Genomic DNA, 1153433 nt, shown 5'->3' with positions numbered 1-1153433 from the left:
AAGGAGACCCTGGCCCTGGCATTTCCAATCACCTCATAGTATGATAATTAATGAGGACCACATTTGAATTATGGTGTTGGTGAATAATATTGAATTTATCATGAATTTCTAGGAGAATGAACAAATCTGTGTTGGAAGAAGTTCCCAGAATCCTCAGGAGAAGGTCATGCCCACACAGAGGCCTCATTGGCTATATCCTGACTGACAAGCTAGACTCCACCCCTATACTCTTAATCCTCAAATTGACACCAGAGTATGTAAATACCACAATGAGCACAATTTAAAATTCTGGAATATCTAGTCTTTGCAATGTTATCCCTAATTTGTTAGATTTTCACAGTTGAATGCCTTTGAATCATCAATCAAGTACAAGTAAAACCTTTCAAGGTGTCAGGTATTCTCTGCTTCCAGACAAGACTCATTTGACCTTGACAATGAGAACCTCTTCTTCCAAGAGGTCCTGAATTTCTGGCAGTCCCTCCTTGTCTGTGTACTGCCACAACCATTTATAAATAATCATCAGTAAAATTTTACTATATGATATTGCTCGATAATTTCTGCACTTTAGAGAGGACACTCCAAGAATTATTCAATTCTCCTAAAATCCCATATAGTGTATGGCAGGCCTGGAACTATACAACTCAGTTGTTGTTTTTTACCCGGTATCAGGATTAGACATGGTTGCTACATGCTCACTTTTCTAGGGATGAGATTTCTAAGCCTTACCCACCATTTACTATCCCTACCCCAAGAGTTATGAGGTTGGCTTGAAGATGCTGCAAATACTCCAGTTGTAGAGGCAAGGAAGCTTGAGTAAATCCAAGAGAGAGGTAGGAAGGGAGGAGAGGGGTGAAGGGAGATGATTTCACACTTTGAAAGACCATAGAACAAACTTTTCCTCTAGGCGTAGAAACTCTACCCTTTGAAGACAAGTGCCTTAAATACAATCACCAATCAGAAAATGAATGTTAGTCAAATCCAGCAGAGGTAAAGGAAATCCATGCTGGCATGCTGAACTGATAGAGCCCCGGAAAACACTTCAGGTGTCACTGTGAGAGCGAGAGTAGAGAGGAGACTGGCTATTTCTCAGGAAAAAGAGAAAAGACCAGATCCCTTGAGCTCTCAAAATATGCAACCTAAAGGTATTTGACCTTGAGAGAAAGTGCTATTTCTGCACAAAATATCCAAGATGTCCAGTCATAGTTACTACTCTTTTCTATGAATAAGGTTTACTGACAATTATGCTTAACTTAACATTGTGAATATTTTATGGGAAGTACCCAAATAGCATAGCTGTATGGTAATGACTAGCTGGATTGAAAATATACTCCAAAATGAATAAGCAGGGACATTCACCAACACCTTTTTTTTTTTTTGGCTCCCTGACAACTGGTATGAAAAAGAAAAGAGCAGAACACACATTTATTAAATCAACATGCAAGAGATATAAATAATACATTTAATAAAAGGGAAGATAAAGAGATGTTATGACTGCATAAGGTTTTCAGAATGTTGAATAAGTTGTCAAAGGTGAGTAGGAAACAGTAAAGGAAAAAAAAAAACAAGATAAATCTGTGTCTCATTAGCCTCCCTTCCATTGTCCCTCCACCCCAGGTGTTGGCCACTGGGAAACGGAGCAAGAAAAAGCCAGGCCCTTTGAGTCTGGGGAGGGAACATTGGATAGCAGTAGGCCATGGGAAATTAAAAGAGTGAAACAGAAAAACCACTGCCTTCTTTATGATAAAGGACAGAAATAAAGACTTAGCTACAGGATTGATGTATGGCGTGCACGTGTAATAGTGTATGTTAAAGCAAGGTTAAATCAAGTTCTGAATTACTGCCAGATAACTACAACTTAAAAGCAATCCTTTGATTAAAAAAATTTTAAGCTTAAATTGTATTTTATTCTTCAAAGGAAAATTGCTACTAGTAGTTTATTATTTCTATTTCCACTTCTAAAAGAGAGAAGGAGAATGGGGAAAAGGGCAGAGAGAGAGAGAGAGAATTTGATATGGCTATTGGTTAAAGGCAGGCATAAAATAATACTGTTGAAATCAAAATTAAAACCAGAGAAAGAAACAAATATTCAGCCACAAGAGCTAATACAGTTACTGTGGTTGAGCTCTCAGCTTCCTGGCAATCAAGAGCAAAAGGAAAACACAGTGGGTTATATAATGCCAATGAAAAAAACCCCGACAAACGCTTCAGGGGAGAAAACCTTTGTTTCTGTTAATAAATGTTCCAGAAAGCATGCCTCATTAGATTGAATGATAATTGATAACAGTTGAGGTCTTTTGAGAATGGTTGCTTGCATTTATATTTCTTAAAGATTTCTATGCTATATCTTGGCTGAAATTTATTATTCAATTCTGACTTACTTCTGAAAGGTTAGGATGTATGCTAGTGGTGTTAGAATTTTGTTATAGAAAAATGTTTAAGAGCATAGACAATATGTTAATGTCTCACTCTATGAGTTATTCATAAGTAAACTTAACAAGTTCAACTAAAATGAGATGCCAATGCTCTGGTGGCATCCAAAAGGATTTTTCACCTTCAAATCCACTGGAAGACATAAGGAACTATTATAATCTTCATAAATAAATGATCATTATTCACAGAATGATACTGCTAATGGGGCATTAAAGTAGCTTGGATAATTTACTATTGTTCAAAATTATTTAAGGTGCAGTGGACTTGTTTCTATTTTAATGTCAGAAGTAGAAGCGTGGGTTTGTTTTTCTTCCTTACAGCCACAGAAAAAAAAATTATCTCCCAAAGCACAGGATTTGCACATAGGCAGTAGTAAAGATTAGGAAGTGGAAGATAAAGACACCCTGAGATGTCTGGATTGACAGGGTGGGTGCTGTGATAATGATTTCTTTTGTAAGAATTAATAACAAACAAATCCCAGGGAGCTGGAGATAGAAGTTTGAAATATCCAACTCTTCCAAGAGGTTAGTCTGCTCCATTGTCCTCCCACTCCCTTGAGTATATTCCTGCATGTTTCTGGGTTCCTTGAAACACAGCAGTGTCCCACAGAAACTCGGGAAAGTGTGAGGAAATGTTTCACGTGGTGGTGGGCACTGTTCAGTCCACAGGTCAGACAATGATAAGCTAGGACCAAAGGTGGTGCCAGTGATAAGATCACATACCCTGCTTGTCGGAGGGCTCATTTTACATGCAGCAGGATGGCACTGCAGGGAATCTGGTTCACAACTACTCAAAGGTGAAACCTCTTAGTATCTTTCCCATGGTCTTACCAGGTCCATGCTGGGAAAGGTCGTTTGGTGGGGATTATTTCATATCAATGGTGAAATCAAATTAGCATATAATTTCATCCAAACATAATCATCTATTTCCCACCCCTGGACTGTAGCTTATTTATGCACAAGTGATTTGGTGTCATTGGCAGGATGTTTGGGCCTCTTACTAATCTTAATCGGGCTTTTACCCAGGGCACTCCAGAAGCAGCTTTACTCATCATTCTTTACATCCATTATCAGTAACAATAACCAAGATAACCATTAAACAAAGAATGTGGCCCAATTCACCACATCTACTAGATCAGACCTTAATCTCATACTATTCCTATTAGCCTATTAGCTTTGTCTGTCAGTTTGTCTTACTGTGGTGGTTTGTGTGTTGCTATGATGCTGGAAGTTATGTACTGATATTTCATGTGTCAACAAAGTCACCCAATGTGAACAGGTCTCAGTGGAGCTTTCAGACTTGGAACAGACTAGAAAGGAACTGGCTGGCCACTTCAGTGGAAGTAGGCACTGAAAACCTTATGCCTCGCTTGGAAACATTATTAGATACTGAAGACCTGAGGAAGGGAAGCAGAGCATTATCAGAGATAGTGCCAGGGGATAGACTCCTTGGATGGGAAAACGCTCAAAATGTGACTGAGAGCTGCTTTCTCAAAGTGGAGTCCACTATGTTGATGCAAATGAAGCAAAGCCTGTAAGAATGGATCCTTCAGGATCTTCACTTGCTGATGAAAGCACAACTCAAGCTAAGAAGACACAACTCCAAAAATCTAATGGTTGGACTTAGAATGTACAAAGTATGAGTCTATGAAAATTGAAAATTGCTAAAAAATGAAATGGAACACATAAAGATCAATATCATAGGCATTAGTGAGCTGAAACAGAATGGCATTAGCCATTTTAAACCAGAAAATCACATGGTTCACTATGCCAAATGACACAATCAGGAAGAACGGCCTTGCATTCATTGTCAGAAAGGACACTGCACGATCAGTATTGACATTAGACCTCTACTCAAGTACTCCCTCAATGCAAGAACATGTTGTTCTAATTACCCGGTATTCTGTGATGCTCACCTTCCCAACATGATCACTGAAGACAAAATGGATGCATAAGCAAATATGGTGAAGAAAGCTGATGGTGCCCGGCTATCAAAAGATATAGTGTCTGGGGTCTTAAAGGCTTGAGGATAAACAAGCAGCCATCTAGCTGACAAGCAATAAAGCCCAGATGGAAGAAGATCACTAGCCTATGTGATCATGAGATGTCAATGGGGTCAGGTATCAGTCATCAAAGACCCAGAACAAAAAATCAAATTGATGTGAATGAGGGGGAGGGCAGAGTGGAGACCCAAAGCCCATCTGTAGACAATTTGACATCCCCTCTCAGAAGAATCACAAGGAAGAGATGAGCCAGTCAGGGTGCAATATAACACCAACAAAATATACAACTTTCCTCTAGTTCTTTAAAATGCTTTTTCCGCCCCCACCCCCAAGCCTCAATTCTACCTTACAAAACCAGCTAGACCAGAGGATGTACACTGGTACAGATAAGAGTTGGAAACACAGGGGATCCAGGACAGATAAATCCCTCAGGACCAATAGTGAGAGTAGCCATACTAGGACGATAGGAGGAGAAAGGAAGAGCTGATCACAATGATTGATACATAACCTCCTCCCCACCCCCGGGGGGATGAACAACAGAAAAATGAGTGAAAGGAGATAGCGTTTGGTATAAGACACGAAAAATAATAATAATTTATAAATTATCAGGTGTTCATGAGGGGAAAAGGGTGGGAGGAGAGAGAAAATGAGCTGATACCAAGGGCTCAAGAAGAAAGAATGTACAAAGGTGCTTGACACAATGGATGGATGGATGGTGGGATGGATGGATGGATGGATGGTGGTAGGAGCTCCAATAAAATGACTTTTTAAATAAATAAATAAAAGATTTGTCTTGAAGTACAATGTTGTCTGTGATAAGTTTGTATCTACCTGCCTTCAAGGAAATCCGATCAATACAACTATTATTCAAATGTATGCACCAAGAACTAAAGCTAGTGATAAATAAAACTAAAGAATTCTATAAGGTTCCATCAGAAATTGATCAAATGTGCAACAAAGTGCATTGATAATTATTGGTGACTGGAATTCAAAAGTTGGAAACAAAGACAAAGGAACGATACTTGGAAAATATGGTCATAATGATAGAAATGAAGCTGGAAATAGCATGATACAATTTTGCCAGGCCAACAACTTCTCCATAGCAAATAGCTTTTTTTTAATACAAATGGACTTATACAGATGAAATACACAGAAATTAAATTGACTACATCTGTGGGAAGAGAAGATGAAGAAGCTCAATCTCAGCCAAAACGAGGCCAGTGTTTGAGTCTGGAACAAACCATCAACTGCCAATATGTAAGTTCAAGTTGAAACTGAAGGAAATGAAAACATGTCCATGGGAACCAAAATATGAACTTGTATATCTCACCTGAATTTAAAGGGCATCTCAATAATAGATTTGATTCACTGAACATTAATGACATAAGAGCTGTAAGGAAGGCATCGAGAACATTATTCATGAAGAATTTAAAAAGTCTTTAAGAAGACAGGAAAGAAAGAAAAGATCAATGTGTGTGTCAAAGAGACTCTCAAACTTCCTCCAATTTTAGGGTAGCTAAAGGAAATGGAAAAATGAAGTCAAAGAGCTGAACAGAAATTCTCAAAGGGCATCTGAAGAAGACAAAGTAAAACATTATAATGAAATGTGCAATGACTTAGAGTTTGAAAAACAAAAAGGGAAAAAGTGTTCAGCATACCTTAAATAAAAGAAATTAAAAAAATAAAACCTTGAGTTGTAAGACTGAAAGATTATATGGGCAAAATATTTAATGATACAGAAAACATTAAAAAGAACATGGAAAGAATACACCAAATCACTGTACCAAAAAGAACTGGTCGACATTCATGCATTGGATATATCTGCTGCACAAGACCTCTTTGGAGTATTGAAAAGCATGGATATTACTTTGAAGACTAAGATGCATCTGACCCAAGTGATGGTATCTAAAATTGTCTCATATGCATGTGAAAATCGGACATTAAATAAGGAAAATTGGAGAAGACGATGCATTTGAATGACGATGCTGACAAAGAATACTGCAATTACCATGGACTGCCAACCGAACAAACAAATCTGTCTTGGAAGAAGTATGGTCAGAGTGGCCCTTAGAGGCAAGGATAGTGAGACTTCACTTCTTGTACTTTGGACATGCTGTCAGGGGAAACCAGCGTCGGGAGAAGGACATCCTGCTTGGTAAAGTGGAGAAGCAGCAAACGAGAGGACAGCCTCCACGGTACAGACTCACAGAGTGGCTTCAAAAAAGGATTCAGGCATAGGAACAATTGTAAGGATGGCGCAGGACAGGACAGTGTTTCATCCTGTTGTGCAGAGTTGCTATGGGTCAGAACTGATCGATGGCATCTAACAACAACAACATTCTCATTAGCAGATAAAGCCCTCCAAAATGGGACCAGAGTCAAAGGTATGTGAAATCCAGAACTATTATATATCACATAAGAATCATATTAATTGAATACAACTCAGGTGCAACAGTGGGCTCAAAATAGCAGCAATTGTGAGGACAGTCCAGGACCAGGAAGTGCTTTGTCTTGTATATGGAGTGTCCATGAGTAGAAACCAAATTGACAACACTAAATAGCAACCAATTTTACTTATTGGATAACTCAGACTCAACATGGTAGCACAAAATCATACTAAAACTATGTAGTAGGTCTCTCCTCTGTGTGGGAGGGGTGGGGAGAGTACTATTATGGTTAATTCAGTTATGAAACTTTCCAGGCAAGATTGTGATTTATTTATGGCCATGAATAAGGAAAAAGCATTAGGCCTGGATGTATGAATTTCCAAAAGTACTACCTGGAGTTTTGACCCAATGGGCCCTCTTCTTTTAAATGTAATGAATAGTGTTGCATATTTTCTTTAAGCATAAGCCCAAGGAATTTATTGAACATTTTATTCATTATATGACTGCCAAGACTGGACATGCAGCTCTTTGGAGTAAAAAATTATGACCCTTTTGTTACTTTAATCACTGTCTCTAAAGACAGTTTAGCCCAGACATGCCAATTAATACCAGAATCATTTGTTCTTGGCAGTCGTAACGTCTTGATACCTTTTCCTTTACTCCAGCCAAGTGCTAGCAGCTATAATCATAAAGATCCTTTTCAATGTCCTAGAACTTGGTTGTTATTTATAAATTGTAGTCAGAAAAAGTTCCTGTGTGTGTGTGTGTGTGTTTTCCCAAGGAAAAGAAACTATGTGTTCCCACCAAAGGAGGTACATTGTTGAATATGTTTATTTATAGAGAATCTAAGAGTATGCTTCAAATATTTAAATGTTGTAAAACACAAATCAGTAAAACAATATTTAGGAGAAGATCTTACTTATTTTACATGGGTAAATGCAAGTTAACCTACTCAGATTAGTTGTATGTAGTAAAATGTAGTAAATGTTGAATGGTTCTACCATTTAACCAGAATTCTTGGCTTCCAGTTTGATAAACCACTGCTAATCTCACTTTAACCCATAAACATCCGCTATCAGGGCCCTTTGTATCTTTTCAAAGAAGTTTAAAACAGATTTTCCTAGTCTCTCAAAGAAATTTCCCATAAACATAAGTAGTTGAAAGAGTAATTACTAACACAAGAAAACACATCATTTTGCCAAATGAGTTCTTTATTCGAATTGGCAACTGCCGTCCTGAGATAGATTCAGTCGTTTCAAATCAGTATTTATATGAAGTAGGATAGAATTAAAATGATATTTTCAAAGATTATCACAGATGGTGAAACATACCATTTCATGGAATATCACTTCAATTACATATACACACACACATATGAGGGAGCACCCCCAAACAACAACAACAAAAACATAAAAGGAAGGTTGTTTTGTAATAAATAAATAAATTTGAAAAATTTTCCAGTTTTGGGGGGGTATCCCCTCATATATTGTTCAGTTGATGGTGATATGAAATGTCTTACTGGGTATTGTAGTCAAAAGGAGCCATTGCACTGAGTGAGTACTTAGCTGCTAACAAAAAGGTCAGCGGTCTGAACTCACCAGTGGGAACATAATGTGGCAATCTATTCCAGTCAGCCAGAAGCCCTATGGGCCATTCTATTTTCTCCTCTAAGGTACTATGTGTTGGAATCAACTTGAGGACAAGTTTGGTTTGGGTTTTGTTCGTTGTCAAAATAGTTTGAAATTAGTTTCAATTCCAGTCGGGACAGAGGAATCACACTCCGTTTCGACTCCTCCACAGAGTATTACAACTTGGATAGAACTCGCGGAAGACCTACCTGAAGAGGCTGAAAAGTAAAAGGTTAAAAATAGGAAAAGATAATCCAAACCCAGAGATGTTTGCAAGATGCATATATAAGGATCTGTGTCCAAAATACACAGAGGACTCTTAAACCTCAACATTCAGAAACCAAACAACACAATCAAAATGGGCAAAAGATCTGGACACCTCACAAATGAAGAATGCTGCAAAGGAACATGAGAAGGTGATGAACATCACAGGTCATCGGAGAACAGCAGATTCAAACAAGCGTGGGACATCACCACACACCTGCTCAAATGGCTAACAGCGCAGACGCTGACAACACCAAAGGCTGGGGAGGGTGTGCAAGAACAAGAAATCATGCGTACTGCTAATGAGACTGCAAAATGGTACATTTACTTTGGAATAGAGGCTGGTAGTTTATTATGAAGTTAAATATAAGCCTACCAGGTGATTCAGCAATTGAGCACCTTGGTATTAAATTAAATTCATCTCACACAAAAACCTTGTGTTACACCAGGTGGACTAGAGAAACAAATTCAGGTACACTCATGTGAGTAAAAGAGAGCTTTCGTTGGGTTCAAGACATCTTCTGCCACTGCCTTTTGTTTCTCGTTTTTCATCGAGGTCGTTGGGGCTGATTACTATTTGCATTGCATTGTTTTAGAGAAGCCAAGGGCCATTTTCCAGGGAGTTGAAGAGCACTGGCTCTCTCTGGGAGACTCATAGGAATGCTTCTGTGGATTGTGATCAGAGGTGTATAAGCCCCTAATAAAATGATTTGAAAAAGAAAAGAGAGAGAGCTTTGTATCAAAGAGCAATTGTGTATTGAGAAAGCATCCCAGCCTAGTCCAGATCAAGTGCATAAATCTGATATTAGCCCATATGCCCAATACTAGATTATAAATTCCTCTTCAGACTCACACAGCACATGTAGTGATGCCAAATGCAGGAAGATCACAGCCCTGTGGGTAGAAAGTCCTGTGGGTCCAATGGCAGGGGCTGCATCTCCTTGGTCTGGCTGCCATCAGCTTGGCTCCATGTGGCTTGTCACCAGGAATATGAAACAGATAGAGAGAATGTGTCCCGCCTCCACAGATAGACTCCACCCCTTCATCCTTTTATCAAGTTGACGTGAAATTGTGTAACTACCACAAACCTGCACAAAAATACTTATAGCATCTTTATTCATAATTGCCAAAACTTGTAAGCAACCAAAATCTTCTTTATAGGTAAATGAGTAAACATATCATGTCAACAAACAATGCCAAAAGGAATCAAGTCATAAAACCAAAAAACAACTCACTTCTACTGAGTCAACTCTGACTCATAGTGACCCTACAGGACAGAGGAGAATTGCCTGGGTGAGGCGGTATATCTTCAGAGAACTGTATATCCTTATAGAAATCCTCATCCTTCTCCCTCAGAGCAGTTGGTGGCTTCAAACTTCTAGCCTTGGGATTTGAAGCCCAACACATAACCCACTATCCCCCAGGAATCTTTAAGTCATGAAAGGGAATTTCAAATGATAAGTGATAGGAGATAGTCTGAAAAGCCTGCATACTGCACGTTTCTGATTACATGGCATTCTAGAAAAGGCTATGTATATTGCTGTTGGTTGTTGTTGTTGTTGTTGTTGTTAGGTATCATGGAATCCACTCCAACCTATAGCAACCCTATGCCCAACCGAATGAAGCACTGCAAACCTTGTACCATCCTCACAAGTGTTCCTATGCCTGAGCCCATTGATGAAGCCATTGTGTCAGTCCACCTTGTCAAGGGCCTTCCTCTTTTTTGCCACCCCTCCACTTTACCAAACATCATGTCCTTCTCCTGGGACTTGTCTTTTCTGACAATATGTCCAAATTATGCAAGGCAATGTCTTGCCATCCTTGCCTGTCTTTCTCCAGGGATTGGTCTCTCCTGACAATATGTACAAGATATGTAAGGCAAAGTCTTGGCATCCTTGACTTTAAGGAGCACTCTGGCCTTACTTCTTCCGATCCAGATTGGTGTGTCTATTTAGCAGTCCATGGTCCTCTCAATACTCTTCTCCAGCACCACAATTCAAATGCATCTATTCTTCTATTGAATGTTCGACTTTCACATGCATATGATGCAATGGAGAATACTATGGCTTAGATTAGGCACATCTTCATCCTCAAAGTAATGTCCTTGCTCCTCAATACTCTAGAGAGGTCCTTGTGCGGCAGTGTTATCTAATGTAATACATCTTTTGATATCTTGACTGATGCTTCAATGTACATTGATTGTGGATCCAAGGAAGACAAAAATCCTTGACAACTTCAACCTTTTCAACATTTACATGATGTCTCCTATTGGTCCAGTTGTGAGGATTTTGATCTTCCTTACATTGAGTTGCAATCCATACAGCGATCCTTGATCTTCGTCATCAAGTGCTTTAAGTCCTCCTTACTTTCAGCAAGCAAGGTTGTGTCATCTGAGGGCAAACCTTCCTCAAAAGCCAATGCTGCATTCTTCTTCACAGAATGCAGCATCTCTATGATTTGCTCAGCACACAGATTGAACAAATATGAAGAGAGGGTGCAACCCTGACACACCCTTTTCCTGATTTTGAACCATGCAAACTTCCCTTGTTCTATTTGCACAACAGCTTCTTGATCCACGCACAAGCTCTGAATGAGCACAATGAAGTTCTCTGGAACTCTATTCTTCTCAAGGTTGTCCACTGCGTATTATGGTCCGCACAGTCAAATGCCTTCGCCCAAATTCATCTCTAAGTTGCAGATGTAGCCATTCTCACTTTCACCGATCATCCTTGCTCAAATCCTCTATTTCATTATTGTTATTATTGCCGAATTATATGTTCTGAAGCTGATGCATATCCTCCGTTGTATCGTTGCTTCATTATGCAATAACTACTGTTTGGGTGTGTATATAAAGGCAGAAATTTTGGAATGAATTGAGCTGAAAGAGGTCCGACTTTGATAAATCTTTCTTAGATGTCTTTCGCTGAGATGAAAGAATATGAAGATCATTCTAGTCGGAGTTTTAGGAAATACGGGTGTTTCAGGCAAAGGATCAATGAACAGCAATCTTTTCCTGCCAACGTTGTGCTTTTTCCATTCGGTAATGGTATAAGTTGGTTTGGGAAATAATTCAGTCAATGAAATCATTTTCAAAAAGTCAATTCCTTCCTTCCCTCATATTTTGTATACCTCTCAGTTGAACATTCATGCCTGAAATGTTTATGTAATCCTCCAAGGTTGGTAAAATGTCATTTTCCATTTGTTCTTCAGAAACATTTTCATTGTTGGATACTATCACACCTCTTTTTTACCTTCTTGATGGACTAATGTCAGACTCATCACGATCTTCCAAGAAAGTATCATCTAGCTGTACATTCCAAAGTCATTTGAACAATCAGACAAAGTGCCTGTCCATCATTCATTCAAACATTCCCCATGGCAGTGATTCATCATTTTTGAAATTTTTATCACATTAAAATATGGAGAGAAATCAGAAGTATTATCCTTCATGACTTGGGAAATACTGATTAAGCAGTTCAGTAAAAAAAAAATCACGTATAATGAAGAGGATAAGTGGGGGCAACCAAAATAAGTCACTGAAGTGCATGTAAGCACTTCTTAATAGCTCAGCTAAACTAAAAAAAACTAGGTATGTGATCTAGAATGCTTCTATAACTACATATATGGATGTCAGACTTTAAAACGGCATTAATTAATGTTCATGCAAACAGGAGTTACAGCATCTGTGACCACTCAGAAATGTTCCAGCTTGAAAATACAATGATGCTCATGACCAATCGGCGAAATTTTATAGTGGCTTTGATATTCAGGGCTGGCAGATTCTGGATATAGGAGTGTACATCAAAAAAAGTATTGCTACAAAATAAACAACATATGAAACAAATGTATTAAAATGTACAGCTGTTGCTGCTCGATGGAGCCTCCATCTAGGTGCGCATGCTTCTAGGGTGATGTCTCCATCTCGCTGACCCTTCCCTAAAGAATTCGGCGCTTTTCAGTTCACATCACATAAAACCTGCAGGTTGGACATCCTTGTGGGACTAGAATCCTGTTCCTTTCCAACGTTCTTTTAAGTTTTAGAAACAAAAAAATCTGAAGAGCCAAGATCAGGACTGTAGGGCAAATGAGGTAAAGTTACCCAACAAAATTCCCCTAAGACAGCTAACTTTGACTACCCTCAAAGAATTAGCAGGTGCACGTTGTGGAGGAAAGAGCATGTTCAGCACAACGTTCCTGGTCTTTTTGTCTCACCAATGCAGTGTTTAGTTTTCATAAAACTTCTTCATAGCAAGTCCCCGAGCCCACCCTCGGTCTTTGGAGACTCTCAATGAAGATGCTTCCTTTGCTGTTCATGTTATTTAGGTGGCATTGAGTTGGTTCCAACTCACAGCCACCCTCTGTCCCTATTTTCAAGAGAACAAAACATTGCCCAGTCCCACACCATCCTTACAATTCAGCACATTGTTGCAAGCCCTTTCTGCGGCTTTCTCCTAGATCTTCCTTATTTAATGTCCAATGTTCACATGCATATGAAGCAACTGAAAATACCAGGGTTTGCGTCAGGTGCACCTTAGTCCTCAAAGGAACATCCTTACTTTTCAACGCTTTCAAGAGGTCCCGTGCAGCAGATTTACCTAATGCAGTGTATCACTTGATCTCTCGACTGCTGCTTCCAAAAGCCTTGATTTTGGATCCAAGTAAAACAAAACCTTGACGACTTCAACCTTTTCTCCATTTATCGTGATGTTACATGTTGGTCCAGTAGTGAGGATTTTGGTTTTCTTTCCCGAAGGCTGCAATTCTTGATCTTCGTCAGCAAATGCTCAAGTACTCCTTACTTTCAACAAGCAAGTAGTATTATCTGCATATTGCACGTTGTTCATAAGCCTTCTTGCAATGATGCCACGTTCTTCTTCATATAATCCAGTGTCTCTGATGATTTTCTCAGCATACTGATTGAATAGGTATGGTGAGAGGATATGTTGACACATGACTTTGCTAATTTTAAACCGTGCAGTATTCGCTTGAGCACAATGAAGTGTTTTGGGGGAATTCCCACTCATCTCAAGGCTATTCATCATTTGTTAAGAGGCACACAATCATATGCCTTTGTTAGACAATGAAAGATAAGTAAAATTTTTCCTCTCATTCTCTGCTTTCATCAGGATCCATCTAATATCGACAATGATATCCTCTGTTCCACATCTCTTCTGAATCCAATGTGAATCTCCAGCAGCTCCATATCAATATATTGTTGCAACCATTGTTGGATGATCTTCAGCAAAATTTTACTTGCCTGTGATATCAATAATATTTTTCTATAATTCACACATTCTGCTGGATCATCTTTCTTTGCAATCCCCCCAAAAGTTTCCATAAGCTTCTGAACTGATCTATCTGCCTTGAATTTAACTGACCCTACAGGTCCCCTAGGAAATTTTGATTGAATCTGTTCCTTTTACGGCACCCCAGTGACACAAAGACAAATGTATTTGTTGCTGAGAGAACTCATGTGCAGAGACCCACTGACAACAGAGACAATGTTTAAACATGTTTTGCTTGGAATAAACCGATGCATGTATGAACTAGAACCCTAATAGCAACAGTTTTGTACTTACCCCCATATTACAAGATAAACCAGTTGTCATTGAGTCCACCCTGAATCAGATGTGTGTTCAAATAGAACTGCGGTCCTACTGATTTTTAAAAAGTAGATTGACAGGCTTTCAAAGGCCTCGGGTGGAAAAAAAAGAAAGCCTGTGATTTAACTTCAGCTGCCATCAGAATTAGCAGCCAAGTGCAGTTTGCATGACATTGACCTCATTGACAAGGTAGAGCCATTAGAACATGCTCCTCAATTTATCTTAGATGTGAGAGGGGAGAAAGGGATGTGTTTTCACTTGAGAGTGTTTGAGCAACTGAAAAGCCAGGCAGATCATTTTCTATGAGCTCAAGTACAACGGACGGAATAGAGGGACTCGAGGTCAGTGGAAATATCAGGAGTCGCGTTGGAACCGTTTAATTGTGAAGTGTCTATTATCTATACTACAGTACGAGTCTAGGAGCTAGTTGGGTACATGAGTGAAATTCAAGAGAGAAGATTTCAATGTCAACACAAATTTGGGAATCATCAATTTACAGTCAGCATTTAGAGCCATAAGACTGGATAAAATAAATCACCAAGGAGGAGAATATAGAGTGAAGAGAAGTCTAAAGGCTCACACCTTGGGGACACCAATATTAGGACGTTCAAGATCTCTAAGGAAACAGTGATGAGAAAGGAATATTCATAAAACCAGGTGGGTTTGGCCTTGGAAACCACATTAGGAACATTTTTTTTGGAGGAGAGAGTTATCAATTATACTAAATGCTGCTACTTTGTCTATTAAAATGAGGATTGAGCATTGACTATTGAATTTGACCTTGAGAAATAAGTGGTATATTTCAAAAGTCTAGTTTCTTATGGAGGATTAGAAACAAAAGATGGGTCATTGAGTCCATTTCAGCTCACAGCACCCCTGGAGAACAGGGCAAAACTGCCCCGGCAGGTTTCCAATCCTATAAATATGTATCGAACCACCTACCTTCAGGTTGGCAGCTAAGTACGTAACCACGGTGCAAGCAGGACTCCGTAAATGATGCATTGAAGCAATAGTACTGTCTTTGATATACCCTAAAATACTCAGCGTAGGCATTATGGTATACCTGTGCGTGTTCATTTAAGTTACCCTCGGAGGATACTCATAAGTGTTGATCAGAAATATCCAGTCCCACATGATTTAATCTGAAAGCTCACAATACAGAAGCAGCTACTAAAATGATTCCCATTATTTTTATCTGTGATCAAAATCAGAGACCTTGCTTATAAACATAATGAGTGTATGAATGTGTTTTCAAAGAGAAATTACTCAGTCAAGCTAAGGTGAACTGCCTAAACTTCTCCCTACTTGGCAAGAACTCACACTCAGAATTCACTACCATTGAGTCCATGCCTGCTCATAGCGACCCTATAGAACAAGGAAGAACTGCCCTGTGAATTTCTGAGATTGTTACTCTTTACACGAGTCAAAAGCCTCATCTTTCTCCCAAGGAGTGATTGGTGCTTTCAAACTACTGACCTTGAGGTTAGCAGCCCAACATATGTATAAAATTGAGCCTATCCTGTGCGCTTTAGAACAGTACCTTCACCACAATCCTTAATCCCCAGATCCAGTTTTGAGTTTAGAGGTTACTGTTTAGAATATTATTAGGTTTAGTTTTATGATACTTTCAAACAATCTTGGGTGGAATGGAAAACTAGTGGTCCACAAAAATGAGAAATCAAGAATGTGTTGAAGGATAAACTCCAGATTAGTAGTTTAATTGTTGGATACAAAGTCGACAATCTGAAACATAAGCTCACGCCTAATTAATACTAAAATAATTGTTATTTTTAAAAGTCAAATTGCAACAATGCCTGTCCCTATTTTGTGCCTGTTTACTATTGTACATGTATGAGAACTTGCTTTGCATCTTGATTCTTTATAACCTAATAGTGAGATTATGGAAGAATCAACCAAACACAGCTCATTGTCATCGAGTCAATTCCAATCCATGACAACCCCGTGAGTTATGCCCTAGAGATTTTCTTTTACATAATCTTTATGCAGAAGCAGATTGGCAGGCTTTTCTTTTCCATGCTTCCAGGTGGGTTCAAACTGTCCATTTTGGGGTGAGTGGTTGAGCACAAAGTATTTGCACCACCTAGAAATGGCGAGCTTCTGTTTCACTTGCTTCACTGAGTGGTTATCATTATGTACCAATTAGTCATAATCTGACTGAACTGATTCCCAGCAGGTGTATTGAAGAAAGAATGGTAAAGAGAAATCAAATCTTGGAAAGCGAAGCAGTCATGATGCCATAACTAGAACTGTAAGGTCTCTCTCTCCGGCTAGATTTCAGCCTCGGTTCTTGGCTCCGCACAAGAAAGAATTCACGCTGAAGCCAGGCTCCTGATCCAAGTGAATTTAATGAGAGCTAAAAGAAGCTTCAGGTTTTACGCGGCACCCATAGGATTCCTTTGACCATGCGGCCTGGCAGAGGCTGCTCAGGGTCACGCAAGGATCTCTCTCCTCCCACGAAGACGACCAGACAAGACCCTCTCCCTTCCAGTCCCTGCCTTTTCAAGGGTTCCCGGGAGAGGCGTGGTGAACGACCCCAGGTCGCTCACATTGGTTGAATTGCAGTCACCTGGCCCAGGTGGGCTGCTCCAGGTGTAACGCCCATCCGCACCCACCAGCGGGAAAATCCAGCTTTGTCCTATGCTGGCTTTCCTGGGCATGTGTCAATGGACTTCCCATCCCTGATGCTAGCTACCTAACAGAACTACAAGGAATTCTAATGTCAAGAAAGTCTTTTGTATGATTTCCAAATAGTCAGTAAGTCATCTTCTTGTCTTCTTTTAATTGCTACTTTATATAGACCCCCGATACTTTAACATTTACTTATTCATTGCTGTGGAGTCGAGGCTGAGACATCATGAGCCTGTAGGACAGGGTAGAGCTGCGCCTGTGGGTTTTGGAGTCTGTGACTCTTTACAGGAGTAGAAAGCCCCATCTTTAACCCATGGAGCGGCTGATAGTTTCAAACTTCTGACCTTGAGGATCACAGCACAACTTGTAACCACTATGCCACCAGGACTTCTATCAATACTTTGAAAGCATACAAAAATTAAAAGCAGAGAGCTTGTGATACTCAGAAATAAAGCTAAGGTGTTTTAAATTAATTTACACCCTTTCATCTGTTGTGGTCTACACTTGGATGTGCACAGAAGCAATCTATTTACTATCCAAAAGAGTTTGGTGAATTAGGAAATCTGTTTTCGACCAATAGAATTGATTTCTAAACCCTCGGTATTTTAGCCACTGGAAAACAGCCTTAAGTTTTCCATTCAGCAAGTATCCTTCTGTTCCACGTCTGTGGAATGCAATTCCCCTTCAAGCTTCACAAACAAACTTTCCACAGTATTTGTTCCTTCGGATATTTTCTTCCCATAACTTCAGGTCACAGGAAGGTTGGTTAAGGGGCAGGAATTTTTTGTTAATGAATCCTTCTCTTTTTCCAAGGGCTTAATCCTATCCATTAGAGTGAGTAATTCTCTTCTGCAATAAATACACCCCAAGGCTATTTTCCCTGGCACACTATCCTGGGTACAAATGAATCCCGAGTTTTCATGGCCTGACTCCAATTTTGTTTTGTTTTAGTTTACAATTGCGTACCTGGCAGTATCCTCAGGTGGAAGAACAATTCACACAGGCTGCCGATTGGGTGTTCAGATTAAAATAATGAGCCTGTTCAGGAGACACTTCTTGTAGTGAAGAACCAAAAGTGGGTCTCTGTTCTTGACTATCTGTTGTTGAGAATGGCTAAGCCAGTCAAGCAAATTAGAACACTGACCAGGATCATTCTGAAAATGTCTAACCCATTACCTAGAAGTTTCTATGAAGACATCTCTAAATTGATTTCTTTCAGATAGTGAACATTTAAAACACTGATGAAAACAACTCTCTTATTTTCATTAAATCTAATGATTTTCTCTTCATTTGTCTTTCTCTCATACATCAAGATTTTATTTTAGTAATAAATATAATAACTATTTGAATTCAAAGAGTCCTCAACTGGTGGCCCTGTCAGGTAAACATGGACGACTAACTGCAAGGTGGGTGGTTCAGATCCACCTGCGATGAAGTGGTCTGCTCTGGTGAGGAGGTACAGCCTCAGAAGCCCCAGCTTGGGTCACTAGGAGTCAGAAATCAGCTTGATGGAAAAATGGGTTTGGATGTCTGGTTTTCAACTCCTAGGACGTAAATAACCATATTGATTTTAAAATCTCATCTTTGTTTAAAGATTGTCATTGGAAAAGCATGACAGTGCTAATACTAACTCACATTACTTGACTTTCTTTTATTAAAGGACCTTCACATTAATTCTCCAACCCAATTGTCACACACAACAGCTACTACAACTGTGAGAGAGTGAAGGGCAAGTATTAAGATTTTTACCGTTTTTTCAGATTAGGAAGCTTAGGTTCAGAAATTGAGGGGACTAACTCACAACCAGAAACTAGTAAGAGGCAAAACCTAATGCATCGAGGCTTCAAACTTTGAATGTAATGTTCCTTTTTTATGACAAAATGTATGTCTCATTAAGTGATGATGTGGAAGACAGGACATCGCCCCTGTTTCAAAGCCATTACATACATTCTTTGAAAGGTGAATTAGTGAAACGGACCTTGCTGCCTAGATTACCATGAAAATCATAACAGATTTTGTTTTAAAAAACTCCCAATGTTCAAACACGTTCATGAGTTTAACTCAAACCTAAAAATTGATGAGCAGATGCATTTCTAGCTCACCTTGCATCCTGGCTATAAAAATAATATGGATAAACGTCATATTCAATCATTAACATCAATTCACAGCCCAGTCCAAAAAGAAAAGAGAGAGAGCAGAAAAGAGATAGAGCAGTGGGTCTAATAAAGTCATAGCCATTGCCAGGAAGAGTTCACGAAGCTCCCAGTGCAAGGTGATAGACTAAACACATATGTTTATTTTTCATTCCTTCACAAATCCTACTTAAAATATGCAAAAGATTTTTTTAAAATAATAACAAATCCCTAACAGCACTGGAAACAAAAAGAAGTATGATCGCTAGACCAGAAATTTTTAGGAAATAGAAAGCAGATGGGAGCAGATGGATGGAAAATCCAAACCAGAGAACACGGCAACACAAGATAGGCGTGGAAAAGACACAGTGGAGGAGGCATTCATCTCAAAGAACCTCATCAGAGAAACTGCACGCTCCAAATCCACACACAACAGGGCCAAGTGAATGACAAGGGGCCATCAGCATAATCAATTAAAGAAGTACCTTGAAAACAGCTGGGCCTCGCTGTGTCTAGGGAGATCTGGCTAAAATATTTGATTCCACAGAATCGAACTAGAAGAGGATCTTAGGATAAGGCAAGCAATCTAAGCACAGAAGACTCAGGTAATGCAAAGAACTTACACATGCACAATGGTCACACGCAGAAGATGAAGCATCCACGACACCCAAACCTTCCCACTGTGGCAACTCTGGGTCCTCTCAACCTGCGCAGCTGCTCCCAGCCAGGACTTGCAGAGAAAGCTGTACAGTCTCATGATTTTCTATGTTCCCGGAAAACATAAATACTCAGAGTTGCTCCCAGAAGGAGTTGTAAACCCAACGTGAGTGATAACCATACATGAGACTAAATATATGCGAGTGGGGGTGGATTGATGCCCCCAAAAGTCAATAAGCCTAGATTGTTTTTATAGGTGAGTTGGTTTCAATGAACTACTTTATTTTATTTAAGCTGGTGTTAGACATAAAAATTTGAAAGTATGCCTCCTATCTAAAATTATAAGATAATCACACACACATACACACATAAACTAGGTTCTATAGATCATATCTGTAGGCAATTGTGAAACATATTTCTTTTAAATATGAGTGCTGTGATACTCAATAAGGATTCTCCCATTTAACACAACCTCCATTTTTGTGAAGCGCATCTACATTACACACTTTAAAAACCATTCTGGCTTCTTTAGGCATTAGAGTTTATAACCATAGACAATTTCACTTGTGAATGTGGATTTTTAAAGTTATGCTAAAATATAACAAATCAATATCAGAAAATCAAATCTAAAACTGGAATTACAGATCAAATATTATAACTATGTACACTATTAGAACGTGAATTCCCAGTTTTCTATATTAATGGATTAAAGCATCATTTGATAGATGATTAAACATATACCCATATACAGACACATTCAAAATAGTATATCTATTCCTGATCCTTTGATAACTCCTTTGTAAGTTAAGAATAGAAAAAAATGTTCATTTGTTTGTTTGTTTGTTTAATTTGATACAGATATGTAACAGAAACAAAAAAGCAAATGACTTTCTTAAGTGTAAAGGGACAGAAATAATTAAGAGGAGAAAAACACAATTTAACATTATTTTGGAGTTCCTAAGTAATATAAGAAAGCAGTTGAAATATCAACATTAGAAAGTTAAGACAAGTGGCCAGCCCCAATCCCAACTACATGACAGCCCCCTCACACCCCAACCCACCCCCAAAGAATTCACTTCAGAGGACAGCACTGAAGCTACATCTCAGGGAGAGGGACACATCTGATCAGAGCACATGGGAGCAAATAAATGGGGAAGGAGAGAGAGTGGGGCACATCCAGGTCCACCAAGCCCTGAGGACAATTTTGCTGCTCAGAACAGTCAATGCACAGAGTGGACCATAGGGCCAGCCCTACCACCAGACACGATATCCCTCACCGACCCATGGTCCTACAGGACAACACTGGAGACATAGTGTGGGAATTGCACCCAATCTGACACCACCAACAGTAGTTTAAACTCTATATAATTGGCTAACTTAATGGTATTGCCAGTAGAATTAACATATGTCCCATGGGAATTAATTATAATCTTCCCTCAAAGAAAGATTGCTGTTTCTAAAGTGGACCAGGGACATAAATAAACGATAGATATATGAATGGATCTAGAGCTCACACTCACAGCCCTAATCCAAGAACAATTAGTTCATGTGACATAGACTTACTCAATATTGCCCTTATAAAGAAATTACTGAATATATGGAGGCCATAGCAAAATATGGTGAATAAACCAGATGGTTCTTAGGGGTTTAGGAGAGGAGATGGGTCAATCAGGGTGCGAGGTAGTACCGATGAAGAACACAGCTTTCCCCCAGATCCTGGATGCTTCCTCCCCACAACTACCATAATCCGAATTCTACCTTGCAGGGCTGGATAGGGCAGAGGTTGTACACTGGTACATATGAGGGCTGGAGGCACAGGGAATCCAGGGTGGATGATACCTTCAGGACCAAGGGTGTGAGGGGCGATGCTGGGAGAGTGGAGGGTGAGTGGGTTGGAAAGGGGGAACTGATTACAAGGATCCACATGTGACCTCTTCCCTGGGAGAGGGACAGCAGAGAAGGGGGGAAGGGAGACTCCGGATAGGGCAAGATATGACAAAATAACGATGTATAAATTACCAAGGGCACATGAGGGAGGGGGGACAGGGGAGGGAGGGGAAAAAAAAGAGGACCTGATGCAAAGGGCTTAAGTGGAGAGCAAATGCTTTGAGAATGATTCGGACAGGGAATGTATGGATGTGCTTTATACAATTGATGTATGTATATGTATGGATTGTGATAAGAATTGTATGAGCCCCTAATAAAATGTGTAAAAAAAAAGAATAGAGTCTGGAGTCTTAAAAACTTGTCTTAAGCCAAGCAGCCATTTAAGTGAGGGGTCAGGTAAGTAAAATGGAAGAAGCATGTCAGCCTGTGTGATCCAAGGATTGTAAGTAAATCCAAGACAGGAGGAGGAAATAACGTAGAACTTTAATTCTGAGCACTCAGTTTGCAGAAGGCTATGGATGACAAGGAAATCCCAAGACCCATTTGCAGGAACCCATAAGGCAACAAGTTGGACCAGAGTGATAGAGCTGAAAATGTACTGGTGTGTGCCAAACAGTCTGAGAAACATACTACCATTTCAATTCCTAAAGGTCAAATTATAGATATCCTTCTACATATATTCAAATCAGAAAGTGGTAAATGATGGTTTTTATGATGCTGTCTAATCTGTCCCTCTTTCTTAAGCCTCCAGTGAGATTTCCTCTGACTATTGACCAGAGCTGTGAATAACCTTGCTATTGGAGTCCATTGGAAAGTGGACTGACATCATTTGTTCTCCCTTTGGACCCTTTTAAAATTTGTTCTATTTTAATGAATTTCTGCTTTTTTTTTTCTATTGAGATTTTTCTGTTTCAGTTTGTTATGTTTGTTGTAGGAGTTGTCTTATTTTTGCATATTTTCTTTATATGAAATATAGGCCATAGTAAATTTATAGCGGTAGTAACTGGATTAATTGTTTCTTAGGATTATCGCAGGGAAGCTGTGGGGGGGGGGTATCAATAATGAGCACGAGAAAGATGACAATGCTCTGAAATGCATTGGGGTGATGAGTGCACACCTCATTTTAATATGTTTAAGTCATGGGATTGTATGCTATGCAAATTGTGCGGGAATGAAACTTCTTGAAATGAACAATTCAAAAGGTGGACTTTAAAAAATAGCTTAGACAACTAGTATAAAAGGTCTGCCTTGCGTATTATACTCTTCTATGTAGTATCTACTTGTCTCCATGGGATCATATTGACCATAGCAATGAGTTTATGCTAGTGGAGGAGGAATAACTCAGAAAAGGAGCGTGAGAACCATTGCATAACTCAAATAATGCAATCAAACTCATGGAATTATACCTATAAACACTATTCAACTGCCCCAACGGTTGTCAGCTGTCCAGGCTGACACAGTGCCCGGGACAGGGTTCCACTGTTGGAAGAGCAAGCACTGCCCAGTGACGTCTGGCTCCACGCACTGCTTTAGAGTTGTGGTCGCAGTATATAATCTTAATAAAAATGGTGAAATAAATAAAACAGAAAATTATTACAACCATCACCAACAACGGTAAGAAGGAAAAGAGAATGAATGCATTATAACCCTGCTGTGAAAACTGGGCTGGCTGAGTCTGGAAAGAATCTGCTAGTGAGGTGAGTCATAGGTCGTGATTGAAAGATAAAGTGTTTCATGAAAAGGAATTAGAAGGATATTCCGGTCAGAGGGAGTTGCACATGAGATGAGTAAATGGTGGAGAGGGGTGAGATTGCATAATATTTCCAAGAAAGTTATCTAATATATTTGGCTAAACTCATAGAATGTGTAAGCTCAAGAGAAGGGCCTTAGTTATAACAAAATAAATAAATATAGGAAGGAACATCAAAAAGTTCATGGGAAAAATCTGTTATCTTTTCATTTTATTTTTATGTGACTGTTTTGGAGTTTCCTCCTAGGCAAGTACATTTTCTAGTTGAGATGTTGATGGAAAGAAAAAGCTAGTGGGAGTTGTGGTTTAATGTAGTTCAAGGGGAGGGAATATGAAAGACCTTGCAGGGTCCTAGCACAGAAATCTGCTGGGAGATGAGCTCTGTGAATTGCAGGACTGACTCTAAATGGAGACAAGAAGAAGGGCATGTGGTGGCGTCATTCCTATGAACTCTTACATTGGTTCGTACCAGCCACAAAAGATTCGGGGGCTGGGGTGTGGGGCGGGGAACAATGTTATGGGAACACAGAGCCACAACCTAAAATCAAAAGAGGGAACAACCTCTAGAAATAAACTAGTAAGGGCTCAAAATAAAAGATTTTGAACTTTGCCTTCAAACTTAATATCCTCTGTTCTCATTTTTTTCCAGTGTCATGTAGCTGGAAACCACAAAGCTAGACTAGGAGTAAGCATTACCTGTAGAGAGTCATATCAACATACCATCACTAAAATGATTAGCAATAACATAACCACATCCTGGAGACACACCTACATCAGACTTTCTTAACGTTATCAAAGCACATACACTTTGTAAAACAAAAGATATTGATGAAACACCAACCTGGAAAATATGATGTGCACTTGAATGAAAGAAAATGGCAATAAATAATTGCTTCAGAAAAATATAAAATTTAAATCCACACATTTTCCATATAGGGGAAACACATTCTGTTCCAGGTCAATGCAATTCATGCACACGTCTGTCAGTGGAGGCCTTTGTGTGACTATGAGGCTGAGCAGGTTTCAGGGCTGCTTCCTGGTAAATATGGACAAGGATGAAAGGCTGTCTGTTAACCGATTTCCAAAAATCAACCAATAAAAACCTTATGGCTCACAGCTGTCAGATTCACAGCCAATAATGGGGACGGGGCACAGGGCTCAGCAGCAACTCCTTCCATTAAGCACATCACCATGAGTAGGAGGCTGAATCAATGGCAGCTATTAACAATGAAATATTTAGGAATAAAATGTTATTATATCTATAAGCCAAAATAATTTTTTAAATACTTGCATCAAGTCCTTTCCAACTCAAAAAACCTTATACAGAGGTTTCTAAACTATAGCTCTTTATAGGAGTAGACAGTCTCATCTTTCTCCTAAGAAATGGCTAGTGGATTTGAACTACTGACCTGAAAGTCAGCAACCCAATGCCAGCTTATCCCTCAAACACCATTAGATATTCTCATAATATTTATAATTTACTTTAGAATACTTCCATAATATAGATATATATTTATAAAGCACCTAAAGCATACTGTTCACATTTTAATCATCAAATCTAAAGGGTATTTTATAAAGCAACAAGTTAGACCAGAGTAATAGAGCTGAAAATGTACTGGTGTATGCCAGTCTGAGAAATATACTACCATTTCCATTCATAAAGGTCAAATTATAGATATCCTTCCAAATATATTCAAATCAGAAAGTGGTAAACGATGGTTTTTATGATGCTGTCTATTTTGTCCCTCTTTCTTTAGACCCACTAGCCGCTCTGGGGAAGAAAGACAGGACTTTCTACCTCCATAAAGAGTTACAGTCTTGGAAACTCACAGGGCAATTCTACCCTGGCCTCTAGGGTCGCTGTGAGTCAGCATTGAGAACATGGCAGTGTCTGTTTCATTGGGCATTTGGTTCTTTAAGTCTTCCAGAATGTTTGTTTGTTTCATTAGGGAGAGTATTCTCTAAGTCTTTAAGCAGAGAGATGTAAAGAGTGCCCCTGGGGAAATAACTGATATCCATGGGAGACCAGGGAGTTGTTGGAGATGGCAAAAGATTAGAACTCTGGCATCCCAATCCCAAATTCTTTGGGCATAAAACTCATTCACCAATATTGAACATCTATTTTCAACCATATGGAGCTTTTGTGGTGTAATGCTTACATGTTGGGCTGTGGTTCTCATGGTCATCAGTTCAAAACCACCAGCAGCTCCTCAGGAGAAAGACTGTAATTTTCTACTTTCAGAAACCCACAGGGGGATTGCTATGAGTTAACATTGACTCTGCTGCCACAGTAAGTTTGGTTTTGTCTTATCTTTTGTATTAATTGAAGTGGAGCAATTTATGTTATAATTTTTTTTGCCTGCCACAAATACTACATTATTTATTTACTTAGAAAAAGAACAAAGCCGGTCAATTTTTAAGTTGCCTCTACTGCTTACAGATTTACTGCTATCACAACAGTAAGACTTTGAGTAGTCAAAGAGATGTGAGTTGCTTTTTTTTTCCCCCTACAAATTGGAGAAAAACAAAATTCCCACTGTTTTGGCTAACACAGGTTAAATCGGTTAAAGTCAAGAATGAAGCTTCCTGGAAACAAGATAAAAGCAGAAAAATTGGCATGCAAAGAGAACGAATGGCACATGTAGGAGAGCAGAAGGCAACCTTAGAAGACTAACTTTCTATAGTATTTTGTTAATAGCATATTTACCAAATATCTATTATTATTCATCATAAGTGCCAAGGATCTTTCATCAGAAGGAGCACTCAGTCTAAATCTAAAGCCAATGGTTTCTATTTCTCCCTGCCCCAAACAATTCAGCACATTACAACCAAGCTGCTCAAACTGAAATAGAACTTTCATTGGATCAGAAACCTCATGAGACGTGGAGGCAAAGCTGTTCCATCCAAGACCCCCCAGGATCCTTCTCCAAAGTTCTGCCTCTTACAATGAATGGCACCAACCTCACTCCCTGCTCGCATAAGATGATGTCAACTTCGACTCCAGGAGTCCAGTGATGAATTGATAGTCCTCTTCCCCGCCTTTAAACTGATGCTAAATCCCTCAGTTCCCTCGTGTTTTCTTAAAACAAATGATCGTTTTAGCACTACATTGCTTCCAGCTGTGCATGTAACTTCACCACTGTGTTAACAGACAGCTGTATGAGGTTCAAAATCTATGAATCATCAGACTCCAGTCCTGCCACAGACTTTATCAATGACAGCAAAATTTAAGGGAGAGCTGATTCAACAACAGTGAGACAGAATGCTTTGAAAACAAAGACTGCCTTTCCTCTCATAGATTTTCATTGGTAATGTGCTGCACTCAAAAACCCACTTCAAACATGAAATAAACAGTTTCATTTTCCCAACAGCTAAATGTAATGTAGTTCGTTGGGAAGTAAGTCATTTGTAACACAGAAGAATGCCCGTACAAGACTCTGAGTAATCTTTTTTGCTAATTTCAAACTCTTTCAGGCGTTCACTTGACATATCTAAACAATCAACTATAAAAGACTTGTCCTTCCTTCCCTTGCTTTGAAGTTACTCCACAGGGGATTTCTGTCACTTCTTCTAATTTAGTCTCCTCCGCAAAGGAGCCCTGGTAGTGCTGTCAGGCAAGCATTGGGCTGCTAACCACAAGGTAGGCAGTTCAAACCCAACAGCCACTCTGTGAGATCAAGAAGGCTGTCTGCTCTGGTAGAGATTTTTGGCTTGGGAAGTCCTCAATGGGATCTCAATGACACAACCTTGCTTATTGAAAGTGCGGATGACTTGAAGCACTTGTTTATGAAGATCAAAGATCGCAGCCTTCAGTGTGGATTTCAAATAAATGTAAAGGAAACCAAAATCCTCAAACTGGACCAAGAGGTAGCATCATGATACTCAGAGACAAGATTGAAGTTGTCAAAGATTTCTGGTTCCGCAATCAGTGCTCATGGAAGCAGCAGTCAAGAGATCAAAGGGTGCCTTGCAATGGGTAAGTCTGCTGCACAAGACCTCTTTAAAGTGTTGAAAAGCAAGGAGGTTAATTTGAGGACTAAAATGTGCCTGACCCAAGCCATGATATTTCTTAATTACCTCACATGCATGTGAAAGTTGGACATTGGAAAGGAAGATGGAAGAAGATCCGAGGCATTTGAATTACGGTGCTAATGAAGAATCTTGAAAGTACCAAGGACTTTCAAAAGAACAAATTCAGCCAGAAGAAATACAGCCAGAACACTCCTTAGAGGCAAAGATGTAGAGACTTAGTCTCATATACTTTGGATATGTTGTCAGGAGAGCCCTGTCCCTGGAGAAGATCATCAAGTATCTAAAAGCTTGGTATACAATGAGAGCATGATCAATATTAGTACAAATTCCTATATACCTGAAATAATATTTTCATGCTTATACAATTAATAACTTCTTAGTAGTCTAATATCTAGCTCAACCCAATAGCTCCCAATTTGTCCCAAAGATTCCTTTACAGTGGTTTACCCAATCCAACCCAGTGAAAAAGAGGAAGGCCCTCAACAACATGGACTGACACAGTGGCTGCAACAATGGCCTCCAACATCACAATAACTGTGAGGGCAATGTTTTGTTGGGTTGTGCACAGGTGGCTATGAGTCAGAACTGACTAGACCACACCCAACAACAACATCAGTCAGAATCAACTAGATGGCCTCCGCTCTGAAACACATGGGATCCCCAAGACAGAAATCAACTCTAGGGAAAGTGTGTTTCTTTTTTCTCTCCACCCCTGCCTTTCCTTGTCAACCTTCTGCATTTGTGGGTGGGAGCATAAGGGGTTGCTTCTTTTTATTACAAATGTGACCCATTTCCCCAAATCTGTACAAAGGAATGTTCAAGAATCTAGGTCACAATAATGGCACCAGGGCACCCATCTGCTCCTCAATTCCTTACTTTTCAGAAAAGGTACCTTCCTGCAGTATCGTCTATAGCCCACGATGCTTGGCTGTCCTAATTGCCAACTCAAGGCATCAGTTCCCTTCTAGCCATCACCTTGTAGGTCCCTAGATGCCTTTGGTCTCGCTGGTCTTAGTTACCACTATAGTCACAACTTCCTGAAGTTATTCATTTTGTCACATGACTCTTCTTATTTATAAGATCTTTCACCCATGGAGATACTGGATAGATTTAAACTGCCAATGTTGGGTTAGAAGCTGAACACTTAGGTTGTACCAACAGGGCTCCTTAGAGAGCTCTATTGTTGTTACTGTCAGGTACCATCAAGTTTGTTCTGACCCATAGCAACCCTATGCACAACAGAATGAAACACTGCCAGTTCTGTGCCAGCCTCACAGTTGTCCCTATGCTTGCTCTCATTACTGCTACCAAGGCGTCAGTCCATCTTATAGGGCCTTCCTTTTTTTTTTTTTTTTTTTTGCTGCCCCTCTACTTTACCAAACATGATATCCTTCTCTGTGGGACACAATGTCCTGACAACATGTCCAAAGTATGTTGGACAAAGTATCACCATCCTTACCTCTACGGAGCACTCTGGCTGTACTTCTTCCAGGACAGATCAGTTTGTCGACAACTTTAGAAATCCATGTTACTTTCAATATTCTTCTCCAGCACCACAATTCAAATGTATCCATTCTTATTCAATCTTCTTTGTTCAAAAACCAACTTTCACATTCACATAAGCCCATTGAAAATATCATGGCTTGGATCAGGCACACCTTAGTCCTCAAAATAACATCCTTGCTTTTGGATATCCTAAAGAGGTCTTGTGCAGCAGATTTACCTATTACAACTTATCTTTTGATCTCTTGACTGCTGCTTCCATGAGCATTGATTGTGAATCCAAGCAAGATAAAATATTTGACAACTTCAACCTTTTCTCCATTTATCATGGTTCGGTTGTGAGGATTTTAGTTTCTTTACATTGCCGTGAAATCCATACTGAAGGCCGCAAACCTTGATCTTCATCAGCAAGTGCTTCAAGTCCTCCTCACTTTCAGCAAGCAAGGTTGTGTCATCTGTATATCACAGGTTGTTAATAAGCCTTCCTTCAATCCAGGTGCCATGTTCTTCTTCCTATAGACCATCTTCTCTGATGGTTTGCTCAGTATACTGATTGAATAAGTATGGTGAGAGGATACAACTCTGACTCACACCTTTCCTACTTTAGACCCTACAGTATTCCCTTGTTTCAGTCACACAACTGCCTCTTGGTCCATGACAAATTTCACATGTTCTCAGTGAAGTGTTATGGAATTCCCATTTTAGTCAAGGTTATCCATAGTTTATGATCCATAGTTTAGTTGAATGCCTTGGGCATAGTCAGTAAAACACAAGTAAATATCTTTCTACTATTCTCTGCTTTCAGCCAAAATCCATCTGACATCAGCAATAATAGCCATTGTTCCACATCCTCTTCTGAATCTGGCCTGAACCTCAGGCAGCCCTCTGATAATGTACTTCTGCAATCATTGTTGGATGATCTTCAGCAAAAATTTTACTTACATGTGATATTAATGATATTGTTCTGTAATTTGAGCATTCTGTTGGGTTACCTTTCTCTGGAATTGGTTCAAATATAGATCTCTTCCAATCAGTTGGTCAAGTAGCTGTCTTCCAATAGAGTTCTACAGAGTTCCACATTAATTTCAAGTAATGAAATACAAGAACAAAAATAATTTAAATAAAGATAAAAAAGAAAGGATGAAAATATCTAAAAGCTTGGTACATGATGAGAGCATGATAAATGATAGTACAAATTCCTATGTGTCTGAAATAATATTTTCACAATCGCATTTATAAAATTAATAATAATCTATTACCATATCTAATATTGAGCTCAAATTCAATTCTTCCCTTTACAATGATTTATCCAATCTGATCCAGAACTACACATTACATCTAATTGTTGTGGTCCTTTGGTCTCTTTTAAGCTAAAAAAAAAGTCTTTTTTTCAATTGCTTCTGACTTACTGAGCAAACAAGATTAACTGTCCTGTGAAGCATCATCAGCCTTATTTCATTTCATTTTCAGTATCAAAGTCCTTTATACCTTTGATAGTATTCAAGATATAGTACACATTTTATATGTATAATTGTGATTTTAACATAGCAAAAAAATTTATTGAGCTATAATTGACATACTTTAAAACTTACCCATTTAAAGATCAATTCAATCGATGTTTTAATACAACTGCTGTACTAAGGAGCATGAGTGGTGTGGTGGGTTCAATGTTGGGCTAACACTCATACAAGGTTGGTGGTTCAAACCCACCAGCAGCTCTGCAGGACAAAGATGAGGCTGTCAGCTTTTGTGCACTCTCTTATAAGGTTGCTATGAGTTGGACTCGACTCAGTAGAAGTGATAAATCCTCATATCTTTCAGATTTGTCTTTTTCTCATAATACTCATTTGACGTTCATTTTTTCCTCTATCTTGTAGGAACTTGAAGCTACAATTAAAGAATTAATTATATACAAATGAGACGATTTTGATCGTATGAAATATGGAACACATCATCATATTATACTAACCAATTGACCTCAAGTTGATTCCAATTCATATAGACCTGTATGTGTCAGAGTAGAAATATATTCTGCAGATTTTTCAATGGCTGATTTTTTTTCTATCAAAAGGTCTTTCTTGTAAGGTGCCTCTGAGTGGACTCAAACCTCCAACCTTTCAGCTGGTGGTCAAGCACATTAACAGTAGCAATCCCCCTTTGGACGAGGGGGAAAGAGGCAGACCTTCAATGAGATGGCTAGACATCATGGCTGCAACAATGGGCTCAAGCATACTAGAAATTGTGAGGATAGCGCAGAATCAAGTGTGTTTTACTCCGTTGTATGTAGAGTCCTTATGAGTTGGCACTGATTTCACATCACCCACCACCACCAACAATCCCCATAAACATTTCCATGAATCGTCCCATCGTCAATGATGCTGAAACACCTTAGCTCTTGAATGGAGCCACCAGCAGTTAACAAAACATGGTGCACCTCTGTGCACGGAGAGATTTGGATGAAAGAACCTGGGAGGCGTTAACTGCCCTGTACAAGTTTGTTTCTGTGAGGAAACACTTCAGAATCCTTCGCAGCATCTTAACAACCTAACATTTTGGAATACTTCCTTTTGAAAAAAAGAAAACATTTTGTTTAACATCGTAAATGTGACTTCCACTCACTGAGCGCGTTGCTTCTTCTCAAGGACAATGGCCCCGGCTGCCGAAGAAACACCTTGGCCACAGCACTGCCAAGCATGGCGGCAGTAGAAGCAGGCTCTGGTGTGTATGGTACATTTCCCAGTTCCTACCACACCCAGTTTCCCAGCCCTCGGTTATCTTTGTGGTTCTCTGAACCTTCATGCTCTATTTCCCCCAGGGAGGCCCAAAAATCCCTAGCAAACACTGATGCGCTGAACCGCCGCTGTATTTCCACATACTTGGGTGATAACATTTAACTGAACTGATTTGCAAATTCTAACCCCAAAAAATGTAAATTTCAAAGAACACTTGCCCCCCAAGGACCCATGGAAGTGAGCTTGCATCCATCTTAATCTTGGGCAATTGTTTTTTAGGAAATCAATAACAGTAATCGAATGCTGAAAGAAGTCCATGTAACTGCCCTTACAGGAACACTCTACTAACTGAGCGACTTGAGCCAGAAGGCTGGGGTCATCAAGGAAGTCAGGCACGAATCCAGAAGACCTGCCAAGCTACATCCGACCTACCTTCCTAGAAAAAGAAAGAAACCTTGGAAGTCGGGCTGAAAGCTTAGTCAAAGACATAAAACTCATGTTCATTAAAATCACAAAGAAGGGAAAACAGAGACAGGGCAAGTATATAAAATCAGGGCTATAGGGAAAGATATTACTGTGGGCACAGTTAGCTTGGCTAAAACGGAATCCACTGAGATCAATTTCCCCAGAGAAGTTGGCAACCTAAATCTCCAGAAACTAACAAAAGTCGATGTTGCTGTCATCTAAAGTGAGACAGCCCAGTCTCTTACAAAGGCAGCTTTAAACTGGTAATTCACGTAAACACACGCATCTGTGAAGGCATTTCCCACAAGGGCACAGATTTCATCGTGATGGCTTCCAGATAAGAATTTTGAGTAACTGGGTTTGCATTGATGGTGTAGCGAGCTACAGAGGAGCTGCTCACCACAAGGTCATTGGTTGCCACTCACCAGCCACGCCAATGGAGGAAAATAAGGTTGTCCACGCCCATAAAGATTGACAGTCTCGGGACCCAAAGGGTCATCCTACTCTGTCTTATAGGGCCACCCTGACTCAGAGTCCACCCAGGGGCAATGAGCCTGGTTTTAGACTTTGGGACTGGCTCTACTGTGCGATGAGTTGTCACTGGATATAGGGACTGATGGGTGTCACCTTGTAAAAGTGGAACAGACTGGCATGTTCCATGGTACAGGCTATGTGTCTAGTCACAGGTTAACAGGGTCTGAAACGCAGCACATATTGCACACGCCAAGTCCTGAAAATAGAAACGCTTTTCCCTGAAAATATTTCCCTGGGAACCCAAGTGGAAGGTGAATTTTGAGAATGATGAGGGCAACGAATATATAAGGGTGCTTTACTCAATTGATGTATGGATGGATTGTGATAAGAGTTGTATGAGCCCCAATAAAATGATTTATTAAAAAAAGAAAATATTTCCCTGAAAATGTTGCCAACTTGCCAAGCCATCTACCCAAAGACTAGTTTTGTGTAAAATTCAAACTACGCCGCTTTGGCGGGCCATTGGTGATCCTGGATAGCTGACTTTTCCCCCATGGGGGAGCTTTGGTGAGACCAGGTCAATGCACAGGCTAATATCTAGTTCAATAAAATTAAATGACAACTGGTGGCCCATTCAATAATGGTCTTCGCTGGATCCGCTTGATGATTTTGCACAATGGCCCCCAAATTCTTGGACTTTCTTCCCAGTAACAGGTGGTGTCCATGACCCCTCATCTTCAATCTAAGCCCTGTGGCTCCTTGGCTAACAGCCTTGGTCAGCAGTGGCACTTTGCCAGTTTCTGAGCCAAGACCATAAGAAACTGGCAGCTCCTGCGTCCTGTCTGCTGGAACACTCGTTTTTGGAACTCTGCCACCATACTCTGAGGAAGCGCCAGCCGCTTGTGGACCCATGTGGAGAAAAACTATCTCTGTTTAGGGGATTCTTCCAGGGCCAGCTGATGGAGCAAAGATGAGCTGACCCAGCTAGACCTCGCTCAAAGTGCATATCCGCTAGTCAACTTGTTCTTCTTTTTCGCCAGAAGCCCTGGTGTCATAGAGGTGACATGCGGGGCTGTGGTCCACAAGGTCTACAGGTGGAAACCACCAGGTGCGGTGCCAGAGAAAAACAGGGCTTTCTACTCCTGGAAAGAGTTACAGTCTGGGAAACCGATGGGCAGTTCTGCACCGCCTGACTCCATGGCAGTGAGAACATTTCCAGCGGAATCTCTTCAGTAAAAGAAACAGGCAACAGAATATGTTGTAGAATAAGGCCAGGCCTCCAATCTCCTATCCCCACAACAGGCTGGACGCCAGCGGGGCGCTCACTGAAAGGTTGATGTCAGGCACAGAAGACCTCGATGGTTTCTCCCACTCAGAGTTGCTCCTCGTCCCAAGAGGAGACTCTTACGCTAAAGATACCGAGACACACCCAAGGATGCTGTCCTGGCTGGTTTCCTTTCTTGAAGCAACTCAGGTTCACTGAGCCACGGACTGGACCCTTGTACATCCTCCTGGGCTAGTCCTGTGCCCGGAGACTTGGACACGAAGGAACAAAACAGAAGCAAAGCATGCTGAATTCCAAAAAGAGTGTCTACTTGCTAAGAGAGAGTTTGGAGCCAGATTAACTTCAGGAACTGTCCTTGCTCCACCCACCCCCCAGATCAAGGTTTGTCTACATAGTTTTCTTGAAGTCAGACCCTTTCTGTTCCACTAGTCTCCCTTCACCTCTCCCCCAACTCCCCATCCCACTTGGATTTCAGAGAGGAAATAGTTAAAAGACTCCTGCCCGCGGGCCTGAGTTGGGGGGGGTGAGGGGGGGCAGCGGCTGCTCTGCGCTCTGCGCTATATAGAGGCTGGCCCATCTGGTAGCAAAGCTGTCCTGGAGGGAATAGGAGGGGACAGGAGCTCCTCTGAGAGAGGCCAAGGGGAGCCCGGCCTGGAGGCGTGTTCATCTGGAGTTTTCTTTTACTTGCGAGCCCTTGTGTGTGCGCGCGCGCGCACACACACACAGACACACGCGCACACACACAGTCAACCCTTTTGGTCTGGCGGTGGTGGCGAGCCTCAGACCTCCGCAGAGAAGCCGAGCAAGCGAAGTTTTCCAAAGCAGGGCCAGCCGGGACCGCCGCTGCCGCCGCGCCGGAGCGGGGACATCCGCCACCCTCCGTGTCACCCTCCGGGTCCGACCCGGCGTCTCTGGCCCAGGCACCGAGCGCGCACTGGACATCGTCTGCGCTCGGCCTGCTCCACGGTTGGTGACGCTCTTTGCTGCGGGGACTCGGGTGGGGTGGCGGTGGCGGGGACTCGGGTGGGGCGAGGGGAGAACGGAACTTGGTGCTGCCGCTCAGGAGCCCCACCAGAGCCGAGGTGGCACCCACCTGTACCCAGGCGCAGGGCGGGCGGGCAGGCGCTTCCCAGGGCAGGAGGACGCGCGGGAAGCCTTCGGGGACTGGGGGACCGCCGTCTCTGCGCGCGCGCGCGGGACTCTGGCTTTTAAGAAGGGGAAACCAGCAGTTCTACTGGGTCCGCCCCAGGCGGGCAAGGAACCTTCAGAAGGTCCCGCCGGTGGCGTCTCTGGCTTCAAAGCCCAGGGGTGGGTTTGACTCCGCAGCCCCCGCGTCCTGGCTCCCACGGGCTCTCCAAACCCGGGGATCCGCCCAGAACCTCCGAGCGCACTCGGTGTACGGAACAGATGTCTTTAAAAGCCCCTCGAAAAGCCCCAGCGCCAGTACTTTGGGCCCCTTGCCAGCGGAGGTCTAGACGTTTTGTTCAGTTGCTCGCTCCTTTAAAGGGCACTTGTTGCTATAGGCAGTTTCTATAGGATCCGCCTCTGTTCGAACCGTCTCTGCTGGCACTCCCCGGGTTCAGCTGGGGGCTCCGGGGACATATTAAAGTTTCTATGCTTCCTATACGGGGACAGCTAGTAATTTCTACACCCCACCCCACCCCAATCAAAACACCTTTTGTCTTTTCCCTTCCTGTAGTTATTTGTGGTTAAGCGGTGCGCTGCGATCCGCATGGTGGGCAGTTCAAAATCCCTAGCAGCTCTGCAGGAGGCAGACTGGGCTTTCTACTCTAGTAGACAGATACGGTCTTGAAAACCCTTGGGGGTGGGGGTGGGGGTCGCTGAGCGTCAGTGGTGATTCCAGGCAGTGAGTTGGGTTTGGTTGGTAGCTATTTGTAGTGCCTGCCGCGCCCCTGCCCTCTCTCCCCTCTTACTTCGTTCTTTCCCTCTCACTCCGTCAGTTGTAAAAATTAGCTAATTTAAAAACACCTTGGCAATCCTGTCGCGTAAATTCCCTGCTCCAAACGCATCTCATATTGACTAATTACAAGAGAGTTTTATTTCAGAGAATTCTAAGATGTTGTTGAATGTTTTAAGCATAAGCAGAAAGATTCCTCCTCATTCTGGTTTTTTTATTCTCTTCGTTGTTAATAGGTTTTGAACTCCGGAAAACTCTTAGAGAACCCACTCCCTCGTCCCACTCCACCCCCCAAAAAAATATGAGAAATGCTGAATCTGTAGGCCGTGTTGTTCAGGCCTGAACAATAGATGCTTCATAAGAACTACGATTGATTATGACTGGTGATTGGAGGCCCATCTTGATAGAGAGACTGGTCCCTATAAGCTCACCCCCCATTCTTGATGGAGTATGTGAGAGGGCTTTTGTTCTGTTTTCTATGTTTCACCCATTCGTTTTGCAGCTTAATCTGTGTAGAAAGTTGAAGCAGATGTCATCAGAAATTGTTGCTATAGCGGTATCATGGTTCCAGAGGGAAGTTCGGTGGTTTTCTCACTGGTTGGCTTGTGTCATGATAAGAACCCACAGCCTCCGTCCTCCGTAGCTCAGCTACAATCCGCTAACCAAGCAAACCATCCTGCCATAGGTCAAAATACATATAACACCTTTGATGATCAGAGCAATAGCCGGAAAAGCCAGGTCAGGTAACTGAATCTTCCCCTCAAAAAACTAACCAAACTCACTGTCTTTGAATTGATTCCAACTCGCAGCGACCGTATAGATCACAATCCGACTGTAACCATTTACCAGAGTAGAAAGCCTTGTCTGTCTCCCTCAGAGTGGCTGTGATTTCAAACTGCTGACCTGAGGATTAGCAGCCCAATGCATAACCTCACCAGCACTCCCTTTCTGGAAAAACCTTGCTTCTCTCCTTTTAGAGGAAACTGCTATGGATGATTCCGCTCTGTTTGTGGAAGCCTGGGGGAGCAGGGTGTTAGTCATTAAACAGCATGAGATGCAAGTATTTCTATTCTATCATATCTGTGATCTGCAGAGAAGGCTCAAAATATGCTTCGTTCTTGGAGTCTTGAGCTCCTCTTTGTCATGGAAAGTATGCGTTTTGTGGTGGAGTAGTGGTTATGCCTTGGGTGGCTAACTCGAAGCCACCAGCCCCTGTGAGTAACAAGAAGGGGTGTCCACGCCCCTAAAGAGTTACGGTCTTGGGAACAGATGCAGTTCAACCTTGTCTTAAAGAGTTGCCCTGAGTGGACGTTGACTAGGTTCAGTGAGTTTGGGGTTTATCAGTATTCAGTCGGATACTCGCAATCATAAGTCGCAGCTGAAGAAAACGACCAACTCGTTATTATGAAATGTAGACAGAAGGAGCAGGCACATGGTATGCCCCTAGCTCTGAAAACTTAACCATTTTATCATGGAATCAGACAGACTCAAGTGCTATAAATAAATACAGTGAAGCTAGACATCTGTCTGATCACCCTGCCCCTTTGGGTCAATGCAAACAGTAAGCATGCTCAGCTGGTAAGCGAAAAGCTGGAGCTGCGGGTTCCCCAGAGGAGCCTGGCAGTCTGCTTCTGCAAAGGCGGTCATTGGACGCTGGGTGGAGCGCATTGCTCCTCTGGGACATGTAAGTTGGAATCTACTCAACATCAACTAGTGGCCACGCTAAGCTGTTGAAACCTTGACCGAGGAACACCTTTAAGGCTCAGTTTACGCATGAGTAACAGTGTACTGTCGCCCCTACCTGCCTACCTATTCAGGCTTGTAAAGCTCAGAGAGCCAGTTGCCTATGTAACATTATATTTATGTGTAATGAAGCCAAAACTACAAACTCAGTGTCATTGTGTCAATGCCAACTCATAACGACGGCCATTGAGTCAATTCTGACTGTGGTCACCCTTTAGGGTTGGGTAGAACGGACCCTGTGGGTTTCCAAGACTGTAACTCTCTATGGGAGTAGAAAGCCCTATCTTTCACCCTCAGAGCAGCTGGTGGCTTTGAACTGCTGACTTTGCAGGTTGCAGCATAATGTATAACCACTACACCACCAGAGTGGTTACTAGGCTCAGAAAATCACTGCAATTTTTGAAATTAAATAAATAATGGACTTGATATACATGACATACACACACACATCCATGGCCTACTCCAATTGAAAGTGGTCTTCATATGAAATCATGTTGGTTAATGAAATTGACAAAATATTTGAAATGGCAAGAGCTACTTTTATTTACCTTTCATTATTGTGTTATCGCCAACCTGCCATGCTTCCCCAAGACCATTTCTTTAAGGATGAAAGTAAAAAAACCTAGACTTCTTAAAAAAAAAAAAAACTAATGAACAAACTCACTGCCATCGAGTCAGTGCTGACTCATAGCAACCCCCTGTGGGTTTCTTAGCCTGTAACTGGTTACAGAAGTAGAAACCCCAATCTTAGGGGAGGAAAAAAGGATAGTTTATTCAAAATTATTAGCCACCCTGCTGAATCCATTGCTTCATCTGAACTCTGGAGAATTCCTTAAAACTTTGTAGGTGCCAATAAGATACAAGAATAAGGGAGAATATGAATGAATGAAGATCTTAGACTCTGGAGTTATGCTGACCTGACATAGAATCAGAGCATTGCCACCCACCACTTATGACCTTGAGAAACAACTTCACCCTTCGGAGTCTGCTTCCCAAATATTATAATGGCATGCCTATGTACTTCATAGGGTCCTTCTGTGGGTGAAATGTAATGAATGGAGCTATATAGGATGTTTGAGATGTACCATAGGGACGAATAGTCTTAGGAAAATCAAATAGTATGACTATCCTGTGAAAGGTCATTACTCTCGGTCCGTGTTGTTTCACGCCTTGACAAACACAATGACGATTACTTCTTAGCAAGAGAGAAGTAAACATTCCTGCTAAGAGCTGTAAGGTAACTTTAAGGACAAGGGAATTTCAAAAAACTCGTGGTAAAATAGAATTTTAAAATAATAGAATTTTTCCACAAACTTTTTGAAGCCCACTGCTATTTTTGCCTATTGATTTTGTCATTGTTAATTTTTAATTACGTTTCAGAAACACTTTAAATGATTACCCATGGTACATTTTGCTCCTGTATTCATTATTTGCCATATGAAAAACAACCTACATTTTTTAATATTAAATTCACTATGGATTTTTATCATTTTATGTTATGCTTTAACACTGTACATTTTCCACTGAGCATAGAAGACCTTTTTCCTTCATTAATAAATAAAATGTATCTTATCTCGTGTAGTTTTTATAACTTTGATTATTGTCAGTGTTGGGGGAGGGGACTACTTTCCATCTAATACTTGAAGGAAAAACTGATATATCCTTATCATTTTATTATCAAATTAGAGATGAAATGATAAATAGAATCTACCCAGTAGAACTCTGGTCTGTTCTGGTTTTGTTCTGCCCCAGGGTAACTGGGCATAGATAGTTTGCCTAATCTAGCCTGTGTTTTAATTAAGGCTGTATATAATAATTGACTGTGATCTTATTGGGTGCTGGATTTTATAACCAAAATTATTCTCCTCTTTTTTTCCAGGTTTGGAAAGAAAAAAAAATTTTAAGAGGGAGCGTGTAAACATACCTGCACGTAAAAGACATTCCCTCAACGCTGCATTGGGATGGAAACCATTGGCCTTCGGGTGACCTTCTGGCTGGTGATGTTTGGCTGTGTGCTCAGTGATAATCCTGAGAGATACAATAGGAATCTAAGTGACAGCGTGGATGATTTCACCCCTTTTCATGGGACAGAGCTCAGCTTCCTGGCCACCACCCATCAGCCAACTAATTTGACCCTGCCAAGCAATAGCTCCATGCACAGCTACTGCCCACAGCAGACTAAAATTACTTCAGTGTTCAAATACATTAACACTGTGATATCTTGTACTATTTTCATCGTGGGAATGGTGGGGAATGCAACTCTGCTCAGGATCATTTACCAGAACAAGTGCATGAGGAATGGCCCCAACGCGCTGATAGCCAGCCTTGCCCTTGGAGACCTTATCTATGTGGTCATTGATCTGCCTATCAATGTATTTAAGGTAAGACATAACCACAGCTGGATTTACAGACTTAAACCTAGGCTCTGATTCCACGGTAAGAGAGTCAGCGCAGCCCTTTCTGTGTTTAGAATATCCCTCTGTATTCTTACTGAGGACTCTCTCCTGCTGCCTTGAAAACTCAGTGGCATTTTGAAGGTTCAGGATGCCCAGACGTAAGCACTGGGTTGCCGCCCACAAGGTGTAGGGTTCAAACTCACCAGTCACTCCATGGAAGAGAGATGAGACTGTCTGCTCTTATAAAGATTTAAAGTCCTAGAAACCCTATGAAGCAACTCCACTCCACTCCACTTACATTTATATTTACTGTTGACAAAACAGCATCCCAGGCATGCTTCTTCAAAATCTTGGTCTTCCGTGAATTGGATTCACCTGCCCCCTCAGTTTGTGCTGGTTGGGTAAGCAGCCTTGGGAAGGTCACGGGCTTTTTCTGAGATTCAATTCCCAGAGTGAAAACTGCTGAGCCATAAAACAAATGTGCTATCAATTGCAGTTACCTTTTCAAAACGCTGCGTCTCAAGAGCCAGTTAGCCATGGTACCACTTGAAATGTGAAGTATTTTATTTTGACCGTCGGGGTTGATGTTTGAGGTCAAAGGACATCTTGGCTTTTCTCCGTTATCTGGGTTGCTTGCAGATAGTGGAGGGCACATGATAAGAAACCAGTGTTGACTCCGCAGTGTCGGGGCCCTTTAAAAAAGGGATCTGTGGATCTCTTCGGTCTCCATCTCATCAGCTCACGTTTAGGGAGAGCCTACTGGATGCCTCTTCTGAGCTGGGGAATCGAAAGACCTGAAGACAAAATTAGTGCTTCGGGGCATTCGCATTGGGAAAGGGAGGGAACTCAATTCACTGCCATCAAATTGATGCCGATTCATTGGGATCACTTCGATTTAGCACCAAAGCAAACTAATACCAAGAATCATTCGGCATTCCACATTGGCTCTCATAGCTATGAAGAGAAACGTCTATGAGAAATCAAATGAATTCGAATTTTAAAAAATTACATGATGAGGTGTGTTTATGTGAAAATCAGAGAAAGTTCTTCTATTGGTCTGCCATCCTCAGCCCCCCGCCCCCTTTTTTTTTTTAACTTCTCTGCATTTTCCTTGGAAATGCAGCTATTCGGAGTACGTTTGGTGGTGGCATTCTGACATTCCTTAAAGTGACCCTTGGCGAGTGGTGTCAGCTGAAGACATGGTAGATTTTTGAGTAGAACAGTAACCTCTCCGTTTCTAAGAGATAACTGTGGTGGGAAATTCAGGGTTTCGTTATAAAGACAAAAGAAATAATAAAGATTCTGTATAGTAGAAATACGGGCGTTTCAACCTTATATGCAATACACTGCACAATTGGGGAGATTAGACAACAGATAACCAAGAACATAGTGCATGCCAATCTCTTTCTACAGAATAACATCAATGCGTGTGTTTTCTCTTTGAACTTCAAACGGGACTTTACGACAGAGCTATGATGCAAAACTGAAAATGGGTAATGAATTTAAAATGATAACATGTGCTATGGAACTTGAATGCCGGCTTTTTCTTTGAAAAAAATCTTCTTAATTTTCTCCTTATGGAATATTTTGCTTACTCAACCCCTGACCTTTGACGTGACGTCTCTCATTAATGATGGATTTGAGAACTATTGGCATGACTCTTATCCTGTGCTAGATCTTCAGCAGTCACAGCAGAGAATGCTAAGCAGTCATATGACTGCTCTTGCCTACACACTATTTAGCCATGCTATCTATACTCAGGAGAAGAATGAGCCATCTCTTCTGATACGCACTCTGAAGGGTATCACATAGACATGACTGACTTTGTGGCAAATCAGAATCTGCAACTTCCAGGTTGGAGACTTGTCTATGTCCTAGCTCCCTGGCAGCCACCAGACTGAATTTCCTTTCTATTCCATAGCAACATTTTAAACCAAAACACCAGAAGCTCGCCTCCAAATTTAATGAAAACCCAAATAAAACCTTTGAGCCTCATTTGCCTCTCTGGTTTTTCCATCTTGTAGTGTGGCATTGACTCAATTCCAACTCATTACCACTTACTTAGCAGTCAAGTCCTTGCCTACTAAGCCATCTTCTTCCTCCCCTCTTAGAAACCAGTATTTCCCATGCTTTGCTGTTATTTTAAATAATACGGGGAGTTTGTGGCATTTTCCATCACCGGAGTACATTTATGCAATTCCTGTTCTAAAGCTCACATAATGAGTAATTTAACAAGCTCCACCTTTAGAAAGTTGGCCTTTTAGGTTTAAAAAGTATTGTTTTAAAAAAAGCATTCTATTTAATCATCTTAACATTTTGCTAGAGGAAAAGAGAATGGCATTGGTGTGAGCTGATGACCTTGCAGTAGCTAGGGGTTACCTCTGCTCATTTCATCAGTCTTCTTCTCTGGGTCTGGAGATCTTAGCATGTGGCTATTTGTGTGGCTCCTGCACAGGATAGTCAACAGCAGTGTTCCCCGGCAGTATGGTGCCTAGGTCATATTCCTTTCTGCACACAGCCTGATCTGTGCGGTAAGATGCTGCTTCGTGGTTTCCCCAGGGCCAGACTTGTGAATACCCTTAACCCGCTCACTGTGCTGTGTTCAGGGCAAGCCTTTCCCGTTATGTTTAGGCACCTCCGACAATAATGCATAGACTTGAAGGCGTGTCCACTAAAGAGATTCACGACCTCCTTCATCTCCCCTGCTATTCAGAGAAGGAGGCTCAGCCATGGTTGAAAGTATCTGCTAATGCTCCCCCAAGAAGAATTTTCAAAGCACAACTGGTTTTCAGTTTGGCAACTATGTCTGCTGCTTTAATCTCCGATCGAAGGTGTCTCCAGACAGTGAACACTGAATCAAGGCTTATCAGAGTCAGCGTAAGTGGAAGGAGACAGTGTGAAGATTGTGTCTTCGGGCAAGCCAGAATTGCTGATTAGACTGCAAGAGAATTACAAGGAAAAGGAGAGGGAGTGATAAAGTGTCCTTTCGATTCACATTTTATTCCCTTTCCTTTGCTTTGAAAGAGACTGTACTTTTGTGTCTGCGAGATGTGATTGACACACAACTGGAAAACAATATAGTGGTGGCATCAGCTGCTGGGCTATGTCTGAGCCATCGTCATAACCTGGTGGGTCGGGGTCGCTCCGGATGGTCTTTGTGAGTGAACACATATGTCCCACCTCACCTGCCTCTCCAAAATTCTCGCTGGACCACACATCTTTAGCATTTCTTCCTTCCTGTTGATCCCCCGCTGCTTCTACTCACCCAGGGTCATGATTGCTAAGAAAACAGCCAGCGCTCGCTCCCACTTGTGCCCATGCTGCCCATGTTTGGTGGTCAGGGCCCTCCATCCTGTGACCACATTCACCCACTTCTTGGAAACTCCCAGGATGGATCCCCGGATCTCGTCAGGATGCCGTCATTATCCAACATAAATTCTTTGCCCTGAGTCACATTTCATAGAGGCATTCGTGACAATCCTCAGAGAAAGCACGTGACTGCTATGGAAGCATTTGCACGTCCTAGGTTGGGGAATCTGTTAACTCCAGAGTTATATATGGTGCATGGAAACAAACAAGCAAAAACAGACACCTGCTCCTCTGACCCTTCCCTGCAGTCAGACAGATAAGAGACTCACCACCTGGTGGTGAAGGAAAATGGGAGAGCTGAGATAATAGAATGTCTTGGTCTAAGGCAACAAAAACAGGGGGGACTAAAGAAAGCGAGTAAATGTGAGGAGCTTGCAAATGTTAGTGAAGTCATTATTAATTTTGCTTAGGGGTCCTATCTAATTTTAATTGTCCAAAATCAGTTACCAAAAGAGTGGAAAAATAGAAAGGAGAAAGGAGCTAGCAGATGCTAACTTGTGACCTAATCTGATATGGACTCTTATTTGTCAAGAAATGACATTATCTTGACTGGAGGGAAACTTTTAGCAATGCAGATATGAGACTGGTCTCTAAAACTTATAGACAACTTTAACGCCTCAACAACAAAAAGACAAATTATCTGACTGGAAAAAAAAAAGAAAATGGGCAGAGGACATGAACAGGCCCTTCACCGAAGAAGACATCGAGGCACTGAACAAGCATATGAAGAAATGCTCCAGATTCTTAGCCATTACCAGAAACCCAAACCCACTGCTATTGAGTCGATTCCAGCTCGTGGTGACTATATAGAAATCTTACAAATATTTCCAGGAGCAGACAGCCTTCTTTTACTCCCAAAGAGCAGTTGGTGGGTTTGAACCACCAACTTTGAGGTGAGCAGTCCACCCAGTAATGCCACCAGAGCTACTTATTAGAGAGGTGCAAATTAAAATAAAAATGAGATATCATCTCACCCCAGCATTAATAACAGATTTCAAGAGAAAAAAGGAAAAGGACAAGTGCTGGCTAGCCAGAGTGTAAAGAGCCTTGAACTCTCGCACACTCATGACAGGCTGTTCAAAGACTCAAGCAGTATGACACGTCCTCGAATAGTTGGAAATCGAAATATCATATGACCCCTCTGTAGGAGGGTGGTAGAAATGCTGACACACCACCGTACTTCAACCCCTTCAGCGCAGAGAAGGTTGTGGAGGAATATACGTGTGAGAAAAGGAGATTAGAGGCACAAAGTTGAATTCAGTGGCTGGGCATAGAAATCTCTGACAAGTAGAACATGGCGGTGACGTCTGGTTCAATCACACTGCTAGGTGAAAATGACTTCACTAGCATGTGAGGCAAGATGGAGCTGTGGGAGCAAGCTAAAGAGCCAGCGACAGAGTCCAGTAACTGATGGTTGGTTACTGAAGCTGCCCACCCTAAGCAACCACCTCTTGTTCAGGACAACACCGAAAAGTAAACCAATCCACGCTCTGCTGAAATGACCAGAAATAGTTTGCAATGAAAAGTCAAGGCTCCAACTGTGTTGCTCCGGCAGAAGATCCGAGCCATGTCGAAACCAAAGGGGAGTCACTGAACGACAGTTCTCTTCATGGTCACACTCCGCCTTTGACATCGTGTGAAACTGGGATCCGGCACGTCTGGGCAGCCATTCCAAAATTGCTTTCCAGCACAGCCAATCACCAAGGCAATCTCTGCCCCAAGATCCAGTGGCCAAAACAGAGTTATGGATCAGATGCCTTGCACATAGATGTTGCTGTGAGAGGCCATCAAGCCCTTCCCTGGCTCGTGCTGCCCCTTTCACCAGGCCTTTCTTCTTAGTTCCTCTTAGTTTGGAAGCGACCCCTGAAGCTTGCTCAGCATAGCAACACACAAATCGGTGTTTGGTAAATGCTTGTTGATATCATTTGACAAGGAGCCTGACTGCTAAAATCAACCCAGGATCAGATGCCTCTGAGACCTTCAATTAAAAATAGTAATAATAATAATTTGCCAGAGGGATTGCTCTTTCACAGACAAAGTACAGGGTATTTATTACCTGTAGTCGGCACTCATTTTATTTCTCCAAGATAATCCAATCATCCATCAGATTCCATTCAGTGTCCACATGTGGGCAGAGCTTTGTTTCTCTTTGACTACATCATTAAGCAAGTAAGCAATGGACTTTTCTCAGGCACAACATAGGATTATGTATTATTATCATCATAAAATCAAGTTTAGAAACTGTATTTCCTGGATTTTAAGAGAGAGAATGTATCCCTGAATAATACATGTACCTAATAGCAATGCATTGCACTCCGGAGAGATGTTCCCATAAAGTAACTCAGACCCTACCCTGCCCAAGCATATCCACTTGACAGTTTTCCCCTCCTTGTATTTATTCCAAGGGACCGATGAGCTGGTAAGTAGGTTGACAGTTTAACGCCCTCAGCCATTCTGAGAGAAAGATGAAACAATCCGCCCTCGTAAAGAGTTCCAGCCTCTGAAACCCTAGGTACTGTTGATATGAGTTTAAATTTGCTGGATGGCAGTGGGTTTGGGTTTGACATCACCTCCCGCTCACTCGGGTCTCAGAACAGCAAGATGATCCTTCTACCTGGAAAGTTTTTCCCTCGCATCCCTCTGACTGACTTCACTCTGTGCTTCAGATGGCAGCTTAGAGATCTCTTTGTCTGGAAAGGACCCAGCACCCAGCCTGGGTTGGTGCCTCGCCCATATGTTCCCACCAGACCTTCTCATTAACCCTGTGACAGCACTGGACACATGCCCCATTGTGTTTGCCCATTCTTCGGCCTGTCTGCTCCTCTAGACAACAAGTTCCTTGAGGCGACATGCCATATTCTCATTTGTCATTGTATCCCCTGTGCCCTGCTTTTAAAGGATTTGATGAAGGGGTAAAATAGACCATGTTGCCTTTATAAGAGATCTTTTTCTGCTCATCACTGCAGATCTTTAACATAGACAAACTTTAAGTGAAGGCAGACTTATTCCCTGCATTTCTACTTCTTTCTCCCCTTGCAAACCAGGAATGTGTCAGGGCCCATAAATCTAAGGGAAACATATGTCCCTGGTATAATCAAAGAATCTCTTCCAAAAGTTCGATGCCATATGTATTCTTTAAGCAGCGGTGTAACTGAGATTGTGATTGAGATGTTAAACCTACAAGTGACTTGGAATCGCAAAATGAACCCTGGTATCACGAAAGATTTCATTTGCTCTTTAAAGAACAACAAATAGGCTGAGGCTTCTGACCTAAAAAAAAGCAAATGGACATTGCAAAGATTCATTATGTTAACTAGCTAAATGAAGATCGTATGTACATAAGAATGACAGACCAATCAATTCATGGCCCAGTTTTCTGTGAGTTATAAGGAAGTTTCTGTCTGGGAAGCTTTCAGAACCCTCTCCCATTCTACCTCCCCCTTCTGACTTTTCGTTTCCTGTGTCTGGGAACTCATTGCTTTCTCTCATGGGCACGTTAAGTAATTAGTCTCATGTGACATTGCTCTGCTAACCCTCAGCATTTGGCTCCCAGCAGTTAGTCCCCTTCCAGTGATGGGGGTGGAAACCGTCCTTAACTGTGAGATGGTTCCCAGGGCAAGAGGGAGAGATGGCTTCCTCTTGTTTGTTATTAGGAAAGCGTTGAAATATTAGCCGCTTCGAGGCAGATTATAGTCCTCTATCAAACACAGAAGAATCTGCTATGTGGCATATTTGACATCAAGTGATGATGCAGAAAAGTGTTCCTCTTCAGCAAAGGATTTTCCTGTAATAACCGCCCCCCGCCCCCGTTTGGTTTCTTGCCAGTAGTAGTATCGTTCTGATTCCAGCATTCTAAAAGAAAACATTCTGTTTGTTTTTTCCCCTCACAAATATATCTATAGTTTGAACGGCTACCATGTGAAGATTATTTCTTTAGTCATACAGTTATTATAAAAAGTATAGAAACTGGACTGAACACAGGTGAGGAGTCAAGTTTATTGTCTCTGAAGTCATTTTGAGACCAACGTGGCTAATTAAAGAATGTACTTCTGTCAATGTAACTCTGACACACAGCCAGAAACACTACAATTGTCTTTTGGATCTATCACTTGCTCTTGGGTAGATTTTTTTTTCCCCTATATTTTCTTTTTCTTTTTCCTGTAGCTGCAACTTTAATTTTGAACTAGATCTAGTTTTTGTTGGGAAAGCTGTCTTAAGTTATAAGATTGATCATTGAAATTAGTTTTTGTTGGGAAAGCTGTCTTAAGTTATAAGATTGATCATTGAAATTAGATTCCATAATATAGCTGAGTGTAAATCTCATTTAGTATTATTGGTGTCATTCAGTATTTGGGGTAGCACTTTCGCATTTGAACATCAAAAATTACACAAATTTACAGTCTAAGGTGCTCATTTAAATGTGGAGGATTGAAATCCCTAGATGTTCTTGGACTCTGAAACCTAAAATCAAATGTGCCTTCAAAAGGATTTAACATTATTTTTGAATATGCAAATTTGGCGATCTCAGAACTAGAGTGTCATGGCCATCTTGTGCAATAACAAGTTTTAAAACAACTTACATGGAGCTAATCAAATGATGCATCTCATATTACTGGTCTTAAACATGGGCCTTCTCTTATTTTAGATCAAAATTTATGCTAGAAGGCAATAGAGATGGCAGCTGATTGATTATTTAGTCATTTGGTTGTATCAAACCATTCTTCTCTACATTCTCTTCATTTATTTATCAACAAATACTTGCTGAATACTGACAAGATAGTAGAGTATATATTGGAGTAATAGCAATGAACAAAACACACAAATGTCCTTGCCTTCATGAAATTTAGTCTCGAAGACAATGTGCATGTAATAAACAAGTAAATATATACCATATGAGAGAGATGCTAAGAAGAAAAGGCAAAATTGGAAAAAGGCATAGCAATATGAAAGAGAAGATTTTAACTTTAGAGTGGTTTAATTAACAAACACTAATTGGATGACAGCTGATTAGAAACTTCAAGACAAATCTTACAGAAATCTAATATCATAGCATTTTCATCTGAGGAAAAAGCAAATGTAAAGACCCCGAAGTAGGAATATGCCTGGATAGTCTAGTAAAGAGCCTTTTGCAATGATGGCTGAGAGGAAGAAATGAATTGTAACAGATGCGATCATAGGCTATGGGCAGTAGGGCATGTATGGGGCAAAGGTGGACCACCTTGGGTCCCAAAAGTAAAATGACCACTCCAATTATTTTCCAAACTGGATATTTTTGAGGGTCCCTGTCAATAATGATGTCTACACAGTAAGCATAAGCCAAGACTGGCTTGAGCACACTAGAAGAAATGTTCACCCTACTTAGACACTTTTATAAAATAAAAACTTTGCCTTTTTTGGTCTGACTGAGCTATTAAGCTTTTGGAAGGTTGTAAACAGAAGAATGACAGGATCTAGCTTATACATTTTAACAAGAACATTCTGTCTTCTGTATTAGAAGCATTTTCTAAACCCATGAAGGAAAAAGATGCTATGTATGATGAAACTAAGACACATAAGACTAAAATTACCAAAAACTTAGTGTTTTATGCTGTTGCATACAAATTCACCTTATACTCATAACAAGCCTCTGATTAACTTGTACCTGAATTCAAAAATAAAGAAACTGAGGCACCGGGTGTTTAAGTAGCAATTTCCCTAAGGTCCCACAGATTAAGTGGCATAACCAGGCTTTGGATTCAATCCGATCCCAGATTCCATGCTCTTTTAAATTGTAGCACTGCTTTCTCCTCCATACTTCTCACGAGACAGCCTTTCAACATTATCATGATGCCATCCCTAAGACAAATTTTCAAGGACTTAGTTCAAAGATGAAAGTCATTTTTCCTTTTCTCTCCTCCATTAACCCTAACAAACGTCTTCAGTTCTTGATTCAAGGCACAAGTGACCCATGGCTGCTCCTCAGAGCAGCATCAACATGTCTCAAGTCGTGGAAGATCTGGGCAACCACATCTATTCATTCGGTTCTCATTTTCATGTTGGTGGGATCCACTCACGGAAGAAAAGCCAGGACTCACAAATAAACAAATAAACAAACGGAGAATAAAGGATGGATTCTTTGACGGACTAATTGCCTAGACTTCTCATCTGCTCATCGGTTCAGGGGAACACTTTTTGCCAAATTGGTGTTTCGTCCAGTTAACATTTCAGAGACAGGACATAGGGAGATGAGAGTCTATGGCCAGTCTACAGTGTCAGTCGGGGTAGCAAGTATCAGCCTTTATTGAGAAAGCTGAATGGTGACGTGCTAGACCTCTCTTCTTACGGGTTTATCAAACTCACAGGAATGAAGAGGTGTATGTGATAGCATAATGGATGATATAATAATATGTCTATATTAATCATAACAAAGCCAAGACTCCTACATAAGAAGTTTACATATAAAGTAAACTAATTAAAACTAATTTAAAATAATTCCATTAAATCTAAACTTTGTCACATGAGGAGCTTTGTTATATATTTCTAGTTTTAAAAGCAGCAAGTAAATCAATATTATTAAAAACTTTCCAAAATCATCTGTCAGAATATGAATAGTAAGGGACACGTGTCTCTGCCAAATATTGGCGTCCCCATTATCCCCCGTTCCACAAAAATTTGGTGTCGGCTAAAGTAATTCTGGCCACTGGTGACTTCTTGGTAGGCTTTTCACCCTCTCTGCTGTAGACACTGGGCTCCAAAATGTACCTTTTCAGAAGAAAAAAAATGTTTTAGTTAGCAGTCCCTGGCAATGAAAACCTTCTGTCCAACAGCCCCTAATCCAGGATAAAGTGTAGGTATCTGCCTTTGCCGCCCCCTGGGGGCAGGAGTGCCCACTTAGGGAAACGCTGCATATAGTCTCCAGTTCCGATCCAGCAGATGTGCCTCATGAGACGCTGATTCATCTGTCAGGGTGAGGCTTTGTCTGCTGTTAGGATGCTGAGCAGAGTTCAGCAGAATTTCTTGACAAAGATGAACCAGAAAGAACAGTGTGGTGATCTACTTCCAAAAGGCAGTTAGTGCAAACCCTACTGATGACAATGGTCCAAACCACAGCCCATCATGGGATCCTGGGGAATGACGCAGGACACGCACATGGACAAGGTCAACATGAGTCACAGGTCAACTCAATAGCAACCAACGAAACCAGCACAGCAATTCAGCAGAATGTCTGTGCAAATAAATAACTGGCTGCTGTGAACTTTTCACTGGAGTGAAGCTTAAAGACTAGATTAATAAAATAAAAAGTCCCCCAAACACCAAACTTTCTTGAAATGGTTATGACCATTAACCATTATAAATAATATGGTTCCTCTACGTATTGCCATTGTTACCACAAATTTGATTTGCTTACAAAAGTTCAGCTCATGACAGAGTGACGTTGCCTCGTTTTAGAGCTTCTAAATATTTTCACTTTTATTGAATTATGTACACAAGAAAATACACACGTCTTAAGTATCAACTCTGATTTTGCACACATAACAAGGATTTAAAAAAAGCATTGCATCTGTGTTGCCACAATTAAAATTTTTTAATGTATTCATTTCTTAGAAGCTCTGTAACAAATTAATAAAAAGCTCACTGCCACCACGTTGATGCTGATTCATCGTGACTGAAGAGGACACAGTAGAACTGCTCCTGTGAGTTTCTGAGATGATAACTTTACAAGAATTAAAAACTCCCGTCTGGGCTTGTGGTTTTGAACTGATGACCTGGTAGTTCGCAGCCCAATGTGTAACCATTATGTCACCAGGGATCCTCAGTTACCACAAAGTGGGACAGAAATTTATGATCTCACAGTTCTGGAGGCTGGAAGTCCAAATCCAGGGTGTTGGTGGGTCCATGATCTCTCTGAAGACTTTAGGGGAAGAATTTTTTTTAATCTCTTCCAGGTATTCCTTAACTCAAAGCAGCAGCAGATATTTATCACCTGAAGAATGCCCCCCCCCCACCCGCCCCGTGTGGCTGACTCTTTTCTAAGGACGTGTCACTCAGATTGGATTCGGACCTGCCGTACCTAAATAGGACCACATGCTAACTGACATGTTCAAAGACACAGTCCTCCACCATGCACACTGCGCTCATGATGCTCTGAATACCTTCCTCGGAGCATGTATCATTTGCATTGTAAGATGGTATATACTCGTGTATAAGCCGAGTTTTTCAGCACATTTTTTATGCAGGTTTTGTGGTAAAATGAGGTGCCTCAGCTGATATTCGGCTCAGCTTATACTTGAGTATCTATAGTAGTTCCATTTTAAATGTGGGTCACTAGTTTTGATTAATATATTTTCTTTCTTAGGAGGCTACAAGGCAGATGTGTTTTTTGACATTCCCAGAGTTTTCTTTAAATCCATCTTCATGTGATAAAATTCTATGCCAAAGCTCTCTGTGTTAAAGTTCTATAGTAAGTAGATTGTAACCGAACTGTAAAGCTGTACCCAGGAACTGGAAAGCCTAAGATATGTCGCATAACAAAAATAATCTCTGAGTGATTACCTGGAAAAATTCAGTAATCTATCTTTGACACATCAACAAGTCCTGCCTATAATCAGTACTTCTTAGTCTGTATTTCATGCTGTCTTCAAAATTTTAAAATAGCCACTTATTAACACAGTATGCAAACGATGAAACGTGATTTCATTTTCATATCTCTTGAGAATAATTGGATTAATTTTGTTTTAGCTAGGTATATTACTTTTGGAGACAGGGAAATGACAGATTTCATTTTGGGTCTTTTTATCATTTTATTGTGGCTCATACAACTCTGATCACAATCCATCATACATCCAGTGTGTCAAGCACATTTGTACGTTTGTCGCCTTCATCATTCTCAAACCATTTTCCTTCTACTTGAGCCCTTGGTACCAGCTCCTCATTCTCCCCCTCCCTCCCCGCTCTCCCCTCTCTCATGAACCCTTGATAATTTATAAATTATTATTATTTTGTCCTACCTTACACTGTTGTTTATTAAAAACATTTTTGTTTCACCTTCAAAATACATTTTGCCCAAATACTCTGTGGCCTTGAGGTCCCTGGGTGTTGGAAGTGGTTCTGACAAAGTACTAATCTAATAATGTTTGTGGTTCCAACTTACCTAGAGGTGCTGCAGACAAAAGGCCTGGTAATCAATCTACTTTTGCAAAGATGACAGCCAAGAACCCTCAGCGGAGCAGCCCTACTGTGCCACCTGGGCTTCCATGAGCTGGATACAGTTGACAGCAGTGGGGTTTGATGTTTCCAAAAGTTCAACACAACACTTAAGGATACAATCCACCCGGCGTTCAAGCCAACCTAATTGAATCGATGTTTATAGCCTCCACTAGAATAGAAGCAACTGGAAGCCATAGCTCTCCTAGAATTATTTTGCATGTTTAAAAACTAAATGGCTTAATGTTTGCCACCATATTTGCGACCATGGGAGCTGCCCTATCTGGCATACACTCCTAATCAACGATGGATAAGAATCTATCTTTCTCCATTGTCCAATCATATTTCTATAGTTAGAGTCTTTATACCCATGGGATTATTTCTAAGAGGAAAACACCAAGAAGGGACCATGTTCTTCTATGTACTAAGTTGGCTAATAAAAATTTTGGAGGAAAAATTTTAGAAAATGTTTTGGGTCACTGACTCAAATGTCCAGATACAATTTAATTGTCATTTAGTTTTTCACACGTATGTATATTTACTCTAAATGAAAAAGAATTGAAGAAATACAGTGGAAAATTAAATGAGGCATTTTCCTATCTAATCGGTAGTATACATTATTACATATGTCATTGAATTATATACACAAACTTATTTCATTAAGTAATCATCAAATATATTAATCCTGACGAATTACCAGATTTTCATGGTTTTCTAAACATTTATGCTCATTTGTATCACTCTATTGCATATCATAAAAGTACTCAGAAATACTAGATGAACAGCTCCTCAGGATTATGGCTGCAACAGTGAGCTTGAGCACGGGAACAATTGTGAGGATGGAGCAGCACCAGGCCGTGTTTCTCCAGCTGTGCGTCACATCGCGAAGGGTTAGAACCAACCCCAGGGCAGCTAGCAAGAGCAGCCCGGTTAGGACAGGGGAACGTGGGGGAGATGCGGGAAGCTAAGAATAATGAGTACAAAAGAGTAGACATGATTCTAAAATTATTGCGGTGGTGATTGCGCAACTCTTTTTAATATGGTTACACTATTAAATTGTATATGTGAATGATAGGTCAATAAAACTGTCATTTTTTTTAAATAAAAATAACTTTAAAAAGAAACAGATTGAACGGCGGAGGGGAAATATTTGCAAGCCCCATTTGGAAAAGGAATAGTATTCTAGAGCATGTAGAAAATTCTCAAAACTCAACAGTAAGAATCAAGCAAGTCAGCTAAACAGTGGGCAAGAGACATGAACAGTCATTCCTCTGAAGGGAAGATACAAATGATAGTTAAGCACATGAGGAGATGCTCAACATAATTAGCCATGGTGGATAGTCGATTGCAACTTAGAGCAATCCCATCCGACGGCGCAGACCTGGTTCATGGGGTTGCCTGGACTGTGTGCTTGACTGGCGCAGAGCTCAGGTCTTTGCTCCTAAACCACCACGGGATGAGTTCTAACAGCTGGTCTTTCAGACAGCAGCCAAGCACCTAGCCATGGCATCTCCAGGTCTTCTCCCCGTGTGTGCATTACTAGGATTGGTGTCACCCGTGTGGTGATCCATGGTTGTCACCCTGTGCCATCCCCCCACCATTTATCTCTTCCTGTACCAGACCACACAGAATCCTTAGTAATATTTGTAACTTGTTGCAATCACAGAATAATATGTGATCACTGTCGTGCAAGTTGCTTATGTGTAATATGTCTTACATTCTAGGAATACTAACAACAAAATACCGGATATAAGCCGAGTTTTTCAGCACATTTTTTATGCAGTTTTCGTGGGAAATTGAGGTGCTTCGGCAGTTATTCGGGTCGACTTATACTCGAGTATATGCAGTAGTTTTATGGCATTTTTCAAAATTGAATGACAACATTATTGATAACTGAGAGGAAGCCTTCTTTGATTTCTCCTTTAATTACTACTTCATTCTCAAAAGTTATTCATATAGGTTCACAAATAATAGTTACCCTTCAGTGGGTACGTGGTTAGAGAAACCATTGCCTCTAAATCATGGACTGCTTCTCAGCAAAGAACAGGAGCAAGCTATCGATGCATGCAAGCACTTGGAGGACCTCAGGAAATTATGCTGAAGGCGGGGGAAGGCCGATGTCAGAAGTCTACATACTATTGGAGGAGTCTTGGTGGCTTAGTGGTTGAGAGTTAGGCTGCTGCGGCAGGAGAAAGAAGGGGCTTTCTACGCTCGCAGTTACAGTCTCAAAAACTCACGGGGCAGTCCTACCATCAGCATGGACTAGATGGCAGTGAGGGAGTACATTTGCTCTCAGGCAGAGTACATTGGAAAGTGGACTGGTGCAGATGTACTTAGGATAAAATTTAACACCTTATCATTTATTCTTCCTTCTGACCCATCTTATATTTTCTGCTATCTTTTCCATGGAGATTGTCCATTTTATTTTGTTATTGTGATTTGGTTGTTTTCATTTTAATATGAAATATCCAACATGTAAATCTATGGAGACAGTAACTGGATTAATAGTTTCTTAGGATTATGGCAGGAGAAGTTGGGAGAAAATAGGGAGCTAAAAATAATAAATACAAGAAAGGAGAAATTGTTCTAAACTGGAGTGTGATGAAGGCACACTATTTTTAATATGTTTAAACCATTGAATTGTATTATATGTGCATTATATATCAATAAGACCATTTTGTTTTGTTTTGAAAGGATTCTAGCGGTGGTGGAAGTGTTCTTAGTGTTCACTAGTGGTAGATATACCATAAATCTACAGATGTGACAAAACTGTGTAACTAAATGCACACAATGTTGTTATTAGGTGACATTGAGTTGGTTCTGAGTCATAGCAGCCCCGTGTACAACAGAGCAATCCCTTCCAGGTCCTGTGCCATCCTCCCAATTGTTCGTATGTTGGAGCCCTTTGGTGCAGCCAGTGTGTCAATCCATCTTCTTGACCGACTTCTTTTTCACGCCCCTGTTATTTTATCAAATGTGATGTCCTTCTCCCAGGATTAATCTCTCCTGATCACAACGCCAAAAAGTATGTGAGACCAAGTCTCTCCTGGCCTCGAAGGAGCATTTTGCCTGTACTTCATACAAGACAGATGAGTTGGTTCTTTGGGCAGTCCGGGGGACTTGCGGTATTCTCCGCCAGCACCATAATTCAGATGCCTCAGTTCTTTCTTGGTCTTCCTAATTCCATGTCCAACTTTCATGCAGCAAGAAATCAGAATAACACTGATGGGTGGCATGATGTCAACTTTTTAAATTGATTGTATTGGTTTACATTCCCAACAGCATCATATGCTGGTTTCAATTTCTTCACACCCTACTAGCACTCTTTATTTCATTGCTATCAGACTTTTTCAATACATCTCTTCTAATGTTCTGTCGTGGTATCTCCAGGATTTAATTTGCATTTCTCTAATAGAGTAATAGTATTGAGCATTTTGAATATCTTTATTAGCTCTTTGGGACTCTGTGTAGGTGAAACATCTATCAGAGTCTTTTTCACATTTTTCAATTTGTTAGTCTTTATATTTCTTAATTTTAGGAGTTCCTTCTACAAGGGGGTTTCCATAAGTTTGGGGGGACATTCCATTGTCTTTTCATTCCACTTTTCTACAAACTTTTGAAACTCTCTTGTATTTTGTAAACAGAAGTCGTTCATCAAATATATAAAACACCATTGTGCTGTTGTTTTTTCCCCGTCTGTGACTTGCCTTTTCACTTTCTAAAAGTTGTCTTTGTACGAGAATTTTTTTTCAATTTTTAATGAAATCCAATTTCTCTCATTTTTCTTTTATAGATCATGCTTTTGGTTTTATAGCTAAGAAATCTGTGCCTAACCCAAGATCACAAAGATATTCTCCTACGTCCTCTTCTAATATTTTGTCATTTTAGTTGTGCTCAATTTGAATTCATTTTTGCTGGAATATCTTTGAGTATCCTTTCTTTTTATTGAGTTATAGTTACCATCATGCAAGTCCCTGGTTCGGTCATATTAAGAAGAGCTGCACAACCATCATCATAATCAACTTTGGAAATTTCTCTTTTACACATTGATGTTGACTCCCCGTTTCTCCCCTCTCTCCCTCCGTGTCCCGAGGTAATTGTCAATGGTTTTACATTCTTTGTATTTCCTTCAGTCCAGTTTCCCTGAACAGATAATTGTACAAGATTAGATCAAACACCAAGCAATGATCCATCAACAGTGGCTTTATAAAACCGATAGAAACCTCAATCTAATAGAAAGTAAAGCCTATTAAAAGTTTAGAATAAATCCACATTGGGTCCATAGGAGGATCAAATTATAAGATGCTACATCCCAGCCAAAGTACAGGTGCTAAAATCCCCATGAACATGCTCACCATCTGAACTTGGGGCTAGTGTTGTTTTAGGATAAAGTGCAGTAGGGACTCACCAGAGGCCCATCCCATGTAGTGACTCCGTAAATGAATGTTGAGCTATCACTGTCATCTACAGTTCTCCAATATCTTGGTATTTAGGACCTGGGAATTTCCATTTGCATTAATCTTATGCATATGATATGAGACAGGGTCTACATTTATTTTTTGAGAATGAATATCCTTATCATTATTTTTACACAGTTTTTTTTTTGTTTGTCTCTTTGGTTTTTATTGTTACCATCTCAGAAACCCACAGGGGCAGCTCTATCCTGCCCTATAGGGTTGCCGTGAATTGGAATCAACTCCATGGCAATTGAGTGTGGTTTCTTTTTGAGAAGAGGAACCCTGGTACCACTGTAGGCTAATTATATTTGTATATGTTTGTTCTTGTTGTTAGGTGCAATTAGTCAGTTCCTACTCATAGCAACCCTATGTACAATTAGAACAAAACACCACCGGGCTGCCCCAGCTCCACCGTTGTTCGGTCAGACCCATTGTTGCAGCCAATCTCACTGAGGGCATCCTCGTTTCCATTGCCCTTCTGCTTGACCAAAAATGATGTCCTTTTCCAGGGTCTCGTCTCTCCTGATGATGTCCCAAATCTGTGAGATGAAGTCTCCCCATTTTTGTTTCTAAGGAGCATTCTGGCTGTACTCCTTCCAGGACAGATGTTCACAGTATTTTTAAATAGTCTTCACTAGCCCCCTAATTAAAATGCATCGTTTTGTTTTGGTCTTCCTTCTAGTTGTTCTTGGTGGCACAAAAAAATAAACAAAATGCCTGAGCTAGAGCTATAACCTATATCAAATGGCAGGATTAAAAATAAAAATAGGTATTGCCTATTGTTCTTGACTACTAAAACTTAATTTCATTTTGTTTCCAAATGCCAATAAATAAAACAGAGTGATATCGAAGTACTTTTCAAAAAAGTTCTAAGCTTTGATTTTACAGTATTATTTATAACAGATCCTTGACTAAAAGTTTAATAGTCGCTTTCTCTAATATTTTTTCTTTTACATTTCGTATGTAGTTAGGATTGTATTTACAATATGATGTTCATAACTCACTGGCAAAGCTACTATGAACTTTTCCTTTGCCTTAAAGCAGTGGTTCTCAACCTTCCTATTGCCACAACCCTTTAATACCCCAACCATAAAGTATTTTCATTGCTACTTCATAACTGTAATTTGCTACTGTTATGAATCAGGCAACCCCTGTGAAAGGGTTGTTCAACCCCCAAAGGAGTCAAGACCCACAGGTTGAGAACCGCTGCCTTGGAGATTAATAAAATACTATTTATATATTCAAGGTAAGTAGACTTTGGGCGGATTGTTTGTGGGATTCTGGCGTCCTTGGCTCCTTTGGGTGCAAAGGAAAATTAAACATAGGATTGAGGTCACACTGGGGGTAAACGGAGTCGGTAATACTTTCAGAGAAAACAGTGACAGGCTGGAGTTGATATGAAAACAGGCACCCCGTGCAGTAGCTGGCAGAGGACTGAGAGATGATCTAGGTCTAGCCTAATGTTGACATGGTTACACAGCGGCTCTGACCATGGGCTCAAGCAGAGAGATGGTGACGGTGACATGAGACCAGGCGGGGTTTTGCTGTGCTGCACATGGGCTTGTCAGGAAATGACTCCAGGGCGCCCCACAATAGCCCGCTCTTGAGCAGAAAGAGAACTGAGGCCCCAAGATCTTCAATAGGTTTAGAAGTGGAAGCCAGGATTTCTAACTTTCCTCTCAATAATATAACATGAGTGGCTATAATACATCACACATAACATTTCCTAAGAATACCATGAGGCTTCTAAAACTTTAATGGGTGAGTTGTTAAAATGCATGGCATTCTCGTGTGAAGTATCATAACAAGACTAGTAATAGAAACATCTTAAATTTGTCTTTACTTTATGCTATGTCTGAGCTAATGGTCATTGTGAAGTTTAATTTTCTAATTTCTGCCATTAAAGTAATAGAAATATTTACTGTACTACACATATATGCCCATAAATTCATACAAAACTACTACCATAAGGCTATTTACTACAGCAAGCCAAATTCAACCCCAGTTAGGGTTTTTGGTTGTGTGTGTGCTTTTTTTCCCAAAAGAACACATATGGTATCAGTTCCCACAAGCTTCATGCCATATCTTTATCGGGTCATTGTTTCCATCTACACACAGGATAATTATGACCACATGCCATTTCACAAGAAAGAACCAACTCAGGTCCTTAAGGAGCTATACATTGAATGAGTAAGACGTATGCTTTCAAATCTTCCATTCGTTTTTCCTCTTATTTGTCTGTCTTTCTTTCTTCTCTTCTTCTTCATCACTATCTTCTTCCGAAGCTTTTGTGGGGCTCCGCTCCAATCTGTCTGGATTCCTCATGCCACCGTGGTTACTCCTGGGACTAGGAACCTCAAAGTCAGTAGTTGGAAACCACCAACCACTCCTTGACAGAAAGATAGAGCTTTCTACTCCTGTCAGAAGAAAGATGGGCTTTCTACTCCTGTACCCAGTCTCCAAAACACACAGGAACAGCTGCTCTATAGCAGCATCGGTTCAAAGGCAATGAGACTTAAATCTGTATGTGAGGATCTCTGCGAGCTCATTTTATTTTGTCTGTCTGATTTTGCTTGTATTTTTTTGAAATAAGCATTAACATGTTTTACCAAAGAGGAGAGACTATCCATTAAAATAAATAAAACACTTCCCTTAGGTTTGGGACTTAGGGCATGTCCAGGTCGGGGGATCCATTTTCTTCATGGGGCCACTTGCCTTAATGAAAGGGGGTGCTCCTGCATGCTTCAGGCCATTGAGGGTACCCACCAGCCCCGGAACATGCGGGAACATTCGTGGTATGGTTGCCATGATCTACATTTGCTGTATACTCCTAGATCATGGGAGGGTCAGGCACACAGAGACCTTGTCGAAGGGCCTAGGGTGTGTACAGGGTAGAAAGCACAGTTGTGTCTTTCTACGGTAGCTCTGCCTCAACACTGAAAGAACGAAAGCCAAGCAGCAGAGCAAGAGCATCCTCACACAGAGCAACTCGTTGCTTTGGAGCGTATTGTTCTATTTATTTTTAAGTTTCTTATTTCAGCTTTGCAATAGCCAACGAGCAGGTTCTCATTAAAGCTATGCCCTGGGCACCACCAGCTTTTCATATAATCATCTCAGTCTGTGCTGATGAGGATGTTTTTGTTTACGACTAACTCAACAGTGCGCAACTTCTACAGCCCAGCCCCTCCGGAACCCCAGCACAAAAAGGAAACCTCAGAACTGTACATTTGGAAAAGCTAATAACTGCTTGAAACCAAAAAACCCGTATCAAGCTGATTGCTACCCATAGGGCCCTAGAGGACAAAGAACGCACCATAGGGTTTCCAAAGCGCTGAAGCTTTACAAAAGCCGCTTGCCTCCTCTTTATCTGAGAGAGAGAGAGAGAGAGAGAGAGAGAGAGAGAGAGAGAGAGAGAGAGAGAGAGAGAGAGAGAGAGAGAGAGAGAGAGAGAGATGGAGATGGTGGGGCCCTGCCACTGATCTTTGGCTAGCAGCCACGCACTAAAGCCCTGCACCACCTCAGCCTCTGACTCTGCTTAGTCGTGTCCAATTCCAAGTGGACACTCTAATAATCCATGCTGAAGGAAGACACCATGCTGTTTGCTTTCGTGTTTTCCAGCTGCGAGGGAGTGCGCCGTAAATCCCTCATTTCCGTCGGAGATGGGTGGAGTAAGATGGAGAAGAGCAAGAGTCTCTGGATGGCGTGGCAGGGAAATGAACACCAAGGAAACTGTCGCTGCTTTTGTTTGTACCGCTTTGAGATGCCACCGTGCTAATAACAGAATGTCCAGGTCGTGGCGTTAAGTGGCAGGGGGTGTTTTAACCTCTGGAATGAGTAAAAAGAAGTAAATTCACTTATATTTTCCTTTCTTTTCCTTAAGTTGTGCACAAATGGTACATTATTCAGACTATGATTGCAGATAATCGGTCCCAAACTCATAGCTAACATTTGTGTGAAGTGCATCATGTTTACAAAACCGTCTCATAGCCACTGTCCCATGTGCGGGTCCTAAATGGTAGCCGTGCCATTTGGGCAAGTATGGGTACCACTCCCGGTGAAGAAGGAAACAGAGATGTGCAGTGGGTAAGTGGCTCGAACAAGATCACACAGCTAGTAACAAAACATAAACCTTGTCCTCCAGCCAAAAATAATTAAAATTAATCACTGCTGCTAACTCTAACACATGGCAGCGCCATGTGGGTCAGAGTAAAACTGGATTACGTATGAATTTTCAATCGCAGATGATTTTAGAAGTGACTTGCCAGGTCTTTCTTCCGAGGTCCCTCTGAATGAACTCAAACCTTTCCATTAGTAACCAAACACGGTGAGCCTCAAAAACAAACCAACCCTGGCATCGACTGCCATCAAGCCAATGCCAATACAGAGCGACCCTGCAGTATGGGGTAGAACTGTCTCACGAGTTTCCGAGAAAGCCCAGTTGTTCTCCACGAGGAACAGCTGGTGGCTTTCAGCTCCTGGCCTTAGTCCAACACGGACCCGCTATGTCACCTGGGCTCTTTGTACACTGAGCCTAAGTCCAGGACTTCACCACTTCGCTTGCATAGAGGAGGAAAGCAGCTCTGTTTTTTAATGCCAAGGGGGTGCGGCTTGGGGCATTCAAGCTACAAGTAGGCTTGTCGAGCTGTGTTTTGTATGGTTTGTACGCCGATGCCTCTGGGGGTTCCTGGTGTAACAGAGGAATGAGGTGAAGGCTATATGGCCCAAACCACTCCCATGTGGTACTTCCTCTGTCTCTAGGAGAGGAGCGCTGCTGGTGTAGTTGTTAAGTGTCAGACTGTTGACCACAAGGTCAGTAGTTCGAAACCACCAGCCGCTTGCCACAAGATAAGGCTTCCAACTCCCAGAAGGAATTACAGTCTCAGAAACCCACAGTGAGTAGTTCTGTCTAGTTCTATAGGGTCACTATGAGTTAGAATCATCTCAATGGCAGTGAATTTGGAGCTCGGGATGTCGTCATCGTCGTTGTTGTTGTTTACCATGTTGAATGCTTTATCCTGTTCCTCCCTCGCTCTCTGGATAGCAGCTCCCATTTCTGGTGATTCTGGTGCCTCTAGAGTAGTGTTTTTCATCGCTTCTCGGCCTTTTGGCTAAGATCAAGTGTAGCGTGGTGCTTCTCAGAATGTGGTTGGTGAACCAGCAACAGCACCTGGGAACTTGTTGAAATGACCATTTCAATTCCAGACTTTTGCCTAGACCTGTGAGTTAGAAACTCTGTCGGGTGGGCCCACAATCAGTGGTTTTAATGGCCCCGCCCCTATCCCAGGTGATCGTGACGCTGGCAACGTTTAGAACCGCAGTTTCAGAAGAGTGCTTTTCAACCTTGGCTGTACCCTGAAGTCACCTGGCGAGCTTTAAAAACACTGATCCCCAAAGGTTCTGATTTAAGCCTTCTAGGACAGCAGACCCAGCAGTCTCATCACAGCCCCAACCCAGGTGCCTCTCTCCAGAGAGACAGTGGCAGCCCTCCTTCAGGGTAGACTCTAATTCAGTAGCAACGCCTGCTCCTGCCTGCTCCTGCCTCCTCCAACAATGAAATGGCAGTGCCTTGTTACTGTTTTCAGTATAAAGAGTGGACATGGGACAAGGAGCAGCTGTTAAATAGAAAACAAATTCTAAATTAATGTGCTTTCATGGCAAAATCAGTACAGTGTAATTTAAAATTATGAAAATATTAGCATTGTAGCCATTAATTCATGCAATACTGGCAGTGTGCTGGGCCTTCTGTGATGCTCTGGTGGGTTGTAAATATGAGGATTACACTCTATAAGGTCAAGATAAGGTAGACTTACGTGGCTATTGCAAGGAGCCAAATTGACCCTTTGAATCAACTCATATTATCAATTAGCCAACCTCATTTGATTTTTCTTTCCTTGAATTTTAAGTATTTGTTAACATTAATGGAGTAAACGAGTGATTTTGGCAGCCATGGTTTCTATATTATTCTGGGGGCCAGTCATGATTCAGTGGTAGAATGTTCACTTTCTATGCCAGAGATCTGAGTTGTGTGTTAGCTCCCAGTAAATGCTCCTGAAGGGTAGGCACCATCAATCTGACAATGTTATTGTGCTTCTTAACAGGCTTCAGCAGAGCTTCCAGATTCAGATGAACTAGTAAGAAAGGTCTGGTGATCTGCTTCTGGAAATTGGCTAGAGAAAGCCCTCTGAATGACCAAAGGTCTGGACTGTGACCCATCACAGGACTGAGACAAGTTCAGACAGTGTTTTATTCCATTCTGCATTGGGTTGCTATGAGGTGGGGGTCTGCCCAGTGGCTGATTCAAAGGCATCTGACAACAACAGCTATTATTCTGACATTGTTTGTCTCTTCTTGCTCTAAACCCAATTACTCCACGAACACATATTTCAAAATCCAGGCATTTAATGAGGCAAGATGGCTCCTTCCCATAAAATTACCGTATTAGAAGAGTTGCAGAAGACTGGCAAAAGGGATTGTTGCAACAGGTACCCACTTCATGTTTAAAATGGCATGTTTTTATGTATTTAAGAAGTTTTCTGAAAGAAAACACAATTAACAGTGTCTGCCTTTGGGTAAGGAGTTTAAGAACCTCAATTAGGAGGGAGACTTGTTTTCATTATATTGACTTTCATAGTTTCTTCCTTTTTTTTTTTACTATTTTATACATGTTGGATCAGAGCAGATTATGAATAGCATTTTGAAGAATGGGAATTCCAAAACACTTCACTGTACTCAATGAAGTACAATGAGGGCATTGTTAATTCTAAACAAGTATTTACTGTCTGGTTTAAAATCAGGAAAGGTGTACTTCAAAAATACGTATTTTACCATACTTATTCAATCTGTATGATGAACAAAATAATCCGAAAAGCTAAACCATATAAACAAGAAAGTGGCATAAGGAATGAAAGAAGACTTGTTAACAACCTGTGATATACCGATGACACAGCCTTATTTGCTGAAAGTGAAGGAAACTAGAAACATTTACTGTGGAAGGTCACAGACCACAGCCTCCGCATGGATTGCACATTAACATACAGAAAACAAAAATCCTCAAAACTGGACCAATAGGTAACATCCTGATCAACAGAGAAAAGATTTAAGTTGCCAAGGACTCCATTTTACTTAGATCCACAATGAACACTCAAAGAAACTGCAGTTAAGAAATCAATGAGTTATTTTTAAAAAATCAATGAGTTTGGGCCTCTACTCAAATGCTCCCTCAACACAAGAACTCTTTGTTCTATTAAACTGGCATTCCATGATGCTCACCTTCCCGAAACAATCACTGAAGACAAAAATGGGTGCTTAAGCAAATTTGAAGAAAGCTAATGGTAACCGGCTAGCAAAACATTAACCATCGGTGTCTTAAAGGCTTGAAGATAAGCAAGCAGCCATCTAGCTGAAAAGCAACAAAGCCCATTTGGAAGAAGCACACCAGCCTGTGTGATCACAAGGTGTCGGTGGGATCAGGTATCAGGCATCAAAGAACAAAAAAATCCTATCATTGTGAATGAGGGAGAGTGCTGAGTGGAGACCCAAAGCCCATCTGTAGACAACTAGACATCCCCTTACAGAAAGGTCACGGGGAGGAGACGAGCCCGTCGGTTGCAATATAGCAGAAGAAACTTACAACTGTCCTCTAGTTCTTTGATGCTTCATCCCCACCCCACCTCCACTAGCATGATCCCAATTCTACCTTACATATCCGGCTAGACCAGAGAAAGTACACTGGTTCAGATAAGAGCTGGAAACACAGGGAATCCAGGACAGATAAAACCCTCAGGACCAATGTTGAGAGTAGCGATACCAGGAGGGTAAGGGAAAGGTGGGGTAGAAAGGGGGAACCTATCACAATGATCTACATATAACCCCCTACCTGGGTGATGGACAACAGAAAAGTGGGTGAAGGGAGACATCAGTCAGTGTAAGACATGAAAAATTAAAATAATTTCTAAATTATCAAGGGTTTGTGAGAGAGGGAGGGCGGGAGAGGGAGGGGAAAATATGAAGAGCTGATACCAAGGGCTCAAGTAGAAAGAAAGTGTTTCGAAAATTATGGTGGCAACAAATGTACCAATGTGCTTGACCCAATGGATGGATGGATTGTGATAAGAGTTTTATGAGCCCCCAATAAAATGATTTTTAAAATAAATAAATGAGTATTGCATTGGGCAAATCTACTGCCAACAACCTCTTGAGTTTGTTACTTTGAAGACTAAGGGGCACCCAACCCAAGCCCTGGTATTTTTAATCATGTCATATGCATCTGAAAACCAGACACTGAATAAGCCAACCTGAAGGAGGATCGATATCTTTGAATTACATTGTTGGCAAAGGATATTGAAAGCACCATGGACTGCCAGAACAAACAAATCTGTCTTAGAAGTACAGCCAGAATGCCCCTTAGAAGTGAGGATGGCAAGACTTCATCTCACACTTTGGCAGGAAATAATAATTTAAAACATGCATTCATGCCAAAGAAAGACATTTGTACAATCTTTTGTTGGTCACCTCTTCCAGGATGCCTTTCCTGTCAGCCCTTACTTTATCTTGCTCTAGCTAAAAGTTTAAGGACGTTTGAGAAGTGTGTGTGTGTGTGTGTGTGTGTGTGTGTGTGTGTGTGTGTGTGTGTGTTTCGGGGGGGGAGGGGAGCTGAATCTGTTGAAATTGGAAGATCCTGAAACAATATATGCTCAATTGTGCTTTTTCTGGGCCATCTTCTTAGCACTTGTCACTTAGATCTTCACCGGATTTCTGGCTGATTAAGTAAGAAACAGCCTTTGTTTTCCTCTCCTTGTTAGATGTGTGAATTGGGAAACATATGCACATGGCTTTCAGAATCCCCTCTGTCTCTGAGAGGGAGCCAACAGTAAGAGCTCGGTCATGCCAAAGCACATCCTGCACATTTGAACTGCATCCCTGTGATCTTTAATAGAGACCTACAACTCGAGACCAAACTACCAAACTCCAGTTTTATCAAAGGCAGTTCTTCAGTTTTCTTGTCTTTATAGAGAGTGATTCATCCCAGAAATCGTGTCTGATGTCTTTACTTGCATCGAGCAGTCATAACCAGTAGTCAGCGATGGTGAAATTATTTTTCAGTTTTGTGGAGACTATCAAAGTTCAATGTGGCATGTCTGTGAAGAGTCGTGGGGTTGTCCTTGGACGAAAGTTGGTGTGGAGATTCTGAGGAGACACCATGGTTATGATGAACCAAAGAAGAGCACAGAGGCAGGGTTGGATTGAAAGAGAAGGACCTTTTAGAAAACTACTCAGAAGAAAGGAAAATATACATGAAAACTAAAAAGAGAGAACTTCTGAAGTTCTAGCCTATAAAGACTTAGCCATGAAATTTGAATTACAGAGAGCCCCATGCTACTAAATTCTCAAAATGAGTAAGGTCTGGTTTTATTCTCTGAAGTATTCCTTTCAGCAGGTTTGTGGTAATGATATTGGCATTGACAAAAAGTATTAAATATACCAGAGGAGCAAATAAATGTGTCTTGAAAGAAGTACACCTAAAATTTCCCTAGAAGTGTGGATGGCGAGACCTGGTTTCATGTACTTCAGACACGTCGGCACAAAAGGCCAATCCCTGGAGGAGGACATCGTTGGTAAAGCAGGTCAGCACAGAAGATGAAGACCCTTACTAGCTGCAGTGACACTGTGGCACAATGATGAGCTGAGACATGGGAAGGATTGTGGGGATGGCTCGGGACCTACTCGTGTTTCATTCTGAAGAGTCAGTAGGAGTCGAGATTGACTGACTCGACAGCACCTAACAGCACGTTCATGACAATACTGACCGTGAACTTGGTTAGCAAATTGTTTCTCAGGTAAAATCATAGAAATGACAGGACAGGAATTCAAAGGAGAGCTTAAAGTTACTATAGCAAAAATACTTTGAAAAAAAAAGGTAAGTTCAAGTATGGTCATATTTAGTCTTAGAGGGTCTCATATTGATATAAGTGAATTCTAAATCACAAAGCAAAAATTAAAAAGAAATTAATTCACCTTTACCCTTCAAAAGGAGCCATCGTGGCTTAGAGGTTACACATTGGGTTGCTAACGGCAAGGTCAACAGTTTGAAACCACTAGCTGTTCCTTGGGAGAAAGACAGGCCTTTCTACTCTGTTAAAGAGTTACATACCTGGAAACCCACAGGGGCAGTTTTACCCTGTCCTATAGGGTCACGATGAGTAGGCATCCACTCGATGGCATTGAATTTGGCTTTTTTCCCCCCGTTTTACTCTTCAAAAGGAATCATATATTCACCAGGGGCTGCCCTCATCCTCGTGTGCGCCTATTGATGAAGGGCACGCTCCTACTACAAGACCCAATGAGATCAATGTCAGCAACTCACAGGTAGCTCTTCTAGTTCTGCTCTGGCTACTTACCACAGCCACTACTAGAGGGTGTCCACCTTTTCCTTTGACCCAAGATCTTATTTTCTTTATTTATTTAACCAAGAGTTTAAACCCCCATCACAGAATAGACTTTTCCACAAATGCTATAAGTAGGTGACAGTGACTCCGTGTTTCTCTAACACACCCCATGAACGCAACCAGCGTCAACCCCTCACACACAAAGGAAACGGTGGCTCGGGTGTTCAGGAAGCAGCTGGCGAAATTAGTACACGCTAAATCACTTTGTTTTTCCAGTATTCTCCGGACCCTCTCGCTCATCACTGCAGCTCCTTGTCGGTCGGTCGACAGCGTCACCTTCCAATGCGCATGCTGAAAACGACCCGGCGTTACCCTCAGATCTGTGCAGAAGTTCCTGACCACTTTTTGGTTAAGCTGTCACCCACAACTCAAACCTGTGCCCCTCTTTGAAGGGTTATTATAGTGGCCGTTCACAATGCCTTTCCAGGCCAAAGAATGGCTGCGGCTGTCAATGATGAGCAATGCAATAGGAATAGTCCGTGCTGCCTCCGCTCACAGGGAAGCGAGCGGTGTGACGGACAATAAAGGGTTTGTGTATCCCACGCCAGCCCTGCCGTGTCTGACCGTGTCTCCTGTCTTCCAGCTGCTGGCTGGCCGCTGGCCCTTTGACCACAATGACTTCGGCGTGTTTCTCTGCAAGCTCTTCCCCTTCCTGCAGAAGTCCTCTGTGGGGATCACCGTCCTCAACCTCTGTGCCCTCAGCGTTGACAGGTAACGCGTTCCTTTTCTCTACTCCGTCCTCTGACCTAAAAAAATGCCGTTTTCTTTTCAACGACGTCAACGAGCCCGAAGAATTGGCGCCTACGACAGATGTTAATTCGTTTCAAATGCCTGCCAACATGAATAGTCTTGCCCTGCTGTTTATAATTGATTTACACATTTGCTGACAATTAGACATCTTGGGCTCAGGCAGTTTGCACGTCGAAGGTTTGACCCACTCTGTCCATTTCGGCAGCCTTAGGGCAACCAGAGGGGACGTCGGCAATAAACGTGCCAAGGAAATGGCCCCCCTGAGTTTTTAACTGGCACGTTTATTAGCAAACAGATACCTTTCAGTTGGCTTCCCTGTGCTGGATAGCTGTGTGCTGAGTGTGGTAAATATCCTGTAGTCTGATGTCCGCCTCTGTGATTTTTGGAGGACTTGAAATGTTTCATGATTTTTAGTGAGAAGGCAACAGCAGAAGCATCATCCCTTGACCCAGCTCTGCAAGTTGTATCAAGTGTGTCTGAGTTACTGCAGAACTCTCCAGAAACCGGATCCCTCTAAAGAAGTTCTGAATTCCATGGCCTGCTAGATGGGGGGCTGAGTGTGTGTGCGCGCGCGTGTGTGTGTGCGTGCGCGTGCGCGCACAGGAGAGAAGGGGGTTCACCTACACTTTTCAAAAAAGGAATAACAAAAACTGAGGTTAAGACTTTTATAATGCTGCTATTTTGCATTGAATGCCACTTTACATAACTGGCATTTAATTAAGAGCCCTGGAGGTGTAGGAGTTACATATTAGGCTGCTCCATGCAGGGTCAGCAGTTCAAAGCCATCAGCCGGCTCCTCGGGAGAAAGACAAAGTTACTTTTATAAGGAGTTACAGTCTCAGACATTCACAGGGGCCGTTCTAGCCCCTACAGTGTCCTATAGAATTCTATGGGTTCTGGCCCTAGAGGGGCACCATGAGTCAGAATTGACCTAAGGTCAGTGAGTTTGGGTTTTTGTTTTGGCCTTTAATGAGGTAGAAAAGAGCTCAATTTTCTCTTTCTCAAAACCTGTCAATCACTATTAGAGCACTTAAATCCAATCATCATAGAAACTTCAGGCCCGCTTTCTTAGAAAACACTTAAGTGTTTGCAGATTTTCTGTCATCTATCACTTATAATTGACTTGAGAGATCAAAATTGTTATTGTTGACATTAAAATAGTCATTCCATTTGTAACTGAAAAGTATGGCATTAATCCTTGTTATAGATTTATGGTTATAATAAGTGCAAAAAAACCTAAATGCAAAATCTAATAGCATTATTAAAAATATATTGCTGTAATCAAAACAAAAAAATAATTCCACCGGTAGTTTAAAATGCAGGAATGCTGTTGACAAAAATGTTCCCATTGCAACAGTGAACGCAAGCTAACACAACAGTAAGTAGAAAGATAGAAATAATGTCATGCCCTTTTCCTAGGTTTCTCAACAGCCCTAAGGAAAATCCTGAAGGCTATGCAGGCTGTTTTTGCATCATGTCAGGTATTAAAACACTTACATAGATAGGTGGAGGGATTTCATTTCCACCTTACCACATAGTAGATTTGAGGCTCACTTTGTTTTTAATTGACTAAACATCTATGACCTGGATTTAAGTCACTAATAAATGTTCACTCTGATGTTCCCAACATGTATCCCAATCTCTGTCTTGCACACACACAAGACCGCTGCCATCAAGTCAGTCCTGACTCATAATTAGCCTAGGTTTCTGAGACCGTACCTTTGGGGGAGCAAACAGCCTCATATCTTTCCTTCAGAGGAGCAGGTGATTTTGAACCACCTACCTTGTGGTTAGCAGTCCAACACCACCAGAGCTCCTTCCCAATGGCACCATCTCTTTTGGTATCCCAAGAAGCAAAGTAGCTAAAAGTTAAAGGGTTGGAATTACATCTTTGACATTGTCAGTGCATGTAAAAACATTCTCATATCTGTGAAGCTGTGTATTGGAAACTATAACATTGGATTCTCATTTATAAATGTTAACTAAAGCATAATTCATCTAAATGTTTAACTATAGCATAATTCTAAAAATCCATGTGGGGAAAAGAAATCAGAAACTAGTTATGATACTGGAAAATAATAATATGTAATATGTCATATAGGATCTTTTAAATGATATAAAGCTATAATATTTAAAATAATGTAGCTCAGATTTATGAATATATTTTAAACCAGAAGGAAAATCCAAGAACAAGCATTGGCATGCACGGAATGCAATATTGGCCGAAATCACTGCGCGTATAGTAAGGAAGGAGGAGATGCATTAACTAATAGTACTATTTAGCCATTTAGAGGGAGGTGTGGAAAGTATGTTAATTTCTTTATCATTCCATGTTTTTACCTTCTACCATTCTATATTCAAAAATATATATTACCTGTCAGTTATAGAGTACTTGTGAGTACAACACATGTTAATGATACTTTACAGACACTACTGTAGTGACTCCTTACACCAAGATCTGTGATAAACAACCAGTGGCCATTGAGTCAGTTCTGATGCATGGCGAACCCATGTGCGATAGTTCCTATTATTACCCCCATATGACAGCGGAGGAAGCTAAAACTCAAAGGGGTTAATCAAGGCCAGGCAGTTACGAAATGTTGGAGCCAGTAACCAAACAGAGGTTGTCAGCATTCTTACCATTATAATCAAGCATGTAAAATCTCAAATCATAAAGCAGAAGAAAATGGAATAGTATCTTTTGATCTCTAGAAAAGGAAGACCTTTTGAAATGGCAGAAATTCCGAATAAAATTATTGATGTCAATGATTCACAACTTTTAAAAATACGGCAATAAGCTAGGGAGACTAGTAGCAGCAGCACTACACGTTACTACACTGGGTTGGTTTTTTTTAAGCTATGTAGGTAGTTATTAAAAGATCCATTAAAAATGTATAAATGACATAAACCTAAAAGTCACCTAAGAAGAAATAAGAATTACTAATGAGTATGTAAATAAGGTTAATGTATTAAAGAAATAGTAATAAAAAGTATGTTTCGCAACATAAGGAAAGAGTACTGATGGGAGAAGAAATTACTATCCCCTGTCTGAAAAAACAAAAGCCTACAAGCACTTTCAGCTCATGACCCAGTAAGTACACTTTTTCATATCTGTTCTGTAGAAACAATCTGAAATTTGGAGAGATATTACCTTTCAAAGGTGCTTACAGGATGATTTACAGCAAACGTTGAAAGCAACTTCCAACCCCAAACCAAACTCATTCCCGGTGAGTCATTTCTGACTCAGTGACCCTAAAATGGCCCCACGTTAGGGAAAGGGAAGGATGTTAAATGTAACTTATATAGATGCACCAGTTGGTGGGAGACAGCTTCCTTCAGTGTGACCCCATGTGTGTCAGAGGAGAGCTGGACTCCAGAGGCCTCTCAATGGCTGACTCTTCGGGAGCATATTGGCAGGCCTTTCTCTTGAGATGTCTCTGAGTGGACTTGACCCTTCAACCTTCTGATCAGCAGCTGAGCGTGTGACTTGTTTGCACCCAGCCAACAAATATGTACAAGTTCTAACATTCCTTGAAAGAAATGTGATAACTATTATTAGCAGTTGGGTCTGGGGATAGGGTTTTTGTAATAATGTTCTTCTGTGAGCAGGAAAAAAAAAAGAAAAACTAAATATTCTTCTGGTTCCTTGAGGCTTCCTCATTCCCCCCACTATCATGACCCCAGTCCTCCCTTAAGCCAGAACATGTGCACAGATAAGAGATAACAGCTCATGACACATGGAATCCAGGAACAGGAATGGGAATAGCGATACCACAAGGGTAGGGGGAAGGTGGGGAGAGAAGGGGTGGAAGGAGGAACTGACCGCAATGATCGACACATAACCACACACATACCCTCCAGGGGGACAAACAACAGAAACCATGGGAGAAGGTAGACAGCGGTTGGAGTGAGATATGGAAATAATAATTTATAATGTATCAAGGGGTTCCAGGGTGGGAGGGGAGTGAAAAAAAGAGGAGCTGATACCAAGGACTCAATAGAATGTAGATGTCTAGTAAAGAATGATGGCAACATATGTACAAATATGTCTGATAAAATTGATGTATGGATTGTTATAAGAGTTGTAATAGCCTCCAATAAAATGATTTTTAAAGTCCCAATTAATCGATCTTTTGATAAAAAAAGAAAAGAAAAACTAAATGTTTATTTAGTATCTGCTATCTATTTTCTTTTAGTGTATGCATTGTATATATTTTAGTTTACTCATTTGTCCAGTTTATTCTTTGGATTTTTTAAATCCCTTTGACTTTTTTTATGCCTAGACAGCTCTAAAGCACACTGTCTATGGGAAAATGTACACACACATCTAGCCGAGAGTTGCTTGATTCCCAGTTGTTGCCAATACAAAAACCCTACTGCCCTGGAGTTGACGGCAACTCAAGGCGGCCCTGGAGGACGGAATAGAGCTGCTCCACAGAGCTTCTGAGACTGTCTATCTTAATGGAAGCAGACAGTGTCAACATTTCATCTGGGTCCCCTGCTTTGTTGTCACAAAATCCAGAGTACGTTTTGTAAAGAGCATTAGACTGCATGGTATTGCGGTCCCATAAATAGAATAACTTTCCTCTGGATAAAAGATATTCTAAGGCTTTTATACAATAACCGATCCCGAGATTGAGACGTATGGTTCACAATGCAGTGTGACGGAGAGGCTCGGGCGGCGGGTGGCGTAACGGGCAGGCATGAAGAACACCACCTGGCTGCTCGTCGGGAGGAGGGTCTACCATCCTGAAGTCATTGATGTGGAAAGGAGAAGGAAAACAGGTGTTTCAGCAAGAGGATTCCTAAATCATCCAAACCTTCCATCTGTTCTCAAGTTCAATGCTCTGATCCTCGCTTTCCTTCTTGGAGGGCGCTCCGTCCTAGTGGGGGTCCCCGGTGTAGGCCTTAAGCATACGGGAGTGAGTGAGAAGGGAGGCTCAGAATAAGATCATAGATCCCTATTTCTGGTGTAGGGTCACCCAGCCACTTCTTTCCCCAAATAAAAGAGCGGAATATTCCATCACAAACTATCAGTTGCATAATCAGTTGTCACAGAGTTGATTCCTACTCCTGGTAACAGAGTAGAACTTTTTTGTGCTCCACAGAGTTTCCAGCGGCTTTTTTTTTTTCAGAAGATTACCAGGTTTTGAGGTGTGGGCTTTGCAGTTAGCAGCCCAACATATAACCCCCTACACCGCCAGTTACCGTCTCAGACACTCGCAGGGGCAGCTCTGCCCTGTCCTTCAGGGTGGCTTTGAGTCAGCACCAACTAGATAGCAGTGAGTGTGCGGTCACCTGGGACTTTCTTCCAGCTGTCTCTTGTATTTTTATTCCTAAACACTCTACGGTTAAAAAAAAAAGAACTCTGACGGTGTGGTGGGTTCTTTGTTGGGCTGCTGTGTTCGTCCAGGTAAGACCAGAGAAACACATCCAGAGGCACTCATATGTCTATAAGAAAGATCTTTGTGTAGAATATGCAGGGGTCCTCAAACTACGGCCCGCGGGCCACATGCGGCCTGCCGAGGACATTTATCCAGCCCACAGGGTGTTTTTGCCCCGGGTGGTTTTTTTTTACTTCAAAATAAGATATGTGCAGTGTGCATAGGAATTGTTCATAGTTTTTTTTAAACTATAGTCCGGCCCTCCAATGGGTCTGAGAGACAGTGAACTGGTCCCTGTTTTTAAAAGTATGAGGACCCCTGGAATATTGTATATTAAGAAAACATCCCAACCCAATCCAGATCAAGTCCATAAGTCTGATACCAGTCTACAAATTCCTCTTCAGACTCACGTAAAACATGCAATGACACTGAATTCAGGAAGATAACAAGCCAGTGGGTGGAAAGTCTTGTGGATCCAGTGGCGGTGGAAGCATCTCAGTGCTGGCAGGGGTCTCCACATGGCTCCACCAGCTTAGCTTCATGTGTCTTGTCAGCAGGAAGACAAAGCAGAGAGAGTGTATGTGGTTCTGCACTCCAGTGAGCTATTTCTCTCCATAGCACCTCCAAATGTGGTCATCAAGCTGCGACCTGATTGACAGACAAAACTCCACCCCTTCACCCTTAACAGTCTCAAGGTGACACCAGATTATATAACTACCACAGGTGCTAACCACAAGGTCAGTATTTCTAGACCACCAGCTGCTTCACAGGAGAAAGATGAGGCTTTCTAGTCTGATGAAGATTTACAATCCTTGGAAACCGATGGGGCAGTTCTACTCTGCCCTCCTGGGTCCTACCTCGGAATTGGGTCCATGGCAGTGAGAGTTTGGGCCTCAAGGTAAGGAAGGAAATGAAATGGGAACCATTCTTGATTAGAGGAAAAAAAGATAAAGAAAATTGCCATGAAAATACTATGTGGAGACCAAAGAGATAAGCTTTTAAAATTCCACTCACAGGAAAATCTTACTCCAAAAAGTGTACCGTGGTGAGAAAAACTGGTCATTCTGTGTTTCCCACATCCTTTCCTTATAATGTTTGCATTTCAGTTCTCATTGGCTCTAAGCTGTGGTGCTTATATTTTGACTTTTCTGTTTCGAAAGCCTTCACACTAGAGCATCTAGCATTCATATTTAATTCCTGAAGATAAGATACCATTTGCTTTGAAGTTTTGGTTGGTTGCATGGTATGCTACTAGAAAGAACAAAATAATTTTTGTTTTACTTGTTTTTAATAAAACAAGGGGGAAAACAGGAAAATTAAAACCTATCAGAAACCAAATTACAGTTTATGATTCATTGCTGTAGATTTTTTAGCTGAATCCAATCATAACCCCAAAAGAATTTTTAAGTATGATAATGATCTCTCATTTCAGAGTTTTGTTTAAAAATATACTAGTGAGACCAAAATTACATCCAAGTTATATGCAAATTCCTGATTACTTCATTGATTACTCAATGTTCATGGAATTCTCTAAGGTCAAAGAAAGAGTTCATTTTCTCACTATCAGCATTTACTCTGAGCAAAGAAAACAAGACAATAAGAGAAGGCACGTGATTGTATCTAAATAGGTCGGGTTTTGTTGTTAATTTCAACTGTAAACTTGTCTCAGTTCAATCCTTTCATTAATGTCCTCCTCGGTTCTATCTTTTAATTTGGTAGAGTTTTGATACTATATTCTAAATCACTTAAGGAAAAAAAGTAAAGAAAAAACGTAAAGCAGGAATTTTGAAAAAAGACAAGAAATTTCAGAGAAAATTTTAGCCCTTTCCCAGACTTACTAGCAAGTTTCTTTTTCTTTTTTAATACTAAGGCAGAATACTCTGAAATGAACGCTCTTCTCCGAAGGAAGCATGAATATCCAGCTACTAAAAAGAGTTGACACAGTTATTCATGTCCTAAAGGATGAGTTTTCTATCTTGCCTGGAGTTTGCCTGCGAGGAAAGAAAGAGGAAGTCTGGATGAAGGAAGGGAATTCATTGTTCAAAAACCTCCAAACTCACAGCCATTGAATCCGTTCTGATTCCTCATGGCCCCATAGCCAGAGCGGAACTGCCCTTGGTGGTTTCCGAAACTGTCACTCTTTACGAGAGGACAAAGACACGTCTTTCTCTGTTGGGAAAATCGTAGTCCCAAACCCACTGCTATTGCATAAGAGTCCTCCGCTGGGATTCTAAGGCTTTGAAACTCTTTACAGCAGCAAGCTACCACACCTTTTTTCCCACAGACCCACTCGTGGGTCTGAACCACCAACCTTATGGTTAGCAAGCCAATGCTTACCCAACCGCACCAATAGGGCTCCTTTGTAAATTTAAGAAGAAAACTTTCTCTTAATCATTTTATTGGGGGCTCGTACAACTCTTATCACAATCCATCCATCCATTGTGTCAAGCACATTTGTACCATCATCATCCTCAAAACATTTGCTTTCTACTTGAGCCCTTGGTATCAGCTCCTTTTTCCCCTCCCTCCCCAACCCCTTCCTCATGAACCCTGGATAATTTATAAATTATTATCATTTTGTTATGTCTTACACTGTCTGACATCTTCCTTCACCCACTTTCCTGTTGCCCATCTCCCAGGGAGGGGGTTATATGTAGATACTTGTAATTGGTTCCCCCTTTCTACCCTACCTTCCCTCTACCCGCCCGGTATCGCCATTCACCACTGACCTGAGGGGTTCATCTGTCCTGAATTCCATGTGTTTCCAGTTCCTATCTGTACCAGTGTACATCCTCTGGTCTAGGCAGATTTGTAAGGTAGGATTGGTATCATGACATTGGGAGGGAGGAAGCATTTAAGAACTAAAGGAAAGTTGTACGTTTCATCGTTGCTACATTGCACCCTCAGTGGCTTGTCTCCTCCCCATGACCCTTCTGTAAGGGGGTGTCCAGTTCTCCACAGATGGACTTTGGATCCCCACTCTGCATTCCCCCTCATTCACAATGATATAATTTTTTGTTCTTTGATGCGTGATACCTGATGCCATTGACACCTTGTGATCACACAGGCTGGTGTGCTTCTTCCATGTGAGCTTCGTTGCTTCTCAGCTAGATAACCACTTGTTTATCTTCAAGCCTTTAAGACCCCAGACAATATATCTTTTGATAGCCAGGCACCATCAGCTTTCTTCATTACATTTGCTTATGCAACCACTTTGTCTTCAGCGATTGTGTAGGGAAGGTGAGCATCATGGAATGCCAGTTTAATAGAATAAAGTGTTCTTGCACTGATGGAGTACTTGATTGGAGGCCCAATGTCCTTCTGTCACCTTACTACCAAACCTATAAATATATGCACATAGATCTATTTCCCCATCATCATATATAAATATATTTACATATGTACATGGCTGTATTTAGACCTCTGTAAATGCCCTTTTCCTCCTAGTCTTTCCTCTATTTCCATTTACTTTTCTCTTGTCCCACTATCATGCTCAGCCTTCATTTTGGTTTCAGTAATTACTCTCAGTTACATTGCCCTTGATCAAGTCCTACCAGACTTCTTACACACTCCTCGCCACTGATTTTTAGATCACTTGTTTCCTTGTCCCTGGGTTTGTTGACAGCACTTCCTATCCCCCACTTCCCCCTCTCCCATGCCTCCCCAAAATTGTGGGTCTCATTGTTTTCTCTTCCAGATTGTTTATCCAGCCTATCTTATTGAGATAGACCTGCAGAGATTAGGAATAGGCACAAAAACAAGACAGAGCAAAAGAAAGCAACAGCAACACAACAAAAAAAAAAGCCTGTAAATAGTTTAAGGTCTGTTTGTTGACCTTTAGGAGTGTTTTCCAGTGGAGTCTGATAGAGTGCCACACCCTAGCCCCAAAGTCTATTTTTGGTATTCCCTGGAGACTTCCTTGCTCTGCTCCCTTTGCTGTTCTGTTGCACACCCTTAGTGTTTTGCCTCAGTGTGCTGGGGTCAGATCACATGCAATTCCCACATTGTGTCTCCAGTATTGTCCGGTGTAGGGAGGGATATGGGTCAGTGTGGGATGTCGTGTCTCATAATGGGGCCGGCCCTATGGTCCTCTCTGTGCATTGGCTGCTCTGAGCAGGAATATCATCCTCAGTGCTTGGTGGTCAGGATGTGCTTCACTCTATCTTCCTCCCCCTTCATTTGCTCCCGAGTACTCTGATCAGACATGTCCCTCTCTCTGAGCTTTAGTTAAGCAGACATTTTAAATGTTGCCAATTACATTGTCTCCAGCTCCTGGCCACCTGCAGCATGTCAGAAAAGCACTATCACCCCAGGGTTTTCAATGACCAGTCTTTGAGAAGCAGATCACCAAGACTTTCACCCAAGGCATCTGAGGGTGAATTCAAACTTTTCTGTTAGCAGTGCAGGTCCACCAGGTACGTCACCTCAGGACTCCCATAAAGTTAACAAGAGTGACTAAAAATGGAAAATGACAGGGATCTGACTAGTGACAGGACCTGGGTACATATACAGCTTGTCCTTAAAAGTGATTGACTATCAGAGGGAAGGAAGCTGTGAAAAGATACAACCTGTATCAAATATTTCAAAGTGAGATGTAATTCACCTGGGGCAATTGCAAAGCTCCATTAGTAAGGCAGCTCTGATTTGTATATGCCTCAGACTCAAAAACTTCTGTCAGTTCTACAAACCTTCCTTTCAAATCATAGTTCAGTAGCCCCTACCAAAGAATTGTCTAATAAACCCAAAAAACCAAACGCCTTGCCATCAAGTGGATTCAAGTTCATAGAGACCCTGTAGGCGAGGGTAAAACTGACCTTCTGGAGGGCAATGAATGTGCAAACGTGCTTTACACAATTGATGTATGTATGGATTGTGATGAGAGTTGCATGAGCCCATAATAAAATGATATTTTAAAAAGGAAGAAGGAAAACACACCAAAAAAATAAAACTGACCTTGTGGGTTTCTTCACAGAAGTGGAAAGTCTCATCTTTCTCCCACAGAGTAGATCATAGGTTTGAACCACTGAACCACTGATTGCTCAGAGCAATCACAAGGCAAGTCACATTCAAGGGTTCAATTAAGGAGCTGCCATCTTTAATCAACCACACCTGGTGTCTCTTGAAAATCCTTCCTGCTACTAGTTTGCCCCAGACCTCCATGTGGCTGACTTGTTTTGGGCCCCAGCAAGGTGGAGCTGAACAATAACATCCCTATACACACAGACTGGAATGCTATCCATGCCTGTACCATCCTCACAATCGCTGTTGTCTGTGAGCCCTTGCGGCAGCCATGGTGCCCACCCAGTCCACTGGCCCTGGACTTTCACCAACAAGCTGTACACCTCCGGGGACTGGTCCCTCCAGGTCACCTGTCCAAAGTAAGTCATCCAAAGTCTCACCAAACTTGCTTCTAAGGAGCATTCTGGCGATCAACTCTTCTGAGAGAGATTTCTTCAGTCTTTTCCACAGTTTATGGTACAGTCAATAATATGTGTTTGCCATGTAGGAAATATAAGTAGTAAAGCAAGATGACAAATGTGTACTATTAATTGAAGATGTGCAGAGGTGAAGATTCCAGTCGTCGTTAATTCCGTTCCAACCCACGGTGAGCTCAGTGTGTCAGAGGATAATCTTTCTGAAGCAAACCCGGAGGCCTTCCTTTCTGCCCAGGTGCTTGTGGGTGGACTTTAACCTCCAACGGTCCCATTGGCAGCTGAGCATGTCAACCACCGGCGCCCTCCCGAGACGCCACAGGGAAAGCTAAAGGGGTCACCGTACCTTTATAAAGGTGGCAATTTTGGAGAAAGGATAGAAAATTCTAAGGCAGACAAGCCTTCGTTGACAGGCACTAAGTGGAAATTGTTTTCAAGATACTTGAGCCACATTTTCATTCACTTGCTCTAGTAATCTCTCTCAAGATAACGACTCCAGGAAAATCATTCAAAAAGGGAAAAATCTGTTTATTCAAGCAGCCTTTCTGGCAAGACCTGGACAACAGTGAAAAACTAGGAATGGTGTAAACATAGGAGAAATTTTTAAGTAAAGTTTATTATCTTGTCCTACTAATAACCATTGTTATTTCTGAATGCCATGCTGAGGTAGGAACCTGAGAAATGTCAAGTGAGTAATGCTAAATATTAAATTATGATTTTAAACATGAAATGAGTACAGTTAAGTATGAACTTATGATTATGATGTATATAATCAAACTATGCCTCCGAAGATAAAAAATGGGCAACAAGTCTGAAAGGAATAAAAATCTATTTTTTTCAAAGTAGTCTTTTGAAGTACCTTTTGATTCTAAATTTTAGTTTACACTGTTTTAGGGCCCATTTCAGAATAGATTTTAAATTGGAATTCCTTGTGGTGTAATGAATTAAGCCTTGGACTGCAAACCACAAGGTTCATACCCACCAGCCTCTCCACAGGAGAAAGACGAGGCTGTGGGCTTATGACTTTCAGTCTCAAAAAAACCTCGGGCAGTTCTACTCTGTCCTATGGGGTCACTGAGTTGGAATCACAGTGATCACAGTGGGTCTCAGACTGCATCTTAAATATTGACTACGCATGCATTAAATGCCACCAGGCCACGAAGACTTGGCAAACTTATTTCTAGAGACACACAGGGACAAACATCTTTACATAAATAAAACGTATCACTTATACTTGTGTTTGGCACATCACAGGGCAGAGTAGAAGGTGATGTCATGGGAGCAGACCCCTCTGGGGGTTAGCAGACCAGGGCCCTGGTCCAGACTCGGCATAACTCACTGGAGACCAAGCAGAGGACATAACATGCCAGCACTCAGGTCCCCACCAGAGCACAGAGGGGGAAAGATCAGCTCAACGTTCCCTGCTGGTTTTCAAATTAATTCTGGAATTCTAAAAATAATAGTTTCTTATCTGTTTCCTAATTCTGGGCTGGCTTGAAAAATTAGAAAATATTCAAAGCACAGTGTGCTTTGGCTAATGAAGAAAGACAAATGCAAAGTAACAAGGCTTTATTTTTTAAAATATACTTTAATTGGGGGCTCTTACATCTCTTATCACAATACATACATTCCTCCATATGCCAAGCACATTTGCACATATGCCGCCATCATCATTTTCAAAACATTCTCGTCCCACTTGAGCCCCTGATATCAGCCCCCCCCCCCACCCCATTTCTTCCCTCTCTGTGGTACTCACCTAATCTGGTGTCAATTTAAGGATTAAGCATGTAGGGGTGGAGTCTAGGCTGTCAATCTGGAGATAGCCAATGAGACTTCTGTATGCGCAAGGCCTTCTCCTGAGAATTCTGGAAAATCTGGTAATTCCTTCTTGGAGGTGAGAGACACTATCTCTCTCAGTTCACTCCCTTGGAGACTCTACTGAGAAGACTGACTTCCTGCGAGGCATCCCTGAGGAGATGCCACATGGACCTACCCTGACACAGCCCTGGGAAATGGAATGGCCACCTGGGCTCCCTGCCAACGCTGAGATGCTTCTATCACCACTGACTTTCTAGTTTGATCCTTGTGCTCGATTTCCCCTTTCCCCCCTGACCCACCCCTAATCCTCCTGGTATCTCTACTCTCCTTGTTGGCCCTGAGGGGATTCTCTACCCTGGACTCCCTGTGTGCTGGCTCTTATCTGTAGCAGTGTGCACGCTCTGGTCTAATCCAATTTGTAAGGTAGAATTGAGGTCATGATAGTGGGGTGAAGGAAGCACCAAAGAGCTAGAGGAGAGTTTTGTGTGTTTCACCGGGGCTATATTTCACCCTGACTGGCTCCTCTCTTCCCTGTGACCCCTCTGTGAGGGGATGTCTGATTGTCTACAGATGGGCATCGGGTCACCACTCCATGCCCCCACCCCATCCCATTCACCTTGGGTATGGTTTCATTCTGGGTCTTTAGATGTCCGCCACCTGATTCCATCAACACATGATCACACAGGCTGGTGTGCTTCTTCCATGTGGGCTTTGTTGTTTCTGAGATAGAGGGCCGCTTGTTTATCTTCAAGCCTTTAAGACCCTTTTGATCGTCAGGCACCATCAGCTAACAAAGCATTTTTTAATGATACTTCATTAAACAAATAGTTCTTCAGAACCTATTATGCCAGACAGATCCTAGGTGGTAGAAACAGTTAATTTTCCCAGCTGCTAACCAGTTAGAGGCTCAAATCCACCCAAAAGTACCTCAGAAGACAGGCTTAGGCATCTACTTACCAAAAAATCAACCACTGAAAACCCCAGGGGAGTATGTTCTTTGACGGTTACCAGGAGCAGGAGAGAAAGGGAGGATAAGTCACTAACTAGAGAGTCCTAGTAGCATAGTGGTTATGCATTTGAGCTGCTAACTGAAAGCTCTGCAGTTCAAAACCACCAGCTGCCGCATGGGAGAATGAAGGCTTTCTACTCCCCTAAGGAGTTGTTACAATGTAAGGAACCCACAGGAGCAGTTCTACCCTGTCCTATTGAGTCTTTATGAGTCAGCATCAACTCGATGCCATGAGAGAGAGTAGGCATATATTCCCTTGGGTCAAGGGTAAGACAATAAATAAAGAAGAAAAGAAGAGGCCTGTTTGATTCTGACACACACAGGGTTGCAAAGAATCAAAGCTTATTTTCTTTTGATTTCTCTGCATAGTGTGACCTTCTACAGCACCTAACAATAACAGATATTGTGAACACCCCCCCCCCAAAAAAAACCCTATGTCCTCTTGGAAATTAAATAGACAGTAGATAAACTATATGCGTTCTCAGACGGCAGTAAGTAGGTTATGGAGAAAAATCAGAGTGAGTGGGACAGCATAGACTGGGGAGGGAGTTGGCCATTTTCAATAAGAAGTTTAGCAAAGGCCTCTATGAAAAGACAGAACTGAGGGGAGACCTGAAAAAAGTGAAGAAGCAGTCTCAAGACAACCATGGGAAGAGCATTCCCAGTAGGGTGGGAAACTAGTAGGACATTATTCGCAGGAGTGGCGTGATCAGACTTACATTGTACCAGGCTCCAGACAAACAAGAGTAGAACAAGTCATAAAGAGGCAGGTGGTTCCTTGGTGTCTGCTACATGGTCCATTCAACACCTTGTATTCAACACCTTGCTTAGGTCGTGTGCTTCTTCTCTGTGGGCTTTGTTGCTTCTGAGCTAGATGGCCGCTTGTTTGCCTTCAAGCCTTTAAGACCCCAGACACTATATCTTTTTGGTAGCTGGGCACCATCAGCTTTCTTCACCACGTTTGTGTGATCACCTTCCTCACATAATTGCTGAAGATGAAAGTGTGCATAATAAGCAAGTGTGGTGAAGAAGGCTGATGGTGCCCGGCTACTGAGAGATATAGCGTCTGGGGACTTAAAGGCTTGAAAGCAAACAAGCGGCCATCTAGCCCAGAAGCAACCGAGCCCACACGGAAGCAGCACACCAACATAGGTGATCGTGAAGGGCAGAGGAGACCAGGTCTCAAACAACAAAGGCGGGGTGGTGGTGAGAATCACATCATCGTGAATGAGGGGTGTGTGTGATGGGGACCCAATGCCCATCTGTCGACAGATGGACATCCCTTCCAGAGGTGTAGTGGGGAGGAGATGAGTCACGCAGGGTTCAGTGTAGCAACAATGAAACTCAAAACCTTCCTCTAGTTCCTGAACGCTTCCTCCCCTCCCAATTATCATGACCCCAATTCTACCCTGCGGACCTGGTTAGACCAGAGGATGTACAGCGGTGCAGTAGGGATCTGGAAACACAGGCAATCTAGGACAGACGAACCCCTCAACACCCGCGGTAGGAGTGGTGACACCAGGATGGAAGGGGATGTAGAAAGGGAGAGCCGATCTTGGAGATCTATGTGTAACCTCCTCTCTGGGAGATGGGCAATGGGGAGGCGGGTGAGGGGAGATGCCGGGGAGTGTAAGATAAGATATAATAATTATTTATAAACTATCAAGGGACCAGGGGGAAGGGGGGAGCGGGGAGGGAGAGGGAGGGGGAAAAAAGGAAACCGAGCTGATTCCAGGAACCCAAGTGGAAGGTGAATTATGAGAATGATGAGTGCAACGAATGTATAAGGGTGCTTTGCTCAATTGATGTATGTACGGATTGTGATAAGAGTTGTATGAGCCCCAATAAAAAGATTTATTAATTAATTTAAAAAGAGGCAGGTGGTAGCAGCCAAGTTGGGGAGAAGTGGTTGCTTGAAAATATTTTGAAAGAAGATATTGCTGAGATGTTTTTGAAAGGACTTTATCTCTACTGGAAGAGAAGAACAGGAGTCAAAGCTAACTTCAAGGATTTTTTGCCTAGGATGCTAAAAACTAGAGAAAAAAGCACATTTGAGAGCCCAGAGAAGGTCAGGAATCTGGTATGGGAAAGTATGCATGCCTAGTAATATCCCAGTAGAGATGGAGAGTAGGCAGTTGGTTATATTTGTCTGGAGTTGAGAGATGAAGGCAGAACACAGGTTCTCAAACTCATTTGTCCTACCACCACCCTCTTCCCACCTTTCAGATAAAAAATTACTCAGCATCCCCGGAAATGAAAAACGTTTATACTATAGCCTACAATCTAGGATAAAATCTAGGTATCTGTTTCTACATCCCACACCTCCCCCAAATGGTTAACATTGCCCAAGGGGGTGGTATCACCCACTCTGGAAAGTGTTGGGCTAGAGTAATACATTTGGAAATTATCAGTACACAGCTCATATGATACTAAAGCCATGAGAATGGGTGACATTGTCAAGAGAAAGAGACTAGACAGAAATTAGGTCAGAAGACTAATCTCTAGAATAAACCCAATGCTGAGACTTTGAACATGGGAAGGAACCGCTTAGGAGACTTGGGAGGCAGGAGGAAGACCAGGACATGTGCAGACTGGGGAGGCAAGTGCAGAAACCATTTCAAAAGGGAAGGATTATTTCTGGAATATTTGATGGTGGATGAAGACTTTCTGTGACAAATGGAGATTTCCTTTCTACGTGAGTTTATGTGCCTCCCGAACACATTGAAGGCTGTTTATAATGACACCTAGAGAGAACAGCATATTTATGTGTGTTGTATAGTCTTCTCTCAGGTAGAGATCACTTTTGGAATATCCATTATGTTGTATTTTCCATACTCTTACCCACCCCCCATCATCCTACATGATTGACTGGTGCCCTTGCCCTTGTGGTCATTCTTACCTCATCTCATAGAGATACTGTTAAGATCAGAGTGATTATAAATGGGAAATATTTGAATTCTCACTGATGTAGGTTATGGAAGAATCAAACTGATTATGATTCATTTGCTAAACCAGAACATAAAAATTAGTCCTACTTAAAATTAAATTTTGACTTTTACAATGGATGGTTATTGTTGTTGTTGTTTGCCATTAACTCCAACTCCTGACAAACTTACATAAAGCAAAACACTGCCCAGTCTTACACCATCTTCCAGCACCATACGAATATTCAGTTGTTCAAACAGCATCTAAGTGAAGCGTCAAAAATCAGCAGAGAAGAAGTACACCAATCATCAAGATCAAAGAATTATTAACAATGAAATTTAATATCAGAGGGAAAGACTATATTGGATCTTAAATTCTGAGCACCTGATTTGCTCGGAAGTACAGAACTATAAAAGGCTATGGATGACCGTGAAAGCCCAAATCCACTTACAGAACCTCTACATGGATTTAGTGTCCTTTGAATTCCCTAGGTCCCTTGACCAAGAATATGAATAGTCTTGCTCCCAGACAGAATGCATCGGAATGCAAAGTATTGCAGCTATAAAACCAAAAACCAACCTCACTGCCACTGAGTCAATTCTGACGCATAGTGACCCTGTAGGGCAGGGTAGAACTGCCCCCTGTGAATTTCAGAGACTACAATTCTTTATGGGAGTAGAAAGTCTCATCTTTCCCCCAGGGAGAGGCTGGTGGTTTCGAACAGCTGAGCTTGCAGCTAGGAGCCCAATGCAGAACTACTCCTCTACTGTAGATATAGTTAGGGTAAAACATCTTACCATTTGTTTTTTCTTTTAACCCATTTTCAACTTGTTCATCTGTGTTTTGTTGTTTTAATTTCTGGCTTTGTGTTGTTTCATGGTTGGTTTTGCTTCTTTAACTTAGATGATCTGCTTTATGTGAAACTCAGGAAAAGTAAATCTATAGAGACAGCAACTGGAGTAATAATTACTTAGGGTTATATATAACACAGGGAGGTTAGGGGAAAATAGATGCTAATAGTAATGGATATAAGAATGAAGAAAATGTTCTAAAATTGGGGTGAGGAATGCACAATTCTCTTTAATATACTTAGACATTTAATTATACGACACATGAATTATATGTCAGTAAAACTATTTTTGAAAGGATTACTCTGTTGTTATTCATAAGGTTTGCATTGACGAATGTTAAGAGGTAGATTTCCAGAACTTTCGTCCTGCTCTTCCTTAGCCTAGACATTTTGTTGACATCTGTCCACCACGGGTGATGCAGCAAGATTTGAAATACTGGTATTTCCAGCATCTTATCAAGATGCAAGCCACCACAAGACAAAATGACAGATGGGTGGTGGATTAAGTGTGTATATGCTGAGAACTCACAGAGCATTGCAAAATTAAGCTGGTCTCTGAAGATTCATCATAAAGCCATGATGACCACATTTTCTAACTTAACCATCTTGCACCTTGAAACCTACCTAAGAAATCTGGCTTTCTTAACTTCCTGGGAAAGGAAGGGGTTTTATTTTGTGTATCACCTTTCCTGGAAACCGAGCTGAGGAAAGGGGAGAAGAAACCGTAGTGATCCAGCTGATAGCCTTGCGATATAAACACCCCATCTCCCTTCTCTCTCGCTTTCATTGGACATACCGCTGCCAGTCTAATTAAGTAACGAAGAAAAGTAAGCAGAAATGGAAAGCAAAATAAATAGCCGTCTTGACCCTACTGGCAATAACCCATAAAATAGCAAATAGGCTTGGCTATCCAGTAAAGGGTTCCTTGATCTGTTTTCATGGCTCTGTTTATTTCATTCCATACTCTTCTGAACTTTCTTAGGGATTATTATTGTACACCAAACTCACTTGCCCTACAAATATTTTGCAACAAATTGTGCTGCATATAGGATGTAAGACAGCATCCGTTGAGGTTCTCATCCTTAAGCAGCAGGCCTGGTGGAACAGCAGTTAAGCACTCAGCCGCTAAACACAGGGTTAGTGATTTGAATCCATCTAGCAGCTCCATGGGAGGAAAAATAAAATAAAATAAAATAAACAGGATCTGTTCCCATGAAAATTACAGCCAAGAAAACCTGATGGGGGAAGTGCTAGTTATACGTTGGGTTGCTAACAAAAAGGTGGGCACCTCAGAACCACCAGCCACTCCAAAGGAAAAGACTAGGCTTTCTACTCCCATAAAGGTTGCTCAGTCAGAAGTGCCTCAATGGCAGTGCGTTTGAGGGGTTATTTTAGTCAGCATCTCCCCAGGAAGAAAAAAACTAAAATCCTGATGATCTACTGCCTTGAAAAGTACAACCATGAAAACCTTGTGGAGAAAGTTCTTTTCCTTATTATTATTAATCATTTTATTAGGGGCTCATACAACTCTTATCACAATCCATATATACATCAATTGTGTAAAGCACATTGATACATTCATTGTCCTCATCATTCTCACAACATTTGCTCTGCACTTAAGCCCCTGACATCAGCTCCTCACTTTTCCCTTCCCTCCCCGCTCTACCCTCCCTCATGAACCCTTGATAATTTATTAATTATTATTTTGTCATATCTTTCCCTGTCCGACATCTCCCTTCACCCACTTTTCTGTTGTCCGTCCCCCAGGGAGGAGGTGACATGCAGAACCTTGTAATCATGTCCCCCTTTCTAACCCACCCTCCCTCTATGTTCCCAGTATCACCACTCACACCACTGGTCCTGAAGGGATCATCTACCCTGGATTCCTGTGTTTCTGGTTCCTATCTGTACCAGTACCCATCCTCTGGTCTAGACAGACTTGCAAGGTAGAATTGGAATCATGATAGTGTGTGTGTGTGTATGTGTGTGTGTGTGTGTGTGTGTGTGTGTGTGTGTGTGTGTGGTGGGGGCGGGCGGGTGAAATAAGCATTTAGGAACTAGATGAAAGGTGTATTTTTCATCATTGCTACATCACATCCTGTCTGGCTCGTCTCTTCCCCAAGACTCCTCTGCAAGGGGATCTCCAGTGACCTACAAATGGGCATTGGGTCTTCACTGCATACTCCCCCCCTCATTCACTATGATAAGATTTTTCGTTCTGATGATGCCTGATACCCGATCCCTTCAATACCTCATGATCACACAGGCTGGTGTGCTTCTTCCATATGGGCTTTGTTGCTTCTGAGCTAAATGGCCACTTATTTACCTTCAAGCCTTTAAGACCCCCGATGCTATATCTTTTGATAGCTAGCCACCATCAGCTTTCTTTGCCACATTTGCTTATGCACCCATTTGTCTTCAGCGATCATATCAGCAAGGTGAACACACAATGATATGATTTTTTGTTCTTTGATGCCTGAAAACTGATCCTTATGGAACCTCATGAGCACACAGGCTGGTGTGTTTCTTCCATGTGGACCTTGTTTCCCCTGAGCTAGATGGCCACTTGTTAACCTTCAAGCCGTTAAGACCCCAGATGCTATATCTTTTGATAGCTGGGCACCATCAGCTTTCCTCACCACATTTGCTTATGCACCTGCTTTGTCTCTAGCAATTGTGTTGGGCAGGTGAGCATCATGGAATTCCAGTTTAATAGAAAAAAAAGTGGTCTTGCTTTGAGGGAGTACTTGAGTGGAGGCCCAATGTGTGAGGGAAGTTCTACTCTCACAGGGGTTGCTGTAAATCCAAATCAACTCAACATCACTAACAACCACCCTCTAAATTCCAGTGGCAAGCTAGACTGCTTAATACCCAGAGTTGGGTCTTTGCAGTTACTCCTCTTCCAGCTTTCCTGAGACAATACAAGCAGCCCCCCTTGTTCCGAACTTAGGGACAACTCTTCCTAAGCCTTTCAGGCTAAGGAAATTTGCCCTCAATTGAAAATAATTGATCCCACCTCTACACACAAATTCTGCTCCGCGGTCACCTTCATCTGCTTCACGTGCAACAGGTAAATCATTGAAAAGTCTTGGAGCCTGTCTTTGCACTAAAGTAAGGCTCCCTAAAACTATCTCTACATGTTCCAATTTACCTACAAATTCTGAAAGACATACTTGGGAGCAGATTTCATTCGCACTCCAGGGACTGCCTGCACCCTAAACACAAATTATAGGGGCTGATTTTGGCTGAGATGGGTAACTTGTAGCTTGCTTCAGTTTGATTGGGTCAACCTCTACGTTACATAGCTTGGCCTTTGAACCCAGGTACACCTGTCTCCCATCCTTGTTTGTTTTACAACCCTGTTCTGGCACTATCTAGTGAGGGCTATAAAGAGAGAATGTTTCTTTGCCATGACAACAGCAGGGGAAATGTCAAGAATGAAGCCATAAAAATACCATACTGTCGCAAGTCCTTTCTTATTGGTAAGTCCCAAAGCAATTAGCATCAGACCATCACATCAGGTCAATACATCAGCATCGTATTTGTGAAGCCAAACCTGCTCTAGACTTAACATTTAAATAGGATTATGATTTTTTAAAAACATATTAAGGAGACACAAACCCAACCTATAAATATCAGTTGGGGGGGAGGGGAAGGGCATAGTGTTCCGTTATGTTGATTTCATATACTGAATGAACATTTTTTTCTGTCAGATCGTAAATCCGAGCTCCACCTGACTCTGTTTTCATATGCTCTAACTCAGGGCTATAGTTATAAAGAGAAAGAGCCATCCTCAGACATTTGTCATAAATAGGATTTAGTGACTGAAATTGCCAACTGGTACAAGCCCTGTCCAATCATATTTTGAGGGAGCAGAAGATGGGATTTCTGCTACTACTATTTGCTTATGGATATCTAGAATCATTTAATAGATAATATTTCAAGGACTAAGATACTAACATAACAGATACCAACCCCTTCCAACCCCTAGCTTAAAGAGCGTGGGCACACTCTCTGACACAATCTAAAACTTCATCTAAAATCTCAGGCTCAGGCATGCTCAGATCATCAATCCCTACAGGTTGGCACTCTTAGTGACTTCATTCTTCTTTTGTTTTATTTTTTTTCCCCACACACAAAAATCTCCTGAAAAATTCCTAGTAAGGCTGACAGTTGGTCCCTGACCATCTGTACCCTGTACTTGGTCTTGACCCCTGTGAGAGTACGGGCAGTCCTCAAGTTAGATGCCTGACTTCTAGACAACTTGTTGTCAGGGTCGTTGGGTACCATCAAGTCCATTCCAACCCCCAGCGACCCTCTGTACAACAGAATGAACCGCTGCCTGGTCCTGCCCCATCCTCACAGTTGTTACTCTGCCTGAGTACATGGTTGCAGCCACTCTCGATCCTTCCTCCGTTTCCCTGTACCTCGACTTTACCAAACGTGATGTCCTTCTCCAAGGATTGGTCTCTCCTGAAAGCAAGTCCAAAGTATGTGAGATCTTCAAAGTCTTGCCATCCTTGCCTCTAAGGAATATTCTGGCCATACTTCTTCCAACACAGATTTGTTGGTGCTTTTTGGCAGTCCGTGGTACCTTCAGTATTTTTCACCAGCACCATACATGCGAAATGTATAAATTCGCCCCCAATGATTACTTCAGCAACAGCATCTACACTTGCCGCACACGCAACTTTCCAATCACTCAGGAGGCTTTGAGCCCTTTCTCGCACTAACGTAAAGCTAAATAAGAACTGCCTGCATCTCTACTGATACACCTACAAACTTTTGAAGACACGGGACCACATATCATCTGTAACCCTGAGGAATGCCTTTTGGAAGCTCTGTCACCACAGACACTTGTCTAAGTGACGAATAAGAAGAAAACCATTAAAAAAAGAAGTCCAAAAAAGAAGTCCATATGAAAGGTGAAATAATACTTGGGGATCATCCAACAGTTTCTTTGAATCCTTGTCATCCCCCCCGCACCCCCTTCGCCCCACTATTTCTTATTATCCCCCCCCCACTGTATCCCTCCTTTAATGAACTATCACCCATGCGCTGCTCACACTGCATATATGCCGCCCTTACTGAGAGCTGTTCTTAAATATCCTACAATCCAGAATTCAATCAGTGGCAGCGATTTCCCCAAGAGGTCACCATCCTATTTGAAATTTAATGTCAAAAGGAAAACAATAGCTCAACTCTAAGTGAGCTTTGGCTCCTAGTCCATCATGATAACACTATTGTGTGAGCATGGTGAATGGCCTTTGAGCTTTGCCCAGAAGTTACCACGGTTGTTCATCAAAATAGATGTTTACATTCCTAACAACTTTGTTGTTTCATTCACTAACCTATTGTATACTTCTCCCCTCCCACCTCCCCCCTTCCAGGTACAGAGCAGTTGCCTCCTGGAGTCGTGTTCAGGGAATTGGGATTCCCTTGGTCACTGCCATTGAAATCGTCTCCATCTGGATCCTCTCCTTTATCCTGGCCATCCCGGAAGCAATTGGCTTCGTCATGGTGCCCTTCGAATACAGGGGAGAACAGCACAAAACCTGTATGCTCAATGCCACATCGGAATTCATGGAGGTATTCAGAGTTTGGGGGTGGAAGGAAGTTTTCCTTTATACTTTCCCATCTTAAAAGTTTACCTCTCCATATGCCAAATGTGGTTTGCACTACCAGTTCAGTCCAGTATTCCAGTCGCGTGAAAAATGGATGTGAAACCAGTATGTAAGCCTCTTAGCTAGAGCATGATTGATTGATAGTTTTGTTTTGTTCCTCTTATACTGTTGCACAACTCTTCACACAGCTACTCTGCTCTACCACACAACTAAGAATTCCACAGCAAATTTGCTATTTAAAAAACTGGGATTAGAATATGTATGTGTGTATATGAAATATTCATTTATTCTTGATATAAAGAAGACAGCATCTGGCAGGGACTTACTGATGCTTATTTTGTGTTACTTGGGGAAATGCATGTTGCTCATTCACATTCTTAAGTATGGATCTACCCATTCAAAGGAGAGTGTCGTGTTTACATGTATTTATTAGGACAGAAGTATATCTTATATACAAATTATAGAAACTGGTGAGCTTCTTAAAAAGTGTTTTGTTTATCTAATTTATTCATTGTTGCATTGGTTTGGTTTTCACTTATTTAATACACCCAATCACATTAGTGTTTTTCTGAAAAGCTTAATCACAGGACTGAGTGTATTAGGAAACACGTTTAAAGTGCATATTTCTTTTGCAAAACAAGTTACATGTGGACTGAGGAAGAAAACCAAAAGGATAGCTATTTCACTTGACTCAGCATAGTTTACGGCTTTGATGTGAGTTTTCACGAAGCTCAGATTCCACATTTAATCATTTACAGGCGTCTCAAGGTATGCCCTCTTAACTTGGAGAATTCACCAAACCGGTGGTTTTCCAGTTGACCAGTGATCCCGCTTGAAGACTCTTATTTTAGCATAAACCGTGCTCAGGAGATCTGCCAAGAGGGGAACCTAAGCACTGAGGTCTTCTATTGATTGGCAGGCAGTTGCCTTGGCTCATTCTCCACAGGGAAAAGCAAAGGAGAGGAGGTGATCATCAGAATTGGGGGAGATATTCCAGATGACACAGGGTGCCCTGATGGTGTACTCTCTGCGCTGCAATCCGCATGGTCAGCAGTTCAAAACCACAAACAGCTCCAAGGGAGAAAGACTGGGCTTTCTACTCCCATTCACAGCTAGGCTTGGAAACCCACAGGGGGTCGCTAGGGTCAGCCTGGCCTGGAGGACAGTGACTCTGGGTTTGGGTTTGGGTTTGGTTAATTCTAGACTAAAACCACAGAGAAAGAAGGTGTTTGCTGATCATTGAACCTAGATAGACTGAACTGGACTGCGTCCTAAGGACTGAGTCTCCTTTATAAGACGTGTTTACATGAAGTCTGCCTACCCTCCAGGCAGGGAACAGAAGGTTGCAGCAAAGCTGATGCGGTTGAACTGATACCTGTTCTAGATTTTGTTCCAAGTCTGAGGTTTCGGAATGCTCATTCTCCTCCTCTCCTTTGTATTACAAACTTCATTTCCCCTCTCCTCTCTCCTCCACCCTTTTCTCCTCAACTTTGCGAAAAACCCAGAGGGACGGGAAGCATCTCCATATACCTCTGTTGATGGCGGCAGCTCAAAAGAAAGGCGTGACCCCTCTCTCCATAGCTTCTAGTGCAGAGGGACAGAGGACTCATCCCCTCGTCTTGGTGGTCAGCTTCCCTGTGCAGCTGCTTGTGGGCCCTGCCTGCCCAACCAGCAGGACAGCAGGAAGGAGGGGTCATAAAAGAGAAGCCCTACTCAAAGGAGTTTTATGTTGTGCTTAGGAGAGAGAGCCCTTTCTGAGCCTTTTTATTGTTGAAGTCCACTTAAATCTTACTCGTGATATAGACAGAGAAATATTTGCGAAGGCAAATCTGAAGAAAACAACTCCTTTGGGAATTGGCACGTAACCTGAGGACCAAAGTCTGAATTTGGCCGGGGATGGGTGGTAGCGCAGGAGGGGGGTGGGGGGGTGGGCGGCAGGATCACATGTTTAGTCATTTCTGACTAAATATTTTCATGTCCTTCTATCATGAATGTAGTCAATAAACCACAATAGTACTCGTTCTTACCCATGGCCTTGTCACTAACATTTCCAGACCCACTGCCAACTGCTGCATATGGGGGAATGCCAGACCCCACAACTAATCAGTAAGCACAATTGTATGGTTAAGATATATAAAGATTATAGTAAAGTCATAGAGAAATGGGAGAGAGAGAGTAGAATAAAGAAGTCAGACACATTTCATGGTAGCATGCTCCCCTCCTAGATGACCATGATCACAACAGCCAGGTCCACACACAGCATGGGTAGAGAGGGCTGGGGAGAGAGATTTATTACTAACCAGGGTTTATATATCTTTGGGGGAATGCATGCCCCCTAATTATAGGTAAACACATATATTAGAGGAAGAGGTTGTACAATAGGCATACACATCACAGGAAGGGATGTACACTAGGCATAAGCGTGACAGGAAGGGGATGAGCTACGGATGAACACGTAATAGGAAGGGGAGGTTCTAGAGGTACACATGTGACAAGATGGTCGGACACTAGATTCAATATGGAAGCCTAACCTTGGTCTTCCTTGAGTGGGCTCAACCTTGTCTCTGGGCTCTCCTGCAGGGGAACAGTCTACTCCTATCCTTATCAGAAGGGAGTGGGCCCTACTTAGGGTGGGACAGACCAAACAGTTTGATTGCTCTAGATGGCTGGTTACCCTTAGGGAGAATAACCTCTGACCTACTCTCTTTGACCTCCATGTGTACAGTCATTTACCATGTGTCCCAAGCAGCTAAGTTTGGCATATATTGGGGGGAGACAACTTGGGATAAATCTGTTTCCCACAGCTGTAGAATCTCAAAATATCATTTATCCTCAGCCCAGCGTCGGTATTCTGGAAGTGACTCGCACCAGCACTGTTCTTTAGTTTGTGAATAAAAGGGAGACATTTGAAGGTCTTGTTTGCTTTTCGGTTCATGGGAAAGTTCCAGTGTCTTTTCGTTCTATTTTTTGGTGAACTTTTGGCGATCTCTTTTGATACTACTATAGAAGAATTTTCGTTTCCGCATTCCCGTCACACATGTAGTCAGCCCCCTGTGTGTGCTCAGGTATTTTACTTTATGCTTATAAAGGCATTGTCCTGAAAAGGGAGTATGATCTTCACCATACTTTCAAAGGGGCTTCATGCCATAAAAATGGTTAAGAATTCCCTGCTTAGAAAGGATTTTCCTTCCTCAGGAACCATTTACAAGTTATTTTAATAGATATAAATATAGCCCACTGGGCCTCTTTCTGTAATCAGAAGCTGAACAGTTTTTCACAGCAGAGCAGACTTTTTCACTGTGGGGACCGAATTATTACAGCAGACTGCTTAATGCTTAGTAAATAAACAATCTGGAGAAACATTATTAGAGAATGAAAGACCTTTCTTTCCCAAGTCAGATTAATTTAGTGGGTGGAAGAATTTAGTTATTATTTTCCAATATTATCTTATAGGGTATTAAGTCTTCTCCTTAAAAAGAAAACTAAGTAATCCTACTGTTTATGATCTCTGCCCATAAGGAGATGGTGTTAACTGTGCCTTCAGACAAGAGATGCTGTTTCAATGTTTTCCAGGTGGTACGTATTAAAGGCAGGCGAAAGACTACAGTTATTAATGGTGGGAATTGGCTGGCTAGGAGGTCACATAGCAGGCATTCCAGGCAAAGGGTTAATTCCCACTTACCAAAGCTACACAGATCAGCCATTCATAACCTACCTCATGTCCAAACAAGAAGTTCACATGAAGTACACTTGAACCACAGCCGTCAAATGTAAACCAGACACCAGCAGACTTTTAGGATTCATCGGGACTTGACGATAAATATAGTGTCTGTGTGATTGAAAAATCACCTTTTGGAAGCATTAGAAGGGAAATTTTTTAAGAGCTGCTCTGCTGTGGAATTAGAAGCAACTTTATCTTGGAGGAGGGGATGTAACCTTGTGAGGATCCTTTTAGAAAGTATTTTCTTTACAGGCTACTTATGGATTTGGCCGTTTCGCGGAGTTGGCCATCGTTGTCGCCAGTGAACAAGACGATGCATGTGTATCTGCAGGTGCAACCATCTTCACCTCGCCAGAAAGGCTCTACATCAAAGCCTCTCTCTCTCTGCTTTACAGTTCTACCAAGACGTGAAGGACTGGTGGCTCTTTGGGTTCTATTTCTGCATGCCCCTGGTGTGCACTGCCGTCTTTTACACCCTGATGACTTGCGAGATGTTAAACCGAAGAAACGGCAGCCTGAGGATTGCCCTCAGTGAGCATCTTAAACAGGTAAAGCTCAGGAAGTCAGGAAACGCTGGCTGAGACCGCACCTAACAGAATGCTGTACTTGCAGGTGGGCCAACAGAGTCGGCCTGGCTCCCTTAAAAAAAGGAATAGTCCTTGTCAGTGTTGGAATTTCTTTTGGAATATAAGGAGCCTGCCGGTGAAACATATGTCCCAGGAAGCTGGGCCCAAGCAAAATGGAATCATTGTTTACTTTGAGTCATTCATTTTGCCAAGACTGTCTTGAGAGACGGTGTGTGTGTGTGCATGTACATACGTGTGTGCGCCGTGAACTGCTTGGAACTGTGCTAGGACAAAAGGAAGCACAGTGCCTGTGGCCTTAAAGCCCTTCCAAGTCTTGTTGTGGCGGTAAAATACAAACACGAACCAACTGCAAAATGAAATCCCAAGATATGGCAAAATGAGCCCATTTATAGAAAGGAACGCAAGATGTGAGTTAGGCTCCTGGGGAAATTGTTCATGGGTGGGGGCACTGCATGGAGGCTATGCGGATAAAGGGGACTTGATGGGTGATGAAGAGGTCCTAGGGCATCTCAGGTGGGAGGACAGCCATCTCTTGACACCATGAAGTGAGCACCATGCATTGGGGAAGTGGTTAAAAGAGAGAGAAGTCTATTAATTTGACAGAGAAATAGCTCCAAGAAAATAAATGATGCTTAAAGGGATTTTTCTGTGCACAAAAAAAATTATTATTATTAGTTGGTTAATAGAGCTTTTAAACCTACCCTGTGTGGTTCCCATACACAAATATCATTTCATCATCTCTTTCCCCACTGCTGTACTGATTTTTCTTAGCTTCCGTTCCTCGTCCCTTTCACTGAACCACATTTTGAAGAAGACCACACATGATGTGATGGGCCTAATAATATATGAATCAGTTTTATGATGAGAATCAAATGAACGTGCATGCACATTCTTTATAGTCCAATGTGCCATACACATGCTCGCTGTTGTCTTTGTTTGAAACTTAGCACGGTTCTATTGAGAAACTTTTGTACACCCGAGTTCAGGCATCAATGCTTCAAGTACACTTGATCTGACCAAATGTAACCACCATGATCTCGCTTCCCTACGATTGTTTTCCTGTACAACAGCAAAAAGTCATTGAAGTTGCGATTCCTAATAATATGCTTTGAATGCTGGCCGTAGCCTTACCTCCCTTCATCTGTGAGGAGTACCTGCTCGGCACCATGATGCCTTCACACAGCCTACAGCTTAAGTTCATCACACTACTAGCAGCCCCTTAATGGAGATGACAGCTCAAGACTGGCATCCTCCGCACCAGATGTGCCCTTTAGCCACATTCAGCGCTAATGTGGGGTCTCACGGCAGAAGAGCAAAGCTGGTCGGAATACCTCCAACCCAGATTGTACACAGCAAAGTACTAGTTGACGACCTTGAACTAGGAGCTAGTACAGAGCCAAAGGCACTGCCGCTCTGTAATGAAGAATCCACATACGGCGCTTGGTCTTGCTTCTCAATGCAGTTGTCTCTTCATTTCTCTTGCTTAGGATAGCAATTTGATTAGTTAGGGATGGCGTTTGGATAACAGAATGCTTAAAATAACAGTGATTTGGCCAGATAGGGGTTTATCTTTCTCATGCAGCAGAGAAGTAAGAATTACAAATAGCATTGACTCAGTGGTCCAAGAAGTCGCCAGCAGCTGTCTGTCATTTGCTGACCTTAGCTCCAGTATTAAAAAGGGTCGCAATCACTCCACTCATAGCTGACTTCCAGGTAGCAAGAAGGGGGACAAACAGAAGACATTTGTGTGTATGCACCACACTATTTAAAAAAAGCTTTTTCAGACGCTCCACACAACAATATTTACTGAATCTAATAGTCAAGATTACATCACAAGGCCACGAGGTCACAAGGCCACTTACGCAACTAGACCAGGCCCAAGTGCTGTCAAAACTAAATTGTTCGAATAACAGGAAGACACAAGAACAGATAGACATTGAAGAAGAAAGTGCTAGACTGGCCGGGTAGCTTACTCATGTTGTACAACAGAACAGAACGCAGCCATGGTCTTACACCAGGCCCATGATCCTGCTAGGAACCAGAGGGCTTTCCAGGGCTGATTTTCTGAAGTAAATCTAGTCTGGGAGCTCCCTTGAACCTGCGTGGCTGTCCATGAAGTACACTGTGTGAAAATCAAGCCTGAGCCTCCCTCATCAATGTCAAGACTACTACCACTGAAATGATATTTTTTTTAAGTTGTCCTCGGTGAGGAAATGCTCCGAGAAAGTAACCTTTCCCACCACTGTGTTTATGGAAACTCTGTTTTGCTGTGTTCACACGCTGACCTTTGGAAAAGCCCCCTAATTCCTGCTTTTTCCTCGATCCTTGGTTTGTTTGTGTTTCCTCTGGAGCCAGTTACCAACCAGACCAATAACTAAGAAAGATAAAGAACTCCTAATTTTGGGGTTAGAGCAGCAATCTTTGGCAACTTCCGTAGAATCTTCCTAAATAGCTCTACTAATCATGGGGATTTACTCCAAGCTTCCCACAGTTAATATTTTATGGGTTGAGTTGAACCAGCATTACCCTTCCTCTCAGTTTTATTTTAACATCAACGGATCCCAATGACAGACTAGCTGCATTTTATATCTCTAGTTAGACTTCTAACTGCATGTCTTATAATACTCCAGCAAATGTGCATGAGCAGTTGCAGAAAATTCCTACCCTGGGTTTTTTCTGATCCTACACAGATGCAAAAGTATGTAAACCCTCCAATGAAGTCAGCCGCGAGTCAGCATGCCTCGGTTTTCCAAATCAATGTTGCTGATCATATTTGACTATCACCCCCCTGTTTGCAAATATTTTATATTTGGACACTAACTACCGTTCATCAGAGAGTTTAAAAGGTAAAAGAATCCCAGTGCTAGCTTTCTTCCAGGTCTGGAAGTGGAGCAAACATATTGCAGTTGTGTTTGCTTTTGCATTCCCGCTCTTGTTTTGTTTTCTATTCACCATGCAGATTGGTCCATGAGCATGCCGTGTTCAGTCCCCTTGCCTCTCACGTCATCACTAGTGCTTTTGTTGTTGGGCACCATCAAGTTCATTCAGACTCACTGTAACCCTATATCTACCACGTGGGATGGCAGGGAGTCTTATTCGGACACAATAGAAATGTCCCATATGGCTTTCCTACCTTTGATCTTTATAGGGACAGATAACTAGGTCTTTCTTAGGAGCTTGTTGTTGTTGTTAGGTGCCATCGAGTCGGTTCTGACCCATAGTGGATCCGATGCACAGCAGAACGACACACTGTCTGGTCCTGTGCCATCCTCACAATTGGTGCTATGCTCGATCCCGTTGGTGCAGCAACTGTGTCAATCCATCTCCTTGAAGGCCTTCTTTGTCACTGCTCCTCAACTTTACCAGACATGATAGCCTTCTCCAGGGACTGGTCTCTCCTGACGTGTGCAAAGTCTGTGAGATGGAACCTTGCCATCCTTGCCTCTAAGAAGCACTCTGGTCCTACTTCCAAGACAGATCGGTTTGACCTTTGAGCCGTCATGGTACTTTCAATATTCTTCTCCGGCACCACAATTCAGGCACATCAATTCTTTAGTCTTTTTTTATTCAATGTTCTTCAACTTTCACATGCATACGAGGCAATTGACCCATGGATTGGGTCAGGCGCACTGTAGTCCTCAAATCAACATCCTTGCTCATCAGCACCCTAAAGAGGTCTTGGGCAGCCAATGCTTCATGGTGTTTAAGCTCTTGACTGCTGCTTCTATGAACATTGATTGCGGATCCGAGGAGCCTTGCACCTAATATTGTGCCACTGGGGCTCCCGTTGTCAAGTAAATGCCCTTTTGTTACTCTTGCTGCTGCTTTGCATGCATTCCTTTCCCCACCCACTCCTCCAGACTGTCACCCAGGCTTGGCTTCAGTATTGGCTCACCTCCAACCTCTAATCCAACCTCTAATCCAACCTCAGCTCATCACCCTGCCTGGCAAGTGTTCCACAGCATTGCCACTGACTCCTGGGCTCGGCAGTTGGACACAGAATTTAAGAGAGGTGGAGGCACCCAGAGGCTGTCTGTTCTCCAGGCTTTCGTGTCGGTTGTTCTTTCCCTAATAACTACTTACCTCGTGGTTGGGTGGTTCTTTTGTCGCCAAACCAATCTACTCACTGAGGTCGAGTCGATTTTGATGGAAACTCCCCTGTCTGGCAGAGTAGAACAACCCCCCGTGGGAAACCTCATCTTCTCCCGAGGAAATGCTGGTGGGTTTGACCTGCTGACCTTGCAGTTAGCAGACCAGTACCTAGCCCACCACACCATCAGCCCCTCAGTTATTTCATCTACTCTGCGCCAAGAATCGTACATTTAATGTGCTGTCTTCTCTCGCTTTCCTTTAGCGCCGCGAAGTGGCAAAAACCGTTTTCTGCTTGGTTGTAATTTTCGCCCTCTGCTGGTTCCCTCTGCATTTAAGCCGCATTTTGAAGAAAACCGTGTATGATGAGATGGACAAGAACCGATGTGAATTACTTAGGTAGGACCCCATTTGGCCCCTAGGAACCTGGCATTTCCCTGATTCTCTCATCTGTCATGAATTCCCAGAACCAGGACTCTGTACTCGGGATACCCCTGAAAATGAAAATTGTAGAGTTGGTTATTTTGCGGTAGCTGACCTAGCCCATAACCGATCCCAGAATTTGTGAAAGCCTTCTCTCTAATTTGGGATTCCGTTCCTGAAACCTGATCTTAAGGATTTGAGCTGCTCAAGTGGCTGAAGTATCTGTAAACACCTGAGAGAATGTAAATGAGCATCTTTTTGAAGAATTAAATTACACATATGCATATATACATACATTATATATGTGCAACCTATAAGAAATGGATTGTGTGCAAGAAATATGTTTCTTCCAGATCCATAAATGCTTCTTAGCAGATTGTTTAAAATATTATGCTCTAATTTTTCTACTCATCTTCTTTTATCCTAGTTTCTTGCTGCTCATGGATTACATTGGTATTAACTTGGCAACTATGAATTCGTGTATAAACCCCATCGCTCTATATTTTGTGAGCAAGAAATTTAAAAATTGTTTTCAGGTAAGACTGTTCTGCAAATGTTTTGAAAGACAGCCAAATAAGTAAGTGTATTAGGTAGTGAGCAGGCACTGCTAATTCAAAAGTAAGCATAATTTTCATCAGCTGTGGTCCTTTTCCAGAAGGCAATGGCAGTCACGGTTTGTTACCCAGGAAGGAGGTCAGAATGTCCAGAAAAGCAGTGCCAATTCAGACAATATATTCAGAGTTTCACATCAAATGGCCTAAACATTTTCTTAATTGCATAGCAATTTAGCATCATCCTTTAAATTTAAAAAAAATCAATTATGAGGTCCTGACCACATAACATACATCCACATCCCAAAACCATGCCCATTGCCATGAAGGCAATTCTGAGTCAAAGCAAAAAATACAAGGTTTCTGAGGCTGTAAATATTTATGGGAGCAGATCGCCTCAACTTTCTCCTGAAGAGCAGCTGGTGGGTTTGAGCCGCTAACCTTAAGGTTGGCAGTCCACTGTTTCCCTGACAGCACCAGCAGCCCTCTTCACAGCACACATACAACCCATGTTTGCATGCCTTGCATTGTCTTCAACTTTAACTAAGATCTCAACATAAACTCCATTGGTAAGAAAGCTCTCTAAAGGCATTCAATAATAGCCTCTTCAAGGAAAGTGAATGCTTATTGTTTTTGGAAGCCTAGAGTCATCTAATTATATGTGAAAATCAATGCCCTTCGATTGTGCAATCCTCCTTCCAGCTAAGCCAACTCACCTCCTCCAGAAGCTTCAAGCACTTCTTATAGATGTGCCATCCTTCCAGTTCCTGGAATGATGTTCGCATGCAAGAGTTCCTAACTAGATTTTTATGTTTGTGGCTGGGTGTTTATCGTTGGTTCATGGCACATGTTAGAGAGAATAGTATAGAGCTCAGGGTGCAGGCTATGGAAGCAGACTGCCTTGATTCAAATCCAAATGTTGTATTTGCTAACTGACTACCCAGGTCAGAATAATGCCCTCCTGCTTCCTCAAAAGGAGCCCTGTTGGTCTTGTTGGTGATGCAGTAGACTGCTAACCACAAGTCAAACCCGCCAGTCACACTGTGGAAGAAAGATGGAGCATTGTGCTCCCATCAAGATTGACAGCCTTGGAAATGCCAGGGAGCAGTTCTACTCTGCCTGATAGGACTGCTGTGAGCTGAAATCAACTCAGTAGAAGTGAGTGTGACTTTGGTGGGTACTGCCACAACCTCACCTGTAAAATTGGGTAACCTAACACAGTGTTTCCCAAAGGGGGCAACCGCCCCACCAGGGAGGACACTGGAATGATCCAGGATTGCCGCAAAAGCAGATACCTATACTTTATCCTAAATTTGGAGCTATAGTACAAGAGTTTTTAATTGCCAGGCATACTGATTTCACCTCCCCCACCAGAAAAGAGGGCAATGGGGCAGATAAGTTTGGGATCCTGTGCCCTAGACACTTACTGAATGACATGTGTGTTGTTAGCTCACTTTCTGACATGTCTTTCTAAAAAGAAAGCACATCCATAGGAAAGAATCCGATCTAGAGAGTCCTGGGTTCTAATTCAAGCTCGACCTTTTATTGTCCTCTCTGGGTCGCATCATTCTCCATGCAAGAAATGTGACCTGGGGCTGTTGTAAGGAGCAGATGAAGGGTCACACAGATGATGCACACTGAAGAAATGTCAGGCCTCTGTGACCCCTCCCCCACCCACACTGAGCCCCAAGTCAGTAGAGCACTCCCCTTCTGGCCAACACTGTCAGCCCATTAGCTTTCACTTGATGGATTGAATTAAAGAAAGGAAATATTTCTCTTCACCTAAAGATAAGCTTCAGAATCTAGACTCACATTTTCCCCCTCACGCGTGTATGACTTCTGGTCGGTGGGGTCTCAAGGCTGCCATGTCCTCCTCGTGATGAGTTGGTAGGTTCGTGCTATTAAGAGTCTGTCCCTTTCTCACAGTCTTGCCTCTGCTGCTGCTGCTACCAGTCCAAGAGCCTGATGACCTCGGTCCCCATGAATGGAACAAGCGTCCAGTGGAAGAACCATGAACAGAACAACCACAACACGGAGAGGAGCAGCCACAAGGACAGCATCAACTAAGTTTCCAAAGAAGCACTCAGCAGTATTCTCTCCATTCCTGCTGGAGGGAAATCTCGCAGCCACTCTGTTTCCAGAAAGGTCTTCTCTGGCCCTTCTTCGCTCTGACCTGAGTTCCATTCCTTGGGAAGACAATGCTTCCAAAACACCAGAGACCGGACTGGCTGTACCGGAAGATTCTAGGCATCTCGTGTCTTCCATCTAATTCACATAATCTGCATGTTACAGCACTAAGAGACGGTAGTAGTGGAGACGGGGGAAGGAGACTGCTCCGTGAAAGCAGAAAGGTGCTTACTTCCCCCTTTGATAGGAACACAGAGTCTTCAGGTACACGACCGACTTCACGGCAGGTCTCGGAAACTTTCAGTGAGAACTGAACTGTGGAACTTAGGTGATGACGACAAAATTTCTTTTTCAAAGTGACATTTTTTTCTTAAGTCAAACAGTATGGGTTAAGCCACCTCTGTGTGAAACATCATTCGTGTCAGTATTTTTTTAACTTCCTAGTAGCATGAAAATGATTATTTTAGATTATTTATACATATTGTGCACACACATAAACAAAGGAGAAAAGCAAAATTCAGGTCAGAAGTGAGGTTCCACTTCCTCAGATCATTGTTTTACTTCCAATGCGGGCCATGGAAGCACAGACTGGCCACCACGCGTGTTTGCTGAATGCCTGCTACTCAAAGAATTTGTAAGAACCTGTATTTGCAATGCTCTTCTGTTATAGGACATCTTGAGCATATTGTCATATAAGCTCAAAATTCATTCTTCCCTAAACAGTTCTATTTTTCCCTAACCCAATTTTTCATGCATAGTTTTTAATATATAAACTCAATATCACATGCCAAAATGTAGAGGGATATGCATTTAACCGTGCCTGAGACTGTCAATGCCGTACATAGAAATCTAAAGCACACCACCGAGAAAAGGTTCCAACATTTTCAGATGTTGAAATTTTACCGGTATTTTTAATAATAACTCTTGTATATACATGCATGTACATATATTATGCAAATCTCTTTGGGTTCTCTTATGTCTCTATTAACTGGCAGTGAGACTTTTTTCAGTGTCTCTCATTTCTAGATAGGAAACATAATTTCAAAGTGGCCACCTGAGTTTATGAACCTCCCCCGCACGCACACACACACACACACACACACACACACACACACACAAACTCATTGCCATTGAGTGAGTTCTAACTCATAGCAAGCCTAGGAGATAGGGAAGAATTGCCCCCGCAGGATCTCCAAGATTGCATTACAACAGAAGTAGACTGTCACACCCTTCTCCCATAGTTTATCATGCCAGGGATTTTTTTAAAAATCAGTCTTTGAGGGGATTCTGATTCATAGAAACCCTGCACTGTTTTTGAGGCTTTGTAGCTCTTTCTGGGACAGAGAGCCTCATCTTTCTTCCTCAGCGCAGCTGATAGATTTGAACAGCCGACCTTGTGGTTAGCAGTCCAACACATACCCAACAGCGCCACGGGGTTTCTGGGACATATAATTACTCCTCCAAATGCTGCCCTGAATGTAGGCATGTTCACTTCCCTGGCTGCCCAGTGTGAACCTAAATCCTCCCACACTCCCCATGTGGTCACCATTTCAAAGGGCCCACAGTGACTTTTGCTGGGCATTTTCCAAAATGTTTACAGTGTAAGTATGGCAGTAAACCTTTTATGTATATAGATATAAATATATATATATGTTTGTATATTTCTCTTAGCCAGTTTTCTGTGATTGTCTCTCTGGAATGTATTTGGTATGTGTAATATGTGCATGTGTGTGGTGGTATGTATGGACTTTGTGTAGCATGACATTACAGTCCTGTCATTGTGCCAAAACATATATTCTGAAAAAAAACATATATTCTGAGTGGTATCAAGGCACTTTTTCATTGGACAACTACCCTCAATAAATATTCACCTGTTACACTCAGCTACATGTCTCAATCTGTGACCATGTTGCCATTTCGAATGGAACACAGCAGAGAGCCTGAAAGAAGGCAAGCCTGGGTTGTTTTTTTTATTTGACTAATGGGTTGTTTTGATGAAGGGGTGTTTGGTATTGTGTATTGCCTCCTGGGCTGAAACAAATGTCCTCACGCATTAAAGTATTATACAGGTCTCATCTTCTGCTCAGTGTGGTGATGGGATTGACAGCTCGCCTTAAATTTCTGTACAACGGCCCCAGAGGGATGGCTCATCCAAATGTCAACAAAGCCCTGTGGGCTGCGGCATCAGAGGTGCTAAAACTGCTCTCCCTAACTGCGGGAGCAGTCGACTTCCGTCCCCGCGCTGGTGCATCACATGAGGCACTAGATGCCTTTCCTGTAAGCCATGGGTTCCCGCCATTGTGTTTAGACAACTGTCTTTTTTTCAAGGGTTTATCTCTTCCATATAAACAAGGATCTCATCATTTCAGAAAGTCTTAGGTTCCTGAATAATTACACAGGCTTCCAAGAACATGTTGCTTATGGACTGACACGTGACCGTGATTTACTCAGGAGTTCATTTCCAATTTCCACCTTGATGGCATCGTTCCAACAAGTCACCCTGTAGAAAAGTGGGGATATACAAAGGAAAACACACACCACTCACCAGTTTCGACATGGACCCTTTAGGGGCATCCGTTACATTCCTCGAGTCGCGCCTCTGTCTTCGCCCTCCTTTTCTGTGATCCCACCATTAACTTAAATTCATTGCCCTCGAAGATTACTGCCGAAAGGTTTGAGTTGCTGCTATCAATATGATCCCACACTTTCTCAGCGTTCCTCTTCTCTAGATAGGAAACTTAATTTCAAAGTGGCCATCTGAGTTTATGAACCCTCGCACACACAAAAGAACGCATTGCTATTTAGACAAATCCAACTCATAGCAACCCTCGGAGACAGGGAAGAATTGCCCTCATAGGATTTCCAAGAAGTAGACTGTCACACATTTCTCCCATAGTTTATCGTGCCAGGAATTTTTTTAATCAGCCTTTCAAGGGATTCTGACTCATGGAAACCCTGCACAGTTTTTGAGGCTTTATAACTCTTTATGGGACAGAGAACCTCGTCTTTCTTCCTGAGAGCAGCTGGTAGATTTGAACAACCAACCTTGTGGTTAGTAGTTCAACACATACCCAACAGCGCCACAGGGTTTCTGGGACATATAATTACTCCTCCAAATGCTGCCTGAATGTAGGAACCTTCACTTTACTGGCTACCCAGTGTGAACCTAAATCCTCCCACACTCCTCATGTGGTCACCTTTTCAAAGGGTCCACAGTGACTCTTGCTGGGCATTTTCCCAAATGTTTACATTTCTCATCAACAAAATAAATTCATATGAAGAAAATAAGGAAACAGGTAGCACCATCAAGTCTGTTCTGACTCATAGCAACACTATAGGACAGGATAGAACTGCCACTGTGGGTAAAAAGTAACCCTCTGATAGCTGAAACTTAAGCCCAACATAGCATTCCTCAACTAACTTAAGAAATTCCATCCTTTGTCTTTAAGTTGTTCAGGATATTGACCTTGAAATCATTCCTGATTCGTGTCTCTCAAACCATTCTTTTTTGTTCTTTTGTAATCATTTTGGGGGGCCCCTATAACTCATCACAATCCATACATACATCCATTGTGTCAAGCACATTTGTATATTTGTTGCCATCATCATTCTCAAAACATTTGCTTTCTGCTTGAGCCCTTAGTATCAGCTCCTCATATTTTCACCTCTCTCCCCGCTCTCCCCTCCCTCATGAACCCTTGATAATTAATAAATTATTGGTTTTTTATGCCTTACACTGACCAATGTCTCCCTTCACCCACTTTTCTCTTGTCTATCCCCCAGGGAGGGGGTTATATATAGATTACTGTGGTCAGTTCTCCCTTACTACCCCACCTTCACCTTCCCCTGCTGGTATCACTACTCTCATTATTGGTCCTGAGGGGTTTATCTGTCCTGGATTCCCTGTTTCCAGCTCTTATCTGTACCAGTGTACATCCTCTGGTCTAGCCGGATTTGTAGGGTAGAAGTGGGATCATGATAGTGATGGTGGGGGATGGGGAAGGAAACATTAAAGAACTAGAGAAAAGTTGTATGTTTCATCTATGCTAGACTGCACACTGACTGGCTCATTTCCTCCCTGTAACCCTTCTGTAAGGGGATGTCCAGTTGCCTACAGATGGACTTTAGGTCTCCCCTCCACACTCCCCCTTATTCACAATGATATGATTTTTTGTTCTTTGATGACTAATACCCAATCCCGTTGACACCTTGTGATCACACAGGCTGGTGTGCTTCTTCCAATGGGCTTTGTTGCTTCTGAGCTAGATGGCTGCGTGTTTATTTTCAACCCTTTAAGATCCTAGATGCTATATCCCATCAGCTTTCTTCACCACATTTGTTTATACACCCATTTTGTCTTCAGCAATCATGTGGGGAAGATGAGGACCATGGGATGCCAGTGTAATAGAACAAAGTGTTCTTGCATTGAGGGAGTCCTTAAGTAGAAGCCCAATGTCCATCGGCTACCTTAATACTAAACCTATAAATATATGTACTTAGATCTATTTCCTATCATCATGTATAAATATACTTACATAGATACATGCCTGTATTTAGAACTTTACAAATGCCCTTTGCCTTCTAGTGCTTTCCTCTATTTCCACTTACTTTCCTCTTGACCCACTATCATGTTCAGTCTTCATTTGGGTTTCAGTAATTCCTCTCAGTTACATTGCCCTTGATCAGACCCTACCAGGTCTCCTACACCCTCCTCGCCATCGATTTTGGATCACAGTTGTCCACTTGTCCCTGGGTTTGTTAACACCCACTTAGTATTCCCCACCTCCCCCCATCCCATGTCCCCCTGGAACCATCAGTCCCGTGTTTTCTTCTCCAGATTGTTTATCCCACCTATCTTATCTAGACAGACCTGCAGATATATATATAGACACACAAAAAATAAGATAGAGCAAAGCAAAAGATAACAAACAACAACCAAAACACCCAACTTTTTTTTTAAAGCTTATAAATAGCTCAAAGTCTGTTTGCTGACCTTTAGGGATGTTTTCTACTTGAGTCTTATGGGGTGCCATGCCCTGGGCCCAAAGTCTATTTTTGGTATTCCAGGGTACTTTGTTGCTCTGTTCCCCTTGCTGTTCTGTTGTATGCCCTTAGTGTTTCACCCCGGTGTGGTGGGGACAGATCAGGCACAATTCCCACTGTGTCTCCAGTGTTTTCCCCTGTATTGCTATGGGTCACTGAGGGACTCATGTCTCATAGTGGGGCAGGCCCTATGGTCCACTCTGTACATTGGCATCCACGGGGGTTGGTGGGCCAGGATGTTCAGGGGTTGGTGGGCCAGGATGTTCTCCACTCTCTATTTCTCCCCCTTCATTTGCTCCTGTGTGCTCTGATCAGATATGTCCATCTCCCTGAACTATAACTTCAGTGCTGTCCTCTGAAGTGAATTCTTCTGTGGGGAAGAGGGGATGTCCACATATTTGGATTGGAGCCAGCCCCTCAGACCACTCCTTTGGTTCACTGCTTCATGCTGATGTGTTGCATTCATTTCTTAGTGCACCGGGTTGAAGTCTGGTCCCTCTTTCCCTGTGGAGATATAAACAATACCCTCCCCTTTTATTTCTGAGTTGTCAGTTCTTTTCCATTGGTCTGAGTATCTGTCATTGTATCAATACCATGTGGTTTTGACATCTGTGGCTGTACAGTATGTGCTAAAGTCAGGTAAAGCAAGCCCTCCCACTCTGTCCTTCATCTTGTGGAGTTCTCTGCTAATTCTGGGCTTCTTCCCTCTCCATATGAAGTTGGTAATCAGTTTTCCTTTTTTTTTTCAAAAGGAAAGAAAAATATTCAACATCATATTTAGCATGAACTTGCAAGAACAATTTCATATTTCACTTACAGACATATATAGAGAAAGGCATATATATATGGAATCTTCAAAAGGTTCATGGAAAATTTAATTAAAATATAAAACTAGCTAGTCTGTTAGCCTCCTCATTTTAATGCCTGAGTTCAGTCCATTGATATTCGGGGTTGTTACTTCCATTTGTGGACTCTGACTTTTATGTTGGGTGTTTTCTTTCCTCCCTTTCTTAACAGTGTGTTGTGCATCTGTGTGGGTGTTCTCAAATCATTCTAATACCTGTAACAACAACAATAAAAACCACTCCATTTTCAGGATATAGCCAGAATTTGACCTCATCTCTCTCCATAGTTTGAACCAGCATCATCTCTTGAATGGATTACTACAGGAGCCTCCTATCTCACCTATAATTGTCCCCAGCCTTATAAGCAATCATTCCCTAATTAGGTCCTACCTCGCTACTTTCATAAATGGTCTAAAATTGCTCTCATGTTCAAGCTGGACAGACCAGCATCCAATAGCAAATTTTCCAATAAGAAGAGAAGAAAGAAAGCTGCTTGCCCACTGTGACAAGGCTGATGGGTGTGATACCAGGAGTTGCTGGCCACCAATGTTTGTGCATTGCCCAAGTTATCTCACTCACTCTCACTGCCATCAAATTAATTCTAACTCATAAAACCCCTAAAAAAACAATTAGGGTTTCTAAAGCTATGAATTTTAAAGCTGTGACTCTTTATGAGTCTAGAAAATGTCATCATTACCCTGTGGAATGGCTGATTGTTTTGAACTACTGACTATGTGTTTAACAGCCAAATGCATAATCACTGTGCCACCAGGTCTAGGAATACCACAGTGGTTGGCTTGAACCGTCAAAAAATGTGTTCTCTCACATTTTAGGAGGCAATAAGTCTCAGTTAGGGTGCCAAATCAAAGAAAATGATTTCTCTGTCTCAGTTCTGGGGAAAGTGTCTCTTCATGAATCTCTCTTTAAGCCTAGTGGTTTCTCCAGTCAGAGACTTGGGACCAAAGCTCCAGCTCCCAGTTCCCAGCTCCCAGCTCTTCTTAAACCTCAACTCTTTTTTTCTTGGTGGTACCATCCTTACTTGTTTTGTTAAATCACTTTTATATCTCAAAATATATACAGCCTAACCCTACAGATTGCATCCTGCCTCATTAAGGTAAGTGCCTCTAATCTGGCCTTGTTAACACCACAGAGGAGAGGATTTACAACATAGATGATCATTTCATCAGACCACAAAATAGAGGATAATTACATAATTCAGGGAGTGGGGTACAATTGAATTAATAGCAGGCATGTTGAATACAATCAATGCTAGAGTGTCACAAATGTAAGAAGAGCATATAAGTGCCAATTCCAGTTCTCAATGCTTTGCCATGACTTAAGTAAGCAGGCCAAAAAAAGTACTGTCTTTTTGCTTAAACCAGTTAAATTCCATTTTATGCTGCTTACAATACACACAGTCTAAGACTATCTCATCTAAATTATCTTAATTTATCTTTTCACTCAACACAGAGAGAGTGAACACCTTCCATATTACAGTGTGCTAGTGCTGTAGGACACAAAATCAGACAATACCGGTAAGCAAATTCAGTGAAGTACTTATTGGTGGCTCATTAAACATTGGGGAGGAAAAAGCACTCAGAATTCAACTGCAGCTGCTCAGCATCTCGAAGTGAAGTGGGAGGACCCTGGATCTAATAATGTGATCTTGGTGACCATAAAGACCATTTCACTGCCAGGATAATGGAAAAGTAATAAACACTAGAGTATTGCCACGACAGCATGAGCTTTAGTTAAGCCAGTTGTTAATTGCTATCAAGTGAACTCTGGTCCATGGTGACCTTATGTTTAACGGAGCGAAGTTTCCATTACCGAGTAATGTATATTATATAATTATATGTCATTCTCCACCCAGGAGTAACCCTATCTAGCTAGCATAAAATTATTATGGTGATTGTAAAAATTCTGAATTAAGTTCAATAAACAGTGAGGTTCAAGGAATAATAGAAAGTTTTCACTAGTTTATTATCCCTATTCTTTTTCAAGTCCTAGCAAATCTGTAAGACAGAGTAGTACCCATAGGGTTTCCAAAGCTGCAGTTCTTATGGAGGCAGACTGCTACATCATGCTCTTACAGAGCCAGGGTGGCTCTGAGTCAAAATCTCCTGGAGAGCAACAAGCACTGTGGTTTTTAATGCTATTATTACTAGTCTCTGATATAGTTAAAAAAAAAACTTACATATGTATTGAAGGAAGAAAATGTACTACGTGTCCCCAAAAATCATTCTCCAGGCTTGAGATTCTGGATCTACAATCCCTTTACTTGTAACACAGTCTAGTACAATGATAGCTCTCCATACTTTGAAGGAGCAAAGCTAAATCAGGATGTAAATCCACATGTGGTTCATTGTTTCTGGAATTCTGATGGGGCTGTCACATTGCATAACCGAATTTGTTGGTTGGTTGGGTTTTTGTTTCATTTTTTGTTTGTTTTTTAATGAGACTACATTTGGAGAAGCTTCTGTGATATTTTCCTCTAAGTAGAAACAAAGACAAACCAGTGTCTATATTTGGTCAGTGCACATACTCTTTCACGTTTTTGTTTCTAAAACTGAAAGGAGAGAGGCCACAGTTCTTAAGAAGTGAAATAATCAAGGACTGAAAATAGCATTGTAACTGCAAAATGAGACTTCATCCAGGAAGCTTGCCAGGCTTGTCTTCTTCACTTTTGAGTTTAGCAAGTCAGAACTCATAGTATCTCATGGTTTCCTCTGCTTTTACCATCAATGTTACCCAGGAGATTCTATCTACTATGTTTCTTCCCAGGAGGTAATAAACAAAGTATAACAATACCAAATTTAAATGACATCCAAAATTTCATGGACTCTTTTCAGGACAATATAGGAATTCCACAAGTTTTTCCTGTTTGGTCTTAAACCTAATCTAATCTATCAACATGGAGATGATCATTTTGTAATTAAATCTGGTTCTATAAAGGCAGGCATTTGGTGTTTTGTGATGTATGTTTCCTAGCTGGCAAGAGTAGACCCTGGTAGAACACAGGATGAGTCAACATTGAGGCCAAGCACCTCCAGGAAAAAGTCCTGACTCACTCCTTGTATATATGCTTTTGCAAAATAAAGCTATTTCTTGGTGAACAAGAGTTCTCTAGTTCTCTCAAAGTATGACAATGAGGATTAACTTCAGTTAAGTTCCATTGTGAAATGTGATCTGAAGAAGGAAATGTTGTATACTTGAGTGGTGTGAATGGTCAATAAGTGAGGCTGCTAACTGAAATATTGGAGGCTCAACTCTACCCAACAACACCTCCAAAGAAAAGGTTGGCTCTCTGCTCATGAAAGAATTAGCCATTGAAAACTTTATGGGGCTCACTTCTACTCTGACACACACGTGGTCACCATGAGTCTAAATCAACAGGATGGTGAATGTTTTTTCTTTGACTTTCAAGCATACATTTGTGCAAAATTAAAAATTGGTCCCCTAGGTCAATCTTCTCTCAGAATTATGAAATCTGAAACATAAAGATATGGAATACTGCTTCTCATTCTCAATCAAGAACTTTTTGGAGGTTGAATGAAATTCTGTTGATCAGCTTAGGCTAAGCAAGTTCATTCCATGAAGCAGAGGGTGGGTGACTTCCCAAAGGAAAATCAATATGTCCTTAGGAATGGAAAGGGAGATGGGGTTCTATTTCCTTCCATATAACCTACTACTGGTTCTTTCTGCTGCTTTTTTATATTTTTGGATCAGATAAGTACCCAAACAATTGTTTTTAATTTTCCTTCAAAAATATTTTTTGTCATTTAAATTATAAGAAGGATATATCAAATATGTCTCATATATTAAAAGCTTTTAAAGAATGATGATTAAAGAATAATCCATGTGTGAAAGGATGAAGAATCACTACATGTGGGAGATATTTATTGTTAGGTGCTGTTAAGTGGGGTCCAATTCATAGTTACCCTATACACAACAGAATGAGATTAATATGTATGTTAAAAAACAAGAATGAGAGAACCAGAGCATGTGTGCATGTGTGAAAGAGTGTGTGTGCGTGTGCATCTCCCTGTGGTTGCAAATGTTTGATGGAGATTTGAATCCACCCAGAAGAGTTTCAGAAAAGGTGGCCTACTAGATCACATATTTAATATATATAGTCCTTTTCCACCACAAGTGAACCAATACTGTGCATCTTTGTACAAGTCTCCAAGGGGGCTTAGGTGATTTCTCTGGGACACTGGGGAGAAGTAGGATTGTTGGATCAGAGAGTTCCATTCCTGACTTAACCCATCAAAATAAGGGCTTTGAAGGTTCTGGATTTTCAGAGCCTTCGCTTTTCACTTCACTTTACACATTGCACTTTATTGTACACGTCACTAAACAGCTCACTTTACACTGGTGCCATTACACTGGTAGAAGACACCGTGGTCACTTCTAGCAGACATTTTGGATATCTAACAAGATCCCCTCAGATCCATTTTATCAACTCTGTTCACCAGCTCTAGCATCTATGTTTTTCCTATTGCCTGTGCCTCCAACTTTCAGAAGCTTGTTCTTGAAGCATTGAAGGCCCCTAGCCTATCAGAAAACAAAGCACTCCACCCCAACATGAAGGCAGCCAATGACAGTGTGAGAATACAAATGCCTTATTGTTACTTATTCTCAAGTAGACCATTACATGACAACCTGAATTTGGTCTCAAAGTCTACTTCTGAAAGTACCTGCCCAAGTATAGCATACATTTCTATTTCACTGCTCAATATAATACATGACAATGTTTAGACTTCAGATTACATATACTGAAAATAGGAAGAGTTCCGAAAGCTAGTGAAAAAATAGCATGTAACAATAATAGAACTTTTCCTTATAGATTCATGAATGTAGTGGTACATACAGGGGACAAAGTTGTGAAAATTTCTTAGCCAAAACTAAACATTTTGATGGAGTAATGCCCCATGGGGACATGAAGGTTAATTGGCACAAAATAGTTCACTCACACACACACACACACACACACACACACACAAAATTGTTCTACGTTCTATTTTCGTGAGTAGTGATAATAGTGATTTGGGGATCTTAAAAGCTTATGAGTGGCTATTCAAAGTACAACTATTGGTCTCTCGCCCTGTAGAGCAAAGAATCAAGGAAATCAAAGATTATGGACCCAGAACTAATGGACAGTGTAAATCCCAGTCTCTACAACCCAGAGACAAGAAGAACTAAGTGGTACCTGGCTACCACTACCAACCACTCTGAGAGGAATTGAGTTCTGGATAGGGAAGGAGAAAAATATGGAACCAATCTTAAAAGCACCTTTTAAAAAGATAGCCCTTACTGGTCAGATAGAAACTGGTAGCACACTTTCCTGGCATGATCACTGAAGACAACGGGTGCATAAGCAAATGTGGTGAAGAAAGCTGATGGGTGCCCGGCTATCAAAAGATATAGCATCTGAGGTCTTAAAGGCCTGAAGATAAACAGGTGACCATCTAGCTGAGAAAAAACAAAACCCATGTAGAAGAAGCACACCAGCCTGTGAGATCACAAGGCGTCAAAGGAATCAGATATAAGGCATCAAAGACAAAAAAAATCATAGCATTATGAATGAGAGGGAGTGCAGAATGGGGACCAAGAGCCCACTGTGGGAAATTGGACATCCCCTTGCAGAGGGGCTGCAGGGAAGAGGCGAGCCAGTCAGGGTGCAGTGTTGCAGTGATGAGGCATGCAATTTTCCTCTGATTCTTGGATGCTTCCTCCCCTCCCCACCCCCCCACTATTATGGTCCCAGTTCTACCTTACAAATCCGGCTGGACCAGAGGATATACACTGATACAGATGGGAACTGGAAACAGGAAATTCAGGACAGATGAGCCCCTCAGGATAAGTGGTAAGAGTGGTGATGCTGGGAGGGTTTAGGGAAGGTGAGGGAGGAAGGGGGAACCGGTTGCAAGGATCTACATATAACTTCCTCCCTGGGGGACGGACAGCAGAGAAGTGGGTGAAGGGAGATGTTGGACAGTATAAGATATGAAAAAATAATAATAAATTATCAAGGGTTCATGGGGGAGTGCGCGGGAGGTGGGAAATGAGGAGCTGATACCAAGGGTTCAAGTAGAAAGCAAATGTTTTGAGAATGATGAGGGAAACAAATGTACAAAGTTGCTTGACACAATGGATGTATGTGTAGATTGTGATAAGAGTTGTACGAGGCCCCAATAAAATGATTCAAAAAGAAAGAAAAGAAACTGGTAGCACTTCAAGACTGGCCCTTCATTACCCTTCAGAGCAAGAACTGAAATCCCAGTGGCTCAATGTTCAGCTAAACAATAGACAAGGTGATAAGGTAAACTATAACACTAGAAGGGTATGCCCTCTAGAATAACCAGCCATTTTCTGATCTAGGCAACATGTGCCAAAGAATGAAATTCAGAAGGCAGGAAGAGTTAAAGAAAAAGGAAAAGTAGAAAGAGAAACACAGGGGGATAAGAAGGTGTGTTAGTCCAGGTAGACTGGATAAGCAAATTAATGGAGATTCATGTGTATAAGAAAGAGCTTTATATACAAGAGCAATTGGATATTGAGAAAACATCCCACCCAGGCCAGATGAAGTCTATAAGTCTGATAATAGCCCATATGTCTGATACCAATCTATAAAGTCTTCTTCAGACTCACAAAACACATGCAATGATGCTGAATGCAGGAAGATCTCAGGCCAGTGGGTGGAAGTCTTGTGGGTCCAGTGGCATTGTAAGTATATCAGCACTGGTAGGGGTCTCCTCATGGTTCCTCCTGCTCAACTCTGGCTGTGTCAGCATAACTCCATCAGGCTCCTTGTCTGTCATGCCTCGCAGGGAGTGAACTGAGAGAGTGTCTCCTGCCTCCAAGGAGGAAACAGGAGTTCCCAGACTCCTCAGGAGGCCATGCCCACATGGAGGCCTCATTGGCTATGATATGATTGACAGGCTAGACTCCACCCATTCACTCTGAATCCTCAAATTGACACCAGATTATGTAACTACCATAGTGGGATAATGATGTTTCATCATAAGGATTGCAACTAAGGACATGAGACAAAGTGTATGTGCATCGCTCAGTTCACAATGAAAAGTTTTTAAAAGTTATTTCAACCTTGGACATGTTAGAAGGAGTCCTGTTTGGATACTGGATCACACAGTGGGCTGCTAACCACAGTGTGAGCAGTTCAAAACCACCAAGTGCTCTGCAGGAGAAAGTAAGGTGCTCTGTTCCTGTAACGATTGACAGACTCAGAAACCCACAGGGGCAGTTTACGTGTCCAATAGGCTCCCTGTGAGTCAGAATCCACTCTGTGACCTTGAGGACATGTTAGATTCTCACACTATGTTGACACTCGTGATTAAAACCATGTTTCTATTTCTCTATCCAGGAAATCACATTATGTGCTTTTCTTTCTCCCAATTTGCAATCTGCACTTTCTCACCCTCGTCGCCATTCCCAGGTGCCTGAAAAAGAGCATGACTTTTCCATTGGGCGAGTACATAGACTTCTTAGAATGCATTCCCAGCTCTGAGGAGCATGGCTGTCTAACTCTTCTGTGGACCCCAACATCCCTCATCAAGCTGCAAATAATGAGAGTGGTAACAAATTAGCCAGCAGGCATGTGGGGTGAAGGAATGCAGGCAACAAACAAAGGCCCCTCTTTCAAGATGACAGTGAACACATAAGAGACATCTGATAAGATCTTGAAGAAATAATGGGGTCAATTGAAAGGTTGTATTCCTTCAAGACAAAAACAGTGTCAGCATTTTTAAGGCAGAAGTAAAGCCAGTGAACGAAAAAGATCGTATGTGTCTGGAAAAAGGGAAATAACTGATGGATGAAGGTCTCCAAGGTATTCAGAGGAACAAGAAACACAGCCTTTGCTGACGCAGGGAGATCCACCTTACTGGTCACCAAGCAAGTGTCTGTTTCTTTAGTCTATTGAGTGCCATCTCAGTGTCTTCTATCTCCGTTTTAGTCTTGGGGCAAGAACGGGGTTTATTTGTACTATAGGTATGACGGTGCCATTTTAAAATTGTACCTATTGTAATGTCTCAGGGGTACATTAGCAAAACACCTCAATACTGGTGACTTTTAAAAAACAAACAAATAGAAAATAAAGGTCTCAGAACGGGAGGTGAGGAGTTCAAATCAGGGTATCAGCCATGCTGCTTCCTTCTGAGCTCTCTGAAAGAAAAGCTTCCCTTGCTTCGTTCCTAGTTACAGATTTCTGCTAGAACATGCTGGCATTCTTATGCTGCTTACAGTTGGATCTTCACGTGATGTCTTTATCTTGTATGTGATTCTGTGTCTGTTGTTTGGTAAGTCACCTTTATAAGTCACCACTCAGAAGGGAACGACATTCACTTTACTTCCTTAATTTAACTGACCTACTACATAGTCAGTATTTTTAACCAGCATCCACAAACTCCCTGCCATCAAGTCTACTCTCACTCCTGGAGATCCTTTAGCGCAGGATAGAACTGCCCTGTGGGTTTCTGAGACTGTAACTCTTTATGGGAGTGGAAAGCCCCATCTTTCTCCTGAGGAGCAGCTAGTGCTTTTGACCTTGCAGTTAGCAGCCAACATGTAACCCACTCTGCCACTAGGGTTCCTCCAACCAGAGCATGCATCAATTCTTCCCTGTCTTCCTGTTTCTTAGTGACCCATGTGCTCATGCATGGGACCATTGAAAATGCCATGGCTTGGATCACACACATCTTGTCATCAAAGTGATAGCTTTGCTTTTTAAACTTTAAAGAGATCTTTTATACAGGATTTTCCCAGTGTAATATGTTGTCTGATTTCTTGACTGTTGCATCCATGGACACTTATAGCTGATCCACATAGGATGAAATCTTTGAAAGCTTATATATTTTTTCCTCTATCACAATGTGGCCTATCCAACAGAGGCGAGGATATTTTACTTTCTGCGTGTTCAGGAGTAATCCACACTGAAGGCAGCAAGAAAAAAAAAAGAACAAATTAGCCTTACCAAAAAAAAAAAAAAAGGCAACTAGTAAGTTCTTCAGTTAGTCATGAGGATGGCGGACTTTCATCGTACTTACTTTGGACATGTCTTCAGGAAAGATCAATTGCTAGAAAACCACATCACGTTTGGTAGAGAGCTGAGGGAAACTATCAGCGCGATGGCGTGATTAAACAACTACGACAACGAATTCAAATATACCGGTGATCCCAAAGATGGTGTGGAACTGGGCGCTCTTTGTTCTGTTGTGCATAAAGTCACCATGAGTCGCAGCTAACTTGGTGGCAATCAACAACTAAAACAACCATAGCTTAACGAAGAATATTTTATAAGAAGGACTCTACTTCCAAAGAAGGTTGCATTCACACATATAGGAATTAGGATTTCAGCATACTTTGGAGTGACACAATTCAATCCATAATAGCACCTTCTAGGATCCTGCTGGAAAGATGCCCATCCATCTAAATGCATCTGCAGCAACTCTTGTCCTTGACTCACTTAGAGGTAGGGGAACCTAGGGAAGTCTTATATATGACTGAAATGATGAAGATTTCATGCACACTGGAGTTGATCTGTAGGGGCCAGTGGACATTACTTTTTTTAATGATGGGAAATGTTCAACTTTCAATTAAATCATTGTTTATACAAGGAAAATTAAGTTAAACTGTTTCATTATACTTGTGCATTTCTTCAGGGAATATAAATTTCCAATAAACTGAGGATGCATGTCCCTCTGTCTTGATGCCTCTATTTTGCTAACTTTCCTCAGCCTTGTAGCTGTTCCACATTAAAGAGTTCTTTTCAGTGCTCCAGATCCATCAGGCAGGGTGGCTGCTAGAGATTCAACACTGAGCAAGCCTAACATGTTTCTCTTCTCTTCCTGTGTTAGGTCCACAGAGAGTCGGTATAGATTAGCAGGCTGTTTTCCAACTCCTCCCCCTCCAGTGAGTGCAAGACTTCCAAATATGTTTGAGTCCAAACATTCACAGGCAAAGGGGAGCTTGGGTTCACGATTTCCTCTTCGTTATCCCTCTGGTCTTCAAAATTGCCATCATTAGCAGATACCAAACAAGTGCAGTGTGGATTCAAAGGTTCCTGGGCATGGCTATTGGTCACAGTCAACCCCCTTTGTAATTCCAGTATTGTCTTTCGATCAAAAGTAGAGGACTCGTGGGGTTTTAATGTTCCATTTCTGACCGTGTTTAGGACCACTTACATCCCTGCCAGGTTATTTCAGTACTCTGGGGTATGTTTGGGGTTATGCACTTGAATAATCCCACCCAGGAATTATGCAGCATGACATAATATATATTAAGCTTTTGTTGATCACACAATATGTGACAAATAAAGGGTTCTCATTCTCATTTCAGCTTAACTGTCACCTCCTCAGAGAGACTTTTCCTGACCATATAATCTAAATTAGTCACCCACTCACTCTTTTACATCATTCTGTTTTAATTCCGTGCACAGCACAGATCTCTAAATGGCATTTTATCTCATTTAATGTTTTATCTATTTTCTGCCTTCTGCTACTGAAAGAAGCTGTCTCTGTTGCTTATCACAATATTGTTAGTGCCAAGAGCAATTTTGGATGGAATATTATCTAACAATATCTACCTGCTAAATGAATTAAATCAAGATTATATGCCAGAAAAAGATTAGAACAAGGCAATCCATAATAAAGGACGGTCATAGAAGGCCTCTATGAAGAGGTGATTTATGAGCTGAAACCTAAATGACAAAAGACTATGTTATAGTTAGATGATTTTATGTCAACTTGAATGTTTATGGAAGTGTAGGAGTGGAATCCAATCTGTCAACTAGGTCACAGCCTGATGAAGCCACCTCAGGGGTGTGACCATCTTATCAATTGGGAACCTAGGACTCTCCCTCCCTCTCTGCCCCACTGCCTTCATTCCCACTGAAACTCTGCTTGCCTTAAGAAATGCCCCATGTAGGCTGCCAGACCCTGCGAGCTGCCACCCCTGCCATCTTCCCACTGACCTTGGACCCACATGACTCTGCACCCACCTGCCTGCTTCCCAGTTCACCTTTCTGTGTCACCAACCTGCTGCTACTTGACTCTGAAGAGGAATTTATGGGCTAACATTGGACTTAGAGACTTGATTCAGATTGGGCTGGGATGCCTTCTTGATATATAAATGCTAAATATAAAGCATTCTTTATATCATATATGAGTGTCACTGTATTTATTTCTCTATACAGCCTTTCTTATACATATAAAAGTAACATATACATAAGTAGAGGAGTGTCTTTCTTATACATATATGAGTGTCACTGTATTTATTTCTCTAGACCACCACGCCTAACACACTACGAGTTCAGGAGAAGATATTTTTCAGGCATATGAAATCAAAAGTTGAAAGTCTCTAAATCATAAAAGATCTTGCTGTGTTCCAGGAACAGAAAGGAGACAAGTGTGTGTGGCGTGAAGGGGAACTGTGTGGGCATGGTAGAGATGAGATTAGGCATATTGGTAGGATTTAGATCACCAACGCCCTAGTAGTCCATGTGCTTGGATAGTATTATAAATGCAATGAGAAACAATAAGAGAAATTTTGAGTATGGGAGGGACATGATGTTATTTATGTTCATAGGGCATTATTCTGAAAGTTAGTTTTCTCATACTATGGTTGATTGGAAGTATGGAACTATCCCTCCAGCTGAAAGGGCTGGATAAATATTGTTACAAAATATAATTTTGTTGAAAACAAAGCAAGAGACTCTTGCAGGACATGAAACAAATACACAAAAAGTGGAAATCTAGTTCTTCAATCAATGTTATGAGTCAGTCTCCTTACAGCTGGGTTTCAACGTTCAGTAATTCTTGGGGAAAACAAGGTAAAACTTGAGACATGGGTTGTATGAAAGGCCAGATCAGATAATATTGAATGGAGCAGCACCATCTCTTTGAAAACTTCAGAAAAGGAAGAGGGAGGAGGGCGATGGTTAAAATAGGTACCTGTCCCAACAAAGATATTAAAAAATGTGAGTGATCATTAGAAATGAGTAGGACGCAAATCAAAACAACAATGTGATATCATCTACCCTGTATTAATATCAAAGCTCAGAAAATAAATAACAAACACCAGTGAGGGTCTGCAGAAACTGGTAGAACTCAAAAATAATGCAATCACGGCAGAATACAGTCTGGTGCTTTCTTAAAACTGGAGATACACATACCATATTCTCCAATAATCCACTACTTGGTATATATCCTAGAGGAATAGGACCAGAAGCTTGAATATATATATATATTCATCACATATACATATTCATGTTCATCACAGAGCAATAGCAATGAGATGGAAATAACCTACATGCCTTCAATCGAAGAATGAGAAAAGAAACAATACACACACTCGAGTGCTATGCAATGTCAAAGCTTGATGATGTATCTGTGAAACACCTCATAACATGAGTGAAGCTGGAGAATAGTATGCTGAGTGAAATAAAGTCAATCAAAAAGGAGTAAATATTGTAGGACAGTATTATTGTGAAAAGTAAAAAAAAAAAGGATTGAGGTTTCTACACTAAAAGAAATATTTATTGATAATTACCCAAGGTGGAAGGAGATAGAAACATCAATTACTACTTAGATGGCAAACATACACTAACTTGAGTGAAGGGGAAGACAATATATAAGAAGAAGGTCAGCAAAAATAATGGAGGCAGTGGACGACATTGAGAGAAGAATAAAAATTAGAAAACAGGCAAATACTACTGTATACAACACTACAATAGTGGCAATCTATGAGTGGATGCATGGAGAGACATACAGGTTGAACAGGTGTGGGAGGAAGAGTGATAGTATAAACACAAATGAATATTTGTTTGACAGAGAATATTTATACATGGATGTTTACCTTTGCTGCAAATATATCCATGAATGTGATAGGACATACAGGGGACTAAGCTATGAAAACATTTGAGACATAACCAAACATCTTAAGGAAGAGTCAATGGACTTAAGGGCTCATGGCCATGATCTTGGAGATCATCAAGTCAATTGGCTTAATATAGTAAATAAAGAATTAGAGGCCAAAATTGCAAGACTCGTACTTTGGACATGTCAAGAGAGACCAGTCGCTAGAGAAATACATCATGCTTAATAAAGTAGAGGGGCAGGGGCCGCGATAAAAGAAGGACCTTGACAATATAAATTGATGCAGTGGCTGCTACAATCAGCTTAACATATGAACAATTATTAGTATGGCAGTGTTTCCTTCAATTATACATACGGTCATTGTGTGTTGCAACCAACTCAATGGTACCTAACAGCAACAGTACCATATCTACAAAGACCATATCCTATATCCCACTTTGGGGAACGGTGACAAGTCTTCAAAACTTGAACAACTACTGGTCTCTTCTCACATGGAGCAAAGAAGAATGAAGATAATTTAAAATGCATGGAAATAATCGGTTCAGTAGACTAATGGACCATATGGATCTCAGCCTCCATGGACCTGTTACTAGAAAAACCAGGTGGGGCTAGGCTGCCACCACCAACTGCTCTGAAAGGGATCACATTAGAAGGATCTTGGCAGAGTGGAAGAAAATTGTGGAACGAAACTCAAAATCATTAAAATAAAGACCAGGTTTACTGGTTGGCTAGAGACTGGTCGAACCCATAAGACTAAGACCCTTATCATCCTTCAGGATGCATGAATTGAATTCATCCCAGTAGCTCAATTTCCAGGCAAGCACGAGATAGATCTATAAGGGAAACAATTACTCTACAGAGTTACGTGCCCCTTAGAGTAATCAACCACTTGATATGTAAAGGGGAGCATTTATCTAGAGCAAAGTTCAAAAATGTTAAGAAAGGAGCAGAAATTGAAACAGGAAATAGTAAACTAATGGCATAACTGATATAAAACAAACTGAGTAAATATTGTGGACTGTAAAACTAACTTGTTTGATTAAACTTCGCTGAGTTAATTAAATAAAATGGATAAGATAAGTAAATAATAATTTAATTAAAAATATGTGCCTTACCTCAAGTTAAATTGAGGGGTGTAGATAGAGGCTACTACTCTCAAAAGAATATTAACAATAAACTGACATTAATACAATTTGAAGGCCTGGGTTTACACTATTGTGTGGAAGGAGTGAAAATAAAGAAGCTTAAAATGTACTTCAATACAGAGCAGTTCATTACTGGCCCCAAATACTTGCCAGAGCACACAATAACTCTAAAGGAGTACACTTTTTTAAATGGTCCCCAAAGAATTTTCACCTATAAATTTAAAGGAACATGATTTTTATATTTTGGATATATTTGCAGCAAAGGTAAACATCCATGTACAAATGTCCTTCATATATCATACAATTTAACCATTCACTCGTATTAAGCAGAGTTGTACAATCATCACTGCAATAAATTTCAGAATCTTTTCTTTCCATACTCATTGTTATTAACTCCTATTTCCCCCTAAACCTCCCCTGTCTTTCCCCTAGGTAATTATTCCAGTCACTGTCGCTATAGATTCACCTACGCTGGACTTCATATGCATTAAATCATACAAAACACACACAGGAAGCAAGCAATCCAGCAAACAAAAATGAAGAACAATGACAATCCTCAGGTGAAAATAAAACTATTAAAAACTGAAACTTTGGTAAATAAGCAGCCATCTAGCTGGGAAGCAACAAAGCTCACATGGAAGAAGCACACCAGCCTGTGTGTTCACAAGTTGTCGAGGGGATCAGGTATCAGGCATCAAAGAACAAAAAATCATATCATTGTGAATGAGGGGGTGTGCAGAGCGGGGACCCAAAGCCCATCTGTAGGCAACTAGACATCCCTTTACACAGGAGTCACAGGGAGGAGACGAGTCAGTCAGGGTGCAGTGTAGCAACGATGAAACGTACAACTTTCCTCTAGTTCATAAATGCTTCCTCCCCCGCCCCAATGCTATCATGATCCCAATTCTACCATACAAACCTGGCTACAGCAGAGGATGTACACTGGTACAAAAAGGAACTGAAAATACAGAGAATCTAAAACAAATGAACCCCTTGGGACCAGTGGTGAGATGGTGGAGGGAAAGTGGGGTAGAAAGGGGGAACCGATTACAAGGATCTACATATAACCTCTTCCCTAGGGGATGGACAACAGAAGAGTGGGTAAAGGGAGATGTTGGACAGTGTAAGACATGACAAAATAATAATAATTTATAAATTATCAAGGGCTCATGAGGGAGGGGGCAGATAGTGAGGAAAATGAGGAGCTGATACCAAGGACTCAAGTAGAAAGAAAATGTTTGGAGAATGATGATAGCAACAAATGTTCAAATGTACTTGACCCAATGGATGGATGGATTGTGATAAGAGTTGTATGAGCCCCAATAAAATAATTTTAATAAAAACTATAAATGCAGCAAAATTATATTTAAGAATATAGGCAATATTAGAGCATTTTGAAAAGAATAAGAAAGCAATCTTTTATTACCAAAAGACTCTTAGAGAGAGAATTTTTCAGAAAGAAAGAAAATAATACAAAAGAAGCTATTGGGAACAGACAAATAGTGGAGAATCAAGAAATTGTGACCATATGGTCTAATTGCTTTCAACAAAGAAATGTTGACTGAATAAAATTTGTGATGTTAAACGAAACCAGTAGACTTTCAGAAAGATGACACCGATGTAGGGACACCCATCTGCAGTTCATTGCGAGTGGTTACCATATCTGTGGGCGAGAGGGCCAATTGGGGGATTCTGTCCTAGCCCTGATGTCAGGGATCTTTTGGACATTTCCTCACAGACAGCTCACTCACCACAACATAGATCCCCCAGAGAGCCCAAGAGCCGAGCTGTGCGAGCCCCATTGTCCTCAAGTGCCAGTGATACACATCCAAGGCTCCCTGCCTGTCTCCAGCTCTCCCGAGCCCCGGGGAGCCCTGTGCACATTGTTTCCCTGTCACAGGCCACACACACACACACACACACACACACACACGTGCCACTATCCCCTGACCCACAGACCAGAGTGCTTTGATTCCTTGGACTGCTCCCTCCCCCTGCCCCACCCCCTTTGAATCACTTGTATCCACATTTCCTGCACTGGTTGCTTATGTACCATCCCTCCCCCTCCCCCTGGAGAAACACCTTAGTCTGGTTGCTGTCAATGCACTCTACCTGAGCCATCAGCAGTCCACTGTCGCCGATGGCCACCCAAACGGTCTTGGGCTGCTGGTTACAAGCTTGTTCCCACACTGACAGCTGCTTGTGCATTCCCACAAAACCAGCAACCTGCCCATTCCAGCACCAACTGCTGGAGCAGGCCTCTCCCCCACCCACCCCCGGCAAAATGCCCAAGCCTGCTCCCTAACACTCTGCTCTGCCTATGCCACTGGCTGACCGTGTATGCACCTTCCCCCTTGTACTGGTGAATCGCCTGAGCCCAGGCACCACCAGGCCACTATTCCTACATGGCAGGTCATGCTCACACGCATTTGTCCCCATGTTAGGAGGAGGCCCAGGCTATACTGCCCCGTTAGGCTATCACAAATACATCCACAGGGTCTATGGGAAGTGCTGGACACTGGAGACTGCTGCAGCCAGCAAATCTTAACCCATATTGGAATAATCCCACCAGCCTGTGATATCACGAGGTGTCTAAGGGATCAGGTATCAGGCATCATGAGAAAAAAAATCATATCATTGTGAATGAGTACACTGTGTACAGAGTAGAGACTCAAGCCCAACTGTAGACCAGTGGACATACCCTTACAGAAGGTCACAAGGAAGAGGCGAACCAGTCAGGGTGCACTACAGTACCAATGAAACACAACTTTCCTCTACTTCTTTAATGCTTCCTCTCCCCACCCCCACCGTCCCCACTATCATGATCCCAATTCTACCTTACAAATCCAGCTAGACCTCCTACACCCTTCTCACCACCGATTTGAATCACTTGTTCCCTTGTCCCTGGGTGTGTTAACGTCACTATCATTCCCCCCAGAACTGTCAATCCCGTTGTTTTCTCCTCCAGATTGTTCATCCAGCCTATCTTATTTGAACAGTCCTGTGGTGATAATAACATGCACAAAAACAAGGACAGAGCAAAACCAAGCAACAATATACAACAAAACAACAGCAACAAACCAATGACAAAAAAACAAAACCAAACACAACAAGAAAGAAAATCTTGTAGTTAGTTCAAGGACTGTTTGTTGGTCTTTAGGAGTGTTTTCCAGTCCAGTCTTTTGGGACACCAAGCCCTGGCCCCAAAGTCTACCTTTGGCATTCTCTGGGGACCTCGCTGCTCCGTTCCCTTTTCACTCTGTTGCACCCCCTTAGTGTTTTGCCTCAGTGTGGCAGGATCAGATCGGGTGCAATTCCCACACAGTGTCTCCAGTGTTGTCCCCTGTAGGACTATGGGTCAGTGAGGAACATTGTGTCTCATAGTGGGGCTGGCCATGTGGTCCTCTCTGTCAACTGGCTGCTCTGAGCAGGAACATTGTCCTCAAAGTCTGGAGGGCCATGATGTGCTCCCTCTCTCCTCCTCCCCCTTCATCTGCTCCTGTGTGCTACCATCAGATATGTCTCTCTCCCGGATCTGCAGATTCAGTGCCATCCTCCGAAATAAATTCTTCTTGGGGGAGGGGTAGTTGTCCATGTAGTTGAGATTTGGGCTGGCCCCCCAGACCTCTCCACTGGTTCCCTACTCCACACCGGCAAGTTGCATTCACAGCTTGGAGCACTGGGTTGAAGTCTGGTCCCTCTTTTCCTGTGGAGATATAAACAATACCCTCCCCTTGGGTGGGTTAGGGTCTTGTGCCCGCACTACCCATTTCTTTCTTGTTATTATTATATTTTCCTTTGCCCACTTTCTTTTTAGTTGGCTACCATCTGTATCCCTGGATTTGGCCTGGTCCCTGCCATACTACCTGGTCTTCACCCCAGGAAAGTTTGTATACAGTAGCTTTTTCCCTATGCCCGTTTTGCAAATTTTTTATTTAAAGCTTACTTCAGTGGATTCATGTTGTACTTGTTCTTTTGTGCTTGGCTTACTTCACTGAGCATGATTTCCTCCAGTTGTTCCCATGCAGCGATGTGCTTCATACGTTCATTACTGCTTGTTAGCAATGCGTAGTACTCCATTGTATGCATGTACCACAGTTTTTTAATCCACTTGTCAGGTGATGGAAATTTGGGTTGTTTCCAACTCCTTGCCATTGTGAACTGTGCCACAATGAACATTGGAGCACAGATGTCTGGCCTTGGTTTGTTTCTTGCCTCTTCTGGGTATATGCCCAGTAAGGGGATTGCTGGGTCATATGGTAACTTGATTTCCATCTGTTTTAGATATCGCCAGATTGATTTCCATAGTGGCTGTACATACTTTGAGGTCCACCAGCAGTGGATGAGAGTTCCTGTCTCCCCACAGCCCCTCCGAGACTTATTGCTTTCTGGTTTGTTTTTTTTAATTGGCCTATCTTTGAGGGTGTTAGGTGGTACCTAATTGTTGTTTCAATTGAATTTCTCTTATGGCTAAAGATCAGGAACATTTTCTCATATGTTTGTTGGCCATTTGAATTTCTGCCTCTGTGAAACTTATGTTCAGGTCATTTGCCCATCGCCTCTGTGGGAAGTTAGTTAGTTTGGTTTTTTGTGGAAGCTAACAGAGTATTCTAGATTTTAGTGATCAGGCCTTTTTCTGATGTGTCATTGCTAAAGATGTTTTCCCAGTCCGTGGACTCTCTTATTACTCTCTCCGATGTCTAAAGCAGGCCGATGGACTTGTTCTTCTTGATCTTATATCTTGCCACTCTGCCAAAATCCTCCATTGCTTCCAGTATTCCCCGTGTGGAACTTTGGGGATTTTCCATATGTAATATTATATCATCTGCAAATAAGATAGTTCACCTCTTCCTTCCCCAGACAAATACCTTTGATGTCTTTTCTTTGTCTTATCCTATTAGCTAAAACCTCCAACACGATATTAAATAAGAGTGGGGAGAAAGGGCATCCTTGTCTGGTCCTCTTTTTCAGTGGGATTGTGTCAGTCTTTTCTACATTGACTACCACATTGGCTGTTGGTTTTTCATATATAGCTTGTATTGTTTTGAGGAATGTTCCTTCCATTCCTATCTTCTCAAGTGTCATAAACAGAAATTGGTGTTGGATGTTGTCCAATTGCTTATTCTGCATCTATTGATATTATCATGTGATTTTTACAGTTTTTCCTGTCAATGTGGTGACTGATATAACTGGTCTTTCATATGTTGAGCCATCCCTGCATCCTTGGTATGAATCCCACTTGGTCATGGTGAATTATTTGTTTTATATACATTTGTATTCTATTGGCCACTATTTTGTTAAGAATTTTTGCATCGATGTTCATTAGGGATATCGGTCTGTAGTTCTCAATTCTTGTGGTATTCTTGCCTGGTTTGGGTACCAGAGTTATACTAGCTTCATAGAAGGAGTTCGGGAGTTTGCCATCTTTTTCTATGTTCTGGAAGAGTTTTGTAGCATTGGTGATAGTTCTTCCCTAAATGTTTGGTAGAATTCTCCAGTAAAGTCATCTGGTCCAGGGGAGCCCCGGACCCTAAAATCTTGTGGATCTGTACCTATTTATCTTTATGATGCTCCTCCTCTGATCCAGCAGTGTGGAATTTCCTCTTAGTAACTCTCCTGGGCTGATTTCTCCGGAGTCCCTCTGGTATGTTTTACTCAGGTACCACCTTCCCGAAAGTTGGTTTTTCATGTTCTAAGAGACTTTTAAGAGTTACTAAGAAATCGGTCTTGACCTTAGACCATTGCCTAGGGGAGAGATGAAGCTAATCTATGGAAGGAATGCAATGGATAATTCCTGTCTGGCCGATTGTGCCACCAGTGATGAGAGAGAAAATGAGAGGAGATTGATACTACTAAAACGTGATGGCTTTAATAATGCCAGCTGGCAAACTGTCTGGCCATAGTCCATTTTATGCATTTAAGTATACTATTCACAGGATAACCAAAATGATCTATTCCCAATCCCTCAAAAAAAAAAAAAAAGAAAGAAGAAATCCTATACAAACAGAACTTGACACTGAGAAGAGCCTGTCCTAGCCGTGGTCCTAGGAGAACAACTCTCACTAGACAGATTCATCCTTCCTCTTTTATGAGATTGGGCAGCTTAGTGACATTTTGAGGACAGAATTCATCCCAACTAGCACTCTACCTCATGCCATACTCAGCTATTCCAGAGTATGAGACTTATAGGTTAAGCTAGTAACGACTTATGACAACAAATATAGTGCTTTCTTGAGAGCATGACATTTACCAAGCTTAACCTATCTATTGAGTCACACAATCTTTGGCATTTTGACAGCTCTGTTCCCTTTTGAGAAAAACTCTAAAGACACTTTGAATGGCTTAGGGTCTCACTTTCATTTATGTCCTATGTGTCTGTGGGGAGGGATGGTTTCTTTGGATGCCATTTTATTTATTCTTCACATGTAAACATTTCTCTGGGAAAGATCAAAAGATATAAATTGTTATTGATTGTTTTATAGTAAATGCTTTTATTTGGGCGGGTATGCAGGCTGCGTGTTTGCAGAAGGTATTAGATTAATGAGTCTGGAGACTTAAGATTTCTGTTTATCCATTTACTTGGAAAATAAACATCTCTAAACCATTCAGTGTAAACTTGAAATGAATTGCCTCAAATTTAACCCAGCAAACTCAGGAGCCTCCTCTATGAATCCATCTGTCAAACAACAACCAAACTCTTTGCTGCTGACTCAATTACAACTCATGCGCCACTCCCCCACCCACCCCCGCCAAGTGCTGCAGAGTAGAGTTTTCACCAGGAGACCAGATACTGGTATTCTGTGACTTTTTTCTTCTTTCTACATCTAAATACCAATGATGGCTATAACCACCTCCTCTGTTGCTTTGTGCTAACTGTTTCTCACTCACGGTGACTCTATCAGACAGTAGAACTGCCTTAAAGGGTTTTCCAAGGCTGTAATCTTTACAGAAATAGATCTCGGTTTTCCCCTTTCATCCTCTCACTTCCACAGAGTTTCTTAAAAATTTTTTTAAATATCTGACTGCCATTGAATTGATTCCAACCCATAGCGACCCTAAAGGACAGAGTGAACTGCTTCTGTGGGTTTAGGAGATCTTAGTTCTTTTTGGAAGTAGAAAACCTTGTCTTTCTTCTGATAGACTGGCTAACCCTTCCTAAAGTAACTTTTCTTGCTATACCTCTTCTAGCCAATATGAACTTCTTTTTGCCTAAGTTGCTCTTATCAATTGCTTCATGAACCAAATATAAACATGATAAGTATAAGTATAAAATATAATAAACAAGCAGAGTAAATAAATAAATAACATTTGTAACACATGACTAGATTTTTGATAATATTCTGTGAAGTTCTCTCATGCTCGGACACAGGAGGAATTAGATGCTAGTTGAAGGAAAGCAGCCTTTGCTCATTATAAACATGATGAACTTAATAGTGAATCCCTAATGGAATTTCATTTGAACATAGGGTCTGTGGTTAAAGAAAGTTTGGAAGTCATTGAACTAGAGAATGCTCTTGAAATGATCTACCAGGTACTTTGGCTCTAGCACAATTTAGAGGAAGACCTGTCTACCTCTACCCAGTAATGTAAATCATGATAAGAATGCAGCGATAGCTACTTGGTCGGTCTATTATTTATCTTTGAAGCCTTTAACTACTCCTCTTTGCTTCTTTGTTCCTGTCTCTAAGACATCCTTCCTGATCTCCCTGCGAATCCAACATCTCCTACACAACCTCCCCTGCCTTCCATTAGAATGTCTTCTAGCTTGGCTAAGCCTTGGGCTGTGCTTGTCAGTTCCCTTTCCTAGAGCTTTGGCATTTGTAGTCTCATTTGCTTTGAGCGAAAATTTTGAGCCTCCCTGATCTGTGGAAGAATCTATTGCTTCGTTATGAAGGTTTTCTGTCACTTCTTCTCTGCAATTGACTGCCAGAAAAGGATATTATATTTATCCCTTTATTAATGTGGTTTGGAACTAATCTTTATTAGAGGTTTTAATAAGGATTCAGAGGAATAAAAAAAATCATTATCTTTAGTATTCATTTCATAGGTGTAATGGAAGTATTAACAACAAGAAGACCCAGGGATGTAGCCTGATAATGTTGGGGAATTAACATCCCTCACTAAGAAAGGGATGGGAGTTGGCAGATAAATGCCTCAGCCTTTGACCCGTCCCGTGGGTCATCAACAACGTGGGTACCTGAAAGAGGGACTGGGAATGAAGATGGGCAAGAGATGCGGAGAATGGAGACAAGACAGGAGTCTGATCAAGTCTCATTTATTGAGCTGAGAGCAGAGGCTTAAATAGCCAGCGAAGGGCGGACACCATTACGTCATATGGAAATAAGGTATAGCTGGGGTAGCCAATAGTCACACACCTACCAAATAAGGAATAAATGACGGGCGATTGTGTTCAAAACGGTTCACATGCTAATGAGGTATACCGGGAGCCTGGCGGAAGTGCCGCCAGGTGCGTGTTGTCCAATGAGCGTAGCGGCTGCTAGCAATTGAGCACCAATCCTAGCAAAGGTCAAGTAACTAATGACCACAGGGGGAACAAGGGCAGGAAGACCATTAGGCACAATTTATATGACAGAAAACCGAGAGTAAATACATGAAGGTTGTATATGGCTTTTGATCCAGGGCTGAGGGACAGCAGTTCCCTACAAGTCTTCAGTTCTTTGGGAGAAAATGCTGAGGTGCATGTATGCGGGAGCTTTCAAAAATTCATGGAAAAATGCCAGTATCTTTTAGTTTCATTTTCCTTGAACTTTTGAATTATTGAGTCTTTTTTGTCTACCAGTTTTTTGTCTATAGTTTTTTGTCTACAAAAGTGTGCTCAGCTCCATGATACAATCACAGAAGACAAATGGGTGCATAAGCAAATATGGTGAAGAAAGCTAATGGTGCCCAGCCATCAAAAGATATCATGTCCGGGGTCTTGAAGGCTTGAAGTTAAACAAGCAGCCATCTAGCTCAGAAGCAACAAAGCCCACATGGAAGAAGCACACCAGGCTGTGCGATCACAAGGTGTCGAAGGGATCAGGTATCCAGCATCACCAGAAAAAAGAATCATATTATTATGAATGGGGGTGGGGTGCAGAGTGGAGACCCAAAGCCCATTTGTAGGCCACTGGACATTCTCTTACAGAAGGGTTTCATGGAGGAGACGAGCCAGGCGGGATGTGATGTAGCAATGAGGAAGCATACAACTTTCCTGTAGTTCCTAAATGCTTTATCCCTCCACTATCACAATCTCAATTCTACCTTCCTGGTACAGAGAGGAACTGGAAACACAGGGAATCTAGGATGGATGATCCCTTCAGAACCAGTGGTGTGAGTGGTGATACTGGGAGAGTAGAGGGACGGTGGGTTGGAAAGGGGGGACCAATTACAAGGATCTACATATAACCTCCTCCCTGGGGGACAGACAACTGAAATGTGGGTGAAGGGAGATATCGGACAGTGAAAAATATGACAAAAGAATAATTTATAAATTATCAAGGGTTCATGAGGGAGGGAATAATGGGGAGGGATGGGGGAAAATGAGGAGCTGATGCCAAGGGTTTAGGTGGAGAGCAAATGTTTTGAGAATGATGAGGACAATGAATGTACAAATGTGCTTTAAACAACTGAAGTGTGTATGGATTGTGATAAGAGTTGTATGAGTCACTAATAAAATTATTTTTAATTAAATAAATAAATAAAAATTTTAAGAACATGAAAAACCTTGAATTGGCAAGTGTGTGTGTGTATACTCATATATATGGAAATTTTTAAAGTTCATAGAATTCATGAACTAAATTCAGGTCTGAGAGCAATTTCCCTTTTCTTTTTTTTTAAACATTTTCTTAGGGGATCATACAACTCTTATCACAATCCATGCATATACATGCATCAATTGTATAAAGCACATCCCTACATTCTTTGCCCTAATCATTTTTTTTACATTTTATTAGAGGCTCATACAACTGTTATCACAATCCATACATATACATACATCAATTGTATAAAGCACATCCCTACATTCTTTGCCCTAATCGTTTTCAAAGCATTTGCTCTCCACTTAAGCCCTTTGCATCAGGTCCTCTTTTTATCCCCCTCCCTCCCCACTCACCCCTCCCTCATGAGCCATTGATAATTTATAGATTGTTATTTTGTCATATCTTGCCCTATCCGGAGCCTCCCTTCCCCCCCTTCTCTGCCGTCCATCTCCCAGGGAGGAGGTCACATGTGGATCCTTGTAATCAGTTCCCCCTTTCCAACCCACTCACCCTCCACTCTCCCAGCATCCCCCCTCACACCCTTGGTCCTGAAGGTATCGTCCACCCTGGATTCCCTGTGCCTCCAGCTCCCATATGCACCAGTGTACAGCCTCTGCCCTATCCAGTCCTGCAAGGTAGAATTCGGATCATGGTAGTTGGGGGAAGGAAGCATCCAGGATCTGGGGGAAAGCTGTGTTCTTCATCGGTACTACATCGCACCCTGACTGACCCATCTCCTCTCCTAAACCCCTCTATGAGGGGATCTCCAGTGGCCGACACTTGGGCCTTGGGTCTCCACTCTGCACTTCCCCCTTCATTCACTATGGTGTGTATATATATATACAGACACACAGATATATATTCTTTTTTTTTTGCATGATGCCTTATACCTAGTCTCTTTGGCTCCTCGTGATCGCACAGCTGGTGTGCTTCTTCCATGTGGGCTTTATTGCTTCTGAGCTAGATGGCTGCTTGTTCACCTTCAAGCCTTTAAGACCCCAGACACTATCTCTTTTGATAGCCGGGCACCATCAGCTTTCTTCACCACATTTGCTTATGCACCCGTTTATCTTCGGCGATCATATCATGGAGGTGTGCAGCCAATGATATGATTTTTTGTTCTTTGATGCCTGATAACTGATCCCTTCAGGACCACGCAATCACACAGGTTGGTGTGTTCTTCCATATGGGCTTTGTTGCTTCTGAGCTAGATGGCCGCTTGTTTATCTTCAAGCCTTTAAGACCCCAGACACTATCTCTTTTGATAGCCGGGCACCATCAGCTTTCTTCACCACATTTACTTGTTCACCCGCTTTGGCTTCAGCAGTTGTGTCGGGAGGGTGAGCATCGTAAAGTGCCAATTTAGTAAAAGAAAGTATTCATGCATTGAGGGAGTGCTCGAGTAGAGGTCCAAGGTCCCTCCGCCACCTTAATACTAAACCTATAAATATAGACACACAGATCTATTTCCCCATCCTCCTATATATATTTGCATGTACATGTCTTTGTCTAGACCTCTATAAATGCCCTTTGCCTCCTAGCTCTTTCCTCTATTTCCCTTGACTTTCTTCCTGTCCCACTATCATGCTCCATCCTGTTTATGGTCTTGATTTCCTGAGATGAGAAGACTGCCATTAGATTTCTTTCTTTTCTTTTTTTAAATTAATAAACCATTTTATTGGGGACTCTTATAGCTCTTATAACAATCCATACATCAATTGTATCAAATGCGTTTGTACATATGTTGCCATCATCATTTTCAAAACTAGATTTCTTTTTGAGTCTTCCTCTGATGGCCTTCAACCACACTGGTACCCATACTCCTCTCTCTGGAGTGGGTCTGTCCTGCAAACTCACCCACAGAGACGTTCTCCACCACCCATGACTGTGTGCCTTCGGGATCATCTGTTCGAATCCCCTTTTTATTACCCAAGACCCTTAGTGCCCTCTCTTCTTTTCATCTTCAACACGCTAAGGTACTTAGGAATTGAGATTTTATTGAGTTGGTCTAGCCTTTATCTTTTTCTCTTTTCTCCTTCATTTCTACAATATAAATTTATTTGTGGGTTCCTTTAATACTATTATTTCCTCTTTGGTGTTTTCAGTCTGTCTTTGGGTGAGATGGCATAAGGAGCACAGGCTTTGGATCCAGCAGCAAGGGATGTTGATCTGTGCTTGACCACTGAACTTGAGGGGGGGGTTCACCTGTCAGAACAGATTATGTTACCCTCACACGGATATTTCACGAGGGCGATCACATTTAAAATACATCGTAACCCCTGGCACCTGGTGGCCACTGTGCTTGTTCTCTTCCTTCCCTCTAGCTTTTTCCCCAGGAGCAGAGTGCTTAACACATGCACCACCAGGCTTTCTGGTGGCAGGGAAAGTAGCGATCCTTACTCCAAAGTTGATCTAACCACAACAACCATAATATGATGCGAAGGCATCTGTGATGCCTGTTGCTGACACATCCGTATGGCTCTATTCCATGGTGCCTTTATTCATACGTGGAAGAAGTGATAATTTTGAGTTGCAGGTGCGTGAACATAAATGCTATTCTTTCTATCCATGTTCTCAGACCCCCTAATCCATTCACAGAAGCCCTTCTTCAGAACCCCTCTAACAAGGCTCTCTGACTTCAAAAGCTCTCCTTTCCACAATGACCACAGTGGGCAACAGGTTTGAGAAGAAACCACACACCAAAACCAAAACTCACTGTCATCAAGTCAATGTTGACTCATAACAACTCTATAGGACAGGGTAGAATTGCCCTTGTGGGTTTCTAAGACTCAAACTCTTTATGAGAGTAGAGAGCTGTGTCCATACTCTCCAAAAAGTGTTGCTCTCAGCAGTTCCCACTCAGGGCTATACAGGAATAGAGTGGTCACAGCCCAGCCCCCTGGCCCCTGCCCACACCCCCTCCATTGAGAAGCCTTGGAGAATTGTGAGAAAAGAGGATTAGGACATTAAGAAGACAGCTGACAGCTGTCTAATGGAAATGGACAGGAGAAAACCGATTATGGAGTCTTTAAAGGAAAGCTCTTTATATAGATCCAGGGTGATTTCACAGTCCAGTGTGCAACTCAGCCACCCCGAGCACACTACCAAGGGGTCAGGTACCCCAGGATGCTTCAGTGTGCTGTGCCCAGGAGCTAAACACACTCATTCGTTGAATGGCTCAATAGTTCACGCAAAAAGACGTATAAAGGGCTTCCTTTTTGCTAAAGGGCTCCTGGTGGTGCACTGCTTAAAGCACTCAGCTACTAGCCAAAAGGATGGGGGTTTGGGGTCTACCAACTACTCTGGGAGAAAGGTGTGCCAGTCTGCTTCCTTGGAAAGCTCAAGGGGCAGTTCTAGGGTTACTATGAGTCAGTATCAGCTCAGTCACAAACTGGAATACCAACCTTGTGTTGGGCACTGTGCGAGGAGCCGAGTGAAGCTCAGCACTTGTGTCCCTGCAGTCCTGGAACTTCCGCTAGAGTCCTGATCTACAGAATGTGGAAAAGCCTACCCATTACAAGTTGCTGTCCAGTGGATTCCAACTCAGGGAGACCACATATGTCAGGCTAGAACTGTGATCCACACTGTTTTCAATGACTGGCTTTGAAATACAAACCACAAAGCCTTCCTTCTAAAGTGTCTAAGCGAGGGCTCCAGCCTACAATCTCTTGCTAAACAGATGAGCACATATTAGCCATTCACACCACCCACATGGGCTCATAAAAATGCCTCAGACGCCCTCAGGATGATAAATAAGAAAAGATGGAGCAATCAGGCAGGCCACAGGAAGGGGTTCATTTATGCGCTGATGCTCTCTAAATAAAGGATACAGCTTGGAAAAGAAGAGCGGTGACATTTTCTAAGTGTTTACTATGTGCCAAGCATGGAACCAGAGGCCCTTTCCATTTTTTATTTCAAGATGTTCTTTTTTTATTATTTTATTAGGGGCTCATACACTCTTATCACAATCCATACATACAGCAATTGTGTAAAGCGCATTTGTACATTCATTGCCCTCATCATTCTCAAAACATTTGCTCTCCACCTAAGCCCCTGGCATCAGCTCTTCATTTTTCCCTCCCTCCCCTCTCTCCTCTCCCTCATGAACTCTTGATAATTTGCAAATTATTATTTTGTCATATCTTGCCCTGTCCGACGTCTCTCTTCACCCACTTTTCTGTTGTCTGTCCCCCAGGGAGGAGGTCACATGTAGATCCTTGTAATCAGTTCTCCCTTTCCAAGATGTTCTTAAGAGGAAGAAAATGAGTCTCTCAATGGATACTTGATTTACTTTCCAGGTAAAAAGTGCAGGACTGATGCTGGGCCAGCCTCTCCATCATTCAGAATCCCTTGCCTTTTCTGGATATAAAAACATGTTGCATCTGGAAAATATGTACACAAGTCCTTTGTAAACTCTAAGCACGTGTTGTCGTGGCTGTACTCATACGTCACTGTTGCTGTTATGGCCCAGAAATCTGGAAGACAATAAAACTGAAACCATTAGAAATCCTGGGCACCTAGACAATCTGCGGGTAAATAAACCAAAGTAAGGAGGGTGGCTATGTCATGTCACAGCAATGTGGGGAACAATATATACTGACTTTTCTCGTAATTGGTTCATTACTTCAGGAAATTGGGTCATTCCTAATAAGGAAGAGAATTTGCAACTGAAGTTCCATTTACTTCGTAAAATAGTTCCCAGAAATTTGTATAAAACAAAAAGTAAAAGAAAAGAATTAGTAATGTGACAAATAATTTCCTAACTTAATAAAGTACCAAGGAGAGAGATCAGCCTCAATCAAGGGAACAGTTCAAAGGCTCTTCTCCAGTCTCAGGCCGCAGCATTGAGAAAATGCACATGTGGTAACTCCTTAAATGCAAACTTGATCTTGGGTTTTTGTTTTTCACTTCCTTTCATTGTGTTCATTGTATTCATTGACGCGAATAACTTTACAATAGAAGGACAACTAAAGAAACATGATCATCAGTCATTCAAGAGATGTCAATCAAAGCAATAATAAGATATTAACTCATCTAAGCCTTGATAGCAAATTAAGAAAAAAAAAACAGGAAACAATAAATGCTAGCCAAAATACACAGAGATTCCAGTCCTCATACATTGGTGGTGGAACTGTAAAATGGAGCAGCCACCAGAAAGCCGTTGGCACTTCCTTGAGAAGTTGAGAACAGAAATATTACATGGCCCAGCAATTCCTCTACTTGGAATTAAGAGAAATAAGAACCATTGCACAAATTGATAGATACACACCCATCTTCATGACAACACTACTCACAATACAAAAGGGATGGAAATAACCTAAATGACCATCAGTGGACGACTGGATAGATAAATACACACAATGCAATGTGACACGTTAAAGAATAATACTGAGTCATCAAAACACCTCGTAGCAGGGAGGAACCTGGAAGACACGATATGCTGAATGAAATCAGCCGATCACAAAGGAACAGCTGTTGTCTGAGACCACTCTTACAAAAGACACTTTCTCCAACAGTTGCCAAGGGGTTCGAAGGAAACCACAAGCTCTAAATGTTCATTTGGGAGCAGGGGGAGCGATACTCCACAGAAGGGAGGTTAGGAGAAAATAACTGAGGCAGAGGAAGTCACTAGGGGGGTGGGGTTTGAAAGAGTTAAAGGCAGCAGGGGCTACTACTACTATATATACAATCCTACAATTGTGGTAATCTATGTTTAAATAATGGGGGGGCAGGTGGAAGTATACTCATAAATAAATAAATGTGTGTGCCATTAAGCTCACTGACATCAAGTCCATTCTAACTCACAGCAAACCTTTAAGACTGGGTAGAACTATCCCTGTGGGTGTCCGAGACAGTAACTCTGTACCAGAGTAGAAAGCCTCTTTTTCCTCCCTCAGAGCAGCTGGTGGTTCTGACCTGCTGACCTGTGGTTAGCAGCCCAATGTATAACCAGGTCTCATATCATATATATACATGGGTGTATGTATGTATTTATATATGATATTCTATATATCATGAAATATTATAGTTAGATGTAACAGAATATTTGTATATGTGCATTTACCTTTGATCCAAACATATCCATGAATGTTAGGAAACACAAAGGGGGGAGAGTTATGAAAACTTCTTAGACATAACCAAAAACCTTGAGGGAATGGGGATTGAGCCCAGGAAATCAGGATCATAGTCTCGGGAGACACCAAGTACAATGTAATGAATTATTCAATATGGCTTTTCTAGCCATCGCTTTTGTTACTCCAACCACACCAGCTGCATTTTCCTGATGGATCTGGGTAAGAAGATGGGGAAGACACTGATTGTATTGCATGATTCAGCTGTGAGTGATTGCTGTTCTCCAGGATATAAAGTTTGCTGCCTCAGAAGGAATGGCGGGGATGTCACTACTAACAAGAGGCAGGAATGGAGTGCATCCTCTGGACCCGGAGACCCCTGTGCCGTGAATGTCCCTGATCCAGGAGCTGGATTTAACATCAGAGGAGGAACAGAAGAGCAGCAGCAGTCAAACCAGGAACTAGAGCATGAGACAGAATGGTAGGCTTTCCAGTCCACCGAGCAAGGAAAGCTGAGAGCTTGGAAGCAGGAGACTGGCTTGTGGGGTGGGATGCCAAATAGCTAAAGTAATGTTAAAAGAAAAGAACAAAGTAGAAGGACTCACACTTTGGGATTTTCAAACATATTCTGCAGCTACAGTAATCCAATGCAATAGAATGAAGAAACCGGCAATAAACTCACATATCAGTGATAAACTGATTTTTAACACGAGTAATTTCAATGAGGAAAGTAAGGTCTCCTCAAAAATGGTGTTGAGATCAGCCTGTGTGATCAGGAGGTGTCGACGGGATCAGGGATCAGGCATCAAAGAACAAAAAATCATAGCATTGTGAATGAGGGGGAATGTGGAGTGGGGACCCAAAGTCCATCTGTAGACAACTGTACAGAAAGGTCGTGGGGAGGAGAGGAGCTAATCAGGGTGCAGTGTATTCCCTGGGGACTTCATCCCTTTGCTCCCCTTGATGCTCTGTTGCACGCCCTTAGTGTTTCGCCCCAGTGTGATGGGGTCAGATCGGTAACAATTCATGCACTGTGTCTCCATTGTTGTCCCCTGTAACGCTATGGCTCATTGAGGGATGTCGTGTCTTGTGGTGGGGCCAGCCCTACGGTCCTCTCTGTGCATTGTCAGCTCTAAACAGGAATATCAACCTCAGGGTTTAGTAGACCAGGATGTGTTCCACTTACTCTCCTTCCCTCTTCATTTCTCCTGTGTGCTCTGATCAAACACACCCCTCTCCCCAAGCTGTAGCTTCAGCGCTGTCCTCTGAAATGCCTTCTGCTTCTGGGTGGGTGGCGTGTTCACATAGTTGGGCCAGCCCTGCAGACTTCACTATTGGTTCACTGCTTCATGCCAGTATGTTGTATTCACATATTGGCACACTGGGTTGAAGTCTCTCTATCCCTCTCCTGTAAAAACATAACAATACCCTCCCTTTGGGTGAGTTAGTGCCCTGCTCCCCACCAACCCATTTCCTTCTCTCAGTCTCTCTCGCTTTTCCCCTCCTATGTATGCCTGGATTGGGTTTGGCCCCTGCCATAGTACCTGGACCTCACTCCAGGAATGTATGTATGCCCTATGGCCCATTTTTTAAGTTTACCTCAGTGGACTCATGTTTTACTTGTCCTTTTGTGCTTAGCTTACTTTGCTTAGCATAATTTCCTCAAGTTCTTCCCATATGGTGAAGTGCTTCATACGTTCATCACTGCTTTTGTATGTACCACATTGTATGTATGTACCACAGATTTGTGATTCATTCATCTGTTGGTGGAAATTTGGGTTGTTTCCAACTCCTTGATTCTTGCCTCTGCAGGGTATATGCCCAATAGGGGGATTGCTAGATCATATGGTAGCTCGATTTTCACCTGTTTTAGAAATCACTAAATCAATTCCCATAGTGGCTGTGCATACCTACAGGTCCACCAGCAGTGGATGAGAGTGCCCATCTCACCACAGCCCCTCCAACACCTGTTACTTTCTGATTTTTTTTGAATTGGACTGTCTTTGAGGGTATTGGGTGGTATCTTATAGTTGTTTCAATTTGCACTTCCCTATTGGCTAATAATCAGGAACATTTTCTCATATGTTTATTGGCCATTCAGATTTCTGCCCTGCGAAACATCTGTTCAGGTCTTTTACCAACCTTTTCAATTGGTTATTTGTTGTTTTATTATTATTTGGTAGGCTAGCAAAGTATTGTAGATTTTAATAATAAGGCTTTTGTCTGACATGTCATTGCTAAAAATGTTTTCCCAGTCTGTGGACTCCCTTCTTACTCTCTTGGCAAATTCTTTCGAAGTACACGGGTGTTTTATGTTCAGTATATCCCACTTGTCAATGGTGACTCCACGGTTTTTCAGTCCTTCCCTATTTCTGATAGCCTATGTATTCCCTGGTCAAATTTCTTAGGTTTGTCTCAGGTCCCTCGTTAATGGCCCTAATAGTTTGGGGTTTTACCTCTAGGTCTGTGATCCACTTTGAGTTCATTCTTGTGCATGGAGTGAGGTAAGGGTCTTGCTTAATTTTCCTGCAGGTAGATATCCCTTGTTTCCAGTACTACTTGTTAAAGAGGGCATCACTTCCAATTTGATATTTTTGAGGTCCTTATCATAGATCAGTTGTCTGTATGCTGATGATTTCTTTTCTGGGTTTTCAGTTTACCATTGGTCTGAATATAGTCATGATACCAGTACCATGCTGTTTTGACCACTATGGCTGTATAATCGGTACTAATGTCAAACAGAGCAAACCCTCTGCCTCTCCTTCTTGAGGTGTTTTCTGCTAATTCTGGGCTTCTTCCCTCTTCATATGAATTTGGTCATCAGTTCTTCTAATTCTCTGAAGAAAGATTCTGGTATTTGTATCAGGATAGTATTAAACTTTTACAGTACCTTGGGCAGAACTAACATCTTTATTATATTAAGTCTTCCAATTCACAAACATGGGATATTCTTCCATTTGTGGAGGTCACTCTTGGTTTCTTGTAGTAGTGTTCTGTGGTTTTCCTTGTACAAATCTTTTGGGGTTTTTGGTTAGGTATATCCCAAGATATTTCCATTTGTGCTTGGCTATTGTGAAGAGTACTACCTTTTTGAACTCCTCTTCCATGGTCTCCTCCAATGTATGTTGCAGTCTAATAGACTTCTGCTTGTTCATCTTGTATCCTGCCACTCTGCCATATTCCTCTATCGCTTCTAACATTCCTCTTGCGGAGCTTTAGGGGTTTTCAATATATAAAATAATATCATTTGCAAATAATGATAGTTTCATCTCTTTCTCCACATGAATACCTTTAAATTCTTTCCTTTGCCTTTTGTTGTTAGCTAGGACCTCCAGCATGATGTTAAATAAAAGTGGGGACAAGGGACATTCTTATTTGGAACCCTTTTTCAGTGGGATTGTTTTCGTATTTTCTCCATTGACTACCAGGTTGGCTGTTGGTTTTTAATAGATAGCTTTTATTATATTGAAGAATTTTCTTTCCATTTTTATCTTCTTGAGTGTCTCAAATAAGAATGGGTATTGTATGTTGTCAAATGATTTTTCTGTGTCTATCGATATGATCATGTGTTTTATGTAAAGCTGACAAATAATATTGATGGACTTTTGGATATTGAACCTGCATCCCTGGAATGAATCCCACTTAGTCATGGCAAATTATTAATTTTACATACTTTTGTATTCTATTGGCCAGTATTTTTTTTAAAAAGAACTTATGTATCTTTTTATTTATTTTTTGTAAACATTTTTTAGGGCTCTTACAGCTCTTGTAACAATCCATACATCAAGCACATCTGTACACATGTTGCCATCATTATTTTCCAGACATTTATTTTCTTTTTTTTTTTTAATTTTAACAATTTATTGGGGCTCATACAATTCTTTTCACAGTTCATATATATACATACATCAATTGTATAAAGCACATCTGTACAGTCTTTGCCCTAATCATTTTTTTCTCTTTTCTTCTTTTACATTTTATTAGGGACTCATACAACTCTTACCACAATCCATACATATACATACATCAATTGTATAAAGCACATCCATACATTCCCTGCCCCAATCATTCTCAAGGCATTTGCTCTCCACTTAAGCCCCTTGCATCAGGTCCTCTTTTTTTTCCTCTCCTCCCTCCCCCTTCCCCCCTCCCTCATATGCCCTTGGTAATTTATACATCGTTGTTTTGTCATATCTTGCCCTATCCGGAGTCTCCCTTCCCCCCTTCTCTGCTGTCCCTCTCCCAGGGAAGAGGTCACATGTGGATCCTTGTAATCAGTTCCCCCTTTCCAACCCACTCACCCTCCACTCTCCCAGCATCGTCCCTCACACCCTTGGTCCTGAAGGTATCATCCACCCTGGATTCCCTGTACCTCCAACCCTCATATGTACCAGTGTACAGCCTCTGTCCTATCCAGCCCTGCAAGGTAGAATTCGGATCATGGTAGTTGGGGGGAGGAAGCATCCAGGATCCGGGGGAAAGCTGTGTTCTTCATCGATACTACCTCACACCCTAATTAACCCATCTCCTCTCCTAAACCCCTCTATGAGGGGATCTCCATTGGTCGACACTTGGGCCTTGGGTCTCCACTCTGCACTTCCCCCTTCATTTAATATGATATATATATACATATATATACATACATATATACATATACACATATATACACATACATACACACACTTATATCTTTTTTTTTTTTGCATGATGCCTTATACCTGGTCCCTTGGGCACCTCGTGATCGCACTGGCCGGTGTGCTTCTTCCATGTGGGCTTATTTGCTTCTGAGCTAGATGGCCGCTTGTTCACCTTCAAGCCTTTAAGATCCCAGACACTATCTCTTTTGATAGCCGGGCACCATCAGCTTTCTTCACCACATTTGCTTATGCACCCATTTGTCTTCAGCGATCCTATCATGGAGGTGTGCAGTCAATGATATGATTTTTTGTTCTTTGATGCCTGGTAACTGATCCCTTTGGGACCACTCGCTCACTCAGGCTGGTGTGTTCTTCCATGTGGACTTTGTTGCTTCTGAGCTAGATGGCCGCTTGTTTATCTTCAAGCCTTTAAGACCCCAGTCACTATCTCTTTTGATAGCCGGGCACCATCAGCTTTCTTCACCACATTTACTTGTTCACACACTTTGGCTCCAGCCGTTGTGTCGGGAGAGTGAGCATCATAGAGTTCCAATTTAATAAAAGAAGGTATTCATGCATTGAGGGAGTGTTTGAGTAGAGGCCCAAGGTCCTTCCACCACCTTAATACTTGACCTATAAATATAGACACATAGATCTATTTCCCCATCCTCCTATATATATTTGCATGTACATGTCTTTGTCTAGACCTCCATGAATGCCCTTTGACTCCTAGCTCTTTCCTCCATCTCCCTTGACTTTCCTCCTGCCCTACTACCATGCTTCATCGCCACCTGGGCTAGAGTATACCTCTTCTCTAAGCAACCTTACCCTTGATCATTTCCCAGCAGGCCTGCCACTCCCACTTCTCTACCATTTGGGGTCCCATGCCTCAAACTTTTTAAACAGGGGGCCAGTTCACTGTCCCTCAGACCCATTGGAGGGCCAGACTATAGGTTTTAAAAAACTATAAACAAAATCCTATGCACACTGCACAGATCTTATTTTGAAATTTTTTAAATGCAGCAAAAACACCCGGAGGGCTAGATAAATGTCCTCAGCAGGCCCATGGGCCATAGTTTGAGGACCCCTGTTCCAATTTTTTGCCCTTGCTTGTTTTCTTAATCATCCTTTTGTTGATCTCCAGCCTTATGTCATAGTGGTCAGAGAGAGAAGTCTCCATAATCTCTATGTGCTTGAATTTACAGATTCAACTTGTGTCCCTGCATGTGGTCTATCTTCAAGTATTTGCCATGTCGGCTTGAAAAGAATGTAAATTTTTATGCATTTGAGTGGAGAGCTCTGAAAATATCAGATCAAGTCATCAAGTCTAATTATAATGTTAAGATCTGTAGCCTCCTTGTTAATATTCTTTTCCTGTGATCTATCTTTCTCAGACAGTGGTGTATTAAAGGCACCTACTATAATTGTCAAGCCTGTGGTGTCTTTTTCATCTTTTTAAGCATTTGATGAATTTCATGGGTCTCTCATTAGGTGCATATACATTTCTTATGCTCACTGGTTCTTGAGCATTATATAGAGCCCCTACTTATCTCTTGTTATTACTTGCACCTAGTTGGCTAGATCACCACAAAGGTCGAGTAAAGGTTCCTGCAACAGACTGAATCGCTAGAGAGTGTTGGCAGAGCTGCCTTAGGTTGTGTGAAACACTATGACAGGTGGGAGGAAGTTCCCTCAGCCACGTGGGATTGTGGAAGATGGGCACTGGCTACTCCCGCTATGTAGAGTGCCATGGAAGGAGGGCAGAGGTTCCCCCAGCCAAGTGGAGCAACCCAAAGGGTGGGCAAGATTTCCCCCAACCGCATAAAGGAAATTAGAGGGAAGGTGTGAAATTTCCTGCAGTAGAAGGTGGGAGGGATTTTCCCAGCAACATGTTATGCTGCAGAAAGTAGAGCTTCCTCAGCTGGGTGGAGGGCAGGCATAATTGCCCTAAGTGAAGGGGAGTAACCTGGAGGCCAGCAGTGGCATGTGAGAGGAAAGAGAAGAGAAAAAAAACTGAGCCTACTGTGGGGGGAGGGATGAGAGAGAAACAAAAGTAAAGATATAGCTGAGCCTCAATTGCCTGAGAAGCTAAAGGGGTTGAATTCCTGCCCAGAGATGGTTGTGTTGAAGTAATGCCGTTGGGCTGACCAAAGGAGCCCACCTCTGGCCAACACTGTGTTGGGGCTAAGCCAGCCTCCACTGTGGTAAGCCAAAAGCCCACAGCTCATCAAAACCTAGTAGATATGTGTTTACTTATATTTATGATGCTCCTCCTGTGACCCAACAGCGTAGAATTTCCCTCTCAGTTGTACTCCTGCACTGATTTCTGCAGAGTGCCTCTGGTATATGTCACTCAGTCACCATCTTGCCGAGAGTCCTGTTATTTCTTGTCTTTTGCTAATAGTAGTATTGTCCTGTTGACTCTGCTGTCATAGCTGGAGGTTTTGTGTCACCCTAGCAATCATAAGTCTCTCTCCTTTTTTATGTATGCATTTATTCCTAGCAAACTTCCTCTGATAATTGCCTTTGCTGAGTCCCAAAGGTTTTCATACATCATATGCTCATTCTGGTTGGTTTTGAAAAACTTCCTAATTTCATATCTGATCTGGGCCAGTAACCACTGATTATGCAATAGAGAGTTTTTCTTCCTCCGATTGTTTGCCCTTGCTTTCACAATTGTCCTTTTGTTGATTTCAAGTCTTGGTCAGAGAGAGAAATCTGTGTGACTTCCTTGGGACTTCTTCCAGCCTGCCCTTTTCTTTCTCTTATATTCTTGTTGAGGTTTTGAGGCAATTGCTGTCTGAATGTCATTTTGGAGGAGCTCAGGGCCATTTTCCCAGAAATCAAAGAGCCCTGGCCTCTCTCCTTTGGAGATTGGTAGGAATGCTTCTGCAGGCTGCCTGTGTTTGTCCCACTGGGGTTTCCCTCTCACCATGGCCTACAGGGATTCCATTGTTTTGAGGGAAGATTGGATGGCCCTCTCAGAGCTCAGGCTCCATGGTCAGACTGTGTCATGTTCGAGCAGCACTTGGGCTTCCACAAGAGTTCATTTACAGATGTGGAAGTCAATCACAACTGTGCATGCCTTGGTCTGCAGGTAAGTGCTGGCCTTGGAGTGGGAGTACAAGATGCTAGGGGTGGGACAGAGCGGGGTGGCTCTGGGGGTTCCATCCACAGCTACAGTCACTGTGGTCAGGCAATAGGGAGACCCCAACCACAACTGTCAGTGAACATCTCCATGTGCAGACAGCAAAAGTGTCCTGGGTGCAGCAGGGAAATGGCAGGAAAATGTCAGTCACAGAGGAGGGATCCTCCAGTGGGCATAGGGAGGGCCCTGGGCCATTGGGGGAGTCAAACCACTGCTGTGAGATCCTCCACTGAGAAGCTGGTAGCTTGGGTTGTGGCAGCCTGGGGGTGGTAGCTGCAGTGGGATATGCAGCAGCAGTGGGATATGGAGCAGCCCCTGCACCAGGCCACAGGTCCCCAGGACTCAGCACACAGCAGGTGCAGAATAGGGAGTTGAAGTCAGCTGGTTTGGGGAAGCACTCTGGGCTGTCACAGGGATTAGCCAACAGCTTGTATCCCCTACTGCGCCTCCCGATCTTCCCACTCATGTATCTCCAAGGAGTTCCCAATGTGAGCTGCCTACCTACTTGCCATCTTGCTGGAACTCTCCAGCTAGCTAACTTTCAAACAACAGCTCAGATCAAAAATAGTAAAGTATGTTCAGATGAAGTCTGTCCTGCATCTTTGACTGAAGCATTTCCTTACACCAAGTACTTACCTCTTTTGAGCTTCTTCACAAAATGTATAGAAATAGCTATGTAGTTCAGTCTATTTACAGACAAACCCATTAGTTAATTAGTTTAGGAGAAAATTATTTCTTACATCTAGAAAATAGCACATAAAAAATCAACAAAAGACAGACTTTGGGCCTCTAGTCAAGGCCTTCCTTAACATGAGAAACTTTGTCCTGATAACCTGTCACTCTGATACTGACCTTCCTGACATGATCACTGAAGACAAAGCCAGTGCATAGGAAAATGTGGTGGAGAGCAGATGTCTGCCCAGCTATCAAAAGATATATCTGTGATTTTTTTTATGTTTTAAAAAAATCATTTTATCGTGGGTTCTTACAGCTTTTATAAAATTCCATACATCAATCGTATCAAGCATATTTGTACATATGTTGCTATCATCATTTTCTAAATATTTACTTTCTATTTGAGCCCTTGGTATCAGCTCCTCTTTTTTTCCCTGCCTCACCCACCCCCACTCCCACCCTCGTGACCATTTGATAAATTTTAAGTGACTATACTTTTCATATCTTTTTTTAATCCTTTTATTGGGGGCTCATGCAGCTCGTATCACAATCCATACATACATTCATTGAGTCAAGCACATCTGTACATTTATTGCCATCATCATTTTCAAAACATTTTCTTTCTAGTTGAACCCTTGGTATCAGTTCCTCATTTTCCCCCTCCTTTTCTCCCTCATGAACCCTTGATAATTTATAAATTATTATTACATTTTCATATCTTTTTTTCTATTTTTACATTTTATTAGGGACCCATACAACTCTTATCACAATCCACACATATAAATACATCGATTGTATAAAGCACATCCATACATTCCCTGCCCCAATCATTCTCAAAGCATTTGCTCTCCACTTAAGCCCACATTTTCATATCTTAAACTGACCAATGTCTCCCTTCATCTACTTTGCTGTTGTCCATCCCCCTGGGAGGCAGTTATATGTAGATCGTTGTGATCAATTCCCCTCCCCCCCCCACCTTCCCCTTACCCTCCTGGTATCACTACCCTTATTATTGGTCCTGAGGGGTTTATCTGTCCTGGAGTCCCTGTGTTTCCAGCTCTTATCTGTATCTGTGTACATGTTCTGGTCTAGCCAGATTTGTAAGGTAGAATTGGGGTCATGATAGTGAAGAGGAGGAAACACCAAAGAACTAGAGGTAAGTTGCATGTTTCATCAGTGCTATGCTGCACCCTGACTGGCTCATCTCTTCCTGTGACCATTCTGTAAGAGGATGGCCAATTGTCTAAAGATGGACTTTGGGTCTCTACTCCATACTCCCCCTCATTCACATTGATATGATTTTTTGTTCTGGGTCTTTGATACCTGACACCTGAGCCCATCGACACCTCATGATTATACAGGCTGTTGAGTTTCTTCCATGTGGGCTTTGTTGCTTCTCTGCTAGCTGGCCACTTGTTTATCTTCAAGCCTTTACAACCATATCTGGGGTCTTAAAGGCTTGAAGTCAAACAAGTGGCCATCTAGCAGGGAAACAAATAAGCCCACATGAAAGAAGTCCATCAGCCTGTGTAATCATAAGGTATAGACAGGATCAGGTATCCAGTATCAAAAAATCCAGAAAAACCACTATATTGATGTAAAAGAGAGGAGTTGGAGAGGAGACCTAAAGCCCATTTGGAGATAATTGGATACCCCCGCCTACTCATTCCATAAGGAAGGGATGATTCAACCAAGGGGTAGTACAGCACTGACGAATCACATCGTTCCTCTAATTTCTGCTTACTTCCTCCCCACGTCTACCATGACCCAATTCTAATTTAGCAAATCTGGCTAGACTGGAGAACATATATCGGTACAGAGAAGACCTCCCTACACATGGAATTCAGGAAAGAAACTCCTCAGGAAGAGTAATGGAAGTAGCGAGACCGTGAGGCTAGGGGGATGAGCAGGAAGGGGCAAGGATGAGAAAGGGGAATCCATCACAACATTGGATAGCCCCCCCAAAGGGGACAAATAACAGAAATGTGGGTGAAGCGAGACAATGGATAGTATAAGATACAAAATAACAATCTATAATAGATCAAGGATACATGAGGGTGAGAGAAGGGAGAGGAAGGGGACAAAAGAGTAGCTTATAGCAAGGGCTCAAGTAGAAAATGTTATGGAAAGTAAGATAGCAACATATGCACAAATATGCTTGATACAATTGATGTATGGAATTCCATAAGAGCTGTAAGAGCAACCAATAAAATGACTTTTTTTAAATCAGTAAAATTCTCTACATAAACTTATAATAATCGTTAATCTACTTAATCCTATACCTTAAATCTGTTCTATGTGATTCTAGGTCAATAGTAGTCTATAAATATTCCAGCTTCTCTACACAAGTTCTGGAAATCTTAATTCATTCCAGTTGTGTCCACTTGTTCAATGTCATAGTCCTTTTCATAAATTCAACACGGTATATATATTTTTGAAATTTTCTAGTCAAGCATTTTCAATATATCAGAAAGTGTAAACCATCTGCAGAAAATAAAACTTTAAAATGGCCATGGTTTAATAATCACTAGTAATAATATCTGGTAAGAATTTATTACACAGTAAACTAAAACCAATTTTAAAAAACTTCAGACAAATGTATAAACATGATTAAGCTCAATTTCAAAGGAATTCAGATATAACAAATAATAAATTGAATTATAATGCTGCATATTTATTGGAATGTACCCCCCAAAATGCCAACATTATAAAGCCTCCATACACTAAATATTAATAAAATTGATAGGTAAACTATGTGGAATCACAGTTAAACCACCAACTTTTATGTTTAAATAAAAGAGATAAAACTGTAACCATTTTAGTAGTTTGTTTTTGATGCACACATGTGTATAATTTACTTTATTTTTTTTAATCTTATGATGTAACTTTATTTTGAAGGCAAGGCCACTGAAGTCTAGAGGGGCTAAGCAAATTGTTAACAGTCAATAAGTGATACATTTGGATTTATATCCATATCCCAAAACAATTACTTTTTTTTAAATGTTTTATTAGGGGCTCCTACAACTCTTATCACAATCCATACATACATCAATTGTATAAAGCACATCTGTACATTCTTTGCCCTCATCATTTTCAAAGCATTTACTCTCCACTTAAGCCCTTTGCATCAAATCCTCTTTTTTCCCCTTCCACTCCGCACCCCCTCCCTCATGAGCCCTTGATAATTTATAAATTATTATTTTGTCATATCTTGCCCTGTCCGGCGTCTCCCTTCACCCCCTTTTCTGTTGTCTGTCCCCAGGGAGGAGGTCATATGTAGATCCTTGTGATCAGTTCCCTCTTTCCAACCCACTCACCCTCTACCCTCCCAGTATCGCCCCTCACACCCTGGTCCTGAATGTATCATCCGCCCTGGATTCCCTGTGCCTCCAGCTCCTATCTGCGCCAGTGTACATCCTCTGCTCTATCCAGACTTGCAAGGTAGAATTCGAATCATGGTAGTTTTGGGGGTGGGGGGGCAGGTGGTGGAAGCATTTAGGAACTGGAGAAAAGCTGTATTCTTCATCGGTGCTACATCGCACCCTGACTGACTCATCTCCTCCCCTAGACCCCTCTGTGAGGGGGTCTCCAGCAGTTGACAAATGGGCTTTGGGTCTCCACTCTACACTTACCCCTTCATTCACTATGGTAAGATTTTTTTTTCCTGATGATGCCTGATACCTGATCCCTTCGACACCTCGTGATCACACAGGCTGGTGTGCTTCTTCCATGTGGACTTTGTTGCTTCTGAGCTAGATGGCTGCTTGTTTACCTTCAAGCCTTTAAGACCCCAGACAATATCTCTTTTGATAGCCGGGCACCATCAGCTTTCTTCACCACATTTGCTTGTTCACCCGCTTTGGCTTCAGCGGTTGTGTTGGGAGGGTGAGCATCGTAGAGTGCCAATTTAATAGAAGAAAGTATTCATGCATTGAGGGAGCGCTTGAGTAGAGGCCCAAGGTTCTTCTGCCACCTTAATATCAAACCTATAAATATAGGCACATAGATCTTTTTCCCCTTCCTCATATATATATATTTGCATATGTACATGTCTTTGTCTAGACCTCTATAAATGCCCTTTGCCTCCTAGCTCTTTCCTCTATTTCCCTTGACTTTCTTCCTGTCCCACTATCATGCTCCATCCCACCTGGCTTACAGCTATACCTCTTCATTACGTTACCTTACCCTTGATCATTCCCTACCAGGCCTGCCACTCCCACCTCACCACCAATTTGGATCCCTTGTTGTTCCCTTGTCCCTGAGTTTGTTAACACCACTTCCTTACCCTCTACCTCCCCCTATCCCATGTCCCCCCGGAACTGTCGGTCCCGTTGTTTTTCCTCCAGATAGTTCATCCAGCCTATCTTATGTGGAATCACAGTTAAACCACCAACTTTTATGTTTAAATAAAAAAGATAAAACTAACCATGTTAGTACTTTTTAAAAAGTAATATTATGAAGGATATTATGTTGTCTAATATCTGACAAAATACAAAAGGTAATGTACATATTTTTTTAATAGTTCAGGTCTGCTTGCTGACTTGTAGGAATGTTTTCTGGACGAGTCTGATGGGGTGCCACATCCTGGGCCCAAAGTCCATCCTTTATACTCCCTCAGGACCTCCTTGCTCTGCTTCCCCTGCTGCTCCATTGCACACCCCAGAGTTTTGCTTCAGTGTGGTGGGGTCAGGTTGGTCACACATCCCACATTGTGTCTCCGGTGCTGTCCCGTGTCACATAAATTTTTAACCTAAAGAAAAGCAGGCATTTCTCTTGATTTGACAACACATTTCATGTAGCCCACGACACATTAAATGAGCCTTTGCTGCCCCGCCCCTTCACCAGCGCTTTTTCCTTACTAAACAGGTCACTGAGAAATGATACTTAAATACTTGCTTAACCAACATAACAATATTTATTTTAAAGGCAAATTAACAGAAATGCAACCTTGTACGTTTGTTGATACATATAAGCTGGGTTTATAAAAAAAGTACTTAAAACTAACATCAAAGATATTGTTGTTTTAAAATTAATACATTTATGCTGATACCCTGAAAAAATTAAATATTTTCAAGGGAAAAATCTAAGGCTTAAAAAAAAACCTAAGGTTTGTTTTTCAACATGAACTTAAGAACTTATTCTAATGAGACACTGAACTCTTACCTTCAAGCCAGATTACACAGAGGGTAAAATTAGTTTTCAATCCAGCAATTAAAGAAAAACTTGTCATTTAACAAGAAACATAAATTTACATGGTATTTGATAATAAATTTCTGTAAAATCCTTAAACTAACCCATAAAACTTCAGTCATGGCAGATTTGTTTCTTAACACTTGTGCCTTATAGTACATATCTCTTGGAGTATAACCTCTCAAAGTGACCAAAGGAGCACATTTACAAGCAGACCTATCGTGTGTGTGTGCACGCTTGCTTTCTCCATAGCATAAAAAGCAAATGTATACAAACTTAACTAAAAATCAATACACATTAACTCATTTTAATATCTTTAAATTACCTAAAGATCTTTAAACTCTTTTTAAGTCTACATATCATAATCATAAATGGAGCTCTGGTGGCATAATAAATTACAAGTTTGACTGCTAATCACATTCAAAACCATCTGCTGCTCCATAACAAAAAGATGAGGCTTTCTACTCCCATAAGATTTACAATCTTGGAAAACCATAGGGCAGTTCTACCCTGTCGTGTAGAGTTGCTATGAATCAGCATCTACTCAGTGACAATGAGTTTGGTTTGGGATTATATGTTGCAAAATATAATCACTGTTGACATAGTGTGTTATAATACTCTAAATCTTCATTCTGACTTTGACCTTGTCCCATGTTTCCATCTAAATTAACCCTTCTAGATTTAACACACTGTTTTTGCTTTTACTAGAAATCTCTGCTCATTCCTACCAATTCAGTGATATGTGTATCATCTTAAGAACCTGGTTAGTCTTCCCTTCCCCCCAGAATTTATTTCAAAGGACAGCATTGAATCTGCAACTCCAGGAGAGGGAGATATCTGATCAGAACACACAGGAACAGATGAAGGGGGAGAAGGAGAGAGTGGAGTACATCCTGGCCCACCAGGCCTTGAGGACGATGTTCCTGATTAGAGCAGCCAGTCCACAGAGAGGACCACATGGCCGGCCCCACTATAAGACATGATACCCCTCACTGACCCATAGCCCTACAGTGGACAACACAGGAGACACAGTGTGGGAATTGCATCCTATCTGATCCCGCCACACCGAGGCAAAACACTAAGGGGGTTCAACAGAACAGCAAGGGAACAGAGCTGCAGCGAGGTCCCCAGGAAATGCTGAAGGTGGACTTTAGGGCCAGGGCGTCGTGACCCAACAGACTGGACTAGAAAACACTCCTAAAGGCCAACAAACAATCCTTGAACTAACTACAAGCTTTTCTTTCTTGTTGTGTTTGGTTTTGCCTTTTGTCATTGGTTTGTTGTGGTGGTGGTTTTGTTGTATATTGTTGCTTGGTTTTGCTCTGTCTTGATTTTGTGCATGTCATTATTTCTGCAGGTCTGTCTATATAAGATAGGCTAGATAAACAATCTGGAGGAGAAAACAATGAGACTGACAGTTCTGGGGGGCCATGGGATAGGGGGAGGTGGAGGGAAAGGAAGTGGTGTTAACAAACCCAGGGACAAGGGAACAAGTGATCCAAATCAGTGGTGAGGAGGGTGTGGGAGGCCTGGTAGGGCATGATCAAGGGTAATGTAACCAAGAGGAATTGCTGAAACCCTGGTGGGTACTGAACATGATAGGGGCACAGGAGGGAAGTTAAAGGAAATAGAGGAAAGAGCTAGGAGGCAAAGGGCATTTATAGAGGTCTAGATAAAGACATACATATGCAAATATATTTGTATATGAGGATGGAGAGCTAGATCTTTGTACATATATTTATAGGTTTAGTATTAAGGTAGCAGAAGGACATTGGGCCTCCACTCAAGTGCTCCCTCAATGCAAGAATACATTGTTCTATTAAACTGGCATTCTATGATGCTCACCTTCCCGACACAACCACTGACGACAAAGCGGATGAATTAGCAAATGTGGTGGAGAAAGCTGATGGTGCCCGGCTATCAAAAGATATAACATCTGGGGTCTTAAAGGCTTGAAGGTAAACAAGCGGCCATCTAGCACAGAATCAACAAAGGCCACATGGGAGAAGTACACCAGCCCGTGTAATCACGAGGTGCCAAAGGGATCAGGGATCAGGCATCATCAGAACAAAAACTCTTACCATAGTGAATGAGGGCCGGAGTGCGGAATGGAGACTCAAAACCCATTTGTAGGCCACCGTATATCCCCTTACAGAAGGGTCTCGGGGAGGAGACGAGCCAGTCAGGGTGTGAGGTAGCAACAATGAAAAGTACAACAACTTTCCTCTAGCTCTTAAATGCTTCCCACCCCCCGCACCCGCCCCTCACACACACACTATCATGATCCCAATTCTACCTTGTAAGTCTGGCTAGACCAGAGGATGGACACTGGTACTGCTGGGAGCACAGGGAATCCAGGACAGATGATCCCTTCAGGACTAGTGGTGTCAGTGGCGATACTGGGAAGGTGGTGGGAGGGTAGGTTGGAAAAGGGGAACCGATTACAAGGATTTAAATGTGACCTCTCCCCTGGGGGATGGACAACAGAAAAATGAGTGAAGGCAGACATTAGACAGTGCAAGATATGACAAAATAAAAATTTATAAATTATCAAGGGTTCATGAGGAAGGGGGGAGTGGGGAGGGAGGGTAAAAATGAGGAGCTGATACCAGGGGCTTAAGTGGAGAGCAAATGTTTTGAGAATGATGAGGGCAATGAATGTACAGATGTGCTTTACGCAATTGATGTATATATGGATTGTGATAAGAGTTGTATGAGCCCCTAATAAAACGATTTAAAAGAAGAACCTAGTTAGTGATAAAAATATTTTCCCATGTCCTCCTGTGGTGCTTTTCTGTTGGCTATTTAAAATTACTCCACACTTGCTTACGGTTCTTTATGCTGATGATCTGCCGAATTCTCGTACGTGTATTAAGACAGAATTTTTCTTACTTTATGCTCACCAATGCCCACTGTATTTACCTTGTTTATTAAATGCCACATTGTTGAGAGGGATCCCTCTAATGCTCACTCTCTCTCTCTCTCTCTCTCTCTCTCTCTCTGTCTCTCTCTCTCTCTCTCATTCTTTTACGTTCCCTTTGTAAGGATTTTATCTTTTTTAATGTTCCAGCTAATCCTCTTTCAACCTTCCACAGTCTTTCATATCTATCTGAATTTTATTTTTTTCTTTCTCATTCTATGACAACCATTTTCTACCATTTCAAAACAAAATTACTATCTTTTCCCTGAACAAAGCACATCTCGTATTCGAGTTAGCTTTCATTTTTTAAAAAAACTGAAAGACTATTTTGAAATCAACATGAAGTATTAGTCAGAAATTAATTTCTGGAAATATTAGAACTACTAAATTTTTTTAGCATTTTATTAGGGACTCATACAACTCTTATCACAATCCATACATACATCAATTGTATAAAGCACATCTGTACATTCTTTGCCCTCATCATTTTCAAAGCATTTGCTCTCCACGTAAGCCCTTTGCATCAAGTCCTGTTTTTAGAACTACTAAATTTACATTAGTGATATTTATCACCAAACTGATCAAAAGAAAGATCTTTTGAGAAATTTATCATGTAATAACACCATACAGATATCATAAAATATTTTAATAACTTTAGATTCTATGTGCTTTTAAGTTTCTATCAGAGAAGCAAATTAATTTAAGACTTTGAAATACCAAGTGAATTAAATAAACTATTCTTTTTAGTATACTTTTCAAATAGACCAATTTATATCAAGTTTCTTTGAAGCAGCTACTAAAAGCATAGGTCATCGCTAGAGAATCCTGCGAGTTCGAAAGATAAGTACTCATGCAATGTCATTCTTCTGGAAGAGGAAGGAATCACGACAGAAACTATCATATGAAAAGCTGGCATTGGTTTGCTTCCGCCTCCAACCTGACACTGGACAAAAATCCACGCAGAGCACTCCCACAAGATCATAATCTAGCTCTCAGAAAAGATGAGACAGGAAAACCAGATGTACTCAGTTGTCTGTGAGGCCAGCTCAAATGATCAGTACAAAACAATACAAAGAGGGACCCAAGTTTCTTAAATGTTGTGGCAGCTGATTATTTTATGTCAACTAGACACGGATGGCTATGGGTGGAATCAGGTCACAGTCTGGTGCTGTCTCCTTGGGAGTGTGGCCTTCTCATAAGAAGTTCCTTGGGAACTGCTCTCTGTTACTGCCCCTGCGAGCTGCTGAAGCCCTGCCGCGGGTCCACTGACCTTGGATCCACATGACTTTGCACCCACTTGTCTGTAATCTTCCTGCATTCTGCACCATTGCATGTGGCTGTGTGAGTCTGAAGAGGGACTTATGGACTGGAATTGGAATGGACTGGGATGCTGTTTTTGATCTGTAATTGCTTCTTGATATAAAGTTCTTTCTTATACATACATGAGAATCACTGGATTTGTTTCTCTAGTCAACCCAGACTAACACAAATGTCTACCATAATTATTTGGTAAGAATGACCCAATTCAACAGAAAAAAAGGTTCTACATAGAATTTATCAATTTGCTAGCCTCTCAGCTCCTTTGATGAAAACTGAGCACAAAGTTCACCAGGAAGAAAGGAAAGACCATGGAAATGGGGGTGGGGGGCAGGGACTGCCACTTTTTGAGTAACAAGCTACTGTGCAACTGGCAGTATTTTCAACAAGAAAACCAAGACAATGTCCTGGTAGACGTAACTTAAGAACAAACAACACTTTAGAATTAGGAGACTCCCAAACTAATAAACTTCTCCTCCAATGTGAGCAACAAGACCGACAGAATCAATCAGAGAAATTGTAGACTAATTCAGAATTTAGGGTTTAGGGTTCTTGAATTAGAGCGCAATGCCAGTTTTAAATTACTGGTCTACAAAGTCTCGAATTTCTAAAGCCAGCCTGTTTGCAGGGATTCAGACTCTGGGGTCCGTAAAATACAAGTTCTAAGCACTGGCTAACTAACCTAGGCTAGACGATAATAAGTTCTGAAGTTAAAGACAAAAACATGGACCCCAGAACCTAAGAGACTGAGTGCTCTTTCAGAAATTATAACATAAACAAAGAACACTAAGAGTTAAAAATGCCTAATTGATGGACATCCTCTTACAGAAGGGTAATGGGAGGAGAGGAGCCAGTCAGGGTGCAGTGCAGCAACAATAAAACATACAACTTACCTCTAGTTCCTAAATGCTTCCTCCTCCCCCCACTATCATGATCCCAATTCTACCTTACAAATCCAGCTAGACCAGAGGATGTACACTGGTACAGATAAGAGTTGGAAACACAGGGAATCCAGGACAGATGAACCCCTCAGGACCAATAATGGGAGTAGCGATACCAGGAGGGTAAGGGGAAGGTCGGGGAGAAAGGAGAATAGATCACAACAATCTACATATACCCATCTCCCTGGGGAATGGACAACAGAAAAGTGGGTGAAGGGATACATCGCACAGTACAAGACATGACAAAATAATGATTTATAAATTATCTAGGGTTCGTGGGGGAGGAGGCAGGAGGGAGGGGGAAATGAGCTAATATCAAGGGCTCAAGTAGAAAACAAATGTTTTAAGAATGATGATGGCAACAAATATAGAAATATGCTTCACACAATAGATGAATGTATGGGTTTTGATGTGAGTTGTACGAGCCCCCAATAAAATGATTTTTTTAAATGCCTAGTTGAGACTTTGTTGTGGAGTTTGTTTCACTGCACTGAGTTTACAGCTTTAAAAGGTGATGTAATGCCTAGTTTATTGTCTCTGAACCCAGTTCATTCTGACAGCTAGAGACCTTTTGTCTTACCACTTCCAATCAATTTCTGTTAGGCAGCTGATCTACAACACAAAATGCAGAGCTCGAAATCCCAATGTTCTTACTGTTAGGTTTCTCAGGTGAGAAATGCCTCCATCCTTGTCTTTGCTGGAGAAATAATGCATGCTGAAGCCTGGTGTGTGATCCAAGTGCGTTTTTATAAAGGACAGAAGGAGCTTCAGGTTTTACACAGGCCCCCTCAGGGCACTGCACACCCACATGTGGAAATCTGAGGCCAGAGAAACCCCGCAGCGACATCAAGGAGCAGCGAGACCCAGCACAGCCTAGCCTCCCTGAACTGTGTAGGAAACCCTGGAAGCGAGAAGGTGGGCTCAAAGTTTGGGGGGGGGGGGCTTGGTTGATGATACTGGTCTAAGGTGACCAGATTTTAACATTGATTAAGTGGGACACCATTGAATAAATTCATATCCTAGCAAAATAGGCACATGACAGCCGAAAACTGTATACCCTAGCTTGTCGTGCATTCTTTCCAAAAATCAGGACTTTTTAAAAAATGCTGCGGGTCGCAGGACAAATAGTTAAAAATCGGTACTGTCCCACCAAAAGCGGATGTCTGGTCACCTTATTAATGGCTGAATTAAACCCACTTGGCTTGAATGGGGTCCCACCCAGGTCTACCAGCTTCCAGTCTGAAAGACCTGAATGGGAGCATGCCCTCTGGCCTTAAGTAGCTTCCTGTAGGGGGGTGGGGGCGGGAGGTTTTGGCACATAGAGCCACAACCCCTAGTTCTGCCTCTTGCTACCTAACCCTTAGCACAGCCTAGCGGCTATACAGTAGCAAGGAGCACTCCAGGGACCCAGGTGCTGATTTCCTCCAAGGATGTAGAGATGGGGTGAGAGGTCTTCACAGTCCTGCTTTGAACTCTGTTCTGTTAACTTAAAGCCAAACTCATACTAAGCCAATAAGAAAAACTGATTCGACTTTTTTTAAATGTGATTTGCAAATAAGGGCAACTAGGGACTAAAACTATGTTCATAGAATGAGAGATCATCTAAAGGCTCGAATACCCGTCTAATCGGCATTGCCATGGAAAGAGGCCCAGGACACTGTTTATTTAATAACAATTTAAACACAGCTTTCAGCTGACACTGGGGTTTCTGTTTTCTGAAACTGCCTGAATTCTCCAAGAGGGCACAATGACTAATTAGCAAGACTACTACTGGACTGAAAGACGACTTTTAGAAGATGAAGTTTTTCCAAGACTCAAGTTTCAAAGGGTCTGCATGCATCACCCGGCGCCATGTACTCCAGATATCTGGATTCTAAGAAAATAAAACTGTTTTCTCATGGCTAATACATTTGACTGCTAAAAAAAGCTAAGAGTGAAAGCCCTTTGGTGGGGAGGGACCCAAACAATTATTTCTGGGAAATCATTCGTTGAAAACCTATGGATTATTGGGGCAGGGAATGTATGGATGTGCTTTATACAATTGATGTATGTATATGTATGGATTGTGATAAGAGTTGTATGAGTCCCTGATAAAATGTAAAAATAAATAAATAAATAAAAAGAAGAAAGAAAATGATTAGGGCAAAAAAAAAAAAAAAGAAAACCTATGGATTACAGGTCTATTCTGATACAGATGGGGTTTCCATGAGTCAAGATTGGCAAGACAACAAGTGGTCAACCGGTGAGTTTTAGCCTTGACTTTAACTATTTGTTGATTCATGTAACTCCTTTGTGCTTTGGTTCCCGTCACTGAAATGGAGAGGGCAGTTAATGCTCTTTAAGATCCATTCCAATTCTCTTTTAAAATCTGCTACATGCTTTGGGTTATTTTCTCCCCACTATCCATTGTGAGTTTCTCATCTCTTTTTTCAAATAGTCATGTATTTACTCCTTTTTACCTCACTTCCTACATAAAATTTTCCTTCTCATATTTTCTCAAGTTTCAGTTCCTTTCAATTCAGCTTCCTGCCTATCACTCCACCTCTACACATGCACGCACACACACACACACACACACACATCTCTGTGGGAACCAGAAGACTATACAAACTTGTAGTTATTATGGGGATTACATGAAAGAAACAAATTATTCCCATTCTCCTTTGCCTTTAATCCTCCCAAAGACACTACCTCAAAACAAAGCAAACAAGTGCTTTACTAAAAAGCAAACTAGTTGAAAAAACAACCACTTTTATCCATCTAATTTAATTCAGAAGGTAATATTAGACCTCTCGGGGGAGAGATATACCTTGGTCTTTGGCTCTGTGTGAGAAAGAATTCACACCGAAGCCTGGTTTGTGATCCAAGTGAGTTTTATGAGAGTTAGAAGACGTTTCAGGTTCACACAGGCACCCGCAGGGCCCCTCACCCTGTGCAGCCTCCCTGGGAAAGTCACGTGGTCAGCTCCAGGCTCCTGCCTTTTTCAATTATTCCGCGGGGAGGCATGGTCAATGACAACCCTGGTCGGATCCCATTGGCTGACCAAATTCACCTGGCCCAGGTGGGCCAGTCCAGGTGCAGCAGCCACCCAGGTGCACCTCCCCATCCTGGCCAGTAGCCTGAACCTCGGAGCATGCGCAGTGTGCCACGCCTTCTTGGTCGGAGCTCAGACCTCTGAGCATGCGTAATGGATGCCCCAGTCCCTGTGCTAAACTACCTAACGGTAGCAGCACTAGCAGCAGGCTTTCTGGTCTTCCCTCCTCAGTTTCCCCTAGCAGAGCGACACTCAGCCTTTCCCAGCTGGGTCAGGAGAATGCATGTTTTTGGAGGACTTCTCAGGCCTGTGTGGCAAGGCGCGGGAGTTCCTTATTCTCCTCTGAGCGTCACACGGCCAGCTGAGCAAGAGTCTGCCAGGCCAACCACCCTTAGGGAATCTGCTTTTACAAAATGCTTTTCTGTATATTTTTCTACCCAGTTCACTTAAGGGTTTAGATGGTATCTCTTCGCTCCAAAGAAATGACCCAGTAAGAAAGCCAAATTAAAGTGTCCCAAGAGTTGCTTCTAACATTAACCACTGGCCAGTGTGATGTGATTTCCAAGATTTCTTGGACCTCATAAAATATCATGGGGTGTTTGGACGTCAAAGTCACTGTGGCAAACAAAGAAGGCAAGAGAAACTCCCATGCCAAGGAAATGCATATGCAAAGCGGGAACTCTCCAAGGGCACCAGTGTTCTGGGAACAGGGGAGTAAGTAGTTGACTGTAACTGTGGCAAAGGAGCTATTTATGGTGTGGGTAGGAAGGAGAGAAATGTAAGGGAAAGATCCTCAGGAAAAATAAGTGGGAGCGAGACTGTGCAGGTCAAACTGTTCCTGCATCATCTGAGCTCTCATACAAGGATCTCTCTGTCAGATCTCCTACTTCATTATTATTTTTAATCATTTTATCTCCTACTTTAAAATGCATTCAACTCTCCAAGTGCAACTTCACGGACAGATACCAAGAAGTCATTTGACACTACTGTTTGCTGAAAAGTACAAATATGGGTAATGTATGTGTGGTAGGGAGTTTTTATTTGCTCTTCTCCATAGAAAATAAGGGGGTTGAGAATATTTCCTACCCAGCACCCTGCATCAAGAAGCCATTGAGCAATCATTATGAGAAATAAGCACTCATACTTTCAGAAACTCCAAATATTGTTATGCATTCATGACTCCAGAATGTGAATGAGAGAACATCATTACCCATCAAATCATTTCAATTACATGTTTACATTGACCTGTGTGTTAGGCTGGATTGACTAGAGAAGCAAATCCAAAGGCACTCATATATATGTAAGAGGGAGCTTTATATCAAAAAGTAAATGTGTATCTATAAAACAACCCAGCCCAGTCCAACTCAAGTTCATAAGTTCCTCTTCAGATTCACACAGCCACATGCAATGATGCAGAATGCAGAGACATCACCAACCAGTGGATGTAAAGTCTTGTGGATCCAATGGTGGTGGACACATCTCCAGGGCTTGCTCAGGTCTCCACGTGGCATCAACAGGAAAATGAAGCAGAGAGAGGAAGGGAGGCTCCCAGGAGTCCTCCTTATAAGAAGGTCACACCCACAGGAGAGACCATCAGACCTGGTTGACAAGCTAGACTTCACCCCTCCACTTTTATATCTTCAAGTTGACACGAAATTGTGTAACTTTCTCTCCTTGTGATTTTGGTACCACGGTGTTTTCTTTTATTTGGATCTCATGGGAGTGATGGGGGGGGCGGCTGTAGACAGGTGATTAACAGTGTGTCTTAGTTACCTAATGCTACTTCAACACAGTGGGTGATTTTAAAGATCAGAAAGTTATCTTCTCACCGATTAGAAAGTCAGGGGACCAACGTCAGAGCACCAATGGCTCTAGGAGGGTGTGTGTGTGTGTGTGTGTGTGTGTGTGTGTATGTGTGTGTGTGTGTGTGTGTGTTAGTCTCTGGGGGAGATCTCTTTCAGTTTTGGTAGATCTGGAATTTCTAGATTCCTTGGCAATGTCCACATGACATGTACCCTACCTTCCATCCGTGCTTGCCTCCCTGTGTCTACTGAGTCTGCTTTTTGTATCTCAAAAGTGAATAGATTTAAAACTCATCACACATATATGTAGCCTCATTAACATAACAAAGAAAATGTTATTCCCAAATTAAAGTACATCCACAGATCAAATTGTGTCCACGCAAAACATATGCCATAAATTCTAAGCCTGAGTTGGTTATGATCACATTTGGAGATGGACTTTCTTTTATGTTAATGTTATTAGTAGAAGGTGTGTCTTAAGTCCATCTCTTTTGAGATATAAAAGTGATTAAATAAGCGAGCAAGTGAGCAGAGAAGGAGGAAGATAGAGGAGGCCTTGCCAGATCAGCAAGGAGATAAGAAACACAAACTAAAGAGACAAGAGCCTTATCCCAGGCCAAGAGAAAAAGAAAACCTTCTTCCAAGCTAGCAGCCTGATTTGGGACTTCCAGTCTTGTAAACTGTGGAGGAGGGGAAAATCCGTTCCATTAAACCCACTCATGTCTGGTATTTCCGCTGAAGCAAGACTAGATAAGTAAGACACACAGGAATAAGACTTGGGACTCCTGCACAGAATTTGGAGGGACATCATTCAAACCATATCCCTTTTTTGTACAACCAACCCCATGCTCTCTGCTCGGTGTCCCCCCCCCCCCCCGCCCCGTGGTCTGTGATTGTCCAAGAGACCAGTTAACCAGGAAGGGGGAGGGGCTGGGGGCTGGGAGAGAGAACCACATTTGTGAGGGATTTAATGGGATATTGCTGCTGATTTCACTCGTTGAGACGTGCTGTGCAGCTTTGTAGAATGTGCTTCTTTTAGAACTAGGAAAAATGAAAGAAGGAGGGAAATTTAAAAAGAGACTGGAGGCTCATCGCCTTGAAATGAACACCACAGCTCCCTTACCCCTTGGATCTACATATTGATCCAAGAGACCGAAAAAGGAGGACAAGTCAGACTGCAGTGGACTTGGAGTCTTTAGGGGCATACAAGTTCATTTCAAAATTTTATTTAAAGAGGAAATTAATCAGGAGAGGCCCCCAAAGGACTGCCAATGCACAGAGTTGCTCGAATCTAATAGATGTTTCCTACCTCAACCACAATCAACCCTAACCAAGTGCAAGGCAGCTTCTTGCATACCTTCAGTTTTGTTCTGTCCTGCTCCACCTGACTTTTTACCTTAACCTACCCTCTTACACTTCCCTCACAAATTCAGTCACAGCTTCTATCCATCCAATATTTTTCCCAGGATCCTGCTAAAAGACTAATTGCTCTAAAAATTAGAGCTAAGTTATTCATGAGTATAAATGACTTAAACTTACTCTTCCTATTTGTAAATAACCTGTGCTGTACCCAAGGAGGAACTGGTTTTTACTATAATAAAATATGTGGTCTATTTTATGTGGTAAAATATTAACTTCAAATGCTATTAATATTAACCATTTTAACATTTTTAAACTTAAAGAGGGGGCTTCAAAAAGTGTGTGGACAAATGGAATGAAAAAAAATGAAATGGTTCCATGAATTTTTTAAGTCCCCTTGTATGATACATTAGGAGTGTGTAGCTTCACAATGTTGTACAATGATCTCCAGTCACTCTTGCTTCAAAATTTTAGCATCCCCAAAAGAAACTTCCTGCCTATTTAGCAATCGCTAGCCATCCCTCTCCCGCCAGCTCCTGGCAATGTTGAGTCTGCCTTCTGTTCCTGTGAATTTTCTTATCCTGGATAGTTTATATAAATCTAACCCTACAATGGTTGGCCTTTTTATGTCTGACATTTGATGGCTTCATTTAGACAAGATTTTCGCTTCCACAATGGGAAGGAGAACATATTTTGTGATATAAACACCAGTTTCCTGCCCAACTATTTGAACAAGATTTGGGGGACTCATTTGTGACTCACATGCCCTGGGAATTCTGTTCTGTGTTATTAGCTCGTTCTGTCCTGGGATGTCAGAAGTAATCAAGCTGGCACTGGGCAAGGACGAGGAAATTGAGGACACTTCAGCGGGCCTATGTCCGCTATCAGGGTTACCTCCTTCCTCTGAAAGTGGCAAGACGGACTATGGCACTACAAGGCCACGCAGCCCAGAGGGACACAAAGATAGTTGTCCAGAGACACCTGATAGAAATAAATGCAACTAACTCTCCAGCCACAAAGTAAATTATCTCCGGATTTTTATACGAAAATAAAGGCAGCAGCACTGGGATAGTGCAGTGGAACAGCAAGGGAATGGAGTGGCAAGGTCCCCAGGGAATGCTGAAAGTGGACTTTGGGGCCAGGGCGTGGTGCCCCAACAGACTGGACTGGAAAACGCTCCTAAGGGCCAGCAAACGATCCTTGAACGAACTACAAGCCTTTCTTTTGTGAAGTGTTTTGTTTTGTTCTTTGTCAGTGGTTTGTTTATGTTGTTTTATTCTCTGGTTGTATACTGTTGCTTTGTTTTCCTCTGTCTTGTTTTCGTGCATGTTAGTGTCTCCACAGGTCTGTCTGAATAGGACAGGCTGGATGAACTATCTGGAGGGAAAACAATAGGACAGACAGTTCTGGGGGGACAGATAGTTCCAGGTGGGGGAGGGGGAGGAGGGTAAGGAAGTGGTGTTAATAAACACAGGGACAGGGAACAACATGGGACCCAAAATGGTAGTGAGAGGGGAGTGGCAGGCCTGATGGGGAACGATCAAGGGTAAGGTTGCGTAGAGAAGAGGTATAGCTGTAGCCCAGGTGGGGACGGAGCATGGTGGTGGGGCAGGAGGAAAGTCAAGGGAGATGGAGGAAGGAGCTGGGAGTCAAGGGGCATTTATGGAGGTCTAGACAAAGACATGTACATGCAAACATATATATGAGGATGGGGAAATAGATCTAAGTGTCTACATTTATAGGTTTAATATTAAGGTGGCGGAAGGACCTTGGGCCTCTACTCAAGCACTCCCTCAATGCATGAATACTTTCGTTTATTAAATTGGTACTCTATGATGCTCACTCTCCCGACACAACTGCTGAAGCCAAAGTGGGTGAACAAGTAAATGTGGTGAAGAAAGCTGATGGTGCCCAGCTATCAAAAGAGATAGTGACTGGGGTCTTAAAGGCTTGAAGATAAACAAGTGGCCATCAAGCTCAGAAGCAACAAAGCCCACATGGAAGAACACACCAGCCTATGTGAGTGAGTGATCCCAAAGGGATCAGTTATCAGGCATCAAAGAACAAAAAATCATCATATCATTGGCTGCACACCTCCATGATAGGATCGCTGAAGACAAATGGGTGCATAAGCAAATGTGGCGAAGAAAGCTGATGGTGCCCGGCTATCAAAAGAGATAGTGTCTGGGGTCTTAAAGGCTTGAAGATAAACAAGCGGCCATCTAGCTCAGAAGCAAAAAAAAAGCCCACATGGAAGAAGCACACCAGCCAGTGCGATCACGAGGTGCCAAAGGGACCAGGTATAAGGCATCATGCAAAAAAAAAAAAAAGAATGTGTGTGTGGGTGTGTGCGTGCGTGTGTGTGTGTGTGTGTGTGTGTGTGTGTGTGTGTGTACCATATTGAAAGAAGGGGGAAGTGCAGAGTGGAGACCCAAGGCCCAAGTGTCGGCCAATGGAGATCCCCTCATAGAGGGGTTTAGGAGAGGAGATGGGTCAGTCAGGGTGCGAGGTAGTACCGATGAAGAACACAGCTTTCCCCCAGATCCTGGATGCTTCCTCCCCGCAACTACCATGATCCGAATTCTACCTTGCAGGGCTGGATAGGGCAGAGGTTGTACACTGGTACATATGAGGGCTGGAGGCACAGGGAATCCAGGGTGGATGATACCTTCAGGACCAAGGGTGTGAGGGGCGATGCTGGGAGAGTGTAAGGTGAGTGGGTTGGAAAGGGGGAACTGATTACAGGGATCCACATGTGACCTCCTCCCTGGGAGAGGGACGGCAGAGAACGGGGAGAAGGGAGACTCCGGATAGGGCAAGATATGACAAAATAACGAGGTATAAATTACCAAGGGCACATGAGGGAGGGGGGAGCGGGGAGGGAGGGAAAAAAAAGAGGACCTGATGCAAAGGGCTTAAGTGGAGAGCAAATGCTTTGAGAATGATTGGGGCGGGGAATGTATGGATGTGCTTTATACAATTGATGTATGTATATGTATGGACTGTGATAAGAGTTGTATGAGCCCCTAATAAAACGTTTAAAACAAAAATAAATAAATAAATAAATAAAGGCAGCATCTGTGGGGAATCTAGTGCTGCTGTAGCAGAAACACCACAGGTGGGTGTCTTTTAAATGCAGAGAAGTTGATTGTCTCACAGGTAATGAAGCTGAAAATTCAACCTGAGGGACTGGGCTGTAGCGGATGGAAGGCCTTCTCTCTCTCTCAGCTCTGGACGAAGGCCCTGGTCTCTAACTTCTGCTTCCTTCTCCTCAGGGAGCTCCTTGTGTTGGGCATCTATCTTATTCCATCAGTTGTGGAGTCTTTTTTACATTCCAAAAGAGATTGGCTCCGTTACACCTTACACTACTCTGACCTCGTTAACATAACAAAAAGGCCCCATTCCAGATGGGATGTTAACTTCAGGCAGAGAGGTTGGGGATTACTGTACATATTTGGGAGGGAGGATATATCATTCGATACATAGCAGTATTGCTTGGAGGGGGTGGGGCACTCTTGTTCAGTACAACCGAACAGACAACAGAAGCCCCCATTTGTGCAGATACTGGTTTCTACATTGTGGGAGACGTGAAAGAATACAAGCTTCTGGGGAAGACCCTGCTCTGATGGCTTCTCCAGACCACAGTGCACTGGAAGTTTTGTGGGAAATGAGCAGTCTGGCAGCACCCCAGTCTGAGGGCAGCGAGAATGGCATGTCAGGCAGGCTCTGGGCTGCGAGGGCTGTTTTCAATGCTAAACCCGGGAGGCCCCATTCAAGGGTTTCTGTCTGTCACAGATTTTATTTGCTGCCTACTCCCACAACTTGATTTGGCCTGATGAACTACCCTAAGCAAAATCTCTTTCTCTCTCTCTCTCTCTCTCTCTCTCTCTCTCTCTCTCTCTCTCTCTCTCTCTCTCTCTCTCCATCCCACAGCTTCTTTACCAATCTCTCTTTATTACTACTATTATTAATAATAACGACCAAACACAAATGCATTGCAAGCCCTTGGGGTCTTTATTTCTACCCTGTTGCTATTTATACAGTTGCTGAAACCACACAGCCAGTTGCCCCCTCCAACAACTGTGTGCTGTTTCTCTGCTTCTGTTTCCAACTCAGGGCGGCCCAGGCTTTATAACGGTATTTATTCCATGATGACTGGCTTTGAGGTGATCATATACAAAAGCCCCGCACCCGCTCCTCGCTAAGCAAAACCACGTGGGGATAAAAGGAAACGCTCTGGCAAGGGCCGCCGGGCACAATGGCTTTTGAATTTTACTCCTTTTCTTGGCAGAAGTTTCTGGAGCCGGTGAAGGCACATAGCAGACTCTGGTTAGAAAGCCACGATGTTCCTTCTAAAATAATAGCATTTGCCTTTTTATGAGGTCCTTCTGTCCAGAAGAATCTCGTTTTCACTGCGTACAGCATGACAGCCGAAAGCCATGGTGCCGGTTTGAACCTAGGAGCCTGAATGTACTCGCACAGAGGAGTGACCTCTGACTTCAAAGCAGGTTCTCTGGATGATAAGGGACGTTCTAGGAGTAGAGCTGTTTTCAAACTGGTTTCGAATGTCTGTTAGGATCTGTCGTTCCTACACTAAGGGATTTCATTTCAATGCACCCGCTCATTGGACTCTATGGTAAAACTCAAATATGTAAAGCTTTTTCTCTTCTGGATAAGTTTCATTTTGGTACTTATCAAATCACTCAGCTGAATAAAGCAGATGGCAATTGACTGGATAGAACTGCTTTACCCTAAGTAAGTGGGGACGATGATATAATAAAACTGGCTTTTGCTTTAATATGATTCTTTAATTAATCCCAAAGGAAGATCCTCGAATGCTTAGAACAATTACAGTACAATTTAAAAAGTGTTTCAAGCTTCCAAGGAAATTCTGAAAGGGGTGACATTTGTCTGAATATGCTTGTTTGTTTTTAATAGACTGTTCTTACCCTGTTAATTTTCACAAAGACTCTGTGTTACGCTGGTAAGAAATCAAGCATCATGCGTTGGGCAAGTCTGCTGCAAAAGATCTCTTCACGGTGTTAAAAAGCAAAAGATGTCTATTCAAGGACTAAGGTGCGCCTGGCCCAAGCCATGACATGCAAGAATTGATGAATTTGAATTAACGTGTTGACGATGAATGTACCGTGGATTAAAGCAGAAGGAAAAACACGTCCAGAATGTACCTGAGAAAAAAGAAGGGAGAGACTTTGCTTCACATTCCTGGGGCACGTTATCAGCAGAGATCAGCCTCTGCAAACGGGTAGCACTCTGGGCAGAATTAGAGTTGTTGTTGTTGTTGTTAGGTGCCATCGAGTTGATTCTGATGCATAGCAACTCTAAGTGCAACAGAAAGAAACACTGCCTGGCCTTTCTTCATCCTCACAATTGTTCTAGTGTCTGAGCCCGTGGCTGCAGCCACTGTAGAGTAATCCATCTGCAATCCATCTTGCACAGTAAACCAAACTCACCACCATCGAGTCCATGCCGACCGACGCACAGCAGCCCTGAAGGACAGGATAGAACTTTCCCTGTGAGTTTCCAAGACTGTAACTCTTTCCAGAAGTAGAAACTCCTGTCTTTCTCCTCAGGAAAAGCTGGTGGTTTCAAACTGTTGACCTTGCATTTAGCAGCCTAGTGCATAACCACTGTGCCATGGGCTCCCCTATCTTGCAGAGTAAAGAGTCAAAAAAAAAAAAAAGGAAAAATCTCGATTAGATAGATTGGCATGGTGGCTGCCACAATGAACTCGATTGTTTTTAAACATAAAAACAATTGTTTTTATGGACTCAGCAGGGCTTCATCCTGTGTATACAGGGTCATTTTGAGTCAAAACTTGCACTTAACACCACCACCATCCACACACCAGGATGTATCATTTTGCTTTCAAAATCTTATATCTAAAGTTAATTGAATTAAACCTATCTATATAACGGTCTGCTTCCATAAAGATTACACTCTTGAAGCAATCTTACTCTGTTACAATGAGACAGAATTGATTCCAAAGCTGGAAAAAATTGCAAAAAAGCACATATATTGAAATGTTCCGTGCTATAGAAATTAGTATCAATACATCTTTATTACACTCACATAAACTCAAAACCAAGCTGACTGCCATCGAGTTGATTCCAACTCAGATTGCATCTCGTCATGACCTGCACAGTTTCTGAGAAAGTCAGTCTCCCCAGAACAAACAGTTTCATCGTTCTCCCATGGACCTTGCAGTCAGCAGCCAACGCCTAACCCAAAATGTCACAAGGGTTCCTTACTCCCAAATCCGCAAAACCCAAACCCACTGCCAGCAAGTCAACACGGACTCAGGACGACCCGGGAAAGGGTTTCTGAGGCTGGGTGTCTTTATGGGATCAGACAGCTTCATCTTTCTCCCTTGGCATAAGACAGAAACATGGACATTGCAGTTAGTGTGGTAGTAGCTGGACTGCTAGCTGCATGGTTGACACCTCAACCCCACCAGCTGCTCATAGGGAAAAGATGAGCCTGTCTGATCCTACAATGATTGACAGCAGATGGCAGCGAGGTTGTGTGTGTGTGTGTGTGTGTGTGTGTTGATTTGTATGTCCCTGTGGATGAAGAAAGGCCAATCAAAATATAATACTGAGCATCTATTATAAGCCAATGCCTGAACGAATTACTCATTTAACTCTGCAATATCTCTGTCATAAAGATTGTTATCCTCATTTACAGATGAAGCAGCTGGGGCTCAAGGAAAGAAAGCAAAACACTAGGAACAGGAGCCTCATAGAGTCCGTTGTGCTCCGTCTGGCAGGGTTCTGAGGAGTGAGAATCCTCTTGGGTGGCTTACCAGGAACAGGCTAGAGAAGCGCATTCAATGCGAGCTGACCCCTGTTAGAGAAAGGGGCCACACCCAGGGCTCTGGACAGGAAATGAAGCATCTTCCCATACAGAATGTCTTTCTCTTTTCCCTTCAAGAAACTCCTGGTATCCTTCCTCCTCAGTGTTGGCTTTTTTGTTTCGTTTTATTGCCATCCATCTCAGTAATTTTCTTCCCACGCTTGTCCACAAAGTGAAATCAGACAATTACCTCCCAAGCTGGGAAATGAATGTTCTACGACTTTTATCTTGTTATTTTCACAAAGAGCCCTTTGGAAAGCCAGTCCGGTGCCTGAATACAGCTTGGGCGGGACATATAAAATGAAAGCAAGCTAACTAAGGACTGCAGAAGTAAAAAGAACTCATTAAAAATCTTGGTCCTTGCAATGGAACATCTCACCACAGAGGGGAGGGGTGAGTCAATCTCAAGGTGCAGCGGAGCACTAATGGGTCACAAAATATACCTCTGATCCCTAAGGCCTCCTCACCCCACACTATTATGACGCCAGTGCCACTTCCCAATCCAGACCAGACGGGATCTTGTACATAAAACTCACAACACATGGAATCCAGGAACAGGAATGGGACTAGAGGTACCAAAAGGGTAGGGAGAAGTTGGGGAGAGGTGGAGAGGGAGGAGGCACCAATCAGAATGAATGGCACATAAGCACACATGCCCATCCAGGGCGAAGAACAACAGAAACCAGAGGGGAAGGGCGACAGGGGTCGGTGTGAGATTTGAAAATAATTAACAATCTGCAATCAATCAAGTGCCCATCAGGGGGCTGGGAAGGGAGGGCAAAAGGGAGCTGATCCCAAGGACTCAATGGAAAGTAAATGTCTAGAAAAGAACGACGGAACACATGTACGACTATGTCGGATACAATTGATGTATGGATTGTGAGAGTTGTAAGAGCCCCCAATAAAATGATTTTAAAAGGAGTGCACCGTGTGAAGCGATAGCGCTTCTCTCCATCAAACCTGTCGGCAAGTGTCAGAATGTAGGCAGCACCACTTCCATGGATAGCCGCATTCAGGCTCTGGAATCTCGAATGGAGCTCCGTAACCGCACCAAAATGGAATGTCTAAACTAAAGAAAACGTGCTTTGGAGGGCTTTGGTTTAGAGATACCTGCAGCCTAGCTATTTATCTTGCTCTGCGGCTAATATGTAGCCTAAATATTTAAATTTAAAAAAAATAATCAAGAGAAGGTCTTCCAAAGAAAGCACAGGAGGAAACTGAGAATTGCTGTCAGGGCTTGTGTCTGACCTCAGAGACATGTTTTACTGTTGATTTCTTGTTGTTAGAAGGTTTCTGATTATTTTTCACTTGTTAATGGCCTCAATTTGCCAGCAAAATCTCACACCTCCTCTTCATCTGCCTACTGACACTTATTCATTTTCAGCTTTATTTTCTCCTTCAGCACCTGATAACTGACCATTTGAGAGGGGGCAAAATGAAAATAAGGCATTTGTGCTAAGTGATCAATTAATTTCATCATGTTCACTATGAACCTTAAATGATTTTTAATAAATGAATCCAAGGTATATAATTTTATGGATATTTCATGAGATTCTTACCTACTCTCTGTGAGGATGTCATGTTCTCTATTTTTAACAGTTTTATTGGTATATAATTCATATAATCATCATATAATTCAATAGCTCGATCATATTAAAAAGAGATGTAGAATCATCTCCAGAATTTTAGAACATGTTCTTCGTTCTTGGACTCACTGTTCTTAGCTCCCCAGATTCCCCCCACCTGCCCTGCTGTGGCCCCGAGGAAACACCAATGCGGTCACTGTCCCTAAGCCTCACCCATCCTGGATCCATATACAGGAAAACACAGCAAAGAAAATGCACTAACAAAAACAACAAAAGTACCAAAGGAAAACCTCAATCAAACAGAAAGCAGGAAAAAATATTAAAATTAGAGCAAATGTAAAATGGGCCAAAGGGGCGCTCCTTGTCCATTTTCAACCTAACTGCGTCTTCCCCGCCTTCCTTTGGACTGACCCCTTCGCCACACTAACACCGTCCGCATCCAAAAGAGGCTCAGTTTGAAATCACTGGTGGTTTGGGAGGTACGTGACCAACGAATAGTCTTCTCTGGAGATTAAGACTTGTGAATATGTGATCAGAGGAGTTGTCCAAAACACTAGCATAAATCTGGATTTTCTCGTTTTAGGTAAAGAAGTGGAAACCCACGGGGCAGTTCTGCCTTGCCCTGGAGGGTGATAGGAGTCAGAATGGAATAGTAGTGGATTTGGCTCGGATTTGGGGTCCATTTTTACCCCAGGAAGGTATACAAGAACATGAGTGTGTTACTCATCACGGGCAGACATCTTGTGAAGCACTGCCCAGCCAGAATTTTCTTTCTCTTCAAAAGACAAACCCCGGGATGCGAAGAGGGTCTCGGTTCTCCCAGCAAACACTGCCCTCTGGCAGTCACACGCAGCCAGCTCCCCGGGGAGGACGGAGAGTAAACTCTGGCCCCTTGCAACTTTAGGTTACGTTTCCCACAACCCTTGGTTTATATAAATATTGACATTTGGGACAAATAAAATCAGAGACTCTTTACCAAAAAAGAAAAAGAAATAAAATCGTCTCAAATTGAAATGTTTATATAATTTCTAAAGCCTGATTTATATCTAAGTTAACACTGTCCTTTATCAAGAAAACATACCTTACCTTCGTATTTTTTAATAGTCTTGTTCAAAACAACTAGAATGTAAAGAAAGCAAACTACTGTAATATTTGTTTTAAATCCTTTTGTAGTAAGTTGTTGTTTGGCAATTAAGAAAATCGTTTTACCTAATAGGATTAAGTTCAACGCAGTCTGTTTCTAAAAGAAACCACATTAACATTCTCAGGGAAAATCTTTTTGCTAAAGGCCAGCTTTTAGATCTTGGCGAACTTGGAATTTGTCTTCAGCAAAATCATCTTTGTCTGTGTCATTTCAATATTTATCATCAGCACTCTACCTCAAAAAATAATAATCATCATATTCATAATGTGGTCACTAAAACGTTTGAGAATTCCGCTCCCAGACCCCAGCCATGGGTTTCCATTGCGGAACTACAGCGCCACCTGGTGGTAGTTGCTGTTGTTACCATCCCGTAAGGGTGTGAATGGTCAAAGTTAAGGAAACCAAAATAAAAGGATGTCGTCTGTTTAGACTTTAAAAGAAACGCTTTTAAAGAAGCAGAACAATAAAACGACCCTATTAGCCTGAAAATTACAAACAGAAATTTTAATTATATAATAGTTTCTGAGGGTATAATCTGCCTTTAAGAATAGTTTAGCAAAGTTACTGAGCCAGCCATGTATATCAACTGACTAACAACTAATTTTTAGCATTCATATACTTTTTCCCAAGAGCTCCTGGTGGCGCAGTATTTAAGCGCTCGTTGGTTCAGCTGTGGAAGCCTTCTCCCATCAGCATTTAGAGCCTTGAAGAAACAGTTCGACTCTGTTTGATGGTCACTCTGAGTTAGAACTTTAGTTGACAGCAAAGAGTCTGGGTTTGGATTTAAGGGTTTTTTTTGTGTGGGGAGCTGAGTTATTTTTAGTTTGGGGTTGTTTTTTTACAATAATCTTTTTATGACATTTTCAATTGTCTGAGCAATGTCTCAAAGGTATATGAGTGAAAAAAAATAACTTTCTTAAGTGACATAGGAAAGTAAACTAAACATGTTTATCCACCTGGGAAGATTTTGTGTTTCCTACACTCATGGAACAGACGGCAAAGCCAATAACAACAGAAGGGTTTGTCGAAGAGCTTTCTGCTAGTTTTCAAATTTTAGCGAACAAGAGTTTTCTTAATTAAATTTTCTACCATGATTAAGGAATTTATATTTGTAATGTTTCCACAAAAAACAACACAATTTTAGATGCTTTTTACCACCACAATTTGTAACAGCATTAATAGAAGACTTTGTGAAAATAGGAATATATAGTCATTATTTTGATATATGCTTTTATAATATTCATCCTCTCTCCCCTAATTCACTTCCCAATTCACATTGAGGATCAATGACTCCATGGACAAGAAATTCGACAAGAAAAGCGACCCACCATAACATGGAAATTATTGAACAGTATCACTAATATCACAAGTAAAAAGGAATTCACAAACCACACATGTTGAAGCAGTACATGGACAAGGAACTGTCAGGAATTCAAGCTAGATTCTGAAGAGGAGGTGGGACAAATTATATCATTGATCATGACTGGTGGATCCTGGAAAAGATCAGTTTTATTCTGACACACATGGGGTCTCCATGAATGCAAACGGGCTTGGTAGCCATTGTTTCGATTGTTTTTTAACCACTTGATGAATACTAGAAAGTACAATCACTGAGGACTGAAACTCTGAGATAACTAGGATGGAGGTGGTAGGAGTTTGGAAACCAAGGCTTTCTGTAACATTCATTTCTTCACTCAGTTGCACCATATTTGAGTTGGCCATCGTGCTTAAGGCAGGGTTTAATTCGGACAAATAGGCAATTGGATAGACACTAGATAAGAGGCACAAGCAACTCAAGAGAGAAGTTATTCCACTAACCAAATAGTACAAGTCCAAGGTGCAGTCTTTGCCCTTGCATCATCTGCCAGGGCCTTGTTGAGTGTCTCTGATCTACTGAGCATGTGCAAGACCTTTTTCTTAATAAAGGAAAAGATCTTCTGCTCACACTCATAATGACACCAAAATACATTTAACTAATAAGCCTTTGTAAGAATGAGTTCCTGAATAGTCCTTGTGAAGGCGCTGATCATACAATATAAAATCTAAGATATGGAACATGATTTTTTTATCATTTTCTTGGAAGCTCATACAAGCTTATCACAGTCCATACATAATCCATTGTGTCAAGCATATTTGTACATTTGTTGCCATCATCATTCTCAAAACATTGGTTTTCTATTGGAACCCTTGGCATCAGCTCCTCATTTTCCCCTCCCTACCCGCTCCCCCCTCCCTTGTGAACCTTTGACAATTTATAAATTATTATTTTGTTACATCTTCTACTGTCCAACGTCTCCCTTCACCCACTTTTCTGTTGTCCATCCCCCAAGGAAGAAATTATATGTAGATCCTTGTAATCAGTTGCCTGTTTCCACGGCACCCTGCCTCCACTCTCCCGGTATTGCCACTCTCACCAGAGGCCCTGAAGGGATCATCTGCCCTGGATTCCCTGTGTTTCCAGTTCCTGTCTGTACCAGTGTACATCCTCTGGTCTAGCCGGATTTGTAAGGTAGGATCGGATCATGATAGTGGGAGAGGGAACTACAAGAAAGTTGTATGTTTCATCATTGCTACACTGCACCCTGACTGGCTCGTTTCCTTCCCGCGACCCTTCTATAAGGAATGTCCAGTTGCCTACAGATGGGACTTGGGTCCCCAATGTGTACTCCCCCTCATTCACAATGATTTGATTTTTTGTTCTTTGATGCCTGATACTTGATCCCTTCGACACCTCATGATCACACAGGCTGGTGTGCTTCTTCCATGTGGGCTTTGTTGCTTCTGAGCTAGATAGCCACTTGTTTACCTTCAAGCCTTTAAGACCCCAGATGCTGTATATTTTGATAGCTGGGCACCATCAGCTTCCTTCGCCACATTTGCTTATACACCCATTTGTCTTCAGCAATCGTGTCAGGAAGGTGAGCATCATGGAATGCCAGTTTAATAGAACAAAGCATTCTTGCATTAAGGGAGTACTTGAGTGAAGGTCCAATGTGGAACATGATTCTTGCAAGACCCTGGACTTACCACCCAACTCCATGGGACAGGCAAGGGGACACACAATGGCTGTGCTTCAGAAGGACTTGCATCCCTCACTACCTTGTATATTTATGGCAGTATTGAGAGGATGGGGAATCACTTAATCCATTTGGAAGATTCTGCTTAGCTGGGAAAAGAAATATCCATCTCAGACATCCTTCCCTGCTAAGCCAATATGCTGCCAGGATATGTCAGGGTGAGCCCTTGTGAACACCCAGGAGAAACTGATGTAAGCTTTTCCTGAGCTATGGGAGTGCAAAGTGAAGTAGGATGGAATATGGAGTCACAGGTGGGATTTAAATAAGTATGAAGGAAGAAGTTAGACATCTCAAGAGAGGGCTTGGCATAGGCATCCGGGCAAAGGCAGGAATCAAGGTCAGTGTGCATTTGAATTATGGCATTGGTGAAGAATATCAAAAGTAGCTTGACCTGCCAGAACATACAAATCTGTCTCGGATGAGGTACGACCAGAATGCTCCTTAAAAGTGAGGAAACTTCCTCTTGCGTGCCTAGAACTTGTCATCAGGAAAGAGCCGTCCCTGGGAAAAAAACATCATGCTTTGTAGCGAGTCCATGCAAAAAAGGAAGACCCTCAGGAGATGGGTCGATACAGTGGATTCCCTGCAACAATTCAAACATAACCACAGTAGTGAGGCTAGAAAAGAACCAACCGTGTTTTGTTCTGCTGCACATCAGGTTATCGTAAGTCACGCCCAACTCGACAGCCCCTGACAACCTAAGCACATCCCCATGGTATCGCAAGTGCTCAGGACAGAGTTGATAACATGGTAAGTTAGTCAGTAAATATGTGTTGGGTGGTTGACAGATATTCGGGAAATTAGCCTGTGTTGTTCTCTCAAACCTGGTCCATAAAATAAGTAGCATTAGCATGGTGGATATTCAGAGCTCGACACATTTAAAAATATTTCTGTTCGACCACTGGAGATCCCCTCATGGAGGGGTTTGGAAGAGGGGACGGGTCGGTCAGGGTGCGATGTGGTGCCGATGGGGAGCACAGCTTTCCCCCAGATCCTGGATGCTTCCTCCCCCAACTGCCATGGTCTGAGTTCTGCCTTACAGGACTGGATGGGGCAGAGGTTGTACACTGGTGCATATGGGGGCTGGAGGCACAGGGAATCAGGGGGGATGATACCTTCAGGACCAGGGGTGTGAGGGGCGAGACTGGGAGGGTAGACGGTGAGTGGGTTGGAAAGGGGGAACTGATTACAAGGATCCACATGTGACCTCCTCCCTGGGAGATGGACGGCAGAGGGGGGGGGGGAAGGGAGACTCCGGATAGGGCAAGATATGACAAAATAACAATCTGTGGATTATCAGGGGCTGGTGGGGGGGTGGAGCGGGGAGGGAGGGGAAAAAAAAGAGGACCTGATGCAGAGAGCTTAAGTGGAGAGCAAATGCTTTGAGAGTGATTAGGGCAAGGAATGTGCGGGTGTGCTTTGTACAGTTGGTGTGTGTATATGTGTGGATTGTGATAAGAGTTGTATGAGTCCCTAATAAAATGTAAAAAAATAAAAGAAAAAAAATATTTCTGTTTGTGCGTGTAGACGTTGGAGGAGCCCTCCCTGGTGGTGAGACAGTGAAGTGCTCATCTACTAATCAGAATGTCCGTGGTTTGAGCCCACCCAACAGCTCTGGGGGGAAATACTTGGCGATATGTTGCCATTAAGATTGCAGCCTGCTTTGAAAATGATTAGGGCAAAGAATGTACGGATGTGCTTTATACAATTGATGTATGTATATGTATGGATTGTGATAAGAGTTGTATGAGCCCCTAATAAAATGTAAAAAAAAAAAGAAAATGATTAGGGCAAAGAATGTACAGATGTGCTTTAGACAATTAATGTATGTATATGTAATGGATTGTGATAAGAGTTGTATGAGCCCCAAATAAAATGTTTTTTAACAAAAAGATTTCAGCCTGGGAAACATTATGAGGTAGTTCCACTCTATCATCAGGGTCACCAGAAGTTAGAGTCAACTAGATAGCACCTAAAAACAATATGTAGATGTTGATATAGACATGCATACAGTCATACCCACCTAAGAGTACAGTGTAAAGTTCCAATGAATTCTTCTAATAAAATACTAGATTTGGAAGACATTTATCCCTTGTATTGTCTTCAGGCAATAGCTCAGCCCCCGGAGATGCCCCCATTAACTCTTGTCCACCATGGGGAGCACTGAAACACTTCAGAAGCCTGAGTCCCGGGTTCCTGTTGGACAAAGGAAAAGGCAAAAGTGATGAAAATAACAACTGACAGATACGTTGTAAGATTCCAAACCTTTCCTTAAAGAGAGAAGTTGCCAGCAAATTATAGAGAAATCCAGCAGTAAACTTGGCTGTGTGCTTTAGCCAATGGCTGCTCATACACAGATAGAGGAATTCCAGTTAATGGACTTCTACAGCAAAGTGAGTGTCCGGTTAAAATTTGCATTCCCTCTTTGGTGAAAAAGAAAGAAAGAAAGCCAGCTACGGGTAAGAATGTTTAATTGCTGCATACGCAATGCCCACCAAAATGGATACATTCGTGAAATTGAAAATAATCTGATTGAGAAACAACAGTCCCTTCGTCAAGTTGCCATTCTTTAAGGAGAAAAAAGAAAAGGACAATGTATTGCTTGTACAACATACAATAACGGCTCATTATTAGAAATGCTAGGGGTCAACTATATGACTGGAGAAAGTTGGACTTCCACGCTTCATTTTAGTAGTATCTATTTTTATATAAAATGTTATTAGTCTTCAGTTTCCACATTTACTCTCACTCTGCCTGACTGCACCTCTTTCCGAAAGCACGTGTCAAGCAGCTTTGGGTTCCCCGAGAATAACCAGTATGGTCAGCTCAGGGTGACTGTACACTTCAGATCTTGACGTTGTCACCCATTTGCTCTTTCCAAAGACACGGGGCCCTTATTGCAAGACACCTGTCGTACTGTATTAGCTTTAAAAGATGCTGGTGACAGGACATCTGAAAATTCGAATGGAAAAGAATTTGACTGGTCAGCAGCTTCCCTTACACTCATTTCTTCGACTTCTTTTTTCACTTGTACTTGAGGAGAGTGTTTCTGTACAGGGCGACCAAGCTATGGCACCAGCGATCCGAAAGCCCCTATGTAATCAGTGCAGATGGCCACACAGTCCATTCAACCACAGTGATAACAATCAAACGTGAAGACAGCTGAAGCAATTGGGTCAAATCTATAGAAAATCAGTTCAGTGGCCACATAAAAATGAGGGCATATTGAAAAATGATAATGGATCGGGTTCTCTACCTGCAAAATGGGAGTGATGAGGGTGTGGTATCAGCCAATTTCAGGACACTAGCGAGTAAAATGTAAGCCATTAATATTTATATAGGTGCAGAATGAAATAAACAATACTGTTTACCATATAAATGTAGGCAAATATATGTCCTAAAGATCACATTTCCAACTCATTGAATCTCATAATGAGAAAAGGTAGCCACGAAAAGATGCTTTGGGGAGCCAGAATATTTTAAGCTATTATTTTTAATACTTTCTGTTTCACTATGTACTGCTAGCTTTTACCATTTTCACTCTAAATCTATTTAAACCCTCTTTGCCCTAATCTGTCCTCTGGGAGTATGTTCTGTTAGGACTACATCAGCAAGACCCAGTGTCCTCTGGTTATCTGTGACCAGCAGGGGGCGTACGTGCAAAATCAGAGGAAGTGGGTAAAGTATGAACAGTTTGAGTTGCCCCTGGGAGCATCCTTCCTCCACAGAAAGTCACGAGTGGTCCATACCACAAACCTCTCAATCTCCCTGCTCTACTAATTAATTACTTCTTCCTCTTCTTCCTCTAACGCTATTGCATTATCTCATATTGTCTCCATACTCGTCCGAATCATTACAAATATTCCCTCGATTAAAATTTCTTCAAATCACCCAATTTTAGTTATAATTCACTTTCAGATGAAACGTTCAGTGAATCAGAGGATGAAAAATCTCATTGTCATTATCTGGAATTACTTGGCAATTACTGCTACGTTAGAGCAGGGGCTTTCTTCAAATCGAGGTCTCTTATTCTTCTTTGTGCATGAAACTAGACATATTATAACAGGTTAGTATAAGTTTATTTTGGTACAAAAGATTTTATGTCCATGCATAGTTTTAAACATATTTTATATATATACATATATATACACACACACACATTTGCTATGAACCTTTCCAAGACTCCTGGTTCTGAAGATTCCGTGACTCTTCCTCTTAGTTTTTCTGTAAAGCAAACATTCCAGGTTTATCAGGCCTCCTTTGTTCTTAGATTTTGGTTTTTGGCTCTTAGAGTAGAGCTAGGATTAAGTGTGAGCCCAAAGTCCATTCACATATCTATGGTTTATATCTATCCCTGGATATTTTGAAGACAGAATTACCATTTTATTTAAGAACATTTTCTTATATCATTTTATTGGGAGCTCATACAAATCTTATCACAATCCATACATAAATCAATTGTGTAAAGTACATTTGTACATTCGTTGTCCTCATCAGTCTCAAAATATTTGCTCTACATTTAAGCCCTTGGCATCAGCTCCTCATTTTTCCCCTCCTTCCCCACTGGTCCCTCCCTCCTGAACTCTTGATAATTTATATATTATTATTTTGTCATATCGTATGCTGTCCAATGTCTCACTTCTCTGTTGTTCATCCCCCAGGAGGAGGTTATTTGTAGATCCTTGCAATCAGTTCCCCCTTTCCACAACACCCTCCCTCCACCCTGCCAGTATCACCACTCTCAGCACTGGTCCTGAGGGCATCAACTGTCCTGCATTCCCTGTGTTCCCAGTTCCTATCTGTACCAGTGTCCATTCTCTGATCTAGCCAGATTTGTAAGGCGGGGGGGAGGAAGCATTTTGGAACTAGACGAAAATTATATGTTTCATCATTGCTATACTGCATCCTAACTAGCTCGTCTCCTCCCCGCTACCCTTCTGTAAGGGGATGCACAGTTGCCTACAGATGGGCCTTGAGTCCCCATTCTGCGGTTCCCTTCATACACAATGATTTGATTTTTGTTATTTGATGCCTGATTCCTGAGCCCTTTGACACCTCATGATCGCACAGGCTGGTGAGCTTCTTCCATGGAGGCTTTGTTGCTTCTGAGCTAGATAGGCTTTTGTTTACCTTCAAGCCTTTAAGACCCCAGATGCTCTATATTTTGATAGCCGGACAACATCAGCTTTCTTCACCACATTTGCTTATGCACCCATTGGTCTTCAGCAATCATATCAGGGAAGTGAGCACACAACGATATGATTTTTTGCTCTTTGATGCCTGATAACTGATCCCTTCAACACCTTATTTAAGAACATTATAAATCATTCCTCTGGGGGCAGATGGATAGTATCCGTAGCTTAGCCAGGGGTATAGAATTTAAAACACTGTTGAGAAAAAGAAATGATACATGTATAGGCCACCTTTTTAGAACACAATACATGAATTGTTGACTTGTACATAGTAAATGTGTAAGTAACTGGACACCATTTACACAAAGATTGAGAGCTGGGGATAGGGCAAAATTTTCAATAGTACTCATTCACAAAGGCAGAACCATGACTCACCATGACTAATACATGTCACCAAAAAAAAAAACAAAGAGAACATGAAAATAATAGATATATGGTAGTCCCAGGCCACCATATATTGTTCACCCTGAAAGAAAGCGATCCGAAGCAAAATCTAGTCACCATCAATTCCATAACCTTGGAAGAGGGGTCATATGTTTCTCCCACTAGAACAGTGGTTCTCGACCTCTCTCGTCATGACCCTTTCATACAGTTCCTCATGTGTTGGTGACCCCCCCCACCATAAAATTATTTTCATTGCTACTGTATAACTGTGATTTTGCTACTGTTATGAATCAGGTGACCCCTGTGAAAGGGTCATTCAACCCCTAAAGGGGTCACGACCCAGAGGTTGAGAACTGCTGCACTAGAGCATGTCCACCTTTAGTCCAAGGGAGTATTTGGCAGATGTAGTTAGGTTAAAATGTAACATCTTATCATTCGATCTACCTTTTGAGCCATTGTAAATTTGTTCCAGGTTTTTTTTTCAGTTTTTAATATTTTATGCTTTCTTTTCCATTGAGGTCTTTCTCTGTTCCCTTTTGTCATTTTTGCTTTCTGTTTGTTTGTTAATTCATTTTGTTTTGTATGGTTTCTGGTATATAAAATCTAAGCTAGGAAAATCTATGAAGTCAGTAACTGGATTAATAAGTACCTGGGGACAAAGCAGGGAGGTTGGGCAGAAATGAGGAGCTAACAATGAGAAAATGTTCTAAAATTGATTGTGGTGATGAGTGCACACCTCTTATGATGATTGAACCTTAGATTGCACACTATGTAGATTGTATACAAAAATGATGATATCACCTATTATGAACGTGTTTCGAGACAATTCGTCAAAGCTCTAACAGAAAAATGTTAGTAAAAGCTTTACCAGAGAGTCTTTCCACAACACAGCAATGCTCCTGCTCTCCCTCTCATCAGAAAGGGGTGATTTTGCAAGAGTTTCCATGGGAACTCATTAGACAGACACCTTATCGTGCTGATTTAACTCCAGAACTTTTTTGTTCTGTAATATTAAAAAAAATTCTTACAGGGCACCCATTTTGCTTCTGTTGATCCTGTGAAAAAGATCACATTGATCTGCTTTAATTCCTAAGACTCGGTTTTTTAGGTATTAACTGAGTGTCCTCATTTAACAAGTGTCTTGGCCTTGATGATGCTTAGGTTAAGAAATAAAGTTTATATTTTTTATTTGTATCCCTTAGTACTCCTTTTTTCATGAATTTTTGAAGTCCCTTATCACAGGATCCTTTCTTGCATGGCCTTGCTTTTCTTAAAATGCCTCTACACGCTCTTTGGATGTTGCAGATGGTTACGTTCTCTATTACTTAGAGAACTTGTCTGTAGCCATCACAGAGACATGGTTAAGTGCATTATGCTTAGAATAAACTCTGGCATGCATGAAATTGAATCCTCATAGCAATGCTTTTAGACCTATTTTTATATGTTATAAATATATCCATGATATATCCAATATATCCATGAATATATTAGAGCACGGAGATGGTTACAGTTTATTGTGCCAACCTGGCTGATTAACACATGTGGGGTTAATTGTCGGGCAGAGAGATAAATGGCTCGGTGACCCTCACCTCTCTAGTTCTCTCGTCTCTTGTTCTCTGATGGTCGGACCAGGGTGCAGCTGACTTAGCCAGATCCCTGCTTCAGCTGGCAAGACTCACTTCCTGCAAGACATCCCCGAGGAGAAGCCACATGAGCCTACCCCGATGCAGCCCTGGGTGCTGGAGCAGCCATATGGAGACCCCTGCCAGCACTGAGATGCTTACACGTTCACTGATTCAGCTTTCCTCCTGCAGTCAGCATCATTGCATATGTTTTGTGAGATGGAGGAGGACTTTGTGGATTGGTGCTGGACATATGGGTTAATGTTGGACTTGTGGGCTTGGGCAGCACTGGGTTGGTATGTTTTCTTGATGTGCACTTAACCTTTATATAAAACTCTCTCTTATACATGAGTTTCTGTGGATTTGTTTCTCTAATGTACCCAGACTAACACAAGCATACAGGGGGCAAAGTCCGTTGAAAGAAGGAGTAAGTGGGCCTGAGGGCCCAGGACCATAGTGTCCGGGAATAGTAAAGGTCAATTGGCATAACAGTCCACAAAGACAAGACTACTTACTTTTCCTAAGTAGCATGAACTGAGGTTTTAAAATATTTTTAGCAACCATCTAAATTGCAACTGTTGGTCTTTCTCTGCCTGGAGCAAATAAAAGTGAGGAAGAGCAAAGAAGCAAGGAAAGAACTAGTCCAAAGGGCTTAGGGGCCACACGCATGAGAACAGAAGTGGGTGGTGCATGGCTGCCACCACGGCCTCTTCTGAAAGGCATCACCATGGGAGGGCCTTGAGGGAAGGAGAGAAAAACATGGAACCAAACTCAAAATCACAAGGAAGACCACGCTCGCTGGTCTGATAGAGACTGGCAGAACCCCCAAGATACCCTTCAGGCCTGGAACTGAGCTTACCTACCTCCATGGCTCAACATTCAGCCAAATGATACCCAAAAAATAATAATAAAACTATAGACTGAAACAACTCACTGCCATCAAGTCATTTTTGCCTCGTGGCAACCCTGTAGGGCAGAGTAGAACTTCCCCTGTGGTTTTTTGTGACTATAAGTCTTTACAGGAGTAAAAAGCCTCCTATTTCTCCTAAGAGTCAGCTGATGCTTTCAAACTGCTGACCTTGTGGTTAATATCCCAACCCATAACCACTAGGCCACCAGGGCTAGCTATAATGCGATCATGAACATTTGGGAAGTATACACTTTAGAACAAGCAACGCTTTGAGGCCCAAAGGGCAGCATTTGCCCAGGGATATACCTCGGAAGGCAGGAAGGGGTAGGAATGACAGCTACAGGGAAATGGTCAACAACACAGGGAGGAAGTGGGGAAAACCGCTGTTACCTTGTGGGGATTATAAACAATGTCAGATAATTTACATATGAATTGCTGAATGGAAAGTCAATTTGCTCTGCAAACTTTCACCTAAATCATAATTTAATAAAAAGAGAGAAAATAAAGGCCTGGGATTCGTTTTCAAACCGTCATAACCTTGAAATCCCGATGGGATATGGTTTTACACTACACACATGGAGTCACCATGAATTGGAATAGAGTCAATGGCAACCGGATGGGACTTTTCTTGTTGTTGTGTTGTGGGTTCAAATAAATGACAGCCACTATGATGTCTTGAAATTCAGAAGAGTCTTTTATTCGATTATAACCAGACTGTGAGACTCTGAAAGCGACTCCTTGATTGCAGTCCCAAGGGGACATTTCAGACCATCTTTAAAGGCAACAATTCATTTATCACTTGTCTAGGACTTTAGCAAGCATGGACAGAAGCAGAAAGCAAAATTAATGTTATTCTTTAGAGTTAGTGAACGGTACAGTGTATGGCATTGATTATGACAGCCTGGTTAATAAAATAAAAGTAGTAATAATCCTGGTTATAAGATTGAAAGGAACAATGTTATTAATTACGATGTTCTGATCTTGAGAACATAAGTATGTTAGGGTTCTCTAGAGGAACAAAACCAGGACAGTAATGATTTTATATCTATAGATAGATAGATATAAAACATAAGAAATAATTAATCTATAAAACAGTACAAATAGCTCAGTGCAACTCACTCCCATGAGAGAGCTGTGAGACACGAGCAGTTCTTCAAGTCTTGAGGGCCGCCAGGTAGCCCCCTGTAGAGCAATTCAGGCTATGTTAGGTAGCTAGGATAGGGACTGGGGCATCCATTGCACATGCTCAGAGGTTCCAGCTTCCAGCCAGGAAGGGGTGTTACACCTGGATTAGCCCATCTGGGCCAGGTGAATTCAATTCAGCCAATGGGGTCAACGAGGATAGTCGAACACACCTCCCAGCAGAGGACCTAAAAAACCAGAATCTAGAGTCTTGCAGTCACTTCTGCTTCTCAAGCTACTCCTCGGGGGCCGGGTGGCCGGTGGCCGTGCAGCGGTCTCCTCTGGCCTCAGGACTCCACAGGCGGGGGAGACATGACCTGAGGTGCCTGTGTAAACCTGAAGCTTCTTTTTTTCCTTTCATAAAACTCACTTGGCTCACAAACCAGGCTTTGGTGTGAATTCTTTCTCTTGTAGAGCCAAGGGAAGGACCGAAGTATAGCTCTCCCATGAGAGCGAGAGAGATCTAACAGCTATCCCACCACAGGCAGCAAACAGCAAGGCAGGTCACCAACAGTCAGCCAGATGACAGGGTCTGACAGTCCCCAGCTCGAATGATGTATACTCCAGTGGTATGGTAAAGCTGGTCTTTTTTTGTCTTTTTTTTTCCAGACTTGATTTTTTTTAACTGTACAAATAGTTGACATTGTTTCTTCTGTTGGGTAGCTGTCTTGGATCGTCCATCCAAAGATAACTTAGTCCAGCCGATATCCTTTGCGTGCTGATGGAAACACTGACGGCATGAATCCATATTTCCAGATCGGACCATGCCGGGTTGAGCACATGCGGCAAGAACCCTGGCCAAATTTTTTAGGGTGGCTTCAGTAGAGCTGCTGGTGACCCATCTTGTTCCAGGCTCTCTCCAAGGTAAAAGCAAGCACGAAGCTGGTCTTGAAGGAACCTCAAACTACAGCGACACAATCCATGGGTTAGATGTCCCACAGGTAGTGTAGCTTGCAAATTGAGGCAGAGAACAAGCTAAAGCAGCAGCACACTGATCTGATAATGAAAGAGCAAGAAACAAGAAAGGCAAGGCTCGCCAAGCCATTTATCTCTCTGTCCTTCAATTAATCCCACATGTGTTTGTTGGCCAGGTTGGCACAATAAATCTACCTATCAAAGTAAGTACATTCTAAAATCACTAGTGGGACCTTCAGAGATTGGAGGGGGAAGGAGGCAGGTCATTCAGCAGTAAACAAGATGGCGTTACAGTAGCTAATGCTAGTCTGTCTCAGTTGTTGTTGGTACAAGCTGTCTAGGGAACAGAAATCAAGCAATTTTTTATCAGTGGGCCTCAAGTCGGGCCTATTGACCAAATGTGTAATTTTTTCGTGATGCAAACTGTTGGGTCTCTTATGGGAGAGATATACCTTGGTCGTTGGCTTCGCGCCAGAAAGAATTCACTGTGAAGTCTGGTTCATGATCCAAGATAATTTTATGAGAGATAGAAGAAGTTTCAGGTTTTACACAGGCACCCTCATGGCCCCTCCCCCCCAGCACAGCCTGCTGAGAAGCTGCTCTAGAGATGAAAAAAAAAAGACGTGGCGGGCTCTGGATCCCACCTCTTCATTTCCTCAGCCAGGAGGTGTGGTCGACAATCCTGGTCGACCTCATTGGCTGAACTGAATTCACCTGGCCCAGATGGGCCAATCCAGGTGTAACGCCCACCTAGCTCCTGGCCAGGAGCTTGAACCTCTGAGCATGCATAATGGACACCCAGTCCCTGTGCTAGCTACCTAACAAAACCAACTAGGTCTGGTCCACAGTGGCCTTACGTGTGACTATTTTCATAGTCATCAGTGGTATGTTTGAATCCACTGTTGTAGCTGCTGTGTCAGTTCATCACTTTGAGGGTTTCCTTCATTTGTGCTGATCCTCTATTTTCTCAAACATGATCTCCTTTTCTAACAATTAGTCTTGCTTGACAACGGGTCCAAAGTGAGTCAACTTTAGTCTTTCATTTTTTTTAATTATTGGCATATAATTCACATGCAATTCAATGGCTTAAATATATATATATATTAAACATTTTATTAGGGGCTCATACAACTCTTATAACAATCCATACATATACATACATCAGTTGTTTTAGGTAGCGTTGTGTCAGGGGAAGCCAGCCCCTAACACATCATTATGGGTCCGGTAGGTGCAATTGTACAGCAATAATAAGTAAAGATCATAGTAAAATTATAGAGAGCATGAGAGATATGAGACGTATTGAAATAAATGGAGTCATACACAATCATGGTAGCATGCTCACCTCAGCCCCACTCGATGGCTCACATGGAGGGAGAGAGAGAGAGATCTTTAATGCTAACCCAGGCTTTTTATATTCTCCGGAGACATGCAATCCCCCTAATTACAGGTGAGTACATACATCACAGGGAGGGGTTGTGCTATAGGTAATACAGTAATGAGAGGGCGTGGTCTAGGAACATACATGCAACAGTAAGAGGAGGGGTTGGGGGTGTACATGTGATAAGATGGGCAGATAACTTAACTTTGGATGTCACAGAGCCAGTTTGGCCTGTTCCCTGACTCAACTGATAGGGATCATTATTGGAGGGTGAGAACGCTTGGTCGCTTGGTCTCTTGGTCGCAGGACTCAAGGAGGAATAGTTTATTGTCCCCAGTAGCAGGGAGTGAGACCTGCCATAGAGTCTGGTTGACTAACTTCCCTAGAGGCCTATCCTGTAGTCTGGTGACTAATCGCCCTCAGGGAGGATGCCTGTGAGCATGTGAACTCCCCGCACAGCGTTGTATCACTTTCCACAATGATTATATATGTTTACAGTCCCACAAGCAGTCTGTGAGATTTCCAATCTCTCTGCACCCTCTCCAGCATCAGTTATTTTCTGGGATTTAAAAAATTGGGCTGTCATTGTTATTTTCAAGGAGCATTATAGTTACAGTTCTTCTAAGACTGCTTTGTATGTTCTTTCCGTAGCCCGTGGCACACTCACTGTGCTTCACTAAGATCACCATCAGAACTGTAGTGCTGATCTAGTGATACTCCTCCATGGTCATTGCATGGATCCTGTCAGCTTCTGTTCTTGGCTCTCCTTTTAAACTTTATTTATTTTGCTTTTGTTCAGAATATACACAGATATATGAGAACATACACAGCTAGACATACAGATGTGTTCCACAATGTCTATATGTACCATTTAGTGACTCATTATATCCGTCTAATCGCACCCCATTCTCACCTCCTTTTCTGAGTTGCTCCTCCCTCATTAACATAAACATACACGGCTCACTAAAGTGCCTTTCGAGTGCAGTTGTCAATTTAATCCCATATTGATAGTGCTTAAAGGACCATGATGCTCAAGGCATACTTTTTTTTAAACATTTTATTAGGGGCTCATACAACTCTTATCACAATCCATACATATACATACATCAATTGTATAAAGCACATCCGCACATTCCCTGCCCAATCATTCTCAAAGCATTTGCTCTCCACTTAAGCCCTTTGCATCAGGTCCTCTTTTTTTTTCCCTTCCCTCCTCGCTCCCCCCTCCCTCATGTGCAAGGCATACTTTTTACTAGTTAAAGTAAAGTATTATTTTAAGAAAGCTTCAGAAAGCAAAAACTATCTCAGCTCAATCATGTCAGGCATTCATTCACCCTCCTGGATTTCCCCCCCCCTTTGGATCAGGACTCTTATATGAAATCTTTGACCGTAATATGTAGTAATGGTACCCAGGCACCATCTAGTTCTTCTGGTATCATGGAAAGGAAGCAGTTGTCAATGGAGGGAATTAGCCCCATATCCCATATCTTCCTTCTGTTCCTGGCTCTTTTTCTTCTTACTTGTTCCAGAAGGATACAGGCTAAACGGCTGTGCCTTGAATGACAACTTGCAAGCTTTTTAGACCCCCAAGTTCTACATAATTAATTAAAAGGTAAAACATAAGAAATAAATATGGCCAAATGTGGATATCCCATGAGACAATGATCATAATCTCCAAACCAAAATCCAGTGAGATGTTTGATTATACATACATAGGCTCAGAGCTACTATTTTTATTCCCTTTGTCTGTAAATATCTCTCTCACAATTTTTGCCAGTTCAAGTTCTTACAGGTATACATCACACTGATGGCAACTACAGTTCTTAATCAGTGCCATTTTCCCATCACTAATAGCCTCACTCCCACCAACCCACACCCACCAAAAACTCCTAATAAACTTTGGTCTTTATACATTTTGCTTTTCTTATCTTTTTGTGTAAGTGAGATCATATAATATTTCCCTCCTGCAATTAACTTATTTCATGCAGCATAAATTTTTCAAGCTCCATCCATATTGTGGCATTTATTAAGACTTCCTTTCTTGTACTGGCGGAGTAGTATTCCAGTGTGTCTATGAACTATATGTTGTTTATTATTCCTACAGCTATTTACAGATATTCAGATTCTTTCCACCCTTTTGCTCCTGTGACTAGTGCTGCAATGAAGAGTAATTTACACGTCTATTTTTGAGTCTCTGCTTTCAAGCTCTTGGAGGACGTATCTAGGAATGAAATTGCTGGATCCTATGGTGGTTCTCATTCTATTTTTGAAGAATTGCCACACTGCTTTCCACAGGGATGTGCCATTATGCATTACCTTTAATAAAGCATAATAGCTCGCCCCTCCCAATTATCATGACCCCAATTCTACCTTGCGGACCTGTTAAACCAGAGGATGTACAGCGGTGCAGTAGGGATCTGGAAACACAGGCAATCTAGGACAGACGAATCCCTCAACACCCGCGGTAGGAGTGGTGACACCAGGATGGAAGGGGGTGTAGAAAGGGAGAGCTGATTTCGGAGATCTATGTGTAACCTCCTCTCTGGGAGATGGGCAATGGGGAGGTGGGTGAGGGGAGACGCCGGGCAGTGTAAGATAAGATATAATCATTATTTATAAACTATCAAGGGACCAGGGGGAAGGGGGGAACGGGGAGGGAGGGGGAGGGGGAAAAAAGGGAAACCGAGCTGATTCCAGGAACCCAAGTGGAAGGTGAATTTTGAGAATGACGAGTGCAACGAATGTATAAGGGTGCTTTGCTCAATTGATGTATGTACGGATTGTGATAAGAGTTGTATGAACCCCAATAAAAAGATTTATTAATTTTAAAAAAAAGCTCAAATGGCCAGAGAGCTTTATCAATAATTGTTATTTTCTGGTGTGGGGCTTTTGGATTTTGGGTTTCATTTCAGCCACTCAAAATCAAAATGAGTCAACTATAACAATGTGGGTGGAGTAAAGTTTTCAGGCCTTCATGTGTACGTGGGGCATGACTCAAAATAAGAAGCAGAAACTTCAAATAGTCATTGGTAATCAAACATGGAATGTATGAAGTAGGAATCTCAAAAAACATGGGAAATGGTCAAAGATGAAGTGGAACATAAAAAGCTCTATAGGAAAGGGGGAGCGGGGAGTGGGGGGGAATGAGAAGCTGATGCCAGGGGCTGGGGTAGAGAGTGGATGTTTTAAGAATGAAGAGGGCAATGAATGTACAAATGTGCTTTACACAATTGATGTATGTATGGATTGTGATGAGTCATATGAGCCCCTAATAAAATGATTTTTTAAAGCTCTACATGCCTGAAATTAGTAAGCAAAATAGACTGCTATTGACCATTATAAATCAGATGATTTTATGACATAAATGTCAAATTCAAGAGGAATGGTGTGGCATTCATTAAAAAAGAACATTTCAGTTCTATCTTGAAGAACAAAAGCTTAGTGATAGGGTAATAAGTGTATGCCTACAAGAAAATCCAATTAATACAATTATTATTCAAATTTACACACCAACTAAAGTTAGTGATAGAGGAATACAACTTCTTCTGTATGAAATTGATCAAACATAAAAGACGTATTGATAATTACTGGGAATTTGAATGCAAAAGTTGGAAACAAAGGGCAATATAGAAATGTGAGCTTGGTGATAGGGTCAAAGATGGAGATAGCATGTTAGAATTTTGCAAAGCCAATGACTTCCTCATTGCAAGTATCTTTTTCTACCACATAACAGGACTATGCACAAAGAATACACAGGAATCAAATTGACTACATCTATGGGAAGAGATGATGGGAAAACTCATTATTAGCAGCCAAAATGAGGCCAGGGGCCAACTATGGAACAGACAAAAAGAGACAAGTTTGAAGTTTTCAGAGATTTCATTAGGCTTGGATACACATTCAATGCTCATGGAAGCTGCAAAGAAATCAAATGACACCTTGCATTGAATAAATCTGCTGCACAAGACCTCTTCAACATATGGAAGAACAAGGGGGTCTCTTTGAAGATGCTCCTGAGGTGCTCTTTGACATGTTTTGGGGTACTCTTGAGGTGCTCTTGACCCAAACCATAGTATTTTCAATTTCCTCATATGTATGTGAAACCTGGACAATGAATAAGGAAAATCACAGAAGAATCTATGTCTTTGAAATATGGTGTTGGCAAAGAATATAGAAAGGTCTGTGGACTGCAAGAAGAACACACAAATCTGCTCTTTGAGGAAATACAACCAGAATGTTCCTTCAAGGCAAAGATGGCTCACATACTTTTGACATGTTATCGTGAGAGACCAGTCCCTGGAAAAGGACATCAGGCTTCGTAAAGTAGAAGGGCAATGAAAAAGAGGAGGACCTTAGAGCAGATGCATTGACAGTAACTACAACGTTGGGCTTGAACCTGGCATTTGTGAGGTTGGCACAGGCCTGGGCAATGATTTATCCTGTTGTGTGTAGGTCTCCGTCAGTAAGAACTGACTCGACTTGAAGGCACCGAATAACTAGCACAAGCTCAATTAAACACCCCCTCAAAGTCAGACCATTCTAACAGACCCCTGATTTTATACTAACTGTAACCACTTTTCATTTGTTTGTTAAGTACTGCTACTTGGCACCTGTCAAATTGGGATCCACCCATCCTCATGAAAAATGTTGTGGGTTCATGCTATCAAATTGATTCTGACTTATGGCCACCCCACAAGTGTTTTTTTAAAACCATTTTATAGGGGACTCATAGAACTCTTATCACTATCCATACATGTATCCATTGTATTAAGTACATTTGTACATTTGTTGCCATCGTCATTCTCAAAACATTTACTTTCCTCTTGAGCCTTTGGTATCAACTCCTCATTTTCTCCCCCTCTCCCCCTATCCTCTCTCCCTCACAAATCCTTGATAATTTATAAATTATTATTATTTTGTCATGTCTTATACTGTTTGATGTCTCCCTTTACCCACTTTTCTGTTGTACGTCCCCCAGGAAGGGGGTTATATGTAGATCATTGTGATCGGTTCCTGTTTATCCCCCTACCTTTCCCTTACCCTCCTGGTATCACGACTCTCATTATTCATCCTAGGGGGTTTATCTGTCCTTAATTCCCTGTGTTTCCAGCTTTTCTCAATGCCAGTGTAAATCCTCTGGTTTGGCCGGATTTGAAAGGTAGAATTGGGATAATGATAGTGGGTGGCAAATGGGAGTAGAGGAGCATTAAAGAACTAGAGGAAAGTTGTATGTTTCGTCGGTGCTATACTGCACCATGATTGGCACCTCTCCTCCCCACGATCCTTCTGTAAGGGTATGTTCAGTTGCCTACAGATGGACTTTGGGTCTCCACTCCACACTCCACTTGAGTAGAGGCCCAATGTCCATCTGCTACCTTAGTACTAAATACACACACACACACAGATCTATGTCCTCATCGTCATGTATGAATATACTTACATATGTATATGCCTGTATTTAGACCTTTATAACTGCCCTTTGTATCCTAGTTCCTTCCTCTATTTCCTTTTACTTTCTTCATGTCCCACTATCATGCTCAGCCTTTAGTTGGGTTTCAGTAATTCCTCTTGATTACATTTCCCTTGATCAAGCCCTACCAGGCCTCCTATACCCTCCTCACCATCGATTTTAGATAACTTGTTCCCTTGTCCCTGAGTTTGCTATCACCATTTCCTTTCCTCCACCACCCCCTCTTCCATGTCCCCCGGAACCGTCAGTGCCATTGTTTTCTATTCCAGATCATCTATCCCATCTATCTTATCTATAGACCTGCAGAGATAATAATGTGCACAAAAACAAGACAGCACTTCCAAAAAAGATGGCAACTGAGTAACACATACCAGAGGGACTCCCCAGAAATCAGTACAGGAGAGTTATTAAGAGGGAAATTCTACACTGTTGGGTTGCAGGAGGAGCATCATAAAGATAAGTAGGCACAGATCTACTAGGTTTTGAGGAGCTGGGGGCTTTTGGCTTATCACAGTGGAGGCCGGCTAGGGTTTGACCTTAGCCTTGCCACTGTCTCAGCTGGAGCCAGGATCATTCAGAGCCTGTCAAGGGGCTTTATGTCAACACAGCCACAGCTTGCTGCCACCTCAGGGTAGGATTCAGGGCTCAGCGATATTACTTTTGTTTCTCTCTCTTCTCTCTGTCACCCCATCATCTCAGCAAGCTTAGTTCTTTGGGGTGTTTTTTTTTTCTTTTTCTTTTCCTCTTCCCTTTTCACTCACACACCACTACTGACCTCCAGACCACTCCCCTTATCCTAGGGCATTTACACCTGCCCTGCAACCAGCTGGGAGAGCTGCATCCTCTACAGCGTAACCAAGGCTTCGGAACATCTGTCCACCCTCTGCCAGTGGATATCACACCCAACTTCTTCCGGGGGAAATCCCACCCATGTTCCTCTGGGGGGAATTCTGCCCACCAACCCTCTTCAGTGCTTAACATATGGCTGGAGAAATCCTGCCAACCTTCTTGGTGAGAAATCCTGACTGCATAGCTGAGGGAGCTCCTACCCATCCTCTGTGGTGCCACTTGACTGAGGAAACTTCCTCCAGCCTGCCATTGGCTCACACAGCTTAAGACAGCTGAGCCAACACTTGTCAACGTTCCACACTGCTGTGGGAACCTCTGCCCAATCTCTACAGTGATCTACCTGACCAAGGAAGTTCCTCCCACCAAAGTGGGCAACCCACTAGCCTTCTATGTCACTCACATTGCAGCAGGCACACCCACACACCCTCTGTGCAACCCAAGCTGCCATGGGCCACACCATCATGGCTTCTTGTGAGATCACCCAATACAGCACCATCCTAGTGGGTCCACAACCACTCAACAAGCGTCCCCTGAAAAAGACCATCGACCTTTCTCTCCAAATAAGAGAATACTGGTTGACTAGGGTAAGCGTGAGGCCACAGGAGGATAAAGTGATAGGCCAATTCCATAGTGAAATTAGCTGCAGACAGTTCAAAGAAGCATTCCTACAAGTCTCCCAGAGAGAGCCAATGATCATCAACTCCCTGGAAAATGGCACCTGGCTCCTCTAAAACAACGCAACGCAAAGAGCCATCAGCCCCAACAACCTCAACGAAAAAAACAGGAGAAACAAAAGGCAATGGCAGAAGATGTCCTGAGCATAACAACATGCATAGAAGCAGACATTGATCTGCCACAGAAATAAATGTTCAGAATGCTCCTTGGAGAAATACAGGATATGAGGGGAACAATACAGAAAAAGGAAAAAATGATAGAGGAGATAAAGTCCATACACCAAAGGGAAATACAATAGCTTGGGAAGAGATAACAAAAACCAGTAGCAGACTCACAGATTTTGCCAATTGACTGGAGGAGGCAGAGAACCGAACCAGTGACCTAGAGGACAGCCAAGAAACTTTAACAAACATGAACAAAAATCGGATAAGATCATCAGAGAACCTGATGAAAACATAAGAGCTATGTCTGATACCATGAAGAGGAACAACATCAGAATAATTAGATTACTAGAGGAAGACACAACAAAGAAGTCATTTACAACAATAGTGAGATAATTATTGGAGGGGCATTTCCCCAGCTTAATGAATAAAAAACAGGTAATCATTCAGGCGGCTGAAAGAACACCAGCTAGACTAAATCCCATGAAGAAGTCACCAAGGCACATAATAGTTAAACTACCCAACTTTGAGGAAAATGAAAAAATCATGAGAGCAGCTAGAAAAAAAACAAGCAATCACATATAAATGTTCCCAAATAAGAATATGCCCATATCTATCAGTGGACACTATGAAGAAGAGGAGAGAGTAGTGTAATAGATTTTTAAAATAATGCAAACCCAAGAATATTCTGTCCAGCCAAATTATCTATCAAGATAGATGGAGAAGTAAGAGTCTTCCCAGACAAGGAAAAGCTCAAATAATACATTAGCAGAAACCCAGCCCTACAAAAAATCCTTGCCAACCCAGTATGGGAAGAAGAACAGCACTCACGAAGCACAAATAAGAGAAAGCCACATAGAACAACCTCACCTAGAGGACAACAAAGAGAAAACAGACCCCAAGATAGCATTGGCTTAAGGGTGGAAAGGACTGAACAATGAAACACACGCATACATACACAACACACTGATAAGAAAGGGCAGTAGGAAAACACCCAACACAAAATGTATAAGATGACATCACAGGGTCCACAAATGGAGATAATAACCCTGAATATCAAAGGACAGAACTCAGGCATTAAAAGACTGAGGCTAGCAGACTGGCTTAGAAAACATAAGTCATAAATCTGTTGCCTACAGTAGACACATCTCAAGACTACAGACAAAAATAGGCTGAGACTCAAAGGTTGGAGAAAAACATATCAAGCAAACAGCAATTTAAAAAAAGCAGGGATTGCAATCCTAATATCAGATAAATTGATCTCAAATTACAAACCATAAAGAGATAAGGAGGGGTGGAGAGCAAATGCTTTGAAAATGATGAAGGCAAAGAATGTACAGATGTGCTTTATACAATTGATGTATGTATGGATTGTGATAAGAGTTGTATGAGTCCCTAATAAAATGTAAAAATCAAACAAACCAAAAAAAGAGATAAGGAGGGACATTATATAATGCACAATGGAACTGTAGACAAAGAACCATTAACCATTTTAAACATCTGTTCTCCAAATGAGAGGCCCGCTGAATACATGAACCAAACACTCCAAAAGATGAAAGAAGAAATCACAGCCTCAACAATTATAGTATGTGACTTCAATACACCACACTCTAAGAAAGATAGATCACAGGGAAAGTAATTCAACAAGGAGACTAGAGATCTTAACACTACAATTAGACAATTTGACCTGATATTTACAGGGCTCTTCATCCAAATCCAAAAAAATATTCACTTTTTTTTCAAGTCCACATGGCATATATTCCAAGATAGACCACATGCTGGGGCATAAGGTGAGTCTGAATAAATATAAGCACATTGATATCATACAGACCTCTCTCTTTGATCACTGTGCCATAGGCTGGAAATCAACAAAAGGAAAAAAAAGATGAAGAAAAAAGAGCAAACATGTGGAGGATGAATAATTCCCTATTGCAAAAGGGGTGTGTACTGGCCCAGGTCAAAGATGAAATTAGGAAATTTCTAGAAGCCAACGGGATTGAGAACATAACGTACCAAAATGTATGGGACCCAGCAAAAGCAGTTATCAGAGGAAGTTTCATAGCAACACATGCACACATGAAAAAGGAAGAAAGACTTATGATTGATATGCTAGCATGAAATTTACAGAAACTGTAGCAGAGACAACAGGACGATCCTACTAATAGCAAAAGAAAAGAAATAATAAGAATCAGGGCTGAGATTCAGGAGAGGGAAAATAAGAAAACTATTAATTAAACTAAAATTAATGCTGCTAAAAGTTGGTTATTTGAAAGTATAAACAGAATCGAGAAACTGCTGGCAAACCTAGCCAAAGAAAGGAGTTAACAAATTTCAAAAGCAAGAATGAGGTCTTAGAGGGACCTCAACTTACAGTGACACAGTCCACAGGCTAGGCGTCGCACAGGTAGTGTGCCCTTTAAATTGAGGCACAGAACAAGGAAGGCAGCTGCACACTGGTCTGATGATTAAAGAGCGAGAGACAAGAAAGGCGAGGCTCACTGAGCCACTTATCTCTCCACCCTTCAATTAATCCCGCTTGTGTTTATCGACCAGGCTGGCACAATAAACTATCTCAATGAGGAAAACTACAAACCACTATTGCAAGAAACAAAGAGTGACCTCAACAAATAGAAGAATATCCCATGCTCGTGGATTGGAAGACTCAATATAGTCAAGATGTCAGTTCTGCCAAAGGCACTATATAAATTTAATGCAATCCCGATACAATTACCCTCATCTTTCTTCAAAGAAATGGAAAAACTGATTACCAACTTCATATGGAGAGGGAAGAAGCCCAGGATTAGCAGAGAACTCCTGAAGAAGAAGGACACAGTTGGAGAGCTTGCTTTACCTGACTTTAGCACATACTGTACAGCCATAGTTGTCAAAACTGCATGGTATTGGTACAATGACAGATACTCAGCCATTGGAAAAGAACTGAAAACCCAGAAACAAAATTATTAGCATACAGACAACTGAACTTTGATAAGGGCCAAAAAATACCCAATGGGATGCAGACGCCCTCTTTAACAAGTGGTGCTAGGGAAAAAATGGATATCTACCTGCAGAAAAATGAAGGAAGACCCTTATCTCACTCCATGCACAAGAATAAACTCAAGGTGGATCACAGATCTTGAAATTAAACACCAAACTATTAGGGCCATCAATGAGGAAATTGGGACAAACCAGGGAACTTTGGCACAGGGAATAAATAGGCTATGAGAAATAGGGAAGGACACAAAAACAGATGAGTCACAAACTGACAAATGGCATATACTGAAGATAAAACATCTATACATCGAAAGATAAAACACCTGTACATCAAAAGAATTCACCAAGAGAGTAAATAAGAGAGCCAATGGATTGGGAAAATATCTTTAGCAATGACACATCAGACAAAGGCCTTATTACTAAAATCTACAATACTTTGCAAGCTTACAATAAGAGAAAAACTAACTGCCTACTGAGGAGGTGGGCAAAGAACCTGCACAGAAGTTTCACAGGGGCAGAAATATGAATTGCAATAAACATATGAGAAAATGTTCCTGATCATTAGCCAAAAGGCAATGCAAATTAAAACAACAATGAGATACCATCTAACACCCTCAACAATAGCCTAATTTAAAAAATCAGAAAGCAACAAGTTTTGGAAGGGCTGTGGGGAGACAGGAACTCTCATCCACTGCTGGTGGACCTGTAGGTATGTACAGCCACTATGGAAATCAAGTTGGTGATTTCTAAAACAGATGGAAATTGAGCTACCATAACGACCCACCAATCCCACTCCTGGGCATATACCCAGAAGAGGCAAGAAACAAACCATGGCCAAACATCTGTGCTCATTACGGCACAGTTCACAATCGCAAGGTGTTGGAAACAACCCAAATTTCCTTCAACAGACAAATGTATTTAAAAACTGTGGTACATACATACAATGGAGTACTGCACATAGCTAAAAAGCAGTGATGAATCCATGAAGCACATCGCTGCATGGGAAGAACTGAAGGAAATCATGCTAAGTGAAGTAAGCCAAGCACAAAAGGACAAGTACAACATGAGTCCACTGAGGTAAACTTTAAAAACTGCAAAAGCAGCATAGGGGAAAAGCTACTGGATACAAACATTCCTGGGGTGAGATTCAGGTAGTATGGCAGAAGCCATACAAAATCCAGGGAAACATCTGGTAGCCAACTAAAAAGGAGGTGGGAAAAAGTAAAAAAATAAGGAATGGGTAGCGAAGGAACAGGGCACTAACCCACCCAAGGGGAGGGTATTGACTGTATCTCCACAGGGAAAGAGGGACCAGACTTCAACCCAGTGCTCCAAGATGTGAATGCAACATGCTGGCATGAACCAGAGAACCAATAGAGAGGTCTGCGGGGCCAGCCCCAATCCCACCTACATAAACAGCCTTCCCTCCCCCCAGAAGAATTCCTAAACACTTCCTACAGTGTGTCTCAATTGTGGTCTCCCATAGGGCCATGGGTCTATAAGGGATGTTGTGTCGCATAGTAGAGCCGGCCCTATGGTCCTCTTTGTGCATTGCCTGCTCTGAGCAGGGATATCATCCGTCCTCAAGGTTTGGTGCACCAGGAAGTGTTTCACTCTCTTTTCTTTCCTCTTCGTTTGCTCCTGTGTGCTCTGACCAGACCTGTCCCTCAACCTGAGTTGTAGCTTCAGTGCACCTCCTCAGACTCAACCAGATAACACGCCTAAAGGTAAACAAACAGACCTTGAACTATTTCAGGGTTTTTTTCCCCGTTGGTTTTTTGTTGTTGTTGCTGTTTTCTTTTGTTGCTTTGTTTTGTTCTGTCTTGGTTTTTGTGCATATTATTATCTCTGCAGCTCTATCTAAAAGAGATAGGCTGGATAAACAATCTAGAGGAGAAAACAACGGGACCAACGGTTCTGCGGGGACATGGGAGAGGGGGAGGTGCGGGGACAGGAAGTGGGTGTTAACAAATCCAGGGACAGGGGAACAAGTAATCCAAAATCGGTGGTAAGGAGGGTATAGGAGGCCTGATAGGGCTTGATCAAGGGAAATGTAATCAAGAAAATTACTGAAACCCAAATGAAGGCTCAGCATGATAGTGGGAAAAGAGGAAAATAAAAAGAAATAGAGGAAAGAACAAGGGGTAAAGGGCATTTATAGAGGTCTAAGTACAGGTATGTACATATGTAAATATATTTATATATGACAATGGGGAAATATATCTATGTTCATATATTTATAGGTTTAGTATTAAGGTAATTGATGGACATTGGGCCTCTACTTAACTACTCCCTTAACTCAAGAACACTTTGTTCTATTAAACTGGCATTCCATGATGCTCACCTTCCTGACACGATCACTGAAGACAAAGTGGGTGCGTAAGCAAATGTGGTGAAGAAAGCTGATGGTGCCCGGCTATCAAAAAATATAGTGCCTGGGGTCTTAAAGGCTTGAAGATAAACAAGCGGTCATATAGTTCAGAAGCAACAAAGCCCACATGGAAGAAGCACACCAGCCTGTGTGATCATGAGGTGTCTAAGGGATCAGGTATCAGACATCAAAGAACAAAAAAATCATATCATTGTGAATAAGGGGGAGTATGGAGTGGAGACCCAAAGCCCATCTGTAGGCAACTGGGCATCCCCTTATAGAAGAGTTGTGGGGAGGAGATGAGTTAGTCAGGGTTCAGTGCAGCAATGATGAAACATACAGCCTTCCTCTAGTTCTTTAATGCTTCCTCCCCTCAACTCTCATGATCCCAATTCTACCTTTCAAATCCAGCTAGACCAGAGGATGTACACTGGCACAAATAGGAACTAGAAACACAGGGAATCCAGGGCAGATGAATCCCTCAGGATCAGTGGTGAGAGGGAAAATATCAGAAGGGTGGAGGGAAGGTGGGGTAGAAAGGGGGAAGCGATCACAAGGATCGCCATATAATCCCCTCCCTAGGAGACAGACAACAGAAAAGTAGAGGAAAGGAGACATTGGACAGTGTAAGACATGACAAAATAATAATGGTTTATAAATTATCAAGGGTTCATGAGGGAAGGGAGCAGGGAGGGAGGGGAAACAATGAGGAGCTGACACCAAGGGCTCAAGTAGAAAGCAAATGTTTTGAGAATGATGATGGCAACAAATGTGCTTGACACAATGAATGGATGTACAGATGTGGTACGATTTGTATGAGTCCCCAATAAAATGATTTAAAAAACAACTACAAAAAGACTGAGCAAAACAAAGCAACAAAAGAAAAAAAACAACAACAACAACAAAGAAAAGTCTGTAAATTGTTCAAGGTCTGTTTGTTCACCTTTAGGAGTGTTTTCCGGTTGAGTTTGATGGGGTGCCATGCCCTAGCCCCAAAGTCTGTTTTTGGTATTCCCTGGGCACGTCCTTGCTCTGCTCCCCTTGCTGCTCTGCGACAAGCCCTTAGTGTTTTGTCTCAGTGTGGTGGGGTCAGATCAGGCACAATTTGCACACTGTCTCCGGTGTTGTCCCCCGTAGTGCTATGGGTCAGTGAGGGACGTTGTGTCTCATAGTGGGGCTGGCCCTATGGTCCTTGCTGTGCATTGGGTGCTCTAAGTAGAAATATCATCCTCAGAGCTTGGTGGGTCAGGATGTGCTCCACTTTCTCTTCCTCCCCCAGCCACCCCACATGCTACTGAGTAGAATTGCTCTACATTTTTTCTTAGCTGTAATCCGTTAAAAAACATAAAGTGGGGTTATTCTTAGTTACTCTACATGTATATAGAGTTATCATTCTCATTTCAAAAATTGGTTATAATATTTTTATAATACCTCATTTTTTATTCATTAGGTTTGATGGTAATTAGAATTTTTCAAATTTGAGATTCTTACAATGTAATTAATGTTATTTCCCACTTTTTCAGTGCACATTTGTATGCACTTGAGTATATATTTTTTTTTCTTTTCTTTTTTTTTTACATTTTATTAGGGGCTCATACAACTCTTATCACAATCCATACATATACATACATCAATTGTATAAAGCACATCCATACATTCTTTGCCCTAATCATTTTAGAAGCATTTGCTCTCCACTTAAGCCCTTTGCATCAGGTCCTCTTTCTTTTTTCCCTCCCTCCCGCTTCCCCCTCCCTCAATTTGGTTATAATTTTAAGAGAAGCTGATTATCAGGCCTTTCCTTCCAGAGTAGAGCTGGGTGAATTCTAGCTACCAAGTTGTAGGTTAATGCTTAAGGGTAAATGGAAGCTATGTCAGCTGGACATTCCTCATTAGCAGCCACATGTACAAGTAGTTCCTAAATGTATCTTTCCTAAGCACTTTTGAAATATGGCACCATTGCTCTTACAAATGTATTTTTCCAAAATTTTTGTGAAGAGAGTATCTTCTGGGCCTTCAAAAAAACCCAAAAAACTGCCATCAAGACAATTCTAACCCATAGTGACCCTACATAGTTGTTTCCCAGGCTGTCAATCTGTATGGGAACAGATCGCCTCTCCCAGGGTGTGGCTGGTGGATTTAACCTGCTAACCTTGCTACTGGCAATCCAACAATTACCTGACCAAGCCACCAGGTATTACTTCTAAGGGAATCGTAGTCAGAAGGTAACTGATTTAAGTAGACAGCTCAATCCTGAAAAATTGTTCTCTAGCAATCTGATTTCTAAAGTCTTTAGATTTCCTACTTCTATATGCCCAGGAAACTTTGGCATCTTGACATCATTTAGTAAGGGTTTATTAAATTCAGATTTTAGTCATCTAAAATAATGTCAGGAGAAAGCAGATCCTGGAGAAGGACATCGTGTTTGGTGAAGTGGAGGAGCAGCGAAGGAGAGAAAGCCCCTCCAGAAGATGGATGACATCGTGGCTGGAGCATAGGAACAATTGTGAGGCTGGCTTAGGACCAGACAGTATTTCATTCTGTTGTTCATAAGGTCCTGTGGGTCAAAATCAACTGTATGGCACCTAACAGCAACACACTAATTCCAGTTGTTCTAGTTAACACACTAAAGTAAAACTGCACCCACACTGATAAAGTCATTTGAATCAAAAAGACATTTGAAAAAGTCATTGAAAAAGTCATTGAAAGTAATTTGAATCAGAAAATATATTCATTCCTCATTAATCTTGGAAGAAGTGCAACCCAAATGCTCCTTAGAGAGGATGGCAAGACTTCATCTCATGAACTTTGGACAAGTTTTTAGGCAGGATCAGTTCCTGAACAAGGCTCTCATGAGTGGTAAACAGTTAGTGAAAAAGAAGCCTCCAGTGAGATGGCTTGACACAATAGCTGCAAGATGCACTCAGGCACATTAACAATAGGGAGGATAGCACAGGACCAGCGTTGTCAACAGAGGTCAAAACCACAGCGCCTACCACCATCAACCTTCCTAGTCCTTCACAGATGACACCACCCCAATAATATCCAGGTTTGATTATGAAAGTTAAAAAATGACTATGATGTTTTTAATGGTTAGTCTCTCTCTGCCTGCACTTGACTTTCTACTGATCCCTGAAGTTATGCTGGATCTGACTTCAATTATAGGTTTGAAGTTCAATCAGGGGTGGGACAGAATATGAGGAATGGCTTCTCCTAAGGTGACTACATCAGGGAGGTTGAACTGGTTGGACTTGCAAGGGACCTGTGGGTTCTTAGTACTACCAAGCCTTTCAAATTCTTTCATGTATTCCCATTCTACTTCCTGTAACAAGAATTTTTCATAAACAATATCTAACTTCACATAAGGAACCAGCTCAAAGGTCCCACTGCAAGCCAAGATTCTGCATGTGCTCTTTCAGGCTAAAGCATAAGCAACCACAAGACTCTGCCTGTCAGCCCTCATGGGGGAAAGCTGCCTTCCCCAAGCAGACTTGACACTCAAGCTCTTGTGCAAGTTGTAGTTAAAAGATCAGGCCCTGCCCAGCATAGCTGATTTCTAATTGAGGTGTCTCAATTTGAAGGGCTCTTGATGAGGAAGGGAGGGGACAGAGAGGAAGATGATCTCCTAGGACACGTTGCAAGCATCTTCAGAGAGCCTTCTTTATGAGGAAGGGGAGCTAGGAGAGCCTGACTAAAGCACTTTCCTCCACTCCATCTCAGTACTTTCCCCCTCCATCCTTGACTCCCTCTCTCCCAAACTCCACCCCCCACCTCCCAGCTCTATAACACGGCAGGAGCCTTTTGTTCCGAACTTCTGGGCGGTAAGAACTCCCGATCTTTGCAGCATGTCTTCTAATTGACCTGGCTCCTCATGGTGACTTGGGAAGTGAGCAAGCACTTCTTTCATACCTGCCTCTAGCTGACATTACTGCAGCAAGTGAATTAAGGCTTACTTTTAACTTTTAATTTGACTCTTGTCTTAATTTTATTAATTTAAGTGCCCTATCACCTCAGCAGCTAGCAGCTGGGCACCGGAAAGGGCATGATTCAATTACGTTGTAAGTTAGCAAGCTCTTGCATTATACTTTATGTTAGGTTTCTGGGCTACCGCCACCCTAATCACACTTCACTCAATCCATGGGAAGGTCAAAAGAAATAAATTCAGGGAAGTTGTCAAGAATGTAAAAGGTCTGTGCAGATACAATGGTACCACTGGAACAGCCTGTTCTTCCGCACGGTTCCTGCTGCTCCAGTAGACTCAGCACTGACTGACGTATGCCTTTGTGTGGCTCTTTCAAACTTCAGAGTCTGAGGGAGTTACATGTACCTGACTGGATGGTCATAGAACAAGTGTCCTACTCCCCCTCAGGGGTGGGGGAGGAAAGAAATTGGTTCTCTCACTACTTTTCGATTTCCCTAATGAGAAGTGGTGTCCTGTATTCCAGCATTTGTGGGTACCTCTCAAGCAGAGAGGGTATTTGGAGGATGGGTAGTCAATCAAAAGGTGAATTTCCAACATCAACGAGAAGAAGTTTGGTCTTTAAGTTAGGGAATATGAGTAAAATATGAACTTTGGTTAATAAGATATCAATATTGATTCATGAATTGAAGCAAATGTACCGTATCCATTGTGTTAGTCTGGGTTGACTAGAGAAACAAATCCATAGATACTCATATGTGTGTAAGAGAGAACTTTATATCAAAGAGTAATTGTATATTAATAAAGCATCCCAGCCCAGTCCAATTCAAGTCCATAAGTCCAATATTAATCCATATATCCAATACCACTCTATAAATCCTTTTCAAATTCATGCAACACATGCAATGATGCCGAATTCAGGAAGATCACAGGCCAGTGGGTGGAAAATCTTGTGGATCCAGTGGTGGTACAAGAATCTCAGCATTGGTCTGGGTCTCCACATAGCTCTTCCAGCTCCAGGGCCTTGGGTCCATCAGCATAGCTCCATGTGCCTTGTCAGCAGGAAGAGGAAGCAGAGTCTGTGTGTATCTGGCCTTCAGTGAGCTATTTATCTCCATCGCACCTCCAAATGAGGTCATCAAGCTGCAACCTGATTGACAGGCTATGTCCACCCCTTCCTCAAGTTGACAGTAGATTATGTAACTGGCACCTCCATGGAAGATGTTAACAAGAGGAAACTAAGTCAGAGCTAGGTGAAAACTTTGTGTATTATCTGGATTTTTCTCTGTTGAAGGACACTTGAATTGGTTCCACCTCTTGTCTGTTGTGAATAAGCTTAATGATGATACTTTTAAAAAAATCATTTTATTGAGGTATAGTTTATATACAAAAAATGCTCATTGTTAAGTATAGCTTAATGGAATTTAAAAACTTACCTGCTCAAATAGCCGTTGCCATAGAGCCCCCATATTTTATTCATCTAATAATTGTTTACAAGACTCCAGAGGCCTTAGCTAAGGGTTGTCAGAGACACTGTAATTATAGGTATCAAGGACCATGAGCTATTTGTCTGTGCACTTTCTTGGTCTCTTCTGGACTGTTTAGGGCCAGGTCCATTTCATAAAACTGGCACGTCCAGTTCTATGGGTCAGTGATCAGATATTTGTTCATTTATAATGAGGGTTTTAATTTGTATCATTTTTTTTGGAGTCCCATGATATGGTGGTCAGTTTCTATTGGGACCCCGTAGTAAGCTAAGAATACTTATAGCCTGGCCTTCCACCAAATCTACTCTGAGCTTGCCAGGGTTTCCATCAGCATCTGCTGCCACACACAGTTTCAGTGGCACAGGATCTTCAGGGTCATAAGACCTAAGCATCAAGGTAGTCCACAAAGGTAAATGTGGTATGTGTTGACTCCAAAACCCAGAGGCCCACCAAGAATTGCCTCTTTCTTCATGGTGGGTGGTAAGGGATTTGCGTTAGTCCGGTTGCCTAGAGAAACAAATCCAGAGATACTCATGTGTATGTATAAGACAGAGGTTTATGTGAAAGAGTAATTGTATATTGAGAAAACATCCCAGCCCTGTCCAGATCAAGTTCATAAGTCCAATATTAGCCCAGCTGTCCAATACTAGTCTATAAATTTGTCTTTAGACTCATGCAGCACATGCAATGAGGCTGAATGCAGGAAGATCACAGGCCAGTCACCGTGTTGTGAATCCAGTGGCGGTGGAAGTATCTCAGTGCCGGTGTGAGTCTCCACTGGATCCTCTAACTCCAGGGCTCTGACTCCATCAGCTTAGCTCCATTTGGGTTGTCGACAGGAATGTCTCACAGATGGAGTGTGTGTCCCACTTCCTGAGAGGAAGATAGGAGTTCCCAGAGTCCTCAGGAGAAGGCCATGCCCACATTGAGGCCTCATTGGCTATTACCTGATTGACAGGCTATCCTCTACCCATTCGCTCAAATTGACAGATTATATAACTGCCACAATATCCAACTTGTCTGTATAGAAAGAATTTCTTAATATACCCCCAAAACACTGGGCCCTTTGAATCTCCACTAGAGAGGCAAAGTCTTCCTATCCTCTGGCTTGCATATTTTCTATTTCCTGCTCATCCAGTCAAATTAACATAATCTCATCAATGTAGTAGACCAATGTGGTATTCTGTTTGTTGCTGTTGTTAGGGTGACTCTGACTCATAGCAACCCTATGCACCACAGAACAAAAGAGTCCTGCCCCTTCCTCACGATTGTTGCTATGCCCTGGGGCAGTAGTGGTGTTGAGTTGGGTTACTAGCTAAAAGGTCAGCTTTTAGAATCCACCAGCCAGCATCTTGAGAGAAAGATGAACTTTCTACTCCTGTAAAGAGTTAGTCTTGGCATCTGTGCTCCAGTGTTCATTGCAGCACAGTTCACAAATGGAAGGAGTTGGAAGAAACCCAAATTTCCATCAACTGACGATTGGATTAAAAAACTGTGGTATATACATACAATGGAGTACTACGCATCACTAAAAAGCAGTGATGAACGTATGAGGCATATAGCGGCATGGGAAGAACTGGAGGAAATCATGCTAAGTGAGGTAAGTCAGGCACAAAAGGACAAGTACAACATGAGTCCGCTGAGGTATTAAAAATATATATTTTTAAATGCAAAAGTGGCATAGGGGAAAAAAACTACTGTATACAAACATTTTTTGGGTGAAGACTGTGTACTATGGCAGAGACCAGACCAAAACCAGGGATGCACATGGTAGAAAATGGTTGAGGAGGTGGGGAAAGGAAAACAAAAGGATGAATATAAGGAAGAAAAGGGGAGTGGGGGCATGGGGCACTAATGCACCCAAGGGGAGGGTATTGTTTATATCTCCACAGGGAAAGTGGGACCAGACTTCAACCCAGAGCCACAAGGTGTGAATGCAATATCCCAGCGTGGAGTAGGGAACCAGTGGAGAGGTCTGGGAGGCTGGCCCCAGCACCATAAATTAAGTGGATTCCTACCCCTCTCCCAAAAATAATTTGTTCCAAAGGACGACATTGACTCTGCAGCTCCGGGAAATGGACATATCTGATCAGAGCACACGGGAGCAGATGAAGGGGCAGGAGGAGAGAGTGGAACACAGCCTGGCCCACCAGGTCATAAGGATGATGTTCCTGAGTAGAGCAGCCAGTCCACAGAGAGAACAACATGGCTGGCCCCACTATGAGAAATGATGTCAATCAGTGACTAAGGGCGATACAGGGGACAGCACCGGAGACAGAGTGTGGGAATTGCACCTGACCTGATCCCACCACACCGAGGCAAAGCACTGGGGGAGTGCAGCGGAACAGCAAGGGAATGGAGCGGCAAGGTCCCCAGGGAATGCTGAAAGTGGACTTTGGGGCCAGGGCGTGGTGCCCCAACAGACTGGACTGGAAAACGCTCCTAAGGGCCAGCAAACGATCCTTGAACGAACTACAAGCTTTTCTTTAGTGAAGTGTTTTGTTTTGTTCTTTGTCAGTGATTTGTTTTTGTTGTTTTGTTGTCTGGTTGCATACTGTTGCTTTGTTTTCCTCTGTCTTGTTTTCGTGCATGTTAGTGTCTCCACAGGTCTGTCTGAATAGGACAGGCTGGATGAACTATCTGGAGGAAAAACAATGGGACCGACACTTCCCAGGGGACTTGGGGTGGGGGGAAAGGGGGGGTAAGGAAGTGGCGTTAACAAACACAGGGACAAGGGAACAACATGGGACCCCAAATGGTAGAGAGAGGGGAGTGGCAGGCCTGGTGGGGAATGATCAAGGGTAAGGTTGCGTAGAGAAGAGGTATAGCTGTAGCCCAGGTGGTGATGGAGCATGGTAGTAGGGCAGGAGGAAAGTCAAGGGAGATGGAGGAAAGAGCTAGGAGTCAAAGGGCATTTATGGAGGTCTAGACAAAGACATGTACATGCAAATATATATAGGAGGATGGAGAAATAGATCTATCTGTCTATATTTATAGGTTAAGTATTAAGGTGGCGGAGGGACCTTGGGCCTCTACTCAAACACTCCCTCAATGCATGAATACTTTCTTTTATTAAATTAGAACTCTATGGTGCTCACTCGCCCGACACAACTGCTGAAGCCAAAGTGGGTGAACAAGTAAATGTGGTGAAGAAAGCAGATGGTGCCCGGCTATCAAGAGAGATAGTGACTGGGGTCTTAAAGGCTTGAAGATAAACAAGCTCAGAAGCAACAAAGTCCACATGGAAGAACACACCAGCCTGTGTGATCCAGTGGCCCCGAAGGGATCAGTTATCAGGCATCAAAGAACAAAAAATCATTTCATTGGCTGCACACCTCCATGATAGGATTGCTGAAGACAAATGGGAGCATAAGCAAATGTGGTGAAGAAAGCTGATGGTGCCCGGCTATCAAAAGAGATAGTGTCTGGGGTCTTAAAGGCTTGAAGGTGAACAAGCGGCCATCTAGCTCAGAAGCAAAAAAGCCCACATGGAAGAAGCACACCAGCCAGTGCGATCACAAGGTGTCAAAGGGACCAGGTATAAGGCATCATGCAAAAAAAATAGATATATGTATGTATATATGTGTGTGTGTGTGTGTGTATACCATATTGAATGAAGGGGGAAGTGCAGAGTGGAGACCCAAGGCCCAAGTGTCGGCCACTGGAGATCCCCTCACAGAGGGGTTTCAGAGAGGAGATAGGTCAGTCAGGGTGCAAGGTAGTACCGATGAAGAACACAGCTTTCCCCCAGATCCTGGATGCTTCCTCCCCCCAAATACCATGATCTGAATACTACCTTGCAGGGCTGGATAGGGCAGAGGTTGTACACTGGTACATATGGGGGCTGGAGGCACAGGGATTCCAGGGTGGATGATACCTTCAGGACCAAGGGTGTGAGGGGCGATGCTGAGAGAGTGGAGGGTGAGTGGGTTGGAAAGGAGGAACTGATTACAAGGATCCACATGTGACCTCCTCCCTGGGAGATGGACAGCAGAGAAGGGGGGGAAGGGAGACTCCGGATAGGGCAAGATATGACAAAATAACAATGTATAAATTACCAAGGGCACATGAGGGAGGGGGGATTGGGGAGGGAGGGGAAAAAAAGAGGACCTGATGCAAAGGGCTTAAGTGGAGAGCAAATGCTTTGAGAATGATTGGGGCAGAGAATGTGCAGATGTGCTTTATACAATTGATGTATGTATATGTATGGATTGTGATAAGAGTTGTATGATCCCCTAATAAAATGTAAAAAAAGAAAAGAGGAGAAAAAAAAGAAAATGATTCGGGCAAAGAATGTACAGATGTGCTTTATACAATTGATGTATGTATATGTATGGATTGTGATAAGAATTGTATGAGCCCGTAATAAAATGTTTTAAAAAAAAAGAGTTAGTCTTGGAAACCCCCAGACCCCTATAGTGGGCCCACTGTTGCAGCCATGCTGTCATTAAGTCATGAGTATCCTCCTCTTCATCTCTGACTCTCTGCTCTGCCAAGGATGATGTCCTTTTCCAAGAATTGGTCTCTCCTAATAACATATCCAAAGTATGAGATGACAGCCCACCATTGAATACAAAACAAAGATGTATTTTTGTCTCTACTGTGTATGTACAAACTGTTTCTTATTTTTTATATTGATTGGGATGGAGAAGAATGCATTTTCCAGATCAATAGTCATGTCAGGTGCCAGGGACTATGTTATGTTCCAGTAAATTTGCTATATCTACATACCACATCTAAAACCATAGCTGTAGCTGACATCACCATCTGGTTAGGTTTGCAATAACCTACTGTCATTTCCCAGGGCCTATCAAACTGCATTGTTCTGGTCAAACAGAAAGATTTTACACCGCTAGAGTAGAAATCAGTACCCCTGTACCATTTCAGGTTTTTATGGTGTGGTAATTTCTGAAATTCCCCAGAAATACTGTTTATCATTCATTTTCTTGCTATATATGTCTTGCATGGGAAGAGTTCAGGTTAGATGGTCCTTCCTTTCAAGATGTCTCTCACCATACTGGTCAGGGAACCAAAATGGGCATTATGTCAATTACTAAGGATATAGGTATGTAGATATGTTTGAGGGGACTTCAAAAAGTTCATGGAAAAATGTAATAAAAAGCTAATGGAATTTTTTCCGCAAAATGTTTGACTCCCCTACACATTCCCACATATATCCTAATTAATAAATATATGTGTATACATATTCCCATATCTATTCTGGGACTAGAATAATGATCACAGGATGGGTCTGCAGGACCACTGCATCTATTATTAGATGGACTTCAACCAATATTTTATTTACTAGCATCTAGAAGCCCCTACTTGGACGGCTAGACTCTGATAGCATTTTGGGTCTTTGGAAATCAGTATAAAAATAAAAACTAATGTGGAACAGTCCCCAGTGTACAGTCTCATGAGTGAGTTTTTCCAGATGCATCAAGGGACTCTCCCTGCATACATCTAAAGTTATATTACAGGGGTTTTCCTCACAAGCATCCACCTCCACTTCCACTGGGAAGCTTTAGGTCTGGGAACTGGTTTAGGTGTTTCGAACCTATTAAGAAGCCACGAATCGTATTGATGCTGTCATTTCTACCCAGCAGACCTATACAATTCCTTTTTATTAGGTCAAGCAAAACCTTAGTAGGCTTCCCATTCTTTCTTAACAAAACACTCCTATTTCCATCGCCTCTCTGTGACTCACTGTGGTAACCACACCTAAACTTATCTTTGTCGGTTAACCTCCACCGCCTACCCTCTCCTGCTCTGGAATCCATGATCCCACCAGGATCAGGAAACTCAGTCCAGCAGCATCCCCCACTATCTTCTCTGATTGTCAGCGGAGAGCCACCATAGCCGTGTCCCCTTCTTTGATGCGTTTTTTATTATTAGATGGGGACAGGCCTGGTGGTTAATAACAGGGACTGGGGAAGCGATCACTGCTCTGGACCTGCACCAGAAGGCCCCCAGCTCTGCTGGCCACCTCACATCTGTATTCCAGGTGAATGCATCTACATGCCAACACCAAGGCAACAGATGGAGCTTCCAGAATGAAAGCCTTTGTTTGGCTGACATTTTGGTTTGGTTTAACCCTTTGAGACTCATGCCAGACTTTTGAGCTACAGAACCATAATATAGATTATTTAATCCACTAAATTTATAGTAACTTATAATGGCAGCAATAGAAAATTAATACTCTAGGCAAGGCATTTCCCCCCACCCCACCCCTAAGTCTTCCTCCTTGGGGACCTGATTAAAAGTCCCGACTCATGAGAATGGGAGAAAGTTAGAAAGATGATTCCTAGTACAATATCCTGATTCTGATATTGTTCATTGTGAGCAAAGCTGCAGCCATTTTATTTAAATAAGCCATGTAGAGTCGATTTTGTCATGCATGTTTCACTGTATCTTTTGACTGTTTCTTAGGGCTCAGATGAGAGCTGGAAATGTTAAAATTATGGGGAATGGAGGGGTTAAAAGAAGAGCTGATACCAAGGGCTCAAGTAGAAAGAGAATGTTTTGGAAATGATGATGGCAACATATGTACAAATGTGCTTGATACAATCGATGCATGCTGTAAGAGTCCCAACACAATAAATTTATTTTAATTTTGAAGATTATTTTTATAAAGAAAAAAAATTTTAAACTTCTACTGGAAAAAAAACATGTTAAAACTACAACTTGAAAAAAAATACCTACTACTTGAATCCTGCTTGTAGTCAGGTTGAACTTACCGCCTTTTGTGGTTCTTACATAAGATTAATAAGGAGCAGTCATTTGGAAAGCAGATGTCAAGATAATGAATCAGAGAATTGTTTACGTACTATATTTCCTATATCTTCTGGGTTTTATGGTTTAGTGTAGCTTGTCATGTATCCTAAGAATTACAGCCCACCTGCATGTAATACATGATTAATATTGTTGAAAGGAACTAGGATAAATATCACTTGGAAAAATGGATAATCCCCAAAACTTAGAGCTGAGGGAACAAGGAAGAGTATGTTCTAAAATCGATTATCGTAATGATGGCACACTCTTTTTAATATGACTTAACTATTGAATTGTATGTGCATTACAGGCCAATTGAACTGCTAAAAATTTGTACAAAGAAAAAGATACGTCCAGCACTCATTAAACAGCCTTAGTTACTGGCAGGATGTTCCATTGGCTAACCTCCTAATAAACCAGCTTTTGGGTTTCTTTGTCCTGCTTGGAGTGATTATTAATTAGGTTCATCACTCCAGGTCACAGACTAAATATGTTCAGTAACAAGATCTTAGCCTAAAGATGGAAAGTGTGCATCAAGAAGGGAAAAAGCAAAGCGATGTCCTCCTGTTTTTATCTCTTTTCCCAAATGAGAATGCTGTTGCTAGGTGCCACCGAGTTGGCTCCAACTTCTAACAACCCTGTGTGCAACAGAACAAAGCACTGCCTGGTCCTTCCTGCACCATCTTCACAATTGTTATGTTTGAGTCCGTTGGTGCAGCCACTGTGTCCATCCATCTCCTTGAGGGGCTTCTGCTTATTCACTGCCACTCCACTTTGCCAACTATGATGCCCTTTTCCAGGGACTGGTCCCTCCCACTAACATCTTCAAGATACATGAGATCAAACCACGTCATCCTCACTTCTAAGGAACATTCTGGGCGTACTTCCAAGAGAGATTTGTTTGTTCTTCTGGCCGTCCATGGTATTTCAACAGTCTTCTCCACCAACCTTTGGTTAGTGGTCAAGTGTTTTAACCACTGCACCCAGGGCATGTAAATGTAAGCCCTCTGTGGTAATCGCCATTGTCTAGTATCTAATGTTCAAGTAAATAGCACATTAAATCCTTTTTAAATCATAAAATATGGTGAAGAAACCAGGTAGTGCCCACCTATCGATCAGAATAGTGTCTGGGGTCTTAAAGGCTCGTATTCAAACAGCAACCATCTACGTGAGTCAAGTAAGTGCACATGGAAGAAGCACACCAGCTTGTGTGATCCAGAGATGACAATGACAACATGTGAATCTGGTGAGGAGAAAAAGCATCAGAGCAAAAATTATGAACACCCAATTTGTGGAGGGCTATGGGGGACAGTGAGAGCCCTAAACCCATCTGCAGAAAATCGAGTCCGACTGAGCGGCTGGCAGATCCGCTCTAGCCACAGGCAAGAGTCTCAAGCAGCCTTACTATCAGGCAAAGACCATTATGCTGGATCAAACTCCATACTTGGTCAGCTGGCTACCCTACAGACGGATCTGAACATATTCTGGGTGCAAGTATCTCTTGCTGGTTCCATGACAGAAAGTTCTTCCCTGGCTTTTTGAATGGTGTTAGGAGTCTGGTCCCTTCTTACACGTTACTTGTAACTTTGTCTATATAGTATTATGTTTTAATCCTTACCATTTTTATCCTTACCACCTTAGCCTGATTTTGTTTGTTATTGCTTTATTTTGGGTCTCCCAGCTGTGAAGCACAGGAGCAGTGGATAACTGATACAAGGGGTTATAGGTACTACAGGGGGTGATGATGGGGAGGATGAGGGGATCTCAGGAGTAAAGGGTGAAGACGGGAGGGGGAGGAGCACTAGAATGGACTGTGGTTGCATAACTCATCTTGGAGGAAATTTAACCATGGGAGGGGAATGTTCTAAAATAATTCATGTGGGGGTGATTGTACAATTTTCTTTGATATGATTGAGTTATTGAATTATATGTTATGTAAATTACTTGCCAATAAAACAATTGAAATTTTTAAATAAATAAATCATAAATTAATTTGTTTCAGTAACAGAATAGTGGGTGAAGGGAGACGTCAGACAGTGTAAGATATGACAAAATAATAATAATTTATAAGCTATCAGGGGTTCCTGAGGGAGAGGGGAGTGGGGAGGAAGGGAGAAAAATGAGGAGCTGATATGAAGGGCTCAATTAGAAAGCAAATGTTTAGAGAATGATGATGGCAACAAATGTACAATATTAACACAATGGATGTACGTATGGATTGTGATAAGAATTGTATGAACCCCCAATAAAATGATTTTTAAAATAAATAAATAGTTTGTGCCAGAATAAAACTATTTTCCCTTTCTCGTATTTTTTAAAAAATAATAATGCACAGAATTTCTTCCTAACCATATGTGTCTTCTCTTCAAATTTTTCTGAATAATCTAGTGTTGAAAGCTTACTTAGTTCATGGGTGGGGAATGTCAGGTAAGTTAAGAAAATGTTTGACCAGTGTGGTCCTTGAATGATGTCATAAATATCCAAATGGTACTTGGCAGAAAAAAGTTTCCCCATCCCTGATTTATGTGCTAAAGTTTTCTCATTCCTTTTAGCCTATAACTCGGTAATACAGAAAAGTCATTTAAATCATCTGACAATAAAAGAACTGAAGTGGGGGGGGGGGGGAACTTTCCCACGAGATAGAGCTCACCTAGTAAAGCTCACCTAGCATGAAATGAATTATAGACAAGGAAATGTATTATTTACTATGCGAGCTGTTTGCACCATTCCGCGAGAGAGAACCAAATACCCTGCTAAGTATTATCCGGTGGCTTAAGACATTTTATCACCTGTCTTGGGTGGAAACTAGAGTCTTAGGGTCACTGATCCGGTAATTCTAGTAACAGACCTTGGAAGATGAGGACGAATGTTCTGATCATTCGAATATTTTATTTCCATCACTTAAGCAAAGGGCCTCAATATGAAAGTATACGGGGGGAGTAAACCCAAGCCATCCACTTAAATCAAAACAGGAAGCAAAGAATGCCACAGGAGTGACTGCTGGGTAAACTCTGGAGATGTCGGGGATAGGAGCTTGGATGAAACAAGAGCTGGTCCAAGTCAGAAGCCAGGGGAAAGAAAACCCTAACGCTGGGCTTCCCGAATTGTGAACGGAGGAGCCACAGGCCGCACTGAACTCCCAGACACACCTTGCAGTAGTTGACTGCACTGAGCAAAACACAGCAAGGTCTGTCAGACGCACATGACTTTGAAAACCCGATCATATCACCAGGTCTCTGTACATTTAATAAATGGAATGATTCGATATTTCTTGGACCCAGAATATAGATGAATACAACCAGTAGTGGGATTCGAATAATTTAGCAGGTTTTCTGCCCTAATGACTTTTTTAAGTACAAAAAATGATATACCAAACGGGAGTTCAGTCTTTCATAAAATTAACATTTAAATAAGAATAGTAAAAGAGGAATATAAAGCTACAGTGTATTATAAGAAAGTTTTTAAATGTTAATGAAAAAATTAAATACGTGACCAAAAAATGATAAAACTATAATTTTAAATGTTTCCATATTGTTTTTCCTTTGGTTTTTCTTCCAGAGTTCAGTTTGTTAAAAATATGGAACGCTTCCCAAATTTGCATGTCATCCTTGTACAGGGGCCATGCTAGTTTTCTCTGTATTGTTCCAATTTTAGTAATGTGCTGCCGAAGCGAGCACTCCAGTGTTTCTTTTCTTTTTTTTATTAAATCTTTTTATTGGGGCTCATACAACTCTTATCACAATCCATACATACATCAATTGAGCAGAGCACCCTTATACAGTCGTTGCACTTGTCATTCTCATAATTCACCTTCCACTTGGGTTCCTGGAATCAGCTCGGTTTCCTTTTTTTCCCCTCCCCCTCCCTCCCGCTACCCCCTTCCCCCTGGTCCCTTAATAGTTTATAAATAATTATTTTATCCTATCTTACACTGCCCGGCGTCTCCCCTCACCCACCTTCCCATTGCCCATCTCCCAGAGAGGAGGTTACACATAGATCTCCAAGATCGGTTCTCCCTTTCTACACCCCCTTCCCTCCTGGTATCGCCACTCCCACCACTGGTGTTGAGGGGTTCATCTGTCCTAGATTCCCTGTGTTTCCTCTTTTCTTTTTTTTTATTATCAATCATTTTACTGGGGGCCCTTACAGCTCTTATAACAATCCATACATCAATTGTCTCAAGCACATTTGTACATATGTTGCCATCATTTCCAAAACATTTTCTATCTTTTTGTTGTTGTTAATCATTTTATTGGGAGCTCATACAACTCTTATCACAATCCATACATACATCAATTGTATAATGGTGTGTTTACACATTTGTACATTCGTTACCCTCATCATTCTCAAAACATTTGCTCTCCCCGTAAGCTCCTGTCATCAGCTCCTCATTTTCCCCCCTCCCTCCTCATTTCTCCTTCCCTCATGAACCCTTAATTATTTATTTATTTTAAAGAACAGTTTCATTAAGAAAAACAGATGTACAATAAAAGTATATGTTTATAGTGTACAGTTTGCCAAAAATTGACATGTGTCGCACTTGGGAAACTATCTTCATAATCAAGATACCTAAGGTAACTGTCACCACGGACACCTTCCTTAGACCTGTTTTTTTTTTAATCATTTTATTAGGGGCTCATAAAACTCTTATCACATTCCACAAATACATCCATTGTGTAAAGCACATTTGTACATCAGCTCATTTTCCCCCTCCCTCCCTGCTCCCCCTTCCCTCATGAGCCCTTGGTAATTTATAATTATTTTGTCATATCTTACACTGTCCCATGTCTCCCTTCACCCACTTTCCTGTTGTCTGTCCCCCAAGGAGGAGGATATATGTAGATCCCTGTAATCGGTTACCTCTTTCTACCCCACCCTCCCTCCACCCTCACGGTATCACCACTCCCATATTGTTTCTTAATAGGCATCCTCACTTGGAATATTCTTCACTTTTATCCAAGCATCATCGGCTGTGTAATTTATCTTTCGCCATCTTTCACTGTAGGACTAGGCTACCATTCCTTTAGAGGTAGGCCAATTAGACGATAGTCATTGTGTTTGAACATACACATAATATGTTCACCTTTGAAAAACCCTTTGCTACTTCTGCTGACCTTACAATTGCTCTGACAATATTTTTAGCTCTTTGAACATTTTCAAGAATTGCATAATTCACTCCTTAATATCTCGTGGGAGTTTGGGACATAACACAGGCGGAAACAAATGACAGTGTGTCGTTCTCTGGTTGTTTGACACTTTTACTCTTTACGTTATACATTTGTTTACTGAAGTAACAAATGCGAGAGAATAAACATGTAGTTCATCAAAAGTATAATGAGCTTTATGCAATTAATAAATATTGCAAGCACAGTTCCATCTACTTTTTTATACCTATGGACAGAATGAACATTACTGCGGGCATTTAGAATATGCTGTGGTACCAAAATCCAAGCTCATTGCCAGTGAGTCGCTGTTAACTCAGAGCACCCCCCGGTGGATTTCTGAGACAGGAACTGTTCAGGAGGAGAAAACCAGTAGAAGTGGAAGCATCTCAGCACTGGCAGGAGTTTCCACGTGGCTCCTCCAGCTCCAGGACTCTGGCTGCAACAGCGAAGCTCCATGTGTCTTGTCAACAGGAAGACAAAACAGAGTGTTTGTGGGTCTGGCCACCAGTGAGCTATTTATCTCCTTTGTCCCCCAAACACGAGGTAATCAAGCTGTGACCTGATTGACAGGCTAGACTCCACCTCTTCTTAAGTTGACAGATTTAACTCACAGGTGATATTATCAAATTTTTATACTTCTACAGTGGTAAGAAGAGATAGGGGAGGTAATGATAAATTATAGTGTCTCAATGAAGCTTAAAATGTAGCCTGAAAGATATATGAGGGGGTAAAGAGTTTTGAAACAGAGAGTGAGCAAATGTTGAGCTTAGAGGCTCAGATCAGAAAGTTGGTTATGAAACCTGTACGACTTTATTTGGTGGAGAAGGAGCTTTGGTGGTACAATGGATTAAGCACTGAAATGGTATCCCAAAAGGTCAGTAGACCCAAATCCACCAGTGAGTCAGGAGTGGAAAGGTCTGGCAATCTACTCCTGTAAAGACTACAGCTTGGGTGTGCGTCTTCCATGTGGGCTTTGTTGTTTTGGGCTAGATGGCCGCTTGTTTACCTCCAAGCCTTTAGGACCAGAGGATGTACACTGGTGCAGATAGGAACTGGAAACACAAGGAATCCAGGGCAGATGAACCCCTCAGGACCAGTGGTGAGAGTGGCAATACCGGGAGGTGGAGGAAAGGTGGAGTAGAAAGTGGGAACTGATTACAAGGATCTTTTTTTAACCTCCTCCCTCGGGGACGGACCACAATAAATTAGATGAAGGGAGATGTTGGGCAGTGTAAGATATGCTAAAAAAATAATTTATAAATTATCGAGGGATTATGAGGGAGAGAGAGCGGGGAGGGAGGAAAAAAATGAAGAGCTGACACCAAGGGCTCAAGTGGAAAGCAAATGTCTTGAGAATGATGATGGCAACAAATGTACGAATGTGCTTGACACAATGGATGTATATATGGATTGCGATGAGTTTTACGAGCCCCCAATAAAATGATTTAAATAAATAATAAAAATTTTAAAATGATTACAGCCTGGGAAACACTAAGGATGACCAAATTCTATGACATGTGGATGAAGCGCCAAAAAAACTGTTAAAAAACAAAACAAAAAGAAACTTTTTTTTAAGGGAAACACCTTGGGCAATTCCGTTTTGCTACATGGCTTCGCTGAGTTGGAATCCACTTCAAAGCAATGAGTGTGGCTTTCATTTATTGTTTTGTTTAGGCTGTTACGAAGTTAAACATAATCTACCTGTTCAGATCTGTATTCCTGCAACCTTTAAAAATCAAGCTCACTTAATCTTTTGATGGGTTTGTATATAATCTCAAAATCTGAGCCAACACATTCCTGAAAAAACAAACCAAACAGTTTGATCTAGACTCACTCACACACACTCACTCACTGCCATCCCATGGATGCCGGCTCAGAGGGACCCTAGAGGACCAGGTAGAACTGTCCCTGTGAGTTCCCCAGATTGTACCTTTCCATGGAAATAGAAAGCCCCATCTCCACAAAGAAGACGAAAATGTTCTAGAATCGATTGCCCTTGGTGGAAAGCTTTGGGAGGGGCAGGAGATCTGGAAGAGTGATCTCAACAGCCTGGGACAATCTCATCTTCAACCTGCAGGCGTCAGACGCCTAGGCTGATTCTAAGCTCTCTTTGTGCTGACCTTTGTGTGCGTACTTCCTTGTCCATGCACAGGCAAGACCCAGCCGAGGCTGGAGCAAGATGGGGTTGTTGAATGGATCTCAGAAACGGGACCAGTCACAGAATTGGTCAATTCATAACCCGGAGATGCAGACAGGCCAACTTCACTTAGTGGCAATTCACTGTGTCAGGTGCTCTTCTTTCCAAAGAGACTCTGCTTTCTGCTTGCCAATTTGTGGTCCCTGACTGTCCAGTCTTCGTTTCTCAAGACTAAGAGCCCCGAGACCCATCAGGGCAGTTGCATCCACTGAAGGCAGTTTCATCCATTGAAGGCAAACTTCCATTTATCCATTTTCGTGTGATTTGGAAGTAAATAAACATATCTTCACTTACTCTACATCGATTGACTAACAGCGTGCTTTTCACCCTACCACCCTCTGCTAATGAACTAATTTTCCAAACATCTAAGTTGAAACCCACTTTGGCAGCGGGCAGATGTTCAAGGTCATATAACAAAGAGACATTGTATCCTTATTCTGGATTTACCAAGAAACCTCCGTACACCCTATTTAGTACCTCATCAGCACCATGTGCCTGAAATTCCTTGCAGACCATCACTTTTGCTTTGTCTCCATTGGGATTTGAAATAAGATCGCGGACCCCATCGAAATCTGCAAAGGTTACTTCTATGGCTTCTCGTTTGTTTCGGGTGGCCGTGTTCTCAAACCGGAGTGCAAATGTCTCTTCGACGATGTACTTCTTCACCTCCAGCTTCCAGCTGGATCATGGCGGCTGCTGGCCCCCAAGCCTAAACCCACCTGCCAAGCCGCCTCCGCCTCACCAACAAACCCGATCCCGCCAGGAATTTTAAAAAATAAAACACAGTGAAGACATTTATATCAATGAAAAACTCACCATAAATGTTACTTTGCACATAATATACTTTGCTTCCCTCTAATTTTCCTACTGACTTAAGTTAGCTTAGTTAGAAAGTTAAGGAGCCCTGGCAGTGTAGCGGTTATGAGTTGGGCTGTGAGCCTCATGGTTGGCAGTTCCAAATAGGCTAACTGCTTCAGTAAACAGTTACAGTCTTGGAAACCCACAGGGGGTGGGTGGTGGTGATTACGAATCAGCACTGACTTGATAGCATTGAGAGTTAGAGGGTGGCTAAGTCTACTAACTGCAGCGCAGTATAAAAAGTAGAAGGCCTTGCTGACCAGCCTTCTACTACCCTAACCAGTCAGTCTGGGAAACTCACAGGGACAGTTCTATGCCCTGCCCTCTGCTCAATGGCAGAGTGAGGTAGCTTTTGTTGTTGTTGTTTGGGGGGATTTTGTTTGTTTTTTGGTTTTGGCTGAGAGAAAACAAATAGCCTACTCCCCCCCCCCCCTTTTCGCAAATCAGTTTGCATTAAAAGAGGACAGGTTTTAAAACTGTGTTAGAGATATGGAAGAAAGCAGCAGAAACCAAGCTCCAGACTTTCCCAGGGCCCGGTGACCATGGGGAAGGTCATATTCATGTGAGGGTTCTCAGCGCTGTCCTGGAAGCCTTGAATCTTGCAAGCCACCTTGCCCACTTGACAAGACACAGATATTGCCAGTGGTAGCCGTGGCCTGAGAGGTTCAGGGGTCTTTGGTTGGAGGTTAGAACCCCAGCTCTACTACTTGCTCCTCAGTAAGCTGGGGGAGAATACTTACTTTGTTTACTCTTGTTTTAAGGTTCACAAAAGACCCCATCTCAAATATCATTTAGGGAAAATATTTATTTGTCTTAAAATAGACAAAAACAATACATATGGATGAGGGAGGTCATTAGCATGAGGTCAAAACAGTGTGGGGGATTCAAGGTAAGGCAGCATACAAATCGGGCAAAGAACAAAACGAACTCAAAATTTCGTGATTGGTGGCAGATCAATACATCACAGATACAGAGGAGACTATAGAAGCAGGAACTGGGCCATGATGGGGACACACACGTTGTTAGAAGTTGAGGCCTTCCCACGAAGATGGGTGGTCAGGGTGTGACTGACAGGGCATGACTGGACTATGTGACCCCCAGTACTGTCCCAAGTCTGGTGACCTCCATCCAGATAAACCCCTAAAAGAGCGACTGCCCCTCTCTGCAATGGCAGGAGCGGCATGGAGGTTCTCTACTTTCCAATGCATTTTGAGGGCAACATTACTACATCCTTGCCGTCTGATCTGAAAGAATTTATTGGGGCTTAATCTATGTGGGGATCCCGCAAATGGATTTTGGGCGCTCACTGTCATCCATATTCCATTGCAAACTGAGGTGCTCAGAATTGAAGTTCTAATGCACTCTGTAAAATGCAACTATGACCATCGCTCAGAATCCTTTGTGCTGATCATGTGATATCAATGCTGGTAAAGAACTTAGTACAGAGTTGTACCCCAGAAAATGACATATACACATTTGCATCTCTGAGAAATAAGCACACAGATTGTTTACAGAGTTGGCTGAAGATTTTAGGCACATGAAATTCCTTTTGTCAGTGATAATATCAATCTTTTGAAATTTAAATATGCACCATTTTTAATTCATTACAAATTTGAAAGGGTACTAGGTATTTGCAGCTGCTTCTAAAATACCATGTGGGGTACCAGCCCCCACAATTGAATGGGTCCAAGGGGCAGTCGTATAATTGAGGGGTAAGACTAAAGAGACATCAGACAAGATAATGCATGCAGGTGCTCTCCTCCGGGACCACCATGACTACAGGAGCAAGGTCCACAGAGAGAAATTTCCAAACAAGGCTTATATACACTCAGGGGCATACAAGCTCCCCTAGTTACAGGTAACCATATACGTAACAGGAAGGGGGTGCATCTGAGCAGACTTGACCTTTGGTGTCCATGAGCTTTCCTGCAGGGGAACATCATTATCCTAATCAGAAGGGAGTGGGCCCTGCTTAGGGTGGGACAGACTATCTAGCCAGATTGCCTTAGGTGGCTGACAATCTCCAGATAGACAACCTTCAAGCGGTTGACCTCCAAGGGTGTAGTCAAGGACCATGTGTTTGCAAATAGCACCTTAGATTTGGAATTATTATGGGGGGGACATCGTGGGGAATAACTTTTACTTAAGAGAATGTGAGTGGGATGCATCTCCAACCCCATGAAGGTTTCCTCCATGGGAGCCTTCTATCCCCTCCCAGGAGGGCAGACAACAGAAAAGTGGGTGAAGGGAGACATTGGTCATTGTAAGACCTGGGGGAAAAATGATAAATTATCAAGTGTTCTTGAGGGAGGGAGGGTAAGGGAGGTGAGGGGAGAGAGCTGATTACCAAGGGCTCAAATAGAGAAAGAAAATGTTTTCAAAATGATGATGGCAGCTTATATACAAATGTGCTTGACACAATGGATGTGTGGACGGATTGTGATGAGCTGTACAATCCCCAATAAAATCACTTAAAATAATAATCATAATAAATGCACTAAGTTCTTTTTAAAAAGTTGAGTTTGTCCTCATACACTCTCTTCCAGTTGTTTCCCACAATTATATACATTCCTTATGATTCTAAAAGACCAAGCCGCCTACCCCCTAGATTCTGGCACTTCAGAGAAAAATAGGCAGTGTCTCCTATTCGTCCCTGCTTTACTCCAGCAGGTTGCCTGTATATTCTCACAGCCAACCCCACACCTTTTATGAAGAAAACCGTTCCTTCCCTAGAACTAACTCTCTGACCATCCCACGCGCCCCCCTTGCCTTGGCTTCCTTGAAAGCACAGGTTCCCAAACTGACTTGGTCACTGACCCCTTTTCAGGAATAATAAATACTCAGCACCCCTTGGCAATTAAAAACTTTTGAACTGTAATTCATAATCCTGAATAAAGTGTAGGTATCAGCCTTTGCAGCAGGGTCGTTCCAACGTCCCCTAGGGGGCGGTATTACCCACTTTGAGAAAGACTGCTTTTTTAAAAATGATAATAAGAAATACAGACAGACTGTGTTCCTCACATCTTCAGGGTCATCCGGTCAGCCCGGCGCCGCGGCCTACAAGCCTCTGAGTACTGTTTTCCTTTCCCTTCTCGCTATACTTCACAAGCAGCATCCCAGCCCCGCCCCCGACAGTGACCAATCAGAGAAGAGAAACGAGCCGGATGGGGCGGGCAGTGTTGGCGCTGCCGGCGAATCATCGCCTTCAGACAGCCGGAGCGGAAGCGGAAGAGAACTGCAAGCCCTCGCTCGGCCTGGGTTCCGCCGTGGTGTCTGTCCCGTGGGAGCAAGTGAAGCTAACCTGGGGTCTGCGGGCTGGAGCCCTCACCTGTCACCTGTCACCTGTCACCATCACTGGACGTGGAGCTATTTGCGAGCGCGGGCGGGAGGAAGGCCAACCCCTAAAGAAAAGAGCGGGCGGACCGGCGGCGGCGGGGCAGAACTGGACTGTGCGGAGGGTGTCTAGAGGCCGGACCTGGCCGGCGCCTAGCTCCAAGCCATGGTGCAGGCGGAATTCAGGGCGATCCCCAGGTGAGGGCAGCGGCATCCAGCACGGAGGACCCGGGGCGATGCGAGGTGGGGAAGAGAAGATGCTGTCCGCACAGCGCCCTGGGAGCACTCTGAGCGGCTGCAGCAGCCTTAGCAGAAAGCCCAGTGCCCGCCGAGGAGGCGGCTCGTGCTGCTGGTAACAGCTTTCTCCGGAGCGCAGGGCTCCCCTTGCCAGTCTCTTTTGAGCTCGTTTTCCTTACTACGCGGAGCTGATTTGTGCGAAAACATGCCTTGCACTTGCACCTGGAGGAACTGGAGACAGTGGATTCGACCTTTAGCTGTGGTTATCTACCTGGTGTCCATAGTGGTGGCGGTTCCCCTATGCGTGTGGGAATTACAGAAACTGGAGGTAAGAGGGTCCCGCACCGTCCGTCGCCGCCCTTTCTGCCGTGTTCTCTGCCCAGCAGAGATTGGGAAAGAGCTGTCTATCCCTCTCCTATTCTTACCCTCCCCCTGGCTTTGTGTCTGGTCTCTCGTCAACTAGAGAGCTCAGCCGTAGGACTGATTTCTTGTTCACAATTTTTTTAAAATGCTATAGGTGGAGGTGGGACTGGTTTGAAGATTCGGCTATATTAGGATAGTTGTTTTAAAAGAGCACAATTTTTTGCAAGTTTTCATCAATTCCCTGCAAGTTAATTGTATTCGTGAAATCTCATTGGGGTCACGTCTAACTCAGGTAAACTACCTTGAAAGTCTTGTGTTGAATTTTCTTAGCTTACCTAATTAAAAGATCCTAGTTGGTTAACTTTGTTTTTACTTTGGAAATTGGCTCTCAATCAACAAAGGTTTTGCAAAAAGCTCCTGGCATATTTTTGATGTCATATTCTTATTATGACATCAGTAAAATGCTACAAACAGCCTGAAAGTCCCTAAGGTAACATAGTACATTATATACTTTTTAGAAAATATATAATAAAGTTCAGAATTAATGAAGTGCTTCCAATTCTTAATACCTGCATAAAAGAGTTTAAGATTCCATGCCACGTTTAAGGACATTTTCTTGTTATTGTGGAAATGATCACCCAGTTAAAATGAATTTCACATGTGTTTGAGTTTGCTTTGCTACAGTACTTTGTGTTAACTTTCTCAAAATGGCATCTCTCTGCCATGGAGTCAATTCCAGCTCAGAACAACCTAGAGGACAGAGTAAAACGATCCCAGTTAATTTCTAAGACTAACGCCTTACAGGAGTAGAGAACCTGTCCTGCAGGGGAGGAATGGCTAATTTCTGCCTCAGAGCAAAGCGGCTGGTTGTTTCAGACTGCTGACCTTGCAGTTAACAGCCATCAAGGCTCCCCCATGTTGGCACAGTATCTCACATCCTTACAAATAAATATGGACTATACATATTGGGATAGTTCTTATTAGTAATGATAATGTAATCTGTATTATAGATTTCTCATTTGTGAAAGACTTAGTTTCCCCCCCCAATAATTGGTCTTCTAAGTATATTAATACAAATAAAATTTCCCCACTTTCAAGCATTTCTTTGGAGTGTGGTATTGGAATACTTTTAAGAGTAATTTGTGTGTGTGTGTGTGTGTGTGTGTGTGTGTGTTGTGTCAACTTATTTAAGACTTCGTAGTTGTTGGATTCAGTTTTAAGTACCACTAGCTGCTAAGGAGAACTCTAATCGGCAATCCAATAAGACAGGTTTGAAAGTGCTTTTTTTCAGCTTGAAAAGTTATTATATGGAGATCCTACCCTAAATATTGTTTCTTTTCTCCAAGACACTTTCTTCCGCATTTATAGGAGACTGAATACTGATTTTCTTTAACCTGTCATGCTGGCAAAAACAATACTTTGTACCAGGCGCGTTTTAATGTGATTTGGCAACAGCTGTAATGAGCTTTACCTTTTCAGCTGAGAGATGGGCGTGAAGAAAGAAGCAGTCTTTGATCCTTGGAATCAATTTTATGGCTCTCTTTCTCTCACACCTCCCATTTCAGCTGACAGCAGAGTGGCTTGACTGCTGCCTTCAGAATATATTTAGAAATTAGCCACTAACTATCTCTCCTGGGCTCCAAGTCTAACAAAAGCTCTTGCCAGAACCACTTTGGACCCCGCAGCCAGAATGATTCAGTTAAAACATGTCACACTTGGTCTGGCTTTTTCATAAAGCCCTCCAATTGCAACTGGACCCAGGTCCTAAAGCCAATATTCCCGCCCGTCTCCCATCCTGCGCTTCCTGCTGCACACCTTCCTCAGATGTCCTGGGCGTGCCCCCTCACCTTGCCCTGTGTTTCTTTGTCTGCAAATGGGTTTACCCCAGAGAGTATTCGCATTCCTTTACTTCCTGTCAGCGCTTCACTCAAGCCACCTGACCACCCTTCATCTCAACACTTCGCACAGATTTCCTTCTGACTTTTATTTTTCTTGCTAGCACTTGCCTTCTAATACAATATACATTTTACATATTTTCTCTCCCCCTTCTGTCTGCCCTAGTGTCTGTGCTTGAATTAAGTATTGTTTGAGCCCAGTAATGAATGGGGCCTTTTTACTATATTATTAGGGATATAAACATGGCTGGCACCTACCTTCATGAAATTTAGTGCTGAGCACAATCAACAAAAAATTACATAAAGTGCTCCAGAGGAAAGTTTAAAAATATCTGAGAGACCGAGAAAGGGCATTCTTTTTACACGGCTTCTAAAGACCACTATGGCAGCTGTGCATAATTGACTGGAAGTATAGACAACTTAGAACGTTGAGGGATAGAGAGTGAAACTGATTGGTTAGGTATCCTTGAGTGAACAGCCAGGGCTTGACAGGGGATTGGCTTAGAGAGGAAAGGCAGAAAAGGGGAGGAGACAAGGATGGCTCCAAGGTTTCTGGCATAAACCACCAGGTAAATGGGGCGCTGGTTACAGTGGAAGAAGATCTAGGGCCACAGATAGGTTTGAGTTCTGGGACATTTCTTTAAAGGTATATAAGGGACATGTCAAATAAGCAGTTGGGTACGCAAGTCAAAAGCTCAGCCTTGAGCTGAAAATAGAAATGTCGGCAACAGGCACAATATAGATGGTGTTTAAGACAATGAGAATTTAAAGAAGGAAAAAAGGCCTAGGACCTAGTGGTCAAATAGAGAAATAGAAACTCATAGAAAATGGAGGGCTAGCTGTGAGGAAGAGGAACACAGACAGAGGTCCCAGGGAAACCAGGACAGGAGAGTCTCCAGAAGGAGAAAGCAGTGTCCCGGGACCACTGCTGCTGAGAAAGCAAAAGCTCACTGTCTTCAGGTCACCTTCGACTTGATGACCTTTCTGGTTCACTTACCTACAAGACAGTAGAACTGTGCCCTAGGGTTTCTAAGGCTGTAAGTCTTTATTTGTCTTTTTTTTTATCGTTTTATTGGGGGTTCTTACAACTCTTGACATTTGTACATATGTTCCATCATTCTTTTCTAGACATTTACTTTCCATTGAGCCCTTGGGATCAGCAACTCCTTTTTTCCCTTCCTACCCCCAAACCCTCATGGCCCCTTGTAGATTGTTAATTTTAAATGTCACACTGACCCCTGTCTCCCTTCCCCTCTGGTTTCTGTTCTTCCCCCTGGATGGGGGTGTGTGGTTATGTGCCATTCATTGCAATCCATGCTCCCCCACCCTCCTTCCCTTCCCCCTATTGTTATCTGTATTCCCATTCCTGTTCCTGGGTTCACTGTGTTGTGAGTTTTATCTCTTGCCCATACCTGTGAACCTGCTCCCATCTCGTCCAGAGTGGGAGGCGGCACTGGGGTCATGACAGTGGGGGCTGAGGAGGCCTCAAGGAATCAGGTATAGTGCATGACCCATTAGTGCTCTACTGCACCCTAAATGGCTCATCCTCTCCCTGTGACCCCTCTGTGGGGGAATGTTCCATTGTCCATAGATGGCCTTTGGGTTTCCGCTCCAACCTCCCTCCATTCTCACCAATGCATTTTTGTTTACTGTTTGTTGTGAATCTTCTGATGCCCGTTGCCTGCTCTCGATGACACCTCACGGTCACACCGGCTGGTGTGCTTCCTCAATGTGTGCTTGTTTCACTGTTGGGTGGTCGCTTCTTTAACTTCAAGCCTTTAAGACCCAAGACACTATATCTTTTAGTAGCCAGGCACCATCCTCTGTCTTCACCACATCTGCTCATGTACCCATTTTGTCTTCAGCAATTGTGTGTGTGTGTGTGGGGGGGGGGTTCTGCCAATATGTTAGAACAAAGTGTTCTTGTATTGAGGGAAGGTATGAGCCAAGACCCAAGGCGCATCTGCAGCCTGCGTATTGTTTTATAAATATATGTACTTAGGCTGATGCCACTGTTGTTATGGATTCATGTATTTACATAAGTGCACACCTCTGTTACTCTCCCTATCTATACCTTTGCCTCCTAGAGCTTGTCTGTTTCCTTGTGTAAGGCTGTAAATCTTTAGGGAAGGAGATTGTCTCATCTGTCTCCTTTGGAGCAGCTAATATTCAGTCAACTTTCTGGTTAGCAGCTCAGTGTTTAACCCATTATGCAACCAGGCTCAATATATCAACCAGTTCTTTCCATGGTGATACTAATAATGGTTTTAGTGGATCTATAAGGGCCAAAGGATCCCTGATGGTTATGAGTTGGCTGCTAATTGCAAGATCAGCCACCTATTCGAAACCACCAGCCACTCCTTGAGAGAAAGATGGGCTTTCTACTTTTGTAAAAACTTACGATCTTGTGGAAACTACAGGGACAGCTCTATCCTGCCCTATAGGGTCACTATGAGTCAGCATCAACTCAGTGGCACTAAGCTCTTTGATTGTTTTTGTTTCATTTATAAGGCTAAAAGAATGGAATTATTGAGAGTATGACAATTTTTGCTTTGAGCATTTCAGCTCTGGTGGGGCCTTAAGAAATGAATGGTGCAGTGGAAAAAGTGTGAGATTAAGAAAGGATTTTTTTACCTTTTTTTTTTTTAAGGTGACAGGCAGTGAATAGAGCATGTTCCCAAGATTAAGGTATACTCTCTGTTAATCCTTTTAAAAAGCCTAAAGTATAGGGATTTTTTTCACTTTTTTTCCCTAACAGTTTTATTGGCACATAATTCACATATCATCCAACCGAACAGTTCAATCATTTAGTCACATCAAGGGGAGTTTTATAATCACCACCACATCTATCTTAGAGTCCTTCCATGCCTCCCCCAACCCCCGCCACCATGAACACATCACTTTCAAACTGAGTTGTGCAAGCACTATCAGTTCTAGTGCTCCCTCCCTTCACTGTTCACTCCAGAAATCCCCCTTTCCCTCACCACCCCCCACCCCTGCATTCCCTACAACTCCTTGTAACAGTTATCATCATACATCCATTCCTCCTGTACTTAACAGCTGGGCAACCCAACAGAAAATAGTACCAGACAAGTCTCACTAAGGTGGTAATATTATTATAAATATCAACGTTCAAAACACCAGGGAAGAATTTCTGTCATGGAATACTTGTACCCAATACTAATTCAGGTCGTGACTGTAGGGAGGACAACTGGCCTGGTACTGAGTTTGATCCCACATAATCAGGATTGCAGTGGTCTCCGCCTAATATAATAGTAAGGCTGTGTGGGATTCTTGCCTTGACTAGAGCAGATCTGCCAGCCGCTCAGTCTGACTAGACACCCTGCAGATGGGTTTGGGTTTCCTCCACTGTCCTCCATAGCCTTCTCCAAATTAGCTGTTTATAATTTTTGTTCAAATACAAGCCTTTAAGATCCCAGACATTGCTTTCCTCACCATACTGGAAAAAAATTGTTTTTATTAAAAGATCCTTTTATTGGGTGCTCTTACAGCTCTTATAACAATCTGTATATCAATTGTATGAAGCATACTTTTTAAAATTAAATACTTTTATTGGGGCTCTTACATCTCTTATCAAAATCCATACAATCATCCATTGTGTCCAGCACATTTGTACATGTGCTGCCATCAATTTCAAAGCATTTTCTTTCTACTTGAGCCCTTTATTTTAGCTCATTTCCCCCTTCCTTCCCCACCCTCCCTCCATTGTGAACTCTTGATGAGTTATTGATTATTAGTTTCATATCTTAAATCATTCTCTGTTGCCCTTCACCCACTTTTCTGTTGTTTATCCCCCTGGGAGGAAGTTATATGTTGATCCTTGTTATCGATACCCCCTTTCTCTTCCCACCATCCCCTTATCCTCCTGGTATCTCTATTCTCGTTGTTGGCTCTGAGGGGTTTATCTACCTTGGATTTCCTGTGTTTCAGGCTTTCATCTGTAGCAGTGTGCATGTTCTGGTCTAATCCGATTTGTAAGGTCATGATAGTTGGGGGAAGGAAACATTAAGGAACTAGAGGAAAGTTGTGTGTTTCATTGGTGCTATATGCACCCTGAATCATGTCTTCTTGTGACCCTTCTGTGAGGGGATGTCCAGTTGTCTGCAGATGGGCCTTGGGTCTCCAATCTGCACTCCCCCTCATTCACATTGATATGATTTTTTTGTTCTGGGTCTTGGATGCCTGATACCTGATCCTATTGACACCTCATGATCACACAGGCCGGTGTGGTTCTTCTGTGTGGGCTTTGTTGCTTTTCAGCTAGATGGCCGTTTGTTTAACTTCAAGCCTTTAAAACCCCAGGTACTCTACCTTTTTGATAGCCAGACTCCACCAGCTTTCTGCACCACATTTGCTTATGCATCCACTTAAAGTATAGGATTTTGTGTCATTGTGAACACTGAAGCAGAGAGCTAAGTGGCTATGATCCCATTGTGTTAGGTATAACTTTAGTTGCCTTAGCGTATAATATCCTTAGCATTGTCTCCTGAATGTGTTGAAGTGTCCAAAATGCTTACTGGTGTTAACCAGTGCTCAGTAGGTGCTCGGTGTAATTATTACTGCTGTTCTAAAACTGCAGCCATTAGTGTTGCATTGAAGCAGCTATTCGTCTCTGCGCAATAACATCTTAGAAGGGCGTAGGCTGCCCGTGAAGCACGAAGTTACAAAATGTGCTTTCCTCTACTTACCACTGAAGAGCCCTGGTGGTGAAATGGTTAAATGCTTGGCTGCTAACCAACAAGGTTTGTTTGAACCCAGCAGCAGTGGCTTTGCAGGAGAAATGACTTGGCCATATGCCCTCTGTAAAGTTTACAGCCTACAAAAACCCCATGGGGCAGTTCTGCCCCGTAAGGTCCTTATGAATCCGTATCAGAATAGAAACAACAGATGAGCAGTAGATAAAGTAGCTGGCTTATGATGAGGGAGAGCTTTGTATAAAAAACACTGACTTCTTTAAACAGTAGAACTGCAATGTGCTCACTGTGGGAACTGAGACTCTGGAGATCCATAGCGCATCCCTTGTCCCTGTTAGGGCATAGACTACTGGCACGCCGGCTGACGTGTGTAAACTCGTTTTGTTCTTACTCTGGCTGAGCCTGTATAATTGAAGTCAAGCAACTTAAGTGCCCACATGATGGCACCTTGCTCTGTAGCTGAGTGTTTTCAGTCCTGCTTATCCCTGGGCCTCCTCCCGTTGTCAGGGCTCCTCTCTGCCCCCAGCAGGATTCCGTCTGAAGGAACCCCTCCTAGCACTCATCACTAACTTTTCTCTTCCCTTCTTCTTTCCTCAACTTTCTCTCAACAAATCTACTTCTCTCGCTTCCAGGGTAGGGCTGAGGAGTTTTAAGAATAACGCACATGGTGAGCTTATATCATTGGGTCTCAATTTTTAATAATTTCTTTTGAGATAAATGTAAATTAAAATATTTAGTCATTATGTTCGATTATACGGGTTCCCAGTACTGATTTGTTTTACAATATTTACTTATGTACACACATATACCGGGCATTATTTCTGATGAGTAGAGCTTTTTTAATAGCCCTAAAATGAAATCTTCAAACTATAAATAACTTTGTAATCAATAATTCAAGTTGACATTAATGTGGGCAAATCCTTTTTTTTTCTTCCGAAACTATATTGCCACTTGTCATATTAAAGCAATGCTAAGCCCGATGCTGCAGAGTATTTAGTCTAACTATACTGTGGTGCCAAGAGCAACACATTGAGCTGCTAACCATAAGGTCAACAGTTCAAACCCACCAGCCTTTCCCCAGGAGAAAGACAGGACTTTCTATTCCTGGAAAGAGTTACAATCTCTGAAATTCGCAGAAGCATTCTACTCTTCCCTACAGGGTTGCTGTGAGTCGCATGGACTCAGTGGCAGTGAGTTGGAGTTGTTTGGCTTGGCTTGGTTTGTTTTTTTTATACTGTGATGCTGATTATTGTCTGCTTGCAACTGTTTCTTGTCCTTTTGAGTTGTGTTCCCATCAACCCATGAAGGCCCCCAAAGCTTTGCTCCATCTTAGTCTGTAAGATCAGTTCTGTTTTGAGTGCCTTCCAATCTGATGGGCGTATCTTCCAGCACTTTATCAGTGTGTTCTACCGCTACTCATGAGGTGTTCCCTGAATAACCTCTCAGAAGTGGATCACTGATTCCTTCTTTCTAGTCTGTCCTTGCCTGTCCACCTTGTGTGACCCTGCTGACATTTGAAATACTGGTGGCATTGTTTCTCGCATCACGGCAACACATAAGCCACCAAGCACAATAAACTGACAGGTGGAGAGGTCATCCACAGAAAGACCTTCAGTGAGATGGATTGACACAGTAGCTGCAGCAATGGGTTTAATTGTAACAGTTGCGAGGATGCCACAGGACAGGACAGTATCTCATCCTGTTGTACAGTAGGATCACTGGATCAACCAACTCGGCACCTACCAGTCATACTGTGATGAGCTCTGTTGGCTCAAAGCTTAAAGCCTTTGGCTGCTAACAAAAAGGTTGATGGTTCAAATTCACAAGCCATTTTGCTGGGAAAAGGGGTGCCAGTCTGTTTCCCTAAAGATGTACAGCTTTGGAAACGCTATTGTGAACTCCAGTGTCCTTACAAGGTGACTGAATTGTCATCAGTTCCACAGCAATGGGTTTATCCTGTTGATGACTCAATTCTCCAGACACTTGTCTTCTGAGTGTTTGAAAAAGAACGTTCTCTCTTTCAGCATGCTGCCCTGCATTAGTCACAATCACATAATTCCTCTGTTTACATCTACCACCACATTCTACTTTTGGCACTAAGGCGATCACAAGACAAATGTGGGCACTGCAGTTACGTGGCAGTACTGTTCTCTGTTGTGGAGAATACACGCAGCAAAACCATACAGCAATGCAGGAGTTTCTACATGGACAAAGTCGTGACACTGGGGATAGTCTGACTTCTGTGACCATTCTTACCTGCAGTGCAGTTCTTGTTCACCTTACAGTAGAGAAAACTCAGAATATGTCTAAATATGGAATTTTTAAAAAATCACTGGAATGAATGCTTAATTTTAAATACAATTGAGCTAAGCACAAGTCATTCTTTTCAGAATCTTCATCTTGGCCTGTTTGCTTTCATTTCATTTCTTTGATTAATCCTCTTGGCTCTCTAGCACCCTTAGACTTTTGGATTTTTTTTGTTTTTTTAAAGTGTCACGTTTTTGTGTGCAGCATAATAAAAATACACTTGTTTCCTATATTCTTTTTTATGTTTCCTTAATCTTTGGCTTCTAATGGGGAGCAGGCACCTAGTTCTAGATCAGGGGTGAGGAATCTTTTTTCTGCCCAGGGCCATTTGGACATCTATCACATCATTTGTAGGCCCTACAAAATTATCAACTTTAAAATTAGCCCCCTCTGTTTGGTCAAACATTTTATTAACACACCCCTCTGATGGCTGAAAATGCTTCTCTTTGGTGCGGCCTGCTGATGATTTTGATATTGATGATGTTGCAGGACTTATGTGGCCCTTGGGCTGGACATTCCCACCCCTGTTCTAAACAGTAAAACCAGAAATTTTGGGTTTCAGTTCTATGTTAATTTTTAATTGGCCAACTCTCAAATACCAAAATAAATGGCCACTTGTGTTTTCTTTAAAAAGTTATCATTTGTATTGTCTTAAGTTACTAGCGCTGCTGTAACATAAATACCACATGTAGTTGGTTTTACTGAAAAGAAAGTTATTTGCTTACAGTTTGGAGGCCTCCACCGTAATGGTAGCTCTGGGCATTCTTTGGCACCATTGTGCCCCTGCCTTGTAGATGATCTACATAAGCATCGATTTCTCCCCGTGTGTGTCTATGTGTCTTCTCAGGCCTTTTATAAATCAGCAGTGGTCAAGCTTCGGATTTTACTCTACACTGACATCTCATTAACAACAATTAAAAAAAAGAAATCCTATTTCCAAACAGTCATACATCTATAGGTAAAACCCACCGCAACTGAGTTGATACTGACTCATAGTCACACTATGGGGCTGAGTAGACGTGCTCCCTAGGGTTTCCCTATCTGTTTCCAGGAACAAATAGCCTCATCTTTTTCCCACTGAGTGGCTGGTAGAGTCAAACTGCTAACCTTGAGCTTAGGAATGAAACATTTAGCCCACTGTGCCTCAGGGCTCTTCTATAGGTGTGGGAAGCTGGAATTCCGCACATAATTTGGAGGACACAAATGTATATAACATGCATTGAAAGGGGGAAAAAGAAATCATACTCTTCAATGAGGGATCACAAATTAGCCGAAAACTCTTTACCTCAGGCCTCTCGAATGGAAGAAGTTGAAGTCAAATGAATAATTTCCCCCATAGAAATACCAGAAGGCAAATAGATTACTTCAGCTCTAGAATGAGAGGGTTCGAAGTATATGTTTAGAAATTACATTTTTAAAACGACAGTGTTAATCAAATGTGCTTACAATGAATTGAGGTTTTAAAAATAGCTGCTATGGTTGTACATAAGAAGTACATTAGAGTAAAATCTGTTTGCACCGTGGTTGTGGTGGCAATTCCCAGACAGGAGGGTTCAACCATGGAATGCCTGGAGAGTATATAACCATGTTTGAGGCAGCCAGCACTCAGTAAATGTGTTTATGTTTTACATACAAGCATGGATTTATTCACTTCCATATTTTTCCTGCAGTCTTGTTTCATATTGAAATGATTGTTCAATAGTAAAAAATTACCAACAGCCTGAATACTTGAGATTGGTTTAATTAGATTATGCATGTCTATCCAAGAAGAGTCTATAATATACTAAGTGGGTAAAAAGCAGCTGGTCACTTCTGGAGATTATTGCCATTATTTCATTAGATAGTCCTTGCTTTACCAATTATTTTGATTCTCATTCAGAAACTACTACTGAACATAGATTAAACCCTTGTGTTAGGCTGAATGGCCTAGAGAAAACAAAACCAGTGATGTCCATATGTTTAAGAAAGAATTTTATATCAATAATATTTTATCAAGGAGTCTCTAATAATAATTTATAATTTATCAAGGGGTCACAAGGTGGGGAGAGAGGGGAAGAAAAAGGAGCTGATGCCAACGGCTCAAATACAAAGTAAATGTTTAGAAAATAATGATGGCGATGTTAGATTCCTCAGGTGGGAAATACCTCAATTCTTGCTGCATGAGAAAGAAATTCACGCCGAAGCCAGGTTTTTGATCCCAGTGTGTTTTTATACAGGATAGAAGTCTCAAGTTTTACAGTCTCACACACAGGACTGCACCCCACACACGTGGCGACCCGAGGAGAGAGAGACCATAGCACAGCCAGGCACAAGGGGGAGCTAAGTGGGGAAAGAGGGTGGTGGTTGGTGGTCTCCAAGTTGCAGTTTTTAGGGGCTTCAACACGGCCAACCACTTTTCCTGGCTCAAGGGCCTGAATTTGCGCATGCCCGTTAGCCTTCATCGGCTTCCAACTTCCTGTAGGGGGCCCCTAAGCATGGAGAGGAACAACCCCCTATCATGCTACCTAACAGCAATATGCTTGATACAATTGATGTATGGATTGTTATAAGAGCGGTAAGAGCCCCCAATAAATGATCTTTTAATTAAAACACGCCAAAAAAGGAGCCCCATCCCAGTCCAACTCAAGTCTCTGGGTCCAATGCTAGCCTCTTCAGACACACAATACCAGCAAGCAAGGAGGATGAAGGAGCAGGAGAGAGAGAGAGAGACGTTTTCACGGACTCTTTGGAAAGGGCCACACCCTCAAGGAGGTATCATCAGTCTGTGCTGATTGACAGCTTGGCCTCATCCCTTACACTTTCACACAGGTTCAAGTTGTCATACAATCTAACACCATTGCCGTATTTCACTAATCGTGTTGCAACCCAGCTGTCATCTTCAGCACTAGATTCCGATCTGCCCAGTCACCGATAACACCTGTTGAGGGTAGGTTGTTTCCTCCTGCTGTTTTTTATCATTTTGTGCTGTCTACTTCAGTAGGTCCCATTTTTTTTTGTATAAGACTGTCATTTTTGGTTTGCATCTGCCAAGAGTCTTAAAGTTATCAATAACTAGGAGTTGTATTAATGTGTTAGAGATAGTGTTTATTCAAATCTCACCCGTAGGTAAAGCATTAGATTTGGGTCCTCTGGAGACTTTCTTTTTCAAGACCAGGTGTGTTCGTCCAGGTAGACTAGAGAAACAAATTCATAGACACTCATATGTGTTTAAGAAAGAACTTTATATAAAGAGTAATTGTATATTAAGAAAGCAGCCCAGTCCAGATCAAGTGAATAAGTCTGATATTAGCCCATTTGTCCAATACCAGTCTATAAATTCCTCTTCAGACTCCTGCAACACACGTAGTGATGCTGAATGCAGGAAGATCTCAGGCCAATGGGTAGACAGTCTTGTGAATCCAGTGGCGGTGGAAGCATCTCAGCGCTGGTGTGAGTTCCCACAGGGCTCCTCCAACTCTAGGGTTCTGGCTCCATCAGTTTAGCGTCATTTGGCTTGTCAACAGGAATGTCTCACAGAGGGAATGGGTGTCCCACCACCTGGGAGGAAGACAGAAGTGCCCAGAATCCTCAGGAGAAGGCCATGCCCATGCAGAGGCCTCATTGGCTATTACCTGATTGACAGGCCAGACTCCACCCCTTCGCTCAAGTTGACAGGAGATTATGTAACTGCCACACCAGGCTTAGTTATCTTGCTGGTAGGTCGGTATTTTCAGTTGTACCCTTTCACCGAGAGTGCAGCCCTTTGAAGCTCCTAAGAGTTTCATTTCCAAAATTGGGATCAGCGGGGCCCAAAGCTTTCCCTTTTCCTTCAAACCCTGTCCTTAGATTACAGTGAGTAACAGTTTCCCAGGCAGCCTCTGCATTTGTTCATATTCCCTGGTTCTACTTTCTACTGGAATCTACAGCTTACACTACCACCCTTCTTCCCTTTATTTATCTTATGAGCTGAACTGTACATCAAAATACGCTTTCATTCTGCATGTTTTGTAACCATTTTGCTGATATATAATTCGTGTACTATAAAATTCAATAGCTCCGATATATTTAAAAGAACTGTACAATCACCACAATCAATTTTATATCATTTTCTTTGTTTTGTTTCCAATATTATTAGCTCTCCATTCCCCTCCAAATTCCCTTGTCATAATCCTAAGGTGCTGTTTTTTTCTTTTTAAAATTCTATTTTATTAATTGGCAGTGTATCTCCAGTGTAATCACTATATATAGTGCAGATTTAAAATGAATAGAAATCCTTCCTCGATCTTTCTGCCCTGCCTTTTCCCTCCTATTCACTCACTGCTATTGAGTCTATACCAACTAATGATGACCCTATAGGACAGGGTAGAACTGCCCCCTGTGGGTTTCTGGGACTGTCACTCTTTACAGGATTAGAAAGCCTCCTCTTTCTCCCACAGAGAGCCTAGTCGTGATTTTGAAGTAGTAAAATTATGCAGCCCACAGTCCACTAGTACATACTAGGCAACCAGGGATTTTATCTTCAGAGATAAAATTCGTTTGTGTTGAATTGACACACAGCCTCATGTGTGTGTCCGAGTGGAACAGTGCGCCAATAAATAGTCAATGACTGAAACAGACTGCCTGCCAGACCTTTCTTCTGCGTGCCTCCAGGTGGGATCAACCTAGCATGCTTTCCAATTAACAGCCAAGAGCATTGTTTGCTATTTGCACCACCTACCTAAGGTGCTAGTAATCTAGCTACTGTCTCCACAGATTTACTCACCCCAAATTTCTTATGAAGAAAATCACACCAAAACAAAAACCAAACCCCATCAGCAACAACAAAATAAAACACAAAGAAACGTCAACCCAAAAGAAAGCAGAAGAAAATAGAAACTAGAATAAATTACAAATAGAGCAATAAGGAAAACAAATAGTAAAATGTTAAAATTTAACCTAACTATATCTGCAGTAACCCACATAAATACTTATTTACATCCCTGGTCAGTGGCCCAAGGGAGTTCACTGGAGATTGCATCCATGTGAGGGCTCAGAAAATGGATTTGGGGCTTTCACCGTCACCTGTCGCCTTGTACATGTTGAGTGCTCAGAAAGTAAACTCTAATATAATTCCCTCTTCTAGTCTTGGATTTTATTATTCTGGTCCTGGATTTTATTACTTATAATCCTTGGATCATGTGGGCTGATGTGATCCTTCCATGTCCAGGCAACTGACGCCTCACTTAGATGACTGTTTTAACTCAAGCCTTCAAGACCACAGATGCTATTCCTTTTTTTTTTTAATCATTTAATTGGGGGTTTGTACAACTCATCACAATGCATACATACATCAACTGTGTAAAGCACATTTGTACATTTGTTGCCATCAGCATTCTCAAAACATTTGGTCTCCATGTAAGCCCCTGGCATCAGCTCATTTTCCCCCTCTCTCCCCGCTTCCCCCTCCCTCATGAACCCTTGATAACTTATAAATTATTATTTTATCATATCTTACACTGTCCGACGTCTCCCGTCACCCACTTTTCTGTTGTCCATTCCCCAGGGAGGAGGTCACGTGTAGATCCTTGTGATCAGTTCACAGATGCTACTCTATCTAATAACTGGCACCATCTGATTTCTTCAGTTCACTTTAGTATAGCAGTCATATCTTCAGTGATCACTTCGTTACCTTGCATTTTGTGGAAGAGTTTTCATATGGCTTTACCCCACTCTCCAGTCAGAACCAGGGGTATCCCCACTCAGGCTGGAATCGTTGCTTTTTGAGATCTACTGGGCAGAGCCACAGTGGAAGTTACAGAGCTTCTATATGCTTGAGCCAGGGGCCCTCAGTTGACCACCAGTAATGTATTTGAAAGGAGTCCTGGTAGGGCAATGTTTAAAGCAGTTGACTTCTAACCAGAAGGTGGGCATTTTTTGAAAGCAGCCACTGCAGAAACAAGATGTGGTAGTCTGCATTGGTCAAGAGTAATTACAAGCTTGGAAACACTATGGGAAATTACTCAGTTCCACAGCATTGTTATGAGTTGGAATCTACTCAACAGCAATGGGTTTGGTGCACTAGAAGGGAGCCCTGGTTGCGGAATGGTTAAGCACTTGGCCGCCAACTGAAAGATCAGCAGTTTGAACCCTCAGGGAGAAAAGACCTGAGTATCTACTTCCTGTAGCGGCTACAGCCAATAAAACCCAGTGGAGCAGTTCCCTCCTGCCCCACAGCCTTGTTATAAGTCAGAATTGACATGGCACACAACACCAGTGTATTGGAGGGATCAGCAAACAGGCCTACAGTTTTGTAAATAAAGTTCTGTTGGATGGAGTCATGCTCATTAGCTTAGTATAGTTTGTGGCTGTTTTCATCAGAGCAGAATTTACTGGTTGCTGCAGATTATAAGGATCATGTGACAGCATATGGTATGTACAGGGTCTGGCTCTGGCTACTGACCCCTCTGAAGATAAAAAAGAACATAACAGTTTTTGCCATTTTCTTTCTTTTTTTACCTTCTAAATTTAACAGTAAAACTTGAAGAAAATGCAGGTGTAGGTTTAGCTTTGCAGGCATCAAAGCCAAGTAAAAAAACTGAAGGACTTTGAGACGTGGCTTGCAGAAAACCTTAGCGCTTCTGTGCGTCCCTAAGCATTCTAATCAAATTTTCGAAAGGCAGATGACAACAGAGGACAGTGCATAGCATGATACTAATGTTCATAAAAGCCCATGAGGAAAAATGTGTCTCCATCCCTCCAAAAACACAAATAGATTATCCACTGAAGAAAAAATAAAATAGCTACTAGTCAGGTAGAGCGTGTTTAGCTGCCTGAGTAATCTAAGAAAGAAGTATATTTAGGTCTTGGTTTTCATCACAATATGCTAATACGTTCTTTTGCTTCTTAAGGTTGGGATACACACGAAGGCATGGTTTATTGCTGGGATCTTTCTGCTGCTGACTATCCCTATATCTCTCTGGGTGATACTGCAGCACTTAGTGCATTACACACAACCTGAACTGCAAAAGCCGATCATAAGGTAAACGTTCGCATGTGTTGATCTACTAGTGTTACATTGGCTCTCCCACCTCCTAAAATGTGTTTCTTTAATCTTTGCTTTTCTCACAGGATACTTTGGATGGTTCCCATATACAGTTTAGACAGTGTAAGTATGTTTCATTTTATCTCACTAACAAAGGGTTCTTGGATGATGATAACGATAGAGTCAGTGCTTAAGGTAATGAAAGCATAGTGCTTGATGATGCGTCAGATTAATGCAAACCGAGAAGGTAGTTGTTTTTCATGTGACTAGAGGACAATGAGTATAACAATAGGAAGTACAAAAGTGTAGTTTTTAAAATTCAGTGTCAATCTTTAAAATTTTCAGTAACTCTTAATCCTTTTAAGAGTGCAACTTTTTAAAAGAGTGTAAGTTAAAACTATATTCACCTTTTAAAAAAATTAAATCTTATATTTGAATGAAAACCCAAAGTGCCCTCCCCACTGAATTCCCTTATGCAGTGCTTGCAGAGAGTGAGTGGTCCTACTTGGAGTACATAGAACTTAGTCAAGATAAATTTCAGGTTTAAGAACTCGAGTACTTAATGTAATCCCTCCGTATTTAACTAAACATATACGTACTTTTTGGTTTCCTATTATCCGAGCATTTTCTTCCTTTTGAAAATTCATTTCACAAATTGCCTGGTAGCCCAAGACATCTCACATTTGCACACTAGCTCCGTGAATACCATAGTGTTAGTCTGGGTAGACTAGAGAAACAAATCCATGGACACACATATGTGTATGAGAAAGAGATTTATATACAAGAGCAATTGAACATTCAGAAAACATCCCAGCCCAGTCCAGATCAAGTCCATAAGTCTGATATTAGCCCATATTTCCGATATCAATCTATAAAGTCCTCTTCAGACTCACGAAACACATGCAATGGTGCCAAATGCAGAAGATCACAGGCCAGTGGGTAGAAAGTCTTTGGATCCAGTGTCATTGGAAACATCTCAGCGCTGGCAGGGGTCTCTCTATGGCTTCTCCGGTTTCCGAGGTCTGTCTGGTTGCGTCCATGGGGCTTGTCTTCTGCAGTGTCTCCCAAAGAGTAGCAGAGAGAGAGAGAGGTGTCTTCCACCTCCAAGGAGAAAGTACCAGATTGACAGCCTTGAGTCCACCCCTACACTCTTAATCCTTAAATTGACACCAGATGAGGTGACTGCCACAACCATGAATTGAGATGGTTATTTCATCGTACACTGCAACTACTTTTAACATCTGTGCTTTTCCGTAGTGGGTGGCTTTGAAGTACCCCAGCATTGCAATCTATGTGGATACTTGCAGAGAATGCTATGAAGCTTATGTTATTTACAACTTTATGGGATTCCTTACCAATTATCTCACTACTCGGTATCCAAATCTGGTCTTAATCCTTGAAGCCAAAGATCAACAGAAACATTTCCCTCCTTTATGTTGCTGTCCACCATGGTCTATGGGAGAGTAAGTATGTTTCTTTTGAATTGTGTTTATGTTTTAGTTTTCTGAAGCAGAGTTCTTAAGTTCCAGTCTGATGCCTATAAGGCAGCATGCATGTTAAGGAGCAGGAAAAAACAGTATATAATATGTCCCTGCCCTTGCCAAGAAAATAAGCTTTATAATCTACACATATCAGTTTGCCACCTTTACATTACTCATTTTACCTAGAAAACATAAAGTATTGCAAGACAAAGCAATCATGTGAAGAGATTACTGTATATACTTGTGTATAAACCGAGTTTTTCAGCACAAAAAATGTGCTGAAAAATTGGGGTTTGGCTTATACACAGGTCAGTGGCAGGTCATCTGGTCAAGCCCGACTAACAAAAGGAGGAAATCTCATGAAGCCTGACATAGAGTTAATAGCAAAGTGGGTTCGAGATGCTTGGGAAGACATTCCAGAAGACATGGTGTGACGTGCCTTCCAGAAATGTAGTATTAGTAATGCTATGGATGACAGTGAAGACTGCGCTTTGTATGAAAATGACAGCAGTGATGGTGATGACGGCAATCTCAGTGAGGACAGCGTCTATGATGACCTCACACCAGCTGAAACTCTGCATTGGGATACGGATGACGATGAGGAATCCAGTTTTGAAGGATTTTAACTCATTACATTTTACCTTGGTTGATACCTTATTGTTTTTGTTAAACCTATTTTCCACTTTCTGTGCTAGTTTACTAATGTTAAATGACTTGTCCTTTGATGTTTTTTATTTAAAATAAATATTTAAATACATTACCCCACCGATGTCTCAATTTTTAGTAATTTTATTTTCATTTGTTTTGATTATTGGAACTCACCAATAGCTTCTGCATTTTCCACCCTAGGCTTATACTCGAGTCAATCAGTTTTTCTGGTTTCCCAGGTAATAATTAGGTACCTTGGCTTGTACTCGGGTCGGCTTGTATTCGAGTATATACAGTAATTTATCTTAGACTTAATAGTTCATGGCAAAACCTGATCTCTTAAGACAATGGAAAGGGAGTTTGAGTAAAGAAACGGTGCAAGGTATGAAATAGCAAAGAAACAGCAATATTTATTCCAGTATCATACAATAGTTATTCCAGTAACACCAGCTAGCTTGCCTTTTATATAAGGAACTTCAAAAAGGTCTGGGTCAGATCTGACCTTAACAACAACAACAACAACACGCGCGCGCGCGCGCGCACGTGCGCGCGCATATGAGGGTGCTGGTGTTGGAAAAACCAAGTCGGTGGCTTTTTGTATTTTTAGTTCTGCTTGGTTGACAGTATGTCTCCCTCTGTCTTTCATTACCTCCTCAGTTCACCTGGCTCTGTTCCCTCTCCTGAAACTCTGAATTTTAGACTTCTAAGCATATTTCAGGCCTGTATGTTATAAAACCCACTCATTGTAGCCCTCTCACAGTCCTGATCCTTTGTCCCAGCCTTTGCCAAAGTCTGTGTAATTTCTTCAGGTGTAGCTTCCAGCTCATTAATGCCCCATGGCTGCTAAAGGTATCTGTCTAGTTGGCCTGCTAACCGTAAGGCAATGCTTCAAACGGACTAGCTTCTCCGTGGGCTAAAGATGGGGTTTTCTACTCCTATAACGATTTACAGCCTCAAAAACGTTTACAGGCTGAGTCAGAGTTAGCTCACTGGCGGTAGGATTGGTGGTTTCTTTTTTGTTTCCGTTGATGTAACTGAGGCTCAGATTAACAGTCCACTCATAAAGCACTATAGATCTAACCCAGCTCCCACTTAGCTCTATGAAGAAAGTGGGACAGAAAGGACAGCATTTATATAATCAGTGCTTTCTTATCAAGGGCCCTGCAACAAGACTAAGCACAACCTCTAGGGATCACCGTCAACACTGTACCCTTAGAGGCTGATTTGGGGGTGAACCACATTAGTACCAAGAACCTAAAAATTTATTTCGTCCTGGTAATGCAATAATATGTGTTCACGAGGTGAATGCCAAGCCCCCGATACTCTCAGACGAGGTACAGTCTTTAACTTAGGACCTGCATAATGTACAGCACAGATAACTAGTGCTATGGTTAAAACAATAGCCTGTTGCTACCGAGTCAGAGTGACCCTGTGAGGAAGAGTAGACTGCTCTGAGTGGAAGCAGACTGCACATCTTTTTACAGCGAGGCCAGTGGCTTTGAACTGCCAACATTGCAGCTTGCAGGAAAGTGCGTAACCAGTGCTCTACCAGACATTTGCCCCTCAGAGAATCTGGGGGGTTTGTTTTTTTAATTTTGGCTTTTTAAAGTGGGCTATACAGGCTCACAAGACTTTTTTTTTTTTTTTGTAGTTGTCTTTTGGTGCCTTTGTTTTTCTTTCGTGAATCATTCCCCACACTGAGGGAGCCCCGTAAGAGAGCCAAAACTGCTTGATGCAGGATCTTTGCTTTGTCCATTCTGAGTTTCTCCTCCTTGAGACTCTCTAGAATGATATTTAAACACTAAACTTAAAGCAGCCTCCTAAATGTTAGTAATACTTTCCAAATATGTACATATATTCACATACACCAGATCATTAGTACTTTGTTTATGTCTCACTTTTTCTTCCAGAATTACACAGGCATCTACTTTTCATTTTTGCTCTGTGCTACACTTCAGAAACTTGAGATTATACAAAGGGAGGGCCTTTCAGAAGATCGTGTTGATAAAATAGATACTCAGACTTATTTCCTTGTTTAGTAAATAAAACAGAAAATGGCAAGAATGGTATTTAGATCATTGCTTGGCATCTATCCACATTCATCCCTTACTGACATTCAGAAGGATTCAATTCTAAGACTTTCTTTTAATAATGGCATCATCTGCAAAATGGTCTTAATTTGAAAGTTGTAGAGAAAACTTAATGCTGTTTAAATGAGTCCTTGGAATTCTAAATGCCTTTTCTTCTTCAGAGTACTGCTATTTAGATGCAAACTGGGTGTATTACAGTATACGGTTGTCAGACCATTCACCACCATCATTGCTTTGTAAGTATACAGAATTCAAATCGCCATTTAAAAAAATCCTCATGCTGTTATTTTTAATGTTGAAACAACTGAGTAGGAAAACAAAGAGCATAATTTACCTTTTTATGATGCAGGTCTTTTCTACCATAGAAAAGTACAGTATATAGGCCTCCTGCTGTCTTCAAATAAGGTGACCATTTCCAGCAAAGAATCACCACAGGAGCCTGCTAAATAGCATAACTTTCCTAGAGCCTTAAAATGCTGTTCAAATGCTAATGTTCACACAGCTTTAGAGAAACATCTGTTGCATGAAGTTCAAGAATGCTACTGTAGGTGAAGTACATAATTTTATTTTCCATGCAGTAACTGAAGTAATATGAGCACTGTTGTCCAATAAAGAAGACATATATTTTCTTTTTTAAAACTCCCATCAAATCTTGGGACTTGAAGTAAAATGGTGGGGTATCATTAAAACAAAAATTTCCTAAAGTTCAAGTACATCAAATGATTTAAAGCAAGTAGGTTGCATGCTTAGTCTCTTTGTCAAGCTTAACTAAGGTTCTGTGTGTGCACAGAGGAAGAAGGGAAAAAGACAAGGACGCCTTCACTTCTGGACTCTTTCCTTGCCAAATTATCCTTAGAATTAGCAAGTACTTGCCCTTAGAACAAAGACTAATTCACTTCTATTGAAAGCATGCTCTATTTTTCTGCACTTCAAAAACTTGGGTTAAACATGTGAATTGATAATAAGGTATAATCTACTTAAGTAGATCTGGATCATTGTAAAATTTATCTCCAACAAAATGTTAAGGGGGAAAATTGCAGCTGTAGTTAGAGACTTGTTTATAGAATTTAAGCTTTTGAAAATTAGGCAGCATAATTTTAAAAACTATACTAATTGTTCATTTTGGGGGGGGAAATTTTAATAATTTTTTAATCTGCTCTGTGACCCAAATCAGGTGGTTACCAAAGGGTCAAATGAACTATGCCTAGCTTTTAAGTATTGCTGTGGTGGTGCAGTGGTTAAGCAGCGGGCTGCACTCTGCATGGTCAATAGTTCAAAACCACCAGCAGCTCCACGGGAGAAAGATTGGACCTTCCAATCCTGTAAAGTTAGTCTTGTAAACCCACACGGGTTGCTGTGAGTCAGCATTGACTCCATGGTAGTGAGTTGAGTCCATGCAATAAGGAGCCCTGACTGCATCCTACAAAGTCTGTGGTTCAAACCCACCAATTTCACTTTGAGAGAAAGATGAGGCCATGTGTTCCCATAAAGATTTACTCTCTTGGAAACCCCAGAGAGCAGTGCTACTGCCATTTAGTCAAAATCCACTTGACAACGGTGTGTTTGATTTGACCATGCTATATTCTAAAAATCACTTTGATTTGGTTAACATAAAGTTAAGGAGCCTTGGTGGTGCAGTGGTTAAGCACCTGACTGCTAGCCAGAAGGTTGGCAGTTGGAAATCACACAGGTGAATAGACTTGTCAATCTGCTCCTGTAAAGATTTCAGCATCAGAAACCCGCCCTCTGGGGCAGGCCTGCTTTGCCAAATAGGCTTGCTGTGCTCAGCAGCACCCAACAACCAGAGTTGTCTCATTGTCACGTTCTTTTGTTTAGAATCTGTGAGCTGCTTGGTGTATACGATGAAGGAAACTTTAGCTTTTCAAATGCTTGGACTTACTTGGTTATAATAAATAATATGTCACAATTGGTGAGTAAATATTTATTTTTCTTAACTTTTTTACATTTTAAATTAGTACAAATAACTACATTTTCTTACGGAAAATCTTTGGAATAAATTTTAGTTTCATAATCTTGAAATTAAATTACAGGAAGAATTTGATAAAAAGCTTTTTATCTTTATAAATGTGAGGTGGCTTCAAAAATGTTCATGGAAATAGAAAATTTAAAAATCATGAAGTTTTTCCACAACCCTTTTAAAAGTCCTCTTGTATATAAAGACATGTCTTTGTTAACTAGTTGGTAACTAAAAGCCTTTTTTACAAATGGATCTGAGTGAGTATAAATTGGTTCTCTAACCACCAGTTCACACACCTTTGTTTCATGATACTGATTGCAATCCTCATGGTGTAACACTCTTCCCGCTTTGCCCTGTGCCTTTCTTTCCTGTCCCCCCCCCTCTAGGCTGCCTCTGGGAACACACATGTGCCCTTCTGACCGCCTGTGCTTGATGGTTCAAATGGGTGTGCGCCTCCCCAGAGTTAGCGTTCGCGTTCTAGGCCGATTGTTGGGCTGAAAGCTGAGCTACAGGTTGTTTCCAGGCGTACAAGATGTCTAAGGGCCATAGTGCTGGCAGTTCCACCAGTTTCCATGCCTAATCACATAAATGGTTTTGGGTTCTTTTCCACACTTCTCCCCAGTCTGACCTAGGACCCCGTTGTGACCTTTGGTGGCCATGCTCTTTGGACATCATGCTTGTGTATGCTGGGGTTCGTGTGGCTCATTATCCCCTTTGACTGATTGTTTCTTTGCCTCTTTAACTTTCTTTTTACAAAATTGTATTATTAATTAGGAGTTAATACATGTCATGCCATAGTTCAATCACATCAAGCAGAATTGTACAATTGCTACCACAATCAGTTTCCAAACAGTCTTTTCCTTCATGGACTCCTTGACATTGATCCTCCCCCACACTCACAGCCTCCCTCCTTTCCACTAACACCACCACCGCTTCCTCTTTGCTGTGGATGTAGACCACTCAGAAGTTTTTAAACCCCAGCCACCCCTCACCAAAGTAGGATTAAACCATTTGACCCTTAGTGCCCCTGATAGCCCTCAGACCCAGGGACCCATCCCCATCTATATCCATGGTGGGATCCTGTTTGCCTTGGTGACTTAGACCTTGAAATTAAAACTTAGTAAAGAGAGAAAGCCATGTATCTTAGGTATATAACTGTTACAAGGTTTGAATAAAAATAAATTTCTCTGCCATCATAGGAATTAAAGAAAATTTGAGAATGCCAAGGTTTTTAATAAAATGTATGCAAACTGAAATTGTCTAGAGGTATCTGATCCTACAAGAATTAGCTTTTTTTTTCCTTAAAAACTTTGGTTAATGATTTCAAAATATTAGTTAGATGTAGCTGCATACAAACTTGGTATTAAGCTTTATAACACTTCTAAACATATTCTTTTGAACCAGTAATTTCATTTCTGGAACTGAATATCTTTGTATACAAAACCTGTATTTTTCTAAGAACAAAAAGCTGAAAGTATTCCAAAATCTCAGTGATGAGACAGGTAAACTATGTTGTCCTTTCACTGTTCAAAATGTTATACTGTTATTTGAAATTAAAAGTAATTCTTATGAAACATGGGAAACAATGCAGGATATTAAGTATAAATAAATAATAAAGTAGCAAAATCCTGTAGTTGACATAATGATAGCTGTTAAAACTAGAACAGTATATGCATATTATTTTAATGGAATAAGGATAGAAAAATGCTCACTGCTAGTCAGCACTATACTAGGTTATTTCTAAAAGTGGTTTCTCAAAGTAATTTGTCATAAGCATTTATTATAGAAAATAAATTATACTGCCTTTTAAGAAAATATTTCCAATTTCAGATTTCATGGTCATAATTTTATTGAAATTCATATTTAGTGTGTTATGTTATATTATATAGGACAGATTCAATAAGTTTACACCCTGGTAAAACCAGTGATGATTTGTATATAAAGCCATTACTAAGCAGATAGATTTTAAATTTGGTTGAATGAAAGTCTCTTCTTCCATTAACAATCATTAACTTATTTGGTTGTTTTAAGTGAACATTAAAAACATTTTTAGGGAAGTATTAATGTTATAAAACATCTCTATTGAAAAGATGTCACATAGCATATATTTATCTGTGGTACACAGATGTTCGTTGCTAATGTAAACAGCATTGAAGAAAGTCTCAGGAAAGTCTTCTGAACATTGCTGTCTAATGGCTTGTGTCCACTACCACGTTATGCTGGCGGAAATTAAGTGCTCGTCTTGTTTGTTTCTAGTTTGCCATGTATTGTCTGCTGCTGTTTTATAAAGTACTGAAGGAAGAGCTGAGTCCCATCCAACCTGTTGGCAAATTTTTGTGTGTAAAGCTCGTCGTTTTTGTCTCTTTTTGGTAAGTGTTGCTCTCTTACATGTTCTCCTTTTTTAATATGCAATAAACTGTTTACTAGGGAAGAGTTTTAAAGTCATTAATGTCTCTAGAACTCCGTTTTCTATTGATGAACTCCACTGTCCAGCAACCCCATGTCCACCAGGGTAAGCGCTGAGCTCCTCCACAGTGGAGCTCCCACACAGGGTTTGCAGGATAGGGTTTGGAGCTCGTTTGCTCGTCTGACTTTTGAGGCACCCCTGGGTAGGAGGATCAAACCGTCAGCCTTCCTGTGAACAGCAGAGTGCATTAACACTTTGTACTAGCCAGCTGTTCCAAAATGTCTGCCTGCCTTTAAAAAACTGTAACCATGTAGCCCAGTGGTTCCCAACCTTCCGAATGCCGGACCCTTTCATACAGTTCCTCATGTTGTGGTGACCCCCCCAACCATAACATTATTTTTGTTGCTACTTCATAGCTGTAATTTTGCTACTGTTATGAATCATAATGTAAATATCTGATATGCAGGATATCGTTTCATTGTTATAAATTGAAAATAATTAAAGCATAGTGGTTATTCACAAAGCAATATGTAATTACATATTATGATATATTTGTGTTTTCCGATGGTCTTAGGCGACCTCTGAAAGGCTGTCACAACCACAGGTTGAAAAGCGCTGCTTGAACCCTTCTGGGTTCTGTCGACAGTATTCTTTTAAAGCACAAACAAAACTGTATGCGGTCTTTGTAAAGGAATAGGAGTGCTAGAAACAAATAGAGCACATTTATTAAAAATCAGACATACAAGAAAAGAAGAACCTCTGGAATGTGATGCACAAAGAAGAGCGTTGTGACCAATCTGCTGTTGCCATTTTGGTCATCCCTAAAATCTTCTCCATTGTAAGCGACACTGAGGGAATTCTCTTGAATACAGAAATCTGAAGCATGCCGTTCTTCCCTGTTTTAATCATTTCCCTCGATCTGATAAAGTGTTTCTATATGACTCCACATCACAGAATTGGACCTTTCTTGTCTGTCTCTAGATTTAGTACTTCAGACATGGCTGGTTTCAAAATAACTGCCTTTTTCAAAATAACTGCCTTTAAGAGTAATAACTTACATAATAAACATTTAGTTCATTTTGTTAGGTTTTGTCTCTGTGTAGGAAAAACTTTATTTGTACATATTTTCAAAGCAGAAAAAGATGCTCTTAAAATACATCATCAAAATTTATCTCACAAAATTGCCCTAGACTCAAGTAGAAAGAAAATGTTTTGAAAATGATGGCAACTTATGTACAAATGTACTCGACACAACAGATGTATATATGGATTATGTTAAGAGCTGTATGAGCCCCTAATAAAATAATTAAGTTCATTTGAGAGCTAATGAATATCCCATGTCTCCGAATGGAAAATGTGTCAGTGCTGTAAAGGCAGGGTGGTGGTGGTGGTCCACAGCTTGCAGTGGGGCTTAACTTCTTAAAATGGCATATTTTTAAAACAACTGCTCATTTTATGCTTGATGTAGATTTGGCGTTTACCTTTTCCTAACATATAGGCAAGCAGTAGTTATTGCTTTGTTGGTAAAAGTTGGCGTTATTTCTGAAAAACATACTTGGGAATGGCAAACTGTCGAAGCTGTGGCGACAGGACTCCAGGTAAGTGGTGCTTTCTGAACTCTTCAACTTGACTGGTATTTAACCAGCACCCGCCCTGGCTAACTCCCTGTTTTAGAGAGGAGGAAACTTGAGACTTAGAGAAACTGATGATAACAGTTTGTAGCAGAGCCAGTAGTGGAATAGAACTGATTTTTATCCCTAAATCCCTTTCTGTTTCTGCACTTCTCCTTGTGGTCCATGGGCAGTGGGTTGAGAATGCATGGTTTGGGTTTTGCTAAGAAATGTATGATTGAGGTCATACAGATAGAGTCTCGATATCTTGTCTTTGCTCCTATTCCTCCGTACATCAAAGTTATTTACTTGGGGGAAATAACTGAGAAAGTGAAAATATATATATATTTCTTTCTGGAAACCAAGCTGGTTGGTTGAACGTTTGAAACGGGGTAGAGCGAGCTTTTCCTGTACTGCGAAAACTAGATGTAAGCCCCGAGACGGCTGTCTGTTGCTGTAGGACTTCATCATCTGCATTGAGATGTTCCTCGCTGCTATTGCTCATCACTACACTTTCTCATACAAACCGTATGTCCAAGAAGCAGAGGAAGGCTCATGCTTTGATTCTTTTCTTGCCATGTGGGATGTCTCAGATATTCGAGATGATATTTCTGAACAAGTAAGACATGTTGGTAAGTACCAACCATTTAATTCATTTAATTATGTAGAGGATTTCTTTTTAATAGTCATTTCCGTTACTGTAAGGACTTTAAGCTGTCTTGCATTGCCATCATGTCGGTTCTGACTCATGGCAACACTACAGGACAGGGCAGGACTGCCTCTGGGGCTTTCCGAGGCTCGAACGCTTCATGGGAATAAAAGGCTTCATCTTTCTGCCACGAAGCAGCTGGTGGTTTTGAACTGCTGGCCTTGTGCTTAGTAGTCCAACAGGTAACCACTGTGCCACAGGCTCTTCAAATTAGAGTTGGAGATGGAGGCACTTATTTATAGAAGTGTGTTCTTAATGGTAAAATTTTTCTTGGCTAATCTGGAAACTTTTATATTACCTTAAAGGAAGGACAGTCATGGGGCATCCTAGGAAAAAATTTTTTCCCGAGGATCAAGATCAAAACGAACACACAAGCTTATTGTCGTCGTCATCACAAGACGCCATTTCAGTTGCCTCGTCTATGCCGTCTTCACCCATGGGCCACTACCAAGGATTTGGACACACTGTGACCCCTCAGACCACCCCTACTGCAGCGAAGGTACCTGACGAGATGTTTAGCGACTCCACAGGGGAGAGAAAGGAGCTTCCGGATAAGTCTGTGGCCTCTTGAACTGTGTGCACAAGCAAACTGCTGTTGCCGTGTGACTTCATTGCCCGGTATCCCGTTGCTCAGGGTTTTGTGCTTGGGACAAGCCATAAATGACGGAAAATTCCAACATGAAGATGGGTGAAAGCCAAGTGCAACTATTGAACATAAGTAATTATGTTTTATATATTAGTCTAAATTTCCTAGACTTAGTCTTCGTTTTATAATAGAATATCACATACTCACATGGTAGAAAACGACTCCAATGAAATATTCCTGGTGTTACATCGCTTCATCAAGATGAATATTTGAAGAAAAAAAAAAAGCTTTCTACCACTGCTGCATGAATTCAGTGCTTTGGAATTAACAGAAAGCATAATTCACAAACATAAATTAGTGGGACTTCATCGTGTGCCATATAAGCTAACAATTATTTCTTTATTTCTCAACTGGATGTCTTTCAATAAATAAGAATTTATCATTTATTTTCGCAACACTTTATGTCTCTCATTCTTTAAAACATACGCCCTTAATGTTTCAACCAAAATTTCCAGATTAGAGGTATAGTAAAAAAAGGTTAGGAAAAAGGAGTGGGGCACCTAAAAAATTATAGAACCACACCTACTCCTCGCTTATCTACTATCTTATCTGATAGTTCAGCTTACAATACGAGTAAAATCAGTGTGGTGATTCTGCACCTATGTGTGGTAGTCATGAGTGCTGAGATAAGAAGCAACTTGGCAGGGCCACGATTCACAATGACTGGGCAGTTATGTCATGCTGTCGTCCTCCTCCATCTTCACACCTAACTGCAGTTCCTGTATCGAAAAATACCTCGGCGCTCGTGAAACTTACCATAGCTTACATTCTTATTAGGAGAAATATCTAGGAACTAATCTTATTCACCTTATAACATGGAAGTATCTAAAAGTGATATTTGGAACATGGCTAATAGGTTATCCATAGCTTTGAGATTAAAGAATAAACTGGATAGATGACCAAATAAATAAACTGTTGATGGAAAGAAATGTAGTCTAATTTTCCTTGGTGCTATTAAAAGATGACCGCAAACACCAATCTTGGCTCAGTGTTCTTGTTCTTAAGTCTTCATGATTACTAATCCACAACCAGAAGACAAATAGGTGGTATTTAGGAGTCATTCATTGTTTAGGATGTTGCTTCTGTCATTACTAATCACTGGATTGATTTTATAATGAAAAAATGAAATTCTGTCAATAGCAAGTATGCATATTGCTTCTCAGAACCCTTTGCTTCATATATTTTTACATATAAACACGTGTACATACTGGTTCACACTAAAGTACAGTCTTTATTGTGTTCATGGGAAACCAACCTTTTATGTTGAAAATAAAGCTAATATAGGAAGGGTAGGACTAGAGGAAGGGAGAGAGGACTCCTGGTTTACTGTGCCCTGCTTACAGTGCCACTGTATAGACAGCAGAAGCATTTTACTAACACTTCAAAAGTCTGTAAAAATTACACAATCTCCTAATGCATTAAATAAACTTTTAAATTTTGTTTTGTGATCAACTTCTTAATTTTCTTGGCTAAGGCAGACTTTACTATCTATTACATTTAGCTTGTAGCTTAAAGTCTTATTTCAAGTTAGTGATTTCCCAAACAAAATCTGAGATCTGAGCTTGAAATTTACAAATAACCATATCCTTTGGGCATTGGAAGGCTACTTCTGGGAATTTCAAGTTACAAATTTGCCAGACACCTGAAAAATGACAGTGTTGCGATAATGAGAAACACACTAGAAACCCTTCTCCTCACACCTTTAGAGTGTTCAGACAAGTGTTAACAGAATTTCATCTACAGTAAGATCAGATAAATTAATAAAGGCTCCTGATTTGAAAATAATTATTGTCTAAAACGTATTCTTACAGCAATATTTTATTTTCATTTAGGGTCTTTTAAGTTTTAATGTCAATTTTTTAAAAAAACTTTTGTAATTACAAAGGATTAAATTTTCATACCCCATCTTATGATTACAAGGTCAGGAGAATTTTCACTTGCTGCTTTTCCTAAACAGATTGTCCTGGCACAGCTAGTCCCTGCTTCACGGTAATGCTGACGTTACTTTTGTGGTGCTGGACGTTGAGGACAAGCTCCTCGCCCACTTCCACCTGGATGGGGTTCTCTAAAACCACCGCAGCCTGCTTCCAGTGGGAGGTTTCACTTGATGTATCCAGCCTAATTTCTTCATCGAGGTACATATGATACCAAAATGGAATTGCAGTCACTTTCCCAGATTTACAAATGTGTACCTGTGAAAATTAAGAAATCATGAAAACGTGCATAACCAAGTCTTCATTTTAGTCAATTTCACATAGATTTCCGAAAAATATACACTTATTCAAATCAATGTCAACCAATATTACTATTTATTCAAGCCCTCCCCCTTTCCCCCAGGAAATACGATTTAATCTTCAAAGAAATTGGCTAAATGATTTATATTATTAGTATAAGAAATCAATCTGGATATAACAAAATTAACCACTTTGCACATTCTTACCTTTACTTCTCTGCTGGCGGTGTTTAAATATGGAGTCATTAAATCTAGTCTTAACAGTTCCACAGGCTGGCTTAAAGGAGTACAGGGCACTGAAGCTAGGTCCAGAAATACACGTACCGGTACCTAGAGGAAATCAGAACTTTTCATCTGTACTCACTCTAAGGCTTACTCAAGCACCTACTTGGTTCAGTATTATACAGGGCTTTTTATATCTATTATCCCTTTAATTCCCACATTAACCTCAAAGCATAAGGACTCATTCATCCAGTTAAAGGTAGAACAAACAACAAAGTTTGGGCAAGTTTAAGCATTTGCTCAGATGTGGAGAATGAACTAAGCAAAGAGTACAATGTTATTTATTGAATTTTTAAGAAAGGAGGCTAAATTAATCCAAGCATCATTACAGATGTAACTTGGGAAAGCAAGCTTATTTCTGGAAGGTAGTGGTTAACAGCCTTGACTACCTGAGGAGCTCTGAAAAAGCCCAGTGCTCAGGCACCAATCCGGAATAAGTCCCCAAGTACAGAAGGAAGATAAAAGGAAACCAGAAAGCTCTAGGAAGCAAAGCTGTGGAGATAGAAGTATAAACACAGGTGTGCCTTTATGTAAATATATTAATCCATAAAAATCGAGAGATTGGCCTGTGTTCATATTTTTATATGGTGATACGTTGAGGTAGTGGATGGACTTTGCATGTATGCTCAAGCCCTTCCCCACTTTTTTCTGGCATTCTGTGATGTTCACCCTTCCAACTCAAAGACAAAGCAGGTGCATAAGCAAATGTGAAGAAAGCTGATGGTGCCCAGCTATCAAAAGCTACAGCGTCTGGCTTGAGATAAACAAGTGGCCATCTAGCATCAGAGAAGCAACAAAGCCCACACAGAGGTGTAGAAGGAATCAGGTAACAGGCACCAGAAGACCCCAAAATAAAAGTATATTGTTGAGAATAAGAGGGGGTCAGAGCAGAGACCCCAAACCCATCTGTAGACAATAGGGCATCCCCCCTCACAGAAGGGGCACAGGAAGGGATGAGTCAACCAGGATGCAGTATAGCACCAATGAAACAATATTCCTCTGGGGTTTTTTTTGTAGTTAGTTCAAAGATTGTTTGTTGGCCTTTAGGAGTGTTCTCCAGTCCAGACTGTTGGGGCACCACGCCCTGGCCCCAAAGTCCACCCTCAGCATTCCCTGGGGACCTAGCCGCCCTATTCCCTTGCTGTTCCGCTCTTCTGGTTCTTTGAGGCTTCCTCAACCCCCACTATCTTGATCCCAGTCCTGCCTTTCAGTTTTGACTAGACTGGAGCATGTGCAATAGGAGAGAAATAAGAGTTCACAATACAGAGAATCCAGGTCAGAAAAACCCCTCAGGAACAGAAATGGGAGTAGCGATGCAAGGAGGATAGGAGGGAGGTGGGGGCAAAAGGGTGGGAAGGGGAAACCAATCACAATGATCGACGCATAATCATCACCACCCAGGGGGATGAGCAACAGAAACATGGGTGAAGGGAGATAGTGGTCGGGGTAAGAATGAAAATTTATAATTTATCAAGGGATCACAAGGTTGGAAGGCGTAGGAAGGGTGGGAAAAAAGAGCTGATACCAAGGGCTCAAATACAAAGTAAATGTTTAGAAAAATGATGGCAACATATATACAAAAATGCTTGATATAATTGATGTATGGAATGTTATGAGACAACAACAAAATGATTTTTAAGTCCCCAAATATTGTCAAAAAATAACCACTGCAATGGGACTCCATCAATTTGAGGACCAATAGAAATGTTCTATTAATAACTTTTAGCCTTCTCAAGTGCTAACTTTCATGATCAAATAGGTTACCTATATATTCAATCTCACCACTTGAAGGCATTACTCACTTGAATACATCCAACCTCTACCCATTAAAAATCAAATTGACCCCACCACCAGCTCCATGACTTCTTATGCCTTTTATTCCTATTAAATATCAGGCACTGGAAGAAGCTCTAGACTCCGATACATCACCCCTCTGGACCTGCACAAAAATCCTTACACAGCTCCACGCACCCCTCAAGTTGTCACCACAGGATTCATTTCTCTGCCTTGCCTGTCACCTTGCCAATTTCTTCTCTGTTCCCAACCTCTTTGAGCTCTCGAAAGCTCAGTGTTCAGCCCTCTTGTTTCTACAGGCCTTCAAGATGGATTCGTCCAGTCGGTGGCTTTACATTACCAACTACAGTTAACCCTTCAATAACACGGCAGGAGCACCAACCCTTTGCAGTTGGAAACCCACAGAGAACCTAAGGATTCTCAATTTAATAACCCTACTATGGATTGGAAGCTTTACCAAAAACAAACTACTCAGTTAACACATATTTTGTTTATAAAGTATGAACACCACATAAAAGCTGCATCTTCAATACCAGATAAGAAGGTACGTCACAAAAAGGTGCAAAGTTTTCATGCTTCCTGCCTTAACTGCAGTGATGGTAGCATGAATTCCCTTTTCTTTATAACAAGAGGAACCATATCTAACAATTCAGCTTTTTCTCATAATGTCACATGACGTTGCTTCTTGAGAGCACTTCTAGCATCACTAAACAGAACTTCATACGGTCCCCTGGCATGATTCAAGCTCGACGATGCTGTGCTATGAACTATGCAAACCATTAGAGAGCCCTGTTTATCGTGACACACAATGTACTGAGAAATGAACTGGTGATTAGCATCACATAGCACTTTTAAAACAAATGCATGTAAAGGGGCCTGCACAGTTTAAAACTGTTGTTCAAGGGTTAACTGTACATGCTACTGACTGCCTAATGTATACACCAAATTCACCCCTACCTCATTACACAACCTGATCTTCCTGTTGCTTTCCTCTTGAGTTCATGGTTAAAAACAAACAACAACAACAAAAACTACATGGTAACTCTCTTTCCAGGTTAGACAAGAAAAAGAGATATGCCCCATATATCCAAAAGATGTGACAAAATTTCTCATATATTCTAACCCTTAGGAGGGTGTTACTACAATTCCTTTGCTCTAGAAAACTGATTATCATCCTAATCCACCTAACACAGTGACTGGACAGAACAAAAGAAAAGGTAGACATGCATGACGTCCACTGGCTGAACTTTTCTAGACACTTACTTGAAACTGGTTAATGAAAGGCGCTATATTTACTCCAAGGGTACGTTCTTTTCCTTGGACGGCAGTCTCTTCTACCAGTACCTGTGATTCCACAAGTAGCCCCAACATCACCACATACTGAGGGAAGATTTTGCCTCCAGATTGTAGCAAACACCTAAAAAAAGAAAAATATTTTAAGAATATTTGACTGCCTACATTTTATAAATGCAAATAACTAAGAGTCACAATGAACTAGGGAGCTACAGATTGTATGCAAACCATCTAATGAACTCTGAGTAAATTCCGAATGGGAAACCACAGCAAATTACTTTTCAAGACAAGCAGAAAGTGATTGCTGATGTTTTTCAGAAGAATAACTAAACCACTGGATTAAATATAAGCCTTCAGAAACAGGTTTTGGATGCTAAAAGAACATTTATACAGTCTTAATCTATCACCCTCCACAGGACTCACTCATTACAAGTGGACAAGAATCCAAGGAGGAGCAGCAAGCCAAAAACAGTTACCAGATAGCTCAAGATAGGTTGTTACTTGTCCTGTACCACACAGAGGGAAGGCAGTGCTGAATGTGCTTAATCAATGTGACTGACTATCCAGTTGAACTCAAGATTACTAGTGGTTGAACGAAATAGGAAATATAGGTACAAAAAGCTAAATGTGAAAGCTTAGGATTGAATAAAGAACACCCACCTATGAACCACAAACCAATATGCTATATATACCTGTTAGTCTGGGTTGTCTACAGAAACAAATTCATACACATTCATGTGTATAAAAAGAGTTATATATACAAGAGCAACTGAATAACTGAATATTGAGGAAACATCCCAGCCCAGTCCAGATCAAGTCCATAAGTCCGATATAAGCACATATGTCTGTCACCAATCTATAAATTTCAGGCTTACAAAGCACATGCAAAGCCACTGATGCAGGAAGATCACAGGCCGTGGGTGGATCTTGTGGATCCAGTGGTAGTGGAAACATCTCAGCACTGGCAGGGATCTCCATGTGGCTCCTCAAGCTCCAGAGCTCTGGCTCTTTCAGGGCAGGCCCATGTGTCTTGTCAGCAGAAGACGAGGCAGAGTCTGTTTGTATCTGGCCCACAGTGAGCAATTTATCTCTGTGGCACCTCCAGATGAGGTCGTCCAGCAGCAACCTGATTGACAGGCTAGACTCCACCCCTTTGCAAGTTGACACCAGATTATGTAACTACCACAGACCACCCCTTGTCAACCTGACACTTTTACACAACTCTTTAGCCATAAATAATTTTTCACAAAATAATAAAATCATTATCTGTACATAACAGTATGAAACTAAAATGTGTGCAACTCAATTATGTGCCAAGGGCATTTAAACAATATTCTATAAGTGAACAGTATTCTATACTTAACAATTGCAGTTAAGTGAACACCTACACCTTAATCCTATGAATACATTCCCCCATCTATGAAAGCTTGTAAGCCAGCCACTTCATTCCTTTAAATACCCCAGTTGGGGTATCTTTTAATATCTATATTCCCCACTTATATCAATCCAGTGTTCTGAAGAGACAATCATTCTTTGATGGGAAGAATCTTCACTCCAGTTGGAACATTGTGAGTCTGCATCCATAAAAAACAGTAAATCTATACCATATTAAATGAAGGGGGAAGTGCAGAGTGGAGACCCAAGGCCCAAGTGTCGGCCAATGGAGATCCCCTCATAGAGGGGTTTAGGAGAGGAGATGGGTTAATTAGGGTGCGAGGTAGTACCGATGAAGAACACAGCTTTCCCCCAGATCCTGGATGCTTCCCCCCCCCAACTACCATGATCCGAATTCTACCTTGCAGGGCTGGATAGGGCAGAGGCTGTACACTGGTACATTCGAGGGCTGGAGACACAGGGAATCCAGGGTGGATGATACCTTCAGGACCAGGGGTGTGAGGGGCGAGGCTGGGAGAGTGGAGGGTGAGTGGGTTGGAAAGGGGGAACTGATTACAAGGATCCACATGTGACCTCTTCCCTGGGAGAGGGACAGCAGAGAAGGGGGGGGGGGGAGACTCCGGATAGGGCAAGATATGACAAAATAACGATGTATAAATTACCAAGGGCACATGAGGGAGCGGGGAGAGGGGAGGGAGGGGGAAAAAAAAAAGAGGACCTGATGCAAGGGGCTTAAGTGGAGAGCAAATACTTTGAGAATGATTGGGGCAGGGAATGTATGGATGTACTTTATACAATTGATGTATGTATATGTATGGATTGTGATAAGAGTTGTATGAGTCCCTAGTAAAATGTAAAAAAAGAAAAGAGGAGAAAAAAATGATTAGGGCAAAGAATGTACAAATGTGCTTTATACAATTGATGTATGTATATGTATGGACTGTGATAAGAGTTGTATGAGCCCCTAATAAATTGTTAAAAAAAAAAAAAAGAAAATTATTAGGGCAAAGAATGTACAGATGTGCTTTATACAATTGATGTATTTTTATGTATAGATTGTGATAAGAGTTGTATGATGCCCTAATAAAGTGTTAAAAAGAAACAAACAGTAAACCAGGTCAGGCCACCCATAGTCAGCAGCAATATGCACCAGTTCACAGACTCAAAAATATCTTCATCTTGTCAGATTCTAGTCAACTCATTGTAGGTTGCCTCACTTAACCTCACCAGGGTGCCCATTGGCTGCCTTGCCTTTAGACCATGGGCCCCAACAGAAATTTCTCTATAACCCTAGCCCCCTGAGCTAGGTCATGAACTCAGACCAGTCAACAGCTCTAATCTTCTCCTTTAGTCCCTGTGAACCAGGTTCATGGGTGTCAGTGGCCAGATTCAGTCCATATCTTTATTGCTGCATTTCTCCCACGTCCATTCAACAGTGGACCTAGGTGGTCACCTAGCAAGCATTTCTGCTTGCCCACCGGCTCCCTTTAACGTTCAGTCCTAGTTAGGAGTTTTCTTCATGGTTCCAATTTTTTTCCATCTTCTGACAAAAACCGTTAGTTCAAAATTCTAAACCCCAAAGAGTTCCTTTTTTTCTTTTCCCCCTTCATTCTGTCCACAGACCCCTAGGCATATCTCTTCACCTTTTAATGTCCTGAGCACTCAAGACACTGGGTGGGGCTTAGCTTTTTGGAACCTTCTTTACAAGTGTATCCTAAACCTACTTAAAGATAAAATTTTAATGGATCAAGGCAAGTGGACTTACAAGCTTTCTATTTCATACTTCCCAATAATCATTTCTATCAATCATTATATCAACAATAATAAGCAGAAGAAATCCATATAAACAAAGTAGAATCAGATACTAAACTCAATTCTTAAAAGAGTCAAATTCAATCCTTATTTGGCTTATCTTAATTCTTTTTTTTTATAGATTATGGAGTATTTATTTCTTTTTTTTTTTAATTTTTTTTTATTTTAACAATTTATTGGGGCTGATACAATTCTTTTCACAGTTCATACATATACATACATCAATTGTATAAAGCACATCTGTACAGTCTTTGCCCTAATCATTTTTTTCTCTTTTCTTCTTTTACATTTTATTAGGGACTCAAACAACTCTTACCACAATCCATACATATACATACATCAATTGTACAAAGCACATCCATACATTCCCTGCCCCAATCATTCTCAAGGCATTTGCTCTCCACTTAAGCCCCTTGCATCAGGTCCTCTTTTTTTTTTCCCCTCCCTCCCCATTCCCCCCTCCCTCATATGCCCTTGGTAATTTATACATCGTTATTTTGTCATATCTTGCCCTATCTGGAGTCTCCCTTCCCCCCTTCTCTGCTGTCCCTCTCCCAGGGAAGAGGTCACATGTGGATCCTTGTAATCAGTTCCCCCTTTCCAACCCACTCACCCTCCACTCTCCCAGCATCGTCCCTCACACCCTTGGTCCTGAAGGTATCATCCACCCTGGATTCCCTGTACCTCCAACCCTCATATGTACCAGTGTACAGCCTCTGTCCTATCCAGCCCTGCAAGGTAGAATTCGGATCATGGTAGTTGGGGGGAGGAAGCATCCAGGATCTGGGGGAAAGCTATGTTCTTCATCGATACTACCTCACACCCTAATTAACCCATCTCCTTTCCTAAACCCCTCTATGAGGGGATCTCCATTGGCCGACACTTGGGCCTTGGGTCTCCATTCTGCACTTCCCCCTTCATTTAATATGATATATATATATATATACATATATACACATACATATATACATATACACATATATACACATACATACACACACATGTCTTTTTTTTTTTTGCATGATGTCTTATCTTAATTCTTACCTAAACTACTCCACTGATACAAAGTATGGCTTAGACCTTTGGCTGCATTGCCTCAAGCCAGGGCCAGGCGTTCTGTCAGCCATTTGACCTTCAGTCAGCAGTGTTCACTAAGCAGCGTGGGCTCTGAGAAATTCAAAGTTGATTTGAATTTCTCGGGGATGGACAACAGAAAAGTGGGTGAAGGGATACGTTAGACAGTATAAGCATGACAAAAGAATTTATAAATTATCAAGTGTTCATGAGGGAGGGAAAAAATGAGGAGCTAATACTAAGGGCTCAAGTAGAAAGCAAATGTTTTGAGAATGATGATGGCAACAAATGTACAAATGTGCTTGACACAATGGATGGATGGATTGTGATGAGTTCACAAGCCCCCAATAAGATGATTTGAAAAAGAAGAAAATGAATAGTAAACCTAAAATATAATTAACACAAAATACTTATTTCTTGGTCTTGCCAAATGTGTATTTTTTTCTCAACAGATGTTCCAGTTATTTTATTTCAACTTGACCCTGTGTGATAGTGTAGGTGTGGAATCCACCTACCAATGAGCTAACACAGCCTGATGATGCCTCCGTGGATATGTGCCCTTTTTTAAAAGACAGGGAGAAATTATCTTCCTCTATCTGGCCCTTTGCCCTCCTCCTCCCTGGGACACTGTATCTGCTTCCAGGGTAGACCCTATGGGCCATCTAAACCTAGGAGCCATTCCCCTACTGTCTTCCCACTGACCTTGGATCCACTAACTTTGCACTCACCAGCCTGTGAGCTCCATGCCTCCTGCTTCAGGTTTCTCCATCATCAGCGTGCAGCTATGTCAGTCTGAAGAGTGCTTTGCTAGCATCATGCCCATTGGACTTTAATTTAACTGAGCTAGAATTCCTTGATATAAATTAAACCTTGATTAAAAAGTTCTTAAGCATACATGTGCCAATGATTCTGTTTCTCTCGACCTCACAGACTAACACTATGGAGAACTGGCCTACTGCTACACCGCCAAAATTTTAATTCATAGTACATTTCCGTAAACCCTCAATATTGCCCCCTTTTCAGGTCTGAATAGCATAACCGACAGGCTTTGAGGTTCAATCAAATTTGCTTTCATTATTAAATATTAGAGTCAAGGTCACTTCTGTGGAAACCTCGCGCCCAAATAAACCTTACAACTTCAACCTAAACTGAAGGAGAAATGCTTTTTATGAAGAAAACTGCTTTACAAAATAAAGATTTTTAGACTGAATAAGACTGATCTGTTTGTAAGAAGCACTTTGCTCCAAAAATGGGTGGGGAACCTTTTTTTCTGCAAAGGGCTATTTGGATATTTATAACATCATTCACGGGCCACACAAAATTATCAACATAAAATTGGCCTGCTGTATTTGGCCAACTATTTAATTAACTCATTCCAAATGTGATGGTTAGAACCGCTTCTCTCTGATGAAGAGTGTGATGTTATCTGTTATTGATGGTTTCAAGAGTTTTATATGGCCCACAGGCCAGGCGTGCCCACCCCAGCAGTATATCATGTAAGTATGCTATGTCTGTGTGTTACTTATAAGATTGAAATAGAATTTTCCTTACTCTTTTTTTTTAACTGTTCATGGAAGCTCTCTACTTTTCCCTTATTATATGTTGGCAGATTAATCCCAAAATATCTACCATGAAGGAGTCTGGCTTAGGGGAAAATCACTAAGGATAAGCACAAAGAAAGCCATGAGGTCACAGACCTAAACAGCAATGCTGAGGGACAATATCCTGATTCAGTTTTACAGTATGCCATGAAAGATCTAAAAGAACGAATGAAGTTTGAGCTTAAAAAAACAAAACCAAAAAAGTTATTTTGTGCCTTACCTGGATATTGCCGCTTTTTCCATGATTTCCTGCTGTATAAGCCCAGATGGTTCGATGACATCCAATATGATTATGATCCACAACTTGTCTGACTTGGGCCTCTGCAGCACAGCAGACTCATCCTCCACGTGTCTCAGCCAAAACTCAAGTGTTTCCTTAGGAAAGTGATTCACCTCAGAAATGAGGTCTAGAATGAGGCGATGCTGGTCTTTCTCCACAGAACTGTAAGGTTTCACCTGCCCAAGGGTGCCAGCAATTATCGGCAGAATCGAGAAGCCTTCAGACACATCGAGTATATAGTATGGGTCAGGGGCACTCTGTACAGATCTATCTTTCTGCTCAGCTGCAGAATTCGTCTCGTCACTTTGCGTATCCATGGCCTGCAAGAGTTTATCTGGAGTCAATGAAGACAACACCTTCCTAATTGCCATTTTAAAGCCTTCGTGGTATGGGATGTTATTAAGCAAAGCAATTTCCGTTGATTCCAATACACACATCTGCTCTACAGAACCTGGTTTGCTGGTCTGAAGGTTAGCTAGGGCATTACAGAGTTCAGCTTCGTTTCCTGCAGAACATGATTCTTTATTCTTGGAAAAACTTTTCACAACATCCATTTTATGTTCCAAACCCAAGACACTGATATTCTGGATCCTTAAATAACAATCTTGACAAGAAACTTCCATCATTACATGGTCCCCAGGCTTTATCCAGTAGTCTTCATTAAACAGCAGAAAATAACAAGAAAATCCTGATTAATAAAGACCACACAACACAAACTTGTTCCTACATGTCCCCCTTTAAAAAGTCATTACAAGAGATTTATTTTAATACACACAAACCAAACAAAAAAACCCTAAGAAAATCAGTGATTTATCCAGAGAAAAACTCAAATATGAAGATTTAATTAACTGACTGGACAATGGAAGATGCCAGGGCTCCATTATTGGACCTATCTTTGGTAATGAAGCTAACATAGACAAATTCAAGGATCAGCAACAAACCTGAATTTAGCTTAATGAGAAAGGTTGGTTGTTACTCTCAAATTGAAATTTCCAAATTAATAAAAAGCAACACTTAGTAAAAGCTTATTAGTAATATTTATGAAATAGAAATATTTAGGTATTCTTATCTATTTCAAAGAATAAATCCTATAATGAAGACTATTTCCATACATTTTTACATGTATTCGCACTCTACATCTCAATCCCTTCTCATTAACAAACAATAAAAGATGTTTTAGAGCAATTATTACTACTACCTTAATTCATTTTATTAAATGTTTTAATACTTTAAAAAAAAAGTTGAGACAAGGGAGTCAAAATGGGGTCCAGGTAGAATCACCCACTGGGAGCTCCTGTTGTTAGATCAGAAAATTCATCAGTAAGGAGGACAAAATTAGAGGAGTCTGGGTGCTAAAAATAGATTCAGTGTACTAGGGTCTGGTTCAGACCTCCCTCTGTGATTTTCACCCATGGAGTGATTCAAGAACTCACTGAAACGCACTAAGTGCACTTCATCTGCCCAAATGCTCAGCTAATCCCTCACCAGATCCAGTGGAACAGCATCTGCCACTCCTTCCTATACTCAAGATCCAATACTCGCAGCATGCAGCCAGTTCCCCAGTCTGCTGATTAAATGTGGTCACAATCCCGGGCTTGCCGAGAGCCTCTGATAACTAGCCACAAGACCTCACACCAGAATTCCCTTCTCTGCTATCCACCACACTCTTTCATTCTTGGGGGCGTTGCATCCTCCCTCCGTAGCCAGGAACAGAGTTACTATATTGGCCATCTATCCCTTTTCCCTCTCCCCAGCTCTGTGCCCACCAGAATGGGTAACAATAGATAATTAGTCAATAATTTGCAGCAATTGAGGAGCCCCTGGGATATATACCTATGACACAGCTGTGTGGGAGAGCCAGGAGTGACACAGGAGTGCAGCCTAGGGAGAATTCAGGTCCAGTTGACCCCAAAATCACGGTTAATTTCATCCCATCCCTGAGGATCAGCACAGCACAGCCCCAATACCAGAACATCCCACAAACCCATTATAAAAAGAAATAAAAGTTTTTGTAAATTATTACAATTCAGTCTGCGTTCCTTTACAGTAACTTTGAATGTAAGCCTCTAGAAAGTCCTGGTCTATTAGCATAATATTAGCACAACAAAACCGGCAGAAATCTAAACCTACGGATTTTAACATAAGAAAACAGGAAAAGCCTGTGGGTGAAAGCCAAAACTGGCTCTACCAGTTTGGGGCTCCACAGAGAATCTTTAAAAGAATGGAAATTGTGTTTAGACATTTCAGACCATGCCCAAGCCTAAGCTGCAGGCCTACCCCAACCAAGCTCAGTAGCATACCTACAGGCATGGGCCTCCCCACACCCTCCGAGGCCCTGACCTGTCTTTGGGCACTGAGTAGCCTTGGCACTAAGTCTACACAGCAGCCCAACCCACCACCATATTATGAACAGGTATCCCCTGAAACCACTCTTCCAGTCACACAGAGAAAGAGATCAGAGCACCTCAGTCTCCTAAGATTATGGTGCCCAGTCTTTCCAAATTAACACACAGACAGCAACATACTTCAACACCCTTAACAAGAAAACAAGAAAAACAAAACACAACAGCTGAAGTCATGACCTAATAATGCTCACAGAAGAAACAGACGTTGATCTCCAAGAAAAAGAAATCTTCAGAATGCTGCTTGGAGTAATAGGATATGAAGGAAGCAACGCAGAATAAAGACACAATGATAGAGAAAATAAAGTCCATGATAAAGTTATAAAGTCCACGCACCAAAGGGGCATACAAAAACTAATGGATGAGGTAACAGAAGCTAAACACACGACCACAGACCTCACCAACAGACTAGAAGAAGTGGAGAGTCGTGCCAGCAATCTCGAGGACAATTGGGCAAACTTCAACAAATGGGAAAGACAGTCAAACAAGATAATCAGAAGTGGAAGAAAACCTGAGAACAACAACATGCTATGAAGAGGAACAATGTTAAAAAATTGGTCTTCTAGAACAAGACACAACAAAGAAGTCTACAGCTAAATTACCAAGGGAATTCCTGGAAGCCACCTTCCCCACCTTAATGAATGAGAATCAGAGGACAACAATTAGACAAAACCCCACCTTAATAAAGGAAGCAGAGAGGACAACAATTAGACAAAACCCCAGGAAGAACTCACCAAGTCACAAAATAGTAAAATTATCATACATACTGGAAGTATAAGCCAACCTGAGTATCAGTCGAGACATCTAATTTTACCACAAAAACTTCATTAAAAATGTGCTGAAAACTCGGCTTATTCATGATTATATACAGGTATTCAACTTAAGGAAAAAGAGAAAATTTTAATAGCAGCAAGAGAAAAAGTGGCAATCACATAAAATGATACTCAGGGAAGAATGTACTCAGACGTATCAGCAGATACCATGAGGAGGAGACAGTGGAGAAGCATCTTCTGAAAGCCAAAAGAAAAAAAAAAGTCAACCTGAGAGTCTTCTACACTACCAGATTATCTGTTTAGATAGACGGTTGGGCAAGAGTCTGCCTGGACAAGAAAGAATACACCCAATCCTATGAAAATCCTTGCCAACTCACTATGGTCAGAAGACCAACATCCACCAAACACAAGCAGGAGACCCCCATATAGCACAACTCCAACCAGAAGTCAATTCATCATCCAGAAAACAATTACCAAGATAACATTGCCTCAGAGGGAAAAGAAGGCAAGAATGAAGCCCACCATATAAACACAACACAGTGATATGAAGGGAGATAAGAAAACATCCACCACAAAGGGTACAAGATGACAGCAATGATAGTAATAACTATGAATGTCAACAACCTGAACTCTCCCATTAAAAGAAAAAGTTAACAGACTGGCTTCGAAAACATAACCCATCAACCTGTTGCCTGCAAGAGACACATTTTAAGCCCTCAAACAAAAATAGACTCAGAAAAAAAGTCTGGCAGGAAACATACCACGTCAACAGCAACTTTAAAAAAGCAGGGGCTGCAATCCTAATCTCTGACAAATTTAACCTCAAGGTGCAAAGCATAACAAGAGACAAGAATGGGCACTATATAATGCTCAAAGGAGCAGCAGACCAGGAACCAGAAAGCATAATAAATATATAAACGCACAACGAGAGACCTGTTAAATTCATCTAACTATTCAAAAGATGAAAAATGAAATCACAGACACAATAATCATAGTACATGATTTTAATACACCACCATCAGGGGAAGAGAGATCAATGGGAAAGAAGTTCAGCAAGGAAGCTACAGAACTAAACACTACAATTAGGCAACTGGACCTGATAGACATTATAGAACGCTCCATCCAAATGCAAAGTAATTCACATTCTTTAAAAGTGTACATGGTTCATTTCTGAAAATATACCACATAAGTAAAGCCTGAGTAAATTCAAACACACAGAGAACATTCAGACATCCCTTGGACCACCGTGCCCCAAAGCTGGAGAACAACAAAAGATGACCAGAAAAACAAGGGCAAACAATTGGAGAATGAATAGCAATCTTCTGTGACACAAATGGACACTGGCCCAGATTAGAGAGGGAATTAGAAAGTTTCTAGAAACTAATGACAATGCGGATACAGTGTACCCAAACATATGGGATACAGCAAAAGCAATTATCAGAGGAAGTTTGATAGTATTTAATGCATATGCATATGCATATATGAAAAAGAAAGACTTATGATTGATACCCTATCACAAAACCTCCAGCAACTAGAACAGAGTCAACAGAACAATTGCTCCAATAGCTAAAGAAAAGAAATAATAAAAATCAGGGAAGGGTTAAACCAGTGGGAAGACAAGAGAACAATGTAAAAACATCAATGCAGCAAAAAACCTTCTTTGAAAGGATTAACAGAATCGACAATCAGCTGGCAAGCCTAACCAAGGAAAGCAAGGAAAAAACATTGACATCCAAGATGAGGGATGAAACCAGGGAGATCACAATGGACCCCAATGAGATGAAAAGGAAAACCCCAAAGTACTATGAACGTCTGTACTGTAATAAATTCAACAAAGTGAACTACATGGACAAACAAAATTTCCCTAGATTATCACAGATAGAGAACCTCAACAGACTCAGAAAAAGAAGAAATAGATGATTATCATGAATTTACCAATGAAAAAAACTCCTGGGCCAGACGGCTTCCCAGGAGAATTCTACCAAACATTCAGGGAAGAGCTGATACTGATCCTCCAACACAAATTCCAGAGCAGAGAAAAAGATGGCAAACTCTTAAACTCATTCTACAAACCAGTATAACTTTGATACTCAAACTGGGCAAGGATCTCACAGGAATAGAGAACTACAAACCAGTATCGCTAATAAACATTGTGCAAAAATCCTTAACAAAATATTGGCCAAGAGAATACCAAAGTATATAAAACATATCATCTATCATGATCAGGTGGGATTCATGGCAGGGATTCAGGGATGGTTTAACACCCGAAAGTTCATCAATATTATTCATCACATTAATAAGATAAGGGGTAAGAATCACATGATAATATCAATGGATACAGAAAAACCATTTGACAACATCCAACACCCATTCCTAATTAAGGCACTCAAGAAGATTGGAATGGAAGGGGAATTTCTCAAGTTAATACAAGCTATTTATGAAAAGTCAATAGCCAATATCATAGTCAACGGAGAAAAGATGGAAACAACCCACTAAAAAGGAGACCAGACTGGAGGATGAATAGCGATCATCTATGCCCCTAGTACCCACTTCTTTTCAACATCATACTGGAGGTCCTAGCTAACAACATAAGACTGAGCAGAAGGAGACTGAGAGTATCCGTACAGGACAGAGGAGGTGAAACTGTTGCTATCTGAGGACACAATTTGATACAAGGCACTATATAAATTTAACACTATCCCAATTCAAAGTCCAGTCACGTTCTTCAAACAATTGGAAAAACTGACCACCAATTTCATATAGAGGGGGAAGAAGCCCAGAATTAGCACAGAACTCCTCAAGAAGACAGTCAGAGGGCTTGCCTTATCTGACTTTAACATCTACTATATAGCCACAGTGGTCAAAACAGCGTGGTATTGGAGTCATGACAGATACTCAGACCAATGGAAAAGAACAGAAACCCCAGAAATAAAACCATCACGTTATAGATAACCAATCTTCAATAAGGGCCCAAAAAGCATCAAGTGAGAGGTGGATGCCCTCTTTTAACAAGTGATGCTGGAAACAATGGACATCCACCTGTAGAAAACTAAAATAAGACCCTTATTTTATGCACAAGAACAAACTCAATGTGGATCACAAATCTAGAAGTAAAATCTCAAACAATCAGAACCATCAACAAAGGAATTGGGGCAAACCTACGAAACTTGGATCAGGGAATACATAGGCTAACTGAAATAGGGACGGGCACACACAGATAAAATGGGATATACTAAGGATAAAATACATGTGTGCATCGAAAGACTTCATCAAGAGAGTAACAAGAGAACCCAAAGACTGGGAGAGGATATTTAGGAAGGAGATAACAAAGGACTTATTACTAAAATCTACAATACCTTCCTAGCTTGCAAAAGGAGGCAAACAGTGAATCCCCTGAGGAAGTGGGCTAAAGTCCTGAACAGAAGTTTCACTAGGGAGGAGACCCGATGGCCAATAAACATGAGAAAATGGTCCTACTCACCAGCCATCAGAGAAAGGCAAATTAAAACAACTAGAGACACCACCTAACACCCCTAAAGACTGCCCAACTCAGAAAATCAAAGAGCAACAAACGTTGGAGGGGATGTAGAGAGATAGGAACTCTCCTCCACTGCTGGTGGTCGCGTAGATACGTACAGCCACTGTGGAAAGCCATCTTGCAATATTTAAAGCAATGTAAATTGAGTTACCTTACAAACCAGCAATCCCTCTACTAGGCATATACCCAGAAGAGGTTAGAAACAGATCATGACCAGTCGTCTGCGCTCTAATGTTAATGGCAGCTCTAATGTTTATGGCAGCACAATTCACAACTGTGAAGAATTGGAAACAACCTAAATTTCCATCGATAGACAAGCGGATTAGAAAACTCTGGCACATACACACCATGGAGTACTAGGCATCACTAAAATGCACTGATGATCACATGAAACACATTGTCTCATGAAGAGTTGGAGGGAATTATGATCAGCGAAGTTATCCTATCACAAAAGGACAAATACAACATGAGTCCACTGAAGTAAGTATAATCCACACAGTAGGTATAAAAGAAAACCCATTTATCTCACATTTTACAGGCTGCAGTACAGGCAATAAGGCAGGGGACAGACCAAACCCAAGGATGTATAGGTCATTCCAACACAAAGAAGGGGAAAGGGTGTGTATGGGGGTGGGAGGTTGAGAGAAAAGGGAGAGAAAAAAGAGGGGCAATGGCACTGAAGGAGTAGGGCATTATTAATCCACCTGGGGGTGGGGGAGGTATTGTTTATATCTTCACAGAAATGGAAGCATGAGAGCAGACCCCACCACGGCCTGCCAAGCCTTGAAGACAACGTAACCACATGGAGCAACCCATGAACAGAGAGGTCAACAAGGTCAGGCCCAGTCAGAGCCAAACCAACACGCACACATACCCTAGAAGTAGGTGCTACAGGTTGGGGAGAGGAGCTGGCATGCCATGCCCATAGAGAAGAAGCCCAGAAAGAAAGAGAGAGTGAGGACACCACGTCCTGAGGATGACGTTCCTGCACGGAGCTGCTAGGACACATAGCAGGGAGTGAGTCTGGTCTGATTACCCCCACAGCGGGGACCATAAAAGATCAGCAACTGGAGGAAGGCAAAGCCTTCAGGGTAAAAGGGTAAATAGACTTCAGGGTAAAAGGGCAGTTCTCAGAACCCCCAGTACCAGTGAGGAGATAGTCATAAAAGTCAGCAGACAGACCTGGAATTATGTATGCTTTTTGGTTTGGAGGTTGGTTTGTTTTTTGCTAGTTTTCCCCTCTTTTATTCAATCCTTTGTTTTCTTTTTATCTGTTATTGTTGTTTTGCCTACCTATATAAGACAGGCATGGGAAGCAAGCCTGAGGAAAAAGCAGCAGGACCAACAGTTCCGGAGGGACTTGTGGGGAGAAGAAGGTAAAGGAAAGGAGTGTTGAGCAAACAGCGCCACAGACAGGGGAACAACTAGGGAGTTAAAAACCAATGAGGAGGTAGAGATCTTAGCAGTGCTGGAGCAACAGCAAACTAGCTGAGAGGGATTACTACGAGGCAGATAAAGGATGAGTGTGATAGTGGGGCAGGAGGAAGGTAAAAGGAGACAGGAAAGATCTAAGAAGTACAGCTATGAATAGAGGTATAAACAAGTATGCACTTATGTAAATATATTAATTCATAAAAATAGAGGTATTGACCTATGTACATATTTTTATGTGGCAATAGATTGAGGAAGTAGACGGACTTTGGGCCTCTACTTAAGCCCTCCCTCAATGCAAGAATACTTTGTTCTAACAACCTGGCACTCTGTGATGCTCACCACATAACCAAATGTGGTGAAGAGAGCTGATGGTGTCCGGACTATTAGAAGATACAGCATCTGGGGTCTTACAGGCTTGAAGTGAAGCAAGTGGCCATTTAGGAGAGAAGCAACAAGTCCTCATGGAGGACACACACCAGCCTGTCCTTCTTCAGAGACTAGACTCTCCTGATAACATGCCCAAAGTAAGTGAAAAAGTCTCGCCATTCTCACTTCCAAGGAGCATTCTGCTTGCACTGCTTCCAAGGCAGTTTACTTGTTTTCAAACTCTAGAGCTTTTTACATAGAAACTACAGATATAGACACAGCCAAACACCTCACAGGATGAGTTTTCTTTGAAGATTTGGTCATAGTTTCAGGGGGCAATTAGGTCAACTGATATAATATAGCTTATAACATGTTCTACATCCTAGTTTGGCTAGTAGTGCCTAGGATCTTAAAACTTTGCAAGACTAAGATTGATTTGTTCACAAGAGAAAAAAAAAAGAAACCCTGGGTTGAGAGAAGGACCCAGACTGCAAGATTGTCTCCAAGACCCGCAGCCTCCTTGACCGAGACCAAAGAGTTAAACAGTGCCCGGCCACCACTCTTGAATACCTGTTCAATGTGGATCTTCTCATCAGGGTCACACCCGACAGAACAGGAAAAATGTGGACCCGAACTTTAAGTTCTCAAAAGAATCAGGATGTATTGGATCCATGGAAAGACTAGAGGTTTCTCTGGGATTGTCACCCTGATATACTCTGTAAATCATGAACCAAAAAATTAGCTCATTAAGTGAAATTACTCCATAAATAATTATGTACTGCCACCTTTATGTACTGCACTCTTTTTTAAAGTACCTATGAGACGAATGGACAACAGCTATTTCAAAGCAGAGAAGAGAAGGCCGGGGGGGGGGGGGGGGCAACCAGACTTAATGAGTGCGACTGTAATCCACTGGAAGAGCAGTGAGAATGTGGATACAGGGTAAACAATGTAATTAATGTCACTGAACACTGCCTGTGGGAAATTATTGCTGTGTATCTGCTCACCAAAAATACATTAAGAAATGAAAGGGCATAGCTGTGTCTCAATAAAATTTTGTTAGAACAAACCAACAGTTTTTCTGTGTAACAAAACTCCTGCAAACTACACTGCTACCCATGACATTGCTGGTAGAAATTATCTCATGGAAAAAGACTGTCACAACTTCCCTGGATAGTCTGGATCCCTCGACTCTTTTCATCTGTAAGTACAACACTGTGCTAACGTGAGAGCATGCACGTTCCAGCCCCATAGATTGTCTGCCAGGAAGAACTCAGCTCAAAGTCAAGCTTTCCCATGGAGATGGTGCCAGCACTTCTCTAATCTACTAATAACCAGTCGTCAAAGCTGATCAAATGATTGGGATGGAACAGAGTTACTTTTTAGTATCTCTTCTTAATCAAATGTATTTAAAACTCCTTGTAAATAAGAAAAGGGACATTCCGAAATATTTAACCCACCTCTTAACTGAAAACGTCACATGAATTCCTGTCTGCTTAGTGCTTTTTGTTCTTCCCAATTCCAAAGTTCAGAGGATTAAAGCAACAAGTTAAAGATAAACACCAGAAAAGCTCTACCTGCAAGGTTCTGTACAGGGTAGACGGCCTGCTCCCAGCACGTCTCCTCACTTGGACTTGTGGATAGACTGTGTTCATCATCGAGCTGCAGCACAAACCAAACCACAACAGCATCCAGCGTGCCTTCTCTAGTAACAGGGGCTCGGATCCTATCAGGCTTCTTAGTTGCAAGACTTTTTAATTCCTGATGAAAACATAAAAGGAACGAGAAGGTTTTACAGAATTCATATAAAAATGCCTCCATTATCACATTACTGTAAGTTCTGCCCAGACCCCTCAGGGAAGGACCACTATAACCATGTAAAGCACGCTGGAAGGGAAGCTCTGACCCAGTCAACTGAATTCCACTCCACTGCTTGACAAATGAAGCAAACAGATATCCCAGACATGGGAAGAACCCCATAATCAAACAAGGAATGAAAAGGGCAAAGCAGTATTGTTTTGGTTTGTTTTTAAAATTTTATTATTTTTAATCATTTTATTGGGTGTTCGTACAACTCATCACAATCCCTACATACATCCATGTTTTGTTTTCTTAAGGAAAAATAAAGAATGCTTGTATATTTTCATAGATGCAAAGATGGTTTTCAAACTAATGACCTTAGAGGAAGGGGGAAAAATGGTGGGGGAAACACTCTGGCTTTTTCCAGTTTTCCTCTATCAACTTGAATGTTTAAACCTGGCAAACATTACTTCCAAAACTTAAACCGAGTAAGGATTTCATTGTGGTGAAGAAAAATGAAAAGAAGGGCTTCAAAGAGTAAGTATAGCTTCTAGACAGTTGTCACCTACCGCCGCTTGGTTCCCTTTTGGAACCCTGTGGCAAACAATGCACACTCGAGCGTGTGCACGGGCAGTTCACGTGCAGCGGACAGCGAGGCACAAGTTAAATTACTTCCACACCATCACAAGAAAAGTCGAGTAACAAATGCAAGAAATTGCCATTTTTCTTAGGCCAAAAATTAAGTCGTTTCTCTATTTTAGAAAGTTTAGTTACAAAACTCTTAGCTCCCCAGACAAGTTCCATCTAAAAAAATTTATGAAGTTGACTTAATCTAGTCTTATAGACCATCAAAGAAAGATTTTATGGTAAGTTTCTGGATATCCTTGGGCACGTTTGTTGTGCAGCACATCCTCCTGCCCGACACCCACACACGTATACATCCTCTAAGATGATCAACTCATCCTGCTTTATTTGGTAGTATGCTAGTTTTAAAAGTTAAGTCTCACAACTCAGGAGGCCCCTCTGCCCTGGGCAAACCAGGACAACTGACGAATGCAAAATTCAATCTGGAGACTGGCATGCTCTCTGTTCACTTGAAACGGCAGATCAGGCTTAGTGCCAGCTCCAGTATAGAGCACAGGCCCCAGCACACACAGGTGGCATAAGTTGAACAGTGTATGTTTCCGCCACAGTGTAACAAAAGGAGAATCACAACTCATTCGACAGAACTGCCCTGACAGCTAACCTAAGAACACATGTGAGAGCACCTGGCAGATCACACGTGTCCCAAATTTAAGTACCAGTAAATTCCTAATCATTTCAGGAGGGAATTCTGATTCCCTTTTCTTCATTTTCTTTACTTGCAACAAGTGAAATATATTTAAATTTTTAAAAATAATTTTATTGGGGCTCATAAAGCTCTTATCACAATCCATACATCCATCCATTATGTCAAGCACATTTATATATATGTTGCCATCAACATTTTCAAAACATTTTTTCTACTTGAGTCCTGGTATCAGCTCCTCAATATTCCCCTTCCTCCTCTACCTCTCCCTCCTCATGAACCCTTGACAATTTAAAAATTATTTTTTCGTGTCTTAGATTGACAAATGTCTCCCTTCACCCACTTTTCTGTTGTCAGTCCCCCAGGGAGGGGATTATAGGTAGATCATTGTGATTAGTACCACCTTTCTCCCCCCACTTTCCCCTTATCCCCTTGTATCGATACTCTCATTACTCGTCTTGAGGGGTTTATCAATCCTGGATTCCCTGTGTTTCCAGCTCTTATCTACACCCGTGTACATGCTCGGGCCTAGCTGGATTTATAAGGTAGAACTGGGATCATAATAGTGGAGGGAAGGAAGCCTTAAAGAACTAGAGGAAAGTTGGTTGCATGTTTCATCAATGCTATACTGCACCCTGACTGGCTCGTCTCCTCCCTGTAAGGGGATATCCAACTGTCTACAGATGGGCTTTGGGTCTCTACTCCGCACTCCCTCTCATTCTCATCGATATGATTTTTTGTTCTGAGTCTTTGATGCCTCATACCTGATCGATCAACACCTCATGATCACACTGGCTGGTGTAGTTTCTGCCATGTGGACACTGTTGCTTCCCAGCTTGAGGGACGCTTGTTTATCTTCGAGCCTTTAAGACCCCAGATGCTCTATCTTTTGATAGCCTGGCACCATCAGTTTTCTTCACCACATGTGCTTATGCACCCAATTGTCTTCAGCAAACATGTCAGGAAGGTGAACATCATACAATGCCAGGTTATTAGAACAAAGTGTTCTTTTGTTGAGGGAGTACTTGAGAAGAGGCTCAATGTCTATCTACTACCTTAATACTTAGCATATAAATGTATAGATCTATTTCACTATCATTATATACAAATATATTTACAATGTACACAATGTACACACTTGTATTTAGACCTCTATAAATGTCCTTTGCCTCCTAGTTCTTTCCTATTTCCTTTTACTTTCCTCTTGTCCCACTATTATCTTCAGCCTTCACTCGGGTTTCAGTACTTCCTCTTGGTTACGTTGCCCTTGATCAAGCCCTACCAGGCATCCTACACCTTCCTCGCCATCAATTTTCAATTACTTGTTCCCTTGTCCCTGGGTTTGTTAACACTTCTTTTCCCCTGCCTTCGTAAATTCTTAATCTAAGACTATCATATGTATCACCTTACTAACTATTGGACTTCAGACACTGTTTAAACAAATAATCAACTTTTTTTTACCTGGAGATTGTTGAAATCTACTGTCATAATTTCAAAACATTCAGTCAAAGGCACATATCCCCCAGGAACTCGGCTCATTTTTTCAGTTGTATAAGGTTCAACGGTTTCTTCAGCATCTACAGAGGAATAAGCTGGACTATGGAATTTCACATTTGTTGGCAAGTGGATCCCCACAATGTTTTTAACACCAACCCTGGGGGAGGAAAAACAAAAGAGTACAGGATAAAATAAGGAGAAGGATGGGTTTTTTTTAGTATCAAGTGTGGTAGTTATATAATTATTTGTCAATTTGGAAGGATTGAGAATGAAGGGATGGAGTCTATGTTGTCAATCAACTCACAGCCAATGAGGCCTCTGTGTGGGCATGGCCTTCTCCTGAGTATTCTGGGAACTACTGTATTCCTCCTGGGAGGCAGGAGATATTCTCTCTTGACTCATTCCCTGAGAGACATTGCAACTGACAAGACACATGGAACTACCATAGTGCCCAGAGCTGAAGAAGCCAAGTGGAGACCCCTGCCAGTGCTAAGATGCTTCTATTGCCACTGGATCCACAAGACTTTCTACCCACAGGTCTGTGATCTTCCTGTAATCAGCGCCATTGCATGTGTTTCCTGAGTCTGAAGAGGACTCTACAGATTGGTATCGGACATATGGGCTAATGTCAGATTTATGGACTTGACCTGGACTGGGTTGGGATGTTTTCTCAATGTTCAATTGCTCTTGTATATAAAACCTCTTTCTTATACACATCAATCTCTGGATTTGTTTTGCTAGTCTACCCAGACTAACACAGCAAGTAAGATCATCTTAAATGAGTCCAGAACAAAATAAACATAAAAATTAAATAAAACTTCTTAGGCAAAATTTCTTGGGTATAAACATACATATACAACTATTTATGAAAATTTTTAAAAATGAAACCACTAAGTGGGGAATGAGATTTGCAATGTATATATCCAACAAAGGGCTCATATTAAAAATAAGCAAAAAAATTCTTTCATAGGGGATTTCAAAGAGTTCATTAAAAAAAGCAGTTCATAGAACTCATGTTCACTGCGCTCAAGAACATAAGATGATGGAAACAAACTAAATGCTCACCAGTGGAAAAACAGATAAACTTTGGTATATACACACAATGGAATACTATGCAATGTTAAAGACTAACAATCAATCTAAGAATTAGCTCCTAACAGGGATAAAGCTAAAGGAGGGCAGTACATGGAGTGAAATTCCTCAATTATAAATGGACAAATATTATATGAGACCACTATCATAAAAAGTCAATGAAAGGTTTTCAGAATGACAGAACCATTCTTTGACCATTAACAGAAGTGCTAGGGGAACGGAGGGAGAGAAGTCACAGGCTAGAGGGTACACGTGTTAACACAGGTGAAAGGGAAAGCACTATACAGTGTGCAGGCAGGGACCACAGGGGAGGTCTGTAAGAGCTAAAGGCAACAGGCAAATGCTGTTAAATACACAATCCTGCATAAGTGATGATCTATGCGTGGGTATTTGGATAGGTGTGGGAAAGCTAGAGAGAATATACCCACGAGTATATATACAGGTTTAACAGAGCATGTTTGTATATGCGTCTTTATTTAGCTTTGCAACAAATTTACCCATGAATGCAGTGGAGCACAGAGGAGGCAATGTTACGACATGAGTTCAGGGCTAGAGGACCCAAGGCCCATAGTATCGGGGACACCAAGTTCACAAAGACAATGATCAGCATCATCCTATGGCGAATACCAACTGGGCTCTGAAAAGCTTGCAAGCAGCCATCTAAAGGGCAACCATTGGTCTTTCCCTTGCCCACCCAGTGGAAAGAAGAGTGATGAAAACTGGAAGACAGGTGAGAACTTAGTTCAATGAACTAATGGACCACAAACACATCAGTCTCCAGATCTCTGATCTCAGAACTAGATGGTGCACAGCTACCACAACCGACTCCTCCAACAAAGATCTCATTAGAAGGTTCTGGATAAAGTGGGAGAAAAATGTGGAAACCTCAAAAGGCTTCCTAAGAGTCCCTTAGTCATCCTTCAGGTCTGGAACTGAACTCGCATCTGTACTAGAATAACAAGCCACTTGAAATCAAAAGGGCATCTACTAAAAGATGAAGTTCAGAGGTTAGGAAAGGAGGAGGAATGGACAGGAAACACCAAGTGGAAGTCGCATAAATAATGGTATACTGACAGATTCCAGTGGGTGAGATCAAACTAAACGTATATAAATTGTTTTAATGTTAACCTGATCTGCTCTGTAAACCCTTACCCTAATTCACTATCAAAATTAAATTTTAAAAAAGGGTCAGGGAACAGCTTTTTCTAATAATGTGGCACTGTATGATACTCACCTTTCCGAAATGATCACTGAAGGCAAAAGGGGAGCATAAGCAAATATGGTGAAGAAATCTGATGGTGCTCAGCTATTAAAAGATATAGCATCTGGGGTCTTACAGGTTTAAACAAGCAGCCATCCAGTAGAGAAGCAACAAAGCCCATATGGAATAAGCACACTAGCCTGTGTGATCATGAGGTGTAGACAGGAAGAGGTATCAGAAATTCAAAAACTTAGGATCAAATTGACATGAAGGAGCATAGACAAAGTGGAGAACTAACACCCACCTGTAAGATAACTGGATAGTCCTCTCAGAAGGGCCACCTGGAAAGGATTACATAGCACCGATAAACTATCCTAAATCTTTAATATTTCCTCCTCTCACTATTATGGCCGTAGTTTTAGCTCATTAATCTTGTTGGACCTGCGTATGTTCAGTTGTATAAGATTGTCTGATGCATGAAATCCAAGATAGATAAATCCTTAGGAAATAGTAATGGGAATAAGGATTCCCTGAGGGTATGGGAAGGGGCGGGGGACCGATAGCAATGATGACTGTATAGCCCCACTCGAGGGGAACAAAAAGCAGAATTGTAGGTGAGCAGATACATTGGATGGGGTAAGTTATGGCAAAGAAATAAATAATATAAAAATAAGGGTTCCTGGGGGGGAGTGAGGGGGATAAATGAGTGCTGATATCAAAGAGTTCAAGAAGAAAATGTTTTTTAAATGATGGTGACAACAATTGTACAATTATGCTTGATCTAATTGAATTATGAATTGTTTTATCTGTAAGAGCTCCCAATAAAATGATTTTAAAAACAGTTTGTGGAAAAATGCAAATAAAAGATCAATGGAATTTTTCAAGGCCTTTTGGTTATGAGCAGTCTGGAAAGACTCCCTTAAGTAGAACTGCTAGGTCAAGGACTATAAATATCTTTAAACTCTTTAGACTGAACTAACAAACTCTTGTATTAAAGTTGAACTATTAAAATATTGTACAACATAACCATGTATAAGTAATTCCCAAACCTTAAGAAAACAAGGTATCATTTACAACTTTTAGTATTTGCTAATAAAAGCAGTTTTAAAATGTTATTCCACTGACATAATTTACATTTTCATGATTAATACCAACCCACTACCAACCAGTCAAATCCAACTCATAGCGATCCCAGGAGACAGGGTAGAACTGTTCCAAAGGGTTTCCAAGACCACACCCCATTACAGCCGCAGAAAGCCACATCCTCCTCCCATGAGTGGCTCCTTGATTCAAAGCACTAACCTTCTGGTTAGCAGACGAACACGTGACCCACTGTACCACCAGGGCTCCTCCTCCAACTTATTAATGTAGTGATCCTGCGATACAGTCAATTAGTAAGGCCCTGCTAGCCACAATGCCTTTTGGGATGTCTTGTAAATTCTATCCTCTATGCCTGTGGTTAGAATCTCATGTTGGAGGGACTTCTAATAGGCTAACAGACAGTATTGAATTAGGCTTTATTCTGAGTCTCCACCTTACTGAGGGGTGTGAATCAAGTCACCCCCCTTTGTTTCCTTGTGGATATGGTCCACTGAAAGACAAAGCCACACCTTCATCAAAGCATCTCTTCTGTGTCCAAGAGTAAGCCATCTCAGAAGCATGGTCTCCATGATCCCGTGACTGGAAAGTGCAACCCACTTTTGTACTTGAAGTAATGAGGGAAGAACCTAGGACTCTGTTTACTTGTCAAGTGGAGTCTTTAGTAGTAACTGTCTGCCCCCTGCCAGCACACTTCTAACGCGTTCCCTTCCTCTGGTCTACAGCCAGCTAACAGGAACTTATCTCCCTCAATACAGTAACATCTGGGGTCTTAAAGGCTTGAAGTTCAACAAGCAGCCATCTAGCAGGGAAGCAGTAAGACCACATAGAAGAACCACACCAGCCTGTGTGATCATGAGGTGTCAATGAAATCAGTGAACAGGCGCCAGAAGACCCAAAACAAACAAACAAACAAACAAACAAACAAACAAAAACCCATATTTTTGAGGATAAGGGGGGCCGGAGCAGACTCAAAACCCATCTGTAGACAATAGGACATCCCCTCACAGAGCGGTCACAAGGAAGGAATGAGTCAACCAGGGTGAAGTATAGCACCAATGAAACACACAATGCTCCTCTGGTTCTCTGAGTCATCCCCACTATCATAACCCAGTCCTGCCTCTCACTGAGGGCTAGGCTGGAGCACGTACACTGGTACAGATCAGAGCTCAGGACACATGGAATCCAGGTCAGACAAACCCCTCAGGAATGGGAAAGGGAGTACCGATACCAGGAGGAAAGGGGAAAGGTGGAGAAAGGAGAGAAGAAAGAAACTGTAGGGGAAGGGAGATAGCAGTCTGTATAAGATATGAAAATAATTTATAATTTATCAAAGGGCCACAAAAATGGGAGGGAGAGAGGGAGAGTAAAAAGAGCAGCTGATACCAAGACTCACATAGAATGTACATGTTTAGAAAATGATGGCAACATATGCACAAATATGCTTGATACACTGATGTATGGATTGCTATAAGAGCTGTAAGAGCCCCCAATAAAATGATCTTTAAAAAATTAAGATAAAATAGTAAGTAAAACTATTTTTAATAAAGTATCTTTTTAATCATAAAATAAATATGAAGAGGCTAACACATATATGTACATGTATAATTATGTAATTATACATATAGTATTTTATATCAATACTTTAGAAACAAATTTAAATTTATGTGTTTGTGTATATTCAACCAGTACATGCCTAGACAGCCAGTACCACTGTCTGACCACCACTGCTCTGTGCCCTACCAATGACTAACCATTGTTACTGTTCCCTTGTTAGCAACATGGAAAAGGATAAGAAAAAATATACAATAAAAGTGAATCCTGGTCCTCTACCAATGAGGAGCTTAGGGTAATTTTCATTTTCTTCTTTTACTCACCAGTATTTCCTCAAATAATTACAAAGCCATATGAATTATTATTACAGTAAGAAGGGGCTCCTGAAAGTCTTAACAAAACCTGGATCAACATTTTAGCAAACTACAACATTCATTAACATTCAAGAATAAAAACCTCACCAGGAAATAGCTATAATTAAAATGGGTAATCTCACATTTTCATTTATACAGTGAAACCTTTGGAAGCCCAAACTCAACAAGGCAGCCTTGTCTTTCCAGGTCTCACAAGTTTTCTGTCTCTGACAGGACAGTCTTGACACTTTTGTCTCATTTTAGTGGAAAATATCTTGAGTTGTCCTTCTCTGACAGGTTTCTACCTTACACGGGTTCTGACTTTTGCAGGCATCACCAAATATTTATTTCAAGAGTAAATCTTAGTATCTCAAGGATAGTAAGATCCTAAAGTTCATCCCATTCAGTTACATATTATAATAATAATAAAGATAGAAGAGAATGGTAGAAATTAATAAAATCAAAATTATTTTCCTATTGGAATTTTTGCTACATTTTGTCTAAGATTGGTGTGAATATTTTTTGCATGAAAATTTTCATACATCAAAAAAGATACTCAAACTCACTCAATGTCTCTGGATTAATACCCACTCATAGTTGACTCTACAAGGCAAAGTAGAAATGCCCTTGGAACAATTGGTGGTTTCAAACTGCTGACTTTGCAGATTGCAGCCCAACACGCACACAACCACTAAGCCACTAGGACACTAGACTGCGTCAAAATTTATTTTTCATTTTAAAAGGATGACTTTAATCCCACAATTTCATTTTAAAACCAAGTAAAATATATGCCAAAAACAAAACAAAAAACCTAAAGACTACAGTCAACATGAATTTAAAAGTCAGAAAACTACAAATCATATGCAAATAGTATTCACTTAAATAACTTTTTTTAACTTAAATAACGTATAAAATATAGTTTGCTATTTAAAATTACTGTTTTGGAGACAAGGGAACAATGATCTATAATTAATGGTGAGGAGGGTGTAGGAGGTCTGGTAGGGCTTGATCAAGGGCAATGTAACAGAATAATTACTGAAACCTGAAGAAAGGCAGAACATGATAGTGGGACAAGAGGAAAGTAATAGGAAACAGAGGAAAGTACTAGGAGGCGAAGGACATTTATAGAGGTCTAAAGGCAGGCATATACATATGTGAATATATTTATATATAACAATAGGGAAATCTATCTATGTACATATATTTATATGTTAATAATCAAGGTAGCAGACGGAAGTTGGGCCACTACTCAAGTACTCCCTCAATGCAAGAACACTTTGTTCTAATAATCTGGCATTCCATGATGTTCACCTTCCTGACACAATTGCTAAAGACAAAATGGGTGCATAAGCAAATGTGAAGAAAGCAGATGGTGCCTGGCTATCAAAAGATACAGTGTCTGGGCTCTTGAAGGCTTGAAGATAAGGCCATCAAGCTGAGAAGCAACAAAATTCACATAGAAGTACACCAGTTTGTATGATCATGAGGTGTCGATGGGATCAGGGTTCAGGCATGAAAGACCCAGAACAAAAAATCATATTGTGAATGAGGGGGGAGTTCAGATTGGGGACCCAAAGCCCACCTGTAGGCAATTGGACATCCCTTTACAGAAGGATCACAAGGAAGAGACGAGCCAGTCAGGGTGCAGTGTAGCATCGATGAAACACACAACTTTCCTCTAGTTCTTTAATGCTTCCTTCTCCCCACTATCATGATCCTAATTCTACCTTACAAATCTGGCTAAACCAGAGCACGTATACAGGTACAGATAAGAGCTGAAAGCACCGGGAATCCAAGACAGATAAACCCCTCAAGAAATCCAGGACAGATAAACCCCTCAGGACCAATACTGAGAGTAGTGATACCAAGAGGGTAATTGGAAGGTGGGGTAGAGAGGGGAAACTGATCACAATGATCTACATATAACCCCCTCCCTGGGAGTCGGACAACAGAAAAGTGGGTGACGGGAGACATTGGTAAGTGTAAGACATGAAAAAATAATAACAATTTATAAATTATCAAGAGTTTGTGAGGGAGGGGAAAAATGAGGAGCTGATACCAAGGGCTGAAGTAGAAAGAAAATGTTTTGAGAATGATGAGGGCCACAAATGTACAAATGCGCTTGACACAATGGATGGATGTATGGATTGTGGTAAGAGTTGAAGGAGCCCCCATTAAAATGATTTTCTTTAAGAAAATAAAGTCACTGCTTTTAATACATTATTTAAATAATCACTCACCTATGATGCCTTCGTATCTCTGCACATTCCACTGCTATCCCAAATATAACAGCGCTTGCCGGGATAACTTTCCCATACTTCTCACAATCATCATCTTCACCTTTGGACTGAAAAGTAAAACAATAACCACGATACCGTTATTTGCATGTAAAATGCATAACAGGCTGAATTAAAAAAAACCTTTCAAACTAAGTGAGGATAAGCTGGGTTGTTTTCCTTTTCTTTGTTATGTATGAAAATTTTAAAATAAGTATAAACAAAGAAAGGATGAGAGGGAAGAAGGAAACTATAGTAAGCTTACTAAGCACGACCGGGTATTGGGTATGATTCTAATTATGAAACCACACTACCATTTGTCCTTGAGTAAATTCTACCTCATGGCAGCTCCTGTGTATGAAGGAGGGCTTTCAACAAGCCATTTTTCAGAAGCAGATCAACAGTCCTCAAGCCCTTTCTTCCAAGGAGCTTCCAAGTAGACTCAAATAACTTACCTTTCAGCTAGCAGGTGAGCAATTAACCACACCAAATCAAACACTACCACAAAGCCTTTTTGTACTTTGACACAAATACAAGCAACAAGGACTGTGCAGCTGAAAGGACCTCTTTCTCTAAAGTTTTCATGGATGTCACAATTTAACCTCAATGGACACCAACTAACCTCACTTTTTTTTAATTCCTTAAGGAGTATATTTTGCCAATCTACCTCATCTGGGAATATAAATATACATGTTTTAAATGATTTTTGTATGGATTTCCTTCCAAATACACAGTATACAGGCAAATGGTAGGAAATATATTTCATACTGCTTTGTAAATACACTTGGGTTTCAATTCTTATCCGTTCAAACAATGGATGCTTAAAGTGTTTTCATGCTTACCTTTGGCTGTAAAAGTAAATTTTCCCATGCATGTATCAAACTCTCCACAATTCCTTCTCCAAATAAACCTGCATCGACAGTTTCTGTTACAACTAGGGACACTCTATAGAATGATTTTTTAAAGATACATGTAAGTACAATGTCATGCTACTACACAAAGATGTCAGAGCTACGAGAGGAGAGAAAGGAAGAGCATATTACAGAAACAGTCAGTATGTAAAATTGTCTAATACAATTCCGTTTTCATTTCCAAATCTGAACCTCATGTTCCCTGTGCTCTGTTCTCCACTCACTCACTCATGTGTGGGGCTCATCACTTTTCATTAAAAATGGTTCATTCCCATTACTTTTATCAGCAACCCTCCTTAAAGTTGGACTTTTACACTGCAATAATCAATTTTTTACAACCCCACTTTTTTTTTTAATTTAAAGAGCACACGTTTTAAGTCTTCAAAGAGACAAAGACACAGACAAATCATCAGATGAGGGAGGCTACTAGCACGAGGGCAAACCCACTTTTATTAAAATGAGTAATCTTTCTCGCTTCTAACAACAGCTAATGCAGGGTAAGTAGTCCTCTCACACTCCACTCTCCATCTTCTCCGACAGTGCTGTTAGTAGGAGATGGACAATGAGCTGTCTTCTCCTGTCACTGCCCTTGCTTCACCTACTAGCTTTGGGTCTTCAGGAAAGCCTAGTCCAGTTCCTTCCAATCGTTTTCTGATCTCTCCCTGTTCTGAATTCCTTTAACGCCTGTTGCAAGTACCAGCTGAGTTCTTAAAGGATAAAGTTCACTAAATATACCTTATCTTCCTATGTAGACTATGGGAACGTCCAGGGCAAAAACTATTTTGATATAACGCACACATAAATCCACTATTATACATACAGAGAATGTTTATTATCTAAGATAGCAAACATTTAGAATGTGGAAGGTGGTTCAAACCACCTAGATAAACATCTTGAAGCCTAGAGATTTGCTCAAGGTCAAATTAATTAGTAACAGAGTCTGAGTAGGTATCCCTACCTCTGGATTCAATGCCAATACACCTTCATAAAGACTGCAGATTAAAATTCTGCATCATAAGAAAATGCAGATTAAGGTCATTTGATTCGGCATGGTGTTTACCTTTATGAATCAGGTCTAATCCCTGACGTAACCATATAAAAGGGTCTCTTCCATGAGAACAAATGTAAAATACGTTAAAATGCATAAAGCACCGAGTAACTGGAAGATATTGTTTTAGCAAATAGACATCAAGTAAAATGGCCCATGGTGGGTATTAGCTAGTGCTACAGCGTGCTCAAAAACTGATAGCTTTGGATACTCACAGGAGCAGGTCTATCCTGTCCTACAGGGTCGCTATGAGTCAGCCTTACCACACTGGCAATGAGTTACCGTAATAAAACCATCATCCTTGTGACTTATGGTACTACTAAATTCCAGCTCACAGCAAGCCTACAGAGGGTAAACTAACTACAAATCTTTATGGGAACCGAAAACTTCATTTTTCTCCCAACCATTGGCCAGTGGGTTTGAGCCACCGATGCTGAGGGTCACAGCCCAACACTTACTCTACCGACACTTCCAGAGTTTACATGTTTGCCAAGGACACTTTCACAAAATGAAATAAGCCCATCAGCCAAACCTGACCCACACAGTTACTGTCTGTAGTACAACTTAAAAATAATTACTAATCATACGGATAACACCACCTCAACTGGTATTATCTAGCTTTACAGGCTAAAATATTGAGGTCACCAAGGGTAACTTGCTAAATGTCAAGTTTACTTAGTAAATCTTCAAATCTTTAAAATTTTCTAAAAAGAATACAACTTTGGTGATAATTGTGCAACTTTTTCAATAGGTCTAAATCATTAGATTACATGATATATGAATTATATATCAATATAACTTAAAATTTAAATAAATAAAATTTATAAAAATATGTGTAATATAAAAGGAAAAATATACAACCTATTATGAAAATCTGCTGTATGCCAAAATAAGAGTTTAATCATTTCGTTTAACTAGAAGCTAGAAATATGAATTCTGGTTTCTGTTCTGTTTAATAAAATGATGACACACACTAAAATTAATTTATATCGCAATACCTTTCAGGAATGTGTTTTGGAATTTCTATGTCAAGTGACTTCATGTGTAAGAGTTTGATGTCTTCCATCTTGTTTGCTGCCACCACATCGCAGGCAAGTTCATACATGGTCTTGGACAGCTCACAGGCAAACACTGAACGTGCACCAGCTTTCTTAGCAAACATACTACAAGAGGGGAAAAAATGCTCCATCAAGAAAACATACTCCATGGGGCAGGGAATGTATGGATGTGCTTTATACAATTGATGTATGTATATGTATGGATGGTGATAAGAGTTGTATGAGTCCCTAATAAAATGTAAAAAAAGAAAAGAGGAGAAAAAAATGATTAGGGCAAAGACTGTACAGATGTGCTTTATATAATTGATGTATGTATATGTATGAACTGTGATAAGAATTGTATGAGCCCCAATAAATTGTTAAAAAAAAAAAAAGAAGAAAACATACTCCAGAATGCTCATCAAACAGAATTATGATGTTTAAAGACAGGGTTTTTAATTTTTAATTAATCTAAGCACTATTTATTCCACATTAAAAAAAAGGAGGGGGGATAATATTCTTGTCCAAAAGCACAACATACAATAAATCATAGCACCATCCCCCAAGTAAGAAAACAAAACAGGTATGAGGAAGGCAAATAGTACTTAACTTAGAAAACTAGACTCCCCATTGGAAATAGTGCAAAAGTTACTCTAAAAAATCAGTACCAATCACTCTAAAATTGCCTTAGCACTTCTGCCAGTGTTGGTAAAGTTACAGTAAGAAATACAATAATCATGCATGTTATCACCTTACCAATGTTATGAGAATAAAACTTTAAATTTCAAATCTCATTGTTCAATTGCCTATTTGATTAAAAAGTAGTTATATGTATGTAAAACTAAAAGACAATCACAACACACCTTAGTATTCCAGTTCCTGCTCCAATGTCCAGAACACTTTTATACCCTGCATGAACTGCCTTGTGGATTGCTGCATTGTAAGTCACATTCCTCTTGGTATCATTGAGCATAATAAAGTGCCAACGTTCTACCAACCAATTTGCAACACGATAAAAATTCTCCTTTGCATCGTTGAAATCAGGGTTTAACTTCACTGCTTTGTGAAAATACCCAGCTGCTTCATCTCTAAAGCCCATTCTAGAATAAAAAGTGACAAAGACAAAAGATTCAACTCTGCTATCAACTGCAGTCTCTCCCTGTGTTCATGCCACAGATCTGGCTTGGCAACCCCTTCCCAGCATTCCTAATTATACCCAACCTCTTTTGGGGGGGTCTTCAAAGAAGCACTGCAATCCTCACTGACTTCTATCTTTTCTAAACTCCTGCTATAGTGAACATATTCCAGAGTATTAACAAATACTTGATTATAAAGTACTACTGTACTAAAGTACAAGCTCTCTTAACCATTTAACCGACTCACGAGAACACCAATGCTCTCTGAACACCATGCTCACTAGGACACCTTAATGCCTATGGCTAGCAGCTTTCCAGGTGTGCCCACACCTTACCTTCAAAGTCAGGTGTATTGGTTTCCAGACTAATTTATGCCTGGTATATGCATAACTTAATTATATACTATTTTTATTAAACATGACAAACATAGCTAATCCTTTGTAATTCTATGTAGTCTTAATATGCATCATTAATATGCAGCTTCAAAAAAAGTCTCTCCAACTAAAAAATGTCCTGATGTTTAGTTTTGCAGCAACACAAACTGATACACATTTTTCTAAACACTTATTCTCAATTTTTATACTTATTTGTCATTAACTGGTAAATTGTGGACCACACATTAACTAAAATTGAGCTAGCTCACCTTCCTGACATGATCGCTGAAGACAAAATGTGTGCATAAGCAAATGTGCAGAAAGCTTATGGTGCCCGGCTATCAAAAGATACAGCACCTGGAGTTTTAAAGGCTTGAAGATAAACAAGAGGCCATCTAGTTGAGAAGCAACAGAGCCCACATGGAAGAAGCACACCAGCCTATGTGATCATGAGGTGTTGATGGAATCAGGTATCAGGCACCAAAGACCCAGAACAATCATATCGATGAGAAAAAGGGGGCAGGTGGAGTAGAGACTTAAAGCCCGTCTGTAGACAATTGGACATCTCCTCTCAGAAGGGTCACAAAGAAGAGACGAGCCAGTCAGGGCACAGTATGGCAACAATGAAACATGCAACTTTCCTCTAGTTCTTTAATGATTCCTCCCCACCCACCCCACTAAGAGCATGTACACTGGTACAGGTAAGAGTTGAAAACACAGGGAATCCAGGACAGATAAGCCCCTTAGGGCCAATAATGAGAGTAGCGATACCAGGAGGGTAGGGGGAAGGTGAAGGGAGAAAAAGGGAACTGATCACAATGATCAGTGTATAACCCGCCCCCTCCAGGGGGATGAACAAAAAAGTGAGTGAAGAGAGACAGTGGTCAGTGTAAGATATGAAAATGATAATAATTTATAAATTATCAAGGGTTCATTGAGAAGGGAGGTAAACAATGAGGAGCTGATACCAAGGGCTCAAATACAAAGAAAATGTTCTGACGGTGATGATGGCAACAGATGTACAGATGTGCTTGACCCAGTGGATGGATGGATGGATTGTGATTAAGAGCTGTAAAAGCCTTCGATAAAATTATTTACCAAAAAGAAAAACAAAAACTGAGCTAACAAAACCCTTGTGTACTTATTAAAGTCTTTCCTAAGCCTCTTGAAGCATTTGGTCTACTTTTAAGAATCATGCTGTTATGTATTACAAGTGTGTCTTAAGGGGCAAAAGAGATATTCAGAAACTCTAAAAAGGGGGCAACACTGTAATAAAAGGCAATGGTCATATATCAACATTCCTCCTACCTCGATAATATCCTCAAGTCTGTACCAGTGACTGGTTTAATGATACTATTAGGAGAATTAGGAAAGGCAGCATAGAGGTCACTTACAATATCCCTCAATAAACTGAAAATACTGCCAATAAATGGAACAGGGATATAAGGATATATACCCTTGGATATACGTGTGAATTTTGAGCTTGCACTCGATTGAGGCACTAACCTAACAAAAATCAGTTCTTAGAATGCAGTCCTAATCAATACTTACCCTTATGGAGGCATCACTGGAGCTAAAGATGCTATATCAATGTGTGGTAAAGAAACCAGATGGTGCCTAGCTATCAGAAAAAAATAGTGTATAGGATTTTAAATGCTTGTCTTAAAACAGCATCTAAGCAGCCATCTAAGAGGTGACAGCTAAGCCCACACAGAAGCACATCGGCCTGTGTGATCCAAAGATAGTGAATAATAAAATCCAAAACCAAAGAGAAATATATGAGAGTTTAAATTCTAAGCACCTGATTTGTAGAAGGCTGTATCTGAATGAGAGTGAAAGCCCAAAACATTTGCAGAAACCCTACTGGGAATAAGTCTTCACTGAGTATCTTCAGGTCACTGACCAGGGATGGGAAAAGCTTACCCACAAAACACAACAGAAAGGGAATTATTACGGATATAGTTAAGTTAAAATTTAACACATTATTATTTCTTTTAATCTATTCTTAATTTGTTCCATTTTTTATTATTTGTGGCTTTCTTTTGGATTAAAAATTGGTGCCATTGAGCAAGTTGTATAGAAATTGTTAAGTGAAAACCTAATCTGTTAAGTAAACTTTCACTGAAATCACAAGTGTTTTAAAAAGGCAAGGGTCATGTCAGAGGAGTTTTAAAGTTTAAATTAAAATTAAAAACTGGCATTTATATGTTTATAGTATTTCTTGATGGCATAGTGATTAAAGTGCTTGGCTTTAACCAAAAGGTGAGCAGTTTGGACCCATCAGTGGCTCCACAGGAGATAAATGTGGTAGTTTGTGTTCATAAAGACTTGCCAGCCTTGGAAATCCTATGGGACAGTTCTACTCTGTCCCACAGAGTGAGTGAGTTGGAATTGACTCAGTAGCACAGTATTAGTTTTAGATTTTTTTTTTCAGTTTATTAAGTCCACTAGAAGACCTACAGAAACTTGGACCTGGTTTCCTCTAGACTTTGCCCTTTTTTGTCTTTTCCTCTTGCTGATTTTGTGCTGTCCTTTCACTGTAACAATCCATAGTCCTAAATAAGGCTACACTGATGAGTCTTGGACAAATTATCCAAACTAGGGATGATCTTGAGGAAACCCAACATACCAGCTTACACTGTGATTGTCAAATTCCTTCTTTTGCTTGCCCTCCTGTTTTTTCCCTCACCAGGTGGCATAGTCCTAATCACTGTCAACAAAAAGTGCTGGAGAGAAGTGACAGGAAAAAAAAGAGTTGGCTTCCTGGTTCAAGGGTGTTCAGGACTGCTCCAAGACCAGGTACCAGCATCATCCATGGCCAGCAGCTTTCCCCAGTACAACCCAACTGGACAGTTTTATACTGGACTCCCTCCAGTGAGCCACCTCCTGGTGTAGTTCTCCGTGGTACCCAGAGGGCACATTTCTCTGTCATTCTGTGAAACACAGCTCAGCCCTGTAGTGGAGGCTCTGCATTGGATTCTTCATCTCAGCTCTAGGGACAGTGACTGCTATAGTATAACACATAACATAAAATATTTGATAATCCTATTTTAAAATCTTTTTACTTACTAGGCAATCTCTCACATCTCCAACCTTTGGTGGTACTTAATAGTTTGTATGTTCAAATGTCCCCAAATGACTCTATGATTTGTTCCTGATAATTACGAACAAGCAATACTGAAATCATTCAAACCTGAAGAGATGTTCTCCCATACTATTGCAAATCACTTCATCATCAGGAAACAGCTCCAAAGCCTGCTCGTAGCAACCAAGTAAGTCTTGCACGCGACTGAGAGCATAAAGCTCCTCAGCCCATTTGAAGAGCGTATACTGAAAAGTTTCCTTGATAAAAAAGAAAATCAAATCCAGAGCATTAATCAGTAACGTACAAGAGGAAACAACTTACCAAGCTGGTTCAAGATTCTACGGAGTGGAACTTACCGATTATTGAACAATCGACTGACTTAAATTTTATATAGCTTTTCATAAGCACTGTCTGCTGAATAAACAAATGTGCAAACGAACGCTACCACTTATTTGGCAATAGTATGTAGAGATGAAACCGTTTGACTAAACCCCTCTCAGCTGGCAACTCCCTCCACCCTGAGTATGTCACAAACAACTCAATAACTGAGGCTTAAAGGCTGCACCTTGGAATGATTGGTACTTTGAACTAAATTGCAAACTTGATTCGATTACACAAACACACCACATTCCTTCTAAATCCAGCACAGGCACGTGCACAGGGAGGCAGGGGTGTGTTTGGACGGGTTGCTGGGGGGCGGGGACGACTATCAGTCTCCTGGGCGACACACAGAACTTTGCTTTTTGGAGAGAGATGCTAGCTTTGAAATGCAGTTGCAACTTTTGACTTTCAGGATAGAAGGTGCACGCCGGATGCACTGAAAAAGACTACAGGAAAGTCCAGTGGGGAGCCAATCGCAAGAGATGACGGCGGGGTGCAACCCAGGCGGTGAGAACTGTTAAAAGTCTGCATGCTTGTATTCCACAGGTGAGGCGCAAAGGATTCCCGTACTCACAAGTCAGGGGAGAATGGCAACAGCGGTCACCTACGGCCACCAACTCTAGCACCCAGGCCTGCTCCCCCACCCTTTGAAGAAAACAACAACAAACTCCCTTTTCCCCTTCCGAGGAAAAGACTGGAGGATCGGCCAACCGGTGAGAGGGGAAAGGTCCTCACCTTCAGGTCGTCTTTGAGCTCGGGCGCCAGGCTGAGCACGAGCAGGTAGTGCGCATAGGCGGTGCCGAAGTCCTGGGCGCCCAGGCAGTGCTCGGCGCTCTGCAGGGACCGCGACACCAGCTCGTGCCGGCCCGCGGCGCCTGGGCGAGGCCTGGGCCGCGCGTTCGGCATGGCTGGAACGGCAGGGAAGATGCTTAGACAGGTGGCGCGGGGGCCGTCCACGGAGTCCGTCCACCGGAACCTAGCGAACCAGCACAGGAAAGGTAAGCCCCGGGGGCAGAGAAGGGCGCCCGCCTCCGCCCAAGGCTCCGCCTTCCCTACCAGGTGGCCTGCCCGCACCTGCGCCCAGCACTGCCCCTCAGCTGCAGACGCCGGCCGCCGCGCACGCAATGCGAACGTGCGCACGCAATGCGAACGTGCGCGCGCGCGCAGGGCCCGCCTCCTCCCGAGGAGGTGGGACAAGTGCGCGTGCGTACAAGGAGGCGGGGCGTATGCGCGTGCGCACAAGAAGGCGGCGCGGGGGAGAAGCGGGGAAGCTTCTCGCCTCTTTGCTCACGTGACACTAAAGCCTTAGATCGCTGGTGATGGGAAGGGATTCTCTCTCCGGGGTTCAGGGTGTGTGGCTTCGGCTGTAAGACCCCCACTGTGCAGACCCCGGCAGCGGGACGCTGCAGTCGCCCGTAACTGACGGGAGGAGTCGGAGGAAAGCTGCCTGCAGTTGTAAGGCTTAAAGAATTTGCATCCTGATAGACCAAACCTCAAACTTGTAAGGCTAGAAAGAAGTGAGATACTTTAAAACTTTAAAAGTATGTTAGATGATGTAGAGGAAAGGTTTTCGTGGGCCCTATTGTAAATATACCTCAAAAAAGAAATGAATATATCCCACACAACCCAATAAACTGGGCCCTAGGGCCTGCTTTTGGCGAGACAGTCCCAATTTTGAACAATTTTTTCCCGTGTCCCTTGGAGGTTTAAAAAAGTCCTGAGTTTTGGAAAGAATACACGACAAGCTAGGGGGTATGGTTTTTGGTTGCCATGTGGCTATTTCGCTAGGATATGCGTTTTATCAATGGTGTCCCGCTCCACCAATGTTAAAATCTGGTCACCCTACCTTAGGATCAACCTCCTGTACAGATTAAATTCGGAGGGGACACCCTGAGACGCCACCTGACTTAAGGTCACACCAACCAGTTGTGGCTTAGGTTCACACGCACGTTCCTTGGCTCTTTCGTTCTCTTACAAATAAGATTAGGCCCAATAAATTGTTAAAAAATAAAAATAATAAAATAAAATAAAATTCTCAGAGAATTCTAAGATGGAGAAATCCAAAAAAAAATAAAATAAAATAAGATTAGGATTTACTATGCTTTTTGGTGTATTATCATCATTGCGGAGATAATCTTATGTAGAAAGTTTTCAGATGTGAGACCTAAGAAATAGGTCACTTATAAACGGACCGTGGCCTAGAAATGACAGTTGAGAGAAGGCATTGAACACTTTAATAGTGAATATCTGAATGCGGCACGCCCTAAAAAAGCATTTCAGAAAAGGTCAGAAACCTTGGGGAGCAGTCCACTCTCCAGAAAAACTCACCGCCACTCCAGTCACTCCAGTTTGGCCCAGAAGGGACAAAAAGGCGCACTCAAAGGGCTTGATTCGAGAGAGTTTAGCAAAGCCACTGTGTACAGGGATGAGGGAGGGGAAGGATTTAATGGGGCACCCAGAAGCTAGCAATGGTTGGAAGCTATAACCACCCCAGTCCTGAAGGAAAACAAAAATGTACCACCAGAACCTCAAAAGAATTGTAGGCATCACCTACATGGAAGTGGGTCTGTCAACACAGGAAAGAATTCCTTAATATTTTCTTTCCTTGCTTTCCAATCTCTTATTGGTGCCTCATATGGGCAGAACCCAGCCTGTAGAGAGTGAAGTGAAGGCACCTGAGGGCCGCAGACCCTCCGATTGAGCAGGGCACAGAGCAGGACAGTAGCTCTAGAAGGAAAATGAAAATAACCACCCTAATATCCAAGTTATGCCTCTTTTACTTTTTACATGCTCTTTTACTTTGTCCTCTATACAAACTCAAACTCACGGCCACCTATCAATTCTGACTCATGGCGACACTCTTAGATGGAGTAGAACTGTCCCTGTGGGCTTCTGGGACAGTCATTCTTGACAAGAATAAAATACCTCATCTCCACCCACCCCCCCACCCCCCGCTGAGCCTCGGGTGGTTCCAATTGCTGACTTTGCAGTTAGCAGCCCAATGCATAACACTAAGCCACCTGGGGCTCATGCAATGCTGATTACCAGTGTTTTTGTTAAGGTTCATTTAACTTTCCAACTTTGTTAGGATGAGCTTTTAGTTACCCAGCTTTCAATCATACACCCCTTATATGCATCTTTCTTGCTTTAGCAAAAATGATCTCAAATGTAACTCTCCTTTACAATGGCTCTTCAACACAAGGTAAACTTTTATGTAGTTATTTATATGGAGAATTCCCTTAATCCAAATTAAATATGTAAATTGAGGATCATTTGGGGTTTCTTAGTGGCTGAAAAACAGTATTCAGTTACATGTTCGATCACTTCTCAGCCTTTTGGCTAAGATCAAGTGTAGTTACAGTGTCCGTGTCCTGGAGAAGATAAAGCTGTTGTTGCCACTGCTGCTGTTGTTGTTCATTGTGTTGAGACACCTCTGACTCATGGCAACCCATGTACAACAAAAAAACTGTTCCCCAACCGTACACCATCTTCACCACCATTGGTATGCCTGAGTCCATTGTTGCCGCCTTCAGGGAGCTCATTTTCCAAGACCTCAGACACTACTTGGTTTTTCATGGTCTTCATTTCAGAAGTAGATCACGACTCCATTCTTCCTAGTCTCACACCTTTCTACAATGGGTGACTGATGCTATTTGAAATACCAGTGGCATAGCCTTCAGTATCATAGCAACACGCAAGTCACCACAGTACCACAAACTGACAAACAGGTGGTGTGAGATGAAGTAGCTGAAGTCAATTAGAATTGAGACTTAGAAGTAAATGAAATAAATTAGGACGCAGCATCATCTTCTTTACAGTCATGGAGTAGGGGGATGGGGATAGGAACTAGACTGTCCAGGTGCGGACATCCTTCTCTAATGGTAGGGATGAAAGAATTGACTTTTTAAAGACTGTCCCCTAGTGGTGGAGGTTGAACAACACTGGGAATGTAGTTATTGATACGGAATTATGTACCTAACACCCATTTAAGGAGACACTACATCTCAGGGGTTGAGAAAATTATACTGGAACCGGACTGTCTGATTTGGAATCCTAGTCCTGCTTACTGTGGACACATCATCAGGAAAGATCATTCACTAGAAAAGGACGTTGTATTTTGCAAAATCAACAAAAATGAGAGAAATCCTCAATGGGAGAAATGGACACAGTAACCTCAACAGCAGGTTCAAGTATATCAAGGACCATGGAGATGGCACAGGACTGGCACAAGGGTTTGTTGCTCTTAAGATTGTCAGGAGTAGCAGCTGTCCTGACTGCACTTAATAACAAAGCAACAGGTTCTGAAGATGGGCTCGAACACATGAACAATTGTGAGGATGCTATCAGACCCAGCAGGCTTTTGTTCCTTTGTACAAAGGATCACTGTGAGTGGGAGCCAACCTGATGGAACCTCACAACAACAACACATAATAGGGAATTATGATTGTATGTTATTTCAGTGTTTTTGTTTCCTTTCACGTTCTTTTCGTTGCATACTGCTCTGACTTAGGAATAGCTTATTTCAGAGAGCTCTATAATCCAGTAAAAATAGTGGAAACCATTTAGTGCCAATACCAAGGAATTGGGATGAGATAACTTTGTGGTGTATATGAATATATCAAGTTCTTTGATAACGGGAAAAAAATGAAACCTATGAAGAAATCATTTATGTTTAATTAGATTTTTGTTATCTCCATAGTTTATCCAGAGATAAAGCAGTGCATGAGGACACCGTGCCACCACTGGGTAAGGGGCGACACGGGACTGTTGGTTCACCACGGGAGCAGAAGGTCTCAGAGGCTCCACCCAGCCTCTCGGACCATCCCGACCACACACAGCACAGCCCAAGGCCGCTGTCCCCTCTCCAGTGAGCTGGCATCTTCACCTCACAACCACACCGGGGGCATCTTATCACAGCCCTGCCTGAGACTCCAGCAAGGCCAAGACCATCTCTGGGGTTGCACCTCCTGCTGGCCATGCGTACAGGGGGCAGGCAGGGGCTGGACACGTGGGCACTGCCTCCCACAGAGAAGGACCGACCTCCAACGCCTGCCCACATCCCAGCTGACTCTCAGAGCAACAGTTGTGCGTCTAAAGAGCAGTCTGCTGGCCCCTCAGTCTGCCCTGGACAGACAGGAGACAGTGGCCCACCAAAGTCATACTGCAGGCTCTAGGTGGGGCACGTGCAGAGGGCTTGGCCTCAGGCACCTGAAGGAAGATTGTGGCCAGGACCCTTGGCCACGTGTCTGGTGGACTCCATGGAGCTGCCAGGAGGCCCGGCAGCCAACGGAGGCCTCGGCCTCCTCCTGGCCTACCCATCCCTTTCACCGATGCATCAGCCCTATTTAAGGCTTCAGAGGTTGTCAGTTCAGGTGAGTCATATGGTTGATGACATTGGCAGGAGGGAGAAATATAAATTCCAGATGGTTCTTCATAGCCAATGAAATGAAGTAGGGAGATTCAATTAGGAACAAATCTTTGTCTTTAGCTACAGTATGGTGGGGGTATTAATAAATATAAGAGAGACATCTAATGTTTTATTGGCTGTTAAAATGTGTAGATAATCTATAACCTCAAACATCAGTGTGGAGTATTCAAATACTAATTAAGTCAGTTGTTGAAATAGTATAAGTATACAAGTAGGGCTACACAAATGTCCTAACACAGATAAGGAAGAAAAATTAAAGTTGTGTTTGATTACAGAATATATCCATTTATTTATTGATAATCATATATATTATAAAAGTTGAAAATTAATATCTCATAATGCAAACACTTATTAAGGAAGCTGTGAACAAAAGGAAATAAAGCATATATTTAGATTAAACCCAAACCTACTGGGGTCGAGTCAATTCTGACTCACCGACACATCAGCCCTTTTTAAGGCTTCAGAGGTGGTTAGTCTTTGTATAGCAGACAGCCTTACCTTTCCAGCAGAGGGACCGGTGGACTTAGACCACTGATCTGTGGTTAGTAGTGCAGCACATAGGACAGCACCAATTTGAAGGAAAAAATGTATTTAACAGAGTAACACGATGCCTATTAAGATTATTTTAAAATTATATTTATTAAATATTGCCATTTTAATAATATCTAATCAAAGGAGCCCCTGGTCACTCCGTAAAGTAAGCACTCGATGTTAATGAAAAGGTTGGCAACTCAAACACACCACCCACTCCAAAGGAGAAAGATGTGTGAGAGTGTGTTTCCATAAACGCTATAGCCTTGGAAACCCTATGGGCCGGTTCTTTGCTCCATTGTGAGTTGGAATCGACTCAACAGCAATGAAGCGATTTGTTCTCTTACTTTGAAGCTATAAGAACAGTGTTGACTCTAAGACTCAAGAGAGGTGAGGTGGACGTCCCCACCATTCTCCAGTTCCATCACTGTGTCTGACACCAGCTATTTTCCCTTCCATGGTAGTCTTTCCCTAGTACAATGGAGAATTGATTGGAACAGTTACAGAAGAATCATGGAGACAACATCATTGCACGTAACAACTTTATACTGGAGAAAGATATAAGCAAAGGACATACGCAGGAATAACAATATGCAAAGAGTGAGTTCAGAGTTGGTCTCCACACAACACCACCAGAACTCCTTAAGGAATAGACAACATTGAAATTGTACAGTCTGGGAGAAGCAACTCGGTCTCCCCCGACTCTTAAGGCTGGAGAGAAGCAAACGACTGAAGGGAGAGTCAGACCAGAATCAATTGCAGTCAACTGGGCTTCACAGGGCTTTCGTTTCAATTTACTTACTTTTAAGACAGTGATTGATTGATTCACTGGAATATTTTATATGTGTTTTTAATCATTTTCTTAGGGGCTCATACAACTCTTATCACAATCCATCCATCCATCAATTGTATCAAGCACATTGTTACATGTGTTTTGTGGAAATTTATACCAGTTTACTAACTTGTGCACGTGATAGTAATAACATTTTTCAAATGATGCAATCGCTCTTACTATCCCTTTCCAGATAATTCGACCAGCTTCAACAGAAACTCACTTACCCCTAATTCTCTCATCCAACTGTTTTGAGTTCATGTTGTCAATTTGATCACGCACAGAAGAGTCTTCAAAAGAGCAAACATTCTTAATTAATTAAGCTGAACTGTGTTGTTATTGTTAGGGGCCTTCCAGTGGGTTTCCAACCACAGCCACTCTCTGCACACAGGACCCAACACTGCTCCGGCCGGCACCATCCTCACAGTTGTTCCTAGGCTTGAGTTCATTGTTGCAGCCACCGTGTCCATCCATCCGCTTGGGGGCCTGCCTCTTTCTCGCTGCGCCTCCCTCCCCTTTACCCAGCACGACGTCCTTCTCCAGGGACTGGTCTCTCCTGACAACATGTCCAAAGTGTGTAAGACAAAGTCTTGCCACCCTTGCCTCTATAAGGAGTACTCTGGCCGTACTTCTTCCAAGACAGATCCGTTTTTCCTTTTAGCAGTTCATGGTACTTTCTATACTTTAACGATTTCTTCAGGGAATAGTTACAATATTAAAAATATCTCAGGACAATAGAGTTGGGGGTGGGGGTTTCAGGTGCTGCGGAGTCATTTCTGAGGGACAACGACCCTGCGTACAGCAGCAGGAAACCCTGTCCAGTTCTGTACCCTCCTCACAGCTGTGGTGAGGTTTGAGCCCGTTGTTGCGGCCACTGTGTCAATCCCTCCTGTCAAGGGTCTTCCTCTTTTTCAATGCTCCATTATTCCAATGTCCTCCTCCAGGGCGTGGTCTCCACTGGCAACACGTCCGGAGTACATAAAGTAAAGTTATCCAGCATTACTAACTCTGGAAAATCCAGATTGCATTGATTTTTACATTCTGTTCCACTTTTCTCCTTTTGATCAGAATTCTTCAATGAAATCATTAATCAAAATGCTTAGCAATGGTAGTGGGACACCGCTCAGCATCTGGTCTCGTGACAAAGAGACAGTTGTTCATGGGGGAAAGTAGACATTCCCAGTTCCTCTTCCAATCCTTGACTCCTCTTCTGCTACATGTGAATGGAGACCAACTCTTGCTGGTTGGCTCCCTATCGGCAAGCTATTAAGGCTCCAGACACTGCTTACACAACAAACTAGGAAATAGAACATATACATTAAGAACAACATTAGGCCAATTGACTGGAACATTCCACAAAATGACTCTATAGGGTTTTCAATGACTGGTGTTTTGAAAGTAGCTTGCCAGGCCTGTCTTCTGAGGCACCTCTGAATGAACTTGAACCTCCAAGCTTCTGTCTACCATTTAAATTTGCATTTTCCTAATGACTGATGGGAGTTTCCAGTAGGGACAGTTACCAGCTTCGTTGCTAGCCAGTATGGAGATTCGAGTTCACCCAGATGTTGCTCAGAAGCAAGGTGTGACCTCTGTCTGAAATGTCACCAGGTGAAAATCCAATGGAGCACAGTTTTTCTGCGACACACAGAGGGAAGTCATGCGTCAGAACTGAGGTGATGGTGACTGGTTTTTCACGAGGTGTCAATTTTCAGCCCCCTACTTTGAGGCGAGGAGCTAGTTTATATGGTTTGGGTGACTGTTGACAAATACGGGCTCTTTTTCTCTCCTTTCAAGCATCCATGAAGTAGTCTCTAACTATAGGAACTCAAAAACTCACTGCCATCGAGTCAATAGCAAGTCATAGAGACCCTATAGGACAGAGTAGAGCTGTCCCTGTTGCGTTTCTGAGCTGTTTACTGCAGTAGAAAGCCTCGTCTTTCTCCCACAGAGCAGCTGGTGTTTTCAAACTGCCGACCTTGAGGATCACAGCTCAACTTGTAACCACTACGCCACCAGGGCTCCTCTCAACTACAAAGTTCACACCGTCTGTTGATTTTGCTGTTGTCATTGATAATGAGGTAGAGATGGCCATTGCACCGCATCTGAGAATGTCCTAAATGCCACTAACCTGCACCCTTTAGAGAGGTTCATCTTTTATTATGTGAATTTCACCTCAAATGTCAAGGAAATACTTCTAAGGAGTTGACATTTTTAAATCAGTGAAATATTCACTCTTCATTTTATACCAAGCACAGTTTTATACTGAACCACTAGGTAGTCCTGTCACACTAGGTAGTCCTGTCACGCTAGGTAGTCCAGTCACACTAGGTAGTCCTGTCACACTAGGTAGTCCTGTCACACTAGGTAGTCCTGTCACACTAGGTAGTCCAGTCACGCTAGGTAGTCCTGTCACGCTAGGTAGTCCTGTCACGCTAGGTAGTCCAGTCACGCTAGGTAGTCCTGTCACACTAGGTAGTCCAGTCACACTAGGTAGTCCTGTCACACTAGGTAGTCCTGTCACACTAGGTAGTCCTGTCACACTAGGTAGTCCTGTCACACTAGGTAGTCCAGTCACACTAGGTAGTCCTGTCACACTAGGTAGTCCTGTCACACTAGGTAGTCCAGTCACACTAGGTAGTCCAGTCACACTAGGTAGTCCTGTCACGCTAGGTAGTCCAGTCACGCTAGGTAGTCCTGTCACGCTAGGTAGTCCAGTCACGCTAGGTAGTTCAGTCACGCTAGGTAGTCCTGTCACGCTAGGTAGTCCTGTCACACTAGGTAGTACTGTCACAAAGCTTAGGCCTTAGGCTCCTTCTTTGGAGACATTCACCAAATCACCAAAATCCCTGAATTAAGAACCAGAGTGTAAATCCAGGGGGGAGGAAATCCACCTTAGATTTTTGACTGAATGTCTCCTAGGAGCTAGTCTTGATTTTCTCTTTGTTCAAATTTTTGTGTAGGTTTTTCTGGCAGGGTGGACATTGCTTTGCTTTGTTTTGTTTTGCATTTGGATACCACTGGCACTTCGAATTTACATTTGATAGACAAGCAAGACAAACAGGCTCAGCCCTTCAGAAATACCACCAAGGACCTTTCTCCCTTCCGGCTCACATTCATGCCAACTAAGCCTAGACTTTACCCACCTGCGTGGGTGCTGGCAAGAATTTCATGTTTTACACTAGTCATTCCCACCTTGCTCTCTCTCCAGAAAACAGCAGAATGTTGGCTTCTTCTCAAAGAATGCCAACATCGTGTACAGAAAATCGTAAGCTCTCCAAAGCACCAGTCTCATTGTTCCTGGACACAGTGGTTTGACAAATTTTGTCTTATGTTACAAAAGAGCAAAGTGGCTATGAGCCAGTGGTGCCACCAGGGAGGTGTTGTGTGTGTGTGTGTGTGTGTGTGTGTGTGTTGGGGGGGACATGGGGGTGCAGACCACACAGAGTGACATTGGCAGAGGGAATGATGCCAAAATGATTGTCCATAAAATTGTTTTTCAATGTTTTATATTTTTAATTTTTATTTTTTTAAAAAACCCTGTGATTGGTTTTAACAATAAAAGCACATTTTGTAAGTTCAGTTTACATGTAGCAATAAGAGAAAAATTCTTTGCTAATTTTACTTTTTGAACCTATAAATGCACTCTGGTTGGAGCAGCCCTTATTGCCCAATTACGTGGTTCCATCTGCACGTGCTACACATGTCTGCTCAAAACAGGCTGGATTTCTTGCTACCAATGTTTTTATAGTTGCTGGGTTTGTCGAATTTCCTGATAACTGCAATATGGTAAGTAGCACAGGGCCCTTCAACAACACGAGTGTGGACTGTGCAGGCCCACTTTTAAACTGATAGGATTTTTTTCTTCCTGTTGCTATTGCGGTGAGCCCCGGTGTTTCCAGAATCCTCTTAAGACGCCCTGTGATACCTATGTGTCTGCATCAGCAGTTCAGATGTGCGCATACTGAGAAGATGCCGTACCCAGCTGGTGGTTACGCCTTGGCTCACTGAAATAGCAGCCGTTGGGGTGTGGGGGAGGGATAATCAGCATATGTTTGGACTAGTGCAGTTCACCCCTGGGTTGTTTGTGAGCCAACTGTATTTGTGAATGCATATCAATAACTTTTTGAGAACAGAGTAGTAATTAAAGGAAAAGGTGGTGGGGGGGGGCAGTTTTAAACACTTCTGCTTAATTGCTAATCATGCAATTCAATGTAGAAAGATCTTACAAAACAATCTTGCTGTAAGTATTCATAGACTGATAAATGTTACATTTAGGCAATTCGCAGCTTTTCTCTCTCATGTATAATTCTATTTTTGAAACTGGACATAAGCATGAGTAGGGGTTTCAAAGGGTTTGGGAGGGGAGAAGGTCCGTGGGGGAGGAGCTGGTGTTGACATTCGGAGCTAGTTCACTGGGTGACAGCAACACTAAGGTACCACATGGGGATCGAGTATGTTTTCCATTCTTCAATCACTTGTCCTGTCCAATTTCATGTCCTGATTGCTAATAGCGAGTTGCTGATTGCAAACTCTTGGCCTATGTCAAACCTAAGTGATGGCCTTGGGGTTGGGTTCATTCTATTGCTTCAGAGGCGCAGAGTTCCGGTGCTGCTGTGAGCTGGCTTTACTTACAGTGAAAACACATCGATGACATGAGTGGCGTCTGCGCTTTCACTATGAAGGACAAAGAGGAGAAGAGGTCATAAAATTCTCAATCATAGAGATGGGTTTTAAGGGTAGAGATCACTGAGGTTCGAATAAAACAGAAAGACAATTATGAATTTAGAATCTCTTCACTTCTTTTGATCACCTCAATCGGCACGTAATATGGAAATTCTGACACATAGCATGACACATAATAAGACACAAAATTCTGAGAATTAACCTTTAACCCCAACAGTTAAAACAAAGAGACGTGGATATTAGGAACTAAGCATGCCAAGCAACTTACAGGTTGCGCTACTTCTTCACACGGGTTGAGAACTGATAAGGAACTCTTAAGAAACTCTTATCAGCCTTTGCAAAAAGAAAAAAGTAACTCAAACCATGTTAGCAGCAAAAACTTAAAAGGCCTAAATTCCAGGATGCATTAAGTTTTTGTTTTCTTTCCTATTTGCCAAGTGTGCTGCATAAAAATGATTTTTGTTGCAATAACTTCAGAGTTCAAGTGTCTTTTATTTACACACTATACTATCTGAGTGCAGCTAATAAACGAGGTCGTTGCTTAAGCTGACACTGCTGAATGTTGTAAGAAGTGCTGATTAGAATTGGACATATCTTCTGCATTAGTGAGCTCTAAACAAGTTTGCTAGTAGCAAGGCGAAGATAATGAGCTGCCTCATTCACAGCTGTCCGGTGCTAGATCCTGGTCATTTCAGTGTGCCTCCTCAGCTAGCCATGACCATTATAAATATTTTGGTGCATATTCTTCTGACCTTTTCCCTTCTGCATATTAAATGTTCTAATTTGATGGTTGATTTCATAACATAATTTCTATCTTAATCACTTTTCACTAACAGTGCGCTTTTACTTTTTAAAAAATAACATGTGAAACCAATCATGATAATTTATTATTTAGCTATACCACCATTTATTAAACTAGCTTCCTATTGGTCAAAATCTAGGCCAGTTTTAGATTTTTGCCTATTGTAAAGATTGTTGCAGTTAACATCCTTAAACTTGAATTCCTGGGTACATACTGATTATCACCTATTAATAAATTCTTAAAAGTGGTAGTATTGGGTTAAGAGACAAACATTTTCAAATGGTCACCTGTAATATTAGCAGCCTGATATAGACATTGTGGAGAATAGGTTCATATTTTTACTCTTTTATTTATTAGTATGAATGCACATGAAGATTTATGTATAGTTCTTTTAAGTGGTCACTGAGTTATGTAAGGGGAGATCCTGGAACAGCACTGGAAGCAGAAGGATGATGAGATCTGATGTTCGCTTGTACAGGGTTACTCTGGTGAGAACAGATGGTAGGGGGCTAGGGGAGAAGCAGGCAGCCTAGTCAGGACCAGTAACCCAGGAGAGAGGAAGGCGGTTTGCACCAGGGGGCAGTAGTAGAGAAGTGCCCCCAGATTCTGGCTCTTACTTTTGTAGGATGAGAAATTGGACGAGAGACAAAAAGGAGTGCAGATGAACTCCAAATGTTTGGGACCTGAAGAACTAGAAGGATATAATTGGTGTCACGTGCCAAGGTAAGCCTATAGGTAGAGCAGACTTGGGAAGAGGGAAAAAGTGGGGGGAGTTCCATTTTGAGAGAAATAGTTTCAGAAATCTATAAAGTTTCCAATATGCCGGTGTGGAACAGACAATTGTACGCAACCATTAAGTGTAAGGTTCACAGTTCTAACCCACTCAACTGTACCGAAGAAGAAAGGCCTGGCAATCTACTCCCACTAGGACTACAGCCAAGGTAACCCCCAAGAAGCTCAGCAGCACATTGGGTCACCATGAGTCAGAACCGACTAAAAGGCAGCAGGTTTTTATTACTCAGATGGCATAAGGACCCAACCCACTCTAGGATGACCTTACATTAACTGATGACATAATCAGAGACCCTGTTTCTAAACAAGTTTATATCACAGATACAGGAGTTAGGACTTCACTATGTCATTTTTGGAGACACAGTCTCGTTCATAAGAGGAAGAAAAGAAAGGGAGCAAGGGTACAGAGAAGTGATCGCAAGAGGGAACGGAAGGCCAAGGAAAGTATGAAGTAGGAAATGCTTTGTTTTGTTTTTTAATACAGCTGTTTTCTTTTCTTTTTCATGCCCAGATAAATTGTATCCTGAGACATTTAGAGATTTTGCGGTTGTAACCCTGCAAATAAACTTAACAATCTCAGGAAATAATTTTATGATCAGAAAGTCAGCATAGATTAATTGAGAAGCAATTCAGTCACATTATGCTGGTATAAATGTGAACTATAAAATTTAATAATGAGGTGAACCCTTAGGGACTCATTACTCACAAACCGAAGAACTAACCCAGCACCTGTTTTGACTCGACATATTGGCACATTTGCCTTATGTCATTAAATATTCTTCTACGCTATAATTTTGGTAGTTACACATTCAATGATGTGAATACACCAAACCCAAACCAAACTCATTGCCATTGTGTGGATTCCGACACAGCGGGATGCTATGGGATAAAGTGGAACTGCCCCCGTGGGTTTCTGAGACCGTAACTCTTTTGGGAGTACTGAGCCTCATCTTTCTTCTATGGAGCCGCTGGTGGTTTCAAACAGCTCACCTTGTAGTTAGTAACAGCCCAACTTGTAACCAAAAAAACAAAAACTTTTTATACTTTACAATTTGATTGCTATGCGTTATTCCCTTAAGACTCATGGCAACCCATGTGTTGTCAAGTAGAACAGTGTGTTCATAGGGTGGTTGGTTTTTCTGTTGTTATCTCTGATTTTCTCTTTATTTGGTTTTTATTTTGTTTTGTCTTGCCCACCACCACCCCTAGGGTTTTGGAAGTAGATTCCAAGCCTTTCTTCCAAGGAATCTTTGGGTGGCTAAATGATCAAAGACAATAACAAAACAACATGTATGTTACATAGGCTACTAGCTTCCTCTCTGAGAATATAAACAGGAGTGTTACTTTTTTCTATTGTCTTTTGGCTGGATAACTAATTCCAAGTACCTTACATTTCCCCTGAATTTCTCTTGCTTGTGTCCCCCTTTCTAGTCTCTACTACTTATCTACACGTCCTCTTTGATTGAAAGCAAGAAAAGCACCGTGATATATTTTGAATTATGCCCCACCCCACACCCTTCCCAATATATTGTTGTAAATTATAACCCCTATATCTGTGTGGTGCAGTGAAGTACATGCATGACTCGTCTTGTCATAGTCTTAAGGAGACTTGGTGGGATAGTCCATTACATGTTGAGCTGCTCATCACAAGGGCAGCAGTTTGAAACCGCCTCAGGAGGAAGATGGGGCTTTCTGTCCTGTAAAGGGCTGCAGCCTCAGAAAGCCAGAGGCAGTTCTACTCCATCCTGTATGGTTGTGACGAGTTGGAGTCAGCTCAGTGGAACTGAGTGTGCGGCATAGTCTTGGTGACTCCCACCCAATGACTGGTTATGCAAATGAGAGGCAGTTGTGACTTCTTTTCCTTTTTGAATGGGTTGAACTGTATCAACTTTTATTCGTTTAAATTTTTGAAACAATGTCAGCATACATGCTGATGTGGTGACATGTCACAGAAATGTGATGTGGTGACATGTACCTTTTACCGAACCTTTTTCAAAATTATTTCTCAATCTTTTTATTTTATAATCATTTTATTGGGGGCCCATACAACTCTTATCACAATCCATACATACATCAATTGTGTAAAGCACATTTGTACATTTGTTGCCCTCATCATTCTCAAAGAATTTGCGCTCCAAGTAAGCCCCTGCCATCAGCTCCTCATTTTCCTCCCTCCCACCCCCCTCCCTCATCAATCCTCGATAATTTATAAATTATTATTTTGTCATATCATACACTGTCTGACGTCTCCCTTTGCCCACTTTTCTGTTGTCCATCTTCCAGGGGGGACATTACATGTAGATCCCTGTAATCGGTTCCTCCTTTCTACCTGACCTTCTCTCCATCCTCCCGGTATCGCCACTCTAACCACTGGTCCTGAAGGGATCATCCGTTCTGGATTCCCTGTGTTTCCAGTTCCTGTCTGTACCAGTGTATATCCTCTGGTCTAGCCAGATTTATAAGGTAGAATTGGGATCATGATAGTGGGTGGCGGGGTGTTACAGCATTTAGGAAGTAGAGGAAAGTTGTATGTTTCATCATTGCTACACTGCACCCTGACTGGCTCATCTCCTCCCAGCGACCCTTCTATAAGGGGATGTCCAGTTGCCTACAGATGGGCTTTGGGTCCCCACTCCACACTCCCCCTCATTCACAATGATAGGATTTTTTTGTTCTTTGATGCGACACCTGATCCCTTCAACACCTCATGATCTCACAGGCTGGTGTGTTTCTTCCATGTGGGCTTTGTTGCTTCTTAGCTAGATGGCTGCTTGTTTACCTTCAAGTCTTTAAGACCCCAGACACTATATCTTTTGATAGCCGGGCTCCATCAGCTTTCTTCACCACATTTGCTATGTACCCGCTTTGTCTTTAGCGATTGTGTCGGGAAGGTGACATCATGGAATGCCAGTTTAATAGAACAAAGTATTCTTGCATTGAGGGAGTACTTGACTGGAGGCCCAATGTCAATTTGCTACCTTAATACTAAACTTTAAAAAAAATGTACAATTATCTATTTCCCCATCCTCATACGTAAATATATTTACATATTTACATGCCTTTATTTAGACCTCTATAAATACCCTTTGCCTCTTAGCTCTTTCCTCTATTTCCTTTTACTTTCCTCTTGTCCCACTATCATGCTTAGCCTTCATTTGGGTTTCAGTAATTCAGTTGTGGCCTTTTAAGGGACCTGTAAGCTTGATAATAATATAAATAAGATATGCAAAACCATCTGGAGTAGGACCAAGCAGATACGGTGTATGGAGCCCTAGTGAGGGCATTGGTTAGTTTTGCCCTCCTGGGAGTTTCAAAATGAGCCATCCTAGAGATGGGAAGGGGGAATCTCACTACCAGCAAGAAAGAAGAGCCAGGAATGGAGCCTGTGCTTTACGCCCCAAGACTCCTGCATGTTGAAAGCCCTGCGTCCAGGAGACAGACGCTGTCTCGCCAGAGATGGTGGAGAAGCGGCAGAGAAACACTAGGGGCATATAAAGAGGAATCAAGAACGAGAGGCAGAATGGTGGGCCACTCAATCCACAGAGCAAGGAGTCTGACTGCTTTGGAGCAGGACACTTGCTTGGGAAGTAGAGGGGCCTCCTGGGGTTTTGTCTGGAAAGGTAGGTTTATTGACTCACAGGGCTAGCGCCTAGGACCTTCTGGCTGAGCTAACTGGGAGAGGTGGAATGCCTTTGGGGAATTGATCAGTAGCTCTAAAGTGCTTCAAAGTCAAGGTGTCTGTGGCTGGGTGACTGCAAACCAGAGAGAGGTATGTCAGCAAGCACAGCTCAGAAAAGGTTGACCAAACTATTGAATTTCTGATGATGAATTGATACTGGCTAACTTCTCTCATAAGCCCCATCATTGTGAGTGCAGTCTATAAGTTCTGTGTGGCCATTCCAACAGATGATCAAACGCTGCAGAGTAGTAGAGAGTGTGGTGGGAGGACTGTTTGGTGTCTGAATTGGTAAAGAAAGTCGGAGGATGGAGTCATGTCTCACTGCTGCCTCATAGGAACCAACTGCACGTACATCGGCTACCAAGTACAATGGAGGAGGCACAATCTGCAGAGGGCAAGATAGTGACTGAGACATGCTAAGATTACATCGCTTATGCACATCAGAGGGCTTCATCAGGAGAGTGAAACGAGAGCCCACAGACTGAGAAAAAAATGTTTACCAATGACATATGGGACAAAGGGCTAATTATCAAATATACAGAACTCTACAACAGCTCAATAAGAAAATAATAAGAGACCTCATTAAGAAATGGAAAAAGATATGAACAAACAGTTCATTAAAAATGAAGTACAAATGGCTAACAAACATATGAAAAATTCTCATGATCACTAGCCATCAGGGGGATGCAAATTAAAATCCCAACGAGATACTACTTTACACCTACAGTGCTAGCGCAAATTAAGAAACAAACAAACAAACAGAAAATAACAAATGCTTCAGAGACTGTAGAGAGATTGGAACTCATTTACTCTGCTGTAAATACTTACAGCCACTTTGAAAAATGATATGGTGATACTTAAAGAAACGGAACATTGAAATCCTATGTGATCCAGCAATACCACTCTACCTAAAGAAATAAGAGGCACAACATGAGTGGAGGTGTGCTCTCCCATGTTCATAGCAGCACAGCTCACAGTAGCAAGAAACCTGAAGCAGCCCTGATGCCCAACAGTGGAATCATGGCTAAAGAAACTATGGTACACACACACACAGTGGGCTACTATGCACCCCTAAAACACAGTGACAGAAGCATGAAACGCCGCATGACATGGAAGGACCTGGAATCCACGATGCTGAGTGAAGTAAGTCAATCACAAAAGAACAAGTATTGTATGAGTCCACTGCTATGAGAAGAAACATTGACTTAACAATCTTAGGAACCAATTCCTGAACGGAAGGAGAGAAGGCTACCTATCTTCCATGAACCATACATCATCTCCCTTTTGTGCACTTCACAGAGTCAATGTGGAGGAGACCCCACATTGAGGTCACTCCTTCAAAAAGAGGGAATCGGGAGATGACCATCCATTTGAGGTTATGCAACAATGACAAATGACTAAGGCAGATCATTGGGCTCCACCACCCCCCTTCCCCCAAGGAATGAAAGGAGAAGCTTTCCTGAAATTCAAGCCAAGGCCAGGAGAGGGGCCCACCTACATTGTGGAGGAGACACTGGTAGTTCTGCTGGTGAGTATGGCGGGTGACTGGGGAGAACTAGCCAGATTTTAAGTTCCTGGGCAGACACTATGAATTCGTTTCTACACAACCTTCAGTGAACCATGTCATGGACTAAGCACCAGGATGATCATGGGTGCTGAGTTGGCAGGCAGCAGGGAACAACACAGGGGTTACACAGGAGGACTTAACATAGAGGTCCCGCTGAACTGAACCCTACCTTGAACCTACCTTGAAGGGTGCCTTGAAGGCACCCTTGGACTGAAGCCTGGGGTAGTTGGATGGGAGAGGAAGCAGAGAGTGGCCGCCCCAAGATTGTGGAAGTGGCAGTCGTTGGACCTTGGAAGGAACCCCTGCTTTGTTGGTTGTCCTTTGGAATGGGGCCCAGGCGTGAGTGCCCACCCTCTAGTGTCTCGACAGGTTGGGATTCATTTAACAGGAATCTACATTTTAGGAATTTGACTCAGGAAGGCCCCCACTGTTGACCCATGCTCAGGGTCAACAGAGCCCAATCAAATGAGGGATCAAACTGTGTAGGGTTTCAGCTCAAGGGGAAACTGTACTGGCATAGACTCCTCACATGGACAGTGTCTGAAGTTCTGAGTCATTGGGAAACTTGATGATAATAGTGCAATCGACTTATACCTCAGAGGGGTGACTGACAATGCTCTACTTCTTTGTTTATATGGGCTTTTGCTTTCCTGCTTGTAGCTTTTTATTGTTTGTTTGTTTTTTCTTTCTTTTTTGGGTGTGTATGTTCTGTTTGTTTGGTTGCTGATTATCTTATGGCTGTTATTGATGCAGTTGATAATATAGGGTTGTGATTTTGTCATATTACGACCGCCAAAGTAAACCTCAGACATGCAAACCCCATGGACAAGGAGATGGAGTCTTGACTCCTACTTAATTCTAGCCCCAATTCAAGAACACTTAGTTCTGATAACATGGCCCTGCTCGATACTCACCTTCATAGAAGGTTCACTGAAGACAAGGGTGCTATAGCAAAGTGTGGTGAAGAAAGTAGATGGTACCCAGCTATCAAGTGGAATACTGTCCGAGGTCTTAAAGGCTTATATTCAAACAAACAGCCATCGAAGCGAGGAGTCAACTAAATCCACAAAAAAGAAGCACACCAGCTTGTGTGATCCAGAGATGACAATGACAACATGTGAATCTGGTGAGGAGAAAATCATCAGAGCAAAAATTATGAACACCCAATTTGTGGAGGACTATGGGGGACGGTGGGAGCCCTAAACCCATCTGCAGAGTATCTGGTCAGACCGAGCCACTGGCAGATCCGCTCTAGCCACAGGCAAGAGTCTTGAACAGCCTTGCTGTCAGTCAGAGATCATTGTAATCTTGAATTTGCTGAATCAAACTCCATGCTTGGCCAAATGACCTCCCTACAGACCTGACCTGAGTTGGTTCTGGGTGCAAATATCTCTTACTTATTCTATGACTGAAATTTCTTCCCTGGCCTTTGTAATGTTGTTGAGGATCCTTTCTTTCTTTCTCATTATTTGTAATTTGGTCTTTATGATTATTTTATCCTTACCACCTTATTTCTATTTTGGTTTTCCTTGTTTCTGTTGGGTTTCCCAGTTTGTGACCCACAGGAGGAGTGGACGCAGACTGATAATAACTGGTACAGGGATTGATAGGGGATGAAGGGGTGGGAGGGAAAGGGGATTTCAGGACTGAAAAACGAGGGCAGGAGGGGGGAGAGAATACTAGAACTGTCATTGCACAAGGCGATTTAACCATTGTGGGGGGATGTTCTAAATTGATATTGTAATGATTGTACAGTTCCCCTTGATATCATTGAACTACTGAACTTTATGCTATGTAAATTATGTGTCAAGAAAACGTGTTTGTGTTTATTTAAGGAATCAGCTGCAGATGAATGTAGAGTTTGATTTCCCTTCTATTTCATGAAGTTAGAGGAGGTCAGACACCATCTTCATGACATTTTTTTTAGAATCATTTTATTGGAGGCTCGTACAGCTCTTATCACAATCCACACATCATCCATTGTGTCAAGCACATTTGTACATTTGTTGTCACCATCATTCTCAGAACATTTTCTTTCTACTTGAGTCCTTGGTATCATTTCTTCATTCCCCCCCTCCTTGCCCCATCCTCCATCCCTCCCAAACCCTTGATAACTTATAAATTATTATTGTTTTGTCATGTCTTACACAGTCCAACATCTCCCTTCACCCACTTCTCTGTTGTCCATCCCCCTGGAAAGGGGTTATATGTAGACCATTGTGATCTCCCTTTCACCCCCACCTTCACCTTATCCTCCTGGTATTTCTACTCTCATTATTGATACTGAGGGGTTTATCTGTCCCGGATTCCCTATGTTTCCAGCTCTGATCTGCAACCTTATAGATGATCTGATCTTGCCAGATTTGTAAGGTAGAATTGGGAGCATGATAGTTGGGGGTGGGAGGAGAGGGGAACATTAATGAACTAGAGAAAAGTCATATGTTTCAATGGCGCTATACTACACCCTAACTGGCCTGTCTCTTCCCCATGACCCTTCTGTAAGGGGATATCCAATTGCCTACAGATGGGCTTTGGGTCTCCACTACTTACTCCCCCTCATTCACAATGATATGATTTTTTTTACAGGTTGGTATGCTTCGTGCATGTGGGCCTTTGTTGCTTCTGAACTAGATAACTGCTTATTTATCTTCAAGCCTTTAAGACCCCAGATGCTATATCTTTTGATAGCCTAGCACTATCAGCTTTCTTCACCACATTTGCTTATGCATCCATTTTGTCTTCAGCGATCATATCCGGAAGGTGGACATCATGGAATGCTAGTTTAATAGAACAAAGTGTTCTTGCATTGAGGGAGTACTTGAGTAGAGGCCCAATGTCCCTCTGTTACCTTAATACTGAATCTATAAATATATGCACATAGATCTATTTACCCATCTTCATGTATAAATATATTTACATATGTACATGCCTATGTTTAGACCTCTATAAATGCCCTTTGTATCCTAGTTCCTTCCTCTATTTCCTTTTATTTTCTTCTTGTCCCACTATCATGTTCGTCCTTCATTTGGATTTCAGTAATTCTTCTTGATTACATTGCCCTTGATCACACCCTACCAGGCCTCCTACACCCTCCTGACCATCGATTTTGGATCACTTGTTGTTCCCTTGTCCCTGGGTTTGTTAACACTACTTCTTTTCCCCTGGCTCCCCCCCTCTCTTGTCCCCCATAACTGTCAGTCCCATTGTTTTCTCCTCCAGATTGTTTATCCCACCTATCTTATCTAGATAGACCTGCAGAGGTAATAATATGCACAAAAACAAGACAGATAAAATAACAACAACAACAAAACACTAAACACCACCACCAACAACAAAAATCCAATGACAAAAAAAGAGAGAAAATGCTGTAAATAGTTCAAGGTCTGTTTGTTGACCTTTAGGAGTGTTTTCCCGTTGAGTCTAATAGGGTGCCATGTCCTGACCCCACAGTCTATTTCTGGTATTTCCTGGGGGTTTCATTGCTTTTTTCCCCTTGCTGTTCTGTTGCACGCCTTTAGTGTTTTGCCTCGGTGTGGTGGGGTCAGATTGGGTGCAATTCCCACATTGTGTCACCAGTGTTGTCTCCTGTAGGGCTCTGTGTCGGTGAGGGATATCATGTCTCATAGTGGGTCCGGCCAAATACACTTTGTGCACTGGCTGCTCTGAGCAGGGATATTGTCCTAAAGGCTTGGTGGGCCAGGATGTACTCAACTCTCTCTTTCCTTCATTTCCTCCCATGTGCTTTGATCAAACATGTCCCTCTCCCTGAACTGTAGCTTCAGTGCTGTCTTCTGAAGTGAATTCTTCTATAGGGAGGGGTGGCTATCCACGTAGTTGGGATTGGGGCCAGCCCCTCAGACCTCTCTCTTGGTTCCCTGCTTCATGCCAGTATGCTGCATTCACGTCTCTCCATGACATTTTTACCTTGTGGTTATAATTCCATTTGGGGATGGGTTGTTTTTGCTATAGTAACGAGACAGCATTAGTACAGGTTGTGTCTTAAATTAGTCTCTTTTGAGATAACGAGGAACAAATTAAGCAAACTAGTAAGAAAGCATGAATGGAGGGGAAGACATATGCCACATGATCTCCAAGGAATCTCGGAATGGAAGCTGAAAAGAGACAAAGATATTCCCCTAAAACAGACACAAAGAGAAAGGCTTCCCCGAGAGCTTATGCCCTGGATTTGAACTTCTACTCTCCTCGAAGCTGAGAAAATAAATTTCTGCTTCATAAAATTATCCACATATGGTATATCTGCTATAGCAATACTAGATATCTTAGATATCTATAATATATTCATATAACCCCCCCCAAAAAAGCAAAATTTTGTAAGGCACAGAGAAAGAAGGTGAGACTCAGGTTAGAAGGCATTCAGAATATAACTGAGGAAGAGCTGCCTTCCCAAAGGAGAGCGACCATAATGCTGTGTGTGAAGTAAAGCTCTTGGGACATCCATTTGCCAATGGCTCAACTCAAAATGAAAAGAAACAACTGCAAACATCTATTAATGACTGCAACTTGAAATATTTGAAGTATGAAGATAGGATAATTGAAAGTCCTCAAATATTAAATGAAACAGAAAAATTGCTATGTTGATGTATTGAAATAGATTGGTATTAGCCATTTTGAGTCAGACAATCTTCTGGTTTACTATGCTGGAATGAAATATTCAAGAGGAATGGCATTAGACTCGTGGTCTAAAGGACATTTCAATCTGTCTTGAAGTATAATGCTGTCTGTGATAGGATATTATATATACTTATTCAAGGAAATCTGGTTAGTACAACTATTATTCAACACGAACCACTAGAGGTAATTATGAAGAAATTGAAGAATTCTACCAACAATCTCAGTCTGAATTTGATCAAGCATGCAATCAAGATGTGTTGATAATTATTGTTGATTGGAATGCAAATGTTGGAAAGAAAAAGGAGGGAACCGTAGTTGGAAAATAAGACCTTGGTAATAGAAACGAAGCTGGCGATGACATGCAGAATTTTGCAAGAAAATACCTTTTCTAATAACATGAACAGCAACAGTTCATGTAGATTTCTCCAAAAGGAATAACCAGAAATAAAGTTGACTACATCTGTGGAAAATGATTATGGAGAAGCTCAATATCAGCCGCCAAAACAAGACCAGGGGCTGAAGGTGGAAGAGACCAGCCATTGCTCATATGTAAGTTCAGGTTGAAGTGAAAATGAAAACAAGTCCATGAGAGCCAAAATAAGACCTTGAGAATGTCACACTTTTAAGAACATCTCACGGACAGATCTGACCCACTGACCACTAGTGACAGAAGACTTGATGAGCTGTGGGATGACATCAAGACTATCAGACATGATAAGACTAAAAGAGTGTTATAAAACAGGAAAGGAAAAAAGGGCCAAAGTGAATATCAGAAGAGACATTGAGACATTCTATTAATCATAGATTATCTAAGAAATAATGAAATAAAATAGCTGAGCAGAAAATTTCTAAAGGAAACTCCAGAACACAAAGTAAAATATTTTAATAAAATGTGCAGAAATAAAAAAGGAAGAACATACTCAGCCTTTCTCAGGCTGAAAGAGCTGGAGAAAAATTTCAAGCCTTGAGTTGCACTAGTGAAGAATAAAGATAGAAGGAATGCACAGAGTCACTGTACCAAAAAGAACTCGTCAACATTCAACCAATTCAAGAGGTAGCGTAAGCACAAGAACCAATGGCACTCAAGGAGCAAGTCTAAGCCGCCCTGGCATTGACCAAAAACAAGGCTCCAGGAATGGATGGAATGATGGGTCAAAATGTTTTAACAAGCTGATGAAGCATTGGAAACACTTACTCTTCTATGCCAACTGGTTTAGAAGTCTACCTGGTCAACTAACAAGAGCAGCTCCCTACTTGTACCTATTCGAAAGACCAGTGACCCATCAGAACATAACAATTATACAATATTATTATGTAAAATTTGCTGAAGATCATCCAACAATAGTTGCAGCTGAACATTGACAGGAAAGTTCCAGAGGTCCAGGCCAGATTCAAATGGAGGGTGTGGAACAAGGAATATCATTGCTGATGTCAGATGGATCTTGGCTGAAAGCAGAGAAGACCAGAAAGATGTTTCCTTGTGTCTTATTGACTGTGAAAAAGCACTCAACTGTGTGGGTCATAACAAATTATTAATAACCTTGAGAAGAATGATAATTCCTGAGCACTTCATTGTGCTCATGCGGAACCTGTGCACGGATCAAGAGGCAGTTCAAGGCCATGCGGCATGGTTTAAAATCAAGAAAGGTATGGGCCAGTGATTTATCCTCTCACAATACTTATTCAATCTGTATGCTGAGCAAATCATCAGATAAACTTGATTGTATGAAGAAGAATGCGTCATCAAGCTTGGAGGATGGCTTAGTAACAACCTTCCCCACACAAATGACACACTTTGTTTGTTCAAAGTAAGAGGGATTTGAAGCACTTGCTGATGAAGGTCAAAGATTACAGGGTTCAATATGGAATTCAAAACAATGAAAGAAAATAAAAATCCCGACCATTTTACCAGTAGTTACACGATATATGGAGAGAAGATGAAAGTTGTAAAGAATTTCATCTTCCAGCTGAGAAGCAACAAAATCTACATGGAAGAAGCACACCAACCTGTGTGATCATGAGGTATTGATAGGATCAGATATCAGGCATCAAAGACCTAGAACAAAAAAAATCGTATCATTGTGAATGAGGGGGGGGGGTGCGGATTGTAGAACCAAAGCCCATCTGTACACAGTTGGGCATCCCCTTATAGAAGGGTCACAAGGAAGAGACGAGCCAGTCAGGGTACAGTATAGCACTGTTGAAACATACAATTTTCCTCTAGTTCTTTAATGCTTCCTGCCCTCCCCAACTATCATGACCCCAATTCTATGTTACAAGTCCAGCTAGACCAGAGCATCTACAAGGGTACAGATCAGAGCTGGAAACATAGAGAATCCGGGACAGATAAACCCTTCAGGGCCAATATTGAGATTAGCAATAACAGGAGGGTAAGGGGAAGGTGGGAGGAGAAAGGGTGAATTGATCACAATGATCTACATATAACCTCCTCCCAGGGGGATGGACAACAGAAAAATGGGTGGAGGGAGACATCAGTCAGTGTACTATATGAAAAAATAATAATAATTTATAAATTATCAAGGGTTTGTGAGGGAAGCAGTGGGGGGGTGAAGAGGAGGGGGGGATGAGTAACTGATACCAAGGGCTCAAGTAGAAAGAAAATGTTTTGAGAATGATGGTGGCAACAAATGTACAAATGTGCTTGACATGATGGATGTATATATAAATTGTGATAAGAGTTGTACAAGCCCGCAATAAAATTTTGGATCTTCAATCAATGCTCATGGAGGCAGCAGTCAAGAACGCAAAGGACAATTGCATTGGGTAAATCTGCCGCAGAAGGCTTCTTTAAAATATTGAAGAACAAGGATGTTACTTTGAGGACACAGGTGGGCCTGACCTAAGCCTTGATGGTTTCAACAGTCTTATACTCCTGTGAAAACTGGACTTTGAAGAAGAACTGGTGTTCTGAATTGTGGTGCTGGTGAAGAATACTGAAAGCAGCCTGAACTTACAAAAGAAAAATGGAATCTTTCTCTGGGAAGAAGTCTATCCAGAAGGCCCCATAGAAGTGAGGATGTCAGGACTCCATCTCAGGTACTTTGGATGTGTTATCAGGAGGGGCCATCGCGCTTGGTGAAGAAGAAGGGCAGTGAAAAAGAGGAGGGCTTTCAGCAAGATGGATGGACACAGTGGCCACAACAATGGGCGCAGACACAACAATTCTGAGGATATTGCAAAACTAGGTGGTAGGTAGTTCTGCTGGTCCCAGGGTCACCATGAATCAGAAATGACACGAAGACAGCTAACAGATATCGAAGACGCTCTGCCTCTAGCAACTTAACAGTGAGCAATTTCATTTGAAGTACAAGAGATACTAAGGGAAATCTTGAATCTCTAACTTTGAAAGCAGAGGCTGACTAGCCCACCAGGCAGCAGGTTCCTTTGGGCAGTCAGTCTTGGAACAGATGAACTTTGTTCCTTCTGTCAGTGTTTGTGCTCATGAGGCAAAGTCCTGAGCTGAGGAAGTGAGTCTGATTGGCTGAACTGAGCTCTTTGGCTGTGGTAGTCCTCAGAGAAAGGATTTAACTGCAGGAGCCTCCAGGGAGCCCTCTGGCTTCTCTGGTGCAAGGTGAACTCAGGAATTTTGCCAAGATTTCTATTAGAGAAAATGATTATCCAGATGGAAATAAGAATCCAGAGGAAATAAGAAAGAGGTTGAGACTGTGCGCTCCTGGAAAAATTTACAGTTTTGGACATTCTATAAAGCATTTCTCTGAGTCAGAAACGACTTGATAACAACGGGCTTGGTTTTGGATTTAGGGAATGGAGAACGAAGACTGACTATTCAAAACTGCCAATGTTTAATAATTAGAGAAAATAGTGATCCTTTTAATAACCAAAAAGTCCATAATTCCATGAGTCTTTTGGGTTGGTATGTGGTGATTTATTTTTACTAGTCTCCAATTTTAGGATGGTGCTTTCTTCTTCTTCCCCATCTTTTGCAAATAATCTTTAAGCATATACAATTTTTAAAATTTTAGGACAAGCTTCCAGGTGTGGAATTACTGTGTGAAAGGATATGAACATTCATATATCTCTTCCACGCTGTATTTTACTGAAATGCTAAGAATATGTCCATTGTCTTAAAACAGTGGTTCTCAACCTTGCTAATGCTGCGACCCATTCATACAGTTCCTCATGTTGTGGTGAGCCCCGCCCCCCAACCATAACATTATTTTCGTTGCTACTTCATAGCTGTAATTTTGCTACTGTTATGAACTGTAATGTAAATATCTGATATGCAGGATGCATTTTCATTGTTACAAATTGAACATAATTAAAGCATAGTGATTAATCCCCAAACAATATGTAATTATATATTGTGAAATGTTTTTGTGTTTTCCAATGGTCGTCGGCGACCCCTGTGAAAGGGTCATTCGACCCCCCCCAAAGGGGTCGTGACCCAAAGGTTGAAAACCACTGTCTTAGAAGCTGGCTTTCCTTTCACATACTTTCGAGGCTATAGGTCACCCTGTGGAAGCATCACTCTGAGCCATGCCAAGTGCATTTGGAGTTCTTTCTCCTCTGACTAGCATTTTGTACACTCACAGCCATTAGCTTGTAGGATTCTAACTCAGAATAGCATGAAACTGCTCTATTTTGGTTTCTGAGAGTGTAAATCTATACAGGAGCAGACAGCCTCAGTTTGCTTCCACAGAGCAGCTGGTGAGTTTGAACTGTCTCCTTAACACTAATATATATATATTATATATTATTCATATATATAGTGAATTGGGTGGGGGCTTAAATACCAGATCATCATTTTCACATTCAACAACTTAAACTCCTTCTCAAACTTCCCAATGGAAGTTTGTCCCTGCCGCTTTTCTCCATCTCACCACCACCATGGAGCAGATCCAGACTCATAGTAACCCTAGATGGCAGGGTAGAACTGTCCTGATGGGTTTCTGAGACTCTAACGCTTCATGAGAGTACACACTTCACCCAGGTTAACCCCTGTCTGCCCTTCAACTTAGCGATCAGCAAATTTTTGATATGGAAGAGCTAATTCTGTCCCTCATAACAATTTTTAAAATTACTTGAGAGCCATAAATATGTTTTACAAGAAAATAAAATCAGTATTATATGAATGCTGTAAATTTTTTCAATTTCATTTCATAGCCACCAACAACCAGAATTCAACTCACTTAAAGCAATGCTCAAAGTAAAACACACCTGTGCGTACCAAAAGAGCTGCCCATGGCTGTGACAGTTTGCTGTCTCCTGTTCTAACCCATGATTTGTCCTCATATCCCTTCTCCTGCCATCACTGGAACTATCAAACTCTTTTTCTTTTTATAGGAAAAACTTTATCTGGATTTAAAAAATAATGATGGTCTCTATCCAGCACGCCATACAGATCTAATCATGCCATGAGATGTTTCATAGTTTTACCATTATTCTTTAAAGAGCTGGGATATTTGATATGTGTATGTACAAAAGCTTATCCATTCTTCCACTGATGTGCATTTAGATTTTCCCTATCTTCTAGTTATTGCTTATAATATGCAACAGATATGGGTATACTTATAGCTCCTGGGATCAGCAGGCACTATGACAGGCCATTGGCTCACGCCCAGAGAACAAGAGGTCCACGAACTAGTTGCAGGCTCTAGAACCAGAAGAACACAAGCAAGTTTTCTACAATGCCTCTTGATATTGGAAGTAGGCCACATCCCTAAGGAAACATCCTTTCAATTGCATCAGGGCTGTGACCTGAGTAAGGAGTTGCACTCCACTCTAGTCTCGGACAACTGCTTGGCAGCGCACACTAGATCCCATCATAAAGCAGGTTACATGATGTTAAATGACATCATAGGGGATTACTAGGTATCAGATGCCAAATCATTGCAAATCCTGGCCCTGCGGAGTTGACTCAAAATCCAACTATCCCATTTCTGGAATAATTTCAGTCTTGTAGGTGTGTTTTAATTTGAGCATTGCTTTAAGTGAGTTGACTTCTGGTTGGTGGTGTCTTGTATGTTAATCTCAGGTGGTTGGCTGTTGCTGTTGATTTTCTGTCCAAAGAACTCCACATGATATAGTTTGTAAGGTTGGTCTGTTTTCAAAACTGTCTTCAATGTCTCTTTATCTGGAGCTGCTCTTACTTCTCCCTTGTGTTTGAAGGATAATTTTGCTCCATATAATATTCTTGATCAGAATTTCCCCCCCCCCCCGGAATTTTATATATGTCCTTCTATTGCCTTCCTGCCTGTACGGTTTTCACTGAAAAAATCAGAGCTTAACCTTATGGGTTCCCTTTTATAAGTAATTTTTCTTTTTTGCTGAGTTGCTCTCAGGATTCTTTCCTTGTTTTTATATTGAAAATTCATGATATGTCAGGTGATTTTTTTGAAGGAGTGGCTATCCTGTTTGGAGTTCTTTCAACTTCTTTGATGGTTATTTTATCCTCTTAGAAACTTTAAGTATATTTACTTCCAATAGGTCTTGAACAATTTTCTCTTTTATTTTTCTATTTATTTTTGTTTTCATATACTGATAGGTATTGAAAAAAATAGAAAGACCTTGCAAGCTGGATTGGCCCAGCGGCCACCAACATGAAAACGTTGCTGGACAGGGAATTGTTCCATCCTCTTGTGTACTGGATGACTATGAGTTGGAACTGACTTGAGGGAACCTCACAACACCACCACAAGGAGTTGTGAAGCACAAGCTGTGTGTGTTCTCAAGGAAAGCAGCCAATGGGATTTACCCTTATTCCACCTCCAGTTCATCTCAGCCTGCTGTTCTCCATCTCCCTGGACTAGTTCAATTTCTTATACTTATTCTCTCAGGATGATTCCTCTGGGGATGCCTCCCCCCAGCCCCCCACTCCACATCGCATTCATGCTACCGCTCCCAAGGAGCTCCTCCTCCTCCTCCTCCTTCAGATCTCAGCTCATTTCTCACTCCTTTATCGTTATTGCCCACTAGGCACAATTTTCTTGCGAAATACAGCACCCAGTGCAGCTCATTAACAATTTCAGGAAATTTTGACTCACTCTCTCTCTCTCACTCACTCACTCCCTCTCTCACTTCCTCACTCAATCATTCACTCACTCTCTCACTCTCAAAAAAAGTAAATTTTATATTTGTAATTATTGGATACATTCTTTCCCTCAGACTCCATGAAGGCATGATTCATGATTGTTTTTTGGTTTTACATTTTATTAGGGGCTCATACAACTCTTATCACAATCCATACATATACATACATCAATTGTGTCAAGCACATCCGTACGTTCATGATTGTTTTATTCACTCTTGTAATACCAACAATAGGATACTACATGGCACATGATGGCTGCTCAGTAAGTACTAGAGGCACTGCCCACACCTCCCTAGTGTACTCACCGAAATCCTAGAAGATGTAAAAATTCAGGACAGACTCAGAGTAGAACTTACTCAGTCCAGTGCTTTCGGCACAGCAGTTGTAATAGCGAAGTATGTAATCAGTGTGTTAATTCATAAACTATCAGTATTGCTCTGTATTGGAAGAAAACAAAAGATCTTTAAAAATAGAAATGTAATATATATGTGTGTATATATCTGTGTAATATATATATATAATGAAAATCAGAAGGAGCCCTGGTGGCATAAGGGTTAAGCAATTAGCTGCTAACTGAAAGATTGGCTGTTTGAACCAAACCTACTTTTGTAAAATTTACAGTCAGTTCTACTCTGTCACATGTCAGCATTGTGAGTTGGAGTCAACTCTATGGCACTCAAAAGCAATCATAACAAAAACTGTCAAACTCATATATACAGTGATATGAGCACCCTGTTATTATTAGTTTTTTAAGTTGCACCACTGCTAATAGTGATTATGTACACGGAAGTGTAAGAGAAAGGGGGGAGGGGAAAAAGAAAGGAGGGGAGTGGATTATGTAAAGGACATTGGAGGAGTGGGAGAGGCTGGGTGGCTGTGCCTGGCACTCTTTTTCATTATGTTTTTTATAGATGCTAAGTTGGCAAACTTGTGTAGCATCATCATATTCTGAGGACCGGCCTACCATCATCTCAAAGGTGCCTCTGAGCTACTGCATCACCTTCTTTTTTGTCTCGGTGATAAGTTAGAAGACAGGCCTCCAGGCCTTAGTTGGCCAGCTCCCAAATTGGTTTGATGCCAAACTGAAATATGCATAGTTGCAGTTGGGGGAGAAGCTTTCTAGTTTAAAAGCCTCTTTTACTCTTCTCTTTCTCGCTCCTGGCAGGAGCTCTAGAAGACATCTGGTACCATATGGTGATACTGATCATGGAGATGCGGATGGGGGAACAGACAGATCGAACAAGCCCCAGGGGACTGAGTGCTCATGGTAGGGTGTTTGCTTTTGGATTTTTAGTTTTTAAAATTTTATATGAGAAATTCACCTCAGATAATTTAGATCATTTTTATTTCGGGTTTTCTGTTACTATGTGTCTGAACCTAACTAACTGACTCACAACTTGAAACCTAACCACAGCTTCAGCAGAACCACATGTGATGTACTAAGTAGCAACTTTATGATCAAACAGGGGAAGACAACATTGGAGCCATGGGACCTACATAAGGGAACATATTCTCTGAGGTGTCACCATTTTGTCTACACTGAAAATTGACCAGTTCATGTTAATTCCAATCCTTCTTAATCCAGCCACTGAGCTACAATAAAATGGCATTTTAGGACCTGATGCCTACCTGACATACACACTTGCGTGTCTTGTGTAATGAAGATGAAATGGGAATGGATGGCTTATCTCAGCCATCCATCCCCACTTGATAGAAAACAAACTGCCATTGGTTGATCCTGAGTGGGAGCAACCCTGCAGGGCCCACAGACCTGCACAGTACACATAGATGTGTACTAGAACCCAAACCCTCATCTTTATCCCTCGGAGCATCTGGTGGTTTTGAACTGCTGACACTGTGGTTACCAGCCCAAGACATAACCACTACACCACCAGGGCTCTTCCATGCTATGATAAGAAGAGACATGGCAAGTAATTCACTGCACCACACATGGACAGGCGTTAGTGTTTACAACAACTGTGATAGTTAAGATTCTCCCATGATATGATTGATCTAACATAGTGTGATCAATTCCATGATGGGATATACTGTGAAGTATCCAAGCAGTTAATCTGGTCACAGTCTTGATATAATTGATGGCATTTTCATTTGCGGGGGTGGGGGGTGTCTATTCTTAATACAGACTGATAGTGTGTAGAAGCTAGCACATTTCTACTTCTGCATCTGGATTCTGCATCTGGTTTATCAACCTCTTTTTTTTATTAATCACCTGCTGATCCCGAGAGCCATCAGTAGACTGCCAACCATGGGTTCATTTGGCTGACCTTGAATTCATTCACCTCTGCCTCCACCAGTCTGTGGTCTTCCTGCTTTAGTTTCCTACTTCCTGTTCATCAGCACCTGCGGTCACAGAAGTCAAGAGAAGCCTTCAGTTTACATTTGACCCATGTACTTGAACAGGATTGGACTTACCCACTTTTACAACTGCCTGGGCCATTCCTGAATATAAATCTCTCTTTGTAAACATACACATACAAGAGTTGCTGGTTTTGCTTTTCTAGAGAGCCCAGTACAACACAACCACTACATTAGCCTCTTTTCCTGTGTTCCCCTTTCAGTGACTTGAATACTCATCAACCTAATTATACCAGAAAGTCCTGGTTGTGTAGTGGGCTAAGCACTAAACTGCTACCCACATGGTTAGAGGTTTGAACCCACACCACTGGAGAAAATTTTAGTCTTAAAAACTCTATAGAGCAGGTTTACTTTGTCCTGTTGGATCGCTCTGAGTCAGAATCAACTCCATAGCAGTGGATTTTAATTACAATGCCTGGAGCCTGGGGATCATCTTCAATACCTTCTTCCTTCTTTCCAATCTCTAAAACATGGTCAAGTACCCCCCCAAAAAATCCTTTTAAAATAGCTTTAGATCCTATTTATCATCTTGCAGTCTTCCATCTGAATTCACCCACATCACTCAGCCTCAAGAGACAGAATACAAACCAAATCATGTCACTACCATGCTTAAAACTCTACAAAGGATGCAATCCTAAATCCTGAATATAACCTCTGGGGCTCAGCATAATCTGGCCCCTGTCTACCTCCTACCCACTGGGCCATCTTGAGCCCATTTTTCTCACTCAGTGGGCGTTAGCAAGCTGACCTGCTCTTTTAGTCTCTTGAAGGTACCAGGCTCTTTCCCATCCCAGGGACTTGACTTCCTACGCTGGTTTCCTGCCTGGATTACTCTGTACCTGCCACCTCTTTAATGGTTAACTCCTACTTATCCTCTGGTCACTTTTTAAATGATACTCCCTCCCAGGGGCCTTCCTTCGACTCTGTCCTAATCTATTTCCAGCTATTGTTTTTACAATTTTTCACTGTACCCTTTTACTGTGCATGAGGGTGTGAGAAGGGAATGAAATGGCATTCCCCTACAAACTTTTAAAAGTCCCCTCATATAACATTTTAAATTTAAACTGGATACATAGTTGTGATGTGTTTTGTGAGGGTTTGGTCATGATGTCCACCAAGGAGCCCTGGTGGCATAGTGGTTTTGTGCAGGGCTGCTAACCACAAGGACAGCTATTCAAAACCGCCAGCCGGGAAACCCACAGGGAGAAAGAGGAGACTCTCCTCCTGGAAAGATTCCGCCTCAGAAACCGGTAGGAGCAGTGCTATTCTGTCCTGCAGGGTTGCTAGGAGTCAAAGGAGACTTGATGGGAGTGAGTTTGGTGTGTGATACCAACCCACCTCCCGAGACCAAAAGCCCAGTTCCTACTGTTTGTTTTGTGTACTAGTAAGTCACGAGTACCCACCATGGTGTCTAACACATGTTGTTGTTAGTTGCAGTTGAGTTGATTCCGACTCATGGTGTCCCTGTGAGTTTCAGAGTAGACCTTACCAATAGTGTTCTGTTTTATTTATTTTAAAAATCATTTTATTGGGGGCTCCTACAACTTTTATCACCATCCATCCATCCATCCATCCATCCATCCATCCATCCATCCATCCATCCATCCATCCATCCATCCATCCATCCATGTACATTTGTTGCCCTCATAGTTCTGGAAACATTTGCTTTCTACTTGACCAATAGTGTTTTAAAGGCAGTGATGTTTAGGGAGCAAATCCTCAGGCCTGCCTTCTGAAGTGTCTCTGGGCGGGTTGAAATCGCCACATTTTCCACTGCACCATCCGGGGCACCTAACACACACAGAAACCCAAGGGAAGCATGAATTAATTACTGAAGACGAGGCATGCACATTTAGTAGCAGCTGAGACCACTACTGTGACTACTTTCCTTGAATTCTGTTTTGCACCCCTTTCAGGGCCAAAGAGAGTAAGTAAACAAGTCTTGCTCCTGTGGTTCTGGTTCACATATGCACACGTTTATTCTCAACAAAGGAAGGAATGCAGTGTCAAAAGAGCAGTGCAGCTGAGGGTCAGCTGTGGCTGACATGGGCCCCATGGCCAGAATCTTCAATATGCAACCAAGCCTGAGCAGTGAAGATATATAAAAGCCATCATGATAGATATTTTCCAAGAATTTTTCCTAAAGAAAGGCTATGGAAAAACCAGTAGGAAACCAATGACAATTGCAAGAGGAATTAAAAAAATTCTGAGTGTGCTGGTGGAAAAGTGTTCAAGTTTTTTACCATGGCATTTAAGAAGTCTTCATCGCTTCAAGTGTGGCATACAAGATTTTGAGCAAGAAAAATGAAGAATTGGTCATGAAGATATGAACGGATGCATGTGAAGAAAATTAAGATTTTATTTGACATTGATAACCTCATTTCACATTTATGTAGAAGATTATTTTTGGATACTTATGAATTGCTGGGCAATAAAGCTTGTTTTTTAAAAAACATTAAAGTGCATTTAAATACATCTCTGTGATCAGTGTATGATTTCAGATATAATCTCTTATGATGTACTTGTCTTAGTCTCACTAGGGGGCCTTCAATAAAAAGGATGCTTCCTGTTCCATAGGGGGAAAATGGTTTTGAGGCTAAGCTTAATATAAAAGTAAATTTTATATGGCCAAACACAGAAGAACATGTAACACAACTTCAAGAGGGTGATGCCCAAGTATGACTTAACAGCTCTGAGATACACCATAATATGAACAAACAAAAACAAAACAAAACAAAGATACAGAAGAATCAGCTTTTAGTATATGAAACCTGGGATTGATTAACCTATGCGGATAGCAAGTAGAATACAGGTCTCAGGGTTGGTGTGTGCGCATGTGTGTTTGTGTGCGTGCATGTGTGTTACAGGGATGATGGTGGGCTAAAAGGGAGATGATATTAAGGAGTCCAGAAAAAGGGTGTTTGGAAATTGATTGTGGTAGCATTTGTACAATTCTGCTTGACATGATTGATCTATGGAATGACATGCTGTATGTATTAACTTCCAATTAATAAAATAATTTTTTAAAACCCTCAAAGATAGAAAGTTTGTTTGTTTGTTTTAAAGTAAATTTTCACCTAACTCAAGTGGAGACCTTCCTAAATCACTGAAGCATGGCAACAAGTTTACGGGAAAGCGACGCTACATACAAATAAAGTTTTCAACCTGTTAAAGCTTTGGAGGCAGGTGGAGAAGGACTCAAAGTGAAGCAAGAGAGGGAAGTTGTGATCTCCTGTGGTTGAGCATTTCTAATCTTAAGGGAACATCTTGGCCTGAACAAGCTTTGTGTGAAGATCAGCTATCGCAAAGACCTGGTGTTTCCAGTCTTTTAGGTAAGGACGAAGCCAATGAAGATGATTTTATGGAATGAATTGTCATTGGGAATGAATCTTAGAGTTACCAATATGATCCACAGAGCATGGGCCAATGATATCAGTAGCTTCTGAGGGCATCTGCTGGGCCAGTGAAATCCAAGGCAGGGAGAGGTCAGCACAGAAAGTTATGAAGACAGGTTTCTGAGGGTCCAGAGGAGCCCTCTTGATAGATTTTCTCCAATGACACAGCACAATCATGGATGTTTATTATGAAGAAGTTTTAAGGCAGTGAAAAACCACATTGGTGAAGCAAAGGCTGGGAAAGTTGGGCCAAGGAATTGTTGTTCACCACTAAATGTATCTGCTCATTCTTGGGGACTAACAAGGGCTGTCCCAGGAGAATTTCATGGAGAAACCTTACCCAGCCACCTAACAGTTCCTACTAACTTTGTTTGGTTCTCCAAACTCAAAGAACATTGGCAAAGAACACAACCTGAGTCCCTTGAAGATTTCAAAACTGTCATTTTGACATGATATAAACCACAGAACACAGAATTGTGCATGGAGGGTTGTTAGGTGCCATTGAGCTGGTGGTCCTACGCACAACAGAACGCAACACTGCCTGGTCTTGTGCCATCCTCACGGTTGTTCTTATGTTTGAGCCCGTTGTTGCAGCCACTGGTCAATCCATCTTGCTGAGGGCCTTCTTCATTTTCGCTGCCCCTTTTCTTTACCAAGCATGATGTCCTTCTAAGAGATTGATCACTCCTGAAAACATGTCCAAAATATGTTAGATGAAGTCTCGCCATCCTTGCCTCAAAGGAGCATTCTGCTTGTACTTTTCCCAAGCCAGATTTCTTTGTTCTTTGGCATTCCATGGGACTTTCAATATTCCTCTCCTGTACCACAATTCAAAGCGCTGACTTTTCTTTAATCTTCTTTTTTCCGTGTCCAACTTTCGCATGTGCATGAGGTGATTGCAAATACCATGGCTTGGGTCAGCTGCATCTTAATCCTCAAAGTCACTTCCCTGCTTGTCAAGGGGTCTTGTGCAGCAGATTTATCCAATGCAATGTGTCAATAGCTCTCTTGACTGCTGTATTGATTATGGATGCAAGGAAGATGAAATCCTCAAAAACTCCCATCTTTTTCTCCATTTTTCATTGGTCCAGTTAAGAGGATTTTGGTCTTCTTTGTATGGAGTTGCAATCTGTTTTGAAGGCTCCAATCCTTGATCTTCATCAGCAAATGCTTTAAGTCTTCCTCACTTTCAACAAGGAATGTTGCAGCATCTGCATATTGCAGGTTGTTACTAAGCCTCCATCATTCCTGATGTTGCATTCTTCTTCAAATAATTCAGTTTATCTGATGATTTGCTCAGCATACAGATTGAGTAAGTATGATGAGAAGATAAAACCCAGATGCATGCCTTTGCTGATTTAAAAGCGAGCAGTATGCTCTTGTTCAGGTCTCACAACTGCCTCTTGATCAATATATAGGTTCTGCATGAGCACAATTAGGTGTTTTGGAATTCCCATTCTTAAGACTGTCCGTAGTTTATGAATACTTTGGAAAAGTCAATAAAACACAAGTAAACATCTTTCTGGTATGCTCTGCGTTCAGCCCATCTGACAGCTCCCTGTCAATCTACGGCTGCAACTGTTGTTGGATGATCTTCAGCAAAATTTTACTTGCAAATGATATTAATGATACTATTCTATAATTGGAGCTTTCTGTTGGGTCACTTCTCTCTGGAATGGGTACACATATGGATCTCTTTCAGTCAGTTGGCCAAGTAGTTGCCTTTCAAATGTCCTGGCATAGATGAGTAAATGCTTCCAGTGCTTCTTCAGCTTACTGGTTTCAGTGGTTATTCCACCAATCCTGGAACCTTATTTCTGACTAATGCTTTTAGTACAGCTTGAACTTCTTCCTTCAGTACCACTGATCTGTGCTCACATGGTACCTCCTGAAATGGTGGACTGCTGATTCATTCTTTTTTCGTACAGTGACTCTCTGTATTCCGTTCATCTTCTTTTGATGCGTCCTGTATCATTCAACATTTTGCCTATAAAACCTTTTAATATGAAAAAAAGTTTAAAAAACCTAAAAAACCTTTTAATATGGTAACTTGCAGTTTGAATTTTTTTTTCTTGAGTTCTCTCAGTCTGAGATATGCTGAGTGCATTCATCCTTTTTGATTTTCCAATTCTCGTGTTGTGCATATTTCATTATGTTTTACTTTGTCATCTCAAGCTGCGGAAATTTTCTGCCTAGCTTTATCACTTCATCAGTTCTTCCATTTCCCTTAGCTACTCTACAAAGAATAGCAAGTTTCAGGGTCTCTTCTGCCATTCACCTTGATCTTTTCTTTTTAAATGAAAAGGTTAGAGAGACAGAAACACCACCTTCAGGAGGGGATAAACCTAGTTTGGGGCATATGTTAAGAAATTAATTGTTTCACATTTTGATATTTTCAGTTTAATAAAGATTTTTATAATCTCATAGCAATATTGTTTAACTTATCCTCCTATCACTGGCCCCAATCTTCCCTACCCTGATCAAATGTAATCTTCATCTCCACCTCTGCTCTATTTGCTTTTTTTTCTGTTCAGTCCATCCTCCCAGCTCTCCTCCTCCTCATCTTCACCATTATTGTAGGGTGCACGCACAGTTTTATCAAATCTTCTCCACTACTCTCAGCTACATGTCATCATCCCCGTGTCACAGAAGAGAAACGAGAGCTTTAGAGAAAATCAGCCTTTGCCAAAAGTAGACAATGGCTCATCGATGAAGCTGGACTTAAAACTCAGCTTCACTCTACTCCTAAATGTCTCCTTCCTTTGTGTCGCGAGCTCTCTTTTCACGCTGTTATGCTCTGCGTCCCACGTTGACTCTTCATCTCTGGCAGACACTGCACATGTGCAACATACTAAAACGCAATTGCTTAATCCTGTCTTCTCGTGGTGATTTCAGTAGACCTCTTCAGAAGTAAATTAAGTTTCCCACCCATCTGCACTTTAACACTGACAGGTCTGTGTGTGTGAAAGTGACAACATTTTCTTTCTTCCTTTCCCCCTCATCCACCTCCATGAGCCCTTGATAATTTATTAATTTTTTTCATGTCTTACACTGACCACTGTGTCCCTTGGCCTACACCCACTTTTCTTTCTTCAATCCCCCTGGGAGGGGGCTATAGGTACATCATTGTGATAGGTTACCCCTTTCTCCCCCCACCTTCCCCTTCCTCTCCTGGTATCCCTACTCTTGTTGTTGGTCCTGAGGGGTTTATTTGTCCTGGATTCCCTGTGTTTCCAGCTCTCACCTGTACCCATGTACATGCTCTGGTCTAGATGGATTTGTAAGGTAGAATTGAGGTCAGGATAGTAGGGGTGGGGTGGGGGGAGGAAGCATTACAGAACTAGAGAGGAAAGTTGTATGTTTCAACAGTGCTATACTGCACCCTGATTGGTTTGTCTCTTCCTTGTGTTCCTTCTGTAAGGGCATGGCCAGTTGTCTACAGATGCCCTTTGGGTCTCCACTCCTCGCCCCACCTCATTCACATCAATATGATTGTTTTGTTCTGGGTCTTTCATGCCTGATCCCTGATCCCATTGACACCTAATGATCACACAGGCTGGTATCCTTCTTCCATGTTGGCTTTTTATCTTCAAGCCTTTAAGACCCCAGATGCTATATCTTTTGATAGCTGGTCACTGTCAGTTTTCTTCACCACCTTTGCTTATGCACCCATTTTGTCTTCAGTGGTGTCGGGAAGGTGAGCTTCACAGAATGTCACCTTATTAGAACAAAGTGTTCTTGCGTTGAGGGAGTACTTAAGTAGAGGCCCAATGTCTGCCTGCTGCCTTAATACTTAATATATAAATATATGTACATAGATCTATTTCCCTATCATTATATATAAATATATTTACTTATGTACATGCCTGTATTTAGACCTCTATAAATGCCCTTTACCTCCTAGTTCTTTCCTCTATTTCCTTTTCCTTTCCTCTTCTCCCACTATCATGTTTGGCCTTCATTCAGGTTTCAGTAATTCCTCTTGGCTACATTGCCCATGATTAAGCCCCACCAGGCATCCTATACCCTCCTCGCCATTAACTTTAGATCACTTGTTGTTCCCTTGTCCTTGGGATTGTTAACAGCGCCCCCCTACCTGCAGTGTCCACCCGGAACCATAGATCCCATTGTTTTCTCCTCAGGATTGTTTTCCTGCTTATCTTATCTAGATAGACATGCAGAGACAATAATAAGCACAAAAACAAAACAACAAAAGAAGATAAAAAACCAAAACAACAGCAAAAAAAAAAAAAAAAAAAAAAGGTCTACAAATAGTTCCAGGTCTGTATGTTGACCATTAGGAGTGTTTTCTGGTCCAGTCTGATGGGGTGCTACGCCCTGGGCCCAAGGTCTATTTTAGGTATTCCCTGAGGACTTCATTGCTTTGCTCCCCTTGCTGCCCTGATATAAGACCTTAGTGTTTTCCCCAGGGTGATGGGGTCAGATAGGGCACAATTGCTACACTGTGTCTCCAGTGTTGTCCCCTGGAAAGCTATGAGCCAGTGAGGGATGTTGTGTCTGTGTCTCATGCCCTCTCTGTGGGGCTTGGTGGGCCAGGATGTGTTCCGCTCTCTTTCCCTCTTCGTTTGCTCCTGTGTGCTCTGATCAGATGTGCCCCTCTCCCCAAGCTGTAGCTCTGAGGTACATTCTTTGGCGGTGGTTGGTTCCGTGCTTTATGCCAATATGTTACATTCATGTCTTGGTGCACCGGGTTGAAGTCTGGTCCCCCTCTCCCTCTCCTGTGGAGATATAAACAATATCCTTGGTGGGTCAGTGCCCTGTTTCCCCACTATTTTTTTCTTTCCCCCTCCATTTTAGTTGGTTGCCATATGTATCTGTGGATTGTGTCTGGCCCCTGCCATACTACCTGGACCTCTCCCCAGGAATGTATAGGTTTTCCCCTATTGTGCCTTTTGCATTTTTAAGCTTACCTCAGCAGACTCATGTTGTACTTGTTCCTTTGTGCTTGACTTACTTCGCTTAGCCTAATTTCCTCCAATTCTTCCCATGCAATGATGTGCTTCATGTGTTCAGAACTGCTTTTCAGGGATGCATAGTACTCCATTGTACGTATGTACTGAAGTTTTTTGTCAATTGGTCCATTGATGGAAATTTTTGTTTTTTCTAACTCCTTGCAATTGTGAACTGTGCCACGATGAACATTGGAGCACAGATGTCTGGCCGTGGTTTGTTTCTTGCCCAGTAGGGGGATTGCTGGGTCGTAAGGTAGCTCGAGTTCCATCTGTTTTAGATATCGCCAGATCTATTTCCATAGTGGCTGTACATACCTACAGGTCCACCAGCAGTGGATGAGAGTTCCTGTCTCACTGCAACCCCTCCAACAATTGTGACTTGTTCTGATTCTTTAAATTCGATTATCTTTGTCAGTTTTAGGTGGTATCTAATAGTCATTTTAATTTGCATTTGGCTAATAATCAGGAACATTTTCTCATATGTTTATTGGTCATTCGGATCTCTGCCCTTGTGAAACTTCTGTTCAGATCCTTTGCCCACCTCCTCAGTGGGCAATTAGTTTTTTTTTCTTATTGTAAGCAAGCAGAATATTGTAGATTTTAGTTATCAGTCCTTCGGGGGTGACAAGTCCTTACGAGGAGGTATATTTCTATTTTCTTGAGTGTATACCGAATCATAGAACTGCCAACCTTTTGAGGAACTGCTGGCTGCCAGTCTTCTCAAGGAAGGTTTGGGGTTTGACCCAGAGGGTTAAGTGCAGGTCAGTGTTTGGCTTTTTGAAGGCTCTTGATGTTTGTTTACACCCCCCTTCTGAGAGTCTTTTCCCCCCTTTATTTGCTTCTTGTACTTTATTCTGCGTAGCTCCAGCTTCCTGCTGATTTTCAGAGGAACTAAAGCTTTCACAGCCTAAAAGTTATTTGCCAAACAGGGTTGGTTGAAAGCTCTGGAGGATGGACACTAAAGTAACAATGTTTATCTGAGGGTTAGCCACTCACGAGGCAGGAATGGGGAGGGGAACTGTTTTTTGTTTTGTTTTTTAAGAGTTTATTGAGTAGGAGGCTTATTTAACTTGTAGCACTCCTACAGCAGGTTGTGCAGATTCCTAATTACCCAGCTCAGGGCCTGAAGCCCGAACCTTTTAAATGATCGCTTTGAAGTTTCTTGGTGATAATACCATCATGAAACCTATTACTTAGGTTGTGAGTTAGTTTTAAAAATAAAAATCATGCAAAATTTATAGTATGTCCCAAACTAAACTTGTTGCCATCAAGTTGATTGCGACTCACAGCTACCCTATTAGGACAGAGTAGAATTGCACTTGTGGGTTTACGAGACTGTAATTCTTTATCCGAGTAGGCAGTCTGGTCTTTATCCCCCCCCCCCCTCCCCCCCCCCCCCCCCCCCCCCCCCCGCCTGCCGATCTCCTCACACCCCCCTCCACCACAGGGCAGAAGGCCATTTAGAACTAGCTGACCTGCAATGAACAAACAGCCCAGTAACCATATGCCGCCTGGGCTCCTTCAATGTATTTGCCTGGCACAAGTAACTGCTCAATATATTTATTGTTAGTTGCTATTATGTAAAGTCACTCTACTGAATTATTAGTCATTGCTTTTACGTATATACATGTCGATAAGTTAAAATGCCTTAACTTTCTGGGACACCTTTGAGTGGTTTTAGAACACAAGGAAAAGTGCCTGACATACATTTTAATTTGATTGCCTCCCATATCCCAGTTAAAACCACAAGTAATCTGGCATTTGTTTCCCGGTGATTATTTTCAGAAAAATAGCGACAGCTTCTACATAACCTAGCGAGTTTGTCAGCTGAACACAACAGAAACAACTTTTCTCTGGTTTAGCGAATCTCGCCCTTCCCGGGAATCTAGAGTCATTCTGTAGGGATACACAGAAGCCTGCAACAGGATCTGCTGGGCCCCTCGCCCCGGGTACTCTTTCAATCTGAAAATCAATACAATTTAAGAAGTCTTTCATTTCCCGTGAGGCGCGTAAATAAGGAAAACGAAGCTCCGCGGGCGAGTCCGTTCCCAGTTTAGGGTTCGTCCTAGGGCAAATGATTCAAATATTTTGCCTCACAAGACCAGTCGCTTCTGCGCTGTGTCGCCTGGCTGCAGGGATTAAAGACAGCTAAGAAGATGCTCCTTCCTCTTCGCGGCCGAGCTCCCAGCTTCGAGAGCCGGCCGTGAGTCACCCGGAAAGGGGAGTAGAAGGATACAGCAGGGCGGGCACACCCACCCCCGAAGTTGGGGAGCGCCCCAGGACTTAATTCTCGCGCAGAGGGAGCCTCCGGAGGAAGGGGAGGGGCCAGTGCGCGCGGGGAAGAGGAGAAAGAGACGTGGGAGGAAGGGAAGGGAAGGGAAGGGAGGGGAGGAAGAAGGCAGGCGGAGGGAAAAGAAGGGCCAGGAGGTGGAGCGCGAGACCGGCCCGGGGGCGCGAGGGGCGGGGCGGGGCGAGGCGGGGCGGAGCCCCGGGCAGGGTCTGGACTCGGGGGCCGGGGCTGGCGCGCGAGGAGGGGCGGGGCGAGGCGGGGCGGGGCGGAGCCCCGGGCAGGGTCTGGGCGCGGGGGCCGGGCGGCGGGGCGGGGCGGGGCTGGCGCGCGCGGAGGGGCGGGGCGGAGCCCCAGGCAGGGTCTGGGCGCGGGGGCCGGGCGGCGGGGCGGGGCTGGCGCGCGCGGAGGGGCGGGGCAAGGCGGGCGGGGCGGAGCCCCGGGCAGGGTCTGGGCGCGGGGGCCGGGCGGCGGGGCGGGGCGGGGCTGGCGCGCGCGGAGGGGCGGGGCGGAGCCCCAGGCAGGGTCTGGACGCGGGGGCCGGGCGGAGGGGCGTGGCTGGCGCGCGCGGAGGGGCGGGGCGGGGCGAGGCGAGGCGGGGCGGAGCCCCAGGCAGGGTCTGGACGCGGGGGCCGGGCGGAGGGGCGTGGCTGGCGCGCGCGGAGGGGCGGGGCGGGGCGAGGCGGGGCGGGGGGGAGCCCCGTGCAGGGTCTGGGCGCGGGGGCCGGGCGGCGGGGCGGGGCGGGGCGGGGCTGCTGGCGCTGGAGGCTCGGCCAGGGCTGTCGGGAGCGCGGCGCCGAGGTGCTGGCTGGTTCGCTCGCGAGCTGCCGCGGCGGTGCTCCTCAGGACATGTCTGCGCCTCGTTCGCCGCGCGCCCGAGGCTCCTAGGTTCCCGTGGACTCCCAGCCCGCTCGGCCCCGCACCTGGCCGCGGAGCCCGGCTGGCGCGGTAGCGCGGCGCGCCGCTCGGGCGGCCGGAGGTGTGTGGGCTGCGTTTGCCGCGCGCGGAGCCCTGCAGCCATGGGGCTGCAGCCCCTGGAGTTCAGCGACTGCTACCTCGACAGCCCCTGGTTCCGCGAGAGGATCCGCGCCCACGAAGCGGAGCTCGAGAGGACCAACAAGTTCATCAAAGAGCTCATCAAGGACGGCAAGAACCTCATCGCTGCCACCAAAAGTAAGCCGTGGCCCGAGGGGCGGGCGGGCTGCTGCGTGGCGAGGCCCGGAGCCGCCTCTCTGAGGGACCGACGGTACCCGCGTCCCAGGGCCCGCAGGCGGGGGAGCGGGGGATTCATCCTCCCTCCGCCAGGCGTCCGCTGGCAACCCCCTTTCCCTGCTTCTGCCCTTGTGCGGCCTGGGACGAGGATCCCTGCCCCGGGTGCCGCCGCCGGGGAGCCCCGGTTCGGCCCCACTGGAGCTCCCCTCGATTTCTGCATTCCCCGCCGACCTGATCCCGAGCGCTCACCGACAGCACTTAGGTTTGATTGCATCCTACGTCCTTGACCAAACGCGCTTCAGTTTTCAAATGTTGTCTCGTGATTTCTCCAAAGCCTCTTCTGGGGCTTCTTTGCAAACGTGTGCGGTGTGGTGTTGAATTCTTTCCGGAGCCCTTTAAGCTGCGTCCTGTCTGCCTCGTTTTTTTTCTTCGCCATCAGTCTCGTCTCCCAGGTCAATCATTCAACTGTGCCAAACCAGAAAGTCCACCTGTGTTGTGCTGCCCTCCGCACATTCTTTGCCTACTCCCGCGACGAAAAGAGTTCAAAGATTGGGGCTTGCAAGGGTGAGCGGATAGCCCGCCCTCTGGCCAGAACAGGCATTGACTGCAAATAGGGAATTCTACCCTGGTCCTGCCCTCCGCCTCCTCTGTTGGTCTGCTTTTGAGAAATTCCAGGGGCTGCGGGAGAAATAGAGATAAGGCCAGTTAGTGGAGCTGAGAAGAGTCTTCCAGGAGGGAGGTTGGCGGACATGTATGCGGAAACACTGAGTAGGTGATGCTGTTGGGAAAGATGTGGAGGAGTGAGCTGCAATGGGGAACAGAGCGGCTTGACCACCCCACGACTCCTCCCCAAACTTCAGAAGACCTGGACTTTTAGAGCAGACCGGTAGCATCCAGCCTAGAGGAGCGTCTGTATTGCTAGATACTTTAAGTCAGTGATTCTTACCTTTGGAATTTGTGCCTTACATCATTGCTTGACACCACCTCCAGGAAAAATACTCCATGTCACCCACCTCCCTCTTCCCAAATTTTAGTGAAGGAAAAGTAAAACATTAAGTCCTGGGTACCCAGCACTGCGTCTGCCATAAATAAATATGCAGGTAGTGAATGAGTTAAAGTAAAACAACGTGGAGAATTCTGTGAGCCATCCCTGTAATTTTGGGAGCAAGTCCCTCAACTTCTCTGGATGATCGCCAAAATTCCTTTGTCTCTGACCTCTTTGGTGTTGCAAAATTCAGATTGGGAATCACTTTGTTTGGGACATGTGACTAATAGGCTTATTTGCTTGATGGCTCTTTAGTTCCTTGGTATGTGTATTGGGTGGGCAGAAGGGAGCGGCTTTCTGTACAGGAAGACAGGTTTAGAGTCACAAGGTTTAGAAGAGCACAGAAGGAGGAGGTGTGAGGCCAAAGGAGAAGACTCTTCTCTTTCCTTAGGTTGTCACACTCTAAAAGTGAACCTCTTACTGGCTGAAGCCGCTCCCTCTGGAGCTAGGGGGATGTGCAGAGAAGCTTTGGTGTGGAGAGAAGCAGATGGCAAAGCCAGTTTGGCCACTGGTAGAAGCTATTAATATGACTGCCTTTTAGTTCTGCCAACAGGATGCTTGCGAGGGGGACAGCTGTCAGCCTCCCTCCCAGGAATGCAGACTTTCTTGAATTTGTGAATTGGTATCTTACATCTTTTGATTCTCGAACTTTATCAGAAGCAACATAATTTGTAATCATGCTTCAGAGAGTGACTGGAAAGTATCTTCCCCTTCTCCTTAATTAGTGTAAAATCTTTTCCAAAAGAAGAGGAAAGTACAAATTTTATGCTGATGCTTTTTGAGTACTTTGCAAGACTCTGCTTTTGCTCAACTTGCCCCATAAAGTGTACATAGAATTCCCGATTAAAGGCTTAGAGCTCTAAGTTAAGAGACATGGGTTTACTTCTTAACTGTTAGGGACTGGCTACATGACAGTTGAGCAGTTCATGTCATTCTTTTGTGTTCAGTTTCTTCTGGCCTACCTCTGAAGAGACTTTAGGAAGGTTCTGCAGCATTGGGAAATGGCCGGGTAAGGTTATTTGAGATGACAAATCAGGTCAAATGTTCACCTAACCAGTTGTGCCTACTTGTAACATCAAAGAATCAAGAGAGTTGGGGAAAGGCAGTAGGTGGGAGATCCACCATCAATGGAAAGAATAATAATCAACTCTGGTCAGATTGTAAAACATCTCCAGATGTTTCACACGATCATTTTGCAAAAATGGTGTAGTAATGCATTTTTAGGATTTTGTGTGCTAAATGGTTTCTGTTTTTAACTGTCTTTTAAGGAGCCTCCTGCATATTACTAAATAAATGTTTGGTTTATGCAAATTTGCTGCACTGCTGCTCTGAAAAGGAGCCCTGGTGGCACAGTGGTTAGGTGTTTGGCCTCAATCCACAAGGTCAGCAGTTCTAAACCCCAGGCAGTCTGTGGGAGAAAGACTGGGCATCCTACTCGAACTTTTCCAACTTAGAATCTTGGAAACGTAGAGCGGCAGTTCTCCCCTGTCCAGCGGGGTTGTTAGGAGTCGGCAGTAACTTGATGGCAGTGAGTTTGATTTTTTTTTGAGTTTCTTTGAATAGGACATAAATATGTAAAGAGGTTGGAGGTTCCTTGGGACTTTGAAGGCTTATTACTGATTTGAGTTATTTAGCAATCTATGTGTACATTTAATTGTTAAATATTGAGATTAGGATAGAAAGAAGTCCTAAGATGGAGTTCATTGCCTTTGAGTTTACGATTCTTTAGTTACAGTCATGCCAATTGGGGGAACATTATTGGAATGCCTGCATGATGCTCGGTTGTTGAAGCAGCAAAGGATACACTGACACAAAGGTTAAATGGTTAAAAATCCCGTGACAGGCAAGTCTTCTCATTTCAGCCAGAATCAGAGTCTGTCGTATGTCCTGGGGTAGCTGGAAGTCAGGGGTGTTTTAAGGAGGGTCTACAATTTTGTCAGGCAGGAAAAAGCCGAGGAGAAACCAGATCGAGGAGACTGGAGTCAGGCAGGAAGGGAACTTCATTTCAGAGGGTAGAGTGGGATGAACTGAAAGGTCAGTTTCAGATTAGGGAAGGTCATAAAAGCTAAGTGGGGAATGTGTGCTTCATCCTGTCAAGAACTAAAGGGTTTTCAACAAAAGCGGGACACAGTGGGAAAGGATGGTTTAGAAATGACATTTGTGTGTGTGTGTGTGTGTGTGTGTGTGTGTGTGTGTAGGGTGGTTTTTGAGGTGGCCCTGGGGCGGGCACACTTGGGCCATTAACTTTTGTGGTAGATTTGAAGATCAGTCACTCAAGTCAATGGATTCTTTGTTTAAAATGGTTTTATTCAGTCCTTCCCCGCCTTCCTTCCCTAGCATAACCAGTGTCCTTTCTCAGTACAATTCAACTTTTGTTATCCTTTTGTGTGGTGTCTGTGCAATTTCCGATGTTTATCATTCATATGCATATACAGTATGTTTGCCAGACATCAGCAATATGCCATATATGCTTTTCTCACACATTTTATTTTAGGGGTTCTTGAGAAAAACATATAGGGAAATTTTAAATTGTGCAACCCTCCCAGTTATTAAGCCCTTAATAACTGGGATCATCTAGCACTGTCACTGCATACACATGGCCTTGAAGCTGGACTGGCTCTCAGAAGTGAACCTACTCTTGCTACAGACAGACATGGAGAAGGGAACAGGCCACAGAAGGATCTGAGACTTAGTACCATATAGACTCGTGTATGAGCCGAGTTTTCCAGCACACATTTAATGCAGTTATTGTGGTAAAATTAGATGCCTTGGCTGAATTCAGGTCAACTTATACTAGCGTATGTATGGGACTTTCTTTAGGCCTCACTTGTTTTCATGGCTTTTGCGTTGTTTCCCTCGGGACAGCATGGAAGTGTCCTCTTGCTGTCTTTGTATTTATTATTTTACAGAAATGGTTCTTAGGGAAATCTCGAAAATTGTCGTTGTATTGAATTGTATAGATACTTAGAAGACATAAAGGAATTTCACTTCTTTGTGCACTTGCTCCTTGGTTTCTTTATTTACAAACTGGTTCTGCAAGAGAAATAATTGAATCTCAAAACCCATTTCCGTTGGGTCAGTTCCAGCTCATAGCGATCCTATAGGACAGCAGAGAACTGCCCCTGTGGGTTTCCAGGACTTTACATCTTCAGGAGCAGTTAGTAGTTTTGAATTAGCAGCTCAGTGGATGGCCCACGACACTACCAGAGTTCCTTGCAGAAATCACTGAGGAGTGAATAAGATGATGTTAAAATGCCTGGACAGACTGGCAGTTGAAATGTTTCAACAAGCCTAATGGAAGAGATCCATATTTGTGTCTATTCCACACAAAGGTGATGTAAAAATGTGAAAAACTTCACATCGTTGGTATCACATGCAAGTAAAATTTTGCTGAAGATAATTGAGCAACAGTTGCAGCAGTACCTTGACAGGGAGTTGCTAGAAATTCGAGCTAGATTCAGAAGAGGACATGCAATGAGGGATGACATTGCTGACGTAAGACATAACTTGGCTCCAAGCACAGAACTGTAGATGTTTACTGTGTTTCATTGGCTATGCAAAAGAAGTATTCTACTGTGTGGATTATGATAAGTTACAGGTTACATTGAGAAGAATGTGCTCATGTGGAACTTGTACATAGACCAAGAAGCAGTTGTTTGAACAGAACAAGGAATTCCTGTCTGGCTTAAATCAGGAAAGGTGTGTGACAGGTTGTGTCCTTTTACCAAATTTATTCATGTTGAATGCTGAGCACATAATCTGAGAAGCTGATCTATATGAAGAATTTATCATCATCATTGGGTGAAAGCTTAACAATCTGTAGTATGCAGATGACAGCCTTGTTTGCTGAAAGCGAAGAGCGTCTGCATCCGTTAATGAAAATCAGATCGAAGCCTTCAGTATGGATTGCAACTCCATTTAGGGAAAACAAAAACCCTCACCATGGAAGCGATAGACAGCATCACAATCAATGGAGGAACGATTGAAGTTGTCAAGGAGTTTATATTGCTTGAATTCATGGTCAATGCTCATGGCAGCAACAGTCAAGAAATGAAATGCACAAGACCTCCTTAGAGTTTGGAAGAGCAGGCATGTCACTCTGAGGACTAAGATGATTGTCAGTGACCTCATATACACGTGAAAGTTAAACAATGAATAAAGAAGGCCACATTTGAATTATGGTGTTGTGAGACTATTGAAGGTACCACGGACTATCAGAAGATGTGTCTATACCTCCTAGGTCATTTAGGAAAAGATGATTTGGGCTAATTGACTTTAGTCTAACTGCCTCATCCATTGCTAGCAGGTCAACTGTAAATCATATAGTAAAGAGTCAGCTCCTGTCAAGTCACCCTTGGCACTGGTGACCCCCCACCCCCACCTTGTACAGTGGCAGGAGGGTGCCTGGTCCTGTAGGAGTGACCGTTTGATCTGTAGGGTTTTCCTTGACCTACTGAAGTTGGTCATCAGGTCTTACTTCCGAGACTAACTGTAGTCTGGAAGCACCGCTGAAACCTGCTTAGCGTCAAACCAAACCCCAACCCAATCCACAGCCAATGAGTAGAAGGTGGTTCTGCATAGGGTTTCTGAGGCTGCATCTTTTTTTTTTAATTAAAAGATCATTTTATTGGGGGCTCTTTCAACTCTTGTAAAAATCCATGCATCAACTGTATCACGCATATTTGTATATATATTGCCATCATTCTTTTCTAGACATTTACTTTCTATACTTTCTATTGAACCCTAGGTATCAGGCCCCCCTTCCCCCCATGATGCCTTGATAAATTATAAATTACCTGTATTACTATGTTCATATTGTATCCTGCCCGCTGTCTCCCTTCCCCCATGGTTTCTGTTGTTCTTCCTCCGGAGGGGGTGGTGGTTATGTGCGGATCATTGCAACCTGTCTGAGACGCAGTCTTTGTGGTAGCAGAGAGCCTCATCTTCCTCCCTCAGAGCCTGCCTATAGTTAACACACCCCGAGCCGTAACAGCACCACCACAGCCGCACATAGTCGCCTAATGCAAATAGGTTCTGGTTGCCCGGGAGGGAAGGAGCCCTGGCGGTGGTGTGCTTACGTCAATGCTGGCCGGTTAGCTGTACAGTCATTGGCTCGAACCTACAGCTCCTCTGTGGGAGAAGAGGTGGCAGTCTGCTCCTGCAGGTGTTTACAGCCTTGGAAGCTCGGACACAGGCATTTCTCCTCTGTCCTGTGAGGGTCATCACGAATTGGAATTGGCGTGTTGGCAGTGGGGTTTTCTCCAGCATGGAAAGTGGGAATTCTACTGAGTTGCTAATGGCTCATCCTGAGTCTCACAAAAGAATCCTCAGAGGCCTTGGGGCAAATTCTCAAAGAAGCAATGTCAAATTCTATGACTCCAGTTGCTGTTTATCACTTTAATTTTGTTTTGCACATTGCAAGAGAGGCAGGGATTATGAAGGATGTGCGCTGCACATTGAGTTGCTAACCATAGGGTCAGTAGTTCAAACCCACCAGTTCTTCCACACCAGAAAGATGTGGCTGTCTCTTCCCATAAAGATTTAAAGTCTTAGGAACCCAAGGGGGCAATTCTACTCTGTCCTACAGGGTCATTATGAGTTAGTAATGGGGTTTCTCAGTAACAGGGTTTCTCGGCATTGTCAGTAATAGGGTTTCTCAGAGTTGAACTTGACTCATTGGCAGTGGATTTGTGTTTTGCTTATTGGTTTTAAATGATACTTTAGGTGATTGCTGACTCTCTGTGCCAGAGAATAGGGTACATTTCTTTATTTGACCACAGCTAATAAAACATATAGTCTATAAAATATTTTATTTAGTTGATAATATATTCAGCAAAAAAGCCTATAAAACTCCAATGCTAGAGACATAACTATTAAAATATTATACGAGATTTTGTGTTCCCTTACCTTTGACTTTCTACATCTTGTTTAAAGAAAAGTCATCTAGTCAAATGACCTTATTTCAGGATCCGTAGGAGAGTGCTCAGAAATGTATTGTATTTCTGATTTAGGATGTCTTGGATGTTTTAATAGGTAACTTTCAATGGAAGTGCATTTCATGGCAGATAAGCAATCACAGATCACGTTTGAGAAATGTTTTACGTTATTTAGAATGTATGTAATATACATTATTTTAATAGTAGTAGCTAGTTTCATGTTGCTTGGATCCATAATCAATGCTAATGGAATCAGCTATCTTGAGATCTAACAATGCATTCATTGCATTGGGTAAATCTGCCGCACAGACCTCTTTAGAGTGTTGAAAAGCAAGGATGCTTCTTTGAGGACTAAGGTGCACTTGACCCCAGCCTTAATCTTTTCCATTGTCTGCTGTGTATGTGAAAATTGGACAAGGAGTAAGGGAGTCCATAGAAAACTCTATACACTTGAAGTATGGTGTTGGCGAAGAATATTGAAAGTACCATGGTAGAATAACTGCCCCTTGAGGCGAATGAATTACCAGGATTATAGGTGAAGGGATAGATGGGTGGTGTAGGATAGATGTGTGGAAATAATGATAATACATAATGTATTAAGGTTTGCAAGGGTGGCAGGGTGTGGGAGGGAGGGAATAAAGAGGAGCGGATATCAAAGGGCACAAGATGAAAGATAATATTTTGAAATTGTTGATGGCAACATTTGCACATGTCCACTTGATATAATGGATGTATGGATTGTTATTACATATGTAAGAGCCCCCGATAAAATGATTTATTTGTAAAAAAGTACCATGGACTACCAAAAGAACAAGCAGATCTGTCTTGGAAGATAATGCATCCAAAATTCTCCGTAGAGGCAAGGATGGCCAGACCTCATGTCATGTACTTTGGACTTGTTACCAGTAGAGACCTGGGACTGGGCATTACGCTGGGTGAAATGGAGGGGGGCCGCGAAAAAGAAGGCCCACGCCTGGTTGGATTGACATCGTGGTTGCATGATGGGCTCAGGTATAAGGACAGTATTTTGTTGGGGTGTACATAGGGTGATAGTTTGTTTTGGTGAATGTAGTATAACTGCGTTGGGAGCTGACTTGATGGCACTTAACAACAATAACGGTTTTTATTAAGCATTTACTATTTGCTTTACTCGGTGCAAAACTGAGAGACTGTGTTCTTGTTTACCGTATTTTACAGACCAGGAGGCTGGAATCAAAGGTTAAGAGCTTGCCCAGACCACACAGTTTGTCAGTGGAGGAGCTGGAATATGAATCCAGCTCGTCTCACTCCAAAATCTTTAACCACGATGAGTTGCCTTCCTAAAGTGGGTGTAGCTGGTCTTGTGGAATGTGTGTCCTCTGGAGTATTGAGTTGGTGATCTCGTTAGGAGAATATTTGTCTTATCTCATATTAGGATTGTGATTGAAAATTGGATGAATTTTAAGTGCCTTCGACCCCATCTGCTCCAGGACTGGTGTTATAAATAAAACCGATTGCCAATGTACATTGTAAATACAGACATTCAGAGAGTGGGCAGAGTGAGGACCGATTACTAAATGTAATATATTATTAGTATAATCTGCCCCCCCCCATCTGCTTCCCGTGGTCCTGTCCTCAACCTCTGCAGCTTAATCTCGACCTCTCCTTCTCCTCTTCCCTTCCTTCCCACCCTTTCATAGAGCACATTTTGAATGTCTTTTTTGCAAGTGCTTGTGGTAGAGATTTGGATGTTAGACATAGGAAGGGGCATCAAGACTCGTCATATGGATCCGTGCACTTGTCTTTGGCTCTCATGTTGCAAGTATCCGTTCCTACCACACCTCTGCCTCTGCTCAGTAGCAACCCAGTTCTTGCCTCTAAGAGTTAGCCATGATCTCTAATCTGGTTTTATTGCTCTCAGGCATCTTAATACATATAAACACATCCCTAATGATGCGTAGCATCTTTTGCATGTTTTTAGAGTATGTATGCAATAGTTGTTTCATATACATTCTTCTGCACTTCTTTTTCCCTCTTATCATTATGTTGATGAGATTCCTCTCTGGACCCCTATAGCTATACTTCATCTAGTTCAGCCGTTTTCCCAAGTAGTATCAAAACAAAATGAAACTCTTCCTCAATGTTCTGTGATGCATCTTACATCTGTGCTGAGCAGGAATTTTCTTTGGAGATTCTATGCAGCACGAGAGCCTTATCATAATTTTTTGGGGGCAAACTTTGTAATACTGAGTTTGAAAGTGATCCAAATACTGAATCCATAAGTCTTCTTGAAGACTTTTAGCCTTTTCTTTCTGATATTTTTTGTGAACAGTTCTGTATGGGAAATGAAGAACAAATCTGTTTAAGTTTTGGGGATATAAACAATCATTGGGCCAAGTCAATAGCAAAAAATACTTAAAAGCCTTTTTGCTTCATTGAAATTAGACTTCTAATCTTAGGGCCTAAAGAGAAAAATGTTCACACCAATAAACACAAACCACACTAAGAGTTCTGGTAACTGTCAGCCTTCTTAGGTCCGATGAATGCAGGAGTTGGTTGGTATCTTGTGATGGGCCTCAAAGCAGACAGGAGCCAGAGCCTGCTGTGTTTAATTATCCTAATGCAAGAATATGTTACAGACTTGCCAAGGGGTTGTTTATTGTATTGAGAAAGCTCGGGCATCTTCTTAAAAAAAAACCAACAAACCAACAAACCAACACACACACACACACACACACACACACACCCCTACACACAACCCCCCCCCCCCTACACACACACAGCCCTACCTCTCTCTTTCTGAAAATCCCCTGACATTTGACATTCGAAGGGCAAGGCCTCTCTGTAAACTGGACTCACACCCCCTGTTTCTTTCCCCGCCACTGCTAGGCCTGACTCCCTGGTTGAACTAGAATTTCCTCCCTGCATTTCCTGAGGAAGATGTTAATCCTGTGCCACTTAATATTTCAAAGGTGAGTGTGATTTCTTCTCACCCACAGGCCCTTCTGCCCTTGGGTGTGAAGGCATGCCATCTGGGAAGGAGTCATGGTGAGGTGTGTGCGGAGGAAATCAATTTGGGTAAAGCAATGCCACTGCAGCTCTGAATGCATGATGTTTAATACACTTTTGAAAAAATGCTTTTCTTATGACTATGAACTTGGCTCCACCACCTACTAGCTATGTGACCTTGGGCAAGTTACTAAGCCCTCAGCGCCTGTTTCTGTGTTGTGAAATAGAGATGGTAAGAGCTCTCTGGGATCTTATACAATCTATGTTGTATATCAGAAGATCATAGAATTTTTTGCATAACCTATGGTAAAATATTCATCATTAGTGCTGTCTTAAAACCCAGTTGCTACTGAGTTGATTCTGGCTCATGGTGACCCCATGTGTGTCAGAGTAGAACTGCCCTTTTCAGTGACTTTCAGACATAGATTTTCTGAAAGCTGCCCGTGGGTGGACTTGAACCTCCAACCTATTGGTTCAGTAGCACAGTGGCTTAACCATTTGTATCCCCTCTAAAACAAAAGCCAAGCTCACTGCCATCCAGTTGCTTCTGACTTATGGTAGCCCTGTCGGTCAGGGTAGCACTGCCCTGTGAGTATCCAAAGCTGTAACTCTTCATGGGAGTAGACAGCCTCACCTTTCTCCCCCAGAGCAGGTGGTGGTTTCAAACTGCTGACCTCGCAGTTAGCAGTCCAACACGTAACCATTACACCACCAGAGCTCCTGTACCCATCAGGGACTCCTTTATTGTTATTATTATTATTTACTAAAAGTGCTGTACCGCCTTCTTCTTGAATCGGAGCACAGTTGTGGCTTTGCCCATAGGGACCAGTAGAAATAGTCTGTGAACAGGCTTTATTTCTCTTTATTAAGCTAACATTCTTAGAAGCACAGTGTTGCCTAGAGGCTTCTCACTTGGCAGCTAGGTGAAAAGGTGAAATCACTTGTAACAGTGTGTTGAAATATTGCTTGCTGTTGACAATATTTGCTTGAATGTTTTGGGGACAGAGCCCCAAGTGGCGGGGAGTGGAATGTCATTGGCAAGCTATCACTTTTTTTTTTTAAGTTAAAACTTTTATTGGCGAATCTGGCAGGTGCCACTTTGTGTCATGCTAAAGCCGTTTTTTCCTTTTGCAAAATCTAAGTTGGAGGCAGCATAGCAGAGTCCTGAATGTTCATGGCCTTGAAAGTAGACTGGTGCACGGTGTCATATTGTGCCACTTCTTAGCTTCTCTGTGGCTTAGTTTCCTCTTCTGTAAATGGTTGTTTTATTTCCCTAAAAGATTATTAGCATTATTATTTGTAGACCCTGTAGAAAAAAGAGCCGTGACCAGAGGCCGATTAAAAAACAGATTGAGGAATAGATTTTGGGTTTGCACTGAATCCTAGCTCCAATCTGAGAAGAATGAGTTTTTATGGCATGATCCTGCTCAATATTCACCGCCTTGAAGGAAACACAAGATAGGGTTCTGTAGCAAAGTGTGGTGAAGAAATTAGATGGTGCCCCGCTACCAGAGATAGAATAGCATCTCGGGTCTTACAGGCTTGTTTCCAGACAAGCAGTCATCTAAGTGAGATGGCATTAACTAAGCCCACATGGAAGAAGCGCACCAGCATCTGTGATCCAAGGATTGTAAATTATGTAACCAAATCTAAAGGAGGGAATATTATCAGAGCCTAAATTGTGCAGAAGGATATGGATGACAATGGGATCCCAAAACACATCTGCAGCTCTACAGAAGGAATAAGCTTCTGGTGATTTCCCTCTAACCATAATTGAGGGACGGGATTAATCTGGTGATCAGAGAGAGAGTATTGGAGAGAGGACTATAGTAGATTAAAATGATAAATCTGACTTGAACAGCTAAACTCTAGTCACTTGATCTCTCTTCTGATGTACTTTGGACTTGATCTGGTTTTTTAATATTTTCTGTGGTTTTAAAAAAAATTTGGGGTTTATCTCTGTTGTATTTTGTCATTGTTGGTATCCTTCTTGACTCTTGGATATATATAATATTTGGCATATGAAACCCAGAATAGGTGAATCTATAAAGGCAACAACTAGAAAAAGGGTTCCTCGGTGGACATGATATAGTGGGGGCACTGGCCGGGTAAGGGGGTGCTGATAACAAGGAGTTCAAGAAAGAAAAAAATGTTTTGAAACCGATCTTGGTCACAATTATGTAACACTGCTTGATATAATTGAACTATGGATGGTATGTTTGGATTAGCTCCTAATGATTTGGAAAAAAAAAGAAAGAAATGAGCCTTGAGCCATAGTAACCCTTCCATGTGTTAGGTAAGTCTAGGGAAAAAAGCGAGAAACAAACCAAATGTCAACAAAAATTTCTTAATAAACCCAATTATAGTCATCACCACAAGTCTTCTTTATGACACTGGGTGAGATGTGTCACTCAAAGTCACCGAACTCCACCTTCCAGGGCTAGTGGCTGAGCTTTAACAGTGGAGAGAGACCACGTGGATCTGTGGCGAGGTTAGAGTCTAGTCGAGGAGGCCGAAAATAAGTTCAACACGCAATTGCTTTCAGGCTCTAGAGCCTAGGTTCCCAAACTTAGTTGGCCTACTGCCCCATTTTCAGGGGAAAAAAAATTACTCATTGCTCGTCCTGGCAATTAAAAACTTTTGTGCTATAGCCTGTAATCTAGGATTAAGTGTAGGTATGGCTTCTTTTCCAGCATCCCTGGGTGGTTTCAGTGCCCCCCCCCCCCCCCGGGGGTGCTATTGCCCACTTTGGGAAACTTTACTGTAGAGTTAAGTGTGAGGTGCTCTGTCCATGTTCCCAGGGCTAACTCGTTTAAGGGTCAAAGAAGACTTCAAGGAAACAATAGCATCTAAGTTATGCTCAGAAGGAAAGGACTGGAGCTCTCCATGCTGAGGATGGAGAATTCTCCAAGGTGCTGGGTTGGGGACAGGGACTGGGGGTGGGGGTGGTAGAATGCATTCTGAAGGCCTGGAGGCCAGAGAGAGCCTGCACTTTTGCAAGAACCGAACTCAGGTGGGCTGGTAACAGGGCATCTGCCCACTGTTCCAAGAAGCAAGAGTGGAGCTACAGAAGAAGGCAGGAGCAGAGCTGCGCAGAGGCGCTTGTAAAAAGCATTTCCAAGGTTTGGACTTTGTTCTAAAGACAGTGGGAAATGATTGAAATGTTTTGAGCATTTAGGAAAGTTTCTTTGCTTGCAATTGTGAGAGTGATTTTGAACTGGGTTGATTGGAGTTTAGGAGCCCTGGTGATATTGGGCAGTTGGAAATCCTCAACTGCCCTGCAGGGGCAGGTCTACTCTGTTTTATAGGGTCACTATGAGCCAGCATAGACTCAATCGCACTGAGTTTGGTTTTGGAGGCTGGAAGATTGAGAGGCCAGTCATGCAGGCTAGAAACTAGGGTGGAAGAAGAGGTGGGAAGAAGAGCACAAATGCGGAGGAGAGTCCAGTGTGGGTGTGAGGCTGAGGAAGGCAGCATCCAGAATGCGTCCTCAGTTCATGACTTGAGCTAAAACCCAAGCCACACCCACCACTGCCAAGTTGGTTCTGACTTGTGGTAGGACAGAGTAGAACTGCCCCTTCTGGCCGCCTTCACAGAAGGCGATGGCCACATCTCTTCCCCTTGGAGCTGTTGGTGGGTCAGCAGTGGAATGCTTAGCCATTGCTCCACAGGGCTTCTCCTTGGCTTGGTCAGATGGGTGCTATTCGTGAGGTAGTCCAAGAGGAACAGGTTTCATGGAAGTGAAAAAGAGGCTAAAGTATTTCTAAGTTGGATCCAGGGACATATTTAACCGTTCATTTCTTTATTTAAAAATTTTTTCCCCATTCATTTCTTTTGTGAGTACATATTTCAGGGTTGAGGAATGGGACATGAGCCAAAAGTTCTGTAGACCCAGCATATATGTAGAAATTGATGCCATGCAATTGGATAATAAACCTGACCAGAGAGAGAGAGAGAGAGAGAGAGAGAGAGAGAGAGAGAGAGAGAGAGAGAGAGAGAGAGAGAGAGAGAGAAATTAAAAGACAAAGTGGTTTAGGGCCAACCCTAACGAACACCACTTTTGAGGTCATGAATATAAGAAGAGCTCGAGCTGGTCTTAGAAAGCAAGGAAAAAGAGTTTGAGACAGGATGGAGCAGGCAAGTGCCATGCAAGGGAGAGGTCAGGCATGAAGAGTTCATGTGACACTGCGATGGTAAGACAGCACTGTTGATAACTGTGGGGGAGAAAAGTATAAGTGACATAGCCGCCTGGTGGCAGGCATTGAACGGCATGAGAGAAAAACAAAGGAGCCAGTGGTAGGAGAGCTCTTCCAACTTAGGCAGTTAATGGGGGGATTTGAATGAATCAAACAGAAGATCCAGGGAATTTCCTAGAGTACAAAGTGCTTTAGAATGCGCAAAGAGATGGCATCACATGACGGATGAAGAGATACACCCTTTATCTGTGTAAATAATAGAAGGGGTAAAAGTGACAGTGAATCCAGAGGAAGCGGTAGGATTGGTGGCTGCACAGTGGCGAAATGATGAATTGGTAGAATTAATAGGAAGTAAGGCAGTTTTCAGTAATTCCACTTTTATCACTCTTACAGCATTCTTCTTTTTAAAAGTTTTATTACCACTTCACATGTCATACAATTCAATAATTTAGTCATATCGAGAAGACTTGTACAATTGTCATCGTATTCAAATCTAGAACATTTTCCTCTGCCTTGTACTATCAGTATTCATGTAATTATTTTTTGTGATGAAAATATACACAACAAAATATTCTCCAATTCCACTTCTCCTTGTATAATTCAGTGCCACTGATTATACAACCATTGTGGATGTTCTTTTCCAGATTATCCCTCCAACTATTGACATAAACTCAATGCCCCTATGTTAGTCTGGGTACATTAGAGAAACAAATACACAGAAAATCATGTATAAGAGAGAGTTTTATATAAAGGGTTTGTGCACATAAAAAAACATCCCAACCCAGCGCTGCCCAACCCAATAAGTCCAACATTAACCCATATGTCTGACACCAATCCACAAAGTCCTCCTCCATCTCACAAAACACACACTATGATGCTGACTGCAGAAGGAAAGCTGAATCAGTGAACATGGCAGGGGTCTCCACACGGCTGCTCCAGCACCCAGGGCTACATTGGGGTAGGCCCATGTGGCTTCTCCTTGGGGATGTCTTGCAGGAAGTGAGCCTTGCCAGCTGAAGCAGGGAACTGGCTAAGGCAGCTGCACCCTGGTCCGACCATCAGAAAGCAAGAGACCGGAGAACCCAAAAGAAGAGGCTCACTGAGCCATTTACCCCTCTGCCCTTCAATTAACCCCACGTGTGTTTTTCGGCCAGGTTGGCACAATACACTGAACTACCTCAGCCCCATATACACTTCCACAGTTAAATCGGTTTTAAAATGAGCACAACATTCTTGTTCAGATTGATTAAGGATTGCTAGGAATCCGACCCCCTGGTTGAAGAAATTGGCGCCGTCTTTGCGGCCTCACTTGTAGGTGGTTTTAATGCTCTCTCCCTCAGATCCTCCTTACCCAGAGCTTGGCCTGAGCTCACGAGTGAAAAGGACTCCCTCCTTTAGACTGCCAAAGAAGCAGATACTAGTTCTAAATTTTGGGGATTCACATAACATCTCAAACTTTCAGACCTTGCTGACCACAACTTTGGGGCTAGTTTCTTGTTATCCTTCCAAGACGCCAGCCATAAACTTGTGAATTCACAACAGCCTTACATTCTGATCTACTGGCTCCTAGCATCCCTTTGGGTTCGATAATTTGTTAAAACAGCTCACAGCGTTCATGGAGAGTAGACCATAATTATGATTGCAGATTATTATAGTCCAAAACCACAAAGAGCTGCTTTCATTGAAGTCTGGCAGGTTTTCAATGCAGAACGTCCGTGAGTCAATGGACGTGCTACCCTCCCAAAGAGCAGATGCTGTCAACCAGGACATTTCTCTGAACTTTAATGCTTATGGATTTGGGGGCCAGTCTTGCATTTTAGGCTCACTTTGCCTCCTAAGGATCTTAGGTATCGGTCTCCCAGGTGAGTCCTTTCTGGTCTGGCCAGCCCTCCCTGGTCAGTACAGATTCTCAGGTGTGGCCCGGAAATTACAGCTCAAGGCATCCTAATTAGACCAGTGGTTTATTTCTCCAGAGCCATAAAGAAAGCCTACCTTACTTAGCATAAAAATGGATTTTTCATTCCAAACTTGAAAGTGTTTGTCTCTTAGTGCATGTGAACTGAGTGGGGTAGAATATATAGAAGTTAAAACTTAGAAAAAGTAAAAAAGGAAAAGAAAGGAGAAATGGTAGGAATTCCTTGTCCTGGGGGAATGGCCCCCACAACACTAACAAGTGCCTCTAATTCAGACTTTGTTTTTCCAGCACTTAATGTTGAATGGCCATGAGTTTTGAGTTTTAAAGTTGACTCTCACAAACTCACTGTCATTGAGTTGATTCTGACATATAGCGATAGGACAGGATAGAACTGCCCTTGTGGGTTTCATAGTCTGCAAGTCTTTCCGGGAGTAGAAAGCCCCATCTTTCCAGAGGAAAGCAGCTGGTAGTTTTGAACTACCAACTTTACCCAAAAGTGCAGTCACTCTGTCACCAGGGTTCCTTTACAGCTGAATGGGCCAACTCGGATAATCTTCAGTTTTGGTTTTTAAGAAGCACTCAGTAGAAACAGTTATCCCACTGGCATTATGCTGGTTCTTCTTCTTTGTTGACAGAGGAGAAACACCTTTGGCATCGTCTTGGAAACTTTTAGGACTTCCAATTTCAGCCTACTTGCTTGTAAGAAAAGGAGCAATAATACTTCCTAGAAGAATTAAAAGTGGTGATACTCGATGATCTGAAAAGAACGTATGTTCTTCTTTTCCAGCCCCTTACTCGTGAGAAGAAATGCTTTAAAAGCATGTATTTGCTTTAATGATTATAGCTCTTCACAGACAGTGACACAGATTACTGGATTACTGTGACACTAGTACTTTCTCCAGCCTTTAGCACCCAGCACACCTTCCAGGAAATGAAGTGGGGAGAGTCTCAGGTTCTTGGAAGAGGGAGACTCTCAGACTTTACTGGGAAGGTTCATTGCGGGTGTTCTCAGATCTAGAGTTAGTGGCCCGTTTTCCTGGGAAACACTTGTAAAGGTAGGGTTCAGAAAGACTCTGAACCTCCTTTTTTTGCGCCATTCAAACTTTTGGTAGAAAGTGTCCTGAGTATCTTCATTCATTCTCGAAGTGGCAGCCCAGCTAGCTGTGGTAAGCAGGAAAAGAAGTGTTTCGGCTTCCCATCAGTGAAGTCGTAAGAAGTGGGGCTGGATGTAGACACACCTGAACCCCAAGGCCCAATATTGGCAGCCGGCCTCTCTGTGTCCCTCAGACCTGCCCCCCAGTTGCCGTCGCTCTCATATCGACTCTTCAGGCCGACACCTCGTCTTTTGCTCTGGGAGTCCTAGAGGACAGAGGCCACCCTTCTCTGGTAGCACGTTTCTTACATGAGTGATTTAACCCCCCCCCCCCCCCCCCCCGGACAAACTTGGGAAATGTCTGGAGATCATTTATTTGGCTGCTGTGACTGGGGCCAGAGAGTGCATCACTTCCATCTAAGACATTATTGCTCAAGGACTGCTGCTGGACATTGTACAGTGCACAGCTAACAGGGTTGACCTTGAGAAACGCTGGGACGGATAGTCTCTAAGAGTAAAATTAAGCCAGGACCACAGGCAAAAAGCGGGTCCTTCGTGCTTGCTCTGTGTAAAGGCCCTAACAGCCTGGGCGCATCTCTTGCCCAGCCAGTGTGAGAGGGAGGGGTACCCTCTGGCCAGACTGAATTTGGTGCCTGCCTCTTTGGTGAAGAAGTGGGGAGCTAGTGATTGTCTGCCCAGGAGAACACCAACTCGCCAAGCAAAGGGATGTGTGCAAGTGAATGAAAGGCGCTAATGTCACATAGGCGAGAAAACTGGCCTTTTTAATATGCCTTGTAGATCACTTTATTTTGACTTGGGTCTAGAGCAGTGGTTCTCAACCTGTGGGTTGTGACCCCTTTGGGGGTCGAAGGACCCTTTCAACAGGGTCTCCCTATTCATAACAGTAGCAAAATGACAGTGATGAAGTAGCAACGAAAATGATTTTACGGTTGAGGGTGTCACCACAACATGACCTGTATGAAAGGGTCGCGCGGCCTTAGGAAGGTTGAGAACCAGTGGTCGAGAGGCTGGGAGAGACAAACAGATGATGATTAATGTAAAGATAATTGTTAGTTTGATTCTGAATGCTGGCGACTCCGTGCGTCCAGAGTGCCCCATAGGGCTTTGGTTTCAAGGCTCTGGCATTTTGGAGTAGATTACCAGAGTTGTTTTTTGAGGTGCCTTTGGGGTGAGTTTGAACTGCAACCTTTGTGGGCCACTCCCTCTCACTCACCGCCATTGAGTCAGCGCTGACTCCTAGTTTCCCCGGCAGGTTTCTGAGACTGTCTTTCTCCCGGGGAGCTGCTGGTGGTTTTGAACTGCTGACTATGCAGCTCACAGCCCAACTTGTAACCACTGCACCACCAGGGCTGCTGTTGGAGTGCTTAACTGTCTGCACCACTGAGAGACCCTTGGGCTCCTGGTACAAGGAGGTAGTTTGCGTCCGAGCATTATAGCACTTAGCTGTTGAAATACATAGAGCATTCTTTTTGATGATTGTGGGAAAACTCAGATCAAAATACGGGTATATACTGCTTAATGTACAGTCATTTGGGCAATCCCACTTATACATTATATCTATGGTCCCGGAAAGTTCTTATTTTTATTTTTTAGAAGAGAAAACAACTCTTCCCAAACTCTTGCAGCACTGGGCCACAGGTGGGATCCGGGCAGGTGAAGCAGAGCGCTTTGCAGTGGGTGTGCCTCTTGGACTTTGTGCCGTGGGCAGGTGCGTGGTGGTGGCAGGGGCTGTGGACCCAGGCTGCTAACTTCTGCCCAGGGAGGCAGAACAGTGGGTGAGGCTGGGTGCAATCTGCTCCCTGTGACCTCAGTTCCTCTCACTTTACTCCCATTGCCCACTTTAGCCTCTGTCATTGCACATGTCCGTTCGCCTGCCTTCACCAGCAGTGGCAATGTGGATGACTGGAGGCGGGCTACCATAAGGGTTTGTTTTTTTTTAAGAGTAAACCATTTTATGGGTTAATAGTTGACTGATAGGGAGAAAAAAGACAGAAAGGAATGCTCTGGGTTTCTGAAATGGGTGGGACAGAGTAGTGAAAGAATGTAGATATTTTGTTGGAGAGACAATGTGGTGTAGAATCAGAAGATCTGAATTCATAGCTCTTGTTCAAGTTCTTGAACCTGTTTTTTCATCTACAGGACAGGGATCATTGGTTCATTCCCTCACTTATTAAAAAATGTTTTACTTGTTCGGTTATTATGAAGGCCAACCAATGCTCTGCTTAAAAACATGCGATTGTGACCTGTGCTCATTCTCGGGTTCTCTTTGGCTCATGGTGACCTTAGGTGGAACTGAATGATGCCTTGTCCCGTTCCATTGGTTTTGATAAGATCACTGGGATGCTGGAGCCCATTGTGACCACATAAGGTTTGAATGTGGTTTTGCACAACACCCAAATCACATACTGTCCCATTTCACAGAACTTACTATGGATATTAAATGATAAACTCACTGCCATCGATTCAGCACTGACTCATAGCGACCCCCTGTGGGTTTCTGCGACTGACTATTTATGGGACTAGACTGACTATCCTCACCCTGGGGGCTGCTGACCCTGCAGATCACAGCCTTCTTGTGACCACTAGTCCTTCAGGGACCCATGAAGTGGTGCTTACCTGTATTTAATATTTAACACTTTAAGTGGAGAGCAAATGTTTTGAGAATGATTGGGGCAGGGAATGTATGGATGTGCTTTATACAATTGATGTATGTATATGTATGGATTGTGATAAGAGTTGTATGAGTCCCTAAAAAAATGTAAAAAAAGAAAAGAGAAAAAAAAGAAAATGATTAGGGCAAAGAATGTACAGATGTGCTTTATACAATTGATGTATGTATATGTATAGACTGTGTTAAGAGTTGTATGAGCCCCTAATAAATTGTTTAAAAAAATAAAAACAAAACAAAACAAAAAATATTTAACACTTGAACTGGAAAGTATTTTCAGCATTAAGCAGTGATTTACTGACATTGTTTCTACAAAAACCAAGATGAAGTGTCAACTTTACAGAGAAAAACTCATTCTCATGAGTGTACTCCATTGAGCAAAATGGATTGAGTCATCTTACATTAGTTTTTCCTTTAAATGAAGAAAACCTTTTAGGAACTGAAATTAGAGCAGAATTCTTTGCTCCCCCCCTCCCCCATCTACTTTACACATCCTGAGTTTAAGTTAGAATTTTATAAGCTCCAGATAATGCCTTCAGGTAATTTTATTTTCTTCTGAAATTATCCGATAGTGACTAGAAATGTTTTTCTTATTTCTACTTTGTATAAGCTGGGTCATATCTGAAATAAAGATTTAGAAGTAGACAGGTGATTGATGGGTACTATATTCTTTTTACTTGTAAAGTCTAGGAGAATTGAGGTGGCTAACCACTATTTAGGAACTTCTTAGAACTGACAGCAGTGTCTTCATCGCATGGTCTAGAGACCTTGTGTGACAGTGCACCTGAATCTGTCGAGGAAGAGTCATGTAACCAGAAACAGGACGTATCACTTAACCACAGGTAACAGTTTTCTGTTTGCTGTGACATGGTTCAGTGGCTTTTGGCAGCGTCTTCGGGCTTGTCTGTAGTACAGATTTATCTTGACTATCAGGGAACACAAGCCTTTTAAAAACTGCTTCTTTTTTCTAGAAAACAAAGAGGCAACTTTGCAAAGACCTTGCCTTTTGTGACTGAAGTTCATCCTAATAGTGTTAGAGTTGAAAGAGAAGTTGTGAGAAAATGCATTATTAGCTAGCACATCAGTGAGCAAGTGACTTTTATTTTTTGATTTTTCCCCCCAGATAATTTAGGTAAGGTATTTATTTATTTATTTCATAAACACATAAATTTTCTTGACTTTAGCAGACAGTACTTGTATTATTTATATTTTATAGTGGCGGCAAAAAGTCTAGTGCTGATCTTGAAAGTGACTCTTAAGACTTATGTTACGGCAAATTCAGAGAAAAAATAGTACAAGTTAGGATGATTATTATTTAGAAAGAAATACAGGATTAAAATTAAAATAATTAAAAATATAGTTACTTTATAAGCTAACAATAAAATATGTTCACCTAATTATGTACCTGCTTACTGTGTTTTTGAGCAATATGTATGTAATAACTTATAATATAATTAAAAATTTTATTAGATTTTTAAAATTGTTTTATTAGGAGCTTATACCACTCATCACAATCCATACATATATCAATTGTGCAAAGCTCATCTGTACATTCATTGCCCTCAGCATTCTTAGAACATTTGCTCTCCACTTTAGCCCCTGGCATTAGGTCCTCATTTTTCACTTCCCTCCCTGTTCCCCCCTCCCTCATGAGCCCTTGACAATATATAAATTGTTATTTTGTCATATCTTGCCTTGCCCGGCGTCTCCCTTCACCCACTTTTCTGTTGTCCATCCCCCAGGGAGGAGGTCACACATAGATCCCTGTAATCTGTTCCCTCCTTCCAACCCACTCTCCCTCTACCCTCCCAGTATCGCCACCCACACCACTCCTGAAGGGATCATCCATCCTGGATTCCCTGTGCCTCCAGTTCCCATCTGCACCAGTGTACATCCTCTGGTCTAGCCAGACTTGCAAGGTAGAAATCAGATCATGATAGTCGGGGATGGAGGAAGCATTTAGGAACTAGAGGAAAGTTGTATTTTTCATTGGTGCTACATTGCACCGTGACTGGCTTGTGTCCTCCCCTAGACCCTTCTGCAAGGGGATCTCCAGTGGCCAACAAATGGGTTTTGGGTCTCCACTCTACCTTCCCCCCTCATTCACTATGGTAAGATTTCTTTTTTTCTGATGATGCCTTATACCTGATCCCTTTGACACCTCGTGATCGCACAGGCTGATTTGCTTCTTCCATGTGGACTTTGTTGCTTCTGAGCTAGATGGCCACTTCTTTACCTTCAAACCTTTAAAACCCCGGACGCTATACCTTTTGATAGCCGGGCACCATCAGCTTTCTTCGCCACATTTGCTTATGCACCCGTTTTTCCTCAGCGATTGAATCATGGAGATGAGCACACAGTGATATGATTTTTTTATTCTTTGATGCCTGATAACTGATCCCTTCGGCACCTTGTGATCCCATAGGCTGGTGTGTTCTTCCATGTAAGCTTCATTGCTTTTGAGCTAGATGGCCGTTTGTTTACCCTCAAGCTTTTAAGAACCCAGATGCTATATCTTTTGATAGCCGGGTACCATCAGCTTTCTTCACCACATTTGCGTATTCATCCACTTTGTCTTTAGTGGTTGTGTCAGGAAGGTGAACATCATAGAATGCCAATTTAATAGAAGAAAGTATTCTTGCATTGAGGGAGTACTTCAGTGGAGGCCCAATATCCTTCTGCTACCTTAATAATAAATTTATAAATATAGGCACAAAGATCTATTTCCCCATCCTCATATATAAATATATTTGCATATGTACATGTCTTTATCTAGACTTCTATAAATGCCCTTTGCCTCCCAGCTCTTTCCTCTATTTCCCTTGACTTTCCTCCTGTCCCACTATCATGCTCAGTCCCCATCTGGGTTTCAGCAATTCCTCTTGGTTACATTACCCTTGATCATGCCCTACCAGGCCTCCCACCCTACCTTACCACCAATTTGGATCACTTGTTGTTCCCTTGTCCCTGAGTTTGTTAATACCACTACCTTTCCCCCCACCTTCCCCTATCCCATGCCATCCCCTCCCCGAACTGTTGGTCCCGTTGTTCTCTCCTCCAGATTGTTCATCCAGCCTATCTTATTTAGACAGACCTGCGGAGATAATAACAGAGCAAGTGACTTTTGGAAGATGCTGAAGTCAGCTTAGAATGAAGATTGTTCCTTTAATCAAGAAGTGCACCCAAACTCAAGAGTTTAAGTTGATATGAGGAGGGAAAGTTAGAATGTGATGGAATTAATACATAGCCAGCTCTGTTGGCTTATTGCTTATGCTTAGTTTCTGTCTCTCTTTGTGTTCCTTAAAAAAAAAAAAGCATGGCCTTTTAATTTTTACTAGTACATTTATGTCTTCCTCTACGTGATACATGTCTGAAGTGTGTGTAATGCGGTCATAGATTAGGTGTAACTAATTATGTATATAATTTAAGAGGGACTGGTCAGGATTCCTTTATAGTGAATAGTTGTCAACCTGCATTTTTCCCTAAATTGCCATTTTTATGTGTTGGATTTGTTTATATGAAATTGCATATAAAGTGCTTTCAGTTTAAAACAGTGATGGATAGGTTACCGTTGCCTTTGATTAGAGTGGTGTAGCAATTTTTTTAAAGACTTTACTTGATAATATATTTTAAAGTTTAGCTATTGATAAACCTTATCTGATATATAGTTTAACATCTATAAACTTAGGGACTAATAAAAATTATAATTACAAATTTATAGGAACTATAATTTGGTTATGGGTATATTATTAATAGATAATAGGGTTTCCTTTTTAGTTTTGTTTTTTAGCACTTAATTTATTCCTGGTGGGAGACTTTCTACTCCTGTGAAGAGTTATAGTTTCAGAAACTCAGAGGGGGCAGTTTTACCCTGTCCTATAGGGTCGCTATGAATTGACATCTACTCAGTGGAGAGAGTTTGGCCTTTGGCTTGTTTCTAGGGGTGTAATTCTGGTGGTGGTGTTGGTTACACATTGCGCTGCTAACCATAAGGTTAGTAGTTTGAAACCACCAGCGGCTCTGTGGGAGAAAGTGGTAAAGAAATGCTGTCTTAGAAACCCAGGGAGGGGGTGGTGGTTCTACATTGTCTTGTAGGGTGGGTATGATTTGGAATTGACTAGAGGGCAGTGAGTTTAAAAAATTTTTTCTGGGATTGTGTTAAATGTTTTACATTAATTGGCATAATAACCCTAGAGAGTAAATAAAAAACAACTAGACCAAGCTCACTGTCATGGACTCCATGCTGATCATAGCAACCATGTAAGGATATTGTGGTAGTTATATAATTTCATGTCAACTTGATAAAAGAATGAAGGGGTGGAGTCTAGCCTGTCAATCAAGTTGCATCCTGATGATCCTTCCCTTTGGGTGTAGCCTTCTCGTGTGCATTCTGGGAACTTCCTCCCAATTCTGCCATTCGAAGAGGCGGGCCATTCTCTCTGCTTCACCTTCCTGTTGAGGAGCCCCGTGGAGACTTGTGCCAAGATGCTTCCACTGCCACTGGATCAAAAGACTCTCTACCCACCAGCCTGTGATCTTCCTGCATTTGGCATCACTGCATGTGCTGCATGAGTCTGAAGAGGAATTTATAGACTCGTATCGGATAGATGGGCTAATATCGGACTTGTGGACTTGATCTGGGCTGGGATGTATTCTTAATATACAATTACTCTTTGATATAAAGCTCTCACTTATATACATATGACTGTCTCTGGATTTGTTTTTCTAGTGGATTTGTTTCTCTAGTCAACCCAGCCTAACACAGAAAGTATTGCTACAAAATTATAGAAACCTTTATTAAATAAAAACACTTAAATGTGAAGATATCGTTTCTTGACATATCCTCCATCTAGGTCTATACATTTGTTTTTACCAACCCATTTTATTGGGAGTTAATACAGATATCATTCTATATTTCAATCACATCAACCAGTATTACACAATTGTTACCAGTTTCAAAACATTCTTTTCTTTCTTGAACTCCTTGACATCAATATCCCTGCCCCCCCCTACCCCCCGGCACACTCATGTCTATACATTTCTGAAGCTAGTATTTTCATCTCGCTAGCCTTCCCTGGTGAATTCCACACTTTTCGATTCACACGATGTCCGTATGGCAGTGCTGGCGCCCTTGGGGGACTCCCATCATGGTCCTCATCGATGTTCTTTTAGTTTGGGGTAACATCCTCTAGGGACACAGAGCTGGAGGGCAGGTGGGGATGGAGAAAGGTTTTTCAATGCAGTTCTCCAAGGGCCTCCTTGGCTGCCTCTAAAGAATGTGCAGAGGCACAGTCTTGATGAGAAAAACAATTCTCGGTGCAACTTTCCCGGCTTTTCCCTCAGCAGTGCAGTCTTCCATTGTCTGCTGGGCTCACCTCTGTGCCCCAATCGAACTGGCCCAGCAGATCCCCTCAGCAGCCACTGTTACGAGAGGACCTTTTTACTGAAGGCACCTTAATGAGACTAAGACAAGAACCGTATATTACACTGGGAACTTGTCTACAGTCGTCCACTTAAAATTGCAGAGACCCCTTTAATGTTGAAATACGTTTTGTGTGAAATAAACCCGTGCATGCGTGAGCTGGAGCCCTAGGGAGCCTGTTTGCGGCCCTCCTCTTGGGTAGGACAGGGTGGGAGTGCACTTAGCGTTCCCCAGGCCGGAAGTCTTCATGCACATGCATTGCCACAACCTTTTCCCATTGAGGACCCAGTGGATTCCAGGAGTCGACTCTTTGATTAACAGCCATGCACTTTATGCACTGCACCACCAGGGTCCTAGGAGGTGGATACTCGTAGTAAATCTTATTTTACCATAGAAGAACCTGGGCTTAGAGAGGCTGCTTGCTGGGTTCCAGCATTAGAACTCCTCTAGGTTTCTAAGGGATCAGAATCGGGTTCAGCACACAGCTGGTTCTTTCGAGGTGGAGGTCAGACATGTTCTGCTCTCCTCTGTCTTCATCGTTTCTGACACCAGCGGTTCCTTCCACAAATGCTCTCTACCTTTCAGATGGGTTTGCTGATGCATTTTAATGACAGCACAGAGCTCATAGATCCTGCACACGGCTATGTGGTTGATTCAATTATATGAACAGGTTACATACAGCTCAGGATCCGGATCCACTTGGAAGGAACAGGAATGGTTAGCCCCAAAGCAACATTTGGATGGCTCCTCTGAGGTGACACATCCCTCTTTTTTTCTTCTGTGCAGGACAGCTTCCAACCAACCACACTCTCAGGCCCTTTTCCTCCTCGCTGTGCATACATACTCCTTTCAACGATGGTCACGTAGCTCTCTCTGCCATTGGCTTTCCTGCTGCTTGGCTGTTGCTGTCCTACTTGCAGCTTTCTCCCATCCTGCGGACTCTTCTGTTCAGCCACAGGATTGCCTCTGGGCCTGCCACTGTCTTCGGTGATATAGCCTTTGACCCGTATGACAGATATTTGGAGGTAGTTCCCCACCTTCTCTTCTTCCCTTTCTCCCTCCCTGACCCCACCTTTCCTCCAAACACCTCTGTGGGGTTTGTAATGTATATGAACCAATGCCATGTCCGTTTCAAGGCTTGACCCACTCAGCAGGACCATAAGTCAGCCAATCCCCTTGGCAGACAACAAGTCACTCAGTCCTCTTGGGTGGACGTTCAAGCCATTATTTGCATAATAAATGGACCAGTCTCTCCATGGTACATGAAATAGCCTAGTCACCAGACTAGTTTCAGGGCCAGACAAAATATCTAGCCATCAAGTTGTTTGGAGCTTACCCAAGAAATGTCAGTCAACCCAGGGAGTCACCTATATGTAGCAACTCTTCCGGGGTAGGAAACAACCTGAGAACACCCTCAAGTTGCTTGTTGGTGGTGTTCGATGCCATCAAGTCTGTTCCGACTCCTGGCGACCCCATGTACCACAGAACGAACACCCCCCTGTCCTGCCCCGGCATCACAGTTGTTCTGACACTTGAGACTTTGAGCAGTCCAAGTTTCGAATGACTGGTGTTGCAGCTGTGACTTCATGTGGAGCGGTGCCCCGTTAGCAAATGAAGGTTGAAAAGGCTTCGCTCCATCCCCATCATGATGGTCAGCTCCACTTTGAGACTGGAGCTCCCCCGAGACCATAGTTCTAGTGCCTTCCCACCTGGGCCGGCCCGTCGTCTTCTGGATTGTCTATGGCGGAGTTCTGCTTTTCAGGAGGTCTCAGTGTCTACAGTGTCTTCAGGGGCCGTTCCGCTGTACCTTCTTCGGCTCAGTGGGGAGAAACTCCCCCAAGCTGTTTTCCCTAAGACCCCTGGGCCACGTCAAGGAACCCGTTTCACCACCCTTGCCCCAGGCGCTCACGTCAGGCAGTGACTCCATCAGGACTCAGCTTTACAACCGGCAGCTTTTTAGTTTTCCAGAAGTACATGCTTCAGCACCACTGACGCAGCATGACACCAACCTGGTTTGGGCATTAGCCAGGGGCTTATGATGTTTTGGTATCTACAAAGCTTGTTTTGGGGCATGCAAAGATTTTTTTCATGAAGTACAATTCTTACCACACACTGCCTCCATGATTTCCCATTGGCGGGCATAGCCCCACAAATCCAACCCATTGCTGTTGAGTTGGTCCCGACTCATAGTGACCCTCTAGGACAGAGTAGAATGTCCCCATAGAGTTCGCTAGGCTTGAAGGGAGCAGATGGCCAGGTCTGGTCTAAAGTGAAGCCACTGGTAGGTAGGTACTGACCTCAGACCTTTGGCTTAGTAGCTGGGCACTTACTCATTTCACCATGGAAGACGCCTTCCAGATGCGTCACCTAACCAAACTCACTGCTCTATCAAGTCAATTCCAATTCACAGTCAGTCTGTACGACAGGGTAGAACCACCTCTGTGGATTTTTGAATGCTTTGTCTTCGAGGCCATTGGTTTTGAACCAGCGACTTTGTGGTTAGCAGCTCAATGCATAACCCACTGCGCCAGATGACAGCAGTAAGGCACGGTTGACAAACGTGAGAATTCAGGGCAGAAAATGCTCCTTGTTGCTGTCCCAGCTCCTCTTCCAAGGAAACAGTTTTTAAGTAAAAATCAAGTCTAATAGTTGAAAGTAGTACTTTTTACCCCCTTTATTAAAAGGTGTCAAGAAGCCAATTTTATTCTACAAGCAATTGGGGACTCCATGCAAATTGTTAAAATGCCCCTTTAAAAATTCTTCTCCAGCTTTTAACGTATGTACTTTGTAAAGGACAAAGCACACGAAAGGCACCCACAATGCTTTTGATGCTTTCCATCAGTTGGACACGTCCCTTCCGCATCCCAAGGACTTGTTTTAAGACTACCACAGTGTCATAAAAGATTAAAATATTTTTCTTACATAGCCCTTTAGCCCTTGTGACAAATTCAGTCTGTGCTCATGGCATCGCTTCTCATTTAGTTTCTCCTAGAAAATCCCAAGGCATTGCGTTGCCCTGGGCTGTTTGTAACCATGAAGGCCCCTTCCCGGAGGAATATGAGTACTGTGTTACCCAGAAGAGAGGGAGGGCTCACTTTTGAAAATACTAACAACTTTGAGCTTTCCTTTGGCTAGCTGTAGAAGTATTTTAAGAAGTAACACAGGGAATCCAGGACAGATGACCCCTTCAGGACCAGTGGTGAGAGGCGATGCCGGGAGGGTGGATGGAGGGTGGGGTGCAAAGGGGGAACTGATTACAGAGATCTACATATAACCTCCTCCCTGGGGGACGGACAACAGAAAAGTGGGTGAAGGGAGACGTTGGACAGTGTAACAGATGACAAAATAATAATTTATAACTTATCAAGGTTTCATGGGGGAGGGGGAAGCAGGGAGGAAGGGGAAAAATGAGCTGATGCCAGGGGCTTAAGTGGAGAGCAAATGTTTTGAGAATGATGAGGGCAACGAATGTACAAATGTGCTTTACACAATTAATGTATGGATTGTCATAAGCGTTATATGAGCCCTCAATAAAATGATTTAAAAATAAACGGGAAGAGTGAGGTGTTTGAACACTAGGGTGGGACAGGTTACACTTCACCCCTTTCTGTGTCCAGAATGGACCTAGGGGTGGGGGAAATGTGATAGTTAAAGTTGTGTGTCCTCGTGTCTGGACCTTGATTCTCTGTGATTCCACAGTTAAGATGTAGTCATCCCTTTTGAAGATATCTAATATAATTATATTACAAGACATGACAGTCAACTGAAAGAGAGTTTCTTTGGGGATGTGATGTGATCTGCTTCCAGGATATGTAGAGGCTCCGGCAAGGTTGCTTTGTTTTTGCTGGGCCTGCACCTGGCTCATCATCTGATCATTGGTTCTCTGGACTTGAACCAGTGGCTTGCCATATTGCCTGCTAATCCTGGAAGTCATCAGCCTACTTTCACATCTGCAAACCTTGGATTCATTCACCTCTGCAGCCAGGAGCCTGCCATCTGACCCACTGGTCTTGGGTTCATCAGTCCCTGCAGTTACACGAGTCGGGAGAAACCACCCGCCTGATATCTAACCCATGGAGTAGGAATTTGCCACCAACTGTGGGAACCATATTCTTGAAATAAACATCTCTGTACATTAAAAAAAGGAAAAGAAGTAACTTTTCTTGTTTGAACATGGTAAATCGATACTTGAATCTCTTGCCTTTCGCTCTCCCCGAACCTTATATGGCATAAAGTGGTACTTTTCTGTTCTCTTTTTAGCAGCTGGCTCATTACTAAAGAAATTATGCACGGGTATGTGTGCGTGTGCATGCGGGTGTGTTTGTGATTCACTGGAAGCCAGCCTCTGCTGTTCCTTGCTGCGTATTTTGCCCCTGATGGATATTGTAATTCTATTTCACTTACGTTCTGAGGAACAAGATTTCAAGAATGACTGCCTGTCGGCAATAGAAAAACCAGGTTTACATTCTCCTGAACCCAGCTGGTGATTCATTCTTACAGAAGACACCCAGAGTAGGTGCTTCCTGGCTGGTTTTCAGGGTTGAAGATCCTGCACCGCTCTGCGGTTTTTCCTCTTGGTTACAAGATGGCCTAGCTGTTATGCCCCCATTCCTGGGGATTGTGGGAGGAAGAGAGAGGAAGATGAAAAAAGGCTCTATCAAAGGCTTCCTCATGAATCTCTAACCGTCCTCTGTTTATATCCAGGGACGGATTACCCAATAAGCAAGGTACACCCGGCCTTAGTTGTGTTTGCTTACTAAGCTGTGGTGAGCAGTTTCACCTGGGTCCTACCATGCCCGACATCTTTGAGACCCAGTGCCATTGCTCATTACAGACTAGTCAGTAAGCACAATTAAGCCTGTGCTTCCCATGCTACAGGTTAATCCTCCCCTGGTTAGTATTTTTCCGTGGCCGCAATTTTCTCCTGGTTTCCTCCTTCAATGGGGTCTGGGATGTGCAACAACCTTTGTCGCAGAGGAAGAGGAGAGAAAAGAAAACACTGGAATGGTTGTTGAAATAGCCAATTCCTGGCTCTGTCAAAAGTAGTTTAAAAATTCTGCAGCTGAGCATTTTGAAAGTGGTTTTCATCGTCACATCGGGGCAGCAGGTGAGGAGGTGACTGTACAGTTAGTTCAGGAGGCAAGATAGGAACTTTGGTAGGACCAAAGCACAAGGAAAGAAAAATGAGAGTGAGTGAGCTAAGTCATGAGATAATACAAAAACAGAAGATGTACAGGACTTACTGCAAGATGGATAGGAGGGGTCATAAAAAAAGTCTGAAGAAAGTGGCGTTCTAAGATAAAATATTAAAAAGGAATTTTTTTCCCATCAACTTCTTGAAACCCCCTTGCATTGTGGCATTAGGATCACTGACAAAACTTAAAATAACAACAACAACCCCCCAAACTCCAACAACATCCTGCTTTCTTTGGGATGGAGCATGGGCATTGATAATTTTTAGAGGTTCGCAGGTGATTCTAATGTTCAGCCAGGTTTGCGAATAACTGATATATGTTATGCATTCGCTTTTATATAAGAAGTGATTCTTGAACTTTGGTAGGAATCAAAACAAAAAGGTCTCTGCTTAAAATCTGTCAAGGATCTGATATATCTTGGACTGTGCTTTAATAAAAATTCAGTAGGTATTGAATATTGGGGGTAGTAAGAAGACCACTAGTAACAAAATGGTGTTGGAAAGCTTCATGAAAGGTAGGGTGTGAATATAAATGTTTGAGTCTGTAGGGCGGGTTTGGAGGAAAACTGGGTGGGAAGTTACGAGGGATTTGTGGGTATGAGTGTAGTTTTTTTTTTTAAAATCTATTGGGAGCTCTTACATATATCATAACATTCCATCAATCACATAAAACAGTATTGTACAATTGCTACCACAGTCGGTTTCAAAACATTTCTTTCCTTTTTTTACAAAGATGCCATATAATATTTTAAAAATACCATTAAGCAATGTATTATTTAAGGTTAAGTATAATATGAGGGGATTTTTTTAAAGTGTAGAAAAAAATGAATTAAAATATAATGGCATCTTCCCACTTTCCCCCACTTTAAAAAAAAAAATCTTTTTATTAGGGACTCATACACCACCCTTCCCGAGCCATACATACATCAATTGTGTAAAGCACATTTGTACATTCCTTACCCTCATCATTCTCAAAACTTTTGCTCTCCACCCAAGCCCCTGGAATCAGGTCCTCATTTTTTCACTTCCCTCCCCATTTCCCCCTCCCTCATGAGCCCCTGATAATTTATAAATTGTTATTTTGTCATATCTGGCGCTGTCCCACGTCTCCCTTTCCTTACTTTTCTGTTGTATGTCCCCTAGGGAGGAGGTCAAATGCAGGTCCTTGGAGTAAGTTCCCCCTTTCCAACCCACTCTCCCTATGCCCTCCCAGTATCGCCACTCACTCCACTGGTCCTGAGGGAATCACCCACCCTGGCTTCCCTGTGTTTCCAGTTCTCGTCTGTACCAGTGTACATCCTCTGGTCTAGCCAGGCTTGCAAGGTAGGATTAGGATCATGACAGTGGACTCTGCGAGGACGCATTTAGGAACTAGAGGAAAGTTGTATTTTTGATCATTGCTACGTCGCACCCTGTCTCATCTCCTCCCCAAGAACCTTCTGTAAGGGGATGCCCAGTGACCTACAAATGGGTTTTGGGTCTCCACTCTGTACTCCCCTACTCATTTATTGTGGTAAGATTTTTGTTCTGATGATGCCTGATACCTGATCCCTTGACACCTTGTGATCACACAGGCTGGTGTGCTTCTTCCATGTGGCCTTTGATGCTTCTCAGCTAGATGGCCGCTTGTTTACCTTCCAGCCTTTAAGACCCCAGACGGTATATCTTTTGATAGCCGGGCACCATCAACTTTCTTCACCACATTTGCTTATGCACCCATTTGTCTTTAGCGATCATATCAGGGAGGTGAGCACAAATGATACAATTTTTTTTGTTTTTTTGATGCCTGATAACTGATCGCTTCAGCACCTCTTGGCCACACAGACTGGTGTGCATTTTCCATGTGGGCTTTATTGCTTCTGTGCCAGATGGCTGCTTGTTTACCTTCAAGTCTTTAAGACCCCAGATGCTATCTCTTTTGATAGCCGGGCACCATCAGCTTTCTTCACCACATTTAGTTGCTCACCCACTTTGTCTTCAGCGGTTGTGTCAGGAAGGTGAGCATCATAGAAGAAAGTATTCTTGCATTGAGGGTGTACTTGAGTGGAGGTCCATTGTCCCTCTGCTGCCTTAATACTAACCTTATTAATATATGCACATAGATCTATTTCCCCATTCTCATGTATAAATATTATTTGCATATGTATATGTCTTTATCTAGACCTCTATAAATGCCCTCTGCCTCCCCTCTCTTTCCTCTATTTCCTTTGACTTCCCTCCTGTCCCACTGTCATGCTAAGTTCCCCACCAGGGTTTCAGCAATTCCTCTTAGTTACGTTGCCCTTGATCATGCCCAACCAGGCCTCCCACATCCTTCTCATCCCCAATTTGGATCGTTTGTTGTTCCCTTGTCCCTGGGTTTATTAACACCACTTCCTTTCCCCCTACCGCCCCTTCTCCCATGTCCCATGGAACTATCGGTCCCGTTGTTTTCTCCTCCAATTATTCATCCAGCCTATCTTATTTAGACAGACCTGCGGAGATAGTGACATGCACAAAAACAAGACACAGCACAACCAAGCAACAATATACAACAAAACAACAACAAACCAACGACAAAACCAAAACAAAACACAAGAAAGAAAAGCTTGTAGTTAGTTCAAGGCTTGTTTGTTGGCCTTTAAGAGTGTTTTCCAGTCCAGTCTGTTGGATGACGAGGGATTTGTGGGTATGAGTGTAGTTTAAAAAAAAAATTATTGGGGACTTGTACAACTCATCACAATCAGTACATACATCCATTGTGTCAAGCACATTTGTACATTTGTTGCCATCATCATTCTTAAAATGTTTGCCCTCCGCTCAAGCCCCTGGTATTGTTCCTCTCCCCCCCCTCCCCTTCCTCCCCGCTACCCCCTCCCTCACGAAACCTTGATAATTTATAAATTATTATTATTTTGTCATATCTCACACAGGCCGATGTCTCCCTTCACCCACTTTTCTGTTGTCCATCCTCTTGGAAGGAGGTTATATGTAGATCCTTGTAATAGTTTCCCCCTTTCCACCCCACCTGGTATCCCTCCCTCCAACCTCCCTGTATCGCCACTCCCAGCACTTCCTGAACCGATTATCTGTTCTGGATTTCCTGTTTCCAGTTCTTATCTTTACCAGTGTACATCCTATGGTCTAGCCAGATTTTTAAGGTCAATTGGGATCATGATAGTGGGGGAGAGGATGAAGCATTTAGGAACTAAAGGAAAGTTGTATGTTTCATCGTAGCTATACTGTACCCTGACTGGCTCATCTCCCCCCGTGACCCATCTGTAAAGGATGTGTAGTTGCCTAGAGATGGGTCTTGGGTCCCCATTCTGCACTCCCCCTCATTCATGATGATATGATTTGTTGTTCTTTGATGCCTGATTCCTGATCCCTGGGACACCTTGTAATCACACAGGCTGGTGTGCTTCTTCCATGTGGGATTTGTTGCTTCTTAGCTAGATGGTCGCTTGTGTATTTTTAAGTCTTTAAGACCCTAGATGCTATATCTTTTGATAGCTAGGCTCCATCAGCTTTCTTCACCACATTTGCATATGCACCTCCTTTGTCTTCAGCGATCTTGTCAGGAAGGTGAGCATCATGGAATGCCAGTTTAATAGAACAGTGTTCTTGCATTGAGGGAGTACTTGAGTGGAGGCCCAATGTCCATCTGCTACCTTAATACTAAACCTATAAATATATGCATATAGATCTATTTCCCCATCATCACATATAAATATATTTACATACGTAAATTCATTTATTTAGACCTCTACAAATGCCCTTTGCCTCCTAGTTCTTTCCTCTATTTCCTTTTACTTTCCTCTTATCCCACTATCATGCTCAGCCTTCATTTGGGTTTCAGTAATTCCTCTCGGTTACATTACCCTTGATCATGCTCTACCAGACCTCCTAAACCCTCCTTGCCATTAATTATAGATCACTTGTTGTTCCCTTGCCCCCTGGGTTTGTAAACACCACTTCCTTTTCCCCTACCTTCCCCCTCTCCCATGTCCCCCCCCCCAAACCATGGTCCAGTTGTTTTCTCCTCCAGAGTGTTCATCCAACCTATCTTATTTAGACAGACCTGAGGAGATAATAATATACACAAAAACAGGACAGAGCAAAACAATGCAACAAAAGAAAACAAAACAACAACAAAAAGCCACGTAGGTAGTTTTGCGGGGTGAGTAATGTGAGGCGAGATTGGAAAGGCCTTTAGTGTCCTCCCAAGGAGTTAAGAGTTTAATGGTCAAGTGCTTGGCTGCTAACCAGAATGTTGGCAGTTTGAATCCACTGTTGGCTCCTTTAGAAACAAAACCCACAGTGCTGTCAGGCCTCCCCTGGGGAATGAAGACCTCCTTCAGTGCTCCCATAAAGATTACATCCTAGGAAAACACTCTTGAGTCAGAATCAACTTGACAGCAACATATGTGGGAGAGTCTAGAGGCAAGCGAGACCCTGGTCTGAGCTGGCTGTGAGAGAGCTAGACTAGTGAACCAAGTGCACAGGATAGGCATACTTGGCAGCATCAGAAGGGATGGTAATAAACCTACTTACTATTTGGAAGGTGATGCAGGGAGCCTGTCTCATTACACATCAGCTGCCACACAGCAATGAAATAGTGTCTTTTGAGCTAAAAAACTTCTCCGACTTGTAATAAATAAATTAATTCAAGTGCTTTAACAGAAATAGCGAGGAACAATTGGTATTTCTCAATAATGGGCTAGAATGCTTTCTTGGCAACACATCATAGGATTCCTGCAGATTTAACAACCCATTACCAATATCCATTGCTATTGACATGACTCTGACTCATATCAATCCTATATGAGGTATCAGAGGCTTTGTAAATATTTTTTAAAAAATCATTTTATTGGGGGCTCGTACTACTCTTATCACGATCTATACATCCATCCATTGTGCCAAGCACCTTTGTACATTTGTTTCCCTCATCATTCTCAAAACATGCTTTCTACTTGAGCCCTTGGTATCAGCCCCTTATTTCCCCCCCTTCCCTCTCTGCTCTCCCCTCCCTCATGAACCCATGATCATTTATAAATGATTATTTTGTCATATCTTGCCCTGTCCAACGTCTCCCTTGACCCACTTTTCTGTTGTGCATTCCCCAGGGAGCAGATTATATGTAGATCCTTGTAATCCTTTCCCACTTTCTTCCTCACCTTCCCTCCACCCTCCTGGACTTTGAGAGTCTCATCAACAACCCATTAGACCAGGCGGAGAAAATGATGTTTACAACTTTTATTTGTTTATAGATTTCATTATAATGTACAATGCTCTTTGAAGATGTTTTGATTAGGATAATTTATAATGTTTTTCGATCATCTTTATTTGCCACCTGCGGTTGTTTGTGTTAGAAATATTACCAGTTGTTTTGTATTGTTCAAGACTGCTGGTCCATTAGAGGGGTTTAAAAAATCTAGTTTGGAGCGATGAATCCATTGGAACAGCTCATGACGTTAGGACTCCCTTTCCACCAAAAATGCTGTAGATGCGTGTGCTTACAATTTGAGGGCTTTTGTATTCTCTGAAAGCAATACATTGCTCTGTGGAGGTTCATGGATTCAGGATTCATCCATAGAATATACTGTGGAATAACCATGGTGTCATGCTGTCCCATTGCAGGGGAATGAATGGTAGCCATGATATTTTCAGTTTTCTTAACTATGAGCCAATAACTCATCATGACATGGGAGTAATTCAGCATCTCCCCAGCAGATTGCTTTTGAGTGGTGTTTGCATGAGCCACAGTAAAAGGCTCCCCTGGTCTAGACCTGTCATTAGAGCACGCACAGAAACCGGGCGGGGCGGATGAGTCAGTGTGCGAAGGGCGCTGTCAGTCCCCTCAGGCTGCGGAGTCCTAGCTCTGGTGGGTGTCTTCTTGTCAGGTCTTCGGGAATTAAGCACAAGGTAACAATACCCTGACAGTTCCCAGCTTGCTTTCTGGAAATGCCTGTCCTGATAGAATCAACATGAAGGCTGTTGATGAAGTTAATATCTTTCTGTAGCTCATGTCCCTTGCTAATCCATCGGGGAGCTAACACGTGATTATGTTAATACCAGTCTGGCGGAAATGTTGGCTAGCTTTGCTTAAACCCTCAGTTTCAATTCCGAAGTTTATCTAACCCCGGACAAAGGCCGTGCATCGGGAAATAGTACAAGGAGCTTATTTTAGTCTGTAGAACAGAAGGGAAGCTTAAATATGAGCTGCTAGATTTTTTGGTGCTTATGTGCTGGGCTGCTAACCACCAAGTCAGCAGTTTGAACCATCAGCCTGTCGGGGGAGGAAGATGGGTCTGGAGAGCGCCGTCAAGTGTGGCGTTCTTGGAAACTCACCAGGCCGTTCTGCTTTGTCCTGTGGGGCCCCTGTGTGTGGCAGCGACTGGTTAGCAGTGAATTTGGTTTTGGAATATTTCTCAAGAGTCCACTTTGATTTCAAGTAAACTCCTTCTTACGATTTTCTAACTCAGGGCAGCCGAGGGGAAAGTCTTCCATTTAAAGGCTTGTTAGTGACTTCCTAGGAGCCCAGGTAGCGTTGGGCTACTACCAACCACAAGGTCAGCAGCAAAGCCACTGGCAGCTCTGTGGGAGAAAGAAAAGGCTTTCTACGCTCCTAAAGACTGTCAGGGTAAGACACGGATAACAACAATCATCTCTAATGGATCAAGGATTCATGAGGATGGGGGTGGGGTGGGGAAAAAAGAGGAGCTGATACCATGGAAGGGCTCGAGTAGAAAGAAAATGTTTTGTAAATGTTGATGGCAACATATGTACAAGTGTGCTTAATACAACTGAATGATAGATTTCCATAAGATTTGTAAGAGCCCCCCAATAAAATGAGTAATACTAAAAATAATAGTAAAAGCAAAAAAAGTCATCTTGGAAACGCTCAGGGGAAGTTTTAAGCTTTCCTTTAGGGTCACCGTGAGTGTGAATCCCTTGATGGTATTACATTTGGTTTGGTTTTCGTTACCGACTTGCCAAGTGCCTGGTTGCTGTCACAGCAGTTCCCCTAATTAAAAACAAAACAGAAAACTAATGTCATTAAGGTTTGGATTCAGTGGATTTGTGATTAAATTTTCTGAGGAACCAGATACTTCAGCATGTTCAACCTAATAAAATTATCTATTCTAAGAATTTCCGCTGCCAGTTTTTCAGAAAGATTAAAAAAAATTTTTTTAATCTGCCATGACCACCATCCATTTTGAAGTAGAAAGGGGTGAGGGCAGCTGTCAGTGTGGGAATTCTTAGACTTTTGTGAGTTTTGCTTGCAACAAAGGCTCTCAGTCCTCAGCTGCTCTCAGCGGTTCTAGGGGATCCAGCGTGTATGGTCCAGGGGCACTCTCAGATGCTTACTCTTTGACTGACGGTATTGCTGTGTCTTTCCAATCACTTTGGTGTTCAGCCTTCACCTGGTGGTTTTCCCGCCCCTGTTCCTCAGCAGTGGAGTGGAGGAGTGGTGGTGCGGGATGGTACTCAGGGAGCACTCCTCTGGTTCATTTCTGAAGTCCTTCCTCCTAGTACGTGGCGGGTCTGGTCTGGGCGCAAACACTCAGTAGATACTGGTGACCAAGAGGGAAAGATGCAGGTACCCATCTTGGCACATCATGGTCAAGTGGGGGTAAACTCCCTATTTAAGAAAAGAAATATAGTTTGCATAGCCATCCAGTGCCTTACGTTTCCCTGTTGTATATTATCTTAATCATTTTTAATGAACATTCAAAAGCATATATCAAGGGTATGGCTTCAGATAGGCGTCCCGGTGCTTCTCTTTCCACAGTGAATTCCCCTGTTAGCAAACTGTCTGTTATTTTCTGCAGTTTCCATATGGGAACAGGTTCTTTCTACAGTAATGATTAATACTCCTAATGATTACCCAGAGGGACCACAAGATTCTTTTGAATCATCAAAGATCCACTTGTATTCTGTGTAATTTTAATGTCATGTGTGTATTGTCATCTCATTGTTTGAAAACTGGTAATCTCGTAGGGATAATTTTTCTCATGATTAAAATGTCCCTTTTCCTGATGGTGTCAGATAAGAAAGAGTGGGATACTCGCCGGAACCTGTTGTCTCTCGTAGTCTGGCGTAGAACTCAGTGTCTGGGAACAAAAGAAAACAGTGCGTGGGGAGAAGGGGCCTAGGACTTTGCGTTGGGAGTAGGTCATACAGTGTTGGGGTAAGCATAATGATCATGTGAAGTTTTATATATATATATATTTATATAATAGAAATAAATTATATATATTTTAAATGTCCACATTCCAGAGCGCAGTTAAAGAGTTTGAGGTGAGGAAAACAGGGTGTTTTAAGCCAAAGGTTTTTGAGGGTGTGGTGTGTGCCTCCTTATCACCACCACCTTGGGCTGCTTATGCTCAGGTTTTCCCTGTGACGTCACATTAATGATGCAGCGGGGTGGGGCATCTACCTCAGATTTGAACCTCCAACCCATGGACTCATTGACACAGTTTTTGTCTATCACGTACATTCCAAACACAGAACCCTTTGCCATGAAATTTCTTTGGCCCCAGAGGGCCCTTGTAGGACTGCGGCGGGTTATGAGGGTATAAAATTTTGAGGGGAGCCTTTTGCTCCATCGTTCTCCTTCAGAGCGGCTGGCTGGCGGGTTTGAATCACTGATTGGGTGGCTTCCTAGTTCTTCGCCACCGGGCTTCTTTCATCTCTCACAGCTTTCAGGAGTGGTGGCCCCTAATCCATCGTAGGATGGTTGCATCTTGAGCTCGACATTCAGTGTAGAGTCCTGTGGTGTACTTGACAGGAACAAATTCATTGCCATTGAGTTGATACTGACTCACAGCCACTGTAGGACAGAGTTTACCTACGCTGTAGGATTACTAGGCCTTGAGAAGACCACTGACCTTTCTGTTAGCAGCCAAGTGTTTAAACACTGTGGTAGGCTTGGGCGTCTAGAGAAAGAAGACCAGTGACGACCATTTATGTATAAGAATGAGCTTTATATCAAGAAATAATCTTATATCTAGAAGGCACCCCAGCCCAGTCCAATTTAAGTAGGGGTCCGATGCTAGCCAGGGCCCTCTTCAGCCCTCACCCCCAGCTTGAAAAGGTCACATCTTCCAGGAGAAAGCACTAGGGCAGAGCCTGATTGAGAGGTTGGCCCAACCCACCCACAAGGGCAAGTTGACATAAAAACCGCTACAACCACTGTTTCCCCAGTGTTTTGAGCACTTAAGCACTTCACTTGGAAAGAACTTTTTGTATTTGGACCCATATTCCATTTGCACTCTGTCACAGACAAGCTGTGTGACCTTTCTTCACTCAGTGCCTTTCCCTGCAAAGCAGTGGATTGCGGCGAGAATGCAGTGAAATGGTATGTGCCCAGGACTGGCGCGGGGCTTTGTGCATACTCAGTTAACGGTAGCTTCCTTCTTGCTGGAACTGCCCCATCCGAGCACAAACAGATTAATACAGCTCTCTCTCTTGGAGCCCTGGTGGTGGAGTGGGTATACCATTGTGCTGCAAGGGGCACCAGTTCAAAACCAGCACCTGCTCCTTGGGAGAAAGAGGAGGCTTTCTGCTCCTGTAAAGATGTACAGTCTTGGAAACCCACAAGGGTAGTTCTTTGTCCTAGGGGTATGCTGTGAGAAAGACTCCACGGCTGGGAGGGAGGGAGGGGTCTCGCGTAATGGGGTTCTCACTGACATTTTCGCTGTCAAATGAGTAATGTGCTGCAAGCCTGCTTGTGATCGATCTCCTGTTATCCCCTCTGCCTCTTCCGACAGCCCCCCAGGAATCATCATCTCCACATTCCATACCCAAACTCAAACCCAGACGCCCCCCCCCCCCAAAAAAAAACACAACAAAAACAAACCCACTGCCACTAAGCTGATTTTGACTCATAGCAATGCTTTATAGGAATACCAGACTGTACATCTTTTGGGGAGCAGATAACCTCAACTTGGTCCTGAGGAGTGGCTGGTGGGCTTGAACCATAGAACTTGTGGTTATTAGCCTAAAGGCTAGCCCGCATTGCCTCCAGGGTTCCTTGCAGCCAGCAGGAATGTCCAAAGCTATTCTCCAGAGAAAAGCAGTGGACACAAACTCTTGCTCCATTTTTTTTCAGCAGTGGACCTGTTTCCGACATCATGGCTTGGGTTTTGGTTTCCTTCTCTCCCTTGGCAGTTTCTCACCACAGTTTCAGTGGCAGGCATCAGAAGTTTAGGGCAGGCTGGGATAGGTGACTGAGAAAGCACATCAAAGAAAGATGAGCAACCCCCCGCAAACAAACCCCCAAACAAACAAACAAAAAAACAAACCCCAAATAGGGAAATTGAGCCTAGGCTTGGGAGGACGGACTTTTTGGCCCAGACATGTACCACATGGCCTGTGCCTCATGGCGTTTGACCTGCAGTTTCTCCGAGAATGCTCCCTTGAAGGATGATGACTAGATGGGAGGAGCCATTTTTCACTCAGAATTCCTAATGCAAACATAGGCGTTTACAATCTTGGCAGCCGAACCGTAACAAGTCTTTTAACTTGTTTACTTCTTGGGGGAAATATGTGTTTTATAAATGGCCATTTAAAAGTGTTTACAGCGATCTTCTCTATTAACTATGAGAAGTCTCCCGTCAGTGCTCTCTGAAGCGCAGAGGGGTGAGTAAATGTACTTTTCCGATTGGTGCCTGGTTTCCTGGAAGCTATTCTTGGTGTCTGGGTGAATGCAGCTGTTGCTATCTCCTCTTGGAGTTTCTAGAGTCATTGGGTGGATGGAACTGATTAGCATTCCAAAAGTAGTACATATAGGCTGTTAAATGGAACCTCTTGGAGTTTGGTAGGAAAGATCTTGACAGAATGCCAAAAACAAAAAACAAAACCCAAACCACTTTGCACAAACGCTGGTGGTATGTCTTCTCCATTTAGCTCTAGTTGGTCCCCTCCCCTCTTTTTAATGTTATTTTGTTTTCCCTTCTTGGTTTTGGTTGGGCTGGGAAGGAGGGACCCCTTTCCCCTGATCTTAAAAACTTGCTAAAAGGTATAGACATGATAGGGTTCTTTAAAGAATATTTCAAATCACAGGGTTCGCCTCCAAACACAGGACTTCTTTATTGCTGTGTATGAAAATAAGTATGACCTTATTTTCATGCATCTTCATGTGTATGTGTAAGACATTATTGGTTTTTTTCTTTTAAATATTTTATAAAGCTGTACGGTGATTACACACCTGATTTATCATCAGTTTGTGAGTTTTGCTACATCTGGGAAAGTGATATTTATTGGGTGGAAAGTAGATTTCGGGTTGGCTTATGTAAACATGTCATGGAATTTTAACCTCTCCTAATAAAAAGGGTAGGGCTTCATGCTAGAAGATTCCAGCTGCCCAGGGACAGTGTATGCGTTGATGTTGTTTTAAAGTTTGTATTGGGAATGAACTCACAGTCACAGGTGGGGCTTAAATGTGCCATTCTGAATTGAGATCTCAAAAATGGACATTAAGCTTTTTCTAGTTTGTGTTCCAGGGTTGGTCTGATAATCATAAGCAAGCACTTCGAACCAGTTAACTAGTTTTCATGGGTAAACGTGTAAACAGCCTGTTGAAATAAAAGAAAAATGTCGAAGTGAAATGATCAGAAATCACTTTGGGATGAAAGGGTAAGGTGACTCCTTGGTCCTCAGTTGTGAGTCAGCTTGCCAAGGCCCGGGTCCTGCTGGTTCTGACGCATGGTGGCCCAGGTGGGGCTGGCTGCCCAGGAGAACTCAGCTCTGTAGGGTTCTTGAGTCCTGGCTGGAAGTTGGTCACCAGGATTTTCTAAAGTACAGTCTCTGGATAGACTCACACCTGTAACCACTCAGAGGATTAGAGTTCCCACAAGCCTCTTTGTAGGATTATTTGCCCCACCATCTTTCTTTTTTTTTTTTTTTTTGTCTTTTAGTGGTTGGCCATTCCTAGAGTGTAGCTTGATTGAGGTATGTGTGTTACTCTGGGTTCATTAGAGAAGCAAATCCACAGAAACTCTTATATAAGAGACAATTTTATATAAAGGTTAAGTGCACATCAAGAAAACATCCCAACCCAGGGCTGCCCAACCCAACAAGTTCAACATTAACCCATATGTCTGACACCAATCCACAAAGTCCTCCTCCATCTCACAAAACACACTATGTTGCTGACTGCAGGAGGAAAGCTGAATCAGTGAACGTGTAAGCATCTCAGTGCTGGCAGGGTACCACACAGGTACCCCAGCACCGAGGGCTGCACCGGGGTAGGTCCAGCAGCTTCACCTTGGGGATGACTTGCAGGAAGTCAGCCTTGCCAGCTGAAGCAGGAACTGGCGAAGGCAGCTGCACCCTGGTCCAACCATCAGAAAGCAAGAGATCTGAGAACTAGAAAGGTAAGGCTCACTGAGCCATTTATCCCTCTGCCCTTCAATTAACCCCACATGTGTTTATCGGTCAGGTTGTCACAATAAACTAACCCATTATGTATGCATTTTGTAGTTAAAAAAATGTAAAATAAGAAATTTATTAGTTCAGTGTTTTTTACAGTTATTATGTTGCTTCAGGTTGTTTTCGTCAGCCTCAATAGTAAACATGATGCTCCCCTAACTAAGCATGGGCCCTGGTAACTATTACCTGAAGTATACTTTGAGCAGCAAGTACAGACTTGACAACCTGACTGCCTGCCTGTGTGGTTCATGCCTGCTTCTGCCACCTTAGCCTTGTGATCTTGGGAAAGTAACCTACTTCTCTGTGCCTCAATTTCCTCCTCTGTAAAATGAAGATAATAATAGTATTCATAAGGCTGTGGTGAATATGAGCTAGTTAATATATGTGTGGCATCTAGGCCAGCGCCTGGCACACAGCTGGTGGCTGGTATTACCGTCTCAGCACATATTGAATTCCCGTAGTTGATCCCAACCACTTGGATGTGCAGTTCCATCTGTTCCTCATTCTGGACCCAATTTGTCCTGGGTTCTTTAGCTGAGATCAGAGTACCCAGGCTGGGTACGCTTTGGCTTATTCTTCATGGAATCCTGAGCGGTAGCCTTTGTTTCTGCAGGTCTCCAGTGTTGCCCGATGGGCTTGGTTTGCATGTAAACATTGTGTAGGTGGGAAAGGGGACCCGGGTTTGTGTTTGTAGAGTTTGAACCTGTCTTTAGGTTGAACACAATGGAGAGATGATTTTGAGATCAAAGTAGTATCTTTATCTTTTCCTACCTCTACCCCACCCCCATTCTGTAACATACTTTTAATTCATTTTAACCTTCAAGGCTCTTTTTTTAAATATACTTTTATTGGGGGCTCTTTTCGTTGTTGTTGTTTTTAAATCATTTTATTAGGGGCTTATACAACAACGCAATCCATACACACATCAATTGTGTAAAGCACATCTGTACATTCATTGCCCTCATCATTCTCAAGACATTTGCTCTCCACTTAAGCCCCTGACATCAGCTCCTCATTTTTTCCCTTCCCTCCCTGCTCCCCCTTTCCTCATGAACCCTTGATATTTATAAATTATTATTTTGCCATATTACACTGCCCAGTGCCTCCCTTCACCCACTTTTCTGTTGTCCCTCCCCTAGCTAGGAGATTATATGTAGATCCTTGTCATCGGTTCCCTCTTTCCAACCCACCCGCCCTGCACTCTCCCGGTATCTCTATTCTCACCACTGGTCCTGAAGGGATCATCCACCCTGGATTCCTTGTGTTTCAGCTCCTATCTGCACCAGTGTACATCCTCTGATCTAGCCAGATCTGTAAGGTAGAATTGGGTTTATGATAGTGGGGGATGGGAAGGAGGAAGCATTTAGGAACTAGAGGAAAGTTGTATGTTTCATCGTTTGCTACACTGCACCCTGACTGGCTTGTCTCCTCCCCGTGACCCTTTCGTATCATTGGGGGCTCTTACATCTCTTATCACAATCCATACACTCCTCCAGTGTGTCAAGCACATTTACACATATGCCATCATCATCATTTTCAAAGCAGTCTCTTCCCACTGAGCCCCTGATATCAGCTTCCCATTTCTCTCCCCTCCTTCCCCCACCCTCCCTCCCTCCCAAACCCTTGATAAATTACATATTATTTTTTCCATATCTTACATCCTCCGTCACCCCTCACCCACTTTTCCGTTATCTGTCCTCCTGGGAGGGGGCTTTAGGTTGATTCTTGTGATGATTCCCCCTTGGTTCCCCCCCCCCCATGTTCTCCTGGTATCTCTACTCTCCTTGTTGGCCCTGAGGGGTTTATCTATCCTGAATTCCCTGTGTTGCAGGCTCTTATCTGTAGCCGCATGCAGGCTTTGGTCTAATCTAATTTGTAAGGTAGAATTGAGGTCATGATAATGGGGTGAAGGCAGCACCAAAGAGCTAGAGGAAAGTTGTGTTTCATCTGTGCTATACTGCACTCTGACTGGCTCATCGCTTCCTTGTGACCCCTCTGAGAGGGATGTCCAATTGTCTACAGATGGGCATTGGGTCGCCACTCCATCCCCCCAGTTTACCTTCGATATGGTTTTATTCTAGGTCTTAGATGCCTGATATCTGTCCCATGAACACCTCACCATCAAGCAGGCTGGTGTGTTTCTTCCATGTGGGCTTTGTTACTTCTCAGCTAGATGGCTGCTTGTTTACCTTCAAGCCTTTTAAGACCCCAGATGCTATAGAAGGCTCAGTTAAAAAAAAACACCAAACATTTCCTGTGAAATGGTGACCCCCCAGGAGCTAGGGGCTTCCTTACACTTGTGCTGGAGGAGGTCAGATGGCAGGTCAAATTGTGCGTTTACTCAACCATTGATGCGTTTTGTTTTTTCCCCCTTGAGCAGGCTTGAAGAGGCGGAGATAAAATACACGGTTTCTTCACATGCAGAGCAGCACCAGCAATGCTATGCTATCTTCACATGCTAATAATTTGCCCTAACCTTTTCCTCCTCAATCCTTATCTGGTCTATATTTCCTTACATTCCGAGTCTGCTTTTCAGGGCTTTGGTAAGGGTGGTGGTGTCCTGGTGAAAGTTTCAAGGTTGCCCCTGTTAAGGGCATGTCCGCCTTCTTGCAGCTTGTAGTAACACCAAGGCTCAGAAGCTATGTCTTTGGCTATGTTCACCACCGAACCATCCAGAAACACTTGGGCTGGACTTGGCCTGGCACCATAAAGCAGTGTGATGCTGAGAGCCGTCATCCCTCAGTCACTTTCTCATTTTTGGGATGTTAGCCTACAATTAAATCTGTGGGATCTGGGACCACAAGGGGCCTGGGCACCTGGTTCATCCAGGGCTTGCAGGTTCTCCTTTGACAAGGTTCCGTCTTACTCCTTTTCTGTTGCTTGTTTTTATGGAAAATAGAGGAGTCTTCCGCCACTGATGGGCTCCTGCCTTATATGGGCTCTGCCTTTTGCAGGATTTTTTGTACAAGCTGAATTGTTAAGATGGATGTATCAGATTTGAGTTTCAAACTCCGCCCCATGTTCTTTTTACCATAAGGTGTTTGTTTGTTTTCTTTCTTTGCCAATTGAATTAAGATCTTTGTGGCTGCGTGCAATTGCCTGGTAGGGTGTGCTTTTCAAACGTGGCCTCATGGTGAACCCAAGGCTCGTGAGATCTACAGTGTTCCTCCAGCAGATCTCTTGCTGTGAATCATAGGGGCTAGGCTTCAAGCATGATGCTTGCCGGGACTGTTTCCAGCTGCATATTAAGCATACCCCGCGCAGGGACAGTTTCCTACTCTAAATAGAATGTGAATTGGGAGGGGGTGGGGGTGCACAGTGCGCTTTTCCCCTTTCCTGTGAGGAGCACACATGAAGTGATACAATCCGGGTTTTCTTTTTTAAAGTTTAATTAATTAATTGCTTTAGTTTTAATCATTTTATTGGGGGCTCGTACAATTCTTTATCACACGTACATCCATTGTGTCAAGCACATTTGCACACTCGTTGCCGGACTTTCTTATACTGTGGGTTTTGAATAAAACACGTTTCTGAAATCTGGACTTTATTTCCTGTAGGTGGGGGGAAGTCTTGATCGAAACCCCTAATCCAGAGAGGGATTTTGCAGGTCCCACCAGCAAGTACTTTTTATCAAAATCTGTGCGTGGCAGTGGGCTAGATAATGTGAGAGTCAAAATGAGGTCTACTTCTCTGAAGGAGCTTGCAAGTTAGGTAAAAGTTTCCAAACCCCACTGACCTGGAGTTGATTCTGACTCACAGCCACTCTAAGTGAATTTTCTGAGGTTGGACATCTTTGTGGGAGCAGACAGCCTCTTCTTTCTCCTTCAGAATGGCTGGAGGGTTTGAATTATCAACCTGGTTTACAGCCCAAAAGGGCTCCCAGAGTCCCACCGGAAAGCCTTACAGGACTTCTATATAGAGGCGTCAGTCACTTGCTCACTGACGGTGCCATTGAGCCTGTCTCAACTCATAGTGACCCTGTAGGATAGGGTAGAACTGCCCCTGTGGGTTTCTAAGATGGTATCTCTTTTCTGGAGTAGAAAGCCTCATTCTCTCGTGGAGTGGCTGCTGGTTTTGAATGGTGTATCTTTCAGTTTGAAACTGCACACATAATCACTATACCGCCAGGGTTCCACAGATAGAGCTATTAATGGGGTAAAAACTGTGTGACTTTGGTGGGAGCAGGGGAGATCCTGTCCCCTAAGCAGCATGCTTACAATGAACTGATTCTGGGGCGTAACAGAGTGAGCTCTGCCACAACTGGGGCCCACTCTCTTTCACACAGACATGCTGTCAGTAGACCTGTCTGCTAAGTCCACAGGTGATTAAAACGGACTCGGAGGTTATGCTCACGGACATCGGCGTTGTTTCTGGGTCTGATGGCAGCGTCATCCCCCTCCTCTCCAGCTGTGTTGAAACCAGGGAGCAGGAGGGAGACATTTGTCGTGAGTAGGCTATTGCTTTTTGCCCAGCTGTTTAAGGAAACTGCGTATAGAGACATTGGTCATTGAGATGCCGTCATCCTGCCTGGTCCTAGGAAACTTATATGGCTCCAGGCTTTCACGGCTTTTTCCTCAAAGATGGGATATTTCTTGGAGCCTGTTTGCAATCCTTGCTATAGAAGTTGAGGCACTGTCTTGCCTCATTGCCGCTTCTGTGTTGTTACTATGCGTAGTTTATTGCGTGACAGTAATACCTCAGTAAAACATTTTGAGTTCATTTTATCATTACCCCCTATTTTCATTCAAACTTTATGGTATTTTCTTTTTGGTGGTAGAAGCTTAACCTATGTTTTAAAAGTCAAACTTTAATGACAGATGAGTACCGAACCGTGTGTGTATGTATGCATTGTTGTATGTATGTATGTATGTATGTATTGTCAAGTTGGCTCCAATCCATGGTGACTATGCACAACAGAATGAAACACTGCATGACACTGCGCTACACTCACAATTGTTCCTCTGCCTGAGCCCCTTCATTGGTTCCCGTGCCTGGGCCCCTTCATTGGTTCCTCTGCCTGAGCCCCTTCATTGGTTCCTCTGCCTGGGCCCCTTCATTGGTTCCTCTGCCTGGGCCCCTTCATTGGTTCCTCTGCCTGGGCCCCTTCATTGGTTCCTCTGCCTGGGCCCCTTCATTGGTTCCTCTGCCTGGGCCCCTTCATTGGTTCCCGTACCTGGGCCCCTTCATTGGTTCTCGTACCTGGGCCCCTTCATTGGTTCCTCTGCCTGGGCCCCTTCATTGGTTCCTCTGCCTGGGCCCCTTCATTGATTCCTCTGCCTGGGCCCCTTCATTGGCTCCCATGCCTGGGCCCCTTCATTGGTTCTCGTGCCTGGGCCCCTTCATTGGCTCCCGTGCCTGGGCCCCTTGATGAGACCACTGTGTTGGTCCATCTCATCGAGGGCTTCCTTTTTTCATCAGCCCTCCACTTTCATAAACATGATGTCCTCCTCCAGGGACTGGTCTCTTAGCAATATGTGCAAAGAATGAAAGACGAAGTCTTGCCATCCTTGCCTCTAAGGAGCACTCTGGCCATACTTCTTCCAAGACAGATCTGCTTCTCCTTTTGGCAGTCTATGATACTGTCAATAATCTTCTCAATATTATTCTCTGTGTGTGTGTTTACATATATTTAATTATAATGTATTTTTGAGATTATACACTCAAGTTGTATAACCATGCTCACGCTCCATTTGAGTTGCCTATTTTCCATGAACATAAACTTCCTGCCTGCTCAGGTTGCCATCTAAGTTTTCCGTTGCTATAGTCCCATTGATCCCGTATAGCTAGTTGTTAAAAGAGCTCACAGCAGATAGTTATTACCGATTTAGCTAAACTATACTTTGGTTTTCAGGAGACTACAGGGGATATTTTTAGCGTAGGACTTAAAGGTCCACGCAGGGTGATGGTTTTTCATGATTCACCCACATGTCATGACTTCAGAAGGCCCATAGTCTTTGAGAAGTGGACATTCTGTTCTGCATTTCCCTCCCTTTGATTCTTACATGGATTCAATAATGACAGACATCATTCGATCTGGTCTCATGGCAAAAAGTTGGTAATGGAAGCAGTTACCCACACATTCTATTTTCTTTCTCCTATGCCTGACTCTAGGAGGCCTTCTGGGTTAGTGGGTTATGCCTTTGGACTGCTAACTACAAGGTCAGCAGCTCAAAACGACCAGGTGCTCCACAGGATAAAGATGGGGCTTTCGACTCCCATAAATAGTTACAGTCATGGAAACCCGTGGGGCAGTTGTATCCTGTTCTATTGGATCGTGTGGCGAGCAGCAGCTCCATGGCAGGAGACGCCCCAGGCTAGAAGCTGTGGTGGCGTGGTGGCTGTGTGTGTGGGCTGCTAACCACAGGGGCAGCAGCTGGAATTCACCCCCAGTTCTGGGATAGAAAGATGTGACTTTCTACTCCCCTAAACACTTCCGGTCTTGGAAACCCCAGAGGCAGTTCTGTCTTGATGGTCAGGAGTGAAGCGTGACTTACTTTTGCTGCTCCAAGCAATTAGCCCCGTGGTCATGCTTTGGATGAGTGTTTGCTAGCCTCTTAAAGCCTGAGGCAGTAAGCAACGAAGTAGGAGGTGGAACAGAAGCACTGAAGCCATTGACTGTGATGTCAGGTGAAACCAGGATCCTAAATCTTTAATCAAGGACCCCAGCCTCCTGGGACTTTCGGTTGTAGACATTGCTGAGTGAAACAAGTCAATCCCACAAGGACCTCCCTTAGTATATCAATAAGACCAGGGAGATGACAAGAGAAGCATTCGCACAGTGACTCCGGGTTCCCTCAGTTTGGGAGCCTTGAGAACGGTGGTCACTGAAGGCTGGAATCAATCCATGGGGATGGACTTAACTGGGAAATCATCGTGGGAGCGACTTTTTGGCGTGGGGGTGGGGGAATTGGGCATATTTCAACTGTTTATTTTCTAAGGAGATTGATTATTTTAGTTTTCAAAGCCAAGCGCCTATAAAAATTTCCATGCCTTCTAATTGTTTCTGTCTTTAATATCAACTTTTTCAAAATGTGTCTAGCCATGTTAATCTCTTAGCTCTCAAATTAATTACGTTTTATCCTGAGGGTTAAATGAAGACAATGAGTGTGTGTGTGTGTGTTTTATTATCTAGTCATTTCATTACAATATTCTTTGGCCTTTTACAGTTCGTAGTCTTGTCTGAGAGTCCCTGGTTGGTGCAAAGAGTTAAACAGTTCGCAATTAGCTGAAAGGTCAGTGGTTCAAGCCCACCCAGGGTGTCTCAGAAGAAAGGGTTGGTGATCCACTTTCAACCAGTCACAGCCTTGAACACCGATCACACATAGTGTTACTCTGACCCACGTCAGAATGCCACAGGTCGGAATCACGTGGTGGCAAGTTGGTAGTGTTAGTTGAAGTGTAATAGTATTGCTATCCATCACTCACTTTGTGGTATTGCAGTGCTCCGTCTTTTCTCTTTAATTTTTATCTCTGTTACTAATTTTTCTTCATTTGATCATTATGAACACCCACACATTTGTTAATACCTGTTTTCTCCCTCATTACCAAAGTATCATATACTCATGCTATAAAACTTGGAATGTAATGAAAAGTGCAATAGAGGTAAAAATCACCTGTAGACTGCCCACATATTACCCCTGTAACATATTGGTGTGTGTTGCCCGGGCTTTCCGTGGTTCTCTGTGTACAGAGAGGCAGGTGGTTCTGTTAGGGTTAGTGCTGAGACTCTCTACGCCAGTTTGTGGATTTAAGTGGCAAATTGTCTCCCACCTTGCCTCTACCCCCACATCTAGCTGCATTCCTATTTTGTCTGGGCTCAAATTACTAGCAGAAACAGTAGATGGGTGTGGTAATAATTTCTTTTAGTAGAATTGATACCAGAATATTCAAAAGGAGTTGGAGATTAAAGATGTCCCAAATGTCTAACTCTTCCAAGATGTTATTCTGCTCCATTCACCACCCCCTCCTCCCCTGAGTATATTTCCACATGTCCCTGGGTTCTTCGAGTCATGGAACTTTGAGGAAACGTGTCACATGATGGTCGATGCTGTTCAGTCCCAAATCTGAAGGACAGGCCGAGGTGAGCTACACGCTGAGTCCAGAGCCAGAAGCCAAAAATGTCCAAAAGTCACAGCAGCTCAGTGAGGAAATAAGAGGCAGGGCTTCTTAGGTGACGTGTGGGACAACTGTACAGTGGGACCAGCGTTTCTACCCCATCCGGGTCACAACCTCCAGTAATGCGGTCTTAAAGATGGACCCAGAGGACACCAAGGATGAGAGGGTCACAACCGCTACTAAGGTTAGACATTGAATAAGTGGGACATTACATAATAAAAGTCCACAGAAAAATCGATGCCTTTGAATCATGGTGTTGGCCATGAATATTGAAGGTACCATTGCCCGCCAAAGGGACAAACAGCTCTGACTTGGAAGAAGTACAGCCAGAATGCTCCATAGAGGCAAGCATATTTATCTCACATACTCCAGACATGTTGTCAGGAAAGACTAGTCCGTGGGGAAGGACATTATGCTTGGTAAAATAGCGGGGCAGTGACAAAGAGGAAGGCTTTTGACAAGAGGGATTGACATCGTGGCTGCATGGATGGGCTCAAGCCTGAGAACACGTGTGAGTGGACGGTATTTCCTTCTGTTGGACACAGCGTCTCTATGAGTTGGAGCCACGTGTGAAGAACTAAGGGAGGGTCTAAAGATGCCCCCAGGGAAACAGAGTATGACCTGGTTCATACCCTCTACGAAAGTCAGGTCTTCTTGCTACCCTCATCCAAAATGGGATGATAGGCGTAGGGTTCAGAGTTGCAATACACCCCATGAAGAAACTTGACTAGAAGCACCATGTTAATTGGCTACAACTCAGTGTACTCAGCCCAACATACGATCAAACATGACGAAGGAAGGAATCTGGCAAACAGCCGTGGAGTGAACGGGACATGCTTGCGGATTCGGAGACATGCGGTGCTTATCTCAGTCTCCGATGAGTCTGTCCTCCTGGGGCTTGGCCTTGGGCAAGAGGGGGCTGAAGGGCACAGTCTAGATTTCCATTAGGACCCAGGAGCCCTCGGGGTGTGCTGGGTTACCCATTGTACGCCTGACCACAAGGAAGGCCAGTCTGTAACCCACCAGCTGCGCCCAGGGAGAAAGCCGAGGCTCTCCGCTCCCATAAAGAGTTACAGTCTTGGGAACCCACAGGGGCAGCAATACTGTGGCCTCTAGGCTCGTTAGGAGTTGAAATCTACTCGATGGCAGTGAGTTTTTAGAATTTCTTTGGTTACTAACCAATGTTGTTGTGGGATTCCCCTCTCCTACTCTCCATGGAAAGGGACTTCTAAGGGGAAGTTACTTGTCATTCATTCAGAGAGAAGGAAGCTCTGGGTGAGGGAGCGACCAATGACAGGTCAGCTTATCTTATGGTGGGTCCAAGGAGAGCCCATGGGACAAGTCGATGGAGGTGACAGTAAAGGTCAGTATTGACAGCTTGAGGCACAGCAGGGGAGTGGATCTCTCCAGGGGGTGCTGCTGAAGCAGAATCTTCCAAGAGTGAGTCCAATGTCAGCAGACTGGTCTGAGGATAAAAGTTAGAGTTGGAACAGAGAGAAGCGGAGGCCCGAGGAGCTGTGTGAGTTTTGCTTGGGTCAAGTCCTGCCCCCTCTCTTCCCACCTTTGGGAACTTCAGAGGATGAGGAACAGAAGAATGAGTAGGGGCTCACACCTGGCTGTGGGTGCTATTGATCCTGCAGATTTAGGGCAGAACTTTTAATGATCATACACAGAACCCCCAAACTGGGGGGTAGGGGTGGTGGCCACATTCATTTGTTGACCAAATGGAGATGCTTTTGAAACTGAACCCATACCAACAAAACCCGCTGCCATTGAGTCGATTCTGAGCCATAGCGACCCTCTGTGTGTCACGGCTTTACATTTTTACAGGACCGCGTAGCTTCATCTTTCCCTGGGAAGGCGGTTTGGTGGGTTTGAATGGACTGTAATAGCAGTGAAACGCTTACATCTCAGCGCCACTAGGGCTCCTTCTGAAAGTGAAAGGGGGCAATCCGGGCAAGTCAGGCTGTAGTATCACCCTAGATATTTGTGACAGTCAGGCGGCACATGCAAGTACATATTCACCACCACCACCACCCCTAACAAAGTAGGAACTGCTTTAGTATGGCTTCTTGTTTTGTTTTGCTCTGCTTGTAAAACTAAGTATGTAATAGTCATTAATGTAGGGCTCTTTGATAAAGCAAACATTTCATAAAAATATCGTTCATTTCTTGTGTTTCTTCCCATAAAGATACCCTACGTTTCTTTTTTAATTCTATAGTCCCACCTGTGTAGATTGCCTCCCAGGTATTGTCCACTACGAATGATGGCAAAACAATACCTCCCTATGTGTGTCTCAAGCTTTCCATAGAAGCCAGGTTCTTAGAAATGGAACGGGGTCATGTTGTGTTACGGCATTGTGTTACAAATGACCAGATTCTGGGCATGTATTTTAGAGCTGAATTTCCAAATTAAATAAAAAAGAATTGATAGAGTTGCTTTGGCTTTGAAGTACTGTGAAATAAGGATTTTGAAAAAGTACCGACGAGAGGAAAACAGTCTCCTTACTTTTTACCACCTACAAAATGAAGCTGCAACTTGAAGGAAATGCTTTTGTTGCTCACACACCGTGTTTACATTGCCGTAGACGGAATACCGTGCTGTGGCTTACACGGATTTAGTCACAGTAGGTGTGGACGTAGAAATATTTGACCAGGAAAATCCTTACAGTTTTTATTGATAGTTTGCATAGTGTGGTTGGAAGATCAAGTATTGGGTGTGTTTAACTGTGTCGTTTTTATGAGGAACATGTAGTGAACCCATTACCTTCCAGTTGCTTCGGACTCACAGCAAAACTGTAGGATGGAGTAGAACCGCCCATAGGGGTTTCAAGGCCGTGAATCCTCCTGGGAACAGACTGCCATGTCTTTCCCGGAGGAGTCGCTGGTGGGTTCGAGCAAGCCACGTTGCTGTTGCAGCTGGGTGCTGACTCACTGCTCCATCAAGACATCTTCAAATGGTGGGAAGGCCCTTGTCAAGCGCCCTTGTGGTGGGGGACTGGCTCAGTCACTGCTAATTCCAGACTGCTGCCTGCAGCCCCAGGCCTGCGGTGTTCATTCCTGCCCATGTTATGACTTGCTCCGAGGGGTCAGACCAGTTTGCAAACAGGAAGAAAGAAGCTTTGGGGAAATTCATGTGTCAAGACTTCCCGGTTAAATGGAAAGCATTCCTGAGTTGTTTATAGCTGAGCTAAGTCTTTGTAAAGATTCAAACATGCAGAAAGGATTAAAAAAAATTTCTTCGTTTATCTCACATTCTTCACTTTTTCGGCTACCCTCAACTTTTAGCTACTCATTGCACTGGCCACCCAGAACTCACAGACAGTGCTCGGAATTATGGGGCTTATTAGGGAAGTTAACAGGTTACAATTCAGGTGAGAAATATTAGAGATAGAGTTGTTCAGTTAGGACATGTTACAAAGTTTTTTTCCTTCACTTGCAGTCGGGACTGTAACAGTAGAAAGCCTAGGCTTTCGTCCTTGGAGCTGCTGGTGGTTTCAAACTGCTGATTGTGGAGATCTCAGCCCAACACATAACCATGACGCCACCACGACCCAAACAAAGCTCTTTTAGGGCTGCTTATAGATGCCCAAAGGACAAGCCACTCCACTGTAACCCTCCATCCCAAAGCACTCGGCTCCAGCTCTGGGGGGAGTCAATGAACACCACTCCTCCAATTATGTGCCTAGAGGGACTCCACTCCACAAGCCAGCTTCCTCCCGGAAATACTCAGCTCCCTGATTCCTATGCTACCTTTCTTTCGTCACTCCTCTGGTGTCAGAGCTGGCTGCTGGATTAAGGAGATTCAGAGTGCAGGGATCTTGGGGACTAGAGTAGTGGTTCTCAACCTTCCTAATGCTGCGACCCTTTAACACAGTTCCTCATGTGGTGGTGACCTCCCCAGTGATACAATTATTTTCGTTGCTACTTCATAACTGTCATTTTGCTACTGTTATGAATTGGACAACCCCCGTGAAAGGGTCGTTCAACCCCCCAAAGGGTTCGGGACCCACAGGTTGAGAACTGCTGTTGTAGAGGATGAGCTCTACTCCTGGCTTTTGATGGGAGTGAGATTACCCGCCTTCTGCTTCTGGGATGACTCATACCCTGCAGGATGAATAATGTTAATTATATACCCATTTTATACACTATCACAATGAATAATGTTAATAATTTCCAACTGAATTCTAGCAGTATCTCCCCTCACCTTGTCTTACCCAGACCCGTTAGGAAAAGTTCGTTTGGCGGAGTTTCAAACATAAGAACAGTCGTGAAGACGGCACACAATGGGGCAGTCAGTGTGTCTTTCTGTTGGACACAGGGTCCCTATGAGGTGGAACCAACTTGGTGGCACCTAACAACAACAGCAACAACAGCAATGACAACACAGGATAACCACTAGAAGCACCGTATTAAATAATTCACTGTCCTGTGCATGTTAAATAGATTAGTAGACTTTAAAATCAAATGAAGTATATGGCTAATATGTTTTTCCTGCTCCCTCTTTTACTGTGGTAAAAACAATAAAGTAAAACATTTGCCAATTCAACAATTTCAACATGGATAATTCAGTGGCATCCGCTGCCTTCATCATGTTGAATAGCTATTGTAATTTATCCAAGCTGTTCCAGCACCAGGAGATTTTTTTTTTTCCAGAAGGGGAAAATAGAATGTAATTGCAAACCCCAATAATGACACCTAAAGGAAAGAACACCCGCAGTAGTGGAAGCCCGAATGTAAATGCTCGTGAAGCCTGCCTAAATCCACACTTAAAATCACGGGACTGGAGTCCTGCTTTTAGATTCTCTCGCTTCCTATGCTCTCTGGTGATGTTTCATTCCTTCTGCTGTGTAAGTAACTTAGTGCTTCAATTTGCATCTTTCTGTGGTCCAGCCTCAGACCTAACACTTATTGATAGATTTTATCCGTTATTTTGAAAAGGTGACTTGAGAATGTTAAGCATCAGCAGAAACTGTTACTGTAGATCAATAGGATGTAAACGTTTAGACCTCATTATGAGTATAGATAAAAAGTGTTGATATCACAGGGCCTCTTTGGATTCTTTTATCTTTGAAATTGGGTGTGTTTATCTGATGTGTCTAGGATATAAATGAAATTTAATTTATGCTTTAAACCAAATAGGATCACCCCCCGCAAAAAAACCCAAAAAGTAAACATTAAAAAAAAAAAACACCCAAAAAGGGTCTAGGCATAGAATCTACACCTTCCCATAGAATCTAGCTTTCCCTCCTCCCCCTACCTGTAGGGCAAATGACCCCCTCACCCCCTCCGTGTCCCATCCATGGCCTTTCCCTAGACTACCATGCTCATTCAAGGCACAGTGCCAGAGAAGACATGTTATCAGTAAGGAAGTCGTAGGATGGCCTTCCGGGGCCAGTGCAGTTGCTCTGGCCTTGCCCTATCATTGATTCCCCCTTCCCTGACTTGGAACACACAAAAATAGAACTCACTGTCCCTAGAGGACAGCACAGAACGGCCCCCATGAGTGTCCGAGACTGTAACTCTTAATGGGAGTAGAAAGCCGCGTCTTTCTCCTGTGTAGCGGCTGATGTTTTCGAACTGCTGACCTTGCAGATTGCAGCCCAAGATGTAACCCTAACTCCACTAAGGCACCTTTCCTTAGATACTATAAGAACCCTTGCTTGCTGAGGGGGAAGCAGGGGGAAGGAAGGGTAGCAGCCACACAACCAAACCCAGACCCTGTTGGTGGACCCAGGCTGACAAGTAGTACTGCACCTCCCTAAGAAACCTTCCCCCAAGTACTAAGAGTCTATGTCTCCCAGAGCCACTCCTGATCTGTCCTTTGGGCTCTTGGCACCTAGTATTTGGAAGGATGGTCTCTGTTCAGGGCGTTGCCTCACATTACCAGACTATAATATTAGAGCTCTTTTATCTTAAAAGAAAAAAGGAGTCCATTGAAGATATTTCATGCATGAATTTGATTTCTCTTATTATTGTGGGTGTGGCTTTGGCCAATTAATATTAGTGTTTCCTATAAAATCAATTCTATTCAGATTTTAAAATTATAGTTTGAAATGAACTATAAAGGCTTGGTCCATGGATGACTATTAAGTGACACTCATTTTCTTAATCCTTTGGGTATGCAAACCACTCCTTATTTTTCATGATTTATTACTGTATTGCTATATTTAAAATTCCCTAAGTTTGTATTGAAAATTACAACCCATGAATCCTATTTACAGACAAGGCTTGTTTCTGACTTGGAAACATGGAGATTGGTGAGCTTATGCTTGTTTGTTAAGCATTGTTCTTAGGTTTGTCATTTAAAAAGCTGTTGGTGTCTCACGTTTCCATGTACAAGTGTGCTTTGTTGGCTAGGAAGCTCTGAAAGTTCTCATGGGGTCAGAAAGTCGTTTCTGTAGTGGAACCAGCCTCACGAGAAGGCAGCTGCAGAGCCTGGGAGCCTCGTAAGCAGCTGCGTGGTTTCCGCTGACTGTGATTGGCATGGCTGTTACTCAGAACACAGGCACAATAGTGTTTTTAGCACTGCTAGGTTTGTGTATCTGGAGGGATTGACATTCAAGTTGTGTGGTCACTTGAATACTTGCCCTGTGAGAGTGGGAAGTCTTAGAATCTGCCGAGGAATCCACACAAAAGCAACTCAGGACTTTTCAGGGGGCAGGGAAACATGTGTCTTAAGATTTATTTGTACAAAGATTTTTCTTCCTCCTCTTTCCCATCATTTTCTTATTCCCTTAACCTGGATACTTTTTCATTCATAGAAGCAAAAGGGGTGGGGGTGGAAGGGAGAAACCGTATAAAACATTTCAACCCATAGTATAAGTAGTGTTGAACATTAATCAGAATCCCAAGAAACTGGAACGTAAGGTTTATTCCGAGCCGTCATTCTTTATGCATGTAGGGCGACCATTCCAATCCCAGAAAAAAGCAATGACTAGAAACGAGCTAGTTACAATGAGGCTTAAGAGGAGGGTGAAGAATAGAAGGTCAGTTATGGGCTAGTTTGAACATGATTAATTGAACTCTGTCCTCCCTGTGTACTGACATCAACTGATAGCAGGTTATTTCTGTCCTGACTCCTAATAATTTGTCCCCCCCCACCGCCCACTTACAGCCTTGAGACAGTTTGAGATTTAAATTAAGAGAGCCTAGAGTCTTTGTCCATGAGATAAACATAGGGCATTTTGCTGCTGTAAAGAGTTATAGTCTCAAAAACTCACAGGGGCAGTTCTACCATGCAATATAGGCTCACTATGAGTTGGCATTGACTTGATGGCATTGTTTTTTGTAATTGACTGGTGGTTTCAAAGTTATGCCAAATGCCTAACTGCTGTGCCACTTGGGCTCCTTATTGACTGACACAGGAAGCATCAAAAGAACATGGTTGGCATATCCTGTTCCTCTACCCAGAGAGTTGGCCAATGTGCAACCATTTCAGGAGGTGACAATCGGTAGGTCCCAGACCATATTGATCTGGTTGAATGTATTAAAGGAAGCAGTCCAAGCTATATTGAAGGTGTTGGTGAGAAACAGCGATTCAGGAATTAACGGACTGCCAATTGAGATGTTTCAATAAATAGATGTCCTACTGCAAGCTGGCACTCATCTATGCCCAGAAAATTGAAAGACTTCCCACCCCACCGCCTGGAAGAGATCCAGAGTAGGGCCTATTCCAGAGAAATATGGTCCATTCTCTTGAATGTAGAGATTTTCACATAACGTTATTAATATTATACGCATAAAATTTTGCTGAAGACAACTAAAAATATGATTGCAGCAGTGCATTGACAGAAATTCAAGCCAGACTCAAAAGAAGACATGGAAGGGAGGGGATGTCACTGTGGAGGTAGCTGGATCTTGGTGGAAAGCAGACTCTTATCAGAAACATGTTTACCTGTGTTTTATGTCTAAGTAAAGGCTTTTGATTATGTGGATTGTAAAAAGTTTGAGAATAACATTGGGAGGAATAGGTCTATTAGAACACTTCATTAGGGACCCATCCGTAGGCCAAGATGTAGTCATTTGAGCAGAAAAAATGGGATATGGCATTGATTAAAACCAGAAAGCATGTGGATCAGAGTTCAGCCTGTGTACTCAGCAAAGAATCCGAGAGGGACTGTGTGAAGACGTCCATTGACACCAGGGTTGGAGGGAGGCATAGTAACAATTTGTGATATGTAAAAGCAACCTCGCTGGGCTTGCTGAAATTCAGGCGGACTGAATCACCTACTGATGAAAATCAGTGACTGTAGCCTTCGGTATGGATTGCACTCAATGTCAAGAAGACCCAATCCTCACAATGTCATCATGATAAACAGAGAAAAGCTTCAACTTGCCAAGGATTTTTATTTTACTTGGACCTCGTTTTTAAAGCATTCTATTCCTTATTTTGCTGAGGCCTGAAGCGCTTGGGCCTTTTCCTGAAAGTTGCTCTCTTACTCATTAAGTTTATCTTCCCAGCAAATAACTAAGTCAAGTAGAAGTCAGAAGGGTGGGGGTGTCACAGATAAGGGGCTGCTGGCCTTTAGGGGCTTATTGAAAATAGTAGGAGGTCAGGGATTTGATTTCCCCCCTCTATTGTCATTAGTCTTGATGGTAGCTATTAATATTAGCGTTTCATGTACAAATGAAAGGGAGGATCACGTGTGATTATCTGTTAGGCTCAGGCATGATTTGCTAGGAGAAGCAGTCATACCGTTTTCGTGTTTGTCAGGTGGCCGTGCAGGTGCTATGGCACAGTGAGGGCTCAGTGCTTTGCTGGGCGAAGGCAGGTTTTAAGAGGACAGATTTGTGAGGGAAGAGTGTTCCAGGTGGAGCAACCATCAGCAGGAAAAGGTGGAGCTGGCAAAGGTGAAAGTGCTGCACTTGTTTGGCTGCAGGAGAATCATGGAGAGGGGGCCGGGGGAGAATAAGCATATGGTCTTGGCAGACCGGACGGCTGGACAGATCAGCCAAAGTACTCTGGGTGGTTTTTGTTCTGCAGTGGGTGGATTCGAAGGATTCCAAGCAGGGGAAGGATTCTAATCCTAAAGTAGCAGTGAGTTGAATGGAGTAGAATGAGAAGAATGTCATTTAAAAGTCTCACCTCTGGACAGCTCCCAGCCCTTTGCCCCTTTCTACCCCTCATCCCATTTCTAACCACTGCATTCATTCCATATTGGCCTAATCCTACTCCCCATGCTCAATGCCCCCATTGTCCTTTGGTCAGTTAGCCTGTGTCTCCGGTACCGTGACCTGCAACCATTGCATTTATATCACTCTGTGTGCACAATGTACTGGTATCAGTCCACATCACTAACACTGTCATCACCCTACCCATACTCTGCCATGGAGTCAATTCTGCATCATCGTGCTCCTATCGGACAGACTAGAACTGCCTCTGTGGGCTTCTGAACGTCAGACCGTATTTCCCGGTAGGAACGACTGCAGCATGTGGTTGGAGTTAATGTGAGGCAGCAGATCTTTGAGGGAGAGAGAGGCATTGGTTTAGGGGGAGTCTTAACGGGTCACTCTCGATAATCTGCGTCAAGTACGTGAGATGAAATCTCGCCATGTACCCTTCCAGGGAGCATTTTGGTAGCAGTGGTAATTCATAGTCTCTGGTATCCATGCTGTATACCTCTTGTTGGTAAGAATGAAACAAAACAAAGCAACACACAAACACGCGCTCGCTTTGAGATATGTCAAGGGAATTCTCATTATCCATGGTTTGATAGATTCCCGCGGTGCCAGGGAAGCTACATATTTTTGTGTGCCTGAGAAAATATTCACGCTCATCGTTTGTTGTTCATAGCCAGAAAACGCCATCAGAAGATGGCCCAAATGGAATAAACCCTGGTGTTGGTTGGAACAACAGTTGCTATTTATTAGAGAATCCTAATTCCAGAAACCCTTTGAGTCTTTGCAGAACGACCACAGCAGGAACTGTCTAATGAAGTTTCCCCTGCCGGGTGATGTCAGTGGAAATGACAAGGTGCTGTGGTTCTGTTGAGAACGGCCTCCTCTGAAAGCAGCTCCTCTAATAGGCTTTAGAGTGAGCTCTAGGAACAGAGGTTATTTTTTATTGCATTACCGTATATACTCATGTATAAGCCGAGTTTTCCAGCACATCTTCAATGCAGTTTTTTGTGGCAAAATTAGGTGCCTTGGCTGATTTTCGGGTTGGCTTATACTTGAGTATATATGGTATTTGCTTTCCTTTGATGCACAGGGAAGTGAATTTGAACAGTAATCTTAAATTCAGCATGGTGTAATTGCAACCTACAATATACATAGTCAGGAGCTTTCTTTTTAGTCAGGGTCTTTCAATTCAATTTTTCTTCAAGCGTTTTGCCCATGTAAGGTGGGCGCTGCACTGCTCGATTGTATGTGCTACATAAGAGGGAGCTTCACAATCAATATTCATGGAAGAATTTCATCATATAACATACCGTATACACTCGAGTATAAGCTGATCTGAATATCAGCCGAGACACCTATTTTTACCACAAAAACTGCAATAAAAATGTGCTGAAAAAATACTTGGCTGATACACGAGTATATGCGGTAGCTCACATTGACAATGTTCTACATCCTACTGTGGTGAAGATGCAATTATTTGATTGGTCTCTCCCTGTCCAGAAGAAGGAAAAGTGATGGAAATGGAAAGACATTTGGAAAGAATTAGTCCAATGGACCGATAGACCATGCAAACATTAATGTCTACTACCCTGAGACCAGCACTAGATGATGCCTACCAACTGCTCTGAAAAGGGTCACATTCCAATGCCCTGGATAAAATGGGGAAAAAATATGGAACAAAACTCAAAATGAGTCCAGGAGACCAGGCCTCTTGGTTGGTAAAGACTGGTGGGACCCCCAAGATATGGTCCATATTCACTCTTCAGTTCCATAACAGAACTCACCCGCATGTTATAACAGTCATTTAAGCTAAAAAAGGGCAGCGTTTACCCAAAGACAACATTCAGAGGGTTAGGAAAGGAGGGGAATGGAAACTGGAAACAGGACACACAGGGAGGAAGATGACTAACGTGATGGTCAGTTAAGGGGGTTGAAAGGGATGGATTGGAACAAAACGTGCATAAATCGTTGAATGTAAAACTGATGATTTTGCTCTGTCAACCTTCATGTAATTTACAGTTGAAAGCTTTTTAAAAACTCCAGCAACTTTCAATTCCATTTTTTCCCATGAACTTTTGGAAACTATTGTATTTTGGGTGAGAGGTTCAGAAATCCCTAATGAAATGAGGAGCTGATAACAGGGGCTTAACTAGAAAGAAATTGTTTTGAGAATGATGATGGCAACAAAGGTGCTTGACACAATGGATGCTTGTATGGATTGTGATAAGAGTTGTACGAGCCCCCAATGAAATGATTAAAAAAAATCCTAATTACTTCTGGATTCTGACTTGGTCACTGATGTAATCTTGTAGGTCACTTTGGACCAATTTCAGGAGGATAACTAGCTTATGTTGTATCAGAACTTGGATATTTTATATTTTAATTCCTACAGGGAACATTCCCCAATTAACTAACGAGTTTTTTTAATCTGTTGAAAGATGATGGGAGACATTTAAAACCAGAGCATTTCTGCTGGCCCAGGGAGACAGGATCTACATGGAATGTAAGACCAGTTCTATTTAGGTGGGATTGATGAGTACTTACATCAGACTCACTTTTCTTAAGAAGGTGTGTTCTTAATGGACAGAGAATTAACAATTTTTTTTTCAGTATTTGTTTGAAAATGTGGTGTGCTGTGGGAGGTATGTTTTCTAGTTTCCAACTGGAAAACTGATCCAGTGTTGAGGTTAAACATATTTAAAGCTATTTAGAGATAGCTGGATTAGTCATTGGACTCTTTCCTTCTTGCTTGTCTAGTTCAGTTCATTAAGCAAACATTTATTGAATATGCTTTATGAGTCAGGCTCTGTGCTGGTCCTAGGCTACAGAGATAAAAGAACCCTCCATTTGATAGTTAAATTATTTATAAATTATATTGACGTAAATAAATGATGAATAATCGTTACTACTCTTCCCTCTACAAGCAAAGCTATTTTCTTCCAACATTATTTTAACTTAAGCTTTTAATCAAGTGGTGATCTTACCTTGCCTTCATAAGAAATACTGTCAGCATAGAACAGACAGAGAAGAGTCTAATGAATTCCTGGGCCCCACAGGGAGAAAGATGGCACCGTCGGCCCCTGTAAAGAGTCTTAGAAACCCACAGCGGCAGAGCTCCCTGCCACACAGGGCTGCTTTGAGTTGGGCTTGCCTTGGTGGCCCTGAGTTTTTGTTCGATGTCCTCACAGGTGGTTTTATTGCATCTTAAGGTGGAACAAAATGAGAAATTAGCAGCATTGGGAATGGAAGGCCCTGAGTAACCCTTCCAGGGTCTGTGTCTTTTTTGCCTTTCTAGAATTAATCACTGTCCTCGATTCACTGTGTATCACCATCGTGCATATTTTTATACTCACATTTACGCATATGTGTTAAGTTTGTGAGTGGAATAAAATGCATGTTATGTTTTTGTAGTTTTAGGCAATGGCATCAAATTTTGCATCCTGAGAGGGAAAATAACATGATTTTTGAGATTGGTTTATGCTCAATGTGATGTGTAGTATTCCCTTTTTGGTACTGTGCAGTTTTTGGCTAACTCTCCTGTTAGATTTTAGGAGTGGTTCCAAATTTTCATTATGGCAACAAGGTTTTGCTGAGACATTCTTGCATGTGTCGCCTGATGTACGAATGTGAGTTTCCCTACCTCTGTATATCTAAATCTGGAATTACTAGGTGATGGAAGACGAATATTGTCAACTCCAAGCTGTAGCTCAGTTTTTAAAAAAATTTTTTTATACCAGGTTTTTAAGTTTAGTATGAACTGCAGTACATGGCAGCAAGTTGACAATTTTAACAATGATGTATAAGGGACCTTCCATCCCAGTCAAACCAAACCCATTGTTCTTGAATTGATTCTGACTCATAAGGACTGACTCTGTAGGAGAGAGTGGAACTCCCTTATGTGGTTTCTATGGAAGCAGACTGCTGCATCTTTGTCCTGAGGAGCAGCTGATGGGTTTGAACTGCCAACCTGTGGTTAGCAGCTGAGCACTTAAAGCGCTGTCCCACCAGGACTCTTTCCTTTCCTCTTCGTCACTGCTTGGCAGTTTCACATTCGTGACTTTTGGCTCTGAGTGCTGAGGGTCAAGTGACAGTGTCTTATTGTTTCATAAAATTACCTTCATATCTGTGACTGGAATGAGATTGAATGTCTTTCACACTTAATTACTCATTGCTTTTTAGGTTTTTTTTCATGTAAATCTCCAGTTCTTAGTATCGTCTAGTTCTTGATTGATGGTTGAAGAGACTCATTGGCTATGCAGAGAGAATGACTAATCAAAATTCTTGTTTCATGACAAATTTCATGTTTGGTGTTGGCTAGATCCTCTTACTCAATTATATATGAACTCTTCAAGGTCTCTAACATTACCAGGAACTTATGTCTGTCTATCTGTGCCTCTCATTTCATCTCTCCCCGTCACACACTATCCTGAACATTCTCGTCCTTATTACGCAATTGTATGTGGTCTTCAGGACTTTGCTTTTCTTATTCTGCATTACTCGTATGTCTATCCAAGTTAGAAGGGACTGTTTTTATTCTGTTGCACTGCTACAAACTATCCCGTGTTGTTAAACTGCAGATTTTCTACCCGAGCAGAAATGATTTATTTTTCCTCCGAGTTCAATTACGAGAAGCACTTGGATTGCTTCTAGTTTTCCCTTGTTATGAACAGTTCTTTTATTAGTACTCGTAACTCCCGCTGGTCAATTATTTCATCATTAGCTTTTGTGGTTGGTGCATATATTTGAATAGTTCTAATGACTGGCTTTCCATGAAGTTGGATAGATAAATCCCATCACAGACAGCATTGTACTTCATCATGGACTTAGCAGTGTCTTTTCTGACAATGCTCCGCTATTCCTCTCAATTGTGTTATTGCTGGCGTATTAACTCATATGATATTCTGGTTCAAAATGGCCAATACCGTTCATGTTAGTTCACTAATGCCTGGGATATTGGTCTTTATGTGGTCCAATTCATTTTTGACAACTTCCAATTTTCCTAGATTTGTACTTCACACATTCCATGTTCAGATCATCAGCAGAATTTGTTCCAGCCATTTCTCCTTAACCTTCAGTCGTCACCTTCAGCAAATGGAGATACCAAAGATTCCACTCCCACGGTCTTCACCCAACTCACGTCACCATGGTCAACTCCACCCTGAGAAACCAGCTCCTCCTTAGTCACAATTCAAGTGTCCTTGAGCCCGAGGGACCATCAGCTTGGCACTATCTCCAAAAATGTTCTGCTTCCATTTTTGTAGGCCTTCAGTGTCAGTGTTTCGAAGCTACGCATAAGGCTTTCAGCTGCTCCTTCCTTCGAAGTGGGGAGCCGAGTCTGTTTTTGTTGTCTGCTCTTGGGCTGGTGCTGGGGAAGAATATTGAACGTACCATGTGCTACTAAGGAGACAGAGCACAAGAACAGCCAGAGGGCTCCGTATAGGCAAGAATAGCAAGACTTCATCTTGCATATTTTGGACATATTGTCAGGAGAGACCAGTTCCTGGAGAAGGACGTCATGCTTGGTAGAGTGGAGGGCCATCAAAAGAGAGGAAGGCCGCACCAGATGGATTGATCCCGCGGCTTCAACAGTGGGCTAGGACCTGGGAACAATTGTAAGATAGTGCAGGACCTGGCAGTATTGTTGTCCATAGGGTTGCTATGGGTCATAAGGGATGTGATGGCACCTGAGAGCAACCTGCTGGGGTCATGATCAAGAATGTCTCTAGAGTGCTTATCAGGGAGTGGACATCTTGGATTATTACATATTCTGAGGTGCAACCTTGTCAACCAGCCGTTCTCAACCTATGGGTTGCGACCCCTTTGGGGGTCGAACGACCTTTTCACAAGGATCGTCCGATTCATAACAGTAGCAAAATTAGAGTTATGAAGTAGCAACAAAAATAATTTTATGGTTGTGGGGTCACCACACATGAGGAACTCCATTAAATCACGGCTTTAGGAAGGTTGAGAACCACTGCAATGTAAACTAAGGTCCCCCTTCCCTCCAGCCAATGTGGATGAACAAATTTTATTTCCACAAGCAGTGAGTAACAGATCACTCACTGCCATCTAGGTGATGCTCATTCATAATGCCCTTAAAGGACACGGTAGAAAGAACTGCTCTGTGAGTCTCCGAGATTGTGACTGTGAACGGGAGTACAGAGGCTTGTTTTTCTCCCTTGGTGGTTTCGAACTGCGGACCTGGTGAACTACGGACCTTGCAGATCGCAGATCAACTCATTACCACTACTCCACCAAGGTGCCTGGTGTAGCATTTTTGTTTACTCTAAACAGGTTCAATTTGTTGTTCTTTTGTGGGTGCATGGCTCTCGTTAGTCAGCATTCATTGTTTGTTAGAATTGTGTGATAAGATTTGGTTCCCTGGAGCATACTCTCTATACGAACCCTAGTGACACAGTGGGTTACTCATTGGGCTGCTAATCACAGCTTCAACAGTTTGAAACCACCACCTGCTCCTTGGGAGAAAAATGAGATTTTCTACTCCCATAAAGAGTTACAGCCTCAGAAATCCACAGCGGCAGTTCTACCTTGTCTTACAGGGTCGCTGTGAGTCAGAATCAACCTGATGGCAGTGAGAGAGAGCGAACTCACTGATATGGAGGTGGTTTTGGAAATTGCAATGTATGTAGCTTTGGGTGCAGTCGGAGTCAATAACTTTATGAAAGTAACCTGACTTTTGCTGTTGGCTAGATGGACTTGGGTCAGTTTGCAACTCCACTCTTGAGTTATATTCATTTAATAGGACCCTTCCAACCATAGCTCCTTATGTGATATATTATAATCCTAGCTTTGGCTATAGCCCCCTTTTGTATGGCATTCTCTACTAACAGGAATAGAATGAGAGTAAGACCTGACCTTAGTAGAGGGTAGGGATGGGACCCCACTCTGATGGCTATCCTGGTTACTCTGACTTAGGATAGATGTAAGGAATTATATGCTACAGCTGAGAAGGGAAAGAAATGACTTCTTTGCTTAGGAAAAAGCCTGACTGCTTAAGATTAATAAGAAGCCAATGCTTGCTGGAATTGCAGAGTCCCCAGGTCTTAAGTGCATAAACAGAATATAGTCCAGGGCTGGAGAATAGATTATTGTTTTGAAGTGAAATTTGCACCGTGAAACTTCCACCAAATGGCCTCTCTGCATGGGTCTGATAAAAAGTTGCGGGAAGATACTGTTCAGATCCCCCTGTGAGTTAATTGTGAACAGGATTCCCGCAGTATCATTCTGCTGCATATAAAATGAGCCCACCGAGAAGCACAGAGTTAGACTTTTGAGACATTTTCAATTTCCAACTTCTTGAGATTAGTCTGGTATTAATTCTTACAAAATAAATGATTACCAAAACTCTCCACATGGATTTTATTCCTGAATTCTGTAATTTATAACTTAAATTGTTTTATGATCTGGTTATAGTCTCTTATTTAAAGTTTATAGTAGATCCATTTCTGCCTTTTAAAATTTTATTTCTAATAATATTTTATTGAATTGTTTGATGAAAGTTTACATGGCAAATTAGATTCCCACTGACCATTTAGATAGAAAAAGTTCAGTGACCCTAGTTAATGTTTTTCACACTGTCGACATTCTCTTTAATTAAATCCTGCCTCTTTTACCACCCGTGCTCTGATTTTCCTGTTGACCTTTTATTCTCATATATGTGATACAGTCCCGCTCTTCTGTATTGTTTGTCAATACTATATTTTGTTTATGGTGGTGTTTTTTCTTGCATGTCTTTTTTTAGTTTTGGATTGTGAACTTTGTAGCATTTCAATGAGCGCCTCATCTGTGGGCATCCTGCAGGGCCTGGGTTGATTAAAAGATTTAGGGTGGGGATTTCATATTTGAAACATACTTAGCCATGCTGGGTAAAACGTAGTAAGCATGCTTTAAAACACAGTCGTGATTAGAAAACATTATGGGGGATCCCTAGAATCTGACAATGAAGATAAAACACAATTCCATAGCAGCGTCCTAGCACTTGCACTTTGACCAGGATCAGAAACCAAGATGTTTGGAGTCCTAACACCGACGTGGAGAGAGAGGGAATGGGGCCTGGAGCAGGGAGTTGGACCCAGGATCCCCCTCTTTCTGCAGTTCTTGAGGATGCTTAATGGTTGAACTCTTCATGAAGGAGTAGACCAGAACATCTTGGCTGACACCAGAAATTAAAACAAAATAGAATCCTGACACCATCAATTCAATTCCTACTCATAGTGATCCTGTAGAACAGGGTAGAAATGCGGAGGGGGTTTCTGATGCTGAAATTTTTACAGGAATAGAAAGCCTAATTTTTCTACTCTGGTGCAGCTTGTGGTTTTGAACTGCTGATCTTGTGATTAGCAGCCCAACCTATAACCATTGCACCCGCCAGGGCCACCCCCACCCCCACAGAAATACAAAAAGTATTTGTCCATCTCAGCCCGGGAGCTGGGTAAACATTTAAGCCTGTTGCTGTTGAATCTATCCTAATTCCTGGTGACCTTGTACAGCAGAGTTGAGCTGCCTCCTATGGTCTGCAAGGCTGTAACCTTTATGGACACAGGTAGGGCGGAACCACTGACCTTGGCAGAGAGTGCTTAACTGGGACTCTGGGCTCTGAGTAGGGCATACACACTTCCTATTCCATCTTAAAGTTAGACTAACAGGTGGGCCTCACTTCATAGGGTTCAAAAGACAAGCCATCCAGAGCTAGGGCTGACCCCTCTGCTGAGGTGCTTTGCAGAAACCAATCCACGACTTCGCTTGTCTTTCCTATTAACTGGTTACATGTCTGGGATTGTGGACATCTAGATCCATAGGCACCTTTGTAGATCCATTAATTTTTTTTAATGAATGAATAATTGAGCAAGTTGGAAAACAGGCATTTGAAACAAAACACGAAGTAGGTTTTCAATACATTAATAGTGAAGTTTGGAAGGGGTATTATTTTGCAGTTAAAGTTTCCTGTAGTTCTCAGACAGTTTCTCTATTCTTAGAATGCTCTTCAGAGATTACTGAATCAACAGGCATTTTGCAGTTTCCCAGGTGTTGCATGTCTTTTGGAGAAAGACTACCCTATGCTTTGTTGCTAGGAAGAGGTAATGTAGGGGCATGACAGATAATAACACAAACAACTAGGGTGCAAAATGGGTGCTGTAGTGGTGTTGTTCAGGGCTTTGGGGATTGCTGGGATTGTGGGTGATTTACTTCACCTGAGGAATTTGTTCATTCCCAAACATTTATTAGGGCTACTCATGTGCTTGTGTCATTGGGAGGAGTATAAGAGTTCCTAATTTTTATTGTGTGCCTACCCATATACATTAGGCAGAAACTATTTTACATACAGTAATCACTGCAGCATAAATTTAATTCTTACAACATCTGTATAAGGGATCCCTACAATTATCCCCATTTTAAAGAAAACTTTAAAGAAGTTGAAATGTCACTTACACCTGTATGCACCGTTGTCAGCTGCCCTTGACTCAGGGGCACCGCATGCTGAGTGAGATCGGACTGTTTTCCTGGACTGTTTTGATCAGACTAGGCTGTCAGGTCTTCCCTCTGGGTAACGAAAAACCCAACCGCCATCAAGTCAACTATGAGACATAGTGACCATAGGCCACAGTGGAATCCATCCTCTGGATTTCCGCCCCTGTCAACCATCATAGGAGCAGGTTGCCTCATTTTTCTTCTGGACTTCAGGGTTAGTAGTTCAACACCTCACTCACACCCAAGGCTCCTTTAAGTGACCCAGTGAACTTCAAAATGTTTGTGGGAAAAGTAGAATGAAAAGATGATGGAATTTTCCCACAAAGTGTACAGCCCGATGAATTTCCTTAAGTTATACCAGTCCCCAGAGCAAGCATAAAAGACACTCAAGAGATCGCTCCCTAGGTGTTCCGTGACAGTCTTGATTTACAAGTGTCTATGTTTGTGTGGGTGTATACCTCTCTTTTGTATTTCCCGGAAGTGGAATTGTATAGCATGTGCTTCGGTCGGTTGTTCTCAATGGTTGGTCATTCCTGTTGTTGCCATTGTTACATCATTGCTGTTTTACAGATGATGAACTTGATGCGGAGAGGTCCGACTTGCTCCAGTGTTCGCATCTGGTAAACAGTTGAGGCCGGCATTAGGCTCTGATGAGACTTTAGAACCTAGGCTTGTTCAGAGCCTCCTATATTCTTGTATTGTGTAACATATTTTAAAGGTATACTTGGTTTCATTTTACAGGAAGCATTTTATTTGAAAAGGTCTTTTTATTTTTTATCTTTATTATGTGTTGAAATGATTTTTGAAGTTAGTACAAATGTAGCAATAAGATAACTTAGGCCCCATCACAGCTGGTTTTTCTTATAATTAACCCCCCCAGCAGTTTTATTGGCACCTAATTTACATGTCATACATTTCAGTAGTTCAATCGTTCAGTCATATCAAGGAAAATTATACAATCATTACCACATTAATTTTAGAGCACCTCCCTGCCCCCATGGCTAAATCGCCTTCAACATGAGTTGTGCAATCAGTCTATTTTAGTGCTCCTTTCCCCTCCCGCCTTCATTAATTACTTCCCCAATCCCCTTTCCCTCCCGATCACCCAGCCCCCCCACCCCTGTATCCCCTATATCTATCCTCGTGCATCAGTTATTCTCTTTATGCATCCACTCCTCCTGTGCTTCATAGCTGGGAAGCCCAACAGAAAACCATAAAAAACAAAATTGCACTAAGGTGGTAAGGATGAGATCATAATAGTATAAAGCCCAAACTGCAAATAATATATCAGTAGGAATCCCCCGCCCATCAATATAGAACAAGCCAGGGAAGACATTTCTGTCATGAAACAGAGCTCTGGCACCCAGAGCAAATTCAGACTGCTCTTCAAGGTGGTCGACTGGCCAGGGGTCCAGTTCGATGCAGAATAATTAAGATTACAACGGGTCTCTGCCTGCTAGTAAGGCTGTTTGAGACTCTTGCCTGTGGCTAGAGCAGATCTGCCGGTGGCCCAGTCTGACCAAATACTCCGCTCTTTTTGGGCTCTTTCTATGATCAGTTTGGACGTCATACCTCCAGAGTTTTCTCCTGTGTCCCTGTATTTGTATATATTTGTCCACTTTCCATGTTGTAATATATACATCTACTTTATGTGGCATGTAATATTCATGTATGAGTGAATAATAACTTACTCTTACTCCTATTAACAGGATGGCTGGGAACACACTCACACACGAGCTTTAAAACTCTGGCTTATACTTCAGGCTTGGTTGTATTTCCCTTTTGGTTTTTCAACGTCTGCAAAGTTGTTACCATGCTGCTAAATATTTGTTCAAAATGGGATTTTTAATGCGTTACTGTTGTGTCATACAAGGAGAGCAGCAGTTCTTTAACCAGCCACATACTGATAACCATCTCAATTGACTCCAGTATTTCACGCTTTGTACTTTACCATAACAGAGGGCAGCCAAGTCCCAGGCTTTGAAGTGTGCGGTGCCGGTTCCAGCCCTGTGTGCCGTGAGCTGTAAGGAGCCCCATGTAGGCACAGCAGCTCGTAAACGCTGTCCACGTCGGTGGTTTTCTTTGTCTAGTAGTCGCTGCCAGCCAAGTGTTTTTAGCTGTGGCTCCCTTGCCGTTTGAGAGAGCCTTGCAAGGCTGTGCCAGTGCCCATGTTCTTTTGCCTTTTTCTCCAGCTGTTTCTTCAGGTCTTCTCTCGTCCTCCTCTTCTCAGGAAACGTTGGGGCGGCATCCCTATTTTTATTGGGCTTTGCAAGCCTTGCAGGTTTCACAGATGGAAGGTCCGTGTCCACCCCTCACTGAGCAGGCCTGTGAGCGGTGTTTCCCCCACAGGACTTCACACTCTTCCCAACCTTGTCAGAACACGGCGCCGCACTTTCACCACACGGTGTGAGCACAACTCTTGTATGCACTGCCGGGGAACCAGAAGGGCCATGGGGGTCACTTTCTTGCTGTGATTTGGCAAAGAACCTGAATTATCTCTGAGCTATGGCCTGCCTAAGACGACCTCACTTCTGTTACAGCCCCAAATTACATCCTCTTACCCCGAGGGCCACTGTGGCTGGGCCCTGCGGAGGGTTCTTCAGCAACCCTCTAGAACAGTGTAGTAAGGCTCCTGTGTGTTTCCAAGACTGTAACTGTACAGCAGTAGGAAAGCTCGTCTTTCTCCCGAGGAGCACCTGCTGGTGTTGAACTTGCTAACCTTTTGGGTCGAAGCCCCACATGTAACCACTCCACCATCGGGGTTCTGCTGGTCTGCCTAAAGAGGCAGACAGGTTTCCCTGGGCTGGACTCTCCTGAGGAGGTGGCTCTGGCCAGCCGGCCCCACTCCACTCAGCATGTCGTCGTTGGGAGGGGAGTCTCAAATCCAGTGGAGAAGGAGAACATGTCCCATTAGCTCTTTATTGTTAGTGGAACTTCACATTGATCCTCTTTGCAGGTGGTGAAGGACAGTTGCCTGCTGATCACCAGAGAGACTCCTCTTCAGTCTGAGGGAGGAACGAGCCTATCTGGGTCATTATTTCCGTGTGCTAGGATTAGAGTTGGGCAACGCCAGGTTTGGTGGTTTTCATTTGCTGAGATCAGGGAAGAGATACCCTTTGCCACACCATTTCTCTGCCCTGGAACCCAAAGAACCCACAGTATCTCTGTTCGCTTTCTTCTCATTGCTATTGAAATGATATCCTTTCTGGACCGGTTAAGTCATTTTCAGGGTTTGTAGTGCTTAACAGGATGGAATAGGGAGAAATGGGTTTATGCTATCTTGTCTCTAATCATCTATTTCTTTAAATGGGCTAACTTATTAATTAGGTCATTGTAGAAATAAGGACAACTCAATTTTTGCCCATCAGATGTATAATTTAATGATATCAGTAAATCCTGTTATGTAACCATCACCCATTATCTTTGCCAATTTCCCGTTGCTATCAACTGAAACCGACCTCTTCCTAAACACCTGGTTATTTATTCTTAAATGTTAGATTTTAAAATAATTCTGAGCATTTGTTAGTTTGGATGTGTATGTACAGCAAACCTTACACTCCTCTGTCTTAGAAAACTTGAGACCCGGTCAGGCTAAGTGACTGATCCAAGGTCTCATTGCTAGTTAATTGTAGAATCCGTACCAGAAGTAGACTTCTGTGACAAATCTAGGATTTGTTTCATTTGTGGCAAACTAAATTAGAGAGATCTCTGGGAAAAAAGAAGAGAACTGTGTTGTCTGATATATTTTTGGGTTTCATGACATTAGCACACCAAATCAGTTATATTCCAAGTGGAAAACCTATCAGAATACAAGAAGAAAAGATTCTAGTCTTAAAGGATATTGACTGGAATTGAATGACATGCTATTTCTTTGTCCCCATTTTATAATACTAACCATTTGGGATAAACACATGATAAATGACATGCCTTTTGTTTTGACTATAAAAATATCCAGCTGACCATATAAAAGACTTCCACTTGTAAAATAATTTTATAACTGGCTATTTGTATTCTACGTCAAAGAGTAAGGAATGTAATTAAGATTTGGCACCAGCAAAACAAACCATGTTGAGTGTGGCATTTTATGGGTTTTTTTGTCCGGCAATGGTTCTGTATTCTATAGACATCAGGTAGACGTCGCTCAGTATTTCCCCATAGTTAGAGAAATAAAAGAACCCAGAAGTTCACTGTTAGGTATCGTGTAATGTAAAAAAAGAAAGAAAGAAAAGGAGACCGAAAGGTTTTATAGAAAATAGAGTTGAGCTGTGCTTGTAATGCTCTCGATAACTGAGCTGAAAAGCATTTACTTCTTGTCCTGAGAACAGGCTCAGCAAGGTCTAGGCACAAGAGGACTACATTGGGTTCTCATTCATGTCATCTGGCTACGGCTGATTGACAGGGTCTTGGGGAAGGGACATGGCCTCCCTTCTCCTCCCTTCAGCGCTCTTCCTTTTGTTCTGGTTTTGATTTTTGCTTCCTAGTCTCTGCTTTTGGAGAATTGATGGGAATGGAAATCTCTGACCTGCCCTGCCGAAGGGAATGCTTGTAAGGCTGCCAGACCTCAGGTTGACATGCAGGTGGTGAGGTGGGCAGAGGGGGTTGCTTTCCATTCTTGACCTCCTCAAGACTAACCCCTTTCATGGCACCCGAGCTCCTGTCGTAGCCGGTTCCCCCTGGGTCTTGCCATCCTCACTGCTCTCTTCCCCAGGTAGGCCGTCACTGGTGGCCAGGCCTTCTTCTCATCTTGGTGTCACTGCTTGCTAGTCACATCCCTGAATTCTATATTAAGTCTGATTGTGAAGTGCTGGACCTTGGACCCTCCAGTGCCTTCTCAAGGAAGCTTTCTCTTGTCCCCTCCTACTATGGCCATTCTCTGTGGGGATCCGGACCACTCCTTTAACACCTTGGGCTCTGAATCAATTGAAGAAAATTAAAACAAGAGCAAAACCAGTTGCTTCCGAATCATCTCCAACTCATGCCGACCGCCTGTGCATCCGAGAAGTGTGCTCCAGAACACACAACAGCAGAAATTTTGCAATTTGATCTGTTGACGGATTTTTGAGTCACCTCTAGGTGGATTTGAACCCCCAATCTTTGCTGAGTATGTTAACTTGGACTCACTCACTGCCATTAAGTCAATGACAGGACAGGGTGGAATAGACTCCTGTGGGTTTTCAAGATGAAATTCTTATAGCAGTAGAAAGCCCGGCATTACACTGCTCATCTTACTGGGTAGAGTGAGGATTCAAGGGACTGATGCATGGGTGGCACTGGGACCAGTGACTGGCACACACAGAGGCTAACCTGCCTGCCCGTGCATTGATGCTGAGTCGGCCACCTTACAGTAGAACTGCCTGCCCCCTAGGGTTTCCCTGGCTGTAAGTGCTTATGGACGCTGACTGCCACAGCTTTCTCTGGCAGAATAGCTCGTGGATTTGAACTGTTGACCTTTTGGTCAGCATCTTCGTGCTGAGTCACTGGGGCTCCTGAGGGCCAGGAACGCTAAGGCTTACTGGTATCTACCAGAAGCTAAATGAGACAAAACAAGCCCTTCCCATAGAGCAGACACCCTGATTTTGAACTGCTAACCTCCTGAGCGTGAGACAAATTCAATTTTTGATCTTGGAAACCATGTGTGCTGGATTTTTTTTGTTTTGGTTTTAACATTTTTGTTGTTATTGGCAACACTTGCAAACCAACATGGGAAGTACTAGATAAGCTTCGGATGGATAGGATGCACATGGACACTGTTCAGAAGCATTATATTCTAAATGCTTTTCTAGTTACCGCGGAAGGACTGAAATCTCGTAATGCCGATCTTAATTCTTCGTGTCACAGTGACCCATCTGACACACTCTGGCATTGCCTGGGGCCGTCTTTTAGATGAACTCCTTTCTTCCTCAAAGGATTGTTGTTGTCGTCGAATTTTACCCACGAATGTAGTAAAGTCCTTACAACGCACTTGGATCTTCAAAGGATGTTTGCTGTTGTTGTTTGTTCTTGCTGGCCTTGTACCAAGCTGTCCCTTGTGGCATCTGCCAAGTACTGGACGGCTCCCACCCGGGGAGACTGCTGCTCAGAGCTGCTCCACGTGTGTCTCCTGCTGCCTCTCTTCCCCTCTCCTCAGGGGGTTTGACTGGGCTGGGGCTTGCCAGCTACCTCTGTCACTGACCTTTTTGTGGTGGTGGTGGTGGGATGAACCGGGCCACCCTGATTCTCTTGATGATTTTTATTTGGGGAATAAACAACTCAGTGTGATCCTAAGTGGAGAGTATTCTGTGGACTTCTGTCGTGGCTATCTATGCATGGGCCTCTAACTCAGCAGACCTTTTGAGTTAGCACAAGATGTGACACCAAGAATTTGCACGAAGGCGCAGAAGAGATGGCAATTTCAAGTGACAGAGGGAAAAGTAAACACCCAGAGAGGAGCCAAGTGGAGCTGATGGCAGAGGCCCAGGGAGAAGGTCCTAGGGCACGGCTGGACCGCGGGATTTTTTTCCCCTTTTAGGACATGTTGTTCACTCTTTTTTTTTTTGTGGACTCTTTGCAATTCTCATACTTGAGACCTTGTTCCTGGCCTTCAGAGGATCCTAACTCATACCAGGAAGGCCAGGGCTTTCAAAAGTTCATGAATTATTAAGGGTTCATGAGGGAGGAGGGGGACAGGGAGGGGAAAAAATGAGGCGCTGATACCAAGGGCTCAAGTAGAAAGCAAATGTTTTGAGAATGATGATGGCAACAAATGTGCTTGAAACAATGGATGGATGTATGGATTGTGATGAGTTATACGAGCCCCCAATAAAATGATTTTTTTAAAATTCAATGGAAAAATTGCTTATCTCTGAATTCCATTTTCCCCTGAACTTTTTGTTGCCCCTTTTGTAGGTCACATTGTATATATGAATCCAGTCCTATCTCTTTATCTGTCTAGAGGAGTCCTCTCCTAGTTTCCTAACACCTCCCGTGACTCCTGTGGAGTTTTCAGTGAACTAACTTTTCAGGACCTGGCTCAAACGTCCTCCCCTCAACCCCCATGCCATGCTGAGGACTTTAAGGTTTTCTGAAGTTTTGTTTTTAATTGAACCCTTGTAGAATCTGTCACTTGGAAGACTTGGCTCATCTCTCTCCCACTGTGAACTCTTTAAGGCCAGAAACCAGTATTTCTCTGGAGTTCTATGAAACTTAAAATCCTTGGCTCTGCTGAACACATGATAGACAGATGCCAATCAAGTCCTAGTGTTCTTGATAGCATCTCCTTTTGCTCTTGTGATTGGCTTAACTCGGGGCACTGTGATGAACTGAATGTAGCCTTCCCAAATAGATATTGAAGCCCTAACCCCCGAAGCTGAAAGTATGGCCCTGTGTGGAAATGGGGGTTCTCTTTAGTATGTTCATAGAGCCTCCACATGTTGGGCTGGTCCTAAACCTAATCGCTGTAGAATGGTGTCTTATACAGCAACACATAGAAACCCAGCGGAAGACAGACACGATGTAACAGTGGAGTCAGATGCATCCAGAAAACCAGGAACAAGTCTTGCTGATATCTCTTAGACAATGAATGGGACAAAGAGGACCCTTCCACGAGTGTACACCTGAATGTGAATGTCTAGCTCTCGGAATTGTGAGAGAAATTCGTTTCTGACCTCACTTGTGCTGTTTTAAAATTTCTATTAAAGGTCACACTATCAAACTAACACACATAGGACAAGAGATTTTAGACCCATTAGAGTCAGACTTAATTCTTGCCTCTAGTTAAAGTTTTGTTTTTTTAAATACACGCAGTAAAGAGTTTGAGAGAGAGGTGAGTCCCATACAGTCTCTTGGCTTTGGCTGGTTTCTGTTTTGTGCCAGGTCGCGGTGACAGGCTAGTGGCAAAATGGTGCAAAACATCATATTCGTTAACCCAGATGAAGGCTTGGCATCTAGATCTGCACTAATATTTATTTTGGACTTCACGCATGTATCTGTGGTTAGCAAGGTAGTTCGTTCTGCCGTTATCCCCAGTATGTGGTCTGTTTTCTCTCTCGTCTATTTTTTCTCTGGGTGCTTTGTAAACTACTTTGTCAAGTTACTGTGTTCAGTACCAAAATGTATAAATAGTAATGTTTTGTCATTGAATGTCACATTTGTGATCTATAAAAATATTTGCGAATGGTATCCTTATCTGTACAGTATTTCCAAGCCCAAGGTTATCCTCTTTTTTTTACTAACAAGGAAGCATGGTTTGCTCTTTACCGCAGCATTTATAAATCAAGTCGCGGCAGCAAAGCCATCAAGCTTCAGAAGCGATCACCCTCATTGGGGAAATTTTTGCCTGTGCACCCCAGAACCATTAGGTCGAGACTCTGACTTTTGCTCGTTGCTGGCACAGTAATTCTTTGAAGAACCACATCAACTCCCATGCGGATCAGGCAGTAGGTGTAGTCTCTAACCTGTAGTCTCTAACCTGGATTCGGCAGCCATCAGTGTTCTCAAAACAGCAGCCTGTGCTAACACTGTGGAAACACCCGATCGTGTTGTTCCTCTTCTATCTCAAACTCCTATCTCACAAAAGCCCAAGGCCTGGGTGAGCCACCACCCACACCTTTTAAAAAAAATCGTTTTATTAGGAGCTCATACAACTCATCACAATCCATACATACATCAATTGTGTAAAGCACATCTGTACATTCATTGCCCTCATCATTCTCACAACATTTGCTCTCCACCTAAGCCCCTGGCATCCGCTCCTCATTTTTCCTCTCCCTCCCCGCTCCCCCCCATGAATCCTTGATAATTTATAAATTATTATTTTGTCATATCTTGCCCTATCTGGCGTCTCCCTTCACCCCCTTCTCTGTTGTCTGTCCCCCAGGGAGGAGGTCACATGTAGATCCATGTAATCGGTTCCCCCTTTCCAACCCACTCACCCTCTATCCTCCCAGTATCGCCATTCACACTAATGGTCCTGAAGGGATCATCCACCCTGGATTCCCTGTGTTTCCAGTTCATGTCTGTACCACTGTACATCATCTGGTCTAGCCAGATTTGTGAGTTAGAATTGGGAGTATGATAGTGGGGGAGAGGAAGCATTTAGGAATTAGAGGAAAGTTGTATTTTTCATCGGTGCTACATCGCACCCTGACTGACTCATCTACCCTAGACCCCTCTGTGAGGGGATCTCCAGTGGCCAACAAATGGGCTTTGAGTCTTCACTCTGCACTTCCTTCCCCCTTCATGCACTATGGTAAGATTTTTTGTTCTGATAATGCCTTATCCCTGATTCCTTCGACACCTCATGATCACACAGGCTGGTGTGCTCCTTCCATGTGGGCTTTGGTGCTTCTGAGCTAGATGGCCGCTTGTTTACCCTCAAGCCTTTAAGACCCCAGATGCTATATCTTTTGACAGCCGGAACCATCAGCTTTCTTCACCACATTTGCTTATTTACCCACTTTGTCTTTAGTGGTTGTGTCAGGAAGGTGAACATCATAGAATGCCAATTTAATAGAAGAAAGTATTCTTACATTAACAGAGTACTTGAGTGGAGGCCCAATATCCTTCTGCTACCTTAATACTAAATCTATAAATATAGACACATAGATCTATTTCCTCATCCTCATATATAAATATATTTGCACATGTGCATATCTTTCTCGAGACCTCTATAAATGCCCTTTGCCTCCTAGCTCTTTCCTCTATTTCCCTTGACTTTCCTCCTGTCCCACTATCATGCTCAGTCCCCATCTGGGTTTCAGCAATTCTTCTTGGTTACATTACCTTTGATCATGCCCTACCAGGCCTTCCACACCCTCCTTACCACCAATTTGGATCCCTGTTGTTCCCTTGTCCCTGGGTTTGTTAACACCACTTCCTTTCCCCCCACCTCACCCTATCCCATGCCCCCCGGAACTGTCTGTCCCGTTGTTTTCTCCTCCAGATAGTTCATCCAGCCTATCTTATTTAGACAGAACTGTGGAGGTAATAACATGCACAAAAACAAGACAGAGCAAAACTAAGCAACAATATACAACAAAACAAAACACATCAAGAAAGAAAAGCTTGTAGTTAGTTCAAGGATCGTTTGTTGGCACTTAGGAGAGTTTTTCAGTCCAGTCTGTTGGGGCACCACGCCCTGGCCCCAAAGTCCACCTTCAGCATTCCCTGGGGACCTTGCTGCTCCATTCCCTTTCTGTTCCAGTGCTTTGCCTGCCTGTGTGGTGCCCCCCCCCTCCCATCTTTTACTGCTCTCTCTGCCCTTCCCTTAGCCTGCATCCAACGTGTCTGGCTCCTCCTCCGTCTGCAGAGGCTTCTCTACTCCCATCCCCAGGGCTTGTCCCCTCACTCCCAAGTCAAATGCCGTCTTTTCAGTAAAGTCCTTTCTGACCTGACTTTCTTTTTTCCCTTAAGGACTCAAGTAGAAACCAAATGTTTTGAGAATGATAATGGCAACAAGTGTATAAATGTTCTAGATACAATGGATGTATGTATGGATTGTGAGACGCATTATACGTGCCCCCACTAAAATGATTAAAAAATCATTTCATTGGGGTCTCATACAACTGTTTTAAAAAAATAATTTTATTGGGGACCCGTGCAAATCTTATCACAATCCATCCATCCATTGTGCCAAGCACATTTGCACGTTTGTTGCCATCATCATTCTCAAAACATTTGCTTTCTACTTGAGCCCTTGGTATCAGCTCCTCATTTTCCCCTCCTTCCCTGTCACCCACCCAAACCCTTGACAATTTATAAATTATTATTATTTTGTCATGTCTTACACTGTCCTACATATCCATTTACCCACTTTCCTGTTGTCCGAACCCCCATGGAGGGAGTTATATTAAGATCCTTGTGATGGGTTTCCCCTTTCTACCCCACCTTCCCCTTACCCTCCTGGTATCACTACTCATTATTGACCTTAAGGGGTTCATCTGTCCTGGATTCCCTGTGTTTCCACTTCTTATCTGTACCAGTGTACATCCTCAGGTCTAGTCGGATTTGCAAGGTAGATTTGGGATTATGATAGTGGGGGGAAGAAGCATTAAAGAACTAGAGGAAAGTTATATGTTTCATCGTTGCTACACTGCACTGGGTCTCCAATGTTGTCCCCTGTAGGGATATGGATCAGTCAGGGATGTCGTGTCTCACAGTAGGGTGGCCATATGGTCTTCTCTGTGGATTGGCTGATCTCAGCAGGGATATCGTCCTCAAGGCTTGGTGGGCCAGGATATGCTCCACTCTCTCTTCCTCCCCCTTCGTTTGCTCCCGTGTATTCTGATCAGACATGTCTCTCTCCCTGAGCTATAGCTTCAGTGCTGTCCTCTGAAGTAAATTCTTCTGGGGGGAGGGGCCTCTGACATTACTTTTTACAGGAATAGAAAACCTTGTTTGTTTTCTTGGAGCAGCCAGTGAGTTTGAACCACTGACCTTGTGCTTAGCAGCACAACATGTAACCCAATACACTACCAAGGCTCCATGTGCAATATATTGGGAAACTTAAAAGCATTCATGGAAAATGGCATGAAAAGATAACGGAATTTTTCCATGAATTTTTTTGAAACCTGTCTTATGTACGTTTTTATTATCTGCCTTCTGTTTATTCTCCTCCCCTGACCTGGTTTGCCCCCCACTGCCTTCTAACTTGGCATGATTTATTCACTGCCATCGTTCTTGTCAGGAACCCTGGTGGCATTGTTGGTTATGAGTTGGGCTACTTACTGCAGGGTCAGTGGTTTAAAACTACCAGGCACTCCGAGGGAGAAAGATGGGCCTTACCACCGTTAACAGGGAGCCTTGTAAACGCAAAGAGGCAGTTCTACGCTATCTCATAGGATCGCCATGAATCAACATCCACTCGATAGCAGTGAGAGTTGTTGCTATATTTTAAATTTGCTGTGGTCATTCATAATGAATATCCATGTACCCTACCACTGCTTAATATTTTGCCACATTTATTTAATCTTTCTCCATTTATATATTAGTACACATTCCATATGTGTGTGTCTCTGGTTGACCAATGGGACTGCTGCCTACTCCTATCTATTTAGCTCAGACAAAGGTGGGGCAATGTCTTGTGCTACATACCTGTCATTTTTCAAGGTAGGATTCTGGGCTATGTAGAAAGGCAGGACTCTGTGCCATGCAGAAAGACTGGGCTCTGGGCCATGCAGAAAAGCCATGCAGATTGCTTAAGAAGAGGAGGTGGAAGGGATGTGACACATTAGTTTGAAATGTTATTATCAGTTTATTGATAAGAAATCAGACTCTTAATTCACATGTCATGCCCCAAACCTGATATTTGGCAGAGCCAATATTTAACTCCAAATCTGTTAGGTTTTAAAACTTCTTTCTTTTTTTTTTTTGAATCATAGTCCCTCTAATTAACCAAGTTTTTGATTTTTCATCTGAAAAATGGCATCATTAGACAAGATAATCTGTAATATCAGATTCCTGCTAAATATTCAAAATTTGGGGCAGGACTTCAAAATTCAAATGCCTTCTATAACAAGGGAGATATTTTAAATAGACAAAACTGCAGAATAGAAAGTTACGGAGTCCATCCTGGCCCACCAGGCCCGTAGGATGATGACCCCAATTCTATCAGCCAGTCCACAAGAGGACCACATGACCAACCCCACTATGAGATATGACGTCCCTCATTGACCCATGGCCCTGTGGGAGACAGCACTGGAGACACAGTGTGGGAATTGCGCCCGACCTAAGCCCACCACACTGAGGCAAAGCACTGGGGGAGTGCAGCGGAACAGCAAGTGAATGGAGCAGCAATGTCCTCAGGGAATGCTGAGAGTAGACTTTGGGGCCAGGGCGTGGTGCCCCAACAGACTGGACTGGAAAACACTCCTTATGGACCAATGAACGATCCTTGAACTGACTACAAGCTTTTTTTCTTGCTGTGTTTTGTTTTGTTCTTTGTCAGTGGTTTGTTGTTGTTTTGTTGTATACTGTTGCTTTGTTTTCCTTTGTCTTGTTTATGTGCATGTTATTATCTCCGCAGGTCTGTCTAAATAAGATAGACTGGATGAACTGTCTGGAGGAATAACAATGGGACCGACAGTTCTGGGGGGACTTTGGATAGGGAAAGGTGGGGGGGGGGTAAGGAAATGGTGTTAACAAACCCAGGGACAAGGGAACAACATGGGATCCAAATTGGTGGTGAGGGGGGAGTGGCAGGCCTGGTAGGGCATGATCAAGGGTAAGGTAACGAAGAGGCATAACTTAAATTCAGGTGGGGACTGAGCATGATAGTGGGACAGGAGGAAAGTCAAGGGAAATAGAGGAAAGAGCTAGGAGGCAAAGGGCATTTATAGAGGTCTAGAGAAAGACATGTCATATGCAAATATATATATATGAGGATGGGGAAATCTATCTATGTGCCTATATTTATAGGTTTAGTATTAAGGTGACGGAAGGACCTTGGACCTCTACTCAAGCACTACCTCAACGCATGAATACTCTCCTCTAATAATTGGCATTCTATGATGCTCACTGTCCCGCACAACCGCTGAAGCCAAAGCGGGTGAACAAGCAAATGTGGTGAAGAAAGCTGATGGTGCCCGGCTATCAAAAGATATAGCATCTGGGGTCTTAAAGGCTTGAAGATAAACAAGCGGCCATCTAGCTCAGAAGCAACAAAACCCACATGGAAGAACACACCAGCCTGTGTGATCACGTGGTTCCAAAGGGATCCGTTATGAGGCATCAAAGAACAAAAAATCATATCATTGGGTGCACACCTCCATGATACGATCGCTGAGGACAAATGGGTGCATAAGCAAATGTGACGAAGAAAGCTGATGTTGCCTGGCTATCAAAAGAGATAGCATCTGGGGTCTTAAAGGATTGAAGGTAAGCAAGCAACCATATAGCTCAGAAGCAACAGAGCCCACATGGAAGAAAGCACACCAGCTTGTGCGATCACGAGGTGTCGAAGGGATCAGGTATAAGGCATCATCAGAAAAAAAAAAAAATCTTACCATAGTGAATGAAGGGGGAAGTGCAGAGTGGAGACTCAAAGCCCATTTGTCGGCCACTGGAGATCCCCTCGCAGAGGGGTCTAGGGGAGGAGATGAGTCAGTCAGGGTGCGATGTAGGACCGATGAAGAAAACATCTTTCCTCCAGTTCCTAAATGCTTCCCCCACCACCCCCCAACTATCATGATCGGAATGCTACCTTGCAAGTCTGGATAGAGCAGAGGATGTACACTGGTGCAGATAGGAGCTGGAGGCACAGGGAATTCAGGGCGGATGATCCCTTCAGGACCAGGGGTGTGAAGGGCGATACTGGGAGTTTAGAGCGTGAGTGGGTTGGAAAGAGGGAACCGATTACAAGGATCTACATGTGACATCCTCCCTGGGGGACGGACAACAGAAAAGTGGGTGAAGGGAGCCATCGGACAGGGAAATATATGACAAAATAATAATTTATAAATTATCAAGGGCTCATGAGGGAGGGGCACGGGGAGGGAGGGGAAAAGTAAGTCGACCTGATGCAAAGGGCTTAAGTGGAGAGCAAATGCTTCGAAAATGATGAGGGCAAAGAATGTACAGATAAGCTTTACACAATTGATGTATGTATGGATTGTGATAAGAGTTGTATGAGTCCCTAATAAAATGTTTAAAAAGTAAAAAGAAAGTTGTAGAGTGATGGAGCCCATCGTAACCAGAGGGTCTGAGAGATCACATTCACACTTTGAGAACAGGCATAGTCAAAGACAAGTCCGTGGGCCCATAGTTTTTTAACTCAGCATTTTCGCATGGGCCTAAGAGGACAAGCCGTTCTCATTTGTAGTGTGTCATCTTGCCATTGCAAATTGTCTGCCCATCAGCCATTCTTGGCTTCCTCTGGCGCTGGGGAAGGTGGGTGCCGGGAGTGTATTGCCCTGAGTAGTTTTCCTGCTCAATCACTTCCCTTGCTCGTATATATCGTGATCCTTCTCTGCCTGATATGCTGTCCACTTCACCCTACGGGCGCACTGATACACCTGTGACGGTCATTCTCAGTTAGGCCAAATTATGTCATAACTAGGAATGGTTTCGACTTGAAAGCACAGACCTGGATTCTACTAAGAATTTCCCTTGACTGGAGTGTGAAACGGAGCTGTTTGCCCAGTTATATGCTACAGTTTCCTGAAGGGTAAAGTGAAGGTCGGAGGCACTCTCATTGATGTTTTTGTATTCGCTTCTTATGGCTGCTGTAACAACATGCTAAAATAACACATTTATTTTCTCACTGATTTGGAGGTAAGAAGTGTTAATGGAAGGGCCATGTTCTCCCTTAAGGCATCAGAGAAAGATCTTTTCTTGTCCGTCCCTAGCTCTGGTGACCTCAGGATTCCTACTTCTGTTGTGTAATGCCACCATTGCATGCCTGTTGTGTTCGTTCTCCCTCTCTTTCTCTCTCTCTCTCCCATGTCATCGTTTATACCAGGCATGTCAGACTAGGTCTCACCCTGCTCTGGTATGACCTCATGTTAATGAACAACTTCAAAGACTCCTTCCAAGGAAGCTCACATTTAGTTATCAGGAACCAGAACCTGTGCTTATCTCTTTGGGTGACTCATCTTTGCAATTATATTTTTATTGGGCTAGCCTTCACATATCATGTCATTTAATCAGTTGTTTAAGATTATGCACTCATTAGCACCATCAGTTTCAGAACATCTTCTTGTACTCCTTGTTGTTTGCTTCTCCTTTCTCGTGACTCCCCTGGCCGGGCCTCTATCTATATAAACCTGCCTGCCCTTATGGGGGATGCATTTTAACCTAAAGCCTTTTTCAAATTGGGTTTGGCAGGGTGCACTCATCAGAGATCATTCTGTGGAGGAAGGGGACCCACTGAGTTGGGCCCTCCTCCCGGTGTCTGAGACAGCTCCATGCCTTACTAACTTAATTACTAACCAGGCAAGCTGCTTAACCTCTGTTAGACCTCTCTCTCCCTCTTTGTATGATGGGCATATCCTTATGTACCTGCCACAGAGGGTTGTTGCGGTAGTTCAATTAATCCATAAAATGTTAAGTGATTTGTAGAGTGCCCGGCATTACAAGGCATGGTAGGCAGTAAAATGCATCCACCCAACTCCACCCCCAAATACTCATTTTATTTTGTAGTATTTTATGTGGTAAAAGGAACTTTGTAGATTTGATTCAGTTAACTCTCTGGCTATGGGGACACTATCCTGAATTATCTGGGTGGCCCAATGTAATCACAAAATCACAAGCCTGAGAGTAGGGGATGGGACTTAAAGGAGAGGATGTGCTGATAGAAGCAGAGGCCAGAGTGACACTATTACTGGTGAGGCCATGGGCCAGGCAATGTGAGTGGCCTCAGAAAGCTGAAATAGACAAGCAAATGGGCCCCGTAGCCGCCAGAAGGAATACTGCTGTGCACATACACTCCTTTCAGCTGCAGCAGATTCACGTAGACGACTGACCTCTAGAACTGTAGTATGTATGGGCTGTTAAGCCCTTAAGTTTCTGACCATTTGCTGCAATTACGGTAAAACCTAAGACTTAGGGGTTTAAGCTCTTCTCCTTTTAAATAAGTTTTTCTTCGAACAAAGAGATCTCTGGCCAGCAAGCAGCGTGAAGACCAATGCGCTTGGTGGTGCCAAGCGTCCTCTTTGCGTCCCGTAGCCGGAGGTGGTAGCCACTCTGCAGAGTGTGTGTCTCTGCATTGGCTGGATGTGAGCTGTGGGGTGGACGTCTGCACGAAGGTTCAGTGGACAGGGTGACCTTTGAGATTTTTCTCTCGTCCCTGGGTCACTCCCTTTGAAGGCTTCTTCATAATTAATTGGCTATTTTGGTAAGTGTCTTTGATTGTCTGTTCTTTGCCGTTTTGGGCCTTGAATCCTGCCCTGTGAGCATATGGATGTATTGGGGGCACGTGCACCTTTGTGGGCTTTAGCTTGTTTTCCTTTCACCTCATAGCTTTGATTGGTCAATTCGGATCTTTCTAGTACCTTTCCCAAACTCAGCTGCCACGGAATCGATTCTGATTCATAGCAACCCTACAGGAGTTTCCACAACTGTAACTCTTTTCTTTTTAAGACTGTTAACTTTGTGGGAGTCGAAAATCTCATTTTTCTCCCCTGAAGTGGCTGGTGGTTTTGAACTGCTGATTTTGTAGTTAGCAGACCAACACCCCATCACGTCCCTTTCGTCATTGCGGGATTAAGAGTCTACCACATAGACACCTCAGGTGGGCCACACATGGCAGGTCGGCCCAGGAACACTTAGCACTACCTTACAAGGAGGGATCATTCTAAGAGCGGCTTGCGACGTGGCCTTCAGGCCTAGACTAGCCCAGGTATGTATTCTGAGCTCAGGGGATGTTGGCGCCAGTGCTTGAGTTTACAAAGTGTGAGCTGTTTATTTTCTTTTTGACTTGCACCCATAGACTATGAAATGCCTTCCTTGCTCAGAGTGACACTGCTGACTTTGCAAATCCTGAAAACCTAGCAGAACAAATGTGAAGCCAGTCTGCATTCTCAGAGCAATTTTGTTTTACTTCCCTGTTACTTGGATTCACCTCAGCCTATTTCTTTGTCATGAATGTGGCTGGAAAGATCTTACGTTCTTAGAATCTGTATCCCATTCCTCTCTATGCAAATAAAGCAGTGACGAATTGTGGTATCTGCTTTGATGTGCAGCATGTAGGGGCCAGTGCCCTGGAAAAGCTTGGGATATTTGATAATCCAGTTGCTTCAGTCTCTATGTGTAAAGGAATGTGAGCTTACAGGTGCAATTTGCACATTTCGAAGAAGGATTTGGAATTTGTGGTCGTTGGTGAAGAATCTTGTATTTCAAATGGAATGAATGAGAAAAGTGTATTCACTATCTCGGTTTTTCTTTCTTTCTAAGCCAATGTCTCCTTTAATGATTTGGTTGGTGGGTGGGAAATTGTAGGAGACAATGAAGGTATGATAAGGATCACCTTATACCTTCAGGCATTTCAAAAGGCTTCCTGATGGCTTAGTGGGTAGGTGGGGTACATGTGGGCTGCTAACTGCATGTTCAGCAGTTTGAAACCACCAGTCGCTTCAAAGGTGAGAGATGAGGTTTGCTGCCCTTGTAAAGAGGTGCAGCCTTGGAAACCCACTAGGAAAGCTCGACTCTGTCCATAGGAGGAGCACTGGTGGCACAGCGGGCTGGGAGTTGGACTGGTCATGTCAGGGTCAGGAGTTTGAAACCACCAGTTGGGAGAAAGAAGAGGCTTTCTACTCCTGTAATGAATTGCAGTCTCAGAAGTCCACAGGAGCAGCGCCACTCTGCCCTACAGGGTCACTATCAGTAGGAACTGACTCTCTGGCAGTGAGTTGGCTAAGTTGGCCCTTTCTCAGTTGCTTTGAGTCACCATCATGGTGTCAGAGGTGCTATAAAAGCTCAGTTAATGTCCAGCAATCCAAATAGAGCGCATTCCTGTTCATGACAGGCAATATATTTGGCCTTCAGTTCAAATAACTGAAGTTAGAGGTCCGTGTTGGGGCACATGCAGGCTTGGCTTTGTCAGTCGGTTTGTACAGGTCTTTGTTGGCCTCTTTGATGCTTTTGTAACTGGGTAAGTATTTATGTGACCAAAGACCCCTTCCGCAGCTTTGGTGCGTACAGTTCAGTGGAATTGATTCTATTCATCATGTTGCCCAACCATCACCCTGACCCTTCTTCAGAATTTCCCGTCACCAGTAAGTGTCTTCTCAGCTTTGCATTCTCCTTTCCCCCTTGCCCCCATCTCTTCCACCCTGCCCCAGTCAAAGCGAATACCCTGGCTATTGTAAAAGTTCTGGGTCCTTTTCTGTAAGTGACCGTTCGCTTTCTCTGTGGATGGTGCCCTTGAAGTGTTTCCACAGTTCTTGTCATTAGTGTCCAGTACACCAAACCTATTCTTGAGATGGTGTCGGTTCTGGTGGGATGCTTCCGGGGTTGTACTTTGACCCTGGATTTGCGTTGCTCTTCAGTATCAGCCCCAAGGAGACCTGGTAACGGAGTGGTTTTACATTGGGCTGCTAACCACAAGGTCAGCAGTTCTAAAATACCAGCTGCTCTTAGGGAGAAAGATGAGGCTTTCTATTCCTGAAAAGAGCTGCAGCTTTGGAAACCCACAAGGGCAGCTCTGCCCTGTCCTATAGGCTCGCTGTGAGTTAGAATTGACTGGCAGAGAGTTTTAGCATTAACAGTCCTTGCATTCGAGCAATTGACCTGATCTACAGATGACCCCCAGTTCACAGTACTTATTCACAGGCAGGAGGGAATGGAGGCAGACATTATGAACTTTACGTTTACGCCTGCAGTTCTGCATTAGAGCTGTGCAGACACCCTGATAAGTCTGCACATGTCTAGACCCGCAAATCTTTGGAAAGTCAGAATAATGTAATGGAAAAGTTTAGTGGAAGCCTGAGAACCAAAGGGCCTAGTCCTTTGCCCGTAGGACTTGCTACCAGTGTTCTAAGGAGGGCTTTGACCTTGGTCGAGCCAAGCACACATCTCAACCTACCTATCCAATTGATAAAAGAGGGTGGCTTTTCTGTTTATTACTCAGGAGTAAATGGAATGTTTGTCGGTCATTTAGTAGAGAGGGTTGGTGGTGTTTCGTGCTGTTGAGTCACAATGACCCCCTAAAACAGTGGTTTTCAACCTTCCTAAAGCCACGACCCTTTCATACAGTTCCTCATGTTGTGGTGATCCCACAACCATAACATTATTTTTGTTGCTACTTGATAACTGTCATTTTGCTACTGTTAGGAATCAGGTGGCCTCTGTGAAAGGGTTGTTCAACCCCCAATGGGGTCGCGACCCACAGGTTGAGAACTGTTGCTATAAAACAGGGTAGAACCGCCTCTTAGCAGGTTTGCTGTATGGAAGCAGATTGCCAGGCCATTGTTCCTCTGCAGCCACTAGTGGGTTTGAACCACCGACCTTCGAGTTTGTTAGCGGTTGAGTGAATAGGCAGGCACTTCATAAAATGGGCCCTTTCGCCCTCTTTTATAACTCATGAATTAAAAAACTTGTTGTTTCATAAGGAATGGAATTAAAGAAAAGAAAAAGAACCCGTAAAGGCATTAGCCTTTAAACCAGCGGTTCTCAACCTGTGGGCCGTGACCCCTTTGGGGGTTGAACGTAAGTAATTTGGGGGGGGGGTCACCACAACATGAGGAACCGTATGAAAGGGTCACAGCATTAGGAAGGTTGAGAACTGCTGCTTTAAACTACATATCTCCTTGTGTTTGTAATTGTGCCTTGCTGCTGTCAGGTGCCCCTGGATTGACTGTCACTCCTAGCGACCCTGGGTCCAGCCGAGTGAGACATTGCCCAGCTCTGCTGCATCCTCACGGTGGTTTCTACGGTGAGCGCATTGCTGCCGCCGCTGGCTCAGCCCATCTGGCGGAGGGTTTTTCTCTTTTTCACCGACTCTGCTTTGCTCAGTGTGATGTCATTTTCCAGGGACTGGTCTCTTCTTATAACATGTCCAAAATAATGTGAGGTGAAGTGCTGCCATCCTCCCGTCTAAGCAGCATTCCTCCAAGGCAGTGTATTCTTCTGGCAGTCCGTGATACTTTCAATATTTGTTGCCAGCGCCTTCATCCCGCTATCAGTTCTGTGGTCTTCCTCATTCATTGCCCAACTTTCACCTGTTCTTGGACTGCACTAAACCCAGTAAGTGCTCACCTGTTGTTAGGTGACATCAGTTGGTTCCAATTTATAGTGACCTTCTGCAAAGCAGAACAAAACACTGCTCATTTTCTGGGTTAGTATGTATTTGCCCTGTTTGGAGCTGTGTGACAGCCCTCCGCAGCGTATCTCATCCAGAACCACCACGCCAAGGTGTTGTTAAGTGGAACCCTCTGCCTGTTGCAAGGGAAGGGCTGCAGAATCACAGGCCACAAAGATGTGCCTGCACGGAAGGCTGGAGCTCCGTGCTGGCCGTGGCTGCAAACCTGCACACTTCCCGTTGTGCCCGTGCCTTTATGCAGTATTCTGAGGGTAAGAAACCACTGTCCTGTGTTCACCTCTAAGAGTTTCCTTGTGTTGCCTTTTACCTAAGGTTTTTTTTTTTTGCTTTTTAACTTAGTAAATAGGGAAAAGAGTTTTAGAACAGCAAGATAGACAAGAATTAGATAAAGGAAAAATAAAGTTTCAAAATCACCCTCTGCTCATAGACCAGGCATATGAATAGCCCTGCTCTCATGAAGAGGGCAGGAGAAGGCAGATTATTGCAGAGAGAGTTACGTTAAAATTTAGAGTACTTTATCACTCGATCTCCTTTTTGACCCATTTTAAAGGTGTTCTAGATTTTAATGCTTACTGCTTTCTTGATTGAGCGTTTTTGTTTTACTTTGTTTTTGTTATTATTATTGTTTTTGTTTGTGTGTGTGTTTGCTTCTTGTATGTTTTTCAGCATATGAAATCAAGGATAGGTAAATCTGTAGAAATTGTAGCTGGATTAAAGGTGTCTTAGGAGTATGGCAGGGGAGGTTGGGGAGATAATAGTAAGTGCAAGAAAGAAGGAAATACTCTAAAATTGATTGTGGCAAGGATTGTACAACTCTTCTTGATATGACTAAACTACTGAGCTGGGTGATATGTGGGTGATGTGTGCATTGAGTGCCAGTACAGCGGTGACAGATAGCAGCCGCGAGAATGCAGAGAGCTGGTGACTGCCGTTACTAGAAAGTCTTAGGAAACAAGAACCTATTTTGGTTCTTGTGGTCTTGTTTTAATTTTCTTCAGCGTCACTCTGAACTTGTAAATGAGCAACTGATGGTTGGTACCCTCCACGAGACGGATGAGGAGAGTGGCTGCAACCGTGGTGCCACACATAACTGTCTGAGGCTGGCGTACGATCTGGCTGTGTTTCGTTCTGTTTTACTTAAGCTCACTTCAAGCTGCAACTTTTCCACTGGAGTCATCGCGCTTAATGATTCGAATAAACATTGGATGAACACACGGGCATACAATGCATCACCATTTCCAATGGGAGAATGCTTTGGGATGGTTTATTTTTTCTAAGCTATAACACAAAAAAATCAAAATAGACAAGCAATTCGTTTCAACACTCTCACTTAAAGAAGACAAAACTGTTATTACCTTGTTTTGTATTTCATATGTCCTTTTTTTTTGGCTGGAGTTCTCTGATCATCATTTAATGGTTCGGTTTTATTTTTCTGGGTTTTTTTTTGATGGGCTTAATATGGAGTCGTACTTTAACATAGTATGGTTCTGTCCCTGTTCACTGTGCAGAGATGGGAGTTGTGTGGAATGCACAAAGTCCCCACCGACTCTGTAGGTCATGCTTTAGACTGGCGGCAAGGTAGTAGTACGCTGGGCAGCAAAGGACTTTGGTAGAAAAAGGCTCTGGAACAAAATGACGTTTTTCTGTATAGTATCTGCGCATTCATTGACAAATTATTTCGCTTCCCTGAGCTACATTTTGTAAAATAGATAAGCACATATTTCTCTTGAGTTTAGAATGAAATAAAAGATATATATCACCCACTCTGGGGTGTATAGGCTATAAACGATTTTGAATAAATGGTTACCTCTTTTGAGATTAGTGTTTCCCCCCTTTTCTGGTAACTTCTCGTTAAGGAATGTTGGTGCTTTGTAGAGATTTGGTTTTGCAGCATTAAGCTAACATGACAACTTAGAAGATTCTCTTTGTGAATCTTCTGTCCCCCTGGCTGGAGTGGGCAAGGGTATCTGGCTTCCTGACCTTGAGCCTGTGAAACCTTTGTTTGGAGCCTCCACAGGCAGCCAGAGGTCCTGAAGGCCGGAGAGATAGTGTCAGGTCTGTGGTTTTTTTAACCTGATCACTGTTTGCAATTTTTGAATAAGGCATGTTAGGACGTGAGTGAGCCAAGAAGGGGCGAGTGCTTTCAGGGAACTGCGTGGAGCTGTCGGGTCAGAAGAAGGAAGAACAAGGTCGAGGCTGTTGTAAATGGTTCTGTAGCACCAGCTCTGGGCCGTGGTGTGCAGGAGCAGGCCGAGGCGACCCAGGGAGTGCTCTAGCTTAAGGATGATGGGCGCTTGGCCAATGCGCTGGGTTCTTCTGTCAGATTGAATATAGAGGACAGCTCTACATCTCCGCTCTCACATGTCCCCCCCACCCCCCCAGTTCCTCCTGAGTTGATTCCAACTCATGGTGATGACGCCAGGGCTTCAGAGTAGAACTGCGCTCCTAGAGGGGTCAGTGATTGCGATCATTCAGAAGTAGCTCCCAAGCCTGTCGTCTGAGGTGTCTCTGGGTGGACTTGAACTTTTAGGTTAGTAGCCCAGTGCTTACCTGTTGGCACCATTCACAGAATACCTGTGCGTCTTCAGAACCCAAACTCCTCATCAGTGGCACGGACTTTGATGCACAGCCACCCAGTAGGAATTTCCCTGTAGCTTTCTGAGACCGTAAATCTTTCCCAAGGCGGCCTCTGAGCACCAGCGTTTCCGTTACCAGCCTAACGCTGAGCCTCTGCGCCACCAGGTCTCCTTCTACCCCGCCCCTGGAGGAGTACATCCATGTTTTTAAGAGAGTTCCTATTTTAAGTCTTGCCTTAAGACAAGAACCAAGATAATAACTAATTCTTTCGTTCCAGGTCTGTCAGCAGCCCAGCGGAAGTTTGCGCACTCTCTCAGAGACTTCAAGTTTGAGTTTATTGGTGACGCAGAGACTGACGACGAGCGCTGCATAGGTGTGTGGGACCCCGGGGGGCAGGATGGGGAGGGGGGAAGGGGGGTGGCCATGTCGCTTTGCTTCACTTTGACTTGGCCACCAAGCCATAATTTTCTTTCTCCTCACAGATGCTTCCTTACGGGAATTTTCCAATTTTTTGAAGAACCTGGAAGAACAGAGAGAGATTATGGTGAGTGGAGGGATGCCAATTCATAGGCCCAACTTTAAGTCAGAGAAAATCTGGTTCTGGTGGGATTTTGGATGTATCTATCCATGCCCGAAGGAGCCCTTGTGGCGTAGTGCCAACACGTTGGGCTACTAACCATCAGGTCAGCAGTTTGAAACCACAAGCTGTTCTGTGAGAGAGAGATGAGGCTGTCTACTCCCATGAAGAAGAGCTGGTCTCAGAAACCCATGGGAGGCAGTTCCACCCTGTTGTGTCGGGTCGCTGTGAGTCGGTGTTGACTTGATGGCTGTGAGTTTGACTTGGTGTAACCTAGACTGAAGTAGTGCGTTGTAGTAGAAGGAGCGAGCCCAGGGCTAGGTGTTGGGAGCTCCAATTTCGAGTACTCTATTGATGCTGACAGCTGTGTAATCTTGAACTGGTTGATGGACCTCTAAGCCAAAGAGCGTTTCCTCAACTTTTAAAAAAAATTGATGGATCGGACTTAGAACATTGCCTTCAGCTTTTTGTTAGCAATGGGAACCCACTTACGTTAAACCCACTCCTCACTAACCAAGTGTCTCATCGTCATACATTTATGACAGTAGAAGAAACCCACGCCCTGACGATGTTGTGCATGAACAAGGTGGTGGGATATGCAACTCTAGTGACAGAGAGCCCCCTCCTTTGAGGAGAATCTTCAGGAAGCTGGGCGGTTCCGTTTTGTGCCTTCTACTTCCTCTTGCTGGCGTGGGCACCATGTCCTCTACCCCTTGAGTGAGCTCCTGTTTGACTTCAGGCTCCAGGCGAAGGCTGTAGGCAGCACCGATCCATTGGGCTTGGATTTCCCGCTCCTAGGTGTCTTGAGGATCTGCAGCTCAGAATCGTGGTGGGAAGAGAAGGGAGGCAAGAAAGAGGAATTGGCGAGGGCGTTTGGAAGAAATGCATGCATGTTTAATGGCCTCCCAGAATGAGCCGAACTGGACTCGAAACCTTCTCCTTGCTCCAGGCAGACTCCCAGGTGACCTGGCAGGCTGCCCCGAGCCTTGGAGGGCCGAGCAGGGCCCAGGCAGTCAGGGGTGAGGGGGGAGCCCCGGAGGCTGCTCCGTGAGAGAAGCTGTGGCCCAGCACAGGAGGAAGATGAAGTGGCTAAGCTGTGGGCCCGTCAGTCACAAAGCCCAGCTTAATCCAGCTTTATCTCCTACAAGCCTCTTCTTCTGCAGAGGTCTAATCCATCACTGGACTCGTCAGTGAGGAGCACACCCGCAGACCTTTGCCATTAACGGTTTTTGTGATCATGTTTGCTGAATCAAAGAATCTGACAAATGCCTGATCTGAAAACAGGGGCGCAAACATCTTCCACTTCCACATAACAGCCTGGCCTTTGAAACCCAGCCATGTGGATAAGGGAGGAGTTGGGTACATGTTGAATCTTACACCGAACTGTAATAACTTAAAACATGAGAGAGATCAAAGAAGACTTGTCACATTTGAATTGCGGTGCTGGCCAAGGATAATGAATATCCTCATCGTCTGTCAGAAGAACAAGCAAATCTCCCAGGGAGGAAGTAGAGCCAGGATGTTCTTAGACCTGAAGATGGCAAGATTGTGTCTCCCCGTACCAGAGGCTGCTCACTGGAGGAAGATGTTCCGCTTGGCGAAGAAGTAGGTCAGGGAGAACAAAGACCAGGTTGGCCCCGCGAGGGCTGCTGGGGGGGAGAGTTGCAGTAGACACAGCCTGATGAAACATGCGTCCTCTCGAAGCCCTCATTTGCAGTGCTCCACAAACTCGGAGGTAAGTTGTAAGCTAGAGTCCTGAAAGCACCGTGGAGGGCATGTCAAGGTGCCCTGGCCCTGTTCGTCTTTTCCTGGCACAAGCTGACAGGTTCAGTCATTATTCATGAGATCCTCCACTCATTGATTTTGCAGAGTTTTGGGCAATACTAAATGCGATAGTGGATAAAAATAGTGCCACCACATCAGCTTTCTTGTGTTTTCAAGTCCTCGTGGCTCTGCAGTTGTATCTCCAGTCCCACTTTTCTGAAAAGCTGAGCCTTCAGTGAAGGGGGTAGGCTTGCCGCTTATGTTCTTGTTACTGTTTAAGAATCGATGTTCTTGTTGCTGGGATTCTGTGGGAAACAAAGCAAAGTGCTGGAGCTCGTGGGGGTGACAGTCTAGAAAGAGGAGGTGCTGCATAAGCACCTCGCACGTTGCCAAGCATCCATAAGTGCTAGCAAACCAAGTAGGCAGACTAAAGGCCAGAGCGTTGGGGTGTATGCTATACAGACGAGGGCTTAAAACGTTCATACAAAAACCCCATTATCCTTTCCTTCCATGTCGCATAGACTGATAAAACCAAAAGCCCAAATCATTGCTATTGAGTTGATTCCAACTCATAGCAATCCTATAGGACAAGGTAGTACTGTTTCTAAGACTAAATACTTAGGGGAGTAGAAAGCTTCATTTTTCCTCCATCCACGCAGCTGGTAATGTCACACTGCTGACCTTGCACTTAGCAGCCCAGCATATAAACCACTATGCCACCAGGCCTCCTGTAGGGGTGATAACGGGTAAGCTTTATTCAGCAGAAATCTAGCGGGACCATCTGGGGAGATTTCCAGGCAGAGCGCTGCTTTCTTTGAGATCTACAGAAATACATGTGGCCACAACTGTCTTGAGATTCTATTTCTGCTCTATGTTCCTTGAGATGAATTGAGTAGGTCACACTGGAACGTGGTCTCTGCGCCAGGCCATAGATAGCATGCCTCCCAGAGCTATTGTTAGCCACTTATTGACGCGTTCTTCACCTGCGGTGAAGGTTGATGGAGTGGGTCTCAGGTGGGGCAAGGGTGACAGGTTGGGTTTCCACTGTGGGATAGAAGTGAGAAGAATGAGATGATGACTTTGTAAGGTTATGTCCTTCAGGGAGAAGAGACATAGTGGCTCATAACCCATTTGGGGGAACAGACTACCACCCATTCCATCAATTCTGACTCATAGCAACCCTGTAGGACAGAAATTGCTCCACAGGGTTTCTGGGACCATAAATCTCTCTGGAGGCACATAGCCTCATCTTTCCCACACAAAGTGCCTGGTGGGCTAGAACTGCCAACTGTTTCATTAGCAGCCCAGAACACAAAACCACAAAACTCAAACCCACTATCATCCAGTGAATTCCAACTCACAGAGACCTTATAGGCCAGAATAATCCTGCTCTCCAGGCCTTCTAAGACTGCAAATCTCTGCGGGAGCAGAATGCCTCATCTTTCTCCGGTGGAAAGGCTGTTGAGTTTGAATTGCTGAACGTGTGGTTAGCAACCTCATGCCTAAACCCATGTGACAGCAGCAGCGTAGAAATGTGCTGAATAGTAGGAAGTGGATTAAAGGTTGATAGGAAAAGGGCACTTGCTGACTGCCATCAAGTCATTTCTGATGCATAGTGACCTGCTGCCAACTACTGTGGCATTAATAGGACACTTTAAAACTTTGTAGCATGGAAAATTGTAAGCAAAATTATAAACAAAAGTCAAGGGGAAAATGTAAGCCCCCTGGGTGGAGCATACAGGGGGAAAAGTCATGAGAACTTCTTAAGCACAATCAAACACCTTACAGGAGTGGGGGTTAGGATCCTTGTCTCAGTGGACACCATAGTCAGTGGGCATGGCACAGCCCACAAGGACAGTGTTCTCTACACCCTGCTTTGGCGCGGAGTGACTGGGGGTCATCAAAGGTCATGCGCGCCCACCCAAGGTGCAACTCCTAGTCTACCCCTGTGTGGCGCAAAGGAGGCTGCAAGGAAATCGAAGCTGCGTGGCAACACTTAGTCCAGTAGACTAATGGACCACACAAACCTCTGTCTCAATGGCCTTGACACCAGGACGAGGCGGTACCTGGCCACCACTACCAAGTACTCGGAAAGGGATCACATTAGAAGGTCCTGGATAGAGTGGGAGAAAAATGTGGAGCAAAACTCAACCACAAAGGAGACCGGGCTTACTGGTAGAATAGAGACTGGTGAAACTCTTAAGACCATGACCCGTAGACTCCTCAGCACGGTGGCTCAATTTTTAGCCAAATACATGGTTCAGAAAGGGAACAGTCATACTAGTGGGGTCTGCGTGCCTTCGGATGAGCAGACATTGGAGCTCAGAAGGGCAGCAATTCAGAAGGCAAAGCGCAGGAGGCAGGAAGGGCCTGGACAGGAGGAGGAATGGAACCGAGAAACACAGGGAGGAAGTGGGACAAGTGAAGCAATAAAGACACTTGACTGGAAGACTGATTTGGCTTGTCAACCTTTACCAATGCAAATGAAAAGGAGGAGAAAATTTAATTTGTACCATTTTTACCTTAAAAACAAACCCAAAGAGTATCATCCACTCAACACCTAGCTTCAATAACCACAGCCACACACCAATCTTGTATCTGTAATGTCCTCACCCCCTCCATTATTTTGCTGAAAAGCCAATCCTATAATTTGTTCCTTAAGCGCCTTAAAATATTTCTAAAAGGTGACTTAAAACACACGCACATGCACACACACACACACATGCACACACTCAACTATAATGTCCAGATTATCCCCCCAATCAAACAATAATTCCTTAATGTTATCCAAGAAGTAAGTAGTGTTCATGTTTGCCTGATTCTCATAATCCTCCCCTCCCGAACTTTTTTGGTGAGTTTGAATCTGGAACCAAACACATTGCATTTGGGTGATATGCTTCCAAGTGGCTTTTAATATATTACTTCTTCTATTTCTTGACAAGAATTCCCAACACTTTTTAACTTAAAAGAATCTTAGGTACTGCTTCCCGAGTTATGAGTGATAATGAAATGAAAACAAGTTTAAAAGTTTGACAATTAGCTAATATTGGCATTATTTGGATGTTTCTCTAATCTTGCCAGTCATTGACACATTAAAATTGCACGAAATCATGATGACTACCTTGGGTTCCTCAGCATGCAGTGGGATCTTAATTTGGAAAAAAAAAAAAAAAAGCTTTCAAGCCTTACTGGACACCAGCCTTAAATTTTTGAATGAGGAAGTTGGTAAGGGTATCATCTGCAACTTTTCATTCTGGTTCTGGAGAATCACTAGTAAAAGGAACAAATGGAAGTTTATTATATTCAGTATTGTTTTTTTTAAACATTTTATTAAGTCCTCATACAACTCTTATCACAATCCATACATATTCATACATCAATTGTATAAAGCACATCTGTACATTCTTTGCCCTAATCATTTTCTTTTTTTTCTTTTTTTACATTTTATTAGGGACTCATACAACTCTTATCACAGTCCATACATATACATACATCAATTGTATAAAGCACATCTGTACATTCTTTGCCCTAATCATTTTCTTTTTTTTTTTACATTTTATTAGGGACTCATACAACTCTTATCACAATCCATACATATACATACATCAATTGTATAAAGCACATCCGTACATTCTTTGCCCTAAACATTTTCAAAGCATTTGCTCTCCACTAAAGCCCTTTGCATCAGGTCCTCTTTTTTCCCCCTCCCTCCCCGCTTCCCCCTCCCTCATGAGCCCTTGATAATTTATAGATTGTTATTTTGTCATATCTTTCCCTATCCGGAGTCTCCCTTCCCCCCCTTCTCTACTGTCCATCTCCCAGGGAGGAGGTCTCATGTGGATCCCTGTAATCAGTTCCCCCTTTCCAACCTACTCACCCTCCACTCTCTAACAAAGGAGCAGAGCGTGTCTAAAAATGACACAGAAGGCCAGTGAATCTCTGGTTGTCAGGAGAGACTTTTGGAAGAAGTAGTGCTTGACTTACTAATCGACTGTGGAGTAGAGAAGCTGGACCTTTACACAGAACTCAGCTAGAATACAGTTACAAGGAGACAATACAGAGAGCTTGAAGGGGCTGTGAGTTAGGTATTGGGCTGCTAATCTTAAGGTTGGCAGTTCAAACTCATCAGCTGCTCTGAGGGAGAAAGATGAGGCTGACATAGCCTTAAATATTCACAGTCTCAGTCACCCTCAGAGCAGTTCTGTGAGTCAGAGTTACTGAGTAGGAAGGAATCAACTCAATGGCAGTGAGTTTATTGAGTTGTTAATTTTGGTGAAGCAGCCCAAATGGATGTCAGTGCATATTCGAGGACTTTTAAAAAGCGGTTTTACCTAAAATTATGACATACAGAATGTTAAAAGTCACAAAAAAAAGTGGGGAGACAGAATGACAGCTATAAACGAGATAGAGAAATAATTTACTATTGTGCTTCCTGATATTTTAAATGAAATGATGGCACACTTGTGACAAGGTTGCCATGAAAATGTTAGCATTAGTTTTCATGCCATCTCTGTGCTAGAAGGCAGAGGTACATGACAATCATTAAAGAAAAGTTCTATTTTCCTTAAAAAAAAAATCAAAGGAGGACTTTGGGCTTGAAGGGTAAAGTTACCTTTCTGGAAGTTTGAAGGTTCACTGGTCTGAAACGAGTTTTTCCTTGTTGGCTTTGAACAGGCAGGCATACATGTTCATGTTCCGAATCTGCATCCATATTTAGCTTAAGAAGTCATATTGTGTGCCGATTACATCCCGGCTCTGTGCCCACATGACACAAACGCGAAGACATAGTTCCTCTGTCCGTTGCAGGAGATGACAAAAACATGTAATTTCCACTTAAACAAAACAAAACATTTCAGTTGGCATGTAATTAACATATCGTACAATTCAGTCGTTCAGTCACACCAAGACGCGCTGTAACAATTATCACCACCATCGGTTTTAGAACATTTTCTTCATTCTTGTGCTTACCAGTATCAGTTCATCTCTCCCCAACCTCCGCTGCCATGCCCCTCCACATTCACTGTCATTGAGTCATAGTGACAGTCCTCCCCGGGCCCACTGTGGGTTTCGGAAAGAAGAACTGTTTTAGGGGGTAGAAAGCCCAGCTTTTCTCCTGGGGAGCTGCGCAGGGTTTCAAGCTTGCCCCCGCCGGCTGCAGCCCACGTACTGTACCACCAGCATGCTTAAGGACCCATTAATCCGGTTACTGCCTATAGATTTATCTACCCTGGATTTCATATTAAAAAAAAAGCACTAAAAAACAAACAGAAAAACCCCCTAATAAATAGCAAAAAACAAAAAAAGAATGACAAAGTAAAATGGAGAAAAACCTCAATTGAAAAGAAAGCAGAAGCTATTAAAAACGAGAGCACATTAAAGTGGATTATAAGGGAGATCAAATGATAGGGTGCTAGATTTTAACCGTGTCTGCAACAGTCACTTTCTGTTGCATTGTGCATGTTAGCAGGGCTATTCATGGAACACACGTGTGTTTCCCTTCACTTAAACAGACCACCAACCCCCCATATTGAGCGAGCTTTAAAATGGGTCAAAGGAGGAACATGTCATTTCTTTACCCTGTGATGGCAGAGTGACTTAGAAGAGTGTAGACTAGGTTGGAGGATGTTTCCCAGTTTTCCAGATAAGAATGATGGGACTGGAGTGCTTCCTTTCTCCTAGAGAGACAACTGGTTGTGATTGGGATAGGGAGAGGTATGTTTGCCTGTCTCCCCCCACCCTCATGCGGTCTGGTTCTGTTGATATTCAAGCAGATTGTCGGGGAGGGAAGTAGGAAGAAAACCAGTTACGGTGCCTGAATGTTTCCTTTTTTTTTTTTTTTTACACAATAGTCTAATTTCTGTGAAAAATGTGCTCAGCCCTCTAAAACACCAAAGTTGTCTTTTTGTTGTTGTTGAGGTCAGCAGGTTCAAAAGATTTTGTTGAGAATGTTGACAGCCCAGACAGTGAAAGCGAATCACTTGAATTGGGGAGAGGGGCTGGTCCAGCCAGTGGCTGGAATCGCCGTGTTCATTTCTGTGCATGCATGCACTCCGGGGAAAGCACTGTGTGTCCTGGTTTCTTGCCAGAATTCCGAAGATGTTCTCTCTGGCGTGGCAGGGACATGTTGTACTTATCTGAGGCGGGCAGCCGTCCAGGAACGTAAGGACGTTTAAAATAGCGCCGTCGTGTTTGTGGCGTTCTCTTGGGAGCCCTTCATGCTATATTTGCTTCTCTACCTGAATCCTTTCATCAGGTGATTTAGTTTTTATCTTCAGGTGAAAAGTGACTGCTCCCTTCCTGAAGGCTGTGCTAAATCAAGTCAGTTTGAATCCAGCAAAATGGCAGCGTGCCGTTGTCAAGTTACAACCAAGAAAACCCTGTGGAGAGTTCTAGTCTGTAACACTTGGGAGGCAACTCCTTGGCCGTGGTGGTGTTTCTTTCTCTTTTTTTTTTGGTACAAGGATGAAACTCTTTGGTCATGATGGTGGGGTTTTTTGTTTGGTATCAGGGCTCAGAAGGCTAGAGATCGGGACGAGATGCATGTTCAATCCAGATGGTACATCAAAAAAAAAAAAAGGCCTCTGATGTTGCTGTTCATCACAGCAGAAGGTACAAAGGACAGGACTGGGCCAGTAAGCAGGGGTGGCACCATCTGGTCCAATGGCTGCACCCCTCTCCCCGTCCCCCCCTGGTTTGGCCGGAAGCCCCTCTGTATACATAGGCTCTTTAGAGTATTGACACCACTCCACCCCCCCACTCCCCTCCTCCACCTTTTAATGTTGTGTTTTCCCTCCACATACTTCACATTTGTGAAAACACACCACCCAAACAGGGGGCCATTTCCTAGCTGCTTGATCTCAAATTTTTAGCCCGAGAGAGAATTTTCACCCTGATTGTGTAGAGCAGTTCATTTTCTCCTTGGGAGAAAAGTGATGCTTTCTACTCCCTCAATGAGGTACAGTCTCAGGAGTCCGTTCTGCCTCAGGAGCAGTGAGTTTGGTTTTTTAAGAGAAGTTTGAGTACCGGTTAACAGCCCTACACATAAGCACTGCGCCAAGTCTGGCCCCTGGACCACTCAGCATCTACATCACCTGGGAACTTGTTAGGAATGCAGCATCTCTCAGCAGAATGGCTTTAACAAGCCCTCCAGGTGACTGAAACAAGCCTAAACTTGGGACCCTCTGGCCTTGGAGCTAGATCTCTTTGTAAGTTGGATACACGGCACTACATTGCTTTTGGATGACTAGGCCTGCCACTAGGTTATCATAATCTTGAAAAGTGTAAGTATCTACCTACCATTTCCAGAGGATTTGGGGCTGTAGCTAACGTGGATTTTAATCAAGCAGGTTTCTGCTGTTAGGAATTTTAGGGTTGCTTTAGTATTGATTTTTATAGCATGGTCTTAGATGCCATCCATTTCTACCTAGGTATTAGATACCATTGGGAAGGTACGTACACCCTCAACTCTCCCTTCAGTTCATTGTAATGGAGCCCTGGTTGTGTAGTGGTTTATGAGTTGGGCTGCCATCATGGGTCGGCAGTTCAAAACCACCAGCAGCTCCTCGAGCGACAGACTGAGCTTTCTATTCCGGTAAATGGTTACAGTCTTGGAAACCCACAGGTGATTGCTGTGAGTCAGCATTGACTTGAAGGCAGCGAGTTTGGTGTTTAAAAATATTATATAATAGTAATAGTGATTGTGATAAAGCAAGTTGGTTCAATCAGTTCATTTCCAGAAAAAGTGATACATTTTGGATGGCGTGTTGTTGGCAGACACATTCAGAGTGTGGGGTGGGGAATCCAACTTGAGCTTGTTTGGGAAAACTTCTCAGCTTGCTCACTTGATGACACTTTTTTCTCTTCGGAACTGACCATGACAATTGTACGTTACTTTTTTATAATAAATCGTGTGCGTGAGGATTTGTGTGTTTTCTTATCCCTATCAACCCATTCTAATTGAGTCAGATACAGATGTCATTGTAAAACCTGTTTTTCAAGAAGATGCATTTGGAGAGTTTAATTTTTCCTGACCCAGAACCCACAGAGGTTACGGTCAGGACAAACACCAATCAAAATACAGTGAGGGAGACTGGCCTGGACTTATTTCCTGGCCCCCTGGTCCATGCGTGGCCTTGCCCCATGACTCAGTGCCTTCCCTCTGGGTGACTCATCATCATCTGGGGCCTCTCGGCCACGTCACTTCACCTCTACTTCCCTATTGAAACCCATATTTCCTATATTTCATATCCTGGGGCCTGTCCTGTGCTTCCGAGGAATCAGCAAGCTTCTCTGATTACAGGAAGTCCTTGGGCTATAACCCCCTGGCCAACTTCTGCTTGCCCTGTAATGTTAAGTAAATTTGTTCATTCTTTGACACAATTGAAACCTTATCATCCAGCAGGGTTCTAATCTCAGCCACCTTCCCTTGCTGAAAGTGCACCTTTTAAGCCATTGAGAAGGCTTTACACCTTTACCAGCTCTTAAGTAAAACCCCCCTTTCCAGTTTACCTACAAATAGGAACCGATCTCCAGACTATTGGACACTTTGGTGATAGGGCCAAGGGTACATGTCAGAGAAAGGATTGTGATTTCTCCTTGTTGGTCAAAGGCTAACTCGATCTTTGCAGGATACTTCTTTTTCCCCTTAGTCTTCCCCCCCCCCCCCCCCTTGATTCAGCTGCTTTCCCGCCTGGCTATATGGGTATATACTTCTACTTCAAACCATGCTCCTAGTAACACCTTTTACTCCAGAAATTCAAATAAAACACTCTTTCAGCTCTGCCTGTGCTACTTTGATAGCTTTCCAGCCGATGCAATCCTTCATTTTTATAGGATTTCACTCCCTCTCATAATGTTCTGCCCAAATATTTATTTTGATTGCAAAATAGAAGCTAGGCCCTGATTGACCCGCATGCACAGAGGTTAAATAGCTGCAAAGTTTTACTTCCGTCACTCAGTCCCCCTATAACGCCGTAGCTTTGGCTTTCAAGGACTGATGCTCCTTAGACCAACAACAACGCCAAACTGCCCTGGCCGACTTTGAGTAATCTGAGTAAAATCATTATTTCATTGAGTAGATGCCCTTCAAAATGGATATCATTTTTCTTAGTAAATAAATACTAAGGTATTTGCTCGCAGATGGTAGATACTGCAGGAATGTTAAACTGTTACGATGCACCGAGTTAGGGATGAAAGCAGAGATGAGATTTGAATTAGTGAATTTGGAATACGCATTAAAAATTCTGCTGTCAAAACTATGAAACAGGAACCCTGGTGGCATAGTGGCTTACGTGTGGGGGGCTGCTAGCCACAAGGCCGGCAGTGGGAAACCACCAACTGATCTGAAGGGGAAGCATGCGACTTGGTACTCACGTAAAGCGTTAGTCTCAGAAACCCATAGGGACAGTTCTACTCCATCCTACAGGGCCCCTCCGAGTCAGGATAGACCAGCAGGGAGTTTGGTTTTGGTTCTGAGGCTATTTAAAGGGCCTCTGGTGGTACCAGGTAAGGATTAGGCATTGCGTTGCTAATCACAGAGTTGGCAGCACAAGCCAGGGATACTGATGAGGCTGGCTGCTGCTGGATAGATTTCCACTCTTGGAAACTATGTACAGATGTTCTGAGTCAGAATCAACTCGATGGCAGTGGGTTGGGTTATTAAAGGAACCCTGCCGGGAGAGTGTGGAAGTACTTAGCTGCAAATGCAAAGCTGGCCTTTGGAACTTACTCTGTGGGAGAAAGATGTTGGCTCTGCCTTTAGCAGTGGGTAGCTAGCTGTTAAGGGAAACTTGTCCTAGGCTGAAAGAACAAGGCATTCAAAAGGACCATTTCATATGAATTAGTACCTAATTCTTAGGTTTAAACTCTGTAGAATTAACTAAGGTACAGTGTCTCTGCAGCTCCGATGTAGCAATCACAGTTCTTTGTGTTCGGATTCATTAAGATCCTCAATGGTTCTTAGCTAGTGAGTGTGAGAGAGTTTGATAAGATTTAATTTTTGTTTCCATGTGATTATTTTCTGCCAGGATGATGATATTTACTTGCGCTGTGCTTAAAAATACTATAAAAGGATTTATTTCTTTGCAAGTTAAAATGACTTGAAATAGGATGTCTCTGACCTCTTTGTACTTACGGTAAGTACATCAAGAGAGTGGGGAGCGAGCATTGTTCCTACTTCATTGTTGAGATTCTTCAGGTATCAGAGGCAATGGTTTTCCTTATGGCCTAAAAACAGAACCAGTGAGTACAGGGCCAGAATGGGGCAATGTTGGCTGCCTCTGTCACCCCAGCAGGGCTCTTTAGCAAAACAACTGTGAAACCTTTCCAGTTTGGGGCCACATCAGAACTTTTGGTCTGTAACTTCTCTGAATGCTTCAGATAAAGGCCAACAAGAACAAAAAAGGCTTTTGGGGGTGGTGTTGTTGTTCTTATTTTCATTTTAATCTTCCTGTTAGCATGTGAGCCTGGATGGATGGATGGATGGATGGATGGATGGATGGATGAAGAGTGGATGGAGGGAAAGACTTGCATAGGTCCAGAAAGGTATCAGAGGATGAAGAATAAACATAAAAGTCATTTGTGGTCGACAGCTCCCCCAAAGATGGTCGTTCAGATCCATCCAGCAGGTGCACAGAAGAAAGGCCTGCCATCCTCTGTGTCTGCAAAGATTGTTATTGTTTGTTGCCTTTCAGATGGTTTTCTTCTCCCCCCACCCTGTATAGCTGAGGAGAGCTGCCCCCTCAGCAGATCCTGAACCACACCCGTGTCACTGAGTCCATTCTGACTCAGAGTGACCCAGCGGAGGGGCTCCTAACCGTTGCGTCTTAAAAGGAACAGATAGCCTCTTCTTTCTCCCTTGAAGCAGCTGCTGGGTTTGAACTGTTGACCTTGTGTTTGACAGTCAAAAGCAGGGTAAAATAAAAATCTTTATCCTGCAGGGGCACTGGGTGGGCTCCATCTGTGAACCTTTTGGTTAGCAACCAGGCAATCTACTTTTGCAAAGATTCTAGTCAAGAAAATGCTGTGGAGTAGACTTACTGCATACTCCTACTCTGTACCGTGTGGTCACCATGTCATGGGGACGAGGAATCCACTTGGTGACAGTGAGTGTATGTTTGTCTACTTTGATTTTTGGTATTTTCCTTAGAAGCCTTTGAGAACCAGGAGTAAAGGCCAGAGTTGGACCATAGAGTGGGGCTGGAGATGATGGCACTATATTGTCCCTGATAGCTGGCACCACTGTCCCTGGTGGCTGATGGACATGAAGAGTTGCCAGCACCTCACCCGGATCTCAGTCAGGTTTTTTAGGTGGAGCATCTGGTTAGTAGAACTTAGGCTGCGTGCCATTGTCTCACTCTAAGCTGTTCCAGGGGAGAAGTGCCCATCATGTCAGCTTTTATGTTGGGAGGTAGACTGTGTCTCGACAGATACAAGGATTCCCACATTCAGAGGCTAGGTAGCCCCAAAGGACCGAGATCTACTCCTCCTGATATGTGGAGGAGTCCTGCATTTTGTGCCGGGCTGCTGACTTGCAAGGTCAGGTCCAACTACCAGCCACTGAGTGACCACGCGAGCCTTTCTTTCTGTTCCTATAGAGATTTACATCCTCCGGAACCTCCAGGGGAAATTCTACTCTGTCCTAGGGGCTTGCTATGAGTTAGAGTTAGCTGAGTGGCAGTGAATCTGATTTTGCTCAGTTCGATAATGTATGAGCCAAAAAGATACTACTACGAAATAATAAAGACCTTAAACAAAACTATTAAAATGTGAAGCTATTGTTTCTCGACACATCCGCCATCTATGCCTATACACGTCTGCGGGTGGTATTTCTAGCTCGCTAATCCTTTAATTTACACGACACCAAAATAGCAGTCTGTGCATCCTTGATGGGCTCCAGTCCTGTTCCTTTCCAATGTCATTTGAGTTTGGGGAACCATAAGGAGTCTGAAAGGGCAGCTTCCTCAAACTTACTGCGATTGAGTTGATTTGACTTGTAGACCCCTATAGGACACGGTAGAACTGTCTCTGTGGATTTCCAAGACGGTAGCTCTTTATGGGAGTAGAAAGCCTCATCTTTCTTCCTTGGAGTAGATTTGAACTACTGACCCTGCAGCCACCAGGACTTTGAAAGGGCAAAGATCAGGGAAATGTAGTGGGCAGGGCCAGTTTTCTGAGTTAAATTCTTTTTTTTTTTTTTACATTTTATTAGGGGCTCATACAACTCTTATCACAATCCATACATATACATACATCAATTGTATAAAGCACATCTGTATATTCTTTGCCTTCATCATTTTCAAAGCATTTGTTCTCCACCCAAGCCCTTTGCATCAGGTCCTCTTTTCCCCCCCTCCCTCACTGCTCCCCTCGGTAATTTATAGATTGTTATTTTGTCATATCTTTCCCTATTCATAGTCTCCCCTCCCCCTCTTCTCTGACGCCAAAGTTAAATTATTATAGGACAGTCCTTGCTATCCTTGAAGAATGAGCAGGTCCTTTGCTGTGATGGGAAACAATTCCTCGGCACAACTTTCCTGGCCCTTTTCTCATATGTGCAGCTTTCCATGTCCTTGGAATGTCTTCATAATGAGCCCCCATGACCAGCTGATAGTCCATCAAGATTACCCCATGAGGATTCCCAAACCCAGTTGCTACTGTGTTGAGTGGATCTTTCTTTGAAGGCACACTAGACACCAAGTCAAGTGTGTGACCGAGAGAACTTGGCTGCAGCCATCTTCTGATTGGAGAGACAGGTTTAAACATGTTTGATTTGGAATGAACTCCTGCATGAACAAGCTGAATCCCTAGTAGCGATATTGTTCGACTTATTCCCTATAGGGCAGATTATAAGGCAGCATTGTTTCCCATGAAAAGAAGAATACGGTTTTTTTTGGACGAGCTTACTTGAATATACAAACGTTTAGGTATATATGCTTGTCTACCAGATAATCAGTTATCTAATTATCTATTTAACATATCCATATTTTGGAATTAAAACATATAGAATCAATGATATTTTAGAAATATGTTCCCTACTTATTTCATGAGAAAGTGACTCCACTGTGGTCGATGTACTTGACGGAATCAATAAGGAAGAGTGCTTTCCTGAAGAGTGAGGGTGAGACTGAAGCACCTCACGGCACGGGTGCACCTGGAGAAGCCAGCCAATCACAAAGAGAGAAATATTTCGAGAAACTACTGTTCTAAAAGGAAGACACAAACCCAAACACTCAAAGCCGTTTCTCACCAAAGAAACAGACTTGAATGGCTCCGAGGGAGGGGCGGGAAAGTGAGGCACGCAGGACAGTAGGCCAGAGCAGGGCTTGACAAACTATGGTTCTTGGGCCAGATGTGGCTCTTTCTATACAGACATGTAGCTCTGAAGCAAAACTGAAAGAAAAAAAAAAGGCTATAATTCAGATAATGGTGATTTCGTTTGTAAACATTTACTGTTCTCAAATAATTTTCAATTTTTATGAGGGACAGGATTGGCTCTTCTGTCTCGAATGTTTGCCGACCCTGGGCTGGTGTGTAGGGTAGACAGGTACTAACTTGGTTTAGTAGGTAGAAGGGGAGGGTAGAATACCACAAGAGGAATTGGGGGCAGGGCAAGCTATTGGAGGATTTGATAAAGTGGTTTAAGTTGTTGAATACAGAATCGATGGTCTGTAATATAACCCCCCACCTGCTATCACAATGAAAAGTTAAAAATACAAAACATATTCACATTAAAAAAAATGGTTATTCTAACTCTTGACTGCCTTCCGTCTTTCACATCGTTGCTGTCAGGCGCCATGCAGTCCGTTCCGCCCTGTCACAGCCCTGTGCACACCTGAACGAAACAGCACCAGGTCCTGGCCCTCCTCACAATTGTTGTTTGAGCCCCTTGTTGGTGTCACTGCACCGCGCCGTCTCACCGGGGGTCTTCTCTTCTTCTCTGCCCCGACTTTAGTGAGCACGACGTCCTTTATTTACGTTAGTGTGGTTATTCACAGTGCACATCCTCATTTGTCAGCACCGGCTTTCAGAGGGCCTCCCGGCCACATCTGTCTGAGTTCTTTGAGACACAGTAACTACATGCTCTCTGGAAATTTTAACTCAAGCTGCAACCCCATTTATAGCACTTTTGGAAAAGTTATTTCAAGAATTCTTTAAATGTATTTTCTTCATATAACTACTTATTTATTGATGAAGTGATCTTTACAGAACGCCAGGTACTTGTGTTTTGAGAGCATATCCAGAATGATGGGGACTCAATCTCTGTTACATTCCTCTGCTGCTGCTGTTATTTTTCTTTTTAAACTCAGTCCTGTTTGTCATTTTCAAGCATCTAAAACTAGCCGTGATTGGGATGGTTTCAGGTTAAGCTTCTCAAATGATTCTTTGTTATTAAAAAACAACGAAAACATACTTCCTCAAGGAAACTAAGAATTCTCATATAAGACATTCTTGGTGTTTGAGGGAGCCGTTTTGGGAAAAGTGTTACATTCAGATACACACGATGTTTCCATGTCAGTGTCTCTGGAGGTTCCGTTTCTAGGGAAAAAACAAGGAATGGATCTGTGCTGGATGAGTTCTTTGCTGTTATTCTCAGCATTGGAATTGGAAAGCAGACAGTTCCCGTTAGTTTAGTGAAATGGGAGAAGTCTCTGCAAGGTCATGGGAGAATAACAGTAGAAATTCTCCTTTGCTCTCAGATTAGGCTTTCCTCTGGGATCAAGAACACTTGGAGTCCAGGCTTAAAATAACCGGGGCCACGGGGAGCAAGCGTCGTTGTTCTTCCTGGTCCATTAGCCGCAGTCCGTCTCTGTCAGCTGCGTGATGCGAAGGACATGTGTTCAGGTGGCTCTTAGGTGCCCTTGGGTTGGGTCTTGTTTCTTTTTTCGAGTTCGCTCTGACTCACGGCAACTCTGTGCACCACAAAACGAAGCACTGCCTGGTCCTGCACCATTCTCACAGCTGGCCTTAGGTGTGAGCCCGCTGGTGCAGCGCTGTGCCAGTCCATCTCCTTGAGAGCCTTTGCTGCCCCTACAATTTGCCAAGCAAGATGCCCTTCTCCAGGGGCTCGTCTTTCCCGACACCATGTCCAGAGTACACGAGAAGCCTCATCTCGTGCCTCAAAGGAGCATTCTGGTTGTACTTCTTCCAAGAAGCTGTGTTCATTCTCTTGGCATTCCATCGTACTTTTCATCTTCTTTGCCAGCCCCACATTTCAAACACATAAATTATTCTTTGGTTTTCCTTATTCAGTGTCCAATTTTCACATGCATATGAGCCATGGCTTGGGTCAGGTGCACTTTAAACTTAAAACAGAAAACCTTAAAGTAACAGCCTTGCTTTTTAACGCTTTAAAGAGATCTGGTGCAGTAGATTTATGCAGTGCAACGCGTCATTTGATGTCTTGCTTGCTGTTTCCATCTTCATTGACTGTGGAAGCCCCATGGAGCAGCTCTACTCTATCCTGTAGGGTCACTGAGGGTCTGAGGAGATTCAGCAGTGGGCAGTGGGTGGTCATCACCATGAGTTACCTTTAGAACTTTAGAGATGGTCTTGTATTTGCTAGTCATTTTTCTTTTTCTTTTGAAAAGTTTTATTCTTCAGATTTAGATATTTGAGGTTATTAATAACTGTAAAAGAAATTCAGTTACATCTAATGATCAAGTAACAGAGTATAATGGCATATTATCTAAACAGAACTTGTGCTTATGTGCCATAATAAATTGTCTATTAGTGAAAAAAATACACGTTAGGGCACAACATTGTATCACAAATTACAATAGGGACACTTTGCAAGTATTTAACCAAACTAGGGAATTCTGAGCAGCTGATTTTTTTAAGTGCAGCATGTAAAAATTTAACAACTCTGTGCATTAAAAAAAATGATCTGTGTTTCATAGAAATGCTGCTTTATTGCTGCACTATCATTTTTTTCCTGGGTAACAGGAATCATGTTTGGCCATTGAAGTATATCAGTAATACTTATTATAGATGAAGACTATATTATTTCTATGAACTGATAAAAGGAAATGAGAAATTCCATGGAGTCTTCATTCTATTTTGAGAAAAAGAAGGAAGCAATCTTCCTTGCTCAACCAACATTACCTTCCCCAAATATTTTGTGACTAATTATTTCGATCCTAAGTAGATCATTGAAGATTTTGTTCAGAAGTTAGAAAAATGAGACTCAAAATGAAGAAAAATGGTAATTTTTAAAAGCCTTTAAAAGAGTTAGAAGCAATGAGTTATCTACCACAACCACTTTTTTTTTCTGTTGCCCTACAAAAGTGTCAGGCAGGATCTGTCTGTGTTTCTTTCCTGCACTAGTGCTAGCTAAGTCCAAACGAAAGACAAGTATAGTGACCTAAAATCGATCTTGCGTGATGTTTGTGGCCTGGTCTCTGACAGCTGCAGAACATGTACTCCAACGTGTGGAATTTTAAGGTTCTCATTTTAAAAGACCTTCCTTTACCACCTGTGGATGCCAACATCTAGCAGTTACTTGGTACTTCCTCGGTCCCTGTGGGTTGGCTGAAGGAGCGGCCTATGTCTGTGCCCTGCTATTGTTGACTTCTCTGCCGCAGCACCTTCTTTTACCCTCACCATTGCCCAGAGAGTACCTGCCTCCTGGCCTTGGCTCAGCTCCGCATTACCTCCACCAGGAAGTCTTCCCTCGCCCAGGTGGTTTCCTCGTCCTGTGCTTCAGCAAACCAGTCCCGCACACCAATGCTGCAGATACCCCCTAGCTTGAGGTGTTTCCATCTTTGGCAGATGTCCGCACTCAGAATGGGCCTAACCACCCATGTGAGGTTGGGGGAAATTGCACAACAAGACAGGTGCTTGTTTTTGTAAACTGTTTACCTATCTCAAAGTGCCTTTGAGCCCTGCTTAGGAAGATCTGTGTTTCTCCAGGAAATGCTCTGTCTGCTATAAGGACGGCCTTGTTCATTCCTGATCAAGGTTCCCTTCATGTCCAGCTTCTCTGTAAATGGCCTTGCACTGTATCTCAAGGAAGACATACCCTCTGGGAACAAGGCCTTCTAATTTGCGGTATGACCTAGAGATCCATTTTCTCAGCCTCCTAGTTCTCTTTACTTCCTGTGTTACCATGGAGGGGTGGTCCATGCTCCATGAATGGTCAGGGTCCCACCTCCTTCCACCCTAGGAGAGATTTTGAACCATCTTTTCTGGGCATTTAGAAATGCTCTTATCTCTTAAGTACCAACCTTCTAGCTTTTTTTTTTTTTTTTTGGCCAACTGTCTTGTCTTAAGGACAGAAGTAAGTCTTCACTTTACCCGGTGTTCCTTTCCAGCGGTTACCCTCTCTGTACCTTCTTCATGTCCATGTTTCTCAAGAAGGGTTGTTTACCCAAATGTCCTCCTTACCTAGACTCTACACTGGCCCCTTTCCCTATCGTTTCCATAGATAGTGCTGAGTTCGCGGTCCTTTAAATTCTCCTCAGCTTGCACAGTTCATCCCTTCTTAATTCAATACCTTAGCATGTCTTTTCTAGCCTCCATTGCTGCATCCTTCGCTTGCAGACCCAAGTGCTTAGCCTTTCTTTCTTGCTGCGGCCCAAAGCTGCTTAACCTACTTCGGTGACTTCTTGCTGATGACTACCAAGTTGATCTCTCTGATCGCAACTTGTCTTGTATGCTGCGCACCTCAGTCTCTGACACCTGTTTTACTCTCCTCGAGGGGGTTTCACAGCATCTCAAACTTTCCCTCAGGTTTGTTATCTCAATAAACAGTAGCATTGCTATGCATCCACTTGCCCATGGCAGATCTGGGAATGAAACTAGAAACTTCTCTGCTCATCATAAGTAGTCTTAAAATAAAAAAAATTAAAAACAAAACAAAACATTTTTGTGGTTTGAACACAGCAATACATACCAATTCAGTAGATACTAGCACATACCTGGTGGCACAGTGGTTACACAGTAGGCTGTTAAACATAAGATCAATATCATTATTAATGAGGGGGAGTGTGGAGTGGAGACCCAAAGCCCATCTTTAGGCAATCAGACATCTGCTTATGGAAGGGTCATGGGGTGGGGGAATGGGGGGAGACAAGCCAATCAGGGTGCAGTGTAGCAACGATGAAACATACAACTTTCCTCTAGTTTCTAAATGCTTCCCCCCCACCCCCCTATCATGATCCCAGTTCTACCTTACAAATCTGGTTACATCAGAGGATGTACACTGGTATATATAGGAAACACAGGGAGGGATCCAGGGCGGATGATCCCTTTATGACCAGTGGTGAGACTGTTGATACCAGGAGGGTGGGGTGGAAAGGGGGAACAGATTACAAAGATCTACATATAACCTCCTCCCTGGAGGATGGACAACAGAAAAGTGGGTAAAGGGAGATGTTGGACAGGGTAAGATATGACAAAATAATAATTTATTAGTAATCAAGGGTTCATGAGGGAAGGGGACGGAGAGGGAGGGGAACATGAGGAGCTGATGCCAGGGGCTTAGGTGGAGAGCAAATGTTTTGAGAATGATGAGGGCAATGAACGTACAAATGTGCTTTACACAATTGATATAAGTATGGATTGTGATGAGTTGTATGAGCCCCTAATAAAATGATTTTTTTAATAAAGAGGTCATGCTCAAAGCAGACTTGTTTTTAAAATTAGTTAATCAAGCTAACACAGTTTGCTTTTGAGAAGACTTCATGGGGTAATTTTGGTTTTAGGTGTAAAAGATTATTTCAGGGCAGTTGCTTCGAAAGTTTATCCAACCTTCCTGACTCCAAAGGTACTGTGCAGTACATGAAACTTTGCAATTTTGTTCAGTATGTTGCTCCTTTTGATCAGGATTCTTCTATGAAAGCTTAGGTCAGAATGCTCATTAGTGGTTACTGGTCCCCATTTGTTTTCTATTTTTTATTTTATTTTGATTTCATCGCAAAGGGGGCAGTTCATGGAGGCCATTAGGCACACATTTAGTATCCTCCTCCTATTCTTGACTCTCTGTCCTCTGTTGTCCACATGAATAGGGAGCTATTATGTCTTGGATGACCTCTTAGAAGCGTTTAAAACTCCAGGTACTATGCAGTGACCTAGGAGGTAGAACAGAAGCTAACAGGTATTAGGCTGTATAATTAGGATATCCCATGAAGCCATGACCCTACACCTCCAAAATGAAGAAACCCAAGCCCATGAGGTGTTTCATTGTGCATAGTCTGCCTCTGCAGGTACTCCTCTCTTCCTCTCACCTCCTCTGCCTACTCCTTTTCCTCCTCCTGTCTTTCCTTACTTTCTCTCTGCCTCCTCCCACCCCCTTCTTTCCTGTTAGCACACAAGAATTTGCCCATTCAACATTTTACAGTTCTACAGCTTCTTATAGCAATTACAATAATTGGCCCTGCAACCATACTCTTAATCAGTGCAATATGTCTCTCACCCATAGTTCTCCCTCCCCATTCCTTCCTGTCACTGATGCCCACTAATAACCTTTACTCTAAATACATTTGTCTTTCCTCTTTCCTGTCTTTTGTATAATATTTGTCCATTGTGATCGACTTAGTTCACTCAGCTTGTCTTCCAGCTGTATCCATATTGTAGCATGTGCCAACCTTTCATTTCTCCCACTGATTGAGTGGTCTTCCATTGTGTGTATGTACTACATATTGCTTATCCATTCATCTACTGATACACATATAAATGGTTTCTGCCTTTGTATTAGGGAAATTTGTTGTGCAAGTTATCTTTTTAAAAAATCATTTTATTAGGGGCTCATACAACTCTTACCACAATCCGTACACACATCAATTGTGTAAAGCATATTGGTACATTCATTGCCCTCATCATTCTCAAAACATTTGCTTGCCACTTAAGCCCCTGGCATCAGCTTCTCATTTCCCCTCCCTCCCTGTTCTCCCCTCCCTCATGAACCCTTGATAATTTATAAATTATCATTTTGTCATATCTTGCCCTGTCCCAGGTCTCCCTTCACCCACTTTTCTGTTGTCCGTCCCCCTGGGAGGAGGTTATATGTAGATTCTTGTAATTAGTTACCCCTTTCCAACCTACTCTCCCTCTACCCTCCCAGTATTGCCACTTATACCGCTGGTCCTGAAGGGATCATCTGCCCTAGATTTCCTGTGTTTCCAGTTCCTATCTGTACTAGTGTACATCCTCTGATCTAGCCGGATTTGTGAGGTAGAATTGGAATCATGATAGTGGCGGGGAGGAAGCATTTAGGAACTAGAGGAAAGTTGTGTGTTTCATTGTTGCTACACTGCACCCTGATTCATTCATCTCCTCCCTGCCACCCTTTCGTAAGGGGATGTCCAATTGCCTACAGATGGGCTTTGGGTCTCCACGCTGCACTTCCCCTCTTTCACAATGATATGATTTTTTTTGTTTTGATGATGTCTGATACCTGATCCCTTCGACACCTTGTGATCACACAGGCTAGCGTGCTTCTTCCATGTGGGCTTTGTTGCTTCTGAGCTAGATGGCTGCTTGTTTACGTTCAAGTCTTTAAGACCCCAGGTGCTATATTTTTTCATAGCCAGGCCCCATCAGCTTTCTTCACCACATTTGCTTATGCACCCTTTTGTCTTCAGCGATGGTATTGGGGAGGTGAGCAAACAATGTTATGATTTTTTGTTCTTTGATGCCTGATAACTGATCCCTTTGGTACCTCGTGATCACGCAGGCTAGTGTGCTTCTTCTATGTGAGCTTTGTTGTTTCTGAGCTAGATGGCCACTTGTTTACCTTCAAGCTTTAAAGACCACAGACGGAATCTCTTTTGATAGCCGGCCACCATTAGCTTTCTTCACCACATTTGCTTATCCACCTGCTTTGTCTTCAGCGATTATGTCAGGAACATGAGCATCATGGAATGCCAATTTAATAGAACAAAGTATTCTTGCATTGAGGGAGTACTTGAATGGAGGCCCAGTGTCCATCTGCTACCTTAATACTAAACCTATACATATATGCACATAGATCTATTTCCATATCCTCACATATAAATATATTGACATATGTACATGCCTTTATTTAGACCTGTATAAATGCCCTTTCCCTCCTAGTTCTTTCCTCTATTTCCTTTTACTTTCTTCCTGTCCGGCTATCATGTTCAGCCTTCATTTGGGTTTCAGTAATTCCTCTTGGTTACCTTACTCTTGGTCATGCCCTACTAGGCCTCCTACACCATCCTCACTACCAATTTGGATCACTTGTTCCCTTGTTCCTGGGTTTGTTAACACCACTGCCTTTCCCCCTACCTGTCCCTCTCTCATGTCCCCCCATAACTGTTGGTCCTGTTGTTTTCTCCTCCAGATTGTTCATGTAGCATATCTTATTTAGAAAGACCTACGGAGATAATAACAGGCACAAAAATAACACAGAGCAAAACCAAGCAACAAAAGAACAATACCAAGAAGCCAATGACAAAAAACAAAACAAAACACAACAACAAGAAGTAGAGTTTGTAGTTAGTTCAAGGACTATTTCTTGGTCTTTAGGAGTGTTTTCCAGTTGAGCCTTTTGGGGTACCATGCCCTGGCCCCAAAGTCTTACTTTTGGTATTCCCTGGGGACTTCTTTGCTCTGCTCCCCTTGCTGTTCTACTCCACGCCCTTAGTGTTTTGCCTCGCTGTGGTGGGATCAGATCGGGCGCAATTCCCACACTGTGTCTCCAGTTCTGAAATAATTGTAGGGTTCCTATGTGAAGTTGTTTGATCCTGGGTTTTTCTTGGTTACACATATATCTACAACATATACTGGACAAGTTTAATAAGTGTATACATTTTTAAATCATTTTATTGGAGGGCTCTTAAAATCATATAACAATCTGTAATTTAATGGTAGTAAGCACACTTGTACGTATGTTGCCATTAACATTTTCAAAACAATTTCCTTCTACTTGAGCCCTTGGTATCAGTTCATCATTTTTCTCCTCCCTCTCCTGCCCTCCTACCCTTACGAAACCTTGATCAATTATATATTATTATTTCTGTGTGTGTCTTACACTGTTTGGTGAAGGGAGTCAATGGACAGCGTTGGATAGTTTTCATTACTGGTTTTAGTCCTCACTTATTACCCATATTTGTGTTTTTTTTCTTTCTTTTTGAGTCAGTTAATAGAGGTCAGGTGCGTCGATGGGTTTGTCCATTTCATCTCATTTAACAAGTCTGTTGGAATAGAGATTAGCTAATATTCAGCTAAGCCTTTTTTCTTTTCTCCTGTTAATCACTTTTGTTTCTATTTGGTCGCTTGCACTTTTGTTCTAGAAGCTTCTTAGGTAGTCTTTCTACTTTTAATTTTCCCCTCTTTGAGATCGTCTTGATCTCACTGCAGCCAGAGAAATTCTTACACAGTCTGAATATCATTGTGCCCATTCCTTGCCTTTGCACTCTTTAGTCGTGTTCTGCTGTACCCAAAGTGAAATATGCTGCCTTCTTCTCCAGGTCCGTAGGCTGTTCCATTCTTGTTTCTTTGGGCCAGTCATGCAGACCATTGGCATTTCCTGTAATACCCTCCACATTTCCCATCTTAATGCTTTGCTTGTGCCTGTTTCACACGGAGAAACCACTTGCTCTGCTTTCACAGTATTCATTCTATCTTGTCTCTCAGCTTCAGCCTGCGTGGTTCTTCTTTGATGATGTGCTGCCTGACTTTATTTCTCTTGATAGCTCCTCCAATAAATTCTTCACCTTGTAGCTACTGCTCTCATTTTTTGGAAGGAATTGCTCCAATTTTTAATTATGAGGGGCTTCCAAAAGTTTGTGGAAAAATGTCATGAAAATAATTACTTTTTTTCCCTCACGAACTTTCTGAATCCCTCCTTCCCTCCCTCCCTCATACTCCATACAAATACTAGCATGTCCTTGCACCTAGCATGTCATTCTTACCAGTCAGTTCCATGAGGACTGGGACTGTGCCTGTCCTGTGCAGGTCTTAGCACCTCACATGAGATGCTCAGCAAATCATTTGCGTTAAGGTGGCTACTTCCAATGGGAACATGTCGATTTGGTTCTTTTATTGCATGCTGCAAAAACTTGGATTCAAATCCTGTGATTTTTTTCAAGCCCTATTCAAATACACACTCTGTTGAACTTGAGAAGTTACTAACCCCTGTGTGATCTCAGCATATCTTCCTGGCCTGGCTTCTATCTGGAGTGTGCTAGTCTCCACAGACGATGTACTATGTGCCAATGTATTCAGAAACACTGGTGAGCTCCAGCCAGATGGGGACGCTTAGGATATGACTCATGTTCTAAAATAAGTGTGTGTGTGATTATTGTGTTGGAAGTCCTGGTTGGTGCTGTGGGTTTAATGCAATGCTCTGCTAAGCAGAAGGTCAGCAGTTCAACTCTACCAGCTACTGTGTGAGAGAAAGAAGAGACTGTTTACACCCATTAATATTACAGTGTCAGATATTTTCTGTAGGATGACTGAGTTGGAATCAACTCATTGCCAGTGCGCTTAACTTTATTTATGAGACGTTGGATCCCTCTTAAAAATGTCTGGCAAATAGCATCAGATCATTGCTATTCAATGGATTCTGACTCATGAGAACACTGTGTGTTGTAGAGAACGTCTTGATAGGGATTTGTTTTTTGTTTGTGTGTGGTTTTGGCTTTAATTTGAATGGAAACAGTTCACTGTGCCTTTCTCCCGTGGTGTTGCTGGGTTAGTTTAAATTATCCATCTATTTAAATGCAGAGTCAGGTACATATAGCAGTGCCTTTTTTTGGAGCTTGAGGCATTTCATATTGTTTTGGGCAGGCAGGATTCCGACCTCTACTGCTCTTTTCTTGGCTGTGCTCCTCGGTCTATGGGACTGGTTTGGCATTGTCAACGGCCATGCTGCCGGACACGTAGAGAGGCTAAGGTGAATCTATGTTGAAGAGGACCCCTTTCTACTGGCTAGTTACCCAGTTGACTCTTACTCCTGGTGCGCCAGTGTCTAACTGAAGGAAAGGCTGCCGGTCCCATTCAATGTTCATCATTGTCGGCATGTTCCAGTCCATTGTTTTGGTCATTGCGTCCCTCTGTCTCAGGCTGGACATTTACCATTCTTTCAATTTGTTGTACTGTGGTGGCTTATGGGTTGATACAATGTTGGAAGTTATGCTACCAGTTTATAACATTTTAAATTTTATTTCTTATGCTACCAGTTAAAAAGTATTTTTAATGTTGTATCACCAATTTTATTTTATTTTTAAATCATTTTATTGGGGGCTTATACAGCTCTTAGCACAATCCATACATAGATGCGTGTGTCAAGCACATTTGTACATATGTTACCATCATCATTTTCAAAACATTTTCTTTCTACTTGAGCCCTTGGTATCAGCTCCTCATTTTTTCCCTTCCCTCTCCCACTCTCCCTCCCTCATGAACCCTCGATAATTTATAAATCAGTATTCTTTTTACTTTAAAAATTGTTTTATTGGGGGCTCATACAGTTCTTATCATAATCCATATATACATCAATTGTGTTAAATACATTTGTATATTTGTTACCCTCATTATTCTCAAAATATTTGCTCTCCATGTAAGCCCCTGGCATCAGCTCATTACCCCCTCCCTCCCCCCACCCTCCCTCCCTAACAAACCCTTGATAATTTGTAAATCAGTATTATTTTTTCATGTCTCACACTGACCGATGTCTCCCTTCACCCACTTTTTTGTTGTCCATCCCCCTGGGAGGGGGGTTATATGTAGATCATTATGATCAGTTCCCACTTTCTCCCCCCACCTTCCCCTTCCCCTCCTGGAGTTTAAAAAGTTTTTATTTTAAAATCCATCATCTTCATCCATGGTGTACAAGTTTCAACAGAGCTCTTTGACTGAGACAGACTAGGAAGAAAGGCCAGGTGATCTACTTCTAAAAATTCTCACTGCCATCGAGTCATTTCCAACTAATAGTGATCTTATAGGACAGGGCAGAAGTGCCTCTGTGAGCTTCTCAGACTCAAACTGTATGGGAGCAAAAAGCCTCACTTTTGTCCCATGTAATGACTAGTGGTTTCGAACTGTTGATCTTACAGCCTAACATGTCATGCATAACACCACCAAGGCTCCCTTCTTAAAATTAGCCAATGAGAAAACCCCCCGTGGATCACACACTATTGTCCCTGGCTGGTCAAGCTCATACCCAAACTCATAGGCATCGAGTCCGTTCTGACTTATGCCGATCTTACAGTGCAGGGCTGGTCGGTCCCATTAGGTTTCTGAGATTATAAATCTGTGGGAGTAGAAAGCCCCAGCTTTCTCCCAAGTAGTGGCTGGTGGTTTCGAGCTGCCAATTGCTCAGTTAACAATCCAATGCGTAACCCACTATGCCACCCTGGCTGATGTTAGCTCTTAATTCTTTCCTTGGAATCATTGTTGCTCCAGTTATTTGTCATGGAAGTAAGAACTGTGATCAGGAGTGGGTGGGAGCAGGTAAGCCCTGAACAGGCCCGGGGAAGGGAGTTCAAATTGGGGCCACCTTGAGTGTGGGCGTGGTCACTTACCATATACACTCAAGTATAAGCCGACCAGGATATCAGCCTGGGTACCTAACTTTACCACAAAAACTGCATTAAAAATGTGCTGGAAAACTTGGTTTATACACGAGTACATTTGGTATTTGAGATGTTCTCTTTTATTTTGAATGGTCTTTTTTGTAGAACCTGTACATAGATTACTATTAAGGAGTCTTTGGGTATCTTAAGAATCCTTTCCTATTTTTAGCCTCTCATTTTATTCTTTTCTATAATTTATATTTTAGAGTTTTGGGAGTTTTGTTTAATTTGTAAGAAGAGGGCCCTTGTGGTTAATGGCCGGAGCAGAACCTTGGTGCCTGGTGACCCAGTGCCCAGGGGGATGGGATACGGTGATCCCTCAGGCTCATTGGCTGAGTTTTAAACAGCAGCTCTCCAGGCTTTGCCCCTAAGTTGGTCTTAATCTGGAGGGTAGCGCTCCACTGAACCTTGCCCAGCATCAGACTCACTGATGCCTCCTCTGCTAGCAACAGGGTGTGGCCACACTGAGGTGCACTGGCCAGGAGCAGGTGTCCGCTGTAGGGAGGTCGTACTTGAACAACCCAACACACCACCACCCCCCCTTTACCTCCCAGCCACCACTGCCCTCCATCCTTGTACAATGTCTGAGGTTTTTCTTTCTCTTTGTGGGAGTTATGTCTGGTCTCCTGGAAAGAGAGCCTAAGGTTACACTACCAACAAGCATAATGTCTTAAATACATTCTCCTAGACCCATATTCTCTTTTATTGACATCGTTATCTTTGTTTCTTGTCAGTGTCAGAGTGGGTGTGGGTGTGGATGGAGCTAGCATGCCTGTGTGTCATGAGTCGGGTCCATCTTTCCCTTAAGTGATCTTTGCCAGAGACCCTAAGTGTTCAGTCTCTCTTTGTCAGGGACCTCCAGTGAGCCTCCTCTGTGACCTCGCCTTACATCTTTAGGAGAGGCTGTTCTGAAGCCAAGGACAGCGTGGTTGTATGTGAGCCTGTGGCCATGGAGTCTGATGAACCATAAAGGAATGCAATTGAGTTTGAAGCTCCTGAGAAGGGGGAGGAAGTAAAAGTCTGTCCCGCAGGAGGGATCTGTTCCGGGGCACGTGGACCGCTGTGCTGTTTGCAGACAGCCGCTCTGCCTACACCGCTGACATGTTGTGCTACATGCTTCATGGGCGAGTTACGGCAGTTTGTCCCCGAAAACAATCTATGGAGTTGCAGCGCTTCGATAAGCTTAGAAGTGACTTAAGTGTCGCGTTGGCAGGATGAGATAACACAATTGACTGTGTGGTTCATTTTATTTCCGGGTGGGGTGGCAGAGGGAAATGAAATAAGGAATTTTTTCCTGTATGGTAACCTAACACTGTTCTGTTTTTATTATCACCCTTGTTTTCTAGGCCTTAAGTGTAACCGAAACCCTGATTAAACCCTTGGAAAAATTCAGAAAGGAGCAACTGGGCGCTGTAAAGGTTTGTGTCTAATTTGAGTTCACGTGTGAACTGGAAACGTGCATGTCTCTGCTGCTTCGGCGTACACGGGACACATTCGACAGCTTCCAAGGAGGCGTTGATGGGGACCAGCTGTTGGTTTATGCTTTCACTGTGGCCCCCCCCCATTTTCAGGGGGATATGCAATTGAAAACAAACAAAAACCACCTGCACAGGGTGATCAGGCCTCTCTAGTAATTTTCCTTGGCTACCAACTTTCCACCCAGAGTTCTGAAAACAGACCCTTCACGGAGCTCCACGTTTGTTTACGCAGGACAGAGGGGCATTACTGTGGTAGGAAGCAGCATCCCCAGGGTCACAGTGGTTTGGGAGAAAAGACTGGACTTTCTACTCCCATAAACAGTTACAGTTCTGGAAACCCACAAGGGCTCCCCATGAGTCAGCATTGGCATGATGCAGGGAGTTTGGTTTGGCACAATGGTTAAAGCACTGGGCTACTAACCAGAAAGTCAGTGGTTTCAGCCCCACTGGGTGCTCTGCAGGAGAAAGCGCTGACAGTCTTGCTTCCATAAAGAGTTAGAGCCTTGACAACCCTGTGGGGCTGCTCTGCTGGAATTGACTCAAGCACAGTGAGATTTTGCTTGCTTTTGAGATAATGGTAGGAAGTGTAGTTGAATTACTGATGACCAATATACCTTGCTTTTATGAGAGAAAAAAGTAGCATCACGTTCCCATTCACAATTTAAAAGGATACTTTTGGGACTAGGATGAGAATCTCTGGTGACTAGCAAGTACTTTTCTTCCATTGAACAAAACTTGGTCAGGCATCTGTTATGTGACTGTATTGTCCTAGGTGCCTGGGGTTCGAAGATGTGTGAGGCATGGACCACATTCCAGGATCTGGGCTGGCCAGGGTTTTGGGGAACAGGGCAGTGACTTTACCTCTTGGGATATATTTAGGGAGCTCCAGCGTTTGCCATCTGAGCTCTGAACTCATCCCAAAGGAATAATTTCCACTACTGCTCTCTCCTGATTTGGGTGTGTGTGTGTTTGTAGGAGAAGATGTAACATTTGTGTGCTGGCCGTTTTTGGCTCTGGCAAGATGAGTAGAATAAAAACAGCACTTTCCTTAGGAGAGAGAAGAGCATCCATTTTAGGGGAGGAAACAGTTTGTCCACTCCCCCCGCCCTACACCCCCTCCTTGTCCCTCCATGGGGCTAGAGGTGGGAGGTCTCTTCTTTATCTTCCTAAATAATTAAAATACCATTATGGCCCCCAATGCAGGTGGGCTCAATGAGCCCAGATTTTGGGTTGCCATTTACAGAATGAACACCCTTTTAAAAAGTTAAACAGAGATGATGAGACCAGTAGAGACCCCTCCTGTCCCCACAGTCGTGTGTACTGCAATGGTTAGCTGAGCTAGGAAATTAGAAGGGTCTCCCCAGGGTCTGCAGCAGGAGCTTGGGGCTAGCTCCACTTCCATCCTCTGACTTTTTCTCGTTGAGATGCTGTAAAGCTCGGACGTCTTGGTTCTTTCAAAATTATATCGACAGGGACTGAATCTAACTAAGCAGCCTTCATTTCTTATTTTTCTTATTTCAGCTGCTGACTAATCCTGTTAGGTTTCTGGGGTGGTATACCTCAGCTTTTGCTTTGCAACGCTGAAAGAATTCACAGGGCAGAATCACTTTGTAATCGAAGTGACCTTTATGAGGCAAAGGGAAGTTTCAGGTATTCACAGGAAATCCCAAAAGAGTGTGCCTTGAGAGAAAGCTCTGGCCCCAGGCCTGGGCAGCGCTTGCATCCCGCCCTCTGCCCTCCGCCCTCCGCCCTCCGCCCTGCAAGAGCACACTCAAACTAGAGAGGAGCCAGAGAGGAGTGAAAGAGGCTTGGCCACCTGTGGCAGGCGCTCATCAACTCTGGCTGGGGAGTGTTGGCGGTATTGGCCGACCTCATTGGCTGAGTGTAAGTGCACCTGGGTGAGTGGCTGGGCCTAGTCTGCGCACCCAGGTGGACCTCCCACCTGGGCCTAAGGGACTTTTGTGTGAGCATGCTCAGTTTGGATCTTTCCATAGATGTCTAATGGATGCCTGATTCCTCTGGAGCCCCTTTGTGGTGGTCCTATGCAGGCATCTGGGGAGACACCCCTCCACCCCCCTCCACCCCATGCCCCCTATTCTGGCTCCCTAACCACTGGACTGGATCAAAGTGGCATTACAGAGATAACGATGCTTCTTTTTATCATCCATGCTGCTGGATTGCATCAGTTCTTACCTTGGCTGGTTTGCTGACGCTTTTTCGATCCCCTGATACTGGACTTGTTCAGAGTACAAGTGTCCGTCACAAAGTATTGTTGCAAAATCAGAGAAACCTTTATTAAGCAGAACTTTCGAAATGTGGAGACATGATTCCTGCAGTTATCTTCATGGAGGTGTGCACCTTGTAAAGGCGGACTCCTCCAGGTATCTTCATGAAAGTGTATACCCTTTTAAAAAGGTGGATTCCCATCTCCCTAGCCTTCCCCGGAGAATTCCGCATGCATTTACGCAACAGCCTCCTCGATGATGCACTCCGTTCTTGCTCATTCTCAATATTCTTTGAGATTGGGGAACAAGGAAGGCAGGAAGGGCAACATCTGGTTTGCATGGTGGGTGGGATAGGATTTCTCACAGAAATCTTCGTGGGACAGTCCTTGCTGCCCTTGAAGAACAAACAGGTTTCTTGTCTGATGGAAAACAGTTCCTTAGCACAACTGTCTTGGTATTTTGCTATCCAGGACATTATCCATATCCTTTCTTTTTAAAAATAATTTTATTGGGGTCTTATACAACTCTTATCACAATCCTTCCATTCCATCCATTGTGTCAAGCACATTTGTACATTTGTTACCATCATCATTCTCAAAACATTTACTTTCTACTTGAGCCGTTGGTGTCAGCTTCTCATCCCCCCCCCTTCCTTCCTCTCTCACCCTCCCTCTCTCATGAACCCTTGATCATTTATAAATTATTATTATTTAGTTTTCCATTTCCTTAAGGCTTTTTCATAACAAGCCTCTATGATTGCTGTGTGCCCTTAGAGAAAATCTAACAAGATTAACTCCTTGGAATCCCTGAAAACAAGCTGTCATAACCTTCTGAGTTGACATCTCTGTGGTGAGTGTCACTGGTCCAGCAGGTCCACTAGGAAAGCACTGTTTGGAGCGGACTTCTTTTTGAAGGCACCTAATGAGACCAATGCAGGTGTATTACTGAGAGAATGTCTGCCGTTTGTGCACCCAGGTATGTTTTCTTTGAGAATGAGCTTCTACATCTGTGAACTGGGATCCACGTTAATAGCAATACTTTTTGACTTACTAAAATGTTAGTTGCCAGAAAAAGACAGTGCTGCTAAAAAGAGAAGTTATTTGGGATGGTTTGGCTCATGTCTTAAGCTGTCAAATTCTTAGCTTGCAAATTTCTTCTTCCCTGGTTGTTGTGGCCCCAGTTTATGCGTCCTCCACTCTTGTTTGGTGCAGGATGTGTTGGCTGTCCCAGTTAGCGATACTGCCTGTGAAGGCCCCTGTCCTTGGAGTCCTGCTGAGAAACCTTTCCATCAAATGATGTAGACCACAGTCAAGAGCAGTGGGGACAGTGCTTCCCTGTGCTATATGGAGATCTCTGCGCATCCCGGCCTCTTCCTTTAGATGGTTAAGCCTCTGAGGAAAGGTGATGCTTGATTTCTTTGTTGTCTGCCAGCCTTATGCAGAAGACACTAATCACTAACTTTATTTTATCAACAGTTCTGGAAGAGCCAGGTTATTGTTCGTTGCTATTGAGTCAATTCTGACCCCATGTGAAACCAAGCCTACTGTTCTAGGGTTAATTCTTACACTGAGCCTCTCGGACAGAGGAGAATCACAGTGTATGGTTTCCTGTAAGTGGTTCAAGGAGCAGGCAGCTTCATCTTTGTATGGTGGGCTGGCTGGTGGCTGTGAGCCACCTGCCTTGTGGCTAGCATCCCAATCCTTTCTCCGGTGCACCAGCAGCGCGCCTGGATCCCCATCCAGCAGCTTGACATTTGGCTATTTGCTCCTTTGCTCCATCTGAGCCTCCCTAAGCATCTAATCATATTTTAGTGAGTATAAAGTCTTGTTCTAATGGTTAGTCAGCCTTTGGCATACTCAAAGATGATTTTGTACCCTGAGATTGCAAAGCTTTTTAAAAAGCACGTGACATTCTTCATGTAGAGTTTCCAATCTGGTAATATCACCCTCTGCCCGCACCTGAAGATCTTTCGGTTTTGCTTATTCATGATTTCCAGAATTCTAATAACATACTTAACTGTAGTTTTACCATCATTGAAACTGCTAGTGGGGGGAGAGGGGCTGTTGATCGGATTTCTACCACATCCCCCAGGGTAGCTTACAATTCTTTCTCTATTTGGACGTGTCCTCCTTTGTTGGGTGTGTTGGATTCAGGTTTGTGACCATGTCCGTGGATGGGCTGTTTGTTTGTTAACTCGTTTGCCAGGTTCTCGCCTCGGTTTGGGGCGCTCCTTTCCTCATTGCGGGATGAGGCTGACCTGGAGCCATGCCACTGTACCTAGCCCGCAGAGTCACCTGCAGGGCCCGCCGCAGTGCCCACCTCTTTGGACGTTCTTCCACGTGGCCTCAGGGGCTTGCCTCACATTCCCCGGTGTTCACAAAGCATTTTAGAAAGACAAACCGGTCTTATTGGCACTTCATATATCATGCAATTCAGTAGTTCAGTCATATCAAGAAGAGTGATACAGATCATTACCACAATCAATTTTAGAATATTTTCTTCTTCTTTGTCTCTGTTATTAGTTTAGTTATCACTGTTTCTCACTTGTTGCAAAAATATACACAACAAAACATTCTCCAATCCAACAACATCTACATGTATTATTCAGTGCCATTGATTATGCTCTTTAATTGTGTAACCATTATTAATAGCCTTTTCCAAATGATTCCACCATTAACATAAACTCAATGCCCCCCAGGCAAAAACTCTTCCCCCTTCACCCATGGTAACCATGGGCCAACTTTGATTTTCTTTCTTTCTTTCTTTCTTTCTTTCTTTCTTTCTTTCTTTCTTTCTTTCTTTCTTTCTTTCGTTTTATTGATACAGTGTTCAAATATCAAACACTTCTATAGTTAAGTCGCAAAGCACTTTTTTGGATGGCCATTGCTCATTATATATTAATCTAATTGCATGATTTTTCATTTTAATATTAACACATTCATGAGCATGGCGTGATAATGAGAGGCCCTGGGCTCCAGCTGTGAAGTAGACATTGGCTGACCATCATAATTTAGGGGTACAGGGGGATACCGTCAAAAAAGCAATAAACAATTATGGTGACAGGTGTTATCCTTTGCGTATTCCCTGCCATGTCAGCCTTGGGCGCATGAAAGGGCCTGATTCTTTCAAATTTGAAGCTCCTTTCTACCTTCTAACGATCTCTGTACTGTGGGGCAAGTTACTTAGGGCCTGTACGCCTCAGTTTCTGAGTCTGTAAAATGGGTCTCATGAGACTTGCCTCAGAAGGCTATTGTTAGGATTAAGTGGATTTACCTGTGTACATTGAGTGTCTGACGTAGAACTCCACACACACAACGGTGCCTTGGAAAAGATCATAGACAGTTGGTATAGAAATTACAATGGATTTTTTCTATGAACTTTTTGAAGCCTCCCCCGTACAAGTGTCATTAGTTTATGCCATTCGTGGTTTGCTCCGTGTGAGCATCCAAATAAGAAGTGCTCGTGTTTGCCGTCCATTCTCTGTACACATGCTGGAGGACAATGCCAAAGCACTGGGCTTCTGCCCCTGCCAGCCAGGTAGTGCTCATGTGGCTCTGGAGCGACTGCAGACCCAGGGGTGGCACCGTCTCAGCACTGGTGCTGCTGCGGCCCTAGGCTTTCTCCAATGCCCTCTAACAGGCATCTCCCGGGGCACTTCCAGAGGTGGCGTCAAATGCGCAACTCTGTGGGCAATAAAGCAGAAGCGTGAGGAGCCTAATTTGTGGGAGGTTGGATGTGGATAAGGCACATGACGTGTCAGGTAGGACTAGATAGCCTTTGACAGCCCTCTCCCATTGGACAGGGGAGGGAGTGCTTCATAGAAGACATGCTTGAGCTAGGCTAGATCACAACAAAAGGCCCTTGCTGGCCCTGTGGGATAAACATTGTCCTGCTAGCTGCAAACTCAGCAGTTCTAACCCACCAGCCATTGTATGGGCGAAAGCTGAGGCTCTGCTCCCATAGTGGTTTACAGTGTAAACCATGGGAGTGCTACATTAGTCCTGGTGAGTCAGAATTGACTCAATGGCCGTGTTTGTTTGTCTTTCTGTATGCAGGGTACTCCAGTTCCTTATTTAAGGACCATGTAATCCTTAAAACAGTATTGAAACTCTTCTCTACAGCTGCCCTGGTGGTTGTCAGATTGCTGCTTAGTCACAGTTCCGACTCATGATGAATTCATGTGGGAAGACTTTCTAGGGCTTTTCAGGTAGTGCCGTTTTGCAAACTGAACACCAGCCCTTTCTTCTGAGGTGCCTCTGAGTGGGTTTGAAACACCAACTATTTCGCTAATAGTTAAACTCTTCATCCTCCTTCAAAAATAACCAAAACCTTTTAGCCCACAAGCACCACATTTTCCCAAGACAGGAAATTTATGAGGTTCTGTAGATTCTTTTTATGATCTCTATCCATTTTTCTATGGAAGGACCAGTATGCTATTTGCAAAAATAAATAAATAAACTAAAATGAACTGTATGTATTCAGAATGTGTACCTCTTTTGTGATTTTTAAGTTATAATCTCCCCCAGTGCTTTAAAAAAATCTGTCTTATTGTGTTTTTTTATATTTAGATGTTCTTGTGGCCTCTCCCACACTTATGTTTTCTACTTTGAAATTTCTTTCCTACTTTAAGGTCTGAGGGAAAAAACCTCTTTTTTCATGGTTTCGTTTTTCACTTGTGACTCTCTCAGTTCACCTGTATTTATTTGTTTATTTTGAATGAGGAGGGGTTCTCTTTTTATTTCCAAGTAGTTAACCAAGTTTACCAGCACCACTGGCTGAGTAACTTTTTTCTCATTGATTTGGAATGATATATTCATATACTCCTTGATAGTATTCAACTGATCTTACCTGTATTACGGCTTATTAATTCTACCATTTATACACTGTATCATCTGACGTATTAAGAAATAGCTACACCTTACTGTTTTTTTAATGTATGCTTAAAAAAATTTTAAAGACTGACTGCTTGTGAGTCATAGTTAAAATGTTAGTATAAATTTTGGTTTAGCATACATATGCTTTAACATATATGCATGTACACACACACACACACACATCACCAGTGCACTGATTCCCTAGAGGTCAGAGTAGGATGATTCCTTTGAGTTTCTGAGACTGTCAACCTTCATAGAAGCAGACAGCCTTCATCTGGGTTTGAACTGCTGGCAGGGTGCTTAGCAGCCCAATACTTAATCCACTATGCCACCAGGACTCTCGTTATATATGAACACGGGAGCTTCAAAAAGTTTGTGGGACAATTCCATTATCTTTTAATTCCGCTTCCTATGAACCTTTTGAAGCCCTCTCATACATATTTTGTATGTGTGTGTGCACATGATGGTAAGTCATAAGTATTGCTCTACAATAAAGGAAACCTTTTTAAGCAAAGACATCAAAATGCGATGCTCTTGTTCTCCAACATACCCTCCATCTAGTTCATACATTCTGAAGGTGGTGTCTTCATCTCTCTAACCATTTTAGAGACCATTTCAAAAGCAGATTTAATGCATTGACCAATAATGACTGTGGTAGTTGGGGATTATGTCAACGACCGACCCTGAGAGCTGCTGGTACCCTGCTGTGCCCCTGCCAACTTTGGATCCACAGGACTCTGCACGCACCAGCCTGTGATCTTCCTGCATCTGACTTTATCATTCTGCATCACCAGCTGAAGAGGGACTTAAGGATTAGCATCTGATTTGTGGATTTGAGTTAGACTGGGTTGGACTACCAAATTGACAGCAGATTATGTAACTACCACAATGATATTAAGAGCATATAAAACCCACCTGCACAAAAAAAAAACCCTGAATTTTTTCTATCTATTTTTTTTAACAAAATAACCTTATCACATTCAAAGTACTCTCCGTTGCACGTAATACATTTGTCAAATGTGTGATTCCATTCTTGGAAACATTTTTAAAACCCATCTGTTTGGATGACTGATCGTACCGCCCTTGTATTTTTCTTCACCTCTTCTACATTGTCAAATGGGAGAGAGGATTGAGTTGTCAAGGATTTAACGTCATTTGGATTCACAATCAGCACCCATGGAAACAGCAGTCAAAAAATCAAAAGTTGGTTTTCCCCACATTCATGTGTTTCTGGATTGCAGAGTTTTTCTTTGCAGTGGTGTGGCCAGCAGGACAGGCATTTACAAAGTTTCTTTCCCTCTTTGTCGGAGTGTTGTTGAAAAGGAGTGCCGCTGAAACTGTTACCAAAAGAGGCATTATGCTCCCAGAAAAATCTCCCGGAAGAGTCCTACAAGCAAAAGTCCTAACTGCTGGGTCCAGCTCGAGTGGAAAGGGGGAAATACTCAGCCAGTGAGCGAGACAGTGGGAGAGAGGCTCTTCTCCCTGAATCTGGAGGCCCTGGAGTAGCTCCAGAGCAGCGGTTCTGTGGGTCACGGTCCGTTTGGGGGTCAAAGGACGCTTTCACAGGAGTCTCCTAAGACCATTGGCAAACATAAATATTTCACAATATACAATTACATACGGTTTTTTGTTATTAATCACTATGCTTTAATTATGTTCAATTTGTAATAATGAAAATACATCCTGTATATAGGATATTTACATTATGATTCTTAACAGTAGCAAACTTACAGTTATGAAGTAGCAATGAAAATAATATTATGGTTGGGGGTCAGCACAACATGAGGAATTGCATGAAAGGGTCGCAGCATGAGGAAGTTTGAGAACCACTGCTCTAGATAGATGCTAAGGATGATTTCTTATGTAGAGATGGCGCATTCCTGGGAAGTAAGTACGTTAGACCAAGACACTGTTTCCCCATGGCATCTTGCCAAGCTGCCCATTCCTGCTGCAAGGTTCTGAGCGCTTCCATCCTGTAAATAATCTCCATCTCTCTTAGAATAAAATAATGATTCTCAGTGTCTCTCAAACTTGCTTTCATTGTCTTAAAACATTTCCAAATAAAGATATGTAAACAAACAAAATTCGCAAGATGTATTTGGCAGACACGCCACACAGGAGTTCTTTAAAGAGCAAAGCTGTCATGATGCGACGTAAGGTGCACTGTGGCGATCTTCAGTCACCTCATCAGGCAGTGAAGACCAGTGAAGAAGTGTTGCTTTTGAATTTGCGTTCGGTCAAGAATATGGCAAGTTCCAGGGACTGTCAGGAGAACAAACAAATCTGTCTGGAGGAAGCGCAGTCAGAGCGAGCCTTAGAGGCAACGCAGGCCAGACTTGTACGCAGGCTCTTGGGGCGTGCTGTCAGGAGAGGTTCACTCATTGCCGCTGAGTCAATGCTGACTCACGGTGAACCTAGAAGTCGGGGAGAACGGCCCTTGTGACTTCGGAGCTGACTGGTGGTTTCAAACTGCTGACCTTGTGGTTAGCAGCTCAATGTGTAATCATGAGGGCAGTGCCACTGAGTTGGCGATAACAGCACCCACCCCCACTACCACTCCCACCCCTTTCCCCAAAGAATTCTGAGCTCTCTGATATATATATGTGCTAAAACAGCGGCGTCCTCAGCAAACCCCGATCGTTTTCTTTTTACATGCTCTTGGTTTTCGGAATAAGAAGTCTGAAGGGACAAGATCGGGCCATCTCATGGATAGGGTAACGACGTCTCTCTATGACCACTCTAAAAACAAACGGATGCGTTCTTCTAATGGGGTGGGTAGGGGGACAGGCTACTTTTCTGATTCTTCTTGTACATTCTGTTTTCATAAATTTCACCCCCATAATGCCCCCCCCAATTATCCTGTGTCCATGGAGCAAAATCTATAAAGATTACCCTTTTAGACTCTCAAAAACGAGTCACCATAATATTCTGAGTTGATTCTGCCTTGACTTTGACAAGCGCAGCCGAGCCCCTCAGAGACCACTCTGTTGAATGGACTTTTTATCATGGGTGCTGGGAAGGCACCCTAATGAGGCTGAAACACATGTGCCCCCGAGAGCGCCATCTGCACCCTTCCCGTGCTGGCAGAGACATACTTAAACATGTTTGGTTTGGATGAACCCAGGCGTTTATGAACTGGAACCCCAGTAAGAGTATGTTTTTCCTTACCCATGTGTGTGTGTTTAAAATTGGTTGCTACCATTTAAAAATCACTTGATTTCTCAGTGCTGGCTGAAAGATGAGAAGACATGGCCCTACAGGGCCTACATTCCCACATGACAGAAAGCTGCTGGGCCGTTTTAACGGCCTTTGCTGCAGAGTGCACACGGAGTATTTGGCTTCCTCTTACCGCCCTTTACTGTGTCTTTCTCCCAGTGGGCTTTCTTCGCTTGTATTACAGCCCACATGCCCTTAGGTTTGTAATGGGTGCGTCATAAGTATTTTCACTTGGTATTTAACAATTCTTTTTTGTATTTAACTTAATTCTTGATGGAACCTTTTGGCTCATGTTGTTTAATGAATGCTATATATTTTTCTATAATGCAATGTAGAAAAAATAAAGCTCCTTTATCAAATGCCATTTGGACGCAATCCCAGTTAAATACTGTATTATTTCAGAACAGGAAATCGTATAGCCACCAGAAGCAGGACATTAGTCTGTAATGGTATTAAAAACAAATGCAGGAAGAATTCTCTGTCTTAATATTAAACACAAAAGACGGGAGCATTTGGGTAATCTCAAACCCTGTATGAACGAGTGAGTATCTTTCTACTTTAAGTGGTGGGTGGTTTTTTTTCCTTGACTACATTCTTTCTTCGCAGCGCCTTGATATCACTATTTTCTTACATTCCCAGCGTTGGCCACATGTTAGTTTACATACCTTCCTACTGCTGAGGACGCTGTTTTGACTGCTGATTCCAGCAACACTGTTGCTTCCTTTGTCCCGCCCTTTGATCCGGATGAAACCACATAAATGAGTTAACATGTTTTCCATAAACCTAGTGAGTACTAAGGTAGCCCTGCTGGCCCAGAGCTTACTTGTTGGGCTGCTTAACCACAAGGCCAGAAGTTCAAAACCACCAGCTGCTCCATGGAAGAAAGATGAGGCTTTTACTCCTGGCAAGTCTAGGACCTATAAGTTGGCATCGAATTGATAGCACTGAGTTCGTTTGTTTTTGGTTTGGCAAGTACTAGTTTTAAAGAAAGTGAATATATATATAGTCAATATGTATTTGTGTTTTATAGATAACACTTATAAACATACTTATATGTTATATCTAATATTTATTTTACATATATTATATATTTACTATATTTTACTTTTAAGCCTCTTGTTGATAGATACCAAACCATGGCACCTTTTCCTCTTTTCTCTCAGACATGAGAACCCTCATGTTTAGATACACAGTATTAAGTAGCCAGGACTAGAATCTGGTTGTTTTGAAGCAAAGCCAATGCCAATTTCTAGTGGCAACATTTTCAAATGGTCTTAGTGTTTTTGAGGTAACGGGCACATGTTTAGTTTAGCTGACTTTATGTCCGTCATTCTAATAGTTGGTAAAGAACACAATAATGCAAAACAAAAAATATGATAACCATAAACATGACTATGTTAGCCTTGTAAAAGTATGCAGAACTTACAAATCCATCGTAAAGAGAAGCTGGGTCTCGTTCTCTAGGTTTGCTGTAGAAAATGGGAAACGGGGAAGGCAGTGCTTGTTGTCAGGAAGAGTTGGAGGGTAGAGAGACGGGGAAGTTGGTGGAATTATTTTGACAGTGGGAGGAATCTAGCCAGGTCTCACTGGTGTGAGGGAGTGTTTATACTGAATCTACTAAGTTAGCAAGCAGTGTCGGGGGAGATAGTTTATCTTCTTGCTTTCTCAAAAAGCTTTTATACTGGAAGGCATGTGAAATGCTAATTCTAGAAAGTACCTGAGAAATGTTAGTAATCTTCACCAACGAGGCAGTACAAATATGTCAGTCTTATTTTAGTTCGCCTGTGGACACATTTTCCAAATAGGAGGATAAGTCCTGGTGAGGTGGAGAGAGTAGATATTCTTTCTGGTGAGAGGATCTTACTGCCCTCTTCTTATGTGACCACTCCAAAACCAAACTCACTCCCCTCGCGTTCAGGCTGACTCAGAGCGACCCTAATGGACAGGGTAGAACTGCCCCTCTGGGATTCCCAGCCTGGAACTGATCACGGAGAAGAAAGCCTGTCTTTCTCCCGGGAGTCACTGGTGGTTTTGAACCATTGACCTTGCACTTAGCAGCCCTATGTGTAACCACTCTGCTATCAGGGTTCCTATGTGACCAAGAAGGCAAGGCCAGATCTTCCCAAGATGTTTTTCCCAGCTGTGATGTTGAGGACGATGATCTTTATCTAGAACAGAACTTTTTATTCAGTTTTAAATGAATTCCATTCTTGTGCCAGAATCTGCAGTGAGTTTGCTTTCTTAGGCTTAATGTGCTACTTAGTATGTTTTGCTTTTTGGTATGTGAGGGATAAGTGACATAGCATTAATTCTTATCGCTGATATGAATGAAGAGTTGAAAAATACTATAGGCTTGGGAAAGAAAAAGTCCATTAAAGGAAACAAAGGGAAAGAAAAGTGACCCTATAATCATATGCTGTCTTGATGATTAATAAGCACTGGCCAGGGTGCAAATATGTTTTTCAGATAACTTCATCACCTCAGTGGTACTTTGTTTTATTTTCAGAACAGATACTTTTCATATTATAAGCTCCCCAGTGTATTAACTGTGTGTTTGCATGCCCCGTCCCATCAGTTTAAATATACTTGTCTGTTTTTCTTACTTGTAGGAAGAAAAAAAGAAGTTTGACAAAGAGACGGAGAAGAACTATAGCCTAATTGATAAGCATTTGAATTTATCAGCAAAAAAGAAAGATTCACATTTACAAGAGGTATTTTTTTCTTTTAATTTGCATCTAAAACTTTAATGAGCCGGCCATCTATCTCTCTTTTTAAAAATTTGATTTTCTTTAGAAACTTTCCATCTAGGATTATGTAGAGATGGATTATGGAGGACTATGTAGAGAATGACAGGTATCGCCGTACATTAAGAAAAAAGCTTCTTAAAAAACCCAAAAAAACCCTACCAAACCCCTCAAAAACCACAAACAAACAAACAAAAGGTCTCTGTGGAACAAGACAAAATCGCTGACACATATTACAGCAATTAATTTAGCTTACATTCGTATTAGTAAAAGTTTTACTTTGAAGGATTCTGCCCCCTGCCCACCCCCTAAAAAAGTCATTTGAACCAGCATTACTTAGGAATAGATATATTAGATTGGGCAATATAAAGCCATTAATTGGCTTTCAGATTTCCTGAAGAAATGAGTGGAATAAGCTCATATGCAATTTTGCTTTTATGGGAAGCCATCTTTAATTTTAACATTAAGAATTTAGGAAGTTCAGCTTTGTTAGAAAGAGATGCTGTCTTCTTGTACTTGTAGGATGCCTTAATTATTTTGGGGGGTCGGAGGAGGTGGCTAATATGTAGGAAAAAGATTTATGTTATCACCCATTTTTCTTTCCTAAATTCCTTGCCACTTTTGTTGTTGTTTGCTTTCAGTCCATCTCACCCTTGCATGCCCAATTGTTAATAATCCAGAATATATGCTGTCACGGAAAGAATGCCGTATGCAGTCACTAGGGTCTTAGACCATTCAAAAGTACAGTTTTCCTCATTCAGTTTCTTTTTTATTGTTAAAACATTTATTGAATTTCAACCATATTTTTTTTAAGTTAATAAATCTTTTTATTGGGGCTCATAAAGCTCTAATCACAATCCGTACATATAGCAATTGAGCAAAGCACCCTATACATTCGTTGCACTCGTCATTCTCATAATTCACCTTCCACTTGGGTTCCTAGAATCAGCTCGGTTTCCCTTAAACCCCCCCCATTCCCCTCCCTCCCCGCTCCCCCCTTCCCCCTGGACCCTTGATAATTTATAAATAATTATTATATCTTACACTCCCCGGCGTCTCCCCTCACCCACCTCCCCATTGCCCATCTCCCAGAGATCTCCAAAATCGGTTCTCCCTTTCTACACCCCCTTCCCTCCTGGTGTCGCCACTCCCACCACGGGTGTTGAGGGGTTTGTCTGTCCTAGATTCCCTGTGTTTCATGCACTTAAGTAATCTGGGCTTCAGGCCCTTATGTTAATGTATGCTTATTATAACACCATCAAAATGACACTAAGCATTGACTCTGTAAGCGCAGGATCTTTTAAATGTCAAATATTGAGTTGAGAGAGAGAGAGAGAGTTAATGTGTATGTGTATGCAGGCATGCATTCTTGTTCTGACATTTTCCACTTTCCACATTTTGTTTTTCTCTAAAACCTTTGACTGACATTTGGATGGTGATTGGCAAATTACAAAAGGGAAAGAGCTTTCCGACCGCTGCATCCTAACCACGTCATAGGTGAACAGAGTGCCAGGTTCTCCACGCTCTGGTTACGTTAGAGAGCCACGCACACGTCTGTTCCGTCAGCCCTCGTCACCCACCCTCTGTCAGCTGTGAATGGCAGCGGTTGCTTTTATTGGCCCTCATTCTTTGTGCCAGCAATTTTCTGCCTTTGTTCTCTCGTCTCTCTGTTCAAGTTTCCTGGGGAGAATTTCCATCTCCATGTCTTTGACGGACTAGATATCGCATTTTAAATTGCTCGGGCATAAGTCCTTTACCAGGGCCAATTCTCTTGACCTTCTGGTGGAAGACGTAGGCCCTGTCTCTAACACGGATTACTTTACAGGCCCCTGACTTGGTCTCCCCGTTCCACCCTTGTCTTCATGCAGTGTGTGTTCAGCTCCCCAACCAGTGATACTACACGCGCACCCTCTTCAAACACCCCCTAAAGGCCAGCTCCAGAAGCCCGCAGGATCCCATGTGAGCTGGGTGTACCTGACGCACCCCTCTGGCCACACTGGCTGGGCTGAGACAAGCTCCTCCTTGCTCAGGACCTGTTCTTTTCTTCTTCCTTCTACCAAGGATCATGCCCCTCACTCCAGAGGCTTCCGGTCTCTGCTCAAGGGGTACCTATTAAAGACGTTTTCCCTGACCGTCTTATTTAGACTGTCTCCCATGCGTAGCTCTGTCCGTTTCTTGTCCCACATTCCTAACCATCCTTTGGCAACCCATGTGTTTACTTTTTATGATGTGGTTGTCTTTCATGGGCGATAACAACACATTGTCGTATTTAGTACTCTGTCCTCCTTGCCTGGAGTAGTGCCTGCCAGAGAATAGATACTCAGTAAATACTTTGAAGGTAACAAGTAGGAAGATATTTAGAGAGTACTCCAGTGCGTGGGTGATTTCAACAATGCCCCACGATCAGGACTGGACAAAGCGCTCTGAAAGATGCACAGTTTCACTCATGTTTCAAAGGCAGGGGTTTCCCTGTTTGCCCCTTTGTTTCCCTGAGTATACAAACTCCCACTTAAAGGAGTCTCCTACCCTCGTTATGAAGGCCGTTCATAGCAAGGGGTGTTTTGTAAAGTGAATAAGTTAGATTAGGACCCCAATTACTTGACAGTGCGTCATGCGATGTTAGGTGCTTGGAGTTGACATGCTCACTAAGGAGTGTTGAGAGTGGTCACGAACAAAGGCACGCAGGCTTGTGTGACCATCCTGTCTTCTTGTTGTAAATGACATTCGTAGGGAAAAAATTGTGGCACAAGCCAGGCTGGCTAATTTGGTAATTCCATTAGACCCGTAGCTTCAGCCCAGTAGCTTCTTTCTAACTATGCTTCTAAATTCTCTTCCTTACGTAAACTATGAACACCAGGGATTTCTGGGGATTTGGTTATGTCACGCAAAAATGAGGAAATCATCCTTAACTCGTCAGGTCTGTTCACTTTATTAAATACTCATTGACAGAATTACATTGTTTTGGGGAAATTTATTCCCTTTGCTGGAGGCTGAATTGTTAAAGTAGTTTGTAGGATCAAATATATCATGATTTGGAGGTATTCTAGGCAGAAGTTTTTATTTTAATGTAACACTCCTATATTATTATATCTAAGTATTAGTTTACTTAAAGAAGCATCACGAATAACAATGAATAACTTCAAGGAAGAAGAAAATGTTCTGGAATTGAGTGTGGCTATAACTGTACAACTCTTCTTGATTATGATTGAATTATTAAATTGTATGACATGTGGATGAAGCACTAATACAACCATTAACAAAATATTGAGTGCTTACAAAAAGGCATGTTATAAAGTATTAGATAAGTACTTTTTAAGTCAAACGAGCCAGACGAGGGAAAGTATTACGGTCATTGTCCGAATGCTTCCTGGATGCAGATTCTCCCCCTGCTCTGCCTGTTAGGAGCTGTGTGCTGCCCTCTCAGTTCTGTCCAATTGGGAAGAGCAGCTCGAAGGGGCTTTAGAAGGGCCTCTGACCAGCTGGTGCCCCGTTCACTCCCCGGGGATCAGACTAGGAGTTTCGAGGGGCTGTAAGCCTTGGGTCCCCTTGAAGAGCCAAGCTCTTGAGATGGTCACTTCTCAGCTGCTGCCATCACTCACTGATGACAGATGACCGGGACTTCCCAGCCTGCATTCTCTGTTCTCTCAGAAGAGGAGTCCTGCAGGCACCGTGGGTGCCAAAGACTTGGCTGTTCACTGCAGGGCCGGGGTTGGAACCCCCCAGCCGCTCCGTGGGAGAAGCCCGAGTGGTCTGCTCGCACACAAAGGCGATCTCAGGAAGCTCTGTGGGCAGTTCTGCTCTGTCACATAGATCACTGTTTGTTGCAAACCTAGCAGCTTGCTCAAGTAGTCTTCGGTCTCAGAAGATTTGTTAATTGAGATGATACTTCCGTGATTCCCCCACCCCACCACCAATAATTGCTCTGTCTCTTGTGTGTGCATGTGAGCATGCTTGCACACACACATACACACACACACAGTCATCAGCTGCCTGCTAACTCCTACCGTTATATAAACAACTTGCCTTAGCAAAATTTTTCATGTTTCTGCTATATCTGTAGCAGAAGCTCATGGTATATATGTGATTCTGATTTTACTTATGCAGTTCAGACTGCTGCGGATGGGTTTTTCACTAAAGCAAGCTTTGCAGACTGGTCTCCAATCCATTGCGGTCAAGTTCTGTCCTCTAGAGCAAGGCTTGGCAAGCGTTCTCTGTGAAGGTCAGATAGCAAATGAGGTGTTTGTTGCAACGATTCAGTTCCTCTGATGTATCAGGAAAGTAGTTTCCTAGCCTTCCGAGGTCCACCATCCCCTTGTAAGCCAGCTTACCCAGCACCCCCCTTGCAATTAAACACACTGAACCAGAGCTTATCTTCCTGGAGAAAGTGTGGGCAGGTGCCTTTGCAGCCCCTCCGGGTCATCACGGTGCTCCCCAGGGGATGGATGGTGTCATCCACTCTGGTAGGTACTGCCTAAGCTGTGTTCCAATACAAACTTACATAGAAAGAGCAGACCGTCGGACTATATTTGGTCCCCGCGCTGTTGTTTGCCAACCCCTAAAGTAAAGGATCACTTCTCACCCTCTCCAGTTTGACTTACCTCAGTTATTTTAACACAGGCAGACATCCAAGTGGAGCAAAACCGGCAACACTTTTATGAGCTGTCTCTTGAATATGTGTGCAAACTTCAGGAAATCCAAGAAAGAAAGAAGTTTGAGTTCGTGGAACCTGTGAGTATCCTAGCAAGTTGATCTGCCATTTGATGCTTGTGATTGAATGGAAATGGTCTCCTTCCTACGTCCAACTTTAGGACCTAAACATTAGGCAAGGCACCTGAGTTAAAAAGAGTGGACACAAGGAGCCATGGGGTCAGAGGAATTGCCTCTACGCCACGGGTCCTCAGCTGATTTGCCAAGCAACATGTCGTGATTCTCAGCATCAGACACGGTGCCCACCACCCTAGCCAGAACACCACCCTTGAAGCAAAATGAAACGAGCTCTCTGGAATAAATTTTATTAGAACACAAATGAGGCTTTGGGGGATAAATTTAAGTCTACTCAAGTTTTTTTCTCTAGAAAGCAAACAAATCATTTGACTCTGGTACTTTACATAATTACTGGTACCAAATTCTTTGGAACAACTTGTAATGCTTGTTGCAACTTACATTGTTGAGAAGTCTCGTGTGTAACATTTGAAATAGCTACTCTGGTAATCATATCTATTTTAGAAATGCATAGCTTTTGTAGTTTTGTATGTCTTTTGAGTTAAGTATAGAATATTTCATACGCTAGCATATTTTGTACAGTGGGCCTATTGTAGACAAAGAAATGGAGAAACACTGTAGTACATGGCTCCCGAGATTAATTTTTAACCTCCTGGGGTATAATATTTATAGCATTTTATTGAAATAATAACAATACCTTTTCTGTGAATGATTTTGGGAAATTTAAGAACAAAGTAATAATTAAAATAGGAAATTAGCATCTATGGCTCTGTGGTCTCTACACTTTCTCAAAGCATACTTTATGGGGAATAATAACAGCTATGTTTATTCAATATTTCTAACAACACATTTTCTTAAGGTGTTTTACTGTGCTTGCACCTTTAATCCATACCACTGAGTGGGGAGATGTTTTTATTATTTCATCTAGCCAAGAATGGAATGAGAGGAATCTATAACTTATCAAGGGTTGGTGAGGGAGGGCGGGAGGAGAAATGGGGAGCTGATATCAGGGGCTCAAGCAAAAAGAGACTGCTTTGAAAATGATGATGGTGGCATATGTGCAAATGTGCTTGACGCACTGGGGAGTGTATGGATTGTGATATGAGATGTAAGAGCCCCCAACAAAAGTTTTTGTGTTTTTTTTAAAGAAAGTAGAGGAATTTTCAGTTTGCTACCAAGGGTCATATAAGAAGTCATATAAAGAGTTAGGAATGGACCTCTGCCTGGCCATTTGATAGCCGGGCCCCACATTGCTAACCATTATCCTGTACTGCATCCCAGTGGTGTGTCTATGGGAAATTATATTTATGGCAATTAGTTTAACATTGTTGAATGATCTCTCACTGTGCTTTGGCACCCATCCTCATGTGGATTCAGGGTAAGTAGGGGCCCAGTCAGCCTTACCCGAGCTAGACCTCTGCTGTACATTCCAAAGAAAATTTCCTTTTTCCCAAATCTCATTTGCTCATTTCAGATTTACTTTACATGTGGGGCAGCGGAGCTGCCCTCTAATTACAGGGGCAGTGGGGCTAATTACAGCCCTTCATCGACTACTCTCTGCCCCTGGCAAGACACTCCATCACCCAACCAGCAGAACTTGACAGATGTTGCGAGGCCACACTAGAACCTGCAGGCTTGGCCCTTTGAGCCAGGGATTGTCATAAATGAAGACAGAGATCCTCTGGACTGAAGTGAACAAAGGGATAGTTCATGCCATTTCTGCTGGAGAGCATAATGTACAATGATGCTCTGATATCGAGAGAAGTAATCACTTCATTGTTTTCTCTAATGGACAATTTGTAAATGCTGGGCCATTAGACTTAATTGAGTCTGAGTGCCTTCTCTGTAATTGCTTTACTTCAGGAGAAGAGGGGAAATACTTGACTGTTGGTCTCCCCATCCCTTTCTCGTTTAGCCCCGGGAGATTTTCCTGTGTTAACATCGCCTTTTCTCCTTTCTCTTAGATGCTGTCCTTTTTTCAGGGAATGTTTACTTTCTATCATCAGGGCCATGAACTTGCCAAAGACTTCAACCACTACAAAATGGAACTACAGATCAACATTCAGAATGTAAGGAAATGAAAACTTTCTGTCACAGACAGATGTATTTTTTTTTCTGTTCCTTTGATGTATCAAAAGATTTAAACTAAGAAAGGCTATATTGCGGAATCATTAGTGGCGTTGAGAAACTGAGGCTACGTTGCCACCTTCTGGCCAGTTCTTGGTGTAACAGACTCGTCTCCCGGTGGTTGAGGCCCGGGGAATTCTGCCACCTGGTGGTGGTCTTTCTGGGATCGCCTGCAGATAGATGTTGCATTAATGTGTCAATATGAAAAGAGAAATGAGTTCTATACTTTAGGTTTACGATAACTAAATAACGATAAAAATTTCTACCCTGTTAACTGTACATCTTATTTTGATTTTGACTTCCAGTTGTATTGACTTATAGGCAAGTGGAATTTCTTCTCTAGGCACATTTTCGGATGTATTAGGGGTACACAGTTGCAATTGGTTTTTCATGATTTTCCTTTAGAAAACGCAGATGCAGGAGATTTTTATCTATAAAACAGAAGGTGTATGTGATTTTGATTTCAAAGTGGCAATTTTTCCCTCAGGTCATTGTAGTTGATTTTGGAAGTGAGCTTAGTGTGGTCAAGAGACCTTGTGACCCTCAGTAGAGCTCCTCTCTGATACTTTTACGTAGTGGACATTGGAGATACACCAGTAGACAGGAATTTCTGTGGTGGCTGTTACCTGCTCTTTGTTGTTTTAAAACCTTAAAAGTTGAGGATAGGTTTTTTTCCTCCCTTAGGAGTTTTTTTGCCACTTAAAAATTTACTGTTCATGTCGATTCCAACCCGTAGTGACCCTGTAGGGCAGAGCAGAACTGCTCCTGCGGGTTTCTAAGACGGTAAATCTTTAAGGGAGTAGAAAGCCTCGTTTTTCTCCCTTGGAGCTGCTGGTGGTGTCGAACTGCTGACCTTTTGGTTAGCAGCCCAACCCGTTGTAACCCACCATACCACCAGGGCTCCTTGTATAATTCCTTAATTTGGAAATGCTGGAAATAGAACGCAACCCTTTGTTTTTGCTTGAATGTGTCAGACTCTTGATTTGAAGATGGTTTGGACACTCCCTTGGGTTATTGGCAACCAGGAACCTTGTCGAGAGTGTTTTAGTTACTTCTTTGTTTTTTTATGCTATATCCCGTAGACCGATAGAAAGAATAACACAAGTACGTTTTGAATTTTAAAACATACCCAAGCAGGTAGGTACAGATTAGCATTGCTCCCCTCAAACTTGTCCCCGAAGGTGGTAGAGTATTTGGGCTGATGGCGTTGTGATCTCTCTGAATGCTGTCGCAGCAACAGAAAGTGTTAAAAAATAACAACAACACTAAGCAGGTGGTTTAGAGGATTAGATTATAATCCTGCTTTTAATTGTAATTCTTTTTCTGTCCTAACTGGCTGCCCAGCTTGTGTAGAAAGTCATGTTTTCTGTCCGGACTTAGAGGTCAGAAGCCTCGCGCTGGTCTGCGTGAGAAGGACCAGGCAGGACTGCTTGCATCGTTTGTGAGACGCAGTGGGAAGCAAGTCTGTGGACCCTTTATTAAGAAGAAGAACTTTAGGACGGTGGCTGCAGGGCATTAGAGCCAGCAAGTGGGTCTTGATGAGCATGAGCTCAAGGCCTGCATGACCAAATAGGTCTCCTGCTCATAAAGGCAGCCCTGACTCCAGGCTTGTGGCCCAATGTGGGGCCATGGCTGTTCCTGGGGGGATTTTGTGAAACTCTATGCATAGCTTTCATCTGCTGGGAGTACCTTTATAACACACCTATGAGGGTGGATATAGCAACAGCTTCACCTTACATAAATGATGTCAGAGAGTAATTATTTACCCATGCATAAGCAGTAAATACTCAGCTATAAAAATCTCATGAGCACAGTTTGTAGAGAAAGAAATCATTTGAAAATGTTTCTCTAAACAACCAGGCGCATATCCTTAGATATATATTAATAACTTACTCTCACATCAATAATAATGTCCATTTCCATAGAAAAACAGACAGAGCAGTTTTTTTCAAGAAAAGCCTTTTCTTTGAAATATAATGCATAGAGCTACACCATTCTAGTTGAGAGGAAGTACTAAGAGGTGGAAGAAGGGGGAACATGATGGTGGGACAGGAGGAGGCAAAAGGAAGCAGGAAAGCTCTAGGAAGCAAAGTTATAGGTAGGGGTATTAACAGAGGTGTGTACTTAGGTAAATACATTAATCCATAGAAACAGAGGTATTGGCTTCTGTACATATTATTATAAGGCCTTGGGCCTCAGCTCATACCCTCCCTCAATACAAGAACACTTTGTTCTAACAAAATGACATTTTCTGATCTCACATCCCCCACACCCAACCTCCGCCAAAGACAAAATGGGTGCATAAGCAAATGCGCTGAAGACAGTGGATGGTGCCCAGCTATTAAAATATATAGTGTCTGGGATCTTAAAGGCTTGAAGTTAAATAAGCGGCCATCCAACAGTGAAGCAACAAGCCCACATGGAAAAAGCACACCAGCCAGTGCAACAATGAGGTTTCATTGGGATCAGGTAGCAGGCATCAGAAAATGTATAACACACAACAAACAAACAAAAACATGTTGGTGAGAATGAGGGAGGTTGGAACGGAGACCCAAAGCCCACTGTAGACAATGGAACATCCCCCCCAAGAGGGGTTGCAGGGGAGGGACAAGTCAATCAGGGTGCAGTAGAGCACCGATGGATCACCCCCTACTATCATGACCCCAGTGCTGATTCCCATTCTGGACTGGACCGGAACCTGTACATAGGTATAGGCAAGATGTAAAGTTCATGACACGTGGAACCCAGGACCAGGAATGGGAATAGCGATACCAAAATGGTAAGGAGAAGGGGGAGAGACGAGGAGGAAGCGGGCACTGATCACATAAGTGATTGTGTGATTATGATTAGCACATAACCACACACGCCCTTCCAGGGGGAAGAACAACAGAAACCATGAGGGACGGAGACAGCGGACAGTGTGAGATAGGAAAACAATAGCAATACTTACCTGGCAGGGGAGACACCATGATCACGAAGGTGGTTTTCCCAGGGCGAGGCTCATCCATTGCACTCTGGATGTGCTGACCCCTGCGATTTCCCCAAATGTGGGAAACTCGACTGCGTAATTTGTGGTAGTGGGGGACTGCGTTTGCGCTCTCCCCAGAGTTAAAAAAAGAGAGAAGAAAGCAATAACCATCTATAATCTGTCAAGGGGCCACGAGGGGGCGTGGGGCATGGAGGGAGGGAAAAGAAAGAGGAGCTGATGCCAAGGGCTCGACAGGAAGTAAACATTTAGAAAAGAACGACGGCCGCATATGTACAAATATGCCCGATACAACTGATGTGTGGATTGCAACAAGAGTTGTAAGAGCCCCCAATAAAATGATCCTTAAAAAAAAAGAAAAGAAATTTAATGCACATCGTCATTAGTAAAATTCCCTGAATCTGTAGTCTCGTCTCTAAATAGTCCTCAATTTGTTTGAACTGTTTCTGAGGCTACTCCACTCCAGGTTACCTTCCCACATGAATACTCGCTTCTCTCCCCACCTCACTCTCCATCAACTGCTGAGCGACTTACTATACTTAAAAAATAATAAGAAGAAAATGAGTAAAGGTATTTAAGAATAAAAGCTCTGTACCTCCATCTTCCTACACCTTTTCTATTGTAAAAATGATTCTTTTTTTTTCTTCAGAAAGATGACTTTTAGAAAATGTTTGTCAGGAGAATGCAAATTGCACCAAAGTTAAAGATATTTAAAACATTTATGTCTAACATTTGTTATTTTTATCCTTAAAAGGATTTCAGGAGATGAGAATGGAGAAATCTTATGGGAAGGCAACATAATGTTTGGAATTTTAGGATTCATAAAGCATCCCTCCAGAAGTTAAAAATAGTTAGGAATTTTAGTATATTTCCATCAATAGGAAATGTGCTTACAAAAATCCAAATGCTGGCATTGCCCAAAAAAAATTTAAACAGGCTTATTATAGGTGTTATAAAATTCACTAAAACATTTTGACTTGCATTAATGCTTTCTGTCCCTGCATTCATGTTAAAAAGTTTACACACAAATGAAAATGGAAAAACTGCCAGTACCTGCTTTCTGTCCCCTATTTTTCCATTTGCAATAGTTACTTAGGTACCATTTGACTATGGGAAAAAAGAAAACTTACCAATACCAGGAAGAAGACACACACACACACACACACACACACACACACACACACACACACACACGAATGAAATGTTTCCCATCTGAGTGGAGACGTAAGCACGTTTTCCATGTATGTGAATTGCTAGCTGGGTGTCCTTTGGCGTAATTGTTACAGGTCTGGCATAGATCGCATAGCACACGGGTTGCTGTCTTCAAAAAGGCTAACCAGGCAGGCCTGGCTTGCCTCCTGCAAAGCTCCAATAGCTGTGTTGTGGGAATGCAGGTTTGTTTTGAAGTCCTGAGTAATTTTTCGCACTAGTTGCTGGAAGGGAAGTTTGTGAATGAGAAGTTCTGTGGACTTCTGAGAACGTCCAACTTCACAAAGTGCCGCAGTACCAGACCTGTAAGGATGAGCGTTCTCTACCGCTCCAGTAGAAGGCGCGCTCTTGCAAGTGGCTTTTGTGGCTAGTTGCTTCCTGGTGCTTTACCAAACATGATTTGGGGGTAGTGTGCTTTGCATGAGCCATGGTAGTCACGCCTCTGCACTTGGAGAACTAGACGCGGCATGGCTTTAGAGAGTGACAGTGGTGCGCCAGTGGCTGCTTGGGCGTGTTTTGTTATTACAATAATGAGTAGGAGAAGTAGAATATAAAATGATAAGCTGCGTTATAAAGAAAGGTTGGAAGTGATCCCATCAAAATGCGACTATTTCTGACTGATGGATTTATAGTCAGCTTTTCTTTTTTCTTTAGGCCAGTGGTTCTCAACCTTCACCCTTTTATACAGTTCCTCATGCTGTGGTGACACCCCAACCATAAAATTATTGCCGTTGCCACTTCATAACTCTAATTTTGCAACTGTTATGAATCGGGCGACCCCTGTGAAAGGGTCATTTGACCCCCAAAGGGTTTGCGACCCACAGGTTGAGAACCGGTGCCTTATGCCCCAAGAACAGGGTTATATGTGATCGAAACCATTTCTATGTTGAATATATTTGTTTAGAGCAGCAGCTCACTCATCACTCCAAAGTCTGGGGTAGTTGTTTCGTTGCAGCCTGCACACGCACTTCCCTCGATCTGTTTCTGACGCACAGCAGCCCTTGAAGGCTGGGTACAACTGTCCTTGTGGGTTTCTGAGACTAACTCTTTACAGGAGAAGAAAGCCTCTTTTTTCCCCACAGAGCACCCGGCGGTTTCAAACTGTTGGCCTTCTGGTTAGTAGCCAGTGGGTGTAGGCCAACTACTACACCTCCAGGACTCCTTGTCTAATAGGTATTTAGTGCTGGTCAAGCATAATGGAGTACCACAAGTGGGTGGTTTTAACAAAGACAGTTCTAACAGATTTTTGGACTAGAAGTGTGAAATCAAGGTTCTGGCTGTAGGGGAAGGCTTTCTCTGTGTGCTGGGTGGAGGGAGGCCATTGTCTCTGAGACTTTGCTTCTGACTAGCCCTCTATGGTTTGGCATCCCTGTTCGGCAGCTTTTAAAATCGCAGAGCTCAAATGAGATGGACTCAAGATGCACCGTCCACTAATCCTGTCCGTTGACATAGCAAACAGAACCCCTTCAGTGATGGCACAGATGGGCAAAGGTTAGGGTTTGCAGCACCCACATTTTGGTGGGGAACACATTTCATCACAGATTATTTATGGGTGTGGAGGTGTGTTTACTTTCAGCTTGCATTTAAAATAAGTCTGCAAAATTTCAGTGATCTATGATAAATTTTCATCTCAATGCTGCCACAGTTTCACCCAGAAGGTTTTGTTGTTTGTTTAATACAATTATTTTTGAGTACAGGTGAAATAAATGTCCAAGATTTTGGTGGTGCTGACTCACACAGTTTCTTTGGTCATTTTGTCACTTCACCTTCCATATACATTTCAGTATAGCCACCTGGCATATATTGGCTTACTAAGTCTCCTGGGTTTCAGAAAGGCATTTGTCTATTCTAATATCAAATATATTATTTGTATTACATTATTGAGAGCTACTTTTTTCCCTCTTCTTTTGGGAAGAAATGCCATTTAAAAAATAATTTTATTGGCGGCTCATGCAACTCTGTTTTTGAATTTTTAAACATTTTATTAGGGACTCATACATTTCTTATCACAAGCCATACATACATCAATTGTGTAAAGCACATCTGTACATTCATGTCCCTCATTGTTTTCAAAGCATTTGCTCTACACTTAAGCCCTTTGCATCAAGTCCTCTTTTTCCCCCTCCCTCCCCTCTCCCCCCTCCCTCATGAGCCCTTGATAATTTATAAATTATTATTTTGTCATATCTTGCCCTGTCCAGCATCTCCCTTCACCCCCTTTTCTGTTGTCCGTCCCCCAGGGAGGAGGTCACATGTACATCCTTGTAATCGGTTCCCCCTTTCCCACTCACCTTCTACTCTCCCAGTATCACCCCTCACACCCCTGGTCCTGAAGGGATCATCCACCCTGGATTCCCTGTGCTTCCAGCTCCTATCTGCACCAGTGCACATCCTTCTGCTCTATCCAGACTTGCAAGGTAGAATTCGGATCATGGTAGTTGGGAGGGAGGACTGCCACTCATGTTTATTGGTTTGCAAAGAGAAATTCAGTTTTCATTCTCGGAGTACCCAGCCACATTGTGAGGATAATGAGAACAGGTTGAGTTGGAGTCATTACTGCAGAGGAAAGAGTTGGCAGATACACCTTTGAGTATATATAATACATATATAAAGTTTAAATCTAAGATTAAGTAATAGTGTGAGTCCTGATGGCAAGTATTCATATATGAAATAGTAGAATTATTATTGGTGTTTGGAAGCTTCAAAAATAAATTGCCTGTAGTTACATTGACTCCTTATTAGCTGTTGTACCACTAATTTTTTTTTTCTTTGAGCAAGAATCTCACTAAGAAGAGACTCTGGCAAGAATGCGGTTACATTGAAACGCGTTTGTAGAAAAATCCCGAAAATTTAACTACCTTACAGTTACCTAAAGATTTAAAATTGTGAATGAACAAACTCAGGGGAGATCTTAAAAATGACTTTTTCTTTTTAAACCCGTTTCAGACACGGAATCGTTTCGAAGGAACAAGATCAGAAGTGGAAGAGCTTATGAACAAAATCAGACAGGATCCCAAGGACCACAAGCGAGCAAGTCAGTTCACAGCAGAAGGCTACCTTTATGTGCAGGAGAAAAGTAAGAGGCACACAGTGGCTGAAGGATTGGGAATGACTGTTCTGTGACAGCTCCGGTTTTCTCATTATAATTGACACCTCATCCTTAGCCTAAAGGCTGCTACCGCTTTCTCTGCACATTCCTCTCCTAGAAGGTTGGGGCGGTGGCAGTTAAGTGGAAGAATGTTCACCTTTGTTTTGCCAACCTGAGTTCTATCCCCAGCTTGTGAAATTGCAGATGTATGTCCGTTTGATGGTAGTTGTACTCTGAAGAAGAGTTGAAAGGAGCTCTGAGAGAGTTCTGGTGCATCTATGCACAGTGCATTCGCATATTTGGTCTTCCCTTTTTTTACCTCTCATATGTCACCATTCATTGGCAGCTACTTTACAGAGATGAAACACTAGATGGGTATCCAAGGCCGATGCTTTTTGGTAGCATGATGGTTCTGTAATTCCATCTTGTTGAGAGATCAAGATGAGTCCGAACCCATCACATATTCCGAATGGAACTGCTAAAACCGTTGCACAGTTTTAGTAGTGCCAGGAAACAACAACAGAATCTGTAGCTAGAGTTAACAGATTTTCAGGCAGGGCTTCAAACGAGTTCCTTCTGGTTTAGTCATGGCTGATGACCTGAAACCAGAATGGTAGGCCTGAATTTGTAAATGAAGGTGTACCAGAATGATTAATGGAATGGGAAAAATTGTGACTTTGTTGCACTGCTAGAAACCTGACCTCTTAACTAGGCCACCGGATGTTACATAGCAACTGATGGTCTTGACCAGCAGAGTTAAAAACAGCTGCGTCCTGAACAGCTGCATCCAGCTCACAGGTGATGGCTGACACTCCTATTTCAATATGTGTTGTTCTCCACCCGAAACCGAACCAAAAACCCAATGACAAAAAATTATTATTTTCATTAAAAGGTCACTTTCTTGGGGTTCTTATAGCTCTTGTAACAATCCATGCATCAATTGTATCAACCATATTTGTACATATGTTGCCATCATTATTTTCTAAACATTTACTTTCTATTTGAGTTCTTGATATCAGCTCCTCATCCCCCCCACGACTTCTTGATAAATTATTATGATTTTCCTATTTTTATACCGACTGCTGTCTCCCTTCCCCCACAGTTTCTGTTGTTTACCCCCTTGGGTTGGTGGTACTGGTGTTGGTGGCATGGCATGTGTTGATCATTGCAACTGGTTCCCCCTTCCTCCCCTCCTCTCTTTATCTTCCCCTACCCTTCTGATAGCGCTACTCCCATTCCTGTTCCTGGACTCTGTGTGTCGTGAACACTGGCAGAACTGGGGTCATGATAGTGGGGGATGAGGAAGCCTCAGGGAACCAGAAGAATATTGCGTGTTTCTACAGTGTTATACTGCACCCTGGTTGATTCACCCCTTCCTTGTGACCCTCTGGGAGGGGATGTCCCATTGTCTACAGATGGGTTTGGGGTCTCTGCTCCGACCCTCCTTATTCTCAACAATATGAGGTTTTGTTTTGTTTGTGTACTTTGGGTCTTCTGCTGCCTGTTACCTGATCCTGTTGACACTTCATCATCGCTCAGGCTGGTGTGCTTCCTCCATGTGGGCTTGTTGCTTCTCTGCTAGGTGGCTGCTTGTTTATCTTCAAGTCTTTAAGACCCCGACACTATGTCTTTTGACAACAAATTAATTTTGGCTCCCAGATACGTTTGGGCCGATTGGAAGTGCTCCGTGGAGAGTCTGAGCTGAGGCTTTGAGGGGCAGACACCCTCATCTTTCTTCTTGTGAGCTGCTGCTTTACTTGGCCCACTGTCCACCAGCCTTGCAGCAAGCAGCCTGCCTACCGCTCAACCCCTGTGCCGCTGGGCACATCCGCCTTCCCCATGAGGCTCCTGAAAGGGCAACACCGCTTTCAGAGTCTCTCATGCTAGGCCCTTTACCTGTATTGTGCTTCTGTTCTCGTGGTTTTCTCGCTTTACTCAAATTTTAAAACTTCAAGTTGGTTTGATATCACACCAACCATGACGGAACCAGTTAGAGCCTATTTAAAAACCTCATTTTCAAGTATTCCATGACTGTCGGTTGTTCTGGAAAACTGAAAACATAAGCCCTGAATTCACTCATGTTCCTGCAAATGTCTGAAGCTCTTGAAATTATGTACACGGGCCTTCTCATTTTCCTAAGTTATTCCCCTTTGTTGGAACTGACAGTATTTTTGACTCATTTTATTGAGCTGTGTAATTCACTGCTTGTTGCGTTCTCTGTCTTAATTAATGTGTTCTATAACTCTTCGTTAATATAAAATCTGGTTATTTATGGAAAAAACAAACAAACATGATGGTCTCTCTTTGTTTGTTGAAGGGCCTGCTCCGTTTGGTTCCAGTTGGGTAAAACACTACTGTATGTATCGGAAAACAGCCAAGAGGCTCAATATGATCCCGTTTGAGCACAGGTCTGGAGGCAAACTTGTAAGTGTTTGTTTTATCCATTGTGTTGGGTATGAGAGGGGCAGCCTCTGAGGGTGTCACGTTAATGGCATTTGTTTTCATGGCATCAGAAAGCTGACTCCCAAGTTGATGGTTCAAACCCACTAGCCGTTCCTTGTGGGAAAGATGAGGCTGTCCCATTAAGATTTTAAAATCTTGGGTGTCCTATATAGGGTCACTGTGAATTGGAATTGAGTCAATGGTAGTTTTGTTTTGGGGTTAGTGATGAATTTTGGGGTTAGTGATGAAGTAGAAGAGACCACAAAAGAGGCTAATCTGTGTTTTCTGAATCACCTGCAGAGGATTTTAGAGTCAGGGTTTTTTTCAAAGAGGACAACAGCGTCTTTTATGTGCCACTGTTAGTGGGAGAAAAAGATGGCACCTTCTAGCTGCTCTGTGCCTTGCTCAGTCAGTGTTCACTCGGGGATCTGACTTGCACACCTGCCCTCTCCAGCCTGCGGTTGTATGAAGTAGAGTGATTGATAGTGTGTTTTACTCTTGCTCACTTAGGCTTTCAGAGTTCTTACTTAGATAGTCCCACGTAGTTTATGCCTCCTCTCAAAGAAACAAGACAAAGCTTGATAAATCATTAGAAAGCAAAGAGCAAGAAAACCACAGGAGCTGGCTGTGTAGGAAAGACAGTCATTATAATGTGTTTTTAAAAGAAGCTGCTGGCCGCTATAATCCATAGTCAGAAGACAAGGTTGCTTCGACAAATACTGAACTCCAAAACCGTTCCTTTGGGTTTCTGAGACTGTATGTCTTTGAAAAAAAAAAAACAGTTTTATTGGCATATCATATAACTCAGTGGTTTAATCTTATTAAACAGAGTTGTGCAGTCATCACCAACTTTACAACATTTTTTCCTTTTTTTGTACTCAGTATTATTAGCTCCTTATCTCCCCCAACTTTCCCAGCCATAGGGCTGTCTTCTCCCAGCCACACTACGAGAACCCATTATTCCAGTCCCAGCCTCTATGGATGGATGTACACTGGACTGCACACACAGAAAGTCATACCAACAGAAAGGACAGCCTTATCTTCTCTTGTGGAGCAGTTAGTGGGTTTGAACTATTGACCTTGCAGTTTAGTAGCCCAATGCTTTAACACATTACAGCACCAACATTCTAATAAAGGATGGAGTATGACCGAAAAAAGGTTATGCTTTAAGATTATTAGTAATAGTTTAAAAATAAAAGTAATTTGAAAAGTAAGATAAAGGCACTTCAGATTCTGAATCTTATCCATCTTCTCAAATATAAAATATACAGATGTTTGTGCTGTAGTTTTTGAGAGTGTTTAAAAATGATTTCTTGCAGGGGGATGGAGACATCGTGTTTTTGAAAGAATGTACCAAAAGGCATACTGACTCCATTGACAGAAGATTTTGTTTCGATGTAGAAGTTGCTGACCGGTAAGTGACTGAAATTACTCGAACTTGTTAAACAGTAATTAAAAAACAAACAAACAAACTTAAAAACCAAAAAATACAAGTTGATGCAATTTAGATTCCCTGGATTACAAATTGATGAATTTAGATTTCCTGGGCCGGAAAGAATGTTGTTACATTTCCAGCTGCATACCCATGAGCGGTTTAATCTTGGTCACAATGTTTAGCTGTGGAATGATCTCTAATCTTGGATTCTTTCTAACCACTGGTGTCTATCCAACAATGACCTTGGAGTGGTTCATTGTTGATCCAAGCCCCGATTGTGGCACTGAACCATTATCATGCGTGTGAGTGCGGAAGTCCGTGATAGGGTTATAAAGGATGGGGCATTGCTAGTCACTTAGAACAGTGCTGCTTTTCAGTAGATATGCTCTGTGTGTGATAGAAGAGTTAGGAAAAGGTTTGTTGAAACACTGGCTATTTGTGTTTCCGTGTGTGACTTTTAAAGTGCTCATGTGGTGCTGTGGGTTAGACACCGGGCTGCCAACCAGGTGGGCCATTCAAACCAATGTGTTTGCTCCCCTAAAGATTTATAGCGTAGGGAATTCTTGTTGTGAGCCAGAATTGACTGCCCGGCTGGGGACCATTGCGTCTGTAACATTAGTTAACAAAGGCTCTTCACCAGAGAGGTGGAAATAAAAGGTGAAAAAGAAAGAGCCAAGTCTTGTCTGTCAGTATTCTGACCTGTTTAGCATTTGTTTCTGTGTCTTCCAGTAACACTGAGACAAAGCGCGATCCTCGTAAAGTGTGTTCTTATTAATTGCTGACCATATGGTGATTTCCATGCCAGCTCTGATTTGGGCAAGAATTGTACCTAGATAAGGCACTTGTGTATTTGTATAATAAAAGTTTACAATAGGAGATTAAAAAAAAGTACAGTTCAGGTCAGAACTCATGAAAACAAAATTAATGAATGCTTCCTCTTGGGGGGTGGTGTGTAGAGAGTGTTTTGCTTTACAGAGAAGGAATTAAAGACTTAGCACCTAAAAAACGTACCCTTACACTATGGCCACTTGGTGTTAGCATTTCCCCTGCGTTGGTGGGGGTGGTCATAGGGGGATTAGAGTATTTTAATGTAAAGGAAATACTAAATTTTAAGCCAGTAAGGAGGACTAATTTAAAGCTTTTACGATGAAATCCAGTTAATACAACTTGAGGTTAAATAGGTGCGCTCATACCTGGAACTAACACTAATTGAGCACTTTCCAATGTCCCATTAGTTGTGCGTTGGGCTGCTAACCGCAAAGCCAGCAGTTTGAAACCACCAGCCAGCTCCACAGGAGAAGGCAGGATTTTCTACTCCCGTAAAGAGTTACAGGGGCCTTTTGGAAACTCACAGGGACCTTTTTACACTAGCCTATCGGGTCTCGGAGTCAGTGTTAATGGCAGCGAGTTTGGACATTTTGTTTTCTCAAGTGTCACATATAGCAGAATAGGTACCGGCTGGGCTGTTCCCAGAGTGGTTTTGTGAACCCAGCAGCCCTTCTGCAGAACGACGGTGCTGCTGTCTCCTCCTGGGAGGACAGACAGAGGGGGCACTTCTGCTCTGCCCTTCAGGGTTGCGGTGAGTCAGAATGGACTTGTTGGCAGTGGTCCGGTTTGATTGGTTTTGTTTCATCCAGCCTTCCACACAGCCTTATCCGATATCTGTTAGCCTTCTTTTATGAGGACAAGCTGAGCTACAGAGTCCATGACACTCTCCCAAGATCACATTAGTAAGCAAATGAAAGAACTCAAGTCGGAACCCATGCATCTTGCCTGTTGATCCAAGCTCTCGACCACCAGGATCTCAACGTCAGCTTGGCGTGGTGTGTGTTTGAGAGAAGCCAGAAAGCGTGTCTGCTAGAAAACGTGTTGGATGAAGTGGATCTTACTTGTTTCAGACCAGGGTAGTTTCAGTTACTTTCATGTACTGTTTGAATGCAATTCATGCTGTTTTTCTAAAGCCCGTGAGACCTTGATCTTGTCCATCCAGGTCACAGGGAGGAGATGGGCCAGTCAGGGTGCAGTATAGCACCGATGAAACATACGGCTTTCCTCTATTTCAGTGGTTCTCAACCTTCCTAATGCAGAGACCCTTTAATGTAGTTCCTCATGTTGTGGCAACCCCCGTAAGTGGGCGTATCTGCATGTGGGCAGACCCACTTGGAGACGGATAGAGGAGTGGTGTCTCGGTTCCTAAAACCAACGGAAATATGGTCTTAGGCGACCCCTGTGAAATGGTCATTCGACACCCCCCCCAAGGGGTTGCAATCCACAGGTTGAGAACCGCTGCTGTAGTTCTTAATGCTTCCTCCCCTCCACTATCATGACCCCAATTCTACATTATAAATCTGGCTAGACCAGAACATGCACACGGGTACAGCTACAAGCTGGAAACACAGAGAATCCAGGACAGATAAACCCTTCAGGACCAATATTGAGAGTAGTGATACCAGGAGGGTAAGGGAAAGGTGGGAGGCGGGGACGGGGGAACCGATCACAATGACCTACCTATAGCATCCTCCCAGGGGGATGGACAGCAGAAAAGTGGGTAAAGGGAAACATTGGTTAGTGTAAGACATAAAAAATAATTTATAAATTATCAAGGGTTTATGAGGGAGGGAGAGGAAAAATGGGAGGAGCTGATACCAAGGGCTCAAGTAGAATGCAAATGTTTTGAGAACGATGATGACAACAAATGTACAAATGTGCTCGACACAAAGGATGGATGGATTGTGATAATAGTTGTACGAGCCCCCAAAGAAATGATTTTAAAAAAATGATTGTACATCCACCTGAAGTTCCCCCAAGCACAGATAGCTTGCTGAAGGGTCACTGCACAGCTGTTTCACATGTAAAGGGTGACACATTCAGACATAACTCAAGACTGGGGAAGACCTTTGGGTTGATTTACTGTGGTGGTTTTTAAACTGCGTTAGAGGGAGACATTCCTTCCAAGTAAATATTTCTATCGATGTATATATGAAACAGAAAGAGAATGCAGTGAGATGTGGCCTGAATTCTTAGCCTTTCTTTTGTCAAGCCTCTAGTTTCTTTCTGTTGAGATCCAGAGCTTTCTCACTGGAAACTCCTTGTAGGACACACAATCTAGTTGATGATTAAAAGGGACGCATGCAGAGGACCTGGGGCGTTTTCAGCTCATAGCTGACAGGGTTATATGGACTCAGCTGGACTGAGACTCCTACTCCAGCCGCATGAACAGCATATGGGAAGGCCTGGAGATGAGACAAGAGCATATCTGACCCACTTAGAGTACAAAGAAGGAAACCTGGGCTAGACTTTTGGGGTGCTAAATGAAAGGTCAGCAGTTCGAAGCCACCAGCTCCTCAGGAGAATGGGAGAAAGATGAGGTGGTCTGCACCTGTAAAGTCTCAGGAAACCGTAGGGGCAGTTCAGCGCTGTCTTACGGGATCCCTCTTGAGTGGAAACTTGATGGCTTCATGGTGTGGCTTGTGGATATTAGGGTACACAGAGATGGACAGCATCCCTGGCGTACACAGCCAGGCAGCCTACCTGGAATCTTGGGAATGGAGGCAGGGGTATGAGTTGAAGGTTTTTTACCTTTCTCTGTTCCACTTTATCCACTGATCATCACGGCATTGAGTTTATTATTTCTACCTTGACTGATTCTCTGCGCTCATTCTGATACTACTATCCCTTCTGGGATGTCCAAGAGGCATTTTTAGTAGTGAAGAAGTAATGGATATTGATTGGTTTTTATGAGTTCTCTTCTTGGGGGTGGGGTGAGGTAGATATTCTTCTTGAGATCCAGCTTTAAAAAAAATCATTTTATTGGGGGCTTGTACAACGCATATCACAATCCATACATACACCCGTTGTGTCAAGCACATTTGTACATTTGTTGCCATCATCATTCTCAAAACATTTTCTTTTTGGGGTATTGGAGCAAAGACCCCACACCCATCTGTAGACAATGGGACATTCCTCTCACAGAAGGGTCACAAGGAGGGATGATGAAACACACAGTATTCCTCTGGTTCCTTGAGGCTTCCTCAGCACCCCTATCATGTTCCTAGTCCCGTCTTTCACTGCGGGCTAGACGTGGAGCATGTGCACAGGTACAGAAAAGAGCACACAGACACACAGAATATAGGTCAGATCACCCCCTCAGATACAGAAATGGAAGTAGCCATACCAGGAGGAAAGAGGGGAACCAATTACAATGATTGACACCTAACCATACCACCCCCACCCCTACCCAGGGGGACGAACAACAGAAACCTTGGGGGAAAGGAAACAGTGGTCAGTGTAAGAGGAAAATAACAATAATTTACCATTTATCAAGGGGCCACGAAGCGGGGAAAGGGAGGGAAAAAAGAGTAGCTGATACCATGGACTCACATCGAAGTAAATGTTTAGAATATAATGATGGCAACAAATATACTTGATACAATTAATGTATGGATTGTTATAAGAGCTGTAAAAGCCCCCAATGAAATTATCTTTAAAAAAACAAAAACTTTTTTTTTTCTACTTGGGCCCTTGGTATCAGATCCTCATTTTTCCCTCCCCTCCCCACCTGTCCTCCCTCACGAACCCTTGATAATTTATAAATTATTATTATTTTTTCGTGTCTTATACTGTCCGATGTCTCCCTTCATCCACTTTTCTGTGGTCCATTCCCTAGGGAGTGGGTTATATGTAGATAATTGTGATCGCTTCCCTCTTCCTCTCCCACCTGAGATCCAACTTTTTTTTTTCATGACGAAACCCCAGATCCAGCTTTTTTATGGATATATTTTTATCTAGTCCTATCAATTTTACTAATAAGATCCTTTAAATGTTTAAAACAGTAATACATGTTAGTCAAATAGGTTTTTAAAAAATGAAAACTCTTAACCTTGAAAATGATTTTCCTCGTGTGTCTCTTTCAGGATCATGTTGTTTTCCTTCCTTCTTCCCCCCAACAGTTTATTGGCATATAATCCACACACCATTCAATTCAATAGCTGAATCACGGTTTCCCGTGTGAACTAATGACCTGTATTGTTGAGGAGCCCTTACGGCGTTTGGGTAATGTGTTGGACTGCTAGCTACAAGGTTAGTAGTTCAAAACCACCAGTTGCTCCTAGAGAGAAGTAGGGGACTTTCTCTTAACTATGGGCAGTTACGGTCTTGGGAACTCACGGGGACAGTTTTACCCTGTCCTGTAGGGTCTCTGTGAGTTGGCATCGACTCGAGGGCAGTGAGTTTGATTTGGTTTATTGTCTTTGTTTTGCTTCCACATTTCTAAATAAACTACCTACTCAGGTTTGATGTCACCAATGAATAGGTTCCTGTGCCCCCACTGTCATTACGTTTCTGTAATCAGCTACTGATGGACCAAAATACAGATGAGAAGTGAATGTGCTCTGAGGTCTCTAGCTGAATTATAGGAATTTGAAAGCAGTATTTAGTGAGATACACAATGAGGCATAGGCTCCTACCTACTTCCCTGATTCCTGGCCAACCAGATTACTGGGAATTGTAAGTAATTTGTTATTTGTCTATTAGATTAGATTGTGAATTTCATGAGTGTAGGGAACCTGTCTAACAGCATCTGTACTGAGACACCAAATGTAGGCCTTTATAGACGGTATTCATCACATTTGTGCTGGATTAAATGAAATTGAATCAGTGCTCAGAAGTAGCGGGACAGGGATTACATTCAATCAAGCAACTGCCAGTCAGCTGTCATTTCCTTCTGCCTCACAAGCTCCAGTGTTCTCATTCTGCTTAAAGGAAAGGAGACGTAAATCATTTTGAACTGTTTGGGTGTTATAAATGGGTTTCTAATAGAGTCTGTGCAAAACTGTTATTGGGCACCTTCGTATAGCAATTTCACAGTTGATGGGCTGTATTTAATAATAATGTGTTTTGACTTATTTCTGGGTATCCATCTTTGCTATTTTTCCTGCTTGTGTTGGAAAAGTAGTCAAGTATTACGATGAGACCAAAAACGAAGCTCAGTGTCATCGAGTTGAATCTGACTTGTAGCACCCTGTAGGACTGGATGGAATGGCCTCGGTGAATTTGTGAGACTATAACTCTGGAAAGCCATGTATTGTGATTGTAGGTGGTGAACTTGAGCCCGTTATTGCTTTGTGTAGAAGTAAATCAAGAATTTTCATTTAATGGGTGTATTACTTAGGATAAGGCTTCATTGCATGTAATAGAGAAATCCAAAAAACGATGGCTTTAATAATTAAAATTCTCCTCTTGTTCCGTAAGTCAGAGATAGATAAGCTGGGGTTGGAATAATGCTCAGTGGTGTCAAGTCCTGCTCGCACGTATTGTGCATAGCTCACACTCCCAAGGTCACCGATGGCCCCAAATGCATATTCCCATTTATTATATAGAATACTCTCTGGATCGCCAGACACTTTCCAGAAGGTGTGCATACCCATATTTGCTCATATACCATTAATCTAAATGAAGGTATATGGTTAAACTTAGATTCAAGGGAGGCTGAGAAATACTGTCTACTCTCTGGGCATTTGGGGAAGTCTAGTTCTGGGGATATCTAATACGGGGAGATAAGGGGAGAATACCTGTTGATGGAAGAGGAACTAGTGATTACAACTTTGATTATTAATGGATACATAGGTATGTGCTTCACTGACTACCCCTCAGTCACTAAAAATTACATAGAATGTATATTTTTAGAATAAGAGGCAACATGTAAGCACACTCACTAAGGAAATGAAAAGAAAGCAGACGGGTGAAAATATTTCCAAATCATGTATCTGAAACCACATAAGGGGCTTTTATTTATACTATTTAAAGACCGCTCCCAACTTAGCAACAAAAAATGCCAAAAAAGACAACCCAATTTAAAAAAACTGAGGGATAAATTAAAAATTTTTTTGACTAAATATTTTAGTCCCTTCAGCAATACTAGCCATTCACTCACTGCTGTTGAGTCTCTTGATTTAGAGGGACCTTCTAAGACAGAGTGGAACTGACCTTATGGGTGTCCGACAGCGTAACCCATTATAAGAGTAGAAAGGCTCCTCTTTCTTACCCAGAGACGCTGGCAGTTTGCATTGTTGACCTTCCACTTAGCCCAGTGTGAATCCACTATGCCACCACTAGCGAAATGCAGATTAAAATCACAGAGAACAAAAAAGTCATATCAGTGGGTGCTCACCTTCTTGATACCACTGAAGACAAATGTGGTGAAGAAAGCTGATGGTACCCGGCTATCAAAAGATAGAGCGTCTGGGGTCTTAAAGGCTTGAAGATAAACAAGCGGCCATCTAGCTCAGAAGCAACAAAGCCCACATGGAAGAAGCACACCAGCCTGTGCGATCACAAGGTGTTGAAGGGATCAGGTATCAGCATCATCAGAACAAAAAATCATGTCATTGTGAATGAGTGGGGGAGTGTGGAGTGGAGACCCAAAGTCCATTTGTAGGCCACTGGCCACCTTACAGAAGGGGAGGAGAGGAGCCAGTCAGGGTGCAGGGTAGTAACAATGAAACGTACAACTTTCCTCTAGTTCTTAAATGCTTCCTCCCCTCCACTATCATGATCCCAATTCTACCTTACAAATCTGGTTAGATCAGAGGATGTACACTGTTACAGATAGGAACTGGAAACACAGGGAATCCAGGACAGGTGATCCCTTCAGGACCAGTGCTGAGAGTGGTGATACTGGAAGGGTGGAGGGAAGGTGGGATGGAAAGGGGAAACTGATTACAAGGATCTACTTGTGACCTTCTCCCTGGACAACAGAAAAGTGGGTGGACAACAGAAAAGTGGGTGAAGGAAGATGTTAGACAGTGTAAGACATGACAAAATAATAATTTATAAATTATCAAGGGTTTGTGAGGGAGGGGGGAGCAGGGAGAGAGAGGGAAAATGAGCTGATATCAAGGGCTCAAGTTGAAAGCAAATGTTTTGAGACTGATGATGGCAACAAATGTGCTTGACACAATGGATGGATGTATGGATTGTGATAAGAGTTGTATGAGTCCCCAATAAAATAATTTAAAAAAAAGATACCACTTCATACTTACTAGGATGGCTTTTTGAGACAGATAAAGACAAGTGTTAGCAAGGATGTAGACCAACCGGGATGATTATACACCACTGGTAAGGATTTCTAAAATGAAGTGGTCACTTGGAAAACAGTTCAACAGTTCTTTAAATAGTTAGACTAGTTACCATATAGCTTACAAATTATACTCCTACGTACATATCCAAAAGAAATGCAAGTCTCCGTTGACAAGGAAACTTGTACCTGCATGTTCATCTCAGCATTATTGTGGTGAGCAAAAAGTGAAAACTACCCAAATGTCTACCAACTGATGAATGGATAAATGAAGTGAATTTCATCCATATGATAGAGTATTATTTGGCAATAATGAGGAATGCAGTACTGAACTTGCCACAACCTGGATGAAGCACTTGAGCACACTAAAGCAAAGTGAAAGAAGCCAGTTGTAGCGATCCCGAATTGCGGGGCTCCGTTTGCATGCAATATTCGAAGAGGGGAGGCTATAGAGACAGAAAGTGGATTAGTGATTGCCTATAGGAGCTCTGGTGTTTAGTGGCTACATGCCGTGCACCTACTCCCATGGTCAGCAGTTCTAAACCACCAGCTGCTCCACAGGAGAAAGAAGACTTTCTACTCCCATAAAAAGTTACAACCACAAAAACCCAGAGGAGAGTGTAGGATAACTATGAGTTGGAATCAACTTGATGGCAGTGAGTTTGCTTGCTGTTTATGAATGGGTGTTTGCTTGTAGTTTATGAAGGGGTGTGACGTAACTGCTAATGAGTACAGGAGTTTCTTTATGAGATGATGAAATGTTCTAAAATGGGTCTTGGGGGTCAACTGTGAATATATTAAAAACCATCGACTTGTACACTGCAAAGGAGTGTGTTTTATGCTCTCTGAATTGTAACCCAAATGAATGTTGAAAAGAGCACACAGAAAGAGCAATTACTTCCATTAGTAAAATAATGCTGCAGGAGGAATGATGAAAGAATGATGCTGAAGGATACAGAAAGTATTAAGAGGAAATGGAAACAATACAACAGAGTCACTGTACTGGAAAGAACTAGTCCATAACCCACCATGTTAGGAAGTAGTATCTGAGTGAGAACCAATGACACGCAGGAAGAAGTTCAAGCTGTACTGAATGCATAGCCAAAATTAAGGCTTCAGGAATTGATGGAATAACCATCAAAATGTTTCCGAAAGCTGAAGAAGCACTTAAATTCATTCACCTATGCCAGGAAATTTGGAAGATGGCTACCAGGCCACGTAATTGGAAGAGACCCATATTCATGCCCATTACAAAGAAAGGTGACCCCGCAGAATGCTCAAACTGTAGAACAATATCATTGATATCACACACAAGTGAAATTTTGCTGAAGATCATCAGCGATGGTTACAGCAGCACATCAACTGGGATCTGTCAGAAGTTCAGGCTGGAGTCACAAGAGGAGGTGGAACAAGGGATATCATTGCTGATGTCATAGGGATTTTTGCTCAGAGTAGAGACTACTAGGAAGATATTTGCTTGTGTTTTATTGGCTATGTAAATGTATTCGACAGTATGGACCATAATCAACTGTGGATAACCTTGAGAAGACTGGGAATTCGGAATACTTTATTGTGCTCGTGAGGAATTGGTACTTGGACCAAGAGGCCATTGTGAGAACAGAAGCAGAGACTACTGCATGTTTTAAAATCAGGAAAGTGTGGCTCAGGGTGGTCGCCTCTCACCATGCTTGCATTTCGATGATAGGAAGATGAGCGCAGCGTCTGAATTGGAGGAAGACATATTGACCGCCTCTTGTCTACAGATGACATGACCTCGCTCACTGAACGTGTGGAGGACTTGACGCACTTGCTGGTGGAGAGCAAGGACTTAATCAGTATGGCTTACAACTGTATATAAAGAAGACCAAAGTCCTCACAACTGGACCCGTAGGGTGACATCATGATCAGCGGAGAAAAGGTTGACGTTGTCTAGAATTTTGTCTTACTGGGATCCACAGTGAATGCTCATGGAAGCAGCAGTCAAGAATTCAAAAGATGTGCTGCATTAGGTAACTCTGCTGCACAGACCTCTTTAGAGTGTTGAGGAGCCAAGGGTGTTACTTTGAGGACTCAGAGGCGCCTGACCCCAGCCAGGGTATCCATTGGATCATATGTACGTGAAAGCTGGACATTGATTAAGGAAGTCCATAGAAGAACAGATCCATTTGACTTGTGCCGGAGAAGAATGTTGAAAGTACCCTGGACTGCTGAAAGAACAAATAGATCTGTTTTGGAAGAAGTTAAGACCAGCGTGCTCCTTAGAGGCACGCATGGCAAGAGTTTGTCTTCCGTACTTTAGACATATTGTCAGAAGAAACCAGTCCCTGGAAAAGAACATTTTGCTTGATAACGTGGAGGTCCGGCAAAAAGGATGAGATGGGTCAGCACAGTGCTGCATCAGTAGGCTCAGGCATGAGAACAATTGTGAGGATGGTGCAGAACTGTGCAGTGTTTCGTTCTGTTGTGCAAAGTGTCGCGGTGGGTCAGAAGCGACAGGATGCCACCTAACAACAACAACACTTAACAAACTATTACATTTACCTTTTCAAGCCAGCACCGTTGAAACATCTTAAGCTGTGACATGACCATGTCACTGACGTTAGGTTGGAGGAACAGCACTGCAGATAGATAGTTGTTTCTCCATGGTAAATTGTTGGCAGTCAGGAGCTGCATCTTCCCTGAAGGGTAAAACCACACCCTCCTTGCCCCAACAATTTCTGTTATGGAGCGTGCTTGTTGCTTCCTTGGCATGCTCACGACATGCCACAGTGTTTCCTCTCCCTCTCTCCCCTCCCCCCCCACATTTGCCTGATAAATAATTACCATTCTGTGGAGTTCTCCCACACATCGCATTCAGGCACTGCTTAAAGAAAATGCTTTCTGATTTACTCTCAGTGGTCTGACATTTAAGATATTATATTTGCTTACTTTTGCCTCGTTCCCAGCACATCACTCTTAAAAGGATGGCAAGATGCTTCTTACTGTTACTGTTCCATTTTCACCTATTTTTGTTCTTCTGATAATGATGGGGGGACGGGCTCCTCGGTGTATTTGCAGCGTTATAGTTGGAGTGCTTTTAAAGCAATGGTTTTATTTCATCTGTATGTGCATGGTACTATATTATTTGCTTGTCAGTCTAAAGGCGTGTGTTGAGAATGGGCTGCTGCCAGATATCTGTGCAACTGAGCTGAACAATAATAGGCATGTTGATATGGCACATTAACTATAGCGATATTGATAGGTATTTTATAGTGCATCTCACCTAAGCACCTAAATCAGATGATGATTGTGTTTGGCCCCAGGCATTCAGGAAGACCTCACCTCAAAGGAGCTCACATACTAGATGGGTTTATAAGCAAATACAGTTCAGAGACGGGTCTGAGATGCTGTGGGAAGCCAGAAGCGGTAGAGAATGGGGCTGGCGGAGGAAGTGAGTTTTTAATTGAATCCTGATGACTGTGTCAGAGTGTGGGGTTCAGGAGTAAGTCAGCCCCCCGCAAAAGGAATCAATTACAGAAAGTCTTGAGAATGCGTGTTTAGATAATCAATCCTTTATTTATTTTAAATCATTTTATTAGGGGCTCATACAACTCTTATCACAATCCATACACACGTCAATTGTGTAAAGCACATTTGTACATTCGTTGCCCTCATTCTCAAAACATTTGCTCTCCACTTAAGCCCCTGGCATCAGGTCCTCATTTTTACCTCTACCTCCCCGCTCACCCATCCCTCATGAGCCCTTGATCATTTATAAATTATTATTTTGTCATATCTTGCCCTGTCCAACATCTCCCTTCACCCACTTTTCTGTTGTCCGTCTCTCAGGCAGGAGGTCACATGTTTGTAATCGGTTCCCCCTTTCCATCCCACCTTCCCTCCGCCCTCCCGGTACCGCCACTCACACCACTGGTCCTAAAGGGATCATCCACCCTGGATTTCCTGTGTTTCCAGTTCCTATCTGTATCAATGTACATCCTCTGGTCTAGCCAGATTTGTAAGATAGATTGAGATTATGATAGTGGGGAAGGGGAGGAGAAGCATTTAGGAACAAAGGAAAGTTGTATGTTTCATCATTGCTATACCGCACCCTGACTAGCTCGTCTCCTCCCTGAGACCCCTCTGTAAGGAGATGTCCAGTGGCCGACAAATGGGCTTTGGGTCTCCACTCCGCACTTCCCCCCTCATTCACTATGATAAGATAATTTTGTTCTGATGATGCCTGATCCCTTCGACACCTCGTGATCGCACAGGCTGGTCTAGATAATCCTTTAAATCAGTGGTTCTCAAATGTGGGCAATTTTCAGTTTTGCCCCTGGGGGACACTTGGCAATGTCCGGAGATTGTTTTCATTTTTGATTATTACAACTGAGCCGGATTGGTTCTTGCCTGCAGCGAGTAGTGGTGGTTGGCACTTGGTGGGAGAGGCCGCCAGTGCTGCTGAGCTTCTGAGAGTTGCAAGGGTTGCAGTGTACACAACAAGGAATTGCCCGATTCGGAAGTGAATTCCATCAACTTACTGCCATTGAGTCAATGCCAACTCATTAATTGCTGCTATTGAGAAACTCGTTATTAAAGCATGTGATAAGGCAAGGACTCTTAACAAATGTTTGTGGAATTAAATGGAATTGTGTTGTTCTCTTTTGCATGGATATGCTGATGAAGTCATATTCCAATGGAAGGGAAGCTCTGGGTGGCTTTACCGGGTGGTGAGCCGTTGGAGCCTTCAAAGAGTCTGGTGTAGCGAGAAAAGGAAGTTCTCTTTAAAGAATATAAATGGAAATGGTAGAACGTGGAGTGAGCAGAATTGGAACGAGCCTTTTTTGGTGTATGCTGCATGTACAGGCTTAGTGTTTCTGGCAAGAGTCTTAAGTTTTTTTCCCCTAAAAATGGTAATGGGACACTGAAAGCCATCTTTCATACTGGTTCTGTTCATCTGAATTGACAGTGATAAGAATTTCCCCCAAGGTTTCAATGTGAAGGGTATTGCGTCGCTGAAAGCGTGTGTGAATAAGACAAGAAAGAACATGTCTGCACAAGAGGTTTTGCAGACATTTTCATTTCTCTTAGATACACACCTTGGAGTGGAATTGTTAGGTATATGGCTGCTTGACTCTGGTATGTGTATGTTTGATTTTTCAGGCAAATGAGTTTTCCGAAGTATTCTTGCTCTCCTCCCAGCACTATAGGAGGAGTACTATTGCTCTACCCTTCCATCAGCCTGTAGTGCTCTAATGGTACAATTGCTTATTTTAAGCAGTATAGTGGCTGTATACGTTGCCCTGGTGGTACAGTGGTTACTAGTGGGGCTGCTAACCACAGGTACACAATTTGAAACTACCGTCCGATCCTGTAAAGAGTTGCAGTCATGGAAATTCACAGGGCAGTTCTACCCTGCCCTACAGGGTCACTATGAGTCCGAATCAACTTCCTGGTCGTGAGTTTGGTGGTTGAGTTTTTGTTTTCGAGTGACTGTATTATTAGCTCAGAGTAGTTTTAGTTCACATTTCCCTCACGTCTAGTGATGTTGAGCACTTTTTCCTATGATTACTGTATTTTTTCTTCATTCAAAAATTATCTGATTTTTGTTTTCTATTTCTCCATCTAACTTTTCCCCCTTTAAAAATCATTTTATTGGGGGCGCGTACAACTTTTGTCTCCATCCATCCATCCATCCATTGTGTCAAGCACATTTTGTTCTTGTATTCTTTCTTTGCTATCTTCTTTTGGGTAGATTTTTTTTTTTAGTATTTACTTTTTATATTGCATTAGATACGGGTCTGCTAACCACAAGACTGTTCAAACCTACCAGCCACTCTCGAGGAGAAAAGGCTTTTGTTTTCTGATAAAGCTTTGTAGTCTCAGAACCCCTATATTGGCTCAGTGTAATGGACTCTTTGCCACTGTGTTGGATATATTAATTCTAGTTATACGTAATATGCATTTTAGGATCGTCTCAGTATCTGCCTCACCCAACACCAAACTCACTGCCATCAGGTCTATTCTGTCTATAGCCGTTCAGTGAGACAGACTGGCCCTGGTTCCTGAGACTGCAACCCTTTACTGGGCTAGAAAGCCTCATCTACGGGGAGTGGCTGCTGGCTTAGACTGCTAGCCTTGTGATTCGCAGTGGTCATAACTCGCCTTTTCTTCTCTTGTGCTCTTTGTTTTTAAGCAATGACAAGCAAACCTTCACTGTGGTTTGGGTGAAGGTTTACAGAGCAAATCAGCTTTCAGCAATTCACACCCATTTTGTTTCATTGTCTCATTGATTGCTTTTCCCCACAATGGCACCTCACTGACCCCTCTTCCTCCCTCCCTCCCTCCCTTCCTTCCTTCCTTCCTTCCTTCCTTCCTTCCTTCCTTCCTTCCTTCCTTCCTTCCTTCCTTCCTTCCTTCCTTCCCTGTTTCCATTCCTCCTCCTCTCCCAATCCTTCTGAACTTGTGGGTAAGTGCCGCCCTTTTCCCCTCAAGAGTCTAAGGAGTGTGTACCCCCTCGCGTTACCGTCCCCTTTATAGACCGGGTTACTCTTTAAGGCGTGAATATTGTCTGAAACGCTTCATTATGGACAAAATCCTGACTTCACAGAAAGTAGAGAAGTATAATGAATCCCCGTAGAACCATTACCCAGCTTCAACAATTAGGGACATTTTGCCAGTTTTGTTTCATTCTAGAGCATAGGTTTTCAAACTTATTTGGCCTACTGCCCCCTTTCTAGGGAAAACAAACACAGCAAAACTCAACACACACACACACACACGGCAATAAAGAACGTTTTTTATGATAGCCCATAATCCAAGGTAGAGTGCAGTTATCTGCTTTTGAAGACCCCCTCTGTATCCAGCTGCAGCAGCACCACTGCCCCTCCTTCTGTGCTCTTGTTACATATTTTATTTCTACATAAGCAATAGCGTCCAATAATGCATTACCATGTTTGTTTTATGAAATCAGTATTATTTTAAGCATTGAGTATACATAAATATATGCATTATTTTTAGAAGTTATTTAAAAATACCAATATATGTTCCCTTTCTGATGGGTGTTCTTCTGTAACACTAGGTTTCTAGATCGTGCCATTGCCCTTGGTCAGTCCTTCAGGCTCGTTTGAACATTCCTTTTCGTGTGGCCTACTGCAGTTCTTTGCTATTTTGTCCATCAGAAAATACAGTTTCCCTTCATTTTTAATGGATAGAAATTCTTTATTGACAGCCTGGCTCTACATCACTCCGGAGAAGGCAGTCCTTCGTGTTTAGGTCTGCATTCCCCCCAGGACAAGCCGTCCACCTTACTGTTGATCTTCACCGTGCTCCATTTTTCTCCTTGCCCGTGTTGCACCAGCAGTTTGAGGATGATGTGCCCACACAGGGCTTTCTTTGTTTTCTCCTGCTGAGGCTTTGCTGGGGCTCTTACACATGTAGATTGATGTTGCTTATCATTTTAGGACATTTTTAGTCACTCTGGTGTCAAAGACTTCTTTTGCCCCTTTTTCTGATTCTTCTCTCTCTGGGGTCCCAGTTGCATTCTGTTAGATTGTTTGATTGTGTCCGGAGATTGCAAATTCTCTAGCACACATATTTTCCCATGTGTATTTTTTATTTGTTTAAGTGTGGATGATTTATATTAACTGATATGTACATTCATTGATTCTTTACTGGGTCCAGCTTATGTAAATGATTCTTCATCATGATTACCTTTACACCAGTTTTTGTATGCTACATTTCCCCATCAAGTTATGCCGTCTTGACCAAATTTTCACCCTAAATCATTAACCATATTTTTAGTTATTTTAGATTTCTGCCTGATTGTTTCCAAATGTGTGGGCTATCTCTGGGTATTTTGACTTTTTCTTCTCTTGATAATAGGTTTTATATTTTTGATTTTTTTTGTAGCTCTTGTAGATTTTAGTTCAATGCCAGGTAAAAAAAATAGTAGTTCAATGCTCCGTTAAAAAAAATGGTAGAAACGAAAGTATATAGTATTTATGTATTGGTCTATTCTGACTCAAAGAGTAACCCCATAGGACAAGGTAGAAGTGTTCAGAGACTGTAACACTTTATGGGAGTAGAAACCCTTGATTTGCTGGTGGGTTTGAACTGCTGACCTCGTGGTTAATAGTCCAACTAACTCATAACCATTACACCACGAGAGCTCCTTGTGAGAGTACAGGCTAAGTCAAATTAGTTTGTCATTGAATGAGACTGGGCTTTGTGGTTGCTTAATGGTTTCTCTTGCCATTCTGCCATAGATGAGAGAGACGGTGTGTGCTTTCTTCTGTTCATGGAAGAGCTTGCTGCTCTCTGGATTGTAACTCATTTGTTCTTTGTATCTTCTGTGCTCAGACAGCTTTATTTCTTTTTCTTTTTAAACAATCTCATCATTACCTGGTGGAATAGCGGGACATATGCAAAGTCAGAAGTTCAAACCCACCAGGCAGTCCGACGGAGAACGATGAGTTTTTCTGCTCTCGTAAAGATTTCCAGGGCAGTTCTACTCTGTCTTACAGGTTCATCACGAGCTGGCAGTGTGGGTTTCTACCCTTTAATTTATTGTATATGTTCTCATTATTAAGATGCACCATAATGGTCTGGGGTGGCATCTGACCGTCTCTGACTTCACAAAGAAGAAGGAGAATCAAAATGAACAGCCCAAAGCCAAGTCCTACGAGAAAGAGTCATCATACATGCCTCTAATCTCTCAACCTTTTTATCAGTTCGACTTCCAGCCATCTTTCCTCCGGAACTTTCTACTTCTCTGCTCATTCGTGACACTAGCTACGCAGACCCCACAGATGATGCTCCTGGTTCCTGTGGGGTTTATTAGGAATGTAACAGGTTGCAGTTCCATGTCAGGAATGCTTCAGATTCAGTTGTTTGATCAGGACAGTTTCTAAGCAGCGCCTACAGACATGTTCAGGCCACACCTCCTCTTCAGATCTACCTGCTTGGGCAAGGGTTAGAGTTCTTTTAGTCCTGCCAATTCAGGACCAATAGGTACCCCACTTTTCCAGGAAGCGTTCTGCCCAAAGGTACTGAGCTTTCTCATTGGATGGGCTGGGAAGCCACTGCATTGCCTCTTGCTGGTCTGCTGCTTCTCTGCCCCTTGCTTTGTTCCGTGTCTCTCCACAAGACTGCCGCAGCTGGTGTCCCAGCTGTTTGCTTCTGGGAACAAGAAGGGTCAGCCCAGGGCTCTCAGATAGAAAGGATGGAGTGAGCTACTCTTGATGACAGATCCTGCTTTCAGCCTCTGGAATGGCTCATTGTAAACCTACTGAGCTGACAAAACTGACCAGTCCCCATGCCAGGGCTCCATCCACCTTATCTAAAAGGTCCTGCCCCACAAAGGCACCATGCACAGTATTTACAGGGTTCTGCTCTGCCCATTCCCCTTGGTGGGCTTACATCCGATTTTGTCATGGGTTCTTTTAGACCTGTCATCAGGAGAGACCAGTTCCTGGAAAAGAACATCGTGTCAACCAAGTAGCGGGTCAGTGAAAAGGAGGGAGACCCACAATGATAGGGGTTCCGGCAGTGAGCTATGACACAGCAACAGTGACGAGAGTGGTCGGTCGCTGTGAGCGGCAACCTGCTCAGTGGCACCCAACAATAGGAACAGTCCAGGCGCTGCGCGGGCGTTAAAAAGACTATCGCTAGCAGAAACAACCCGAGTCATTCCTAGCTGGCACCGTAGGGTAGAAATGATGTTCTTTTGCACCTTTCTCTGTTCCTAGCTGAAACGACAGTCTTTTTGAATTCACGTCAACAAATAATTCCATTCCTTCAAAAGTCGCTCGTTAGGTTTGAAACATATTTTCAGTCGACCGAATAAAGAAATTACTACAGAGGCGCTTCATCCGTAGTAAGCTGTAAGATTAGAAAACAGATTCTTATCATTTCTAAAAAATATGTAATTTATAGATTTCTATGTCATGTGTCTTTCCAAGCAAACCGTATGAGAAAATGAATATGATTGCCGCAGCTCTGTAAGGTTATACATCTTTGGTTCTCCAATAATGAAATGTAGCTGTTTTCCTAACAACATCTAGCTGAGGACTTGCAATGAGCCGTTTGTTGCTTTATTTTTCCTCTTCAACCTTCATCTTAGAGAAGTTTTAGAATCTTCCTGCTTGTTATCATCGTAAGACTTGGTAGCTGCTCTTTAGGTTTTTTTGCCTAGCAACGCCTCGGTTTACAGTCATGATTTCATCCCACTCACCTTATAAATGTTTCCTTTCACTTTTGCGTGTTTTTGAAATCACAAGCTCTATCAAGTAGAATACAAAGAAAGCGCTTCTCTTCCGCACGCTTTGGCAGAACTGCAAAACCTACGCTTGTGAGCGAATTAGCAGCGGGTAACATGTGGACTACAGAAAATAGTTGCCCAGACTGTGCGCTTCTCTTGGTGGGGGGCCGGACCCAAGACAGTGCCTGACGCATAAAAGCACACTTACACAAAACGTTTTTTTAATGCCCGAATGGAAAGAAGTTGAGAAGCTGATTGAAGAACAAGAATTTATTTAACCTAAGGTGTACCTCTTTAGGATTTCAGTTCGAGTGTTTCGTGTTACAGGCATAATAATTATGGTCCTAAGTCAAGAAATACTGTCCTGGAAAGTCTGTTTCCTACTGGGTCCATTATTTTTCTTCATGAAGTTTATACATTTGCCTTTTATTGTCAGCAGGCATCATCTTTCATTCATTGTGGGTGGTGAACGGTTCAGAACATAGAACAGTATCTGGCACACAGGTGGTACTTGGGTATTGGTTTGGTTGAAGTGCATTGTTAAGTTAGATGAGCAATAGAATGACTGTGCCCTTGGCTAAAACCAATGTAGTGAAATGTAGCAATATTGGATCCCAGGACCCAAACAAACAAACTCGGATGGTTTTCTCTACTCACATTCTAACTGACGCCCAGCCACAAACACTGCCATCTTGGCTTCTCCTTGAAATGGTTAAGATACAATTGATGCTTTTTTCTTTATGAAAAAGTGACTAGTCCAAAACACAGTTGTGAAGTTTTCTGTGTTTGGCTGTCCTCATATTAATCATGCTATCTTATATATAGCCATTAAAATTTATTAATAGTATATTTCTTTTTCTCTCAAACTACAAAATGTTTATAGTTTGGTTTCAAGATGGCATGTTATTAATAGCATACTTTGAAATGTCTGTAGTATTTCCAACAGCCTCATTTTTGCTTAATGATTTTCTAGCAATTGATTATCGCAAAAGAGAAGGGAACTGGAAAACTGCAAGATCTCTCCAGCGTGGTTTAGCAGACAGGTTTCAGATTTCCTACACTGTTTGAAGCAAGGACTCGGCAAATAGAGGGTCCATATGATGGGGTGTCTTTGTGGATAGGTTGGGAACCAAGCCTTGTGTGAAGTTACTTCAAGTGTGACATTTTCTTTCTTTTAAAAATCATTTTATTGGGGGCTCTCAGAGATCTTATCACAATCCATACACATTTCTGAAGACTCGTCAGTGTGGTGAAGTAGTTCACCAAAGTGGAATTGTTGGGAGTCACCATATTATTATTTATAATATGTAAAAGGAAAAGGAATTCTTTCCTTGTGGGTGCTGTATGGCCATTCAGTCTCGCTTATTCTACAGGTGTATTCTATGTTTTATTCCATTTGAGGGCTAAAGATTATTCTGAGTCATTGTACCCTGCCCTACTGGGAGGCAGTGCATCTAAAACCTTTTTAAATTAAAAAAAATGTTTACTTTTTATTCCATACTGGAGTTTTATACCTGATGTAACATGCCACTTTCACCAGTGGCCTGGGCAATTACGGTTTTCTCTACTGTGGCATCACTAGTTTGGGTTTATAACTGCAAGCCCTTCATCACTCAGCTCCTATTTGTTTTGTCCCAATTTTCAAGACAGTGTCCACTGTGCTTCCTAAGGGCTTCAGTGGTGCATCCTTCAGAAGAGGGCCACCTGTTTCTTCTTTCTAGCCTGTCTTAGTCTGGAAGCACTGCTGCCACTTGTCCACTGTGCTGACCCTACTGGTGTTTACAGTGCTGGTGGCATTCATGTCACTTTGAGGGTTATCGTGTGTCTGACGCGCCATGGCACTTTCACTCACTGCATCTACGTGTGAAAACTGTATGACGACAGGAAGTGAGGGAAGACGGGGTGGAGACAGGAAAAGAACCCATGCATTTGAGTTAGAGTGTTGAAAGCATCAAAACTGCCCGAAGAGCAAACAAATCTCTCTCTTGGAAGAAGTACAGCCAGAATGCTCCTTAGAAGCTAGGATGGGGGGGGACTCCATCTCAGGTACTTTGCACATGTCATCGGGAGAGGCCAGTCCCTGGAAAGGGGCCCCGTGTTTGGTAAAATTAGAGGAGATGGGCCTAAGTATAAAAACAGCGCTGAGAACGGTGTGGGTCCAGGCAGTATTTCTTTCTGTGGTGTGTAGGATTGCTATGAGTGCAGACTGCCTTGCTGGCACCTAACAACAACAACAACGCTGTAAGAGTCACCAGGTGTCCCCCCTACCCAGCATCTCTATTTGGTGCTTTGCGTGCCACGTGGTTAAATCTAACTGAGGTACATTAACTGCCGTGTCACATGTGAACGTCGATAGAAAACCACAGGGGAAGGAAAAAGACTAAAGGGAAAAGAGACTAGCGGGTATAAGACATTTTTTTTAAGAATCAATTTTGTCCCATTTAAATTACATATACATGTAATTTAGCGAGTCATTTGTTTAGTTATTAACTCTATTACAATTGACCTGTCTTTTTTTTTTTCTTGGAACATTGTTTTATTGCCCAGAGCTTGTTAGAAGCATGTCTTCAATATGTCTCCAAGTCCACTAATTTTTCTGTCTTTTTAACCCTGCTGGCTGTGTCCTCCCAGCCCTTTCGCATCTTGCCTCCAATTCTTGCCTATCTTCAGTTCTCTCTTTGCTCAGAATCCAGAGTGCCGCTGTAATTGTTAATCTGATAATGCTGCTTCTCCACCTTAATTGTTAATCTGATAATGCTGCTCCTCCACCTAAAGCCGTTGGTCTCACTGAGGATGAGCCACATCATTCCTGTGACCTCCAGGCATTGAGTGGCTGGACCAGCTTCCAACAGTTTCATTCCCCAGCAGGCTATCAGGTCAGGTCCTTCCTGTGGCTGCAGGACATCTTAGTTAGGCCTCTAGATATCTTTTATTCTTTACAAGAATGGAGCATTCTTTTAGACCTGAGACCTGATGTGTAAATATTGTGCTATCACTTAACACATATAAAGTGCCATCTGAAGTTTTCCCTCACAATCTTATTTAAGTCCCCTGAGCTCAGTGTGGGTTACTAAGAATAAGGGCCAGAATCGTCCTGCCCCCGGCAAGGGAATGTTAAAACACAGCTTGGTTGTCTGGGCATCCTGCCTCGATTCCTGCTCCAAAAGGATGCCGTTGTGCAGCCTCTCGAGAGGAAGGGGAGCCGTCGTTCCCAGCTCGGCTGTGCCAAGGTGATGGCGAAGCCAGCCGCAGTGGGAGGACATTTAAGGTTAACAATAAAGAGCCATTTTGCTGTTCAGGAGTGGGTTGGGGGCTCATTGGTGGCTTTCCTGTCTCCCCCTCCCCACCTTCTCCCCACACACACTTCATAACGGCTGGAGAAAATGGTTGTAGAGGAGAGCCTCTCCATCGCAGCCTGTGTTAGTTACAGTGATTTTGCTGTGAGCTGTACGCTTCTCCTGCTTCACACCCATCGTGTCAGGCGAGAGCAGAATGCCCGTGGGAGTGTGTTGGGAGAGGACAGGGTTTTCTGTGAGAGCCCCAGGCCTTGTAGAAGACTTGTAATGCTCACTGAAGCACAGTTGATTTTCACAGCTTGCCTTCATCGGAAAAGGTGATCCAGTCGTCGGGAAAGGGCACGAAGTGCTGCTGCGGGAGCGGTGACTTTCCAACGCATCTTCAGGATCACCAGGAAACTAATACTTGGTTTCCGTTTCAGCCATCTATTTCCATTTCCAGCTTTCTCTCCTTTTGGGGCATTGACGCTGACTTTTAATTCTTGGCCAGAACAATTTTGTTTTCTGGTATCAAAGTAACCCGCAACCCCCCCCTCCAAACAAAGGAAAAGACTTCCCTGAACAAGCCACCCACAGTTCATGTGGAATGACATGTGGCCTTTCTGCCTTATGTTCTTCTCAGTGTGATGAGTTTCCGGTGCACGTCTACACATGGAGGAATAAACAGAGCTGAGAGCTACTGACATTTGTTCCTAAGGACTACACAATGGAAAGGAACTAGACCAACCAGCTAACAGTGTTGTCTTCTTGGAAATGAAATTGGGAGGAAGGGGGAGGGAGGGTCTTGTGCAGGGAGGTTACATTTCTTATTTTTTCCAACAGTTTTATTGGCATGCAATTCACAAACCATACAAGTCAATAAGAGTTCAATCGTATTAAGAGTTGTACAGTCAGCCCCACAGTCAATTTTAGAACATTTTCTTCATTCGTATCCTTGTCCTTATTAGCTCCCTCAACCTCCCCTGCTAGGCCAGTTCCCGTCTCTATAAGACTTCCCTATCCTGGATTTCATATACAGGAAAACAATTTAAAAAGAAACCAATAACAACAGTAACAAAATAAAACAGAGAAAATCCTCAATCGGAAAGAAAGCAGAACATCTGCAAACTTGAACAAATTTAAGATAAGGTGATCAGTTTTAACCTAATGCACGTGTCTCTTTTATAGTCCAAGAAAGGCATCATCCCAGTAGAGCAGCGGTTCCCAGCCTTCCTTGTGCCGCGGCCCTTTCATACAGCGCCTCATGTTGTGGTGACCCCACCAGCACATGGTTTTCATTGCACTTTATCACTGTTATTTTTATGCTGTTATGGATTGTAATGTAAATATCTGCTATGCAGGATATATTTTCATGGTTATAAATAGAACATAATTAGACATTAGTGATTAATCACAAAACAATATCTAATTATATATTGTGAAATATTTGTGTTCTCTGATGGTCTCAGGTGACTCCTGTGAAAGAGTCTCTCGACCCCCCAGGCTGAGAACCGCTGCAGCAAAGCCTCTGGAGGAGGAAAGGAGGTCTGGGTTTCTAGTAGCAGCAGTAACGCGTTGGTGCTGGTGTCTTTCAGGCCCGGCGTCGCCCTGACCCTGCAGGCGTTTTCCGAAGAGGAAAGGCAGCTGTGGATGGAGGCACTGGGTGGAAAAGAAGCTGTAAGAATAATCGATGGTTGAGTTTTTATTTGAAATCCTTTAGAGTTTCCTGGTGTTTATTTTTGTGTTGGGTGTGTGTGCCATCGTAGTGCGAAACCATCTCCTGCTGAAACTCGCGGTTGCGTTCATTTGGGCGTGTTCTGCAGCATGTATAAGGCTGTCGTGTCATTAATGTTTATTTCTCATTCTCTGACTTGCTTTGCTTGAGGAAGTCATCTGCATTTTCAGTCGCCTCTTTCCTACCTGGCGGTGGTTTGGATGACGAATGCAAGCAATGTTTGTAACGCATTTTGACCTCAGTGGAGATGGGATCATAAGCATGAGGTGGTACAGCAATGAGATAAGTGGCAGCTGGAATTGTGTGATTTAGCAGGTGAGGGGCTAGTCTAACGGCGTAGAGTACGCACTACTGTGTGACCATCATGTCCCAGAGATGCTCTGATTGGTCAGGGATAAAGATAAAGAGGCACAGACGTGGGAATGCTGTCTGTTTGCCACTTTATTCAAGCATTACTTTACTCTTGATAGATTAGCGGCTGTTGCTGAGCAAAAATCCTCACCACTGGACCAATAAGCAACCTCATGATAAACGGGGAAAGATTGAAGTTGTCAAGGATTCCGTTTTAATTGTGTCCAAAACCCTCGGCCATGGAGGTAACTCACAGGACACACCGCCACTTTGCAAGTGTGCTGCAAAAGACTCTCCCGAGAGCGTTGAGAAGTCAGGATGTCACCTTAGGGACTGCGGTGTGCTCCACACAAGCCATGGGGTTTTCAGTCACTTTATACACGTGCGAAAGCCGCCCTGAATAAGGAAACACGGAGGAAGCGATGATTTTGCCTCGTAATGCTTTTGAATTAGGATGCGGGTGAAGAACATTGGCTATGCCATTGGACTGACAGAAGAATGAACAAACTTGTCTTGGAAGAAGTCCAGCCAGACTATTTTTTAGAATTGAGGATAGCGAGATTGCAGGTTAAGCACTTTAGGCGAGTTATTAGGAGTTCCTGGGGGAAAAACCTTCCCGCTGGCCAAAGTGGACGAGGCTCAGTGAAAACAGAGGAAGACCTGCGATTGATGGACCCACAGCCCCTATTAGCCACGGTAACCAGGAGGGACTCAAACATAGCAGGGCGAGGATGACGTAGGCCAGGGCAGCGGGGCAGGCACCGCCTTGATGCCACCTCACACACCAACAGCGACAGTAAGAGAAGGACGCGGTCTCTCTCCAGAAAATGAAGAAGCGCGTTGGAAACGGATCTTACCTAGCAAAAAGCCCACAGGACCAGGTCATTGAGCAATGAACCTGTTGCCAGTGTTTGTGTGACCTGGGAGACACGTACAACTTCTCCTTTAGTGTAGAGAGCCAAGTGCCTAGCCTAGAAATCGACGCAAGCCATTCTCCAGAGAACAACGCTCTGTTTTTATACAGGGCCTCTTATGATACCACGTGTGCTTGCCTTCCAGATATTGGACCGGCACTAGAAACGCTACTTTGGTGTTTCAGGTAGACTTACTAAGTTGTCGGCAGGGGTCACCGCTATTAAAAGTAAATGCCACACTATAGAGACGGTGGTGAAACATGGAGGGCAATCTGAGTGGTTAGACTGCTCCGATTTCTTTGTCCTTGTTCTGGGATTATAAATGCCGAAGAACCGTGGAAAACCGTGGTGCTCGATCTCGATTGCTGCCTTGGAACAGCTCAGGAGAGAAGACAGAGCTGATTCAGCTTTCCCAGCTTGTGAATGTATCTCTGGATCTAAGAGCAGGGTCAATCAACAGCAAATTCACGAGAATGTTTTATTTTGCATGGTCCTACATGTGTCTGATCGAATAACTTTAATCGATTTGGTATATAAAAAGTAATTTTCCCTGTCTCTTCCTAGCTGTTCCATAGTTTCAGTAGAGTCGTCCCACGACCAGAAGGATGTAAGTGCTCATTTATAACATTATAACATAACATGCCTGTCCCTTTCCATTTCTCCTGTTACGTTGTGATCATTTCTGATGCTGAATGTCGTTTGCTGACCCTCTCCGCTCTCTGTAGCCTTTAACAGATGTGTGTATTCTGTCAGTTTCATTTCATGAAACTCTATGAATAGTAGATACTTGACTCATAAACCAGTCCTTCAAAACGTCCCTAAGCTTATCTCACACTCCAACTCTCCGCCCTCGCGGAGTCCTTCTGACTCACCTGGGAAACCTCTCGAGTTTAATTCTTGAGCTGCTCATGCCTCCCCTCTGCAGCCAAGGGTTAGCATCACTGAACCCCAGGTTCTAGACGGAGAGACCCAAGTTACTCGCTCTCCTGATGGAGTTTTTAGAAACCTTTGCCTTTTATTAAAGGAAAAACAAATGCTCCAGCCCAATCATAGACAGCATCTATATTAGAAAAATTCTGAAATTTTATTAAAAAATAATTCTGTTCTGGTACATGGATCATGTGTTCTAAGTTCAATAGGAACACATTAAGATTATTTTAAGAGCTCAGAGGACATGGTATAAAATATGAAATTTTCTTTTCAAGTGCATTTCCCACATACTATATTTACCAAGCTCTTCTGAGCCCCAGGCAGTGTTGTGGCCCCTTGTCACCCTTCAGGACTGGAATGTACTCACCCCTGTAGCTCCATTTTCAGCTAAGCAGTCACTCTGAAAGGGGAGCAGTAACACGCATGAGCTATACACACCTTAGAATAATCAACCCTTTGAGATCAAAAGGGCACCATTTGCCCAACTAAGGACAGAGTTCAGCAAGTTGGGAAAGAAAGAATGTAAACTGGAAACAGGAAGTGGTTAAATGATGTTTTACATTGAGGGACATGCAGTTATTGAGATGAGACAATGCATTGTTGAATATAAAACTGATGATCTACTCTGTAAATCACCCAATTCATAAATTAAAAAATGGGGAAAAAAGGTTCTCAGGAAATTTAAGAACCTTCTTAAGGTTACAGTATAAGTAATAGATGTCCTTGTATCCCATAAATAAATTCTTATTTACATCATCTAAGTAGAGAATACATTAGACAGGATTTGAAAGTTTCCAACACTGCCTTCCCTCCCTTCTTTTAGGAAAGAGAAAAAATGAACAATTAACGGAACCTTTACTATTTTCTGACTCTTTCCTTTAGGTGCACAGTTGGATAAGATGGGATTCACAATTATCAGAAAATGCATCAGTGCTGTTGAAACACGAGGTAATGTGGTTATCTGAATCATTTCATTCATAAAAACTAGCGGTATGTAAACTCTAACTCCTGTAAAAAGCTCTTTGCATGCGTGAGTGTTGCGGAGCCAGCAGAAGGAGCACACTCCAGGTATCTGAGGACCAGGTGCCCATTTCCTGTGGCTCAGTGTCCTCTGTGTTAATGGACGTGGTCACTGCCAACATGGGGAGAAATAGAAGAATGAACAGTGTCGGAAGGCTAATACTCATCACGTTCTAACCAAACAATAGTAAGATATTTTCTATCTCCCATTGTTTTTTTGGCCCTATTGAAGGCAAAACGCCAACGACTTTTTGGTGGTATAATTTATAGAAGATACATGCACTGATTTTTAAGTGTACAAATGGATGAATTTTGACAGTTGAAAACGTGTGTACCACCACAGCCATAGATGATTCCTGTGTCCTTGTTTGTCTTTTTATCTAACTCAGAAGTGATTAGGTCTAAGACACCCCCAATACTGACGTGAATCTATTAATATAACAATGAAAACGCAGGGGTATGGAATATTTCATGTGACTCTTCCATCTAATTTCTCTAACACCCTACAAATGACCTTTCCCTGCCTGGGTGTGTGGCAAGAAGGCCAGAGAATATACTGATAGTATTCACCTGTGAGTGAGTCACTGTGACCAGGATTCCCTGGAATGCCATCCTGCTGATCATAAAATGAGTCCTCTGGGAAGCAGGAGGAGGAATCTCATGACCAGCAAGACCCAGGAATGGATTGCACCTTCTGGATCCCAGATCTCTGTGCAGGGAATCTCTTGGATCTATCTACAAGACAGCGATAACATCAGAGGAGCAGCTGCAGAAACCAGAGCAGGAAGCAGGAATGGACTTCTGTAACCACGGAGCAAGTAGAGCTGAGTTGAGTGCTTTTATGCAGGAGGCTGGTTTGTGGCGTGAGATGCTGAGTGCCTTCGGGCTGAGGCTTCCTGGAGTGGAATGTGTCTGGGCACTTCATTCAGGGAGGTAGGTTTGTTGACCCAAGGATCTTGAGTTGAATGCCTTTGGGTTGAGGCTTTCATGCAGTGCTAAGCTTCTTGGGGCATTGACTAGCAAGCCTGAAAGACCTTTGTAACACATCCTGATAGACAACTCAACCCCGAGCATTGCTCACTGGCATTACAACTTGTGACCTTCCTTAATAAACCCTTTTATCATGAATTTCATGCGTAACTATTGTGATGCCATTGCAATAGATATTGGAACCCAGAGGGGTCAAACAGAGACCATTCATTAAGGGAACAACCCTTTTCAAATAGGAGTAGAATCCACAGGGACCAGGACTCCCCCCCAACACTTGTTTTGGGGCCACAACTCAACCCATACATATAGATAGACTATCATTTGTTTATTTACTAATCTGGTGATTAAATTTGACTCGTTTTCCATTTTAAATTTGAAGACAGCGTATCCACCTCTATGACCAAAAGCATAAAGGCTTTTTCTTTGAAGTCCCCAGGGAATCATAGCGGCCTTGCACGTTCTAGCCAACCCGGGAGATTTTGGAGAAGCCAAGCGTTAGCCATTACAAAACAGGCTTTCCTGGATGGAGGCTGAGATTCCCTTTGTTTATAGCTCCAGTGAAACATGGATGGAGAAAGAGAATTTTCATTTTGTTTTTTTCATATTTGTCCTCGCCCTACTATGGATGACTTAACTGGATGAAGCACTGCTTTTGTATTTTCTGTCAAAACAAGGTCTTTGTTATAAAGCCAAGACTACCACCTTTGAAATTAGAGTATTCGATAGAGATGAATACAAACAATTTTATGATTTGGGGACTTGTCCATTCGTAATAAAAGCTCCAGCCACAGTGAGTGTGTTCTCCCATACTTGTTCATGGTGGCAATTCAGTCACATGGATTTTCATCTATTTTGACCAGCACTGACGTTGAGCTGACAAATTTCTTCATTTTCCTAGTGCTTCAAAAATTTTGTACTGTATTAAAAAAACTCTAATTTTTATGTCTTTCACTTCATTCGTGTTTTTTCCCCCTTTTTTTTGCTGAGCTTTTAAAGTTGAAAAGCTTAGTATTTGCATACTTACTCTGATATATTATTTCCCAAAAGGATATCCTTTAAACATCATTGCTTCTACCTACGTGAACATATAAAGCTCTATCTAGGAAGATTTTTCTGGTTGGTATGTATGGTTTTATATACATCAAATGTTATGGAATCTGTATGTATGGAAGGCATTTTTATTATAAACATTTAAGTTGTAGGGTTGCACAGAAGAATGGGTCACATACTATAATTTAGATTTTCCTAGTTAAAAATAAAAACATATCATATTTTCCTTTTCAAATGTTATTATTCCATTCCAGGATCCTTTTGTTTTTAATGGTTTTAAAAAATCAAGAATTGGACCATACAATTAAAAATAACAAGTGAGATAGAACCCCTGACATGATTATCTTAGATTTGGGAATTTCTTTAAAGAATATTGTCCTTGTGTGTTAGGCCGGGCTGACTAGAGAAACAAATCCAATGATACTCATATATGTATAAGAGAGAACTTTATATCAAGAACTAATTGTGTATCGAGAAAACATCCCAGCAGTCTAACTCAAGTCCATAAGTCGGATACCAGCCACATGCAATGATGCAGAATGCAGGGAGATCACGGGCCAGTGGGTGCAAGGTCATGTGGATCCAAAGACCATTCCCACAAGGAGCCAACATCAGGCTGTGACCTGATTGACAGGCTAGACTCCACCCTTACACTCTTACATATCTTGAAGTTGACATGAAATTATGTAACCACCATACCTTGATTTCTCCAAATCCACTTTCATGGACATTGATCTTTTTAAAAAATTCTGTAGTTGGTCTTTCCTCACTTTGTTTTAAAAATAGGAACAACAAAACACAGTACAACACCTTGTTTTTATGTTTATGTCTAAAATAATATAGAATCAAAATGTAAATGATAGACAAGCAAAGCACAGAATATAAAAGATCATCAGTAATCGCCTTCAAGGAAAATTGTTGGTAGTCTGTTAAAGAATCAGCTTTGTTAGAGTGAAATGCAATTGTACAGTAATACAGTAATGCTATGATTGTTTTAAGCACTACCCACGGAACCCCATTTCCCAGATTTAAGCAGTGCTCACATTTTTGTAATATTTGTTGAGAGTCATTTTTCCTCTCAGTTCACACCCCTACCCAAATTTAATTGGTTGTTATTGGAAATATATACAGCAAAACAGACCGGTTCATCAGTTTGTACAGTTCCCATAAAGCGACTTTGATAACATTCTTCAAGTGGTGTAACCATTCTCCCTCCGTCTCTGAGCTGTTCAACCATCGTTAATATAAATTCATTGTCCTCTCAGGTTCTGATCTAATTTTTTAAGTTACTGTTAAAATTTGAGCCCACATAGATCTTAAAGGGCCATGATGCTCAAGACAGACATTTTTATGAGTTAAGTCGAACTACTGTTTTAAGAAAATTTTAGGACATCTTTTTGGTTTAAGACTTAAAAATTATCTTGGGGCAATCGTTCCAGGGGTCCATCCACCTTCCAGGCTTATAGAAAGTATGGCACCTATAGAATTTAAAATGATGGTTCGTATGTTTTTTCTCTTTAGATTAGTACTCTTATCTAGCATCTTAAGTCAAAATGTTCAGAAATGTTAACTTCACATTCCACATTCTCCTATGATTCCTTGCTCTCCTTCTTCCTTTGTTACATCAGGTGACTAGAGACCAGTTGTGCCTTGGATGACCACCTATAAGCTTTTAAGACCTCAGGTCCTATGCAAAGAACTAGGAGGTAGAATAGAAACACTAACTAATATTATTGGGCCAGTTCACTGGAATGTCCCATGACCCCATGACCCTAAACCTAAATACTAATACTTGGCCCTCACCCATGGTCATTCTGTGTTGATCATTATTGGGTGTGGGGGTTTGTGAAACCCATAGTGAATTCTCATCTATTGTACAGTATTTGTGCATCACTGGACTAAGTCAAAGAAGCCCTGGTGCCATTGTGGGCTGTGAGTTGGGCTGCTAATCGATAGGTCAGCAGTTTGAAACCACCAGCTGCTCCGTGGGAGAAAGACGAAGCTTTCTGCTTCTGTAAGGATTTGCAACCTCAGAAACCCTGGGGTAGTTGTACGTTGTCTGATAGGTCCTAGATGCAGTGAGTTTGGTCCTAAGGAAAAGGTCTCCTGGTGGCACAGTAGGTTTACTGTTGTACTCACAACCCTAAGGTCAAGTCCGCCCCTCTGGCTGTTTGAGGGAGAACGTTGAGGCTGTCTCCTCCTATAAAGATCAACAGGTTTTTAAACCGTACCGAGCAGTTGAGATCAGTTTGAGATCAAGAACGACGTGCGTTGGAGTGGTGTCCTTTCACCGTGCTAATTCAGTCTGTACGCCGAGCAAATCACAGAAGCTGGTTTATATGAAGAAGACGGTGGCATCAGAATCGGAGGAAGGCTTATCAACACATTTCAGTATACAGATGACACCGCTTTGTGGAAAGTGAGGGGACTTGAATGACGCACTTCCTGATGCAGATTAAGGATTGCAGCCTCCAACGTGGATTACAACTCAACGTCAAGAAGACCCAAATTGTCACAACTGGACCCCTGGGCAACACTGTGATCAACGGAGAAAAGATTGAAGTGATGGAGGATTTTGTTCTGCTTCATGGAAGCAGCAGTCACAAGAGCAAATGACACATTGCATTAGGTAAATCTGCTGTTCAAGGCCTCTTTAGAGTATTGGAAAGCAAGGCTGTTACTTTGAGAGACTAAGGTGCACCCAACGTAACTCTTGGTATTTTAAATCACCTTATATGCCTGGACATTGGACATTGAATAAGGAAAGCCCACGAAGAATTGATACATTTGAATTATGGTGCTGGCAAAGAATATTGAAAGTACCATGGACTTGGAAAAGAACAAACGAAGCTGTCTTGGAAGAAGTACAGCCAGAATGCTCCTTAGAGGCAAGGATGGCGAGACTTCAAGCCACACCCTTTGGACAAATTATCAGGAATTATCAGGTATTTATTATATGCTTAATAAAAAGGGCAGTGATTAAAAAGAAGAAGAACATGTACAAGCTGGACGGACACAGTGGCTGCAACATTAGGCTCAAACATCAGAACAATTGTGAGGATGGTGCCGGACCACACGGTGCTGATTGGTTGTACGTAGGGTTGCTATGAGTCTGAAGTGACTCACTGTAACCCAAGCAACATCACCACCTTGGAGGAGTTCTGTGCTGTGCTTCAAGGTCACAGTGTGTTCAAATACTCAGTGGCCGTGCTTTGGATTTTGGTTTGATTCTAAAGAAACAGCCCTGGTAGCACAAAGGTTGCAATGCTCAACAATTTAAATTCACCACCACTACCTGAGAGAAAAGTGCGATAGTCTGCTTTATGTAAAGATTACAGCCCTGAAAGCTGTGGCCAGTTCTATTCTCTTTTATAAGGTTACTGCGACTCAAAGTCGACTCGGTGGTAATAGGTTTTGGGGTCTGAATGATGAGTTGCTTGTGTATTGCAGAAATGGGATAAACCTTTGTGATCTTTGTTTCATGAAGGTTATCTTGGGGAGTTTTTCTTTTAACTTCTTGGTTATAAAACAAAACAAAAAAAATAAACCTAAACCCAAGAAAATAGCTCAATATTCTTTCCTTCCCCCTTCATAACAGCGATGTATTGTAGGTAAGTACTAGTTCTCATATGAAGCGTGTCAGTTAACCAGTATTTACTCAACAATCACAGGTGTGCGTGGCCTTACATTACATCTTTGGGGTACATAGTAAGGTTTGATTCATATCCTAGATGAATGAGAGCAACTGCATTTAATAAAATAAAATTTTAAAAGTTTCTCTGATTAAGAAAATTTGGTACATGAATAGATTGGAAAAGAATTGATGTCACTGAGGACTGCCTTCCTCAAAGAAGAGGAAAGTATATTTTAGAGAATCTCTTGCCTCCAAGTTGGAGGCAAGAGAGGGAGCAGAGTATTTTTGTGATTGGATCAAAAAAACAGTAAAAATAGATCCTTGGGCATAGGTGTTGAAATGTGAAGGAAATGAGCACCTATGAGGGTTGGGCAGCAAGTCGCAGTACTGAAATGGTGAAGGGCTCAGACTTCGTGTGGGTTAGAGCACTTCATAGGTGAGGTGACGGCCCCGGGTGGTCCATCTGGTGCTGGAGGCAGCACGATTCATTCAAGTGATTATACGTAGACAGCAGTCACGTTCAGCAGTTGTGCGGAGAGGAAGAGGGCTGTGCACGTAATGTCACGTTCCACTTCTTGTTGACAAGCGGAGTGTCCTGAGGCAACCCAGGAGGCTATTTCAGATCTGATGACATTCAGCAGGATCATCAAACCCAAAAAACAAAGCAAAGCAAAACCAGTTGCTGTTAAGTCGATATTGACTCATAGAGACACTATAGGTCAGAATAGAAGTCAGGCTAACACTGCCTGCAGGGTTTCCAAGACTGTAATCTTTAAGGAAGCAGATTGGTGCATCTTTCTCCCACAGATTGGCTAATGGGATCGAACCACACACCTTCCAGTTAGTAACGGGGCACTTAACTACTATGCTACCTGGGCTCCTGGGTTCACCAAAGGTGCTCCTTTAAAAATGCAGATTCCAAGGCTAAATCCTGGTCTGTTGAATGAGAACCTGAAAAGACTGGTCCCTCTTGTAGAGAATGAGAGCTCCAGCAGGACAAGGGCAGTCAGGTGTAGGAGGGTGGTGGGTTCTCATTGTCGGTTTTAGGTGTTAGAAGAAGCCAGGAGGGACTTTCTGAAAGACAAAGGTTTGTGAAAAGGCTTAGAAACCCGTGATGCGCAGATGGTGCAACTTCATTTACCAGACGAGAAGAGGACTGGAATCACTTGCTGACAGAGATCACGAACTGCCACCACCTTCAGCATGGATTGCAACTCACAACCGAAATCCTCACAACTAGCCCGAGAGATAACACCCTGATCAGCGGGAAGAAGCTTGAGGCTGGCAAGGATTTCATCTTGCTTGGAACCACAGTGCATACTCGTAGAAGCAGCAGACAAGAAATGGATGATGGGGGGCGGGGGGAACATGGGAGAGGGGGAGGTGAGGGGAAGGGGAGGTGTCAACAAACCCAGGGACACGGGAACAACAAGTGATCTAACATCGATGGTGAGGTGGGCATAGGATGCCCGTTGGGGCTTAATCAAGGATAATGTAGCCAAGAGGAATTCCTGAAACCCAAATGAAGGCTAACCATAATAGAGGGGCAAGAGGGAAGTAAAAGGAAATAGAGCAAAGAACTAGGAGGCAAAGGGCATTTATAGAGTTCTAAATATAGGCATGTACATACATAAATATATATAACGGTAGGAAAATAGATCTATGTACACATATTTATATGTTAACTATTAAGGTAGTGGATGAACATTGGGCCTCTACTCAAGTACTCCCTCAATGCACTTTGTTCTACTAACCCGGCATTCTGTGAAGCTCACCTTCACACAATCACTGAAGACAAAATGGGGTGAAGAATGCTGATGGTGCCTGGCTTTCAAGGGAAATAGCATCTGGGGCTTTAAAGGCTTGAGGATAAAACAAGCGGCCATCTAGCTGAGAAGCAACAAAGTCCACATGGAAGAAGCACACCAGCCTGTGTGATCATGAGGTGTCGACGGGATCAGGTATCAGGCATCAAAGACCCAGAACAAAAAATCCTATCAATGTGAATGAGGGGGAGTGCAGAGTCAAGACCCTAAGCCCATCTGTAGACAATTGGGCATCTCCTTACCAAAGAGATGAGCCAATCAGGGTGCAGTATAGCACTGACGAAACATACAACTTCCCTCTAGTTCTTCAATGCTCCCCCCCCACTATCATCCCAATTCTACCTTACAAATCCAGCTAGACCAGAGCATGCGTATTAGTACAGATAAGAGCTCAAAACACAGGGAACCCAGGACAGACAAACCCCTCAGGATAAACAATGAGAGTAGCACTACCAGGAGGGGAAGGGGAAGTTGTGGGGAGAAAGGGAGAACCATTCACAATGATCTACATATAACCCCTCCCAGGGGGAGGACAAAAGAAAAATAGGTTAAGGGAGATGTGAAAAAACGTGATAAATTATCAAGGGTTCATGAGAGAGGAAGGGTGAGAGAGGGAGAAAATGAGCTGATACCAAGGGCTCAGGTAGAAAGAAAATGTTTTGGCAAAAATATGCTTGACGTGTGGATGTATGTATGGATTGTGATAAGAACTGTATGAGTCCCCAATTAAATGATTTAAAAAGAAAAAAAGATCAAATGACACATTACATTGGGTAAATCTGCTGCCCAAGACCTCTTTACAGTGTTGAAGACCAAGGATGTCACTTTGAGGACTAAGGTGTGTCTGACCCAAGCCCTGGCCTTTTCATGTCTATGGAAGACTGAAGAGGAATTGATGCCTTTGAATCATGTTGTTAGGTAAGAATATGAAAAGTGTCACGGCTGCCAGAAGAACACTCTGTCTCGGAAGAAGTGCAGGCAGAAGCTGTTTAAGGCAAGGAGTAGCAACAGAATATCTGACATACTTTGGTCATGTTATCTGGAGAGATCAGACCCCGGAAGAGCACATCATGCTTGGTAGAGGGTCAGCGATAAAGAAGGCCCTGACGGAGCTGGATTGACACAGTGGCTGCTACAGGACTCAGCCATCATAATTGCGAGGATGGTGCAGGACCAGGCTGTGTTTCATTCTGTTTGCTATGAGTTGGAGTCGGCTGTTCAACAACAACGAGGTTTACTGGAGCCCTGAGAAATAGATTTATGTTCACTTTCGGAATTGTAAGAGAGAGCAAATATAGAGTATAACTTACACCCTAAAATGTGAAGTTAAGAGACAGAAACAACAGCAAGAACAACAAAGCAATAGAAACCTAACCCGTTGTCACCAAGTCACTTCTGACTTAGCAGTGACTCTGTGTTTCCAGTGGAGCCCTGGTGGCATAGTTGATTAGATGTTGGGCTACAAACCCCAAGGTTAGTACATCGAGCCCCTCAGCTGGTCCACGGGAGGAAGGTGAGGTTTTCTGCTTCTGTAAAGGTTTAAGGCCTTGGAAACTCAAAGGGGCAGCTTTGTTCTGCCTCCAAGTGTGGCTGTGCATTGGAGCTGACTTAATGGCAGCGGATTGTTAGGGTTTCAGATTCTAGTCGAATGGTGCTCCATAGGGTTTCCATACTGTGACTTTCAGGAGTAGATAAATTTAAAGCCAATTCGAGAGTGTAAGTGGCATCTCTTCTTACTCATCCCACTACTACCCCCCACCCCCCTGTCCCTCTAGGTCACTAGCTCCCTTCTTCCCTAGCTCTCTAGTAGTATGTCCCTAGGTGTTTAAGGCAAAGTCCGGCAACAGCGTATCTGACATACTTGGTGTACAAAGACCCCGTATTCTCATCTGGTTTATACAACCGTGTCTCCACTGTCCCTGCTTTGCTGGAAACAAACACTGTCCTCATGATCTATTTATTCTGTTTGCCACCAGGTCCTTGGATGATGTTCTGTTTTGCTCCTTCTAAACCTGTGAATGTTCTCTTGAGTGGCACCAGGGATTTTGGTTTGGGTGCTAACCAAAAGGTTGGAAGATCGAACCCCTTCAGTGGCTCTGTGAAGAACCTGTTGTTGATGTGTTTGGGTAAAGAATATAGCCAAAAACCTTTGTGCAGTTCAGTTTCACACCGCAGCAGATGGCTTGCCATGAGTAAGATTTAATTCTTTGGAACTTGCCGGTGGTTTGGTTTTGGACCCCGGAGACACCGCCTACTCAAGGCTACCTAAATGACTCCATCGGAGTTCTAAATGAAAAAGAGGAATGGGCTAGATTGAGGCATGTCAAGTGTTTGAAGAAGGCATTTTAGGGAAAGTATGACTGTTAGAGGGACTGATTCCTCTGGGACGGGGTCCTTAGAGGAGGCATATGGGAGGAAGGCAGGTGCTTGGTGACCCTGTTCATCTAGAGTGCCGAGTTCCCCTTTCCTCTGGATGATACAGTTGCTTTCCAAATTAAGCTACAAAGGGATGCAGTAAAATAGGCATGTGGCAAACTAGAATTCTCATCAACTCCGGACTTTCTGAAGTCATGGAAGGTGGCTGGATCCTGATGATTTCAACTCCAGACTTTCTGGAGTCATGGAAGGTGGCTGGATCCTGATGATTTCAACTCCGGACTTTCTGGAGTCATGGAATGTGGCTGGACTCCTGATGATGTTATTGCTCTGAGATAATTTTTGAACCTCAAATCTGCAATATTAACTGATGTCTTCTTGAAATGCAGTTGTGTATCTTAGCTGGTACAAAATGTCGGTCTTGAGCATCGGGCTCTTCTTAGAACTGCCTCTGTGGGATCCGTTTGAGAACAGCAGCTGGAAAGGTTCGGTTAGTGGTGGGGAGTTTTTGTCAACGTGGATGGAGCAACTCTGTGGAGGAGGAGGATGAGAATGGCTGTGCGGCTCAAGAAATGCAATTTAAATTACCAAATGGCACATGGAGAATCTCTTGGGTTGATCCGGTTTGCTGTGGATATTCTCTATAACAACAAAATTCTCTATAACAACAAAATAAATACAATGTAAAGGAAAAGGAGATAATAAGCAAGAATCACAAACACTGAGAAGGCATTTCAGAAGGAGTCTAAGTATCTTAGACTGTTCCATGAAAATGGAATTCTGGAGCTCGTATTCTATCACTTCTTGAGTTTGTGAGAATTAGACCATCTATTTTGCGTGCCATGGGCTGAATCTGGCATTCCTTCGTTCTCCGTGTGGCACCTTTGCCGTTTGACACTTTTATGAGGTCTCGTGCGATAGATTTGCGCTGTACAACACATTCTTGGATTTCTGGACCGCTGTCTCCATGATCCACATTGATTGTGGATCACAGTAAAATCTTTGACAATTTGCAAGCCTCCTACGCACTCGAAAGCTGGACAAGGAATAAGGAAGCACAGAAGAACTGAGCATTTGAATGAGCGTGTTGGCAAAGACTGTCATGGCTGCCAGAAGAATGAGAATATCAGACGCCTTACCAGGGCCAGAGAAAAGAGGAAGACGGACCCTCGGTGAGATGGAGTCACACAGTGCAGTAGTGGGATCAAACATAGCCATGCAGTGAGCTCGGGACAGGCCTGGACAGTGGCTTGTTCTTGTTTCTGGAAGTTTGCTACAGTAAGGACTGAGTGATGAATGTTCAGCTGATGGCCAACACCTACCTGGTCTTTAATGTCATGTGAGTTTGTCTTCCCTTTGAAGTAATTCAACCAACCCTACTTACAGCAAATTCTTCACTGTTTCACTTTACCTGCTGCACATGCAGCCTTTACATTATTGAAACTTTTGAGGCCCCACCCCCCTTCCTTTTGCACTGCAATCGGGCCGGGTAAGAACTGCATGCTCCTGTTCTGACTTTCCTATAAATTCTTAGATGTAAGAGATAGTTAGAACCAGCTCTCTTTGTAACCCTGGAATTGCCTCGATCTGCTTGTAGTGGGGAAAAATTCTTATTTATCCTTTGCTTCCACCTTCACATTTCTTGAATCCAGTCAGTACCTTGTACATACAGTAAATCCTCAATAAACAATTATTTATTGCTTTTCTATTTGGAGATTTGACTTACCTGCCCTGTTGACCATATGTATTTTAATGCGTTCGGATAAAATTATTGGAAGGATCTATTGTGGCTGGAATTAATACTTTCAAATGATAGTTTAGGATTTTTCATTTCTTTATGAATTTATGTTCGTATTTTCTGAGCCATAAATAATATTTCAGACACAATGTAGAGAAATACATCATGCTTCATGTGAAAAGGTCTTGTGATTCTTGCGCTTGGAGAGTAATCAGGTCATTTCATCAAGTAAATAATCCCCCGCTTCCCCTTCCAGCAAGCCCCGGTGGCACTGTTGGGTGAACATTGTACTGCTAAACGCTTGGTCCCACGTCTAAACCCACCAGTTGACCCCTAGGAGAAACACATGGCTGTCTGTTTTTGTAAAATTCTACAGCCCCTCAGACTGGGCGTAGGGCGGCTATGCGTTGGTGCAGGACCGTGCAGTGTTTTGCGCGATTATGCATGGGGTCCCTATGGGTAGAGCCCAATGATGGTATCTGACAACAACTTAAGTGGGAACTGTATCCATGGATTTGGTTTTTTGGTTCCTCCTTCAAAGCCTGCCAGTACATAGTCTTTTTCTGAAACTGCTTGACACCTAATTTTCAGGTGCATGAACTGTCAAATATGCAAAAAGCAAAGTTAGACTCTTTAGCTTAAAAAAAATCTTTTAATTGCTCTTGTTAAAAATAGTCATTACGGCTTAAAACTAAATTTGTATGCCACTTTTGTTTATGAGATTTCTCTTTCAAAAGCTTCCATATGTGAATAATTTCAATATTCGCTTTAATTTCCTAGAGGGTGGCATTCAAATGTTGGTCTAGGCAAGCTGTCAGGTATCAAATTCAGCACTGTAGCAAGCCGTGAATTCGTGGGACTGACGCAGGAAGGCACACAAAGATGCAACAGTCTCTGATTTGCCTCATGCAATAGTGAGTTTCTGTACCTTTCAAAAGTAAATGTTTAGAATTTTGGAAAATCGTGAAGTTGGCTGAGATCCTTCACCTCTCAGAACATCTCTGGGCTTGTAATAACTCTCCAGAAGAACTCGTATTAGATGACTTTAATACAGTTTTAGCATAACCCTTTAGAAGTATATAGGAGATACCCAAAATGAACCCGCAATATATTTTACCATATGTTGGAGTAATCTGCTGATTTGCTTGTTTTATCTGTTTTATGTCTCAAAAGAGATTGAGTCAAGATTTACCCTAAACCATCCTGCCTGATTAACATAACAAAGACAATTTATTCCCAAGTGGGATTAGAACCATAAGCATAGAGGTGAGGTTTTCAACACATATTTGGGAGGGGCATAATTCAATCCATAACATTCCTCCCTTTGGCTCCCCGAATTCATGCCCTTGCAACATACAAACAGCTACCCCATCACATCATCCTAAATATCAGAAATCTGTTCTGAGCCCCAAATCTCATCTGTTGAATCATTGGGGGTGGGGGGAGGGAGAAGCTTAGATATCAGGCATCTTCCAATCTGGTGCAAAATTCATCATCTCTGAGAACCTGTGACAGAAATCTAGTGTGTACGGTATTTGTTTCCAAAGTACAATGGCAGAATGGACACTGGGTATATTAGATTTCTCGGGTGGGAAATACCTTAGTTTTTGGCTTTGCATGAGAAAGAATTCACGTGAAAGCCTGGTTTGTGATCCAAGTGGATTTTTATAAAGGACAGGAGAAGTTCAGGCTTTATAGTCTCTGAACACAGGCAACCTCGTGGGACTGGACACCCACACGTGGCCTGAGGCCACAGACACCACAACACAGTTGCACACAGGGGTGCTCACACTTTTTCACATGCGAACTCCGTATAAAGTGATCAAGTCAAAATTATCCACCAACTACAAAAATGCAAAACATATATTTATTTATTAAACTTATTCATAAATGCAGAGAATTCTTTATATGTACAATGTATGTTTATGTACGTTGCATAACCGCATGAGTCCATATTACACAACACAGTTAACTATGTACATTTTTGTCGTTACCTGAGTTGACTCTGATGACTTACACTGAATGGAATGAGCCAGCGATGCATAGCCTGGACAGTAACTGCTGACCCCCAGCCTCAAGCACACTTCCAAATGATCATCAGTCATGGTGGAACGGTCCTTGGACTTAATGATCTTTGTGTAAGAAAAGTCTGACTCACATATAAATAAGCAGAGCTGAAGAATGCAGTCAAGGAGGTAGCACATTTTCTCATGTTGGGGTGCTTTCCTTCTGCGGGTGGGTTCTAGAACTGTTCCTGCGCTCTGACTTCAACTGAATGTTGGCTTGTAGTGTCAGCGTCTGCCATTCTGTATGAAAGAGATACATTTTTGCCTTCTTACTTGGTCCAGCTCCCCCACTCATTTTAATACCGTTTCTTACGTTTAAGAGGAAAAAAAACAAGGTTTAAAATTTGGCGATAGCATAGCTCGTCAGTTTTGCTGCACTTAGAGCAGTTGTTTGCACATGCCTTTGACACCTAACATTCCATCGGATTGGCTGCGCTGTATATCAGTTAGGTGACGGGATTGAGGATAGGCTCACGTCTATTTTTTTACTGCCATGCGCTCTACCCACACTACATTTGCGATCCTCTAGTAGATTGCTGTGGACGTATTGAGCACCCCTGGTTGAGCAGAAGGCAGAGGAGCAGCCCAGGGAAGGGGCGGCGGTGTCCAGGTTCAGGTCTTTAGGGCCTTTGGCTGGGAGGCATGGTTGATGGTGCTGGTTGACCCCATTGGCTGAATGAAGCTCAGCTGGCGTAGTGTGAGCCAACCCAGGTGTACTGCTTATCTAGTGCACCGCCCACCTGGCTCAGGTTTGAATTGGCGCATGCCCCTTAGCCTTCATTGGCTTCCAACCTCCTATAGGGGGCCTTTAGGTCTAGAGAGGAACAACCCCCTATCCTGCTACCTGTAGGCGTGGTCAAAGGGTGGTTTGACTGGACTAGTTGGGTTGCAATCTACAAGGTTAGCTGTTTGAAACCTCGAGCCGCTTCTCAGGGAAACAGACAGAAAGATGGAGCTTTCTACTCCTGCTAAAAGTCTCAGAAACTGACAGGGGCAGTTCTCCCTTTCCCTAATGGGTGGCTATGAGTTGGCATTGACTTGCTGGCGGGGAGTTTTCTCCCTCTCACAAAGTGCTCTAAGACCTAACTCGCCTCAATGGTCTGTAGTTACAACCTCATTTGTTATCATCCAGTTTTCAGTGTTCACGAGGAAGGATTAAGCTACTGTGTGCTTTGAGTCGCCTTTTTTGAATTATAAAAGTGAGTAAGCCCGAAGGCCAGCCCACAGAGATGGGGACGAGAGGTGCCGAGCCACATGAAGATCGCTCAGGAGCAGAAGCTCGCGAGAGCCATCTCCTTCAGCTGGTACTTCCAGGCTCGAAAACGCCAAGAGAATAAGTGACTGGTCAGGCTACCCACTTGTGTCGCTGTTATCGCAGCACCAATAACTAGGACACCATGATTGTGCATTGACCTTGAATTGTCAAGGGCAAAGTACGTGCAGCACTCACATGGAAACTTACAGCAAGTAAACTTTAGTTTCCCACCCTCTGCGTTTTAATGAAAATGGGTGTGAGGTGAGTGTGGGTGGAAATGGAGGACAGTCTTGTGTGGGAGAGAGTTGAAGTGTCTTGTGGTGTCTGCAGAAATGAGACTGCAAACCAAAAATGCTAAACCTCGGCCAGCCAGGACTGAATATTCATTTCCTTCATTTACTATTTATTTGTTCTAGGAGCTCTGAAAACCTTCCAGATGAATGGCTGAGCTACATTAATAAACATTTCCTGTGAAATGCCAGTTCCCTGAAAATCCCATTGCCCGTACCCCTAGCCCATGTTGTGGGTGTTAATCTTCCTGTTGCCCAGTTATTTCCCCTTTTAGCCCAGGCATCCTCCAAGTTTTATTGTGAGGCCTCGTTCCTCTTCTGCCACTGAAGGCTTTAGCCATTTGGTTCCTCTTTAATGTATCTGCAGAGTAGGAGAAGAGAACATAAATAGGGCTTTATAAAAAGCCAACGGAGTCCTTGTGTGGTTCGCAACGTCAACATTCTCAACTGCTGCTCGAAAGTTTGGAGATTTAAGTCTACCCCAGGGCACCTGAGGGAAAAGACCTAGTGATCTACTCGTGACAATTTGCCCTGAAAACCCCATGGAACAAAGTTCTACTGGGATTGGAATTCACTCTCTGGCAACTGATTGGATAAAATCATTGCCATCAGTCATCTTGCTTCTGTTTTAAGACCACCCCTCACCCCCTCCAAAAACTTTAGTGCGAATGATCTTTCTGCGCAGCATAGGCTGATGAGGCTTTGTGTGTTTGTGTCAAATTCTCATGCAGCTCAGGGCATTTAGCTGTCACGTTCTGTTGGCATAGCGTTAAGCCTCTTAGCTGAGTGGTGAACACCTTGGCTCTAAAGTAAGTCTTGATTGACCTCTCACTGTCACCGTTTACTAGCTCCCCACGGTAGCCACGTACTCCCTTTCCGCCTCGTTTTCATCTTCCGTGAGACAGGTTGACCAGAGGCTATCCTTCACAGGGTGGTTGTGAGACATGAAACAACCTATGACGTGGTCTGTGAGTGTGTTGCTCCTTGAGAGTGAAATCCATTTACTGAGACCAATCATACTGCAGTAGCCTCATAGGGATTCAAGACTCCAGCAGCACTGGGGATATTTGTTTAGTTTGGTTTTTTTTTTTTTTTAATGTCAGTGTGCTTAGGGAAATAAATTCCCCGAGTTCAATCTATCTAGTCATTTTATGTGGCGTGTCTAATCATCAGCAAAATGAGCTCTGGGTCTCTACTTCCTTGCTCCTCCGTGTCTGGTTGTTGTTAAGCTGTGAAATGGCAGAGGGAGCTGAAGAGTCACCGAAAGAGCTTGCTGGCTTTTAGACTCACTCTCACTTCCCCTCTGAAGCAGAAAGAAAAGGAGGGGGTTGGCCCGGGTTTTCCTTAGAATAGTTTCATTCCTGACACTGCAGCTGCGCATAGGTGGAGAGGCAGATGGCAGCAGTGAGACAGCAGTCTGCAGGTTCTCCAGTTCTGATCTCTCTGGACAGAAGAACATGATTCTTATAGAAAAGCCGCTGCCAATTTCCCTTTAACATCTCTCTTCTAATTGATGGTAGTAAAATGCGGTCACTCTTTAACCTCGCAGTATTTGAATGATGAGTTTGGAAATAAAATACACTTTTATTTAACAGCCCATTCATTAATTACTTTTTCCTGGCCCGGAGTGCTTGTCAGTGGGTTTCTGTCAGCACCTTTTGGATTTCTCCTGTCGGGAAGGAACAAACAGATCGGTGCATGCTTCCTATTCTTAAAGATCAGCTCGAATCTAGTTTCAAGAACTGTGAGGCCTTTGTGACGTGGCCTGCATTCGAGCTAACTAGTCCCCCTGCCACAGTTTACTGATTGCTAATTGTTGTTAGGTGCCATCAAGTTGTTTCCAACCTGACCTGTAGCGACGATGTGCACAACAGAAAAAAAAAACACCACCTGGTTCTCTGCCATCTTCACAATCATGAAAGCTAACCGAAGGCACGGAACTCTCAGATGCGATCTGAAGGACAGTTGACTCTCCCAGAGCTGGAGGGCCAGGTGATTCTTGTGCACACAGTGGGAAAAGATCGCTGAGCCAGAAGAACCAGGATCTCCTACCAGGGCAACAACACTGCCTTTTCTTCTTCCTAGGGGGAGATGCTCTGGGTGTCTCCCAAGACTGTGGGTGAATATGTGCACTGCTCCAAAGAGAGGCTGCTGTTTCTGTGTCCCGGTGGTTTTCTATGCACGTCTCTTTTAAAGGCCATCTTGTAAGATTTGTAGAGAACTGCCTCCCTGCCACCCAGTGGAGAATTGGTGCATTTGAAACAGGCTATTGACAAAGACTATCGAGCATACCGTAGACCTCAGGAGAAAGACCAGATCTGTTTTGGACGAAGCATAGGCTGAGCAGCGTTTCCCTTGGTTGTGCATAAGGTCACCGCTGTAGGAACTGGAACTGCCTGGATGGTATCAAAGGACAGCGAGTCTGGTTGAGGAGGCACGACCTATCTAGGAGGTGCTATATAAATGACACTGGGCGGGACGGCAGGAGCAATGCTGATGAAGGAGGGAGTCACTCCAGCTGTGTGGTCCAGGAGCCCCTGAAAGAGGAGGTAGTCTTTGAGCTGTGAACCCCGATGACATCGTGGTTGCTTGGGGTGCTCCCTGTAAAACAGGCAGCTGAAAAGCACCAGCCTCTGCAGGAGAAAGATGGGCCTCTCTACTCTGGTAAGGAGGCACAGTCTGGGAACCCCCAGCGGCAGTCCTACCCTGTCGTACGGGGTCACTGTGAGTCGGCATTGCCTTGAGGGCAGTGAGTTTTTTTAAGTATAAGGAAAAGGATGGAGGGTAAGGAAGATGGGAAGGGTATCCTTGACAACGGCAGTCTCCTGGACAAGGTATCGGGCTTGGAAAGCTTGGGGTTTGTCGGACTAATAATGGCTTCCCTGGGCTGGTGCTCCCATAGGGCGTGAGTGGGGTGAGAGAAAACTCGTGGTGCCTGCAATCCCAGGTGCAGTGGCGTGTAGTTGACCACAGTTTGGTGGGGCAGTGCGTCACTGGCAGGTTTGAGCCGAGGTGTGTTCAGATCGCGGCATGGAGTGGGATCAATGGGAGTATGGTCGAGGGAGGTTGCTGGCTGGATTTTGAAGACTGTCCAGGCAAGAGAGAATGAAGATTTTAATCGGGACGTTGGCAATGGAAGAAAAGGGGTAGATGGAGAGACGTGGCAAAACCCAAACCCAAACCATTAGGAAACCAATTAGACGTAGGAGGCCAGGGAAAGGGCAAAGTCAATGCCCTCCAGGCTTTCCAGCCAGGGTGGCCGATGAAGACCCTTTTAGCCCGACTGTGTGGTCTCCCAGAGGAGCAGTGATCTTGGTGGATAGTAAATGGGTTTTGGAGACATGTCTGGAAGAAATGGAATGAAGGCAGGCACACAGGCGGTGGCCACTGTTGGCAGAGGCAAAGTCTTGAGTTGTCAGAAAAGCCATTCAGGTAGATAGTGAAGCAAGATGATTATGGGGCAAATAACAGTCATTGGGGATCCTTGCATTTAGGGGCTAGAAGGAAGAAGACTAACCGGTGAAGGAGATGTAAGGCAGGGGAGTGGAAGCCACGGAGTGGCGTCAGGGATCCCTGAGAAGGGACTCTCTGGGAGGCAGAGACCAAGTGTGCCAAGTGCTTTAGAAAGCTTGAATGTGGGGAGGTCTGAGTATCCGGCCTTGGGTTCAGTGGTTCAGAGACAAGGATTAGAGAGAAGCCAGGCCGTTCTGAGCACTTCTTACGTACGAGTCTTCTTCCACAGGCCCTCCGAGACATAGGGGCATTGCCCTCATTTTCCATGAGTTTCTGCGGTGAAGAAATGTGTGCTTTATAGAACTCTCAGAATTGGAAAGCAGCAGACCAGAACCCAATCCAGGCAGAAGGAAAACAGCAAGAGAGGATGACTGTAAAGAGGTTTGAAACTGTTCGTAGATGGTAGGAAGGGGAAGACCAGGTGGGCAGATTGAAGTTTAGTCTTTTTTTTTTCCTCCTAGTGCCGTCTTGGTTTTCCAGGTCTCACAAGTTTTCTACCTTTGACAGAGTGAATTCTTGAACCACTTTTCTGTCACTCGTTCTAGTGAAAACTATTTGCGATTTCCTCCTCCTGCAGGTCCCATGTTTTCCATGAGATGCTCTGAAATGCTCATAGAGATGTAGGATCCAGGTTGTTGTGAAGTTACGCTTGCCTTCTTGCATCACTTCCTGCAGGGGCTTCTGCAGCTGTAGCGCTAGCCCAGGAAAGATGGGCGTCCTTTGCTCGGAACCTCTCTAATTCCTCGGAAGGCCTCTTAGTGGCGGATACTTTTACTCCTCTGGAATCTCCATCAGTCAGTATTATGTTAAATTTGAAATCCTAATATAAAGAAGCTGATGCTTCAGACTATTTTTTATATATTCTATCCAACTGGATCCCCCTAAAACTCAGTAGATGGATGAGCAGTCATATATCTCTTAGATTCAATTGCGTGTGACAAGTCTGAGGTTCAGTATGCATCTGTTATGGACTGATGGAGCACTGCCACCCCGTCCCAGTTGGGGATTCCTAGTCCCGATACCCATGGATTCTTAAGAGCCTTGGCAGCCTAATGAATTGTGTATGCATTGGGCTGCTAACTGCAAGGTCAGTAGTTTGAACCCACCATGCCATGAGAGACAGGTCAGGCTACCCGTTCCTGTAAAGAGTTATAGTCTCGGCAACTCCCAGGGCCAGTTCTCTCAGCTAGGGTCACTGTGAGTCAGCACTGACTCGATGGCAGTGAATTTGGTTTCGTTTACCCATGTGCATGTTATCTTATTTGGAAACAGAGTTATCTTTTTATTGCTAATCAGGATGTACCCCAGGACGATGGATTCTAAAGCTAGTCATTTCTGAGTTTATAAAGAGCAGATTAGACAGAGGAACAAACACATGACGGGGGCAGATGGAAGCTACCTGAAGGTGAAGGAGGCCTGTGAATCTACAAGAAAGCTCAGCAGCTCCATGCACTGCCGTACCGCAGCGGAAATAGACATGGGAAGGCCTTCCCCATGGAGCCATATGCTGTCTGGAGCAACGGTAACAGGCCTGGTGTGCTAACTGAAAGGTCGGCTGTTCCACGGGAGAACGTTGTGGAGACCTACTTCTGTAAAGATACGCACTCGGAAACCCTACAGGGTCGTTGGGCGGGTAGCGGGCCCACTGGAAGGAGCGAGAGCTTAGAAGCCACCAGCCGCGCCGCAGGAGAAAGAGCTTCCTCTGCTCTGTGAAGATGGAAAGTTTCCGAAACCTACCCGGTCACTGTGAGTCAGAATCGACTTGGTGGCAGGTTTTGTTTTTTTCCCCCAAGGAGGATCACTGTGAGTCTTGATTCGATTCCATGGTCTACAACTGTAACAAGCTTTCTGAAGACGGGAGAAAAAAAAATCCTGTGCTTTAGAGTGGCATTTCCGTCAGAGCAGCACTGGGAGACTAAGAGACCTGCCGCAGCTCACACGGATAGAGTGGCACGGCCGGGTTTCGGGGCTGACCTCCGGACTTCCCGTCAGCGTTGTGTAGTGGGAATAAAGCCAAAGGAAGAGGGTGGCAGGGGATCAGCCCGGGACCAAGACCACATAATAGTAATAGGCAAGTTGCATTTTGCTGGAAGGCCCAGAGGCTGGTGTTTGAAATAACGAGTTGTCTTCTTTCAAGGTTACACCACAAGGAAAGTGGAAGGACACTTTGAATGAGTCGGTACTCGTTAGTCTGATCCTGATTAGGCACAGGTGGGCATTCGGACCTTTGGGGACCATTGTGCGCCCTTAGTGTGACTGTCACAAGTGCTACTGTGTGGCTCTCCTCTAGTACTTAGGCTTCCTGCCCAGGGTTGTGGGTGGTTGGGCCAGTGATCACCCACCAAACGCTAACAGTTGTCTGGCCTGAAGCTGTCCCGCTTTCTCTGTGTGGCCTGGAAGCTGGAAGTGAGGTAGACATTGGGAGTGTGCAGTGCATTTTGTGGGTGGGAGCTGCTAATAGCTGGGTAGCAGCTAATAAACCAACCCCCTGGGAAGCTTGTGTTTGAGAGGATGGGACTTCGAGTTGAGCCTTGATACACGGAAGAGCCCTCAGATTATCTTTACTTCCACCGATATGGACGGAGCGTTGCCATTGGATAGCTGCCTTGTACTGCCCCCATGTACATATTTCCTTTCCCCGATGCTCAGGTGGGAAGCAGGGATGGAGGCCAGAAGCGTGTTGAACAATGAGATGGATAGCCTCTCTCATGGGCCAGGCTGTTTCTGGGCTCAGTCTCTGAGTTTGGGTGTTACAAGATCATGTGAATGAAATTATGAGACCCCTCTTAAGAGAGCTTGCTGGCAGGGAGGCTGTTCATCATTATGCAGGAATGAGTGTTCACACACACACACACACACACACACACACACACACACACTATGTGAAGGGTAATAGAGTGAAGCAAGACTTCATAGGAGTGCAATGCAGATCAGTTGCCTTTAGGTAGTAGCTGTCTGTTACGTTTCCCTACTGACTGCTCAAGTTTTTGTCATCCTGGGGGAGAAATTGGAAATACCATCGGTACTCAGGAAGTTTATATTTTCCATGGGTCAAATATAGTAAATAATCTTGAGTGTTCTTCTCCACCTGTGCTTTATTTTCTGAAAGTGGGCTGTAGTTGAACTAACTACATTGTCTGGATGATTTTCATCTGGATGGTGTCGAGCTGTTGTAGAGTAGAGTGCAGGAAGATGACCCTGCGTAGGCTGGAAGACAGATTTGGACACGCCAGTGGTCATGAAGATGGAGCTGGGCTGGGCAGTGCTTTGGTCCGTTGAGCCAGTGCACACCCCTAGTAACAAGAACCTTACCTAGCTGTTTTCAAATTAATTTTTTAATTCTAGGGTACAGCAAAACCTCTCCTAAGTGCTTAGTGCGTGTGCAGCTCTTGCAGAGGCTGTGCTCCTGTGATTTTTCTTAACAGCCTCCTATCACTAAGTCTGGTTTTCAGATGAAGACCTGAGGCACAGAGAGACAGAGGTAGTAGTTGGAGACTTGTAAGCTTGTGTTAACCGGTGATAATTTACATCCTGCACCCTTAACAGAGTTTTGTTTCTAGGCTCGGCTTTCTTTTTCCTTCTTTTAAAGTGGGGCCTAGAAAGGTTAAATGTTATTTATTTTGAACTTCTCGTTGTACAACTAGAGTTAACCTTCTAACCGTCTTGGAACTTAGGAATGGTGGCTCCCCCTGCTCTTCGAAGTGTGAATGCATTGTGAATGTTGAAAATGAGGCGTTCTTCTTCCAAAGTTCTAGAATTATGTAAATACAGGACCTTGAATTTATGATGATGAATGTTGTGTCCTTTAGAGGAAACATAGAAAATCATTTATTTTTGGTTCTGTCTGCTTATATTTAAAACCAATTTAATTTAAATACACACTTTTGACAGGACCTTAAAATGTTATGAATTGTTCAGTATCTTGAAGGTTATCTCTGTGTGAACCTGTTTGTGGTCATATAACCCAAGATGGTAGTTAGCCAGGGAAATGTTTACCAGAACGACATAGATCTTTAAACACACGGTGTTTATTAAGGATTTATTAGAAAATACATGTAAGGAGCACCTTATCAAACCTTTGATTCACCTTTACCTGAAACAATACTCAGGAGGCTCTTTAGTGTTTTGCCTTTTAATCACTTGTAGTTTGTTGTTATCAACCTTCAGAATTTTGTCTAATTATTTTACCTTCTAATCATTTTACTTAATTATATTTTTGAGACTCCTTGAAGGGCTTCTATTAGCTAATATTTATAATTGTGAAATCATTTAAAACTATGACCAATGCTTATGTATGCATGGAATTGGATGCTTGTCCACTTGTCCATTACCGAAGCCCTTAGGGATTTTTGTCTTTGCACTGGTAGTGGGTATTTACAACTGTCTCGATATTGATGGCAATTAAGTAAGCAAATGCATCCACAAACATAGATACCTATTACTCTGGAAATGTTGTTGACTTCGTGCAGATCTTGTGGATGTGAACATGAACTTCAGTGGCACAACCAATGCAAATGAACGAGCCAGCCACTCCAAAAGCATTGATTAAGTACCTCATTCCAAGTCAAACATTTTGCATGTTACCATATGTGAGCAGAACTGATGTTAGTTTATAGAGATGTGGAGGTTGAAAACTTATTTTTGTAGAATCATACAGTTTCAGTGTCCTTTTTAGTAGTTTTATGGCTGTGGTCATCCAAGCGTTTATGTTCCATTTGAAATACTTCTCCTTTAGCTAGCTTCCTTTTCCTGCTCATTTTCATTTCATGTTTCCTCCACTGATTAACCCAGCCATCGCTCTCTCAATCATTTATGCAGTTCTTCCATTGCTTTATTTAACTCACTCGGTAACAGTGTATCATGTGAAGTATTAGAATATCGATCCATCAGGTAGAGAACCAGCTACGGAAACATAAAAGAGAAAAGCACATTTGTGGGTGGATGGTCCCAAGTTATCTTTCTCATTTCTCTTCCTAAGTTGTGTGTGTGTGTGTGTGTTTGTTTGTTTAATCCTCTGTCTGCATTGGATTCTATCACCGTGTCTATAATATGTTGTCAGGTGCCACAGAGTCAGTTCTGACTCCTAGCAGCACTGTGTATAACAGAAGACAACGGTCCACTCTGGTGCCAGCCTAAGAATGGTGGTTCTGTTTAAGCCTGTTGCCGTGTCAGTCCATCTCCTTGACGGTCTTCCTCTTTGGCTGAGCCTCTACTTTACCAAGTAGGCGCCCCTTTTCCAGTGATGAAGCCTGCTGTATGGGAGATGAAGTGTCACTGCCCTTGCTTCTGAGGAGTGTTCTGACTCTACCTTTTCCAGGCCAATTTATTTAATATTCTTTGAATGCACCAGATGCACCAGTTCCTCGATCTTTCTGACTTGTTTTCTAGCTTCCCCATGCCTAGGAAGCAATTGAGAATGCCATGGCTCGAGTCAGGCGCACCTTACCCCTTTGCTTTTGAACACTTTTTGCAGCCAGTTAGCCCAATGCACTCATCAGTTGGTTCCCTGCCCGCTGCTTCCATGGGCACTGAGTGTGGATCCGAGTGAAGTGAAATCACGGACACCTTCAGTATTTTCTCCTTCTATCATGATGCTGCTTCTTGGTCCAGTTGTCGGGAGTTTTGTTTTCGTTATGTTGAGGTGTCCTCCATACTGAAGGCCGTAGTCTTTGATCTTCGTCCCTTTCAGCAAGCAAGGATGTGTCGTTGGCATAGCACAGGGCGTTATCGCGCTGCTCCCATCCTGATGCCGGGCTCTTCTTCACGGAGCCAGTGTGCAGACTGAAGGAGCCTGAGGCACGGCTACCACCCTGGAGAGCCCTTTCTCCATTATTCAGCCCACCCCGGAGCTCGCGTCCTCCTGTGACAATGGCTGCCTTTTGGGCTACGTACAAGTTTCACATGAGCACAATTAAACACTTACAAGTATAGTAAGTGCTTATTAAATGACATGTGATTTCTAGCCTATCTTCTTATTTCCATCTACTTTTGTATTCTTTCCTTATCTTTCTTCTTCTTTCTTCTAAAATGCCTGTCGTTTCTCTTCTGCTTTTCTTGTTCTAAGTGAGCGCCCGCTCCTCTTTTCTTTCCTTTTGTCATCTTCCTCCAGGCGTTACCTCTATTTCTATTACTTAGACAACGTTACCAACCACCATAAATTTTCTTCTTTTATGTCTAATTCTCTCATTCCCCCAGGGCCTCTTACTAGCTCTTTTGTTTCTCCTGCCCACCAACAGGGCCCATGGGATTGCCCACTGGCCTTCACTGGCTCCATGCCCATGTGACGTGGAATTGAATGGGCTCTGGGTCCAGTAACATAATTTAGCTTCAGAGTGGGAAACAGCTGACCACAGATAATGATGACACTTGACTCATCCGCACTTCTTGACCCTCTCCAGGAAGATGTGCGTGATGCTCTCTGACAACTGTCTGGGAGGTTGGAGGAGATGGGATAGGAAGGAAGACACATCCAAGTTCACCTTTTCTGTGTTACCCAAGGACAGCTGTCAGTAGCTGCTCATCACTGCCGTGGAGAACACCTACCTTGCCTTCACTATTGATCATTGTAGTCACAGAGGGGAAACAGAATTCTGCAGGCATATAAACCCTTTGACCAGAGTGCACACTTTCGTTGAAAATTTAAAGCGTTGCACTAATATTATCAGTCACCCTTGATACCTTGAAAAGGTTATACTGTGTGAGATAGTTTAACTTTGTGTTTCAGTTCTTAATTGTAATGTTGGCTGTAGTTAAATTCAGTCTGTAGTAGTCTGGATTTAGTCTAAATTAGTTGAAAGGCAAGTGTTTTGATGCCCAACTCTTCCATGCAAAGCACATGAAAACATTTCAAAACAATCAGCTTTGACCTACTTATCTCCAGGTAATATCCCTTTGGGAATGTCTTACATGAGGCATTCTACTTCCCTGAAGAATAACAGTCTTGGAAACCCAGAGAAGCAGTTGTGCCCCGCCCTAAAGGGTTGCTATGAGCTGGAATCGGCTCCATGCTGAGAATTTGGTTTGTTTGATTATAACAGACACCCCACAGGTGGGTTGGACTTAACAAACAGAAATTTATTTTCTCAGGGGGAACCAATGACAGGGATCTACATGTGACCTCCTCCCTGGGGGTTGGACAACAGAAATGTGGATGAAGGGAGATGTCGGACAGTGTAAGATATCACAAAATAATAATTTATAAATTATCAAGGATTCATGAGGGCGGGGGTAGTGGGGAGAGAAGGGGGAAAATGAGGAGCTGATGTCAGGGGCTTAAGTGGAGAGCAAAGGTTTTGAGATTGATGAGGGCAATGAATGTACAGATGTGTTTTACTCAATTGATGTATGTATGGACTGTGATGAGTTGTATGAGCCCTGAATAAAATGATTAAAAAGAAAAAAAATTAAGAAGTGTATTTTCTCACAGCTTGAGGCTACAGGTCTGAATTCCGAGCGCTGGCTCTTAGGGGTGGACATGGGGGTAGAGCGGGGGAAAACTTTCTCTCCCAGGTGGCTATGAAGGAAGATCTTTGTCTTTTCAGCGTCTGCTTCCTGGCTCCTTGGAGGTCTCGTGTGTCTTGGCATCTGTCTTCCTCCATCTCTGCTCTGCTCCCTTGTTTCATCTCTTTCGTAGCTCAGAAGAAATGGGCTCTGGACACACTCTGTTCTAACCGCATCCTATCTGCATAACCAATACAACCCAATTTTGAATGGGATTATAATCACAGGAAGAGAGGCGATGATTTATGGAACATATCTTGGGGAACACAATTCAGCCCCTAACAGGAAGACAGTGTAGAACACAAGTTCACCCATAATGCTTCATCTGTAAAGTTTGAGGCCGGATGTGTTTTGGAGTTGCATTTTTTTTCCTTTTAACGTAAGAGGGTACTTTGAGGCATAGATATTTCATATTATCTCTAGGTGTACGGTGATTGCTTTTAACATAACAATGGGTTGTTAAAACATAAAGGTTTAAAGAACCCACGTCATGTCCAACATTCAGATTTTGGCTTTGGGGATTGGCCGGTAAGTTTCTGGCATCCCTTCTGTTCTTTTTAAAAATTAACTAATTATTTTTTAATCATTTTATTAGAGGCTCATACAGCTCTTATCACAATCTATCCCTCCATTGTGTCAAGCACATTTGTACATATGTTGCCATCATCATTTTCATTCTACTTGAGTTCTTGGTATCAACTCATTTACCTTCCCCCCTATGAACCCTTGATAATTCATAAATTATTTTTTTTTCATGTCTTACACTGACTGATGTCTCCCTTCACCCACTTTTCTGTTGTCCATCCCCCTGGGAGGGGGTTATATGTTGATCATTGTGATTGGTTCCCCCTTACTCCCTCCACTTTCCCCTTCCCCTCCTGGTATTGCTACTTTCATTATTGGTCCTGAGGGGTTTATCTGTCTTGTATTCCCTGTTTCCAGCTCTTATCTGTACCAGTGTACCAGTGTACATGCTCTGGTGTAGCAGGATTGATAAGGTAGAATTGAGGTCATGATAGTGGAGCGGGGTGTAAGGAAGCAGGAAGTATTAAAGAACTAGAGGAAAGTTGTGTGTTTCGTTGGTGCTATATTGCACTCTGACTGGCTTGTCTCTTCCTTGTGATGCTTCTGAGAGGGGATGTCCAATTGTCTACAGATGGGCATTGGGTCTCTACTCTACCCTCCCCTTCATTCACATCCATATAATTTTTTGTTTTGGATCTTTGATGCCTGATACCTGGTCCCATCGACACCTCATGATCACACAACCGGCATGATTTAAAATGTAATCAAGTATTAAAGTACAAAAAATTAACAAAGAATATGTTCAGTGGACTTGGGTCAGAAGAGGTGAGACTTTTATCTGGTTTTAAAGGTTTGGTGGGACTTGATCTCGTTCACTGTTGCATCTTGGAAAATTACCACAGCATCTGGCACATACTTGGTGAATACATGTTTGATGAATGAGGAAACATGTGGGTGGAAAAGAGAGTGGACCAAGAACGTTCCTTCTCGGGGAGACTTCAGTCTTCACAGAGGCCCTGCGGAGGGAATTGAGTTGGCGAATCGGGATTTCTCCATTAGTTTGCTGAGTAAAAGAGGATGCTTGATGTTAAATACTCTCAATTTTGTGGGGGTAGCCTTCAGGCTGAGGAATTTGGTTGGCTGGGGGTGGAGAAGACCTTAAAATTAAAATTGATTTGAAAAATGTAAAGATAGAGACATTGATAGTGTCCAGAGTAGAGTGGGGCACTTGTGTTTCGCTGTAAAACCAACCCCCCCCTTTGCCGTCGCATTGATTTCATTCCCAAGCAACCCTGTAGGACAGAGTAGGACTGTCATAAGGTTTCCCAGGCTCTGCTGTTTATGAGCAGACTGCTGGCTCTCTCTCTGGAGGAGTGGCTGGTGGGCTCAAACTGTTGACCTTTCAGTTAGCAGCCCGACACATCACCAGCACATCTTCCAGCAGTGCTCATTTCCTTCTCTGCAGGATGCTGTAAATGCACACACAGTGCAAGACTGCAGTGAAGAGTCGGAATTTAGTCTGGAGTGTGAACCAAGAGTGGATGAGGACCAGTTTAGCTATGGAAGTGGCAACAACAACAATAAAACCCTCCCTACCATTGCGTTGATGCCCCTAGAGTTTCTGAGACTGTAGCTCTTCACGGGAGTAGAAAGCCCAGTCTTTAGCCCCTGGAGTGCTTGGTGTTTTCTAACTGCTGACCTTGTGGCTAGCCACCCAATGCGTAACCACTCAGCCACCAGCGCTCCTAGAAAAGTAATTGAAGAAGTTAGTTTCAAAATTTGAATGCTCTGTGATCAGAAATATTTACGGAAAAGAATTTTGGGAAGAACTGGAAAGGACATGATAAATCTAAACCTAGATTTATCTAGACTTTGAGTTTTGGTTGGTGTGTATTCTTCAAACGTATGTATCTTTTGATATCTTCTGTAGGAGCCTGTGTGTTCGTAGATATATTTGGATTCTCATTTTGTTAGACCTTTAAGACCAGTGTAACAAGAAACAGAAAATCCTACAAGACTCAAGTGTATGTATTTCATCCGTTATTTCTAAGCTGCTTTTGTAAGAAGTTTGTTTAAATTCCATTTTAAAAAGTGAAGGCGGCGTTGAATAGCACGCATTCCCCTTTGCATCTTTCATTATGTATTAGCAATTAACTACTTTTCTTAGGTTGATGAATTTGAACTTGATCAATTATCTGATAGTAATTACTAGCACACCATGATTATTACTGAAGTCACATTTTTTATTTCACTTCTCCACAGTGTTAGGGTACCTAAATCAGCAAGTGAAGCATGGCCTGGTGCTTACTACTCTGTGTGGAGTGAAGTTTCACAGTTTCTCAGCACATCAGTGGCTCAGCATTTTGTAACTATGGCTGGGGTTAGTGTCTCTTCCAACCCCATGCCACCTCTGTACAGAATCAAACCTCTCTTCAAAGTGACAGTCCCTGATAGGCACAATTACCCAGTAAGCAAGGCAAGCTTGGGCTTACTGTGCTTGTATGTCAAACTGTTCACCACAGATTAGTAAGTAGGCACGAGTGAGCCCATGCTTTGCTTACTGGGTAATTCACCCTTGGTCCGCCATGTATTTCCGGCTCTTTTCATTGAGCTGTGTTTGTGGGATAAGCAGAATATGACTTGGTTTTTTGGCTCTTGGCACTGAGGCTGGAGAATTTTAGGTCTCTTAAATGGAGTAGTATTTTAAAAATCCTTTGTTATTGGAAACCATCTGGACACGCCCTTCTAAACATCTAGGACTGTGTTTGCCTTGTGGGTGCTAGGCTTCCTGGGTGGGGGTGCGCTGGAACCATCCGGAGGCTGCGTGAGCAGGTCCTTGGACTTTATCCTGGATTAAGGGTGATAGTACAACAGCTTGTAGTTGCCAGGGGCGCCTTGGGTAGTGTTATTTTCCTTTTCTGAAAAGGGGGCCGTAGGCGAAATGTGTTTGGGAAGCTGTGCTCTAGGACAGGGATCGGCAAACTTTTAAGAAGGAAGAACCAATCCTGTCCCTCAACAATTTAAAAATTATTTAAGAGCCATAAATGAATTTTTTAAACAAACAGAATCACTCTTAGCGGAATAATATCCTTTACGTTTTGTCAATGAAGCTATGATACTTCTATCTTCATTTTCACTTCAGGGCCACGCGTATCTACTGGAAGAGCCACATGTGGCTCTCAAGGCGCAGTTTGCCGACCCTGCTCTGGGAGAAGAAAGAATAGAGACCCAGCCTTTTCTCCCCTAGCAGATTCAGAAGTTCTGTTTCCTCGTCGTCATCATTTTGAAAAGGTTGTAAACAGCACACCTATAGCAGTTCATCAGTATCTCCATCTTTAATCGGTGACACGGTGACATTCTTCGTGCTGGATAGGCAGTATCACTGTCCTTTTCCAAATTATTCTCCCAGAAAGGTCTCTGCCTCTTTTGACCATTTCTTTGCCCGACCTTTCTTCCAGCTCCTGGTTTTGCCGAGCTTCATTTGTGTCCCCTTTCTTGTAATCAGTAGGCATTCGGAGTCAGCTGGGTGTGTCTCTGCTATGTCAATACTTCAGACCTGTGAGCTCAGAAGAGATGTGCCCATGTAGACAGAAAGATTAGCCGTCGCTTTTCTGGTTCCTTGCGTTCTTTTGAGATAACGAGAGAGAGGAGGAACAAATAGAAGGCAAACAAAATGAAACAAAAACCACCTTAAAGCAAAACAACATACTGAAAAATGGGAAACAAAGAAGGAAGAGAAATACTTGTTTGGGCACAGAATAATGAAAGGGTGGTGTGTGCGTGCATGCGTGTGTGTTTTGCTATAATGTATGGTGCAGGTATCCTCTCACTTCCTTTCTCCACGAGCTCGTGCTTGGTCTCAGGAGCCGCGTCCAGACTCGGAACAGGTGCAGACCGTGCCCCAGTTCTCCGCGCTCAAAAGCCCTGAGCTGTGACTTGCATCCAGTCCTTTAGACTCTGTCTAGTAATCTTTTCATCACCGCACGCAGGAAGGGGAAGAAAAAGGCAAACACCCCTGGGCAAATTCCATCATCCTTTTTTAGGGGGGAGAGGGGGTTGTTGTTTTATTTGGGAAATTTCGGGAATAAGAGACACCATCTCCTTGTCAGCTAGTTGTGTTCTTGTTAGCGTTAACGTTTGTGGTGCGGAAAATAAAACACTGCCAGAAAGCAGCAACTCTTCAGACAAGTAAAGGTAATAAGTCATGGTTTTGTCAAGTCATTTTCCTATTATGAGAAATTTCAGACACTAAAGGAAGCAGACAGTGGTACAATGAGTTCTCATATTTCACCTCCGAGTCTACAGTGATCACGGTCTTACCACCTTTGGCTTCTTCTGCCCCTTCCTATCTAATGAAGGATACCTAGGACAGCCCACTCCCACCCTTACACTCCCCACTACGCAGCTTTAGAAAATATGGGTCTTTTCTGATGTAACCTTAATGCCATACTCTTGAATTCATAAAGAATGCTCTTTTACAATTGACTTGTTCAAATGAAATTTCAAACAAGGTAATTGGTTCAACAGACTGCAAAAGGTTCATGGAAAGATCCCATTACTTTTTAATTACATTTTCCTTTGGACTTTTTGAAGCCCCCTGTGGCAGTTACATAATCTCCTGTCAACTTGCGAAGGGGTGGAGTCTAGCCTGTCAATCGGGTCACAACTTGATGACCTCATTTGGAGACTCAAAGGAGATAAATAGCTCACTGGAGGCCAGACCCACTTTCTGATTCTTATTCCTGATGACACACCACCTGGAACCATGCTGATGGAGCCAGAGCCCTGCAGCTGGAGGAGCCACATGGAGACCCACGCCAGTGCTGAGATGCTTCCAGGGCCACTGGATCCACAGGACTTTCCACCCACTGGCCTGTGATCTTTCTGCATTCAGCGGGATTGCTTGACTGAGTGAGTCTAAAGAGAAATTTATGGACTGCAATCAACATATGGGGTAATATCAGACATACGGACTTGATCTGGACTGGGCTGGGATGTCTTATTAATGTACAATTGCTCTTTGATATAAAGTTCTCTCTTACACACCTATGAGTGTCACTGGATTTGTTTCTTTCATCTACTTGGTCTAACATGCTCCCTGGCGCCCCCCTCCCCCAAATCAGTTGTGTTTGTCAATATATTTTCTCCTCATTTGCCCATATTTCTTATCTATTGTCCTAGAGTAGTGCAAGTGGGTATGTGGGTGGTTCAAACTCACCCAGTAGCAACACACACACACACACACACACACATTGATCTGCTTCTGTAAAGATTTATAAATAACCTCATTGCCTTTGACTCATAGCAACCCCGTAAGGCAGGATAAAACTGCCTCTCTGAGTTTCCAAGATCCATTTTTCACAATAGCAGAAAGCCTCAACTGTCTCCCTTGAAGCAGCTGGCCTCAAGGTTCATGGTCCAGAGCGCCAAGATTATAGCCACAAACACCCTGTGGAGCAAACTTAGTCTGTCGCGTGTGGGGTGGCAGAACTAGAGTCATTTGGCTGACGACGAGGTTACTGTGCTCAGGCACACATTGCTGTAGGCCCGTTCAGAGCTGTGGCAGTGATGTGGCTCATTTTGGTGGAGGCTTTACAGTGCTGCACATTGACGTTTCAGAGCTCTGTGCTGGCCAGGGCATGCAGCACCGTCTGAGTTTCCATGGTCTTCAAGAATCTCAAACCGTTCTCTCATGTACTAATCACGCCATTATTTTTTAAAGACGGAACTTTTCAAAGAAGATCCTCAACACCCAGAAGATGTAGCACGCATGTTAATTTTCTTGAAGCTTTTTTTAATGGCCGTGGGATGCATGCCTTTTGGTGTATGCATGAGGCCTGAGGACTGCCTACCTTGCTTGTTTCCTTTACGTGGGCTAGGTCCCTGTTGCCCCGGCGCAGTACTGCCTTATCTGGTTATTTCCATCTACAGTTGTGAACACACAGCCAGTAAGATGAGTGGGTAAGCACTTCAGTCAAGCATCACTTTTCTAGTCATCAGGAATGCTGCTAAGTGAGTTAGCAAGGATTGTGACTGTACTGTTTGATGACAAGTTTTAAAATATTACAAAGCTGTGTGCTGCTAACGTTTTCTCTCTCCCAATAGGTATAAATGACCAAGGCTTGTACAGAGTTGTGGGGGTGAGTTCAAAGGTCCAGAGACTTCTGAGTATGTTGATGGGTATGCGTCTTTTCTAATCATTCTTCTCCATGTGTTCATTTGTTTATGTGCATTGACTTTCACAGCTTAATATTTCCTAGATTATACAGCATCCTGGTGAATCCACTCTTTTCACCTCCTTCCCAAATTTGGTTCCTTCTGAGGAGAGAGAGAGAGAGAGAGGAGACAGACACAGAGTTGACTCAGAGAGCAATTAGTGTGTGCATCAGCTCCCATTACCCCCTACTTCTCCCCTTATTAAGAATGGGAGAAGAAGGAAAAAGAGCAGCTCGTAGGTGAACATCTTCCCAGGAAAACCACAGCCAGGCCGCTAAGATTCGCACACCTCCCAAATTGCGTGTCCAGAGTCCTGACAGTGCATTTGGTTGGACAAGCCCAGCGGGACTTGTCCTGCACTGCTACTTGACTGGAAGGCCTGATTCCCAGGCCTTCATTGGTATTCAGAGTGGCTGGTTTGTAGCTTGCACCAGGCTCTTCTCCAGGACTATGCATGCTCCATCTGTGCTGATAACACAGTGTTCTTTGGCATTACAGACTCTAGGAAGCCAGAAAGCAAATTCATTTTACTACCCCAGACATTATGTGAATGACGAAGCGCGTTTACGTGACACACACACGGCTGCCAGTTCAGTGCCACCTATAAAGTGTCCCACTTCCCTCCTTCCCAGCCCCCTCCCCCAAAGGTAACTCATCACGCAAACCAGTCTGTCATCATGACCTTGCTGAATATTAATTTCTTCGATAGCTCACTTTAATCAATATTAACAGTGTCCTCAGGTATGCTGCCACTGCATTTAAACCTGTCTGCATCTTAAAGCATTGCAGCAAAGCCCTTTTTTAATAGCATAAACGCAGATGGATAAAATCAACGGACATGTACAGATAGGGCTGATTGTTCGGCTGTATTTGAATTACAGGTTTTAATAAGCAACAGGCGGAAAAAAATCCTTTTACGCTATTAACCACTGAATAACTGCTCGTCATCAGTTGGAGAGGCTTGTTAGAATGCATTTGCTTTCGTGAGCTGTTTTCATTTCCTTCTTCTCCGGTTTAACTTGGGTGTGCAATTTTGGCAGTCAGATTTTCCTTTTTACCATTAGTGGTCTCCAAATTAAATAGACTCAGGTTGCCAGTAGTTCAGTAGCAGCTGGAAGAGTTTAATGGGGCTGCAGCATCTGCTTTTACTTAATTTTAAAATTAGAAACACTTCTCTTATTTCCAGCATGGTGTTATAATCATTAGGACTGGGAGACTCTGTCGGTATCAGTGCAGGAGACTTTGACCACACGGCCCGGCACGGTGGTAAATGAGTCCTAAAGATCCAGCACTGTATGTTTATCTTCGTGTTCGGGTAGGAGCAAAGTCTCAACAAGGGTGCCTTTTGGTGGCTCTGAAGTGCTAAACGGTCTCCAAAGGTCTTGGTCATCTCACAAACATCCAGCATGCTTTGCGACCCTGCACTCAGGTGGTGGCTTCCTCTAGTCATGGGAAATGCCCCGAGAGAGCCCTTAGCTCAGAAGGTGACTTAAATATGTAGCCCTCAAAGACAGCGGGGCTTCCTACTCTCGTAAAGAGTGACCGCCCGGAACCTCACAGACGTAGTTCTACCTTGTCCTGTCTCTATGGTCTCTGTGAATCGACACCTAATTGATGGCAGCAAGTTTTTTTTTTTTTCTTAAAGAAACCCTCAAAAAATAAATGACCTGGAAGACTGTTGTACTTTCCCTGAGCCCAAGAGTGACATGGCCTGATTCGAGTTGCTGGCAAGGGAAATGCTGTCCTTTTCAGTCATGCCATCCTGTAAATAGAGGAAGTTAGAGAATTGACGCAAAGGAAAGATAATGAATTGTTATTTCCTCAGAAATTCATTTAGAAAAACCACATCATAAAATTTCCTTAACTAACCTGAAGGTAGTCCCTTGTATAAGCTTATTATGGTAAGTCACACACTTCTGTGATTTAATTAGCATTAATAGAATTTCCTTGTTATTCTAAGGTTGATCAACACAAACTTTTACTCTTAATAAAAATGCTTTGTTCGCTATTTCCTAGTCAAGATTTGCTTTCATCCTTGTTACACATTCAAAATTTAAAATAATGTATGCCTCTTAAAAAATTAAAAAGATTTTAATGTTTCTAAACATGACCCTTCCATGGATAATCTTATCTCCAATTTTCTACACCGCTCTAGAGTGTTTTAAGAAGTGCATATATCTTAAAGAGAAAAAAGATTGGGTGGATATGACAAGACTTAAACATTGCTTGCTTAATTCAATTAGTGTTTTTTATAATATAAATAAATTCTGATTATTTTATCTGTCTTTAAAAATTTCTGCTCATCCAGATTACATATTTATTTCAAAGTTGAGTTTTCCCAATGTACCATTTATTTGTAATGCATTTTTTCTTAGTAGAATTGATCATTAATAGAATTCTGAAGCATTGAGAAAAATTCAAAGCCATTTTAATTCTCTGAGTGAGAGCTACAGTGTACCTTTTACTTACCTTATATACTCGTGTATAAGCCGGGGTTTTCAGCACCTTTTAAAAAATCATTTTATTGGGGGCTCATACAACTCTTACACAATCCATACATCCATCCATTGTGTCGAGCACATTTGTTACCATCATCATTCTCAAAACATTTGCTTCCTACTTGAGCCCTTGCCTCAGCTGATATTTGGGTTGGCTTATATTGGAGTATATATGGTAGTTCTTTTTCATTCCCTTTTCGGGTTTTATTTTAGCTCCCTTTAATTCTCGAAAGGGAATGAATTTATTTTGGCATTTTATCATATTGCTGTCATTTGTACATTAAGTGTTTTTATATTGTTTGTCTTAAGTATTTTCAGTTTTCTTTCAGCGCTTGGGCGTAAAATGCATGTGATGACTTCTAAAGAAGGGGTGATTAGTCTCATATATATATATATATAATTTTTCACTTAGTGTTAAAATAGCGAACACATTTTTTCCTCATTTCCCCCCATCTTCCTAATCCCCTATCCTCATCCCCCTTTCTCCTCTGAGTCAACAATAAAAACGAAAGTGGCAGTTGACCATGACAAATTCTCTGAGAAGGGAAGTCATTAGCCTCATCCAGGGCAGATGCGGAAGTGGCCTTGCTCTTGTCCTGTGGTGTGGAGTTGCTCCTCCCCCTGGGAGATGTAAGGTTACACCCTTTGAACTACCCCTGTGGATTTCGGAGACTGTAACTCACTCTATACAGGAGTAGAAAGCGTCCTTTCTCTCATGGGGCGGTTGGTGGTTTTGAACCCCTGACCTTTCAGTTCGAAGCGCAACCCTGTATGCCACCAGGGTTCTTGTGAAGGGCTGCAGCCGTTTTCCCAGTTTCCAACAGCCTCCTGGGCCAGAGCTTCTTAAGTTCTTCAAAGAAAGCCCCCACTGTGAGCAAGTGCTTTCTTTTCCTGCCCCATCATGTTCCTTCCCCTTTGTTGTCGCTGCCAGAAGGCTCCCACTGGCTTGGTAAGGCAGTTTTTAAATAGAAACCTCCAGCACTTGGAGAAGGCAGGGAGAAATCCTGGGCCAGCCGTCTTTGGTTGAGTCATGGTTTCGTAGTTAATGAGGTGAGGATGTTCAAGACCAATTACTGCTGTTATGGTAGACTGACACTGGTATGGGTTTGAATCAACATTTGATTCCTTCTTCCTCCAGCAGTAGGATGAAGATAACAAAGTAGGAGAAGAGGAGAGTGTGAGAAAATGTGGTCATAGCTTATGTGGTTGATTATTTCTAAATCTGATTTGCAGAAAGGGCTGACTGATTATATCTACTTATTTGTCAAGCCTAAAAGTCATGAATAGCAAATACAGTTTTTTACCTACTCGCCATCGAGTTGATTCCTACTCCAGGTTGACGGTAGGACAGAGGAGAACTAACTGCCGTGTGTGTTTCTGAGGCTCTAAATCTTCACAGGAGCGCAAAGCTGCATCTTTCATGCGAGGAGCAGCTGGTGGCTGTGACACGCTGACCGAGAGTTCTAGTAGCCCCACGCATAATTCACCAGCCCATTGTAGCTTTTAAAACATAATTAAAAACAGAAATGTAATTTAGGAGAGTTTTGATTTACAGGATGACTGTGCACAGTTCTATTTGTAGAGCAGTTTTGCCACGGAGGTTGGAGGAAAAAGTAGGCTAGCCTCTCTTCGTCAGTGTAGAGCGGGGTGCTCACAGGTGCGTCAACGTGCACGTTACAGTTAGGTTAGCCGAACATTCATAACTCCCAAAACTGAACCACTGATGAGAAGTGTGAACCGTTTGTCCGAATGTTAAACTATCCGAGCCTGTGTGAGTTAGTTTTATAGATTGCTCCTTTTGTAAGAAAGGAAGCAACGTTTCCAGCTCCTCATGATGGAATGTATTTCTTCAAGGAATGAAGGAAGGATCCCAAGTTTGAATCCCAAGTACACGTATTTTTACAAATTCTACCCAGTTCCAGTGCAGCGCCTGATTGTAAAGGACTGCACGGGATGATTGAGTTATTTGAAAACAGTGAAAATTTAATAGGGGATTAAAACATTGACACTGTGTAGTCATTAACTTCTGATGTGACAGCTGCTTTTTATTCCATGAAGTCAGAAGGAGGACTTATTTTTCCCGAGAGAATATGGTTCTCAAAATACAGAATAATAATTTGGTAGAAAGCTGCAAGTACAAAGGATTTTCTTTAGAAGTCCTCTTGGATTTTAAAATGGAGATTTGCTGGTAGCAAGTTGATTGAAAATGTTATCTGTCTTGTATTTAAAAATGAGATTTAAATAATTGATTTAATGAGAGAGAGAATATTCAGTTACAGAAGTAATTGGTTGGCAAAGCCCGTAGAACAAAATTATTTAGTCCTAGTTATAAAGGATTGCACCTTTAATCGGGGTGCTTAATTTGATTTTTTGAATGTATCTGTGGCTTGTCGGACAAGCTCGTGTAACAAATGCGTTCCAAATTGTAGGAACTGATCAAAATGTAATCAGTGTCACTTGCCATTGTTGTAGTTTATTGCATATTGCTCTCAGTTGCTGAGGCCAAGAAATGTTGAAGGGTTTTAAAAAGTCTCCAGACCTTTTGAGTAATTGACTTCGTGCAGAGTGACCATCACTTCCGGCTTTACTTCATCTTCAAAGAGTCGATGACCTGCATTGAGTTGTCCTTGGGCCTTGCCCACAGCCAACTTTTAAGGATGCAGTGTATGACTTCTTGTGGTGGTTGCATTCGGACAGGTTTTCCTGTTTAGTGAATTTAGAAAGCAAATACTAAAAAGATGCTTCCTTCTATCTCCAGAGAAATCTCCCCTATGAGGGGGAAAATGGCATTAACTTCTGTTTTTGGTTTTAACTAAAATGTCACTCTGGAAAGAAGGAGAAATCAAATCTCTGTCATGGGTGTCTTGTTTCCCCCTTTTTCATGGCAGGGAGATAGGAAGCCAGTTTTGTTTTTAACATTCGATTACTGGTCTCAAGCTCCAGGAGCTGCTACAGTAGAAAGGTAGCAAAGAGGTAGATTTAAAGAACAGAAATTAATTTTTCACAGTTTTAGAGACTGTAAGGTCAAGTCAAGGTTGTATCTGGGTCAATTTCTTCTTGTGGACAGACCTCGCCACCTCCTCAGTTCTTGGTGAGTGTGGGTCTCTCCTTATTTGTAATTCAGAAGTGATTAGATTTAAAACCTATCCTACTCAGCTATGCTTTAATTGCTATAAGAAACCCTAGTTGCAGACAAGGTGATATTTACAATTAAAGGAGTTAGGATTCTGAAACATTGGAGCGGGGGGAGGTGCGTAGTTTAATCCAGAATAATATTATTCCGCATGATACATTTACTGACCCCCTCCTTTTGATTTAGGTATCAATAGGGAAGCCTTAGACGTTGTTGTCAAACAGTGATTAATGAACGAGCCTATTTGATAGTTTCCGAATATCTGCAAACATTCCGGATTTGCTTTCATGTTCTCAGTCCTTCTGTGAGAACAGTTAAACTAGCTCCAGCTTTCCAATGGAGACTTTGGGCTTAGATAGGTTGGCTCTCACTCGCCTAGCGTGGCTTTGATGGCTTGGGTTGGGCCAGGAATTTAAGACAAGGTTTGTGAGGTCTCCCTATTGGCAGACCACACCTGTGCCCAGTATTAGAGATCAAAGGTGACACCCTACCTGAGAGGGTTTGCCTTTTAATTTCCATCAGGCTTGATTATTTCCCCCCTCTCCAAAGTGTATTACCTTTTTTGTATTGCCCCAGCCCCTCATGTTGAGGGAAAGGGGAGGAGGCATGCATGCTGTTTTCTTTGGAGCTTACCAGCTGATTGAAAAGACATTTAGCAGAAACATGTCATTAGCACACTTTTAGGATTAAGAAAGCTAGTTTAATTTACAATGCCTATTAGAAGTTTTACAGTCTTCCAATAAATATTTCCTTGATGAGTACATAAATTGTAACGTTAATGGGAAAGGTTATTCATGAGTGACCTTGTAAATTTGTTATGTGAAGTCCTATTTCTGTTCTCTTCTTCAGAAAGGCAGTGCTTTGAATACAAATCTTAGGAGTAGACGTGTGGGCAGAAGTTTACCACCCCCTTTCTCACACTGCCTTGTTGGCATTCTAGGAATCGGTTTTGCCTTTACTGGCATTTGCCCTTGTTTCCTCTGTGGTAACACAGGGTGATAGCAATCCCACACCCCCTACAGCAAGCGAAAATGCACACAATGCTGAAAATGCCACGTGCTCTGTGCCATGACCACTGAGCATCTACCCATAATCGTGGTATCGTGATACTAGCGATGCATAACTACCTTTGTGGATGCTGACATGGTGTCCTGGGAGTTTACTCGAAGGTCACTGCTTGATCCTTTGCCTTGATCTCCACTGCAGATTTTGTCTGCAGTACTAGAAAGTTCTCATAATAGCATGTAGCTTATAGTAGCCTAAGAAATTACGTGGAATGTCTTTGTAGCGAACCATAGCATGGATTATTTGTGCTTTATCCATTTAAAAATGGGAGCTTCCTGAGCAAGTGAAGAAGGTTTTTTGAAGAGTCCAGATTTTAATGGTCTTTTAATTCTTGCCTGCCTGCTAGATGCAAAGACCTGCAATGAGGTGGACCTGGAGAATGCTGTTGACTGGGAAGTGAAGACAATAACAAGTGTCCTAAAGCAGTATTTGAGGTAAGCAAGCCTCCTCTCATCCAGAAGAAGCGAATAGGTTCCTATAGGTAGCTCGTGTATCGATGCTGACTCTTGTGCATAATTATCAATGTTGACGTTAAATCCTGTAAGAAGAAGACCATTCACGAGGTGTCTAATAGTATCCCTGAAAGTGAGGTGTAACTAGTGATAAACACTAATTTTTTGTAAATTATAGCCTCAACTTAGATCATTTTGACTTGGATCTTAAACTCCATGTCTGTTATAAGTAGACATGACTTTTAGAAATTAATCACTATGAAACCATGAGAAAAAGAAGAGTGTTTATTGAATCTCATGCAATCTTATTCTTAGTTTTAGGCAAAAATGAGTTTTTATTTGTTTAAATTAAACCATTTGAGTTTAAAGACTTCTGATGCTAATGCTAATTAACTGTAAAACTCTTTGAAAACAAGTCTCCTTGAAGGTCTTATAACAACTTCAGTTTTGCAGTTATTATGGATAATATCTAGGGACTGGATTTAGAAAAAAACTCTATGTTTTTATGAGTAATCATCCTTTATTAAGCAAAACGGTGTGAATGAGAAAAAGCTCTTGGGACTAGATGAATAGTTTTTTTACATCATTTTATTGAGGGCTCGCACAACTCTTGTCACAATCCATCCATCCATCCATTACGTCAAGTACATTTTTACATTTGTTGCCATCATCATTCACAAAACATTTGCTTTCTTCTTGAGCCCTTGGTATCAGCTCATTTTTCCCTCTCCCTACCCCTCCCTCTTCCTCATGAACCCTTGATAATTTATAAATTATTGTTACTTTTGTCATGTCTTACACTGTCCGACGTCTCCCTTCACCCACATTTCTGTTGTCCGTCCCCCAGGGAAGAATTATATGTAGATCCTTGTGATAGGTTCCTCCCTTTCCACCCCATCTTCCCTTTACCCTCCTGGTATCGCCACTCTTGCCAATGGTCCTGAAGAGATCATCTGTCCTGGGTTCCCTGTGTTTCCAGTTCCTATCTGTACCAGTATACATCCGCTGGTCTAGCCAGATTTATACAGTAGGGTTGGGATCAAGATAGTGGGGAGGAGGAAGCATTAAAGAACTAGAGGAAAGTTGTATGTTTCATTGTTGCTACACTGCACCCTGACTGGCTCGTCTCCTCCCTGCGACCCTTCTGTAAGGGGATGTCCAGTTGCCTACAGATGGACGTTGGGTCTCCACTTTGCACTCCTCCTCATTAAAATAATATGATTTTTTTTGTTCTTTGATGCCTGATATCTGATCCCTTGGACATCTTGTAATCACACAGGCTGGTGTGCTTCTTCCATGTGGGCTTTGTTGCTTCTCAACTAGATGGCCACTTGATTACTTTCCAGCCTTTAAGACCCCAGACACTATATCTTTTGATAGCCGGGCCCCATCAGCTTTCTTCACCACATTTGTTTATGTGCCCACTTTTAAACAAAAAAAATTTTATGAAAAATTTCAAGTATAGAAAGCCAGAGGTAATCGTGTAATCAATCCTCATCATTGCTTTATTATGCTTCTTTAGTTGTTAACGTGCCACTTCATCTATCCCTTTTCCACTTAGAGTAATATTTTAAAAAATTGTCTAAAATATTATTTTGCTGCAGTTATAAATACTTGAGCATATACCTATAAAAAGATAAACTAGCCAGAAAAAACACCATAGTGACCCTATAGGACAGAATAGAATTGGCCCGCTGAGTTTCTGAGGCTATGACTCTTTATAGGAGTAGAAAGCCCTGTCTCCTGAGGAGCAGCTGGTTGTTGTGAACTGCTGACATTGTGGTTAGCAGCCCAACGCATAATAATCACTATGTCACCTGAGATCGCTAAGAAAAAGAAGTCAATAACTTTTAAAAAGGTAAGCACTTAAAAAAGGACAATCAGAATATAATTATCATACCCAGCAAAATTAACAATAATTAATATTATCTAATACCCATTCCATGGCTAATTTTCATGGATTTTTCTCAGTCTTTTTTACATTTGGTTTGGCTGAATCAGGATTTAATGCCAACACATCTCATCTGGTTGATGTGTTTTAAATCCATTTTAATCCATACAGACCTTTCTCCTCCCTCTTCATGCACAGACAGACATTTATCTGATACATGTGTGCTGGCATAGTGTTACCTCCTGTAAAGAGTTATAGTCATGGAAATCCACAGGGGAGTTCTACCCCATCCTATGGGTCACTGAGCCAACATCAACTCCGTGGCTGTGAGTTTTAAAAAATATATACCTAGATTGCCACTGATAATGATAAACTGGTTTAGATGAGGATTGTTATCAAAGAAATCTCAGTAGTCTCCAACACAGGTTTAAAATGTAAGCTTCCTGAGGCTAAGCACCGTGTGTGTCTTGTTCCCTGTAGTGCGCTCCACAGCTCGAACTGTGTCTGCTACTTAACTATAGGGCAGTAGTTCTTAAGGATGTTTGGCACCTTATGGAGATCGTTTCGGTTGTCATGGTTTATGGTAGGAGAAGAGGGTTTGTGCCTCTGGTGCCTGCTTTGAGGTAAGAGGTCAGAAATAGTCTGCTGAGCGTCTTTTAGTGTGAGGATTGGCCATCTTCCCCAGAAAAAAAGGTAGGCGAGGCATTTAAAAGTATAATGAATGGCTCACAATGTTGTCTTGGACAGCAGTGGAGGTTGCCATGCTTGGAGGCAGCTTGAAACTCATTTTGGTGGTGTACGTTGTCGTCAAGTAGCTGGTGACTCGTGGAGCCCTTGTGCGTGCACCGTCGAGTTGTATTCCATTGGCTGTACAAGGCTGCCAGCTTTTGGAGACATCACCAGGGCATTCTTCCGAGGCACTTCAGGGGGCTCTGAACTGCACCCTTTGGTTAGCAGTGCCACTCTCCACCATGTGTGTCACCCAGGATTCCTTCAACCCATTGTACTGTTTCTCAATCATAGGCCAGGAACAGTTGAAGTCAGTCAAATTACAGTTACCAAGGTGACTTGGCTGTGGATGGAAAACTAAGAAGAATATAATCCAGTTCTCTCTTTTGAAGTAACAGTGATGCTTCTTTCCTGCTCTACCACCCCACCCTTTTTTTTCATGTCAGAGGAATTAATTTGATAAGCTAGAGGCACCTTTCTTTCAGTACATGCAATATCTTTTAGGTCTCTGACACTCTCTGAAGCTGTTAATCCTGCTCCTGTGCGGTTGTTTTCCCCACTGCCCTTTTCTCCCATTTCATTGCCTCATCATACTGAATTCTACTTCTAAGCAGACATTCCCCACAGAACAACATTAGGAGACGCGATGATTATATAACTTTGCTCCTAACAATGTACACATTCTGCCTGAATGTGATAAAGTGATTATCATAAGATGGCAGATGCCCTGGGAGATTTGAAAGTTAGCCTGCTCTTCTTTTCCCCTGGTGTTATTTTTAGCACCCGAATGCAGTAATTAGTATTTAATTGACACTTTTCCAGTGATGGAGGAAAACTTGAGTTTTTTTTATTCACCTCCATTTTGGCTCCACGGACCTGCTGTGTGCACAGGATGTGATACCAGGTGGTGGCCTCTGGAGCCACCCTACCAGACTGGCTTCCCAGATCCTCCATTGCCAGTGTTAGCAGGCTGTGCACTCTCACCAGGAGAGCTCTTGCCCTTGAACTCTTCTCACTGCAAACAACTCGGCCGCCCAATTGGCAATATAGGGAAATAATCCGAATCCACCAGTCCAGAGAACCAAGCCCATTGTCCTTGAGTGAGTTCTCCCTCTTGGTGAACCTGTAGGGCAGACTAGAATGGCCCCAGGCCCGGGGTTTCCTCATCTGTGTAGCTTTGCAGTGGCCGGTGGGTGAATTTGAGCTATTGATTTTTTGATCAACTGAGTGCTCAGGACTCTATCACCAGGGCTCCTTATGTACTTGAAACACTGACCTGAAACAAGAAGGAAACTTGCAGAGCTTTGGAGGAGGAAAAGGTGTGCACTGGACACACACAAGCACACACAGCACCTTCTGCTAATTTGTGGTCTTTAGGGGGGGTGTTGTTAATTGTTCTAGCATTATAGAGAACAAGATAGCTGATTTGATTGATGCCCTATCCCTGGAGACCGTGAGGTTGATTTGCAGAAATCTGTTACCAGTTTCCTATAGATGTCTATGACATTTCTAGAAGAATGATTTTACCTGGCGGAAATGCCTTTTAAGCTCAGAAATTGGAATTGGACTTCTTGGTACAGAAACTCCAGGTTAGGTGAATAGTTTGATTTATATTCTCAGACCAAACTCAAAGAGGGTTGAGCCCACGAGCCCGGCAGCTGGGAGTCAGAGATACGGGGACTCAGCACGACAAATTTCTATGGGGAATTTGTCACTTTTATCACTGCTTTCCCAACATTAACTATTTATTTATTTTTATGTTACCTTGCCTAGCTAGGCATAGGGCAATGGAATAAGTAGGTTGTAGGAGATACTTCTACATACATTCATTTTCTTGAACAAGAAATACTTTTTTTAAAAAAGCTGTCTTTTTTTTCTTTCGCTTTACTTTTTAGCATACTAACTGTCCTACTTTGCCCATGAACTATTTTCCTTCTTTGCTATTTCCTACCTGCCAATTTTTTGAAACAAAATTTACTTGGAAGGCTTTAGCTCTGACTGGTCTTTCTTTGTTAGTGCGTAGGCTGTGGTACTGTTGTTGGGTTTATTTTTTTCTCTTCCTTTAAGTGAGAGGGTCGAGCTGTGTTTCCCACAGTAGGCAATATCACCCACGGGGGGTAGAGGTCGGACCTTCAAAAGCAGAGATCCCCATGTTATCCTGAGTTTTCATTTGTATGTCTATGATCGTGTGTGTGTGTGTGTGTGTGTACGTGTGTACATACATGGCTAACCACTAACCCATTGCTCTTGAATTCACTAGATCTCATAGTTAGCAGCCCCTTGGGCCAGAGCAGAACTGCCCCAGAGGATTTCCAAGGCTGTCATCTTTATGCCTCATCTCTTTCTCTTGGAGTGAATGGTGGGTTAGAACCACTGACTTCTCAGTTATCAGCTAAGGGCCTAACAACTGAGCTCCCAGGACTGCATAGGTATCAGTCCACTGCCATTGATTCAATTCTAACTAATAGCAACCCTTTCTTGGTAGGATTTCTGAGCCTGTAGATCTTAGACATCCTTCTCTTTCTCCTATGAAGCAGCTGATGAGCTTGAACTAATGATCTTGTGGTTAGCAGTCCAACCAATGCCTAATCCCTAGCAAGGTCCAAAAAACCTCTATGACTTTCCATATTGTATGCCTGCAACACACATTTTTGCATCCATTTGTATTTATTTTTAAAATAGCTTTATTGGCTGCACAATAACCTATGTCGGCGCGCAAACACACATATATTTAAACACTTATGTCATTCGTTTAAAAATTATTTTATTGGGGCTTCATACAACTCTTATGACAATCCATGTATCCATGCATTGTGTCAAGCACATTTATACATTTGTTGCCAGCATCATTCTCAAAACATTTGCTTTTTGCTTAAGCTCCTCATATTTTTCCCCTCCCTCCCCCACCCTCTCTCATGAACCCTTGGTAATTTATAAATTATTATTTTGTCTTGTCTTACACTGTCGACATCTCCCTTCACCCACTTTTCTCTTGTCCGTCCCCCAGGGAGGGGGTTATATGTAGATCATTGTGATTGGTTCCCCGTTTCTCCCTCACTGTCCCCTTACCCTCCTGGTATTGCTACTCTCATTAATGGTCCTGAGTGGTTTATCTGTCCTGGATTCCCTGTGTTTCCAGCTCTTATGTGTACCAGTGTACATCCTCTGATCTAGCCAGATTTATTAGGTAGAATTGGGATCATGATAGTGGGGTGTGGGGTGTGTGGCATTAAAGAACTAGGGGAAAGTTGTATGTTTCATCGGTGCTCCACTGCACCCTGACTGGCTCGTCTCCTCACCGTGACCTACACCTGTTTAACGTGTACATATTGATTCTGATGAATATGAACTTAGACCGGTGAAAACATCGCCACTACCTCCCCAGGGCTTCCTAGCAGTCCTCCCCGCTCACTTCTCTCTGGTCCCTTCATCCACAGGCAGTCCCTAATCTGCTTCCTCTCACCGTACAGTAAGTTCATTTCCTAGAGTGCCATGTAAACGGAATCATATGCAGATGTATCCTGTGTTTTTCACGCAGTGTAATTAGATATTCATCCATGTTACAGTACGTGCCAGTAGTACGGTCTTTATTTTCACTTAGTTTTCTTTTGTATAGGTGCCATGGATTTTTTAATAGCTATTTGCCTGTTAGGATTATTTGAGTTGTTTGCAGCTTTTGGCTACTGAAAACAAAATGCCTAAAAGCACAAGTATATAAATCTTGAATAGACATATGGTTTTATTTTGTGGGTGCTCGGAGCGGGGAAGCAAATAGTCAGGAGTAGCATCACTGAATGGTATAGGCAGGTGTGTAGCTAACATTTCGGGACACTAACAGACTTTTCTACAGTGCTTCTATTTCTATACATTACCATTAACAGTACACAGCCGCTCCATGGCCCCTGTAGTCTAGCCAGCATTTGATGCTCCACCTTTTTCATTTTAGTTCTTCTCGTAGGAAGGTGGTGATAGCTCATTGTTTTCATTGTTGCCTCCCTAATAGTCAGTGATATTGAACACTTTCTCATGGGCTGCTTTGCCATAGGAATGTTTTAGATGCCTTTTGTCTTAATTAAAAATGAAAATAAATTATTTATTACTATGATTTCTTTATATATTCTAAATTCAAGTCATTTTCAGATACACACATATGCTTTGTAGATATGTTTCCAGTTGGTGGCATATATATTATTATTAAAAGATAATTTTGGGGGGGACTCTTGCAGCTCTTATAACAATCCATACATCAAATGGAGTAAGCGTATTTGTACATATGCTGCCATCATTATTTTCTAAACATTTACTTTCTGTTTGAGCCCTTGGTATCAATACCTCTTTTATCCCTTTCTCCCCTCTTCCTACACTTGTGACCTCTTGATAAGCTATTATTATTTTCCTATCTTACACCGACCGCTGTCTCCCTTTTCCCATGGTTTCTGCTGTTCATCTCCCTGGAGGGAGTGTGTGTGGTCAGGTGACCATCATTGCAATCGTTTCCCCCTCCTTCCCTCCTCTCCCACCTTCCCCCTACCTTCCTGGTATTGCTACTCCCATTCCTGTTCCTGGATTCCGTGTGTCACGAGCTCTTATCTCTTGTCTGTACCTGTGTACATGCTCCAGTTTAGTCCACAGTGAAAGGCAGGACTGGGGTCATGATAGGGGGGGGGGGGGGAGGAAGCTTCAGGGAACCAAAGGAACATTGTTTTTTCAGTGCTATACTGCACTCTGGTTGACCCATCCCTTCCTTGTGACCCTTCTGTGATGGGATGTCCCATTGTCTACAGTGGGTTTGGGGTCTCTGCTCTGACCCTCCTCCTTCCTAACAATATGGGCTTTTGTTTGTTTGTTTGCTTTGGGTCTTCTGATGCCTGTTACCTGTACCTGTTGACACCTCCTGATCACATAGGCGGGTGTGCTTCTTCCACGTGGACTTGTTAACTTGAAGCCTTTAAGACCTCAGAAGCTGTGTCTTTTGATAACTGGGCACCATCCGATTTCTCCACCACATTGGCTTGGATTTCGTTCTCCTCTTTGTGTCTGGCTTCAATCTAGCATCAAGGTTATGCTGACCTCACAGCATGCGTTTAAGAGTGCCAGTATCCTCCGTTTTCTAGAAGAGTTTATTTGGATTGTTATTCTATGTACCTTAATTGTTTTCTAGAATTCACCAATGAATTGATCTGGGCCTGGAGCTTTTATACAGGCAATATTTTAAAGTATAAATTAAGCTTATTTAATAGATGTTCAGGTCGTCTATTTCTTCTTGAATGAGCTTAGTACTTTGTCTTTCAAGAAATCTGTCTCATATCTGTATTATTATTTTTATTATTAATCACTTTATTGGTGGGCTCTTACAAATCTTAAAACAACCCATCATTCACTTGTATTAAGCATACTTGTACACATGTTGCCATCAACATTTCCAAATGTATCTGCACTATTGATGTGGGCATAAAATTGTTAATAATTTTCCCGATCTTTTTGCATCTCATTAGAATCTAGAATGGTATTACCGTACTCATTCTTGCATTAATAATTTATATTTTTTTCTGTATTTTTCACAATCACCCTGGTTACAGTTATCAACTTCGTTAATTGTCTTAGAGACAGCTTTTGCATTCATTTATTTTCTGTTTTTATATTACTAGGTTTTGCTTTGATCTCTGTTTCTCTGTGCTGCTTATACTGTGGGTTTCACGTAGACTTTTTTCCCCTAGCTTCCTAAGGTAGACACTAAATTCGTGGATCTGCCACCTGTCTTCTAAGACAGGGGTTTGATGCTGTAAATTTATGCCTAACTACTGCTTCCTCAACCTCTTCCAGATTCCGGCATGCCAACATGCCATTATTTTCATTTCCTTCAAAATATTCCCTGTTATTTGGGATTTCCCTGGTATCTTTCTGTTACTGATTTCTAATGCAATTTTTATTGTAACAAGAAACCATATTTTGTGTGACTTGAGTGGTTTTAAGTTTATTGAGATGTGTTTACGGCCCGAATTCTGGTCTGTGTGGTGCGTAGTGGGAAGAACTGTTTATTCTGCTGCTACTTTGTAGTGTGTGACTTCGGAATCCCAGTTTAAGTTGATTAATAGTTTCATTAAAATTTTCTACAGTCTTGCTGATTTTTGGTCTACTTGATCCTTCAATTACTGAGCGAGGCTGTTAAATCTCTGACCAGAGTTACGGCTTTGTCTCTCTCCTCGCAGTTCAGTCGGTTTGGCTTTCTGTACGCTCAAGCTCTGTTATCAGCTCCATTAACATTTTTAAGTGCTTTGTCTTTTGGCTGAAGTGACCCTTTTATCTATATGTATTAACCATCTCTATCGATGGCAATATTCTTGGCTATGCATAGTATTTTCTTGTGTATCCTTGATTTTTAAAAAATTTTAAAGCACTTCAAGAGGAATTTCTGAGTTCATGATGTAAATCTTTTGAAGGTTCCTAATATCTTGCTAAATTTCCCTATAGAAAGACTGTATAGATTTATACTTCTCAATGTGTTTAAGTGTTTGTAAAGTTAATACAAGTGGTCCTAAGAATTGAAGAGCTATAGCAACATTGGGCAGCATTCCACTGATGGGATAAAATGTGCTTTTTATGCAGTCATTTGATTGTCATAGAACATTAAAGGGGTGTGTATGTTTCTCACATTGTTGTTAAGTTATTTCATGTGTCTTTTTGTTTTGTTTATCCATGTAAACCATAACTGAGTATCTTACCTTCACAATGGAGATAAAGTAAGATGAGAGGGTTTGGTTTACATTCTTGATTTTGCTATACTCCCACTTGTTCATTTTTTCTTTTGTGAGTTGGAATTTAATACATATCACACATAATCCATGTTTCAATCGCACCCAGTAGAATTATACAATTGCTACCACAGTTTCCAACCATTCTTTTTCTATATATATTTTTTGCTATCTGCAATTAATATCTTAGCGACCATTTTCAAAGTTAACGTGTATATATTTGGTTAGATAGAATGTTTGCCTTTAAATATGTTAATGTTTGGAAGGCAATTTCATATGTAAAACTGGAGGTTTGTAAACGTATGATCCACTTAGATTTAAAATAGTGTATATTTAGATCTGGTAAGAACTTGAGGCTGCTGCAACTTTGATAATGCCTGGTATTGATCGCAATTTATCATGTCATCTCCTGGATATCTGTGTCATCTTGACATGTAAAGGTCATGCCCTAGGGACGATTTTAACTCTTTTTTAAAGGTGCACTGCGTGTGTAAATGCCACACTTTAATAAACATATGAAAACCTGCAGAGGTGGCCTGTGTGCGTTTGTACGGTGATTCTGAGCCATCTCTTTCTACAGGAGTCTGCCGGAGCCGCTCATGACCTATGATTTACACGGAGACTTCATTGTTCCAGCCAGTAAGTGTCTACTAGACGTCCCAAGAGCAATGTTGTGTGTGAGAGTGTGTATAAACGAAAATTCCCACGTGAAACATTTCAGCTTCCTAAGCCTGTGTTAAGAATGGATGCCACTTTAAATGCTTTTGTTTTACCCTCCTTTTAGAAACTGTAAAAGGACAAATAATATATTTATTAATGAATCTACAAGCACTTAGAGATTATCTGCTGTGCCTAGCCACTGGTAGACACTGAATTTATATAGCATCTCAATGGACAGAATTCTTGCTCTTCCAAGGTGGCAATTTTTAACAAATATTCAGGCATGCACACCTCTTATTATATTGTAAAATATATAATAATGGCATAAGCTAAGTCTGTGGGAACACAGAAGTATTTAACCTGCAGAAGGTTGGGGAAGATGGGCAGATTTGGAAAAAATTAAGCGGTTGGAAATGGCTTGACTTGGAAAGATACTTAGATGGACATTGCCAGTGGAAGGCATGGTATGAGTTAATGCCAGAAGCTTAACAAATATTTGATAGAGAATGAATTGCCCCTTAAAAATGCTAAATAGAGAAGGCTGAAAGTTGGGAGAATTTATGATTTTTTTGGTGAATCATGTTTATTCTAGGCTTTCTTGTTTTCTTTCTATTTATATACATTTTGATTTTATATTCAATACATGGTGTAGCATCATGGTAGTTTTTGAAATACATTGGTGTTAGGTAGTCAATAGGAAATGAAGGTTGAGACACATTAAATAACTTGCCAAGTTAGCAAGGATTTATCTTATATTCAAAACCCTAGTTCTGTTGGTTAAAGCCTGAAGTATTAGTTTTCACAGGTGCACCGACAGTAGCTGCAAAGTGTTTTCATTTCCTTGTATTTCCCGCCCCCCCCCCCTTGGATGCATTCCATAGTTTAATCTGTGGGAAAATTTAGGAGGAATCCCTTTGGGTCCCATGTTACTGTTGCCCAAGTCTTGCTTTAAATGTTAGCTCCTTGTGAGGTCTTCAATCCAGTCAGTGAAAGCTTCTTAGTGTGTCTCACAGAGACGCGATTTGTAGGCCCAGTTGGACTATATATATAAAAATAGGCTTTCAGGAAAAGGAAAAAAAATCTGTTTCCATTCACTTTTGTTTTTATATGGAAAATGATTTTTTAAAGATAATGATCCAGAGAAGGCGAGAAGTTGGCAAAAAATTAAGCAAATGCTTTGTTGCTTGTTCCCCCCTCCCCCACCCCAAACGATATTTTTGGCAACTCGGATGTTGTTGTTTTTGATGGCTATCAAGTTGGAGCTGATTCATGGTGACCGTGTGCACAGCAGAAGAAAACACTGTCCAGTCCTGCACCAGGCTCACAATCCTTGCTGTGTTTGAATCCTTTCCCATAGCCACTGTGTCAGTCCATCTTACGGATGGTCTTCCTTGTTTTAGCGGACAGTTGACTTTATGACGTATGTCTTTCTCTAAGGTCTGGTCTTCCCTGATGTGTTAGTCCTGGTTGACTAGAGAAACAAATCCAGAGACACTCACATGTGTATAAGAAAGAGCTTTATATCAAAGAGCAATTGTATATTGAGACATCATCTCAGCCTAGTCCAGATCAAGTCCATAAGTTCGATATTAGCCCCTAAGTCCGATACTGGCCCATAAATTCCTTTTTAGACTCACATGCAACGGTGCCAAATGCAGGAAGATCGCAGGCCAGTGGGTAGAAAGTCTTGCGGAACCGGTGGCGGTGGCGGCTGGTGTGGGTCTCCTTGTGTCTCCTCCAGCTCTCGGAGTGCCTCAACAACTGGAAAGGGAGTGCAGAGTGCGGGTCTGGCCTCCAGTGAGTGATTGATCTCCTTACCGCCTCCAAGTGGGTCATCAAGTTTTGACCTGACTGACAGGCTAGACTCCACCCCTTCGCTCAAGTTAACAGGAGATGATGTAAATTCCACACCTGCTAACACGTCCACAAATACACGAGATGAAGGTTTGCCATCCCCCTTTGAAGGAGGAGCATTCTGGTTTTACTTTTTCCAAGATAGACTCGTTCTTCTGGCAGCCCATGGTATAGTTAAAATCCTTTGGCAAAACTGCAGTTCAAAGGCATCAGTCCTTCTGCAGGCTTCTTGGGGGACAATTGTTCCAGGCTGTTTGCCTGAGAGGCTGGAAAAAGCAGGGGAGTGCCAATTACAATCTAGGATCCCTTGTGAGTTAGAGAAAGATAAAGCGATTATGGAATGAAGTTTTAAATGACTTTCAGCTAGTTTTGCTATTATTAGTACGTCCTGTAACTGTGGGCAGTGTGTTTGAGATTCTTACAGCATTGTGTTTTCCCAAATAAAGGCTTCCTCTAAAGTAGGAATGCATAAATAGCAATCAATGATGGTAGGTAATGAGCATAGAAATTTGTTGAGGAAACCTTTGGAAACTGTGGTAAAAGGGATTGTCTAAATGCAAATATTATTTTCACCTATTGGATCAGCACTGTGTGTTTTGCTTCCTGGCTTCTTGAAGATGCTGTCATAGAGCCTGCACTGTGATTTAAATAACAGGCCTGCTCCTCAGACAGACTGTATGTAGTCACTGTAATTTTGGGCATTGATTTATACCTAAGTGAGCTGTGGTTGGAATGGGGTCTCCGGTAACCTTGCCTAATGAGAAGAGGGTCATATTTTAAGTAGGTTATTTTATTTTTAAAGTAGCTTATTTTTAAGGGGCTTAAATTTCTTATTTGTACTTTGGTCTTAATCCCTTAGGAGCATCCTTCTCTGTCCTTATACTGTTTGTTTAAGAAAACGGTGTGTGGACTTTGGCTTTTTCAGGTGCATTGTCAGGCATTGAATAAAATAGTTGCAGGTATCAGGAGGACCAAATTAAACTCCCTTTTGGAATGATGTTTGAAATTTGGGGTCATGATCAAGCTATCCGTTTCCATGAATGTTGACACAAATTACCCTGTTCCAGGAGAGCGTCTTAGCTGAGCTGCCTGCTAGACTCACCAAGCATCAGCTGTGCTGGTTAGCGCCTCACACAGCAGCTTAGGCGCTCTGTGTTGGTCATTCTCAGTCTGTGTGGTGGCTTCTGTCTGGCCATGGTGCTCAGATGGGCGCACCGTCTGCTCGGCCGAAGGTTCTCAAGGTTTCTCTGCGGTCCCTGCCTTTCCTCTCCTCTGTGTCTTTCCTGTCATTTTCATTTGAAAGCCTGTGAGTTAGCTTCTAAAGTCCAAGACACAAATGATGATTTTTGTAGTTGTTATCATAAGAAGTTAAATGTATAGTTTTGTTACTTTTAAAAAATCGACATACTGTTCAATATTGAATGTATGGGGGGAAATTTTTTTTTAATTTCGTTTTCTTCTAAGTTAACTGAAATGGCCAAAAGGGATCAGAAGGCATTCATCTTGTGAGATATGTAATGGGCTTTGGGGACGGAAATTCGTGAGATGAAAACACAGTTGGCGTGGTCTACAAGGGAGCATAAACGGTGTTTCCATGTCCCTGTGGGGAAGGCTGGTGAGCACTGGATGAATGAGGGAGTGCATGGCGCTTATTGCCTTTGAGAACAGATTAGAATCCAGGCCTGGGCCCTACTTACCTTTTCAAACTGGGCAGTGATCTTAATAGTTACTATCAGTATTCCCCAAAGTTAACAACAATACTCCTGATCCAGTGGGGCTGCAAACACAGATGCCTACACTTGTACTAGCTTAGGGTTCTAGTACAAAAGTTTTTAATCGCTAGGGGGGTGCTGAACAATTTCCTCCCCCCCTTTTCTTTTGAAAAGGGGGCAGTAGGCCAAATACATTTCAGAACTTACCTGTTAGCACGAGGCATCCAGAGATGGTCTCAGGTTAGACAGGGTTTGGTACTGAAAGTGCACACCTTGGTGACCATCCATTGCATCTGAAAAGAAAGTTCTACAACCGGGACCAGAACTTGAATCTGCTGTGTTCAGTATCTTTTCCTCCTGTTAAGTTACCTGGGAAGCAGAATCACAAGCTACCAAGTTCGCTGATCATTTCGGAGGAACACTAGACCAACTGCAGGAGCCAGGGCATCAGTGGGTGTGGAACCATGCTGTGCCATTCTTGCTTCCTGCGTGGGAAGCAAGACAAACGCCTATGCTTCTGGGTGAGGAAGGACTCTGGTACCCGGAAATCTAAGGAATGAAGTGCTTAGTGGCCGCAGAGTGGCGACAGAGCTTTCTTAGATTGAATCCATCGCTGTGATGTACTCTAAAAATTAGACTGCTTGGAAAGTTGTGGACAAGAAGCCTTTGCTCCTTGGGAAGTGCTTATTCGCCTATAGTTCCTGCTAATGTCTTCCCCAAACTTACAACATTATTAATTTTTGGCATTTAAATATTGAAATAATTGAATGCTATCTGCTTGTGTATCATTGATAAACCTTAGTAAGCTAAGATATTCCTATGTTATTCAGTCTCCGAGCATTAACACAGTCTAAGCTGGCAAACCTTGAAGTATGGTGGATAGCGATTTATACTCCTAGTTCCACAGTTATAAAAAGATTCTTATTACAATAAATTCCTAATTCTCTGGCTCATATCAAGAATGAGTTGCTATGAGGGATTTAGTGTCCTAGTGGCTTTATTTTTTTAAAATGTTTTCTTTGCATTCTTTTTTGGGTACCTCATGTGGCGCTGCGGGGAAGCCTGGGCTGGTAGTTCTAACCCACCAGGTGCTCCGTAGGAGAAAGATGGGGCTACCTGCTCTCGGGCAGATTAATAGCCTAGCCAACTCTATGGAGGGTCACTGTGGGTCACAGCCAACTTGGTGGCAGTGGTTTGGGTTGGGTTTCTATTTCAGTGTCTTACGAACGAGAATATAAAATGCCTATAGAATAAGCAAATGAGGAGAACTTATCTCGGAATGTTTTTTCAGTACCGTTAATGGCATTTTATAGCTGTGTGGAAATGCTGATTCACTCACAGAGAGCTATGATTCATTTAAAAATGAAACATAAAGCAAAAAGTAGTTTTACTTTAAAAGCTTTATTGAAAAAAAAAATCCCTCCCCCCCCCCTGAGTTGAGCTGGATGTGCGAAAGGTGCACATGTTTTCTGGAGAGATGAGGGTGGACTGGTGACAGGTTCAAGAGAGGAAGTGAAACTTTTGACTCTACTTTTCAAAGCTGACTTTTCCACTTTTAGAATTGAGATCCATATCCCTAGAGGGCGAGAAACCCTTTTCTTCTACCTTGTGTTTCTCATTAGGTAGTAAGTTCAAAACTTTTTTTGGAATAGGTTTTCTTTGGTTCTAGATTGTTAAAGATGGTTATTAGTAACAAATAGACACATAAGTTGGAACTAGCTTTTTAGTGCAAGGTTAAAAAAACTTCAGTTTTAATTTTGAATGTATAAAATTCTTATATTTACCAGCTGGCCTTTCCTTATTTAGAATTGGGGCCTATTTGTTCTGAATCCCTGCTTTCATTTTATTTATTTTCAAAATCAAACTGCGACGTGAAAAAGTGGTTCCCTATTTTGTTCTTTTTTCAGCATGGATTCAGCATAGCATTTTCTTGGTTTTCGCTCTAGATTAAGATCTTGATCATCATTTGTCACGGGAATTTTTATTTAGAGAATTATGCTTTCAGTGCAGAACACAAGTATGTAAATTTTTTTGTTATACTGGCTAGCTTAGATATTTACCTTCAGCGTTATTATTTGTCCTTTCAATTTCTTAACCCTTTTGTTTCTTCTCCTTTGTGGGGTCCCCATCTCTGTGTCCTGTTGTCGAGTACCGATTCTCACCTGTGAGCACCTTTTAAGAGTCCTGACTGTAACACATTGAACTTTTCCCATCGTGTAGTGATTGTGTGACGTGCTGATTCAGAATAAGGCGGGGCGTCCATGTTAGGTTAAAAGTGAAATTGATGGCCGAAACGTTCCATTCAAGTGGAAAAGGGTTAAATCTAAACTTTGCCACTTCATCTTAGAGTGCGACTTACTATGGGTAATTTTATTTATGTCACCTTTTTGTTGAAATGGAACAGAAATGCCCACAGATTTTACATCGATGGCCTAGTAAGTTTGCACAAAGCGAAGACACCCACCAAACAACCCCAGTTCAGGACATAGAATAATTTCTGGACCCCAGAAGTTGCTTCTCACACCTGCCTTCCTTACATGAGCTGAATGTAGTTAACCTCATTCAGCTGTACACTTCAGAATAGTTAGACAGCAAGCTCTTGTTAATATATGTGTGTGTATTATACACACGTATACATATAAATCTACATACTTATGTCAGTAAATGTTTAAAAAGGAAAGTAAAGCAAGGAAAGGGATATGATTAGAGTTCAATTTGGGGACGGTTTACCTGAGTTTGTAGAAAGGTGGATCGGGATGGGGAGAGAGGGGAGATAGGCTATTGAGGAGGGAGGGAGGGAGGATGATAAGTGTAGAGGGAGATAGAGAACCACATATATGGAGGATTTGGAGGGTTTAATAGGATAGTGTTGGTTTCATTTGGGTTGTGTGAATATATACAGTAAGTTTTTTTAGAAACCCAAACCAAAACAAAAAAAGAAACCAATTCCTTATCCCTCAAACCTACCTAGTGGTCAGAGTGGACTTGGAATCTCTAGTGACAAACAAGTTCACTTCTCAAAAAAGAGGGGGGTGTGGAGCCAATTGAGAAGGAAATTCTATCCGGGCAAGAGATCGTGAATGAGGCTGGAAGGGGCAAGACACGTGAAACCGGCCAAGAACGGGGTAGACACTGCTGGCATTTGCGCGTCACCAGCGAGCACATGGAAAGGGGCTCAGCGTCCTTACTGGTGAAGGAAGTGCAGTCTGAAATTAGGCAGATCACTGCCTCCCAGGCCGAGTGACCCTGCGGAAGGTATCCTACCTCTCTGTGCCTGTTTCTTCCTCTGTAAAGATGATGTACGATCTCCAAAGGCTGCTCTGCGGATTCCGTGAGTAAGAAACACATGTAAGGCATTTACCTGTATGCATTTTCAAGAATTTTCATCATCCCATAAACTCAGCTCTCCTTTCACGACAACTTCCTGTTGCCCTCCTGTCATTCTTGGAAACCACGCATCAACTTGTATCTTTACTGTGTTTGTTTCATGTGAGGGGGATCACTAAATAATTTTCCTTTTACGTCTGACTTATTTCACTCAGCATAGTGTTTTCAGAGTGTATCCGTGCCGTAACGTATGGTCAGCTTCCTTTCTCTTCATAGCTGAGTATTTCATATTATATATACATCTTTTAAAAAATCCTCTCATCTATAGATGGGCATTTAGAGTGTTCACTTTTCGGGCAGTTGTTAATTGTGTTTCAGTGAAGACTGATTTACAATGACCTGTTTGTATGTTTACTTTCAAGTCTCTCGGGCATATTCCTCAGAGTGGAATTTCTAGGTTTAAATTTTCGAGAAGCAGCCAAACTGCTCTTCACAGACATGACATCCTTGCACCATCCCACCAGTGACCGAGGAGTGTTTTGCTGTCTTGGCAGCACCTGTTTTTTGGGGAAGAGCCATTCTAGTGAGGATGCACTGTTATCCTTGCTGTATTTTCAGTGACTGACTTAGGAGCCAGCAAACCCAAACCAGACTCCCTGCCATTGATGCCATTTCGACTCTTTGCGGTTCTACTGGGCAGAGTAGAAGGGCCTCTGTGGGTTCCAAGGCTATTTCTCTATGGGAGCAGAAGGCCTCACCTTCTCCTTTGGAGTGGCTAGTGGGTTTGAACATACAAACTTGTGGTTAACAGTCCAACTTGTAACTCACTACACTGCTGGAGCACCTTTAGAAGCCAGCAGGGGAGGCATATTTCTGAAATTTCCCCTCGCTGTCTTGATCTACCGTCAGAGACACTTGAAGTGCTCATTCTGAATAGGCTCTGATTTCTCAGGCTATTTGCTAGTCTGGGTGCACACTTTACCCGCTCTGTCTTTTCATGAACTTTACCTCGTTCCTCAACAGGCTCAAGACAGCCTTCCTGAGCCAGCTCTGTGCGAACCTCTGACATACTTTATTGACTTCCATTCTCTCACAACAAACTGAGCACTTAATTCCCAGCAGCCACGTTTTGTGTGTGACTCATCTAAAGCCACGCAAAATCCTCAGTAATGGGTGTTGTATTGATTTGTGTGATGATTTGTTTATCAAGAAAACAATAGAAGGCATCTGGTAATAATCTCTGTCAGATGGACTAATAACAGACTAGTCCCATGGCTGCAGCCATGGGCTCACGCAGAGGAACAATAGTGAGAGTGGTGTAGAACGGGCAGTGTGTCATTCTGTTGTGCGTGAGGTTGCTATGGGTTAGAACTGACTTGTTGGTACCTAACAACAAGAAGTCCCAAAGAGTTGGGGGGGTGGATTTATGTTGCCCAAATGTCTAACTCTTCCATGAAGCTATTGAGTTTTATTTTTCCCCTATTCCTTCCTAGACTATATTCCCCCACATCCCCGGGTTTTGTGAGTTGCTCTAACGCCTCTCTTAAACTCTTGAAACCGTGAGGAATTGCCTTATGTGGTAGTGTGTACTGTTCAGTCCAGAACCCAAAGATCAGGCCGAAGCAAGCCAGATGGCAGGACCAGAGGACTTGCTCTATTCCCGGTTCATGTTGGTGGTGAGACCCGTTGCTTCTCAGAGGGTTCATTTTTTTACAAAGCAGGACGGTATTACAGGGACTCCCATTTGCAATTACTCACAGGTGAATCCCATCAGTATCTTCCTCCCTTTTGCCAGATGCATTCAGGGATAGATCATCTGGTGAGAGTTACATATGGATACATAAAATGTAGTGCACATGCATTACATAGATCACCAGTGCAGTCAAATGAACATAGAACTCTTCATCTTTTCGATGATACCCACATAGAATCATTACGGTAACCTCCAGCCGTGGACGGTATCTTCTTTATGCACAGATGACCCGGGGCTCTGGCAGGATGTTTCCAGTAGGCGGGCTTTCCCCAGGCTACTCCAGAAGCAGCTCTTCTCCTCTCAGCCGCAGCATGTCATTCCTTTTATCCATTATAAGTGACAGTAACCCAGGAAAGCACTAAATCAAGAATGTGGTCTGATTCACACCCTCTCATTCAGTTCCTGTTTGCTAGCCGATGATGCCCTACAAAACAGCACTGTAGCAACAGGTGTGCAAAGTCCAACTTTATAGTACATCACACGAGAGAAGGGTCATATTAATAGATTGTAACTCAGAGTGTTTGGGCACATGGTTTATAAGTGTCGGGAATGATTGTGAATTCCAGAGTCAAAGAGAAAAGGGAATAAGATGTACCTGCTGACCTTTAACTTACCTTCTTTTATTGGGCCCTGGTGCAGTGGTCAGGCCAGCTGTGAGCAGGATCAAGTGCAACGTGCTAGAAGCTGGAACTACTGTATGTGCTTTGCGCGGGAGGGAAAGGCACTTACTGTAGCGACACGCAGGAAGCATTCGGAGATTAAAGAAGGGAGAAAGAGTTCTTTTCCATTTTCCCATTTTAAATATGTTTAAAATATGTGCTAAAATATGTTTTGATTTTTTTACAGTTGACGTTTTTCAACAGGTGAAATACTGTCATCTGCTTTTAGGCACATTGGATTTTTGAGTTTTCAACTAATCTTTTCTCTCCTTTCTTTGCCCAAAAGAAAGCGGAAGTCCGGAATCTCGTGTTAATGCGATCCATTTCTTGGTACACAAGCTGCCAGAGAAAAATAAAGAAATGTTGGATATTCTGGTGAAGCACTTAACAAAGTAGGTTACTTTTTCCTTCGTGTTGCTCTAAGTGATAATGCAATCGCTTTGGATTTGTGACGGTTGGTCCCGGGGCTGTTTACACATTACATTACCAAGGACTGAACCTGGAGAGGCAGGCTGGACATTTGACTCACCATGTGTGTTTTGGACACAGTGTTGAAATGTGATACTTTTATGAAGTTGTACAATTATTTGCTTAACGTCGTTGCCAGAAACCCAGGGTTTTTATAAGAGGTAGAAAGGAGAATATTATACATTTCCCCATATGTAGATTCTGGAAATGTGATTATAAGTTTGTTAGCAAATTTAGCATGGTTTCACACCTACCTAACTTTGAGTTTGAACATGTCCTCAACGCTTGTTTAATCCTCTAATAGGTAGTTATTTCAGGGATCCCTTTTCTCTGCCATTCTCTCCCCACTCATTCAAAAAGCAAGCAAAATCTAATCATCCAGGGGAGAAGTTAGCCCTTTCTTCAATTATAAATGGCTCTTAAGTCATTGTAATTATATAATTTTAGAGGACAGAGGCATCTTGGGAAGCTGATATTTAAGAAACTTGAAGGTTGGAAGCTCCCAAGACTTGCCCACATTCATGTTACATTCATTCATTGCATCAACATGCTTTTTTTGAATGCTATATTCAGGTGCTAGTGAATACATAGCTGAACAAGGTAGAAAAGCCACACGGCTCCTGAAGTTTTCACCCTAAGGGGGGAAGGGTAGTGAACAATATTAGTTGAGTTCAGATGGACCAAAGTGCAAATGCAGAACACACAGTTGAGTAAGGGAACAGAGAATACGTGTTGGGTGTGCACCGTAAAGTAGGTTATTATGACAGCTCTGGATGAGCTTTGAGTTGGGACCTGAACTGAGCATGCAGGGCTCTGGGGAGCAGTCTTCTGTGTTGTTCACTGCACACTGGTCCTGAGATGAAGTGGTAACGGCTTTTGCTTTGGCCAAGTTCGTTGGACTTGTGAAGCTAATTTTTACATAAAGGTAGCATGCTGGCCTTAGAAGCAAGAGTATGGTGACCCGGGGGAGGGAAGGAGTACACTGAGCTGAAGGCAAATAGTAAATGAGGGTCCCCAGGGGGAGAAGCTTAGTGTGCTCGCCTGGTTCATAAGGAAGCCCCGTGTGGCTAACGTCGAGCTAGAGTAGGAGTACCAGAGGGAGAGAAGTAGGATTGTAGTCTGGATCCTCATCGCGTGGACTCGACAGGCCCTGCCATATCAGAACCACACTGTAGGGGCAATTAGACTCATGTTAAGAAAATTCAGTGTTGCAGAATGGTGTACATTCTCCTAAGTATCACCTGTCTTTTAATCAGAGACCATTTCCTCTCCCCACCTTCCCCATCAAAATTAGTGTTTCGAATCACTCCAAGCAGAACCTAATGACCGTGGCGAATTTAGGAGTGGTGTTTGGACCGACTCTCATGAGGCCGCAAGAAGAGACAGTTGCTGCCATCATGGACTTGAAGTTTCAGAACATTGTGGTGGAGATCTTGATTGAAAACCACGAAAAGGTACGTCTGCCCTTTTTTTCGTTTGTTTCTAAGAGAATGCATATGTTTGACTTGGCAGCCCAGGGTGCACACCAAGGCCTTTAGACTTCCCTTCCCTTTGTAAAAAGATGTTATTATTTATGTTAATGAGCATATTTAAGATATGTTCTTCCAGGGCTTCGGTCACTAGAGACCACACGTGTTCTTGGTGCTTGGTGAACCCATTTTTTAGAGAAAGGCCCTCTTACCAAGCTGCGAGTGAGTGTTATGAAGCGTTTGGAAGTTTTGCCGCCTTCATGCTGCTTCTTGGAATCTTCATGCAGTGCTGTTTCCCTGGCACACGGGGGAAGTATGTGTGTGTCAGTCCACGGAGGGTTTTGAACCTGTGAAGAAAGGGACGGTGAGGAGAGTGAAGTTGAGAGGCAAGTGAGCCGGCCCCAGTGGAGCGTGAGCATCGTTGAGGCGAGCGCTGGGAGCAGCACCCCTGAGATCTGCTGTTCAAGGGCAGCTTCTGCTGGACCGGTCCTTTCAGAGGCAGCACCCTCTCTTGTGCAGCATCTTTCTCATTGGACTCATATGGGGTGGAGGGAGGTACAGTGAGGACAGTCCAGGCAGGGTGAACTCCTCAGATAGGCTCAGGCAGGGGTACATCTGGGGAATGTGTGTGTGTGTGTGTGTGTGTGTGTGTGTGTGTTTAGGGCACGTGGGGGGGCACACTTTGCTGGGCCTTGGCTATGTGGTTGAACTTGGTTTGAGTTCGGAGATTCTCTAGCGGGGTGAAGGAGCCCTGGTGTACATATGTAGTAGGCTGTGCGAGGTCGGCAGTCGTCGCCCACCAGTCGCTCCACGGGAGCAAGATGTTGCCGCCTGCTACCGTAAAGATGCACGTTCTCAGAATCTTCCCCGCCCCGTGGGGTGGCCGTGAGTCGGAATCGGCTGGATGCCAGGGGAGCGGACCCTGCTCGGTCATACTCTGCCCCTGCACTGCACCCAGCTCTGCCTTGAGTTCTACAAGTTAGCACTGTGGGCCATCATCACGGTGTGATCTTTTTTCCAAACGACTGCGGTATTCTCCGCTGTCCTGGGAGAGCCATTCTCCTCCTGCTGTGCTCCATGGTTACAAAAATGGTCACCAGCACGTGTGTACTGTGTCCCCTCCCCCGCGACCCCCTCAAGGTTTATTCGACACACATCCTCCAATTGCCGCCGAGATTCTCTCATATCCAGACGCTCTTGTTCTGTGCCATTGAGCCAGTGTAGGCTCACAGCAACCCCATGGGACAGAGTGGAAATGGTCCCATAACATTTCCCCGACTGCACTGTTTATGGGAGCAGACACCGGGTCTCTTTCCCTCGGCCGAGGAAGCACGGGTAGGTTTGAACTGCTGACTTGCACCACCAGGGCTCCTGCATTTTAAGGGTACTGAAACCAAACGTATTGCTTTTGAGTTATAGTGACCCTCTAGAGTTGCCAGGGCTGTGGCTCTTTGCTGGGGAAGCGTCTTCTTTCTCACACGGAGAGGCTGGTCCAACTCTCCAAACTCTCTGATGCTTAGTTGATGCTGACTCATGACGACCCTCCAGGACGGAGAACCGCCCCTGTGAGTTTCCAAGACTATCTCTGTGTACAGGAGTAGAAAGTCTCGTCTTTCTCCCTCAGAGGTGCTGGTGATCTTGAATTTGAATTGCTGACCTGGCAGTTAGCAGCTCGCAATGGCTACACTACCAGAGCTTCTGGAGAGGCTGGTAGTGAAGGGGAAATTGTGATGAAGCCTCTGAACATAAAAATGTGAATCACTGCCTTACAAAGACCCCTTGAGGATCTTTTCTTATTAACCTAACTAATTGAGGAATATCTGTGGTAATATGAAGGAGACAATTGGAAATGGGAAGGGAAAGGAGAGTGGATATTCGTAATGTACTTCTTTTATGGGGTGCCCCGGAGGCATAGTGGTTATGCATTGGACTGCTAGTTGCAAGGTGAGCAGTTCTAATCTACCAGCCATTCAGTGGGAGAAAGATGGGGCTGGCTTTCTACTGCGTGAAGACTTACACTCAGAAGCCCACAGGGGGCAGCTCCACCCTGTCCCAGAGGGTGGCTATGAAGTCAGAATCAGCTCTTGGGCAGCGAGCTCGGGTTTGGGTTTCTTGGAATGACAACCTGCCTGGCCTCTATTAGTGCCAGCTTAGATTCGTGCTTCTTGTTGGCCACTTATCCTAGTCCCTATGAAGAAAGAAATGTTAAAAAAAAAAAAAAGTACACGTGGGTAGGTAGCCACTTAAAAGATTCAAGTAAGTGTTTCTGATGGTTTTGCAGGCTTAAAAATAACTGATGTAGAATAGAGATCCACACACTTCTGTAAATTTCCAGAGAGTAATTTTTCACTGTTCACGGCATATAGAACAGTCTCTGTGAGAGCGACACAGCCCTGCCACTGCAGGGTGACAAGAGCCATAACCCATTGCTCTTGAGTTGATTCTGACTCCTGGCGACCCCTCTGTTCCGGAGTAGAACTGTGCGCCATGGGGTTTGGTGGCTGTGAACTTTTGGACACCTTTCGGTTAGTAGCCCAGTACTTTGCCATCCCTGTTGCCCAGGGACTCTGAAAGCAGCCGTAGAAGTTGCATAAATGAACAGGCATGCCTGTGTGGCCGCTGTGAGTTGGAGCTGACTCAGCTCCACTGGTGGTGGTGGTGGTGCTTCACTAAAACTCCCTCCACCCTCATTCAGTCCCTTCCCAAGATGAATGGTCACACTATGTTGCCTGCTGTTTTAGGGGTGAGCATGAACTCTGGGTCTATTCGTTGAAACATACTGTAACACAGCAGTCCCACACACAGGCTCCATCATCAGATCACCTAGACAAAATCCTACCTCCATAACTACTTACGAGGATGTAACTGTAACCTCACTCTGTGCTCTGATATGTCCAGTTAATTAGATAATAAAGGTGTTGTGCTTGGCACACAGTAAGAACTCAGTGATGCTAGCAGGCACAGGGTACAATATAAGGGACTTCAACCCTGGGATCTAGAGGGCTAATTCCTTTGGGTGTATTAACCGATAGCTCAGGGCATTGCCTCTGGGCCCTGTAACAAGAAACTCTGGTCTATGAATCTGATCATTGCTTTGAGACCAAAGACTGGGTGTTCCTGGCTTCTTCTCCTACAGCATAGCTTCTCAAACTTAATTGACCTACTGGCCCCTATAAAAACAAAAAATTAAACTAACCCATGGAAATGAAAACCTTTTGTACTATTGTTCATAATCTAGGTGAAGTGTAGGTATCTGGTTTTTCAGCCCCCCCCCCCCTCTTGGGTTGTTCCAGTGTCCCCCAGGGAGTGGTGACACCCACTTTGGGAAACACTGTCCTATAATTTTATAGCTAGATACAAAGTGTAACTATCTGCAAAGGGTGACTGAAAGTTAATATTTAAAACACCAGCCTCACTGCCATCGAGTCAGTTCTAACTCAAAGCAACCAACCCTCTAACTGCCCTCTGGGTTCTGAAGACTTTAACTCTTTACCAGAGTAAAAAGCCTCATCTTTCTCCCACAGAGTGGCTGGTGGTTTTGAACTTCTGATCTTGCGGTTAGCAGCGCAACTGGTAACCACTACATCACTAGGGCTCCTTAATATTTAAAAAGGAATGGTTTAATTTTGAGAGTGTGATTGACTTCTGAAATATATAAAGCACTGCTAATTTATAAGATTAAAAATTTTTACTAACATTTTCCACCAACACTTTTATTGGCATAAAAGGTATATAGCAATAATACAATTCAATAATTCAGTCACATCAGTAAGAGTTACGCAATGATCACCACGGTTTTAGAACATTTTCTTTGTTCCTGTACTTATCATTATTAGCTTCCCAAATACTCCTTTTCTTCTTCCTGTAGTAAGAGCTTGAGAGAGCATCGGGCTGGAATGTGGGCGTAACTTTCATTGATATCTGAGAATTCCTTGTTGATGGTAAAAACAAAACCCAAGTATTGCTTTTGCTGACATTAGGTCTTTCTCGTAGCAGCTTATGGTTGGACTCAGAATTTTAAGGAGCCTGGTACCCATTCAGTGTAGCTGGCCTTCCTTAGACATGGGGGTTGGAAGGTTTATGGAGTGTGTGATAAATGTGTTTGGGAATGTTTCTGGGGTCTTTTTTGCTCAAAGAACTACTGCTATGTGTCTTCTCTGACCCACCCCCCTCGTCCTCAAATACAGCTTCTCTGTATTTGGAAAATGAAGATGATAACAGAGAAGTACAGATATACCTTCACTATTAAGTAAAAAACAGATCTGGTTTGAAGAAACATATTTATTCTTCAGGGAAGCTCCTCGTAACCTCGTTGGGGATCATAGGCCACTGCGAAGCTGGCGGGAGCTGCTGACTCATGCTCAGAAAAGTGCCCGTCTCCCCAGCCCAGCAGGACTGCTAACAATCTCAGAGAGTCACAGGCCTCCAGGAGCCTGCGGGTGGACACCAGGTGAACCATCTTGATAGAAAACAAGAACTGTCTTGTTCCTGGCTCCTCTGTAGTCAAGGGAGTGCGTGTTTTTTGTTTCTTTTAACAAATACATTAGACGGCTTCCAACACTGTTGGGTTTTTATCCCATTGTATTTCTTATTTTGACAACTATAGGTCAGGACCTTGCTAATGACTTCCTTCACGTTTGCCTGTGAAATAAGGGGGTTTGAAAACAGATAAGACTCCTTAGTTACTCATTTGTGTATTAGAAATAATTTTGATTTTGATTGTGATCCCATAGCATGCATTAGGGGCCGAGATGTGGAGCTGAACATTACAGGCCATGCTGAGACCAGGCCATAGTCTGGAGGTGGAAGTACTGACCCCATTCTCTGTACTGAGTATTTTACATATTAATTGTTTATCCTTGGTTGTTGTTTCTTTGCCCTGCTCGAGTGTAAGCTCCTTGGAGGTAGGCGTGAGCTCTTGTTCACTTAGAATAATAGTTGGCACGTGTAGGTTGTTAGGTCACCGCTGTGGCTCAGTGGCGAGCCCATGTGCAGTCTGTTGCCCTTGCCTGTACCATCTTCATGATCAGGAGCATGCACCACCTTCCAAGTTAGGGGTCTCAGCGCTAGATTGGGCAGGATTCTGTTGTGATTTCTAGTTTTGTTTCTTTTTTTAATGGTTTTAGGTGAGTGGAGGTGAATAGATCACCAGGCCTTTCTTCTTGGTCATTTATAGACCAGAGGTTCCACTGAAGTCTATCCACCACGGGTGACTTTGCTGTTACTTGAAATATATATAGCATAACTTCTAATATCACAGAAACATACGCCACTGTAGCACAAGAAAAAGCGGTGGTATAGAGTAGATGAGGAGTCAGTTGACATATATAGACTGAATGACAGGATTTAATAAACTTTGAGAAGGTTGAGGAATGAGATGAAATCCCATTATAGGGCCCTCTCTTGGGTCTAGTTGCATTTTCTGTGTCAGAACAATTTTTGTTTGTTTGTTTGTTTTAAGATGATAATGATCCATTGTGTTTGCAGCGAAAGTTTACACAGCAGGTTAGGGTCCCATTCAACAATTCCGACAGATTGTTCATTGACATCATGTACATTCTTCACAGTGTGTGAGCATTGTCATGATTTCTGTTCTGGTGGTTCCTTTTCCAGTAATCTAGCATCCTGCTCCATTACCTTGTCATCTTAAAAAAAAAAAAAGCGTGTGCGCGTGCGTGTGCGTGTGCGTGTGTGTGTGTGTGAGAGAAAGCAAACTGGTTTTTAACAGCATGGTGCAAAAATCCCATGACAAAAAGTTTGCACAGGGCTCCGGGGGAGTCCAGAAGCAGACGGTGGCACCTAGACCAGGCATTTTGTTTTTAACTTTATTTTTAATAATTATTGAGACTTGGGTAAAAGTTTAGAGAGCAAATTGATATTGCAGTCAATCATCCATGCAGATTTTTATTTTGTGACACTGACTGCAGTCCCCATAATATAGCGAAGCACCCGTCCCACGACTTCTCTCCGCTCACTGTTTCCCTTTGTCCTGTCCTATCCCTGCCTGTCTCCCGAGCTCTGAAGTCAGTGCCGGTTTGCACTGCGACAGCTACTTGTTCTAAGGCTGCGATCTCTTTCAGAGTAGTCAGCAATGGTAGTCGGGCACCGTCTAGTGTTTTTCTTGTCTTGGCATCTGGGAGGCCGAGCCTTACCTGGGCTCTTAATCCTTTGGAATAATTATTCCCGTATGCCTTTGATTTTCTTCATTCTTCTCTGCTTTAGATGTGGAGACCAATCTTTGCACCCGAGATGGCCAGTCACAGCCTTTTAAGACCCCAGTTGCTGCTGGCCACAGTGGGACATAGAACATTGCCATTGTGGACAATGTGACACCACTTGACCTTGCTGCTCCCAGAGACGGAGACTGTAGAAGTGAGCCCTCAGACCAAGTGACTCATTCCCTCGAGGCGGGTTTGGTTATAGCTAAGACGTCTCATGACCCTGCCCCCCGGGTATGAATTGGAGTCTTTGGAAGGAGCCCTTGTGGCAGTAACAGTTCACGGCTCAGCTGCTCATAAAGGTGGGAGGTTTGAAGCCACCCCGTGGCTCCGAGCGACAAAGACCTAGCGCCCTCATGGCTAAAGATCCCAGCTAGGAAAACCTTGTGAGGAAGTCCCACTTAGTCACACGGGTTGGCTTAAGTCGGAGTTTGGCTGAACGTTAACAACGGCAATGAACAGCAACGAAAGGCGGGCCTAGTCTGTGTGACTATTGGTTCCCACTGAAAAGATAAAATTGAAGGCTGCCTGGGGATTATCATTACCAATATGGTAAAGCATCTTGTTAGCTGATATAAGAAGTTTTTGTTTTGCTTTGTTTCTTTGGGGGGACATCAGTGGTGGATTTGGGTCTCCTCTTATGGCCCTGTCAAATTGTCCTTACACCTCATTAGTGGGCACTAAGTCACAAGATCGCTTCCTGGAAAGATGGCTGCTATTCAATTTCAGAAAGAGAAATAATTAAGACCACAGGCTTTGAAATTGTGTGAATGTTGCTCAGTTTTTATTCGGTTAAATCCTAATTAGGAAATTTTCATGTAATTTATTTGTGAAAAATGCTGGTTCTGGGTCTTGTGCTTGGAAAATGGGACCTCAGTTTGATACAAGGCTTTCTAAGCGGCGGCAGGTGAGGCGGCTCTAACGGTGACGGCAGATGAAAGTGGGCCCGGGCTCAGAGGGGGTGCGTTAAAGAGTTAAGTAGCAGGCTGTCCATTTTCTTCTCTTCCACTCTGTGGTAAGCCAGTGCTATGAACTCACACCTGAGGTTAATTAGAATACCGCGGTTTCAAGCAAATGTGGTGAAGAAAGCTGATGGTGCCCATCTATCAATAGATACAGCATCTGGGGTCTTAAAGGCTCGAAGATACACAAGCGGCCATCTAGCTGAGAAGCAACAAAGCCCACATGGAAGAAGCACACCAGGCTGTGTGATCATGAGCTGTTGATGGGAGAAGGTATCAGGCATCAAAGAACAAAAAAATCATATCATTGGGAATGAGGGGTAGTGCCCATTGAGGCCCCAAAGGCCATCTGTAGGCAACTGGACATCCCCTTACAGAAGGGTCATGGGGAGGAGGAGCCAGTCAGTGTGCAGTTTAGCAATGATGAAAATACAACTTTCCTCTAGTTCTTAAATGTTCTCTCCCACCCCTCCCCCACCATCATGATCCAAATTCTATCTTAAAAATACAGCTAGACCAGAGGATATGCATTGGTACAGATAGGAACTGGAAAGACAGGGAATCCAGGATAGATGAACCCCTCAGGACCAGTGGTGAGAGTGGCAATACGGGGAGGGTGGAGGGAAGGTGGGGTAGAAATGGGGAGCCAAGTATAAGGATCTACATCTATCCTCCTCCCTGGGGGATGGACAACAGAAACGTGGGTGAAGGGAGACGTCAGATAGTGTAAGACATGACAAAATAATAATTGATAAATTATCTGTTCATGAGGGATGTGGGGCCTGGAGGGAGGGGGAAAGTGAGCTGATACCATGGGCTCAAGTAGAAAGCAAATGGTTTGAGAATGATGATGGCAACAAATGTACGGATGGATGGATGGTGATAAGAGTTGAGCCCCTAGGAAAATGATTTTAAAAATAAAAGAAAGAATTGCAAGGTTTCCTGTCAAGGATGGGGTGGGAGGACGTGAGTTTCAATTTCTAAACTTGATGCTTGGCTTTAGGTTTGGAAGCAGGTTACTTTTGGTGGGGGGAGCCGGGGGGACTCCCCACTTGCATGAATTCACTTCTGAGGACTTCATTTCCCTCTTACCTCCATTTTCTCTGGGAGCTCTCTGTGTCATTCCAGTCTCACTCGCCACTCGTTGTTCCTGCTCAGCTGCACTCTGGGTTTGAGTCCCGGCTCAGCCGAGAGGCAGGCTTCCTGCCGACAAGGCGGCTATGCAGAACGCTTCCTGTGGACGTGCGCACCAACAGTCGGCGCAGGGTCCCTGACAGCTGACGTGCACAACCACCCAGCTCGGACTCGGGAGCGCCGAGGGGCCGAGAGAGTGCCTCTGTGTCCGTGGCTGTGTGTGCCAAGGAAAGAAGAGGACAGGACAAAGAGAACGGCTGCTCAGAGAGGGGAAGTGACACACGTGCACGGACGCCACAGAGGAAGAGAGAAAGGAAGAGGATGAGGCCTGACTTGTGTCTGAAGGAGAAAAGGAAAGAGGATGACATTCGAAGGAATGCTTTTCCTCAGGTCCCTCGTCTCCTTCCCCAGGAACACAAAGAATGTTGACCCGAAGTCCCTGAGTCACGACGGCAGAAGCGGACGTTAGGAGCATAATTAAAGCAAGATAGCCTTCGGTCAGTCTTGGCGTTAGAAAAAGACCTCTGGTTCATCGGCCTGGGAGATCGTGCTGTGTCCTTGTCTCTGTGCTGTTCTTATAAAAACCATATGCATTTTATAGGAAACGTGATCCATATGTTTGAGCTTCGTTTGCACATAATGCATTCAGATGTTGTTTTAAAGACGTGTTCATGGGCCAACATATTATCAAGGTCGGTCTTTCCTTGCAAACCGGAACCTTGCTTACCCAGGTGGAAAAGGTTGTTACCAAATTCCCAAGGATTTCCACGTTGGGACTGCACTTTCTGAGTTTGACATAACTTTTGTTCCTAACCAAGTCTGCTTGCTAGGCATTAATCTGGTGCATTTTATTTTATTTTAAAATTGTTTTTATCATTTTATTGGGGTCTCATACAACTCTTATCACAATCCATCCATCGTGTCAAGCACATTTGTATGTTTGTTGCCATCATCATTCTCAAAACTTTTGCTTTCTACTTGAGCCCTTGGTATTAGCTCCTCATTTTGTTCCCCTTCCTCCTTGCCCCCTCTCCCTCATGAACCCTTTATAATATAGAAATTATTATTATTTTGTCATGTCTTACACTATCCAATATCTCTCTTCACCCACTTTTCTGTTGTCCATTTCCCAGGGAGGAAGTTATATGTAGATCCTTGTAATTGGTTCTCCCCCCTCCCAGTATTGCCACTCTCACAACTGGTCCTGAAGGGATCATCTGCCCTGGATTTTCTATGTTTCCAGTTCCTATCTGTACCAGTGTACATCCTCTGGTCTAGCCAGATTTGTAAGGCAGAATTGGATCATGATTGGGGCTTTGGAGGCGGCGGGGAGAAGCATTTTGGAACTAGAGGAAAGTTGTATGTGTAATGGAATCTGGTGCATTTTAATGAGCGGTGCTGTGAGTGAGATGTGGTGTCAGATTCGGGGGACATAAAGAATAACTCGTCCAGCAAAGGAAAGAAGAACTGTCCAGAAATAATTACCGGGTATACTGAGAGTAAGTGCTCTCAGGGCGAAGTCAAGAAAAAGCAGCTGCGAGCCTGGAGAGGAGAGTTGACAGTTTCGTTGTGGGGAATCTGGAAAGGTTTCCTGTGTAGGTGGTTTGATCGGATTTGAGAACAGAGTTGGAACAGGTGGAGACGTTTTCAGAGGACATTTCAGAAGCAGGAGCTCATGTAATTAGAGACGCTCAGCGTGCCCCTGGGAATGAATGCAGCTCACGTTGGAACATGGGTGAGCGGCATGAGCTGGGGTGGGAAAGGGAGTAGGGCCAGGTGTGGGCAGGTTTAGCGTGCCATGCTAGGACTTTGAGATTTACTTTTATATGTACCAGGAGCGCCACTGGTTTTCAGGTAAATTACTTCAGGGAGCTTAATAAGACCACAGTAGTTGACATAGACAGGAGAATGGAGGAAGGCCAGAGAATAGGGCGTGCATTGAGGCCAGTGAGAGTGGACGGAGAGCATCGTGTGGTGACGTAGAACAGACCAAAGCCAAGGACTGGATTCCTGGCGAAGCTCAGAGGAAGGTGTTCTGAGTGGTGCTGAGGGTTGGATTTTGGGGGAATATGGTTCTCATGAAAGGAAGGGCGAGAGTGGTTTGGGGGACAAGAGTAAGATGAGCTCAGTGTGAAATCTAATGAATATTGTATCCTTTGTTTGGATAGCCAGAAAGATTTGCCTAGGTTTGCTTTGCGTTTTTCTTACAGGATGAAAGTAGATAGATAGATAGATAGATAGATAGATAGATAGATAGATAGATAGATAGATAGATAGGTAGATAGATAGATGGGTGCAAGAGTCGAGTGTCGGGTCAGATTCGGGAGGGAAGGAAAGCAAAGAATAGGACTGATAGGACCTGTGATTTGTACAGCTGACCTGATTAGCTGCTACAGAGCCAAACCTGACGCAGGGTGGCTTCGTGCACAGTAGAAGGAATTGGTCCTGTCAGCTTACAGAGACCCCAGTGTGCTCAAGTTCATTGCTGGCATTTATTGTTCCAGCACCTCTCACTGAGGGTCTCTCAGTCCCTTGTTGACCTAACCTTGACTTCACCTGAGGTGATTTCCTTCTCTAGTGACTGGTCCCTTTCTTTGTAGTCTGTCTTAGGGTGGAAGCTGTCCTGAATCTGTCTACCATGGGAAACCTGGGTGATTGTTGAAATATCAGTGGCATAGATTCCAGCATGATAACCACACACAAGCTACCGCTGTACTAACAGACAAGTCCAGCTAGCCAATCACTCTGAAATTATAGTTACCTGCTAAAATGAGTCCAGGGGCCCCATTTTAAAGAGCTTAAATAAAAAAAATTTAAAAACCCATTGGGGAGTTAGAAAGCCCATGCAGATTAAACTCATCCTGTTATTTAAAAAATATTTTTAATGTTCTAGAAAATTTGTTTATAATGTGATTTCTTCAGAGCCATGAACCCTTCAAGGGACTTTGGTGCTTCTACAGAGTACTTGAGAATCTTCAAAGAAAATGATAATATCAGGGTGATCTTCAATTTAAAAAATTGTAACAAAAAATTGCCAGTTCTTCTAAAAGTAAGATGTGGAAGGTAACTCTAAACCAGTCACTGTATTCTGATGATCACTTTTGGAACACATGAAAGCTTCATTATACTGCCCTTCACAATATTCTTGTAACAGGATGTTGATTGGGCTTTCAATGCAGCCAGGAAACACTGGGCTTTGGGTTGGCGTTCTCACTCTGTGGTGCTGCGAGATGCTCGTTCCTATCCGCCGCTGTTGACCCAGCACTTCCATGGTGCTCAGTAGGTCCAGAGCTTTTCTTTTCCGAGTATTAACTGAACCACAGAGTGCCCAGAGGCAATCTCATTTCATTTACATGACGTTTACCCTTGCTAAAGATTCTTCTAACTCTGTCAAAATGAGTATGCTTTTGGACACTGGAACAGGAACTCCGGCAATTTGTGTCACACTTTTTGAAAGCCATTTGTGGAGGACATGCCTTTTGGAAAAGACTGATGATTTAGGGTCAGAGGTGAGTTGGGTACATTGAATTTACCCCTCTTTGCCAAACGTGTAACAAAGCCCCAGAATAGCATCATTCAGTCATAGAAACACTAGAAAGAGTTGGGGTGTCAAGGACATATATGTTTCCCCTTACGTGTCCCCAGGAATCGCCAGAATATTAACTGACATGTGCTCCTAAAGAGTGCCCACCACTTGCCTGCCACTTTGTCCTATGGTAGTGACTTGCTCGTTGCTGTGATGCCGAGGCTGTGCTACTGGTGAGCAGTCCTTCAGCTGAGCTTACAGACAAGAAACGATAAAGAAGGGATAGGCGACCCCCTTCTGAGGCATTCCCTAAGGAACCATTGTCTGATACAGGTACTGGAAGACGAGCAGAGAACATCAGAAAGAGATTTACGTGTGTTGTGCTGACTGTGCAAAGGGTTTAACAAAAAGGAACATAGCAAATGTGTAACATTGCAAAGAATGGGAATTCCAGACACGTCAGTGCGCTCATGTGGAACCAGCACTCAGACCAAGATGCAGAACAAGGGGAGACCGCGTGGCTTGAAATCAGGAAAAGCGAATGTCAGGGTGGCATCCTTCCCTATATTTACTTAATCTGGATGCTGAGCAAATCCTCTGGGGGACATGCCTATGTAAAGAGACAGCCTCCTCGGGATTCAAAGAAGGCCCATTCGTAACCTTCCACATGCAGACGACACACTTGGATGGCTGAAAGCACGAGGCCTAACTGGGGAAGATCAAAGACTGCAGCCCTTCGCCTAGGTTACATCTCAGTAGAAAGGAGCCCCAACTCTGAACAACAGGACCAGTAGACAACGGCATGGTAACCAGTGAAAAGATTTCTGAAGGGTTTCCCATTACTTGGCTCCACAGTCAACATTCATGGAAGCAGCAACCCAAGAAAGCAAACTGTATTTCAGCAGGCACATTTGCTGTTTAAGAATATATAGTAAAAAAAAAAAAAGCAAAGGTGTTACTTTGAGTAATAGCATGTACCTGGCTCACGCGGTGGTATTTTCAGTGCTTTCGTATGCACGTGGGAACTGGTTGATGAATCAGAAAGATGAGAGAAGAATCCATGCGTTTGCATTATGGAACTGATGAAGAACATTCAAAGTTCCACGGACTGCCAGAAGAACAAACAGATGTGTTTTGGAGGAAGTACCTCCAGACTGCTTCTGAGAAGGAAGATTTTAATTCATGGAGTGTGGACATGTTACCAGGAAAGACCAGTCTTGGTAAAGTGAAGGGTCTGTGGCAGGAGAGGAATTCCCTCGGCCAGGGAGAGGAATTCCCTGGACAACGAGATGAGCGCACAGTGTGGCTGCAGCAGTGAGCAAAAGCAAGCAACATTTGTGAGGCTGCCGCAGGGCTGGGCAGTTCTTGCTCTCTGTCCAGAGGCTGCAGTGGGTCCACGCAGACTCGCCGGTACCCCAAAACAGATAACATAAAGACTATCCGGTTGTGCATGGCGCTACTCTTGTTAACGTTGGCGACCAGCTATATAACCTGCTGTCTAGCCTCGCTGTGCCAAAGGCCAGGGGAATGCAGTCCTGCTCCCAGAGGAAATGGGGAGACATTCTCTGTGTAGTCCTGACTTGCTGCCGGTCCAGCCTCACAGGGGCTGTTTGTGATAAGGGCAGGCCACTGCTCCATTTCTGTTGCTGCACAAAGACCACCCATCCTAGCTGCTTTCCGGGCTCTTCTTTAATATAAACTAGGCCGGTTTGGGTGTTTTTTTAAAACTGGGTATGAGGTACCTTCCAGTCTTAAAGCGTGCTTGTCAATGAATGGAAAAATAAGTCTCTTAAAAAAAAATCCAGCTCCAAATGCTTCTTCATTTAGCTTTGCCAGCACTGGGTTGCTAGGCGGTAACAGTTTTCATGTGAGAGAAAAACAAGTCTTCACCCAGAGCAGCAACCAGACTCGAGAGCGAGTCTGCGCGGTGCCGAAGTCAATGTCCCACGGCAAGCATGTTCGACGGTTTCCAGATGTCAACCACCTTCCCACCCCATTTTCAGGAGTTTTGACATCTTTGGCACTGCCGTGGAAAACTAGCTTTGCGGTTTGTTTGCCCCCCCCACCCCCCCAAGAAGGCACGGCATTTTCTAGAGTGCTTTCTACAGAGCCTTTAAAGGCACAGAAAACTTGCTGTTTTTTTCCCCAATTCTTCTTAAAGGAGAGAAGGGACATCGTAATGACGCTGGTCCACATTCTGCACTTGTCATTCAGCCATGCCATCGGAAGTTTCGGTGTTGAGGGGGAAAACAGACAAACAAACAAACAAACAAACAAACCCTGCGATGGAATCAGTTCTGACTCCTGCCCTTGTGAGTTTCCGAAACGGTAAATGGAATTGTGATGGGAGGTAAAAGCCCTGTGTTTTCCCTCAGCAGCGGGTGGTTTCAAACTGCTGGCCTTGTGGATTTCCATCCAACCACTGTGACAACAGGTCTCTTCCTGAAGGTGTGTGCTGGAAAGCATCTTTTTAATTATGGTTAGTACAGTTTACCTGGGGACCAGTCAGTGCATAACCAAGGCTCCAGAGTGACTCGTGGTTTCAAACTGCTGACCTTTTAGTTAAAGCAGCCCAATGCTTAACTGCACCATGATCCTAGAAAGGCCTACTTAACATTTCTACTCTATCACATGAGATCACTACGAGTTGAAATTGACTCAGTGACACCCAACAACAACATAGACAATGTACTTGGGAGGTCTCCATAAAATTGAAGGTCTACAATAAACGAATGGATTTAGTCTTTGTTATCTAAGAAAGCATGCTTTGTATATGTGAGTAGAACTTAGCAAGGGGTGTGCCTGCTCCACGCCCCCAAAGATAGAAGAATTTCATACTATTTTAAAATAATAGGAGTGTGCTCATGGGAGGCTCAGGATTTGGGAATTTGGGGAAGAGGAGTTGGAACAAAGTTTGTGGATTGGTGAGACCCTGCCCACTCTGAAATTGTTTGTCCAAGTTTCTGTAGATTCGGGGCAGGAAAGGTAGACTCTCTGGGCTTGGAACTTGGAGATAAGTCAGTATTTGTAGAAGGAATATGATGAAGAAGAATATGATCCTGGAGTTCATACCATTTGTATGGTGCCTATATGCTCAGCAAGATGAGTATTGGGAAGGGAAATGTAGGGCTTAAGGTGGGTGGGGTTCATGTAGCCATTGTACAGGTATGCGGGACAGCAGATGCTAATGTAGGTGCCTGCCTCTTAGGTCAATGTTATTCTTTTAAAGTAAGGCTATCAGCTTTCACGATAAAACTGGGAAACAATAAGAATTAGAATAGGTGACATTGGTAGGCTATTTTCTGTGTACGACATGTTATTAAAATACTGAACTACACGACCTGTAGTGTAAGGACACCTGGGTGGCCCCCTGATTGAGTGCCTGGATGCTGTTGGAAAATCTGCAGCTTGAGCCCCCAGCTGCTCCTCCAGAGAAAGAGTATTTCTGTAAAGAAACCCCACGGGCAGTTCTCTGTCCTATTGAGTTGCGTCAACTCGATGGCAGTGATTTGTTTGGGAATAGGTGGTAGATCATCATGCAGTCACGCGAGCTCTAGAGCAAACCTCCTTGGATTGGAATCGCAGTTCTGCCACCTTGTGTGGCCGCCAGTGGCCTATTCAGTCTCATTCTCAAGGTAAAATTCGGGATAAGAACTGTTGTAAGAATGAGGTGAACTCATTCATGTAAGAGTGTAATATTACTGCACCTGTCCCCATGAGGACGTGGAGCTCACTGAGGTTCAGTAAAGAGCTGTAGCGGTGCCCTGGGTTACGCATTGGGCTGCCAACCCCAAGGTTGGTAGTTCTAACCCATCAGTCGTTCTGTAGAAGAAAGATGAGGCTTTCTGCTTCCGTCTAACTTTATAGCCTCAGAAATGCTGTGCTTCGGGGTCAGTGTGAGTTGGACTTGGCTCGATGGCAGTGAGTTTGGTTTGAGTTTTTCTGAGATTCACCAACTTGCTCAAGGTCTAGGTCAGTGGTTCTCAACCTTCCTCATGCCGCCACCCTTTCGTACACTTCCTCATGTTGTGGTGACCCCCAACCATAGACATATTTTTGTTGCTACTTCATCACTGTCATTTTGCTACTGTTATGAATCCAGCGAGCCCTGCGAAAGGGTTATTTAACCCCCCACCCCAAAGAGGTCGCGACCCACATGTTAAGAACCGCTGGTCTAGAGAGTCGCTGAGCTTGGGATTTGAACTTTGTCTGTTTTCTTTTCTCCTCCATTGACCCTGTCTGATATAGAGGCAGCCTAAGCTACATGACTCTAACGACTTGTTTGTATTTTAAGGGCATGAAGTGGTTGAAAGATGGTCATAAGAAAGCCATTCCCCCAGGGCTGCTATCCGCTGTCTTGAGTGTGCCCCCGGCACCACCCCCCTTTGCTGGAAGCAGGCAGTCTCTGGAAGGCTCCCTTGTTACTTACTGTCCAGCCTGTGAGGTTTGCTTTAGTGAGTAGTTCGAGCCAAGCCGCGGTTATCATCCTCACCTTCACCACCTGCTTAATGGGTCTATAAGAACAGCGTGCTAGCACTTTACTCAGCACTCCACTGCTACTGGACCTCATGACCTCCTTGCGTTTCCTGCTCCTCAAGCCTACGCGGTAGACATTGCTGTTGCTCCCCTTTGCAAATGAGGGGACCAGGGCTTAGGTGTCCCAAGGTCAGAGAGCTAAGAGACAGGCTGGATGCAAAGACGGGGCAGCTCTCATGTCTAGATACTGCTATTTCATTTCTAAAAATTTTAACCAAAAGCCTTTGTTTCTTTTTATTTTGATTGTTTCACATGCTGGGCTAATTGGGATCTGATCTTCAGAAACAGATAGCATATTTGTGGATTGAACTGAATCACTGCAAATAGAATATCTTGATGTCTCAAATATACTTTCAGAAATCTAAAATTACACAAAATAGTATACGTGGGAAAATATAGGCACTAAACTGCATTTCAGAAATATCTAATGAGCTTATGGTTTCTAAAATGTAAAGTTTTATTGACATATAATTCATGTACCATACAACTTGATGATTTAAATAAAATTGCCCCTGTGGATTTCCAAGACAGTAGAAAGCCTCATCTTTCTCCCCAGGAGCAGCTGGTCATTTTGAACCACCAACCTTGCAGTTTACAGCCAGATGCATAATCCACTATGTCACCAGGGCTCCTTTGTGTATACACATAAACACTAGGGGGCTGCGAATTTTTCTCCTCAGACACAACTCTGTGAAAAGAAATAAAACAGAAATCCAAGAAACATGCTCTGAAAGAGAATGGGATGAAAATGTGCCTGTGTGTGTTAGTGGATCAACATTCTTGACTTATTCAAAATTAAATTTACTCAACATGATATTCAAGTGTTCTTTAGGAGAATTAATTCTGGATTTGAGTCACTCTGAATTGCAGAAGAAATGTTAACAAGCGTGTTGTGGTTTGGAGAGAGAACATGAAAAGTGGAGAGAAAGGGCCTTATTAGCTTGGTACACGTAAAAAGACCCAAGTAATGCATTTCTGCTATTTAGTTTTAATCATACTTGCATCACTCAACAATGGATTAGACCTTAGAATAAATAGTAAACAAAGTTCACTGGGAAGTTTTAAAACAGAAAGAAAAAACATTGCCAATGTGGAGTCTTTGCTGAGTCAGCTTCTTTGTTCAGCAGTCTAGATTTGGGGTGTGGAGAAACCAAGCCAGTTAACTGTGACGCTGTGTCTGGGTGGTGAGGTTAAAGATACTCCCATGGCGGACCCCAAGAAAGTCAAGTTCAGGAAGACAGTCGGCTGGAAGAGGGACAGAACTTTCCCTAGAAGAGAGATGCAGAAGCGTTACTGCCTTAACTCTTATTTTTTCCCTAAAGAGTTTTCTTGACATATACTTCACATATATACAACTCCGTGATTTAAATACATTAAAGAGAGTTGTGAATTTATCACAATAATCAACTTCATTCTTGAATGTCCACAATTTAGAACGGACTTGATTCCAGCTAGTTCTACTTCCTGATGATGATTTCTCACCAACCCAGTTTTACTTCTGTGAGTTCGACGAGGTTTTCGGTAAAACGAAATTATCCTCCAGACAGTTACTTGACTATTTCAGTGTGAGGGCATGGGAGAGAGTTCAGAGGGTACTTGAAATGCGATACGTTTGCATTATTACTGTTATTCATTAACTTTTGATTTCACTCCCTGTTGTAAGCAGCAAGGTCAGTCGTTCAAACCCACCAGCTGCTTTGGGGTAGAAAAATGAAACTGTAAAGATTTACAGCCTCCGAAACCTTACAAATACGCCCGGTGATTCAGAATTGGGTTTAGTTTTTTGGTTTAGTTTGTGTACATCATTTTCTTTGGCTATTGCCTGCACGGCCTTGAGGCTGTCAGCTTCTTCGGCCCAGTCCTAATGAAAACAGATGGCATTAGTGTGTGACTTGCCAACATAGTGAAAACTAGCCCTTTAAAGCCACCCAAACCTAAATCAATTGCTGTATTCCCATAATCTCTTGAATCCAGCATCTTTAACTCTCTCCTTCAGTGTTCTTCTTCTCAGAACAAGATAGAAGCCAGAAATAGCCTGTCTCTCAACTCCCACACACTTTATTTCTTCTAGGTGCTTGTGAAGAGCTTGTTATCTATTTTGACATACCCATTTCTTTCCCTCTTGGTTTCTCCAGATCTGGTGGGTTCTTGGACCTCTAGTCTGTCATTCTGTCACTCAGCATTTAAAGTCCAACCCTGCGTCTGACATCCTTTTTGTCAATCAACGGCAGCAATTCTGGATATTTACTAGATGATAATCCACTTCAAAAATGCAGTGAAGACCTTAGATCCTGTTCCCAGAAAATTATGTACTCTAGAAACTTGAGGGCTTTAAGATATTTATGGAAAAATGGAATCAAAGGATTCCATTTCTTTGATTCTTTGACCCTTTGATGTTCCCTCATACTTCAAACACAGTCTAAATCATTTTGGGGGATTTGGGAGTTCCTAGGTTAGGAACCTAGGAACATGTAGACAGCAAGGGTTCTAGTGCAGTCCGTGAGAGGTAAGGGACCAGAACGTTTTCTCCAGGCTCAGGCTGTCTTTCTTACTTTTAAAGTTGAGTGTTAATCCAAGGCAGACAACTTCCAAGCAGGAAATTAGAGGGGAGGAGGAGGCCATGTCACTCAATTCAGATTCAGAAATTTATTCCATCAGTGATATGAGTTGTTGCTGGTTCTCACCTGGAGTTAGCCATTGAGGAAATTCTTTATTAAAATAGTAATTCCTTAATTTCACCATGGAAGGTTTGATCTCTCACTGAAAGACGTTCTGCTTAAATAACAAAAGACTGCCAGTTCCTCTGCTCATTATTTCCCCTTATGAAGTGATCACTGAAGATATGCTATAGCAAGGTGTTGTGAAGAAATCAGATGATGCCCAGCTATGACAAAGAATAGGGTCTGCGGTCTTAATGCCTTGTCTTAAAACAATAGCCATCTAAGTTAAAAGTCAACTAAGTCCACACAGAAGGAACCCACCAGCCCGTGTGATCCAAGGACTTTGAATAACAAAATCTAAGATCAGAAGAGGGAATTGTATTAGAGCTTAAGATCTGAGCATCCAATTTTCAGAAGGTGATGGATGACAATGAAATCCCACTATCTGTTTGCAGAGTCCTTCTGTGGATTAAACTTTCATGGAATTCCCTTGGACTATTGACTATGGATGTGAATAATCTTGTCTCTAGGGCACATAGGAAAGTGGATTACTGCAGATAGTGTTAGGTTAAAATGTAACATCACTTGTTTTCTCTTTACCTATTTTTAAAATTTTATTCTAGTTTCCATTATTTTCTGCTTTTTTTGAATTGAAGTTTTTCAGTGTTTTGTTTCCATTGTCGAGTTTTTTGGTAAGTCTTTATAGGAAGGTCAGGGTAGATAACCCAATAGAGGCAGTTACTAGATTAGTAGCTTCTCAGGGTCATGTCGGGAGCTCTGGTGGCCTAGTGGTTACATGTTGTGATGAACATTTCCACTCCCATAAAGAATTGCAGACTTGGACACAGTAGGGTATGCTGGGTCCCTCTAGGGTTTCCTGTATGGACTCCAATACATTTCTCTCCTTTTGCTTTAAAAAAAAAATTGCAGACTTGGAAACGCACAAGGACAGTTCTCCCCTGTCCTGGAGGGTTGCCATCAGTCAGACTAAATGGCAGTGAGTTTGATTTTTGGAGGGTCAGAGCAGTTCTTCCCAGGGAAGCCTCCCTGTAAGATTTGAGATCTTGTGAATTTCCCAGAAAGAAAACAAAAAACAGTGCATGGGTTTGGATTTGTGGCAGGTCCCATCCCATAGGCCTCTCACAGTGTCCCATGCCAAAGCACACTGTCACCCCGAACCATTGCCTGGTTTTACCTGGTGGGCTTAAGGCATTGAAGCCGGTTGCACAATGAAAAAAGAAAAAGAAAAACCAAAAAAATATGGTGAAACCTCACTGCTGCATTTAGTTTGTGATAACCGATTGTGTGCTAGTTTCACAGCTCCTGCAGCTTTCGAAATAGTAATGTTTTCCTTACCAAATACACGGTTTTTAAAATGGGTCAACCAAGGGCTGACAGCCTTCAGTTCTTAGTTTCACTTCTGCTCACCTCACTACCATCACTTGCTGTCCTGATTCCCACGGAGGGCTCCCCACCCCGGGTGTCAGGAGGACCGTGCCCCACAGGGCTCCCAGTGACTGGATTTCGGTGCTGGTCATTGGGCTGTTTTTCCGTGGCACCTCGGCGGGCACTTGAGCCTCCACCTTCTCAAGAGCAGCCAAGTACCATCCAGAGATCCCTTGTGTCTGCCTGTCTCCAACATCACTAACGCCAGACCAAAAGCCCATCACTTTTGAACTGGTCACCCTAGGGTCCCCAGGTTGTACATGTGTTCCGAGTCACATGGCCACGGGCATCCTGTAGAATGGCTTGTGGGTTTAAACCGCTGACCTTCTGGTTGGCATTTGAGGGCTTTCACTGCTGCATTGCCAAGGCCCCTTCACCTATTCCCAGGATGGGTCAACTGACTCTGGATGAACCAGGTTTCCACAGAGCACCCTCCAAACAGAAGCCTGCCTGGGAAGTCTAGTGTGTGCGTAGGGTATATCCTATTGAGGGTCCCCAAGGCCATTCCCACGGAGTCTTGCCAGCACAATGGGTACATACTTGTCTGCTAACTGAAAGAATGGCCGTTGTAACAGAACGAGCAGCTCAGTGTGAGACAAGCCTGGTGAACTGCTTCTTTAAGCATGACAGCCAGGAAAATCCCAAGGGGCTGTTCGACTCTGTCAGACAGGGCTGCTCTGAACTGGCACAGCTGCCAGGCGACCAAGGACTATTCCCCTGGCTGAGATCCAACAGCAGGGCTCGCAGGGCTCAGTACTTACAGCTAAGATGGGTTCCAGCAATGTAATCGGGATACACAGCCAGATCAGGAGAGAAAGGTACCAGGCAGATGTGGAGGCTCTTGGCAGACTTCCTCATGCTTGCTTCCTACTACAAGGGGCCACACAGGCCCCTACTGCAGGCTCCAAACATGCAGCAGTGTGTCTGCTGGGCTTCGGCCCACTCAGTGCTTGCTGTGCATCTGTAGTAGAATCTGCTGTTACTACCCAGAAGAGAGGTTCAACCCCCTGGGTCCGTGACCTTGTTTGAAAGCAGGACCTTTTAAGTTTCCCTTAGGGCAGCGCTGAGAAAGGGGAGCACAGCGAGAGAGGAAGAAGGGCCCTCTGGACAAGGGCTCGCCAAACCAGCAGCAAGCCAAGGAATGGGAAGGGCTGCCTAGAGACACCAGAAACCAGGAGGAGGCACCGGGAAGCCGTTTCTCTCTCAAAGCCCTCAGTGGAAATCCACGCGGCCAATACTCTGATTTGAAATTCTAGCCTCTAGAACTGTGCGAAAATAAACCTCTGTTCTTTAAAGCCCCCTGCATGGTGGTATTGTGTTAGTCCAGCCCTAGGAGACTCAGGCTAGTTACATGAGCATCTTTTGCATAACATGGACCCAAACGCCAGACTCCCAGAGAGAAAACAGATGTTCAGCATAAACCACAGCGTTGGGGCAGGCAGTTTAAGTGTGGTGGATCATTCCTGATCCTTAGGGAATGTTTTGTATCAATGTGGGGAACTGTTAACCAGCCAGGTTCCCAACTGCCAGCCAAAGGCCAGTCCTGCGAGTGGGCCTTTCTCTGGCTTGTCGTGTTAACACCTTAATACATGCTGCATGGTTTGTGAATTGCCTCCAGGAGACACTTGGCAACAGAGGTGAGGATGAAGTCCTAGTTCCGATTTCTGGAGCTTTCTGTGTCTGGATTCAAGGTATAGCTCCCCGCACCCAACTTTGCAAGTATCACCCACATTTTTGTCAGTGAAGTCTGTTTTGTCAGCCACGTTAGAAAGTGTGTGGCTGACTTTACTGAGGAGCATGGAATCTGGAAGAATGTGGTCAGTACCGGCTAAGGAAACCACACACCACACAGCCCTGTGTCTCTGGAATAATAGTGGCACTTTATGAAAAGTATCCCCAAGCACTCCTTGTTTTAGTTGGTTGGCTTTGCAGGGGCTATGAATTATTTAATGTGGCTCTTCCATCAAGGTCTCTAACTCCCACTGAATGATCTTTTCCTGGAGGGGTCTGGCAAAGAGGTCAGGAAAAATACGGATAGGATTCACCTGTGAGTCATTGCAAACAAGAGTTCCTGGTGTGCCAATTCTGCTGTGTCTAAAACGAGCCTTCTGAGAAGCAGGAGGTGGGAATCTCGTGATCAGCAAGACTGAGACTGGAGCGCGTCCTCTGGACCCAGGATCCCTGTGCAGTGGATCTCCTGGTTCCAGAAGACACCAGAACATCAGAGGAGCTTGCAGGACCACGAGCCGAGGCAGGGGTCAGTGATGGACCCCCCCAACCCGGGGAGCCAGCCAAGTCGAGTGCTCTTGTGCAGGAGGCTGGCTTGTGGAGGGGGTGCCTCTGGGCTCTTAATCGGGGGAGTTGGGCTTGGGACCCATAGAAATGTAGCAGTGCTTGCAGTTGAGGCTTTCTGGAATGGGTTGCCTCTGGGCACCTCATTCAGGGAGCTAAATTTGCTGACCAACAGAGCTTGAGCTGAATGTCTCAGGGTTGAATTTTACAGAGTGATAGGCCCCTTTGGGCATTTATTATCTGACTTGAAGGAACTTTGCAACTGTTTGGATAAACAACTCAACCCTGAGCATTTCTCACTGGCATTACAACTTGTTAAATTCTTTACTAAACCCTTTAAACATACATTTTGTTTGTGAGTTTCTGTGGAACCATTGCAAAGGATATTAGAGCCCAGAAAGATCAAAGAAAACGTTATCTAAGATAACTCAGATTTCTCCCTGACAGGGACCCCAAAGCTCTTTAGCATTTTCCTGTTTCTGTTTTGTTTTTAATTTCCTTAAGCTCTACTAAGAGCTGCCACCGCTGGGTTCTCAGATTGTCTGCAGGAACACCATGCCGGCATCTCTATCCGTCCTCTCACCTCTGTGTCTGGTGACACACCTTCCTTACTTCAGCCTGGGCTTAGGAGTGTCCGGGTGACCTTGATGCCCTTCAGCTCTGCTCCCTCCTCTATTCTGGAAGGTGTTCTGAAAATAATAAATAACAGCAACAAAAAAAAATCCTTTTAATAAACATGTAAACATTTATCTAGAGACCAGTAAGGGTGATAATTAAACTCCATGGTAAAGAATTTTGAAATGACAAATATGTTTACTAGGTTAATACTAGAATCGTGGATGTTTCTTATATACCGATCTCTACAGATATGGGTCAAATTGACATGTGAACGAAACTGCACATTTTCTTTTAAAAGCAACTTATTTTATTTAAAAACAATATAATTATATACTTTCATGTTATAAATACTATATATAGCCTTATATAAAATGTATAATTATCAGAACATTTGAGAGATTGGGCTTGACATATATGGGGAGTTACCTCCCAAAAAACAGATTTTTTTTTCAAAGCTATGTATTTAAATTTTTTTACAAAACCTTATCATCTTCAAAGCACTCTCCATTACACTTAACACATTTGTCAAATCTGTGATTCCATTCTTGGAAACATTTTTCAAACTCATCTGTTTGGATGGCTGACAGCACCTCCTTCGTTTTTTTTTCTTCACCTCTTCTACTTCATCAAATCACTGTCCTTTCATGTCCCTCTTCATTCATGGAAACAAAAAGAAGTTGCACAGAGTGAGGCCAGGTGAATAAGGTATAGGGCAAGAGAGGCATGCTGTTTCCCCCCAAAACTGGCACACTGAGATGGCTGCATGAGCAGGTGCATTGCCATGGTGGCAAAACCAATCCCCCACCTGCCACAGATCAGGCCTTTTTTTGTTGCACACTGTTACACAATCTTTTCAAAACTTCTAAATAGAAAGCCTGACTAACAGTCTGACCTGGTGGAACAAACGCCAGATGTACTGCAAGTTGACATTTTCATCAGTTCGGGAAGTTGATGGATGGCCAGAATGAGGTTTGTCATCAGTTGATATTTCACCTTTTTGAAATGAGAAAACCACTCCTACACTTGAGTGTGTCCCATAGCGCTGTCCTTATAAGCTGTGTTCAACATCACAGCAGTTTCTGTGTCATTTTCCCCGAACAGGAAACAAACTTTCACAGCCGCACGCTGTTCTCTTAAATTTGCCACCACAAAATCGAAAGGCTTTAATGAAAAAAATCACTGTGACCAGAGAGCTTTCCCAGTCAACTGGGAGTGCATTAACTCAGTGAGTTACTAGGAAAGCTCCTCTCTGCTCAGCGCAATTCGGGGGTTTTTTGGGGCGTGGGGTGGGAGAGGTACCCCCTCATACACCGTATTAACTTGAGTATAAGCTGACCTGAATATCAGCCAAGGCACCCAATTTTACCAGGAAAAAAATGCTTTTAAAATGTGCTTGGCTTTTGCACGAGTATACATGGTAGTAAAGGGTTGCTTGGGTTGGTCAGTTGGGCAATCTCCACTGCACTGTTGGTCTTTATATTTGATGCTTACTTTCTAAGAGCGTTTGGACTGCACTTATGTTTATTACTGAAGCAGTGCTTTCCTAAATGAAGCTAACGGCCTGGGATTATTATTCAATATACATTAGTGTCAAATTGACATGTCTCCACAGAGATAGGTATACCACACAGAGAATTTTGAGATTAGAAGGCTTAGACGAAAATTAATTTGGATTTATATGTGTTTCACTAAATGGTGAAAAGTCAACATAAATGGTAGGAGGTAAGTGTAATCTTCATTGAGATAATTGAAATGCATCAAAGTGATGCATCCTGTAAGCCTATTTTTTAAAAAAACTTCAATTCATCTTTACACTCACTCATTGTAATGATTGCTAAAATCAAAGTTACTGTAATCCCCCCCTCCCCTACACACATATATAAAAAATTGCATCTAGTTTTCTACTAGTATTGCATAAGGGGACTTGCCATCAGTTAAGTACCCTCTTCCTAAGATCAATCATAATGCCATTATTTATTCTCATGTAAATATTTATAGAGTGAATCTCAAGCTAAACTATCAATATTGAAAATATTCCATCAATCATAAGTTGTCAAAGTAAGGAGTTTCATGTTTACTTTTGTTTTTGTCTCAGGACCTCTCTTGACTAGATAGCTGTGGAATCTATTGATTTTTATTCAGTATTGAACAATTTTTATTGTAAAGATGCAAGTGTCTTGAATTCTAGAATAGAGTAGACCATAATTACTGAAAGCTTCTTAAAGATCTTTACTTAGTCTGGGATTTTCTGCGGCTTATCTTATGGATGGGAACAGAGGATTCCAAGACTGATCCTGAATAACTGAGTGTTGTAGCTCGTGATGTGTAATAGGGGTTCATTACATTACTCTTTAACCTGTATATGTGTGGTGTGTGTATACACACATATGTATGGAACCTTGTATAAATTAAAGTTAAATAATGTGGCGTTTATCCATTTTTTCAATTATGAACTCATTAACAAACATTTATTGTTGTTAGATATCATCCAGGCAGTTCTAACTCATAGGTACAGCTGAACAGAATACTGCCACGTCCTGTACCCACCTCACAATCAGTATGTTTGAGCCCCTTACTGTAGCCATTGTGTCTCCCCGGCTCTTTCAGGGACTACGGATCCTCTACTTTATCAAGCTTGACGGTCTTTCCCAGGGACTGGCCTCTCTGATCGCACATTTAAAGTGTGTGGGAAAAAACCGCGACATCCTTGCTTCTCAGGAGCTTCTGGCTGTGCTTTATCCAAACGAGATTTGTTTCCACAGTGCTTTCAGTGCTCAGCACCGCGGTTCATACGCATAGATCTTTCTTCAGTCTTCCAGAGTCAGTATCTAAATTTTCACACGCATATGAGGTGATTAAAAATACCATGGCTTGGGTCAGGAGCACTGTAGTCCTTGCAGTGACTACCTTGCTTTTCAACAGGAAGGAGATCTCGTGCAGCACATTTACCAAGGCAATGTATCCTTTGATTTCTTGACTGCTGCTTCTAGGAGCCTTGATTGTGGAGCCAAGAAAGATGAAACATTTTATCACACACTCCCCACCCCATGTGCCAAAACCTCATAACTGGATCGATAAACAACAGTATGATAGACATAGAAGCAATTCAAGATAGTCGATTTCACTTGAATCCACAGTCAACACTCTTGGAAACAGCAGTCAAGACTCAGACATGTTGCACTGCCCAAATCTGCTGCACAAGAGCTCTCTAAAGTTTTATTTTTTTTCTATTTTAACTTTTCATTGTGAATGAGGTGAAAGATTGCAGAGCAAATCATCAGCTTTTTTATATCATTTTACTAGGGACTCATACAACTCATCACAACCCATACAGACAACAATTGTGTAAAGCACATCTGTACATTCATTGCCCTCTTCATTCTCAAAACATTTGCTCTCCACTTAAGCCCCTGGCATCAGGTCCTCATTTTTCCCCTCCCTTCCTGCTCCCAACTCCCTCATGAACCCTTGATAATTTATAAATTATTATTTTGTCATATCTTACACTGTTTGACGTCTCCCTTCACCCCCTTTTCTGTTGTCTGTCCCCCAGGGAGGAGGTCACATGTAGATCCTTGTAATCGGTTTCCCTTTCCAACCCACCCTTCCTCTACCCTCCCAGTATTGCCACTCACACCACTGGTCCTGAAGGGATCATCGCCCTGGATTCCCTGTGTTTCCAGCTCCTATCTGTACCAGTGTACATCTTCTGCTCTATCCAGACTTGCAAGGTAGAATTGGGATCATAGTAGTGGGGGGCGGGGGGAGCATTTAGGAACTAGAGGAAAGTTGTTTTCTTCATCGTTGCTACATTGCACCCTGACTGGCTCGTTTCTTCTCCAAGAACCTTCTTGTAAGGGGATGTCCAGTGGTCTACAAATGGGCTTTGGGTCTCCACTCCTCACTCCCCTCTCATTCATAATGATATGATTTTTGTTCTGATAATGCCTGATACCTGATCCCTTCGAAACCTCGTGATCGCACAGGCTGGTGTGCTTCTTCCATGTGGGCTTTGTTGCTTCTGAGCTAGATGGCCGCTTGTTTACGATGGAAGCCTTTAAGACCCCAGACGCTATATCTTTTGATATCCAGGTACCATCAGCTTTCTTCACCACATTTGCTTTTGTACCCATTTGTCTTCAGCGATCGTATTATGGAGATGAGCACACAATGATAAGATTTTTTGTTCTTTGATGCCTGATAACTGATCCCTTTGGCACCTCATGATCACACAGGCTGGTGTGCTTCTTCCATGTGGGCTTTGTTGCTTCTGAGCTAGATGGCCGCTTGGATCATCAGTTTTACATTCAACAATTCATATGCAGTTTGCTTCATGTTTCAAATGGCAATTCTCACATCCTAACGGCACTTCTCCTTGTGTTTCCTGTTTACACCCCTCCTTTTCTAACCCAAAAAGTTTGATTATTTCCTTTCCCCCAATGAACAGTCACTCTTGTGAAAGGCCGCAGGTCCCTTTGGGGAAGGCTAGAAGAAAGACTAACAGTATAAACCTTCAGTGATGTAGCAGGGTCCTCCTTACAAGGGACCCGGCATCCCCTTCATTCAAGGAGTTGTGGGTCTGTAAACTGGCTCAGGTCTGGGAATTGATTGAGCGATCGTGACTGTCTATTCTGCTGTTCACCTGATGTACCATTCTTTCGCCTGTACAGATCACGTAAATATTTAGTAGGCGTCCCATCTATTTCATTCCTAGGGACACCGTGGCTAAGTAGCCAATGCCATAATTCCACACGAGACTGGTTGCTTTGATTATTATTGAAAACTTTTTGTCTATTATAACCACGCCCACCCTGTCTCTATTGATTCAGTGCTAACACCTGCCCTCTACCATCATGGGGACCAATCAGCCCCATTGTGGACAAATGTCGGAGTTCGCTTAGGGCAGTACCCACTGTTAATCCTGGTGCACATAAAGTAGCAATTACAGAAGTCTTAAGAGATGCTGGGGCCCACTTCACAAACTTGTTCCTTATGGTTGTGGTAAAGCGTATGTCCTCAGGACACCCCCTTTTTTGGGTCTATGGGAATATCTTGATAGATCCATTCTAACATACCAATTTCTCTAAGCTTTTGGATTCCTTCCTCTACAGTGTACCAAGGTAGGTCAGGTACTTCAAGTTGGTCTAATCTAGGCCATCTGGCAGTCCATGCTTCATTGAACCAACCAAATACAGACTTAGATCCTTTTTTAGCCTGTCTCGCAGAGACATTGAAAGAAGAGTCTGTGCTTAGGGGTCCCGTATCCAGAAACTCAAACCGGTCTAATATTACATTTCGTGCACCAGCATCCCACACCCTTAGTAACCATTCCCAGGGGTATTCTCCAGGCTTTTGCTTGTATCTATTCGAGAACTCGAGCAGGTCTTTATGTGTGTAGCACGCTTCTTGGATAATCATCTCAACCTTACCTTCAGGAGGTTTCTGACACTTAATTTTAGTGACAGGTCTAGCGGAAATAATGGGTGGTGAGGGTGTTTCCTGGGTGCTCTCAGCAATATCTTGCGAGGCATCTTTGTCAGGTAATGCTACTGATGCAGCCCCACCTCGCATATCAACTTGAATAGTTTGGCTAATCTGCTCAGGTGTTTCTAAGGGCTCAATATCCTCTTCTTCTGGATCATCAGCCCATATGTTCCCACCCCATGTTTCAGGGTCCCAACTTTTCCCAATTAATGCCCTTACTTTGGTTTCAGACACTACTCTAGATCTGCAACTCAGCTGCCGTTGTAATTCAGCCACTTGTATAATGAGACTCTGGACCTGGTTCTCAGCAATGTCAGCTCTTTTACTAGAGGAGAGAAGACTCTCCTTTGTTGCACAGATGGAAGTTTTCAAATCTGTTAGTCTGCACCTGAGGTGTGCTTTTGAGGCTGAGATCATCCCTCTCCTTAATCACACTTTCCATTGTACGAAGGACCAGCCACCCAGCTTCCCTATACTTGTCATTATCACAAAACTCCTGGAAAATATCAAACATACGATCACCTAGAGCATCTCCTTTATCCAGCACGTCATCTACCAGTGGTGCTACTTTAGGTATTATCTTTGCTACTTCACACCATGGATTAGTACGGGTAGCAGACATATCCACGTCAAGACTAAATAGGTTGGAAAGCCAATTTAAGAAATCCATATTCATGGTTTATTTATCTAGAAGCACTCCTGGTACCAAAATGTGTTGGACAGGGTTCACTAGAGAGACAAACCAGATTGCTAGTAATTATATATAAATATATTTATAAAGATAGATATATAATACAAGAAATGAACCATTAAATTATATACAGATAGATAAATTAAGAAATTAACAATTAAATTATAAAGCAGTGAGACACTAGCAGTCCTTTAAGGCTTGAGAGCTGCCAGTTGCCAGTCCCTTTCTGTAGAGAGAGCTGGGCTATATATACTCAGGCAGCAAACAGCAAGGCAAGTCACCAACTGTCACAAATTGTCGGTCTCCAGCTCCAGAGATGAGCATTCCAATCGTGTGGGCTTAAAGGGACCTCAACTTACAGCGACACAGTCCACAGGCTAAGCAGCCCACAGGTAGTGTACCCCTTTAAATTGAGGCACAGAACTAGCAAGGCGAGGCTCACTGAGCCATTTATCCCTCCGCCCTTCAATTAATCCTACTTGTGTTTATTGGCCAGGCTGGCACACTAAACTATCACACCCTTTGAACCTTTTCCTTGGGCAAATGCTGTCCATTTGATTTTGAATGGTTGATTATTGAATCACAGGAGTAAGTTCAGTTGCAGACCTGAAGGGTGTCCAAGGGCATAGTTTTGGGCATCTCACCAATTCCTATCTTATCAGAAAGCTTGCTCTCTCTTAGGATTTTTCATTTTGTTTCATGATTTTCTTGCACTCTATCCAAGACCTTCTAAAGTGAGTTTAATAAAAACCCATTTTATTGGGGGCTTATACAACTCTTATCACAACTCTCTAAAGTTTAAAAAGCAAAGATGTCCCTCTGAGGACTAAGATGCTCTTGTCCCAAACCATGGTATTTCCAATGGCCGTGCATGTGAAAACTGGACAACGAGTAAGAAAGCCTGCAGGAGAATTGATAACATTTGACTTATGGTGTTAGTGGAGACTATTGAAAGTACCAGGGGGTACCGGAAGAACAAACAAATCTGTCTTGGGAGAAGTATTGTCAAAATGCTCTTTAGAAGTGAGCCTGGCAAGACTTACTCTCAGTACTTTAGACTCATTCTCCAGAGGATCTAGTCCCTGGGAAAGGACATGCTACGCGGTAGAGTCGCGGGCTCAGGAAAAGGAGGAAAACCCTCCAGGGGATGGATTAACACAGTGCCTGTGACAGTGGGCTCACACGTAACAGTGGTTGTAAGTGTGTCACAGGACAGGCGGGATTTTGTTCTCTTGTACAGAGAGCCACCGTGAGTCAGACACAGCAAATACAAGTGTGCCTCACACTACATGTTCACGCACAGCATAATTTAAAAAAGCAAAAACAGGACAAGGCACACCGTGCTCTCTAAAAAGTCCATGTGTCGTTGAGAGAGCTCACAGTGCAACTATAGAACAAAGGGGTGTGATCTGAAGACCGTGTGTTTGAATTTTGGCCTTGTGAGAGTCCTGGCACCGGTCCGTCCACAGCCAGGTGAAGACCATGTCTACACTGTGAGGCCTTAGACTACCGAACACACCTCAGTCCTTCATGAGAAACAACTATTCCACTCGCACTTGTGAGCTCAGCCTTCAAAGGGCTGTGATGGATGTAACTAAGAAATCCAAGCTTCCTTTTCCTAAGCAGTCTAGTCTGCTTAGGGAAGACGTTAGCGCTTGGGGCTTACTGAGCACCTGGGGTTGTAGACACTGCCTTGCTCTGGTTCATACACACCGCCAGTTAACCAAGCAACCCTGCAAGCTTGGTAGTACTGGTCTGTTGCAGTTTTTAATCCACATAAGCTGAGGAAGGGATGCTTTGAGAGTTGAAAGTTCGTACCCACGGTCACATAGCTTTATTCATTTATAACCTAGCAGGCTCCAGAAAGGATTGCAGAAAGCCAAGCCACATAGTTAGAGAGTTCTTTGTGGCTTTCTGTTGCCCAAGAAAAACACGACTATATTTTTTTTCTTTTTAAGCGAAACGACGCGTAGTGTTTTAGTCAATATTTCTCCGTGGATGGCTCCAAGTTTAAATTGCACAAAAGTGCTTATATATGTCCGTGCAGGAATGTGTGGGGTTAAGAAAGGAAAGCCCTGTATTTAATTTCATAAAGTCATGAGCTTTCTGCAGTCACCTTGGCCACACAGGCCGGGGCCTGGTTGAGTGGGTAAGACGGTTCTTCTTATTGACCATGTCACAGCTGGTGCACTGTTTGCCGTCCTTATTACTTGTTCTTAATTACCAAAAGTGTTCAGGATACAACCTGATTGTGCCAAACCAAATCTCTAAAGTCGTTGGATTATTAGGTTACGAGGAAGATTGAAAATCCTTTGTAAATGATTATAATTCTGTATCGGTTCATAGAAAGGAACAGCACACACCAGAAGCTGACACAAAATCTCGATCGTAATCTTGAATGTATTATTCTGCAGTCACCTCTTGCTCTCTCTAATTTGCTGCTGAATCCACTTTGCTGTTTTCATATATCGAACGTGGAATTTATTTATAGCCTTTGCATTCTTAAAGTAATGTTTTATTTTTTTCCCTCTCCCTATCTCAGGAACAAGTCAATGTTGGGCCAACTTTTTCTTCCAGGGAAGATCTCAAATATTCGATTTCTCTAGAATGTCATCTTTATTTTTTTAAGTGGAAATATAGGGAAATGACCATTTAGGATTGGGCATGATTTTCAAAGGAAATGAAGGAATTAGATCATCGATGTTTAATGTGCTAACACACATAGCGAGCTGTGCATAGTGATGGATTGACATGGAAAGGCCCTTGGAGTTCTGTGTTTCTTATTTGCAGTCATTGTACTTATGGTACTTGCAGAATTCTTTTGGACAAATCCCAAAGCCACACACACATCTGCCGTTTAACTTTTTAATGAACATCTGCTTTGGTTTTACCCAAATTCCATGTGACTTAAAGAAAATCCTTTACTTCACCTTTTTTCTTCAGATGAGCCCAAATTGTAAATTCTTCTCATTCTCTGTTGGTTCCTATTCTTGCATGCCTTCCTGTGCATTACCAAGTTATACACTTCCACATATTTATGGTATATCCACTTTTACATATTGCCCATTTACTACCTAAAACACACGTGAAATACATAATTTCAGACCATAGAGTAAAAAATTATCTCAAACTCTTACACTCTAAGCCAAAACTAGGTTAATGGAAAGAGTGAGCAATAATAGTCAAATGGAGGAAAATACTAAAGAAAAACAAATGAAGTTTCCTAAGATTTGCATGACCCACCTCTTTTCTTTCTTATTTGACCTTCCACGAAAATAATGTGGAGCATATTTACAGGTATATGAAAAAAATGCCCCTTTGGAGGGAGATGCAGGAGATTGTTGGGGCCGCCTTGGTTAAAGGCTTACAGTTTCCAGGACAGTAGAAGCTCTTTCCCACTGTCCTTTCTTCAGAAGAAGAGCAGCTGAGTGTTAGGTATTGTGGACTTCTTGTCATCAATTCCAGAGCCAGTAGTCTCCAGCAATAAACAGCATTCCACCCAAAGTAAACACTGCAAGCCCCTGCCATTGAGTTGATGCAGGCTCACAGCGACCATGGAGGACAGGATAGAGCTGCCCCTGGGATTCAGATACTTTAACAACCAGTTCGCTGTCCTCATGACCATTTTAAGTATTTAAAAAACTGATAATACCCAAAGGTAGATTCTTATTCTTACAGTTAATACTTAAATAAGAACAATAAAAGAGGTACACAAAACTAGATCGTTATAAGAACTTTTAAATTATTAATGAAAAAATGTTAAATAATTCCTGACCAAAACCCAACGAACTGTTATTGAAGATATTTTATATTGCTTCTCGATTGGCATCCTCACTTGCAATCTCCTTCTCTGTTTTGTGAGCATCATGGGCTGTGTGATTTATCCAGCTTTTCTCTGTAGGCGTAGGATCCCATCCCTTCAGACGGAGGCCATTTAGACAGTAGTCATTGGGTGTGATGTATTGGACACAGGAGTCATCTCTTCTCTGCGCACCTGATGTTCGTCTTTGAGAAGCCCCTTTCCACTTCTGCCGAGCTTTCAGCAATTGCGCTGACAGTATTTTTAGCTCTTTGAACACTTTCAGGAATTGCATAATTCACTTCTAATATCTTGTAGGGATCTGGGCTGTAAAATAAAGCTGAAGCAAATGACAGTTTAAGTGTTTGGCACTATTTATGTAATATGATTACTGAAGTAACAAACTCAGGTGGGGGGCAATGTAGTATTTCATCAAAAGTATAACAAGTTTTATGAACTAAGTAAAATATTTCACGCATAGTTACATCTAACTTTTTGTACCTATGGACAGAAACAACATTATTGCAGGTTCTTAGATTACATGGTTGTCCAGATGAACATTAAAAAACACTAAGAAATGTGAATTTGTGCTTTCCACCTTAAGAGAGAACCCTGATTACAAGCATCATTTTAACAACTGGTTCACCAAGCTCAACAAAACTTTAGGTATGGACTCTGCTGAGCCCGTGCAAACCAGCTGAATGATGTTAGTTGTTTGCCAGCTTGGCCACACCTGTAAGCAGGTATGAGTAGAGTACAGTCTGTCAGTCAGATCACAGCCTGATATGTCTCCTTGGGGCTATGGCTGTTGTATAGGAGACACTGGAGAACCGGTCTCTGTCTTACCCTTGTTCTCTTTCCTGCTTGCTTGGATCCTGCATCTGGCTTTGGAGCTGGTGACCTTTGTGGCTTGCTGACCCTGGGAGCTGTCAGCACCCAGCCATGTCCCTGCTGCTCATGGACAACTCTACCCACTGGCCTGAAATCTCCCAGCATTGCTTCCTGCTTCATTGAGAGCACCCTCATTGCAAGTGCCACTTATCGACTGGTTCGCCGAACTCAACAAAAAAATTTGGTTTTGGTTCTGCCAAACCAGTGCAAACCGGTTGAATCCTAGCACTCTCTATACAGGGCTAGAAACCCATGTCTTTCTCCCTTAGGAAGGCTGGTGGTTTTGAACTGCTAGCATTTGGGTTAGCAGCCCAACACATAGCCACTAAGTGATGAAGACTCCTGTGTTAGTCTGGGTAGACTAGAGAAATCCAGAGGCACTCAAATATGTACAAGAAAGAACTTTACATAAAGAGTAATTGTATATTAAGAAAGCATCCCAGCCCAGGCCAGTTCAAGTTCATAAGTCCAATATTAGTCCATATGTCTGATGCCAGTCTGTCAATTCCCCTTCAGACTCACGCAACTCATGAAATGAAGTAGAATGCAGGAAGATCACAGACTGGTGGGTGGAAAGTCTTGTGGCTCCAGCGGCAGTGGAAACAACTCATCTCTACCCTGGCATGGGTCTCCATGTGGCTCCTCCAGCTCCAGGGCTCTGGCGCCATTGGGGTAGCTCCATGTGTCTTGTCAATGGGAATGTCTCGAAGGGAGTGTCCCTGTGTCCTGCCTCCAGTGAGTTATCTATCTCCATAGCACCTACAAATGAGGTCATCAAGCTGCAACCTGATTGACAGGCTAAATTCCACCCCTTTACTCCTGATCGTCTCAAGTTGACACTACATGATGTAACTACCACAGCTCCTTAAATATAATGAGAGCTTCTGCTAGAGAAGATACGAAATGCGTATGCTGAAATTAGAGTACCAGGTCTCATTTTCCTTCCTGATGGCATTCAGTGAGCACACCCAGAAGCTGCCATCTTACACCTTATCCATATTCTGCCTTTAGAATAATGCAAAGTTATTGCTAGGTAGAGCTGGTTATCCAGGACAGACTTCTGGGCAGGGTCTGGAAGGACCATGGCCTTGCTGGAGCAGTAGACAGGCTGATTCCAGGCCACCGCAATAAAGGGAATTACTGTGAGGATTAAGGTGCACCCGACCCAAGCCATCGTATTTTCACTCAGCTCAGAAGCATATGAAAGTTGGATATTGAATAAGGAAGACTGAAGAATAATTGATACATTTGAATTGGAGCCATGGACTGCTAAAAGTCTGTCTTGGAAGAAGAATAGCCAAAGTAGTCCTTAGGGCAAGGATGGCTGGACTTTGTCTCATACACGCTGAGACGCTGTCAGAGAAGAGGAGATGGCCTGACAGTGGCTGCAACAATGGTTTCAAGCATAGGAGCATGGGACCAAGCAGAGCTCTCATGGCACACATCCTCCCCACTAGGCGAGCACTGAGCAGCTCCCTCTGAGTTAGTGTGCCCAGTGGTGTCGCCAGGGAAGGTTCTCTCTGGTCACTGTGAATTTTTTTGTAAAATCAGTTTTGCTGGAACCTCGTTTTTTGTGATGGTCGACTTAAGAGAACAGCTAGCGCCTGTGAAATTTCGTTTCCTGCTTGGGAAAAATGCTGCAGATACTGCTGATGCTGAACACAGCTCACAAGGATAGCGCTATGGGAAAAACTCAAGTGTACAAGTGGTTTTCTCATTTCAAAAGAGGTGAAATGAAAAATGATTTAAAAGAAGAAAAACGTGAGATGTTGCTTGATGACACACCTTGTTCTGGACACCCATCAACTTTCCGAACGGACGAAAATATCAACTCCTAGTGCATTTGGAGTTCATTCCACCAGGTCAGACTGTTAATCAAGCTTTCTTTTTAGAGATTCTGAAAAGATTGCATAGTAGTTTGTGACCCCTAAAAAGGCCTGATTTGTGACAAAGGACTGGTTTTTGCCACCACAACAGTGCACCTCAGTGCCAGTTTTTGTGCCATCTCAGTGTGCCATGTTTTGGCAAAAAAAACCCCAAACGAACCAGCCTGCCTCTTTTGCCCCATGCTTGCACCTGACTCACCTCCCCTCAGTCCGCCTGACTTCTGTTTGTTTCTGGGAATGCAAGGATACATGAATGGAGCGCACTTTGATGACTTAGATGAGGTGAAGAAGGAAACAATGGTCAGCCATCCAAACAGATGAGTTTGAAAAATGTTTCCAAGAATGGAATCGCAGATTTGAAACATGTATTAAGTGTAATTGAGAGTGCTTTGAAGGTGATAAGGTTGCTTTGTAAAAAAAAAAAAAAAAGAATACACAGTTTTTTTGGGGGGGTCTGTGGTTTTTTTTGGGTACCCCATATTGTGGGAATTACCAAAATGTGACAGAGACACAGAATGAACATATATGTTAGAAAAATGACTCCAATAAACTTACTCATGACAGGGTTGCCACAAAAATTTGCAAATTAACGTTGCCTAAATTTGTTCAAAAAGAAAAGCGTTATCTGCGAGGCACAATAAAACCAACAGCGATAAAATGAAGTGTCCCTGTTACTAGTAAGCTGGGTAGTGTGTAAAACCCACAGGCATTTTGCCAAAACGGCAGGGGGGAGGGCAGAGACTTGAGACCTGTCTGGGCCATTGATGTCCTCAGACCTGTTCCCTCAAGCTTCAGAAAGTGGGCCCCACAAAATAAAGTGCAGAGAAAAACAGGGGCCCTCAAGATATGGGAGCAGGCCCAAGGAGATGCTACCTCATTGCCCTGAGCAGAGTATCTCAGCCAAGCTATCTGTTTCAAGCATTAGTATAGGAAGCACATCAAGCAGCCAACTGAGACAATTCCGCATGGACTGTATGTGCTTGCGCTGAAGCAGGGGGGAAAGGGGAAACGTAGATGACAGATGAGGGATCCCTTCTGAACGAGGCACCAGTGCAAGGAAAAGGACTGACTGGTCTCTCCATTGGACTCTTCTTCTAAAGAGGTTTCCTTTGTTAGTTCCTTTGCTTTGCTTTGTATTTTTCCCAGTAAAATATGCCTTCATTGGTTTTCTATGTGTATTATTGTAGTAGTTGACATATCTTACACAGCCCAGTCTATCCCTTCACATACAATTCTGTTGTTCATTGACACTCTCGAAGAGCTGGTTATTTGGTAAGACAGGATTATAATGGGATTAAAGAAGACTTTTAAAAGTAGCCTGCTGAGTTAATAAAATAGATCGACACCTGAACAACATTTCAAAACAAATTGGAAATGGAAATGAATCAATAGTTCAACAACAAATTAGCACTCTTGAAGAAACAGTCCATCAAGTAGAGGAGACAGATGAGAGAAGTCAGAGAAAATAGGAGACAAGGAAGCTAATTTTGACCCAGCAGTAGACATTTCCCTCACTCAAGAACCAATACATAAAGCAAATAATTTTAATGATAGTGCAGAAGAGCATTATTTTTTTAATCAAAAGGAAAGTGTAAGCTGATTAAATAACTCGTTGACTATCAGGAAATATCAATCCCGAATCTTAAAATTAATCAAAAGTATCCATATAGGGATTAAATAACAAAACAAACTTGGTGTCATCCAGTCAATTCTAACTCACAGCGACTTCATAAGGCAGAGCAGCATTGCGCCTTTACTTTTCCGAGACTAAATATTCACGGGAGCAGATGGTTCCTCTTTCTCGTTCAGTTGGCTGTGCAGTCCATCGCCCAGCATGACATCAGGGTTCTTCGTGCAGAGAGAGACCCTGTTACTGGGAATCCACGGAGGGAAAAACCAAAATGTATGGTTGGTTCTGGGTTGGTGGGCATCTGCATTTCTACAGTAATTCTGAAGGACATGAAGCTGTGCTTGTCGATCCTGAATACTTGACACCACACACACATGCCAAACAAACCAGTATCCAACGGCAGAAATAATAGAGACTACATTTTCCCCTCCATAATAGTTCTCAATTTAGAAATTAGCTTCAATAATTATACAATAATACTAGAAGTGAAACTTGTCGCCGGTCAGAACTTTAAAACAGTCGTGCTTCACAGATCAAAGTAGAAGTTGACAACACATGGAATATCTAGGAAAAATATTATGAAAACAAAGTATAGGGCAAGAGTGTGCTTCTAGAGAAATCCATAGCCTTAAATTACTAAATAAACCAGGAGAATGAAGTAAAGTAAGCATCCACCTCCACAGAAGAAATGAATAAATATAAAAGCAGAAATCAATTAGAAAATAACGGTAGCATTTATACATTTCACTTTAAAAACAAAAACCAAGCACTACACAGCTATTTATTGTCATTACCAGCATCTCTGTGGATTTAGAGAAAGCCTTCAGGTGGTGGAGGAAGCTTGCAGAATACTTTTTATTTTATATGTTAAGTTCCATTCATTATAATCATTGGCTCTTAACTTTAAAACCATGTAAATGTCACTGACCTAAAATACTTATTATTTACAGTCTAGATTTTAGGGGGCTGGGACACACAGGGATCCCTGGTGGCATAGTGGTTATGCCCTGGGCTGCTAACTGCAAGGTCAGCAGTTTAAAACCACCAGCCAGCTCTGTGGGAGAAAGAGGAGGCTTTCTATTCCTGTAAAGAGTTACAGTCTTGGAAACCCACAGGGGCTATTCCAGTCTGTCCTGTGGGGTCTCTGTGAGTCAGAATTCACTTAGTGGAGGTGAGTGTGGAGTACACGAAATACAGATAAACCATCACTCCCTCACTGGTGAGCCGATAGAATCGGGCAGAACTCCCTTGTGAGTTCCTGAGACTGTAACTCTTTCAGTTAGCAGCCCACTGAGTAACACCGGCTGTGCCGCCAGGGGTTCTGAGACTAAGCCTTTAAGAGAGTTAAAGGCCTCCTCCTCTTCTCCCATGGAGTAACCGGTGGCTTCAGATGGCTGACCTTGTAGCTACCAGAGCAATGAGTAACCCGCTACATCACGCCGTAGACCGGGCTATTCAAACCAAAGAAACATGGGGTGAGGGTGAGAAGCAGGACTTCTTTCTTTTTGTAAATGGAAACAAAAGTAGAAATAGCCACAGATGTACATTGCACAGTGTTTCAACTCTCGGAATGAGAAGAGCCGAGAGCTCTAGCGCTACCATCATGTTGCAGAAGGCCCAGACAAATGTTTTCCCAGGGGAACACTTTTAAACTTAGAAGCAGCGGTTGAATCGATCAAGTTGAAAGTTGTCCACAGCATAGTGACGGAAGGAAAGCTTTGCATTATTTCCCTGATGCCATCAGGCCTAATGCTAGGGCCTGTCAGAAGTAGAGTTGTAGATCAATTTTACTTGTGAATATTAAATAGAAATCTTAAATTGAACATCAGCAAATACCAGAAGTGCATCAACAGTATAATATTTTGAGAGCTATCTCCCTTCTACGAAATACGTTTAACATTTGCACACACACGTAAATATAGGGCATGTTCATTACCACATTGTCTCTTGAAGAAACATCAGAAACAAATCGCCTTCAGGGTGGGGGGTTAAGTGAATTTCGTTATGACCACAAGAACAAATGACCTGCAGTTGGCTAAAAAGAAAGTAGTAGAATTTGTAACTACTGATACTGGCTTGAAGAGACAAATCCTAATGCAGGCGTGGGGGATCCTCCAGCCCACAGGCCATCTAAGGCCCACGAAATCATCCATACCAGCTTAACATACATGCCTCCCTAAAGAGAAGCTGGTCCAGCCGTCACTTCTGGGGTGAGCTAATTCAGTGTTGAACCAGTATTGCCTAGGGACGGTGTCATAAATATCCAAGTCACCGGTGGCAGAGAAAAGAGCATCCCCCCACCTCCTGCCCTAAGGTGAGCACCAGTGATCTAGGTCTTTGTTAAGTCTCCCATTTTTGGTCTAGATGGGACTTGGGGTTTAATTTTCACTCATGGAATATCGCAAAGATAACACATCCCATTATCTTTGCGATATTCCATGGGATGTGATTCCTGTGAGTATGTCTTGTTAAATGAGTGGGCTTCAAAAAGTTTCAGGAAAAATGGAATTGAGAAGATAATGGAATTTTTCAGTGAACTCTTTACAACTCTTTATATAAAACTATTATTAGACTAGAGGATTGACCTTGAAGCAAGCAGTTGACCCTGAACTGCTATGGAGAGGCCACTTGGCAGGGAACTGAGGGTGGCTTCCAGACGGCAGCCAGAAAGTCAGTCAACCACAGGAAATGAATTCTGCCAAATACCTGAATGGACCAGAAAGCAGATTTGGCCCCATTTGAGCCTCTAGAACGCAGCCTGGCTGATACTCGTTGTGTGCTCGAGACCTTGAGCAAGAGGGTCTAGCTAAAATTGTGTGCATTCTACCAGCCCATGGAAACTTAGAAGTAATACATATATTCTTTGAAGCTACTCAATTTATAGTGGTTTGTTGCCTAATAGTAGAAAACTCACCCAGAACTCTAGCGCGATCTCGGAGATGTTGTCATCTTGTCTCATTGAATTAAGTCCAAAATCTCATGCTGCTGATCTGATCAGACCCTCATTCATTTCACTCCAATTGTACTGGCTTCCTTGGTATTCTTGGAATATTCCAGGCAGTGGTCTGAGTTAGGGAGCTTGCACCTGCTTATTTAATCTCAGTGACTAGACCACTACATGTTCACAGAGGATACTCAGTTAACATTTAGATGGGTGACTAAGAGTTGTGGTGTGTAACTGTATCTCTTAGATGCCAAAATGCAGAGAGAAATGATATACAAATATAAGACTAAGAAAACGGCTACCTTTCATACAGTCTTTACATGTATGTATATTTATCTGTCATGTTCTGCTTTTGGAAAAAGAAAACCAGAGCCCGTGAAATGTTGAGGTTACTGATGACTACAGTTCTCATGGAAACAAAGAGGATATCCCTTGGGCATGTCAGCCAGGCATTCTGGGTGTAATCAGAGTCCAGAGTGTGGCTGACTTGAAATAGGACAAAGAAGGTACTCAGATCTCAGCACGGTACAGTGTGTATTTTCCAGGGGTCAGGGAAAGGGTGTCCTGCCCTGCAGAAAAGGGTGACAGGTCAGCCTGGCCTTCTTGCTCCGGAGTGAGGAAAATGAGTCACTTGGCTCAGAGAACTTGCTGAGAATATCTTTTAGGACTCGGCATATATTTCCGCTCTCCTAGATTCATGGGTCAACTATTCAGGCCTGGCTTACAGTGTCTGTACCCTTTTAGAAAGTTCCCAGATTTACTTTGCAAAACTTTGGCATCAGGAGGTTCACCAGCTCCCAAGTTAATCTGTGTGTGTTTCAGCAACTTCAAAATTGAGGTCCCTCCTTGCCCCAGCCCGACCCCGAGCCCCTGGGACATGGAACTTCTTGCATTCTTCCCCCATTAGCACTGGATTCAACCTGTGGGCCCGTGTGTAAGGCTAGTCCTTCTTCCAGCCACACTCTATAGAGAATTTGAGAAATGGTGCAGTTTTCTTCCCCCAGTTTCCTCAGTTCTGTGACTTCATTCAGAATCACCACCCCCCCTTCTAGTCCGTACTGGTTTGGGTGAGTGACTCTTCTGTCTACCAGACCCCAGTGCCATGTCCCAGTGGGGTTCAGTCAGCCCGAAGTGGGCTCTGATGAGTGTCTGTCTGCTCCTGTGTGCGCTCTGTGGCCAGGCCTCCTGTGGAAGACTTCAGCAGCTTGTCCGCTTCTGGGTTCTTGTCTACCTTGGCTCTTTTACTGATCCCCAGACTGCCCAGCTGCTCTTACATACCTAAGTAGGGACTTCCTTAGAGCATGCTCTGTTGCTCTATTGCTGCCTTGTTTGCTTTTAACTTCTTGGAAGTACGACAGGGCGCCACAAAGTTTGTGGCAAAATGGAATGAAAAGACGATGGAATTTTCCCGCCGACTTTTTGAAGCCCCCTCATGGTTTAACGTCATGCACCACGGGAGACCAAGTTACTGCGTTAGCCAGGGAAACGAACTGAACTCTGGGGCCCACTGAAGAGATCGCTAAGTTTAGGGTGGGTGCTCCCCACCGGGAGTGACTTTTTTAGTTTAGTTTTCTTCCTTCCGTGGAGCGATGGGCAACGTCTGGGGACATTCTTGGTAGGCATTGCTGAGAGAAGGGCTACTGGCATCTAGAGGCTGGAGGCCAGTATGCTGCTAACCCCTCCCCCCCACACACACAGTGCACAGGGCCCTCCTCCAGAGCAAAGAATTATCCCGTCCAAATTATGCATTTTGGACATTAATAGGTGTGGTGTTTTTCTCCTATTGATTGGACTTACATGAGTGTCCAAGGCAGGTGCTCACCAAGTGTGGACCTGGGGTTCCCTGTCATTTTTCATGCATGTGGGCACGGCAGTCAGAATGGTCTTGCTATTTGCCCTGGCCCCTATCATCCTCTTAAATGTTTAGAGAGGCTTTTCCATAGGTGCTGTGATTTATGCTCTTGCAGCAGGTTGACTGTAGAAGTAGATGCAAGAGTCCAGCTGCCTTGTGTTATACATCAGGCATGAAAGTGATTTAAATGCCAAACAGGACTATGCTTTCCACCATATTTTGTTTTGGAAAACATTATTTGTTTGTGGTTTTTAAGACAAATCGGACTTATGTTCATAAGTAACAAGCTTATTCTTTCTAATCAGTATATATATTGTTATAATTTTAATTTCTTTTTTGCGTTTGTCTTTTAAATAGTTTTATCAGGGGGCATGTACAACTTTTATCACAATCCGTCCATCCATCCATTGTGTCAAGCACATTTGTACATTTGTTGCCATCATCATTTTCAAATCATTTCTTTCTACTTAAGCCCTTGGTATCAGCCTCTCATTTTTTACCCTCCCTCTGTCATGAACCCTTGATAATTTATAAATTATTCTTTTTTTTCACGTCTTACACTGACTGATTTCTCTCTTCACCCACTTGTTGTCCATCTCTCTTGGAGGGGGTTATAGGTTCTCCCTTGTTTCCCCCATCTTCCCCTTCCCCTCCTGGTATGGCTACTCTCAATAATGGTCCTGAGGGTGTTTATCTGTCCTGGATTCCCTGTGTTACCAGTATTTATCTGTACCCTTATACATGCTCTGGTATAGTCAGGGGGGGCGGGAAGCATTAAAGAACTAGAGGAAAGTTGTATTTTTCATTGGTGTTATACTGCACCCTGACTGGCTCATCTCCTCCCTACAAGCCTTCTGTAAGGGGATGTCCAGTTGCCTACAGATGGGCTTTTGGTCTCTACTCTGCACTCCCCCTCATTCACAATGCTATGTTTTTTGGTTCTGGGTCTTTAATGCCTGATACCTGATCCCTTCGACGCCTCGTGATCACACAGACTGGCATGCTTCTTCCATGTGGGCTTTGTTGCTTCTCAGCTGGATGGCCGCTTGTTTTTCTTATCATTTTAATTTCTAATACTGCCCATGTAGTTCATTCTAATCCACACAATCTCAACTTCCTTGAAGGGCATGGTTTTTTTTTCTTTTTTAACATAAAATCAACCCATAGATGAAACCATTGGAAAGCTACTTTGGCTATATTGCTAGCGAGGGAATATTTCTTTGTTTTATTTGCGAGGATATAATGAGTACCCTTTATAAAGGCCCTGCTTTAGGATCAACATGCAGAGAATTGTGCTATTTTCCCCAACCTGAAAACCCTTCGCGAGAGGGAATTGACTTGCGTGTTAGTGCCCACGGCACCTGCCATTCGCCTCTGCTCTCCCAGGTGATCACTGTTCCTGTCAACATCAAACCGGCGTCTCGTTTGGAGTTCACTACATGACCAGACAGATTTCCTCGGCTTCACTCCCTTTACTTATTCATGTGTATGCTCGTGTTGGCGTTACAGTTAGCATTAGATGCTTGAAAATGTCTTTAGCCCTTTGATTGGGCATTCCTTTCTGAACCTCAGGTGATGGAAGCATCCATCACTTTCCTCTGAATCTCTTGAAGTCTGCTTTTGTGAAACCTAAGTATGATAGTAAAATACGGGTGTGCGCCGCTCCATAGAGTGAATATGTGACTGAAGCTCCCCAAACCCAAGCCCATTGTCCTCAAGTCAATTCTGATTCATAATGACCTTCTGTTTCCGAGAGTGTAAATCTTTAGTGTCTGACAGCCTCGTGTTTTGGGTTTTTTTTCCTGGTATAGCGACTGGTGAATTTGAACCACTGACCTTGCAGTTATTAGCCCATTGCCTTGCCCACAGAGCGTGTAGCAGGTGACTATATGACTGGGAGTTGACTCAGTGACAGTGGACTTAATTCCAAAATTTTCATATATTTTGAAAAGACATTTCATACGGCTACCTTACTTAAAAGTCCACAGATGCCTGTGATTTGTACTTTTTCGCATGGAGACAGCTTTTCAGTGTGCTTGCCATGATCCTTTCACTCAGCTGTACAAGTGGATGGAGAAGAAAACTCTGCCCTCACGGAATGTGTCAGGACCCCAGGGAGGGCTTGGGGCATTGCCCTGTACTGGGAATGAGGCTAGAAGATGATAGGAATCAGCTGCTCCGGTGCAACTCTTTTAGCTGCATCAGGAAACAGGCCTGGAGAGGTTACTTCCCCGAGGTCACAGTGAACTATAACATGATTAGCACTATGACCTTGAGGCTTTTATGAGTGATGTGACTGTGCACAGTTTACTTAATCTCTTCAAGCATCCATTTCCTCCTCCAGAAAATGGAAACAAAAACATCAAACTTGCAGGTTGTTGACAACAACCTACAGAATACTTTTCGTTGAAAATATTTCAGACCTACAGAAACGGTGCTATAATCATTCAATAAACAGTTGCATACCCCTTACTTCCTAACTTTTTCATAGATTCAGCATTTGCTAAAATTTTACCATGTTTTAGTGCTCTCTCTCTCTGTTTTTAAGTGAGATTTTTATTATTGCTATTATCGTAAGTTACATATACCATGTTTCTACACTCTTAAATACATCAAAATGTACAGCTTGAAAACCAAGTGTTTATTAACAAACTCAGGAAGTGTGACACAGTATCATTACCTGATGTATTTAGATGTAGCCCAGTGACCAACACCTTGGCCTTTCCTGGACATTTGATAGAAAAGAAGGTTAGATTCTGCTCCAAAAGTACTGAGCCAGAATCCACACTGTAACTAGATCCTCTAGAGAGTTGTATGCACTGTATGTTTGAGAAGCATGGCTTGAACATACAGTTCATATTTAGACTTCATTAATTGTCAAAGGAGATCTTTTATAGGAGAATTTTCCCCATCCAAGATCTTTCCTTGCATTTAACGATTTACCGTTGTTTTTACTCTCTTTTAGTCTAGCTTAACTTCATAGTCATTCTTTATCTTTCATGGCGTGGACACTTTTGAAGAATCCAAGCCAGTTGTTTTATTTATTTATTTATTTATTTTTAATTAATAAATCACTTTATTGGGGCTCATACCGCTCTTATCACAATCTGTACATACATCAATTGAGCAAAGCACCCTTATACATTCGTTGCACTCGTCATTCTCATAATTCACCTTCCACTTGGGTTCCTGGAATCAGCTCGGTTTCCTTTTTTTCCCCTCCCCCTCCCTCCCCGCTCTCCTCTTCCCCCTGGTCCCTTGATAGTTTATAAATAATTATTATATCTTATCTTACACTCCCTGGCAGCTCCCCTCACCCACCTCCCCATTGCCCATCTCCCAGAGAGGAGGCTACACATAAATCTCCAAGATCGGTTCTCCCTTTCTACACCCCCTTCCATCCTGGTGTCACCACTCCCACTGCTGGTCCTGAGGGGTTCATCTGTCATAGATTCCCTGTGTTCCAGACCCCTACTGCACCGCTGTACATCCTCTGGTGTAACCAGGTCCGCAAGGTAGAATTGGGGTCATGATAATTGGGAGGGGAGGAAGCGTTCAGTTACTAGAGGAAGGTTTTGAGTTTCATTGTTGTTACACTGAACCCCGAGTGACCCATCTCCTCCCCACTACCCCTCTGCAAGGGATGTCCAGCTGTCATTTTATAAAGTGACTTTCAATTTGATGGTTCCATTAGGAATAAATTCAAGTTAGGTATCTCAGGGAGGAACATCGGTAGACCTGATACTGATTCTCCTTAGTGCATCCTATCAAGACCCACTGTTGATGAAGTCCACTTGGGTCACTAATTAAGGTGGTATTCTGGTTGCGTATTGTTGCAAAGCAGACTCCAAAACTGAGCATTGGGAAATAACCCCCGTTTTATTAAGCTCATGGATCGTACAGGGCAAAGCAAGGGTGGCGTTGTGCTGCTCCAGGGTATCGGGGCCTCAGGTGGGATGTCTCCAAGGGCGGGAGGCTGGAAGCCCTTCCAGGTTTCTGTGCGTGTGTGCGTGCCAGGGCTGCCAGGTCTCAAAGGCTGGCGTTGTTGGGGGTTCTTGGCCACAGCAATTGCACACAGCCTCTTCATGTTGCTTGGGCTTTCGTACAGGTCATTGCCTCCGGCCCGGTGAACAAGGCAAAGACTAGGACCTTTTCTGACCAGGTGACAGAACTCAGACAGCATCATTTCTGAGTGTAGTCGTGGCTCAAGGAAAGTGGTGCCTGCTGATTCAAGGAGCGAGCAAATAGGGTAGTTAGGGAGAATTTCAAAGCACTTAGGGCAGCATTTTAAATTTGCCACAGGTGGTGACTGCCAGAGGTCTTAATTGCAAAAGCACCCTTTTCCTCTTGGGGTAGTTAATAGTTACTGGTATCTGCCTGGGAATATGTTGAGACTAAAACAATTCTGCCCATTGGCAAATGTTCACCTCTTCCTTTTAAAATACATCAGAACCTCACACATGACAAGATCCTCCCCTTCAGCAGGCATGCGACGATTGAACAGTGCTGGATTCTTGTCAATCCTCCCTGTCACAAAGGCAAGTACACACGGCCCAGTTTGACAGGTAATAAACAGTCCTTGTTGACACACGGGCCAAATGCTTGATTATTAGATTGTCCACAGCTTGCAGATGTAGGGATTTCTGGGCTCTGTGGACTGTTCTGCGGTTTGTCAATTAAACGACTATGCTTAACAACGTGCCATTACGCCAGGTGTGTCTAAGGGTGGAGGTGAGGTAAGATTATTTGAGGGGAAACCATTTCCCTTGGCAATTTGAACACAGGTGTAATCCCCGAGCAAGCGCCATACTGACGTTTGTAAGTCTAAGCACGAACCATTCTTTCACGGCAAGAGAAGTAGGCAAAGCTGATGTAAGAGATATTAAAATGAATTTTACAGTTCACACTGAAGGCAAGAGGCTGATGCTCTGACTCTGGGATGTGTCACCTGCCCACCCAGGAGCCCTGGTGGCACAGTGGCATTATGCATTGAGCTCCTAACCCACCACCCTGTCATCTTGAGAAAATGAGCCTGTCTGCTCCCATGAAGATTGAAGGTCTTGGAACCCCAAAGGGGCAGGTCTGTGCTGTCCTATAGGGTCCCTATGAGTCAGAGCCGGCCCGATGACTGATGGTTTGGTTGATACCTTGCCACACAAAGTTGGGTATGGTCAGGGTATAAGCATTTGGACTCTTAGGAATGTTTCCTAAAATGTATGAGTCAGTTTTCTCTAAACCCCTGGTTAGAAGCATTTCAAATGGGAGGTGAGATCTGGTGATATAAGGGACCTTATCCTAATGTGGCTAGAAATCTCATCTTGTCCCCTTGCTGATGTAGAAAGTATGTGTAGCAAAGATCGTGTCTCGTGCATGACTAGGGACAACCATGGTGAATTCTAGGAGCCTGATTCTGTCGTCTGTAGTGGTCCTATTGACTTGTCTCCAAGGACACTGGGCAGGAAAGAGCCCCTGGAAGAGCCGTCACCCACATAGTAGCAGAGATGCTTCTGAGCGATGAGATGATGGGCATTGCTTACTTTCTTCTAAGAGCTGGGTTGTGTTTGCCAACATTTCTACACTGACTACAGCGTCCATAACTTACTGCTTTTGTAAGATGAATAACTTGTAAGTTGGAGGGAAAGTGTTTAAAGGACTTGTATTCTACAAGGAAAATGCTACTAACCTGGAAAGTTTCTTGAGCTGATGAGTCACTTCATTCCGAATATTTATTTAGGTTCAGTAACACGTTTCACAAGTAAAAACCTGAGCAGAGACGAATTCTGCTTTTCATCCAAGCCCCTGCTAATGCTGGGTGGGGCCATCCTCTTCAGGGCCTGAAGTGATAGCTTCCCGTGTTCTGATTGGTCAGGGCTGCTACTAAGAGCAAGTGATGTCCAAGGGCATCTTGAGACCCATCGAGGGAAATGGTAAAGAAGAACTTTGGAAGACGGGAATCTGAAGACAGGAAAGTGCTATACCGTTGGCATAGAATATTTTCACAAATATTTAAACACAGGCCTGTAAATATAAGCCTCGTGTAGCATGTGAGCATCACTCCCTCGGTGATGGGTGAGAGGGGAAGGACCTCTGCTAGACACTGGCTTTTTGCTCCATGAAGACTGTGTATGCTTGTAGACATTGGGGTTATGGAAAGCAAACTTACAGCTGTGTTTGCAAAGTGTTTTCTTCTGACTTTGGAAACTATAGGCTGCATTTCCCAAATGTTTGCAGGTGCAAATTGATAAAACTGCACCTGGAGTGTTCTTTTTTTTTCCCCCTCAAAGATTTACAAACCAGAAAACAGCTATTTTGTAATAGTGAGGATGTATGTTCACACAGTGAGCGTGAGAGTGCTGCAGCATTGGTGCTGTCAAGAGTGTGTAGATTGGAGGGGAGGTTATTTTGTGAGCATTTGAAATTTCTTTAATGCCATTGGATCCCCAGTTTATTACCAAGGGTACTCTTTTTGTTACCTAGTTTTGCAATAACACAAGCACTACAAATGAGTGGCTTTAGCAAACAGTTATTTTCTTATCACTTAGGAGGCTACAAGTCTGGACAACTTAGGCCTTGAGACATGCCCCCTTCTGAAGATGTGGCTCAGGATACACCCCACATTAATCCTGCCTCGCTAACAGAGAGGCTAGGTCTACAACACATACAAAATGGAAGATAATTACATCAGGTCATAAAATTGAGGGCAACCACCCACCTAGCCAACTTGTCCCACGTTTTTGGCAGATGTGATTCAACCCACAACTGTTACTTGTTTCCCTTGTCCCCTCTGTTGATCCTTGAAAAGAGCAGGACACCACAATGGCCAGTTTGTGTTGGTAGGTTTTGTCATATGCTCTACTTCATAAAGTCAGATTGAGGAAGGTGATGGAAATCCCTGACAAAAACAAAGCCGCCAGGTATATATTAGAAGCCTAAAGAGCGTCAGAAATCCGTAGGGCATAACTCCTGGGACATGAGCAAGGTGTCTGAAAAATGCCTCTAGAAATGAATGCTAAAAAATCTAAGGGAAGAAAGAATAGCAGAAACTATTCATTGGGTAGATTTCAGAGAGTGTATTTTAGGCATTTTTATTCTCATTTTGAGTTGCCAGCCAACATTGAAGTTAGTCTTCAAAGGATCATGCTAAGTCAGGGACATAGAACCTGGACTTGTAGCATGCCTGCTAGTTGAGCATGCGTACACTTTCTGCTGCTGTCTCCCCACCCTCCTCCTGGCTGCCCACCTTCACCCTCCCTGTGTTACAATGGAAAGGGCCTCAGACCAGTGGGCAGCAGCAGTTCTGAACAAGACCCTGCCGTGTTCCTGAGTATTGTCAGATTCACTGACCTGTGTGTTATGGCATGTTGCAGATAGTGCTTGTGAAAGCACTTTGAGAAATCTCAAGTGCTGAGCAAAATCTCCCCAGAAGAGAGAATGCAAAGAAAGAGTCCTCTGCTGGAGAGAGGGGATCAGAGCCTGAAAGACGGGCAATAGCTATTGGCATCGAAGCCTTGGTGTGGGAATCAAGCCGGACTCAGCCACTAACTAGTGGTGTGCATGCGAGCAAATCTTTAACCACAGAGGTCTCCATTTGCTCAACTGTGAAATGAAGGGGTTGGCCTAGTGATAACTAGGCTACTGTCCAGCTTAGAGATTTTGAAATTTAATGAACCAGAAAAAGCATGAAACACTAGAATATTTCTAGCACCAAGCCTGAACCCAACTGGTATTTCACTGCCAGCCCCTGTTGTCAATTCTGGTTAAGTTTTCTATACAGGATCCAGATTTCATGACAGGGTCATGCGAATTCCAGAAAGAGCAGCTGAGGAACGTTTTCAGAGATTTCTGGGTCTGGCTCACCCTGTTGTGAAAACCTGAAGTGGTGCTGGGGCAAGTTCAGGTTACCTTGAAGCAAACTCCGAGCCACACACGCCCCAGATGGTATGGTGAGTGCTTCCATATACACACTGCGGCCTCAGATGCGGAAAGCAATCATTGACCATTTTATAATTATGCTATTTTATAAGAGGCTTTAAAAAAATCTGACCGTCCTTTCTGGTTAAAAGTATACTTGAGAAGGGCATGCCTTGGTTTCCAACCGTCTTCTAGTTTCCTTGTCTGCTTCTGGATAGACGTACTTATGAGGAGGTACGGTATCACAGAAGGATGTCATGACGAGAGGCCGTAATGTGACTGGGTCATAGTAGAGGCGGGGGAGCATCGTGATTGAGACATGCACATTGGAGTCGAGGTGCTCTGGGTTGAAAGTGTTGTCAGTCAAGCACTTGGGATAGTGGTAATGACATTGCAATCACCCAATAGTTGTACATGCTGTTAGTTTTCTCTATTGCTATTCGAGGATCGTGGTGGCCTAGAGGGTATGTGTTGGACCGCTCACTGCAAGTTCAGCAGTTTGAAACCACCAGCTGTTCCTCGGGAGAAAGACGAGAGTTTCTACTTCCTTGGAAGAATCGCCCCTGTGAATTTCTGAGAGTGTAATTCTGTACGGGAGTAGAAAGCCTCATCTTTCTCCTGAGAAGTGGCCATTGGTTTTGAACGGCTGACTTTGTGGTTAGTCACCCAACACATAGCCACTATGCCACCAGGACTCCTCATTCTCCCATTAGTCCCTCTAATTATTTTACTTATTTATTTGTTCAACTGAGTCAAGGGTGAGTTTGAGTTGCGTATCAAAGCAACCTATTTCGGAGGCTGCTGCTATTTCTTCTCATCTGCAAAATATGTTGGGAGAAGTGGACACGTGACCCCTGGTAGCAGAGCTTGAACAGCGTGGGGAAGCATGCATTGCCATGGCTGAGCCCCATGGGCATAAACACCCACTTTGTGGAGTCTGAGGAATGTGAGACTTGAGCAGGAGTGCCAGACTTCTGTTTGTGCTGGCACTCCGAGGAGACCTGAGGAAGCTCGTCCTTAACTTACACACCTACGTGGGGAGTTTTGTTTTGTGTCAGTAGGTTGTTTGATTTGAGCTTTTCTTATGTTGTAAATACGTAGGTGTCGTGAAGAACTTTTAAATATCTGGAGGATTAAAACAGGAGAGTTTTGGTTAGACTTAATGTGTTGATTTTTAGCATTGCTCAGAATGAGTTTATCTACCCTTGCACAAAGTTTGGGAAAAGTAGGAGAGCAAAACAACTTTGGAGGGAGACCTGTGTGATAGAGGCATTTTCATCTACACGATGATTCTAGAATTGAAGGATCAGTGTCATATTTTGAGATAACACGGATCTTGGCAATGGGGGACAAGATAAGCTTAATTTTTGCTTCTAAAATCTGATTGCCAAAAGAAATAGGTCAGAGTTCTACAGTAACTAGCTCTACTGTTTACTGTTTCCTCCTATTCTAAGTCTGAAAAGAATAGCCAATTAAATCATTTCTGGCAAGCCAGGAGAGCAGAGCTTAAATTAAAAAGAAGAAGAAGATGAAGAATTTAGAGCTGAGGCTAGGAGCTCAGCACATCAGGTAAATACATAAAGGAAGAAGGAAGGAATGACAATAATACATGCTGGAAACATCTACAAGGATATAGTACATTGGTGGTGTATTTATGTAGTTAGTGCCTGTTTCCCTCTTTGTAAGCATACATAGACCAAAACTCTTGCTAATTTAGTTTTTCCCTCTAAGGATTAAATTTTGTTTGTTTTGGAAGCTAGAAATCTTGATAATCTGGCAGCAGGGCCTATGGAGGTGCAGTCTTGGCTGTTCAAATACCAACTCTATGCTTTTCAAGGCCATGAGCATCGGGAGGATCACTGAGTGGTTGGCCCCTTGCTCAGCTGTCAAAGGGCAAGGATGGTGCTGACCCCATACGTCTTTGAGATTATGAAAGCGCTTAGAAGAGAGCATATTTACCACGTATTCAATTTTAGGTAGAAAAATTAAATAGGCAGTCGTAGGCGTATCTATCTAAATTTTCAGTCCCAACTTGTAGAAATGAATCCGTAGAATAATTGATTATAGATAGGTTCGATTCTTGGGAATTGAACAGGTGCTCCATTTACTGTTCCTTCCCTCTTACTCAGTGCCTGCTGTCTTCTTCCAGCACTTCCTTTGGAGTGCTCAGTTTGGGGGATTTAGGGCCTAAGGAAATCGATACCTTTCACAATGGTGGTTGTGCAGAATAATAAAGATCTGGTTCTTATATGTTATTATTATTTACTGTATGTAATTGCATTACAAATACCAGTAAGACAGAAACTAAAACTCATTGCCTTTTGGTCGATGCCAACTAATAATGACTTGATAGGACAGGGTAGAACAGCCCCTGTGAGTTTTCAGGACAGTAACTCTTTATGGCAGTAGAAAGCCTCATCTTTTCCCCAAGGTGTGGCTGGTGGTGTCGAACTGCTGGCCTTGCGGATTACAGCCTAATTTGTAACCACACTACCACCAGACGTCTTACAATTGCCAGTTGATAATCATTTATTTCTATCCACCAAGCTGTTCCAAAACTCATAATAAACATCTCATTTGATCCCTTTAATAATCTAAGATATAAGTATTTTTGGCTCCTATAATACAGAACATGAAGACACAATTTAAGAAGAATGTTTAAGCGTCCATGGCTGGAAAGACTCTTAAAAGCTCAGGTAATTTTGTGGTAAGTGTTGGTATCCGTGATTTGGTACCAGTACTTATCTGAGACACGAGGGCAAGGGTGGTTCATTGGGCACGTGTTTGCCTTCCGCACGGGAGACTCAGTTTTGATTCCCGGCGGATGTACCCCCTGTGCACCCATCACCTGTCTGCCAGCGGAGGGTTGTATGTTGCTCTGGTGCTGAACAAGTTTCAACAGTTTCCAGACTAAGACAGACTAGGAAGAGAGCATGACAGAGCCGGATCTGCTGTCCATCATAGGATGGAGCCAGGGCCTAGCAGCATGGACGGTAGATTATTTGTCCGTGAGGTTGCTTCCGGACAGCTAACAACTGAGCTGAAGGGTGGTTTTATCCTTAGAAATGCTGCTACAATTGAGGCGCATTGAGGGAGTGGTTAGTAGTTACAAGCTGTGAAACATGTTCTACCTAATTAGGATTTGGGAAGGGGAGGGTGGATTGCCTTGGTCCCGTGCCAGTTGTTCTGTAGCTTGGCTCCTAGACCGAGCTGCCCTTTGGAGGGGGGGGTGGGCAGAGTGATGAAATGAATGGGCAGCGTTTGTAGTGTCCAGTCAGTATGGGTTCCCTACTCGGCAGGTCTCCTAGGGAAGTTATTGTCTGCCCAGTATCGGTTCTTGGTCTATAGCTCTCCTAGTTATTATTTGGACTCTGGATGCTCTGGGGCTGCGTGTTGTTTGGTTTCCTAATCCAGTAAAGCCCAGAAGCATTTGCCTTGTTTGTAAGGAACAAACATAGGTAAGTCATCCTGGACCCATTGAGACCGGAGGAACTCCCAAAGCTGTTGTCTTGGAATTCTCTTCAACCCCTGAAAGGAAACTGTCCCCCTGAAGTCATCCTCAATCGAAAACAGTGGAGCGTAAACAAATAAAGAATGGCATACCTAAATACCGTACCATTTCTTAAAAGGACATGTAAAGCTTTTAAAGGAGGTACAATCATGACTGTAGTCCAAAGCATAGGCTACGTGAATGAATACTTGAATACATCGGCTACTTGACCTTGAATGCCTGAGGGGAACCACCAAAAGCAGGAATGGTGAGACCGTGGACGCCACGTGAAGAGTGTGAGCCAGGCCACGGAGTGTTGTATGTGGAAAGGTTTCATTGGGACCATGTTTTGAAGTGTATGTTAAAATATGGTTAAATTCAACAACGAAACAGATACTGTTGGTCACAGGTGTCATTTTCCTCCAAGGCACTCGATCAGCTCCCTGTTCTTCTTTGTGGCTGTGTTACCACATTCCCCTCCACCTACCTTCCCTCCTGTCTTTCCCACCCACAACCTCTTCCATTTGAGCAGCGCCACAGGGGATAACCCAGCGGTGGGCATCAGCCTGGGCAGCAGGGGCGTTCTAAGGCAGATATGTCGTTTGCTATTTGCTAGAGCGCCCTAGTGGGACACAGAAGCCGTGGGAAGATGGTGTTTGCAGGTTACCAGCTGGAGTACTAAATGAAATTTTCACTAGCAAATATTTGTCCCCTTTAATTTAAATCATGTTTTTAAATTCCTTTGACACGTGATGGGGCAGTATGATTTCAAGCAAAGGCCATGCTGAAATTGGTGTCTTTTTATGAGTGTATCATAGTTTTTTTCAAGTGAGAACTTGTAGGTCACTAAAGTTCCGGTACAGTTGTTGGATGATTAAATGTGAAATACATGGGTATCAGTGAGGCCTTGCCTCAGAGACAGAGCTCTTGGGACTGGTTTTGTGTAAATGCTTGCACGATTCATGACAACTCCACTGCTTCCTCTCGGTGCCTTTTACCGGCGAGCTGGACGCTGGCGCTTTGGTCAGCCTTGTGGAGACGCCGGCCTGTTACAATGTCTCTAAATAACATCTTTTGCCGCTTCACCGAGGCCCACAGGGCCTCCAGGGTTCCCGGAGACAGGAAACCTCTGAACTCAGGTCTTGGCAGCTCTGGAAAGTCTATCAGCAATCACCTCCGTCCAATGTGCTTCCCGCGCTGGCTCAGCTTGCTTTTCTGCAAGGGGGGAAATGGCTCATTCCTAATGAATCCCAAACTGACATACGGATGACACCGTCGCTAGAATAGGACGCTCGTATTCCAGGTTTCCTCAATGGAAGAGGAAAGGATACAGAGAAGTTGGAGGGTATTAAACAAATCTATAATATCTGCAGAAATGCTTTGTGAAAAATGTAGTTGGGAATCCAAAAGGTGATTTCATAAACACCAGTGATTTTTACAAGTGTAAATATTTGCACGCCTATGTTTCTGTTTATCCATTTTTATCCTGACTACTTTCTTTAGAGGTGAAGAAGGTTGGTATCATCTGTAGCATAATGATCATTGTATGTGTTCAGTTTGAGAATGAATTTATTTGGAATAGATGACAATTTGACTTTAGTCGGAAATTTTGTTTCGAGGTTTTCTGTTTAAATAGAAATTGGGTTCATCACTTGGACCCAAAATTGAAAGGGATGGAATTTTGTACTCCAGTCTTTCCTGAATGAAATCCTGATCTGGTGTTGCTGACAGTTTACTGCTGTAATCCGCGAGGCTCTGTTCACAGTAATCAATGAATTCCCCCCTGTGCTTTGATGGCAGATTTTTAGGACCCTGCCTGACACCACACTCTCGGAAGCAGTCCCACTGTCACCATCACCCCCCAACGCCCCACCAAGGCAATCGAAGAGACAGGGGCAGAGGAACAAGAGGCCCATGGCTGTATATAATCTGTGTCTTCAGTTGCAAGATGGTAAGATGTTAATTATATTTTTTAGCTTGACAGCATGTTAAGAATGTGACGTATCCAATGTCCTCAGGGCAAGCCACTGTTTTCTTTCCTTTGGTTTTAATTTTCCTTCCCCTTAAAATTATAATTTTTTGAGATTAACAGGGAGAGAGTCAAGCTTTCTTGTCAGGGAGAAAATGCAAGTTTTCAGTTTTGTGTTTGTCTCTGTGATGCCTGGTTCTTTTTTTATTTTTTAAAGACAGCTTAAATTTCTTTTCTGGGAGACTTGTGTGACCTCCTGTGAGATTACATAACCCTGAGACAAATGGAAGGGGAACTAAAATTAAAATAGATCTTTCATGAGTGGAGCCGGTAGAGTCGAATGCTAATGGCATCTGGATAAAGACGCAGGCCACGACTGCCCCGGGGTTTGTGCCTGCCACCCCTTCTGGCCCGGTTTTTCTGACCTTCTCAGAAGGCAGAGCACTTGATCATGCAGCGGGCTCTAGCCGTTGACCTGCCAGGGCCAGGCTGAGTGAGCAGGGCTGCTGCAGGGACACGCAAGTGGCAGCTCTCCCGTCCCATCTCAGCTCCCAAGAGCCAGCTAATTACTGCCAGGTGGCAACATGCTTGCACTCGTGTTCGATTGCCCAGTGTTTAAAGAGAGCTTAGAGACTGGAATGCTAAGCACCAATTCATACAACATGACACTGGGAGCCCTCGTGGAGGCCACTGAACCCTGGTTCACAGCCCCGTCCGTGCCCACGGGTGTGGAAGGCGAGGTGGTGGCTGATGTCAAATCCTGCTTGTGCAGCAGAGGGGCTGCTTTGTTTTGGAGCCTCGTCACTCTCAGGACATTTCCTTGAACTTGAAAGGAGTTTCTGTTTTCTTCTTGCTTAAGTACACCTGCACCACGGGTCTTCAAAATGGAATTGAAAGACAATGGAATTGGTCTATGAACTTTTTGAAATTTCCTATCGATTGAAGAAATCAATTCATTTATTATTCTTTTGAGAAACTACGGTTCTATTGGTTTGAAAATGTGAGATGATCCTCAAAGGGAGAAAGGGTTGGAGGGTGGGAACAAAGAACGCCATGATACCCTAAACAGCTACATAATCCAAGGCCAAAGAGCCATGCAAGGCAAGTGACCACCATCTTCAACCCAAGGGGACTCACAATGCTCCCTGCAGAGTACAGGAAGGGGGTAAGGGCTTTCAAATGGCTTTAGACCTAGAGACTTAGGATATGTGTATCAGTGTTACAGTCAGATCCTCCTTTTCCAGAGCAAGGGCATGCATCAGTCTGTAATTTCAGAGCTTCCTTTAAAGTCAGCCTGTAATTTCAGCGCTCTTAGACATTCCTTTTGACTTCTGAGCCAGCTAACTTTTTCATTCTGTGTGTTCTCTTCCCACTCTCACTCTCTCTCAGTAGAGCTGCCATTAAGAGTGAGACTGACTGGCTTGACTTGCACCTTCTTCTGTATCTCACATGGGCTCTAGTGGAAGTGAAATAAGCAATGAAGTAAGCAGAGGTAGCAGAAATCTGACAGGCGTTCAGAAAATCGGAAGAGATAGACTAGAACCTACAAGGCCTCTTTGGCCCTTGAGGAAAACTGGAATGACTCTGTATTTCAAGAAGGAAATGACAGAAGAGAGAATCTTATTTTAGTAGTACATCTTTTGTGTGGCATTTTAGGAATTGAATCAAAACATCCAGTTTGTTTTGTATAGGATATTAATCTCTTGGTTGTTGGATTCTCACATAGTTATGAGTAAGAAGCTGTTCTCATACTATTTAGCATATCTTGATGGGAATTTTCAAGGTGATGTACAATCAAGGGTTTCCTAATTTTGGGGATTGTAATTCTTAAAAATCATTTTACTCCAAAGGAAAGGTATATCAAATATTCATCTATTTTAGGTTTGTGTTCATTATTGGTAGTCTATTCTATATTTTATCTCTTACATAATTATAACTTTATATTAATTCACTTGATTTGCATTATTTTGACAGCTGTCTGCAACAAGAAACCCTGAGGTTGGTTTTGGAGTAGTTTTATTTCACGTTAGGGCTTATAAGCTAAAGTAATAATAATAATAATAATAATAACTATTAGTGAAACTTGAACTGTGAAGAGTTTTTCAGAGCAGAGTAGGATCCATATTTTGCCATAGATTTTCATATTCTAAAAATAATTTGGGATTATATTAAGAGAACCAACTCAATCAAACTCTTTTCTTGAGTCGATTCCAACTCATAACCCTGTAGTATAGAGTGGACCAGCTCTTGTGGGTTTCTGATTGTAAATCTTTATGAGAGTAGAAAGCCTCGTCTTTCCCCATTGGAGCTGCGGGTGAGTTTGAACCAGCAACCTGTGGATAGCAGTCCAGCATATACCCACAACCAAAGCTCAAGCTCACTTGCCCTTCAGGCAATTTTCAACTCATAGTGGTCCTATAATTCAAAGTAGAATTAATTGTTCCCATGGGTAATGTTTTATGGTGTAGAAAGCCTCGTGTTTCTCCTTTGGTGCGGCTGATGATTTCAAACTGCTGAGCTTGTGGTTAGCAGCCCATTGCAAAACCACTACACCACCAGAACGCCTTCAAGTACAGAGAAGAGAGGTGGAAAATCCACGTTTGCAAGGACTCACACAGTTAAAGAGTACTGAAGTCAAATCCCGTGTCACTGAATATCACTTAGATATTGAAATGTTTCCCCCTCCAAAAAAAGAAAGAAATGATGAATCATTTCAAAATCATTACATAGAGGTAACAATTATAAAGGATGATTCAGGATATTGGTAACAAGAATATGATTCATCTTTTTTTTTTTTGCGTGTTTTTCTTACTGATAGTAGTAAAGTTTTTCTCCATGTTTATCTACTGTTGGTGCATCCCAGCCAGTTTTGGTTGATTGCTGTTCCTGGTTTATGTGAGGGTGATAGAAAATGTTAATGCAGATGCTTCCCCATCCCCTCAATTTGCTCATGGTAGCATAGCTAAATTCGACTCAGTGAAATGGACGATGCATCAGTTTTGCATACAAGTTAGATTGTATGCTGAGAATCAAGAAACTGACAGAACAAGATTTGAGCTTGATTGGAGATTTTATTCCACCTTGTGATTTGGTCACAGATTTGGTATTTGAGTGAAGTGGTTTGTGGTCTGTTATTTCTTTTTCTCCATTAAATAAGAGTAGGAAACTATGGGATGATTCCAACAGGCAGCCCTGTAAAGTACTCAGAATTGCTTTCAGTTGAAGACTGAGCAGATCAGAAAGTCATTTGCCACGAATCAGCAAGGCTGTCCCATATGCCACGTTATGGCGATAACAAGCCATGAGAAGTCAGTCAGTGGCCTGGACTCAGAGTATAGGATAGAACTTCTCTCCTGTTAATCATGAATTGTCTTGTTTGCTTTAAGGCTCCTCCATTTCTCTCATTGAGGGATGACCAGTTCCACTAAAGAAGCCCTGTGTCTTAACTGTAATGAAGATTTTAATTAGGCTTGGCAGATTTACCCACATTGTGTTAAAAAAAAAAACTCATTCCTGGTTTATGTAAAAGATAATTAAGTGATTTTAAACTTATCTACACACAGCTTTAAAATTTCTTGTTAAAGGGCATTTATAGAGGTCTAGATAAAGACATTTATAAAGGCAAATATATTTATATATGAGGATGGGGAAATAGATCTATGTGCATATATTTATAGATTTAGCATTAAGGTAGCAAACGGATACTGGGCCTCCACTCAAGTACTCCCTCAATGCAAGAATACTTTCTTCTATTAAATTGGCATTCTATGATGCTCACCTTCCCAACACAACCACTGAAGCCAAAGCAGGTGAATAAGCAAATGTGGTGAAGAAAGCTGATGGTGCCCAGATATCAAAAGATATAACATCTGGGGTCTTAAAAGCTTGAAGGTAAATAAGCGGCCATCTAGCTCAGAAGGAACAAAGCCCACAGGGAAGAAGCACACCAGCCTGTGTGATTACGAGGTGCCTAAGGGATCAGTTATTAGGCATCAAAGAACAAAAAATCATCACTGTGTCTCACCTCCATAATATGATTGCTGAAGACAATTGGGTGCATAAGCAAATGTGGCAAAGAAAGCTGATGGTGCCCGGCTATCAAAAGATATAGTGTCTAGGGTCTTAAACACTTGAAGGTAAACAAGCGGCCATCTAGCTCAGAAGCAACAAAACCCACATTGAAGAAGCACACCAGCCTGTGTGATCATGTGGTGTCAAAGGGATCAGGTATCAGGGATCATCAGAACAAAAAAATCTTACCATAGTGAATGAAGAGGGCAGTGCAGAGTGGAGACCCAAAGTCCATTTGTAGGCCACTGGAGATCCCCTTACAGAGGGGTCTAGGGGAGGAGACGAGCCAGTCAGGGTACAATGTAGCAACGATGAAAAATACAACTTTCCTCTAGTTTCCAGAGGATGTACACTGATATAGATAGGAACTGGAAACACAGGGAATCTAAAGTAGATGATACCTTGAGGACTAGTGGTGTGAGTGGCGATACTACTGGGAGGGTAGAGGGAGAGCGGGTTGGAAAGGGGGAACCGATTACAAGGATCTACATGTGACCTCCTCCCTGGGGGACGTACAACAGAAAAGTGGGTGAAGGGAGACATCAGACAGGGCAAGATATGATAAAATAATAATTTATAAATTATCAAAGGTTCATGAGGGAGGGGGCAGCAGGGAGGGAGGGGAAAAAGGAGGACCTGATGCCAGGGGCTTAAGTGGAGAGCAAATGTTTTGAGAATGATGAGGGCAATGAATGTACAAATGTGCTTTGCACAATGGATGTATGTATGGATTGTGATAAGAGTTGCATGAGCCCCTAATAAAACAATTTAAGAATTTTCTTGCTTAGAAATCTTTATTGATAATATGTGCAGACTGAAATGTATAGGGTACTTAGCTAAATCCCGTCCCCCCCACCCCACCCAATAAAGCAGCTTTAGAATCTTGATAAAAATTCTTGTATTTTGTTGTTTGTTCATTTTCTCATAGCCTGTAATAGTCTGATGAGGTGAAAAGGTAAGCAGATTTGTCCAGATCACTTTGTTAAAAAATAGCATTTATGATGTCCAACAAATCTGAAGTGGGTTTGTAAGTGGTACAAGAGTGGATTATAGAAGCAAAGGTTTGCTTTCCCTCTGTTGTTACATAGCCCTATTTTCTTAGAAATAATAGTAAAGTCAGGATCCCTTGTGGCGTTTCTATTTTTCATATGGAAAAATTGGTCGTCTCAACCGACCAGCTGTGCTGAGGAAGAAAGATGTGGCAGCAGGCTTCTGTCGAGATGTGCAGCCTTGGGAACCTTATGGGGCAGGTTAATTGTCTTCTGCAGGGTCCCTCTGCGTTGGAATAGACGAGGTGGTAGCAGGGTAGTCGCTCTTCAGAGGCCGAGTGTTTATTGTACCTGTGTTTCCCTGCCCGCTCCAAAGGTGTGTCCCTGCTGCCCCTTAGGTAGAGAGCTGTCCAGAGTTGGCGGGGACTGCGGGCGGCAAGTTTGGTGTCTTTGTGACAACACCCTCAAACACTGGGCACGTTCACGCGTGCTCTGAAATGAAATTACCCTGGTTGTTTCTCATGCAAGGCAGAGGAAACATTCTGAACGAAGGTTTGGGAAGTGGGTTCATTTACTCAGACTGTTCTCTATTTGTATCTGCTTGCAGGACTTAAGTTTCCGGTCCCGGTCTTCTCTTGCACCTGAGGTAGCAGTTCATTTATTTGGGGAACTTAAACATTGATTTACAGAGAGCTAAAAACAGTCATCTTGCAAGCTGATGGCCTGGGATTGCCATGGTCTCAGTGTAGGTCCTCCTGGGGCGTCCTTGTGTTGGCTCTTCGCATGTGACTGACTGCAGAACCTCCGGTCCTGCAGATGGTCCCACGATGTGGGAGATGCCATGAAGCAGGTGGGTTCCAAACCTTAAAGAAACCACCTGAAAATACTCACTGCCGTGGACTTCAGAATGGGTCACAGAGCAGATTTCTGGAGGCATGTCCTTTTTCCTTCTGTCCTGTGGAAGGAGATGCCCTGACCTGCATCTGTCTCTAGAATCAGTTCTTCAACTAAGTCATTTGTGGATGCCCTTTAGGCCTCAGTAATACCAAATCAGAAATTTAAAGGACGAGCTAACATTTAAGTGAGAGATGTTGAGAGTAATGCTTGCTGGTTGTAGAAGTTAGCCACCTCAAGTAGGTTGAAAGAATATGGTTGTATTTTGACATATGAGCCAAAGGGAAAGCAGGCCACTTACAAGCCTTTTTAAAATACAGAGCTTTCTTGTTTTTTCATCACAAAAGATGCGGTGCCGTTTGGATTTTTTTTAATTAATCAGTGTAAAGAAAACCAAAAGCACTCACCACTGGACCAGTAGAAAACCTCATGATAACTGGAGAAAGGATCAAAGTTGTTAAAGAATACATTTTACTCGGACCCATGATCAGTGCTCATGGAAGTAGCAATTAAGAAACCAATGGATGGCATTGGACAAATCTGCTGCACAAGCCCCATTTAAAGTGTTCAAGGGGGAAGATGTCATGTTGAAGATTAAGGTGTGCCTGGTCCGAGTCATGATACTTTCAATTGCCTCGTAAGCATGTGAAAGTTGGGCCACGAATGAGAACGATTGGCGAATAATTAGCATTTGAATTATGGTGTTGGTGAACAATCGTGAAGGTATCCTTGACTTCCAGAAGAAGAAGCACATCTGTCTTGGAGGAAGTATAGCCAGAAGGCTCCGTAGCACGTGCTGTGACATGAAAAGAGCATCATATTGGGTAAAGGAGAAGGAAGATCAGCAAAAAGAGGATGCCCCTTGACGAGGTGGATGGACACTGTGACTGCAGCTCTGCGTTCAAACATAACAACAATTGTGAGGATGACCCGGGCCCGGGCCGAGTTTTGGTCAGTTAGACATGGGCTCGTTATGAGTCAAAAGCAGCTGAAATGGCAGCTCACAACAACGTTCTACAATAGTGATATTGGTGGCACTGGATGCTGAAATGAGAATTTGCCTTCATGATCTCTTCAAAGGGCTTTTATACACTCCTCCGCACGCCACACTCAGCTTCTACTTGCAAGGAGTCTGCTGTCCTCTCAGGCTCTGTGCGTCTCTGTGCTGAGATATGTGGCACTGAGTACCCAGTGGAGTGGGTGGACAGTGGGACCTGGAAGCAGAGAACTCTGGAGCTGTAGGAGGTGGGAGAGGTTTCAGAGACCAACCTGGAGCCGAGTCGTTTTGAGGGGCTAGCATGGATGAGGGCAGGGCAGTTGCCCTGAATGAGGGTAGGTGTGACAGTGAGGAGGTGCCCCCTGATTACCAAAAGGGAAACTCCACCAGCAGTTTGGGCAGACAAGGTGGGAGCCCACCTGGAGAAGATGGCGTAAGGAGCTTGAGTTAGGGAGTTTGGACTCTTGGTTGGACACTCATTCATGGGCAATGTGCTGCTTCTCTTTTAAATCAACCTTTTAAACTTAAAAACCGGATTAGAAATGGCATCTGCCACTTGGGAATGGGTCTGAAGGTTAAGGTGGCCAGGAGGCTTTACCGTAGTGTCTGGCACATAGGAAGCACTCCAATGCTACGTGCTGCTGTTTCTTCTTCTTCGTAAAGCACCTTGTATTTGAAATGGTCAGAGCACGACTCAGTGGCTATTTCCCAGGAAGGTGGTGGGGCTGTAACTTGTTGAAAGTGTTAGTTAAGGGAAGGTACTCGGACTCGATCTCTCTGGATGAGCCTTGGGGGCACAGGGGTTGACCATCAGGCTGCTCACCCCACGACGAGCCCTCAGCCCTGGTGATGCTGCAGGAGGAGGAGGGGGCTGCCTGTCCTTATAAAGATGGAAGTGTGATGGAGTCCGTTTCTTTGGCCCCGTGGGTCGGCTGTGAGTTGGAGTTGACTCCGTGCCCTGAGTGCATCTGTCTGGAGCAGGGTCGGCAAACTGCAGCTTGCGAGCCACACGTGGCTCTTTCAGTAGGTGCGTGCGAATCTGAAATAACCTTGAAAGCATCTCATTCAGATAATGGTGATTTCATTTGTTTGTAAGAATATAGTTATGGCTCTCGAATCATTTTAAAATTGTGGTGAGGGACAGGATGGGCTCTTCTGCCTCAGAAGTTTGTTGACCCTGGTCTTTAGGAAGCAAGTGGTTCATGCTAAAAAGTTGATGAAGTAATTTAGGAGGAGGAGGATGTCGGCTTGCATTAGAACCAGGGATCGAAAGGGAGAGAAGTACCTGGGAGAGAGTGGTGGATCCAAAGTGGCTGGGACTTACTCCTCGCTGGGGTGTGGGGGTTGAAGGCAGGTTGTGGACATGACTATTAACCACATTTTAAACTCAGTACCTAAACCACTCCCTGGCATTGAGTCAAGTCCAACTCTTCTATCAGCAGACAGTCTCATCTCTCTCCCATAGGGTGGCTGGTGAATTTGAACCTCAGACCATATGGTTAGAAGCCTAGTGTTTAGCTCATCGATACCAGGGACCCTAGATAAAGCTGCGTTTGTGTTTTTTCATAGTTAGGGATTGAAGATCTCTCCACCTTAATCTGGTCTTATTGGCCACAGGTAATGGGCTAGGATTGGCAATGCAACACAAAATGGACAACTGTGGCCAGGAGGGAATATGAAGGAATTTACTGTACTACAGTCCCACATTCTTCTATGAAACTGCTTTCGAAACATATTAGTAAAAAATAGTAGGGATATATTGGTCTAAATACTCTTTGGGAAGTTAATGCAAAGAGAGAAATATTAAATAGAAAAATGTTATGCTTTCTTATGGAAAAAAACAGTTTCACATTCATGCAGGTCCCTGGGTGGTAGACCTGGTTTGCACTTGGTTACTAACCAAAAGGCTGGAGGTTCAAACCTGCCGGTTGTCACCATTGACAAGAAGCTTGGCAATTCACTTCATAAAGATTCCAACCAATACAATCTTTTGTAGCTCAGGGGTTGTTTGGTAACATATGGGGATGCCATGAGTTGGGATCAGTTCAGTGGTAACAGGTCTGAGTTTTTGTATGAACTATGCAGAGTTCATGTTTTTCCTACTTTTCCTCCTAGACGGAGCCCTTATGACACAATGCGTTAAGCATTGGGCTGCAAACCAATAAGTCACTGGTTTGAGCCCATCAGCTGCTCCATAGAAGAAAGATGAAGAAATCTGTTTCCAAAATTAACAAGTTTGGAAACTATGGAGCAATTCTACTTGATCATATAAGGTCACAACGAGTCAGAATTGACTGGCAGAGGGGTTGGGTTTACCTCTTTGACATACTTCCATATTCATTCAAAGGCTTAGGAGACAAAGGTCAAACCCTTTACTAGTAATCCCACTTGCGGTTAGTCAATTCCAACTCATGACTGCCACATGCATGGCAGAGTAGAAATGCGATCCGTAGGATTTGCTCTCCCTCACAACTGGACCAATAGATAACATCATGATAAACAGAGAAAAGATGGATGTAGTCAAGGATTTCATCCATCTTGCTTGGATCCACAATCAGTGCTCAGGGAAGCAGCAGTTAGGAGCTCAAATGACACATTGTAGGAGATAAACCTGCTGCCCAGGCCCTTTAAAAGTGCTGCAAAGCAAGGATGACGACCACGGTGTGCCTGACTAAGCCATGCATGTGAAAGTTGGACCCCGAATAATGAATACTGAGTTAGATTGCGCATTTGGATGAATGGTATTGGGGAATTTGGATTAATGTGCATCTGGATGAATGGTATTGGGGAAGACTAGCTAATAGTTGGAATTGACTCAATGGCAGCGAGTGAGTGAAAGAATATTGAAAGGAACGGGCTGCCAGAAGAACAAGCAAGCCAGCAAGCCTGCCTTGGAAGAAGTGCAGCCATATTCCTTAGCAGCAGTGGAGAAGGGCCCCGTGCTTGGTGAAGAGGGTCCTGGGAAAAGGAGGGAGGCCCTCCCAGGGATGGGTTGACGCAGTGACCGCAGCAGTGGTTTCAAACAGCAGAGCAAGTGTGAGGGGGGCCCAGGACCAGGTAGTGTTCCGTTCCGTTGTATGCAGTGGGTTGGAATTGACTCCATGGCACCTAACAACAACAGGGTTTTCAGTGGCTGATTTTTTAATAAGTAGATTGGCAGGTGCTTTTCCTAAGGCACCTCTTGAGTGGAATTGAACCCCGAGCCTTTCAGCTGGAAGCTAAGGACAATAGCCATTCATGCCAGCCCAGAACTCTAAATGATTTGACCACAAGGCATTCTTTCAGTAGCAGCCAAGGGCCAGTAGCTACGAGTCATGCTCATTCTGTGCTCTCTTATCCTGCCTCCAGGAAAGCATCTTTAGAAAGCCTCTTTGTGGAGTGCTTTATATGTGAACTTACCTACCTTCCCCAAAATTTATGAGGATGCACTGTCAGGCCATTGTTGGCATGCATCCTAAGTGACAGTCTGTAGCTGTTGACATTTTCTCACAGACCTATCTGCTTCTTTGCTGATGCTCAGCATTATACATGTAAGAACAATTCACGGGGTACCAGCAGAACTTTGTCTTAAGCTTGGAAACCTTGCTTCTCCTAAAATTATTTTTAAAAGGCTGTTTTTTGCCTTGAATTTAGTGGGTAGGGTAGGCTTTGGATAATGACTTCCTAAAACCCGGGGCCTCTTGCTCTCTCCTCAGAACAACTTGTGAATCCTTGATGTGGAACCGCCGCATTGTGACGTTAAATCTAAGACTCGGCTTGAATCAATGGCAGTCTATAGAGACAGATTATTTCTTAACTCACTTTTGCAATGATGAGATCAATGGGTTGGAAAAGGCAGTCAGAAATTTCAGGGCTGTAATTGAGTTGTGGCATTCCCATAAATCATGTAAGCCTTCTCCCCTGCACTGGCATCTCTCATGAAGCTCAGCCCCACTAATGTTGGTGACAAAGCAAAAAGCTACTTCTTATGTGACTTCTTATATTATCTTAAAAATGCTTCTGTGTGGGTTGAGAATTTCCCCCTGTCTTAGCAGTGGGGTGAGGGGTGGGGAGGCTTATTTAACAGCTTAAAAAGAAATAATACATAGCTGCTTCTGTGGAGGAAAAAGAAGTTCATGGCAGGTAACTAGAATTTATAGAAGAGAGAAAAATTCTTTAAAGCTTGTCTCCTGGTGGTGGTTTTCCCCCCTCTCCTTCACTTCTAATAGCTTTATTTTAATTTCTAGTTCTGCAGTCAAGCAGCTGTCACTCTCTTTATAGGCTTCTTTGAAACTCTGCCGGCGTAGGAGGTAGCCGGGCTGTCTAAGAAACGTCTTTTCAAACGAACCAAAGTATTGTTTATCCTGAATGAAGTAGGATTTTTAAGGCTGTCAAGAGTGACTGATTTGAAACTTTTGCTTTGCTAGACAGGCAGATGAGCAAAGACCCTGAAGAGAAAGGTGTCTACTCATTGTGGCCAATTCGAAGAGACCTCTATTGCCCCAAAGACTAGCATGGGCCAGAGTAAAAATGACCATGAAGGCGTGGTCTAAAAGTAATGGAACACACAACAAACCATTGGCCAGTTCAGTTCTACTTACTGAATCTTTGCCAGCTTTTGGGGAAAGGAAAAGGCAATTCAAGGTTTAATCAACCATGGAGAGTACGCCTACGTGTATTTGTCATGTGCTGTCTATATTTAAGGTTTATTAGTCTAGCAAGCTGTACAGTATTTGAGTGTTCATCATACTTTTAGTGGCATTTTTATAGATCTTCCAAGAAGTTTTCAAAAGGAACCCACTATCTTCTTTACACAAGTAAAACAAAAAAAAATTCCAAAGCTTACTAAAATGCATTCCAGGTCTGGCATTTTGGATCTACAGATAGTCTCTAAAGCACCCTAGTAGCTTAGTGGTGTACCACCAGGTCGCAGTTCAGAACCACCAGCTGCTCTGCAGGAGGACATAAGAAGCTTTCTACACCCTTAAAGAGTGACAGTCTTAGAAACCCGCAGGAGTGGCTCTATCCTGTCCTATAGGCTTGCGCCATTTCGACTCTGTAGCAGTGAATTTGGTTTTTCTTTTTAATGTTCTCCAAAATTAACAGCCTGTTTTCTTGAAAATGTGATTAGGATCATGATTGTGCTTCTTTGGTTGAGTTAGAAGAGAAATAGTGGTCATTTAATTCTCTGTTTATTAACTTACATATATTTTTAATACGTTTATAATTAACTAAAAGTGCATGGTACAAAAGTCAGAGGGTAATTAAAATTAAAAACAAAAAACTCACTGCCATGGAGTCAATGCTGACTCGTAGTACACTCTGTAATTCTTAGTGGTATTTAATTATTCCCCCATTTAGTGATCTGATGTAATTATTTTAGGTGTTGTAAATTGTAATCTCTGTGATGTTAATGTGGCAGTATTTGAGGCAATTATATAATGAGGAAAGATACAATATACAGGATTGGATTGTTGTTTGAGTCATTCTCTTTTGAGATACAAAGGAGATTAAACAGCAAGCAGAGATTAGAAGCGCCGGAGGAATATTGATTCGAAGACACATGGAGATCTCCATAGAACTCTGGGCCCCGGATCATAGGAAGGAAACTGGGCCTTCCTTCAGAACTTCCCCCAGAGGTTCCCTGACTTTAGCTTCTGGCTTCCTAAACTGAGAGAGAATCCATTTCTTTTTGTTAGATCCATCCACTTGCGGTATTTATATTACAGGCAGTAGGTGTAGTTTCTTTTTAGTTCAAGCATGCTTTTTAGTTTTTCCATACACTGGTGTAGCTATGAGCTGGAAACAGGACAGATAAACCCCTCAGAACCAGTAATGAGAGTAGTGATACCAGGAGAGGAAAGGGAAGGTGGGAGAGAAAGGGGGAAACAGATCACAATGATCTATATATAACCCCCTCCCTGGGGGACAGACAACAGAAAAGTGGGTGAAGGGAGATATCGGATAGTGTAAGACATGAAAAAATTATAATAATTTATAAATTAGCAAGGGTTTGGGAGGGAAGAGAAAAAATGAGGAGTTGATACCAAGGGCTCAAATAGAAAGAACATGTTTTGAGAATGATGCGGGCAGCAAATGTGCTTGACACAATGGATGGATGGATTGTAATAGTTGTACGAGCCCCCAATAAAATGATTTATTTTTTTTAAAAAACCCTGAGGATTAATTTTTCTTAAAGCAACCAGTGTTGTGGTCATAATTCAGGAGATGAAGGAGAAAGAGACCCAGCAATGCTTAGTTTTGAACTTGGGGCGTGATGCAGGTTAGCGGAAATGGGCCATGTAGGAGGGGAAGTCCCACACTTTGTCAAATGATCTAGCATAAAGTATTACAAATCTGCCTTCTTCAACTGCTTACCTAAAGAAACGCCTTCTCTTGGGTTGAGGAGCCCTGGTGGTATAGTGGTTATGAGGTGGACTGCTAACTGCAAGGGCAGAAGTTCAAAACTACCAGCTGTTCCAAGGGAGGAAGAGAGGCTTTCTATTCCTGTAAATCATCTCAGAAATGCAGAGACAAGTCTACCCATCTTATAGACTCCCTGGCAGTGAGGTGGGCTTATTCTGTGTAGCTGAGTTCTTTTGGGTTAGTTATTAGTAAATCTATCTGAGGTTCTTACTTGATGCTTTACCAGGTTGTTAATCATTTAGGAATTCAAAGCTTTCTGAAGCTACTTGAATCATGTTGCTACTTTCTTGTCGCACCGCAGTTGTCTTTTCACTAAGGACAATTTTGATAATCTATTTCTACATCTTCAAAACCACAGAAATGTAAAAATGATAGAGTTGAACACCCACTGAATCACTTTGCTCATTTTGAAGAGCAGCTAGTGGGTTTGAACTGCTGACCTTGTTGTTAGCAGCCCAAGGCATAACCTACCGTACCAGAGTGTTCTAAATGTCCTGAACTGTCCACATGGTGGGCTTCCTCAGCAGTCTGTGGAAGACTTATTACTTTTGTTTGTTTGTTTTGATGGATAGTACGTGGTTAAATTTTTGTTTGTTTGTGTAGGCAGAACTTTCTAGAGGTAAGTAAATATCCCAGGACTGTAATATAATGTAAAATACTTTCTGCTTTATGGTGTCAGTCGGGTAGCTTTGACTTCTACCAGCATTGCATCTGAGCTGGTCTTCGTGGCTGTATAATTGGCTTTCGTCAACCTTTGCAAGTAATAGAAGTAATTGCTTGAATTGTAACCTAATGCTTATTGGCTGTTGTTGTAACTTTATCATGGGAGAGTGTGCTTTATGTGATAGGATTATGACATATCTGGCTCACACATCAGTTTTCCTAGCATTCACCCCCAGAATATTTTAGCTGTCCAGTAGCTTTTTTTGAAAGTGTGCATTATGCCTAATTAAAAAAAACGAATCCTTGGGCAAAACTATATAAAAAATCTACTTTATAATTTTATGGCATTTTCATTACATGTTTTCATGCCTTGGTGTGACATTTTAATTTGTAGTTCAAGAGTTGCCTTTTCTCTTACTTAGTTTCTTTGGAGATGCAAAATCTATATGTAGTTTGGGAGGGGGGGGTTGATGCTTCTGGGATGGCATTGGGGAGAAGTTTTCCCTTGAGAGTCTTTTATCCTCTGCCAGACATTATTTCAGATACAAGAAGTAAATTACTGAAGTGGAATAGCCTCCTCTAGCCAGTGACTGTCCTCAGTCTGTGTTTTACTCAGCCTCATTATGGTCCCCACTTTGGTTTGTCCTGTTTCGTGAAGGCGAAATGGAATGAAAGAAATGGACTTGCTGTGCGTCTTCGCCACAGCGTCGGATGCTGTTGAACTTGCGCTCTAACTTAGAAACGGGGTTACTGGGACTTGAGAAACCTCTCCTTCCACTTGGCAGTTGTGCTGACAAACACAATTAGCGTCCTTTCCTGAATGGGGCAATTGGCAGAGATAATTTCTTACACCCCATTCCCTGCTAATGGAAGACTTCTGGGAATTAAATGTAAACTGTTTTCTAACTAATCAATACAACCTAGTTCACTATGGGTTCATGGAAACCCACTGGGGCATTTCTACCTGCCCTGTAGGGTTGCTATGAGTCAGAACTGACTCAGTGACAGTGAGTTTGGAGTTTAATGGAGTACTCTCTGGTTGGGAGCCTGGGTGGTGCAGTTTTTAAGTGCTTGACTGCTAACTGGAAGGTTAGCAGTTCAGACCTCCCTTCTGCTCCACGGGAGGAAGATGTGGTCATCTTCTCCCTGACAGACGGACAGCCTTGGAAACCCTGTGAAGCAGTGCTACTCTGCTCAGTACTGCTTCTATGAGTTAGAATCTATGAACTGCAATGAAGACTTAGCCTTAGATGATAGGATTGGGTATACTTTTGAAAGGAAAAAATATTCTGGTCTCATTTTCTAATTTGAAAGTTCAATTGAAAGTCAAATTTAGAGTTTCCTAAACTGTGTTTCTTATTCCAGTTTGTAAAATAAATCCACTCTTTGTGTTTCAGTTAAGGAAAACTAATATATACATTTTAAATATATTGGTTAAATAATGTATTGCCTCTTCTTGCCTAGGTTTGGAGGCGTTATAAAGAATAAATCTCTGGCATGAATAAAAAGAACTCAACTTTATTTCTTGTCTTCCTGTGGGTTCTTTGTACAATTCTTACCTGCTTGATGCCACAATTGATAGTACTTTATAAACCGAGTTTCCTCAGCTCTGGGCCGTTTCTGTTGGTAACACAGACGTACATATACAGAGATGAGAGATGAGTGCTGGGTTTTCTTGGCTGGGTAGGTGGTAATTGGTGTATGGATCTGGGCCTGGCCTTTCTCAGCATGTCATACTTCTCACACATGCTTCTGTAGTGACCCGCTCTTCCATTAGAGAAGGCCATAGAACTCACCAGGTTCAGGCCTGGCCAAGCCTCTGGGAAGGTCATGATGGAACAAGCCTTTTTTTCAGCAACCAAGGAGGTGGGCTACTTGGGAAGAAACCAATCTTAGATAATCAAGCACTTCAAGACGGGCTGTTGTGTGTTATTTGGACATGTTATTTTGCCATTTTTTCCTGAGTCTTAGGGAAAGGCTGGCTATCTGGCAGCCTTGTTATCTGAAATTCAGTAATTGTAGGGATAGAAAAGCTAAGGACATCCTGCGAAAATAAAATACTGTGCTCTTTTTGGGGGGTGGGGGGAGTGATAATAGTAAACTGCTCGGGGAGACATGCTCCTTAGAGTTGGAAGACTTGGATGACTCCCTGTCCACACGAGTGTCAGCCAGTAGTTTGAGAGCAAGCAGACATCATGATATACTTCCAAGAGTTGGGTTGGTAGCACGGAACCCTGGGCAAACCAATGTCTTTGGATAGTAAAAGCGGGATCCCAAACGAGATGGGTCGTTGCTCTGACCCACTCTGACAGGTCAATGATGTCTCACTTCAGAAATGTCCTCTATTAGCCACTCGTTAGAGAACAGCACAGCATGGTGGGCCTGGAAAATTGTGACGCACTTGAATCACTCAAGGTCACATGTTAACGATATCCTTTGGGCTCTGTCAACCTTAAAATCCAATTGTTCCCTCCTCTTTTATACAAGTTGGTTTTGCAAAGTGGTTTCTCTTTACTGTCTCATGTATGCAACTTTTCCCCCGTTCAGCTTTTCCCCGCTCAGCTCTTTTGTTTGCAGTGCTAAGTGCAACAGCATTATGAACTAGGGGGAAGGAAAAGATGCTTGACTTATTATAATTTGTCCTAGAATAAGTATCACATACTAGAGTAGTGCAGCTGTAAAACTGGGAACTAGTTTTTGCCAGAGTGTAAGATATACCTACCCAGATTCTCTGAAATTAGTTTGGAAATACTGTCCTGATACTAGACAAGCCCCCCCCCTTTTTTTTTCACGTGTTCCAGGTAACAGGTGGAAAGACATGATTGCCGGAAGTAACTTTTATTGATGCCATGCTGTCTGCCACATGTAGAAACTAGGCCGTGAACATTTCCTGCTTAGTTCAAAGGTCATCATTGAAAGAGGTTGATGTAATTTCGCAAAACAAACAAAAACACTACTTTCTTACTCTCTCGTCATAACTCATCCCAGGTTCTGTCTCTTCCCAGCAACCCCACGCCCAGAGCTCTTAACCAGGGAAGAGTCACTATGCTACGATGGCTTTTGCCCCAGAGATTGTTTTATCTTTCAGGATTCCCTTTCTCTCCCCCACTTCACGAACCCTCGTTACGCTCAGGTTGGAAACCTAAATGTTGGTGCTTGAATCCTGCTTCCATACAGCATCATTTGAGCAGACACGGAGCCAATGTTAGATGGGGAATGAAGAATAAGAAATCCTCTAAACTTTCCACCCTCACAGAGTTACAGTCTTGGAAACCCACGGGGGCAGTTTTTCCGTGTCCCTTAGGGTCACCAGGAGAATAGATTGGATGGCGATGAGTTCAGAGAAGCTGATTGTTATTGAGTGGTCCTATCTAAAAGTGCAGGATGAAACTAGTATAATTTCATGCAGAATGATAAGAAAATCTAGCCGCAAGAGGGAATGAGGATTTAATGAATATTAACTAGAGTGACTTTGCTTGCCTTCTCTGGGTAAAAGGCTGGGTCCTCCGTCTAGTTTTTGGTTGAACCCACTGCTATCTGTGGATTCTGACTCCTGGCAACCCTTCGGCCCGTGTAGATGGCGCCTTAGGATTCCCGTGACGGTAACTCTTTACGGGAGCAGAGTTTCACCTTGCTCCGGCGGAGTGACTGGTGGGTTAAAACGTCTCGTGTTTAACCCATTGCACCAGCAGAAGTCCTTATTTTGGTGGCAGACAGCCTCACGGGTAAATCGTGGTTCAGCCTTTGGATTTACTGCTCTGTGTTTGCAGTGGAATTTTATATGTTAAGTCATATTTTCTCATTGATTTCCACGATCGTTTTAGAAATTTCTTCCCTCACCCCACCCAGATGCCTTGCAGACTTACCTGACTCATTATCACCAGCATATCGGATTTGTTGTTTTCCTCCCCAGAAGTTCTTCAGGGCTGCTCTTTCCCATATCTAGTACGGTTTTGAATGCTAATTAAAAAAAGAAAAGAAAAATAGAATAAACTCAAGGATATAAGCTTTTGCTCTCTGCACGTTCTTCTTTGTAATGATAACCCTTTGCCATGGAGTAGATTTCAATCCCGAGAGCATCAACCTATCGGATATCGATTTCAACCTGCAGGCTTTAGGATAGAGGGGAACTACCCCATAGTTTCTCACTGCCACACCTTCCTCCCAAGGACAGCTAGGGTTCAAGCCACCACGGCTTCCTTGGTATTAATGTCAGTATACAAGGAAAATTCTTTTCCTTTAAAACTGTAAAATTAATACTCCGGCATTGGTCTGGGCTCAGTGTTGCTTTTGAGAAGTCACATGTCAGTTTGGGTCTTTGTTTGTTTGTTTGTTTGTTTGAATCTGCTCTTTCTGCCTGGGTACTTTTTCTTCTTGTGCTCTGAAATTTTGAAATAAGCAGTCTTATATGCCCAACACCTCTAGATTGAGGTCGACAGAGTTTCTTTCCTTTAATTGGAAACGATGTCTTCTGGATCCCAGATGTTGGCAGTTCCATTGGTAACTTTAGACTCTGAGCTTCTGAGAGTTCTCCCTTGGTGAATTTGCTGCTCCCGCTGCAAGGCTGTTTGCAGGAGAATTTTGAGGATGTGCGTGGCTGTTGTGCATTGGCTCTTTCCTTCCTTCCTCCTTTTATCTAGTCCAGGTGCAGATGTTATTTCTACCTGGTGCAGACCGAGATCCTATCGTTGCTAGTGTACAGTCTTCATCTCCTGCGTGGGAGGGGTGCAAATGTCAAATACAGTGCCTTGGGTCATGGAAGAACTTAGTCATAGAATTTTTGGCTTCTATTTACTCCTCCCAGGCTCTAGAACCATATAAGGATCCTGGTTCTAGCCCCCCCTGACCCCTGCCTGGTCTACTGTAGATGCTGCAGGTTTCAATTACTCCTGCAGCAAGTAGGCTCTTTTGGGGGGAGGGGGGGTTGTCTTATTATCCCCCGACCTCTGAATGTTTCCTTTGTGTCAATTGTGCAGAAATGTTCAATGGATTTTGAATAGTTGTGTATTCTATTTTAACATTGGTTTACTTTGTTCTTGAGTGAGAATAAGTTATGGTTTGAATGCCTTTTAAGGGTTATTTTATTAGTTTGTTACTACTGGGCAGACATGGAAGGTGAGGGAGGTTTCCACTGAAAAATTCCCTGGCATCTTGACTGAAATTTGCCTGACTGACCTAGATAGTGAGTGTTCTGTGTTCAAAGCACAGCTACTGTTTCTCAGTAAATCTTTCTTGATCCTACTGACCAGCCATTAGATAGTGAGACACTTTTAAGATTGCCCTGACTTGACAGGAAGAAGACCGTGTCCGCGGAAGCCCCTGAGTCCACAGCTGTCTTCCGATCCATCAAATGTGTCTCAGTGAGATTTGCTTGAATTAAATTCAACTTATGCACTAGAGATTTTCCTTTTTCTTCTTTCATTTCGGCTTCTCTTCCCGGACCCCTCCAGGTCCTCTCTGTCTGCCCTCCCTTTTTGTCCTACCGTCTTCTAACAATGTAAACCAGGAACGGGGACTAGCTTTGCTGTTGGGGAGACGGTCCGGTTCTGACGAGGAACGAAAGCCTGTGGTTTCATGCTGTACCCAGCTATCCTTAGGTTCTGTGGGAGAAAAGCAGGGATTCAGAGGGAGCTACGCCTGACTTTGGACCATCGAGAAATCTGGTGGAAAAGAAGATAAAGAAGAAATGAGATCACCAAAAATTCAGCATCAGCGGAGCGACTAGTTTTTCATCATCAGAATATGAAACTTCACCGGACCAGAGGAAAAGCTTATTAATACATTGAGATGAAGGAGACAAATAGCCTCTAAAGTAGTGGTTCTCAGCCTGTGGGTCGTGAGAACCTGTGGGTTCTCAACCTGTGGGCCCTTTGAGGGGAGAATGACCCTTTCACAAGGGGTCACCCAGTTCATAACAGTAGAAAGTTATAGTTATGAAGTAGGAATGAAAATAATTTTGTGGCTGGGACCACCCCAACATGAGGAACTGTATGAAAGGGTCGCGGCATGAGGAAGCTTGAGAACCACTGCTCTAAAGTGTTAGAAAAGGTAGAACTGCCAAGTTTGTATTCCTCATCTTGGGTGTAATTTTCTACCAGTCTTTGTGGATTCTTTCAGTCTACTATGAAAATAAAAGATTTGCTGTGGAGTTCAGGTTCATTAGCAAAATCAGGCTGAGAAATGCTATCTAGGAGATGTCAGGAAAGGTATGCACACTTGATTTTTGTGGGGTTTTATCCCATTGTTGATAGAATCTGTGCCCATAGGAAAATCCCAAGTGTCGGCAAAATAACACTTCTTTGCATTTCTAACAATGATGTTGCTGTGCGTGTGCATGTGTATGTAAATGAAGGCCTGCTGCTTACATCTGGAGTTCCCTAATGTTTTCCTTTACTTCAACACACTTGCCTTTGTTTTCTCGTCACTGCAGTGACTTCAGCCCTATTGCTTTGACTCCCAAGTTATTTCAGGGCTCTTTCCTGAGCTCCAGAGTTATATAATCAGTGCTCAAGACAATTTCATCTGGATTTCTATTGACTTCTCAAACTTAACACAAACTGAGAAGTTTGTTTTCTCCTATGCCAAACTTGCCCCTTGTTCTTTTTGCACCTATTTTGGTAGTCAGTGATCCCACCAGTTATCAAGGTGCCTAAGCTAAGACCTGGAGGGTTTCCTATGTCCCCCTCTCGTCCTTCACACATACTTGTCAAGGTCAAATGACTGTAGTCCCTGGGTATCTCTTGAATCTTTTCCTTGGATCATAGCACTTGCCAGCTGAATCCTTAAAATAAATTCTCAGTGCCTTTGGAATGCGTATACAAATTATTGCCCCACTTTCTCTACCGGATCCTCTCCTATGGCCAAAACGCAATTACTCGAGCTTCTGATAACGGCAAGGTCTCATCATGTGTTCTGAACTTTCAGCTTTGATATTTTCTGTATCAGGAACCCATTACTTGAAAGTCCAGCCAATGTTTCTTCCCATCCCTGGGGCTTCACTCTCACACACCCTTCACTGTTACCCCTGGCAGGTTGGGAAGCTCCCTTCTCTGCCGTCTCTAAGCTCCTGACTACAGGACTAATATGGGCACACACTACCTCTAGTTTCTGCCTTCACCTGTCTTCTGCACTGTGAGGAACACAGCAGCAATTGTGATGTGCTTTGGACATCAATGGACACTTTATACTATGTGCTTATTAAGTCAATAAAAAGGGAATTCTACTCAGGAGAGGGGGATGAGAATCAGGAGAATATAGGCTACGTAAGAATACACGGAATTTTTTAATCCCCCACTCTTCCTAGTTCCTGTGTTAGGCTGGGTTTTCTAGAGAAACAAAACCAGTAATACTTACCTAGGTACAAGAAAGGACTTTATATTGAGAAAGAATTTTGTAATAAGGATGCCAGCCCAACTCAAGTACGTAGGTCCAACACTAGCTGGAGCCACCTTTAAACTCGGGCAGTTTTCAGTGAGTGAAACTGGAAGGTGGAGTGGGAAGCTGGGAGATCACGTGCTGGGGAGTCCAGAGTCACATGGATCCAAGGCCCACAGTGCCATAGCTCTCCAGGTGGGCCGCATTGGGCTGCTGTCACGCCCTAGAGTCCAGGCAAGCAGGGAGGTGAAGAGGGGCGAGAGAGAGCAAAGTTCTCCCTGTGGCCTCTAAAAAGACCCCACTGCCAGGGGGCATCATCACGCTGTGACTTCATGGCTACGCTGCCCTCTCCTCTTGCCACCACGCATGTCCCGTCAAGTTGAGTTAAATCTAACCGTTGAGTTCCCAAAGGCCACATGTTTCTGTATCAGTGAGATGTCCTGTTGCAGTGATTACCAGAGCGTCCAGAGGGGTCTTTGTTTGCTTGGCAGAGCATTGTGTTCTTCAAGGATGACCATGGGATGCTGTCCACATGTAAAAACTCGACGTATCTCCAAGAATCATGGAAATGGCGGAATCCAAAACCAGTCCCATGAAAGCCATCAGATGGCTGGAAAATGGACTGGGGAAAGGAGGGCCGAGGCGGGCAAGGCGGCTGGCAAAGTGCTTTGGGAGAAAGGGGAGGAGGGGGGTGGGTGCTGTGCAGAAGTCATTTCTGGCGCCAGTTCTGTTTCTCGAGCCTTTCTTGTCTTGGATTCTGCTCGTAATGAAAGTCCTTTAGTACCATTCTGTTCGCTCTCTAAAACACCCTTTCTCCTAGGCCATTTGTCTATTTGTAGATGCCGTCAGCAGGGAATACCTAAAGAAAGGTTGGTTGCCTGACCTCTCAAGGGAAATTTGAGATGGAAAATGATGAGCCTTTCTGGTGTTAATTCTCAATTACAGATTCATTTCTCAGGGTTTAAAATGTTCATTCCAGAAATCATGGGACATCGAAAAAAATTAAATTTTTTAAGTCTTACTAATTTCATGGTACTTAAAAAGCAGGGCATGTGCGTCTTGAGGAGCCCATGTTACAGAAATGGCTCTTAGTATCTCATGTTTATGTGGCTGGTGTTCGTGCCCCCTCAGGCTTGGTGCTTCTCTCGGGGAAACAGAGCCATCCCCAAAGAGTCCAGGAGGAAGGACTGGCGGGCAGTGGGAAAGCAGAGTGAAATATCTCTCTGTTTGATCGTATTCCCTTCTACCAATATTATTTTCACTGGAGGGCTCAGATTGCAAGTGTTTGGCAAGGCGGGAGTGAGGAATTCTCTTAATAGAATGTGACTTAGTATGTGGAATGGCAATTTGTGCTGCCTCAGTCTGCCTGGAAGAAGGATTAGAGGAAATGTAGATGAGTCCATGTGTCTGGCTGTACAAACATTCCAGGCATCTTTCATAAGGAACATTAGACCTTCGGTCTCCGGTTCCCAAAGGTGGTTCTCATTGACAGGTTTCTCCTTGTAGGAATGAGTCAGGCACTAACTTGGTCCCCATCGCGCGTTTGCTGCCCGTACTAGCTCATGCTCGGCCTTGCAGACAGGGACTGCGGCCCAGAGGGGACTGAGTGCCAGGATCCCATCTCCTGCAGCCAGGGAGCTGCCTGCCGCTGACCCACTTTTGTGGTTCTCAAGTTCTGCTTCAGAACTGGTCAAGGGTTTGTTGGTACTGCTAGTCAAGCTTTGCATTGGCGGTTGTTGCGCAGGTAAATGTTCCAAGGCATACTTTTAGATTCCGTGCCCGTGTTACATTTGAGACCCTCCTGATTGCGCAGGGGCTCATTGCGCAGGGCGCTTGAGGGACCAGGCAGGGCCGGGGAAACGTGGGGGTTCCTGCCTGCCCCTGTGCTCACAAAGAACTGGTGGGAACTGAGCAGCCATCCCGGCCCAGGGAAAGCAACAGCCTTTGTGCTAAAGCAGCCTGTGTTCCACAAAGAAACGAAGTCAAAAGGAAAGTCACCCCAGTGGTCTGTCGGTGGGTTTGGGTTCATTTGCCTGAAACTTGACCCTTCTCTGTGGGGCTGAATTACTCCAAGAAGCTAAACCCCATTGTGGGCAGGGGCTGTGGAAAAAGTGAACTCGTTAAAAATGGAACCATAGTATTCCAGACTGTACATTTCAGCAGAGACAGCTGAAGGACTTTCAGGAATATTTTTTAACCAGGGAGAAGGACACCCCTCCCCCCCCATAACCTCCGTGCTACCGCTCCACAGGTTTATGAAAGAAACGGCTCAGGAACATGTTCTTGTTGTCTGCAGATCCTCATTCCGATATATCCCTCGAAGTGCTGTCATAAGAAATCCCTTCTCCCAGCCACCATCTTTAACTCCTCTTCCTGGAATTCAGCTCTAGGTCTAAAGTTCCATGTTCGTCATTGGAATCTTGGAATCTAGCTTAATCGGAACCTGGGGTCTTCTTGTACTCCATTACTTAAAACCCCCCCAAAGATCACAGCCATCACGATAATTCTGACTCCCAGTAACCCTGGGGATGAACTGAACCACCTCTGTGGGTTTCCAATGTTACCAATCTTTACAGGAGTAGAAAGCCTCATCTTTCTCTTAGGAGCTGTTGGTGGTTTTGAACCGCAGACCTTGTGGCTAGCAGCCTAACGTATAAAACCACTATGACACTAACTTCCCTTACTAGTAGAATTAGAATCCATCCAAGAAGTTATTCTGAGGGTAAGTTCCTTGCTATTACTGGTGCTCTTTCATCCTGTTTCTTGGGCCTGTTGTCATTTGCTGTCAAGCCAGCTCCAGCTCAGAGTGGCCCTTGTGTGAAGATGAGAACTGTACTCTGTGGGGTTTTCAGGGTTGGGACCTTTTAGAAGCAGATCACCAGTCCTTTCTCCTAAGATACTTCTCGGTAGATTCAAACTACCAACCTCCTGGCTAGGAAGAGGACACTAAGCCATTTTCACCATTCCTCGACTCCATCTGGGACCTAGGCCTGCTGGAGAATGCAGGCTCAATCAGCTAGGAGCTTGTGTTGGCTGGGGGTATGGACTTCCACTTGGAGTTTATTTGCTTCCATAGCATTTTCTGTTAAGATTAATGACCTGTTAAGTCAGTGCCTCTGCAGGGCCCCTCAGAGACGTAAGGCCTAATGGGGACTGTGCATTTAGCTGACGAGCCCACGCCTGATGGGTGTGGCTCAGGCGGTGTGTGTTAGGGTAGGTAGGTTTACTGTGAAACACGAAGACCATCTTCGATGCTCTTGTGATCTTGCTTTTTCTGCCTTCTTCATTTTCCACCAAAACCCATACTGTATATAAATGATGCAACGCATATTTCAGAAATGGCCTTCTGCGAATGTGTAAATCATACAACATGTGTAACAAAATGCTTTTTAGTTTGGGGGTTTAAATCCATCCCCTAATGTCACTAGAGGGGCCCAACTCTTAGGTAACAACCTCCCTAATGTTCACAGGGAAATGGAAGTTTCTCTGGGTCCCAGGACTTGAATAAGTTGGGCTATTCAACGGTAATGCATGACTGCTCAAAGACATGGTCCTTTAAGAGTTGTTTACCAGGGCCTTAAGTGAAGAGCAATTGTTTTAAGTGAAGAGCAAATGTACAAATGTGCTTTACACAGGTGACGTATGTATGGATTGTGATAAGAGTTGAAACGATGAAAAATACAACTTTCCTCTAGTTCCTAAATGCTTCCTCTCCCTCCAACCCCCACTATCATGATCCCAATTCTACTTTGCAAGTCTGGCTAGACCAGAGGATGTACACTGGTAGAGATAGGAAATGGAAACACAGGGAACCCAGGGCGGATGATCCCTTTAGGACCAGTGGTGTGAGTGGCGATGCTGGGAGGGTAGAGGAAGGGTGGGTTGGAAAGGGGAACAGATTATAAGGATTTACATGTGACCTCCTCCCTGGGGGACGGACAAAAAAAAGTGGGTGAAGGGAGACGTCAGACAGGGAAAGATATGACAAAATAATAATTTATAAATTATCAAGGGTTCATGAGGGAAGGGGGGAACAGGGAGGGAGGGGGAAAAATGAGGACCTGATGCTAGGGGCTTAAGTGGAGAGCAAATGTTTTGAGAATGATGAAGGCAATGAATGTACAAATGCGTTTACACAATTGATGTATGTATGATTTGTGATAAGAGTTGTATGAGCCCCTATTAAAACGATTTTAAAGAGTTGTTTAATTTTGTATGCATTGAGTGGTGACTGGGAATGGCTTTTAAAAGCCATTTTAAATGGGAATGGCACCCATTGGTGCCTGAAAAGTAAGAGGTAGGACCCTGCAAGGCTGCTGCATGGCTCTCAATTGTCCTTGCGGTTCCATTGCTCAGGACCATTCCCCTTCCAGTTAAGAAATCACTGGGGTCACCATTCAGGCTTTCATTCTCTATTTGAGCTGATTTTGACTGTGGTGCTTTCTTGTGGGGAAAGCACACCTCCCTGAGTATCGTCCCTGAGCACCGTTGGTCTAAACAGACACTCAAATACTCTCAGGGTGAATTACAAATGTAAAACGACTGGTTGATCAAGGCATACGGGTGTCGCGTTCGGTAAGGTGGAGGGGCAGTGACAAAGGAAGGCCCTCAGGAGATGGGCTGACACAGGGGCTGGCTGCACGAGTGGGGACTGTGAGGACGGGCATGGGAACGAATGCGCGTCAGGCGCTATGGGTTGGGGCTCACTCTGTGGCACATAACAACAATCAAGTAGTGTGATGCACTGACGATCGGAGGTGTTTGTTTATTTTTCCTTTGAGTGTTTGACTGAAATCTGATGTCCTTTTCCCTCCCGCAGGTGATGGCTCCAATGCACTCAAGGAGGACACCCCTACCAACAGTCTCGATTCTCTCTCCTCCTCATCTCCCACAGCGGCCTCTGTCCACGGGCCTCTGGGACCAGACAAAAACCACCTTCTCATGGATGGGGAGAGCTCCGGGGAGTGGGCCACCGCTGTGTAAGTAACTGTGCTTCTGCTCGGTGCTCAGGGGAGCAGGGCCGTGGCCTTCTTTACTTTGATGCTTATGTGGTGGGTGGGCTCCGCAGCTCTTGGATGGAACCCTTGTTCTGTGGGCAGTGGACCTGCGAAAGGGACAAGGATACATAGAACAGAGCTTTTTTTTTTTTTTCTTTTTTACAATAACTTCGCTGCTTTCTCGGGAAGAAAGGGTTGGAGTGGTGTAACTTCAGATCTCGCTTGAATTCATGGTCATTTGGAGTTGTGCAAAGGAGCCCTGGTTACGAGTCGGGCTGCTAATCGCAAGGTCAGCAGTTAGAAACCACCAACCCCTGTTGGGAGGAAGAGGAGGCTTTGTACTCCCGTAAAGAATCACCGTCTTGGAAAGGCACGGGCAGTTCCACCCTGTCCTGCAAGGTCACTAAGAGTTGGAATCAACTTGATGGCAGTGAGTCTGTGCACACTTGTACGGATAGGAGAATGCCTGCCCTGGGAACGAGGTGCTCTTGAAACTGCCTGCCGCTTGGTCTGGTCTCTAGGTGTTTCACAGCTTGGTGCTCGCAGTGGCTTGTTCTTCACAGCACCATACCAAATCAATAAAGGATGGACAAGATAACAGTTTCCTATCTTCTGCGTTTGGTCTAGTTAGTGCCAGGCATGTGCAGATCAGCTCAGGTAAGTCAGTACACATCATACCCAAACAAAAGTGCCATGGACCTGGGGTGACTGCACGGAAGACTGGAGGGAATGCAGATAGGAGCGGGGATTGGGCATCAAATCAGAAGCCAATGCTTTGGTCAGAAGACAGAAACAAAAGCAATGTCACCGATAATCACGAAGCAATCAAATTACATCCAGAAAGGCATTTACAATTCAAACAGAGTATGTTAATGTCCTGCCTTTTTTTTTTAATTCAACGTTGCTTAAAATACATTATGGTAGTGATGTCATCTAACCCTAACTGGGCAGTCGTGGGGTTTTAAATGAAATAGGAAGTCACTCCTCACATTACTTAGCTTTTTATAGTTACTTGCGGAATTCACATGAAATCATTATGAACTCATTAAGTATTAAGGGAGACCAGGGGAAATTTGATAATGCTGAAATTTGAGGGTGACCTGAAGACTTTGAAAATCAAAATGAAATACAAAGTAGAAAAATAAAGAAATGTAAAGGATAGAAACACATTCTGTAGATGAGACACCCCCCCAAGCAAACACAAGAAGATCATATGTATGTTTTATGTGCTGAAAATTGTCTTTTTGTGTGGGTTTAAATTACATGTAACTCAAATATGTGTATCATTCTTATTTTCAGAATAAAAACTCACTTTGACTTTAGTACTGTACCCAACAAAACAGTGGTTCCATAGAAACCCCAAATCTGTAAAGGTACTTGTGTTAGACAGGGTTCCCTAGAGAAACAGGACCAGGATGCTTATGATTTGATAGATAGATAAATAATAGAAAAAAAGAAATAAACAGCTAGTTTTAGTCTATAGAACAGTACAAATGGCTCGGTGCAACTCACTTCCATGAGACAGCTAATATATTAGCAGACCTTCAGGTCACAGGGCCACTGAGTGCAAGTCAAGAAAGCAGACAGCTGAGTCCTCTGTAGAAAAATTCAGGCAATCCAGCCATAGACAGCAAACAACAAGGCAGGTCAACAAGAGTCAGCCAGATGACAGGGTTCGACAGTCCCCAGCTCAAGCGATGTATACTCCAGTAGCACAGCAAAGCAGGTCTCGAAGGAACCTCAAATTGCAGCAACACAGTCCATGGGTTAGGTGTCCCACAGGTAGTGTAGCTCGCAAGTTGAGGCAGAGAGCCAGCTAAGGTACCGATCATCAAAGAGCAAGAGTCAAGAAAGGCGAGGCTCGCTGAGCCATCTATCTCTCAGCCTTTCGATTAAACTACCCTTCAGTTAATCCCCCATGTGTTCATTGGCCAGGCTGCCACACTAAACCTACCTATCACAGTACTCCCAAGTTAGAATTTGGCCCTGACTTGTTAAAATTAAAAAAATAATAATAATTTTTTTCTTTTTTGGGTGAGAAACCCCATTCCTAATTAATTTCTTTTTGTAGCATCTATCACATACAGTGTGGAAGGGGAGTTTAGTTATTCATCCCTCTACAGCCGTTCTGCAGAAAAGTGACATTATGAGCCAAGGGTAGAACCACTGTTCCCGTTGGTGCCTGAAACATGAAGAGCTTCATTTTGGGGGGGTCATAAATCAAGCAAGGAGTGAATTCCCCAGCTTCCTCTTCATATACATTTTTAAATGTTGTGGAAAGCAGTGCAACCTTGAGAGGCCACCACGACAGAGAGGAAAGTGATTGAAGCTAGTCTAGAAAGGGGATTTTTGTTCTCGTGTAGAAATGGCCTTACTTTTAGAACAAGGCTTTTTGTCTTGAATAAAATATATCCATATTCTGTTACATATATAGAATATTTCTTATGTGTCTTCTGAAGGATGTATTGGTAATGATCCTATTTCATTATAGATCGGTCATTAAATTAGGAAGTATTCTTTTGTATATAGATGAACCTATTGCTGTCAGGTCGACTCCCAGTCACAGCAGTGGTTCTCAATGTGGGTTGCGACCCCTTTGGGGGTTGAATGACCCTTTCACAGGGTTCGCCCGCCCGATTCATAACAGTAGCAAAATTATAATTATGAAGTAGCAATGAAAATGACTTTATGGTTGGGGGTCACCACAACATGAGGACTGTATTAAAGGGTTGCGGCCTTAGGAAGGTTGAAAACCACTGACTCATAGCAACCCTGAAAGACAGGATAGACCTGTCCCTACAGAACTCCCATGACTGCAAATCTTGATGGAAGTGGACTGCCATGGGGTGGCTGGTGGGTTTGAACACGCGTGGGGTCACCATGAGTCTGAATCTACTCAACTGGTTCGAATGATTAGTTTCTGAACAAACATACATCTACTCTTGCCCCCACTTCAAGCCAGATCATAAAGTTCCTAATGATAGGGATTGGTTTTATATGCTGGGAACATTATTGTGATACTGACGTAGTTGTTGTTAAGTCTTTCTATTTCCCATTTTCAGTATGTATTTATGAGAATGCTTTCCTTTGGGGTGGTCTATTTCTTGTTCTGAATCACTGGATCGTTTTTAGGCTTCTAAATTCATCTTCTTCCCTTTTTTAAGAAAAAATAATAGGGACTAGAAGCTCCTCCTTCCAAAGTTTCAAAGAATTGATCTCACTGCTGTTTACGCCGTGTTTCCTAGTTTCTTTCACATTTACAGATGGCATTTTCATTGTGTGCATGTGGTTTTTCGCCTCTTCTTTGCCCTTTCCCCTTTAACCCCTCATCTCTGCATACTAGCAGAACAAGTAAATGCCAGTTACCTTCCCTTGTAACTGAAGTTTATGTGCTGACTCAGCAGTTCACATGGCTGCTGTGTTTTTCAGTCCAGGGAGGTTGATGTATGTGGCTCACATTGGACCCAAGTAGGACTCTTGGACAGACACACCACAGCCCGACCCACTGGAAAGTGCATTTTCAAAAGACAGCCTAGCGCAGCTGAGATTCTGAGATCGGAAGCGTGTAAATACAGCCGTGTAAATACAGCCGTAGTCTCTGACAGGTGAACAACAATACCACAGAATTGGCTTTCTCAGGCTCCTGCTGCTGTTTATGACCTGTGGGCATTATGCATTGCAGTCAATCAATCTGGAGCTATTACTTACCTGTACACTCAATAAGGTGATGGGTGACTTCATTGCCTTTGAGGAATGGCTAGCTCAGGCTCCTTGGAGGATATTACATCATAGGTCAAGGAATTTCACGTGTACCAAAGTCATCCCCCCCGCCCTTTTTCTTTTCCATAAAGTCGTTTTCTCTAAATAGATTTTCTTCAAATGTAATTGATGGAGCCAGGTCTTGACAAGTAATCCTTTTAGGTTCCCTGCCACAAAAGAAAATCTCTTTTAAGAAACGCCAGGCGTTTCTATCCGCTTCCTCTACAGATTGCAGATGAAAAGACACGCCGCCTGTTCTGTGACCACATTGCTACACTCGGAGGGTAGCACCAGAGCGGTGCTTTCCAGCTGGGGTAGAGCGGGGGGGGGGGGGGGGCAGTGAAAACGAGGAAGGCCCCCGATAAGATGGGCTAACACAGTGGCTGCAACTATGAGCTCAGGTGTGGGACCAGTCCTGAGGATGGCACGTGACCTGCAGGGTTCTGTTCTGTTGTACACATGGTCACTCTGGGTCGGAACCAACCCGATGGCACCTCACAGCAACAACAGTAGGGAGGGTGGGTACCCTGAGGTACCTGCTCGGGCAGGCCCGGAAGGCTAGCTGTCCCTCTCTCCCAACCACAGAAGGGCTTGGCTCTGTCTGTCCTGCGTGCCACCTTCTCTCTGCAGCATGTGTCAATCTGTGCTGTCTCCAAGAGTCCCCTGTGACCGAGATATTGTCAACCCCGGCTGGATGCTTATCATTGAAAACCACTAGATAGCAAGCTCCCGTTCCCACACACTTGCACGTGCATGTGTGTACGTTGTGTGCACTCCGTGGCAGCCATGTCTACTCTTCACAAAGAAATACCGTGACTCCTTTACATTGGGCTGATAGGGTTTATTCAGACACAGCCACTTCGCTTTTCAAATGCGTTCATTGCTGGTTGGTTCCATGACTGCTTTGGGGAAAATCTCTTCATTTTGCTGGGAGGTAGAAAATCTAAAAACATAAACTCGGTGACATTGAGGCAATACTGACTCGTAGCGACATGGTCCATAGGACGTGGTAGAACTGCCCCTGTGAACCTGTTTCAAACCCTGTGGAGCAGCCGGTGGTTTAGAACTGCTGCCCTTGCAGTCAGCAACGCAGCTCCTTACCACTATGCCACCAGGGCTCCTTGGGAGGTAGCCAAGTACTCGTTATATATGATTGTGTCCTGCTGTGTCACAGTAGAGCACACACACTTTCGCCCAAAGTGAGGCAGTAGCGGGAAGCAGGCCACCCTGAAGCAGCTTGGAAGCAAGACCTGTGATCTGCTTCTGAAAGGTCACACTCATGAACCCCTCGGGGTCACTCTGAGTTGAGATCAGTCTGGCAGCAACTGGTCTTTTGTTTGTTTGTATGAAAGAACGGGGGCAGAATGAGCAGGCGGAGTGTGGTACCTTACTGTGAGCCTTTTCCATTCTACCCAGAGACAAGCTCCTTTCGTGATCATTGGGGGGCTGGGGGCAAAGCCTTCTGCTTTAGCAGAACCTGCTGGGTTGAGGGTGCAGAGAAGGATTGCTCGGTAGATGCCCTCTTGCACTTCCTAGGATCGAAGACCTAGTAGTGCTTCATGTACTTTATAAATGACATCTCACCGCCATGTCTACATCATTCCAGTTGGGAGGTATGTCTTTGCTCCGGGGATGGAAGAGCTGTGGCACAAGGACTAAACCTGCTCCAAGTTACAAAGCGAGGCAGGCCTGGCTTTGTAGCCTGCTTTTGCTGCTTCAAGGCTAGGGGACCTTATGTAAGTTATTTAGTAAGTGAACCCAAGCTTAGCAAGATTATCTGTAAAAAGAGATTCCTAACATCCGCTCCTCTGGGCTATTGCAAGATTTCAAAGGGCCATTTGTAAGAAAACCCAATCACTGCTCCCCTGAGAGAGAGCTCGAGGCAGCCACCTGCTTGGACTCTCTCGTCCCCTGAGAATCTAATTTGATATTCTTAGCTCGACTTGACCCTGACTTCCTGGTTCAGCAGTTACATAATCTCCTCCCTGCGTAGCTCAGGCACATAACCTTTAGTCTCGAAGGTGGCCCAGATGCTGCCTGCCAGTTGTATTGTTTCTGGTCATTGTTGGGGTTATTCCAGCAGGGCTCAGCTTGGGGTTCCTCTCCTGGCCTCTCTGTTGGGGAATCTCTTGTAGGAGCCTCTGGGATATCACCTGATCAAAGTAGGAGGTGCTCACTGGGACCCAGCCAAATCTGTAAATGATTCCGAACAGTTGGGTAGCTCACCTATCATAGCGGCTCATAAGAAACCAGCCCGGCCAGGGACCTGAGGGTTTTTCTTAAGAGGAGTTTCGCTACCTCTTTGGGGCTGTCCTTGGCAGCTCAGTGTGTAGGCTCAGCCCTTGGCTTGGATGGCAGCTCTTTCCCCCACAAGAACTGAACTGAGAGAAACATTCTTCTTAGGGACCCTGTGGGGCCACCCCCTCCCCCAGCCCTCTCAAGCCCCATCACTTAGTAAAATGCAGCAAGCGTTCCTTTTCGGCGCAGCAGCAAGGAAGCTGATGTGCAGTGCGTCTGCTCCTTCCAGGCACTGCCTCCTCCGAAAGCCTTGCTGGTGCCCATTTGATAGATGCTCTTGGCCTTGTGTCTCCCTGGAGGATCCTGGGCAGACTGACTCACGGAGGCAGTCATTCATTGTGACCCTGGGCACATCTGGTGCTTTTTTGGTCTCTGAGACTGCAGATCTTGATGGGGACAGGATGTCCCATCTCAGTCCTGTAGAATGTGTGGCATGGCTGTGGGATTGACCTGCTCTCCTGATTAGCAGCCCCAGTTAGCGCACTGCATTGTGCTTGTTCTACACTCACCTGAAGAGGCACTTCAAGAGAACAAGTGTGCCCATGTGCCTCTAAGGGGTGGACCCCGCCCTCCACAGGGCCTGGCCACCAAGGTTGAGGAATGAATGGCCTTCACTGTGGATTGGCTCAAGAGCCCCAGAGAGATGGACTGAAGTCCCGCCCTGTGGATATGACCCTGTTTGGAACTCGGGTTTTGAAGATGTTATCAGCCTGGCTACCAGGGGATCACACAGGTGTCGGGTGTGTTCAATCCCGTCTGACCGGTGCCTTTGCACAAGGGAAGAGACACAGAAACAGGAAGGACAGCCACGGGAGGAGGGCGGCAGCTGCAACGACAAGCCAAGGAAACGCTCGGGGGTTGCCAGCAACTAGGAATGAATTCCCCAGAACCCTCGGGAGGCATTGGCACAGTCAGGACGTTGGGGTGGACTTACCGCCTCCAGAACCGCGAGGTGACACCCGGCTGCCCATTTGGTGGACTGCTGTGAAGGCAGCCCTAGGAGACAGACCAGGATCCCGTGGAAACCCCTCTGAGGGGCAGCAAAGGCCTCAGCCGACCTTGTAGGGCACCGCAGTGGGTGGTTCTCGCCCCGCGGTTCCCCGTGGCATGCTGTCTGTACCCACATCGTGAGCTAGCTGTGGACTTCTCCCTCTTTGGTGCTCAGCATTCGTTTGAATGGAGATTTTCCCATGATACACACATATACAATATTCCCGTCTGTCTTTATTAACATTTCCAAACACTTTTGCCCAGGACAGCTGTTGTAGACTTATGCCGTACATTTTCCAGACTGGCATGAAAGATCATTTCACTAATGTGTTAGCTTGTGCTTGGAGACCTTGCAAATGAGGTTTAAAAATCTTTCATCCCGGCACAAACTTTTTGATTGGATTTCGGAGATCATTCCACTGCAGTCGAACATCTCGGGATCCAGGGTAATCAGTCACTCCAAAGAAGCCATCTTTGGGGTTGGGGCGAGCTTTCTTTGCTCCACACCCCTATGAGTTTTAAATCTCGCTCTTCTTCCAAGAGCCTCCGCCCCGCCCTGCCTGTGAGGTGCTTGTTCGCCGCCCAGGTTCTCTGGTGACCGGTGCAGCCGTTGTAGCATTTCACCAGTCAGGGCCCTAACTCCCCACCCCTGTTGCTGAAATGTTTGTGGTTTTCTGCTACCAGAACGATTTTTAGTATGCATGGAACGCAGTCTGGTCCTGGGGAAGATTGGCTCACAGTTTGAATCAGAGCAGCCGCTACTGTTGATTTGTTACATTTTATAAAATTAAAACAAGGGCAACAACAACAATCCTACCAAGTGTACATCTACACAGCTACTTTCACTAATTTCTTTTTCATTGTTGCTTTTGTTCCTGGTAAAACCCCCCAAGTCTTTCCCTGGAATACAGGCCTATTGCTGTTTTCAAAGCAAGAGTGTCAATTCCATTTATAGGAGTGGATTCTTGCATCGATTGCACAGATGCATATTCTGTAGCTGTAGCCCCACCCCAGCAGAAGGAATCTCTCTGTTATCAAGGGATAGCAAGGAAGACCTTCAAATGGGAAGCATTTCCAGGAGGATGATGGCGAGTTAGCAATAGGAAATCTTGTGTGGGTTTTTAATTTTGTTTTATATTTTTAGTGAAACACTCGTGTCCCCATCCACCCCCACCCACTCCACCCCCACCCCCCACCCCCCCGGTGAAAAAGGAAACATTTCTCGAGGAAGGAAAGGGTGACACTGGCTTTTGTGGCTTGAAAATGCCAAATGTTGAGGGGCCTTGCGCTAGAAGATCCCTCCCGTTTTGTGTTAGGCTGGAAAGATGTCGTGCAAACGGGTATTAGTGGTGCTCTGTAATTTACTTCTGTTTGGGGAAGTGTGGTTTCTGAGCTCTTCAGGAAGAGTGGGCTTCTGTCTCCATTTGTGCAAACCACCGCTGGGCGTTCAGGAACCCGGTGGCATTTAGGTGCTTTTGTCATTGGTCAGCAGCTCATCATGAAATTAAACGGATGGTTTGTGCGCATGCCAGTCTTCCCAATCGAAAATCCTGAGCCACGGGGGCAACCGATGGAAAGAGGGACATCGATGGTTTTCTTTTTTCTTTTAAACGTTAAATTTGGGAATTGGTAGGAGAGAACACTTCAAATATTTCATTCTCTTCTAGCCAAATGGAAGCATTTTATTCGTAATATCATTGACTTAATTTTTTTTCAACCTACATAGTTTTCCTCAATTGAGGTTCTCATATGAACCGCAGAAAACACCCACACATACAACCGGAATGACCATATCCTCACTTCTCCCAAGGATAGTTCTCTCAAGGCAGTGAGGGTCCGAAATTGTGCCATGCTTGTAAGCTACCAAGTGAACCTGCCAGGTCTCGCGGGTGCTGGCAGAAGACCCGGGATGCCTGGGTCAGAGCCAAGGGACTCCGTGAATCACAGCAGTAGCAGCCATTCCGTGCCATTGCCCGAGGCCCAGTTCCCACAGGGTAAAGCCGAGCAGGCCTGGTAGCATCAAAGGAGGGGAGCTGTGAGCACAGGGTCTCCAGTCTTTAGTGGTGAGTCATACAGCCAGCCTTTCGCTCCAGAAGGAGACACATCTCTGATCTGCCCAGGTGGTTTCCCTGACAAACATTCCTGAAAAGCCAGCCCAGCACAGCGGAGGCATTTGCTTCCACTTGCTAGATGTTCAGAATTCCGAGAGACCACAGAGAATTGTCTCCCAGCAGGTACTTTGGAGATGTCAGGAGAGACCAGTCCCTGGAGAAGGGCATCATGCTTGGTAAAGTAGAGGGAGGGGCAGCGAAAAGGAGGAAGACTCTTGAGCTGGATTGACACAGTGGCTGCAATAGTGGGCTCAGACAGAAGAGCAAGCTTGAGGATGATATGCAGGACCAGGCGGTGTTTCCCCCACTGCAGAGAGGGTCGCTGTGCGTCAGAACTGATGCGTTGACACGTAACAGCAACCCCAGGTGGTAGCTAGAACTGTTCTAGATGTGCAGAAGAGATACGAGTTGATGATAAACTCTGATGTCGTGGAGCTGAATTCTCTCCCAGGACTGGGTTGAGGAAGTCCGCTTGCCCTCTGCAGTGGGCTGCCCTTCTCAAAATGTCTAGTGTTCGCACCGTATTTTAAATCGAAGGCGGGAAAGCTCTCCTGGTGAGAGTGATGTTTACCTCTACTGCTCTCTGGTAAAATACAACTGTTGCATATATATATATATATATATATATACAAAATTGAATATTTTAAAACGGTTTTTGATCTTTTTTTAAAAATCATTTTATTAGGGGCTCATACAACTCTTATCACAATCCATGCATACATCCATTGTGGCCAGCACATTCGTACATATGTTGTCATCATCATTCTCAAAACACCTGTTTTCTACTTGAGCCCTTGGTATCAGCTCCTCATTTATTGACATGCCCACCCCCAAAAAAGACCAGAAAAATGCTGTTAAAATTCTGGAAAGTAGGGAAACGTTTCATCCATTGCAAAGGACATTTACCGTGTCTCGCCTTTTGAGGGGCAACTATAAAACACCATTGGCCTGCAGCTGCTGGGCAAGGTGTAGCCGCATTTTATGGCCTGAGTGTGTTATTCTGTGACTGTCTCCTCCCTGCTGTCTGCCAGCAGACAAGCCCAGGGCAAAGCTCTTCTGCCTGAGCAGCTGCTCTGTCTCCCAACCCCGCAAGATCCATGGCCCCATGTGACTCCTCGCCACAGATAATGTCCCCAGGTTTGCATTCTGCTAACTCTCAGGAACATTCCAGCTGGCAAAGCTTGTGCCCCAGTAGAATTCCACAACCCAAGGGAGCAGCATGTAGCAGAGGCTTCTGGGGTACTTAGAGAAGGGGGGGTGCCCCTCAGGAGCAGAATGCAGGGACTCAAAGACGGAAGGACAAGGCTCTCTGGGAAGGCAGCAAGGGTATGCTGGTGAGCAGGTTAGTGCTGGTTACATAGCACACATCTAAGTTGAATCAGAGGAACCCTGGCCGGTAGTGGATATGAGTTGGGCTCCTAACCGGAAAGTCAGCAGTTCGAAACCAGGGACCCACAGGGACAGTGCCACCCTCCGCTTTAGCTAAGGTCACTGCGAGTTAGACTTGACTCCCTGCAGTGAGCAGTTGAGTATCGACAAAAGGAAACAAAACAAACAGAAGAAAAGTCTCTTTGTGTCCAGAACCTGGACAGGAAGTCCTGATTGGGTGTGCCCATTTGGGGAAAGGGCTAGAAGGTTAGCAGTCTTTTGTGTCTGCCCTTTCAACAATTCCTCCATTCCCTGTTGGGGTTGTTGTTCCTTGTTTTTTACACAGATGTGGGGATTAAGTAGATGATTAAGTAGTAGACGACATTTCTGATCTTTATTATTATTATTTTTTTTTTGTAATGCCTGCTGAGAACAGAGTCACAGTGTTACTTTATCACCATCTTGTAGCTGGCCTCTCTCTGGGCAGATGGATGGCTGTTACTTCATCGCCCGGCCCTTTATGACTAGGAAGCCTTGATGGGAGGGATGGGAGGTGCCAAAGCAGCTCATCGTCCTCCACCCCCGCCCCCACACATGTTGACTAATTGGTGGGAGATAAAACAGCAATCGTTTGACCTTAAATCCTCAGTCAGATTTTCACTCATCCTTTCCCTCCTTGATTAGTAAGACCCTGTCACAGGTTTGTTTTCCGCTGAAGAAAACATGTTTAAGATTTATAGGTTTCCTGGCTTGGGAGGACACAGGCTCTGGGATGCCTGAGTACAACGGCTGGATAGTAGGGGAATTATAGATACGTTGCTCAAGGAATGAGGTTGTTAAAACAGTGCCTCCCCTGCCTCCCCCCCTCCGCCCGACCCCTGCTAGGAAATCTGTGTGTGAACTGTCAAGTTAATAAGGCAGCACTTCATCCACCAGGTTTATGCACTCACAGCTCTTTCTGAGGCGACCAGGGCTGGTGCAGATGGTTAAGCCCGGCCTACCCACTGAAAGCTTGTTGGTTTGAATCCACACACCTGGCGCTCGGCTGCCAAAAGGCCCCGCCCGTGCAGCCCTCAGGCGTGGGCCTGTTCAGCTGACAGGAGTAGGGGCGGAACAGTCTACTGGTTGTGAGGAGAAAGTCAATGCCTGGGAGTCATTTGGGAGGAAACATGGGCGGATGTGGGTATTCATTCTGCTGTGGAGGGAAGAAGAAAGAATGAAAAATGTGCTCAGGAATACTGACACACGAGGAAGTTGTTCGTGGAAAATGGTTTTCCGGGAAAGAGGTTGCATTTGAGGTGGAGAACTGCCCGAAGGTAGCCAGTATTTGGTAGGCGTGTGTTGAAGGGCAATAGAATAAAGTGAGAAGCTTTCTGCATTGTACTTTTAAAGTAAGCCCCGGTTATTAGAGAATATGACCATAATTTAATTCAGATCAACACGGATTGGTTGAACCCTCTGTCTGTATTTGGATGGCTCTCTAGGAGACCACAATATGTTATTAGCATTTAAAAATTGTTTTAAACACTAGAGGATGTTCAAGATTTTTGTTGTCAGTTAATCTCCTTGTTTCTAGTTTTCTCCCCTGTCCTACCGGACTGCTGTGAGCTGGAAACGGACTCACTGGCAGTGAGGGAGGTTTTTTCCTAGTTTCCTAGTTTGGCCCTCTCTGAAAAAATCCAGGTTCCACGAGCAAAAAAAAAAAATCTGGTTTATCGCATGTATACAATCAGATATAGTAGCTATAAATGTTAAAAAGACCATGTGTTGCCGTTCACAATAGCAAGAAGCTGGAAACAACCCAAGTTCCCATCAGTCGAAAGCTAGTTCAACTGATACACACACCCAATGGAATACTATGCCTTCCTAGAAAATGGGGTGGAAACCGTGAAGCACCTCAGGGCATGGAGGGACCAGGAAACCATCGTGCTGAGTTAAATTAGTCAATCACAAAAGGAAAAATATTGCGTGAGTCTACTTCTATGAAGATAAAAACCCAGACACAGACAGGCGCTGCCTCCCAAGCTACGCAGGCATCTAATCTGGTGCCCCAACCAAAGAGGCAGTGCATACCCGGCTCCCATTAAACAGTGTATCCCTCCCTTACTGGAGCATCTTCAGTACCACCTCAGGAGAGGTGGCCTCGTGACAGACAGGGTCTGTCTCCCTTGTCAGGGCGAGAAGGAGAAGCCCCAGTAATGCCTACCCAATCCCAGTGTTCTAGGATCACACTAATAATCCGCTCCCAGTGAGGTGGACCAGGAGCCTGGGTCAAGACTATATTGGAGGGGCAATTGCACTTCGGATGCTTATCATTGCTTGTTGAGACCCCAAGGGAGATCAAAAACAAACACCTGGCATTGTGTTCCTAACTGGGTACTTATTTATGATCTTGTTCCTTACCAACTCCTAGTGGCCCAGGCAATGTACACTAGACAACTCAGACATAGGATTCTGTCCTTCTGAGACATACAACACCCTTCACAGAAGGACCCAAATTTGAAACTCCACCAAGCAAATTGGACTTGACCTTACTTAAAGCCACTTATAACAGAGTCAAGGAATGGGGAAAGCCCCTTGACCTAGTGTCCAGTCAGCCCCATCTTGGAGGCATATCTGCCAACTATTCATGTAACAGAGTCTGATAAATTCAAGATTCTTTGCTTAAAATGCTATCCCGCTGACCAAAATAATGTTGTTATCAATAGAGACACTTTGAAACCCATGGAGATTGTATGTACTAATAAGGCAATGACATCCCTAAAATGGAATGAGGGAGTTATAGAAACAGTAGTTATACGAATAGGCTTTGAGCTCTAACTTGATGGTAGCCCTAATATAAGACCCATTAGTTCTTTGGACACGGCTCTGCCTGATACTCACCCCCATGAAGAAATCATTGAAGACACGGATGTCATAACAAAGTATGAACGAAACCGGGTATGGCCTGGCGATCGTGAATAATAGCATCTGGGGTCTTAAAGTCTTCTCTCAAAACAAGCAGCCATGTAAATGAGCAGTCAGCCAAGTCTGCATGGAAGAAGCACCTTGGCCTGTGGGGCCCGACAATAGCTAACAATAAGGTTCCCACCTGGGGAAGGGGACGGAACCCTGGTCTGAATCCTAACCACCAGGCTTGCGGAAAGCTGTGGACAATGGTGGTAGCTCAAAATCCCTCTGCAGGGTCCCGGTCAGTCTCCAGTGTGCACAGACTAAGAATGCCAACAGCACCAATACCGGACAGAGAACGTTGCAAAGTGGATTTGAGAAACTATGAACATTGGACCATACGTATTGTAATTTGATCTCCTTATGGGCCCAATGTGAATTTCTTCTAAATTTTTCTTAGATGGAGAGGTCTCTCTCGGTTTTATATGGTCGTTGTTGATGGAGCCTTGCATGCTGACTGCCCTGTGTATTTATTGGTGTAGGGAAACTGGGGCGGGTGGAATTACGAAGACAATACTGGAATTTGAAGGGGAAGGGGAGGGAAATGAGGAGTCAGCATCTATGTGTCAAAGAAGGTAGAAAAGGTTCCAACGTTGAGCATGGCCATGATTCCACAGCCCTTGTGGATATGATTGAGCTATTGAATTGTGTGATACGCTCCCCCCCGAAAGACCACATGTTAATCTTTTGGCTGTAGGCCATTGGCTACTAGACTCTAATTTCTCTGGACTTTCTAAGCAGGAAAAAGAAACACTTTAAAGGTCTCCTCAACTCTTTTGAACAATTAGATTTTATTTCCCTAAGGAGTGAACAACTAAGGCGCGCTAGATTGGACAAGATAGGTCTCCTGCACCCCCTGGGGAGCGACAGTTAGCTGTCTCTCCTTTGAGGGGTGGTTGTTGAGCGTGCGGCCCTGAGTTGGATGGCTCTGGCAGGATGAAGAGGCCTCTATTCCAAGTAATTTGTCTGGAGAGAGAAGTGAGCTATCACCTTAGCCAGATTATCTAGGATAGGGGCGGCTTGTCTTGGTGTCCTGGGGCCTTCATACTGCTAATCTTCTTTAAATTTCCACCCTTAGTCCAAGTCAGACCCGGTCATCTATGGTCCAATGGCTCAACCCACAGTCTCCAACCACACTGAGCTGCAACCTAGCTGCCACACCTCCTTCACCAAAGTTGTCACCTCTCCTCCCCTCTCCTCTGGCCACCATGGTGGACAAGACACCTGAAAGGTACGCAGTTTGGAGTATGACATGGATCATGGTGCCAGCTCACAGACGGGTCTCAAAAACACAGCAGATGCTTGCCTTCGCCACTAGAAAGGACTTCTCCCAGTTCTTCCCAGCTTCCCGAGTTTTCTGGACAACAGTTACAACCTTATATCAGGGCTGTGATACCAGAAGCTGTAGTAGAGTAGTGGTTATACGTTGGGCTGCCAAGGACAATGTCAGCAGTTCAAAACCACCAGCTGTTTTGAGGGATAGAGATGAGACTTTCTACTTCCCTAAAGAGTTAGTTTTACACACATCGTTCCTTGAGTTCCTGGATGATTCCTTCTTCCCAGCCCCCTGCCCCCACTACCATGACCCAGTTCTGCCTTACAAATCCGGCTAGACCAGAGAGCACACATTGGTACAGATAGATAAGAGCTCTAGACACATGGAATTCAGGACCGATCAACCCCTCAGGAACAGTAGTGGGACCAGCAATATTAGGAGGCTAGGGAAATGATGGGGGGTGGGGGAACCCACTATAAGGTTGAATATATAACCCCTCGGGGGAATGAATAACAGAAATGTGGGTGAAGAGACAACGGACAGTGTAAGATGGGAAATAACAACCATAATATAATTGATTAAGGGTTCATGAAGATGGGAGGGTAGGGGAGATGAAAAAAGAGGAGCTGATACTAAGGGCTCAAAATAGAAAGAAGATGTTTTGGAAATATTGATGGCAACAAGTGTGCTTAATACAATTGAATGATGGATTGGCATAAGATTTTTAAGAGCCCCCCCCCCCCAATAACATGATTAAAAAGAATTTTTTTTTTCGTTTCAGAAACCCCTAGGGCAGTATTCTCCTCTGTCCTTGAGGTTTGCCATGAGTTGGAATCGACTCAGTGGCAGTGAGTTTGGTCTGGGTCTTTTTTCCCAGGCTGTGCCTTAGTTCAGGAGAAATCTGACTTGTTGAGTGCTGTTTGAACCTACCGTGTCTTTCCGGTACTGGTTATGCATTGATGAAACTAGTTTTCTATAAAGGGTTCTTTTGATATGACGGCAGAGCATATGCCTTATTACCCAGGGAGGCAAGCTGGGCGCTGAGGACAGTCTTGAACTTAGTGAAAGGGCTGTCAGCAAATCCTCCCTCCGAGGTAGCAAGCTGAGGGTCTTGCCATCAGCATCTTGGCCTGCTCCAGTGAAGTGGGCCATTTCCTTTTACTTAGTTGGCGTCTAAAAACTGCTTGGTTTCCATCCCTCTTGGTTACAACCCTTCCTCCCCGCAAAGCCACCTGGGAGGTTTTGAAAGGTGGTGAGAAGCAGAGCGTGGTGCCCCTCTCTGTGGGATGCAAGCGTGGAGAGCTAAATAAAGAAAGCCCAAGCAAGCCCCTCCCAGTGCGGGACAGGAGGCAGATTGCTCGTCCAGATGGATTGGTGTCAGTGGCTCATTGCTGGGGCCATTAGTGTGTGTGTGCACACCTCTCCCTCCGCTGGGTCCTTCTGTCTCAAGATGCTGGTGCTGCTCTTTAATGGACACCGTGCAGTGCTTAGACCGCCAGCAGGCCCTGTCGTTCCGATCATGCTGACTGGGAGGAAAGGGCACCCCACCGGGCAGCGTGGAGAATGAGGCGAAGAGGTTTGGTGAAAGTCGCTGAGAGAGGCTCCCTGAAGGAAGGTTTGGGCTTGCAACCCTTCATTTACTGGAAAACCCAATGCTGGAGCAGCGCCCGATGGTGCCTCCCCTGCTGATGTCTGTGCGCCACAGAGGGATGCCATTTGGGAGGGAGGGAGCAGCGAGGCTCTCTTGGGGTCATCACTTTGTAACAGGTGTCTCTGCCGCTCTCTTTTCAGCACCACCAGTCGGAAGGCCCGCGCCGTGTACCCTTGCCAGGCAGAACACAGCTCGGAGTTGTCTTTTGAAATAGGAGCCGTTTTTGAGGATGGTAAGTGGGAGATTTGGCTAGGGTATGTTGTGTCACTCCACGCATCTGTTGTCAGGGCCATGGATTGGACCCCCCTCTCCCCCCAGGGACAGAAGAGAGCTGACCCATTTTTCCTCCAGGAATCGAATGGCAATGGGCTGTGTCTTGATGGCTGCACGGCCGATCCTGCTTTTGTCTTTGTTATCGTCCAACCCCTTTACCTATTGTGGGCCTCCACTTACAACTTCCTTCTCCCACCTTACAGAGAAACTGAGTGCCACTTGGAATTAATAAGTATTTGATTGGCTTCCTTTGTTTTCCTCTCCCAGAATTCTCTACTCGGCCTTCTGTACTTTCTAGATTCAAATGTCAGAGAAGAATTCTATGCTAGGGCATTTTTGACATATAATGAACTCCCTGACTGCTTCTGGAGTCCCGGTGGCGTAGCAGGTACAAGTCGGGCTGCTCACTGCAAGGTCAGCAGTTTGAAGCCACCAGCTGCCCTGCCGGAGAAAGATGGGCTTTCTACTCTTGTAAACAGTCACTGTTGTGGAAACTCCCAGGCGCAGTGCCCCCTGTCCTATAGGGTTGCCATGAGTTGGCATTGGCTCCATCGGAGCAAGGATTTATTTATTTATTTTGCATTTACTGTTTTTGGCACCTCCTGTGACTTTTTCGGATCCAAACAGAGCATGGATCTCAGATAGGAGTACTGACTTCGCTGGGGAAGCAGGGGTGAGATTTTTCGTGTGAGTGTTGGATAGTCATACACAAACCTTTAGGAGATGAGCCTGGCTGTGCGGCTCACAGGTTTCTTCTGTAGTTCAGAGTAGTTTTTTTCTTTCCCTTTCGATTTCCCCCCTCCCTATGATGAAAGTGCTCAGTATGAAATTCCTTGGTTGCTGTGGAAACAGTGCGGTGGTGTCTGGGTGGGGTTCCCTAAAACATGCCGGGGCAGCAGTGAGACTGATAGGTCCTTGGAGTGGAGTGGCTGAGCAGTCAGCTCGCTGGACTCTGGAAGACAGCAACGCAATGCATCGTCATGCCTCGTCTCTGAGACGCGTTTGCTGATGATGGGTTTTTGGAAAGCAAGCTGCCCTCTTTTGAATAGACGTTTGTGTCTGTGTATGTGTCGGAAAACAAACCAACAACAACACAAACATACAACAGAAGTACACCTTGTGGAGAAATTTTGTTTTGGGAGTAGAAACAAGATCATCTCTCTGTCACCAAAACACATAATCAGTCTTGCCAGGGGATTGTGGTAAAATTGCTTCCCAATTTGGCACACCATATGGCAGGCGAGATGGTAGCATTGAAATGCGCTCACTAGAAATACAATGCTGCAGTTGCATCATCCCTGGGATTCTTTGGGATTGGGTTTGTTTAGGAGCCTCTGAGCCCCTCGTGCAATATTTGTGCAGTTCTTACCTCTGCAGAAGGGACCTTTGGGTACGGGCAACAGAGACTTGGACAACATTAGCTAAATCAATCATGCAAACGCATTGAGCCCACACAATAATGTGTAGATGTACGGAGCCCGGGTGAAGCATTGGTTAAGAGCTTGATTGTCAACCACAGGTTTGTGGTTCAAACCCACTGGGCAGCTCCGCCAGAAAAAGATCTGCTTCCATAAAGATTTTGGTGAAAAATTTTAAATCCCGAGGGAAAGTTCTCTGTGACATAGGATTACTGAGTTGGAGTCAACTCAGAGGCAACCCAGAGCGAGCGAGCTCCCCACCACAGCTGACTCGTCACCACTGAGTGGATTCCATTTCATAGCGAGCTTCAGGATTGGTTAATTCCGCATCTCACAGATTTCCTCAGGGACCACAGTATCTCTCTTTCTCTGCTCTACTGTTACCAGCGTGTGTTTCTGTGTGGTTGATGTCTCTGCTGGGGACAGAATGGCGGCCACCATTCTGGGCCTTGTGGCCCTGCTCAGGAGAGTCAGGGGGCCTTGTTAATATGTGCCTTTTTAAAAAGAACTTTGAAGACTTTACAGAAACTTCCTTGTTCACCTCCCTTTTTAGCCAGAACTGTTATGTTCACCTGCACTGTGAGTCACCATAAATCCATCACAGCCCAAGACTTCAACCAGTCAGAATACTGGCCGGGGGCACACATGTTCAGGACTCCTTGCTATAGGAATCAAGGTCAGCATGTAAACCACACTTGGCTGTGCCAGCAGGGGCGAAAGGGGACCGGCGATGACGTGTCTGACACAGAGAGCAGGCGTTACCAGCTTCATAAGGCACGAAATGACTTCCGATCGAGTTGCCGTGAAGTGGAGTCTGACTCAGAGCAACTCCAGGTGTGCGAAGGCCACCTTGCCCACACGTTTTTCATGACAATGACCTTTTGGAAGCCTATTGCTAGCCTTTTTTCTGAGGTGCCTATAGCTGGGCTTGAATTGCCAACCTTGTAGATAGCTGCTGAACACGTATCCCTCTGTGCAAACCAGAAGTTGGCCAACGACTTATGGAAATCAAAATTTCACACACACACACACACACACACACACACACACACACACACACTCACTGCTGTCGAGCCAATTCCAACTTATAGCAACCCAATAGGACAGAGTAGAACCGCCCCTGTTGGCTTCTGAGGCTGTACCTCTGTATGGGATTAGAAAGCCTCATCTTTCTCTCAGAGCAGCTGGTGGTTTCAAACTGCTGACCTTACCAGTTAGCAGCCCAACTCATAATCCACTCTGCCACCAGCGCTCCTCACAGATAGAGGAGCCTTATATAGAATACACACACGTGTGTAGATAAGTATGTCGATATGTGTGCACATGTACATATACAGCCACGTAGATATATACATACACATACATAGTGTGTTCCTATAAGTCATTTCCTCATAGACACATAGACCAGTATCAGTCTGTGATTGATAGCACACTAGCTGTGGATTATAAACGCTACTTATTTGTTGAGTTCTGCTCCACAGCTTTCCCACTTCCTGTGTGACCCTGAGCAGGTTCTTTAAGTACCGGATGCATCATTGTCTTCATCCGAATCCTCGGAGCTAGCCGCAAGATGGATATTGTGCCAGGAAACAAGTTGGGCTATTGGAAGCTGGGCACTCGTGCCACCAACCTTAGTGGAGGATGTTGCTGACAAGTGAAGCCACGCTTGGCACACTGGCATGCCAAGACGGTGGGCCACAGTGGGCTACAGTTTGAGCCAAGTCCTGTCTCCTCAGCGTGGTGCCGTGCAATGCTGGCTTGCAGCTCCGTCTGGGCTGGTACTGCCTGGGCCACAGGGCGGTTCCTGACTCTGCCAACACTGCCTGCCGCTCCGCGAACACCGTGCCAATGTGCCGATGCTGCTTCCCTGCACCGGCCTGTGAGCGTCTCTTTCTTCTGAGCTGCGTGCCCTCAGGTGCTTTGGTACAAGTGCAGAGCAGCGGGGGGTGGCATGCCCCTACACGATTAGCCTGGCTGCTGCTTAGGCATGCTTCCTAAAGAACACACTGATTTGGAGACTCTTGAACCAGAAGCAATAGCTCTCTGGTCAAGTTCAACTCAAGCTGACCCGATGTGTGTCAGAGTGGAACCATGGTTCCTTTGGGTTTACATCATCTGTCTTTCCAGAAGTAGAGCGCTTGGCCTTTCTGTTGAGGTAACTGGTGGACTCATAGCTCTGTCCTTTTGACTAGCAGCTGAGCATGTTAACCACTTCCCACTCAGGATGCCTTGAATGGCTTTCTCTTAAACAGGAGACGGGTTTGTCTCTTATGTTTGCACCTGCACCTCTGTGGATGGCTGAAAGCGTAGGAGATGTGTGATTAAAATTTAGAAGTCAGCACTTGCCCAGAATACGCCCAGTGAAGCCCTGCTGGGACGGATGGGCTGTGGAGCTCCGCTTCTGATGACTTGCCCTCAGCAGGACAGACTGGCAGGTCTGAAAGCCTCAATTCTGTGCAGACAGACAACGTTCACGTGACCACTGCCCACACTTCAGCTCACAGGGTTGTCAGCAGGAACGCAGCCCTCTGCAGGCGATCGACACGTTCTTGATATCTACGAGAAGCCCAAGACACCTTTGGTCTGTTTACTTATCCAGCTGGACACTTACGGCTCCAGAAATGTTGCCGCCGTTCAATCTGTTTTTGTCCATCATCCCGGCAACAAAGGAACTCATTGGCATTCATTGGCCTTTGGAGGAGACAAAATCCAGGTCAAAGTGGCCCTTGGGCTGCACTGTCAGTGGTGACGTGGTTTGGCCTATAGCTAGCGACAAGAATCCTAACCCGGAATGCGGAAGGAACAAGGGTCTGTAGTAATTGTGTAGCTCTGTAATAGTTCCTTCCTCCCTGTGTCCTGTGTGGCCCTAGACTTAATTTACGAGTTCAACTACTAGACCCACAATTTGCTGCTCTAACGGACACACTGAAGCTCACCATTATTCTAAGGAAATGCTTCTCATGTTCCCCTGGAGGGGAGTGGTGGTGTTGGGGGTGGGGGGGACCTCAGGGCAGTCCATGCTCTTGTCATAGCCGTGGGAGCATGCTGTCCCCTTTTCCATGGACTGGGAGACCTAGAAGTCTTCTGTCGGTTATCACTCAGCCCTGCTTTCTGGCTAGACTGGAGTCTGCAGTGAACGTGGCAATGGGTCCTCCCTCCGAAATGCCCAGCCACACGAGAGGCCTTGGCCGGAGGCAGTCCAGGAGCTGGCACGTCTCACAAGGTCTCAGACTGCCTGGGTTGAATCTGTGGGACTCTGGACAGCCAGTGCCCAGCACGTCGTTACTGATCCCCAGCCTCATTAAGTCGACTCTGTGGGGCTGGCCCTGTGCGTCTCGGAGGCTGTAAGTCTTTACCAAAGCAGAAAACCCCGTCTTTCTTCCCTCAGAGGCCCGGGAGGCAGGGGCGGGGGGGGGGGGTTTGACTTACCCACTAAGCCCCCAAACGGAAAATTCACTGCCATCGAATCGATTCCAGCGCCCAGCTGTTTACCCCTGGTGTTTTTAATGATTGAACCCTAACTCATAGCCCACCGTGCCACCAGGCTGCTTCTAAGATCCCGAGTCTTGTTAAATGGTGCTCGTAATGTGTGCCAGCAGGCCGTGGGAGTGCCCCACGGGCAGCTGCCCATCTCAGCCTCGGGGGGAACTGTTTAGGATGTATTTGACCTTCATCTTCTCTGCACACTCCATCTCTTAGACTCTATGAAAATGTCGAAGCGCACGCATGGCTCAGAATACAGCCGGTAAAGCCCCTTCTGATGACTCACACAGCGCAGGACAGTGGAGATGGGTGTGTCCCCACCGGGGCACTGCCGATAACTCAGCCCACAGGATGCATCCCTTCTCAGACCTGCTTTCCAACCCCTGTCGCTTGTGGCCGCGTGGCAGGCCCAGCAGTGTGTCCAAGGGGAATCTTCTGTTTACCTCCCCGTCCTTTCCCAAGTCCTCTGCCTCGTGTTTGGGTGCTAGCTGGGGTCCCCACCTCCATGCGTGTAGTGCTACCCATGTGGTTTGCCCACAGTGAGCAGGACCGCACTGCCCGGCCCCGAGGAAATGGCACATTCGGAGAAGCGGGCCGGTGCACACCGGTCCATCCCTTTGCAGACGGGTCGCTCACTCCCCACGGGTTTTCCAGCCAGAGCGCTCTGGCTCTCTCGGGGGAGCTAGCTACACATGGGGGGTTGTGGGGGGTGGGGGGAACACAGGGCAGGGAGTTTCCAGACGGGTGTGCACTGCGCGCGGCGGCTGCCGAGCAGGGAGTCCACAGGCAGGTGACCGGAGACCTCTGGGATGCCCAGGGGTGTCCGGTTCCCGGACCTGGAAGAGTGCCTGTGGCAGGCCAGTCTCAGAATCTGCAGTTTTCCTGGGAGCACATTAAGGCAAAGGTTCCCCCTCTCCTGTGGGCCCCAGCCCGGCACCCTCCTTGAGGCACTTCTGGGTTGCACATTGTGGGTGGAGGGCGGGGTGGGGACTCGGGGGTAACATGAACTTGCTTGAGGGAGCTCTAGGAAAGCCCGACTGCTCTTTTAAGCGTTTTTGTGCCACCACTGGGCCTGGAGTCAGTCCTTACGCAGCCCTGACCTTTGGGGAGACCGTTCCCTGCCTCGGGGTGTTTCTGGGGTGCCTGCTGGGTACATCATGTCCCCCGCTGGGAGCGTGTGAACAAAGGGCGCCCGTGCTCTCCCACCCTATTAACTCACCAATGATTTTCTAGTCGACCAAGCTCGGGGCGGCCGGGAAAGTCTACATTGTGCCTGTTTTATCAGAAGTTTTATTTAGAGCTCTATTGGTCTGAGCCCTCATTAAATTTGCGTTTGTTACAACAATGTCATGTTCCATACAACATGGAAGTAGAACGTTAACTTAGGTAGCTGTGAAACTATGTCACCTGTTGTTCTTATTCGCACCTCAAAGTAATATTTACTGAGTTTGGTACGCAGGCCCAGAAAGATCACAGCTGGGGGTTGGCATGCGGGACGAGGAAGGGCCCAGACCACAGGGCTGGCCTAACAGAAGAGCCTAGAGAGGGCTTGTGGGTTCTGGCACACAGTCCAGTGAGCAGTAAATACAGGTTATGTGAATAGGGGTTCATTTGCTCCTAAAATAACATAGGTTTGTGTGTCGCCGTGCCCCCCCCCCTTAGAGCCTGGAAATGGGGTCTACCTGACATCACACTTGATGCTTAGCTAGAAACAGTCTTTGTTTTAATCTGTGCAGCAATTTATAATGGCCAGTTGTTGGCCCGTGTTTAGAAATGAACAGTGCTGAGGCCAAGGCAGATTCAGTAGCTCGTGCCCGGTCACACAGCCCTGAGGGAGCTGAGTTCCAGCATCTTGGAAACTCCAAAATGGATCACGCTTCCTGTACACATCCGACTCTTGGCTTCCAACTCTCCCTCCCAAAAAGAAAGTCTCTCAACTCCTGGTACGGAGAGAGGAAGCTGTTTGCTAGAGCCTGAGACGGGCATGTTTGTGCGTAATGCTCCCGAGAGAGGCCTGGCCATAGAACTGAGGGAAGGCCCTCGCAGGCCTCCTTCAAAGCCTCTGAGGCACCGGCCGCATCCCGGTGGGAGAGGCAGGGTCTGGTAGCCCAGCTCTGTGCCGGCCGCCCCACTGCCAGCTCTTGATGCTCCCGTCGTGTCATCCCTGGGAAAGTCATTTCGGACTTTGATGACTTCTGCCTTGGAGTGAGGACTAAGGGAGGGTAGGAGCAAATGCAGTGGGGCCAGGGCTCCTGGTCTCCTGGGGTGCAAGATTCCTTGACTGGCTGTGGCTTCCCACGTCCCAGCTACCTTTACACCCACAGAGTGGGAGGCTGCATGAAGACCTACCCCGTACTGTATGAGACTGTGTGTTCCTCATGGCAGTCCTGCATAAGTGCCAGCAACTTTACATGGAGCAAGGAGGGTGGGGAGCGAGGCTCAGAGGGTAGCCAGTTTCTCCTGTGCACTCAGCAAGAGTCTCCAGGCGATGGACTGGACCTCCGTTTTGGTTGTAGTTGGGCGGGGCGGGGGTGAGGCTCAATCCCAGAGCCCCTCCATAGGCTGTCTGTCTTCTGGCAGTTGCTCTTGCTTCAGGCTACTAGCATTGCCAACTTGTGCAGTTGGGACTAAGCAAGAAACCTCTAACTCTCCTGCCATGAGGGATGGAGTCAAAGTAGAGGCCAATGTAGGCTGGAAGACAGTGAGTGGCTCCCAGATCACCTGTGAGACCCCTGTCCAAGCCATCCTGTTACTTACGCCTTCAACAAACTCCTCTGTGTCCAGCATGGAGCAGGTGCTGGGATTACAAGGCCCCTGCCTAGATGCAGAGTGCATCTCAGTGTGTCTGTCTGTCTCTTTCACACACACACTTGAGTGCCCGCCCACTGGGTTAAGCGCCTTGGCAGTTTTGTGTAGTTACTGTATGTAACTGGCAACCTAGTCTGGCTGGAGCCCTTGGAAGAGTCCGGGGGAGGAGCTGCTATGTGCAGGATGAGGGCTTGGGAGGGGCTGAGCTGCAGCGCAGGCACCCCGAGCAGGTAGTGTCTGTGGGGAAAGCACCATAGACGGGGTATCTTGTTGAATAGCAGAATTCCAATAGAGCCCTTGGAGCGTTCCAAACTGGCTCACTACATATTAGTGGGTCACAAACTTAATTGTGGAGTTACAATGAGTTGTTTTTGTTTTTAAAAGAACTTTAAAAAGTGAATGCAGTGTACATAGTAAGGGGAAGTATTGTGTTGTGAAACGTTTGACCTTCTGTATCAGTGTATTTGGTTTGCCATGTAAAATATTTCTCACCAGGGGTTGTACCAGTACCCTGAGCTGCATTTCTGATCCAGAACCCTAGGTGGGTCTTCTGGGCCCAGCCCACTCACTTCCTTTAGGGACAAGACTGCCCACCGCTCCCTGCCGTGCTCAGTGGCCTAGCCTGCCCAAAGCTGCGGGTTCATAAGAGCTTATCTGAGCTCCAAACGCGAGCATGAGTGCACTTTGCTGTCTGTTCGCCATGTACTCTTGTATCCAATCCTCTTCTCCAGTCGAGACGGAAAGGCCACCTGTAGGTTGCTGGCACCGTGCCCAGATCGGTCAGGTCAGGCCCTGGCCCAAGGAGTTCTCTACGGAGCAGAGTGAGGGGAGTCTCAGTCTCTCCCCCACTCCCTCTCCCTCTTCCTCTCTCTCTCTCTTACACACACACACACACACACACACACACACACACACACACACACACACACACGTCCTATGAGCCATCACACTGTCCCCAAGTGAAGAATTACCTGTGAAGAAGGTGGCGAGGTATCTCACACTTGCTGTCGAAAGGCGGGAAGTGACTCAGGTAGGGTCTCTGGGTCATTCGTGGCTGCTGAGGCTGAGGCTGCGCGGGTGGCCGATGCAGCTGCTAACCGGAAAGTTTGTCAATTCAAACCCACAGCAGAGAATGGTGCCGCCTGCTTCCTCTAAAGACTGCCAGCCTTGGAAGGCAGTTATGTGTCTCGGGGATCCCTGTGGGGCTGGCAGAGGGGCTGCTGAGAGGCAGGCAGGGCCTGGGGCCCAGGGCCTGCTAGCAGCCCAATCGGGAGCTTGCACCTGACGCCACAGGTAATGGGATTTAAGCAGGGGAACGATGGGATCCGCACTGCATTCCAGTTCTCTGTTCAGAAGGGGCAGACTAGAAGCGGGTGCCCAGTGAAGAGACTGCTGTAGGAAGCCCGGCGAGGCGTGTGGCAAAGGGGGCAGACCCTGTCGATGAGCGTCAGGCTAGCCCATGACTGGACGGCCCAGAAAGAAGCCACATTCTCTGCAGTAAGAGTCACAGGTGCACTGCAAGGACGTGGAAGCACCCTGGTAAAGCCCTCTCTCTTCCTTTGCAGTGCAAACCTCCAGGGAACCCGGCTGGCTGGAGGGCACCCTGAACGGCAAGAGGGGGCTGATCCCACAGAACTACGTCAAGCTGCTCTAGCCCCTGCCCTCCAGGCCCGCACTTGCCCCGGGGCCATGGACCTCCTGGGGCAACCACTGCCATTTTCCCCTCACGACAGAACCCAAACCCACCTGGCCACGTGAAATTGAGCTCCAGAGGGGAGGTGGGCTGGAGGCGCCCAGCAGAATGGCAGGACTCATCGAATGGACTTGTCAACAGCCTGAGGGAGGGAGTGAGCCTACTGCAGATCTGGCCAGCCCCTCTGGGCCTCACGCCTCCCCAGGCACCTGCTGCTGAGATTTTCAAGGGAACCAGGCCTCCTGGCGGAGTTGCGTTTCCAGGGGCGCTCTGGGCAGGGGCCGCCATGGTCTGCCTGGTGCTTTGTCCAGAGGGACGGCTGCTGGGGACAGAGGGTGATCTGATCAACCTGTGTGAAGCAGGGACGTCCTGCCCTCTGCTTGCCCACTCCCTGCTGCCTGTAGCCCCCTCCGCGTCCCCGTCCCTGTCCCTGTCCCCGTGCTCACTCCCCCTGGAAAGCACACCGGCATATTTATGACAGGCTTCTCCTCGGTGCTTCTCCCCCGTGGGCTGTTTTCCGAATACCACCTCTTTGCCCCAAGGTCTCTGTAAATGAAATAAAGTGTAATTTACTACTTGATTTGTCTGTCACGCTGTGGGGCAGAGGACGGGAATTCACTACCTCGGTAATGTTTTATGATCAGGCAGCCCTTTGGCAGAAATGCATTTTCCTCTCGTGGTGGACCTCCTGACGGGATCTGCTAACGGGGAGCCCGGGTGGGTGTTCTCAGCAGGCCTGTTGGGCAGGGGTGGGCTCACGCACCCCTCCATGGGTGGAAATCCTGGAGAGCCTCCTGCAGTGGCTGCCTTGGCCTTTCCTACAGTGGCCAGTGGTGCCCTGGGGGTCTAAGCCAGGGGTCCTCAAACTTTTTAAACAGGGGGCCAGTTCACTGTCCCTCAGACCCATTGGAGGGCCGGACTATAGTTAAAAAAAAAAAAGAACAAATTCCTATGCACACTGCACATATCTTATTTTGAAGTAAAGGGGGGGGGGGGGCAAAAACACCGGGCGGGCTGGATAAATGTCCTTGGCGGGCCGCATGTGGCCCACCCATGGGCGGGCCATAGTTTGAGGACACCTGGTCTAAGCCCTTGGCGGTTTGTATAAATCCTGTGGTGGCCAGCCCTCCTGACTTAACTGCACTCCATCACCCCTCTCCACCGCCAGCCCTCGCTCTGCTCTAGGCTGCAGTGCCAGTCACTGCCCTGGACTCAGCTGGGGCTTGGGGCCTGAGGGGTGGTCAGATGTTGGTGACTCAGCTTTCTGCCTGTGACCTTGCACGTGGCTGTGTGGAGGTCCAGGGCCGCAGCCAGGCCCTTCCTCAAGGCTTGTTCAACTCGGGCTCCTCTGTGCTGTTCTTTTCTCCTCAAGTCTCCAACTTCGGGGCCGGGGAAAAACGGCCAGTGAGTGGCTTTCCAAACCCGGAAACCGAGCTCACGGCCATGGGAGTGCCTGCGGCTCACTCCAACCCTCTATGTTAGAGAAGAATGGCCCCGAGGGCAGGGTCTGCCCCTCCTTCTGCAGCCTGGTGGGAGTTCCTCAGTGACCCCCATGTGGCATCTGTCTTCACAACTGCCTCAGCTCACTGCCCTCCAGACCATTCCCACTCACGGTGACCTGGTGGACCTGCCCCGAGACTGTTAAGTCTTTTTAAGAGTGAGCCTTTCCCACGGGGGAGCTAGTGGTTTTGAACTGCCAACCTTCTAAGCCGACCGGGCACACTTACTGTCTCTAGAGACTAGTGTACAGGGGCTGTTCACTATCTCATTCAGAAGTGACTGACTAGGTTAGGACACACCCTCTACTGACAAGGTCTCCTAAGCATAACCAAGAAATGCCAACCTTAATGGGATTACATCATAGTGACCCCTGCCGTCAAGTTGTCTCAGCAACCCTACAGGACGAGGTAGAACTGCCATGGGTTTCTGAAACTATCACTCTGTGGGAGTAAAAAGCCTCATCTTTCTCTCGAGCAGGAGGGGGTTTTGAACTGCTGACCTTGTGGTTAGCAGCCCATCGTGTAACCACTATAACATTAGAGGTCCCTGCACTATAGATCCAGGGGTTAGGATTCCAACATGTTTCAGGGGAGGTGCAGTCCAGGCCATAGCAGGGTTTTCCTCTGCCCCGATGTGAAGTCCTGGTGCCTGAAGCTTGTTTTACAAAGGCCTCCGACCTGCTCGGGCCCCAAGGGTGCTCCGGGAGCTTGACAGTCTCCTGACCCCGGGGTTTCGGGCTCCACAGGCTGCTCTTGGTAGAACTGGTCCAAAGAGGCAGGGTTTCTGTTGCCTCTTCCCCAGGTGACTGGCTTAGGAAAGAGCTTTTGTGAGGTCATCAAGCTGTCACCCATGCAGTGAGCATGGCACCTTAGGCGTCGTAGTGCACAACGTGCGTGTGGAGAGATGTCCACATTGTGACTAGAAATAAGATGGAGTCAGTGCAACTTATTTTTTAAATAGAGAACTTAATGTGTTTCAAAGAGAAACTTCTGAGATAGTGATGGGGGGCCATGGCCACTCTGGGCAGACACTGTGCTGTCAGAGGAGGACCTTGCGGTGAGGAGGACGGTGTAAGGTTGGGTGTCCTGATTCTGAGCTGTTATTTCCTGCCCACACTCAGAGCTTAGGAGTACCAAAAGGAAGCATGACTTGTGAGGGGGTGTTACTGGGGCGCCCTGCTTTCCAAAGACCCTCCCTCTGCAGGAAAATGCTCATGGTGGGCACTTATAGGAGCCCTAGTGCATACTGCGTTCCACATTGGGCAGCGAACCGCAAGGTCAGCAGTTCAAAACCACCAGCCACTCCGAGGGAGAAAGATGGGGCTTTCTACTCCTGCAAAGAGTTACAGTCTCAGAAATCTCAGAAACCCATAAGGACGTTCTATCCTGTCTTATAGGGTCGATATGAGTCAGAATGAGTTTGATGGCACTGAGCTTGGTGTTTTGGTTACGGGCCGTTACATTAGCACTGAGAGTGATTGATTAACAGGAGAGTGATTAACAGCTCAGCTTAGGCAGGCCCCCAACAAATGGTGACCCCCATGCACAACAAGATCCAACTATTGTCATCTAGGGCGTTTTCATTGGCTAAATTTCAGAAATGGGCCAACTAGGCTCTTGTTGCTACTCTTAAGTCTAGTGGTGTTTATACCACTGAAACTCGTTCAGCTTCAGAAGCCCAGACACAACCCACTGCCATCAAGTCGACTCAAACTCACAGGGACCCTGGAACAGGGCAGCACTGCCCCTGTGGATTTCGGAACCTAGTTTTTACAGGAGCAGACACGCTTTCTCCCTCGGATTGGCTAGTAAGTATCAACTGCTGACCGTGTGACTAGCAGACGGATGAGGAAGCCACGCCACCAGGGCTCCGGACATGGCTGCACATGAGGTACGTTTGTTCTTGTTAGGTGTCATTGAGTCTCCTCCGACCCATAGCAGCCTATGCCTAACAGAACGAACACAGCCCTGCCTGGGCGTGTAGTCGTCTGGTATCGAATAGGATGGTGATGGAGGTTTCCTGGGTGTGTCCTGAGATACCGTGGGCACCAGTACAGCCAGTTTTGCTGAGAATTGAGAGCTGCCCCTGGGTCTGGTGTCGAATGCACTTGGTCATGGCACCATGAAGCGTTGTCGTCCATTGGTGGATGATCCCTACTGAAAGCAGGAGAGAACGGGGGTGTGTTTTGCTACGTTTAGGTGGGGCAGGTGTGGCCATAGGCCTTCAAACTCCTGGAGCCTCCTCGCCCCCCTCGCTCAGCTCCACAGCACCAGCTACGGCCGCTTGGAGCGGGGCTGTCGCCTGGTGCCTTCAGTGCAAGGCGCTTGCTCTGACCACAGGGTTTAGGATTGCATCGGACAGCGGAGGAAGCAGCTCTCTGGGTCATTACCAGAGTCACATGCTCTTTCTGGTTGTCCCTCCTTCGCTCAGATGCCCCAGGACTTCTCACTTCCCTGACCCTCATGGCTTTCCCTTCTCCCTCTTTGAGATTGCTCTTCCTGCAGTGTCTGTGTGGTCCTTAGGATGATTTCACGTCAACTTGAATGTTTATGATCGTGTAGGGGCGGAGCCCCACCTGCTAATCAGGTCACAGCCTGACGATGCCTTTTGAAGGTGCGGCCCCTCTGCTAAGAAGAAACGGGAGCCTCTCTCTCCCGGAGACTTGGCCTTCCTGCTTGTTGGGCCCCTGCCTCCAGGGGTAGCCCCACGTGGGTCGCCTGACCTTGAGAACTGTCGGCACCCTTCATGTGTCCACCACCGGTCAGCGATCTTCCTGCTTCCTGGGGGACTTGGCCTGCAGCTACGTGCCTCTGAAGAGGGATGTATGGACTTGCATCAGAATTGTGAACTTGAGTTGGCCTAGGATGGGATTCCTTCTTGAGATAAGATTACTTCTTGATACAAAGCTTGTTCCTATACATCGATGACTCACTGGATTTGTTTCTCTAGACAACTTGACCGAATAGTCTTCAAACAGCTTTCCAAGTTCTAGAGCCTGCAATTGTCTTCTCAGGTCCTGTCAACACTATTCTTCCGTGGCAGGCCGGGACATTGCATCTTATCATTGATTTCATTATCTGACAGTATGTATGAATGGCTATAGTAAAAAAAAATCTATCTTGTGCACTAAAAACATGAAAGACCTATGTCTGGCACAAATGAACACCGAAGTGTCACTGGCTGTGATGGCTAAGGTTCAACTTGGCTGGGCCGTGAATCTTAGTGCTTTCATAGTTATGCAATGGTGAACTTGGCAGTAATATAATGAGTATAATTTGGCAGTTATGATGCCATGTGACAGTTATGTAACTATGTAGTTCATGGTTTACACCATGAGCTGGTCTTTGGAAGCTACCTATGTGGGTAAGTAGGGAGTCGGGATAATGTATTACTACTTCATTTTTGGTGACTGAGCTCACTCGGTGCTTTAATGCCTGGCCCAAATCATCTCAATCTGTAGGTTAGAGGGTATTGAATATTTGGCTTGCATACTTTTGACACATTGTCAGGACCAGTCCCTGGAGAAGGACATCATATTTGGTAAAGGGGAGGGGCAGTGAAAGAGAGGAAGGCCCGCAGGGAGATGGCTGGACACAGTGGCTGCGTCAGTGGGCTCAGGCATTGTGAGGATGGTGCAGTGTTGGCCCTGCTGGGCACAGGGTCACGGCTCAGAGGCCACGCGATGACCCCTGACAGCAACAACAGGTTAGAAGCATATCTTAGCAGACCCCTGATCATGTCAGGTAGCCTGTGAACTGCTAACTGCAGGGCCAGTGGTTCAGACCCACCAGCTGCTCTGTCAGGGAAAGATGAAGCTACCTGCTCTCATAAAGATGTTCCGTTGTGGAAATCCTACACAGGGTTATTTGCCACAAGTTGGCGTTAACTTGATGGCTGTAGTGAGTCCTTTCAGACGATCAGCTTGATCTGAAAGCTTGACTTCTGTTTTGTGGGCCGAGAGAGCTCAGGGCCGTGGACTGGCCGCTCAGTTGCTCCAGTTGAAGGGACAGCTCAGCAAGTGGAAGGGGCACAGTTAGACCTTGCATATGTCACTCGCACAAGAGCCCTGATCCTCCTGGGCCCAGGCTGTCCCAAGGCATGAAGCACCAGAGATGGGGTTGCAGACCATAGGTAACGCAGAATCTACTTGTTTTAGAAATCCAAATTCTACCTCCCCCACCAAAAAAATAAAGAAAAATCTGAGCAGCTACTTGTGTTGGATCGAACCAATAGTCCCAATCATATACTCTTCTTCAATCTAGATCCTTCTGTAGAGCCTTCCCATACTGTCCCGGGCTTGGGCTCTGGCCAGTAGACAGGACCAATGTTGGCCCGATTAGAGGCTTCAAAAAAATGCTGTTTCCCACTGCCTTCCTTAGGAAAGTTAAGCTCAGGCTAGCCTGCTGGAGGGTGCGGGCCAACAGACACCCAGCAGCTGCTAGCTGGCTGCAAACATGTGAAGCAGCCCCACTCGGCCGAATCTTGCTGGATAAGCAGAAACCTCCGTATGACTTAGAAACTTGTGAAAAATGGTAAGTTGATTAATGTAGGGGTGATTTGCTCTGCACAGTCTTGGCCCAAGAAGAAACTATTTGAATCTCCTCTTAGCCAATGTTGTGTGGGAAGCTGCTGTTTCATTTCTGAGAAAGTTGCTGCACTAGCAACTGGACAGCTTGAAATCAAAATGCCAGAAGTACATGTAATCGCCCCGTTTTAATCTGTGTGCCCTAGCCCAATTTATAAAAAATATGTGTTTTGTGGCTGACTTTCACATCCGGGACGATGTTTTCTATTTGTTTCTGGCTCATTGAACACACAGAAGCAAGCACACCCTTAGTGATGCATGCTTGTTTACTGTTGATGACATGCAGTGCCTACCTTAGTGGTTCCAAGTGTGTGGCTGGATTTGGGGGACCCAAGCTCACTTTTAGGAATTCATTGACATAAAATGACAAATGCCCTTAGTAACACCCTGACTGAAGAAGGAGCTCCGGTGGCCCTGTCAGCTCGACTGCGCACTGCAAGTCGGTGGTTCCAACCTACCAGCTGCTCCTTGGGTTGAAGACAAGGCGGCCTGCTTCCATAAAGACCGGCAGCCTCAAAAACCCTATCTAGAGTCACTTGGCATCGAAAACAACTCGGTGGGATGCCAGTGGGTTTGGTTTTATAATCAGAAAGGGCACCCACTTAAACCAAGCAGACACCTGCCACCTTCCATGGCTTCTGCTCAGAATCGATGTGTGTGAGACCCCTGCTATTTGGGGGGGCGAAATGTCTTAACATTTCCCATCTAAGATGATGATCACGCGCAGTGGGGAAAAGTAATACAGACAAATGGACGAGCCTCACCTTACAGCTGCTAACGTGAAAACTGACATGTTTTCCGGCACCGTATTTTGGAAGTGTATCTATTGCACTGAAGCGATTTTGCATTGAATTAGCTGGTCGTTTCTAAAAGCAAGCCACATGAACACTCACCAGTGAAACGACACATTACAATTGTACTTGAATGTACCTTATAGGAAGGAAATGTTTTCTCTCTTTGTGTGCGGCGATAACTGTGTGCACCCCCCCCCCCCCGCCCATGGCCCTTATTACTGTCTGGAGCTGACGGGAAGAGCCTGTGAGGAGTGTGAGATGCAGCCCACCCGTGGGCGCTGAGTGGGTCCTGCCCCTTCAGGGGAACTCAAGTCAGATGAGGGCTATGCGCCTGACAGTCTGTTTCTTCTATAAAATGGGTGACACGAGTTCTGGGGTTGTGGAGATAAAAGAGACAATGTTCCTATAATTTTTAGGAGCCCTGGTGGCGTCCTGTTACACGTTGGGTTGCGAACCACATGGTCGGCAGTTTGAAACCACCAGCCACTCCACAGAAGAAAGGAGACTCTCTTGAAGAGTTGCCATCTCAGCAACCCGCAGGGGTTCTGCCCTGCCCTTTAGGGCCGCTGTGAGTGGGCACCGACCAGTGGCAGTGAGTTTGGAGTCTGGACCTGGGCTTTTTAGCAGCGACGTGGTAGGAGTTTTCACTGCTGGCCAGCCACAGGGTATTTTAGTGACCCAGGATTGTTGTTGGGCGTATTGGAGCTATTCAACTCATCAGCCATCCCACGTGACAGCTAGAACTGTCCCACATGGCCCCAGGCTGTCGTCATTTGGGAGCACATCACTAGGTCCCTGTCCCTCAGAGTCGGTGGGTGGGTTTGAACCACCAACTTTTGGGTTAGTAGGCAATCACGTAACCACTGTGTCAGCGGAGCCCCGTGAACAAGTTGCCAGCAGGAGAAACCAAGCATGTCATACGCCTGAAGAAAACAGAATCCACATATGGCAAAGGCAGGGCTCTCCCGGGAAGCACTGCTCTTCCAACTTTATGTCGGCGGAATCGGCCAGACTCAGGGTGTGGAAGGCCAGGGGATCGGTGTTGCCACCGGCAATGAAATGAGCGGGTTCCCAAACAACCGGTGATTAAAGTAAAGGATTTATTGTAATCCGCTTACAGTCCTTTGCAAAGACAGACATATGTTTTTGCATAAAGATATAAATTGCTTCATTTTAAACTAATTTAGTGTGTTTTTTAATTATATGAAGAAGTTTTGGTGAATCATGAATTGTACCAAACCAAGATCTGTAAGAGCAATATGGTACAAAAATAAGAGCAGACAGACGATTTGAACTGGGACAGGCGTTCAACAGTGAATTTAGAATATGGCTTTGCTGTTTCACCAAGCAGAGTTACCTGGAGACACATGGAGGGCCAGTAACTTTGTTAATACAAAAGGCTGATGCATACCATCCCAATCCCCAACCCAGCTCGGGCGAAATTCCCATTCCACAAGAGGCAAATGTGACCTAAAAGCCTATTTGTTAGCCTTTTTCCATCCCCGAAACTACCCTTCTGCACGGTGTCTTCTTCACCTTCAATACATGGCTTTCGTATTGCTGTGTGTGTAAGTTGACGATGTTGGAAAGATCTGCCTGTAAATGAAATTCCGGACCTCGCAAATTATGTGTGAAAAACACACGCCTCTGAGTCCAGCGTTCACAGGTTCCCCCTTGCATAAGGCAGGTGTCTTGGGAAAGACAAGGTAATGTTGTTGCCTGCATGGTGAACCCCGGAGAGGAGCGGTCATCTGCACGCTGCCCGCTCCCAGCCCCCCGCCCCTGGCCTCGCCAGCTCCTGCCTTTGGAGAAGCATATGATCTCGGTGAGTACTCGGTTTCGATCCTTGCTTGTCAGAGATCCAATTGGCCTCTATTCCGAGACGCTTATTTACTGCAATCATATTGCTGGCGTCCCCGAGACGGACAGCACGGTGAGATCTGGGGCAGGAGGGAGCCGGCCGTTTGCATCAGTGCCCAACAGATTAACGCATCAAACGTTTTTAGTGCCACTGTCTTGCTTGTGTGATCTGTAGTGTGTTTTTGTTTTGCCTTTAAAAAAATTTTTTTTTACTTTTTTCAAAACAGTTTACGTATAAAATTTCTTTTTAAAACCTACCTTTTAAAAATCTAAAAACCCTCTACTTGTCTTCCAGTCTCCACCCAGCTCTGACTGAACCTTGCCAACGTGCCTCCCCTCATCCGGCCGGTCCCGCAATGATCTCGGCCTGTTCCCATCGCCGCTTCCAGGAGTGCCCGGGCCCTTCCCAGGATCAGGAGGGACAGTGATCTTTCCTAGGCAGAGAAGTGCATGGGATTGCCCCCCCCCCCGCCCCCTCCTCGCAAAGGAGCGAAAAAATAACAGGACGCTCACACTCTGCTCTCCTGAGCTCCAAGCCTGCTGTTGTCAGGGCGAGCAGGGAGAAGGTGGCCCTCCCTCCCGCGCTGCGTGCAGCGCCTCCGCCGGCCTCTGACACGCGTGTTCTGCCGTGGGACCGTGGGACCCCCGTCAGGAGCTGCGGCGCGCTGCCTGCCCCCTGGAAGCCGGATGAAGCGGAAGCCGGACACCATGCTCGAGCCGGGGGGCCCCCCCGACCTCCCCAGGGGAAGCCCCAGGGGAAAACAGAAGTGCAGAAAGAGCAGAGGCTTACGGACAACCGAAGAGGCTTACATGTGGTTATTTACAACAGACTGCAACGTGGTAAATTAGATATGAAGCTAAAAAGGCACAGCTTTCCCTTTCTTAAATACACTGTAAACGGTTCATTATGCATGCAGAACATGTCACTTTACAAAAAAATTACCTTGTTTGTTTAGACAAAGATAGTACTTAAATAGTCTCCAGCAAAATAGAATTCTTTCAAAAATACTTTCCCATTCATCCTGTTAACCATTAAAGATTTTTTTAGTTGTGTGTGTCTCGTTTACAAAATCCCCTTACGCTGTATTTCAGGCCCCTCACCATTTATACATACAGTAATGTACAGCACAGCAAAAGACTGCAAAAGAAATTCTTTGTAAAGCCAACACAATAGATACTAGAAACTTAAACCAAGGCATTTGTTTGGACATCTTATCCATACTAGTTAAATAATAGGTGGGCACTAAGGGGGTGGACACTAGGGAAGCAGGGGCCGTGGGTGGCGACAGCCCCAGGGGTCAGGGGACCGTGACCCCATTAGGACACAGCAGGGATCTGTATACATGTTTTCTTTTTTTTTTTCCCTCCATCTTCTCTGTGTTTTTTAAATAACAAAAGAATATTAATGCCCCATGTTGACTCTACATTTTATGTGCAAACCACGGGTAAGCTCTGAAAAGTTCCTTAGTCCTTGACCCCTTTGTAAAACAAGCAAACGATACCAGAAGCCACATGGCATAGTGAAAACCGCCATCGGTGAAGTATCAAAATCAGAGAGTTATTGACTAGATATGGCTTTTCATCCAGAGGAGCGGGGACGTTTCCGACGCGCTGGGGTGGGAGAGGGAAGCCTTCGGCTGCTCCGGCCTTGCCAAACCCACGTCCGCACTGCTTTCCAGACGCCGCACCCTCAACGGGATTTTCAGCTTCAGAAACTGCTGAGCAAGGGTGACGCAATCATCGCAGGTGAGAAATGGGGTTCCGTGGGTCCTTGGGGGGGGGTGGGAACAACACGGGCAAGCTTAAGGCAAAGTTCTTCCGTGAGGACGGGGCTGTCACTTCCTGTGAAAGTAAAGGGGCTTGGCGTTGCCGGATTCCACCTTGGGCAGCTGGTCACTGATGATCTCCACCAGCATGGCCGGGAACTCCACCTTCAGGGCCTTGGACTCGCGGAAGGTGTAGAAGCAAAACTCCAGCAAGTCACTCACCAGCTGCAACACAGAGACACACAGGAGACGTGACGCGGCTTCACTTCCCTGTCCCCGGGCCCTGTGCCTCCCAGCTCTGCCGGCTAAACCATCCCCAGACATCCAACGGAGGGCATTCCTGTCATTGACCAAACTTACCCCAACCCCGCCGCCCACAATTCTCACTCAAAACGACCCTAAAGGACAGGGTAGAACTGCCCCTTAGGGCTTCTGAGACTAAATCCTTACTGAAGCACGCTGCCCCCTCCTTCTCCCAACGCTTACCCCACGGGCCAGCAGCGCTCCTGTCAATACATCAGACCAAACGCACTGCCATCAGGTCACCCTGACTCAGCCCCCACGAGACAGAGCAGAACTGCCCCTCTGGGTTTCTGGGTCTGCCAGTTCCTAAGATTAGACAGCCTCATCTTTCTCCCGCAGTGCCGCTGGTGGGTTTGAACTAATGACCTATGGCTAACAGTCTAACATCTACCCCACTGTCCCACCAACACCCCCACCACCACAACTACCCACCACCACTGAGTTGATTCTGACACACAGTGATCCTGTTAGGACAGAGAGAAAATTGCTCCTGTGGGTTTCCGAGACTAGGAATCTATGGGAGTAGAAAGCCTCGTTTGGTTGGTTTTTCCCCAGTGGAAAGACTGGTGGTTTTGAGCTGCTGAGCTTGTGGTTAGCAGCCTGACGCAGACTCCAGTAATGCCCCAGGGGTTTTATGGGGTACAGAATGGATCCTAGGGAACTGGGGCAGAGGGCACTGGCTGGCTCTCCGCAGAGTCCAATTTCCAAATGTGCAAGTGGAACTCAGCCGGCCTACTTGGGTGTCTACATGTTGGTGTGGAGTGTCCCCTGGCCGTCGGGTGGCCTACAAGGGGGGGCGGGGTGGCTGTGTGGGGTAGGGATTGGGGTTAAGACAGGAAAAGCCTGTTGCTCACCAGGCCCTCAGTGGCACATGTCCTGTCCATGGAGCCTTGATTTTGACGTTGCCAGCGCTTCCAAACACAGCCCCTGCTCTCCACCCCTACCCCACGATTAAGCCATCAGTCTGCTTGGGGACAGAGAATTCTCCCACCAGTGGCCGGGCTGAGGGAGGCGCCTCAGCCAGTCACCTTCCATTTCATTTTGAGAGGGGGCTCAAGTCGAAGGCTCGCCAGCCCAATTCCCGAGTCGGGCCCTCAGAGCCTGTGCCCCACCGTGACCTCAGCCTCTCCCAGAGAGCTGCTGGAGAGACGGATCTGCAACTGTGCCGGGGATTGTTGGTTCTGTTTTTCTGCCCTGTTAACAAGCTTACACGGAGGCAGAGAGAGCCCCGCGGTAGTCGAGGCCCAAGGTCAGCACCGAGCTTGTTTGCCGCCCCACCTGCAACAGATGGAACCGCCACCGGGCCGGCGCTGGTGGTCGGTACGTAGAGCCCGTTGTTTTAGCCATGGTGCGGATCCAGCTCTGAGGGGCTTCCTCGTTTACACTGGCCCTCCACTTTAAAACAAAATGAAGCTATGAATCCAAAAAGCTCACTGGGGGGAAAAATAATCAAAAACTCCGGTGCTTCCATTTGTGCCAGCGTGACGGCCTCAGGATGCGGGGTGGCGTTTCAGCAGGATCATCTTCAGGGACTGCGGTGCTTGTAGGCACTTGGTGCGCCCGGGAGGTGGGGCGGCCAGGCCCCGATACAGCACATACAGCACTGCCATCCCGTCGCGGGACGAGGCGGCAGAGCCTGCCCTAGGCTCTCCCCCAAGTTTCTTGGTCTGTCTCGTGCTGCCTTTATGTCTCGGGTCCCTGTCTGCACTATGGGGACAATCGCCTTGGCCCCCACAGAGAGTAGCTACTGAGCATGGAGTGAGTCACATGGGTAGGCAGGGAACGTGTTTCCCAAAGTGGGTGACCCTGCCCCTCAGGGGATTGCTGGAGCGATCAGGTAGGGGGGGGCTGCAAAGGTAAATACCTACACAAATAGCAGCCCAATACGCCCCCCTCCACCCCAGGGGGCGTTTCTTCCCTGGTCTTTTGGGTCTTTTGAATGCCCATCAAACACTTTTCCCTGATGGGTCTGGGCAAGAGATGGTGAGGGGAGCTGCGGGAGGACGAGAGGATTTCGTTGTGAGTGATCATCGCAATTATAGAATCCTGGACGTGCACCGTGGGGTCGGCCAGTTGGACACCCTGGGAATGAAATGAACCACTACGGAAGCAGCCCGGGGAATGTCACCGCCATCGAGGAAGACGAGGGTGGAGTGGAGAGAAGCCTCTGGACCTCGAGGCCCCTACAACTTGAAAGTCCTTCCTAGCCCTCCCTCCAGGGACGAACTCCAGGGCCACCAGGGAAGTGGCACAGGAGCAGCAGTGGGAGAACCAAGAACCAGAGCTGAGACAGTGGGGGCATCCTGGCCTAGAGCGCGGGTCAAGCCATGCCCCCCAGGCAAGAGACCAGCTTGCAGAAAGGGGGGCACTCTAATGGGGGACCTAGAGCTGAGTGCCTCCAGGTTGAGGTTTATAGTAGAGGCCAGGCCTGCCTTCCGGCACAGGAAAAGACTGTCTAGACCAGCGGTTCTCAACCTGTGGGTTGTGACCCCTTTGGGGGTTGAACGACCCTTTCACAGGGGTCACCCGATACATAACAGTAGCAAAATTACAGTTAGGATGTAGCAATAGATATAATTTTATGGTTGGGGGAGTCACCACAACATGAGGAACTGTATTAAAGGGTCGCAGCATTAGGATGGTTGAGAACCACTGGTCTAGACTGAAGAACTGTATTCTGAACATCTCTGACCCTGAATTGTAACCTGTCTTGGAAGAGGTACATCCAGAGTGCTCCTTAAAGGCAAGGATGGTGAGATTTTGTTGTACAATCTTTGGACATGTTGCCAGGAGACACCAGTCCCTGGAGAATGACAGCGTGCTTGGTAAAGCAGAGGGGGAGGTGAAAGGGGGAAGGCCCTCAATGGGATAGATTGACACTGTGACTGCCAACAATGGGCTAGGACGACGCAGGCCGGGCAGCGTTTGGCTCTGCCGTGCACAAGGTCGCTATGGATTGGAGGGACTCAATGGCACCGAACAGTGACAGCTAGTTCCCCATGAAACCCCAGAGTGGTGACTCTCACCTGTCTCCTTTCTAGACATCAGCCTTGGGCTTCTGTGGAGTTTGAGTCTCTGCTCCCTTGTGAAGTCGGAGGAGGAGGAGCAGGTCTGAGGTTGCCCCCACACCGTTGCTCACAGTCACCTCAGACCCACAGCAGGGAGAAGGGGCTGAGCAAAGCCTCTATCACTCCATCCTTTCCAGGCTCCCCCACTCCTCTTCAACCGTAAAGCATCCTTCTCTCTGGGATGGATTCATTTGACCAACCTGGCCTGGCTCATCTGGTGTCACTTGCTCCTTCGGCCCCCTTCTAGAAAAGGAGGGATGAGGGAGGGTCTTGCTTTGGGTCTTTCCAGGAAAGGTATTCTTGAAGACACACCCTGTCCCATTTGTTTTATTTTTCTTCCCTGGTGGCCCAATGGCTGTTGAAGCCAAAAGGGTGACAGGCCAGCTCTCTCTGTTCTGATGCCTCTTGCTGACATGTCCCTTCCCTGCGGCCACAGAACCCTGAGCATTCTTTTTGACCCTCCCAAGTCACCTTGAATACATAGGACTCTTGTAGGATTTCCCCGCCCCTTTTAGGAAGTTTACCCCAATGGTAGACACCTTAGTTTCTAATCCATACCCAGCACAACTAGCACAGTTCCTGGGGCTGGACCTGGATCTCCTCCAGAGGCAGAGGCTCCCTGTCATCAGACCACAGGTGGTGTTGGGGAAGGCAGGGGTGCTTAATCCACAAGTGCTCCTCCTCCACCCACCAGTCACCTCGAGCGTCCCCTGGCAGGGGAGCCAGTCAGTGCTGGTAGGAGGACACAGGGTCTGGAGCTGGGGAAGGAACTGAGAATGGGGAGGGAGGGTGATCACCGCTGGGATCTTGGACATGGGATGGCCTGCAGGGGCAGGAGCTCCTGAGGTAGTTCATGAGCAGGTTGCTAGCTGATTGTTGGCGGAGCTAAGCTACCCGGTGAAGCTAGTAAACAGAGGCAACACCCGGGCATCTGTGATGAGGGAGAAGCGCTGAGTCCAGTGATGGCTGAGCATGCAGGTCGTGTGCGGTGGGGACAACTCAGGGACCGGCTATGAGGACATGTCACAGACCCTCCCTGGGCCTCTGGGCCTGTCTGCAAGGAAGCCCTGCCTGCACAGTGTGTCCTCACGCCTGAGCCTTGCCTGGAGATGGGCCAAGCCAGGAATGGAGAGGGCAGCGCTTGGGCTCAGCTGTTCCTCTTCACAGGTTTGCTGGGACACAGGCGTTCCAGACACTCCTGGCCCAGCTGACTATATGCACCTGGGCACGCACTCCCCACCTACCTCTGTTCCGTGTTGCATGTTTTGTGCTGGGCTGGTGTTCTGAGCATCTGTTTATACTGAATCCTTGGACCAGCTGGCCTCCAGGGCCAGACATCCATCCCGTCCCACTATATCTGGGACCAGTGCCTGTGGCTGGGGCAATCCCGAGTCACCTGTGAGTGTCTAGGTCAAGCGGCCCGAGCCAGGGTGCAAACAGGAGCTAACCCAGTGGGAGCTGCAGCTTTGCCCCAGTTGCTTACGGATGAGCTATGTGCCACGGGGAGCTGGTGCACAGGGGTGCTGCCATGAGGGGGAGAGGGGGGCGTCGCTACCGTCACCACAGGACACAACCTTAAAGGAGGCAGTCAGAGCTGAAGGAGTGAGGACCGAGCTCTGGGTGCTGGCCAGGCTCAATCCGTAACCCCTGGGCTGGCACGTACACCACCCCACCCAAATGTACATGGGCTCATAGGCCAGATCGTCATGTGGCATCCATCATTCTAATAGGACACTGTGTGGGCATCTCTGGGGCTGAACCACGAAACTGTTACTCAGACATAACGAGAAATGACGTTTTGCTGCAAGGTGGACCGGGAGAACATTATGCGGAGTGAAACAAGTCAGTCATGCTGGGGCGGAGGGTGAATGACCCTTCTTGAATGAAGTACCTAGAACAGGCCGGGGTGTAGAGACAGAAAGTACAGTGCTGATAGCCAGGAGATGGGGGCACACAGGAATGGGCATTAGAATGTCCTGAGAGTCTGTTATGGCTGATGAAAAGCACGTGGACACAGGTAGCCCTGGTGGCGAAATAGTTATGCATTGGGTTGTTAACCTCAACGTCCACAGTTCAAAACTACCAGCTGCTTCACAGGAGGAAAACGAGGCGTTCTACTGCTATAAAGGACTACAGTCTCGGGCCCCCACAGCGGCAGTTGTACCCCATGCTACAGGCTCACTCTGAGCGGGTGGTTGCATACTGTGCATGTGGTTAAGGTCACGAGTGGGAAGTTAAAAATGGCTAAAATACCAGATTTTACGTCAACACACACACACACACACACACACACACGAAACAACCCGAAGCCCTTCAGGATGACAGCTCTCCAGCCGTTTTCTTGGACACTCACTTGGCATGGAATTATTAGGGAAGAGAGCAATCACTCTCGACTTTCCAATGACATAAACATCTGCTTCCTCTTGTCTGTTTCCTCTTGCTCCTTCCTCCCTGCAGGGCTCCCCGCCCCACCCCTCTTCTTCCAGGAGGCCTCCCTGGGCGACCACCTGAAGGAGTCCCCTCTCCCTAGGGCATTTTTTGTCTTTCTCATCTACCTGAGAATGGGGGTGAGCCTTCACACCTGTGATGGGTTTCACTTTTCCCATTTACCCTGCAGGTTCTCCCTAAGGGGCCGAAGCCCCTGGAAGACCAGAGCCGCCTACCTAGGTTTACTGCGCCCCATGGCATCCAGGGGAGGCTCTCGAACCTTGCAGCCCCTGTCCTTGTGGGGGAGGAGGCTGGGCCTGGGGTGGTCAAACAAGGTGTGCTTGACGCGCCTCGGTGCTGTGACAGGCCTGGTGACCTGTTTCTGTAAAAGGTTCCAGAATATGCTATGAAGCAGCTCTCTACGTAACCCACGGGGTCACCCAAGGACAGGTTTGTTTTACTTGGGGGGCAGGGGAGGATTGAGGGGCTAAAGAAGTCAAGTTGACGATTGCCCAGGTTCCTGCTCCTGGATTTCTCCTTCTGCAACCGTCCCAGGGCTTGAGAAGGAGGGGTTGCAATAGGAGAGCACAGGCAGCATTACTAGTTTTGATAAATAAACCATGGTGAGAGCCAGGCAAATTAACCATTGTCTCAGTGGCACTGCAGATCCCAGGTGGTGCCGTGGACTAGGTGTTATGCTGCTCGTTGCCAAGGTCAGTGGTTCAAACCCACCAGCTGCTCCAGGGGAGAAAGACGAGGCTGCCTGCTCCCATGAATCCTGCACTGCTGTGAGTCTGCGGGGGCTTGCTGGCCGTGCGTCTGGGCTGGGGGAGGCAACATTGGAAAGTGAACGCACACAGCTGCTCAGGTTTCCTCCCACTTGCCAGTCATGGGGCTCGCACGCTCGCACGCCCTACCACGCTTGCTACGCACTCTCTGCTCATGTGCGCCACGCATGCAGACTGAGGGGACAGTCACGGGGGCAGAGACAAGCCCCATCGTAGCCTGCCAGCTCTGAGGCCTTAACTGCATGGAGACACATGGCCCGGCGTAGCCTGCTGCCTCCATATCGATTCCCACAGGACTTTCCTGGTAAGTACCCGGCTGGGTGGAGAGGCAAGAACTAATTATCATTAGCATTGGGAGTCCCGCATTATTGGGAATCAAAGACGGCGTCTGCGTGGACTTTTCCTTCTGTACAAAATGCATCTACTGGGATCACAGGGGGTTAGCCAGACGATTTATCTCAGCCTGATGGGCCACAGCTGTTCAGGCTTCAGGGGCCAAGGCAAGGTCATGGGTGAGCTGACTGGGCTCTGACCGCTCCCACAGTGAGCCTATGGGTCAGGTCAGGGCCTGCTAGCCCCGGAGCATCGCCCCAGGAGCCCCCTGGCCTCAGGTACCATCCAGTGGGATCCCCTCTTGCCACACACTGTCACTTCAGTGAGGGGAGGCTTCAGACTGAGTGTCTCCACGCAGGTTTTCACCACCCAGCTCATTTCACCCAAGCCACCAGCTCACTCAGGACGCCCACCTACTAGGCGGTGCTCTGGCTGGAAGGAAGCATGGGAGGGTGTGCAGCCATGCGTACTGTCAGGCCAGCACGTGCACCGCCGTGTTGACGCGGTACCGGCAAAAGACTCCTTGAGGCCATGCTCAGCCCTGGAACACTGTCACCCTGCGAATGCTGGGAAGCGGCCAGCAAAGAGAAGATCCAGAGCCAGGCTCCTGGATCCACAGGTGCAGGCTGGCACCTAAGATGTACTGTGTGCACAGCTGAGAGCACGACTTCACTCTGCCTGATGACATCTCAGCAAAACGTGGCATGGTCACAGGAGTGCCCCCACCCAGCTGGTCTTGTTTTTGAGCCGGGGGGGTATACTAAGGTGATTCCAGCGGCCGTCGAGTTGATCTGACCTCGGCGATCCATGTGTGTTGGAGTAGAACTGTGCTTCATAGTGTTTTCAATGGCTGGGTTTTCTGAAGTGGATTGCCAGGCCTTTCTTCCAAGGTGTCTACACCACCCCCACCCCCCAACAAACAACTCATTGCCATTGAGTTGGTTCTGACTCATAGAAACCCTATCGGGCAGGGTAGAGCTTCCCCTGTGACTTTCTGTGACTACAACTCTTTAAGGGACTAGAAAAGCTGGTCTTTCTATCAAAGAGTGGCTGGTAACCTTGCAGGTCTTAGTTGAGCATTTTACAACTACTTGCCAGTTTCCTCCTGAAACCCACCAAAGTTCTGCTACTCAGCTGAGGGCAGCCTCACCTCTGTTGGCTCTCCTACCACGGCACTTGAGAGAGAGTCCTAAAGATCTTCTACACTCACCAAGAGATTGTCCAAAAAGGCAACTAAAGAGTTGATTTTTAAGAACAGAACTGTTCAGTAAACCTTTACCTGATAAGTAATAAAAAGTTAAAAACAACTCGATAAAAGGTTGCTCACCTAGAGGGTGAAGTTTGACAGTGAGCATGCTCAGTGTGTCAGCTACAGGATCAACTCCTGAGTTAAGGTGCCCAGGTGATGTTGTAGAATAAGTGTGGGACTACTAACCACAAGGTCAGTGGTTCCAGCTCACCAGCTGATCCTGGTGAGAAAAGATGAGGCCACCCTGCTCCCCCAAAGACTTACGGTCTTGAACACCCTTTATTGGGTTGGGGCCAGGATGCAGCTCTGCCGATGGAGGGAGGGAGGCAGGGTGGCCCCCTGGGGGCTCATAGGTCTAGTTTGCTTCTAAGCTGTGACAGGCTGGGTGGATCAGAAACCAGACCAGACCAAACCCTTACCCGTTGCCACTGAGTAGATTGCAGCTCCTGGGAAGACCAGCAATTGCAGGGTGGGACTGCCCCATGGGACGTGCTGGGGTGCGGTCACTATGCGGCAGAAAGGCGAGACTCTGCTCCGGGAAAGATGGACAGCCTTGGGAATCCCGCACAGGGTCACTAGGCGTTGGGATCCAGTCAGTGGCAGTGGGTGTGCCTTAGTCTTCTCAGGGCAGATCACCACTGGACGGGTTCAAGCCACGCGCTTGACCATCTCGGGGTGGACCGGTGGCTGGAATGGGCTGGCTGCTGGGGCGGGGGCGGGGTGGGGGCTGCCCAACGTTTGAGGCAAGACGAAGAGCCTTTCTGCAAACTCTCCAACTCATTCTAATCTGCTCTCCATCGTTGTTTGATAATAAATGCACCAGCATCATTGATCTCTGGTCAGCGATGAATATTAAACACTCCAAATATGTGGTTAGGATGCTGTGCTAAGCAAGATGGGTTCAATTTCCTCCTAATTTTTTTTGTACTTAAATTTATTTAATTTCCACCCTGTTTAAGTTTCCTTGTATTCCAAGCCTCGTTCTAGATCGCCGCTCCGCCTTCTTGTGAATAAGGTCTATTGTACATGCGAGCAACACAAAGAAAGACGACACAATGGGGAAGAAGAAAGTGGAGCTGGAGGATAAAGAGATAATTAGAACATTGCGGAACAAAAGCCATCTAATGAAAGGGTTGTGTTTGAAACGCATTGGCATGTTACTGTATATAGAAGTATGAACTTTTCCTAATCTTGTTTTCGATAGTTCCTAGATCCCTCTTGCAAACGTACACTACTCTCTGCAAAGTACAAATCGAAACCAATTCATATTTCTGTGTTGCCCACATCCCTCTCTGGTTAAAGCGGAGGCTTCCCCTCCGCCCCGCCGGGCGGCCGTTGACTCCTGCTGCCCCAGGTGTGCCAGTGTAGACCGTGCTCTGCCGTTGCTACTGGCTGATCTTCTGGAAGCGGGTCGCCCGGTCTTTCTACCTCTGCTGAGTGGACTTGAACTGGCAGCTTTGGGGTTAGTAGTTGAGCATATCAACTCATTACCTGCACTCAGAAAACCAAACTCACTCCCATTGAGTGGATTCCGACTCAGACCGAGGGCTTCCGAGAAGGGACCTCCTAACGGGAGAACGCCTGGTCTTTCTCCAGAGGAGAAGCTGGCGGCTGCCAACCGCTGGCCATGCCGTGAGCAGGCCGACGGTCCACCGTGTGATCCACAGGAACGCCACATCTTACACAAATACTTATTTGAATTTTTGACACGGGGAAAGAACCCTAAACAGTGAATGAGATAACATGGGTGGTGGTGGTGTGGGGAGGTGGAGTGGGGGAGGGGGGGCTCTTATCCAAATAAGACGCTATGAAGAATTCTACAGTGCTCCCTCACAGAATGGGAATCGGCAAACTAAGGCCTGCAGGCCAAATCCGCCCACTGCCTGGTTTTCCTATTTTGGTATATATATTTTTCACATTTTTAAGTAATCGAGAATAAAATCCAAAATCATATTATTTTGTGACTTATGAAATGGTGTGAAGGTTATATGTGGACGCAGCCCCGCCATTCATTTGCCTATGCCCTGTGGCTGCTTTCCTCACCACGGCAGACTGAGAAGCTGGGACCGAGGCCAGGTGGCGGCCAAACCCGAACTATTTAGCGTCTGGCCTTCTGAAGAGAAAGCTTGCGCCCCCACAGCTGGGAGGTGCAACAGGTATTCAGGAACAGCTTTTGGGAGACGGGTTTTGTTTGTTCAGATACATAGATCAGGTGTGTCTCCAGATTTCAAAAACGTTTAACATATGAGAAAAAGAAAACAGACCTTTCTCTGAATTAAGTGGTTTGGTTGCTGCAAGACTTAGCTGTCCAAAGATTACATGGATTTACAGGAGCGCTTTAGAAAGAAGTCCTGTACACAGGGGCCTGTCCTTGTGGACTTGGAGCCTAACAGGTCCAGTCTGTTTTTCAAACGAAGAGTCTCCATCATGTGCCCCCATTCTGTCGGTTACCTCGTTTACAGCCTTGAACGGCAGCCACTTCCCTCGCCCGAGGTCAGTTAGAGGGGTCTCCTCTTGGCGGGACCTGGCACTGGTAATCACACCACATTCTATCATTCAAGGCGCCCAGGTAGCAGAGTAGACTGCTAGCCACAAGTTCAGCAGTTCAAAGCCACCAGCCCCTCAGATGGGGAAAGATTGCTCTGTGAAGATTTCCGGTCTCAGAAACCCTAAGGGCAGTTTGAGTTTGTTCATTGGGGTTTGCTACTGAGTTGGAGTTGACTCAACTGGCAGTGGGTTTGGTTGATTCTATTGTTGAACAAGGTCTCTCTCTCTTTGTAAAATTCCTCCCCTATTTCTTTACGTGTCTAGTAATGCCCTCTGGTTAAGGTTTCTCGCCCATGTGTCGATGGATCTCTTGTCTCTTGCCTTCTCCTGCCCCACTTCCCTGGAAGCCTTTCACCTTCCACCACCTGGCTCTTTCCTTCCATGGACATATGTGCCAGGTGCTTCGCAGGTTGCAAATGGCTCTTCATGCTTATTAGTTTCCTCCGCTCAGTGCAGTCTTGAGTGGATCGTATTATGTGATTTGTGGAGCCAGTGCAAAATGACAATACGGGGCCTCTGGTTCAGTGTATTAAGAATTTCAAGATGGCGTCAAAACCAACTGACCCTGCCTCGTGGTGACGCCGTGTGTAGCAATGTGCCACATGCTCCGTGGAGTTTTCGAGGCCTGCTTATTCTGAAGTGGAATGACGGCCCGTCTCCCTTAGTGTTGCTGGGCAGGCTGGAACCGCAGCCTTTGTGGCAGGCGTCGATCACACTATTTCTTTCTTGTTCCAGCAGAACACTAAGACCTTTGTGGGGCGCTTCTGTGCAGACTCCTCTGTGTCTCAAAGGCTCACAGCCCTGTGAAAGCAGCATGGGGCATGCTAGGGGGCCATCCTAGGACAATGGGGCTAATGAATGGGCTGGAGGCCTGGCCAGGTGCTGACATCCCCCATACGTGCTCTCTGCCGCTGGCGCCCCTGCCCTGTGGTTATGCCTTACGTGTGAATCTGGAAAAATGTATTCAATCACTTGTTTTAATTCCTCCCTCTATAAAAAGGGAGTAACAGTAATATCTTTTCATCCGCGCCTCATGGAGCTATTCGAAGGGTTTAATGATAGGGCTCAGGAAGAAAGGGCCTACGTAAATCCCCGGTGTTATCCTGTTATTATTCCACGGTAAGAAGTAGGGTTTAGGCTGGCGAAGAGGAGGGACTCACGAACACAGGTGTTGGAAAACGAGACGGCTTTCCAAATCTTCCCTAGAGGTACTTCAGGGGAGGATGAGATTCTTGCGCGTCGGGTTGATTCAGCTGTGAGCTCTCAAAGCATGGCCCCCAGGACCCTCAGTGGTCCAGTCGACTTAAAACTCGGGAGGGCTTCCCCTGTGGCATCCGACACCAAGAGGGGAACGGAATATCCTTTCATACCTTCCAGAACGAGGCAAAACGCAGGCACCCATGGCTGTCAAGGCGATGCCAACTCCCAGCGGCCCTGCAGGGCAGGGCAGGGCAGAGCGGCCCCTTGGGCTGTATCTGGGTGGCGGTGTAATAGTCATGGGCTAGGCTGTTAACCACAAGGGCAACGGTTCAAAACGAGCAGCTGTTCTGCGGGAGAAAGAGGAGGCTTTCTATTCCCATAGAGAGTGACGGTCTCAGAAACCCACAGGAGCACTTACCCTGTCCTACAGGATTGCGATGCGTGGCATCGACTCGGTGGCAGGGAGTTTGGTTTTTAATCTCTATCAAAGGAGGTGGCCACGGCTGGTGTGTTCCGATGGCCGACCTTCCAGTCAGCAGCCAAGTGCTTCACTGGTCCACTACCAGGGTTTCACAGAACAAGGCCAGGCCCTCGTTTCCCTCAGCATTCTCACAGATGTTCATGTTAAAACTCGTTACGGACATTGTCAACTGTGCTGTGGGTGTGTGCGTTATAAAACACGGATCAACAACCAAGCCAAGAAATGATTCTCATAAGGAAAAAAACATGCTTCCCTCCCGTCACCTTTTGTCCTACGAACCGCAGGAAACAACATAAATTGGGGTCCCCCACAAATGTTCATCTTGCCAGTTACAAGTTAGCAGAAATAAGCTACTGTCTGTCGTTGGTGTAAGTTCATGGGGAAGACAATGTCTCTCTTCACACACAGACACAAGGCTCCTGTAATGCACTTTTTCTCAAGTCTCACACAACCCTGTCTTGCAGTACTTCCGGGCTAGTCACTAGTTGTTGGTGAGGACCATTTGAAATCACTTAAAATCAGTGCAAACACTGCAATGCTGTAAATCCCCATTTTCCCCAGACGTAAAGGTTTGCTAAGTGACAGTGATCCTTAGCCATACATGCAAACACAAAAACGACACATCTTCTGAGCCATCTTGGACTGCTCATTTACACACATGTCATCCCACAGCCAAAGGCGCATAGTTCTTTTCCATTTGTTCAAGAAATTTTGCTAAGCAGTTTTCCTGGCCAATGCTTTTTGCAGATGTTGTTGTTTTTAAAAAGCACCTTTGTTCTAGTTGACTTTGTGGCTTCTGCTAGTGTTAACTCAGTGAGGGGGACCAGGGTTGCATCTGTCCCTGGCTCTTCTCAGCCACCTCCTTCTTGCTATGGTTGCGGACCAGTGTTGGGTCCCTGGCTAAACGACCCTTCTCAGTGTCTCCCTGTCAGGCCTCCATTTGCCCAATGAGGACACACTCTTCCCTGGCTTCCACGGCTGCCCTTCCCGGATCTTTTGCAGGCAGGCCCTGCTGGGGGCTCATGAACCACAGTGTTTTTGTGGTTCTAGGCCCTCTCCTTTCTCTGCGTCAGCACGGGGCAACCTCAGGCAGGACAGGCTCCAGTGGCCACCACCTGCTGTACATGCTGGGTCTGCACTAACAGTTCCTCTTCTTCATTTTCATGCCCATAGGACCCATGTTCTCTGGACATTTCTCCCAGGTCGTCCCAAAGGTACTTCAAATCTGTGCCCCAAACGAGCCCATCGCCCCGGGTCCCCTCCTCACAGTTACCTCGCACTATCGGGGGTGGGAGGTCATGGCATCTTTCCCTGCTCCGCCTCTCTTAACCTCCATGTCCTATTTATCACCCAAAGTCACCAATCTCCCCATCTCTGCAGGCATGCTCCTCAGGAAGTCCCTATCGTCTCTCACCTGAGTCGCTGCATTAGCATCCTCTATCTGCCATCGCAACAATACCGACTCACAGTGACCCTGGTGGAGAGGGTAGACCTGCCCCTGTGGGTTCTGAGACTGTAACTCTCTATGGGCAAGCCTCATCTTTCTCCCTGGGAGAGGCTGGTGGCTTTGAACTGCTGACTTTGTGGTTAGCAGCCCAACTCATAACCACTGTGCTACTGAGGCTCCTATCTAGCCTTATTGTGTTCCCCCGTGGCCTTTCTCTAACTCGGCTTCTGTAAGGATTGACAGCCTCAAAAGGCGTACAGGGCAGCTCTGCTCTGTCCTATCCGGTCGCTATGCATTGGAATGGGCTCTCTAGCCATGGGTTTGATTGTTTTGTCAAGCTTTAGTGTGAGCTGGCCTTCTTTTGTAGATTCTCTCGCTCAGCGTTGTCCGATACAACTTTCTGTACCACCCTGCGACTCCCCCTTCCAGAGAGCGTGCTGTGGTCCTGAGAGACCTTTGTCCCTGTGACTGCCTGCTGAGCGTCAGTCCTCTTGTGTACACACCTCATTAGATCAGAAGCTCTGGGAGGACCAAGGCTACTTCTTATTGTTGTACCTCAGCATGCGCACAGCGTCTGGGGCTACTCTGCTCTTGGGCTCGTGGTTCAAAAAGCCTTTCCTCGCTCTCAGAGCAGAGTCCTCAGTTCACGTCCTTTGCACAGGCTGCTCAGAGGACGGTCATGAGATAGCTCATGACTGCCATTGTGTCTATTGTGATTCACAGTGATCCTATAGGACAGACAGGACCTCCCCTTGTAGGGGTCCACGTTAAATATTTATGGGAGTACCAAGTCCCATCTTTCTCCTGCAGAGCTACTGGTGGTTTTGAACTGCTGACCTTGTGGTTAGCAGCGCAACATATAACCCACAATATCACCAGGGATCTTTTATATCTATAGCACCCTTTTACACCTATATACTGAAACCGTTTGTCACTGTGTCGATTCCAACCCAGAGTGACTCTATTTGGGGTTTCTGAGATTACAAATCTTTAGGGGAGCAGAAAGCTTCCTTTACCCCCTGTGGAGCACTGGTGGATTTGGACCACTAACCTGGTGGCTAGCAGTCTCATGCCTAACCAACAGTGTCACTTACTCATATCCTGTGTTCAACAAGTCTACGAACAGTCTTGCTTCCCAGCACAACATGAACAGATTATAAACTATAGGGGAGCTTGGAGAGAGGCCCAGAGATAGCCACTGATCTATGTTTCTTTGCATTACTAACGTAAGAAGTGGAGAAGGAACAATACACAGGCAGCGTCACGTGTCCATGGTGAGCCGCATCTTTGTTGTACCTCGTGGCCCAAGTTTCCGGGACATAAAACACAACAATCCTTGACCTGCACATCACACTCAAGACTTATAATTCCATGTTTATTCCAAATATGGAAATAATAGAACTTTCTCTATATTTCTTTCCCAAGTTTTAGGTCTCAATATACTTGAAGTAATGTTTTTCAAATATACATTTAGAAAGAGAAAGAATGTCAGCCCCATTAGCTCACTTCACCCCAGGCGGCAGCCCTACGTTTTGTCTTGGTGATCAGAAATTGGCAAATGGAGATGCTAGTCCCTATCCATTGTGGGCATATAGGCAGCGTCGAAAGAAGATGGAAAGACTACACAGAGCCACTGTACCAACAAGAACTTAGTTGACTTTCAAGAGATGGCACACGAGCAAAAACCAAAGCCAGTGAAGGGAAAAGTCCAAGCTATGCTGAAAGCATTAGCCAAAAACAAGGTTCCTGGAACTGACAGAATACCAACTGGAATGCTTCAATGAGCTGATATAGCACTAGAAGCATCTGCTTGCGTATGCCAAGAAATTTGGAAGACAGCTACTTGGCCAACTGACTAGAAGAGATCCACATTTACACATTCCAAAGAAAAGCGGCCCACTCAGCTAACTCTGGAATAAACAGAATGCTCAAATTCTAAAGCAGTATCATTGATATCACATGCAAGTAAAATTTTGCTGAAGATCAAAATGGTTGAAGCAATACATTGACAGGGAGCTACTAGAAATTCAGGCTGGACTCACAAGAGGGCATGGAACAAAGGATATCATTGCTCATGTCAGATGGATCTTGGCTGAAAGCAGAGAAGACCAGAAAGCTGTTTACCTGTGTTATTTTTACCATGCCAAGGCATTAAACTGTGTGGGTCATAACAACTATGGATAGCCTTGAGATGGGTGGGAATTCCAGAACGCTTCACTGTACTCAAAAGGAACTTGTATGTGGATCAAGAGGCAGTTGTGTGCACATAGCAAAGGACTACTGCGGGGCTTAAAATCACAGGATTTTAAGCCCCGCTTCAGGATTGTGCATGCTCACCTAGCTATTCACGCCCTCAGCTGGGATGCTGGGTTACATGAAGAATGTGGCCTAGAACAACCTGCAATATGCGATGACACACCTTGCTGGCTGAACGTGGGAAGGGCTTGGAGCACTTGCTGATGAAGATCAAGGATCGCAGTCTTCACTGTGGATTACAACTCAATGTAAAGAAGACCCAAATCCTCACAACTGGACCAATAAGTAACATCAAGATAAATGGACAAAAACTTGAAGTTGCCAAGGACTTTGTCTTGCGTGGATCCACAATCAAGGCTCATGGAAGCGGCGGTCAGGAGATCAAAGGAGCCACTGCATCGGGTAAATGTGCTGCACAGACCTCTTTAGAGGGTGTTGGAAAGCCAGGATGTCACTGTGAGGACGAAGGTGCACCTGCCACAAGCCATGGCATTTTCAATCGCCTCACAGGATGTGAACGTTGGACAATGAATACGGAAGACGGGGGAGAAAAGCTGTGAGCTTGCATCTGGTGCGGGCGCAGAATGATGAAATCCCACGGACTGTCAAAGGAACAGAAGAGGTGCAGCCAGAATGCTGAGAGACAGGGTGGCCAGCCTTCATCTCACACACGTGGAGTCGGGGAGAAGGAGGAAGGCTCTGGACAAGCTGGCCTGACGGTGGTGGCAGCAATAGGCACAGACCTAAGAGCAGTTGTGTGGTTGTGAGGACGGGACAGGACCAGGCGGCTTGTTGTTGTTTAAAGGGCTGTGGTCAGCCGGAACCCAATGGAGGGCAACTAACCTGCTGGACCATTTTATAGAGCCCACCAAGTAGACAAAGAGTAGGGGCTTCCGATCAATGGCTTATTTCCCTTGAACTCTTTACCTATATTAGAGTCTTTTTCAAGCGTCCCTGGGGGTGCAGTGATTAAATAGTCGGCTGTTAATAGAGAGGCTGGCACTTGACCTCACCAACTGTCTGGGGAAGAAAGACGTAGCAGCCTGCTTCCATGGAGATTTCCAGTCTTGGAAACCCTCAGTACGGGCCAGGTTCTACGCTGTGCTGTAGGCTCGCAGGGAGTATGAATTGGACTTGACAGCAAAGTGTTTGGATACCGTCTTCAGCCTCTCGGCGGGGGCGGGGGGCGGGCTTCACTCCCCACCTCCCTCCACCTGGCCTGGTGCCGGGGAAGGAAGGGCCTGCTCGCCTAGCTGCCTGGAATAAATACCTCTTCATTTATGTAGAATCGTTCTCAGTCAGGCCTTTGTCAAAGGGAGAAAGCTGCACCCCACTGCCGACAACCACACTCATAGCCATTCAGCTCCGAGTGACAGAATGGGACCTGGAACCTTCATTTCTCTCACACACACAGACACCTGCCAGCACCGGGCACCGGGATGTGCTCTTGTCGGCTGCCTTTGCCGCCATTCTAACTCATCCCCACCCTGAACTCCCCCACAGGGTTTCCCAGCCTATAAGAGTTAGGGGAGCCGAACGAACACGGGCCTTTTCTCCCATGGGGGTGGGGGGCGTTCCACCTGCTGACATGTCAGTTAGCAGCAGGCCGTCCCTGAGCCTCCAGGACTCCTTTCTCAGTCATTGCAGTGCGGCCGCCCAAGGACGCTGTGCTCTTGGTGAAGAAGCGGCACCCTCAAAACCAAACACACCAACCAAAACCCAAACCAAATTCCCTGCTATCGAGTTGATTCCCACAGGGTCCCACTGCCCCGTGGGTTTGCAAGACTAAATAGGAGGAGGCTTTCTCCCCGGAGCACAGCTAGAGCTCAGCCCAACGTGTAACCCAGCCCTCCAGCGACTTGCACAGCCGCCTGCTAAGCCCAGGAAGGGTTCTCAGCCCGCATCAGCCCTTCCTGAGGCTCAGCGCACCGCGATCTGCTATTGCCATCACCAAAGCCTTCTCCTCCATCAAGCTCCCCATCGCTGGGTGCCCGGTGTTTGTGGTTAGGGGTTGTCCAGAGTTGGTTCCGTCCAAAGGAAGCACCGGCAGCCCCTCCTCACCAGCGTCCACAGGGCAGAGCTCACTACTGCAGCCACGTGTCCGGCCCGCTTGTCGGGCCTTCACCTTTCACTGCCTCTCTACGTTACCAAGCATGATGCCCTTCTCCAGGGGCCGGTCCCTTGGGCACCAGGTCCAAGGGACACGAGAGGAAGCCCTGCCATCCTGTTTACAAGGAGCAATGCAGCTTCCCTTCGTCTGAAGCAGAGGGGGCATTTCCTTCTTGGTTCCAAGGCATCCTCCGTGTTCCCTGCTAAGGCATCGGTGCTCCTGCAGCCGCCCGAGAACCAACGTGGAGGGGCGCACAAAGAACCTTGGGGTGCGCTGGACCGTGAAGCACTACGAAAGGGGTTGGGCCGCACACTTCCGTCTCGGCGATTCATTTGCAGGTAACTTGCGCTTCCTGTCCTGCAGGAAGGGATGACCTTTGCTCCCTGCATCTGTGTGCCACCTCATCCGTGTCAGACTGGCAGCTTCGGAAGGGCACACGCTGCGTGCCTCTTTCCTCCGCTCGACCTACACGGGGCCTTCAACCACCTAGCTGGCTCTGGAGGGCTGCAGAGCCCGGCCTTTAGGGAGTCTCTCAAAAGGCCCTCGAGGATGCTGAGCGGTTCCCTCTTGTCCACAGCTGGACAGATGGAGGGTGGAAACAATGAGGTTGCGGAGCGCAGGGTGGCCCTGCCCGCCAAGCCGCCTGCTCCCCGCCCTCCCCGGTGCTCACATTTCTGTAGTGGCCTCCGATTTTGGCCTTGGGAGGGACGCACTTGCCTGGCACAAGGTGAAACAACCCAATGTGGGGGAGAGGGGGCAGCCCCGTGGGGCTCGGAGCCCAGCCTGCGCTGCCTGCCTCCGCGGGCGGCGAGCGATGCTCAAAATAGGTTCGTGTCGATCTCAATGGAAATTGCCACAGCCCGGATGCAAAAGCACCCACTAATTAAATGAGCAATGAGAATCTCAAAATAATTTGCTAATAGTCTTGGCTGCTTGCAGCAATATCTCTTTTGTTCGTTATTGTATCAGTGGAACTTCACGCCCTTTTCATGTAAAGGATGAAGTCTCCCCGGAGCGCACGTGGAGCGTTTACTGTACCACCAGATGTTCACTCCCCAGCCTGCCGCCAGCCGGTCCCCTCTCGAGGGGGAAGCTTGGCTCACAGAGCCGCTGTAGGAGAGCCACTTCAGTTGTCAAGCACCGCCTTTGGAACCACAGGAAGCAATTATTCGGCACCAGGATCCTCCAAGTGTTTCCTTTTGTCATGCAGAATACGGCCTCTGCATGACTCGCTGATGGCTGCCCGGCCAAGGGCTAGGTTCTTGTCCAGCCTTGCAGGACCATGTGCAGAAACAAAGGCCTTGGGAACCCAAGCCCCTTCAGAGATGTGGAGGCAGGCTGACTTAACATTTTCTTTTGGGAGCTGCTAAACATGCATGACATTTTCATTCCACCAAACCGAGTTCGCTGCCTTCGAGATGTAGCCCAGCACCTCACAAGAAACAGCGCATTCTGGAAGACGCCAGGGACGATCCAAACGGAGGCGGCGTGGCCGCGAGCACCACAGCTGTCTCTCGTGTTCCTACATGCTCCTTTTCTCGGCTCCAGCCTAAAACAAGGAGCAGCTGCGATCAGTCTGCACCTTCCCCAGCCTCACAGTGCAGCGCGGGTGTCGCCAGCACCCCGCAGTGAGTCCAGAGGTTTCCAGCTGCCAAGAGCTACCTCTTGGGCCCCTGGGGCTGTTTGTTCCTCTGTTAAATAAGGACTCTCTGACAGTCTCTTGGCAGCCTTCCTTGATCCCCGGCAAGAGGACAACTGGTTCCACTGCCTTCTTGACAAAGCACTGTATCAAGTTTGAACCGACAAACTCATGGTGGCCTCCCACAGGCCAGCTGGCTGTTCTAATGGCGTGTAAGGTCCCCAGGCCAGGCTTTGCGGCTCTTCTCCCTTGGGATGCAACCTGACATGGGCACTCTAGCATTTGCTGAGCCGGAGATGAACACTGTCCGCCACCAGATGAGTGAGGATCCTGAAGACGGGTGTTCTGTCCAAACTTGCACCTGTGGCCCTGAACATGGCTACTACTGCCAGCTGCCATCAGGCAAGCCCCGTGCACACCGGGCAAGGCCATTGCCATCCGTAGGCTTGTCCCTGGCTGGTTTTCAGGAGCAGAACGCCAGCTTCGCCTGGATGCTCCTCTGAAACCTGCTGGGCATCACAGCTTTCACTGACCAAAGGGTGTCTGCAGCGGCTGTGGTGGAGAGGCCCTGTTTGGAAGGGGAACCTCCTGGAAGGTGGTGAGCGTTTGTCAGATCCCCGAACTCCTCGATCAATGCTTCATCCACAAACGAAAGACAGAGTGAACACATGCCTTCAACTGTCCCACCGCTCATGTAACCGATTTTGGCACCTGATTTGCCTTCTGCCTTGAATTACGCCACAGTCATCTCTGTAGACAGCAGGCTGTTTGAGTGTTGGGTCAATGTATGCATTACATTGTATCCTCTGTAGCTCTGTTAATCCTGCTGAGGACAGGGTACATTTTCACTGAGTCTGTGCACCAACACAAAATCGGTTATAATCCGGTGGCCTGGAAAATGTCATTTAGTAGAAGGGCAATTTTGCCTCAGTCCAAAACCAAAATCGAACTCGCTGCCATTGGGTCGATATAAACTCACAGCAACTCTACAGGACCGGGTAGAACTGTCACTGCGAGTTACAAGAGTAGTAAGACCCATCCTTCTCCCGGGTTTCGAACTGCTGACCTTGCTCAACACAGGACCACTACGACACCAGGCTCCTCCTGCCTCAATAGAAACTACTAATGTTGTCATTCAATATTTACTAACTACACACTGAGCTTAACATCGAAGCCATCCTTGATCTCTGTAAATGGAAAGCACCATTAAGCGTTTTAGAGAGATGGTTCTTATCCCCACAGGAAATAAACGGCCATTCCTAGTAGCAGCTGGCAAGTCACTCTGATTCCACTCCTCACAGATGAAGATCTACCTGCTTGACTTTTGACACCCAAACATTTACAGTACAAAAACGTCCTCCCCTCCTAGGAGCCTGGCCACAGCTGCTCCCTTTGGAGCTTTCCTTGGACAAAGATGGATGTTCAGGGGGCTTATGACTCATTCAAGTTGCTGATTAATTCACATACTTAACTACCAACTGGCTCCTTTCACGCACCTTGGCACGTGTGCACTGGGAGTCAGTGTGCTGTGCACTGGGAGTCAGTGTGCTGTGCACTGGGAGCCAGTGTGCTGTGCACTGGGAGCCAGTGTGCTGTGCACACTACGAAGGAGAACTCTGATCTGTCCTCGACAGACTCCTAACCGTGAGACTCTTCAGAACCAGTGCTCTTTTCTATAAGGTGGCCAGAACCAGGCTCTGAGCACAGAGGCGGTGCATTGTGTAGTTCCTTGTTCTCCTGAAGAAAATTCCACAAATGTTGAGTCACTAATAATTTACTCTAGTGGAAAGCTGTAGGCAGTCTCAAGACTGAGTAAGCGTGAGAGAAAGGTCCCTCTGGGCATACAGTGCATTTTCAACGCTCCGTCTGGAATAGGCATGTAAACAGCACACTGACAATGCTGCTGCTGGGCTACTTCTAAGATCAAACTTATTTTTGATCAGTTATGATTTATACACCAGGATCAAGGTAATCAATCCAAAAAGAGTTTACTCCTCCTTGCCAAGATTAAGGTACACACTGCCAACAAGTCGGTTTGGACTCATATATATCTTACATAGCAGATCTTGAATGAGCTCTTCGGCTGGAAACAGCCAAAAACACAAAGAAAAATACACAGCACAGGGTTTTCAGGATACGGAAGACAAGTCAGTGAAGGAGAGTGAGAGGTGGGCCACCGAGTGCTCTAGGGGACTATTTTGAAGGTGTTTCCAGGAGATTGTACAGGGATGGGGAGTCAGGAAAACTAGTGGATTCCCCTTTGGGGGGAGACAGGGCTGAGAATTGAAAAATCAAAGCAACCACAATGTCTAGTATCCATACAAAGATTAATATGCATATAAAGAAGAAACAACCCATAACAAAAAACAACAATCACACTGTAAGCACACGAAATGCCCATCAGGAGGAGACAGGACAGACTGAAGATTCATAGTATGGAATGCTAGTCAGCAGTAAAAATGAGTGAACTATCGATGTATGCGATAGCATGTAAGAATCTCAAAATCGTTACACCGAGGGAAATGGATTACAAATGGCATATGTCCATGGATAAGAAATTCGAGAAAACAAACTTATTGCCAGCAAGCAATATCAAAAGCAATGGAGGAGCAAGTGGCAGGAAGGAGTGTTTAAAAAGGTCATGAGGAAACTTTCGGGGTGACAGATCTGTTCATAATCTTGAGTGTGGTGATACCATCACATGGCGATTCATATATGGATATTAGTATATGTCAAAACTTATCAAATTGTATACACGAGACACATTTATTATAGATACATTTTGCCTCGGCTTAAAAAAAATGCTAAAAGCACAGTGTTTTGACCTAGAGAATGTCGCAGAAGCCAGCATTTCAGATCACTGCTGTTGTGGGGGACCACTATGTTGGTTGCCCCGCGTACAACAGAATGAACTGCCGCTCAGCTGCACAGTGGTTCCCCCAGCGAGTCCATTGTGGCGGCCATGGGGCCCATCCATCTGGTGAGGACCTTCCTACTGCCTGTTCGTCCTGTGCCCATCTGGCCCTACCCGCCCGGCTGGCGCTCACATCCAACTGTTGGAAAGGGTCAGGCCCACTGACCCCTGCGAGGGGCCTCTTGGGTCTGCCATTGGATTCAGAAAGGACAGGTTTCTGGAAAAACAAGCCTGGACCTCGGCTGTTGGTCTCCTTGTGTGCATCCTGCTTTGCACTCTCTCCCCGTCACCATGTTCTTTGTGACTACATCTCATTGTGCTTGTGCTTGCCCCCCCTCGGAACAAATAAAGAGTTCACTGAGAACCACAAGACCACTTTCTGATTCTGTACGAGATCAGCAACCAAAAGACAGAAGAGGAGCTACGCCTTCTCGTGCAGAGAGCCTGTGCGAGTCTGACCTCATTTCTTTTATTTCCTTTCCTGGGAGTCTTGAAGACCATCCCGCGTGGCTTTCTCTGCAGCTTCGTTTAACATTCAGGCCACGGATAATCAGCAAAGCCATCACGATTGACTCTCCTTGACTCTTCATTTCAAGTGTTGGGAGAAAGCCAAGGTCCGTGTGATATGGACAGGAGAGTCAGCATAAAGCTCTGTGAGCTGCCCGTCAGTCAAGCCTGTCCATTAGCACCACACAGGGAACATGTGCCACTGGCTTAAACTAACCTTTAAAGAGCGAACCACTCCTCTGCTACTAGTGACAACATTAGTACTGGTCATTACACGGATGCATACTTGTTTTAGCATTAGAGAAATATTTGGGGGGCGGAATATCAATGAATTCTTATACAGACCACATGGTCTGGACTTGAGCAATAAATTCTCCAGAAGAAAGTATGGAAACTTTGCTTCAATGAAATGCTAAATTGCATGGCGTTGCTGTGCACAACTTTATTTGAGCCACAATTAGGGAAACTGCTGGCGAAGTGAAGTAAGCAGCTTAGTTTAAAGGACAAACCAAAACAAGCACGCTTTTGTAGAAACTGTGGAACACCTTGCCTGTCTCGGACGGCTTGCATTAGAAACCAGCCTAGAGTCTGTGCTTAGACCCGGCAGCAAGAGGCGACGCACAGGAAAAATAAGGATGGCAGCATTCAAAACTTTAGCGAAGACTGAACTGATCCCAGCGGCCGACACCACGAACGATGCAGTTGGAACTGAACAACTGCAGGTGAGCTCTAGTCAGGCCACACGCGAGCAAACACTTGTCAACCAAACAGCTCTGACACGCCAAGCAAAAACCCGAGCCCCAGTCTGATACCGGTATCCAGGTTGGAGGCCCTGCAAGATCCAGATGAGGGGCGGGGCTCCACTCTGGCACACGGTTCTGGGGTCAAGTGTGCAAGGAACACACACGCTCTGCTCTGAAAAAGGGTCGTTCCTTCTTCGTGTGCTGTCAGAACAAGACTGTTTTCTGGGTCGGCGTTTAACTCTTGATGTCTCCACTGGGTGAGTTCTCCTGCTCTCGCCCACCCCCAGCAATAGGAACTCCTTTATCAGGGTTCTGGCCGGTCACCGTGGATGGACACTGACCCTTCCCTGAAGCAGGTGCCCAAGCCCCTACTTACGTCGTGCATGGCGTCCAGCAGCTTGGTCAGTTGGTAGAACCTCTGCCAGCTCTGCCCAGAATTGTTGGGACACTTGGTGACCATCTTCCTCAGTTCCTTAATGTAATTTGTCCTCATTTCATCAAACGCAGCCTGGCTCTTGAGGCCGTCCTTCGGAACTGTGTTTAAGGAAATACAGACACGTCAGCTCTCAGGATGGGATCCAGCTTTAGCATCTCAGCAGTTAAATCCCCCTAGAATACAGTGAGCTCGTGCGGCTCAGACGCTTAGATCGCCACTCCTACTGAACCTCAATCATTTGCACGTATGAGTAAATACGAACGCTCTCTGTTGATACACACACGCACTTGCACACACCATTTCCCACTGCCACCTGGTAGATGCTGACTCTCAGTGACCTTACAGGTCTCCACGGCTATAAATCTCCTTTACAGAATTTGATCCCTACGACTTTTCCCTGTGGAACGGCTGGCGATTGCAACCTTTTGGGTTAGCAGCCACGCACTTAATCGCTGTGCCACCAAAGCATCTATCGGTGCGTATTGTTTGTGTGTGATTGTATGCGTGGTCTTCAGAAAGTTCATGGAACAATAGATTGGAAAGATAATGGGAATTTTCCACAAACTTCTTGAAGCTTTCTCATATGGGTATGTATGTATGCATGCATGCATGTATGTATATACACATAGATCAATACACCCAAACCAAACTGAACTCACTACATGGAGTTGCTGTCATCTCACAGCCACCTCACAGGGCAAGCTGCCTCTGAGCGTTTCTGAGACTGGAAGTCTCTAGGGGCGGAACTCTTTGCCAGCCCAATGGGCAAACACTGCATACACCAAATAATCAGCGTATACTTAGCAAGAATATATCACAATCAGGAGTCCTGGTGGACCTGCTGGGTAAAAGCTGGACTGTTATCTGTGGTCAGCAGTTCAAGCCCACCAGCAGCCCCATGGAAGCAAGATGAGGCCACCTGCTCCTTTAAAGACGTACAGCCTGGGAAACCCTACATCTTCGTAGAGATGGACTCAACACAATGCCCGTGGGTTTGATTTGGTTTATAAGCTATTATGAACTTTGCATATGTTAGCTCACTTAACCCTGACATTCAGCTTATGATATAGCCATTAAGCTCAGGTTACAGATGGGGATGCTGAAGACTGGATGTTGACTAACTTACCTAAGGACACAATAAATAAATGGTAGAGAGGGGTGTATACCTCGGTTGTCTGATTCCAAAGCCGACTTATTAACCACAACTCCACACTGCCTTATGGCCAGCCACCTATGTACACCAACACACTGCCTTATGGTAAGTCACCTATGTGCACCAACACACTGCCTTATGGTAAGTCACCTATGTACACCAACACACTGCCTTATGGCAAATCACCTATGTACACCAACACACTGCCTTATGGCCAGCCACCTATGTGTTTTATGGGTTCTAATGTGCCAATTACTCAGCAGAAGAAAAATATACTTTGCTTTTCTAGGACAAATGGAAGAACCATAGACAATCTAATCTGGGACTATACGTAGAGAGCAAAATATTAATATTCAAGTTTAAGTAACAAAAGCACCTCCCAGAAAATGCCTACCCACAAAGGAGAGGAAGCTGTACATAAGGCAGCCCTTTCCCTCCTTTTGGCAACATGACAACTGAGGCAACTGTCATGTGACCACCTCCCAGAGCAAGCTCCTGTGTGATGTAGAACCGCGCTCCTGTGTTTCTCTTTGATAAGGCAGAAGAGTAAGGGTTAAGTTTCCTTCTTGCCGCCTTTGTACTTACAATGCTGAAATCCCACTTAAAAAGGAAACTTGGGAATTTCGCAGCCGGTAGTGTACTTCTTGCGACCTGTCGTGGAAAACATACGGACAGTGCTGTCCCGGAGGGGAGTGTGTGTCTGTGCTTGTGTCAGGGGCGGCAGGACAAAGTGCAGGGTATTGTTGGTGAAAAATCTACTTCTGCATTTGGGTTCAATGCAGTCAGTATTGAAGGCATGCTTATCCTTCCACCCTAAAAAAAAGAAAACAACCAGACTTTCATTTCCAGGCCTTGCTGTTAAGTTCCTGTTGAGTGAGTTCCAGATCATGGCATCCTCGTGTGTGCAGAGTGGAACTGCACTTCGCAGGGCATTCAGGACTGTGAGCTTTTCGAGGCAGATTGCCAGACCTTTATTCTGAGGTGCAACTGGGTAGAACTGAGTCACTACTCTTCCAAGCTGGTAGTCAAGCACTTAACCATTAGCACTACCTAGGGTCAGCTTTACAATTCTCTAAATTCTTCTAAATGACCTATTACCTAAGCTCATTTCCTCCCCCATACTGCAAGACTGTGGATTCTTTACTCCGGCTCTTCCAGCCATTGTTTTGCTACTCCCGCCAACCGAACTTCATTTCCTAATGGAACTGGGGGCGATACTGGGGCACGAATCAGTTTTGAGTGATTATTAGCAGGGTTCGTTGTGCTGGCCATCAAGCTGGGCATCTCAGAAGCAATACCAGCCAAAGGGAGGAGCAAGGAGTAGAATGGGTCATTTGGACACCGGGATCTCTATGCATTGAACCTCTGTCATGCAGGGGCAGCCGTGACGCCACAGGAGGGAAGAGAGCAGCAAGGGCAGCAGAACCAAGCGGCAGGGCACGAGATGGAGCAGTGGACTCCCTCACCCATGGAGCAAATAAAGCTGAAAGCTTTGGGGCAGGTGGCTGGCTTGCGAAGTGGGGTGTGTCTGGGCACTTAATTGGGGCAGCTGGGTTTGCTGACCCAGGGCCCTGAAGCTGAGAGTCTGTGGTCCTAGGATTATAGCATAATATTTACTGGAAGCCCTAAAAAAAGCTTTGTAACATTGTTGGACTGAGGGTAGGCAGAGAGGCAGAGGGCCGCAGAGGGGCCTGCCTGTGGGCATGGCAGATGGCCATGGCTGAACAAATGTATCCTGGGCAATGCTCATCTGAACTGTAAACTCTTAACTCTCTTAATCAACCTCATAATCACGAGTGCTGCTTGTGCGTTCTGTGTGGTCACGCCAATCAATGATCGAAGGTAGAGCGTATTGTGGGAGGAGGCAGAGCAACAAAAGTAAAGAGTCCTGTAGAGGGTAGAACACTTATAGAAACAGCTCACGTGGCTCCTGAAGCGCCTGTGCTGGCTAAGCGCATTTCTGAATACTGCATGCCACACTGGAAAGCCAGAAAGAACGCTATTTTCAAATAAGCCCCGAGATCCTCTGTGAACTCCCAGAAGCACTTTGGAAGAAAGGTCTGGCCAACTCCTAAAATTATCATGCAAGCCCCATGGAGCACAGCTCTGCTCTGACAGGCACCAGGTCGCTCTGGCTCAGACCCAACTGGCAGCCAGTGGGTGGTGGGGAGGTCCTCTATGAAAGATCGGAGTTACCTCATTGCTAATCGTCATCTCCTTGAGTTCTAATTATTGAGATTTTCTATATGTTTTTTATTTTTTGTATGTGTGTGAAAATCCCTTAATAGCAACTACACAAATTACCCAGTATTCACCGTAAGTTCAACTCTCTGACACTCACATGAAGAGTTAAATGCTCTCATCCATTATGGAACAAGTGTCTTTTTTATTCTTTGAATTTAAAATTTTGTTTTAAAAGAACATGAAACAGAGATCCGTGCTAATATCCAGGATGTTAAATAATAAAACTAGAGATCCACTTTCTATAAAAAATAGGAACATTACCCTAAAACTGCCTGAAGGAAACTGAAAATTGGCGAACGAAAAGCCTATTCTGCCCATCTATAGATTGATATTTATTTCCTTAACTTAATTATATCAAAGCTTAAATTCTGAGCACACCTTTGCAGAAGGCTGTGGAAGGACAGTGAAAACCCAATATCCATGATCATTCACCAAGGAAGGCAACTCTTCTTGCCCCAGGCAGAGTGCATTGGAAAGGGTCTTACCTCCACCCTTCTCCTGCCAGCCCCGGGTGGGTCCTTCAGGGGCAGCCCTGGGGCTCACACAGCTGTAAGTCATACCCTGTCAGTCGGGCCCTGACTGACTGGCTTGGTCAGAAGGCGTTGGGCCACTCTTGCAGGCTCTTCTGTCTAACCCGATACATGGGTCCCAGTCCAGGTCCCGGTCCTGCATAAGCCATCCCACTTGTACCAGTGAAGGCTTGATTTGCCACCAATCATGCATTTGTGACAGTTTCCTTTGTTTCGTGCCTTATTTAACTAGTGTCCCAACTGTGAAGCCTCAGACGCCATTATGACCTTCTGCTATTACTCCCTCATCAGATGATGTGTCTGTGACTTTGTCCCTTTTCAGACATATTACAAGTTCTCCCTAAATTACATTTGAGATGGGGGTCTCTTTCGCACCCTGAAACACATGATAAGATTATATAAGGAACCCTTAGCTTTTATACGCCTGCCATCCTACAGATGAAGAGATCACCAGCACCGCCATAGAAGGAACGCGCCCCTACTAAGTTTAAATAATATTCGGCAAGCCGATTCAAAGCTAACCTGGCTAGTCTTCACCAGAGACCTTCATGTTTCTTAGTCTTGCTTGGAAAAACTCTTAAGCTCATGAACAACGTGTTTTATTTTCCTACTGTAAATAAAACATATTAAACTAACTCTGAGCAAGATTGTTTCAGAAGTTGAGACACACCAATACATAAAGGAAACTTAGCACAACCTCACATTTTGGAGGTCTGCCCGGAATCTCCGCCTTTGTGTATTAAGTGCAGCGGGGCTCTGGGAAACCGCCAAAGTCAAGGGGCTGGGGAGAGCAGAGGAGAAGCGGGGTGGGAGTCTGTCTGTTCTCCGCTCTAAGCGGAAAGCACACACGCCTCTCCTGGTGCCCCTGGAAGAAGACTTTCTCCATAGTCTCAGGCAGGCAATTTAACATTCCTAAGTAAGAAGAAGGATTCCTCCTGGTGGTGTGGTGGTAAGGTCAGCATTTCACACCCACCAGTCGCTCGGGGGATCAGGCGGGGTAAGATGTGGTGGTTGCTTCTGTACAGATAACAGACTTGGGAACCCGGGGGCAGTTCTAGTCTGTCCTACACAGTCCTACAAGTCGGAGTTGACTCAGCCACAAATAGTTTCAAGTAAGAGCAATAGTTTTCATGCGTGCATCAGAGAGTAATAAAATAAGCTTGGAAAAATCAGCAATTATTGTAATTAATAAAATCCTTCACTTATATTTTTTCTGCTTTTTTATTTTGCTTTCCCTGTACTTAAGAAAAAACCAGAATTGAAAGCTGAGCTACTAGGAAGCCAAATACATGAATCCAAGTAGCTTCAAAATGATGCAGAATCTGAGACCGAATGAGTGAATGAGGGGGAAAGGACAAGACACCAATTACAACCGAGTCGCCAAAGTCTGTCAAGTATGGCTGTCATGGCATTTCAGGGAAAACAATTTCAAAAGATGTCATTTGAATTCTGTCATCCCTCTGATATATAAGTATGCAGAGTAAGCCTGTGGGAACCGGCAGCTGCCAGCACTGCCCCATGGCTCCAGTGTCTCCTTTCCCTCCTGTGGGCACAGACTTATCACGGTTCTGCCGCTTGTTTTCGTGGGAAACATGAGTTCTCCCTCTCTGACAGGTGTGGGCTTGCTTTCGCAGGTGTGACTGGATGTCTCCCTTCTTCTAACTAGTGCCGGTGAATCGCACAGCTAGAAAGGGGCGTTGGAAAATGGATGCGCACCAGGTCACAACTGCGAGGCTTCACAGTTGGGATGCTTGTTCGATAAGGCACAGAACAAAGGAAACTGTCACAAATGCATGATTGGTGGTGAATCAACCCTTCACCGGTACAAGTGGGACGGCATAATCTGGGTCGGGACCTGGACTGGGACCCGTGTATCGGGTTAGACAGAAGAGCCTGCAAGAGTGGCCCAGCGCCTTCTGACCAAGCCGGTCAGTCAGGGCCCGACTGACAGGGTATGACTTACGGCTGTGTGAGCCCCAGGGCGGCCCCTGAAGGACCCACCCAGGCACGCCCGAAGAGAAGCGCCCCTCCCAGGGGTGGCAGCAGAGGGGTGGAGGGAGAGTGAAGGGGTTCTGCTTCCAGCGTGAAGCTCCAGAGCTGGTACAAATGAGGAGCATCGGAAACCCTGAGGAGGAGCAGAGCAGGGGTACCCTGAAGAGAAGGGAGGAGTGCAAATGAAGATGCCCCAGCCCGGGGTACGGGATGTGTGTGTGTGTGTGTGTGGGGGGGGTGCGCTGTGGCCCAGTGGAGAGAGCATTCCCTACTTGGGCAATTGCATTCAATGAAAACAAATCAAGACTCAAATCCAAAAACAATCCCCCAAGCCCCGTGCTGGCCAAATAAAACACAGCTGTGACCTGCGGCCCCTCCTCCCTGCCAGAGCGAGGGTTTGCCACGGAGAGCGGGGATTCTGCCTGCTGGGCGTGGCAGTGCCCTACTGCTGTCAAGGGCTCCTGCCACTTTCCACATGGGTCCCTTCTACTCGCTCCACGAGAGTGGAGCCAACCCTGTCTACATAGCCTGCGGGTCTGAGTCCGAACTCTTAGGACTCTGAAAACACACACACACACACACAAACACACACACACACACACACACCACCACCACCACCACCACCACCACCACCACCACCACCACCCAAGAGTCCCTGCTGCATCGGCTTTAGGAGGCGGAGGAGAGCTGGTTCGATGCCTGGCCAAAGCCAATGTCAAGTGCAGCCAACACTCATGTGATAGTGGAGGCTGTGAGGCGCTATGATGCCGGATTATTTCAGTGCAGCTTCCACGTTAAAACAGACGAGGGACACGGGCCTAGGCAAGGACGGCCTGGGAGAAAGGTGGGGCTTTCTACTGCTATCAAGGGTTACAGTGTGGACGTCCACATGGCAGCTCTGCCCTGCCCTCTAGGCTGACTTAGAGTCAGAGCGGATGCCATGGCAGGGAGTTGGGTTCTTTGATGGTTGGGTTGGTTGGTTTTAGAGATAGAGATCTAGCCACCTACTTCTGAACAAAAATCTATGGATGACAACAGCTCATCAAGGACTGGTCCTGGGGGGCAGATAGAACCCTCAGGAACAGTAGTGCAGTAGCGATATCATGAGGGTGGGGGGTGGTGGGATAGGGGGTGGTGGAGGGTGAGGCAGGGGGGGAAAGAGGAACCCATCACAAGGTTGACTAATAGCCCCCTCCCCCCAGGGGGATTAATAACAGAAAGGTGGGTGAAGAGAGACAATGGACAGTGTAAATCCCAAAATAACAATAATAATATATAATTGATCAAGGACCCATGAAAGTGGGAGGGTGGGGGAGAGAGGCAAAAAGATGAGTTTATCCCAAGGACTTCAGTAGAAAGAAATTGTTTTGGAAATATTGATGGTAGGCTATGTACAAGTGTGCTTAATACTATCGAATGATGGATTGTTATAAGATTTGTGAGAGCCCCAGTAAAATGACTACTTTAAATAATAATATAAGAACTGATGGTGGGGGTGGCGGTTTGGTTCCATGACTCACAGACAGCTCATGACCACAGTAACCTTTTAGGGGTGCCTTAGCTGGGAAACGTGTTGACCTGCGATGCCCTATAGGTCCGCAGAGCAGGGTGATTCTCCAGAGATGCCACTGCACCAACTCTCCCTGCTCCTACATGGCCTGTCCCCCTTCCTCCGTCCAGCCCCCCCTTTGTTTGTAACAGCTCTCCTCGTTCATCTGCCCTGGCCACGCTGGCCTGTGGGGTGACTTGTTCTCTACTACAAACCCCACCTTCTTCCCAGGCCTGGTTTATGTGCAAGGAGCAGGCTGGGCACGAACTGGATCTCTTTCTCGCTTCCAGGTCGTCACTGGACACCATCTCCGCTGAGGCGCAGCCCGCTGCCTGCCATGGCGTCCCCCCAGCCCTCCACATGGAGAGCATTTCTCAGCGTCCTCAGTGGCCACCGCACTGGGCTCTGAGTGCCCCCCTCCATACTGTTTCCTGCCGTCATTCTCGGTCCCACCCACGTCTGTTGCGAGCCTCCTCGGTCTTCACTGTTAGGAAACTGCGGTGCTCTTGCTGAGAAGGAAGTGCCCAACATCTTTGCTAAGGCTAATCCTGTCTCCTCTTGGCTTCTCTGGCACCTCACGCCGTCTCTTCGCTCTCCCCCCATACTTGGTTCCAGAAGCTGCTGCCTAAAAAAGCTTCCCATCAATCTGCACGTTCCCGGCCATCTGGCACCTGCCCGTTGCCTACTGGTCACTCCGGCAGCCTTCTCTCCGGGCTCTCCACTCACTGTGGAGGCTCCAGCTCCTGCTTCCCATACGGGGCTCCCCTGTTCCTCAGCTCTCTGACGGCTCTGTCCCCACCCCTTTAGCTTCCACCAGTCTCCTGTACTGCAGATCAACGGGCTCTTTCCTGACCGCTCCGAGCCACGACGATTCCACGCAGCACGGGAGTTCCAACTACGCTTTCCTATGAGGATAATCCCAAACGTGTGTCTCAACACCCGGATCTTTCTTCGGAGTTCCAGTCCCAAGTTATTTCCCAAATTTTGGGCGTCACTAGCCAAATAAAGAGCTGACATCTGAAAGCGAACTCGTTCCCAATAGCAGGCTTTACGCAATCTACAAAACTGCCCCCATCCCAGTAATGACAGTCTTATTGATGGCATGTTTTTCTTTACTCTTTCTGTGTGCTCGGAGCCCCTGTAACTTCTGAACCACAGCGTTTCCATGTCTTTCAGTCTTTTGCCAAGGCCAGCTCTGCAGCGTGCCCTGAATCCATTTGCTCCTGTTCATCGCATCGCTGCCGTCATCCCAATCCCGGTATCAGGTTAAATAAATATAAAACGATATCAACAATTAAGACTTAGTGGACACCTTCTCCCTGGCTCATGCTCCACCCCCTCCCCCCAGCCCAGTTAAGCATTGTTTCTGGCTGTGCTTTCCCATGCATCTGTGTTAGGAATGCCATCCACTCCTAAGAGTCAACCCACACCCCCTCCCAGATGCAGCCTCACAGAGAACTGCCCCCGATCCCCAAACTGAACAAGCTCTTCCCTTCTGAGCCTTGGTGACGCCCCTGGCCTCTTGTGCTCCAGTAAGTGGCGGCTTTCCACCGTGCATCAACATTGAACTCATCCTGTGGTCTACCCTTCCTGAAGGTAAGGACTATGTCTTATTTACCCCCGTGCATTCCTGACCTGCCCCATCCTACCAGGTACACGACAGGCACTCATGCTGAGGAGATGGATGGGTGAGGAAGGAAGAGTGATACCCTCTTTATTGGTCCAAAGTCTCATACTCAGCAGGTCATTTCCTTTGAGAATCAATGTCCTCTTCCTACCTTGTCAAATTTTCTTTACTTCTGGGGGGGGGGCATAGGGGTTGGGGATACCCAGGAGCTCTATGCTATAAATAGTCTACTCCCCGAAAGGCAGGTTGATTTAGCAAAGTAGAAAGAAGTCTCGGGGTAGGCATCCATTTACTTGTGCTTAGCAGCAGCAACACTTTCATGATGGTGTATTCTTCAAAGGTAAGCTGCAGTCGAACGAACTGAAGGCTGATTTGGTGCATCCCCTGGCAGAGCTCATACATGGCCGACTGGTGCATCTTCTCCCTGCAGGAGGAAAGAAGAAATGGTCTGAGAATGTGAGGGCGTCACCAAACCCATTCCGGTGGCGCAGGACTTCAGGGAAGAACTTAGCCAGCTGCCTTTTGGCTTTGCTATGGGTCTATTTTTAACAGACAAGTTAGATGCCGCGCATAGCGATGGGCAAATTGCTTTTAGACTGACACTGTCATGCCATTTAGAACTTCCCACTAAGGATGTGTCAGAGCACTGGAGCCAACCTTTTCCAATGTGCCACGGGTTCTCTCCATGTCAAGGGCAATGCTGGGGCGTGCGCAACAGTGAGCTCAGCCACGGGGACAGGGGCGCAGCCTGTAGACTCGTGCTCCTTTTAAGCCAGAGAATAAGGGGCACTTGCAAAGGTCTGGGCGAGGCACCGTGCGCAACAGGGCAGCAGTAACTTGACCCACGGAGGCGGCTGGTTGCAGAAAGCATCTCGTTTCCCTGTGCTACGCCCGCTCCTTCGCAGGGAGGCCAGGGCGCAGGCGGTTAACTATCCCGGCAGCACGGTCAAGACAGGAAACTAGACAGTAAACCTGGCGGGGGTGAGGGCGCATGAATGTCAAATGGCATGCCTCTGATAAAGGGAGAGAGCAACGTGGAAGTTTTGAGCAACCTCAACAAGTGCATCCACGAACATCCACATTATTGCATAGCACAAGTCACTGTTTGATCTTTGCTGCAGGAAGTAAGGAAGAGATGGCATTGGTTCTTAGCTCTTTTACCTCAAGACCCTTGGGGAACTATGCAGGACCCCAGTGGTTCAGTGGGTTAAGCATCACCTTTTCACTCGTAGGAGAGAAATGTGAGCAGAGAAGGCTGGGCCTACTCTAAGAAAGAAGGAAGAATTGGGATCGAAGGCATCCTCACTAGGAACCTCCTAGATCAAGGGTAAGACTGATGCCAAGCCACATGGAGATCTCCAAGAAACACCAGGGCCTCGGACACTGAAGGGAGACAAGGCTTCCCCGAGAGCTGGCACTCTGACTTTGAAGTTCTAGTTCCTAAACCGGAGGATACCTTACTGCCCGTAGAACACCCACTTGGTGCTTCTACCACAGCAGCTCTAGATGATGTACTGATGTGCCCACCGATTTCTTTGTTCCTTATTTATTTCCTGTGTTTCATTCCATATTTCTGGGCTGTAGTTCCCACTTATTGAAATTTTGCTGTTTTTATTTTATGTAAGTGATTCATTCAACAGGAGTTTGACACTGAATGGTCAAGTGGTTCAGTGTCATTTCCCCGCCCCCTCAAAATCGAGTTCAGCTTCGATCTTGAATAATAATAGTCCGACAGTAAGACTTCCACAGCATTTTGAAGATAGTATTCCACTTTCTCTACATCTTAATTGCTGCTGTGGGGAAATTTCCTGTTAGCCTTAATTGTGTTCTGCAACAGGAAACTCGGATTTAATCTTCCGTCACTTAGAAAATTTTCCTTTTTACTCGATATCTTTAATTTTATTATTATATACCTACTACAAATGGTGTTTTTTTATATCTTAGTGCCATTTATCTATTTAAAGATTCAAATATTTCATCCGTTTGAAAATGTCCTTAGCCATTATCTTTTTAAATGTCACCTCCATACCATCCCGGTTGTTTTATCTTTATGAATGGCTACCAGTACTGCGTGGGACTTTCTCTCTTTATTTTCTATAGTCACCTGCCTTTCAGATGTTCTTTTATCTCTGAGCAATATCCACTGTGATTGCCTCGGGTCCACTTCCCAGTCATATAGTTATGTCTTTGTCTGTGTCTTAGAGGCTGTTCAACGTCCATAATGTTGACCTTTTCATGTTATTTTTTTCTAGAGCTGCCTAACATAACTGCCCTCTTTAATTATTTTTCAAACATTTATGTTGTTTTTCCAAAAGATATTTATTATTTTATGCTTATTTGACCTTACATCTCTAAATATTAAAAAATACATGTCTTATCATTTGCTACAACTTTGGTACTGATATATTTATCCAACATTATTGTTTCAGGAATACAGATTTTCTGCCTTAGGGAAGCGATCCTGAAAAAGTTTTAACACTGTGGATGCATTTCACCTAGCCCGAGCCAGATTATGCTAATTTTATTAGCTTCAAATACTTCCTGCAAATTCATGCGGTTTAAGTTCGAGCTCCACATGTGATGTGGAGGTGCAGGTTCCTTCTACCTTCTTCACCATGTCACTGGGCTGACTGGCTGGTTTATTTATTGTCCTTGTTAGTAAACTGGGCAACTTTGCAGAGGCCTGGCTTTATAAAGGAGACAATATCACAGGCCCCAGCCTACCAGCGTCTACATTCTCCAGTTCCAGGTTAGGTTTAATACTCTTCCTTAACGCAGGCATCCAATAGTCTGTAGGTCACCTGTAGCCACTTTGGCTGTGATGTGAATTCTCCATGACCATCTCTTGCTCCTGGGGTCTTCTGAGCATGGCCAAGGGCTTAAGCCAGCCTCACCCGCACCCCTTTTAATCCAGCATTTCTATGTGTTTGGAGGCCTTGGGGGAAGGATCCATTTCATCCCATCATTCTGTCTTCTGATGCTTTGTGGAGCCCTGATGGCATAGTGGTTACAAGTTGGGCTGCTAACTACACGGTCAGCAATTCGAAACCACCAGTTACTCTGCAGGAAAATGGTAGGACTTTCTATTCCTATAAAGAGGTATCGTCTTGGAAATTCACACAGACACTCATACAGTCACTCCTAAAAGTGTGACCATGAGTTGACTTCAACTCAATGGCAGTGAGTTGAGTGTTTTGGGATCTACTAGCTTAATAAAGGACTCACATATTGCAAATATTTTTGAATGTCAAATATAATATCAATAGGTAAGCATCATGTTCCTATCTTTTTCCTTAATAAATACTTATAAATTAATGGAGGAGTGAAGGAAAGGGAAAAAAGGAAAAGGGAGTAAGTAGAGACAAACGTGAAAGAAAGAAATTTGCACATGATAATGATTATGTGTGCTGAAATGAAATTTCCTAATGTGGTTCTTCTGTCCATAATCCCTCTTGGGATGCATTGTACATTTTAGCTTCTATGCCTGTGGTTCAAATTCCATTTTGGAGGGAGTTCTTATCTATGCTAATGGACAGGATTAAGGTGGGACACATTCTGGATCTCCAGCTTACCAGAGTGGTGAATCAAGCCACCTCTTTTTGTTTCCTTGGGGGTTATGGTCTGCTGAAAAAAACACCGAAGCCATTCCATGATATCTCGGAAGCAGAGGAGAGTTCCCGAGACCACCAAAGAATAAGAGCCACCAGTGGTGCATGTTCGAATCCCTGCCCGAAGTGGTGGAGACACCAGAGGCCATGCTACCCCAAGACCAGAGGCCAAGGCAAGGGGACCATGCGATAGAGCAGAGGAGGCTGGGAGGCTGGGAGGCAGAGCAGTGGGCAGACAAGGGGCCACGGGGCTGAGAGGCTGGGAACCAGAGAGAGTCTTGGCTGCTGGCCGAGGAGATTTACTGCGGTGGATAAAAGACTAGCTCCTTAATGTCTCCTGCCTGGCTTGTGATAGCTGTCAACTTCCCTAATATAGTCTAATTGTTAGCATTCCCTATGACTTCTCTGTGGCGACAGCAGCAGAGTGGCATGGAAGGCAGGATTGGAGTCAGAACAGGGTGAAGAAGGATGGAGCGTGGAGGCATGTCCCATCTCTGCCTGGTGGCAAAAGGCCTTGGGCTGGTGAGAAGTTGGAGTTTCCTTCCCCCTTCCGTAGCCGGATGGGGTCAGATATGGCTTCCATGCTGTTTTTTCTTATAGAAAACAGGTTGTCAAATGACTAGAATATTAGATGTAGCAAAATGTTTTTTAAAAATTGGATTTTAAAATGATGTTACGTGAAACAAAACTCAGCTAACTGCTGTCAAGTCAACTCCAAGTGATGGCCAGCGCATGCTTTCCAGAGCAGAACTACTTTCCATCGGGCTTTCAAGGCTGGAGAGCTTTGGAAGTAGACGGGCAGGTCTGTCTCCTTAGTGCCTCCGGGGGGATTTGAACCTCTAACCTTTCCATCAGTATCTGGGCACCTATCATATGTAAACCTAGGCTACTACTAATAATTGCATACTTGCAGGGCTGTGAGAACTAAGTGTATGAGAGTCCGTAACATGTTAGAGCCCCAAACTCCGAAGCAAACCCATCGCCTTGAGCTGACACTTGTTCCCAGTGAACCTATGCAGGGTGCCATGTCTGTAGATCTGTATGGCGCCAGACCGTCTCAGCCTTCTCTTACAGAGTGGCTGGGGGCTTGAACCTCTGACCGTGCAGTAGCAGTTCAGCGCTTACTGGACAGTGCTGGCAGGGCTCCTTAACATCTTAGCATACAATACACATATTTGGATATCATGGATAGATTAAAGTACTTATTCAAGGTCCAAGGATCATTGTCCGTAAAACAAACTCAGCAAAGAATCAAATTCCTGAGATGACTTTACAGGAGAACAAGATTGCGCTATTATTCTGGCTAGTATTATTACCCTTCTGTACAAGGTGGTAATTCGAGCAAAGGCCCAGAGAGATGCAGGTTTTCGGGAAAGGGGAAGTGACTTGTCTAGAGTAGAACCTGAGAACTAGACACCTCAGCGCCAGTGTTTCTGTTAGCAGACGTGTTAACAAAACAGCCACGCAGATTACAGGTTACTTCAAGAGCGACCTCAGATTCTACTTGAAAACAGGTTAGAACTTTAACGTGTGACAACACACCTAAAAAGGCATTTTTGCCACCTGAGTATGAGCAGCCTCTCTTCGACCCTTTCTTAGGCATTACCTGCATAACCTCAGTGCCTGTCTGCAGAGGCTTCCGTGGAGTGCCCACACCACATGCTAGGGCTCAGTTTCTCATTGTGAATGCTTACAATGCCATGCTAGGAATTATCCTTATGTCTGAGAGAAGGACGTTTGTGTAAGGGCTGCAGCCAGGATGGAAACCTAGGGGCTTTTTTATGTTGACTTCAAAGCCATGCCTTTCTCCCCTGCTGAGAGTTCCAGTACCAGTTTCCAATGCTTTTCTCCAGAGTCCTAGAGAGGGATAGAGGACGGTGGAAGTTTCACTGTGGGGGAGAGATGAGGCTCTATGTTCTTGTGAAGGTTTACAAGGGGCCCTGGTGGTGGTGGTGCCAGGGCAATCTAGCTGAGAGGAATTACTGAGAGGCGAAGGAAGGGTGAGTGAGATAGTGGGGCATGAGAAAGGTAAAGGGAAACAGAGGAAAGATCTAGGAAGCAATAACATGGATAGAGGTTAAGAACATAGTTGTGTACATATGGAAACATAATAATTCTGAAAATTGAGGTTGTGGCCTATGTCCATATGGCAATATGCTGAGGAGGTGCGAGGACTTTCTGTCTCTATTCAAGTTCTCTGTTCTGTTAACCTGGCATTCTTTTTTTTTAAATCGTTTTATTAGGGGCTCGTACAACTCTTATCCCAATCCAGACATACATCCATCGTGTAAAGCACATTTGTACATTCATTGCCCTCATCATCCTCAAAACATTTGCTCTCCACCTAAGCCCCTGGCATCAGCAACTCATTTCCCCTCCCTCCCCAATACCCCCTCCCTCATGAGCCCTTGATAATTTATAAATTATTATTTTGTCATATCTTGTCCTGTCCAACGTCTCCCTTAACCCACTTTTCTGTTGTCCATCCCCCAGGGAGGAGGTCACATGTAGATCCTTGTAATTGGTTCCCCCCTTTCAAACTCACCCTCCCTCCTTCCTCCCAGTATAGCCACTGGGGATCATCTGCCCTGGATACCTGAAGGGATCATCTGCCCTGGATTCCCTGTGCTTCCAATTCCTATCTGTACCAGTGTACATCCTCTGGTCTAGCCAGATTTGTAAAGTAGAGTTAGGATCATGATAGTGGGGAGGAGGAAGCATTTAGGAACTAGAGGAAAGTTGTATGTTTCATTGTTGCTGCATCGCACCCTGACTGGCTCATCTCCTCCTTGAGACTCTTCTGTAAGGGATGTCCAGTGACCCACAAATGGGCTTTGGTTCTCCACTCCGCACTACCCCTTCATTTAGTATGATAAGATTTTTGTTCTGATGATGCCTGATACCTGATCCCTTCGACACCTCATGATTGATCACACAGGCTGGTGTGTTTCTTCCATGTGGGCTTTGTTGCTTCTGAGCTAGATGGCTGCATGTTTACCTTCAAGCCTTTCAGACCCCAGATGCTTTATCTTTTGATAGCCAGGCACCATCAGCTTTCTTTGCCACATTTGCTTATTCACCCACTTTGTCTTCAGCAGTTGTGTCGGGTAGGTGAGCATCATAGAATGCCAATTTAATAAAGTATTCTTGCATGAAGGGAATACTTGAGTGGAGGCCCAATGTCCTTCTGCTACCTTAATACTAAACCTATAAATATATGCACATAGATCCTCATATATAAATATTTGCATATGTACTTTGCCTGTATTTAGACCACTATAAATGCCACTATAACTATTTGCCTGTATTTAGACCTCTATAAATGCCCGTTGCCTCCCAGCTCTTTCCTCTATTTCCCTTGACTTTGCTCCTGTCCCACTATCATGCTCAGGGTTTCAACAATTCCTCTTGGTTACATTACCCCTGATCATGCCCTACCAGGCCTCCCACACCCTCCTCACCGATTTGGATCACTTGTTGTTCCCTTGTCCCTGGGTTTGTTAACACTATGATCTTTCCCACCACCTCCCCCTCTCCCATGTCTCCCCAGAACTGTCGCTCCCGTTGTTTTCTCCTTCCAATTGTTCATCCAGTCTATCTTATTTAGACAGACCTGTGGAGGTAATAACATGCACAAAAATAAGACAGAGCAAAACCAAGCAACAATATACAGCAAAACAACAACAAACCAATGACAAAAAACAAAACAAAACACACACAACATGAAAGAAAAGCTTAGTTAGTTCAAGGACTTTTTGTTGGCCTTTAGGAGTGTTTTCCAGTCCAGTCTGTTGGGGCGCCACACCCTGGCCCCAAAGTCCACCTTCAGCATTCCCTGGGGACCTCGCCACTCCATTCCCTTGCTGTTCTGTTGCATCCCCTTAGAGTTTTGCCTCAGTGTGGCGGAATCAGATGAGGCGCAATTCCCACAGTGCCTCCAGTGTTGTCCCCTGTAGGGCTATGGGTCAGTGAGGGATGTCATGTCTCTTATTGGGGCAGGCCATGTGGTCCTCTCTGTGTAACCTGGCATTCTATGATGTTTACCCTTCCAACATAATCAATGGAGTCAAAATGGGGGCATAAGCAAAATTGGTGAAGAAAGCTGGTGGTACCTGGGCTAGCAAAAGAGATAGTGTCTGGGGCAAGCGGCCATCTAGCAGAATAGCAACAAGCCCACATGGAAGAAGCACAACAGCCTGTGTGATCATGAGGTGTGGACGGGATCAGGTAACAGGCATCAGAAGACTCGAACCAAACAAATAAAAACATATTGTTGAGAACGATGGGGGTGGGAACAGAGCCCCAAAACCCATCTGTAGACAATTGGACATCTCCTCATAGAAGGATCACAAGGAAGGGACAACTCAGCCAGGGTTCAGTTCCTCTGGTTCCTTGAGGCTTCCTCACCCCAATATCATGACCCCCCACTCTACTTTAAAAATCCAGCTAGACCGGAGAATGTACACTGGTACAGAGAAGAGCTCTCGACACATAGAATGCAGGACAGGTAAACCCTTCAGGAACAGAAATGGGAGTAGTGACACCAAGAGGGTGGGGGGAAGGAGGGGGAAGGAGGGGAGAACAGGGGGAACCGATTGCAATGGTCGATGTGTAACTGCTGCCCTCCCCCTCAGAAGGGGAAAGGGTGAGGGGAGACAGTGAACGGATGGTGTAAGATATGAAAATAATAATAATTTATCAAAGGTTTACAAGGGTGAGAGGGTGGGGAAAGGAGGGGAGAAGGGGAGCTCATACCAAGGGCTCCAACGGAAAACAAATATTTAGAAACAATGATGGCAATATATGTACAAATGTACTTGATACAATTGGGGTATAGATTGTTATAAGAGTTGTAAGGGCCCCTAATAAAATGATTTTTTTTTAATTACTGCCTTGGAAACCCACAAGGTAACTATGAGTTGGAATGGACTCGATGGAATGCATTTTTGGGCATGTTTGTTATTATATTCACTCATTTATTTACCTTTTGTTCTCTGTCATATGGTCAAGGTGCTCAAACCCCATTCCTGTTTCCAATGTATGAAACTGAGTTCTTTAAATGAAGGATATTATGTACCCAATAGCGACTGCGTGTTCAAAAATGTCAAGGTAACAGGTTCTCTCGAAGCCATATTTTGCATCACCTAACTTTTGCACAATTAGACTACGTGCACAGCAGTGCACATCCAAACAAGTGGAAATGAGGACAAATGTGTTGTGACGATACTGGTGTTAACACCGCGACGCTGTTTCACAGGAATACTCTTGGCGCTCCATGTGTTTATTCGTTGTGTTGTTTTACCGCATTCTGAGTAGAATAACGTGAAAGGATGTTGACTAACCAAGGAAGGAAGGGAAGTTTGTATAACTTCTGAAAAATAAAAGCCGTGCATGACTCAAAGCCATCCTTGAGCAGATGGGACACTGCTATAGGGAACACCTGTAGTAAGGTGGTTACCTCACCAGAGTCGGAGTCCCTGCGTGGCGCAAACAGCTAATGGGACTGGCTGCTAATTGAAAGGTTGGATGTTTGAATCGACTTAGAGGTGTGCATTGGAATAAAGGCCTGGCAGTTTAGTTGTGAAAATGAACCACTGAAAAGCCTACTGAGCACTATGCTACTTACTCTAGTGCACATGGGGTCAACGAGTGAGAACCAACGGGGAGCAAGCAGTTTTGCAGTTTGGAATAACTGGCACCTGCCAATCTTGGCCCCTGGGTCTGCCATCCATTGCCAAACATCTCCTTGTTTGGAGCAACAGGATAGAACCAACCAGAACAGAACAAACTCTACTTTGATAGAAACAAGTATAGGAACCATAGAGGACAGAAAGACACGGTTTTAATTCAAAGGGATTTCTGTTAAGGTCAGGGGGAAGACACGGCTCAAACTTTAAAAGAAACATTACGATACTTGGTAAACTTTGTAGTTTTCTCTACTCAGGAAATCTGTTTTGTAACGTGGCTAAAATAACAACTTTGAAGTGTTCCTCTGAATATTATTCTCGGCAGAGATGGAGAGCGTTCATGTTCCTTGAGGATGAGGATGTCCTCTATCTCCACTCGATTCACTACCGTGAGAGAAATCAGGCAAGAAAGGGAAATCGAGGGATTTCAAACTGGAAAGGAAGAAGGAACATGATCCTTATTTGTATCGACATGATCCTACACATAGGAAAATCCCAGAGACTCCACAGAAAGTTACTGGGACTCATAATGGAAGGATGCAACACAGTGCCAGGGTCCAAGATGAACATAAAGGAGCAGGTGGATGGCTTTCCATGAAACAGGAGGACTACGAAAAGGGAGCCGAAACATCAATACCAGTTACAATAGCCACCCAAAGGATAGAAATGGATAGAATCAAGGAGGTGAAAAGTAAGAAAAATTGTAAATCACTACTAAAAGAAATGAAAAGAAATATGCAAAAAGGGAAAAAATATTCCGTGGTCCTGGATTGGAAGACATAGCATGGTGAAACACTGCCCAAAGTGATCTGTACATACAGTCCAATTCTAATCCAAACCCCAACGACAGTTCTTAAAAGCGATAGAAGGGCATCCCCGTGTCAACTCTGTACGGACGGGAAGGAGCCCTGAGAAAGCAAGCAAATTGAAAAAGAAGAACATGGTCATCGAAACAGCCCAATGCTGGTATAGTGACAGACACATAGACCAATGGAGCAGGACTGAGGACTCAGAAATAAGTCCATCCATATATGCTCACCCACCTGTGATCTTCAACCCTGGTTCAAAATACGTTCAATGGGGGAAAAACAGTCTCTTTAATACACAGTGCCAGCTACAATGTATATTCTGATGTTGAAAATGAATCAGAATCCACACTTCACCCCACGTACAAAAAGGAGCCCAAAATGCCTCAAAGACACAGATGTTAAAGCTAATATGATATTTCTGGAAGGTTAACATAGGGTGACAATTAGGGGGCCTGATGTTCTGCATATATACCATATGTACTTGTGTATAAGCTGTGTTTTTCAGATCTTTTTATACAGTTTTTGTGGTAAAATTAGGTGCCTTGGCTGACATTTGGGTCACTTATACTCGAATATATACAGTAATCTAGCAAACAAAACTAAAAATGCACGGAAATCAGATTGGTTAAATGAAATCTACTAAAAATCAAATATTTAAGTTCACCAAAAGACAGCAAGTAATTACAAAGGGAACTACCAAACCCAAACCAAACTCACTGCTGTTGAGTCAATGCCAACTCATAGTAACTCCCAGGACAGGGGTCAACTATACTTGAGAGTTTCTGAGACTGTAACTCTTCAGTGAGGAGAAAGCCCTGTCTTCTACGGAGCAGCTGGTGATTTCAAACTGTCGACCTTGTGGTTAGCAGTCCAACTCGTAACCACTGCACTACCCTGGCTTCTTAAGAGAACTACAGGCTGGAGGGGGGAGATTGGCAACGTATCAGCTAAGGGTCTAATCTTTAAAATATATAGAAAACGTCATCAACTCAGTAACACAAAGTCAAATAATCCAATAAAATGAACAAAAGACATGAACAGACACTTAACCAAATGGGAGAAATACATAATTAAGATACTATCTCACCCCTGAAAAAATGGCAATAATAAGAGAGAAAAAAACAACAAATGCAGACAAGGTGGGTGGTGGTGGGACAGGAACTCATACATGACTGGTGGGTTTGTAAAACAGCACAACTTAAAACAAACCCCAAACAGTACAACTACAAAGCACGCAGCACGGTGCTCCCTTAAAAGGTTGGGAATACAAATGCCTTATGATTCAGCAGTCACATTCCTAGGTCGACGTCCTCCAGGTAGAAGAACAGTGACAAGAATAGCCACACAGACGGTCCCAACTGAGGACACACCCATGCTCACTGCTGCATTATTGACAACAGCAAAAAGAGGGACCGACAGCGTATGTGCCCATCGATGGATGAATGGATAAATCAATCGCTGGTTGAACTGTCTGCTGCTTTCATGAGTGTTGATTATTGAACAGGTAAATGAAATTTGTGACGACTTCAATCTTTTTTCTAGAAAGTCACGAAAGCAGGTCTTTAAGGCAATGCATTTCTACTCTCATAAAGACTTACAGTCTCAGAAACCCCCAGGAGCAGCTCTTTCTTGTCCCAGAGCAGTGGTTCTCAACCTGTGGGTCACAACCCCTTTGAGTGTCGAACAACCCTTTCACAGGGGTCGCCAAAGACCATCGGAAAACACATAAATATTTCACCATCTATAATTACATACTGTTTTTTGATTAATCACTATGCTTTAATTATGTTCAATTTGTAATGATGAAAATACATCCTGCATATCAGATACTTACATTATGATTCATCACAGTAGCAAAATGACAGTGATGAAGTAGCAACGAAAATCATGTTATGGTTGGGGGTCACCACAACATGAGGAGCTGTCTGAAAGGGTCTCGGCGTGTGGAAGGTTGAGAGCCACTGTCCTACAGGATGGCTGTGAGTCAGATAGACTGGATGGCAGTTTGTCTTTATTGGGGGGGGGGCTCTTTCTAGATAATAGTATGCATGTCTTTTTAGGACTGATTTCTGTCTGTCCGCGGTTATGTGAGTGTTAGCAAGAGTGCCTGCCTGATGTCAACCAAGAACAAGTAGATCCAATGGGCTTCCTGGATCCCAGTTGTTTTGTAGACACACCATATGTAGATCTCTTTAAACATGTAAGCGAAACAAAAGAATGCTTGTGCAGGTCTGAATTATCTCAAATCTATGGAATCTCAGAAAAGAAGCTGTTAAGTAAGCAGGTTTTCCGTCTAACATGCTATATTTTACCAAACTACCTCTTGGAATGTACATGTGTGTTGCATATGAAAATGCCGGCAGTAAAAATGTCACTCTCACAACCCAACCCAGAAGCCAAACCCACTGCCACTTAGTCAAGTTTGGCTCACAGCAACTCTGCAACCTGTAAAACTTTATGGAAACAGACAGCCTCATCTTTTTCCTAAACAGTGGCTGGTGGGTTTGAATCACTGACCTTGTGGGTAGCAGTCCCAGTGTGACTACAGCAGCTGTGTAAAGACCAAGCTTTACATATGATATTACAGACCACATCACTGTGTCTGATTAAGTGTAACATCTTGCTACGAGGTCAGCATAGCAGATGGTCCCTCTCTCTGGCTTGCGGTTTCCCTAACAAGCAGCACCCAGAAACAGTCTTTTCCCCTGAACCTTAATGAGAAGAAGAATGAGCCCAGTTTGAGCATTCAAATCATTCCAGCTAACAGGTTTACAACCCCCACCCCAGCCTTACTAGATATTAGCTGTAGGAACACCATTTTGCTCATTGCCGGTAGGATGCCTGTTCATTTCACGGCGTTGACGTCACTTATTTAGCAGCCACTTGGGCCTGGGATCGCTGGAGAATGCAGTCTGTCTTGTGGGTTGCTTTCTGGGTGGAGGCGCTAGAGACTGGCGCTTCCATGGTTCCAATGGCACTCATCTGCTTGCTATTACTTTCAGATGGTCAATTCTAGACATAGTTGAGAGGTAATCCGGTGTTTTGTTCGTCACTTTAAGAGATGTTCCAAAAGGAAAATGTTTTCGTTGAAGTGCCCTTTCTGCTGGCCTTATGGTGTGCTGCACAAATCCGAATGGCATGCGACAATAGGGGGATCTAGAGGCCCGGTGACATGGCAACCAAATGTGCTCCTGGCAGTCCTGGAGCCGTGCGCACACACATAGTTTCGCCATCAATTCTTATTGTGATAATAAATATGTTTGTACACATTCTTCTATGTACCAAGGCACTTCAGAGAGTTTGTGGGGAAAAATTCCATTATCTATCAATTCCACTTCCCCCCACACACTTTTGGAAGCGCTATTATGTTTCTGCCAACATATTCCTTTGTATTTTAGATGCTTCAATAACTACATAGTCACCACGGTTTCTTTTGGTTACAAGAAGATATATTCCTGTTAGAGGAAAGAAATTACAAGTAACAGTTAAGTTTAGAGAAAGTATGTTGGGGGTATATAGGAATAAGCACATTACAGAAATTCATTGGCTTTAACTTTTGGTCAGTGTTAACTGGCTTGAGGAATTGTGAGTTTCCTCAAGCAACTTATAATACATTTAAAAATGAGTTCTAAGCAACCTTTCACGACTGCTCACCTATCACACAACATCCGTACAAGATATTTCATGCTAAAATAAAAGAAAGAATTCAATACACTACAGATGATTAAAAGACAATAATAGTTTAATATGATCAAGACCAGAGATCAGCAAACTTTGGCTCAAGATCCATCTGCAGCTCTTTCGGTACGTATGTGTGACTCTGAAATAAAACCAAACCATTTTAAAAGATCTTATTCAGATCATGTTGATCTTATTTGTTTGTAAAAATACATTTATGGCTCTCGAATAATTTTTAAGTTGTTGTGAGGGGACACGATTGGCTCCTCCATCTCAAAAGTTTGCCAACCTCTGATCTAGACCAATAGTGGGGGGCTTTGGGATAAACAAAAGGATGAGTGCTGGAAGGGCTACATCTACCAGAAGGGCCCCTCCCAAGAGCCCCTCCCCTGGAGTGCGTACATTCTAGCCTGATAATTCACTGGGCATTTTTAGACTGAGGAAACTATGCAGTTTGATTCTTGGCTTTGGAAAGGAGCTTTATCTAAGTCCCCAAAGGAGAAGTAACGCTAGTCCCTGACCAGACTAGATAAAGTGATTTATTTTTCCTAAGAAATTGTTTGGAAAGAAAGGCAAACCTCGCTGAAAACACTAAGATTGACTTCTAAGATTTGAATCCAGCCAGTCTAGCTCTGAAGTCTACACTCTCAATCACTCTGCTAAGGTTAAAATGCCTAAGAGCATGATGGGAACCTCTGGTTAAGGGTTGAGCTGTGATCCGAATGGTTGGCAGTTCGAAACCACCACAAGCTCCACAGGAGAAAGACTAGGCTTTCTACTCTAATAAATCCACAGGGGGTTGCCATGACTCAGCATCGACTTTATGGCAGTTTTGGGCTTTTTTGTTCCCCTGAGTTCTGCTGGGTCACATAGTCAGAACTGACTTGATGGCAGCGAGTTTGTGGTTTAGTGTTAAGACTTACTGTCAGAATTGTACTTATAAAGAAAACCAACCTCGGTAGCATCGAGTTGATTCATGCTCATGGCAACTCTATAGGAGAGGACAGAACTGCCCCTGTCGGTTTCCGAGACTGTCATCTTTTTTTTTTTTTTAATTTTAAGTATTTTAATTATTTATTTTTTTCCTCTCTCTCTCTTTTTTTAATCGTTATACTAGGGGCTCATACAACTCTTATCAAAATCCATACACACAACAATTGTGTAAGAGACTGTCACTCTTTACGGGAGCAGAAAGCCTCATGTTCTCCCCAAGGATTGGCTGGTGGTTTCAAAGTGCTGTCTTGGCAGACAGCAGCCCAGTGTGTGCTGGCGTACAAGAGGGCTCCCAAATACACAAACGGACAATATTCTCGAGTGCCTCATATGGTTTTATTTTCCACCATTAAGCCTCCTGTGCGGAGGCATGGTTAATAATAGAGTTTCTGGAAGTTTAAGGGCACATACACCTCGGAGTGCTAAATAAACAGGAAACTTTCTACGAGTCGCTACTGCTTCAAATGGACATGTGGGTATAAATTTCAAGACACAACTTAATTTCAATAACCGACGACATTTTCCGAACTGTCAAAAGGGGCCATGAAGGGGAAGTCTACTGAATTTCAACCATGTAAAGAAAGTTAACTGTTCAGCGCTGTCACTGGAGTATTGTTGGGGTAAAGGGTTACGGCAGGTTACCTTTTCCCATTTCAATGTAATAGCTGCACTAACTTATAACTTGGGGAATCATTTTTTCCCTGGAGCAAAAGCAACATTATGATAGTAATTAGAACCTGGGAGAGACTATAAAGGACATTCACTTTGATAAAACTCAGGTGTGCAACTGCGCTCCGCAGGCCACTTCAGAGTGGCTGGCTCACGCTCAGGATGGTGTGGGTGTCCTGGGGTGTGGATGTGGAGGTATGTAAGATGGTGTGTTCAGTTGTCAGGACCACAGATTCCTTCTGCTCGAAAGAAGAACCTCGCTAAGCCACCAGAGATGAATCCTTTACATTCAAGATGCTATTTAACCCATTAATCAAACCTGGTCACAGAAAACATTTTCTGTTGCTATAATCCTGGTGGAGAGGTGGTTTCTTTTGGTTTGAGCCAGTCCCACACCTGATAAATCATCTACATGAATGCAGAAAGAAAAGGAAAAAATATGATGTTCATTCATTTATTAGAGGTTAGCCATGTGCCCCTTCTTATTACCAATGCTGAACAGCTGCCACGAAGCAGATTTTGTCCAGGACACTGTGAACAGCTGCATCATTCATGACCAGGAGTGACATCTATTTCCTATTAAAACACCAACCAGGAATAAGCACCGCATCAGCACATGGAATGACGTGAATGCACTGTGTATTCAACATACACCCTCGATGTTTGTCCTTTTTCTTTTTTTTCGGTCAGATTTTACAAAACTGCTGGCCAAGATAACTGGCGAGCACAGCCGACACACGCTAACCTGCCCTTCCACAGTGAAATCCCACGAACTTCCTCTGATCAAAAGTGGCCAGGCATGTATTTTTCCTTTAGAGACTACAGCTTCTCTGTGAAAGATGAACTAGGCTTCGGTTTCTTTGGGCTCATTGCTCAGATGCGACGAATGTTCGAGGCCGACACCAAAGGGGTTTTCAAAGGACTGTCTGCCGGAGCAGGCAAGAGCTCCATCACCAGCAAGTACTGGGCTCTCTGAACCCCGAATGAGAGAGCAAAAGCAAACCCTAAAATCTACCCACTGCCTTTGAGTCGCTTCTGACTCATAGTGGGTGTCGAGACTGTAGCAAAAGGACTCATTTTTCTCCCAAAGAGTGGCTGCTAGGTTTGAACCACCGACCTTATGGTTAGCACTGCAATGCCTAGCCCATAGTGCCAGTAGGATTCCCTTGTGAGAGAGAGAGGGGAGAGCAATCCAAGACCCTTCCTCCTGGAATTTTCAGCAGAAGGAGCTGTGAGGGTGGCAGTGGAGGAGTAGTAAGGGAGTAACTGTAGTGATCCCCCACCCCCGCCCCCCAAAAGGTAAGCAACGGCAGCTAGCAAAGCGGAGCAGCAGAGCCATTCCTTCAAGTAAAACAGAAATGTCAGTGTTTTTAGGGCCAAGAAAGAACTGGTCTTGAGAAACGGTTTAGGGTGACCATCTAAAGAAATAAGCCCCAAAGCCTGTACTTATGTGAAAAGGCGATTTTGTTTGATCAGGTTTATTCATCTCTAAAAAACATCTACGAAAGTCTTAGCAAACTTAATTGCAAAGTTGAGACAGCAGAACACAACACTTTTTATTGCAGAAGGGCCATCTTTGTGGATACTGCCCGACTCTACACGAGACAGAGAGAGGCTGCAGTACTGTGCTACCGCCCATCTGTCAGTGCTGTCAGTCTGTCTTACAGTGATGGCTTGTGGTATTTCCAATGGTATTTCCAATGACAGCAGGGTCACCCATGGTGTATAGGCTTCTTCAGAGTTCCCAGACTAGAAAGACATATTTGGAAATATATTTCTAAGGCGCTTATTGGCCAATGACAACCTTATGTACACCAGCAAGACACAGTCATACATGGAGCCAGGTGAGTCCCGCATGCTGGAAAGCACTCAGAATATGACTGGTGAGAAGCAGCCTCCTCAAAGTTGAGTCAGTGTTGATGATATGGACGGAGCGAGGGTTGGGGAACCTTAATTCACTTATGTGGCATGACTCAAAATGCGAAGAAACAGCGGCAAAGATCCATTAACAATCGGGAAGTGGAAATAGACACAGAATGGCTCTAGGAACATTGGAAATTGTCACCAATGAAATGGAACACTGGGCCGTGGCCACCCTAGGTGCTGGTGAGCCAACGTGGACTGGCACCAGCCGTTCTGAAGAGTAACAGCTTCACATTCACAGCCTACAGGAACGTTTCAATCTCTATCCTCAAGTTCTCTGCTGTCGGTGATTGCCTATGAGGAACGATAGGGTCATTATTCAGAAGACGTGGCAAATCTCTTCCCGTGCAGATCTCACCCAGTACACTCAATGGGCAGTTCGACCCTGCCACACTGGGGATGCTATGAGTCAGCATCAGCTTGACAGCAACTGACAATACAAACATTTAGGACAAAGCAAGTCAGAAACCCACTTGATGGCCCCTCTCAAAAACAACAGGAGGGTTAGCTTTGAAGCCGGCAGAGTAGCGACACGTGGTCACAACAGCAGAAAATGGAAAGAAAAAAGGAGCCAAGTAAAAGTGGAAGGATGAGAGTAGAAGTAGTCAGTGGGGGAAAGTCCGGGCATGAAGGGAGGGAGGAGGAGGGAAAACAGGAGGAGGAAGGCAGAACTAGCAAGGAAAAAAGCAGACAGGGAAAGAAAGAACCTCCTTCATTTTGAGCCGTGAGCCTAAAGTTCTCCATGCACTGTGATTTATGCTGCACTCTAGACTACAGAGAATCATCTCTCTTTCCACCCTGGTCGGTGCTAGATTGTACCCCCCTCTTCGCCATGCCTACCCAACTTTTCATTCTTCTTAATGCCAACCCTCCTTTGGAATAGAACTCAGCTTTTCAAGCCAGTCAAGCAGTTCTGCCAGGCAGCCTTCTTTGGCCATAGGACCCAGAGGAAGTGCTCTTCCTTCATACCCCCGGAGCACAGATTGATAAAACTGGTCACGTGTCATTTGTGATTCATCTCGTTAGCGATCTCTCTCTCCTTACTCACCACCTGCACTACTGAATGCTGGAAGGTGACTGTTTGCTGCTTTGGGTTCCTCACAATGGCCCCCGCCGTGCTTTGCAGATTGTCAATATTTATTTTTGACTAGTGAAGTATCAGTGCAATCCAGTGAATTACTTAAGATGGCTCTTCCAGGCACGGCCTTTGTTACTCCCACTAAACCACCTCCATGTTTCTTGATAGCGCTGGGTAAGAACGCGGGGGTGGCTGCTGATTGAAATAGGAATCAGCTGTGAATGACTGCAGACAGCGTTAATTGTGATTACCATCTTGCTGGGTATAAAAAGAGCCATCCCAGCAGCAGGAAGTGGGGCGTCTACTACCAGCAAGAGAGAGGACGCAGGTGAGGAGTGTGTGTCTTTTCGGCCCTAAGATCCTGTGCATCCAACTCCTTGACCTTGGAGACAGCTTTGCAACCAGAGGAGTGGCAGAGGGGCAGCAACAGCCGAACCAGGAGCCAGAGCCTAAGACAGAGCAGTGGACTTCCCAGCCCACAAAGCAAGTAAGATGGAGTGAGTGAGTGAATGAGTGAGTGAGTGAGTGAGTGAGTGAGTGAGTGAGTGAGTGTGTGTGTGTGTGTGTGTGTGTGTGTGTGGAGGCTGGCTTGTGCAGTATGGTGCCTCTCGGGGCTGACTTGGTGGAGCGGGGTTTGCGGACCCACAGCTGGAACTGAGACCCTTGAGATTGAGGCTTAGAGCAGAGTTGCCTGGACCTTACGGCATTTATTAACAGACCCCGGATGCCGTGTCACATTGTCAAGCAGGGCAGAGACCAGGCCAAGAGGTTGCCGGTTAAAGGAGGACTTCTAGTGGGCACAGCAGGGCAGAAACTGTCCTGAGGTGGCACCGCTGCACTGTAACCTGTTCGCTTCCTGAGCAAAGCCCACAACCTCAAGGATTACCGACGAGTTCTGTGTGGCCACTGTGATGTATTATAGAGCCCTGTGAGAAATAGGGCTGAAGAGTCAATTACAAGTAGAGTGTGTGCATGTGGAGGACTAACTGGTGACAAGAAGGTGGCATTTGTTGCTCTGGCTCCAGACTTAGGGAAGCAGGGCATTTTTTAAAGGACATTTTGTAAGAGAAAGTGGGAAGGGGCACAGGAACAAAAGGCTTTCTTAGGTAGTTTCTTTGGTTATTTGCAATGGCAGAAAGGAATATAATCAACGATATGCTGCAGCTGAGGCGGGTGGAGTGGCTTCTGGAGTGGCCTGGGGCAAAAACTAAACTGGGTTAAGATTGATACGAGACCAGGGCCTGCTGGGCCACCCTGTCAGAGGCTCAAGAGCATCAGCAGTTAAAGGGAAACCAGTCTAGGTGTGGAGAGATTAAATGTGTGCATTTTAAAAAGGACTGAGGAGTAGTTATGCTGTTGGCTGCTCTGTGGATCTTGACTGTTTCTCCTCCCTGGTATTATAAAATGCGCCTACATGTGTGAGGGAAGTCAGCACGATTACAGAGAACTCGCAAGCCCAGCGTCAGCCTGTTTTTGGTTGGATGCTACATGAGGGGTTAGGAATTGCCCAGAAGGAGCAAACTTCCTTTTAAGCTAGAAGTCCATGTAAAGCGGGGGCTTAGGTGGAAACATGGGTTCCACCCCAAATTGCTGAGCGAACGGGAGATTTATGTTTGATGGGAAAACCTGTCGGAAGAGGGAAAAAAAGACATGTTTTTTTGAATGTTGAGCTTGCCATTGGAGGCATCGATGCAGGAAAAGTCCGTGTTACCATTCGGACTAAAAGTTCAAGGGAACCAGATGCAGATAAGTTTACAAAAGCTCTATAGATGCTTGCTAATTTTCAATGGGTTTTATGAGAGGAAAAACCATATGACCATTGGTTTGGTCCAGTCCCTTCTTCAGAAAGGAATCACTTGGCAATCAGCCTCTAGGTGGCAAAGTAAGAACTGGGCCTTAGGTCTTCAACAAGTGAGCATTTACCATACATACTCGAGTATAAGCCAACCAGAATATCAGCGGAGGCACCTAATTTTACCACAAAAACTGCATTAAAAATGTACTGAAAACCTTGGCTTATACACGAGTATGTACGGTAATTGTCGTCATGGTATCAGAAAGGGCTGAAAATAGGTTTGGCGAGTTTATTTAAAACGTCATTTGAAAATTGAACTCAATTTCCAAAGTCAACAGAGAATAAAACCGATTTTGAGGGGGGAAAAATATCAAAATTTGAAGTAAAGCTGCAGTTTTTCTGAGCATATTCTCCCATAGTGAGTTCTTATACACTGACCAAATTCTCACTCACTTAAAAGTACAATTCCTTTGAAATACAACATATGCTTTGTCACTAGAGGTTCTAGATTCATACATTATTTGGATCTACCAAATTAAATTAATATTGGCCCCAAGGTTCTACACTGTGTAATTAAAAAAAAAGTTTCAAAGTCCATGTGAATGTAGCTGAAAAAGTCTAATCTTTACATTGAGGTAAACTCTGAGCTTCTGTCTCATCTTTAAAAGAGGGGAAAATGGATTTCCACCTCAGCGTTGTGAAAATTAAGATAAAATATTTGAGATAGTGTTATCTAATATAATGCCTTTCATAAGCTTTCAGCATTGGCTTAGAATCCTTGCTCCATACTACTAGTTTTTTAATTCCATTTGGGCTGTAGCATCCATGTAAATGACAAATGACTTAACACATGTAGTAAAAAAGGTAAATGAAAATGTATAAACAATTCTATTGAGGTGGGGCCAATTTCAAGGTAGAGGGGCAAAGATAATGGGCCATGTCAGATAAAAGTTGCCACCCTTACAAATATGTTGGTGTCAAAAACACTGTTAAACCAATGATCTAGACACACGTGCTCTAGTCAGCCTCTACCCCTTCCCTCTGCCTCTGCTTTTTCCTTTTCTTCCGGAAATGTGTCCACCCAGGGCTAGATTCATATTCTCTCTCTCTCTCTCTCTCTCTCTCTCTCTCTCTCTCTCTCTCTCTCTCTCTCTCTCTCTCTCTCTCTCTCTCTCTCACACACACACACACACACACACACACACATTCTTTAGAGTCTTTAATCACACAATTCCATCAAACTGGCGTAGGTTGCATGGACAGAAGTGGGAAATTAAGTCATATGGCTCAGTTAGGGTTCTAGAAGTCACAGAAACCACAAGTTCAGAAGCCTTTTGCGTTCTGGAATGCGTTCCAGTGTGCAGTCTTCCTTCTGTCCATTCGGAAACCCGGCATCAAAGCTACCATTCTGTGTCTGATGTGGGTCAGGGGAGCCACCTGAAACCCTTCTTAGTTTGGTCAATTAACTGATCCAGTCCTTGACACTGGGCTCACTCCTGTGATCAACTCATTGTGTCAAAATTAATTTTCCTCTCTCAAATTTTCAATAAAGACATTAATTCTAGTGATTTTATTTTGTATTGAAAGGAAAAATACTTTCACCTCAGGAGACCAAAGTCCTTGAGCACATAATTGAAATAGCAAGCAATATTTGGCTAGTAATCACACTAAGCCTTTTAAGATAATATATAATCTTACACACTTTTTTAACTTTTACGCAAAACGAACCAACATCGTTCCCTCTAGTCTGTCAGTTTGCATATTCCTGGGACGTGGAAGTCGATGCCACAGGAATTTCAAATCCCAGCAGTGTCACCACGGCTGACAGGTTTCAGAGGGGCTTCAACCTCTCACAGACTAGAAAGGAGAACCTGGTTCTCTACTTCTGGGGGCAAAAAGAAAAGAGAAAAGGCTGGAACAATCTGATGGCTAGCAGTGGAACATTGTTTGAGACAGCAACAGAAGATGAGGCCCGCAGGTTGGAAGCAGTCAAACATCTGACTCGGGGCAAGCCGCCTTCTCCAAATAGTCTCAGCCCACTTTCCTCGAGTTGGTGCAGCTGGTTAGGGATGGGGAAGACCAGAGCAGACCTACTCTAATAAGGTTTCTGAGCTGCACATGGTCAGGGATGCAAACTGCCACCTGTCTCCTGCGAAGCCCTTTTATAGTTGAACTGCCGACCTCCTGGTTAAGAGCCAGCTGTTTAACCGCTGTGCACTCGGGCTCTTCCTAAAAGCCGGATTTATGGTTGGAATAAAGCTTTCAAAACCTTCAGTTGCTGATGTGGCATGACTAAAAATAAGAAATGGCTACACACTACAATCAGAATGTTGAAGGTATCAAGCACGAATGTAGGAAAGTTGGGTCATCCAAAACTAAGACACGCAGGATGATAATCATTACAAATAAATGACGAAGGCAATGAGCAGGCCTTGTGCCTATTCTAATTTTTAAAACAATTTTTACTATAAATTAGATGGGAGCTTACATTTCAGATCATCAGCTTTGTATTAAATTTCCCAACAGTCTACCTTACTTTACCTAATGTTTGTAACAACTAACTAGAAGTGATCCATATTTGTGTCGATTCCAAAGAAAGCTGAGCACATGTAGAAATTACAAACAATATCATTAGTATCACATGCAAGTAAAACTTTGCTGAAATAATTCACGCAGGAGGGTTAGGCACACCAACAAGGAACTGCCAGAAATTCAAGCCAGCTTCTCAAGCGGGTAGAGAATGAGATGTGTCATTGAGGGGATCAGGTGTTCTTGGATGAAAGCAGAGAACACCAGGAAAATGCCTCGTGTGTTTTCTTGACTATGCAAAAGCATCCACCTGTGTGGACCATAACAAATTATGAATACACTTAACTGCGTACGCAGATCTGTACATAGGCCAAGAGGCTGTTGCTTCAACAGGGCAAGAGGATACTGCTTGGTTTAAAATTGGGAAGGGTGGGTGTCAAGGTTGCAGCCTCTTATATCTTTCAAGCTGTGTGCTGAACAACTAATCTGAGAAGCTGAACGATGAGCAGATGAATGCAGCATCAGGATTGGATGAAAATTCAACAATATCTGACATGCAGGTGACACAACCTTGCTTTCTCTAAACAAAAAGAACTTGAAGAATTTACTGACAAAGATTAAAGCTTTCAGTATAGATTATACCTCAAAATCAAGAAAACAAAAATTCTCAAGACTAGACCACTAAGCAGCATCATAAGCACTGAAGAGATTGACGTCATCAAAGATTTCATTTTTCTTCAATACTTATGGATGGAGCAGTCAGGAAAGCTGACTGCTTTATATCGAGCAATCTTGCTGCAAAGTCATCTGGAACGTTTGAAAAAACCCAAAGATGTCGTTTAAAGAATAAGGTATGCCTGACCCAAGCCATGGTTTCCAATCACTCCATATGCCTCTGAAAGTTGGACAGTGACTAAGATCGACTAATGCCTTTAATTGTATTGCTGGCAGAGGATACTAATATGCCATGGAGTGCCAAAAACAAGTATAGGTTTGTCTGGAAGAAGTCAGATAGACTACTTAAAAACAAGAACGTCATCTCTGAGCATGCTGTCAGGCGGGACCAGTCCTGGGAGAAAGACATCAAGCTTGGCAGAGTTTTAGCAAATGAGATGGGTTGCCACAGACGGGCGCAAACATTGCAATGATTTTAAGGACAGTGTCGGGCCAGACAGGGTTTCATTCTGTTGTACATAGGGTACCTGTGAGCTGGGACTGACGTAAGCTCGGCAGAGAAAAGCTTGAATGTGCAAGAGCAGTGTTTCTCAGCCTTCCTAATGCTGCGACCCTTTAGTACAGTTCATGTGGTGGTGACCCCCAAACATCACATTATTTTCATTGCTACTTCATAACTGTAATTTTGCTACTGTTATGAACTGGGCGACCCTTGTGAAAGCATTGTTTAACCCCCAAAGGGGTCACGACCTACAGGTTGAGAACTACTGTACTAGGCTTCAAAATGTTCACGGGAAAACTGGAATGAAGAGACAATGGGTTTTTTTCCCCTCAGAAATTATAAGCCCTATCATATTTCTGCCATCCTAAAACTGTCTGATCCTAAAAGAGTTTCATAGATCTTAGTTTATTCTTTAGCCATCTCTTGCTTTGCTTTAATTTCATGTACTATACTAAACAATTACCTAGCTTCATTAACTGTTTTTGGAGAGCTTTCAATGACATGCCAAGAAACATACAAGAAATACTAACCTATAACAATGTTCTTTGGAAAACTGGGCATTTAATTGTGCTTAAGGCAGAAGTTTACATAAAGCACCAGTTTACCATTCAACGGTCCATATACACGATGCTCCTTGCACCTTGTCAGCGCCCTTCCATTTCTACCCTTGGTTCTCTAGGTCCATTTGCTTCGTTTACCTGCCCTTTCCACTTTGCTTTTGGACTACCGACTTAGTCTCCTACAGTTCATTGCTCAAAGGCACATATTCCTCATTGTTGTGAATTGTCTACCTTTTGAGCCGATTACATGGCTGAATGTTGATCTTCAAGAGTGTTACTCCCAAGTCAGAAAGATATCACAGGGCTATAGTCTTGTTCTGTGTGTTCTTCTGGTTTCTATCAGATCAGTACGTCTGGTCATTTTTATGAACTTGGATTTTGTTCTAAGTTTTTTGACCTCTCAGTACATTGTATTATATTTCTAGTCAGAGTGGTTGGTATTGGTAACTATCTAGTTCTTTTGGTCTCAGCTTAGCACCAATGATAACATTGACTAGGCCTCTTTGTCTGAAGAACTATTAATATTTCTTGTAAGGTTATTCTAGTATTTATACATTATGTTTCTGTTTATCTGGGAAATACATTTCACCATCTTATTTGAGAAACATTTTGCTGGATGTGATTCTTGGTTTTTTTTATTTCAGGATTTTTATATATATCATCCCATTGCTTTCATGTCTGCATAGTTCCTGCTGAAGAATCAGATTAGTCTTAGTAATGCCCCTTTATAGAGTTTATTTAATTTTGCCTGAGCTGCTCTTAGAATTCTTTATTTGGTTTTGAAATATTTGTGATATATGTTGGTGACTTACTATTGGGGTCTATCCTGACTGGGGTTCATTGAGTTTCTTGAATGAAAATCTTCTCATTGGTCTGAGGGGCTGGATCCTATCCCAACTACATGGACAGCCTTCCCCTCCCCGCAGAAGAATTCACTTCAGAGGACTACACTGAAGCTACAGCTCAGGGAGAGGGACATGTCTGATCAGAGGACACAGGAGCAAATGAAGGGGGAGGAAGAGCGAGTAGAGCACATCTGACTCACCAAGCCCTGAGGTCCATATTCCCACTCAGAGGAGCCAATGCACAGAGAGGACTATTGGGCCAGCCCCACAACAAGACATGACATCCCTCACTGACCCATAGCACTATGGGGGATAACACTGGAGACACTGTGCGGGAATCACGCCCTTATCTGATCCTACCACACCAAGGCAAAACACTAAGGGCGTGCAACAGAACAGCAAGGGGAGCAGAGCAATGAAGTCCCCAGGGAATGCCAAAAATTGACTTTGGAGGGTCAGGGCATGGCACCCCATCAGACTCGAACAGAAAACACTCCTAAATGTCATCAAACAGACCTTGAACTATTTATAGGCTCTACTTTTTTCTTTCTGTCGTGTTTTTTTCCTGTAGTTGTTTTGCTCTGTCTTGTTTTTTTGTGCATATTATTATCTCTGTAGGTTTATCTAGATAAGAGGCGGGATAAACACTCTGGAGGAGAAAACAATGGGACCGACGGTTCCGGGGGACATGGCAGAGGGGGAGGTGAGGGGAAGAAAGTGGGTGTTAACAAACCCAGGGACAAGGGAACAAGTGATTCAAAACCAATGGCAAGGAGGGTGCAGGAGGCCTGGTAGGGCTTGATCAAGGGCAATGTAACTGAGAGGAATTACTGAAACCCAAATGAAGGCTGAACATGATGGTGGGACAAGAGGAAAGTAAAAGGAAATAGAGGAAAGAATTAGAAGGCAAAGGGCATTTATAGAGGTCTAAATATAGGCATGTACATATGTAAATATATATATGATGAGGAAATAGATCTATGTACATATATTTATAGGTTTAGTACTAAGGTAGCAGATGGACATTGGGCTTCTACTCAAGCACTCCCTCGGTGCAAGAATACTTTGTTCCGTTAAACGGCATTCCACTTTCCCCATGATGCTCACCTTCCCAACACAATCACTGAAGACAAAGTGGGTTCGTGAGCAAATGTGGTGAAGAAAGCTGGTGGTGCCCGTCTATCAAAAGATATAGTGTCTGGTGTCTTAAAGGCTTAAAGATAAACAAGCGTCCATCTAGCTGAGAAGCAACAAAGCCCATATGGACGAAGCACACCAGCCTGTGTGATCACAACTTATCTATAGGACCAGGTATCAGGCAAGGAAGAGACGACCCAGTCAGGGTGTAGTGTAACACTAATGAAACATACAACTTTGCTCTAATTCTTTAATGCTTCTTCCCCCCCACCCCCGCCCCAACCACACTATCACGATCTCATTTCTACCTTACAAATCTGGCTAGACCAGGGGAATGTACACAGGTACAGATAGGAACTGGAAACACAGGGAATCCAGGACAGATAAACCCCTCAGGACCAATAATGAGAGTAGCGATACCAGGAGGGCAAGGGAAAGGTGTGGGGAGAAAGGAGGAACCAATCACAATGATCTACATATAACCCCCTCCCCAGGGGACAGACAATAGAAAAGTGGGTGAAGGGAGGCATCGGTCAGTGTAAGACATGAATAAATAATAATTTATAAATTATCGAGGATTTGGGAGGGAGAGGTGAGGGAGGGAAAATGAGAAACTGTTACAAAGGGCTCAAGTAGAAAGCAAATGGTTTGAGAATGATGAGGGCAACAAATGTACAAATGTTCTTGACACAATGGATGGATATATGGATCGTGATAAGAGTTGTAGGAGCCCCCAATAACATGATTAAAAAAAGAAAAAGAAAATCTCATCTCTACAATATTGGGGATTTTTTTGCCATATCTTCAGAAATTATCGCTGTGATTTTTAAAAATTTCTTTCAGTTCTGAAATTCCAACTGGGTATAAATGACTCCTCGTGATATTGTCCCACATAACTCTTAGACTTTCTTCATTTTTTTCTCCTCAGACAAATGAAGAGATTTGGCTTCTAATTCTTCAATTATTTTTTCCATTGATTAAATTATACTTTTATGTCCTTTTTTTTCCTGCTCCTGTAAAGTTTTACAGTCTCAAAAACACTGTGTAGAATCCACATAGGGACTCTAAGAGTAATAACAGACTCAATGGCATTAAAATTTTTAAAAATATAATTTTAATCATTTTATTGAGGATTCTTACAGCTCTTATCACAATCTGTCCACCCATTGTGTCAAGCACATTTGTACATATGTTGCCATCATTTCAAAGCATTTGTCTACTTGAGCCCTTGGTATCTCCCCCATCAACCCGTTACCCTGAACTCTTAATAATTTATAAATTATTATTATTATTATTTTTTAACAATTTATTGGGGCTGATACAATTCTTTTCACAGTTCATACATATACATACATCAATTGTATAAAGCACATCTGTACAGTCTTTGCCCTAATCATTTTTTTCTCTTTTCTTCTTTTACATTTTATTAGGGACTCAAACAACTCTTACCACAATCCATACATATACATACATCAATTGTATAAAGCACATCCATACATTCCCTGCCCCAATCATTCTCAAGGCATGTGGAGAGCAAATGCCTTGAGAAATTATTATTTTTTTCATGTCTTACACCAACAGCTATCTCCCTTCACCCACTTTTCTGTTGTCCATCCCCTTGGGAGAGGTCATATGTCAAGCATTGTGATCAGTTTCCCCTTTCTCCTCCCACCTTCCCCTTCCCCTCCTGGTATTGCTATTCTACTTGAGTCATCTTGTTCTGCTTCTTTATATCATTTGATAATCACATTCTCTATTATGTTGTTTCATTATTTATTTGCTTCATACTGATTTTTTGTTGTTGAAATATTAGGACAGTTGGGCTGGGTGTGCTTTGCTGGTTCTAATCTGATGGCATGAGAGAGCTCACTACCTGTTAGGGGTTGGTGGTATGAGCGCAATGAATCATTGATTGTATAGGGTGATGGGCAGGTTCAGTGGGTGTTGGCTGCTGCGTATTTGTGGTCTAGCAGCATTGGAGTGGATGGTGGCATTGGCAGAGTGGTTGGCAAGGCAGCTGGGGCACAGGACAGTGTACTGTACCACTCCTTAGGTCAGCAAGAGGTGAGGGGAAATGAGTGGTAGGCATGTGGCATGCAGGGTGGTGGTTAATTAGTGAGGGCGCAGGAATATGCTCACTGTTGTTCACTGGTTGGGGGAGCAGATTGTGGGTACCTTGGTGTGTGGCAGGGTGTTCACTGGTTCAGGCTCATGGGCACATATGATTGTGTCTACTGCTGCTGGTTCAGGAAGGGTAAATGAGAAACAAACGGGCTGTGGGAACTTCTTTATTGTCACTTGGGTGTAGGGGTAATGGTGGACTGGGTTGGGGTAAAAAGCGAACTCAGGTTATGGTCACAGGGTGGGTGGGTTAAGAGGTACGGCCAATTTCCTAGGTGGTTATTAGAGGGATTGGGGTAGGAGGAGTGAGCTTTTCTGGTCACTAGATATGGGAATCTGAGCACTTCACTCTGGATGCTGTCAACAGACAGCCCTGGCCTGACAAAATGTGAGGAGTCTAGAGTCCAATCCGATGGGGGTGGGTCATTTTATTTTTAGTTATTTAAATCATTTTTTGGGGGGGGCTCTTACAACTCTTACCACAATCCATATATACATGCATACATTGTGTCAAGTACATCTGTACATATGTTGCTATCATCATTTTCAAAAAGGAATCCAAGACAGATAAACCCCTCAGGACCAATAATGAGAATAGTGATACAGGGAGGGGAAAGGGAAGGTGGGGGAGAAAGGGGAACTGATGACAATGATCAATATATAACCCCCTCCCTGGGGGACATACAACAGAAAAGTGGGTGAAGGGAGACGTAGGACAGTAAAAGACATGACAAAAAATAATCATAATTTATAAATTACCAATTTATAAATTTACAAATTATCTACTTGAGCTGACACCAAAGGGTTCAAGTAGAAAGCAAATGGTTTGAGAATGATGAGGCAACAAATGTACAAATGTGCTTGACACAATGGATGGATGTGTGGATGGTGAAAAGAGTTGTGTGAGTCCCCAATAAAATTATTCATAAAACAATTTTAAAAAGAGAGGGAAAAGTTGTATGTTTCATCAGTGCAGGGGAGGGTCTTGTTGACATTTTATGGATCAATTACCTCATGCGAATGGCTTTTGCTGATGGTCGCAAACTACCATTTTTGAAGATACTGTCTCTAGGCCTTGGCTTCCTCCCTATTCGCTGTGACCACCAGGCTTCCTGGAGTTCTTGCCTTTCTCCTTATAGTTTCCGTACTTAGATCTGGGTCTTTGTCACTTTTACCTTGTCACGTACTTATAGACTCGGTCTCTTTTTCTTATTGAGGAGTTCATGAACTTGCCTTTCTGTGCCTCTCTCTTGGGGTCAATGCTCATTTTGTCTTAAAGTGTATCAGGACAGCTGACTGGGCACCTCTGCTCTATAGCTCTTCCTTTCTGCTGCTTCACTCAACTTCTTCCACTTTATATTCAGTCCAGTTCTCGATCATTCTTTTTATGTCCACAGGTCCAAGACTGTCAAATGAATCTTTTCCACCCAGGTTCTTGGTTTTAGCTCTATAGGGATGGCATGGTGTGCCAGACCAAAGCACCATTTTGACCCTTAATCTGTAACAGTGGTTTTAAAGTAAAACTTTGATAAGAATAGAAATGTAATGTTTTTTTCTTTTTAAAAATAGTTTTGTTGAGGATCTTATGATGTACCCCACTCAATACTTATTCTTATGAAGGGATTATTTAAGGTACAGGTGTTTTTGCAAAGTGAAGTGAAGAATTCAGATGGGCCTGGCTGTCAGAAAGAGCAGAGATCTCAACAAGGACTTGTATAAGTGAGGTGACAGCTAAACCCACACAGAAGTATATCAGTCTGTGATCCAAGGATGGTAAATAACAAAATCCAAGATCAGAGGAGGGAAATGTATGAGAGCTTACATTCTGAATACCCCATTTTCAGAAGGCCATGGATGACAGTGAAAGCTCAAAATCCATTGGCAGAGACTGCATGTGACAATAAATGTCCACCGAATGCCTGAGACCATTGACAAGTGGTCGGTAAAGTCCTGCCCGCAGAGTACATCAGGAAGTGAATTATTGCAGAGATAGGTGAAAATTGAACAAATTTACCATTGTTTTCCCTTTTAACTCATTCTTAATTTGTTCTACTTATAATTTTACACTTTTGGAATAAAAATTGTAGCTAACATCACTGAGCAAGTTATATAGAAATTATTAAATGATAACCTGATTGGCTGTATGAATCTTTTCTGAAAATACAATTTAAAACAATAAATTCTCTTTGTTAAGTTCATCTGCTAAGCCCAAAAGACAATATAAATTAAATTTACATTCGAAATACTGTTGCTGTTAAGAGTACTGAATAATAAACTAATGATAGCTAAAAAGCACCGATTATGTAACAAATATTTTACTAGCCATGAATCATTTTTGAAAACAAATACTCTGTCCTCGATGAGTTTAGCGGGTGTAAAAATAATAAATGCATATAGAATACCAAAAATATCCACTGATAGGGCTAGAGTTTTTGTGGAAGAGTTTGAGGGGGCAAGTCACTCATTGTAGTTTGTGGTGATTTAGAGAGCAGGCAGCAAATGTAAAGCGAAGGGGATACTGCAGAGATGAGTGAAAAGGGTCTACACAGACACGCGGATGGTAGGAAGAAAGGTTAATTTGCTTGGCACCGGCTTCATGCAAAATGGCAGCAACAAATAATGCCAAGCCCCAATGGTTTTCTAATGGAAACATTAGGTATTAGACGGAAGCCATTCTTCCTTGTTAAAGTTTATTCCCTTACATTGATTCAGAAGTAAAAACAGAACTCTCCGAAGGCTGTTGTTTTTCATGGACAGGAAAAGAGATGTGTAAGGGGAGAAGGTGGGCCTGTCACATTCCCAGTCCTCCTGCCCCTGGTGTCCACAAGAAGGGTCCCATCCCAGCCTAAACCACAGTATCACTGACTTCTGCAAACACAAGCCCGTGGGGGTACCTGCAAGGTGCTCACAGCTACATGTCCAGCTGCTAAATCCCCAGGTTGGGGGTCCCAGCCTACCTATAGAACAGAAGAACTCTGCCACTGAGTCAATGCCGACTAGCAGGGACCCTATAGGACCCTATAGAACTGCCCCTGTGTCACTTTTTAGGGGAGTAGAAAGCACCCGCTCTCTCCCGAGGAATTTTTGGTGGTTCAGAACCCATGACCTTGTGGATCACAGCCCAGCTGACAACCTTACACCACCAAGGCTCCCCCAAAAGGCCTGGTAAGTTATGTTCCCCACCACAGTCACTAAACACTTAGGGAGCACAGTTCTACTCTGACACATGTGGGGTCACCATTAGTCGGACTAAACTCAATGGCGACTGGTTACTGCCATGGTTAGGGAAGCTTTATCACCTTAAATTGTGGGGGACCCGTAGAGCATGGGCCGGTAGTGTGGGCTGTGAGCCCTAGGAGACACCCTAGGGACAGCTAGACCGCACCAGGCACTGGACTGCCAATGGGAACATGCATGAGCTGGACAACACTCCATACCACATTGCATGTGTTTCTACCTGCGGTGCCGTCACACCTAGCCAGCGCGGCGGACTGAGGGCAGTGTGAGCTGAATTCGCTGAAAGCATGAGAACAGTGCATGTCTGCATCAGCATCATACTGCCTCACCTGATCGCTGAGGCCCCAGGTGCACATGGACAAGTCTCCCTCACTGGGTCTTGCTCTCACCAAAGATCTCTCAACTTTGATGATAAAAAGCTGACAATTGTAAAGCCTATCAACAATGCCCTCCAATTTTCTCCCCAGTGGGTTACTATTTGAAATAATATAAAAATTGTTTTAAATAGACTTTTAATTTTTAAAAATCTGTGAGGCTTCAAAGACCGTGTGACACTGAACCTTCATTTCAGAGAAAAAAATTAGAGCAAATTTCATTATAAGTTTAAATGGGAGTTTTAATATGTGTACTGAATTGATAAGGAATGTGAATCCTTGCAGCCATCTGTAGTAATATATGATAAGCTATTTCAAGGTAAAATTGAATAATTAATCATTTAATACATATTTGAAAAGTTTTCAGTTTATAATAAGAAAAGTTCGATGCTAATTTAAAGTGTTAACTCATAGCTTCACCCCCAATGTTTAATAAAAACTGAAACGAATGTTTGCCTTAATTATCCCTTACTTCCCACTATCTAATCAAGGTAATGCATACATAAAGAATAAGATCTTTCAGAGCTTTAGATCCATTTCACCGTTGAAGGCAAAGACAGAGAATCGAGGATTAAAGGTTTCTTCCTTTATTCTTTTTTTAAATCTACCTTTGTCCACCAAAGGAAGGTGTGGCATCTACTGCCGTAAAGATTTACAGTCTTGGGCCCCCATGGGGCAGTTCTCCTCTGTCCTAATGGGTCACACGCTATCAGAGTCCCCTGGCAGCAGTGGACATTTCGTCTTCGGTTGGGGTGAACCATTAATGGGCTTGGCTGACAATCTGAAAGGTCCGTGTTTTGAGTTTACTCAGAGGTGTCTTGGGAGGTACTTCTAAGTATCAGTCACTGAAATCCCCCAGGGAGCACAGTTCTTCTCTGACAGACAAGGATCACCATGAGTGGCAGTGGACTTGACAGCTAATGGCGTCTGTTCATGAGAACAATGCATTCCAACAGCATACTTCTTGAGCCTAAACCCCGTCCATAGAATTAGAAATGAGAGTTTTTAAAGCCCCTTCCAGAGTGATGGGTTAATGGACGGTTTGGTTCATTTAGTCAATAATTCATTGATTCAGCAAATATTTATGGGCTACTTACTATGCGCCAGGTCAAATGTGAGAGGCTGGAAAATGGATGAAGAGACGGTGGTGACTTCACTGAGGAGGCTCCGGTGACACCAGGGAGGGACTCGGACAAGGACAGGGGAACTGCCAAAGCATGTCCGTGAGGAGGTGAAACTGAGGAGGGTTGGTGTGAGAGCGAGAGCGGATCGCGCTGGCACGCACTAGCCTGCACCGAGTAGCACATACCGCCTTCCTCCTAGAACACACCAGATGGCTTCCTGTGCTTTGGCGCAAGGAGATGGATGAACAGGTAATGAATGGCTCAGGCAAGGTGTTCAGAAGACAAAAATGTGGCAGGCTGTGGCAGGCAATGGGTGAGGCATGCTTCCTGGTTTTCAGTTCCCCTATGCTGGGCTTGCACAGTGGATCACACGGGGGTCAGGGAGGGGCCCATCTCCCCCCCCCCCCCTGAAGTCCTCTTTTTCTTTGGGTTCTGGGGTATGCCACCCTCTTCCCTTACCTCCTTCAACTAAAACCCTCTCTAAATGAGCTCAAAAGTTCTACCTTCATCTTGGACCTCTATAAACTACCTATTCAACTTGGACCTCTAGAAACTACCCATTAAATAGCTTCTATTCCAAAGGCAATTGGAGCTTTATATGTTCAAAACTGGACGCATACTCTCATTTCCCTGACCACATCCTTCTTTGTCCCCAAGGCTCATCCTTGGAGTCATCCTTGACACTGGCTTATCCCTCCCCTAAGTCCTTACTAGCATTTCATCCACCAGCAACTGCCTCCAGTTTCATCTCTCATCATCTCTGCATTACTCACTACTCTCCTTCTCCATCATTGTCATCTGATCCCAAGCTCTTAGCTTCCTCCATTGGGATATCTCCCTCTGCTTCCTGTCTCGTATCCCAGATGTGTTCTGACCCACTTCCAGCCTAGTTTTCCATTCTGCACTCAAACATTGCTTTGGGAAACCTGAAAAGGTCATCCTGTTACGGATTGCCCTGTCCCCTCTCTGCAAAACATGTTGAAGTCCTAACCCTTGTATCTGTGATCATGACCTTGCTTGCCAAGGATACATTTTATTTTGTTATTAAGATAAACAAAGGTATAGGAGTAGGGTACATCCTTCTAATGCCTTCTGCGGATGTAGAAAAAGTCACACACACACACACACACACACACATGACATGTCAATTCAGCTGCAAGCCAAGGCACATCAAGCCAGTGATGGCCATGAAAAACAAACAAGCAAAACCCCCTCAAGCTACCAGACACTGAAAGGGTCAAGGAGGGATCTACCCTGGGAGCCTTCCGAGAACACAGCCTTCCCTCCATCCTGAATTTGGACCTCTGGCCTCTAGAACAGGAGCATTGTGACGTAGTGGTTACACATTGGACTACTGACTACAAGACCAGCAGTTCAAAAGCACTTGCTACTCTGCAGGAGAAAGATGAGGTTTCTACTCCCATAAAGAGTTACAGTCTTGGAAACTCACAGGGAAAGTTGGGCCTTTTCCTATAGAGTCACTAAGAGCCAGCATCGAATCTCCAGATTTGTGAGAAAATACCTTTCTGCTCTTCATAGGCACGTATGCACTGAAGTATTCTGCTAGTGAAGTTCTAGGACATTCAACATCCCCCCACAGCTTAGTATATGCTAATGGCTGTTCCACTAATATTAGGGAAAAACTTCGAAAATGACCTCCAAAGCCCACGTGCTCTTCACCCCCCTTCCCCCCATCCACTTCCCAGCATTTGGGCCATCCCGCCTTGTATCAGTTCCTGCCATTGGGCCTTGGCACAGGCTGGCCCTTCCTACCATGTTCCTATCCATCCTCCCTTCTCCAGATTGGTGCTTACTCATCCCAGGGAAGACTTTCCTGACTAGATGCCTCCCATTAAATGCTCTCAAACTTCTCAGCTTTCGGTATTTAATATCATTTTATTTATAATCATTTTGTGTAATTCCCCCCCCCTTTATTGCTATTTAAAAACTACTGCTTAGAAAAACTGAGAGCAATTAATATTCACTGAAAACAATGCAGGATGAAGTACACGTGCATGCAGATTATCAACTCTAAAAGCCCACACTGAGCTCTATTTATTGATGTAGTTTTGTCTAAATATTTTCCCCTCACTTCCAAAGGTTTCCTGGGAGTAGCTTACCCCATGAAAAATGGAGCTCTCTCCTATTCTTTTGAATTGAGAGAAAGTGTAACAAAACACACATTAGACTGGGGCTGAGGACAAAAGTTCTAAAAAGAAGAAACAAAGTAAGTGTCCTAATATTTAATTATGTAAAGCCAGCAATTATTTTTTTGCGCTCGCATTTCCAGTGGTGGCAGTTTTTCCCACGTCCTCTCCAGGATTATTTTTTACAGCAGATAAGATGTGCGAACATCTTTAGCTGCGTCTTAATTTTTCCAGTTTCTTATTTCCCAAATGCCATGTTGTTGGAGTCCCGGTGGCCTACTGTGTTATGTGCTGTTGGGCTTCTAACCACAACCTTGGCTGTGGAAGCCCACCAGCCGCTCTGCGGGAGAAAGCTGAGGCTTTCTACCATGAAGTCTCAGGCTTGGAGACCCACAAGGGCAGTTTGGCGCAGTGCTGTGAGGGAGTCAGGGCGTCTGGTGGGGTAGCGGTTACCCTGTGCCGCTACCAGCATGGTTGCAATTGGAAACCACTAGCTGCTTTGTAGAAGAAAAGCGAGGTCATCTACTCTTGTCTAAACTCAAGTCATGGAAACCCATGGGCAGTTCTACCCTGTCTGATGGGGTCGCCATGAGTCGGAACCATTTAGAATTCTGTGTTCTGGAGGGTTATGCAGTTGCAGCTGGATGACACCCACTGCGACCCCGTGTGGCAGTGGAGAATTTCCCCATGGAGTCGTCTTGGCTGCAACCTTGACACAGGCAGCAGGTCATTTCTCCAGAAGAACAGCTAAGCGGGTTTGAACTGTCACCCTTTGGGTTTGCCACCCAGTGCTCAACTGTTGGCACCACAAGGGCACCTTCCAAAAGGCTACAATGCAATTATCCCAGACATCAGTTTTAAGGTGAGTCCCTCTAAATGTCACTTTTAAAAAAGGATTCTTTTAATCTTGCATTGTTTTGGGATCTGTGCATTCAGCATTCAGGCTTTTTAGACACAGTTAAAAGTGAATATATGTACTAAATGGAATTGAATGGACTATTCAAACCTTCTTTATAAATAAGATCAAATGCAGGTGCTCCGACTGGCACTAATAGATTCTCGTTTATCTACCCACACATATTTTTTAAAAATCATTTTATCAGGGGCTCATATAACTCCTATCACAATCCATACATACATCAATTGTGTAAAGGACATCTGTACATTCATTGCCCTCCTCATTCTCAAAATACTTGCTCTCCACATAAGCCCCTGGCATCAGCTCCTCATTTTTCCTCTCTCTCCCCGCTCCGCCTTCCCTCATGAACCATTGATAATTTATAAATTATTATTTTGTCATATCTTGCCCTGTCCTACATCTCCCTTCACCTACTTTTCTATTGTCCATCCCCCAGGAAAGAGGTCACATGTAGATCCTTGTAATCGTTTCCCCATTTCCAACCCACCCATCCTCTACCCTCCTGGTATCACCACTCTCACCACTGGTCCTGAAGGGATCATCCACCCTGGATTCTCTGTGTTTCCAGTTCCTATCTGTACCAGTGTACATACTCTGGTCTAGCCAGATTTGCAAGGTAGAATTGAGATCATGATAGTGGGGTGGGGGCGGGGAGCATTTAGGAACTAGAGGAAGGTTGTATGTTTCATCGTTGCTACATTGCACCCTGACTGGCTTGTCTCTTCCCCGAGACCCTTCTGTAAGGGGATATCCAGTGGCCTATAAAAGGGCTTTGGGTCTACACTCCGCACTCCCCCCCCCCCCCCCCGTTCACAATGATATGATTTTTTTGTTCTTTGATGCTTGATACCTGATCCCTTCAACACCTGGTGATCGTACAGGGTAGTGTGCTTCTTCCATGTTGGCTTTGTTGCTTCTGAGCCAGATGGCTGCTTGTTTACCTTCAAGCCTTTAAGACCCCAGATGTATATCTTTTGATAGCCAGGCACCATCAGCTTTCTTCACCATATATGCTTATGCACTCATTTGTCTTCAGCGATGGTATCAGGGAGGTGAGCACACAATGATAATATTTTTACACACATCTTTTTAAAATGGAGACCACCCTTAACTATGTTTTCGCTTGTATAGGATTTATTTTATAGAACTTATATTAAAACAGGCTTATTACATAATTTCAACTGATTTGGGGAGGAAAACAAGTAAGTTAAAATGTGCCTATCAGTTGCTTGGCTTCACTGCAAACTTATGGTGAAAACACATGTAGTACTATCATTTTGTGTGTGTGTAAAATTGCCAAGATAGAAAATATTTCAAGAACCAACACCTGATGTTCTTCATGTACCTTTGGAATCAAGTTGTGGTCCACCATCTGGATGAACTGGAGTTCTCAGGTAGATTACTACTGGTGACTCCCTAGGTTTCTTGGCACGATCTGTCTGCTTTTAACGTTTGCATTGCTTTTCTTTCTATCATCAATCATTGTTTCTCATCTGCCTCCTTTCCTGTTGAGCCTCCTATTTTTTATCTCCAGAGAGAGCCACGTGGTAGATTATGGCTCTGGTTTCCATCATAATGCAAAAATGCTCCTTTTAACCTTAGCCATTCCTTGACCCAATACTTATAAAGTACCACCACTGGATACAAACATAAATGTGCTAACAGTGAACGCAACAGTACTAGAATGTAAACCTAAAATAGGAAAGGATTCATAACCAAAGAAAATCCATCTCAATTAGTTCAATCTTGTTTAAATGCATCATAAAACGAAAAATGCTTCACTACAGAATAACATTTTGGCTGCCTTTTTGCTCGCAAAGAAGGGTAATTATCGTCATGAAAACACATTGAACGGTTATATACAGTCAACAAAAGAAGCATGATATGAACGCTTGCGAAAACTGGCACTTTGTACATTCCACTTCCTAGAAATGGTATCGTTTCCCCAGCGGAGGGGACGCAGAGAGGGACTGCTTTCTGTTCACTGTGGCTGTGCATCCGTCGAGTCTCAGCGCCAATTGCATTATATTTCTTTTGGGACACTTCCCATATAACAAACATACACACACACAGATTTATATATACTCTGTGCCCTACATTTTGTGACAAGTGTTTTTTTGACTTCTTAAACCATGGATTTAAAAATACTAAAAGAATGCCTGTATCAGATTCTTTCACAAACGTTCATCTGTTTAGAAATTATTTAAAATGCAAAACAAATAACTCTTCAGTTTATTTTATGAAGGCTAATTAATAGGTACTTACTCATTAAAGACTAGGTCTGGTGCAAAATAGAGAAATTGGCTGTTCGTATGTTTGTACGATCTCCAGCTCAAGGAAAATGATGATAGACACATCCAAGAATACTGGATTAGGGTAATTTGGTCCTCGAGAGGCAAGTTTTTAAATCCTGAAGAACAGAACAATTAAGCACAGAAATACACTTAGTATTGAAGTATATTCCAGGAGGACGCTACTTAAGTTAACTCATAACAGCCACTCTTCTTTGAAAGACTGGAATCACTTCCACCAACTATGTACAGTCTACCCACCCTGGTCTGACCCTTTCATTGTTTCATCTAAAACTCACTCTACATTCTCAAGGGAGCCGAGCTGCCAGGGCAAAGCAAACCTGGAACGTTCAGTGAGATTATCCCCAGGGATATCGGTATCAAACCCGTGGTCATGCTATACTAAGCTGTACAATACGATATGCTCCAGTAGAATAAAGCACCACATAACAACCATCAGTACCCGCACATCTGCAATAGTGGTGGGGAACTTTAATTCTCATGAGTTTGTATTGGCTAAAATATCTATTATTTCTTGCTTCTCATAGTCCCGTGAAATAGCGGACATCCACCATGTTCTGAAGCAGAAAAGGATCCTTGACACTGAACTTTCCTCCTCACAGCCTTCCTTTGTGGGACTCTGAGTCCTTTTGTCCCTTTGCTTCGCCCCCCCCCCCCCCGCCCCCATAGGTTCCTGGTGACATGGCATGCGAGTCTTGTCTTGAGTTTCACCTGGGCCAGGCAGCTCCTCTCTTTGAGAGATCATGGAAGCTGTGACCAATCTTGTTTCTTGTGGCTACTGGTCAATGGCAGATACTTTAAAAGCCTGCTTTGGATCCGTGAATGTATGAGATAATGTGAGGTAAATTCTGTAGGATTCCTAGAAACCCATGTGTGTCAGAGTAGGGAGTGTACCACGGTTTTTCAGCGGCTGCATTTTCACAGTACATCTCCAGGGCACCTTTGGATGGACTCGAAACTCGAATCTTTCCGTGAGTAGCTAAGCATGTTGCTCAGCTAAACCAGATCTAAACCAACCTCACTGCCATTGAGTCCATTCCGACTCACAGTGATCTGATGGAACAGGGTAGAACTGTCCCTGTGGGCTTCCGAGATGGTAACTGTTTATGGACGTAGATAAATAGCCTCATGTTTTTCCTGTGGAGTGGCTGCTGGTTTTGAACCGCTTACCATATGGTTAGCAGCCCAATGTGCAACCACTACATCACCAAAACCCCAAACTCACTGCCCTCAAGTCAATACAGATTCATAGTGCCCCCACAGGACAGGGTAGAACTGCCTCCCGTGGGTTTCCAAGGCTGGAACCCTTTATGGGAGTAGAAAATCGCATCTCCCAAGAAGCATGTGGTGGGTGGAGCTGCACGCCTTGCAGATCTCAGTCCAACTCTGAGCCAACACACCAGCAGCGCTTGGCACACCAGTCAGGGCTTCTGTCAATTCACACAGGCCCTTCTTCCTTTTTAAAAAGCCCCTTTTAAAAGACCAATAGGTTAAAAAAATGGACTAAAGTAGGAATTTTAGGGAAGACTAAAAAGATTGAGTTAATATTTTTCTGACAGGGTCTCTAGCAATTGACTTGGTAGGCGTGGTTTGGTAGGCCTTGTCCTAGATTAGCCCGGATTCGATGAGCTGAGCTGGCATTTTCCCACATAAGAATGTGTTTTACCTAATTTATGTCCTTGGGATGCAGTTTTCCATTCCAATGAGCAATACAATAGTTATTAGATCAACAGTGGAACACTTTAAATTCCCAGAAAACTTGATCACACTAACCAGATTTTCTGTTCTTTCCTACACATACACTCAACAGATTTGGCATTGGCATTGACTGGGATGCTATCTCCAATGGTACCATCGGCTACGTCTAGGTCTGTTGCCCGGAGGTGCAGACAGTGGGAGGAGAGGCAAACCTACCTGGAAGTATCTTGGCCCACTTCACAACTTGAATCATCTGTTTGCCTGCCAGGCGGTTCAGCGTGGAGAGCAGATTTTCAGCAGTGTCTGGCTTTGAGCTGTCATAGCCTGCATACACGATTTCGGGCTCGATGTTTTCAAGGATCATAGCAGGGGAAGGTGTGAGTGCCCGTGTGATTGTGGAGAGCTGAGGAACCAGTGCGGTGTTGACGGAAGGCTCTTTTGCAGGCGCAATGTATGTTGTCCCTTCTTCGGGACTCTGGGGTGGTGGAGGCGGGGGCTGCTGCTGCGGCGGCTGTTCCTCGTGGATCCCTTTTAACTTGCCCAACTTCTTTGACTTTCTTGCTGTTAAGAAAAATCAAAATACTTATAAGCACTAAGGGAAAATTCAAATGATGTTTGGAACACATGGATGTCAGTCAAACACTGATGACACATACTGGATGACACATACTTTTCTTCTGGTCTTCTGAAACGAATAGGAGCTTTACTGTTCCCATTATTTTTAAAAAGAAAATACACAGTCCAGTTTCTATTACTTGAGATATTTCAGAGAGCAAATATGTCCCTCCAGTTATGGTCCATATTTTTGTTGCATGTCTGTGAGATACGTGAGCCCCTAGCCCTATGCTTTGTTCCACCACTTTTCATGTTCGTGAAGGACTTAAGAAATGGCTTGTCAGATTCTACTGTAAGACAGATAAAGATCGGTATCATGATTAAAATGATCGCAGCTAAAAGTTTCAGAGTATATACTAATACCTTACTAATTCCACAGATATTATATAAATCTACCATCTCAGCCATTTTTTGGGTGTAATTTTTTTAAAAACATTTTATTAGGGACTCATACAACTCTTATCACAATCCAAACATATACATACATCAATTTATAAAGCACATTCTTTACCCTAATTTGCTCTCCACTTAAGCCCTTTGCATCAGGTCCTTTTTTTCCCCTCCCTCCCCGCTCCCCCCTCCCTCATGAGCCCTTGATAATTTATAGATTATTATTTTGTCATATCTTGACCTATCCGACGTCTCCCTTCACCCCCTTCTCTGTTGTCAGTCCCCCAGGGAGGAGGTCACATGTAGATCCTTGTAATCAGTTCCCCCTTTCCATTTTTATGGGTGGATAATCTCACTGTAGGATGAGGAAATGTAGGAGAAGAAATCTAAGATCTAAGAAATCTCAGCTCACACAGCCCTGGCAGGTGAAATATACATGAGTTCAGAGGATGAACAAGTTGCTAAAAATTTACATATATTACAACTAAATATTATATAAACTAATAATTCCATCTTAAAGGAAGTATAGCCAGAATGCTCCTTAGGAGCAAAGTTGATGAGACTTCATCTTGAATACTTTGGATATGTTGTCAGGAGAGACCAGTTCCGGGAGAAGGACATCTTGCTTGGCAAGGCAGATGGGCATCAAAAAAGAGGAAGATCCTTAAAAGTGGCTATAACGGCTTACACCTTGTAATTGTGACGATGGCACAGGACTGGGCAGTATTTTGTGCTGCTGTATGGGGTCACTATGGGTCAGAATTGACTCAACAGCACAATAACAGTATCAACAATGACAACTCTTCCCATCTATTATCTACCAAAGAGCTGTCAACAAGGGAAGTCTGATTAATTATTTTAATACCATCTCTTTTTCTTCTAACTAGCTTTCCCCAGTCCCAGGGTCCCTGGGCCTCATTGGTACTTAGCTATTACATACTCTTCAGTGTGGTCTGTGAGAAATCACTTTTTATGAATGATATTTTTACCCACATGTAACTAGCTCTAGGCTCCCAGGTATACTGTGAACACAAAGACTGAGTGTTCCCCCCCTTTTACAGCCCACACAGGGTCTTGGAAATATTACAGCTAGAGAAAGTGAGTCCTAAATTCCTGATGAATCAATCTGAAAGCAGCCCCTGCCACAAGAAGGAAGAAAATTCTAAATTGTAGTGAATTTGTGAATCTTTAAGAGTTAATAGTTATACAGACAAGAACTCCAGATCTAAGTTACACCAACACGCACTCCCCCCTGCCTTCTCTCTCTTCTAAAATCTGTTCCATTCTCTGTTTTTAAACAAAACTAAACAATTTACATTTGATAAAGTGAATGGAAGAAATGATGTAAAGGAGCTGACAGAACACTTCAAAGAGTGGCTCAAGAAGACAAAGTGTTGTAAGGAAAAAGTGTTGCAAGGATTTGGAATTAGAAAGTCCAGAAGGAAGAATACAATTGACATTTCTCCAGTTGAAAGAACTGAAGGAAAAAAAAGTCTTGAGTTGCAAGGAAGCTTGGTGGCACAATGGTAACTCACTGGGCTGATAATCACAAGGTTAGAAGTTTGAAACCACCAGCTGCTACACAAGAGAAAGACAAGGCTTTCTACTCCTGTAAAGAATTATAATCTCAGAATCCCACAGAGGCTGTTCTACCCTGCCATAATCAAATTATGTAGCTGGCACTGGATTAATCTATAAAAGATCTCATTAAGGAGTTAAATCAACCACGATGTCACTTTGAGGACTTTGGGGCCCCTGACCCATGATAATATTTTCAATCACCTCATACACATGGGAAAGCTGGGCAATGAATAAGGAAGAATAAAACAAATGTATTGGAATTATGGTATTGACGAAGAAGACGGAGTTCACCGAACTACTAGAAGAATGAAAAAATGTCTTGGAAGAGGGAGGTACAGCCAGTAATGCTCCTGGAAGACAGGACAGCCTTGGACGTGGTATCTGAAGCAACCAGTCCCTGGAGAAAGACCTGGTGTTTGGTGAAGCAGCAAGCCAGTGGAAAATGGGAAGACTCTCAATGAGATGGATTAGCAATGTAGCAGCAAGAATGGTCTCACACATGGCAACCACTAGGGGGATGGCATAGACCATAGAGTGTTTTGTTGGGTTTTATATTAGGTTGCTATGAGTTGGAACTCTTTTAAAAAAATCATTTTATTAGGGACTCATACAACTCATCACAATCCATATATACATCAATGTGTAAAGCACATTTGTACATTCATTGCCCTCATCATTCTCGAAACATTTGCTCTCCACTTAACCCCCTGGCATCAGTTCCTCATTTTCCCCTCCCTCCCTGCTCACCCCCTTCCCCATGAACCCTTGATAATATATAAATTATTATTTTGTCATATATTGCCTTGTCCGACATCTCCCTTCACCCACTTTTCTGTTATCCGTCCCCCAGGGGGAAGTTATATGTAGATCCTTGTAATCGATTCCCCCTTTCCATCCCACCCTCCCTCCACCCTCCTGGTATCACCACTCACACCACTGGTCCGGAAGGGATCATCTGCCCTGGATTCCCGCAGTAAGAACTTTCTTGATGTCAAACTCTAATTGTCATTAAGTCAATTCTGATTTATAGGAACTCTAGAGGGCAGAATAGGACTGCCCCATTGACGTTCTGCAGTTGTACATTTTCAGGGAAGCAGAGACTCTCATTTTCTCCTGTGGAGCTGTACAGGGGTTTGAACTTCTGTCCTTGCAGTTAGCAGCCCAGTGTGCAATCCACATGGCTTCTTCAACTGATTTTATGGCACCTACTAACAATCCTGCTTAACAGTTTTTTTAAGTGATGTGTGTGACTCAGTTTCCCAGTATCTATTTTTTTTCCCTCTGTTCTTGATTTCTAAATTTATAGCATTATGGTCAGAAGAGGTTTTGCATGATTTCCAAGTCTTTTAACTTATTGAGATTTCCTGTGTGGCGTACTGCATGATCTTCTCTGAACTGATGGCCCACGCCCGGTGGTGAAGAATGGGCACTGTGCTGCTGTTGGGTGGCTGGTCCTTCCTGCCTGCGAGGTTGAGTTGGTTGATTGTGTTACTTAGATCTTCTGTATCTTTGTTTAGTTTCTTTCTAGTTGTGCTTACCATCCTCAAAAGTGGTGTGTTACGTCTTCTCTTACTGTGGTTGTTCATTTCTCTTTTCAATTGTTGGGGGGGGGGGTTGTTTTTGTAGTGTGCATTGGCGCTCTGTCACTGGGAATACAAATATTTATTATGGTAGATTCGCTTGGTTGACTAATCATATGTTAAGTACTATAACTGGGCGCAAAGATGAATAAAAGAATAATTCTTGGTTTTACAGGCATTTTATCATTTATTTAGAGAGACTCTACCAATAAAAGATAAAGGCAGGAAAATCTGATTTTTAGAAGTATTTTTTTAAAAAGTCAGATGTGTCATATTTGAGTGTACTCAGGGGCCGTTGCTGCTAACGTACTGCCCAATGGGGTGGAGTATGTGATCGGTGCTTCTGATGAGTGACGGAGTGAACCAACCCAGGAGAGAAGACAATGAGCAATAGGCCACCCAAACTAGACAAAACAGGGGAGGGAAAAAGACAAACACGCAGCTGTCATCCAAGATAGTAGTCAATTGATACCTCAGAGAAGTTAAGGAAACCTTTGATGGAGTGAATTAGTCACTTAAGAGAATCAGATACTTGGGCTTGCTTCTGCATCACACGGACTGACACTTGGCTTCAATTGATTCAAATGAAAAATTGGGATGATGTTGCTCCCCTCTCCTATCTTACACAAGACTAAATTCATACAGCAAATAAAACCATGTTGAGAATCACCTGAAACAATACTTAAATGTTACTTCTATTCTTGCTTATAATTTTATAAATATTAAAAAATATTCTGATTTATTAAAATGTTCTCATTTTTATAATATAGCTAATAATAGCCAAAATTTCACTAAGAACAACTAACTCTAATATTTTTGAATTTTATTTAATGTGATATTTGCTTGGAAATTAATTATAAAATTAACATTTGTTTTAGGCCTTAGGTCTAAAATACTGTGTTTATTCTTCTGGCTGATTTAAGATCAGTGCTCTGCAATACTATGAAGAAGGATATTTAATATTTTTTCTAGCACTTATATACAATGTTGTTTACCTTAATATAAACTATCGAGTAGATTATCCATATTTCTTTTATTATTTCAGTTACATTTAGCTTCATGCTGTGATACTATGGATATATGCAGGATTTTGAAATTGTGTTAATTATATTTATTTAAATAGCTCAGGTTTTACAGATCTTAGCATAGAGATTTTTTCATCCAAGTATAGTGACTCAATATAGTTTCTGAAAGCACGGGCCTTATGGTTACATACATAATTAGATAGATATCATCACTCTAAGTAGCCTTTTCAAAATGGTTAAAAATTTTATACTCTGTTTACCACCTGTTGTGCTGATTTTAAGTTCCCCACTATGTGAAATGCTTATATATGTCTTCCCGTAAAGGCGTCCTTCATGGCCTAATGGCTTAGTGCTCAGCTGCTAACCCAAAGGCCGGCCGTGGCCCATACCGGGACGGGAGAAAAGAGGACAGCCTGCTCCTGCAGGTGTCACAGGCTAGGAAACTCTTGTGGCAGCAGTTTTACTCCACCATTGAAACAATAATAGTCATGATGACGATGAGGATGTGCAGACCCAACCCCCCGCCATGCTTGACTCTGACTCACAGTGACCCTCGATTGGGTTTCCATTTGGAAACTTCACTGCAGCAGGCAACCTCCTCCTCCTCCAGAGGAGCTGGTAAATTTGAACTTCTGACCCTGGGGTTAGCCCACAGCTAATCCCATGATAAGAACCGAATCACTGGCACACATAGTCGTCCCAATAGCATAATACTGCTTCCCATGATGCATATGGGTCCTTAAATAAATGTTTGCAGAATAAAGTTAGTTGATTTTTAAATTTTATACATTTTAATGATTGATTACATAAAGTGATTAATTCATGTCCATTTAGGCAATGCACATAACTTGCTCAAATTTTTCGGGATAAAATTTCTGAATTACATTACTATTGTGCAGTGATTCATTTGTGGAGCTGTTACTCTTAAAATACCATATCTCATTAAAAATGCACAGCTTAAAGTGTGTTACAGGTTTTAAGTATTTCAATGTGCACCATAATCCTATGGTTGGACACTACTATAATTCCATTTCATAAATGAAGAAACTGAAACAGAGATTAGGTACTTCTTTCAAGGTTGAATCTAGCCAGCCGTCTGACTCGGAGCTCATGATTTTCACTGGTTTGCAATACAGTTTCTCTTCTAATTATTTTCTCTATCGAATTTATACTATTTGTATACTTTAAGAATTTCAAAACAAACAAAATAAAATGAATTGCGCAGAATTCAATTGCAAAGTTGTAATGAAGGCGCTTGTTAAGTTCACAGGAACATATTTGATCAGTCTTCATGAGCATGCTCACATTATCCAAAGCATTAAAAAAAAATCCCTTAAAAAAACACCCCCCCCCAAAAAAAAAAAACCAACCAAAAACTCACTGCCATTGAGTCAATTCCAACTCACAGTGACTCTGTAGATCAGGGTTGAACTACCTCTGTGAGATCCCAGGTGGCCACTCTGTACTGGAGTAGAAAGCCTCCCCATTAACCTGCAGAGAGGCCCGAGGTTTCAAACTGCTTATCTTGCAATTGGCACCCCATTTGTAACCACTCTGGCACTACGGTCCTATCCCCAAAGCACTGATGAATATGAAGTTAGGGTCTTAGCACCAGTTACTACATTATGAGATTAACACTGGCTTGGAGTCTCACATTTCGAGGTTGGCTAGAATTGCACTCCATTTCTCCATTGTGCTAACAATTTGTGTGTGTGTATGCACATGCACGCACATGCATGCATACACACATTGGTGTGTGTTGCACTGATATAACTGGAAACAGTTCCCAGGCCCACTAAGTTCTGAAGGTGTTTTCCCTCCCTCTCCCAGGACTTAGCAGTATGTGTTGACTGGCTGACTGGCTGCCCTTGGGCATCAAGTTCTTAATGACCCACAGCATCTTGGCAGTTACTTCCTACTGCCGATGCTGGGAGACAAGGAACTCCATAGATTTCTCCTTTTCCATGAGTTTCTACCCTAGTAACTGAAACAGGGAGCCAGTGTGTCCCATCATGCACCAATATGCAAGATAGCAAGTAGGGAAACTCATGGTGGGACCCTATAAAGTTCTGATAAAATTTCCATGGCATCTCAGGAGTCATAAATGTCTTCAGGTATGTCATAGCAAGGTTTCCAAACTGGTCTCTTCTGCATCCTGAGACTGATAGGACCAGCTATGTACCCCACTGCCCAACCACTGGCATGGCAAGCCATGGACTGCTAGTGATTACAGCCCCCCGCATGCCACAGCATGGGAGACTGACAGTGCTCATAGCACTGTCAGTACTGCTTTTAAAAATGTGTTCAATGAAACATTGTTTCATCCTAAAAATGGGTAATCTGGACAGCCTTTTCCTCTGGGGAGATTATAACACGACGATAGAGCTTGAAACATCACAACAGTTCACTGGAAAAACTTAAGAATGAATATTCTCTCATTTTAGACATCCTTTATGCTCTTTTGAAATTTTAGTTGTTGGCAGTAAGGATGTTGTATATTAAAGAAAGGGTATGTTGAGATTCTATTAATATATATCTTCCTCTATAGGACAAAGAGAATGGCTTCGACACACAGGGAAAAACGACAATCTTCACTCTTACCTTTTTAAATAACCCCACATTTCTTTTTAAAATCATTTTATTGGGGCTCGTACAGCTCTTACAATCCATCCATCCATCCATTGCACCAAGCACATTTGTACATTTGTTGCCATCATCATTCTCAAAACATTTGCTTTCTACTCGAGCCCTTGGTATCAGCTCCTCATTTTTTCCCTCCCTCTACTACCCTCCCTCCTGAACCCTTGATAATTTATAATTTTTTTTTCATGTCTTACACTGCCTGATGTCTCCCTTCACCCACTTTTCTGTTGTCCTTCCCCCAGGAAGGGATAAACTCCACATTTTTATCTCCACGCTAGACCTTGATCTCAGCCACATAAGCCGGACTGATTTTCTTCTTCTTCACATTTCCCTCTTTATTGGCAAGACTTCAGTGTCCTTTCAGCTGTCCAAGAAAAATGCTCTTGGACTTAAGGCAAGCAAATATTTTTTTGGCATGAAACACACAAAGGGGGAAGGTCTCTTTCTACTGGTTGAATTTGCTTGTACAATAAAACCTTCTGAATTTGTACTAAATGGAAGGTGGCCATCAAAATGGTCTTCAAGAGCATGTGCATTAGAACTGGGGTAAAGGTCCAGGGGCAGAGCCTTTCAGTAATAAATGATTAGCTTCAAAATTGATCATAAACTCATGGAAATGTAATCAATTTTAATTGTAGATAAAAATTCAAGTAATTAAGGAATGTGAATGCACGGTGTTTTTTTAATGTTATCTCTAAATATTGTCCAATTATACAATCAACTCAAAAAGTTAACAGGCAGTATTGATACTTTTGCATAGAAAATAATCTAAAGCACACTTAAACCCATTTGATAACATTAAAAGACATTCGGAATTAGTAGACCCCATACGTTAGCAGTAACAAAACTACCTGCTATTACTCAAGGAGTCTTCAATAAAGGTTGCAACTCAATGTCAGTAAAGCCAAAATCCTCACAAATGAGCCAACAGTGCTGCTGGTTCATCATGATAAGCTGGTTTGTCAAGATAAATGCAAAAAGATTGAATCGGTCAAGGATTTTATCCTACTTGGACTCACAATCAATGCTCATGGAAGCAGCAGTCCAGAGATCCAATGACGTAGTGCATTGGGTAAATCTGCTCTTTACAGTATTGAAGAACAACGAAGGTACTTTGAGGACTAAGTAACTGGACCCAAGTCATAGTATTTTCACTGGCTTCAGACACATATCAAAGTTGGGCTTTGAATAAGGACGACTGAAGAAGAACTTAGGTGTTTCTATCGGTGGTGCTGGTGCTGAGAACTCAAAAGACCGTGGACTACCAAGAGAGCAACCACATCTGTCTCAGAGAAGTACAGCCAGCCGCTCCTTGGGTGCGAGAGTGGCATGACTTTGTCTCATGCACCCTGGACATGTTATTAGGACAAAGCAGTCCCAAGCAAAGGGCAGCAAGCTCGGCAGTGTAGAAGGGAAGAGACAAAGCAGACCCTTGAAACAAGGACCGACACAGCGGCTGCCAACAATAGGCTTCCAGTAACAACAGCGGGGCTGCCCAGGGACTGGGCTGTGTTCTCTTGTACAGAGCGTTGCGGTCAGAATCAATCGATGACACACAACAGCAATGAACTCGGCTGCTAAGGGAAAGCTTGCCATGTCAAACCCCCCAGCTTTCTGTGGGAGAAAGATGCGGCCGTCTGCTTCTAGAAAAATTAAAAAACGCAAACTCACTGTCCATTCAGAAGCCCTATGGGGCAGGCAGCCACACGGCAATGTGAGTTGGCATTGAGTGGACAGCAGTGGCTTGGTTTTTATCCATAGCTATCTTTACATCTTTAGATCCATGAAGGAGTCCTGGCAGAGCCAGCATGGTGCACTGAAAGGCTAGTTTCTCAAACCCCGGCAGTGGTTCCGTGGAAGAGGACCGGCGACTTTCCTTCTGAAAGACTACAGCCTAGACAATGCAATGGGGCGGTTCTACAGTGTCTCATGGGGTGCATATGAGTCAAAAATCAACTCACCAGCACCCACAACAATATAAAGAGGTGATACTTCTTTGCTATTGTTGGAAGAATGCATCTATCAATTACTTAGCATATAACTAATATCCACCTATTGTGTAGAAAGTACCCTTTTTTGTGAGCAATGCAATGTGGAATAAAAAGATCTGGGCGCTAACAAAAGAGATGAGAATCTTGGAGAGGTTGAATCAAGACACAGTGAACTAGGTTTACATTGACAGGATATGAAGTTTCAGGTCAGTGGTACTAATAATACATTCAGAGAGAGCGGCATGGAGAAGTTGTGTTTGCTTTCGCTCACTCATGCTTTCCCTCCCCTCTGTTGGTTCCCGCCTCCTCCTAGTTTGTGTTGCTGTAATTCACGTTCCACGGAGGGCTCAGATAGAGGGCATTTCTTGGGTGAGCATCCACCCAAAGTTAACCAGAGACAGGTTCTTACAACAGAAGCCAGGATTGAGCAGAGGACTGATTCCAGGGAGCCAGAAGAGGATCCTCTGACTTTACAGAGATAGCAAGGTTCTGATAGACGATTCATCTGTGACTAAATAATATACTACCCGACCCCCTCTTCCCCCGACTTTGCTGGAGTCAGGAAGTCAGAGATCTAGTCTGCAAGCTTCTGCTAGCACTAGGCAGATTAACATAAGAGTTTTTAGATGGTTGTTTTATATCTAAAAATACATACTGTTATATATAGCTATATATTTCATATATAATATAAAATTAGATACTATAGAGTTGTAAATTATATATTACATAAACTCATGCTTATGCTTTTTCTTTCACCTGTGAGGTGGAATGGACGCCGTGACTGTGAGTTGCTTTGGTTTCATTGCTTCTCTGCTGGTCGTGGGGGTACTAACCTCAAGGTCAAACTCACCAGCCACTCCAAGAGAGAAGGCTAAGGCTGCCCATAAAGATTTACTCTCTAAGGTTTAGAAGCGAGTCCCTTGTCGGATATGTCATTGCTGACAGCGTTTTCCCAGGCCACCGGTTCTTTTTTAATTCTCTCGGTTAAATCGTTTGATGGACACGAAGAGTCTAATTTTTAGGAGACCCCATCTATTCTGTCTTCTGCCATGTATGTGTTTTCCACTGTGGTTGTTGGTGTATTTTTGCCATGTATTCGGTTCCTAAGTTTGTCCTGATTTTTTTCATTAATAATCTCTACAGTTATAGGCTTTTCGTGTAAGTAGGTGAACCATCGCGAGCTCATTTCTGCACAGAGCTATGGATCCTATGGATCCTATTGAGCTCTGGATCCTACTGATCGGCAAATGGAAATCCAGTTTTGTTAGCACCCTTTGCTAAAGAGGCTATCTTGTTTCCAGTTAATGTGTCTCAGATTTGGAATGGTGCTTTCTACCACCGTGTGGGTCAGGTCTGCCCTATAGGGTCACTGTGAGTCTCAGTGGACCTGATGGCAGTGGCTTTAGTTTTCAATACTTAAGGGTTTTTTGATTATTTTCCCCTCGTTATTTCAAGGCTAGCCATACTCAGAAATGTGAGCATGTATGCATAGCTATGTGTCCATACCATCTTGGGCCAGCGCATTGAAGGCGAGCCAGACTGCAGCCCTTACTAGGGCCAACGAGAATCTCATAAGAAAAGTAGTGTAGACATGATCTCTCATGTAGCACCTCTGGAGCGGTGGTTGAGAAGCCATCATGGCTTTCTTCCACTGAAACTTGTCTGGTTTTCTATTGAAACAAAGGGGACCACACACTGGCCTGTGTGCCTGGAGGCTGAGCCTGAAATGTCATTCTAAAGTCCCCTTAGGCACCTGCTCTCTAGAACTGCAAGCGGCGGTGGGATGAAGAGGTAGGTAGGCAGCTCCTCACCCAGGGCTCCTGAAGACAGAGATTTTATTCTAGGTACAAATTCCTGTTGGGTCACTGCCACTTGTGCTGATACATACTTTGAGGGGATATCAAATGTGTACAATAAAATGACAAATTCACCACCTGCTAAGCTCTGGGGGAAATATTTATGGAAAAAACGCTGGGAAAGATTAGTGTTGATTTATTTTAGAGTTGAGGCATATGGGAAACCCAATAAAACCTTTCAGCATTGAGTTGATTCCGATTATAGCAACCCTAGAGAAGAAGATGGAATGGTCTCAGGGAATTGCCAAGGAATTCTGGTAGTGTATTGCGTTACCCAGTGGGCTGCTAACTACAAGGCAATCAGTTTGAAACCACCAGCTGCTCTACAGGAAAAAGACGAGCCTTCTATCTCCACAAAGATTTACAGTCTTGGAAACTCACAAAATGAGTTTCTCCTCTGTCTTGGAGGATCAATAAGAGTCAGAATTGACTCGATGGCAATCAGGTTTTGTTTTTGTTTGAGTAAATCTTCATGGAAGCAGACTATCATCTCTCCATCCTCCCAAACAAACATCTGGTGGTGTCAAATGAACTACCATTAAATGAACTACTATTAAAGCTGGGTGCTTTAACCACTGTGCCACCAGGTTCCTTGGAGAACCCAAAAGTACGGTTTCAAATACCTGAAACCCCAATAATGGCGAGCATTTATTCTCACTGAGGTCGAGATTAACGATACAGAGGGGTGCTTGCAGGGCAGAAAGGATTTAGATCAGACATTAGCTGAATTTCCTCCATGCATTCCTGAATGTGTTCTGGAGAGAACCAGAATGTCTTACTAGCAAGCATTTGTAATATTCTTTGCTAAAAAGATTAAAGTAATAAGTAAGCAAATATCCTGTTCACCTGAGTGTGGTTCTGACTTAAGGTAACAGAATATGATTAATGTTATCGAGATCAGGTGGCACTACAAGGGAGTAAATAAAACTTTCCGACATACATTACAGGTTTACATTTGTTTGGAAAAGAACTTCTCCACTTTGAATTTATCTGGAAAATGGAAATCAATTCTTTGTTTACAAATGTGGTAAGAGGTACTCTTAGAAGTATTTCTGTACCATGTCCCCCAGCACCCATATTAATTTTTATGTGTAAAATGAGTTCTTTGGGTTCTCCTAACCATGGGGTTACATAAACCGGTTAGCTAAGTAGTATTGAGTTAATTTTGACTCACAGAGACCCTATAGCACAAGGTAGAATGGCGCCTGGGAGTTTCCGAACTTTCACTCTTCATGGGAGTAGAAAGTTTCATCTTTCTCCTAAGGAGCGGCTCATGGTTTCAAACTGCTGACCCTGCAGTTAGCAGTCCAAAACGGAACCACCACCCCACCAGCTCCTCCGAGCCGGGTAAATGGCCATTGTCAATTGCTGTTTTGAGGATTTATGTTTTCAGGTAAAAGACAAGGCTTTCACCCCCATACAGAGTTACAATCTTGGAAACCCACCGGGGCAGTTCTACTGTTTTATAGGGCTGTTTTGATTTGGACTCAACTTGATAGCCCCTGTTTGGTCTGGGGAGTTGGGTTTGTGAGGCAGAGTCCCTGGGGGTGATGTGGGGCTGGGAGCTTGAAAGTGGGAAGTGTAGCGCTCCTCTCCCAGGGCCTTCTGTGAAAATGTCTTGGCAGGCTATTCGGAAGCACCTGCCAGTGAAACCCCTGTAGGCACAGCTCTCCTCTCATACTCAAGAGGTGCCACCAGGAGTCAGCGTGGACCTGGTCACCCTTGGTGGTGCAAACAGTTAAGCATTGGAACACTAACCCCAACATTGGTAAATCAAACCCACCCAAAGGGGTTTGGAGGAAAGGTCTGGGGCTCTGGCTCTACGCGGCCACACTTGGAAAGTCTACGGAGCCCAGTTGATACCACAGCACGTGGAGTTGATGTGAAACGGCATCCTTTCCATGGCAACGGAGTATCTTTGCCTGTAGGTGGGTGGGGTGGTACTGGTAGGGGTAACCCTAGCTTTTTGCTTCTTGTTAAGACACCTTCATTCTGACGGGAGGAGAAATCACAGGAGACAGACATCAAACCAGTCGGTCTGTTTCTTTATAAATAACAGAGTTTATTGAAGGAAGAACTTGCTACTTCTGATTAAAAATATACTTCCTAGGCTCCATAGCAACTGATCATTAAGCTCTTTGGACAAATATATTTAAGAAATTAGCAATCCTTAGAAAAGAGATTTTTGTGTTTGCTGTGTAAATTCTTATTCTTTGGGATTAAATAGGCTCAAGGCTGACATGGGTGTGTCAGCCAAAGGGACTAAAACAATAAGGAAACCTCCACCTACTTTCACAATATTCTTAAAAAACAACCCCCCCCCCAAAAAAAAAACAAACCAACCAACTGCGGCCACCCAGAAAAAGACTCCTCCCTCAGTTGAAAAGTTAATTCTTTAACAGCTGCAAGGGCTGACTTCTTGGCATAAGTTAGAATAGAAAATTTATTACATGAAGCACAATCTCATTGGGCATGCAAGGTAAATAGTCTCATTAAGAATGTTTTATGAAGAAACATTGCTGTTTCAACAAGGTTGCTGGGGTAGACAAGGTACAAGAGAGAGGCAAAAGGCAGTGACCTGGAAATGGTCTACAGCCCGCAGCTTAATTTACTGTGCGCTCCCACACGCTAGCAATATTCCAATAGACTCAGGCTGAGAGGAACCAGTCAGGTTCGAGAATGAGGAGCACTGGCTAGAAAAAAACCTCAGGAAAGGCCCCAGGGGAACTACACTCATTGTCAGCTTGACCCAAGCAGGATCTACTGTAAGAAATTACATTGAAAAATAACACTTTATAGAAAAGATACGTTAAGGGGTCATTAACACTAGAAAATGCCTTAAAAATAAAGATAAAAAACAAATACTCAGGAGATGCCTGAAATAAAGTTCTCAAAGAACACTTATGATACATTCATCAAGAGTTGTTTGCAGATCACTCTGAATAGGTATTTCATGGATGGCCCTAGAGAGAAGAAGTCTCAATTTCTAAAAAAAAGGATTTTGACGAAAGAGTTCAGGATCCCTTTTGACTATTGCCTTGAGAATACCCTTTAAACTTGGTTCTGAAACCGCTCATGCAAGTCACCTTCCATCCAAATGACCAACTGACTGATTAAGAGGGCGTTTTCATATGTGTGATGAGTACCAAACCCCTCACAACCGGACAGTGGGTAACTTCATAATCAGTGGAGGAAACACTGAGGTCGTTGAGGACTTTGCTTTGCTGTGTCCACAATCAATGCTCATGGAAGCAGCAGTCCAGAGATCAAATGACACCTCGCACTGGGCCAATCTGCTGCGCAAGACCCCTTTAAAGTGTCTGAAAGCAAGGCAGTTACTTTGGGGGCTAAGGTGCACTTGACCCAAGCCATGGTCTTTTCCACTGCCTCCTATGCACATGAAATTGGACACTGAATACTGGAGAATAATTGATGCGCTTTAATTATGGTGCCGAAGAATACTGAAAGTATCAATGAAAGCCAAGGAAACAAGTATGTCTTGGAGCAAGTACAACCAGAATGTTCCTTAGAAGCAAGGATAGTGAGACTTCATCTCATGTACTTTGGACATGTCAGAAGAGACCAGCCTCCGGAGAAGGACATCATGCTTGGTAAAGGAAAGAGATGGTGGAAAAGCGGAAAGCTCTCGACCTGATGGGTTGACACAGTGGGTCCCTGAGAACAATTGAGAGGAGGGCAGAGGCCTAGCGAGGGTTCGTTGTTTTACGAAGGGCGGCTATGAGTCAGAATCTACTCAATGGCAACACCAACAAAACATGAACACTGAACTTGAAAACTAACTGTGCATATGACCAAACGACTATTTATCAGAAAGCAAAGATGAGAAGATGGCGGTGGGGCAGGGAAGCTACATGAATGGAAATAGAACCACCAGAATGGAAATTTCTAGAACACTGACACAGTGGAGAACATCTAACACCACTTAAAAGTATGTATAGAAATTGCTAAATGGGAACCTGAGCTCCTCTGTACATTTTTATGAAAAATACAGTAAAAAAGGACTTTTAATAAAAGGTAGTTTGAATACTATTTCTCAGGTATATTTAAATTATTCTGCATCCTTCGATTTAGGCATTTGCTGTTACCATACTAGAAAGGTTTCTGAAGTCTTGGTCTCGTGCAAGGACATGCTGCGACCCAACATCTTATAAATGTTTCATGAATAAGGCAATTAAGGAAGTCACCTGAACTTAATTAAAAGAAAAAAAAACTGTGGTAAATACTTTTGTATGTAATAAAAAACATTAATAAACACTAGAAAATACACTAGAAGACAAGGAGAAATCTCAAGTATTCATTAAAAATATTTCACCCATCTCAGTATAATATTCTTCAGGTAAAATAATTACTTATTGCCACATCAGTATAGTTTTAATTTTTCTGAAGATTACCATAACTGCATATTTTATAAAAGATCAACTTAATTTTAAGTAAGTTAAATGATGTTTCACAATATTTATATGAAAAATAAACTGAGTTTTCATTGAGACTACTCATATTAAGATTACAACCAAATTCTAAAATGATTAAACCTTCTTAGTAGGAAAAAGAATTAGTGAGCCAGAAAACAGAAAATAATCATCCCATGAATTAATATAAAAACTTTTTTTTTTACAATTGAGAAAACATTTTAAAAATCTGTATTTCTAAGGTCTCATTCCTCCATTATTAAGAACCTTCCACAAATGCTAAACCAAGAATCCAAATAGATTAAATAATCTTCATGTTACATGCCAACATGAATATAAAAAATGAATATCATCAGGCACAAGGCGCCTGGGTAGCATGATGGTTTGCGTGCTTGACTATTAACTAACACCGTGGCAGTTCCAAGTCAGCAAGCTGCTCTGTGGGAGAAAGTGGTGGCCTTCTGTTCTGTTGAGAGTCACGGCCGTAGAACACTTAGGGGGCAGTTCTACTCTGTCTTATAGGATCCTTGTGCTTTGGCATGAACTGGAGGGCAGTTGAGTTTGGACTGGGTCATAAGTAAACTATTCAGTTTTGAAAGAAAAAATCAAACCGGTCCTAGGAAAGTGAAAATAAGTGACACTCTATAGCATTTGTGCATTTAAAAGCACCAAACTCCACACTTTATCCAACCAACATTGTCAGGATGAGCCCACATTAAGAATTAAGAATAGCCAATGTCGCATGTACTTGAAATAATACTTATTTTTTTTCTAGGCTGGAAATCTCTTTAGGATCCAGGCTGAATTGGTCTGGAAACTCCTAGATAAAGTCTTAGCCAAACCAAATGGCCTTTGTTGATTAAGTTATCCTCTTGCAATATCTTCTCGCTTAAAAAAATAAATAAAGCCCCGGCCTTCCTTTACGCACAGGGTTGGTACGAAAACATCTCGAGGCACTTTTGGTGATGTCTGGTGTTGGCAGGTACCCGGCTCCTGCCGAGGAAGGACCTTCCCAATGGCCTGGTGGAGAGCAGAGCCGAGTCAGGACGTGGAAAAACACACATGCTTGACCTGCCCAGCTCTGTTTATAATACCAACTGCTATTTTTTCATTTGGTATTCTGCCACAGTGTAAATTCCAGAGCTCTGGAGGCTCTCTCCAGACCTAATTCAGCACAGCAGGCTGAATAAAAACTCCTTAAAAACATATATGGGATTTCCATCCTGGTTCAAAAGTACCTATGCTTCATTTAGCTCTATCAACAAGGAAAACATCCCAGAAGAGAATGTAAGAAGGTTCTTAATAAATAAGGCACGAACTTAAGAAAATGAAAAGAAACAAAACCCACTACTTTTGAGAGAAGTTTAATATTAAAAATTTGTGTTTTGTTATTCAGTATAATTGTGCTCTGTATTTTTTTCTTGCCCACATGAGATGAAACCATAGATTTGCAGGAAACCAAGTTAGTCAAAGCCATGGAGGCCAATTTCCACTCTGGAGATGTTGACCTAAGTACTTTGGGAAGGATAACTGGGCCATTTCTAAAGGGTTTTCTTGGGGGCCACAAAGAGTACTTAAAATCACTGTAGTAGTACCTTTTAAAGTAATTATGACAATGATAATGAGAAGACTAATAAAAAACATTGGTTTCTTCTCTCAAATGACTTGCTGTTTTCTAATGAGTATTGTACTTTGAAGTACTTACGGCTTTATTTAAGATGAATGTTGGCATGTTATGATTTGACATTGATATATGTAACTCTGGAGAACTGATGGTGCCTTTGATGGGAGGGGGCGGTTTCCCTGATGACTTTTCTGGGATTAGAACAAGGTCTGCTTGGTGCCACCAGAGAGCCCACGGCTGTCACCCCAGAGGAGAGCTACTGACTGGGAACCTATTATTTACTACTCTCTTGGGTTAAGCTCAATTTCATGCCACGGTTTTCAAAGAGACCATGTGGTTCTAAATCACATGCCACGTAAAATACAATTCTTAAGCCCCATAATTGAACATGCCTAGAACTTTCCCTTTACACAGTTCCTGCATTTTTATGTTTTTGGTTTTTTTCAACCTTGAACAACAGTTAGGATGAGAAATTCTCATTTAGATTGAAGTACAGCAGGTTTTGGGTATCTGATGTAATGCACAACCTGCCGTTACGGACCAACCTCATAGAGCCTACTGTATTACAGCAATGTGTTATAATAACAAATGTGCATGAAAACATTATTTTGATTATAACATTATAAAATGTTTAGTGTGTCTGAAATCATTTCTTTATTTTTTATGCACAGACAGATATGCTATATAATTTATTCTAACAAAAATATTGATGAACTCTTATGATCTATGTATAGATTTTGCTTAAAGACAGTCTCAGAGCTTGTTCATATCCGAGGGCTGCTTTGCTCTGTTCACACATAACAAACAGAGAAAAAAGGCATCAGAGGTCATGGCCAGCCTAATGATGGACTCAAAACTAATTTCTTCAGTGCCTAGATCAGGGGTTCTCAAATTGTGGTCCACCGGGTGTTAGTGTCCTGTTTTGTTTTTTTACTTCAAAATAAGATATGTGCAGTGTGCATAGGAATTTGTTCAGTTTTTTTAAACTATAGTCCGGCCCTCCAACGGGTCTGAGGGACAGTGACCGGGCCCCCTGTTTAAAAAGTTTGAGGACCCCTCGCCTAGATTATCAGGCTAGCACGTGTGTCAGCGTTTTGTTGTATGGCACACCACCAAACCACACCTACTGCCCTCGGGTCAATTGATTCATTGTGACCCTAGAGGACAGCACAGGACAGGCATTAGATAAGTGCCTAATGAACCCAGAGAAAGCGAAAACAGATAAGCAAATGAATGCTTACTGATCCTCTATTCCTGGTTAGAGGGTCCCCCCCCCCCCCCGCCTTAAGAATGTTTTACTGTGAATCAGGTGGGAGTTTGCATATAGAGTCATTATTCTGTATTGTACAACTTCAATTTATTAAACTTGCCCTTAGCTTGCCCTGCTCCCATCCCCCTGAATGCGACAAGTACAGTCAGCACGTCTAACGAAGTGACATTAGTTGTTGTTAGTTGCTAACAAGTCGGCGTCAGCTCACGGTGGCTTCATGTGTTAGACTACCAGTCCGGTATCATTTTCATCGCCTTTGGTATTTGAGAGAACTCTGTTGAGGTCACAGTATTTTTTGGGTGCCTTCCAGCCTCAAGTCAACTTTCAGAACTATTCTGGGCACTACTTTGTTGTGACTCCTAGGATTTTCAATGCCTGGTTGTCAGGAGTTAACGGCCAGAGCTTGCTTTCTTAGTTTGGGAGCACCACTGAGCTGTCTGCCACACATGTCCCCGTGGATCAACCATTTGGTATCAACTCAGTTTGATGTAAACTCAAATGAATTCAAACAGAGTGCCAACTTTTTTTCCCCCCATCTTCACTTCTTTTTTTAAAAAAAAACATTTTATTAGGCGCTCATACAACTCTTATCACAATCCATACATATACATACATCAATTGTATAAAGCACATCTGTACATTCTTTGCCCTAATCATTTTCAAAGCATTTGTTCTCCACTTAAGCCCTTTGCATCAGGTCCTCTTTTTTTCCCCCTCCTTCCCTCCTCCCTCCTCCCTCAGGAGCCCTTGATAATTTATAAATTATTATTTTGTCATATGTTGCCCTATCCAGAGTCTCCCTTCACCCACTTTTCTGATGTCTGTCCCCCTGGGAGGAGGTCACATGTGGATCCTTGTAATCAGTTCCCCCTTTCCAACCCACTTACCCTTTACCCTCCCAGCACCGCCGCTCACACCCCTGGTCCTGAAGGTATCATCCTCCCTGGATTCCCTGTGCCTCCAGCTCCCATATGCACCAGTGTACAACCTCTGCTCTATCCAGACTTGCAAGGGAGCATTCGGACCATGGTAGTTGGGGGGGGGGGGGGGAGGAAGCATTTAGGAACTGGGGGAAAGCTGTATTCTTCATCGGTGCTATATCGTACCCTGACTGACTCATCTCCTCCAAATTAATTTCTTCAGGATTATAGGAGAAATGATCAAGGTTTAATAAAACTTTTATCCATCGATTCTGGCATCAAGGAACCACATGGGCCATTAAAGTGCAACCAACTGCAAGGACATCAGGCTTCAGTCGAAACTAGACTAGATTTCTACCCAGAAAACCACTCCAGCCAAGCAGACTTGGATAAGAAGAAGGCAGTCAGGATGCCAGACATCCTCCAAGCAGCAGCAAACGGAGCAGCAAGGAGGGCCTGGCAGCCTTCAGCTGGTGTGTGCTGCTGGTGGCTTCTCGTTCAGAGCAGTATCTAAGGAGGCAGCCCTGCTGCTTCTAACGGAGAGATTCTAAAGAGACAAAAAGAAGAGGCCTTTACCTCACTAGCCCCATAGAAGAACTATATCCTAAAAAGACAAAATTCATGAAAGAGGCAGTGTGTACCCGTAACATTAGGGTCCAATTAGTGCCATTAGTACTACAGTTTCAGCTCCTGTGTGGGGATGGGATGACAGGAAACACCCTAGCCCCTGCCCCCAATCCACGCAGTTTCCTTCACCTGCTCAAAGTTACTATGATCAACTCGAGGTTTTCATGTACCCCAATAGGGGCCCCTCTCAGGGAGTCAGAGCGTTTGGGAACCAAAGGGGAATTCACAGAAGAGCTAGAGCCAATCTAAGCTCACTTTAAATCAGAAGAAATCCAATTCCAGACAGACAGATGAACAGGCTTGCGCAAGGTTCCAGCTGGTTGGGTAGTTTACATGCATCCTGACCTCTCTCTTGGAGGAGCTTAGAGAAATGTCTGAACACACATTTTCACAGCAAGACATTTATAATTATTTCATTTATCGGAAAGTATTGGATGAAAATTATGACAGGGGGGTTAAAGACCTCTTTCTAAACGATCTGACAAATGGTAGAAATTCAAAACGTTGGTAGAAATTTCAAACTACCCTAATGAAAGTCCAGCTCTACAGAGAGGTTTCTTCTGGATTATTAGGAGACATAATCAAGGCTGAGCAACAAAGCTAGGCATCATTCTTAGTGGAAAACTTGTTTGGCAGAATGGCAGTGGTGGTATGCTTGTCGGTTGTTGTATCTGTGTAGAAGGAATTCTGTGTTTTGGTAATGACAAAGGATATGCCTTAATGAGTGACCCTACAATTACATATAATTAGAATTGTAAGTGTTAAGAATATATTGAGTTACTACTGTTGACTTATAAAAGCTTTATAATAAATAGGAATGTTAGAACATGAATTGAGGCGATCATGGACTGCCAAAAAAACCAAAAAATGTGTGTTGAAATGAAATGCTCACTGGGGGAAAGAAAGCCTTGTGGAGATTTGATGTCACATACTTTGGACAGGCTATCAGGAGAGACCAGTCCTCGGAGAAGGACATCATTTTAGCAGAAGGTCAGCAATAGAAGAGGAAGATGTTCATCAGAGTGGACTGATGTAGTCTGTGGCTGCAAGAATGCCTTTGAACGTAACTGTGGGGATGATGCAGGATGGGCGGCGTTTCATTTGGTTGAACGCACAGTTAACGGTGCCTAGCAAAACCAACAAAGGCAACATCCACTGCGAGATAAGCACGTACAGGGCTCATATTCAACTCCCATTGCACTTACACCTGGCTTTTATGGACCAGAAACTGAGCCTAAGTGACCCTTTCAAGGAGCCATCTTTCACATGCAGTAGTTGGGTTATGCAATAACATGTAGATAATTCTCACTTTTATCAGCTGTCATAGTCCAGGCTTTTAAAAGACTTTATTTATATGATTTTAAAGAGTGTAATTTTATACAATGGTAGGGAGCTCCTCAGAGGACAGTCGTGAAGAATATTACTTAATAAAATCAAGGACGATCATTGCGAAGCCTAAATAAAGGCCTCAAAATAAGAAGAGCAAAGGACTAGACAAAACAGAGCATCAGGCTGCTTCATCGACAGAATCCCAAGTCACTCAAAGTATATACCTCGAAATATCTACAAGTAGTCTTCATTTTTGACAAATGCCCCACACCGTTTTTGAAACATAGAATTGCCAACCTAAAGAGTGTGCATGAGATCAGAGAAAGAGGGATACACAGAGTTTGGGAATAGGAGATTCTTAAAAAGAGCGTGAGCATTAGGAAGGAGGGCAGAATGATTGGCAAGTGGAGGAATGTGACCCACACGAGCACTGTCGACAGTGTGGGCCGGGTCCTTTATGGCGGCAGGCTGGCACATCTATCTCCTGTGGAGCTGCTGGTGGGTTAGAACTGGCGACCTTTCAGGTGGCATCCCAGCACTTCCCCACTGCACTACCAGGACTCCTTTCCTCCTGAGCCTAAGGAAAAGATGTGGGAATCACCTGTCTTTTTCAAACGGTGGCCTAACTCATACAGTGATTTGCATTTGTGATCTTAAAATCAGGCAACGGCGGCCTGCATTCACTCATGGCAGGGAATGGCTGGAGCCAGAAGCCGACCGCCCCGTCGAGACAAGTGAAGGCTCCCTGCCCTCCATGTTTTAGATCTGTCGAAATTCCTTGGTGGCGGTAGAGAAAATTGGAACCCCATATCTCCCACTGCCCACCTGTTGGTTGGGCTGTGGTGTCTTCAGCGATGCTGGAAGGGACACTGCCAGTATGCCCCATAGCAGCAGCATCCCCCATTGTGAACAGAGTTCAAGGGAGCTTCCACTTGAAGACAGACTGGGGGAAGGCCTATTTGCCTCTAAAAGTTAGTCAGTGAACCCCCGATGACTCGCAATAGAATGTTGTTCAAGCAGTGCTGGCAAAGGAGCCCTTTGGGTGGGAGGCACTCAAAATGCCCCACGCTGCATCCAGGGACTTCATTTCCACCATCGGAGGATGGCGCGGTCTCAACTCGAAGGCAACTGCCAACAGATCCATTCACTGAAGACCTGCATTCAGTTTCCTAGAAATCCAAGTCCTCTAACCCGTGTCACTCCTTTCCACTGCAAGCAGAACTTAGAAGCCACACTGGGCGCTGGAGAAATACCCGCAGATGAATGTAATCGTCACACCACCTTTACAATTCTCGAGGTCTGGCTCCACCACACCCAAAGGGTGGATTTAGTGACAGACAAGTGCATATCCTGGGCTTTATTACCCCCATAAAAATGAGTAATAACTGATGGATTTCAACATCCACTCTCACATGAAAACTCAAGCTTGGCTTTATACAATGGAGTTCATTACTAACCATACCATTAAAAAGAGCATTTGTTCCTGGAGTGAAACAGAGCCTCCCCCAAACTTACTCTTCCTTGAGCTGTGTTGCTGGCACTTTTTACTACCGTCCACTTCCTGCTGACACCACTTGACGCACCTCACCCCTAGGTTTACAGTGGATTTCGCACCTCCCGAGTTCCACCTCTTTCCCTGTCCCGTGAGTGGGAGGCATGTGCCCGGCCCACTTAAGCGCACAATTAAACATGATGACAAAGTGAAGGGATCCCCAGGTATAGCATTACACTAGTCATGAGTGTGGTTGCACAGTGGTCACTTAGCTTGGCACATGGTTTTCTCATGGACTAAAGCTCCTTAGGGCCTTCTGGATAACAGTCTCTCTTGGAAACTGGCCGGCTTCTCTGTCTCCCCGCGGTGGGGCTAGAGTACTGTCCTTGGATGTATGGCCAAAGACAGTGTTGCTTACTTCTCTTCTGTCTAACTTGTCCCGCATGCCCCGAGACATGGGCTGGGTATTTCTGTCAGTCAGTTTGGGCCAGATTCTACTGGTTTAATTAATAACCTCTGGGATTTACCCCTCTCCCACCAAAATAACTGACTCTTCAGCCTAACCTCCTCAGCTTGGTTTTATTCTGTTTGGGGGTTTATTGCATTACCTCTTATCCTTGTCAGTCTGCCCCCCTACTTATTTTAGGGGCTGAATCCTCCAGCTCCTTTTCTTTAGGCCAGCTCACCCTAATATCCCTTGACCTTGAATATAAGGTTTCACTACACACTATCAGGTTACTGCTAAAATCCCCTATGTCAACAGAAGCAATAGCTATTCCACATCCCACTTACCCATGCTGGTGAGAAACCCGGAGTCAAAGAAGTACAGCCAAGAAACTCAAACACCACTTGAAATTCCACATCAAGAGATAAGAAGACAGGTAACATATTTTCTGCACATATTATCATTTAAGAAGTTGTCCGATGGAAGATACGACTTTCCTCCAGTTTTTTAATGCTTCCTCCCCCTTCCCACCCCCACTATCATGACCCCAATTCTACCTTACAAATCTGGCTAGACCAGAGCATGTACATGGGTACAGATAAGAGCCAGAAACACAGGGAGTCCCGGGGAGAGAAACCCCTCAGGACCAATATTGAGAGTAGCCATACCAGGAGGGTAAGGGGAAGGTAGGGGGAAACAGGGGGAACTGATCACAATGACCTACCTATAACCCCCTCCTAGAGGGCTGGACAACAGAAAAGTGGGTGAAGGGAGACATCGGTCAGTGGAAGACATGAAAAAATAATTTATAAATTATCAAGGATTCATGAGGGAGGGAGGGGAGGGGAGGAAGGGGAAAAATGAGAAGCTGATATCAAGGACTCAAGTAGAAAGAAAATGTTTTAAAAATGATGATGGCAAAAAGTGTACAAATGTGCTTGACACATGGATAGATGTATGGATTGTGATGAAGTGTAAAAGCCCCCAATAAAGTGATTAAAAGAAAGTTGCCAAATAATACTATATAAGTCAGTATTATGACAGAAATTAATCATCTGTTTTGTAGAACTATCTTTCTGTAGAAATATATATATTCAATATTATCCGTGTATCTATGTATGGGCTTGAATTTAAAACGAAGCCTTCTGTATCTTCAATAACTGTACAGGCAAACTTAGATTTTTCTGTGTGCTAAATTGAGCTTCACACAAAACTCATTGCCATTGAGCTGATTCCAACTCATGGTCACCCTGTAGGGCGGGCTAGAACTGCTCCTGTGTGTTTCCAAAATGAACTCTTTACTGCTTTAGAAAGCCTCATCTTTCCCCCGGGGAGTGGCTGGTGGGTTTGAACTGCTGATCTTTGGATCACAGCACACTCATAGCCACAGTGGTACCAGGAGTCTTAAATGCAGCTTAGTAATATTCTAATAGGGCTTCAGTGCACACTCTTTCAATTAATTATTCTCCTGTCCAACCAACACTTCTCGGTTAAGTACTGACTTATGCTAGTTGACCAGGAGCCCTGGTAGAAGAGCGGTGAGGCTCTCTGAGCTGCTCCCCAAGAGGCCGGCGGTTTGCGCCCACCGGTTGTTCCAGAGGAGAAGGCTGGGTGGTCTGCTTCTGTACAGAATGACAGTATGTCTTAGAATTGAGTTGATGGCAGTGTGTTTTGTGTTCGACAGCCTGGATGACGTAAAAACACATCGGGGATTCTGTCCTGAAAAAGTTCAAAGCCTATTTAGTAAGAAATATCTACACTTTAAATCATTACAATATGATCAGACTTTATCATCGAGGCTTTAGAAGTACAGAGGAGGTACTATTCAATTAGTCGACCTAAGAAAGTCAGAGAAAGTGTTACTAAATTATAGGACACACACAAATTTAAATGCTCTATAAAGACTCTTCTGTGAGAGGTGCACTTGATCCAAAGGTGATGAGTTTTTTCAGAGCACTCTGAAATGGGTAATGTTGGTCAGCAGCAGGAACAAGGGGTAGGCTGTTTAAGAACTGGGTAGACAAAGGCACCATCACAGTGGTTCCACGGCAAGGTAGGGATAAAAATGGAGGGAGCACGTTGCCGCTCTTAGTTGTCCACGAGTCAGTTCTGACTCATGGTGACCTTCGTGGGTGCAGAGAACTGTGCTCCACCCAGAAGGTCAGAAGCAGAGGAACACCCAGGAACCAGAGAGGTCCCCTATCTTATTGGACTAAGGATATACACGATGGAATCACAAAGTAATGCTGTCCCCCCAAGAAGTGGCTCTCCTAATCCTCGTCACCTTACCAGGCGATTGAAGCATTAAAAAAACCCTGCATTATGTGCACGCGGCCAACTCCATTCAAGGGATCCTTAGAAACAGGAGTGTCAGTCAAAGAAAGACACGGAACAAGGGAAGTAGGAGTGATGAGGCTGCTGGCTGTGCACGTAAACAGGGTTCATCAGCCAAGGGATGCAGGGAACCTCTAGAAGCAGGAAAAGGCAAGGAATTGGATTCTCTTCCATTGCTTCCACAAATCAACGCAGCCCTGTCGAAACCTTGGTTTTAGCCTAGTAAGGTCTGTTTCGGACTGTTGGCCTCTGGGGATATAAGATAATAGACTTGTCTTTATTTAAATCATTTCATTGCATATAATTAGCATAGCATACAATTTCATAGTTCAATCATAGTAAAGAGAGTTGTGTAATCATCACCACAATCAATTTCAGAACATTTCCTTCTTTCTTATACTTGCTATCTCCCTATTTCCCCCCAGCCTCCCCTGTCATGCCCCTAGGTGATTATGACTCGACTTACTATCGCTCTAGATTTATCCACCTTGGGTGTCTTTTAAGCTCCCAAGCTTGGGAGACTCTGTTAGCAGTGGCCATAGGAATCAGAGACACAGGAATGCAGGCGCCTTCCTCTTAGCCTTTCTGTATCTCTGGTGCCAATGAGCAACCACTGTCAGGGCTGAAAAGAGGGACCTGCCACTCTTACCAGGAAAGTTGATTGAGCCCTGACCCCTGCACATCTGTGGAGAAGTCGTGGGTGGCTCAGAAGGTACAGTAGGGCAGGATAACCAGTCCCACAGGGTAATTCCTAGGCGTGAGCCAGAACTTTTCTGGGGCCAGGATGGGGGTAAGTAGAGAAAAGGGGTGTGGCTATGTGTGCTTTGAAAACAAACTAACTTGTGGTCACTTTTTATGCTCAGTCATAGCATCTTATTTCATTTGCATTTCCAATAACCTTTTATGTGAAAGAATAATTCAAACACTTTGAGAAACATTGCACATGAAAGATCATTGGGGGAAGGTATAATAAGTAAGCCTTAGAATAAAGCCATATCCTTCTAAATGCCCCCTTTGTTTTGCATCTGTTTTAACCCCAGAGTATATTATCTCCTCTCTTGTGTAATATGTAAAAGCTAGGTGAGGATTTAACTTTACCCATAAAAGAATGGGAAAACCAACAAGAGTGCTACCAGTAATACTATGGAAAATCATTTAAGGCATGACCCAAACAATCGCTATGGAGTAAGGATGGAGGAGTGAGCCAAGAGGCTATTTCCTCTCAATAACAAAAGAATCAAAATTGAACTCCAAACTCACTGGCGTTGAGTCAATTCTGCTTCACTGCAAGCTTATAGGACAGAGTGGAACTACCTCAGAAGGTCCCCTAGGCTGTAAACCTTTATAGAATCCAACTAGCGCATCTTTGCAACACTCCATCCTCACCTCAGTGACAACCAGCATGAGAGAGGGAGCAACAGGAATTTGGACTAAGGGCCTTTTATATTTAATGCTATTTTGAAATAATAAAATAAAAATAATACTAAATCAAAAATAGAAATAAAACAAGCACAAACAAAAGTGCTGCAGAGTTGATATCACTCCGCGAACAGACCATGTCTGTGAGCACAACTGGCCCCCAGGATGACCAACGATGGCGATCTTTGGGCAGTAGATTGCCCCAGAACTCTCCTCTGAGCCACTTCCAGGGGAATTCCAAGGGCCAGCGTTTCCATTAGGAGGTGAGCACTTAGCTGCTTGAGTAGGGGATAAACTCAACAACAGAAAACATGGAGGAAGGGAGACAGCAGTCGGTGTAATGTTTGAAAATAATTTATAACTTATCAAGGAGTCACGGGGGGAGAGGAGCTGATAACAAGGTCTCAATAAAAAGTAAATGTCTAGAAAAGAATGATGGCAACATATGTACGCATATGCTTGATACAGTGGATGTACGGATTGTTGTAAGAGCTGTAAGAGTGTAAAAGTGATCTTTTAATAAATAAATTAAATGGCAATAATAAATTATTACTTCAAAATACTGCCTATGACATTGCTCAGCTCTAGTAAACTGGTGTAATATATATATTTTCAAAGTAAAGCCTTCATGCTCCATTGGGATTGGCTAAATGTGAGTCTCTAGGCCAGCGATTCTCAACCTTCCTAATACTGTGACCCTTTAATACAGTGCCTCATGTGGTGGTGAACCACCAACCATAAAATTGTTTTCGTTGCTGCTTCATCACTGTCATTTTGCTACAGCTATGCATCGGGCGGCCCTCCTCCAGGCCGAGGTGTTTAAAAGCACAGACTGCATGGATGACTCCGATGGGTGCTGAGAACTGAGAACAACTGTCCAAGAACTTCACCAAACTACAGTCCTGGGCTTCCCGTTAACTCCTTCCCAGCAGCTTTTGCATTTGCCTCAAAATTCGTATAGATTTAGCTTCCAGTGAATGAGTATCCTCTGTATCAGGATGTGTAAGGTGTTGCCACCAAAGTATTGTGAAGTCAATTCTGGCAGATGTCGTTAAATTAAAACGTAGTATCTTATCATTTGACTTCCCTTTAGGTCCACTTTTAAGCTGTTTCAGTTTTTAATCTTTTGTACTTTCTTCTACATTGAGGTTTTTGGTTTGGTATTGTCATTGGTTTTTTTGTGTGTGTGTCTATGTCTTGTTTGTGTTTTGTATGAATTTCTGTACATGAAATCTAAGCTAGAGAAAGATGAACTGGATTCATAATTAGGGGCACGGCAAGGGAGTTGGGGGAATAGGGAGTTCACAACAATGAAGATGAGGAGAAAATATTCGGAAACTGATTGTGGTGATGACTGCACAACTTTTCTTATGATGATGGAATGATTAAATTGGAGGATAGGTATGAATTATAAGGCAATAAAACTATATTAAAAAGTTCTAATGTGACTTAGCTTTATCTATACACAGAATGGAAAAATGTTTATATCCTACGGGATGTAAAAAGTGATCTAATCAGCATTATGTAAACAATTCTAAGCAATGGGTAATAAACTTCTTTCATTTACTCCTATTTTTCTGTTTACTTTTTCTGCTGTGCCACGTTTTATGCCTTCAAATGTAAATAGCAAACGGAGACGAGGCTGTATTCAAATTTATACTCACAAATTAGTCTCTTTTAGAATGAAGAATAGTTTGGTTTGAAGACTGTTAGAATAAGCAAACTTTGTGCTGGAAGAAATCTTTGCAAATGAAAAAAGAACCCTTTAATTCTCACAAATGCTTTTCTCAAGCATGGCTGGCATCTGCCGAGGGTCAGGTCTGAAGAGTTTCTAAGGGGAGACGAGGCACCTGCTACTCAGGTGGATGAAGAACTGAAGGGAGAGGACAGCGGGTCAGCTGTGTGAACGTGGCTGCCCCTCTTTACATCACGGAGCTTTCTAGAAAGAAAGAAAGACGTGGGGTGCATTCCCAGGAGGCAATCCAGAGATGCCATCGTTTTCCTTAGATGAGAAAAGGACAATACACTTTAAAAACCCTAAAAAGGACGGCAAATCCTCGTAGTAAAGGTAGGCGTGATGTTTCAGTAAGAATGTGGGCTGGCTATCGCCAGAAAGAGGTGCAGGCCTTGGCGGCGGTTGGGCTCGCGGTGACCCGCAGTGGAAGGCGCTGTAGATCCCCTGCAGGAGGACAGGGTGCAGAACTGCACTTTCCCAGACAGCACCCGGCCACGGCCCAGAAGATGCCACAGCCACCTGAGGGCACTGCGTGTACACAGGGAACAAGTGGGATGCTCCAACCAAAATACAAGGGGCGGCAGTGCACGAAGTCATCCGAGATGCCTCCACCTTGCTGTCCTCAGAGGTGAAGTTCAAGAAATCTAAAGCAAAGCGAAATAACTCTCGGAGCTGGGCCTAATGGTACTCTGCAACTACCCAGTGCTCCTCCATAGTCAACAGCAGCACTAAAAACAGACAGCATTTTGGGTAAAGTAGGGAGCCAGTTCAACAAAGGAAACTCCATGGGATGGACTGACATAAGCGCTGGAAGATTAGACTCCTGTCTGTCAATGAACATGAGGGTGTCCAGGACTCGGAACTGCTTCATCCTGAAAATGCGTACCCAGAGTCAGAGCTGACTCCACAGCAACTGACAACAACATAACACGTTTCTTCCTCCTGATAGACAGGCTTTTGAAAATAAGGCCGGTGACTTCATCTTGAGTGGGACATTTAGCATACCAGAGGAATTTGATAGGTATAGAATGAATGAACTGATTCATTAGCGAGACTCTTGAATTAATTATAATCCCCTCCTCTACCAATTAATCTTTATAATCATATGGCAATCGAACTGATAATGTTTACTTAAACTATTTCTCATTTCATTTATTTCGTATTACCTCATTATCTAACAATTCATATTTATGACAGCAAACACTGACTGCTTTGCCGGGCATGATGGCTAAGGTTATGTGTCCACTTGGCTGGGCCAGGATTCCCAGTGGGCTGGGATATGGCGGTTATGTAATGATGTAGTCATCCTCCATTTGAGTATAACATATGTTTTCACAAACAATCTGATTTTTGGACTCAACCATTTCAGTAAGTGAGGAGTTAGGTGCATTTCCCTCCCCAAACAAATACCATGCAAAACATTGAAGGGCGGACTTGGAACAATTCCATTTCACAAGGTTTTCTTTCTTTTTTGTGACCTGTATCAGAAACTAATCTTTACCCTGTTGTTGACAGATACTCTTTTCAAACTAATGAAGCAGCACACGCCGATGAAACCATTTCTATTAGCTCTACTAGGTCAGCTTTTAAATGCTCCCCTTTGTGAATCATTATTTTTTAATCGGTAAAAATCTTGATTCTTTCTCTATTCTCTTGATTAGGGAACTTTTACTAATTATTGTAATGTGTATATAATTTATAATTTAAGAAATAGTTATAGATGTTTTATTTGTATCTCTTAGAAAAGGATTAACCTGTATTTGCTACTTTAATAGATACTAATAATATTAAATTGCCTAAGCATATATACTACTGAAGGCTGGAGGTCTGTAAGAAATAAACGGCATGGTTTTAATACATTCTACAGGAGAGGTCAGGGGCCTTTGTGAGAACATTAAAAGCTTCCTCTTCTCATTTCACAATCACAGTGTCTTACTGTGAAGACGGGGAGAGGAAGATACTTATTCAGGAAGCCTACAAGAAGCAGATCATTAATCACCAGATTTTCAAATGGAAAAAGATTAAATTATATTCCTCAGTGGGCATATCTGTTAATTGAAGTAAATGAATTCAGTGGTTATAACTTTGAGAAATCAGAGTGTGAGAGAGATGACACAAGTGATTCCTCAGAGAACACAAGCAATTTATCAGGAATGAGAAATAGATCCTTTAAAATTAACCAAGTAAAAGGAAATAGAGGAAAGAACTTGGAGGCAAAGGCCATTTACAGAGATCTAAATACAGGCACATACATATGTAAATATATTTATATATGACGATGGGTAAATAGATCTACGTACATATATTTATAGGTTTAGTATTAAGGAAGCAGATGGACATTGGGTCTCTACTCAAGTACTCCCTTAACGCAAGAACATTTGGTTATAATAATCCAGCACTCTGAGATGCTCACCCTTCCGACACAATTGCTGAAGACAAAGTGGGTACATAAGCAAATGTGAAGAAGAAAGCTGATGGTGCCTGGCTATCAAAAGATATAGCATCTGGGGTCTTAAAGGCTTGAAGATAAACAAGCAGCCAACTAACTGAGATGCAACAAAACCCACATGGAAAAGCACACCAGCCTGTGTGATCATGAGGTGTCGATGGGATCAGGGATCAGGCATCAAAGATCCAGAGCAAAAAAATCATAATGTGAATGAGAGGGGGCAGTGCGGAGTGGAAGCCCAAAGCCAGTCTGTAAGCAATTGGAGATCCCCTTACAGAAGGGTCGTGGGGAGAAGACAAGCCACTCAGGGTGTAGTATAGCATCAATGAAACATACAGCTTTCCTCTGGTTCTTTAATGCTTCCTCCCTTCCGCTATTATGACCCTAATTTTACCTTACAAATCTGGCTAGACCGGAGCATGTACATGGGTACAGATAGGAGCTGGAAACACAGGGAATATAGGACAGATAAACTCCTTGGGACCAATATTGAGAGCAGCCATACCAGGAGGGGAAGGAAAAGGGGCAGGGGAGAAAGGCAGAACTGATTAAAATGACTTATCTATAAATCCCTCCCAGGGGAATGGACAAGAGGAAAAGGGGTAAAGGAAGACATTGGGCAGTGCAAGACATGAAAAAATAATTTATAAATTATCAAGGGTTTATGCGGGAGGGAGGGAAGGGGAAAATGAGCTGATTTCAAGTGCTCAAGTAGAAAGAAAATGCTTTGAAAACGATGATGGCAACATATGTACAAAAGTGCTTGACACAATGGATGTATGTATGGATTGTGATGAGTTGTATAAGCCCCAGTAAAATTATTAAAAATAATAATTGAGTGTGGTAAACTCCTGTGGTCACAGGAGTTCGTCCTGTCTCCATTATCTCATTATCCCTACTCCTTCAACCACAAAGCTTATCACAATGTTCTGTCTTGGGGTTATTACTAGCATGTAGCGGCACATAAACAGCTCAAGTATAGAGAGAAGTTTAGTAAGAGAACAGCTACCTTAAGCTGTTGAGGCTGTTTATGTATAACCAAACATCTTGTGGGATTTAGTTCCCTGATTTGGAAGTTGAGTGTTGGTTTCATGGGACATCCTAGCTAATTGGCCTAATAACATGCTTTGAGCCTCTGTTCTAGTTCCTAGTGCAATATACAATGTCTGGAGTCCTAAAAGCTTAGAAGTGGCCATATAGGGAACAACAAGTGATTTCCATATACCTGGAACAACAGAGGAAGAAGTGTGAAGACAGAGGAGGGAGAATAAGGACTCGGAGAGGGTATGGAAAGTGTGGCTAGTTGCTTCCAAGAAGAACTGCCTCCTTAGCCAAGAAACCAGAAGAACTAGATGGTTCCCAGTTACCATGACTGAGCATTTTAGAAGCATCTGGATCCAAAAGTAAAAATAAAAAACTAATTTTAAATCTCATGGACTCTGAGGACTAAGATGTGCCTAAATCAAGGGATGTTATTTTTACAGTGGCTTCCAAAATGGGTCCAAACATAAGAACAGGTGTGAAGATGGCGTAAGTTTAGGCAGTGTTTCACATGGCATCTAAACACCACCCCACCACCACCCACACCAGCAAAGACTGCCAAAGGAAGGTGGGGTGGGGTGGGGAGAGGACATAGGTTTATAACTGAGGAAGGATGGCACTTTGAATTTGATGGCTGCCTTCTTCGGCTCAAGGAGCCCTGGTTATATGTTTAGTTGCTAACCTTAAAGTTGATGGTTTGAATCCATTAGCTGCTTACTGGGGGAAAGATAGACACTGTTTTGGAAATCCCACAGGGGACTCCCTAGTAGACTTACAGGATTTCTGTGAGACAAGAGCAGACTCAGTAGTAACAGGTTTAAAACTTTTTCTTCTTTCTGTCCAAAAATATCCCCAGCCATAATGTGAAACACCAATATACTGTAAATGGGATTTTGATGGAAACAAAAAATAAAAGTGTACATTATAATTTAGCATTACTCAAAATTTAAAAGAAAAAAAACATTGTCTTGGATCCTATGAAATACAGTATTATGTTCAAAATTTCATCTGCTTTTAGACAGGGTCTATTGCAGCCCGCTTCCTGGTCTGAGGCCCCGGGAATGACTTAAGCACGCTTGCGGGCTTGTACATACTCAGCTTGACTTTCCGTCAGGCTGCCTACCTGTCCAGGAGATGATGGCTCACTTCAGGTTGAACTTTCTCACACTTAATCTCAGGCTAACTAATATAAGGGAGATTAGTAAAGTTTAAAGTCAAGTCAGTTTTGCTCATTTTGAGCACAGTGTGACAAAAGTGACTGTACATTTTAAAATGGAAAATGTCCCTTTTGTGGTCCCAAAAGGGGGGAAGGAAGAAGGGGGGTTCTAATTGCTTTGGTCCAATCTCAAGCTTTCTTCCATGATATTTGGTAGGGTAAAATATCAATTGCTTAACAACTATTATTTTATTATCATGATTAATATGAGTGAACTTCGATATGAAATTTCCAAAAAAAATTCCTGCTTTGCAGAAATGTGTTTTCCCCTGTACCTTATGGCTCAACAGCCCTACAGAAACTCGTATTGTCCATCAGCAAGGAAGACTGGAACATTATTAAAGACAAAGCAGAACTAAACTAAAGCCTAGGGAGTGGGATCTTTATAAAACTTGCCACAGGTGGGCTTTCTAAACTACTACATACTACTGCACATCCTGCCTCAGGAGACCCTTAAAGATAAAAATTTGTTTTTATTATTAGATTTTGGATATCAAACCTACCTCCTCACTGGTGTGCATTCTGTAATTTCTCTCATTGGACCTACATCGTGCACAAGTTCTCAGCTGACTGCTGACCGCTGACCGCGACACCTGGGGGAAGACAGCTGTCGGCAGGGAAAGCTGGTTTTCCTCAAGGAAGAAGAGCTCCCTCAGGGACTGCTTCGTCAGGCACAATTCCGCCAGGCTTTGGGCTTTGGGTTTTCTTTGTACACACTTCCCCCTTCCAGTTTAGAATGCAGCACAAGAGACGGCTTCCTCACACAGATCCCCAAGATCGGTTCTCCCTTTCTACACCCCTTCCTCCCGGTGTCGCCACTCCCACCACTTGTGTTGAGGGGTTCATCCGTCCTAGATTCCCTGTGTTCCCAGATCCCTACTGCACCGCTGTGCATCCTCTGGTGTAACCAGGTCCACAAGGTAGAATTGGGTCATGATAATTGGGAGGGGAGGAAGCGTTAACTTCCTCTCTGGGAGATGGGCAATGGGAAGGTGGGTGAGGGGAGACTCTGGGCAGTGTAAGATAAGATAAAATAATTATAAACTATTAAGGGGGAAGGGGGAAAAGGGGAGGGAGGGAAGAAAAACGAGCTGATTTCAGGAACCCAAGTGGAAGGTGAATTTTGAGAATGACAAGGGCAACGAATGTATACATCAATTGATGTATGGATGGATTGCGATAAGAGTTGTATGAGCCTCAATTAAAAGATTTATTAAATTAAAAAAAGGTGGCTTCCTGATGGCATCTCCACATCTTTTTTTGACGGTTCTCCTCGATGCTCACCATCCTGTCTTCCCGTGTTACCTGCTTGTCTACCCCCTACTGCCCCTCTCCAGGAGCACGCTCATTAGTTTGGCCTTTCCCTTCCTTTTAGTGCACGACTGCAAATTTTCTTAACATTTTACTGTAAAACATTCATATTATTAATAGGAAAAGAGGGAGATGAAAAAAACTGATCTTTGATCTTTCATCTTACCTCATTGATACACAAAGAGCCATTGCTGGTACTCAACATTTCCTGCTAGTCTTTTGGTTTATTCTACTCTTCCTGTGTAAAGTTATAAGAAATAAAGTCAAACCCAAACCCAAACCATTGCCATCGAGTTAACTCCAGCTCATGGTGCCCTAAGAGGCCAGGCAGATCTGTTCCCGGGCTGCCTCTGTTATGGCAGTGGAGGGCTGTGTCTTTCCCACAGAGCCTCAGTGGGTTCAAATCATGCACCGGTTACCAGCACAGCACTGAAACCATTGAGCCACAGGGGATTCCAGTCATAGTAGCCTAAATAATTGTGCATACTATCTTTTACTCTTGTCAGGAAGCATTTTTATGCAAATTTCTTAATTTTTCTTGATGATGGATAATGTGTCATGTGGATGTATTCGCTTTTTAAATTATAAGTAAATTACTTTATTGGGGGTTCTTACAGCTCTTATAACATTCCATACATCAATTGTATCAAGCACTTTTGTACATATGTTGCCATCATCATTTTCAAATATTTTCTTCCTGTTTAAGCCGTTGGTATCAGCTCCTCTCCCCCCCTCCATCACCCTCCCACCCTCATGGACCCCTGATTATAAATTATTATTTTCATACCTTATACTGTCTGCTGTCTCCCTTCGTATGGACATATTCTAATTTAAATAATTTGCTTGCTTTTAATAAACAGTGTAAATATTTTTTTTCTTTTGGTTACTGGGAGAGGCTTGGTGGGGCTGTAGGGTTAAGCATTGACCTGCTAACTGCAAGGTTGTTGGTTCAAAACCCACCAGGCACTCCGCAGAAGAAAGATGAGGCTGTCTGTTATTATAAAGATTTATAGCCTCTAAAACACTCTTTAGGATCACTATGAGTCTGAACCAGCCCGATGGCAGTGGTGGCAGTGAGTTTTTTAAATTGTTCATAATATTGTGATGAACATCTTTACTGTTCGGTGCCATCAAATTGGTTCAGTTCTGATTCACAGTGACGCTGTACAACAGCAGAATGAAAGGCCTGGTCTGCACATCCTCACACTTGCTCTTATGTCCGAGCCCATGGATGCAGCCACAGAGTCAAAGCCCATCTTGTGGAGGGCCGTCTTCTTTCCCTTGCCCTTCCCCTTTACCAGGTCATTGCCCAGGGACTGGTCTCCTGATAGAACATCCAAGGTACCACTCGCTCACCATCCCTGACTCTAAGGAGCATTCTGTCTACACCTCAAGTTTGCTTATGCCCCCATCATAAACTACTTTTCAGAATAAGAAGTAGTCAATGAGTAAACACATTTAGGTCTGCAGGTGGCAAGAGTGATTTTGTGTGTGATGCTTTCTTGAAGGCTGGGCGGAGCTAATCCGCCAGTGATTCCTCCAGGGCAGGCCTGGCAGACTGGTCTGCTTCTGAAAGGTCCCACACAGCCTTGAAAAACGTCAGGGTACCACGCTACTTCACCCACTCAGGGCTTCACGAGTCAGAATCAGCTCCTGAATAACTCATAAGAGTAACAAATAGATGCCTGCCAAAATGCTGTCCCTTGTCAGCAGAAGCATACAGGAGTGTGTTTTGTTGAACAATTCACAACACTGGCCTCATTTCACTTTCTTTCCTCCTAGCTCTCTCTGGGCTGTACCTCCCTTCCACCCCCCCCCCCCCACCAAAGCAACCACGGTGTTGGCTGCAGTGAATGTGCAGTGTTGCGGGGCCTCCTTTCCCTTCATATGGCATGAGTATTAGTGAGTGGTTCCTGGGACTGGAGGAAACTGCAGATTTGCCTGAGAAGTAAATTGCAACCAGAATTAGCAATGTCCTGTAACTTGGGAAGTGAGGTTTTGTTAAATTCTGAAGTGAACGTCCTTCACAACTCTAATGAAAAATGAACGGGGGGTGCGGGGGGAGATAGGGGGGGTCTGGTGTGAAAGAAAAGAAGTAAGTCTTGAGTTAGGATCTCTTTGTTGCGTTTGATACGCTCTTGGCCTCCATGCTCCTCGCCTGTAAATGGGAGGAATGGAATACGAAACTTCTAAGACTCCCTCTCTGGCCGCAGTGCGATGAAGCTAGAAACAGGGAGTGAAGCGTAAAGGATTCCTTCTTGGTCTGAAAGCTGGCTGACCTTGGCTCTATGCTTTATACATTTTTGGAGAAGCCCTAGAAAAAAGGTCACCCTCTTCCGAACAAGAGTATGGGGGCGGTGGGAGGTTCTGGAGAAGGTTATGAAACCACAAGACCCAAACCACCACTGCCATCAGGTCAATTTAAACCCACAATTTAAACCCCGTGTAGCATTTCTGAGGCTGAGAATCTGTACCTGAGCAGAGGACACTATCTTTCTCCCTTGGAGTGGCTGGTGCTTTGAACTGTCAGCCTTGCAGTTAGCACCCACTGCCTAGCCCCCAGCATCCCTAGGATTCGCTGAGAAGGCTATACCACGCAGTGAAGGCCTGCGTGCGTGCATAGAACCTGGGATTTGTAGATGCTCTATAAGGGGCTTCCACAAGAGTGGCAGGCCAAGCCTGGGGTCAGAAAGGCTGCTGTTTTCCTTTAAATTCCTCTGTTGACACTCCTGTATCTTCTGCTGAATTTTCCTTAGCTGGCAGCAAAGGAAACTCAGCAGGATTTTAAACAAAAGGACTCATACTTGTGGCAGGAGGGAGGGAGCGGGTCTACAGAAAAGTTGAGAAACACATTTGATAGCTCTAATTTCAGAGAAATAGAAACCTGCTTCTATCCACTCCTCCCCACCCCCCTTCCATTTTCCCAGGGGGAGTCTGGAGGGCACCTTAGCTTGTGTGTTAACCAGCCCCTGCTGTTATTCAGACTCATCGTGATCTGGGGGCCAGGGCTGACCTTCAACTCCACACGGCCTAAGGCTGATTCCTCTCAGAGGCAGAGGTCAGATTTGCTTCCACCTTCAACCTCCTTCACCACTTCTGCCAGAAACCATCCCGCCTTCGGCACTCTACTGCTCTGCTGGGTCCACTAACTCATTGTAATGACCACAAACTCCCAGGCAATATGCACAATCAGGAGGGATGTTACAGGAGCTCTGGCGGTGGTGTGGGCTATGAATAGGGCTGCTAACCACAGGGTCAGGAGTTCAAAACCATCAGCCATTCCCCAGGCGAAAGATGTGGTTTTCTGTTCTTCGCAAGATTTACAGCTGCTTACGCCTATGGGCACAGTGCTACTCTGCCCGCAGGGTTGCTGTGCTGGAATTGCCTTGAGGGCAGTATTTGGTTTGGTGTTGGGGAGGTTAACAGGTGACAATTCAGGATCAGCAGGAGTAAGGACCTAATTATTATGTCTGCAGGACTTCTTCTCAGCTGTACCATCAGGCACATCTCTCCATGGTCCTCAGTCCCTCAACTTGGACTGAATCAGCTCCTTTAGCACCGCTGATCCCCAAAGACACCTGGCTTTCTTCTTTCTATGGGGCAAGAAGGCTGCTGCTTTGTCTCAGGGTCTCTGTGTTGCTGCCACTGCTGGCTCTCTGAATGGAAATCTTGGATTTAAAGATTGATCCTCAATTATTTTGGATTCCTGATGTCTTTAAAAGGGAATGTCTCATTTAGTTTCCAGAGCCATAATCACTGACAGAAAAGGCCTTCCAAAGATGAAACCAATAAGTAAAACTTAAAAGCACCGCTTTTCCAGGAAAATAGAGGAGAGACTGGGCCATGTACTAAAAGGATTAGTTTAACTCACATTTTTAAAAAAATCTTTTTATTGGGGGCTCGTACAACTCTTATCACCATCCATCCATGCATCTATTATAACTCACATTTTAAAATAAAAAATGCTTCACATTAAAAAATTAAACTTCATACATCAGTTTTACTTAGATTGAAACTAAGAGTGAAGTTTCAAAAGAAAGATCGCAAAATGCTTTACCATGTCTGGGTAGTTAACCAAAATTAATGATTTTATTAATGAACCTGAAAGGGATGAAAGAGTAGCTGGAACCTAAAGGAAAGTGACTTTTATCAATCTTAATTTCCACTCTGCTCAGTTTTGACTCGTTTCTTTCAGTAACCTCAACATTTAAAAAAAGTTTCTCACTTGTAAACTCTTTACCAGAAACCACAAAAGCATTCCTGAATATGCAGAAACCAGCAGCACAGTGTGAATTTGGTACTAAGCAGTGCCAAACCTGGCTGAAAGACAGTTGGAGATGCCAGCACAAAACCTGCAGCCCCCCTGCCTGTAAGACCCGGCTCCTGTTAGGTGCTGCCTAATGGATTCAGCACAGAGCCACCTTCAGCAGGGCCCAGTCCCTCACCGCTTACCATCCATCTTCTTGGGACCCTGCCTTTGTCACCGACCTTCTACTTGAACAAGCATGATGCCCGTCTCTAGGGACTAGTCCACGTTCTGCGAGATAAAATCTCACCATTCTAATATCTAAGGAGCATTCTGGTGAATTCCTTCAAGGCCAGTTTGTGTGTTCTTCTGAGTCTCTGATATTAACTATTGTTCTGCAGCACCGGAACTCAGTTCTTCTCCAGCCTGCCTTACTCGCTGTCCGGCGTCCACAATCCATGAACAGATAGAAAATAACCATGGCTCGGATCAGGCACGCTTTAATTCGCAAGGTGGCAGCCTGGTGTCTGGGCGCCGTAAAGAAGTCTGTACAGCAAATGTCCCCATAAAATAAGCTACTGGACCTCTTGGCTGCTGCTTTCACGAGGGTTGATCATGGACCCAAGTAAAAGGAAACCCTGGAAAACGTTAATCTTTCCTCCGTTTACCACAATGTTATGCATGAAAGCAGTTGAGGACTTTTGCTTTTTTTCTATCTCGAACCGTGGTGGTATAGTGGTTACACATTGGGCTGCTGACTACGAGGTCAGCAGTTCAAAGCCACCAGCTGCTCTCTGACAAGAAAGACATGGCTTTCTACACGTATAAAAGTTACTGTTTTGGAAACTCACAAGGGCAGTTCTGTCCTGTCCTAAAGGGCCGCCATAGATTGGAATGGACTCGATGGTTTGGATGACATTGAGCTGTGATCTGCACGATGTGTCGGTTATTCTTACTTTCAGCGAGGTTGTGTTGTCTGCCTGTCTCAGGTTAACCACCCCCCTCCAATCCTGACGCTCATTCAGCTAGTATCTGCTCAGTGCATAGACTGAAAAGATGTGGAAGATAACCCCAATGCACATGTGCTTGGATTTTATACCATAAAATATGCCTTTGTTCCGTTTGAATGACTGCCTTTTAGTCTCTGTACAGGTTGTACATGAGCACCATGTCTTTGCAATATTATCCACAATTTGTTATGATCTGCAGTCAAATACCTTTCCATCATAAACAAGACGCAAGTAAACATATTTTGGGCATTCCCTGCTTTCAGCCTAGGTCCATCTAAAGTGAGCACTGACAGACCTCATGCCATGTTTTCTTCTCAGTAGGACTTGCATTTCCGCAGCTCCCTGTTGCTGTTCTGCCAGCACTGTGTTTAAATTATCTTCAGCAAAATTTTCCTTGTGTTCGACATTAATAATATGATTTGGTGATTCCCATGTTCTGTTGGGTCACCTTTCTTTGGAATGAGCACACATATGTATCCCTTGCCGTCAGTGGTCAATGCGCTGCCTTTCACATTTGTTGACATCAATCCCTGAGCACTTTCCATTTTGCATAAGTTCATTGAAACATCTCAACTGATATTCTGTTTCTGCAACCGACCTTTTGACCAATGCCGTCGGTGCCCCCTGGACTTCTTCCTTCAGTCTAATTGATTCGTAGCCACATGGCACCTTCCATGTCATCCAAGTCAAGCAGAGCAGCATCAGACTGTGGAGTGACTGGGTGTAGCTCTGGTACCAGGAATGCAAATTCTAGTTCTGGGTCTTGCACTCCCTAGCTTTGTGGCCCTGGAGCAGTTCTCACCTCGGCTTCACAATGGTCATACTGATTTTTGTCTCCTGTTGTGGGTGTGACACTTTAATATGAACACACACACACACACACCAGGTTCAGCAGAGTGCTTAAGACATAGCAGTTCCTCTAAGACAACTGCTACACGTTCACGGACTCAACCAGCAGACCTCTAACAATGTCGGGCACTGTGTCAAGCAGTGACCTAAACAGACAGATGCTCTTTCCTGATGAAATGTAGATTCTAGAAGAAGAGCATAGCACTTAAGTAGTAGCTGATATAATTTAGGATTCTTGCTAAACCTGTGGTTCCCAGTTGGGGGGAAGGGGCAGTTCTGCCTCCCAATGGCCAGTGGTAATGGGTTTTTCAAGGATTCAGAGGGAAGCTCTGTATAAAATGAGTTCACATGAACGGAGGAGGAACAATTCTGAAAACAAGGGTGAGGAAGGGTGCCCAATGTGAAGTCTGCAATCGAGGTCATCAGACTGTGCATTTGAGCATGGCTGACTGGGCCCATTTTATCAATCTTAATGTATAGTGTCAACTACAAAGTGGAATTTTAGAAATGAGATCATGTATGAAAGCTCATTTGATGACCTCTGCCACCCCACTGCTGTCAACTTGCAGAGTGAGGGATGGTGCCTGCTTGTACATGTACTCACCCACCCCTCCCCACAGCCTCTGAGCAGGTATGCTGCTCAGGAGTTGAAGATATAGTGGGCACCTACCTAGGTGGTAACCTACTTAAATTCCAAAGTTAGTGCCAGGCTGGGGATTCCTACCCAGGTACCCACCCTGCACAGCCTGCCCTCCTAACCAATACGGGTCTCTCACTGTGAGTTGTTGCTCAAGCCACTTAAGACACTCTCTCATCGACACATGTCTCCTGCTGGACTTGGCTCAAACTCTCCTTCATTTCCAAGAGTTCCTCTGCTCTGCAGGCTGCTGGTTCGACTCCCTCATCTTGACTGGGAGCCACTTGATTCACACACCAAGCCAAAAGAGAACGAAGTCTCATTTACCCTTCAAAATACTTTATTTTAACATACGTGTGTCTTAAATATCATGTACTAAGGGACAGTGAATTTTTTCTCTTCTTGTCTATAAACTGCCAGACCTTTCTATCCAGACCGCCAGCATTGTTGGTTTCATGAAAAACCTCACAGCATATAAAACATACTACTTAGCATCCCTTTATTGTTATTATTTAAAAATACCCAGGAGAGCAGTCTGTATTTGTGGCTACTTTCAGTTACCGAGTCAGTTCTGACCCATGACTCCTCCTGTTGACCAAAGCCAACCTGTGCTCACAGAGTGGTCAATGGCGGACTTTCCAGACGTCATCACTGCGTCTTCCTTCCACACCACCCCTTCGCGAACTCAGACCTCCAACTTGTGGGATAGTAATCCAACTTGGTGACCATTTGCCCTACCCAGGGAACCCACAAACACATACTGTTGTGCGGTGCCATTGGTTCTGATTACTAGTGGCCCTCAGTGCAGAACTGAACCTGCCTCGTCCTGCACCAGCCTCACCCTTGTTTCTGTGCTGGAGCCCCTGATCGCACCCCTGGTCCATTCCTCTCGAAGCTCTACCAAGCACAGTGTCTTCCTCCAGGGCTGGCCCTTCTTGATAACATGTCCAAAGCAGAGTTGCTAAGGCTCACCTTCCTTGCTCCTAAGGATATGATTATGGCTGTACTTCTTTCTTTCAAGGCAGATTCAACCATTCGGAATTCTGGCTGGCCAAGTTACAATCAGTATTCTTCAGCTACACCGTAATTCAAAGGCATCATTTTTGCTTGTCTTCCTATTCACTGTCCAGCTTTACAAGCACATGAAGTGATTAAAAAACCATGACTCCTTAGATCCATGTTACTATCTGACCAATATTCGGTAACTTAAACAATCTTATATATAGATTAATATTTCATGTACTTCTGATATTGAACAATTCTACAATGACTAGCTTATGTCTATAGTTCTCACATTGCAAGCATATGCTCAGAATAAATTCCTTGAGGTGGAATTGTTGAAGCAAAGGGTATTTGCCTTTTAATATTGTGTTGAAATAGCTAAATTGCTCTCCATAGTTATACTAATTTGTACTTCCAGTTTAAATGCACGAGATAACCACTGAATATGACTTTGTTTTTACATTCTCATCAAACAATGTGTCTCAAAATTTTATCTTTGCCAATCTGTAAAAGCTTATTATAATATAAAGTTTCCTTTCTATAATTAAGTTAAAAATCTGTGTTTCAAAAATCAACGGTGTCCCTTCCTCCTGTGTGCGGTTTGTCCACCTCCTTTGTCCCATTTTCGTTGGTTCCTTTTTCTCGTAGATTAGTAGGAGCTCATTGTCTTTGCGAGAAATAAGCCCTTTGTTTGCAAACATTTCTCCACCATTTTTTCATTTATCACTTGCTTTTTCTGTAATTTGATTTTCAATTATTGTTGATTTTCTCAAGAAAAGATATTTTTTAAGCTTTTGATTTATTTCATACTTAGGCTGTTTTCCCTTGGAGAGTAAAAAAACAACCCATGTTTCCTTTCCGTCTTTCTGTGGTTACTTTTCAAAGTTCAAATCTTGTAAATATCTGATTTTGTTTTTGTGTTTTTGTTTTGTGTGTAGTAAGAGCCTTGCTTCAACATGTTTATTTTCCAGATGGTTCCCCCGCTATCACAGTATTACCTACTGAATAATTAGGTTAGGAAGGTTTTCCTCCAGTAATCTGAGTTGCCATCTTTATCATATTCAAATTTAAAATATTATTTAGATCTATTGTTGACTTTCTAGAGTGTTCCAATGACCTGCTTGCAATCAGTACCCCAACATCACAGACTAATTTCACTATTGTAGCTGCTTAACAAAACAATGTGGGTTTGGATGGGGCTAGTTCCCAACACTGCTTGTCTTCTCCAGAATTTTCATGACTGGTATTATTATTATTATTTTTAAGACACTTAGACTCAATTGGCATTTTTATTATAATTGTATAGTTTTAAGCTAATTTAGGAAGAACTAAGACCTTTTGGAAACTGGATCTTCCCATCCTTGGATGTTGTATACTTTGTATTTGGTTCAAGTCTTCCTCCCGCTTCCATGCCCCTCCTTTTTATGGTGAGGTCTGTAACATTGTAAAGGTTTGTTTCTTTCTATTTACATTCCCATTTATTCTTGGTGCATTAACTCTTAAGAGTTAAGAATGCACTTCTATCTGGATAATGTTACCATATATATGGATATTATTTATAAAAGACATGACAATAAAGAAACTATTGGTTACAGTTTTACATTAAAAAGTCATTCGTTTTGTTTTGGCTTGGCTAAGGGCCCAGTTCTTGACACTAGTAAATTCAGGTTTGAAAACTACAGTAGCCCAGAGCCACAGAACACATCTTTTTAAAAACTCCAGCTAAGAAATGCTTTTCTCCTCAAATCTTTCAGCATGAAAAAAAAAGAACTTATTAGATGTTTAGAAATCTTAGCATCACTTTGAATTTTGGGAATACATGGATCTTGGTAGCAATGGATTATACTCGCCATGATTTATGTTAAACTAAAAACATCAAAATTTACCTCCTAAATTCATTCCAGCTTGGAGACATTTCTGAAGTCTGCAGGCAGGGCAGTTCTTCCGCCGAATTTTGTCAATGATGCAATCATTTCTTCCAGCACATAAATAGTTGTGTTGCCCTGATTAAAATAATAAAGGAAATCATTAAAAACAGCCCATTTTATACTAATATACAGTACTAATAGTTATAACCAGGACATAAAACTTTCTCTTTCTGGTCTTGAAATCTCAAAATAATCATAATAGAAAGGAAACATTCGCGGGTAAATTAGACAACGTGACGATCAGCTAAATAAGCATATGGCTGAGACTTTAGGTTACAGAGGAGAAAACAAACATCAGATTTTTTTCTAAAGACGTTCCTATGTGAGTCATGCCACACCCTCCCAGTTAGAAAGGTCTGATAACTGTACGGGCTTTCAGGTGACGGTACAAACTTCATCCAGACATTACAGCCCCATCAATCTAAACCAAGGCCCTGCTGGAGTTGCATAAGAGACCAGATGCCTGCCCACCAATCACATATGTGACTTCATTGGAAGACTTTAAAATTGTACAACTGGAAAGGCCTAACTATATCTCACTCTGAAGACCAAATCTGACCTGAAAGACTTTAGATCTGCTCAAAGCGTATGCTTTTAGTGAGTAGAAGCTACTGGAACCCTGGTGGTGTAGTGGTTACGCATTGTGCGGTGATCCTCATGGTCTGTACTTTGAAACCACAGGAGAAAGACTGGAATTTCTACTCCTGTGAACAGTTACAGTCTCAGAAACCCACGGGGTGAGGGGACGGGGACAGGGGGTTGTCACTCTGAGTCAGCATTGACTCATGGCAGTGAGTTCAGTTTGGGTTTAGCAATACCATTCACTCATCTACTCAAAACTGTCTACTGAACAACCACTAGGGACTAGGTGTACAGCAACGAACACAATCGGACAGAGGAAACGAAGACAGCAAGGGCCGTCTAGTTTTGTGAGGGGGCAATTGGCAGTTAAGAGTGGATAGGGAAGGCCCAGCAGAATGGAGATTTAAAACGAAAGGTCAGAGGGGAGCAACGGAGCTGACTGGTTATCTGGGTGAGAAAACATACCACAAAGAGGCAGAGGGAAAAGCGAGAGGTGAGGGCAGCCTGGGGAATGCCGAGCTGTTTGCCGACCAGCAGAAACAGCAAGGTGGACAAGCAGAGCAGAGGAGTGCAGACGGTGAGTGAGACGAAGACAAAGAGCTCACGCGAGGCTGCTCATGTAGAGAGGGCGTGCTAGGTCTTAGGCAAGGTTTTTGTTTTTGCTTTTACTCTGAGTGAGATGGGACACTGCTAGACAAATGGGCTTTGCGCAGAGGAGTGACATGATCCGATTGACACTCCAGAGGGTCACACAAGCCTCAGCAGGTGCAAGACCGACTCAGGGAGCCCAGAGGTAGGAGGCTAGTAGTGTAATCTAGTGGCGAGAGGATGGCGGGTTAGAACAATGTGGAAGCAGGGAGGGCCTGGAGCTAATTAGACACGAGCTGCATTCTGGATTTGCTGACAGACTAGCTGGGGACATGAGAGCAAAAGGCTCCTGGGGATGTACAACTTGAAAAATAGAACTGGCAACTATTACCATGGGGAGAGCATGTGGTTCGCGGGGGTCTGCGGGGCACAATAACTGCCGCGCCCGTGCCCCTACAGCTCAGTCCTGGGTGTGTTAAGTTCGAGATATCTCATAGGTATGAAAGTGGAGGGATCAAGTCTGTTAAACACACAGGTCTGGAGATGTAATCAGAATATGGTCATTTTTTTATGCCAGACAATGGATACCATTGGTGCTATTGAGTCTACAACACTCACACTGACCCTATAGGATAGAGTAGAACTGTCCCTTTGGGCGTTTGAGGCTGTAAAATTTTTACACAGAAGCAAGCAAGTCTCTTCTTTCTCCCTCAGAAAGCTTGGTGGGTTTGAACTGCTGAACTTCTTGTTAGCAGGTCAAGTCCACTGTGGCAGCAGCAGGGCTCTGGAAAAGAGTGGTCATAATTTAGACAGAGAAAGAAGTTCAGGACTAAAGTGGGGCTCACTGAAAGGAGCCAGACAGAAGGAAGAAGCCCCAGCACTTACTTTGAAATAGCGAGCAGGCTCGAACCCACACCGGCCAGCCTAGTACCCAGCACACGCCCTCCGATGCAAATGAGTAAGTTATCCGTGGTACTGAGACAATTAAACTCTAACGGTCAAACATTTCCTCAAATACCACTTCCTTCTCCCACCCGACATCCTGGGAGAGTATGTTTGCAATTGAATTCTTGTGCATGTCCCACAGAAGAGCGAAACAAAACCAAGCTGCCATCACTTAGAGGGTGCTTTCTTGGCCAGTGTTTCGAGTCCGTACTGCAGTTGCTGACCGTGAGAAGGGGCGGCGGTGTTTAGAAGCAGAATCCCAAGTGTCACTGAAGAGGACCTGGCACTCAAACTGCCCACTGTTGGAATCCTTTCCCTGGCTCAAGCCGTCTTTCCTTAAGGAATCCTCTGCTAGAACCTGGCAAGTAGGCAAAGCATGGGCCGCAAGAAGCCACTCGTTAGCGCTAGCCATTCAGTCATCGCACCAGAGGCGCAGAGGCGACCAAGGAGACACTGGTCCGTGTGCTCCACAGACAGTTCAGCCTAGCCAAGGGCAGGCCTGCAGGAAGAAAGCTCCACTAGCTGGCACAAGAGCCTCACAGGGGGAGAGAGGAAGGAGAGCAGGGCAGGGCAGTGGGCAGAGGCAAGGGGTGGGGGAGGGGGAGGACAGGGGAAGTTGAGAAAGCCTTGCATGGAATTTTGACCTAGTTTAAATGAATTGAGCTTTAAAATTGAATCAGTCCCCGAAACAGTCTAAGGTCTCATCCATGTGTTTTCTAATTTATCCCTCCTAGGTCGCGTCAGGAATAGGTATTATAGTCTGCCACTTTCTTTTAAAAAAATTTATTATTATTATTATTTTAGTCTGCTACTTTCGTAGTGGATAATAAAAAGCTCTGCTTTTACATTTACCTCTTAGAGGGCAGGAGCTTGGGCTCCAAGATACAGGTTCTGCCACTTACTACTCCTGTGACCTTAGACAAGAAATCCCTTCAGTCTTACTTAATGAGCCCCGGCTGGGTTACTAACAGCAAGGTCAGCAGTTCGAAACCTCGGGAGAACGATGAGACTTTCTACGCCCATAAAGAGTTCCAGTCTCAGAAACCCACACCATGGGCGGCGTGACTCAGTCGACGTGATGGCAGCGAGTCTGGTTATTCTGGAGTCTCCCCTATGGGAACCCACAAATGAAAACATCCCTGCCTTGCTAGGATAGGTGAGATACCTGTAATTTTTACATTAGCACTAAGCTGGAAGCACAGTTTACAGTCAATAAGTGATAGCAATTATATCAACCACCGGAGTAAATCCTGTCCAACCTAGAACTCTATAGTGAAGTTGTGTATTAGCAAAGGGCAGGGATGCTTTATTATCAGAGCTACAGTATAAGAAATGCAAAGGGAAGTTCTTCAAGCTGAAGGGAAGTGACAGCAGAGGGAAATCTGAATCTACAGAAAGGAGAACTAGCCATTGGAATCATATGGGAGAGTCTTAAAGAATTTTTTTTAATCCCTTAAAGTCAAATGATTCAGAGCAAAAAATGATAAAGCTGTATTCTATCCCACACGGAGCCCTGATGGCACTGCCTGGTTGGCTTTGGACTGCCACCCACACTCGGCCCCTCTGGGAGAACGACGAGGCCGCTCGCCCTGCAAACACCACAGTCTCAGAATGCTTCTATACAGGCACTATGCGTTGGGAAAAACAGAAGAGAATCCTTCTGTTCTGGGTTATGCAATTCCCAGGATACAGTTTTTGGTTACATATACACAATGCAGCTATGTATACATCCTGTATACAGACACCAAAATCCAAATAGACTACTACTGCATGGGCTACACAGGGTCCCCAAGCTGTACATCTTTACGGGGGCAGACAGTCTCCTCTCGCAGGGAGTGGGGGGTGCGTGTGGAGCACTGACCTCGTGGTTAGCAGTCCCATGCTTCAACTTTACAACACCACTGGGGCGTCTTACACACACTCACACACATACAAAAATATACATGAAGGGGTGTCAATAATTCCATGGAAACGTCATCATCTTTCTATTCTATCTTTTGAGGATCTGTCAAGGCCTTACATGTATGAGAGGGCTTCAAAACAATTCATGGAAACTTTCTGAATTCCCTTTGTATATATTGAATTATGGGAGATTAATTTCACTGATCCATGACCTTTCTGAAGAAGTCTTGTGTATGTGTGTGTGCACCTAAATGTATGTAAACATGTATCAGACATTCATATATGTGTATATATACATACACACATATACACATATGTATACATATACACACACACACATATATCCCACTGTCTTAGTGACCCTACAGGACAAAACAAGATTGCTCCATAGGTTCCCAAGAATGTAATCTTTACACAGAAGACTAACACATCTTTTTCTTGTGGAGAGTTTGGTGGGTTTGAACTGCCAACCTTTCAGTTGTAGCAAACTATGTTCAGGATCCACTGAGCCATTACGACGTCTATATTTTATAACACAGTTTTCAAAAATTGGGCAACATAGCACAAAACCAAGATGGAATATAAAATAAATTCTGCTATATGTGTTTTATATTCGACTTGAAATAGTATAATATTGATTTAGGGTAATCTGGTATTGTCAGATAAGTGTTGGGCTCCTTGTCTGCTCCAAGACTATAGGAATAAATATATGTATATATGTATTTATTCTCTGTTATTTTTAGGTGCCATCTAGTTGGTTCCAACCCATAGTGACCCAATACACAATAGAAAACAGCACTACCTGGTCCTGTGCCATTCCCACATTATCTGATACTTCAGCCCGTTGTTGCAGCCACTGTGTCCATCTATCTCCCTGAGAGTCTTCCTCTTTTTAACTGCCCCTCTGCTTTACCAAGCATGATGTCCTTCTCCAGGGACTGGTCTCTGCTGAGAACATGTCTAAAGTATATGAGATGAAGTCTTGCTATCCTTGCCTCTAAGGAGCATTTTGGCTGTACTTCTTTCAAGGCAGATTTGTTTGTTCTTTTGGCAGTCCATGGGATGTCCAATATTCTTCACTAGCACCATAATGCAAATGCATATATTCTTCTTCCCTGCTCTTCGTTCAGTGTCCAACTTCCACATTCATATGAGGTGATGGGAAATAGCATGGCTTGGGTCAGTTTACTTGAGTCCTTAAAGTCACAGCTTTGCTCTTCAACACTTTAAAGAGGTCTTGAGCAGCAGGTTGACCCAATGCAATGTGTCCTCTGATACGCTGCTGCTTCCCTGAGCTCGGATTGAGGACCTGGGCAAGATGATACCCTTGACAGTTTCAACCTTTTCTCTGTTTATCACGATGTTGCCTGTTAGTCCCCTTGTGAGGATTATTATTTTCTTGACCTTGAGTTGTCATCCACACTGAAGGCTGCAGTCCTTGGTCTTCATCAGCAAGTGCTTCAAGTCCTCCTCACTTTCAGCAAGCAAGGTTGTGTTATCTGCCTATCACAGGTTGTTAATAAGTCTTCCTCCAGTTCCGAAGGTGAATTCTTCTTCAGTGCAGCTTCGTTCATGCTTTGGCTCAGGTTAACTAAGTGTGGTGAGAAGATCCAATCCTAACGCCCACTTTTCCTGATTTAAACAATGCAGTACTTCTCTGTTCGGGCAGCACACCTTCCTCTTGCTCCATGTACAGGTTCTAGCATGTGCACAATGCAGTGTTCTGGAATCTCCGCTCACATAGTTTAGTATGGTCCACACAATCCCAATGCGGCGGCCTTGGCTCCATGACAGCAGGTTTTGTTTATGGTACGTTTTTAAAATCATTTCAGTGGGGCTTGTACAACTCTTGTCACAATCCATACATACACCCATTGTGTCAAGCACATTTGTACATTAGTTTCCCTCATTATTCTCAAAACATTTGCTTTCTACTTAAGCCCTTGGCATCAGCAACTCATTTTCCCCCTCCTTCCCCACTTCCCCCTCCCTCATGAACCCTTGATAATTCATAAATTATTATTTTATCATATCTTACACTGTCTGATGTCTCCCTTTACCCACTTTCTGTTGTCCATCCTCCAGGGAGGAGGCTATATGTAGATCCTTGTAATCGGTTCCCGTTTATGGGAAGTTTTGAGGGTTTTTTTGTACAGGAGGCTATAAATTGCAATCAACTCAATGGCAGTGGGTCTGGCTTCTTTCTCTCTTTTAAAACATTTTATGCTCATTTGAATAATTTGTAGTTCCTAGGACAGCAGTCTTCAAAGTCAGCGTACGCATCACCAGGAAACTGGTTAGAAAGGCTCCCATTCCAGACTCACTAACTCAGAACCTCTGGGACAGGAACCTACAGATCTGTGTTTTATATGCCTCCATGTGGTTTTGATGCGTGCTAATGTTTGAGAAACGCTGTCCCGGCGACACAGTGGTTAAAAGTTAGGGTGTTGGCCAAAAGTCGGGGCTCAAACTGCAGACCTTTTTTTGGTCTCCAGTTAACAGCAATTTAACCAAAGCTCCTTAGAGGCGACAGCTGTGGTTGTTGAGTACCTTCAAGTTCGTCTCGACCCCTGTTATCCACATCAGCACACGAATGCGTATGCACCAAAGAGCCCACGCTCCCAAATTGGAAACGAAATCAATGAAAGCTCCTGTGAGAAATTAACATTTGCAAAGTCCTAGAATTTTCAAATAGGTTGATTCTTCTCCCTCCTGCAGAGCAAGTTCTGTGCAGCTAGTTGGCGGGGGTGGGGGTGGGGGTGGGCTGTAATGGGGCCATTCAGAGGAAATAACAGGCGCTTCCACCACATGGAGGGGAGGAGCAATTTAGAGCAAAGGAAGGCGATTTGGAGGTTCCAAAATGTCCATGAAAATAAAATGCTTGACCAAAATTTTCTGTGCACTCTTGGAGACACTGGAGGATTTTCCTATGAGCTAATGGGGGAAAGAGAGGCGCACAAGTGGACAGAGAGTACGCTGCCTGGCACACAGGAGAGGGGCTTTAAAAAGTCCATGGACAAATGGCATTAGACAGAAAGGAAAATTTTCCATGGACTTTTTGAATCCTCCCCCTTCAAGTTGATGCAAAATGCATATAGAAAGAATTGTTTAATGCCTGGTTACCGCTAGAGGAGCCCTGCTGGCATAGTGGTTATGTGTTTGGCTGCTAACCATAGGCTAGCAGTTCGAAACCACCTGTCGATTAGTGGGGAAAAGATGAGGCTTTCTGCTCTGGAATAAGTTACAGTCTTGGAAGCCCACAGGATCAGTCAGTTCTGCTCTGTCCTATAAGGTCACTCTGCGTTGGAATCGACTCAATGGAGGGAGAGTGAGTGTGAGAAGGAGAGAGGTATGTCAATGATAAAATAAATGTGTGGCATACAGATGTTCATGTGCATACATCGTTGCATGAAGGACACGTAGTCTTCACACGAGGACTACTGGCTCCTAAGTAACTGACTAGCTTCTGAATGACTCAGGGACACAAATCCTCCTTGCCCCTCTCCAGCATCTCACCCTTCAATGCCTGCCCCTCCCCCCACACAGACCTCAATGAAGAAAAAGAGTGCTGAAGAATTTGAAGGAAAGCAGCAGAGGGTCCTGTGAAAGGCAGAGACCACTTAAATGGGGTCAAAGTCCCAGGCAGGGTGGCTTTGCCCATTTTGTGTCCTCCTTCACCACTCCTCTCTGTACAGACCACAGTCCTCCCACGGAGGCCGGTGTCCCTGTACAGACCACAGTCCTCCCACGGAGGGTGGTGTCCCTGTACAGACCACAGTCCTCCCACGGGGGCCGGTGGGGCTGCCAGGGTCCCAGCAATCACAGGCATTTGTGTTTTAAAACACCTTGTTTTAAAAACGAAAATCTGTCCAGTAGCCCTTAGGGACTATGGTCACTCAAAAAATAAGTAATGGAAAACTCTGAGGGAACTTAAAATAGAAAAATAAAAACGTTCAAAAATGAAATTGGATAAAGCCAATCAAAGGGTGTCATTTTCTTGTTTCAAAGTACAGACGGTTTCACACGATGAAACAGTTGCAGACGTGTTTGAGACTTAGCCCCATGGTTCTAGAGCTGTTCGGTTCAATACAAGAGGCTGACTGAAAGGCGGGGCGCTCTGGTGGCATAGTGGGTATGTGTTGGGCTGCCAACTGCAAGGGCAACAGTTCGAAAACACAAGCCACTCCATAGGAGAAGGGGGCTTTCGACTCCCATAAGAAGGCTCATCCTTGCAAACTAAAGGGAGGCAGTTCTACCCTATCCTATAGGGTTACTATGAGTTGGCATCTACACAATGGCAATGAGTTTGATGGTTGTTTTGGGGTTGTTTTTTTTCAACTGAAAGGTGGGCATTTGAACACACACAGATGTCCTTCAGGAGAAAGGCCTGGCTGTAATCTTCCATGAAGATCCTAGCCGAGGAGCCCCTCCCTATAAAGGCAGCTCTGTTCTATCGTAGGAAGCTGCTAGGAGGTGGACGTTGATTGACAGCACCTAACAACAAAAATTCAATTAACATAGTCAGTTGTTATATTTCTAACACAGAACCAACTCTTTGCCATACTGGAGCTGGCCTGCCTGCAAACAGAGGAGCGATAAGCAAACGCAGAACAGGTAGGAGGGAGAGTGGTGGAGAGAAGACCTGTGAGCATGGCACAGGTGCCCCCCACACACCGGGGCTCCTTTTCTTAGCCCTCACGAAGGAACTGTGGGGTTTGGGGCCAACTGCTTAGTGCAGGGGCCGGCGAGCTCTTGAGATGCAAAAGCCAATCCTGCCCCTCACAAAAATTATTCGAGAGCCATAGAGACAGTTTTAGAGACAAATGAAACCACCATTATCTGAGCAACATCTTTTAAATGTTTTCCTTTTTACTTCAGAACCGCGTGTATGTACCGAAAGAGCTGAAGACAGCTCGCAGGCCGCAGTGTGCCAACTCCTGGCTTAGGGGGTTTGGTAGTTCTGGTTTCTGAAATGCACATAAACTAAAAACAACACCAATGCCAATGAGTTGATTTTGACCTACAACAACCCCATTGAGGATTCCCCGGGTGTAACAAGCAACCCCAGCAGGGCCCGTGACAACCACATGGGATCAGGGAGACACACATCGGCAGTCACCTACACCTTTCCAGCTAGCGGTTGGAAAGAGGCAGCCCTGTGAAGGATCAAGCCAGGGCACAGGCTCAGCAACAGAGACTTAGTCGTGGGCTCACAGAGCACTTCCTCCTCGCCCGCGTCTTACCATCACATCAGCAGAGCGACTGGGCCACGGAGGAAGGCTGCTGACGTGCAAGGCCCCGCCTCCCAATTCAGACCCTGAAGAATCTCCAAGGAAACCCAGAGATCACAGAGGAGACAAAAACAGGGCCCCAGAGAGATTTTCTAGCCTCTGACACTTATAAAATCACAGCTGTCAGGTTGATTGCAATTCAGAGAACCTCTAGGTCAGGGTCAAATTTCCCCTGTGGGTTTCTGAGCCTGTTACTCTTTATGGGAGTAGAGAGCCTCGTCTTTTCACCCATGGAGCAATTGGTGGATTTGAACTGCTGATCTTTTGGTTACCACCTCAGAGAGTAACCCAGTAAGTCACCAGGGCTCCTCTGACACAGTTTAAAAATAAAAGGTAAACACTGCTTAACTCCCAGCCAAATCAAACTGAACACTGCCATGTCACAGACAATCACGTCCATTGTCCCATAACCCCGATCTTAATAGCCAGTTGACGAAACTAAAAGTTTCACAATTAAACCTTGACTCTTTCCCCCTCTTCCATCCTCTATATTCAGTTGGTCACAAAAGCCTGATGATTCTCTCTCTGGGTTTCTCTTGAGGTCCGCTCATGGCCACCAGCAATGTTTCCTTTTACTCAAAGATTCTCTTGGTTAAACTTCTGAATTATAGAATTTGCATTCTTGATTAACATCTTTGCCACCTTAGACAAGTCAGTCTGCCGGTTTTCTCATTGCTAATGCAAAGTACAAGATCCCCCTCATGATTTAGTATAAGAATGAAAACCAAACACATGTCGCTCAGAACAGTCACTGGCACGTAGTCAGGACTCAGTGAGTTGTCATTAGCCACTACTGTTGTCACTATTATTTGACTGGGCTTATAATAGTCTGTCTTTACTATTTCCTTCTCAATCTATTCCTAAACTTTAAAAATCGATTTATTTAGTCCTTACATATAAACCAAACCAGACCCACTGCCATTGACTTGATACTAACTTACAGTGACCTGTAGGACACAGAAGAATTGCTCCTTATGGTTTTAGAGACTGTATATCTTTCTGAGCAGAGCGCCTCATCTTTCTTCCTCAAAACTGCTGATGGGTTTGAACTGTTGACCCGGTGGTTTGCAGACCAACACTTAAACCACTGACTGTGCCACCAGGGAACCTTAACTCATATACAGACCTCAATCTTAAGAAAGGAAAACTAGAAATCTTCTGGTTGAAGTGAATGCAGGGAACCTTTTTGGTGCTGCCCTTGTGGCCCCTATTTTGCACCCCTCAGTAGTCTAGGAGGCATCTCAGTCACTGGGGCGCCTCAGAGTAGCACCCCCAGTCTAAACCAGGAGCCTCCCCAGAAGTTAATCCATCTTGCATAGAGCCTGCCCAGAGACCATTCTGAGTCACAAACCTGACAGAGGATTCAGAACAGATCACCCCTGAACACGAAGGAAACAAAAATCCTCACCACTGGACCCCAAATAACCCAGCATCATGATAAATGGAGGAAAACGGAAGTTGTCAAGGACTTCCTCCTGTTTGGACCAGCAATCAAGACCGACAGAACAGCCATCCACCAACAAAGCAGTGCATTGTGATTGGGAAAATCTGCTACCCAGACCTGTTTAAAGTTTCAAGAAGCAAAGATGCCACTTGGATGCCCAAGGTGCACCTGAGCCAAGCATGGTCCTTTCAATCACCTGGTTCACAGGCAAAAGAAAGGTGCACAGTCAAAAATGAAGACAGGAGAACTGACAACTCGAACAGTGGTGTTAACTAAGGGTGTTAAATATACCACAGGCTCCCAAAAGAACAAACAAATCAGTCTGGGGAGAAAGTGTAATATTAATGGTCCTTAGGAATGAGAATGGAGAAACTTGAACTTGCTTACTTCGGACATGTCATGGGGAAAGACCAATTGTCTGACGATAACATCATGTTTGGTAAAGTAGAGGGTCAGTGAAAGTGGGGAAGTCGCCCAAGGATGGACTAAAACAGTATCTTCACAGACGCCCTCAAAACCATCCATGATCAAGATGGCCTAGGGCCAGTCAGCACTGCTATACATAGGTTGGGGCTGATGCTATGTCAAAATCAGCTATCGGCAACAAGGCCCATCACGACGTCAAAGATCAAGCTCAGGGTTCAAGCTCGTCGGCACCATATTCAAAGCTATAGTCAGCAGCCGGCACATGAGTGTGAGAATGGTCTTTCAGAGCTCCCAGGTATGTGCTCAGCACAGTGGTTGCCTTTTCCAGAAACAAAAACCAGGTCTGGGGCCAGAGACACTGGATCCAATAAGACTGCACCATTTTAATTATTAGATTGTCGCCGCTGCTGGGTGTCACTGAGTTGGCTCTGATTCATTGTGACCTGTGCACAACAGAATAGAAGGCGCCCGGTCCCGCACCATCCTCACAGTTGTTGGTATGTTTGAGCCCACTGTTGCAGCCGCTGCGTCAACCTCTCTCATCAAGGGCCTTCCTCCTTTCACTGTCCCTCTATGTCACCAGACGCCGATCTCCAGGGAGCGTTCTGTCCAAAGTGTGTGAGAGGAAGTCTCACCACCCCTGTCTCAAAGGAGCATCGGGACTGTACGTCTTCTGAGACAGATCTGCGTGTTCTTTGCGAGTCTTGTGGGGTGCAAGTGGTTAAGCACAACAAGGTCACTAGACAAAAGGTTGGCAGTTAAAATCGATCCAATTGCGAAATGGGCCCGGTGGCCTGATTCTGCAAGACCACAGCCTCGAGAACCCGAGAGCACAATCTCCTTTGTCACCTGTGTGTGTGTGTTTGGGGGAGGGGGTGATCTCCCTGAGGCAACATCGACTTGACATCCACTGGCAGGGCTGTTATGATGGGTGTGGACGACAGTATGTGGTGCGGCTCACTTTAAGAACATGAAGAACCTTAAAAGACCAGCCACTTTGTATAATCCCACCTGTATTTCACATTGCACACACACATGTAGGTCCTGCATCACAAACCGGAAGCTCCAGCCAGTCTGACCCTGGTTAATACGCAGCCCTCGGCTCTGACAACACTTGTGGCACATCTTCCTGGTAAGCTCCTGTTTTGAATTTTGGAAGGAGCCCTACCGCTGACTTCTTTGGGCTCAGCTGGTCTCTTATTTAGTGACATCTATAGGCATGTACATCTGCTTCAACTCCCTACCCAAGATAGAGCCCGTGCGACTCAGACCTCAATACCAGGGACACAGCACAGAGGGAGTTCCTGAGCTCTAATCCTGCTCTGCTCCTCTTTAACCACTGCAGGAAAAATATGCTCTCCTATTCTGTTCTACCTAGGAGCCGGGCAATAACCACTGTGGATAACCACTGTAGTACCCTTCCATCAAATAAAATACTAACATTTTCAGGAAAAGCTATATGTGGGAAGAAACCCTACAAAGTACCTTTTAGAATTCTCAAAGACAGATTCCCAAAGAAGAAGGTACTTGGGAGCTAGTTCCTGGGAGCAGGCACTTGCTAGCCAGGCAGGGCATTAAAGTGGCTCTCGCCAGCTGTTCCAAGGGCTGAGTTTGAAAAAATAAATGAAAACAACAACAAAAATAGATCTATCAAAAATCTTTGGGAACACAACAATTCTTTTACAAATAAGGTATTGTTTTCAGGAAAGGAGAATGCAGTGAGTATTGACACTGGCCCAATCCCCCAGCCTTGGCACTCTTTCTCATCCCCTCAATGGAGACCAGTTCGGGCCTCAGACTGAGCTGTGTGTGTGTGTGTGTGTGGTGAAGGGAGGGTCCCTGTGGCTTCTCTCTGGCCTCCTCCTTATGCTGCCCCTGGGTAGTGGGTGTGAGAAGAGTAAGTTAGGGCTATGTGCCTCACACCATGTTTTTCCAAGTGAGGGAGTCACCCTGGTCCTACATCATTCTCACAAATGTTATATTTGAGCCCATTGTTGCAGCCACAATGTTCCAAAGTGGGGACAGGTCTAACGTAGTAAAACCTGCCCAAAGTATCTGAGATGAAATCTTGCCATCCGTGCTTTTTAATTAAAAAAAAAAAATCTCATTGGGGCTCATACAACTTGTCACAATCCATACATCCATCGTGTCAAGCACATTTGTATATTTGTTGCCATCCTCATTCTCAAAACATTTGCTTTCTACTTGAGCCCTTGGGACCAGCTCCGTATTTTGCCCCTCCCTCCCCCACCTTGCTTTTAAGAAGCATTCCGGCTCTGCTTCTTCCAAGGCAGATCTCGTTGTTCTTTGGGTAGTGCCTGGTTTTTTCATATTCTTCGTCAGCACCACATCCAAGTTCATGGTCTGTACAGGTGGCTGGGAGTCCAGGCAGCGGATCTTTTTAGTTTGTATCATTATGAAATAGTCCTCACTTGCAGATGGATTTTTATCTTGCACTAGCCACTCCTTTGTTTTATTGTTAATTGTATTCAGAATCCAAGTAAGAGAACGCAGCGGTGCCATTGACCAGAACCCACAAAGAAATCGGTCGTGGAGGAAGTGCGGCCAGAGTGCTCCTTAGAGGCAAGGATGGTGAGAGCTCATCTCCAGACTTTGGACCTGTTAGGAGAGACCAGTCCCTGGAGAAGGACTTTGTGCTTGGTGAAGTAGAGGGGAGGAGAGAGAGAGGCAAGCCCTTAAGGAGATGGATCGACACAGTGGCTCCGGTAACGGGATCCAACATAATGAATGTGCGGATCGTGCGAGATCCAGTGGTGTCTGGTTCTGTTTGTGTAGGGTCACTATGAGTCAGACAGAACCAGTTTGACAGTCCCCAACGAGAATACAGAGATGAGAAGGGGTCCCTACATGGTACAAATGACTAATGTACTGAGAGGCTGGTAATCGGAATCCACCAGGGCTGCCTCGCAACAAAGGCCTGGCAATGAATTTCTGAAAAGTCAGTTGCTGAAAGCTGCATGGAGAGCAGGTCTACTGGGACGCACATGGGGCTGCCACGGGCCTGACGCTATCCGGGGCATCTGGTACTGGTTGGCAAAGAAGATACAGCCCCATTCCAGCGTCCGTGGGACTCAGACCTCAACAGCAGGGACACGGCACAAAGTGAGTTCCCGAGTTTAAATCCTGCAACTAAGATCCGAAGGGTCCCCTGGTCCACTGCTTCAAGTTGCTCCCCATTGCTTCCTTTTTCGGATCCGTAGTTCGCTGTTAGTTTGGGATCCCAAAGAACCTGGTCACTGTGAGACGCAAACGTTGGGGCACATTTTAAAGCTTTTTCTATTGTTTTTAGTTTTCCTTGTAAAAAAACAAAAACAAAATAACCTTCCCCCAAACAACCATCTCATCCAAAGAATTTTCATCACGGAATCTTGGTTTTCCTGTTGAATCTTATTTTCAAGCTTTCTTTGTTATGCGAAGTGTAATTATTTCCCCCTTGCCCCCCCCCAGGGTATGAGAGTGTTTAAATAAGAAGGGACAGTAATTTTTAAAAACAGTTTAATATGTATCTCTGTTTGATATTTTGCTGATTAATTTGTTACATGCCCAAAGCCATTCAAGACAGAGCCACTGGGCTGTGAGCGGGAGCCCGCTTTCCCAGAGGCGCTCCCCACTCCCCTCCGCAAGCAACGCTTCAGAATAACCAGACTCTGGGCAAGCGTCTCTTCTGCAAAAGCAGCATTCATTTCCATCAGCAGAAAGACTATTTACCAAATCCCCTTTAAAACGAACTTTCTCTACAACCCCCACCCTTAAAGCTCCTTTTAACTTTTCTGAAGGTCCGTTTGTTGTCCTGCTGGAGAATTTTCTTTTCTTTCTTATTTTTTTAAAAGCAGTTGACAACTGCCCAGCAGCAGCAGCCTGTGTTTGCAGTCACTATTTTGGGCTCCATCACATGTCGCTTACATAACCTTGTTTCACTGCTCCTGAACTGGTTCTAGCAACCTGGGAAACAGATTAGGGCAGCCCCAGCAAATTCCCGCATCGCATCGCAGATTCTGATGGGCCATTTCCCATCCCCATCACCCTCACCCCCACCCCACCCAGATCATATAATAATTCTGCACAGTGAGTAAGACGGTGTCCGGCAAGAACTGGTTATTCATGGTTGGAGCCAACTAAAACATTTGATAATTAACTTCCTCTGCTCGGTTTAAACCAGTCCAGTCGGCCCATACTAAACCAATGAACAATGATCCCCTGCTGCTGAAGTTTATGAGGGCGGCTGGACTAACCGGCTTTAAAGGGCCAGGGGAAACCGCCGCCACCACCGCGCAGAAAGCCTTGTGGAGCATTAAGTAGAGGTTGTCTTTGCCACCTTCAATCCCACCGCTTTGGAAGTGACGCTTTTAGGGATTCTGAGATTTTAATTTAGAAGTCAGATTGGATTTATTTTTTTCCCTGCAGGGTTTCAAGAGTTCTTCCCATGTGGGGAAGCACAAAATTCCTGAATAAACATTCTTTCTTCTCCGTGTGAAAGGTGTTAGTTTTTTTTCCCCATTAAAATAAATAAATAAATCATCTAAGTATCATGACTTGCATTTCAAGGACTCCATATTTATATAACGATAATCAAAGGCACTATTACATGACCAAACCCAAGTGCTACTCTGTTTTTACCCTCAGGAGAGCTTGAGCGTGCTGTGAAATAAGAAAAAAACCAGAATGTCACCGACAAGGGACAAGGAAGAACCCACCCTCTACCCCGTGGCCCTGGGAGGAGGGACTTATGTCGGACACACAAGCAACAGTAAGAATTTAACATCTTTGTACCTCACTATGCAAAACACTTGTTATCTGGATAAACGATTAAGTTATTCGGGGCAATGGTCAGGGAAGTAACATTTGTTGAATTCCAGTGATTCCAGCGTGTGATTTACCTAATCACACAATCTAATCCTTATATAAAGTCCTATGGGAGGAACGCGATGAGCCTGGTCAAGTTATCCCCATTTTGTCTGTGAGGACACACACACTCGGCGAACTTAAATCATGCGGCTAGCTTAGCTGGATTCATGGGAGTCAGCTCTGATTACAGCGCTGACTCTTTCTATGGCTCTATACTTAGGATGCTTAATAAAATTAGCCATAAAAACATGGACCTAGATGACAAAATGGAGCAGAAACAGAATCTGTAAAGGGAATGCCACATTGAAGCTGCCTGTCCAGGCGTCCTAGAAGAAATGATATTAGATCTGAGTCCAGAGGAATGTTTCTTGGATAAAGTAATAAATTAGAGGAGCTCTTGTTCTGGGTTTTTTTTTTAACCAGAAAAACAACCAATTAAAAAATAAGCGTTGTCAAAGGCATCATCTAGCAGTAAGCAGGACGGCGGAGCTTGCTGTGAGGAGCCTGGAGGGTCACGGTGACGCACTGGGCGGCTAACCAGCAGCCACTCACAGGAGAAAGCTGAGCTTTCTACTCCCTTAAAGCATTACATCTCAGAAACCCACAGGGGCGGTTCTGCCCTGGCCCAGAGGATCGAGGTGAGTGGGCATCGCAATGGCAAGGAGCCTGAGTGGTTTCTTTTGAGCTTGCTGTGGAGCGCAGGCTGTTTTGCTGTGATGGGCAAAGATAATTCGGAGCCCACACCGTCACTAACCACTCAGAATGTACGCATACTACCCCAAAGGTTGATGGTTCTAACCCACCCACAGCTGCCAAGGAAAAAAGGCCTGGTATCTACTTCTGTGAAAGAGAAAGACTTTATGGGACAGATATACTCTGTCACACGGGGTCACTTTGAGTAACAACAACAACTTTGAAAAACCAATTTAAAGATGCATACCCTGGCACATTTACATATTCCTCAATTCCCCCACTTTTTACCCAGATCTAAACAAACCCCAGTCCTTGAAGCAGGCACATGCATGCCCTACGGGCTGCGTGTCAGAGAGCCCATTTCATTCTTTTTTGCTCAACCAGCTATGCCTCAAGATCTCAGGAGTACACGGGCCCTGGGCTGAGAAATACGTCTTGTTCAGCCCCTCTGCCTGCGGCTGTTTGCGAGAGTTTAATAGTTGTTTGAGTTGAAGGGTTCAGCTCAGCAGGTCCTTCATTGCCATCTCAGGCACAGCCTGGTTTCCAAACACCCACCACATTCTAGGCCAGGGAGCAGCAAACTTTTGAGCGAGCAGAGCCAATCCTGTCTCTCACAACAGTCTAGAAATTATGGGAGAGCTAAAACTATAGTTTTACAAACAAATGGAATCACCTCTACCTGAAAAATATCCTTTGAAAAATTACAATGTTACTCCAGAGCCACACGTATGCACCGAAAGAGCCACATATGGCTTGAAAGATGAGTTTGCTGACCCCTGGTCTAGACCCAAAGGAAGACTGGGTCAGAACTGATTGTGGTACCAGAAGGAAGGGGCAGCATAAACTTCACCAAAGAATCTAAAGTTTGCTAGAAAACCAACTGTCAATCCCTTTGATATTAGATTGATTTATACACATCCACCCACACACAATCATGTGCACATATAAATCGGCCTCGTTTCAAACATATAATGATAAAATGCATCCACGTGGTACATACGTCAAGCAGGACAATGTAGCCAGGGGAAAATGCTTTCTCCATGTATTTTCACGACGGGCCTTCTGGTTGGCAGTACCGTGCCATGGCTCATCCAAAAAGGCTGTCTTTGTCAAGTGCAGCCTTGTTCATTCAGTATGTCTGCTTGCTCTTTCATTAATCAATTCCAAACAAATAGTCTTGGGTAGTTCTTACATGCCTACTGTGGTGGTCTACGCTGGGGCCAAGAGAGGAGTAAGACAAGAGCCCCGTCCTTGAGGGCCACCGCTCCCAGCGTCCCTTGCAAACGAAACCCTGGGTAAGAAGGACAATGAGCTGCACAGGAAGAAACACGGAAGAGGACGTCTCAGCAGTAGGAAAGGCGTCCCAGAAGAAGCAGCAGGAGGCCTGCGCCTTGAGACGTGTCCGTTGCAGGGAAGAAGGAGACTCAGAGGGGTTTTCTCACCAGAGAAACACCCTATTAAAAATGTCTATGAAAAAAAATGTCTGTCAAGGGTCACCATTTCAGGGGTGGGGTACAGAGAAACACAAGTGCCAGGCCTTGCTACGCAAGCCTACTTGGTCCCAGGAGGCATCTGGAGGCAAAGAGGAAGCCAGCCCCCACCCCCACCCCCCGGGTCCACTTTGTGTTTTATGAAGTTCATTCCCGTAACGCAAGGGGCTGGAGAAACGGCCCAAAGCTGGCGGAACCCACTCGAGAGCTGGTTCTTTGAGGGCAGTTAGGAGATACAGTTTCTAGCTATAGTAATCATCCTTAGCTGCATCCCTCTCTAGATCCAAGCTTGCCATTCCCTGTCTTAATCGTCTCAACAGCCCACTCATTATCCCAAGTGTGAAGAGCGGAAGCCACCTTGAATTACTGCTCCTTGGTGCTCTGGGAAGATATTCAACCCTCTCCTGATTTTATAACGCAATCACGGTGACTTCTGCCTCCCGGGTCCCCTCGTGGTCTTAAGGAGACGTTAGCGTGCGTGCGTGAGACAGAAATGCAATCTTCTCGTTACCCACTTTAGCTTGCCAAAGCACTGGAGATAGTTTCTTCTTTTATCTTTTCAACTTCCCAGTTCCCAAAGTTTTTATCGAGCACAGATAACTGATGCACAATTTGAGTATATTTGAACTAGGAGTCCGGGGCTTCTGAAGGAAACGTGGTACAAGAGGTGAATCTGTGCACGTCTGAACTTTGTATACGGTGATTTTCCCATTAGGAGTTGACAGCTAGACGCAGAGGGAGAGGGCCAAAGGGAAAAGAACTGTGAGAAAATGTGCCCACTGGTAGATGTTCTACAAAACAAGACAAGGTGATCTGAGTAGGGTGAGAAGCCCCAGGGGGCACAATGGGTTGGTTACGCATTGAGCAGCTAATGGCAAGGTCGTCGGTTCAAAGCAGCCAGCCATTCTGCTGTAGAGACAAGAGGCTGTCTGTTCTCCACCAGATTTATTGTTCAGGAACCCTGTGGGACAGGTCTACTCTTTCCTGGAGGGTCAGAACTGACTTCCTGGTGAGTCTGGTTTGGCTTTGTTTGGATCTGACAAGGGCGGGAGCCAGTGAAGGACCAATGTGTGACACAGCCATGGTAAGATGAAGCAGATGTGGGGCGAACTAATAGGCTGGGAAAGTTAAATGCTTAGTACTTTCAATGTTTACGAGAAACTGTGATAGGTGATATTATCCTCGTGGACCAGACACGGGATGGAGCGACGTAGCTTATAGACAGTGGGGATGTCAGGATTAGAACTCTGGGAAAACGTCTGAGAAAAGTCCATGCTCACCTGGAAAGTTCCTTAACTGAAATACCAAGATCTCCTCATTAGTGAAAACATGTGGAAACTTGCTTTCTAAGATTTTGTACTAATGCATCTGACCTGTGCACATTTTAATCATTTGTTTAAATTTCTTAGAAATCAGAGATGTAAGGCTACATAATGGCTAGTTTCTTCTTTGATTGTATAGCTGCATCCCAGGACGAAGGAGGTTGTGAACATGGTTCATCGAATCGCAATGGAGGCAGACACAGGTGGGTATCCTCTAGATCAGTGGTTCTCAACCTGTGGGTCGTGACCCCTTTGGGGGTCAAAGGACCCTTTCACAGGGGTTGCCTGATTCATCACAGTAGCAACACTACAGTTATGAAGTAGCAACGAAAATCATTTTATGGCTGGGTCACGACTACATGAGGAACGGTATGAAAGGGTTGTGGCATGAGGAAGGTTGAGAACCACTGCTCTAGATTCTTTCACTTGATGGCTCTGTGATATGAGCAAACTTTGCTCATCCATAAAGTTTGAGCAACCAAGTTTATTTCCTAGAGGACTTGCCCCAATTAAATGCAATATTACATTACAAATGCCTAGCACCATGCCTGGAATACAGCAGCTGCTCCACACACGCTCCCCCTTCCTCAAGCGTACCCCCGTGACCGTGTGCGAGCCGGGGCTGTTCCTGCAGCAGTCTGCCTCACACCCACCTGGCTCCCCCGCTCACTGACGTCAGCCCTGCGGTTGGTCAGCCTCTTCACCAGTGAGATACGACCGTCATAGGATCACTGTGAACTCTAATCCCGGGATTTCTGCTCTGAGCCACTTTCCTACTCTTGCTGCCATCAAGTTAATGCTGACTCATAGTGACCCTCCTGTGGCTTTTCGAGACTGTAACTGTTTACAGGAGTAGAAAGCCCAGTCTTTCACCCATGGAGCTGCTGGTGGTTTTGAACTGCCGACCATGTGGATGGCAGCCCAACACGTAACCACTACACCACTAGGGCTCATCACTTTCCTAATACTTATGTTTTATACCTTGGGTTCAAATATTACTAACTTGGCTTCCATCTTACTCATGAGTCCCATTTTCTGTTTGTAGTCTGTACATTCATGGCCATCAAGTCAATTCTGACTCATTGTGGCCCTTTAGGGCAGGGAAGAACCCCCTTGTGGGTTTCTGTAACGCTTTAAGGGAGTAGAAAGCCTTGTTCCCCTGGGAGCTGCTGGTGGTTTCGAACTGCTGACCGAGCAGTTGGCAGCCCAGTGTGTAACCACTACACCACCAGGGCTCCTTGTGGTCTATTCAGGACTCCAATTAAAAGAAAAACAAAAGCAAATGGCCTTTCTCTGGCGTTCTAGTGGTGCAGTGGATTAAGCACTGGGCTACTCACGGAAAAGTTCAAACCCGCCAGCTGATTCACGGAAGCAAGGCGAAGCAGTCTGCTCCATATGCAGTCACTAGGTGTCAGGCTTGACTGGGCAGCAGTACGTTTGCCTGTTGCTTTTGGGGTCCCAGGCATGGGGCACTGATAGCTGCCTTTCTCGTGAGCCCATCTGCTGAACCGTCTAAATGCCATCTCTGCTTGTACCTAAAGACTCTCACAAAGCCCCACCGAGACCACTGGGGTGTCTAGGCTCTGTCCTCTAGAGCAGTGGTTTTCAACCTTCCTAATACTGTGACCCTTTAATGCAGTTCCTCCTGTTGTGACAATCCCCAACCATAAAATTATTTTTGTTGCTACTTCATAACGGTCATTTTGCTATTGTTATGAATCATAATGTAAATATGTGATAAGCAGGATGCATTTTCATTGTGACAAATTGAACATAATTAAAGCATAGTGATTCATCACTAAATCCAAATGTAATTATGTATTGTGAAATATTTATTTCTAATGACAAGTAAATGAAATTTTTTTTCTTGAAGCATGGTGGAGCATGGCTAACAGTTCTTCATGCCAAGTACTCATAAGTGGGAGAATCGGCATGTGGGCGGACTGGCCTGGAGATGGACAGAGGAGTGGTGTCTCGATTCTTAAGACAATAGGAAATATGTGTTTTCCGAAGGTATTAGGTGACCTCTGTGCAGGAGCTGTTTGGCCCCCAAAGGGGTTGCGACCCACAGGCTGAAAACCGCTGCTCTAGGCTCTGCTTCCTCTTGACTCTTGCGTCCACTCCTGTGAGAAGCTCGGGTTTGAGAGTCTAAGTTAGAGGTTCTCAGCCTCTGCGTCGCTCCTTTGGGGTTTGAACAACTCTTTCACAGGGGTTACCCAAGACCAGGGGTCCTCAAACTATGGCCCGCGGGCCACATCCAGCCCTCCGTGTGTTTTTGCCCCTTTTGTTTTTTTACTTCAAAATAAGATATGTGCAGTGTGCATAGGAATTTGTTCATAGTTTGTTTTTGTTTTTTTTTTAACTATAGTCCAACCTTCCAACAGGTCTGAGGGACAGTGAACTGGCCCCCTGTTTAAAGAGTTTGAGGACCCCCTGCCCAAGACCATTGGAAAACACATGAGTATTTCACAATATATAATTACATATTGTTTTGTGCTAACTCACTGTTTTATTTATGTTTAATTATGTTCAATTTGTCACAATGAAAATATATCTTGCATATCAGATATTTATATTACGATTCATAACAGTAGCAAAATTACAGTTATGAAGTAGCAACAAAAATAATTTTCTGGTTGGGGTCACCACACAAGGAACTGTATTAAAGGGTCACGGCATTAGGAAGGTTGAGAGCCAGTGGACTAAGGCTTTCCAGTTTGCCTCATTACCTTCACTACTTTCAAAATTGTATGCTTATTTTCTCTAAATTTCCACTACATTTCCCTTATACAAAGATGAAACAAAAAGTAATCACCTTTAATTAATTTGCAATTCTGTTTATCTAAAAAAAAAAAAGGAGAGAAAGCTTGATCTCTTGCTGGCTGCTCCCATGAACTCTGAGTGTGGATCCAAGGAAGACAAAATCCTTGACAACTTCAACCTTTTATCCATTTATCCTGATGGTACCTATTGGTCTAGTTGCAAAGATTCTGGTCTTTCTTACACTGAGTTGTATCTATACTGAAGGCTACAGTCTTTGATCTTCAACAGCAAGTGCTTCAAGTTCTCACTTTAAGGAAACGAGGTTGTGTCATCTGCCTATCACAGGCTGCTAAGTCTTCTCCAATCCGAATCCAGCTTCCCTGATGATGTGCTCAGCATACAGATAGAACAAATATACTGAAAGGACGCAACCTTGACACACACCTTTCCTGATTTTAATCCATGCAGTATTCCCTTATTCTGTTGGCACAGCTGCCTCTTGATCCATGTCCAAGTTCCCAGTGAGCACAACGAAGAGTTCTGGAATTCCCATTCTTCTCAAGGTTACGCATGGCTTACTATGGCCCACAAAGTCTAATGTCTTTGCACAGTCAACGAAACATAAGCAAGCCTCTTTCTGGTATTCTCTGCCTTGAGCCGAGATCCATCTGACACCAGCCACGATATCCCTTGCTCCACACCCTCTTCTGCATCCAGCCTGAACTTCTGGTAGTTCCTTGTCAATGGACCGCTGTAACCATTGATGGGTGATCTTAAGCATAATTGCACATGTGTGTGATATCAACGATATTGCTCTAGTTTGAACATTCTGTTAGATCACCGTTCTTTGGAATGGGCACAAATATTGGATCTCTTCCAGTCAGTTGGCCAGGTAGCTGTCTTCCAAATTTCCTGGCATAGACAAGTGAGTGCTTCCAGTGCTTCCTCAGCTTGCTGAAGCATTTCAATAGGTATCCCATCCATCCCTGGAGCCTTGCTTTTGGCTAGTAGTTTCACTGCAGCGTGACCTTCCTCAGCACCTGTGGTTCTTGTTCATCTGCTACCTCCTGAAACGGTTGAAAGTTGACCAGTTCTTTTTGCACCGTGACTGTGTATTAGTTTCACCTTCTCTTAATGCTTCCTGCATCACTCAGTATTTTGCCTGCCTATAGAATCTTTCAAATGTGCAGTTGAGGCTTGAATTTTTTCTTGAGTTCTTTAAGTTTCAGCTGCCCTGATTATGCCCTTCCTTTTTGGTTTTCTAATTTGAGGTGCTTGCGCATTTTGTTATAATATTCAGCTCTGTCTTCTTGAGTTTCCATGTGAAATTTTCCACTCGTCTCCATCTCTTCACTCATCTCTTCTTTCCATTGGATTAGCCACTCTAAGATGAAGAACACGCTTCAGAGTCTCTTCTGACATCCACTTTGGTCTTTTCTTTCGTTCCTCTCTTTTTTGTGACCATTTGCCATGGCTCAATGGTCTCCTGCTGTTCGGGAGTCCCTCCGAGCACCTCTCCTTGGCCCAGGCTACATGTCAGTGGGGTCCTTGTGCTGTCTGCTTTTTCTCCTTGGAGGAGTGTCCGCATGGGGCAGATTCTAGAACACAGTTCATTTGGAGCCACTGGGGAATGAGCATGGGCGCCGGCCTGCTTGGTTGTAAAGCTTAACTCACTCCGAGCTTCTAATGTATTCTAGAGTGGGGTTTAGTTCCAAGCCCAATGAAGTATGCCAAGGTCATCTTCAGTCATATTTGTCAGTGTTCCTTATAGCTTAACTTCTCAGGATCTATGGAAAGGGGAGTAAATCTCTATCTTGGTCCCCAAGCCTGAATTTCTTTCCCAGGGAATTATCATTCACTATTGATTTATCTTTACCAGCCCCCATCCCTTACTCCCACACTTCAGAAAATGTGCGGTTTAAGTTCCACAGCTATGGGTTTAACTCCACCATGTTAATCATTCTTTGTGCTATGCCCTGGCCATGTGCTGCATCATCTTTGAGGACCCGTTCCACTCCCTTGCCTGAAGGGCAGCTAGAGATTACTGTGCCCTTCATCTTTCTAGCTACCCTAAGACTTGCAATAAGTACACCACCATGATGCAAGGCTGAAACAAATCATGAAATACCAAATGCAAAGAAATCACAATATGTTTTCCAAGTTGCTTCCAGTCACAAGTGCCAATTCATTTTAATGTTCATATGTTAAGTGTTTTTCATAGTTAAGTTCTTCTGCAATCATGGTGAATCACTAGTTTTTTGGGTTATCCAGGTCTAGTCTCACCCCTCATCTGTTAACTACAGATATGAGATTAGAAGACCTCTCTTGCCTTTCTGGACTCCCTGGGTGGTACAAAAATGTAACACACTAACTAGTTGCTAACAGAAAGGTTGGAGGTTTGATTCCATGCAGAGGCACTTAGGAGGAGAGGCCTGGTGATCTACTTTTGAAAAACCAGTCACTGAAAACACCATAGAGCACAGTTTACTTGGACACATATGGGATCAACCTGAGCCAGAATCAACTCAACTAGTAAAATGTCCCTCTTTGGTCTCAGAAAGATAGGAAAATCTGAGGGATAGAGTCACAGTCATTAGAATGAAGGGCAATAAAGAAGGCAACATGGCCCGGTACTGTGGCCTGTTTAAATACGCTGGGAGCTGGTTAAGTCCAATGAGGAGCTTGGCTGAGGAGGCAAATAAGTGCCAATCACTACAGGCAGGCCAGGGACCTGTAATCACTGTCCTTCCTAACTCACTTAAAGTCTTAGAATGGAAAGTGAACTAAGCGAGTTTAAAAGTACTCACTATGACCTTTGCTGAGAAATTAAGTTAAAGATAATAAAAAAAATCCTCTTTTGAGACTATTTCTAAAGAAAAGAGTAAAGTACTTTCTAAAGAAAAATAAGATTGTATAGCTGAAGGTAAGTAAAAATATAATGCTACAAAATCATAGAAACCTTGATTAATGGTGAAAAAGTCGTTCCTGCGGTTGTACACCAGGCGGCTGTGACTGGAGCTGACTCGATGGCACCTGACAACAACAACAGCCATTCCCTGAGGAATTTGGGTCTACAACACCCCCAAACGGTAGTTTTGGCCCCCTTAAGTGTTCCCTTGGAATGTTATTTGAGTTTGGGGAACCAAAAGAAGTCCGGAGGGGCGCGATCTGGGCTGTGGAGTGGATGTGGTAAGGCTTCCCGCGGAAATTCTCATAGAAAAGCTCTTGCTACTTTCAAAGAATGCAAAGGTGTGTTATCGTGATGTGGGAAAAATCCTGGGCCCGATTTTCCTGTTGTTGTTTTTCATACCACTACAATTTTCAATTTTCTGAAAACCTCCTAATAAGGCTCCATCCATGAGTATGCTCCATCCTTCGAGAAAGCCCATCAAGAGGACCCCTGTGGAATTGTAAGTATCAGTTTCCATAACCTTCTGAGCCGGCCTCTCTGCCTTGAATTGAACTGGCCAGCAAAGCCCATCAGAAAGCACTGATTTGATTGAACCTTAATCTTTTACCCAATGAGACTAGGACAAGTTATTGCTGAGAAAATGTTTCTGCGTGCATCCACAGATCACAGAGACATGCTTAAATACATTTGCTGAGAATAAACCCATGCAGGAACTGAAACTCTAGTAGCAATACTTTTTGACTGGTCCATATGTATGTGTACCATTAACTAGGGATATAAATAGCTGCAATTGTGTCCAGAGCTAAATAATGAACACTTTATGATCGTTAAGCTAAAAATAAAAATAAAGATCTCTAATTCTTTTCATGACTTTTTCCCAAGTTAAGATAAAACAATGCTGAGATGGAAGGCTTGTTCAATTCTTTTTCCCTGCTAAGTACAGTCCTGGAAGCTTTGAGGGTAGCTAGAATATTCATTTATGTATTTATCTTCATGTTGCAATTATAAATAAAATTGATAAAGCATGTGAGAAAAGTCTAGATGTAATATTTTAACTCAAAGAAAAATTAGAAGAGACTATTTTTATTTGATAAGCTATAGTCTCACTGAAAGAATATTTGAAAAAGAGATACTGTGTGGTTAACACCTTAGATCAAGTTACGTGAAATAATGTGCTTGTATGAAGTAGGATAGAGATAAACAAAATACAGCTTGCGTGCCAAAAATAGCTTAGTTTTTTCCAGCCCTGCTTTCCATCTGTCAAAATAAGGTAGATAGCATTCCATCAGATACCAGCAATGTGTACACAGAGGGACGGATCCAATCATCTTCTGGTGGACTTAGTTTCACTATAAATAATGATAGTCAACGATCAATGAGCAGAATTCAGATAAATACATATGTGTAATGGACGTTGCCCATTGTCATTGACCCATTTTTCTTCTTTTAATAAAGACTAAAGTCAGAATACTTTTGCATCCTTAGTGTACATGCCTGACATTCTGAGTAAACGTTCCTTGGCCTTGGACCGAAATATCCCTTTGGTCGGAACCCCCACCATTCTTTATTTGAACATCAGGGAGTCAAGCCTGCACGATCTCTCTCGTGCATTGGCCCCCACAGCACGGCATTATCTTAATAAGTGGGGCAAGAATACCGTGCAGTCTTATAACTCTTCCCTTCTCACCATCTTCTTTTGGCCCGATAAGTTCTTACTGGCAATGAGCACTTTCTTTCCTACTGGCAGATGCTTTGCACGACAGCCCTTCTTGTTTCTCTCAGAACGCCTTCAGGGAAAGGATCATGTTTGAGGGGGGTTCAAAAATAGTTTGTGGAAAAATTCCATTACCTTTCCATTTTCCCATGAATTGTTTGAAGCCCTCTCCTATTAGGCATCAGTTGAGTCCCATGGTAAGTGCTAAATTAAACGTGGCTCCAGAATTTACACTCTTACTCTAGAATGTCAAGGCTGAAGTCACCTGGTGAGTGGAAGCCTCTTGTCTAACAGAACGGGTCCTGCAGTGGAACATCGTGCCCTGTCCCTTCCCAACGGTTGCCCATAGTGGAAAAGGAGAGCTGACCTCCAGACCTCTTCATAGCCAAGTAGGCAGACTTATACCAGTTATCCTTTAAAGACCTTGCTTGTCATAATAGTACCATAGACAGCAAATACATACAGGTGGTCCAAGAAAATAGTTGACGGTGAATGAGAAATTCACTAGAATTAGATGGAAATTTCTTTTAAATTAATTTATGCAATAGTCTAAGGGGGATTTTCCCCATTTAATTAAAGTGTAATCTTACAATACATTTGTGGTAAGAGCAAACATGTTTTCCCAGTTTTATGCCTTCTCCCTTTAATAAACACCTGCTCTGTGGCAGCAACTGTGTTTGTTAAAGATAAAAAGTGCATGAGGAAAGGGTCCCGACCTCCAGGAGCTCACAGTCCTCTATGTGATGGCTTGGGTACTACTGAGATGTGCTGAGTGTTAGGCATGAAAACATGGTCAGAGGTCACTGAGGAGGACGACTTTGATAAGGGAAGGAAGGGGGGCCTATGAGCTGTTTCCCAAAGAGGCTGCCTTTCTTATCTGGGCCGTGCGGGATGAATGGGACTTCTCCACCTGTGTGGGGGAAGGGGAAGACTCTGAGGTGCTCTCCCAGGCCGGACATCCTTCCCTAGGTGCAGTCATGGCTACCTGCCTCAACGGGGTTCTCCGGATGGCTTAGAACAACTTGATCAAATGAGCATACAGTACAATTCAATGAAGTCACAGAATTTTAAATTCACTCTAATAGAAACATTTCTTTAAAAAAACCTTAATAAAGATATTCTATTGTCAAGCCCTAGGAAAATGAGAAATCATTACAAATGGTACAAAAACCCAGGGTATATCAAATAAAAGGTGTAAAACTGACCTCTATTCCCGATGGAATGCTTATGTGAGTTTGGCATTATACAATAACCTACTAAAGGATCTCTTTTCCATTTTAATATTTATAGTGTCCTAGATTGAATATATTTAGCTCATATGGAATTAAAGTCGAGCATTATTATTCAATGATTCTGAGGGATATGGTCTTTCACATATATGCTACCTTTAAGGCAATACAGTCTAATAGTTTAAGAAGACATTATATTCTGGACAGCCATTCTACCAAAAACACATTCTGAATTATTTAAATTGAATTTTGATTAAAGTTAAAATAAAATCTTCTCCAATAAGGCATGCGAGGTTCTTCGAACTTCTGCAAATGAGATTTCTGTAATCTGATTCTGGTTCATGCAGTAAAGTCATGCAATGAATATGCCATGAAGCTTTGGTACCGTGGCCATCTCTGGAACACTTTTTAACTCGCTAGCCCCTTGTTCTTGAACTCTAAAAACGAAGGAGAAAATGGTACCAACGATTCCCCTTGAATTTTGAACACCAGGTATTGTCTTGAACACCAGGTATTGTATAGTTGGAGAAAAGTTAATTCCAGTCTAATGCCTACTTATGCAGTGATGTGAGAGGTAGAGAGAGGTGCGGTATGTCAGGTTATTTGGATTTAAAACCAGACCTACCTGTTCATTAGCTATGCGACTTGGAGCAAGTCACTAACGTTTTATGGAGGGATTCATCTGCACACTTGTTAAAAATATAAATAATCTACCTGGCTAGATTATTATGAAGGACAAACAAAATGTAGAAACCCAAGGCAAAACAAAACCCCCCACATTTAAAATGCCAAGTGTGCTGGTGGGATATGAACCCAAAGCAAGACCTCCTGGTTGCCAGACGACCATATCATCCAGGCTGCTTGAATTTTGTTGTGGGCTTAAGATGTTTTAAAAAGCTACAGAAAACTACAGAATATAATAACCACATATCCACTTTCCACAATTTAGGTTTGTTTGTTTTATTCAACCCCCCCCCGCCCCCCACCAATCCAAAACAAAACAAAAAGATTTTCCAAATTGTAGCCTAGGTCAAAATGAATGCCTTTGGCTCTGTGAGGATTTAGCACTTGAGTTGGACAATTGAAACTTGTCCGTAACTTAGAAACTGAGGAAGAGGAGAGAACTCCAGAGAGGCAGGACCTGAGTCCCTTCTAGGGGAGGTCGGGTCCAGGGAAGGGCAAGACAGCCAGGACCCAGGAGATAATGAGATGTGTGAGGCAGCAGGAGGCCGCGCCGCCTGGCTCAGGCAGAGAGCAGCTGCTACAGCTGCTAGTGGGGCTTGCCAACTGCTGGCCTGCAGGAATGCAGGCGTGGGGCTGCCCAAGCCTCCCTTGCTTCCCGAGAGCTGGGCATCAGACTGATATGCCATCTCCTGACTTTTAAATATTGGCGACCAGTTTGTTGTTGTTGCTAAGTGCAATCCAACCAGACACCTCAGCAGGCTCAGTTGTTATCTGGGATAATCTGTTAAAAGACCCTGAATGGCGGGACGAGCCCCCCAGGGCTTAGGGCCTGAGACCGCATGCAACGTTCAACTGCCGCTTAGGGGGTTGGGTGAGGAGCAAGCACATTCTCCACAGATGCCCAGCTGGACAGGAGTCCAGCCTTCTCTTTCCTGCCATACAAGGGGACCTCAAAAAAGTTTGTGGAAAATTTTCATTAATGTTTAGTTCCATTTTTTCCATGACTCGATTGAAGCTTCCTCCTAGTCCTCTTAATTTGATGTGGAGGAATTTAAATATAAATCCTGTGGGGGCTTGGTTGTGTGTCCCCGGTGTGTGTGTCCCCGGTCAGCATCAGGATGGACAATGTAAAGGAAAGAGGGCTGCAAGGGACACACAGCAGGTCCCTGAGTGGTGTTACCCTTATGTCCTTGGGATTCAGCGGCGTATGCCTCTGGTGTTTCGTGGAGTATTGGAAAAACATTCAAATCGACTCTCAGTTCTCTGGAAACCATTCCAGTTCAGTTCCCTAAGCTGCAAATGTTATTAAATGCCCTTGAGGCGTTTACCCATGAACTGCTGGGACACTGGCAGTGGCTGTTGAGCAAGCTGATGCTGAGAAGTCAATTCAGGAGGGTGAACGATGGGGGATGGGGGGACAGCGCAGGTAACTTATTAGCCTGCACCTCCCAGCGGCACCGCACATGGCCACAGACGCACTCGTCACATCAGACTTCAGACAGCTATGGGGCGGGAGCTTCCTTCCACAGAACTCGGCAAGTGACACCGGGCATCAACACAGGAAAACGCCGACACAAAATGCTTCCTTAGTCCTTGGTCCACTTGGGACAGGGCACCATGAATCGGGAAGCCTGGTAGTTTGACTGTTAACTGTGACTGCAGCAGTTCGAAGCCACCAGCAAGGCTCTGCGCCCTGGGAACGTCTAGAGCAGGGGTCACCATACTGTCTGTGAAGGGGCCAAGCTGTAAATGCTTTGGCTTTTAAGGAATACACTGCTTCCATTTCAAGTGCTCAAAGATGCAGCCATAAGCATCCCATAAATGAAAGCATGGCTGTGCTCCGATAAACATTTATGACCCTGACATTTGAGTTTCCTGTATATGTTCCCCCCCCCCTCTCTCTCTCACACACACACACACAACTACTTTTCTTTCATTTATTTCCCCCAACCATTCTTAGCTCATAGGCAATACAGAAACAGCGAGCAAGCCTGATTTAGTCCCTGGTCTGCAGTGATGGCCAAACGGGAGCGAACAGCGTTCCTTGGTTAATTATATTGTCAGGCCTATGCGAGGATGTCACTGGATTATGTCACTTAATGAGGACAGCCGACCTATGAGATGTTACTATCTCCATTGTACACGGGAGAACAGTGAGGCTTGGAGGAGTCATACACATGCCTACGTCTAGGCAGCCAGTAAATGAAGGCGCCAGGACCTGAAGCCGAGCAGACTGGCTGTGGGGCCCAGACGGCACTCGGAGGGTCACAGATGCACACAGTAGTTCTCAGACCTGGCTGAACGGGGCGTCAGAACCTGACTGGAGACATGAAATACAGGGCCCGGGCAGCCCTAGTTTACTTACTAAATCAAAATGGGAGCGATGGAAACACAGTTCTCTCTGTGTGAAACCAAATCGAAAGTCCACAAATGCTTCCGGGGGATGCTTAAGCCATGGTCATCAAGTCAATTCTGCCTCACCGTTGACCTCTGTCAGACAGGGCAGAACAGCCCCTTTGAGTTTCCGAGGCAGAATATTTTCATGGGTGCAGGCAGCCTCATCTTCCTCCCTCTGGGCAGCTGGTGACCTTCACGCACCACACCGTCAAGGCTTCTTGGGGGTTGACTGGGGGCTACTGTACCTACCTTGGCATTTTGCTTTGTGGTGAGAAGCAATAAGGGGCATGGTCCTTTTGCATATACATCCTCAGTATCTTGACTATGGACCATCCTGCTGTTTTCCTCTCTTACTATCCTCGCCACCCAGGCAGTTTCTTTAAAGGCATCAGATGACACTCAGGCCCACCAGTCGCGAAGCCCCAGATGTTGGCCAGCGCCATATTTGTGGAGACCCTGTGAGGCGTAGCTAGGCATGGGCCAACACTGGTTCAGACTGGTTGCCTAAACCACACGACCAGGAACAAGAACAGCAGAAAGTGGCAAAGATGACCAGAACAGGCAGGACTGAGCACAGACGACCTTGAAATCGTACATTTAACAGAATGAGCATAGATGTGGAAAAGTGTTTTTCTGTATGCCTGCCGTCAGTCGCAGGGGTTAGAATCCCCCCCCCCCTCATCCCCCATGGCTCGAGGGCAGTGGTTCTCAACCTCCCTGATGCCGTGGCCCTTGGATACAGTTCCTCATGTGGTGAACCCCAACCATCAAGTTATTTTCATTGCTATTTCATCACTGTCATTTTGCTACTGTGATGAATCGGGTGACCCCTGTGAAAAGGTCGTTCGATCCCTCAAGGGGTCAGGAGGTTGAGAAGCACTGTTCCCTTGCTGGGTTTCACCAATAGAAGCCACCGAGGATGGCAACCTGCCCAGAGAGCCTACTTCTCCCTCGGAGCACACATGTAGACTGCAGCTTGGGCCTGAGGGGAAACGCTCTTGCCCTCCCAACAGTCCAGCCTGGAGCTGGTTTTCAAGCTGGGTTCAGGGCCGGTCACGTCTCCCAGAACTAGTGTGCGCAAGAAGCCTCGGTTGGCAGTGTTCCCATGAGCACAGACACCAGTGCGGGCTTACTTGAATCCTGTGACTGCCCCGCTCCGTTCAGTCTTCCCCATCAGATCCACTCTGCTGCCTGATCATACCCTGCCTCCTTCCTTCCACCTTTCCCTTTTGACGACCTCTGTAGCCATATGCCTGCCTCTGCCTTTGCTGACACGGGCTCACTTACACGCGTTTCAGATGCTTCATGTGGATCCAGGACTCTGAACCGCGGCAGCTGAAGTTTCCCACCCGCTGGGTGGAGTCGAGCGCTTCCTGCATATGAGACCCTCAGGAAGCCCGGAGCTAGCAAGTCGAAAGACTACCTGGAACATAACCATATATCTAAAGAGCAGACAGAACCTATGTGTAATGGACTGAGGCCCATTCTAATGAACATCTGTAGCCACTAGCAAGAAGCTTCGACAATGGCACTCGTGGAGACAAAGGACAGTGCAAACCTCGTAAAAGCAGGACAAACCCACCACAGCTACATGCCTTTACTCGCTGGGAGGTTAGCTTAATCAGATAAATAGCTTTGCTGTCTTGCTTTAATTTTCTGTGGGCTACCCCAGTAACTTCAGTGGGAGGAATACAAAACAAAATGTTACTAACATTTGATCTTTAAGTTCTTAAAGCACTAGGAGCCCAGGGTCTGGAGTGTGTGAAAGCTGTACATGTGTGATAAGCTAAAGTAGAAAAACAGTCAAATATGATAGCTACAATTAATAGCTGTTGCATTAATCAGAGAAAATGGAAATCAAGGGGGAGGTGTTAGTGATCAGGATGCACCAGATCACCCTTAGCAACAACGGAAAAACCCAAGAGTGTGGTCCAAAGCGAATCCTCCAGTAACAAACAATGCACGACAAAATGACAGCCCATCCACAGTCAGATGCAATGCAACTGCTCTAAGGGATCTACAAGGCGGCACGGCACAGCCACGTGTTTTCTCACAGGAAACATGACTTTGATACACACCTGGTGGTTTCATTAGTTTGGCTCATGTATTCGGTGTATTTCCTTTGTCTTGTTTTTCAAGCATATTTTAAGGCATAGAAGTCACCGCTTACTTTCACTTGTATTAAGTGTGCAACTCGATGATGATCAGGCAACTTCTGGACCTGTGCAGCCATCACCACTTTTGGAACATTTTTATGATCCCACGAAGAGCCCCCTAAGTCCATTTACAAGCGACCCTGCCTCCCCTCCCCGACGTCAACCACTCATCTGCTTTTCGGCCTCTTCAGATGTGCCCTCTGCAGACAGGGCCTATCCATGGAATCACATGTGCGCATCTTTTGCTTCGGGTTTCCTGCACTTAACTTAATGATGTTTGAGGATGGTTCACTGTGCATCTGCGGGTCATTCCTTTTCACTGTTGAATCATATTCTATTGTGTGGATACACGACATTATTTATTCATTCACCAACAGATGGGCCTTTGCACTGTGTATGCTTATTGTTTTTAAAAATACGGCTCCGTACATTTGCCCCTGAGTATTGGTGTGGACATGTATTTTCATTTCTCTTGAGTAGAATAAGTAGGCTGTGTTGATGCAATGCTTACGTGCTGGACCGCTCACTGAAAGCTCCAGCCCCTCCCCAGGAGAGGAGACCTGGTAATCTGCTGCCTTAGATTACAGCCGAGCAACTCCACCGGGCACTTCCATTCTGCCTGTGGGTCACTGGGAGTCAGAATGGACCCAACGGCACACAACAACAAGATGGGCCTGGGTCATCATATAGCAGGATGAACTCGATATCAGTTTATCTGGATTTTTGGTGGTGGTTTTTGTCAAGGTGTGGTTAAAATCCCCGAGAGGTACCAATGGCTAAGTGCTGGACTATTCACTGAAAGACCAGGAGCTCTCACCCGCTCAAAGACACCTCAGAAGGCCTAGGGACCTACATCAAAGGATCACAGCTACTGGAAATCCACCGAAAGGAGCAAGTCTACTCTCCGACAACCAAGAGTGTCACATCACTTGGAGCTGATGTCACAGCAGCTGGGTCGGTTTGTTTGTTACGCTGAGGTTAGGGTTATGTTTCAAAGTGCTAACATGTTTTTCACACAGTTGACTTAATCCAAAGAAATCCACACAATTTTACATTTTCACCAGCAGTGAATGAAGGTTCTGGTCTTTCTACATCCTGGCTACCAGTTGGTGTGGTCTTGATTTCAGGCATCCTAATCTGCAGCCTGACCTACCACGGTGGCTTGATGTTGCTGGAAGCTAAGCCATCAGCATTTCAAGCATGAACAGGGTCACCCAGGGTAGACGAGTTCCTCCAGAGCATCCAGACAGAGATGGGCAGGGAGGAAGGCCCTGGCCAGCAACTTTGTTAGAAAATGGCCCGTGGACACTTGCTGAAAAGCAGCAGGGCATTGTTTCTAAAGCTCCTGGAAAAACTGCACTCTCTTTTTGAATCTCATAAAGATGACTGATTTTATTTACTGGCCCTACTAGAGAAAGAGGCCATAAACTTTGTCTCTTCAAGACCTAAAACATAATAAGCAAACTCATTGGTGGTAAGGCTGTTCTAACTCATGGCATCCCTGTGAATTACCAGGGAGAACTAACGGATGATAGAGTTTTCTTGGCTTTTTAAAAAATTTGAATTTTAACATTTTTATTGATATAGAATTCACCCTTTATACAATCCAATGATTTAAACAGATTAAAAAGGGTTGTTGAATCATCACCAGGATTACTTCTTAGATAATTTTCTTTTTTTACTTATTATTATTAACTTCCCACTTCCCTCCAACCTCCCCTGCCATAACCCTTAGAAACTGTTAATCCAGTCTCTATAGACTTATCTCTCTTAGATTTCATATAAAGAAAAATAAACAAGGACAAAAAACCAACAACAATATTGTGATAGCTACCACATATAATCGTGTATAAGCCAAGTTTTTCGGCACATTTTTAATGCAGTTTTGTGGTAAAATTAGGTGCCTCAGCTGATACGAGGGTTGGCTTATACTTGAGTTTATACGGTACATAATTTCCTGTCAACTTGAAAAATCAGTGTAGGGGTGGAATCCAGCCTGTCAATCAGGTCACAGCCTGATGATGCCTCCTTGTGGGCGTGGCCTTCTCACAATGATTTTGGGAACATCCTCTCTCACTCTGCTTCTCCTTCCTGTTGAAGAGACATACTGGGAGAGCTGGAGGAGCCACCTGGAGACCTCACCAGTGCTGAGATGCTTCGACTGCCACTGGATCCACAAGACTTTTCACTCACCTGCCTGTGATCTTGCATTTTACATCATTGCATGTGACTGCATGAGTCTGAAGAAGGATCTTTGGACTAGTATTGGACTTCTGGGCTAATATCCGACTTATGGACTTGTCTGGCCTGGGCTGGGATGTTTTCTTAATATAAATTACTCTTTGATATAAAACTCCTTCTTATACATGTATGCATGTCCCTGGATTTGTTTCTCTAGTCAAACCAGCCTAACGTGAACATAAAGCAGACAAAAACCTCAATTGAAAAGAAAGCAGAACTAGGGGATGGACAACAGAAAAGTGGGTGAAGGGAGACATCAGACAGGGCAAGATATAATAAAATAATAATTTATAAATTATCAAGGGTTCATGAGGGAGAGGGAAGGAGAAGGGAGGGGAAAATGAGGAGCTGATGTCAGGGGCTTAGGTGGAGAGCAAATGTTTTGAGAATGATGAGGGCAATGAATGTACAAATATGCTGTACACAACTGATGTATGTATGGATTGCGATGAGTTGGATGAGCCCCTAATAAAACAATTTTTAAAAGAAAACAAAAAAAACCCACTAGAATAAACTTGAAATGGTTCAAAAGAGAGAATGCATGGTAAGGTGTTAAATGAATCTGTTTTTCCATGAACTTGCTGAAGCCCTCTCATAGTGCTGAAAGGTGAGTCCCTCAGGTTGTAAGCTACTCAAAATACAATCAGGGAAGAACTGCCCCAGGTAGAGGCGACGGTAATAACATGGACACAGTAAAATTCTCAGGACCCTTGTTGATGTGGCACAATTCAAAAGGAGAAAAAAAAGCTGCACACATGCGTTAATAATAGAATGTGAAATATGAGTGTAAATCTACAAAATCTGTAAGTCATCAAAAATGAAATGTATGAAGATTGATATGCTGGGCATCTGTGAACTGAAATTAACTTGGTCATTTTGAAACAGACAGTCATCAAATGGTCTATCAGATCAATCTATGATATGGTCTACTAGGCCTAGAACGGCAAGCTTGAGAGGGATAAGGTGACACTCACTATCAATAAGAATGTTTCAGGATCTCTCGTGAGGCATAAAGCTGTCAGTGATCAGGTCGTATCTATAGGCCTACAAGGAAGACCACTTCATATGACCATTATCTAAACCTTCACCCCAACCGAGAATGCCAAAGGAAAAGAAACTGAAGACTTTTATCAGCTTTTGCGGTCTGAAATTGATCAAATATGCCACCAAGATTCATTGATAACTACTGGTGATTGGAATGCAAATGTTGGAAATCAAGAAGGAAAATATGAAAAATATAGCCTTAGTGACAAAAGCAACTCCAGGGATTACAGGGCAGAATTTTGTAAGACCAAGATTACTCATTGCAAATACCCTTTGTCAGCAACAGAAATGGCAACCATAAACATGGATCTTGCAATACAGAAGTCACAGGAATCAATCAACTGTGCCTGTGGAAAGAGACAAGGGAGGAGCTCAATATCATCTGTTAAAACAAGTCCAGGAGCCAACTTTGCAATAGACCATCACCCGATCATAGGCATGTTCAAGTTGATGTTGATGAAAATTAAAACAAGTCCATGAGAGTCCTTGACACTGAATATATCCCACCAGAATTTTGTTGTTTAAAAGGGCTATATTTGATGTACTGAACACTAAAGACTGAAGACCAGTGACTTGACATTATGGACTCCAAGTAAAGAAAACTGTGTCATTTAAAGAGGCAGGAATAAAACAACAGAACCAAGTTAATGGCAGAAGAGATGCTGAAACTTGTTGAGCTTAAACCATTTCAGAAGGTAGATTATGACCAAAAAAAAAAAAAAAACCAATACTGTTAATGGGGAAGTCAAAGCTACACTGAGGCACTGACAAAAGTCAGAGGAAATGACAGATTACCAAATGAGATGTTTTAACAAATAGATGAACTGCTGGAAGCATTCATTCACCGATGCCAAGAAATATGGAAAACAGCTACCTGGCTAATTGACTAGGAGACTCATATTTCTATCCATTGTAGAGAAAGGGGAGCTGTCAGAATGTGGAAATTATTGAACAATATCATTGTGATCACTTGCAAGCAAAATAAGCAGAAGATAATTAAATGGTTCCAAGAATACAGACATGGAAATGCCTGGAATTTAATTCAGATTCAGAAGAGGAAATGTAACATCCTCAGATAGCTCTCAGCTCAATGCAGGGAATACCTGTGTTTTATTGACCATGCAAATAGCTTTGTGGAGAGTAGGTATTCCGGAATTCTTAACTGTGCTCACGTGGAGCATGCAGAGACGGGGTAGTTGTTTGAACAGAATTAGGGGATATTTTGTTGTTTAAAATCAAGAAAATGTGTTGGGGGTTGTATCGATATATTTATTTTCAACATATTTCTTTTCTTTGGACAGACAATCCATGCTCATCACAGCAGCACGGAAGCAATCAAACGATGTATGTCAGAGGTCTAATCTGTTGCAAAAGACCTTTCAGGGATTGAAAAGCAAAAGTGTTGCTTTTAGGACTAAGGGACACTTGCCTTAAGCCCAGGTATTTTCAACCCTTCACATACATGTGACAGCTGGACAATGAAGAAAGACGGCCACAGAGAATGGATGCCTTTGAACTATGGTATTGGTGAAGACCATTGAACATGTCTTGCACTGCCATAAATATGAACAAATCTGCCTTGGGAGAAGTACAAGTATAATTTCCTTAGAAGTGAGGCGTACTTTGGCCATGTTAGAAGAGGCCAGTCCCTGGAGAAGGACAGCATGCTTGGTAAAGCAGAAGATCAATGAAAAAGAGACCTTCGATGAGGTGGATCGATACCCTGGCTGCCACGTTGATGTCAAACATGGAAGAAAAGGTGAGGAAGGTGCAGGAAGTGGGCGGCGTTTCTTTCTAGTGTCTATGGGTACACAGAGTCACTATGAGCTGGAACCGACTGGATGGTACCTAACCACAACAGGTATGATGTGGTGTCTCATGTTTGTAATTTTAATGTCCTTAATGGATAACTGTGCACAGCTTTTCATGTGGCTAGTATCCATCTATGTATCTTCTTTGGTATATGTCTGTTCAAAATTTGTACCCAGTTTTCATAGGATTGTTTGTTCTCTTATTGTTGACTTATAAGGGTTCTTTATATATTATGAACGCAAGTCGCCAACTAGCAAGTTTATCCATGTACTGGAGCGCTAATTTAAATCAAACTTTCATTTGAAAGCTTTGAAACTAAAATGGGCATTCTCAAAGTACAGTCTGAGGCTTAAGCACTTTTTCAAGGGGTTCAAACACTCAAAGCTATTTTTACAAATATATTAAGACACCGTTGACCCCCTCCTTCTCATTCTTTTAATTATTGAAGCCTCTACAATTATCCGAACATAATCCTAAAATATTTCTAGCCTCTTTCAGCTAGGTACTTATGCGAAGCTGTCTTTTCTTTATACGTCAACAAAAATTATATGAGACTACAAATCTCTACTGAACAAAGTATTAAGTAGATTTACAAAAATAAAACATGGCAATATTCTGTTGTGTTTTTTTGCATAAAATATTCATTGGAAACATGTAGGAGAACTTAATGTTATTTTAAAGTTATGTTTTAAAAATCTCAATCGATACAGCTCAGATACATGAAAACTCCTTGGGCTCTCCCACAATCCTTGAGTGTCGAGGAACCCTACACCCTGGGCTTAAGAAGCGGTGCAGTTGCACGCTGAGCAGACACCATGGGGCGGGGCGGGGCGGGGCGGGGCAAAGACCCTGAGGGAACATTTCCATATGCCAGAGTCAATAAACGATGCCAACTTCCTCCTGGAATCCAGGTGGAAGGGCACCACACAAGAGAGGGACACAGCTGTCTAAGGAGAGGTTCGGCAGTCATCTGTCATCTGGCCCCCTGAAAGAGGACGGGAGCTTGTGGGGGAGTAGATTTTGCTGATGTGAAGGATACACGGAGCAGACTCTGATTAATCCCAGGTGTTTAACATCTGTTTCTCTCTTTCAGATTCCAAAAGCATTTTTTTGTTGTTGTTGTTTAAAAGGCTTTGAGGCCTTTGCCATCACAGGCTGAGGAAGAAAATGAAGAACATCCAAAACGCAAATCCAAATGCATGGCCATCGGTTTGATTTTGGCTCCTGGAGACTCCATAGGGCAGAGTACAACTGCCCTGTGAATTTCCAAGACGGGAAATTTTTACAGGGGCAGAAAGCCTCGCCTTTCTACTGCAGAGCGGCTGGTGGTTTTGAACTGCTGACCTTGCGGTTAGCTGCCCAAGGGGCAATCGCTATGCCACCCCAGGACTCCCAATGACAAGAAGTAAGCAACTGAGAAAGCGTGTACAATAAATATCTGGAAAGTGGGATGATATTTTGATTGAAAACCTGTTAAACTCCAGATATTACACGCATTTTAAATAAACTGCCTCAAGGATGCTGTCCCTCTTTGGGTTTCCCTCCCACCTACGATAATGCTGTTCATCTGCTTCCTTATATGTCGCTATCAGAAGATGGCCACTAAGGTATCTGAAAGGTAAACAATAAACCTTAATTCACACGCGACTCTGCCAATGATTTTCTTCTGCTAAAACTCAAGTGACAATTGAAAAACAGTGGTACCCAGTGCTGTCAAGCCAGAGTAGAACTGGCCCCATAAGGCTGTCCAGGCTGTGATCTGGGCAGAAGCAGTCTGCCTGATTTCTCTGCCACAGAGCCGCTGGTGGTTTGAACCTCCATTTTTTTTTTCCAGTTAGCAGTTGAGCACTTGGCTCCTGTACTGGAGCAGAACTGCAACTCCACAGGATTTTTCAAGGTTGTAACCTTTCAGAAGCAGACTGCCAGGCTTTTCTTCCGTGGGACTTGTAGGGTTAAAAACATGATCTAATATGGAGGTTAGGCATTCTGCTTCATTGAGATGTCTTATATAATCCATATAATTTTATAGCCTACCATCTGAAATGTTTACTAGGGAAGAGCAGAGAAGGTAGAAACTCGCCTTGTATTTTCCTGCAATTCCATCCAACAAGGGCTTATTGCTCCAGTACAGTGTGCCTATCAGCTTCTTAGATGCTACAGGAATACAGAGACATTTCAGACAACTCTTGGGAGTTCATGGACTAGAGTGGATGAGACAAGACCCAGGGTATATACGTGTGTGTGTGTGTGTGTGTGTGAGAGAGAGAGCGAGAGCGAGAGCGAGAGCGAGAGCGAGAGAGAGAGAGAGAGAGAGAGAGAGAGAGAGAGAGGAAAGGAAGGAGGGGCCCGTGCAAGCAGGACTGAAAATGTGAGGTAAAACGAGTACTTGGGGACGAGAACAAATAACGTGAACCAGAACATTCTTCAGACAAACGTTAGAAGGAATACTAAAAAGGATAAAAAACTAAATAGCTCGAGAAGAAGCTTTATTTCCTCTCTCAACTTTGCCCTCCACTCAGTCCAACGTGGATACTCCGCATTAGGAAGTACGCATTAAACTCCAAATATTTCTTAAACCTCTGCTCTCAAATGAATTCCGACCTCTGGCTGACCTCTGTTTGCTATCATCAACCTTTAGCTTAGAACAGGTAGAGAATCGCACGGAAAGAGTCTTGATTGCACAGTGGTTATGCCCTTGGTTGCCGAGCGTCAAGGTCAGTGGTCACAGCTTGGCTGCTCCTCAGGACGTCTAGCCTTGGAAACCCGGCAGGGCAGGTTAACTCTGTGCTAGAAGGTAGCTGGGAGCTGGGATCAACACAATAGCAACAGGGGTTTTTTTGTTGTTATTTTTAAATGGTCGCATACCATGTTTTGTTTTCACACATATGTTTCAATTCTCCATCTAGACCATCAACTGCTTGAGGATATGGGCTGTGTATTATGCAACACTGTGTATTCCCACAGCGCCTGGCAGGCTTTCAGTAAACATTGGATAGTTGGCTCAGGTAGCATCCGATTTAACAGCAGACACAGTCTGACTGTTGCAGAATTACGATAAGCTCTTAGTTTAAAAAGGCACAGAAAAATCAGCATAGGAGAAACACCAGCCAAGTGTAAGTATGGTGACGTTTAGGAATAGTGAAGAGTCTGGTGACAGGGAGACTGAATCAGAACCTGAATGGAAACTGGAAACAAAGAGGAGGAAGGGCGGCAGAGGTAGTTTGAATGAGGCATTGATAAGACTTGGAGACTGACTTGCCATAAAGAACAAAGGGGAGAGAGGACTCCCTAGCAGCTCTAAGGTTATGAAGCCGAGTGTCTGAGAAACGTGGTGCTTCTCATGAAGAACACTGTGGGTGTACAGAAGCACCATCAAGTGTGCAAGGGGATCTGGAGACCACATTTTCACCTCGTGAGCCTTCGGACATCCGCAAAATAGATGCACAGCCATGTTCCAGAGGCAGAGGACACCGAGAGTGGACTGGGAATGGGAACTGGGGAGAGAGAGCACGGTGTTGATTTGGGGAAATAAGCATATATTGCATGGTGACTGAATGTAGTAAAGGGATTTAGTGGACCAAAAAAAAGGAAAAGGCAAGATAGTCATGAATCTCAAATGGGTTGAAAGAATGTGAACCAGAGAAAGAATGTGTCTCCCTTTGAGAAAGCAGAGGAATACGCTTTGTAACAGAGACAGTGAAAAGTGCTGGTGGCTCAGCAGTCAGGTGCTTAGCTGCTATGCAAGCCCAAAGGTCGCTAGTTCAACTCCATCAATTGCTCTGTAGGAGAATGTGGCAGTGGGCTTCCAGTCAGATGACCGCATTAGAAACTCGATGGGGCCCTTCCGCTCTGTCCTGCAGAGTCATTATGAGTCTGGGTTGACTCAGAAGCAATTTGGAGGACGGGGGCAGACAACAGCCATTTCAATGCACAGAAAGAAGTAGGCGATTGTGCAGTGGTGGGATTCAAAGAGTTTAACAAATGGCTTGCTGCCCTGATGGCTGTTTAAAGTATAAAGAGATAATATATTGAAAGGTAGATTATTATTTCATATAGTTAACAAATAAGAACATAAGAAAGGTAAACATTTTAAAAGAGTAAAGCATGTGAATTTGTGATTTCCAGTCACCCAGCCATTCACCTTAGAGAGAACCTTGATTACAGGACCATTTTGACAACCATTTTGCCAAACTCAACAAAAAAAATTAGTTATCAGCTTTGTGGAACTGGTGCAAACTGGCTGGATCCCACCCCTGCTATTTATCAAATGTGCTGGATAGTAAAAACTTCCCGGGGGAAAGGAATTTTAGTTCAAAGATTTTACAACAGACCGACATAAACAACATGTGATCTGGCATTCCAAGCCCAGAGACGTCTACTTCATCTCGTCAGCCCTAGCAAGCAGTCAAACTCAAAAGAAGGTACTGAACACCATTGTGAAAAACATTTTCCTATGTCAGAAAGCATGAGGCAGCAGCACTACATTGGGAATTACAGAAAAAAGGAAATATGAGACATTTTACAGAAAAGCCAGGATTCCTATTCTATGGCTGGAGAACCACAGAAATATTCTTCACTCTTAAAAAAAATTTCAAAAGATTCGAAGCTTCAAGAGATAATATGACATGTGGGAAAATATTTGGACTCTTTAGTCAAACAGTATGGGTTACAATCGCAGTTCTGCCACTTTACGGCTATGTGGCTCTGTAAATAACGACGTAATGGGCATGATAGTATTTGAACCATAGGACTCTCTTAAGCAATAGCTGAGGTATCCCGTGTGATAGGACCTAACGTAGAGAAGAATAGGCACACACACCACTTCATTTTCCTTCTTATTTCAGGAAACTGCGGGAAAAAATGAAGGGGGACAGATCTCTTGGAGTTGAGATTCCAGCACCTCATTTCCATTTTAATCAAGTATTTCTTCTTTCTGCTGAATTAAGTATTAAGAAATTATAGCCTAAGCTAGAACATCATGAATAAAACCAAAGCCATTAATCTTTATTGGGGCAGACTAGCAACCATGAAGATGTTAATGAAACACCTGCTATCTTCCTGGCTCACCCAGGTCTTCCTCAGCTAAAACCAATTAACCAGGGCGAACCCACGCATACCAGAGGACAGCTGTGTACTCCATAGGGTTTTCGATGGGTGATCTTTTGTTAAAAGGTAAAAAGAACAAGAGGCTGTTAGGTCTTCCTTCCCAGAAAGGGTGAACTCAAACCTCAAACCTCATCTTTGATTCAGAGCTGAGTTTGTTAATCATTTGCATCACCCGGGGAATGCTCTTTCTGGATAAGTGAAATTGGGATCCAGTCCACCCCAACCCCAGGATTTGAGAGAATCCTGCTACCAACCCATTGTTCTGGGTAGAGGTTTGACACCTTGGTGGCGAGTGACAGATTAAACAGCAGTCTACAAAACGCTGGGTCTCCTTATAGAAAAGTGTACCTGATACCCATGTATCAGGAAGTATGAGGTAATGTTTGCCAGCGCAATTCATTATGAAACAATAGAAAACCATATCTCAAAAGGTTGCTAGAAAAAGAAAATATTTCATCTCTCCAGAACTTTGTTTTTAGAAATTTACACATAATAATTTTATAGATTCTGTAGGAGCATAATCTTTTCTCTGCTGAAAATGATGCAAATACTCATTCAGAAAACACTCATTCCCATCATCTTCTAATGAATTACATATAATTTGTGAATATTAAAACGTGACTAATTTTGAAATAATTAGAGCTCTTCTGAAGAGAAAATTTCAGTATCTCTTCTGTACTAGTAATAAATTTACTAAAGCTTCAGGAAAAATGTCACTAAATAAAGTACATAAAAACATGATATTAATAAAAACAACCCTCTTGGAAAATGGAATGAAGGTAAGGTACTTAAGAGCAGCTCATGTAGACGATAATTTTGCTTTCTTTTTTATTTTTTTGGTTTGATATTTTGGATCTTTATTTACTATTATTTTTTAAACATTTTGTTAGGGACTCATACCACTCTTATCACAATCCATGCATACATCAATTGTATAAAGCACATCTGTACATTCTTTGCCCACATCATTTTCAAAGCATTTGCTCTCCACTTAAGCCCTTTGCATCAGGTCCTTTTTTTTTTTAATCTTGCTTTCTTATATAGTCTTAATTTAAACTGAGTTTAAGCATCCGGCCAGTCCTAGGGGTACAAATGGTTCACTGTAACCAAAGGTTCGATGTTCAGTTCCACCCGAGACGTCTTTGAAGGCCTGGCAGCTCACTTGTGCGAATCCCGCTACTGAAAGTCCTGTGGGGCACTGCTTTGCTCCGACACGCAAGAGGTCACCCTTAGCAGGGGCCAAGTCGGCAGCAACTAGTTTTTGGCTTAACACCTGACATTTAACTGTGTTAAACACTGTGTCAATTTGCTCCTTTGGCCAAGGATGTTCACGGTATATTCATAAATAGTTTTACACAGAAGTTCACTGAAGAATAGATTGTGTTCAGAGACCTATAATCCACAGCATATGTTAGTAAAGTTTAGATTAAAACCATTATATTTTCCTAAAATCTAATTAAAAGAGAAAAATTCCTTAAGCTCTACCACACTGTAGTTAATGAAACCTTTACATATAAGAAAATTATTACTTTAAACTTTTACTAAAAACTTTTTCCTTACCATGCACCCTGTGACATTCTAGGCCTTATTAAACAGAGATAAAAATCTAATGTATAATTCAGTAGGTTTAAAAAAAAATTTTATTGGGGTCTCTTATAGCTCTTATAACAATTCATACATCCATTGTCTTAAGCACATTTGTGCATTTGCTGCCATCATCCTTTTGAAAACATTTTCTTTCTACTTGAGCCCTTTATACCAGGTCCTCATTTCCCCCCTTCCTCACCCTCCCACCCTTGTGATCCCTTGATAAATTATAAATTATTATTATTTTCATATCTTACACCATCTGCTGTCTCCTTTCACCCATGTTCCTGTTGTTTAACACCCAGTGTGTGTGTGGGGAGGTGTGGTGTGGTGTGTGTGTGGGGTATACATTAATCATTGTGATTGATTCCCCTTTCTCACCCCACCTTCCCCCTACCCTCATGGTGTCACTACTCCCATTACTGTTCCTGAGGGGTTTATCTGTCCTGAATTCTCTGTGTTGAGAGCTCTTATCTGTACTAGTGTACAGGCTCTGGTCTAGCTGGATTTGTAAAGTAGAATGGGGGCATGGTAAATGGGGGGAAGAAGCATTAACTACAGTATTGTATGTTTCTTTTGTGCTACACTGCACCCTGGCTGAGTCGCCCCTTCCTTGTGATCCTTCTGTGAGGGGATGTCCAATTGTCTACAGATGGGGCTTTGGGTCTCCACTCTGCCCCACCTTGTATGCATCGATATGGGTGTTTACAATTTACACATAGATACTTTTCCTTTCATTGTATTTCAATTTTGTTATTGTCATCTTTAGATCATACAGGTTTCTTCCATGTGGACTTAGTTGACACCTCACTTAGATGGCTGCTTGTTTGAATACAAACTTTAAGACCCCAGACACTATTTTTTTTTTATAGCCGGGGACCACCTGCTTTCTACACCACAAGGTGCTGCAGCACCCAAATCTTCAGTGATCTCTTCACAAAGATGAGTATCAAGAAGGAAGCAGCAATGGGCTTGATTGGCTAATCCCTAATACCTGTTTTCCCTCTGGACTTGCAATTATGTGATTCAGTAATATCTGTATTGCTGAAGTCAGTTTGAGTTGTATTAAAAAAAAAGTCAAAGCATCCTAGATAATAGAATATTCTATGTAACATGCAAACCCTTTGCTTAAGCAAATTACTGTCTTTCTTTCATTTAAGCTTGTATGTTCAGTTTTAACCACACAGTAGGATAATCACAAGTTTGAGGGTAATGTGGAAAAACAGGAGCACCTAATTATGCTTTAAGTCTTAGTCCTAAATTCAACAGATCATTTGGTTTCCTAAGCTCACATTATAGTTTAGCAACAGTTCAAAGTAAGAAAAAGCTCCTCAGCAAATTCCCAAAATTAAACATAGATTTCTGAAAATAAGCTCTCCTAATGTAAGCTACCAGGGGCGTTAGTGATGCAAGGATTTAACACTTAGTCCCTGAATAGTCGGTGGTCTGAACCCATGAGCCGCCCCATGGGACGAAGATTGTGGCGGTCTGCTTAAACATCAGCTTTGGAAAACATACGAGTAGTATTACTTCATTCAACTGGGTCACCATGACTCCGAACGTACGGCACGGCAGTGAGTGAGTTAGCATCTGTGTGTCTATATTGTAATATAAGCTAAATCTAATGTGTAAAATTCATAAGTGTGCCTGGTGGCCATATGGCCTCGAAGATCATTTTGTGTTTTATTCTCAGTATCACCTAAAAGATGTCTTAGGTCCTGTTCACCAGGGTAATTTTCATCCTTTGAGGAGTATTCCAATTTCTGGAACAAATTAATCACCATTAATAGTATTCTATGAGAAATATAGTGCTCTAAACTGATAACTGGAAGCAACATTTTTGAAGAGAGTCATAATACCCTAATGAAATTAAGGTCTCAATCAACATCGGATGACTTTCATAATCATTAAAAATTTCTGTCCTAAAATACAAAGAGTAAATAAACAAAATAAATAAATAAAGCTACCATAACTACTGACAAATATTTTGCACGTTAAATGTAAGGAGAAAGTAGATTTAGAAACTGTTTGAAGTAAATGACCCAAATTTAATAAGTCAAAAAGGACTGCTACTGGGTTTCCAGTTGATACCTGCACGGGTCTATTCCAAGCAAAGTGTTTGTAAATAAGTTTCTGCAATCAGTGGATGGCTGCAGACAAGCTCCTTCAATCATACACTTGTGTTAGTCTTTTTTAGGGTGCCTAAGACAAAAAGGTCTACTGAAACAGTGGCTTCCAAAGAGAGTTGCTTGGCTAGTTAGATTCTAGGCAGAGAGGCTCAGAAGGTAGTGGTGGTGGTTGTCTTTTGAGGGAATTTCAAAGCAAACATTTAGATCAGTATTTTTGAAGAATAGAGGGGGTTAGTTATGAAGGAGTTTTAAGAAAATTGAAAACTGCACTGGAGAGAAAAGACCAGAAAAGTTACACCAGGGAATCCCATCTCCCCCGCCCCCTGCTGCATTACAACAATATACCTGCACATTCTTCAAGAGTAGCAAGGGCTGTCCTTGAGAATTTTGTTGCAAAACCTTGCCCTTCTGTCCTATATGTCCTATATTTACCTTTCAGGCTTCTTTCTGTTTCCCAAACTCAAAGAACATTTACCAGGAACATAATCTGAGTCCCTTGATGATGCCCAAACTCCTATTTTGATATGATACCAATCAAAGAATGCAGATATTTCAGGAAAGGTTTATAGAAATGGAAACATACTTTTCAGAAATGGGTAGACCTAGGTGGAAGCTATGCCAAGGGCACAAAGCTTCACATTTGGATAATTTTTGTTGAATGGAGGTATCATAGGTAGGTTTATTGTGCCAACCTAGCCAATAAGAACATGTGAGATTAACAAGGTCACAGTTTGATTGAAGGGCAAAGAGATAGATATATGGCTTAGTGAGCCTCGCCTTTCTGGCTCTTGCTCTCTGGTGACCTGTCAAGTGTGCGGCTGTCTTAGCTAGTACTCTCAACATGCAAGCTACACTACCTGTGGGACACCCAACCCGTGGACCATGTCGCTATAGCTTGAGGTTCCTTTGAGACCTGCTTCTCCACACTGCTGGTGTATACATCACTTGAGCTGGGGACTGTTGGACCCTGTCACCTGGCTGACTGTTGGTGACTCACCCTGCTGTTTGCTGCCTGTGCCTGGACTGCCTGCATTGCTCTACAGAAGACTCAACTGTCTGCTTCCTTTACCTTGGACGCAGCAGCCCTCTTGAGTTGAAGAACTGCCAGTAAATTAACTGTTTCGCGGAAGTGAGTTGAACTGAATGCTCCATGCTGCTGTGTGGACTAATTAGCTGTTATATTCCTTTGTGCTGTATCAATCTATCAAATCATAAGTGTCCTGGTTTTGTTTCTCTAGAGAACCCTGTCTAACACAGAAGGTTTCCAAGGTTTGATAGCAAAACTTTTGGACGTAACCTTGAATTATGGGGGGAAAAATGGCATTGACCACTACCCACGATCCATTCCCTAAAATATTATTCTTCCACAGAAAAGTTTGGTTTCTGTCCTGTAAAATTAGAGGCCTAACTTCAAGCATTCTGGCTACCATATCCCTATGTTCATTTTCTGCACACTAATTTTTGGCAAGACACTAGAAAAATCAATGATTTTAAAAATTAAATAAGATGGGCATTACAGCTAATTACATCTGCCATTTTATGAAATTATATAATGAAAATATTTACAAGAGCAATGCCATTGTCAATAAATCACACTTAAAATGACAACGTCTAGACATTGAGTTCCTAACTACAGATGTGTTTTTTAGAATACTAATATTTATGGAACTTGTTTGGTTTCTAAACAAAAAATGGCAAATCAACCTTCATGAAATGATAGGACAAATTTCAATGATTACATGGTAATGGCATTTTTAAATACTTACAATGAAAATTATGTTTTTTAAAAAATTATAATCCTTATCTCTTAAAGATACATATTGATCCTTATGGATTGATGGATACTTGGGATATGCTTTAAAGTAGTCCAATGGTGCAGAAAAGTGAATTTGTGGTAACTCACCTATATTGAAGCTGGGTGATGGCTATATGAATGTTCATGATGCTATTTTATCTCTGAAGGGGCTTGCAAAATGGAATTAGAAGAGAGTGGAGTGTTTTCATGAATGTTTTGAAATTCCTTTGTACATTTGTCTAATTAATTTTTTTCCTATAATACGGCTCAAAAATTTTTAAGTAGAACATTTTAAAGTAGAATGGCTTGGTGAATTTTTTGCTTTTCAAGTCAGATACAGCATAATTACCCTGGAAAACTGGTTTAATTTGTTAATCTCTTATTTGTGAAATAGCTTACATGCATAGGATTTATTCCCTATGAGTTTCAAGCTCATTGGTTTTTTTGGTAAGCTTACACAGTTGTGCAGGCATCAGAATACCAATTTAATTTTAAATCAGGAGAATTTTTGTTGTTGTTGTTGGTTCTGGGAGAATATTTATTTTGCTGTTGCTGTGAAACAAGGTACCACTTAAAATAACAGCACAGCGGCTTGGCCAGGCTTTAGAACCGTGCCTATTTTTCCTTTGCTTGAAATAGCAGTAAGCCTAAAAAGCTAGAATCTATCAGCAACTAGATTTTGTGACTAAACTGTTTTCCCCTCCATCTTTACTGACATGCTTCCTCCTTGCCAGGCTATGGGTAAGATATACACATTATGTTTGCCTACTCCTGGCCGACTGCCAGTGCGCACCACAGTGGGCAAAGTGAGGTCTGAATTGACCCTTCTGTGTTTCTAAGGCTGGACCCAGGACAGCTCGGGTGGAGGGCTCTACCCCGCCCCCTCCAGGTCTCCTCTGGAATATCTGAGTGAGATTTATCTTTCCCACTTCTGAGGAAATGGAAATGGAGGAGGAGTGGGGGTAGTGTGGTGGGAGGGAGAATACATTAAACAATCTGCCTGAATAGGATGCTACTCTCAAAGGTAAGCAGATGCTGTGCCATTCCACCACAAAATCTACCCGCAGCTTTGAGAAGACCCGGAGTAAGTTGGCACCTGTCTGGCAAGGTCTTCCGAGACCCTGTCTCAGTTCTGTGTTACTCCAGTGTCAGCTGGAGGAGCCAGCATTTAGGCTCTCAATATCAACTTGTCAGTTGTAATTTTTAAGTTGATTTTTCTAATGAAATGCTATGGGCTTTTCATATGGGTGAAAAGAGAACTTAGTACCGAAATCATTTATTTTGGACTCTTACAGTTTATAAAACTAAATATACTATTAATGTCCCTTAACATTAAAAAAGGAACCTCAGAAAAATAATTTTTGGAGGTTTAGGGATACTACAAATAAAATCCATAAAGGTTCCAATCAGTGACAATGCTCACATTTCCTTATTTTCAGCATTGAAAATTTAATGCTTTTTAAAAATGTTTTATTAGGGGCTCATACAACGCTTATGACAATCCACACATACATCAACTGTGTAAAGCACATCTGTACATGCATTGCCCTCATCATTTTCAAAGCATTTGCTCTCCACTTAAGCCCTTGGCATCAGGTCCTCTTTTTATTACCCTCCCTCCCCGCTCCCCCCCACCCCCGCCATGAGCCCTTGATAATTTATAAATTATTATTTTGTCATATCTTGCCCTGTCCAATGTCTCCCTTCACCCCCTTTTCTGTTGTCCGTCCCCCAGGGAGGAGGTCACATGTAGATCCTTGTAATCGCTTCCCTCTTTCCAACCCACTCTCCCTCTACCCTCCCAGTATCGCCCCTCACACCCCTGGTCCTGAAGGTATCATCCACCCTGGATTCTCTGTGCCTCCAGCTCCTATCTGCACCAGTGTACAACCTCTGCTCTATCCAGACTTGCAAGGTAGGATTTGGATCATGATAGTGGGGGGGAGGGGGCAGGGGAAAGAAGCATTTAGGAACTAGAGGAAAGCTGTATTCTCTATCGGGGCTACATCGCACCCCGAGAAAATGTAATGTTTTGGAGGACGTGTTATATGTAGGTGGATACCTGTGGTCATGATTTTTGGTTGGTTATACATACAGCAGTCATACAATTCATTATGCAAACACTTGTGAGAATGAAATGAGGTAATTTTTAAAGTTATTTGATGTATGCTTAATACTTAGTGCTTAGTGTGTGCTTAGACTAGAAACCCCAGATGGAAAAAAAAGAGAATTAAACCTGGAGGGGCGATCCACACAATTCATATCAGGCCGAGAATGTGAGTAGTGTTTCAACTTCCTTGGGGTCTTCCCACTAACAACGTCCTTGTTAAAATTCTCTGCAGCGCTCGCATTCACGAACAGTCAACCCCAAACCAGACGAAAAATGAAAAGCAGCTGGAATTTATAAACCAAGTGGATTTTCCACATTTGGCAAAGAGATGATCATGAAATGTGGCACAACTTTATGAACTTATTAGTCAAACTCAATGAATCTGCATTCTGAGGCACCTTCGATAACTTTGGAAGTTGGAGCGCAGGCCAACAACGCAATGCGGAATTTTTGTTGCTCTTTCTGCCGAGACCAAAATGATTTACCTTTTTAAATGAGAGTACAGAATATAGTCCATGCCTTTAAAACAAAGTTATGAATACTAAAGCACAAAGTTTTAGACTAAAATAGTAGATCATTATTTTCGTGGTGCAATGCTGTAGAGTAGCATTGGGGATTTCCTTCCAAAGAGGGGAATTAAAAAAAAAATGGATAAACATGTTGAACCACTTTGGATTGAGCTTCCAAAACTATTCGCAACCCTCACAGAAATGCTCTGCTATTCAGAACAAGCCAGCTTAAGTATCCATCTGGACTGCTTGCTCCATTTCTATCAGGTAACTGTGTGGAGAAATTGAGAACAGTCCTGGGAAACCCGCATGGAAAACCTCGCTGTAGCTTCCACACAGATCCTTTGAACAAACGCTCTCTGACGATCCTCGAATGTGCGTTCCTTTTTGCAAACGGCTCGCTGCATTTACCCCTACTATTACTTCATACTTCTATTTAAGGGTAGAATGTCTCTTGGCAGAAGTGTCTCTTTTGGGGCGCCTCCACTGGGCATGCTCAGTCAAGGAGTCCAGCAGAGGGAGGAGGAGATATGTATGGCCACCTAAGAAGCACTCAGGAAACAACACCGCTGTCACCGATGGAAATGACACTCCAACTGGCTGCTGATATTTGTTTCCCAAGTCCCAACCAGGACTGCCCCGCAGCTGAGCTGACAGTTGACCGTTTCTACCACCCGCAAGGGACTCCCTCTCTCAGCGTCACGTCTAAGATTCGGAGAAAGCCCAGCAAGCATGCTAACGCACACCGGCAACTGCAACCAGGGCTGTTTTGCCGCACAAATGACAGGTGGCAGAGACCAGCACAGGTATGAAGATGAAGAAAGAGAATGTGACGGAGGCTGTCGACAGCGTGCAGACAGTTCTAAAATCATGATAGTTGCCCCAAAGCCCCTTAATTATTGAATTGGAGAACGCGGCGGGAACCCAGTAGAAAAGACTGGGAGCTGCTGTTCCTTCTCTTTTATAGCAGGCACTTTTAAACAAATCTTTATTACCTAAGATCAGTTACAGGCACGCTTTTAACAGCTTTTCAACATCAGACACAAGACCAACTTTTAACAACTTTTCAGCACCCTGGTATGACGTCAACGAGGTGCTGGTCCCTGGGTTTCAAACTCATCCATTCATTCACTCACCTACCACGCGCCCCACCCGCCACCGCATTACGTGTAGGGAAGGAAGACTAAACGTGACACTGTCCCTGCTGCCGCAGTCCAGGGGGAAGAATAAAAGGCAATTTTAATGGAGCATGTCAGGTTCTGTGCAGGGGGGGGGGGGGACAAGCACAGATACCGCAAGACACACAGAGTCAAGGAAGGCTTGCAGGAGAGGCTTCTAACCTGAAAGCTTACATCATAATAGCAATTAGCATAAGTAAGAGGGAGGGAGGGAGGGTGAAGGAGTGATGGTCAGAAGACTGCGGGCAAAGGCTAGCCTGGAGCTGGGAGACAGACACTGAGTAGCTAAGGAATATATTCTGGGGTAAGAATTGAAAGTAATGAAGCTGGAAGTGTCGACAGTTTCCACAGCTCACAATACACCACACCTGCTCCCCTGAAGTTGATTTCACCAAGTGGCAACCCCTGTGTCTCAGAGTGGTGTGTCTACTCCAAAGGGTTAGTGAGGGCTTAATTTTCCAGACGAGATCACTAGGTCGTTTTGCCAAAGCACCTCTTGAACCTCCAGCCTTCTGGTTGTTAGCTGAAGGTCTTAACTATTTGTACCATGGCGGAACTCCTAATGCTCATGTATACAGGGAGTTACCACTACCACCCCTCCAAAATAAAATCCCAGGTTTCCCCCCCCAAAGTTATGCACTTAATTTTTAAAATTTTTATTTTATAAAACAACCTTATCATGTTCAAAGCACTCTCTATTTCACTTAATACACTTGTCAAATCTGCACTTCCATTCTTGGAACCATTTTTCAAACTCATCTGTCTGGATGGCTGATGGCACCTCCCTCTTTTCCCCCCTCCTCTCCTATGTGATCAAATCGCTGCCATTTCGTGTCCCTCTGCATGTGTGGAAAGAAAAAGTTGCATGGAGTGAGGGCAGGTGAGTCAGGTGCATGGGCAAGGGAGGCAAGCTGTGTTTTGCCAAAAACTGGTGCACTGAGATGGCTGCGTGAAAAGGTGCATTGCAGTCGTGGCAAAACCAGTCCCTTGTCTGCCACAAATCAGGCCTTTTTGGGTCACACACTCTTAGTGTACTATCTTCTCAGAACCTCTAAATAGAAAGCTTGGTTAACAGTGTGACCTGATGGAAAAATTCCAAATGCCCTACGAGTTGACATTTTCATCTGTGCAGGAAGCTGACAGATGTCCTGAAAGAGGTCTGTCGTCAATCGACATTTCACTTTTTTGAAAGGAGAAAGCTACACATACACTTGAGTTTTTGCCATAGCGCTGTCCGCGTAAGCTGTGTTCAACATCACAACAGTTTCTGCAGCATTTCTGCCGAGCAAGAAACAAAATTTCAAGCTCCATGCTGTTCTCTTAAAATGGCCATCACAAAAAATGAGGTTCAAGTGAAACTGCTTTTACCAAAAACATTCACTGTGCCGTGAAAGAATCTTCCCAGGCAAGAAGCACACCAGCCTGTGTGATCATGAGGTGTCGAAGGGATCAGGTATCAGGCATCATCAGAACAAAAAAATCTTACCATAGTGAATGAGGGAGGGAGTGCGGAGTAGAGACCCAATTGTTGGCCACTGGAGATCCCCTTGCAGAGGGGTCTGGGATAGGAGATGAGCCAGTCAGGGGGCGATGTAGCACCGATAAAAAATACAACTTTCCTCTAGTTCCTAAATGCTTACTCCTCCCCCCCACCCCCCACTATCATGATCCAAATCCTACCTTGCAAGTCTGGCTAGACCAGAGGATGTACAGATAGGGGCTGGAAACACAGGGAGTCCAGGGCGGATGGCCCTTCAGGACCAGGGGTGAGAGTGGCGACCTCTGTGGAGGTCTTCCAGACTTGCGTCCGGTTAGATGATTTGACAGTCCTCCCGCTACCAAATAAGGGACTGCCAAGTGTCTTCTACACCCTCCAAGTCTGATCTGTAAATGCACCCCAAAGGCATAGGGGTTTATTGTTAGATCTGGTTTATTAGAAAATGCCATTATTTCGGCTGAGAGGCTCACTGGCCACCAGAAGACACAGTTCTTAAAACTTGGTGATAAGCTTGTGCCTATCTGTTAAGGAGTTGCATAAGTCATGTCATTTCTAAATAGCCTATGAGCATTTGGCACACTGGGAAGATGAAGGACATCATGCGAAAGGTGAAGCAACGCAGGAGAAACACATTGTAAGGGAGAGGGAGAGTGGGACCTCTTTAGTTCGTGGAAAATTTGTCCAGAGGTCCAAGCTCAGACGCTCAGGAGAGGGGGTGCCGTTGTGAGCTGAGGTTCTCCCCTCTTCCCTCACTAGGAGGGCATCTAGTGTGGGCACACGGGCAGTCTGCTGGAAAAGTACAGCATGAGGTTTTGAGGTTTGTGTGAGTGTCGTGTGTGTGTGTGTGTGTGTGTGTGTGTGTGTGTGTGTGTGTGTGTGTGGAGAGAGAGAGAAAGAGAGAGAGCGCTAGGAAAAAGGACTCTCAAAAGCAAATAAACAGTTAAAAGAGAAGGGCACTGAGTTAAATATTTAAACATTTTAGAAGCCTCCTTTAAAAAGAAAGTAAATCTAAACAGAACATGTTTTTCATAAATAAAATTTTATTCATCCCAGTTCAGCCAAATGCTGTCCATTAAACAAATGATCAATATTATTTTTTTCCCTATTCTGGGTCATCAAGATCTCGTGTATATTTTACACTTTCTGGACATCTCAGTGAAGACTCAATAGAACTCAAGAGATCAAAAACCGCGTGAGGATACTGGTCACAATGGACCATGCAAGACTCGCGTATGTGACTGTCATTACTCCGTAGAGCCTTGTTGGATGGACAGCATTTCTCTCAGGGCAGACACAGGCAGCCTAGGATTAGCGGCAATTCCCACGCTAGGAGGCATTAGCTTCCTCAGTCACATACCAGATGTCTCAGGGGCGGCGGGAAGAATGCATATGGAGAAGCTGGGGTAATCGTTGATGCTAGGAGCCTCTGCATCCGTTCTGACCCATAACACTCCGATGTACCACAGAACGAAACCCTGCCCAGTCCTGCAGCACCCTCATAATTGTTCCCGTGCCTGAGCCCACGGATGCAGCACTGTGTCACTTCATCTCCTTGAGAGCCTGCCTCTTTTTCATCGCCCCTCCACGTTCCCATACATACTGGTCTCTCTTAACAGTATATTCAAAGTATGTGAGATGAAGTCTTGCCATCCTTGCCTCTAAGGAGCGCTCTGGTTGTACTTCTTCTAACACAGACTGGCTTGTCCTTGTAGCAGTCCATTCATTGTACTTCCAATATTCTACTCCAGCATCACAATTCGAACGCATGGATTCTTCTTCAGTCTTCCTTAGTCAATGTCCAACTTCCACGTGCATATGATGCAGCGGAGAGCACCATGGCTTGGGTCTGGTGTGCCTCAGCGCACCTCTCGTACTTTCAAGTCTCAGTTACTTTTCCAGGGAGGTCTTTCTGGACCAAGATGTCACCCTTCCTCTCAGTCCAGTTACTCTAAATCATCACTCATTTTCCTTTCCGGGTGCTTCTTATGCTCGAAAACAATCTATTGCATCTACTTGCTTATTTGTAAAATGTCCATCTTTCCCAATAAAATGTATCCCCTATGTGGGCCGTACCACTTTTCCTTCAGTGTCTAGAACCACATCCAGCACCAAGGAGATGCTCAAGAAATACTAATAAATGAGTGTTATTCAAAGGATAGACCTAGAGGATTATTACCTACTAGCAGGGTAAGTAGGTAATAATATGACTGAGTTGGATTCAGTCATAATAAAATCTAGCTGGTTTGAAGTACTTTCTTTCCCTTAGACTGTGCACTGTACTAGAAGGGTCTGCAGTACAGATACTTTAGTATTCCTGACCAAGACTTTGGTAGAACTTGACTTCATTGAATGGTAAATCAAAGACCACAACACAAACCAGATCTCAAATGCTCTCATATACTTAAAGGAGAGTTCCTCTGTTACTCCCCCCCCCCTAAAATTTTACCAAAAAATATTTTCAAAACCAAAACACACTGCCACCAAGTCAAATCTAATGTGTAGTGACCCAATATAGGGCTAAAATCTATACAGGGGCAGATAGCTTCACTTTCTTCCCCTGGAGCAATGAATAGGTTTGAACTGCCAACCTTGTGGTTAGCAGTCTGGTGCTGATCCAACAGCACCAACAAAAACCCGTTTTCTTATGTAAGCAGGGGAAAATATTTTAAAACAGTTAAAGCAATGCAAATGAGATAAAATTAATTATTCTTTAGGATCAGAAGTTTAAAAGTTTCGTGACAAAGTAAAGAGAAATGATTCTTGTACATAAAAAGCTGAGGTATGTGAGTGAATCACTATCAAACTTCAAATTTTAACAAACCTTCCAGGCTTTTAAAATATGACTGAAATTGGCAGTTGACTTTAATGGAATAACATTGACTCTGGGGGAGACAGTAAATAGGCTCTCTTCACGTACCACCAATAAGATAACGACTGTGACAAAAACGTGAGAGCAAAGTTTGTTTTACTTTAGCTCAAGCCCAAACCAAACCCACTGTCATCGAACTGATTCTGACTCCCAGCGACCCTTAGGCCAAGGCAGAACCATTCTGTGAGTTTCCGTGACTGTGACTTTATGGGAGGAAGAAGCCCCACCTTTTCCCTTGGGGCAAGCAGCTGGTGGGTTTCGAATTGCTGACCATGCCCTTAGCAGCCCAGCATGTAACCATTGGCTACGCTGTCGTGGCTCCTTAACTGTCTCAGTGGCGGATGCTTTCCTGGATCTGTGGTATCCACTTCGCAGCATTTCTCACTTCTGATTGAGACAGCCTGGCGTCCTTGGATGTCAAAGGACTCCGTGGCACCTTGTCCCTTAGGGTGAGGCCAACGGATGCTGTTTGAAGAGTCGCTTGTTCAGTTTTCCTTCAATAACACTGGGCTTCCACACAGTGGTTTTGGGGTGGTCCTGGACAATTCCAGACAGACCCCATGACTAGTAGCTCTTCGGAGTCGTAGCATGCCCCGGCAAGTCTCCAATGCCTCATTCACAGGGTGAGAGAGAGCACTGAGAACACGTGGAGAGCAGATCATCGGTTGATGTTTAACAGCGCGTCAGGTCGGACTGGGGTCTGGCCTTAGTGAATGGAGGAGTACAAGGGCACTTCGGAGACGGAAAGGCTCCCGTGACTGGGTCATTTACAGCTAGCGCGGTGTGCAGAGTGATTAACGAGGCTTGGTGTCAGGGACGGGCCGTGGTCTGCGTCAGAGGCTACGTTTATACCATAGTCAGCTCTGGGGAATGTGTATCAACCGAGGCAGCTGCATGGATGGGCGGAGCTGGGCGTTAACTGCTGACGAAATGCAACCTTCGCAGATGGTGCCAGTGGCCGCATCGCCAAACCCTGACTGCCTCCATTCAAAACGCCAGTGACGGGAAAGGACGGCGTCCTCAAGTTGACACCCTGGCTTTGCCAAGGGTCAGCGACGGGGTTGTGGACGAGAGGGGTTTGAGTCCTCAGAGTTTCTGAGGGCAACCAATAGAAGTGAGAAAACAGTCCAGCAAAAACATTTTTGACAATGCAAATCGACTCCAATGTCAAGAGTAACCACAGAGCGGGCTGTCTCTCTTCGCTGCCTACTCCAGGTGGTGGATCATGTGGCAGGGCAAGGCAGGCTGTGCAGTCCGATCAAGGGCTGAGTCTGAGCTCTCTGCCATGTCACTCCCTCAAATGCACGTATCTCCTCGTAGGGACACATGCAAGCTGTACATGGACAAACATATGCTGTGTTATCACAAATGTACGTGAAGAACGAGCAGGGAGCGCTAGCTTGTGTTTCTTTTCAGGAGCAACTCCAAGGAATGTTAATTTATGCAACCTGGCTTCTGTAGACCCCTGCGTCTTGAAGAGAGAGAACCCTCCCTAACAGCTTCGTCAATGATTATTCTCTTCTCTTTCTTCCAAAAAGTTTTATAAAAGATATTTCCTTATCAGGGTGCACAGGCAAAAATTTGGTAAAATTTTAAGTTAGAATTTAAATGATCACTTTAGGAAAATTACAGTTCAGGGTTTTTGATCTCTGCCCACACCAAATCCCATGCAGTGAATCTCTTCTGTATTACAGCTTTTAATGTCATCCATCATTCTACTTGATCATAAAAATGAAGCTATTTTAACACTGGACTAGCTGTTTGCCCCAGGTCGACATCAATTTTCAGTGATTTTTATTCTCACCAGGATTCAAAGCAACCTTTATTGGCTTCGATATATAGTTTATATTTAGTGCATGTGGATGGAGAGGTGGGGGGAGAGGGATGTTGGAATCTGACATATGCAATAATTGTCCTCCTGGCATTTTATGAAACATTCTATCCAACAGCCATTTAGAGAATTTTACATTCCGTGTGTTCTGTGTCCAGCATGACAAGTGATAGGAGCAGTGTGATCAGCTAGCATGTATTGAATGGCTACAATGTACCAGGCGCCTCCAATCCCCAACACACAATAAACCCAGTCCTTCTTGGTCTTCTTTTCATACCTCGGAATCAGAGAGGTGAGCTAAAGTCTCTAAGGTCCTAGATGGTGGTCCAACAAGGTGAAATAAAATCGGGGAGAACGTGACTCAGAAAGACTTGCATGTAAAGCCTTGCCCTGTGTCTCACTGTGCAGCCTTAGACAAATCACTCAATTGTTTGAATTCATTTCCTCATTAGAAAACAAGGATATGGCTTAGATAAGCCATAGAAAAAGTCAAACTATAGAGTGTCCATTAAGTGCCTGGCTCACAGCTACTTCTAATAAATATTACTTATGATAAAGGCTGACACCCGCATTTGAAGGCAGGCTCCGATGGTTACAATATTGACTGCAAAATAGTTCATCTCAACAGAATACACAAGAAGAAAGATCATCTAACCTGCTACAATTAAGACGGAGAAAAAAAAAAGTATGTCAGAAACAACAACCCAAACCATAAACATGTAGGTTTTATTAAAATCTGAGAGATGGAGTTATGATCTCTTTTCCGTATGCCAGTAGATTTACTTTATGGTCCCGTTAGAATCATAAGCAGCAGAAAGATGATTCATCCAAATGATTTACCTGTGTGAATATGAGTACACATGGTGGTGGGATTAATTTCCCATTTGCTTTTTAAAAATCAGCAGTACAATTAGAACGAGTCGTATTCACAGTACTCTGGAAACCTGGGTGCCAAAGGCTGGAACGGCCTATCTCCTGAAAGGGGGAGAGCACAGAACTCACTGCCCGCTTCTCTGTACAGCAATTCTTCGTTCAAAAGAAGCCCAGTCTACCCAGGCAGTGTGACTCGATCACATGGCTCGCTCTCCGCCATCAACTGCATAATGATGTCATTCTACTGCATGTTCCAAGTGAGTTCAATGTTTTGTTGCTTTTGGAGAACCTACTCAGCAGTTTAAAAGATTTAATGGCGTCTCATTTTCGTGAACATATTTTAGTAACTGTAAGAGAATATTCGCAGTTAATGACTTTAAAAATTATTTATCAAAGGTAGTACCTGTACAAGTATTTAAAATCACATTCTTCTTATAGCTTAATTATTGGGCCAGGCTCTTCACAGAAGTCCATGTCAGCTGTGCTATGGGTGCATTTAAAGTTTTAAAGGAAAGGTTGAAGGAAATTTATACAAAATTAATTGATGATGACATTTCTATATGTATTTTTCCATATACTTGTTTTTAAAACTGTTATTCTTTTTAAAGCTTTCTTATTAATGGCTTTATATTTATCTTTACTCTTTATCTCTACATATTTTAAAAATACAATTTCAGGTCATATTAAGAAAACACGGGAGCACAGGAAGTATATATGTATAGATCAGCTATGATAAAAACAAAACAGAAGGTCCACTGTTTTCCTAAATAAGTGAAGGAACATACTTTATGTTACAGACTACTGGCATGAACCCTCACTATGGAAATGCAATTTGCTTTGATTTTAGAAGCAATTATTTTTTAAATGCATTAATTTTCTAGTTTGCTTTACAAAGAATCTGTTACTGGCTTAATGGAAGCTCACATTTACTTCAAAAACAATTTCTTCTCTGTGCACATGCTTTCTCTGTGGGTTATTATCATAAGTTACAATGTAGTTTACTAAAGGAAACGTCTCCCAGTGCCTGAAAACTCCATTTCCTACCTGGTCAAATGAGTTCAAAAGTAAAACATTTTGTAAAACTAACAAACAGACAAAACCAAAAACCAGTTCATTCTATTTTTGCACGATGTTCACTCTTTCAGAGAGGAAAAGCTGATGTCAATTCCTAGGGCTCACTGGAATTTATTTTGATTGACAAGTAATTGCCAACAGGCAATTGTGACAGGCGACCAGGAGGAGCAGCACACTGTTTAGAATGAAGCAAAATACGAGGTGGCCTCTGAGATCCTGTGGGAATAGACTGAGCAGCACTCTCCGCCCTCCCACCCCCCACTAACACCCCACAAACCCTGGCACAGAGTAAGCTCTCAAGAGATGACTGTGGAAATGAATGGAAACGCTTGCTTGCTGCCTGGCCTTGCGTTCAGGGCCCCTGTATACGCCTTTCCAATGACTGCGTAGTCCCAGGTGCACTCTCGTCCAATAGGCTCCTTGTCTTGTCATTTATCCCCAGAGAGTCTAACGGAACCTGGCTTTGGTGAGGTTGGCCACAGTTATAGTGCTGTTCTGTGAAGTTCTGGTGAGAGCAGACAAGGTAAACTCTTTCAATCTTTCAAGATGAGATATAGTTTGCAACATTAACCATCAACAGGTAGAAACACCAAGGCTCTTTTAATCAATACTACTCAGGTCTGTTGGAAGTTTAGTTTTAAAAATGTCGACGGAGTTGTTTTTTTGGGGAAAAAAATCAGCTCTAATGCCATTTAATAACAGTATTTCCATGATAATTCCCCTGTTGACTCATTTAAAAATATATTATTTTTATTTAAGGTTACTAAAGGCTATTAGCACTCTTTTAACTCCATTTTTTTCAATGCAATGTGGGGTCATCTTGGATGCACACAAACATACACACAAACAGCCCTATGTATGCAGTCCCAGCACTATCACATTGCTGATCCCAGTTCAACCAGGAAACGCTGTGGTGCAGGCCATGTGAGAAACAATCAACCTGGCCCAACTCTGTGCTAGTTTTCCCATTACATGGTTCAACAGGAGCAGTGGGCAAGAGACTGCAGTATGTGCTAGAGATCCTGTATAGTTAGAAAAGAAAAATAAAAAGTAGTTGTAATCTTCCCATGCGTTTGAGGTGCAGAGAGTGTGAACATCGTCCTTGTTCTGCCGAGGGAGTCCGGGTGAGGGAGGAAGATTAAGCAATGGTCTAGATGAGACCTTCAGCAAACTGGCTCTCAAGCCACATGCAGCTTCTTGGGTATGAGCACGTGGCTTGGAAGTAAAACAGAAACATTTTGAAAGCTATTATTCAGGTAATGATGGCTTCATTTGGTGTGTAAAAATATAAATTTTAAAATTATTGTGAGGGATAGGATTGCCTCTTCCACCTCAGAAGTTTGTCAACCCCTGCCACAGACTATTGACAGGTTTTAACTTGGGTAAAATGGAAGCCAGTCGCTCACCAGGGGAAGAAGTAAGATGAAGGAGTGGGTGAAGAGTAAGTTATTGGGGAGTTTGATGAGTAGTTTAAACTGTTGGATACAAAAGTAGATGATTAGGAATATAAACCTCTACCTAATTTACCACTGGAATATGTTCTATTGGGGGCTTGTACATCGCTTATCATAATCCATCCATGTGTCAGCACATTTGCACATTTGTTGCCATCATCATTCTCAAAACACCTGCTTTCCACTTGAACCCCTGGCATCAGCTCCTCATTTTTCTCCTCCCTCCCTAAAAAAAAAAGCCCATTCTTAAATACAAAGGTTTCCCTTCGGTGGTTCTTGGGCACACACTCATTGACAATACAGACCTTCTTAAACCGGTGACAAAGAGGCAAACATTTCAAGTCTTGACTCAAGCATTCAGTGTTTCCCTCTAATGTTTACCATTTCCTCCCCTTGCAATCCCATGTTCTGCATGTATATAAACTAACTAAATTTTCAATATTTAACATGTCACTGAGAACCAAGACACTGGTTAAGTTAATTCCTAAGCAGAGAATGTTTTCAATGTAACAATATATGTTTTGTTGCTTTCTGAAGCAGTTTAAGTCTATCTAAACTCTTACCCTCTATCTCTGAGAGAAGAGCGGGGTAAATACTTTCCTTTTTAAAAAAATGATTTTATTAGGGGCTAATAAAACTCTTATTATAATCCTTGTGCTTCCAGTTCCTATCTGTACCAGTGTACATCCTTTGGTCTAGCCAGATTGTAAGGTAGAATAGGGATCATGATAGTGAGGGAAGGGAAGGAAGCATTTAGGAACTAGAGGAAAGTTGTATATTTCATCATTGCTACACTGCACCCTGACTGGCTTGTCTACTCCCGAGACCCTTCCGTAAGGGGATGTCCAATTGCCTACAGATGGGTTTTGGGTCTCCACTCTGTACTCCCCCTCATTCACAATGATATGATTTTATGTTCTGATGATGCTTGATACCTGATCCCTTTGATGCCCCGTGATTGCTTAGGTTGGTGTGCTTCTTCCATGTGGGATTTGTTGCTTCTGAGCTAGATGGCCGCTTGATTACTTTCAAGCCTTTAAAACCCCAGATGCTATATCTTTTGATAGCCGGGCACCATCAGCTTTCTTCACCACATTTGCTTATTCACCTGCTTTGTCTTCAGCGATCATGGCAGGAAGGTGAGCATCATGGAATGCCAGTTTAACAGAACAAAGTGTTCTCGCAGTGAGGGAGTACTTGACTGGAGGCCCAATGTCCTTCTGCTACTCCAATACTAAACCTACACATATATGCTCATAGATCTATTTCCAAATCCTCATAAATATATTTACATATGTACATGCCTTTATTAAGACCTCTATAAATGTCCTTTGCCTCCTAGCTCTTTCCTCTATTTCCATGGACTTTCCTCTTGTTCCACTATCATGTTCAGCCTTCATTAGGGTTTCAGAAATTCCTCTTGGTTACATGACCCTTGGTCATGTCCTACACGCTCCTGGTGTACAACAAGTACACCAAGAAGCGGCAAATATTTTTAAGATTCATTTATTAACTTTCTAGGTATAAAACTGGATACAAAGATACAGTAGCCTTAATGTCTTAGTTCAATGTCATTCTGGAATCGTCTACGTTGTCTGATCCAGTTCTTCTACATGAACTATAACTCCATGGAGATAGAAATGACTCTGAAACCTATGTCCACACCAAACCTCCTGCCAAGGAGTCGATTCCGACTCACATGAGTCCCATGTAGGATTGCCAAGACGTTCAATCTTTACAGGCGCATACAGTCTCATTTTCCTCCCACGGTACAGCCGGTGGATTTGAACCTCCTAACCTCCACAGTGCCACCAGGAACCTACAATGTAGGTGGTGCCTCCTTATGCATCTTCTGTCGGGAGGACACTCATAATTAGGCTCACATATTGTTGAGTAAATTCAAGTGGCTTTTCACTCAAAGATTAATAAGTGGTCACCAAAGGGTTGCCATGATTGGGAGCTAACTGGGTGACTGTGAATGTTGGGGGTTTAATTTCTGCCTTTTGGGTGGTACTTGGGTAAACTTTGAGCAAGATCAGATCCACCAGCCACGATCCGAGCAAAGCTGAGACTGTCGGCTCCTCCAAAGGTTCACAGCCCCCGAAACCCCACGTCTCTCTGAGTCGGTAATAACTCTATGGCGGTGGGGTTCGGTTTTGGCTTTTAAGAGCACTTTGGTATGAATCTGTATTCAATCTCTGGCTCTTTCCAATTGGAGAAGAAAATAAGATATAAAAAGGGATCTGGAGGCAGGAGAAGTTATGCGCTTTTCTTTTATTTCTCCCCCTAGATTCTGTGGTTTTAAATCCATTAAAACAAGCAAAAAGAACTTAAGGAGCCTGTATTAAGGAAACTCACCAGGTTCTCTGTGGGAGAAAGACGAGGCTTCCTGCTGAAGACTTACAGTTTCAGAAACCCAATAACGGGTCATTAAGGGTTGGAATTGACCAGACAGCAGTGGAGTTTTCTTTCTTTGGGGAGAGGGTTTATTAGAACATAAATGAGAACTGATCTCAAATATCTTAAAAATCTCACACCACCTACTCTTCAACTAAATTGCTATAAAGGCTCTTTTCAATTCTTGTTGATAGTTATGATTCCCTTCCAAATTTATATCATTTAATCCTCTGCTTTATTTCTTATTTTTGCTGTTAAAAATAAAGCACTCTTATAAAAATGCATGAGGTTGGCAGAGTCAGTGACTTAATGGAGGTTCCAAGCTTATAAGTGCAAGGAGAAAATACATTCTCACCCTTCCGTGGGGCGTGCTCTTCGCTGCGTGAGGTATAGGAATCCACTGCTAATTAGTAACTCAGCACATCCAGGAAGGTGCTGCTCTGCAGAGGTAATGCTACTGTCAACAAACAAACCACGACATGGAGTATATGAAAGGGTTTCAAATGCAGCTCACCTCAGGGCAAAAAAGTACAACCTGTATTGTTTTGTGAACGTCATTCCTTATCATCGACTTCTTCCCTAGACTTAGAGTTAGTCTGTAGCACTGGGCGGCAGCGTGGTTAGGGGCTGGGCTGCTAACCACAAGGTCCACGGGACAAAATCACCAGAGGCTCCTGCCATGAAGAGTTACAGCCTCAGAACCCAAAGGGTAGCTCCACCCTGTCCCGTTGGGACCCAATAAGTCGAAATGAACTACAGGGCAGCGAGTTTACTGGAGGTGTGTGTGCGTGCATGGGAGAAAAAGGAGGATGGGAAAGGGGAGGAGACAGGAGAAAGTGAATGCAAGTAGGCACATACGAGGGATCACCCTCTCCCCCAAACCAGATTTTTTTCAAAGCTATGTATTTATATTTCTTTTTTAAAAAAATCCTTATCACCTTCAAAACACTCTCTGTCACACTTAATACATTTGTCAAATCTGTGATTCTAGTTTTATAAACATTTTCCAAGCCCTGTTTGGATGACTGACACCACCTCCCTTGTTTTCTTCTTCACCTCTTCTATGCCCTCAAATCGCTATCCTTTCATGTCCCTCTTCATTTGTGGAAACAAAAGGAAGTCACATGGAGAGAGGCCAGGTGAGTAAGGTGCATGGGGCAAGAGAGGCAGGCTGGTTTGTTGTTTTGTGGGGTTTTTTGTGTGCTAAACACCGTTGCCCTGAGATACCTGCATGAGCAGGTGGGTTGTCATGGTGGCCAAACCAGTCCGCCCTCTGCCGCAAGTCAGGTTGTTTTGGGGTTTTTTTGTCACACGGTTATGCAAAATTTGCAGAACCTCTAAATAGAAAGCTTGATTAATAGTCTGACCTGGTGGAACAAACTCCAAATGCACTATCCCCCTCACATCAAAATAACAAATGAGCATCAGTTTTTTGGGGGTGGTTACCCACTCATAGATAGTTTTACAATAATTTCAGGTGTTTCTTAAGTCTTAATTCAAAGATTCTTCCCCCCTCCCTTAATGAACAAAAATCATCATGAAGTGTGTGTGGGGCTAGGGTGAGGGCTGGTAGAGATTTACACTTATCTTTTACCACAGTGTTGCCTAAAATGGGTGATACTCGAGTGACAGGCAGACACCACACTTTATCCTGGAATCCAAGCAGCAAGAAGTCAGAGAAGTTTGGGGGCCTATGCTTTCTCCTTTTTTCTAGCTGACAGGTCAGGTTGTAAAGTGGGCATCTGGAAAGAAGGTTTTTTTTTTTTAATATTTTTTTTTGGAAGAAGGTTAAGAGGAAAAAAATACACTCACTGTGTTCTCTTTTAAAGAGAGAAAAATGTCATCACTTATTACCTCTCACGCCAGGGGTTACCATAGCACCAGGCCCAAAAATGACCACAGCCAAGCAGGTCTAGTCCATTGGTCGTGTGGACGCAGTCTTCTCTCCAGACTTCCAGTTTCAAAGTTGGCTCCCCACATCCAACCAAACAGCCATGGACAGCTGCCTTCCCCAACCAATGCCTCCCTGTGTACGAATTCACCTTAAAACGCTCAAGGAAACAGCTCTTGGTGACAAATGACCTTTTTCAGAATATTGCCACTCTGCTCTGCTTTTTCACATTAGCTGGAGTGCCTCACCCACTTCGGAGAACTAATATCCAGTCAACTGCACCTTCTCAATACTTCTAAACTCCATTGATCATCTCTATTCTTAAAGCGATAGATCTCCACCTTTCTGCCTGGGACACCCCATCAATCTCCAGACTCAATCTGCCAACAAGCTCAATGAGGCCGACCGTCTTCTCCTCTCTTAGGTGGTGCCTTGTATTCAGGCTTCATGGCATAGTATCAAGATACAAAATGATCTAAGCCACTGCTTCAGTTATTCCTGCTGTAGAGAGCCTTCTACAAAGACTCACTCTATTTGGGGAAGGGCAGAAAGTCCTCATGCCTGTATTAGGACATCACATAAACTCACCCCAGCAGGCTCCACACCTTCTGGACATGGACTTGCTCTAGCTGAGCAAGGCTTTCCCAGGACTGGGCCTGCTCAGATAGGTATAACTAGGCCCTTATTTTCACCGTCCATTTTTGTATTAAATCCCAAAACCAAACCTATGAATCAATGCCAATTCATGATGACTGTGTCTACGGTTTCCAAGTCTTCTGTAAATCCTTAGGCGAGTAGATAGTCTCACCTTTCTTTGTGAAGTGACTGGTAGATTTGAACCACCGACCTTGTGGGAAGCAGTGCCTTGCTTACCCAACAGTGTCATCATGGCGCCTAAATGCCTAGTCATCCTTGTTGTGTTTCAAAGGTCTCTATTTTGGCATTTGATTGCTGTCACTTTGCAAATTTCATTTTTAAATTATTCCAAAGAGTATGAAATTATGCACGTTGTATAATCTTATTTACACCCAGAGTACGTGTTCTGTATCCTACCCATCTCAGGCAGGTTGCTGAGCCTGTGGGCACAGTGACTAAATATCAGGGAGGTGAGAAGGCAGCAGCTTTCAGCTCGGCATGCGAAGGACTACCTTCCCAGTGGATCTCGGAGCCTGTCAGGCTACATCTAACTTTTATCACACACAGGAAATGGAATACAGGAAGATGAAAATTTTAAATAAATCTTTAGACTAATATCAAGATATTAAAGCGATACTTAAGGATAGTAATGATTTTTAAAATGTATGTGAACTTCATACCCTAAGAAAAAATAGAGACTACCCAATTTTTTCCCCATTAGCACAACAGTAACTGAAATTAGAGTTTCAACTTGGAATGGTTAGGAGTTAATTATTTAGCATAGAGCAGGATAACTGTTAAATTACAGTGTGCTTTTGCCCAAGTATCCTAAAGCCAGAAATGCTGCCCTACTTTTTGATGAATAAAAATAGTTGAGATTTGATATAGTAACTGAGAGAGGCATTGAAATCAGAATGCTGGTGATAGCTGGGTTCAAACCCCACTTCTGCCACTTCCTCCTACCTGTGTGACCTTGAAAAGCTCACTTAACCTGTGACTGACCTCTAACATGAAGATAATAAATATACTTATTTCACAGGACTATGATAATTAAAAGGAGCCTTAGTAGTACCCTGGGATTTAATGCTGGGCTGATAACGACAAGGTTTGCAGTTCAAAATCCAGTGGCCATTAAAATGAGAAAGATGAGGCTGTCTGCTCCCATAAAGATTTACAGTGTCACAAACACTAGGGAGCAATTTTAACTCTGCCCTATAGGGTTGCAGGTGAAGTTGTTTATTTGAAATGGAGATTGAAAGAGGATATAAAACAAAGTTCAGAGCACAGGGAACACAGTGTTTGCTATTGCTGTTATTATTTTTTAAGAGCTGGAGAGCCTATTACGACTTTTGAGTCCATTTTCCCTTTCACAACAATTACTTAGAGAGTTCACATCCAAAGACTTTTCGCATCTCCTAAAACCTTCATACAAAGCAGGTTGTGAGGAGAGTAAATGAGAGAAAGTGGAGAATTGGGCAAGGTGGCTTGACTCTAGTAAACCCACTGCCATGTGCTCTATTCTAATCCATAGCAACTTTACAGGGCAAAGTGTAACCGTCCCTGTGGGTTTCTGAGACTGTAACTCTTTTTTTTAAATGGAAATATCTTTTAAAAAAATCATTTTATTGGGGCTCATACAACTCTTAACACAATCCATACATACATCAATTGTGTAAAGCACATTTGTACGTTCATTGCCCTCATCATTCTCAAAACATTTGCTCTCTGGCATCAGCTCCTCATTTCCCCCGCTTTCCCACTTCCCACTCCCTCATGAACACTTGAAAAATCCATAAATTATTATTTTGTCATATCATACACAATCCAACATCTCCCTTCACCCACTTTTCTGTTGTCCGTCCCACAGGGAGGAGGTTATACATAGATCCTTGTGAACGGTTTCCCCTTTCCACCCCACCTGCCCTCCACCGTCCAAGAGACTGTAACTCTTTATAAGAGTAGAAAGCCTCATCTTTCTCTTGAGGAATGGTTAATGGTTTCAAACTGCTGACTTTGTGGTTAGCAGCCTAACAAGTAACCCCCTATGCCACCAGGGCTCCTCAGCGTCTCGTGAGTGCGCACTCCATAAACTAAAAACATTTTAGACAGTATAGGAACAGGTGACTGATAGAATGAAGCATTTTTTTCCTAGCACTCATCTCTAAACCGAAGGCAATCTTGTCCCTTGGTTCATCAATGGGAGAAGTTATATTTTAATCCCAGGGTTACTATTTGCATGGACTGAACACACATTAAAATCAAACTCATAAATACTTTCTTACAAACAGGCAATCCCTGGTTTTCAACATCATCATGATTCAAATGACTCATCGTTTTCTTTTGGGTGAGTTTCTAGGCAAAAATGAAAGAAAACCCACTGCCCTCGAGCTGATTCTGAGTCATAGCGACCCTGTGAGTCAGACTTGAGCTGTCCCTTTGGGTTTCCGAGCCTGGAAATCTTCACAGTAAAAGGTAGCCTCATCTTTCTTCCGCAGAACAACTATTCGGTTCAAACGGCTGAGCCTGCAGTTAGTGGCCCAACCAGTAACAACTCTACCAGCAGGGCCCGGCTTCTAGAGAACTGAGGGTCAAATCTGTGGCCAGCCCTCCGTGTGAACATTCCACCCATCACCTCCACTTCTGACTCTTTTCCTCTTTCTACTTTCGCCACGTTCATCTTCACTTGATTTATATTCTTAAGTCACTGCAAACGTATGTTCCCTGGATTTTTTGAAATGTGATGGTTTTACAAACCTGCAAAATAACTGAAAATTACTTGCTGTGCTCCTACCAAATTGATGATTTTTGAATCTGCCACATGAAATGCACCTCAATTTAACATTTTAAGTGACAAGCTGCTTTCTCTAGATAATTTTTATTTACTTTTGGCCTACATGTCCCTATTTCAGATCACTTTTTAATAAATTACTTCTCTAACATATTTCATACTTCGTGGGAACAGGTAAATGGCATAGTAAAAGGAACCAGGCCTTATGCATACTGTGTCTTACCATATAATGCGCCCATATAAGTAATACACACACACATGTACTATGTACATGTAAGCTGCAGTTTTCCATAAAACCGTTGAGTTTTAACATAAAATATGGTACATTCAAACAACTTTCCAGGACTCAATCAGCGAATGTTGTTTGAAGAACCTGCTCGTGTCTGGCATTTGTAATACAGAGGGCACCTGATTTGCCAGACAAGGGCTCATAAGGGAGAGATGGTGGGGAAGGGAGTGAAAAAAATGAGGAGCTGATACCAAAGGCTCAAGTAGAAAGAAAATGTTTTTGAGACTGATGATGGCAACAAATGGACAAATGTGCTTGACACAATGGATGGATGAATGGATTGTGATAAGAGCTGCATGAGTCCCAATAAAATGATTAAAAAATAAACAATAAAAAATAAAACAAAAAAGTCTGGGCGGATATTGGGCATTAACACTAAAGCTTCATGCTTATGCGAGGAAAAAGGGAGTATTGAAAAGAAAATCATGGATATAATCTACCAGATAGGGATTTATTTAAGTTTTAAGCTAAATATTTAGAAAGAATCAAGTTACCTGGTCTTCAATTTTTGGTAAAGTGAAAAAACATAATAGTTAAGGTCTTTCTTTTTAAAAAAAATCATTTTATTAGGGGCTATTACAGCTCTTATCACAATCCATACATACATCCTTTGTGTCAAGCACATTTGTACATATGTTTCCATCCTCATTTTCAAAATATTTTCTTTCTACTTGAGCCCTTGGTATCAGCTCATTTCCCCCCTTACTCCCCCTCCCTCATGAACCCTTGATAATTAAAATTTTTCTTTTTCATGTCTTTCACCAACCGCTATCTCCCTTCACCGACTTTTCTGTAGTCCATCCCCCCGGGAGGGGGTCATATGTAGATCCTTGTGATCGGTTCGCTAGTTAAGGTCTTTCACAAGAAAGCGACGGAAGTCAGAGCAGCCCCTGGCTTCATACTTCTGCATCACAGGGCCTACAGGATGGCCGTGGGCTTGAAATAGCATTGGGTTTTTGTACACGGGTCATAAGAACATCAAGGACAGTATCATATGAACTAGAGACATGTAAAATTATACCTTAAATTAGTCCTTTGCTTTATCATTTCCTTAACATAAACATTCCTTTCAGTATATTGCCATCTACAAGGAGATAACTGTGTTTGTATTAAAGGTTGGTGGTGCTGCTGAATGCTGTAAAGTTGGTTTTGATGCACAGAGAACAGAGTGAAACCCTGGCAGTCCTGGGCCGCCCTCGCGATTGTTACTATGGTCCGGCAAATTGCTGCAGACACCATGTCAACCTACTGTCCTCTGTTTTCTTGAGCCTCTACTCTGCCACCTGTGACGTTCTCGCCCAGAGATCCGTCCCTCCTAACCGTCAATGTACAAAGTACCACACACAAAATCTCACCATCCTTGCTTCTCAAGAGCATTCTGGCTGTCCTTATTCCATGACATATTTGTTTATTCTCCTGGTAGCCAATAGCATCATTGATATTTGTTTCCAATACCACAATTCAAAGGCATTAACTCTTCGACAATCTTCCTTATGCCGTCTTACCTGGCTGTCACATGCACATGAGGCAAATGAAGACACCATGGTTTGGATCTAGTGTTCCTTAGTTCTAAGTGTCAGTTTTGTTGCTTTAAAGAGGTCTTATGTGACAGATGTGCCCAGTGCAATACAGCTGTCATTTGATTTCTTGACTGTTATGTCCATGGGCATTGGTTGTGGATCTAAGTAAAATGAGTTCCTTGAGAATTTTGTATGTGTGGATTGTGATGAGTTGTATGAGCCCCCAATAAAGTGATTTAAAAAATGTTTTTAAAGGTTTTATTATAATATATTGCTCACCTATGTTACTTATGTGTTTTATTTTAATATATTATTCGCCTACAATATAACATTAAAATTTTATTCTGAGATTGTAAACGAACAAAAGAAAATTTCAACCTGTGCTCCATTTATCAAGCTGTTTCTTACTGTGGCAGTTGTGAAGATTTTTATCCTTACATTGACATCTAATATATATTAGAGATTATAGTCTTTGACCTTCACCGGTACACAGTTCAAGTCCTCTTCACTTTCAGTAAGCAGGGTTGTATATATGACACAGTCATGCTTCTTGACCTGTTGTCCACTAAATTTAAGCTTTCCATTTTATAACATAATCATCCCGTTGTCAAATCCTCCTTACAAACATACATGCGCAAACACCTCCCATTGACTTACACTCTTGCTTGCTTCTCTCCGTTTGCTCACAGGCACACACCCAGCATCGGCGCTGTGGTTTTCCGGGGCCATCAGGTCAGCTCCGGCTGAGAGGAATGTCAGGTGCAACAGAAGGAGACGCGTCCCTGTCCTGCGCCACCCTCACCACCCTGATGTTTGAGCCCGCTGTTGAGCTCCCTGGTCAGTCCAGCTCATGAGTGATCTTCCCATTTTGCTGCCCCTCTTTATGGCGTTCTTCTCCAAGGACTGGTCTCTCCTGACAGTCTGTTCAAAGTACGCGAGACAAAGTCTTGCCCTCCATGCCGCAGCCAAGGAGCATTGTGGCCGTCCTTATTCTAATGCAGACCTGTCTGCTCTTTGGCAGCCCTTTGAATAGCCTTCCAGCATTCTCCACCAGCTCCACAGTTCATATGTACCGATTTGTCTTCAGTCTTCCTTATTCGATGCCCACCTTTCGCACGCAAATGAGGCGATTGAAAATCCCATGGTTTGGCTCAGGTATAGCTTAAGTCTGTTTTCAAGGTAACCTTCTTGAGTTTTAATACTTCAATGAGGTCTTGTGTAGCAGGTGTAACCACTGCAGTGCATTGTTTGCTTTCTGGACTGTTGCTTCTACCAGCGATGACGGTGGGTCTAAGCAAGACGCCACATCGATAGGGCTATCCAAGCTGCACTCAAGGCTGGAAAACTGACTCAGATTCATGGCTGACGTGTGTGGTAGAGTACACTTACCCTTAGTCTTGTTCTTTGCTGGGATCTTTGTGTCTGCAAAGAGTCCTCCATCATTTGCACCCCCAGGGAACTTTCAAAAGGACAACTTGTGCAGGTGGCACAGGGTGACACACTTCTCTCTGGATCTCCTTCATTTAATAACTGACTTTAGATTTTGATGAAATATTCATCAACCATCGTATTGCATTAAACACTTCCAATAGAAAAATCCATACATTAACTGACTTGTGTGCTGGTGACCTGACAATGTTCTGATGCTATCCATAAAGCTTTCTGTGGCTAATGCACCTGAGGTGGACAGCCTATTCCATCTTTGTCCCCTGTTCCTGGTCTGGCAGCTCTGCAGAAACCTGCTCACGTTGGGTGACCCTATTGGTATTTGAAATGCCAGTGACCTAGCTTCCAGCATCACAGCCACACAAAGGCCACCCCAGTACGACAAACGGATTGACAAGTGACAGATAAGTGGCCTTGTAGAGGGGCAGTGCAAAGATGAGGACGCTTGACAAGATGGATTGAGACAGTGGCTCTCCCATAACAATTGCAAGGATGGCTGAGGAATGGGCGATGCTGTGTTCTGTGGCACATACAGTCAGAATGAGTCACAATCAACTTGATGCTGCCTCATGACAACATGTGGTGAAAGGACAGAAGTATAAGCCCACAGGACTGGCTGTATTCAGATATTGTTTATTTGAGGAACCTCAAGATTCAACTGCAATGAGTTATTTTAAAGCAATTTCATTTCAGAAAATGCATTTAGAGGTCATTGAATCAGAGGGAAATGCCTTAGTATAGAAGCTGACATCACATTATTTGGCTGGACCTTTCCAAAATATAGACACTTTTGCACAACGGACCAGCTTACAAAAATATAAATGTAACCAACTTTATACCACATGAACTCTCTTCCTCTCTCATAGGTCTCCAACTTATCAGTGATTTGTGAGAGCTGTTACTTCCAGACACAGCTTAGATACGGAGGACCTGAAAAGGAAATGAAGCTACAAAACAGTGTGCGGAAGCTACTCAACTCTGTTGAACGAGGAATCACAAATGAAAACACACATATGGGACATAACAAATGAGAACTGGCGGTTAGAAAGGGACTGAGATGGTCAAAACTCAGACTAAAATTCGAAGTAAAACCTCAGAAGTCAAAGGCCTCTGCATTGTTGTGCCAAGTCATTGTTAATTTCCTGATTGGGTGGGAAGTGTTTTCCCTTAACCCAGATTGTTCTTATTCAACAGAGGCGCAGTCCTATGTGCCTTTAAGCACTAACTACCCATGCCCCGGCATACGGAAGCCTTTGAAGAAAACGAGGGGTTACTGCATGGTTGCGTATCAGGAAAAGTGGGTGTCAGGATTATAGCCCTTCACCATATATACTCCATCTGTACACTGAGAAGCTGGACTTCTTAGGATTGGAGGAAGACTAATTAACAACCTGTAATTTGGAGAAGACACCACTTTGCTTGCTGAAAGTGAAGAAGAGCCATTGATGAAGACCAAAGGCTACAGTCCTTGCATGGACTAAGCCTCCACATAAAGAAAATAAACATCCTCATCACTGGCCCAAGAAGCAACATCACAAGAAATAGAGAAAAGACTGAAGTTGTCAGGGATTTTCCTTTACGTGGCTACACAGTCAATGTCCACGGAAGCAGTAGCCCAGAAATCATACTGCATTGACCAAATTCTGTGCAAAGGACCTCCCTCCTTAAAGGGCTAAAGAGCAAAGATGTCACTTTGAAGACTAAAATGTGCCTGACCCAATCAGTATTTTCACTCACCTCCAATTCATGTGAAAGCTGGACGATGAATAAGGAAGAACCAATTATCAATTATGGTGATGGCCAAGAATATGGAATGTACCATGCGCTGGCAAGACAGAAGAAGCCTGTCTTGAAAGAAGTATGCCAGAATGCTGCTTGGGAGCTAGGATGGTGAGACTTGATCTCCTGACCTTTGGGGCATGTTATCAGGAGGGAACACTTCCTGTAGAAAGACATCGTGTTTGCTCTATTAGAGAGTCAGTGACACTTGGGTTTTGTGTCCACTTGGTTGGGCCAGGATTTAGTGGTTTGGCAGTTGAGGCCTAGAAATCCTGAATGGCGCGACAATAATGCAGTCAACCCAATGCCGGGATGTGCTGTGAGGCACCAAGGCTTGTAAGAAGATGAGAGTGGCATGTACCCACTTACTCAGGCCACAGCCTCAAGCCGATGAATGGGAAGTTTCTCTGGAGCTGTGGCCTATTCCTATCAAAGGAGACATTGTGGAAAAGCTAGCTAGTGATTCGCTGAGTCTGTTTTTGTAGGCATCTGTCTGATTAAACTCTTGTTCTTTGGACTGCAGCCAACAGTAGCCATATTGCCTACTGATCCCAGCTGAGTTGCATACATTTGTCTCTCTGGTCACAAGCCTGGCCTGCTAACTTTGCAGCCATCTACCTCGACAGCCTGGGATGTTCCTGGGTTCATCAGCCTCAAAGGTAGGAGAATCAGTAGACACCTCCAACAAACTTGAAACTAGATTAGACTTAACACTTTTATAATTGTGTGAAATATTTTCTCGAAATCAAATCCTCTCTTCATATATGTTTCTATGTATGTATAATAGATACCTATACATATTAGGTAATATCTCATCTATCCATCCATTCATCCATATTCTCTCCATCACTCATTACTCTTCTCTAGAGAACTCAACGTAACACAATGAGCAAAAAGCGTCATTATAGCTTCAATGAGATGGATGACACAGTAGCTGCAAGAGTGGGTTCCGACGGAACTGAGAGTGTGGATGACGCAGAACTCAGCAGTTTTATCCTACTGTGTGTAGGGTCTTGAAGAGTCACAACCACCTGGATGGCACTGAACAACAGCAAGGAACACCTGAAGTCGTGTTAGATTCTGGAAATACGTAAGACTCTATGCTGTTAATTTTTTAAAAATCCTGTAACAGAGAAGTTAAAGGTCTAGTGAGTCGTTTTCAGGATTTTCTTGGGTGTGAAACTCTGAAAGGAAGGACTATTTCAATGGATCACACAAACTCCGTACAGGAACAACATTTCAACAGTCCACCAACACTGCCCTTCCCAGACATTTCAAAAGATCCTCCACACAACACTCTTTGAGAAGTGAAATTCCAGATCATAGTACCACTTCACGGGACCACCTTCGGGATAAACTGAACCTATTACAAGAAAAATGGCGGTCTAATGAAGGAAAGAGAATCATCGCTCTGCAGAAGTACTTCCAGAGAACCGTTGGCATTTATTCTTAGAGAGTAATAACAAGCCCTTATTTTGATATAATTTTATAATTTATAAAGAATTCATAAACATTTTATATTCATGTAATTTTTACAACAATGCTAAAATAAAGCAATACTACTTTTTTTCTACATAGAGAGACTCATATCAAGGTAAAGTGAGGAATTGGTCTGAATCTCATTCTTACTGAGAGGTAGAGCCAGAAATTAACAGTAAGACTTCTAACTCTAAAGCCAGTCCAAACTTCTACCATAAGAGCAAAACTTTTCCCTCAAAATATGTGCTTAGCTCTTCATTTTCACTTAAAAATAAAAAGGTTCTAATAAACTTCCATGGTAGATAAATTATTCTAATTAAAATAAAATTATAAGCTTTATTTATAAAATACAATCTCATGGCTCTTAACAGATATTATTGGCAAATAAAGCATTCTAGATAAGAATATTTTTAATGTTTTAAAGAAAAAAATGAAGCACATATGAGATGGATTTTGAAAATTTAGGGGAAAATTCCACCATATTTTAATACCATTTTCCACATACTTTGTGAAGCCCCCCTTGTATATCCAAACCAAACAGCTCTGTTGAATCAATTCTACCTCATAATGACCCCATAAGTCCATTGGGTTGGTGAGACTAAAATTTTTACAGAAGCAAACTGCCACACCTTTTCCCACAGAGTGGCTAGCGGGTTCAAACCACTGACCTTTTGGTTGCTAACCAAGAGCTTAGCTACTGCACCACGAGGGCTCCTTAAATCCAGTCTAAGAAGATTCAAATCTGGGGTTTTGTAGGAATTGCTGGGGACCAAACCAAAACCAAACTCGCTGCCTTCGAGTCAATGCTGACGCATAGCAAGCCCCTGTGCGTTTCTGAGATGGTCATGGTTTATGGAAGAAGAAAGCCCAGTCTTTCTCCCAAGTTGCTGCCGGTAGATTTGAACTGCCGACAAGTAGATCACAGCCCAAAATATAAGCACTACACTACCACAGAAAAACCTTTTCCATGGGGGCCCAGAGTTACAGGACTTGCCAGAGAATGGAATCAGAGACCAGGCAAAGGATGGAGAGGATGGTATTTGAGTTCTAAAGTCCTAATTGTAGTCTATGGTTGACCTGCGGCCAAGCCTACCCTCCAACCTTCCGATTGTATGGGCCAATGAATTGCCACTGTGCTTCAGTCAGTGTGTGTGTTTTCTTTCACGTACAACCTAAGGGAAAGGAAAAATGAACTCCTGTCACTCTGAGCCCTGGTGGCACAGTGGGTTATACATTGCTCTGATAACCACAATGCCAGCAGTTCTAGCACACCAGCTCATCCTCAGAGACTGAAGAGCTTTCTGCATCTGTAAAGATTTACAGCCTTGTAAATCCATATGGACAGGCCCATTCTGCCCATAAGGTTGCTATGAGTCAGAATGTACTTGATGGTAGTGAGTTTTGCGTTTTCATCTGTTTGAGACCTAAGGTACGCTCCACCCAAGCCATGGTACTTTCAATCACCTTACCTAGGTATGTAAAAGTTGGATGATGAATAAGGAAGACTGGATGCATCTGAATTAAGGTATTATGAAGAACACAGAAAGTATGATGGACTCCCAGAAGAACAAACAACTCTATCATTCTGACTGGAAGTCATCAGAATGGTGCTCCTTAGAAGCAAGGATGACTAGACTTGCCTCTGGTACTTTGAACGCGTTATCAGGAAAGACCAGTCCTGGTGAAGGACATCAAGCACGGCACAGTAGAGGGTTGGTGAAAAAGAGGAAATGCTCAATGAGATGGGTTGACCCAGGGGCTGGGTGACCTGGGGGCTCTATCATGACAGTCACGGTGAGGGTGGGGCAGGATGGGGCAGTCTGTCGTTCTGTTGCACAGAGGGTTGCTATTGAGTAGGAACTGACTCAACAACACTTAACAACAACAACAAAGCACCAGGTCCGTGACCTCTGGTGGCACGGTCTGTTAGCACTGGGCTACTAACCTCCAACTCAGCAGAAAGCAGTTGTAAGCCTTGAAAACCTTATAGAACAATTTCACTCTCTTCCGTCCCTTTGCTAAGTCACAATTAACTCAACAGTGCTGGGTCTGTTTATCACCCATTCCCAATGCTGGGTTTGAAAATTCTTAACTAGTGAATAGTGCAAATAATGTAAAACCACAGGATATCAACGGAATGTACTATCAATCCCCAAAGAACTGAAGTATTTACTTGGTCAGCTTTTATATCCTACAATCCAGGACATATTCTTCTTTTTTTCTTTTTAATCATTTTATTGGGGACTCTGACATTCCATACATCAATTGCATCAAGCATATTTGTATATATATTGCCATCATCATTTCCAAAACTTTTTCTACTAGAGCCCTTGGTATAAACTCCTCTTTTCCCTCCTCCTTCCATACCCTGCCCTCCCACCCTAGATCAATCATATATTGTTATTTCTTATCTTACACTGTCCATTGCCTGGACATACTCTTGTGATTTCCAGCAAAAGGCAGACGAAAAAATTCAAGTAGCTTATGTTTAGATTCTGAAGCATCAGTTCTACACTCAGAAAACTTTGTTGAGAAACAATCCTTAAAGAGTCTTAATATTGAGCTGCTCAGTGAACATAAGTGTCAATTACACAATCGTACTTCTACTAATAGCAAAAATCCTACATTTTCACCATAGTATTCAACATCAACAAAACCATCTGGCCTAAGTCTCGTGTTAATTAACTGCTACAAGTGGGGGTGGAGAAAGCCACAAGCAAACTAAAAGACTGTTTCTCCTTAAGAGTTACAATTACTTGGACAGACACAAAAACTAGTTTCAACGTATGGAGTGAATCTCAGCCAAGGAGTGCATCTAATGTGTTCTTAGAACTCTATAGTGGGAATAAAGGACCTGGGACCTCAATTAATTCTTCCATGAAATGATTCTACATTAAATATAATGTTAAAAGTCACAGATTTGATCCCTGTTATTAAGTTTTAATTTTCACAAAGACATTTCGATATCTAGAAAGTCAGAGATGATGTATCTTGTGTGAATTAAAAAGTTTTTCCAGAGCATGCCCATTGGACTGTGTGATGAAACAGAATTATTACTTTTAAATCTCCCTGATAAACAAGAAAAACAGAAGGCTTGTTGACCGGTTGATCTATGTTCACCATTTCAGATTGCCGTCATTCAGCAGTGTTCGGCTCCGGGTGGTTTATAGAGACCAGACATTAGTACTACTTATCACTGATAGATGGCAATCAAGCATATTTCATAGAAAACGTGTAAAAGGAACACCCACATGAACATTTACCTTCCACTGCTCTTTTGAAGAAAACCTTGCAGCTGCCGCAGGTCACTACCCCATAGTGGCATCCAGAGGCCTCGTCGCCACACACCAAACATATTTTGGAAGGTCTTGAGGATCCAGTAGAAACACTTCGCAAAGTAGAGCTGGAGAAAGAAACCAAGATTGAAATAATTACACTGCAATTTCACAAGTGATATGCTGCACAGTTTGGCTCAAAATCTCTCACAAACCATAGCTCCATATAGGAATTCAGGAAGTCTATATCGGACACAAAGTATTTTACTTTGCAGAATAAAATCCTATCAGTGAGGGAATGCTATCAATAATTCTGGGTAGCAAAGCTTCTCCATTCTAAGAATATTAAATAATCACATATGCGCCCTTTATCTCTTCCTATTTTTTAAAGAGTGTTCGCTGAAAAAATTGCATGCATTCCAGATGAACAGTAGGGAGAAACATCCTGAGCTAAATCGTCATGTGAGTATTTGCTGTCTTTCTTTTGACTGGTACCCAGGACCTCTTACAAGACTTCCCAACACCTTTCAACTAGGTTCAGTGCGCATACGAGGGGCTTCAAATAGCTCATCGACAAATGGAATTAGAAGGTAATGGATTTTCTCCCACGAGCTTCTGAAGCCCTCTCAGATTTTTATTATGCCTAATACAAACATTTAGTTTTAAGAGCACGCGCTACACTTTTTTTTTTTCAATTCTACCATTGGCAATTTTATTCCTCCAAGAGCCTAAAATATTTTCATGTTATTTTTTATGCCCACTGCCATTTCATCCATTCTGGTTCATAGCAACCTGACAAGACAGGACACAAGTGCTCCCAAGGGCCCCCAAGGCTGTGTGTCTTTAAGGGAGTGGACGGGCTGAAGTAGCTCCTGCAGAGTGGCTGGTAGGTTTGAACCGCTGCATTTGTGGTTAGTGCCCCAGTGCTTAGCCCACACTGCCACCAGAGCTCCTCCGTCTTATATTAGTGTATTCCAACTACTGTGCTCTGCTGACTAATTCGCGAGGACACGGTCAGTACTAAGAACAAAGCAAAAGCAACAACAGTAGTAAACATTCTGCCACCATAAGAAACTCAGGAATTCCGGGCAATTGTTTTTAGGGCCAAATGTAACCCATTTGGTTACAACACATTTTAAAATTTAAAAGACACATTTTAAAATTTAAAAAAGCAACACATTTTAAAATTTAAAAAAGCTTTTCAAGGGAAAGCTCAAAATATATCACATAGTATTGTATTATAGTTAATGGTACATCCTGAACAAAATGTTTTCAACTATAATAAAGACATTTGCTATATGTAACAAGCCAGCCAGAAGTGGATTTCTTCATTCACCATCTACCTTTGTTGAAATATTTACCCTGGGGTATACACGGTGCTGAGGAATTAATTATTGAAAAATGAAACCAAACCAAACAACAAGCCCAGTGTCCGTCCTCAGTTATTGAGGACATACACTAATGGGTGCGGACTCGAGGCGACCCTACTGGACAGGGTAGAATGGCCCGTAGGTTTCCCAGATGTAACTCTTTATGGAAGTAGAACGCCCCATCTTTCTCCCACCGAGGGGCTGGTGAGTACTTGCAAACTGACCTTGCAGTCAGCAGCCCACTGCACGGCCACTGAGCCGCCAGGGCTCCTTTGGCAGGAGGCGGGGTGTGGAGTGTGCGTGTGTGTGCTGTGGACTTTGGCTTCCAGATTGGGCTGGGTGGGAATAGGTCATGGAAAGCACGTCCTGAAAGGTGACAGCTGGACTGCACTTTGAAGCATGACTGGGGCACACCTGAAATTTTCAGGCGGAGCAGGCAGAATGTGCACTGGCTCAAGAAGTGTGGTCCGGGCGTGTTCAGAAACTCCAGATTTGTGGCCGATCACCTTGCTCTCGTGGCTGTTGTTTCTGAGTGAAGCAACGTGCATTGGGCAGGGAATGAAAAAAAGTTCCAAGAGGAGAAAATGGCTGTGTGATGATGATGCTTTCATTGTTATTCCAATGAGTTAAAACATGATCGTGTTGCATGAATACTTTGAAAAAAAATTATTTAAAACGTTTAACTACAAGCTTGCCAACAATCAATGAAGGAACAAACTTTCCCAACTGCTCGGAGCGGTGTGGCATGACTGACTTTCTAGAAAATGACTTCTTAAATCAAGGACGGAAACAATGTTCTCCAAAGCGGTTTCTGCTCCTGAGCAAAATGCTCTTTATTATTTTTATTAGTGTCCTTTGACTTCTTTATGGCATTCGAGACATTCCATTTCAGCACCACTAACTTCTTCAACATTTCAGCCAGCAAAACTCAATCCATTCTGTCTGGCCGCTCTAACGTTTCACAAGGAAGCACCATGGCTCTGCCGCCATTCAGAAGATATGAAAATAATAATAATTTATAATTTTCCAAGGGGGCACGAGGGTAGGAGTGTAGGGAGGGAGGGAAAAACAGGAGCTGATACCAAGGGCTCAAGAAGAAAGAGAATGTTTTGAAAATGAAGATGGCAATGGTGATTTACAATGTGCTGATACAATTGATGTATGGTTTGTTATGAGCTGTAAGAATCCCCAATAAATGGTTTATATATAGCTTAAAAATCATCATGAAAATGCAAGTGCTTTTTTTAGAATTATAAGCATCCAAGAATTTTAGATTTTTGCATTCTGGTGTGCCTTTGTCTTTGTCCTAATGCTTAAGAGCCTCTAAGGTAGTGGTTCCCAACCTGTGGGTCGTGACCCCTTTCACAGGGGTCACCTAAGACCACCAGAAAACACCCATATTTCCGATGGTCTTAGGAACCAAGGCACAGCTCCTCTATCCGTCTCCAGGCTGGTCTGCCCACATGCAGATACACCCACCTATGAGTACCCAGCATGAAGACACCATGCTTCAAGATAAAATTTCATTGATTTGTCATTAGAAATAAGTATCTCACAATATAATTACATATTGTTTTTTGTGATTCATCACTATGCTTTAAAATGATGTTCAATTTGTAACAATAAAAATACATCCTGTATATCAGATTCATGACGATTCATAACAGTAGCAAAATGACAGTGATGAAGTAGCGACGAAAATAATGTTATGGTTGGGGGTCCCCACAACATGTGGAACTGTATGAAAGGGTCGCGGCATTAGGAAGGTTGAGAACTGCTGCTCTATGGTCTAGGAACTCTTTTTTTTAATCCAAACACCTGTCCTCAGTGACCATCATGTTTCTTGTTTTAAATGTCATCAAGAAGCTAGGTGTCTCCACATGTTTCGCTTCAGTCTGGTCCTTGTCCTGAAATTTCAGACCCAATTTTCCAACTGCCTTCTTTACTTGGGTGTCGACTTTTCCCCTCAAGCTCACTGTCTAAAACTCTGCTGGTCTCCGCGACCTTCGAACTTGTTTCTCCTCCCTCACTCCTCCTCTCCTCTGTTCATTGCAACTCTTGGCTTCCAGGTGCTCAGGCAAAAAACTTGGGACTCATCCCCAAGTCCTCTCGTTCACACTCCACATCCAATCTGCTAAATTCCACTCCCTTTTGCCTTGGACTACATTAGCATCCCCATCACATCCCATGCCTCCCCTGAGGGACTACCCTAGCCCAAGCTGTCAACTTCTCTTCACTGGGTTTTTGTAAAAGCCTCTTACCTGGCCTTCTTGTAGCCCTTTGCCCAGTCCTTCTCCCTGCAGCCCAAGTCATCCTTTCCTACTTGTTGTTTTCCTCTCAGCCAGTCTGAGAGCCTAAACTAGCTGCTTTCCAGTGGATGCTGACTCAGAAGGCCCCCACAGGTGTCAGGCTACATAGTGTTTTTAATGGCTGGTGAGTCTGGAGTTAGCCAGGCCTTTCTTCCAAGGAGCCTCTGATCCACCCAGTCCGCATGTTGTCACTCGTGGTTTGCAGCCATTTACATCACACTGGGGCTATATCCATATGCACACAGGACCACAGTCTGGCTGCTTCTAGTTCATTACTATCTCTTATGTCCTCCTCTTCAGCAGCCCTGGCCTCCTTGCTAGCCCTGAAGTTCAAGAGGAGCACACCCACCTCTGGTGCTGTGGCCCCATCTGTTTAGAACGCTCTGCACATAGGCGTCGGCACACAGCTCCCTGCGCCTCACCCCCTTGTCAGGTCTCTTCACAAGCTTCCTTTCTTAGTTAGGTCTTCCCTGACTGTCCTATTCAAAATGGCAGACTGAGAAAGAGAGTTCCTAGACCTGAGAGCAGCGGTTCTCAACCTCCCTAGGGCCGTCACCAACTTCCCTTTTCTGCCTGTGCGTGTGCGTGCATGTGCGTGTGTGTAACCTTGGTAGCATAGTCGGTTACATGTTGGGCTGCAACCTCCAAGCCTACCAGTCGCCCCGTGGAAGAAAGATGAGGCTTCCTACTCCCCCATGATGAATTAGTCTGGGAAACCGACAGCAAAGGCACTGCCTTTGCCGAGTGACCCTTCAGGACAGGGAAAACTGTCCTGTAGGAGCCCACGGTGAGCCCCACAGCCAGGAGTGGACTGTTCCTTTGTCACCGGGCTTCTGTGGCATGCGTGGGCTGTACACGCATCCTGACGCCCTGACAGCAAAGGCGTTATACACCACGCATGTTCCTTCCCCTCGGCCCAGTGGCGGAACCATGAACCAAATGAATACAATCACATTCCTATCTCGTGACAAACCCCGAGCCAAGACCGAGCGCGCTGTGTGCAGCGGATCCTGGCTCGCAGCCACTCTGCAGGGTTTCTGAGGCTGCAGATCTTTCCTGGAGCAGCTAGCCCAGCCCTCGCCCACAGCTCGGCTGCTGCGTCTGGACCGCCAGCCTTGAACTTAGCAGCCCGACACTTACCCAAGCCAAATTTACAAAAAAGGTGAATTGTGTCGAAGGTAAAATGAATGAGGCCGTGGCTTAAGTTCAGTTTCCGTGTGGAATTGCACAACAGTGTTGGTGTTGACTGAGGGGGAGGCTCGAACCTGGTGTCCAAAGTTCCGCCAACGATCTGACAAATCTCCGTGTTATTAACACAGTAGATAATCCCCCAAGTGTGAATGGATTATCTCTGCCAATATCCCATCATGTGGTTATCTGTGAAATGGAGAGGGATGTGTGTCCGGTTTTAAGAAATGCTTTTGGTCATTCAAAAGGAGACAGAGGAGGACGCGGGGTGTTATCAAAATACAAAACCTGTTTTAGTGCCCTTGCATTTCAGGGGTCACTCTATCACGGAATGGATTTACGGAGCACTATGCAAGTTGAAAGTCCCATGCTCTGTAGCACTGTTGGCAGGGGCCAAAGGGGAGAACAGAAGTTCAGTCAGGAGGCATGGGTTCTAGCTCCCACTCAGCTACTAACTTGGTGAAACTTTAGCAAAATCTCCACGTTCCTTTGGACCACAGTTCTCATCTTGAAATAATGAGGCTAGAGAGATAATTATATACTTATTATTTTTCACAGATACACTTTGTACAAAAAGCAAATGGGGTAGACTGTCATGATTAAGTTTATCCAAACTAAGGCTCAAGCTCAAATTAAAGAGAGTATTAAATACAGTAAATGAGCAATGTTGGATCTGGATCACTTAAATAAAAATCTATGTGTAAAGCTTTTTGCTCTTTCTAGAGCGGCTAATTATATGGCACTTATAATAACTCTGTTGCTTTTATATGACATTATTTCTGATTTTCCATAATCTATCTAATAAAATGGCATTCTACCCCTCATAAATTTGTTTTTCAGTGGACTGAAAAAGCAAACAAACCTCACATTGATCACTTTTGAATTTAGTAATCCAAGGAATGCTGTTCAAATTTTATCAACAAAGGTTTGTCTGTAACATTTACACAAATGTAAAATATATTTTAAAGCAGAAATGAGTGAACATAATATGATATTTTCTTGGGAAAATATCAGCAAGCTGTAACTATTTTCACTATCGAATATCATAGTTTCAATGACCTGGTTAGAAAATTGAAGAGATTGATTAAAGTTTCACAATGACTCTAGTGGCAAGTGAGAGGGAATATGAGGGGATGCCTAAAAACACAAACAAACAAACAAATGGGAAAAAGCTCCGTTGCTGTGAGGGGGATGGGCATTTGGAGTTCATTCCATCAGGTCAGACTGCTAATCCAGCTTTCTATTTAGAGGTTCTGAAAGATTGTGTAACAGTGTGGGACAAAAAGGCCTGATTTTGACTCCCGGGAGTGTTGGGGGGAGACGGATTTTGCCGCCACGACAAGCAGCCATCCCAGTACGCCAGTTTCTGGCAGAAAACGGTCTGCCTCTCTTGCTCCATGCACCTGACTCACCTGACCTTGCTCTGTGGGACTTCTTTTTGTTCCCGTGAATGAAGAAGGCATGAAAGGACAGTGATTTGATGATGGAGAGGAGGTGAGGAAAAGGAAAAAAGAGGGAGGTGCTGTCAGCCATCCGGAACAGATGAGTTTGAAAACTGTTTCCAAGAATGGAATCTCAGATTTGACAAATGTATTAAGTGTTATGGAGAGTACTTTGAAGATGATAAGGTTGTTTTTTTAAAAAAAAACCTTCAAAACATAGCTGTGAATAGAAAATTAGGGTTTGGGGGCAGGTAGCTCCTTGTATACCAGCCAATCATTAAAACCACTTATTGGGCTATATTTTCTCCTGAAGGAGTACTGGTGGCCTCAGGGATTACACACTGAGTTACTAACCACAAGGTCAGCAGTTCAAGCCCACCAGCTGCTCCATGGGAGAAAGATGAAACAGTCCTGTCTACTTCTTTACATATTTACAGTCCTGTCCCACAAGGCTACTATAGAGTAAGAATCAAGTAGATGGTAATGAGTTCGTGTTGATTTTTTTCCCTGAAAGAATTTTACAAAGATGCAGTTAGAAGCTGTAAAAGATCATTTTTACTGATTGAAAATGACTGGCTATTTTTGCTTACTGAGAACCTATAATACATCACCATGTTGTTAGAAGGATTACCATACAGAGAACTACCTTTCTATATAATAATTATATAATAAAATAATAGTGACTGATCACGATTCAATGACAAGGAATTCGTATAAACAAGGTGGTCTCATTTCTAAAACTTACTCAATATGAATTTTAAAAAAATTATGGTTTGTAATTGTATGCATTGATTGCAAACAATATCATTACTCTTACACACATTCAAGTAAACTTGAAGATCATTCAGAATAAAGGGCGCCTGGTGGCACTGTGGTTAAGTGCTCGGTGACTAACTGGAAAGTCTGTGGTTCAAACCTATCAGCAGCTCTAAAGGGCAGAGATGAGGCTCTCTGCTTCTAGCCTGAGAAACCCGCTGGGGAAGTTATCTCTGTCCTATAGGGTCTCTATGGAGGCCATCAACGCAATGGCCATGGCTGCTTCTCCCTCCCTTATACTATTTCCATGAGGGATAAAAAAACATCCTTTGCTATTTTCAGAATTTAGATGTGACAACCCCAAAACTTTCCCAAGAGGTTAATGACATGAACGTCACTGTACTTTGCTAATATGACACCATTGCAGGGCAATGAGTTATTTTACATGGCTCTTCCAGCCAAAGCCTATAATTCTCACCTAACAACCTTTCCCTGCATGGGTCTGGAAAGCAGGTAGAGGAAGATTCTGATGGTATTCACTGTGAGGAATTGTGAACAGGATTCCCTGGAGTGCTATCCTTCTGTGTATCAAGTGAGCCCTCTGAGAAGCAGGAGTAGGGATCTCATTCTCAGCAAGAGCTAGGCGTGGGGCACGGCCTGTGGACCTGAGATCCATGTGCAGTGAACCTCCTGCATCCAGAAGACAGCTCTAACGTCAGAGGAGCAACAGCAGGACCAGCAGCCAGAGCATGGACCAGAGTGATGGGCGTTCCTAACCCACGGGGCAAGTAAAGCTGAGTGTTTCTGTGCAGGAGACTGGTCTGTGGAATATGTGTGTGTGTGGGGGGGGGGGGGAGTGCAGATCTGGGCACTTAGTTGGGGACACTGGATTTGATGACCTACAGAAGTGGAGCCTTCAAGCTGAGGCTTCTGGAGTGGGGTGCCTTTGGGCACTTCCTTTAGGGAGCTGGGTTTGCTGTCCCATGCAGCTTGAGGTGTGTGCCTTCGTGTTGAGACTTACAATGGAGCGGTACGCCCATTGGGCATTTATTTGCAGACCCGAAAGAACTCTGTAACATGTCCTGATAAACAACTGAATCCTGGGCATGGTAAGCTGTCACCTTCCTTAATAAACCCTTACATCATGAATTTTGTCTGGCAGTTCAGTGTAGCCAATGCAAACGAATAGAGTAACCTAGAGAGCAAGTAGGTACTACTAGTGAAAGGGACAGCTGACCGTGCAATATGACTTCACATTTACCCAACAATTGATTTAGAGAAGACTCACCACCCCTTAAACGACGAAAACCATCATTTTCGTATGACATGCATCTTAGCGAGTATTTGTGTCATAGAGCAAAGAACTCATTCTTTAGCTTTTTAGTGCCTGAGTAACTAGTAAGGTATTCACACCTGCACTAGGGAGGAAAACGATAAATAAAAGCATTTTTAAGGTTCGCAGACAGAAAGCTTCTTTTTTTGTGGAACAGGCACTGCTTTCAGGTCGGCCTAATGCTCTGACATGAGCTTCAGGGAAAGCTTCCAGATTGTCTCAGGAAAAAGATGGTCTGGTCTCCCTTCACGAGTTAACTTACACCAGGTAAAGACACATTACTCCTAAAAACAGTATGGCGATTTCTTTTTCTCAGCCAGGGCTTAACGTTAAGGACGTGCGCCTTATCGACTCACTAGAGAGGCAGCGTGGCTCCTGCGGTGCTTGGTGAACACAATGACTTGGCTCTGGCTCCTGTGAGTAGGCATTACTGAAATCATGGGCTTGTTAGCAGGGCCAAATGCTACTCTGGGGAACTTCCCTGGGGGATCTTCAATACCACCCCCACCTCCTTGCCCAGTGACGCACCCTGACACTCACACACGCACAGCCATGGGTGCTCGCTCTTCGGGTCTTGGTGAGTGGAACTGCTGGGCACTCGAACCCTCAACTCACTGCCATGGAGTAGATGCCAACTCCAGGGGATTCTGCCCCAGAGGAGTCCCGAGGAAACACTGGATACTGCTCACTTCACCCCAGATGGCGGAATTCCCTTTCAAGAACACCTTTCTCCACCAGTGACCAATGCTGGCTGCTGCTGCTGCTGCTGCTACATTCACTGTCTGCTCAATGCCGTCGTTTCCACTTTAAAAACACTACTTCAGTAAGCCGCTCTTTGTGCACCTTTCCTGACTTGGCATGAACAGAACTCGGAGTGCTGAGTATCTTCTTTGAGATGGCGTTTTTTTCTTGGGTTGGGGGTTTGGACGTGCCTCTGTGATTTCCTCCCTTCGGTCATAGTTGGAGACTAAAGATTTTAGGTATGTCTTCGCACATGCAGAGCTTCACGAAGGCTGGGGGAATCCTGTGATCTCTCAAGCCCATTTTCCAGGAACTTCGGAAGCCCTCCAGTGTGTTCTAACATAGAGCCGCTGGACCGCTGCTGCTCTTTGTGGCCCAAAGGAAGGTGCAGCAAGTACTGTGTGCACGTGTATATTAGGCTAGAACCTTTTCAAGATGCTGTGTTCCCTTCCTACGTTTCATATCAATCAAGGAGAACATATTTATCTTCCTCCTATCCTGCCTCTTCTCTTTCTTCCTACCTGGGTCTCTTTCTTTATGGCCCTTCTCGCCCCCGGGCACCCCATGCTCATACAACCTTTGGCTCTGAGGAACAACAGTTACGGTAACCGTGACAAGTGTGGGCCTCTTGGGTCCTCATTAAGGTCATTAACATTGTTTAAGTGCATAGTTTAAGTTAGAAGGGCCCCTAGAGATTTGCTAGTAGCTGGAATGTAAACGGGGCAACTAGGGGAAGTCGGAGCCGGTTCACAATGTACGTGAGCTTCCTCATCTCACGCCTGCACGGCTAGTGGAGGTGATGCTCTCCCATGACCTGGCTGTAGTCCCCGGGTGGTAAAAGGCAGTGAAAGGCTCTTGACCCTCTTTCCATCTCCTCATCCCCATTGCTCCTGAGCTGCTCAAGGGCACCCGGGCACTCGGGGAAGAAATGCTTAGACCCCTGCTTCTGAACACCCAGCCCCTGGGGAGGCGGGGGGCAGGGACCCAATGGGGCAGAGTTCTACTCTGACACGCACGAGGGAGTCATAAGTCAGTGACTGGTGTGCTTCGTATCCCGACTGAAATCCGTGATGTCTGAAGGGCGTATCTGAGGGCCCACACAGGGTCTGTGCAATGTGTAAAGGCCCGGGGCAATCTCGGGGGAACGGAAGAAACTGTCATCTCTCCCTCACTCTGACAAAGCGTCGTCCAGCCGCTTTTGTCATCGCCCACTGCGTGAAAACACAAAATGAAAAGCTCTAAATTCCATCTACTCAATGTAATATATATATAATATATATATATTATGTTGAATCAGGAGAGAGATGTTGAATCAGGAGAGAGATGTGACAGTCCACTCCAAGGAAAAAGGCAGGCATTTTCTTAGTAATGCTCAATTTAATTAATTTCCAAGGTTGGGGAATTCTGTACTTCAAAACACACACACACACACACACACACAGACTTACACCCAAATAATATTTTTTTCCTTTGTCCTAACAGTCTTAAAAGCAAACATTAAAGTTTTGAAAATGCACAGAAGTTGGTTTGGTTTTGAAGATGGAAAGCTTCCTTGTTTGGGAGCGTATCTGAGAAAAGATGAAAAGGGTCTGTAACAAGGCCACTGGCAGGGACATCAAAGTCCACGCGGCATTGTTCAGTGGTCACAAGTAGCCACTGGAATGTGTGAAAAGAGAAAAGGATTTCAGTCGGCCTATAAATAGTATTGAGGGTGGGTGGAGAAGTCGAGAAAGGGAGTTGTCTAACGAGGCCACGCACTGTGGGGCCACGTGGGTCGACCCTATGTCAACAGGGTCTCCCTGGGGCATGCTGCTGAGGACTGGCACATGCTGAACCCCCAAACACAGGGGAGCCCGGCCATCTTTCCGAGGGAAGTACTCTGCACAAGATTGACTAAGTCGCCTAGGGGTAACTTCAATGCCACGGAGTTTGGACTGTTAGGTGTTTACAATTTTGAAATCTACATTGATACAAAGATAAAGGGGGTTCTCAAAGTTCATGGAAAAAGTGCGTTAAAATGTAATGGAATTTTCTCACCATGATTCTGAAGCAAGAGTGCATGCGCATGTGTATGTGCCAAACAACCAAAAATCATGCCAATGCCATCGAGTGGGCATTTCCAGAGACTATAAATCTTTGCAGGGACAGACAGCCTCATAGTTCTTCAATTTGGTGGTTAGCAATGCACAGCTTAATCCATTATGCTCCCAAGCAGATTGTGGGTGCATGCGTGTGTGTGTGTTTCTTACATAATACAGAAAAAATACTGCTCAGGACTCCTTTCCAATAGCCCTGCCTCCAGCCCTCCCCCCCATTCTAACAAATGTACTCAAACTCTTATTTGATACAATAACACTTTCTAAAAACGTTTAAATTGTGAAGTGGGTGAAGGCTTGATCTTTTTGATAAGCCACAAGTGGAAGCCATCCTCGGGGGTGTTATGCCATGTTCTTTCTGGTGACCGCTGGCTGGTCAAAGGGACAGGATAGAACTTAGAAAAGTTCAAGCGGACAGTCAGGGAGGAGCACAGGGCTGGGAGAAGGGGAAAAGCAGGAAGCAGGAAGAGAAGAAAGTGAGAGATAGAGAAGGTAGCTGGTCAAGGTCTGGCCACCCACCCAGTGAGGCAGAGATGCCAAACGTTATAGGCAAAGTGCCCAGTAAGAAAGGCCTTCAGAGACCAGGAAATAGCAACACAGCCGTTGAGACAGCACAGTGGGCACAGGCTGCATTCCAGGGAGGGCTCTGAGGCAGGTAGCTGGGGCCAGGGGACAGCTGGGGGACAGAGGCAGGTGACAGCATTGGCATTAGCAGGGTGGGGGTGGGGGTTGGGGGGGGATGCCTGGAGAAGTCTGCCTCACACTGAGAGCTCTGTTAGGCTTCCCACAAAGACTAGAGCCCAGCCCTGGCCAGTGGGTCTGTCCATCCCAGGCCACCCAGCACTCGGCAACTCAGAAGCTAGTGAATTAAACAGGTAATAACAGAAATCAGACACAAGGGATGGGGGCATGAAGGGGGAGAGTTGGTGCAGATAAAAAAGGGGGGTGGGAAACAAAACTCAGGTAACCGAGAGAAACATAATCTCACTGAATATGTTAACTGTCTTAAGAGGACTCCTCTTCAGAAGAGATGGTGTTCAAAGAGACAAATGGCAAGTCATACACCCGAGTCCTGGAGAGGTAGCTATTCATCAGGTGAGTCAAAGGAGTATTCTAAAAATTGTGGGGATTTTCAAGGAAGAAACAGGAAAACCACAGTACAAATAAATCTAAGAAGGAGGGGCATATCATTCTGAAATGCCATCTTAGTTCAATTTTTATTTTCTGGGCAAAGACGTTTTCTTAGCTCAAGTACCGACAGCCACATTCAATGGAAAGATCATTAGAAATCTGCTTATGCAAAGGATGGACCCCAGGCCATTTCCTGGAGCAGGAGCAGGTTTTAGGGTAGGGCAGCAAAGTTGCTGGCTTTCTATTGGAAGTTGGAATCCTGCGTACAAATGAGTAATTGAAGGGTCCAATTAACTTTGACATATGTACTTAACTGTGGTTGGTTTGTTTGTTTGTTTAATTCAATACCCACATCTTTATTTTTTGATAATGTTGGTTCTCATGGTTTGTATTAGGGACCTTGACATAGACCCAGAATATAGTAATGAAAGACTGAAGAAGATGCGGGTGTTTACTCTTGTTACTTAGAGATGCTTATGAAAGACCCAACGGAAGGCTTATCACAGCATTTGTGGCAGTACAGTGCTATGGGAATGGGGTTCCCTCTTCTGAATGATTAAGTTCAGGCCAGGGAGTCTTACTGCAAATCAGTGAAGCTCGACCATCTGGTAACATTATGGCGTTTTGTTTGGCAAGTGGAACTGGATGAAAGTACAGGTACGCTGGCAATGTTCCTTCCCCCAAATCAGAAATAAGCTGCTCCCAAGAATTCTCTGCATTATTTAATAAAGTGCTGATCCAAATGTCAACCTTTCAGAAATGTACCATAATGTCCTACTGTGTATCCACTCAAATATACAGGGAGAGGCCAGCTATTCCTGTTTCTTTTATGCAATGAAGTCATTTACTACGAATTCATGCATGACCCAGTGGTAGAATCCCTCTTCTGTCAAATGTTTGAAGAATATTGTCAACTGTCTTGTATTCCAGTTTAAACATTTGCTTTTATACTAGTTTAAGAACTGTTCAGACTGAACATAGTTTACTGTCAGTTTGGTGGCTTGATTTTAGGAACAAATTTTCTTTTCTGTTTAAAATCATTTTATTGGGGGTTCGTACAACTCTTATCACAATCCATCCATCCACTGTGTCAAGCACATTTGTACATTTGTTGCCATCATCATTCTCAAAACATTTGCTTTCTACCTGAGCCCTTGATATCAAGGAGCAAATTTTCAATCAGCAAAATGGCTCGGAGTAATTATAAATAAAATATTTTAAACTGGCCTTGAGAAAAATCAAACATTTTAGAAAAATCAGGCATCAGAGCAGGGGTCCTCAAGCTTTTTAAACAGGGGGCCAGTTCACTGTCCCATAGGCCCATTGGAGGACTAGACTATAGTTTTTTAAAAAAAAAAAACTATGAATAAATTCCTATGCACACTGCACATATTTATTTTGAAGTAAAAAAAACAAATAGGGCAAAAACATCCGGCAGACCAGATAAATGGCCTTGGCGGGCCGCATGTGGCCCGTGGGCCACAGTTTGAGGACCCCTGCATCAGAGAATCACTTATTTTTGTCAACATTAGCATGACGCCCCCCCGAAAAAGGTTATCCTCATAAATTTATGCTTAAATTTCAGCTCTACAAATATTCAAGGCTAATACTTTTCAGCTCTGCATAAGCTAATATGTACCCATCAAGTAGTTTGAAGACTAAGAGAATTATAGAAATCACTGTAACATCCCCTCCAATCCAATAAATCTGCTAGACAAACCCTCTTTAAAGTATTGAAAAGCCAGGCTGTTACTTTGAGGACCGAGGTGTGCCTGACCGGTATTTTCCAGTGCCTCATACGTATATAAAAGTTGGTCATTGCACAAGGGAGGCTGCAGAAGAATCGATGGATTTGATTGGTGGTATTGGAGAAGAATATTGAAAGGCTTATTGACTGTCAGAGGGAAAACAACCTGCCCTGGACAAAGTCAGGCCAGAGTGCTCCATCAAGACAAGGTGGACAAGCCTTCCTCTCACAGACTTTGGATATGTTGTCAGGAGACACAGAGGAGGATATCGAGTCCCTGGAGGACATCATGGTTGGTAAAGTAGAGGGGCGGCCAAAAGAGGAGGGCCTTCGATGGGACGAACTGACACTGGCTGCAACAGCGTTCTCCAACAGAACAACTGTGAGACGGCGCAGGCCCACACAGTGTTTCGCGGTGGTGTGTACATGTTCATTATGCAACCGGGCTGGCGTCACAGCCCGCAACGACAACACCGAGGATGAGGTCAGCCTGGACGGATTCATGTTCAATATCAGATTAAACTTTCTAAACTGCTACTACATTAATCTATGCCGAATTGCTGTTTCCTCTTATTTGAGTTGTAAAGTTCAGGTGAATAACAGGAAATGAGGAGGTCAGCGTTTCCTTATGAGAAAAGAACTCCCCTCTTGGGCCACGTTACGGATTACTTCCCCAGGAGCCACCACGGGGTCTCTGGAAGAGGAGGCCCCCAGGCCCCACATCCCAGGATGGGACCCTCCACGATAACTCCTAACATTCTTCCTCCAAGGACACAGACTGCAGTGTGCTGACACGACCAGTGATCAAAACAGTTTATTTGTAATTGAGGACTGTCGGCATTTGGATTTGCTAAGTGGTATATGTAAAACTTTCAGAGGATTATAAGTATTCTTCGGGAAGACTAAAATTAAGGAGCCCACAGCCATAAGAATACTGTATATTTGATTCCCTCTGTGGTCAGGATAATGCCTGTTTCTTTGCCCCTACCTGTCCACAAGCCCGCTCCCTCTCAGACAAAAAGCTCTATCTCATTATGACTCTGTCAGAAAATACTACGCCACTTTGTCTAGTGGACAGCATTGAATTTTTAAACACAAAGTGCAGCTATAATTTCAGGTTATGTAATAAAGAGATAAAATATATCCTCTTTTACTAAAATGTGAATTATTTGAAAACGTCTTTTTCTTTTTTTATACTTTCTGGCTTTGAAAACCCAAAACGCACCAACACTGAGTTAATTCTGACTTGCTGCAAAGGGTGGAGAGTAAATCTTTATGGGGACACCTAGTTTCACATTGCTCCTGTGGACTGGCTGGTGAATTATTGAACCTTTGATACTGCTGTTAGGGGCACAAAGCTTATCCTCCTCGGTAAACAAGGTTCTTTGAAACTCATCGTAAACAAACAACATACCGCTGTCAAGCTGATCCTGACTCACAGTGACCTTATAAGACAGGGTAGAATTGCTCCTGTGAGTTCCCCAGATGATAACTCTTCATGGGAGTAGAAAGCCTTGTCTTTCTCCCGAGGAATGGCTGGTGGTCTTGAACTGCTGACCTAGGACCCCAGGTGGCAGAGTGGTTACACTTTGGGCTGCTAACAACAAGACCAATAGTTAGAAACCACCGTGGGTGGAAGGACAAAGGCTTTCGACTCCCGTAAAGTCTTCCAGTCTTGGGAACACACCGGGGCCATTTGACTCTGTCCTCTGGGGGTGCTAGGAGTCAGCCTGCACTGGACATCCTAGACATGGTCCAAAGGACTGATCTTACAGCCTGTGAAAGAACGAAATGTCAGCCTAACACACGGAAGGAGAAGCTTCACGAATCATTATTCTATGGCAAAATAATAGGTGATTAAATTTAAAGGAACCTGGTTGCGAGCAGAGCGCTAAAGGAGCACAGTTTGGGGGTTTTCTTCTGGTTATTGGGCGTGTTGTAACTCTCAGCAACACGCATTCCCACCAGGCTGAGGGGAAAAGGCAAAAACAAACAAAACACTTCTGACGAACAAAGGGAAAAAGAAGAAGAATGAGCAAAGCCAAATTCTAAGCCATTCGGTTCCAAGAAAGGTTTGGAGTCTTTACCAAAAAAGCCACATGTATGTTGACAAAGTGAATGCAAACATAAAACTGCACCTATTGTCTTTGATGCAGGACAAACTTCAGATTCTTACGACCGTTAATCAAATCGAGCACGGCACACACTCCTTGCCACACTTTCCAAAGCAGCAATTCTAGCTGGCTTCCAACCGACAAAAATATCCTATTTATATCCTAAAATAATCTGTTTACAGAAAGAAAAACATAAACTTAATAAGAGCAGATAAACTCGGACTTCAACAGAGTTTCCCTGAGTCTCCACGGGAGAAACAAATCTAGTTTTCTACAACTGATCAAAGAAATTCTAAAGCTTACTATAATCACACAATTTTTTTCTCTGAACTGCACTTTTTGCTATTATCAGAGCTAGGGTGATCCCCCTTCCCTGGAGAAATAAAACGACGTGCTCTGCAATTTCGGGGTTTATAAACGTGTTCACCTAGGAAGACATTTATGAACAATGCCAGAAAGCATGTCAAGGATAGGCAAGAGAAAGACAATGGATTTGGAAGTGCCAGGACCACACCACACATACCTTGCCTAGTATGTCAAGGGAGTCCTTGGGTGGGGCACGTAGTTCACCAGACAGGCTGGTTCTAAAACAGCTGAAAGTTCAAGTTCACCCACAGGCACCTTGGAAGGCAGGTCTGGCTATGATAGAGTTCAGAAAAAGCAGCCACAGAAAACCCTACTGGGCACACTGGGGTTGCCATGAGTAGACCCCAACTCCACTGCGCTGGTGAAACACTCCCACCGAGGGGAGGACGCCTGAGAGGAACCCTTCTTTTCCTCCACCGGGCCCGTGGCGACCGCACACAGAGGGGTAACCACCAGACCTGTAGTTCGCTCTATTGAACGGAAATCCACTCAAACACTGCCGAGCATCTCTTCTGTACTGTTTGTTAATGACTTCTAGGGCCTTTCCAAATAAAAAAAGGAAAATGAATACCTTATGTTTAGTTATTACCAAATATTTACTATACCTTTCTCCCTAACAAATAACATCCAATTTCAAAACATACCATATTTTCTCAAATTTAAGTTCTATTTTTTTTGCCTTGGATTCTACTACTTCTTTCTGCCTTATGACTTATAAGGAAACTTGATTCATGGTAGCATTCTCTGAAAAACATTTTTCTGCCTTTTTTTTCACTTGTAAATGATTTCATTTTTAAGAAGCAAGAATGAGATACTCAATGTTAAGTAATTTAAAAGGATAATGGGACATTTATCCATATGTGTGACATTCAGGTTGATATATGTATTGTATATCGTATATAATGTTTTCTTTTTAAAACAGTTTATTGGCACTTCATCCACATATCTGATAATTTAATAGTCCAATCATATCCAAAAGAGTTGTACAATCATTATACCACAATCAATTTTCTTCCTTATATTAATTGCTATTAGTGTTATTATTTTTTTAATTGTGGCAAAAACATAAACAACAAAATATTCTCCAATTCAACAATTTCTACATGCATAATTAGGTGCCACTGATTATACTCTGTGTTATGTAACCATCATTGATGTCCTTTTTGGAATTATTCTACCACCATTAACATAAACTCAGTGCCTTCTATGCAAAAACCCTTCCTCCTTCCCCCAGGGTAACTGTGGGTCAACTCTGATTTTCTTTCTTTCTTTTTCAGTTGCTTTCTTGCTATAAAATTCACATATCATTTGCTTCCATAGTTAAGTAGATTTTAAAAAGAGTTGTGTCAACATCATCACAATAATTTCTCATGCTCTCTCCCTGCTCCTGAATTCATTGTTTGCTCCTCAGTTCTCCCCCCTCCCCACCCCATCTCCAATAAGTTATTGCATCAGTTATTTACTCTATGCATCCATTCCTCTGTGCTTAACTAACTGGGAAACCTAAGGAATTTTCAACGTCTACCTCTATTACACCTCTCAGTTAAATTTAACAAATATCTAACATGTTATTTATTCTAAACATCACATCATGATAACTGCTTTATTAACTGAGGAACTGGTAGCCATGGAATAAAGAGACTCATGTATCATATTTACCAATGCTATAAAATAGATAGCAAGTGTGTCAATGGAAACCAAGTGGGGGAAGTGCTGGCCTTTGAGAGACAATGACATTCAACTCTAGGCGAGATTTAAGAAATGAAAGTTTTAATGAATATTTCTGGCTATCTCTTGCAAACGATTAGCTTATTATAAACTAGACAGAACCACCTCATTCAATAGGAAAATTATGAGGAAATTTGTTCCAGACAAACAATACCGGCAGCTCTAATGGAGTTTATCATGTAAGACTATGTACAGGTAAGAGTAGAACATCAGACAGGCATTTCTTCAGCACACATCCAGTTAGGCAAGGCGAAGATGACATAGAGAAAGGAGGAAGGCAGGCAGACTTACCTTGAATGAGTACCACCCATAGGTAAGAAACTGTGCTTTACACCCACTAACTCCCTTAACCTCCATAGTACGTCACAACACATTTTATACGTAAACACTCAGATAAACTATATGAATAACTTTTGCCTGGTAGAGTCCCTAGGTCCACATAGTTCATAAGGAAAGCTGAAAAGTTGAGAGGTTTGAATCCACCTGGAGGCATCCTGGAAAAGAGGCCTGGAGACCTACTTCTGAAAAACTCGGCTGTTGAGAATGCCGTGAAGGAGTACCGTGCTACTTTGACACCCAGTGGGGGAAACGGAGGGCTTTCCACTCCGGGAGAGAGCGACAGTCTCAAAATCCCCCCGGGGCTGTTCTCCCCTGTCCTGTGGGGTTGCCCGAGCCAGCACGGGCTCCATGGTCAGTTTCTGTACACGAGAGTTCATCTGAGTCAGCGGACTCAATAGCACCTGGAGCACAGCAAAGAGACTCTAGATAGGCATGGAGAGCACTGTCTTTGGAGTCCACCCTAGAACTCTCCGCTCACGGCTGAAGACAGCTCCTCAGCAAGCATGCTTAAGAAACACTTTTCACGCTCAGTGTCAACCATTAGGATACAGTGTATCTAATGGGAAGTAAGTAACATTTATAAGTCTGACAAGTTGATTTTAAGAATCTTGGAACTGGAAAGATATTCAAAGTCACCTACAGGAACCCCCTTTCATGTCACATGAGAATCAACAGAATTTGGGGACAGTAATCAATCTCCACCCATCTCTACCCATGCAGGTAATGGCTCCTTCCAAAGTGTTCACAGGCCAACTAAATTCACTTCAGGAAATACGTAACTGACCTTTTCCTATGTACCCTGTGTCTCATGAGAGAGAAGGTAACAAAGATGGATAAAGAAATGCAAGGGTGGAGGGAGGGGACCCAAAGGAGCAGCGGGGATATTTCAGACTGGACAGACTGCTCAAACTCAGAACGGAACTCATGGCCATCCAGTCGATGCTGACTCCCAGCACGTGCGCAGTTCAGAGTGGAACTGCCCCCGCGGGGTTCTGAGACGATTACTGTTTCTGGGAGTAAAGAGCCTCGCCTGTCTCCTGCAGTCAGAGAGCAGTCCATCCCTCACCAGGGCTCCTCAGAGAGGCAACCAGAGTGTGATAGTTCCTCGATTGTTCATTGCCTCCGCGTGGATACGCATTCCCATACAGATATAAAGGCCTTGAGTGCAAAGAGTTGACCTTAATAATATTTGGCTCCCAGCAGAGACTGCGACATACATTAGTATTCAGTACCCAATGGCAACGAACGTGTTTGTGCCATGCAGCATGAGGGGTGCAGAAAGGCTCGATGGACACCACTCTGCTCCATAAGCAGCTCATGGGAAAATGGGGTCCACACTGATTCGATACTCAATAGCACCTGTGATTCTATTTTTACCTAAAGGAATGATAGATTTAGAACAGCAGGCAAGAGAATCAATGCATTCAGGCGATTTACTGCAATGGTTCCTGGTAGCCCACCTTGCTGCCAGGTGCCTCCCCGTCTGGCCTACCTTTTCCCCAGGAGGGCAAGAGATCCGAACGCTCTCCCTCATGAAGTCAGCTTTATCCCGATGAGCAGAGCACCAGGGAGTGCTCTCTGCCATCAGATGGCCCACGGCTCACGGGACCATCCTCTTAGGCCACAGTCCAAACCTCCTGATCTTCAAGGGAAGGAGGGCGCTCCCTCTGCAGTGCTGAAACTGACCAGTGCTACACTTCCAAGCAACAGGGGGCTTGGGTCTTCTTGTCCCTCATTTCACTTTATTCTACAAATGACTCCTCCTGGTATATTATATAGACTTGTCCTCATTTTGTAAACAGGGAACTCAGGCTTTGAAAAACTAAATACTAATCTCCTTCTGGTTACAGAGTGGCCGTCTGACAAAGGCATCGTCTCTGAATTGTAGCAATGGGATTTCTGGAGCCGTGATCTCACAATGGGGGCTGCGGCATCTTGGAGGGTTCTGCCCCGAGCAAAGCCTCCGAACAAAGCCTCCGAGCAGTGGGCCACAGAAGGGAACACACACAGGACTGCTGAGTTCAACTTGCGTCCCTGAGTGAACACAGGTGTCAAAGAGTCAGGGCCCACATGTCTTCTGACCCAAGAAACTCTATGTCTACCATGAATATGCATGCAATGGACATACCCAGAGCCTTTGAATGGTCACTTGTTCTAGGCTTACCAAGGGAAATTGGCTATTTCCCTCAGTGCGAATCTGGAAGCTGCAGAGACAAGTGACTCTGACAGGAGACTACAGAAAGGGCCAGGGAAGAAGTGTTGGCATAATCCATTGTGCAAAAGGAACAACATCCCTGCAGTAACACACTATAATTACTTTGGAGCCCTGGTGGTGGGATGTGCTACCTGCTGGGCTGCTAACTGCAAGGTCAGCGGTTCAAAACCACCAGCTTCTCAGCGTGCATGAGAGAAGATTTCTACTCTCTTGAAGAGGTAGTGTTGGAAATTCACAGGGACAGTTCTACCCTGTCCTATAGGGCGACTATGCGTCAGAATTTACTTGATGGCAGTGAATGAGTCACTTACTTCATTGTCCGTTTTCCCTTGGAGATGTGATAAGCTAATTTCAGGTACAGTCAATCTGCTACTGTCTTAAATAACATTTCCCAACCCACTGCCATGAATGGAGTCTGAATGACATAGACCTAGACAGGATTCCCAGGCTGGAAATCTTGATGAGAGCAGACAGCCTCGACTTTCTCCTGCAGCGTGGCTAGAGGTTTGAACCTCAGACCTCGTGAATTTGCAGTCCAATGCCTGCTTGACAGCACCAGCAGGACTCCTTCTACATTTCATCTGCTCTTGTTGCTGTTGTGAGGCGTTGTTGAGTCCTCTCCAAATCATCACGATCCAATGTACACAACAGAAGGAAACGCCGCCCAGAGCCGCACCAGCCTCACAATCGTTGTGAGCTCCCTGAAGCAGCCACTGTGTCTGTCCATCTCACTGGGGCCTTCTCTGCTGCGCTTCCTGACCAAGAAGGAGCTCCTTTCCCCGGGACTGCTCTCTTCTGATAGTGTGTCCAAAAGACCCGAGACAAAGTTTGGCCATCCTTGCTTCTAAGGAGCATTCTGGCTGTCCTTCTTCCAAGACAGATCTAATTGCATTAGAACTTATTCTTGAGTCATTTTTCTCAATGTTTGATTTCACACACGTGTAAACTAACATGTGGATTAGCTTTACAAAGAGTGATTTTATAATGTGTGCTAGCAATAAGGCAATTATGCATTGTTTAAAATTATTGTATGGCCATGTCAATGTTAAAATTTGTTGTCTAATATTACAGGGCAGTCTTCTGTGTGTGGCACACACAACCAACTCAGTTATTTAAAGTTCTGCCGGCAGTATCAAAATCTATGAAATCCCACACTGAAGAGGAATAAAGTTCTCTTGAGGCATGCTAAACTGTGAAGATATTATAGGCTAGCTGATCAGAGTCACAGGACAAACTGCTGGAAATACTGTAGGCACTAAGCTACGGTGACTAGCTTTTCAGTTAGACTCCACTATTAAAGGAATACTTTGTTTCACTTCTCATGAATGTAAAGATCAGTAGAGACAAGACTATACAAACCCAAGGAGAATCGTCTGATTCTATGAGCTCACTCTTTAGATTCTACAAGTATCCAAATTCTCTGTGACTCCTATCTCCCCAAAAGTAACTGCATGGATCTTCACGATGGCCACATGGTCATTAAAAAAAAGAGCAAATCCAGGTAAACCTGTTAATTTCATTCTCGACTCATTTTCTGGACACTGGGGGATGGGGAGCTGCCCCTCTTGCCAATATACATCCAAGATACAACTACAAATCATTCAACTAGGATTAAGACGCCACATGGTTGTCATGAGTAGAGATGTTTTCTAAACACTTGTGTACAGAGCTTTCCAGGCCAGGGGTTAGGATGAGATTAAAGAAATCCGTGGCCAGTCACAGAAATATCTTAGTTAATTCAATTTCTATTTTTAGATATGAATATATTGATTTAACTCACTAGTATCAAAAATCCAATAGCATGATCTCTGCTCCTTCATATTTTATAGACTGATACAGAAACCAGTGCCATCGAGATGAGCCCTTGGCCAGCGGCTCTCTCGGACAGAGTGGCTCTCACTGTCTGCCACATGATTCTTCTGTGGAGCTGTCGGTGGGCTCCACCAGCCGATCCTTCTGTTAGCAGCTGGGCACTTAACCCACTGCGCTACCTGGGCTCCTTGCCTGTACAAAGTGGGGTCACAATTCTTTGCTGAACGAGAATGTCGTTGGGCAGTCAAGCAAGCGCTCTCAACTCCCGGGCCTCACCACATTCTTATTCCGCATCTGTAGTTCCTGTTTCGCTTGTGGCGGAATACTAATTTCAACTGATTTAAATGAAAGCCTCACATAATGTAGCACTCTCATTTTATTTAAACAAAGCCGAGTGATAAGGAGCAAGTAAGAGATGGTGGAGGCAGCTCAACCCGGTTTTCTATTATTTAGCGGGGAATTATTAGCTATGCATGGTAACCATTTCCCCCCCTCGAATGTTTGTGAATTCTGCTCAGAGCCGTTACTACTGTTTCTAACTTTGTACCCTCGTGTGCAAGCTTCACAAGCCCCTTATTAAAGCACTGGGAAGGCTTCCTATCTGATGCAGTGCCAGGCACTGTCCTTTTGGACACAATACATTCAGGTTATTAGCTTGATATGCATCATTCAGCAAGCTGTCTTACAATTCCACTGGTCATCATCTAGTAAGGCTGAATTGCTGCCTTGCCCATGGCTTTTAGATTTATATAATTAACCAAAATTAGCTTGATGTTTAAAACACAATGCCAGCCTACTCATTTATTTTTGGAAGAACACTTTAGTGAACACAATGAGTGGGCTGATTTGGAATTGCCAACTTAAACTGTCAAAGTTTTCCTAAAAAAATTACTCAACTTAAAAAAAATCCATTAAGGTAAATACCATGAAAAGAAAATGGTTTGATTGAAGAATCAAAAAGGTACTATATTATTTCCCTTTAGTTCAATATTATAATCAACAGAGCCCTAGTGTAACAAATAGATAATAACTAGAGCCCTAGGAATTTAGTCACTTTCCTCTCCCACTCATCTGCGGTGCGTGTCAGTGATATTGGCATTTCTCAAGACGAAAGAAGTGAAGACAAGATTCAAACTTCAAGTTGCAACAACGAAGGCTTCTATGGGCAAAATATTGAGCCATACAGGAAGCGACAAAGGAGATGGAAGGAACACAAGGCACTGTATCAAAAAGAACCGGTCAACCTTCAACCATTCCAGAGCACGGCATGTTATCCAGAAAGAAAGGGTAGAGAAGGAAGAAGTCCAACCTGCACTGAAGATGTTAGTGACCAACAAACCTCTGGAAATTGATGGAATGCCAATGAGTTGTTTCAGCATCTCTGGAAGAACTCTCTTGTGTTCATCTATGCCAAGAAATTTAGAACGCAGCTGCCTAGCAAACTGACAAGAAGAGATTCACATTTATGCCTACTCCAAAGACAGAAGGGATCCAATGGTCATTAATATCATATGCAAGTGCATTTTTTTCTGAAGATAAATTAAAAATGGTTGTAGAAACTCAAGCTGGATTCAGAGGAGGGCATGGAACAAGGAATATCATTATTGATGTCAGGTGGATCTTGGCTGAAAGCAGAGACTACCAGAAAGATATCTGCCTACACATTTTATTGACTAAAATGCATCTGTCTATGTGAATCATAACTATGGATAACACTGAAAAGAATAGGCATTCCAGAACACCTCATTGTACTCGTGTGGAATCTGTACCTAGACCAGGGGACAGTTCTTCAAACAGAAGGGATATTGGGTGGTTTAAAATCAGGAATCGCTGTGTTAGACTTGAGTGTCTTTTCACGATACTTCACTCAGTCTGGATGTTGAAGAAATAATCCGAGAAGCTGGACTACATGAAGAACAACGTAACACTAGGCTTGGAGCAAGGCCCACTGACAATCTGCCATATGCAGATGATCCAATCTGACTTGCTGAAAGCTAATGGGACTTGAAGCACTGATGGATGAAGACCCAAGATCATAGCCTTCCGTATGGATTATATCTCAATATCAAAGAAAAAAATCCCTACAGCTGGACCAATAGACAATGTAATTATAAACAAAGTAAACATTGAAATTGCCAAAATTTTCATCTGCTTGTTGCATAATCAATGCCCACAGAAGCAGCAGTCAAGAAATAAACATCATATTCCATTGTGGAAATTTGCTGCAAAAAATCTCTTTAAAGTGTTACAAGGCAAACATGTTTCCTTCAGGACAAAGGGACCCTTGACCAAAGGCATGGCATTTTAAATCGCCTTGTACCCATGTGAATGTTAGAAGATGAATATGGAAAACCAAAGTGTTGATCCCTTTGCATTACAGTGTTGGTGAAGAATATTGAAGATATCATGGACTGCCAGAGTAATGACAAATCTTTCTTGGAAGAAAGCCAGACATCGTGCTTCTTAAGAGTGAGAGTGGTGAGACTGTCTCATGTTATCCAGAGGAAGCAGTTCCTGGAAAAGGACACGGTGCTTGGTAAAGTGAGAGGATCACCCCAGCGAGGAAGACACTCATTAAAGTGGGTACACACTGAGGCTGCCCCGACGGGCTCAAACCCACCACCAACAGTGAGGTTGGTGCAGACCCACTTCGTGTTGCCCTCCGTCATACAAAGTGTCCACCAGGAGTCAGCACTGACTACACAGTACCTGACAGCATCATGGACTCTGAGACAAGTGCCTGAGGCTTTCTGGTTCTATGTTTTGCTGGTTGTTATGGAGTGGATGCCAACATAATTCTACCGAAATATATCTAAAAATTAAAATACAAAATAGCAACAACAACAAATTTCATAGAGATCGTACATGGTGGAATTGACCTGCTCCCTACTGTTTTGGAGGCTGTAATTCATTATGGGTAAAGACAGCCGTGTCTCTCTCCCGTGGAACTCGTGGGTTGGAAGCACTAGCCTTGCTGCTAGGACATCCCAATTTGTAGCCCATTCTACAGAACTGGGCCATTCAGAAATTCTTGATGTCCAACAACATCAGGAAGCCTGATGACCACATGCTAAGTATCACAGTGGGCCGAATAATGCTATTTAGAGTTAGAGCTTAGGTTTTCCCCCAAACACTTTGGCTAATATTGTGTCAAATCTAACTGTGCAATCATTCATGAATATATATTTAATTAACTATACTTTTATAAGGAGATTAAACAGCGGGATACCAAAATGATTTCCATAAAATGACATAATCTGTAACTACAATATTAAAAAAATGAGATCATAAGCCAGTTCTCTTTACTCTTGACAATTTCCATACAAAGCATCTGGCCACGCGAAGCTGTCAGTCCCGTAGAAATATCCAGGAAGATATTGGCTTGTGCCATAGAGACAGACCAAGGGCCCTCCACCAGTTGCCCTCACCCATTGACTTGGCGCACGGCTCCCAGGCACCAATCAGTGAGTCTGGAGCTCATCCCCCGAAAAAATGTAGCATTTTAATTCACTCAGGTACTTCCATCTTCCCTGCATTTATTCTGCCTCTTCTTTTCTTTTCTTTCTCTCCTGCTTCCAATCACAAGCACATATGGTTGAAAGAATGAGCCTCAAAATATACCAGCATATGGGTTCAGCCAAGAAGATGTCCAGGAGAAGGATGACAGTTGTTTGGAAAGACAGGTCTCTCGGCTCTGCATGCGTCAGAACAGCTGTTCTAGTTCATGTTTATGTCTTCTCTTTAATGCGCTAGAGTTTCACAGCGAGAGTTTCACACGAAGAAATCACTTATGGTTAAATAAATGGTGTGGTGTTTTTGTTTTGTTTCTTTTAGGAAAAATCACTGATTTTTAACCTGTCCTATTTTTAAATGAATAAATACACAGCAAGAGACATGCGGGCAGAGTTTCAGAGTGTGTCACATTTCAGGTTCTTAAGAGACATAAATCCAAATGAAACACATGGTCCCAGGGTAGAGCCTGGTTTGGACAAGTTAGATGGGCAAGGGCATTTGGGGGCTAACCAAAGGGAATGTCACTATAAACTGGGTGTACTGTTGATTATGGCACAGTGGTTAAGCACTTGACTTAACCAAAAGACTGATGGCATGAACCCACAATCTACTCCACTGGAGATAGATACAGCAGTCTGCCTGTCTGAAGATTAGTCGTAAAAACCCGGGGCCCTTCTACTCTGTTCCGTGGGGTCATTCTATGTGAGAATGAACTTGAGGGGATGGGTTGGGTCACGGCAGCAAGCTATGCAAACAAAAACAGGCACGCTCTTTGAAAACAGAGGCCCACTAAAGTACTTAGGATCGGAAGTCATTATGCCTATAATTTTGCTTCTAATATGTCTGGCTAAACAAAAGAAGGCATCAAACTGGCAAAAAGTCAACAGCTGTTAAATGTGGGTGATGAATGTGCATTCTACAGTTCTCTTTCCTTAACACAGGTCTGACATTTTTCTCAAGCTTCAGACTCTAGAGCATGTAAATGCCTACTGGCCTCGCAGGCCTTAATAAGCCTTAGCGTTTTTCAGCTATGGAAATGAAAACTACACACAGATTGTTAGTTTTGCACTTAAAAATTACACAATCCATTTATCTCATTCAAAAATATTAAAACTCACTGACCACCATAAAGAAAACAGCTTACAAATTACATACAGTCATTACTACACGGAGTCTCTCTCCATGCTCTGATATTTTCTAGTGTTGGGTGCTTAATGGCATATTCAAACTCCATGAAGATGAAGAACGGCAAGCATGAGCTTATGCGTGGAAGCAGAGTCCTCTCTACTGGAACCTTGAGGTGACTCCAGTTCCCTAAGAGTCCTCTAAACTTTGGATATATTCGCCAACTGTTACTGCACAATAATCCGAGTCTTGGTGACTTGAAACATTCATGATCTCCATTTTCTGTAGGTCAGGAATCCAAGAGCAACGCAGGTAGGTCCTTTGCTTTATGCAACAACAGATAACCAATATATCAGGTAAAACAGTCATCACGATTCACCATCTGAAGCCAGTGGGGGCAGGTGGAAATGATGACACTGTATTAAATATTCTGTAAGAATTTAAAGGGGAGTCCTGGTGGCATAGTGGGTTATTTGGGGCTGCTAACTGTACCAACAGCCCTGTGGGAGAAAGACTGGGATTTCTACTCCCGTGAACAGTTAGAGTCTCAGACCCACAGGGGGCCTCTATGAGCCAGCACAGACTCAGTGGCACTGAGTTTGTATTTTGGGTTTTAACTGTAGGTCGGCAGTTTGAAATCACCAGTGGCTCCTTGGGAGAAAAACAAGGCTTCCTGTTCCTGTAAAGAGGTACAGTCAGAATCAACTCAGGGGCAGTGAATGTTAGGTTCATGAATTTAAATATATCAAGCCCCAATTTTTATTCCATACTTTCCTGGTTTTAAAGGAGGTATATATATGCATATACTTGAAAGGATTCATGCCCTTTGAAAACAATAAACAGCTTTCAAAGTGTCATGTGTGCGCCTAACCCTGTAAACAACAATTCCACATTTCAAATCTCTAGCTGATAGGCTCAAATTTGTATTTACTTCTGGTTCTTCTATGTGAATTTACACCATCAGAATGCAATCCTTTTGCAAACTTGGGTATGTATTTGCCATTTGATTTTGATAAATCAAGTGGATTTTCTCATTTCTATATTATGTCGTTTCCTTCCATTCACCTTTGTCTACCAACCTATCTTCAGAATTTGTTGACTTACAAACCATATTAAGTAAATTACAGTCTTACTTGTAGCAAGTCAATTATAGTCTTCATGGCTCTCCACATTGGCATTCACTCTTCAGGCCATTTGTTATTTAAAATGAATGAGCCGTGTACAGGAGAGCCCAACAGATACACTCTCTTCCCATTGGGCTTTTTATTTTCTGCCCCTGGAAATTGTATATCTGTAACGAGACGTTTCCTTTTTCCTCACAGTCCAAGAGACTCTTTGCCACTTCAATTTTCCCATGGATTTCTAAGTTGTTATGTATGAAAAAAAATGATAGACGAGACTCTAAATTTAGGCTTTTGATGTTAGCATTTTCCAAAATTGCTTCTGTGCTTATGTTTTAGAAGATGCACTCTACTCTATCTTACAGGACCGCTTTGTCAAACATTTAAAAATAAATTACTTTTATTGACATTGCTTTTTGGATTTGGCAATGTCTCTTCTGTGTACTATTGAACATTAGGCAATTAAATCCAATCCTGACCACAAACTCACCCACCATCTATTGCCATCTAGTTGATTTCTGCTCATAGCAACCCTAGAGAAGAGCACAGAACTGCTCCTTGGGGTTTCTGAGACGATAAATCTTTATGGGGCACACAGTCTCATCGGTCTCCTATGGAACAGCTGATAGGTTTGAACCTTCAACTTGGTAATGAACAGCCTAGTACTTAACCCACAGCACCACAAATCCACCATCTACTGCCCTTCTGTACCATAAAGTTACATTTTATTCATTGCCACTCGGGCTTTGGACTAGTTCATTCTGGCCCAACACCCCTGCTGAAATTTGTATTTCCACTCCAGATACACGGAACCAGAAACTAGAGTTTAACAAGCTCCTCAGAGATTCTTACGTACATTCTTAGCAAAAGGAGCCCTGGTGGCATAGTGATTATGAGCTGGGCTGCTAACAAGGTCAGCAGTTCGAAACCATCAACTGCTTCACAGGGAAAAAAGACGAGACCTTCTGTTCCTGTGAAGAGTTACAGTCTTGGAAACCCAGAGCAGGCAGTTCTACCCTGTCCTACAGGCTTGCTGTAAGTCAGCATTGACTCGATGGCCGTGACTTTGACTTTGGATTCTCATCAAGGGTTTGAACGGTAGGGAACAGGCTCAAAGCCCCTGGTTGCCAACAATATTCAGACATAATGAAGAGGTTCTGCTTACCGTTTTTGTTTTGTTTTTTTAACTTTTAAAACCATTTCCCTCTAGTCAATTTCAACTCCTAGAAGACGCTACGCCTTCTATAAGGCAGAGTAGAAATGCCCCATGAGGTTTGTTCAAGGTCATAGGTCATTTTTTTTTCATTTAAAAAATCATTTTCATGGGGGCTCTTACAGCTCTCATAACATTCCATACATCATTTGTGTCAAGCATATTTGTACAAATGTTGCCATCATCATTTTCTAAACATTTACTTTCCATTGGAGTCCTTGGGACTAGGGGCTCTTTCAGTTTTTATTTTAATTTTTTTATTAGGGGCTCATACAACTCTTATCACAATCCATAGATATACATACATCAATTGTGTAAAGCACATCTATACATTCTTTGCCCTAATCATTTTCAAAGCATTTGCTCTCCACTTCAGTCCTTCTTTACAGACAAGACTGCCACTTCATTCTCTGGGGAGCCCTGGTGGGCGTGCCTTGCCAATCTTTCAGTTTGCAGCCAAGTGCTTTATCCAGCGCATCAGCGGGGCTCCTTTGTCTTCATTATCAGTGAATAACATGACTTTGTTCTTAAACTTCTGAACATTTTTCAAGCACATATAAAGCACCAAGTTTCCCCCAGAGCAGCAGCACTCTTTACTTTTAAAGCACGTATTCCTGTTCATGTAGGCGCTTGCTTTACATGAGTTTATCTTGATTTTCTCCAACAGAAAATTTCCAATTTTCTATTACATTTCATATTTCTATCTTTCCTTCCTTTTAGATTTATGATACTTTCAGCTATTATCTTATCACTATTTTAGGTATAATGTATAGCACAAAATAAACTACTTTATTCATGAGAAATCCACCGCTATCCTGATACTTTTCAGGAAGAAAGTGTTATTCTCGCTGGAGATTTATCTCAGTTTCTTTACTGAAATGCTGCCTGGCATGTATTAATGCCCATTAATATTTGTCGCTTTAGATAACCATAGAGTAAGGACAAATTTCAAAATTCATGTGAATATCGCTAAATCACAATTGTGATACACAACGGATCTTTGACAGGAACCAGAAAGAGCACAGTCTCCCATCCGAGGCTACATTTTATGATCAAAGTTTATAAAGTTGGACTGCCAAGGCTTAAACATAAAAGCACGCTGGTTTTCCCCATCCCTCTCATCCATTCCCAGTTGATGGCTATGGTGTGAACTTCCCCTCCGAGACTTGAATGGGTGATTAGAATGCTCTCGGGTTAAGTAGTCCGCTGCTAACAGAAAGGTAACTGGAACTGTTAGGTAGCTTACTTAGCCTAGGGATTGGGAAGTCCACTGACCGCATGCCCAGGAGAGCCAGCATAGGACAAAGCTGGATTTTCCCGCTGGTGGGCGCGATGGGCATTAAACCTGGAGCAGCCCACCTGGGCCAGGTGACTGCACTTCAGCCAATGGGATCGACCTGGGGTCGTTCACCACGCCTCCCCCAGGAACCCTTGAAAAGGCAGGGACCGAGAGGGAGAGGGTCTTGTCTTGTCTTGGCTTGCATGTGTGGTCTGGTCATCTTCGTGGGAGGGGAGAGATCTTTGCATGACCCCGAGCAGTCTCCGCCAGGCCGCATGGTCAGAGGAATCCTATGGGTGCCGCGTAAAACCTGATGCTTCTTTGAACTCTCATTAAATTCACTTGGATCACGAGCCTGGCTTCGGCGTGAAATCTTTCTCCTGAGGAGCCAAGGACCGAGGTTGGAATTTAGGCCGGAGAGGGAGACCTTACAGAACCGACTAGCCACTTTGGGGAAAAAGATGTGACAACCTGTTCCCAGTTTCCATGGAGATTCCAAAGCTCCAAACTCACTGTCATGGAATGGATGCAAATTCATTGAGACCCTATAGGACAGAAAAGTCTCTGTGGATTTTGAGACTATTAACTCTTTATAGGAGTAGACAGTCTCGTCTTTCTCTTGAAGCGTTGCTGGTGGACTCACATTCGGAGCCTTGTGGTTAGCAGCCCAGGGCTTCTCCGTGGAGCCGACACCTTAGACACGTATGGGCAGTTCTGCTCTGTCACACTGGACTTGAGGGCCATCGGTTTGGTATGGGCTTTTAATTAGGTCTTTCAAAAAGTTAAGCAGGTGAGCCCTTGACTGCCTCCCAATTATAGCTCCCAAAGCTCTCTAGGTTAACTCTGGCCTGCTGCCAGAATTTAGACAATGGAAACCAGTTATTATCATCTGGGTATGATAGATTCAGTGTACAGAAAAAGATCGGATTGCTTTCCTTTAAGAATGTACCTGCTGTCCTTTCTCTTGTGTCTTTGCTTGGGAGAGGACAAAGAAAAGGCGTTGGCAATGGCTGTGCCTTGGCCATGTGCAGCCCATTCGCTGCACGGACTGTGCCTGCTGCGTGCCCAGAGACAACCAACGCCATTAAGAAGTTTGTTATGAGAAACACGTGTGTGGGATACAGGCAGATTTCTCCCAACTTCTCGCCCAAATATCTGCCAAACCTAAGCTGCTGCTTGCTACATATGGTAAATGGTTGGATACTTGGAGGTCAACAAAAGCAGGCCAGAGGCTATTCTTCCTTATCAGCCATCTAGAGCAATCAGACTGCACAGTCTGTCCCACCCTAAGGAGGGCCCACTTCCTTCTGATAAGGATAGTGGATTGCCTTCCTGAAGGAGAGCCCAGGGAGGTCAAGCCCACTCAAGGGTGACCAAGGTCAGGCTGCCATATTGAGTCTAGGGTCCACCCATCTTGTCACATGTGCCCCCTGAGTCCCTCCCCTTCCAATTACATGTACACCCCTTGCTCATCCCCTTTCTGTCACGCTTATGCCTATTGTGCAGCCCCTTCCTGTGATGCACGTGGTTATCTGTAATCATGCCTCTAAGTCTATATGGGCCTTGGCCAGAAATAAAGAGAGAGACTCTCCTGCCCTGACTGCCCTGTGTGTGGACTTGGCTGGTGAGATCATGCTACCATGAAATGTGTCTGCCTTCTTTAATTTACTAGCTCTCCTATTCTCTATGCCTTTTCCATAATCTTTACATATCACAACTACACAATTGTGCATATTGCACCCAGGATATAGTTGTGACGGGCTGGCTTCTCCCACAATACTTGGGGCCACAGCCATCAGAAACAAACCTGAAGTGAGTTCTCTTTGATGCATATGGGTTTCCCAAGCTGTACTTGAGGCTGCATTATTGTGAGTTGTGCAATCACGGCCAGGGTGGCCAGGAACCGGTCACCTGAAGCCCGGAAGGGCTGCACCCCACCCCCCACCTCAATTGAGACCTGCAGGCACTACCCCTTGACCTCCCTCAAAGCCTATGTAAAGATTAGAAGCTGAAGAAATACCTGAAAGAAAATAAAATGAAGTTTCTTCTTTTTTTAAAAAAAAGAATTTTCTTGTAGATTCTGTTAAACAAGAAATTCTAAGTCTACCCAATGCCTTCTAAGGATACTCGCTGCCATTTAGATAGCAGGGTTCTGACAGGTACAGGGGATACAGAGATGAAGTTGGGTAAGAGCTATGCAAAACACTAAAGTATACATTGATTTAGAGCCTTTGAAAGGACACATGGTATAAAACAAGGTTAACAATGAACTTCACAGTTTGAAGACCTTGGAAAAGCTCTAAATAAAGAGCATCTGAACTCATAAAAAGCTTTTTTCTATTTCCCATTTAAGTTATGAGAATCATGAGGAAAGTTTTACACTTTTCCAACAACTAGAAAGGGTTGTTATTGATGCACAAGAATATCAGAACATTGACCACAGGAGGGGAAAAAACCCCAATATAAATATGAACCCTTCTCAAAAAACCTCTCTCCCTGTGTCTATTTTTATAATTGAGGCGGGACAAACAATGGGGAAGAGGAAACAATGGGACCAGTGGTGGTGGGGGGGGGGGGGAAGGAGGGGAAGGGGAGCACAGAGCCAACAAATTCAGGAATCAGGGAACAACAAGAGATCTAAAATTGATGGCAAGGAGGGTATCGAATGCCTGGTGGGGTTTGAACAAGTGCAATGTATCCAAGAGGAATTCCTGAGAGCCAAGTGGAGGGTGAGCATGATAGTGGGACAGGGGGAAGGATAGTGAAAGGAAGTAGAGGAATAAGTAGGCAGTAAAAGCTATTTTTTCTAGGTATAGCTATAGGCATATAGATATGTAAATATATTAATTTATAATGAAAGTGAGAAAGGCCAATATACATAGGTTTATATGTTAAAGTATTGAGATAGCAGATGGACTTTGGGCCTCTACTCAAGGCCTTGGCAAACACAAGTAAACTTTGTTCTGATAACCTGGCACTCTTTAATACTCACCTTCCTGACACAGTCACTGCAGACAAAATGGAGAACACACACTGGCACAGGTAAGAGCTCTCAACACATGGAATTCAGGACAGATAAAACCCTCAGGAACAGTAGTGGAAGTAGCGATATCATGAGGGGAGGGGGATGGTAGGTGCAGGGGTTGGGGGGGTGCAAAAGGGGAAACTCATCACAAGGTTGGATATATAGTCCACTCCCCAGGAGGAGAATAACAGAAATTTGAGTGAGGGGACATAATGGACAGTGTAAGACACGAAATGAAAACAATAATATACAATTGATCAAGAATTCAGGAGGGTGGGAGGGTAGGGGGAGGCAGGGGAAAAAAAGAGGAGCTGATACCAAGGGTTCAAGTAGAAAGAAAATATTTCGGAAATGTTGATGGAGCATAATGTACAAGTGTGCTTAATACAATTGAATGTTGGGTTGTCATAAGATTTGTAAGAGCCCCTAATAAATGATTAGTAATAATAATTTTAAAAAGAAAAGAAAAGTACAGAAAAAGCTAAGTTATTTAATAATCATATATTTGGAGGACTGAATTGTTGATTAAAACATGTGGAGGGAAATGATATTGCCATAATAGCCTTCAAACCAGAGTCAAGATTAGAATCCGTTGGAAAAACAGGCATCTCATCAGATCATGCTGTGACCACATGGGGAATCTAGCAGCAGATACTGTCTGCCCTCCCCCAGAGGCTATCTCCCCGGCCTGGGGCTGGTTCTGGGTAGTTGGCTGTCTCTTACCCCTATCCATTGTGGTTAGCTGCTGTCCACTTGTCTCAAGCTGTGGTGAGCCTGAGCACCACAGAAGAGAGCACTTTCCAGTCTTGTGTTGTCCCCCAGGGCTGACTACAGATCGAATCATCATAATCCAGAGTTTTCATTGCTGATTTCGGAACTAGATCAGTAGGTCTTTCTTCCTAGTCTGTCTCAGTCTGGAAGCTCTGCTGAAGCCTGCTGAGTATCATAGCCATCACCGACAGATGGCTGGTGGCTGCACCTGAGGGGCACTGGTCAGAAACCAAACCCAGGTTTCCAGCAAGGAAAGTAACAATTCTGCCATCAAATCCCCCACTGCGCCATTCCAACCCATTAACAACTGCAAAAGCCTTAAAAACAATATAAAACCTACTGCCATCAAGTTGATGCCCACTCATGGGGACCTTATAGGACAGGATAGAACTGCTCGTGTGGGTTTCTGACACTGCAATAGTTTACAAAAGCCCCACCTTTCTCCCACGGAGTGGCTGGTGGTCTCGAACTGTGGACCTATCAGTTACCAGCCTAGCTAGTAACCACTATGCCACCAGGGCTCCTAAGAACAATATAGAATCACCTAAAATCCTGGAATTATGTGACTATTATAATCTTCCTGGTTCTTCCTCTTCACTCTGAGACATTTATATTGTAAGAGTGTGCTTTCTTGGAGTGTCATAGAAAGACCTACACATTTCATACACTTCAGAGAGAGAGGCGCAAAAAAACACAGCTGAATTCTTGACGTGGCCTCCAATAGGGTAAGAGGTCAGTTTGGTGATTTGCTCGCTAGATATCATCTTTTCAGATTTCCCCCAAGCAATGATTACAAAACTCCTCTGGGAAACACAATTAGCCATGCACCAATGGCCGGCTGAATCTAGACCTTGCTCTGCGGTCACCCTGGCCTGGTCTCTTTGCCAGAGCAAAACTCCTCCCCACGCGAAGAAGGCCACACTTACGCCAACTCCCAAAGTTTGTCGCTGGCACCCAAAGCCCCGTATCAAGTTTGGCCACACTCGGGACCCTTTTGCATCTGGCAAACTTGCTCTAAAACAGAACCTGTCAAATGATCGAGGGTGATAAGCTTTGTGGTCAAAGAGAGCTAGGTTCAACTGCAGTGCCCTCCTGGGCCATAAGTGACTTAGAATGAACACGTGTGCACTGCCGTCAGTGACACAGTTTTCTTACCTGCAAAATGGGGACAGTTTCTGAACTTGCTATATGACTGCTTTGCGGATCAACTAAGAAATACTTGGCACAGAGCCAAGACTACGATCCCTACTAAATGCTAGTCCCCAATTTCATGTCATACATGTGGAAAAATACTGCATGGTAGGTCCTGACTTTAATTCTCAATCAATTGCAAGTGATTGCAACTAAACTTATGCTCATCGTGTTGTATATACATACATATGGGGGACATTTGTGTGTTGCTATTGTTGCCAGGACAGTATTTAGCTCACCTGAAAATATTTTTAGCCTATCATTACCCACTACATCCCTCACAAAACCACCTCTCTTCTATTCTATTCTAGTTTTGTAGGTGATAGGCTTTTGAGGGCCAACGCGGCACCCATAAGAAGATACGGGTGGAAGTTATTTGGAGGAGGTGCCATCGAGGTAAATGGCTCTTTGGGAGATGGATCACTCTCTCTCTCTGCTTCACCTTCCTGCTGGTGAGCCACTCAGAGACCTGCACCAGCCCCTGACGCTTCCAGTGCCACTTGGTCTACAGACTTTTCACCAGCCAGCCTGTGATTTTGCTGCATTTTGCATCATTGCTGGTGATCGCATGAGTCTGAAGAGGGATTGATGGACTAGTATCAGACTTAGGGACTACTATCGGCCTTAAAGAGATGATCTGGGCTGGGCTGGAATGCTTTCCTGAAATACAATTACTTCTTGATATAAAGCTCTTTCCTACTCTTAAAAGAGTGTCTCTGAATTTGTTTCTATAGTCAACCCAGCCCAACACGTTGTACCAGGATTTCAACGGAATGGGCCTGGGTAGCAGATGGTTAAAATCTGGATGACTAGCTGAGAGGCTCAGGGTTTAAATCCTTCCAGAAGCTTCTCAAGAGGAAGGCCGAGAAATCTGCCTGTTCAAGATCAAAACCTTGCAAGTCCTATGGGGCATTCCTACTCTGCAATCCATGCGGTTGCCACTGGGCAGGATGGACTCAATGGCCATTCACAATGACAGCAACATAAAGGCAATTAACTAATAGGGTCACAGTCATTTGCATTTCCTCTACACTCTACAGGTACAAAAGAGTCTCATACAAGAAAAACAATGATTGAAAATCAAGAATATCAACCCAGTGCAACTTTTCAAGCACCTAATGAAATAAAATAATAATAAACATGTCTTATGCTAATATAGATAGTACAGGATAGGGGCAAAACCAAAAAATCTAAACTCATCACCATGGCTTCCATTCTGACTCACAGCGCCCCTGTATGACAGGACAGGACGGCGCCTGTGAGCGTCCAACTGTGACTCTCTACAGGAGTAGGAAGCCACGGCTTTTGCCCAGGAAATGGGCAACACACTATAATTCTTAAAGACAGTGTTACAGAATATGCCTGATGAAACGGATGTCTGGATTGTAATAAAAGTTGTAAGAGCCCCCCATAAAATTATCTTTTAATAAAAAAAAGAGGAAGAGTTACATACCGCTGATTGACATCATTCCCATATCCAGGGTAAAAAAAATGAAGAACTCTTTCTCTGAATTCATTCATTCATTATGTGCCTTAAAATATAAGTACGGTAATTAAAGTTGAAAGCTATGCACGATGGTTAATTGACTCACACGTGTGAAATGCAGCCTTGTTACTTGTAGGCAAGTTCCCTGGAGAAGCCACCAACACCATGTGATGTAACACTGATCTGTACTCCATACAGTGAGGTCCCCTTCCCAAAAGTGGTTAGCTTAGTGTGTACTTAATCTTTAACATTTTACTGTGGATATCAAAAACTTTACTTTTATATAAGAGCACCTAGGCCGTCTCTTTATTTTTAACTCAAAACATTCTTTTTAGAGTATAACATAAAACACTGATCTAAAAATTCTTTTTATAATTGACTGGTGTACTAATTTAATTTTTATTGGTATGAAATGTAGTTTCTAAACATACTTAAGCAATTACCAGTGAAAAAAGCATTTTCTTGATGTTGCTTAAAAACTGACAAAAGTATAAAATAGCGAGGAATCCATTTAAATATATCCACAAAGATGATTAAAAACTCTGAACAATAAAAGACAAGCATATGCTGAAATTTAATATAATTTTAGACATTCTATAAAATGTAAGATTTTCTTTAAACAAAATATACCATAAGATCACCTTTTCTGGAGCTCATAACAATCCACGAGAAGAAAAATTTGTAAAAAATAAATAAAATGGAGAGAACTGAGGAGTACATTTAAATATGAAAAAGAAGTATTCTCTTGAATAAAGTCCAAACTTCACAGACCTGACTGAGAGGCTTACAACTCGGACCCAGCTACCACAACTAGCCCCAAAATTCTCATCCTAAATCCCTTATCACTTTATGCTCCAGAGTCTAACGACACAGACCTTTCTTGTTCCGGGTCTCAGTCATGAACTCACATCATTCCCTCACTCTAGAACGCCGTCTCCCCCTCTCGTGCTGTTTCTTCCAGTCAGTCCTTCTGCGCAACCTTTAATATCATGCGTCAAGTGCCATCAGACAGGCTCTTCTTTCCATTGACTGCTGCATCGTCTACCACTGTCTACCCCGGCGCTGCTCCTCTCCTGGAATGTAAACTTAACGGAGATGGGAGTAAATTGGCTCTTCTTCACTTTCCTGCATCCCCACTAGGAGAGACACTTGGACCAAGTAGATGCAGTGGACGGTGCCCTGTTAAACACCCCTTTCTCCATACACCCCGGGATGCACACGACCTGTTGGGTCAATGGCAGCTAAACATTCTTGTCATTGTTCTTGCTTCAGAATTGACCCATTTCATCCGAAATATAGCAAGTCCAGAAAGCGTTGGGTAATTTTGTTTAATTTGAATTTTACTTGAAGCAGAACGATCCTTAATATGAAATCCTTACAATAAGAAAATGAAGCTGTGTCAATGATCGATGACTGAGGAGAACTACAGATAGGTCAAAAGGATCAAACTGGACTCATATCCTTCTAAATGAATGACCAATATGCTGATTTATTTAAAATCAATTTCTTTTATTGAAAATTATTTTAATGGATGAAAAGTAGTATTTTACTGTCAACTAATTTGTCAGTGTTCCAGCATTACTTAAGATGTTACTATATTTCTGGGAATTGACCCAAAAATATCACTATTCAGAGTTATTCCTTAAACTCTATTAAGACCCTGGATTGGAAAAAAAGCAGTAACAAGCAATATTATATTTTGCCTCATGCAAGAGTAAAAGATAACAATATCTAGTAAGAACCTACGTGTTTTCTTTCTCCATATCGAGACATTATACCTTTCAAGATCACATAATCATTGAAATCAAATGACTTCATTCTTAAGAACGCTGGATTGATTTAATGATCCATTGTCTCTATGACTTCAATCTGCTCCACAACGATTCGACCCATTAAAAAAGCACATGTGCCTACAACATAAAGGGGGATGTATCCGTTTTCTCCCACCATAAACAGAGAGGGCGTGAGCCAGTTACCCATTTCATTGTATGCATAGACACAGCTGACCAGTAGAACGAATGCTGTTTTTAGTGATGGTTATTATTCCATATAAGCTTAAGACTCTCTGCACATAAAATATAACTTTAAAATATTGGAAATTGTGTGCTCTAAAATTTCAAATATAAAAAAGTTAAGTGGTTGTAAAGGTAATGATTAGAGCCAGTCTGTGTGTACATCAGGAAGGCATTATCTTTGTTTGACAATATGACATACATCCAGATAGTACCTGTTACCAGTTATGATAAACTACTACTTAAAATTTAACTGCTAAGTCATATGATCTATATTGCAAGTGCCCAACAGTCGCATGTTGCTAGTGGCTACCATGTTGAGTAGTACAGAATAACCCTTGCCCCAATGCAGAAAGATCTATTAAACAACCCTTGTAGAAAATCATAGTCAAGTTTATGAATGAATAAAACATTGAGCATATGAGCCAAGGAACAGGTATCAAGATATTTGTTGTAATATTAAATATGAAGAAAGTGAAAAATGTCTAGTTATCAGTCTCACAAAGAAATGGGGTTTTTTTGTTTGTTAAAGTTCTCAACACAAACCAGTTAGCAAATATAACTGGGCCAGTTTGAAAAGAGGCTCAGACTTCCCAATTTTCTCGAAAATCTCAAATATGTAGGTACAGCTTAGAAGAAGTCACAGCATCCAAATGGACCTTACAATTTTCCAAAATACTGCTATCCATTATAAAGTCCCAGACCGAAAATCTGTCAGAATGACAAAAATTAAAAAGATGGACTAGGACACAAGTCATATATATAGATGGAAAGAGACAGAAACACTCCCATAAGGTTAGTGAGAGGTGTAAAATAGTACGGCCTTTTTAGAAAAAACAAATAAGGCATTTTCTTACAAAACCAACCATGTATCTACATATCCCATAAGAACGTAACTCTATCTACACATCAGATGTACATAAGATTCTGACCCAGAAATTCGACTTGTGGTTGTTTACCCAAGGAAATGCAAACATCAACAAGAAAAGCTGCAGGAGAATAGCCTCTGCAGCAGTCCCCAAACCGGAAACAGCCTCGTCTTCCAACAAAAGGAGAAAAGACGGCAGTCTGTCTCGAAACGTGAATATTTCATAGAAATAAAAAAAGTCTACCCAATGTTATACAACATGCAGAAATGTCATGCACGTGAAGATAAATGAAAGAATATACTACAAGCTTCTATTTATATGATGTTACAAAACACACCAAACTAACCGATGGTCAAAACCCAAACCAAACCAAACCAGACCTGTGGATGAGTGTGGGGCAGGGGGTGTCTGAGGTGAGCAGTCACTAGCAGGTTCCGGCTCATGGCCACCTTATGTGTAATGGAAAGAAACGAAGCCTGCCTCTGCCCACTTCACGGCCATTGGTGGGGTGGATGCTGTGTGGTAGCTATTGTACCAAGCGGCCCTACGGGGGAATTCCCTCCTTTTCACTGACTCTCTACTTTACTAAGCAGGTTGTCTTCTGGGGGAACCCCACTTAAGAAATAGGTTTGTGTTCTAAACAAAATGAGGAACTGGCATGAAATAAAGAAATTAATTGCTAATTTAGTCTCCTCTTTACCGGGAAAGACACATCTGATTTAAACATCAGTAAGGGCAAACTGAGACATTCAAGTGTGACAAGGTCCAAATGATCTAGGTGGGCATCTCAGAACAGATCTCAGGGAAATCGTCTAAGAGCACTTTCTTCATAACTATGTTTCCTTAATTCTCTGTCATCGTCCATCGTCAATCACCACTTAAGAGGTCAACTTCAACAAGCCACAAACATTCTAGTTATTTTCCTTAGTGATATTGCATGGCTCACCCCATATATATATGTACATTATATATACATATAATATCTTATGTACATTAATGTGGGTGGCAGGCCAACCTGCCACCCACATTAATTGCAGTTTTAAAGGGACCAATAAAATGACACGTGAAGAATGTCTTAATTTATACAATGAAAAAAAACCTATAGAGTATTAAAAATCCTGTTATATATACAGTGAAATGACTTTAAATGTTCCTATAGCCTAGAGGGATATAATATGTATTAAAAGGTAAAAATCCCGAGATAATAGAACAGAAAAACTATGAACAGAAGAGAAAACAAATGAGAGACAACAAAACTGGTACATTTCCTCAAAGATAAGATTCTGGGGAAAGTAAATGATGTAATTTTCATGGAGAAATCCTATATGACTTGACTGATCACACTGAAACATTATGACTAATTTCAACTAAATCTTTATACTCCTCTCTGATACACATCATATTTTCTAGCTTATAGGTTATTCTTCAAGCAAGAATTTTATATCGCTATCTACTTTATGAAAACTCGAGACTTGATTGTACTCACTTTCAAAGCTATCCCTCGCTTTCCCTTCCCCACGACCAATGGAGAGAATTATTATTTAATTTGAAATTTTAAAATGCACCATTCCTGTATCCCAATGACTATCATCTTTATTCCTTAAGCCTGTTCTAATATTAAAAATAAAACCCAAAACTCTCCTCATATTAACTAGACTTTCTGTCTTGTTTTTACTGACTGGGAAAAGCATAACTGTTTACTTTTTAACACAATATATTCTGAGATATGATGATACAAAGCAGTCAAGTTTGGATTCCCTGTGGGCATATAACAGAATTCATTTTCAATAATGGTTTTTACTGTTTCAGTTATACTAGGAAAGATAATACTAAATGTTTAAATCTCAAAAATTAGCAAACATATTAATAAAGGAGGTTACTTTTTTCCAATCAATTCAAACAGATGGTATTCAAACCGTAGAGTTTAATGCATATTTTTATCCTATAAATATACTGCAAAACATTAAAAATAGATAGTAGCACATATGCCTTATTGGGCAAATGAAATGATAAAAGGGAGGATGATAGTGGATAAACTCATTTAAGAAGTAATACTTGATAACAATTACATGTCCATTTTAATAGAATGGATTAAATGAGACAGCTTTATAAATGACATTTAGGATAATTTCCTTAATTTACATCTTAATATCCCTACAGCATATAAGAAGAAAGGCTTTTCTTTTATCATAAATATTTTTATGACAATTTAGGGTTTAATTTAAAAGATTGGTTTTTTTTCCTTTTCTACTTCTACCTCACTAATAAAGTATTAGGCTATATTGAAATACTAAGGCACTAAAAGATAAAGCTTGGCAAAGAGAAATGATATGTTTGAAGGGCATTTTCCAACCGAAAAAGGCTTTCTATAATGATTTCTCTTGGATTCATTTTTTTGGGATGATTTCAAATCTAGCTTATTATAGTAGTTAAAAATGTGTTATTGCCTGCTATCGGGCAACAAAGAATGATAAATTGAGGAACTGAATCAGCTATACATGCATAGAACTTCCACATCCAATTCAACAGTTCACTTGTATTACAGTGAGGTGTGCACTCACAACCACAATCAATTTCAGAACATCTCCTTCTCTCCTGGACTCCCTGTTGGTAGTTTCTCATTTCCCACAACCTTCCCTGCTATGGCCCTAAGTAATTATTAACCTAGTTATTCCTCGATCGATTTATCTATCCTGGATTTCATATACAGAAAAATACACAAACCAAAAAACCAACAGCCCAACAACATCGAAATAAACCAGAGGGAAACATCAATCGGAAAGAAAGTAAAACATATTCAAAACTGGAACAAATTTAAAATGGGTACAAAAGGGAGATCAAATTATATATTCCTATTATACTTTATAATTTTAAAAATGATTACCAAAAGTTTAATTCACGGTTCCTATAAAGAAAAAGATGCCAGATTGAGGAATGGGCATGGTACGCAGGGCACAGCTCATTCCCACTGCCACAGAGTGTATTCTAACTCACAGTGACTCTATACAGGTTTTCTAAAGTGTTTTGGACTGAGACCCTCAAGGTCAGCAGTTCGAAACCACAAGCCGCTCCTTGGGAGAAAGATGGGGCTTTCTACTGCAGAGCGTTAACAATCTTGGAAACTCACAGGGAGGGCTCTATAGTGTCCTACAGGGTCACTATGAGTCGGCACCTACTCGACGGCAATGAAAGCTTTGGAAATCTCTCTACTGCCTCATCGGTTGCCCATAGAGCAGCTTGGAGAGGTCAACTGCTGGCTTGCGGTTTGCACTGCATGCCAGGGCTCCGGCACGGCAGAGGGCAATTGCTAAAGTATCTGCAGAAGTGGATGCGCGGCGGCACCTGGTGTTCTCTAACTTCATAGAGAAGAGAGATTTGAGATCAACTGAGGAAGGCTGATTCCCCTGAGGCAGAGATCAGACATGCCACTTCTGACATGCCAACTGCCCCTCCTATGACACATTCTACTTCTTTGCTGAATTTAATCATTCATTGTAAGGGTGCCACAGATAGTATGCACAGGTTACAGTTCAGGTCCAGAATGTTCTGGATACAGTTCTTTGATCGGGAATAGCCTCTTCTCAGCTGTACCACCAGGCAAGGCCTCTCTGGACCTTGGTCTCTCAGCCACATGGTCCCCTGGTGTCTGTGTCTGCCCTGATCAGGCACGTTTCACAAGAAACTCTTTAGTTCTGCCAACAGGTACCCACTCCCTCCCCACCTCCCCACGAGGCACTCAGCTGGCCAGTAAGCCTCAGTCTTAGCTCTAATTCTGTGGGTTGGCAAATTTAACTCCACCAGGTAGGTGCCTGGAGGATTCCTCCTGTACTAGCAAGTTTTCTGCCAAAGGCATTCAGCCTCGTCTCTCCAAGGAGTCTGCGAGCCCAGCGCCCTGCCATCTCCTGAGGTTCTCCTGGTTCTGCTGCGCTCTTTTCTCTGTCACCACTTGATGCCATTTCTGAGAAGTGCCAAAGCTCTCAGTCTGCTGGGCCAAGGAGAGTTCAGCACCTGAATCTTGGGTCCAAGGGATATATTCCCTGTCTTGCTCTTTCTTGCTGACAGTGAAAGTCCCCATTCCCTGTATCTGAGATGCCTTCTTTTAAGCTTAGTGAGATGGCAAAAGTCCTCATGTTAGAATTTTATACACCTTATTTGCATGGTCCGAATCCCTCAGAGGTCGAGGGGCATGCACCTTACTTACATTATTAGGAAGCTATCCAGCACCATTGGTGGGCCACGTGTGCCTCACATTGGCATGGTCCTACTCAGTCATTGGGTGGGAGTTACAAAGATTTTGGCTAGACAATTCACATAAAATAGTTCTCTGCACCACAAAATCTTTTATATCAAACTCAGCCCCCCTCAAGCCCCTCCAAACTATACTTTATGAATGCCACTGTTCAAAGAACACAAAGCCAAACCTGGCTGTGACTGGGTTTTTGCTGCGGAGCTAACACATAATGGGCATACACAGCTATATAGATTGATTTCTTCAATGGAGGAAGCCAGTGCAACACTGGGCATGAAGATGTTTTGTGGATGCTTCATGAGGGTGAAAGCATGAAGGGGCCAGAGAGCGTGGAATCTTTTCTAAAGGTGACAATGGAGGGGCTTTATAAGGAAAGTGGGCGCATTCAGTTGAATGAAGGCAGCTCGAGCTTGAGAAAAGGTGAAAGAAGGTGATGGTGTAGTGGGCTTCCCATTAGAGTGCTGCTGCTGAAGTCAGCGGTTCGAAACCACCAATCCTCCGTGCTGCGAGACGCATGAGCCTCTGACTCCAGGAAGCGTGGCAGTGTTGGAAACACGCAGGGCAGTTCCACTTGGTCCTGCAGGGTACCTATGGGTTTCTATGTGAAGGAGCGATGTAAGGCTACTGCTGCGTCAGGAAGGTAAGCGGCATTTTGAAGATTCTCTGAAAATGATCTAAGAATTGTCTAGAGGAAGCACAAGGGTGACACCTGCGAGAGGCTGGAGTGAAACAGAAGGCCGGGCTGCATGAGAGCACCGGCATCTCCAAACGAGGCATCTGGCCTCGGCCACTGCCTTCAGAAGAATCTTTAGAAGGGTACAAAGACGTGCTTAACCCAAGTGGGCTTGAGATCCCATGTGCTGATGCATGGAGACAGCAAGGCATTTCCCCCAGCCCCCCCCCCAAAAAAAACCCCACTACAAATATAAGCAATGAATAAAGAAATGTATTGGCTAGGTGCCACCGAGTTGGTTCCGATTCATAGCCAGCCGGTGCACACGAAGGAAGCACTGCCGGGTCCTGTGCCGTCCTCACGCTGGTTCCTGGGTTCGAGGGCACTGTTGCACCCTCTCTGTCACTCACCTGGTCAAGGACCTTCTCGGGTGCTGCTCCTCACAAACTCATTAGCAGAGCCCGTACTAGCCTCCCACTGCTATGTGTTCAGGGAGACATTTTCCAAAGAATAAGCCCTCAAATATTTTTCGTGTTAGGAAGATGTTAGCAAGAAGTGTGTGTGTGTGTGTGTGTGTGTGTGTGTGTGTGTGTGTGTGTGTGTGTGTACGGCACACATGCATCCACGGGCATGAATCCCAAATATCTTAACAATCTATTGAAGGTTGATATGCTTATTCTAAACAAATCATGATTGGTACTGCCTGTGACAGATCTGCCGTCAGAGAGGAAGGAAGAGCTTCGTCATGTATTGCTATTAGGTGCTAGGGGCAAAACACATCAAGGAGAACGCAAGAGTGATGACAGCTCCTCAAGGCTCTCTGTTTAAAAGAGAACGGATTACTTAATTAGCAAGTATATGTGACATAAGGACACAAGAGTTAGACATCATTTTGTCCACAGTTTGGTAAGAAGACACTCACACTGGTGGTTAAATGAGTCTTCCTAAGAACAGGAACAGGATCCAGAGATCCTCACATCAGTCCTCCGGCCTGTACAGATCAGGGCGTGTGGTAGGACTGTAACTGTTTGCCAATTTAAGGATTTAGATTGGAGCTAGCCAATCTGGAGATAGCCAATGAGACTTCTGTGTGGGCATGGCCTTCTCCTGAGAATTCTGGGAAATCTGGTACTTCCTCCTTGGAGGCAGAAACCACCTCATTCTCTCTCTGCCACTTCCTGGAAGACATTGCAGAAGACAAGCCACGTGGATGCAACCAGACCCCTGAAGCCAGAGAAGCCCTGCCACGGCTGAGATGCTTACAACGCCACTGGATCCAAAGACTTTCTACCCACTGGCTTGTGATTGTCCTGCATTGGGTTTCATTGCATGTGTTTCGTGAGGACTTTATAGATTGGTAGTGGACATGTGGGCTAATGTCGGACTTAGGGCCTTGGACTGGACTGGGTGGGCTGTTTTCTCAATGTTCAATTTCTCTTGTATATAAAAAACTCTTTCTTATACACATACCCATGTGTGTGTCCATGGATTTGTTTCTCTAGTCTACCCAGACTGACGCATATCATTAAGGCCTTGGAAGATCATGGGAGCTATGCATGTTTCACAGAGCAGAAATTGCAAGACAGTGGTTAAATTTAAGCATGCAGATTCCCAAGCTAATTTGGTTTACTGCCCCCTTTTCAGGAAAACAAAAACAAAAAACTCAGTCCCCCTGTCACTGAACAACTCTTGTACTCTAGCCTCTAATTCAAGATACTTGGCTAGCAAAATTCCAACCCTGCTTATCCCATCCTTCATAGTTCATTGCCTTAGTTCAGGGGTCCTCAACCTTAGTTCAGGGGTCCCGCTGACGACATTCATCCGGCTTGCTGGGTGTTTTTGCCCCGTTTTGGTTTTTTGCTTCAAAATAAGATATGTGCAGTGTGCATTGGAATCTGTTCATAGTTTGTTTTGTTTTTTTCAACTATAGTCCGGCCCTCCAACAGGTCTGAGGGACAGTGAACTGGCCCCCTGTTTAAAAAGTTTGAGGACCCCTGCTAGTCTATTTACCCTCATGTGAACCTAGAAAACGAATCACAGCTCCCCCTTTAACAGAGACAACCAGCACAGTTCGAAGAGCCCTCTCTGAAAGGGCCACCAGCACAGCGCCCAGGTGTGCCTGGGCTCAGATTTCTGCTTTCCTTTGGGTCTCCGAGATCGGCTACTGATGCTCCTAGCAGAGGCTTGGCGACCAGGTCCTCGCAGTCTCAAGAACACTGCTCCTCTTCAGTATTCTCCTCCCTTTAGAGTCATGTAAAAATTTAAACAAATTTAAAAGAACGAAAGGAGTACTAGTCTGACTTCACGTTCCCAAACAGCTGCCAAGCAGTTTTTCTGTTCTCCACAGCAAAACTCAAGAGACAATTTGCTTTGCTCTCTGCGCCCATTTCTCCTCCCACAGTCTCATAAGCTCCCTTCCAGCATGTGGTCAGGCAGCCACTCCAAACTCGCTCTCCTCAAGGTCACAGAGACCTTCAACTGACCAGTTCTCTTGAGAATCTCACCTTATTTGACCTGAAGTGACTGATGACATTTTCTCGAAATGAAATGTGTTCCTTCGCTTGCTTTCCAGACACGGCGTTGTATTTCCCTCTCGCTCACAGGCTACACGTCCTCAACCTCTTTGCCAGCTCCTGCTTATCCTTCCGCCATGTGGGAATGCTCTTGGGCCTTTCCTCCTCTCCCTTGGTTATCTCATCCATCTCTATGCTTTTGTCTCCCAAATGTCAATCTCCAGAGCAAACCTCTCCACACGCAGTCTTAAATCCAACTGCCCACTCAACATATCCCCTTGCATAGCTATCTAGTGGGCACCTTAAATCAAACGCATCCCAACCACACTTCCCTCTTCCAGATCCACAGCTGGCTTCTCGTATCTCACTTAAGGATAACTCTATTCTGCCAGCTGCTCAAACCCAAGCCTTTGACTTTGACCTTTTCTTTCTCACACCCTTATCTGATCCATCAGCAAAGCCGATCAATTGTATCTTCTTTAATCTGGTCACTTCTCACGCCTGCACAACTACCTCTCTGTCCAAGCAATAACCAAACGCATTACTGCAATCTTGCCCTTCCAGGTTTCCACGCCCCTGTCCCTGCCAGAGGAATCTGAGCCAATTGTCTATTTGTTCAAGAGCTTCCCAAGTCTTCCCACCTTACTGGAACAATAGCAGTGACCTGACAATTGCTTTCAGGGGCCTAAATGATAAGGCTCTGTGACTCACTGGCCTCCATGCCAATTGTACTATGGGCTCATTTACTCTACTCCAGCCAAGCTGGTCTGATGATCCTGCAATGGGCAGGGCACCAGAGCACGGGTTCCAAAACTTATTTGGCCTCCTGTCACCTATTGAGAGAAAAAAATGACTCTGTGTCCCCCTGGCTTTTAAAAACATTTATATGATAACCCATAATCCAAGATGAAGTGTAGGTATCTGCTTTTACAGCTCTCATTCCAGTGCCTCCAGGGGGTGGTATCACCCACTTTGGGAAACATTACACTACAGCCAGGCTTTCTCATGAGCTATTCACAGTGCCAAGGAGGCCTAGGGTGTGGTGGTTATGTGCTAGATGCTAATCAGTGGGGCTAAAGTTTGAAACCACCAGCCAGCCACTCCTTGAGAGAAGGACAGGGCTTTCTCCTCCTGGCTCAGAAACTCACAGGGGCAGGTCTACTCTGTCCTATTGGGTTGCTTGGGTCGGCATCACTCGATGGCAATGACTTTGATGGTGCCTGGGCTGCTCTATGCCCTGCCTCTCTACCTCCTTCAAAAGGCTGTCTCAACTAGCCACTGTTTCTCAAGCAGCTCACGTGTACTGGCCCATCTGTGCATGTATACACTCACAGCATTCCCCATGTCTCGTTTCTTTTTCTTTTTTAATAACACCCTTCACCATTAAACATACTGCATTTTTATTGTTGCTTATCCTACTGAGTGCCTGGTAGATAGCTATATCTGCTCATAAAAGCCAATTACTACATTTTCAAGAGTATCGCAAATAGTTGTTAAACTACTGTCATTATTAAAAACATGTAAACTGAAACGATACTTATGCAAAAGACAAATATATACTTTAAAACTTCTCACTTCCCGATGATTTTACTGCATGATTCCACGTTCTTTCGACTCTGCGCCTTGATTCTGTTGGAATGGGAGAAAGTCTATCTAGCAGTGTACTCTTTGCACCGCTTCCCAGTTTTGCCTTCAGTAGCTTAAAATCAGTCAGGACCAGAGTATGTGCAGCACCCTGGAAACCAGCCAGCAAACCCACTGAAATCATGGACTTCTTCCAAGAGGGCAAGTTGTAACACATGTCCCATTAACTAGTGTGATGCTGCTTGCCTCACTCCGCCAGTGCATAGATTGTCCAAGGGCATGGCAATAGATCTGCGCTGCTCATTTCTAGATCCAGCACCTCATACAGTGCCTGGCACGCAGCAAGAACTAAAATAAATGATTTTTTCACTTGCAGAAGTATAATAAGAAAGAAATTGCTATCACATATAGTTTCATACGGTGCTCTTTCTACTAACTAGTGTGACATGAATTCAAAGACATGTCTCACAGGGCAATGAAGACTCAGTTACAGCTAGTATTTGTCCAAACTTTCTAAATTGACATACAAGTATTCTTGCTTCAAGGGTTATGACTATTATTGCATTTCACCAAAGACATAGACAGAAGTTTTCTTTGAAAATGATATGTCCTTAGTTCAAAAATCAGCAGTACAGTTAAATATTACCAATGGAGAAAACACACACACACATACACACACACACATACACACACACATACACACACACATACACACACATACACACACACATACACACACACATACATACACACATACACTTTTACTTTAAGTATGATTCACCTTCAAACCACTGGAAGCTCTAAGAATAGAGAATAAATGTCTCATTAACTCCCAACAAATAAAATTAATACTTTCCAAAGGCAAGAAATAGTCTAAGGTCTTCTTAATTACTTATTTAAAAGACCCAGGACTCTAGTTTATTCTGAACCACAGGGCATAAGCCATACCAAAATGAGATAAAATACGATGGATGATTTAACATAGAAAAGGAATGTTTCTGTATTTCAGAAGGTCCTCGGGCTACAGTTCACTAATATTCATCTTGTGACTATTAATCAGATTTACTGCAATCTGGTAAAAAGGAAAGATCATAAACATGACCACATTTAACATAACACCTGGAAAATTTTAAATTGTAAGCAAGTCTATTTTGTGCAAGTTTTAATGTATAAAATATACATAATACATTTAAAGCATTCCCCCCCAACTACAATGATCTGAATTCTACCTTGCAAGTCTGGATAGGGCAGAGGTTGTACACTGGTGCAGATAGGAGCTGGAGGCACAGGGAATCCAGGGTGGATGATACCTTCAGGACCAAGGGTGTGAGGGGCGATGCTGGGAGGGTAGAGGGAGGCTGGGTTGGAAAAGGTCTACATGTGACCTCCTCCCTGGGGGACGGACAACAGAAAAGTGGGTGAAGGGAGATGTCAGACAGGGCAAGATATGACAAAATAATAATTTTTAAATTATAAATTTATAAATTATAAATAATTTATAAATTATCAAGGGCTCATGAGGGAAAGGGGAGCGGGGAGGGAGGGAAAAAAAAGAGGACCTGATGCCAATGGCTTAAGTGGAGAGCAAATGCTTTTAAAATGATGAGGACAATGAATGTACAGATGTGCTTTACACAATTGATGTATGTATGGATTGTGATAAGAGTTGTATGATTCCCTAATAAAAAAACAAACAAAAAATACATTTAAAGTATCAAATGTATTGTGGTTGTGCAAAAATCTACCTAGGATAATAATAATATTCTTCAATATTGTCCGTATTCTAGACTGACAAACCTTTTAATTACCATTTTATGAACTCTAGAACCAATAAAAAACATTATTGTGAATTCACAAAGTAGTAAAACGGTGTTATTTTATGTTTAAAATTGGTGCAATTTGCTAAGTGCTCAGCGATTAAGGGAAAAATTGCTATTTTAAACCCACCTAGAGGTGGTTTGGGCTGCAACTGAAAAGTCAGCAGTTTGAAACCACCAGCTGCTCTGAGGGAGAGAAATGGAGCTTCCTACTGCCATACAGAGCTGGTCTCAGAAACCCACGAGGAAGTTCCACCCTGTCCTAGAAGGGCATCACGAGGCGGCATTGGCTGGATGGCAGGGAGTCTGGTTCTGAGAGGTGTCTCAGCAGACAGGCTGGGGCTGCTTCCAAAGGGCACATCCATGCTAATCCCACCGATGGGGACTCTACTTAGAAACGCATGAGTCAGCAACTCCATAATGACTAGTTATTGTCTGTGTACAAGGTGATAAAACCCTACAGTCTTGAGAGATAAATACTCTTATGCCCATTTTTAAAATGAAAGAAAGCCCAGCTTAAATGGCTTCACACTGTTAGGAAACTAGAAAAAATGGACCTCAGGTTTTGATTCTAAATCCTCTGCTTTTTTTTTTATTAAATACATCACAGAGTGTTCAAATATTCAGAGCTAACCTTTAATTTGTTTAAATTGGTTTAGAAATTTGCTGTGAGCCCACCTACGATGGGCTGGCTCTCTCTTCCTTTATGCAATATTGTCTTAAAAAATGGCAAACGCACCCTAGGCAAAGCAATGCTCTTGATAAAATCGACTTTAACAATAAAAGGGGGAAAATCTTAGTGAATTGTTAGTAGTCACCATGGCAAAGCTGTCTCGCTAGGACAGACTTGTGGCTCTGATGACATTGGCCAACACAAGAACTTGAGTAGACATTCACCCCTAAGGGAAACAGCTCATGAAAACGTCTCATGTTCTGAAGCAGTGAAGACTGCAACCTCTCCGTGGGACGTGGGCGCCCTGGTGGGATAATGGGTCACTCACTGAGCTGCTACCCACAAGACCTGGTGTTTGAACCCAGCCGCTGGTCCTTGGAAGAAATAAGAGGCTGTCTACTCCTATACAGACTTAAAGTCTTGGAAACCCACCGTAGCAGTTCCGCTCTGTCCTATAGGGTCACCATGAGTCAGAATCAACTCAATGGCAGTGAGTTTGGGGGTCTCTGGTACCTCAAAGGGAAGGAAAATTTTCTATGTAGTGTCATTATATCCCACACGTGGCCAAGGAATCACAACTGCTACTAAGAGCAATGGAGAATGCACAGTTAATACACAGACAACACACAGAACGTATTGCGGGGGGGTGGGGTGGTGTGTGTTTAAATATCTTGACAAGTAATGTGATCATGGGTTGAGGTGGAGAGCAAAGAGAAAGGGCAGGTGATGGACCACAAGGAGATGGAGTGACCACCTTTCCACGTTTCACAAAAAAACCAAAAAACAAATCAAAACCAGCCCTGTTTCGAAGGCACATACACTCCTGTCTATGAAGAAGGAACCCGGCCACTTGAGTTTCATCTCTATGAACGATACTGCTGGTCCCTACATTCACAACCATTTTTGAAGGACGAGGTCTCTTCGCCCTCATGAGTTTTATTCAGCAGCTCTCCTGAAAAAACAGCCGGGCATTGACTATGCACACCACTTTATCTTTTCAGATTCAGTGGCCCACTTGATAATACATTCCATATTTATATTTTAAAGCCTACCCAATGCTGAAAACTGAACACAAACGGAATGAAATAGTTTACTGAAGTATCATAAAACTACAGGCATTCTTTTCTAGTATTTTAAACACGGTCCCACTGCCATTAATCATCACTTGCAGGTAGTTTTGTAATTTCCTGGAAAAGATAGTCACAATTTTAGGTGCCAAATGTCTGTCCACCCAGGAAGCCTAGTTACGCAACTGGTCCTTAACCAAAAGGATGGGAGAAAAAAGTCGCCCCCAGTAGGTCTCGGGGAGAAATACATGGTTGTCTGCTTTCCTAAATTACAGCCCAGAAAACCCTGTGGCAGCAGTTCTACCTGTCGCAGGAGACTGGTAATGAGCCACAACAGACCGGAGAACATCTAAAACCACCACCATGTCTACCCTGGATCTGAAGTGGAAACCAAGCATCCTACTTCCTAACAATCCCAAACATTAAAAAAACAAACAAACAAAAAAAAAACCACCAAAGCTTCCCATTATAACTCATGTCCCACAAGGGTTAACTATACACTATTTCTATTATCAAAATCAATGACCGTATAATAGTTTCAAAAACTATATAACCAAATGACCACCCAAACCCAAACCCACTGTCACTGAGTCTATTCCAATGCATCGCAGCCCTGTGTATAGGGTAGGGTAGAACTTCCAATGAGCTTCCAGGGCCATAACTTTTTACAGGAGTAGAAAGCCTCATTTTTCTCTCGTGGAGCAGCTGGCTGTTTTGAACTGTCGACCTTGTGGTTAGCAGACCAAATCATGACCCACTATGCCACCAGGGCTCCTAATGACAACACAGCACTGTTAACTAACATATTGAACGATGTGTTTCATAGTATGAATATAATGTAAAACCTCTACCATGTAGACTCCAAACACTGGAAAGCAGTGCTCTGCAAACAAGATATAGGAATTGCCATTTAATTACCTATTTTCATTGCAGAACACTATTATCTGTACTCCAGATCAATTTTTTAAGTAACTGATGTTTTGACAGTATCAAAATTGTTAGGAGAATTTGTTTTCAACAAGCAGCTTTTGCAGTATTTCTTGGGATCAGAATAGTACGGGCCAGTAATCCTGTTTCTCCAACATCAGAGCCTACTTATTCAGTCACATTAATGAACCAATAACTTACAAAGTCCCTAGGTTCTTTCCAGGATTGCTCAGCCCGGTTCTACTCAGACTCCATGGTAAACTGCAGCCATGATTGGTGACAAGAATCTGCCAGTACAAGTGCCTGCCTGTCATGCAAACTGACCCACCATGTTTCTTATGTTTACTTATGTTAATATTCTCCACTACCCAACACCTAAGTAGATCGTTAGGGAGATAAAAATGAAGTCTGTAAAATCAGGGCCGCCACCCCCACCCACTGCATCATTCCCACCCTCACCTCACTCTCTAACTAACCAGTAAGTAATTCTGTTCCACAACAATGTGTGTGAACTCCGCTAAAAATGACCTGCTAAGCTTTTAAGATCCTACATGTCTTGTGACTAATTTTCCTTAATGCCGTTTATAAGGCTGTTGTGTTTCCATATAATTCTGAAAATTAGTTGCTGTTGCTGGTGTGTGTGTGTGTGTGTAAGTAGATTCTACTAACCAAAACACTTCATTTAGCAAACATTTTAAATAAGTAGAAATGTTGAAGAAGTGTCAAATAGACTGGTGTTTGGCTCACTGAAAACAGACTCACAGGAAACTCTCCAACCAAAGGAAAATTACAGAATCCAACTCCAGGGACCCTGAAAAGTTTTAGTGTTTCCAATGTTATTATGATCACTTCCATCTAAATTCTATGTAATAAAGAAATAGCTATGATTTGTAGCAAAATGGTGGAGTAGAGTCTGCATAACATTGATAGTTAGCTAATGCATTTCTTAAAAAGTTTTGTAGTATGAACTAATTATCTTTCAAAAATTATTACCCTTAAAATTCTTCTAGAAATTCGTTTAAAGAGTCAGAATTCAGACAATGATTCATATTTAAAATGTATATTATAGTATATACATGGGGAAAAAAACAAACAAAATTCCAAACCAAATGAACGTATGATTTTTCCAAGCACCACAACTATTTACTGTACTGAAGATGGTGATAGACTAAAAAGAGTAGCAAATAACTATGATATGTAACATGACTTCACTTATATATAGTACATGTATGTTAATGTACACACACAGAGATACAGAGTGAAGAAAATTACCTAAAATAGCTGGTGCTCACCAGTGGGACTGAAAAATCTAGGTTTGTTTGTTCTAGTTATATATCTATTTATGTATTTTTAAATACATAAGCATATTTATGTATTTATAGTTAGCACAGGACTTCTTGTTCCTTAAGAGAGAAAAATAATTGCAACTAACCTTAGATTATTTACTTTCTTAGAAGCTACAACTTACACAAATATAGATTTAATTACAAATTTCTAGAAGGCAATGATTTAATCTAAGCGCTGAAATCACCTGGGATTCATAAAAAATATTCTATATATTTTACAAATGGGATGGGACAGATAGATCACTATAATTTAACACATAAAGAGCTACTTAGGATTTGGGGAAATAATAAATAGCCACTTGTAAAATTCTCTTTTCAATTTGTTTTGAAATAAAATTTCTATAGTTAGTCAAAATTGTGCTTAACATGAAAGGTTTTTGGTCTATTTATGGCTGTGATTCCAATTTGATACTATATGTTTATACTTCCCATTACTTGAATTAAACAAATTTTGGCTTCCAACATTTAACTTAAAAATTAAATGCTATTAGTATTTTTTAAAAGAAAACAGGTGACTTATTATTCCTTAGGAATTTACTGACTTACAATAACAGACATTCAAACTATACTTTGAAAAGATTCTCAGTTAATACATACATAGAAATTTATGTATACAAACATATATATATATTAATGTATTAAAAATTAAGGTGCTTTGAAAAATACATCTTAAATCACTCAAGCACTATTTTAAATATATGTACAATTGAAGGATAAGTGTTTTGGTAAAAAAAATACATGATAATGCTGTAGGAAAAGAAAAAATAAATTAAAAAATGAAACTAAGTCTAGCACTTTCTTTAAGTCTCCCACTCTCATACTCTCAATGTATCTTTTTTCCCAATATATCACTTGAAACGTGTACATCTCCTTCGATTTCACAAATTCCTTACCTCACACCAGTACAGGGCTTAAGGATTTTGACACCAACTGTTTATGAAACAATACTTTCAACAATACTTGAAGGACATGAACTTTGTGACTGGATGGCCATAACTGATCATGTCTAACTTCACAGAGGAAATCTGTACCACGGTACCAATTCCATCACCTAACACTTACGATGAAATAAAAAGCATTTTTTTCCCCTAAGAAGAATGCCTGATTGTAGATTAATAGTACTACGAAAGCAAAAGTGTTTGCAGATGTCAACACTCAGCCACAGCAAGTTAAAATTGACCAAAGAGAGGAGAGGGGAAGCCACTGTTTGGATTGGGCTTTTTAAAAAAAGTAACCCAAGGAGACTGAAACAAGTGTATGACTGAGACGTGGTCTGCAACTATCGACTGACCACTTGCTCAAATACATTTTGGAATAAACCCAAAGATTTGCGAACTGCACCCTGGTAGCGGCACTTTTTGTTTCCCCTTATGGTGTTTAGTAGTCTCTAAAATACATTTACAAGACACGAGTGGATCGAGCCCAAGCCTTTCAATGCGTTTGAGCAGCAGATCCCCTCTGACTAGTCCGTGGCAGGCTATCTTTTGTGTTTTAGCATTCGCTTCTCGACTCTGATGGTCGGGCCTGCATGGGGAGAAGCTACCTCATGGGAAGAAATTCAAATTAAATTGGAAGAAGTGAGTGGAGTCAGGGTAATAATCTTCAACAACCATTGGGGCAAAACAGGAGCATAAATAAAAGTCTCTTATTGCCTTACCTCCTCCCGCCGTCCTTGCCCTAGAAAGGTCAGCACTGATTTCTCAGGAGACGTGCTCTTGCTGATGGAAAGCGGCAGTTCCATTTTCGAAACTTTAGAAACAGGGTGGGGAGGACTGCAGACATTCGCGCTAAGGCCACCTCATTTCCTCGAGTTACACACTACCCGGGTACCACGTGGTCTACAACTGGAAGCTAGCAGCAACCCTGCGCTAAGAAGTCCTCATCAAAAACACCGTCCCGCATGGTCCCGCATACCACATAGGCTCCCTGCAGTCTCCGTGCCGCGTTTTGGACATTCTCACCACATTGCAAACGTTTCCATAATGGTATTACGTCCTCAATAGACTAGTCCCTTCCATCAAATCGATGCTGACTCATAGCGCCCCCCGTGGGTGTGGGAGACTGCAACTGTTACTGAAGTAGAACGTCCAGTCTTTCTCCCTGTGAGCTCCTGGTGGTCCAGAGTACCAATCCCGCCCATGGCAACCCAACACGGAACCACTACACCACCAGGGCTCCTAGCAGACTACATGCGTATGGCATGAAGAGAACAGGTGTGGCTTTGGTATCACGGTGACACTAGTTTGCTAGCATTTGAGATATTAGAATCACCAAATGGACATTCAAACTATTGCCCCCACCCCCACTCCTAAAGCTTCTCCCTTCTTGAGAAGGGATGGGGGCTGATCTTTCTGGTGTCCGTTCTTGCATGAACACCTGTCCCCGCTTGTCCATTTCCAGGGGCAAAAGGAGGGGCTCGGCCCCATGGATGCTTATTTGGGCAGTGACTGCCCACCTGGTTTGCCATTTGCAGCACGGGCAGCATCAGCTGGAAGGAGGGAGCAGAGCAGAGCAGACTTGGGTAGAGAGGGAAATGGTAGCTCAGGAGTGGAAGGAATGAATGGCTCTACTGCCCTCTTTGCCTGACCGCCGATCAAACAGTCTATTAGCTATAGGAACGAGGGGAGGAAGATTTGGAGGAGCAACCAGCATGGGGAGGAAGATATGCCTATTGAATAAGAAAAGGAACAAACCAAACCAGACTGTTCCTGATGGTGTTCCCATTATGTTACCAGCACTGAAGCGACCTATCCTTAATTTTGTCAGTTGTCCAACCTAGCCCATCCCAATCCTTTAAGGTGTCCTCTCTTAGTTTCCCAGTACTGCCATAACAGGAATGCAGCACAGTGGGGGGATTTATAGGACAGGGATTTATTTTCTCAGAGCTCATTCTGGAGGCAAAAAGTCCAAATCAAGGCTTCAGCTATGCTGACTCCTTCGTTGTAGGTGATTTGGGGTGTTTCCTGGTTCCTTGGCAATCCTCACCAGCCACCCGACTTACCCTGCTCTTTCCCTTGATTACATTAGATTGCATTGTGAGAGATCATGACTTTAGATTTCAATCCAATCCAGGTCATGTGGGTTAGGGTTGCAACACCTATGTGGGGAGCGAGGACCCGATACGACCTTTAACAAGTGCTCGTTAGGCTTAAGCTATGTAGTAGAAGGGTATTGTTAATATGGAATTTATGTTCAAGTCTCAATTATCCACAGTAACCAAGAGAGTAAATTAACAATAGATTAGCACCGGTGAATAAGCCATTGTTCTGGAAGGACACCACACAGGTTTAGTCTGTCTCACTGAATACAAACAGAATGGCACATGGCAGCTCCCTGGTACAAGAAAGACGGCTGGTAGAACTTAAAAGACTTTATCCAAGGCCTCTGAAGTACAGATTCCAACACATGGTTTCCGAACTCCAAATGAGTGCCCCAACATCCCCAAACAGTGCTGTTAGCACACACGCTCAACCAGTCTTGTGCCAGGGTCACCCACACGGATGCCAGAGTTGCTGATGAAAAAAAATCACGTTTTTATATTCTCCCCTATTCTTTATACCTGGTGGAATGGACTGGACCACTTATAGAAGACACGAGAACAAGATAATATGATGGCTGTCCACCTTCAGGGCTTGGTAGTTGAGGAAACTGAGCAGAGAGAGGTGTGAGTCACCCAGACGTATATGGCTACGGACAGCCCTGTTTCCCTCGAACCTCCAAGATGCTGGGTGTATGCAGCATCCTGAGGAATTTAAGACCTGGTGGCCCATGTGTAATTTATCCCTTTTCCTTTCTTTTCCAATGCATGATTCTCTCCTTTGTATTCTGTCTCCCCACTGATAAAAGATTCGATCTTAGAATGCACTGGACTATACAAAAATAAATGTGTGATATATATGGTGTGTATGTGTGTCTCACATACTCACTGCAATTGAATCAATTATAACTTATAGTGACCATATAGGGCAGGGTAGAACTGCCCCTGTAGGTTTCTGAGACTGTTAACTATTGATGGAGCTAGAAAGACTGGTCGGTCTTTCTCCCGAGGAGTGTCTGGTGGTTCCAAACTGCAGAACAACTGCTTATGGTCAAACACACAAGCCACCATGCCACCAGGGATCCATTCGATACCACCATTTGTGTGTGTGTGGTGTATATACGTGAATTCCCTTGGAATCCTTATGAAACTACACAACTGTGTTTAAGGACCTTTTATATTTGATGGGTGAGGGAAAAGGTTAAGCAAGCTTAAGCTGAATGGGGTGGTGGCTGGATTTGAATTCCAGTTGAGCCAATCCTAAAGCCAGTGGTTGGCTCAGATAACCATGCCAAGTGACCATTTTAATCACGTAGATTTTGAGATTAACATTCACCTTTATCTCTTACCTACTGGCCTAACTGAAAGCCTAAATCAGAAACAGATGCTCTTCATTCTGATCACTTGGCATCTTTGGGTGGCCAATTATGATCTTTCACCTGTTCCTGACTGCCCAGGGAGCACGTGCCCCGGCATTACACAGGTTTCTGCCACACTAATTTAAAGGTAAGATTTCAAAACGAGTGACTGTGTTGAAAATTCATCTGTGAGATTCCAAGGTGAATCTCTCATTTTCTAGAAAGCATGCTGGTGTTCACATGAGTGGAAAAACCACGTGCTTCTTAGCACCTATATGAGCCATTCACTTTCACAACACTCGGCACATAGTAACAAATTGATTAAAATGAAAACCACATGATAAATAGATGGTCTGATTCATTTCTCAATTGGCATTTATAAGCTAGGCGAGTCATGGTTTCATAATTCATAAGGTTCTCTGGGTTACACACATTCTGAATTACAGCCTTAGATTCAGAGCTATCTAAAGTCCTGAGGAAATAACAAATTCGGTGTCATCAATTTATAACCCGATGCTCCACAGAGGTTCCATTTTGGTATCCCTTTGCTATCCGATTCTGTGGCACCCCAGGAACCTCACTGGATGTGGCAAACAGAGGTAATCCAATTTAAATGCCAGTGTTGCTTTTTTACCGAACACAAGTGCAGATGAGAAAGCATGCCCAGTGGGGTCCAGCTCACACATGCAGGGCTTCTTCCCAACCAGAGGCGTTCAGACACACCCCTGCCGTCAGCAACAGCTTCAGGCAAGTTCTCTCGGTAACACAAGGGCAGGTCAAAAAGTACTGCTACAAACGCATAGAAAGCTTGATCGAGCAAAACCAGCAGAGGGTGAAGCGAGTTCTTCTCTACATATCCGCCATGTAAAATGTTCCCACAAACATTTTAAAGCCTCCTCAGTTACACCTCTGTACGTCTCGTGTTAACTTGTAACGTACCGAATGACAAACAGAACGAAGAGAAGTGTTGCTGTCTAAGGGATTTTCCGTGGTAACGACCAAAGGAAGATAGGTGGGCACGTGCACAGACGGGGCGATGTCTGAAACACAGAGCCACCGACGTGGCTCCCCACAAAAGAGCTGTTCACCTAAAACCCACAGCCACTGACTCATCCACGGCGAGCATCTCTCCTCTCAAGGACCTCCTTATGTTCAGCGAACTTGGTTAAATTGAAAAAGAGTATTCTTAAAAGCGAGTATTAAAATGGTTTAGATCATCGTCATTATAGAGAATCTGAAATGCAAAGGGGAAGGATTTTGAAAGCCTGCTCCACTCGGTACCCAGTTGAACCCTGAGGGGATACTCTAGCTCGTTTTCAAATTCTGGGTTGGAAGATATTGCAGCTAAACATCTACAACATCATTTTTAAAAAGCCCCAATCTTTATAACTTATAATGCTTCCTCTAAGAACTCATCCTAAGGAAATCATAAATTGAAGGAAAAAAGTTTATGCACAAAAATGTTCACCCCAGTGTTATTTATAACATTTGAAAATATAATGATCAACAGATGTCAGGGAAGCGGGCATGGCTAACAAAACCTAAAATATCCAAGATAATACACTGTAACTGTGACAAAATAATGGATGTGCTTATTGATTGATGTCTGGGTCCCTGTCCTCACGCTCTCCCTCGCTCCCCAGTAGCTGGGCAGCTTGTGTAGCTTTTCACTTGCCTCCAGTGGACAGTGTGTCTGCAAGCCAGAGGCAGTTACAATCTGAAATCCTGACACTTTCTAGTAGGCGGTGCTCCTGAAGCAGAGCGGAGACTGTGCTCCCCGGGTGCAAGGGAGAGGGACGCGTCCTCTGAGAGCTGGGGGTGACAGGACAAGCATCCACGAGCAGGTGGCCTGAGGAGAGATAAATGGCTTTGTGGGGGGCTCTAAGAGTGCTGGTAGATATTACTGAACGCACCATGGATTACTCTGTTTTGGGAGAAGTACAGCCAGAATGCTCCTTAGAAGCAAGGATGGCAAGACTTCATCTCATGCATTTTGGACATGTTCCCAGGAGAGACCAGTCCGTGGAGAAGGACATCATGCTTGGGAAAGTGGAGGGACAGCGTAAAATAAGAAGGACCCCCCACAGGAGGAATTGACACAGTGGCTGCAACAATGGGCTCAAACACAAGAGGATACACAGGACTGAGCAGTGTTACATTCTGTTACATTCTGTTTCACGGAAGCTCACCAGGAGTCAGAATAGGCTCAATAGTGCCTCACCACAAGGATGGCAGGCTCCCAAGCTCCAGAGATCACTTGTCTTTCCGAAGAGACCCTCATGCCCAATAGTCCACTGAAGCATGAGATCTTCCAGATTACAAAGGATCGTGGTGGCTGGAATAATGGGCCCAGTTATCATTGCTGTACATGTTGGGCTGCTAACCACGAGGTCAGCAGTGAGAAACCAGGAGTCATTCCTTGGGAGCCAGATGAAGCTTTCGACTCCCATAAAAGAGTTACCATCTTGAGAACCCCAAGGGCGGTGCTACCGGGTCTGATAGGGTTGCTCTGAGGCCGCACTGGGCTACCATGTTTATGTCTTGATGGGAGTAAGTTGAGCTGAGCCTTAGGGGAGGAAGACCCTGTGTGGGTCCTTCCTCATCAGGTGTAAGGCCCATGTACACAAATATTCACACCAAAGGGTCTGGGAAAATTTGAAACTGTTGCAGCTAAGAAAAAGAATATTCTTCCTGCACACCGAACAGGGCAAGCGAGAGCTCAGTCCTGGGCTGCTAGACAAAGGTTTGTGGTTCAAACTCGACCAGATGCTCAGGTGGGAGAAAGGCTTGGCGATGTGCTTTTAATAAAGATGACAGTCGCTCAGGCTGCGGCGAGTTCCCATCTATCGATACCAGAGGCAACCTGACGGCCTCGAGGTCCTAAGATTAAGGAAGTGATGCACACTCTCTCTCAGCCACTAAGGTTGTGGCTTAAGAATCATATGCACTGCACCTAACCATGCAAACGGCCGGAGAACTTTGAAATTGGCTTACGCGCATCTGTGACATAATGCTACGGAAAAGAAGATGGGACATCAACACATATGAAAGTGTAATGTCATATATGTTGCTGATGGTTTGGACACCAATAGTTGCTGTTTGTTCCTTTAAGGGACCTGGGAAGAAAGGACCTTGCTTCCTTTTCTACCACATGATTCTATTACTTTTAGAATGGAAAGCGCTCAAAATAAACATGATTGAATATTCATTCTTTCCTTTAAAAAAAACAAAAATGGGATCAAGCCTGAATTTAGTGGAATGTTGACTTTTGTGAACTTCAGCTGACTATTTCTATGTTTACTGGATTTCATTTTACTGATATGGAAGTCATAGTTTAGTGGTCAATTTAGTGGTTTCTAAACATGTAGGTACACTGCAAAGTAGATGTATTACGAGGGAAAGATATGTTTCTTTTTCCTTTGTAGTCTCACATTTCAAATACACACACACACACACACACACAAATGGAGTTTGCTGCTAATAACAAAATCTAAACACAATTTGTCTGCTTCTTAAAATTGGTCCAGAGAACTCTGGTTTCAGTATTGGGTAAATACAGTAGCCTAAAAATAAAGTGAAAAATTTAATGTCCCTTTAGATAAGCAGTTATAGTACCTTTCCAAAATTAAGCTAGCATTTTAGTCAAAGCAGATCCATACTTTCATTACGATGGTTATGACATTTTTGAATTTCGTCGGTTAACATGGGTGTACTTTCTGGTTTGGGGAAAAGGGGAGGAAAGCAGGCGTCTCCCCTAAGTCCTGGGCAGGCAGCACAGCACAGTGCTCACGTGCTTATGAAGACAGAGAATCCCGCTCTAGCACTGGATGGATCTCTGTTCTGTACAGGACTACATCCTCAACCCCTTCCACGTCTCATTCCCCAACCTCCTGCCGGTAGCCTGGGGCTAATACAGATACCACGAGGATGCAAGGCACTGTGTAAAAGTACTCAAGTACAGAATGAGTACCAGTGCGGGACTCTGCTGTCATTGTTATTACAGAGGACAGGATTGGCTCTCAAAAAGGAAGTCTTTCCCCGTTATGTGGGAACAGCAAAACTACCAGGTCACATCCACACATCCATAAATGAATGACTTCTCCTTTAGAAATTTCCGTTGCTTCCTATATGGTAAATAGCCCCTTTGGGAGAAAATAGACTCCGTTATAAACTTGTTCCTCTCATCGCGGGATTATTGTGCTAGTCCGGGTAGACTGGAGAGACAACTTCATAGACACACTCATATGTGTACAAGAAAGAGCTTTATAAACAAGAACAGTTGAATATTGAGAAAACATCCCAGTCTAGTCCAGATCAAATCCATAAGTCCAATATTAGCCCCTAAGTCTGATAACAATCTGTAAGTCCTCTTCAGACTCACAAACACATGCAATGATGCTGAATGCAGAGGATCACAGGCCAGTGGGTGGGAAGTCTTGTGGATCCAGTGGCACTGTAAGCATCTCAGCGCTGCCAGGGGGCTCCACGTGGTTTCTCTGGCTCTCAGTGTCAACCCTCTTTGTGATTTATCTAGGGTTGGTAAATTAATGGCCAAAGCCCAAATAGTTATAAAAGGAGGCAAAGTTGGTGGAAAGGAGAAGGAACACCCCCTGATGACAGCTGCATTTGGTCTTGTGGAGAAGGAACAACAGGAAGTAGTTGCAATGCAACGACCTGGAGTCCCGTGCCCACTGAAAGCGGAAACTGCTCTGGACAATCAGGTCCCATCCCATCAAGCTGCCGCCACTGGCTGCCTTGGGATTGCTTCTGACTTCGAACACTGAGCCCACAGGCATCGGGAGGAGCTCTGCTTCACAAAGGGCTTCCAACAGCTGATGGGGGGAAGCAGATTGCCCTGGCTTTTTTCTGAGGTACCTCTGGTTGGACTCAAAATGTCAGTATTTTCAGTTACCAGCCAATCAAGTGAACCATCTGCAGCGTGCAGGGACTTCCAAAAGGGCCATACCGTGAGGTCTTCCCCCCACGCACTCCATCTTCCTCAGGAGAAACAGAAATAAAATGACTCTCAGAGCAGAGGATGGATTTAATGAAAAACAAATCTAACTCATCTCAGGGCCGCTTTGTCATCTGTGATGCAAGTGTTCCCAGCCATGTTAGGCAGCCCTGCCGTGGCTGTCGGTGCCCCAGATGCACAATGACCCCCGCCAACAGGAAAAAACACTGCCTGCTCTCGTGGCTGCCTCACACCAGTAACTGACGCTCAGGCCCTCCGCTGCAGCCGCCCTGCCTTTCCGCCTACCGCACTGCTCACTGTGTGCTGGCTTCCAAATGCCAGCAGGGTCACCCAAGGTGAACAGATTTCAGCAGTTTCCAGACTAAGAACAGGCTACAAAGAAGGAATGGGCCCATCCAGTCCTGAGAAATTAGCTCCTGACAGCCTTATGAATATAGCAGCAGGATCCATTAACTCACTCAATCCCAACCACAGGAAGCCGATGGGATAGCACAGAACTGTCCCTGTGGGCTTGGGACACTCCAACTGGGTGGGAATGAAAAGCGTCATCTTTCCCCCATGGAGCTGCTGGTAGTTTCAAACCAGTGACCTTGCAGTTCGCAGCCTAATGTGTAACCCACTAAGGCACCAGGAGTCCTCGAACCCTGGGAGGGCATTTGCAATGTAAACAAGTACATTTTTTTAATTTTCAAAATCTTTTAGTGTATATGTACACAGTCATTTCCATATAGTGACTTCATACATGTATCTAAATAAATCCCTTCAACTTGTGCGTATCCACAGGAGTCAAAGACAACCACCAATCAGAATGGGCTCTCACGTATGCGTGCCCTCGCTGCTCTTGCTCTGGCTTATACGTGTCTGCACAGCGGCATGTGCAGGGAACCATGTGCTGAACACGATCCCGCGTGTAACAATTGGACGCGATGACTGGAGAACGTGAGTGTAACAGCTGCACGGCGTGAACTCTGCTATAAAAAGTGTGCTACTTTTGCCCAATAGGACCCACAGTTCCAGGAACTCTCGAATTCCCGTGCCAAGGGGTCTTGTTGACGTCCCTACACAGCATGCTTGTTCCAATGACTACCATGCGTAATTCATGACTAATACACCCACATCTGAACGAAAGGTATACAACCATCAGCAACACATTTCGGAAAGTTATCTTCTGGATTCAGCACACATGTATACATAACCTACTATGTGCCAGGGCCTTGGCCGCCATAAATACTTGATCAGAACTAGGAGGGGACACCAACGAGCTCATCAGAGGATTACGGTACCTTTGGTTCCACTTTTCCATGAACGTGAATTTTAGTATAGGTTTGGGTGACCTCTCTAATAGGCCCTGCACTCCGAGGTCAGTTTGTGCTTTTATTCTAAGGAGCGAAACATTCAAGTCTTCCGGAATATTGGATTTGAACACATAGAGTTCCCAATGGTGGACACACAGCGATGCTTTTTGTGTACTTGAGGATTTTGACTGTAGTTTATAAATGACTTTTTAAAAAAGCTCTCTCGTGCTTCCCATTTAAGGATTGGAACTATCAGCGAATAAATGAAAGCAATTTTGCTTCAAAACTTAGTTACTGAGGGGAGCGGGGAGGGAAGGGGAAAATGAGGAGCTGATGCCAGGGGCTTAGGTGGAGAGCAAATGTTTTGAGAATGATCGGGGCAATGAGTGTACAAATGTGCTTTACACAATTGATGTCTGTATGGATTGTGGTAAGAGTTGTATGAGCCCCCAATAAAATGATTTAAAAAACAAAACACCTTCATTACTGAGCCCTGTTGTTGCAGTGGTGTGAGACACTGGTGGTTCTCACCCATCAGGTGTTCTACTGGAAAGAGATGGTCTGCTTCCCTGGAGAGTGACAGGATGGGGACCTCGATGGAGCCATCCCACTCTGCCTTAGAGGGTGGTGACTGATGCAGAAGCAAATCATGACAAGGGGTCGATTTTTGTGTTGTTTGAGAGCAGGCACTTCATTAAAATTTGCCTCGTTGGAATGATCAAAGCATTTCTATAGATAAGCCAGATTTGAATGGTGACGCTGGTGTTGCTTGTGGCACATTCTGAAGCAAGAAGGCAGTGTGCGCCATCCGCACTTAGCAAGCAGTGCCAAGAAAGTCAGGTCTGTAAGTAACCTGCGGCTCAATGTGCCGTGCGATGCTGCCTCCATCAGCTCTTCTTGCCTGTGTTTTGCTGAACCCCGGGCAAGCCGGTATTTATGAGCTGATGTTGTCCGTTTCTGGTGTTACTAGACTGTGGCAGTTTCCACACGCTATATGATTTTTCAAGACAGAAGAGCACAAGAGTGGTTGAAAAAACCTTTTTTAAATAAATCATTTTATTGGGGGCTCGTACAGCTCTTATCACAACCTATATATCCACCACGGTGTCAAGCACATTTGTACATTTGTTGCCACCATCATTTTCAAAACATTTTCTTTTTACTTGAGCCCTTGGTATCAGCTCCTCATTTCTAACTCCCTTCCTCATAACCCCTTGATAAATTATAAATTATTATTATTTCTTCATGTCTTACACTGCCCAATGTCTCCCTTCACCCACTTTTCTGTGGTCCACCCCCCTGGGAGGGGTTATAGGTAAATCATTGTGATCAGTTTCCCCTTACCCCCCCCCCCATGACTACTCTCAGTACTGGTCCCCAGGGGGTTATCTGTCCTGGATTTGCTGTGAGTGGTTGAGAATTTTAAGCGAGTAAAACCTTTCTAGGTGACTTTAAGGAAATTAACTCTGAATCATCACTCCATATTACTACATATTCAGACTTCAGTTTCATGCTTTCAATGTTGGCTTTGTTTCCACCCCAAAGATTGCGATTTCGAGTATTACAATTGGAGGTAAGCACAACTTGCATTTCAGTTGTCTCTTAGAAGGAGTTTCGGAGCGCTATACCACAGACTATGGGGTACACCAATTCTGCTTTTCCTCAAGAGTCCGCTCTGCGACATCGGCTAAGAGCCATCCACAGTGAGAAAGGAGAGCATGGTTCAAATGAGGAAACAGAGGTGTTGTAAGCGACAAACCAAGGAGAAAGGGAGGGTGGGGGAAGACTGATGATGAAAACTGCTGGTCTACCCCTTTAATGCCATGGCGACCCCAAAGCGCCATCTAGCAGGAGACTGAACTTTGAAAAGCACAGCAGAATGCCCTGCATTCCCATGCTCTCTGCGCCACACGTGCTCTCTGACACGCATCAGAGGGCTGGAGTGGAACGGCTCTGAGAATACACCTGTACTTCCTATCTGATGAGGCCCTGCTTTGCTGATCCCTCATAAGCCCCTGCGAGCTCAGCTACGCGTTCATTCCCTCTAGCCCTTCCCCACGTAGCTGAACCTGCTATGGGCTGGCTGTTGGGTTGTTGTTTTTTTTAACTGCTATTAGCAGTGACTAAAACTTCTCATCCCCTGCTATGCCTTTATTATTAACACATACAATTATCATGCTGTAGCATTAAAGAGCTGTGAAAAACTTTATCTTATTTCTAAATCTCACCCTTTCTAAAGACTAACAGTTAGGGTATTCACAGAAGAACTATTTCAGTCATGTTTGTCGGTGTTTTTTACTGTAAATTACTTTAGCTATAAGGTTAATTGGCATCTCTGACAGGGTATGAGGAACTTCAAAGTACCTGGAATGAATCCATTACGAATTCAACTGCTTCAGATATAAAGTTATCTTTGCTCTGGTTCATTAAAGACAAGGATAGACTTTTGGCCCATTCTTGGAAAGAAAAACACAAGCCAGTATGAAGATTATTAACCTGGTAGCTTGATACAGGATGGGCTTCATCTGACTATGTGGTAGCTTTTAAACCAAACACCATGGTGGAATTGTCTTTTCTCTAGTTGAGTTTACGTAAGAACACTCACCAGCCCAAACACTGCGGATGGTGAAGCCAAGCAATGCAAGCTCCTCACTAGCAAGACATGTGAGACCGTGAGGCCGTAAGAGACGGGTGGCCCTATGTTGATGTCAAGACCGGTTCAAATCACAGAGATCCCCTTTGACAGAGCAGCAGTTCGCCCGCCGATAGAGGCTTTTGGCTGTTCTTGTTACAGAAGCGGACTTAGGGGGCTTTCTCTTGTGGGGAAGCTGGATGGGTTAGCAGCCCAGGGCCAAACCAGTATGCCCCCTTATTTTAGCTCAGGTTCAATCAGTCCATTTCCATGCCATTGAAACAATGAGTGAACTTGACACCACTGCTTCAGCACCTTCAGCTCACATGAAGGCTCTCATTGATACGAGGGCCCAGGCAGCAGGGGCCATCCAATCAACTCGAGAAAAGAGCAACTCAAGCGGTGGGTCTCAACCTTCCTCAGGCTGCGATCCTTTCATACAGACCTCATGTGGTGGTGCCCCTACCATAGAATTATTTCCGTTGCTACGTCATCACTGTAATTTTGTTACGGTTATGAATTGGGCGACCCCTGTGAAAGAATCGTTCGATCCCCAAAGGGGTCACGACCCACAAGTTGCGAACTGCTGACCTAAAGTATTGGTTGTCCTGTTCCCTATTGACTCTCTCCCACCTAAGTGGAGTGTTTTTCGATTACCAAGATTTTACCAGACTTGTTCTTTTCAATCCTCAAGGTTTAAGACAGAGTGGAATAAAACCCAGATTTCTCTTGATGTCTGCAAACAATTAGAACCTATGTTTCTAAAAATTAGGATTATGACATCCTATAAATAATACACCAGATGTCATTAAGAGTATGCAAAGATCAGATGAGAGAGCAAAGGACGGGGAGGGTTCCCTGTGGCTGCTGGGAGCATCCCCGCAGAGCGGGTTAGGACTGCCTCCGAGGGTTTCTACACAACCATCTTCATGGAATCACATCAAAGTTTGTGCCCCCGCTGTGCACCTGGTGGCTTCCATCTTCTGCTTTTCCATTAGCAGCTGACCAATTAAGCTCTGCATAATCAGGTCTCTGACACATTCCCATGTACACACAAATGCACAGTCTCAAAAGCAGCATCAGAGAGGGAGGGTATCGTAATTGAGTACTACTAGTCATCTTCTTTTGAATTGTGGGTGTTTAGTCTTTGGGGTTAAATTAGGCTGTGCGTGGAAAAGAGGTAGCAGAGCAGGCCCTGGACAAGCTACCGAAAAACTCCAAACGCACTGCCATTGACTCAACACTGACTCATTGTCACCCTCTGTGGGTTTCTGAGACTATAACTGTTTATGGGAGTAGAAATCCCAGTCTTTGTCCTGTGGAGCTGCTGGTGGTTTTGAACTGCCAACCATGTGGATTTCAGCCCAACACATAACCACTAAACCACCAGGGCTCCTCCTGATGAGCTACAGAACCTTTAAAAGGCTAGTTGCATTACAGTTTGCTGAGTTCCACAGATGATAAAGTAGTCTAAAGTTGACGATTCTAGATACAGCTCTAAATTACTTGCTGGACACACACACACACACAGACACCCGAACCAGGTTTTATTTAAAATGATACAAAACCCAAAGTTCATATTTTCTTTTCTAGGATTCCAACAAGAACAAGAATCACACGCCCAATTTCTCTCTTAAAATAACAGAAATGGCTCTTTTTAGGCTTGTTATCTCCAGAAGTATTAATAAATCCAGTTTTTTAAAAACTTCCTGAGTAAACGCAAATTGATTCTGTAGATTCAGTTAAAATATTATTAGAACAATAAAAAAGGAAACCTAATCACAGACTGGACAAAGGACCTGCACCGACAGTTCATTAAAGTGGCTATTCAAATGGCCAGCAATACCAGGACAAGTTGCTCAGCATCAGTAGCCAATGGGGAAATGCAAATAAAACCAGAATGCTCCTCTATTACTATGACATTGGTCAAAAACCAAAACCAAAACAAGAAAATGGAAAGCAGCAAGTGCCGGCGAAGCTCGAGAGAAATTGGAGTCCTCGCCCATTGCTAGTGGGAACGTAAGTGGTGCAGCCTATATGGAAAACAGTTTGGTGGATTCTCAAAGAGCTAGACACAGAATCACCACATAACCCAGCGATCCCACCCCAGGGACGTATCCAGATGAAGCAGAGCCAGATACCTATACGCCAATGTCCCCGGTAGCATTTCTCACAATAGTCAAAGGGTGGGAGTCCGTTTCCGTTAACGGTGGTGGGCGTTTGGGCTGAGGGCAGCGATGAAAGAGGCGCAACGTGGGAAACTGTGACCAGAGTCATTGACTCGTACCTGGTAAAGTTTCTCTGTGGTGTCAAATTGAACAAGGAGAGACAAAATATTGTTAGAATCACTTCTAATAAAGTGAAATACTAGAATTGTATATGAGTAATGAAAAAGCTCAGGAGATCTGAGCCACACGTCATAAAGACAGTCTGAATGGGGAAAAGCACACGGTTGAAATCCAGACAGCCTGATTGGAATTCAAAGTCTACCGGGAATCATGTTAGCTCAACAGTTATTTGCCCACTTTGTCATTTATAAAACAGAGACACCACTATTCTCCTCAGTGTTCGATGCGCTAACACATAAGGCACCCAGCGCAGAGCTTGGCACTCAACTGCTTCTCAAAAATCACTGCTTTTAAGTTGAATCTAACCCCGAGGGGCCATATCAGATAGGACAGAACTGGCCCTGTGGGTTTCCAAGACAAACTCGTACTGGAAACTCCATCTCTCTCCTTCCATGCGGCAGTGGTTTCAAACTGCCGACCTTGTGGTTAGTAAGCTTCTATGTCGCCAGTGATTCTCAGCTGATTTTAGCAAGAGCAAAGAGGGGCCAGCCGGGATTGGAAGTTGGATCAGTCTAACTCCAAAGTCTGTGTTTTTCCCACTGATTCTCCACGATTATTCCAAAGTCAACACTGTAAGTGTTGCTTAACGTGGTTACCATTATTAAGACATTTTAGAAATTGCAAAAGCTTGATTATAAAATTCAAAGTCTCTTAAGGAAGAACTAGGGTACTACACCTGCATAGACGGGATGTGCATCTCAGTGGGATTTGAAACTGAAACTAAGAGCCCTAAAGAGACAATTAACCCATTATGATATCTAGTTCCTTTTAATATCATTCCAAATCCGACCAGGATTAGCAATTCTGTTTGCTTTCCACTGATTAGTAAAGGATTAACCGGGAAATGCACACAATTAAAGGTCCTGGAAACTTAGTATTTTCCAAGTATGCACCAATGGAGGCTTTTCTTTTTCATTTTAATTGTTCTATCCACAACTTTTAAACATTTAGTAAAATAAGCTCACTTTTCTCTGCTTTGTTCTTTGCCTTCAAGTACTGTAACTGGCTGGACTCCACACAGAGCGGTTATCCTGAAATGCCTTCCACGGAGGCCTGCCACAATCTGTGTTCAGAAGTAATTTAAAAGCACAAATGTGTAGCAAATGAGGCCTAATGGAAAACATTAGATGCTTCATAGTTAGAGACGTCTTTTTTTCCTTCTTCTCTCCCCCAGAGAAACAGACAACACACACACACACACACACACACACACACACACAGGCATATGACTGCATATATACACAAACGCATATAAACAAAGCACAATTATAAATGGCGTGTGTTTTATTTTTTCCATTGCAGACACTAATTGGTGAAATATATATATATGTTTTCTTTTTAAATGGAATATGAAATTCACAATGCAACTATTAACCAAACTGAAAAACGATGCTTAAGTAATAACCGAGTATTTCGAATCTCATCCCTGTCTTATGATTTGAGGGGTGGTAATAATGCTTTAACTTTTACAAGCAAATTTCTTATATAAGACTATCTCTAAATAGGCTGCGGCAATGTTTTAATAATGATTCGTTCGAAAGAAAAACAGGTTGGACCTCTTTATTAATTTAACCTTCCCAATATTCAAGAAGTGCTGACTAAAATCCCTATTAACACAACTACTGACCCAGTCCCTGCCTGGGTGGGGCTTACAATCCAGTGAGAAACAAAATAAGGATTTGTAAGCAAGAGGGGCAGGGCAGGAGCGGGACCTGTCTGGGCCGTGTAGGCGGCTTCTCCATCACATCCACTGGAGGACCAACTGGAGTGAGTTCCAAAAGGGGAGGGAGAATGGTGCGAGCAGAAAGGAGAGCCAGGACGGGTCCCTGTGGAAAATGACTCAAGACGGCTCTTTCAGCCCGGGGCTCAGCAACCATACTTTGGACGTGTCGGGAGAGCAGATCCCGGTGAAGGGCCTAGCACTTGGGAAAGCTGAGAGCCAGCGAGAAGAGGAAGGCCCTCGAGGAGTTGGATCGACACCGGGGCTGCGACAACTGGCTCAGGAACAAGGGTGAGGGCGGTGCAGGACCGTGCAGGGTTTCCTTCTGTGTGCACATGGCTGACATGCTGCGAACCAACTTGACGGCGCCCGCCACCACCACCCAAACCTTAACTGCTTCCTTAGTGTTGCTTAAAAGCCCTAGGAAGTATCAGGATCGAAAACAAGTAAAAAGAATAGAGTAAAAAAGGCACTTTATTGACAGACTTCAACAGTTTACCTAGTGCTTTGGACTTCACCTCTATTGGGTCAGATTCACTTATGATGAGAATTCGAATCAAAGCTTCTTAAACTATGGGTCTCCACTCCATATAGGGCCATGTCACCAAACACGGGATTGGGGGGAATCTGGCAACAGTAAAAGGTTTCCTAACATGCATAATGAATCCAAGGCACAACGAAGCCAAGGGGTTTCCTGGCAGCCCTTGCCCATGTTGCAACTTTCTGGGGCAAGAAGGGGTCACAAGTGGAAAAATTGAAAGCAGCCCCAATCATCTCTAGCATTTACCAAGTTATGCACATACATGTGACAGACATGTCACATCAATTGATGGTTGATTTCTTCCTTATTCTCCCCTCCATACTCCATAAAACCAGCCGTCAGTGTTCTTCCAAAACCTGGAGGCCCGATTAACTACACCAGATGTAAACAAATATGTGAACTGGGAGCAAACACGTATGCATTTTCCCCTAACTTCCCCAAAGCATTTATGAAACAAATATTTATTGAAAGCCTACACAGTTAAGCCCCAATAAAGACAGAACTGTGGACAAACCAAAGTGCCTGTCCTCTCTGAGCGTCCTATCTAGTGTCACAGCATAGAAATACCTTTCCAGAAGAAGGATGCATCCCAATCACATCTGCTGCAGTGGGTTACAATGCTTCCCACTGCCATGCATTGCATCAGGAAGCCCTTTGCACTGACTACTTCATCTGATACCAGTTAGGTTACTCTGGTTAGGCCTATTTTATATATGGGGGAGGGGGGAATTAAAACTAAGAAAACAAGTAATATATCCCTGGGCTACTGTTTCTAGATGTCTCCAATTTAGGTTAATTCTCTCAGTGCTTCTCTCTCTCTCTCTCTCTCTCTCTCTCTCTCTCTCTCTCTCTCTCTCTCTCTCTCTCTCTTGCCTCCCTCCCTCCTCTAGAAAGGGAAGAATTCAGAGAGAGGTGAGTAGACAAGGCTCAGCTTCTCTCCTCAGGGCAGCCTGTGGAGTCTCACTCTGCTTGGGTCAATTTTCATCACTGGGGTGGACAGATAATCTTCAGGGAGACAGACCGCCACATCTTTCTCACACAGAGAGGCTGGTGGGTTCTCACTGCGATCTGAAGGCTGGCAGTTGAGCCCTTCACCCCTGCAGCAGCAGTGAGATTATTAGATTTATAACAAATTCCCCTGTTGCCACTCTGATTACTGCTCCTTGGGGCTTTAGAGGCTCCCAACTTTTGGAAGCAGATCACCAAACCTATTATTGCCAGATGTGCCTCTGGGGTGGTTTCGAACCAGCAAAGTATCAGCTAACAGTCAAGTGAATTCTTTGTTCCTCCCAAGGAAATGCTCAGCTGGGCAGGATTGCACCTGTGTCTGTATCCCCGCACCCTAAAGACATCTGTCACACAGGAGGTGCTTAGAAAAGATTACAAGAATGAAGGAGAACTTCCAAACTCAAGAAATTCACTGGTCTGCCTGACCTAACTTTCATTTCCTCCAAAGAGAAATTTCTTATTCTTCCCTATTTCCTCGTATTGAGCGGAGCAAATGTAATTATGCCTTCCCCAGGTCATCATTATGAACTCTACTTCTGGTCCTTGGTTGTAAACGCAATGATGCCATCAGAGGCTAATGAGGTTTATAGGGTCGTTTGCCTGGATAACAAATAACACTGCTAAGTGCCTGGCCTCATAAGGGTTTTCATGCCCTACCCTGCTACTTTCTCTGTTTGTCCTCATCCCCTAATTTGCAGCTTCGACTACACCAGGAGCCAGGAAGCGTGTTACTTGTTTTAGAGTAGTGAATTGGCTGTATCTGTTTTAATTACTTGAATGTCTTTTCCATTTTTCTTCCTTCTGATTTGCTTTTGAACCATTTTCAAGCATCGGGGTTAATTTAATGTGTTACTGGCTTTTTATTTTTGCTGCACTCACAACAGTATTATCTAGAAGAAGGAAAATAACTCCAGAAAGAAAGGAAAATAGCTGAATATGTGCTAAATTAATTTACTTTTCTGTTTCACATAAAAAGCAAGAGCCTCAAATGCCTTAGCGATGCCATTGCCCTGTAGGCTGACATGGGTAAAACAGCGGCTTCCGACTGGGTGTAGAAAGCCCCATTTTGGTGTAGAAAATGTCATTGCATACTCTGCTCAATAAGCTCTCATGTGTATGGTATTAAAATTGTTCTCTCACAAGAAGCCCTCCTGTTCAGTGATAATTTTATTCGGCTATCTCAGGTTTTCTTCTGGTTTCATGTCATCTCTCTTATATTATCACCCAACACTGAGATGCTGGTACTTTCCAGGAAAAGCTACATGGTTTTTTCTGTTGGACGCGCTGGTTATGTCAGCTGGAAAACGGGTTTACCCAAATGGAAACTGCACCTAGAGATCGGGCCTTGGTGGTCTAGTGAGTGAGGTGTGGGGCTGCTAACCACAGGTCTCTCCTCGGGAGAAAGAGGAGGCTTTCTGCTCCCAGGAAGATGTACAATACGGGGAATCTCCCTGGGGCATTTTGACTCTGCCCTGTAGGCTCATTGTGAGTCCCAATCACTCGGAGAATAGTGAGTACCTAGTGAAAGGCTCAAGATCAATGCCTAGGTCTTCTCCAAGGTGGCCCTGTGGGATTCCTACAACAGTGAGTAACAAAAGCCTGCACAGATGCATCCTGGTCTGACAGACAAGTAAACCTCTCTGCCGAGAGCCATCCACCTGTTGTGGAGACTCTGTTGGATGCTCTTTAGTGCCTAAGGACCACTTTTCTTAAAGCGTTTATAACACGTTAAGTTTTTCTTGTTGATGCTCACACATTGTGAGCAATATCCTAGTTAATTTTATGACTTCCATTTCCCATTGAGCAATTTTTCATTATTTGCTAAACTTCTTTGAGTCCCTAGAAAAGTGTAAAATACATGCTTATGGTGTATATTGTTGGTATCAACTAACACGACAGCAAACTGTTCCCACGGTAGTGTCACGAGGCATAGGGAAAACGTTAGGGGGAAGAAGAAAGATACATACACATGCAAATGAGGAAATTTGCAATCCAGGGCCCTATAACAGACAAACGGCAAAACACACCAAGAGGCCTCAAATTACAACCTAGTTTTCTTTCCTGAAAGACAAGTGCCTTGTTAATAGATAAAGCCAATGCATGTTTCCTTATTGCTCAGGTATTGTTGTGGTAGGAGCTGTACAATGGCTACCGCATGGACCTTGCCTAGCTCCATAGGCGGGGGTAGCAGGGTCGACCCCCATTGCAGAGGTGAGGCTATCGAGGGTGTGGAAGAGTACACTGCCCACGGCAGCAGAAGGACGGAGGCCCAGAGAATATCGGTTGGAATCTGAAGTGAATTCCCCTGCATACTGACTCATCTGAAACCGTCATCCATATACCAATTCCATTACTGAATAATAATCTCCGAAGTCCAGGTGGCAAGATGGATATAAATTGGAGACTGGACTGTTCTTCATGATATATGAATAAGGTTTTTGAATGGCGTCTGTTTGGCTGGAAAAGAGAAAGTACTCAACATTTTCTAAAATTTCCAAAGGAAATATTCCAAGATAACGGGAAAAGGGCAAAGATTCAGAAACATCTCTAAAACGCTGCCTTTTGTTATTGTCTTTTAAAATTTCTTAATTTCTAAATTACACCTGGGTTCAGGTCATGATATTCTCTGTTAGGATCCCAGAATGGGCTCCTAGCTGCTGCCCTCAAATAACCGGAGTAAAATAGCTGGCATGTGAATTTCAATGGTCCTCTCCTGTGCCTACAACAAGCCTTGAGTGGTTTGCTTCTCTTACAGAACACAGTCCCGTCTCCTGGACACAGGCCACAGAGGCCTTAGCGTTTCATACCTGTCACTCACCTGTCAGAGCATGAGTTTCATTAATTCCATAAATGTTTACCAGGAAGAATTAAATTAAAAGTCTGACATTTGGCAAAAAAAAAAAAAAAGGAACTACAGTGTACATATCTCTGAATGCCAGAGGAAGACATTCCAAGTAGGTCCTTCATAAAAAAATAATTGACTATAAACGAATTCCTTACCAGGTTCATGCTTCAAATTTTCTAGTTCACACACAAAAAATGTTGCATAGGAAATCCAAGTCTTCAGTTTTCACATCAGTTTCCTGCTTGGAGCTATGTTTCCAGTATGTAACTTTTGTCCCTGTCTTCATTGTCGTCAGGCACATCGCCTTTCGGTGGCTGCCCTCCTCTCCACCTTCTCAGCAGTGGAGCAAGGAGATGCTCAGCGGGCACCTTGCAGGGACATGGGCCTGTTTGCTTTGAATCCTCAGCATCTTCCCAGGGCAACTGTCAGTTTTCAACCAAGGCTTGTTGAGTAAAGGAATGAAGGAAAGAGCACACAAATGGATTAACAGGGAAAACCTCTTGAGTCTACTTTTCATCAGTCATAAAAAATGGGATGCATGTCCACTGAAGCGGGCTGGGAGGCACTGCAGATGCGATTCCTGTCTCCTGCAAGGCATTCTCAGGTTTCGTTCTCCGTCTTTTCTCAGGACCATGTTTTCTCTACACACATCTGGTCCTTTCACCTTGGAGAGTCCGATGCCCGAGAACGTGTGTCTTCAGCCATCCCTAACCTTGGGATGGTGAATATAAGGGTGAAAAGGGAAACATTTTGACAGCTAACTTAGTCAGCAGTGAAATACAGGTTACTTGATCTTCTTGAATTGGAAGGGATGCTAGAGAGAGGGTGACTGGCAGAGATGTCAGTCCTATTTATTTATTTTTTAGTGGCTTTCTTAAATAATGAGGACAAATTTGCGGCAGACCTGGGAGAATACTGCCCAACCCATTTTGTACATCGTCTCGAGAGAACTTAATATGGGACTCTTTATTTTGGAGGTCACTCGGAATGTTTTCTCTTTTCTCTGTTAATTAAAATAATAACTCTCCATCCTACACAGAACTATGACAATATATTCCCTTGCTCATTGAGCCAAGACGATGTCTGGCACCCTTGAAATTGTACTCAGCCAGGAGGTGCAAACTACACAGTGACTCACTGCTTAAAGACTCCTCCTCTCCCAATATCATAGTGCAATTTCCCCCGTGGGCATCAGTAAAGGTTGAGAAATTGTCTACTTTGGGTCATTGATCTCTATTTCTCTTATTTCTGAGATCAATCATGTTCAAGATTCAGCAGCAACATGCTCCTTCCACAATAAAGCTCAGTGAACAGCAAAACTATGGGTCATAGGTTCTCAGTCCACCCCTTTTTCCGAGGGTGGGGTTGGGGTAGGAAGCACAGGCTCCTTTGGCAATTAAAATGTTTGTGCTAAACACCCCAATCCAGGAGACATTATATGTCTCTACCTATGTAGATGGCTCTAGATCATTCCAACATCTCTAGGGGGGTGGGGTGGTATCACGGTATCACCCACTTTGGGAACACTGCTATGGAATCTTCATATTTTAACCGTAATTTTGAGAATGCGAAAACAGGCAGGTTGTTTTCATTTTGTTCAAGGGTAGAGATGTGAGCAGTGTGAATATTAAATTCACAATACAAACTCTTAAAAGACAATGTTGATTTTTTTAAATGAGAAGTAAATCGTTTCTTATTAAATATTTTCCTTCAAATAAGATAAATGATGAAGTTAACCAACGAATGAACAAATGCCTATACTTCAGGGTCGAAAAGTGGGTCTTAATATTTTAAAATTATCTAAAAATTGTATGCATAAATTAAAACAGAATTCTACAGGTAGTTTAAGAGAGAAGTCCTTCAGGACAAAGCATTAGCATTTAAAAACTATAAAGATTTAATTTTTTCCTAAAAAGGCAAACTCAGTTTCAAAATACTTACAAGATATGATTAAACCAGGTAATTATTCCTAAAGAACAAGTAGGCTTACAGGTACACTAATTGCCAAAGTCTGGGAAAATATATAACTGAAGCACAAATGTACTTTATTTGATACAGATTCACCTTAAATTTTAAATTATGAGGATCTGAAATAGTACACGCTGAATATGCAGTTTGTCAAGGGATCACAATAAAAGACAAATTGTCAAATGCTGGTGGACTGTTTAATGCATCACAAGACATTATTTCTGTATCTATGTATAGTTATAGGAACTCAAAAAAGTTCAAGGAAAAATCCCCACAATTTTTTGAAGCATTCATGTATATAAATATATATGTACACACATATAAACATATTTATTCCCCACTTATTGACTGTTTTATTATCTGACACTTCATCCTTAACACAAAAGTAAAAATACTGGGCGATGTTGCACACTAGTAGTTATACTTTGCAGTAATGAATGATGAGGTGAGGAGTGGTTAAGGTTATGTGCTAACTTGGCTGGACCATGGCTGTCAATGATTTGGTAGCTATGTTTGATGATGGCATTTAGCAGTCATGTAATAAATGTAATCCAACAGTTAAGCAATGATGCCCTTTGGCAGTTATAGTATGATATAGTCATTCACCATTTTCACAAATCACTCATTGTCACATTAAAACCTAGCTTTTCAAACCTAATCACATTGACAAGTGAAGAGCAGGAATGTTTAGGGGTGGGGAGCACCCCCCCAAACCGATTTTTCCCCAAAAGCTATATATGTACATTTTTTTAACAAAACAACCTTAGCATCTTCAAAGTACTGTCCATTAAACTTAATACATTTGTCAGATCGATGATTTCATTCTTGGTACCCCTTTTCAAACTCATCTGATTGAATGACTGACAGCACCTCCCTCATTTTTTTCTTCACCTCTTCTATGCTGTCAAATCGCTGTCCTTTCATGTCCCTCTTCATTTATGAAAATAAAAAGAAGTCACCTGGAGTGACATCAGGTGAGTAAGGTGCATGGGACAAAACTTGCCCAAAACTGGCACACTGAGATGGCTGCGTGAGTGAGCAGGTGCACTGTCGTGGTGGCAAAATCAGTCCCCGTCTGCCACAAATTAGGCCTTTTTTGTTGCACACTGTGACATTACCTTTTCAGAATTGCTAAATAGAAAGTTTGATTAACAATCTGACCAAGAGGAACAAACTCCAAATGGACTATGAGTCAATATTTTAAAAAAATCATTTTATTGCGGGCTCATACAATTCTTATCACAATCCATCCATCCATCCATTGTGTCAATCACATTTGTACAATTGTTACCATCATTATTCTCAAAACATTTTCTTTCTACTTGAGCCCTTAATATCAGCTCTTCATATTCCCCCCACCCTCATGAACCCTTGATAATTGATAAATGATTAGTATTTTGTTATATCTTACCCTATTCTGTTCCCCATCTCCCAGGGAGGAGGTTGTATGCATATCCTTGTAATGGGTTCCCCCTTTCCACCCCACCGTCTTCCACCCTCCTGGTATTGCCACAAGTCAACATTTTTGTCCATTTGGGAAGTTGACATACATCCAGAACAAAGTTTGTCATCAATCAATATATAATCTTTTTTGAAACGAGAAAAGCCCGTGTACACTAGAGCTTTTCTCTTAGTGATGTCCTTGTAAGCTGTGTTCAACATCACAACAGTTTCTGTAGCATTTTTCCTGAGCAGGAATCAAAATTTCACAGCCACATGCTGTTCTCTTAAATTGGCCATCACAAACAAAAACAAAACAAACAAACAAATAAAAAAGAACAGTTTGAACAAAACTGCTCTTATGAAAAAATTCACTGTAACCAAACAGAACCTTCCCAGGCGATGCCACTGGGTGCACTAACTCCAAGTGAGTTGCTTCATGCTCACCTAGTGAGAAAAATTAGTACTACCAAAGCTCTGCTCTACCCAGTGCAATTTTGGTTTCTTTTGGGTGCCCCCTTGTGTATAGATGCATACTGAATACATACACATGTTTGAAAGATATGTATCTGTGTGTGGATATATAAGGGCAAGTAAAATATTGCTACTAGTTTTCCAGTTCATAAACGCATGAATTTATTCCAAAGCATATTTAAACATGTCTCTGTGATTGATCGGCAGATAGCTGCAGGCAAGTTCTCTCAAGTAAAACACTTAGATTCATCATGGTCCTTAAAAAAGAAAAAACATTTTGTGCCCAAGAAAAAACTATTTTTAGGACAGGATTAATAGAAAGTTTTTGACAAAACTCAAATGGCCATATCTCTAAATCATTGAGTATTGTAACAAACTTACAGGACTGCTATCCTATATAAAACAACAATCTTTGGATTGATCAAGCATTTTCAGGCAGGTTGGAAAGATCTCAATGATAATTCAAGGCAGAGAGGTCAGTTTGGGTCATGACCCCTGTTTTTTAAGCTCCCTAAGGGGTAATCTTGATAGATTTTCTCAAAAGACACAGAATGATCATGAGGGCTTATAATGAAGAAGTTTTAAGAAAACTGAAAAACAGCCAGGAAGGTTATGCCATGGGATCCACCCACCCCCCGATGCCCCATCAAGACAATGTACCTCCTCATTCTTCAAAGAGAGTAATGGCTGTCCTGTAAGACTGTCTTTGAGAAACCTTACCCTACAACCCACATCTTGCCTTCCAGACCCCGTTGTTGTTCCCCAAACTCAGAGTACATGAAAAGGAACACTATTTATATTGTTTGAGAATGCCAAAACTGTCATTTTGATGTACCATGCAAATTAGAGGGCATAGACATATTAGTGGAAGGGTTAGAGAGACAGAAACACTGCCTTCAAAATTGTATAGATCTAGAGGAAGGATACATTGAGAAACAGTAGCTCCACATTTTGATATTTTTGTTAATTAAGGTTTATATAAATGTTGACACCCTCCTATGTATACACACATGCATATACCTATATACACACATACTGGCCCACACGCCATCTTCCAAATGCTTGTGTATGTATTCAAAACATACAACACAAAAAATATCCACAATTTGCAAATGGCTTAGAAAACAATGCACATAATGGCAACCCCTTTTTATTTTTAAAACTATATGCATAACTAGGCATAAGAGTAGAAATAAAATGTGGAATTTTAAGTTTCTACATTTAATGAGTTTTACATTAAAAATGGAAAATGATAGCTTTAAGGACCGTACACGTATAAAAAGACATCCCAGCTATTGAAACAATACTGAGAGTAAGTCATATTGGAGGACCTACTATCACGCTTGTTACTGAATGAACACGTCTTCCAAGGCTTTATTCTCTTACAGACAGACTTCACTCTCCATAAACCCTCTTACAGAACTGTATCCTAGCATGCCAAGTAGATTCTATTTAAAGCAATCTTTCATTGAGGATCAAAAATGTCCTTCACCGTACTTTAAAAATTGTTGTGTGGGTGTTTTGTGTTTTAAAATCAGTTGTCATTAAGTCATTCCAACTCACAGCTAGCCCATGCATGTCAGCATGGAACTGTTCTCTGTAAGATTTTTAATGGATGGCCACTTTCAGATGTAGATTGCCCGTCCTTCTTCATGGGTATCTGGGTGGACTTGAACCTCCAATCTTACAGTCACCAGTCAGCATGCACTACCAGTGGACTCCAAATCAAGAATCACTCTGCTTTGAAAACTATTACACAAAATTGAAATCATAGGAAAGTATGCATCTGAAAAGTAAAAATTGTTTTAAACATCCACACTTTCACAGTTACTCTCCAGTGATGAGAAACCTATATTTTAATGAAATACATTATCTATTTGCTACAGATCATTTTGTCATACGTATTTTCAGACAACAGACTTAATTTACCCCATTCCCTTTTTTAATGATTTCCTGTCATTGGATTTAAGTGGCTATTTGCAAAGTTGAGGAAATTTAGAATACATTGCTATTATATATATATATATATATATATATATATATATATATATATATATATATACTTACAGTCATACATGTTTTTAAAATGTCTGCTAGCTCTTTAAAAGAAAAAAGATCTTGATGCAAAATAACCATGGAAAGCTAATAATCATAAAATATTAACCCTTTCCATGATATTAGAGTCTTTGAAATGCAAAGAACCTCTGAAACACATATCATAAAAATAGTCTAATTAGAAGCATCATATATCTGCACCATGTCCAAATGTGAATGATACAGATCCATCTTAATCAAGATTTTAATGTCAGAGGTATAAAATTAAATCTTTTGTAGCTGAGAGATACCTGAAATGAGGAGCTTCATATTCAAAATTAGCCATGGAAATTAAGAAATGACTTGATGATTTTATGCACAATATATATATAATATATATTATATAAATATATATAAAACTAGGTTCATAGCCTCGGAACCCCAAAGAGGCAGTTCTAATCTATCCTGTGAAGTATACTTTCTTCACAAAAAGTATGGATAGCAGAAACCCACTGCCATTCTATCATAAAGAGTCACTATAAGTTAGAATCAATTCGATGGCAGTGGAGTTTGGGGTTTGACCTTCAAATAATGAATGGCACTAAATTACTTTAATGAAGGGGAACAACAAAATAATCGTTGTTAATGGTGGGACATAATTAAACTACAACTTATGTGAATAACATTTAAAAGAATAAAATGAAATGTTCTTTTTATCAGAAATCTGTTCTCAAGCCACTCCCCCTGCTAATTTATCAGGAGACAATTAAAGACACTCATCCCAAACCCCTCACGATGGGGCCACGAGCTTCCTGGGACATGGAGTCCAGAAGGAAAACCAATCTACATGGCAGATCAACTTATATTTTGCCTTAGGGGTAGACTACATCAGAGTACCTCACGCAAAATTATCCACAAGCTTGTAGACGCTGCGATTTCATCACGCCTAGGTCTCTAGTTCGGCACCGAACCCCAAACCTGAGCACAATGTCATTGCGTCAAGGCGGGCTCATGGCAACGCCCTGTTGTAGGTTGAGGCTGGCATGGCTTACCAGAGTAGAAAGCCCAGTCTTTCTCCCACGGAGTTGCTGGTGGTTTCAAACAGCCAGCCATGCAGATCAAACGAGTAACCACAGCACCACCAAACCACACAACTCCCAGTTCTGTTCCAGATGGATAACTTTAACTTCAATTCTCGAATTGCTTCTAGAGGAGCATGCCTCCGGGCTTTCCAGGCAGCGGCTGCTCTGTGCCGTGGGGCATCCAGAGACAATTATGCGTGGGTACCGTGCTACTGGACTATGGGAAGGGCCTGCTTCGCCAAGCCAAGGAAGGGCAGGGAAGGCCTAGCCTTAGCTCGGGCCTGGCAAACAAAACCATCTACAGCAGGGTTTCCCAAAGGGGGCCATCCGCCCTCTGCTGGAAGGATACCGGGCTGGGGTGTAGTAGCTGAAAAATCCCTTATATCCTGGATGATGGGCTGCCCCACAAACGTTTGATTGCTGGGGGTTGGGAGGAATGTGCACTGAGTACTTTTTTTTCTTAAAGAGGCACGGTAGGCCAAATTTGGGGCTCTATGGTGTAAAGCTTATACGTTTACTATACTAGAAAGTAATTTACTGAGAAAGCTTAAAAAAAAAGTTAGAAGTAATACTTGAAATAAACAAGTTTTTTTGTCACTCTCTAAAGAGGAAAGGTAATGATTCGGGGTTGGAGGAGGATTACTTAACCATCCTGAGTCTGCATTTCCTTGCTTTGAAAATGGGGGCAGTGCCAGGGCCGACCCCCAGAGTTGGGGTGAGCGTCAGTGTGTCCCACATTTCATGTGGTCCCGGGCCAGTAGCTCGTTCTTACTGAGTAACCCTATTAATCAGCACCTGAAACGTGACAAGTGCACAATCTCCCCACGTACACATCAGATACACAACAAAAGTCTGCCTCTTCAAGGGCACACAGGGGGCGGCGGCCAGCATGTTATGTGCTCACTGTCCAAAAGATGCCATCGTTGCTGTGGCAGCGATGCACGTTTTCTGCACAGGCAAACCCACTGCCCCCGAGCCCAGTCTGATTCCTGGGCAGCGACCCTGTAACTCTCCAGGGGCGCCCAGTCCGGTCTTCCTCGCACATGGCGCCCAGGTGGCGGAGCTCGGACTCTGGGTAGCGGTCCAACTCCTTCGGCTTCCTGTACCGAGAACTTCGAAATAATGTACTGGGCTTGAGATGGGGGTGAAAATTAAGATCTGTTGTAAATGTAAAACCACGTGAGTAGTCCCATTAAGTTGTCTATGTGCTTCCATTATTTTTAGTGTGTACAATTTCTAAGGAAAGTATTATGGTATCAACAGCAGTCACAGCTAAAGACAGACGTCCTCGGAAGGGACTATTTTAGAAGTAGTACTTTCCTCAAAGGATGGCTATCCACGTTAGTAGCTTATATTAAGGTACAATTTTCAACATCTAAATACGACGAGCTTGATATAAACGGAAATAAAATAAACATCAGGAAGTTGACAGGAAAACGAAAGCACTTTTACTTCCTATCAGAACTACCATTTCCTTGAGCTTCTGGTGTTTATTTGAACCATTAAAAGCCTAATTATTTTGGAAAATTCCTAAATTCCTAAGCATATAACAACATGCTTATAGTAAGTTAATCCAAATGAGGCTTGTTATTCAATATTGAAACAGTATCTACTGAAGTAATAACCCATTGAAATGGCATGCAACATCACAATCATTATTCTCTGTAACTGGAGGATCAAATTCTTTCACATGCGCTTATTTCTCAAGGTGAATTCAGTGTATTTTCAAATGGCAAATTCTAAGCATCTTTATATGTGGTAAATATAACCTGGAGGGCTCCCCCAAGCCCCTTGAACATAATACACCCACATATTCTTATAGACCAAATATTTCTATTATCTCAAAAAATCAAAATTCACAGAGGACTCTAGGAAAATGCCAACATGACAAACTTTCTATTAAATATATCAAAATCCCTGTCAAGGGCATTGATTGATTATGGATTATTTTAGCAAATTTTTGCATATGTAGGATTATTTTCCTTTGTTTAGCAACCTCCATTGTCTTTTTTTTCTTGAAAACTGTGATATAAAAAGATAATCCACTAGGTCTAAGCCACTTTAACATGCCAAAATTTAAGGCCAGGCAAGTTATTTATCAGCGATGAGAAGCAAGTCAACGAAGGTAGAAAGAAGCTTTTACTTGTCTCTTTACAAAGTACTGCTGAAAGAGACAAAGGAGCCCTGGTGACACAGTGGCTGAGAACCACAATAAGGTCAGTGGTTCAAACCCACCCGCCATTCGTGTTGAGAAAGATGAGACCGTCTGCTTCCCTGAAAGGTAACGGTTTTAGAAACTCTAAAGAACAATTCAACTCCATAGTTCTATAGGACCACTATGTTCAGCAGTTCCAACTAATAGCTCCACGAAAGAAAGGCGTGGCAGTCTGTTTCTATAAACAGTGTAGCCGTGGGAACCTTCCAGTGAGGCAGTTCTACTCTATCCTATACCGTTCTGTGACCGGGAATAGACCCAATGGCACTGCCCAGAAGGTTGGCTTGTTTGGGATGTGTTGTTCTGTTTGATCTATCAGAAAACAATAAACAAGTATCTTAAATTAAAATGCACCAAACACATCTTCTTTCTAAAGGACTATATTTATTCATCCAACTATGTATTCCCAATGCACAGTAAACCAATTAAAAATGCCATGCCTTAATTTTTCTCCTAAATTTAAATTATATGAAAGTGCTTCATCATGGATATTCTAAAAGCATATGCCCTAAATGTCTTAAGAGGAACAATAAAGTGTTTTCATTTCAAGAAACTTGTAATTGTGTTTACAATGAAATCATGAAAATATTTGGCTAATAAGTTAATATTTAATTTCCAATGTCCTCAAAATGTAATAACAGAATACCAGTAAAAATTCCTTAAGTCAATTTTTATCTGAAAAACAAAGAAATTTACAGAACACTAAGAAGATAATACAAAATGAGTTAAAATACAATTTGCAAAAAATGAGAAAAAGACATTATAAAAGGTACTTTATTTTGAGAATGATGATGGTAACAATGTACAAATATGCTTGACACAATGGATAGATGTATGGATTGTGATGAGAGCTGTATGAGCTCCCAGTAAAATGATTTTAACATATTTTTTAAAATACTCTAGAAAGTGTTAAATAATAAATACACGGACTAGAGCTTAAAAGATGCCTACTTTCTTAAGCATCATTTTGTTGGGTCTTCTTGCCAAGACAAAAAAACCTGCATAAAGAAAAAATTCCTGCTAGAATGAATAGATCAATGGATGGATGCCGCTATATTTATAATTTGGGATCAGTTTCCTCACACCTTTCACTTAATTCATGCTGGATATCATCAGTTGTCATCTTAGATAGCATCAGAAAAGATGATAAACCAGTCCTCTAAGAAGAACTGCACCGACAGGTGATGAAATATGTTAACTTTCACAAACTACACTCACCATTAGTATATAAAAAGGGGTCATAGTGGCTAGTTACAATTCATATTATGGGGATAACTTTTAAAACAGTACTAGACTATATTTTTCTTATACTTCCCTAATAGGAGTTAGGATTTTTGTCACCCATAGTAGGCATTTTTCTCGTCAAATTTATGTTACATAATGGTTTGTACTTTCCCCGAAATAAAATGATTCTAGTTACCTTTGATTTCACCATTTACAAGTACCATATACACAAGATGGCCCCCAAAACAGAACTGGTAAAGTAGAATTAAAAGATGAACTTTTCCCCCCATAAACTTTTTAAAGTCCCTTTGTATCTATAAAGCTACAGGAGAAAAACTGAGTACCAATCGCATTTATGCAAACCAATATGAATTAAGTTATATACATGAGCATGGCTTCACTGCTGTTCAAAGATATGCTGAAGGATGGGAATTATCAAGAAACATAGTAAGGAAGAGATGCAATGATTTGGTAGCTACCTGAGAGTCAGTTCCTATTTTAAAAATACACTTTGAGGTACCATTGCTCTTTGAAAGAAAGATGTAAGCAAACTTTTCTCCAATATGTACATATATACCAAATATTACATATTTCATAAGGCTCATAAAATCTCACATGCAAGAATTTATAAACTTACGAATGGTAATGTCAATATATACCAACCACGCTGACCCATGGAGACTCCATGTGTCTTTACAGTGAATTGAACTGTGCTTTACAGTGTTTTCAATGGCCAAGTTTCCAGAAAGAGATTTCCAGGACCAAGGTATCAATATCAGGGGCGGGCGGGCTAAATGCTTACATGAAAACTTTTGGTTCTGCATGCCCCATCAGAGAAAACTGTCTACTCTCCTGTGAAATTAATATGTTTAATTTGGAGCCTGAAGCCAAGTGAGGATACGAAACAAGAGACACAGACAGGTGAGGACGTATGCAGACCTGGTGCACAGCGGTGAAGGATGGCCCTAGGGTTTGCTTGGCTCACTTCGAAGGCGGTGGAGAAGGCAGTACCATGAAACAGAAGAAATGGAATTGCCTAAGGCAGCATGCTGCCAGCACAAAGATGTAGAAGAGACAACATTCAATAACATCCTGGAAATACAAAGGTGTTTTTGCTCTCCCTGCTTCATACTTATTATCGCACCTTGGTTATTTAGCATAAAGCACTCTAGAGAAGATCTTTAGAAAAATGAGATTATACAATTTACACAAATATTTTATATACCTACCCACACGCACAAAAGAATACTGCATATATTATGTGTGTGTGTTTTCCTATACGAACGTGTATTTTCTTCTTTAAACAAAGCCCACACTTCACCTGAAAGTGCATAACAACCCCAAACCCAGATGAATATATTACGATAGTAAGTATGCTTATTAATTTCTTTCTCTAGGCTATGGATATGAGGGGCTCCTCCTGGGAAGTTATGCCGTTTACAGGAAAAAACAAACAACTTGGCCCATAGCATCATAGAAACTGCATAGTCTATAATTAAAATTGTATTTTTCTTCACTAACAAGCCTATTTCTTCCCTTCAGATTTTAACTTTATAAGCATCTGACATATTAATTAGATATTAACCATCCCTGTTCACATTTAGGATTTACTCGGGTTGTAAATAGAAACATACTTTTGAATCACTATCAGAACTCCTAACATGGTTTCTAGGTCCCCAATGATCCAACTGCCATTATTGGGCAATATAGTCATTCTTTGAAGATATATTAAAAAAAATTCTGTGGAACTTCAAGAGGATCATATTAAGGACAACTATGAAAGAGCAATATTTAAAAAGGCATGCATCTATGTACGGACACACATATACACATATACATACAAAGGGAACTAACATCATTACTTCACACTGAAATCAAAGAGAAATAAAGAGACTTTCATAAAGAAACTGGGATTGTGAAGTTAGTAGAGCCATTAGGAAGAAATGTTCATTATAAGCCCTTCCATATAAAAGAACTCCTTGAATGAGAAAGTAGGCCATTATGGCGTTGTGAAAGGGAAATTTATGTAGGAAAAGAAGGACTGCTCTGTGCGCGTCTTGTTGCCCCTGGCTACCATCTCTGGGGAGAGGTGGCACCGAGGGCAGAGATAGCTTTCGGGAAGCAGTGGGCTTCCCCTTCTCCTACTGCCATGCTGGACACAAAACTGGTACACGGCTGTGCTTCTTCTAAAAATATCACAAATGCCCATCAGAGTTCTGTCCACTGGAGAATAATGATCTCTTTCAGAGCATAAATGATGTTGGCAGAGAGCGGCCCAGAACACATGCTCAGGTTCAGGAGTAGGATGAGCCGAGAAATGGTAAATGAAGGCTAGACCACTCCTATCCTCACAGAGGGAAAAAGATGTCGTGAAATGACCCGAGATGCCGACAGGGTAACTGAGGCCAGGCTAGCAATCTCTTTGTCAAGGGGTCACTGGGCTGCCACTTCCACCCCTAATGTGAGTCATGTGAGGGCACGGATTTCTATCCCGCTTGTATGTTGGGCACTCGATGGGGAGTATGAGGACCAGAGTATCACAGACAAGGGGGAGACAAGTACCGAAGAGAGAGCAAGGCGCTAACCGAGTCTAGGCTTAAGTATATTTTTCTAAACAAAACCCACTGCCACAGATTCAACTTCAACTCAAAGCCCATTGAGCTGTATACAATTGTAATAGCAACTCTGTAGGACAGAACTGGATTTCTAGACTTCAAATCTCGATGAGAGCAGACAACTTCATCCTTCTCCCATGGAGGGGCTGATAGATTTGAACCCCTGACCTGGTGTTTAGCAGCTAGTAGGCTAGCTGCTCACTTTTGTCAATAAAGTTTTATTGGAGCACAGTGACGCGTGCTTATTTGTGGTCTATGATTGACTTTGTGGTACAACATCAGAACTGAGTAGAGGTAGCAGAGACCACTATATGGCCATATCTATTATCTGATACTTTGCAGACATATTTTGCCAGTCCTAGGTGTAAAATATAAATTAATATTAAAAATTAATGTTCCAGAAAGGGGGGCAATCTAGTTGTCTCTTTGCTCTATACATATGGTTCGTTCTAATTATACAGATGGGATGTTTGAAATACATAGATTCAATGACCATCTCCAGGATTTTGGAATATTTCAGTTGACATTGTAATTAGAGTGGGTATATAAGAGATTATTTTTGTACTTTCTAAGTGTTATGTGCCAGCTATTTCAATGGACACTTTCTCATAGTCTCCAATCTTAATATATGCTATCATTTGAAATATTAACATGAAGACATCCTGGTGGCACAAAACACTTGGCTGTTAACCAAAAGGTGGGTGGTTTGAATCTATCCAGAGAGTCAACAACAGCTTTTATAAAGATTACAGTCTAGGAAATACTGTGGGTTGCAATCAACTTGATGATTGGGTTGGAATCAACTTGATGGTACACCACCACAACAAAATACAATATAAATCCTGGATTGACCAGTAACAGTAAATGGTAAATTCCATTCGACCCACAGAGACTATGGTGTGTATGACATCAGCCACAGCTGTCACCATCCTAGACAACCTTCTGAGGATGCTGCCCTAGTCCCTTCATGGAACCAACACTTTGGATTTTAATTACGTATATGCATTTGTCTTTCTATTCCTTTGACTTGGAAGTAGAATTCTTGAAAGTGGAAACCATTTACACAAAGATAATCTCTAAAGTGTTAGCCTCATCAGTTACACACCACTCAGTAGTAGGACTTTTAACAACCATCAATGAACATTTCAAGACCACGGCATCCGCTTTGCAAATGACGCCCTTGGAGCCATCCGAGTTTCTTCTGAATCCTCCTTACACCTGGTGTGATTGATGTAAAATCAGGGGCTGTGACTTTTATTTCAATTCTGACATCCTACCATCAGAATCTGGAACAAGTAAAGTCTCTTTGGGCCACCATCACTTCCACTACTAAACTGCAGTTCATAAAACCTACTGCATAACTGTCAGAACAATTTGGGGGACGCTACAGTGTATCATTCTTTTGGACACAGGCTGGCTACTGAAATGGAACCCACTTGAGGGCAGCTAACAATGACAGCACAGCTGGGGGAGGAGGAGAGTGAACACAGTAAGCTCTTTAAGGGGCCTACTGTCTCCTTTCACACTTGCAAGGCACCCCTTATATTTAATGGCTTTAAAAACCCAACTCACTCCCACCGAGTCTATTCCACTCCCCAGTTCTGCGGGATTTACAATCTCAAATCTTGAGGGAGAATAAGCCATTTAACAAAAAGAGTGTGGAGGAGGGATGGGGGATCCAAATAAATGAATACAAGGTGTGCTGACCCTGTGGCACATAGCAGAGGGAGCCATGTCGGTGGCAGACAAATCAGATTTCACAGAGCAGGAGCATGCAGGGATCTAGGGAAACACTGCTGAGGACTGGGAAACCAATGCAAACCATCTGCTTAGATAGGGGAAGATACTGACAGAATTCAGTTGTGAGAGGTTTGAAGGAAGAGTGGCTCAGTCCCTGGACCCAGGCTATCCGGGTACTCTGCTCACTCCATCTTTTTCCAGTTCGTTCTGCAGCCGTTCATTCACTGCATCGTCTTCTCTGCCACTCACACACTACAGTGGTCACATGGGGCTGGTGAAAGGCTGCCTGGCTTTGACTCAGAAACCTTGGCTTTGAGTCTCTGCTGTGAAGGTGACAGGGTCGCTGCATCTTCCTTTCTCTAAAACGGGGCCAGCATTTTCCCAAATCACCCCGGGGTTCCGGTGCAAGGGGTCTATCTGAAATGTCATCTGTCAAAGGACTTGGTGACCATCGGGCTGTTTAAAAGTAAACAGTCATTGTTAATACGGCATTTTCCCTGTTTCCATATTTTTGTTTTTAATGGCCTCTTAAATGCTGCAAAGTTTTCCCTGGACAGAAATTTTATATAAAGAATAGAACAGAAATTTAGACAATCCTGCTTTCCATCTGATCAGAAATCTGACCTGTGCTAATAAGCTTTCTGTCTGTTCGTCACAGGCACCGTAGCTATAGATGTCCGGCGCTGCGCACAGGCTTCCAGTTCATAATGGCCCAAGGGTAAAGCAGCACAAAGCACCTCGCCTCCTGCGCTACACTCACGATCTCTGTCTGAGCCCATTGTTGCACCCACTATGCCAATTAATCTTGCCGACCCTCTACCAACCGTGATATCCAGTCTGTCCAAAGTGTGGAAGATGAAGTCCTGCTCTCTTCCCAACTAAAGAGCATTCTGGATGCACTTCTTCCGAAATAGATTTTTTCATTCTTTTTGGCCATTCAAGCTATCTTCAATATTCTTCATCAATTTGAGAATGATGGGGGCAATGAATGTACAAATGTGCTTTATACAATTGATATATGTATGGATTGTGGTAAGAGTTGTATGAGCTTCTAATAGAATGATATAAGATATCCTTCATCAATATGATAATCCAAATGTAATCATTCTTCTATCTTCTTTATTCATTGTCCAGCTTTTGCAAGCATATGAGGCAAGTGAAAATAGCAAAACTTGGTTCCCAAAGTGACATCTTCACTCTTCAATATTTTTAAGAGGTCTTTTTTCAAGGCTATGTCATATGCATATTGAGGTTGTTCATACGTTTTCCCCCATTCCCGATGCCTCATTTTTCTTCATCTCGTCCAGCTTTGCAAACCATCTGCTTATATAGGGGAAGATTCTGACAGAATTCAGTTGTGAGTGACGGTTAACAGGATTCACTGGGGTTGCCATTCTGCTGGGTGTAAAGTAAGATGTCTCAGAAGGCAAAGGGGAATCTCACTACACAGGAGCAGGAGTAGAGTGCATCGTCTGGACCTCTAGATACTTTCACAGTGATCCAGGAGTCAGCTATGACATCAGAGATATGGCAGAGGAGTAGCGGCAGAACCAGGTGTCAGAGCATGAAACAGAGAAGTGAACTTCTAGCCCACAAAGCAAGAAACAGTAAGTGCTTCTGCACTGCAAGCTGACTTGTAGAGTAGGCTGCTTCTGGGCACGGCACTTAACTGGGGGAGCTGAGTTGGCTGACCCATGGAGCTGGAGCTGGGACCTTTGGATTGAGACATGAACTTTGGGCAACCGTAAAAGAAGTTTGCAACATGTCCTGACTACACAACTGGATCCTGAGCAATTCTCACCTGAATCTTAACCTGTTAATTTCCATAATAAACTCCATAATCATGAGCATTATCTGAATTCTCTGTGGCCACTGCAAGGAACTATAGAATGTAGGGAAAGACAGTACTCTGTGATACAGATCAAATCTTACAACTGATTTTAATCATCTACAACAAAATTTTAATTTGTCCTTACAAAGTGTATGATTTCAATTATACTGTTTCATAATTTCCACATTATGTTGGGTCACTTTTCTTTGGAATGGGCACAATTATGGCCACAGGTGGTTGGCCAGGAAGGTGTCTTCCAAATTTCTTGGCATAGACCCACGAGTGATTCCAGTACTGAATCTCTTTGCTAAAACATCTCAATTGCTATCCATTAATTAATTCCTGGAGCCTTTGGTTTTTCTCTGTCACCTCTTTCATCACCTGTTACCTCCTGAAATGGTTGCACACTGATGAATTATTTTTGATACAGTGCTCCAAGGTGCTAGGGGACAAGATATTTTAAGTAAAAATATTGCCCAGACTCATAAAAACTGAAGTTAAGACTTGTGACTTATCTTTAAATCAAATCTTGTATATAATTTCAAAGGGAGAGGAGTATAGTCTCTCACACAAAATGTTTTGTTGCTTGTCAAACATCAATGAAGAACTTAATTGTCCATTACAGAAAGGAAATTCAAATTATTTCAAAATCAAAGCCTAATTAAATGTACTCAGTAATTACCTTTTAATCCAGTAATTTGGTTTTGAAATTTTAAATCTAAATTTTGTAACTCAGCTGCCTAAACCAATGTCAGTTTTGTTGTGGTGGCTAGTGGCCCTTATGACAGCGACCCACTCATCATGAGCCCACGCACCACGGAACTAGATGCAGCCAGACCCCATAGCACCCACATGCTTGGCAGGGAAGCAGACCAAGGTGATCTCTAGGAATTTTGCTGGCAGATTATCAAAAGTCAGTCACCAGGACTTTCTTCCTAGCCCATCTTAGTCTGGCACGGCCACTGAAACCAGTTCGATATCATAGCAACACACAAGCCCCCACTTACAGATAAGTGGTGGCTGGGCATGAGTTGCATCAGCCCAGAATGGAAGCCAGGCATCCCAGGTGGAAGGCGAGACTTCTACCACTGAACCAACACCGCCTCCTGTGTGGTCAATGGAGTGTGTGGACTTAATGAGCCACATGGATCTGTTTTGTAGAAAACACAAGTGCATTTGTTTTCTTCTCTCCCCAATTTTATATTTCCTGATAAACAAAGTTAATAAGTGCGCCTGCACTTTACCTACCTGGAAACCACACGTGCAGTTCTTCCAGGGCTCTGCCTGGCTGATGCTTTACTTAGGGACAGCTGAGGCTCATCATTTGGATCAGAGGAGCAGAAAACACAGGAATCGATTGTAAAACACATGTTTCTGAAAAAGTCGTCATCTTGACCTCCGGAATGGTAATGCTTTTGGCGCTACAGAGAACCGGCCATGTTCATGAAGCAGTTCACTGTCAACTGCAATGACACTGGGCCATTCTCTGAAACTGTAAAAGGAACGCATTCTACAAGAGGCCTCATTTATTCTCCTAACTGCTAATAGTAACATGCAATATGTGTCCTTAAAAGTCTCTCCCCTGCCTTTACACACACACACACACACACACACACACACACACACACACACACACACACTTGCCACTTACTACATGATGCATGGCACATTCTTTCTACACATCCACATTCTACATTATGCATGGCACTAAAAGTTTTCATACATCATAACTTTTCCAGGTCACCCAGTGGAATGACAAAACTAAAACCAAGCTCACTGCCATTGAGTTGTTTCAGGATCACAGTGACTGTGGAGGGCTGCTCCTGTGGGTTTCTGCGACTATACATCTTTACAGGAGTAGAAAGCCTCATCTTTCCCCCAAAGAATCCATGGTGGTTTCTAACTGCTGACCTGATGGTTGGCAGCCCTAGTTGTGGCCCACTGCATCACCAGGGGCTGCCACAGAGGGAAGCGTTAGTGAACTAGCTCCAGACTCGAACAAGCATCTCCTCAGTTCTGCCCATGGTCTGTTCACCTTCGCTGCTGTCTGTCGTCAACCTTTTCTTAACTGCTCCATTGGAGCAGTCCTCCAGTCCTCTCAGGAAGTCTATGAACAGCCTCTTAGAATGATAACTGGATGACAAAGATATCAATGAAGTTGGGAGTTACCAAAATGTTTTAAAACAGGATATGGTAATAGACTGCTTTACTAATGCTTTGGGCCACAAGATCGATCTGGCCGTGGGCTTAGTACACACTGTAACTTTAATGCTCTGATGGACTTAATTATTTGGAGGTATCTTGAACCACTGTAATGTGATGTGACAATATGTGGGGTTTTTAATCTGTGGTTAAGTCACAGGTTTTGCTAATATTACTATGGCGTACTACCTGCATTCTGAACTAAAGGAGGGTTTGAGAGGAAGCGTGGAAACCAATGGATGCACTGTCAGAATTCTGAATATCACTGTGTGGATCATCTGTGGCCTTAGGGGTTAGTGAAAATAAAAGTATCCATTTTTTCCCATCCCTGGAGATTTTAGCCATGGACCCATTAGGACGCCTTCCTGTCAAGTCTCCTAAAAAGTTTACTAATTTATAACCTAACCTCAGAGAGAATTTTTAAAGTATTTCACTATATGGTAAAGCTTGTCCTTAAAATGAGTATCAAAACTAAATAAATAATGCCCTAAATATTCTGTTTTATAAATCTATCACTAATATTCTATCTTCCACCAATTTGAGTATTCCAGTAAAATTTGAGTATTCCACACCTTTATACAAATTTGAGTATTCCATACCTTTAAACAAATATAAATTGTTTCAGGAACAATGAAAGTAATTAGAAATTATTCTGTTGAAAATAGAAGATGCTGGGAAATATATACTTGGTATTCCATTTCATAGAAAATAATAAGTTAGCAGGTATAGTCCACCCAAAAGGATATTCAAAATTATGACTTCAGATTCATCTCTTCCCTCCCCTTCCCCAAAGCTCTTTCCTGTGCCTTCCCCTCGCTGTCTGTGTGTTTCTCCAAGAATCTTATACACTCATTGCTTGCTCTTACCTTAAGCACAATCCAACCCAGATCTACCTCATTTCAGCCCCAAAGCAGCCCCAAACATATGCTTTGTAGATTCAGAGACCTCCGGATAAGGAAGGTTGCTTTGACAAGTAGGAGTACACTTATGGGGAAAACAAGACAGAATACTTGATATCAGAAGGCGCCTGGAAAATCCATGGGGGGCTACTAACTCACATACAGACAAGTGTGTATGTTCAAGATCAGGCTGACCTCGCTGGAGTGCTTCTGAACCACAACTGCCCACGATGTGTGCCTAAGGGAGAGTCGGGAATTCTTTTTCACACTCGTGGCATGCGTAAACTCCTGGGGCAGTCTCAGTGATTTATTTTTTATAAATATGTTTGTTAGAAATATCACAACAGTCTAGGAAATGTATGAAAAGAGGGAAAACCCTGGCTCAGGGATTCATTTATAAAGTTTCAAGGCATAAACTAATTAAGTAGGGTCCAAATTGATTAATTCAAACCAAACTTTCTCTTCATCTTTAATTTATAAACCTTCCAGCAGAAGCATAGACAAGTCCTATCAAATCATCAAAAACTCTGCTTATTTCCCATTCTCCCCACATACACAAACACAGTGATTACACTCCTCCTGAGTATTAAAGGTAAAATTTAAACAACAAAATAATCCTTCTCTGAGAACCGCTGTGGAAACAAATTTCCTAGGACAGCAAATCATCAGTGAAAGAACCTGATGTTAACATTTAACTTGTAGTATGAGGGTTTTGTTAACAGAACAGTAAAAAACAAATCCACTCACTGCTGTTGAGTCCATTCTCATCTCAGAGAGGACCTAAGGGACAGCCCAGAATTGCCCCATAGGGTTTCCAAAGCTTTAAAACTTTAAGGAAACAAGCTGCGGCATCTTTCTCCCATGCAATGCAGTGGGTGATGGGCTCGAACTGCTGACCTCTCAGCTAGCACTCAAGCATCTGACCAGCAGATCTCTTCCAGGAATAAACAACGGCTAACTGTACATCACACTTGAAATGCAAATTAATAATACCAGCCTCCAAGCAATAACGTTACTCATCATTCACGGATGCGTGCTTAGTTTTCATGGGGCTATGTTGGCAAGGTCAGTGGTTCAACGGTACCAGCTGCTACATGGGAGAAAGATGGGCTCCCTACTTCCACAGTGATGTACAGCCTCAGACTCCCCAAGAAGCAGTTCTGCTCTGTCCCATAGCATCTGTAAGGGTTGAGTTGCTATGAACTGAAACAGACTCCATGAAAGAGAGTGTGGGGTTTTGATTTAGGTCCAAAAGTCAACATACATAGTAAAGCAGATTTACAAGGAGCTTAAGTGCTTTACGACATTTCAAATGGTGCCTGAAGGTTAGGAGTAGTTTAAGTGAATTAGGGTTATTTAAGCTGATAGAGCAAGTCAAATGTTATAAATAAACTTTTAGTATACTATGATTCTTCTCTTGGTCTATATCACATTCTGAAATGCAATTTTAATGTTAAACAATGCCAGCATTCAGCTAACAATTCTGAAATACCAACAAGTTTAGAAATATTCTCAAATAATCTGAAAAAAACATTCTGGCTGAATATTAAAATTCAGCTTGTGTTTAATATGAAAATGTTAACGTACCAAAAGAATTCCAACTAAGCAATCATGTATAAACATGGATATTAGCCTGAAATTTTAAGACACGCTGCTGGATTGAATGATGGGACCATCAGCTTGAGTTCTTCAGTTCATTAGCGGAACCACAATCCCCACTTAATAGCCATCAAGTCACCAAGTCAATGTGATATACCTCCTAAGTTTAGAGAACTACCCAAATTTTTCATTATTCACCTCAGGACGGATTCTTGCTCAGCATTACTTTAGTGACAGCAAAGTGGGGACTAGAACCGTCTTGGAGGAAGGTATTAAATTTTTTTTAAAAAAAGAAAAAGCATAAAAACCTGTTATTTTTTATGTTTAATGCAAGCATGTTGAAAAACTGAAGAATATCTCCCTCCCCTGACATTACCCCCCCCCCCCCCCGGGATGCACCGGAGTAATGCTCAGCCTTCCTCCACAAACCTGATCTGCTGCGTTTCTACTACCAGGTCCCCAGGTGTCATCTTGAGCATTTCCCCATCAGTTTCCCACCACCAACGGATCACCAAATCCCCACTCACTCCATCTAAGTGCTTCTCAAGCCCGCTCTGTCCCAATGGCTACCCATCTCTCTCCACCCAAGGTCAGACACCTGCCTTCCTAGTCTCCTTCCATACTTCCCTGGGACACTCACTGCCAACTCATACTGCCTCTCCAGGGCAGGATACTCGTGTGGAAATGCTGTCTCTCTCCCTCAGCCTCCAACCTCATGATACTCTGATGGGTCTTCTCTCTTAGCCTTGCACACTTCCATTTCAGGGGAACAGCCACCCACTGTGCGAGAGGGAAGAGACCCCACAGTAGCTCCCCAGTTCTTTGAGTGGCAGGTCCTTTCATACCGGGCGTGTGCGTGCAGTTGAACTGCTGCCTCTGCAAACAGGAGAACCAGGGGAACTGACTCCCAAGTGGTGCCGCAGTGCTTGAAACAATAGGGCCAATTTTTGGACTTGGCTCCCATCTCTGCTACTGTCAGCACACCGTTAATACTATTTAGAACAATGATAAATCAGTGGTCTCTCTTTATAATGAGCACGGTGCTGTCACATGTACATACCGAACGTTAAGTCCCTCCCTGGTCCCTGAGACAGCAAACACACAGTGACTCTATTAGGGAGCGCTCCTTTCCATCATGAACTGTGCATGGAATTCCAACCGCAGGCTAGCAGGGAAGCAGTGGGAAAGGAGCTGACGACTGACACGGCTGTGCACCCTGGAAACGAGGGCACCCAGAAGAGGGTTCATCATCAATTCACAAACTGCTAGCTCCGCCTCTCAAAACGCTCCAGCCCAACTCAGTGCCATCAAGTAGATGCCAACTCACAGTGACACTATTGGGCAGACTAGAATTGCCCTTGGAGGCTTCTGAGGTGATAAATCTTTACATGAGTAGACAGCCTGATCTGTCTTCTGAGAAACAACTGCTGGGCTCAAACTGCTGACCTTAAGATTAGCAGTTCAATGCGGTGCCCACTATGCCAACAGGGCTGCAGCTCTGCCTTGCTCAGAATGATTTATTTAAAGATACAGGCCTCTGGAGACACAAGTTGCTTACAATGTATGTTCCTCGACACTCACTACTTTATCAACCTTTTCTGAATTTGTTACATTCCGCTCCTTTCTAGTTCTATCCCACTACTGCTTTGTTGCTATTAACCATATCCCATGAAAAGAAGAATGCTTCGAAAATTCTTGCGGAATAATGGCGCTGTCCATAGTTGGCAATGCCTGTTTGCTGGGAGGCGGGGGGACGATTCTCTTAAAGTAGTTTATGCTAAAATAATCTAGATTGGATTACAAAGTCACAATTCCTTACATGGCATGCGACAGATAGCACGCATCAGTGATTTTATGTGGTTGAAAAATGTTTGCTATAAATGGATGGAGCAAATCAATCATTAGAAGGTTTGTTTCCGAAAGTGCCCACAATATGAATCAGAAGCAAACTAGAGCCTAGATCCACATTGACACATGTAAACCACCTGGCTCTGTACGTTTGCACTGCAGTATCGCACATAGAAACTCAATGATGGCATGATCAGAAACACACTGCATTCTGAAGAGGTCAGAAGTAAGTGACAAAACCTAACTGATACTCCTCCCTTGTCAGTCCCTGGTCCCTGGGCTGTCGCTGAGGGTAAAGAAGGGTAAGGGGGGGCGGCGTAACTGAGGACAGACGGGGAAGCTGACATTGAAATCATTCTTCTGCACTTGTAACATCACCGTCGCTCTTACCAATTCTCTTTAATCCTCCATGGTCTCACTGGACTGAGAGCCATGATCTGCTCTCTCTCCATGGCAAATGGATTGTACTCAGAGCGGTGCTACCAAGTAAATCTTTATCTAGAGATACCTATCTGCCTCCATGGCAGGAATTTAAAGAGGAAAGCAAGACAAACCAAGCACAACAGATTTGTAGAAGAAAATGTGATGTGGGGGTGCTTCACTAGCAGAGGGGGACGGGTGAGACTTGCCAAGGGCCATGTGACCACTCACGTTTGCAGTCATAGTCAAGCAGACTCCAATGGAACTGCTGGGCCCTGGCAGGCTGGAGCCAAGCACTACCTTTCAAGAAGCAGTCATTTTCTAAATCAGTAACAGCATGCAGTCTTGCCCACAGAGAGGACGTGGCCAGCCCATCCACAGGAAGGCATGTGCTTTGAAGTGTTTTTACCAGCAGCGGGGATGGAAGCTCGGATTTGTCCTGTGGAGATGGATGGCCTGTGGCAGGTGTGTGACAACTGTCCAAAGGAGCCCATGAGCTTCGACCGCAGAACAAAGCAGGGCTCCTGCTCCTTCTGAGAGGAGACCTGCACCTTGGGCCTCATGAGTCCCAGAGTGGCCTGGTCAAATAGGCTAAGGAAGGCAAAGGCAAACAGGCACGCCCATGCACATGCATGCATACACACACATGCACACACACATGCACACACACATGCACATGCACGATTTAGAAGACAACTTTTCTATCTACTGAATGCTTATTTGGACCAACATCTGAAACCACTTCACTGCAACCCAATTAAAATAACTCAACAGTAAAAAAGTGAAAAAACCAAAACCCCTCCCTCGCCCCTAAAAAAAAGCCACTAAAGCAATGAAAAGGTTGCTATTCAATTTCTTTTTGCTAAAGATTTGCCAATGAATGTAATCATGAAGGTGGTGTAGAAAGAAGAAACGTATAATTAGTCTTCCTACATGACTTTCTTTCAAATACCCCTATGTGTTTCAGTATGTCTACATGCAAAAGAAACAGATGCGCATTGTTTGGTGTAAAATTACATGGGATGCTGTCAAAAGCAAGGGGTTTACGTAGGAGTTTCCTTAAGTAACATGCAGTTTAAATGGCTTTTTAAATGGATGAATGGGAGGGGAGAGTGGTGAGATTGAGTTATCTGGAAAAAAACAGGAGACACTCCGTAATCCAGTTTACTTTAAAATAAAGCAAAAGAACTACTTTTTCCAATGTGTATTTACCTAGAGAATAAATTACCAATGTTCATTTCTCTCTACTACTCTTGATTTTTACAAACACGTGGTAGAGAGGCTAGATGAAAAAAAAAAAAAACCAATATGCTCTGGACTGGTGTGCAGAAGGAACTAGGGAACTGAGCGAGGACAGCATGGGTGTGGTGACTGTCAGCCTCTACCTCGTGAGCACACAGCGGCAAAGAGAGGCTCTCGGGGCAATGCCGGATGACAGAATTAAACAGCATATTTCAACTTTGAGAAAGTTAAAAAAAACCATGGCTCCTCACTGAGTACAATGAGGGCTTTATATATAGACTTTAGTTCACCAGCAGAGAAAAATAGAGAAAGATCTATACAGTGACAAAAATGTAGGATGGATACCCCAAAAATGAAGTGTGTGCCCTACAAGTTTCCTTAAAATTTTGCGGAGATGGAAATATTACCTAATTCAATCCTCCATCAACCTAGATGTACTGTGATGTAGATTTTAGTGACGGAGAAACCAAAAGTTAGAAAGGCTAAATAAGGTCATTGCTGAGTCACCAACTAGTGAGTGGTGAAACCCGAACAATAAAATCAAAGAGAGGCAGAACATGACTTTCCGATAACAATGCTTCTCTCTCTGCCCTTGATTTGTCATGCATTCATTCTGCAAACATCTCTTATTATTAGGTCTTGAGCACCATGATCCTGAAGAGAAACGAGCAAGGGTAAACATTGTCCCATGTATAAAAAAACTCATCTTCACAATTTCACACTCAAGTCTCAAAACAGAAGTGTAACAAACCTGCATAATATGTTAGAAAAGCAGAATGCTCTTTTCAACAATGTATTTAAGTTAACACCTATCATCTGGTACAAAATAACGGCATTACATTTTACCCTCTCATATTTCTCTCCAATCCATTTAATCTCTCTAATCTACCAAAGCAGAAAGAAGTCTTGCCTTCTGAAAATCCCCCAGGAACTAATGACAGTGGCAGAAACAGAATTCTCTACACTATTTCCTGATCTCTAATTCTAAATTAGTTGGGTTTTCCCTCTCTTATAGGTCCTGTTAATCCTTCCTCTAGCGAGGATTACACTACTTCTCACTGACTTTCATATCCCTGAAGATGACCTCAACTAACAATTCAGGTGTTTCCAAAAGCAAACAGCGTTATCAAACACGAGAGGAGCTAGTCTAAAAGGCCAAAGAACCCACTAAAGAGGATTGTCGTGATGATTGCACAACTCTTTTTAATATGCATAAATCATTTAATTGAATGATATGTGCATTATATGTCAGTAACACTTAAAAATATTTTTAAAGATTGAAATAATGAAAAATATATAGGCAGGATGAACAATCCCAAGGAGAAAACTATGGGACCAGTGGTTCCAGGGGGACATGGGAGTGGAGGGGTGGGGAGGGGGAGTGGGGAGCCAACAAACACAGAGATAAGGGGAAAACAAGAGATCTAAAGTTGATGGTAAGGAGGGCGTGTAATGAGAGTTGGGGCTTGATCAAGAGCAATGTATCCAAGAGGAAATATTGAGAGCCAAATGGAGGGTATGATAGTGGGATAGGAGGAAGGTCAGAGGAAATAGAGGAAAGAAATAGGAGGCTAAAGCTATTTTAGAGGTATAGCTATCAGCATGTATATATGTAAATATATTAATTTATAAGGAAAGGGATAGAGGCCAATGTGTGTATATTTATATGATGAGTATTAAGATAGCAGATGGACTTTGGGCCTCTACTCAAGGCCTCCCTTAACACAAGAACACTTTGTTCTGATAACCTGCCACTTTGTGATACTCACCTTCCAACATGATCGCTGAAAACAAATGGGTGCATAAGCAAATGTGGGGAAGAGAGCAGATGGTACCCGTTTATCTGGGGTCTTAAAGGCTTGAAGACAAACAAGTGGCCATCTAGCAGGAAAGCAAACAAGTCTACATGGAAGAAGCACACTAGCCTGTGTGATCATGAGGTGTCGATGGGATCAGGTATCGGTATCAAAAGATCCAAAACAACTATATCATGCAAAAGAGAAGGGTTGGAGTGTAGACCCAAAGCCCATCTGTAGATAATTGGACATCCCCTTCACGGAAGTGGTATAAGGACGGGATGATTCAACCAAAGTATAGTATAGCACAAATGAATCACACGTCATTCCTGCATTCCTGAATACTTTCTCCACCAGCCCCCACCCTGACCCAATTCTAACTTACAAATCTGGCTAGACCAGGGAACTCACGTTGGTACAGATAAGAGCTTTAGATACATGGAATTCAGGAAAGATAAATCCCTCAGGTACAGTAATGGGAGTAGTGATATGAGGGTAGGGGGATGGATGGTCAGGGAGGTGGAAGGATGAGAAAATGGGAATCCAACACAAGATTGGATATATAGATCCCTCTCTCCGCAAGGGGATGAATAACAGAAATGTGGGTAAAGGGAGACAATGAGCAGTATATGAAATAACAACAATATATAATTGATCAAGATACACAAGCGTGGGAGAGTGGGAGAGAGAACGAAAGAGGAGCTTATGCCAAGGGCTCAAGTGGAATATGTTTTGTTAGCGATGATGGCAACATATGTACAAATGTGCTCGACACAATGGATGAATTGTGAGAAGAACTGTAAGAGCCCCCAATAAAATGATTCAAAAATAATGAAAAAAGCATTTCCAGTTGGCCGTCAGCAATACATTTAAGCAATCAAATCCATAGAAGCTTGCTTTAAATCCTATATTATAAAAGTTTGAAAATGGTTTGGTACCAAATAGAAGGCATGGGAAAGAGAAAGTCTGAGACTACTTCATTCTTCCGAATCATTAATATTTCAATTCAGCTATTCTTTGGATCATGTCCAAAGAAAATGTATTGTGTTACAACATGGTGTATAAGGGATAATAAAGCAAGATTCCACGCACCAATCCTTCCAGTGACTTCTGAGTACCTTTCAGAGAGTTTTATCACTTTAAATAACTTGTTATCTTACTTAGTTCTTAATCCAGGAGTATATCATACCCTTCTACTTCTAGAGAAATGCACAGACCATTTATAATTCAAAGACTTTTCAGCAACATCTGATCACATATATGTGTCTGCGTACTTCTTTTACGACTTGGAAAACATTTCAAGAAGCTGGATGTCTTTGACATTACAATAAACCAGCACTTTGTGCAAGTAGTACAAATGCAATGCTATCAAGCCCAATGGGATCAAACATTTCTTACTGCACAAAGCAACGCTGCCCTTTGATTTGCTGCTGAAAGAGTTTCTGTTTGTCTTCCTGTTCAAGGGGATCCAGGTCCCATCACCACATCGCACTGTCCACTGTTGATTTCTCTCTTCCTCCTGCCTGGAAGCCCGTCCTACCGCTGCCTTCCTATTTTCTTATAAAGTTTTGCACAATCTGATCCGCTCAAAGCCTTGATTCTATCTACATTTTTACTTCTTATTCAGCTGGTTAACAACAAATGTCTTTACCTGTCAAGGCTTCCGTTCTTATTATCTAAGCAAACATCTGCTTGGCTCACACAGTTCCTTAGATTTCCCTCCTTGAATTGATAGCTTTGATTTTACCTATTTAAAAATGTCAAGAGTAGCCACACAGACAATGTAATTTGAGCTCAGATAAAACACAGTATCTCATATTGGAACTAAGGAAGCTCTGAATTGGGCTGTTGTAACAAATTGTCTGGGGGATAAAAATTTGTAGCGAAAGAACCAGGAATTAAACCCAGGATCTGAGCACAAAGTCTTGTGTCATGGTATGCTACAGCAGTCTCTCAACATGTGACATGGTATCCTGGGCTTACAAGGGTATATCGGCATTGGAACTTCTCCTACATACACTCCACATACAAGCCATTTTTACTCAACATTCTCTACATGAACGTTATCAAATGACAACAGCTTATCATAAATAAGAAATATTCCCAATGTCAGTGTGAAGAGACAAAAATTTATTCAAATTATACAACATTACAAAATGACACACCTACATTTAAGAACATAAAAAAATCACGACTTTTAGAATATCATGTTTTCATTATTCATTAATTTCAGTCTATTAAAAATAGAGTCAAAATAATCATAGATTTTTGTCTAGGCTTTTCACTTTGGAAGGAACCTCTAAGTTCATTTCAAGCTACTCATTATTTTGCAGATGAGAAAACCAGGCCCAGAAAGATTCATTATCATATTTATTAATAAAGGAAGAGCAAGCAGGCTAAAGAACCTGGTCTCCTCACTCCCGCCCAATCCACTGTCCACGGCAGTGGCAGAAGTATATACAGAGTTGGTAGAGGAACATTGAATTTAAGATCTGTTAATTCCTAGTTTCCAAAAAAATTATTATTAATTACTACATAATATTGATGCCTTAAAAATCTTCATGAATCCTTAGCCTTTGGTCTACCACACTATCTTTTTCAAGTGAGTAAAACTGAGGCAACTAATGTATTTTTATCCAGATTGTAAAGTTATTTTCAACCAATCCAAAGACTGCACCCCCACACCCTCACCCCAGGAAATTAAACACAGTTGACGGTATTGAGAAACACCATCACAGTAACTCACAAAAGTATCTCTGAAAAAGCAGGCTTTGGTCTTCCACGTATCCAAAAAGATTATAAAAAATCATCTGAATAAAAAGCTAAGTTCTTCTACCTTTAATTACAAATAAGACAAATACCTTCTAATTTTGTCTTAGTGAAATTTCCTTTTTCAGAGAAACAGAGATTAAGTAGTGTTACAATAAATAAATAAATTCAAGCTTTTTGAAGCCCAAATTTAAAAACCAGCATAGTGACAAGGGTGGTACACACAATCTCAGCTTATGTTCTTGAAAAACAATCACAATATACATTTCATCCCTACTTGCAACTTCAAAACGTTTCTTTGTTAAGTGGCAACATTTAAAAAAAATTTGACAAGGTTTATTTTGATCAGGAAAGTCTCTTTTCCTCTTTCCGATGTCTCTGTTTTAACAACATAGCAAATTATCTTTGCAAAAAAATATGAAAGTCCCAAGGCTTTTCTTATATTAAAACAAAGCTTCAAAAAGGGACACATCCAGTAGCTGAAAGGCAGAGCTGTGCCCCCTTTATTTCCCTGTCTGCATCTCATCTCAATTGAAAATCCAATATAAGGGCAGGCGATAACGTCAGAAGTAACGTATGACCGTGAAAACTGGAACCCAAAGCTAAAACATATTCTAGGGACAGCCAGAGTTAAAATGCAATTCACCACCTTGGCTGTCACTAAGGCAGGAGACCTAGGAAAACGGCAATGCCGTTTTAAGGTTAGGAGCAGCATTGGGTTTAAGAGATGTTCTGAATTCTACTCAGCCGACACTCTTGCACTCCACTTCTTTCCATCGGAGGTCGAGAGTCATAAACCGGTGGTGCTGATGTCAGCGGAAATCCATCCAAAGTGAGGCGGACAGCAAGGGGGGCGGGGGCGGGGGTGGGGTCTGTTTGGGTTTCTCCCCTCCCTACCACAACTGTTTTTCTATCTTCCGAGAGATGAAACTCTTCAGTCTTGAAGGAGAAAGTAAATAAGAGGAAGAACTGTAATTCTTGAGTCTGTGCCAGTTTACAGTATTTAAAAAAAAGGAAAGGGAAAGAATCTGCGCCACAGCTTGGCAGTCGGCCACCTTTACAGTAAGCCATCTAGCGCTTTGTCCAACAAGAAGAACAAAGGAGCCAGTGTAGTGCTGCTGCTCTTGTGTGTTTCAAATATTGTAGAAAGAAGGAATGTAACCCAACATGCAATGGACTCTCTCCTTTTTCACAGTTCTTTCTCCTCAATGACTCTCAAAATACAGTTAAACAAGTCTCTACAAAGCTAAGAGAGCTTGCCGCTTCAAAGAGCTTTAGCTTAAACTCGAAATAACCACTTATTTTGCTTGTTAAAATGAAACCTAGCTACTCGTTTATTTGGAACTTTTAAAAGTGCAAAGCCAAAAAGCACCTAATTCTAGCAATAAAAAGTAAATCAGTTTTATGAAAAACTAACCCTTACACAGAACTCTTAAATGATATTTATGTAGCTGGTTTTCTTTAAAACAGATAGCTTACATTAGATTATTACAAATCTTTCACAAATAAGTAGACATAAATATGAGAAAATTTTCAGGCACTTAATTGCTACTCTAATGGAGTTCCTACCTTATTCCATAAGTAACGTTTCTTTTTAAGTTAGTTTTCAGAACGTTGAAATCAACAAAGCCTCTTTCTTCCCACCCCCACATAGTTATACTTTCTTTGAAAGTATGCTGAAATATAATGGGAACTAAAGTTAAATATACTGAGATCTCTATGTTTTTATTATCTATACAATGCTTCCATTTTTGCCTAGATTATAAAATATTATCTTAAGGAAATATTATCAAAGGAAAACTTATCCCTAATTACTTTTCAGTTTCTCCTCAGAATTTTGTGCTACTGTAGAGGAGGAAAACCAAAAGTAAATAAGTAAAACATGCCATTTGTTAGTGATAAATGCTGAAGAGAAAAACATAGTTTTTAAAGAAGGGTAGAAGGAGACTATGAAATTTTAGATGTTATTAAAAATAGCCAAATCAATCATTGTTAATAGATTCCAACTGATAGCAAAACTATATATTAGAGAAGAATCGCTCTCTTGGGTTTGCTGGGGTATAGATCTCCTAGCTTTCTTCTGTAGTGCCTGTGAGGGAGTTTGACATGCCAAGTGTCCACGATTAGAGTGCTCTTCCCAAAGCTGGGGGTGTGAAGGGGAGCGCAGGTGCTGTCAGTGTAAAGAGAAGATGTTGTCTGGGGCAATGGCACACAGTGACACCCCCCGAGACCCTAACTATCTATGGGAGTAGAACGCCGTTTTCCTTCTGCAGAGCTGATGGTAGTTTCGAACTGCTGACAGTGTGGATTGTAGCCCAATCCGTAACCACTATACCACCAGGACTCCTGGTGGTGTATACATAGTCCCGCAATAATGAAGAGTTATAAGTGGATGCGTAGATGGAGTCATAGCCTAGATGAATCTGGAAGGGAGAGTGGGAGCATAGCCACACACGGGTTTGACCAGAGGCTGTTTGTGCAATAACGACTGCAAATGTATCTATTCATGTAGTGTAGCATTCTGGGCACAAGCGCACAAAACCTTAAATATAGCCAACCACCTTGAACCTCAGAGCTCAGAACGGTGGTCTCCAGAGCAGGGCTTCTCAACCGTCCCCATGCCCCAACCCTTTCATACAATTCCGCATGTTGTGCTGACCCCCAACCATAAAATTATTTTGTTGCTACTCCATAACTGTAATATTGCTACTGTTATTAATCATAATGTAAATATCTGATATGCAGGATTTATTTGCATTGTTACAGATTGAACATAATTAAAGCATAGTGGTTAGTCACAAAAACAATATGTAATTATATTTTGTGAAATATTTCTAATTACAAATAAATGAAATTTTGTCTTGAAGCATGGTGTAGCATGGGTAACGGTACTCATATGTTGGCTGTATCTGCATGTGGGCGGACATGCCTGGGGACAGAGGATTGGTATCTCGGTTCCTGAGACCATTGGAAATAAGTGTTTTCCGATAGTCTTAGGTGATCCCTGTGAAAGGATCGTTCAATCCCCAAAGGGGTCACGACCCACAGGTTGAGAACCTCTGGGGTAGAGACACCAAGGTTAATTGGCATAATATAGTTTCCAAAGACAGTGTTCTACTTCGATGACTAGTGATCTGGCTTTTAAAAGCTGTGAGGAGCCACCTAAGATGCAACTATTAGTTTCTCCCTGTTCAGTGGAAGCATGAAAACTTAAGGTAACCTAGGACAAATTGGGCCAGTAAACCCATGGACCACGTTTACATCAGTCTCTGATCGAGACCAGAAGAAGTAGATGGTGCCCAGTTACGACTAGCAACTGTTCTGAAAAGGATCACATTAGAATGGCTTGAAGAGAGTGCGAGAAAAATGTAGAACAAAACTCAAAATCACGAAAAAGATCAGGTTTACTGGTCAGGTAGAGACTGGTGGAACCTGGAGACTATGGATGACCCTTAGTCACCCTTCATTTCATTTCAGGTCTGGACATGAACCCCAGGGTTCAACTTTCAGCCAAACAATGGCTAGGTCTATAAAGGGAACGATACACTGCTGGGTTCCGAAGGCCTTAGACTAATCCGTCATTTGAGATAAAGGGGGCAGCAATTACCCACAGACAAAGTTCAGAAGGGCCAGGAAAGGAGGAGGAATGGAAACAGGAAACATGGGAGGAAGTGGGTTGTGAGGTTACATTGAGGGGACTGCCGTCAAGGAAATGAAACAAAGTTTGAATGTGAAACTGATACTCTGCTTTGTAAACCATCGCCCAACTCAAAATGAACAGTTTGAAAAATAAAGAGTAAGAAGAGGAGGGAACTGGAAGAGCAGACCACTATGGGAGAAACAGCAAAACAGCTGGCAGTTGGGTAAGAATGTGAAGGGAAACGTAATATTGTCTTAAATACTGGTAGTAGTAACCACAAGAATCAAGCACGAAACATTTGTAAAGAGAGATCACGAATTGTTACAGCCTGGAAGAGGCATCTCATGAAAGGCTGAGCAGCTTAGTAGAGAAAACCCCAACATAATAAATGAGATTTGGGCAGTTTACTGAGATTTTCAGTGTGCTCTGCTTCCATAGATTTGTTTGTTCTTGTCTTGCGCAGACTCATACAAGGGAACTTGTCTGGGGTAGAAGGAGTCCCTCGGGGCTCCCCAGGGAGCCTGCAGCATCTGGGAAAGTAGCAAGAGTGGGGCACAGGTAATGACTGTGTAGCACAGAAGTCTTAAGACTATTCAGTGCCACTTCGAGGGGTCAAAGAGATATGGGCAATAGTATGGAACTGGTAAGAGTCACTTTCTCTCCAATTAAAACCCTTAGGGACTCTTTAGGGAGAATGAAGATTTTTTAAATATAACAATAAGTAAACATTTCATACCCATCAGATTAGCAAAACACTGACAGTTTTTAATACCAACATTGCCATTCCTGTGAAACAAGGAATATCTTCATACATTGTTGGCAGGACTACAAATGGGCACAGACATTTGTAAAAAAAATGTAACTAGGGAAAATTATATATTCATACTACCTGTGCCGTAACATTTTCATATACAGAAATACAACCTGGAAAAATGGTTTCACATTTGTATGAAGAAGCACCCACGCTTATTCACTGCAGGTCTGCTTGGAACAGAGAAAAGAATGTTATTAGCAGGAAAGCAAAGGAGCATGTTATTTATAGTCACCCATATAGTGGGTGACATCAAAGAATTCTCAAATATTCGGTGAAATCTAATAAGAAATTGTATGCCTTCCCTTTTAAAACAAAACACAACCCACTGGGACCGAGTTGATTCTGACTCATCACTCATTCACTCACTGCCATCCGATCAATTCAGACACATGGCAACATTACAGGACAGAGTAGAACTGCCCCTGTGAGTTTTCTGAAACTGTAAATCTTTCTGGGAGGAGAAAGCTTCATCTTTCCCTCTTCTGACTCACAGATAGCCTCTGTAGAATTTCTGAGACTGAGACTCTACATACTTATGGGAGCAGACAGCCTCATCCTTCTCCCATGGAGTGGCTGTTAGGGTTTGAACTTCCAATCATCAGCAGTTTATCTTATGTGCTTTTCCATAATCTGGTACAATCACTAATCCTCCTTACGTTGTATGCTTCTAGACTCTAAGCATTTGCTCATGCAAGCCTCCCTGCCTGGAACATTTTTCCCCCCACCAGTCTTTCTCCTTTCCTTCAGTATTGTGCTCTACACAGATCTAATACAAATTCCTTATCCTGGCAAAACCCTGGCCTTAATCATTCCTTCGACTCAATAGCTATAAAACGTGTGACTCTTATTGTTTGTCATCAAGTCAGTTCCGACTCATAGCAGACCAAGGTGACAGGGCAGAACTGCTCCGCAGGATTCCCACGTTGTCATATTTTATGGGAGATGATCATTGGGTCTTTCCTTCTGAAGAGCAACCAGTGGGTTCAAACCTTCAACCTTTCCATTAGTAACCTCCAACTTTTGAATTAGTAAGTGAGCCCTTAACCACTGAACCCTTAGGGCGCAATGCATGCAATTAAATTAACAGGTGAGCAAAGGAAACTTGACTCCGAAGAACGGAAGATGATCCTAGGGTTCTACCTTGGTTGCTGCGTTGAAGGACACACTTTCTTCCCGAGAAAGCTTCATGGAAGTTACGAGTCAAGTCGAGTCAAATTACAATACTGTTCTTGGATTAAGCACATGACAATAGCGAGCGGCAGTCTTTTCTAGGAATTCAGTGACCAGTTACTGATTCGTCCATTCAACCACGATTCTGCCTCTCCGTAAGTGCCAGCCCCTTTGTTGGGTGCCAAGGAAAAACACAAGAAGATGATCTATGCTCTTAATAAATAACATTTATGCACCTGTATCATTACTTTTAATCTTCACAACTAGATACTACCAATATACCCACTGTACAGGGAAAACAGACTCAAAATTTAAGTGGCTTGTCCAAGTTCGTGAAACTGTCTTGCATTCAAGGCGAGGGAAAGACCGGAAAGTGCCCATTCTAAAGCCACCCAAGACAAGCCTGCAAGCAGCTCAGTCAGGCGAGGAGGGTGTGAAGGTACGTAACACAAACTTTATAGATATAAGATGTATGCATCTGTAATGCAAAATTATTCATTTTAACCTGAGGGTTAACCTATTTGGTTTTTTGTTTTCTTTTATCTCTCTCTCTCTTCAGGGGAGAGTGCAAATGCAGCTCCCCTGCCCCCCAAACCATGCTGTCAAGTCTCCCACATTTGGGGAGATCACGGGGGTCAGCACATCTGAGTGCAATGGATAAGCCTCGCCCTGGGAAAACCACCCTTGTGATCATGGTACCTCCCCTGCCAGGTAAGTATAACATATTTGGTTTTTCTTTTTTTTTTTTCCCAGTGGTTAATTATTTTTTTCTTTAAAAAAAATCATTTTATTGGGGCTCGTACACTTCTTATCATAATCCATACATATATCCATTGTGTCAAGAACATATGTACATTTGTTGCCATCATCATTCTCAAAACAGTTGCCTTTTACTTGACCCCTTAATATCTGCTGCTCATTTCCCCCTCCCCCCACTCCTCCCTACCTCATGAACCCTTCATCATTCATAAATTATTATTATTTTGTCATATATTACTCTGTCCGATGTCTCTCCCCGTCTTCTTCTCTGCTGTCCCTCCCCTAGGGAGGAGGCTATAAGTAGATTCTTGTAATCAGTTCCCCCTTTCTACCTCACAGTCTCCCCACCCTCCAAGCATCACCACTCTCACCACTGGTCCTGAAGAAGTCATCTGTCCTGGATTCCCTGTGTTTCCAGTTGCTTTCTGTGCCTATGTACATCCTCTGGTCTAGCCAGATTTGTAAGGTAGAATTGGGATCATGATAGTGGGGGTGGGAGAGGAAGTATTAGGAACTATTTGGTTTTGAAGCATATTTTTTTTCACCAAAAATAAAATGTACTAAGAATGGCCATGAAAAAATTATGATTTTTTTACAAGATAACTAACTTCCTATTGCCAACCAAGGTGTCTGTGTGGGGGAGGAAAAATAAAGTTTTTAAAAGACGTTATATATAAAACTAAAAAAACAAAACAAATGGTTAGGATCTTATAAATAAAGTGGGATTATACATACAGCAATGAAATACGATCCCTTCCCTTCAACAAAAAACATCGGTGCCTTCCCCAAATGAATTTTTTAAACCGTTAATGTACATAAATTATATCTCAATTTATTTCCTGAGACACTATTTTCAAATTTAATTTATAAACAACAAGATAATTTACCCAAGGTGTGAATATGAAGACCTATAAATTGGACAAGGTAGAAAAACACCCAGAATATTCTCAGAATTAATCTATGACAAGAATTAAAATTTTCACAACTTTGAAATCTAGAACAGCATGTAGGATAGCCTGAAGTATCATCAGACTACATATTTCATTGCATTAGCTAAAAAGTAGCTACACTCATAAGAAATAATGTGACCCTTTTAAACGGCTTTGCATCATTTTCCTTTCTGAATTGGAAAAGCCGGCCTTGGGCTTTACAGCCGAGCCAACTCTGCCTGTCTCGAGCGGCCTTGTCTCTTTGGCTGTCAGACGACGGAGCTGCACTTCTCTGACGGTCTAGGTGATTGTACCCTGGATGTCTAATGGACCTCCGTTCCTTTCCGATGGAAGCCATACTTCTATTCTTTGTTAACAACTACAGGAGTTCACCTATTTTTAATACATCTGAAATTAAACATGACGGCTTTGCTGTCGTGACATGAAGTCTTATAAATGTTAACACAACGGCTGTTTGACTAAGGCCTTACCATATCAAAATGTACACTCACATCACCAGAGCAAAGGGTCCAAGTTTACCCTGTCACGCAAGGAGACAGTCTGACTTCATAGAGTCTGTAAAGAAGCGCTTGTTAAAGCTGATGATGGCAATAAGGAACTGCACATTCAATAAAATGGCCAGGCTTTTTGTGGGTGAAGCACAATTCACTGGCAATATCCGGGAGGGACAAACGATACATTTTATGAAAACTGAACCATGGCCTCTGGTCTACATATCCAAACTAAAATAGAATGGATCTCTTGCGGTAGAAATATGTTTTCCATTATCAGAAGTATTAAAATATGTATTTCTAAAAGTAATGATGAAAAATTGTCACATCAACATGGGAATACTTGGTGGTAATTTGATTTCTTATATTTATATGTATATAATTTATATATAGTATAATTCTTTGTATCTACTTATAATCACACTAGTGTTATTTTTGTTAGTAAGAAAATATGCAAATATATTACTACTTTAATTTTTCTAGACATTACTCAAAGAAAACTAAAGATATTATACATTATATGGTACAATTAACAAAGAGGGATTTAAAAAATAATTTAAACTATAGACATAAAACCCACTAATAATATACATGTAAGCACCATGATTCTGAACTTCATACTCAAGTCTAAAATACAATAGATTTTCCCTTTTTCTATGTTTTAAAAATTTACACATTTTTCCTCTGCTTTCATCAATTCCGTAGCCACATTTTTCTATGCTATATTCCACACAAGGTATAATATGATCAGAAGTCCATGAATTAATATAAACAAATATGCATTAATGGTGCTTGTTTTCAAAATCAATTGTAAAAAGACCATGAACTAAGTGTCTTAGTAACCAATCCACAACTATAAACCCAAAACACCCCCCTCACCACCATCGAGATGATTCCCACTCATGGGATCATACAGGTCAGAACAGAACTGCCCCTGTACCAAGACCGTAAATCATTATGGGAGAAGAAAGACTCTTCTTTCTCCTGGGGAGCAGCTAGTGGAACCAAACTGCCAACCTTCCAGTATAACCCACCACGCCACCAGGGTTCCTCCCATAGCTATAGGTCCTCTAATAACTCTGAAGGCAGATGAAAAGGTAATGAAGGCTATACAACTAGGCTTCAGTTACAAATCTTGCCCAACTCTACGTACGGAGGAATAAGCTCCTAGCATGCCATGTCTTGGGTAGAAAAGCAGGCCGTAAGTCTTCACATGTCCGGTGGGGAATTCTGTAGGTGCTGACTGGGCCATTAGACCTGGGCAGTCCTATGGGTCAGTGTAGCATGGACTCAGGGACCTGCATCACAGACCCAGAGCTACGCCTGCAGGGCAGTAACGCTGAAAGAAGGGACCCCCAGCAAATGAGATTTATCACATTGTCATGAAACACCAGGAAGAAACTTTCTCTATGCATCATGCAGCTGGTGCTAAAATGCTTAGTGATCTCATTCTCACCATAACAAATTATCCGCCAGAAAAGACCTTCAAGGTCAACCGTGGTAACAATTAAAAAATAATGAAAAACATTCATCCCCAAGGCAGAATTTGAATGTTTTAGTGTGAAGCAATGTGCTGTATATTTTATTAGCTATAACTTGTTTAATTATTCATCACAGCTCTTAAGTTCCATACAGAAACCTCAGGTTGCTCAGATTTCTATTTGAGACCCCCGGCCCCCTTCCCTTTCCGCTCATTCAAGGGCAAAGGCCTTCAACCAAACCCAACCAAACGCGCTGCTGAATTGAGTCAGTTCTGACTCAGAGCGCCCCTACAGCACAAGCGTAGAACAGCGCCCACGGCTTTCTGAGGTTGTGCGTCTGTGTGGGAATGCCCGGCCCAGCGTTTGCTTGCAGAGTGGGCTGCAGGTTTAAAACGCTGTCCGTTCAGTGGACGGCTGAGCACTTAAACTTGGCGCCCCTAGGGTTCCTTGCAGATAACTTAAGACGTCAACGTTTCTAGCCACTGTTTTCTTGTGAACACAAAGATATCTTTGATTAGAGTAAAACACGAAATAAAAGCATAGGAAACAGATGGAGGGAGAGAGAGCGAGACAATTTCTTCATCTGAAATCAAATAAACCTCCAAGCCTTTCCATAGCGTGGCTCTTTCTGCACTTCGGCTCCAAGAGACCCTGTCATTCCACTTGCAGTCTCGACTGTGCGCTGTTCTGGGGGTCCTGGACCCTCGTCCTTACATCCAAAGGCTGCCCAAATGAGGACACAAGCCTTCCCAGGGCATGTTCCAGACATCTCTCCACACTGCTTCCCATCATCACTCAGCATCATCTGAGCATTGCCAGTGCTGTCTCCTTGAGTTGCTTTCTGGCACATTTTGCCCCAAAAGACAAAGCTATGGCCATCAGCTTAATCGCCGGACTGCTTCAAACGCACGGACGTGCCAAAGTGGCTCTCTGCTGGAGGAGCAAACGGGCTATGGCGGATTCCAGTTCTGAGCTGAAATGCCAACAGACGCCAGAGGCTGCTGCTGGTGCCTGCACAACTCAAGCCACTCTGCAACAACAGCCCGCCGACGCCATGAGAAGCGGGGAGCGGGTTCCCCTCACATTCGGAACCGCCATCTCTGTCCGCCTCTCTGAAATCAAAGGCCCAAACCGGGAGCTCGCTTTTGAAGACCAGTCTTAGCAGGGTTGCTCCCTTGTGTGGTCACAGGTCCATGCTGCGGGTGGGTCTCAGAGGAGGCCCAGTGCTGACCAAGGGCATACCTTAGCTTTCCACACAAGCAGCAAAGGCCTTACCAAGTCAACTGATGACCCCCGCCCCCCACAGCCCCCTCTCCAATGGCCACAAACACTTAATCATTTTCACATGTGGCAAAGAGAGCTGGAGTCAAACTGAGTAAATTGTGAGCAGAAAATTCAGATAATTAAAAAGTCTTCCCTTCAATTCCGAGAGGAGGGAGGAAACGCTGGTGGCAAAAAGGGTGAAGTGATTTGCTGAACTTAGGACTTGGCTGACCTGGGAACAGAACCCATGGGGGTGCCTGACTTCTGGTCTTGAACATTTCCATGATACCACAGCCTGCTATTGTTGAAGAACACTGCCACCCTGCCCCTCCCCCAGTTTTATTCTTCTTAAACTCAGCCTGACTCCAGAGCTCTCTCTCTCCCACCCTTCCCCTTTGCCACATGTGAAGATGAAGAAGTATCTGTGGCCATTCTGGTGGGAAAATGCTATCAGTCAACTTGGTAAGGCCCTTGCTGCTCACATGGAAAGCTAAGATAAAAAAATAAATGACAAAGATATAGCTTCTTCTTACATGAGTACAGGGGGCAAATACCTTAAAATGAACTGTGGTCAAGATTGTACAGCTCTTCTTGATATGACTGAACTACTGAATTATAAGCTACATGGACTAGATGAAGCACCAATGAAACTGCCAATAAAAAGGAAAGAAACGGGGCGGGGGAGAAAGAGGAAGACATAGCTTTTCCTACACGCCCCTTTCCTGGGCTGCCTCCTGACCCCTGCACCTTGGCAGTCTCCTCTAGCACACGTGTGCCGCATGGGGCACATCCTTCTGCCTACGGTAAGCGGCCATCCTTTTTAAACAACTCCTTCCTGGTGCGGAGCAGCAGCTTGTACTACAGAAACGACATATCCCAATCTCCTGTGCAGGGCCCTGGAGCGCCCAGAAAGACTCTACGTAAATGGAGATGTGGTTGTGCCTTTTGCGCTCTTCCACTTGCAAGGGTCTGGAGGTGCAACAGCATGAAGATGAGCATTGCACATCCTACGGATGGACGGCCGAGCAGGAACCAGCAAGGGCCTCAGATCCAGATGGCAGCGTGGAGCTGACAGACAGTGGGCCCATTTTATAAAGCCATCGTGCCTTGCATTCTTCAGTGCATCTGTTCCGGACTGATACATCAGGCCATCCGTTGATAGCCTCATAAATAAGTGAAAGGAAATCACAAGGCTACAAAACTAAAATTTCTGTACTTTCACTTAAGGAGGCTGAGCGGCCAAATGGTTCTGGACTTGGCTGCTAGCCAAAAGGGACGGAGGTTCCAAGCCACCAGAGCAGTTCCATGGAAGAAAAGACCTGACAAACTTCTCCCATAAAAAATGACATTCTAGGAAAACCTATGGGGCAGTTCTACTCGGTCACATGCGGTCCATATGGGTTAGAATCACAACAACAACTTACATCAGTTTTTTTACTGTAGCACGTTTAGACCTTCCGTAAATAATTAAAAGTAACATGTGACCCCACCATTCTGGGGTGAGATGAAGCCAAAAAACTATACTGAGGGACCCCACCGTAGAAAACACAAGTCATCTCAAGTCATGCATGTGGACTGCAGCTCTCTCCTGAGAAAAGATGGAGCTGTCCAGTCGTCTGGTCCTCCCTACGGATTTAAGAGTGACGGCCACATCATTGGTCTGAAGGGGCACATTGTTTGCCCAACACAACATGTTGTTCCTCTCTGAGGCTGATGCCCCAGTGTCTGAAGCCCAGAGCATGTGGCCATTTTCAGGTGGCACAAAGACCTTCGAGGCAATGTGCTACTCGTTTACCATCAAATCCAAGGGGGCTTCCAAAAGTCTGTGGGAAAACCCCAGGGTCACTTTCTGATTCTACTTTTCAGCCTCCTTATACCTCCTCATGGCCAGGAACCCCGTCACACTGTGAAACACAGCTGAACGACCCACTGCCTACACACCATTTTGAATAAATCATTGTCTATCTGGCTTCATCCTGAGATGACCTAGAACCTCTGAATTGCTGTCACCTGTCTCACCTGCCAGACACAGTCGTTTTCATTCTGGTCTCACTGGCAAATTACAAGTCACTAAAAGTTGCCATGAGAAAATGACTTCAGCAAATAACTTATATGGTACAGTAGATGTTGTTATTGCTGCTTGGAATACTAGACAAGTAAATAAAATCCCAATATGTTTGGGCAAAGCAACGAAGAACTAACGGTCTGCATCCAACTGAAAAGGTCACTCTCCTCTATTTTAAACGACACGAATGTTACTCTTTAAAACAGAAGTATGTATCACTTCACAACATCCTATCAAAAACATATCCAACAATTCCAATATATAAAACCAGGCAGGAAAAATGACACCAATATTTAAATCTTACATTTAATATCAAACAGTCATTCTTCTCCCTCCCCTCTTATCCCCCCCGCCCCCCCCCCACACACACCCAGGGGCAGTCAGGAGAGGAGTCAGTAGGAATGGGCAACAAAGGACGCCCTGGTTGTAGGGCTCTTAGAAGACCCGAGATGAGAAGGTGGGTCTCCTTGCTTCCTGAACCTCAGTCAACCTCAGTCAGAGGACATCAAGGGCCCAGCAACACAGCCCTCTCACACACACCTTGCCCAAGCCTCGCGAATGCACGCGCTCAACCAGGAAGGCTTCACCTGGCTTACAGAGACAAACTCAACTGTGTCACCACTGCTTATTGTTAGGGGCCACCGAGTTGCTATAAGGTACGGCCAGCCGAAACGGTGCTATCCAAGACGTCCGCTTTTAGAGCTGCCTGACGCAGTGATGCGCACCTCATTTGATTCAGTGTCCAACGGCTTATCTTTCATCAGTTTTCCTCTAGTAGCCACGAAAGTATGACACTTGGCTCTTCCCCAGAGTCGAGGCAGCCATCCTCAGTCACAGTCCAGTCTTGGACGCAATCTGATTTATAAGTCACAGGAGTGGGGCCTGACCGTATGCTGCAGAAAGCAGGGGACCGGGTCTAAGAAACATGAGGAATTCAGACAGAACACGGTCTACCTGCAGTGACAAGAACTTTGTCATAATCCTCTACGGGCCTGGGTAAAAGTGTGGTTGCGCAGCAACATTCAAAAAACAAGGGTTTGAGATACCACGTTCAGAATTTAAATTTGGTAGCAAAGTATCTCCCCTCTTTTCCTTATATATATTTAAAGGTGATCTTTGTTTGTGTCATTTTTCAATGTCTCTTGACCCTTTATAATTTTCTCCCTCATTTCCCTTTTTCTTTTTAATTTTTAGTCTTACTTTTGTGAAGTAAGATGAGACATCCTTGCTGTAACTTCAGAAAAAAGTCATAGCCTCTTTTAAAGAGGCCACTAGCATTATTCCTAAATGGTGCGTAATCCCTCCAAACAAAACCTACTGCCACGGGGCTGATTCTAACTAGTAGCAACTCTATAGAGCGTTTCACAGACCTAACAGGAACAGATACCCATACCTTCCCCCCTCGGTCCAACTGGTGAATTTGAACTACCAACCTTTTAGATAGTCCAATGCTTACTCACAGTGTCACCAGGGCTCCTTATAGAAATCATTAAAATCTAAGTTGTACCCAAAGAATACTTTTATGCATGGATCAATATATATACTGCACTTTTTATGCATTTCAGAAGTAATTATACGATAATAATCAAGTCATATCTGAACATTGTTTCAATTAAATACGCTAGTTACTGATTGTAACATAACCTTCAACGGCAAAAAATCCTAAAGGTACAAAGGCTATTGCTGAGGCTTAAGAACCTATATTCATGTACTGCTTCGTCATCTTAAAAACTGAATTAAGAAATCAAAATCCTACAGAATACAATCACATTACTGAAAGAAAAAGTTCACCCGTTAATACAATGCCTCCGTTTTTGAACTTACTAGCTTTTAAGCACACTCATTTCAGAACATGCAAACTAATAGTTCCTATGGCTGGCAGCCATATAAGTCTAAAGCCTGCATCGGAAAGGGAAAGACCACCCCAGAGTGGGAACACCTGGGCAAACAGGGAAAGAAATGGGGTGGTGACTCCTTCAGGTACCCAGGTAACAGTGACTCCCTTGCATTAGGAGAGCCAGGTCCACCTGCAGCAGCGCATGTCACACCAAAGCACTGCCACTTAGGAATTCTGTCTCATAGCGACTCTGTAAGACAGGGTTTCAGAGGCTGAAAATCTTCACAGGAGCAAAACGCATCTTTCTCCTCCGGAGTGATGCTGGGGATTCAAACTGCTGACCTTTGTGGTTAGCAGCCCAACGCGCAACCCACGACACCGCCAGCAGATTAAATATCCAATGAAATCTGAGAGATACACACAGGGGCATTCTTCCTCTTTCCTTTTTAACTTTTCAGTACGGAGGAGCAAAACGCGATACAAAAGCAAATCCTGGAGTGGAATTAGCACAGTCTCGGGGGGAAATGTGTCCCAGTGCGATCGGCATTACGTAAGAACTGTCCGACTGGAGTGGCAGGAAGTGGACTGAGGAGCGAGCGCTGGGATCACCTGAAAGGAGGCCACGGTAGGGCTGTCCAGGGAGGCAGGACACTGCAGGCACTGTGTGAATGAAAACGCAACAAGCTCCTATTCAAGAGGACACTGTTTACTTTGTGATGTGTGACCCCAGAATTCAGTACAGTTTATATCAGCTTACTATGAACTAAATAGGCGTCAGATGCCTGCGTTGTTGTTTAAAACGAATCCTTCACTTTAAACAAAGGAGACGCCACTAAATGAACGTTAGGGACAACAATCTGAAGCAAGATCCTGACAGCCAAAAAAAAAAAAAAAAGAATATATTATAAAGTGAATGCTTACCTATAAAAATAAAATATGCGCGTATCTGTATACACACGTATATAGCTATAGATGCCCGCTCATAATATGATGGATAAGAGTGAAGTCAGGAATTTATTTTATGTGTTACACCGCAGTAACTTGCTAAAAAGCTTTATGAAACAGCTAAAATAATGCTGCAGCCAGAAACCAATTGTTGCTAAAATGCAATCAGTTAAAATGGAAAATACAGGGACATAAAACACTGTAATTGTCTCTCAACCCACATTGTATATTATGCTACTAAATTATATACTATTATATTTTCTACATTTTAATATGCTTTCCCATCGAGGAATTGATAACACAAGGAAATGATTCTCTGCTCTTATTTCTGAAGACCTAAACAATATTCCACACATATTTATAAGCCAAACAGGGACGCAGCCTCTTATTAGATCCCAAGGCTTATCAAATCTATTTCACAAAACCATGGCATGCAACAATGCATGAAATAGCAAACTCAAATGATTTTCTGTTCTATTTCATACTTGACTCACAATTGGGGTTATATATTTAAAGTGAGCTATAATAAATAATATATAAGAAAAGTATCATGGTTTTCTTGATTTCAGAAACTCTTCTAATAGTGCATTGTATAATTCCTACTAATATTGCTCTTTGGCCAGGATGATATTTTATTTAACCTTGTCCATTTACTGAATAGTTAGTGCAAAGAAAGAAAGATAGTTACTGCAAGTAACACAAAGCTCTCTGCTTCTTCAAAAGATGATGGTATTTCATGGCCTGATCCAAATTTAGCAAGATGTTGACAAACTAATAAGCAATTTGCATGGTACTTCTGTAAAAGGTTAAATATCTCCTTCACTGGAGACTTTGTGAGTTTTTCTTTAATAAAACAAACCATTAAAATTAAATAAAAATAGCAAGACCACATTTAATAAAATATAAGAATTTTTACCTATGTTGAGAGTGAATAATTGACCAAATACTTCAATAATAACTATCACCAGGTGTTTAGCTGCAACAGAGTACTAGACCTGAAATTTCAAGCAACATTTCAGAGGCATGAAAGTAATCCAGGTATCCCTGCATACTCACTGTACACAGCTCCAAAATATACATGGAGAGATTTGCAAGAATAAAAGTCAACAGAAGTATATCCTGCGTTTGAGGGAATCTGTGAGTAGATGCTGAGCAGCTGCTAGCATGTGTGAGAGAGCGAGAGGAAGGAAGTATAACCATGACATGTTTTTGCACGACAATACTGGTGTATGTGTATTTACCTTTGCTGCAAAACATATCTAAGAATGTGGCGGAACAGATAGAGGATAAAGTTATGAAAACTTCTTTGCCATAACGAAACATCTTGAGGGCATAAGCCTTAATACCTCAGGGTCCCCAAGGTCAAGTGGCATAAGAGTGTTTACAAAGACAATGTTCTACATCCTACTTGGGCGAGTACCAAGTGGGGTCTTAAGTGTTTGTGAGTCGCCATCTAAGGTACGACTACTGATGCCTATTCATCTATCTGAAGGGGAAAAAAGTGATGAAAATTGTTGTATTTTCCATTTCCAAAGACACGTGGCAACAATTAATCCAATGGAATCAGTCTGATCACACAGACACCAGTCTCCACAACTGAGACTCGAAGAACTAGATGGCGCCCAGCTGACACTAACAGCTCTGACAAGTATTGCTTTAGAAAGTTCTAGAGAGAGTGGGACTGGACTGGAAAACAGGTCTCGAAACCATAAAAGAGATGGGGTTTTCTGGTCAGATGGACACTGGTGGAGCCCCTAAAACTATGGTCCTCAGTCACCATTCAGGTCTGGAACGGAACGAACTTCCATGTTAGAATAATCAATCCTGTGAGATCAAGGGGCAGCATTCACCTGGGAACAGCGCGCTAGGAGAGAAAGAAGGATGGAAACGGGAAACACTGGCAGGTAGAGGGATAAGCATTAATACCTCCAGGAGATTGAAAGTATAGGTTGACGCAAAATGTGTATAAATTATTCATATAAAACTGATGGTAAATCTTTACCTAATTACAATAATACATTTGAGAGAGAATAGAAAATAATAAAATAGGATCTCACAGGACAAATATGATGTATTTACCAAATATTAACAGAAAAACTTGAATCTGAGGAGGTAAACCTTGAGTAGAGATTTTAAATAGATCACTTCATGCCCCTCCTCAGGTCATATTATCAATTCAGATGTCATATGAATACCTTACAGTACAAAATGGGGACGATAACAATGTGTCGACGCTATTTATGGTTCACAATTCACAGAATACATAGGGAGCACTGCTTGTCAGCAAGATTTAAATTGTGGTTTTTCCATGGGCTGCAGGAATTGACAAGATGCATCATGACCCCCCCGAGCTGTCTTTTCTCACTCCCCTGTGTTCACTAAGAGCAGGTATGTTTTTCTCATGTTCCCCAGATGCAGCCCCACACTGACTACTCCTCCAATGTATACTTCACCCAAAGAGAAGATCCGGCACTGACAGACCAAGGAGAAGAATGAATTTGAGAAGGCAGGTTAATGAAAACAAAGGCTGACTTCAAAGCATAGTATAAAGAAACCCTCAGATAACAACTAACCAAATCACTTACACACACACACACACACACACACACACACACACACACACACACACACACCATGGGGTTGGGGGCAGGGCTCAAATGGCTCTTGGCAAGTGGAATTAAAAGATAATCAAAATTTTCCACGACTTTTTGAAGCTATCTCCTGTCTTTGTTATGTGTGTGTGCTTTTTATCATTAGAAAGTGAAACTATTTTAGTAAAACAAAACACGGTTATAGGAGCTACTTCCTGAGACACAGGAAAAGGAAGATATATTCCATGTACTTCTCGTAGAATACATTAAAAATTTAAAGCGTCGCCTTAATTTCAAGGTAAATGCACCACTGCAACATCTCCTCTATGTGGATGGGCATCAGCAGCCGCTAGTGTCCACGGCTCTCATACCTGAATAGAGACTTCATTCAACAGACATGTTATCGGGTTCTAGGAAGAGGGCAGATATTAAATGCTCTTGTTTCTATGTGTGTGTCATATAATGAACTCTCCCTGTGAGACGTGAAGCTCTAGAAATGCTTACGCGCTCTGAAATAGAGGGGAGACAGGGTTTCAGGCGACAAAATTAAATTTCCCAAGAACTTACAAATTAGGTTCCCTTTCTTACTTTGATCACATCTCCCATTCACAGAGAAGATGTAGAGAGCAACGACGCATATGGATTTTTTTAAATAAATAATTCAAAGCACCTCATATCTCAATATTTCACACGAACACAGGGGAACATTATTCCGACGAATGGCTCTTGATGGGGGTGGTGGGGTGTGTATTAGGGTCATTCATGAAAATGCATACTCAGGTTAGGTACACCAATGAATCAAAGTTCAGACAGGGGTCAACAATCTAAGATTCTAGAACCTAAGAGTGTGGACACTATCATCAAGTTACTTTTATCTGCTCCTGATAAGGACACAAAAACTGCGATAAGCAAAAGAGAAAATGATGTAGTTGGCAAGAAAAATGTAAGGGAAAAATAATAGAAAAATAGGCACGCTGAAAGTAAACCTGCCTCTTGTCTCCCGTGGCTTCCCAAACTAGTACACTATTTATGAAGCAATAGATAATGCGAGTTTGCAGCGAGGAAGGGAGGGAGAGTGAGGGGAGAGGATGAAACAGGATTTTGAAAAGAGCAGAATCTATTGCTTAAAAGCCAATGTTTTTCTGCTTATTATTTAAAAATATTTTGTATTAAAACAAATAGGTAGGTAATTTTGTACAGAGTACGTATCTGTATAAATTTGGAAAGTAAAATGTAACCTTTCAAAAAAATCCACTCATCAATGGGTTGTTCAGGCATATATTGTCAACAATCCTTATCCGTGTGTTCCACATCCATGGATTCAGCCAACCATGGATAAAAATATTCAAAACAACCAAGCAAAGAATGAAACTCACTGCCATCGAGTCAATTCTGACTCACAGAGTCCCTATAGGGCAGGGTTCAATGACCCGTGTAGGTTTCCAAGACTGTTAGTCATCTTCATCTTTTCCAGAATTTGGAATAGCAGCAGCAAAAAAAAAATAAAATAAATAAACTGAAGGAAAAAAAGAGCAGGACGTGATCCAAGTACTCCCTCAAAGGCTAAGAGGAGACATAAAACATGACTTTAAAGGACATGGAGGAAGTGCTAAGGCTATATGTAAATACTGTGCCATTTTATAAAAGGGCCCTGGGGATCCTGGATTTTGATCATTACAGAGAACCAATCTACCACAGATACCGAGGGACAAAGGTATCCTACGTCCGATGATGAGTATTTATTCTCCTCCACTGTTACAAGTGCTGAGTGGAAGACTGAGTAAAGGTGAGAGAAGTAGCTGAGGTGAAAGGAATTTCACAGGTTTTCACAAACTGGCCTCACTTCAAAGTCCCCACAAGGCAGAGAGCCTGTCAAAAAGGAGACATAGACTCACAACTGCCCCACTGGATTATCCCAGCCTGCACCAAGCCATCGCTCTAAAGCCAAGGATTGATGCGAGTGGCAGACAAGATTGAGGAAAATAGACCTCCCTCATCAAAGCAAATGGTATCAAATCTATTGCTAAAAGTGTTCTTACTTGGTGCCTACTAGCCCTCACTGTAAATAACCATCAACCATACTTGTGCCAGAGACAGCTGCTTCGCTCTCTACAGCAGCCTGAGGTCATTTATTATGATGGTATTATGACCACCAGTGAATTGCCACTGAGTTGATTCTGACTCATGGCGAACCTCTGGGTGCCAGAGTAGACTGTGGCCCACAGAGATTTCAATGGCTGGTAATTCAGTGTCAGGCCTTTCTGGGTGCACTTGAACCTACAACCTTGTGTTCAGAAGCCAAGCACATGAACCATTTGTACAATAAAGGATGCTAAATGTGCCAGTGAATTCCTAAAGATACCACACTTTGGTATAATAGTTTCAGTCGATCAACGAAAACAATTGCTATGCTAAAATGATTGCTCCAAGAAGGTTGGATTTGTATCATGGGTTAAAACATCAATCCTGCCTTCAGTGTACCTACCAACCACTCATGGTGGCAGTCATACCAAGGATAAGACATCTGATGAAAACAACCAAACTCCCAAGGAGCTTAAGACATACTTTAGCAGGATCAGTGACCAAGAAAAGACTTGACTCAGTCAATCTATTTAAGAAGAAGGGAAAACAGGCCATTTATTTTATATATATTTTCATTCCAAATGTCTAAAATAAAAGTCTTGAATTTTAAGCAAACTCTCAGCTCTCTGAAACAATCCTAGTGCCAAATTTGTACCGAACATATCATATGCAATATTTCATGATACATCATATAAATATAAAGCAACACATAAAATAAATTACATATATAAACAGAGACGGAAAATTCATATGTTACTACTTATGAGTCATAAAATTTGAAATGGTTGTATTTTCCCTGGGGCAAAGTTTCTTCATTCTATCCATTAAAAGTTCAAGGCTATTATAGAAAAATTTATATCCAACTACCCTATACACATATAAATTACCCACAATATTGTATAACTAAGTACCTCTTACTAAAAAAGACCCTGAACAAGTTATGGCAGCCTAACTTGATTTGATTTTTTAAATTGTAAAAATATATATATTATTTTCTTTCCATAGTCTACTATGTAAAAGTCACAGAAAACAATTTCATTATACTATAAAAAATATAAGCATAACTTTAATATTGTAATTTGATACTTTCTAACTTTAATGACACTATTGGGAGAAAATCACTTAAGTCCCTGGAAACCAGTTCCCATAAAACTACATCCTTAGAAAACACTGTATGCACTAAAATATATGCTTAATTCATTTGGAAACTACACAACAGTTCACTTTAATATACTTCATAAACTAAGATTTATACTTGATTAGCTGAAAACTTTATACACTCTGAATAATAATAAACTTTCGATAATTCTAAAGTAATTTGGAATCTTCATTAGTTTTCCCCACTTATCATTACAAGGTAAGTGCATTGCAAAAGGAACACGGATCTCTCCAAACCCTCAATTCTGTGTACAAAGGACTACCCATGTTTAAAAGTTGACAGTTTGCACATTTCTGTCAGCTTAAAAATTTTAGGGCTTTTCTTTTTAACAAATGTGAAGACATTAAGTATTGAAAGTAAACTAATTTTTTAGCAATGTTATTCAGAAATGCCAATAGCTAAATTTGTCACATGAACATAACGGTATTAAAGTTTGAATGATACTTTGGTGTCTCCTTTGTGGAAGGCTTTAAAGCAGCCCCGCCCCCGCCCCCGTCCCAACCCCACCCCCATCTCCTCCTCTCCTCCTGTCTCTGATGAACTGGCTGGGCACTGGCTTCCCACACCGAAGACCTTAAAGGAAAGGGGAAGCGAGGCCTTTTCATGGTGAGCTTACTGCAGCAGATGCAGTGGAAAACGTCTAGAGCCTCATGAGACTAATGAGTCTCAGGTTTGCTGGTAGTTACATAATCTGGTGTCAATTTGAGACTATTGAGAGTGAAGGAGTGAAGTTTAGCCTGTCAATCAGGTGACAGCTTGATATCCTCATGTGTAGGTGCTCACGGGAGGCCAGACCCTCCCCCTCTGCTTGGTCTTCTTACTGACAAGACACATGGAGCTATGCTGATGGAGTTAAGAGCTCTGGGGCTGGAGGAACCACGTGGAGCCCCAGCCAGTGCTGAGATGCTTCCACCACCCCAAAAAGACTGGAGCCGAAAGACTTTCCACCCCCTAGCCTGTGATCTTCCTGCCTTCTGCTGTGTCCTTGCATGTGGTGCGTGAGTCTGAAGAGGAATTTACAGATCGTTTCATTATGGACTTGATTTGAAGTGTATATAAAGTTCTTCCCTATACACATATGAGTGTCTATGGATTTGTTTCTTTACGATACCCAGACTAACTTAGGTTCTAATCCTAGCTCTACCATGAAACTCTTGGACCACTCCGACAGTATCTGTACGGTGCAGACAGCATCCCCCATCTCTCAAGCAGAAATATAACCAAGTGGCGGTACTATGTCTTTACACTAAAAAGAAAAAAGAGGGGGGTAGATCCATCTTTCTTTATAAGAACTGCCCTGATTTTATGACGTTGTCATCATTTATCGTCAATTCTTAACAGAAAATCTTCCATCATCTCTGACTCCCCGAAGTCCCTTATTTTAAGGATAATATTGACATTTAATTTTTTAATTGAGGGAATTCTTATAAATTCTAGTGTGTTTTTCTGAATTATGCCGAGTAAATGAGTCTTCAAACAGCTGACACATCACCTACACTCTCTTTTTGTTTTGTTTTTTTTCCTTTGTTCACTTCATTATTTTTTTATTTTTTAAAGCATTTTATTAGGGGCTCATACAACTCTTATAACAATCCCTACATACATCAATTGTGTAAAGCACATTTGTACATTCATTGCCTTCATCATTCTCACAACATTTGCTCTCCACTTAGGCCCCTGACATCGGGTCCTCATTTTTTCCCCCTCCCTCCCCGCTCCCCCTCCCTCATAAACCCTTGATAATTTATAAATTATTATTTTGTCATATCTTGCCCTGTCCGACATCTCCCTTAACCTTTTTTTCTGTGTCCATCCCCCAGGGAGGTCACATGTAGATACTTGTAATCGGTTCCCTCTTTCCAATCTACCATCCCTCTACCCTCACACCCCTGGTCCTGAGGGGATCATCCGCCCTGAATTCCCTGTGTTTCCAGTTCCTATCTGCACCAGGGTCCATCCTCTGGTCTAGCCCAGACTTTCAAGGTAGAATTCTGATCATGATAGTGAGGGGGTAGGGGATGGGGGCGGGAGGAAGCATTTAGGAACTAGAGGAAAGTTTTATTTTTCATCGTTGCTACGTCGCACCTTGACTGGCTCATCTCCTCCCCTAGAACCCTCTGCAAAGGGATCTCCATAAACTCCCTTTTTGTATTGACTAAACCAAACTGATTATATCCCAGGTACTGGGGGAGGGAACCTTACAAAATCAATTCAGTGTTCTAAATAAATAAAAGTCAACTTAGAATGTTTTCTCTCAGGGCCAGTTTTTGAAAATCAAGTAAGTGTTAAAAACCAACAGTTAACACATCTCTCAGAACAGAGGTGTGTATATGAATTTCATTTGTACTTTGCTATATGTACATGTGTTTCTGTATACTACATCTTGAACTTATATTCTATCATCGATATAATCTTCATAACCACTTGCTGAGATAAGCGGAGGTATACATACTCCAGATACATAAGTGAGAAAAAATAGGCCAAAAAAGTTAAATGATTTGTACAAGGCCACAAAGAGTGATATCAGGGGCAATATTCAATGCCTTAATCATTCATTCATTAAAAAAAATAGTTAATGAATGTACCACATGTAATAGGCACAAACCTGTAAACATGGCAATTCCTGCCCCCATAGAGCTTACATTCTCACATTCTGACAGAAGTCAATTAGGACACATAGTTATCCTGTAAGGCAGAGTAGAAGTCTCCCTCCGGGTTTCTGAGAATGTAACTCCTCAACACTGCAGTAGAACCTCAATTTTGTTCAGAGTGGCAAGGTGCTAAAACATTTTCTCTTCCAGCTTCCCCCAGTAATATAGGAGACCTTGTGACACCGTTTGGCCTAAGGGCTCTCGCAGAAGACCACAGAAAAATCCTGAGAATGGTTATCTTTCTGAAAACAAACATTGATCCTTTCCTCCCACACTCCTCTTCCTCATTCCTAATGCGTCAAGAATCACGGCGCTCTCGGGCAGCCACCTGCCCGCTCAGTGAGCGTCATGTGCCCAAACTCAAAAAGGCCTATCTCGCTTGGCCACTCTCTTCGAAGTCTTTGCTTCTCTCAGTCTGATATAGGTCCCCGACAGACCAAGGAAGTCCAGCTACTTTAAAGTAAGCAATAGAAAAACGTTTTTAAAAGCTGAGATGTATGATCCTCATGGTTAGGCACTCTCCATCTGCTAACTGAAACGGTCAGAGGTTCAAACCCACGATGGACTAAAGATCGGGTGATCCACTCCAGTGAAGATTACACAGCTTAGGAAACCCTATGGGGACACAAATCACCAATCATGCTAAGTATGAAACAGCCCAGGCTGTAGGGTTCCAAATGGGGTACTGGTATCAGACTATGTACAGATTTTGTTTTATTAACTGTGTTATGCCTACAGTAATAAGTCTCATGGGCAACAAAGGCAGACGGCAATAACTTCCTGCACTGTGGATTCTTAACAAGGACTTGTCTGACTAAATTTTCTTTAGTAACTATTCTGACTCGGGAATGACTGGAAGCGGGAGGGATCGAGAGGAACTCATCAAGGGCACAACACTTATTAATATCACAATAACTATACTTGACCTGTGTATCAGCAGATGACAAATTAACACGAGAAAGATGATCAGGATATTGCTTAGTATATTCAAATCAATTGAGGTTCAGATGAAATTTCTGAGAGTGAATGTGTATAGAGCTGGATACACAAACTTAAAGCACTGGGATCCTTTTGATAAGACTTGCTAAATTTGCAGTTAGAAAGTATCTTTCAGAACTCTTTTCAATGTGTGTGCATACATCAGGAAATATAAGTCCTTGAGGCCAGAGAACTGTATCTTTATCTCAATGCCCTTAGCACTTACTTGGTAAATGGTGGGCATAAGTATTACATAAATGATGAAATAGTTTAAAACATTTTTTTAAGTTTTAGGATTAAAGCATATGCATGCAATGGAAAACAAAAGGAGCTTCAAAGGCTTTCCTGCCTGATGTGGAAATAAACCTCCCCCAAACCTAGTAAATTAAAAATAGCAAATTGCAGACAAATAAATAATTGCTAAGAGAACAAAAATTCTCTGAGGGGTCATACACCAAATAGCGGCGATTTTTTACTTTTGAGGGAGAGCTTTCTTGTTTGTTTGTTTGTTTGTTTTGGGGGGGTAGTTAAGACTGACCAATGCCCGTGATAAGTTTTAAACATTTTCATATCCCCACCCAATTATCTGGGTTATAGAGACATGGATGGCAGTTCATGGTACTTTCGATATTTTTGAAAGACGAATCGTATTAAGAAATTTCATTCCATCACAAGTGGCTGACATGACGATCTGCTGACCACCATGAGAAAAGATAAGGCTGTCTGCTCCCATAAATATTTATTGTCTCAGAAGTACTGGACAACAGTTATACTCTGTTCTATAGGCGCTGTAGGAGACAGAATTGAATAAACTGCAGTGAGTCTCACAGATAGATATACACATATGCACATTTGCATTTTAAAGCATTTAAACCACAACCAAATGCACTGCCTTCGAGTCAGTGCTAACTGCTAGCGACCAATGGGGCAGTACAATTGCCCCCATGAGTTTCTGGGGCTGCAATTGTTTACAGGATTAGCGAAGCTGGAGGAAGGCTTTGGGATGGAATCAACTGCGACGTACAGGAGCTATGACCTTGCTTTCTGCAAGTGAGGAGGGCTTAAAGCACTTGCTGAGGAAAATCAGAGATCGCAACCTTCAGTACAGATTGCAGTTCAATGTAAAGAAGACTAAAACCCTCCCAAATGAGCCGACAGACGGAGACAAGATTGAAGTTGTCAAAGGGTTCATCTTGCTGGATTCCCAATCAACGCCCACGGAAGCAGCAGTCAAGAGATCAAACGATGCAGTGCATGGCGTACATATGTTACGCAGGACCTCGCTAAAGTGTTGAAAAGCAAGGCATCTAATGTCCCTATGCACAGCGGAATGAAACGCTGCCCAGTCCTCACGACGGCTCTCGCAGCGGAGCTCCTTGTTGTAGTGACTATGTCAATCATCGTATTGAGGGCATTCCTCTTTGTCCCCTAGCAAGCACGGTGTCCTTCTCCAAGGACAGGGCTCTCCTGACAACATGCCCAGAGTAGGTGAGACACAGTCTCGCCATCTTTGCCTCTAAGAAACCTTCTTAGCTTCACTATTCCCAAAAGTTCTTCTGGCAGTCCACGGCACTTCCAACGTTCTTCATCAGAATCATAATGCCAACGCACGGATTCTTCTTTGGTCTTCCTTGGTCAATGTCTAACTTTCACGTGCATGGGAGGTGACTGAAAATACCACGGGTTTTCAGGTGCACCTTAGTCCTCAAATCAACATCCTTGCTTTTCAACACTTTAGAGAGGTCTTGTGTAACATATGTACTCAATGCACTGCATCATTTGATCTCTTGACTGCTGCTTCCATGGGCGTTGATTGGGAATCCAGCAAGATGAAATCCTTGACAACTTCAATCTTGTCTCCCTTTATTGGCTCAGTTGGGAGGATTTTAGTCTTATTTACATTGATTTGCAATCTGTACTCAAGGTTGCGATCTTTGATTTTCCTCAGCAAGTGCTTCAAGCCCTCCTCACTTTCAGCAAGCAAAGTTATATCCCCTGCACATCACAGTTTATTCATAAGCTGTCCTCCAACCTGGTGATAACAGTCTTCACAGATGCCAGTTTCTCAGGTTCTCATTCGCTCGGCATACAGATGGAGTAAGTATGGTAAAGGCTACAACCCTCGTACCCATCTTTCCGATTTTACATGCAGCTCTCACTAGTTCTGTTGGCACAGCTGTCTCTATGTGCAAATTCTCCATGTGTGCAATGGCGTTTCTGGAATTCCCGTTATTTTCAAGGTTATCCATAGTTCGTTATGATCCACACAGTTGTGTGCCTTTGCACAGTCAATCAAAGCCACATAAACATCTGTCTGGTATTCCCTGCTTTCAGCCAAAATCACCCCAAGATCAGCAAGGATACGCCTTCTTCCAATCCTTTTCTGAATCCGGCCTGAATCACTGAACGGTGCCTGTGGGTGCACTGCTGAACTGTTGCTGTGTATCTTCGGCACCTTCTCCTTGTGTGTGACAACAGTAAGTACCAGCATGGAATTCTAAGTTTTAAAAATTATGGTCACTTCATATCCCTTCAGTCTTTAGTGTATATATTTTATATCTTCAATGAAATATATTTTCTAAAGTCTTTTCAAATGCTCCCCAATTTCAAGTTCTCATGCATGTACTTTCTATTTTAAATGTATAAATTAAATGGTGTGCCTAGGAGAAGCCAGTTATAGGAAAAGATAAGGAAATCATATTTTTTGAACATGTAAAGTTTCATCATTCTACTCTGTTGTTACATAATGGTTGGTAGGTGTTTTCCTCGTCTCTACGGGGAGGGAAATAAGAGTGGTTTGTTTATGTTCAAGGAGTCTGATAAGACCTTGAACTCAGATATGTCTGATTTCAAAATCTGTGCTTCTGATTCTATGTGGGAATATTCAGTAAAGTAAAAAAGCATGTCTCATTTGCCCTCATTTAATGTTATTGAATAGATTTACAATCTGGCATAAGCATGAAATAACACAAAGCCCCAACTTAAGAAGATTTTAATTTCAAAATATAAATGATTCTCTCATTATTCACATTATGTGGTATTTTATTTAGAATAGGAATCATTTATAAGAAAATTTCCTCCAAATAAACTTTTAAATACCTTATGTTTATTTAAAAATGAGGTAAACATAAAAACAAATTCATTAATTAAATGAGGTACATATATTGAATCACCAAACTGGATTGTTGACAGACATACACAAATGCCATTACTATCTGAGTGAGCCTTTGTTACTTGGGGAACCAGAATCTGTGCACAAAAATGCAAAAAGAACCTCTCATCAGATCTCCTGCCATAAGCATAATGCTAATGTAATGCTCTGTTAATTTCAAGCAGTCATTTTCTAACATTCGTAATACACCATCTCATCTAGAAATTCAAATTCAAACTAATATACACAGGTCTTGATGAATTTTTGAAAAGAAAAAGTGATAAAATGAATTTTAAAACATATTATCAAAGCAAAAGAAAACATAATAAAAAGGGGAAATGTACTTAGGGGCATACTTTCAGCAATGATGAAAGTCTATGTAATGTTTTTTCATTTACATCCACAATTTATTTGTAATATTTGCTTCTCAGAATGTTACCTGAAGGAAAAAAACTATAATCAAATTTAACTGACTTAAAATAACTAGGGATAAAGGCATGTATTTAGGAGAATTTTCAAAATGAAAATGCATGTAGGGAATTAGATGTTTCCAAAATCATGCAATGAATTCTTAGCAGATTATTTCAGTCTAAAAAAGTCATCAAGCTATTAAAATATTTCATATTCTTAAAGATGGTTATTTAGAAATATCTGCTCTAATAACACCCCAAATCCAAAATCGGGCTTATCTCACTTAAAGGAAACCTAAAAGATGGCAATAACAAATTGTTGCATAAATTAATTTGACATGTGATGTGCCGCCGTATGAAAAGGTGCAGGATTCTTACCAAAAGATGGCGTACAGAGTATCAACAGTGACAGGCAAAGCCCTTCTCCAAGGTGAACCAGATCTTGCAGACCTTTCCTCAACTATATTCACGGAAGTAGAAAGACACACACTCCTTCCTCATACATTCCCCAGCTGGGATTAAGGAAAGAAACATAAAGTTTAGGATTTACCAGGACATCACCTCTTCCTACAAAAGCTTTGGTAACAGAAAGGCAAAGCGCAGGGTAGTGAATAATTTAATGTGGCTCATCTAGCTGCAGTCTCTGTAACTCCCACCAAAAGACCCTTTCTTGATAGGTCTGGGTAAGATGAAGAGAGAGATTCTGATCGGATTCATTCCATTTTGAGTGCTTGTTAAGAGGACTCGTGGTGATTGCCAATCTGCTGAAGAGAAAACCGTCCTTCTCAGAGACAGAAGGGAGGACCTGTCACCAGCCAGAGAAGTGATTAGGGGTGAGGATTGGTCTTTGATCCTGCATCTAGTTGTCTTTCTCTGCAGAACCTCCACTTTGGGGGACTTTGTGAGCAACCACTTGACCTGTTTCTGCATCCTTGGGGAATGAAAAGGATCCGCTAGGTCAGCGGTATTCAACCTGTGGGTGGCAGCCCCTTTGGGGGTCGAATAACCCTTTTGCAGGGGTTTCTCTATTCATAACAGTGGCAAAATTACAGTTATGAAGTAGCAATGAATATAATTTTATGGTTGGGGGAGTCACCCCAATAGGAGGAAGGCTGAAAACTACTGGTCTAGATGGACATCTGCATTTTGGAATTGGCACGAGTCATTTTTATTTATGTTGTGAGTTCTGAGTGGCCGTTGCAGGGAACTGCAGGAACCTGGGGCATAAGGGAGCCTAAGAAGGGAAGAAGGTGGTGGCTGATGTCAGGGGTGGCAGACGGGTGCAGCAGTTTGGAAACGTGGGACATTTGGGATATATTTGACCTGCACTTCCTTGGGACCAGGAGCTCTGTGGCACAGTGTCTACACCACGGCCTGTGAATTGTAAGATCAGTGGTTGGAAACCATCAGCTGTTCCACAGGAGAAAGAAGGGGCTTTCTAGAGTCACAAGGGTAATTCTACCCTGTCCTGTAGGGTTTCTACTAGTCGGCCTTGACTTGATGGCAGTGAATTTGTTTTTTCCTGAGGTCAGTCTGGTGTTAATTTTCCTGAAAGATAGTGTAACCTCACAAAGGTTTCACTACTTCTGGGGGAGGGATTTCACTTTTGGAACTCAGGAAGTTTAACAAAATCCTATTCCAATCAAATATGAGGAGGGACAACTGCATGAACTGGATGCTCATCCTCCTGATGAATTAAGAAGTCTTAGTGGCACCGCGCTTAAAGCAATCTGCTTCTAACATAAAGGTTGGGTGGTCAAGCCTAGCTCCTCCTCAGAAGAAAGACGCGACCGTCCACTTGCACAGAGACTGACAGGCTTCGAAACCCCAAAGAGGCAGGTTTTTTCTGTCCTGTCCAGTCCCTTCAGAGATGGCGATGACTTTAGTGCTTGGTTTCGTAAGAGAAATTGGCCTATTTCCAGCAAAATGTGAATGCTTATGTGCTGATAAAAATGTGAGAGCCCTTTGGAATTATAAAACATTTTATAACTGCAAGGTCTCTAAGGACACATCAAAGGGAAACCCTGCTTCCTACCTTCCCACAAAGGAGCTGAGCGTCCCCCAAGCAGTTCTGGCAGTGGGCCTTGCTACTGTTCGCCAACGCAGAGGCTGCCCGTCTTTTGAATGCCAAACTCAGTAAGCCGAGCAGAGGGAACAATAGACAGATAGCATTGACCTCATGGGGCATGTGCTGTCGAAAGGAGGGCAGAAAAATAGTATTACTAACGGTGTTTATATTTTGATTGAGAGCTATGTAAAACAGGGATAATGTATAAAGAGGATCTTAGGGACACATGGTTTGGAAAGTTTCCTTGACAGAGAAGTGGTTTAAGGTGAGCCCTGATTGAGACGAAAGAGTATAGCGGTTGGGTGGTGTGGTATGGAAAGAGTTGCCTGAGACAGAGACAGCCCACAGATGAGAATACACACAGCTGCAAAAGGTGGGCGTGGAGGGGGGCGGCGTGGGAACAGCCCAGCTAGAGCTATACTTTCACAGAGGTGACAAATGAGACGGAGCTACTCTGGTCAGTGTCCGGTAGGCCACGATGAAAAAGTTTGGACTCTTTAATCCAAGGGCGATGGGAAAGCATCAAAGCTGGAGCTAGGAACCCAGACTACAGGATCCGAAATTTTTGCATCTTGGATTATTTAAATCCTAAACTCTAAGCGTAGGAACGGTGAAGCAGTTCACTTTTATATAAAATCGTTGTTAAGAAAAACCTCTATTGTTGATTGTCTGACCGATGAACTGGAAAACAGAAAACAGGTACACAGCACAGGGTTGAAGTCTGACAGTTTATCATTTCAAGGAGCTAGAAATTTAATTTGGCTAATTACCGAACTTAAATCTTTAGCCTAATAAAATCTAATGCCCAGTAATCAAAATTGTGTGCATGTCTTAACATTATAATGTAATACTTGCATAATTAACATTTATCTGAATGTCAAGCAACGTACCGAGGCCTCTTTGTATTATTATTTCATCTAATCCTCGCAATTTCCCATTGAATGAGGCAATTATTGAAATTAGAGAAACTGATGCTTACAAAAATTGGCATTTCCAAGGCCATAATGGTAGCCCCTGTCCAGAGCCAGGATTCAAATCGTACACTTCCAACTTCAGCCAATACAGAGTAGAGCAAGCCATAAAATGCCTGTTAGGAAGATGACGCTATAATGTATGAGAAATGTGGCCTAATTAAAAAACCAAACCAAAATGCTCCATGCAAACTAAACACTAAATTATAATTTACCTAACAAAAGAAAGTCTTAAGGTAGGTCTCTGGCTGTAAAGGACTTACAGAATCATAAAGAATGCATCCCTTTACACATCTGTTGTTGTGGGCCGTGGAGTCCACTGAAACCCAGAGGTCAGACAGCAGAGCGTGGAACCTACCCCAGAGGGCTTCCCAAACGGAGCTCGTTACAGAAGCAGATTGCCTCAGTTTCCTTCTGTGAAGCAACTGATGAGTTCGAACTGCTGATTGGTTGGCAAGTAGCTTAACCATGGCACCACTAGGCCTCATTCTCTTTTCACAGGTTCCCCTATTAAAATGATTTTATCATGTATCCCAGGTATACAAGTATTCTTGATTGAATGGCTTACTTGTGCTAAAGTTTATTGATCCATTCATTAAACAGCTTATTCTTCAAATAGAACAGCGTTAAAGTCTGCATAAATTATCATTGATAGACAGGATTACACTACATTTCCAAGTGTGCCAACTATCTTTTCTCATACTTTTTGAATATGATTTGCAAACATATGCACATAATGAATCTCAATGGCTATTTTGAAAAAACAAACCAAACCCATCACTGTCCAGTAGATTCCAACTCACAGTGCTGCCACAGGACAGAGTAGGTATGGATCTTTTTAAAAAATCATTTTATAGGGCGCTCTTACAGATTTATAAAAATTTACAATTCAATCAGATACGCATAATTGTACAATTGCTGCCACCATCAGTTTCAAACATTTTCTTTCTTCTTGAACTCTGATATCAGCTTCCCTTTGTTTCCTCCCTCTCTCACCCCACCCCCCAGCAACCCATTATCTTATATTATATATATTATTATATTATATTATTATATTATATATTATTGGAAGCAGATCACTACATCTTTCCTCTGTGGCTTGGCTGGTGAGTTTCAGCTGCAAACCTTTCAGTTAGCATCTGAGCACTTTAACCAATGTACTAGTAGAAGTCCTATTGATTGTCAATCACTTGAATAGATCAGCTGTACACCTTATTAGTAATATGTATCCTGATTACATATCACCGTCCCATTTTCACATGCTTAGCAGAACTTTTTATCACGCTAGTCCTATTAGATATGAAAAGCTCACTCTTGGTTCTGGACTAGAGTAGCCATCTTACACCACCACTATTTACTACTCATGGAATGTTCAGTCTTCAATTCCAATACTGATATGACAGATGGTACTTTCTTCTAATGATTTATATTAGTGGACTTCATGTTGGGCTGATTACCATAAAGCCAGCAGTTTGAGACCACCAGCTTATCTTCTGGAGAAAGACTGGCTTTTTACTCCTGTAAAGAGTCACAGTCTCAACAGTCCCCAGGGGTGCTCAGCCACCCTGTCCTAGAGGATTATTATTGGACAGAATCAACTGGATGGTAGTGAGAGAGTTTTCATTTCTAATAATCTGACAACTAGGCCCTGAGTTACAGTTAAGCTTTGTTTCCGGGGGAGGGTGTAGGGTGGTGGGTGGGAAATAAGACACTTTTTAGATAAATCCTCAGACTACATTTAAAACTACAGAATAAAACACAATAAGGATCTACAATAATCCTCCCTCCAGTCTACCTGCTACTGCTTCTAGGCTACAGCAGGGGGCAATCCAGCATATTGTCAAATTAGTATTCGTAGTTTAAAGAGGGGGGGAAAAGATTTCTTTATTAGCTGTCATAAGTGACATAGTGGGGGCCCAATACTTATAAGGCAACGTTTTTAAAGGTTCAGTCTAAACATTGGATAGGGGGAAGGTTTCATGTCAACAGAGGGGCCAAACAAAGCCTCAGTGGTGCCTCTGACTGAGAGCAAGCCCCAGAGCTTCTGCCCATCAGTGCTGCCAGGTTTCATGTGAAAACACCCTACATAAGGATTAGAGGGAATCATCCAAACGATGAACTCTATTTATCACTGTTGGCTACAAGGTAACCCAGAAGAATACAAATTACATTCCCAGCCTGTAGTCTATGGGAGCGTCTAAAAACTCAGTGACCCTGTTTGTGGGGTTTTCAAGAGTTTTATCTGGACTCTTCCATCAAGTTTTCTACTCCTAGCAGGGAGAGATAGATCATTATTGTCTCTGTAACCCACAGCACCTAACTCAGTGACTTATAATCCATTAAAATATATCATTTTCCATAAAAAGCTTACACGTCAGTGATAAGTACCCTCTTAGATGCTCAGTATTTTTGCACATAAACATCAACAGGTTTAACTATGTATCTGTTTATACAAACATTAGGCTGTAAAACTGATTGTGGCGATGACTGTATAACTCTTCTTAAGATGATTTAACTATTGAGCAGCATAATTGAACTGTATGCCAATAAAATTGCTTTAAAAATAAAATTAAATAAATAGGCTAATTTTGGAAGTTTCAGAAAATGAAGTATAAATTTCAAAAAAAATTGAAATCACCCATATTGTCACCATCAGAGAACAAAATTAACATTGTGAGATACTCTGTTTATGAGTTTATTGATCTACCAGTACTTTATGTCTACGAATAGAAGAAAAGTTTTGAGATCATACTCATATATTACTTCACACCCTTGTTTCACATCAGTATTATAAGAAATCATATTTTTCCTATCTCTTTGAGGTTATTAGAAAACATTTCAAAATAGCTACTAATAAAATGTACCAAACTAATACAAATGTACCAGACTTTGTTGAGCAAGTTCTCTATTGGTTGGACCCAAGGTCTTCCTATCCCGGCACTTTTGTCAATGTTTGTCTACTTTTCTCATTTTCCCTTAGGATTTTTTCCTAGAAGTGCAGACACTAGGTCAGAGGCTACAGAAACACAGTGTTTAACATCCTGCCAAGCTGCTTTCCAGTCAGGCGAGAGCAGTTTACTCTCTCATTGGAAGAATATATGGCTCTGTCACTAAAACAAACTATTTGGAAATGTTCATCAATAGAGCTTTCAAGCAATATGGTCTATCATCTTATATCTCTTTGATATTCAATGAGATCTTTTTCATGTGTCTATTACCCATTTATATTCCTCCCTGCTTTTGTTCCCTGTATAGAAATTCTTAGCCTTTTCCTGTATCCTACTGAGCAAGCAACTCTTCAGAACCTAACTTCCATCACTCGTGTGTCGCCATCTTGAGGGGCAATGGTACATCTCAAGTCCTTAGTCACTCATATGGTACATTGGATTTAGGCCTCATGTGACTTTCCACAATTCTGTCTGAGTCAAAACATACTCAGATAAGTCTCCATATTTCATCATACCTGGTATACCTTCTCTCCAAATATAGTTATTATATTTTAAGTGTTATTTTAATTTTCCTAAGAATTAGTTACTTCATGTTGAATCAGCAAATGTGGCAGCATATGTATTTGGCAACAAAAAGAACTTGTTTTAATTGTTCCTAAAATTTTACTCATTTTTTTGTTGTTTATAATTTGAAAAATGATGTATATAAATAAAACGTTGAAAGTTAAAAACACGTATTAAAGTGGAAACATATGCACATTGATATTTTAAATTCATAGAAAATTTGGTTATCTGGCTAGTCTTTTCTAATGTAGACATTAAAAAAATTACCTTTAAGATTTTCCTGTAAAAATATCCAAGGAAGATTAACTTCCTTTGGTCCTAAATTGTGATTTTATAAGTGACTTTTCTTAGGACTTCTAGGAAATTTTTGTTCTATATCTCGCATCTCAAAATGCTCCCCTCCCCACATAATAGGAGATCTGGGAATCTCCCTATAATCACATGTGAGAGAGATGCCATCGAAGTCTACATGCTTTATTTATAAAATAACCTTCTTGAGCGCTGAGAGAAAAGATACTTCTATACAAATGCCAAAATCACCTCTCTACATGACATTTTCTATAAAAATATAAAATACAAATCACAATACAAAATAAGTATTTTTAGAGAACAACTTCATCTTTAGGGTACCCTGGTGATGCAGTAGTTTAGCACTCAGCTGCTAACTGAAATTTCAGCAGTTAGAACCCACTAACTGCTCCAACATAGAAATATTTTTGTCAGTCCACCCTGTAAAGATTGTTCTCATGGCCACTGAGTCAATTTCGACTCATGGGGACCCTACAGGACTGAGTAGAACTTCCTCTTTGTTTTTTTCTGAGGCTTTGAATTTTTATAGGAGTAGGCAGTCTCATTTTTCTCCTTGGTTGCAACTGCTGGGTTTGAACACCTGACCTTGTGGTGAGCAGATCAATGCATAACCCACTACACCACCAAAGTAGCCTTGAAAAGCCCACAGAGCACTTCAACTCTACCTTATAGTCTATGTATTGGTGTCAACTAAATAGCAATGGGGTGTTTGGATTTTGTTTTTTATTTTGTTTTTTCGTAAGACAATGGTTGAATGCTTAGCTACTAACTAAAGGTTGGCATTTCGAATCCACCTTGTGGATCCCTTGAAGCAGCGATCTGTTCCCACAAAGATTATTCTCGTGTGCCACTGGGTCAGTTCTATCTTACAGTGACCCCATGTAACTGAGTAGGACAACCTCAAGGGACTCCCTGTATCACATGTGGCGTGAGTAGAAGTAATGAAATGACCCACACCACTGCCCCCTCGTTTTTAACAAAATAGAAAGCCCTCTAAAGAGCAAGCTATGCTTATTCACTTTTCAAATGTAATCCTATAGAAAGTTTTAGAAACGTTTTTATTATGCTAATAAAACTGACCAGGTGTAAATGCTCCATTATCATAAAATGAATGCTCTCAGGGCACAAACAAGCTGCCTGCTTCTCAATCAATCAATCAGAACCCCTATTCTTAGGTACCAACTCACTTCCATCTCCTGGTGACACTGCAAAACAGAGCAGAACTGCCCTTGTGGGGTTCTGAGACTGTGAACCTTTGCAGTAGAGGAAAGCACACGTTTTTCCCACAGAGTAGCTGGTGGGGTTGAAAGTGATTCCTTGTCATAAATGAAGCACTGCTTCTATTACCTAATAATTAATGAAGCTTTAAACATAAATCCATTTTTAAAACGAAGCAGTTGACAGGGAAGGTTGCGTGAAACTAGACCACCCATCCCCCTAAACAAAACCCCATAATCTCCTAAACTCTCCATTCACAGCACATTCCCCTTTAATTGTGCTGTAACAATAGTTTATGAGCTTCAGATTTATAAAGCTCTAATTCAGGGAACTGTAAATGCCACATTGTAGCTTAATTGCAGAAACTTAAATAAAAGTTCAAGATACAGAAATAAAATGAGAAGACAAGATCTTTGTCAGCATGACCTATTCAGATGGCTGGGCATGTTCTACTGTAACTCAGAGAAGCAAGATCACTGAGAGAGGTTGTTTCCCTCACTCTCTGTGGTTACCAAGCCTGGTGGCATTAAGAAGACCTGGGGGTGTAGTGCATTATGACTTGGACTACTAGCAGCAAGGTTAGCAGTTGGAACCCCCAGCTGCTCCAGAGGATAAAGACGAGACTTATACTCTTATAAAAATGTGTGGTCTTGGGAAAACGCTGGGAGCAGTTCTTCCCTGTCCTGTAAGATTATTGTGCATCAGAATCAACTTGACGGCATTAAGTTGTTTGGTTGTTGTTGCTGTTGTTGTTTTCTACTCTGGGAGTTCATTTGAAAATCTAGTCTGCGGAGAGGAGCTGGGGAAGGCCTCCATGCAGTGGGGATTTGTAGACTAGGCGTCTGTCTGGATTTCTTCGTTCCCTAAAGCAACTGAGGTCGTGGTACTCAGGGAGGACAATACTTGAGGGGAGGAAAAAACGAGGAAGCCGCTCCTCTTTGCAATGGCCCAAACGAAGAACCAAGGGAACGATTTAGTTCTAGATTCCAAAACGGTTTTGAGTGAGGGCCAAACAATTAGTAGCACATCCTCAAGGCTAAAATCGCTTAAAAATATATATATTTTTAAAATTTTTGGCAGCTAATCAGCTTCTCAAAAGCATCCGTTTCTGCATCAGCAAAGCAGGGCTACCATGTGTGTATACTAGCGTTCCCATTCAGACTGCTGCATGGAATACACATCACTGCGACTGGCAGCAGGAACACGCTAGGCAGGGCTGGTTAGGCTGCCAGTAAAACTGGAACAAGACCCGAGTTAGTCAAGGGCCAGACATGGGATTAGACTCTGCCCGGAATTTACATTAATGGGCTCTTTTCTTCCTTCTCTGTGGGGAGGAGAGTCCCTAGGGGGCAAACAGTTAGTACACAGGAGCTACTAATGGGAAAGATTGGGATTCTAGGCTACAAGATGCATAAAAGGCCTAGTGGCTACTTCTTAAAAAAAAAAAGTCACTGAAAATCCCTTATAATTCCATTCTCTTGGGGGGGGGGGCGGAGTCCGATGGTCTGTGAGGGAGAGGCGGGGAGCATGTCACACAGCTAAGAAAACAGCCAGTCCCTTGCAATGAATCCCTTCTTTTCTAGGACTGACCTAAACGCGTCGTTTCAAATGAATTAAGTTTCAGAGACTGAAATTGTTTTAGAATACATAAGTGAAGTAAAAAAAAAAAAAGATCACGCTGGATCTCGAACCGGTGACTTGGCTAAGTGTTCACAGTTTGGGATTCAAAATATCTCCCCTCAGTGCTGAAATGAAGGCACTCTCAGTGACTTCGATTTAAGAAGCGGCAGAAGGGCGAGGAGTAGCGAAGGACACTGATGATGTGGTGATGTGTCGTCCTTTCTCAGGAACACGGAACAGGTTCGTCTGCAAGTCTAACAATGGAAACACCACTGCATCCTCAATCCTCAACGCCAGCACCTTTCACGCTGAAAACACTCTCTTACTTACTGAAGGTAAAAAGAAATAAACTATGTAATCTTTATTGTTTAATCTGTGGCTAAGCCCCCCATCACAACCCCAGCCTAAGCCACACTCCTGCCTCTTTTAGAGAATCTGCAGAAGGATGACTGACAGTCCCTATCCCACTTCAGGTGACAAGTCACATTGTGAGCCCAGAGCCCAGACATGTATCCCTTGAGCTTCTCTGTTCTGTGTGGTTTGATATTTATTTCCAAAGGAGTTGAAGAAAATCATCTAAGTTAAGTAAATGGAATTGTGATCACATCTAAAGCTTCCTCTGTCATCTTCCCACGCCAGCATTTTTTTCCACAAAATGTTGAACTTCTAAGCACAAAACAATAAAGACAAGCTCGACTTCTGTATTTTTATCTCGTGTTTATTGAAAGCTTCTACACAGCTGCATAGCAGTCACAGAGTGACTAGTAAGCCACCGAGTGTAAGAGTTTTCTGTTCTTAGACCTCAAAATTTCATAGTAAAAATATCTCTATTGCTATGAAGATTATTTCAGAAGATGGAGGCAAGCAGATATGGATACTAAACTATATTTCTGAGTACATTATTTTATCAAATATTACATGTAAAGTAGCCCTGGTCTGATAGCCAGTCACACGCAGGCTGCTAATTGCCAACTCAGCAGTTTGAGCCTACCAGCCGCCCCGCGGGGGAAGATGAAGCTGTCCACTCTGTACAGATTTACAGCTTTGGAGACCCACAGGGCTGTTCTGCCCTGTCCTTAGGGTCTCTTGAGTTCGAAGTGACTCTCTCAATAGGTGATTGAGTGATATTCTACAAAGTTCTGAGACCTAAAGATACACTATTGCAAGATCTTATTGGGGGAAAAAAATTCTTTAAAACCTCAAATTAGAGGAGGGTTGCTTGGACTAGGTATAATAGCATAAACCTTTAGGAGAGACACTGAAAGGTTGACTGCATCAGAGTGTAAAGCATTTGAATACCAAAAACCCGTCTAAAATAAGGTTAAAAGACGGGCCACCGACTAGCAGAGCATATTTTTCAAATCACAGAACCAAAGCTTTACTATGCACATTAATGAATTACATAATACAACAAACAGAAGATAAACAATCCAAAAGAAATATGCGTAAAAAGAACGTGAATAGCAATTTAGAAAAGAGAAGACCCAGTCTGATGAACCTATGAAACGATGTACAACTTCACTAATAATTATATATTCGTATTATGTATATGAATGTTATATTATTTCATACACACAACACAAACTGTTGTTGGGAATGTAAGCCAATACACATTTATCAGTGGGCATTACCACACAATGTGTAAAATTCAAGATATGTATTCTCCATTATCCATAGCTTTTACTTGCAATTCTAGAGAAATAACACATGTTCACAAGGAGACATTGACAAAACTGTTATTTGAAGCACTATTTCTATTAGCAATAAAACAAAACCAATTTAACCTGCACCTCATGGATAGCCAACACCTGGCAGTTAGAGGCTGTGCATTCCTATCATACTGAACGTGTTTCAGCAGGACTTCTGGACTGATATAGGAGCCCTGGGGGTGTCGTGGTTACAAGTCGGGCTGTGATTCACATAGTCGGCCGTTCAAAACACCTGTGGCTCTGTGGGAGAAAGACGAGGCTTTCTCCGTTTGTAAACAGTTACAGTCTAGGAAACCGACAGGGCTCTCTAAGTCAGCACTGATTAAATGGCACTGAGTTTTTTTTGTTGTTCTAGGCTGATACAGACTAATGAGAAAGGCTTAGAGGTCTACATCTAAAAAATCTGCCAATGAAATCCTAAGAACTGCACTTCCAACTCACCACCCATCACGGGAGGGCAGGGCCATGCCGCACTTCAGTCTTTTGGCGTGGAGATGGCGTGCATCAAGGGCCAACTACACAGCAGCCAATAGCAGCTGCTAGAGAAAGGGTTATAATTACTTGTTCCCATCCAGTAGGGCCAAGGACCTGTCGGATATCAGAGTAGAGCTGTGCTCCATACAATCTTTGATGGCTACGTTTTTAGAAGTACATCTCCAGGCCTTTCTTCCCACGTATCTCGTAAGTGGTCCCAAACCTCAAAGCTTTTGGTTAGCAGCCAAGTATATAAATGGTTGGCACCACTCGAGCGCTCCTTCCCTCTTCTCCCTCCAGATAAAGGATAGAATACTATAACACTTTGAAAATGGGATGAACTAGAGCTGAGCTTATCATCATGCAGAGAGCTCAAGAATTGCTGGATGTTTTACAAGAATTAAGACTCCATTTTTGTAAAATTGCTAAATACATGCATATATGTATATTATGTAAAATAAAAATATGGGCAGAGAAAACACATGAAATTGTTGAAGAAGACTGCATTTGCAAAGACACCAAGGCAGGTAACGGAGTAAATAAATGATATGAATGGACTTTAACTTCATCTGTAATGTTTTAATTCTCATTTAACGAAAGATTAGAAACCACGGATAAATTAACATTGGTTAACTCTGGTTGGGAATGCATATTTGAATATTTATTATGATGCTGAGTCTTCAGTATTTGAATTAACAAGAAAACGCAGAGACAGAACTATGGCTAGACGATCTGGCTGTGTTCAGTTCCACTGACTCTTCTTCATGGAAGTTGGTGCACGCTATCGAGTTGGTTCTCATTGACAGTGACCATACCTGAGAGAGTAGCACTGGCCCCATGGGGTTTTCTAGGCTGTGATCTTTATGGGAAGACGCCTTGGTGGCACAGTGTTTAAGTGCTCAGCTCTAAGGGAAGGGTCAGTGGTTTGAACCCACCAGAGCTTCATGGGAGAAAAACATGGCAGTCCACTGGTGTAAAGATGACCTACGGTTTACTATGATAGGGTTCCTCTCTCTAATTCTACTCTGCTGGATAGTTTGTGGTAGTCAGAATCAACAACAACAACAACAATGTATGAGCTCTCCTAGGTACCCACTGGGTGGGTTCCAACTGATGGCTAGTAGCCCAGTGTTTAACCAGGTGCCACCAGGGTGTCTTAGGAGAGAAGTGTCCTCTCTTTTAAATAATTCTGCCACCTGCAAAAAAGCACTGGGACGTTATTGCCAACAAGTCACACGTGCATTCCTTTCTTTTGACGAGAATCTGCCACATGTGGGTATGTTTCCATTAAACATGAGAAGTCTTTAAAGGCAACCCATATTCAGTCCGATGCCATCAAGTCCGTTCTGATTCACAGCATTGCTCTACAGGCTTTCTGAGGCTGTAGATCTTTTACCAGGGCAGGTAGCCTCACCTTTTCTACGGCAGAGTGGCTGATGGGTTTGAACCAATCTTGCAGTTATTGGTGCAAAGTTTACCAGACAGCACCACCAGTACATATAAATTATTTCCTGTAATCTGCCCTATGAACATTTTGATTTTTACTATTAAGCAATGCTACTAAGTAATTAAATTATCTGTAAATTATCATGTAAATACAAGTAAATTATGGTTCCGATGGGTATCAGAGCCTCACTGCGTATAATACTGAGTCAGTAGCTCAAATTCAAATTATGATAGTTATCAACCACACTGGGAGTTCTTCACACAGCATCACATGACAGCCATAAAAGTCAAATTTAAAATATTTTGTACCTGATGAGCCTACAAAATTAAAAAAAACAAAAGTTCAGCTCACCAAATTCCCAATGATTCACATATCGCTGATTAGTAATTAGAACTCTTCCTCCTTATCCGCACTCAGTTTTTCTTCATGTCATTCTGCCACATGATCATTATATGAGATAGCATGACTTATCGAAAAAAGAAAAAGAGGAAGAAAGGGGGAGTAAAAGGGAAAATCAAAGAATCAGCAATCTAATCTAAGCGCCGGAAAAGCCCCTGTTGACAGGATCAGGGGAATTGAAGTAGTCACATTTCAGACCTGAGAAAACGGAGATCCCCCAGAGAAGGAGGACAAATCCTTCAGGCAGAGGGCATAATGCGAGAAGAACGGGGTTTTGTGTGCAATATTCTCCTCTGCACTAAGGGCTCCCACGCTACTGAATTAGCTTAGGAAATAAACTGTCCTATGAAAAACCTGCTTTCTTCACCAGGCTTGTTTATTCAAGTAATTATAAACATAACAATTTAATTTACCCTCAAGTCGTTTTATTAGATCTTAAAACAAATGGCCCTGTAGCCTTAAAGAATCTAGAAACTGGCAAAACCCCAAGTGTAAGAGCAAGAGCCGAATTCAGACAGGCATTTGGGGCAGGGTCTGCGGACCTACCTTCCTCCCACACCCACCCAGATCTCCCCAACAAACAGAGCCATCAGCCAAGACAGCAACTGCACAGACTGTACATCCCTGCAGAGTTCTTTACCTCCCTGTGAAAATGGGGGTGCCACCTGGAGGCAAAGATCACCCCACTCTTCTCTTGGAGAGATTCACTGTACTGGCCAATGAAATCACATCTGGTACTCTTTTAGTAATCCTTTTGGTTGCTGCTTTTCTTCCCACCACCCCCAACCCCACCGAAATAATACCATGCCTCTCTGTAGAAAATGTGGTAACACAACATGGATGAACTTGAAAACCTGCTGAACAAAATAAGTCCCCACAGTACTAATACGATCCAGTGTCACTTATATAAGCAGGTGAGTAGGGGTATATGGCAACAGCAATAAAACTCCCAAGTGGTTATGGGGAGGGGGCTGCAAGGGAGAGGTATTGCTTAGGAGGGTGGGGGTGGGGGTCACTAAGTTTCTGTTAGTACTCAAAAACACCAATGGCTGACACACTGCCCGATAGACAGAGTAGAACTGCCCCTGCGGATTTTGGAGACTGCACATCTTTATGGAAGCAGAAAGCCTCATCTTTCTTCTGTTAAACGGTGGTGAAATAATTCAGAAAATAATTGTGTTAATTTCATGTAACTGGATAAATGTAATCAACGCCTCTGAATTGTACGTGGAAAAAATCATTGAATTGGCAAGTGCTATGTACATTTTTAGCACTAAAATAATAGAAAATAAATTATGGTACTAAAAGAAAGAAATATATTACGAAGTACCAGAAAGAAAAATTAACTAGCCAGTAATCCTATCACATCAGAGACAACCACTGGTATCTCTTAGGTATTCCTTCCCACTGAGAATAAAATAGACATACACTTTTATTACACCCATAAACGTGCACACACAACTTTTATATACATTTCCCTATCAAGTTAAATGAAAAATATTAGATTCCAAATGATGTTCCATGTTATTAAACTCTCTCCATCTAAATGGCTGCACATATTATGCAATAATAAAATAAATTCAACATAATTTGGCTAATCCCCAATTCATTAGGGAAAAAGTCATTTAAATTTTAGGAATTATGTTAAAATGAACACGAGCATACATGAAACTTCACCCACTTGCACAATAATTTCTTGGTGATACAGTTCTAGAGACTTGGCCTTTTGAGGGACGTCGAGGCAGTGAGGATTAATAGCAGTCACCAAAAGGCAAGCGAGCTGATTCGGGGGCTGCTGTGTGCATAGAAGATCGTTCCGTGTGCTAACCCAATGATCCATCACAATAACTCTGCAAGCTAAATTCTATCACAAACTCGAGAATCCTGCGGCTAAAACAAGGCACGGAGAATTTAAGTAAGTGGCTCAAAGTCACATAGCTAATAAAGGGTAAGGCTAAGGTTCCATCAGGGCATCTGACTGGAGCATCCATGCTCTGGAATCACTCCATGACCCTCACTATTTTTCATGGCTCAGGCTGCCAAATTATGTATACTCCTTTAGAGACTTATTGATAGCCACACACACACAGTTGGATCTTAGGGCGATGGTCTCAGTGCACCCTACCTAATTCCTCGTCTCCCTGAAAACCTGACGGGTAAAAATAGTATGGCCACTCTTACCACTGGTCCCGAGTTCATCTGTCCTGGATTCCCTGTGTTTCCAGTTCCTATTTGTACCAGTGTACAAGCTCCGGTCCAGCCTGATTTGAAAGGTATAATTGGGATCATGATAGTGGGGAGGAGGAAGCATTAAAGAACTAGAGGAAAGTTGTATGTTTCATCGTTGCTACACTGCACCCTGACTGGCTCGTCTCCTCCCCGTGGCCTTTCTGCAAGGGGATGTCCAATTGCCTACAGATGGGCCCTGGTCCCTACTCTGCACTCCCCCTCATTCACAATGCTATGATTTTATGGAAGGTGAGGGAGAAAGGGGGAACAGATTACAAGGATCTACATATAACCTCCTCCCTGGGGGACGGACAACAGAAAAGTAGGTGAAGGGAGACGTCGGACAGGGCAAGATATGACAAAATAATAATTTATAAATTACCAAGGGTTCATGGGGGAGGCAGGAGTGGGGAGGGAAAGGAAAAATGAGGAGCTGATACCAAGGGCTCAAATAGAAAGAAAATGTTTGGAAAATGATGATGGCAACAAATGTACAAATGTGCTTGACACAATGGATGTATGAATGGATTGTGATAAGAGTTGTACGACCCCCCAATAAAATGATTAAAATATTCAAAACAAAAGCTATTGAATCTTTCTATGAAGATTTTTATTTTAAATACTTTTGTCTTATGTAATAAAATTTTATTTGTACTTCAATAAATTTCTTTATGTAGAACCTGAAAAAAAGTAATATGCAGTAATATTATTTTTCCACTTCTTCCCATTGTAAGAGCATGACTATTGGGTTTAGAAGCTCAAGCACGCCATCTGTATTCACTTTCCTATGAGCTGGTCTGGTCGGGCCCTTTGCTTGTATTCCCTTTCCTCTACTGACAGTCTTTGTGGGCTACTCAACACAGACATATACTAGCCTAATCACCAGCACCCATGTGTTAATTTTGACTGGGATATAGACATTCCATTTCTCATATAATGAAAATCTCTCTCTCTCTCTCTCTCTCTCTCTCTCTCTCTCTCTCTCTCTCTCTCTCCTGCTCTAGTTTAATATAGTATCTGTCCTGGTGTCAGATACGCATTCCACTAAATGTTTCTTCAACTGAGGTTTCTCTTGAAACCATCTGGAAATTGCTGCATGGTGTTGGCATTTAATCTTAAGCATAGTGAAACTATAAAGACTTGATACTATAGATGGCTTTACATAATATGTATTTATGCTCGTGCAGTTTTTAGACTGGATGGCAACATATGCTGATTTACGACAACAGAATTACTCAATTTGAGAAAAAGTTACACATCTAAGACATTTTGATTCTGATTAAAAGTATCTCAAGCATAAAAGTTAGTCTTACTTTCAAAACCACAGAGTAAAATTCTCAAAGACTTTCCTCACAATGATTCTAGCTCAATGTTTTAAAATAATCATCACAGTTCTTAGATTATAACTAATAATGGTACATTTTTCTTAGCTGATCTGAATCCCTACCAGGGTTTTCTAACAGCTGTGGGTGAGATGACTTTTTGAAGCCCCCTCAAACCATGCCACCATCTGTGTAACAGCGTTTACCTTTAGATAGCATTATTGTACGGAGCGATTTTAATTGTGCAGAGATTTCAGGGTTGTTGGCATTTGCACTGACTTTTCAAACCAGAGGTTCCTGTAATGAGTGGATTACCGAAGAGCACAATCAGTTGTGTGCTTTCTGTCATGCAATTTGTTACTAAAAATGAAATGGATGTTCGTGAATGACTTTTAAAATAGAAACACAGGCAAGGTTCAAGATTCTCCCGATAATAAAGGCACTCACTAGTTTGCACTCTGATGTCTTTGACCAGGGAAGGATAGGTCAAAACCATCATGTTAATTCACCCTGTCGTCTATTTGCCTAAGCTATAAACAGTGGGGTAGTTACACAATCTGTTGTCAATTTGAGACCCAAGAGTGAAGGGGTGGAGTTTAGGCAGCAATCAGGTCACAGCTTGATGATCTCATTTGGAGGCGCTAAGGAGATAAATAGCTCACTGGCGGTCGGACACAGGCTCACACCCTGCGAGGCATGCTTGTTGGCAAGACACATGGAGCTACGCTAGAGCCTGGGAGCTGAAAGAGCCATGTGGAGACCCCTGCCAGAGCTGAGATGCTTACACTGCCACTGGATCCACAAGACTTTCCACCCACTGGCTTGTGATCTTCCTGCACTCAGTGTCACAGCATGTGTTTCATGAGGAATTTATAGATTGGTGTGGACATATGGGCTAATATCAGACTTACAGACTTGTAATGGACTGGGCTGAGATGTTTTCTCAATATGCAATTTCTCTTCAATATAAAGCTCCCTCTTATACATCTATGAGTGTGTATACATTTCTTTCTCTAGACTCCCCTGACTAACACAATCAGTAATCCTGATGGAGTGAAATTTCTATGTCGAGTATTGATTTTTATGAATACCACAAAAACAGAAAGCTCATGGAACGATTGGTGTTACCCACACTGCTTTAAAATCAAATGTGCCACCAATTAGGTGACACATCTGAATATTAATCTTCATTTGTATTACTCAGAAAAAAAGAGTTGAGAATTGCTAGTCTAAACTATCTTCAGAATAGTCTCTATTTTTAAATTTCAGAGAGAATAATAGAGTACTCAATTAAGAATCTCATGGGGGTACAAAGAACGAGAAGGATTTCCTCTCTTTAAAATAATGTTAGTCTTGTGGTTGAATTTATTAAAACGACATTGTTAATTCTCTCTGAAATGGATTCTCCCAGGTCGTACATCCACATGAGAAATCATTGATCTACTTTAGCTCCTGTTTTTGCCAATTCTATTTCATGTCTAGAATGAAATGAATAAATGAATATTCATGAAATGAATAATAAAATCAACATTGATGACGGGGATTTTGATTTGTTTTTTTTTTCTACTGAGCACTCACTAAATGCCAGCACTTTAAGCCAGTGAGCTCGGAGAAATCTCCCAATAACCACAGAACTTAGGACTAGTGCTGTCACCATTTCACAGGTATGGAAAATCATTCCTATAGAGGTGTAACCCTCCCAGTGTCACACAAGAAGTCCATAAAAGTATGAGCCCAGCGCCAGCTTTCCCAGCCACGCGTGTATCCTCCTATGTGTTTGCTTTGAACATTTCTCCAGCAGAACCACAATTATAGCGACTTCTGAGTATATCTTCCGCAGAGTGGTTATGGGGTAGGCTGCTAACTGCCAGGTTAGCAGCCTGAAATCTTCAGCCGCTCTGTGGGAAATAGAGGAGGCTTTCTACGCCCGTAAAGAATGACATTCTCAGAACCCAAAGGGACACTTCTTTTCTGTCCTCTACGGTTATCATAAGTCTGAACTGGCTCAATGACAGTTAAGGGATTTATTGCTGGTATTTATACAATGCTACGTCTATCAATGTCTCTAAGCTTATTGATTTTTGTCCTTTCAACTATTTAAAGCCCCGGCCTGTCTACTTGAATCCACATTATAAACCATATCAAAAAACAATTATATATAAAGGGGTATAAAAAAGTTCATGAAAAAATGAAATTCAAAGGTAACAGAATTTTTTCGCCAACTTTTTTGACGCTCCTTTGTATGAATAAGAGCACATATATCCTGTTCTGGAGCAAGAAATACAGTCACTTTGAAAGGTGGGAGGTGTCCTTCCACACTGAGAACAAACCCTTTGTACCAAGCATAGCAGAGGCTCCTGATCAACAAGATTACTTTGCAGACACTTCCTAGATTCTTCTCTGTGAAAAATGACAACCTTTGGGGAGTCCACATTGACTAATAGGGTAAAAATAATGATTCATCTGATATCAATTTTCCCCTTGATGTCAGAGGATGGGGCTAAATGTTTATAACATTATTATAGTTATTACTAAATTTTCTGCCCACTGATCTTTAGAGATGCTCTTGGCAGTTGGATCCCATATAGACAGACCTTGGAAAAGTCCAAGGATTTGAGTTGGCATTATCTTGGAGACACCAAGAGCCCTGGTGCTGCTGTGGGCTAATGGTTGGGCTCCTTACCTCAAGGGTGGTGGTTCAAAACCCATTATCTACTCTAAGAAAGAAAGATGAGTTTGTCTGATCTGGCATAGATGTACAGTCTAGGAAACCCTATAGAGGATCCCCAGGAATCGGAACAGACTCAGAAGTTGTGCTTTGGTTTCTACATGAGCACCTCTGACGATCTACTTTGTAATGGAATGCTGGGTACGTGTAGATTTGGTGTTTGTGAGGACAGTCTTTTCTCTTGACCCTGTACTACTTATTGGTAGTACAGAAAAGTCAAAGGTAAATGTGGCACGGTCCCTCCTTAGTTTCTACATACAGGGACATACACCCTGGGATGTCAGTAGACCTTGTCACCTTTTATGTGTTCCATCAAGGCAAGGCTCTTTCTTTTGTAGTCAAGCAACTGAAATGTCAAACACATCACAACATATTGCCTAAGTATAATATGCTCAGAAAAATTTCATTATTCTTTATTCATTCAAACCTTCAGGTAATTCAGAGGTAGCACACTCAATATCAGTTTTGATTTATTTTATTATATTTTTCCCTCTAGAACAGATTATATACTGTTTTTCAGAAGGTCACAGAAATTTAATTCTATTCTCCATTAAAGAAAACACTGATTTTGTTCCCTTTAACTTGTTTTAGGTCTACTTTCCTTAAATCCTGCAGAGTACTAGATCTGGTTAGTCTTGCTTCAGTAGAATTTTGTAAGAACTGAATTTTTAAAAACCAAATCAAATTTCACCAGTGTTCTGAAATCATAAAGGTTAAATTACGGTCAGAGTTGATTTTTATTTACTTCGTATACATGAATTTGAAATGCATCTCTGCTCCAGAAAATGCAGAGACCGAGCAATTTTACCCTCTCATGGAAATATTTTTCTTTTAGATGAGGTTAGGTTCAAAAATAGAGTTGCTGTGAATGGATGGTGCCAGGCTATCAGCAGCAAACGCTGTGATCAAGTATTCTAAAGAAGAGTGCGTGAACAAAAGGGTGAAATGCACAACAGAATTTCAAATTCTCATAGACTCGAGGCTTTCTGGAGCCACAGAGGGTAGATGAACCCCTAAAACTACTGTCCTGAAATCATAGATCACCTTTCAACCAAAATGCTCCCTTCAAGTCTTCTCAAAATCAAATAGGTCAGCCTAACTAATAAAGTACGTCTGTGGAGAGGCGCATGCTGTTGAAATAGCTGTCTATATGGGATCAAACTGACAACAGCCACGCTAAATATCACGTAGGAACCTGATAGGCCACGCGTTTGCATTGTTCAACAGAGGAAGGAGAGAACTGTTATACAACTAGAGGAATGCGACCTGTGTCCCTGAATTGTACACATTGAAACAGTGGCAGTGGTGTCGTTCTGCTGGCTGTATTCTCAACAGCCAAACACGAAATAGATTCTATGCTAACAGGGGCTGCCTGCTGATGGACATCTGACTACCACTTGTGGAGCTAAGTGCTTCAGAAACCTGTGAATGTAAGCGCTATTGGTTTTAGATATTTACAATGACAGGTTGCTGTGCTTTTAACTCTTCTTCCCCTCTTTCCCAACTCCCTGGCAGTTGTCAATTTCTTCTATTACTAAAAACAACAACAACCACAAGTGTCTTTCAGGAGTAGAGTGCTATTTTCAACTGAATCACAGCAACCAAGTCCAAACTACACGGCTAATGCCAACAAAATCGTCATTTTTTTCCACCACCTAGAGAAGAGTCAGATCCTTTCTAGCTCGTTAGGGTACTTCACACAGACACTTACGTCCCTTGGGCTTATACATGACCAAAAAAGTGGAGGAGATTTCGTATGAAATGACCATAAATTCTTCATTCACAGCTCCAAGTTTCTAAACATAAAAGATTAAGAAAATAAATTCTATTTTTTTAAAGTGAGCCTCTACATTAGAATAAATCAAAGAATATCATCCCCCCATTCCATTCCTACACTCTCACATTTTGCACCCAAAAGTCTCTTCTCTAATCTACCAGAAAACTATTTTTTAAATAAATACAAACTCTACCACATGATGGAAAATAAGCACATTTCCACTTTTGGAAAGAGTGCTCTGATTTTTTCGGCCTGTGGGTGCAAATGCTGGTTACTTGAGGAGTCATGGGCTTCCAAAGACACTGCAGTTTTGCTTCCACCTACCTTGACAGGCGTAGCCGAAGTCCACAGTCACTATTGCGCACTCACGTTCATGATCTTTCACCAGTTTGCTTCCCAACCTCACCAAACCAGAAGTTGGCTCTTCCTGTTTCCATTTCCCCGGAGGTTTTTTTTTTTTTTACTGTAGTCTAATACAAAGTATTCTATTTTAGTACCAAAATTATCAAATAACAAAACTATTTAGCTCCTTCCCTCTTGTAAACAGAGTCATATTTGTACTTAAATGTTTTTTGTATTCCCATAAATCTCTGGAATTTTCTTTCCTATTCTCCTTAGCAATCTGCTTTTTGTGGCCCTGCTAACATATGTGGGGAAGTGGTACTAAAGAAAGAACACTTTTAGGGGGAAATATTCTGGCATTCAAGAATGTCTTCCTTCAAAGTAGCCTTACTATATATCCCCTGCCATCCGTTTCTTCCACTTTAAAAAAACAGAATTTATTTTCTTAATCTTTTACAGCCTGGAGCACATGTATGAGAATGACCATCTTCTCAACGGCTTTTGGGGATATGTCTCAGTCACTCTTCCTGTTTTCCTTACCAGACTAATCTCTCCACCCTGTCCTTCCTTGGTTAAAACGTGTATTAAAAGTGCCAACCCTCATTTTAGCACTCACAAAGTTCTAGGGTATAGTTTTTCCCAACTACAATTCAACCCCTCCGAACAGTCAGTTTGCCCTCTGTTTACACCCCATACCTCATGCAATCCATTCCACACTTCACCAATCACCTCCAATTCTCACATGTCAAGTGAGGATCTCATTCCTTTTTGAAGATTTCTTTGATAAGTTGGTCCACATATAACTTTTACTTTCCTAAATTTTGGTAACAGTCCTCATCTGATTACCATATATACTTGAGTATAAGCTGACCTGACTATCAGCCAAGGCACTTAATTTTACAACAAAAACTGCATTAAATTGTGCTGAAAAACTCAGCTTCTACATGAGTGTATATGGCATACAACCTATATACACTATCAGTGAGGAAGAAAAATCTAGATACTGGTATGAGTCATCTCCCGCCATTAGATAGGAATATAGTGAGAGGCAATTCATGTCATACTCTTTTGGTTTGTTGCTGCATGCCAGGTACCCACCTGAATAACCTCAAAATTGCCAGAGACTTTCCTTTCTGTCAATATAGAATATAAAATAATTACTTTTCTCTTAGTGAGAGGTCTTGTATCAAAGATGTTTACAGTAAAATACAATTCAACAATAAGAAAACAAAAAGCCCAAGAAAAAAGGGTCCAAATTTAAGACACTTAAAGAAGACGTATGGATGGCAAGTGAGCAGAGATTCGATGGTCAGTACCACTCAGCACTGGGGAAAGGCCAAGTTATACTAAAATGATGTATCCCTACATGGATGTCTAAAATTAAAGACTGACCAAATCCAGTTCTGCCAAAGACTGAAGAGGGACATTTTCACACAATGCTGGTGAGAATGTACAATCACTTTTGGGAAACGTAATGATAATTCTTAAAAATTAAATACCATATCATTGAGTCAGTCCATCCTTGAAAATTTACTGTGGAAAAAATAAGGCATATGGCCATACAGGAATCTGTATTTATTTATAGCGGTTTTATTTGTAATAGGGCCCAAACTGGAAATAACCCAAGTGTCCATCATCACGAGAATAAACAAACTGCAGTACAGCCATACCAGAGAATATTACTCAGCAATAAAGAGAGATGAAGTATTGATAGGTGAAACGACGTACTGAATCACAACTGTAATATGCTTAAAGAAGTCAGAATATCAAAAAAAATGCATAAGGTCTGATTCTATTTCTGTGACAATGTATAAAACACTACAGGGAATGGAAAGCCTAAGTGGGGCACTATGGGTTGGGAGTGAGGGGAGGAGCTGGCTATGGAAGGGAAGCCAAGGACATTTGGGCAGGTGATAAAATGGCTCTGTATCTCTGAGTGATGGTCCCATAGCTAGTAGGTGGCAAAATTGATAACTGGATATCAAAAGCAATTGCATTTGCTCTATTTTGAATTAAAAGTAAACAAATAATCTGAAAATGAAGACTAAAAATATAAGTCACCAATCAGTGTAAAATACACATCATGATCAAACTACTGTATCATGCTGGGATGAGAAAAGGTACAGCATTTGTCCATGAACTATTTTGTGAAAATCTTAAATACACGCTGGTATAAGTCACTACTTTTTAAAAATTTTTCACTAAACTCAGTAGAAATGCCACTTCCATATAACAACAGCTTCATGAGCTTACACAATAGCCACTACTTTTCTAGTCACTTCTAATCAGTGACTACTCCCACCCAAGTCTTCTTTAGCCAGTTTGTTCATTCTTTCAATACTTAGTACACATCGGCAATGTATCTGTCTGGCACTGTTCACGAAGCTTACATTCTGGAAGTTATTATTGTGAGCTGTCTTCGCGTCAGTTACAGGCTCCTGGCAACCCCATGCACAACTGAACTGAATGCTCCCCAGTCCTGCACCAGCCCTCTGATGGCGGCGAGCAGACTCCTATGAACCTGTATTACATTTTCATAGGCTGATTCTCAGAAGTAGATAGACCAGCCTTTCTTCCTAGTTCATCTTGACCTGGAAGCTCCATTTAAACCTGTTTAACATGATACCAACGGGCAAGCTTCCACCGAGAGATGGATGGGTACTGGTTGGACATCAGGTGCAATGGCCAGGAATCAAGTCCAGGTCTCTAGCATGGAAGGCCACAATTCTACAACTGAAGCACGATGACCCTCCACATTCTAACTTAGGGACAAGATATGAAACCCAGGACTGGGGAACCTATAGGGACAGCAAGTAGAATAAGGGTTTTGGAGTTGGGATAGGGGAGTACAGTAGGGGTGTGTGTGGGTAAAAGGGAGCTGATGTCAAGGTGTCCAGGAAGCAAAGGAATGTTTGGGATCTGACTGTGGTAGCAATTGTACAATACTGCTTGATGTGACTGAACTATGGAATGATATATGTATTAACCCCCAATTAATAATAAATAAAAAATAAACATATCAAAGAAGATAATGTGCTACCAAAACAACATGATGAGTTGGGGCTAAAGCAAGGACGAGTTCAAGGGAGGCATAACAGAGGGACATGGAAAAAATCAGAGTAAACAAGCTCACGATGGCTAGCTCAGGCTATTTTAAAGATCAAAATAAGGACAGGAACAGGCTTTATCCAACTGCATAGAACAGAAAGCATGAGGCCATACAGATGCTAAGTAAACAAGAGGATGAGCAAAGTTTGTTGAAGAGCAGAGTGTTTATGCAATTTTGTATTGCCTCTCTTACTCTCTTAAGTTTGTATTACCAACTTACTCTCTTAATTGGGAAGGTAAAAGAACAACTTTACGGTGGAAAACCTGTCAGCCATCACCTGAATCAAAGGATGAGAGAGAGTAGAAGTGGTTCAAACTGAAACATACGCCAGATAACAAGTCATAAAGACAAGAATGCAGGGTCACCTGCGACCGTCCCACTGGCTGTGCCACCTGAATCAAGTCTGGAGAGGACATCTGAAAAACGCAACCTGAGGACTAACTACAAGAGAATGAATGAACCCTTTCCTCCTCAGAAACCAGGTCAAAAACAATTAGGGAAGACAGAGCAACTATTTCAGACTAACAACAATTATACCACAGAACCACTCGGCACAACACACAATCCTGAACGGGGTCCTTTTGTCATAAAGACATTCGGGGCAAAGGACAAAGCCAGCATGCGGGCTAATGACTAGATGCCACTGACCTGTCCATGTTAATGCCTTGTTTTAGTGGTTGTGTTGTGGCTCTGAGGCAGGATGTCCTTGTTCAGAGGAGATCTTTGCATTGGACTTTTGGTACGTTTGTGATCATTTAAAAGTAAAATTTCAATTTGAAAAGCAACTCCTTTGTACCCTTCGTCCATGGCCCCTGATATAGCCTTGTCCTTTCTTCCCAACTCTCACGGCAACTTTTAAACAAGGCTCTAATCTACCCAACAACCACTTCCCAACGGAGGTGTTCTAGAGGGCAGATTACCAAAACTACGCACAAATTTCATTATGTGACCTTCAACTTCAGCTCCCTTCTAGGTCCAACTGACTTCTTCCAGGTTGTCTTTCCACCAATACTTCCCACCAGAGGGCTGAACCACACTCAGTTTTCCAACCATCTCTCTGATTTTGCTCACAAAGCTCCCTCCACCAGGTAGGAACCACAGTCCCTACCAGTAGCTCCACAAGACCAAGTACAAACACCAACTCAAACAACTCCCCATCGTCCCAGTGCCTACGACTTGCCCATATAACCTCACCTTGTTACCACCACCAAAGTCAGTTTTGCCTATCACTTCATTCTGTTTCACAGTGCACTCTTTATACATCGGTCTCAGCAGCTAGCAATACCTCAGGTGAAGTTGCATGCTACTGAAGTTTTCATCAGTCATTTAGTCGTAGCCACAGTCATGAGTCCAGATTGCCAGTTTTATCTCCCTGGGGTATTAACTTTGTAAGTATTCAAATTACTTTTTGTTTCTCTGGTTTCCTTTCTTAGTCCACGGTTTTCTATTTCTAGCATAAAAGGAAAGTCATTTCTACTTTTTTTCTACAATGACTTTTGGCCCCAGCCATATTATTAACAACCCAGAATTTTTTTGGAACATCAATTAAGTAACATGTGCTCAAATATTGTTATATTTTAGGCTCACTATTACCTTACTAAAGAGACCTAGTGGTGCACTTGTTAAGCAACACTGCGACTTGAAGAGTCTGCAGTTCAAGTTCACGGGCTGCCATGTGGGATAAAGGCGTGCCAATCTGCTTCCACAGAGGTCAGAGCTATGAAGCCTCTCTCCTCTACTGGGCAGCAAGCATTGCTAGGAGTTGGAATGAACTCAACAGTTATAGCCCCCCACCACCATTTATTCCTTTATTATATAAAGATTGTACAAAATAAAATAATTAATGGAAAACAAAAGCCTACCTTTGGCAAATTTAAAACCACAAGTCCTAGAGTTTAATATGAAAACCCTACCCATGGAACACATTTATATTTCCAGGGTTCTTACAATACATTGTGGAGTACAGTCCACAAAAATACACAATTAATGATCTATTTAAATGCATTCAAGTATCCAATATTTTAATCTCAACTTGGATTTAGTAAATGAATTTATACAATAAATTAGTTAGCAGCAGGCCTGAGTTGTTGTTGTTGGACCCACCTGGAATTTTAATAATACAAAACGCACGGATTCTTTGATAAATTCACATCCAAGGCCTAATTTTAGAATCACAGTAGTAATAGAAGTTGGCTTAAATTGAATAATTCTAGCTTATCTAACAGAAAACATAGTTTTTAATCTCAACTTTACTTTTAAGCATTAAGTAAACAGTTTTGAAGGATATTTATTTTTTACTTGATAAGAGGTCTTCATACTGGCATATAAACCTAAGATATTTGTGATGTTGAAAACAAAATTCATTTTTAAAAGTACAATCCTCATAGCAGCTTGTATATTTTAATTTTAGATCACTAACCATTTTTTTTCCACTTACCCCCAGGAATATTCTCCCCAGATATACCCCAAATGAATGAGTCATCAGGAGAAGAAAGTCACACTTTAAGATCGTTTCTAAAAATAGTATTTAAAATACTAACCTGGAGATATTCTAGCCAAATTAGCAAGTTCAAAATCACAAATATTATGAACAAGTATCAGGGAAAATCATGGAGAGCCCATGTTTGCCTATTCAAATGACCGAAGCAATGCAGTAATGAACGTATTTATTACAGTCAGCATCAATACTCAGGCATGTACACACACTCCCACAAAACCCACATTCTCTCACACTTTGCATTACATAGCGGCATTCACACTCCAATGGCTTCCTGAGAAAGCTTCCTAAAAAACAGGGCAAACGCAGTAAAACAAACTCCACTGAGTCTGAGGCTTTGGGTTTATTATACAAGCGATTTGAACAAGCTCCTGGAAAAAGAGAAAAATAACTAAGTTATGTACTAAACTGTTTCCTTCTGTCCCGGAAAAGACCTGCAGCACATGTGAGGGGGCTTCCAGAAGTTCATGGGAACATTCCAGGACCTTCTACTTCCAATTTTGCGTGCACTTTCTGAAGCCCCCTTCGTAATGGAATAAATGCCGGCTTGTCTGGTGGAGAAGGATGGGGCTCCCTGCTCCAGTGGACAGGGACAGTGTTGGGAAGTCGCAGGAGCAGCTTTCCCCTGTCCAACAGGGTCACTGGGTGTTGTCAGCATCGACTGGATGGCAGTGAGCTTCTCCTGAACTTACCCGAACATGACTGTGGGACTGTGAACTTTATACTCAAAGGGCCAAGGCAAACCAGGACTGTGCTAGGATGCTATCAAAGTGACTATCTCCATAAACATTCAATGTTGTGACAACAGGACTATCATTTCCACAAGGAAAAGGGTAAATACAGAGAATAAGGAATTCATCGTCAGTGTCAGAATTTCCAAAGGAAAAATTCTTCATTTAAAAAAAAAAAGTTCAGATTGTCAAAGTAAAATGATAGGTTACCTCTCTTCACTGTGATTGCCCTTTTGACATTTTCCTATCTAGACTACCCTGGAACTACAGAATTCGATTTGTGACAAAAACATACCTGGAACCAGGTTAGAAACCATGTGAACAGACCTTCTATTATAAACCTTAACATGTATGACTCATGGCAGCTCACTAGTTTTAATGACAGCCCTTTGAAAGCATTTAGTTCAACTCACTTTCAAAATGAAAAAGATTTTTTTTTTTAATGAGGCAGAGAGAAATGTGACTCACTCAAGGAAGGTCACAGTTTTTGTGTCCAAGATGACAGGGGAACGCCAATCTAAATGACCCAGCAAGGTCCAGCGTCCATCCTACGGGCTTTCAGTGGAGCCCGGTCGTAATTTCCTTTACGATTTGGCACTCGGGCAATCCATTCATGGGAAATGATTAACAGTCAACTTTTGTCGCCACGCTCACCGAATGCTTGCAGCTGGAGATGGGAACAACGCATACCTCACCGATATTACTCATTTATACCTGCTTGGGAAATTACTCTGGGGGAGACTGAGAATAATCTTTGATTGGAAGACACCTCACATGCTTTCCTCCTCGGCGTAATATTCATGATGGGATGACGGGGGGGGGGGGGGGGGGAGGACAGCTGCCCTTGAGTCCATTCCTAGTCATGGACACGCCATGTCTGTCAGACTAGAACTGTGTTCTACACGGTTTTCGACACTGTGTCCTTCCAGAGACAACTCACCAGGGTAGTCTTCTGAGCCACTTGGAGGGGATTCAAATAGCCTGCCCTGTGGTTAGTAGCCTAGCCAGGCACTTAGCAGGTTTGCCCCAGTGTTTAGTAAGGCTCCAGTGGCCATGGGTGATATTCAGTGCGGGTAAAGTAACGAATACACTCTCTTCACTGAACTACAAAGATGATCGGGTAGTGACAGTCCAGTGGTTCTTGGCTTTTTGGCCTCAGAAGGCCTTTCACTCTGAAAACATACTTCTGAGATACTTATTTCCCATATGCGAAATTAAAACTAAATTATTAATACTTATTCTTAAATATCATAAAGAGATTTAATTATTACGTCTTAACCTAAATATGCATTGATGGGGGTTGAAAAATCCCTGGATTTCCCAAAACAACAAAGTTTAGTAAGCAGAATGGCATGGTTTTACATTTTTGCAAGCCTCTCCATTGTTACACTTAACAGGTGACAGCTGGAGTCTCTCTCTTATCTATATGTGATATCTTTGCGTTTAAAAAAAGAAGAAAATCTGCTTTTACAGAAATAGTTGTTGGAAAAGAACAGAGCGAGTTAATAGTTTTTTCAGTTAACTTTAGATGTATCTCTTTGATAGTACATTGAAAGTTCACAGGGAGTAGTTTCGGAACGGTTACTTGCCGCGTGGCGTCAGAAGCCATGATCTACAGCGCTAACATCCACTGGCGTATCTAAAGTTCGAAGTGATCTTGGGCCCACATGATATTTCTGGAAAGGCCTCAAGAATACCCATTTCGCAACCTGAGATCTAGTAGAAAACTGTATTTAGGATTCAATCGAAAGATGAAGGATACTATCAAGGCTATAATATTGCTTTGATCTTTTTAAGTCTTTTAAATTAATGTGTTCAACATTTTCCTGAAATGGACAATCACTATAATAAACTAAGAAGCAAGACCAAAAAAAAAAGTTGCGTTTTGGTCTAACAGATGCCAATGACAAAGTTTGAATACATTTAAATTGAGTATTATAAACACGTACATTGAACACAAGGAGAATATATTCAAATATGTTCAGCTCCATAAGTCTTTATGCTGAAAATAATTTTAAGAAATGTGTTTGAGTAATATTAGTGAGGAAAATATAATGAATTGTTAATCTATAAGATACTTCAAATAATATTACTTGGGTATTGAAGTTTTTGAAAAAGTTAACTGGCATATATATTATGTAAGCATAATAAAACCCCTCGGACAATGAGATCAAAGATAAAATTGTAGAATACTCAAAGGGACCCGCCAGACAAATTATACATGTCAACCTACAGGTGTAGAGTAGACTCAATGTGACTGATTGAGAGAAATGGGTCTTACGGTATGGGCCACAGACCACCAGGAGGGACCCTTCACGAGTCCGGTATAAACAACACCATAAAAACAGTGCAAAGAGACAAACACAGGAACAAACATGGTTTTAGCTTCCGAATCTCTAATATCTCAACCAGAAGTATGAAAAAGCACAAGGAGAATTGTTGCAGCAAATTTACGATGCCTAACTACAGACAAAAGCAAAAATCAGAGTCAAATTTAGTCACAAGATATAATTGGGGAAACTTATTTTATCTGCATCTGTTATATTCCTTTAAAAGATTTTGTGCAATTTTATATATAAAGATGAAAAAGAAAACTAAGAGAAATGTAAAGATCATGACAACACCCAACAGCAAGAGCTAAACATTTGTAACGCAGACTACGTGCCAGATGGCAGTCGAAGTTATTCCCAGAAATTAACTCATTGATATGGCCTTTGGGATGGGTATTACTGAAACCCCTTTTCACAGATGACAAAAGCCTAAAACCAAGGAGGTGAAGAGATATGCATAGAGCATGTAAGTCACAGAGTTGGGGTTTGAACCAGGGCAGCCTGGCTCTAACTCCCTTCAAAGCATGGCTTACAAAAATACCTACCTGCCAAAGCTTTGCTTCTCTAAAAGCAAAAGCAGGCAATACCCACAAAACACTTGGTAAGTTTGGTTCTGATGGAATTCTTCCACCTCATAACTTCTGTTAAGCGTTTAGAATTTAAGAGCTAGAGACAGCAGAATATAATCAAATGTTGATATTACAGAAAACTACAAGAATTTTATCACTTGTAAAAGTATTTGCTTCCATAAAAGTAAGAAGAGCAAGGCTTCAGTCAATGGCCAGGAACAGGAAGAATGTATGGGTTACAGTTTTGGGGTTTTGTCTGTAAAGGAAAGGGGGCGGGGAAGATATAGGAATACATACAAACCTATGTTTTGCTAAAGGGATGGGGATATTTTGCACAAAATAAATTTATAGGGAAAGAAAGAAAACATCCACATCTTCCTAGATGCCAAAGGAATGAGCTCTATCTGAGAAACTTCTTTTTCTACATTCAATAAAGGAATCATGTATCACAACCATGTAATAAAGCAATACTGAAGCAAAGTCCAATACAATTCCTTGTATAACTTAGAGCCGCCCTGGACAGTCCTTCTCAAAGCTCTTCCTTGTTATTCTCTAAACAGACACCCTGTGCTAGCTACCAGGAAAGGCGGCATGTCTTACAGTTACTAATAAAGTATGATTTGCTGTGCAGATCTGAAAAGTTGTAAAGACACCAACTCAAAGCTACAGCAACATATTTCACTCTGCAGAGAAGTAAGAAAGCGCGATCTCTCCACTGAGTAACCGTAGATGTGCCGAGTCTTTAAAAACCTTCAACAGTTAGGGAAATGTTTTGTTTGTATAGAAAACCACAACTTTCATAGAATTAACCTACCAAGGAAAGCATGGGGAAGGTGGCGGGAGTGGCTTGTGGGTAGCAGATTTGAGATTTAGTTTTATATTTCACAACCAATGAAGTGGTTAATAAAGAAAGTGGTTAATAAAGAAAGCCAAAGGGGGGGAGGGGGGACTAAAACCACAAAGATTCTAATTTAAAGCAAGTTATGAACCAGAAAACTGCTTTTAAAATTGGTTTGTGTGTTTTTTTTAAATCTAGCACTGGCCTGCTAAATAGAACGGGCAGTGGAAATAAACATTTTTGACAGAACAAAACCAGGCAATACAAAGGAGGGGACAGCGATACACACCTCTTCAAAGTCAACACAAAATCTTCCAAGGAATTTTTAAATTTTTGTTCCTCTCCTTTGAAAAACATTACTAACATTACACTAATGAGCAAGAGGGTGGGAAGAAGCGCTAAGCGCCCAGCCTAAGAGCAAAAATGACACAGGGAGTTGACATGTGTTTCAATGGACCACCTAAAAAAGGGTCGCACGTTTGACATTTTTTCAGGAGAGCATGCTTATCAAACAGTCACGGTTTCTCAAGAAAGAAGAGGCCAGCTTACCTTGATACGTTTTCTGGAATGTATTCTAGGACTGGGTAGCCATCGCTTCTTCGTGATGGCAGGTCGCCATGTGATTTCCACGACTCCACTAAAGTGCCGACAGGAGGAAAGGAGCTCAGGTGTTGGAAAGATTGGTCTCTAGGAGATCGGGACAAAGATATTGTACCTTGAGCACCAATCCTGTAGTGAAAGGACTGTCCACCTGAATTCACGCCAACAATGGCGGATGACGGGATGCTGGTCTCGGGGTAATAGCTCCCGTCATCTGGTTCTTGCTTAATCCCCATGGAGAAGCCACCGCCTTCACAGTTGCCATCGAAGCCCGGCACGGGTGGCCCTAGGATTCCCGATAGAGAGTAATAGTCTTTATCATCCATGAAGGAGAAGTATGAGCCGTCCATAAATGGAAACGGGTTTACTGTTGGATTCCCTTTAAAGGAGGTCCCTGAACAGGAATGCTTGCTGGATTCTTGCTTTATGGGCACAGAAAACGGGGAGTCTGCGTTGAGTTTGCTGTTTCCTCCTAGGCAGGAGCTACTGAAAGCGCCATCTGGTTCTGGCTTGATGTACTGGACAATGCTGAGCTGGGCAGAGCCGCCATTTGCGATGGCGCTCTCCACTTGCTCCGTCTTAGGGAAAGGGACATCCGGAGCAGCCCTCTCGTGCGTGTCAGGGCTGGGCGCCACGTCCCGAGGGGCACCGGAGCCCGCCGGGGTGCCCGCGGGCGCGTAGCTGAAGGCGCTGGGCACGGGGCTGCAGATGGAGCCCACGGTGCTGGCCGCCGGGCTGGAGAGCGTGGAGCGGTTGTGTGTGTTGGAAGGGCTGGAGACAGAGCACCTGGAGTTGTGGATGTTTGCAGGGCTGGACACGGAGGAGCGCAGAGCGACGTGGCCAGGGCTGGACACCGGAGACTTGACGCTGCCGTGGCTCGGCGGGCTGGAAACGGGGGACTTCATGCTACTCAAGGGGCTGGCCAGCGGAGAGCCCACGTTGCTGGCGTGCGCGGGGCTGTGCGACCTGGACCCTCGGTTCTCCACGCTGGGGGAGCACGTGGGCGGGGCTCCCTGGGGCACGGGGCTGTGCACTGCGAAGCTGCCGAAGCTGGTGGTGGTGGAGGACACCGAGTTGACCCCGGCAGGGCTGCACACGGACGAGGCCCTGCTGAGAGGGCTGCGGACCGACGGGCTCTTCTCGTGGCCCAGGATGGGGCTTTTGACCATGGCCCGCATGGCACCCCCGCCGCTGTTCACGCAGCTCCCGGGCTCGGACAGGAAGGGCGCCAGAGGCCTGGCCAGGCTGCTGAGCGCGGACGGCCGGTGGCCGTTTTCTCTGTAGAATTTCACCAGCTGTTCAACGTTTTGATAAATTTTCGCGGGGCTCATGCTTCCTTGTGGGTTCTGCTGATCAAAGGCGTAATCGGCATCGCGGATGGAATCCATGTACAGACCCATGGACTCGGCGACAGTGGCTGAGAGTTCCTTAGATTCCAACTCGGTTTTAATATCAGATGCGAGGGTTCCAGCATGAGTATTCTCCTGCTGCCGGCAAGGGAGGAGTTCATGTTTTTCTTTGCTGCTTCCTTGAGTAGTGTTGTTTGGAATAGCACCGGAAACACAGCTCACGTTGACGATCTCCATGTAGTGATTCGCATCGTTCCGCTCAGCAGGTCTCAGGGAAGAGCGCTCCACAGTCTGAGAAACTTGACCCCACTGTCTTTCCATATCTAGACCTTCAGGCAGGCTGGGGTATCCTTTGGTCTCCATCTCTAACAAATAAATGTGTATTAAAAAATTAAATCAGAGTCAGTGATGATAACATTACTCTAAAAACGACGCCCTAAAGGGGCATTTACTAAGTTGGAAAAGATATGCTCTACTTATGATAAGCAGTCTTTCTACTTATACTTGAAACTGCTACTTTCTAAGACTTTAAGCCAGAAAAGCGGAAGTAATCGTAGCTTAGAAAACAAGGTACACCTCTGTTATAATCTACCCTTTAGCGTTCACAGGGAATATTTACAAATTTTAAGTTTATGAACTACCTAAGGTCATCCTTTATCAATTGATATCAGAGGAAACTGAGGACATAGCATCGCAGGTGAAAATGCCCAAGGACACAGAGACAGCTAAGTAACAAAGTCTGTAGCCAAAGCTTTTGGAGTCTCTGGATCATGTGGAAGCTGACTTCCACATCTATATATGATTTTATTTAAAACAATTAGGTAGATGCAATTCACGTTACCGCTTCTAAATATAAATGTATTGAGGAAACCATCACAGACAAAATAATATTTGAGGATTCTCTTTAAAGTAAGAAGACTTTCCTACACTGGTTTAGTGATGACAATAATTTAGCGTCAGCTACAAAATGGATGGGTGAGAATGGGCCCCAGCTCAGAGAGGTACTATGATCAACAAGAATGCCAAGATCCCACTCCTCTGTGTTTCAGTGAACTGCCAAAGACTTGGACATGGGCTCTGACCCTCAGGATCCCTGCTAAAAAGATTCCTAAGAGAGAGACTTATTTCACTCCCAAGACTACAATTATGGTGGAAGTTCTAGATAGGTCCCCATAATTCAAGCATTGGTTATTTCAACAAACCTGTCCCAAGTGCTTACAGCATTTGGGTCTATCCATAGTCACTGAAACTTTTGTGATAAACACAACAAACACAGTTGGGGGCCCCACAGTATCAACTGAGATGGACAGCCATAGTCATTGACTCTAGGTAGGAAATTATTTCCTGGACCGAGTAATAATTATAATAATCCTGTAACTAGAAAATCATTATATAGTACACGATTCCATATTCTATTACACACAGCATAGGTATATTAACTTATTTGATCCTTACATAACTTGTACCTTATAAGTTCGGTATAACTAGTATTCAGATGATACAACTGGAGAAACCAAGTCTCAGGGTGCACAGCCCATAAGTGGAAGAGCTAGAATTTGGCTTCTCTCGATACCAGTTCAGCAAGACTGACATTTGTGGGTGATAATTCTGTATGTTGGGAACCTATTCTATGCATCTTATGGTGTCTAGCATCATCCTTAGCTTCTGCCTACTAGATGCCAGCGGTCCCCCCATCCTCAATCGCAATAATAAAAAATCTCTCCAAGCATTGGCAAATGCCCCTGGGGAGTGGGAAGAGGGGAGAAAAACACCCCTTGCTGAGAACTACTGCTCCAAACATGTATTCACATTTGTATGTATGTGTGTACATTCATTATAAACACACATATACACACCTATGTGAAAGAAAATCAGCTAATTCTCAGTAAAATTTCATTTATATACATTTATATAAGCCACCAAATCTATATATGCAAATTTATCAAATCTTTTGAAGCCCATAAACAATCTATGACCCAAATAAGTTAAGGTCCTGAGCTCAGAGATGCTGGGTTCCGCAGTACTGTACACGAGCATTGCTTTAGATTCGCTCTGCCACCCACTCCCTACATTCGCCCTGCTTTCTCTCACTGAAAAAAAGACATGCTCGCCCATCCTTTTGCTACAGAACGTACACTAAGCAACACAGGACAATCCTTCCATGGTTCTGGTAAGTAAACTACCATCAGCTAGTGCAAAGTTACAGGTGATGAGTCACTCAAATTGCTCAGGTAGTGCACTTACCTTTTATTTCCATTTTCTACACTAGATGTTAAGTTACAGGAAAGTAGAAGCATAATAAATTCCACTACTGTATCCCAAAAGGAGAGACTGTCATGTCATTTTAAGAAAAAAAACAACAACTATTAGAATCAAAACTGAACAAATGGGTAATATTAAAAATCTACCAATTAAACAACATTCTTTTACTTAAAACAATACTATCCTAGCAATAGGAGCCCTGGTGGCTACGCCATGTTGTCCTGGTAACTGTAAAGTCAGCACTTTAACATCACCAGTCACTCCAGGGAAGAAAGATGAGGCTTTCTAGGCCCGTAAAGTTGCAGGCTTGGAAACCCACGGAGGCCATTCTACCTTGTTCTACAGGGTGACTGCGAGTCAGCACCTTTTAATGGCAGTGAGAGTGATCCTATGAATGAAAAAATACGAATCATTCACAAAAGGTGAACAATAAATGAAAAGGCTGAGGTATTGCTATTATTGTCAGCTGTTTCCAATGCATAGCGACACGGTCTTGCACCATTCTCACAATCAGAGCTAAATGGACGGCCGTTGTTGGAGTCGCTGTGCCAATCCAGCTCAGTGAGGGCCTTCCTCTTATGCCGACCCTCGACTTTATTGAACGCGATATCCTTCTTCAGGGACCGGTTCTTCTTGACAGCATGTCCAACCTACCTGTTGCAGTTGCATCATCCTTGTTAGTTCTCAGGGGCACCCGACTATACCTTTTCCAACAAGGATTTGTTCCTCCTCTGGCAGTCCATGATACATGCAATATTATTTGCCAACACTGTAATTCAAAGGCATCCCAACAATTCTCTTTCGGTCTGCTTTAGTCACTGCCCAGCTTTTGCATGCAAATGTGGCCACTTAAGACACCAGGGCTTGGGACAGGTCTACATTATTCTGCAAGCGATATCTTTGCAACGCGCTCCAGAAGTCTTTTGCAGGCGATTCCCCAATGCAATGTCTCTGGATTCCTGGACTGCTGCTTCCACGGGTGTTGATGGCGGAACAGCTTGATTTCAATCTTTTCTCTGTTTAACATGATGCTGTTCATTGGTAAACTTTTGAGTCTCCTTGTTTTCTTTGTTGTTGAAATGCAATTCATATCGAAGGCATTAGTCTTGGATATTCATCGGTAAGTGCTACAAGTGCTTGTCACTGTCAGCATGCAAGGTTGTGTTATTTGCACATCACAGGTTCTGAATGAGTCTTCCTCCGATCCTGATGCCATGTTCTTCTTCATATAAAGCAATTTCTCAGATTAATTGCAAAATACAGAAGGAATATGGGTACTGAGAGGATCCGTCCTTGACACCTGCCTTTCTGGATTTTGGACCATGAACTAGCCTGTTGTTCGGCTTAACTCCTACCGCTTGGCCTATATACAAATTCCTCTGAGCCCAATGAGGTGTCCCGGAATTGCCATTCTTCACAATGCCATCTATAATCTATTGGGATCTATACAGTCAAATGTCTTTGCATCCTCAATAATACACACGTAAACATCTGTCTAGAACACTCTGCTTCAGTCAAGATCCATTGGACATTAGCTACGAAATGCCTTGTTCCACACCCTTTTCTGAATTCCCGAGTTTCCTCTGGATATACTGCTGCAACCATTTTCAAACAATCTTCAGCAAAACTTTACTTGCGTGGATATTGCTGATATTGCTCAAAATTTTCACCATTTGGTTGAATCACCTCTCTTTGAAATGAACACAAATGGGGATGGATCTCATCCAGGATGGTGACTGGGTGGATGTCTTCCAAATTTCTTGCATAGATAAGTGAGCACTTTCAGCATTACATTGGTTAAATAATCTCAACTGATATTCTGTCAATTCCTGGAGTCTTGTGTTTTACTAGGACCCTCAGTGCCATCTTGATTTCTTCCTTCTGTGCTATCTGTTACTGATCATGTGCTACCTTCTGAAATGGTTGAATATTGAGCAATTCTTTTTGAAAGTGACTGTATAGTCCTTCCATATACTTATGATACGTCCTGTATCAAGCAATATGTTTTCCTCACAGAATCCTTCAGTGGTGCAGCTTGAGGATTGAGTTTTCTTTTAGTTCTTTACATCGTACAGATTATTTAGTAATTCAAATAAAAAATATCAGTTTGGAAGAAAAAAAGAGTTGGGAAAGGGCGAAACAGGGCCTACCCTTCTAATACTGACCCTTCCATGAGCTGAAAAGTACCTTCTGCTTGAGAATATTCTGTTCTCCTATATCAACTATGAATGGACACACATTCTTTCATATAGGTTTTTTAAAAATTATGTATGTGATATGGTTGTTTCAGGTTAAATTCACACATATCACACAAAAAGCCATGTTCAATGTGTTCAAAAATAGCTATCACTCCTCTTCAGAATTCCACATTCTTGGTCTTTGCATCATTTTCTACTCAAAATACCCGGAAGTTTCCCTGCCAAGACACCCTTCTCAAAGACCTGCAGGCACAATTCTCCCTACTTTCACAGCTCCTGTCCCTGGTCCAAGGCAACCAGTCTCTCTGGTCTCCTGGCTCTAAGTCTAAATCAGGGGAATTACTGGGGAGAGAATCCCTACCCAGGACACAGTCAGAAATCCATCCTCCGAACTGCCCTTTGAGGAGATAGCCTTATTGGGCTATTTTGTTTTGTTTTTAAGTCCACTTCTCTGCCTTTGGTGTGAATTTGCATACTAATCCCCCCTCCCCCCAAGTTCTACTTGGCAGAAAACATTTGTTTTTAATACTTAGTATTCCCTAAATAAGTTATCCCAGAATTCTTTTTTCACAGCATACCTTCTAATATCCTGAGAGGCACTTTCCATTGTTCTGTCCTAACTCAAGAGCCCTACCCCAGATTTGGGAGGGTGACAAACTGGAGAAAAGCTACATCAGAGATGGCAGGCACCAAGGACAGCCTTAAAGCACTATACAAGGAAGCTTCTTATCAGGTAACATCATGGGAGAGATCACAACTTTCTAAGTCCTGTTTGGCTGGCCTTGAACTCTTTAAGTATAACATAATACAGCCTGTATTTCACCACATTATTGACAGGACTATCATTAGAGAATCTGCAAACAGCTTTGCTGAAATAGACATCACTTGTGTTTAAATTACTCATCTACCAACGTAATACACCTCTCAACCAAGGAAATGAAACTTGAGAACAAACAAGATAGAGGAGTGCATCCAGCATCTGCTGGGCGACCACTGCAAATACATATTTTTTAAGATCCTGCTTTTTTTAAAAAAGGAGATTACTGGAAATATTTTAAGCTGAACTCCATTGTTTTGATCTGTCTGCTCTTAAAAAAACCCACTGGAACAGGTTGGGAGTTTATTTCCTATGTTGTCCAGGAAAGCCAGGTTTGCCTTTTTAGAACTGGCTTAATGACCATGGCTTGAGCAGAGTTTCAATCAACCTGAACGCCCAAGTGGATACTGAAAACACGAGCGGTGAAATGATCCTCATAGAGCGGAATGCCCCAAAGGGAAAGGAAAGCATTTGTTGCTAAAGTATATCTCACATACATAAAACCCAACGCGTCTCCCTCACAATGGAATTATAGGAGACTCTCAACCTTTAATTTGCACGCAAATGACCTCGCCCAAAAATGTAAAACAAGTTTCAAAAGAAGAGTAAAAAGTACCATTTTAAGCCATGTAAATGTGTTCTCCAGCACAATTTTTGCCAAGGAAAACCTAAAGAAAATTTGCTCTTTTACATTCTGCATTTAATTGCCCTTTTTTGAAAGATAGTCATCTTCTCTCTGGATATTAGCACAGATTCTTTCCGGGATTGTATTTTACAAGAAAACACTTTCACTGTGACTGGCCCTTTTCAACACAGACCCATTTTAAATGCATCCTTTTGGACAGTTCTTTTCACTATGATGTGGTCCCCTGAAGACTGGCCCTCCTTAAGAATTTCCCAACCATCAGTAAGCTTACATACTAGTAAAAAGTTCCCTGTATGTAACTTTTTCTGCCACCTCCACCAAAGAACAATTATGTTGTTTCCCTCTTTTACAGATGAAGTAAATGATAGAAACCTGCCCAAGGTCACTTCAGAGGGCAGGAGAACCAGTTAGAACTGATTTCTATTCACTCACCTAAGGCACTGAGCACATGATCCTTCCAAAATCCCAAACAAAATTATGTCTACCTTAAAGGAAAAAGCTCCTTTATTTAGTTATTTACTTCTCTCCTCAAGACTTTTGATGAGCGCATGCCACGATGTCAAACAAACAAAAATTGAAACTTCATAGCGAGACTTCGCAGATGGAGACCAACGTTAAAGCTTCTACTAAGGCAATACCATCATTGACAGCACCTAGAAAAATGGCAATGCAAAGTGCCAAAAGGCATAAAGGAGGTGGATCTGACATTCAGCATTCTCCAAACTCATCCGCCACCAAAAGTTGCCCAATGTTATAATAGAAACTTAAATTGATGATAACAGAAACAACCCGGGGTTAAACTTGATCTGCGTAAATGAGGTAGAAAGTCACGCACCGAAATTCAGTAGTAGTTTAAGTCTGCCACCCGAAGAAGCTGCATCCCCTTCTTCCCTGCCCTTAGAATTCCAAGCGATGCCACCGAACTCCTAGCCTCCCGCTGGAGTTTGACTACTACGGACCTGGAAAAAAGCAAGTCCCCAGAGCCCCCGCCACATGGACTCTGTTAGGATCTGTATCTCCTTCAACTGCCCTTATTCAGCTACACCTTTGGCTGAGATTTGGGAGCTTCCGCAATTCACAGAGGAAAGAAATATTATTCAAACGCCCTTTCAAAATTGTACAGGGTAAACTACCCAAATTTCATCTTTAGGTAGAGGGAAGGGTGCAGACCTCCCACCGCCAAAGGCGGTTCAAAACTGCTCGTCAGGGGGCATTTATCCCAAGTGGTCAAACTTTCCAAAAATAGTCCTCGGGCAGCCAAAGGAGGGGGAAAGTGGAAAACCCAAAGAAAACAACAAGCACCCAGCACCATACCCACGGTGCCTCGGGATCACGCAGCCCCTTCTCCCTGCAAAGGGCAAGCGCCCGAGCCGCGGCCGCACGCCGGGCGGACGAGCGGCGCCCTGCCGCGCGCCCCTACACACCTGCCTCGGCCGGGGTCCTTCTCTGGGCGTCTACCTGTTGCAGCTCTTGTCACCGCCGCGACACCCCAGCTGCGGAGCCCCCCCTAAACCCAACCACATCCAGGCCAGCGAGTGCCGCTCTCCCTGCAGCGGGAGAGCCTAAGGCAGCAACGTTCTTGCACCCAGGTGACTGTACGGGCTTCCTCAGAGCAGCCTGAAGTTGGCTTGCTTCTCCCCGGTCCAATGACACCCCGGGCACCAAGGGGCGGAGAGGAGGGGGCAGGGCCAAGGCCGGGGCCTGGGCGGGCGAAAGAGGGAGGGGACGCAGGCGCCGACGGAGAGAGGGCGGGCGAGAACCCGGAGGGGGAGTGGGCCAGCTGGAGGGCCGGCCCTTTTAAAAGCGGGTCACATGTCCAGATAAAGTTCAGGTTTCCAGCCCGCCCTCCCGGGCCCTTCTCATTGGCCCGCGGGAGGCAAGACTCCACGCCGCACGGCCCACACGGGCTTCCCATTGGACAGGCGGGGCTGTCAGTCAGCAAGCGGGCGACATGACTAATACAAAGTTGCTGCGACACAGCCTGGACACAGCAGCTCCCTTAAAGCCGCAGCGGCGGCCGGTGTTCGGGGTGCCGGTCGGTGGCCGTGACACCTGGCACGAGCTCCCCTCCGCTCCCTTCGCTCCACCGCCCCCAAACTTGCTCCCGCCCAGCCGGCCCACCTCGAGGCCGACCCCGGCCCGTGGGGAGCGCTGGGCACAGGGCGGTGACGCGGAAGAACGGGGTCTTTGCCGGGAGCAGTCCAGGTGCTGTCCCCTCCCGCCCTCCACCTGCAGCGCCAGGTGAACGGCAGCCCTGGCCGCGGCGTCGCGCACAGGGTCCGCGCGCAGGCGAGGCTCCAGGTGGAACCCCGGAGCCCAGGGCGCTCCCCTCTCCCCACCCCTGCCCTCGGTCTGCACCGAGTTACCTCTCCACCGAGCTGCTGCCTGAGAGCAAGGAGATCGGGTCGCGTCCCCCAGCCGATTAGAATCTCCCCGTTTCCCCCGTGCAGGAAAAGCGGGGGACTGCAGTGCCGCCGAAGCTCTACACACACACCCTCCCCACCCTCACCCCCGAGAAAAAGTGCCAGGGTCCCGAATTGTAGCTCGCCTCCCTGGTCATTCGGGTGCTATACTTACTACTTTGGTACTGGCTTTTTCCATGAGTTCTATTTAAAAGAAAACTTACCATCGAAGGTTTTCACTTCTTTAAAATGGAGGCGGGGGTGCACAGAATGGGGAGCAACATTCCAGAGAGGAGAAGGAACCCAATTGTTTAAGAGGTGTCGACTGTCTACAAGAAGAAATTTCGGTTTCCCTCCAGCCACCCCCACCTCGGCTCGCCCACCCAAGCGCCGCGATTACTAAGCAAAAAGGATGAGCTTTTAAACTTTGATTTCTAAGGACTTTGGGGCACCGCGTATGAGGCTCCGTTTTAGGTTTGTGACAGGCCCCGAGTCAGGAGCAGTGACGTACCCATTTAAATCTGTCCCCAAGCCCCCACCCGGCCCTGGGTCACCCGCAGCCAAGCGGAGGCGGCCGTGCCTCCTCTCCCTCGCCCCTGCCACCCTGACCCTTGCCCTGCGCCCGTCAGGGACACCCACAGCTCAAAGGCCCCTCCTCTCCTTACAATTAGTTAAGCTTCAGGAGACTCGAACTCTTGCCCTATCCCCGATACCCCAAGGGTCTGAACTCCCCGGTAGCGGGGTGCAACAGCGAAGGCGGCGGCACCGGCCAACTGGTCCCGATCCCCCACTCTGGTACCTAGCAGTCCCCGCCGAGTGTCCCAACTTTCCCGGGGGGCCCGCCGTCACGCGCGCTCTCCCAACCGGGCCGAGCAGTAGGGCATCGGCAGCACCCAGGGCGGCGGCAGGAGAAGGAGAGTCCCGAACCCAGCGCCTGAGCAAGCTAGGTGGGGGCTGCGGCTCGGCCGGCGCGGCCGAATTATTCATTATTAAAGGAACGGACGTGTCTCTTTTACTAAGTTTTTACCTCCTTTGGGGAGGGCCGGTCTTGCCCTGGATCTCCGCTCCGAGCCAAATCTAGGTTATAACCGCGCAGGGACAGCCGCCAAGACCGGTGACCCGGCGCCCAGCACCCCTGCCCCGAGGCGACCCCGTGGGGACTTCCCCTCTCGCCCGCAGCCCACCTCCACTCACCGCCCGCGCCCTCTGCGCAGACCTGGACTCCCTAGGGCCACCCCCACGCTCTCGGGGCCCTCCCGCCGCTGTCAACGCAAAGTAACAGTCGCGACACTCACCTTTTCTAGGACATGGTGGGGAAACTGGGGGGGGGGGCGGGGGGGGAAGGCGGCTCAGCTAGACTCCCGCCGCCGCCGCCGCCGCCGCGGGCAAGTCCAATCTTAGCGACACGGCGGTGAGGATGGAGGATGACCAGCCCGGCAGTCGCCCTGCTGACGGTGGGTAGAGCGATAGAGCACTCGTGTGGTTACCCGCCGGAGGCGACCCGGCGCCCGCGCCAAATCGCGCACTGGGGCCCCGGCGCCCGCCCGCCGCGGGCAGGGCCCCTCTCCCAGGGCTGCTCGGAGCCCCGCAGGGACCACGAGCCCCGCGAGCCGGCGTGTCCGGCGGGACGAGCCCGCAGCAGCGGCACAAACGCGCGGCTCTCCGCGCCCTGTCACTGGGCCTGGGGTGGCCGATGACAGCTCTTGCAGCGGAGTGTGTGTGTGTGTGTGTGTGTGTGCAAGTCGCGGGGTGGGGGGTGGGGGTGGCCGCCCGGCGCCAAGGCCCCCTTCCCAGGTCACACCCTCACCAGCGGGAGGAGGCGACACCGAGTCCAGCCACCGGCTCCCGCACAAGGGGTTGGGGGCGCCCGTGGCGCTGGGTTACCCCAGCCATGGGCAACCAGGAAGCCCAGGGAAAGGAACCCAAATGTACGCAGGTCCCCCTACCTGCCCCGCTACCTACAAACAACCCCCCTCCCCCGCTAACCCGCCCCAGTCCGACCGTGACCTCCTGCCCTGGCCTCAGGTGTGGAGCTTCCTCTCGGGAGGGGGCGAGGGCCGGGGACCACGCCAGGGGGGTCAGGAGGGAAAAGTTTCTTGTCCTCTTCCCTTCCTCCACTGTCCACCCGCAGACACTCTCCTCTCAGCCCCCACCCCGCCCTGCCTGCGGCTCCTCTGCCCCACCCCCACCCCACCGCGGGGGGGGGGCACCCCGGGAGGACTGGCTGGCTGTCCGCGCGCGGGAGCCCGTGGCGAGAAAGGGGGCGCGCGGCGGCGGCGGCCGGTGCCCGCGCTCTGACAGCGCAGCGGACCCCGACCCCCGCGGCCCGGCTGCACGGCGAGGAAGGGGCCACGCGCCCAGCCCCCCCACCCCCACCCCCACCCTCGGCTCCCCGAGAGCCGCGCGCCCCCGCGCCCTGGCACCCGCCCGCCGGGCTGGGCAGACACCTACGCAGACGCGAAAGTGAAGGGGGCGGGGGCGGGGCGCCCGGAGCGGGGAAGGCGGTCTGGGAGCTCCCGCACCCGGAGCCGGCTGGAGGGGTGGCCGGCGACCCCGGGATGCGCCCGCTTCCGCCGCTTCTTGGAACGTCCTGCCCCCTCCTCGCCCCGGAGCCTCCCGAAAGTCCATGCCACCATCACCCCGGCTCTGCCACAGACACCCATACCCCGACATCCAATCAGGGGGGCTGTGTACATGTGAGTGCGCTCGCGCGTGTGTTCGAAAATACTTCACCCCCGCACTCCGCCACCTGACCCGTGCACTCACACTTCGGTATGGCACGGGAATGGGCGCGCACTACCCCAGGCTCCCCTGCTTGTCCATCATTGCAAACGTGTAACCTGTGAAGAGAACGAACACACACACCCCTTTGGGGATTGAACACCCCTTTTTACCGGTTCTCTTGGCCTCCTTCTTTGCCCAGTTCTTTCCTGTTTTCTTTTAAATAGCTGTGAAAGTTGTTAATCACTTCTCACACAATAGCGGGTTCAACCCGGAGCTGTCCTGTTGTGACATTCATAGCGTTTCATCAGCCACCTTCTTACTGTCCCCATACAGTTTCCCACTGCCGCAAATCACCCGCAGGGTTGGCATTACTCAGTTCTTAGATGGCTGCACGTGGCATTTTGGTCTCTGGCAACAATCTTTTGCCTTTTTCCTTATTTGTAAAACAATGGCTTCTAGGTTAATATTGGTGAGATTATCAGGGGGTTATATCTCAAGTGAAATAAAAAATAATATCTCAATGCCATTCCTCACTTAACTAACATTGATACATATTCAATTAACTTTTTTTTAAGGAGCGCCACTTAAAAGTGGTCTGATGGCATAGACACAGAGATGGATTTAAAGGAAGAGATTGATCAAATGGACAGAGATGGGTAGATGGATAGGTATGTGGTAAGGTTTATACAGTGTCAGTGGTTAAATCTAGGTGCTGCTGGCACTCGCTGTATAATTTCTTCAACTTTCTTGTATAGTTGAAACTTTTCATCATCAGATGCTGGGGAAAGAGCTCCACCAACCAACTCAAGTAACCTACATGTGCAAGTCCCATTTAAGAAATCGATAACATACGTGTTGATGATAGTTATTGGTGATTTGCGATGAGAAGTCTTTCCTCAGTTAGTCCATAGCTATTTTGGCTAATTTAATAAGTAATTTCAGTTACAGACAACTTGTCAGAGATCCAACTCTCATTATCAGGGATTATGACTGAGCTGAAATGACCTCTTTCCTGCGTTTCTTTTGGTCCATTTGGCAAAAAAAACTATTCTCAAATTTAAATTTTTTCCCGTCATAAAAAAATGTAGTATTTCAAGGCCAAGACTGAAGTTCTGAAACATATATAGTTTTGAAAGTTTTGGTTTTTTTCTCTCTCCCCACAATTAAATAGCTTGAGGTAGGTTCTTGCCCATAGTCCCTTGGGAGCTGTTAGGGGATCTTGCAATGTACTAATAAGCAAGGCTTTATTTGTGTCTGTATATCTGAATAGTTAGATATTTGCCCAAATCTCTCAATTAAACTTCCCTTAGGTAACCTCATCTTCTGGGTATTGTCCTCTGTTCCACTGGCTATGAAAGAGAGGTGGTCCCATGCTACCCTGAAGGAAAACAGTATTCACAGGTCCCTCCTAGGAAGAGGGGAGAGAGACAAAAGCCTCTGACTCCAGCAGAGATGCCATTGCAGGGTCTACTGAGCAGAATATTCTTCTTCCCAATGCCTCTGAACCGAGAGCCCGAGCCACGTAGACTGTATGACCTGCAATGTCACTGCCAGCTTGCCTTCATCAAAAGCACAAAGTTTATTCTTTTCATCCTTTTGGATAACTATATTTTTCTTGGCAGAAGAATGGAAATTTGTTTTTTAAGAAATAAACTCAAAAACTCACCGGCATCAAGTCCCTTTTGATTCATAGCCACCATATTATAAGGTAGAGTGGATTTTCCCCTTGGGCTTTCCAAGCTTGTACATCTTTACAGACGCAGAAGGCTTCATCTTTCTTGCACGGAGGACGACTCATAAGCCACTACGCCACCACCAGGGCTTTTAAGAAATACAGATATTAGTAAAAAGGACCTTAATCTCCTCTCCTCCACAGCTGCCAAATAGTCTTCCATCTTGAAGCAGCATCAGCCATCTCCTTTTGGACAAGTGTTCATCCGCTGGTCACAGGACACCTCCCTCCCTCAGCCCCTTAGTGTCAGACTCACGGAGGTGTGCCACAATAAGGGGCACGACTCAGCGTTTTCCATTGACACGTGTGACATCACATCCTTTATTACATAATTTCAGACGCAAAGCCTAATATCATCGATGTTTGTGTTGGGGTGGGGAAAAAAGGACCTCCCCAGCTTTTTATTTCAGCTTTAGTAGAACTGCCCTTTGGTTGCCTGCTCCTAATCCTTTTCTCTAACAGCTGAAACTGGCATGGGGCAGGGTAGGGGTGGAGGGAGGCATGGCACTGCAAAATTATCAGCCTAAGCAAATAAATAGAACCTATTTTGAAATATGATATATATAGACATCTTTTATATCTTTATGTATTGACAAGGAAGTAAAGGTCATTACGTATCATAGAATTTAACTGTAATTAGTAATTTTTAAAAGTTGAAGGCCAAGCATTTGGTCAGCATTAACTTACATTAACAAGCCTAGCTATGCCAGCTTCTCTCTCCTTTCTGAAAAGCTAGGCTTCCCGGCCCCCCCACCACTCTGTCTCTTACCAGCTGTTGGAAAGAGTTGAGAAAGACAGAGAGAATCAGAGAGAGAAAGGAGGGTGGGGGACGGGGGCTGTTGGAGAGAGAATATGAATAGAGGAATAATATAAGATAGAACTTCTTTGTTTATTGCAAAACACACATGTTACAGTTTATAAACACTGCAAGCAAATAAGAAATTGTGGACCAGAAGATAAATAGAAAACATATCAGGGTTTTGTTAATATCAAAAATAGCCCAAGCTCAATTTTCTAGACTATTTGGAATATTTTTATTAGCTTTGGTTATTCATTAATTTCTGTTCTTGTTTACCTAACTATTTATTCATCTGTCTGCTTTAATTCCACTTGTAGTCATTTTAAATAGAAAATATGCAAACCTAGTACATTTCTATGGCCAGATTTTGAGATGGCAGTCGAGCACTAAACAGCACATGCATCACAATTAGTATGCCATATTATTAGAAGCAAATCAGATTTCACTGTGCCTACACTGAGCTTCTAAATTTAGAAATAATGTACAGTAGTCGAAGGGGGCTGGGGTAGGACTTCAAACAGTATATTCTAATAAAATAAAGAGGTCAATTTCTCCTCTTTTTCTCCTATGTTCTTGGGTTAGTGCGGGGAATGCATCACCTTGAGATAACTGTGGTAATATTCCATAAATAACCGCATGGTTTGTGAGCTCATTGGGATTATCCATGGAGTCGTTCTCTGACATGACGTGCAGCAAGGACCACAGAGAAGGGAACCGATCTAATGGGTCAGGCACAGAAAGCCTAAGGCTCCCTATTGAACTTGATGAAAAACTCATTTAGAATTTCTCATTAGGACTTCACAGGAGCCGTTATCTTTTCAGTAGTTGGCACTATATTTTTAGCAGCATCTTAACAGCTGTCAGTAACAACATTTTGATCAACACTATTTTTTTTCATTCTAACAAAGATGATTGCAAAGAACTAAAATGTTTTAGGATTTACATTCTTTAGAGAGAAAAACTTTATAAAATATATACTTGGGGGAGGGTGTAAAAATGTCAATAATGCATTGAGGGCAGGCGAATGAAGTGTTCACAGTAAATGAAGCCAAGTGGATGTTTACATTTTAATTTTCTAATGCCTATGTTGGGAGCAGGAGAGGGCAGCCTGCTCCCCTGAAGAATGCACCTTTGGGAACCCTTGGGGGTCAGTTGCTCTGCTCTAGAGGGGTGTTGTGAGTCAAACTGAACTCGGTGGCAATGGCCTTGGGCTTGGTAATGCCTAGTTACATATTACATAGTCATTTTGTTTTTTAAAGATGGGCTCACTGTCAGAATTAGGAAAGTCAGCATAGGACAGTATGCAGGGCATCATATCATGTCGTATGCTCACAAGTAGGTCAAGTGCAGCCATGAGGGGCACCTGGAGTGAATAAAACTTTTCCCCTAACATTAGAGTTCATAAAGGGAAGTTACCACATGACAGGAGAGAGAAAAATGTAAGAAGCTCCATGCCAAATGTCATCTTTAATCTTAACAATGGAAGTGAATTGGCTGTGGGTCATGCATTACAATGAAAATTAGAGCCAAATCTCTGCCAAGTGTCAAGTTTCCCGTTCACCTGTAGTGTCCCCAAATTGAGTCAGTTTCCTTCTAGGGGAAGTAGACCTAATGCTACATTGTTTGTCTCCTTCACAGGTCATCTGCTTTATGTTGTTGGACCTCCTGTAACTCTTGGGTCTTTCCCAACTGAAATGGCCAAGTATGCTCATGTTTCCCATTTCATGGAGCTAGTGCATTCTCATAATACACAATTATTATTTTATTCCATTTATTTTCTCTAATCCTTTTGGGGGCACCAATCTACTAGCTCTGTGAATAGGAAACATTTTCATTGATTGATAGTTTTTTTCTCTCCAACAAGACAGATGCCATTTCAGTCAAAATTGAGGTTACATTCCTGTTTGCTTCCATAGCACCCCCCGCCTGCCAGGTGCAAATTGCTCAGTGTTGCTTGTTTTTCAGAGAGCATTATATTAAAATCATACATTTTGACATTAAATAGTCACATGTGAAAATGAAGCATGTCTAAATACTTTCTACATGGAAGGTATATGCCACATCAATGATGAATATTTCAATGACCACCTATTTTGAAATACTGAGTGCTAATTATAGCTTACTATTTTATCAAAACAAGTTGACATGTTTTCTTTTAACCTCATTTATTACTTTAAACAAAAGGAAAAAAAACTCTTGAATGGTCTTCCCCATAAACATGGTGGAATCATATCTCCTAAAGCTTCAATTGCTAATGTAGAATAATTATAGCTATTGCTTGCTTGTATATGGACTTAATCTGCACTTAAAATCTTATTGTCTTTTGAAGTACTTCATTTATAAGTGTAACTTCTACTTCTCATTTTTTGTTTACTAAAATGCATTTTGCAATCGTTCGTTATTACAGAAGACAAATTTCCAGAAAAATGAACACTTAGAAAAACATTCTTTCAACATATACTATGACCTTATTCATTTGTAAATGATGCCGTTTTGATTTCTAATGTGGCTACCAAAGGAACCAGTATTTTGTCTGCAAATGTAATCAGCAACATTATTGCCTTTATTTATAAGACATCTTTATTATTATTGTAAGCCAATGATAAATTACCAAGGAATGAAATACAATGTCATACATTCTTACCTTTTTCAACCAGTAATGTTATGTTGACAGCACCATAGCAATACTAGAACACAACTATTGGCCCATTAATAAACAAACAATAGCTCCATTCGCTAACACAAGACAATTAACCAGAGTAATTATACACACCGAAAATTCCAAGCAAGCACTAACCTCTGAAGAAAATTCAAAAGGTCCACTGTGAACGGAGGCCCAATAGCCAGCCTCCTTAAAGAAAAGTATTAGTGGGAACTTTCAGGTTAGAGCTATATTTCACCACTGCTTTTCAGAGTGTTGGGAGCCTTGATAGTGATGTGAGGTAGGCATTGGGTGGCTAACTGCAAGGGTGATGGTTCAAACCCACCAGTCACTTTGCAAGAGAAAAATGAGGATGTCTGCTTCTATAAAGATTTATAGTTTTGGAAAACCTATGTAGGGTCACTATGAGTCAAAATCGCCTCGATGGCAATGGGTGGGCTTCACAGGATAAGGAGCCTTGGTAGTACAGAGGTTAAGCTCTTGACTGTTAACTGAAAGGTCATTTACTCAAACCCATTTGTAGGCCACTGGACATCCCCTTACAGAAGGGTCTCAGGGAGGAGACAAGCTAGTCAGGGTGTAACGTAGCAACGATGAAACATACAACTTTCCTCTGGTTTCTAAATGCTTCCTCCCCATCCACTATCATGATCCCAATTCTACCTTGCAAGTCTGGCTAGACCAGAGGATGTACACTGGTACAGATAGGAACTGGAAACACAGGGAATCCAGAGTGTTTGATCCCTTCAGGGCCAGTGGAGGAGAGTGGCAGTACCCAGAGGGTGGAAGGGGTGTGAGTTGGAAAGGGGAAACTGATTACAAGGATCTACATATAACCTCCTCCCTGGGGGTGGACAACAGAAAAGTGGGTGAAGGGAGACATTGGACAGTACAAGATATGACAAAATAATAACTTATAGATTATCAAGGGTTCATCAGGGAGCGGGGAGTAAGGAGGGAGGGGGGAAAATGAGGAGCTGATGCCAGGGGCTTAGGTGAAGAGCAAATGTTTTGAGACTGATGAGGGCAACGAATGTACAAATGTGCTTTACACAATTGATGTGTGTATGGATTGTGATAAGAGCTGTATGAGCCCCTAAAAAATGATTTTAAAAAATCCCAACAACAAATCAGTCAACTTCTCGAATTATTTACAGATTGAGTAAGTACACTGAGAGGATACAGCCCTAATGCACACCTTTCCTGATTTTAAACCATGCTGTGTTCCCTTATTCATTTACACACTGTCTCTTAGTCCACGCACAAGTTCCGCATGAACAAAATGAAATATTCTGGAATTTCTATTTTCCTCAAGACTATCCATACTTTGTTATGGTCCATAGAGTAGAATGCTCTGCATAGTCAATAAATCACACAAAAAAGTCTTTCTGGCATTTTCTGTTTTCAGCCAAGATCCATCTGACATGCACAATGATATCCCTTGTTCCACATCCTCTTCTGAATCTGACCTGAACCTCTGGCAGCTCCCTATCAATGTGCTGCTTCAACCATTGGTGAATAATTGTAGTGGTTATTGCTGAACTTCTAATGTCAAGTTTTGAAGTTCCAAACCACCAGCCACTCTGCAGAAGAAAAATGAGGCTTTCTACTCCCACAAGGAGTTCTAGTCCTGGAAAAGCACTCGGACAGTTCTGCCCTGTCTTGTAGGGTCATAGTGATTCCGTGCCAGTGAATGGCGTAAGTGGTTAGCATGCAGCTATTACTTGAAAGATTTGCTGTTAGAACCTGCCCAAAGGTGTCCTGGAAGATGGGTCTTGTGGTGTGTGTCTAAAACATCACAGTCATGAAAACTCTGCAGAGAAGTTCTACTCTTACCCACATGGATGGCACCACCCTGACTTGAAATCAATGAAACAGCCACGTGTTTCTTTTTTTTTTGCTATCTTCTCCACTCTGTAAGCTATTCCTGCCCCCCATTGCTTTCACAGGAAGTGATCAGTAAAGTGATGTAGGCTGGCAAGGGCTTTGACCCTGACTAACCTTGAGCCAGGATAAAATATAAATTTTATCATTTGTAAAATGAGGTTACTGATGTCATGACCGATGTAGACTAAGAGAGTATCTGGACCCAGAAGGGCTATTTAAAAGAATGAAAAAAAAAAGATGATCTCTCTATCTCTAGAGGTAGATTCTGAGATCCTATCGCAAAGGCGCCCTGTGGGGAGTAAAGGTCGTGCTGCTACCTCAAAGGGCTCCTGGGAAATGGGTGCTTCAGCTAGAGTTTTCAAATACGTCAGACTTCTAAGAATGATCTTTTATAGAATGGTGATTGTCTAACTTAGGCATGCCTTAGAGTCACCCGGTGTTGGTTATTGCTTGCTGTCCACTCATAGCAACACCATGTAAAACAAGTAGACCTGCTGCCTAGGGCTTCTAGACTGTAATCTCCCCAGAAGCCAAGCCAATCACCAGGTATTTCTCCAGCAGAACACCTTGGTGGGTTCCAATATCGGCCTTTCTGTAGCAGCACAGATCTCAACCTTTACCTCACCAGAGCCCCGGAAAACCAAAAGCCAACCTCACTTTCATCAAGTCGAGGCTGACTCCTAGCCATGAGAAAGGAGAACCATTTTATATAAATATATATAAATATATATATATAAATATATATATATATATTTGCATGATGCCTTATACCTGGTCCCTTTGGCACCTCGTGATCGCACAGGCTGGTGTGCTTCTTCCATGTGGGCTTTGTTGCTTCTGAGCTAGATGGCCACCTGTTTATCTTCAAGCCTTTAAGACCCCAGACACTATCTCTTTTGATAGCCGGGCACCATCAGCTTTCTTCATCTCATTTACTTGTTTACCCGCTTTGGCTTCAGCAGTTGTGTTGGGAGGGTGAACATCGTAGAGTGCCAATTTAATAAAAGAAAGTATTCATGCATTGAGGGAGTGCTTGAGCAGAGGCCCAAGGTCCTTCCACCACCTTAATACTAAACCTATAAATATAGACACATAGATCTATTTCCCCATTCTCATATATATATATTTGCATGTACATGTCTTTGTCTAGACCTCTATAAATGCCCTTTGACTCCTAGCTCTTTCCTCCATCTCCCTTGACTTTCTCCTGCCCCACTACCATGCTCCGTCCCCACCTGGGTTACAGCTATACCTCTTCTTTATGTAACCTTACCCTTGATCATTCCCTAGCAGGCCTGCCACTCCCCCCTCAATACCATTTTGGGTCCCATGTTGTTCCCTTGTCCCTGTGTTTGTCAATACCACTTGCTTGCCCCCTCCACTTCCCCCTATCCCAAGTCCCCCAGGAACTGTCGGTCCCGTTGTTTTTCCTCCAGATAATTCATCCAGCCTGTCAGACCAGTTCTTGTGTGAGCAGATGCTCAATGTTGCTCCAGGAGCCCAGGCTGCACGGTGACTGCTGTAACACTTTCATCTCCTCAGTAGAAACAATATGTTGACATTCTAGGAAGTTTCTTCCTTAAGAGTTGGATCATGAAGTTCAATCCAGATAAGTGAAATTCCTGTCGATAGAGATATACTTGAAGAAGACACAAGGAAAAGCCAGCAGAAATAAGGCTCTGTGTTAAATTCAGACTTGACTGAGAAAGTTAACCAAAAAAGGCCAGGAGGTTGGGGCGGGTAGGTGGGGCATACAGGGCATGCAGTTGTATTTCTTTAGTGTTATACTTATCAGTAAACTGATTGGAACATTGCTGTTGTGGTGGAGTGAAATTTCTTAATATCACTCTTCTACCCATGCCTCTACAACTCCCACTAAACGATTAGGTCAACCTAGGCAAATAAGGCATGCATAACACTACTAGAGGTGATAGGTAAGTGTTAGGTCCCACTGCCCTGGCTTGTAGGACGAGCCATCTAGGTAGGAAGAGAGAAAAAGCTCAGGACTCTGGGAAGAAGAGTCTCCAGCGGTGCACATTCTGGATCTCTGTCTGAAGTGGCAGAGAATAGGACCAGAGGCCCCAGAGGCTGAGACAAGGATCACTTGAGACATACAGAAGGGCAGTACCAAGACTATGAGCCTGTGGAGCAGAGCAGTGGGCTGGCTTCTTGGTCCACAGAGGCTGAAGCCTAGGGCCTACATGACTGAGGGGCTGAGGAAGCTGCGAGGGACATGTGGTTGCGGACTAATGACTGTCTCTTCCCGTGAAGTGATCCTCACTCGTGGTTACCTATGAACTTGCGTCATTTGTTGTTCTCAGGGGCTGTTGAGTCATGTTTGATTCATAGTGACCCCCGATGTACAGGAGAACAGCACACTGCCTGGTCCTGTCCCATTCTCCTAATTGTTGTGATGTTTGAGCCCATTGTTGCAACCATGGCGTCCATCTATCTTGTTAAAGATCTTCCTTTTTTCCAATGTCCCTCCTCTTTACAAAGCATGATGTCCACCTCCAGGGACTGGTTTCTTCTGAAAACACGAGAAAAAGTCTCATCGTCCTTGCCTCTAAGGAACATGGTTATCCTTCTTCCAAAGCAGATGTTAGCAGTCCATGATACTTTCAATATTCTTCTCCAGCACCATGATTCAAATGCATCAATTCTTTTTGGGGTTTCCTTATTCAATGTCAAGATTTCACATATATATGAGGGGATTGAAAACACCAACTCCCCTAACAAACCCCCTCACTGTGAGCATTGTCTGTGCGTTGTGTGTGTCTGCTGCAATGAATTTTCGAACCACTCATCGAAGTAGGGTGTCATGGGAGGAAGAGTGGTGTCAGAATAGGCCAAGAAAGAAGGAGAGTCGAGGCATAGGCGATCTCTGCTTCCTGATTATAGATAAGCCAGAGGAGGTCAGATGTGGCTCGCTGTATGCTCCCTGCATGATTTTTCTGAAGCATTTACCCACAGATTATGAAAGAAATATTAAATATTTTTAAAGAAATTTTTAAAGAAACAGAAATATTATGAGTTCTGAAAGTAAGACGTATATTAAAATTAAAGTAACTTGATCTTCTTAGAATGGCAGATAGTGACATCACAACAAACCAATCCTAACAAACCAAGTAACCCACTGAGCTCATTTTATTCTTTTGCTATTGTGAAAATCACTTAAGGGTTTTTGACTGCTTCTTAAAATACTGTTATATTAATATTTAATTGTGGCAATTATAAAGAATAAAGTATTTCACGCAGACTATAAATCATCAATCTTGCAAGCATAAAAAAAATCACTAACTCCAATGGAGTCAACTACCCTCACCACCATCATATTACAAGAGGTGAACATTTTGTCATATTTATTAGAGAATTATAAAAATCTTGCATGAGAGTAAAACATTTCAGTTTCTTGATGGGAAGTGCTTTGGGGGGTCGGTAAATATGAGAAGTGGGGCTTTTTATCACCTGGGGTATCATCCCATTGTTATAAAGCTCTTGTTATTATATTCAGTCTCTGCCCCAGAGCTTCAGGAGAAAATAAATTTAATATATCCAATATATATTCTTCATTTACCCCAAAATGAATGGCCTCAGGGAATCCAGGTCCAGATACCATCCAGAGGAAGGATGGTAGATCATCCCACTTGATGGTTTGCAGTTGGGAGTAGGGATTTAAAAATCATACTGTTCTCTGTGATATCTTTAAGAATGAAAAAAGACCAGAGCAATGTGAACAGCCCACCTGGGGGACGATAGATCTCTGGAAGAGGGTAATTTAAATTCAGTTCATTTCAATGGCACTACTTATTGGATCACTTTCCAATCTTCCTTTTCTTTAACATAATTAATTCTAATAACCTTTTGTTACCCAGAGGCAGGGTTCATATAAATCACCACCTACTCATCTCAAGTCACTACCAGTCTACTTCTCTGATTGGTCAGCCTGTGTCTTCTAGAGAAAAGTGCTTAGTTCAGATTAGACAGAGCATAGGTCTTTAATGCCTTTTCCACTCATTTTATTTGGCAATATGCTGATTTTTAACCTAGAAATTATCACCAGTACTTCATACACACTTGGCATATTAACCTCCCTGGCGGTAATCCCGAGTGTGGCTTAGGGTAAATGTTAACTGTGTATTAAAGTTTATCATACCTGGAATGTCTACTATAGAGATTAAAATGAGTCATTTCTTAAGAATTACAGGCCTGCAATATAAAACAACATATTTTATGCAAAACAATGTACCGCTTTGGGTACAAAATTACTGACATCATTAGACCGCCAGGGAGGTTTTGAATCAGATACGAGTGAAACTTGCATACAATGATAGACCGTTGCAGCAATTGCCCAGATAGGGAAGAATTCCATTACACAGCCCGAAGAAAAACTCCTCTTCTTCATGGCGTGGTTTGTAGCCCTGTTCAGGGGTCATGTAGGATGCTGATTCAGAAAATTGCATTGGATAGAGCGCACCAGTGCTAGTTTTATAGATATGGTGTTCCACAATACTTTTAGCTATGAAGGTATACTAATTTATCATCCAAGTTTTCAATGAGGAGAATTCAGACCCATAAACTACAGGATAAGACAAATCAGGTAAGGAATATTTGGAAAAGAATGAAATGTTAAAGGACTTCCAAGGGAAGCTCTCTATGGATCCATGGTGGCTGGTTGGTTATACGTTGAGCTGCCAATCATAAAGTCAGTGGTTCAAATCCCCCAGTCACGCTGGAGCCTTTAAAAGATTTAGAAACCCAAAGGAGAAGTTCTTCTCTGACCTATAGGGTCACTAGGCGTTAGAGTTGGTTGCAGAGGTTTGTTCTGTTTGGTATGGGAATCTGGGCAATCGATACAGAGACTACAAGTTGGATATTTCAAAGCCAGAACATAGCTTGAGAAGAATGTAAAAGAAAAAGAAAATTGAATATGGAATGTATCAGACTCATTCAAAATGTTGAGAATGTAAGACTTCATAGCAATTTTCATAAATATCTTAAATATATAAATTTTTCTTTCAAATTATGCATTAAACTTTTCAGAACTCATGTAATATACAGATGTCAATGGATAATTTGTGCTGTTTTAGAGGTGAGGCTGACTCCCAACTTTTTAATGAGAAAAATTCTAACTTCTTTTAAGAGTTTCTGTGCACAGCTGGAGATATTATGTCACCTTAAACAAGACTAGAAATTTTACATTTTAATAAAAGAATGTGACTTTGACAGAGCCATTTTGGATTTCAGAGCATGTGAATCTCTATTTATTATACCTAACTCCTTCCCCATTATGTCTCAGAGCAGCCCTCTAGGCCAGACACCCTTCTCCTGTGGGTTTCTGAAGCCGTGGAGCTTTGGCAGCAGAAAGTCTCATCTACCCCTTGCGGAACAGCCGATTCAGAGTGGCTGACCTTGTGGGTAGTAGGGGGACATGTAGCCCACTATGCCTTATTTACTGTACAGTAACTCTTATTTCTGCCTCTTTTTAATAAAAAAAATTGGGGTGACCTGCTTTTCGGTTCCTAATAAAGTTGAAATGACACTTGGGGAAAATTCCAAGTTCATGTAATTTGCACTGTCCAAATTTATCTTTGCATTAAAGTATATCATATGAAGTATAACGACCTAAATATTTAGTACAACACAAAGTGCTTTAAGGAAAGCCAATGTGCACTTCCTCTATCACAAGTTAGCTAACACTACATTAAAATATTCTGATTTTTTTACAGGTGATCAGAGTAAAGAGTAGGATATGGCAAATGCTCTGTGTCTCAAAAATGAGAGCTGATAGGGGAGAATTTCGCCAATTTTGGAATCAGTGGGATAAATATACCAAGAAACAGATATAATATTTGAGGTAACAAAATGTGTGTTGGCCAATGTTGTCTCATATAAAAGTCAAAAATATATTCCTGCGTGAGTAGTCTGTCTACTGCTGCAGGTCTTCTTCTTCTTCTTTTAAAAATCATTTTATTGGGGGCTCATACAACTCTTATCACAATCCATACATACATCAATTGTATGAAGCACATTTGTTCATTCATTACCCTCACCAATCTCAAAACATTTGCTCTCCATGGCATCAGCTCTTCACTTTCTCCCCTTCTTCCATGCTCCCCCATCCCTCGTGAACCCTTGATAATTTATAAATTATGATTTTGTCATATTTTACATTGTCCGACATCTCCCTTCACCCCCTTTTCTGTTATCTGTTCACCATGGAGGAGGTTATTGGTAGATCCTTATAATCAGTTCCCCCTCTCTTGCCCACCCTCCCTCTACCCTCCCAGTATCGCCACTCTCACCACTGGTCCTAAAGGGATCATCTGTCCTGGATTCCCTGTGTTTCCAGTTCTTATCTGTACCAGTGTGCATTCTCTGGTCTAATCAGATTTTCAAGGTAGACTTGGGATCATGATAGTGGGTGGGGAGGAAGCATTTAAGAATTAGAGGAAAGTTGTATGTTTCATCATTGCTGCACTGTACCCTGACTGGCTTGTCTTCCTCCCCACGACCCCTTCCATAGGGGGATGTCCAGTTGCCTACAGATGGGCTTTGGGTCCCCCCTCTGCACTTCTCCTCATTCATAATGATATGATTTTTGTTCTTTGATGCCTGATAACTGATCCCATCGAGACCTCGTGATCACACAGACTGGTGTGCTTCTTCCATGTGGGCTTGGTTGCTTCTGAGCTAGAATGCCGCTTGTTTACCTTCAAGCCTTTAAGACCCCAGATGCTATACCTTTTGATAACCAGGCACCATGAGTTTTCTTCACCACATTTGCTTATGCACCCATTTGTCTTCAGCAATTGTGTTGGGAAGGTGAGCGTCATGGAATGCCGGCTTACTAGAACAAAGTGTTCTTGCAAAGTGTTCTTGAGGGAGTACTTGAGTGGAGGCCCAATGTCCATCTCCTATTTTAATACTAAACCTATAAATATATGCATGTAGATCTACTTATCATCCTCATATATTTACATATGTACAAGCCTTTATTTAGACCTCTATAAATGCCCTTTGCCTCCTAGCTCTTTCCTCTATTTCCTTTTACTTTCCTCTTGTCCTACTGTCATGCTCAGCCTTCATTTGGGTTACAGTAATTTCTCTCAGTTACATTACCCTTGAACCCACCCTACCAGGCCTCCTTCACCCTCTTCACCACCACTTTGGATCACTTGTTCCCTTCTCCCTGGGTTTGTTAACACCACTTCCCCCTCTCCCATGTCCCCTGGAACCATCGGTTCCGTTGTTTTCTCCTCCAGATTGTTCATCTAGCTTATTTTATCTAGCCAGATCTGTGGAGAAAATAACATGCACAAAAACAAGACAGAGCAAAACCAAGCAACAAAAGAAAACAAAATAACAACAACAAAAAACTAATGACAGAAACAAAACAAAAGAAATACCACAACACAATAACAACAAAAAAAAAGAAAAGCTCATAGTTAGTTCAAGGACTGTTTGTTGACCTTTAGGAGTGTTTTCTGGTAAGTCTGATGGGGTGCCAAGCCCTGGCCCCAAAGTCTATTTTTGGCATTCCCTGGGGACTTCGTTGCTCTGTTCTCCTTGCTGTTCTGTTGTACGCCCTTAGCTTTTTGCCTCGGTGTGGTGGGATCAGATCGGGTGCAATTCCCACACTGTGTCTCCAGTGTTGTCCCCATAGGGCTGTGGGTCAGTGAGGGATGTCATGTCTCATAGTGGGGTCGGCCATATGTCTTCTCTGTGCATTGGCTGCTCTGAGTGGGAATATCGTCATCAAGGCTTTGGTGGGCCAGGTTGTGCTCCACTCTCTCTTCCTCCCCCTTCATTTGCTCCCATGTGCTCTGATCAGACATGTCCCTCTCCCCGAGCTGCAGCTTCAGTGCTGTCCTCTGAAATAAATTCTTCTGGGAGAGGGGTGTGCTGCAGGTCTTTAGGAGATTGTTGCTCTCTTGTCCATTAAAGTGTCCTCGTTTTTGTGGTGGTGCCTAGATTTCTACTACTACAACGTTTACAATTTCTAGGAAAAACCAAAGACTTTGGACCAACTAATTATATATATATATACTTTTGCTTATATCCCTTTAACTAGAGAAAGCTTCAAGAAAAAGTGAGTGGCATTATGTCTAGCTAGAGGTGGACTATGACAAAAAGATAAAAGGAGAAAATTAGTACAGGGTAAGAAATTAAACATTTTTGCTATATATGATAATCATCTCCATTGACCAGAAAAGAAAATGAGATAAGCATAAATTATGAAAGAAAGTGCTACAATTACAACTAAAAAGGTGTATAAGAAATGATGCATGTAATCCATGGGGGCAGGGACTTGGATGAAGATGTGAGAATCTGGATTTATATTTTCAAAATCAAGAATGTGAGGTAGTGGTGCTGTGTCTTAAGAGTTGGGCTGCTAACCAAAAGGTTGGCAGTTCAAACTCATTGGCCACACGTTGGAAGAAAGATGAGGCTGTCTTCTACCATAAACATTTATAGTCTCAGAAATCTTATATAGGTTCTCTATGAGTAGGATCTACTTGATGGTAGTAGTTTTGTTTGTTTGAGGGGAGGTTATAAAGTTTTGTGTCAACTGGGACAGGATGCTCAGCGATTTGGTAGTTAATGCCTACTAATTTCCATGGCCTAACGGACTTACCACAATTCAACCACAACCTATCATTTGTAAACTTCCACAATCGTATAAGATTAGGGTGGAAAGCAACACCCTTACTCAGGGGACAGCAGTGATGTAATTAACTGCCTCAAGGGTGTGGCGTGTATCCAAAAAGCAAATGGATACTATGTAAAAGTTTGCTTTTTGTTGGGTTTGGATCTTGAATCTGGCTCCTCTAGCTCAGGTTTGCTGGACTTGAGCAATGCCCTGCTATACTGTCTCCCATTCCTGGGAGTCATTAGAAGCCTGGCATCTGACCTGTGGATCTTGGATTTACCCACCACTGCAACCACAAGCTGGCAGCCCTTCTACTGAGTCAAATGAGAGAACCTGCTTGAAATTGTGTTTCAAAATTTGATCTTAATATACTCTGTCTCTGTAATCCAAATAACACTTTTCTCTTTCTCTCTTTCTAATACTATTATTAAGCAAATTTGGGCTCATATGTCGATTTGTCATACTGTAGTGGTTTGTGTGTTGCTGTGAGGCAGGAAAATATGGCCGTGTTGTTTCAAATACTAGTGGATTCACCCATGGTGAACATGTTTTCGCATCCTTCACACATAGACCAAACTTGGAAGGCGGACTAGACCATAGGTTCCCAAACTTATTTGGTCTACCATCCCTTTTTCAGAAAAAAAATGAACTCAGCGCTCCCTGCGCCTGGCAATGGAAAGCATTTGTACTACAGACCTCAATCCAGAATAAAGTACAGTTAGTTTATTGTGCCAACCTGCCCGATAAACACTTGTGGGATTAATTGAAGGGTGGAGAGATAAATGGCTCGGCGAGCCTCATCTTTCTTGTCTCTTGCTCTTTGATCATCAGATTAGTGTGCAGCTGCCTTGCTTGTGATTTGCCTTATTTTGCAAGCTACACTACCTGTGGGACACCTAACCCGTGGACTGTGTCGCTGTAATTTGAGGTTCCTTCAAGACCTGCTTCGCCACTCTATTGAAATATACATCTCTTGAGCTTGGGACTGTTGAACTCTGTCCTCTGGCTGACTATTGTGACTATTGGTGACCTGCCTTGCTGTTTGCTGCCTGTGCCTGGATAGCCTGAATTGCTCTACAGAGGACTACCCGGCGGCCCTCAAGACTTGAAGGACTGCCAGTGTTTCACAACTGTCTCACAGGAGTGAGTTGCACTGAGCCATTTGTACTGCTTTATAAGTTAATTAACTGTTTATTTCTTATGTTATACATCTGTTTATCTGTATATATATATATAATTATGAGCATTATGAGTTTGTTTCTCTAGAGAACTCTGTCTAACACATATAGATGTCTGCTTTTGTAGCCTTTCTGGATCATTCTAGGGATCACTCCACCCCACCCCCACCACTCAGGGGATTGTATCATCACTTTGGCAAACACTGGACTAGATGATCCACTTTTGAGGAATTAGCCACTGAAAATCTTATGAACAGCAGTCAAACATGGTCTAATGTAGTGCCAAAAGATAGAAGGCACTCAGAATACAACCGAATGAGCTGCCTCTTCAATCTAGAGTTGACCTCAAAGACAGGGCTGGAGTACCTTCATTTGGGGAATTGCACAAAATGAGAATTATGGCAGCAAATATCCATTAAACATTAGAACATGAAATGTATGAAGTATGAATCTAGGAAAATTGGAAGCCACCAAAAATGAAATGGAATGCATAAATATCTATCTCCTAGGTATTAATGGGCCAAAATGGGCAGTTATTGGCAATAATGATAGGGTTTCCTATGCTGAGAAGACAAACTCAAGAGTAATGGCATTGAATTATTTTTATAACAGTTTAATTAGCACTTCATCCACATGTCATAAATATCAATAATTAAATCATATCAAGAAGAGCTGTACAATTGTCACCATATTTAATTCTTCCTTGTAATCATGGTTATTCATGTAATTTTTTTCTAATCATGGCAAAAATATACACAACACAACATGCTCCAATTCCACAACTTCTACTTTTATCATTCAGTGTCGTTGTTTATACTCCTTGTGCTACACAACCATCATTGATATCCTTTTCCAAATTATTCTACCACCATTGACTTAAACTCAATGCCCCCTATGAAACAACTTTCCCCCTTCACCTATGGTAACCATTGGTTAAGTTTGGTTTCTTTTTCCTTCTTCAGGTTTTCTTGATATGGTATTTACATATCACACACTTCCATGGTTCACCTATAAAATGAGTTGTATATCCATAATCACAATCAGTGATTATTCTAGTGCGCCCTCTTCCCTCCCACATCCATTGTTTGCTTTCCAAATCCCTTCACCCTCCCTATCTCCCACCCTTGATCCCCGCATCCCTAATAAACCATCGCATCAGTTATTAACATTATGCATCTACTCCTTCTGTGTTTCACAAAGTGGGAAACCCAACACAAACAATCAAAATAAAATAGCAAGGATAAAATAATATTAATATACAAATAATGAGTAAGAAAGAGGAGAGCACTATTAATATTTTAAAAGCCAGGGAAGAAATTTTTTCATAGAGGTCAACTGACCAAGTATCAACTTGATCCTGTATAATCAAGTTTACAGTGATCTCTGTTTGATATTAAAACTGTTGGAGTCCCTTGCCAGTGCCTAGAGGGGATCTGGCAGTACCTTAATCTGACTAGATATTCTGCAGTTGGGGGTTGGGCTCCCACTGTCCTCCATAGTCTTCTTCAAATTGGGTGCTCACAATGTAAGCTCTGATACATTTCTCTTCATCATATGTGGATTTTATTAATTGTCATCTTTGGATCACACAGCTGATATGCTTCCATTAGACTAAGCCATGCCTAACTTAGATGACTGTTGTTTGAATACAAGCCTTTAAGGTCCCAGGCACTATTCCAATTGATAGCTGGACACCATCTGCTTTCCTCATCACCCTTACCTTCAGTGATCATTACATGAAGGTTCCTATTGATCAGGACCATGCTACCAGAACTAACTATTCTTGGATTGGTCCTAGAGTTAAGTGGGAGCCCAAAATCCATCTGCTTGTCTACAGGTTATGCAGGACTCTGGTTTACTTTGGCGGTTGTATTAGGACAAAAACAAAGAGTAACAACAACAACAACAACAACAAGCAGGAAACAAACCCAAACAAACAAAAGGCAGAAAAACAAAAATCCAAAGAAACACGAGAAAAACATTGTCAATCACCACCACCCCTCCACCCCCCGCCAGGGTGGAAGTTGATTGCATTGGTAACATCAACAATTTGTCCAATGACACAACACTCCAGATACTGTTTGTATGAGTCTATGCAGGTATAGCTCCGTTGCAAGTTGTAATGCATGTGTTGTTGCCCTGCGCAGTTTGATCTCCCAATTGATTGAGCTCGGTTTTGATTGGTTCCAGGGGAAAACTACCTGGATCAATTCTTAAAAGTGCAGATCCCCGCCCAACAGATCCAAATCTGTCAGATCAATGCAAGGGGGACATTGAGGTACTAAATATATGGTGATTCTGGATTCATTTCCATTGGACATCCACCAAGTCAGGGTTTTCCCTCAAGGTCCAATGACTGCTACTTCCACAGCCCCAGAGTGGCCACCCTCTGCTTCCTCTCCCATCAGAGTACCCCACTCCTCAGTCTAAGGTATAGACAGCTTTGAGGCAAGGCTCAGTTTATTGTGTTAGGCTTCTATGTTGAGTACTCCTGGTATAGCCTCTGGGGTAATGGCATTGAATTCATTGTCAAAAAGAACACTTGAAAATATATCTATATGCCTATAAGGAAATAAGTTAATAAAACTATTATTCAAATTTATGCACCAAGGCCAATGATGAAGAAATGGGAGAATTCACTAACTGGAGCAATCTTCTTTCTTGAGAAATTAGTTAACTATGCAAATAAGATTAATTGATAAATACTAATTGGAAGGCAAACATTCAAAGGCGAATCAGTAGTTCCTCAGAACAATCGGAATCATGCAATCTCCAGTTACCTTTCTATGACCAAAACTTTATTTCCTGAGACAATTTTGCCACATCAACAACTTTTTATCATAAATATTCTTTTCCAACAACATAAATAGTGAATATCAGCCGGGTGAACTTCACCCGATGAAATATAGGAATCAAATTGACTACATATGTTGGGAAGAGACAATGAAGAAGCTATGTCATCTGCCAAAGCAAGTCAGGTATTGACTGTGGAACAAACCTAAACTGTTGAGATGCAAGTGAGGAATGAAGCTGAAGGAAATTAAAGCCAGTCCACGAGAGTCCAAATGAAACCTTGACTAGAGCCACCTGGATTTGGAAATCGTGTCAAGAGCACCTTGACCATTGGGCACTAATGACAGAAGACCTGGCCAGCGGTGGGAGGTCATCAAGAACATTGTTCATGCAGAAAGGCCATTGAAAAGACATGAAAGAAAAGACCAAAGTGGATGTCAGAAGAGACCCTGACATTTGTTCCTAATTATGGAGTAGCTACAGCACATGGGAGCCATGATGACGTAAAAGAACCAAACAAGGTTTCAAAAGGCAGGTTGAGAAGATGAAGTTCAATATTGTATTGACGAATGCAAATGCCTGGAGTTAAAAACATTTCAAGGAAGAACCCACTGATCACATCTCAAGCTGAAAGAATTGAAAAAAAAATTAAGCCTTGAGTTGAAATATAAGATCCTATGGGCCAAATATTGAATGATGCAAAAATCATCAAAAAGATATCGGAGGGATACACAAGAGTCAGTGTACCAAGAAGAATTGGCCAACATCCATCTATTTCAAGAGGTAGCGCGTGATGAAAAACCAGTGATATTGAAGAAAGAAGTCCAAAATGCACTGGAAGTATTACCAAAAATCAAGGTTCTGGGAACCGTGGAATATCAAAGGTTTCAAAATGTTTCGAAGGATATTTTGAAATGTTTCCAAAAAGCTGATGAATTACTAGAAGTACTCAGTCAAGAAATTTGGAAGATAGCTACCAGGCCAGCTGCCTGGAACGATTCATATTTGTGCCCCTTTCAAAGAAAGGTGACCCATCAGAGTACAGAAGCTATCCAACAATATTGCTAATATGACATGTAAGTAAAATTTTGTTAGAGATAACCTTTAAAAGGTTGTATTGGTTCATTGATGGGGACGTGCAAGATTCAGAATAGTCAGATTCCGAAGACGATGTGGTAGTAAGGGGATGACAGACATCATTGCCGATGTCAGATGGATCTCGAATAGACACAGATGATACCAGAGATAGATTTCCTTGTGTTTTATTGACCATGCAAAGACATTTGACTGTGCGGATCATAACAAACTATGGATGACATTGAGAAGAATGGGAATTCCAAAACACGTCTTTAAGTTCATGGGGAATCTATGCATAGACTAAGAGGCAGTCATTCCAACAGAACAAAGGAATACGGCATGGCTTAAAATCAGGAAGATGTGCCCCAGGGTTGAATCCTTTCACATGCTCCTTCAATCTATATGCTGAGCAAATAATTGGAGAAGTTGGACTGTACAGTGAACACAGACTCGGGCTTGAAGGAAGATTTATTATATGTGACCTGTTATGTGCAGGTGACACAATTTCCCTTGCTGAGAGTTAAGATAACTTGATGAATCCCAGAGTCTGCAACCTTCAGTGTGGATTACAATTCAATGTCAACCAAAGCTAGATCTTCACAATTGGGCCAAAAGAACAACGTCATGAAAAACTGGAAAAAAAAGATTGACGTTGTCAAGGATCTCATGTCACGTAGGTTCACAATCAGTGCTAATGGAAGCCCATGGCATACTGCATTGAGCACTCTGAGGCACCAGACCTCTTTGAGAAGTGACAAACAAAGTTGTCCCTCTGAGGATCAAGGTACTCTTCCTGGGGCTCTGCACTTGTATTGCTCTCCCTCTTGTAGCGCTCCCCACTCTGTTTCTGCTGGGTTCTGGAATTCATTGTAGTCCTATCGCAGAACTCACAGACAAGGTTGATGATTGTGGGGCTCATTAGGGAAGCTAACAGGTTACAATGCAGGTGAATTTTGCTTAGCTTACAATTGCTCAGTAGGACAGTTTCTTTTGTGTTATGTCTGGAGGTAGGGCTCTCTCTGGTTCTCAGCCTCTTGCCTGGCCGCTGTCCTACTGAGGCACCAACATTGTAAAGTTCTTTTAGGGCTACCAATAAATGCCCAAAGGGAAAAGCCCCTTCCAGGTAAGCCTCAATAGAAGACATTCAGCTCCAGCACCATGAGTCAGCAAAACTAGCTCCCTGATTGGGTGTTCAGAGGCTTCCCCCCCACCTCACCCCACCCCAATTCCGCAGGCTGGTCTCTTGCTCTCAAGTACTCAGTTTCATTTGCTGTGTGGAACTTCATTGCTGGAAACTCCATTGCTTTGTCTAATTCTCTGGCTCTGAGTTCTGCCGTGGCTGCCACGCCTCTGGTGTCACAGCTATCTCATGGATCAAGGATTTTCAACGGACAGAGGAATTTTGGAATTCAAAGGATATGCTCCACTCCCGACTCGTCTCTTTAACTGGTAGCAACCTCCCCTCAACTCCACCCTTCCTGCTTCTGAGATGGATCACTTTTTGCCCAGCAGGATGGCAATCATAAGTAACACTGCTCCCAACCAGTCACAGCTGAATAATGTAATCCAGTCAGTCTCTTCCACTGCTTTCTCACCCAGGCCTATCAGGATAACCAAGGTCATTTTAGTGGGAATTACAATGGCTACGGCTGAAAGAGCTGTATTAGTTATTTAATTATTACGTGTGCATGTGGTGAATTATTTAATTCACTTCATCATTGGCATACCCGTCCTAAGCCATGGTATTTTCAGTTTCCTCATCTCCATTTGAAAGCTGGTGTTGAACCATGCTTTAACTGTGGGTTACCAAAACAAACAGACCTTCCTTGGAGCAAATACAACCAGGATACTATTTAGTAGAGGGGGTGGGGAGAGGTAGCCTCACATACTTTGGGCATACTATCAGGAGAGGCTGGACTCTGGCAATGGATATCAGGTGAAGTATAGGGTCTGTGACAAACGAGGGATCCTGAATAAGACAGATTGACACAGTGGGTCAAACAGTGCACTCACAAATAACAATTGTGAGGATTTGGGAAGAGAACCATTGTTTTTTTTCCCCCATTGTGCAGTTAATAAGAGGCAGAACTGACTCAAAGACACCGAATAATAACAATGGCTAAATCAATGACTCCATATTATGTAACTCTGTCTCATGCCTATCTGCTTTCCAATATTTAATTATGCGATTCCACATTCTTGACTGCTTTTCAGAAATGTGACGTTATAGGAGACCCCAACTAAAGACTGGTATTCTCCTGTCTTGACGATACAGGGTAACAACATGGTCCAGAGAAAATATCCATATAGTTAAATTGTACCCAAATGACAGAAAACCATTACAAAATTTTATGTGCTGAAAATAGTACTTAGTGGAGAACAATTTTCCCTTTATTTAGTGCATTATTCAAAAAGTTCCCAAGTTAGAAAGCCTATGCCATGCACCAGAGCACATTTTTGAAAATATTGTATTTAATTAAAATGGGAATTTCTAAAATGATTACTATAGAATTTATCTTTCCAAACCTCACATAAAATTTCTGACCCATGTAATATGTATGAGTTAATTTCCTTTTCCCCATCTCATCTTACCAATCAGAAGAATAGTTTCCATTTCAAATTATTGAGGGTGGCTCACCTGCAGTGTGTGCCACCAGCAAAGTTAGAGATCTAGCGACCACCGGTTTCCAGCCGCGCCGTTTTATAAATGCCAAGCGCCGAGCACACGCAATGTAAACATGGCCTTCAAAGGCACACCTGCAAGAACTGCCATTGTCTCTTGCTGTTTAATATTTAAGCAACTTGGTTAGAATGTATGGCTTATGATCTGTAGCTTTTTAAATGAAAAGAAATGTTAGCTAACATATTGTCTATTAAATTAAAAAGAGAAATATAGATCGCTGACAACAAGTTTACATTATATACTTAAGAAAAGAGACTCGAAGTACAAAGGGTATTATATGGTCAGTTTACAGACCTTGAGCTTACATTGCAGTGTCTTTGAGAGATAACAACCAGCTGAGCTCCAAATGGCACAGATTCCCTTTAATAAAAGGAGTAAGCTTTTCCTTTGAATCATCTAGGAGATGTCCCAAGAAAGGGTAGGGTAGCTGGGTGCTCTCTTGTTTTCTTGGCCTTTTGGGTTATTAGCCATCATCTTCTCTTTCTCCATTTCTTCACATTCCTCAAGGTTCTAGGCTAAACCATCTCTACTTTCAGCCCTGGATGGTACAAATGGGGAAGCACTCAATTACTGGCTCCCAAGTCGGTGGTTTGAGCGCCCCTGGAAGTGCCTTGAAAAATGGGCCTGATGGTCTGCTTCATAAAACCCTGGAAAAACCGATGGTACATGTGGGGCTGTCATAAGTCAGAACTGACTGCAAAATAACTAAAAAGAACCATGCGGCATTGGGTTGTACTCGAAGTTTAGTTGGAAAGTTAGAGTGTAAGAAGGCACCACATAAAATCAGAAACACCCTCGAAAAACTAAGCGTTTAAAGCATCCTTGGCGTGCAGCATACGCGGCCATTTTTCTGCACCGCATCTGAGGCTGGTATACTCTCCAAACTCAGCCAGTTTCCCTTCCAGCGTTGGAACAGATTGCTGTTTTCTCAGCTAAACACCTGATGAAATATTGGCTTGCATTTAGGGGCCATGTTGTGCAAAAAAAAATAATATATCTTTAAACGCTTGAATCACACTCAGCATGGTGAGATGCTCTTACTAGGAGACCGGTTTGGGAACTGCGAGCGACTGAAGGAACATCAGATTCACATCTCCGCGCGCGCCTCGGGGGCATATGCTCCGCGGAACGTGGGGCCGAGTCACCCACACTGTTTACATTCCTCACTTTCTGGCAGTGTACATCCAGTTTGAGTGTGGATGAGAACTTTATTCTACATGTACTGAAGAAAAGTGCAGTTTAAAGCACCACTTCTTTCTGCGAGGAGACGCTCTGTTACAGGGGATTTGGGGATCCGCTGGTCTTGCGGGTTGTAGCGGGATATTGGCAGACTCTTCGATTGAACCCGGTAAGCACCTCAGAGATTGTGCGTAAATGGCAAGACCCCACGCCTGGGCTCAGGAAGACCAGAGGGCGACGACTTGCTCCAGATCTGCATATTTTTGGTCAGCTAGGCCTTGGGTGGAGGGGCTGATTTTGTGTGTCGCAAGTTCTTAGCAGCATCCTTGGCCCAGAGTACTCCTTCCCCAAATTGTGATCATCAAAAAATATCTCTAGACATTGACAAATATTACACGGTAGGGCAGAAAATCACTACTTGTTGAGAAATACTATTCTATAAAATAGAATGCGCAGAGTTTGAAATTCCTTGGGGGAAACCCTGAGGGGCAGGGGTGCAAAGGAGACAGGGGGTGGGGAGAGTGGAAGGAGTCTGTGAAATACTGCAAGGATGGCGCTATGTGAGGTGAAGTAGCCCGTGAAAATTTGTGAGTGATGGTTGAAGACATAAACAACAGCAACAACATTAAAAAAAAAAACCCACCAAAAAAACCAGTACCAGTTTTGTGGGAGCCAAGTCTCTTCAATGAGTAGAAGGTGCTCCATAGGATTTTTCAATGATGATTTCCAGATCTCTTTTATGAGACGCCCCTGAGTGGACAATCACTTTCCACCTTTTGGTTCATAGCCAAGTGCACTGACCATTTGCAGCACTTTTTACGACTCCTTTTAAGAAACAGGTAGGCCTTCATCACACTTAAAGGCCTTTTCTGCTGCAAACCCCACCCGTTTCCCTAAAGCTCCGTAAAGCCTGCCACGTACTTGAATAGCATACCCAAGTTGTGCGCTCATGACCATCACGTGGGTGAACGAGTTCTTCATCTGACCAAGATGGAAAGGCTATTCAGTTTAGAGGAAACATTATCTTGGAAGCAAGGTCATTAAGAAAATGCAATTCCTTTACCACCCGCAAAATGGATTGCACAACGTCTCCGTTTCCAGAAGGGCGGGGTTAGGAGCGCGAACAACACTTACCTGGATTTTAAGGCGTTATCACGGCGCCACAAAGGGGATTCCAATGCTTTTCAGCCTGTGGCCTCCATGGGCCACAGAAAGGTACTACCATCCCTAGCAAGAGGCTCTTCTCTCCCCACAATTCCTGTGGAATTAGGATTGGATTTGGGGACATTCAGAAATGGGAAATAATCACTTCTTATTTTGAGGATGGTTCTTATTAGACAATGGAAATCTCTTCCTGGACACTTCCCTGCTCTCTTACCCTCCAAATCTTGCCCACCTTGCTCTCATCTTTGTTCCTCCACTGTCCTGTTATGCGGTCTCATACACTGTTTCATAAAATGCCCTTTCATTGTATGTCTTTGCTATGCTCCCAAGGCCACTTTATTACCAGGGTAAAGATTTGGAAGGTGTTCATTTTTCTTGACTCATTCTTGCTATTGCCCCTGAGTCATTGTATCTAATGTAAACTGCTTCCTCCTCTTTATTAGCCCAGACTATTGGCTCATACTGATCCTTCCTATGGGATGCTGTGTTAGTCCAGGTAGACTAGAGAAACAAATCCAAGGAGACTCAGATGTGTAAGAGGGAGAACTTTAGATCAAAGCGTAATTGTGTATTGAGAAAACATCCCAGCCCAGTCCAGATCAAGTCCATGTAGTAGTTACATATTCTGGTGTCAATTTGGGACTTGAGTGAATAAAGAGTGAAGGGGTGGAGTTTAGGCTGTCAATCGATTATAGCCAATGAAGCCTCTGTGTGGGCATGACTTCTCCTGGGAATTCCGCAGCAGATACCCCCTTTCACTCTGCTCACGTCCTGATACGCTCTACTGACAAGACACATGGCACTACGCTGATAGACCCCATGCCCTGGGAGCTGGAGAAACCACATGGAGACCCACGCTAGCACTGAGATGCTTACAACACCACTGGTTCCAAAGACTTTCTACCCACTGACCTGTGATCATCCTGCATTCAGCATCATTGCATGTGTTTGTGAGTCTGAAGAGGACTTTATAGATTGGTATCAGACATATAGGCTAATATTGGACTTATGGGCTTGGTCTGGACTGGGTTGAGATGCTTTCTTTATTTAAAAAAAATTTTTTTGAGATGCTTTCTTAACATACAATTACTCTTTATATGAAACTCTTTATTATACACATATGAGTTTCTATGGATTTGTTTCTTTAGCCCACCCAGACTCACATAGTCCATAAGTGTGATATTACCCCATCTGTCAATTACTAGTCTATGAATTCCTCTTTAGACTCATGCAGCCAAGCAATGATACTGAATGCTGGAAGATCACAGGCTAATGTGTGGAAAGCCTTGTGGATCTAGTGGTGGTGGAAGCATCTCAGTGCTGGTGCGAGTCTCCACGTGGCTCCTCCAGTTTCAGGGCTCTGGCTACATCAGCATGGCTCCATCAGGCTCCTTGTCAGTAATGTCTCACGGGGAGTGGGTGTGTGGCCTGCCTCCAGCGAGCTATTTAACGCTTCACTGCCTTCAAATGAGGTCATCAAGCTGTGGCCTGATTTGACTGACTAAACTCAACCCATTCACTCACAATAGTCTCAAATTGACAACAGATTATGTAACTACCACAGATGCCTTTTCTTCTATTACCCAGCAATCTCTCTACTAATTATATACCCCAAAGAAATAAGATGTAAAACATAAACATGCACCGCCATGTTTATACCAGCACTCGGCACCATACCCAAAAGATGGAAACAACCAAAATGCCCATCTGGAGGAATGGATAAATAAACCTTGGTACATACATGCAATGTAATATTATGTATCCCTAAAGAATAATGATAAATCTGCCAAATATCCCATGATACACACACATTTAGAAGATATGCTTAGCAAAGTCAGTCAATCCCATAAAGACAAATGCTGTGTGAGACCACTATTATATAAAAAAAGAGAAAGGATTTTCATACCAAACAATGTAGATCATGATCATTATGGAGAAGCTAGGGTGAGGGGAGAGGGAAAGGGCGGTGGGAAGGGTAAAGTAAATAAAAGAAAATTTTTACATATTAAAATATATGTAGGTAGCAATACAATTATAGTAGTATAGGTTGATACTTTGGTAAATTGACAGTGATATAGCATAATAGTAATAATAATAAATATTTGATAGTTATCAGGGGTAGGCTAGGAAAGCAAGGTAAATGGGTTTTAAATATATATATTTTAATGCCATATTTTCAGATCTCAATTAGTTCTACTTTATTCTAATCAACTCAATTCCAAAATAATGATTCAATAATACCATTACCATATACCAAGACAACTTCTGAACACTTGCAAAATTTTCTCTATACTTCTTTAATGACATTATAATTGCTTATTAATCATAGGAGTTCTTAATATTTGTTTCCTGAGAATATGAACTATTCCAAAAACAATATTATTTTGTTAGTGGTAGCTATATTAGAGAAACTAATTTAAGAGTTTATTTTTCATACTCTTCTCAAATAAAAATACTGAAGATGACTTTTAAAAGGCATGCAAAATGAAAAGATCACGAGGCAAAAAAGATCATGAGGCAAAATAAGGATAGGAGACATAATAGAATGTTTATAATAAAAACTTATCTGTAATTGCTTATTGACTATTAAACACATTTTTCTGACTAAAGAATTTCTTGTTGGTGCAAAAGTAGACCCAAATTGTGAGTCCTTTGTGAGTCATTACAACTTTTCCCCAGTGGTGATGCCTGCATCTCATTTCCCTCCTTTCCCCCCTATTTTCTCCCTTCTCCGTGTTTTATTGCTTGATCTCCTAGAAACTGTCATCCTTTTCTGAAACCTAACTCCGAAGCCACAGTCATTGTTCTAATATTGGCCACCTGCTGCAAGCCTAGCCAAATGGAATCTCCTTCTTTCTTCTTTTTGTGGATCAGAAGAAGCAGAATCCATGATTTCCCCATGGATCATGAACCAGGAAGTTGCTGAATCACTATAATTCCCAAATGCCGAGAGATTTTTTTCTGAGGAGAAATTGAAGCCAAGCAATAGAAGCAGAAATCAGAAACAGAATTTTGGTGGCATTTGGACCTCTGGTTCTTATTTCTGCATCTTCCTGGTCTCTGCTTTCCAAAGCAAACTTGTTAGACGTTCTTTTGATGGATGGAAGCCAAACCCTTGAGTCTGATGGTGCAACAATTCTAGCACCCAGTCAGCCTTATCTCTCCTTCTGAATTCTTGCTGCAGAGCAGCCTTCTCACCGACGCCAGGCTTTTTCTTTCCTCTGAGCTTTTCTTAGTTATTTCCTTACCTTAAGTGACCTCTTGCCTCCTCTCTCTACAATAATAATTCTAGCCTTTCTTTAGAGTTCAATGAAAGATCTAGCTCCTCCATTAAAACCCTTCTTGATTGATCTTTTCCTTCTGTAAATGGCTATAGCCATTAGATCCCAAGCTTTTACCACATTGCCCCAAACGTATTTATTTTTATTTTTTAGTGCATTTTGGTGTTAAGGAATATTGTAGTTTATTTATTGCTTACAGGTTTAACTGCCTTTCAGGAACTGCCTCTTCCCCTTGGTTTGTTTTGGTATGGCAATTTGGAGCAAGGAATGGGGGAAAATTGATTCAGTCTACTCAGAGGCAGAGAGAGAGAGAGAGAGAGAGAGAGAGAGAGAGAGAGAGAGAGAGAGAGAGAACGAATAGAATACGAGAATACGAGGCTCTTACAAGCAATCCAAAAGAACAAATGTGGATTAAAGATGAGAAGTTTGGAAGGTGAGAAGAAGGGTGATAGTAGAAGGAGGCAGAGAAAGGTTGTATATAGCCCTCTATGATTGTTCTGTATCCCTAAGTGCTAGGAAATGAAAATAAACCTCCTAACAGGTTTGGAGAGCATCTCCACACGTGGATGCCTGTGGTGGAGGCCTACTGGACTGATGCATGTCCTTATACATTTTCAGAAAGTGTGGCACTTGGAGACTTTGACAATTCACAAGTCTGGATTTAGGGGGAAGGTCCTGGGATAGGCAGTCCTAGGAAACTTCTGGGTGATACACATTTGTTAGTGTAGCATTTAGTAAAACACGTTGGTTCTGTCTTTCCCGTTGATTGGACGTCTCATTAAATAGGGTCAACATTGGTCTTTACCTCACAGGCTTCCGCGTTTTCACTTAAAAGTAATTATTTCCATCTCTTGTCCTTTACCCCCAATGCCTCCTATTAAGAGTTGGCTTCCCTGATGTTAGTTCCCTGTCTATTATAGAATCACTGAGAGAACAAGTTCACTTGTTATGCTCTGTTAGCTTCCCCGGGAAACATCGCAATCATGAGTATTGGTCATGAGTTCTGTGTAACTACCACAATGGATTATCAAGCCCAGGAGAGAAGTAGAGTGTCATGGGAGGGAGGGATGGTTTCGGAACAGGAAAAGTAGGATAGAAGGTGGAGTCCTGCCTAACCTCTTCCTGGGGAAATGGGCCTGGGCCCAGTGTGGAGTTGGATGCTCCTTTCCCCTCCCGTAGCCACAGAAGGTCAGGCATAGCCCTCGTGACATTTCTTCAGTGATGCCATTTAACATAATCCCAAAGACCAAGAGATGCAACAAAGAAAGTACAGTTAAATGTCAGCCAATCATGACAAGACTTTAAGCATGAGTGAGGAAACATTGGGGATGCAATTCTTTTGTCCAGAGCAAAATCTCTCTGCAGGCAAGCCTATCTGTGGTTTGCAGGTTCTCAGTCATGTGGCTCATTAAGCTCTGCCCTGTTTGGGCAAGGGTTATAAGCCCCCCTTAGCGCTGACAAATGCCCTAAGGGCACCCCACTTAGTAAAGCAACTTCCGGCCTGAAGGCATTCAACTTTACTCTCCCTGTAGGTCGGAAAGCCACTAGCTCCAGCTCTGGGCTCAGTGCTTCAACCTCTGGTTCCTCGGGGGCCACCTTCGCTTCACACAGACATCTAAGCACACACTGTGTTGGTTGTTCCTTTTTCTTGAAGGTCATAGGATTCTCTTATCCTGCTTCTGATTTACTTTATATCCAAATGGAGAGTGAAACGACCTAGCCTCTCCTTAGAGTCCTCTAAACCTTATTTGAATGTTTCTTCCAATGACTGCATCACTTATCTGTTAGTTCTTCCTACTGTGGTGGCATACATGTTTCTGTGATGCCACCAGTATTTCAAATACCGTCAGATCATCCATGGTGGAGTCAATGGTTTCAGCAGAGCTTCCAGAGTAAGACCAGATGGGTAGGAAGGAATAGTCGACTTCACAGGATCACGTTTTAGACTAGAAACAGAACATGGTCTGATATAATGCCAAAGGAGGAGCCCCTCAGTTTGGAAGACACTCAAAATCTGGTGAGGGATGAGTTGCCTCCTCAAATTAGAGTCAATCTTCATGAAGTGGGTGATTTACTGATGAGAATGACAGAATAAGAGAAGGGTTGCAAAGATCCATTAAGAACCACAATGTGAATGTACACAATTTGAATCTAGGGAAATTGGAGGTCATCAGAATGAAATGGAACACATAGATGATCAATATCCTAGGCATTAGTAAGCAGACATGGATTGGCATTGGCTATTTTGAATCAGACAAGCATATAGTTTACTATGCTAGGTAAGATAGGTAAGGTTTTATGTCAACTTGATTGGGCCAGAATGCTCAGTGGTTTTGTAAGTAACATTAGTAATTCTCCACGATGTGACCTAATACAATCTAGTCAAAGTCAATCAATTAAGAGTCTCCATATTATGATACATTAAATTCTTACTCAGGAAAATATGGTCTTAGGGATAGAAATGAAGCTGGAGATCACATGATAGAAGTTTGCAAGACCAACGACTGCTTCATCAAAAATAGCTTTTTTCAATGACACAAAAGGTGAACTTCTACAGATGGAATACACATAAATCAAAGGGACTACTTTTATGGGAAAACACAATGGAGAAGTTCAATCTTAGTGGCTAAAATGAGGCCAGGGCCTGCCACACCATCAACTGCTCATATGTAAGTCGAGGTTGAAGATGAAAATTTTAAAAGAGTCCACATGAGACTAAAATACAACCTTAACCCTACCCTATCTGAATTTTGAGAACATTTCAAGAAAGATTTTCTGCATTGAACACTAATTACAGAAGACCCAATAAGCCTTGGGAGGACATAAAAAGCAACATTCATGAAGAAAGAAAAATGTCATTAAAAATATAAGAAAGAAAGACCAGTGGTGAGAGTGGCGATGCCTGGAGGGTGGAGGGAACGTGGGATAGAAAGGGGGAACTGATTACAAGAATCTACGTATAGCCTCCTCCCTGGGGGAGGGACAGCAGAGAAGAGGGCAAGGGGGAGACGGCAGACAGTGTAGTATATGACAAAATGATAATAATTTATGAACTATGAAGGGTTCATGAGGGATGGGGGAGTGGGCAGGGAGGGGGAAAATGAGTAGCAGGTATTAAAGGCTCAAGTAGAAGGCAAATGTTTTGACAATGATGATGGCAACAAATATACATATGCGCTTGACATAATGGATATATGTATGGATAGTGATAGGAATTGTACGCGTCCCCAATAAAATGATTAAAAAAAACAACAAATGTGAGGATGTCATAGGAAGGGGCGATGTTTCGTATTGTTTTACATAGGGTTTCTATGAGTCAAAATCACCTTGATGGCACCCAAGAACAATAAGAACTCAGGGCACAGCTTTGATACAATTAAAAGGAGGTTTTCTAGGGATGTGGCCTCCTAATATGAGGACAATGTGGAAATGTTCATTTGCTTTTTGCTGAGCTTACATTTTGCGTCTGGTTCTTTGACGTCTGGTTCTTTGGATTTGAACCAATGGCCTGTCATATTACGTGAGAATCTTCAGATAGGCTCCCATATTACATGCCAACCTTAACTTCATTTGACTTTGAAGTCACAAGGCTTCCCTGATGACATTGGACTGACTAACTTATGTCTGTAGCAACCAGCCTCTGATCTTCATGCCGATCTTGGGTTTGTCAGTTCCTGCAGTTACGTAAGTAAGGAGAAGCTTCAGCTTAACACTTGACCCACAGACTTGAAAGCTGTTGGTACTTGTATTTGCCATGTTCTTGATATAAAGTTCTCTTTATATATGGATGAGCACCACTTGCTTTGCTTCCCTAGTGAACCCCGCCTAATTCACTGAGAATCACAAATTCAAGAGAAACAATATCATATTTATTGTCAGAAAGAACATTTCAAGGTCTGTCTGGAAATGCAATGCTGTCTGTGATAGGATAATATTTATGCACTTATAAGAAAGGCCTGTTAATACAACTATTATTCAAATATGTGCAACAATCCCTAAAGCTCGAGATGTGGATATTGAATTATATCACCCTCTTCAGTTGGAAATTTATCAGCATACAATCAAGATGCATTGATAATTACTGGTGATTGGAAAGCAAAAGTTGGAAACAAAGAGGAAAGATCAGTACTTGGAAAATACAGTCCTGGTGATAGAAATGAAGTTGGTGGTCATATGATAGAATTTGCATGGCCATGGCTTCTTCACTGCATATACCCCTTTTTAACAACTTAAAAAAGATGATTAGACCCATGGACCTTTCCAGATAGAATACACAGGAATCAAATTGACGACATGTGTGCGAAAAGATGATGGAAACACTCAACATTATCAGTCAAAACAGGGCCAGAAGCGGATTATGGAACAGACCATCAATTGTCCACATGTAAATTCAGGTTGAAGCTGAAGAAAATTAAAACAAGTCTACCAGAACCCCAATATGACCTTGAGTATGTACAGCGTGCATTTAGACAACACTTAAAGCACAACTTTGATGCATTGAACACCAATAACAGAACTGTAAGAAGGCATCAAGAGCATTATACAGAATGAAGGAAAAGTTCATTCGAAAGGCAGGAAAGAAAGAAAAGACTCAAGTGAATGTCAGCAGAGATTCTGAAACTTGCTCTTGAATGTAGAGTTTCTAAAGCAAATGGAAGAAACGATGAAGTAAAAAGCTGAACAGAAAATTCCAAAGGGTAGCTTCAAAAGCAAAGTATAATGAAATAGGCAAAGAAGAAAAATCTTAATCCCTGAGTTGCAATACTGAAGTATTTTGTAGGAAAAATATTGAATGATGTAGAAAGCATCCAAAGAATATCGAAGGAGCATTCAGACTATTTGCACCCCAAAGAATTTGTGTATGTTCAACCATTTAAAAATGTAGGATATTAAAAAAAAAGAAGACTGAGGGTATGTAAGGGAGAAGCCAAAAATAAGTCTCCAGGAATTGATGGAACATCAAGAAAATGTTTCAACAAACTGTTGCAGTACTGAAAACACTCACTAGTCTATGCCAAGAAATTTGGAAGACAGTTACCTGGCCAATTGCCTGGAAGAGATCTATAATTGTGCCCATTACAAAGGAAAGTGACTCACTATAATGTGAAAATTAATAAACATGTAAAAATATGATAGCACTAAGGTCAAATAGAAGTAAAATTTTGATGAAGATAACTCAAAATGGTTATAACAGTATATTGAAAGGGAGCTACCAAAAATTCAAGTCAGATTCCGAAAAGGATGTGGGATAAGGAACTGACATCAGTTGGATATAGTTTACAGCAGAGAATACAGGGTGATTTTGCTTGTGTTTTCTTGTCTATGCAAATACATTTAACTGAATGCATACACAAAATATGGTTAATATTGTGAAGAATGGGAGTTCCAAAATACTTAGTTGTGCTCAGAGGGAATTTGTGTATAGACCAATAGTAGTTAAAATAAGGAAAGGTGAGTCAGGGTTACTTCCTTTTACCAAAATTATTCAATCTGTATGCTATGGGTTATATGAAGAGGAATATGACATCATGATCGGTGGAAGGCTTATCAATAACCTGGGCTATGCTGATGTGTTAGGCAGGCTTAACTAGAGAAACAAGTTCAATGACACTCATGTATGTGTAAGAAAGAGCTTTATACCAAGAAGCTTTATATACCAGGAAAATATCCTGGCCCAGTCCAACCCAAGTTCATAAGTCTGATAGTAGTCCATTTGACCCTCATGCAGCTGTATGCAATGATGCAGAATGCAGGAAGATCATGGGCTAGTGGGTGCAAAGTCTTGTGGATCCAGTGGCAGTGGTTCTAGAAGGTAAAGGGAGAAGCAAAGAGGCCCAGCCTTCTAAGAGCCATTTATCTAGGTCGGATCCCCAAAGGAGGTGCTTAAGCTATGATCTGATTGACATGCTAAACTCCACCCATATCTTCTTACAGGTGCTATGTTGGCACCAAAACACCTATCACAGTTCACCTCTTGCCAACTTTGCACTTGTACATAATTCTTAAGCCATATATAATTTTTAAAACAAGGACAGCAGTAAAATCATATTTGTGCCTAACAAGATTAAACTAAAATGCATACAATTCAAAATGTGCCAGCCTCATTTAAACAGAATACTCCATAAGCAAACAAAACAAAAATATTCTATGCTTAACAATTGCAGTTTGTGAACACCTACACCACAATCCTATAATCCTATCAACATATTCCCCTACCCATAAAAGTTTATGAGCCTGACACTTCATGCCTCCGCCCCCCTATTTTGGGTACCCAATTGCTATACTGCCCTTTCTATCAACCCAGTCCTCTGAGGAGGAAAGGGTGTTCTTTGATGGGAAGAATCTTTATTCCAGATGGAACCTTGTGAGTCCACATCCATAAGCAAAGTCAAATCAGGAGAGGATGTCCAAAAAGTGCAGCAGCAATGTGCACCAATTCACAGGCTCAAATATATTGTCTTCATCTGGTCAACTCAATGTGGAGCATCACCTTGCTTAGCCTCATCACGGTGCCCATTGACCACCTCGTCTTTTGACCATGTGTCCCTTCACAATTTCCCAACAACCCTAGTTCCCTTGAGCTAGGTCATGCCCTAGGCCCAGCTTCCTCACAACTCTTTACACTTCAGACTAGCAGCCACTCTCATCTTTTCCTCTTGTCCCTGTGAATCAGGTCCACGGGCATCAATGGCCAGCTTCAACCCATTTCTTTATTGGGGCGTTTCTCCCACTTCCACTCAACAAGTGCATTCAGGTGATTACCTAGTGAGCTTTTCAGGCTGCCCGCAGGCTAAACTTTAAGTCCTAAAGAGGAGAGTTCCTTCCTGGCTCCAGATTTTTCCAGTTTCTGGAGCAAATCTCCAGTTCAAAATTCAAAAGGGTCAAATGGCTCATTTTTTCTTCTTCAGTAAGCTAATGGCTCTCTCAGCAAGTCTTGTCAAACTCAAATGTCCTGAGCACTCAAGGCACTGGGTGGGGATTGCCTTTACCAATCATTCTTCGTAGGTATGTCCTAGACTACTTTCAAAGAACCAATGTAATGTCTAAAGGCAGTGGGTTTACAAACGCTCTATTCATACTTCCCAATAATCATTTCTAGCTCACATTCTATCAATAACAATAGGTAGAAAAGATCAATATAATTTAGTACAGCCAGATCTTAAGCATATCCTTAAACCAGTCAAATTCAATCCTGTCTTATCTAAACTACATTCACGTGCAATATGGCCTTAAGTCTCTGGCTACCTCAAGCCAGGGCCAGGCCTACTATCAGCTGTTTTGAATAAGCAGCATGGCCTCAGGGAAGTTAAAGGGCATTTTTGCCCCTGAGCACAATATTTTCATGTATCATGTTCAGTGTTTTGTTCTGTTGTACACGGCGTTGTTATGATTTGAAACTGGCTCGTCCTTTGGTGGGAGTTACAAAGACTGTGGCTATGTGAGCCATACCCAGCGCTTTCACGGCTCTAGGACTACTTACAGCGGTCATTGTGGTCCGTCACTCAGAAAGTGCTACAGTTACTTCAGATCAACATGGTGTCCAATGCTACTGGGATTGAAAGTGGGACCAAGAGAACTATGCCTAGCCTGGTCCTTACAACCAGGCTTATTGTGTATATGCCAGTGTGAAAAAATATATATGTGCTTGGGCACATATATGATAACAAATTAGGTAGAGATAGACTATTTTTTTCAATGGAAATAACCAATATCAAAGATATAACATACTTACATTAACATAGAGTGAATGCAATTCCTAACGAAATGCCAACTGACAATTTTATTTTGTTGGATTTTGGAAGCAGACTCTAAAATAACTTTGGAGTAAAAGGTGGAAAAGAAACAGGTAGTTTTTTTTCACAAGAGAAAAGCTTGTAGTTAGTTCAGGGATTGTTTGCTGGCCCTTAGGAGCGTTTTCCAGTCCAGTCTGTTGGGGCACCACGCCCTGGCCCCAAAGTCCACTTTTAGCATTCCCTGGGGACCTTGTCACTCCATTCCCTTGCTGTTCCGCTGCACTCCCCCAGTGCTTTGCCTCGGTGTGGTGGGATCAGGTCAGGTGCAATTCCCACACTGTGTCTCCGGTGCTGTCCCCTGTATCCCCCTTAGTCACTGAGGGGCATCATTTCTCATAGTGGGGCCAGCCATGTTGTTCTCTCTGTGGACTGGCTGCTCTACTCAGGAACATCATCCTCACAGCCTGGTGGGCCAGGCTGTGCTCCACTCCCTCCTCCTGCCCCTTCATCTGCTCCCGTGTGCTCTGATCAGATATGTCCATCTCCCAGAGCTGCAGAGTCAATGTCGTCCTTTGAAACAAATTTTTTTTTTCGGGGAAGGGGCAGGAATCCACTTAATTTTTGGTGCTGGGGCCAGCCTCCCAGACCTCTCCACTGGTTCCCTACTCCACGCTGGGATATTGCATTCACACCTTGCGGCACTGGGTTGAAGTCTGGTGAAACAGGTAGTTTTAATAAGGGGAAAGTACTTGATTTTTCAATAAATCAAGAGTTATTTTAAAGCCATAGTGTGGTAGAATGTAGAAAGTTCTTAATAGGGCTCTTCTACCCACATCTCTGTAACTCTCACTCAATGGTTGGATACTTACTACCACCAAATGGGTGCTGACTCACAGAACTCCCCATATGAGTTTCTGAAACTGTAATCCTTTAAAGAAGTAGAAAGCCTGTCTTTCTCCCATTGAAGAGGAGAGAGTGGTTTCTAACTGCTAACCTTGCAGTCAGCAGTCCAACAAGTAACCACAACTCCCCCGGGGCTCTAGTAATTGGGTGGAACTATGCAAACAGGGCATATGTAACACTGACAGAGGCAATTTGTCAGTTTTTGTTACCACCCAGGCTGTAAGGATGACCCATCTTTGAAGCAGTAGCAGAAAAAAACCCAGGATCATTGCCGAGCACATTCAAGATCCCTGTCTGAAGCGGTGGAGGCTGCGGAGACCAGATGCCTCAGAGATTGTGGTACTGAGAATCATAGGAGCAGCACAGAGACTGTGGGGCATCTTCCACTCCTCTGGCCTGAAACTATGGGACTGTGGCATAGAGTGGCACAGGTAGGATGGTGTTCTGGTCCCTGGAGGCAAAGGTCAAGGGGCCATGTGCTGGAGAGAGACTTGGCTGCTGCCTGAGGAGACCAATGTCTACCTACCTTATTGTTTGCTGATTCTGACTTGTGGTAGCCTCTTGACTCCCCTAATAATTCCCCACAGTTGTGAGTGTTATCTGTGAGTTCTGTGTGGCCATTGCAGTGCTCTATCAAGCTTATCATAGCTGTCGAGTGGCATGGGAGGAACGGCCGGTCAGAATAGACAAGGAAGCATTGAACCTGGAGGCATGTCTGACTCTTGTCTGGTGGCAATAAGGAATCCTGAAGATGTCAGATATGTTCACCTCCATTGGCATTGAATGCAAGTAGTAATTAAATCAGAGTGATGGTCATGTAGGTACTGACAGACAGAATACAGGGCACAAACATTCATTTTGATATATAAAATTAAGTTAGAGTTGGCATTGCAAATTATTAAGCTGGGAAAATATGATGGTGGGACAATTGGTTAACATATGAAAAAAGAGTTTATACACTGGATCATATAGGAAAATAAAATAAATTCCAGGTATATTAAAAATTCGAATGAAAAAAATGATAAGCTATGGCACACTCAAGGTAAATACAAGACAATATTCTCATGACTTTTGTATAATACAGGTTGCCTGAACAATGCACAAAAATGCATGTCATATAAGCAAATAATGAATAATTTGAAAGTTTACTTATAAAAAATGTAAATAAAATTAAAAGAGGTTACAGATTGAGAAAAGATAGCTCTGCAAAGTAGTGGTATTGGAAATAAATACTTTATAAAATCAATAAGAAAAAAATAGAAACAAAATGTGCAAGGATATTTCCTTAGTGTGCTGTGGATGCTGTAAGAAAGTGTCACAAACCAGGTGACTTCCAACAGCAGGCACTTGTTTTCTCAAAGCTCTGGGGGGCAGAGTCTGAGGTCAAATTGCCAATGTGGCTCTGAGTAGAATCCTTCTCGCCTCTTTCAGATTTTCCTGGCTGCAGGCATGCCTTGGCGCATGGCTGCATAATTCCAATAGTTGACACCATTTTCACATGCCTGTGTCTTTTAAGGACAATTAGCATTGTATCTAGGGCCCACTTGAATATTCCAGGATGATCTCATCTCAAGATCCTTATTAAAAAAATCGTCTTATTGGCATATACTTCACATAGCATACAATTAAATCATTTAATCATATTATGGAAGGCCCACTTCAAAGCAAGAGAGCTGAACCAAAGTCCAAATGAGCATCACTAATGGAAGAATACAAACCCACTGTCATTGAGGCAATTTCAACTCATAGCGATTCAATAGGACACACTAGAACTGTCTTATGTTGTTTCCGTGTTGGAGGGTTTCTAAATCTTTTCTGGAAGCTGACTACCTCACATTCCTTCCTGACCTCCTGGTGGTTTCAAAACACCAGCCTTTGGTTAGTAGCCCAATGCTTAACCTATGAGCTCCAAATGGGAGAATAGACAAGTAAATTGTGATATTTTTATTAAAAAAAGATGCCAAAAATCCAGTTGAAATGCACAATTTTGAGCAGCTACACGAATCAACATGAATGCCTCCTGAAAACATTGTTTGAAGGGAAAAAAGAAAATTGCAGAATATATATAGCATGGTATAATTTATAGAATTTTAAAAATAAAGAAAGCAATATTTTACATTATCCAAAGACATAAATTGATGTAGTATACAGGAGAGGGAGAGAGGGACCAGACCTCAACCTGGTGTGCAGGGCTAGCCCATACCCAGCTCCGTGGACTCCCACTCCAGAAGAATGTACTACAGAGGACAGCACTGAAGCTAGAGCTCGGGAGAGGGGTGCGTCCTATCAGAGCACACAGGAGCAAACTATGAGGGAAGGAGAGAGACAGAGAGAGAGAGGAGCACATCGTGACCTACCAAGCCTTGAGGACATTATTCCTGCTTGGAGCAACAATGCACAGAGGACCAAAGGGCCAGCCCCACCACGAGTCATGACGTCCCTCACTGACCCGTTGTGCTACAGGGGACAACACTGGAGATACAGTGTGGGAACTGTGCACAATCTGACCCCACCACATTGGGGCAAAACATGCAGGGCATGCAACAGAGCAACAAGGGGGCAAAGCAATGAAGTCCCCTAGGAATCTTAAAAACAGACTTCAGGGGCAGGGTGTGGTACCTCAAAACACGCATAAAGGTCAACAGACCGGAACTACTTAAAGGCTTTTCATTTTTAGTGTTATTGTTTTTCTTTTTGCTTGTTTTTGGAGTTTGTTATTATTTTTTCATGTTGAGTTAGTCTGGGTAGACTAGAGAAACAAACTTCATAAACACTCATATTTAATGAGAGTTTTGTATAAAAGGTAATTGTACTTTAAGCATCCCAACCCTTTCCAGTCCAAGCCCATACGTCCAACATTAGCCCATAGGTCTGACATCGATTTATAGTGTCTTCCTCAAACTCACAACACACACACACACACACACACACACACACACACTGATGCCAACTACAAAGCTGAATCAATGAACTTACACCCCACCCTCTCCCATGTCCCCCAGAACTGCTGGCCCGGTTGTTTCTCCTAGGGATTGTTTATCCCACCTGTCTTATAGATAGACATGTGTGGTAGTTAAAGTTTATTGTACCAACCTGGCTGATGAACACATGTGGGATTTATTGAAAGCCAGAGAGATACATGGCTCATCAAGCTTTGCCTCTTGGGTCCCTTATTCTCTGTTGGTCGGACCAGTGTGCGATGCCTTAAGTAGTTCTATGCCTTAGCTGGCAAGGCATCTCAGCTTCCTGCGAGACATCCTTGAGGAGAAGCCACATGGACCTACCCTGATGCAGCCCTGGATGCTGGCGAAGCCACATGGAGACCCCTGCTATCCCTGAGATGCTTCCACTGTCACTGGATCCACAAGACTTTGCACTCACTGGCCTGTGATTGTCCCGAATTTGGCATCATTGCATGTGTTTAGTGAGTCTGAAGATGACTTTATAGATTGGCATCAGGCATATGGGCTAACATTGGACTTAAGGACTTGATCTGGACTGGGCTGGGTTGTTTTTCTCAATGTCCAACTGCTCTTGTATACAAACCTCTTTCTTATACACATATGAGTTTCTATGGATTTGTTTCCATAGTCCACCCAGACTCACACATGCAGTTTAACAGGATAGTTCTTTAGAAGCCACTTTGGGGCAAACATCTGTTGAAGGGAAGTGGAGAAAGCAGAGCTTAAGAGTGGAAGAGATTGAACTTCAATGCAGGCTTAAGATTGGCCTCTGACAACCCCCAGGGGATTTCTGAAACTGGAATTTCTCTTAGAATTGTGCTTGAGGTGAGGGTCCTAGTCTTTCTACCCCTGCAATGAAGGATGTGGGCTGCCTGGAGAGGGTGTGTGACTGTACGGGAGGCATTTCTGCTCAACCTCTGCATTGTACTAAGGAATATTCCATTTGTTTCTGCTGCTGGATCAGTCGTGGCCGTATACCTTGCTGTGATGGACAGAATATACAAGGAGTCGTGTGAATCATTTCTGGATCTCACTAACTCACTGCCATGTGGTTGATACCAACTCATGTTGGAATAGCCTCCTTCTCTTAGAAGTGATTTAGTATCAGCCCCAATAAATTGTTTAAAAAAATAAAATAAATAAATAAATTAATTAATTAAAAAAAAAAAAAGAAGTGATTTAACGGCAAATATCTGTGGAGGGGAAGTGAAGAAAGCAGTTGTACCGGGAAAAACTGCCCCTGTGGGTTTCTCAGACTGTCACTTTTAATGGAAGTAGAAAGCCTCATCTTTCTCTTGCAGATCAGGTGGTATTTTTGAACCGCTGACCTTGTGCTTAGCAGCCCAATGAAGAACCCACTATGCCGCCAGGCAAAGTATGTGTAAGAGCATGTAGAGAGAAACAAATAGTCTGTGATGCTCTTCCCATGCGATAGGAACTGGATTCTCTTTTACTGCGTCTCTGCATGAAGACAGTGTGGAGTGGTTCCCTTAGTCATCCTGTTTGACATTATACATCAACAAAAACATAAACATTCTCTGTTCCTGTCACTGATCTACTGGCAACACATGCCAGTGCACCGTAACCTGGGTTACCTGACTCTTATTGTGTTTGATTCCAAACATGACTTTTGCCATCCTTGGTATGTCTTCTAACTTCTTCTCATACATACTCAATACTCTTCTTTGTAGTATTTTCTTGATCACGGTTTCATGGTGTGCTCCAGAAATAAACAGGCCAGGTGAGTGTCTACCTAAAGTCGTGATTTTTATGGTCCAAGTATTTATAAAGACTACACACGCCGTCACTATCTCTGGGACGTTGCTGAAAGATGAGGCTTTCTACTCCCATAGGCAGTGGTTCGTCTTGGAAACTCACAGGGGGAGTTCTACCCTATCCTATAGGGGGGCCACTATGAGTCAGCGAGGTTATTAATTTATTCATTTCCCAGGACAATCTTTACAGAAAGACAACTATTTTAACGAATTTTAATCTTCCACTCCACAACTCATTCATGGAGCTGTAAAAATAGCATCTGTTAACACCTGGCAGAGGAGCATATTTTTGGAAACTATTCCCTAAGTATTCTTCCTTCCTTTTTCCATTCCAAATTAAGCACATCCAGCGGGTCTAGGTGGAAGTAAAGAGAATGGGACTCGAACTTTTTTTTTTTTAACTATGGGATCCAAGAACTAAAAGCTTTTTTTTTTTAAAGAGTACATTTTCAGTCAAAATGTTTATTAACCCATCATACTGACTTAAAAATCAATCGACAGACATATAGATTACACAGAAGAGAAAATACAAAAAAATGTATTGGCTATGGGGTCCTTATCCCTTAAAGTTGCTAACCTTATGGTGACTCTGCGTACAGGGCATTGAAACAATGCCAGGTGTCACGCCATCCTCACAATCCTTACCGTGTCTGAGCCCAGTGTGACAGTCACTGTGTCAGCCGGTCTCATGGGAGAGCTTTCTCTTCTACACTGACCAAAGCATCCCCTTTACCAAGCATAATGTCTTACTCCAAGGTAACATCCAAGATACCTGAGACAAAGGTTTTGCTTTTCTCATTTTTCAGGATAATTCTGTCTGTACTTCTTTCAAGATGAATCTATTTTTTTAGAAGTTCCTGGTATAATTAATATTCTTTGCCAATACCATAATCCTCAAACATTGATTCTTCTTTAGCCTCAATTTTTCATTATCCAGCTTTCACAGACATATGAAGTGACTGAAGTAAAATACCATAGCTTGAGCCAGATGTCCCTTAGACCTCTGGTGGCATATCTTTTTTAAAAAAAAACACTTTAAAGAGATCTTTTGCATCAGTGTAATATGTAATATGTATTTTGATTTCTTGACTTCAGTTTCTATGGGCTTGTGACTCCAAGAAAAAGGAAGACCTTGACAACTTCAATCATTTCTCCACTTTTAATCATGTTAATTACTGGTCAAACTGTGGGAATTTTTGCTTGGTGTTAAGATGTAATTCATACTGTGTGCTCCAGGCTTTGATCTTCATTCATAAGTCTTGGTTTTCAGCAAGCAAGAGGATGTCATCTGCATATCACAAGTTGTTAATGAGTCTTCCTCTAAATCTGATGCCACGACCATTCTTCTCTAGATAGTGCAGTTTCTTAGATTATTAGCTCAGCGTACGGATTGAGTAAGGATGATGGAGACATACAACCCTGAAGTGTACCTTTCCTGATGCTAGACTATACAGTAGTCCCTTGCTCTGTTAGAATGACAGCCTCTTGGTATATGCACAGGTTCTGCATGAGCAGAATTTTGATTCTTCACAATCTTATTATTCATAATTTATCATGCTCCACTCATTCAAACTCCTTTGTATTGTAAGTAAAACACGAGTAAAAATCTTCTGACACCCTCTGCTCCCATCCAAGACCCCTCTTGGATTAGCAGCAATATCCCTTCTTCTATGTCATCTCCAGAACTGGCTTGATTTTCTGACAGCTCCCTGTGAATGTATTGCTGCTGCCGTCATTCAATTGTCATCAGCAAAATTTTAGTTGTGTGGGATATTAATAGTGTTATTAAGAACATTTCCTGTTTTGTTGGATTACCTTTTATTGGAGCGGGCAACAATAGGGATCTTTTCCAGTTGAATGGTCAGTTATCTGCCTTCCTAATTTCTTGGCATAAACAGTGAGTGAGTGCTGTCGGTATTGTATCTATTTATTGAAACATCTCAATTTATAGCCTTTCAGTTCCTGGAAGCTTCTTTGGCTTTCGTTTTGGGGGTACCTTCAGTGCAGCTTGAACTTATTCCTTTAATATTATTGATTCTCAAGCACATGGTACCTCTTCAAATGGTTGAATTTTGATCAATTCTTGGTTGACACTTGGGCATTTCTTAAAATTTTCATCATGATGAAAACAAAAGAAAGCATACCTATTTGCCAATCTGTCAATGCGCCTCAAACTTCTACCTAGTTATTTTATCATGTAGCAAATGACATAGCAGTGCTTTTTGGATGAGAAAATGTCCCACTAAGAATGAGGTAGCAATACTGAGAGCTGCTTATACCTTTATAAAATCTGTTCCCCAACCCCTTCTTATGAAAATTCAGATAAGAATTATGGGACTACTTCTTTTGAATGAAAAATCTATATTTTAATAAATGAGGGTATTTAGTAACTTAGAATTGATAGAAAAGAATATTGCAGATGTTCTAATATCTTCCTCTTTTTAATGTGTTCTGAATGAAGAGAGAACTATTTTAGCTGACAGGATGAAAAGGAAGACCAAAACTTTAAAAGAAACACAAAATTACCAAGGTCTTACCTCTGTTTACATATATAAGAGTTTGAGAAAGGAATGCAGTTTATAATGTAATGTATTAGAGACTCAGAATCCAGATATTTTGGGAGTCGATGGCTCAGCAAAAACACAAATTACTTTTAGACCCAATTTATTATTTATTATTTCAATTTATAAAAAATGCACCCAATGCATCTTTGGGATGAAGAGTTCAAAGTCATTGTGACTGTGTAGTTGGCTTATCTCTGGCACACAGAAATCTGCATATTTTATGTTGACTTGATGCTGTGTTCTATATGCGACTGTCATGCTGTTAAAGGAAACGTTCATTTTAAAGGCTAGAATCCACAGTGTCACCATGGGCATGTTCATTGCTTTTAAGTTACACATCTTATGAGGATATCCCAAACCAGGCTCCAGAGGTCTATACCACATCCAACTCACAGCCACCGAGCAGTCTTCAAATGAAATGATGAGGGAAAGATCTTCAGGTTTACAATAGGGGATTATTTTCACCCCGATAGCTTATCATTTCTATTGGATTTATCTCTGAAGACAAATCCATCTGCTGAGTTAAAAGTGTAAATCTCCTAATTTGTAAATGGAATTTGTTTCTTTTGTTTGGGTGTTTTCGCTTACATAAAATAAACATCTCTAATATCTTCCTCCCCTTTCCCTCCAATGCTCCCTACCTCCCTTCAAAGTGTTTCTGGTCTGTTAGGTAGACTGAGAGTCCCTGGTTGGTGCCAGTGGCTGACTTGCTTGGCTTCCAAAATGCGGAGGTAACTTGGAAGATAGGTCTACTGACCCCTTTTTGAAAAATCAACCTGAAATACCAATGGAGTCCAGTTCTTACTCTGACCCAGATAGGATCACTATGAGTCAAAATTGACTTGTGGACAACTAGTTGACCAAGAAGATCCAGTTTTTTAGTTTGAAAAAAGAGAACGTGGTTATCCTCAATTTAAAGTTTCAGATGTCACTTTGGTGTGAGTTGCTAACAATTCTTAGGCATTTCTAATTTGATTCATAGACTCTTCTTCAAAAAGTAAGTTTGTAATAATGAAAGTAGCCTTTCTTACGTTAAGGATGAATTTGAAGGGTTACATTTACAATGTTTTCTCCTTCAGTGCATCCTTGTAAATACCATGGGCACACATATAATTCATATAGCAAGCATAGGAAACTAATGTATGAGGGGATTGCCTGGCTTGCAATATATATATTTAAAATGCATGTCTTATTTGTTTAAAGATATGGTAATTGGGAAATATTTCTTTGAAATCAATTTCCTTGCTTTTCATTTAAAAATATTGCATATAAGCAGATAAAGAAAATTAAACTGTCTCCTTAAAGCTGAATTGTAGTTACAGACATACATAAATATCCAAAGCTTGATGAAGAGTTTTATTTTCTACTTGACTTTTTATTGTTCCTTTCTTGTGTACTATTACATACATGATGAGATATAACTATTTTCAAATAAAGTTAAAGTAATCAAAGTTTAGTTATGTAATAAATACTGTTTATTGCTCTGTTTATTAAAGGTTTAATACATTCATAAATGCATACATCATCAGCCAGTTTGGCAAACTTTTTATATTAAGTTAGATGACATTCAAGTATTAAGACAGCTAGATGAACAAGTGAGATGCTAATTAGAGCCTCTGGTTTAAAGAGCGACTGCTGGTTAAAAATTCAGTGTCTAATCAAAGTCGCCAAAAAAGGCCACTGTATCTCTTCAGAAATGTACATTTGAGAAAGAAATTTGGCTTTTGAATTCATCATTAAGTTAAATCTTATATGTAAAAACTAAATGCATAAAACAAACCAACCAGGAAAGCCTAGAGTGAGATTTCAAAAAACAGCTAATATATAAGGCAAGTTACTTGGAAATGTGAAACTTGTATTTTTTTTGTGTGCAAAGAGTTAAACCAATACAGCATATGCAAACAACAGTAAACAGATGTTTGTATTGCAGTATCACCAGTTCAACATTACAGTACGGCATAAGCCTGATGAATGAATCTATATGAAGTGGACACAGATTTTTTAAAAATTTGAGTGCAGGTTCATCTTGCTCATCATATAAAAGTGAAATAAGATATTTCGAATGCTTAATCTGAATAAAACGACTTATTATGGAACATTTAATGGGACTCTGGATTCCAAACAGCGTTTGAGATATCAACTATGGATTGGAGAATCAGGCTCCTACTGCCTGCTACAATAACATGTTTCTTGAGCTGCTTTATTCTTTCCACCCTTTAGCTGACAAAGATGGTTGCGCCATCTTTCAGGGAAAGTGTGGGTGAGTTCCTCCCAAGCTGTCTGCGTAGATGCTTCGAGGGACAAACCATATGAAATTCTGTGTAATGTTCACAACCTTCAGGTGAATCCAAAGCAAATCGCACTGGCTGTTGTGACATGCCCACCTGACCCAAATCTAAGCAGTGGTGTCACTCCAGTTGGGTCACCCAAGGCGGATTTAATTCACAGTGTCACCCTCCAGATTTCCCTAAGGGCAGAGAGTGCCTGCCTCTTTCCTCCTCCCATTCCCAGCTCCTGGCCTTCCCTCCCCCACGCCTCCATTGGTCAAGGTGAAAATGAAGGTCCCTGCCTAATGGCAGGCTCTCATGGTCCACCTGTCTTACCTTGACTAGTGGGTGTTGGTGATGGTGTGCCAAACTGGATGATGGAAAAAACTAGGGTAGTTGCTGCTTTGGTGACTCCCTCCCCTGGGTTTGGATTGAGTTTTGATACATTTTCAATTATGTGTTGTGTTTGTAAAATATAATTTAGTAGGAGTGAAGAATATATGTGATCTCATTCACCTGATTAATCAAAATCACTTTGACCTTGTAGGGTCATTTAAATGTACTGAAATAGCTAGCTAGTCAATTAAATACTTTGTTATTGAAGCCAAACACCATGCGAGGCACTTACAGTGGTCATGATTGTTCAGAACTCCCGGTCCTCGTGTCCTCAGAAATGGAAGCTCATAGATCTGTCCAGCAGGAAGTGGAGTCCCTTTAACCAGCCTTTTGAGGTTGGTCGTGTGACTTGTAACTAATAGAATATGGCAGAAGTGATGGTGTGCTGATGCTTAGTCCAGGACTTAAGAAACGGTATAGGCTTTTTCTCTCTGCATACCTCTTCCTCCATCATTTTAACAAGACCAGGAGATAGTGAGATGATCAGGTCATGGAAAATAGGGTCAAGTTAACCCAGTTAATCCAACAGAGATTCCGTATGACAGAGCACGCAGCCAACATCAACAGATCTGATCTGATGCTTTCTACAGCTGCCCTCAGCCACAGAGGGAGGGAGCCAAACTGAGATCAGAACTGCTCAGCTGAGCTCAGCCTACTTTGCCACGAGCTAAATAAGAAGCTAACTGAGAGGATTATACTACAACTTGAAAATACTTCATTGTTCTTCATTAGCATTGCACCACTTGAGATTCGAGTCTAGAAAGTTCAAGAACCAAAGGCATAGATACATTAAATTACACCAAAATATGTGTCAAACTAATGGCATTTTGCTGGACTGTGTACAATCAAATTGATAGGTACAGACATTCAGTAATTAAAAAATTATTGATTATATAAAATGTATAGAATTATGGAAGGAATGGTGTCTACTTGATTAATTGGTGTGCCTTATGTATTAAATAATTTAAAGTCAGCATTAAAATGTTTATGAGTCTCACAATCCCAAATACTTGAAAACTGAACAATAAATCAAGTTCTTATACAGTTAGCCATGAAGGTCCACATGACATTCTGATGGCTTATCAATGCCTCCTTGCATACGGACATTTTAGATGGATCAAGGACCATTCTATCAAAGTGTGAAGAACCCCCCCACTCACCTCTTCATTTATTATTATAATTTTATTTCAGCCATTAGATGACTATTCGTACTCAGTTCAGCATGGGCCATGGAGCAGACAAAAGACAGAATTTTAGCATTTATAAAACTGTCCAAAGTTATTGAATACAGTGATGAAAAAATCCATAGTAATTAAGAACCCTAGTCTATTCTCTGAGAGGAAAGGCATGGTAATCTATTTCTTTAAACTTTCCTTAACACAAACCCTAGAGATCAAAGCAGGGTAGCCCTGTTGTGCTTGGAGCGACCCTAAGTTAGAGCAGAACACACAGAGTCAATAACCATCTATTCCCAGTGGTGACACATGCATCATTTTTTCACCTGTTTATCATGAGTACAGTAAGAGCTTTGGTACAAAGCTTTTTGTGTGTGAGAGAGTAACTAGAAATAAATTAATTCCTAAATTAGTTTGTTATCAAAGACAAAACTCTTTTCTCCCCTTATCCAGAGCAAAGAAGATGAAAGAAAACCAGACTCAAGAAGGCACTAGTGAAAAGTGCTAATGGGCCATGTGAACTATAGACTTCACTATCTGGGGACAAGAAGTATTAGATGGTACCAAACTATCACTACCAGATATTCTAAATCATAATCACAATCAAAAGTCCTGAACACAGAGGGAGAAAAAAAATGTAGAACCATATTAAAGAACATAGATTAGACAGCCAGACTTATTGGCGTGAGAAAGACTAGTAAAACCTGAGACTGGCAGCTAGATACCCTTTACGCCTGATGTCAACCCACCCCAGCGATCAGCTTGCAGCTGGACAATAGCCAGACCTACGAAGTGAATGATATCACCAGGGAGGGATGCAGTTTTTCAGTACAATCATATGAAATCAAAAGGGCAATTGCTCTAAACAGAGCTCAGAAGTCGGGAAGGGGCAGGAAAGTAGGGCAAATCGAAACAGGGAACTCAGGGAGGAGGCTGGGGAAATGCTAGCACCGTGAGGGAATTGCAGCCAATGACACGAAATACAATGCGTCTACATTATTGACTGGAAAACGAATATGCTCTGAACACGTTCACCAAAAGTACAACGAGATGAAATAAAGGAAAGGTGCGTGGGGGCAGAGCTGAATTGCTGAGGAGCTAGAGAAGCTTTTTGAGAAGCTAAATGGAGAGAGAAAGAGAGGTAGAAAGACGCCACCAGGTTCAGAAAGATGTCTTATGGGAGAGCTTCTTTAGTGCGGTGAAGAGTCTGTCCATCCACCGGGCCAACACTTTCCAAGTCAGAACGCTGAGGCAAGTTGGGAAGGGGTAAGGAGACAGATGGGATCACAGTAGGGCACTCACGTGGGTCAGTAGTAAGAAGGGAAGCTGTCCAAAGAAAGGCCAATCTCATTTGAATTATGTAAGATTCCTGAAATTCAATTTAAATGATTAAATGTCCGAATGCCACTGAGTCAATTTTAACTCATAGTGAGCCTATAAAACATGGTGGATCTGCCCCTGTTTTCAGGAGTAATTCTTTATGGGAGTAGAAAGCCTCTCTTTATCCTGCAGACTGGCTGTGGTTCTGGACTGCTGACCAGTCCAATACATCACCGCCATGCCACCAGGGCTCCGCAGACTCCTTACACACCTAAAAGCTTGGGGTGTGAAGGCTATTTTACAACATTTACTCTGAATCATAGTTCTCTTTTCCCTAAATTTCCTACCTCAGAATTCTTGATGAGCCTGAGTTTGAAACCCACAAGATGTCTATATCTCTGCACTATATACAAAGAGAGGATTTATTGAGCAAATAAACGACATAAGCAAGATTGTAAAAATGACACCCGAAAACCTTGAAAGAGCAGTTTTCAAATACTGTAACTACACCAGGAAAATGATTAATTTGGTTTTCCTCGATGAAATACATGAAATGTCATAACTGATGATCTAGCAGGTTCTATATATTTTCTCTAATCTTGCAGAAAGATAATCAGAAGACATTCCCTTTTTAATGTGAGAATTATAACAAGATTTGGGGAAATTGTCTAATAATATGGCAGGATGATTAGATGAATTAGTAAATTAACCCAAGCTGTTACTGTACATATGTAAGTCCTCTGAGATGGGATTTTTAAATTGATTCCTCAGGGGTACTTGCTAATGTGGTAAGATGGCTGCTTGACAGTTCAAGTCAATTAAAAGACTCTAACTTTCAAAGGGAAAAAGAGCCGTAAGGTACCCTCCATCCCCATGAAAATCGACATTCTGTAGACATCACGACCTCACATCAGAACGGAATATCAAATTTTCAGTTGAAATTCAAAACCGTTTTTTTTTTTTTGCTGGCTTCCTGTCCACCTACCAGCTGCTCCCTTGACTCTTCAATCTCCAAAGTCACTATTGGTTGATGCCTCTCATCCGCAAGAGTTGCCCGTAATCCTATCTTCCCACATCCACCCACAACGAAACTTTCTCTATTTTTTACTAGCATTCCTCTATTTCTGAGACTGCACACCATTGATTGCCATGCTTTCTATCATTATGATTGACTTTCCCCCCTATAATGTACTGAACCCATCAAAGTTTAATGCAATGTAGTGGGAGAAAGAATGGGATTTGATCTGCCTGCATTGAATTCTGATGGTTCTGTTTAGTAACTGTAGCCTTGGGAAAGTTACTTAACCAGAGCTTGTTTCCTCATTAGTAAACTGAAGACAATAGTAACTGCCTTGTATGATTGCTATGGGAATTCAATATGATATAAAGATCCTAGAACTTGGCACACAAATCACACTAAAATGGATTTCCTCTGCCTATTTCCTTATACCTGAAACCAGTTTCAGTCTGGTTGGCACTGCTTCTCCCAAAGCACCCTGACATTTGGATTTTTATCATGATCCTCTCTCCACTATTCTGGGTCCCCCCAAGTTCCTTCTGACACATTTATGTAGTTTGCTTTTCTTTCTCAATTTAGCCACTTCTTTTTGTTTGTTTGTTTTTAAGCGTAGGACATCTCTGCTCTTACGTCTTTTTCCAACAAAAACAAGTAGTCTTATATTTGACCCACAAAAGATATGGACAGATATGGTTCTCTCAATGTTAGAGAAAGGTTCTTGTTACTGTTACCTCTGAGTTCTGTCTTCTTAATCCCCCAAAGACTTTGCCTCACAGGCCCCCTTTCTCCACTCCAGCCTCGGCTGCCACCCTCAGGGACCCCGAGTGGACCCTTCAACAGGCAGTCCTCACATGCTGACCGTCACCTCCTGCTGACGTTACGGGTCTCTGTGTAGGAGCTTGCCCTCTTAGTCGCTTGAAGCTGTTCCTCTGAAACTGGAATTGTGAAACCACTCTCGCTGCCGGCAACCTTGCATCCTTGGTGTTCCATCCCTTCTCAGAATCTCTAACTCCCACCCACACAGACCTTCCTAGATTTCTGAGGCCATCCATGTCATTTACCCTAGCATCATCGACCCAATCACCGCCTGCACTTCCAGAGTCCTTTCATCCATTCCTTCCCCCTGGAGGGTGTGCTTTTGACAATGCACTGAGCCCATGGCAGGATCTGTGATAGGACATGGCCCTGGCCCTCACGCCGACCAGGGAGTGGTCAGTGATTCTCATTCGATCCTTATTGACAGTCTCAGATTCCTTCTCCCCTTTCCTTCCTCTGTTCCCACCAGGCAAAATAATGGGCTTGCTTATTCATTTTTCTCCATTTTAGGAATTTCTGACCATCCCCACTGAAGAGAATGCCTTGTCTTGTCATACCTTCCTACCTGTTGGCCTTCTTACCACTGAGATGTCCCGGACAGCCCTCTTTCTCCATAGCTGCTCTCTCCGACCTTTTCTCTCTTCCCAAGCCTTTGTCCTGTATATATGCTTACAGTCGTATCAGTGGACGACCCAACTTGATTTTACTGATTGAAAGAAGCATACATGTTGTAAACTGTGTTAGCCTCCCTCACTATTTATCTACACTTCCAGAAGGCAAAGACATTGCTTCCACAGCTAGTTCTCCATAGGAACCTTGGCTGCATGTCTTCTGATTCCCATGTTGCTTCCTTAAATTAAGCTTTCTTTTTAACTTTCTATTTCTCTTTATTATTGCTCTCAGTCCACAACCAATTCCCCCCACCCCCAAGTAGCCTTTCCTTTATGCTACCTAATATTTAAGCAGAACAACCCTTTACAATAAGCTTAAAATGAGTATTTCACAGACACAAGGAAGGCTTCATTCATTGCCTTCATTTACAAACCTCTCCTTTATGCCAGTGCAATGTGGCACCCACCTTCAAAACTGGCACAACTGCTGCATATCTACTTGTCAATCTCCAGTGGTTCTTTGGGCCACTGCTTACTTGAAACCATTGACCACTATCACTTAACATCATGCGTTCTGACCCAGGCTACCATTTGATTAGATATGATATGAAAGAACTCTAACCAAAGTCTTGGATGATTACAAAATTTTTTTTGGGCCTTACTCCAGTGAGTCTAATCCTTTTGACCTCTTACACCATTTCTAATTTCTCAGTTGAACACATCCATCGAGTCTAATAACAGCTCTGCTTCTCTGGGTTAGTATTTGGAGCATACCCACAGTGTCTGACGCACTGCGAGGCTCTATAACCCTACTTTAAGGCTCGTTAGCAGATCCGATTTCTCTACTGAGTCTAGTGTGCTCTTTTCTGTGTGAGTGAAAATCTTCAAGTTCCCTTCCTTTGCTTTCAAGCTTCTCTTCGGTCTTAATTCTGAAGTCCCCTAAATATTTTTTTTCAAGTGTCATGAGAAATCTCTCACTCTTTCTCATTTCGCTCTATATTCTTTTCTTGTCATATTCTATCCACTGCTATTGTTTAACTTATGTTGCCAATATTTAAATCTATAATTTCGGTTGCGAATTTTTTAGTTCTATATGTCTCATAAAATAGCTTCTCCAATCTAAGAAAATTCAACATCTTTAAAAGCAAATTTCATTTACATTAATAAAGGAGGAGCCACTCCACAAAGAAGGTTGAGAATGGCCACACAACCCGAGCGAGGCCATCATATGGCACATGGGGTAACTGTTGACTTGACCAATGTCTTGTTGTGTATAGTCTCGACCACCACAAAAAGATCAATACAATTATATATGAAAAGATCTTTTTGAAAAGCAACTGAACCATCTTTTCCTCTAACCTTGAACTTCTTCTTGTGTTTCTTACCTCAGTTAACGTTACTCTTAATAAGTCACAGTTACTTGAACATTATGCTTTGAAAACAACTCGGAGCTTGACCTCTTTTACCAATTTTTAAAAACGGATTTGTTTTCATTCAGATTAGAGTTAGAAAACAGAAAAGGAAGCGCATGCTCAACTCAAGAAAATACGTCAAGCCTCAAGCTGGAATATTGAAAAATTCGATGGGCAAAATATTGACTGATGCAGGAAGCATCCAAAGAAAATGGACTAAGTACATTACCAGCAAAGTACCAACACATCACAGCACCCACAGAGTACCAACACATCACAGCACCCACAGAGTACCAACACATCACAGCACCAACAGAGTACCAACACATCACAGCACCAACAGAGCTAGTCAGCCTTCAGCCGTTCCGAGAGGTAGTAAGAAAAACAGCACTGATGGAGGAAGCAGCGAAGGCACTAGGCAAAAAGCAGGCTCCCTGCATTGATGGAGTACAATTTGAAATACTTTGAAGAGCTGACGAAGCATTGGAAGCATTCATTAGCCTTCGCCAAGAAATTTGGAAGAAGCATGGCTAGGGTGGTCCTTAGAGACAAGGATGGTGACACTTCATCTTACATTCTTTGGATGCATTGCTAGGAGAGACCAGGACCTGGAGAAAGGACATCATGTTTGGTAAAATAGAGGGGCAGCGAAAAAGAGGCAGGCCCTCAATGAGCTGGATTGACACAGTGGCTGCAACAATGGGCTCAAGCTTAGAGACAAAAGAGATGGCACAGGTCTGGCCAGTATTTTGTTCTGTTCCATGTAGGGTTGCTATGGGTCAGAACCAAATCGATGACACCTAACAACAACTACAACAGCAATAGGCTCATCATCAGTCATCTTTTCCTATTTACGTCCCTTCCCAGGTTATTCTGCATACTGCAGTATAAAAACCATTCCTGGTTTCTACTGGCCACCAGATAAAATCTAAACTGTTGGCATACCACTTTATCTTAACTCTCAAAGATTTACTTATGTCCTGTGTATTCCAAGTATATGAGGCAACTTGCTCTTCCCATAACGTGACCTAAGGTTTTCACATTTGAAGGTTTGTAAATATTTTCTTTTCTGCCGAAGGGGCTTGCATTTCTTTTTATTTACCTTTAATCTTGAATTCAAAGTCTATCTATGACACAGCTTCTGAAGAGCCATTCTTACAGTTTTCTGTTGTGTTCTCCTAGCAGTTACATCATTCTCTTCTAAACAGCGGTGGAAAGACCCAGGCTCCATCGACCTTGTGGCTCTGCTATTTCCTGTAAGTCGGCAAGTTCCACCACATCCTCTTCACCTGGTTCTAAGAAGAGAGAAGTAAACGGAGGAGCACACGTGGGAAGGTTTTATGGCATATGTTATTGCTGCTGCTAAGCCAGTGGCCAGAACTCAGCCTTTAGACACAGTGGAGTGCAGCGAAGGCTGAAAAGAGCGATCTAGTTGGGTTCTGGAGGAAAAGGGAGACGTTAGAGTGAACAGGTAGGGAATGTCTTCTATACTGGTATGTGGCTAGGCTATTGGTCTGCAAAGTGAATCCTTTAAAAATGGGCATTAACTGAAGTAATTATATATCAGTGTCCCTGTCTCCCAGATTCTTTACTGGCTTCCAAACTTGTAATTCAAGAACAATAAATATTATAATATTAGGTTTGGCCAGGAAATTGATTGTACTTCTTAACCAAATATTTTCATTAATATCGTTTATTATATAGAATCCTTACTGATATAATAAATTTTCAAAGAGGTAGAACAGTATCCCAAGAATACTGAAAGTCTAATGAATATCATTTCATGTGTATTTCCCACCATGCTTTATAAAGCATTCAAAATTACTTCATGATGTGGCCATGCTTGTAGGCCTTTAATTTCAGAATCCGTCCACTTTAAAAAGTTCATTCAAGACCTACACTATGACAGATAGTACATCAAGTGTGGCCCCACTGTGTGTAATAGAAAAAAAATATTATATTATAATATAAATTATTATATATATTATATATGAAAATATATATTAGCCTACCTAAATTCTTTTACCTTCAGATTTCCGTTAGAGCTTTTACAGTTTTAACTTTGACTTCTAAGCTTCCTTTTAGGATGCTGGTTAATATGGAATTCAGGCTAATAGAATAATAGTTCATGGAGAATTTACTATTTTCTAAGTGAGTGAGTCAAAATTTTGTTTAGTATTTTAAAGGAGCCCTGCTGATGTAATGGGTTATACATTGGGTTGCTGTGATAGTTACATAATCTTGTGTCAACTTGAGGATTAAAAGTGTAGGGGTGGAGTCTAGCAGGTCAATCCAGAGATGACCAGTGAGACTTTGGTGTGGGCATGGACTTCTCCTGAGCATTCTGGGAATTGCTTTTTTTCCCCCTTGGATACGGGAGACACTTCTCTCACTCTACTCACTCCCTTGGAGACGCTCTACTGACAAGACACAAGGCTGACTCCCTGCAAGGCATCCTGAGGGGAAGCCACATAGATCTACCCTGATGCAGCCAGAACCATGAACCTGGAGAAGCCACATAGAGACCCCTGCCAGTGCTGAGCTGCTTACAACACCACTGGACCCAAAGACTTTCCATCCACTGGCCTGTGATCGTGCTGCATTCGGCGTCATTGCATGTGTTTCATCAGTCTGAAGAGGACTTTATAGATTTATATCAGACATATGAGCTAATATCGGACTTATGGCCTTGGACTGGACTGGGTTGGGATGCTTTCTGAATGTACAATTACCCTTTCTATAAAACTCTCTCTGATACACATAGAAGTCTCTATGGATTTGTTTCTCTAGTCTACCCGGACTAACACAGTTGCCAACCACAAGTCAGCAATACAAAAGCATCAAGCGCTTCATGGGAGAAAGATGAGGTGTTCCACTCCCATAAAGATGTATAGCTCCGGGCTCGCATTGAGCAGTTCTACCCTGTCCGATAGGGTTCCTGAGTGGGAGTTGATTCAGTGGTAGCGCGTTTAATCATCCTCCAGAGGACAGGGGAAATGCCTATTGCCATCAGTCGGGGTTAACTCGAGAGGATCCTCTAGGAGAAGGGAAACTACCTCACATCAATAGCAAGCAGATAGCCACACCTTTCTTCTACAGAGTGGTTAGCAGATTCAAACTGAAGACCTACTGTTTAACACTGGGTGCTTAAGCACGGCCCCACCAGGGGTCCTAATAGGAAAGGGCTAACTGAAATTCTGTAAGAGCCTCTTTATGTCGCGCTGAAAGGTTGGGCCCATTTGCAAAAGCAGATCCCCTTTCGGATGCTCAAGCACTGTCACCTACCTGTTATATTTGAAGCGGTTCTTACCTGAAAATAGGCAATGGGCTTTGCTATCATAACAACATTACCTCTCAGCAGAAATAAATATTTGCTTATTGACAGAAAGCTTTGGAATGGTTTTCAAAGGACTTGTTCAAGGACAATGGAAGTCAGATTGGCACCCAAGGTCATGCGCATGAGTTCTCTCCATGGTGCAGCTTAAACCATAGGCTAGATGCCTTTATGCCATACTACTCATTAAAAATAAGTGTAGCCTGTATTAATTGTGCTGTCTTTCCAAGATTACGCAACTTAAATGGCAAAGAACTCTCCAAGTGTTTTGTTGTTCCAGAAATTGATGTCAGTGAACGTAATAGTGTATATCTAAGGAACCCTGTTGGCTTTTATAGTTGGGCTGTTAACCACAAGGTCAGCAGTTTGAAACCACTAATTGCTCCACACGAGAAAGAGGAATCTTTCTGCTCCCATAAGTACTTACAGAGGCACTTCTAATCAGTCCCATCTTGCTATGAGTTGGGATATATTCAGTGGAAGTGGCCTTGGAGAAAGCATTGAAGCTAAATAAGGGGTTTATTAACCACATCTGTCTATCAACCTGTAGTACCATGGTGGCTTGCATGTTGTTATAATGCTATAAACTATGTTACTGGTATTCCAGATATCAACACGTCACCTATAGTAGACACATGGCACATGTCACCCATAGTAGACACACGTCCCACATCACCTATAGTAGACACACGTCCCAGTCACCTATAGTAGATACACGGCGCATGTCACCTATAGTAGATACACATCACACGTCACCTATAGTAGATACACGGCACATGGCACCTATAGTAGGTACATGTCACGCGTCACCTATAGTAGATACATGTCACCAGGGCTTCCAGAATAAGACAGAGGAAAACCCGAGGTGCATCCAGACTGGAGAAAGGCCTGGCACTCATCTTCTGAAAATGAACCAATGACAATCTTATGGCTCACAACAGAACATAGGACTGGCAGATGAAGCCCCAGCTTTAAAGTCACTCAAAAGTCACAGTGAGTAACACTGTGGATTTCAGCATATCAAGATCACGAATTTGACCTTGCAGGATCCAGCAAAGTCTGGCTCAGTTGCACACGCGTTACCTTTGAGTGAGAAAGGACTCTCAGCAACTAACAACAATGGCAGGAGGTGGGTTATTCTTTATTTGGGCAGTCAAGACAGTGTTTTGATCAGACTGTATTTGAATACATACTTGGAAGAAGTGAGGGAGAAAGCCCTATGTATATCCAGAGAAAGGAGGTTTTCAGAAAGAAGAAAACAAATAAACAAACAAACAAAAAAACCCCAAACCAAACTCACTGCCGTTGAGCTGATGCCAATTCACAGTGACCATGGAGGGCGGAGTAGAACAGCTCCTGTGAGCTTCTGAGGCTGTAGCTCTTCAAGGGAGTAGAAAGTCCTACTGTCCCCGCAGGGTGCTGGTGATTTGGAACTGCTGACCTTGCAGTTAGCAGCCCAGTTCATGGTGACTGCGCCACCAGGGTTCCAGAAAGAAGGAAGGGCCGAGGAGAAGAAGCTCTTTTTAACCTACCTTATAGGGTGCTATGAGCAACAAGTGAAATGATACATGCGCTCTCTGCATGGTTAACTATTCTATTCATTTTAATTGCTGTTGTCAATGTTTGTACACCTCGTGCTTTCAAGCGGAGCTATTTTATGCATCAACTAAAGAGAATTTCTCTGACAGAGGATTTGAGGGCATGTCACAATTGATGTAAACTTGAGGTTCACTTGTGAAGTAGACTCCTTCTCTACCTTCAAAGATTTAGTACATACTGAAAGGGCTTCATATAAAGAAAGCAGATTGTAAGAGAAAACAATGCAAAGTTGCAGCCTGGTGTGTGGGAAGCCACAGCTCTCGCCGCCATTACAAGATGGCGCCGGGCAGTCAGGGCGGTGGCCCAGTTAAGTGGTAAACAACCACTTAGAGCATGCGCACTGCTTAGATGACGTAGTCATAACTCCACCCTGGAGTATGCTAATAAGGGTTCTGGCGAACGCACCAATCAATGCACAGCACGTCCCCATAGAGCGCAGATAAGCAGCAGTAGTTTGGGGCTTCGGGGTCTTTTTCCACATCTGCAAATCGAACCCGCATTAAACGCCTGTGGAAGAATCCTGTTGTGGCGCGTCCTTCTTGCTGGCGAGACTGAGCGCGCGACACTGGTGGAAAGCTCTAGTGTATCATCTTCAATATTAAAGAATTCAACGATTCAAAGAGATGGATTTCTCTTTTTAGGAATACTTAACTCTAACTCAGATGTTTCCACTTCCCTCTCTCCTTTCTTTTTGTTCTTGTTTCTTTGCTCTCTCTTTTCACTGCTTTTTGTATAAAAATTTTGAGGTGGCTTAGAATAAATAATACTTAAAAAGAACTTAAAATATTCCTGTGAATACAGCTAAAACTATGACTACATTCTTAAAAAAATGGTATTCTTAGAAAAGCCAACTACCACCAAGGTGATGTCTACTCTTAGTGATCCTATAGGATTGGGGGTTTCTGAGACTGGGGGTTTCTGAGACTGTTCCTCTTTAAGGGTGTAGTGTAGAAAGCACCATCTTTCTCTCACAGAGAGGCTGGTAGTTTCTAACTGCTGACCTTGTAGTTAGCAGCCAGACATGTAACCATCCTGATCCTTGGCTCAAAATATTACACTCAAAGTTTTCTAGACAGTTTAATGACAGGAAAACCTTGCAATGATCTCAAATAAGCAGGGTAGAGAGAAGAGGGATTCTTGCTTCTGTTCTTCTAATATTGGGAAAGAGCTAAATATGGAAACACCTTTTTTATCCATTTGCGTGTTGGGTGCATTTTATACACAAAATCCAATCCAGTTAATGTTGAGCCAGTTGCAACTCACAGCATACCCTCCTGTGTCAGATGGAACTATGCTCAGTTACTTCTGCAATCTTTCCATTCGCCATGAAGCATGTTGCAATGGTTAGGTTTTGTGTCAACTGGCTGGGCTGGGATTCCCAGTGGTTTGACAGTTGAGAACTAGTTATCTCCCAGGATCTGACCTAACACAATAGGATCCACTCCATAATGGGATCTGCTGTAAGTAGCCAAGCAGTTGTAAGACGAGTAGGTTGGTCTTACTCAGTTCACCAGATGCAATTGCAAGCAAGTTTCTTTGGTGGTGTGGCCTGCCTCCTATAACAATGGACGCTGTGGGAACACTTCCTTGCTTTTTGCTGGATCTGGACTTGTTGACCTCTAGCTCTTTGGGCTTGATACATTGGGCCGCCATATTGCCTGCCGATACCAGGAGCTATCAGTAGCCGGCCATCTGACCTGTGAACCTTGGATTTTTTTTCACTGTTCCAGCCTGATATACTCACCTTAAATTCACCTGCTTTTGTAGCATTCAGCCTGTGATCTGCCTGCCAATTCTGGGTTCGCCAGCCTCCAAGCCAGGCAGAGCCTCCAGCTTAACATCTGACCCACCGACTTGTAACTGAGCTGGGTTTGCCCACTTCTACAATCGTGTGAGCCACTTTCCTGATACAAATCTCTCTCTCTTTCGATCTATATATACCACTGGTTTTGTTTCTCTAGAGCAGCAGTTGCCAACCTGTGGGTCATGACCCCTTTGGGGTTGAAGTAACAACGAAAATAATTTTATGGTTTGGGGATCATCACAACATGAGTAGCTGTATTAAAGGGCTGCAGCCTTAGGAAAGTTGAGAACCACTGAGCTAGAGAATATAGCATCATACACATGTTAACCATTTCACTACGCATTCTGAACATACATGGACTGAATACTGAAAATGTTTTTTGTGAAACTAGGAAGGGTATATTTAAAAATATTTTAAAAATCTAATTTTGGAAACAGGAAAAGTGATATGAAAGAAAGCCTCCATTATTTAGCGTCTGTCGAAACAGAGGTTTCCTGGTGGTATGGTTCTGCTCTGAAGTATGGAGCTGTTATAAGTCAGAATCTACTGGACACCTATGTTTTTAGAATATGTTCCTGGAAAAGAACATTCTGCTCAGTAAAGTAGAGACACATAGGAAATGAGAAGACCCTCAACAAGATGGTTACAACAATGGATCCAAACAGAACACTTCTTAGGATTGGCTAGGACTGAGCAATGAATGCTTCCTTGTGCTGTACACAGCTCTGGCACACAGCCTGGACAGCACCTGACAACAGCGACAAGGTAAGTTGTATATGATTTAGTCATGCATGGCTGTATACATAACCATTAAACATTTAAAATATTTTAAAAAATTACAAATATATTCCTGAGCCCCAACATGAACCCATACCAAAATCTGAAAATCAGAACCTTTTAAAAAATGATTCATAGGCTATTGATTCCATATTTCTTATTTATTCATTTATTTAGTCATCTTATGGTTTCGGTTCATCTGCTGTATAACTTTAGGGTCATGGTTTCTGAGTTCCTGGGAAAAGAAGCAGGCTAAGGATGCAAAATTTTGGAGCTTTAATTGCTTTAGTTGGCAAGGAGAAGAGAATCTCTGTCTAAGTTCTCCCAGGTCTCTTTTTTATGCCAAGTCCTATCCCCTACCCATCAAACCTCTCCCTGGAGACTTGTGATCATCAACATTTAGTGTGCTTGGGGTGCACCTGTGGTGCCTGCTACAAGTGTAGAAATCCTGGTTTAGTATGTCTGGGGTGCTGTCCAGGAACTGTATCTTACATAAGAACCCAGGTGCGTCATGTGTAGGCGGTCTGTGGACCACACTTGAGAAACACTGCTTGGAAAAACTACTCAAAGGTAAAGAAAGCTTTAAAGAAGTGGAGCCAGAGGCCTGAAGCACAATGCAATTTTCAAGGGCAGTCAGAAAGAGTTTTAAGGAAGACTTTAAATACAATATTAACAAAGAATGAGTTGATTTGGTTAAAAGGAGTGATGGTGAGTATCAGAACAAAGGACATTAATTGATCACCATCAGAATAGTCTGTAAAGCAAGGCCTGGATCTTTCCCCAGGCAGATATAGGGCTCAGAGGAGGGATAATTACTAGAGATGTTTAGTTACTATAGCCGCACAACAAAATACCCCACAGTTTAGTTGCATAAACAGCAACCATTTATTGTGCTCCTGGATTCTCTGGGTTAACAATTTAAATAGGGCACAAAGAGTTAGCTAGCTTCTGCTCTAAGACATCTGAAAAGACTCACAGGCAAGGGAGGGCTTAATGGATGTGGTCTAGAATCATCTGTAGGCTCCTTCATTCACACGCCTAATATCTGGACTGCATTAAGTTGAAGGGAGGCCTGCTAACTGGCATGCTTAACCTGGTATCCTCGCAGTATGGTAGCCTCAGGGTAGTTGGGCTTCTTCCATGGCAAGTCAGAGCTCCAAGCATGATTGTTTCAGGGAAACTAAGTGGCTTCATCATGGGATTATGACTTGGCTTCAGAAATCAGATAATGTCACTTGCGCCATACTACATTGGCTGAACCAGTCTCAAACTTACCAACAGTCACTGAGAGTGGAATTAAACACCTCCTAAAGAGGAAGGAAACTTGGTAGCATAGCAGTTACAAATTGAATTGCTAATCACAAGATCAGTGGTTGAAACCCACCAGCAGCTACCTTGGAGACAAATGAGGCTAACTGGTGCTGTGAAAATTTGTAGTTCCCCAAACCCGAAGTGGGCACTTCTGCTCTGTCCTCTAGGATCTCCCGGACTCAGAATGGATTTGATGGCAGTGAGTTGGTTATTTTCCCAATGAGGCCATGGCAGGATTATATTGCACGATAACAAGAGCTACACGTGACATTGTTATGCTATCTTCAGAAAACAGAATCTGTCCCAGAGATTATGGAAGAAATCTAGGAAGTTGGATGCCTGGAAAGAAGGGGGGAAATGGATTAATCAGTTTTGGAGTGTTTATTCAATACAATACAACATATCAACGGAAATGATAAAAGTATAGGTATATTAACATGATGAAGATGACAAATTTTGTGCAGTTAAGTTTAAGTTGAAGACTATTTACAGGATCCTCCCATTTTTCAGACATAGAAAACAAAAATCAACATAGTTCACTGTTTTAGAACATGTGTGTATGTGATGAGACTCTAAAGAAAATTCAAGAAAATAAAAAGAAAATTAAAATTTGGGAGAGCAATGGCCTCTGTGGGTTTTAGGTGACAGTGTTTATAAAGAAAAGAGGGCATTTTCCAAAAAGCAAAGAGGACTAAGGTGCACCTGATCTAAGTCATGATATTTTTAATCACCTAGACAATAAATAAGGAAGATCAAATAACTGATGCATTTGAATTATAGTATTGACAAAGAATATTGCATATATCATGGACTGCCAGAAGAACAAATAAATCTGTTTTGGGAAAAACACAGTCAGACTGTTACTCAGAAATAAGGATGGTGATTGGTTCCCCCCTCGTCCCCATCTCCCGCTACCTTCCCCCTCCCCTCCTGGTACCGCTACTCCCATTGCTGTTCCTGCCTTCTCTGTGTTGTGAGCACGTATCCCTTATCTATACCTGTGCACATGCTCCAGTCTAGCCCTCAGTGAAAGACAGGATTAGGGTCATGATAGCGGGGGGTGAGGAAGCCTCAAGGAACCAGAGGAATATTGTCTGTTTCATCGGTGCTATACTGCGATCTGGTTGACTCATCCCTTCCCTGTGGCCCTACTGTGAGGGGATGTTCTATTGCAGGGGATGATCAACAGAAACTGTGGGGAAAAGGAGAGAGTGGTCAATGTAAAATATTAAAATAATAATAATTTACAATTTTTCAAGGGGTCATGAGAGTGGGGATGGGGTTGGAAGGAAAAGAGCGGAGCTGATACCAATGGCTCAAATAGAAAATAATGTTTAGAAAATAACAATGGCCACATATGTACAGATATGCTTGATACAATTGATGGATGAATTATTATAAGAGCTGTAAGAACCCCCAATGAAATGATCATCTAATAAGAAAAAAGAAAGCAAAACAAATAAGGATGGTGAAACTTTGTCCACATACTTTGGATATGTTATTTGGAGGGACCAATCCTTAAAGAAGGTAATCATGCTTGGCAAAATAGAGGTTTAACAAAAAAGAGGAATACCTATAGCCAGATAGATTGATACAGTGGCTACAACAATTGGCTCAAAGAGAGCAAAAATTATACGGATGGTCCAAGATCAGTCAACTTTTTGTTATGCTGTATATAGGGACTCTAAGAGTGAGATGAAGAAATTGGCTGTACCCTTCAGAAGAATTAGCCTCTGGAAACCATATGTGTAGCCTGAATGTACTGTAAGATGCCAAAGGTCTCATGAGTGGAAGCAGAACACTGTCAGAAATAGGGCCAGAGAATGGGGCCCTCAGTTTGGAAGGCCCCTGATGTGACTAGCGAGGAGCTGCCTTCTCGAAGGAGAGTCAACCATGATGACATGAACAGAGTGATGCCTGTGGCATTCGAGCCTTCAAGATCTTTATTTGCTGATGGGACACACCTCAAAATGGGAAGGAAAAGCTGCACATTGTGATGAATGTAATCAATTGAAATGAAGTGCGAATCTAGGAAAATTAAAAGTTGTCAAAATTGCAATGAGATGCATACAGATTGATATACTAAACATTAGTGAACGGAAATGGACTGGTATCGACCATTTTGAATCAGAAAGTCATCTGATTTACTATGCCATGGTGACACAATCAATAGGAATGACCTTGCATTCATTGTCGAAGAAGACACTTCAAGGCTATCTTGATGTACACTGCTGTCTGTGATAAGATTATATAGATTTGCATTCAAGGGGATCCAATCAATACAAATATAATTCAAATGTATGTGCTAGCCACAAAGGCTAGTGATGAAGAAGTTGAAGAATTCCTTCAGTGTCCTTAGTCTGAGATTGATCAACCTTGCAAACAAGGTGAATTGATAATTATCGGCAATTGGAATACGGCAGTTGGAAACAAAGAGGAAAGGGTAGTAGTTGGAAAAGATAGTGTTGGTGATAGAAATGAAACTGGGGATCACAGCATAGAAGTCTGCAACATTTTCATGGCAAATATCTTATTTTCAACAGCACACAAGATGACCATATATGTGGACTTCTCCAGATGGAATACTCAGAGATCAAATTGACTACGTCTGTGGGAAGAGACACTGGAGAAATTAAATAGCAGCTAAAACCAACCTAGGAATTGACTGTGGAACAGACCACCGATTACTCACATTTAAGTTCAGGTTGAAGCAGAAGAAAATTAAAACAAGTCCACATAAGCCAAAATACAACCTTGAGTCTATCACACCTGAATTTCAAGAACATCTCAGGAACGGATTTGCTGCATTGACCACTAATAGCAAAAGACCTGATGTGCTATGGGAAGATATCGAGAACATCATACATGAAAAAAACAAAAGGCCATTAAAAAAAGATCCAAATGGATGTTGGAAGAGACTTTCAAACATGCTCCAAATCATAGAGTAGCTAAGTCAAATGTAAGAAATAATTAAGTCAAGGAGCTGAATAGGTCCGCTTGAGAAGACGATGTGAAATATAATTAAATGTGCCCAGTCCTTGAGTTAGCAAACCAAAAACGGAAGAACACACTCAGCATGTCTTACACTCAGTGAATTGAAGAGAAAAAGCCAAGCCTCAAATTGCCATATTGAGAGAATCTATAGGCATATATTGAATGCTTCAGGAAGCATCCAAAGAACATGGAAAGAGCAGCGAGTCATTGCACCAAAAGGAAGTGGTTGACATTAAACCATTTCAAGAGGTAGAACATGAGAACGTCCAATGTCCTGAAGGAAGAAGCTCCAGCTGCACGGAAAGCATTAGCCATAAACGAGGCTCCAAAAATTGATGGAATACCAATGGAAATGTTTCAACAAGCTGATGAAGCACTGGAAGCACTCATTGGTCTGTGCTAGAAAATTTGGAAGATAGCTACATGATCAACTAATTGAGAGGGATCCAAATTTTTAACCATTCTGAAGCAAGCTTTCCCAACAGAATGGCCAAATTATAGAATAATATTATGAATTCTACATCTAAATAAATTTTTTGCTGAAGATCATCCCAACAGTGCTTGTAGCAGTGAATTGACAGGGCGATGGCAGAGGTTCGGGCCAGATTCCGAAGAGCATATGAAACAAAGGACATCATTGTTGATGTCAGATGGATCTGGACTGAAAGCAGAGAATGCCAGAAAGATCTTTACTTGTGTTTTATCGGCTATTCAAAGGTATTTGACTGTGTGGATCATAACAAACTATGGATAACCTTACGAACAACTGGATTCACAGGACACTACATTATATTCATGGGGAATTGGCACAACAATCAAGAGGCAGTTGTGGGAACAGAACAAGTGAATAGGGCAATACTGCCTGGTTTAAAATCAGAGAAGTATTCGTCTGTGTTGTATCCTCTAACCATATTTATTCAATCTGTGTGCTGAGAAAATACTCAGAGGAGATGGATCATAAGAAGAATGCGACATCAGGATTAGAGGAAGATTTGTTCACAGCCTGTGATATGCAGATGACCTTGCTTGCTGAAAGTGAGGAGGACTTGAAGCATTTGAGGATGAAGATTAAGGACTCTAGAGTTCAGTAAGGATTACAACTCAATGCAAAGAAGATGCAAATCCTCCCATTTGGACCAATAGGTAACATGATAAATGGAGACGATTACAGCTGTCAGGGATTTTATCTTGCTTCGAGCCACAATCAATGCTCATGGAAGCACCGGTCAAGGATCAAAGATGCAATGCATTAGGTAATTCTGCTGCACAAGACTTTTTGAGATTTTTTTCTTTTTTAAAGATCATTTTATTGGGGGCTCTTACATCAACTGTATCAAGCATATTTGTACATATGTTGCCATAATCATTTTCTAAACATTTACTTTCTATTTGGGCTCTTGGTATCAGTTCCTCTTGTTTCCTTCCTCCCCCTAACCCTAGCGAGGTAGTTAGCTTATTGCGCCAACCTGGTCAATAAACACATGTGGGATTAATTGAAGGGTGGAGAGATAAATGGCTGGGAGAGCCTTACCTTTTTGTCTCTTGCTCATTGATCATGGGACCAGTGTGTGGCTGCCTTGCTTGTTCTGTGCCTCAATTTGAAAGCTACATTACCTGTGGGACACCAAACCGATGGACTGTGTCACTGTAATTTGAGGTTCCCTTTCAAGATCTGCTTCGCCACACCATTGGAATTTACATCTCTTGAGCTGGGGACTATTGGAACCTGTCATCTGGCTGACTGTTGGTGACCTGCCTTGCTGTTTGCTGCCTGTGCCTGAATAACCTGAATTTCTCTACAGAGGACTACCCGGAGGCCCTCAAGACTTGAAGGACTGCCAGTGTTTCACAGCTGTCTCACGGGAGTGAGTTGCATTGAGTCATTTATGCTGCTTTATAATTTTATTAACTGTTTATGTCTTATGTTATATATCTATCTCTCTGTATAAATATATATAATTATTAGCATTGTGGTTTTGTTTCTCTAGAGAACCCTGTCTAACATACCTAGCGACCCATTGATAAATTATAAATTATTAGTATTTTCAAATCTTACACCAACTGCTGTCTCCCTTCACCCATATTTCTGTTGTTGGTCCCCGTAGTGGAAGTGGTTGTGTGTCAATCATTGTGATTGGTTCTCCCTTCCTCCCTCTCCCCCCACCTTTCCCCTACCTCCTGTTATTGCTACTCCCATTTCTGTTCCTGAGGGGTTTATCTGACCTGGATTCCCTGTGTCATGAGCTCTTATCTGAACCAGTGTACTTGCTCTCATCTAGCCAGAACTGAAAGGTAGGACTGGGGTCATGATAGTGGGGTGGGTGAGGAAGCCTCAAAGAACCACAGGAACACTGTAGGAATATTGTGTGTTTCATCAGTTCTATACTGCACCTGGTTGACTCATCTCTTCCTGTAACCCTTCTTTGAGGGGATGTCCTATTGTCTACAAATGGGTTTGGGGTCTCTGCTCTCTCCCCCAGCTTGCTTTCAACAATATATTTGTTTTTTGGGGGGTGTTTTGATACCTGTTACCTGCTCCTGTCGACACCTTGTGATCACACAGGCTGGTGTGCTTCTTCCATGTTGGCTTGTTACTTTTCTGCTAGATGGCCACTTGTTTAACTTCAAGCCTTTATGACCTCAGGTGCTATATCTTTTGATAGCCAGGCACCATCAGTTTTCTTTGCTACATTTGCTTGTGTACTCATTTTGTTTCTAGTGATTGTGTTGGGAGGGTAAGCATCACAGAATCTCAGGTTGTTAGAACGAACTGTTCTTGCCTTGAAGGAGGGCTGGAGCTGAGGCCCAAAGTCTGTCCACTTCTTCTATGTATCGCCATATAAATATATGCACATAGACCAATACCTCTATTTTTATGAAGTAATATATTTACATATGCACACACTTATGTTGATACCTTTATCCATAACTTTGCTTCCTAGGTCTTTCCTCTGTTTCCTTTGACCTTCCTCCTGCTTCACCATCACACTCACTCTTCTTATGCCTCTTCATAATTACTCTCAGCTAGATTGCTGTTGCTCCTACACCACCAGGATCTCAATGTCCTCTTTGTTGCCGATTTTAATTCCCTAGTTGTTCCCCTGTCTGTGGCAGTGTTTGCTCATAGCTCCCTTCTCCTGCTTCCTCCTCTCCATAAGTCCCTCCGGAACCTTCAGTCCAATTGCTTTCTCCTTGGGCTTGCTTCCCATGCCTATCTTATATAGGTAGGGAAAACAACAATGAAGAAAAGCAAAAAAAAATCCACACAAAAGATTGAATAGAGAGAGAGAGAGAGCACGCAAGCAAAAAACTGAAAAAGAAAAAACAAAACAAAACATACTTCCAGGTCTGTCTGCTGATCTTTATAACTATCTCCCCATAGTCCTTGGGGGTTCTGGGAATGGCCCCTCATTGCCTGAAGTCTATTTTTTGGGACTCTCTGGGGACTTTGTGGCTTGGCTTTGCTTCTGTTGCTGATCTGTTATGTTCCTTTCTTGGGTCCGTCCCACTCTGTGTATGTGTGTGTGGTGGTGGTGGTGTGTGTGTGTGTGTGTGTGTGTGTGTGTGTGTGTGTGTGCCAGACTGGACTCATTCCCTGCCATGTGTCCTCTGTGGGGGAATTCTCCAGCAGGGGGCCATATCATATCTCGAACTGTTGTCAGCTCCACAGTTCTCTCTCTATGCCTTAGCAGCTCTATGAAGCAGCACCTTTCTTGGGGCTTAGCATGCCAGTGTGATTAGCAGGAAGATTTCTTTGAGGACCAAATTGTACTTGATGAAAGGCATCGTATTTTCAATTGCCTCATTTGCATGTGAAAATGGGATAGCTTTGAATTATGGTGCTGACAAAGAATATTGAAAGTACATGGACCCCCAAACAAACAAATCAAACATCTGTCAAGGAAGAAGTACAGCCAGAATTCTCCTTTGAGGCAAGGGGGGCAAGACAAAGTCTCATGCACTTAATTTTTGTTGTCAGGTGACATCAGTTCCTGTCCTGAAAAAGGACATCAATATTGGTAAAGTAGAGGAGCACTGAAAAAGAGGAAGACCTCAGACAAGATGAATTGACATCATGGCTGTACCATTGGGCGCAAGCGTGGGAATGTTGTGAGGCTAGCACAGGACTGGGCAGTGCTTCTCTGAGCTGTGCAGAAAGTGTCGCTATGGATCAGAGCAGGTTTCATGGCACCCAATAGCAACAACAACAACATGAGCTAGAACTGATGTGACAGGACCTAACAATAATAAACAGCAGTGTTACTTTACAGAGAGTGTACAGGGCTCAAGGATGCTCTTTCTACTCTGTTTATTGTTCTATTGTTGGGGTTGATTTAGTGATTAATTTACTTATTCATTAATGGAATATGTATTGAAAATCAAGTAGGCTTCCTGAAATGGTAAGCTAATATGATTACAAGAATTAAAAGGATATTCTAACATTGATTGTAGTGATGATTGTACAACTCTTAATTCTTAATATGATTCTCAATTCTTAATATGATGGAACTACTGAATTGTTAATTAAATGTGAATAAAATGGTTTTAAAAATATACCATGGTGCCTATGGCTTAGAAGCGATTATAATACAAACATGAACCGTGGGACAAATAACTAAGCAGGGATGATGCACAGTGAGATATATTTCCTTGTATGATGACACATTGTGAGATACATTTCCTTATGTGGTAAGGGGCCACGTAAGCCAGACTTGGAAGGCAGAAATCGTTTGTTTAGAAAAAAAAATCTTCTTTTAAATTATTATTATGTTTTATTTGTATTATTATTCCTTTTTAATAAGTCATTTTATTGGGGCTCTGACAGCTCTTTTTTGTTTTGCTTTTTAAAAATTAAATACTTTTATTGGGGGTCTTATATCTCTTACCACAATTCATTCACTCATCCATTGTGTCAAGCACATTTGTACATATGTTGCCATCATCATTTTTAAAACATTTTCTTTCTACTTGAGTCCTTGATATCAGCTCTTCATTTTCCCCTCCCTCCCTTACGAACCCTTAATAAGTTATAGATTATTATTTTCATATCTTACATTTTCCTCTGTCACCCTTCACCCACTTTTCTGTTGTTTGTCCCACTGGAAGGGGGTTATATGTTGATCCTTGTGATCAATTACCCTTTCTGCTACCACCTTCCCTTTATCTTCTTGGTATCTCTATTCTCTTTGTTGACCCTGAGGGTTTTATCTATCCTGGATTCCCTGTGTTGTGGGTTCTTGTCTGTAGCAGTGTGCACACTCTGGTCTAATCCAATTTGTAAGGCAAAATTGAGGTCATGATAGTGGGGGTGAAGGAAGCATTAAAGAACTATAGGAAAGTTGTATGTTTCATCGGCACTATATTGCACCCAGAGAGGCTCATCTCATCCTTGTGATCTTTCTGTAAGGGGATTGTCTACAGATGGGCTTTGGGTCTCTACTACAAGCCCACTCCAGCTCTCCATTCACTTAGTATGATTTTGTTCTGGGCCTTAGATGCCTGATACTGGATCCCATCGACACCTCATGATCACACAGGCTGGTGTCTTTCTTCCATGTGTGCATTGTTGCTTCTCAGCTAGATGGCTGTTTGTTTACCTTCAAGTCTTTAAGACCCTAGATGCTATATCTTTTGATAGCCGGGCACCATTAGCTTCCTTCACCACATTTGTTTATGCACCCATTTTGCCCAACAGCTCTTGTAACAAGCCATACATCAATTGTATCAAGCACATTTGTAAGTATGTTTTCATCATCATTTATAAAACATTTTCTTTCTACTTGGTCCAGTATCAGCTCCGCTTTTCTCCCCCCACCCACCCCCATGAACCCTTGGTAATTAATAAATTATTTTTATTTTCATATTTTACATCTTCCGCTGTCTCCCTTCACCGATGTTTCTATTTTTTGCACCCCTGAGGGAGAAAAAAGATCTGAACAAAAGACCTGAAGAATAATTAGACAGAGGAAAGAAGAGCCAGAGCAAGGAAGCATTTGGAGGTAAGAAAGCTCTAAAATGTTTGTGGTACTGCATGACCTTTAGAAGTGAGGCTGAGAGCAGTATCTAGATCAGCAAAGTCCTTGAGAACAGTTTGCATTCATGGGGACTCTCTTGCAACAATTGAGAAAACAGCCATCTCAAATGGGAACATGAGTTGATCATCAATATGCCGCGCCAGCTCTAAAACTCAAGGGCAGGGATGGAGCTAGTCTGCGGGAACATCTGAAGCCAATGATTTTAATTTGAATCTCATCATTTCTTGCTTTCGTGCATCTGTCTTCTTTCTACATGCAGATACCTCTACTTTAATGGTCACCTTTAAAAGCTAATGGAAACTTTCCATGCACCTTTGGAAACCCCCTCCTATAACAACTTACATGTATGCTAGAAAGATGATTTTAATCATCATTCAGGGCTTACCTGAGACAAGGTAAATGAGTGGGGGGGTGGTGCGGAGGACAGGGATAATGAGAGGGAGATGAATTGAGAGCCTGTTTCAGGTGAGAAAGAATAAGGTCAGATGGTGGGGTGATTGAGGATATTTGAGATTGATTTATATTTATTTTCTACTGGACTTGAGTTTTCCAAGTTTGAACATTTTACCCATAATTTGGTACCCAGAGAAGAGGGGAAAATATTTTTATGGCTGATGTAATCAAATAAATTTCTGCAATTGATTAATGTGCGGCAGTGGTAGTTCAGTGGTGGAATTCTCATCTTCCATGCAAAAGATGAATTGAATTTCCAGTCAATGATCCTCATATGCAGCTACCCCCTCTTGACCAGGGCAGGCGTGGGTGTGTCTATAATATGGAGTAGGTTTCAACAGTGCTTCCACACTAATATTCTCAATGAATTAGGCATTCATATTTTGCAGTCACTCCATCTCATCAAATCCAAACATGTAGGACAACCAAACCCAAGTTATGCTTCCATTCTCCCAATTACCCAGGCCTCTTCCCTCCTCATGATTCCTATGTATGACTCCTTATGGTGGTGTCAAGCCTCCTTCACATCTGTACCTGTCCTTGTGATTAGAGTTCCATTGTCACAATCAGGAAATCGATTCTGTTTTGAGAGGCCTTCTTTCAGAGGACCCCCCCCCCACATTACTAGTATAAAACTAGGCATCAAAGTGGGTTTTCATTTAGAGTAGGAAAAGGCATCACAGTTTTCTAGAGCTACAAGCATTGCAAACTACAGAAAAATGACAAAATCACAGCACATTTTGCTAATTGACTGATCTGATTCAACACATGCTTTGACTACATTCTTGTTGATCATCTATTTATAAGTGAAGACCATTGTGCTATTTTTTATAGTGGGGCTATAAAGACAATTTAATTTTCTCCAACTTGGTGGATTGAGTTTTTTTTTAATTAAAATTTTAGAAAAATATCTTTTGGCATCACATCTAATTATTGGCAGTGGCTTGTGAATTGTAATGATGGTTCTCAAATTTATGTAAAAACTCTGTATTGAATTTCTTTCATTAATGAGCTGCTTTAGACTTCATATGAAGTGTGACTGAAAGTCTGTACCCTAAGAAGCTAGACATTATGATAAATTATGTTTTGTGTGAGCTTAACTCCTGTCTAAGATGAAGGGGGGAAAAAGGAAACATTTTTTATGTTAACATAATTATTCAGTATAATATACATGCTGAATTATAAAATGCATTCCTTACAGGAGAGGCCATCTAATTTGATTAGTTATCAATGAGAACTAAATATTCCACTTTAATTTTTATGCATATAATGATTGGAAGAATTTCCCACAGGCTGGCTTATGGCTCCATGCACTTTAGAACTAGTTTCTCTCCGATGCTATAGCCAAGAAAACCCAGGAATCTGTGAAACACCCAATAACATAGATGAACCTAGAGCACAAGATGTTGAGAGAAATAAATCAATCAAAAGAGGACATGAGACTCCAATGACCTTTCTCGTAAAAAGTCAAAAAAAGGTTCCATGCTAAAAAGAATAGTCTTTGATGTTTACCAGGGATCTGAGGGGAAGCCAAAAAAAGGTAGACAGGTTAACATGGGTGAAGGGGAAAGCAAGATACCAGAAGAGCGAGGCCCGTCAAATTATGATGAAGGTAGAGGAAGACATGGCTCCCAGAAAAACGTATAGCCTCAGAAACTCACAGGGAACGTCTACTCTGTTCAGGAGGATCCCTGTTAGAGTTGAGTTGATGGCAGAGGACAACAGGAACCATAACACCAGAAATGCACACCTTTGAACAATATAATCCACCATCAGAGATCAAAGGGGCAACATCTGCTGAGGACAAAGTTCAAATTGGTTAGGAAGGGAGGAAAGATGGAGACAAGAAACGCAGGGAAGAAACTGGGTAAATGATATTCCCCCATATTGCAATCCACTACACAAAACAAAATACGGGTGAATTGCTAAATGAAGACTGAGTGCCTTATCTGTTTACTTTGCCCTGATTCATAATAAAAAAGTTAAACCAAACAAAAACAAAAACAACCAAGCCCACACCCTTGTTTTTCCTTTATTTCCTACATTCTTTGTGGATGAGAGCCTTAGGGCATTTTTATTGCAATCCAACTTATGACTAAATCCCTTCATTTTAAGAGTTTAGATAAGTCAGCACAGAGACATAGGAGTATTTTTGAAACCATTGCTATAGAAGGTCAAAACAACACAAAAACATCTCCCTCTGTCAACAAGTCTCCCTCTTCTTATTGCATTTCTAGTGTGATCCCAGCAATGCTCGCACTTGCTTTAGAGATACTCAACCAAAAAAGTGCCAGACTTGCTGCCGTGGAGTTGATATCCACGGAGCCAGTCTAGAGGACTGGGCAGAACTGCCCCTGTGAGTTTCTGAGACCGCAACTTTTTACTGGAGTAGAAAGCCCAGTCTTTATCCCAAGGAGTGACTGGGGGTTTCAAACTGTAGCCCTTGCATGTGTTAGTCCCATGAGCAACCACTTCACCACCAGCGCTCCTGAGGTACTCAACAAGAAGAGAGTGTTGTGGAAAGAGACCCTGTGTGGTGTTCACCAATTAATAGACCATACTTTTGAAAATTTGATGAAGCTTCATGATTATGTGACGGTAATTTGGGGACGTTTGAAAAGAGGCCATGACAATCAAGGGCCCCAAATCAACTTCACCTTTGCCTGGGTTATCCAGTGCTGCTATAACAGAAGTACTAAAGTGGATGGCTATCTCAAACAGAAATGTATTCTCTTAATGCTTAGTGGGCAGAAGTTCAAATTCAAGGCACCAGCTCTAGGGAAAGACTTTCTGTTTCTGCTGGCTCATTATTTAGGAGTACGTTCCTTCTCCCCTCTCGGCATCTATTCTATGGTCCGGGCACTCTTTGGGATGCCCATATGTCTTGACATCGATCTGCACTGGGTCTGTGGGGTTCTTAGCTCAAGGACTCCGGGTCCAAAAAGGAAGCACTGCATTTCTAGCTTTCCCCTGACTTTTGGTAGTAATTCATTTTCTCTCTGCTTACTTCCGTCTCTTTTTATCTCTTGTAAGATATAAGCTGTTTGTTGTGTTTTGTCTTAAAATGTATGCTGTACTTTTACCTCTGGGTTCTTATAGTCATTGCAATGCCACACAGAAACCAGCAATCAGCGACAATTAAGGAGGTTACTATGGTACCATTAGCAGGGAATTTCTAGGTTACCACAAGTCAGGATCGGCAAACAGTGAGGTTACAGTTATTGTGCACAGCAACATCCATCCAGCAGCCAATTCTCTCATGGCTCTCAGCCTTGCAGCCACTTGGTCCCTTGGCCTTTGCCTCCAGGGGCCAGGGAACCATCGGATCGGTCACTCTATTTCACAGTTCCAATATCTCAGGCCAGTTGCAGAGAAGGTATGTGCCACATAGTCTCTGCACTGTCCTGAGTCTCCTTGCCACAGCCTCTGGGGCATCTGGTCTTTACTGCCTTTGCCTCTTCAGTCAGAGATCTGGATAGGCTCTTCCGATGACCCTGGGCTTCTCTCTCTGTTATCTGATGACTCCTACACATGCAGGAAAGGCTTTGATGGAGGCATGATTTTTGCTTTTCAATAGACATAACCTCCAAGGAAATAAAAGGGTGACTTGGTTCACACTTTGTACTCCAACAGAGCCTTAGTGCCATCCTAGTCCTGCCCATTAATACAGCAGAGAATGCTCTCCAAAATGGGATTACAGCTAGCAGCATAGCATCCAGAATCTTAATGCATCATAAGAATGCATGGCTAGAAGAGCCATATTAATTGAATACATCTACATTTTGCCACACCCCCTGGAAACTCCCATTTTAAACTTCTTTCATCCTTATATATTTCAACTCTAATTCGGGAGTAAGTTCTTTAGAGGAAGACAGAATGCCTGATATCCCTTGTGACCTCCAGCAAAGTTTCCAATGTCAATTCATAGACAGCTCTACAATTAGCGTGTATGTTCAACAGTGAGAGCCACAGTCCCCAGATTAAGGTCAATGAAGGGATAATACCCATCCACGCTTCCTCTTGCATTGGGCACATCTGCTGTTCAAGACTCCAAGTCCTCTTTAAAGTGTTACAGAGCAAAGATTTCACGTTGAGTACTCATGTGTGCTTGACCCAAACCATGGGATATTGAATTGCCTTACATGCATGTGAGAGGATCCCTGGTGACATGGTGGCTATGTGTTGGGCTACTAACCGCAAGGTGAGTGGTTCAAAACCACCAGCCACTCCTTTGGAGAAAGATGAGTAAGTAATAGTCTCAGAAACCCACAAAGACAGTTCTATCCTGTCCCATGAGGTCAGTATGAGTTGCAGTTGACTCACTGGAATTGATTTTGTTGGTTTGCTTGTGTACTCCATAGGCAATCTGGACAGTGGATAACGGAAACTGTAGAAAAATAGATGCATTTGAATTCTGGTCTTGTCAAAGAATTTTGAAAGTACCACTGACTGCCAGAATAACAAAAAAAATTTGTCTTAGAGCAAATAGAGTCAGAATGCTCCTTAGAAGTTTGCGAGACGTTGTCTCATGTACTCTGGACATGCTCTCTAAAAGGGACTCCGTCTCCGGAGAAGGGTATTATACTCGGTAGAGACTCGGGTGGGAAAAAGAGGAAGGTCCTCAATGAGAAGTGTTAGCACAATGGATTGACAGTGGATGAACACATCAACAAGCGGGACAATGATGCGTGACCGGCCAGTTTCACTCTCTGCTTGGGTCGCTAGGAGTTGGAACTGACTCGATGCTACCAAACAACAACTACAACCTCCCCTTGCTCTTCCTCGACCCCCGTTCTAGCTGGGGTATGAAGGACAGGTGTCACTCAGGGTTGGCATTAATTCTTAGTACCACAGTTCCTGATGGACAAGACGCTGGAAGATATTAAAACAGTGTGAAGAGCAGTTTGCCATAGCTGAAGCAGCGATGCTGTTCCCCAGAGAACCGCTCTCGGGGCTGACTGCCATGCCCATCAGCTCCCACAGTGATGGCAGGAAGGTACGAAAGAGCTGTGTTCCCTGGAGAGTCTGAGCATTTTGCCTGGAGAAGAGTTTGCCATGTTTGGAATCACCCTGACATTTGTCCAGGGTTCTTTGGTGAAATGGCAAGCTTATCGTTCTATCATATTTATTGCTCATCTTTCTCTTGAGGAGTATTACATTTGCTTCTGAGGTTTTACTTCTTTTCAGCATTTTATTGTAGAATGCTTGAAACATACACATATGGAGAGGGCCTAATCTGACGAATCAAGT

At 43.1% G+C, this 1153433-nt stretch overlaps 5 protein-coding genes, 1 long non-coding RNA gene and 4 other non-coding genes across 14 annotated transcripts; 5 read left to right on the top strand and 5 right to left on the bottom strand.

The window, feature by feature from the left end:
* The first annotated feature begins 34458 nt into the window (after nucleotides 1-34458).
* Nucleotides 34459-104691, top strand: EDNRA (endothelin receptor type A). The gene is made up of 8 exons (XM_075543720.1): nucleotides 34459-34846; nucleotides 39421-39922; nucleotides 67975-68102; nucleotides 90950-91148; nucleotides 95300-95452; nucleotides 99846-99979; nucleotides 100431-100539; nucleotides 102481-104691. Exons 2-8 carry the CDS (start codon nucleotides 39503-39505, stop codon nucleotides 102619-102621), a joined length of 1284 nt encoding a protein of 427 aa, XP_075399835.1. The 5' UTR covers nucleotides 34459-34846; nucleotides 39421-39502; the 3' UTR covers nucleotides 102622-104691.
* A 111299-nt stretch (nucleotides 104692-215990) lies between these two features.
* On the bottom strand, nucleotides 215991-216095 carry LOC142443989 (U6 spliceosomal RNA). The gene has a single exon (XR_012783686.1). It is a non-coding gene; the product is annotated as a U6 spliceosomal RNA (small nuclear RNA).
* A 7779-nt stretch (nucleotides 216096-223874) lies between these two features.
* Nucleotides 223875-252444, top strand: TMEM184C (transmembrane protein 184C). Its single transcript, XM_075543719.1, has 10 exons — nucleotides 223875-224537; nucleotides 240356-240486; nucleotides 240576-240612; nucleotides 241747-241952; nucleotides 244870-244944; nucleotides 246545-246638; nucleotides 248943-249055; nucleotides 250592-250691; nucleotides 251164-251335; nucleotides 251718-252444. Exons 1-10 carry the CDS (start codon nucleotides 224415-224417, stop codon nucleotides 251981-251983), a joined length of 1317 nt encoding a protein of 438 aa, XP_075399834.1. The 5' UTR covers nucleotides 223875-224414; the 3' UTR covers nucleotides 251984-252444.
* Nucleotides 252445-253805: 1361 nt separating this feature from the next.
* PRMT9 (protein arginine methyltransferase 9) lies at nucleotides 253806-293580 on the bottom strand. Of its 2 annotated transcripts, none has more exons than XM_075543718.1 (13): nucleotides 293541-293580; nucleotides 293202-293442; nucleotides 292194-292342; nucleotides 288354-288590; nucleotides 287452-287616; nucleotides 285337-285439; nucleotides 284459-284565; nucleotides 276885-277077; nucleotides 273913-274096; nucleotides 263763-264477; nucleotides 257631-257784; nucleotides 254499-254621; nucleotides 253806-254250 (listed from the first exon to the last, which is right to left on the bottom strand). In XM_075543718.1, exons 2-13 carry the CDS (start codon nucleotides 293370-293372, stop codon nucleotides 254008-254010), a joined length of 2544 nt encoding a protein of 847 aa, XP_075399833.1. In that variant the 5' UTR covers nucleotides 293373-293442; nucleotides 293541-293580; the 3' UTR covers nucleotides 253806-254007. The 2 variants fall into 2 exon arrangements, with proteins under 2 accessions (XP_075399833.1, XP_075399832.1); XM_075543717.1 differs by having other exon boundaries at nucleotides 293523-293563.
* A 29236-nt stretch (nucleotides 293581-322816) lies between these two features.
* On the bottom strand, nucleotides 322817-337835 carry LOC142442595 (uncharacterized). Of its 2 annotated transcripts, XR_012783443.1 has the most exons (4): nucleotides 337674-337835; nucleotides 336977-337405; nucleotides 324715-324845; nucleotides 322817-322921 (listed from the first exon to the last, which is right to left on the bottom strand). It is a non-coding gene; the product is annotated as an uncharacterized LOC142442595 (long non-coding RNA). The 2 variants fall into 2 exon arrangements; XR_012783442.1 differs by lacking the exon at nucleotides 337674-337835 and having other exon boundaries at nucleotides 336977-337611.
* ARHGAP10 (Rho GTPase activating protein 10) lies at nucleotides 336316-687002 on the top strand. Of its 2 annotated transcripts, XM_075543714.1 has the most exons (23): nucleotides 336318-336688; nucleotides 429934-430029; nucleotides 430139-430200; nucleotides 458882-458953; nucleotides 471938-472039; nucleotides 476690-476800; nucleotides 478759-478863; nucleotides 486063-486192; nucleotides 488522-488628; nucleotides 489966-490060; nucleotides 513266-513347; nucleotides 515235-515277; nucleotides 516483-516548; nucleotides 549489-549563; nucleotides 556642-556729; nucleotides 566700-566758; nucleotides 576371-576476; nucleotides 577847-578006; nucleotides 633792-633942; nucleotides 660173-660332; nucleotides 674904-675056; nucleotides 676893-676984; nucleotides 686300-687002. In XM_075543714.1, exons 1-23 carry the CDS (start codon nucleotides 336535-336537, stop codon nucleotides 686386-686388), a joined length of 2358 nt encoding a protein of 785 aa, XP_075399829.1. In that variant the 5' UTR covers nucleotides 336318-336534; the 3' UTR covers nucleotides 686389-687002. The 2 variants fall into 2 exon arrangements, with proteins under 2 accessions (XP_075399831.1, XP_075399829.1); XM_075543716.1 differs by lacking the exon at nucleotides 549489-549563 and having other exon boundaries at nucleotides 336316-336688.
* LOC142443902 (U1 spliceosomal RNA) lies at nucleotides 481864-482027 on the top strand. The gene has a single exon (XR_012783627.1). It is a non-coding gene; the product is annotated as a U1 spliceosomal RNA (small nuclear RNA).
* LOC142444141 (small nucleolar RNA SNORA42/SNORA80 family) lies at nucleotides 598156-598289 on the top strand. Its single transcript, XR_012783803.1, has one exon. It is a non-coding gene; the product is annotated as a small nucleolar RNA SNORA42/SNORA80 family (small nucleolar RNA).
* An 8671-nt stretch (nucleotides 687003-695673) lies between the features above and the next one.
* Nucleotides 695674-1072382, bottom strand: NR3C2 (nuclear receptor subfamily 3 group C member 2). 2 transcript variants are annotated; one of them, XM_075543712.1, is made up of 9 exons: nucleotides 1072134-1072382; nucleotides 1063387-1065151; nucleotides 895892-896031; nucleotides 815849-815965; nucleotides 771112-771456; nucleotides 769151-769295; nucleotides 730769-730899; nucleotides 721321-721478; nucleotides 695674-697157 (listed from the first exon to the last, which is right to left on the bottom strand). In XM_075543712.1, the coding sequence occupies exons 2-9, from the start codon at nucleotides 1065147-1065149 to the stop codon at nucleotides 697002-697004; spliced, it is 2955 nt and encodes a 984-aa protein (XP_075399827.1). In that variant the 5' UTR covers nucleotides 1065150-1065151; nucleotides 1072134-1072382; the 3' UTR covers nucleotides 695674-697001. The 2 variants fall into 2 exon arrangements, with proteins under 2 accessions (XP_075399827.1, XP_075399828.1); XM_075543713.1 differs by lacking the exon at nucleotides 1072134-1072382 and adding an exon at nucleotides 1071545-1071666.
* On the bottom strand, nucleotides 1008382-1008544 carry LOC142443844 (U1 spliceosomal RNA). The gene has a single exon (XR_012783585.1). It is a non-coding gene; the product is annotated as a U1 spliceosomal RNA (small nuclear RNA).
* Nucleotides 1072383-1153433: the final 81051 nt, after the last annotated feature.

Source organism: Tenrec ecaudatus, chromosome 3 (genome assembly GCF_050624435.1).
Source record: "Tenrec ecaudatus isolate mTenEca1 chromosome 3, mTenEca1.hap1, whole genome shotgun sequence".
Lineage (NCBI taxonomy): Eukaryota > Metazoa > Chordata > Mammalia > Afrosoricida > Tenrecidae > Tenrec > Tenrec ecaudatus.
This window is presented reverse-complemented; position numbering and strand designations above follow the sequence as displayed.

Coding starts and splice junctions, on each gene's coding strand:
- EDNRA (XM_075543720.1), top strand. CDS start 39,503: ATGGAAACCATTGGCCTTCGGGTGACCTTCTGGCTGGTGATGTTTGGC. Junction 91,149..95,299: donor CCACATCGGAATTCATGGAG/GTATTCAGAGTT, acceptor TCTGCTTTACAG/TTCTACCAAGACGTGAAGGA. Junction 95,453..99,845: donor TCAGTGAGCATCTTAAACAG/GTAAAGCTCAGG, acceptor GCTTTCCTTTAG/CGCCGCGAAGTGGCAAAAAC.
- TMEM184C (XM_075543719.1), top strand. CDS start 224,415: ATGCCTTGCACTTGCACCTGGAGGAACTGGAGACAGTGGATTCGACCT. Junction 224,538..240,355: donor GGGAATTACAGAAACTGGAG/GTAAGAGGGTCC, acceptor TTGCTTCTTAAG/GTTGGGATACACACGAAGGC. Junction 240,487..240,575: donor CTGCAAAAGCCGATCATAAG/GTAAACGTTCGC, acceptor CTTTTCTCACAG/GATACTTTGGATGGTTCCCA.
- PRMT9 (XM_075543718.1), bottom strand. CDS start 293,372: ATGCCGAACGCGCGGCCCAGGCCTCGCCCAGGCGCCGCGGGCCGGCAC. Junction 285,440..287,451: donor CCAAAACACATTCCTGAAAG/GTATTGCGATAT, acceptor ATCATTCTATAG/AGTGTCCCTAGTTGTAACAG. Junction 254,251..254,498: donor CCGCCAGCAGAGAAGTAAAG/GTAAGAATGTGC, acceptor TAATTTTCACAG/GTACACATTTGTAAATCTGG.
- ARHGAP10 (XM_075543714.1), top strand. CDS start 336,535: ATGGGGCTGCAGCCCCTGGAGTTCAGCGACTGCTACCTCGACAGCCCC. Junction 478,864..486,062: donor TACAGATCAACATTCAGAAT/GTAAGGAAATGA, acceptor AACCCGTTTCAG/ACACGGAATCGTTTCGAAGG. Junction 490,061..513,265: donor GATGTAGAAGTTGCTGACCG/GTAAGTGACTGA, acceptor GGTGTCTTTCAG/GCCCGGCGTCGCCCTGACCC.
- NR3C2 (XM_075543712.1), bottom strand. CDS start 1,065,149: ATGGAGACCAAAGGATACCCCAGCCTGCCTGAAGGTCTAGATATGGAA. Junction 896,032..1,063,386: donor ATTCCAGAAAACGTATCAAG/GTAAGCTGGCCT, acceptor TTCTTTCTCCAG/CTCTACTTTGCGAAGTGTTT. Junction 721,479..730,768: donor GTTGCTGCTGCTAAGCACAA/GTAAATGGATGC, acceptor CCTTAAACACAG/TTCCGAAGGACGGCCTCAAG.